We start from the raw sequence: 1153433 nt of genomic DNA, 5'->3' as shown, positions 1-1153433 counted from the left end.
AAATTATAAAACACTGTAAATACACCACATTGCACTAGTTACCAACAATCATCAACAATTTTGTTCCCAAATTTTAATTACTAAAAACACGTTATATTCACCGGCCAATGCTTAGCTAGATATATCTCGAAAGTATGACATATCTACAAAATGCAGTAACGTTTTATGACGCCGGCTACCAGACAGAGTTTACTGAAATTTCCTTTGGGACAAGCACAGAATAATCAACTTGCATCGTGGCCAAAGTCTCGGGACGTTCTCATGTATAAAAAATATTAATAATATGTGATGAAAACTGATGCATTTACCTTTGTTTTGTATACAACTTTGTAATATACAAATAAGTATATAAGGTATAAACTAATAATGGGAAAAGGTAGATAAAGGTAAAGCTATGATATTTTTTTAACGTTGATAAATCTGCGTTTGGTCAACAACCCGCTTACTGCCAGGCCAGCGAAGCGAAAATGTGATCGAAGATGGAACACACAGACTTAGAAAGTAGTTGTTCACTCTGACCTTGGTTCCATCCACAGAACAGAGAAGAAGAAAACGCTAGGTATGTTAATGTCTCATGTAATACACGTAATACACTTAAAATTGATTCGGATCATTACAGGATATCCCATCAACAGTCTATTAGTGGCCACTGCTGACCAAAAGCTTCTTATCACACGGAGTAGGTTTGAGCATTAATCACCACGCTTGCTCAATGCGGACTTTCCGAAACAAATCACTTGCTCACCAATGCTATACTTTCAATCATCAACAGCCTATAAATGGCCACTACTGTCCAAAACCCTATACTCACACGGAGAAGGTTTGAGCATTAATCACCAACTCTTGCTCAATGCTATACTTTACTCACATTACTCCCTTATATCCTAACATAGACCAAAATTTCCATCTCCATAACATAAGCTCTCGTCTAATTGTACGTGTAAACTGTATATATACCTGCACCTACAATTTCTGTGTACGTGTATATGTGCATGTAACTAACCTACTCACATAGAGCTACCATTGAATAGCATTATAAAGTAGCTCGCAATACGCTTGCTTCAAAGCGCGACTCGCCAAATTAATCCCCATTTGAATAACATCATCTATTTACAAAAAGATTGAATTATGAGTGACGGTAAAGTAATTTTTGACCACCCCAACTCTTCCCTCGGGTGTCTTAAGTCGACTATGATACATAATTTGACTGCACGGTTGGTGCGGTGGCTGGGCAAGCGGTGACCGCGCAACGTATAGCGGGTTCGATTCCCGCACGGATCAACTAGCGAGTTACCGGACCTTCGGCTTGAAGCAAAAGTAGGAACAAGGTTGCTTTTACTCAATAAGAGTCTGACACTCTCTCTCGTCTCACCCAAGGCGAGAAAATGGAGGAGTCATTGGTCCCCAACAACCCTTACATTCCTAACCCCCAAAAGACCGGCAACGCACTCGTAATGTCTCTGGTGTTTCAAGTGTCCATGGGCGGCGGCGATTGCTTACCATCAGGTGATCCGTCTTGTGCCAAAAAAAAAATATTTTCCACCTCAAAAAAAGGCTACTGAAAACCCCAATAACGCTTTGTCTCACCTGTGACTCGATTCTATTCGCGAGGGAATTCTGAGCTTTAAGTTATCTATTAAAATAATGATTTTGAATAATATCAAATCACCCGAACGTATGGTCAAGAATGCAACAGTGTATTTCCAAAATGGAATTTCTGACTATGAAATCCATATTCCAGAGATATTTGGTATTTAAACGTGCACTAACATAATGGACCTATATCGTATATTGAATTGATTTCACAAATATTATTGTTAACCACGTAATATGAACATACGTAGGTATGCAGTTATTTACGTTTCATTGTTAAGCTTTTAACTACTTATTTATAATTTCATTGAATACAGGTATTTAATTACTTATGCACATACGTATGTAGTATTAACAATAATTATAAAAAAACAAACATTTATAATCTTCGAGCTAGGCAGATATGCGTATGAAATATCTGCAATAAATATTTTGATCAATGCGATAATTACATCAACAGCCTATAAGTAGCCACTGCTAACCATACGCTTTTTCGCACACGGAAAAGGTTTGAGCATTAATCACCACGCTTGCTACTGAACGGATTTTAATGGAATTTGGTATACAGACAGGGCATGAGCTGACTTAGGCGATAGTATACCTTTTATCCCAAGAGAACGCAGACAAAGCCGCTATCATAAGTTAGTAAGAAACAAATATGAAAATGTAAGTAAATTAAATTAAAAAACCTACAACAAACAAAGTTGACAGCTTATAAAACAACTTATCATAATTCATTTTCACTTCGAAAATTTTCAAAAAATTGTCGTTCCACTAAAACACTTCCTTTTTACTAAAAAAAAAGCAGTATATATTCATCAAAAATTCTCAAACAAAAGTGGCTTGATGGCTCGCCGACACCTTTTTAAAAAGTTTCAACTTTGACAATATCGTAAAAATATAAACAAACTCACGTAGCGAGGGGCTGAAGTATGAAGTATGGAAAGTTCGCGAAATGTCCGCCATGGCTATAGCTCTTAAAACGCCCTCTTACAATATCGTATTATTTATTTAGGACGCGCTGTGGTAGAGAGCTTTCTGTCCCAGGGATGCCACCATGGTCAGTCGTAGTGGAGTTGATTTGGTTTTTTTTCGGGAGCGCTCAGCGTATGTTGAAGAAATGGTTGGAAAATGAGGATGGTTGTCGAAAAATCATGGCGGTGCAATACATATGGGTCGTACTGTGCTTTCCTAGTTCTAAGAACCTTAAGATTTCAACATATAGTTTACATAAAGGTCATCCCTAGTGTTTCTTATACAATTATTCAGTGTTAAATGACACAATAACCCAACATACTTTTATTTCTTAGGAATATCGTAAACTTAAATGATATTTACCCAACACAGCTATTAAACTTTAACCCGGAGTTGCGGACTACCTACCAGGTTACCGGGGCTCTGGCTCGAAAAGCAGGAGTAGGAACAGGGTGGTTTTCAGTCAGTAAAAGTCTGAAAATCAATCTCGCCTCGCCCAAGGCGAGAGAAGCCTTTGGATGATTTTCCCCCCTCAAAAAAAGAACTCTATTTATATTTAATAGACGCATCAGTTAAAAAATACTTCCATTACACATATTCAACAAAAATTACCTAAGCCAAACTAAAATATAATAAAGCAAGTACCAACCCTAGTGCATTGGGCGAAGTCTGAAAATGGAATTCAACTTGAAACTCAATTATACGTTGAGATATAGTACTATTTATACCTGAACGTGCCCGGCCATGTTTGCTATCTTACTATTATGTTTTAAAAACAACCTTACATCTCCTATCTATATGAATAAAGAAAAATTTTAGGTAACTGTGTTGCTAAGTTCAAAAGTTGTTGCCTTCCGGAGTAAAGAGTTGTTTTTAGTCAGTAAGAGTCTGACGGAGTGTCAAACTCTTACTCGCCCAAGGCGGGAGAAGTCATTGGATGATTTTTCCCCCTTAAAAAAAAAATGTTACCGAGCCTCCGGCTTGATAATCTATATATATTATTAACTAAATAACTAACTAACCAACTAATAAATTTAGTTTCGTTTGGTTTTTGATGAAATCGTTATTATTAGAATGAAGTGTATGGAATAGAATAAGTTTGCAATTGGCACACAAAGTTTTCTGTTTATGTTACTACCATACTCGTACATTAAGTTTGTAAGATTTTATTCCATAACTCCAGGGTTAACGTGGTGGCTGGGCAACCGGCTGCCGTGGAAGGGGTAGCGGGTTCGGTTCCTGCATGGAGCAACCTCATTGTGTGATCCACTTATTGTTGTTCGGGGTCTGAGTGTTAATTGTATGTGAAAATTTATATTTGTAAACGCACCCATAACACAAGAGAAAATCGTAGAAAGAGGCAACGTTTTTAAAAAAATCTATCCTATTCGTTTAAAGTTTATTATACCACTTAGCTACTAGAAAATTTTAAAGCAACACCCTGTGAAGCTGAGGCGCTTTCCTAGTCTATTGTATTATGTACAGAAAGTTCTATGTAATTATACAAAGGCAATATTTGCTTTTGTCCCAAAAACTTTTCTCTATCTCATTATATCAAACTGTTATTTATACATATGCTTAGGAAGTCGTCTTAAGATCTATAATTGGTAAGAACCGACTGCCTCGTTGGTCGAGTGGTTGCAAGTGCGACTGCCGGACAAGGGGTCTCGGGTTCGATTCCCGGGTCGAGCAAAGTATTACTGAGTTGTTTTCGATTTTTCGAAAATTTCTCAATAGTAGCACGGAGTCTGGAATTGTGCCCAGTATATGGCAATAGGCTCACCCCTATTACATGGGACTTAAAACATAAATGGTGAAAAGTGAGTGTACCTACATTGTATAGCGGCATTACGTGCCGTAATGTGTACCTCTGCCTACCCCTTCGGGGATAAAAGGCGTGAAGTTGAATATACAATGTGATAGGCGTGGGACTTCTAACCCGTTAAGGCTGAGTACTACATCTAATTTTATCAACAAAAAAAATAATATGGGGGGTTGAACCCCTAATTGAAAATATTGCAAAATAGTGATTTTTTCGGTATAAATAATTCACAAATGTTTTTTTTTCTCACCAAAACATTATCAAACATATGAAAAAAGTAATGAATTAGTTAGCCAAGGATATTAGCTACCGTTTGTCGTTTTTTTTTTTTGTTGTTTTTGTTTCTACGACGCATACAACCTTTTGATATCAAAAAAAGTAAAAAAAATATTAAAATAGCCATAACTTTTAGGGGGAGGGGATTCGACCACTTCGACCCCCGACTTTTGTCGATAAAATTAGGTGTAGAACTCAGCCTTAACGGGTTAGAAGTCTCGCCCCTATCACATTGTATATATTTTATTAGTGTTGAGCTAATTTGAAAGGTTAGGAGAATGAACGGAACATTAAATCATAAGTAGTAAATGTCAATGTAACTGTTTGGTTTAGTTTCATCATTGGTTCGAGGTGTACCGTTAAGTGAAATGATTTCGAATTATGTTTGACAAAAAAAATATTATACATACAAACATACATATCATTTATCATTACCATTTACAAAAACGAAACAATAATTGTAGCATTTTTCAGGAGTATTCCGAGTACAACCTAAAGCTGCAACTAACCACTTTGCGAGGGGAAGGATCATCCTTTAATTTTTTGTCGATCTTATAGTAATCTCCAAATCAGTTGCGAGGTGTATAAATAAATGACAAATCACGAAAAGGGGATTCTCACATGGGTGATGCTGGATGGCATATTTGTAGCTACTCAAATCAATCCACACTAAAGTATTTAAAAATTACAATATTTTTTACAAAAGACAATTGCGTATCTAACCAATAATTATCGGAACAAAATTAAGCCGATCCATGAACAACTCAACGCCGATCTGAGCAACTTATGAATAAGCCTAAATAAATAAATAAATTCAAAACAATCCCATACGAAAAGAATCAGTACTCTCATAAATTCAAACGAAAAACTTAAACTAGACCTACAACGAGGCACGTATAAAAAACTTAGCAACTCATAAGTTTTTAATTAAATCAAAATTTACGTAATTCTCAGTAGCTGGCAATCGTCCAATTAGAAGTTGAAGATCATACATATAAGTATGGCTGAAATACTAGGCGGCATAACATGACTATAGAAAAAAACACCACCTCTTTATTAGTAGTTAAGCGAAATATTTCAACTCGAATACTTTTCAACTAATCGAACTTGTAGGGAATTACATTGAAGATTTGACAAATGACGTCACAATGTCTTAAATCGCAGAAGTCAAGTTGCTGTGAACTTTACTTTTAGTCAGTAAGAGTCTGACACTCCCTCTCGCTTCGCCTAAGGCGGGAGAAGTCATTGGATGATTTTGCTTCTGTAAAAAGCCAATTTACAGTACTGTACAGTTAAATCGTATGTCAGTTAAAACTGAAGTCATAACATTGATAGAAAATCACCACATAATAATATAAACTATTCGGCAGTGAGTAGTAGACCACGAAACAATGACATGATTATATCGCCTGATCGGATCGTCATCCCTTTACCTAACTAAGGGAACACCACGCCCAGCTCCTGCTGATGATGATGAATAATTATTATGATATTAGTCTACAAAAATGCCTACATTCTAATATTTGCCCATTCTCATCGATAAATCCTACTTAACATTAACTTTTTAAGGAGCAAAATCATCGAACGACTCTTCCCACCTTGGGCGAGGCGAGAGGAAGTGTCAGACTCTTAGTGACTAAAAACCACCCCGTTCCTTCTCCTTTACGAGCCGGTAGGCAGTACGCAGCACTCAAAAATTATCTAGAAACAACAAATTTCCTACTCAACCATCGAAATAAATTAAAAGGAACAACATTCAATTAATTTAAACTTTGTAAAATAATACTGTTGTGGCATAATAATTAATATTACCTACGTCCGTAACGGATTATAATTAAAAAAGGGTTTTATTTTGAAGCTTATGCTAAATTATTAATGGCTTCTATAATTATGTTTAAAACTGGATAATTCACTCGAATTTGCCCGTATTTTAATTGTGAAATATCATGCTTGTATGAATTAAAAGACATACTATAATAAGTAGGTACTTACGCTAGCTCTTAATTATGAGTGGTTTACAGTTGATTATGCAAAAAAAATGTAATTTACATTATTTCAAAATATATATCTGACCTACTATTCAATAAAGAAATCAGTCCGACAGTCAATTATGAATTAATGACTTACGACTTTTCGGCGCAAAAATCTTTAGACTGTTTAGAAAGAATAAAATAATTATTATTCCGAGAAAATTAATTGCTGATGTAGAATGAATAACTTGCAAACGGTAAATCTTCTAAAACAGTTAACTACCCAGAAAACATAAAGTCTTCAAAACCCTACGTCACAAAATTTCATTTCACATTCGTATAACTCGCAACAACCCTTTTTTAATTATGACCCCCGAAAATATTGTATCAAAATTTACGAAATCCATTAACAAAGGAAGAAAGTGGAAAATTTAATTGGAAAATATAATTGCAAATAGGAATTAGGCGGTTTTGTAACTCAATTATGTCGGAAAGCTGTTAGACATGTGAATTAAATGTTGCACTAAGCGGGTTTTCCAAGCGAATGTGAAGCGTAGCGAATTTCGACAGAGCAAGCGAACATTTGGGAGATTATTTTTTTATATACCGCTTAGCTTATTATGTTACGGTCTCGTCGACACGGATTTAAGCGGTGAAACATTATTTTTAAACGTTTGCTTAAGGATTTAATCGCAACTAACGTTGAACGCTTTCATCCTTTTTTATTTTGTGAGAAAACTTAAATATTTAGACAATTTTTAAGTTTATATGAAAAATCTGGGAACGTTTACTCCTATTAATGCTATTATATTATGTTATAAGTAACAAATGTGGATTAAGTGTGGGAGAGCCATGCTTGAGCACGAATGGGCCGGCTCGACCGGAGTGATACCACGACCTCACAGAAAACCGACGTGAAACAACGCTTGCGTTGTATGAGTGAGGTTACCGGAGGCCCAATTACCCCCTTTCCCAATCTTTCCAATCCCCGATTCCCCAACAACCCCTAAATTCCTAACCCCCAAAAGGCCGGCAACACAACTGTGACACTTTTAGTGTTTCAAGTGTCCATAGGCGGCGGCGATTGCTTACCATCAGGTGATCCGCATGCTCGTTTACCGACTTATATCATAAAAAATGAGTATACGGTGATCCGTATTGTGGTGCTGCACCACCAAAGCACTCCCTACACACCAGGCTGAGGCTTGTTCAATATATTTTTTTTTGTAATTGTTACCAATAATGACACATTGTTGAAAAAGCTTTACAAAGTATGACTATAAATGGTCAAAACCATTGTTTGTCACATTATTCATAGTGACTCACTATACGAGGATACATACTAACCCAATGTAATACACGCATGCATTTATTTTTCATAAGAAACCCAATAACTAAAGGTAACAGGAAAAGTATGAATAACTTGAATTCTATGTATTTGTACTCACCTTTCTCCGCCTAATTTGTATTCACGTTAAATCCAAAATATGTGACTAATAGAATTTTCCTTATAGGTACTAAATAACTTTGCAATTGATTTAAATAATATTGGTGACTGTGCAGGTCTTGTGGTCGCAAGTTTCCGGAGCTGCGGACTACCTAGCGGGTTTACCGGGGCTCCGGCTTAAAAAGCAGGAGTAGGAACGGGGTGGTTTTTAGTCAGTAAGAGTCTTACACTCCTTTTCGCCTCCCTTAAATTCCTCCCTTAAATAAAATCTCTAAGATACGATTTTGATCAATTCTGCTCCCAAGGGCATACAAATTAAATAGGGGATGAAACTTTGTAAGAAACCGTCATCTCCTAAGAAAGGATTTTGATAAATTCCATTAATAATAATAATACTTCTGAACGCAAGCAAAACCACAAGCAAAAGCTAGTCAATCAATAAGAATACCCACACGACACAATCACATTACCCCCATTACAAAGACAATACCAGAATCTCATTCGTTCAATCCATTTTTGAATGTCGAATAAAATATTCATTCGATTCGATATTCGAATGCACCGGCCAACCTCCAACGGTCACTAATGAACGAATGAAATGAACGGAACAGTTTATTATTGATGGCCGTTACTCCAATTCATCATTCGTTTATCAACTTACCTAGTTTACTTGTGATTGGATGATGATTTACGGTTGTGTTTAGACAATGGTGGCTGCGATTTGCATTGTGACGTCATTTGTTTTTTGAAATAAAGAATGTTTGACTAGATGCATGAAGGTGCCTTCCCACCAGGGATGTGCTATGTAGCTATGCTACGAAAATGTAATAACTAAGCTGTGAAACTATGTGACCGTTTCCACTGATACTAAGCTATGTAGCTGTGCTGTGTGTACAATCTATCGATAGTAGAGAAGCCGTTCATAGCACACATCCATAGCACGCATCTTTCCATTTAAAAAGCGGAGTTCGTTTTCACCAGTGCCATACTATGAGTAACCAATAAATATGATTGGTGGAAGCCAAACGCATCCCAAGCAACGTAGCATAGCGCATCTCTTGGTTCAAAAGCAACCTGAACTTGTGGGAAGACATTGAAGTATGGAAGAATCGTAGTTTGCGGTAGTGTGGTGTTTGATGTTTTTACACCTATAGAGCTTAGGTCGAATACCTACATATATATTATGTACATTATTATATATATACACGGTGGTATTTACAGAGGACCCAGTGCCTCCTTTACTAGTGCTTATGGAGTCCACTAACAACTACACTTCAGCTCCAACACTTATGTCCTAAAAAAGTTAGGCTACTTTTAAAGGCTTCCAAAACATTTCTAACGTACTGTAATTTCAAGTTACGGTAAAAAATCTTTAAAGTAAAAGTCTTTCCTGACACTCCGAATTTTTTAAACGATATCTTAAATCAATTCAGTCAAACAATTTTATTTACTAGTGGTCGCCTAGTGGTCGAAAAACTATAATCTTTTGCTAACACTCCGTAGTTTTTTAAACGATGTCTTAAATCAACCCAGTCAAACAATTTTATTTATAAAACACTTATAACATTTCATCAATTGAATAGTCGTCAACATTAATGTATTTACTTTTTTTTCTACAACTATAAATAGCCACACTGCAATACCCTGAGTTTCCCCCACAAGGTTGTAAGCCACTTGTAATTTGTGCTGACAGTATGCAAATAGTTGGCTCCACCGTTTTCAAGCCACTTTCAACTCGAAACGGATTCTACAATATCGATTTAAAGAGTTTCAGCATTTTATCCTTCATTAGGTTTCAGAAGAACTTTTTCAACACAATTTTGAACTTTGTAGCTAAATAATAAAGTTATAACAGTTTAATAAAGAATAGTCGTCAACATTAATGTATTTACTTTTTTTTCTACAAATATATAAATAGCTATGCTGCATTTCCCTGAGTTTCCCTCCCAAGGTTGTAAGCCACTTGTAATTTGTGCTGACAGTATGCAAATAGTCGGCTCCACCGTTTTCAAGCCACTTTCAACTCGAAACGGATTCTACAATATCGATTTAAAGAGTTTCAGCATTTTATCTTCAGTAGGTGTAGAAGAACTATCGGAACACAATTTTGATTTGTAGCTATAATAAAGCTGAAAGTTTATTAAATATATGGACAGTTTAGAACTATTTGTACCTATGGTTGCACCTATTGTCTGGAGCTGTAATATGATAATGCTTTTAACAATTAGAACTGCCTACCGGGAATGCTCCGGCTCCGGCTTAAAAACAGGAGTAATAACGGATTGGTTTTTAGTCAGTAATAGTCTGACACTCCCTCTTGCCTCATCTAAGACGGGAGAAGCATTAGTCATGATTTTGCCCCCCATAAAAAAACACCTCTATCACCCCTTTTCGAAGTATATTTCGTTACTTTGTCGACGTTTAGCCGCAATCTCACCTGATGGTAAGTAAAGATGCGACCTACGGCCTAATTCAATCTTAACGTATCACCAATTAAATCTCCAGCGCTATTCCATTCCGAATTTTACTCGAAAACTTTTCGAACACGAGAACCGAAGGCGAAACTATTCGCTAATCAAATCGGAGAATCATAAAAACCAAACTTTTTAATTTAACTCTAGTAGTTGAACAGCCTATTTTAAACCGAATCACTCTGTTATTCCGGGAGGGGATAGGCAGAAGAGTTCTACAAATTTACCCCTGTTTTGGGCAGCTACTTTTTTAACGTTATAAGCCGTTAAACAAGCAGACGGATCACCTGATGGTAAGCAATCGGCATCACCCATGGACACTTGAAACACCAGAGGCGTTACAAGTGCGTTGCCAGCCTTTTGGAGTTTAGGAATTTAAGGGTTGTTGGGAAATCGGTATTTGGAACATTGGGGAGGGGTGTCATTTGGGCTCCAATAACGTCACTCGTTAGTTTTCTGTGAAGCCGTGGTACCACTGCGGTCGAACCGACCCATTCGTGCCGAAGTATGGTTTTCCCATACTTACTTTGCGATATACCAGGAATATAGAACGTATTTTGTATAAATGATTAGCCAATAAGGTAGTTTCAGACAGTACCTACTCATGTACATAAATAACACTTTTTTCCAACCTCTCCTAAATTTTAAGGAAACCCTAAGATAGGTAACACTTTACGACTTTTGGATTTCCTCAACCTATAACGATACCTAAAGGTACAGGTAAGGGGCTAGTTTCAGTTGTTTCCTTCCTCTGAGTGACTCTTACTAATGATAATTTAGGAGTGGTCGACGAAAATGGCCATTATTCTAACAAATACAGTGTGTCTTAAATTCTAACAAATACAGTATGTCTTAAATTTTTACAAATACAGGTTGTCTTACATTTTTACAAATACAGTATGTCTTAAATTCGAACAAATACAGGGTTCTTTAAATTCATAAACATACGAGAACCACGAACAAAACTCGAATACACAACCCATCTTATACCCGAAGACGTTTTTTCCATAGACGCGATCGTAAAGCGACTTCAGGGCCGTAAAGTGGAAACTCCCCCGCGATAATGTTGGAATTCCTCCATTCCCCCATTCCCCCATTCACTCATACCTCACAAAGTGTGACGGGACATTCTCAAAGTTTTATAGGTCTTGTAATATATGTCCCACATACTCGTAGAAGTCTGTCTTTAAAGGGGACGCGTTGCATCGTTTTGTCATGTTGTCTGATGATATAGAAAAATCATCAGTAGAGATTTGTAACCTATGTTCGGCTTGTTACTATTAGAAATAAATAGCAAGTATGGGCATAAAAATTCCAAGGCGAAACATAGTTCGCGGGGTTCGCCAGTAGGTATACAAATACATATATCGAAAAGTTAGACATTGGTTAAACATTATAAAATCTAACCCACCTTTCACCGATCAGAAACCCACATATTGTGAAATTACGAAAAATGTTGAAAATCCAAAACCCATCTCTGGTTCAAACACATTATAGTGAGGGTTCTATAGATCACATACTCGCATTTGTGGCTACTGGAAGAACAAAACAGTCGAACTCTTGTAGTCAGATAATAATGAAAAAGCGTCATCTTTACAACATGAATTAAATTAGACGAAATAATTTTCATACTCACTCAGTACTGACCGGGAAATACACTTCAAATTAATAGTTTGAACATTATTCCAAGCGGAAAATGATGATATGCAACAATAATACGTATTAATGATAGGTTACAGTTGAAATTCGGATAGTAGGGTTTTAATGAAGCCATTTTACGGTCCATGTCAAAATGTGGTTGTATTATATACACTGCGCTTATGTATTTATCTACACATATGAGGACATAATGAGCACAATTTGTCCGTTCATTTAAACACAGACACAGAGTACATGCATTAAATGATTAAACTTTTGTAACTACTATACAGTTTTAGTCTCATTTCAAAGTCCAGGTTAGGTAAAGTGATAATGAATTTTACGATTTGAAGCAACGTCACGCCTTTTATACCTGAAGGAGTAGGCAGAGGTGCACATTACGGCACGTGTTGCCGCTATACAATGTACACCCACTTTTTGCCATTTGTGTTATAAGTAACATGTAATAGGGGGTGAGCCTATTGGCATATACTGAGCACAATTCCAAACTCCGTGCTCACACTGAGCCCAGTAATACTTTGGGCAGAAAGCCCGCCAGGCACGATCACCTCACTTGGTCGGAGGATCCACCTTTTCTTAGGGAACTTTACTCTCTGTTCCCTAAACTCTTTATATCAGAAAATGCGCACCACCCACATTCTCTCGGGAAATCAAAGCAGATAAAATAACACCATCTGCTCCATATATCATGGGATATAAATGAATAAAAAGTAATAAAAACTATAGCGCATACCGGGGCAAGATTTGGTAGGAACTAACCGCGTTACTGTCACCGTTACTCAATCCAAGAAACGTGGGACATCTCGGAAATTGGCCATTTGGACCCAAACCTAATATTTCGATGCCCCGCCGCGACCGACGCCATAATTTTCACAAAAATATTTCCACATTAAATCCTTATTATATGGTCACCGGTGTAACTTATTCAGAATGTTTATCGCCTTTGTGAGGGCTTTCTTAATTACTTGTCTTTCAATACTTTTTTCTGGATATAATCTTGATAATAAATATGTTTCAAATCCTAAAGGAATGAATATTGTTACTATTATAGAAGAAATAGAACTGTTTATTATAACTATCGTGGAATACACTGAATTAATTATATTCTACGGCCTATTTACGTAATAGTTGGAAAAGGTAACTCGACTAGTTTCAAGCTACGCCAGGGCCCATAAAAATTAATTTTGCTATCACTAATCATGATGCGATGATATAGTTTAATGCCTACTCTTCTCATAAGTCTTTTTATGGTCTAATATAATAGAGCAATTATACAGTCAATTCTCGAAAATTACCATTTGAAAGAGACATTGCAAAATTATACTATACTCAATCTAATAATTAAATCCACACCATAGATGAGGTCCAATAGGGCTGATATCTGACCCGGAGTTGCGAAGAATCTTATCCGGAGCTGCGGACTACCTAGCGGGTTTACCGGGGCTCCGGCTCGAAATGCAGGAGTTCCTACTCCTGCATTTCGAGCCGAGAGAACTGGGCCGAGAAAACTGGGTAGTTTTTAGTCAGTAAGAGTCTGACACTCCCTCTCGCCTCGCCCAAGGCATTGGATGATTTTCCCCCCTTAAAAAAAGTAATTAAATCCAAGACTTCCTACTCATCACAAATCATATTATTCGATGTTTCCTATACACAAAATAAAGCTAGACTGTATACAAGCTCCTTTAAGGCAACAACACATAATTATAATAAAGGGTTTTTATGAGGAATAAAATGTAAACATACGTTTCCACTCCTGTAGACGTCTTCAAGTCATACAAGGAGACCGGAGTAAGGTTAATGACTGTCACACGTGTCGCAGTGTCTTGGGTCACAAACCAGAATATCACACCTTTTATTCTATGTAATGGTAGGCTAATTTGTTCTTAAGTAACTGTATGGAGTTTTAGCCAGTTTAATTATTAATAGCGTAATGTTATGTGTTTTTTTTCCAATAGGGTTGATGGTTAATTTTTATTTTAATGTTCGTCTTGTAGATTATTTTAAAACATTAGACACGTATTTTTTACGGACAATTTTCGAAGATATTATATCGATTTAAAATATTACGTGACGCCAATTCTAGGCACATTTTATAAGTTAGAAATTACGTATTTGATCCCACTACTAAACTTTGAATCATTTTATGTAAGTAAGTTTTGTTATCTTATATGAGAAAATAAAACATACGTGTCTATTTTTTTTTTCTACTTGACAGACGGACTAGATAGATTTTTAATTTACATACCCCGTCAATCATATTGCCTACAGATTCCTATATTGATAAAAACATGTAATAATTATTTATAATTACAATTTAGTATTACAAGACCTAGTTCGAAGTTCACTAGAAATCTAAAACGAACAAGCCAAATAACATTAGTCAAAACCACTCCTAAAAAATTCTACTCATCTTTTCAAACCGAACGAACTAATTCCAAATATAGAAGAAGAAAAAATGGATGTAAAAATTGCCATTCCATTTTAATGGCTCCCGCTTATCAATTCCGAGTCTAAAAACGATCTTGGAGTCTCAACAACTATCTTAATCTATAAAAATCTAGATTGGAATTCAGTCTAGACTCGATTTAGCCGAGTCAGCACGGCCACAGCTAATTGCTACTAGAGTGGACTGAACATTGCTCGCTTATTATCAGGAGACATGAAAGCACTATGCTATTTAGATGTACCCAGTTTTAAGGACCGTGTACAATTTGTATCCGGTTTCTGGGCGTTCGTTTTTGTTTACCGGATAAAATTGGTTTGTGGTTTTGTTTCTGAATTGTAGTTTATTGTTTTACATTCATTGGTTTTTGTTTTTTATGGGATAAGCCGGTAAACGAGCAGATGCATCACCTAATGGTAAGTAATCGGCACCGCCCATGGACATTCGAAACACCAAATGCGTTGCCGACTTTTAGGGGTTAGGAATTTCAGGATTGTTGGTAATTCGGGGATTGAAGAAACTGGGAAGGGGGGAAATTGAGCATCCGTGCATTATTATTAAACCGATTTCAAAAAATAAGAAGTTCTCGGTTTGACCTCTATGTATTTATGAACCGAGTTAGATGCGGTTTCAGCATATTATTTTTCCTTAGAAGAAGGTATAAGGGATACTACTTGACTTATAAAAATGAAGGCGGTAAAGAAATGTATATGTGCCAATCCAGTGCCAAAAACATCTTATACAAAGATATAACAGCATAACACCCCATATTCCAATAAAAAAACCGGTTAATCACAAAAAGCCGGATAACGACAAGTGTACAAGTCCCCCTAATAAGGCCATATCCACACAGTACCGACCACAAGTCCACAAATAAAACACTTTTACGATCAACTCCATAAAACTAAGCGATGTTTACATCGGTACGTTACGATTATTTGTTCGACGTCCATTGCATGCTAAAGTAGAAAGCTTAGCTCATAATATAGTGTTTACGCTGACTTGTACATCGAATCGTTGGAAAAACCCACTCTTTATCCGTTCGGTTTATTGATGTGTGTATGAGAGAGTGTTTGGTTTCTCTTGATGAGTGTTTTCAAGTGAAACATGTTGAAATTTGGTTTCTATGATGTGCATAATTATACATAGGTACATACGATGGTTAGATGAGAATAATGTAGTATCAGTGAAAGAATAGTAGTGTTTTTCCACCAGAGATGTGCTATATAAATATTTATGCTACGAAATGTAATATGTTAAGCTGTGAAACTATGTGACCGTTCCCACTGACAGTCGCGCCGTCACAAAGTAACTATGGAAGATGCCCAACTTGAGTATCAATAGAAGGGAAGCCATCCTCAGCACGCATCATCTTTCCATATAGAAAACATAGCTTAGGTGAGTCCGTTTCCACCAGTGCTAAGCTATGTGTACGAATGAATGGTGGAAGTCAAACCCGCAGCAACGCTGCACAGCACATCTGGTGGAAAAGCACCATAAGGATGGAGCTTCGATCGTTCTTCTCTATACGAATCTACATTTTGGAATGAGAACCCAGCGTCACTGACAGTTTAAATATGTACGATTCTAAACTAAAGTTTGTAGAAAAGTTAGTACAACGTACGTACTTAACTATACCAAATACATATGTATTCAAGTGCCACATAGATGTTTAATCAAGAATGTATATCTTGATTAACAATACTATCATGTCAGCCAATTACAGTAATTACTTTGCAAAGGTCACGAGAAATATTTAAACAAATTCGATTAGGTTAACTCGATAATATCGATTTTCGCTACACTTAGAAATACTTTTGTTGTACAGTCGGAGACAAAAATACTCTGTCGATTGACATTTTTCATCCAAAGTCAGTACTGACGTCAATTTCGAGTGAAACAAAGTACAAATGATATGTAGTTGCTATCTTTTAAAATAATAATATTAAAAAATTTAATGCCATGGGAGTAAAAGTGACCGACACTAGCGGAGGTTTTGCCTTCAACAGATTTTTATTGGCAGTGAGTTTTAAATGAATAGAAAACTAAAAGCATATTGTTTTTTTTTAAACTGGATATAATTTAGTAGGGAACATGCTGTAAACATACGACAATTGTATAAGGATAATAGTTATAAGTTTTTTTATCTAAGTACCTGTAATAGTAATTGGCTGCTTGTTGTTATATAAAATTTTGTATTAACTGTTGGTTATCCCAAAAAATAAATAACAAAATAAAAAGGTGCTTAATTTTCAACTACTCATTGTGTGAACCACAAATTATTGTTCCTGGTTTGGGCACAAAATAAAAAAAAGGAAAGCAACGTCACGCCTTTAATCCCCGAAGGGGTAGGCAGAGGTGCTCATTACGACACGTAATGCCGCTTCGCTATACAATGTACACCCACTTTTCACCAATTTGTTATAAGTCCCATATAATAGGGGGTGAGCCTATTGCCATATACTGGACTCAACATATCCATATTCCGTGCTACTACTGAGAAGTTTTCGAAAAACCGAAAAAAGCCCAGTAATACTTTGCCCAACCCGGGAATCGAACCTCTTGTCCGGCAGTCGCACTTGCGCCACTCGACCAACAAGTCAGTCAAAATACTAGCGTGTTACACATAAATCAATAAACAAAACAAAAATTATGTATGTCGTGTGTATGTAACAAGTTTTTACCGCTAACTGTACCAGTGTCGTGACATAAAATGAGACCTATCACGATCGGCAGGTCGGCTCTATATTATTTAATAGCTTTGAAATGCCACGCGCATCCCTAACTAGCTCGATTTACTTAAATGCTATTAAAAAGATTGCCTCGACTCGACACATTTCGTTTTGTTGCCTTTTGTGTCACAAATACTTATAAAACAATTTAATTTTGTAAAGTATATCCACATTAACATTCCACTGCTAGACTATGGGCCTACAGGGTTTGCCATTATTTTCACACTTGACGTAGATTTAGGTTTGTCAACGCAGTGCCAGTGAATACTATGTTGGTACAAATATAACGCTAGATCTATCTGTATCTGTATCATTGGGGAAGGCAGAGACATTAGCCAATAAACACCACGATTCTAGCATATCTCTTAAAAGTAAACAAATTGACAAATGTTACATGCAGACAAAAAGTGAAGGAAACCATTGTGAGGAAACCTTATTTTCTAAATATAAGTTTGAAATCACCAACCCGCTTTGAATAAGCGTTGTGATTAATGCTCAGTTTCTCCGTGCGAGAAGAGACTTTTGATCAGCAGTGATAGGCGAGAAGATGCTTTTGATCAGCAGTGATTTTTTTTGTCGATAAAATTAGATGTAGAACTCAGCCTTAACGGGTTAGAAGTCTCACCCCTATCACATTGTACAATAACTTTCTATTACATGAGCCTAAACACAAATTGTTTTAACTTAAACATTTTCTATCAAAACTATGTATCTATCTATCTAGGTCCAAATAATTTCAGTCTAACTATAATGAAGACTATTGACTTATTACTGAACTAGTATCATTACAAAACTGGATCGCTAACATGGCTGAACGATTTGTTATAGGTACATTAATGTTTTGACACGGAGTAACGTATACATGGAATGCTCATATTGGACTTTAAAATTGTGAGATATCACGTGCAAAGTTATTCGTTTGATATTATGTTTGCATCGGTTATGTCAATGTGTTTTAATAGATTCACTTTGCTTTGATTTGATGTTCGAGGGAAATCTATTAAGTTTTTACATGCTGCAGTGTAAAAAGGAAGATAAGTAATCAGGATCACCTGATGACTTTTAAGCTTTGAGGAGAGACGAAGAATGAGGCCGACTGAAATCTAGTAACCTCACTCACATGGCGGAACACAACGCAGACGTTGCTTCACGCCGGTTCTCTGTTTGGCCATGGTTTCATCAGTCGTTTTTATGGCTTAGGGCGGCAAAAGAGCAGATGGATCACCTGGTATGCTAAGCAATCGGCGTCACCCATGAACACTCGTCCAATTGGATGAATGACAAGAGCGTTGGCGGCCTTGTTGACCTGTGAGCACTCCATTGATAACATACTCCCTACTAAAACCTAGTTTTGTATTTATACAATCATACGGTTTGATAAACACGGGCCTGTAATAGTTTGTATTCAAGTTCAAATAAGGTTTCCATATTAGTTTCATTGATAGATGTTCCCGATGTTTTCGTGTTGATTTATAGTTATTGATCTAGGTCAAACCTATTCAGTCTATCTATGTTTATTACGGCTAGACTTGAAATGAAAAGGTTAATGTATTTTGACTTACTTTAAAAGAGGAGGTTTTCAATTCCTCTATATGTATATTTGTAGTATTAGAATTGACATCGAGAGACCCAGGTCCGAATTTTCTGTTTTCTCAGTATGAATTTGGTGTCTTATGAGCTTGGTGTATAACAATATGTACATGTTTAATTACATAGCAAATATATATTATACAAAAATAGTAACACTTGTGAAAAAATTATATTACATTCAAATGCGAATTACATTCAATTCTTTCATTAAACTGAATAAGAAGTTAGTTTTATTTCATACAAAATATTTCTACATAATACAGTACATATTTATACATATAACGTTCTCACATATTTTATATTATAGCTTTCGTGAAACATAAAAAGCCTATGTGTTATTCCAGACCATAATCTACCCCTGTTCCAAATTTCATCCCGACCCTTTCAGCCGTTTTGACGTGATTGAGTCACAAAACTCACAAACACACAAACTTTCACATTTAATGTTCTTAAGCTAAATCTAACTCCTTTAATAATCCAATCCTTTCCCAATCTTCTCCCAAAACCCTAACAAAGTAAATCAAATCTCAAACATATTATTATTTCCGAAAGCCTACCGTTATCAGTGAGTGAGTAGTTATAACAAGGACCTCAGACTAAGTTCCATTGTCTAGAATTCGGTTCAGATTAATTACCGACGGTATGGCCATGCGGGTAGCTACATCTTTTACTCCTGAAGGACTATTACGGAGGATAATAAACTTTGATTTGAGTGAGAGAAGGTATTTTTTTGCTTGTGATGTGTGTGTTTGTGCGGTGTGTGGAATGTGACTTTAATTTGTTTTCATTCACGGATTAATAGCTACAATAATGTTTTTAACGCATATGACCGACGCGACGTTTGCGGAGGATTTGCCTTTAACAGTTTTCTATTGGCAGTCAAAGACTTCATAAAAATATTGAGAATAGGTCTAATATAGCCATTTTTTGGAAGTACGGTTAACTGGACTTTATATGATATTAGAATTATATTTTTTAAGGGTGAAAAGTCATCTAACTACTTCTCCCCCGCCTTGGGCGAGGCAAGAGGGAGTGTCAGACTCTTACTGACCAAAAACTACACCGTTCCTACTCCTGCTTTTCGAGGCGGAGCACCGGTAAACCCGCTAAGTAGTCGCAACTCCGGATATCAAAATTACAATAGGACCATATTGTATTCTATTAAAGTACCTACACCTACTTTCTGATCATTATTGAAAATGACGAAAATCGTAAAACAATAAGTTTCCCTGAGCTCAACAGTCGCCAGTCGCATTGACAACCACTTGACTGACAAGAAGACAATACAAGTAATACTTAACTCATCCCAGATTACATCGCCGTCTTAAAGGCCCGGGACTAAGCGAAAACAAATTATTTCCTCACAATATAATCTCGTCCATGTTTTGTGGCCGTTTATCAAAACCGCAGTAGGAGACAAAACCATAATCTTATCTGAAGACGAAACACTCGATTGTTTGTCAAAGGAACCTTTATCTCTTTGACGGTTCCTTCGTTTTTAGTCGATGTCCTTTCTAAGTTCAGTATTGGATAAAGATGTGCTTGATCTTCGCTCTCACAATGCCGCCATCTTTTATTTATGATAAATCTTGATGGTTTTACTTTTCAATCAGAAAAATATTTCACATTCACGTCCCTATTATTTTCTCTTGGAAATTTCCGCCCGGTGTTATGCTTTGAGCTGTTTGACGTGGCCTGTGTACTCATGCTCACATACCGTCGTATGATATACTATATGTATATATCTAATATTTATATGTTGTTTGAATCTATTCACAAAGAATACAATACTTCACAGAAATGTGACAATCTGGTATAACGTTTGGTTCTCAGAAACGGTTTCGCGAACCCCCTACAATAGGATTTTCTATGAAAATCTACAACTTCAAATGAATTTTGACAAAAGTATACCTATGTAGATATTCTGTTTAGATTTTTGTGATGTAAACTAACAAAGGAAATAAATAATAAATTATTGTAAGACTTTGTCGATGAAAACCCCATTGTTTTTCGTATTTTTTTCAGCCACTGGGGTAAAAAAAACCTTTAATTTCTATTTTTGAAATGGAGACCTCAACGGAACTGCTTACTCTACAAAACAACACCTGATGAGCACCAGCATAATCGAATACTTCACGATAATCGGCCTCAAACATGAACGGTTCCGTAGTGCTTAACCTAGCCATTTTTAAATAATTAAGTGAAAGAAAGAAAAAACTGTTAAAAAAAGCATTTATTCCACATGCAACAGAAAAAAAAACAAATAACATGTAAGTACAGTTTATAGTATAAAAGATTTGAATATAATAATTATGTAAGTATTGTATGGCTATATTTTACAGTACTCAGAGTAATTTAATGGTTACTTAACCCATTTCGTAGCAATTGTTTTAGTTAAAGTAATCATGAAATGTCAATCACTCCACTTAAAAGCTAATGCAATTTTTTTAAAATTTAATCCTTGCACTTGACATTTCAAGTAAAACAAAACTGTACTTAGGTAAACCTTTTCACTACAGAACTCTAAAAACTGAGTATCCGTCAAAACTGGGAAAAGGTTGAACAAATCTGGCAGTTTTCTCCCTTCGATTCCTTCCTCCGTCCTCCGTCCTCAGTTTACCGTCTCCAAATTCCCGTAATACGTATTCGACAATATCAAGCCGCTCTTTATCTACAAAAGTTGCCCTTTGTCTACCGAGTTTAATTTTATCAGTGCCAACTTTCGAAAACTAACCGGCTACCGATTTGGGAGTTACTCTCCGAGTTATTGGACCTTTTCGGTGTTCTAGTGCTTTCGATTCGAGATAAAAAGTTCCCGATTTTCGATTTTACAATGGGGGCTATTAAATTAATTTTGACTTTGATCTTTTTTGGTCTGGTTTATCTGGTAAGTTTAGTTTTTGATAAGACCTTTTTGGGAGTTGTTCAATATTTTCTTAAATTACATTAAAAAACTTTGCAAAAATAATTTTTCAATGATAACTTTGAAATTTTTCAAAGTTATCATTGAAAAGTGAAGTTGAAGTTTTCTTGACAAACCGATTTTTTCTTATTTGCAGTTTCAAGTACCTATGTATCAATAAATTCATTTAAACAATTCATACCTTTAATCTACATCAATTTTGCTATGCACTTTATAAACATATAAAACAGCAAAAAACTTAACCTACATGCACTTTAGTAACACATCACTTTAAAATAAAAACCTGCTCAAAAATAAACTGAAAAAAACTTCGCACTCCTCAACTCCACAGGAAAAGTGTAACAAAATCAAAAAGTGGTATCTCACTTCAAAAGTGGGGAGTAAATAAATCAGTTGCAACCAGCCAAAGTTTGCCAGGCAATGAACGGTGATCAATTAGCCGGGCCTGGCAAAAACCGGGAACTTCTCTCGTTCGTGATTGAGTGTAAAGTCTCCTCGACTATTCTGAACTCCTGGTACTTGGTAGTACAATAATGAGATGTTCACGTTAATATTTTAGTTTTATTATAACTTTCGTGAGATGTACCAAATTAGTTATTATGTTATCGGCTTACTCAATTAACTGTTTGACGAGGAACTCGACTAGTTTCAAGCAATGCTAGAGACTCATTCATGATTTTGGCGCCCGCCCGGGACTCAAACCGTTTGCTGCATAGGTGTTGGGTGCGATTCCCGGGTCAACGCAAAAATCATAAATATATGAGCCTCTAGCATTGCTTGAAACTAATCGAGTTCCTCGTCAAACAGTTACGTGAGTAAGCCGATAACATAATAATTAATATTTTAGTTATAGTTAGTGAATGAAATTACTGCACTGTCGTCTTTTACATTATTTAAATTAATTTAATACTATTATAGTAAATCTTCAAACACAACACTATCTCCCATTAAAGCCGTGGCAGATAATTTTAGAACACCTTATATATAAAAAAGTAAGTAAAATTTTCAACTCGAAACAGCAATCTTTTTTCGTATCGTTCGACCAATGACACTCCATTTATACTTATTCCTTTTTTTAAATCTAATCGAGTAGCAGTGTTGATTGGGATCCCTGACGCTTTCCCATTTAGGTCCAATTAGTGTTTTCAATTAATTCTTATATGTACGGTTTCCTACGGTTTCAAATTGAGAGGAACTGGCTGTCCAGGTCTTTCTATGCCAATGAATGAATTTGTAGCGCGTCTAGTTAATTTTCTTGTTCGCCGTTTGAGTTTTGGATGCTAGAATAGGATTTTGGATGTTCCACGTCAGTTCATAACTAAACTAAACCAATTTTTGTTTGTTTGTCTATCTGTTTGTTTCGGCTAATCTCTAAAATGCTTTAACCGATTTTATTGAGACTTTTATTGGCAGTTAGCTAATGTGCTAAGGAGTAATACATTTAGGCTCCGGCTCAAAGCAGGAGTAGGAACAGGGTGGTTTTAGTGTCAGTAACAGTCTGACACTCCCTCTTGCCTCACACAAGGCGGGAGATATCTTTGGATAATTTATCCCCCTCAAAAAAAAATGCTACTTTTATCTTAGAAAACGAAGTCCACAATCCACGCGAACGAAACTGCGGGCATCAACTAGTACATAATAATAATACCACATCCATCCATTTTCATGATTCTGCCGTACTCTTGCATAAGGTTCAAAGTGCTACGGCCAGTAATTAGAGTTTCGCAACACAGCTCAGTACTTTGCAGTTCCCGAACATTTTTACAATAAGCTGTTTAACTGTTATATTTACCTTTTAATTAAAATAGTTACGCCGCAATTAATTCTCGATGTCGTTTCTATTTTCGTTCAAAGTTTAATTTCTCTTGGTTTACAGTTTTGTAGTGAGTTTAACATTTCTGTGGTTGATATAGGTAGGTAGACTCGCTGTAATATTGACCTCATTAATTTACAATTACATTATCTATTACCCACTTTAATTACAATTGATCATTGATCACTTAAAAGCGTAATGTAAATGTATCCTAGATACAATTACATGGTTTTATTCCCCGAAAAAGTGTAGAGACGAAAAGCCGTATCTATATTTGTCATTTCAATATATTCGTCATTTGCCGCAGGTGTCAAAAGTCGACATTGATACATAATTTGGTGCAGTGGCTGGACAACGGACTGCCGCACAATGTGTAGCGGGTTCGTTTCCCGCACGGAGCAACTCGTTGTGTAATCCAGAAATTGTTGTTCCAGGTCTGGGTGTCATATGTACATATATGAAATTGTATATTTGTAAACGCACCCATGAACGACACAGGAACATACCCTAATGTAGGACAACGTTTAAAAATAATACTAATAATAAAGCTGAAGAATTTGTTTGTTAGTTCGATCGCACTCAAGAACTACTGGTTCGATTTGAGTAGCTAATAATTATTTGCATAAAATATGTAAGAGTTTTTTGGATTTTTGTGTCAAAAGAAAAGAAAAGGTTACTGTAGCGATGAGGTTTTATCGGATGCACTGGCGGGCTAGGTACCGTCACCCACTAGCAGGCTGCTATGTGAAACATGAGAAAATGTGACGTTTTAAATGACGGAATCTCAGCGAACATAAAAATTTTTGGCTTGGTGTTAAAATAAAGCACATGCTAAACTACTATTTTCTCTTTAAAATTAGTATAATGTTATACTCTCAAACCAGTTATGCTATAAACTCCCACTTAATATTAACTAAAACAAACCACTTAACATACCTAAGCAACACAAGATACTTTAACTAAAATAATTGAGATAATTTTGATAAATTATACTCAACACAAATTAGATTCGCGAACATTGTTTAACTGTCCAAATTTAACCGAGGTGCCATCAATTAAGCTCAGAGTTAACTGTTGTAGTTTAATTTCTCTAACGGTTAAGTTTTAGATTGATTGCCTCTGTACCTATATATTTTACATAAGAACTATTGTTGTTGTAACTTTTGTCATTTATATTGTTTTAAGTAAACTGTGTTTGACTAATTTTTTTGTGTATCTGCTGAGTGGGACAGCGGTTTTTTAAACAGAAAATTTGGTCACATAGGTAGGCCATATATATCCTGGGTTCGACAAAAAGTCATTGTGGTTTTTTCGGTGTTTAAAATACAACATTCTCAAGGTTAACACAGAGTCTAGAACAATATAAATAAGCAAAAGAATAGGCTGGCCTTCTATGTATTACATAAAATGATGATCAACTGATAAACAGAGTGTATTTATACTCAATACTCAATTCTTTATTGCTTTCAACGTGTAAGACTTAGGTGGTAAACTTAACTAGGACACAATGTGGACCCTGTCAGATACAACAATATAAGTTTAGGAGAGAACACACTTTTTCATGACGTTCGTTTACATTTTGTAAATTGCTTTTGCAATCGACTTCACAATACCAGCAGGATATTAACAGTTATAGAGAAATGTGTATTGGAATACCATACATTGTAACAATTTTATTAACAAAATTTTGACCCGCACTAACAGGAAAATCCAATGAGCCAAAAAGCAGAAATGTAAACGGTAGTTTTCAAAACGGCAAACCAGCACACATGGCTGCTGTGTGGACAAAATATCAAGATGTATTTTTCCACAATTTGGTCACAAGTAAATCGAGTAGAAACGAATATTAAAGAGCTTCGCCCATTTGTACGCACCATTTAGTTTCAAAATGTTACAAGACTTAATCCCTTTAGTGGTAACTTTGCGAAATACTGCCAAGTGGCAAGATTTAAGAAAAATTCTCCCAAGTAGAAGTTTGAATCATATTGAAAGTTTTGTTACTTTAATAACTTTAACCCTGGGGGGTAACTGAGATGTTCTTTAACAGTTTTATTGTGAAGATGTCAGCTCACTGGGGGTAAGTTGAGTCGTCGAAGTGAACACGGTGTAGAAGTACTCAAGTATTTATGCGGTGTTTTAATTATGTATTTCGGATAGTGTTTTGACAACGAGTATTAAAACTAACTCTCAAAATAAATGTTATTATATAAAAAAGAAATACAATATTTTCGACGGTGGTGCTTCTAGGCATTTTTCTGTTTCATAGATATTTAGTTTCCTAATAGTGCTTGCCAAATGTATGTCTGGTTTATTACTATAAAATCGTTTAATTTCGAAATACGTATAAGTCAACTTAATGGGCAAAAAATATATATATATATATATACATATATATATATAATTTTTATTAATAAACCATTAAAAGTAAATCTGTCATTAATGCTAGATTTCCATAATCACATAAAGCTAATAAACGCATCAGAAAAAATCCAGTTACCATCAAAACAATACACTTCTCTCTATAAAAACCCCTACAACCAATTCGACGAAAACCTCCAGTTTGAAATGGCCACAGAAATTCAACAATAACAAGCCGACCAATATCAATCCACCAATAAAACGAAGCACGCGCAAAAATCTTATTAAGAGAATATAACAAAAATTGGGCACATCGCACGTTGGAGATTGGGATCTTTGAGCTGGGACCTAATTCCGTTGGTGGAATTTCAACGAGGAAGCCACAACGAATCATGTTAATATTTTCCTGCGGGCCTATATATCTCTGCGAGGTTTCAGACAGGGATCCCTTGGGCACAACGGGCATTTCGTATCGCATCCCTATTCTGAGATTGCCCTTAGTGCCTGAACATACCGGCTTGAAGGATGGTGAACAAAGCCGTATTATCAATAAGGCAAATGAAGTAAGTGCCTAGGGTGCCAAGTTACCCAGAGCTGCGGACTGCGTAACTGGTTACCGGGGATTCAGCTCGAAAAGCAGGAGTAGGAACGGCGTGGTTTTTAGTCAGTAAGAGTCTGACACTCCCTCTCAAAGTCTTCGGATGACTTTCTCCGCCCTCAAAAAAAGTGCGTCATGTTACAGAGGTGCCGCGAGATTTAAATGCTCAAAAAGAGGGGGCGGTGCATGAAAATAAAAATCAGGAGCGCCTAAAAGATACTTGTTTGGGTCGCTCCCTATACACTGAAAGGGTATACCAGTTCTGTGGTAGATAGTTTCTAAAGGGATATACAAGGTAGACAAATTGAGATTGAATTTTAAAAGTATCGCTCTCTAAATAAATAAATAAGCGGTAGTCAGACTATAGAGGTTCTTATCCAAACACCTAAGCTAATCCATATTCAAAATTAATTGTGAAACAAAATTCTCCTGTGCATTTTATATCAACCGTTGTAAGTGAATGCATACTGATCTGAGATAGTTCTGTTCCACAATCCGACAGAAGCACTTAGTCTTGCACTTCGTTTTGCTCATCCATGTGTACGATTTTGTATCCGCAGATAAGAGCCGTCGAAGAAATTGAAGTAATATCGCCAGTTGTTACTTGTTTGCGGGTAAACACTGAGGGATATCCGCGCGTTCTTTCGAGACGCTCCGAGCCATCTTCATGATGGACTTAGTAATCTTGTGTAGTAGTTGGTAATGCTACGGGATTTTGAGGATTTTGGCCCAGATAAACTCCTTCTTTTTTGGTTACAACTACGCTTTTTAGGAATACTATGTGGGTACCCGAGGCGGGCGGTTTTTATTTGATTATATGTTTTAGAGGGTAGTAAGGAAAAAAGGGAATTGGCGCCCAACATGGGACTTCTCATTAGCGTCATTTTACTCAATCTGACAATTGAACCAATCGAATAGAAGTATAGTTTAAGATGAAACTCTTTATACGTTGAAACATTTTCGTGTTATCTTACGAATCCATCTGACCTATCTTAGCTGGCTGCTGGAATTATATTTTTATAACCTCTCCGTCGTGGAAGGGTACAAAGAGTCGGAAGATATTAAAATAATACGCTATTTTACGCAAACAGTGCCTTCGCTAGGAAAATTTCGCGAAACTAAAAATACAAATTTATATTTTTCTACGACATTTCCGGGCCAATGTGCCGGGTGTTTCTTTTGTATCTTTACTAAGATTTTTTAAAGTACCTCTACTTGTTTTTTGTGCTTTGAAAATTTAATTTCTTTTTATAGCGCTTGTTTTATTTAAGTAATCATAAATTCTGACATTAATACGGAATTTTCCTACTAATTTCCTTCTATCACATTTTTACTTGATTCTTAAATTATTTATTTTTTATCAAAGAATATAATAACTATAAGTATTTAAGTGTTTTAGAGTATATGTCAACTAATATATTGGTAGCCACCTGAATCTGCTCAACAGATACTTTCCATAATAATATCCAACAGATAATAATTTCCGTAACGTTTAAAAAAACCGACAACAAACTCCTCTTTTTAAAATCAGTTAATATACTAAAAACATGCTACTGAGTGTATCAACGAAACGGTCGCCATAGCCTAAATCGGCATGGAAGGATTATTATAATTATTAGGCCGGGACTCCACCAAAGCGGAGACGAGACGAGCGGAGAGGAGATGTTTTTTAAACAACCAATAGAATTGAGTTATTGACACGTCTCCTCTCCGCTCAGCTTCAGTGGAGATCGCTGTGCGGAGATGTGTAATATTTGTATGTCGCGATGGAAGCGGAGATATGAGCTGTGCGCGGACGACGCGCAGTGGAGACGAGAGATGTGAGCGGCGTGCAGTGAGCGATGTCACCCTCCCCCTCTCGCCCGCTAGCCCGTCTACCTTTCGTGTCAGAATGGGTACTGGGTCCTTAGACAAAGTAACATCGCTTGGTAGCGAAACGATATCTAAAATCGTCATCGTCTCAACGATAACGACAAATATTTCTTAGCCAAAGTAACATCGCGATCGTTATCGTTGTGTCGAATCGATTATTCGCTAAAAAGCAAAAATATTGTTTATGGTAACGAAAATTTAGCTGTCAGTGTCACTCAAGAAGTTCAAATCGGATTATTCCCGCGAGTTATTACTGTTTTCGAATTTTACTGATAAGAATAAGTGAGTTGTTGGCGATCGCCGTACTTCGTGAGGGTGATGTTATCACAGTCAGCGACGTTGGAGTGCTGGGTGACGTCACGGGATCGGCACGGTGCCGGTGGTCGCCGCGCCTGTGGGCTTCAAGTGGTTGTGCTGCGATGTCCTTAGCCCAGACGTAAATATCCGAAAACTGCTGGGCTCAAGTGCTTCCCAAGAGAAATATGACTTTATTAGTTCAATTTCGAACTAGCTCTCGCATAAGACAGTCCACGTTATTTCTAGTAAGTAATATAGTCTTTGTTTTAAGTAGTCGTTTTACTTGAGTGAAATCATAGAAATAAAGAGTTGCTAAAGTATTGTAAATTATAATAAAAACAAAACTTTATACTAGTAAGTAAGTGAATAGAGTATTATTATTCTAAATTGTTGTTTATATTAAGTTTTAATTATCATTAACTTTGATATTAAGTTTTAGTCTTAATGATAATCAATATAGACTCATTTTTATAAATTACTGGTGTTCTAATCTATTATAATTTTTAGTGATAGTGATGAAACATGGAATCAAGAGTGCGAACAAGTTCCCAACAATTGTCAATGCTGCTTGAGGATATGGCAAAGTAAGTAAATCCCAGTTGTATTCACTAGTATGTAATGTACGAATGACGCAATCTTAACAATGAAGTACTTATACTGAATCTTTGTTTCTTTATATTACAGTCATGGTGACCCGGCGAGGCCTCTTGCTGCATCACTAGGTTGGGTACGGTCAGACCGACTGTGGACTGAACTGACAAACATATTGAATGCTGTTGGTGGTGGTGGCAGCAAGACTACAGACAAGTGATAAAAAGTAAGGATCTAATGAACATTTTTGGAAAGACTGGTGTGATGGTAGAACGGCTAGCAAGCTATTTTCTAAAGGGTTTTGGATAAGTGGACACAAGCCAATTTTCATAACCACAAGTTATGAAAATTGGCTTGTAATAATTTTCTCTGTTATAACTGGACTGGGGACTTTTTATAATTATAATGATGATGATCAGGCATATACCATAAAACATTTGCTTTCTTAGTTGTAAGTTTTCTTTTAAGCAAATATGTAAAAGAAAACTTACACTAAACTTACATTAAACTCCTTACTACAAAAATTCAAACAAGTACATGCCAAGTTCATGCCAAATTGGCTTTTTAATCTCATTTACACTTATAACATATACATATATATTATACTTATAACTATGGACAAGACTATAGAAAAACTAGGATTTAATGTAAGTACTAGGTATACACCTTCAAGGGATCTGCTCAAAAATGAGCTACTTAATTGTCTCTAGTAGGTAGATGGCAAATAAATAAATCGAAATGTTTTATAAAGTATTCTTATTTACATTAACATTAGTCAACCAAGTAACGTCACTTACATGAAAGACACCATTTAATTTTTTGATAAATTAGTTTATAACTTGGTTATGAATTATTATTTATAAATATTACCTATTATATAAATTATATAAATTATGCATTAGTATTTATAAAAAATCTTATACATAAATATTTAATATAAATAATATTTTTCCATCCATCAGGCGTGGTCCGCGGTTGAGATCGCCAGCGACACCGCAGTCTGCTGTTTCTCCCGACCGTTTGAGCGACCTCCTTCGAGACAGCGGCAAGCGAGTAGCTAAAAAGCTAAGAGCACACAGCACCTGAAAATTATAATAATACAGATTTAGATTATGTGGTTTTATTTTTACTTACCTCTACAGCACTTAATAAAGTATTGTGTCGTACTACAATATTTTTGTTATATAGTACCTATAATATATAAAACTAACCAGACGAATAATGCTTTAACTCAAGTTATTAGGATCAATAACCAACAACATAAGTATCTGGTAGCCTGCAATACATATAATTATATTGTTTAATTAATGTAAAATTTCTTACCTTTAGTTCCAGGGGAATCTCAGTAGAACCTTTTAATCGTGCATGAGCTTCTAGGTCCTTGCATAATTTCCTAAATGCTCTTTTATTAAGTCTGAAATGTTAGATGAAAAACAATTCAGGCATTTCTCCAATTGTTTCCAATAGCCGTCGCTGATTTATCGGTTTTGACGCCTCTCCCAGGCGTTCTCATTGTGCACAGCCCACAATAAACGAAGAGAATGCATTTTATAAATTATTTAACCTGCAGTAATGCCTCTAACATAAAATAAATACTCAAGAGTATGTCATCAACCAAGGTCAAAAATCAGCTGTAGAATGAAATCCGGCCATCTTGTGTCGATATTAGTCGATAACTACAACGTTTTAGCGTTCGTTTCGTTATCTCTAATGACGATCACGATCGAGGCGAAAACGAACACTGAAAGTGCTGCTTGTCTACGCATTTGTATGGAGTAAACACGATAACGTTCGTGAACGTTTTCGTTACTTTATGGTTTCGTTATGAAATGTTACATTGTCTACCAAATTGCGATAACGATGTCGATTGACCACGTGACTTAACGCATCTCCATACATTTTAGACTTTTCTAACTTCGTTATCGTTTTTAAATTGTTACTTTGTCTAAGGCCCCTGAGCACTCAACGCCCCGCACCCGAGCTGAAAAACATCTCTTCTCGCACAGCACACAGCACACCGCACACATCTCTGCTTTGGTGGAGTCCCGGCCTTAGGCTGCTTTTCCACCAGATGTGCTTTGCTATGTTGCTACATTCCACCAATTATATTCATTGGCACACATAGCTTAGCGCCGGTGGAAACGGACTCAACAAAGCTATGTTTTTTATATGAAAAGATGCGTATTATGAATGCTTGTTATGGATGCATCGCATACTCGAGCTGCGCACGTTACTCGCACGGCTACACAGCTTAGTATCAGAGGAAACAGTCACATAGTTTCATAGCGTAGCTATTACATTTTTATAGCACACTTAATGTGATACAAGCACGAAACACCAATTATAAACCGTAAACTAAACTATATTCCTTTCTATAATTGGTCTACATTAACGAATAACTATTTCCAGGCTAGAAAACGCTACTTCCAAGTTTCAGATGAAAGGTAAGAAAAATAGCTATCCAGTGTTTCAATTAATTAATAATTCCCTCCTCAGACTCGCTGTGAAATGGGTAGTGGGTGAAATTTTAATGAGGCTCAACTCGTTTCAGGAGCGCTGTATTCTGTACCAGTTAATATTGTATAATTCTACTATCGAACTTCTATTTAGGATGTACGTACTTGTAGATAGTTGCATTTAGTACGATGCAAAGTAGAGGAACATTTGTGTTTTGTTTTTTTCTTCTTTCTTTCTTTCTGTTAAAAAAGTAATGTTAAACTTGAACCAGTAGATCAACAGCTCATGACGATCAGTTATTGTAATTGGTTGTCAATCATTAGCGGTTTTATTAAATAAATCGCACTTATATTATACACGTGAAAGTTTATTTGATATTGGATGTTTGGCTGTTTCGATATTTGTCCGTCAATCACGCTGAAACTACTGAAAGGACTTTCATGAAAGGAGATAGATCAAAATTACCCCATGTCCTACTAAACAGTGATCGTAATCTCAAAAAAAGATGAAAACGTATAAAAATATGGCATTCTTCCTAACTTAATTTTTTACACCTTCATATGAAAAAAACTGCTATGAAAATAGTTCAGGCGCTGTTATAAAAAAATCGTCCATATGAGCGTCAAATCGTATCTATGGACCGATTTTAAAAGTTTTTTTTTGTTTGTAAGGGAGTTTATTAGGTTATAACCTTGACTTTATAACCTCAGGTTACTTTAATAACCTCAGGTTATAAAGACAAGTCTCCGGTCTCCAGGATCCAGGAGTAATATCCAAAAGTAAAATCTCAAAAATAAGCTATTTTTTTTTCAGAAACATGAACATATTTGTTCGTAATTAAAAATAAAGAATCAGTAGATATAAATAAAACCCTACTATTATTACCATTTGACGTCAGTAGCCCACGCATCTTACTTTTGACATTAATTACAATAATATTACTGCGATCCTTATGCTAATTATAACTGTCCTCGTTTTTTCTATAATTAGTCTCTTTTGCTAAATATTTTTTACTCTTTGGACCTTTTATTTTTTAGTTTACAATGCTTACGGCAAGTTCCTTTTTCGTTATCACCTTTTTTACAGTCATTTTATAATGTTACAGTATTTCATGAATGCAATGAAAGTTACTGATATTGATGGTTGGTTACTGGTTGATTATGGATGGTTACTGATTCTAGATTAATGTATTTTTTTTTTGTCAGTATATCATCTCTGTCTTTAAAACAGCAAATATGTTATTTGGTGCAATTGTTCTCAATTATGTATAATCTCAAAATCTCACCTTTTTTAATCTTATGATGACATAGCCACACAACTTGTATAAGTTACCAAAAGAAGAAGATATTTCTTATTTACAAAAGTATATAAGAAGCTTTAAAATGATCTGCCATGGCTTTAATGGCAGGTAGTGTTTCTTTACTTTCTTAACTTTTGTGAGACATACTAAATTAATTATTATGTTATCGGCTTACTCACGTAATACTTTGACACTTTGAATTGTTCGAGTAGCAGCGCGACAATCGCCGCGTCGTGTGTCACGGAATGCTGCTCATGAATATGAGCCTCTAGCATGACTTGAAACTAGTCGAGTTCCTCGTCAAAACATTACGTGAGTAAGCCGATAACATAATAATTAAGGTGTTATTAACGCCGTTTAGATAAACACCACGCTTATTATTATTAGCTTACACTAAACTGTTTAAAATAATTACCTAGGTGTAGTGTGTAAATAATTAAATGAAAAAAAAAAACAATATTAACTCAACAAACTCGTAAAACTGTTTAAAGACATCATGTCGCTAAAAATGTAGTTCCAACCTTCTTTCGTACTCGCTTATTCCACATTTTGTGACTTCCATAAGTCTGTTTAATACTGGCTGTAAACTTTAAAAACCGTATGCTTTAAAAGAAAAATAGAGTTGCCACCGAGAAATTTTTAAACTAGGAACACTAAGTTTGTAGGTTATATAGAACATTCTGGAATCAACGGGCATTTTTACCGACTTCACAAAAAGGAGGAGGTACTATGTTCGGCTGTTTGTATGTTTTTTTTTTTTTTTTGTATGTTTGTTCATCGAATACTCCGTCAATTGTCGACGGATTTTCAAAATTCTTTTTTTGTTCGAAAGTAGATAGTTCTGAGGTGGTCCCATTGTCACCAAGTTAGGATCTGATGATGGGATCTTAGAGAAATCGAAGGAACTCCTCAAATATTATAGGGAACTATATAGTGATTTTGGTATATTTATCTAGAATTGAAGCATTTACAGTCAAAAAGGAACCTTTGAAGAGGTGGAACTGATGAAGAAGACCAGAAATGGCCAATGGAAATTCATACTCACATAGAAATCACAATAAAGTTAATTAATTAAGTGACTGTGACAATACAAATAAATAAAGTAGTTATTGAGATAGAGAATTTTAACCGACTTTTTTAGTTGCGATACTGAGTATCGCAACTAAAAAGTGTGAAATAAAATACTTTTTACAAAAAAATAAACCGACTTCACTAAAAAAGTTAAAAATAACTTTAATTTCGGAAGTCGGTGTAACAAATAAATAATACCGAGAAACACCGACTTCCGAAATTAAGGTTATTTTTAACTTTTTTAGTGAAGTCGGTTTATTGTCAGTTGTTTTTCTAACGTGCATACAATTGCGTATAATTTTATTTTAATTATTCTTCCATCTTAATCTATATAATTGAAAAAACCTGTATGCTTTTCAAGGTCCGAAGCTGCGGACTACCTAGCGGTACCGAGTCTCGAAAAGCAGGAGCAGGAGCGACGATTTTTTAGTCAGTAAGAGTCTGATACTCCCTCTCGCCTCGCCCAAGGCGGGAGAAGTCATAGGATGATTTAGCCCCTAAAAAATTCTTTTCAAGGTAGGTCATTACGTTCAGCTGAGCAATTATCATCCACTTAGTCACTTTATATACATATAGTTAAATAGAAAAACTAACTTCTGACAGCCACTTCACCCGCCGTATATGTTATTTTAGACCATAATCTACCCTTATTCCAAATCTCATACCAATCCCTTACACCGTTTTGACGTGATTAAATAACAAACACACACATAAACTTTTGCATTATCTTATATAATAAGCAATAAAAATTAACCAATAACACAATCAAATACCAATTTCACATTCAATAACCTAATAATAATGTTAAATAAAACAGGATGAAATATATAATAGGCTGAATCAGGCCTATATATCATTATTACCGGAATAAGCCCGCCGTATGACAGCCGGCTTATTTAGTAGCTACTAATATAACACTGTGAAATTAACCTAAACTCCACAGTCGAGACAGAACGACATTTATATATATGTAGACCGAAAAATATGAACTTATCTACATATTTCATGAAGTGGCGTGTATTTTTGCTTCTAAAAGAGCTTTTTTTATGGAATAGGTGGCAAACGAGCAGACGAATCACTTGATGGTAAGTGATCAGCGCCGCCCATGGACACCCGCAACACCAGATAAGTCACAGGTGCGTTGCCGGCCTTTTAAAAAGGAGTATGCTCTTTTCTTGAAGGTTTGAAGGTCGTATCAGTTCGGAAATACCGCCGATGACAGCTCATTCCAGAGCTGTTTAAAGGTTATTTTTAACCGGCTTCCCAAAAAGGAGGTTCTCAATTACGGCCGGTATGTTTTTTTCTATGTTTATATTATGATCGGAAAAGGAATCCTCTGACCAGGCGAGGTGATCGTGGCTAGCGGGCTTTCTGCCCAACTGTTCTTCGTTGGGATTTTCTATCCATGTTTATTCGCTTGTAAATTTCATATGTCCGACGTTGGATTTATAATGTCATCTGTTGATTTGCTAGTCGATCGTGTAAGTGTGACTTCTGTCATTTGTCTCTTGACGTCACATTACATTATAGGTTTTACCATAATCCTCACGTTTGGCCAGCCGATAGGCGTTCGCAGTATAAAAGGTTTGTCAAAACACAGCGCTGATTTGTTGCCCTTAATCAGCTTTTAACGGCACCCGCGTGAAGAATAGAAATGAGAAAGCCAAAACGGCTTTTACACCTCTGTCAATCCTCTCTAAAAAAAGAACAGTCATGATATTATTAGCTAAGTATCTCAGACATTTTGGAGACAAAGCAGACTAAAGGCTTAATGAGCCCGTCGCGACACGGAAGGGTCTTAAGATCTTAAGATGTTTACTATGGTCACCCATCCGCAAACAGACTGCGATAAGAGTATCTTAACCTAAAGAGCTATTTGCACGACTTAGTATTATGGTTATACTGAACCTAGATTTCTCGGATTTTCTAGAGCTAGTCTATCTGATAAGGAAATAGGTATCAAAAGGTAGGATATTTGATGCTATATTTTGCTCTGGTGATTTCATTTTCATTTGTGTAGGTGGCCAATAAAAGAAAATCTAACTTAATAATGTAACCCAGAATTTTATTTGTGTTATAATTATATATTGTGAAACTGACGAAAAGTGCTCGCTCGATCGTCTTCTCAGAAATTCACACTTTAGAACAAGCAACTGATTCTTGAGAAAGCCATATTGCCCTCATCAAATAAATGTTTTTACTTTGAATTCAACTTGATGATAATAAATAAGAATAATCTTATACTTATTATATTAAATTAAATAAATCAATCTTGTACTTATTATAAATGACTACTTATATAAAACTGAAGTTAAGTTTAGTTTGTTTAAACGCGCTAATCTCCAGAACTCCTCTCAACTCCGATTTGAATAATTATCTGTGCGTTGGATAGCCTATTTATCGAGGAAGATTATAAGTTATAAAACATCACGCTACGATCAACAGTAGCCGAGCAGAACGGGTGAAACCGCGCGGAAGTAGTATAACATAAAACATCATGCAACATCGTTCTACTCAAACGTATATTAATTAAAAACCTACTCAATTGTTAGTTCCAATTTACATGAATGAGTACTCTAAGTAAAAATGTATCCCACAAAAACATTTCATGTTAAATGTTGCCAAGACGAGACCATATAGCTCGCACTGTCAAAAAGTAATCAGATCCCGTGTAGAGCCAAGTTTCTAACCCTATACTTTTGAACTGGCGAGTCGGCCGCACGGACTTTTTGCTATTCGTCATATGGGCTTGAGCTTAAAAATCTATTCAATCTTCTAAACTCTTTCCGTGCGGCCAACTCGCCAGTTCAAAAGTATAGGGTTAGAAACTTGGCTCTACACGGGATCTGATTACTTTTTGACAGTGCGAGCTATATGGTCTCGTCTTGGCAACATTTAACATGAAATGTTTTTGTGGGATTTCATTTCTTTTTGTAGGTTGCTTATGATAGAAAGATAAAATGAGCGACAAATTCACCTACTAAACTACTAAATTTATAAGAAAATTGAAAACGTAATCCTAATACTTTTTATCAATGAAAATTAAAACACTAGTATCTAAACCTTTACCTACTAAACTACTAACAATTAAATATTAGGCAAATGGTTTTTTTCTCCGCGATAGCAAACTTTTAAATCACCGAAATATTCCGAAAACTTTTCATTCAACGAGACAACCGTCAACGACGTCTGCCCTCGCGCGTCTGTCCGCGTTCGGGTGCCGCGCTCGCTGACGGGCCGATTATTTTTAGCTACTGCGCGGGGACGAGGGGGCAGGCGGCGGTCGTTGGCGCATACTATACTTACGATGCTTATGTTCAAAAGTATAGGTTGATTAATAAACACTTACCGAAGTGAAGTGTAGTAATATTATTCATATCTAAGTACTTATGGGTAGGATAATGTTTTGATTTGATGAAAAGTTTGTGTTCTATGTACTTGTGTATAATTTTCAGATCTCAAGCAGGAAATAGGGAATTAAGTTTCCCTATTTCAGATTTTTACCCCTCCGCGGCCGCATTCAGACCTCTAGCGTCAAAAGTTGCGGAAGTCTCGAACAAACTTTCACCCCCTAGTTTAAGGGGTTGGGGGTAAAAGTTCCAAGTTTTAGGATTTTTTTGTTGTTTGGGTACTAATACTAGCTTACATACCAAATTTCAGTTTTCTAGGACTTCAGGAAGTACCTTAAGAATTTTGTTGATCATCAGTGAGTGAGTGAGTGACGAAATCGGGGTATTTTAGATATCAATAAAATCTAAAGTATAAGAGCTATGCAATTGAAACTTTAGAGGTTTATTAAGTCTACCACTGACATTATATCCTGAAAATTTTGTTTATCTGGTATAACCCAAACTCAGGTTATAAAGGTTCAAAAATACGACGAAGCGCTTCGAGAAAAGGTAGGTAGTGCCCTTGCGCTTCGCTTGGCTCGTCTTGGCGGGGGCACTACCGTGCCCCCAGATAATGCATCAACCTTGGAAAGAGTAACTAACGAATTTTTTAAGAAGTAAAAGAGCTTTTTAAGCATGCACCTTGCTAAAGGCGACATGTGAGGAACTCTTTAAAGCCGTGGCCTTACTGTTAGATGAGCTGAACTGAGCGGGCTTTTAAAAGAAGAGGAAGGTATTTTTTAAATCATCTTCTTCAACTGTCGCGTTGACCAAGTGCTGGCAAGTAGCGCTTTGCAATGGGTCTCAGGTTTTCAAGATACAACGTTAAGACACGCTTTTTTAATCCCTGAAGTGTAGGCAAAGGTACCTGCAGATATAACAGTATAACACCCACTTTTTTAACATCCTCGTATAGCATGTGTTCATTGGCGGTGATGATTGCTTACCATCAGGTGATACGACTACATATTTGCCGCTACATTCCATAAAAAAATCATGTTACGTGTTCCTTATAACAAGTGAACATATCTTATGCCGGGTACAATTCGAGACTCCATAAGCCGAATTACTTGTCATTCGTACTTATGAGTCCGTCAGTCACCTCTTCCCGCCATCGCCATACTCAGAGTCATTAAAAATTAATAGCTACTTAACCCAGTCCTTAACAATTTTCAGAACAAAAGCGTTACTAAGGAATAGTTTAAGTAATTATTAAATGTCTCTGAGTACGGAAATTAATTAATTTTGCGTTGTCTCCGTCCGTGCGTCAATGCAAGGGCTGCCAATTGAAAAAAAAAACAGATAAATAAATGATAAATGATATTTATTTCTGTAAATAGATTATAAAATAACACTTTTACACGTCAATATTTCAAATAGCTAGATGAGGCCGGCATTTCCTATCCGACTACTCTGAGAAGAAATGCCGAACCAAACTCAGAGGTCATAGTCTCTTTTAAAGTCCAGACAAAATTAATTAGAGAAAGGTACCTTCTGTGCCTAGCTCATACTGAGGTGGCAACCCTTTTGGCATGGGCATGTTGCCACCTTGTTTTACTACATTTTTTTTTTTTTTAGATTTTTATTTTATTTCATGTGTTGTAAATACTATAACATTCATTACTTTTGTTTGTGTTGTATTTTTGGTGCATCATGCCCGGTGCCGAATAAATGATTTCTATATTCAAATATATTATTTCTTTCTTTCTAGTTTTTATTTCTCGCTAATCTCTCTATATGACCGCGCTCGCAATGACCACTTATCGTCAGATGGGCTTTTTACATTTTAGCGAAAAATAAATGTTACCTTTGAGACTGAAAGTATACCAAGATTACTATGCGAATGCAAAGTTTCGTAGTGTTCCTAAATTATGCGCATTTAGATAATATAAACGCAAACTTGAGAGTAGTAATTTTAGCAGACCGAGCGAATACGAATTTATGTATTTGAGTTTTGCTTGTATTTTCTTCTTTTTTTATAGTCGTTGAATGTTTTGCTCTGGACTGTATTTTTTATTTCAGTTATTTTATTGATTTATTAATTGCAATCTTAGATAAGCCTTCATCATTATCATCATTATTTATTTATTTGCAAAAATTGGTTAGAAACATAGGGGTATTTTCTTACAGTATAAAGCGTTCCACATTTTACCTTAATTGCCGTGCAAAATACAATTTAACAAGTTACAATCAATAAATTATAGTTTTGTATCGTTTTTAAATATCGGATACAAAGTTATCAAAGAAAAAATTACACCAGCAAAATATCATTTAAAAATTGACAGTACTGTAGTAGCATTTTGGAATTAACATTTTGATCAGAGCCTCCCTGCTTTCGTCAAAATCAAACACAACATTATGTATTCTTTCTATCCCTCAATCAATCTCCTAACAATTATAAACTCATCACAAAACCAGAATACAGCAACACCTTCAAAAAAAAACGTAATATTTTACTCTAAACAAAGAACAGTAAATACAGCGATACTCATTAGATACAGTAAAAACAAACAGTGAAATGTGAGCAACAAGAGCACTACGGAACCTCGGAACTTCCACGGCCATAAAAACTCGATAAGGAACAACTCGCGTGCTGCAAGCTAAAATTGAAAAAGGATTGTTATTATACCCAGTATCCAGTTACTGGAATCCAGTTCTATCCAACCAATTGCACTACCCAATGTTTCCATACCCAAATCTTCGAATATCGAGAGACAATCTCTTGTATCAGCAAAATTACGTTTCTGGATTTTTTGTGAAGGTATTATTTTATTGATTAAATACTGAGGCTTGAAAAATTATGTCTAAGGTCTAATAAAAGTCAAATAGTTAAAATCATTTATTTCAAATAGCACTTTTGAACGTCAAAGCAAATATAATAATATTAATAACGTCTGTCTGTCGGTCGGTCCTTTAGTGAAGCTATTTGCTCGTTCCAAAGTGTAGATTCCTATGGAGAAGAACGAGCAAGAAACTCCATAGGTTACTCTTTTTCAATCAGATTCACAATACAATTCTTGGTTACAATATTTCAATTTACAAAAGTTCATTTATACCATTTGCCGTAATTATATTTTAAAACAACGTATGGTATTATTTCTCTATCATACCTTAGAGCCAGACACAATAATGATAACTAATAATAGATGACTAATTTTTGTCTGGTTCTGGTCGGGCGGCGAGCTACCCTTGCTTACCGTCCGCAGACCCGCACTTACGGTGGCCGGAGATCATAGAATTTTACTAGGCTTAGAAATAAGAAATAATAAAGAGGGCCTACCTTATTTAACTGTAAAAAATATGTGTTAAATGAACAATCACACTTCGTTACCAAACGTTCACGATTCAGTTCAATCTGTTAAACCAGAATTTCGTTTTACATGAATTCGCTGCTCACAAGTTATGCTACCGAACATCGAACATTTTCAATTAAAATCTGATCCATCGATAGTGCTCCTGTTAATTCGTCTGTTTTTGATTGAAGAAAAATATTACCTACTGCGGAGACTGGAGACCATCTATGGAAATGTGTCAGATGAAAAGTAATTTGAGAAAACTGAATGAATCGCGACATGTGTCTGAGGGTTCTTTTCGACTAGGCATGAGAAATAATGATGATAATAGAAGATGTAATAGCTAAGCTGTGAAACTATGTGCCCGTTTCCACTGATACTAAGCTATGCGAGAAAGATGCGCAGCTCGAGTATGCGATATATCGATAGTAGGGAAGCCATCCATAGCACTCATCTTTCCATATAAAAAACATAGCTTAGTGTGTACCAATGAATATGATTGGTAACCACAGAAAAGAGATGGTCATCTCTGTTTTATGGTGTAACCCAAATGCATCCACTGCAACGTAGCATACCACTTCACTGGTGGAAAATCACCCTTATCCTTTTGTAAATAGTTTAAACTTTTAATAATATTACATGTACTGAAAACAAAAATCTTTGAACACAATTCGCAATAAGTATGCGAGATAGCCAAACATCGGATTATAACTAACTGTCATAATTGACAGTCACAAACATTAACTTCATTCATCTTTAACAAAAAAAAGATGTAAGATCATGTCAAAATTACTTCGAAAAGCCTTAGGAGAATTTCAATTTATTTCCACGTTATCTAAGCGAGTCTATCTCAAATGGTTCTTATCAGTGTAAAAACAAGGAGCCAATTAAACTAGGATCCTTATCGCCGAAGATTTGTAGCGGGGAAGTCGACACGATGCTTAATTACAACGCCAATGTCCCAACCAACTTTCTAAATAGGTCTCTGATATTGGATTTTTTTCAACTTTCTTCCAAATTGGATGTCGATAAGTTCGAGAAAAGTTTAAAGTTTTATTTCGTTTGGAGATAGGTACTCGAGTCGTTTGGGCGCGGTTTTAGTTTTAAATCTGTAACCGGAAAATTAGTATTGGATTTTTTTGTTTTTATTAAAATGTAATCTGATGGTTGCGTTTTCAAATTGGGGTGACTAGACTAGAACTATTCTGTCTGTTTTTTTGGTTACAAATTGTAAATATCTATTGGTTATCGTAATTATTTAACTCTAGTTTTTGCCCGCGACTACGTCCGCGTGGAATAATGATTACTGGTAGCATTTGGGTCCCTTACCTACATCCGTACACCCAGGATTATGCTCTGGATTTTAAAGTATAATTTTATACCAAGTTTCATCGTAATCGGACCGGTAGTTTTTGCGTGATACGTGGACATGCAGACAGACAGACAATTTTGTTATCGGTGGTGTTGGTTCGTGGTGTATATTTAGTAACACTATGTTCAGAATTAATTAACACTTCTACCTATAAGTGGCCACTGCTGACCTATAAATTTTATTATATCTATAGATAAATAGAAGATTTCTAATTATGTTATACCTATCTGGTAACCTAATTCGTTGGAATTTAGACCAATTTAGATCCTTTAAGGAGTCCATTGTTTGATCTTCATTAATCATTTTGATATTTGTTGTCAAACTCCGTTTACTGCACGGTTTGCGCGGTGGCTGAGCAACTGGCTGCCGTGCAACGTGTTGCGGGTTCGATTCCCGCACGATGCAACACTTTGTGTATCATGTGTATGTTAACTTGTATGTAAACGCACCCACTACTCAAGAGAAAAACATAGAGTAGGGCAACGTTTTTAATAATACATGTCCTATTAATACTTAAAATCAGTAAAATTAAATACCTAACATAATTTTTAATGGACATTTCGAAAACTACTCCCTACTGTCATAACAACTGTTGGACATTACACAAGTTCAGTTCGAGATAACACGAGAGAGACATTTGTACCATTTATCATAGCAGTAACTGTTACATGGTACTCGTAGAAACAAATTGCCTTGTCCATGTCCACTCATATACTTTATTTAACACATTATACATATAATACAGGGTATAAACGGAACGCTCCCGAAAAACGCCACAATTATTTTTGGTTTTATAATTTTAATCGTTTTTGTTTTCGTGTTATTCATGCAACATCAGCCTTAAGCAGTTGATTACAATTCATTATTACATAAAATAAACTTATTTTTTTGTAAATAAACCTAGTTTTTTTATCATCACAGAAAACCGACGTGAAAAAACGCTTGCATTGTTTCGTTGTGTGAGTGAGGTTACTGGAGGCCCAGTTACCCCCCTTCCCAATCTTCCCAATCCCCGATTCCCCAACAACCCTTAAATAATTCCTCATTCTCAAAAGGCCGGCAACGCACTTGTAACGCCTCTGGTTTTTCGGGTGTCCATGGGCTGCGGCGATTGCTTACCATCAGGTGATCCGTCTGCTCGTTTACCGGCTTATTCCATAAAAACTCACTTGAAAGCGGCGTTTAGGAGCGTTCTGTACCAAATACAACTATGATGTCTTTTGAATAAAAGTAAGTAAGATTGAAAAATCGACAATTGGGTAGTATACGGTACTCGGTCAAAAAATAATTATTACAACTTTTCAATACAATAAAATAATCACACTTTCATCCATAAATTTTATGATCTAGCTAAATTTCTAAAAACAAGTCTGCAATTTGACGTAAAAATCTGATGACGTCATAATAGAGTATTTCATACAAAGTTCATAGAAAATATCGTTTTTGACGTTTCGAAAAAAGTGTTGAATTTGACTAGTAGGAAACTAGTCTTATTCCCTTTCACGTGAAAGCTGGTAGCTTACATCATTACACTTTAATATCATAATCAACCTGCATACGTTCACAAGAGCTATACAAGCTAATCAATGAGCTCTTCATGAAATATCCAGGTGACTAATTAAGTCACAGCACTTGTGACTATGCCTGGGCAAACTTTAACTTCTTCTCAAAGTTTCTCAACAAAATCTTATTAATTCATACTTCGCTTCAATTGCAAAATAGATTGAGACTTCGTTTATTAATTTCTACTATTTAAAGGACTAAAACGTCGCTTTGGCACGGAGGTTTAAGACGCCCTTCTCATGCGTGAGGGTGTGGGTTCGGAACCTACCAACGGCAAGTACCAATTGAGATATTTTGAATAATGGTCAATCAATAATACCTACTTTTGGCGGACCGGGTGTCGAAACCTAAACCCCAGCTTGACAGCCGCACGTGTGACCAATTCAACAACTAATCATTTATTGTTTTTTTTTTCAAATCATTAGATAGCTAAAATCTAGACTTAGCTCGAGATCTCAAATTATACGTACGGCGCGTTGGGTTTCGCGCGCGACTCAAAGAGCCATCATACCAACACAGATAGGGCCCAGTAAAATGACGCTGACCTGGAGCTGCGAACTGCCTAGCGGGTTGCCGGTTGCTCCGGCTCAAAAAGCAGGAGTAGGAACGCGATGGTGTTTAGCCAGTAAGAGTGACGCTCCCTCTCGCTTCTCCCAGCGACGACGGGAGACGTTATAAGATGATTATACGCCTTTAAAAATTGCGCCAAGTAACACAAGGCTGCCGCAAGGCTCCGCATTGGATAATATTTAAACACCCTACTTAAAAAAACATCATAGTGAGCAAGCAAAACCGGGGCAAGGCTTTATAATATTAATTAAATTTCAAAAGACGATGAAAAACATCAGCTATTCTTAATTAACCAAATGTTCATTTAATGCTTTGAATAATTTTCCCCTATTATATGTATTAGAATTAATTCAGTACATCTTATACACACGTGTCTTGTGTTATTAGGGGGGGATATTATTTGTTTTTGTATACAAAAGCCATTACATTACCTGTCTTAAAACAAATATGGCATTTTAATTAGTAAGACTGCCTCGTTGGCTGAGTGCTTGCAAGCGCAACTGCCTGGCAAGAGGTCTCGAGTTCAATTCCCGCAATTGTAACAGAAAACCGACGTGAAACAACGCTTGGGTTGTGTTTTGTTATGTAAGTGAGGTTACCGGAGGCCCAATTAAATTCCCAATCTTTCCAATCTCCGAGTCCCCAACAACCCTTAAATCCCTAACCCACAAAAGGCAACGCACTTGTAACGCCTCTGATGTTTCGATTGTCCATAGGCGGCGACGATTGCTTACCATCAGGTGACCTGTCTAGTCCTTTACCGGCTTATACTACAAAAAAATACTAACCGCATAGGAAACAAACGTATAGTGTTATGTTGCTATGTTAAAACTGTAATCATCTTACGGTATAGTTAACCTACGTTAAAGAATAAAGATTGGCAGTCAGCCAACCCCAATTTTATTGAATGTGCAGTAATAATAGTTCCAATGGAAACGCTTATTACCTTTGTTTTAACCTGGCGGGAAATGTAAAGATACTAGCTTTTTGTACCTGCATACAAGATTACTTTGTTCCTGCTCCCATGGGGGATTTTGAGAAATAGTCTAGTCTCTTAAGGTGGGTCTAGGCGAACAGTATGTAGCTGTATTTATTCCAAAGAACTCGACCATAAATGACCATACAAAATCCTTTTTTTAAACAAAGGGAACCGACTTCCATATATTTCTAAAACCTAAGTCTGAAAAATACTATACTGAAAACCGCATCAAAATCGGTTCAGCTAAACGCGAGATAATCACACACAAACGTACAGACATACATACATACAGCCAAAATGAGTACCTTCTTTTTTTGCAGTCGGTTAAATAACGTTTAGATGTTCAGGATATTTCTGCAATGTTGATTTTAATAGCCACTGTTTAATAATATTGCTAGTCAAAAATTGCAAGCTTAAAAGGTTCCGGTATATCAGAAACCGCTGCTTCCCGGTCGCCAACACCCACGGCAAGAGCAAAGGTGGTGACAAAAACATTGTACTTTTCTTTAGCACTTAATAAAATAAGAATATAATATAAAAGAATGGATAAATACCACTATCACGTACGACAAGCGAAAAGTATTTGATATTCAAAGTGCAGAAATCCGAGCGTGTGATCCGTTTAAAATACGTTATCGAATGAAGAAGTAAAATAGAGCCGCGCTGCTATTCAGCAGTGAGAAACAGATGCCTTCAATGTATTGTGGATATGGTACATTTTACATTTAGGACAATTTTTCTGAGATAAAAAGAAAGGAAAGTAATGTACAGAGAGATGAGAATGCGTTCGGCGCTCTGATTGGTTCGTACATCGAAGCCGACCAACCAGAGCGCCGTACGTAAATATCGATTAACGTAAAATAAAGTCGTACTAAGCCCTCTGATCAATTTAAGTCTTTGACTGCCAATAGAAAAACTGTTGAAGGCAAATCCTCCGCTAACGTCGGTCACCGGTGACCACCACGGCGTTCAATGTGTTAAACTTTTTTTACATTTGACGCGTCGACGTTTGGCCTCTATCTCGCCTGATGGTAAGTGATGATGCTTACGATGGAGCACGTCTGACCATAAGCAACCTATTCACTCGGGCTTTGAAGATACCCAGGTTATACCCATCAGGAAACACAGACTACGGAAAAGAATTACACTCCCTAAACCTTAAACTGACTGAGAACGGGTCTTACTCGAGTATAAGCGAACTTGCTGACCATAAGACCTGATTTCCAAACCGGAGAAACGATTGTTGGGATGTTCAATTCTCAGAATTGTTAATAGTCCTACAGAGTTTGAAATCGTGTCCGATATATGGCTACATCGCAACAATATAATTACTTAGGATTGGTAACGTAGCGTAGCGTAGTTCGAGAAATTGAGTCGCAATTTTATGTAAAATATTAGGAAGAAAATTAAGAGTTTCTAGAGAACAAAATCTCGGGTTAAAAGCCAACAAAATACCGTTTTAATCGTTGTTACTTTCCACCAGTAACAATGAACATCATATGAACCACATAATGTCTATTGCTGAACATCGGCCTCTCCCATTGACTTTCAAATAGGCTTATGGGAAGCGACCTGCATCTAGTCACATTACTACACTTTTATTTTACCTAAACCCTTGAAAACGACAAAATAAAAACATTGAACTTAATAAATTCCTACCGAGAGAACAAATTGCAACGGCGACAGTTTTTGCAATACAAAATAATGCATATTACAAATAGTATTCAAATCAGATAGATTTAAAATATTCATACGATTGTGGGCACACTAGTGGTGCGCCCTCTTGGGGGACGTTGTGTCTGATTGCCCGGGAATTTTCCGGGAATTTGCAGGGAGTCCCGGCCGCGGGACTACTCGCGCGGCTGACTCGGCGATATGTATTGTGTGGTGCAAGTTTCTTGTTGGTCTCGGTCTCGGTACTCGTATTAATTTACACGAAAAATAGATGTAAGTAACACTAATAAAAACGTATATTGTTTTTTCAAACATTTTTAAGTAAGTACAAACAGACAGAAATCGTTGCTTTTATCAACGTTTCTTCAAGCCCTATTATTGACCTCTGTAACACTTTAAGCTTTGATGACGTTCCGAAGTTGCAGACTACCTGGCAGGTTCAACGGGGCTCTGGCTCGAAAAGCAGTTTTTAGTCAGTAAGAGTATGACACTCCCTCTCGTCTCGCCCAAGGCGGGACTAAGTCTTTGGATAATTTTGCCCCCATAAAAAAAAGCTTTGATGACGTCTTTAACAATAAACCGTATGACAGCCAACCCACTAGGGTTAGTGGTGAAGACTACATCACCACTTGAGTTACAAGAATGAAATACGCCACCCACCCATAACTTGTCCCACACACAAACGAATTAGCGAACAATAGGGCACTGTTTACTTGAAAACTTGGTGTCGGTAATAATGTTGAATTTATAACATGAGCCGTGAAAACCTGAAGGTATGATCTATAGCTGTTCTGTAAAGGATTTAAGTGGCTATTATAGTTAGTATAGGCTTCAATTTTGTTTGGCAATTGTGTAAAGAAATTGATGATAGGCTTCCACCAAGTTTTTTACTAACAATGTAATGTGGTTTTTAGACTGCATGGTTGTTGCGGTGGCGGGGAAACCGGCTGTCGCTCAACGTGTAGGGAGTTTGCTTCCCGCACGGAGCAACTCTTCGTGTAATCCACAAATTGTTGTTTTGGGTCTGGGTGTCATGTGTATGTGAACTTGTATGTTTGTTAACACACCAACAACACGGGAGAAAACCCCATTGTGGGGGGCACATCCACACACAAATATTATTATTACCATCAAGTCCCAAAAATCGAGTGTTACATCAGCCCAACTAATCAACATAACCTCCCCATTTCCAACCACAAGTACGATAAAAGTCGTTCACTTTGAAAACGGCTCGAATTACTTCTTCCCATCTGATATATCTACGCGAGACAAGGATAAATTGCTTTAGAAAGGGACAAAAGACGATTTCTTCGTTTCAACAACATATGTAGATGTCAGATTAACGGAAGACCTGATATACGCCGAGTTAATTTAAGTTGAACGGAGGTGTACAAGTGGGCACATAAGTGTTAACTGTACTTACGAAGCAGGTGAGTTCTTTTAACCAGTTAGTTATGAGACCCATGTAGAAGTAAGTCTACTGCATCATATATTTAACAAAGTGTGGGAGAGCCATGCTTCGTAGGGTTGCCCAGCAAGAGTCTTGCAAGTCTCGCATTTACCAATTAACCAACTTTAATTTTTTATACGATTATGATTTAACTGTAGTATTAACTGTATTGTGCAGATTTAACAATATTGTAAGATGTGGCCGCTATTAAACAACCTCAAAATATAGTATACTAGCTACTCTGTGTCGTCATTGTAAGATCAAAAGCACCTAACATATAAAAAATAGCATTAGGCTAATAGGTATTTGTGAGACTAACAAGACTCTTGACGGGTTATTATTACAGTTAAATCATAATCGTATAAAAAAATAAAGTTTTGCCAACTTTTATTGGTAAATGCGAGACTTGCAAGACTCTTGTTGGGCAACACTAATGCTTCGGTACGAATGGGCCGGCTCGACCGGAGTGATACCACGGCCTCGTAGAAAACCGACAACAGTTTTTGCAATAAACTAAAAATTTACTCACGTATATAAGAAAACCTGTACTAGTTTAGGACGCACGCTGCTCATGAGGTAAGTCCCTCTGTGACTCAAAACTAGTAGAGCTATTCTCAGTACATTATGTGTACATTACTAGTGAAAAGTGGGTGTACATTGTATAGCGGCATTAAAGAAAGAAGAAAGAAAGGAAAACAGTTTATTTGCACCATTACATATTGTTTTGTTTATTTTTACGTGCCGTAATGTGCACCTCTGCCTACCCCTTCAGGGATAAAAGGCGTGACGTTGCCATTAGATAAGCTTTCAACTAATAAAAAATCTTACTTACATTACATTTCTAATTAAATTAAATTTTCTTCGTCAAATGCGACTGTCAGTGGTAGTACTTTTAACCTCAGTGGTTCCCTAGGGGCCCGTACAATATAAGTCTCTTGCAGCCAAACTAAACTTGTACCCGTTCCCGTACTAACCGTACATGTACCCACTAAATTTATTATAATTGCGGCTGCGAACCATACCACAGCCATTTTCTTGTATTCTTCAAGAACGCAATGCGGTATTTTCAAAATAATTTCTTATATGTAGGTAATAAAGTTCGATTTGTATTATAGAATGGCCTCTTGTACGTTTTAAAGTGTATACAATTGTAATTTTCTCGCAGACATTTTTTTTCTCCAATACAAGAGTTTTGAAAAATAATCTTCTTATGATCCCCAAAAATCAAGATGAAGAATTTAGGCTATGGGTTCAGCTTGCTCCGGTCTTGTCAGCTTGTCTCCGGAGCTGTGGACAATGTATAGGATTACAGGGGATCCGGCTTGATGCAGGAGTAGGAACAGGGTGGTTTTTAGTCAGTAAGAATCTGACACTCTCTCTCTCTCTCGCGTCACTCAAGTTGGAAGAAGTTTCCCCCTCAAAAAAAACGTATCTCAGTCATTCCTTTACTGTAATAGAAGATTTTTGTTTTGATTGTAGTTTGTATTGATTACTATTATTGACCTTACAGACATAAATTTATCGTTTGTCTTTTGAAAACTTTGATGTACCTTTTTACGTAAAATTTATACACAACCTTCGATCCCGAATTCATCATTCTCCGTTCAAGTAAAACAGCACGTTCTTTTCCACATTGAAAATGATTGAGAATCTTAATTAATTTTCCAAAATATTTGCACTATTATAATGAGAAGGGCTCGGTGCGACGAACGGTTACTATCGTCTAATCTACCCGGCTCATCCGGATTGCATTCGACAAGAATTTTGTAGAAGTCTTACGCCTGAATACTCAAATGCTACTCAATTTTAAGTTGTACTTAAATATCGTGCTATCTCTGTCATTTTATAAAGAATTGATAGTGACAGAACTACACTTGAGAGCGTCTTAAAATTGAGCAGCGTTTGAGTATTCGGGCATTAAACGTCCACGTTTAGTTTTTTCATAGTTACCCTTTAGGCGATTACAGCAGTATCGATTTTAGTGACTTGTGTTTTAAATTAAAAGTTAATTGAATCAGCAGGAAAATTTTATATTATTTAATTAATACTAGCTAAAGCACACAGCTTCGCTAGCGTGGATTGCGGAGTTTGTTACTTAATTTTCTAAATGAAAGTAGCCTAAGTTACCTGTACAGCTAAATAAAAGTTTCGTCAAAATCGGTCAAGCCGTTTCAGAGACTAGCTGAAACAAAGAGACAGACCGAAAAAAGATCTAATTTTATTTATTAGTCTGCATGAGAAAAGTATGACTAATACTCTAAATTTAAAGCTTGCACAGGACCTCTTGTATTTTTTTTTAATTAATTTAATTGCAGAATGAGTGCGTTCACCGGCGACCCAATCCTTTAATGCCTGTAAAGACCAGCAACGGACTTGTAAGGCCTCCAATATTAATGTGAAGCGCCTATTACTTACCATCAGGCAATCCGTCTGTTCGTTTCAGAAACATTTCAGAGTAGTTTTTCTGTATTCTTTCTTCCTCATGTCCTTAGGTAGTAAGTGACGAAGGTTGATCACCGGGCGCTCGTACTGATAAGTCACGGATTCGATAGCCGACCCAGTTCGTATATTTGTGAGCTATCGCCTATATAATATGCTATTAATTAGGTCATACTGCTTTTATAGGACTATCACTTTACATAGAAATTGTGGAAGCGAGCTTATGTAAACTTTACGTTTAGGAATTCTGAAGATTTAGTATGAAATATGTATAAAAATTTTTGATAAAAACCGAGCAGTAGCGTTCTGTTATAAAAGTGAACTTTGTAAAACTGCGATCTCCAACCTACCTGGCAGGCTTAGGCGGTTATCCCACCGGCAATCTATTAACGAGTGACGAGTAGAGCTAGAACTCATATTCATCGAGTTAGCAATACGCGTGGCGCGAGTGCATAGTTCCGATCAGGCTGTGTAGCTCAGCTATCAGATGGGGCCCAGTAAGGCTGATGCCTGACCCGAAGCTGTGGACTACATAGCAGGTTACCGGGGCTCCGGCTCGAAGACCAGCTCCAGAACATGATGGTGTTTAGTAAGTAAGAGTCTGGTACTCCCGCTCGCCTCACCTCAGGCAGGAGAAGTGAATGGATGATTTTCCACACTAAAAGAGGGGTAGTGCCATTGCTGTAATACCTAAAACTTTTCAGTCATTGCATTATTATAGCAATACAACCCCATACACAACCTCAACACTACATAGATCGAAGAAGAAAAAAAGCAACATTTTACACCAAGCACAGATATTTGGAAATAGGCGTTGGGGTGGGGGGGGGCGGACGAATTCAATGAAGTAGCAATCACGGATGGTCGGCATCGTAAAGTGCGACGGAACACATTTATTTCACAACAAATCGAATAAAGAAAAACAAAGAGACATTCTCGAAGCTATAAAACTCACCTTTTATTGTGAATGTTACTTTTTTTTCTCCTTTTGCTTTTATTTACAACTTTTAGAATTTAGGGGTACGCCTATCCTATAAGGGGAATGGGACGCGTGTCACTAGTGCGTTTCAAGAATGGGTTTTTGTAATACACTTTTTTTCGATACTTGTTATTGTGTGTGACTTTGTACACTGAAAAAAATCTCCAGAGCTGCGGACTACCTAGCTAGAAAAGCAGAAGTAGGAACGGGGTGGTTTTTAATCATAAGAGTCTGACATTCCCTCTCACCTCACCCAAGGCTGGAGAAGTAATTGAATGATTTTCCCCCTAAAAAAAACTTATAAAAACTTATAAAGTAGTTACATACACACATAACTAAACGCCTGTCTCCCATGGGGGTAGGGAGAGCTGATGCAACGCCAATTGTTACGAATCTTACATACCTCTTTCACTTTATTCAGTATTTTCATGCATGCTCGCTCTTTTGATACATAATTTTCATCCAGAATCCAGACAAACTCACATGTTAAACAGATGCTATGTGATTTAATTCTGCGAGTTACTCAGGAACTTTCTCCTTTCAAAAATTTCTCCAATATCAACATAATAGATACGTATAATATCCAAACACCAATGACCGGTTTTACAACTAACCTCTTGTACCGATCATTCATTTTGCACAATTTCCCCAAAAACACCGAAAGCTTTACATACGGTACATAATTTCGTCCAAACATTTCATATCAACTTTTTTCAACCGTAACTCCGTTAATCTCCCTCCTAATTCAAAACAGTATGATATAACATACATTAGCTGGTTCCCACAAGTGAGTCCCTGCAGTGCCTTAAAACGTTTTTGTGGCTTCAGAACGTACAGTAACAGTTAATAGTCTGCTTCCATATATTCCCCGATGTCATATCCCAATGAGTGGAATAATATTAAGCTTTTGTAAATGTTGAAACTTGAGTTAAATCGACACAGTTGTGTTTGAATGATCGTAGAAGCGGTTAAACGTACTTAGAATCTTAGATAGTATATGTGTTGGATTGCACCTTTTAGTGCGCCTTCAAATTGGGTGTTTCTCTAGCGTAGGCGTTCGGTACACTGACGCTGCGAGTCTGCGGACGGCGAGCAAGGGTAGCTCGCCGCTCGACCAGATCCAGACCCGTGCATAAGGAGCACAGCGTTCCGCACGTGCCTCAAAGATCCAGACCACCACAGATCGGGCCCAGTAGGGCCCGATCCAGAGCTGCGGACTCCTTTCCGGAGCTCCGGATCAAAACAGGAGTAGGAAAGCAGGAGTAGAATTTGAGACAGGGTGGTTTTTAGTCAGTAAGAGACTGATACTCCCTCTCGTGCGTGAGAAGTCGTAGGATTATGTTTCCCATTAAAAAAAGCGCGGTGTCTGCGCGGCGCTGGACAAATACTCAATTTGAAGACGCTCTTATGAGTTAGAGGTAACTTTCCTATCCGATAATTATGTAGAAGGTAAATCCTTCTATATAATATATTCTCAAGTAAGTTATCACACTAGTTAGCTTTACCTCTAAGCTAATTTATACTTTCCTTTTAAAGATGAAAGGAAATAAAATGAAATCATTTATTTGAAACAAATGAAACAAACAGTGGTTTAACTAGAATTGTGTGTGCTACCTACATAATAAACAGACTATAAATAAAATCAATTATCATCACCGATATTTTCCGTAATTTTCGCTATTTTTACGATTTTAAGCTCTTTTCTATAAAGATTATTTTTCACAACCTGTTTGACATTACGGTTGAAGCAGGTCGCAATGGTTCACAGCTAACAGCAAGCATAACTTAACCTTAACAGCAGTTGTATGTGCGCTTGTAATTTAACCAACAAGCTCGGCTAAGAGCAAAATGTATTTGTTGTGGAGTCCTTGTAATGGCCACCTCGACTGGTAAACAAGAGTTTTATGTGTTTGATTCAATTTCTAGGTATTTGTTACAGATAATTTTGTTGAAGAAGAAAAATTCTAAAGTTAACAGAAAGTAAATAATTTGGTTAAATAAGTAATTTTTTTCACGGTAAGTATAAGCCGGTAAACGAGCAGATAAATCACCTGATGGTAAGGAATCGCCGCCGCCCATGGACATCCAAAAAATGTGAGGCCTTTTAATAAACGTGTAACGCCTCTGGTTTTTCGCACTTGCGTTGCCGGCCTTTTGGAGGTTAGGAATTTAAGGGTTGTTGGGGAATCGAGGATTGGGAAGGGGGTTAATTGGGCCTCCAGTAACCTGACTCACACAACGAAACACAACGCAAGCGTTGTTTCACGTGAAACTATGGTGTGAGGCCGTGGTATCACTCCGGTCGCGCCGGCCCATTCGTGTTAAAACGTGGCTCTCCCACACTTAGCAATTTTAATTCAGCCATTCAGTCAACCACAATTTCCTTAAAATACTCCTTAAATGTACCTAAATACATGATTTTGAACAACCTTAACAGGACAACTTCACCCCAAGGAGTAGCACAAGACGTTGCATTTAAATAAATCTCCCATAAAATGTGTGATAAAAATATTTTCCTTTTAAACTTTCACATCTAAATTGTTACTTCACAGAGTGTCAAAACTCGGTTGCGGTAATCGTGAAAAATAAGGGAATTATACCGTGCGAAGCTGGGAGGTATAAATTTTCAATCCTTCAACGAGTGACGTGTTATTTACGCTATTTCATTCAAAGCTGGTTTATAGTCGGCCATCTTGCCAATTTGTGTTTGCTTTAAACGCCTTAAGTGTACTCTAACCCTTTTGGAGAGAAATTAGTTAAATTTTGCGTTAACAAAAATAAAGTTTATGTCAGTTTTTAAACTGACATGGTCACTAACACTAATATTAGAACTTAAGACGGGATATTTACCATGTTTATTTCTGTCTAGGAATTTAATCAATATTAAAGTTTATGTCATTTTGGTCTTATTTTTCAACCAATTTCTCATGACAGTCTATTGCTTAACTATAGGCCTTTTCTATACAGATAAGAATGTTTGCCATATTCTCCACGCATTGTAGGTGGGTTGGAGATAACACTTTAAAAACTTCTGGTTAATCAGAGCTGGTAGTTGCTTAGCCTGCTCTTACGCCAAGAAAGAGTAGAGGTAGCGATATGATAAATCTGTTTTGCTCTACCAGTCACCACATAGTTTAGTACTTATGAACCCCCTTAAAGAGTCATCAGACCACCACTGATGGGGCCCAGTAGGGCTGATGCCTGATCCGGAGCTGCGGACTACCTAGCGGGCTTACCGGAGCTCCGGCTCGAAAAGCAGGAGTAGGAACGGGGTGGTTTTTAGTCAGAGTCTGACACTAACTCTGGCCTCGCCAATTTTTATTGACGGATCTTTCTAACCAATATTCTAAAGGCATTATGAAACTCCGACTGTAGGATTCATTTCACCAGTAAATAACAGTCAATTAAAGTATTACGGCATTTGAGAGTACCTCCATCTTGAAATCCAGGGCCGTGTAACATTCGCAATATGGTATCGCAGCTTACTTCTATGCTTCGTTTACTCTCAATTGGAAATCAAGTAGGCGATTACTCACTCAAAGCACTGAACTGTTTCCACCAACAAATAAATAAGCCCCATCGGTTAATTTGTAATGTATAGTGGACCTGTAGGTGTTACCCTATGTTTCGCTAATAAATACTTTGACTTTGACTTTTGATTTTAACTTTAATTTTGAACAACAGGTATATTATTGAAATACAAAATATATTATTGAATTTAAAATAAACAGAAAGAAGATAAAAAAGGAAGTAAAATTATATAAAGCAAGAACGAAATATAAAAATAATAGTAATTAATGCGCTTTTGGGCATCCTATCTGATGACAATGATGTGTATTTTTTTTTTATCTTTTTTTTATGATATTACATCATCATCGTCATCAGCCGGAAGACGTCCACTGTTGTACAAAGAGAGGGGAGGCCTTAGTCCTCCACGTAGAAAGACATGTCGCTACCTGCATCCACTGGCAGGTCGCGAGACGAGACGTCCTACGCTCAGGTTCGTGGCAGTGGGCAGGGCACATAGCGCGCAGAACCATATTACATATTTTTTGTCATTTGATTATTTTTGAAAATCATATAGTTTAATTTGTAAAAACATCAACCGACAAACCGATAGGTACCACGTAACATTTTCATCTCTCACAACTACACTATTGCGACCAATATTAATATTTACTTCAAAAATCACCCAGTTATCGTATTCGCTCCACTGGACTCTCCACTCTACCAAATGTAAACGAGTCACGAAAGATTCCTGTGTGGAGCTAAGTACATAACCGTCAAAGGCTTATGATTTGAACGAAGCATGGTTCTGAGTGGTTTCGAAAAATCATGATTTTTTTTTCTTTCTTTGACAGTGTTATGGTACTTTGAACATTGAAACGTAATGGCTTTTTTAAGAGTGGGCAAAATCTTGGCGAAATGGTCTTAGCAAAATGCTTAAAAGTAGAAAGCATTAGGTTTGTTACTCATTGTAGCTAACTATAATGCGCTCAAGCGCGTCCTACCTTGGTAAAAGTTTATGTTGAAGTGCATATAGGCCTTGATTTACTTGTGGAAGTCCAGGAAGATTTAAAAGGTGAGAAAGTCATGCCACGCATGCTTATTGCCATTTCAATTATTTTTATAATTGTAAAATGTCCATTTTACTTTCCACCTATTTATAAATTAGTCGAATATTTTGTTTTTTTTTAACTTTTAAAAAGCTTTGCCCCACACTAGGATTTCTTCCTGTGTCGTTCACATACACATGACACCGACACCAGAAACAACAATTTGTGGATCGCACAAAAAGTTGCTGCTTGCAGGAATCAAACACGCTACACCAGCCACAGCAGCACCCCAACCATGCAGTCTTTCTTTTCAATTTTGGTAACTAAATTGAAAGAAGTTATTGCCAACTCTAAATTACTATTACTTATAGGTAAATAGTGCCACTAGAGTTTATATTAAGCTGATGACAGCAAATCCCATTTTCCATTACCACAAATACATACAACCGGTTTGTTTTGCCCGGTTTGCAGTTTTACACAAATGTATTTGTATTTACCCTACTCAATGTCGATATTAGCAATGTTATTGCCTCTTATTGGCTAGGGTTTACCCTAATCCACCCAACATTACGAGAAATATTTAGAAATATGTAATGAATAAATATCTACTCGTAATTAATCATTTTGTTACAGGTTGTACTTTCATAATTTTAGAAGAGAGTAGATTTACTTGAGTTACTTATTTAACTTAACTTACTGTTGAATTCAATAACCGATCTCAATCCTTAAAGATTAAGATCGATTTTAATTTGACATTAGTTCTATAGAGTTTCTGTCAAAAATGAAGATCGATCCAGAGATTTTGGATTAAGATCGGTTATTGAAATTGGCAGTTAGATAGTAGGTACTTCAAAATAGTTGTATTTAAAATGGTTCCTTATTTAACATAGTCATTATGACTTTATCCACGTTTTTTGTAGCAAAATAAAATATACCTAAAAAAATTGTTGTATCCGCACAAAACTCTGTTTTAAGGACGGAAAATCATCCAATGTCTTATCATTGCCTTGAGAGAGGCGAGAGAGTGTCAGACTCTTCCTGACTAAAAACCACACAGTTCCTACTCCTGACCTTCGAGCCAGAGTAAACCCGCTAGGTATTCCGTAGCTTCAGCACAAAACTCTTGAAAAGTCTGCGTCACACAAAATCTTACGGGTTCCCGCTATAAATCTAGAACTTTCCTGGTAAATTATGACAGACGGGGGCCCGGGGTCTTCGAACCGACTTAATATTCGTATATCGCAGTAACATTCACCAGCATTCACAGTAAATAAAATACCAATTGTCAACATCAAATTCAATTCGATTTTTAGTCGTTTCACTTGGAAAGAATTTCGTTGGCGAGTGTCGTAAAATAGCTCGCTACAGTCGCCCCGCCGACCGTTCCCGCGCTCTGAAGCTCTGAACCGAATAATTCACGAGACTTTCCAACAAAACTCCTGCTGCAATCCTTCTGGACCTTATCTCTATAACACAAGATCCATTTTAGATTGCACAAATCATTGTTAAGTTAGCAGAAACCGGCTCCGGCAAGCAGCCGCATCGAAAATCCTTTTAAAAAGAATTGAGCGTCCCCTTGCTGCAAACCTTTGCACAGATAAAGGTTTATTTAAAAATATATTATATAGTATATTAGTTTTAAAATATGTAGCGAAATATTCTTCTTTACGTTATAAACTTGGTACCTACGTTTATGGAGCATAGAGCTAGAATAACTGAGTGGTTATTCGAAAATAGCGCTTATTTACAACATTGAGTTTTTAGGTTCAATTGACAGAGAGAACTCTTGAAATCAATCTTAATGTCAATGCAATTTCAATCCAATATAATATCAATTATTATTCAATGTCAAAATTATACAACCGCAATCGTAGCTGTTAAAATAGCATTCAAAATGTCCCTCATTTTGTATTTTATGTAAAGCCAAACTCGATACCATTTAGTTCATTCAATATCCACGCAATACGAATGTAGTAGGCGCTAGTGTTGCAACTCAAGATTACCCTAAAAATCTTCACAAAATCAATGTTAATCGACCGGAATTGGATTCAAGTCAAACCTCCAAGCAATGTGTTTTAAAATTGTGATTGATGCATAAAATTAAATTGAATCATATCACAGTAGGAACTGATAACAAAACTAGTGAAACTCATTGTACAACAGCACCTTCAACAACCCTGACTTGTCAAACTACTTCATGGATGGCCGAAGCTGGCCCGCTTGACCGGAGTGACACCACGACTACACAAAAAACCGGCGTCAAACAACGCTTGCGTTGTGTTTCGTTGTATGAATGAGGTTACCGGAGGCCTAATTACCAAAATCTTCCCAATCCCAGATTCCCTAACAAACCTCTAATTCGTAACCCCCAAAAGGCCTACAATGCACTTGTAACGCCTCTGGTGTTTCGGCTGTCCATGGGTGGCTGCAATCCTTCTGGACCTTATCTCTATAACACAAGATCCATTTTAGATTGCACAAATCATTGTTAAGTTAGCAGAAACCGGCTCCAGCAAGCAGCCGCATCGAAAATCCTTTTAAAAAGAATTGAGCGTCCCCTTGCTGCAAACCTTTGCACAGATAAAGGTTTATTTAAAAATATATTATATAGTATATTAGTTTTAAAATATGTAGCGAAATATTCTTCTTTACGTTATAAACTTGGTACCTACGTTTATTGAGCACAGAGCTTGAATAACTTTATGGTTATTCGAAAATAGCACTTATTTACAACACTGAGTTTTTAGATTCAATTGACAGAGAGAACTTTTGAAATCAATCTTAATGTCAATGCAATTTCAATCCAATAAAATCTCGATAATTATTCAATGTCAAAACTATACACCCAAATCGTAGTTGTTAAATAAAATAGCATTCAAAATACGGCCAAACTCAGCCAAACTCGATACCATTTAGTTTATTCAATATCCACGCAATACGAATGTAGTAGGCGCTAGTGTTGCAACTCAAGATTACCACAAAAATCTTCACAAAATCAATGTCGATCGATCGGAATTGGATTCAAGTAAGCCCCTAGGCAATGTGTTTTAAAATTGTGACTGATGTCGAACATTAATCTGACCCATATCACAATAGGAACTGATAACAAAACTAGTGAAACTCAGTGTACAACAGCACAATCAACTACCCTAACCTGTCAAACTCCTTCAGAGAGCCATGCTTCGGCACGAATGGGCCCGCTTGATCGGAGTGATACAACAGCCTCACAAAAAACCGATGTCAAACAACGCTTGCGTTGTGTTTCGTTGTGTGAATGAGGTTAACGGAGGCTTAATTACCAAAATCTTCCCAATCCCGCATTCCCCCACAACCTTTAAATTTCTAACCCCGTCTCTGGTGTATCGGGCGGCGGCGATTGATTACCATTAAAAAAACTATCAAATAGACAATGTTTACGTAGAAAAAGCAGTAGAATTTAAAAAGAAAAATTTTAAAATTATAACAGTAGTCCAGTTTAGTTTCATGTGCAAAAGATAATGAGACAAAAACATTAGCTGCAGTAGGTACATTTGTACTTTGTTTTACGTCAACGTATAATTAATAAAATTTATCTCGCTCTACTAAGACTAACTAAGCTTATTTCGTCGAAAATATGTAGTACTCTACTAGTTAAGAGTATTTTGAAAAGGTTTTATATGCTCCAAATGTTTAAGGTGTAGGAGAGCCATGCTTCGGCACGAATGGGCCGGCTCGACCGAAGTGATACCACGGCCTCACAGAAAACCGACGTGAAATAACGCTTGCGTTGTGTTTCGTTGTGTGAATGAGGAGGCCGGAGGCCCAATTTTCCCTTCCCAATCTTCCCAAGCCCCGATTCCCCAACAACCCTTAAATTCCAAACCCCCAAAAAGCCGGCAACGCATTTTTAATAAAAAAAAATAATAAAATAAAATAAAATAAAAATGATTTATTTCAGGCTTAATACCCATACAAGTTTACATTCATCAATTATGATTTTGATTATGACATTGAATTAAAATTAACAATTATGAGATTGAATTAAAATTAAAATATATTATATCAAATTAAATTATTATTATCTTAATGACCAGAAAATGAAATAAAATTGTAATGAAATAAAATTAAAATGAAATAAAATTAAAATGACTAAAAGTAAAATGATATAAAATTTAAATTTAAATAAAATGAACTATTATAATTATTTATTTATATTAATTTAAATATTTACCGCCTACCGGGGCCCCTGGTACATGCACCTGTGTTTGAACCCAGTGCCGCAGAAGGGGGCTGTCCAATTTGTGACTGAGCACACCCAGGATGGTGTTGGCACTCCCACGCGCACGAAGCATCAGCGAAGCAATGCGGCGCCGCAGTACCGTGTAAAAACCATCTGTGTGCGCATGCACAAACATCGCAGACGCACTACAATAGCGTGGGAGCCCCACCAGCACCCTGAACGCGTTATTATATTGGACTCTGAGTGCGTTGATGGCCCGCTGAGTATAGCTGACCCACAGGTTGCAGGTGTAGAGACCTTGGCAGAATGCTTTAAACAGAGTGATCTTCACATCTATACTACACCTCGCAAATCTGCGTGCCAACATATTACAGCGGACCGCCATCGCCCTCCTTTCCCTTTCAATGTCACTATCATCATTTAAATCCTCGGTGACGATATGACCAAGGTATTTAAACTCAGACACTCTTCGAAGTGCGACACCGTTAAGCAGCACAGGTGCCACATTTCCCAGCGTACGACCCCTGGTTTTAAATACCAGAAGCTCGCTTTTCTGAGCATTATACAGGAGGCCGTGTGCCCTCGCATACTCCTCACACATGCCTAAAAGCTTCCTGAGCGCGGCTATCGATGGGCTGAGCAACACCATATCATCGGCATAGCTAATACTGTTGATACAGTGACCATCAATCGAGCATCCCACTCCGCTGTTGCTCAGCCCATCAATCAGCCCGTTCATATACAAATTGAAGAGTGAAGGAGACGTTAAACCCCCCTGTCTCACCCCACACTCCAACCCATACTCGTCAGAAAATTCACCAAGCCACTTGACCCGATTAGTCTGATGATCATACCAATATTTAAAGATATTAATTAATTCACCTGACACACCAGTACTGTGCAGTTTTTGCCAGAGAATATCATACCTAACCAGGTCAAATGCCTTGGAGAGATCAAGAAAGGCTGCATACACAGGCGTGTTCCTATCTGTGTAATACCTAACAGTTTGCTTGAGAGACATAATCGCACATTCTGTCGAAAGTCCTGGTCTAAAGCCGAACTGTGCATCATTTAATATTAGGTGTTCGTTAAGTTGTCTCTCAAGCAGGCCATCGAGTATTTTAGCTGTAGTTGTAGCCAAAGATATCGGGCGGTAGTTGCACTTGTCGGAATTATCTCCCGTCTTGTTTTTAATTATAGGCACTACCACCGTCCTCATCAAACTATCTGGCAGATACGAATGTCTAATGCAGAGTGTGAACAATAATCCTAAAACTCTCGGGAGGTGAGGCCCCGCATGCTGAAAATGTTCGACGCTGAGGCCGTCGTGTCCAGGCGACTTTCCGCGAGTCATACCTTTAATTATTAGAGCAACTTGTTTCGCTGTGACGCGCTCAGGCACCTCGGACACGACGACCCCCGCATCTTTGATTTGTTCACCTTTAAGCGGAGATTCCACTTGAAAGTGACATCTAAACAAATTAGCAATGTCTCTTGGTTCACTTGCGCCGTTGATACTCACAGGGACACTAGGTTTTGGATTTAGCTGTTTGGTTTGTTTCCAAAATCCTTTAAAGTCTTTATGTTTATGTTTAGTGGCCAGAACATTCATTTTAATTAAGTCTTGGTTATTCTGACAAAAATGTAGTTTGTTTTTGAAAGTTTTTCTTGTTTCATACATTTCTTTATAAATGTTACCACTACGAGGTCGACCAAAAGATACCCAGGTCAAAAACTTCTGCCTAGCCTCCCTGTGAGAATCACTAACATACTTGTTCCAGCCAACTATCTGACGAGCACGGTGTCGTCTAACACTGCCCTCATAACTATCCACAGCAGCCTCCTGTAACGCTGTCACAATGTCACCATAAAGCGTGTCTATCGCTGACAAGTGGTCTTTACCACTATTACTACACATGCCATCACCACACTGGTGGAATTCAGAAGGGAAGCCAATTTCTCTAAGTCTATTATTACAATATTTAGTGTATTTCTCTATTTGGCTTAAATCTCTTTGTCCCCATACAACCTTATTTGTTTTAATTAGCGGTGGCTTAATTATACGACAAACATATTTCAAGTTACACTGAACCTCAACTGGATAGTGATCAGACCAGAAAATGTCGTAGCACACTCTCACTGAAGAAACCGTACTTAATGCAGCGTCAGTAACAATGCAGTGATCCAACCACCTGCAACTGCCGTGCGCTTCACTCACAAACGTATGGGTATTGGAATTCAAGCCCAACATTTCTAGGTCGACACATGTCCAGTTTTGTTCGTTACAAAAATTATGGAGTTCATTGCCAAACAATTCCCCCGGATGAGCGTTAAAATCGCCCATAATAAATACATTTTCAATATTATTACTCTCGATTATTGAAGTAATTTCGCTTAAACACTGAACAAATTCCAAAAGATTGTCAGATGAGTCAGTAGGCATATAAACAGAAAAAACGAGTATCAACCGTTCCGAGACACACATTTTAATTGCACATACTCGATCACTTTCGCACGGAATCACAGACACATCACAACACTTACTGTTTCTCCATAAAAGTGCTACGCCGCCATACGGCCGCCCACGCAGTATACCGCTTGTGATATCAACCGCCGATTTACCGGAGAATCCAAAGTCGTTGCTTATTTTACCGAGTTCGGGTATCTCGTGCGGCAACATCCAAGTTTCTTGTAGTGCAATAATATCAGCAGTTAGGGACAGCCGTCTTATACATTCTGACGATCTTTTAAAAGACTTACAATTGAAACTGATAAATTTTAAACTTTCATTATTGGTTGTACTACCCATTTTGATTTATTTTCACACCATTATCATACTTCTTACGTCTGTCTATATCTCGTCTACCGAAATCCACAAAACGCCGGAATGTTATACCATCAGGCCATATACTGCAATCCATGAATAAACTTAGTTTCTCCTTAGGTACATACATTTTATATGAGTTATATTGTCTCTGCTGCTTAGGCTCAATCCTTTGTAGTGTGATTTCTACGTTTGTTTTACTCTTTATATATGAAACTATGTGATTCTCGGAGGTTTCCTTATGGACGTTATTTATAAAAAGAGGGACGGTGATGTTTGCAGCCTTAAAACTTTCATTTATTTCAGTGCACGTTCCTTTTTTTCCTACAAAACGATTTCTGTATCTTTTTCTTTGTACAACTTGCCAATCGTTATCTGCATTCTGTGTAAACAAAGCGCTCTGCGGCTCAAGCTCACTTATCAGCTGATTGTTTGTTGCGCTTACACATACCAAGGCATTAGTCATCGCACTCGTCGACGCGTCATGAGTAGGTTTCTCGCTGAGCATCGCCGCGCGCGCTGTATCTGGGCTGTGTGTGACAGAGAGATCAACGCCAAATGGCGTGGGAGCCGCGCGCGAGCGAGACAGGAACTGTGACTGCAGCGCTTGAGTGTGTTGATCTACCTCCTTAATGATATTAGTACTGTTGTTGGAATGATTGTTAGGGCTCATCGGTTCATGTGTAACATGAATTCTATCTGAGGGGCCACTTTCGCAATTGCATTCGGTAGTATCCAACAAACAACTCGTGGTAACTCGTTTTCCGTTGACAAAGCTGTCCCGTTCGAAATCATTAACCCTAGATGTTTGTTGCAGATTAATGACTTCGTTTTGTAATCTCGAAAACTGGTCCATCGGTGTATATATTTCCTTAATAGTCTCAATCTCATGTTTAAGTAAAATAAGATCTTTTAATAACCGCGTCGCGTCCAAATGATCAAAAGTGACCGGGGGTAGTTTTTGAAGGTCACGGGCCACAAAGATCGGCATTTCTTCGGGATCTGTCTGTTTTATCAGTGCAATTATGTCTTCTATTTCCCTTCGCGTCTTCCCGTCCCTTTGACGGTTAATCTTTCTTCCCGACGTTTTAACTGAGGTAAACAAAAGATTTTTTGCGGCACTAATTTCTTCCGATTTAAACGCCGTGGTACATAGTCTAATCATTGAATCTTCATCCATCACATCGCACTTGTTCTGTATAAAAGCCAGAACCTCGTTTATAACTAAATTACAACTCGCGCACTTTAACATATTAGAGGTCGTTAACCCGTTCACATCGATAGGACGACTCATCGCGCGCGTTGCTACGCATAGACTTGTAACGCCTCTGGTGTTTCAAATGTCCATGGGTGGCAGCGATTGCTTACCATCAGGTTATACGTCTGCTCGTTTACCATATGTGTTTCATAAAAAAATGGAGTTTCATATATGAAACTAACTTCACCCGCGCTTCCGTGGGATAAAAAGTATCTTATCACCCAATTCAGCTATGTATACCAAATTTCATCAAAATTCGTTTAATATTTTCAGCGTGAGTGACAGACAAGCACCCAAATAAAACTTTCACATTTATACGAATAATATTAGTGTATTAGTGAAAATGCAGTAATATTAAGTAAACCTTGAAAAGGCTAACTTTTGGGTTGACAGTTTTTATAAGGTGAAGGCACCCATACTCTTAGGATGTAAGTCCAATTAAAACGATCCCGGTGGTAACCATCAGGCCATGAGAAGGAGGCCATAGTCCAGCATTAGTCTGTCCCGAACTGTTATTGATGATGAAAAGGTTAATTATTATATTTTTCGGCATACAATGACGAGGAACACGACTAGTTTCAAGTTATTCTAAAGGCTCATATAAATATGAGCCTTAAGCCAAAGCGGCTAAAAACATAATAATTAATTTAGTATATCTGTCTCACTTTTTGATAAGATTGAAAATAATTGAGTATAGTTTTATGTACAATTTCTTCAAGAGCGTACTCCATTACGTAACTAAATAAAGATGTATCTCGTCACTTATTTATGACAGTATCCTTCTAAACAAGATTATTTCGCTTCAATACTGTAAGGAAGGGATTTCCTCTATCGGAGAGCTATTGTTAAAGTAATCATGTAAAGATATTTATTTGATTCGATATACTTAAAGTTATTTTGGAATAAAATCAACTGTCTTTGTTCTTATACTCCATAAACAAATATACTTAGAAAATGTGTTTTGACTATCATCTACGTATTTGTGTCTTTCTTGATTTTTAACTGCCGTACTCAGAGTTGTTTAATGGTTGTTTAAACCAGTCCTTAGCAATTGTTTTCTGAAAAAATTCTTAACTAAAGAATAGTTTAAGTAATCATTAAATGTCTCTGTGTGCGGTAGAAAGTCTTACTATTATTTTTATTTTTTATTTTTTTTATGTTAAATGGGCCGACGTTTGGCCGCTATCTCGCCTGATGGTAAGTGATGATGCGGTCTACGATGGAAAACACTATTATTAAAATTAGCTTCTGCCAGCGTCTTTGCTCGCGTTCTTGTAGGGCCTATGTGTCATTCCAGACTACCTCTAACTAGATCTACCACTGTTCCAAATTTTATCGTGATCCGTATAGTAACAAATATACAAACACAAACTTTCGCATTCATAATTGAGAACTCAGTCCGAGACAGTCCATTGGAGTCGTCGTAATCGCCATGATTGGCCAGCAGATTACAGATTTTAGATTATAAACAAAAGTACTTGAAATTTATTTGTAATTTATTTATTGTTTTCTTTATTACTAAGACTGTCCATAGTCATTGAAGAGGTTGTAAGTCCAATAAGTTCGGATATTTCTTCCCATGTATGTGCATCAATCATCAAGATCAAATCTGATTGTAAGTAGGCTGCTTCCACTGAAACATAACAAACAAATAAAGAATACATAAGAATATGTAACTTATAAAATAACTGACAAAAATTTATATTATACTAGCTACTGCCACGCGGTTTCACCCGGTCTGGCTCGGCTCCTATTAGTCATAGCGTGATGTTTTATAGCCTTTAGCCTTCCTCGATAAATGCACTATCCAACACAAAAAGAATTATTCAATTCGGACCAGTAGTTCCGGAGATTAGCGCGTTCAAACAAACAAACTCTTCAGCTTTATAATATTAGTATAGTATAGATAACATACAAACATACCTATGACATATAGAATAGAGTCAGGCGTTACTTTGCAGAAATCCATGCTACACTAACAATACAATATTTTTTTAGTTTTCTTTCCGCTTGTAGCTAACTTTTATTTTTCATTCCGCTTGTAGCTTGTAGTTGTCCGGTACAAGCGGAATGAAAACTATAATTTTATTGTATTGTTATGGAATTATACTATTTATACTTATAGTACTTAATTTGTATCTTTGATAACTGTGGATGAGTTTCTATATTATTATTACTAGCTTCTACCAGCGGCTTCACCCGCGTTCCCGTGGAATAAAAAACCATATACCTGTAATAGGTGTAGTCAAGTCAGCTCATACCCTGTCTGTATATTAAATTTCATCAAAATCCGCTTAGTAGTTTCACCGTGATTGGATAATTTTATAATATTAGTGCGATATAGTATGATTATAATGTCTATTTAAACTTAAAACAACGTGCACTTAACCTATAACTAATTCAATTTTAACTGGCGAATAATATGAGATATCTTTTCATTGCAATATGTCACTGTATCATCAACATCATCATAATTATTATATCTTATGTACGTCACGGAACCATTCATCTTTCAGAAGTGTAAACCGAAATATTTCTTTTTAATCTTGTTTAAAGTCAGTAACAAACCTAGCTAGCAACGAATTTTACAACAAACCTATTTAAATACCTAGGTTTCCTGCGTTCTCAACATTCTTTAGAGGTAATGGATACGACAACATTCAACACTGAACTAAAGTTGAATTCTTTTAGTTCTTTTGCTGGTTTTAGCACTAAAATCGTATACTAACATAAGATGGAACTCCAGTAACGCTGTATCACGTTGTATCACGCCGGTGTTTTTGCCACGCACGCACGGGGTAGGAATAACTGTGGGAGAGCCATGCTTCGGCACGAATGGGTCGTCTGGATCGGAGTGGTACCACGGCCCCACAGAAAACCGACGTGAAATAAAGTTTGCGTTGTGTAATGTAAGTGAGCTTACTGGAGCCCTTTCCAATCTTTTCAATCTGCGATTCCCCAATAATCCTTAAATGCCTAACACCCAAAAGCTCGGTAACGCACTTGTAACGCCTCCGGTGTTTCGAGTGTCCATGGGTGGCGGCGATTGCTTACCATCAGGTGATCCAAATCAATCAAAATCACTCCAATCAAGCTAGTTTGGCAGTCTTATTTGTTGCCACTTGACCAACTAAGCAGTCAATATCTTAACAAATAACTATTTTAAACTAAAATCTACTAAATACCTCTCATTTGATTGATATTGTTGACAACTTTTTTCATTCTATCAAGTTCCTTTTCTATAGCGGCCTTAGTATTGTCGAAAAAATCAGGATCGGGAATATCTTCCACGGCTTTAGATGACCCTTCCATTTCAAACTATTTTGTTTATTTGAATAATTTGTCTAAAACACAAACTTATACATTATTCAACCAATTACAAGGCCCTTGTTAACTATGAATAATCGTCGGGACGAAATCGGAATATTTGTTAAAATGGATGAAATAATAGCCAGGAGTGTCTCTAACCTTACTGTTTTTTTAGTTTTATAGTAATATGAAAACTAATAAAATCCCGTACGACGATATTTTCACAAAATATTCACAAAGAAACTATTTGATTTTAACTCGAAGCCCTAAAAAGTTTGACAATCGGAAACGCAAACGGAGCGGGAAAATGTACGGAACTTTTTAAAATCAGAATTAGGTCAACGATTGCACGCGATCGCCGACAAACAGCCAGATTATATGAAAAGAGTTTTTAACTCCCGAAACTGTTCGTATAATTAAAAAAAAAGAACGTTTACTAAAACTAGAGCGAGCTTTAAAATACGATCTTATATTTTATTGAATATTTTATGATGTTTTATTTATAAATACTAATTTATAAAGAGAGTTGACTACATCTCTTTGTAAAATAATAAAACCATGTTAATAACACGGTTCTTTGATAACAAATTCCTTTTAACACAATTTACAGAACAACATTATTTCATCAATGTCAGTTTATAATCTCCAGAATGTCGCCAACAAAATAGGGCTTTGTCTAAAAACTTTTAGTAATTATCCGTCATTACGGCTTTTAACATAATTTTCTTGACAGACATACTTGTTTGCCAGCGGCAGATTGTCTTAATTACCTAGTTTATGTTTAAATAAAACGAGAGAAGATTACATTAGGACAATAAATCATCTAATCATAGTAATTTTTTATCTAAACGCCTCTTCACAGATTATTAAAAGTTTGAAAAAAAAATGTAAACTCCGCCAAAAATGTATTAAAACAAATACGCGTGCAAAGACAACATAATCATTCAGCCTAGTGCGTAAACACAAACAATATTATTATGTGTGAAATCCATCACAATGCATGAAATAACGATCAATTAGAGCAAACAGTCGAACAATGATGCCAATCATCTCGGTCGAGCGAACTAAATCTGTTTTTGGATGAGTTTTGGTATGTCAGCCGCGTCACACGCCGAATGTCATTGGATTTATAAATACAATCAGCTCCAGAAATAGGTGGCTACAGGTTTTCCAGGCGTACCGACCTAAAATAAAGCAGCCTGGATTCGTTAACAATATAATTGTCTCCACTTGGTACGTGCAACGAACTAGTGAGCGTAAGAAGTTTGTTAGTGGTTTTTATAAAGTAAATACTTGTGGCCATGGACGATGAGGATGTACAACAGTTTTCTTTGCGCTGGCACAATCATCAGGTAGGTGAGTAATATTTTATTTTATCAACACACCCACTACAGATGACCAGGTACACTTACAAACTGTTTCCTTTGGATATATTTTTATTTTTGCTTCAATCATTTAGCCTTTGCCTTTTCCGTGGCCTTATTTTTAAAGTTTTAGTTAGATACTTTTTTTTATTGCTGTTTTCTTAATCGTTGCGCGGTAACGTCCTGAAGATGGCGTTTAGTAATACATTTTAATTACATATTTAAAATTACATTTTTAGTGAATTTATTTTCTTATACCATTAAAAACATTTATTTAGAAATAATTATAAATAATATTTGATTTTATTTGTGACGTTCGAAATTTAAAAGCGTGTTCGAATTTTAATTTTGTGATTCGAAATTCAAATTGAATTGTTTTGGCGCTGTAGTTTATTTTTTAAATTGTACATAATAAAGACACCCTTGCTTAGCCTGTATGATACTACCTTTGCCAATGACACTAAATAGTAAAGTTACTAATAGATCACACGCACACCAACTAATCGACTATTGAGCTACAACTAATATCGATTTTTATTAATTTTGTATTTAATTTGGACAGCAGCTTTTTTAGAATCCGTCTTTAAAATTATTCTAAAATCATTTTATTTTGTATAAAATGGTTTTAATTTTATAACTAGATTTTTTATTTAAATTTTTAATTTTAAACATTGTAGTGTCAAACTTTAGTAGATATATTCAGCATAAATACCTATTAGAACAAAAAAATATGTTTATGTTTTTTTATAAATATACGATACAATTCTATTTCTACTGATAATTTATTAACTGTCACACAAGACAAGACGTATCAGTTATAAAATACCAAACTAATAGTTTTTCAATACTATTTTGAAAAATGAATACATTTATCATTTATAAAAGACGGGTTTCTCAAAAAGCTGCTGTAAGCCAAGGTATTAAAGTTGACTTTTACTTGAACAGAACAGCTTGATTGGAGCCCTAGGTCGTATGTTGAGTACGGGGGCCCTGACTGACGTCACACTGAGCGCTAGCGGGACTTCTGTGAAGGCCCATAGGCTTGTCCTAGCTTCTTGCAGCCAATACTTCGCTCAACTTTTTAAGGTGAAACTTATTTATGCATTTCAGATGTCCCTTTATGCTGGGGCCACACTAATGAAATATGCCATTTGATTATGGCGATAATTGATGTTTGTACGAACATTTAAAGTTCATAATCGTTCATTTGTTTTCAAAATCAATGGCATATTCCATTAGTATGGCCCCAGCATTAGAATATAATTTCGTGCCTTAGCTTATAATACCGCTTAAGTCATTTTTACCAGCTTTACAGGAGACGAAAAAAACTGTGCGTTGTTGCGACACCAACCGACTTGAGCGCTGTCACTATTTTTTGAATTACGAATTCTGATTGGCTGAAATCTATATCATGAGACCAATGGTTCGAGGCGCAATGCGCAGTTTCATCCAATGGCATTGCAATGTAAAAACCGCCAATTTTCGACTTGAGCGCTCTTGTTAGATAAGGGACGATTTACACATTATTTTATGATAAAGACCTAATTTGATTGCACTATTAACATTGGCTCGCCAACAGGTTGCTGTATAATGTTTTTATTCATGGAATAATTTTGTGTGATCCGCAATTAGTAGTCAGGACTGAGTGGTTTCAGTCAATCATACTAACTAAACTAAATGCAAAATTCTTATTTATTTTTTCTTCATCACATTAGGTACGCACCAAATAACATAACATGACATTAGGCCGTTTTATCCAAGAAATAAATAGTATAAAACATTTAATATTCGCTTCTCTACCTCTTTTCGGAATAAAATCTACAATGTTACACTTTATAACATAATGGTGGCTACTACTGTAGGTATTTTTCTCACTAGATGGGGCTGGTGTGAGCCTCTTGTTCTTCGTCCAATACGGAATTAGCTAGCTATCACACCATTGGACCGTTAAATTTTTGACAGCTACTCATTGGTCAAACAGACTTTTTGTTAAATTAGTGCTATCTCGTAAACAAAATGTGTGTCGTGGGGGCCTACAGGTTTGAGGCCCGCTTCTCATGCATAAGTGTGGGTTCGAAACCTACCTACGGCAAGTACCAAATCTACTTTCTAAGATTACTTAGACACCACTGACAAACAGTGAAAGATTCGGTCGTGATTTTCTTATTATAAGTCTGAAATCTGAGAAAGCGTAGTAATTCTTTGGGTGAGATGAGGTCTTTGGTCAGAAGTGGTCATTGACAGGCTGTTGATATCTGATGTGGTGAACACCATTTACAGGCTGTTGATGGACCCCCATTAATTAAGATCGGATGAGTAGACTTAATCCCATATCATTATCTACCAATATTATTCTCTACCAGTCAACCTATACCTAGTTCTTACATGTATCTGCTGAAACTTTCAGGAGGTGGAAGCTGAAAACAACACCCTGGTGGTGGTGCTGGGGTGTGATGCCACCGAGCTACGTCTCCTCCTCACATTCATGTACACCGGGGAAGTGACGGCCTCCAAGAAGATCCTCCCGTCCCTCCTACGACTTGCACAAACCTTGAAGGTTTCTGGACTTACTGATGCCGATACGGTACGGAATTTGTAGCAGTATTTAATTTGGACCCATTAGAAGACATTCATTGTGTCCCCACCGCTGCTCTTCTCGCGGGAATGCTTAGAGCCGACTAAAGGTCTTCAGTGTCCATGCATGCCAGGTCACAGAGGCTGGGCAGCAACTGGAACTCCATGCCAAGCGTTGGCGATTATTTCGGAGCTGCGGAAAACGTAAAAGGCTACCGGGGCTCCGGCTCAAAGCAGGAGAAGGAACGGGGTGGTTTTTAGCCAGTAAGAGTCTGACACTTCCTCCCGCCTCACCCAAGGCGGGAGAAGTCATTGGATGATTTTCCCCACTCAAAAAAAAAGCGTTGGTGATTATAGGAATCCCTCCAATGGGCCTATTCTTATGTTCCTACGTTGACTTAGGCCCAATAGTACAGCAGCCGGTTGGCGCAGTAGCTGGTCAACCGGCTGCCGCGGAACGTGGGTTCGATTCCCGCACGGGCCAACTCTGTGTGATTTATAAATTGTAGTTTCGGGTCTGGGTCTCAAATGTATGTAAAATTGTATGTTTGTAAATGCACCCACGATACAGGAAAAAATCCTAGTGCCTCACATTAGGCATACTAGACCAAATAAAAAAAAACGTGAAATATTTATTCATTACCTAACTGACGGACTAAATAGATTTTTAATGTTGATACCCCATCATCATCTCTATTTCAGAACTCAACACTAACGCCGACTGAAACCGAAACTCCAGACGAATATCATAAAACAAATATACCTGAATCTCCTGTTAACCTGGAAGTCAAGAACGAGCCAGCATCCCAAGCCATCAACGACAACTCGAGTTCAAGTTCCAAACTCAACTACGACGACATAATATCACCAACCAATGAAAAAGATGGGAGTTTTGCCGACTTTATGGGTAAAAGTGAAAAGGATCGACTAAGCAAATTGGATCAGATTGTCCAAAATTTGTATAGCACGCACAAGATTGGCAACCCTACTGCTACTCTGGTGAATTCTGGAGGTGAGTTCGTTTCAATTTTTTTTATATCTTCCCACCTTTAAACCCCGAAAGGGGTGGGTGGAGTCAGGGACGTGACAAAATCTAATTTATACTGTCGACTAATAAAATTACTGCCTCGTTGGTCGAGTGGTCGCGAATGCGACTCAAGGCAATGCGACAAGGGGTCTTGGGTTCGATTCCCAGGTCGGACAAAGTATTACTGGGCTTTATTCACACACACAAATGGTGAAAAGTGAGTGTACATTGTTTATTACCTGCGAGATTACCTGCCGTAATGTGCACCTCTGCCTACCCCTTTGAGGATAAAAGGCGTGACGTTGCTCTAATAAAATTATAGTCTATCATTGTCAAAAAAGTGCAAACAAGCTACTAAAAGTCTTCAACAACTTATGTAGAGATGATGACTTAAAATCTCTCTTGGCTTGTTACATTAAATTCAATTATTTAATGTATACAATTAATTGAATAATGGAAGGAATTAAGATTGCAATTTGTTTTGATTATGTGTTTATAATTTATTTATTAACAGCGTGGTACAAGACTTTGTTGTTTCTTTGAGTTAAATGGGAAAGTTATTAATAGCAAAGTTTTATTTTAAACATGAAAGGACATCTATCATATAGAATTTTGAACATAACTGGTGAAAGTGTGTCTCACGATGAGTATGACAATTTGAACGATTGATTGATAAATCTATTTGTCCAATAAGAAATTAGTGTCGTAAAACAGACAGCTGCTGCGATTGGTCCTCACGCAAATATTAGCGCCATCTAGTGTGCAAAAAACGGGAACACATGCTTCGGCAAGACTGGGTCAGCTCGACCGGAGTTATACCACGGCATCACAGAAAACTGGCGTAAAACAAATCTCCCATTGTATTTCATCATATTAAAGTGACGTAGCCAGAGGCCCAATTCAGTTTCTCCAATCCCCAATCCTCAAAACCGTAATTTCCAAAAGGCCAACAGCTACGACAATTGCTTACCATCGACTGATACGAGCGAAAAAAAATCTCTTAAGTCTTTGACTGCCAATATAAAACTGTTGAAGACAAATCCTCCGCTAACGTCGGTCACTGGTGACAACCACGGCATTCAATGTGTTAATAAAATAAAAATAAAATCTCAGTTACAGAAATACCGGAGTACGACAGAAAATGGCGGATGAATAGCTCGGTATGTACAATCTGTAACAAGAGACTGTCGAACCAGTACAACTTGCGCGTGCACATGGAAACACACGCGGGCCGCCGCCATGCTTGCCGCGCATGCTCACACGTGTCGCGGTCCAGGGACGCGTTGAGGAAACATGTCGCCTACAGACATGCGCCCCCGCAACACAGGGCCGGACGAGGCGACATCTGAACGAATTTGGACCAAAACGTAGATACTATTATTAATTGGGTTTCTTTTCTTATCTGGGTAATTTTATCTTGAAACTTACCAATTAGATTGTATGGTTTACTTATTTACTTATGACATTTTTAAAATATGTACTTACATGTTGAAATATTAGCTTTGACTGGCTACTACAACTGACGGCTCGTCAGTATCGATATCGACAGTTGTGTTGTGTTCATTCTGCTCATTATTATAAGCCCTCAGTGTAGCTCGAAATTTATCGAGTGACTCCGTCGATTATAAACGAGAGTAAACCATACAAACTAATTCAATTTTATTTTTCCGTGTTTTGTTAATCTCTTAATTTTCTTGTAATTTATTAGAAAGTTTAATTTTTGGTTTTCCAAATTAAATTGTGCTCAAATTATATGGACATATTCTACCCAAATAGTAAAATACCAACAAAAATTCAAATATCGATAAAAGGCCATAATAATTAAAGACAATAAATAGGTACCAAGTTAATGCTTATTTAATTTAATAAAACTATATTTGGGCCAAATATTTCTGTGAAAACACTATAAAGCAAAATTTCAGAAAAACTAACGGCCACTTTTTTATTTTTTGAACAAAGCTCAATTCCATATTGTAACACATGGTTAACAGAATAACATTTTGTTTAAGTACCTTTACTTCAAAACCCTGTACTTCAAAACGCAATTATCTAGCTACCATCAAAATCATAATAATATTACTTATTGATATTTAATATTAATAATATCCAGTAAATTACCAAATAATAGTTACCTTCAAATACTGATTACTTTTACAAAAGTGTGACTACAATTTTGAGTGTTTGCGAGCATTAATGCTCAATGTAAAATTTTATGCTCATGCTCTTAATGAGGCAAAAAGAACAGAACCATTTTTTGTATAATGCTCAGAAATTAATGCTCGCACTAATGTCACGCTCTAAGCATAAAATATAAAATTTTATTCATCGAAAGTGAGTAAAATCGACAAAACTCTCGAATACCCACCGAAGGTATTTATTACCAAAGTAAATGAAAAAGACGTTTTACTTAAACATTATTTTTTTTTTTGAGTGTAATATTGTATTTTGTTATCATTTCATTCATTGATTTTTTTATTAAGCTATTGCATAACTTCTATGCACAGGCCTTGAGCGTAGAAACCGAATTCAGAAATTCCGTAACGAAAAAAACCTAACACCCCCCACCCTTAGAACAATTTGACAGTTCATAATTAAAGTGGCGCCATCTTGCATCAGCTTGACAAAAAAGTTCAACCAAAACTTAAAAGGTGGCGTTACTATCGCATATGTTCTAAAAATGTTGATAAAAATGCTATGCAATAGCTTTACCGCGGCAGTCTCCGAGTGCCCAACGTATTTTTTTTTTAATATCTACGGTGACGTAGTTATATTTTGTTTAATCGACCTTATCAGTGCGTAATAAGGTCGTAATTTAAGTGTTCGACTATTTCAATAGCTCAATACGCCACATATACACAGTGGCGAATTTGACCGTTATTGTTCAAATACTCAAACGCCACTCAATTTTAAGTCGCTCTCAAAAACTGTTCTGTCTCTATTAATTCTATAAAACTTAATATTGAATAGCATTTCAGTATTTGGGGGCATGTGTTATAGAACAATTTTACAATGCTAGTAATTTTTACTCTGTATTTATTATCCATGTAAAAGATATTTTTAGGAGTGTTGTGTAACATAATATTCAATTTATTTTATAATATTCTGTGATACAGGAACTAACGACGATTTTTTATCAGAACCCTTAGTATGGGTATGCTTTACGTTTTAAATAATCGAAATGAGAGCGCGTTCGGCGTTCTTATTGGTTGGTTTATGCGAGCCGGCCAATCAGAGCGCTGAACGCACTTTCGTTTCGATTACTTTAAACGTAAATTAAACTCATATTAAGGGTACAGAATGTCTCATAAAATCACCAAATTATAGAATTTGGCAGTTTCCTCAGTCAAAAATAAATTGTTTCGTCTTTTCAATACCATAAAATAATCAAAAATAATCACATTTCCATTCATTAATTTGATAAAATCTACTTCATTTTCGATTGTTTGTGGTAAAAATATGATGAAGTCATAGCATATTTTTACCAGTATATCATACAAAATTCATAGAAAATTTAATTTTATGAAGTTTCCTAGTATTCAATTTGACTGGAAGAGGGAAACTAGCCTGTTACAATGAACAATAAGCTAGTTTCCTACTAGTCAAATTCAATACTTTTTTCGAAACGTCAAAAACTATACAGTGAAACCTCGTTAAGTGAGACATCAAGGGACCTTCAAATTGGTATCACTTATCTTAGCCCAGTGTCTCAGATAACCAGGTATAAATAAACATTTGTGTCATTTACAGAGGATTCCATTAATGGAGGTGAACATACGGGTTATTTTAGAGGTGTGATTCTTAAATAAAACAATGTGTTATGTGCACATTATAAATGAATAAGAATAGGTAAATCAACAAACAAAACGATGTTGTCTCAGTTACTGAGGTTTATGCATTAAAATTAACTTGCTGTCTCAGTTATAGAGGGAACTAAGATGATAAATCGAAAGAACGAATCCCAGATATAGAGGGTTGTTTGTCCCACTAATAGAGGTAATTCAATGCCAATGGGTAGGGACCTCAGTATGAGTTCCATTTGTGGAGGTTTCTCACTTATCCAGGTCCCACTTAACCAAGTTTCACTGTATTTTCTATGACCTTTGTATGAAATACTCTATTATAACGTCATAAGTTTTTGACGTCAAATAGTAGACTTATTTCTAGAAATTAAGCTAGAAAAAAACGAAAATTAAGTAGTTCATCAAATTTATGAACGAGAGTGTGATTATTTTTGGATATTTTGTTGTATTGAAAAGTTGTAATAATTTTTTTTTGACCCAGTCATCATCCCTATTGGTCCTCGTACCAACTTACAAAAAAAACAATATGGCGGATTTTATGCTTCGCTAGTTCCTAAAATGTCGTTTCAACATTTAATTTACTATTTTTATAGTTTCTTTCTGAGACTTTGAGGGATATTTAATTGCAACCATGTTTCTAGTCATGTTTTATTAAACCTACACTCATATTTTAGCGTAAGCTAGTATACAAAAGACATTATATTTAATTAAAAGACAATTTAGTTAAGTCCTAATAAAATAAATATTATCAAAAAATTTTGAATAGTTTTTTATTACTCCTTGTGTCCCTAATATTTATTATTTTACCTGTATGTTTACATAACTGTAGTGGTAGGTTTAACACGCCCGCTTCTCATGCAAGAGGCCGCAGTTTCCAAACCTACCAATGACAAGTACCAATGTGTCTTTTTCCGAGTTATAATATGTACTTTCTAAGATTACTTAGACAGCACTGACAATCGGTGAAGAAAAACATCGTGACGAAACCTGGGCTTATAATTTCTAATTATAAGTTTGAAAACACCTACCCGCATTGAGCAAGCGTGGTGTTTAATACCCAAACCTTCACGATATGAGAAGAAGTATTTTTTTTATGAAATATGTAGCAAACGAGCAGACGAGTCACCTGATGGTAAGCGATCAGCGCCGCCAATGGACACCCGCAACACTAGAGGAATCCCTGGTGCGTAGCGCGGTTTTTAAAAAGGAGTACGCTCTTTTCTTGAAAGTTTTAAGGTCGTATTCGAAAATACCGCCGATAATAAATCTTTGTGTGGCTTTGGTCAGCAGTGGCCAATATAAACTGTTAATGTGTGTGTGTGTGCTTACATAATTACACATATTAAGTACTAGCTTTTGCCCGCGACTTCGTTCGCGTGGAATAGTGACTTCCGGCAAATTTTTGGTTTTAACCACATAGTTCCCGATCTCGCGGGATCTCTTCAAAAATGAGATGTGGAAGATATTCCAGGGAACTCTTCAAAAATCAACATAATGAGCTCTGCGTTTGAATTTAATAGATGTATACTCACTTAGGGCATTGAAAAAATAGTTTAAAAACGGACTTAAACTAACTTATAACTAAAGAAAGCTACGAATTACGAATTTATAACAATTAAAAAAGAAACTATATTACAACCTATCCTCTATGCTATAATAACCAAGCTTAAACTAAATAATTTAAAAGAAACGACTTAAATCTAATCTAATTAAAAAAAAAAATTAGACTTACAATTTTATTAAAAAAACTAACTACAGTAACTACTAATAATCGATATCAAACTAAACCTACGTTAAATAGTTTAACCAAAAAACCAGGAAAACCCAACAAATAAACTTATTAATTGACAAATACAACGAAACCAATTTAGAATATACGAAACAGCAGGACCACTACAGACAAATAATCATACGACTGATAATACACTTTTTCTACGATAGTACCGAAGCGCTCGGCCGATACCCAACCAAATGAATGTAACGAAACCATAGCGCGATCTATTTCGATCCCAACGCCATCTATCGAGGATAAAAACAACTTGGATTATTTATTTATACTCCGTTCGGGCATTTTCTTTGTACTAAAAGTTTAATTATATTGATATTATTTTTTTCATACCTTTTTACTATTTATTTACTTTTTTTCGATGAATTAAAACAATAACATGAACCGAAGTAGTGTAACGATCGACATAGAATTATCTATACTCCGTTAGAGCATTTTCTTTGTACTAAATGTTTTATTATATTGATATTATTTTTTTCATACCTTTTTACTATTTATTTACTTTTTTCGATAAATTAAAACAATAACATGAACCGAAGTCGTGTAACGATCGACATAGAATTATTTATAAATAATTTATTTCTTATTTTTATTTTATGATTTTTGAAATAAAAATATATCTATGTCCTTTCTAAGGTTCTAAACTATATCTGTACCAAATTTCAACCAAATCCGTCAAATAGTTGCGGAGATTAATGGTATAAGCATAGAATGTTCGACGTGATTCTTTAATTTGACATAACTTTTTTATTTATGAACCGATTGACATGAAACAAACACTAAATGTAAATTTAAGCATCCCACAATATATTCGTGAAAACCGCATCCAACTCGGATCAGCCGTTTCTGAGATTAGCGCGCACAGACGAACAGACAAACAGACAAACAGACAAAAAAAAGTTAATTACATTTTTGGGTTCGACATCGACATAACAATAACCCCTGCTATTTTTTTTATTTTTATTTTCAATGTACAGACAGCACTTTTCTACGATTTTATTATATGTATAGATTTGTTCGTTGATAGAATATACCTATCTTCGATATTTCTGTTTGTATATTTTTACTATCTCACTCTTACTCAACGCTGTTAACTCTCGTACTTGCCATACGTACGCACTTTAGATAAAATTAAATATAAATATGCATACAAATGCATACTTAACGTTATCTAAAGTAGCTACTTATTAACACTTAAATACTTGACTTTCTTATTCATCATGTTTTCTAGAACAAATCAAACGGTGTGTTTAGAAAAATCTAATATTTTATTACACTTATAAATGTATTTAAATCTAATCTAAATAAGCCTTAATTCAGACATGAGTACAATTCAAAAAGTTATTGCGTATGTTACAATCTTATTGCTACCGTCGGTGGACCGTCGTGCAAAGAGGATAATACGTGCTGGGAAGTCGGTCTCCGGAAAGCTCCACAGTCTAGAGCATCGCCGTAATGTAGCTAGTCTGTCTATCTTCTACAGGATACATTTTGGAGTGTGCATCTGATCTATTCGACCTTATCTTACCGCCATCCTTTCAACATAGGACTAGTGGAAAGTCGGCGCATTATCATCCCTATACAGTGGTGGACTTCCCTTGGGTGTCATGCAGCCAGGGAATGGAACAATATGCCGCCTTTTTTTCCTGAGAAATACAATCTTTTCAAGGTCAGAGTGAATAGATACTTTCTAAGTCTGTGTGCTCCATCCTCGGCCACATTTTCGCTTCGCCATTCCAGCAAAAAGCGGGTTGGTGGCCAAACACGTACTTATCAACGCTAAAAAAAATTATAATCTTCCACAGATAGTTCTTACTCTTTGTTTATGAGCTTTTTATTATTTAATTTCCTTACAGACTGAATCTTTGCGCGAAGAGAGTTAACAATACTTTGTTCGTCGTACTTCCCCCAATTCTTTTTGCGTCCTACCCTTTCGACGTAATTCAACATCACCTGTCTTGCATTCTCATCCAAACCTGGCCTTACATCATTTTTGTCCACTGCAAAAGCATTAGCTCTTGCCCCGGTCCATGAACACACACTCAAAGCACTTCGACTGAAAATCAACGTCAGCACCATACTTGCAAATTCCTTATAACTACTCGAAATCCTTTTATAGTTCGCCAATTTGGAAGCATTTACGTAAATACGAGTTTTTGGCAAAAGTTCTATAGTACCCTGAGCGGCGCTTTGGTATATCAACGTCCATCTCGGATTTGTCGGCGAATATTCTCGTGGTAACACAAATGGATGCTTCTTGCCTCGCCTCTTTGTGTCTTCATTACGATTGTTAGAATCGGATTTGGAAATACTATTACCATCACCGTCAGTAATCTTCTTGTCATCTTTCGTTTTACTAGTCTTACCTTCAGAGTGTTTGTTATCATTACAGAGAGAACCTTTTTTGCCATCTAAATCCTCATTGTTAGAATCAGTATCACCTTCATTGTTGTTATCATTTCCATCAGAACCATCACTGCGATCACTATCATGACTATCGCTGTCATCAGAACTATAATTACATTCGTCGACATCATCATCAGCATCTTTTATTCGTCGTTTTTTATTCTTCTTTTTCTTAATTACATTTTGCGATGCCGAATGTTTCGTTCTTAATACATTTGCGGGATTTTCGTTTTGCAATTCTAAATAAGAAGCGATTGATGTTAAAGCTTTGTCAAGCATTTCCTTTTTCTCCATTATCATTTTTTGGTCACGATTTAGTACTTCAAGAATTTCGTCGAAATTATTAGACATTATCTGTAAAATTTTACCAAAATCTTTTATTAAATTAATCTCGATTTGTGCCCGGAATGTTGGTGATAATACATAGTTAATTTTGTTTGTTAGTTCAGTTAATACATCTTCAGAATCATTAGGAATTTGATCTATTTTTACTGTATCTGCGCTACTGCTTCTATGACACTCTTCATCTGTGATTTCATTGCATGCTGGTAGTTTTTCAACAGGATGGCAGGGTGTCTTCGTCATATTAGTATTAGAAGTTTCGTCTACAGATAATGCTTTTTCTCCTTCATTCTCTATAATCATTCTTGTTTCATCAGTTTTCTCTTTCATATTTTCGTTAGTTGCGATTGGGTTACTATTATTTAAAATATCTGCTGAATTAGTATTATCGTTAGAATTACTTGCGGAGTTGGAAATTTGTTGTACTGCAGTTGCAATATCGTGCGGCATGTCATGTCTCTGAGGGACCTGTTGTGTAGTATCATTGCTTCTAGGCCTCACAGTAATATTTTCTTGTACTTGTACTTGTGGGACTTGATTAGGATGGTTTGTATAAGCCTGTGGCATTACTGCGTTGTTTACATGAGCACTTTGCAACTGTCTTAACTGATTAGCCGCATTTGGAGGATACGCAAGCAGATGATTTTGTGTATTAACTGACATGGGAACTCCTAAGCTCGGATGCTTGTGTCCTGTTCCGATTTTTTGCAACAAATCCTGTAGTAGTTGCGCTTCAGAATGCGAGTAATTATATTCTGGATTGCGATCGTTATATGAGTGCGGGTGATTCGGAATATTTCTATGACATTCCGGGTAATTCGGATTCGGTATTTTTGACACAGTATGAATCCAGTTGCATGTCGGCGGCATTTTGTGCGGTAAAATAGGCCTTTTAGTGTTAGATGGCATTTGGTTTTTAGGACCAGTCGTTTTGGATATCTGAGGCATATTGGGCCCAAAAGCAGCATAATGTTGCTGTGAATTAGGCATTTGGGCGTTCAATGGCACACTGTTTTTTGGTCTCGACGGACGACATGTTGTATAGGATCCATCCGATACCCTCCCACTAACTATACTACTAGAAGAGCTGAATTGATTAGTATAATTTCCGTTCGCTGCTATTTGTTGCTCAGCTTGTCTTTGTTGAGACATTCCAAAAATCTGATTATTGTTAGGAAAATATTGGAGGTTTGATACATTTTGGACATTAGATGCATTGTGCGCCCTGGTTTGTGAATAATTTGAATCTATAATCTTGGATACAGTAGATATTTCAGTTGTTATTTGTCGTTCATGCGGATCTTGGTACAAAATGGGCGCATTTGCTGTTATTGGGTATGGAATTCCGGGAGAATTATTAATTTTTTGTGCTTGTTTATTAGCTACTTGTGTAATAGCTTGAAGAGTAGTTTGCATATCTTGTTTAGCTTGTGCAGCTTGTGGAGCAACTTGCATAGCTTGCGTTACCGATGGAGTAGCTTGTGCAGCTTGCATAGCTTGTGGAACAACTAGCCCTGTTTGCGTACTTGACGGAGCAACGAGCGTCTCTTGTGCGATTTCCTGTACATACTTTAAACAATTTTGCAAAGATGCATTATCGACATCTTTTAGGCCGCCACTCATAATCAACTCTTGTAAAAGACGTGTGTTATTTAATGTATTTAATTCAGTAGACTTTCTCACCGAACTTCTTCGTTCTTTAGTCTTAGCTGGTAAATTATTTTGTAACGGACGATTGACCTCAGTTTTGCTTAAAATGCTTTCTTCAATTACTTTATCAGTCAGTTTTTTCATAGAGCTTGTGGTAGGAGGATTTTTGGTTGTATTCGTTGGAAGCTGACCAGGTTGGCTGGAAGGCCTAGTGGACGTACTATTTCTTCTATTATTTACAGAATCACGAGTTTCTTTTAGGACTTGCAATGAAGAATTTAAACTCGAAGTAATAGTACTATCAACTGTTTCTGGAGCACTTTTTCTACGATGATTTGCTTTACTTGAAGTTCCTGTTTCTGAGTGGTGTGAAAGCATTTGCTCGACGTGAGAAGTATTAGAGGGGGTTTCTTCTTCGTTTCCAGTTAGGTCAAATACTTGAGACTTTGTAATAAGTAGTTCTGGTAATCTGGACCTCATACCAGCTAAATCCTTACAAAATGCTGATTTGTTTTCTGACGTTAAAAGATTACCTGTAGGTTCAGGTACATCTGAAGTTGTTTCAATTCTAGCAGTTTTTCTATTTCTACTATCTATTGATACTTTGCGTTTGAGGGACTGTGTTAATTCATCTCGAGTGTTCATCTTTGGTTTGGTCTTGGGTTTGTTTTCTTCAGATCCACTTTGCTTCGAAGGGACTTCTGTAATCGAAAATTTCAAATTTATTACTCATTCTATTTTAAGGTCTTGTTTATCTTTGGCTGTTATGTGTATGTGAATTTGTATGTTTATAAATTCGTCAACTTCGAAATTTCCAAAAACGAAAAAGTTTCATATTGTTTAGTGCAACTTACGTGGAGAGATTGAGTTCAGTTTCTTGCTACTCTCTACGCGGATGATATTCTCAGCATCCCAGGGACAATCTGGAAACCAAAACAACACGGTTAACTTCGTAGGCTGGTTGACGGGTTACAACTGCAAGTAAAAGTCAAAGTCAAAGTCAAAGCATTTATTTCAATTAATCCTAAATAAGGCACTTTTGAAACGTCAAATTGAATTGTCCGTCAGTCTGTCTGTCAGTGAAGCTAGGCACTCGTTCCAAAGTGTTGCTTCGAATGGAGAAGAACGAGCAAGAATCTCCATCGTTACTCTTTTTAAAAAAATGTTTAGTAGACACTGGTTCACAATTCTCATGCCAAACAAAATGTAGCCGTGGCTTTTTCAATCAAAATTACCATTCAAGATAAATGATAGTACATAATTACACCCAGATTCAACTATAGGGCTGTGTATTTTTTTTTTAGCTTTGCCCCGCATTTCGATTTTCTCTTGTGTCGTGAGTACGTTTACTAACATACAACTTCACAGACACACAAAGAGTTGCTCCGTGCGGGAATCGAACCCGCTACCCGTTGCACGGCAGCCAGTTGCCCAGCCACCGCACCGACCGTGCAGTCATAATATCGATTGGGTTTCGATTCCAGAATCAAGTTCCGATATTAACTGTCCTGAATTGGGAATTCCGATTCTAGTTAATTAATAAAAATACTGCATAATATAAAGCCGCGTATATTTTCAAGGCCAATGTCGCGATTATTCATTTTATTTATATCTAAAGTGCACGGCAGGTCATATAAGATTAAAATGTTTTTATTTCTGACTGACAGACTGCCTCGTTGGTCGAGTGGTTGTAAGTGCGACTGCAAGAATTGTATTGTGAATCTGATTGAAAAAGAGTAACCTATGGAATTTCTTGCTCGTTTTTGTCCATAGGAATCTACACTTTGGAACGAGCAAATAGCTTCACTAGAGGACTGACCGACAGACAGAAGTTATTAACATATAATATTTGCTTTAACGTTCAAAAGTGCCTTCCTGGTCTATTTGAAATAAATAATTTTGACTTTGCCGAACAAGGGGTTCGACTCCCAGGTCGGGCAAAGTATTACTGAGCTTTTTTCGGTTTTTCGAAAATTTGCAGAGCACCGAGCTCTAATTTCGATTAATTTAAAAGCTACTTCATACTAAGGATACCTACTGTTTGTAGTCGGTCATTATACTCTTTATCGGTATTTGCATTACATGAGACTCAATAACTGGTAAAAAAGTAATTTCGTTTACTCTATCACACTTGATGGTGTATTGTTGGCTTATCGCTAAACGTGCGTAGACGCAGAGTACAATGCAGTACTTATGTACTTAAAATACAGCCACGTATTTAGGTAGGTAAACAAGTTCAGACTTGTATTAGTGTTGCTATGAATCATAGGAAGTCAATTAATAAACAATTGTAATAATTATAATTATTATGTATTTTAGTCATAAATATATCTGAACGAAACGCTTACACTTATTTTGATAGTAATAATACGTGAGCAGAAACTCTTATACCGGTTTTTAAGAACCACCCAACAATCTCAACGTCAAGAACATCACGCCTTTTAACCCCGAAGGGGTAGGCAGAGGTGCACATTACGGCACGTGATACAGCTATACAATGTAAACCCACTTTCCACCATTTGTTTTATATGTCCCATGTAATAGGGGGTGAACATATTGCCATATACTTACTGGACACAATTCCAGACTCTGTGCCACTACTGAGATTTTTTTTCGAAAAAAATTGGCCGACCCGGGAATTGAACCCGTGACTGCGAAATTAATAGCCGATCTCTTTATAATCTTTGAATATAGCAGCTAAATGTCAATTTTAGACTAATTATTCATATCAGCTCTATGGAATATCTATCGAAAATCCGTCTGTTAAAAAGAAATTTTGAATTCGAGACCGATAATTTTCGAAATTAATCGATACCTAAATTCTTAAAGACATGCAAAATCTTTCGAAACTGCCGTGCCTACAAGTACTCCAAACATTACCTAGATACATTAATTACTAAACAATAAAAAAACTTACTGGTCCCATATTTAGGTATGCATAAGTAAAACTTCCATTCCTTATCATAATCTTGTCTGGATTTGACAATATTTCTTGTTGTGGGCAGTCTTTCAGAGGGGTAGGCAGCGTAGATCCCTTTGGATCCCCTATCTTCCAACCAAGTCGAAGGCACGCAGACGTAGTCATCGACGTTTTTGAACGGCGATTGCAGAAACTGGATCACGTAGAATTTGTACGACGTATCAACTTTCATCTGTAACCGTTTACAAAAAGATTTTGTAAATACTTATAATATGCCACGTCCAAAATAAAGAAGGGTTGCTAGAGATAGAGTGCAATGGAAATTGTTAGAGGAGTCCTTTGCCAAGAGGCACACTGAACTCAGAGTCATTTATAACCAAATAGATAACCATATTACAAAATAAAGAAGAAAACAGTTCAGGATAAGAGGCTTACGCCCAAGTACTCAAACGCTACTCAATTTTAACTTAAATATCTTAAATATACTTAAATATCATGCTATCTCTGTCATTTTATAAAGGATTGATAGTGACAGAACTACATTTGAGATCGTCTTAAAATTGAGTAGCGTTTGAGTATTCGGGCATTATTATTATTATGCCACATGCACATTTGTTTACTAATAACGTTGCTTTGCTCCACACTCGAAATTTATTTCGGGTGTGTTTTTGTAAACGCAGCGAAGAGGGACTCTTCATCATAAGCTGCGTGCGCAGACTAGTAGAGCTTTTCTCGAAACTAGTAGAGCTTTTCTCCATTAATATACGTGAGTATACCGTGATTTTTAATTTCCTTGTTTAACACTATCACCCCGTAAATACTTAAGGAAATTTTGAAAACTTTGTTTAGCAAGATAGGCATTTTAGATATTTAAATTAGCTAAAAATCACGGTATACTCACGGTATATATATTAATGGAGAAAAGCTGTACTAGTTTCGAGAAAATCTCTACTAGTTCCGTGGTAAATACAATTCGAATGACTTCGGCATAAAATGTAGGTAATGTAAAACTGTACAGTCCTTTAAGAAGATCAACGCAAATTAATTTCAAGTTCAATTTGGAGACGTAAATTATGAAGCCGTATCAGACAGGAAACACAGAAATGTTAAAAACATTATATCAATAGGTATACCTGTCCTATAGTACTCTCTATTACAAAACATAAATATTCAGAAGTTTACCAATACATAGTTAAAATTAATATTATTTTAAAATAAATCCAGTTTTCTATTAACCATAATTATTATTATTAGTAAAACAAAGCAAAATTTGATAAGAATTTACTTGCTATTTTAAAACGAACGATATTTCTGCCATTATTAGTATTAATTGTTAATCATAAATGTTTAATGATGTATTGACAACTGATAAAAACTAAAATAACCAGTAATTTTTTATTTATTCATGTTTTTGTAGTCAGTTCGGGATTTTTTTTACCAAAACCAAAAATGTTGAATATCTCAGAAACTAGCTACTTTCTGACCATGGACCTCAGAGCCTCCTGAGAGGAATACGTCGAATTCCAAGTATTCCTGTATATGCACCTAACTCTTATCTAAAATTTATACTAAATCTAAAATTTTCCATCAGGTCCTTGAATACAACATTATTATTAGTATGTTTGCATCATTAGAACTCATAAAAACAAATCTTGTCATATATTATTAAACCTAGCTTCACTAACGGACAGACTGACAGACGATTATTTATTTCTGTCTTTATTGACGTTTCAAAAGTACCTAAGTATTTATGGTTTAATTGGAATAAATGATTTGGCTTTGACTTTAAATAACTTATTACTTATGGAAAGTTTGTTAGTTTATGTGTTTGTGTGTATGTTTGTAACTGAATCACATCAAAATGGCTGAAGGGATCAGGATGAAATTTAGAACAGGGGTAGAGTATGGTTTAAAATAACACATAGGCTACTATATAGAATAGAATCAAGCGTTACTTTGCGGAAATTCATGCTACACTAACAATACAATAAGATTTTTAGAGTTTATCTAAAACCGGAATTAAAATTAAAAATCTAATGTATTGTTAATGTACATAGGCTACTTTTTATCCCACGGGAACTTAGAAGAAGCTTGGCAGAATTTAGATATTAATCCTAATTGTAACTTACTAAATATAGCAGACTATATACTATGTAGATATAACATTGTATACAATAATAAACATCCCGTTTTACAATATTTGTTTAAGTTGTGTTTCTTTAGTAATGAGTACCTCAACCATCTACTAAAGTGCATAGCGCACTTTTATCATTCATTAGTCTAAAACTAAATTAGATACAGACATAATTATCTAATCGAATTGATTTCAGACTTCTGATATTCATTTTAATCACTATAGTATAAAACAAAGTCGCTTTCTCTGTCACTATGTCCCTTTGTATGCCTAAATCTTTAAAACTACGCAACGGATTTTGATGCAGTTTTTTTAATAGATAGAGTGATTCAAGAGGTAGGTTTATATGTATAATAGATGCATAATATATCACCATTGAACCCATGCGAAGCTGGGGCGGGTCGCTAGTACTGTATAAACTGTATAAAACAATCAATTACGCGCCTATAATGCATTAGCAACAATCTAATAATAAGTTATCTAGTCCTATTGTTCATTGTATAATATAAAAAATAAAATATCCTTGTTTACCGTGACAAAATGACCTCCAATCGGCATGCGAATCTCTATAACATTGGCAACACAATTGGCTGTCCAATTAAAGAACTAAATTGCGTTCTATTATTAAAAAAAAATAAACACTAAACCCACATTTCACTTCACACAAACCACACACACATTATCAATCTAAAAATAACTTTAGTACTCAATATTTAAAACACGAATTGCTTGTTAACTATGTCCGGCGCCACCGCTTCATAAAGCGCTACTGTTTGAGTTTGTTCGTTAATCAAAATAATGCGAGTGAATGAGTGATTCTGGATAAGGCCGGTGTGACGTCACAGGCCCGCTATATATCTAAGTATATAAAACAAAAGTGCTCTCTTGGTTCTTAGTCATACGTCCCGAATAGTGATGTAAGGAATATTCGCATTCACTATTTTTTGCGATATGAATGTTATAAAAATAAATATAATTGCCTACTACAGACAGGTAAATTTAATGGGATCTATGGGAACTTTTGACACTATAATATTCCCAATGGTGAACTTAGATTCTACTAAAATTCGCTCTTCCTTTATCAAAGGTATTTTTAATTGACTACTGTTTTTGATGTTAACTTTATCCTGATTAGAAGTTGATGCATATAATTGCTAATGTGTGATGCGACTCGCGTTGCAAGTAAACTGTCAAAATAAATCCATAGAAAATAAAAAGAAAGAAAAGACAAAAGTTGGTCAATATTCGCATTCACAAATATCGTATTCAGATATTCGCATTCGCGAATGTCTAAAATATGACATTGGTTACATCACTAGTCCCGAATGATAAATATAATAATATGAATATATTCATTATTATATTATCGTTAGTATGCATAGCATACACCATAACTACATATATGTTTTATTTGTCTGTCTGCAAGTTTGTTCAAATCATTATATTGCGTTTTTTATAAGTACTAAGATGGAGTCTAAATAAGGCTCGGCTGTTATTATATTGGACGTAGACCCAAAATAGCAGGCGGAAAGTGAATGTTAGGTACTCTTTGATGACGATGATGACGTCATAATGTTTTTTTTAAGAGGGGGAAATCATCCAATGACTTCTCTCGCCAGGGCAAAGCGAGAGGGAGTGGCAGACTCTTACTGACTAAAAACCACCCCGTTCCTACTCTTGCTTATCGAGTCAGAGCCCCGGTAAACCTGCTAGGTAGTCCGCAGCTCCGGATTAGGCATCAGCCCTACTGGGCCCCATCTGTGGTGACGTCATAATGCAAAGATATAATATCTTATGTTCATATAAAGATAAATGAACCTCTGTTAACAAAAAAAATCATTAATACATCTTAGTCGTTAACTTCACAGAATTCATTTACTGATTAGGTACTGGGTACATAATTAACCTTTGTTATTTGAAATAGTTAATAACTATTTACATGTCTAATGATGTTTTTCCTCATTCTAGTATCAGCTTTATATTATGCTTGTAATCACCTATTTTTGTATATAAGGGCCTGTTTCATTGTTGCTGATTAAGTTTCTAATACTGACGGATAATTTTGTCACAGCTATTAATATGAAAATAGAATACCTTATCTACCTATATATTTCCCCCCTTCAAAAAAACAGCTAACATAACAGAAACTAGGAATTGTATGTGAGACTGACAGTCAATAACAAGTCTTCACTTAAAAAAAAAACAAACTTTACACTATAAAAGAATGTGGTCAACACAAATACATTTGTTAAATATATAATATAAAAACACACACAACAAAATACAGATAAAGACATCCAAACTGCCCAGACTAATTGCTACATTACTCAAAAAAGGAAACACTTATGCACCTCCTGATCGTCAGTTGTCAGAGTGCCAAAATTGCATCATTTTTGCATAAGTATACAATGGACCAACGGACCATATTGAGAAATGGATATTGTTTCAGCTGTGATCAAAATGTATATGTATATGGACGTCTTAATGTATGTTTGTTACTCTTCCACGAAAAACTGCTAGACGGATTTGGATAAAATTTGGTACGGAGATAGATTGTAGTTTAGTTTGGAATAGTTTTTATCCCGAAGACGTGAGCGAAATCGGTGGTGAAAGCTAGTCTAATAGACATACTTACTTTTATAATAATTTCATTTTATCTTGGTTTTCCTCTATGTTTTTATTTGAGAATTCAGATATTATACATATATGCGGTTACTGAAATGATAGAAATTTTGAACTCTTGTACTTTTCACCATAATACAATAATAGAGAGGTAAATGGCTAATAGGCGTTTATAACAACCCACGCTAAATCATTTCTTAACTAAGAGATACTTAACGTGACGCAGCTCTTAAACCAACCCCTTACTTGTACTGTTAGGTGTCACTTGTAGGCTGGTGAAAATGTCACCTATCTTAGCTTAAGAGGTAATTAAAATTTAGGAGAGTTTGTTTATAACGGGCATTAGAAATGTATGTTATATGAACGTGTTCTCCTGTGTAGTGTAAATAGATACACATTGTGCTTCTGGGAATACATAGCGTGCTGTAATGTAATACATATTATGTTTAATTAGCACATTACAAAAGTCGATAACAACCTCGTGACTAACCGATGAGTCATAAGTTTGTCGGTCAAACTTATTCCGGACTAGCTTCTACCAGCGGTTTCGCCTGCTCTCCTGGGGGATAAAAAAGCATCCTATCGCCCAAGTCAGCTCATACCCTGTCTGTATAGCAAATTTTATCAGAATCCGTTCAGTAGTTTCAGCGTGATTGACGGACAAACAAACAAACAAACTTTCACAATATTTATAATAATTTAAGTACTATACGAGCTTTTTGCGTGCTGTTTTGTCGGCATACAATTCAGTTATCGAATCCGCGTAGAACTATGTAGTTAACAATAAACAGTAGTTTCTGAATAAGTAAGTATTTTCATTACGAACAAACAAAAGCTCCTACCCTGTAACCATGTGGGCTTAATAAACATTTTATTTATTTCTTAAATAATAAAAAATACATTGAGACTGCCTCGTTGGTCTAGTGGTCGCAAGTGCGGCTTCCGGACGAGGGAGCTCGGGTTCGATTCCCGGTTCGGGCAAAGTATTACTGTGATATTTCTCAGTGGTAGCACGAAGTCTGGAATTGTGCCCAGTATGTGACAATAAGCTCACCCTTATAACATAAATAATGAAAAGTGGGTGTTGGTACATTGTGCAGCGGCATTGCTTGCCGTAATGTGCACCTCTGCCTACCCCTTCGGGGATAAAAGGCGTGACGTTTCATATATAAATAAATAAAAAAATGTATGTATAATATAACATTTTCACGACATTACTTCATTGACGTCATCCTGCGTGATGTACATCCATAAATACATATTGCATAATAATAAATACAATTTAGTGTCTCACAATGGTCTCCCCACCGATTATGTTTGGCGTCACATCCCATCTCAATTAAGACAAGTCTAGACTCCGAGTGTGTGGTCTAACTGTCTAGATTTCTTTATACTTGTCGATCAAGAGTGCGTCGATGGGTTTATGACGTTGGGCTCACTGATTGCCTGCTCCAAGTTTAGTTTTTAACGTTGCCCCACACTAGGATTTTCTCCTGTATCGTGGGTGCGTTTACAAACATACAAGTTTACATACACATGATATCCAGACCCGGAACAACAATTTGTAGATCACACAAAGAGTTGGTCCGTACGGGAATCGAACCCGCTACACGTTGCGCGGTAGCCGGTTACCCAGCCACGGCGCCAACCGTGCAGTCGTCCAACCAATCAGTTGAAATTTACCAAATTTGGAATACATGGTGTAATAATATGAAATTCTTTAATTAGTCCGAACAATACACGACAATCTTCTATTTTACTCCGATAAAAAAAAACAATAATTACAACATAATATCCTGTAGTATAGGCATATAGAATCATCTTCGAGTAAATGTTGTAAGTATTACCTATTAGTACCTAGTCAAAGTTAGGTAAACAATATTTATCTCAAATCTGGAAATACCTACAGCTTATCATAACTTATCATTAGAATGGACTGTCCCTATAATTAAATATTCTTAATTACTATCTACGCAAGTCTAAAACCCAGTGACTGGATTGACGGTCTACGTTTGAATACAGTGCGACCAATCAAATGCAATTGGAATAATATAAGGTAACCTAACCAAATAAGGCCTACCTTATTTTTATTACCGCCTAGCTCGTAGGTTTAAAATGACAATGCGCTGATAATTTCAAAATCTTATATTTATTTATTAAACTTTGTAATAATGGAATCAAAATGGCTTTAGAAACAAAAATTACAATTTTGTAAACACAAATAACTAAAGTGTCACTTTGGCCTTATTGGGAACCCTATGTCTTAATAAGGCCTCAATAAAAACTAGTAAGTATTCAACTTCTTAATTATAACAAAACTTTGTCAATGCTTAAAATAAATGTAATGAGATCTTATTAATTAATTTTAGTCATTATACATCAGGCTAAACGAGTTTCTCATCATGTAATACCCAAGTAACATCTTTGAAGTCATCGGTACCCCAGCATCAGTTAAACGAATGAGAATAACTTCTTGTTCTGTAGCCAATTTAGCGACCGACCTAGCTTTCGTGTAGAGGAAACCACTCTTTAGATGATGCGTACTTCTTTGGAAGTTATATCTGGCTGCAGCAGCCTACCGGGTAAAACAGGGATGTGATTTGACAATTTGATTAGAAAAAAAGTATTTTGCATTCAATTCACCCCTTTTCTGTATCTATTCACCCCGTTACCCCTTTCTACCATTTTAACAGCGGTTTCCATCTTTTGCAAAATCCATTGGCTTTCTTTTTGACAGAAGCTGGTGATCCGGTTTCTATGACATTACTGAAAAACAACTATGCCGTAATAAGGCCTACACGTTTTTTTTGTAGGCTTTATTAGGGCATGGCACATAGGTAAACAAAACAACGATTATATGAAATACACCGATATTATAGCTATTTCACTTATGTGAGGAGACGGCTAAATATATGTATAATTGTACAGACAAAACACGGCACGTCGTATACTGATAAATATAAAAATACTAACAGTTTACGCTACGCGAATTTTATAAAAACTAAAGTGCGCTCCACGTCGTGATCGAATCGCGGCACGGGTTGCTTGCTGTGCTCAAATTAGTTAAGTAATGTGCATGCACACTTCTACAAACTTTGGCGACCATTTGACATCGGGAAGAGGGAAATTTTCAAAATAGGTTTTTGGGGCATAAGCCTTATTTGGTTAGGTTACTATAGACGGCCAATCCAATGACATGACCAAACTCATCTCTTCTTGAAATCATTATCATTGTAGTGTTCACACTTCATTAGCGTCTAGATATCTACACTGAGCTCTTTTAAGTAAACATATCGTAAGGCTGCCTGTCCACAAGGCACGTCGCGTTCCGTCGCGACCACCACAGATGGGGCCCAGTAGGGCTGATACTCGATCCGGAGCTGCGGACGACGTAACAGGTTACCGGGGCTCTGGCTCAAAGCAAGAGAAGGAAGGTTTTTGTCAGTAAGAGTCTGACACTCCCTCTCGCTTCACCCAAGGCGGGAGAAGTCATTGGTTGATTTCTCCCCCTCAGAAACCTGCCTGTCCATCGTTGAAGTATTAACCAACAGGATTGAACAAAATACGTGGCCACTAAAGAGCGAACGGAGATTTTTAGCCATCCTACTGGTTCATATGAACATCCGCTTCACCGCTCCTTTCCGCTTGTCAGTCAGCCTAAAGCTTCCTTCTAGATAATGATCCATGTTGCCAAGGTACTTTATGTAAAAAACGGAATACCATTAGGTTTTTAACTTCTTGAGTGTAAAAGTATATAGACGCGCCGTCTCCGTTTCATTTTTTATTTAATTGTGTTTTCAACAGTTTAAAACAAATTAGTTTTAATCATGTTTTAAACATGATACATACTTTTGTAGTGTTTTAATCAGTGTTTTAAACTTGTGTTTAAAACAGAGGGTGTATAATATACTAACGATCTGTACCTCTACCATGAGTTTGAAGCAATAGTATTGGCGATAGTCGCTAGCGACGCCGAAAATTAACCCCCAAGAGGTCGGTAACGTACTTGTAACGCCTCTGATGACTCGGGTGCCCTTAGCGGCGTTTACTTACCATCAGGTGATGCGTAAGCTCTTTTACCGACTTATACCACAAAAAACCATTCGTGGGTGGTTAGTAGTTAAGTATAATAAAAAACCATTGTACAAGTGTATACAAGTTTATTTCATCATCTTACATACTCCATTTTAGTAGAAATCGCGTAAAACTAACAAAAATTACATCAGGAATTAGTATAAAAATACTGTTTCAAAAATATTTTTAAAACATTATTTGGAAAGATAATTTAAATACTGAATTTTGAAAGCATATTAAGCGATAAAAATAGAATCAGAAATATGTGATTATAGACCTTATAACGAAGACAATAAAAGTGACATTTGTCTACTGATGCAACTCAATAATTTACAATACTTATTGAAATCAGTCATCGTCAATAAATAACTAAATAAGTTACATAATAATAGACCTAAAGTCTTGAGAATAAGGTTCAAATTACACCAGCAACAGCTAATTTGTATGTATAATATAGAAATATATAAATCAATGGGTATAAAAATCTAAAAATACAAGTTATTATAAAACAGTAGTTAAAATACTTTAAAGACATTATGAAATCTACCTTGAATTACTTTTCACGACTTACACACGTAACTGTTCGATGACTATAGGCCCCGTTGCAGCTTGAAACTAGTCGAGTTACCTCGTAGAGCAGTTACGTGAGCAGTACAAGAGAAATTAATTAAATATTTCTCACGATACTTATAATTATTTATCTTTCCAAATAATTGAAAATATTTATCTTACTAGGACATTATAAATGCGATTTCACACCGTTAGTATGCATCGACGGGTATAAAAAGGACCATTCAGATCGCACCATGTTCATTTTCAGTACAAAATTAAAATCACGATGCTCGCATAGAACTAGACGGACTTTTTTTATAAATAAGATTAAATAAAGACTTATATGAATGCATTTCAAAATCTCTTTTTTTATAAATAAGATTAAATAAAGACTTATATGAATGCATTTCAAAATCTCTTTTTAGGATATAGGTACCACTGAGGTCTCGCAAGTGAGTCTGAGTATGATGATCCCCATTCAAACTTCCAAGATTACTCTTTACATGATTAATTTGCAAACAAACTAACGGTCCACCTGATTGAAAGCCAATACGGTAGCCTAGGGTAGCACTACCAAGACATCGTTCGACTAACGTCAATCGAAAGACTAATTAACTAATAGAGAGAAAAGTATCGATTTACAATATGTTATAGTCGATTTCGCGTATAGGTATTCTGTTGAATAAATACAAAATTTGGACTAGAAATAAATGCAATAATTTACAAAATTTTTTTTAACCGCAGTGTCGTATATACGCGACACATATCTCCGTATCCCTGAGACATGACAGAGAACATGCATGATTTTTTCGTTCTATTCACACGATTGCTCTTCCTTATTTAATGTAGATAGGAGCACGGTAATTGATATTCAACTGGGCGGTTATTAAATCAGTTTTAAAATATATTATGTTTGAATAAATTAAATTTTATAGTCCACAGTTCATTATGCGAGCATTTCAACTCATTGTTAGTAACAAAAATCATATTTATTGTTAACTAACGGAGGCAGTTCATAACTTAATTGTAGTAAGCAAAATAAATACATTAGTACATATATTTACCTTATACAAGCTAGATAATCTGAGTTATTTATATCTATCATAGATTATATTTGGTGGAATATTCCTACGATTACTTTGGTTAAGATAAAATTTCGATATTTCACTATAATAGGGTAGATCAGCAGATCATTGACCAGTCAACAATTACTTTTATACATATTATAATTCTTGTATGTTAAGGACCAACTTTTGGATTATTGAAATCGGTTGTTGCTTGCATAAGTTTAATTCAAGCTTTAACCATGGAATTTATTGGGCAGAAGTGTCGTCTTGTGTATTTATTTTTCACATTGTGGACCATGTTTTGTCTTCTGGGGTAGATGATAAATTTTTCATTGCACTGGACTAAATAAATAAATTTTTAATTTTCATACCCCGTCATCATCCCTATTAACTTGAAGATGTAAAACTGTAGCTATGAAATAAAGAAATGGGCCAGCCCAAAGTAAAAATTCAACAACATATATAAAATAAATCAATAAGTAAATCATAACTTTTTCTTTTCTATGTAAGTTTGAATATTATTTCGATTTCATTGTACATAATAATTATTATATATTTATTGTTAAATGTTAATATTTGACTAATAAAATGTGTTTAACCATAGAATATTCCACCAACGTGTTACATTAGGAAGGTTTAAGCTTTGGGTACGGTCCAGACGCGAGTGTTTGCGTCTTGTCCGACCGACACGACCGTCTCGTCATCCAGCCAAGCTAGTCCTGTTATCTGGCTTTGAGGGTGGGCATCTGGAAATAATAGAAATAATATTTATTTAAAATCTTTAAAAAATACATTTTTAAATACTACGTATAAAATGCCACATCAAATAATATTTAAAAATAGAGAGAGAGAATAGAGAGCATGGTCCAAATTGAAAAATACGTAATCATGGCGCTTGCAACATCCCGTTTCACCAAGTTCTAATGCTAATCTCTACAAATTAGATTTGATAAAATATTTCTGTATTGGATAGTCTTACTTATTGAGAAAGGTTATTTATTATAGGCTATTCAACATCATGCTACGACTAACAGAGGACTTAGTACGAGTTTGTTTTATGTTTAACGAGAGCGCGTTCGTCGTTCTGATTGGTTGGTTCATCGCGCCAGCCAATCAAAGTGCCGAACGCGCTCTCGTTTCGTTTTCGTTCAACGTAAAGCAAAACTTGTACTAAGGGTACAGGAGCCGAGCAGCGGGTGGTACGCCACGAACCAATAGTAATCCGTTAGGTACACTGTTGCGTGCAAACTTTGAAAAAAAACTCAGTCGTTAAAGTCCTGATAGATTTGATATCTTTAGCAGAAGACGAAATTCGAATTCGGTCTGAAATTCACAGTACATAAAGAAACAAAGAAGAACTTACTCTTAATGATGGTATGTTTGTTGGGAGCATCGACACTCCATATGATGATGCAGGTGTCGAGGGAGCCGGACGCGATGCGCGTGGAGTCCGGGCTCCACGCCACGCAGTTCACGCGCGCCGTGTGGAAGCCCCACTCCTTGTTGTGGGCCAACTGGAAACATATAATAATGTGAATATTATACTATTATTGAGGATTTTGTGTTCAAATATTGTGAGGCTGACTTTATAAACGTAGGTTGTGAGGAATTTGATAAAGATACAGACTGGTGGTGTCTTGGCGAGATCGAAACATAGATAGCACTAATGTAATTATTGCCAAGTCTAATGTTTCTAAGTATATTTAGAACCCACTAACATAAAGTGAAAATTTTTCTGCCAACGGCTTGGTTTGCCAGGATAAAAAATGGCCTAAGTATGTATTATCTATTTTAATTACTTGTTTACTGTGTTTCGAACAGCGTCACTGTAGGCGCAGGATAACATATTTATTGAAGTTATGAATCATACGGGCTGGTACTGAAAATTAGCGTCGCGAACTCGAGCCTTCGTGCCCGGGCCTCGGCATAAAACTGTGCACCAATCTTTTACACTGCGACGTAACTCGTACCTATATTTTCGGTCACGTGTGTGTCGTGACGGTAATAAATGGTCTTTCTTTCTACGTTATTGCAGACATGTTAAATAATATTCTGATTAGTTCAATAGTTATTGTGTGAATAAGTAACAGAAATACATACACATAATTCCTTTTGAGCAAGTGCGATAATCAATGCTCATTGCCTTTTCCATATGAGAAGAGGCCTTTGCCCTGCAGTGAGACAGCATACAAAATATAAACAGTATACATACCTTATACTCATCAGTGGAGTAAAGAATAAGCTTCCTATTGGCATCGCTGGCCACCAAGTACTTGGAGTCAGGGCTGAAGGAGACATCGGTGACGGGGCCCAAGTGGTCCAGGGTCACACCAGGTGTCAGGGTCCGGACGTCCAAAGTGTACATGTGGACTTTGTTGTCAGCTCCTGAAGTGTTCAGATTATGGTTTTAGAATGGTATTTGAATGATGAATGATGAGGCAGCTTTGCAGGAACATTGCACCCTTGGAATGAAAGCGACTGAATCCAAAAACTGCAAGTTGTGGGAAATGAGCTGGAAAGCCTTAAAAAAGTATAGTATTGAATACATTTTTAGTATCTTATTCCATGACATACAATTGCTTTACTAGATTTATGGATTAGTTCTTTGGTTGTAGAGTAGGTATATTTTAACGCCCGTTTATGATAAAATCTAATGTTACAGAATGTATGTTAATATGTATGTATGTAGTTTAATGGGTATGCCATTTTTTGCTTAGCAGGTGGAACTAGTGTGAATCTATTGTCTTTTCGTCCAATAGCGAATTAGCTAGTGTCACATCATTGGTGATTCAATTTTAGACAGCTACAGCCATTGGACAAACTGATCTCTTGCTGAATGAGTGTCATCTGGTGTTCAAAACACGATTTCTTTATAATAAAATAACTTCGAAAAAAGGATGGTACGTGCCGCTTTTTTGCTGGACTTGGCGGGGTCGCTGTCGTGACAAACACAAGTTCCTATGTACAAAAATCTTATATGGATAATATTCATACATCGATATCGGCCTTTAAAAAATAAAGGTATATATGTATATTAACTTACCACCAACGGCAACGTGTCTGGACTTGGTGTCGATACTGACACAAGTCGGCTCGTACGACAGCGGCAGGCTCGACTGCTTGCTAGTACCGATCACTACCGCCAGCTGCGAACGAAACAATCATTTCATATGAGCATAATGAACAGCTACCTTCTGAGATACAGTCTTCACCAGTTCAGAGGGTATGGAACACTACTATAAGGCATAACCTATAGTTATACTTTTTTTTTATTACAACAGTTTATTTTGTTTAACGAAAACACTTTAGTTATAAGCATATTAAATTTGTAAACATAGAATAAGGATTTCTCGCTCTTTATATTAGGTTTTATTTCCGAAATAAAAGAATTTGAATAAACATTCAAGCCCAAATTCATGGAATATGCAATAAGAGTTTAGAGAAACTGAAAGAATAATTTAAAACCCCTATAGTAATATTAATAATAAAAACGATTGAGTGTCCTAGAAAACGATCGAGTGTCCTCGATCACTTTCGAAGGTCTTCGACCGCTTGCGAGCTTCCTTGAACACGATCCACCGGTACTCAAAAATGCTCGAGCGTCCTCGAAAACGATCGAACCCTTAAGTATGATTGAGTGTCTTCAGTCACTGTCAAGCGTCCTCGAGCACTTTCCAGCATTACTCGATCACTTTCGACCGTTACTAGATAGACCAGCGTTACTCTAAAACGATCGTACGTCTTCGAAAACAATCGAGCCTACTAGAAAAATATCGAAAAAAATTTTTTTAAATAACTTTCACATCTTACCTCCTTAACAGTGGCGACGATGGTGGTGTCGTCTTCAATGATGTGGTCCATGCCGCGCGGCTGGGAGCCGAGGGGAATCGATACATCCGTGTAGGTCGGTACTTCACCTGGAACATTATTACCATTTGTAGAGGATGCTTAAGGTGACTAAATTATATTAAAACCTATATTTTAAAGTAAACATACTAATCTTCGAATATACTGGTCCGAATTGAATACTTTTAATTGTGTTGAATAGTCAATTTATCGATGAAGATGAATCAATATATAAAACATCACACTAGGATCAATAGGAGTCGAGCAATAGATGCAACCGTGCGATGAATGCACTATCCAATAAAAAAAAAACAAAATTTTATTATAACTTTCGTGAGACACACTAGATTAATTATTATGTTATCGGCTTATGTAGCTGTTTGATGAGGAACTCGACTAGTTTCAAGCCATGCTAGATGCTCATATTTATGAGCAGCATTACGCGACAATCGCCGCGTCGTGTGTCGCGTGTGATTTGAAACCAGTCAAGTTCTTCGTCAAACAGTTACGTAAGCCGATAACATAATAATTAAGAATTATTCACATGGGGATCGGACCAGTAATAGTTCCGGAAATTAGCGCGTTCAAACAAATAAACTCGTCAGTTTTATAGGTATAATATAGTATACAGAATACAGATATAATATATAATTATAAGCTTACCTTCAGCAGGCGGCGCGGCGCGGCGCAGCGTGTCGTCGATGCCGCAGGTGAGCAGGGCTCCGTTGGCGGCGGGGCGCATGCCCTGCACCTGGTTCCCGTGCCCCGTGCCCTGGATGTGGCGACCCTCGCCTGCGGACCACACATAGCTTATTATAGTTATTTTTTTATTTTGCATTTTAAAAAGCAACGTCACGCCTTTTGTTCCCGAAGGGGTAGGCAGAGGTGCACATTACGGCACGCAATGCCGCTATACAATGTACACCCACTTTTCACCATTTGTATTATAAGTCCAATGTAATAGGGGGTGAGCCTATTGCCATATACTGGGGACAATTCCAGACTCCGTGCTACCACTGAGAAATTTTCGAAAAACCGAAAAAAGGCCTGTAATATTTAGCCCGACCCAGGAATCGAATCCGAAACATCTTTTCCGGCTGTCGCGAATTTTGCATTTTATAAACGAAAAATATCCTTCAAGGTAAATTGAGAACTCGAGGAAAGACAGATGATCAAACCGAAGCCTGTTATTTTAAGATATTTTATCACACTGACCAGTAGCGACATTCCAAGCGGTGACACAGCCATCGTGGCTGGCAGTGTAGACAGTATGTCTGTCGGGATGCAGCGCGAGGCAGGTGATAGGCTTGTTATGGCCCATCAAGATCTGCAGCGGCTTGTCCGGGTTCTCTATATCCAAGTAGTTGATGACTCCGGACAGAGACACGGATAGAAGATGCTTGCCTTGCCAGAGACAGGATACCTGGGGAATACAATTATTGTTTTTAAAAAGGCAACATTTTATTTAGGATTTTCTCTTGTGTTGTGGGTGCGTTAACAAAAAACACATTCACATTCACACCACATCCTCGGTACAATAATTTGCGGATCACACAGAATTGATCAAACCGGCGACACGTCCTTCAGCGCCCAGCCGCTATGCCAACCGTGTGGTCAAATGATTGTGTCGCTAAAACTAGTCCAGGACTCGCCGAATCATAATGAAAAAGTTTTGTACCAATAAATAATCATAATATTACACAAAATTATCTCTTTCAAAAGTCGATGGTACCATATCCCAAGCCTTTTTTTTTTAAACTTGACAAGTACATAGGGCGCCGCGAGATATGCCCAACTGACGGCGGCCCAGGGCGCTCTGCAGGTTTAATCCTTGCATCTTACCTGCTGGTTTTCAACAGCATTGCCCATGTTGAAGAGTACAGTACGCTGCATGGTCTCTACGTCCCATATAGCGCAGGTCTTGTCGCCGGAGCAGGACAGCAGCTGCTTGCCATCGGGAGACCATGCAATGCCGTATACGCCACCCTTGTGCGCTGGCGAGCCAATCTGTGAATAAACACGAGATATTTAGACATGTCACCGGAAAATAACAAGATCCGTAAGGTTATCAATCTACATATCGTCACGCCTTTAATCCCCGAAGGGGTAGGCAGAGGTGCACATTATGGCACGTAATGCCACTGTGTACACCCACTTTTCACAATTTATAATGTAAGTCCCATGTAATAGGTGGTGAGCCTATTGCCATATATCGGGCACATTTCCAGACTCCGTGCTACTACTGAGAAATTTTCGAAAAACCGAAAAAAGCCCAGTAGCACTTCGCCCGACTCGGGAATCGAACCCGAGACCCCTTGCCCGGCAGTCGCACTTGCAACCACTCGGCCAACGAGGCAGTCAAAATGTTTATCAATCTACTAGGAAGTTTATAAACTTTTGTAGGATTCTAAACGGGAGATAAATTGTAATATTTTACGTCCACATTTTCGTAAATTGATAAACTTACTGAACTCTAAAATAATAAGTAAGCAGTAACCAAAAGCTACGAGCGATCTGATTGGTTGACTGTCACGTGTCACTTCTCCTACCATTAGTGTGTTTTATAAGAGTATTCCCGTATTTTAGCTAGTAACTATTGATACATTTAAATCTCGCGACGAGCTTTTAAGTACATCATTTGACAATTCAAATGAAGTAGGTACTTAAAATGGTTAGTTATTGCAATTAACACTACTCCCTCACTAATAGCATTTATCTGCTTCAATATTCAGTAGTAAGATTCCACTTTACATACATACATACAAACCTACATTGCAAATTAAACACAAGATGTAAAAAAACTACCATTCGTGTCATAATCAACAGTCCATGAAAGTCTACGGCTGGACTATGACCCACAAGGAAACTCCTCAATGAAAAAAGGAGTTAATAATATTAATTCTTAGCAAGCAAATTGGAGACCTGAGCAGCGGGTGAAACCGCATGGGAGTTTTTACATTTAATGGGTCGACGTTTGGCCGCTATCTCACCTGATGGTAAGTGATGATGCGGCCTACGATGGAGCACGTCTGCCCATAAGCAACCTATTTACTCGGGCTTTGAAGACACCCAGGTTATACCCATCAGGAAACACAGACTCCGGCAAGGAGTTCCACTCCCTAGCAGTTCGCACAGGGAAGCTTGAAGCGAAGCGCTATAGCTTAAGCCAATACATTAACTGAACTCACCTCTCCCTTAAGTTCGGAGGTGGCTCCATCGAACAGGAAGATTTTGCCGTCAAACCCGGCTGAGGCAAACAGACTGCCATCGGGACTGTAACGGACTGCCTGGGCGAATCGCGTGTGCTCCTGTCGTTAAAGAAAAAAACATAATTATAGTACAATAATTATAGTAATTAGTTGGTGGTTTAAACATTATCAAACGCACGTTCTATCTTTGTTAAAAAAGAAGGAAAAAACAACATACATTTACCACCATGCACAATGCTGCATAAATAAAAGGGGCCAATGAAGATCCTTACGGCTAAAATTAATAACTGATCTCAATTAACTAAAAATTACGGTTTACTCACATACATTAATGGAGTAAAGCTACTACTAGAGTTTCGAGTCACAGAGGGCCTCTTCATCATGAGCAGCGTGAGCAGATGTTAATGTACGTGAGTAAACTAACCCTTAATTAAGAGATACTTTAGGGGTTTTTTTAGGGGGAAAAAATCATCCAATGACTTCTTTCGCCTTGGGTGAGGCGAGAGGGAGTGTCAGACTCTTACTGACTAAAAACCACCCCGTTCCTACTCCTGCTTTTCGAGCCAAAGCCCCGGTAAACCCGCTAGGTAGTCCGCAGCTCCGGACAAGATACTTTAAGGGTAGTTGGTAAAAAGGGCTACAGTCGTAAATGTCGTTTAAATGTAACTAACCTGTTTAGTACACTTGAACTTGAACGGAGGTCCTTCGAAGACCGCGAGAGTGTTATCCTCGGACGCTGTGACGATACGGAACGGCCTCGAAGGTTTGAAGTCCACTGAGTTGATTGGCTTGGACTGACCGCTGATCTCGCCCACTGAGGTACCGGTTTCCGACATGAATACATGTCCGAATCTGGAAGAAAATAGTATCCAATGTTATTAAGTATACAACATAGTTTGTACAACTCTAGCTGCCTGTCCCGGCTTCGCCTTCGCACAGAGAAATTGAGAAATTATAGCCAATGTTAATTCTCTTATAATGTAGCTTTCTGATAGTGGCAGCACAACCAATATCGGTTCAGTTGTTTCGCATAATAGTGATGAACAAACAAAAAAAAAATCTTGTTTACAATCTTAGCATAGGTAGTGTAGATAAAGTATAGCGCCACGCATTTAAATCTCCGAAGGAGTAGGCGCCAAGCTTACTCCCTATTACACACACAGGACTCATAACATGAATATTGATTCTAGTTAAAATATCCTTTCAGTGTTAAAAAGGCGTCATAAAGCCAGGTAATACTAGACTAGGAAGTAATTATTTTAATACCTAATTCGGAAGCTGATTCATGAATCATTGTCCACTGGTAGAACTTGATTTTCCGGTCTGCCACCCAAGTATAACAGTAAACGATTGGTCACATAAACGGAAGTCACGATGACCGCTTTTTACAAATAAAAATTATGTACTTTTATCTCTCATTCGTTAGTCGAATAACTATAAGCCCGAATGCAGATTCGCGGTTATATCCAAGCTACCGGTCCGGGCTCAAGAGAGAGGATTTCCGGATAATACGTGCTGTGTCCAGAAGTAATGCTCTCTGCATCAGTATCATCAGTATTACGAGTTTGCTTTATGTTTAAAATAATTGATACGAGTACGCGTTCGGCGTTTCGATTGGTTAGTTTATTTGAGCCGGCCAATCGTTTCGATTAGGTACTTTAAACGTAAATCAAACACACACTAAGGGTACTGATCATTCTACAAATCGATACAAGCATTAAAACGGCAGAACAATCAAGTCCTAGATCCCGCAGGGTGTTCTTTAAACAACTTTAACTTTTATTTAACAAATTATTAATTCCGCGTTATTAAGCATAGAGGTAGCTTATTATCATCCTTATTTTTATTGGATTGGTTAAGAGCAGTGACACAGCTCAATTTAATGAAATCAAATTTTGTGTTACAATCGGCAGAATTGTTAACTTTCGGTAGAGGACAATGACATGGCTAACATTTGCTTTTTTTTTAAGGGGGAATCGCCCTGCATCAAAATACAGAAGATAAATTATTAAAGGAGAATAAAATTAGTAAAAACTTGCGTCATTAATTTACCTCTCGCGTCCTTCTCCAACAGCCACCATGCGCTGGTTGTCAGCGCTCCAAGCGATGTCCTTGATCGGCCCTCCGATTGGTTGGAACTCATTCTTCAGAATATGTTCCTTGTTCACCGTATCCCAAATGCGAATCTTACCGGACGCGTCTGCAACAAACATTGTTAATGATGTATTCATTCATCATCATTTTACCAGCCCATGATAGTCCACAGATGGACAATGAACTTCTTCTATATAAAAGGGAGTTGGTAGAAAGTTTGGTTGCAGATCGCACCCTGATGTACCCTGATAAAATCTATTTTATTTTTTATGGTCCATGCCGATAAACGAGCAGATTAAAGGGCTGTCGGGGAATCAGGATTAGGAAGGGGGCAATTGGACCGCAGGTAACTTCACTCATACAACGCAAGCGTAGTTTCACGAGGTTTTCTGTAAGATCCTGGTATCAGTCCAGTCGAGCCGGCCCATTCGTGCCGAAGCATGGCTCTCCCATACTTATAAAATATAATTGAAAAAGCATGTTTTTGATATGCTCAGTCTTATCGTACGTCGTACAAGCAGAATTTTTAGAAAACCCGAGGAAGAAACCGCTGGTCTTTTCTCAGGTTTAAAAAAATCGTCATAACTATTACGGAGTCTGGATTTGTGTCCCCAACATGTTACATGAGATACATATGTAATTCATAACTAATACTCGCAACTCATACATAATACCTAGAAATACCAAAATGTAATTTCATTATTATCTTATATTAATTTTCCAGTTAATCTCCGCATGAATGAGGTATTTGTAATTACATTTCAAAGGTGCAGCTAATCGTTATCGAAAATCCTTTTATAATACTTCGATAGCCGATTACAAAGGGAACGATATTAGTTACGCGAGTTACATAGAAATTGATATTATCAACGATCCTCTTATCTTACTGATTATGTTTGTAAATAAATATCGATCGATGATTTAATATTACTTGTTCGTACCTACTACCTGCGATACAATTAATTAAAAATGTAATTACTACACTACATAGTATAAAACAAAGTCGCTTTCTCTGTCCCTATGTCCCTTTGTATGATTAAATCCTTAAAACTACGCAACGGATTTTGATGCGGTTTGCAGTGTCTTTTTTTTAATAGATAGAGTGCTTCAAGAGGAAGGTTTATATGTATAATACATGCACAATATATCACCATTGCACCCATACGAAGCTGGGGCGGGTCGCTAGTGTGAGTACAATTTAAGGATAGTTACTGCCTCGTTTACGAAATTATTATAATTGCGACTGAAGTTTCCATTTCGATGTTTATCCCTGACTGTGGTATCAAATCTATTAACTATTTTTGTTCTATTGGTTATGGAATATGATATAACTAGCGACCCGCCCCAGATTCGCATGGGTGCAATGGTGATATATTATGCATGTATTCTACATATAAACCTTCCTCTTGAATCACTCTATCTATTTAAAAAACCGCATCAAAATCCGTTGCGTAGTTTTAAAGATACATACGAACATAGGGAAAGAGAAAGCAACTTTGCTTTATACTATGTAGTGACGGAAAGCCAGAGAAATAGCATCTGAGCAAAGCCAGACTAAGTCAGTCAGTAAATTATATAAATAAGTACCATCAATTTCTCAACAAGGATCACAAGTTTCAGTCTACAACTGACATGAAGCGTAAAGGTCACCCACACTATAAGGATAAATGCCATATTTGTATTTAAATGTTAACTCAGTTTGACACACATGTAGGTAGAACACACATGGCTTTACGATCGAATCACACGCAAAATTGCGTGCATCATCAGCTATTAAGCCATTCAGATTTTTTTATCGCAGAACGGGACAGAATCGTTCAAAGTGATTTTATTTAATCTACAAATGCAAGGGGCGACCTTTTGTTATCTGATGCCGAAAATAAATCCATTAAATGACTCAGGAGTTTCATGGAGAATTGCTGGCCCAGTTTACGAAAATGCCACTGGAGGGAGATCCCAAATTAGTTTGAATAGTTACATTAGATGTAGGTGTTAGTCATTTGCCAAATAGTTACATTTATTGCTAATAAATTAATGTATTCTATTCTGCTGTCACCATTTTCGTCACACTAGTCTTACCAAGGTGTCGTATCAACCTACTAAGGGATTACAGAGGTGACCTAGTCTAAACCAATTATCCGCAGACAATAAAATATTTTTTTATATGGTATAAGCCGGTAAACGAGCTAAGCAATCGCCACCGCCCATGGACACCCAAAACTTCAGAGGTTTTACAAGTACGTTGCCGGCCCTTTGGGAGTTAAGAATTTAAGGGTTGTTGAGGTAACGGGGACTGGGAAGATTGGAAATTGTGCCTTCGGTAACCCCACTAACACAAGCGTTATTTCACGTCGGTTTTCTGTGAGGCCTTGGGCCAAAAATTGTACTTGATCAGTAAAAGGTTGATCACCCGTGATCTAAACTGTGGACATCCAAATCTCTTGATGTGTGTATTAGGTTAGTAATAAGCTAAATACACTTTTTATGACAATTCGGACACTCGAAACACACGGGTTTAATCCCGCATGATACACTACTCCCGCATGATATTATTATAGTATTTTAAAACTACCTATGGTTCACATTAACATTACATATGAAAGAGATGGTGGGACGAACTTGTCATCTGACAATCCTTATGACAAGGATTGGCTGCAAAAAGCTCTAAACAGAGAGGAGTGGAAGGAGGGTAGGGTAGGACTTTGCTCTGCAGTGGGAAGATCATGGCTGAAATCTAATCTAATCTATGATTCACATTGGAACAAAACAGAAACGAAAACGTATCTAGATCTAGTTGAAGATACAGGTTAAACAAACCGTCTAAAATTGCACTGTTACGAAATGGGATTTTCCTGTAGATAGAATTAGCTTGAAATATGTTAGGGTGTCCACTATCCACATATTATAGAAACATCTTAGCGAATAGAGCGTGGTAGCAAAGTTGTTGAGTTTAATTCTGGAGTGATCGGCGTCCCGGCTGGCCGGACGCCAAGACTCGGTAATACACGAAATCATAATAAATGGCCACAGTTACAAATGTTATGATAATCGTGGTGATAGCATATGGCCTACAGGTTTTGTTGAAGCCTATGTGGCTATTTATTTTTAACTAGCTACTTCCGCGCGGTTTCACCCGCTCTGCTCGGTTCCTATTGATCGTAGCGTGATGATTTATTACACAAAAAGAATTATTCAAATCGGACCAGTAGTTCCTGAGATTAGCGCGTTCAAACAAACAAACAATCAAACAAACAAACTCTTCAGCTTTATAATATTAGTTTTTAATATATTTCATGTAAATATTCGTCAAATGAGAAGTCGTGGTCATCAGTATCATCTCCATATTTATTTAAAATTCTCTAAATTTACATTTTTAAATAATATTTAAAACATACAATATAAAATAATATTTAAAAATATAAAAGTAGGAGCCGACCAGTAGCGGGAACATGGTCCAAGCTACCGGTGGTTAGGGCTCCAGAGACAGAAACCTCCTCACAATACGTGCCGTTTCGAGGAGTACTGCCTTCTGCATCAGGGCCTTGATCCATCCGCCCAACCCCAGCCTCCTAAGGTGATTGTCGAGGCTGTTGGGTATTAATCCGTTGGCCGACACGACTATCGGCACAATGATAGCCGAATCCACACTCCACATGTCGACAACCTCGTGAGCCAAGTCAAGATATTTTATTTGTTTATCTTTTTCAGCTTTCACGAGGTTCTCGTCATGAGGAATGGTGATATCGACTATCATCGCGCGGCGCGTTGCCGATCTATCACCACTATATCAGGTTTATTGGCTACAATAGTCCTGTCAGTGATGATAGATCGATCCCAGTACAACGTGATATGGCCGTTTTCGAGAACTGGATCGGGCACATACTTGTAGTATGGAACCTCAAACTCAACAAGTTGATAGTGCAAAGCAAGTTGCTGGTGGATAATCTTGGCCACCTGATTATGTCTATGCAAATATTCACCATTAGCCAAACGACCACAACCAGAAATTATATGTCTTATGGATTCACCAGGACTATGACATGCCCGACATATGTCAACGGTCCCATCCTTAATAATATATTTCCGGTAGTTATTCGTAAGGATAACTTCGTCCATAATTGCACAGACAAATCCTTCAGTTTCACCAAAGAGATTACTAAATCGTAGCCAAGATACGGACGCCAGAAAATCTACACTGGGTCCATGAAGGGCCCGGAAGAAGCGTCCGTGGAGCTCCTTGCTATGCCATACCTCCTTGCGGTCATTGACGCTTAATACCACAGGTTTGCGCCAGTTCTCTTTTGCTAAAGATAGTGGAGTGAATCCATTGTCCACTGCTGCTACTTCTCGATGCATACCCTCGTTTACTTTCAGGAAATATTCCAGTATCATTATCATTAGTACATGAGGGACATGTGAGACACGATAGGGGGCTTCGCTCTCAACTGTTTTATGTCACCAGTCAAATTCTTAACACATTGAACGTCGTGGTGGTCACCGGTGACCGACGTTAGCGGAGGATTTGCCTTCAACAGTTTTCTATTGGCAGTCAAAGACTTAATAATATAATTATTATGTTTTTATCAGTGTCCTGTCTAATTGTTTTGTTACATCCATTTGCGGGTCGATATTTGAGAATCAGACAATGAATAAGTACTATTGGGTGGGAACTTGGAATCAAACCCGCGATAGTTCGGAGCAGGTGGCATAGCTATTGCGCCAAAAATAAATACAGACTAGTAAAATACACCCGCAATCTACTAATATTGTAAAGTGGTAGAATTCGTTTGTTTGATTGTTTGACGCGCTAATCTCCGGAACTGCTGGTTCCAATTCAATATCTTTTAGTGTTGGATGAATAGTCTGTTTGTTGAGGAAGGTGGTAGACTATAAAATATTACGCTAGACGCTACCATCGATACAGAGAAAAGAGAATCCGCGCGGGAGTACCCAATAATAGGTAATTTCAGGTTCGAATACATCAGAGAGAAGTTAAATAGTTATACCTATTAGAAAAAAATACATGTACTCTAGCAAACCTGGCGAACTCCGTTTCGCCACCAATGATGTTCCCTGTTTCCCTGCTTTTTCCTGAATTTTCTTTGCTATAAACCTCACGAAGCCCGAGACCTTTACAACGAATGCAAAACGTTAGAAATCGGTTCGTGCGTTCTGGAGTTATAGCGTCAGGAAGGAAAACTCGACTTACTTTTATATTTATTTACCTATTGTATTGTATGTATATGTATTGCAACAATTACAACCACATTTCACTTTATGCCTCAAAGATTCCGTTCCAGACTTGCATCGGAATAATGGCAAGGCAAGCGTCAATCGATTAAAAACGCATCACATTTAAATTCTTATCTCAACCACATCCCACACATTTATTGCATACATTCACTGTAAAAATGAAACGGGGAAATAATAATAAATGCCTTACTATTTACTTGTAATTGGGTAGTTCCCTAAGTCAAAAATAAATTATTAAGATATTTTAATGTGATAAAATATCCCAAAATAATCGTACTTTCATTCATTGATTTGACGATATACTTATTTATTTATTTTTTCTAGCTAATTTTAAAGTCAAAGTTGCGATCTCCTACAAAATTAATAGAAAAGTAACGTTTTTGACATTTCGATAAAAGTATTGAATTTGACTAGTAGTGAACAACCGTATTGTAGTATAAGTAGGAATGTAGGTAATTAGCCAATCTTCTTAGTAAAGAGAAAGACATCATAGGCTTATAAAATTTTTATAGATAACGCAGGCAAAGTCGAGAATAACGATGCTTTTCCACCAGAGCTGTGCTGTGTTACGTTGCTATGGATGCGTTTGACTTCCACCAATCATATTCTTTGGAACACGTAGCATAGCACTGGTGGTACCGAATTTACTTAAGCTATATTTTAATTTGGAAAGATGAGATGCATTCTATGGATGGCTTCCCTACTATCGATATATCGTATACTTGAGCTGTTGCGTATGTTCCACGCACAGGTAGTAGTCACGGTAATTTTAGTTTCACAGCTTAGTTATTACAGATAGCATAACTCTGGTGGAATACCTATTAAACTATAAAAACACCAAAACAATTAAGAAACACAATTCAAAAAGGGAAAATTAAAAGTTACTTATAAAAAAAAAGAACTCTAAAAAAAACTTTGGCAACATTTAATAATTAAGCCATTAGTTAAATACCTACTACAAAAAAGAAGTATGCAAGAGATCTTTCACCTTACTTTTTACTATGTTTATTTATGTAATAATCTTTTGTAGGAAGTCAACGAAATGTTACATGTTTTGGCAAACGCTTATAGCAATGACGGATACTTCTATTCCGTCGCATTTGTTCGTAAAATTATTATAGACTACGATAACACGCTTTGTGAACCATTACGAACATATTTTGTTACTTCGTATGTTGATTACTTGTCCACAATTGTACTCGTAACATTGAGTTTGCCCACGTAACTGTTTGACGAGGAACTCGAGTAGTTTCAAGCCATGCTAGAGGCTCATATTTATGAACAGCTTTCCGCGACGCAGCGATTGTCGGCTGTTTCCAAATGTTTTATTGGTTTGCAAATAACTATTTTATCTGTAGTGAAAACCTCATATTTGTTACTACAAATATAAATAAAACATACAATATTTTCACTTTAGCAAGTACCGTAATGGAATGTAGGCAGTGAATCATATACCTATAACTTCACAAGATAAACCAAAGATATACTTATAATGAGTCACTATCAGGTACATAAAACATATATAGATAGTTATTGTTTCATTGCTAGTTGATACCATATATGGACTTTGTTTTACTCAGAGAAATAATGATAAATAGTTTGTAGGTGGACGAACTTTTGATAAGATATAAATAATATAACAGAACCCTGCATTTAACCCTAAAGGTCACAGTCACACACTCACATCTTTATTTCTCTTTATTGATTATTGACCAGCAACCAATATTAATAACCAATCTAGGTAAAAAAATCTTCGAATTGAGATCAATTTTTGAGAACTATTAATTTTATGGATGTTCTCTCATAAACTGAGATCACAAATCAATTTCTAATAACCCAATTTTCTTTTATGTTTCTTCTACATGGCAATCTGTTTCCCAACAATAAGTTACTTCTTTATTATATTTCTCAGTTTATGGTTTCCTTAGAGCTTGAATGAACTTCTCACATGACTCTCTTGATGTCAAGTGGTAAATCTATAACATAAAAATAAGTCCGGTATTCCTACCTGATGCTATAACTCCAGAACACATGAACTGATTTACACTGTTTTGCATTCATTGGAAAGGTCTCGGGCTCCATGAGGTTTATAGCAAAGAAAATTCAGGAAAAATTTAAGAGTAAAGCAGGGTTTGCTAGTCTTTTATGTAATATGTCAATAAATCTAATAAGAACAAATATTTTAGCTTTAAACAGAGCATAATTTCCAATTCAATGCTCTGATGTAGAATACCTAAATTAAATAACTCAGTAGTTAAATAACAAATATGTTTATATTTTGGTGCTGATATTCAATGAAATCTGGTTAGAGCTTACTGCCAATCTGAAAACTAATTGGATAAAAATTGGAATTAGAATTGGCCTAGCAAACTATGAACTAGTAATTAGGGGCATTAACTTTTTGTGTTTATATGTAATTCAATCACGACAAAATGGCTAAAGGGATCAGGAGAAAATTTGGGAACAGGGATTGAATAAGGTCTTTTTTTTTAAGGGGAAAATAAATCCCATGACTTCTTGTGCCTTAGGTGAAGCGAGAGGGAATATCCAGTGTGAAGTGAAGCCACAGGCAGAAGTAACTTAAGTCTTTGACTGCCAATAGAAAACTGTTGAAGGCAAATCCTCCGCTAACGTCAGTCACCGGTGACCACCGTGGCATTTAAAGTGGATATAAATATGGTCTGTGTACAATACAAGCCTTGATGAATAGAAAACTATATAGGTACTAGCTTTCTAATGACCTTACACTCGATACTGTGTGTAACGACATTAGCTAGCATGGCTTCAATAAATAAATGCCTATTATAGATACTTTTGTGATTCATCTCCAGTATGCTATGACTAAGGAGTTAATCTTTTTACATACCTACTTTAAGAGTCACAAATTGTTTAAACAAGCATTTGGTGATAATACAAAGTTTGTTATAAATTGTAACTTTTTTAAATATTTTATAGAATAGCATTTAGCAACCATCTCGCCTGGTGCTAAGCGATGAGGTTGCCAATGAAGGAGCAACCTATGAATAAACTGTTCACTCCCAACTTGAATACATCTAAGTTGCAATCTTCATGAAACAATTTTTTTTTTGTAATTTCTAGATTTCAGGGATTACATTGTGTAGTAAATTAATTATATTAAATCTTCATTTCTAGGTACTTATGTAAATGATCCTAAATTAATTACAAATGTCTTAATTACTTCAACATTGTGTTTAAAAGAGAAAGTGTTTAATTATAATATTAGATTAATTCAGTACAAATACCTAGTGTTTTCTACATTAGAGTGAAAGTTAAGATTTTTGTTTCTCTTATATGAGCTTGTTAAAAAACTGTATTAATGTACATATTACTTATGTACTTAATTAACTTTTGTGTTAATAGTTATGGTAGCATGTTTATATGATAACTTTCGAGATACAAAATTAATTAGGTAGTTATGTTTTTCAATTTCACATAAACATAAAATTACTAAGATTGAATAATATGTCTTATTGGTAAACTGCAGGCAATTGGGTACTATAAGGAAAATATTCATATAATATCGAAAATACTTCCCAACAACAAATACAAACCTCTATAGAATGAGGAAGACAATTATTCTGCCTAATAAAATAAATAATTCTTGTGTTATCTGTATCATGTACAGCAACAAGTTCCACATTTAAAAATTTAACTATACATAGGATGTAAAAATTAGTAACCTTACCTCCTGAAGAAATGTAGAAGCCGCTTGGCGAATATTTCGCGACATTCACTTGACAAGAATGCTCTGTATAAGTATCCGAGATCGCGGGGTTCTCAATATCTCTGATGATAACGGAATTCCCATTGGTATACAGGAAGTTTCTACCCTTCGGGTCTCCGCCTAAAACTAGCGGTGTACCTCTCTGGGTCCTCGGCAAAGCCGCCCAAGTATATTCTGCGGACACAAAACCACACTGTAAATTCACTAATCACTATTATTTTTATACACAGACAATTTTATCGTTACGTTTCACCCGCTTGTTACTACAACCATGCTGCCCTGTAAAACTAGTATTTTAAAACTTACTATGAGAATAAGACATTTTATGAACACTCTTTACTAACTAATCACTAAATTGATAATGCTAAAACTATTGGTCACTCAGTACTTTTAATTATTTATAGAGAAACACAGTCAGCCGCTAAGTCCCATAGCCTACCAAAAAAATGACGTACAATAATATTTTTTTGGAAAGTTGGCACAAGTGTCGCCCATTGATATTACCATATATGGGCAGAGGAACACCAATATTTTTTATATAATTAATTGTTTCTTTTGATAACTAAAAACACACCATTTTAAGTAAACGGTAGACAATTTAGACTAGTTAATCAACAATTTTTTAAATAAGCTAAGAACATTTTTTAGTCTGGAAAACCGTAAAATCTTATCATTTTCGTTCAAAACATTTAGTCGAGTTTGGTCTCCCCTATGATATCGTTAGCATCAAATGAATATTGTTTTCGAACGAAAATTTTGCTCACTTATCTACTCACTCACTCACTCTCTCTCGTTCATTCAACAACGCTCATTCAGCAATGATTCAGTGTCATTCTGTCATTCACTCAGTTCCATTTGTCAAAATGTTACGAACAAGCTCGCTCCGCTCCGCCATGTGACGGAATCAAATGAAAATACAGTCCTTTGTGATATTTTCTCGGCGTTCTTGTGCTTTACTTGAATGGGGAAAGTGATGCTTGCGTACAGTACATTAGATTATTACGACAGAATTAATTCTGTTACAATTTTCGGCTTTAATATTTGACACTTGTTTCCACGTGGTTCACGTCACAATTTGGTCGACGTGTTAATTTTCTACTTTTATAAAAGTTCTTGACCGTAATTAAAAGAAGAAATGGAGTCGTTAAACATCTCTAACCTAAACTTGCATAGCGGGAGAAGCAATAGCTCCCAAGAAAACGGCGTGAAGTTTGAAAGGACAGAAGAAAAATTCGAAAGAAATGTAAGCATTTTTTACCATGTGTTATTTTTTGTATACGTTTAATTTAACTAATATTAACTATATTGCTATAACTAACAGTGCTGTGCCACACATAACATAATAATAAAATAATTTGTAATGAAATAAGCAAGTCATTAAGTGATATTTAAATTCGAAAACAGATCATTTTTCATGACCAAATAAAGATGTCAAAATTCTGTGAACTTAACAAAAATTATGCATTTTGTTTATGCGGCTGATGTTTTTGTTAATGGTTAACAACATTAGTAATTTTATCTTAATGATTTGAGTAAGTTATGTGTAAGTACAAATATGACGACATCAAACAGCTGTTTTACGAAACATAACAGTAACAGTTGGTCTTACATTCACTTACATACAATCCATGTAATATAAAAAATAAAACATATCTTTGTTTATTTGATTTAAAATCAATTATATAATTTTAAAAATTACATCGAATTTGATATGGTCATAATATTACGAATTTAACATTAGTTAAAATAATTAATCAATCAATTAAAATAAAACCTAGTTCCTAAATTTTTGTCAAAAATTTTGATAAGCAAGTCTAAATATTTGAAGAGATAATGTTAATCACTTTTTAATGATTAATTAATGAGTATTTCATAAGAATCACATTTAATTTTAATGATAACACCATTTTTAAGTTGAATATTCCTTTAACAGTGTTACATTTTAATACAGATCATAATTTCATTCTATGGGCCTGTTTTACAATGAATTAAGTTTCTCTGAGTTTAACTAACAATTTTATTATGCATATTTATTTGCCAGAAACACGGTAAATACAAAGTTGTTACATAAAAATTTAAAAAGATCATGTTTTACTATCATAGCAGCATGCTAATTACTAAAATTATTTTCCTTAAAAACTAATACCATGTGTTCTCTAAGCTTACAGCAATGTGAGACATTGTGAAAAGGCCCTTAAAATATTAAAAAAAGCAAAATAAAATAAAAATTGCTTACAGCTTCTTCAGAGAGGGTAGTTAAAGCAACTTTATATGTACCCACTTTATCAAGCCCTTTAAATATAGAAAAACAAAATGAAATAAAAATTGCTTCCAGTTTCTAAATAAAGGGTAGTTAAAGCAACTTCATATGTACCCACTTTATGAATTATTAGTAACTTAGATGAAATATCAATGAGTCAGTTACATGAATATACTTATGATGCTCTGGCTACATGCCAATACCCAAGCTATTAGATATCACGATCATTTCTTGTAACAGCAGAAATGTAAAATTTTTTTGAAGATGTTTATCTTCCTCAAAACTTGAAATAGTATATGTAGTTAAAACATACAGAATACTAAAGAGTAACATTTAACAAAAGTCTGATTATACTATAATTTGATACTCCCAAACATTGTCTCCCTTGTTTAGCATTATATAGGGTGTCCCAACAAGAACGCAAGATTTAAAATTTAAATAAAACGCAGATATTTTTTAAAAAATCGTGAAAACTTTATAATATCGTAAAGTAGAGAGGATGAGGTTATCTATGGAACAATACATCGGGCAGATGGCTGCCGCTGGTTTGCTGAAACATACGCGATCTTTCAATGAAATTTTCAATGACCGTTTTGCATTAATGCTGCGGTATTTCATTAATACAGCGTCCAATTTCCTTTTTAAGGCTTGAGTCGTCGTCGGCTTATTCGCATAAACTATCGACTTTAAGAATCCCCAAAGAAAAAAGTCTAATGGTGATAAATCACATAATCTAGGCGGCCAATTCTGGTCTCCAAAACGTGAAATAACACGACCGGGACATGACTGATGCAGCAATTCAAATGTTTTTTTGGTTGTATGACATGTGGTGCCTTCTTGTTGAAACCACATACCCTCCAAATCCATTTCTTCAATTCGAAGTACAAAAAGACTGGTTATCATTTTACGATACCGAACACCATGATTGACTGTTTGCGCTTGACCTGGCTCATTTTCAATCGTGTAGCGCTCCATTTTTACTAACCTCGTACCTTATACTAACAAAAAATAACACGTGTTCAAATGTCAAACAATGATACTTCGAATGCCGCCAAATTTAAATCTTGCGTTCTTATTGGGACACCCAATATTTTATAGCCTGTATCCATCCTTGTTAAATGACACATCCAATGTAAAATGGTTTATTCAATTCCAATATTTTTTGTTTGTATGTATGTATGTACGTTTGTTACTCAATCATGTCAAAACGGCTGAAAGGATCAGGCTGAATTTTGGAACAGGGGTAGATTGTCGTCTGGAATAACACACAGGCTACTTTTTATCCCACAAGAATGCAGGTGAAGCTAGCAAAAGCTAGTTAATAATATTGTAAAATTATCCAAATTAATGATAAATATGGTAAAACAGTTTGTCATCCAATAATATGAATTGTATACTTGTGATGTGTGCTTTTTAAGTTCTTTACTAAAACAAACGCAACATTACGCCTTTTATCCCCGAAGGGGTAGGCAGAGGTACACATTACGACATGTAATGCAATACTAAAACAATGTTTCTTATTTACAGCACCTCACGGACCAAGATGAAGAGTACCACTGTGAATACAAGGAGGAAATATGGAAGAGTCTTTTAGAACAAGAAGCTGAAAAGCCAACTATCCATCTTCAATCACCACAGGTAAGATTATATTTTATTATACAGAAGTATGTTGTATATTACTATCTATAGTTTCTGAGATATTCAGCAATAGGGTAGTATCCAAAATTTTATTTCAATGTAGATTATTATACTGGTAGCTTATTTGTAACATTACACTGATTACACAGATATTTATTTTCTTACAAAATTACGTAAATGCTTTCGACGGTACATTGATTTAAAATATCGTGTAACATCACGATTTGCGTTTTATAGGGTAACATGACATAACGAACGTCCATAGAAATCTCGAGAAATGTGTCGACGTTTTTTTTTACCCGACTGCGCCAGAAGGAGGGTTATGTTTTTCGAGTGTATGTATTTTATTGTCCTGTATGGATACCAACATAATAATATTATGTAGGGAGATGTATTTTTCATTCACGAGACCATAGGATCCTGATTTATTTAAATTCATACAAGGGGTCGAAGTAATAACATGGCCAATAGACCCTTATACAGCTTCTAAAATTAAATGGGATACAAATCAACTACTAATCCTGTAACGCACCCTAAGTGGACTCGACCGGAGTGAACCACTGGTATTCAGAAAACTGGCAAGAAAAAACGCTCTTCAGTACACTTAGTACGAATTTGCTTTGCGATATGTATATAAAAAAAAACTCGTACTAAGGATACTGTTGTTTCGCCCTGAAGCTAAAAAGTTCCTTTCTAAGAAGGTGACATCGCACTTGTGTTCTGGTGTTGCTTGTCCATGGACGGCAGCGATTGCTTACCATCGTTTGCCGGCCCATCCCATAAAGTTCTGATCTGGAGCTACAGACTACCTAGCTGGTTTACCGGGGCTCCGGATCGGTCAGTAAGAGTCTGACACTTCCTCTCGGCTCGCCCAATGCGGGAGAAGTTATTGGATGATTTAAATGATTTTCTCTCCTTAAAAAAAAATCCCATAAAGTTATGTTATTGTTATGAAATACCTTAGTAATTGAAATTGGTTGAGTGCACTTGATAGTAGCCATTGATAAAACCGTGATTAGGTATCAAGAAGCTATCAGTTAAAGTTTGTGTGTATTTGAATGTTATTGTTTACAAACGCTATCTTTTATTTACAATTTTATTTTAAATAATGTATCATAACAATGGTTACAAGAAACCATTCTTCGATAGTGTATACAGCTGTATAATACGCGTGTATATAAAATGCATAGCCTAACGTCACCCTTATTTAAAAGTAAATGAAATGTAACACCGATATTTCGTCAGTTATGTTCACATCAATAGCCTTAGCCTATAAGTGACCACTGCTGACCAAAGGCCTCTTCTCGTACGGAGAAGGTTTGAGTATTAACCACCACGCTTGCTCAATGTGGGTTGGCAATTTTAAACTTATAATTAGCACATATAAGCCCAGGTTTCATCACAATGTTTTCCTTCACCGTTGTCAGTGGTGTCTAAATAATCTTAGAAAGTAGATATAATTCGGAAAAAGTCACATCGGTACTTGCTGTTGGTAGGTTTCAAACTCACACCCTCATGCATGTGCATGAGCAGCGGGCGTGTTAAAATCACCACGACAGTTATGTTCAGACTCGTATAATCGGAGGGTGAACCTATTATTATTGACAGAGCAAAATTCCAGAATTTTCTATAATCGGAAATACAACCCTGTACATTTTGGTCAGCTATTTATTTATCTATATTACTTTGTTGTAAACTATGGTATTGTAATGTAGTTAAATAAGCTTGTAACAAACACTGTTTTGTTGTTTGTATAGGTACCTAGGAGTAGCAAGTATGGGGCTTCGTGTTCCTTTCCTGCTGTGAAATACAAAGAATTATTGTTTTAAAAAATCAGGGGGCTTGCCTACTCTAATTCAACGAACTAACGAACGAAAAAACTTCGCAGATTGCATCCTACAATTCTATTTATCGCGAACTTTCATGAACAAAAATGAACGAATTAAACGAAAATTAATAAGTAGGTTCTGATATGAAATTAAAAATAAAACGTTATTTTAAGTAATTCTATTAGTAAATCAATAAAACCTACGGCTGAAGATTAAACGAAACTTCGCATTCGAGAACCGGAGTAGCCCTACTGGAATGTAACACTTAGAAAATTAAATACAAAGAACTTAAATGTGAAACGAACTGCATCCCTTATTGAACGAAAATCGATCGAGTTGCACAGTTCTAAAACGCGTTTCAAAGTTTTCATCACCTTTTTTGTTAGTTAAAAAAAGGTGCGCCGTGCCCCATCCGGTTTGGTCTATCCCTGTCTCAAAATTGGTTCAACTGTTTTGGCGTGGATGCGTAACAAACGTTGTTTCTTTTTTTTTTATACCCGTGACGCGTATTTTGATCCTCGTAGCATCACAAACAGGTTTATTTGTAAACAAAACGAATGACGAAACTCAATTTGATTATTTGAAATAAGGACATTCCGACCTAAGCTATTGAATGTAATTATATGATTCATATCGTCTACGTTTTACGCAAGATATTTCATCATTCTGTCCGTCCAATCTAATTTCAATTTTACCTTGTAGCATTTAGAGATCAAATTCCATTGTAGCAATTGATTGCATGGATATTGAAAGTGTTGCAACATGTAAATGTCTGTCTCCCTTAGGGCGTAATTTGTATGAACAGAATGATCCAAATTAGAATCATGATATGTGATAAAAATGTATTAAATACATAGAGATCTACGCTTTACCTTTTATGCGATTTTCGATCGTATTTGTAAACAAAAATGTTTGTAAAATTGTTTCGCCTCGTGCGTTACCAGGTGTGCCTTTTGTAAGGGAAGGAACACCGAAAAAAACGGGTCCTCAATTTCAAAGATAAAATAGAAAGGTGCATATCGTAAGATTTTGCGATGGAGTACAGAATACCAGGTGCTCTTTCACAAAGAAACTGTCTTAACTAGGGTGCCCGAAGCTACCCGAAGCTAGGGGTCTATCTATATACCTACCTGCTCCTTTTATTGTAAGCAAATAAGGCTCGAATAATATTTACAATGTAACAATCTGGTTGTCTGTACCGAAACTTGGTCCCCTTAATTTTTTTAGGGCTGTCGTTATCTAGATTTCACATTGTAATAATATGATCCTTTTAAATTATGGCATCGCCAACCTCTTTTGTGTTAACGTGGTGATTTAATGCTTAAGCCAGAAGACAGAAGGTTTAAGCATTTAATCACCACGTTTCACATGGAGGATAATGTGAGAAGAGACCTTTTTATATGTAAATGTACGAGCAGACGTATCACCTGATGGTAAGCAACCGCCGCCGCCCATGGACACTTGAAACACCAAAGGCGTTACAAGTGCGTTGCCGTCATTTTGGGGGTTAGGAATTTAAGGGTAGTTGGAGAATCGGGGATTGGGAAGATTGGTAAGAGGGGAACTGGGCCTCCGGTAACCTCACTCACACAACGAAACACAACGCAAGCGTTGTTTCACGTTGGTTTTCTGCTCGGCCGTGGTACCACTCTGGTCGAGCCGGCCCATTCGTGCCGAAGCATGGATTTCCCGCACTTTGCTCCATAGTGGGCATTTATAGGCTTTTGATGTGATGTAAGATAAAGTAACTTGTCAAAACTAGTCTGTGCTCTAAGCAGATATAAATACACCTAGGTATGTCAGTGTTATCGCTATAATATTTCGTATAAAACTTTCTAATTGTGCAATCGGATAAGGGGATTTTTTTGTAAGAAATTATTAAGCTAATCTTTCAGTATCTGATTTGCCTGTTTTTTATATTTATTTTGATCCTTTGGTAAAACGAACTTTATTGCTAAAACGAAGACTAGAATAGGGTGTTTCAGTTTTAAACTATTTATGTTGTTATGCATTTAACATGAAAAATGCAATAGTAATAGTGGTCCCTAACTTAACCCCTAACTTAACAAGAATTATAAAAGTGTACCTTGACCAGGAAAAGGTTGCAAACACCTGATTACCCCATACTACAAGCAATATCTGTAAATAGATTCCCAAACATGATAATGTTTTAGCAGTTGCAGTGGCACACAACAACATAATGCAGTCAGCTTAAACAATTATTAAAATACATTTCTAGTGTGGGAGAGCCATGTTTCGGCACGAATGGGCCGGCTCGAACGTAATGATACCACGACCTCACAGAAAACCGACGTGAAACAACGCCTGCGTTGTGTTTCGTTGTGTGTTGAGTGAGGTTACCGGAGGCCCAATTTCCCCATTCCCGGAGGCCCAATTCCCTCCTTCCCAATCTTCCCAATCCCCGATTCCCGAACAACAAACCTTAAATTCGTAACCCCCAAAAAGTCGACAACGCATTTGTAACGCCTCTGGTATTTCAAGTGTCCATGGGCGATGGCGATTGCTTACCATCAGGTGATACGCTTGCTCGTTTAGCGGCGTGTTTCATAAAAAAAAACACTATTTTAAAGTTAGGTATAAATGTAGGATTAATCTGGCGAGGTAGCCTACTCCAATTCTGTCAAACGTGTCATGAAAGTAGACCACGTTTTGGTTACTTAGACCAGAAACACAATGTGCTGAATGACGTAATTGATTAGCCTTGGCCATAGTTTACTTAGTCTCATATAAACGAGTTCACTAACTGATTAACTTATTAGGATATCAATATTTGACTAAATCTTTGTTTGAATGGTCGCGAAATAAAGAAAATTCCTGTGGCTTAATGTCCCATCCGAACCCATGTATTATTCCGGACTTTAGTTAATTTTATACTAGCCGACCAGCCCCAGCTTCGCATGGGTGTAATAGTGATATATTATGCATATAAAACTTCCTCGTCAATCACTGTATCTATTAAGATTAAAAAAAAACCGCATCAAAATCCGTTGCGTAGATTTAAAGATTTAAGCATACAAAGGGGCAGAGAAAGCGATTTTGTTTAATTCCTAACCCCCAAAAGGTCGGCAACGCACTTGTAACGCCTCTTCGGAACATCCATTCATCCACATATACTTTCACATTTACAATATTAGAGGAATATCAGAAAATTATTATTAATTATATCCACATAATCTATCTATAAATCCCAACTCATTTATAAAACGTATCTCCTTTTACAGCTGGAGTTTCGTGGAGCCCTAGTACAGCAGCTTCGTGACGTCACAAAGAAGTTGGGCCTCAGCATTGCGACCTTGCATTCAGCGGTGGCTCAGTTGGACTTGTTCATGGACGCTCACAGACTCAGGGCCGATCGACTTACGCACGTCGCTTTGGCCTGCTTAAGTTTAGCAGGTATGTGTGAAAATAATTTATTTTATACTAGCTACTTCCGCGCAGTTTCACCCGCTCTGCTCGCCTCATTTTGGTCATAGTGTGATGTTTTATAGCGTATAGCCTTCCTCGTTAAGTGCATTATCCAACAAAAAAATATTATTTAATTCGGACCAGTAGTTACAAAGATTAGCGCGTTCAAACAAAAAAACAAACTTCAGCTTTATAATATTAGTATAGATAATCTTGTCAGAGCCGAGTTATCCCTAAGACAAATTAGGCAAGCGCCTAGGGCATCAGGTTGCAGAGGGGTACCAACTACTGTACGCTACGCTGTTAAATTTACCGTTTTTAATAATTGATAAATGATATTTATTTCTGCAAGTTGATTACAAAATAACCCTTTCAAAGATTTCCTATCCGACTACTCTGAGAAGAAATGCCGAAACAAACTCAGAAGTCATAGACTCTTTTAAAGTCCAGACAATCAAATAAAGGATAATGTGAGAGAACCGTGCAAGTTGATTCTGTAGTGGCCTGTGGTAATGAAGAGCCCTATGATTTTCATACCAACAGATGATAGAGTGATTGTTTCCATTAAACATGTATATTTTGTTTACAGCAAAAAGCGAAGAAAATCTCAGTCGAGCGCCCACATTGAAGACTTTGTCGAAAATTAGCCGAGTACATTTGTGTGGGAAGACGTTCAGGCAGTTGGAATGGATGGTCGGCCAACACGTACGTTGGCGCCTGTTGTCACCAACGCCGGTGTCGTATGCAGCACTGTTGGCCCAATATGTGGTCACCGACAGCGACCTTACAACCCGACATCCCAAGTTTGTCAGACGATTCAAGCGAGATGGAGCTAAAGCATTAGAAGCCTATTTAGACTTGACACTTTCCGGTGAGTTTTTAATTTATTTTGGTTAAAAGGTTTGCCAATTTGACTTTAAATCTCTTAACTACTCATTAACCCATTTCAAAAAACGATGAAGTCTCTCAGTTTAATGTGTTTTTCTATATGTGTGTATGTTTGTTCGCGCTCATCTGAACTGCGATATTTTTGATGCGGTTTTCTAAAAAGTGTTTGCACCTAGGAGAAAGTTCTAGCATATTAACAAACATGGCATCTCTTTCCTTGTGTTTTTTTAACATAATTTATTATTGTTATGTGTTAATGATAAATGTTTGTGCACAGACGTCCGGCTGAAGGTGGTGGAGTGCGTGGACGTGGGGTGCGCGTGCGTGGCGTGCGCGCGCGCGGAGCTGGGGCTGGTGGCGTGGCCCGCCTGGCTGGCCGCGCTCGCCGGACGGCAGCCCGCCGCCGTCGCGCCCATCGCGCGCCTGCTGCAGAGGTAACTGGCCTACTAATCTTATTAACCCTTCGTATGTTTGGAACGTGGATCCACGCGAGACACAATGTGTTTTCTATTGTTGTCTTATATACGGCATACAAGAGGTTAATGCGAAAGTTAGTCAATTTGTTTGTTTGTATGTTTGTTATTCAAGCACACCAAACGGCGAGGGATCGGGATGATTGTTTTATAGATTGTCGTCTGAAATAACCTATACGATACTTTTATTATTCTACATACGGGAAAGCACGCACCACATCTGTTTATAATCTGAAATTACTGATTGCAAGATCAGAAAACACAAAAAAAATAAAAAAACATACGGGAAAGCGGGCAAAGCAGCGGCTTGCAGAAGTTGGTACCTCATTTAAACTTAATGTAAAAATTAGGGGGCTGGGACTGGTAATTGTTCTCCTCCACGAAAAATTAATCAAATTAAATATAATTATAAGGCACCTTTGTGGAAGACAAATAAAACATTTTATTATTATTATACAAATACGCTACCCGCCTAATAAATTATGTACACAGGTACAACTAAATTTAAAGCGAAGTTTAAAAGCGTCCTGTGTGGCGTAATTTGGTAGGTTACTATTTACAGCGTGTTTTCATAATGATGACCAAAGGCCGAAAAGACGCTCGTAAGAGCTGGTCGATATCCCTTTCGGTTGATATCCCGTCATAATGGTTATACCACCGAAGCGAATACCTGAGCTTAATTCTCACTTATACACACATAGGTACTATAACAGGAAGGAAAATTAAAAACAAATGTGTTAATTACAGGATGATGCAGATTTTGAAATCTCGTGAGACGTCTGTGGAATCGGAAGTGGATCAAGGCTACAGCAGCGCGCGGACGTCGCCCAACCAGACGCCGCAGACGTCGCCGACGCTGCACGTGTCGCCCGCGTCCAGCACGTGCAGCTCGGCGTCGTCGGCGCGCTCCCACTCGCACGTCGACACCTCCTACCGCCAGCGCCCCGTGGAACGACGCCCCGACACCAACTACTCCGTCTTAGACTTGGACGACTCCAACCCCCCTCAAAGTGTGAACACAGAAAATTACTACACTCTACCCACTGCCGTCGATATGACCGTGCAACGCGTCAACACATCGGCCGATTACAGGTATTGTAGGTCCCGTAGACTTATTGATGCTAGTTTAGAAGTTCAACCTTCGACTAGTATGGCTGTGAAGCGTGGCATAGACACCAATGTAGATATCGAGAGGAAGAGGTATAGGCTGGCCTCACAGATGTCACAGGTTGTTCTATGATCATGTCTAGTCTTTATTTAAGTCTGTATTCATGAGTACCGTTTCATTTTGTTATAATGCCTGCATTTTTCCTACTAGCAGAGTTTACGACTTGTCAAAAATGTGTTGTGACAACAAGGACTGTTTTCAAAATATTTTATGTTTCATTCGAACCGTTACATGACAATGTTATGGCGTACTTGCATCCAAGTATTTGGACTTATGCAAATTGTAAACAAAGTTTTAAGTCGACTACGACTTTGATGTAGAAATGAGTACAAAAATTAAAAAAAATAATTTCGAATAGTTTATTTACCTAACAAATAAAGCATCTGTCAATACACAACATAAAAAGGAGATAACATATAAAATAAAGATTTTTTGTAGCAAATTCAAACAATCATGAATACAGACAACGGACTACACATACTTTTGATTTTATTACTTATTTAAATTTTATTAATTTTGGGCCTGAATTAAATAAGCGATCATAATCCAAAATCGCTGGATTCATTCAAGTTTTTACCAGAAAGGACAGTGCATTGGTTAATTTTTTCTATCATAAGAACCAACCCAACAGAAATTCAAGAATTAGCAAAATCGGTTCAGCAGTTCTCAGCTTAGCAACACATTCTACGATTCATTTTCATATTATAAGAAACAATAAAACTGCAAAGATTTTGTTTTGAGATTGGTTTATTCATTTCGGCCTTTTGTTTACATGGTTACTCTTTATTTATTTATTGATAGAGTTAAAAGTATGTGTAGTCATTTCATAGGTTAATGTACATATTCCAAAATATGTTGTTTATATTGCATAGTTGATAATGAGTATGCTTAAATAGTATACTGCAAGTGGTAATTAGATTTTGTATATTGACTTGCTATTAGTTTAGTGGTTCTAGCTTCGATAACTGGGTATTAAAATTATTTAAAGAATACATGTTTAGGTTTAATAGAATTTGCTGATTTTCTGAAGGCAATAGTAGTATGAGTTTGCTTTATGTTAAACGTAAACAAAACGAGAGCGCGTTCGACGGAGTACTGATTAGCCTGCTCCAATGAACTAAAGAATCAGAACGCCGAACGTTTTGGTCTTGTTAAACGTTAAGCAAACGCGTACTAAGCCCTGTGTTTACTATGTGACTAGCTTTCGATGTAACCAATAATGTGTAACTAAAAAGTGCCTATTAAAATGTTTCTCTAGAATTAACCCATATCAGTTATTATAATATCAAAATAATTTTTCGGCATGCCAAATTCTACTGTATTACCCAAATACTTAAGATTCAATATCGAGCAAACACTTCTCCGATATTCCTCTTAATCTCATTATATGGTGACTTTTATTACAAAAATACTAAGGTTTATTATTCTGAAGCAAGTCAAACAATAATTTCAAAAACCACTTGCATTAATTTATATTATCACATAACTCAGATAGCAATAATAATTGAGAAGTTTAATAATGTTGCTTCGTTATATCAATATACATAGTTATAACTTATAGATGTTTAATAATATACTGTTGAAACTTGCTAATACATGAACAAAAATGATTAAAATTATAAGATGTTAATCCAAACATAATATGTTAATAAAACATAACAAAAGCAAGACAATTATCATTAGAACTAGGAACAAGATATTTACCATGTTAATTTATGTCTATGAGTTCATCCGTGATCATGGCGCTTGCAACAGTGCCGAAATATCGGAAACTCATAGTCATAAATAAACATGGTAAATATCCCGTCTCAAGTTCTAATGATAGTGTTAGTGACCATGTCAGTTTAAAAATTTATAAAAGCAAGACAATTATCATTTGTATTGGAAAATAAATACTTCGTTTGCGGCGGCTTTATAATTAATCTTTTTATTCATAAAAGCGAAAAAAAACTTCTCAATTATGGATAACTTAAGTAGCGAATAGCTAGTGAGAAAATGTTCTATCACCAAATCTCGAATTAGCTACTTAAAGCATAGTTAGCATTTAATTTATGGTGATTTAGTGTCCATCGACATAACATGGTGGGTCATTTCATAACGATTAGTTTAGTTTAAACTTTTTAGTCGATTTTCAATTTGTAATAATCATCTTATCGAATAAAGTAGTCGAATTCAACAAATCATACTACATTTTCAATGTTTTCTAGTAAGTCTGTTTATGTATTCATATTTGTTAAGTTGATTTATCATTAAAATGTCTACTGTTTATTAGAAAACGGGTAATCAATTCGATGTTTATATGAAAATCAATATAACTGGCGATTGAATGTTACGTTAAATATATGTATATCCTCTAGGCATTCAAAATTATGCTATATAACATTGTTAATGAGGCGAAAGAGGTATATAAGATTCATAGCCATCAGCAGTCCATTAATTCTACCTACCCCCATTGGAGACAGGCGTGAAGTTATGTATGTATAACATTCCATACAAACACCAATTAATGAATAATTTAAATATTTAGTAGCACCACCATGTTATGTCACGGTAACGAATAACGACTGCCTTAATAATTTATTGAAACTTAATGATCATCAAAGGAATGTTTGATGCTCATTATTTCCTTAATTTATAATACATAGTTAGAAATTTTGTACACAATGTTAAAGGTGAAATTTGGGACGAATGGTCCGTGTGTGGCGAAGCTGCATTAAAGCTGAATCAAGACTGAATTAAACAGCAGTTTTTGTTGCAATAACCAGTCAAATAACTGCTAGATGTTGTGGTATGCTTTCTGTAAGTACAATTGGCAAAGTTGCCGGTCGACCATCATTAGACGAGGGATCTAAAGCTAAAGCCAGGATTTTCCTTAAGAAGTGTACTACCGTAAACTTTGCCGATAGTACCTCACATGCATACTTGCATTAATTTATAACTTCTCGAATTGCCGTTGCCAACTTTACCCCCACAAAAATATTCGTCTTGTCAACTCAATTTCACCTTAGGTACCAATCTAGTATAATATTTTTAATACTGTATCCGAAATAGCAATTATTGTAGTAAATTATGCTAATTACATTGTAATGCGAGTCATGTTATTTTATAAACTAAGTTATTTAAATCGATTTTGCTGTTTTGGATGTAGAGCGGTTGTGATTACATACATTTTAAATTATTGTTATATTATTGTCCTAATATTCTTTTCTGCTTATAAATGCTATTGTAAATATGTCACCTGCTTGTTTTTTGAACCGCTACAAATTGTCACGCTATATAGCGTGTTCCTTTAGCTATTTTATTAAAAATGCAAAATACACTCGGTAACATTGACCGACCTTATTAAAATTAATACCGCGTTTAATCCGAAGAAGCCTTAAAAGTTCCCGCTAAAATAATTTTATGGTTACAGTTACAGATAACTTTTGTAAGCAGAAAGGAGGTTCGTAACGTGTTATGGAATAGAATCTTGTTTTTAAAAACGTTTTATTGCTCATTTGTAGTGCGATGTTTTAAGTTATTTTTCTTAGGTATTTTTATTGATGAATTGTGAGATTCCGTTCCATGTTCACTTTTTATGAAAACTGTGTATGTATATGATATGACTAAATATGTGGTGTAGAAACTAAAGTGACTGTAATGCCTGTCCACTTATTTGACTTAAATTCGTGTTCTATTGACTTAACAAATCTTAGCAATTCATCACACATTTGGCTGTATCACTTTAGTGTATAATTTTGTAGAGGGGAGAAGGGAAGTTGAGAGTGATTGGTAAATTAGATTAGGGTTTTTTACTTGATTGTAAATATAGGTAAGGTAGCCAAAGCGATGTCTAAAGTACTGTCGAAAATATACGGCCTATGAAACACTATGTAAATTGCCGAGTACTAAACCATGTTCTTTCAAATAATCCCTTTTCCCTTTAAAAGTTAATATGCGGGTTTATAAAAACTTTTCGTGATTTATTTTATTGATTAGTTATGTCATTGATTGACTGTTTTTCTTAACTTTCAGTCAGAAGAAGTTGTTCTCTGTTCATGGAATCATTTGTCCAACACATGGCCTAAAAATATAGTTACCAAAACTACTTTATTGTTGCATTATCTAAATTTATTTACTGTATTTAAATTATCATTATTACACTACAATTTCTTGTTACTCTCATAGCTATGTTTAATTTTACTCATAGTTGATATTTGTAAACTGAGCTTCCTAAATAAATCTGCCTTAATATTTTTTTTTATTTGTCGATAATAATGTCGCAACACTACAGTTCTTTATTTAACTTTTTTCCTTAACTTTCTGAATTTTAAGGTTATCGACAAATAAATTAAAATCTACCCAAGTTACCTATAATAAATTATAAATCAGCTTCTAATAGAAAATACAAAAAAATACTGCCAACATAGATATATTCCCAATTAATGTTAATTATTTATGGTATATAAAAATGGCTTAAAATATTGTAAAAATAAGTACATACTGTTTATCAATGTAGCAATGAATGATTGTTCGAAGACTGAAGGATATGTAGTATACATTGGCATTGGACTGAACTGAAATTGAAAATTATTTTGTATGTCATAAAGAATTAAGTTAAAGACACATTATAAACCTTGAAATAAATATTTTACTTCTATAAGTTGTGGTTTCATTTTGGCTAAAGATACTTTATAAAATATCGGTGAACAGATCAACTATCCTTCTTTCCATCACGATAATAATGACAAAACGTAAGGTGGTACATAATGGCTTCGCAAATAAAACACCCATTTTATTTTATTTTTATTGGCATCTCTTTATACAATAAATAGTTGATTCTTCAATAGTTTCTCATTTGTTTTTACCCTCAAAATCTGGTTTTGATGAATATGAAATAAAATATATAGACAGCGAATAGCTGCTGATAAATATATATTTACACATGTATTATTTACATTCTCACTATCGAAAATATAATTTGTGCTTATTTCGTTTAAGCTAGTCGGTAGACTGATGTGTCATCGGGCGAGAGAGTAGGCAAACGTGGAGGGCGGCGCGGCGGACGTCGGCGGCGGCGAGGCTTGCACTCGCAGTGCAGGGCGCACAGTCCAATCCCAGCACAACCAGACAGGAACAACGGTACAGCCAAGGTCCTCGTCACAGTAGCAACTTGTTCTCCACGAGACCAACGTGGCACAACGACGGACGTATCAGCTCGGGACCAAAAACACGGGTACCTGGCCCCCACATACCCGTAGCTCGTTGTAAAATTTTCACAGTCGACTGCAGGTGGATAGCCGCAACCTTTTATATTGACAAACAGGACAGCTGGACGCCATTCCTCCGAGTGAGCTTTATACTTCACGTGTAGCTGTGTGCATTTATACGCGTCGCTGGTACAGCCCTCTCTACAGGAAGCCCAGGTGCAGTTGTCCAGGCCGAGTCGGTCATCACGTCTCTCGGTAACACACTCTGCTGGCACCGGATCGAAGTCCGCGGCTAGGGCACTCAGCGCTGGGTCAGCGTACAGTGGGACGAGAAAGAGCAACGCGGAGCCACCACCTCCCAACAAAGTAGCGAGTATTACCGTGATATATCGCGTAAGTTTAGCACGCGTTTCCCCTCTGCGTCGAGAGGGCCGTACAACCAAGCGTTCTGAACTTCCACCCCTCATTTTGTGAGCACTGCGTCAACCCATGCTGAGTTGAAAACCTTGCCCCATATACATTAGCGCTATACGCATGCGTCGAGCCGTCAAGACAGGGTGAAACATGCGCTGTTTATAGGCGTTCATATTCAAGATTCTTTACATTTATTTGGAGTAGACAGTTATGTACCTATAATATGTGCTTAAGTATAGGTAACAGCACCCAAACCGTGATGCGATAAATCAAATAACTCCTATGTATACTACCTGCCTAATATTTTTTTATAACAAAGGATTTTACGATTTTAGGATTTTTATTTTTATTTTACGTTTATACATTCAGAAATAAAGTATAGCTGTTAAATTATTATTCTAGTAACTATAATACTGAAGATATCTAGGCTAGTAGTTAACTAGATAATTTACAAGTGTAAGTATTAACAATAATTTTATTACTTTTAACTTTAGTTTAGTTTCCTACTCAATAACTGTAGTGATTACCGTGCCATTATCTAATTTCTTTAGAGGGTGGTGGTAACTGACAACTTATAATACAATCGGTCTGCTTGGTAGTTAGGTTTGATTCTCTGGTCGGGCAAAGCAGTACAATGAATAAATAAGTCCATAAAACTTATTATATGTTTTTGTTGTAAGTGGTTGTTGGTTTTTTGTTGTCCACAAGGTGGACAGACGATCTGATCAAGGTCGCAGGGAGCCACTGGATGCAGGTCGCTTCCAACTGGTCTATCTGGAAGTCATTGGTGGAGACAATGAAGATGAAGTGGTTCCTGATGTTGATGTTTGGTGGCAAATTTATAATTTATTAAGCGTTTCCACTAGAGTACGCGACTTTTTTGTAAATTAATGTAAAAATAAAAAATATATACTTTAGTCGAGTTTTTTTTTTATTAGAGATATCTCTACACTACGTCAAAATAGTCTATGGTGAACTTGATTGACAAACCGACCAACATTCTCTATCTATACTACACTCTATTGTCTTTGGAATGGGGTGACTAAAATGGCCGGCTGTGATGTGTAAATTTGGTCATAGAATTGTTGCCGTTTGAGCATTTTTTACTGTTTTTGTGTGTTCAGTTGTGATTATCAATAAAGTATTCGTCTGTAGGTATGTCCGTAATATTTTACAGATTATTTGTAAATACATTGAGACAAAATCTGCCGAGACATCCCATTAAATCAGGTCTGTAACAAAATGTCATAAACACATGGGATATTACCGCGGTATAAACCAAAAAAAGTTGAATCAAAATTTGTACGTGTTTGTATTTTTGTTGCTTACCATGCTGATTTGTGTTAAATGTTTCCTTTTTCATTTTGTACTCTTTGTTGTGTGACTTTTTTTTTGTTTGTTTAATAACCTAAATTAGTAGTAGTAGTAGTTAATGTAAAATATTATTTGGATTAGTCAGTAGTACTTCGATGGGGATGATCCTGCTCCTTTTTGTTAATGTTTAAACGAACTCCTTTGTCCACCACAGCCGATAATTTATGGTAGAGATTTTGTGTGCGTCCCAGCCTTGGGATCGCAGGAACCGACAAAAATAATGTTCGGTGTACAGTACATACGAATACTATAGAGCAGCAATGGCTAGAATTAAAATACCAATGCCGCACCTGTAGTAGTCAGCAGTGGTTAAAGTTGTACATGGGGGAATACATGCTCCGCCAAATTATATTAAAAAACCTACCTATGGACTTGCTAAGAAAGAGTTTACCTAGGGCAAGGAAGGAATGGGGGATACAACCTTTCTGACAACTCCTTTTAATACTTATCTGGTTTGTTCTAGTGCTGCATGTGCGGTCTATATCAGCCATGGAGGTAGCCACTGTAGAAAAAGTAGCTGATGAAAGCCAAAAAGAATCTCAAGAAATAGTACTCAATAAAAATTTGACGAGGTTCAAAAAACGCTTTATGAAGCGACAATGGCAGGATCCAGATCCTAATAAAACTGAGAATGGAGAATCTGACGAGAAGAAACTTTGTGAAAGACCAGTAGAAAGGATTAAAAGAAAGAAAATGGCACTTGTTTTGGGATACTGCGGTGTAGATTATTATGGCATGCAACGGTAAGATTTATCTTTAATAACTACTTAAATGTCATTTATCAATAGCCCTTGAGAGTCTCTTGTTGGGCTATGTACTTCTTCCAGGTTCCAAACCATATTTTCTAGTTAAAGCTTTATTTGATCTTCCATTTATATCTATTTTAAATTCTCAAAAAATACATTTTTGAATACTATTTATAAAATATAGCCGACCAGTAGCAGAAGCTTTTGTTATTATTTATATTTATTATTTGATCTTTGTTATTAATGTGTTATTGGTCTCTTCATTTTATCTCTCTTTTTTTCTAGTAATCCTGGTGTACGGACAATAGAGGAAGATTTATTAAAAGCACTATTGGAGGCTAAATATATAACTGAGGATGATTTCAACAATCAGCAGAACACACAGTTTCAAAGGAGTTCACGGACTGACAAGGGTGTGTCGGCTGCCAGACAGGTTGTGTCACTTAAACTACGTTAGTATTCCTCACTTTGATAACAAATATTCTTATTTATATTACTACATCAAAATCATAATTTAGACACTTTTTGACCTTATAATAAGTCAATTCTTACTTATAAAAATATTAACACCACATACATCAATATTTTTTAGCATACAACAATAAACATATTGTTGTATGCTACATTATATTATGATTACTGAAACTACTTTTTTGTCCACAGCTCTTGAAGCAGATATAAATGAAATAAATAAAAGATTGCCGGATTGTATCAAAGTGTTTGGTATAAAGAGAGTGACAAATAAATTCAACTCAAAATCAAAGTGCAATGCGAGAACATATAGCTATACTCTTCCCACTTACGTATTTGAGCCTAGCTTAGTCACAGATGAAGAGAGAAAGCAATATAGAATATCAGAAGATAAAAAAGAACAAGTCAAAAAGGTGCTAGAAGTTTATAAAGGGACAAAGAGTTATCATAATTTTACAGAAAAGAAGTAAGTGTAGCTACTATTTACAAAAGTAAGGCAGAGTGCACATTATGGCATATAACCACTGTACAATATGTACCCGCTATTCACCAATTGCGTTATAAGTCCCATGTAATAGGGGGTTAGCCTATTGTCATATACTGGGCACAATCCCAGACTCTGTGCTACTACTGAGAGAAATTTTTCGAAACCCAAAAATGCCCAGTAATACTTTAGCCTGGCAGTCGCACTTGCGATTGATTATTTATGTATTTATTGTTATAAGTGGTTATAACTCATTGATTGGATTGAAGTATTGACAAAAGCTTTATTTCAGACATCACCAAGATCCTTCATCGCTAAGGTACATGATGGGTTTCACATTAGACAGAGTGTTTGTTGATTCAGATATGGAATTTGCAGTTCTATTAGTGAAGGTATGTTTTAATATTTTTTATTTACTTCGCAATGGTTATGCATTAGGCTTTTTTATTTAAAGTATTTATTGCCTATTGCTATCTTTTAAATGAAGCAAAAACAAAAGTTTTATTTATTGAAAGATCATGCTTTCATAATATTCAGTATAACTCAGCAAATAATAAGAGACTTTTTTATGGGAAAGGTTGGTAAACGAACTAAGGAGCAGTTCCTCAGTTCAAAGCAATTGGTGCAACTTAAGGACACCCTTAGTGCCATAGGAGTAACAAATGTGTTGCTGGTGTATGGGTTCCTCCTCCTCCTCCTTGCGTCGTTTATCCTCAATGCTGAGGGTCGTGACCCCGACGAATAACTCTCTGGTTAACTATATTTCGCCATGCTGTTCTATCTTCGGCGATGTGGATGGCGTCGCAGACTGTGGTCTCCAGTGTGGCACGGATTTGGTCCGACCAACGTATCGGACTCCTGCCCCTTGGTCTTTTTCCATCTACCTTTCCTGTGATCAGCAACTTTTCCAGGTTATCACCTCTCTTCCTGGCAATGTGGCCAAAGAAGTGTTGCTGGTGTATTGGGTTAGGGATATGTAATATTGATAAAATTATTGTTATTGTTTTAGGGTCAAAGCTTCATGCTACATCAAATTCGTAAGATGGTTGGTCTGGCAATTGCTGTGGTGCGCGGTCACACTGACAATTCCATACTAGAGAAAGCTTTTGGCAAGGAAAAGGTTATGATACCAACCGCGCCCGGGCTAGGGCTTGTCCTCGATACGGTATGTTCTTTTAGATTATAAAATTCTTCATTAAATACAGTATTATATTAAGAAGTGCACATTACGGTACGTAATTCCGCTATACAATTTACACCCATTTCTCACCATTTTTGTTATAAGTCCCATGTAATAGGGGGGAGCCTATAACAATTCCAGACTTGTGCTACTACTGAGATTTTATTTTGAAAAGACCGTACAAACCCCAGTAATACTTTGTCCGACCTGGGAATCGAACCCGAGACCCCTTGTCTGGCAGTCGCACTTGCGACCACTCGACCACCGAGGCAGTACCAATTGTAAACCAATTTTCTTATTCCGTTTTTTATGTTTTAGGTCCACTATGACAGGTACGACAACAAATTCAAGGATAGCCATGACAGTTTAACTTGGACATCTGAAGAGGAAGAAATACAAAAGTTTAAGCATGAACACATATACCCTGTAATTGTTAAGGGAGAAGTAGAGAACAGTTCCATGGCCATGTGGCTTGAGAAATTGAGCAATCATTCGTATGAACCATCCGAAGATGTTCCTGAGAAAATTGATGAGAAAGAATTGGCTGGCGGTGATGATGATGATGATTTTGATGAAGAAGCTGATGACGAAGGTGATGATGGGAAGAAGGAGAGCAAAAACAACAGTACTGTCGTCACCACAGCCGAGGAAAGTAATTTAGAAAACGGTAAAACTGACAAAGGGACTCTATGAACATTTTGTTTGCAGTGTACAGTGTACAGAAGTACTTACTGACATGAGAATGAAAGTGTTTTAAGTGATTGACTGTTCTTCGAGGTCATAAAACAAATATTTTGAATATTCACATGTGTAAGTAGGTATAGTATGTTTATTTTTAGTATCATAGTAGGTTTATACAATTGTAACTTAAGCAGAATTAAGAATGTAATATTTATTATTACTTTTCTTTGACATTTTAAACAACAAACTGTTGTGCTGTATATTAATTTACCACAATGGCAATTAATTATAAATGGCTGAGCCATACATAAGAAAATATGAGATACATTTTTGTTTTAATCACAACCCAACTTCTACATATTTTAATTATGTGATACTAGTGACTAGTAATTTTAATGACAAACTATGGATAATAATTTATCTTATTTTCTATAGAAAATCTGTCAAATATGTGTCATTAGTGCTATAAATCATTTGGTAGTGTTGATACAGGTTTTTATTGTAATGCTAACTTTTCATTAGCTTGCTGCCAAGAATCTGTAAAATCTATTATCTAGAAAGTAGTGTGTCTACAAAGCATAAAGCAGGTACACTAAGACTAGCCATCAACCAATACAAGTAACTTACCAGTGTATCATGATCTCATCGCATGATCCATTCGCAGATGCAATCGGTCAGTTTATACTGGTTTTGCATAGCTTGATGTGTATTTGTGTGTAGAACAGATAATAAGTTGACTTAACGTCAAGACTTGAATTAACTATATTTAATTTATCGTCAAATGTAATTGAATGCCATGGTAAAATGGGGTGAATAAATATAGAAGAGATCGGGAAGAGAAAGGGATCTCCTCAGCCCATTCCTGTGTCTATTTACCCTTTGAATTCTATTCACCACGTTTAACGGTACTTTGTATAATTTATTAATTTTTCTTAATTTAAACTGTCAATTAACAAAAATGGACTGCAACATATTGTTGGTTGATATGATTGATTTATCAAAATAAAGTTGTATAACATGACAGAAAGAAATTCAAGTCCCAACACTTGGGTTTCTTTGCGTTTATTAACATGCATATCAGAAACATCGTACCTACCGGACCCGGTACAACAATTTATGGTGGATCACACAGATTTGTTCCAGGAATGAAGCGCGCGACACGCAGCGCAGCAGTTGATTTTCTCCTTAATTTAATTCCAAAATAATAATTGTGATGATTAAAAAAAGGTGTTTAAAGTCAAAAGTCAAAACAAAATTATTTATTTCAAATAGACCAGGAAGGCACTTCTGAACGTCAAAGTAAATATAATAATATTAATAACATCTGTCTGTCGGTCAGTCCTCCAGTTGCTCTAGTTGCTCGGTCCAAAGTGTACATTCCTATGGAGAAGAACAAGCAAGAAACTCCATATATTAATTATATCCTTATATTAATTATTTATGTTATATATTTATTTTTATGTATTAATAAACTATTATATACTTTATATATTTTTATGAAATGACTTTGGTTCTGCAGTATTGATTCTTTATTGAAAAAGCAAATGGAGTTTTAGTCATTGTGTGAAAAGTCTTTTTTGTCGCCAGGTTTTCGTACAAAAGTCACACCTGTTGTCAATGGTCAGTTGTGTTCGTACAAAAGTCATATCAGTGGTAAGATGTTCGTATAATAGAATTGTCACTCGTTCTCGTCTTCGGGTTTTCGTATAAAAGATATGTCAGTCGTACAAAAGACATCTCAATGGTAAGGTGTTCGTATAAAAAAATATCTCAGTCGTGCAAAATTATGTCAGCCGTCAGGTGTTGGTACGAAGTAACGTCAGTCGTCAGGTGCTTGCACAAACGATTTGTCAGTAGTCCGGTGTTCGTTCAAAAGTTTATGTCAGTCTTCAGGTGTTTGTACGTTTGTACAAGTTACAAATGAGTTGATAAATATCAAACGCCAATAGGTCCATAGTAAGTGAAAAGGAGATACAGTATTTTCGAAGCCATCTTATCACCATACCTAAGTATAACGTACCTTTTTTGTTCCTTTTTTTTACCTTTTCTACGAATTGTAATGTCTTCTTCACATTCTGTATCAGACGAAACCTCCTCCAAAATACCCGATTCTGGATTTATAATTATTCGACGCTCATTTGTTACTTCATGAGCTACATGTTGATCTTCTAAGTTAGAAGTTGATAGAGGTTCTAACAACCCAGTTTCACTATTTAAAATTTGTTGCTGTTCTGGATTGGGTATTTGTTGTGAAGCTTGTTCATTTTCATCTTCACCATCCAAATCAGACATGCTATAACAATAAGTAAGCTAAGCATTAAAATATTGCACCACATGCTTCCAATCAAAACAAATTAATGAACCCTTGCCCATTTTAAAATTCTACATAGGCAATATTATTGATTCGCCTACAATCTCACAAAAATCGGAGTAAGTCAGTAAATATTCTGCATCTGTTGTGTTCATAATTGCTGTAGGTGCATCATTTTCTGGTTTTTTAGTTGATAAGCACTTGCTGTAGTCTAAATTGTCGGGTTCAAATGGGTATAGGCCAGTTACTCTAAATCCATTTATCAAAGTTTCTTTTTTTGTGCTTGAATCTACAACTTTTTTTAGTAATGGAGCAAAAGATTCCTTGTTGAGAGTTTCTTGGTAATTACATGCAATATACCACTCCCGCAACATTTTTTTCCATCCAGCTTTTATCGGACGAAAAGCTGCCACATCCGCTGGTTGCAAAATTCGCGTTGCATTCGGGTAAAGTGCAATTAAATGGATTTGTAAGCTTCTGCAGAGTTCAGATACTTCTAATGTTATATGCGTTTTGTGGCCATCAACAAACAAAATTACTGGAAAAGGAATATTGTTTTGCGTTAGTTCTTGGTGGAAGCAGTCAGAGCTATAGGTATAGTCATAAAAGACCGCAGCCGTCATCCAGCCTGAGTCGCTGCGGCCAATTCCCCATCCAGATGGCACAGTCAACGTAACTCGGTCGGGAATTCTTTTGTAGGGATAAATGAAGGGATTGCATACTTGACCAGTAGCAGAAAATGTGAACAATACTGTTAAATTTTCCTTAGCAGACGATTTTTCAATTTCGTATAAATTTTTGCTTCCTTTTTCTGCCAAAACTTTGTTGGTTTTTGGACAAATATTAAAACCACTTTCGTCAGCATTAAATACACGGGTAGGGTCTTGAATGACAAGAGATAAATCTTCATCGTCAATGTATTTTTTATTTCTTGGAACCATTTCCTAATATCTGATTCCGAAACACAGGCACTTGCGTTAGTGACTCCTTCTGATGTCCGAATTGAGATGTTGGGATGACGTTTCAAAAATGCCTTGAACCATAGGGGAGATGTAGGTAATGGGGATCACCTAAGCGAGAATCGAAAAAAAAGCAAATTTAATGATCAAATATTTATTACTCTGTTCTTATTATAAACTTTACTTTGTTATCTATCAATTGAGATCAACTTTTATCACTTTGGTTCATTAATTTTGGTACAATAACAAATTATAAAAAAAATAAGTTTGATCACCATTGTCAGCATTGGTTGGCAATGGTGATAAGCATGTGGGAAATGGTGATCAACACATATCGCAAACATAATTGTGCGCAGACTCCCATCCAGTACAGTCGGCGTGAGCCCAGAACCCACAGGAAGTGCACCGATACCATGTTTCGTTGTCCCGTCCGAATTCACCACACACAAGACACAAGTTACATGCATCTTCAGCATCGTCATTATCGTCATCCTGGCATAACTCGTCTGTTTTCACGTCTGACTCCGAAAGTTGCATGCTGTTTCTTTCTTCCTTGTCTTGTCTTAGCAGTTGCTTTCTTGGGCATCTGAATGAAATTATGAATGTTTGGCGGATTCTTAGATGTTGATGGAATATCAAATTGAGATGATGATGCAGTCGCTGGAGCATTCGTAGGACAGAATGTGGATGGATTCGGAATAGGAAAATTTTGTTCTGGCTCATTAGTAGATGTTAGCACTGATACAGAATCCACAGCACGAACAGAAATAGATTCTGGTATAGATTCAGTAGGATCTTGAATAACAACTGACTCTTGAAGAACTTCTGCTGCCATAAAATCTTCATCGGTAAAAATATTTGGGTTTATAGGAAAGATTCCTGTTGATTTGATGCCTGCTTCGGCTTTGCTCATAGAGGCTACATGAGAGAATGCTTTTCTGACCAAGGAGGCAACATCATAGGGTGTAATTCTTTGTAAAAGTTGGCTCTTCATGAATAAATCGCATTCTCTTTTATAAGCAGCTTTGAATGGGCCAAAAAAGGACACATCCAATGGCTGCATGCGATGAGATGTATGGGGTGGTAAAGATAGCATATGAATATGGTTCTTCTTACAATACTAGATGACTAGATGGCTAGTGAAATATGGCTCGCATGATTATCCAATACTAGTAGAATCGGTTCTTCTGCAGAAGGTTTGGCATGCTGGGTGAAGTGCTGCAGCCATTCAAGGAAAAGTTCTTCATGTATCCATCCACTGTCCGAACATTTATACAGGAAAATTTTTTTTGGTGTGGCAATTTTTTAATATGTTATTCATTAAGCAAATTTAACAAACACGTATTTTTTCTTTTTGTTACGTTCAGTACAAAAAACTAAAGTTATGACCGGTGAAAGATTATCCAATGCAAAACATGATTTATGGTCGTACGCTCGGTTATCAATGAGTGTGGCGCCCGCCGTGCGGCCGTTGTTTGCCGCGTAGTAGTGGCGACCGCGTGCCGTACCTACAGCACGCGGCGACTGACCGCTAAAGCCTACAAGTAGCTAGTTTAGTGTTTAGTTTTCTTTAAGGTATTAAATCCAATTTTCCCTTCATACTTTGTAGGGCTTAGGACCTTCAAAATGCAAAAAGTAGGCAAGTAGGTACCTATCATTAAATTTAGTTTATTACATAATACATGAAATGCCTACACGAATTATCCGAGATTAGTAAAAAAAAAATATACTACGATAGACATTAAGCATGCTTACTTTCTGCATTAAGGCGTATTTAAAAAATTGGAATCAACTAAGTATTTACAATAATATTCGATCAAGATTGTTTTACTTACAAGTTAAAATTGTGTCCTTTCCACTATCACTAATCACTAGGTATACTTTAATAATTGTTCAAAATGAAGTCCGTTTCGTTCTAGGCATAATCGTGCACGTTTGCGTAAATTGTCTTTCAGTTTATTTAAAACGTTAGTGTCATTTTTCACATAATTAAACGCGTCTATTATTTTCGTTTTTAAATCTTTTAGACTTTGGGCCTCTTCGACGTACACCCGGCGTTTTACCTCGCCCCAGAGATAAAAATCACAGGGAGTAAGATCCGGTGACCTAGCCGGCCACGGGATCGGTCCACCGCGGCCTATCCAGTTCTCTCCGTATTTATTATTTAAATAATCGCGCACACTTGCCGCATAATGTGGCGGAGCGCCGTCGTGCTGGTAATAAAAATTATTTAAATAGCCCAGTGGGACGTCTTCTATTAAACTTTCAATAGTGGTACTTATCATTTCTAAATACCTTTGTCCAGTCAGTGGGCCGTCGATAAAAACGGGACCAATTATTTTATTATTAATTATTCCCGCCCAGACGTTCGCACTAAAGCGCACTTGGTGATGAGTTTCTCTTACTAAATGGGGATTATTAAACGCCCACCAATGTTCATTGTGTATGTTATACAGCCCTACTCGTGTAAACAAAGCTTCATCCGTCCAGAGTATGTTGACATTAGGGTGACTTAGAAGCCACTCGCATAGGGCTCGACGTGGTACCGGGTCGGGGTCGTGCAGTTGTTGTACCGGCTGAAAGTGATATGGGTGCAGCCCGGCTGCATTTAGAAGCTTCCACACTGTGGACTGGCTCACACCGAAGCGACGTGCTGCGTCATAGGTACTGGCCCGTGGGTCGCGTTCAAAGAACTCAAATATCGAGTCCTCGATGTCGACCGCCAATCGAGGTCTGCCAGACCCTTGAGCATGATTGGGCGTCGTGAACTGGCCGTGATCCAGTAGTCTTTGGTTCGCTGCTAAAATAGTCCTTCTAGTAGGGACTGTGGGATTGAGTATGCCTTCGAGCTGCTAGAAGGCTCTCATTGGAGAGTAGATACACTCGCACCATTTCATAATATTCACGATTCGTGTATTGAGGTTGTCGCGACATTGTTTTGTCTTATTTTGATGTAAATAACACACACACACTACCTACACTGAATAAGGAACTCGTCACGTTATGAAGGCGCGTGCGGCGCGGGTGGCGGAAGCGTTCGCGCGGAACAAGGAAACGACACCTGTTTATCCCGAATGCGCCTGAGACGGACTGGCGCCTGGCGATGACGCATCGGCGGGCGCGCCGCACGCCTCCCCCCGCGCCACCCGCGCCCCGCGCTGCTGCCTGCGCGCGCTCATTGACAAAATTATGTCTCCGATTTATTTATTTCAATGTGGGATAAGATAAAAAAATTATAAAAATTTTTTTTGAGATAATTATGAAAACATGTTGTATTGCCGTTATAGAACGAGATATGAAAATTATGCCACCCCAAAAAAAATTTTCCTGTATATTGCTCCTGTTGGGCCATCCGTTTGAAGAGTTGGGGTCATCCTCTTTCTGGGGTAGATAAACATTGGCGGGACATATCCTCCTGAAGCACTCATTGCACAGAGCAGTGTGATATTCTTACCTCTTTCCCAACTTGTAATAGACCCCACTCTTTTTTGTCCCGTTGCAGCTAATATTTTTTCAGGCTCTTGGACTGTAGAAATGCCTGTCTCGTCGCAATTGTATATGTTTTTAGGTAGAAATTTGTATTTTCCCATTAGTTCTTCTAGCAGATTGAAGAATCGTTGAACTTCAGTTTTGTTGAAGGCCGTTACCCTGTTGATGCTAGTAGCTTCGGGCTTCCGCACAGAAATATTATTTCTGGCAACAAATCCCTCAAACCAAACACGACCAGCTAATCTTGAACTCGTATTAAAACTGTGTTTCAGATTCAGAGCTTCAGCGTATTCAAATGCCGCTCTTTTAATTTGCTTTGGAGTGCATCCATAAAATAAATTGGCCATTTTTTTAATTATGTCCGCTAATTCTTTCTCCATCTCAGGAGTGAAGACAGTATTACGGCCGAGACGAGGTGCCTTAATTGTATTCTTTTTGTACCTCTTATGAAGACTCGCAAAAGGAATATTCATTGTCTTTGCTGCTTTCCGTATTGAAAAATTTTGTTCTTCGATAAGCTTTATAGCTTTTTCCAATTGGTCGATAGTCCAATTAGCTTTATTAGTCTGCCTGAGACGAATTTTCGGCATCTAAAAACAAACAATTAAAATGTTTTATCGGGAAAGGTAATGTGGGCAATGGGGATCACTATGTAGGTAATTGGGATCACCTGACTCCGATTTCCTACATAGGCAAAGTGACGAAAGAAAAATTCCTCACGAGAAATGTCAAGTAATAACAATATGGCGGTTGAATTGCAATCTTACATGCCACGATTATTACATATTACAAGTACTTAAATAAATATTTGTTATTTTCTGACTTACCTTCAGATTTATCAACTCGAAAAATTAGATGAAAATGGCGCGAAACCTTCACACACCCGTTACTCTCAAGCGCGTCGTGCGAACTGGATCGGTCGCCAGCGGCGCTCGGGAATAACGTATTGCTAGCGTATAGGTATATTGGCATCGCTTGGTCACATTCAGTTTTTGTTATTTTGAGGTGATCACCATTGCCAACTGACTCCCATTGCCTACACCTACCCTACATCTCCAGGTTTGTTATTCCGGAACGTATTAGGTCTAGGATTTTTCTTCAAAAAATCCTTGACACAAACCTGTATATCTTCTTTCTTTCTGGGAAATCCTCTTTTACTTTGTTGTATAATAAAGTTACATAACTCAGTTTCTTCATTTTCAGTAAGCACTGGATCAGGTCCAGACTTAAATTTAGTGTTTGGATGTCGTATTTTGAATTGGACACTGCTTCGAGGTACGCCAAATTTTTTTGCTGCTTGACGAATCGAACCTTCATTGTTTTCGATAAATTTGATAGCATTTTCTATTGCCTCTTTAGAGTATTGGCGTTTTTCTAATGACATTTCAGAAAATCTGTCCAACAAAAAATATTCCGTCAGTAACTGGCCATACAACTATAATACAATTGGCCACCCATGCCAGTTACTGATAAACATGTATATTTTTATATGTTTTTTTTAGGCGATAGTGTATATACGCTTGCTAAATACGTTTAAATTTTCGTAAAATTCGGACATTAGCTTATAATTCAGTAACTGGCATGAGTGGCCAATAAATGAAAATATGCCAAAATTACAATCAATAACTGGCCACCCAACTAATCTAGCTTTATTATCGATACTGACAAAATATGTGTCGGTGAACAGCAAAAGTGGAAAAATCCGCACACACACACACAACGTCACGCCTTTTATCCCCGAAGGGGTAGGCCGAGGTGCACATTACGGCACGTAATGCCGCTATACAATGTACACCCACTTTTCACCATTTGTGTTATAAGTCCCATGTAATAGGGGGTGAGCCTATTGCCATATACCGGACACAATTCCAGACACCGTGCTACTACCGAGAAATTTTCGAAAATTCGAAAAAGCCCAGTAATACTTTGCCCGACCCGGGAATCGAACCCGAGACCCCTTGTTCGGCAGTCGCACTTGCGACCACTCGACCAACGAGGCAGTCAGTGGAAAAATCCGTTAAAGATGTTTTTACACAATGACGTATTTTATTCTATACTATTAATGCAGGTTCTATTTACGTCTCTTTTGAGCAAGATAACCCCATATGGGTTAGAAAAGGATGCCTAATGTACAAACTTACCTTTTCTGTGGATAATTAAGGCGCAAAAAGCAGAAATTGATTGGATTTTACTAAGTTTGATTTAAACGCTTGGATATTACCAATTTTGGAAAAAATCTGCAGTGGATATTACCATTTTTGATTTAATTTGTCATTATGAATCATTATCAGGGTTGTCACTAAGAATCTTTATAACAATAGTTTGAAATAAAAATTTCTCTTTCTGCATTGATACTAACTAAACTGTAGTTTTTATTCTTTTTGTTGTAAGACATCATTGAATAATCATCACCTTCGTAACTTTCTTTATATTCAAAAACAGGAAATTTTTCTTTACTAAATTTAATAACTCGTACATTCGACCATACAACTTTTCACCAGTAGAATTAGTCTTTTTTACAGTAAAATTATTTTTTGAAAATAGTGCAAAATCATAAAAATCTGTTACCGCCATTTCAATTACCGAAAATTTATTAGTTCTAGTCGATGCAGTCCTTACCAATTGACACCAATCACGTGGGTGATGAATATTCATTGAAGTTCGTTTTTTTGCTCTTTCAATCAGCGCATGGTCACTATCAACTTCCATGTGCGTATGGCCGGGCACGAGAAATTTCTGTTCAATGTTCAAAAGTTGAGGCGAGTCTTTTATTGCAAATAATAAGGCTGTGCAAACAATAGAATTTTTGTTTTGTCCCGAACATGAATCTGAATACATGATTAAGGTTTTGAGTAAGCATTTGGGTGAAGCAACGGAAGTCTCACAGTGATAAAGTCGTATAAGCATGAAGCTATTTGATTGGCGCCTCTACCACCACTACATTCTGGCCACATGTAGCAATATGCGTTATCAGACATAAAATCGTGGATTGTTAGGTTGTAGACCCATAGTTGTCTTTTATAAAATGCTGACTGAGTATTCAGCATTGGAGTAGGCAAACATTGTTGTAAATCAAATGCAATTACACAAAAATCAGAATTAGTTTTAGCCAAAGCCTTATCTTTGCGTTTTTCATTGTAAGCACTTTCGTAGCTTTCCTGATGTAGTCTCAGTTGCTCCTGTACTTGTCCTATTTCTTCAGCATCTTGTAAATATTGCAGCTTATTTTGTAACAAGCTACATTTATTGCATGTATCTACACTAGGTTTCTTAAATGATAGGTTCATATCTTTAAAAACTGGCATATACAGTTTTACAGACAGGGTTACTATTTTCTTTCCAATAAAGCTGATACATAGTATTGACGGATAGGTCAGAGCTAAGGTACTTTTTAGAAGTCTTGGATCGAGAGTAATGGCTTTCGTATGCCGGGAATTTATTGATATGCTGTTTCACGAGTTCTAGTCGCTCGTTAGAGATTTTTCTGTAACTGGCAGCACGCCCCCTTTCACTTTTCGTCACACGACCAAACTTTTTTATTTTTTCACTCACGGTCTGAAGAAAGCGATTACTCTCACCAAGAGTTTTTAAAAGACAACCTTTACAAATCTTATAATCCTCATTAAAATGAACAATTTTATATGTATTAGTGTATTCTCGTTTTAGTTTGCTTCCGATTGTATGAGTTTTTTTATTATTAATTTTAATAAAGCGTTCTGTATACTTAGCTCTTTCATCGTACGAACCCAAAGCCCAGTATTCCTTAAAAATAAATTCTCTTATGTCCTCAGATATACGACTTCTGCATTTCATGCGACACTCCGTTAGTGGAGCCAAGTTTCTTCCAGGCTTCATTTTACCCAGTTTTGTAACATAACTCTTGCCTGCATTGCGTAAAATTAATCGGGACTCTCTCTCTGCTCTTCTTTCCTTTAACTATTTTCGTTGCTTTTTATTTGAATTTGAGCATCCAGGCTCTGGCTCTGTGATGGAGATATCTGTGTCATCAGAGCTTTCAGCAATTATAAGATTATTTGATCTTTTACACCTTTTCTTTGGTCTACTAGTCGACGTGCTAGTTTCAGTTAACTTTTTAGATTATTAACTTATATAAACTTAATTGTAGAATTGAATTGAATAACAAATAAAAAAAAAAGTTGAGTCGCTTTCACTGTTTGGTATATAATCATCACTACTCCCGGAGCTGAAATCAAGAAATCCAGGCGATAGTACAGTTTCCTTGCCCTGTGATTCATTGCTAATATTTTCTTTATATTGATCGTCTTTTTTTAGTGCGTTTTCTTCTTCATATTGATTCACTATTTCTAGAGTATTTTTTACACCGATTTCTATTTCTATGTTCTCTCTGGGCTGATTAGATTCTTCGTCATTTATTATTTGTTCATTTCTCGTATTTATTACATCCCTCCTTAGGTGAAGGCCTTCCATAATCTTATCTATTCGTTTTTTCATTATGGACTCTAAAAAAATAACAGTGCAAATTAATATTATAAAATTAATACCATTAAAAGACGAGCAGATAAAAAGTTAACATTACTGTTATGCAGTTCAGACAAAATGTTTGTTTCAAAATAAAGAAACTGCGTTAAAGTAACCGACTTCAAAAACTAAAAATAAAATCGCTGCCTCGAGTTCCAAACAAAATTAGGTATAAAGTGCATTAAATAAATTTGTCCGATTTGTATAACTTGATGCGTAGCCGTGATCGAGATCTTATTATAGGAGTTAGACTTTTTATGAGATCAACATAATCATCTAAAACTAAGAAATAATAACAATGTATTATTAATTAAACGTTATACATAGGTAGGTATTTATATACATACCTACCTAATGAATACAAAAATGTTTTGATAAAACAAAAAATATAAAAAACTTGGAATAATAAAAATACACTTTCTTCTAGGTTTTTCAAAAAAATTAAATGAAACTTAAACATAAATAAATAATAATCATAATAAAATAATCTGTGGTAAATTCTCTTAAAAAATCACAGCATTTTAGTCAAAATAGGAAGCAACTTAAAATTATTTGAAAGGTAAATTATCATAAAAAGTGTGACAGTCTTTAGGTATGACATTCTTGAGCTTTTGTAGGTGATCATACTTTGTCTTAGAAATGGGTTGTCTGGATTCATAAAGCAAAGGCGTACTGTTAATCAAATACGTAATATTGGAAGCAATGCATCAATCCTATTTTCCCATCTTGTATCGCTCAATGGTTTCAGTGTCAAACTAGGGACATGACGCAATAGGACTTCCCAACGATGGATTGGGACAGAGAAATATACATATATTTTTTCGACCAAGTTGAAAAAGGATGTCTCTGCCAGACAACATTTTGCAGCATCATTCACAACAAGATTTAGCGTGTGTGAACTGCAGGGTACAAAAAAAGCACGTGTATATCTAAAATCCTTTTTTTGAACACCACTGTGCTTACCTTTCATGTTACTTCCGTTGTCATACCCTTGCCCGCGTAAATTTTCTAATGAGAGAGACATCTCATTTAACTGACAAAATTTTTTTCAGTTAACCAGCACCGGTGGTGGAGAAAGAGGGACAAATCCTAAAAAAAATCCTTTGATTTCACATTTACGTTCATCAGTAATCAATTTGACAATTTGAACGATGATGGTCATTTGTTCAACATGACTAACGTCAGGTGTACAATCTAGAATTAATGAATAATATTTAGCTGAGTTAAGGCTGTCCTCTAGTTTCTCGGGTGTTTTTTTATGGCTTTTTCAATAATTTTTTTACGGGCAAAGAATCGAAATAATCAGTCTCATTATTTTTGCAATATCTTTAGGGGGAAGTTCCACAGTGCCAAACACTTAAGGTAGGGAGGCAAGTAAAAGGAAATAGGAAATAAAACTTAAGATATTTCTTCCTAGGCTTTTGTTTTTAAATTTTTATTTTTAAAATCTACGTTTGACTTGTCCCATATAATTTCCCTTTCCTGTATCAATGTAGTCAAGTAAATAGATTACTTGAGTCAAGTTCTTCAATGGTATTCATTTTACCCTGCAAATTAAACTAAGTACAAAAACGTAAACGTAAAACGAAATGAGCTTCTGTGTATCCTCTCTGTCAACGCACAAGCAACTGAGCGCTGCCGCTCCGACGTCGCATGAGTACACCCCCTCTCGCTTCGTCTCGGGGCTGCCATCTAGCCACGACATATATTACTGGCATTATAATGTAATTCCTTTCCGCGGTTTCTACTTTTGCGGGTTCGTTTTGACGATTGTCGTAACCCTTTCATTAATTTACATTTAGAAGCATTCCTTAAAGCTAGCTTCAAAAATTTTTCGGCGTCGTCATCCGAAAAGTTTGCGTCCCAGGAATTAACAATTTTAAAGAAAAAAATCCTAAAGTTCTTGTAAGTTTTAAAAGGAAGTTTAGAAATTTCTCCCTTGCTACCACCGGACCATGAAGATTGACAAAGAAAATTCTTGGAGAAAAGTATATCCAGTAGTTTGTATGTGCGTATACAAACGTCGTGCTGCTACCTCTTTAGATGAGCACAACAATGATAATGTTTTGAAAAGCTTCTTTTTTTGGCCTTATCAGCTAAATCCGTTTCCAACATTTCAAATTGCTGCTGGCTTTCAATGGGCTTTATAGAAAAACTTGCATTCTCGTCTTCTATTCTTAATTGGTCTTATTATGTTATTGTTACTTTTGCCTAGATTATGAAGATTTGTAAATTAAAACGAGTTTCAACCGATAGTTCCTTGGTTTTACCCATTTTAAAACTTAAAGGTCTGAATTTGCGAAAACGATAGCAATTCGTATCCGAACTTCACAAAAAATGTCTTGGTACAAAAAATATAAATCACAGTACGTTATTGCGTCTCACGAGGCTGACTGGGACTAAGGGTGCTTGTACACGGTGCATGTAGCTGGACCAAGCAAAGATGCGGGTTACACGCTTGAGTAATATGCAAGCTATTTGTTCGAGTTACTCGCTTGTACTTTTACATGGTGCATATAACTGGAGCAAGTAAAGACACAGACTACTTGCACAAGTAAGTAGTCGTGGTCAAGAGCTACATGTGCATGCTATTCGCACGGTAGCTGTATGAGTTGAATCGCGTCAAAATGTCTCGACGAACGAAAATTCTTTTAAAATCATTTGTTAAAAATGTAATATTACCAGAATTATTAAATATGCCAGAAGAAGATTTAATACAATTACGAAGCAAAAAGTTACGGATGCGTAACTGGATAGGACGAAGAAATGAAAGTTTAAATGTATTGGAAGAAATCAGAGCTGAAGACCAGACCAGAAGGAATTTAAAACTAGCTTTCGAATGTCAACCGAGACTTTCGAATTACTTTTGAGTAAAGTCAGTGGACTCATAACTAAAAAAGAAAGATACTAATATGAGACAGGCTCTTCCTCCTTCATTGAAATTGCAAATTACTAGTTATAACATATTTAACAACTGGCTGCAATTATACTTTTCTGGAGAAGTTTTTCCGTGTATTATAATCCGCAATTTCTAAACTCATTCCGGAAGTATGTGATGCCATTTATAAAAAACTAAAGGCCTCTATAAAGGTAAGCCGTAAAATAAACAATGTATTTAATATAGATAATGCTTTTATTTAAAAAATACTAAACATTTGTTGTGATCATTTTACGTAAAATTAATACAGAGACTAAATAACAGCTCGTGAATGCCTCATTATTTTTCATACTCATTTGAAGCGCATTCATGTATAGTTGATATATAAAATGAACACAGTTTCAAAAATTCTAATACAACAGAAGTAGGAATCAAATATCTGGATTTCAAATTATACAGCATTTGATCTCTGCCTCCGTGGCGCGGAAAATTCAACTGGAGGCACTATTTTAACCACCGAGTCGGTAGATAATTTTCTTTATTACCGTAATAATATTGCTTGTTTGTTCTCTTAAGTTTCAATACTGCAGCTGATTTAAATTCTTCAATAGCTGAAATAGCCTCTTCTATTTCTAGAATAGGTTTTTCCTTATCCTGCCGCCCCTCTAACATCGTCATAATAGCTTCATTAAACTGAGTTTCACACACAAACCCAGTATGTGGCGGATTTTCTTTCTCATTCGAATGTAACAGACTCGAAAGCCTCTTCTGTTAGGCGTACAATTTCTTTTGGAACTTGGCCCACGTTTTTATCCGCTACCCGTCTCTTTACAAGGCTCCACATTTTTTCGATCAGATTGAGATCACAGTGGTAAGGCGGCAATCTTAGCAATTCATGATTGTGAGATTTTAATAATTCATCCACGGCATATGTAGGTGGACCTTTGTTTTGCTTAATTAATCCAAATAATACAGCTTTTGTCCAAGTATCTTCAAAATATACTCCCTTTCCTCGCAGCCATCCCTGCATGTCACGTTTAATACTTGACATTGTAGGTGCTTTATTTATTTGAGTGCAATGATACGGAGCGTTGTCCATTACCACAAGTGACCTTTCAGGTAGGTTAGGAATAGGGATGTTCCGATACCATCAAAGTATCGATACCTACTCATATAAATAGTACTCAATTCATTTTCCGATTCTACTTAAATGAATACTCCAAAAGTATCGATACTTACTTATACTTACTTATATCGATACTTTTAGATTTTTTAAAATCATGTCTCAAATGTGAAAGGCGTAGAAAATAAAAAAGCAATTTATAAAAGTTATTAACGGTTATTTATTATGTTTTTCCTTTTATTAACATTACGTTTTAAACAAAAAATTCTTTGGCGTCCAGATTACCCAAAAACAATAATTGCTCTAAATATTTAGGAGACAATCTGTTCCTTGTGTGGGACATCGTTGCACCGGCTTTGGAAAATAGGCACTCACTAGGAACGGATGTTGCAACTACTATTAAATATTGTTGTGCGTACTTGTACAAACAAGGAAATACAAATTTCATATCATCCCATTCTGCAAAGGGGTTGCTTTTTAGGGAAACGACTGGATTTGATAGATAAAGGGAGACTTCATCGCCCTGATGCGATTTTTTTCTCTTTTTATGTCCATGTGCTAACTCTTTGTGATGTTTCCAGAAGTCGTATTCAGGTGGTGCAGTTGATGAGGCATCATCTTCTGACTCACTGGGGCTGCTTTGCTGCCCGACCACCATAGATCTAAGTTTATGGATAGCTCTTCCGCATGCTGCTGGATCTTGAAAATGCAGATTCTTAAATCTAGGGTCTAAAAGCGTAGCAATAGCTGCATGGTCATTTAGTTCTATCATGCCGTACCTCCTTTTTAGCTCTCTCAATAAGACATCCTTACATTCTTTAACAATTGTGGAGTTAGGAGTAATATTATTCAGTTCCGTAGTTAAGCAATTAAGCATTGGTATAACTTTAGAAATTGTTATATATTTTTGGCCAGATGCTTCCCTTGTTACGTATTCAAAAGGTTTTAGTACAGCTGTAAGCTCATTTAGCGTTTCTATTTCCAGAGCACTTGGAAAATCTGGAGCTACTATACTATCGATTACAATTTCTGAAATTATTTTTCGCAACTTTAGGAATCGCTCTAACATAAAGAATGTAGAGTTCCATCTAGTTCTTACATCTGCGATCAGTTTTAAAACTGATTCCTCTGAAACATTATTGCGCATTTGAATTTTTCGTAGTTTATCCGACTGCACGACACTGTTTTTTATCCAATGAACAATTTCTCGTACTTTTATAACAGCTGATTTAACACTTTGCAACTTTAGTGCCTCTTCAACCACGAGATTTATAGTATGCGCAAAACATGGCAAATGTTTTTTTTCACCTAAAGACATTCTTATGGCAGCAAACATTGAACTGGCATTATCTGTTACAGCTACACGAATTTTAGAAAGCGGAATATCCCATTTCTCGAGAACATCAAGAAGGTTTTCAGATATGTATTCAGCTGTATGTCGTTCATTTAATGCACGTGTTGCAAGATAATACATACACATTTCACCATTTTCAACAAAATGTACTGTGACGCCCATGAAGCCCACTTCATTCATTGTCTCTGTCCATATGTCTAGCGTTAGGCAAAAATTATCGACTTTGGATAATCTAGACTTACAAATAGCAACACAAGCTTCGTACTTTTCCGTAGTCATTTTCTTTAAATATTTGGAACTAGGAACTTTAAAATTAGGTTCCAGTTCTTTCATAAGTTTTAAGAATCCTTCACCCTCAACTATATGAAATGGTCTCATATCTTTGCAGATAAAAAATATTAAGGCTTGAATAATTCGGTTATACTTTGTGCCACCAGCTGAAAAAAAAAACACATTGTAAACTAAGTAACATAAAATAATACTTATTTATATATTTCATAAAAAAAATAATCAAATATGTTTCGTTTACCTTTAATGGATGAAATTCTATCGAAAGCCTCTTTTATAGAACTACTCAGAAAAAGCCCAGCCCACTTCCATCATCTGTATTCGTTCTAGTCAATGAAGTTTTACTGTTGCCATCATCGTGATCTGGATTATTTTCTGGTACTTTTGATGTTGATGGTTGGGATAGATCATCTTCCATTGAATGCTTTGAGCTATCCAACGAGACTGTACTTTTTAAACTGAAACATTGCATTTTTCAATAAATATCACATTACCAAAAAAATATAGCTGGATTCGATTTCAATCTAAGTATCGATATGTTGCAAAACATCGATAGTCGCAACACTACACATAAGTTTAACATAAAGTTTTGCAAATTGTATGCATATAAAACTATTTATTATATTATAGGTATATAGTACAAAGACTAGTTAGTATCCTGCCCACTACTTTAAAAGCAATCGCAAAGTTTCATCAAATTAACTAAGTATGACCTCTAGGATAGGATTAACTAAGTATGGTCCCTGGCCAAGGCGGTTGAATCGAACTTCTGCCGCCCTTCACTCCCACCTCTCCTGGGGCCAAACGGGACGCTGGCACACACCGCGGTAGAGAAGGCAAACCTGTTTGCTTCTCTATTTGCGGAATCTTCACGTCTTGATACTGGTGGCGCTATACCTCCTTCTCTAAATAACGTATGCGAGACGAAAATGTCGAAAATTCGCATCCGACAGAAGGAGGTGTATAAGACGTTGCGTAATCTCGACGTGAACAAGGCCAGTGGCCCCGACGGAATCCCGGCCGTGGTTTTAAAAACCTGTGCGCCTGAGTTGTCTCCTATCCTGACACGCCTGTTTCGACTTTCCTTGGAGACTGGTCAAGTGCCGGTTGCATGGAAGCTGGCCAACGTGCAGCCTGTGCCCAAAAAAGGTAGTCGTGCCGACCCTAACAATTACCGACCAATCTCAGTCACGTGTACTTAACAACAGGCTCCTGGCATACCTTGAAGGTAACGACCTCCTCAGCGATCAGCAGTATGGGTTTCGCCGCAACCGATCCACTGGGGACCTTCTTGCGTATGCCACCCACATTTGGAGCGAGGCCATAGAGAAGCACGGGGAGGCAATAGCGGTCTCACTCGATATATCGAAGGCCTTTGACAGGGTTTGGCACGACAGCCTTATCGGCAAGCTTCCTGCATATGGACTTCCCGCTGATCTGTGCAGATGGATTGCAGACTTCCTGAGGGATCGGTCAATTCGAGTAGTCATCGATGGCTGCTCGTCTGACCAATTTGGTATCAACGCCGGAGTCCCTCAGGGGTCAGTACTTTCAGCAACGCTCTTTTTGCTGCACATCAACGACCTGCTTAAGCCCGGTATCTTTGGGTATGCAGATGACAGCACAGTTGTTGAAAGGTATGTATCCGATGCGCGGACTAGCGGAACACAGATCCAGTCTCTAAGAGAATCCATGGTCGAACGGTTGAACTCGTCCTTGAAGGCGGTCTCCGATTGGGGTGACGCCAACTTGGTTAAGTTCAACGCTACCAAAACCCAGGCGTGTCTATTCTCTGCCAAACGGAGTCAATTTCCGCTGGCTCCTACTTTCCGAAATGTGTCCGTTCCAATATCGGATCATCTAGAGCTTCTGGGCGTAACTCTATCGCCAACGCTAAACTTCGGCTCTTATACAACGTGTAACAAAATACCCATATACATCAAGAAGCCCTGATGAATACAGGTTGAATAGAGTCTCTACACGAAGTTTCAGCTTAAAATACGTTTAAAAAAAAATTGGTACCAAATACTTGGTATCGCATGGTTCTTGATTTTAAATCATACAAACATGTCACAACACTACAGGGGTCACTCGCTAATATTACGAAACAATTATTCTGTCAATCTGAGCGCCTAGTACCTGTCTACCTAATTTTGAATAACGCGGCGGCACGATTTGAAAAATTCATAACTTGGTACCATGAAAAAATGAGTTTAAAAAACCCTTACCGTATCGTTTGTTATGTTATCTAGAAGCCGTGTACTTGATATGTATACCCCCTTTTTGTTACACGTTGTATAGAGTCGAAGGCGCATCTGGCTGGTAGGAAGTTGGGTATCCTCTCGAAGGTGAGACGGTACTTCACACCGCAACAACTGCTGAGCCTGTACCAAGCGCAGGTTCGGTCATGTATGGAGTACTGTTCTCACCTTTGGGACGGCTCGGCTAAATGCCAGCTAGATGCGCTCGAACACATTGAAAGGCGTGCCAAGAAGCTCATCAACGATGATGCGCTTGTGGAGGCCCGGCTTCAAAGCCTTGAACACAGGCGCAAGGTCGCAAGCCTTTCCGTTTTTTACCGGATACATTTCGGAGAGTGTGCGGGGGAATTGCACAACTTGATTCCCCCTAGTCCTTTTCATCATCGAACTACAAGACAATCGGCGAGGCGTCACCGCTTCATGGTAGATATCCCACCCATTCGCACGAAGCGCTTCGCTTCAAGCTTCCTTGTGCGAACTGCTAGGGAGTGGAACTCCTTGCCGGAGTCTGTGTTTCCTGATGGGTATAACCTGGGTGTCTTCAAGGCCCGAGTGAATAGGTTGCTTATGGGCAGACGTGCTCCACCGTAGGCCGCATCATCACTTACCATCAGGTGAGATAGCGGTCAAACGTCGACCCATTAAATGTAAAAAAAAAAAAAAAAAGGAACCTTTATAACGAAAGGATTTAGTAAAACGTTAAATATCTTACCTTTGATTTGTCCCTTTATCTGATATTTTCTGTAATTTGCCTTTATCAACAGAGAGTCCATGAGTTTTGGAATGCTTGAACAAATTAGACGTATTGCCACAATACTTCACCGACTTAAAACATTGTTTACATTTTGCCACTGTTTCGTTTGTTTTAGTAAAATATGTCCATATTATTGATTTTGGTGGTGCCATGACAACATTAGAACATTAAACTACTATATATTAAATTACTCGTAATCGCAAACAATCACGCGTGTGTTTAAATAACGAAACGAAAAACAAACAACAATGGCTGCCTGCCTTCTGCTTCTCGATCGGAGAGTCTCGGCGTTGGTCGGCTCCACTCGGCTCGCTTGGCGCGAGTCACGTGACACGTCACGTCACGCGCACACGACCAATGGTGTCCTGAGTTACCGATAACCGAGCGAGAGGGCTTTCGCTCACTCATTCTATACGATGCGTTCGGCAGCACGAATATTTTTTTATAATGACCCTTGTGATTCGATTCGATACCAAGTATTTTTGTTTCGATACCGAGTAAGTATCGAAAGATTGTTTCAATGCCATTTGTAATTGGTATCGAATGAAAAGTATCGAGTACTTACTCGTATTTACTAGTATCGGATTGTCCCTAGTTAGGAATGACTTTTTCACTCATCCATTTCAAAAAATTTATTGAGTTCATGTCATCGTGGTAATCTGAGGATTTGGATTGGGATTTGAACATAAACAATGCACCATTAACAAAACTATTTTCAGTTCCTGCATGAGCAATTATCCAACGACTCCCTATGACTTTGATACAAACACCCCAGGCTCCTCCTCACTTTGCCAGCAACTCTTGGCATGATAAGTGTTGTGTATATAAGTCTCGTCTAAATATAGGTACTACAGGTTTTTTTTCCACATTGCGATTTCTTCGGATTCTCTCCAAATATCTTGAACGCCATGCAGTAATATCATAACGTTCCATTAGTAATTTACGTTTCGATTGGCATCGCTTATACTTGAAACCGATGCTATGCAATATACGGTGCAATGTTGTGATACTTCCTTGATAATTTATGTCTTCTCTCAAAGCTGCACGTAATTTAGCCAATGTAGGTAATTCCTTTTTCACAACATAAAAACTATGAATTCTTTGCCGTATAGCGCACAAATGAAATCCATCCAAGTCGAATTTTTTGGGATGCGGGCGACTCTTCCCTGGGGTGATGATAACTAAATACTCGCCGCTAAGTACTCGCCGCTGTTGCGCCTTCTTTTGTAACTCTCGTTACAGTTTTCTCCGACACACCTGCAATAAATGAACAATTTAAAAAAAAATCTAATCATGACTATTTCCGTATCTAATTACATCATAGTTGAATATGACTTTACAATTTTTTGTTGTGTTGTGTTAATTCCTTTTCAAATTTTCCTTAATAAAAATCGTGCATTAAAAAAAACTTAACTCCTATCTATAAATCAATCGGGAAAAAATATGTATAATATGGCAGCCCCAAAATTTACCTGTCATGGCGGCGACTCTTTTGCGAACATTATCTAATGGTATTAAAACGCCGCGATTCTTGTATTCCGCTTCACAGAACTCCTTCACCTTCAATATCATTTCTCGACCTGCACTTTTTACAACTTTTGGCATCGTAAATAAACCTTATAACGCACTAATCCAATAATAAACTCACAAAATATCTACCACAACAAACGCACCTTGATAACATCGACAAACGACAACATGGCCGAACTCCCCATTTGTCAAATTTAGTTCCACAATTGTCCGCGGGACTTCTTTCGTGAAATGGACTTTACCAGACCCTGTTGCTCTAACTAACTGCTCTGTTGCTAACAGGATTTAACTAGGTACGCAGAGCAACTTTTTTGAGGCTCAGGCTCAACATTCAATTAAGTTGTCGATACCAGTAACTGTGATATGCCTCTCCGGTTAGCAGCATAGGCCATTCACGTAACGCGTGATCATCGGACACGCCCGCACACTCCTTGTATACGAGCACGGGTATTTAGTTATGTAATTAGCTGGCCAAAAACATTTGTTTAGGCTTTTGAGTTGATAATGACACCGGAACGGTAATGACCGGTAAAATGGATAATCATTTCATCGATTGATATCTTGCATGCTATCTATCTTTTTTGCGCGTGACAACCTTTTATAATTTGATCTAAAGTATACCGAACATTCCAAAGTTTATCCGTCTGTCTTTCTTCAGCGGTGACATCAAGATCATATACTAGCTTCAATGAGTTCCGCAGCTGAATGTATCTGTTACGAGACATGGGCTCAGTTATAACGGCCACAGCGTATTTGCGATTCCAGTTCATCCTTAAATGCCGGTAATTGATACATGACATAAGCAAACTTATACCCGCATTAGCACTCCTCAATAAACCTCAACCAACCCCAAGCGAATAAAGATTGCTTTGCTGCTCGAATATTGTTTATGTTTAACGTTACGTCCAAAAAATTAAAAATGGAGTGACTCCTGTGGTTGGTTGTAAACCAAGACTAGTCATTTTTCAAGGCAAGACATTTTTCGTTACACGGCGGTCCTATTTTTCTTTCAGGCACGACTTTTGAAAAAACCGAGACGTACGATTGTCCCTTATTTCGTAAAATATTCGCTAGCTTTTTTTTGTTTTGAACACGTGCTCTCTTTTGGGGGACGGACATCAGGAACTCGTGCTGATGTCAGTTGATTCATCAATGATACGACTGTATTTTTGCTGTTCTTTACCCTTTATTAGCTCTTCAGTAAAATATGGTGCCAAGACATTTTTAAACATTTTAATGTACCACTTGACACACCTTTTCCTTTCGATTAGATACATTGACAGTTTTTGATCTTTAAGATCAACACCTCCCATTGTGTTGTTGTAGTCACGAACAACAACAGGTTTGATGAGAGGCCTACCAGCCTTCCGACCTACGAAGGTTTCTGGAGTGTGGTAAGTGGAGATCATAGTCACCACTTTGGTGTCTTTCCATGCAATGCACGAAACGTCACCGCAGTGACGAGCTATGATGCTACCCCTGGCCACACTCTTTGGAACGTTTTTGATCTCCACGGGTACATGCTTGCGATTTGGACGCAACGTTCCCAAGCAATCAAAGCCTAGAGATTTGAGGTACCGCGCTAACGCTGGAGAATTATAAAAATTGTCCATCGTTATGCAGTGACCCCGATTCTCTAGGCCTTTCAGCAGGTCAATCACCACACTAGCGCTCTTTCCAGCCAAAGCCACACTGGGGGCAGAAGAATGACTTTGACTGTCGTCTTTTCCTGTATAAATTTCAAATTTATACAGGAAAAGACGACAAGTTTTTTTTTTCTGTAGAAATTTTTTTTATTTTTATAGAAATTTTTTTCCTGTAGAAATTTCAAATTTATACAGGTAGCCCGTCCTCGACTCGCAAAGCTCGAAAGATTTCAAGCCGAAGCGGGCAGACTTTGAGCGGATCGCTTGTATCCAAGACAAGCGACCTTTGAATAGTGTAAGTGATTCGTCTATGGCTATATCGGGATGCAAATTATACAAGTTTGAAAACTTGTTATTCAAATGCCGAATAATTGGTGCAAGTTTCCGCAACTTTGCTGGAAGCACATTTCTTTCAGTTTGAGACAAATCCTGGCCCCCTGCAGAATTGTTCTCAAAATGAAGGAATTTGTTCAGCAATATGAAGCGATTAAATTGCATCAATTTTCGGAATTTGGGCATCTCGAGATAGCCAGTAGACTTCCAATACTCATGTTGGGATGTCCGTGGATCCAAGCCCATAAACATGAGTATTGAAAAGAAAACGTACATCTCGTTTTCATTAGTGTCAGTCCACTTATGAAGACGAGATGACGTTTTCAGTGTACCTGCTGCCGTTTTTGCATCGATCACCTGTTTGGCATATCTATTCGTTTCGGTGACTATATGCCCTATGATGTCTTTACCCCAAATAGCAGTAAAGGCATCATAAGGCGTATCATAGTCTTCAGTAGGCCCGACGTTAGGACCCGAAAATTCTTCGGCCACACCTCGGAAACTACTGAAGTCCTCTTGCCACTCGAAATTAATAGAGGTGCCAACCATTTGATCGATGACGTCGTCCATGGCACTCTCAATGGAATTTACTATATGAGTTGTAGGCTCATCCAATTCCTCGTCATTCGGAATAGTCCTCAACATACCACCGGTAGTAGCGATTTGATCCAGATTAAACTCATCGTCAAAATCTGAATCCAAATCGCTACCATCGTTTACCGTATCTATAACCCGCCTTGACGATGCTGTACAACCCGACACCGACGGGACAACATCTTTCGTTGCTGGTACCCCAAAGCTACCGCTAGGTCCAGGCACTGAAGCATTAGCTTCAGCAGCCTTTCCAATAACAGCAGCAGCGCACACATCTGGATCTGGCGTCCTGCAGGTACGGGAGTCTGGCGGTGGCAACTCACAGATCCATTGTTTGACATGGTCATAGTGTTCTGTCACCGCCGTATCCCCATCCTCCCAGTCCAAGTCACACGCGGCCGCCCGTTCCAAGTGTCCAATACTGCAAAGAAAATATTATACTCAGACTTGAACATGTCTAACAAAAAAGTCTGACTACGGCGGTGTTATAGCAATACTTACTGCACTGACTCCTCCAGCTCCGTTTTTCTTTTGATGGAGCCCCGGGGGGTATTTTCTAGTTGGACGATATCGGCTACTTTCAGTGTTCCCTTCGGTGTCCTATTTATAGTGAGCCCCGTCATCAGTGGTGTTCTAAAAGATAAATGAAGATTATAATAAACATTTAAATTCTTTATAAAGCGATATCAAACGGCGACTTTCTGAGATGTCCATGGCGAGGTGGATCGCGCGAACCAACACAACCGTCCACACCGCGCGCATCACGCAACTGAGGCACCTTTGATGCTGGCACAAAAACCGACCGCACACGGATCGCGCGAGGCAGGGAGCGCGCGCTCCAATACGTGCGCATGGATCGCGCGCGGCACGTCTACACCGCCTGCATCTTTGGATCGCGCTGCTGCCGCGCGCGATCGGAGCGCGATGGATCGTCCGGTGTGGACCCGGCTATTGAGATCACAGTGGTAAGGCGGCAATCTTAGCAATTCATGATTGTGAGATTTTAATAATTCATCCACGGCATATGTAGGTGGACGTTTGTTTTGCTTAATTAATCCAAATAATACAGCTTTTGTCCAAGTATCTTCAAAATATACTCCCTTTCCTCGCAGCCATTCCTGCATGTCACGTTTAATACTTGACATTGTAGGTGCTTTATTTATTTGAGTGCAATGATACGGAGCGTTGTCCATTACCACAAGTGACCTTTCAGGTAGGTTAGGAATGACTTTTTCACTCATCCATTTCAAAAAATTTGTTGAGTTCATGTCATCGTGGTAATCTGAGGATTTGGATTGGGATTTGAACATAAACAATGCACCATTAACAAAACCATTTTTAGTTCCTGCATGAGCAATTATCCAACCTCCTCCTCACTTTGCCAGCAACTCTTGGCATGATAAGTGTTGTGTATATAAGTCTCGTCTAAATATAGGTACTACAGGTTTTTTTCCACATTGCGATTTCTTCGGATTCTCTCCAAATATCTTGAACGCCATGCAGTAATATCATAACGTTTTATTAGTAATTTACGTTTCGATTGGCATCGCTTAAACTTGAAACCGATGCTATGCAATATACGGTGCAATGTTGTGATACTTCCTTGATAATTTATGTCTTCTCTCAAAGCTGCACGTAATTTAGCCAATGTAGGTAATTCCTTTTTCACAACATAAAAACTATGAATTCTTTGCCGTATAGCGCACAAATGAAATCCATCCAAGTCGAATTTTTTGGGATGCGGGCGACTCTTCCCTGGGGTGATGATAACTAAATACTCGCCGCTAAGTACTCGCCGCTGTTGCGCCTTCTTTTGTAACTCTCGTTACAGTTTTCTCCGACACACCTGCAAAAAAATGAACAATTTAAAAAAAATCTAATCATGACTATTTCCGTATCTAATTACATCATAGTTGAATATGACTTTACAAATTTTTGTTGTGTTGTGTTAATTCCTTTTCAAATTTTGTGCATTAAAAAAAAACTTAACTCCAATCTATGAATCAATCGGGAAAAAATATGTATAATATGGCAGTCCCAAAAATTACCTGTCATGGCGGCGACTCTTTTGCGAACATTGTCTAATGGTATTAAACGATTCTTATGTTCCGCTTCACAGAACTTCTTCACCTTCAATATCATTTCTCGACCTGCACTTTTTACAACTTTTGGCATCGTAAATAAACCTTATAACGCACTAATCCAATAATAAACTCACAAAATATCTACCACAACAAACGCACCTTGATAACATCGACAAACGACAACATGGCCGAACTCCCCATTTGTCAAATTTAGTTCCACAATTGTCCGCGGGACTTCTTTCGTGAAATGGACTTTACATCGCCATTTTCACTGGTTTGTTCTTGCGCATATATGTCACGTAAGATCCTGTGGGCTGGAGCGCAGTCGGCGTAACGCGTCGTCTCAGGTCTCCACGATAGGTCGCACTCCTCGCCACCACACACCAACGCGTGATCATCGGACACGTCCGCGAACTCCTTATATACGTAAACATTTGTTGGGCTTTTGAGTTGGTAATGACCGGACCGGACCGGTAATGACCGGTAAAATGGATAATCATTTCATCGATTGATATCTTTCATGCTATCTATCTTTTTTGCGCGTGACAACCTTTTATAATTCGATCTAAAGTATACCGAACATTCCAAAGTTTATCCGTCTGTCTTTCTTCAGCGGTGACATCAAGATCATATACTAGCTTCAATGAGTTCCGCAACTGAATGTATCTGTCACGAGACATGGGCTCAGTTATAAGGGCCACAGCGTATTTGCGATTCCAGTTCATCCTTAAATGCCGGTAATTGATACATGACATAAGCAAACTTATTCTCTATTCTCTCACTCCTCAATAAACCTCAACCAACCCCAAGCGAATAAAGATTGCTTTGCTGCTTGAATATTGTTTATGTTTAACGTTACGTCCAAAAAATTAAAAATGGAGTGACTCCTGTGGTTGGTTGTAAATCAAGACTAGTCATTTTTCAAGGCAAGACATTTTTCGTTACACGGCGTTCCTATTTTTCTTTCAGGCAGAAACAGAGACGTACGATTGTCCCTTATTTCGTAAAATATTCGCTAACTTTTTTTTTGTTTTGAACTTGTGCTCTCTTTTGGGGGACGGACATCAGGAACTCGTGCTGATGTCAAGTCGATTCATCAATGATACGACTGTATTTTTGCTATCCTATATCCTTTATTAGCTCTTCAGTAAAATGTGGTGCCAATACATTTTTAATAACTTCAGTACACTTAGTACGATGCATTTTTAAGTCGTCCTTTGCTTTTGAGTCAGGGAAAGCCAATTTCACTATGTTCAGTAATTTATAGGGCGAGCGTTCCTTCAGCTTTGCGCGATAGAACAATATGAAATTCTGACTGTGCTTAGGGATTTCTCGGCCAGAGAGTAAGTAGAGAATATTAGGAAATTCTGAAATGGCGGGTAAAAATGTGTTGCCAGATAAAAAAAACGCTATGGTTTTTAAAATACCACTGAAGGCTTTCAAAAACCGCTAGTTCTGGGGGAAAACCACCAAGGTGGCAACACTGTTTCTATCTCGGCTTCTACATCAATAGGTAAGGCTGGTTGTCTCCCCATACGAACCTGGACAAGATCTTCTGCATTGACATTCTTCTTCACATAGCGCTCCAGGGTACACCCTTAGGAACACCAAATCGTGTTGCACCTCTTACGGCCGATCTCAATAACCTACTGAAAGTTAAACTCGGATAGCTACCAGAGTTTAACTCTTACATCTTATCTATCTGTGACTGCCGTCTCAATAACAAAATTCGCATAACGCTACCCAACAAGCAAAGTAATCCTATAAGGAAATATTATAAGTCTGTCACTACTAATAACGCTCTTGTAAAGGCATTGCGGTAGACTTTTTAACTTATAATAGCATTTGCCAAGCCTTAACATACTCAAGTGCATTTGTTTTTATATCTCGGTCTTGCAGTTCGCTACAAGACTGATCTCTAAAACATTTATAGGACATTTTTACTAGTAATAGCATTTCACAAGCATACATATACTCAAGAGTAATAGCCTTTATAACTCAGTCTTTTAGTTAACTATAAGATTATCTTTTAGGACACTTTAAGGAATAAGTCTCCTATAATTGTTTGAAGTAAGACTTAATCCTGAATAATATTTTGATCCTATAGTAGCATTTTGTGAGAGAAAATGATATTATAACATACTTAGCTGAAACGATTACAAGTTTGTGCCATCATAGTCTTGCTCGAGACTCTTTTAAATCTAATAGTACTTAAAAAGAGAGCTATAAGATCAAAAAGGTTTATAAGATAGTAGATCAATCACTTTACTAGTAAACAACAGGATCGGGATATAAATCAAGCGCGTCAAGTGCAAACACAGGTGAAGTAATTGAGGGTTCCACGATCAATAATATTTTTTCACCCTTTTCCCACTACTCAGAAAGTAAAGAAGTTGAAAATTGGGAAGAAGAATACGATTTAAATAACGCAGAGACCACTGACTATAAAAAAATAACAAATGTCAAAAAAAAAATATTATCCGATAAAATTATTTTAACATTAAAAAATTAAGTACTTATGGGTGTGTTTAAAAAATATGTGGATCCAAATCAGTAACAAATTGTGCATTCATCCTCGATGTAATGGTCATATATACTGTACTGGGAGCAAATCGGGAACCAAAAAAAGATTTGATGCAATAAAACTATTATGTTTTCTTGACTACAAACGAAATGAGTAGGTCTATACATATTGTTTATATAAACTGGAAATCCACACCCATTGCAGCTTTCGGATAACACAAAATGTGTATTTGTCCAAGGCCATCTTATATTTGTAAGTAAAATCAAAGAAGATTTTGTCAAAAAACAGTCGACATCAGAGATGGTCGTATCAGAAATACGACCATCTTGTTAATTAAATCGAAAAAAAGGAAAATCGATCATTAACAGGCAGACTTCAAGGGAACTCTAATTTGTTTTAAAATGGAGGAGAGTTATCTGGACAGAAACTGTTACAAATACTAATTTACCTATAATGATTCTATAAAGTACTTAACGAAGAGCAATTTTAAAACATGGCGGATATTCATGACATTGTTGAAATAATTAATTTACAATAATATACTAATGTGCTATTTTTCGGAGGGCATTGTGAAATTAACTAAATTTTGGTACACATTTACAGTAAATATGACTTTCCCACGGGTTCACACCCTATATTTTAAATGTATTATTAGTTATATTTTACAATAACACAAAATTATAGTTACGTTTTTATTAAAAATAAATGACTACAGAACAACCGGCACCATGACCCGAAGCAACAACAAAAATAACCTCTTAAAATATACTTATAACTAATAACTAAGTACATTACTAGTGCCATATAAACAAGATTGCTTTAGTAAGATACTTATGTCAGATACTAACAAGTGTACTTGTAATTGTGTAGTCTCATAACATTATAGAAGCTATTGCGCTTAGTCAAGTATTTTATAGGGCTTAGTAACATTTTATAAGTTGATTATAAAATAGATATAGAAATAACTGATCTTATAACTGCGCCCAAATCCAGCTTTGTAGAATGCTACAAGTTTCTTATAAGTGAAAATAAAAGTAGTCTTGAGATCGTTTTAAGTACTGATTTTGCTAGTTGGGTAACTACAGTTATAGATAGATAGCACCCCTATCTTTGGTTAGTGTCATCCCTCCGAAGCGTTCTGTTTTTACTTTTACAAAAACTGCGTCCTATTTTTTTTAACAATATTCGTTTTTGTAATATTGTTCTTCTTTTAAAACCTCATTTTGCTAAGTAGGGGAGATGCGGGCAAGACCGGGTACTTAACGTTTGATGGGCATTAAAACTGACACTATTATACTTATATACTCTGTTTTATTATTATTATTTTCTTTGGTAATCAGTCTTTCAAATTTCTATAAATTTAGGAACGATTGAATTATATTAATTTTTTTAACAATATAAAAATAAAAAAACTCCACCCACCCCATCTTGCCCTCTAGGGCGGGTAAGATGGGGTACCCCCATCGGGCAAGATGGGGTATAGCAAATTCTTTAACTATTCTTCGCAAAATTCGCAGGTGAATGTTGCTTCATCGTCCTCATCATCTACGCCAGCACAGGAGCAATGTGCCCAATTGCCACACCTAGAACAGGCAACCCAGCCTTCATTCGATTCCAAATATAGTCCACTACAGTATAAGCAAGGGGTATTTTCAGTGTTACTCTCGCTGTTGGTACTGGACCATCTGCGATTGCCCCTTACTTTCTTCTTTGATATAACTGTACGTTTCCCTCCAGTCTTCTTCTGCTTTCCTAACTTTAATTGTCTGATTTCTTTCCTTTTTTGCTTACTCTCTTCCAAAAGTTTTATCGTTTCTTCCAGTTCTGTTTTGTAGGGTGACGCAGTAATTATAGCTGTTTTTCCACGTTTCCGAGTCACGCGTGAAGTTTTGCGAGTGGCTGGAAGGGGTAATATTTGCTGTGGACCAGCAACATGAAATTTGGATTATTGTGGAGTTGTTGGTCTTCTATCAGTTTCGGTATTATCAAGCCAAGTGGAACATCCGGGCTTAGGACTCGACGGGGCGTCAGAAAACATCATAGCGATCGTATGAATAGTCGCTGCTTCAACCTCGGGAGATGGTAAAACTTTTGCTGGTAAGGCGCGAGATGTTGTTGCAGTGGTAGCAGCTCCAGTGATACCTGGCACATTGAAAACCTTAACCCTTAACTGCATGATTTTTTATTTTGGGCCTTGAAAAATCCTAGGGGTCCGAAATAAAGTGTACATTACGACAAAAATAATGAAAAAAATCAAACTACAGTTTTGTGTAAAAAAAATAGTTTTATTTATTGATGTAATATTACATCATCATGCAAAATCGTCTTAAATTATCTTACTAAGGAGCAGTATGAAAATCTGTAAAGCAGTTATTAGTGCCGTTCAAGCAAAGAGGTATGTTGCATTTAGAGCATGCCCATTGGGTTGTTCCTTTACATTTCGGAAGTTTACAGCGTAAACGTTTTGAAAATATGGGCCAGTGCGCAATACCGTCAGAACGCACGTCCTTACAAGGAAGCGGATGAGCTGGTCCTCTTCGTTTCTTAGCTAGTTCTTCTAAGAAGTTGTTGCTTGGCCGACCTCTTTTGTTGCCGTTGCTTGTGTAAATCACAAGTAATCATATTATAATTACATGCACAGTATAACAAGAATTTCATTTTATCTTTTAAACGAAGTGATTCGGGCGATATACGTAACCTTGCAATGATCAAATAATATATTTCATTCATTAGTTCATTGAATTTTTCATTCGGATAAAATAACGATTTCTTTATATAATCAATTTTATAATTAAATGATTGTTTATTAGCCGCAGAGCTACACAAGTCACGCATTATGCATGCGTCACAATTTCTAAAAACTTCAGTTTTACATTATTTTATAACATACATTAGTTTTTATGTTACCCATCACCGTTATCAAAGAGTCAACTTCACATGCAAAATCATAATTCGAAGAAGTATATGCAGGTGTATTTATTAAATGAATTAGTGATTGAAATAAACAATTATTATCATTTTCACAATATGCATTTATAAATTGATTACATGATGGATTGGTATTTCTAATTCCATTGCATCTAGTACTTCTAAAAAAAAAATGTTATGGATCCTGATTGAAATTTCTTGTTAATAAATTATTTACATTGTGATTACTAATATAATCAAATCGACTCACATTTCTTTAAAAGTTTTAATATTATTAATCTAATTCCTGATTGAGAGAATCGATTCAAATTTAACTACATTACCTTGATTATTATGCGTAATTGATTGAAATTTGATTGATTCTAATACTATAACTGCACGCACCAAATAAACTAGCAATAAAGTTTGTTCACCTCCTTCTACTAATGTATCCCAATATTTCAAAACAATACGAAAAAATGTATGGGCAGTGTTGGTAACACGATCAAAACAAGCGTATCGTGGTAAGGGGCGTTCTTGTCGCAAGACAGTACATATGTACATGCATCAAGGAAGAAATTACAAACCTTTGGTCAAAATTATGATCAGTCGTTTTTATTTTAAGTATGGAAAGATAATTTATTTTTGTAATACTTAATAAAAAATAATAAAACTAATAAATAGTTTTGTTTTTATATCAATGTTTAAAAATTGTGGTATTACACCTACAGTTTTTGGTGATGGTACCTGATTAGCTAAAGGTAACTCATTAAATAAAATAATAAATTCAGACACTTCGAGTCCAGTCCAATAATGGCATATGTGGTTGGGCATTTCTTCAACACATTCAAAATTAAATGTGACAGTTTTTTGTTTTGCCATATTAACTAAATCTTCTATTTGATTGATACTAAAACTTGATATTGAAGATGACTGTTCAGGGGGCTTACTACCATCTTTACATTCTTATTATAAGGAAGTTTTACTTCAAGCATACAGTATTATTACTTTGATTCGTACGCTGATCGTCAATTTGCAATGAAAATGTATTCCTGCTAAGTGATGTGAAAGAACGAATGAAATATAAAAGTTTGTCTATTCCCTGCTCCAACCCTAGAAAGAGACAACGCTATATAAATGGTCGTAAATTGTATAGCACTGTCTCACACATATTTTTGTTCCGAAACTTAAGTTTAAGTTCAAATGTTTAATTAAAACACGATTTAGATGGATGTTTTTGTGAAATAAATATTTAGTGTAGGTGTTTTTGTTTGAATCTACAAAAAATGTGAATAATTTAATTGTCAAAAATATAAAATTCAAGCTTATAAATAAAATGAAATATTTACATACATCATGCTTCGGAATCTATTAGGAGATTCGGACCACTGAATTGTCGCACTGGGCTGTCAAACTGACTTTGTTTAGTAGTGGGATATTTGAAACTTTGTTGCTTGTGATTTAATTAAATTTTACAAATTAAATTATCAAGATGGAAACAAGGTAAGTCTGAAGTATGTATATGTAAATCAATTTCTTTAAACACAAATATCCTATATGTATACGTAAAGTAAGAAATGTTTCACAGTAATGATATTGTCCCAATTCGATGACGCGGTTTGAAACAATTTTAAGTGGTTGTTTTTTTTTTTGTTGTAATCCTTATCTACTTTCAGCGGGCGTGCTCGTCGAGTTTCGGGGCGTCAGCTCGACATTCTCTGGGAGTTTTTAATACATAATAAAGACATCACACATAATAGAATCATCACATATAATAGATCTCTGCATGCGAAAGAATACTCCCGGAGGAAATGGACTGAGATAGCGGCTACATTAAATGCAGAGGGTGATGGAGCGCATAAGGACTGGAAAGGCTGGTCTAAGGTAACTACACCCTTGTGCAAATTAATCTGAACACGGTGATATTTTTTGGAAAAACTGTTTTATTGGAAAAAAATTAAATTGTGTTTACATTATTAAACTTAATACTTAATGTGGCCACCCTTGGCTTTTAGCAGCATCTGAACTCGCTTCGGCATAGATTTTACTAAGGATTGACAGATTCCCTGAATTTTTTCTTCTCTGTACCATACTGCAATAACTGACTCGATGAGTTTCGTCTTGGTCGTGCAGTCCATCGTCCTGAGCCTGGTTTTACAAATCGACCACAGATTCTCTATTGGATTGATGTCAGGTGAATTACCAGGCCAATCCAAACACTGTATACCTTTGTCAGCGAAAAATTTCTTCACCATCTTGGAAGCGTGGCACGGGGCTAGGTCTTGTTGAAAAATTGGATTTTCGGTATTTAACTTTGAGAGCTCAGGAACCATCCGATCTTCCAATACCTTGATGTATTTTTCACTGTTCATCATCCCTTGTATTGGCACTAATGACCCTGTCCCACAATATGAGAAACAGCCCCAGAACATTTGTTTCACTGGATGTTTTACTGACTGCTCAATGTGGGCTGCTAAAAGCGGCTCACCATCGGTTCGGCGAACAAATTGATGACGCATGCCCTGAACGAAGAAGTGACTTTCATCCGAAAATAAGACTTTTTTCCAGTCGTCCTGAGTCCAGTCTTTATATTTTCGTGCCCATGCCATTCTTTTCTTCTTCATAGGAGCAGTCAATAGCTGTTTTTTTAAAGGCTTTGCTGCCAAATATTTTCTCTGTTGCTTAGTTCTTCTAAATGTGCTTTTAGTGGATGACTAGCCCATATAAATGAATCATGAGTTGCACCACCATGACTTGCATCTACACTCAATATTTGCATGTCTGCATCACAAACCTGAAAATTATTAACATTAGTCATAAGTTTATTGTACATAGTCCTAGAACTAGTTAATAAAAAGCAATATGATTAAAGTGCCTTTATTTATTTACTATTATTCTGCCAAATAAACTATCTATATTAGTTTCTTTGAGTGCATATGCACCAGCATTATTAACTTAAATGTAATAAATGTCTACTTACTATTTGGACATTCAAAGAATGATACTGCTTGCGGCAATAATAGCGCTCCTCATGAATAATGGGACGTATTATTGCAACTTGAGTGCAATCTATACATCCCAAGACATCTGGGATTTTAAACTTCTTGTAAAACCTGTAAAAAAAGTGTATATTTATTTACTAACTTTACATTTTCACATTAATTTAGGCATCCAAACTATGGATGATTTCTAGAGTTAATAATATTGGGTACATACTCGGTTTTAATCCTATTGCGTTCTTCAGTGGTTCTAGGAAATTTAATAAACTTCTGTCTCATTTGGATTGTGTTCAGACAGGCAGTAACCTGAGCAATAACTTTAGAGACAGTTTGTTGAGCCACAAAATGTCCCTCACTACTGCCTGTAGGGCGTTGGTATGATCCTGTGGCATAAAATGCTAACGCAATCAATACCTGGAAAAAAGTATATTTAAACATGAGTCAAGGTACCTATTGACTTTGAGCAGTAACTGTAACTGTTGACCATAAGACTGAACCATAAAACATACCTTTGTTTCAACTGATAAGTCTGTAGATTTTTTTGGAGTTTTCATCAAAGGCCTCAAATCATCACATAGATTATATGTCAGTTGTTTTGTGAGACGGTACCTTTTAACAAACTCCGTATCGTCCAAATCGTAAGGATTACATTCAGCACGTAGCTCCATACGATGCCGCTTTCTTAAAATATTAGCTTCCGTATTGTCGGATTCTAAAAAATCGAATAATGCGTATTCCATTTTCTTTCTTGTGTGTGGAGAAAGAACTAGTTCACTTTAGTCAAATGTTGACGTTATAATATGCACGCACGACACTTAAGGTGTCTCGTCGTCGAACTGCACTTAAATAATGGGTCTTGAGCAGTGCCGGTGTAAGGGCCACCGATACCCCGGGCGAAAATATTGTGGCACCCACTTGACTCAAGTGGACACAAACCCACAAAAAATCCATCTAAGATAAATCTCAATAAAATATATGCATATGCACAGAGCGTAGAGCATAGTTCTGAGGGTTTGCACCAGGAGAGGCAAGAGACTCCAACTTCAGACCTTGGCGCTCCCCAGAATTTGTCGCCCTGGGCCATCACCCCATCACGCCTGGTCTTGAGCCTTTCTCCATGGCAAAATCAAACAATAGCCTTTAATGTATCCCGGACTCGTACTTTCCTTACTTTTTATGTTATAAATTTGGTTTTTTGTACAATATAATTCTTACACAGTTTTATTTACGTCGATAGCGATTAACTTTTTTAAGACTGCTAGAATTGACATATAAGCAATAATGTTTAGTGTCAAAAGCAGCTAGGTGGTACGAACTGAATGAACTATAGTGAATGACGTCACCAATACTGCTATTCCAACAGTCTTATTTGTATGATAGTTATAAGCTTACTTTAAGGACATCGTAGTATGAAAAATGAAAGTAAGCTTAAAATAGTATTGCTGTAAGAGATGGTAGTAAGGCCCCTGGTAATTTACGCCAAGTATTAGAAAACAAATGGTGATGGCAAACACGTAAATGCCGGGGCACATAATAGTTGTAATCTACAATTAACATATTAATAAATGTTGGTATTAAATGCATAGGCACATAACCGCAGTCAGAATAAATGCAGTGTCGTGATGTACTAGCAGCTCTCTTGTAATGAGGTAAATTGACCATTCCAAACAGTACCGGAAATATCAGCTGTTTCGTCTGCTAACACACTATAAGCTTCTGCTTCTTTTACTTTTTTCACAATGTCTGCCTTAATAACATCTCCACAAATTGCGATAATTTCATTTTGAATATGAATCGATCGATAGCTTGCATTCTTTTTCCCATGCTCAATGTGTTTCTTCAAAACGAAATCTCCCGCGTCAATTCGTAGCTTGTATAAGTCCTCGAGAATACCTTCGCCATAATGTTTTCCTCTCAGAGCTAAGTCGTGCGACCCGCAAAATGTAATGCAGGAAATACCTAAAATCAAAGGAATATCGTTATCAATTTCAGTATTCACTTCCACTGAATATATGCCAGACTGACGAACATGTTCCCCGAAGTAAGATCTGGCCTGTTTTAATTGATATGTACCAAGAGCAAACCGCTTAAGATCAGTAATTGTGAATCGTGGGAATCTATCCAAATGAGGATGATTGCCATCAAATGTTTGGAAGCTAGCTCTCCTTCTGTTAAGATTTTCTTGCTCTACATATATTGCCAGATGGTTTTCTAGAAAAAGTCTACTTTTAGCTATTGTAACATATTCCAAAGCCTCCGGTGGGTCATCTATGGCAACATGAAACTTATTTAATAAGGCACAACAAATCCTAAAATCATCATTGAGGTGCATAGCAGCTCTATTATTGAATACATGACGGAATAGTCTAAAGTCTCTTTTTTCCTACCATTGACTATTTCTACAACCCAGCGACACATGGTTATTAGACGAGGCCGATTTGCCTGCTGGGTTGTTAATTGGTGTTCATTTTCGAGGAGAGACTCTGGCATGTGGGTGACAAAACCATGTTCTTGGAGTGCATTTATAACATCTCGAAATCCTCTATCAAGAAGAAAAATATCACCTCTTCTAAAAAATGATCTTATACAAGATCCCTCATTATTTAAGTTTAAACTTGTGATTGTAGCATCATTAAGAGTGGCTTTGTATGGACCAAGACATTCCACAATGTGGCCATCGCAACACACAATCAAAAATGGTTTAACAAGGTTGTCTAGTTTTTGTAAACTGTAGGTTTGTTTTTGAAACAAATAATTTGAAGTACTTAGCACAAAAATATAGGTAGCATCACATATAACTATTGCAGGTTTAACATCTGGTGACAGATCAGGATTACTAAACAGTCTTTCTGGTATAATCTTATTTCGAGAAGCAACATCTTGTACAGTGAGATGATTAAATCCTAAGTGTAAGGAGACAAAATCACTCATTAAACAATTTCTTGCTTTTGACATCCACCGTTCTAAAGTGGTTCGAGGTTTATTAAAAAGAGTAGCCAACCTTTCGTTACTGTCACCAGTTCTTACCTTAACTAAATATATGTAAAAGACTATAGAAGCATTTGGTACCTGTTCTGCTAGATTTGGGATACTGTTAAGTAAATCATAAAACTGGTCAGCATTGAATCCAAGCCAATAATGACATAAATATGGAGGCATCATCCTAATATTTGAAAAATCAAATCTGTTATCAGCTGCTCGCTGCATCATAGTCATAATATTATCAAATTGACTACAAGTAAAGAAAATTATATTAAAATTATAATAAATAAAATAACACAGGCCAACAAAAAATTTTTTTGTAAAAACTTTTTGAAAAAGAATACCTAAATCTTATGCATTTTTGGATACTGAAACCGTATTTAATAGCAGTTTTTTTATCACCCACCATTATCTCACAATATGATATCGATGAATATTTCAAAAAATTGGGAAAATTTGATCTATAAAAATTAAAGAAATGACAGTTTTTTAAATTTGTTATATTTTTGCTTAAAATCATATTTAATTGCTTAAATCATAATACTAGATGCTATTTTTTTTGTACTTCCTCTCCCTTTTCTCCGTAAAATTTCGTGCGTAGCTTTTTCTTCTATGAATAGCATTTTGTTGTTCTCTGTGTAGTGACCAACAGTAATCACCCATTATTGTGGTATTCCACCGTCACTGGTATCGTTTCTCTATCTCTTTTATGTCCTGGTGAAACCGTTCTCCTTGCTCTTCACTTACATCACCTAAGTTTTCAGGGAAAAAATCAAGATGGTTGTGCAAGAAGTGGACTTTAAGGCTCATCGGGCAACCAAGAGTTTTAAACTTGTTTATCATGTTACCTACGATAAGTTTATAGTTCGGAGCTTTCACATTTCCCAAAAACTTAATCACAACTTTTTTAAATGATATCCAAGCCTCCTTTTCCTTCTCATTCATCGTTGCTTCGAAGTTTGAATCGAACATTAATTTACGGATATCAGGCCCGACGAAAATCCCTTCTTTTAGTTTAGCTTCTGATAAATGAGGAAATTTGCTACACAAATATGTAAAACAATCGCCATCTTTAGGTAAAGCTTTAACAAATTGTTTCATTAAGCCCAACTTTATGTGGAGTGGTGGTAGAAGAATCTTCTTGGGGTCAACTAAAGTGTAATTTAAAATGTTTTTTTATGCCAGGTATCAAGGTTGTCCTTAAGGGCCATTGCTTTTGAGACCAGTGTTGATTCCTTGCTCTGCTGTCCCATTCACATATAAAACATGGAAACTTTGTGAATCCCTTTTGTTGACCAAGGAGCATGGAGATAACTTTTAAATCACCACACACCATCCAATCATGAGATGTATAGCTAATTTTCTCTAGAATAATATTAAGATTTTGGTAAGTTTCCTTCATATGAATTGAATGTGCTACAGGCACTGAAGCATAAGTATTTCCGTTATTTAATAATACACCTTTCAAGCTTGTTTATGGAGGCGATCATGTCCTGGATGACATGATGGTGCTTGTAAGTAGTGATGTGCCGAGTCGCTGTTTTGATGGGTCGATTCGACTCGAGTCAGTTTATACGGTATTCGAATCATGACTCGATTTCCTGATACTAGACACTGGTCTGAATTCGAGTACTGACTCGAATTCTATGTTTGATGTTCGAATATTGACTCGAGTCCAGCTGGACTCGAGTTTAGAAATTCAAGCCCAGAATTCGATTCTGAAAATTTTAGTCCAAAACTGGAGTCCAATTTTAGAACAAAAGGGAAAAATGAAAAGGAGTTAACTTCAAACAGCGTGTAGGTAAGGTTAAGTATAAACAATTATAAAATCAATATTTTTTTATGAAAGATAAACATTAAATAAAAAAATAGATAGTTCCTTGTGCTCTTCATCTGGAATTTCCACAAGACTTTCAATATCCGTCTAAATAGCGCGTCGTGGACTTGAACGCCCTCGGATCCGCTGGAATGTTGAAAAACAGTTAGAATTTTACAATGGATTGCACTGTATTGGCACAAACTGACGCAACACAGTAAACCAGACCTCTGAAAGGGAAATTCACTAGCATATAATTGTGATGTACCTATGGAAATTGTGAAATTTTTGGAAATGAAATCGTCACAGGATTACAATTAAATGAGATAAATTACGATGAATCGAATGATAATGTGCATGTGCAACGTGTACATTCATCTAGGTTATACTAGATGACGCAATATTGAACGTGGATATTTCTCTGTTGAGAAAGTGGAAAAGGTTTTAACTAGTAACAAGCATTAATTTTGAGCGCCATTTGTAATGATTGGAACGGACTCACTTATACCACACTGCAAACCCTTCCTGGTTTCTCGATCCAGCCTGGAAATTCTTCAAGGTTTCTTTGTTGAGTACAGCAAAACAGCACAGCGATTTTCTTAATTGTGTCCCAGCTAGCACCAGATGAGTCTCGCCTTGTTCGTGATGCGCCACGTGCCAACCTGTGCCCGACGACTTCTCAACGTCATACACCCTTCGCCTTGTCTTGCGATGTCGTAATAATTTTCCCAAAGTGGCGAGTGCATCCGGCTCGAAACTTGAGTAAATGGTATCGTCTTCAATGAGGCACAGATTCTTGATTAATATTTGTATATTACTTGATTAATTACAATAAAATTGTGGGCAATTGTGGCGTCACGTTGTGGCGTCGTTCTCGATCGTAGCGAAAAAGGGAATGTCATGGCGGCGCGCTGTCCGCTCGCTGATACTCGCCGGCGCGGACACCGGGCTTTTGGCGCTCGCGTTAACAGCATAGGAGTTCTATGGAGATAACAAAAAACATATAACATAATCATATTTACTCACGACTTAGACTAAATATTATTATTTATTAGTAATTGGAGACAGCTCTAAGGAATCCTATACATCTAAACACTAGATAGATATAGTAAGCATTAAAATCAAACCATTTTAATTGTACAAAAGTAGGTACATAAACTCAACAGCTCAGAATATAACATTTGGGAAGCAACTTAACTAAACCACCTAAGCAACCTAAACTATACTCACAATAACGTACATAACTAAATTAATATATAAAAAACAAAATAGAGATAAGAAAATAAAAGTTATTTGAAATAACTGTTCAAAAAAAGTATTTAGTCAACCTTCTTGGACTCCAGTCTATTGCGGCGTTGGTTGCATAAAAGACCAGCCTTAGAGAAAACTCGTTCCGAAGGCACAGAAGTGGCTGGAATGCATAAATACTTCAAGCTATTTTATAAAGGCCGCTGTTGGTGATTTTGCGTAGTTCCCAAAATTTCAGTGGATTGGCTTTTCTGTCCAAGTACGGTAGCTCTACGTATTGTTTCACCTTGATAATTGCTGATGTTGTGGGGTTTTCCATGCTTGAAAATTCCAATACCCTTTTATCTAGATGATCCCATAGATTCTCGTCAGTCACCTCTGAAGTTATCTGCTGGGAATCTGAAGATGAAGCTGTAGGTGTTTCGAGACGTGAAATAGATGGCAGTAGAGATCTATTTGGCACCTGAAATTGAGCTTGAGATTCCTGTGTTTCCAACATCATTAACTCGTCAACAACAAATTGTTGAGTTTCCAATTGTTTAAGCGTATAGCAGCTTTGATATTAAAAGCGTTATCGCTTGTTGCTGCCACCGTCTTATCAGTTATTTCCCAAGGATCGGTTATGCTTTTTAATTCGTTGGCTAGGTTTTCGGCTGTATGTCTGTCTGAAAACTGGACGGCTATATAACTGTCATTGGGACTGGAGGTCCACGCATCAGTAGTTAAGCAGACATACTCAGCTTGATGTAATTCTGACATAACAGATTCCTTTGTTAAGTTATATAAATTCGTTAATAGCGCATTTGACAATGTTTTGCGACTTGGTAAGTTGTATGCCGGATTCAGTTCTTTTATGAAGTCTTTCAATTCAGGTGATTCGACTAGGTGAATTGATAAATAATTTTTGGTAAATACTTTAACCAGCAATTTATTAAGTTAATCGTTCTTTTTGATGAAAGTGGTTTTGTAAAATATTGTGTCAATCTGGCGTTGATGCAAGCTTTAATTGTGGCTGTAGTGACTGGCAATTCAGGTTTAATTGGCATCGTATCAGTGGAAGGCTTATTCCACTTTTCCCCGTTGGATGATCCCCATTGATGGGGATTAGTGAACTTTTTGTTTACTATTCCCCGTTGACCCAAAATTTTTATTTAATGGGGATAAGTGAACTAAAAAGTTCAATAATCCCCATTAGGTAGGTACGTTAAAAAAATAAAATATATGAATCATGTTACATTTATTAATTAAAAATATAATTTTCTTATACCTAATCAAATCACAGATTGTACAATTATTAATTTAAAATAAAAAATATAACTTTCTTATACCTAGTAAAATCACAGATTGTACAGTTATTAATTTAAAATAAAAAATATAACTTTCTTATACCTAGTAAAATCACAGATTGTACAATTATTAATTTAAAATAAAAAATATAACTTTCTTATACCTAATAAAGTCACAGATTGTTACAATCATTAATTTAAAATTGTAGCATGAAAATATTTCTTTCTTATACCTTGTAAAATCACAGATTGTACAATTATTAATTTAAAATAAAAAATTTAACTTTCTTATACCTAGTAAAATCACAGATTGTTACAATCATTAATTTAAAATTGTAGCATGAAAATATTTCTTTCTTATACGTTGTAAAATCAAAGATTACACTCACTTAAGTTTTTCTAAACAGTGCCCAATCGTAATTTCATTATTAATGAGTTCCATTTGGACCTCCTGTATATATTTATCGCGATTGATGCTTTTTTTTTGTTTTTTCCGCTATACCTTTATTTTCAGAAACCCCCAATGCAAGAACTTCGTAATACGATGCATCTTCAGCCAACACTGTGAGGAGCTTCATAATGTTGGGTTTCTTTATTTTCACACGCTTTTTTATTTTATTATTCCATGCTTCGACTAAATTCGTAGTGCGATGAGTCTGTCCAAATACACACCACGTTTTAATAAAATCATCTTGTAGCCATTGTCTGAGCATGTAATTTCTAAACTCCTTGCTATTATCATCATCAGGGCTTTGAGAGGCAACATAAAACCAACCCGCAATGATTTTATCTGATGGTAACAAAGCCAAAGCAGTGCTAAGTGCAACTTGTCTTCTGGTTAATTTATCTTTTGTTAGTTTGAGTTGTTTTCCTTTTTTCCATATTGCCTGGGTGAAATGGAAATAACAGCCGCTAATAGATATATTTACAAAAACATTTCGCATTGCGTTCATCGGAGCCACTTCATAGTCACATTTAAATATTTCTGGATTCCAATCAGGTAATGCAGATTTTAGCATACTAAATAAAATTTCATATGTTTGTTGATTTTTATGGCTCATGAGGGCATAAACAAGTGGCACAATGTTTATGTGTTTTTCTGTACTGCCCAAATCCCCATGAATGGTGTAGAGTTGGTAAAAGAGAGATGGACAGATCCAAAACGTTCCATCACCCAAGAACATCTTCAAATTTTTCATTTGATGTCGGGCAAATTCAGAGCAAAAAGCTATTACACGGATACCACTGTCATTGTAGTCTGCTAAAATAAATTCCTGATGAGCTGGAGGTACTTTAACTTCTTCAACATTTTTGAACTCAATTTTACTAACTTCAAATGCTGCATTTCTGTGTTTATACAATGTGATAGGCGTGGGACTTCTAACCCGTTAAGGCTGAGTACTACATCTAATTTTATCGACAAAAAAAATAATATGGGGGGTTGAACCCCTAATTGAAAATATAGGAAAATAGTGATTTTTTCGCTAAGAATAATTCACAAATTATTTTTTTTCTCACCAAAACATTATCAAACATATGAAAAAAGTAATGAATTGGTTAGCCAAGGTTATTAGCTACCGTTTGTCGTCTTTTTTTTGTTTCTACGACGCATACAACCTTTGATATCAAAAAAAGTAAAAAAAATATTAAAATGGCCATAATTTTTAGGGGGAGGGGATTCGACCCCTTCGACCCAGGACTTTTGTCGTTAAAATTAGATGTAGTATTCAGCCTTAACGGGTTAGAAGTCTCGCCCCTATCACATTGTATAATGTTGTTTTGATAGACTTCAGGGCAGGGAATTCTTTTATTATGTCAATTCCGGTATCTTTTAGTGAGCTCACAGCCGCGTTGTAAGCAGTGGGAATAGCAGGTGCTTCTGGATCCGCAAGTGTAGTTTTTAGTTTGAATAACCTCAAGGTAACTTCATTTCGCGCAAAATCAGGTTCACAAACATTGTGTCGTTTCTCAGCTACAACTTGATTGTCCTGTAAAATTAAGTAATAATAATTAATTACTTTACATTATTTTTTAAGTAAACAATATTGCACTTACATAGAATACAAAATTAAATAGGCTATTTAACAACCTTTAAAACTTATAACAAATTGTTGTTATCCTATCAGAATAGTTCAACAAAACATATTTCACTTTATGCTTAACTAAAATATGTAATAATAATTAAATATATACAATTCACTTCAGCTACACTCTTTTACACTAGGTGTAATAGACTTGTTTGACAAAAGAATGACGTCACACGTGCCGCCATGACAGAAACAGTGTTTAAACTTTAACGTTGATTTTAAAATTTTGATATTGATAAACGTGATATTGATAACACACATAACCTGAGTTATTATTGTCATTATTAATCACAAAATATAATAAGTAACTTACCATGACAGTGATGGATCCGGCACATTTACTTTGTTTTCTTGTGGTACACTCCCACAAAACTCCACCATTTTTATATTTGCATTTTTTACTGTATTGATGTCCGGCCCGGAGAAGTATGGTAGCTTTACCTTTTTTAACGTACTCTAAACAAACGTCAGTTGAACTACCAGCCATTTCCTTTATTTATTCCTATATTAAACTAATAACTGCGAACTGATAAGAACTGCACGCTTGAACTACACTACACACTACTAACCCTTAACACGTTCGCGGACACTCGACCGGATTTTGCAATGCTACTTTGACACTTAATTTTTGTATGGAATGCTATAGGCGCACCGTCACTGATAAAAATAATTAATTACATACATAAAGTCACAACTGCTATAGCCTTCGCCTGCTTTAGCCGTTTCATCCCCGGTAAATAGATTATAACTGTATACATTGGACGCACCGGCTATAGCATTGGACTGCTAAAGCAGGGGTGTCACTGATGAACAGTTTGTACTACATAGACAGGACGCACCGGCTATAGCATTGGACTGCTATAACAGAGGTGTCGGGGACGAGAAGTTTGTACTACATAGACAGGACACACCGGCTATAGCATTCGTCTGCTATAGCAGCGATGTCAATGGTTAATAGTTTTTAGTACATAGATAGGACGCGCCGGTTATAGCATTCGACTGCTATAGCAGGGCTGTCACTGGTGTATAGATATTACTATACAAATAGGACACAACGGTTGTAGCCTTCGGCTGCTATAACCGCTGTGTCACTGCGGAAACGTATTTATACTAAATTAAAAGGACGCAGCGGCTACGGCCTTCACCTGCTGTAGCTGATGTGTTACTGGTGAATACTTATATTGGTTTGGTTGGGTCTGGGAAAGTCACAACGAAAAGACAATATTACACTAATTAAATTATTTATTTTTATGGTAAGGAAGCATACATAGCGCCAACAACAAAGTGTTGAAGGTGTGTGTTTAAACATAACAAAAAATCTTAAATTTTTTCTTAATTATTTTAATTAAATCACAGTATATAGACATCTTGTTTAAAACAAGTTGTATACCTACCTATTTCAACACATTTTATTATTTTACTTTTGTGATAGCTCGTTCTTGAGACAAAATAATATAACAAAAAATAAATGAACATACTTCTAACCAGAACATAACATTTCTCCTTATTTTAATTATTATATCTAGAATAAAAACTAGATCAGACTTAAGTTAATCACAGTACTGTCGGTAATCAAATAGTATCATCAATAAAAAAAATAACTTTATGTCAGACTTAAATCTAATCAGACTAAATTAACTTTATACTCTGCATTGCCAAGAATTATAATTAAATTTTTAGTCACAGCACAATAGCATTAATAAAATATAAATATAATAAAAATCGTTACCTAAATATTATAATCTATACTATAATAAATCAGTCAATATTTTCTGCTTGGCAATGCCATTGCTCAAAACATCCAGGACATAAAGGTGGTTTACTGGTGCATCCTTTGCACCGATAACTTGTTTCCTTTTTAATTTTATTTTTTGCACATAGGCGGCATTTTAAAAAAGCTTTGTTACGTTTGCAGTTTTCTGTTTTTGGTATCGGTTCAGGCCAGTGTGTGTTTAACAGTTGCGAAGACGCGCCTTCTTGGGAACTGCCCTGATTACTATTTGGTAGAGTCATTCCTGAATTATTTGAAGTTCTCGGGTTTGTTGGCTTTCTAGAAGAAATAATGTTGTAGCAAGTCAAGTTGTCAAATCCTAATAAATATCTAATGATATGTTCTCTGAAGCCCAACATAGTTTCTTTTTCGTTGCAATGTTTACGGAATATATAATAGGCATTCCATATGCCCATGTCAAAAATATGGAAAAATACTTTTTTGTACCACCTCACTGTCTTTTTCGGGGTTGAATAGTAGGCCAACATCTGATCTGAAAGGTCTATCCCAGACATATATTTATTGTACATTTCGACCTCCTTTGGCTTGGTTATTTGCTTGCCAAATCTGTTCCGTGTTGTGACCATGCGTGGGTGGTGTTGTGTTGTGATCATGGTCACAATTCGTTTGTCTTTCCAAGCTGAAACGTACACCTTTCCTTTCCTGGTCCATACATGCTCACCTTTCTTAAGTACTTTGCGAATAACATCTTTTGGATTGTCTTTTCTATCTTTCCTTAAAGTGCCTGTAGTATGCGTCATGCAACTTAAAAGTTTGTCGGATAAGGCCACGCTATTATAATAATTGTCCATATAAAGCTCGTGACCCAGGTATAAATAAGGCTGCATCAGATTCAAAACAAGCTTTTCAGTCTTTGATTTTGAACTAGTTTCAGTGTCTATGTCAATACTAGTTTCAGTTTTACCCTGGTAAATTTTAAAATTTAAAATGTAGCCATCACTAGATGTTAGTATGTAAAATTTTACTCCATATTTTGCTTTCTTTGATTTAATATACTGTCTGAAAGACAATCGACCGCGAAATAATAACATAGATTCATCTAGAGAAAGCTGTTTATGTGGCTTGTATAAACTCTGAAAAATAGTAATCATGTGATTAGCGAAGTCTAAGACCTTGTTTATGCCTTTAGCATTCCCTTCGTAAACACACAAGCATCTCAACAACTGTTCAAATCGTCTTCCTGACATACAGTGATTGAATATGGGATGGTAATATAATGGATCACTGAATGTGAATAGTTTTCGAATATTTGGTGTTTCGACATGAGACTGTAAAATACATAAGCCCAGAAATCGCTTCATTTCTCCAATGGAAGTAGGATTAAAAGTTCTTTTTCGGCTGTGTCTTGTGTGTGGTCTATTCATATTGCATAATGCAGCCCCGTACTTGTTAGTGCGTTCAACAAGTTGCTCTATTGTAGACAGAGGAAAAAACGATTAAATATTTCAATTGGCGACGTATTCGCATCAACATAGAACTGAGGTCCAACAGAGCCGTCGTTAAATTCAAACTCTGGTATAGGAGCAGTGGATGTTTGCCATTCTTCGTCTGTGATACGTGGTGACCTAGGACGATGATGAGATACACTAGGTACGTTTAAAAAAGAAGATGTACTAGGCTGCTGATAATCTAGAGGTGTCATAGGTTGCTGCTGATTGTCAACCACTTGCGATCTTGGAACTTGTTCTGTAGCATCGGTATTTGGATAAGATACTGAACCTTCACTGTCCAGCCAGTCAATCTCTTGTATGAGCGTTTGTGATTCCATTGATCTGGGTGGTGTGGTATCGGAATTAAACGAACACATGTTAATAATGTCTAGTGACTGGATTGCCTTATCTACATTTTCCATATTGACTGGGGGCGATACAGCCATTGAATCTGCTGACTCAACTGAAGCAGGAACACGAACATGAATTCCCAGTTCTTTTAACGTTATTGGGGAATCGACTAAAGGCACTTGTTGTTGTTGAACATGGACGCTCTCACCTTCTAAGGTATGTGGAGTATCTATAGAAAACACCTTATTGTGTTTCGACTTAGGTATTAAATTTAGCTTACCATTATCCTCTTCCGAGTCAGATATGTGAGTTGTGGACGATAAGCTGTCTTCATTGGGTATGTAAGTCGTGTCTGAACCATCACAATCCTTATAGGGATCCTGTTCCGACTCACTTGACAATGATTCGCTATCGCTTGAAGTTTCGGGTTTTTCTGAATCAGCAGACAACTCATCTGTGTCCACATCATTGAATAATTTCATAATTCGTTCATTTTCTTTTTCGCATGGGTCATTTTTTCGTTTATTTCCATTTAGTCCTTGTCTCGACATCTGAAAAGTATAATTTAACACTCAAATATGGTACCTAAACATAATTATATGAATGAAAAAGCAGTGTATCAGTAGTAAATCACCTTTAATAGCAATTAAACCCAGGTTTAATAGCTATCCCACAACCATCACACAAAACATTGTCGTTAAATAAGCTTGATCAACCTTATTTTAGTAGGTCAAAACTATGCACAAATACCTACACCAGAATGTAGAAATTCGTAGAAATATTGTATCATAATGTTTGTTTATATTGTCATTATCATAATATCATTAAATTCCATTGAAATATTTGTCTTATTTAGTCAGAAAAATCAAATAAACTCACCGTTGCGGCACAACAAAAATCACGTGCGAAAAACGTCACAACACTCCCGCTCCGCGGGGCACTCGCCGGCCAACACTGAACTGACTGAACCAATCGCCATACAATTCTCGCTGCTATGACCGACGCGTCAGTGTGCGTGCGCACACAAATAGCGACAAGACACGTTTGACGGCGTAAAAAGTGATGTTATATGACACCTAGCGATTTGAAACTTTTAGTTTGGGGGCACTTAATATCGAAATATAGGATAACAGTATAGAAAATCGTCTGCTAAAGCCGTTATGCCACTTGAGCGCGCAAAAAAAATACGGCTATAGCCGGCGCGTCACCCTGAGTAAACTACTGATTACTGCTATAACCGTCGCGTCCGCGAACGTGTTAACGACTACGAAACAAAAACAAAAGATGGGTCGACCAATCACATACGAGCTAACTCGCACCCCGCTCCGCCACCGCCTTGCGCGCGCGCCTCTAGAAAATGAGCATCTTTTACAGTATTGTGTATCTTATTAGATAATTAGATATAAGGTCTTATTCTCAAACATCGTTAGAACAATTTCGTTGGGGCAACAATCTGTTTTTCGTTCTAATAAAATCGTAAAGTAGGTATGTAGGTATTTTAAAATTTTGTTCTTACCTTATAAAAATAAAAGTACATGACTCATATATTTTATTTTTATATTGTTTTTATTTAACGTATTTAAATTAGAAAAACTTAAGTGATTGTAATCTTTGATTTTACAAGGTATAAGAAAGTGACATTTTTTATTTTAAATTAATAATTGTACAATCTGTGATTTTATTAGGTATAAGAAAGTTATATTTTTAATTAATAAATGTAACATGATTCATATATTTTATTTTTTTAACGTACCTACCTAATGGGGATTATTGAACTTTTTAGTTCACTTATCCCCATTAAATAAAAATTTTGGGTCAACGGGGAATAGTGAACAAAAAGTTCACTAATCCCCATCAATGGGGATCATCCAACGGGGAAAAGTGGAATAAGCCCAGTGGAAGACGTGGAAGTTGATGGCTGAACTTCTGCTGTAGATGATGCTATATTTTTAAGTGGGATTCACGAATAGCAATGAAAACATGCGGATGTTTGCTTTTTGTGTGCCTTATCAAATTATAAGCACCACCACCTTTGTATGAAAATTCTTTGTGGCAAAAATTGTATTTTACTTTATTATTTTTGAGATCCGTAAAAAACTGCAAGTTACAACCATAAGTCTTTCTATGTATTATAGAGCAAGATCCCAGGGGGGAAGACGTTTTTCATTTTTGAAGTAATGTATTTTACGGTATAGACACCCTTATATGTGTGTGCATACTCACTAGTTTGGCTAGGCGGTTTATGCAAGAGGTTGTGTAAGCAGTGAAGGCGAAACATCTCTAGACAAAGTCGGCGGTTAGTGGTGTGCCAAGTCGGAAAAAACAAAACTCGATTTAACCAGAGTTAAAATCCACGTAACTCGGGTTGAACTCGAGTTAACTGGATCGACAAGTCAATGTTTTGAAAACCTTTACACTATCAGTTTCAATACACTATGGAATTAAAAGTAACTGTATTTTTGTTGTGTTTTTTGTGTTTTTAATATCGGGTGTTCCCTCCTCTAACTCTAATAACCGCCTGCATGCGCTCTGGCATGTTTTGGATGATGTTCCGGATATCCACTTGCTGTATGCTATCCCAAGCGACCAGTGCTGCACTGCGAAGCTGATTTAGAGTATCGGGGCAGTTGGAGTTCGTCTTAATTTTTCTTTTAAGCATGTCCCAGATATGCTCTATTGGATTTAAGTCCGGGCTACGAGCTGGCCACTGTAATTTTCTAATACCGACCTCCTCAAGGTATTCCTCGACACAACGTGCAACGTGCGGACGAGCGTTATCATGCATTAGGAGAAATTTGTTTTCTCCTATGAAGCCTGTGTAAGGCAAAACATGTTCCTGAAGGATTTCTTCAATGTATCGGGCTGCAGTCAAGTGGTTATCGACGATAACCAGCTCTGTGCGAGCGTCGGAACTTATTCCTCCCCAAACCATTATTGAGCCGCCATGAAAACTCTTAGTTTGTGTGGTGGTAATTGGTAAAAATCGCTCTCCTCTTCTTCTCCACTCTCTTTCTCGACCGTGTGGAGCACGCAAAGCGATTCTACACTCGTCAGTAAACAGTACTTCAGCCCATTGCTCGTGGGTCCAGTTCACGTGTTCTCTAGCAAATTGAAGTCGGGCTACTCGGTGCTGTCTGAGAAGTAGTGGGCCACGTGCTGGTCTACGGGCTTTTAAATTTACTTCCTCCATTCGTCTTCTCACTGTACGCTCGCTAACATTGACACCCCTCGTGATTTGGAGCCTGTGGCGTATCTCAACCGCTGTAAGGTAGCGATTTCTTAGAATTGCTAACGTTATAAAGCGGTCGTCCCGGACAGATGTGCATCTGACGCCGCCACTTCCTGGCCTACGTGAGTAGCGACCTGTCTCCTGATATCGTTTTAGTGCATACTGCATCGAAGAACGTGGTACATTAAGTACTGTAGCGACTTCACGCTGTGTTAGCCCTTGGTCGATTAGTGCTACGGCTTGTGCAACCTGTGCTGGTGTTAGTGGCATTTTTATTGGTTTTAAAACACGGCTAGTTATTGAATTCAACACACAATATCACAAAATTGACACAACCGAACAGAAAAGCTTCACAAAACACGATTTTAAAACTTGAACGTATTCGCTTAAATGACCCGATTCGGCTAAAACTTAAACTATCGTACAGAATGCACTCAAACATAATGAATTACCCTCTTGAACTATGGGTAAACATTTTTTGTACCCACCTTCATAAGAAATAATCACTAGAAACACTTAAAGCTCTTGTTATCGCAGAATACGCGCTTGGCCAAGATTCCGTGCCGCTGAGATCTTGTTCTTTGATTTTGTCAACTTCTGTCACAATAATATTTGGAGTTTCTTTGGCAAACACAAACTTTATGGGTCGACAGTATTTAGTTGATGATGTCGAAGGATTTTGCCAAACAATTTGCTTATCACAATGCCCATTCATTGCATACATTTGTATTGGCACCATTGAAATGCTGAACAAACTTTCATCACTAGAGTGTGATTCAGAAAATTTTTGTTTGTAGCGATTTTGTTCTGCTCCATCACAACCCCATTTAACAATGATGTCAAGACTTTTTAAGTCTTTTATCGTTTTCAGGACCTCTTCTTGCACTTTACACAGTCTTAATATCGTATGGTCCATTAAAGATTGAAGTTTAACTTCGGCATGTGTTTCTGAAACATTAATTTCACTTGGATAACACATTTCTTTTGCCATTTTCACTCTGTAGTATGGAGGATACAATTTTTTTTTAATCAATTTTGATTGCTCGCGTATGATGCCATATTGGTGTGTCGACAAATTTTGTATCAACCATTAATGCCAGGGTTTGGTTATTCGAAAGCCCACATTGCTTTGGATTGATTAAACACCTTCGTGCCTTCTTCATTTCCGTACCTCTTCTAGGTGAAAACAGGGATATTTCCTTAACAATAGCTGCTGAATCCCTTTTGCCTGACTGGCGAAGCTGTATTTCGTTTGCCATCGATATCTCTTCAGGACACGTAGTTTCAAGAAGATGTCGAATTCGCCGTTTCTTTATTTTTTCACTGGATGATTCAAAGTCTTTCGGTGGTCTTCTAGCCCGCTTATTGGTTCCAGGTAGTGAAACATCAACAATAGTTTCACCGACAATACCAGTAAATGATATGTTCGTTTCCAACCATGAGGAATTTGTTTTCAGAAAGCGTTCTCGATGCCTTCCTGATTTCGACCATTTTTCGTCAATTTTTTGGCTAACTCTACTGATTGTTGCTTTTATACTCTTCAGAATATCATCCGTAATAGACTGGACACCAAGTTCTTGCAGAGTATAATGCAACAAAGCATCTTGTCTTGATTCTTTGGCGTTAGCAAACCAAACATCAAAAAACGAACGACGAGAAATATGCGAAGTCATTCTGAAAATAACAAATTGTTGTATGAGTGTCGCAAACTTTCGCAAGCTAATGAACTATTTTTTTGTAGTATATAAATATAGCTTTCAGAAAAATATACTTAATGCACAGAGAAATGCAGGGAAACTAACTAAAACTTTAGATGAAACTAAGGAAGTACTGTTTATGATCAATTATTAATCTTACTTTGTTAATTTAATATTTATGATTTAACTAATATACATAGTAAAAATATATATATGGAAATTTACCTTGAAAGTCCCACAAAACCGATAACAGTACAAAATCACCACTAGCACACAGAAACACAGCGTATTCAGCGAGTGAACTCAGACGAATGAAAATTTTTCCTTGCAAGTAGCCAGCCGTTGACCACCACCATTTCCTGATCCTCATTCTTGTGCGAAGATTCGCAACTAATTGGTCACATTTATCCACCCTACCCATGTGCTTATTGTAGCTGGCAATTACTGACGGCTGGGGATTGAAATTTTTCCTTTTTTTTTCATTAGACCATCGAGTGGCAGTTGTCAAGGCCCAGTTTTCAAAATTGGTTGCCACAGTGACCACATTGTTGTCATTCCAACGACACACAAACACATCGTCGGACATTCTGTAATCGCTGGAGCCTCGTTTTTCTCTCTTGAATTGATTGATGTCTTTTAGCGGACAATTCTCAACACGATTAGCCCGTATTGTTCCAGTCGCATCGTCAAATCATATTCAAATATTCCTGATATTATTCATCACTATCACTATTAACAATATCATTAATTTCATTGTTATTCCATGGTAAAGATCTAAAAAAATCTGCATATTGAGACGGTATTACTCCTAAATTAACTAAACTAATGAGATCCTTATGTTTGTCTTTGGGTAAATTTAGTGGCGTTTTATAAGCTACTTCTAAAGTTGGTAAAACAGATACAGCATCGCGGCGGGTATTTGCGGATAAAATAACAGTTTTATAATATAAATAATAAAAAAAATAATAAAAACTTTATTTATATAAAACAGATTGTAGTACATGTAATAGTTTTCACAATGTGGGTAGAATAGAATCTATGACAATATACATAGTAAAATAATACATTTCGGTAAGCCCATATTAATACAACAGCTTGTTAGGTTCTGATTATCAGAATGCTTGGCTTTCAAGTGGTTTTTCATGCACGAGGTTCCAGCATTCTTTCCCTCTCCGCCACGTGAAACTTTTAGTTTGCAGATTAAACAAATAGCGTATTTAGCATCTTCTTTGTCTATCTTAAAATAATAGAGACTTTCTTGTTGCCATTTTTATAGGCACACTAACGACACAGTGGGTAAATGTTAATTAATACAAAACCACTATCACAGGATAACTCAACCAACTTATTATCTAAAAATACGCGAGCGTACAAACAAAATTTTTTCGTACTGACTGACACGATAAAACTGTTTCTATTAGCAAGAACTGTGACCGCGCGAACATTCACTACGAAACATGTCAAAACTTGCATGGCGTGCCGCCACGCCATGCAACGTGTACCTACGAAACTATTCACACCGACGAATATTCGGCTGGTGTTCAAGCCGAATATCCGGTATCCGGCCAAACAACTATCCGCTGCATCTCTAGTAAGGATAGTGTCGAAGGAAGGATATTTTTATTTCGTTGTCTAGTTTAATAGCGTCTTTTTGATGAGTTTACCTGTATTATTGAACCTAAACCGTTTACCAGCCTACGTTTTTGGCGGCAGCTTGTCTTAAAACCTAAGGTATCGAATCTGAAATAAAGTAACTTACTTTCTATGTTATCTATAAGGTAATCTACTTGTTTAAATGTAGTTGTTAAATCTAAAGAACTATTCTGTTTTAACTTTAAGGTATAATAGTTACTACATATATCTACGTATATATCTCTAAGTTTTGTTGTGTTATTGATAACTGCCAGGTATCTATCTGGTATTGGGCATTTGCTTCGGTTAATACCAGAATGCCGTTATGGTTATCTACTGGCTGTATGATTGCTGTTGTTACGGCGAGCTGGAGCATTGCAAAGCAGGCGATGACGTTCCTGAAACATATTCCGGGTGCCCTTAATAAGCAGAAGTGGACTCTAATTGTTTTAGCGTTCACGTGTTTTCCTACTATTTCCGCAATTTGTTCCAGGTGTATGGGCCAAACACATAACCACGGTGCATAATTTGTCCTAAATAATCTTTTAAATTCGAGTAGTCATGCATATTTTATTACTACATCAATAAAGTGTTATAAACTACTCAAAACTAAATAGGGCCCACCATGTTTTTTTGCTCTAACTTAAAATTGAACCGAAAAATTCAGTTTTTATGAATGTACAAGTTTCAAATGGGCTTTCAGGAATACTGTAAAACAGAAACAATAGAAACTTTGGTTTATTTTGTTTATTTAATCAATAAATTACACTTTTAAGGCAAATTTACAAAAATTAAGGGAAGAACATAATCTTGTAAAGCACTACTATTCTGGGGAAAAGTATGGAGTTTGTTCTTTGTTTATAACGAGTGAGCCCTCCTCTGCGCCGTATGCACTCTCTGAGCCTATCTCGGACACTTTCAATCAAGTGCGTCACGGTTTCTTCCGGTATTTGTTCCCAACAGAGTTTCAGGGCGTTTATGAGTTCCTGCTGGCTTTTCACATTACTGTAATTTTCTTTGAGGCGTCTTTTGAGCTGATCCCATAAATGTTCAATAGGGTTGAGGTCGGGACTCATGGCCGGCCATGGTAAGATGATGATATTGGCTTCAGAGAGTGCTCTTTGTGTTAGACGAGCTGTGTGTGCACGAGCTTTATCATGCATAAAGACAAAGTTATTGCCCAATCTTTGTGAAAATGGGATGACATGAGGCCGGACTACTTGCTCGATGTAACTGGAGGCGGTCACGGTACCTTCATTTAGAATTACAGGCTCTGTTTTGGCATATAAGCTAATTCCACTCCATATCATAACACTGGGACCCTCAAAACGGTCTGTTCCATGAATGCAGGGTTCAGAAAAACGTTCCCCTTCTCTTCTCCACACGCGTACCCCTCTGTCGACACTGGAAAACTTCACTTTACACTCGTCAGTAAAAAGCACATTCTTCCAGTTGTCCATGGTCCATTCCAAATGCTCGCGCGCGTACCTTAAACGTGCCGCACGATGAGCCCTCGTCAGTTTCAGTCGAATAGCTCGTACTCTGAAGCATTGTCCATCTTCATGAAGCCGATTCCAAATGGTTTGATCGCTGACCCTCGGTTCTGTAGATTGCCGTAGTCGAGTTTGTAAGGTACGAGCGGTTACAGTACGCTCCCGGCGCGCAGTCAATCTTAGGTATCGATCTTCCTGGGCAGTTGTAGCCCGAACTCTTCCTGTCCCAGGTCTCCTGGCTACACTTCCCGTCTCCTGATACCGTTCCCAAACGTTTCGGATAGCTCGTCGTGATACACCGAGCTGCATAGCCACAGACCACTGAGACTGTCCCTCCTGAAGTAAAAATACCGCTCTTGCAGCGGTTTCCATGTCCATATGTCGGCGAAAACCAGACATAGAGTTCACAATGAATACAGAAATCAATCAAAATCGTTAAAAACGCGAGTGTTCCACAATAGCGTTTAGTATAGACTGAAAACATAAGTGACTGTGAATTTGTGCAATCGATGTTTTTTTCCAATACTTTAGTTTTTAGCCACCCTCTAGAAAACAACATGAATGCTGTCGGAATAAACATTAATAAGGCACTCCTAAACATGTCAGCTTGACGGTTAAATGCATAACTTTGTTAAAAACTACTTAAATAATTATATATTAACCGAAATTGTGACTAATTCGAAGTGGGCCCTATTTTGTTTTGAGTAGTTTATGATATCAAAAATATTCCTCATATCAGGTTTATTTCCAGCACAAAATTTTAAAATAAGCGAGTTCCCAATATTCCTTCGTTTACACTCTTCTTGAAACCTGGTTAGGATAGTACTGCCTTTTGGTGCCAGCTTAGGAACTTTATAGAGCTTTTTTACTACAATTTTATCTAAAAGCCATAGGAATTGTTTCCACTTTTGGAAATATCTCTTTACTTGTAACTGGACTTGTGCTTGCACTAGATAATGCTGGCTTACTCCAATAGCAATCAACTGCTGTTGATGATGGTTCGGAACTTTTTTTAGACAGCCAGAATAGAAGGAGCAATGAGTGTTTGCAACTACTTACAAAAATAAAACAGAGTTTATATGGGATCAACATGTTTTAAAACAATAATACTGTTATGTGGTTCCTTGAAATAAATTAAACACTTACCAGCTGAAGCTGCACGGTTCTCACACATTGAATCTACAATGACATCATTTTGCTCATCTATATTAAATGTCACAGTATAAAATTTGTTGCTGATCCTGTGCTCTGGCATAATTTTAGCTTTAATTGTGCACACGTGGTCTGACCTCCTAACTTGAACGTAGCTCACTGCAGTATCTATGTACGAGTCTCGAGAAGATCAGAAAAAATGTGCCTAGGTTTTAATAAGAACAAACAAATATGTTTTACTCACAAATATTTTCAACTTTTATGCGTTAGTTACTTACTTTTGAATTTTTGCTCCCCTTATTTCAGCCACGCTATGATGGTTACTAGTAGAAATATACTCCAATATCATAATAGCGTTCAACCCATTACAGCATAAAGTTTATTTTAGCATCTATTATGATTTTAATTGAATAAAAGGCATTATTATGATTCGTATGAAAATCCTAATCACTAATATGGGGCCGTTCAAGTATTACGTAAGCAGATTTATTGCAATTATTTACCCCCCCATCCCCCTTGTCAGCAAAAGTAAGCAAAGCTCTTACCCCCTCCCCCCATGCTTACGTAAACATTTGTCAATTAATGTATTGTTTTTTTAATTTTATAATGTTATAATTATAATTTGAAAAATAAGAAAATAGATTTAGGATAGAGATTATATTTTACTGAAACGGTATTCAACATAGAGTAAAGGACAAAAATATTATATCTTACTAACATAACAAACTTATTTTAAATTTTTGGTACATATATTAAATTCAAATTAACAGTCTTCAGTCCATGAAACCCGAATCCATGATTCTAAGTTTTCGATGACATTGGATTGCTTCGATTGCTGCTCAGTGTTGTGAGTCTGCTCGCTTTCATCCGATTTTGGAATGTCTACGTCATTCTCATCGAGCCATTCAACATCATGGTGCTCTAAATTTTGAATAATGCACATCAGTTCATTAGCACGACGAGCAGCGACTCTTACAGGTCTAACTTTCCTATCAGTGTGCGTGTTTACTTTCTTATGGATCTTTTCGATGTGACGATTTAGTGACTTGACGGAAGCATGATAAAGACCACACGTTTTGCATGTTCGACTTGATAGCCTCAATTGTACCGTCGGACAAAAATAATCGTATGGCATTTGCAGGAAATCTTTGAGTGAAGCACTTAAGCGTAGAGCTAAATTGACTGGAAGATTAAGAAATTGCCCTCCTTCATCTAAAACCAAGTCATCAACTGTTTGTTTTACTTTTACAGGTGGTGGAAGAAACCTGTTGTCTAGTAATCTAAATAGTCCACTTCTTGGACGACAGCATTCTGTATTTCTACATTTTACAATTTGGAGCAAGTATTGGCTTTCACGCACATGTTCTGAATACCATTTAATGTCTGGAAAATCAGGAAGATCTTGTTCACCTGCCCCAACATATTTTGCATTAACATTATAGCCATCAATTTCCATTGAACTCCATACTTCAGCTAATACTTTTCCTGCAAATTCGAAATTAGATCTTTCTAAATGTTCATCAATTGTAACGCCACGTTCATCCAAATGAGACCCAAAATGGTCATGAGGCAATATTAAACCAGCCAGTTCCCGACTAAGAGGAGCCATTCTGCGCTCTACTCTGTTATACGCACTTCTTCCGGGAGCATTGGTAGCTAAAAACAATGCATCGAGATCATGTCGCTTAAAGTGTTGTATAGCAAACCCTATGACTTTTTGATAACGCGGATTTTCATCTGGCCCTCCATCAACCGTCATGATTACCACTGGTTTTACTAGTCCATGGTCAGTTTTAGCTAATGGTCGAAACTCTTCAAGTTCGAGAAGCGTCTCGAAATCCTGAGCATGAGTATTAGCAGTAGATGAACTATGCTTTCCACTTCGAATAGCGATGTATGTTGGTCCAGAATATCCAACGGCTTGCGGTTGTCCTAGCATATTGGAAGTGATTTTGATACCAGCATAAACAGATGGTATTAATTTATGACGCTCAGCGATTACCCAATCGTGATCAGGCAATTTGATTCTATATTCCATGTGCATTAGAAGAGGTGCTTGCTTATTTGCCGCAGTTACGCCAATAGGGACTCGAGCTTTATCATCTTGAGATATGAAAAATACTTGATCTGGTCCTAGTATGGATGCTATGTTCTCTAAATAATGGATTGATGTTTCAGCGAACTTGCTATCTAAGTGGCTCTTGTGGTGATCAGTTTGAGCCCGAATGAGCTTAACAGGGACTGTCGATACATGTCTTCGTCCCTCTGCAGAATTAGATTTTCTGGGAATCAAACGAAGATATGTCCCACTGCGACTAATGTCAAATCCCATTTTACGTAATTCTTGTGTGAGTTCATCAAGAGTTTTTACGCTGCGAATTGATTCCGTTCGTCTTCTATCATCTGCTGCACTCCCAAATAAAGCTATATCCGCGATTGTTTTCAATAGTAAAGGTTGATTGCTTTCAAGATTAGGACGTCCCACTGAATCCCTCAGAGATAGTCTTTTTTTCATTTCTGGATTTTCATGACAAATATCTTCTAACTTTCTTTTCATACCATCCCTGTGTTTCTTCTGGGCAACTGCGTTTTGAACCTTCCTGTTTAAAGACTGTTTTGCTGTTTTTATTTCCTCGCGCAACTTAATGATCTGTTTATCAACTTCAGCACGGATTGACATAGTATCTCTGGCAGAATACAAAGCATTCAAATTTTTTTCGAGTAGAGCAATCTTATTTTTCATAGCTTCCTGAGAAGGTTTTGGTCTCTGTTTATCTGTATTTTTATTAATTTCGCATTGCTGTTGTGATTCATTACCGGTTTTTATTTTATCTTCTTCCTGTTTTTTAATATTTGAAGCTGGCTGTGTAATTTGTGTTTTTTCTGCAGGTTTACAGGTTGCCTAAAAATAAAAACTTTCTATGGGTTCTGCTAAAGATTCTCTTATTAAGCTACATAAATACAAAGTATGGCAATAAATATGGTAAATACAAAACCCTATGGCTTTAAATCTAATATCTTTAAACGAGCAAATCGTTCCGGTCACAAAATACAGGGTGTTATAGTCTATTCAAGTAGGTATTTAAAAGAATATAAACAATCTTGATATGTCTTTTTATTGAAATATGCAATTATAAAATCAGATATCTGTAAAGGTGCGTACAGACATCGCGAGGCTTGCGCCGCGAATGGTTCGTCTCGCATACATCAACCTGAGGCATGCTACGGCACATGTATACGTGCGAACCATTCGCGGCGCACGCCTCACGATGTTTGTACGCACCTTTATGTATTTACAGAAAAGCAATTTTTTAATATTGGTTGAGTTTTTAAATGAATCACAACAGATTTTACACAGTTTACAATTTTAAACCACATATTTCAATAAAAAGACATATAAAGATTGTTTACATTCTGTTAAATACCTATTTGAATAGAGTATAGTTTTCTGTAGGTATATAATATATATGTATAAAACTGACATCCTGTATTTTGTGACCAATTGACGGAATCAATTATAAGAAATAAATCTATATAATGAATATTACCTCTATACTTTAAGATAGGCCATAATATTTTCTAATTAGCAAAGAGAAACTTTTTGGCGATTTCTAATATTTCTAGTAGGTACCTAAAATGATTTCGTCACTCACCTTAGAAAAAAATGTAGTAAATTGGATTTATTCTTAGTCGCTGCTTGCAATTCTTCTTCGATTCTCTTAGATACAATAATATCTAGTTCCTTGTCGGATTTTGCTTGTAATTTATAATTTCGCCACACTTCGTTAACTAACTTTTGTACATTTTGTACTTTCGTACTTGTATGAGATTTTTTAAAACTTTCAAACAATTTTTGGTATAACTTGGATTTGTCTATTTGAAATGACATCTTATTTAAACATTAAACTTTGGATAATGGAATGAATGGTAACACAAATGTTAACTTGCTTTACTATGCTTACAATACGTCTACTCGCTATAGCAGCCAAACGAAACAATACACTGATAGAGGAAATTTAGACAAGTGAACAGCGCGCGGTAATTCCCTTACTCGGTTCTAAAGCGAGTAGGGGAATTACCGCGCACTGTTCACTAAATGTATGTATTACTTGCGGGAATCCCCGAAAATGCTTTTCGTTTTCAAGCAAAGACAATGTGTGGGTTGCCATTCGTGTAAAAAAGAAAATAACTACCGATGACGTAATCATCATCTAGACTCCCCTACCCCCCATGTCATCCAAAATAAGCAAAGCAAAGACCCCCCCGCCCCCCCATAGTGCTTACGTAATAATTGAACGGCCCCTATATAAATATAATTTTATGAACCGTCCGATATATCGGAAGCTATTCACTGCGTAACCTTAACTTTTTGGTTAGGGTGAAGTTCCCTAGTGGAGGACACCTAAGGTTATTTATAAATAAAACAAATAATATTTTAGGAATGTTTATTAAATTATGACTTAGATAACAAAGTTACAAATCAAATTAAATTAACAAAAATGCAACTTCTGCTAAAAAATAATTAATACCATCAATCAAACTTTTAAAAAGTGACACCTAGTACCGGACGAATATTTGTGCAAAATAACCTGCATCGATCACATATATAGCCATCTCCACACTCTGGAATGTATGCACATGCTTCATTTACCCACCCACGACAGGATGAGCACTGGATCCAGTCTTCGTCAGTGTCTTCTAAGCAAACTACGCAAATTGTTATCAATAGCAGTTTGTAAGCTCTGTGTGTCTGCTCCACCTATGCCATCAGCACTCCCTTACCATGGCCACTCTCTGAAAATGACCAAGTATAGCAAGAAGCGGTAATTTTGTTTGCAAAAAGATTGATTAAATAAAAGTTTTTCTTTTGCCTATATTGGCCTTTTTTTTTGATGGGGGAAAATCATCCAATGACTTCTCCCGCCTTGGGCGAGGCGAGAGGGAGTGTCAGACTCTTACTGACTAAAAACCACCCCGTTCCTTCTCCTGCTTTTCGACCCGGAGCCCCGGTAAACCCGCTAGGTAGTCCGCAGCTCCGGATTGCCTATACTGGCTACAAGGACCATCTGAAAATAAAAAATGAATTATTTGTATGTTTGGATCCAACTGCTTTGCTAATTTTAGGATGGGTTGTAAATGTGGCCATTGATAGCATTAGGTTCATGGCATGTATTGTTAGATATCGTGACAAATGATTGTGATTTACTTTTCAAGTATATCATGCCGCAATGTAAAGTGATGTTATTTTTAGACGCTCCAAAATGCATTGCCTGTATTTCTGTACCAAGTATACACTCGTAGTTTTCGCTGAAGTCGCATAAGATGGCTATTTCAGTATCGTGTAACCCATTAATGCATTTTAGGTATTCACTTTGTTGGTGCCTCCAATTATAAATGTGTAGACCTTTCTGTCTCTATTTCTGAAATTATAACGGACTGTGTGGAAGATTCAGCTACTGCCGCCTCTGCGGTAAAAGATGCAACCGAATCAGTCATTCTTGTTGCTGGAGAATCATTTAAAGCGCAGTCGATTATAGTAGACGATGTGCCATTGAAAAGATCTATGGCCATTATCGACGGTGCATTATTTACAGTATCTTCAGTCATAGTAGATATGATAATATAGTCATAGTTCAAGGAGCGTAATCTTCTTCTCCAAAAACATTTGGATCATAAGGCCAGATTCCCGGTTTTTTAAACCCATTAACTGCATTCTGAACCGACGCACTTTTGGCATACGCTCCTCCAAATAGTTTGCCATATTGTACTGGTTTTCAATAATCGGCCTGGGTGCGTTTTTTGAAAGGTATTCAACTCTTGTTCAAAATATTTTTTAATGGGTCCATATACAGCCACATCTAGAGGTTGCATCCGGTCAGTTGTGTGTGGGCCATAAAATGGGTCGAATAAAACAACTAAATATTTTGCATTATTTATTAGAAAAGTAAACAAATGAAATTTAAAACAATTATTACAAGCAATGGCCTTACATGGTAGTCCATAAAACATTTAGCATTGATTGGCACAGCGGCGTTCTGTACTTATGGGTACAATCCAATGGTCTTTGCCATCATAGCGAGTGGTGGACAAAGGTTTAGCTGGTTTCTGACCTTGATGCGGTGAAGTTCCATGTGAGGCAAGCAAGCTCCGAGCCGTCTCCTTATTGCAACCATTTTTCCTTGTACCCAGCCGTTGACCACCGACACATCTAAAAAGTAGGCAAAAATTGGCCACCACCATTTCCTGATCCTCATTCTTGTGCGAAGATTCGGAACTAATTGATCACATTTATCCACCCCACCCATGTGCATATTGTAGCTGGCAATTACTGACGGCTGGGGGATTGAAATTTTTGCTTTTTTTTTCATTAGACCATCGAGTAGCAGATGTCAAGGCCCAGTTTTCAAAATTGGTTGCCACAGTGACCACATCGTTGTCATTCCAACGACACACAAACACATCGTCGGGCATTCTGTAATCGCTGGAGCCTCGTTCTTCTCTCTTGAATTGATTGATGTCTTTTAAGGTCGATTTATATCTACAGACATTGAGTGTGGCAGACACGTGCCGTGACAGACACCGACAGACACCATTTATTTATATGTAACGTATAGAAACGTGCCGTGACAGACATCCCGGATACCGACAGACACCGTCATCGGCGTCCGCTCTCACTGGCAGTTACTGCATAGCTTTAGAAGAAAAAGCATGTTATTGAAAATGTTGAAACACTTCTCTATTGAAGATTTGTCCATAATTGCATTATTGTTACAAGAAGAAGATAAAACTAAAAAAAGAGCAAAACGCATGGCTGTACATCCTATGCTTAAGAAAAGAAAATTAGAAGGAGAATACTGGACACTCTTTAAAGAACTTGTTGACGATGAAAAAAAATTTTTCATATATTTTCGTATGAGCCGGTATCAGTTTGACATTTTAATAAACAAAATTTAATTGCTGATAACCAAACAAGATACAGTTTTTAAGGAAGTCTTGTCACCAAAAGAAAAACTAGCAGTATGTCTCAGGTAAGATTTATTACAGAATTATTTATTATTGTGTAAACAAAGTGGAATACTATTCTAAGTGCCGATACACCCTTTCGTCAGTAAGGTCTGGCTGAAAACCTTGGTAAAAATCTTGTATTGTTTCTGGCATAGGAGTATTGTCTTCATAAGTGTCAAATGTTGATGACGTGGATACCGTAGAACACGTTGATGGCCTGCTCAGTATCTCTATTTCCATGTCAGATACTATTTTAAATATCTTTGGTTTTGCAATAGCCCTCTCTCAGTCGACTGGTCGCCGTCCTGACATCCGTAGGCAGCGCATTCCACAGCAGAATTGATTGTATGAAGAAAGAAGAGTGAAGGAAGTCAGTACGATGAGTTGGACATTGTAGAAGAAGATTATAGTGGAGCGGAGATACTTGCTGTGGTTTGCGCTTATATACTGGAAATAAGAGGATAGATATGTAGGAGAATTGGGGGAGTTTAGAAGGGAGAATAAAGTGGTTAACGCCTGTTGTTCCCTGCGCTGGCTTATGGGCAACCACTTTAGTTGTAATCGAAATGCAGATACATGGTCGTATTTACGCAGATTGAAGACGAATCGAATGCAGTTTTTTAGAAGGCGGTCGAGTTTGTTGAGTAGGTCTGCATTCAGGTCGTAAAAACGCACATCAGCATAATCAAAAATGATCATAAATTAATATTGAACCAAAATATTAAATTTTTATAAATGTACAAGTTTTAAGTGGGCTTTCGACGCATAATCCAGGTTTTTCAATGCAAGTAATACAATGCCAAATGGTGTCTGTACGTTTTTTTTCCTTTGTGCATTGACGACACTGCTTACGTTTCAATTTACCTTTTGCGTTTCTTTCAGTAATCTTACAAATTTTGTGCGTCATAGGTGGTCTTCTCATAGGTCCTGGATTTGCAGTTACATGTTTATCAGGTAGCAACGCGCTTATTATAAACGGTAATCATACAATGACATTTTAGGCTGTCCAGAGTATCTATTATATAATTTGAAAGAATTTATCAATAGCATCTGGAATGTGTGAATAGCAACCTTGAGGTACCACCGCAGAGTTTTCCTTTCACACGGGTAATATGCTAATATTTGATCTTGTCGGTCCACTCCAGACATAAATTCATTATATTTGGTAATTGCCTCGGGTTTTTGAGCGACTTGTCTTTAAAAAAAAACTTTTTTTTTAAACAACTTCTAAAAAAGACGGGTCTACCTTTATTAGTAGAATTTTTTTGGTCATAATTTTATGTTGCATAACAACGCATGGCAGAAACTTCATTTCGCAGAAAATCATTTGGTATATCATCATTTGTAATACATTAAAAACGGATAATTTTGTAAGTCAGAATCATCTTTTGGCATAAATTTCATAACCATAATAATTAAAAAGTAGAATCATCGTATCTCAGAAAGTTCACAAGTTAGAATCATCTTTTGGCATACTTTTCATATCCATAATACACTCACCGGCACGGAAACTTGGCCACGTAAGAATTTGACGATATTTCTAAATTAGAACTTATATTGACACTAAATTAAAGGTAGATAAGACTATTGACTGTTTTTCATGATTTTAAACGTCAGTTTTCACAAGTACAATACACCAAAAATACTGTTTTAAAAAAAACACAGTTTTACAGAAAACGAAGAACTTTACACTGTCAGTTTCAATACACTATGGAATTAAAAGTAACTGTATTTTTGTTGTGTTTTTGTGTTTTTAATATCGGGTGTTCCCTCCTCTAGCTCTAATAACCGCCTGCATGCGCTCTGGCATGCTTTGGATGATGTTCCGGATATCCACTTGCTGTATGCTATCCCAAGCGACCAGTGCTGCACTGCGAAGCTGATTTAGAGTATCGGGGCGGTTGGAGTTCGTCTTAATTTTTCTTTTAAGCATGTCCCAGATATGCTCTATTGGATTTAAGTCCGGGCTACGAGCTGGCCACTGTAATTTTCTTATACCGACCTCCTCAAGGTATTCCTCGACACAATGTGCAACGTGCGGACGAGCGTTATCATGCATTAGGAGAAATTCGTTTTCTCCTGTGAAGCCTGTGTAAGGCAAAACATGTTCCTGAAGGATTTCTTCAATGTATCGGGCTGCAGACAAGCGGTAATCGACGATAACCAGCTCTGTGCGAGCGTCGGAACTTATTCCTCCCCAAACCATTATTGAGCCGCCATGAAAACTCTCAATTTGTGTGGTGGTAATTGGTAAAAATCGCTCTCCTCTTCTTCTCCACACTCTTTCTCGACCGTCTGGAGCACGCAAAGCGATTCTACACTCGTCAGTAAACAGTACTTTAGCCCATTGCTCGTGGGTCCAGTTCACGTGTTCTCTAGCAAATTGAAGTCGGGCTACTCGGTGCTGTCTGAGAAGTAGTGGGCCACGTGCTGGTCTACGGGCTTTTAAATTTACTTCCTCCATTCGTCTTCTCACTGTACGCTCGCTAACATTGACACCCCTCGTGATTTGGAGCCTGTGGCGTATCTCAACCGCTGTAAGGTAGCGATTTCTTAGAATTGCTGATGTTATAAAGCGGTCGTCCCGGACAGATGTGCATCTGACGCCGCCACTTCCTGGCCTACGTGAGTAGCGACCTGTCTCCTGATATCGTTTTAGTGCATACTGCATCGAAGAACGTGGTACATTAAGTACTGTAGCGACTTCACGCTGTGTTAACCCTTGGTCGATTAGTGATACGGCTTGTGCAACCTGTGCTGGTGTTAGTGGCATTTTTATTGGTTTTAAAACACGGCTAGTTACTGAATTCAACACACAATATCACAAAATTGACACAACCGAACAGAAAAGCTTCACAAAACACGATTTTAAAACTTGAACTTATTCGCTTAAATGACCCGATTCGACTAAAACTTAAACTATCGTACAGAATGCACTCAAACATAATGAATTACCCTCTTGAACTATGGGTAAACATTTTTTGTACCCACCTTCATAAGAAATAATAACTAGAAACACTTAAATAATAATAATAATAATAATAATCTTTATTTAAAGTAACAAGACTCAATGGGTTAGTAACAATATTTACTTAAATCTATGTTAGTAAAGCACAGTTTAAAGGTAATAATATAATGACAGTTTTTATTACTGAATCATTACTTAATAATTCCTGATGAGATTCTGGAGCAACGATTCAGTACATGGCTATCCAGCCTATCAGCAATCATACCCAGGATGCTATTGGAGCTGGCCCGCACCCGGCGCACCAGGGATGCACATCTTTTTCTCATTATGGTATAGAAACAATCCACCCTCATTTCAGCGAACATCCCCGATGCGCTACAGTAGCGAGGCAGCCCCAACAACAACCTGAACGCATTATTATACTGGACGCGAAGGGCGCCGTACGACTTTTGGGTAAAATGTACCCACAGGCTACAGGTGTAAAATGAGGTGCAGTAGGCTCTAAAAAGTGTAATTTTGACATCCTTAGAGGCCCTCGCGAACCTGCGGACTATCATATTAGCCCTCACCGACAGCGCCCTTCGCTCCCGTTCAATATCGTCATCATCTGCCATGTTAGATGTCAATATATGCCCAAGGTACTTAAATTGGTGTACCCTAGTTAAGCACACACCCCTTAGTCTGACTGGAGGTATCGTTTCTAAGATTTTTCCTCTACCCACAAACACCATAACGACACTCTTTTTGACATTATATAAAAGACCGTGTGCCTCGGCAAAGGCCTCACAAATGCTAACCAGCCTCCTTAGACCACATATTGAAGCACTGAGCAGCACCATGTCATCAGCATAACTTAGGTTGTTTACACATATTCCATCTATATAGCATCCAACTCTGGTGCTGCTCAGCTCCACAATCAGCTGATCAACATATAAATTGAACAGTGTAGGAGAACTCAGTCCCCCCTGTCTGACTCCACACTCCAGTCCATAAGGACTAGAATATGACCCCGCCCATCTGACGCAGTTGATCTGGTTTCCATACCAGTATTTAATAATATTAATGACTTCTGTTGGCAACTGGGTGTCATTAAGTTTTTTCCAGAGAATATCGTAGGAAACCAGATCAAAAGCACCCGAAAGGTCAAGGAAACATGCGTAAACAGCTGTTCTGCGGTCTGTGTAGTACTTCACAGCGTGCTTAACTCCCATTATAGCACTTTCTGTAGACAGGCCTGGTCTAAATCCGAACTGATTGTCATGCAGTTTTATATGCTTATTTAATTGTACATTAAGCACGCTGTCAAGCACCTTCGAGACGACCGTGGCCAGAGAAATAGGCCTGTAGTTATTCTTGTCCGTTAAGTCACCGGTCTTGTTCTTAACTACTGGCACAACTATTGTTTTTAACATGTCATGGGGTAGATACGCATGACTCATACACACGTTATAGAATAAAGCAAGCACACGCGGCAAGTGAGGACCCGCAAACCTTAGATGCTCAATACTAAGCCCATCGTGACCCGGAGACTTTCCTCTTGACATAGATTGTATGATTTGTTTGATGTCTTTAGCAACGATTCTAGTTCCCAGAGCACTTTTAGGCTCAATATTGATCACCATCCGCGAGGGACCTAACGGTGACTTTACTTCAAATCTAGATTTAAAAATTTCCGCTATCGCCTGAACATCACTCACACCTTCGATGCACACAGGCAGGCCAGATTTGTGGTTGATATTGTTGGTGTTTTTCCAAAATGCACGAAAATCCTTTTTCGAGTGATTTGATGCCAAAATATCCATTTTTATCTGGTCTTGTCTATCTTGGCACCATTTTAAGCGAGATTTGAAAATTCTTCTCGTTCTACACATTTCGTCATAATAATAGCCACTCGAAGGCCTACCGTACCACGTCCAAATATCAAAGTGACTTCTGGCCTGTCTGTGCGCCTCGGCTACGTATTTATTCCATCCAACAACTTTTTCTTTCGAGTGTGCTTACTAACCTCTTGTCCGACAACTGAAGACTCACACAAAGCATTAACTATTTGTACATACAATCGATCTATAATATGTCTATGATTAAGATCTGTACACATACTATCACAACAATCTTGGAACTCATTTGGAAAATCTATGAGTTTCAATCGTTCGTTACATTCCTTATGATATAATTCAATTTGAGCCGCGTCTCGGTCCCCCCACATTACCTTGGTTTTTATAGGCAAACTAGAGACACATCTTTTTGGTACAACTACATCTAGCTTACACTCTATTATCAAAGGGAAGTGATCAGACCATAGCACATCATATTGAACATATATCCTACTAACAGTTTGTGCCGCCACTTTGGTGACCACACAGTGGTCAAGCCAAGTTTTTGAACCAGAAGCTGGACAGGTAAATGTATAGGTGCTAGATGATACACTTAAAAGTTCAGTGTCAATACAAGTCCATTCTTGTTCATTACAAAAACCTAACAGTTCACTGTAAAACCGTTTTGTTGGGTGAGCATTAAAATCTCCCAATATATAAACACATTCTATACTGTACATATCTATAATAGCTTAAAGCTCTTGTTATCGCAGAATACGCGCTTGGCCAAGATTCCGTGCCGCTGAGTGTAATTGAAAGACTCATCTATCACGCAAGCATTCAGCATGCGAGCAAGCATGCAGCATGCAAGGCAATATTTTAATTTAAGGTTAAGAATATGATTACAATTTATAAAAAGGACAATAATTATGCCTAATAAAATTATTCCAAACGATATTCTACCAAACAATCGTCGCTCTAAATAAACGTTATGTGAAACGAAATTATGTAAAATTAAGCTTTGCCAAAAGTAATTATCTATACTTATAATAAATCTGTAGAGAGGTCAATTCTGTACATGAAATATATTTCCAAAATAACTATCAGCGGGTGATTAGTGATTGATACTGACGCCAAAAATGCAATCAGAAAATTTTTTGTCTGTCTGTCTGTCTGTCTGTCTGTCTGTCTGTCTGTCTGTCTGTCTGTATGTTCTTTATAGAAATAAAAACCACTCGACAGATTTCAACGAAACTTGGTACAATTGTTCTTCATACTCCTGGGCAGGTTATAGTATATCATCACGCTACGATCAATAGGAGCAGAGCAGTGAAGGGAAATGTTGGGAAAACTGGAGAACTTACTCCATTTTTGAAGCTTCCGTCGCGTGTGCAACCTTAATGGTTAAAGCTACACAGAAATCATGTATGACGGAAATGTTCTCCTTAAAATTGTTTAAAAAATATTCCACGACAGCAAATGTCTATCTTTTATGGTTGACTCACAATAACACGTATAACTCCCGATAGCTTAGCAGTTCGGAGCTTTCTGATTATATTTGTCTACCTATTCTTACGTTTATAACACTCATTCATTCCTAATTAAAAAATGTTTACATTATTACCTATTTAATAAAAAAAGAATCATAGAAATCGGTACAGAAACACCAAAGATATACATGAGTACGGTATATACGCTTAGTTTATATTAAGTAGGTAAAGGCGTAAGTACTTATATTAATTATAGGTATAGGTATTATTAATTGTAGTAGTTATAGGTATGTAGTTTTATCTATACATATAATAAATCTGAAGAAGGGTCAATTCTGTACGTTGAAAATATTGAAAAAATTAATAGCAACTGGAGGAGGAGGCGGGGCGCGTGAGAGAACAAACTTCCTCACGCCCCAGCCGTCGCGAGAGACACTCCGGGCGTTGGGGATCGCGGGACGATCTCCGGCCAACGTAAGTGCGGGTCTGCGGACGGCGAGCAAGGGTAGCTCGCCGCCCGACCAGAACCAAACCCGTGCGAGCGGCGCGTCGCGTTCCGCGCGCGCCTCAGAGAGCCATCAGACCACCACAGATGGGGCCCGGTACGGCTGATGCCTGATCCGGAGCTGCGGACTACCTAGCGGGTTTACCGGGGCTCCGGCTCGAAAAGCAGGAGTAGGAACGGGGTAAAAAAATGGAGAAATAAAACATCCACGCGAAGACCGATATCCACGCGAAGACCGACATCCACGCGAAGACCGACATCCACGCGGACGGAGTCGCGGGCGGAAGCTAGTGCCAAATAAAATTCTACCATCTTAAAAGTATGCCTTTGTAAATTCGGACATATGTCTCCCAAAAAGTAATTATCCTTAATGGAGAGATCTATAACAGAGTCTTCGACGAGTTGAGCACAGTACATGTTAATTTTATTTTCATATCGAACTTCTGTGTTTGTTGAAATTTTGATGTCTTCTAGAGGTATACAGTTTCCTGACTCAATACCTTTTATTTCCCCATGTATCACTAGGCTTTTGTAGGCACTTTGAAATTGGAAAGCTGTTGGATTGTCGTTATAGCCGCCTTTTGATCGAATCGAGCTAAAGAAGCATTCCAGGTGATCTTGGCTAACTTTGTAAATAAGTAAAAATTTAAGTTTGTCCGTCACTATGATATCAGCATACATTTTTTTAAGACTTTGTATACATATCAAGAAACCCATGAATTCAACTTTCCTATTTGTTTGCAGTTTTGGTATCCCCTCTAGTTTTAACCCCCTGATATAGATGTCCATTTCATTGATGCAGTCTAGTATGCTATCACCATTTTTACTATTAATAGGTTTTTTAAAGCCATACGCATTCATATTCCGACTATTAAAAATATCAAACAGGTTGTTAATTTTTCTAATAAAATCAACAGTATCATCAGAACCTAAACATTCTGGCAAATGCAACTGTTTATCACAAAATTCTATCGCATCTGCCACGGAATTGCTGAAGGTTTGTGCCGCTAAGTTAACTTTAATTATTTGTTTTGAAAATTTGATATGCTGATTTTTAAGACGGTTAGCAAGATAGAGACCCCCCTCTTTTTGTAGTTTATGAAGCAATTCGATAAAATGCCATGAAATTATTTTACCATTAATATTCATTAATGTATGTTTCTGACCTAATTTATTTCTCACAAGTTTGAGCATATATGCTGGATCCGGAAAAATAACTATGTGCTGGTTATCAGCAATAAAGTAGGAAGTAATATTTTCCAAGTCATTGATACTGCAACCTAAGTTTTTTGCCATCGAAAAGTTGGCCGAACAGCTATCAAAAGTTAGGGAAACTATTTTAACACCACAATCTACTAACAAGCTCATACATTGTTTCATTAATGTTGCCATCTGTTCGCCGGTTCAGCCATTAATAAAAAAATACCCCATAGGCATCTTCCATCCACAATTTATGAATGTTACCATAAACAACAATGCCTCCCTAGCTTCATCTACATTGTGACCATCCAACGCTGCCCCATAATTTACCAGACCTACACATTTAGTTCCATCCCACTGGACGTGTTTCCTAATAGCCATCTCATCCATGGTTACAATACAGTTCAGTTTTTTTGTTTTTTGCTACCAATTTAATGCATTCTAAGGATTCTGTTGTAAACCCTGGGTTTGCATCTACGCTTTTACACCACGTAGTAAGTGTGGATGGATGAGGCAGACAAGCATTAAATTGTTATCGTACATACTTGTAAGCCCGAGGACTTATAAATTGTAAGCAAAGAGCGAATTTACGTAACGAAGGTGGATATTTTTTTCCACTGGAAACGGGGTTCAACATTTTTTTCAAGAAGTCTCTATTGGCCGGGTCAACAGATTCCAGTAAATCCCCATCTTCTTCACTTATCAAAGACTTTGTTTTAAGTTCTGTAATTATATTTTCCAGTTTAGCGACTTTTTTCGTTAAACGTCTACTTTTTTCTCTAAGAGTCCTTAATTTTTTCAGTCGTTCGGATGACAATTTTTCCGAGCTCTTCCATTTTTTCCGCTACGTTCAGTTAACCCATTAGTGCATAAAGTTTATTACCGCATAAAATTTGATTATTTTATATTTTAATTATTATTTAGGGCCCCATAAATGCCCTAGCTATAAAAAAATACAAGTTATTTATATCTCCTTGATTTAAGTACCCGTCCGATAAATCGGACGCTCCACAAGCCCCGCCCCCTAGCACCCTCACCCTGTGGCGCGCACGCACACGCATTCAGTTTATGTTTTGGCACTGCCGGTGGCAGTCGTTTGCGAAATTTCTTATGCATGACCTTGAACTCCCGTCTTATTAATTGTCAAAGTTCAGTATTTATGTGATAATGATAACAGACACTTAGTCTAGGTAGTTTACCTTCCTGCCACCGGTAGAAAAAATCTCCATCGAGTTATTCAAATGTTCGTCTTAACCAGAAAGTACTATATATACTAACTAATACAGGCATGACAATATATACTAATACAGGCATGACAATAAAATCACCCAGTGACTGTAAGAAGTTTAGTGCTTGAAACACATTAAAAATAAGTGTCTTAGTATTACATATTCAATCAGTTACATAGTGCATACCTACTTATGTTACTGTACTGTGCATAGGTAGATTACAAAGAATGAAATTTCGAACAAAATCTCCGGACTCCGAGTGACACAGGTAGATAATTATGTAATTTATTTACTTGTACATTCCGTCCCGGATACCCACTGGCCCATTACTAAGTTTGAAATTGTTAATTAGTTACTCCAATAGGAAACCCATTTAGTATGTATTACGAATCAGCTGATCAGCTGGTAACTGTCGTACGTAATGCGGAATACTTATGAATGCATAAATAGGAAAGACAATCTTAAAGTCAACCGATTTAACCGATTCATTGCCACCTTCATTTTCGTGAACATTTCAGCCAGGCCCCATACATTGGTCGGTGGCTCACCATTTGAGTCATCGGCCTCCCTGAAGGATGACTCAACTGTTGAGTCATTGGCCCCCTGTAATGATTTAATGCTTTTCGCCGTCATTCGAGCCAGTCTGACAACCAGCAAGGTTTTATTGTGTTCTCCTATTCGAAGTAGTGAATATTAAAAGTGAATATGGCGTTTCAAGGTAGTATTTGTTCGTTTTTATTAAATATTGCAGAGGTAGTAAACATTTTAGTAACCTTACCTATATGTATTCAATCATTATTTATTGTTGTAATATTATTTGTAGATAATCAGGAGAACGACGATTTTACTGAATGTAGCCAGGCATTGTTTACTGATTTCTATGATCAACAAAATGACGAGAAAGAAAACCAAAGTTTTCCAAACTCTAGTCAATCGATTTTGGAAAAAAGTATACCAAAGAAGCGTCAATTCACTGAATCTCGGAATAGTTGCAATGTAGTTTCTAATAACAGTTCAGATACTAGCATTGAAGAAATTCTGGACTCTGATGAAGACGAACATATTGAAAGGAAAAAAAAATGTTATCTTAAGAATGAAAATAAAATGAATAATGAGGTCTCTATAGAAAAAAAATCAGAACATGTTTGCTGTGCAGCAAAAAAATATTTTAATGCATTATTCTCTAATGGTAAGTATACACGATGACACTGACACTCGACAGAAATGTCAACACCAGTGTCGCTTGCGTCTACACGGTAAGCAATTTTTTGTGTCGACATCTATACATATAATAAAATCGTAGAAAAGTGCTGTCTGTACATTGAAAATAAAAATAAAAAAAATAGCAGGGGTTATTGTTATGTCGATGTCGAACCCAAAAATGTAATTAACTTTTTTTTGTCTGTTTGTCTGTTTGTCTGTTTGTCTGTTCGTCTGTGCGCGCTAATCTCAGAAACGGCTGATCCGAGTTGGATGCGGTTTTCACGAATATATTGTGGGATGCTTAAATTTACATTTAGTGTTTGTTTCATGCCAATCGGTTCATAAATAAAAAAGTTATGTCAAATTAAAGAATCACGTCGAACATTCTATGCTTATACCATTAATCTCCGCAATTATTTGACGGATTTGGTTGAAATTTGGTACAGATATAGTTTAGAACCTTAGAAAGGACATAGATATATTTTTATTTCAAAAATCAAAAAATAAAATAAAAATAAAATAAAATAAAAATAAAATAAAAATAAAATAAAAATAAAATAAAAATAAAATAAAAATAAAAATAAAATAAAAATAAAATAAAAATAAAATAAAAATAAAATAAAAATAAAATAAAATAAAAATAAAATAAAAATAAAATAAAAATAAAATAAAAATAAAATAAAAATAAAATAAAAATAAAATAAAAATAAAATAAAAATAAAATAAAAATAAAATAAAAATAAAATAAAATAAAAATAAAATAAAAATAAAATAAAAATAAAATAAAAATAAAATAAAAATAAAATAAAAATAAAATAAAAATAAAATAAAAATAAAATAAAAATAAAATAAAAATAAAATAAAAATAAAATAAAAATAAAATAAAAATAAAATAAAAATAAAAATAAAATAAAAATAAATTTATTCCGGACATACAGCGCCATCTATTGTTCAATTTCGTACTTATAGTACGGAATTAAACAATGTCGGGCTGTTCCTATACTCCGTAGATAGATGGCGTTGATCGCGCAATGGTGTAATTACAATTGTTCAGTTCATGTTATTGTTTTAATTCATTGGAAATTTGTTTTTACAAAATAGTAAAAAGCAATGAAAAATATAACATAATACAACTTTTAGTACAAAGAAAACGCTCTAACGGAGTATAGATAATTCTATGTCGATCGTTACACGACTTCGGTTCATGTTATTGTTTTAATTCATCGAAAAAAAGTTAACAAATAGTAAAAAGGTATGAAAAAAATTATATCAATATAATTAAACTTTTAGTACATAGAAAATGCCCGAACGGAGTATAAATAAATAATCCAAGTTGTCTTTATCCTCGATAGATGGCGTTGGGATCGAAATAGATTGCGCTATGGTTTTGTTACAATTATTTGGTTGGGTATCGGCCGAGCGCTTCGGTACTATTGTAGAAAATGTGTATTATCAGTCGTATGATTATTTGTCTGTAGTGGTCCTGCTGTTTCGTATAATTATTCTAAATGGTTTCGTTGTATTTGTCAATTAATAAGTTTATTTGTTGGGTTTTCCTGGTTTTCTGGTTAAACTTTTTAACGTAGGTTTAGTTTGATATCGATTATTAGTAGTTACTGTAGTTAGTTTTTTTAATAAAATTGTAAGTCTAATTTATAAATTAATTAGATTAGATTTAAGTCGTTTCTTTTAAATTATTTAGTTTAAGCTTGGTTATTATAGCATAAAGGATAGGTTCTAATATAATTTCTTTTTTAATTGTTATAAATTCGTAATTCGTAGCTTTCTTTAGTTTTAAGTTAGTTTTCATCTTAAGTTCGGAAAGATTATAATATTTCTTTAGTTAAAGTCCGTTTTTAAACTATTTTTTCAATGCCCTAAGTGAGTATACATCTATTAAAATCAAACGCAGAGCTCATTATGTTGATTTTTGAAGAGTTCCCTGGAATATCTTCCACATCTCATTTTTGAAAAGATCCCGCGAGATCGGGAACTCATCATCATCATCATCAGCCTATAGCTATGGGAACTATGTGGTTAAAACCAAAAATTTGCCGGAAGTCACTATTCCACGCGAACGAAGTCGCGGGCAAAAGCTAGTTAGTATATACATTTAGTGTACCGGTTGAAGTGTATTTGCCGTCTACACGATTCAGTTTGGGACATTTCATCGCCATGAATAGACGTGCTGCTGCCGCGATTGTCGCGATATGTGTTTCTATTAAAATGCGTCGGCGTAAAAAGAGATCTGTATGGGTTAAAGATTGGATTAAAAGAAGAGCGCAGCTAGGGGCATATAACCAATTGTTGTCTGAATTGAAAAACGAAGATCCAGAATGTTACAAAAACTTTCTTCGGATGAAACACGACGATTTTCAATATTTATGTAACAAGATTTCACCTGCTATTAAGAAGCAAGATACGAATATGAGACTAGCTATTAGTGTGGAAGAACGTTTGGCGATAACATTAAGATTTTTGGCGTCAGGTAAATATTTACTATCATATTTTTACACCATAAAATATCTATAACCACATTTTTAATGATAAATTTTATTCGTTACAGGAGATTCGTATCGATCGCTCTCATACCTATTTCGGGTACCACAACAGACTATCTCCAAAATAATACCAGAATGTTGCGATGCTATTTATAGATTTTTAAAACCAAATTACATGGAGGTAAGTAAATAAAAAAATATTTATATTTAAGTAATATTTTAATTTAGTTATTAATATGAAAAGTTTAAATTTGGTGAATCGACAAACTTATAAACTTATTACAAACTTTCGTACGTTACATTAGTGTCTTCCGAACTTTCTCAAGTCGCATTTGGCAGTGGAGTAAGGGGACCATAAGACTGTGAAGTAGATGGACGTGAATATTGATCGGCTTCATCCAATTCTTCCATGTCTAGAATGATACGTTGAATTTTACGTTTCAATTCTCTTTTACGGGCTTCTGACCTCATATTCCGTATCGCAGCAGCCACGAAATCACCAAAAATGGCAGCATCATCAGATTTGTCTAACACGCTTATCGCTCGCTCTAAAGCTTCGTCTTCCTTCTTTCGTTTTTTAGAGGTTCGTTGAGATCGAGAGAGGTTGTCGGAGTTTGGTGAAACTGTTGATTCCAAATTTTCGCTATTAGTAGGAGAATTCTGAAAATAATAATAATAAATGTTTATTTTAAAAACTATATTAATGCTCATAAAGTGGGTAAAATATTATTTATTTAATATTAAATGATAACTTTTATTAATTATTGTTTTGTATTACAGGTACCTTCATCAGAAGATTGCTGGAAAAAAAAATCAGAAGATTTTAAAAACAAATGGAATTTTCCAAATGCTATTGCAGCACTAGATGGAAAACACGTGGTCATAAAAGCACCCCAACATAGTGGGAGTCTGTACTATAATTATAAAGGTACATTCAGTATTGTGTTAATGGCATTAGTTGACGCTAATTACAAATTTATTTATGTAGACGTAGGATGCAATGGGAGGATCTCCGACGGAGGCGTGTTTGCAAATTGTTCACTTTCAAATGCTTTAAGCAACGGCAGCCTTAATATACCGCCACCAATGCCTCTTCCCGGTAGGGCTAAATATGTACCCTATGTCATTATAGCTGATGATGCTTTTCCATTGAAGCCTTATCTAATGAAACCTTTTCCTTTTCGTAACCAACCTGGACCTAATCGTGTTTATAACTACAGACTGTCGAGAGCTCGACGAGTGGTAGAAAATGCCTTTGGTTTACTTGCAAACAGATTTAGAATATTAAGGAAACCTATAGAACTATGTCCTGAAAAAGTTATAAAACTTGTAACTGCAATCTGCGTGTTGCATAACTTTCTCTTGGAACGGAGTTCACGGCATGTGTATGCACCACAAGGCTCCTTCGACGAGGAAATTGATGGTGTAGTAACTCCTGGCAGTTGGAGACAAGACCCCCCTCCGGATAATATATTGTTCTCAAACAGACCACTGGCATCCAACATGTCTAATGAAAGTAAAGAAATCCGTGAAGAATATAAAGAATATTTTGTATCTCCAGAAGGCGAAGTTAGCTGGCAGTACAGATACATAAGTTGAAATTAACAATAAACCAATAAATAATAAAGACAACTTACCAAATTTTGTATTGTTTCATTTGCTGGTAAGGTACTCGGCATTAAAAATTGTAAACTTGTGAAGTAATCCCAAGTGCTTGCGTAATTTTCATCTGTGCCTTGGCCACTCTTCTTTTTTTAAGTTTTCTCAGTTCGTTATTAAACTGCGTTCGTAAATTGTGCAGTTTTCTATTTATTTCTAATGCAGAAGTATTAAATTGTTCGGCCAGACTTTCTACCGCTGCTGCTTTCTTTACTCGATTTTTATAATCGGGATTTGATATTTGCCATAGCTCTGGCAGCGATTCATAATATAAAATCAATGATTTTATTTCCTCGGTTGACCAAGCTCGTGACGTCATTGGTCTATCTAAAAATTTCGCGCAGGTTCGAAATTATCGACACTCGTTGCGGACAGCGCGTGCGTCCTGTCTCCACGGCAGCGACACTGACACTGAGCGACACCGTCATTACATGTGCAACTATGTGTCGCGGCGATGTACACACACAGACATTCGATGTATACACTTAGTGTCTGGTGTCTGGTGTCGTCGTGTATCCTTACCCTAAGGATTTTACAGCAGAATTGAATACACAAGATGAGCCTCCAATTTATGCTCAGTTTGAGCATGATTTAGGCATAATGCTTGCTTTTCGGTTGAGAAATGTACCAGCCGACAAACGTTTGGAGTGTTATGAAAAACTAATTAATACTGTTAGACAATACGAAGGGAAAAAATAAAGAAAGATAATAAACAAGACATTTATTAATAATAATAATTACAAGAATCATATTTATAAAAATCAGGTACAAATATTTTACAATAATTGGTATATTATAATCGTATTCTTATGGCAGTCATATTATGGTGATGACTAATCAACAAAGAAAAAATTAATTAGTTTAATAATTGTGGTATGCTCTAAAACAATTCCCCAGACATAACCCAGGAAAGTCTGGGCAATCTGGGCAACCAAAATAAACTTGCCCTCTTTTTTGTTGTTGTATTATAACACCGCCTACATCTTTTCCTAATTTTTTTTCCACCTGTTTTAGGCAAATGGTCAGGAACATGAACCCTACCTGGCACAGAATGTCTTTCTACGCTTGGTTTCTTAGGCAAGAGAAACTCAATAATTTGAAGCCTGAAGTCATACAAACTAATTTTTGTTTCTCTGTCTAAATTAAACATTAAAAAGGCATTGAATATATTAATTTGAATTACATGAATGATAACTTTTTTATACCACCTTAATGTTTTATGTTCAGCACAATAGTAACTCAACATTTGATCATGTTTATCAACCGCTCTCATATATTTATTATATTTGACTTGCACTTTTGGTTTAAAGGAAATGTTTCCATATTTATTTTGTGTTTGTATATATTCGCTATTATGCTCTGTACTTACAAAACTAATTTCTCTCTTGTCTCTCCATTTTGTGACCGTAACGTTATTACTATTGTGCATAATACATGCTTCATTTGGCTGCAATCGGGTAATTATTACTTGTACAGGATTGCCTTTTCTATTAAATTGTAATGTACCAGTTATATAAGTGTTTTTATTTAAGAATTCTTCAGCCATGCCTACACTTGAATAATAATTATCCACATATAAAGAGTGGCCTTTATGAACGTAATTGCTCATTAAAACACGCATTACTTTCTTTACGTGATCTTTTCCTCCCACGACTTGGTCTTGAGACCCAGCATACAAATGTATTTTCATGCAAATACCATGCTTTTCTGCTAACATATATAATTTTATACCATACTTATGGACTTTATTTTTAACAACTTCCCTGTCCAGTGAGTCATATATGACTCATGAGAGCGTATTGGAATAAGTTCATGAGTCACAGGTGACTCATTTCTCTATGCGATCTTATCACATTATTTTAGTGTGAACTTGACACGATAAATTTTTAAAAATTCGTGGACGTGTAGCAAAAAACCTATAGTTTATGATGACAGAAGAAAATTTCGTGATTTTTTTATAAGTTACGTTTTATTATTTGAAGAAATTGGCAGTAAATAAAAATCAACACTAAGGTAAATTGAGGGTTTATTTTTAAGAGAATATAACAAAATTAAGCATGTTTCTCATTGTAACATTGTAAACAGAATGCCTTATTACACATTTTACACTCGGTGTGAACTTGCTTCGCTTTTCTCGCCAATAATCCTTCATTTTTCAATTTGGCATAGCACCCAGTGCATCTCTTTCGTACGAGCTTATTATGTATATTTCGTGGGATTTCCTGCAAAGAATGTCCAGAACTGCTTGAAGAAGCAATTGAAGATCTTGGAGAGCTACAGGATACTGATGATCTTTGAGGACGATTACTTTCTGAGGTTGATGCTGCAGGTCCAAGCAAGTGATAAATGATAAATGATAAATGATGATATTTATTTCTGTAAATAGATTATAAAATAACACTTTTACACGTCAATATTTCAAATAGCTAGATGAGGCCGGCATTTCCTATCCGACTACTCTGAGAAGAAATGCCGAAACAAACTCAGAGGTCATAGTCTCTTTTAAAGTCCAGACAAAATCAATTAAAGATGTCGGAGAACCGTGCAAGTTTATTCTGTAGTGGTCTTTTGAGGAAAGAACCACAGCAGTTTGAGCGGACCTGTTCAGATGGCAGCACGCATGTGTCAGTTTACAATGAGCTCAGCTGACGGCTGTTGCTGAATGATCCGACGAACAATACCAACCAAAAGAACATTTGGGTAGGCCACACAAATGCTCACACTGTCAGAATATAATTAACTAAAAGTGAAATGACTAGGCAAACTCTCGCACGGTCCTCAAACTAACAATTTTAAAAATAATATGTGAAAACAAAAAAAAATATCGAATGATATTAATGTATATCATGTCAAATTGTATAAAAATGTAACTTGTGTTACAAACATGTCAACATGACCTGTGTGGACATTATAGCGGCAAGTGCCGAACTAGATATTCTTGGACTTGTAAAACGGTCAACTTAGGGCCATCAGCAAATTCGTTATATATGCATCTGGCGTTGATAACGGCGACATGAAATAGTATATCTATTGCTATTTTTTTATACCACGTTAAGCTTTTGCGCAATGGAGAATGAAATGAGGCTAATTGGTCCGCAATATCAATACCTTTTTTAGCATCATTATAGTCAATTATTACGTCTGGTTTAAGTACATCTCCTCGTTTTGTAGTGACATTAGAAACACTATCTCCATGGCAGGTTGAGATCATAAGGACATCACGTTTGTCATGCCATTTTAGTACAGTATACAGATTGTCCTTCTGTCTAGCTATTTGTTCTCCCCTCTTTAACTTCGCCTTTACTACTTCTTCGGGCAAATTTCTTTTATTTTTTCGAATTGTACCACACAAATCCGTTTTGCGACTTTTTAGATACTCAGCCAATGGTAAACTTGTGTAATAATTGTCAGCAATAATAATACGACCTTCATCTAAAAGCGTTTCTGTGAGTTGTATAACTGTTGAACCCGGTTTGTCAAGACCCTCTAACTGATGCGACCTCCCGTCATAAATTTGGTAGGACCATGTGTAACTATCTATTGAACAGGCCTTGTATATTTTCATACCATAGCGATCAGTTTTGGCTGGGTTATAGGTTCTTATTAACAACTTCCCATGAAATTTGACCATAGATTCATCTACGACAATAATATCGGACGGTATATAAAGACTACGAAAGTTGTTTACTACTTTATGTATGAGTGGGTCGATTTTATGAGTTCTGAGTTGTCCAATTACACCTATTTGAACTTCTGTAAAATGCCAGCATCTCAGAATAGAGCTGAACCTATTATAAGACATATTTATTCTGTGCAAAAGAGGATTATAATAAAGCACGTCTAATTTCCAATAGTGCTCTATTGAAGGCTTAGGATTCAGACCCATGTATATAATAACCCCAAAAAATATTTTCATTTCCTCTCTAGTGACTTCTTTCCATCTCTTCATTCGACTGAATTCTGCTGTACGTAATTCTTTTAACAACTGAGCATAATTATTAGTGTGAGTTACCATTTCATCAATTAAATCGTCAGGCACATAATAAGCATATATTTTGTTCAAACTCACCCGCCCATCTTCAGTAATTGCGGCAATATTTTGGATGCCGTGATTACCTGTAAAAGTTTCCCTTCCTAAAGCTAAATATCGCTTTTCCATTGGACATTAGACGCATCGGATGACGTTGAACTCGCCAGTGGGATTGGAGATGAACTCTGACTCCTTCTGACTGCACTACTTGCTATAAAGTTTGCAATTGATTCGGCGTCCTCGCTTTCTTCATCTTCACCATCATATAGACATTCGGCAAAACAATAATTATATTAAATGATTAAATGATTTTTATGCCATATGTATGTTCGTTTAAAGAAGATTCTGCCAAGTGTGTTATGCCAAACAAAGGAGATTGTCCAAATCTGGCTATTTTTGAACAGGCTGCTCAACAAAAATGTAATTTACCAATAATTTTATTTATATTTTAGTAAATGTCTGACGCTAATAACTTTGTATCAATTTGTACTTTAAAAAAATCGATTTTTATTGGTATTTGTTATGATAAGACCAAGTATTTGTAGTAGTTTGCTTTGAATTTGACTTTAGTGCTGCCAATCTGCTGTCAATCTGTTGTGTTTTTCGTCAAAATGACAGATATTATTCGCTTTGTTCTTTTGCATTGTGAGTGTTGAAACTCCAATTTATTGCGTGGGAAAATACAAAGTAGACACATTAGTAGGAAAACATATTTTGTATATATATTATATGAAAATAACACTAAAGGCAGGACAGCCATAAAACATTATTGCTGCAACTGCATGGTGGGTCATAGAACAGTAGGTTGATGTGCACATATAATAACTATTATTTGGTTTTTAAGCTGGGCAAGGTACCAGAAAATTATTAATCCACCTGCCGAGTTCCTTGACCATATTTTAATTACATATGAATCGGATTAATAATGCAATTTAATAGAAAAAAATGTTTTATTTCATGCATAATCAGTTTCAATAAAATGAAATATATCAACATTTATATGACGTTGGTAAAAGCTGCAAAGTAAACTGACCTCCCCTTTGTGTGAAGGCAATTTATTGCATCTCTGAAAATGAAAAATATGTATTTGTTGATATATATAGCCAAGGAAAAAAAGCCACGATAAAATAAAGGGGAAGAAGTGGGGTGTCTATGTACACTAGTTTTGGCCAGCCATGTGGCCAAAGATGGAGAAATTCATAATTTTGTCTCCATTAGTGGCCACCTTCTAAAAACCTCACTTCAGAAACATATGGCGACAAAATAACTTTAGTTTCACTTAGACAATATATTCGTCATGTAATATTAACATAAACATCCAAACAATTAGTAAAGATTTAAAAAATATAAACCAAATCCTCACCCGCTCGCCTTAGCCTTTTTGTTAAGATCTTAACGATTTCACCTTCAACTAAAAATAATGACTTGTTGCATCGAAGTAAAGTTTGACACATCAAAGCTGCCAACGGTATCAGTGTCTCCAATATTCAATATTTTAAATACTGTACATCACAGAGTAATTTATTTGTCCATGCCTTAGTTATAAATATTTGAAGGCCCAAATGGCCACAAAGGGGTCGATGGCCACAACCGGGTCACTTGCCCTAAATCTTGATACAAAACTAAGTTTGTATCTTCATTCTTACTGATATGAACTAATAGATCAAACATATATTATTAGCTGAAGTGCTTGTTCAAAAATAGCCAAAGTCTCATACAAGTTGGTCAATCCCCTTTCGGAGCATTAAAATTCTGCCAGATAGAGGGAACCCAAAAAGTAATTATCCTTAATGGGGAGATCTATAACAGAGTCTTCGACATGTTGAGCACAGTACATGTTAATTTTATTTTCATATCGAACTTCTGTGTTTGTTGAAATTTTGATGTCTTCTAGAGGTATACAGTTTCCTGACTCAATACCTTTTATTTCCCCATGTATCACTAGGCTTTTGTAGGCACTTTGAAATTGGAAAGCTGTTGGATTGTCGTTATAGCCGCCTTTTGATCGAATCGAGCTAAAGAAGCATTCCAGGTGATCTTGGCTAACTTTGTAAATAAGTAAAAATTTAAGTTTGTCCGTCACTATGATATCAGCATACATTTTTTTAAGACTTTGTATACATATCAAGAAACCCATGAATCCAACTTTCCTATTTGTTTGCAGTATTGGTATCCCCTCTAGTTTTAACCCTCTGATATAGATGTCCATTTCATTGATGCAATCTAGTATGCTATCGCCATTTTTACTATTAATAGGTTTTTTAAAACCATACGCATTCATATTCCGACTATTAAAAATATCAAACAGGTTGTTAATTTTTCTAATAAAATCAACAGTATCATCAGAACCTAAACATTCTGGCAAATGCAACTGTTTATCACAAAATTCTATCGCATCTGCCACGGAATTGCTGAAGGTTTGTGCCGCTAAGTTAACTTTAATTATTTGTTTTGAAAATTTGATATGCTGATTTTTAAGACGGTTAGCAAGATAGAGACCCCCCTCTTTTTGTAGTTTATGAAGCAATTCGATAAAATGCCATGAAATTATTTTACCATTAATATTCATTAATGTATGTTTCTGACCTAGTTTATTTCTCACAAGTTTGAGCATATATGCTGTATCCGGAAAAATAACTATGTGCTGGTTATCAGCAATAAAGTAGGAAGTAATATTTTCCAAGTCATTGATACTGCAACCTAAGTTTTTTGCCATCGAAAAGTTGGCTGAACAGCCATCAAAAGTTAGGGAAACTATTTTAACACCACAATCTACTAACAAGCTCATACATTGTTTCATTAATGTTGCCATCTGTTCGCCAGTTCAGCCATTAATAAAAAAATACCCCATAGGCATCTTCCATCCACAATTTATGAATGTTACCATAAACAACAATGCCTCCCTAGCTTCATCTACATTGTGACCATCCAACGCTGCCCCATAATTTACCAGACCTACACATTTAGTTCCATCCCACTGGACGTGTTTCCTAATAGCCATCTCATTCATGGTTACAATACAGTTCAGTTTTTTTGTTTTTTGCTACCAATTTAATGCATTCTAAGGATTCTGTTGTAAACCCTGGGTTTGCATCTACGCTTTTACACCACGTAGTAAGTGTGGATGGATGAGGCAGACAAGCATTAAATTGTTATCGTACATACTTGTAAGCCCGAGGACTTATAAATAGAGAATATTTTCTTCCACTGGAAACGGGGTTTAAATTTTTTTTTTTCAAGAAGTCTATTGGCCGGTTCAACAGATCCCATTAAATCCCCATCTTCTTCACTTATCAAAGACTTTGTTTTAAGTTCTGTAATTATATTTTCCAGTTTAGCGACTTTTTTCGTTAAACGTCTCCTTTTTTCTCTAAGAGTCCTTAATTTTTTCAGTCGTTCGGATGACAATTTTTCGGAGCTCTTCCATTTTTTCCGCTACGTTCAGTTAACCCAGTTAGTGCATAAAGTTTATTACCGCATAAAATTTGATTATTTTATATTTTAATTATTATTTAGGGCCCCATAAATGCCCTAGCTATAAAAAAATACAAGTTATTTATATCTCCTTGATTTAAGTACCCGTCCGATAAATCGGACGCTATGCATAGTGGTCCCACGTACTACTTAAGATAAACTAAATTAATTCAAATAAAAAAGACAGATATTTGGATTGATTTATTAGAAAAAAAAACATATGCATCTGTAAATTATGACAATGTGCCATTAGTATGGTATTTCATAAAGCACTTAGGATGCAGGCCTATGTCACATTTTATGCAAATAAACTTTACTTTGCCACCACACTGGTTGCCACAGCGACGTTCTGTGTTTATAGGTGTAATCTCTTCCGTCATATCTTGCAGAGATCATGGGTTTGGCTGGCTTGAGGCCTTGGTGCGATGGTGTTCCATGCTGTATTAGCAGACTCCAAGCTACATACCTGCGAAAAGACAACAAAGAGTCCGTTTCTTTGTTGCAACCATTTTTCCTTGCCAGCAACCAACCTGACTACTGACTAGGGATGAAAATGACGAAAGATACTCATTTGTTTTTTTCGCAACTTTGAATCTTTCATGTTAAATACATGTAACTTTGGAATAATACAAATTTAGGGCTATTTGAAAAATACATATTTACATGTATAATACGTCCCATATAGCGCTTTTTGGTCGCAGATATGTTAAAGATGTAACAAGTCGCAACAGTTTCTTAACTGTTACGAAACATGGTGACTGTGTGGGGTTTGGTCTCTATGTGTAGGAATAGTTCGTACACAATTTGACCGGAAAACATTTCAGTAACTTTAAGTAGTCTTTGTGTTTACACGTAACGTAAACATTTGTGTAGACTTATTTTTAAACACTTGGTGTTTAGTTTGTAACATGTGTACAATCGAGTAAAAATGTGTGGTAGCGGTGTGGTCACCATGCTACTAGAATAATTACTTAAAATTTATATTTACACGAAGTGTCGTAATGTTCCGTCATTATTACTGAAAAATATATTACTGAAATGTGAATAAAACGTCACTGTTTCTCAAACTGTTTCGAGAAGTAATCAAATGATTGCAGTTGAAAATGAGTAAAGAACCGAAAAGATTCCGTCTCACATCGACTTTCTACAGAAAAGTTAACAAATTATTAGAAATGAAATTCGCAACTTTTGATCAAGGAAACATACAAATTGTTGGAAGGAATATAAAAAACAAATGTAATTTTTTTGAGCGACCATTTAATTCTTCCTATATAAATATTTATGCAACATTACTTCCTTACGAACTTGAAGAATTAAAGAAATACAATCTCAATGATGTCAAATGTAAACTTACATCTATGGTTTCCAACTCTCAAATGGTGTTTATTCCAGTATTGACAACATTACGAGAGAAAATAAACAAATAAAAACAGTAGTTAAAACCAATCATAAAATCTTTTTAAACAATTAACACAAATTATCAAAAATATTAATAATAAAAACATACAAACGTAACTCGCCAGTAAAAACTTTTCAAAACAATTACAAACTGTCAGTTACATAGGTATAATTATATCTCGTGCAGAAGACAGTCACCTGGGGCCTTAGTCTGCTATTACAATTGTGTCAGAATGGTCGATCACTGAGCAGTGCAAGAGGGACGGAGCTATACAACCTACATACCTCCGTCCTATGCAGGTAAAGTTTGACGAGGAAATAGCTCAGAGGAATATTGAATTTCCCATTAATTCTATAAAAAACTTAGAATTACTAGAAGACCAACTCATTGACACGGATTTCGAAAAAGCTTTGGTATGGATACTATTATTTTAATACTATAAAATATTTATCACGGTTACAATGGGTATATAATATTTGTTTTTATTATTTCAGGTTAAATTTTTTTCTAGAATATGCGGTACGAGTGGAATGTTAAAAATATCAAAGATTGGATTACAGTTAACGAGATGTTTATTCACGGACGAACTCCTTAACCAGTTAACCTGGAAAGGAATTAAAGGCTGTACTAAAGTACCCTTTATGAACTTCATCAAAACAAGAAATATGTTTTTTAAAATTATACATTTGGCTGACAACTGTTGCTCTGCAAAGGATTCTGACGCATTTTTGCAGAACAGTGCGATAAAACATAGTGGCCAGCGCATGAAGCGAAATTCGTAAGTGCGAACAACTACTTATTTTCTTTTTATTTACATCTGCATTATGTTACTCCAACAAAGGAGTATTTAGGTGGTGGGTAAGCGGTTTAACACCGTTCATTCGTTCATTCGTTGCTATTTTTGACGCATCAGTATCATCAATAGCATTATAACTGGTACTGGCGTGATCGAAGTCGTAATCATCTTTTTTAGTATTTTTATCTTCCATCATTTCAAAATCAGTATTAAAATTTCTTAAATCTTCAACAATTGACTTTTCAGCCGGATGTTTTCTATTATTTCCACGATTTTTATGGTATCTGTAAAAATAATAATCATTTAAAAGGTGATATTTCATGAGATAGCCAAACGTATTTGACATTATTACCAATTCCCTAAAATTCCAATAAGAAACGCGAACGCTCCACAAGCCCCGCCCCCTAGCACCCTCACCCTGTGGCGCGCACGCACACGCATTCAGTTTATGTTTTGGCACTGCCGGTGGCAGTCGTTTGCAAAATTTCTTATGCATGACCTTGAACTCCCGTCTTATTAATTGTCAAAGTTCAGTATTTATGTGATAATGATAACAGACACTTAGTCTAGGTAGTTTACCTTCCTGCCACCGGTAGAAAAAATCTCCATCGAGTTATTCAAATGTTCGTCTTAACCAGAAAGTACTATATATACTAACTAATACAGGCATGACAATATATACTAATACAGGCATGACAATAAAATCACCCAGTGACTGTAAGAAGTTTAGTGCTTGAAACACATTAAAAATAAGTGTCTTAGTATTACATATTCAATCAGTTACATAGTGCATACCTACTTATGTTACTGTACTGTGCATAGGTAGATTACAAAGAATGAAATTTCGAACAAAATCTCCGGACTCCGAGTGACACAGGTAGATAATTATGTAATTTATTTACTTGTACATTCCGTCCCGGATACCCACTGGCCCATTACTAAGTTTGAAATTGTTAATTAGTTACTCCAATAGGAAACCCATTTAGTATGAGTAGTATGATTACGAATCAGCTGATCAGCTGGTAACTGTCGTACGTAATGCGGAATACTTATGAATGCATAAATAGGAAAGACAATTTTAAAGTCAACCGATTTAAAACACGAATAAAAATTTGGACACTTACCTACTTGTACAATGCGTTTTTGGATATTATACCCGCAAACAGCTGAGTGCTAGTATCCTTACCTACTCTATCGTAACTATGTTTTTATTATTCAAAACTTCAATCACTATTGTCGAATAAAACACGTCGTAAAACTCACCTCTCCTCATCTTCAGTATCCTCAAAATTTGAATAAAGTTCCTCTAATCTAATTCCTTCAGCAAAAGTAGCTATGCCTTGTAGTTTCACGACACATTTTAATTTTCTCCAATTCTCTGAAGGCACACTTTTTTCATCTCTCCTTAATAGTTCAAGCTCGCTGTTTTTTCTCGTCCTTGGCCAAAACAGGACAGAATCTTTGTTAATTATTATGTTATCGGCTTACTCACGTAACGTTTTGACGAGGAACTCGACTAGTTTCAAGCCATGCTAGAGGCTCATATTCATGAGCAGCATTACGCAACACACGACGCGGCGATTGTCGCACTGCTACTGGCGATTCGAGCTACGCGCCCATCGCGCCCTCTGCCTGGAATCGCGCGTACTATCCGGCGCGCGCGACGATGTTGGCTCGTTAGACTCGCTCGCCGGCGGCTGCGCAGGTGTTGGGTTCGATTCTCGGGTCGATGTCACATACCGCGCTCACTGTGTCACACTCCAGACCCGCAACATTGTAGGCTGACGCAGATTGCAGACTTGGCTTCCAGGCAGGAGGTAATGCCCAGCCTACAATGTTGTCAGCCTACAATGTTGCGGGTCTGGAGTGTGACACAGTGAGCGCGGTATGTGACACCGTTTTTGCGTCGACCCGAAATCGAACCCAACACCTGCGCAGCCGCCGGCGAAGTCTAACGAAACATCGTCGCGCGCGCCGGATAGTACGCGCGATTCCAGGCAGAGGGCGCGATGGGCGTAGCTCGAATCGCCAGTGCAGTGCGACAATCGCCGCGTCGTGTGTTGCGTAATGCTGCTCATGAATATGAGCCTCTAGCATGGCTTGAAACTAGTCGAGTTCCTCGTCAAAACGTTACGTGAGTAAGCCGATAACATAATAATTAATTTAGTATGTCTCACGAAAGTTACAATAAAATTATAGTTGACCGTTACGGCGCGGTATGGCTAGAAAAAGTGAAGGAGTTTACGCGTGTGAGAGTGAAACGTAAAAAACTCGAGTGTGGTTTGCGGTTTATGATACAGTGCCGTGATAGTGGTGTAGTGCCAAAGTTCGCGCAAATCAGGCCTGTAAAGTGCATTCGGGGTTACGAAAAATTCTTCCGCGTCGCGAGCGAGAAACTTCTACGTCACGCAATCTCGGACTACCGGCGCAAACTAGTGTTTGTTAATGATCATGTATACAAGTTACACCTACAGTTATCGCGGACGTTGGATGTTGAGGTATGGAATGTTTTGGATGCGATGACGTACAACCGTACAGAGGGCATCGGGGAAAGCACTTCACGTAGGCAAAATGATAAGTTGATGAACCTGACACGAACAGACAACTACCCTCAGCACAAACAAATAAATTGTGACACACACAAAGGATCGGAAACGGTCATCAATTTATCATCAAAACAACTATCTTGCGATGCCGTCAATGTGTTAGCCCGAGGCCTAAATTATGCTCCAACCCCTCGGAAAATACCTGTCGAGGATATCATCAGCAGTATCGAAAATACTATTATACGGAATAGGATACCTCGCAGTGATGCCGAGTGCCTACGGCAAGATGTATCATCGTTGTTACGTAGATCTACACCCCCTAAGAGTAACATACCGCGGGAAGAAATGTTGGCACTTCGCGATCTGCGTAACGATCCGGACATTCTTGTGCTACCAGCTGATAAGGGCAACGCGACTGTGGTTGTTGATACCAAGGCGTATGAAGAGAGAATCACGCAAATGGTGAGTGACACCTCAGTCTACAAGAAACTGTCATACGATCCGACAGCCCGGGTGACTACAAAAACTGTAAAGTTATTGCAAGGCCTAGGTGACAAAGACTTGGTAGCACAATTACGCCCTCATAACCCTACACCGCCCAAGATCTACGGTTTGCCCAAAATACATAAACCAAACTGGCCCCTGAGACCTATAGTTAGTCAGATTGATGCACCAACCTACAAACTGTCGCGGCATCTGGCAACTATATTACAACCTTTTACTGGGAAAACGAACTCATATGTGAAGGATTCCCGTCACTTCATCACACTATTGGCTGATATCCAACTCCAAGAAAAAGAGATAATCATGAGTTTCGACATCACATCACTTTTTACAAATGTTCCAGTAGATGAGGCAATAAATATTATCACCACAACTTTGAGCGGGACAGATTTACCTACTGGATACATTGACTGTGTAAGCCATTGCCTGACAACAGGTTATTTCTTGTGGAGAGGGGATTATTACCAGCAAGTGAACGGAGTTGCTATGGGTTCGCCGCTAGCGCCAGTGGTTGCTAATATGTATATGGAGTGGTTTGAGGGTCAAGCCTTAACATCCGCCCCGGTGCGCCCGCGATACTGGTGGAGATATGTTGATGACGTATTCGCCGTCATCAACCGGGAACATGTGGCTGAATTCGTGGGACACCTAAACTCGGTGCACGGTAGCATTCAGTTCACCACTGAGGAGGAAAAAGAGGGAATGTTACCGTTCTTAGACGTGCTCGTGAGGCGTGAAACGGACGGCCGCCTGTCACACACGGTTTACCGTAAACCGACACACACGGACCGGTACCTACGAGCCGACTCACACCATCATCCCTCCCACCTTGCCTCTGTTCCCCGTACTTTAATCAACCGGGCACTGAACCTGTGTGATCCCCAGTACATTGACGCGGAACTTGATCACCTTAAACAGGTACTGGAAACAAATGGGTACAACTGGCGCCAATGTACTCGACTGGCGAGTTCATCATGTAAAAGACGACCGGCAGTTGCGGAGCGGACTCCAGCATTCTTACCCTATGTGAAAGGAGTAACCGACACCATCGGACACCTGTTACGCCGAAGATACAGCATCAGGACGATCTTCCGCCCACCCGGTCAATTACGGAACTTATTACGCTCGCCTAAGGATAAGGATCCACTGGCAGTTCCCGGGGTATACATGATACCGTGCGACTGTGGCTCGAGTTACATCGGGGAAACTCGCCGCAACATCACAACCAGACTCAAGGAACACATACGCAGTGTGAAGAACAGGGACACTCATACATCGGCAGTAGCGGAGCATGCTTGTAGCGCGGGCACGACTCACTTCCTCCGTTTCGACAAGGTCTCCGTACTAGCGAGGGAGAAATACTTCGTACCGCGGAAAGTACGTGAGGCTATCGAAATAAGTCGTCGTCCCAACTTCAACAGAGACGGTGGCTGGGCATTACCTCCTGCCTGGAAGCCAAGTCTGCAATCTGCGTCAGCCTACAATGTTGCGGGTCTGGAGTGTGACACAGTGAGCGCGGTATGTGACACCGTTTTTGCGTCGACCCGAGAATCGAACCCAACACCTGCGCAGCCGCCGGCGAGCGAGTCTAACGAGCCAACATCGTCGCGCGCGCCGGATAGTACGCGCGATTCCAGGCAGAGGGCGCGATGGGCGCGTAGCTCGAATCGCCAGTAGCAGTGCGACAATCGCCGCGTCGTGTGTTGCGTAATGCTGCTCATGAATATGAGCCTCTAGCATGGCTTGAAACTAGTCGAGTTCCTCGTCAAAACGTTACGTGAGTAAGCCGATAACATAATAATTAATTTAGTATGTCTCACGAAAGTTACAATAGAATCTTTGTTGTTTCCCAGTACCCATGTACTAGGCACAACCGATATAAGGTGGGACGAGCCCTCTTTAGTTAGTACTATACTAAACATAATTTGATAATATGCAGGCCTGTCCAAACGTTTGAGAATCGCTGGAAGCAATAAACCATTTTGTAAATTCGGTAATTTTGTAACTACTTCTGGTTTCACGTCGACACATGTCGACATAATCTAGTAACTTCCTGACCAGTTGTGACTAGAATATTTTCTCTAAATAAAATTAGGTTTTTTAATTATTTAACTATTTTGTGTTTCATTTTTGGTTCCATAACACATAGTTACTATTAAATATATTATAGCAAAACCTTCCAAGCTCTGGGAATGTAAAAACTTGTTACTAAAACAATTAATAGTTTTTACAAACTACCTATTGTTTGAATTATACACAGGTTAAATCACAATTTTATGGTGGCGCATTGAAAATATCAAACTATATGAACAAATAACACAATGAAATTAATTTCGCATATAGATTTTAACAATATAAACAAATTAAAATATGAATAAAAACTTACCTTGATAAACAGTGATGGCTGATGTTTTCTTCTTATTATTTTTTAACTTGTCAGTCACAGAACAGAAAGAGAACGAAAACGATTGAACGAACGAATGATTTCTGAGAAGTGGTTGCAGACTAAGAACAATGTTACCACACAGCAACGTAACTTTAAAACCAAATGTTACTGTGTCGACTGTTCCCCATTTTTAGTCGTAGCGACGGAACTAAGTACACTCAGCGACCAAAAAGTGTTACTAGAATAAAAAAGTGTGGACACATAGTGTCGAATTATTTCGTAACGGCTACCAAAAAGCGCTACGTGACGAAGATGAATTATTTTCCATATTCATAATAGGACTCCACAACAGCTCGTTACTCCAAAATTGACTTCGTGCCCTATATTCCGCTAAATTTGGCAACTTGTTGATATAGTTGACACTACATTGCCATGATCTTGATCATTCGGCCGAGCAATAGAAATAGTACTATTACTCACAGATTGCGAATTTGTCGATCGTGACATCGGAGATACTCTTGATATTTTGCTGAATTTTTGTCTCAAATCACTTGGACATTTTTCACAGTTCGCCATATGTTCTTCCATACGCGTTGCACTTCTGTAACCATAATGTTTTAAGCAATAATTACATTTGACACTTTTATTATCGTCGGTCACTTCACAATGCTCCCAAATACTGCTTTTTCTTCGCGGCATATTAACTCCTGCATATTAACTCATATTCACAAGAAAAACAATTACAAATACCCACTAATAATGATTACGCGAATCCATAAGAAAATAAATAACAACTACTGTTTAACCGCATAGCAACGGATATGTCAAATATGTCAAAACCCGCGATTAATCAAAATCAAATAGTTCTAAATTTGGCTAATAGATGGAGCTTTTTATTTGAGTCCGTTTTCTGAATCGCGGTGTTAAGATTCTCAGCCGATAGTATAAGTATCCTGAGAATCTATTGTAACGTTGGTATCAAAAAAGGTCATTCTCATCGAATGTCATTATTTTGCCCTTTAAAATTCTGTTTACCCCTGTACACTAACTGTATAATCAACTTGATTGCAAGATTGTTAATAAATTCAATCAACAACTCTTTGTGTTTTATACAGGTTATTATATTATAATCACATGCACAATTAATCACAAACTTTATTTTCTTATATAATACATTTGATTCTGGGCAATCACGTAAGCATGCTACAATCAAATGATAAATATCTGCCATTAAATTGTGGAAATTATAGCTGGGATGAAATAATGATTTTTTTGTATAATCAACTTCATAATTGAAAGATTGCATATCAACTTCTGATCTACATAAATCACGCATGCAAGTCTTACACGTCCTGAAAATGTTAGTTTTAATTTTTTTTATTATGTACCCCGCTACATACTTTTTTGATTCATTATAAATCAATGAATCATTTATTTTAATTTCATTCATCACTATTAATAGTGCATCAATATCACATGCAAAATCATCATTATCTGGCAAATCAGGTTTATTAACAATCAAATTAAAAAATGATTGAAATGATTTATTGAAATCGTCCTCACAATTGGCTGTAACAGAATGAACAGAATTAAAATTATTAATCAGCAATGTTTTATAAGCATTCATAAATTGATTACAATTAGGATTAATATTACGTACACCATTACTTCTAATACCACTAAAAAAGTTTTCCAAAGGATCCTGATTAAAGTTTCTAGTGAGTAAATTTTTTATTTTATAATCAACATTCACATGCAACCACATTTCCTTAAAAGTTTTTATATTATGAATCCAATTTTTGATTGAAGGGATGGACTCATGCTTAATCAATACAGAATCATTTTTTCTAACTACTGATTCAAATTTAATTGATTCTAAAATTGGCAACATTTCATTCCACAGTTGGAAATGGGGTGAGTTATATTTTAAACACTGCTTATATTTCTTAGACGATCCTTCATAAGAATGGCCATTAAATGAGTCAAACAGCTTGTCGAACACTAAGAGGAAATCTGCAGTTCCTTGGCATTCGTCTGGCAGAATGTTGTGTTCTGAAACAAAGCAAATCTCAATTACAATAGGCATTTAAAAATGCTCATCATCACAGCCTTTCACCACAGTACACTAAAGTACTACAGTAGGTACTGGGATTTGTAAAAATGGCTGAACATAGGCCACTCCTAATTTGCTTCACAATAGGTTTGTGAGAAAATACTCAGGCGAATATAATTTCAAAAAAGAATAAGCCAAGTAACATAACAATTGTCAACGATTTTATATTATTCATCACAGCCTTTCTCTACGGTACACAATGGTACTAATAAAGAAAGAAAATATAATATAAGAAATAATATCATATAAAATAAAATATAATACATACATACATATCGTCACGCCTTTAATCCCCGAAGGGGTAGGCAGAGGTGCACATTATGGCATGTAATGCCACTGTACAATGTACACCCACTTTTCACAATTTATGTTGTAACTCCCATGTAATAGGTGGTGAGCCTATTGCCATATACCGGGCACATTTCCAGACTCGAAAATCCGAAAAAAAGCCCAGTAATACTTTGCCCGACCCGGGAATCGAACCCGAGACCTCTTGTCCGGCAGTCGCACTTGCGACCACTCGACCTACGAGGCAGTCCTATATAAAATATAATATAAGAAAGAAAGAAAAGAAAATATGAAGGTGTAGATACTAACTTGACAAAAATCTCAAGGCACTAGACACTCTCTGGCTGAATACTTGTGCCGCAAACTTGACTTTCATTTTGGGTATTTTGTTTTTATCGACATGCATTTCTGTGAGCTTATTGACTAGTCGAATTTCGTCATCCCCATCATCAACAGCTAATAACATTTTTAGATGTTCCCATTTAGCCCATTTGACTTCACCATTTTACAAATTTGGCATTTTTACTTAATAAATTATTTCTGACTCCTTTGAGAAGGTGCGGGGTATCGAACAGGGGAAATATTTTTTGACCATTAATTTCAAAGGCTTGACTATTATAGCTATTCCCCCTGTCGAACATATCTTTCTCTTGTATAGTTTTGTAGCTCCCGCACCACTCTTACATTTGTTGTGGCTTGGTCACAAATAGTAGCCACAACTATTAAGCCAGTTGCATTTATTTCTTTAATAACGCATTTCAAAAGATTTTTTAATTCTGCCGCCTTTGTTGTTCCTTTACAAAATGTGAAGCAAATGGGCTGTTTGCGTTTACTTTTTATGCCTTTTATCATGAAGACAAGTGCGTGGTCAGCCAGAGTTTTATTTCTTGCATATCCATTATCTTCAAAGCCAATGATTTTGCCAATAGCTGCATTATATTCTACGCCAGGTGCCAAGGAAACTTCATCAAATAAAATGTTAACGAGTTTATTTTCCGTAGACATGCGACTTGCAACTTTCTTCAAATCTTCTAGAATATCTTTGTTGATGCCTGGTTCCATTCTAAAATAATGTAATAAGCCCTGCAGACATCTCTTTGAAGGCAACACAAACATTTTTTTTAATAATTCATACGCCTTTCGGCTTTGTTTTAATATGATTAGTGCCATAACTTTTTCTTCATTAGTAAATCGTCTTCCTTTTGGTTTTATGTGACTTTTTAATTGCAGCTTTGTGAAAGTCTTTATACTTTCGGGTAATTTTTCAATTGCCGACAGAAACGCTGTATTCATTGACATTTTGTTAGCAGCTTGTATTTCCGTACCGCGCGTGAATAACTTGACAAGTCATTTTTGCGTACTTTTCAGGGCAACGGTTTTAAAGTTTAAAGGTCATTGGGACAGTGGAAATTGATTGCTGGACATTTCACGTAATTGGTCTTAACTGAATATTGAAGAACCCACTTTAGTCCCTCGATTTTGGGTTCGTAGTAAGACCTTCTGATAAAATTATAACGGCTGTTTTAATAATTACCCATAAAGGTACAGTTGGTACAATTGTTCACCGACGACTTATCAACTTATCGTGCTTGATTCATACCATTTATCTACTTACCTGAAGTAGAAGCTGTAGTTTTGTGTAGATACTAACTTGACAAAAATCTCACAGGCATATACACTCTCTGGCTGAAGTACTTGTGCCGCAAACTTGACTTTCATTTAGGGTATTTTGTTTTTATCGACATGCATTTCTGTGAGCTTATTGACTAGTCGAATTTCGTCATCCCCATCATCAACAGCTAATAACATTTTTAGATGTTCCCATTTAGCCCATTTGACTTCACCATTTTGTACAAATTTGGCATTTTTACTAATAAATTATTTCTGACTCCTTTGAGAAGGTGCGGGGTATCGAACAGGGGAAATATTTTTTGACCATTAATTTCAAAGGCTTGACTATTATAGCTATTTCCCCCTGTCGATCATATCTAGTTCTCTGGTATCGTTTTGTAGCTCCCGCACCACTCTTACATTTGTTGTGGCTTGGTCACAAATAGTAGCCACAACTATTAAGCCAGTTGAATTTATTTCTTTAATAACGCATTTCAAAAGATTTTTTAATAATGCCGCCTTTGTTGTTCCTTTACAAAATGTGAAGCAAATGGGCTGTTTGCGTTTACTTTTTATGCCTTTTATCATGAAGACCAGTGCGTGGTCAGCCAGAGTTTTATTTCTTGCATATCCATTATCTTCAAAGCCAATGATTTTGCCAATAGCTGCATTATATTCTACGCCAGGTGCCAAGGAAACTTCATCAAATAAAATGTTAACGAGTTTATTTTCCGTAGACATGCGACTTGCAACTTTCTTCAAATCTTCTAAAATCTCTTTGTTGATGCCTGGTTCCATTCTAAAAGAATGTAATAAGCCCTGCAGACATCTCTTTGAAGGCAACACAAACATTTTTTTTAATAATTCATACGCCTTTGGGCTTTGTTTTAATATGGTTAGTGCCATAACCTTTTCCTCATTAGAAAATCGTCTTCCTCTTGGTTTTATGTGACTTTTTAATTGCAGCTTTGTGAAAGTCTTTATACTTTTTTTTAACTGAATTAAGCAAATTTATCAGTCGTTTTGGGTCGTAGTAAGAATACGATAAAATTATCTTTTTAATCAATTAAAATAAAGACTTGTTCAATTGTTCACCGACGACTTATCAACTTATTCCCGATATAAACACAAGTATGCAGTTGTAATGATTGGATTAATTTAGAATAATAAACTGAACTTAAAATAAAAAAACAAAAACAGTAAATGAAACATTTTTTTTTTATAATATAAATTTGAAAAAGGTATGAAAGCTGAGTTTTTTGTGATAGTATGAGGAACAAAGTGGTTCGCAATAATATTGTGGTGTGAAAGGGGGTGTGATGTGATAGGATGTGATATTATGGGCTTTCGAAATTGAAGCCACTTTACAGGTTGCCATAAAAAAAAAATCCATGAACATCTTTTTTTTTAATTGTGAACGGACCCTTTTTCGAACTTAATTCACTGAATTTGAGAAATTCAGTGAATTAAGTTCTAGTTGCATCGGCATTACTTCAAACGCGTTTTTAAGTTTGCATAACCTGACCAGTTGTATCCAGTCATTTAAATGGTTAATTTTCAGATGAGTCTTCTTTTTTGTTCTTTCAATATCAGCATGATCGGAGTCACATTCCATATGGCTATGCCCATTAATTTTAAATTTAGCAGGCAATAAAGCTTGTGAAACGGACTTCCAATCCATGAAGTCTCCAAAGTTTAAAACATTTACAATGTAGCTTTTAGGATTACATCTTACATTAGTAATCATAGTTGGCCACTCAGAAGGAGCCCATACTGTTTTATTGCGAACAAAACTTTCAACAGTGCTATGAATAGAATCCACAGGCATCATGGTGTGTCCAGGTAAAAGATAAGTTACCTTTATTTGTGTAATTGTTATTGCAGTTTTCAAGAAATAAATTAACATTGAAATCATTGCACGGGTTCTATTTTGCCCAGCACAGCTATCAGAATATAAATTAACCACGGTATGGGTACCTTTTTGGTCTAACATATTCAGATACTTAAAAATAACTGTAACTACTTCATTACAGCCCCTTTTTCCTTGGCATTCGCCCCATACGTAACAATATCCATTCCTTGTGCCACTTTCATATATACTTTCATTATAGTATGCATATTTTTCTCGAGTAATATAAGGTCACACTTTTACCATGTGGAGTATTCAGAACTTATTCTAAATCAAAGCTCACGCATAAGGAATTAGAATTAGCTATTTGACTGATTTTTTGGTCTTCTAAAAACAGTTGTTTGCATTTTTCTTTATCCTGAATATGATTCTTATACTCAGTAGTGTTTACAAAAATATTTTTGTCCTCAGGTGATATTTTTTTGCATTTAAAATCTGTTTTGAAAATATTACGGAATACTCTTTTTGACAATACGCGCGTCGCGTTTCTTGGAATTATGTAGGAACGCGTTTAGCGGCTTGTATGCGGGCCGCGTTAGGTACGCTGTCGCGGTAAAAGTTTACCATGCCGAGGAATCGACGTAGATCGGCGATTGTTTCGGGCTTAAGCCACGGATACACTAGGGGACAATTGGAGCAACAAGTTGCTGAACATGTTCCTCAACAACTACGTGGAATGTGCCGACATACATGTCGCGGAACATTTTGTCGACCACACTTCTCAGTGTTTATAGAAATGTCGCCCGAGGAGGTTGTGGCTATTAGTGCTGCATACATAGTAATTATATCGAGTGTGTTGAAACCTAAGAGAAAGAGAAGGTGGTGGATGCGGAATTTCTTATTACAACGAGAAAGAAGAGTTAATATTCTAAGTGATCTCCGAATGTCTGACGGATCGTTTGTGAATTTTACTCGCATGTCATCATCTGATTTTGAAACTTTATTGCAAATGATCGCACCTTCCATAGCCAAACAGGATACAATATTACGGAACGCTATTAGTCCTCATATCAGACTAGCCATTACATTGAGGTACTTGTCGACTGGAGATTCTTATGCTTCTTTGTCGTACACTTTTCGAGTGTCAAAACAACTAATACGTAAAATAGTACCAGAAGTTTGTAAAGAACTGATAAAACAATTGAAGATATTTGTAAAGGTAAGTTGAAGAAAACGTATACATTTTATTTATAATTGTATTTTAATCTCCAGTAAAATAAATTTTAAAGAGTACAAGATGGATATAGCGATCAACGTAAATTAATTAGTATTAGTGCCATCAATGCTATTAGTGCTCGAGGAATCCATATTTGCAAGTATGTTTTGTATAATATGCTCTTCAGAAGGCTCGGGGCTAATATCACTGGATGCAGTGCTATAGCCCTGTTGAACAACTGACTGGCTTTGATTATTATAACTTGTACGGTATTTTCCTAAGCGTGCATCTAATAAAATATTATTAATATAATATTTAGCCATAATTACACTGTGTTCGTCATTTAATGCACGTAACTCAGTTCCTACGTACTGTCCATAAACATCGAATTCATCTCGGGACATCATTCTGTTTTTAGCAGCATGCAGAACTTCATAAGCCTCCTCCAATCTATCTTCATTGGGGTGGCTCCTCTTCCGAGTTGGTCGCGACGATGAAGGTGTTGGTGCAGGGGTTGTGGGTTGCTCTGCTTGATCAATGGTAGATTGCGATTCTAGTTGATGAGGAGATTGAAATTCCGGAACGGTAGATTGAGAATGTAGAACGACATCTTCATCCGGAGACGAAATCGCGTTTTGGCTTTGTGGACTCTGAAAAATTAATGATATAAATATTAAGTCAATTATTATAATAAGTATATACTAAGTATAAAACACGTATTGTATTATTGTTAGACATGAATCCTTAATTATTAGTACGCAAAAATAGTATTTAATGTATAAGTATTTCTTTACAGGTCCCAGCTACTGCAAATGAATGGAAAACCAAGGCTAAAATCTTTGAAAATATATGGAATTTTCCGCATTGCGTTGGATCTATAGACGGTAAACACGTTTTAATCCAAGCTCCTTCGAATTCGGGAAGTGACTATTTTAACTATAAGGAACAATTTAGTATTGTCCTATTGGGTATTGTCGATGCAAATTACAATTTTATCTATGCAAATTGTGGTGCTAAAGGAAAATCTTCTGACAGTGGAGTATTCCAAGAGACTGCTTTTTATAAAGCTTTAGCTGATAACCAACTCAACTGGCCAACTCCATACCCAATACGACAAGATGGGCCGAATATGCCTTACGTACTTGTAGGAGACAGCGCCTTTGCACTGACAGAAAACATGATGAAGCCATATCCCGGTAATCATGACGTGGGTACAACAAGACGCATTTTCAACTATCGATTGTCAAGAGCTAGAAGAATTGTCGAAAATGTGTTCGGTATCTTAGGTGTTGTATTTCGTATATTCCGAACTCCCATAACCATCCTACCCTTTAATGCTGAAGTTGTTGTAATGGCGTGCGTTTTTATAAATAGTCAATCTCACTGTACAACCCACATGGGACTATTCTGAAAATGTTCACGATATTTTAGAAGGATCGAGAGATACTGTCAATATGTCAGATTTAAATGTATGGGAAGACGCCAATCTGCTATGGGACAAATTTTGATATTTCATGAGTGAAGAAGGACTGAAAATAATTTTTAAATGAATAAACTAGTATTGATTATGTTTTTCACGTATATTATGTAGAAGTATGATAATTGTTTGGCACTGGCCTAAACGGCATGGAGAAACTGGCTATTTACTGTTACACTGGATATATCAAAATGATTTAAATTTGCTCATCTCTAGCCTGAAGACTCGCTTGACGTTAAATTCCTGTGAGAGTGACACAATATCAAAATAATAAAAAAATCTATGGCGCCAAATAAGCCCAAGCCTGAACGACTCGATTTTCAGCTGAGGGGTCGTTTGATTTGTATTTCATAGATATATGAGTGAAGAAGGTAATTTAAAAAACTAAAAAACCCGACTGTACATGAAAATCCTTTAAAACAAGAATACAAGAAAAATTTAAGCAGACCCATTCTAGAAAAGTCATTCTAATCTTTTATTTAGGATGGGTCCCGATGCTTAAATTTTTCTATTCTTGTAAAGTTTTTTGATACTATCATGGTTTTTTAGTTTTTTAAATTACCTTTTTTTTCTTTTAATGTTACTGAACAACGTCAATCCTTTTAGAAGTGAAGTTTTGTGGGTGAGGTGTGTACAAATCTTAGTTTATGTAAATAATATAGGTACGTATTAATTTGTTACTTTTCCTTTCCTTGTGTGTCCGTACAATAAATTATAAATAAATAAATTATAAATAAAAATAAACCCATTTGCGCTATATTTGTCGCAGGTGATGTGACCGTGATTACTGATTACAAACGACAAAATAACTAAAGTATGACTTACGTTTGTGTCCAAAGTGTCCAAGCTTCCAGAAGTTGTGGCTCCCTTTAGCAAAAATTTCATTGCATCGTACGCAAACCATGCACTGGACTTCACGTCGTCTCGTCCACTACCAGTAGTTTTTGACGATTTCACTTTCTTCCTTTCTCGGACAAATTGCGAACGCAGGGTATGAACTTTGGTTTCTATTTCTTTTCTAGGCAATTTAAGCGCCTTGGCTATATCCTCCCATGCATCATTTTTCTTTATTTTATTTCGATAGTCACGGTGTGAAGTATCCCACAACAAGTCACGACTTTCGTAAAGCTCTATAAGCAAAAGCACGGTATCATTTCCCCACACTACAGACATTTTAAAGGCACGTTGCGTACGCGACTACACTCAGTGACAAATGGCGCAACACTGACGCGAGACACGTGCGCTCGCTCTCGAGGCGGGAGCAAGCAACATGCCCCGCGTCACGTACAATGTTGTGGGTCATGTTGCGGGACACTATGCAACGTTGCAGCGTCACGTATATTTTGTGTTGCGCGTCATGTTGCGGGACAAAATGTTCCCTAGTGTATCCGGGGCTTTAGGGTAACTAGTGATGGCGTTGACCTTTTCGAGTGGCGGTTCGATTCCTTCGCTCGACACTTGGTATCCCAAGAACTTTACTGTATCTTTACCGAAGACGCATTTCGATGGGTTTACGGTAATTCCGTAGTCGTTTAATCACCGTAGTACTTCATGTAGATCTTCGATGTGTCGTGCGTTTTTTCTCGGACGCGATGATTCATCGCATCGATAAACGGGAATGCATGGAATCTAATCCGTTGAGTACTTGGTATATGAACCGCTGGAATGTTTGTCCCGCGTTTTTTAGGCCTGGACACATTCGTGGAAATTCAAACAAGCCAAACGGAGTTGTAATGGCTGTCTTCTCGATGTCCGGTTCGTACACGGGTAGTTGTTGATATGAACGATTAAGATTGAGAGTGGTGAATATTTTCTTGCCGTGAAGTAGGTAAGTGAAGTCTTTGAGGCGAGGTACTGGGTAGCGGTCGGGTTTAGTTACGTCGTTGAGTCTTCGGTAATCGCCGCATACCCGTATGTCGCCGTTCTTCTTCGGGACGACGTGTAGTGGGCTGGACCAGGGACTTTTGCTTGGACGACATAATCCCTGCTGCATCATTACTTCGAATTCCCGTTTCACGGCCAGGTATCGGTGTGGGGGTAGTGGCCGGGTTTTACAATGTACGGGTGGCTTAGTGGTTTCGATGTGATGTTCCACACGGTGCTTTGGGATATCCTTCATGCACGACGGTCTAAGGATGTCTGGGTATTTGCTGAGTATTTCGTGATAAGGTTCCTCGACGTCTATGCTTCTTACAGTAGGCTCGGCGGAATATGAGATCGGCGCTTTGACGGAGAGATTAGTTACTTTGTCGACAAGACATCGACCGGCTATGTCGGCGAGTAGTTGATGGTAGCGTAGGAAGTCGGCGCCGATGATTGGCTTACTGACTTCTGCGACGATTAATTTCCAGCTGTAAGGTCTCCGTAGGTTTAGGTCCAACTGAAGTGTCTTCTCGCCGTAGGTGGGGATGATTGTGTTGTTTGCGGCGTATAAACAAAAGTCAGTTGGAGAAATCTTCACGCCTTTTCTCTTGGAGATGACAGAAACGTTAGCGCCGGTATCAATTAAAAATGACAGACGTGAGTTTTTGTCTGTTATAAATAGGCGGCATGACGTAGTAGTTGCGCCGGTTCCCGCCTCATTCAACGCAGCTTTTAGTTTTCCGGACGGGCGTTGTTGTCTTCGAAGTTACATAGGCGCGTGCATCGCGGCGCCTCTTTCCCGAACCTGTGATGGTAGTAGCAAACTCCATGTGATTGTTCCGTGCGGCGTGGAGTGTTACTACGCTGTCGGGGGTGTGGACAATGTCGGCTTGACGATCACGATCTATTCTGAGACCGTCTCGACGATCTCTGGTTGCAGCGATGGTTTGATTGGGCTGCCTTGAGTTCTGCGATTTCCCTCGTTAGTATGTCGATCTTGTCTTCGAGACATGCAGGTATGCGGGGGAATGTGGGGTTCTCGGTGACTGCAGCGACCGTGCCATGAGGTTGCGTCTGTTCTAAAATTTTGTCCGCCATCATCGCTAGTTCATGGATATCGGAGTGTTTTGCGATGTTGTCGCGACAGCGAGGACTGCGCGCACGGACTGGAGGAGGTGGTTAGTCCACATGATGCGAAGCGCAGCGTCGGATATATTCTCGGCGGCGAGATTCTTCATGCGGCGAAGTAACTGTGAAGGTTTTAAGTCGCCTAATTCCATCTCCGATAGCAGCCTCTGTACTTGACGTTGCTCTGATTCCTCGTAGACCTGGAGTTACGTAAAGAAGAAAAAACAAAGAAAGAAGTACTGGGTGCATCCTTATTTGCAAACACGAGATGAGAGCAAGCACTTTGAAATATTTTTCGAAGAACTAAAAAAATATGAAGATAAGTTTTTCGGATTTACTAGAATGAGCATAAAAACGTTTGAAGAATTATTGAACATTTTAAAAACATTTATAACGAAGCAAGACACACAATTTCGCAATAGTATTAAACCGGAAGCAAAGTTAATATTAGTGCTACGGTAAATAAAATAAATATTTATAATTAATTTTTTATTAAAATAATGTAGGTACACATTTCAAGCATCATCGTCAGTGATGGAATTAAAAAGTTCCAGATAATCACTATTCCGAGATTTTTCGCTTTCGACAGTTGAAATTGGCGATTGTGCATTCGTCGGATTCCTCACAATTTCTTGAGATGTGTCTCGTCTAAACTCCGCAGACTGCACAGGCTGCATGTAGACATTACTTCCTGAATATTGTGCCGTTTGATATCCATGATGGGTATTCCCTCGTCCAACCTCCGAGAAGTTTGTACGGTGAGAATAGGGACTATTACCAGAATAATGTGACGTTTGATATCCCCGGTAAGAATTAGGCCTTGGATAATCAATTGTTTCAGATATTTAGCGTCAGGCTGTTCATTCGCAGAATTGCATTATATGTTTAAGATTGGAATTAGTACTATCGCCGAAATAGTTCGAGAAGTATGTGCAGCTATATGGTTTTGCTTAAAAAATATATGCCTACCACAACCAACCAAAGATATGTGGCTTCAAATTGCAAATGGTTTCTCTACTAGAGCACATTTTCCAAACTGTATAGGTGCTTGTGACGGAAAACATATTAGAATTATAGCACCTAACAATAGTGGATCAATGTGCTTCAATTATAACAGCAGCTACAAATTTGTGATGATTGATGTTGAAGCATATGGAAGATTCGGTGACTCAGCAATTTTTCAAAACTCAAACTTTTATAAAAAAATTCAAGAGAACCGCTTGAACATTCCTGAACCAGCACCTATTTCAGGAAACAATGCAACTTGTTTTCCCTTCGTTTTTGTAGGAGACGAGGCATTTGCTTTAAGTACGAGTATGATGCGCCCTTATCCGAGAAATAATTTAAATATTACAAAAAGAATATTCAATTATAGACTTTGTGTGGCTATACGTTACATTGAATGTACTTTTGGCATACTTGCGAATAAGTGGCGCATTTTTCACAGACCAATTAATGTTCACATCGATTTAGTTAGTGATATTATTAAGTCTGCTTGCATTTTACACAACTTTGTAAGAGACAGAGACTGATATTCTTTTAGAGACTCATTAAGTAATCCACTAACTGAAACTATTACTCGAGATAACGTGCGAAGAAACAATAGAACTGCTTTCGGATATCGAGAATTATTTGCAGAATATTTTATGCATGAAGGGAGGGTAGAATGGCAGGATAATTACATTTAAATAAAATGATTTTGATAATTACCTAGTTTTTGTTTTTCCTCCTTTGTCAATTCCGTACCGTGATAAATATGCACTAACTTTTCCCATGCTCTTTGTTTTAATATTCTATCAGAATACTCTGGTAATTTGGTGTTCCAAATTGCTGGCCGACTCTGGATTTCGATGATAAATTTTTCGGTATCGAATTCCATTTTAGCAGACGTACCACGTGCACACTCAAAGGCGGGCAGCCGCAAACTGACCCGCACAGTGCGTATAGCAACCGTGCGGGTGGCCGTCACTCGGGCCGCAGCACTCCGAGCGACCGGAGCGGTCTGCGGGCAGCCGCATCGCAGTGCGCATAGAAATGAATATTACGTACATAATTGTACTTGCGGTCAGCCGGACGGCTAGCCGCATTGCGAGTAACCGCATAGTGCGTATGAAGCCTTAGTGCCTGTTCTTCAAGTTCTTTTACATTTCTTACGTACGGTTTCCTCAAACTTGTTATATATGGATCTGACGTGTATAAAAGCGTTTTAAAGACAACTTCATTTGTAGCAGATCGGGAACATTTTCTGGCATGATGAAGTCGTATGTTTCTGTAGTCTTTGTTGCGAGACTCTAGTGCGTCTTCCGATAGCTGTCCAACAGGAAGCACCGCAAAATGTTTGATAACGTTTTCCCCGTGTATGAGTATTTTATGAACGGAGGATGGCATATAATACCAATCGTTACTTACATAGATTCTTGTAGTTTCTATTGCATATTCCCCAAATTTTTCAGGGTCGATCATCATTCCAGAAGAAAGAACTTGCAAGATAATGTATAGGCGTTTAATCAATGCCACATCCACACCTGTTATTTCCGATAAGCAAGTGCTATTATAGAAGAATTTTCGTGCGGTATTGCCATCGTTCGTATTCCCACTAACTTGCCGAGGTTTGTCGACGATTAATCCCAACTCCTCCCTGAAACGTTTTTGAACAAGTTCTTTCTTTTCAGTTTCAAAGTCAGAAAATACAGGCAAATAATATGCAATGTCCATGAAATATTATTATTTATTGTTTAATTATCAATATAATTATTTTATCTGTGAGAAGTATTGCTTAGCTTTTGGTCCACAAAACTTTGACAGGGCCTGGATGTCCATAAATTTTGCCTTTGAAACTGGAAGGCTGTCTTCATAGGATTGATCTGGCAGTACAAACTCACCAGCACTATGTGAGTCATTATGGGATTTCAACTTTTTTTTAGGTGCCATGAGAATAGATGACGTCCAAGAGGAATTGTAATGTTCTCTGTGAAAAATCAATCTTGGATGATCCTTTTCAACTCTGATTTCTCTTATGGGTCGAGATAAAAAAGGACATGTCTTCTTATACATTGGGGATAGAAAGGTTGTCCATTTTCTGACAAGCGGTTGATCAACTTCAATCACATTAAAGGGGCATAGCTTCTGTCTAGCTTCACGAATCACTTTTACCCACCGCAGGAATCACAAAATATCACTAGTTCTCGAGTATTTTTATCAAGCATGTTAAATATATAGTGATGGAGAAATGAACACACTTCGTCAGATCCTTTTTTTGCTATAGTTTCTGGGTATCAGAAGAAATATGATTTGGATGTAGATAGTTCATGGATGTTAAAAATATTTAACCCTTTCCTGCCGGGGTAACGGTTTTTAAAGAATTTCTGCTTTTGAACTTTATTATTATAATAAGGTAGATAAAAGGAAACGCAGTTTTTTTTTAGATTTTTATTATACCTAGAAGTACTATTTCCATGACCTGGACTTTAAAGTACCGTCAGGAACTTCGTGTTATCACAATGTTAGGAACTTTGATAGAAACAATAACAGTAATGAGATCCAATGTTTACTTAGTAAATAATTAAATTAATAGACTTTTAACTACATATTAACCTCGTGATATTCAACAAAACAATTTTTCTTTTCATTTACACACAAAAACACGTTACAATGTGAACATTTGCTATGAGGTTTCGATTGAATCTTCTTCATACTACAAACCTCGCACCTTCCCCTGTTTTCTACAAACTTAGGCCAGTGGATACCTTTGTTACCCAAGCGTACATCTTTTATAGTGGAATAGTCAGACTTGCGCCTTTTGGAAGAGCCGCCTTTCGTTATACTATCAGTAGAAGTCTTTCTTTTCTGATTAGTATCTTTCATTGTCATCAGACCTTGAGTAACAGAACGTCGAAACTCTTTTACGGGAATTTGTTCCATTATAAGTCCATGGATAACATACGAATTGACAAATGCGATGTCTAGAAGACCCCAAAACAATCTGTGCCACCATTTTGGAGATTTGCGATCTATACAGTAAAGAGCTCTCAAACGATCAGCTGTATCTACGCCGCCCATATAAGTATTGTAATCTTTGACAGCTACCGGGCATGTAATGGTAGACCTCGATCCTTTTTTTTCTTTACGTGACACTGTTGCCTCATTGTTCCCGTGAAAGTTAGATACTAAATGAACCACTTTGTTATCCTTCCATTTCCAATATCCAATGTCCAAATTTGAAAATCGATGATCACTGTCGCCCCTTTTCATTTGAGAATCAGCGAGCATATTTCCGGGCAGCCCTTTTCTATTACTTCGGATAGTTCCACATGCGTAGGTGTTTTCTGTTTTCAATTTCTCAAGCAAAGCAACAGACGAGAAAAAATTATCAAAGTAAACTACCTTCCCTTCACCCCAATTTTGTTCCGTCAATTCTAAAACTACTTTCTCTCCCAAGCCATAGCCGATAAATTTTGAGTTCATTTCTTCGTCTTTTCCTTGATAAATTTGAAACTTCTTTATATAGCCCCTCTGGTCAGCAAGACACCATAACTTGTACCCCCTTTTTATGGGCTTCATAGGTAGGTATTGTTTCAAAACAGACCTACCTTTAAATTTAACCATTGACTCATCTACACTCAGCTCGCGAGTACCATGATACACCTCTTGAAATGTTTTATTGAGTGCATCAACCATCGGTCTGATTTTATATAACTTATCTTTGCAGTCTCTTGGCATTTGAGAGTTATCATTGCAATGCAGATGAGATAAAATAAAAGCAAATCTGTCTCTTGGCATTGTGTTGCAAATAAGTGCATTGTTGAGATCAGGTGCCGAAGAGTAATGGTCTCTCCATGCCGGACGAGTGTTGTAACCCATAAAAAAATTCATACCCTCAAGTAGAAGCCTCTTGGTGAGGGTAGTTGAAGATCTGCCACTTCATCTTCGGATACACCTGCATCAGAATCTTCGTCGCAGTCCGGAAGCTCTGTAGGAAGCTAGTAACAAGGCTTCAATCAGAGCAGTATTGTTTGTAATGTCCATCTCAATGGCTAAAACAATAAGAAAATAGGTCAGAACAATAATAAAAAATAAAAAACATACCTTTATGATAAGACAAAATACCTACTTCATCGAGTATGCTTATTATAAAAATACATAATTTTTGAGACCACGATCACCTGACGGTACTTTTAAGTCCGCGTCAGTTTTTATCAAATATTCATATAAAATAAAGTGATGATAAGTTATATGAGCAATTAGAAATGTAGTTAAAGGTATAAACATCGTAATTTTGTAAAAAAAATAGTACTTACCTATTATATTCTATTTATAAAACATTTCCAATTGCACTGCACAGCGAAGTGAAAATTTTTTCGACAGGTTGTAACTCGCTCTTCAAATTATTCGCCAATGAGACACGGTAATTCAAATAACGCGCTGTGATTGGCTTACGGAAACAGTACTTTAAAGGATCGTCAGTTGTAGTTAACATAAATTGTTTACGTACGTAAGTTATTAGACGAAAAATGTAGTGGTACTTCTAAGTACCGTTAGGAGGGAAAGGGTGGTTAGTTGTCTTTTATTATAAACGTCATTTGTGGTAATGTTCGGCATACTTAAATTTTTTTGAAAGTCCATTGCAATAGCTTCCTTTCGAGAAGATGACTGACATTGAATTCTAGTTTCTCTTTTTCGTTTATAAAAAACATTAGCCTTCAATTTATGTAACTTATTCTCAATTTCTAACTTTTTTATTTCTTTTTCAATGTCACCTTTTTCGAGCTCGGAAGCATTCTTTAGATTTATTGTGAGAGCTTTTGCCTTAGCCAGAAATTCATCACAAGTACTGCAGGTGTCACTTCTTGGATATCCAAATCCTATGTTAAAATGATTAACGAATATAGATCAATGTTTCGTAGGATAGTTGATTTTTGTCTTCGAACATATCATACATTTTCTTGACATTCAACTCCTCTGGTAGATACATTTTTGAGCTGTCATGTAAGCTGTAATGACTTTTTCTTCCACGAAATGACCTTATGTGATCCATGATTTAAGCATTGGACCAGTTTTTTAGGACGGTTGCAATGTTTTCCTCTCATGTCAGTTGGGGCTTTACCTGTTGTGAGTAACGATTTTTTTATTGTACATATTCTTTGTCTTGTTACTCCATGTATTGCAATAAATGCTGAGACACACACTGGCACATCAAGCTGCTGGGTTTCATCTACAACTCTCACTCTGTAAGCGTAATTTGCTGTATGGAACTTAGCTTCAAGTTCTTCTTTTCTAGGGCGTCTTCTTTAAATTTCCAAAACACTTATTAGACCACTTAAATAAAGGTTTTGTTCATCCCTAGACGGCAACAGGTTGAAATCCTTCAAAATTCTAGCTCTCTGTTCCTCATTCACAGCTTCAAAACACATCTCTTGCAATTACAATTTGGACCAGTTTCATGACTTTGAAGTCTAATCTTCTTATTAACATCCGACAATCGACCGTAAAGTTTTCGTTTTTTGGTAGGTTGCTTCATATTAACCTCGTTTTCTTCTTCTGACGACATTTTAAATAAATATATAATATTAAACACACGCGACACAACACAACGAACAAAATAACCTCAAAAAACAAGATGTCATTAAACAAACGTCAACCTAACAACGATGGACAATGCTTATTTTTCTCCTGTACGAGTTGGACATTGCTTGTTATTGCACTGTATCAATATTTTACTATGAATATTACTCCATGACTATGCATGTTACTGCAAAGTGTGTTTTGGCGTTTCGTTCTACCAAATGTATACTTTACAATGGCATTGTCAGTTCAAAAAACACAAAAATGTGACATAGCATGTTTTTCCCCTGTACCCTTCACTTGAAGTGTCCGAACTTTCCACAATAAAAACAGTTATTATTAATAGAGTTTTCTTCACTGCCACTTTTATTACTCTTACAGTCACTTTGATAATGTCCCCTCTTTCCACACTTGAAACATTTTATAGGCTTCTTATTTTTGACTATGAAAGCGGATGATTCCATCAGAGCAGTTGGCATAGTCGTCCTGCCTGCGTTCGTTTGCGTCCTTAGGCATTCCGTCTTATCGTCTTTCCCGTTTTCGTAACCGTAGCAAACCGCCGTCGTTCGCGTGCACGTGGTCGCAGACTGCACACGTCGTATTTCTCCCGCCGGGCCGGGATGTTGTCGTTCTTTTCGTAGATATCCCGGACGAGCCCCCAATTTTGTAGGATCGGGCGGCGAAGAAAATGCAGTTTTAGCTTTTAGTCTTTATTTTCTTGAATAAGATTACACAGATCACACGCACTCGGTTGCAACGTTACGCCATCTTGCTTTTTTCAAAATCCCCTCCATCCTTCCTCTCTTTCACACTCATGTCCTCTCACTCACACTCAATCATGCTTAACACTCTACCTGTTCTACAATCCTACATATTTTTTGTTTTTGTTTTTTAATTTATATTTTTAATCACAGCTAATAAACAATAATTGCGACATTTTTTTTTGTTTTTAGACGAGTCCGCCTTTCATTTAATATTAAACCAGCTTTTGAAAATACACGCTCGCATGGCACGGACGTAGCAGTTATGTTCAGTCGTTTGAACATGTATTATATAGGCGCGGATACACAGCTTATCGCTCGTTCCACCAGAGTAATGGGTCAGCCGTTCTTTTGATCAGCGGTTCTGCCATGTATTTGTCGAACTAGACGATGCCCGCTGCAGTCGCATTTTCAGGAACAAGAGCAGCAATTTCAACACCATACTGTGCAGCAGATGGTAGCTGTTGAACTGTTAATTCTTGAACTGGCTCTGTTTGCGTGGCGATTCTTGATTTTATTCCAGATGCAGCTCTGTTGAAGTTCTCGACGTTATTAAATCCACTTTTTTAAATCGCGGATCTAATATCGTCGCCTCACAAAGGAGAATATTCTTTTCTACTTCTCGGAACGTTGCACGAATTTGCGTTTGAAGTGCATTATGCAGCTTTTCAATGTTCTCAATATTGTTGGAAGAATATTTACTGAGCATACGGTTTATTATTTTACAAAATAATATGTATTTGAACGCGGACACATAATTTTCACTGCTAACTTCTACGGTGACATCGTAGAATATTTTTAAAAGCTCTGTTGCTTTATCAATCACACACCAATCGTCTTGAGGCAAACTTAGGTCGGGTCGCATTATTGCAAGCGTTGCGATAATTGCTTCTTTTACTCTTGAAAATCTCATGAGCATATCGTAGGTGGAATTCCACCGCGATGTGACGTCCTGTTTAAGTTTTAGTGGCGAGATATTCATTTGTTCTTGAATATCTTTTAATTTCTTTAAACCTGGAATACTTCGGTGAAAATATTCTACCACAGCCTTAACCGTAATCACGGTATCAGATATTTCGGCAATACTTGCTTGCACAACTAATAGTGTGCGCAAAGCAACAAATTGAACGCCAGCCACCAAGTCGAACAGCGCTGAGTATGTTTGCGGCGTTGTCACTGACTATGGCATTAATATTTAATAAAAACATTGTTGTTTTTGCAACGACAAGCTTAATCAACAATATGTACAGGCTAGATATGAAAAGTGAACATATCTGAAGTTGACAAACAAGACATGTACCTCTGGCATCAACGCATGGGCCGTCTGAATTTTGAAAATCTGGAGAAATTATGGCAGAGAATAGACACGCCTGGGTTTTGTTAGTTTGTCCAGTGTAAAGATGTTCGTGAAAGTCACTGGTTTCTTCCAGCGTGAAGAGCCATTGGTTCACATGATTCATGAAGAATTAAAGAAACTCGTGAGAACCATTTTTAATCGGTTTTGTGTAAAAAGCGCGCCTACGTCAGTTGAAGGTCTAAATGAAAAATATTACGTTCCTCTTTAAGATATTGTGCTAGAAGATTCAATCAGAGAATTATTGGAGACCGCTCAAGAACGTGATAGAGTAACATTTTTACACAAAGTAAAAAATCATTACGTCGCCGCTTGCAAACATCTGCTAACAAAAACGTCAATGGATTATTCTTTAATGAAATACTTGGCAATATTGAACCCTAAAAAACAAAATTCAGAAACGTGTCATAAAGACTTTTTAAAAATTGCAAACACTTTGCCGGTTGCGTTTGAAGAAACGGCACTAACAAACGAATGTCTTTTGTTGATGCAACATCAAAAAGGAAATCAAGAAGAACAAAGGATTGAAACTTACTGGGGCAATATTTTTAAAAGGACCTTTGATAACGGAGAAAAAATGTTCCCCAACCTGGAACACATTTTAAAGGCCGCATTAGCACTGTCGCATGGCAATGCAGATGTGGAAAGGGGCTTTTCATGTTCGGGTAGAATTTTAATACCAGAAAGGGCTAACATGTGTCAGAGGACCCTTGATGCGCATTTGACCGTTAAATCGGCACTAAAAAACATGTACGAAAACAAGATTCATTTAGTCCCTTTAACACCTGAATTGATGAAATTAGCCAGAACGGCATATATAAGATATAAAACATATTGTGAAGAACAGAAGCAAAAAGAAGAAATAAAGAAGCTCGAAAAGAAAAGAAATGAGGAACTTGATAGAGAAAAAAAAGAACTTAAGAGAAAGTACGAAGAAACTAAGACGATTATTGAAGAAGGTGAGACAACGCTAAAAAAAATAAGAGAAGAAGAAAAAATTAAGAGGGAGACAATTGACAGGTAGATATAGCACGCTTTGTGATTGTTTCTAATTGGTTTGTTTGTGTTTATTTCTATGCACGATTTCGCAATGTAATTAATTATTATTTCCAGATTAATTAAAAATGCAAATGCCATGTTGAAGGGCGGAATCAAAGAAAAAGACATGGTTTCCGTAAATATGGCAAAATCTCTGCTAGAAACTGTAGTAAAGGAGAGAAAAGAAGAAGAACAACAAATACAAGAGGAAGAAAAAATACAAAAAATCGTAGATAAGAAGAAAAATGCACTTATAACAAACTTCTTTAACCTTTAACTAGTGACGTGAAAAATTTATAACACTATAGGTGACGTGTCGTCTCACAGGCTACAACTTTTAATGTAGATTTTTTCGGAAACTATAATTGGAATGTTTTGAAACTATATATGTATTATACCAGTAGTATGTAATAAAAGACATATTAATGAATTTATACGTTTTTATTTATATATTTATATTTAAAAAATAGGAACAAATAATAGTGAGGGCATTTCAGACTTTTTCGACATGAGATCTTTATTTTAGTATTTTTATATACCCTAAACTATAATATAACAAACTCACTACTTTTAACTTAAAGTCTAAGGTTGAAAGTAACAAAAAAACAAAAAAGTAACTTCTGAAAATAAAATACAAAAATTCTGACAACTACTCAATTTGGCATAAATTACTGGCAATTTTTGCACAGGGGATTAGAACATTGCAGACATACGGGATTGTCACACCCAACACACGTGTACACTGTCATTCTGTGTAATTTAGATGGACAAATCTTGCATGCCCTTCGTTTGCCTTGACCAGAGTGATGACCTTGCTCATCTTCTTCGACCATATCTTCACCTAGAACTCGCTTTATAACAAGCCGTAATTCCCGTGGCAGTTGATTGCAGACAACGCGGCGTTGCATATGAGGTACCACTAATGAACGCGCTAATGATTTTAGAAAATCTCCTCTATCAGCACTTTTGAGCTGATGCATATTATATAATATGTAAGCGTTCATAGCACTCAAATCCACAATGCGATAGAACAACACCATTGGCCATCTTCTCGTTCGGCGGCTGCTTGAATAATTGGAGCATTTTTTATCTGCTTCGTCTACACCTCCTTTGGTTGCATTATAATATAGAATAATTTCAGGCTTTTTAGTGTCCTCGTCAACATCGTTATTGTGATGCATCGAAGATACTAGAATAACGGCTCTGTTCTTCTTGGGTACATATGAACACATAGTAATTTGTTTTGTAAAACCAAATAAAGCAGATTCAGGTTTTCGATGTTTTTGCGGTTGAAATTCACTGGGTATTTCGCGTTTATTTTTTTTCATAGTACCCACATATGTTAGCTTTCGTTTTGCCAGTTCATTAATAAGTTCAATCGAAGAGAACCAATTATCAGCAGTCACATTACGGTTGCTTCCTGCAATTGGCTGTGTCAACCTAAGGACACACTGACTGGGCACAAGAAGTTTTTTTTCGTAGGTGGTCAATCCTTCACCATCAGAGCCTTTGCCAGTATAAACATAACCATTAAAAAAATAATAATTTTTTGCATCGCATAAGGCTCGTATAACTAACCCGTACTTGCCAGGTTTCTTAGGCATATATGATATCATATGACTTCTGCCCCGAAACTTCACTAACATCTCATCTATAGTAACGCATTCGCTCAGTTCATACAGTCGTTGAGAATTGTTGACAAACTTGTTGAAAATAAGTGATATTGCTGCCAAACTATCACTTTTTTGCCTTTCGTCGCGGTCATCTGGGTTATCGAATCGCAAACATAGCAGCAAAATGACGAATCTATTTTCCGACATACAACATCTGAATATCTCACAACCAGTACCATCCCTGGCAAATAAATAACTAGAACGTTCGTGGTTAGATTTCAAGACGGCTGAATATAGTAATAGACCAATAAAAGCCTTTAATTCAATCAAATCTATGTCTTTCAGTTCTGGTTTATTCTGTCGGGTAAACTTCAACCTGTAACTAGAGATTTTCTTATTTGTCCAAGTCAAAATTTGTTGTAACATTTCTTCGTCAAATAATTTATACCAAATGCTAAGAGGATCTTTATTATCTTGGGCTGTCAATTTCGAGGTACATGCACGCGTTATTATGTTATGTTGAGGTGTACGTACCCTCGTATTAGGAGGTATCTTGGACCATTTGTACCGATTTTTACCATAATAAAAATTTGACCTTCGTAATTCAGAAAGAGGTGTATCGTCTTCGCTTTCGGAACCATCGCTTCCAACTTCTTGCTCGTATTCCACATCACTGTTGTATTCTTCGAGAATGACAGAATTGCTCTCCTGATTATCATCTTGATCACTATCATGGTTCTGCAAAAGTTCGCCCTCAGAAATCAAGAATTCTTCACAATCACATTCGCTATCAGATTGGTCAGATGCTAGCATGAGGGATTTGAATTCCTCTTCAAATGAAGGACTATTTACGCGTAATATTTGTTTTCTTGATGAACTCGCAGCCTGTTCTTTACGTTTCCTCGAATTTTCTGCCATTTTGCACTAAATATTTAAAAATATATTTTGTATGGCAGCTAGTGACATGTAGCCTGACAGGCTACGCCCGGTTTTTCAATTGATATTTCTCACGTGTTTTAAAAACAATAACACATCTGTCGCCTTGCGCAGTCGTTTTAGCACTAAAACAAAAGCTACTGAGACGCGGGGTCGCGGCAAGCGGGGGGAAGTGCATTATTCTAAGAATTGGTAATGTGCGCGACGCCTGTGAGGCTACACGTCACTAGTTAAAGGTTAAGAAAACTTAATTTTAAATGTTATGTTTATTTTAATGGAACTTCTCTGTACTTTTTTTCTTTCTCATAGTCATTTGATTTTAGTGTTCACTATATGTATAATTTTGCACGAATGCGCATGACTCACTTGTAATACAATAACAATTACTAACAATAAAAAAAGCTTTTTAACACAATAAAAAGGCGGTGCTGGTTGGCTTTTTTTTTTTTTGAGGGGGGAAAGTCATCCAGTGACTTTTCTCGCCTTGGGCGAGGCAAGAGGGAGTGTCAGACTCTTACTGACTAAAAAAACCGGGATCCCCTACGCCCGGAGTGTCTTTCGCGACGGTTGGGGCGTGAGGAGGTTTGTTCTCTCACGCGCCCCGCCTCCTCCTTAGCTAGCATGACTGCTTCGCAGAAGGAGGAGATGGCATCCCAGTCCCTCTCGCTCCGCACCATGGCCTGAACCAGTGCCGGGCGCGAGAGGTCGCCGTCGCCGACCACATCCCTGAGGACTTGGCGGTGCTCAGCCCACGCAGGGCACACCGCCACCGTATGTTCTACTGTGTCCTCCGGGCGGTCCTCACAGTGATGACACCCGGGCGTTTCCTCCCGCCCAATAAGGAACAGGAACCTACCGAAACTCCCATGTCCGGTAAGCACCTGCGTTAGGCGGTAGGTGAGGACACCGTGGCGCCTCTCAAGCCACTCCTCAAAGAGGGGACTTACCGCTGCGATGACAGCGAGCCCAGTACTGGTTGGCTATGGGGATGGTGGAGGCCAATAACTGAAAATAAGCTTTTTATTTCACACCATTTACCCGAAAAACGGTTTGGAAATGGTCAGTATTTTTGAATTTTTGGTCAGTAATATCAGTATTTTCGACCATAGTACTTGTTTCGGCCCCTGTGCAACCGACACTTGACCCGTCTCGAAGGAAAGGCGAAACAGACGTGTCAGGATTGTAGACAATATTACACGTGTCACCTGCCTGCAAGGAAAACAAACTCGCTTACCTCTAAAACAAAATGAAACCAGCACTACTAAAGTACTTCAGTTGGTACACTCCGACATCTGCGGTCCGATGGAGACTAGCTCGCTGGGTGGTGCAAGATACTTTATGACCCTAATTGATGACTACTCAATGAAAGTTTTTGTTTATTTTCTACACAAGAAATCTGATGCATTTGAAAAATTTAAAGAAAGCAAGAACCAAGTGGAGAAACTACTAGAATGTAGTATAAAGTGTCTTCGCTCTGACAACGGTCTTGAATATAGGAATGCAAATTTCTGTGAGTTCTTAAAAGCTGCCGGAATTGTTCATCAAACCACCACTCCATATACTCCAGAACAAAATGGAGTTGCAGAACGCATGAACAGGACATTGGTTGAAAAAGCTAAGTGCTTGTTAATTAACGCCAAATTATCTAAAGGATACTGGGCCGAATCCGTACACACTGCTGCTTATCTCATCAATAGATCTCCAATTAAGTCACTGAACTTCAAGACACCAGAAGAAATGTAGTCCGGAAGCAAACCAAATATAAGTCTCACTGATACACGATACCGCGGTACCAGTATCGATCTCCATTGAGATAGTAACATTATCAATATACATAGGCAACTTTACCGCTCTGTAGTCGTTCAAGCACAGATGGTGAAACTCCTCTTCTGTTGACCTCTCTTCCTCCGGTAGGCGTTGCTCCGATGCTTCCCCGTAGTACGCCGCCTCTGTCCGGGCACACGCGTCCCGGTCAGGTGTCCCGGTTGCCGGCAGTTGCTGCACACATAATTTCGAAAACGGCACTCGGAGTACGAGTGCGCCGTCGCTCCGCATCCCGTGCAGCTCGACCCCCAGCCGGCACTGTTTGCACCGCCCCGCCCGCCAGCTTGCGGCTGTCCGCTACTTGCCGAGCTGTGCCGAGTCACCGCCGCTCTCGCCGCGCCCCGCACAAAGCGCGCGCCCCGAGAGGCCCGCTGAAACGCGCCGTCCCGGCTGCCGAGCGCGAGCACCGCTTCGCCTCCGGTTGTGTCGCCCCCGTTGCCTCGCCCGTTCGACTCGACCGCGGCCGCGTCCCGTTCCGCCGCTTCCAGCGAAGTCGCGAGTCTTACGGCGTCCGTGTAAGATATTGTGTCGGCTTCCGCGAATAGTCTTTGCCTAATTATGTCGCTCCGCAGCCCGCAAACGAACTGATCCCGCAGATTTTCGTACAAACCTTCTTTGAATTTCCAATGACGTGCGAGTTTTTTGAGCTCGGCTACGTATGCAGCTACGTTTTCCTCACTCGCCTGTCTACGTTGTTTGAAGCGATAGCGTTCAGCGAGTACCGACGGCGTTGGCTCCAAGTGATGATGCAATAACTCAATTGCTCTTTCATACTTCAGTTCTGATGGCTTGTGGGGACTTGCCGGGTTACATAATAATTCGTAGGCTTCATCCCCCATCACAGCTATTAGGGTAGGCAGTTTCAGGTCCTCCGCGATTTTGTTGACTTTAAAATACATATCTAGCCGGTCCACATACACCGACCACGTGCCGGACTTGATGTCGAATTCTTTTATTTTTCCGACCGACATCTCGTATTTGTACAAACTCGTACTTGCAAGCCCTGGTATCAATGTTTGCAAGTATATCTCATCCCTACCTGGGAGAAGATGACATCTCCAACTCGATGTTATACAACTTACCGGAATCTGAAAAACAAAAATTACTTGAAATATACAGGGTGACTTTGAATTCGACGTATTCCTCTCGGGAGGTGATAATACAACTAATTTCCTACAAAAATAGCCCTGAGGTCCTTGGGCGAAAAGTGGCTAGTTTCTGAGATATTCAACATTTTTGGTTTTGGTAAAAATATCCCGAATTGATTACAAAAACATCAATAAATAAAAAAATACTGGTTGGATTTTAGTTATTTTAGTTTTAATCAGTTGCCAATACATCAGTTATCATTTATAAATACTAATATTGGCAGAAATATCTTTCGTTTTAAAATAGCAAGTAATTTCCTATGAGATAGCGGTCAAACGTCGACCCATTAAATGTAAAAAAAAAAAAAAAAAAAAATTGTTTTGTTTCACTAATTTGGTCAATAGATAACTGGATTTATTTCGAAAAAATTATATGACACTAAGCGTACAAACTATTAGAAAAACTTCCAATAATTCAATATTTAAAGGAGCCAGTTCTTATCAACCACTTTGTATGGCGTTTGGTCAAGCCCAAACATGAACATGAAAATATTGTACAGTAGAAGCTCTTTATTCCCGGGGTATGCGTTCCGTAAATATGCCGCGAATACAGAAACCGTGAATATGGAATGGCAATTTGTATGGGGTTATAGGGGATACGTTCCTAGATGACGAAATCAGGAAGCAAATTGTAGATAAAAAAATATTTAATTGAACTTTCTGATCATACAGATTGATGAATTACATAATATTGTCATCAAGTTTAGGTCACATTAGGTTTAGGCAGAAGTTACAATCTAGACGTAGTTGTAATGAGGCTTTTTTATTTTTTTATCCTTCTACTGACGCGTTGACAAAGGATAGCGAATGTATTTTTTTAGGTACATGCACGCACCGATATTTCGATTCGATCCGCGAATAAAGAAATCTTGACCGCGAATATGGGAATTGGGTCGCAATTTTTCAATCCGCGAATAGTGAAAACGCGAATGAAGGAAGCGCGAATAAGGAGCTTCTACTGTACTATTTTTTTTTTTATTGACCGTCTTACAGTACAGAGAAAACATATAGATAAGAAACTTTGTATCAAATTAATAATTAAACAAAATATATAAAAAAACTTCAACACTTTTTCATGCCTTGCCCAACTTAAATACCATATCATAGACATGATATGAGCGCAGCAACCTGTCCTTCGACCGACTATACAATTGCCGCAGTAATGCTTAATATAGCTTGGATACCTGCAGTGTGATTTTCATATAAAATATAAACAAAATATATTTTACGGCTTACATGTCTACTTTGTATTTTTCCACGCATTAATGTGCAATTCTCAACCAATGGAAATCCTTGCAAAAGATCACTGGCTCTATCAAAGCACACTTCAATAATGTAGGAACCATCATTTCTTATGTGCTCACCATAATAAGACTTCGCCTGTTTGATCTGATACGTTTCACGTGCTAATAATACAAGTTCATCATATGTTAATCTAGGGAATTCAATATTATCAACAGTAGCATTTAAGTTAGAGAATTGGGTCCGTCTTCGATTTAAATTATTTTCAATTACATAATCAGCTAATATATTGTTTGTGTGCAGTTTTTCATTTACTATGTTTACAATTTGTCCTGCATATGGTCTATCTGAAACCCTTTGATGAAACTTGTTTATCAATGCAACAGCTATTTTAAAGTCTGTTATAGCATGAGTGGATGTAGTATTGAAAAAATCCCTCCTAAATATTTTATAGGACATTTTAAAAATCCCATTTACTGCCTCAACAACCCACCTGCACATTGTCACCGTTCTTGACTTATTAGCTGCCGCTGTTGATAATTGTGTTTCCCCCTGTTGCAGGGATAGTGGGAAGTGAACAGTATAGTTACACTGTTGTAGTAAAGGGACAAAATCTCTAAAACCTGTTATTAACAAAAAAACTTCCCCAGGTTGAAAGTACCTTCGTAAAGTATTATTTTCATTATTAAATTCATTAATCATAATATCTGCATCCGATAATGTTGCCGGATACGGACAAGTACATCTTTATCTATAATATAGCCATCAGAACATACCATCATAAAAAGTTTTATGAGGTTCCTATACTTGTGCAAAGAATAAGTATCTTTCTGGTATAAATAATTGTAACTTTTCTGTACATATAAATATGTGCCATCCAGAATAATAATTGGGTTCCTATCTGCTCCGCCAAACAGTTCATTGGGTATCATAAGATTTCTTGCAGCAATTTGAGCTCGCGTTATATGATTTGTACCTAAGTTCCATGGAACAAAATCATTAATAAGTATTTGACGAACCTTTTTTAATAAATAGAAAGATTAGAAAATAAAGTAAAGTAAATTAAGAAAAGTAAACCAAACTCTGAAAGTATCAAACCAACAATTGTGATCCATTCAAACGTCTTGATTAAACCTGCAAATTGAATCTCAAGTAATATTGAAGAAGAAAGAGGATAGAGAATTAAAAATAGAGATATGTATTTAAAATAGAGAACCTAAGACCGAAGTTAAACCTGCAAATATTGCTATCCTAAAGGAAATAAAAAGCAGATCAATTTTAGATGCAGTTGAACCTGAAAATGAAAGAAGCTTAGGTACTTGTTCCGATTCTTTTAAGCTTCTTTCCCCTTAGACCCTTAGGTCAAAAAAGAATTAAAGAAAGGGCCTATTTTAGATGAACCTGCAAATTTCAGAGATTCAAAGGAAACCAAAAAAGATAAGATAAAAATTAAAGAGATTGACACCAATGACAAATGAAGAACTATTAAAAGTATTAGAAGATGATTAGGTAGGGGAGTTTATTAATGGACCATGGATGGGATACATTATTTATATACGTAGGTTCGACAGCGACAGCAAGGTGTGCCTACATTAGTAGATATGTAGTGGAACGTCGACGGTTTGACGTTTGTCGAACTGTCAAATTCAATTGACAGGACAAGACAAGCGACACTTCCGCCCACTTCCACTCGAGACCGCACCGCGACCGGTGCATCATATCGCTTTTGAATCGTATCTCTTTATTGGTATTCTTTGTAGCCAGAAATTGGTAATATCAAGCATTGTATTTGTGTTAGTAGGTAATATTAAAACTATTTAGTAAGTTGTAAAGGTGGTTTCATTTTCCTTACATCAGAAGTGGGATTCCTACTTATTGCATATCCACGTGCAGTCTTAATTATATGAAGTGCTTAGTCCTCGATAATTATTTTGTTTACCATGTAGTCCCACTATCATCTATTGTGTGAACGCGAATATTTAGAGAATCCTGCAAAAAAAAAAAATTATACACGGGCAACACTATTCATCTAATGTCATTCACTATTTTTCGCGTTGTGTGCTCGCACGGAATTTTTCGTAGAAATATTATCTGTTAAGTGATTACTGTATTTAGTGAGTTCAAGTTGATTAAAGTAAAATGCCTAAGAGTAGAGAAGAAAAATTATGGAAGAAGCTGAAGAAACTGGAAGAAAAAATTAAGAAAAGTCAAAGTCGTCGTAGACGAATTAGATCTTTAAGTTCGTCGGAGCGGGAGTCGGTAGACGATCCTGATTCAAATGAGAGACCTGAAGTAATCGAGGACACAGGTATGTGTTAGTTTATTGGATGCCTTGATTGCCAAAGCGACAAGTTTCTTTTGTCTTTTAGGTATAAAAGTATTTATTACCCGCCATCTTGTCAATTCTTGTCGAGACTGGATTTCAAAATCTCAAGTTGAGAAAAAGCATAAATAGAAGTTCTATGTTATGCGTGTAATATTGTTTCTTTAATACAATATAATTTTTACAATAACTGAGTCAGTTATTTCATGTGTAATCAGACTAAGTTAGTCTAATGATTACGTTGTACCTTGTAGGTACCCAACAACTGCAAGACGATGTGCTGATTGCTCTGGGAAATCCGTCCTGCTCTGACAAATCTTATAGTGAAAGTATTCACCCGGAGATAATAAGGAGAGTAGAGAATGTGTTAACGAGTGGCTTGGAAAAGGAGCGCAAGGATGAATTATTAAAAAAGTATCTGATTCCCAATAATTTTGCCTTGCTAGAGGCTCCAAAACTAGCCGGCCGCTGCCGCCGCTGCTCCTCCTAGCGCTGGTATCACCACGGCGTATATTTAGTGTATAGTGTAATGTGTGTAGTTTTAAGTACCGGTTCACTCCTTTTGTTACGCATTTGTAATTTTGTAATTTCTGTTTAAGTATTTATTTTTTTTTATTTAGGGAGGGAATGATGTAGGGACACTCACATACACACTTAGGTAAACATTGTGCATGGCTGTGTGTGTGGGGCGTCATATCATGTTCCTATGCCTTTCTTAAATATAAAACTGTGATTCAGTCTTCGCGTAACGGTGTACCGGGTTGGACTTTTATGTAATAATTATTTGTATCCTTGGTGAACAATACAATATTTTATTCGGGAATTGAACATTATATATATATATATATATATATATAATAGACCGAACCCAAAAAGAAAAAATGGTCCGGAAAATTGAGGTATGTAGGAGACGACGAAACCAAAATACCAAAAATTATAAAATAAAAAATGATGATTTGTGAAAATAGTACTTTTTTATTTTATACTACACCTTCCCTAGTCCCGTCGTAGTTCCCGGTCATATGTTGTGGCAAAATGAAATCTTTTTAATTTTACAATAAATTGTGTTGGTTGGTTTTGCTACACTACATAATAAAAGCCGCTGTAGTATAATCGTCCATAGTAAAACGGAAGGGATCCAGGAACAAATGGACAGAAATGTAGGTAGGTAGATAGGTATATGATTAGTTTGGTATCTAAAATACAGAGGAGAGAGCTCGTGTTAAAATAGGGTTGCCTTGAAAAGGGCTCTCTATTCCCATTATATTATTCTCCTCTATGGTCAGTTCTATTGCAACACGCAGCGAGTGCATACGTCGAGCGAGAATGGCTTCCTCATCCGCAAAATCATCACCGGTATGGAGTAATGAAAAAGTAATAGAATTTATTGAACTTTATCAAGCACATCCAATAATATGGGATGTAACTCGAAAGGATCATAAAAATTAAAAATATTAGTTGATGCATGGCGCACCATTCAACAGAATATGGGAATGAATGTCTCAATTGAAGATTTTTTTAAAAAGCGGGAATCATTATGACCACATATCGCCTTTGCAGAAAGAAAATTAGTGACGCGATCTGGATTATCAACAGCTGACATTTTTAAACCAAATTAGTTCACTTATGAGCGTATGGATAGCTTTCTTGCTCCGATTTATGATAAATCAGATACGGTTACTATTAACACAGAGGTAAGATAAACATTGATTAAGTTTTACTTTATACTCAACGCATCAGCGACCGTGTGGGCAAATCTGGAACTCAACAGGACCAGGAATAAAGAGCCAGACTCCTGGTACTCAGCAATAAAACCCAGAAAGGTCAGTGTAATCACCTCGTTCCGGCGAAACTGAACATTGGTATAGCCGCATCACAACCTGCAGGCACTACTAAGGGCAAAGAGACTCTCTGTCCCTAAACAAACATCAAAACAAATAATACCATATGTTTCGGTAACAATATCAACAATTACAAATCGCCGCATCACCAAACGCACGAACGTGACCTTCATTCAGGCACGCGCCGTCAGCACGTTCGTATATATCAACATATTAATCAAAGGCGATAACAATTGACTACTGCAAAACTGCTGACATTCCGTTGCACACAAGAATTGCGGTGCTAAGGGCTAAATATCCGACCCATTGACATAGACCGTAAAAACTGGTCGTCAACAATTGGGAAAGGCAACATCTGTTTGGCCCCGTGCGAGGAGGAGCGGACTTCACACTCAACGAACGAAACATCAGGACCAATCACACCAGTGGTTCTACACACGTCGGGCCGTGCGCGCTACATCACCACACCCCGACCACTGCAGGACATCAGCGGACCAGTCGGATACTATCATACTTCATAGATTAACAATACTAACAATAATCCCTAGAAAATAAACTAACATAATCTATAAAATACTAATATTATACAACACTGTAACAAAGCAAACATTCTGTTAGACTAGACTGCATACACATTTCCCCCTCTTTTTTTTTGTGTTTTACACAAAGACTAAAAATGTCTACCACTAGCAGCACACGCGGTAAATGCTCAGCCGCCATCACAATCACATCACCATCTCCTGTAAAAAAAAACAGTGACGAGCATTCCGCGGTCCGGGTGTGCGTCACTGACGCGTACGCCAAACCATTTGATGGCCATGGCAGGGACGTCATCCATGAACGACGGATCTACGACTCGCTCACCTTCCAGCCAAGCTGCAGAAGCAATAAAAAAGGTAGAAATCTGGGAACAGGCAGACATCCTATCAGACGACGAAGCCTGGGAAATCGGATCTCAGGATGCCTCAGACGGTGCAAGAGTGTGTCAAGAACACCTCCATAATAATAATTGGGCTGAACTACCCCAGAATTGTCTCGTGACTCGTGATTTTAATGCAGCGCAGTTTAGTCACATATGAGACCTGATAAGGAATGCTTTGCAACGAGGTTCAAGGTTGGATTTTAATGCTACAGGTGCGTTATCCGATGAAGAGATGCATTTTTGGACTGGACGTAATAACGAACAATTCGATTCCATATTACACCAAATACCCTCACTAATCCAAGGATGCAGAAATCCTAGAACTGCATTGAGTATAAATCTGACAAAACTAGGAATCGGTGATTCCAATGAAAGGCTTGCAAGTTTATTTAATACGACAAGGCAAAACCTAGACGTGAGGCATAAATATTAGAACAGGTACGTGGATTAGGTATTTTTCGATACGAATCCGTACCTAATCCAAAGCGTCAAAGATTAGGTATTGCATAAAATATTCGTGCCCAGTCTACACACAAGATATTCCAAGCCTTAAAATGTGGTAACTAAGGTTCAATTTAATCAGCACCAGCGCCAGCGCCATCTGTGTAGAATACCACTGGACTAGTGCTCGCAAGCCGCAATGGGCGTCGTAACTAATATACGTCGTCGATAGATGGCGATCCTTTAAGACGTTACCAATCTCGAAGAGAAACATAATAAAACTTTCACGACTTTTATTGAAAATAAATGTGTAAAAATCAGAAACTTAAGTAATAATATGTAATAATGATAAGGTTCTATACATAGTACACCAGTTTTAATTTTGAGCCATTTTTAGTAAAAAAGACAAAAAAAAAATGTCATTTGAGTTGTTTTAGAATAATTCTACAATAAACTTTAACCTTGACCTAACTTTTGGCAGTGCAAGTGCATCATGCGTACCTGACACATATATGTCTTCTATTGTTCCGTCGGTTTAGCTCGTTTACGTGTTTATATTCATTTAGTTTATTAGAGTTAAGTGTAAATAAATAGTGTAGGTATCGATCGACAATAGTGTTAATGTAAATATTTGATCAAAACTGGACGTTTAGATTTATTAAAAGTATCTACCTACCTAGTTAATAATAATGGCGCCAAGAGGGAGCAGTGCAGCGTGGGACCATTTTTTAGATATCGGAAACGATACCGCCCAGTGTAAGATATGCAAGGCAAAACTTTCATTTAAAAGCACTGTCTCAAATCTAATTAAACACCTGAAAAGGAAACATCCGTTTGTGATTTTATCGGAGGCGCGAGGAGAAGTAAATATGCGCGAAGAGACAACAGTTCCTATTAGTACTACTGCTTCTACCTCAACAACTACAAGTACAACTGTGGCAAGCACTGCATTAGAAACTGTTACACCACACACACACACAGCCACACAGTCAGGACGAATCAACACCGCGACATGTAATAGTATGTCGACATATATTATAAAAAAAAATGCAAGTAAGTGCAAGTCAGATATCGATAACCACATAATGAACATTGTTGAGGATCGCAATCCTCAACAACGTAAAACTAATGAGTTCATTAGTTTTGCGTTTCCTTTTTATCAAATGCCATCAAGGAAATATTTTTCAAATAATTTGCTGCCAAGTAGGTATGAAAGTCTTCGTAATGAAATGTTGCTGGAGGTGGCTGAGAAAGTCCGATCTATTTGCATCACCTGCGATGTGTGGACATCTCGGGCTAATGATGGCTACTTGGCCATTACGGGCCACTACATAGATGCAGACGAATTTAAAATGAAATCGGCGTTGTTGGAATGTGTGCCCTTATTAGGCTCCCATACAGCCCAAAATCTCTCCACAGAAATCAAGAGGGTAACTGACGAATGGAAGATCACAGAAAAAGTAATTTTGGCTGTGTCCGATAATGGCGCCAATATTAAAGGCTTGGGAAAAGTAAAAAGATACCAGGAGCAAGCTGGTAAAATTGCTAAAAGACCTTTACAAGACGTGAGTTAGGTGGAACTCAACATTTTACATGTTACAAAGACTTGTAGAAATAAAAGAGGAAATAAACAGCGCTCTTTGTAACATGCACAGCAATGTCCATTCATTGACATCGTATGACTGGGATGTGTGTGAAGGTTTATGCAAAGTCCTAAAGCCTTGTGAAGAAGTCACCAGAGAGATGAGTGCTCAAAACTTCGTATGTGGTAGTGTGGTTATTCCCATTACAAGGGGACTTAAAACGGCACTTGAAAATGCGGAGGATGTGAATATTCACCTAGTCGATTCTTTTCGTCAGGATTTGCTTGGAGAGATCGGTAGGCGGTTCCAGAATTTAGACCGCACTTTTTCACTGTGCATGTTCTTGGATCCCCGATTTAAACTATATTTTGAGGATTCCTCTACTGCTGAAGAAGCAAAAAGAACAGCTATAAGCTTAGTCACATCTTTGATTCAAGAATTGGATGCTAATGAAGAATTGCAACAAAGTGTACCAAGTAGTGGCTCTGCTGTTCAAGTTGCACAGCCCTCAACATCAACATCTTCAGTGTGGAAGCACTACCAAGAGACGATGCAGGCAATTCAGCCCAGAGGAACGGCACATTCCCGGGCTATTGTAGAGGTTCAAAGGTACCTAGAAGATAAAATTATCATGTTTGGTGAGAAAACTGACGTGCTGCAATGGTGGAAGGATCACCAAAAAGCATATCCTTATTTATGCCGCCTAGCACTCACAAAGTTAAACGTTCTTGCTACAAGTGTCCCTTGTGAACGTATTTTCTCTGCAGCAGGGTTGATATTGAATGACAGAAGAACGAGATTAGGAGTAAGGAAGTTGCAGCAACTTATGTTCCTACAGCAAAATTCAAAATAATTTAAGTACTTAAATTAAAAAAAAAAACATAAAAATTAAGAAAAAAAAAAAACAAAAAAACATAAAAATTAAGAAAAAAATAAAACAAAAAAAAGGTAAAAAGTACCCATATCAATCATTGTACAAAGTTGATCAAAATTATTAAATACGCCTTTTGTGTGAATCTGCACAAAATGACAGTCCTAAGCCTGTGAGAATGTCTAATAGACATTTTAAGATTCTGTGCTGCACCGTCATTAGCATTGTGCAAGCGCACTCTAAGTATGAAGGGTAATTTTGATCACTAAAAACAAGAGTAATCACGTTGACTTTAAGTACCGTTTGCCCATAAAAAACGGAATATAATCCACCGTTCCACAATATTTCAGAAACGTAACATCCATAATCCCTGCCTAATATTTGGTACCCAATCCACATACGATACATATTGAATAAATATTCGGATTAGGTAAATGGATTAGGTATTTTTAAATACTAGGATTAGGTGGAACAGGTATCGTTTTTACCTATTCCGACCCATGTCTAGGTTTTGCCAAAACCTAGAGCGGCAAATGAATAAAGCGCGAGATTGTCTTACCGAGGAATATGTAGATCTTCATTTAGGAATGAACCACATTACAAGAAATGACATCAAAGAAAGAAACCTTACTATACCAAGAGCAATATATGGAGACGATGAAAACTCGAAGGCAATTGTAATATGCGACGGAACTTACATTTATATTCACAAAATTGCGAACTTCCTCTTTCAGCGACAGTCGTATAGCTTACACAAGTTCCAAAATCTGTTAAAGCCTTTCTTAATAGTATGTACAGATGGATACATCATTGATGTAAAGGGACCATACGCAGCCACGAAGACAGATGCTAACATTATGAGCAGCATTATGAACAACAATTTAAATCCGATTCATATTTCGTTGGAACCTAATGATGATTCATACTGGATCGCGGATTTAGAGATAACCTGGGCGATATAGAAGCTTGTGGCTATGAATATCATGTTCCACCATCAAAGGACAAAGCAGAATCTCAATTGACTACCGAACAAGCTAACGAATCTCGAATGGTTACCATGTGCCGGTGGGTCGTGGAAGTGGTTAACGGCAGATTCAAACGTGATTTTAAACTGTTACGCCAAAAATATTTCAATAAGGCTTTGCGACACTTGTTCGATGGTTTTAAAATTGCTGCCGCCATTTTGAACCATTTCCACGAACCCATCGCAGACAACCAATACGCCGATATGATTGTAGAAGAAATAAGATCGAAGTTAGATACACCTAATATTTTATATAATTATGTCGAAAGGAAAAGATTGAATCAAAGAAGAGCTGATTTTGTGAGGTTAGAAGTAGAATGATGTAGAATTCCCAAGATACACTGAGCTGCAAGTTATTTCATTGGCATTAGGTACATATCAAATAAAGCTTGCAAGATCTTACTGTAGTGAGCATTTACAGAATGGAATATACACAATAGAGATTTATAGACAAAATGCACTTGAAGATTTGCCTGACCATGGGATAAATGAAGACTCTTCGCTCATGCGCGGTCGTATCCAATCTCGACATATTCGAACAAGAATATATTATTGTTATATTTTAATTAATAACAGTAGTAATATTATTTCTTATTACTACTGTACATGCCTGACTGGGCGACGTACTATAGGTACCTGTGCTCACATTGTGTCCATCGTGTGGTACCTAGGATACACGCCAGGCACGAGGGATTTGTAGCCCCTGCCTTATTCCTTAATGATTTATTACTAGATGATGATGATGTATAATCATTTATTTCATTTATATTATAATCATTTATTTAGTTTTGTTTTAATTGTACACATTGTAATCTCAATCATTAAACGTCGTTACGGCTGTAGCTTCTTTTAGATACAATAAATGGTAAAAATAATAAACAAAAGAAATCATAATCGTATTTTATTTATTTTCTTAAGGTTTATTTTCCATTTTTAGCTAACCGAAAATTCATATTACCCTGATATTATATTAGGCTGGCAATCAGATCGGACTATAAATCAAGGCAGGCGCTCTATTTATTCATATTCTACAAGACAATACCTTTTCAATGATATATCACACATCACTATTGGAGCGGGTACCAGATTTCATACAAACTCTTGCATCATCCTTTTTGCCAACTGAAGTCATTCTTGGGGATAAATCTTACACTTTCGAACATGTTCCTGTGTGTACAATGATGGACGGAAAGACATGCAACGTACTCACAGACACTTCGTCATCACAAGCGTGTAATGTGTGCAAGGCAACACCCAAGGAGCTCAACAATCTTGACTTACTTTTACAGAAACAATATCCTACTAGTTCATTTAAATTTGGAATATCCGTATTGCACTCATACCTCAGGTGTTACGAGTACTTATTGCATATATCCTATTAACTAGAAATAAAGCAATGGCAAGCGAGGGGCAGAGAAGCCAAAGATAAAATAAAAAAGCGGAAGGAAGAAATAACCACTCAATTTTACCAGCAAATGGGATTAGTCGTAGACCAACCAAAGCAAGGTGGGGGCAACTCAAATGATGGGAATACGGCAAAGAAGTTTTTTGCCGAACCTATAAAATCTGGAACTATCACAGGCTTAGATCCTGAACTTATAAAAAGATTTGCCAAGATCCTGAGTGTTTTATCGTGTGGATTTAGCGTGAACTACGTTAGTTTTAAAAACTACTGCATCGAAACTGCAAAAATGTGCTTAGATCTTTATAATTGGTACAAAATGAGTGCATCTGTGCACAAACTATTGATACACGATGCAGACATAATAAAAGAGCTACCTTTGCCCATAGGGTTGTTTTCAGAAGATGTGTTGGAAACCAGTCAAAAAGAATACAAAGGTTTATGACTTTTCCATGCTAGAAAAACCTCCAGAATCGACACCAATACTGACATTGTACACTGGATGCTAATAGCTTCTGATCCAATCATTGCATCCAAGAGGAGGAGCCATCATGAAAAAAGGAAACCGTTTTCTAAAGAGGTGCTAGAAATGTTGGATGTGCCACTAATAGAAGCCATTGAAGACCCCTGGTACCTGTCGAACAAGTACAAGAACGCGTCTCTTAGGCTTTTGGAGTTAGCAAACGAACGATAACAAATATTAATAAAGAAAAGTTCGGCTCGACTGGCATGGAAGATAATATTTTACGTACTCCGAAGAAGAAACGTAGAACTAAACCCGTAACAGATATTGACACCTTTGACGCCGATGCAATCAAAATCATATATGGTTACTATTCCAGAAATGAATATCTCAACAGGAAGAAGTTTTTGGCATCGTTAAGAGAAGCTGGACTGTTTAGTGGAGGTAAAACTGCTTTAACCAAAATCTTAAAAGATATTAGTATTTCGTATAAAAAAACAGACAAAAGAAAAATTTTATTAGAACGATACGACATAATTTTAAAACGAATAAGTTTTTTGAGAGTAGCAAAAAAAAAAAATGATAACTGGGTTAATGTCGTGTTCATTGACGAGACATGGCTAGACGTCAAAAGTGGTTCCAGGACGTGCTTTCGCCCAGCCTCCCAGAACCCTTTGTAATATTCATGGATAATGCCTCCTATCACTCGGTTCAAATACAGTAATCACCTACCCAAGCTAATAAAAAAGAAGAAAAGGAAGAAATGGTGGCTTGGTTACAAGCAAAAGGCATTGACGCAAATATGCAAATGCTAAAAGCAGAGAATAAAACGGTAAATGTGCGATACGAAATCGATGAACTTGTTCTGAGGTACTGTCATCGCGTTCTAAGAATTCCACCGTATCATTGCCAATATAACGCGATCGAGCTAATCTGGGCTCAAATAAAAGGTTACGCCGCCCGCCACAATACTTCCCCGCCATTCAACACGAAAAAGATGATGACCCTATTAAAAGAAGCCTGCGGGGAAGTCACAAGAGATGACTGGGCAAAGGTTGTTGAGAAGACTAAAAACCTGATTTTGGAACATTTTGACCGAGATATAAGAATTGATTCTGTTATTGATAATAATATAATTATACATGTAGGCGAAGATGACGATGAAGACACCACCTCCTCAAGCGAATCGGAGTCTGATTAATATTCTGTACGCACATTCAATTCAATGTACTTACTTTATTGCATAGAAATACAGATTGTAACTTTGTAACCAAGAATAAATAAAATAATTTTATTATATGAATATTACCTTTTTTTGGTATCCACTTAACTTTCAGTAATGTTGAAAGCCGTATTATTAATCCTATAGAAGTGTCTGTTGAATCACATGAAACTATTTCCAGAGAACAAGAAATGAGTTTTCGAGAGAGATTAGTATTTGAGTTAAACAAAATCAATAAGGCTGGAGAAGAAAATGTGCTCATCAGCCGAAAGCCTGAAATTGAAATTACCAGTTTAGTGCGACTGGAGATGGCGTTATTCGAGGATAGTGGTTCACGAGGACGATATTTGGAGGCTGCTTACAAGCATCTTCAATGCAAGCGTCAAATTAGAGCGAGCTTTTTCTGCAGCAGGAATTATGTGTAACCGAATTCGCAGCAGGTTAAACGATAGCATTTTAGATGCTTTATTATTTTTGAGGTCACATTTTATGTCTCATAAAATAACATAGTTTTTTTTAAAGGGGAATACCGAGATTAGGCCCTGCGTTGCCCAAGAAATTTAATATAGTAAAAAAAAAAATGTTAATTTTACGTACTTAACTCTTCTATTCACGATGCGATACAAGTCGGTAATATTTTTTAATAAAAAACAAATATTGAAACGATACAACGAAATAAACCGTAGATAAACAGACATTTGCTAGGTTGCCATTTAAAATCCGGGAAAAAATAAAGATTTGTTGCAAATATTGATTTTATTTATTCGTCTTTTTATTTATAGAAGTCCGAATGCATTTTATGTTAATACATTTAGATTTGTAATCAACTTACAAAATATAATAATTATTTTAAAATGATCTATATAATGCATCGATCGATATTTTGTTTATGCAATGGCAACACTGAAACTTGTCAGTTGACAAGTGACACTAATAGAAATGTCAATGTCTTTGCATTGCATTACTTTGTTTGCATTTGCATCATAGTGATTCGCTGCGTGTATTTTGCTATAAAAATCGACGTTTTTGACCATGAATACTGACTCTGGCGATTCTCCTATACCTGACGACCACGGCCTGAATATGGATTCCGCTCCTGCTGATAATGACAACCCTCGCGATAACTTGGATTTGATGTCAGTACCTACCGAAGACCCCGGCATTCAACCTGGACCGAGTTCTTCAGTGCGAACCCATTCAAGTGGATATGTACGCTGTATAAATTGTAATTTAAACATATCAAGAATGCGGAGACACCCTTTGGAAATCGTAGAAGTTCGATCTATCATACAAAGATGGATTGGACATAAACAGGTAACTATAATAAGTTTTACAACTATAATAAGTATATGGAAATATGTGGACTAGTTTTATTTCGAGTTATGTGAGCTCAAAATAACATACCTCTTCAATATCGTTACACTGCCATCTAGTGGCAAATAGCGGAAACTAACCTACGGCGTGAACATCGTAACATCGTGCAACCGCACCGCGAGTGGGCAGCACCGTCGCAACCAACTTCACTTCGCTTGACGAATTCATGTAAAAAAACGTGTGTGTCGTTTACGTTTACCAAAACTTTATTGTAATTTTAAGAAATATAAAACGTTTAATTTCGAAAGGACAATAAAGTACTTCATTGAAGACATCCCTGCCCTCCATCGCATAGGAACTTGGGGAAAGACAGAAGAATACCAGAAGAATTAAGTATGCCACCAGAGCACATTGTTCACTATTACTTGGGCTTTTCAAAGGAACAGTTTCAGCAAATGCTTTTAGAAATTCCTAGACTATCAAATAGACATAGGGGTTCTTTTGCACTAGCTGCATACCTAATGAAATTGCGGACAGGTGATAGCAATGAGCGTATTTCGTCTCTATTCGTTTGCATCAAGATTTTGTTCCAAGAAATCTTGGCATAAATCATATAACAAGAGCAGAAATCGCTCAAAGGAATCTCCTGATTCCTAATTCTTTATATGGTGGTCCAGAGAAATCACCCATTATAATTGCTGATGGTACATACATATACCGTATGGAGAAAACTCTTATACATTCCTCTATTCTACCATATTTATTATCGTCTATACTGACAATGTGCAAAATATGAGCCAAAATGGCCCAGTAGTTAAGCCAAAAATTGCATTTTTCTTTTTGAGCAAATGTAAACACTCTTTGTAAACACGACACGGGTCAATGACTGCACTACGCGACGTTGCCGCTCTTCTGTTTTGGTTCGCAAAATGGGAAAAGAATTGGTAGGTATTATACCAATTCTTCTAACCTAACTAGACCCAAAATAAGATTACACGTACGTCACCGTCCACCAATCCGTATTTTATACGAAATAATCGCGATAAATTTTTAATTTACATTGTAGGTGTACACATTAAGTTATGCGTAACCAGTATAAACTGATCGTTGAATATGAAGAAAGATCATACAAAACGAGACCAAGATATCTTGGTCTCGTATTTTTGTTCAATTTGTGTTTGTATTCAATGGTTTATGTTGTTGAGGGGCACACAGATTTGAGGAAGGGTAAGCAGTACGTATCACGAATGTGATTGAAAAACAACTTTACTCTATTTAATTTGAAAACAAGAAAACACATTTCATAACTTGTGTGCACACAACCTAACTAACAACTAAGCTAACAACTAGTCATAATACTTTTATTATGAAAAGAACGAATAAAATTACCTTTTTGGGTTACGCCTAATCCGGGCACACACACACATCCGATCTTTAAATTTTTTTCTTTAAACGACTACGTGGATTCTTCACTTATTGAATTCATTAAACACACATCACTAGCACAGAATTTACTGCCACAAATTTTCATAATTAATTTACAGTTACACTTACAATTTAAGTATTTACTTGCACTCAAAAAACAAATCTAAACAAAATTCCGCGTAAAGCTCAAGTATAAACTGTTTTGTTTTGTTTTCAAACAAGCTATGAAGTAATTCCTAGTCTAACACCAACCACTCGGTGCATCACACGGCGCACGAATATCGATGATTTGTAGTAGGTAAGTAGTTCGGCATTTTTTCCATAGATGGCACTTTTATCAATTCTCCAAATTATTAATCAAAATTAACTAAATTATGAATTTCTGTACGATGTTTGACATTCGTATCGAGTTAATGAGTTAAAGTACGTATTTATTTACGTTTCTAACTAAGCTTTTATAGTATAAACTGTTTTGTTTTCAAACAAACTACGAAGTAGTTCCTACACCAACCACACGGCGTTGCACGAATATCGATGATGTACTTACTAGTTCGGCATTTTTCCATAGATGGCACTTTTACCATTTCTCCAAATTATTAATCAAAATTAACTAAATTATGAATTTCTGTATGATGTTTGACATTCGTATCGAGTTAATGAGTAACACGTTGAATGCGGTACATGCCAATTTTGGCTTGTATTAGTCTTTCGTTTGATGCGCCGTTGAAAGTAGGTGTTTTCTCTCTAGTGCGGGGTTGATTTTTCATAGAAATCCTTTAGTCCAGAAAGAGACAAGTATACATTTAGGTTTGTTACTTCAAATTGTATCCAATAGGTAGGTTTAAAGTGTACAAGACATATTCGTCTTGTACCGCACCAGTTGTTAAAAAATTACATTCGGTGCGGTACCAGCCAAAACTGTCTTATACGCTACCGCCTTGTATCGCACCACAGGAACTAGTCAGTACAGGCCAGTGTAGTCATTAGATACTGACGTATTTTATTTGTGTTTTTGCTAATAGTTACTGTTATTTAGCAATAAGATCGTCGCGATGAATGCACCCAGGAAAAGATCGCGGAAAATGTTGTTAAAAGTGTTTGAACATTCAGGAAAAGGTGACCAAAGTGATGATCGGCACTTCAAAATTGCTAGCGGAAACACAGGAGGACCTCTTCAAAAATACACATCTTAGAAGATATAAAGTTACCGAAATTATCAACCTCGACTAGCCATGCACCGCAAACCGTTAAGGTCCCACAAGCATCGACTTCGTCTTACAACCAACCATCCCAAATATCCGTCTTCGAGGCACAGAGCCAGACTTTACCGCAATTCATACAACTTCCGCAAACACAAAGTATAAATGAATCATTGCCGTCTGAAACACCTATACAAATATCGACTTTACAAGCAAATCAATCGACTCAATTGGAGAATCCGACTAATAGACAGGAGATAGAAGACGTACTCACACCTTACTCACACATTTTCAACATACAAAATAGTTCCACCTACACGAGTCCTTCAACCACCTACAAATATTCTGTACTTGAAAATATATCATTCCCTGGCACCAGGAGTGAAATGGGTTCATTGAGTGATATATCTATTAATAATGTAATGGTTAATTCTGAGGACATTACGAGCGAACTATTATATACACCAAAAACACGTAAACAATATGTTAGTAATAACGAATCACCTTCAACACCTATAGTGAACCGTAATGTTTATGAAAACGATTTAGTAAATACAGATAAAGCAATAGATGAGTTTCATAACAATTCCTATCCAATTGATTACTCAACAACGCAACCTTGCTCCAGCAAATCTTTGGCATCAACAGTTGATTCTTCGTGTAGCAAAGAACATGGGCCGCTACCAGAGACCATTGCCCAAATGACAAGTATCTGTTCATCACCAGAACCGAATACTTTATTGTCCAGCGACGATTCTGATTATTGTCCATCCAATTCGGAAAGTACCTCATCAAGTAACATGGAATCAAGTCAAACTGAAAGTAATGAGTCAGATGCTGATAGTTCGCCAATTAATCTAGATTTGAACAATCAGGAAGACTGGATTGATATCTCTATTTGTGAACCAGACGTACAGGAATATCAAGATACTTCTCAAATTAACGTACCTCTAAATGTCCAAGATCCCATTGATTTCTACAAACTGTTTGTGACGGATGACATTATAAACAAAATGGTACTAGAAACGAATAAATATGCACAAAAATATATTGAAGTTAAGCCGCTCAAACACAAATCTAGAGTAAATAATTGGAAACCTACGGACAATGATGAGATGTGTGTTTTTATGGGAATATTAATGACAATGGGATTAGTTAAACTGCCAAGCCTTGCCCATTATTGGTCAAAGAAAAGAAACTATCGGAATGACTTTATAAGTTCTTTAATGAAACGGGATAGATTCTTTTTATTGCTAAAATTTTGGCATTTCAGTGATAATGAGTTGGACGGGAACACTGACAAATTGAGCAAAATACGTGAAATCGTAGTAATAAAGAGGTCTTGACACCTGGCAAATTTTTGGTCATAGACGAAACAATGGTTCCATGGCGTGGAAGATTAGCATTCCGACAATATATCAAAAATAAAGCCCATAAATATGGCATAAAACTATATAAACTATGTACACCAGAAGGGTATACTTCAGCCATAGTCGTCTACACTGGAAAAGGTGTAACTCAACCTGGTAAATTACATGGTACACAGATCGTGAAAAAATTGATTGATGGACTTGAGCATGCCGGTAGAATTGTAATAGCTGATAATTTTTATACGTCTAGCTGAAGATTTATTGAAAAATAAAACTATGATGTGTGGAACTATACGTATTAATAGAAAGCGACTTCCTAAAACCGTCATATGCAAAAAACTAACAAAGGACAGATCACTGGACAAATGAACAGAGCAGGAGTTAAAATTATAAAATGGTGTGACAAAAGAGCAGTGACTATGATCACTACATGTAAAGATCATGAAGACAAGGTTATAGACACGGGAAAAAAGAGGAAGATTACTGGAGAACCAATCTTAAAACCTAAATGTGTGATAATGTACAACAACACTAAAAAAGGAGTCGACTACAGTGACCAAATGACATCTTATTACTCATCCTTAAAGAGGGGGCTGAAGTGGTACAGAAAGCTAATGATGAGTATTCTCTTCGGTATGTGTATTAAAACTTGTTTGATAATCAACATTTAAATTGAAAAAAATATACAAATCGTTTTTAATTAAACTTTTTTCTACCTGCCACCTTAGAATTACGCCTGCACAACTTTTTTAGTGAAAGCTGACTATTCACTCGCTATCGACAAAATTGTACAGAAATGGTCCGTTGGTTTTATTTTATTTCATCCATAGTCACAGTCCTGTCCTGTCACATTCTAATATTTCGTTTAATGATTATAAACCATTAATGCTAAAGAAGAAAAAAAAACTTTAAGTACCCATAATGTGTATTTTGTTTATGCATCATAGTAAAGGTTGAAAATAAAGTATTTTTGCAAACTTTATTTAAATGTAAACGCATAAAGTATAATTACCAAAAACAAAGTAAGATACGTTACGTTATTAGAAAGTATGGTTGGCAACCCTAGTTGCGGCGGTTGTTCCTTTGGCCACGCCGCCGCGCCGATTGATGAAACGTTTGTTCGTTTTCCGACCTATCCCATAAAAAAATTGCGAATATTTATTTTTCAAAGATCTTTAATAAATTAGTAATAAGATTACATAAATAAATAGAGGTATTAACATCAGCGAAACAAAACTAATAGTAGTAGATACATTGGCCAGCAGACCAACCTACTCCAATATATCAAATGGATTTTCGACTTTATGTCAATACAATAAAGTTGAAAATGTAACAGAGAAAAGGATTAGTAGAAGCGCTGTGCGGTTGGTTTCTTTTGACGGCTTTTCGCGGAAGACAAGCGGCGCGCGCGGCAGCATCGTGAAAGAGGTATGAACCCTTTCGGTACGCCGCGTTTGTTTTGAGTAAAGCCGCCGCGCCGGCGCCGTGCGCTTTTGGCACGCGCCGATTCGGGATTGACAACGCAGACGCATGCAGTCGTTAACGTAAATAATTTATATAAATTGACAATTTTTAATTGTGACCTACTTTAGTGACTAAGCATACTTATACCTTCTACATATAATATTAAGTAATTGTTTGAGTGTTTATTTGAGTGAACTTCAAAGAATGGACAAGTGGTGATTTTACACAAAATCTAGATGGATAGCAGCCCCTTCAACCGAAGCGGGCTAACGCGCCGCTCTCCACCACCGACACCACAACCACTAGCCCAAACCCCCAGCCGAGAGCCAATAGAGAAAATGGAGACCATCTCAACGCCCGAATTACAAAACTGGATGGGGTCCATCGAACAAAGCCTAAACGAGGTCTGCTCTATTACTACCGAAGGCAAGCTTAACTCAGAACAAAAATTGAGAGTAAGTAACCTCTGTCGAAAAGTGGGACATAACGTAGCGCAACTAGCCGTGCAGTACCAGTCCTTAAAACAAAAGGCCGTACAAACACACTACTACCTCCAAGCCCTGAACGAAAAACAAGACCTGACAGAAAAACTAGCTACAGAAATCAAGACTGTAATAAAAGAGTCCTGTACGAAGCCAATTTCTGAAAGCACTTCCTTTGCTGATATGGTGAAGAAAGGGTCCAACAGCTTCGTTCGTCCAGTTCAACATAGTGCAGTGGCGATATACCCGAGCGATAACTCAAAGACGAGCGATGAAACGAGAAACCTGGTCCAAAAAATCGTGTGCCCTGAGGAAATGAAGTTGAAAGTCCGAGGAGTCCGTAAAGTCCGAAATGGCGGCGTGATTATCAGCACTGAGACCAAGGATGACCTCGAAAAATTGAAGCAAACTGTCCAGCATGCAAACTCAGGGCTCACCGTCGACGAACCACAGAAACGGAAGCCCGCATAATAATAATAGGAGTTCCCTCATCAATGGCAGAAAGTGAGGTCTACAGCTGCATCTTTGAACAAAACATGGTCGATAAAGTCCCATCTATGACTCGAGATACATTTTTGTCCTCAATAAAGCTGAGCCACAAATCTGGCAGGAGAGATTCAGACCACCATAACTTGATCTTAGAAGTATCAGCCGTCATACGAAAAGCCCTCATCACCCAAGATCGAGTTTTTATAAACTGGACGTCCTGCCCGGTGAGAGACTTCACTTTAGTAACTAGATGTTACAACTGTCAACAGTACGGTCACGCGGCTAAATCATGCAAAAACACTGCCCCGGTTTGCGGACACTGTAGTGAAGAGGGACATTCAATCAAGGAATGCACCAAGAAAAATGACTCCAAAATGTGCCACGTGCCTGCGCTTCAAAAAACCAGGTAACCATAAAACCGGAGATATTGATTGCCCGGCTAGGATAGCTGCTGAATTCAGGTACATAAACTCGATCGATTATGAAGGCGCCTAAGAGCGTCACATAATATTTCATTACTTAGGAACTAATTCTCAACTAGTTATTATTATAATATGGATATCAATTTAATTACGCAAATAGATAATAGTTTCTCACCTGTGACCAAAGCATGCGATGTTGAAGACTGCAAACAACATCTGTCTGACTTTCAAAACTCATTAACAGTACTAACCCAAAATATTCGTAGTATATATAAGAATATAGACAGCTTCAATATTTTCATGCATAGACTTAACCTGACATGTGATATAATAGTGCTAACAGAATGCTGGTTATCAAACAGCAATGGAAATCTCCCTCTTATTCCCGGATATCACTCCTACTGTAGAAAAAAAATTACAATCAAAACGACGGCGTCGTAGTCTATGCCAAGGACTCATTACAGATCACTGTCGAAGAACCAGACCTAGAAGAATGTAACTGCTTAGTTATAAAAATAGGCAATACTACAGCAATATTAGCTATCTATAGATCCCCTTCCTTTAGAAACCTGGATCCCTTCCTCTATTCCTTAAACCAGACTTGTGAAGCATTAACTCCTTTCAAAAACATTATACTAACCGGTGATCTAAATATAAACATAGGCTCTAATAACTGTGATGCAGGAACACAAAATTACCTTAACCTTTGCTCATATCTAGGGTTCCTACCTGCTCATACTCTGCCCACACATCAGAGTGGTTCTTGCTTAGATCATATGATGATAAAATCTAGTTTATATTACATAACACTTGTGACTAATTCAACGATCACCGATCATCATGCTGTCCTACTAACACTAGATTTAATGCCGCCTAAGCCAAATCGAACACAGACAAAGTCCAAATTAAACATAAACAAACTTGAAAATGATTTACGCAACATTGATTTTAGTCCAATATATAATACTGTGGACGCAAATGCATCTTTATCATACTTAATAAAAAATGTCCAGCAAGCAATATTACACAATACAACTATTATGACAAACAATAAAAAAATGCATAATATCAAACCTTGGATCACACCCGGCCTCATCCGTTGTATTAGACACAGGGACAAACTTCATCAAAGAACAAAGCGATCACCTGATAACTTGATACTCCAAATAACATATAAGAGATATCGTAATTTTTGCAACAACCTCTTAAAACGACTAAAAACTAACTATGATAAGGATGAATTGCAGAAAGCAGGTAACAATACCAAATCATTATGGAAACACATAAAAAACGTCACTTATTTATCAAAACAGCATGAATCAATCTCAAGTTTACTGTCTAATGATTCTTCACCGCTTTTGTCAGCTAACAATGTAAATAACTTTTTTGTAAACGTAGGAAAAACCCTTGCCGAACAGATCCCCCAGTCAACAGCCATACAATCACCAAGCATTCAACATGTGAGTGTAAAATCTTTTGTTATGCTTGACCCCGATACTTACGAAATCACGCGAATTATTTCAGGACTGAAAGATGATAGTGCAGTTGGCTGGGATAACATAAGCAATAAAGTACTAAAACGGTTCAAGCATATTCTGGTGCCTCCGTTGACGTATATATTTCGTCTATGCCTCTCAAATGGCGTATTTCCTGAATTTCTGAAAAAGGCAGTAGTAATTCCTATTTTCAAATCAGGAAACAAAGATCTAATAAGTAATTATAGACCGATATCAATACTTCCTTCGATATCCAAAGTACTAGAAAAAATCATTAACACTAGACTAGTCAACTACCTGGAAAAACACGGCCTACTATCGCCTATGCAATTCGGATTTAGATCGAAATTATCTACGGCAAATGCGGTACATACCCTGACCGACTACGTCACAGAAGAACTCGGCAAGGGGAACCAAAGCTTAGCAATCTTCATTGACCTAGCCAAAGCTTTTGATACTGTATCAATTCCCTTGCTTTTACACAAACTAGAGGCTGTAGGAATAAGAGGCACACAGCTAAAACTAATAGCAGATTACTTAAATAATCGCCATCAATGCGTTAGAATCGATACGACCATAAGTGATAACCTGAAAAATCATGCTTTTGGTGTGCCTCAAGGCAGCATCTTGGCCGCTACCCTATTCCTTATCTACATAAATGACCTATGTAATCTAGATATAGAAAACGGCAAAATAATTTCATACGCCGACGACACAGCGCTAATTTTTACTGCGAAAACTACTGATGAACTCTACAAGAGCGCACAAAAAGGTTTTAATGTTGTCACTAACTGGCTCAAAAGCAATCTACTAACCCTAAATGTTGATAAAACGAAATTTATACACTTTTCCATGCGCAAAAGTCAAAATAAAAATACTAACACCCATCTATACGCACATCAATGTAGTAATCCTTTAATCAACTCATGTCATTGTCCTAAAGTCCTTAAAACAAATAACATTAAATACCTGGGTATTATAATTGACGATACTCTTTCCTTTAAACAACACATCGAGAGCTTGGTGTCTAGAGTACGGAAATTAATGTTTGTATTTAAAAAACTACGCACAATCGCAGACCCTAAGCTAATAACGCAAATTTATCTGGCCCTCTGTCAGTCCATCCTTACATATTGTATTACTTCTTGGGGAGGAGCACCAAAAACTACAATGCTTCCCCTCGAACGAGCCCAGAGAGCAATTTTAAAAGTAGCCCACTTCCATCCTTTCCTCTTTCCCACAGATCAGTTATATAAATCCTGCAATGTTTTAACTGTAAGGCAATTATTTATCTTGCACGTAATACTAAAACAACACTCTCAGCTTTCCTACAATAATTCTAACATTACTAACAAAAGACGTAAAGATATAGTTTGCAGTTCAAACTCCACCTCTAAATATATGTATACGAATAGATTCTTTAGATTTTTAGGCCCATTTCTGTATAATAAACTAAATAGTGAACTAAGTATTTATAGCCTAAACTACTTTAAATGCAGAAAAAGTGTTTTTAATTATCTGCAAAGTCTGTCTTATGACCGCACGGATAACCTACTTACAGTGTGCAAATAAAACTGCAGATGCAAACAATAATAAATAATGTAGGTATTAGGTATAAGCAAAAATATGTATTTTAATGGATGTTAGTTCTTTAATTATTAGTATATTAGATTGTTAATTTATATTGTCAAATTATCATATAAGCTCTTTTTCCGCCTGAGACACAGGTTCAACCTAGTTCAGGCAATTATAATGTCAGCACATATGTTTAGATTTTAAGAAATAATTTTGTATTTTAGTGTGCACTTTGTTAAATGAATAAATGATTATGATTATGATTATGATTCATCAGTTCACTGCTAGCCTTCCGGGATAGTGTGTGTGCTTTTCGCAACCTTCGGTGGATTACGCGCGCGTTGTGTTCAACTGTTGTTATTAGTTTTTCGTTTAGTTCTTAGTTTTATTATTATTTAGTTTTTTTACTGTGAAATAGACACTGACATTAGTATTTTAGTTAATTGTGTAATTTAGGTAATTTTCGTTTATTTTACTTTTTAGTGTGTGTGTGTGTGTTGTGCCGAAATGCCGCGACATTATTACAGTGCTGCAGAGTACACGGACATGATTTTGATGTACGGTGAATGTCATCAGAATGCAGCGTTGACTCTGCGGACTTATCGAGAGAGATATGGAGCATCTCGTCACTGCCCGACTGATGTTCGTACAATTATTAGTGCTGTACAAAGACTTAGAGACAATCAGCCGCTGATGCCTAATACCCATGATGGAGTTGATGGACAGCAAACTTCATCGAACTTGGAACAAAAGGTTTTAACCCATTTTCGTAATAATCCAACCTGCAGTCTTAGGCAAGCAGAGCGTACGTTTCACGTGCACCATCGGACGTTACATCGAATCCTCAAAAAGGACAAGGTACGTCCGTACAAGTACTGTAAGGTGCAGGCGCTGCTGCCACGTGACAAGCCCGTGAGAGAAATGTATTGTCGCTGGGTGTTAGACCGGATTGCTCAAGACCAACATTTCGTGAGAAATATGTTTTGGACAGACGAAAGCACATTTACTCGAAACGGCATGTGGAACCGACAGACCATGCGACACTGGAGCCATACCAATCCCCACTTAATAAGGGAATCAGCGCATCAGTACCGGTTTTCCGTAAATGTTTGGGCCGGCATTCACGGAGAAAATATAGTGGGTCCGTTCTTCATTGACGGAAATCTGAATGCTTAGAAGTTCTTAGAACTCTGTGACGGTCCAATTTCTGAGTATTTAGATGGATTGTCTGTGGCAGCAAACTCAAGGGTATGGTTCCAGTTGGACGGAGCTCCTCCACACTCCGTACTCCTTGCAAGAGAACGGCTGAACATAATGTTTGGTGACCAATGGATTGGGCGCTTTGGTCGCCAAAGATGGCCGGCACGATCACCCGACCGAACACCCCTGGACATGTTTTTATGGGGATTCATTAAAAATGAAGTTTACGCGAGGTATCAGAAAACGTAGTATCAGAAAACGAAGCTGAGTTCCGAACACGGATTGTCGACGCTTTCGATAAATTAAAAACAATGGCCTTGGATCCTGACCGAAATTTATTGCGCAGGGTTCAACACAATATCGTACGGCGATATAACTTATGTGTCCAAAACCGTGGTGGACACATTGAACATTTAAAAATTTAACTGGGCCATTGCTTAATTGTGAAAATCAAGAACCTGTTTCGGAATCTGTTAACGCAGGTTCTCCAGCTAGTGGTAATTTGATCCCCCGAAATAGATTCCCTACGACGACAGACGACAGCGAGTCTGGTTCATCTAGAGCAAGCGAGTTCAGGCAAAGGCAAAAACAGGCAAAAAAACCAGAACTGACGTTTTTTCAACTAAAAATGATTGAAGTGGAAAAACAAAAAATACAAGCTTTTAATGAGAAAAACAAAGAACAAGGCGATGAAGACATGTTGTTCTTAAAATCATTGGCGCCATATTTCAAGTATTTAACGCCAGTACAAAAACTAAGACTGAAAAGTAAAATTCAAACTTTTATTGCTGATGAAATTAGTCTCACTACCTCTTCAACATCATCTACACCAATATCGCAATCTATATTACCCTCTTCGGTAAACGCGTCACATCATTCAATGTCGTCGGTGCGGAACTACCACGAAAATGATCCCCTAGGTCTACATGAGTATGATACTGAGCTATCCGTAAATGATTACTAACTTTGCAGTTTGTTTGTTTTTTTTACTTTGAACTTAAATAAACCTTCATTTTAATTTATACCTACCGTAATTTGTTTTCCTTTCCTACAATAAATTAAATTAGTCAGCGAAATTCAAATCTAAAAGACTTGAAACCTCAAATATAATTTATACAAAGTGCGTGGTTCCCAAATGTTCTGCAGAAATTGGCTGACTGATTTAATTAAAAAAAATACTTTAACACCCTGTAAATTTGAACAAGTACCTAGTAAATTACTATAGAAATTACACTCACCTAATCGTCAGCACCAATCTTTCCTCCACACTTATAGGTCTTCTGTAGTTGGTAACATGATTGCAATCGTCTCTGATCATATTGCATAGGTAGTTAAATGCTTCTGGTGACATAGACATATAATCATAAAATGCAGACTCATCTTCTCGTAAGTCAAAATATTGATTGTGAAATTCACCACGAATTGGTCTCATTTTTAACAAAGCACTTTGCGTCACACGTTGTTTTTTTTTCCTTTTCATCTAAATCCGCACAAAACGTCATCCAAATATTCAGCAAAAAATTTGCGTGTCTGACGTCCATGGTTGTTGGTATCGACCGTGCCACTGCCCGGTCACACTCGCTCCCGTCGTCAAATCGCGCGAGCAAGATTCGCGTAATCGCTTATTCGCGTTCTATTAGAACACCCAGTTTTTGACGTCGCGCGGACACGCGATGGTCGCATCGCTCGCATCGCGCATTCGCGTTCTATTAGGACAACGCCTAAAAGTTAAATACGAGGGCCTCAAACGTTTGGTCAGAAAATAGTCGGCTGCAATACGCTCGGAGCTCTACCGTACTGGAGGTGGCCGCAACATGGCGCCTCCACTAGATAACGTAGAGGAGCAAATCAAGTCCTTGATATCATAAAGCACAGACGGTATGCAAAGCATTTTTGACTCCAAGTCATGTCATATGTCATAATTCAAGAAAATCAAGGTAAGTTACACGGTAATTAAATGCATATATAGTGACTGGATAAGAGATAAAGAAAAAGCGTTTAATAATACTTTAAAATCACACTACTATAATAAAAAGCTCTATGACAGAAGAAGAAAAAATACAGAATTTTAAGTTGGAGATATGGTATATGTAGAAAATGGGAATAAACTAAATCGGAAAAAACCTAGATGAACTGAGAATTGGACCATATAAAATAGTAGAAAAAAAATCAAATACCATTTATGGTTTTTCATATTTTTCTTTTGTTAACTTGACATCAAAACTCAGAACCTAATTAGATTATTTTATTGGCCGCGATAGCAAGTCTATCCCAATCATGTCATAATATGAGTACTTATACCTAAGACATGGTCAAATGTTATTTTTAAATAAACATTACATGTACATGAGTCAAACAGCAGCTATAATATTATATAGAAAAGATTACATCTTATTAATTGTATTCCTTATTGTAATTTTGTGGATCTCAGTTGTCTAAATAAATAAACTTTATTAAATGTATTATTTCTGTTACAGACAAAGCTTTGCTAGACACTCCTGTAAGGAAAAGTGTAATACAACAGTCGGTAAAAACCAAATGTTACGTCAGTAGTAGGAAGAATTTAAGAACCAAGAAGTATCCTGCACTGTATCTTACTAGGTGCAGAGTAAAGGTACTTTAATAAGTGGTCATGTGTTATTATTTTTGTTTTCATTTCAATACTGTTTTTGTTACAGGTACAAACGAAACAATTATTCGATGAGCTAACTAAGACAAAATTAGAGCTTGTTCAGCTCCAGAAACAGTTTTTTGAAGCGAACATTTTAGAAAATAAGAAGGTATGGGGGTTTGAAGAAAATAAACGCAAGAAGGAGGCAGAATTTAAAGAAAAAGAGCGCAAATGGAAGGATGAAGAGTACAAAATTAAATTAAAAAATAATTTTCAATAAATGTGATTTTTTATTTATAACGTATTATTATTTGCGACTATCGACGAATACTATTGCTTCAATCTCATGGTAAAGGTAATGATTAGTACTACTCGAGGGTCGTGAAATTGACACATGCAGTTACAGGTGACTTTAACCGACGGTTAGTCTACTCGGCACTTTACTTGAGGGTGGTTAAAGAGGCCCTTAATGTTGTTGGTTGTTGATCCTTATAAATTCAGTTAAAGCATTATTCGTCTAGTTAGTTATTTATATTGACGAATTCAAACGAATGAGCGATTTATTTTGCGATAAGATCAATAGGCTACACAGAGATCGGACTGAGGTGCGGGTGACAGGGGGACCATGTGTGCAGGCGTCACGCTCGCTCACGTCGCTGCGACGCGTTCAATCCAGTTTTTTTTATGCTCTTCTAAAGAGGTTATTTACAATGGACGTTGAGTTGTTTATATCCGAAATACAAGCTCGTCCTGCAATATGGGTGGCTAAACTTGGAGCTCACAAAATAAAGCAGTTATTAAACGTTTATGGGCAGAAATAAAGGAGAAATTCCAAGAATGTACAGGTACCTAACTATTTTATTGTTATTTATACAAGGCATTACTGCAGATCAAATAAATTATAAAATGCATTCTCATCATTTATTTATTGTGGGTTGCTCATAATGATCGCCTGGATGAGGCGCCAAAACCGATTAAATCAGCGACGGCAGTTGGAAACAATTGAAGAAATGCCTAAATTGTTGCTCATTCAACATTTCAGACTTAAAAAAGAGCTTTTAGGAAATTATGCAAGGATCTAGAAGCCCATGCACGATTAAAAGGTTCTTCTAAGATTCCCCTGGAAATAAAGGTAAGAAATGTAACATTAGTTTTTTAGCAACTGAGTCATAGTCGCGCATGTCGACGCTCTGCGAGCGACTCCCGTGTCCCGCGACAGTCGCCGGACAGGCTTTGAGTAGTGAGAACGTGTGTCGCTTTGTGTTCTAAAAATGGCAGTAGTGTGGTCCAGTGAGCAAATATTGACCCTTATCGAGTTGTATCAAAATTCGCAAATATTGTGGGACACTTCACATAGTGATTATAAAAACAAAATAAAAAAAAAATGATGCATGGGAATCTATCGCGACTACATTAAATAAACCTAGAAAAGACGTCGAGGGAAAAATACACAACATAAGGTCTCAGTTTCTCAGGGAGAGAAAAATAATAGCGAGCTCAAAATCAAGGAATCATCAATCATCTCAGGAAGTGCAAGTGGGGATGTTCACAAAAGTAACTGGTTTGCGTATGATTCGCTGCTTTTCCTAGTAAAAGGGGCGACAAGTTCGGGCAGTATGGAAATGAAATGAAATGATATTTATTTTGCAAATAGGTTATAAAATAACACTTTTACACGTCAATCTCTTAAATAACGTCAAAAGTGAATAAAGAAGCTGACCAAGAATACAGAATAAAAAATGTAGATTCAGAATGGGAATTGGCCAGTAACTGTTTTTTAAAAATTACCAAGTCACTGGAAGAACCAGATCCATATGCAGAGAATATTGATGCTTTTACTGTAGACTGGTCAACATTTAAGTTATTTTATGCTTTTCCTCCATTTTCTTTAATTTCAAAATGTGTACAAAAAATATTTGTGATAAGGCAACAGGTATAATAGTTTTTCCTCTATGGACCTCCCAACCCTGGTATCCATTCATAGCTGAACTAGCAATTTCAGAAGTGTTACAATTCAAGCCATCAAAAGAATTGTTAATATCACCTTTCAGAACACTACACCCACTGTACAACAGTCTTTCCCTGGGAGCCTGCATCTTATCAGGGAAGCGTTCCAGAGAAAATTAACTCCTGATGAAACAATAGAAATTATGGTACCTTCCTTATCACAAAACACCATAAAACAATATAACACAGCGCTTAAAAAACGGTGGTATTTTTGTAATGGGGTAAACATTTATGAATTGTCTATACCTAAAATTTTAAAATTTCTCACAGAAATGTTGTCACAGGGCGCCTCATACGCTACCCTCAATACTTGTCGTTCAGCGCTTTCTCTTATTATAGATAATAGTGTAGGAACTGATTTACAAATAAAGAGATTTTTTAAGGGAGTTTTTAAAATAAAACCATCTCGCCCTAAGTATAACGACATATGGGATCCATCTGTCATTTTGAATCATATTCAGAATTGGTCACCAAACCTTATCTTAGAAAAATTAACAAAGAAATTAGTTATTTTATTGGCTCTCACAACGGCTCAGCGGATTCAAACGTTGTCCGTTATCCGATTGAGCAACATAGAGTTCACGGACACTGGTGTCAAAATAACGATTACCGACTTCTTAAAAACAACGACTCCGTGTAAGGACCAAGTCGTTATAAAGCTTCCTTCTTTGGATATGAATCCAGAAATTTGCCCCGTTTCGACACTCCAACATTATATAGACCTTACTAGTTCTCTCAGAGACGTAGACTCGGACAAACTACTTATTTCTTATAAAAAACCACATAACTGCGCCAGTAATCAAACAATAAGTCGCTGGATCAGGCAAGTAATGGCCGAATGTGGGATTGACGTAAAAAAGTTTACTCCTCACTCCACACGTCATGCGTCCACGTCTCTAGCGCGTAGAGAAGGCGTAACTTTGGATTGTATATGGCTGCGGGTTGGTCGACAGGTTCAAGCGTTTTTGCAAATCATTATAATAGACCTTTATGTACCGATGAGGATAATTATAATTTTTCAAGAGCCATATGTAACGTTAAGGTTTAATGTTTAATTATAATTAGTGAAACATTTAATTGATAATAATTTAATTATTGAATTGATGTGGTAAATCAGATTAAACTGATTATTTTTGAACCTTCCGAATTCAATGAAAAAAACGCCTTCTGGAAGTGCTGCACCAAAATACAAAAAGTACATTTATTATGACGAATTAAGCTTCCTAGCTCCAACAGTTGAGAATGAAGTTGATGAATCACTCAATGAAACCATACCCTCCCCTTCCCTTCCCTTAGCAAATATAGATAACACATTGGATAGTAGGGTATCTTCAGAACACTCTCAAGATTCTGATATATTCACGCAGCAAGTTTTTTCAAACACTCAGCAGGGTGAGCAGAATGACCGTGGTGTTGATTCACCATCATCACAAATACCTTGGCTGGAAAAGAGAAAAAGAAGGGCCCCGAAAACAAATCCAGAAAGTTCTCCTTTTGAAAAAGAATTATTAACTTTATTAAGTAATCAAACACCAGATGTTGCCGCAGACGACCTGGCTTTTTTTGCTTCTTTAGGTCCAATTTTAAAAAGTTTTGATGTAGGACAAAAGCTGGAGTTTAGATCGAGAGTGCTGCGCGAAGCCACGAATATTCGAAATTAGAACAGACCAAATAGCTCAAATAGCTCTTAATCTAATGACGCAAGATCTACATTCGACACGTATGCATCATCATACAATTATCAGACTCCAGGTTACTCAGGGTACGAAACCAATGATGCAAATCCAGGTAACTCTGGTTATCAAACAGCTAGACGTACTGATGAATAATTATATTATGTTTAATTACTAATAATATGTAATTTGTTTTTTTTGTCTTTCCTATAATATGAAACATTATAATAATAAATATGTTGTTTTGTCACCTACAATTTACCATGAATAAATATAATGATAAAATGAGTAAATATATTTTTTTCTTACCTTAAAGTCACCATTAGTCGTTCAATCGGTAATAGGCACGATTCGTAAGCTGCAATGGACCAGTTTATCTTTGCCAGTATTTCGTCAAAGTTCTAGTTGACATTCGAAAGTAATTAAAGAATTTACTTTCGTCAGCCCTCAAAGTGCCATATAACAAGACAAATTCTCCTGCAACGGCTCTCTGCTCAATCAATGGATGAACATGGAGTCTTCGTCGTCGCCGGTTTTTATTTTTTTGGGATAGATAGTACAAAGCAGCAATAATTAACACACTCCGCATTTTGGTCGTCGTCTGTACAGTATGGCGGTCAGTACGATACTAAAACGAGCCACGCTGAGCCTCAGTGCTGACAAACTACGCGCTGAGCTATGAGCGCTGACGGTGAGCGTGAGACTAAAATCAGCCTTATATCCGAAATACAAGCTCGTCCTGCAATATGGGTGGTTAAACTTGTAGCTCACAAAAATAAAGTAATTATTAAACGTTTATGGGCAGAAATTCCAAGAATGTACAGGTACCTAACTATTTTATTGTTATTTATACAAGGCATTACTGCAGATCAAATAAATTATAAAATGCATTCTCTTCATTTATTTATTGTGGGCTGCGCATAATCCCTGTTAATAGTTATCTGTGCGCATAATGATCGCTTGGCTGAGGCGCCAAAACCGATAAAATCAGCGACGGCTGTTGGAAACAATTGAAGAAATGCCTAAATTGTTGTTCATTCAACATTTCAGACTTAATAAAAGAGATTTTAGGAAATAATAAAGGTAAGAAATTTAACATTACTTTTTTAGCAACTGAGTCATACCAGAAAATTATGGGTGTACTCTGTAAACAACATGTCGCTGCATCAGGGAAGTTGTCAACGCCCTTAATCACAATTGGATGGTCAGCAGGTGGGTAGTGTTACCATAAACGCCACACGAGAGGTCCTTAATCAAAGAGAAGTATGTAAATATATTTTTAAATAGCTAATTAAAAATATCATTAGGTTCCTACATACCTAATTAATTAGGGGAAGATAGGGCAATCGTGGTCAGCGGGTAACAGTAGTCATGGGCTTCATCAATAAGGTACCGTGTGAAGAACCCGATTATTGTCGAGGAAATACAAAAAAGTACTACCTTTTTTCGTCGTATTTTTAATACAAAATATAACCTTTCATTTGGCACTCCAAGAACGGACGTATGTGTCACTTGATTAAGATTTTCTGAAGAAATGAAAGTTAAAAAAGATGACAATGCACGCCTCAGCTTAATGACTGCGAAAAACATTTGAACTTACTTAAAGTTCCTGACCAGGTGGCATATTATCTGAGAAATGTTGACTTATACAATTTCACAATAGTAGTTGGCTCTTCAAAAAGTAAATTACTTCCTGAGAATGTTTTCGCATACTGCTGGACTGAGGAGAGTAACCCAAAGCTGCGAATGAAATTGCTTCAGCCGTATATCACAGGCATCACAAAAGTACGTCTTAGGGCGGATGGATGTGTGAGTTTTAGAAAATCGCCCGATTGCTCCCGCAGCGTCAGGTAGTGGGCGACCAGCTGAAGTACAGACGGAGGAGCGTATTTTAGAGGTCATCCGTCGAAATCCATGCCTAGGCACACGCAGCGCTGCTAAGTTGCTACGACGGCGTAATGGATCAGTCGTCTCTCACTGGCTGGCGCATAAAGTGTTACGGCGTGATAGAATGCGCCCGTACATGGTACATAAAGTACATGCGTTGGTTCCCGGTGACCGTGAGCGTCGTCTTAATTATTGCCGCTGGCTAGTGGACCATCAGCAACGGAGTAGGTTCATTGAGCATGTCATCTGGACGGACGAGGCGACATTCACAAGGAACGGTCTGTGGAACAGAAGGAACGCTCACGTCACTCAAGACTAACCTTTACGCCTGCCAACAAACTGGGCATCAAACCCGATGGTCCGTCAACGTTTGGTCAGTAATATTTTATAAAAGTGAATAATATTGAGAATGGACATCGGTTTCGACTTTTTGACACGTTTTAATGAAGCCGCGATTTTGACTGTCAAGTCTACTTATGGCGTAGAGTTCCATACAGACATTAATATTTTATAAAAGTGAATAATATAGAGAATGGACATCGGTTTCGACTTTTTGACACATTATACTGATGAAGTTGAAATTTTCGCTGCTGAGGCACTAGCGACATTGTGGCAAATTCGAGATAGAGGACACCGGTTTCGACTTTTTGACACGTTATAATGAAACCGCGATTTTGGCTGTCGAATCTACTCATGGCGTACAGAGCTCCATACAGACAGTAATATTTTATAAAAGTGAATAATATAGAGAAAGGACATCGGTTTCGACTTTTTGACACATTATACCATTATAATGGCCGAGAATTTTTGACACATTATACCATTATAACAGCCAAGATTTTTGCTGCTGAGGCACTAGCGACATTGTGGCAAATTCGAGACGGAGGACATCGGTTTCGGCTTTTTGACACGTTATAATGAAGCGGCAATTTTGGCTGTCGAGGCTATTCATGGCGTACAGAGCTCCACACAGGCAGTAGTATTTTATAAATGTGAATAATATAGAGAATAGACATCGGTTTCGACTTTTTGACATGTTATAATGAAGCTGAGATTTTCGCTGTCGAGTCGACTCACGGCAGGCACACAGGCAGTAATATTTTATACAAGTGAATTGTTCGGAAACTTCTCCGAACCGAACATAAAAACTTCTCGAACATAAATACTTTTTGTTTGCTGGCTGGCGACGGCATCAGAATTTGAAAAAGTGACGGCATCAGAGGGAGGATCGGGACTCGCACTTTCGCTCGAGCAGCTGTAAGCATCACATGTACGCGTCGCGCGCATCAAAATTATTCTTTTGTTTTTTTCTCATATTTTTTCTCATACCGTTTTGTAATCCGTTGTACATAAATAAACCAGTACCTATTATATTATTATACAGCCCAAGTATTATCTCCCTAACATGAATAATACAGATAATGGACTACCGAAAGTTTTTACGGATTTACAGTTCCAAAACCATTTCGCTTGCTCACAGTAAGGCCGGGTTCCCACTACGCCGGACCGGCAGATCTGCCGCGCCGGCAAATCTGCCGGAAGGGCTAGTGGCTGTACAATTTATATGAAGCTGTTCACATTATCCCGGGTCCAGCATTTTTGCCGAGCGTTTTGTCACTGCGAATTGCCGGTAAAACGACCGGGCCCGGAGTAATGTGAACGAGTTTGTGCCGGTATCTGTCCCCCGCTCGTGCTCCCCTCGCCCCGCCCGTGTCCACTCACGTCGACACGGGCGGTTGGTGGTGGTTGTTACGTGTCCGTATACAATCTAGACACGTAAGATCCAGAATATATTATTCATATTTTGTAATTGACCGGCAAAAGAACGGACGGGAAGCAATTGCTCATTATTATTGCACTTGCCTATGTGGAAGACGCACAATCGGTTGCTGTGCACACGTTATGTGTGTAGTGTGGTTTTTGGCATGGGCTAGACATCAAGACGAGGACATATCGTGATTTCTGTCGAAGTCTGTTACTACCTGGTGACGTTGCTTGCATCAGTATCGTGACTCGAGAAAACCGTGAGTACTCCTCTTTTCACTGACCACCAAAATGTCCACTGACATTAATATTTTATAAAAGTGAATAATATTGAGAATGGACATTGGTTTCGACTTTTTGACACATTATAATGAAGCCAATTTTCGCTGCTGAGGCACTAGCGACACTGTGGCAAATTCGAGATGGAGGACATCGGTTTTGGCTGTCGAATCTACTCATGGCGTACAGAGCTCCATACAGACAGTAATATTTTATAAAAGTGAATAATATAGAGAAAGGACATCGGTTTCGACTTTTTGACACATTATACCATTATAATGGCCGAGAATTTTTGACACATTATACCATTATAACAGCCGAGATTTTTGCTGCTGAGGCACTAGCGACATGGCAAATTCGAGACGGAGGACATCGGTTTCGGCTTTTTGACACGTTATAATGAAGCGGCAATTTTGGCTGTCGAGGCTATTCATGGCGTACAGAGCTCCACACAGGCAGTAGTATTTTATAAATGTGAATAATATAGAGAATAGACATCGGTTTCGACTTTTTGACATGTTATAATGAAGCTGAGATTTTCGCTGTCGAGTCGACTCACGGCAGGCACACAGGCAGTAATATTTTATACAAGTGAATTGTTCGGAAACTTCTCCGAACCGAACATAAAAACTTCTCGAACATAAATACTTTTTGTTTGCTGGCTGGCGACGGCATCAGAATTTGAAAAAGTGACGGCATCAGAGGGAGGATCGCGACTCGCACTTTCGCCCGAGCAGCTGTAAGCATCACATGTACGCGTCGCGCATCAAAATTATTCTTTTGTTTTTTTTTCTCATACCGTTTTGTAATCCGTTGTACATAAATAAACCAGTACCTATTATATTATTATACAGCCCAAGTATTCTCTCCCTAACATGAATAATACAGATAATGGACTACCGAAAGTTTTTACGGATTTACAGTTTCAAAACCATTTCGTTTGCTCACAGTAAGGCCGGGTTCCCACTACGCCGGACCGGCAGATCTGCCGCGCCGGCAAATCTGCCGGAAGGGCTAGTGGCTGTACAATTTATATGAAGCTGTTCACATTATCCCGGGTCCAACATTTTTGCCGAGCGTTTTGTCACTGCGAATTGCCGGTAAAACGACCGGGCCCGGAGTAATGTGAACGAGTTTGTGCCGGTATCTGTCCCCCGCTCGTGCTCCCCTCGCCCCGCCCGTGTCCACTCACGTCGACACGGGCGGTTGGTGGTGGTTGTTACGTGTCCGTATACAATCTAGACACGTAAGATCCAGAATATATTATTCATATATTGTAATTGACCGGCAAAAGAACGGACGGGAAGCAATTGCTCATTATTATTGCACTTGCCTATGTGGAAGACTCGCAATCGGTTGCTGTGCACACGTTATGTGTGTAGTGTGGTTTTTGGCATGGGCTAGACATCAAGACGAGGACATATCGTGATTTCTGTCGAAGTCTGTTACTACCTGGTGACGTTGCTTGCATCAGTATCGTGACTCGAGAAAACCGTGAGTACTCCTCTTTTCACTGACCACCAAAATGTCCACTGAATCTGCCAAATCTCGTGATAAATCTCCCATGTTACTTAGTGTAGAAAGTGCTGATTTAGTTCGCGAATTGGTTAGGAAACGTGGAATAGTAAAGGGCAGGCTTACTAAATTCAATAATTATTTAGTCTTTATTAAAAGATGATGACATTTCAAGTAAAAAACGCATTGATTTAAAGTTGAGCTCGTGCTGAGTCTATCCTGAATCCTGAAGTTAGTTACGGTAGCTTTTGCAGTGAACGCCTTGGGAAATACCATGCCTCCGTTTTTTATTTTCCCCCGTGTTCGTTACCACGGCCACTTTGTGAGGGACGAACCAGTTTGATCTGTTGGAGCTGCAAACCCTTCCGGCTGGATGCAAGATCTAGCCTTCTTAGAATTTCTTAAACATTTTAAGAAATTTAGTAATGCTTCACTAACTCACAAAGTGTTACTCGTGCTTGATAATCATTCATCGCACATTCATATTAATACCTTAGATTATTGTAAAGAAAACGGGATCACTTTACTTTCATTTCCCCCACATTGCTCTCACAAGCTTCAGCCTCTCGACCGCACAATGGAAAATGGTACTAACAAGCGCATATCAAAAATGCTTTTTGCGAATAACATTATTTGGCTAATATGGCTATTTTATTAGGTTCTCTAATAGTCAAATTATAATATTCATTAAGATTTTTTCACTTAATACGCGATTTTTTTTTCATAGATAGAAATACATAGAAGACAGAAGTGCCAAACTCAAGTCTTTGCGTATACATGTTTCAATACCATATTGTGAAAAAAATACTTGGTACAGATATGCAGTATTATACATTTTTAAAAAGGTTATTTTATGCTTTTTGCGATAGAGCTTAATGATTTTAAAAGTAGTGATGATTTTAAAAGTAAAGAAAAATATTTCAGTAATTACTTAAAAAGTGACAGACCTTATTTTTCACTTTTTTTTTTCGTTTAAGGTTTTCAGTGTTACCCACGTTTGCCCAAGCGCTACTTTTTGTGTTGACTAGTGGTCTAACTATTCATAAATAGAATGTAAAAAAATCAGCTGCGGATATTTGCGGTTTTAGAAGATATGAGAAAAAAACTGATAAAAGTCAGAACCCGAAAATTGGTATCTTTTGCGGTTTACCACTGACACCATTCACATGAACAATATGGAACTTTTTGGATATTTTCTTCATTATTTCATGATAACAAAGGGACCTTATCAAATTTGCACTCAGTTTGCGTGGGAAATTACAAGGTAATAATGATGTAGGTACCAATTCGATATTGTAAAATGAGTATATAAAGAGAAGCAAAAACTATTCGAACCATCTACATCAGTGTAAATACAAGTGAAGCAAATCTCATCTGCGCCTATTATTTCTGCAGATTGTGAAGTGTTAAAATGTCTTCCTTCAGCTGTACCAAACGAGACTTCATAATCCCCTATATCGAGGGCGTCACGACCCGATGGTCGTCTCCAAATCATTATCCAAAGTTTTAGTGGAAAAGCTCAATGTTTCTGAAAACAACTTGTGTTTTATAATTATAAAACACAGATTATAATTAGTGACATACAAAGGCACATTCTTCCTATTTTCAACAAGCGCTGGGCCCTGGCATCTCGGAAAAAAGAAACATTTTTAAAGAAGAATTGTACTTGGTTGGACTCACACCCCTTTCACACGGCAGTCCAGTTTTGCAGGATCGGCTTTTTACGGTATCCTGCTAAACTGGACGCTGTGTTCACATGGCAGTTCAGTTTTGCAGGATTCAGTAAAAAGCTGGTTCCGCAAAACTAGACTGCCGTATGAACACGGTTGCATCCTGTTTTTTTACCATTCCTACGCCGGTTATCAGGTGAAATGGACGTAAATACTTTCCTAATTTTCTATTGGTATTATCGGCGTCGGCAGCGAAATAGAAGATTCTGGGTTCATCCTATTCTGACACAACGCTCGAATTTGGGTATTTTTCGGAATCTTATGAGCGATTTGAGAAGAGATGAGTCAAAATTTTTCAATTATTTTAGAATGAGTATGACCACATTTGACGATCTTTTAAAAAGGGTGAATGAAGATTTAAAAACACATGATACAAATATGAGAAAAAGCATCACACCTGAAGAAAAGTTAGCAATATGTTTAAGGTAAGAATGAAATACATATTTAAAGTTTAATATTTATTACCAAACACAATAAGTTATGTATGTATGATATTTTCACAAGATGATCGTTAATATTAATTAAATATTAGTGAAATCCGGAAAATCAGAGCTCTGCGATTCAACTGATTGTGCAGATGGCGATGACTGAACGCTGTAATGCGGTGTGAAATAACCTGCTGATTGATAAGAGTTGTTAAAAGTAGATGGTTGTTGAGAGGACCATTGGTTAAAATTGCGGCTTTTTATATTTTGCAACAAACTTATAACACCTGCTTGAAATTGTAATATTTGATCATCGTTGAGTGAAGCTAGTGTAGGAAGTAAACTTTTAAAAAATGACAAGTTACGATCTTCATTCTGCGTATTCGGCTGACTTTTCATCTGGTGATCAATGAAACTCGCCATTTTTTGATCCATTACAGAAAGTCTCTGCCTTGGTAGTACACTTCTCTTAAGTCGTTTAGCACCACCTGCAGGATTTCCTTGTCCTGGACTTCCGATAATAGGTTCATTTTCACTTTCTTCATTTTGGATAGGATTTTCCGTATCACCCTCTTCAATATCTGCAGCTTTGTTACCGCCACTGTCTTGTGTTTCAGCCGGATCCATATTTTTTTTTAAAAACAACAACTGGTCGTGATAACAGTATTTTTTGGTATTAACTGCAGCAGATCCAGATTTATTTATTTTCTTTTTCGCATTTAAACTCCTCTTCCAGCTGTCTCTTATCTGATTCCATTTTTTAACGACCATTTTAGCTGAAAAAGAAAACATAAATTATAAATAAGGGCGGAGAAAGAACCTTCAACAGCTCCAGTATTAGGTATTCTGCTATTTTTTCAAATTTCAATAATACATTTATATTTTATTGTGATATATTAAAATATCTCATAATTATTAACATTTTAATATATAATAATAAATTATAAATATATGCAAATAACTAACGATATTGGTTGAAAATTTGTATTTTGTATTTAAAAATAAATAAAGTTCTCTCGCTCGACCAATAGCATTATCTATTCGAAGCGAGTTCGATCCCAAAAAATAACAGAATACCTCTGCTGGAAATTTAGTTGTACGTAATGTTAAAAAATATTACAGGGTTATTACAAAAAAGTTTAACTGACGTTTTTAACACAATGTTTAAAAAACGTACATAGTGATTTTTTTAAATATGTGTTTAACTTTATTATAATAACACTATATATGTTTTTAATTTGCAGGTACTTGGCATCTGGGTGTTCGTACATGGATTTGCATTACGCATATCGAGTGGGAGTCTCAACAATCAACTCAATAATAGTAGAAGTAACAAACGTCATATGGAATAATTTGCATCAGGAGTTTATGAAATTGCCCGACACAAAATATGAGTGGGAACAAATTGCTGACGCATTTTATAATAAAGCTAACTTTCCTCACTGCATTGGTGCAGTTGATGGGAAGCACATAAGAATGAAGAAACCAAGTCACAGCGGTTCTATGTACATGAATTACAAGAATTTTTTTCCATTGTATTGCTAGCGGTAGTGGATTCGAATTATAGATTCACCTATATCAGCGTAGGCTCTTATGGCAAAGAATGCGACTCCTCTATATTCAAAGAATCTACTTTCTGGAAAAGATTAAATGATGGCAGTTTAGATTTACCAGAAGCTCGTCCTCTCTTTACAGGTTTGGAATCACGTGTTCCATTTGTGATAGTGGGTGATGAAGCATTTGGTTTGCATTATAATCTGTTGAGACCCTATGGAGGAACTCATTTAGATAAAAATAAAAGGATATTTAACTATCGATTAACAAGAGCCAGACGTTATGTGGAGTGCGCGTTTGGAATATTGGCAAATAAATGGCGAATATTTCATCGTCCATTGGACGTAAGCACCAGTACAGCTATCTCGATAGTTAAAACTTGCGCCGTGCTTCATAACTATATCATGCATAATGAAAGTTCATATGCGAACATTGACAGCAACGATTCAACGATATCTTTGGAAAACGTACGTAATGAGCCAAATACACGAGGTGGACGCTGTGCTAACACAATACGAACAGAGTTCACAAATTATTTTGTTTCTGAAGTGGGAGCTGTACCTTGGCAAGACGAAGCAATACAAGGATAAACGAAATAAATATAAAAACTTACCATAGCTTTGTCTTTCTTTTTCCTCAAGTTCTTGAAAGTCTTCTCTCAAAACAATGCAAACTTCGCGCCATGCTGCAGTTCGCAAGTTGTTATCTTTATAATTTTCCAGCGTTTTATCCCATAATATAGGCCTAATTTCAATTAGTGTAATAAGAAGTTCGGGATCAATATTTGTTTGCGACATTTTTCGACGAAACACAGCAATCTCGGCGCCGCGCAAAAGAGCAATGCGCGAGCGCTACACATGTGCGGGTGACGCGGCGGGCGCGGGGCGGGGGCTGCCACCACTCCACTATCCCGCTAAAAACAGTGTCCAGCAAAAAACCGCATGCAGGAAGCCGTGTGAAGATTACTATTGAAATATATGTGTGATTAAACGGGATCCCGCTTTTTACTGGACTACGGATCCAGTTTCTAGTGACAAAACCGAATGGCACAATTCGACCGGATCGGTTTTTTGCAGGATCCCGCATGCGGGATGCTCGTGTGAACGCTAGCATATAAACACATTCGCCATCAAACGGGATCCTGTAGAAAACGGGATCCTGTAAAAAACTGGACTGTCGTGTGAAAGGGCTGTCAGGGTATTCGTTAAATTTACCGGATTCTGAACAATATTCTACGCCATCAACATTTGGCCAACGAGGAAGAACATGCGTGGCTTATGGGGACTCCTCAGAATCTACCAAGAAGAGGAAAAACACTCTTCTACTCCAAGAATATGGAGTGCACAGAAGCTCATCTTGTCGAAGAATTAAGAACCGCTGACACTCAAAAGAAATTATATATCTCAAGTAAGTGGAACGACTCAGACCAGATGAAGATTCTTTCCAAAACGGAAGCATTGAGTGCTTTTATAGATTTAGATCTAACAAAAGCACAATATATGTACCTGAAAAACTTAACCAACGAACGAAAGTGTTGTATATTCCCGCCTTACTACAAAATACAAGAAATTAAAAGATCCTGTTATCCACCATCTTCTACAATCGAAATCACGAATACTTATGCTAACAAAATCAAAAATCATAAATTGTTTCGAATTCAATGTGAATAATGACCATTTGAAAAAATTTAATAAAAACATTTCAAGATAAATAAAGATGAAACGAAAAATCAAGAAGATTTACAAATTGAAAATGAGATAGGTACTGTGTAGCTAGTGCTAATGTTTTGGACTTTTGACTTATAATTTGATTAAAACTTTTGTAATGATTTTTCTTTTGTTTTGGATTGCCTCCCTATGATGTATTCTATTTATTACTATCATTATATCATAAAAAATGATAAAAAGATAAAAATGTAGATTTGCTGTTTTTCAATTTGATATTTACAGTTTTCTACAGTTTTTTCCAAGCATATCTGCAGTTTTACTCTATGCTGGGGTTGGCAACACTGCCCGTAGTATTATGTTAATTTTTATCGGCCATTACATTCTTTGCTCTCACGCAACCAACATCTTTTTATTCATGTCTTCAAAACCTCAAACCTCATCATCCATCAGCTTGCTTACGAAAAGCCACTCACCGCTGCTGCTACAATAATAAACTCACATTCGCATTCAGGTATATACCTGAATGTGTATGTGAGTTTATTTGTTTCGTGTTCACTCCTTAACTTCTCAACCAATCTTAACGAAATCTCTACTTTTTAAGATATGGATGACTGATAGTATTGAACAGGATTATTGAAGTTTGTTAATGGCAGATTTTACTGCACTACTTGTTTGATAATTTATAAATTATATGAGTCGGTAAAACGTTTCTTTCTTCTGCAGCTTTGCCTAGTACCGATGCCAATCGCCTTAGTGTGCATGAACTACCGACTCCTGAAATCAGTTGCGAGAAGAGTATCGAACTGCTTTTTTCTGGCATGGAGTGCTTTAGCTATATAAACACCAGGTCTCATGAGGATGTTGAAGAAAAAAAGTATAGAGCCTCCACCCTATTCTCCGTTAACAACTAGACCACTTAGCAATCACAATGTATTAACTCCCACTATCGGCGAGCAGATTGTACCTAATGAAGCAATTGAGATCGGATATGACTCTTCCTACAATTTATATGTTATACGAAGATGAAGCAAAATAGGCTCGACAGAAGGTGCTCTCTTTTTCAAAAGTTAAAAGCGTGTTCCTTACGAAGTTTAATCTTCGCACAAAACCTTTAAAAAAGGATACATGTAACAAATGCGACTACTTTTCTAGCAAAAAGTTACAAGGCTCTGAAGAAGAAAAGGCCCTGGTTGATGATGCTCACAGAGAACACTTACAAAGAGCAAAAACACTTCAACAGCAACTGAAAAATGATATGCAATTAGCTAAAGAAGATCGATTCACCGAAACAATAACATTTGACCTGCAAAAAACCCTACCCCTTCCGCGTATACCAACTAATATTGTATTCTATAAAAGGCAGCTATGGGTGTACAATTTAGGAATCCACTCAGGAAGCGATGACCAGGCCCATTGCAATGTTTGGGTGGAAGGTGAAGCGGGAAGGGGATCTCAAGAAGTAGGCTCCTGTCTGTATAAGCATCTAATGGATAGGCTTGGCGATAGCGGCGTGAAAAACTTAATACTTTGGAGTGACTCTTGCGGAGGTCAAAACCGAAATATTAAACTAACGTTGATGCTAAAAGCTTTATTAAACGATCACCCAACACTAGAAACAATTAGGCTACGCTTTTAAGAATCCGGTCACAGTTTCCTGCCTAACGATACCGATTTTGGCCGAATCGAATATGCTTTAAAACTACAGCAAAGATTATATACGCCAGATGACTATATGTGAATAATGCAGGTATGCAAAAAGAACAAACCAATGCAAGTTCACAGAATGAAAACAGAAGATTTTTTGAGAAAGAAAGCTACTGATGGCTCTAAAGTGTCTTGGCTTAGTAGAAAAGAGATAATGCTCAACAAAGGGTTTTCGATTTTTATGCGATCAAACCTGGATGATGATCATATAGAAGTAAATTTAAAGAAAAGTTTACGAGGAAATACAGGTCTATTAACTAAACAACTAATGGATCCGCTATGGCCTAATGGGAAACCTATTCCCGAAGCGAAAATGAATGACCTAAATAATAAAAGTTTATAATAAAAGTTTGCTGCATCTTATACCAGACGATGCTCAAGACTATTATAAAAAATTAACCGGAAATTCAAGAATTCAAGATGATATAGATGGGTTTTCTGGTACAGTTGATTTTAAAGTAGAAGTTGAAAATGCTGATTAAGTAATTTTATGTAAACAAGATGATGAACAATAGTGGTTTGCTTGGTTTATTTGTGTAGTTATTAACGATTTTGGTGTGTAAAAGTAGTATATGTGGTTTGTATGTTCAAGTTGCAATAAAAAAATATGAATAAGACTCTTACAGTTATTTTTCTTAAATAAAATTACAACAAAGAACCAACCCACAAAACAATAGTTTTGCAATAAGGGACCATCAGGTTTTTGATCATAAATAAATACTAAACAGTCATAAAATTGAATTACGTAGTGTTCCTATATTCTCGCCAATACAGTCCTTTAACGTTGTTAAGTTATTTATCTCATACAACTTACCTATTACTTTATACACACCTTTAAAACAAAAACCTAATTATCTCGAAAGTGACTTGTTGTGGGGTTGGTTCTAGTTTGCATAACTATGTCCAATTATACAATAGAAGAGTATCGACACCCGGAATTAATTGAAAACAAGACACTGGTAAGAGGCCGCATGCACTCACGGCATGTGCGACTGAGACAATATTATACGTACATTTTAATTGATACTAAACAAGGTGGACGAGAAGGAATATATAGCTATTATTGTTCCTGGCCGTCGCACAGTGGGGTGTTGTGCACATATTGCGAGTATGATCTTTCGTGGGCCAGACATGAAGATGTCAATCTTGCGCCAGCTTCCTTTTTGGACAATATTATTATCATTGATTACGATGAATAATAAAAAGCCTATTATTATATACCTCGTCTTTCTATTTAGCCTTTTAGAAGTATTTACTTTATTTTTTTACTTGAATTATAGATGTTATAAAAATATACGAACATTCAGTAAAGTACGATATTACAATAAATAAACAATTGGTGATGATGATTATTAATCATTGAGTAGGGGACAAAATGTATCATGAAATTGTCAAATACTGTATATTAGTTAAATAATATAAGTTCAGTACTGTGATTTAACATTTTTAAAAACAAATAATAAATAACGGAGGGAAGGGAGGCCTTTGCCCAGCAGTGGGGACAGTATGGACTAGATATAATATAATAATAAAGCACTGGCACGATCAGGTCTCTGCAATCATACACCAACACCTAGCTTATAAATATAGTCTGATAGATCAAATAGTCGCATACTATTAATATAAGCCCGAAACAATATTAGAAAATAGAAATTATAAGATATACTGGGACCGAACAATTGTAACAGATAAAATAATACATTTCAATAGACCGGATATTACAGTACATGATAAAATTAATAAAACAGTATACCTGATAGACATTGCCATTCCAAATTCACACAACATACAATCTACCATATCCGAAAAACTAAGCAAATACCAAGATCTCGCTATAGAGATTAAAACACAACGGGGAGCCCAAACAGTCGTTACGAATAACCCGTCAGCGTCTACCAATGCTAATAACACAATCGAAAAGTATCCTTTGTAATTTATGTACGCTGATCCCGTGTTAGATGGAGCTTTTATTCTAATATGTTTGCCATCCAGACTTCCCACACAATTCGGTAAATTCCAAAGAGTATGGAAACGCGCAGCTATCTCTAGCCATTTTTCTACATTGGGTGTAGGCATATATTCGGGTTGTAATGTTTGCCATAGAACTTGACAGGTATTATGTACTACACTCGGCGTCACAAAAATCGCACCTCTTTAAAAGTTCCCTTCATAGTCATTTTAACCCTATTAATCAATGGCAGACATATGACTGTAAGGTATCATTGGAAAGGCAATTTATTTAAGTTTAAGAATAAATCAATAGATTTGGTTTTTTGTTTACCAGGGAATAAAAAAGCAAGCAAATGCAAATGATTAAAAAGTTACATTTTTTTTATCAGCAAATAAGTCCTTAAAACCTAGTGTTACCCTCCCTAGCCCTGATGACTGCTTCCATGCTTTCTCTCATGGACGAATTAATGTGACAACAGTCTCTTGAGGAATGTTATCCCATTCTGAATATTTTGACACATTTTTTTTAACGTTACGTGCTGATGAGATCTGTTGTGTTTAGGAATTCTAACTGTTGTTAATTTAAAGGTCGTTAAACGTACTTTCAACTGATACCAATATTAATAAGGTGTAATGTATTCGTTACTGGCGGGACATGTTTTAAACTTACAATTTTCCAAGAGGTGCGATTTTTGTGACGCCGAGTGTATTTCTCGAATTGTAGATTTTCCTCGTAGAAAGTAAACTGACAGTGATTTAAATGAACACCCATCTGCGAAATACCTGTAAATAAATATACAAATATAAATTAGGTATACATATTACTGTACTGTGCACCGTGATTTTTTATTCGCGGAGGCTATTGAGCCAGAAAGTAACATTCTTAATTCTTTACATAAGTAGGTACTCGTATTACTGATATAGGCTCTATAGTCTCTGCGAATAAAAACTCACAATAAGTAATTCACTTCATTATATTTATTCGATGATTTGATTGTTTCAGTACAAGCTTGCAAAGATCGTTGGAAAAACATAAGGAACAGATATGCAAAATACAAAAAACTTCTATCACTTCCAGCTGGCTCTGCAGCCAAGAAGGTAAAAGAATATTACCTTGCCCAGCACTTGCATTTTTTGGATAAATATTTGAAATCAAGACCTTCCAAATCTAATCTAGAACCACAATGCAGGTCAGATACTCATACGGACGAAAGTGAACTTGATGAGGAGGAGTCAATGTCGCCGTTTCGGCCTCCGTCCCATTCACCCTCTCCACAGGCTCAAAATCATCCTTCGCCGTTATCATCGGACTCGAGTAAAAAAAGTAAAATGCCTACTTTGAAAGACGTCAATCAATCTGCTTTTGATTACTTTAACAGAAAACGACAAAATATCGAGAAACAAATGCAACCTCTTGATACAGATCTTGCCTTCCTTCAAAGCATGTTGTCTGATATGAAGGCCATGAATCTTGTTCAAAAACGAAGGTTCAAGATGGGAGTAATGCAGTTGGCGGCGCAAATCTTAGATGGAAACGAGGCAGCATCGACATCAGAACCAGCATATTCTACCCGCATTTCTCAAAACAACATAGCCACGGTGTCTTCTATACAACAGCCGTTTCATAATGTTGCACCTCCATCAACAATAGAGCAAAATCAGAATGTTGCATCTCCATCAATATCTGTGCAGGATGAGAATACCCCAACGTTTTTCACTCTATCACCCTATTCAACAATTAGTTCAGTTTCGGCTGCACACGTCACCAATACATCTTTTTTGAATGAAGAATTACCTCTGAACTACACGTACAATTTTTCTACACCAAAGTAATCCATCGGATTACTTTAGTGTAGAAAAATTATACACATCAACATCGGTTTGAGCGTGCACATATTTCAAAAGTTAATTAAACCTTATTATGTAACACAATTTTCTGTTAGTATTAAAGTAATTAAAAAAGATAATGTATTTCACTTACCTTAACGTTATAAGTAATCTTTCTTCAGCACTAATAGATACTCTCCAATTTGTGTGCTTTCTCTGTAAAGCATTTCTCACTTTGGACATGATAATATTAAAACACTGTGGAGTCATTTTATACACTGTGACAAAACGATCTGGGTAATTGTGTAGGTCCTCCATTATTTTAAAAAATCGATTGTCTTCATTGCTTAGCCATACCGGATGTACCCAGTAACGTCTAACCCTCTGTATATTAGCGAGATTTACCAGTGCTAGCATCTTCATCTTCAGAAGAAGACATGTCGACGTGACAAAATCAGACTGTTGAATGCCGAAAATAGTCCTGACATCTTCATCTTCAGAAGAAGACATGTCGACGTGACAAAATCAGACTGTTGAATCACAATTCACCCGGAGAGATGTCGATTAATCTATCGGATGCTCAATTCCAGACCTTGTTGGGGAAAATCTCTCCAGCCAGACAAGGTTCCTTCACCTTGTGCACTGCACAGTACGATGGGACCAAGGATACGGAGGTTCTGGAAGCGTTCCTGGCGGCGATTAACATCTTTAAACGAATTGAAAACATCAGTGATGAAGAGGCCCTCAGCAGTGTCCCGCTGTTACTGAAGGGAGAAGCAGCAATATGGTGGCAAGGCGTAAAAAATCACGTAGCCACATGGGAGTCGTTTGGAGATCGCCTGCACCATACTTTTGCACCCAAGAAACCAGCGTTTGTGCTTACCAAGAGATAGTGGGAACAAGGCAAACGAACGCTACAGCTACTGAAAACTTCGTGGCCTACAAAAGGATGCTAATCTTGCAGCTTCCGGCGCCTGAACCCACAGAATCGCATCAGCTGGACATGATATATGGATCATTGAGACCAAAAATCCAAGACAAAATTCCTCGATGTTCGTTCAAGACCTTTGATGAACTGATTACCATTTCACGAGCCATTGAACGACTGTGGAGTGAACGCGTAAAAGAGGCTAAAAATCCTACACAACGGCCAACCAAATCGTGGCAACCTCAAAAGAAGTGTGGTTTTTGCCACTTCAGTGGGCACAACACAGAGGAATGTAGGAAGCTCAAAAAGAAGCAGGAAGAGCAGGGCGTCAAGGTGGAAGCTCCTGAAGCTCCTGCACGTCCCCGGATAGAGAGATCCAGAGCCACACAAATGCCATCGCCGTCTACACCATCAATACAATGTTACGTCAAGTTTGTAATGTATGTAATGTATTTTTATTTAGACACAGAAAAAGTGCAAGTATGTAAAACATTTTTCATTAATACTCTATCTATATCACATCAAACAGTTTATACAGCCCTAGAAAAGATAAAATCTGATAAAGGTTTGATTGACAATAGAGGTTGTCATAATACTAGGCCTCGCAAAATGTCACTTGAAACCGAAGAAAATATAAAAGAGCACATTCAATTATTTCCTGCTGTGGAGAGTCATTATACTCGGAAGAATTCGGCCAGACAATATCTGTCCGAACTACTTAATATATCTAAAATGTACCGGTTGTACGAAGCTTGGTTTGCTGAAGGGCACTATTCTTGCCGTATGGCATCTAAAAGACAGTACGAAACTATTTTTAACACCAGATTTAATTACTCCTTTCATCGCCCCAAAAAGGATCAATGTGGTCAATGTGCACTTTACCGACAAGCTGATCCTGTTACAGAAGAAACTATGCGAGAGAAATTTAACCAGCACCAGAAGAATAAAGAACGCGTACGTCAAATAAAAAATGTGAAGAAAAACAATCAGCTGACCTCTCAGATACAACTGTTGCTATCTTTGATTTAGAGAAGGTGTTGAATATTCCTCAATCTCAAGTGGGAATATTTCACTATAAGAGAAAATACCCTGTGTATAACTTTACAATATTTGATAGTACTCGACTGAAAGGTTACTGCTATGTTTGGCACTACGCAATCGCAAAAAGAGGAGCAATAGAAATTGGTAGCTGTTTATGGCAGTTTCTCAAGGGTGAAGCAGAAAGAGGTATCAAAAACATCTCATTTTACTCTGACTCAGAAACTGAAAATCAATATCACACACCGATTTTTCGAAACTGGACATGGTCAAAGCGAAGGTGACTCAATGCACTCTAATATAGAACGCGAGCTAAAACATCAAGTCGTTTATACACCGGAACAGATTTACGCAATTATTTTGAATGCAAAAGTTAGGTGTGAGATGTACACTGTGAAGGAAATGACACAAAATGAGTTTAAAGACATAAAAGAATTAATCAAGAATAAGAACTGGGCCAAAGATGAAGAGGGTCAGAAAGTAGCATGGTCTAAAATAATGGAAATAAGTGTCTTGCATTCACAGCCTACAGTACTACGTTTTAAGTACGATTATGATGCAGATTATTCTCGGTTGAATGTCGAACCGCTTCCAAGAACTGCGCCAAGAAACAAGCGGGGTAAGCAACCCCTCAACCAACCATGCCATGCTTCAACCTCTCTTACGGAGACACAATTATTGAAACCAGCTTACAACAAACCCCTTCCAATAAGTAAGGCTTTACATGGCGATCTTATGAGTCTCTGCAGGGCAGGAGCAATCCCTAACTACTACCATGGCTTTTATAACTCCCTCACATTTACTAATATTGCAATATACATAGGTTCTTGTAATTGCCACGATAAAAATTGTAAATGCATATTAGTAAACTAAAAAAGTATAAAATTTTTAGTATCTTTTTAAATTCGAAATATCTTTAATTGAGATAAGCTTAGCAAAACTTCTTTAAAAGCATTATAAAGTTTAAAAAATTAGCTACCACTATCCTAATTCTCGTTTCTCTACACATATTAGTTGACAAGATATAGACGAAAATCAGTTTTTTATTTTTCCTGAAAAGTTGTGATTTTGCTATTACCATTTTATTCCCCGGGGACTAGGGACCATTTTATTATTTTATTGCCCAAAATAAAAATTGCCATTGTAAACAAAAAAAAAACGTGGTCGTCCAGCAAGTCTTTTGGGAACACCGACATCGACGAGAGCTGCTACTGCAAACAGCATGCCAGGTTCGCCAGTAACCTCAAAAAGGTCTCGAAGGGCGCCAGCCAGGCATCAAGATTTACCATTGAATTCAGTACGTACTGACAACGTCGATCACTTTCCTATTTGGATCAAAAACCAACGGCAGCTATGTCAAAACTGCTCAAAGCTTCGTTTTTACACTAAATGTGAAAAATGTGAGGTATTTTTATGTTATAATGATAAAAGAAACTGCTTTAAAGATTTTCGTAAAGTATAATTAATAACTGTGCATACGAAGCCATATATGGTTTCACTATAATATAACTTCTTGTCTAATAAGTAGATTTTTTTTTCTTGTTTCTAGAGTTTAACCAAACATAAATAAATACTATTTTACGTAAAAAAAAATATTGTACATCCTTCATAATTCATGCAGTAAGAGGGATTGTTTATCTGTTTGCTGATGGATGCAGTGGACAGAACAAAAATTCCATTGTGGCATCGACCTTACTATAATTATGTCATAAACAATACCACAATCCAGATAATCACTTTACGGTTCTCCGTGCCATGTCATGGACAAAGCGAAGGAGACTCCGTACACACCACCATCGGCCATGCTTTGAAAACATGTGGGGATATTTTTGTACCGAGCTACTACTCGTAACACTGCCTTGCAAAATCTTGAAAAAATGAAAGAAAAAGCCAAGGAAAGATATGATAGTCAAATTAAAAATACTATCGAATACAAAATAGGTGATAAGGTTATGTTACGCGTACCAAACCCTAACAACTTAGACGCTAAATGGGATGGCCTTTACGACATAATACGTGTAGGTTTCAACGAAAACTACCTAATTAGAAAAACTGGCAAAAACCAACTAGTACATGCCAACCGAATAAGACCATTTATTAATAATTTAGAATAACAAATTAGCATTATCATACATTAGTTTAGTTACTATTTCACTAAGAATTTATTCACTTATTTTAAGGGTCTCTCACTATACAATTACCTTAAATAATACTACATCCTTATTGCGAACCTTCCACGACCCAAATTATATTTAAAGTTTAATTATTTTCTCTCATAAAACTAATTATAGTCTTCATCGTTTATAAAATTTATATTCTCCTTAGAAATATTATTAAAAATAAACTCAATCGAATCTCTAATTCTAATTCGACTTTGCCTATTACAGGGCAGCCCCAGGGATCGTTGCCAATGATATAAATATTTTCCATCCCCTTACCTCATTCGCAGGCATATTTTATAATGAGGAAGGTAAGATCTATATCTCTGAAGATTCTTGGAAACTAGTAATATATAGAGATCTTAAGCCTCTCTTCCTATCCCTACTACGAACTACGAAAATCATATCCCTACTACGAAAATCATACATTAACATTAACCTTAATAAAATTAAAAACGGACTTTCCGAACTTAATATGTATTTAGGGAAAAACTCGCGGTCCAAGAGAGAACTTCTAGATGGTTTTGGTTCTGTTTTGAAATGGTTAATTGGCACACCCGATGCCAAGGATGCACAGCGTTACGACGAATGCATAAACCAGCTTGAAAAACGGGAATTAGACTTAACCGAATTAATGCAAAATCAAATACAAATTACCTCTTCTGCAATTAAGAATTTTAATGAGACTATATTCAAAATATTCTTTGACGAACAGATTATTAATGAAAACATTGATCGCCTTAACACGTTGCGGGGGTTGGCTTTAGTATCGTTTGGCAGGCGGACGGGTCTGAAAGTGGTTAAATCTGGTAGAGGGTGGCGCTCCGATTATAACGGTACCACTCTTATTACAAGGTAATGGATATTTTTCCAGAAATTTACAAAAATTGTTTCAAATCAGATAAAACGCGTAATGTCAACGTTATTCAGTGAAACGGAACGTTAAAATGGGCGATCAACAACCGAATGTGTTTTAATATATTGTCTGTGGTGTACAAATCAGTAAAAAGGAACGCAAAAAAAAAAGAAATGTCTCTGGTTTTTGCGTCATGTGTCATTTGTGACATTTGGGATTAGTTGTCATTCCGTTTCTCTTCGAGTTGCGTGAATGTCTCTCGTGCATCGTGGTGTGTTTTTGTGGATTTCTTCGACGACTTTGGCTTATTCTCTGGATTTTGGTTGATTGCCTTCAGGACTGACCTACGCTCGTACACTGGACATCGATTTCTGCTTAATCGACTGACTCTTGCGCGTGAATATCCCGGACACCGATTTTCTGCCTACCAACCATGGCGGAGTTTTCATCAAGCCGTTCCGTGGTCGAGGACGAACCTCGGCCATCCACGAGCCGTTCTGTGTCAGAGCACGAACCTCGGCCATCCACGAGCCGTTCTGAGCCAGAGGACGAACCGAGGCCATCTACAAACTTCTCGAACAGTTCAGAGGACGAACCACCTTTGAAACGTAAATTAGTTGTGGCGGAAGTGCGTGCAATGTGGAATGTAGTTAAAGTCTATCAAAGACTACGCACACGTGAGCAAGCTGTGGCATTTGCAGAGGAAAGAGGCATGATACAAAAAGAAAAAATGTGTCACTATCATAAAAAATATGAGCATTGATTACTCAACAAATAAAACGGTGGGCTCTTTTGTATGCAATAAAGGACCATGCAGAACCAAATCCAAAGTGAGCCGAGGCAAAGGCACTTGGTTCGACAATATTAAAATCTCAGTGCCACAGGTATTTTATCTCATGTATGCATATGCTAACAAATTCAGCTAAGATCGCACTAAAAAAGAAGATTTTACGGAAGGAGAACACTGCCTCTCTAGCGCAACCATAAATGATTGGATCAACTACTGCAGAGAGGCAGTTGTAACCTATCAAAAACATAAAGAAGCACTTGCCGGGAAGATTGGAGGTCCCGGCAAAATAGTACAAATTGATGAAAGCAAGTTTGGGAAACCGAAATATAATAAAGGTATAACTAAATAAATTAACAATGACATTGTATTCTGTTCATGGCATAATTATACAAACATACTAAATCTGTTTTTTTTTTAACTTTCAGGTCGTCGAGTTGAAGGCCACTGGATCCTGGGAATGACCCAGGATGGGAGCGAGGATCTACGCCTGGAAGTCTGCCCAGACAATGTTAGGTCTACTGAAGTTTTGGTGCCGCTAATAAAAAAACACGATTCACACTGATTACTGGCGGGCCTATGATTGTCTGGGCGGCCACGGATACATCCACCACAAGGTGAATCATAGCGATCCCGATAACCCTTTTGTTGCTGAGGATGGGATACACACTCAACGAATTGAGTCACAGTGGCGTGTTCTAAAACGTTTCTTTTATAACCCATATATGCCCATAGGGTCGATAACGACCAAAATTATGACGCAACTTTAAAATGCATAGTAACCGCGAACTGTTCATTGAATTTTAATTATAACGCCATCTATGAATTCTTTAACGTACAATTATGATGCATGGTACAGTTTTATTGAAAGTTGACAACTTTTTCTAATGACAATAATTAGGCGTGCAAGTTTATACATGTTCATTTCTGGAAAAATTTCGCGACTGATCGGATGAAAATGTAAGTATTTTGTGTAATTTATATTGTTTTACCATAATAATTGTTTTTATTGGAAATCTAATGAGTATTTTATAGATATAGTTATTGTTTTTACGTAAACGATTTATTTGACTATCTACAATCAGTAGATATTTTTTCTTGGGTCGGTAACGACCCCGTGGGCACATATCGTGTTTTATATTGTATTGTTTTGATTTCAGGTCTCGTCACGTACTCTCGACACATGAAATAGCCGATGCCCTGGAGGATTTCGATGACGATGAAGATCTTCAGGGCCTTGATATTTATATCGATCCGCCTTGTGATGGTACCATGTCGGATGGCGATTCAGGTGAAGAAGATTGTGATAGCATAAATCGATTGAACCGTCATCAATTACTTGCTCCGGCGGAGATGGTGTTACGACAACGTGAAGAACATGATGAAGAAAACAGAACTATCGATGAGGTATTAGTCAGTCCTAGTACTAGTTCTCAATACCTAGAAACCCTTACACCGGCAGCAGGACCCAGCTCAAACAGGTCACGACGTTCTCGTCATGTTGAAACCCGGGCTGATGGAACTTCTTCAGAACGTAGTTAGCAACGGCAGCGCATCGTCAGGCCCCGCAAATGGGTAAAGCGAGACCTTCGTTACCAACAATGTGAGTGGTCACCTCCACTGCCACGAGCTGTTCTCACACTTACCAAAGAAAGTGAACCAATAGAATTCTTTGAATTATTTTTTAGTGAAGATGTTATAAGGTATATAGTCAGACACACCGTAATGTACGCTGTTGAAAAGCACAATTATAATTTTTGTTTATCAGGGGATGAGTTGAGCTGTTTCATAGGTATATTGCTCCTTAGCGGTTACGCGCCTTTACCGAGACGACGTATGTATTGGGAAACCAACGAGGATACCCACAATGTTTTAGTTGTGAAATCGATGCGGCGAAATCGATTTGAAGAAATATTTAGGTATTTTCACGTTGCAGACAATGGTAACCTACGTGCAGGTGATAAAATGGCCAAAATTCGGCCATTGTTCAACATCATGAACAAAAAGTTTCTAATGTAAGCTCCCATCGAAAAAAACTTGAGTATCGATGAATCAATGATACCATACTACGGGCGTCATGGCTGTAAGCAGCACATTCACGGCAAACCAATCCGTTTCGGCTTCAAAGCATGGGTAGCTGCGACTCGCTTAGGATACTGCTTACAAGCTGATTTATACGAAGGAAGATCTGAAGCGCGAGAAACAGGCCTTTTTTTTTTTTTTTTTTTTTTTTTTGAGAGGGTAAAATCATCCAATGACTTCTCCCACCTTGGGTGAGGCGACTCTTACTGACTAAAAACCACCCCGTTCCTTCTCCTGCTTTTCGAGCCGGAGCCCCGGTAAACCCGCTAGGTAGTCCGCAGCTCCGGATCAGGCATCAGCCCTACTGGGCCCCATCTGTGGTGGTCTGATGGCTCTTTGAGGCGCGCGCGGAACGCGACGCGCCGCACGCACGGGTCTGGTTCTGTTCGGGCGACTACCCTTGCTCACCGTCCGCAGACCCGCACTTACGGTGGCCGGAGATCGTCACGCGATCCCCGACGCCCAGAGTGTCTCTCGCGACGGCTGGGGCGTGAGGAGGTTTGTTCCCTCACGCGCCCCGCCTCCTCCTTAGCTAGCATGACTGCTTCGCAGAAGGAGGAGACGGCATCCCAGTCCCTCTCGCTCCGCACCATGGCTTGAACCAGTGCCGGGCGCGAGAGGTCGCCGTCGCCGACCACATCCCTGAGGACTTGGCGGTGCTCAGCCCACGCAGGGCACACCGCCACTGTATGTTCTACAGTGTCCTCCGGGCGGTCCTCGCAGTGATGACACCCGGGCGTTTCCTCCCGCCCAATAAGGAACAGGAACCTACCGAAACTCCCATGTCCGGTAAGCACCTGCGTCAGGCGGTAGGTGAGGACGCCGTGGCGCCTCTCTAGCCACTCCTCAAAGAGGGGACTTACCGCTGCAATGACAGCGAGCCCAGCCCTCGGTTGCGACAGTCGTTGCTGCCATTCCGCCATGAGATCGCGCCGGAGCTCGTCCCGCCACGCACTGATCTGGCGCGGTAGTGGAGATTCGCCCCGGCGACACGCGTCGGCGCGCAAACTGAACACGCGCGCGAGCACCTTCGCCTCCAAATCCCACGGCGGTAATCCGGCAAGGAGGTTCGCCGCCTCCCCGGAGATCGTGCGATATCCACGGATCACCCGGATGGCCATGACCCTCTGAGACGTGAGCAGCGCCCGAGCTGGCCGCCGCATCAGGTTCGGCGCCCACACCGGGGCGCCGTAGAGGGCCATGGACCGCACGATCCCCGCGTACAACCTCCGGCAGGAGGCATTTGGCCCCCGAGGTTTGGCAGGAGCCGCTTAAGCGCAGCCCCCGTCCGTTCCAACTTTGGAGCCAAACGTCTGAAGTGTTCCACGAAGTTCCATCGACTGTCGAGGACGAGTCCTAGATACTTCATCGTCGTCTCGACGCCGATGGAAACTCCTCCCGCCGTTATTTGGGACCCACCCGGAGGTGGCGCGTTCCCGCGGCCATGAAAGCACATGGCCTCGGACTTGTGGAGCGCCACCTCGAGTCCCAATTGCCGGATCCTATCAACAACTGTCGCAACCGCTCTCGCCATCAAGTTGGCCGCCGCCTGGTGCGACCTCCCGTGCGCTAACACTAGCGTATCGTCGGCATAACAAATTACGCCGACGCCGTTCGGGAGGTCGGTGCGCAGCACCCAGTCGTAACCGATATCCCACAGGAGCGGTCCCAAAACCGAACCCTGTGGAACACCGCGCGACATCTCTCGCCGTTTCCATTCGCCCTGGTGACCGGGGTATATGACATACCTGTCTGTCAGGTAGGCCTCGATTATATGACGGGAGAAACAGGCCTAGGCGAACATGTTGTTACCAAATTGATGAATACGGTGAAGACCGAATACCCTGAAACACTATTTTCTGTGTATTGTGACAACTTTTTTACCGCTCCTAGTTTACTTAGCTCTTTGCAAGAAAACAATGTGAAAATAACTGGAACTGCTCGCCAAAATAGGATAGACAAGTGTCCACTAATAGATGCTAAGTCTTGCAAAAAGCAGCCTAGAGGATTTTATGATTATAGGTTGGACACAAATGACAACATCTGTGCTGTACGATGGAATGACAACAGCGTGGTGACATTGTTGTCTAATGAATTTGGAGTGCACCCTGTTCAAAAAGCACGTCGATATTCAGTTGCTGCTAAACAGAAAATTGATATTGATCAGCCAAATGTTGTTCAGCAATACAACCGATTTATGGGTGGAGTAGACAGACTTGATGCTAATGTGGGCGTTTACCGGATTGCCATCAGAGGAAAAAAATGGTATATGCCCATTTTGATGTGGTTGATAGACGTCGCTGTCAATAATGCTGCTTTACTCGCTAGATCATACGGGGCAAACGTAGATACTTTAGAATTTCGTCGGTCTATTGCAAGAACATTACTCCTGAAATATGGGAATATAAGATCTCAACCTGGGCCACGTCCGCAAGTGAGAACAAATGTACCGGTTTCTGTTAGAAAACATTCAGCTGATCATATTATTCTGACTGGCCAGGTCAGAAAACGATGTGCGTTATGTAAAAATAAAACAATCAAAATGTGTCGCAAATGTAACGTCAATTTGCATGATAAGTGTTTTGCAGAATTTCATTCCTAATGTCCCCACCATTTCTTTTTATTAGTTAGTCATGTGTTTTTATAACTGTGTGTTTTTTTATTTGTTCCTAATAAAGACTGATTAACATTATTATAACGCATTTTTATTTGGTTGGTACTGATTTCATACTATTGAACGAGTATATGTGCCCATAGGGTCGTTTATGACCCGCTGAAAAAATGAACTTCTCGAACTGAAAACGAAAATCTACTAGTACTAGCCTTATATGTGATCATTCATACATAACATACATAAATATTATAAAAATCGGTGTTAAAAAAAGTTCTGAGCATATATGGGATAAAGATAATTATAATAATCGTTCAAATATCAATGATTTGTTGTATGAATATCTGTGGAGAAACGAAGTAGATAGGAAGAAAAGTGATCCTTTTGAGGAATTAATCACCGTTGTAAATTATTCATTTAATAAATGAAATATGTTAATATATATTGTGGTTTCATTTTATAACAACCTAGAAATATATAGCAATGTTATTCCTCTTAGTATACAAGAGCGAGTGAAGCGAGCTCGAGACTTAGGGCACCCCGACTCGGACAGGTTAGGTTAGAAGGGGATGGCGGGGTCTGCAAGACCCCGCCATCCCAAAGCGAGGTGTGGTATCAAATTCTACGTCCTCACAACTGCGAGCGGTTATGTCCTTGATATGATAATGTACCGTGGTAAAGATGCATCTGCTGAAACAGGCAAGAAAACTCAAAATATCGTGCTGAAATTATTGGAACCATATGTGCTCAAAGGTCACCATGTTTTCATGGATAATTTTTACAATTCAGTAGAGTTGTCGCAAAAGTTACTTGATTTGCGGACACACTCTTGTGGGACATTGAGAAAAAACCGTAAAGGCAACCCAAGGGTACTAACAAGTCTAAAACTAAAAAAACTAGTAGTAAAAATTTACGACTAGTAAAGTCGAAAAATTGATGTTCCTAAATGTAAATATGAACCCTAATAGGTTTAAATAAAACGAAGATTTGAAACGAAAAAAGTGATTTTGGAAGTTATATCCAGCTCTCATAAAGTCGATTTAAACAAGTTTGCTCAATATGGGTATGAGACTGCGAAGATGTACATTGATTTATATCCCTGGCATCCCATGACTCCCACAATGCATAAAATATTAATTCATGGCGCAACTGTTATGGAAAATGCACTTTTGCCTATAGGTTTACTGTCGGAAGAAGCAGCAGAAGCGCGTAATAAGCATATTCGACGGTACCGGCAGGATTTTGCTAGAAAATTTTCTAGAGAGAAATGCAATTTAGATGTGATTAACAGATTATTGCTCAGCTCAGATCCGTTGTTATCTAGCATAAGACCAAAACCTAAAAAGAAGGCTACGTCACATAGTGAAGAAGCAAAACAAATGCTTATGTCTGCTGAGGCCCACACTACTGAAGAGGATTCCTTGGATGAGGAAACTGCCGCAGAAGAGTCTGACAGTGAAATAGAAGGATTTAACTCAGGTGAAGAAACGTGGGACTCCTTATCGTAAAATAAAAAGTTCTATATTGAATTTTTACAATAAACCAATATTACTGTCATAAACAATTGTGTTTTACTTGAATATATGTTCAAAAAAAGCTTTTATAATTGAAATAAAATAATATTTAACTATTTAGAACACTTGAAACACAGAAAATAATTTTGACCGCCTAATTTGAATAAATGCCCCACCGTGCGTCGACTAGTACCCAATTGGTTCAGTTACTATTTTATTTTGTGTTGAGATCAAAAATAGCAAAAACATTATAAATTAGAGGCACAAAATCCGAAAAAAAAACAATTATACAAAAAATCTTAATTTTATTTAAAAAATAATCATAATCCTATATCTCAATATGGGTAAGGTTTGGTGGGGTGTTTCATAGTCAAATCAGCTAGGAATGATGTAAACTACAAGCTCTAAAAGGATCTAGGTCGACTTAACCAGTAACCCTGTATTTCCTAAGTCCCATATGAGGGAAACGGAACGCAAGAGGAAGTGTAAGAGAGAGTGCTATGTGTGTGATGGAGAGAGTGCTATGTGTGTGAGGGAGAGAGTGCTATATGTGTGAGAGAGAGTGTTATGTGTGAAAGAGATCCCATCATATAGATGGTTGGCAGGCCACAACTGGAAAGCAAGACAAAGGAATGTATGTTCTGCAAAGATGGTGTTTTCGCTATGGATATAACGAAGTTTAGCGGCAACGACGGCGACACTTATTCCTCCGCAAAATGGGCACAGGATATTGAGGATGATGCTGATATATTCGGATGGACTCTGCAACAACAATTGATAATCGCCCGCAGATCGTTGACGGGGACAGCGCAATTGTGGCTCATGACGGAGAAGGTGCACCAAAACTATGAAGAACTGAAGGCGGCGCTTCTCAAAGAATTTCTAGATACCACCAATTGCAAAGAAATACACATTTGACGTGTAAAAGTGTTATTTTATAACCTATTTGCAAAATAAATATCATTTATCATTTTATCTTGTTTGTGTATTTCATTCAAAACGAAATCCACAAGGATTTCATACACCACCTGAGCCAGAATAAATGTCCAGGAAAATGCTTATTGATTTTTGACGGCGCTTCTTCTCATAGATGCCAGAATCGTTGATGCCATCAGGCTATGACATATTGCAATATTGTTTACCGTCTAATACGACTCATGAGCTTCAGCCACTCGACAAATCCGTTATAAATATGGGCAGATAATAATTATAAATATTATCTGCCCCGGGAAGCTCGGGTTTGTGATGAACATTTGACGGCCAATACGTGGGATACGCTATTCGACTCCCCGAATAGTTATTCAACAATATTCAGCAGATACAACATGTATTTTTGTCAAACAGTGTTACCAATTTTGTAAGACGACCTCCATCTTCACGAAAAACTGACCTAATTGACAAACAGGTGGTAGCCATGGTGACGTAAACAGCTCCATTCTTCGAGTCTATGATTGGTTTACTATTAATAACTTGGCGCTTAATGAGAAAAAAACCAAATGTATTAAATTTTGCTTGCCAAACGTACAAAATAACAAATGTTATGTTGCTTTGAACGGACAAAAGTTGGAATTTGTTAAAGAGACTATATTTTTGGGCATCACACTAGATGACAGATTACAATGGGGGCCCTATATAAAAGCACTTTCGGGGAGACTAAGCTCAGCTGCTTATGCAGTTAGACAGATAAGCAGCTGACGGACGTAGATACGGCAAGGCTTGTTTATTTTAGTTATTTTCACAGCATAATGTCATACGGCATTTTGCTGTGGGGGCGAGCCGCGGATGTAGAATCATCATACATCCACTTTAACGCACAGGCAGTACCGCTATGCGTTAGCGGATAGACTGTGCAAGCAATTTCCCAGGGCTGAGCTAGCACGTGCAACGTGTTCAAGCTTTGCTACCAGCTGATTTTGAACCTAGAGTGAGATTTTGTAGAGATGTTAAGACTACACAGAGAGGATCCGCAGTTTTTCAACAAAGTGTTATGGTCGGATGAATCAAATTTTAGAAGAATGGGAATTTTTAACATTCATAACTTACACTACTACTCCAGAGTGAACCCACATATCATCAGAAATGATCGATTCCAGCATCAGTTTGGTATAAACATGTGGGCTGGTATCATTGATCAGAAGCTGGTGCTACACGAAATGCCACCAAGGTTGAACGGTGCAGCGTATTTAAATTTTTTACAAAATAATTTGAACCCGATACTCGACGAAGCTGAAGTTCCGGAAGAAATAAGAGAAGAGATGTGGCTGCAACAGGACGGCGCCCCGCCTCATTACGCTCGAGCAGTTCGACAACACCTGAATGACCGCTTCCCCGACCGGTGGATTGGTCGAGGCGGAGCTATTGCATGGCCACCCCGGTCGCCCGACCTTAATCCGTTAGACTTTTTTATTTGGGGCTATTTCAAGGAAGTGGTATACCAAAGAGAGAACAACACTGAACAAGAATTACGACAAAAGCTCGAGTCTGCAAAAGTACAAATTATGAATAACAGAGGTGCCTTCCGCCGATTAGGGCTTGTACACGCTAAGAAAAAACGCCGGGCATACCTAAGAATTCGTGTCGTAACTAGAAAATAAAGCCCCGGATACACTAGGGAACATTTTGTCCCGCAACATGACGCGCAACACAAAATATACGTGACGCTGCAACGTTGCATAGTGTCCCGCAACATGACCCACAACATTGTACGTGACGCGGGGCATGTTGCTTGCTCCCGCCTCGAGAGCGAGCGCACGTGTCTCGCGTCAGTGTTGCGCCATTTGTCACTGAGTGTAGTCGCGTACGCAACGTGCCTTTAAAATGTCTGTAGTGTGGGGAAATGATACCGTGCTTTTGCTTATAGAGCTTTACGAAAGTCGTGACTTGTTGTGGGATACTTCACACCGTGACTATCGAAATAAAATAAAGAAAAATGATGCATGGGAGGATATAGCCAAGGCGCTTAAATTGCCTAGAAAAGAAATAGAAACCAAAGTTCATACCCTGCGTTCGCAATTTGTCCGAGAAAGGAAGAAAGTGAAATCGTCAAAAACTACTGGTAGTGGACGAGACGACGTGAAGTCCAGTGCATGGTTTGCGTACGATGCAATGAAATTTTTGCTAAAGGGAGCCACAACTTCTGGAAGCTTGGACACTTTGGACACAAACGTAAGTCATACTTTAGTTATTTTGTCGTTTGTAATCAGTAATCACGGTCACATCACCTGCGACAAATATAGCGCAAATGGGTTTATTTTTATTTATAATTTATTTATTTATAATTTATTGTACGGACACACAAGGAAAGGAAAAGTAACAAATTAATACGTACCTATATTATTTACATAAACTAAGATTTGTACACACCTCACCCACAAAACTTCACTTCTAAAAGGATTGACGTTGTTCAGTAACATTAAAAGAAAAAATATAGTACAATACTAGTTTATTCATTTAAAAATTATTCTGCCAGGGTACACGTCCTTCTTCACTCATGAAATATTCAGCAAATTTGTTTCTTATTTCCATAGCAGATTCAGGGTAGCGTCTTCCCATAGCATTTAAATCTGACATATTAACAGAGCCAGTTTCTCTGCGCCAGGATCCTTCTAAAATATCGTGATCCACATTTTCAGAATCAAAAGTCCCATGTGGGTTGTACAGTGATCTCGATTGACTATTTCGCCTTAAAAAATTATGGAGGTATACGCACGCCATTACAACAACTTCAGCATTAAAGGGTAGGATGGTTATGGGAGTTCGGAATATACGAAATACAACACCTAAGATACCGAACACATTTTCGACAATTCTTCTAGCTCTTGACAATCGATAGTTGAAAATGCGTCTTGTTGTACCCACGTCATGATTACCGGGATATGGCTTCATCATGTTTTCTGTCAGTGCAAAGGCGCTGTCTCCTACAAGTACGTAAGGCATATTCGGCCCATCTTGTCGTATTGGGTATGGAGTTGGCCAGTTGAGTTGGTTATCAGCTAAAGCTTTATAAAAAGCAGTCTCTTGGAATACTCCACTGTCAGAAGATTTTCCTTTAGCACCACAATTTGCATAGATAAAATTGTAATTTGCATCGACAATACCCAATAGGACAATACTAAATTGTTCCTTATAGTTAAAATAGTCACTTCCCGAATTCGAAGGAGCTTGGATTAAAACGTGTTTACCGTCTATAGATCCAACGCAATGCGGAAAATTCCATATATTTTCAAAGCTTTTAGCCTTGGTTTTCCATTCATTTGCAGTAGCTGGGACCTGTAAAGAAATACTTATACATTAAATACTATTTTTGCGTACTAATAATTAAGGATTCATGTCTAACAATAATACAATACGTGTTTTATACTTAGTATATACTTATTATAATAATTGACTTAATATTTATATCATTAATTTTTCAGAGTCCACAAAGCCAAAACGCGATTTCGTCTCCGGATGAAGATGTCGTTCTACATTCTCAATCTACCGTTCCGGAATTTCAATCTCCTCATCAACTAGAATCGCAATCTACCATTGATCAAGCAGAGCAACCCACAACCCCTGCACCAACACCTTCATCGTCGCGACCAAATGAAGATAGATTGGAGGAGGCTTATGAAGTTCTGCATGCTGCTAAAAACAGAATGATGTCCCGAGATGAATTCGATGTTTATGGACAGTACGTAGGAACTGAGTTACGTGCATTAAATGACGAACACAGTGTAATTATGGCTAAATATTATATTAATAATATTTTATTAGATGCACGCTTAGGAAAATACCGTACAAGTTATAATAATCAAAGCCAGTCAGTTGTTCAACAGGGCTATTAGGCCAGTGCAGATACCTCTAATAAAGGTAAAAAGTAAAAGAAATTTATAGTAGAATGAAACCTATTGGAAATGGAAGAGAATATGCTAAAAATGGAAAAAAATAAAAATTCCACTCCATCCGAGTTCGGGAAGTGGGGGGGAGGGAGGTTTTAAGAGGAAAAATCGGTTTATCGCAATTTTCGGCGAAACTACAAGTCCTATAAAAAAAAGTTCAACGGCAAAGTTGTAGGTAATAAAAAGATCTACAACTTTTGTATTTACACTTTTTTTGTATTACCTCAAAATTTTGTGAAAAATTCAAAAAACTACGCGACCAACTCGGAAGAGGAGCCACCCAGATAGATTGGAGGAGGCTTATGAAGTTCTGCATGCTGCTAAAAACAGAATGATGTCCCGAGATGAATTCGATGTTTATGGACAGTACGTAGGAACTGAGTTACGTGCATTAAATGACGAACACAGTGTAATTATGGCTAAATATTATATTAATAATATTTTATTAGATGCACGCTTAGGAAAATACCGTACAAGTTATAATAATCAAAGCCAGTCAGTTGTTCAACAGGGCTATAGCACTGCATCCAGTGATATTAGCCCCGAGCCTTCTGAAGAGCATATTATACAAAACATACTTGCAAATATGGATTCCTCGAGCACTAATAGCATTGATGGCACTAATACTAATTAATTTACGTTGATCGCTATATCCATCTTGTACTCTTTAAAATTTATTTTACTGGAGATTAAAATACAATTATAAATAAAATGTATACGTTTTCTTCAACTTACCTTTACAAATATCTTCAATTGTTTTATCAGTTCTTTACAAACTTCTGGTACTATTTTACGTATTAGTTGTTTTGACACTCGAAAAGTGTACGACAAAGAAGCATAAGAATCTCCAGTCGACAAGTACCTCAATGTAATGGCTAGTCTGATATGAGGACTAATAGCGTTCCGTAATATTGTATCCTGTTTGGCTATGGAAGGTGCGATCATTTGCAATAAAGTTTCAAAATCAGATGATGACATGCGAGTAAAATTCACAAACGATCCGTCACACATTCGGAGATCACTTAGAATATTAACTCTTCTTTCTCGTTGTAATAAGAAATTCCGCATCCACCACCTTCTCTTTCTCTTAGGTTTCAACACACTCGATATAATTACTATGTATGCAGCACTAATAGCCACAACCTCCTCGGGCGACATTTCTATAAACACTGAGAAGTGTGGTCGACAAAATGTTCCGCGACATGTATGTCGGCACATTCCACGTAGTTGTTGAGGAACATGTTCAGCAACTTGTTGCTCCAATTGTCCCCTAGTGTATCCGTGGCTTAACTGTGTACACTGCTCGCAGCGGTGCACGAAAAAAATCTTGTCTGCGCAAGACACGACGCGGCGAACGTTGTTGCGGAGCGGCGGGGGGCGGTGTAGTAGGGTTGAACAGGTAGTTTTTGTTGTGCGTTTGGTGTGGACGTGTATTGCAGCGTAGAGTACAAAATGGCTAATGAGTTACTTATAACTTTAGTAGAAGGACGACCGGTATTGTGGGACAAAACTTTAGAGATATATAAAGATAAAAGACTCACATACGAAGCATGGAGAGAAATATTTATTATCTTTTTAAACAAAGACTTCGACGAAATGACAAATGTCAAAAAAAATGAATATGGTAAGTACTTACAACATATTACTATCTTTTTACAATTTTCAAAAATACAGATTACTAGGTATATTCTATATAACTATATATTATTATAAATATTAATCATTGTCGTTACCCACACTAAATACATCTACAATAAAAGATTTAAGTTGCAAGCAATCATAAGTTCAATAGCGCTAAATAGCATACGACCACGGCTTTGCTAAAAACGATAATGACTAATACTTATAATAAAATACGTATAAACATGAAATAAAATATGACATGTAATTGTTTATTTAAACAATATGGCAGGTAAGAATACTTCCTTGTTTCACACTTTTTGGATTAAAATTTAGTAGTCGGGTTTTAGTTTTAGAACTTATTTTTGATGTGTATTTATCTTGCCATGGCAATGATCCTTCATCAGAGGAAAAATATTCAGTATATTTTTGACGAATTTCGTCTGCTGTCAGATTATTGCCTTCTAAATGCAATCGACTATTTAATCGGTCTCGATTGATTAAAGGCTCAACGTGACCTTCTTCTGTATGAATAAAATTTTGCAAAACGCAAGTAGTTTTTACAATAGCAACTGTTAAATCGAGACTTAAGTTTAAAGATCGGTGCAGAATTCTCCATTTGTTGGCCATTATTCCAAATGCACACTCGACGTATCTTCTTGCCCTTGTCAAGCGATAATTGAATATCTTTTGTTCTTTTGTGAGTTCGTTACCACCGTAGGGTCGAAGTACGTTAACATGAAGTGCGAAAGCTTCATCAGCTACAAAAACATATGGTAATATATAGTTAATATTTATTATAGAGCATGGGGATGGTATGTTTAACGTATTGTCAACAAGTTTTTTCCAAAACTGTGTTTCTTTGAAAACATTTGAATCACATTCTTTACCATACGACCCTACATCAATAAAAATGTAATTGTAGTTGGAATCCACAATAGCCATGAGAACAATAGAAAAGAAATGTTTATAATTTAAAAACATTGATCCACTTTCTTCGGGTTTAATTATTCTAATATGTTTCCCGTCCACTGCTCCAAGACAGTGTGGAAAATTGGCTTTTATTTCATATCCCTGTGCTATATTCAACCATTCTTCTTGTGTTGGCATTCGCATATAATCTGTAGATAATTCTGACCAAATATGATGAGTAACTTCACGTACAATGTTCGCTACTGTTTTTATTCCGATTCGAAAATCGAAATGAAGACGTGCGAAGGCATCTCCAGTTGCCATGTATCTGTAAAAAAATGTAACAATGTCTTAGAGCAAGAACACACTTGCAACTTGCAGTGCGATTAATTGCAAGTGTGTTCTTACTCTTACAATGAGGTCATTTCCTTTTTTATATGAAGTTTATGTCTACTTGCAATAGATGGTACCTACCTACTTTCTTACGGTAGTTCGTTTTTGGTTTCAGCAAAGTCTACAGCAAAAAAATGGACAAGTTTGCGAGATAGGTGGATGAAATGTCACAGAAGACTTAAAGAAATGAAATCGGGATCGGGAGCTAAGAAGATTCGTAAATGTGATTTTTACGACGAAATGTTATTTTTGACAAAAATTGTAACACGCCGAGACACTGAGTCAAATATACCCGAAACAACAAACGTGGAAAAAAGTCCCGTAGAACATACACCGATCGCGAAAAAAAGAAACAGGATATTAGCGAGGTGGACAAAAATATGGCAGAATTTATAAAGACTGTTACCAAAGAAGAAGAGAGCCGTGCCATGTCATTTTTTAAAAGTATAGCTCCGAGCGTTGATAAGTTCGGTGATGAGGAAATGGTGGATTTCCAGTTTGAAGTTTTAAAAACGTAGCCGGCCCATCATACTCGACTCGACCAGGTTACAGTACCCAAAAATCTACATCCATTCAATTTGACACCGAAACTATTAGTAGTGTGGAAACATCGCATACAGATGAATTTCAGTTTGACTTTTCTAAAGAATATGAACATGAGGGGTATGTTGAATTTGGAAACATGTAACACTTCAAAGACATTTATTATTGTACAACGTTCAAATCAATATGCTTAAAAAAATTACTTACCTTAATGTTACGGCCAATCTAATGTATGGAGGAATACTTTCTCGCATTTTGGTATTTTCATGTCGTATATTATTCTATACTTGTCAAAAGCTTGTCAAACGTAGATATTTTCATGCGAAAATAATCCACAAATTTTTCCTCATGTTGTCGCATGACACGGTAAAGGGTAATGAACCCACCAAACTCATTTTTCTCTTGTATAATTGGATGAACCCAGTAAAGTCTCTTGTTTTTTGTTTCTTTTTTTATTTTGTTATAATAATAATATGCTATTATCATTCTTTTTTGCTTTGTAGTTAACATTTAGGTATATAAATAAACGAAACTCACACTGATTATCACATTTGTTATTACTTGCGCGCCCTACGCCCGACTGACGACTGAACGAAAAAAATCGTGTCGTGTACACGTTTCCATTGGTCTTGTCTGCGGAAGACACGAAAAGTTTTCGTGTGTGGAACAGACAAAATTCTTGTCGTATACACGAAGAATTTGTCTTGTCTGCAGCAGGAACGGTAAATTTTCTTAGCGTGTACAAGCGCCCTAACGTGCTAATTTTATTAGGCGGTGCAGATTGTGCATAATGGTTAGAGGCAGGAATTTTGAACATTTACTGTAAAAAAATTAATAAAATTATCAACTCATAATTGTGTTTTTTTTTTATTTCAAGATTTTTATTCAAATTTTCCTTTGTACCAAATTTGCTCCTTGACATGAAAAAAACTCGCATAAAACCTGAACTAAAAGTCTGACACTAAAGTGTTATACCTCATTTCAATCAGCATTAAAACAGCATTGTTTTTAAATACAGGGTCACTTTTACGTAGTACACTTTTTTTTCACGGGTGCTCTCAAAATGAGCAGTAATTTTTTGTAATGCTTCAAAGTTGACGGAAAAAAATGAATTGCTTTTTAAATTTGGTACCCAGAGCTGTAATTAATTTTTTTGTAATAATACAATTATCTCTTCATAATACAACACCTTTTGTTTTGTTGTTTTTTATCAACTTTTTCCTGTATTAATTAAATTGTAAGTGAATCGGTAGTTTATTAAAATTCTATATTATTAGTAGGTAGTTTATTATTATTTGCGTAAAAAGTTATGATTTAAAAAAATCATAACTTTTTACGTAAATAAGTTATGACCATGCTGTAGAAAGATTTTTTGTTGAAAATCACCTCCTCTGTCACCCTGGTTTGTTTGATCCACGATTTTTGGGCCACCCTGGACGACAACGATCAGGACGACTCCTTTCGAGACGTCCTCAGTGTGTCAATGAACGTCATTATGTAAGTGTCGTAATGATCCTTTTGCGTAAAGTTAACATTAATGTATCGTCAGAGTGTGTAATGTCAATTTAGTAGTCACGTAAGTCAATCCACTACGGTGTTAACATCATTTGTAACCTATGGAAAATCAGGAATAAAGTATTGTTAAATCAGTATTAGAATTATTTCTCTCCATCATCATACAGTCCACTGCTCACTGACCATATCACGGGTGCGTCGAGGAATAGATCCACAGCCTGATCCCTCCGACCCGTACAGTCAATTAACTGCTGACATTGAGTGACCAATTAAAAGTGCTGACTTCCACTCTACGTTTCTAATTTACCAAGTTATAGACATATTAATAATACGTAACATATATAAATGTAAACTCATGCATTCTCTCTCACTACTACAATACTTACACTCTTCTTACATTCCTATTTACATATTATAGGTATCTTACTATAATTTTTTCTGAATAATGTTAATGACTTTTCATATTTTAGATGAAATTTTTGGCTGGGATTGGTGGCAGAAATGCTCGTAGCCTTACTACAAACATTCTTAGAAGAATATTGCTAGAATGAAGTAGCAGAGCTATATCCCTTCTTTGCATGGTGAGGGAAATTTCAATCATAGTATTTAGTCAACAAAAAAAGGTACTCAAAACCCCTTGTACTGTAAATTTGTTGTTGCTGGCAACATTTTAAGCGACTATTGCGTACAACAAAACGCAGTTGTCAAAAAATAGCAAACGTCACTGTCAATTACCAGGCCTAGAACTTGTCATTCCGCTGTTTGTTGTTGTGACTGGAAAAAAGGAGCGAGATTTTAGTTTGTTTTATGGAAATAAACGGATATATAAAATACAGTAAAAGTGAAAATGAGTGGAAATAAGGTTTGTTTTCATGTTTTTGTTGTTTTATGAACAATTTGACTGCACGGTTGGCGTAGTGGCTGGGCAACTGGCTGCCGCGCAACGGGTAGCGGGTTCGATTCCCGCACGGAGCAACTCTTTGTGTGATCCACAAATTGTTCTTTCGGGTCTGGGTGTCATGTGCATGTGAAATTGTATGTTTGTAAACGCACTCACGACACAGGAGAAAATCCTAATGTGGGGCAACGTTTTTTTTTTTTTTTAAAAAAAAATATATCAAAACACTGTGAATAAATTGCTCAAAACTATGTGATGGAAATTTACATCTCTATGCAGTAATTTCACTTGTAATGTATGGCAAACATTTTTTTGTAAATGTTTATTTTATGTTGTTTTTAGGGAAACTTGAAGAAAGAGATATTGAAGATTATCTTAGTAAGTTACAAGGCGGTTGGCTCTCAGAAGATGACCTCGATGACCAAGATTCCGATGATGAAAACCGCGATTATGTTGACGTTATAAGAGTGTTGCAGGAGGAGAACGACGATGATGATGATGATGGGGATGATGTGGATGAAACTGCTGACATTGATCCTCCTCTTGTAGAAACAGAAGATCAAGAACCCTCTCACCCATCAACTTCATCCAATTTGCAGTCTTCATCCAGTTTTCAATTTGACAAAAGAAACTTGATTTGGAAAAAAAGGAATCTGGTGTATGACACAGATAAAATTACTTTCTTGGGGAGTTCTACTGCTTCAGGTAGACCACCTGAAGCAGTAGAACACCTAGAAACTCCATATCAATGTTTTAACTATTTTATCAGTGAAGATTTTATCAAAACATTAGTAGCGGAGACAAATTTATACATAATACAGAGTAATCCCAGTTCATCTATAACAGTTACAGAATATGATTTGTATAAGTTCTTTGGTATATTACTGTACATGTCAGTAACTCCTAGCACAAGATCATACTGGTCGCCAAAGTTTGGATATGAGCCCATTTCTTCAACAATGTCACTGAACAAGTTTGAGAAAATAAAGTTATCATTACATTTGAATAACAATGATCTTCACAAACCTATAGGTCATCCAGAACATGGACAGGCTTTATAAAATCCGCCCTGTTATCAAGCATCTCAATGAGAGGTTTGCCACAGTGCCAATGGATCAAAGACTTTCTGTGGATGAACAGATGTGTTCTACCAAAATAGGGCATTTTTTAAAACAATATCTGCCTAAGTAGCCCCATAAATGGGGCTTCAAATTATATGTTCTGTGTGATTTGATGGGATATGCCCATAAGTTTGAGGTATATTCTGGACAAGAGAATACAGAAAAGCTCACAGATGAACCAGATCTTGGTTCAACAGGAAATATTGTAGTTCGTTTACTTCGAGGAGTGCCAAGAAAGCAAAACCATATCATATACTTTGATAATTTTTATACATCTTTGCCATTGGTAGTTCTTTTAGCTAAATCAGGCATTCACACAGTGGAAACTGTGCAACAAAACAGGATTCCAAATAATAAACTTCCAGAGAAGAAAAACTTCATGAAAAAATCTGTGCCCAGAGGTAGTTTTGAGGAAAGAGTGTCTGTGCATGATGGTATAAATTTGAGTTGTGTGGCTTGGAAAGATAATAAAATAGTAACCCTGCTATCTTCTTATGCTGGAGCATTGCCTGTAACTAAAGTCAATAGATATGACAGGACAATAAAAGGAAAAATTGATATTACTTGCCCGTTTATTGTCCAAGAGTACAATAAGCATATGGGAGGAGTAGATCTGATGGATAGCTTTTTGGGCAGAAACCACATAACAATAAGGTCTAAAAAGTGGTACTTGCGTATATTTTATCATTTATTAGATCTAGCTATTATAAACTCTTGGATTATATATAAAAAAAATGCTCAAGAAAGAGGTGAACCCAAAAAGAGTCTACTTACAATGGGCCAATTCAGAAATGAATTGGCCTTTGTGCTATGCAACAGAGGACCCACCAAAGACGCTAAAGCAAGTGTGGTATATTTTGACAATTATTTTACTTCCTTGGAGCTGGTACATTTGTTGAGGGAAAATTATGGTATATTTAGTTTAGGAACAATCAGACAAAATAGACTCAAAGATGCTGCTATTAAACTGCTAACTGAAAAGGCTTTGAAAAAGAAAGGAAGAGGTACCTTCTGTCAGGTTGTTTGTAATAAAAATAAACTTAGTGTTGTCAAGTGGTTTGATAATAAACAGGTCACATTGGTGAGTTCTTATGATGATGCATACCCTGTCGAAAATATAAAACGATTCAGCAAAGAAGCAAAATCTCGTGTTGATGTAAAATGTCCTAAAATTGTTAAAGACTATAATCGTCACATGGGAGGTGTTGATTTGGCAGACATGCTGATTGCATTATATCGCACTGGAATAAGATCGCACAGGTGGTATATGAATATTTTCTCGCAGCTTTTGGATATATGCATCAACAACGCTTGGCTTTTACGTCGGAGACATGACATAATGACCAACACCACTAGAAAGCAGGATCGCCTAAAAGATTTTAGGTATGAAATCTACAGCGGCCTACTGAAACGAGGTCGAAACGTTTCAGTGAAAATTTTAGACGCTATTCCCGATAAAGCAAAAATAAAAAAACCGGTATCTGAACGACCATGCGATGATGTCCGGTATGACAAATATGACCATTGGCCGCAAATAACCGGATATCAGAGGTGCAAGTACTGCAAAGCTGGCCAGGCAAGTACAATGTGCATAAAATGTAAGGCTCATCTTTGTTATGTGAAGAATCGAAACTGTTTTTTGGAGTACCACCGCAAGCAATAGGGTCTCTGAATTATTATGTTACGATTATTTTGTAAAAGAATTCTTTTTATTAAACATTTTTATTTCCACCAAGACAGTTTTTTTTATTTAAATTCATGTTATTTACAATAATTTTTAGGTATATGTTAAAATCCCAACTCTCCCTAAACATAGCAATGTATAGCATAATATACATTCCTAAAAATGCAATAATCACTGTACGTGTAGCAATGTATAGAATAGTATACATCTTGTTTTTCCAAAATTTACATATAAATTTTTTTATTTATTTTTTTGATGTTATTTATAGCCCAAAGAAGCTACCTATATACATTTTTTTTCTTTTTTTCAAAAAAACATTCTTGCCACGACAAGGGTTAAAAAAAACGCACTAGGTAGCTAAATGTACAGCATGAAGGACAATTTTTGTCGATAATTGCATGATCTACAATTTTTGTCTGGCATATTTTATCATAAAGCTAACCGTTTGGATGAGAAATTAAAAAAAACCCTTTTTTGCAACCTTTGACCTTGAATAAAAATGTTTGCAGACATGGGATAGATGGGGACTTTTCACAATTTCATAACAATGGTGTCTAACATCTATGCAAATTTTCAGCTTACTGAGAATTTTTGCAGGGGTCAATAGTCTAAATTGGCTGGACTATTAATTTATTACTGATTACTTAACTTTCGAACCGGACAGCCTGGATAAAAAATATATTACTGCCGTAACAAGGTTAGAGCAAGTTTGTCATAACAAACTTCATGCAAGTTTGTCATACTGAAACTAGCAAGTTTGATTGATGTATCAAACTTATTGCAAGTTTGAAACAAGTTTATATTGCTATCTGGGGTTGAACGCATATTTTCACATATTAATCTTTTGAAAACAAAACAGCGAAATAGGCTGTCTACTGAATCAATCACTAGCCTATTACATTCAAAACGACTCTTTAATACAGCTAATTGTTATGAGTTTGAAATTAATTCCAAGATGACCTCGGCTATGGCCAAAGAATATTGGTACCATAATAAATAATTATACTTAAGCGTCATTGTTATAAATTAGTCTGTAAGTTTTTTAATAAATAAACGAATTAGATAGAATATTTTTTTTTTGTCAAATACCGATTTTGGGTAGAAATATACCGATTTTATCTGGCAATTCTACCGATCTCGCTCTATGACGTTCGAGACCACTGCATGAGCGTCACTAACGCTTTAAAACCAAATAAAGGGCTCGTCGAAGTTGTGAAGTTAGCGGAACATTTTGTACAGAATCCAGAAACTATTGATAAAATTGTTGCCCAATGGAAAAGCCTAACTAGCAACACTTGGGCAAAATGTGACTGATACAGTAAAATTTTAGGTTGAAATGTCAGATTTTAAGGACGCAAGCAATGAAAATTCGTATAGCGAACTGGTTTCGTTGGCTTTTACAGTGCTCACATTGCCACATTCAAATGCGGACGTTGAGAGGGTTTTTAGCGTAATAAACATCGTAAAAAATAAATTGAGGAACAAAATTAACTTGGACTCCCTAAATTCAATTATTCGTATACGAACTGGACTCAAACATTTGAACAAAACATATGATATACCTACATATGATATACCTCAAGATATCCTAAAAAAAAATAGGCAAGAAAGATATGTACACATTTAAATTTAAAAAGTCTGCTATAAGTGTAAATGAGCCACAGCCCTCCACTTCAACAGCTGTACAAGGAACCGCAGCAGAGACAGACAGTACAAGTAGTGAGGATGATGATTAGATTAAACGATAATAAGATTTTTAATATTTAAATTTTTTTAAATTTTGATGGTCACATCCTCCAATTTAACTATATATATTTTTTATTTTTGTTTAAATGTAACATAACATAACTTTGATATTAATGTCATGACAATTTGAAAATTAAAACTTTTTATTCTACACGTTATTTTTCTTATTTCATATATTTGGCACTATTGTTAAAATTTTATACCAATTTAGCACTTTTTGAGATGTTACTTAGCACCCAACCGTGGCATTGAGTTGGCAACCCTGGGCGAATGGCGCTCCGTAGGCTGCTTCGCTCATTTATTAAATCTGGTTGTTCAAGATAGTCTAAAAACTGTTGCAGCAGGAGAGAAGGTTAAAGTTGTGGGAGAATTTTTTAAAAGGAGTGCTCAAGCACAAGCATATCTAGAAACAGCGCAGAATCAGATGAATTTGCCCCATTTGAAACTAAAACAAGAATGTCCAACTCGATGGAATTCCTGTTTTGATATGCTTGAACGCATCCTTAAAATAAAAGATGCAGTTATCAGCACAATAGCCCTAACACGGAGTGACCTCAACATCCAAACCGTAGAGTGGCATCTCATTAGCAAAATTGTACCAATTCTCCGACCGTTTTATGAAGTGACTTTAGAAATACGCTCTGAACAAAATGAGGCCATGAGAGCCAGAGTGGCCTAACTGACATTATTTCAAAACCAATTTTATTTGACAAAAAATATGCAAACGATATCTTATAGCGCCACAATGGCCTAAAAATAGTTTTAAAAGCATCCCAGAGATGGCGTTATGATCAACCATCTTTGCCTATTTGAATTTTGCAAAGTTTAGTAGTGCTATAATGGCCTAAGTGTAAGCCATTTTTGCACTATGGCAACACAACATCTTGACGTTTAGGCCAAATTGTCAATTTTTAATCTATGATGATCAGCTGTGATTTGCTGTTATTTAGTTTTTGTTTTGTTGTTAGTGTCTGCTAATTAAAATGGATAATATGGAAGCAGGAACCTCTGGTAATGTAGAAAAGACAATGCAAGGTAAGTTTAACATAATATTTTCATATACGATAAAATAACATTATTTCTTTATCAATATATTCATAACGAATATATTTTGAACAATTTTACGGGTTATGTTACGTTTGAAGCAATTATTGAAGTAAATAATTATCTAGGAAGTTACATGTAAAGTTGTTTTTATTAAAGGTAATTGAAGAGGTATTTTTTATGCAAATCATTTACTTTCAGAAATCTTCGGCGTGGATGAGGACGATCCCTATCAAGATTCAGGCTCGGAGTATTTGCCAACAAGGTCGCCATCGCCAGCTGACGTGGATCTACTGGACATTTTGGGTGCAGAAAACCAGTCCCCAAATGTCGCTCATCCCACTGCAAGCCCAGAAAATACCGAAGAGCAATGTAAGCCAAGAAAGCGACTACGACAGCCAAGTAAGTGGAAAAAAATATCCGCAAGGAGAAACGTGCTAAAGGAGAGGAATATGTAAATACAAAAGGTAACACTGTCCCTTCGAAAAGTATAAACACAGATATACCATGTAAATGTGCACAGAAATGCCATGATAAAATTAATTCTGAACAGCAAAAAGAACTCTTTAATAGATTTTATGCTATGGAAAATTTTGATTTGCAGTCATCTTACATCTTTTCATTAGTGAAAGTGTTACCTAAAAAGAGATCCTCTATTTCCACGAATGGCCAACAAACTGATTCTAGACGCTCCAATACCAGGGTGTATACAATGCCGAATTCTGAAGGATTGTCCACTACGGTATGTAAGGAATTCTTCAAAAAAATATTTGCAGTATCTGATGGAAGACTATCCAGAGTTTTAAAAAGGAAACTGTCCATTCCTACACCACCCATTGATGCAAGGGGAAGGCATGCCCCTGTCAATAAGACAAGTGAAGAAAAGATTCAACGCGTCAAAGAATTCATTGATAAATTCCCGAAGTATGAATCACATTACACACTACACAAGAGCACGAACAGAAGATTCTTAGCGCCGGATCTAAGTTTGCCGAAAATGTATGCTCTTTACTGTAATGATACTCCAGAGTCAGAAAGGGTTTCAGATTTTATGTTCAGAAAAGTATTTAATCAACACTTCAACCTATCATTTCATGCCCCTATATCTGATTCTTGCAAAAAATGTGACAACCTTAAGATTAAGATAGATGCAGCTAGTTCACAAGAAGCAAAAGAACAATTTGAGTTACAGAAAAAGGTACACCTTGCAAAAGCTGACTCAGCAAAAGACAATTACAAAATAGATAAAAATCTTGCTAAAGAAGATACAGACGTTACTGTAATCGTATTTGACCTCATGAAAACATTAGCTACTCCAGTAATATCAACTGGAGTGTGTTATTATAAAAGGCAGCTATGGACATACAACTTAGGCATACATGATGCTGCAACTGACATTGCGACGATGTGTGTATGGGACGAAACAGTAGCTTCGAGAGGGCCTCAGGAAATAGGGTCTTGTTTATTGCGTTACATAAAAGAAAACGTCAAGACTAAAACATTGATCTTATATTCTGACCAATGTGGTGGCCAGAACAGAAATATAAAAATGGCTACTCTTTGTCAATATATTACTAGTCATCCAAACTATGTTGTAGAAAAAATAGACCATAAATTTTTTGTAAGTGGTCATTCTTACTTGGCATGTGATCAAGACTTCGGATTGATTGAAAAACAGAAAAAATTCTTTAAGGATATTTTTATACCGGACGATTGGATTAAAGTTATAAAAGCTGCAAGAAAGAAGAATGCTTTTAAAATTATGAAAATGACAACAGATGATTTTGTTTCAACGAAAAAAACTTGAAAATAATATTACCAATCGGAAGGTCACTGCAGAGAAATCAAAAGTAAAGTGGCTGAGTATTCAGTGGCTTCTTTACCACAAGATCCACCCATTTTCAATATTTTTTAAATATTCAAATAATCCTGAGGTCTTATTTGAAAACGTTAACATTAAGAAAAGGAATTCCATCAATATTGCTGACTTGGAGCTAGACCTTCTTTATCCCTTGAGAAAACAAATTAGCGTGGAGAAGAAAAAGGACTTGATAGAACTTCTGCAATACATTCCCCCAGTATATCATGACTTTTATAATAACATAAAAGCAAATGCATCAGCACCGAACGATCTGTATGTGGGAGAGGAAGAAGTGGATAGTGATTGAGTGAGCAAGAAATGTTTAAAATTTAATTATCCTTACAATAATAGACACCCCTACTTCACTCAATCACCTGCTGAGTGATAAAGTGTGGTAAGGATGTCTATATATATGTCTATCTTAATTATTTTTTTCTTAATTAATAAATAGTTTGGCTTAACTGCTTAATTTTTTCTTCAATACACCCGAAACCCCAAATGCCAGAGTGGCCTAACTGAAAATAATTTTATGGATATGATGACTAGAGTTAGTAAAATCATTAAAAGTTAAGGAATATTACATAATAAGAAAGTAAGACCGCAAATAATGTCATAATATATTTATTTACTAAAGTTAAAATTATTTTAAATCAGGGCTCACTGTTTTTCCTTAATACTGTAATTTTTTGTTTAATAAGTTAGGCCGCTCTGGCTCTCATGGCCTCAAATGTTACCCTATCAAAAGTCCTTATGTGCACAAAACTATTATCGAAACAAGTAGTACAGCAGATAAATGGAAACCAACACCTTGACATAGCAGTTTTTTAAAATAGGCTTAACCACAATATAAATGCTCGTTTCCGAGATTTCGAATCAAATACTTTATATGCCGATACAGCCATACTAGATCCACGCTTCAAGCAAAAAGCTTTTCGCACTCCAGAAGCATACAAAAGGGCGATCGAAAATTTTACGGGTTATGTTACGTTTGAAGCAATTATTGAAGTAAATAATTATCTAGGAAGTTACATGTAAAGTTGTTTTTATTAAAGGTAATTGAAGAGGTATTTTTTATGCAAATCATTTACTTTCAGAAATCTTCGGCGTGGATGAGGACGATCCCTATCAAGATTCAGGCTCGGAGTATTTGCCAACAAGGTCGCCATCGCCAGCTGACGTGGATCTACTGGACATTTTGGGTGCAGAAAACCAGTCCCCAAATGTCGCTCATCCCACTGCAAGCCCAGAAAATACCGAAGAGCAATGTAAGCCAAGAAAGCGACTACGATAGCCAAGTAAGTGGAAAAAAAATATCCGCAAGGAGAAACGTGCTAAAGGAGAGGAATATGTAAATACAAAAGGTAACACTGTCCCTTCGAAAAGTATAAACACAGATATACCATGTAAATGTGCACAGAAATGCCATGATAAAATTAATTCTGAACAGCAAAAAGAACTCTTTAATAGATTTTATGCTATGGAAAATTTTGATTTGCAGTCATCTTACATCTTTTCATTAGTGAAAGTGTTACCTAAAAAGAGATCCTCTATTTCCACGAATGGCCAACAAACTGATTCTAGACGCTCCAATACCAGGGTGTATACAATGCCGAATTCTGAAGGATTGTCCACTACGGTATGTAAGGAATTCTTCAAAAAATATTTGCAGTATCTGATGGAAGACTATCCAGAGTTTTAAAAAGGAAACTGTCCATTCCTACACCACCCATTGATGCAAGGGGAAGGCATGCCCCTGTCAATAAGACAAGTGAAGAAAAGATTCAACGCGTCAAAGAATTCATTGATAAATTCCCGAAGTATGAATCACATTACACACTACACAAGAGCACGAACAGAAGATTCTTAGCGCCGGATCTAAGTTTGCCGAAAATGTATGCTCTTTACTGTAATGATACTCCAGAGTCAGAAAGGGTTTCAGATTTTATGTTCAGAAAAGTATTTAATCAACACTTCAACCTATCATTTCATGCCCCTATATCTGATTCTTGCAAAAAATGTGACAACCTTAAGATTAAGATAGATGCAGCTAGTTCACAAGAAGCAAAAGAACAATTTGAGTTACAGAAAAAGGTACACCTTGCAAAAGCTGACTCAGCAAAAGACAATTACAAAATAGATAAAAATCTTGCTAAAGAAGATACAGACGTTACTGTAATCGTATTTGACCTCATGAAAACATTAGCTACTCCAGTAATATCAACTGGAGTGTGTTATTATAAAAGGCAGCTATGGACATACAACTTAGGCATACATGATGCTGCAACTGACATTGCGACGATGTGTGTATGGGACGAAACAGTAGCTTCGAGAGGGCCTCAGGAAATAGGGTCTTGTTTATTGCGTTACATAAAAGAAAACGTCAAGACTAAAACATTGATCTTATATTCTGACCAATGTGGTGGCCAGAACAGAATAAACTATAAAAATGGCTACTCTTTGTCAATATATTACTAGTCATCCAAACTATGTTGTAGAAAAAATAGACCATAAATTTTTTGTAAGTGGTCATTCTTACTTGGCATGTGATCAAGACTTCGGATTGATTGAAAAACAGAAAAAATTCTTTAAGGATATTTTTATACCGGACGATTGGATTAAAGTTATAAAAGCTGCAAGAAAGAAGAATGCTTTTAAAATTATGAAAATGACAACAGATGATTTTGTTTCAACGAAAAAACTTGAAAATAATATTACCAATCGGAAGGTCACTGCAGAGAAATCAAAAGTAAAGTGGCTGAGTATTCAGTGGCTTCTTTACCACAAGATCCACCCATTTTCAATATTTTTTAAATATTCAAATAATCCTGAGGTCTTATTTGAAAACGTTAACATTAAGAAAAGGAATTCCATCAATATTGCTGACTTGGAGCTAGACCTTCTTTATCCCTTGAGAAAACAAATTAGCGTGGAGAAGAAAAAGGACTTGATAGAACTTCTGCAATACATTCCCCCAGTATATCATGACTTTTATAATAACATAAAAGCAAATGCATCAGCACCGAACGATCTGTATGTGGGAGAGGAAGAAGTGGATAGTGATTGAGTGAGCAAGAAATGTTTAAAATTTAATTATCCTTACAATAATAGACACCCCTACTTCACTCAATCACCTGCTGAGTGATAAAGTGTGGTAAGGATGTCTATATATATGTCTATCTTAATTATTTTTTTCTTAATTAATAAATAGTTTGGCTTAACTGCTTAATTTTTTCTTCAATACACCCGAAACCCCAAATGCCAGAGTGGCCTAACTGAAAATAATTTTATGGATATGATGACTAGAGTTAGTAAAATCATTAAAAGTTAAGGAATATTACATAATAAGAAAGTAAGACCGCAAATAATGTCATAATATATTTATTTACTAAAGTTAAAATTATTTTAAATCAGGGCTCACTGTTTTTCCTTAATACTGTAATTTTTTGTTTAATAAGTTAGGCCGCTCTGGCTCTCATGGCCTCAAATGTTACCCTATCAAAAGTCCTTATGTGCACAAAACTATTATCGAAACAAGTAGTACAGCAGATAAATGGAAACCAACACCTTGACATAGCAGTTTTTAAAATAGGCTTAACCACAATATAAATGCTCGTTTCCGAGATTTCGAATCAAATACTTTATATGCCGATACAGCCATACTAGATCCACGCTTCAAGCAAAAAGCTTTTCGCACTCCAGAAGCATACAAAAGGGCGATCGAAAATTTAAGACGTAGGGTTGCAGAAGTTCGCATACAGGTCCCTAATCCAATCACTCCAATCGATGTCCAAGAACAACTTCCCCCGGAAGAACCTGTCCAGTCAAGTTCCAGCATTTGGGAAGAGTTTGATATGGAGATGACCTGGACGACACGTCCAGAATGTTCTGTTGCAGCTGGGATAAAAGAATTACTAAATAAATACTTGCTTGAGGAACCACTAAATAGGAAAGAAGACCCATTAAAATGGTGGCATAGTCGCAAACATATTATATCCTCATTTATATACTGTTGTCCTAAGTAGGCTTTGCATCCAAGCCACGTCTGTTTCGTGCGAAAGGGTATTTTCAAGTGCTGGGCAAGTTGTTAGTGATAGAAGAAGACTGTTGAAGCTGTCAAAAATCACCCAAATGCTTTTTTTACATCATAATATCGCTCATTCACAAGAAGGACGTCACATCTCCAAATTCGGTAATTTTGAGTTACATACACAAAAAGAATTAGATTTTTCAACTTTATTCACTGTAAAAACGACATAACGCTCAGCCGTCAAATGAGGGAGCGAGACAGGTTGTGTCATTTTATATCGATCTTGCTCATGCGCGACGCTTTTTTCGGTACCGTCACATTCCAGTTGCCACGAGTTTGTCGAACGGAGTGCACGTACTATTTTAATGAAGAGACGTCATAATTCGTGTTATGACGAGCTTCTCGTAAAGGTAAGTGAAAAATCATTTTATTACTTTGTAACAGAATGACCTGTTACGATTTATGTCGTTGTAAAACTAAAACTTTGTACAGATTTCATAGGTAAGTTGTGTCATTATTGATAATATTATTTTAGGTTTTGATATGAATTATTTCCACTTAATACGTTATAAACATTAAGTAATTTGAACTAGTGAAAATCTGTTATATATTCTATGATATATATCTATATTTCGTTAAAAGACATTATAGACGCTAAAAGTCGGTATTAGTAGTCGTAAGTATTTAACGTTATGACGTTAATAACAATATTTATATGGTTTTTAGATTCTGAATTATTTCGAAACTTCATAATGTCTACTACCAGAGGGAGAAAAATATTGGCTTTGATTACTGCTAACAACGAAATTAATGCAAATAAACCTACAGATGTATCTGTGCAAGGTTGGTACTTCTTTACTTTTGATTGTTTATTTCAATATTTTTGTGAACAAACGTAATATTTTTGCCCTTTTTTCAGAGACGGAAGAGGGATGCAAAATTGGTTCAAATTGTGACATAGATGTAACTAAAACTCGACCTAATGCAACTCCTCGATCGAGATCAAGCTCCTCTAGCTCCTGTTCTTCTAGTAGCTCTAGTTCTACTAATAGTTCATCTTCTGCATCATTTAAAGAAGGTACGCATTTAATCAATAGGTATATTTTCAGGTAAATTTCTATATTAGTATAAATAATAAATGTATTTCATGTAATTTGTATAATTTAAAATTGTAAATAAAATAAAATATTTTTCTAAATTTACAGATAGTGATGATTCTGTTAAAGATCCTCTTTACCATCCAGAAAATCTTGATCAGCCAGAATCACCATCAAATTATTCATACGACAATTTATCGGAACTCAACGCTGAAGGATTGGCAAACACAAGTGCCAACGAAGAAATTACACAGAGAAATGAACCAGGGACTGAAGCTAGTAATATTCCAGAGGCTACTTACTCTGAAAATATAGTTGAGTCTGATTCGACTCCAAGAGCCAAAAAACGCAAACGCAATGAATGTGGTTGAAAGAAAAATGTTGTGAAAAAATTAAAGAATACGGGCAAATCTTATAAAAGTACAGCGACAAAAAAAAATTGTACCTGAACGCAAAATGAAGCAGGCCGGATATCTATCCGGCCGAATAGTAGTTATCCGGTATTCGGACGGATAGTATTAGGGCCGCCGGATAGTTACCGGATATCCGTTTCATCTCTAATATTTATCTAATTGCATGACTGTCATTAAGCCCAAATATCGTTATGTCCGAGAAGCTGGTACTAGAAATAAGAGGGAGTACAATAATGCATTTTCTTTCAATTTGCATGACGAAAAGGTAAGAGTTTGCAAACTCTTTTTTCAAAAACACCCTTGGGATCACCGATCGCCCGATACGCACTGTGATGTTTAAATGCAATAAAGTGACAGGAACCATTTTGGCACCTGATTATAGAGGTAAACATTTTAATTTCTTTTTTTTTTTTTATTCGACAAAAACTACTGCTTGACTACATCCCACCTGATGGTAAGTAGTGATGTAATCGTTGATGGTGAGGCGCACTAGTTTCTTAAGAGCCTATTCACTCTAGACTTGAAGACACCCACATTGTAGTCCGATGGAAAAACCGCAGCAGGCAGATTGTTTAATCATCTTTTGATTTAATCATCCAAAAGTTGATGAATCTATTCGATCTGCCATAAAAGCACACATAGAATCCATACCGAAAATTGAATCTCATTATACCCGTGCTAACACGTCAAAAGAATTTATAGATGGTAGCAGATCAATAGCTGAGATACATAAAGATTATGTTGACATTTGCAAAAGCAAGAATGTTCCATACTACGAAACTACATGTTATTTTATAAGATATTTACAGAAGAATTAAATATTTCTTTCTTTAAACCAAAGAAAGATCGCTGCGATACTTGTGTCATTTATGAGAACTGTGAAAATGAAGATAAAGACAGCAGAAAAGAAGATTATGATAGGCACTTGATAGTATAGGATATTTGTAAAGCAGAAAAAGCTAAAGACAAGGAAAATGACCTCGTAATTACTGATGTGTATGACTTACAGGCGGTATTCCAGTGTCCGAAGGGAGATACTTCTTTGTTTTACTACGTGAGTAAACTTAATGTATTTAACTTTTTTAACGATTTGGGGACATGTGTTTTTAAATACATACAAAACTTGGCCTCCAATGGTGATGATATAGAAATCATATTCTACTCAGATAATTGCGTAGGCCAGCAAAAAAATAAAATGATGCTATCAATGTACATGTTTGCTATTCGAAGCTACACAAATATTAAAGCCATTACTCATAAATACTTAATCAAAGGGCACACGCAGAATGAGACTCGGCTCATTCACTGATAGAACGTCAAGTTAAAAAACAAGTTCGCGGCGGTCCTATGTATACTCCGGAGGCCTTTATAAGTGCAGTTAAAACTGCGAGAACTAAACCTGAGCCATTTAAGGTAAATATGATGTCACATGAAGATTTTCTGGACTGGAAGGATGTGTGTGCCCAAATGGGATTTAATGTAGTAAGAGATGAAAATGGAGACTCTATAAAATTTACTGACCTCAAGGTTGTCAAATTTTAAAAAGATCATCCAAATGTTGTTTTTTAAAACTTCATATAGAGATGTAGATTTCAAGAGAGAAGAAGTAATAAAAATGAAAAGAAATTTTGAAATACATATTAAAAAAGCATACAATCAGCGTCCCGGATTAAGTAAGAAGAAGAACGATTATTTGCTTGGCTTATTAAATAAGAAAGCCATACCAAGTTTTTATGCTCCTTTTTATAATTCCTTATAAATTTACTTTATATTATTTTATGTAAGCTGAATTCATTGAAATATTAAAATGGCTAAGGTACACGAGACTATTATATGAGACTGATTATGCCATTAAAATAACTTAAGTACCTACTTGATGTTGATTTTTACAAGAGTTTATGTGATTTTAGAGAGATTTGTATGTTAAATTGTATTGTATGGTATTAAGTTTATAATTTTTATGAGACTGATTAAAATTTCATTAGTTACATACTTCAATTTATAAGAATTATTAAGAGGTTTTGAAGGATTTTTAAAGTTCTTAGTTTTTAAGCAGAAGGCTGTTTTGTTATAAAAGCAAATAAATGATTATCTAAAAAGTCATATTTTATTTAAATTCATTTTTATTTTCAAAGTTTCAATTTATTTACTATCAACAGTGACACAAGATGGATAATTAAAAGAAAAGTAATTCATATTTTCTAGAAGAACGGCACAACTTGTACCAGGTGATACATAAATTTAAATACTAACTATTTAGGGGAGACCGGGTATGGTTGTCTCACGGGTTGGTTGTCACAGCGGCCATAACACAAAAACGAACGAACGAATGAGTCTATTGAATGACGTCACAAAAGCGCAACAGCAATACCTCGCTCCCCACCTCAAGTCAGTGGCCTCCGTAATGCCGTGACGACAATACGTACGTTTGTTTTTTTCGCACAGTGAAAGTAAATTTTTGTGCCACTGCATCGAACCTCGTAAGTACAAGAAAAATTAACATACTAACAAGCTTTCCATACATTTATGATGGTAAATATTTGTTTAATGATAGGGCTCTGTAGTTTTTTGATATCCTTTCATTTGACTTTTTTTTGTTGGTTATTTTTCTAAACCGTGTTTTGGGGCAGGTTGTCTCACGTTCTTGCGGGCAGGTTGTCACATGTGACAACCTGCCCCAAAGTATACATGCTGGCTGTGTGTTTTAGAACATTGCTATATAATTCAACTAACTAACTTTGTTTATTTCAGTACCAGTTCCAATATGCCAAGGGTTCACAAGAGGAAGACTACTCGAGGATTAGTTCCACCAGGATTGATGCTGCGTGCTGCCAGAGAAGTAAAATCGTATAACAAATCCATACGGTCTGTTGCGAAGGATTTTGGAATTAATTATCGCACATTAACGAGGTATTGTAAAAAGTTTACTGCCGAAGAGATTAGTAACATGTCCGTATCAACACCTTCTACAAGAACAGGCTATCAAAAGAATCGTCAGGTCTTTAACGATGAACAAGAAGCAGAGTTGGAAAACTACTTACTTTTGGCTTCAAGCGTTTATTTTGGACTGTCACCAAAAGAAGTTCGGAAAATAGCGTTTCAGCTTGCTGTGTCTAATAAATTGGAGGTGCCAAAGTCTTGGGAATCAAACCAGTTAGCTGGCGCTGACTGGTTTACATCATTTTTGAAGCGACACCCAACTTTGTCTATTAGAACACCTGAAGCTACCAGTCTAGCTCGTGCTACAAGCTTTAATCCCCATAATGTCCAAAATTTTTTCGATAACCTGGAATCAGTAATTAAACGAAATAATATTCAGCCTCATGACATATGGAACATGGATGAAACTGGGGTAACTACTGTCCAAAAACCAAACAAAGTTGTTGCTAAAAAGGGTTTCAAACAAGTCGGTGCTATAACCTCAGCAGAAAGAGGCACACTAGTAACCTTAGCTGCTGCTGTTTCAGCAGTTGGTAATTCAGTTCCACCATACTTTGTTTTTCCGAGGGTTCACTTCAAAGAACATTTTATACGAGATGGACCAATTGGCTGTAAAGGAGGCAGTAATCCATCTGGTTGGATGACGGAAGAATTATTTGTTGATTTCCTGAAGCATTTTCATAATCACGTAAAATCAACCAAGGAGAAACCATGTCTCTTGCTGTTAGACAATCATAACTCCCACCTTTCCATTGAAGGACTAAACTTTGCAAAGGAAAATGGCATTGTGATGTTATCTTTTCCACCTCACTGCACACACCGCCTACAACCCTTGGACAGGTCAGTTTACGGTCCGTTGAAGAAGTATATTAACAACGCTATGGATCAATGGATGATTAATCACCCTGGACAGCATATGACGATTTATGAAATTCCAGGCATAATTGCACAGGCTTTTCCATTGGCAGCAACTCCATCCAATATTGTCGCAGGATATAAAACCTGCGGGATTTGTCCATTCAATAGAGACATATTTCAAGAGCATGATTATATGCCATCTTCTGTCACGGATAGACCATTAATTACGGTTCAAGATAATGAGATTGTTCCCAATGTCATCGACAATTCATCACATAATTGTCCTACTGAAGACAACAACACTAGCCCTAACGAACCTGTTGCAAGTCCATCTATTCTTGATAACCCTGCATTGCCAGAAGATAATAATGACTTTGTTGATCGTGCAATGACGCCAGAAGCAACACGTCAGAGTCAAGTTTTAGAGGAGTCCACGGCGATACCTGGTCCAAGTGGTGTAAGAACTTTTCTGACTGTATCACCCCAAATTTTGAAACCACTACCAAAAGCACCTCCACGCAAATTGCAACGAGCTGATAAAAGAAAATGTAAATCAGCAATCCTAACAGATACACCGGAAAAGACATATTTAGAAGAGAAAAAAAAGGAACAAGATGCGAAGAAAAAAAAAGTATCGAAAAGAGTTTTGAGTGAGAAAAATGAAAAGAAAAGAGTTAACGCAAAGGTACCGGTTACCGACCGGCCTCCTCTATCCGACCATTTTAGTTTATTTACGCTAATTTGTGTATTTATCGCGCGAAAGTCTTGAAATACGCCTTATTCAATACATTAATTCATCATTCACCTTCAGTCAAAACTTGGGTTTGTGGGGTTAACGCACATTCCGACTGTCCTGCGAAATATAAAAAAGGTGCAGTTTGCGTAAATTTTCATGCGAAAAAAACATAAATCAGTGAAATAAAAGATCTCGATTTTGACGATGATCACTCGGGTAAACTAAGAATGTATTTACTTTATGTGATTTATTGGTTCATTGAGTCCTTATAATTTCAATATGCATACAGAAATTCCATGTTTTTATAGATTTATCGATAAATTAATGTTGGACGGAATAAGGAGCCCTACAAAATGACGACGTACCGAATACCGACCAAATTGGTCGGTAAACGGAATTTTAAGGTTTATGAATGACACTAATTTTCTGTAACGTAGGTTGTTTTAGGAGTGTTTTGTGATTAGTTTCTTATTCTTAAAGCTATCCTTAGATATTAGACCGGTATCCGACCTATGCTAACTATAATGGATTCTTTGTTGTAATTTACGTTTCAAATTGACATATTTCCGATATATTTACGATTCCTTCACAAAGACTTGCTAGAAGTAAACCTTTATATTTTATGTTTATTTCGAAGAATTTCATGAATACGATATTGTTACAACTTAATAAGTAATAGTAGAGTAGAAAGTAACTAAAAAAATGGTATAAATTTCAGTTAAGACGTTTTATTATACAAATACAGGTTTGGTCGTAGTCTGGATACGATTTGTTTCCCTGTCCCTTGTTCCGACTAACTAAGGAAATATAGGTTTTGGTGTTTTTTTTAAATTACATGATAAGCACATCATCAGTAAGTCATCGGGATGAACGACAAAAACGTTAGTAATAGGTATAGTACTTGTACGTAATACCTACGACACATAATGTTCCGAAAATAACTACGGAGGTTTATTGTACCTACAACCTACAAGTAGTAAAGTAAATAAAATAAGTACCTACCATATGTACGATACATAGTATGTAATGTATAGGTAGATACATAGAAAAGATTAGTCACGAATTTACCTAATTACGTATCTTAACAATAGGTATCTACCTATAGGTACTTAAAGACCATTCGCATTTAACCAATACGAACAATTTCTTTATTAGGCATAATAAATTAAGATCGACATGATGTAGGTAAATCTTATGCTGAAATACTAGGAAACTTAATTAAAAAATAAATAACTACCTACACGGTAGGTTGAAAAGTAGACGTCACATTGTATGTTCTCTGCTTACATCTCCGAGTGTTAAAAAACGTAATGTTATGTTAAATTTTAAAATTCATTATCGTAATTTCAGTATCGAATCCAAAAACAATGCGTGAATAGTTTTAGAAAGATAGTTGTTTTACGAATTTCTACTCTACTGCTAAGATATAGAGTTGATTTTACAATGTGCGTTCGGGTCGGACGGATTCAGGTTCCTGAGGAGTCGGTATCACGGACATCTGTCGGCAGTCGGTCGGTATACGGGGACTTTAGTATTTTTCCAAGCGTAAGAGTTTAAATCGAAATATAGGTACAAAATAGTCGTAAAAGGGCAAAATTATGAACATATTTCTAATTCATAGTTAATATACTTTCGGAAAAGCATTTTTTATTATACGATCTTGAATATTTTGTTTATCTTTTGGAGGATTTTGTTCGCCCGCGCCGATCACCGGTCGGTATTCGGTGCATTTGCGTTACTAAAGGGAATAAGAAAAGGAGGAAATCTGTTGACAGTCAAGAGAGTGAAATTGAGAATGAATATTTCTGTTTAGTGTGTCTGTCGCCATACTCAGCTAGCAGGTCTAGAGAAGTATGGGTCCAATGTCAGGATTGCAAGCTTTGGGCCCATGAAGAATGCACGCCTGGACTACCAAATTACATTTGTCAAAATTGTGACTCTGAATATTCAGACTGATATGAATACTGATCATAACTTCATTAGGTTAAGGATATTTGATAAAAACATATTTTGTAAGTCACTGACTGATTAAAAAAACGTCCCAAATATTTGCTTATAAATAGGTAACTATACTATTATTTTATATTTTGTTATTTTTTGTTTTCTTAGAGAGGTCTAATAACAATAAGTGTTAAGTATATTTAAAAATATTATATTTGCTTAAAGCAAGTTTAAGTTCCTCTTGTTTGGTAAATTATGACTCTGAATACCTATTCAGAGTAATATGCAGAATAACAGTTTGGTCTAATGACTGATTAGTAGCTACATAAGAGATAAATGACTGATTATGATAATAAAACGTACAAATAATAATGACCTGAGGCCAAAGTGACTAGGTTAAAACTTACAATAATGATTGTTTTTATGTTAAGCTTTTAATTTCAAAGAAAAAAACCTGTTGAGTGCAATTATACGTATGTTAAAGATTACTGCCTGTATTTGTTATTAAAATAAATACTTTTTTGATTCAAATAAGTGTCTTTTTTCTCATAAACTCTATGTAATTTTATTTGTGACTTCTTACCCCATATACTGTGACAACCATCCCAGACTCGGGGTTAAAAGTCACACTTCTCTCTTTCAGAAAAATGTTGTTTTTTTGCTTAACAGATAATAATATACAAAGAGACTTTACTTTTTTATACATTACTATAGTTACTTTATTAATTGGTCAACAATCGTCATTTGCAAATGGTAAACTTTTGTAGTAAAATGAATATTTTTAAAAATGTGACTTCCAACCCCGGTCTCCCCTACTCACGAATAAGATTGATTTAAGATAACTGATAAATGTGAAATAAAATGCATTGAGTCTTAAAGCCTTCTTATTTGTGTATTTTTTTTTTTATTATAATAACAATGTTTAAAACCGCGTTTCCCAAAAGTAGTCATTTTTAGTTGTGAAGTCCTTCTTGTGAATGAGCGATATATCCTCATTTATATACTGTTGTCCTAAGTAGGCTTTGCATCCAAGCCACGTCTGTTTCGTGTGAAAGGGTATTTTCAAGTGCTGGGCAAGTTGTTAGTGATAGAAGAAGACTGTTGAAGCCGTCAAAAATCACCCAAATGCTTTTTTTTACATCATAATATGTAAATAAAAAGAGTAAAAAAAAAGAAAACAAAAAAACCCAAAAAAAAAAAACAATAAAAAAGCAAAACAAATTTATAATGATAGATGTAAATGTTTATAAATATTAAGTACATTGATACATGATTTTTAAATACGCCATTCTAATCTTTTTGACCGTACCCGTATTCCTTATATTGCCTTGGTATTGTACAGAATTTAGAATACCAGATTATATAGATTGTCGGTAGCAAATAATAATGTACCTAACTTTCAAGCTGACTAGAATGACAGTCCTAAGCCTGTTTAAGTATGAAGGTAAATCAATTATGTAAACCGGAAAAGTGTGTGTGTGTGTGTAAAATATTTGTCGGACTATCAACCTGTAAAATTTAATTTCAACCAACTATAGCAAAATATAATATTAATAAAATCATCAGGGTCACACTAACATCCTAGCAACAGAATTATGCGAACCAGTAAATACAAGAAGGCTAAGTAGACAACAAATTTGGGAACTTGTTCAATAACAAGCCTTGATCAAGGGACAGAATCCTCACTGGAGAAACATTTCTCACCATCCAATCAATCGCAGCAACTAATCTGCTTTAAAGGGCTTTTAAAGCCGACAGTAACATAATACAATATAGTCATCACAAACAGCCCTTGATAGTCCATCGCTGGACTACAAATGGGCCTCCTCTATGAAAGGGTTTGTCATAATCTCCACATAAATTTTATTGCTTATAAATATATAATAATAACAATGTATAAATATTTTTAATTTTTAAAATATATAAGTTTTAAAATATATAAACAATTGTACCAAATCAAAGAAAACTTCAGATCCATATTCAAAGGTATATTAATAATCTGAGATTTTTTTTTAAAAGCACTGCATTTTTACTTGCTATATATAAATATAAAAATAATATATATACAACTTGATCTGAGAGAGACTGACGGTAACGATAAATAGCCATTCTTTTTCAAACCAATAAACATTTTGGAACAAACACCTGGCTTCATTAACAAACCAACATACGGAGAATCCAACCCAACACAACACAAGTTTGTAACTCAACTCAATTAAGACTGCACGGTTGGTGCGGTGGCAACGGGTAGCGGGTTCGATCCCCGCACGGAGCAACTCTTTGTGTGATCCACAAATTGTTGTTTCGGGTCTGGGTGTCATGTGAACTTGTATGTTTGTAAACGCACCCACAACACAGGAGAAAATCCTCAACTCAATTCAACAAGTAGCTCAAGAAGAAATACCAAAACAAATTCAAAAGACGAGCTTTTTAAGTAAAGACATAAAAATGTACATCTAAGTAGCTGACCTGGCTAACTTTGTACTGCCTGAATGATTTTTTTTCACAAACTTCCCATGGACTTCCACTAATAATACAAGACAAAACAGGGTGAATAGGATTCAAAGGGTGAATAGACACAAGGGACCTCTTCTGTATCTATTCACCTCTTGAATATAATTCATCCCTATTATCTGTTATTCAATTTCCATTGACTATTTACTTTCTTATAATTAATTAGATTCTTACCTTCAAAAAACAATACTAAAGGAACTCGAATATGTCAGTAAATAAATTTATTGTACTATAAAAAATATACTACATGATTATGCTTCGGCTTCCAAACTAGCAATGGCCATTTTGAATGCACCATTTCTCGTAGTGTTGCCACCAATAAATCCAGTACTGTGACAAAATACGCAGTTCTCAATTCCAGCAACTTCACTCAGCACCTCATCTCGTACACCCCACCATTTTGGGTGCAAGGGTTTCCTGTAAATTATAATTTGTATTACAAACAAAGCCCAACAAATAACCATTGATAAATAACAGTAATTTGTTTTTAAAGTACATAGGTCTATGTTTTTATAATAACTATTGTGAGACATAATTAACTAAAAATCATGGTTTACTGACATACATTATTGGAGAAAAGTTGCACTAGTTTCGAGTCACAGAGGGACTTTTCAAGGGTACTGTTTCTGCGTATGCGCACGCTGCTCATGAGGAAGAGTCCCTCTGTGACTTGAAAGTAGCTGAGCTTTTCTCCATTAATCCAAATAAAAAGAGAAATATTCATGGTGTGTTACTATAGATGTTTCTCTCACTCACACAATGAAATTTTAATTAGTGAAATACAATACAAATAAGTTGGATAATTGCAGAATAAAATCAGAGACTTAGTGTTTAGTAGATCATACTTAGAATAACTTGAGCGACAACACAAATACAACACATTACTAAGATATTACATTAAATTTTTAATTGTGCATAAGTAGCTCTCATTTATAGAAGAGGAACTGGACACAAAAATGTGCGATAAGTTGATGAAATATTGATAGAAACCAAAATTTAACTAACCTAGTAACGAAGCTAGTAGGATTGACAGGTACTGCTTGCACTCTCCATGAGTTTGGTTTATCATTAAAAATAACATACTTAATTTCATGTCCAATGCTCATTTCTTCTTCTAGATCAAACAAATGTTCCTTCCAAGGGAATCTCTCGGTGAACTCAACAATCTGTCCTGATTTATGTATTTCGAACCTGTTGTCCAATGCCTCTCTAACATAAACTCTGGCAGGAAGCCAGACATTCATGAAATAGTTTACAGTATGCAGAAACTCTTCACTGACTAACACCATCGCTTTTTCAAATACTTCATCTATATTGACAACTAGTTTAGAATTCCATTCAGGATTCAATCGTGCTACTCTACTGCTCAAATTAGTTCGTATTTTATATCTTGGTTCCTCAGAAGCTATTGGTACTCCGTTATCGATAGCATCAATTTCTTCAATAAAATTTTGATAAACCTTTTTGTAAATTACTTCAAGGTCTTTTGCAGCTAAAGATGAATCACTTGGCACAAGCTGCTTGATGATTTCCTCTCCATAATAGGTGTACACCAGTCCTGCTGAACTTAACCTAAAATAGAATTCGAAGTTTAACTCCACATTTGTATTGGATTTCTGAATTTAGTGCTACATTAGAAAATTTATTAAGATATCACAATTGAATTATTTTTTTTTATTCTGGACAACTGGACTCTGGACTAAAGATCCCTTTACATAAGAGGGTTTCCCATTATCTACAGACAAGGCAGGTAGGGTCTGTCTCTCAAATGTATACTATGCCTTAGTAATGTTTTATGTGTAAAATTGTAAAGAAATAAATGCCTCTCAGTCAGCTTTAACACCACCCAAAATAAGAACAAGACTGGTGATCTGAACCTCAATTACCATACAACATACATAAAATAAAATACTCACTTAATTTTAAACTTGTCACCAAGTTCCGGTCTCAAGGAGCTTAGAGTTTCATTGAACTCTCTTTGATGATGATCATATCGCTTCTTGGCATGGTCAAATACAGCCCCGACGTCCACTACGATGTCACAATCATTAAGTTTGGCCATATCTCGTGTCCGGACAATGACTGCATCTTTATACTGCGGTAGAAGCTTGAGCATGTAGCATGCGAGTACTTCATCACAGTGGAAAACGCCATCATGAGTCCCGATCTTAAAAAATAAATGTTTATGAAAGACACGAAACTTACTGATTTGTTTTTAGCTTGTGTTTATTTTATAGTCTTATTGATGGATGATTTAGAGTATTTTTCACTTAAAAATAATTATTTTGGCTAATAGCAACTACGGTCGAAATTAAAAGGCGGATTCTGCGGATTGGAAGACGGAAAGCCACGTCGCTACTGCAGATACCTATTATCTGAATTGATTGCATTTATTGTACATAAATGCTTTGATTGTATATAAATTCACTAGTTCCACTATAGGTTATAAATACATATATTAAATTAAAATTAAAAATCACACTTCTAACCTTCATAGTTCTAGATTGCACGATGAGATGTCTATTTACAAAGCTGTGCGAAGAATTATTGTAAACTACGCTACTAATTGTACCCAAAACTTTTCTAAACATTTACTCGTCTATGTGTTTGATAAACACGTGTACTTACAATTTTCTAGTCACAAAACACTGAAGCCGTAGCTTGACGCCAACTTGACGCTTTTTGCTCCGAACTTTTTGACCGAACTTTTTTTCTCGCTGACAGTTACGCCATTCGCGCGAAGAAGCCATTTTATTTACAACCACAGACTACAAATAGTATGTTTTCCATGAACTATTTAGAGTTTATTAGTAAGTAGATTTTTACTTATTCAGGGACTCGCGCACAACAGTAAGGTAGTAAGTAACCTTATCCTTAAAAACACATTAAATTGACGTGTTATCACGTTTGTTGTATGTGGGAGATCTATTAAAATTATTACAGCATTTTTTATTATGTAATTTTTCTTACATTTACATGGGATTTCAGAAATTCTAAATAGTGAGGTATACTACTAGTCAAACTTTTTAAAAGAATAAAACGAAATAATTACAACATTAGTCGAATAGTTTACTAAAATAGATAATGAAAACATCTCTAGTTTTAAGTTTAGTTTATAGAATTATAGATGTCGCTATTGTAAATTTTTTCCATCAGTAGTTTGAACTATCTTAACCACAGATGGCAGCAGTTGCAATAGTAAATAGCCAAAAGAAAGTTATAAAATGATTTATTGAAACATTTTTAAAGAAATAATTTGTGCAACAATATTTTGTATTATTTTATTTTAGATCCTGTTATGCTAATCTTTTGTTTTGACACGGAGACTAAATCCTGAACGTTGTCGTAAATATAAATAATTATTTACTTAATACATCATTATAATGATGTATTAAGTAGCTCTTAATAAGACCTACGATATACATTGGTAACTACCTGCGTACGTAGCTTATGATCATATAACGCGTTGCGTTGTCTCGTTGGCTCGTTCATCGAGTGGTTGTAAATGCAACTACAGAGTAAAGAGTTCCAGATACGATTTCCTGGTCTGTTTACGGCATAGGATGGAAAACTAGCAGAAAGATCATATTCTGATGATAAGCAATCAGCGCCGTCCTTTGACACCGGCAACACCAAAGAAGTTACATGTTTGTATTGTCAGCCTTTTAGCGCAATATTTTAATTAATTTTAGGGTATGGGTATGGTATAAAAAAATGGTTTGAAATCATTTCGAGTTTAGGAACAATGTTTGAAAAATTAACCAACAGATGACGCTAGTGTCTATACATAGACGTTACATTGCGTAAATAAAATTAACATGCGAATTATTTAGTAATAAGTGTGTAAAAGTGCATAATGGGGTTGACGTATCCATTGGGATAAAAAGGAATAGAAATCCTAAATTAATTTAATAAAATAAAAAAAATACTTTAACATGCGAGTTATAAAGAAACAAGATTAAGGAGTATCACATAACCTGATCAAAGGATCCTCCTTTATGTGATCACATACCGATACGGTGCCTCGGAAGACTCAGACAGAGCCTCGAAGACTCAAGCGCCATGATCACGGATTAACTTAATCTGTGATCATGCAACAGTGCCGAAATATCGGAAACTCACCAAAATTAATAAACATGGTAAATATCCCGTCATAAGTTCTAATAATAGTATCTACACCTTTTTACTTATACATAATATCATTGGGTTGTCGTTTTATTTGTAATTGCTACATTATGGCATCTCCTCTTTGTACTTGCTTCATGGTACAAACGACTGATCTGAACTGAAAACGAGTCACGAATTCTTAGGCCTAAGGAAACATGTAGAATATAATATGTAGTGGTAAATGTTACTCGTATATTTTAATTATGTGCCACTTAGTACTTTTTTAATGGAGTCGATGGAAAAAAACGTATACATAAAAGCCATCATCAAGTATTAGGTAGGGTGCCTTTCCACCAGAGATATGCTACGTTGCTGTGGATGCGTTTGGTTTCCACCAATCATACTCATTGGTACACATAGCTTAGTACTGGTGAAAACGGACAGATGTGGAACGGAAAGATGCGAGCTATGGATGCGTGCTATGGATGTGTGCTATGGATGTGTGCTATGGATGTGTGCTATGGATGTGTGCTACGGATGTGTGCCAAGAATGGCTTCCCTACTATCGATAAATCGTAAACATGAGCTGCGCATATTTGTCGCACAGCTACATAGCTTAGTATCAGTGGAAACAGTCACATAGTTTCACAGCTTAGCTATTAGCATCTTGCTAATGGCTGTGGTTATGTTTATGTTTTATAGGTATTAAGGCACTTTATACTACAGTAGATATCACTAGTAAAGAAGGATCGCCCACCACATGCATACCCGTGCTTAAAAGGTTGTTCTTATATCTTCTCTTCTCTCTCTTATATCTTATAATTGTTTTTATCATCAGCTGCAGCATCAGTATCGGCATCAGCCTTACTGGGCCCCATCTGTGATGGTAGAGTGCGCCTCATACCTCATAGGCGCTCCTAATGTTTTTTGACGCTGCCGCCATTTCATGTGCAGTTGGACATACGCGTTTCGTGACGCCCCTTTCTAACTTAGCAGCCTTTTTTTTTGAGGGGGGAAAATCATCCAATGACTTCTCCCGCCTTGGGCAAGGCGAGAGGGAGTGTCAGACTCTTACTGACAAAAAACCACCCCGTTCCTTCTCCTGCTTTTCGACCCGGAGCTCCGGTAAACCCGCTAGGTAGTCCGCAGCTCCGGATCAGAACTTAGCAGCCTAGAAAGCCTAGGAGCCCTAGTACCTATTCAATAAGATGTTACTACTTCGGCCATATACCTTGAAAGGGAAAGGTATTTTTATAACATTTAAACTCAGAATTTTCGCTTCTCATGGTTGAAGGTGCAGTTTCGAAACTTGGCAAATAGGTAGGTATCGATGTTGTTTTTTTCCGAGTTATTCATAAAGGTATCAATGTTTTTTTTTTCCGAGCTATACATATTTACTTTCTAAAATTACACCAGTGGCATGCGGTAAAAGAAAACTTCGTGAGGAAATCTGTATTTATAATTTCTAATTAATATGAGAAGAATTAAGATAAGGATTTGGATATTGGATTAAGCCGGCAAACGAGTAGGCAAATCACCTGATGGTAAGCAATCGCCGCCGTCCATGAACACTTGAAACACCAGAGGCGTAACAAATGCGGTGCTGGCCTTTTGGGGGTTAGAAATTGAAGGGTTGTTGAGGAATCGGGGATTGGGAATGGGGGTAGTTGGACCTCCGGCATTTGCGGTCACTCGACCAATAACGCTACCGACATTGTCCCTAGTAGTCTACTTGAGAGCGCTAACTTATTGCTGAGTCAATACTTCAACTGTGTTCAAGTTATCCTTTTATATTTCAAGTTTTGGTTGTTTTATTATAACTTTCGTGAGATATACTAAATTAATTATTATGTTATAGCCTCTAGGATGGCTTGAAAGTATTCGAGTTCCTCATCAAACAGTTACGTGAACAAGCCGATAATATAATAATTAATGTTTTGGTTGTGGTAAAATCTTATTACCTAGTCCAATAAAGATGACTTGCAGTTGGTAATCTCACCCGCATAGAATAGAATCAGGCTTCGATCCCCGCTCAAGCTGCGGGAGCCGCCGAGTCAACACCTCCTGAGGATGCTCCGTGGAGGAGCGAAACATAATAATGTCGAGTGGAATATTGCATGTTATGTGTGCGTTTTTATGTCGCACCTCTGCTGCATGAGCATTTAATTGCGGCCGGGAGGGCAATGCTGCACACCGCATGTTAAAAAATACACGTATTAGCGGAATTAAAACTAAAAATATTACTGTATTGTTAGTGTATCATAGGTACCCGCAGTGAAGGAAACGCGCGTGAGGGGACGATTCTCCTCACGCCCCAGCCACCGCAAGCATGGCGAGCTAGGTTTACTCCGTTACTCAGCACCTGGGGTCTTAGTCTGCTATTACAATTGTGTCAGAATGGTCGATCAAAAGGGATGCGGCTATACAACCTACATAGCTCCGTCCCTCTTGCACTGATCAATGATCGACCATTCTTACACAATTGTAATAGCAGACTAAGGCCCCAGGACTAGACCTGTACCGTGCATTGTTTTCCGCGCGTACTTTAAAGAGCCATCAGACAACCACTTATAAGGCCCGGTAGAGCTGTTGCTGTTACCCAATCTGAAGCTGCGGACGGCCTAGCGGGTTACTGGAGCTTCAGCTTTAGGCAAGACTAGGAACGGGGTGATTTTAATTAGGAATCTGACACTCTCTCGCCTTATCCAAGGCGGAAGAAGTCATGCGGTGATTTTCCCCTTGCTAAAAAGTTAAGAAAATACCGTGGACTCTAAAAATAATAGCAGAATATGTACTTATATGGCACTTTTGACCGACCTCTGCAGTTTTTGGTCTGAATTATGTAATATCTGTGATATGTATTTATATAAATTCAATAATAAAGTGAAATAAATATCCTTAGTTAAGTCAGTCGAACAAAATAATTGTCAAGTTCCTCTTGAACTTTCATCAAACCAAACACGGGACACTCTTACGATCGTTACAATCTTGATTCAGAATCTCCGAAATGATCTAGGTTTTGAGAAGAATTTCGTATGATTATGTCGATTTTTTTTTATAATTTTTGTTTTAGTTTATGTGTATTTAATTGCGGGCGGGAGGGTGATGCTGCACACCACATGCTGAAAAAGCGGAATAAAAACTGAGTTATTGTATTGTTAGTAACTGAGACTGTCTCTTTGGTCGAGTGGTTGCAAGTGCGACTGCCGGGCAAGGGGTCTCGGGTTCGATTCCCGGGTCGGGCAAAGTATTACTAGGCTGTTTTCGGTTTTTCGAAAATTTCTCAGTAGTAGCACGGAGTCTGGAATTGTGCCCAGTATTGGCAATAGACTCACCACCTATACATGGGACTTATAACACAAATGGTGAAAAGTGTATAGAACATTGTATAGCGGTATTATGTGCCGTAATGTGCACCTCTACCTACCCCTTCGGGGATAAAAGGCGTGAAGTTACGTGTATTGTTAGTGTAGCATGGATTTCTGCAAAGTAACACTTGACTCTATTCTGTATTTTTTTTTTTTGTACGGAGCAAATCAGTTTTTCTTTCTTTCTTTCATATAGGTAGCTGATGTGGAAAATCTATTTGAGTGTCTACATTTTTAATTGAAAACCGATATTAAACGACTCCTAGTGTTTTTATTCACGTTTTAAGTCAAATTTTCGGAGGTTCTTTTTCGCCATTCTTAATTTGATATTTTGTCGCCAGCGGGACAAAATCATCCGGAGCTGCGGACTACCTAGCGGGTTACCGGCTCCGGCTCGACAAGCAGGAGTAGGAACGGGGTGGTTTTTAGTCAGTAAGAGTCTGACACTCCCTCTCACCTCGCCCAGGGCGGGAGAAGTCATTGGATGAAAAAAAGCGGGACAAAATCCCAAGCTTGGGCAGGCTCTTATGTTGACGGGATTTGTTAGACCTCTCTTAACTTCTTCCGTGGGCTGTTCAGCCTCGCTTTGTTTATTTACCTTTAATGTAGTGTGATGTTAATAATACGGTTTTGCTGGATGTAAGTTTTTTTTTAATTCTTAGGTAAATACCCTTTTTTAAGGGGGGAAAATCGTCCAATGACTTCTCTCGCCAGGGCGAGGCGAGGAGTGTCAGACTCTTACTGACTAAAACCACCCCGTTCCTACTCCTGCTTTTCGAACCGGAGCCCCGGTAAGCCCGCTAGGTAGTCCGCAGCTCCGGAGGTAAAAAGTCTATTACCCGTTTTCATTCATTCTCTTATTTCATTAATATTTTGACAATTTTGTTTGTTTTGATAATTTATTTTATTAAATTGTTACATACATAACTTCACGCCTGTCTCCCATAGGGGTAAGCAGAGACAATGGACCACCAATTGCTACGACTCTAACATACATCTTTCGTTTCATCAACAGTCATCAGTCTTTTCATGCATGCTAGTCGGTTAAAGGAACTTTTAATTTTGCCCTTTTTTAATAATTTAATTTTAATATATCGCCAATCTGGTCGCTATATGACCGTCTGTGGCGCCCTCTACCGACGGTTCCACTCACTATACTCATATTCGCCTTGTATATTTCTATCGTAAATCTTCTTTCACCCATATTTTCTATTCTTTTCTTTTCTTAATTAATAATATCTATAAAAAACATAATTATTATATTCAATTTTTTTCTACTATAAACTGTACTTACATGTACTTTTTTTTCTACTGTGTGTTAAATGAATGGTTTTTCTTTCTTTCCTTTCTGTATTAGCATAGATTTGATAACATCATTTCTTTAGGGATGGGCAGATGTATTAAGAAGGCCTTGTTTCACCAACGCGCCTATTATGAAGTTTGATTATTATTATTAGGTACTGTGAACTTATATGACATGATATATTCGTATGGAAAATATGTCAAATCATCCATCGGTTACTCTTACAGTAACTTATCCAGACATTCTGAAACTGGCCTAATGTATGTACTATGCACAGTGGTTCTTTATTCGACAACGGGGATATCCGGTGAACATAAATAAGTTCATAATGTATTTATTTATCTTAAGGTTAATAAGGTCATCAATTTCTTACACCCCGCGCCATATTATGTGGTCATTATTCTTGCGATCAGTAAACTTAATGCGCTAATTGATAAAAATAAGTGTAAAAATATTTTATTATTCATTGACTCACGCGCATAGTAGGTAAGTCGTAAAATAATAATTTTATGTAAATACTCGTACACATATATTTTGTTGCCTCCTGATAAATATTATTAAGTGCTCTCTTAGATAACTCGTTTTCTCGGTTAATTAATCTTTGCGCCTCAAAATTAATATGTTAAATCCTGGAAACAATCTCTTGACTACTTTGTCAATGATGATGCATCGGTTCCTCGAACCATACGTGTCGTCATGTTCCATTATTCTACATGGCCAAAACACGAGCTCCACGTTTTTTATGACCGTACATTCGTATACCAGTTTTCGTTGCTGACGGTACCGCCAGCACGTTAGGTTGAGCTTTTTTGAAGACGTAAAGTGTATCGCGGGCGCTGAGTCCAGATAGCAGTTGGGCGCACCGCCTCAGTATCGCGCCAGTGTCCGCCCGTGCCGGTCACGTTATGCCGCTGCTCGTTCTCGGCCGAGCGCGCACCCGAACACGCTCTCGATAAATCGCAGCCGGTAATTGACCAACATGTGATCGGCAAACACAAAATACCATAGAGTAATAACCTCAAAGTGTCACCAAAAAGTTTCCGCCGCTTTCACTCTTTGAGGTTAGGATTTTTCCGGTTAACGTTTTTCCGAACAACTTCGCGCGTTCGAAAACCTTAGTTTCGCGATTTGGCAGCCGGTCCGGCGTTTTGCAATTGCATAACAATGCAGCGAAGGCCGGACCGCGTGGAAAAGTTGATTTTATCATTTCTCACAGGTGAAAATTAGTGTTTGGTGCCTAGGTGGTCTGTTTCCACGCGGTACGTGCGTACGTGATCGCAGATTTGGGACGATTTCAGTGTAACGACTTGTGTTCTCAGCTCGCCTGTTACGAAACGCTCCGGGCGAACAGTTTCTTACAGAAAAAAAACTTTTTTTTCATCAGACGACAGTTATCTGTTAATTGCTTGACAAAATCTCTTTTGGCACGGAGGCGCACTGTAAGTTTGCACCTCAGCATACGTTGTGCTCAGCACCAATTATTTGAGTAAACATTTGCTGACTTACGTTTTATCGCGTCCTTTATCGATTCTTGTAATTTTCTTTTTGACAATGTGCGGTTATTTTCAATTTGTTTATTTTTCTCCTGCGTGACGCCACTGGCGAGTTGTTACTCTATGATATTTTAGTGCCGAAATTTAAAAAAAAAGTGTATTTCCTGTGGTTTCTGTGTTAGCTAATAATGTGCGTGATTTTCAGTTCGCAGAGAAACGTCGGTGGGAAATATTACTAGTATCAATTACCTTCCCTGTGTGATGTCTATTTGCACCAATAATACGAGTGTTGAGTTGTTCGAGTTAGAGTTACAATAACCACAAAGTGAACACGATCTGCTCGGAAACTGTACGAAAGTGACACGCCGTTGGGAAACTCACGCGGTTTTGAAAAACATCCATTTGTGTGAACTAAAGTATTTCGAAAGTGTGACTTCGGTTTCTAGAGAAAAATTCAAAGTGTAACAGTTTATTAGTTAAAAATTATAGTTTGTGCAACATCTGTCCGCGGCAGTGTATAGAGATTTGAACAGGTGAGTTTTATTCTATAGTGGATTTGTGTTCTTGAATAATCGTGAACAAGCGGTAGTGTCTAGGTAGATAGAAATTAAATAGACGTTAATTTTGTCACGGTAGGCCCACCAAGAAAATGACGTAAGTTATAAAATAGTTATTTTGAGAAAAAAATGTTTGTGAATGGACAGTGAACGAAAGTGAGTTAGTATTCGAACTATGTGATTTGTGGGAACTAGAAGTATCGAAATGTAGCGGTTGTTTTAGAAATAGTTCGCTATTGGCTCTACTAGTACTAGACAGATTTCAGAGCCAACGGCATGACCTACAATCAACACATGTATAAACAAGTGCACGTTCTAATCGTATCTTCACGCCTCGTTAATGCAACATAGATACGTTTTATAACCATCTACTAGGCATTTTTTTATTTCAATATTACAAAAATAAAAATAAAATATTTTTTTCCACTTTTGAGCACAGTGGGCTAATCACCTTTTTACCTAGAAAAAAGTAATTTTAACAAACGATTTTTTTTTAAATAAAAAAGACAGCCGGTGTGATTTTTTTTTATTGCAATTTTGCATGTTGGGCCTATATAGTGTAGTGTTGTAGTATTTTGGATCGAAATGGAGAAATAGAGCAATATATATATTGCTTCCCCATTTCGATTAGGTTTTTAGTTTAAAAATAAATAAAATTCTGAATGGATATTTAAATATAGATAAGTAAAGTTAATAACAAATTAATTTTAACAATTTAATTTGTAACTATAAAGTAATCACTTCACTTTCTCCGTTTATTCAAGGGAAAAACTTTTGCTTTCTATGAAACGGGTCAAGTACTAAAACGTTAATAGTAACTTAAGTTAAAAAAAACTTAACAGTAAATATACAATGTGGTAGGGGTGAGACTTCTAACCCGTTAAGGCTGAGTACTACATCTAATTATAAAGACAAAAGTCGGGGGTCGAAGGGGTCGAATCCCCTCCCCCTAAAAATTATGGCTATTTTAATATTTTTTTTACTTTTTTTGATATCAAAGGTTGTATGCGTCGTAGAAACAAAAAAAAAACGACAAACAGTAGCTAATAACCTTGGCTAACTAATTCATTACTTTTTTCATACGTTTGATAATGTTTTGGTGAGAAAAAAAATCATTTGTGAATTATTTTTACCGAAAAAATCACTATTTTTCAATATTTTCAATTAGGGGTTCAACCCCCCATATTATTTTTTTTGTCTATAAAATTAGATATAGTACTCAGCCTTAACGGGTTAGAAGTCCCACCCCTATCACATTGTATATGTATAGCTATATTTTTATCTATATACATAAAAGAAAATTGTTTTAGTAACACTATGTAACTTATGTAGTTTGTAACTTGTAACTCAAGAACGGCTCAATCGATTTGGCTGAAAATTAGTGGTAGCTTAGAACCAGGAGACGGACATAGAATACTCTTTATCTAAGGATTTCCCGAAAATCCCACGGGAATGGAAAAAAACGGGATTGCGCATACGAAGTCACGGGAAAAAGTCTTCAAAAAGTTAGCACTTAAATAAAAATGTGTCGCCACACATCACGTTAGGTCTTACTTTGTCAGTAATGATTGTCAATTAAGGTGGCAAATTATATTTTTTCTTTACTTAAAAGATAGGATAGTATTAGTTAAACAGTTTTTATATAAAAAAAAACACACATGAAAATATTTTTATTAGTTTCATTACTTGAGCTATTAAAGATGATAAGTATTATCTAATTGTGTTGCAAATGACAATGCTAAGTCTCGGGTTCAATTGCCGGGTTTGACGAAGTAGTTATGATTTAAAAAATTTCTTAAGTTGTAATAGCAATGATATAAATAAGAACGATAATGTAACAAGGACTGCATAATTGATGAATGACTTTAAATGTACCAAGTCCTTTGGGGACAGTCATTATCATCATCATCATCATCATCATCATCATATCAGCCACAAGACGTCCACTGCTGAACATAGGCCTCCCCCAATGACTTCCAGATAGGCCGGTAGGAAGCGACCTGCATCCAGTTTAGAGATTTTTTTAAAACGTTGCTCCACACTAGTATTTTCTCCTGTATCGTGGGTGTGTTTACAAACATATAAGTTCACATACACATGACACCCAGACCCGAAACAACAATTTGTGGATCATACAAAGAATTGCTCCGTGCGGGAATCGAACCCGCTACACGTTGCACGGCAGCTAGTTACCCAGCCACCACGCCAACCGTGCAGTCAAAATTGTAGAACTATAAAAGTAATAGAATTATCCTGCCATTGAATTAAAAGTCCCATTGAATTACTCTTGTTAATTGAAGGAAGTCTATTATGTAATGAGTGTTGTAGGCGTTCGGCCAACAACCTGTCATTGCAGGTGTTGCCAGAGTTCAACGATTGCTGTACAGGCGCCATTGTAACCCATAAATTAATATCTTATCGCTTTAGAACTTTCTTTACAATATATTTTTCATGAGCTAGTTAGATAGATAGATCAGAAATATTATGTTAAAGGTATAAGTCATTGACTAGTATGATAATGGATTGGTTGCTGCGAGACTTGCTACAGGTTCTATTCTCACCCGGGACAGTTAAAATCTTATTGTGTAATCTTCTAATTGTTATTTATTGAGTAACTAGCACCCGCCCCAGATTTGCATAGGTTCTCTCGAATCACTCTATCTATTAAAAAAAACGCATCAAAATCCGTTGCGTAGTTTTAAAGATTGAATCATACAAAGGGAATTAGGGACAGAAAAAGCGATTTTGTTTCTAATACCTACTATGTAGTGATGAAAATTTAATTTGAGCGTTTAGACAGTGCAGAACACATTAGAAAATAAAAGTGTTTTTTTTCCATGAATGGTAACTGAGTTTCTAAATCAAAGTTGTCGACTATACTGCCAGTGTCGAGTAGTGATGGTAGATTATGTTCTAGCGTTGTTCCTAGTTGGATCTACAGGTAATGAATGGTCAATAATAAAGTCTATAAGTAGGCACCTAATAAAGTTTTATTGATAAATATAAAGCGTTAGGTTATACTCCTACATTTTTTCACCATTGACATCTAATCCCAAACCAGAGCGTCGATCAGGAAAAAAACTTTATTACGGGTCGAAAATGGAGCCGGTGACAGTTTTTTTTTATACAGAAAAAGAAACCTGTCATGATGCAGTCACCGGTTTATACTACAATAAAAACGTAATCTTATTTTAATAGCTTATTTGCAACCACTTAACATAATATGCATAATCCTCGCAGAACTGACTAAATTGCCATTTAATGCAAATATTTATTGACTCCTTACGAATTGCTAAAATTCTTCACACTATTCGTGAACAATGTTGCTGATCAAGATCATGAGACTTAATGACGTGCGAGTAACGTGGGTGGGTATCGATAAGATATCGAAGAACTGCGAGTTTTTTATCGATTCTTCCGGGTTCCCTGTAAAAATGTAGAAATGGTTAATGATAGCGTTGATTTAAAAGGCAGCGGGACTGACTGAGAGGCGTATATGAGTGATGAACTTGAAAGAATGAAATGTCCCACTCAGAGGACGAAATCCGACGTTTAGTTAATATTCATACTATATTATGGTTGAGATGTAGAGCATTCACAGTTTAAACGTTGTATAGCTAACATAGTTTCGGAGTTTATTCACAGATGCGGTTTATACAACACTTAAATAATAAAAATAACAAATTATGTAAACGACAAATATGCATTACATTCACACGAGTGCGAGACAACACACCGTCTGCCTCCGTCTGCAATACAATGACCTCGCAATGAAAATTTTCTTAAAAACTAAAAATATTCGGCCATGATGAGTTTGTCACAGAGTTTAGAATCGCACGGAATTTTTCATTGTGCTATCTCTATCTACGCACCAGTATCTGGCACTGATTTGATTACGATGATAACCCGAAGAAAGTATACAATGCACGATAGTGGCTGCGATATAAATTACTTATCTATTGCCCCGTTTCTTGTTATCTGTACCGAAAATGTGGCGGTAGTCGTCTCCTGCTATGATTGATTGACTTTCAAAATGTCTCGCCGAAATTCTAGGATACAAGAATTAAAATGGATTTTTTTCTACATTTTTTGTTAGCGGGCGCAGTGGGCGACTTGTTGATTGTCGGCCGGGAACTCTATTGTGACGTGCCCTTGACCACTTTCTTGTTAAATATTAAGACAGCTCGTTCAATTTTATTTATATCAAGCTGTGCGGTTCAGTGTTAACATAGATCTGCGCCAGCGACACGCATTCTCGCGAATATTTTGCGTAGCGTGACGTAAAAATGCGGAGTTTTGTTAATCCGGTACAAAGTTTAAAGTAGAGATAAAAAAAGAATAATGGGTAAACAACTAATTAAATTTTCAATAGCTTTCTTACATTAAGGTTTATTTTGCAGTAAATTAAAGATAGCTAAGCTAATTCACAAGAAGTTAATTGAAATGCGTAATAACACAAATCTTACTAGAAAATAGTCAGAACAAACAAGAGTTTCAGAGAGACGTCTAAAAACCTTTAAGCATTCTTATTTTACAGAACCTACTAATATTGTAAAGTTTGTGAGTATGGATGTTTGTTACTCTTTCACGCAACAACTACTAAAGGGATCGGAATTCAATTTGGAATAGGGATAGATTATAGTCTGGAACAACACATAGGCTATTTTTACACGGGAACACGGGCGAAGTCGCTGGTAGTACTAGTACTTAAATATTTTGGCATACACACTTATCTAGCTTAGGTTTTACTTTTCAATGGACATTATATTGTGCTATTGTTACTATACACACAAAATTACAATGTTACAAGACATGAATGGAAAACTATCTATCAGCTGCTTATCAGTCAGTAGTAAGTCAATAGAACTAAATAGGCCAGCGATATTGTCGTAGGCTGCCCTATCATGTTCATAAAATACCTTTCATACAGTATTGTTCAGTGTCGTAAGAGCTACTAGGTATTAAATGGCCTCCTGAGCTGCGGACTACCTAGCGGGTTTACCGTGGCTCCGGCTCGAAAAGCAGGAGTAGGAACGGGGTGGTTTTTAGTCAGTAAGAGTCTGACACTCCCTCTCGCCTCGTCCAAGGTGGGAGAAGTCATTGGATGATTTTCCCCTTCAAAAAAAAAGGTATTAAAAGGCCAGTAATGCATTTGTGACACCTCTGATTGTGCTATGTCTGCTTATTTTCTCCTTAGTACATATATAACTCGGAAAAAGTCACATTGGTATTTGCCGTTGGTAGGTTCTGAACCCGCACTCTTATGCATGAGAAGCGGGCGTCTTAAACTACCGGGCCAATTTAACTATACTACCTACTTCATATAAATTCTCCTATCTTATCACCTGAATGTCTGCTCAAAAATACATTTCTACCATAAGTAGCAAAGCGAAGTAGCATCTGACAGCTTCTCAACAAAATTCATAGAATATATAAAAACCAAACAACTCTACTAAAACAAATCACAAAATATATTACCTTTTTGATGTCACAAAATGTACATTTGCATACGTTAACGTCATTATGCGGAATTTTATTGGCCCACAACGACGTACCACTAGAAAATTAGATTCAATCGTTACAGAATGATTGATACGCTTAGACACGGCATCTATTCGAAATATATGGTTAATGTGTGAGAACCATCGCCCAATCCCTATTAATAAGCTGTTCGACTGTTTTAACAAACAAATAGACAGTTCTAAAATCAATAACGTTAGAAAAGTCAATTAACCTTAATTTTGGGCCGCTAAAATGGCGCTGGGCGCTGTCGTCGACGGCCGTTTGGAGAAATTTTGACTATTTTAAAATGAGAGATAATGGAGACTTGTAAAAGTATAGTAATATAGTGTATTACTATTTGGGTGTTAATAATATTAATTTTGGTCGTCGAGTGTAAATACAGAAAACTGGTAACTATTGCGAAAGTGTCAAGTGTGGAATGGAGCGCCACTAAAAATAGTAAAGTGACTTCCGAGTTCACAAGTGTCGTTAGCACTAGCACGTCACTAAAAGTACTTATTTGTGTAACTATTTTTTCCATACACGTGTTTTGTGATGTTTTTTGGGTATTCAAAGGACTATTTTTGTCATGTTGAATAATGGTGATGATAGTAATTTTCCTATTTTAGTGAATGGGCTAAGGGTACAACTTGCTTTAACTATTTGTTGAGTAAAAGATCTTGAGTTATGTTTGTTAGAAGTATTATATGAAATTCACAATTGGCAAACATGGAAACCAAATCGCCCATTATTTACAATTGAAAACTACAAAACTGATATTCGTATGTATATAAATTAATTATTATGTTACGGCATATTCACGTAACTGCAGACGAGGAACTCAACTAGTTTCAAGCTAGGCTAGAGACTCATATTCATGGGCAGCATTCCGCGACACACGACGCGGCGATTGTTGCACCACTAGTCAGCGTCATTTAATTATTGTATGTAGATATGTAAGTATATAGATGCACATTTTTATGCACCTTTCTAGCTATATAGCATGTGTATGATCATAAAATATTATGTGCTTATGTTGTTTAAACATGCAGTTGTTTTTGAAACCTCTCCACCAAACACGGTAAAACAACATTATCAATAGTCAGGAGTTAATAAAGTTAGCATCCTGACTTTATCTCGTGCCTACATCCACGGTAAATATTTCTACAAGTTTTATACTGCTTGCGTGGGATTAGCCACTAATCCTTGTACTATGTTCTCTTGTACTATCTACAAAACAGTTTAGGAAAAATAAGTGGAATAGATGTCAGAATGTATTCATTTACAACTTTATATAAGGAAATCATATTAATTTATATGGATTATGTCGAGTGAGTTTCTATTATATGTTTAACTGATTTCCCAAATAGGAGGTTCTCAATTCGGCCGGTATGTTTTTTTTTGTATATAAGTTTTTTTAAAGGGTTAAGGATTATGTCGAGTTCCTATATTTTTTGTAAACATTTAAAAAAAATATGCAAATGATATTGTAGTATAGTGTACGCCTAGTATGATAATCTATTTAGTATTATTTTATAGTTCTATGGATTACACTTTGGAGTACCTATATTTTTGTGTTAAAACATTACTTTTTCATTCACAAAAAATACCTTTAAACTAAAGTGCCAACTTCCCATGACTGGGATAAAATAGTGACTTGTCCCAACTGTACTTTGTAAACTTTGTCAATTGCACTTCGCATAAATAGACATACATAAAATATTAAATTATCCTAAGGAAAATTCTGTCTACATATAGGTACATGCATGAACAGGGATTTATTTATTTCCATAAAATTAGGGTATTAATTACCGTCTGAATCAATGTTTCCTCATATGATTGATTTTCCTCCTATAAATAACAAAATTAATTTAATTCTTGAAATTATTTTAATATACCTTCCTGTTAAAATTAGAATATCTGTGTTACTAGTACCTAATACAGTAAAATATTTTGACACATTTTTCCTTAAAAATGTTTAGGTTTGTTTCCGTAAAAAGGTAAATGTATGTATTTAAAATGTACAGAATGTTCGCGAAGCAGCATCTTAGCGGCCAAAAAAGCGGTAGAATGCGCTTGGGCATACGAAACTTGAGATAAAAATGTAGGAAAGTTACACGAACGACTGTTACTCGTAGCTAACTGGGATCGAAGCACAAATATTCAATATTATGTACATTGCATAATTTAGCGCTTTTTCAGAATAGATGTCACGGCTTAAAGTGGAACAAATCAATTTATTACGCATTTGAATGTTTACTCCGAAATAGATTTCCAATTTATTAGACCATCTAAAAATAAATACCTGTACCTTCTAACTGATTTATCTAAAAGCTCTAAATAGTTTTTCTGGTTAATTTAAGAGAAATAAGTATATTTTGATGCAAAATAGTTATGACGTCACACAGCTAGGAATGTCCTACGAAGTTCCTGGAAAATAGCATCGTTTTAGATCCATCAAAAAAGATATTGAATTTAACTAGTATCATCTTCGAACTTGGACAAAATCTCAAAATATATGGTTACTAACAATTTCGAAACAATAAAATAGTAAATAAAGTTAACAACCTTATCGAAAACTATAACTATGACGTTTCACAATTAACATGTTTGTGTTCACAACGCTAGGCGGCGGGAACAACTCGTTTTCATTCCGTTTTCCATAGAAAATATAGTTCAATGAATTAATTTGTTGAATACATTTATTTAATCAGATTTAATTTATCTTGTTGTGCGATTGAATACCGTTATGAGAAAAGATTAAAGGCGATAGCCAGTAATGCTGATATATGGACACTTCATTGGTTAGTTCTACGGTTATTCAATCTTTTATTTAGTTTCACCTGTCCCTCTGTTTAAATAATTATAATCATTGCTTTTGAGCTGTCCACTGTCTTTATAAGATTAATGAATACGAGACCAGAATTCAGTATAAAATGACCCAAAAAAACGTGATGTAGCGAATCACTAGGTACATAGTATAAAACAAAGTCGCTTTCTCTGTCCCTATGTCTCTTTGTATGCTTAAATCTTTAAAACTATCCAACGAATTTCGATGTGAATTGTTCCATAGATTGAGTAATTCACGAGAATGATTTATATGTATATCACTATTGCACCCAAGCGAAGTCTCTAGTTTACAAATAAACTAGACTTACTTTACTTAATATCCTGTGTCCCCTAGATGGGGCAGAGGGCGTCCACAGAGGTTCTCGTCCCATCGCGACCTGGCTTGAAGCACAGTGGACTAATCATTGCACTACTTGGTCGATAATCTTTGATTCCTGAAACCAAAACAGATTTACTAATAAACCCAGGTCAATAAAATACATTAAAAGTGAGTGAAAGTGTAAAATAAAAACAATAAAATGCAAAAATTCATGGATAAAAATAAAAGTCAGTTTTAAATGTCCGTACAAAATAATGCGTCCATTGAATTCATAATAAAAATTTAAAATTTCGCAACATCAAGTGCGGTGCGGTGTGTTCGCGATACAAATACTCGATAAACCGAATTATTTCGCGAATTCGGTTTCGGTTTTCTTGGCTTTTGGCTGCAGGCGAAAAAATGATTGTAAATTTTATTGTTTTACAATTTATTTGTTGTATAAAAAGTATTGAACGTTTTTATGTACATTTGCAGATGTATCGAACGAAACTGTCTGTTATTTTTTTCGTTTTCATAAATAATAACGCGTATCTTATAATTTTTAAGTACGTAAAACAATATTTTAATATATTAATAGGCATTGTATGTATCTTAAATCAACGGTGCCCTATAATAACTTTAAAATTCACTCTGTACAGATGCACTGTATTTCACCTTTTATTGAGATGTTTGAACAAATCTCCGTTGCACACTAAATACATGCGTAACTCATTAAATGAATGAAAAAAGTCTCAGTCCAAATATTTTAAAAAGTCGAGCACCAACCTGCCGGACCGGCTCCTGCATGTTCCGGTTTATAATTCGCGTAATTTTCGTCACAAGTTGACCCCTAAAATGAGATCTCGTTACCGAGGGCTAAGGAGCTATTTTTTTTTATATTTCAATGTTGCGTAATTATCTTGTACGAAAACGGTATTTGCATTTTATCTTTGTTAAAAAAGCCAATGCACATTCGATGTTTAAATTTTTCGATGAATTTTAAATTTCGTTTGTATTTTATCGATAGTTTAGAGTTATTTTCGGGCTTAGAATTCCCATCCCTATTTCCGAAGTGTCATAAAAGTGTGATTTTTTTGTGTGTTTGTGTTGTGAGCTAGACATTTCGGTACGCAAGGTTACTTACAACATCGCTCTCAATCGGCCATCGTGTTTAACTAGTGACAACAGATCACAGAGTATTTATAACGGGCTGTAAATAGTGCGTCTGATTGCTTCACTAATCACTATCACTTTCATTATATGTCATAGTACACATGTGTAGATTGGGAATCAAATCTGCAGTATGCAGCGTAGCAAATGATACTGTCTGATCGTCAAATTATTTTAGGTTGAAATTATGTTTGATTGAGTTCGAAGGTAGACAATTTGTATGTCTTTTGTAATATTTGTTTGTAATATTTTCTCTTTTGACATTCTAAGGGATGGTTTTTAGAAACACCGTCATTACATTGCATTTACTTTTTTAAGTTATTTATTAGTTACGTGTATATAACACTAAACTTATGCTCTTTAATTCGCTACCACCAAAAAGTCCACTCTTCTGAGCCGTCTGTCACAATCAGCGAATTAACCTAAAAATTGTTCAATATTGAAGTTTTAGTAGTCCAAAACTACTAGTAGTTCAAATCTACATTGAAAACCGATTCTTTAGACATTTATTAGGAGCTTAAACATTTCAACAGTAATCCGGTATAACTATAAACGTACAATTTACCTGCTTACAAACTTTACGTTTCCAATTATATCAAATATCAATATCTTTGCTTAATTTCACGATTAAATTTTAAGTAGGAAACCGTATTTTATGACTACTGCGAGAAATTATCTGCATATTTAGGTTATATTACATGAAACTTGTGTCATTATACAACAGAACTTGTGTGTTTGTGAATGGAGAAAAATTCTGTGAATTGTGCATGGTGTGCAGTAAATGGCCTTTTTTAAGGGGGAGAAATCATCCAATGATTTCTTCCGTCTAGGGTGAGGCGAGAGAAGTCAAGGGTTTGGTTCTGGTCGGACGCCGAGCTACCCTTGCTTGCCCGGTGTATATGATTAGTGGCAATAAGTGCCCTAATGAATATGTGCGCCTCTGCCTAACCCTTCAGGGATAAAAGGCGTGACGTTGAATCTACTGCTATTTTTATTAATCGTGGTGTTCGAAATAATAACATTAAGAGAAAAATAAGATAAAATCGTTAAGATAAGAAAGATATACGCATGTATTCATATATAACGTAGCGTAGTCTAAATATGTTTTCCTAGGACCAGTATGCAAACTTGTGCGTTATGGTCGAATCGAAAATCAGTTATCAGTTACATCAGAATGATCTTTCCATGATAAAATTATTCGTTGGAATGATTAGCTAATGTTATATACACCTAAAGTTATGAAATACTAGTTCTTAAAGTTTGTACACCAAAAAATATTTTTTTGACTAGAGCTATATTCTCATATAAGGCCTTCTAACTCAAGAGACCAGTACCCTTAGTACGAATTTGCTTTACGTTGAACGAAAACGAAACGAGAGCGCGTTCGGCCTTCTGATTGACCGGCGTGAATGAACCAACCAATCAGAGCGACGAACGCGCTTTCGTTTCGATCTCGTTAAACGTAAAGCAAATTCATACTAAATTATCATCATCAGGTCAGGAATACCTTCATCGATGAACAAGGATCTCCCATATAAAGAACAGCTTTTAATGTTTTTAAACATTACAAATTCGGTTTGCTTTACGCTACATATGTTCAAAACTTAAAATGTTAGTATCATTCTCTCAGAACCATGCAACATAAAACAGTTCCACATGGAAATTGGAGCAACAACTTTTGTACCTGATGATGTCTTTAAAAAGTTTTCGAAGACCTCGCGCAGATCAATAACAAAACCTATCAAGTAGATAAACATTTGCAACAAGACAAACAGCTATCGAAAGTTCCTAACTCAGTCCAAAGCGGTAACAACGTTATTCTCTTTGCAAACCCTTTCAAGCATTATTTATAGAGTAACAATACAAGTGAAGTTGTCTTCTGTGGTGGACAGGTTTCCCATGATCCTTAGTCTCCGATTTGTCGGACAATATCTAACTAACGGCACTGCTAAACACATGCATCTGTCCACTGCTACATTGAATTCAATGGACTTTCTATGGTGCAAGCCATAGGTTATGGGAACAAGTGTAGTCGAGCGGAGACAGCTTTGTGGACATGGGTATTGAATGGGATATTTATGGGTTTGCATGTTTTGACCCTGCGCGGTAGGAGATTCGCGAATCAAGCGCCATGCTTTTGATACCTGAATGTTTTTTTTTTTATTATTATGGAATAGTTGGCAAACGAGCAAACAAGTTACCTGATGGTAAGCGATCAGCACCGCCCATGGACACCCGCAACACCAGAGGAATTACATATTTCTATAATTTGTAGATTCTTCTGTATCTGAGCCCTATAAAGTTACACTTGTTCCTTCATAGAGCCGTAACTAATCTACGTTCACACGCGTAACTTAATTTATAATCTTATACTTTAACAACATTTTCCAAGCGACCATCTATTGGAATCCCGTTCATCTTCCGGGCTTTTAAATATAACACTTATCTAACAAAATGCTTCTTAAAGAAATAGTGAGCTGTTTACTAGAGATAATGAGTAAATACATAAACTTGTATCATAAGTGCTTGTGTGTGTAGTGTGTGTTAGCGGGTGCACGGTATGTGTGCGCCAATGCCATTATTCAATTGTTATGTAAGGCGACGACCTAAAATCGAATCGGACTGCAAGTGCTACGGGGTCCGCTGGGCTCAGTGTGAGCGGAGAGCGGGTAGCTGAGCGGGAAATAGAAACTAATTATTATTTATTAGTCCATGATAGGAATTTACGCGAACAATAGCTTGTTCTCGCAAGTACATTATAATTGCTAGTTTTTAGCAATTTTTTGATCTCAGAAAACTGATTATTCTTAGAATAAGTCGAAAATAAAACCGGCATTGTCATGCTCGTTAATCGCATTTACAGGGGCTTCCAAGGAGAATATTTAGTTTATATTTAACTGTAGCTTACAAACGATCAGTCTTAATAACTTAGCTCTCCGTAGATTTGGCTCCTAGATAGAATTTTTGACATAAGCTCCATACAAAATGCGGGACTGGTCATTAGAGACACATTTTAAATGAGAAACCGCTGAAAGTGGGGACTGATATCCTAGATCCGCATATTAGTAGCATGTTAACGTATTTACTTTCATACAGTATGTATGCAAATGGTTACACATTTCAAGGACGACTGAATGACTAATTTACTATCCACTCCTTTAATTAGCTGCTTTGATAAAATTTGAAACAATATTCGAAAGAATAGTTTAACTGGTCGTCTTTGATCCCCATTTCGGAACAATAGCGCTATATTGGTGCTACCAGTTTGGTGTTTGGTAAGTGTTATTTTATTTTACCTATTGACAATTATTTATTGCTCTGTGATCTCCTAATCACAAGTCAAGTATGGATATTGTTACAAACCCCTTATGAGAAAGAAAACCCAAACTCTTATGAAGAGATAGTCTATAGTCAATCAGTGAATTGTCATGGATTACTGATATTTGTTGATGATTATGTCATTGAATCGTGTAGATCATATTACATTTTGAGATCATTTATGGCACTCATACAATAATATACTTTGGTCGTATAGTTCGGAATCTAAGCACTCGTGCTTCTATTTAGTCAGCTAATGAGGCAGCGGGAGATTTAATTCATACTTAACGAAACACGTGAAGGGTATTCGTACGGAAAACAGCTATTTTTCTTAAAATATGTAAATGGCGAAGTTTTATAAGCCGTAGCGGCATTTGATAAAACTAACTAGGTATTGTTTACTTTGTATGCGAGATAAAAGGTGCATTGCCCGCTAAATCGAATCGAGGTGTGAACGCGAATTTCGTAAAACATACATACAATTGTTTTTATTGACATTACACGTGTTTCACTTGAGTCAGGAAAATGATTGTTTAAGAACTTCTCAGTAAATATTATCACAAGTGGATGTTACATTGAATATTTGTATAGGAATATCTATAGGCATGATATGGACCATTTTGTGAAACTAAACGGTTGGCCTTAGAACCTTTCGCTTATCTGCAAAATATTACATCACAGTATCTCGATAGTTCGTTGTTATAGACCATATTCACATGTGGTCGGTGGCCAGAGAACGGTAGGACATTCTAAACTTGTTGCTAGGGCTGCTACTTAAGGTTAGAAAAAATATTAAACGAATTAAAAAAAATAAAGTACCTACCTATTTGAAATTAGAACTATTTTTTGTGTAATAAGTATCGTGAGCCTCGCAAAATTAATTGAATGACACGTGACTTATGATTAAGAGTCCCGTAGTGACTTGAAATTAGTAGGGCTTTTCTCAAATCATTCACGTATATGACCATATTATGTGTGTGTAACATACGTAATATTTATGTACCCGTACCTAACTACTTATAGCCATTTCATATGATGTGTCTGGTCTAAGTCTCTGGTTAAGATAACAACCATGGTTTTCTAACTAGCGGTCAAATTTAGTTTTTCTCTTAAACTTGTTCCGGCATTAAACTGTTTTCTAAAACAACCGTTTAACGATAAGTTTTTTCGGGCAAAACTGTTCATCAGAAACTTTTGCCCTAAATCATTGGATTAAGTAATTTTTTTTCGAAGTGATAAAACAAGAAAAAGTTAGTAAGATACTTTGGTGTTTTTACCTCAACGACTAATCTACAATAGGGCAATTTGTTAGTAAAAAAGGGCCGTGAAAACAAGAAATGCTTTCACGACCTTAATATAATCAGATAACAATAAATTTCTTTTGTTGATATTGCATAATTAATTTATAAAAAAAGACATACAAAAAATTCTGTCACTATCAACCCTAACCGCTCATAATCGCCACTTGTTTGTAAGCACACGGGAGCCCAAACTCGATCGCAGCGCCGCGCCGCGTGCCGTGTCGCAGTCAAAAAACGCATAATCTATAACTGTTTGTTGCATTTACCTTAAATAATAGCGTAACGGACGGTTTTGACGCACTATTTATATTCCGAAGAGACGTTTATCTTCATTTTACGATTGTTTTTCTTGACAGTTAAGATTTAATCGCTAGTTTGTAATAAGAACATTTTGTTTATCCGTGGGATGTTGGTTTTGCTAGGGCTTTAAGAGTTTATCAATTGAGATAATGAAGTAAGAAGAAATTTAAAAATATGTGTTTTTTATTACTTTTCTAATGAAGTGTCTCAGCATATTTTGTCTGTAACATGATTTGAAGACAGCTGTTTTATCTAAAAATTACGATTTACATACGTAAATTAATGATAGCTCTACTAATTTCGAGTCACATAGGGACTCTTCATCACGCATCGAGCAGCGTGCGCAGACGCGGCGACGTCGCGCATTCTATTGTCATTGCTCATGATGAAGAGTCCCTATTTGACTTGCAAACTAATAGAGCTTTTCACCTATTAATAGTAAGCCTTGTTTTTAGTTAATTTAGTATGTCTCACGATAGTTATAATAAGAAGACAGTTGTATTGTTTTTTTGATGTATTAGTGTGAAAATATTTGAAATTGGCTATGCATATTTGTTACGAAAACAATACTCAGACTGTAGGCACGCACGTAGAACACAGACGTGTATTTTCCAAAGATTCAGCCGTCTAGATTAGAAGAATTGTACATTGAAAATTCAAGGTAATGTCAAGCGTGAACCATAATAATACAATGTAAATCACAATTCAGATACATACGAAATGTTTTCATAAATAATTCAACGAAAATTTCAGTTTTGTATACGGACGGACGGACAAGCGACAATGTAAAATTCAAAGTGTTTGACCAAAAAAGTCAAACGACACTGTTTTACGAGTATGATGATCACATTTCCGTGATAATGTGAATAATGGTGGTTTCGGGCCACTTTTTTTTGAAGTGTGAACAAATGAAAATTTTCTTATTTTTACTAACTGTCGTACTCAGAGTCATTTAATGGTTACTTAACCCATTGCATAGTAGTAATTATTTTCGGAACGAAATCTTTACTAAGGAATAGTTTAAGTAATCGTTAAATGTTTCTTAGCGCGGCAGTAAGTATAATAATATGAAACACGAATGGGACCCAATCTGGGAGTGACACTACAGGTTGAAAAAAATCGGCTTGAAACAATGCCGCGCAAAGTATTCGTTTCCCGCACGGAGCAATTCTTTGTGTTATCCACAAATTGTTGTTTGTTTGTAAACGCACCCACGACACAGGAGAAAATCCTAGGGTGGGGCAACGTTTAAAAAAAAAGCAAAAAGGAAGCAAAGGCAATGCTTGTGAATGAACCATCTGCAGTTGTAAATTCATATAAAAAAAACAGATACGTATCTGTACAGAAATGCAAAGACTAATTTATTTTATTATTTTATTTTCAGCCATGGTCGTCCCACTGCAGGGCAAAGGCCTCCCTACCCTCCTTCCACTCGTCTCTGTGCAGAGCTTTCTGTGGCCAATCCTTTTCATAGGCGTCGAGTTCATCCCGCCATCTCCTTCTGGGCCTGCCGCGACGTCTATTGACGTTTAGTGGGCTCCACTCAGTGGTGAGTTTTGCCCACCGCTCGTCCGACATGCGGCAGACGTGTCCAGCCCAGTTCCATTTTAAGCTTGCGGCTTTCTGACCAACGTCAGCGATTTGAGTTTTGGAGCGCAGTGTAGAGTTCCTTATTCTATCCGATAATCGAACTCCTAAGATACTGCGCTCCATGGCTCGCTGGCAAACCTTGAGTGTGGACTTCTGATGTTTTGTCAAAGACCAGGTCTGCGCACCATAGGTGAGGATGGGCAGAATACACACGTCCATGAGCTTCCTTTTTAATGTTAATGGAAGGTTGCCTTTCATTATGTCTCCCATGGACCAATAGCTTTTCCAGGCGTTCTCAGTGCGTCGAGCAACTTCTTTTTCTTGTCTCGCCTGGAAAGAGACTAATTGGCCCAGGTAGATGTATTCCTGGACGTATGCAATTTCCACTCCATCTACTTCTAACCTATGCTTTGAGCTGTTGGTCATTAGCTTGGTCTTCGACATGTTCATCTTCAGTCCAACCTCAAGGCTTGCTCTGCTGAGTTCGTTGATCATACTGCCTAGCTCTGATGCTGAAGAGGAGAAGAGCACTAAAAGACTAAGGTCCTCTAATATTTTCCAACAAAATCTATATCAAGACGACGTTGTACCTACATAGTTGTACGCACAATTGTAATTCCTAGTTCCACGGTAGCCGGCGCAATTTATTTTTGTCCCACATATTTATATTCTAGCTTGGATACCGTTTAGTGATATATCTCAACAAAGAGTAACGAGGCAGGCGTTCGCTCGGCCCCGTTTGATCTAACATCAATTATCGTTTAATCGGCTAAGTAAAAGTTAGAAATAAGTGTCTACGACATGTTAGATCTATTAGTCACTTGGAGAACTGAACTGTGAATGAGAAAATACTTGTTGGTTATTCAGAGTTACTTGTGTTTAAAATTAAGAGTCCCGCTGTGACTTGAAAGTAGTTGAGGGTTACTCAATTAGTTCACGTGCATAAGCTGTTGTTGCTAATTAATTTAGTTATGTACTGTGTAATTACTATGTCTTTCTACATGTGCTGTAAGGTTTTTAAAATAAGGATAATTTACAAAACATCAATTTATTAGCGCTTATTTTCTTTGGGATGGTAGTTAGAGCTACTTTCGCCTGTGACACAGAGCTTTCTTAGTACAGGCATCTAACTTTAATTGCTTATTAAGATATATTTGGTATTTGGCTCTTTTATGTAATTATTGAATAAAGATTTATTATTATTAAATATAAATTACTTATCCCCTCAAACATGTCTTATTTTTTTATCGTTTCATCTTCATATAAATCTTGTTTAATAAATTTTATAGTTAATTATATATACCTATCTATGTAATACGTGAAGGTTGGAGCACTGTGAGGAATCTACGGGCGGTTACCTAGCACAAATATAAATAAATTCATTATTTAACTGATAATCTACAAGACCGGCTTGTTATTTACCAGATTAACTCATCAATATGGCTTAGGCTGAGTAATTAGCAGTCGAAGCTGTCATAACAAATCTTGTGCCTTAGGTAAGGTGTGGGTAGGCATATAGAAATTATAAATACCTTATATAAGCCTTAAAGATTTTTATAATATGAAAAAATATAAGAGACAGAGAGACTTGGTTACCAAAATAAGTGTTATTGTGATGTCCTTATATGTAAAACTAGCTACTTCCGCGCGGTTTCACCCGCTCTGCTCGGCTCCTATTGGTCATAGCGTGATGTTTTATATCCTATAGCCTTCCTCGATAAATGCACTATCCAACACAAAAAGAATTATTTAATTCGGACCAGTAGTTCCGGAGATTAGCGCGTTCAAACAAAAAAACAATCAAACAAACAAACTCTTCAGCTTTATAATATTAGTATAGATAACTGACTTGAAAAAAACGCGGTTCTCAATTTGAATTGTATGTATGTATGTTTGTGCGCGATTACCTCGCGTTTACCTCAACTGATTTTGATGCGATTTTCAGCCTAGTATTTTTCAGACTTAGGAAAAGATTTTAGGGATATTACCTGACTTAATAAAAATGGAGGAGGCAAGAAAATAGAACGCGAAACCTTATTAACACGTCAAACGCCAAGGGGGACACCACGTGGGCCACGCTAACGGAGGATTTGCCTTCAACAGTTTTCTATTGGCCGTCAAAGACTTAAAACAAATAGGTACCAATACTTTATTTACGTTACAAATCAAAGGTCAAATTGTAACAAAATTGGGTGGTAACCAAAGAGACAACAGGGGTGCCAAAAATACAGGACGTGTCTCAAATTGACACAATTTGTAAATTACTAGGGGGACTCTCTAAATAGCAATTTAGAAATCGGGTTCAGCGCATTTGTATATAACTACATTTCACTGTCAGTGGTCAGTGCACTATATAATGGAATACTGAATTATGTCAAGGTTACTGATGATACAAGGTAGAGCCATGCTTTGCCACGAATGGGCCGGCTCGACCGGAGTAATACCAGGGCCTCAGAGAAAACCGTCGTGAAACAACGCTTGCGTTGTGTAAGTGAGGTTACCAGAGGCACAATTATCTCCAATTTCCTCAATCCCCCAAAAATCCTGAAATTCTAAAACCTAAAGGCCGGATTGTAACGCCTCTGTTTCCGATGTCCATAAGAGGCGCCGGTGCTGATGGCTTACCATCAGGTAATCCGTTTACTCGATTACCGGTCTATCCAATAAAAAAACACTTATGACACTTTCATAGTCATACGATGACATCAATTTTTAATAATGATAAATGATATTTATTTTGCAAATAGGTTACAATGTAACTCTTTAACACGTCAATCACTTAAATAACTAGATGAGGCCGGCATTTCCTATCGGACTACTCTGAGAAGAAATGCCGAAACAAACTCAGAATTCAATAGTAGATTTGAGCTAGTTGTATTATACATATACATATTTTCCAACTATACCTATATACAGCAGGATATAATAATATGTTTGCTACTGGTTCCGATCACACACAGATAACTTAGGTGTATTAGACCACACCTGGGCACAGGGCCAGATTTAGGCGCCACCTGTAAAATAAACATAGTTAAAGTATATAGGAATTTATTCCACTGTCTAGTCTAGACAGACTAGGACACTATGTAAAGATATGTATGAATGTATCACAGCAAATGAATTTATAAACTGTTATCCTCCTTGCGTCGTTTATTCTCAATTCTGAGGGTCGTGAGCCCGAAGAATAACTCTCTAGTTGACTATATTTCACCATGTTGGCGATGTGGATGGCAGACTGTGGTCTCCAGTATGGCACGGATTTGGTTCGACCAACGTATCGAACTCCTGAAACTGTATACCAAGAGATAAAAACATATTTACAACGTCAGCCCACTAAACATAAAAAAAAAATCCATTGCAAAACATCAAAAAGAGTGCTAAGTTTGCCATATAATTATCATTATTTTAATTAATAACTTAATTATTAACTAGTAAGAACTAATCCTTGTCTCTTAGAAAAAAGTATTTGAAATTATTACAATTTTTTTGAAAATTGTATTTATAACATCCTAAATCCGTTCCTGTTAAACAAAATCTCGGTAACAGCTAACTCATGCCACACCGGTCCAACACTACATGTGTCGACATGGATTTCATTTCTATTTTATAGTACTTGACCATTGGGGTCGATTTGACCATGTATTTGATGCACCTTTGAACTTCTCGGCGCTTGTAACCTGTTTATAATCGGGGGTAAACAAGTATTCCTGATGCTTAGTGGGTTAAGGTCAGGTACTAGGCTAACATGATTTATTATTAGTTTGTTAACTTGATATATTACTTTGTTAAGCCTTTGCAGGTTTTTTTAGACGCAATTTTTATTTTCTTCTTATTCTCCTCTAATAACATCTTCTGATTTACTTCGTTGCGGGATCCAAGACAGTCATTCAAGTCCTTAGGACGCGCCGGACTTCAGTGTTCCGGTGTTTTCATGGTTGTATCTACTGTAGATCCTGACTTATATGAGCTGCAGCGGTATGGGAGGTTGTGGCGGGCTTGTCCTATGAAAAGACGGTATTTATGAGTGAGATTTCTGAGCTATTGGAAGAAGACTGTGTTCAACAGCAGACTTGTGCTGACGAGTTGCTAAAACAAATTGGACACGAATCGGTTACTTCAATGTGATGGACCCATTTGTATTCATAATGTTGTATTTTTCCAATGAATTTCTAAATTGTCTTTCTAATAATTGAAGTTAAGAGCTCGCTGTCAAACGAAGAGCGTGGATTGATTACAAAAATGTATGATGCACTGGATGTCGACAGGTTTCTTTTCTTTTGCAACAGAGATAATTAATGGCTGGGTAGGTATTATTTTTTAAATATTTATATTTACTTTTCAACACTAGTTTTCAACTGTTGCCAAACATTCCACGTAAAATAATGACCCTTGTTTCCTGATGAGATGATATAACTAGATTCTTTCTTGATAAAATATCCAAAATAACGATATTTTACTAATGACGTTTGAAAATTAGTCGAGTTTTCAAAATTATTTGATATCAAACTGACTAACTACAATAAAAACCTAAATACCTATGCGTTAGTTTAGCCACTTTTTCATAAGTTAGTGTTAAATTTGCTTTAGAAATTAATATTAATTATATTGTAGTTTTATGTGTGGGAGAGCCATGATTCGGCACGAATGGGCCGTCTTGCCCGGAGTGATATCGCGGCCTCACAGAAAACAGACCGTGAGTGAGGTTACCAGAGGCCTAATCTTCCGAATCCCCAATCGGGGATTGGGAAGATAAGGGATAGGAGTAGGAATACCCCCAAAAGTCCGGCAACGCACTTGTAACGCCTCTGGTGTTTCGAGTGTCCATGTGCGGCGGCGATTGCTTACCGTCAGGCGATCCGTCTGCTCGTTTACCGGCTTATGCCAATAAAACACTCTTCCTCAAAATCCTAATTTATGATGCGGATAAGTTATTTAAGATTCCGGTTATTAAAGAAAAGTAGCACTAATACAAAATTTCACTTCGTCACTAATGGGCACCATAATAGTATGACGTCTTTTGACTGTTAATCAATAGAAAATATTTGTTTTGATTAAGTTTTTAACATTGATAGTAAATCCCTTCGTGTGTGTGGCGCTGACAGAATCATGTCTAATGAAATAATGTGCGTGATACATGTTGATATAAAAAACGTTATTTAGTTCCATAGGTCAACTATTGTGATAAAGTCAAATATTTCACGATTTACCTTTTAATTATTATGTTATCGGCTTACTCATGTAACTGTTTGACGAGGATCTCGACTAGTTTTAAGCCATACCAGGGACTCATATTCATGAGGAGCATTCCGCGACACACGTCGTTTCCTCGTCAAACAGTTACGTGAGTAAGCCGATAATACAATAATTAATTTAGTATGTCTCACATACAATAAGTATTTTCACACGAGACGTTTCATTTCCGATACTTTAAACATGAGCCGACATTTCTCTACTTATCTATGCATATGCATGTTTACAGCAAACAAAAATAGTGATCAGACGCTTGTGCCACGGCTAATTGCCAACGTCTGAGTAACGGGCCGGTGTGACGTAACTGGACCTAGTCGAGACATTAAAACATTTTGAGACAACCCTAAACAATGTCACTAACTAACTAGCTACAGCCAATAACATACCATATGTTTAGAAAGGTAGGTATCAAAATTGTATAGTGTTTTTGTAGTGATGTGAGTCGTTTTGGAAGTGTGGGATTCGTACCTATAAGCTTCTTAATTTATGCTACTAAGTATCGTCGCGATTTCAACTGCATGTTCCTTAATTGTCATGCCTTGATTTAAGGGAGCTTATATTCTACTTTTCATAAGAGTACTTTGTACACGTTTCGTCCGATTAGACTCGTAAGACCAACTTGGTAAAAAAATATTTATCAAAAAATTTACGCTAACTCTAGCCAGCAGCTACTTAAGAATACGGCAAATTAGTCTAAACAGAAATAACGAAAATAAGACTATACAAGGATTAAAAATTCGTATTAACTCACACCGTTCACAGATAACATACAAATCAAGGACAAACAGACGGATTTGGTATAAAAGGTACAAATTGACATAGTCAATAAAGCGAAATTCAAAGCAATCGACATTAAGAATTACAACAAAGCACCTAAGCTACGCTAGCTACTATTCACGGTCGATTACCAAAACAGGTTTGATATACACGTCATTTCTTTTTTGCAGATACTGAATGTCATCACTGTATAAAACAGCAATGTACATGACATATGTTAATTATTTCAATCGGTAGTGGCTAGTAGACATACGGTAGACGAGGCATGTAGTGAGAATAACGGTTGAAAGAATATGATTTGTTTGAGGAACCGGTTTATTACTTTAGGTTCTAAAGTCAATTGGGAGAAATCTGTTGCTAAGGATAGGACGCGGAATTATTTCTTGATAGATTGATAGATTTAGAAGTAGATTGGTGTCAAAATGTTTAATTAGAAACTTTTAATAATTGGATAGACTTCGATTGATGCCATGTGATAGCAGAAAAGAAAAATTGGTTACTCCAACTCTTCCAACAGATGTCATTTGAGCAAACTAAGGGACTACACACAGGGATTGGACAGCAATACGTTCTTAAGTAAGCTTGGATTTCTCCAAACCACCTTTTTTTTTGAGGGGAGAAAATCATACAATGACTTCCTTCTCCCACCTTGGTGGAAACGAGAAAACCACTACGTTCCTACTCATAGATTGAGCTGGAGCCCTGTAACCTGTTACGTTGTCCGCTGTTCCAGAACCTACCCGCCTTATCGTGGAGATTATGGAAATCTCTTGTATGTAGAAAACAGCGTAAATAGAGTCTAGCAGTGTAATGTCACGGTCACGGGCATTGAAGATGTTCAACTCAGGCCCAGTTTACTCTATCGGGAATTAAGAAACATAATTTTACTTACTAGTATTTCAACTTTACGTAGTTAATTTCTTCACAGCGTCTTAAGCATGTTTATAATTTTATTATACTACGATTTGAATGGTTATTGCAAGATATTTCATCTATAGCCGATTAGCCGATACTGATCAAGACATCGGCTAAAGATCTCTGAGATAAGCTTTTACAGTAGCATTATGAAATATTGAAAGACCCCCTGCTTGTAATCGGTATGTTTATTTTATTAATGATTCGTAATCGATTATTTTACTATCGATTATGGAGTTTTGATTTGATTAATATGGGACCTCACGCCCACCTAGTCATTTATTTTATTTCTTATAGAAAAGAGAATTAACTTATTGCCAAACACGGAGATGAAGTCAAAATCTCTACTACGAGTATTGTTTTGGAAGAATTTCGTAATTAGGATATCTTGATGTTAGTATGAACTAGTAAGTGACTGCACTTTTGAAACGGACAGGAGGGCTCTTTCATAAACTTGAAATAACCCAACAAACGTGAAGATTATGTCTCTGTCGTAGAGCAGCCTATGTTCAGTCTATAGTGGGCTGTTGATGACGTAGAAAAATAAGTGCAAACCCACTATTAAACACTTAATAGGACTACAAGATTCAAGATACATAAATTAAGTAATCTGTTGTTTTAAAACGAATGGTGTTCTCAAACTAGTTAGCATACAGCGTGTATTTTATTGATAAAATCTTAGCACAATAAATCTATGCAGTGTCAATTAAAGCCTGAGTGCTAAATTGTGATTTTATTTAAATATCAAATATCAATATTTATATATGTTGCAACTCTAACAATGTATGTATGTTAAATGAGGAACTTTACTTAAATGCAAATAAAATAGCTCGGTAGAATTTGAACATATTAGTGCAAAGATAGATTGTTCATCGGTTTGTCAGTTTTCGTCTACAGAATGGCTAAACAGATTGTGATGAGTCTTGCAGGTGAATGCATCTTCTTAATTTATAACAAATCCAAAATTTTAATGTAGTCATAAACATCCTATTTAAGTTCCGCTTTCAAAGCGTTTTAGTTTCCTACAAACAGGATCGGGAACAACGTATCCTATAACAGTTATACATATAATGCATAATAAACACTATTCTCATTAAAATAAGGGTGAAAATCACGTAATTATGTCAAGAAGCGTTTGTCAACATTTTTATTGTCTTCAGTGAACTTTAGCGTTTGACGGTCACTCGTAAAACTAAATCTGAAGTTAATGGCTACGTTTAGTTAAGTGTAAGTGGCGCTGTCGTCGCTTTTGGACCGCTACTAATCAACATGAAATATATATGATTTTTATTTTATTATCAGTCAAGTTAGAAAGTGTATTAAACGTATTTTTTATTAGGTAACAGTTTTATCGTATGTTGGTCATAAAGTTCAGTAGATGTTGTTTAGGTTCGATACCTGTGAAGCCTTTGTAATATGGATAATAATGGTGAAATAGTAAAGAGGAATATTAGTTACTTTGCCTAAGCCAAAAATTGCAGATTAAAGAAACAGCCAAACTAGGTAAAGTAAGATAGATATTTGCAGTCATGTCTAGAATTACAACTATTTTTTTAATAATAATAAGTATATGTATATAATCTTTACTGAGAATTAAATTATCAGTAGCTCTTACAAATTATTTGCCTGTACTAAGATAAATCTTATACCACAGGCGATAGGAGTTCTTAAAACAGTTACACTTTTACACTTAAGGTACAACAACTTATTCTATACACAAGACTATTGTCTTGGTATACGTACATAAACGTAAAATTAGGTATTATATGTTTAGTCATAAGAAATAGGTACATAGGCCTGAAGATACCAAAGCCATTTTTGTCAAAATTAGGTATCTTTAAACAACACAGATAGTGATCACTCTTATCAGTCTAGTATTTAATTTAGGTTTTATTTATCATACTAAAATCCAACGCATGATTTAACGATAACACGTGTAGGCATATCAGATAAATATTCTACTTACGTATGTTTTGCATAATTGCAAAATATTGTTTATTCACTTTTCTTTTTGTATATTTGATGGGTCGACGTATGGCCGCTTTCTCGCCTGGTGGTAAGTGATTATGCGGCCTACGATGGAGCACTTCTGCTGTTACTGCCCTTTTATTTAACCTTTGACCTATTAGTTTAAAAGCCTTTAATGTATATTTTATACATCTCTAGTCTTCTTTCAATCTCTGCACACCAAAATCATAGCATAAAATAGCTCAATTGCGCGTTGCGACATGAAAGAAGACAGAGACGAATTTATTTATTTAGCGCTTCATGCACATAAATGTGTACAATAAGGCGGGCTTAATGCCGTAGACATTTTCTACCAGCCAAACCTTTGCTTTGGTATTAGCTTGGTTATAGACATTATATCAGCTGGCTAAAGAAAACAATTGCAGCATAAGAATATGGGCAATTGAAAAGATATGTTTACATTACTGGTACTGTCTCAGTGTGAGAAAACATAACCGTGACTTTTTGTTCGGTCACCAAATTAACAGCCTAACAGGTCTCTAGAACAGTCGGCCAAGACATTCGGTACGCAGGTACTTTTGATTATCATCAACACAGTTTACACTGCCCATTGCTGGTATATGAGCCTCCTCTACATAAGAGAGTTTGCTACAATTGACAGACGTGCATGAACCCTCAGGTTCGATCCAGTTGGGCAAAGTATTATTGTTAAATGATAAATGATATTTATTTCTGTAAATAGGTTATAAAATAACACGTTTACACGTCAATATTTCAAATAGCTAGATGAGGCCGGTATTTCCTATCGAACTTCTCTGAGAAGAAATACCGAAACCAACTCAGAGGTCATAGTCTCTATTAAAGTCCAGACAATGAAATAGAGGATAATGTGAGAAAACCGTGCAAGTTGGTTCTGTTGTGGTCTTTAGAGGAAAGAACCACAACAGTATGAGCGGACCTGTTCAAATGTTGTTTAGGATATCATTATTCTAATTTACGGAGTTTAAATGTGTCTGTTAGATTCGCACCGTCAATAACATAAGTCTACAATAGTACCTGCATTTATATGTTTAGTTTTAGTGTTATTCTGTTGTACGGTCTATGGCCCAATTCCTCTGGGAAGCTGTTTACCTTGACAATAAAATTAAAATTGTAATTGAATTACCTACTAGTATTAACACAATAATAACGACATACTTCAAATACTAATCTAGTTTATTATGCTTCGTAAGAATGATTTAGATAGATAAGTCTGATAAAAAACAAAATATGATAAAAAAAATGCTTTTATTGGGCACTAAAACAGAACAAAATTAGTGTTTGTTTATATGTACATTATTCAAAATACGTTTAAGTTTTTTCATGCGATTGTCCTTACTTTAATAACATACACTTCTTTAGTATTGAGGGTGTCCATAGGCGCCACTGATTTTTTTTTTCAATTAACACTGACTCTTAACTATAGTCGGCAGAATATCAATCAGCATTATCTTCGTTTTTTTGCAATCTCCCATACCGCCAACCATGAAAACTGAAGTCCGACGCGTCCCAGCGAAATGAATGACTGTCTTGGATCCTTGGATCCCGAAGGATTGTTACTTGAATTGACATCTATCTTTGTTAAAGTTCCCCCAAATTCCTCAAGGTCGTTGCCAAATGTAAACTTTCTACGATCTATCACTTCATTTCTATGTCTATTTGTCTACCAGCCACTCAACCGGCAATAATGAAAGAGTTGTTTATATTGATAATTTACTTAAATGACACTGTTTAATATTCATGACACGTACTTCAGGCGTTTGAATGGACATTGAAAATGTCAGCAAACTGACCTCTGGCATCGTTAGTTATTTTCGTATATTTTTCAACGTCACATGTTATTTAATTCTATCAATTGATTCGGTACATTAGAAAATGAAAATATCAATCTTTGAGGAATGTTGTGTACCTACAAATCAAGAGACTTTTGGTCGTCCAGTATTTAAATTTTACGAAATTATTAATGTGAATGTGAAAGTGAATTCATTTTTTACGCTTGCACGCTTAACCTGCTGAACCGATTTTGATTAATTTAATACAATTTTGTCGATTTAGTCTTCATATTTATTTTTATGGACAACGTTCGATTTAAACACTTTTGATTAAAATTTTCACAAACATCAACATTTCACAGTTTAATTAATGTGTTTAATTATATATTTGGTATTAAAATATGTGTGGGAATTAAAATAGTTCGCTGTAGACAAAATGAAATATGCCATCTGTTGCGATGACCAATGAACTTGACAATGAACTACATTTCACAAGTCGGCCACTGAACCAAATAGAAACTGAAAGTTGACACCAACGTATTTAGATGGAAACAATTCCCGTGGGATTCGTACGGATTCATGATTCATTTGAATATTAGTAATCTGTATTTGAAGATATAGCTCAGTGACGCGGTGACGTCCATTTTAAAACGCCTAGGACCTAATCCGAAGCAGCAGAATACTAGACGAGTTGCCGGAGCTCTGGCTCGAAGCAGGAGTAGGAACGGGGTGGTTTTTTCTCAGTAATAGTTTGATTTGATTCGTAGCTTTATTTTATTCTTACAGGCTCTTTATTAACATCACTATAGGATCGATCTCTATTAGGTTCTGAATGCGGTTCCTTAATAGCTTGTACAAGGTAAGAGAAATAAAACCCATGTCTTGAAACATGACAGTGTGTGGTCTATGTTATCCTAAAACGCAGACACATAAATTTTTTTCTTAGGCATTCTCAATAGTCGGCCAAGCAATAAATTGACGAAAATTAGTGGAACAAAATACCAGTTTAGTTTGGTGCAATGCACTTATAAACTACAATTAGATATTATAAAAGTGTCAACTCCCATAGAAGTTTGTTAAGACAATTTGCGGAATGGATGATGCAGAGTTTTCGATATTGGAAGCGCGTGTTCTATTGATAGTGTCGTTTTTGCGCATAGTAGATGGCGCTAGTGTTGTATTAAGTCTTATACGTCCAGTCATTCATTCGTTGGTTGAGTTTGAGTGTTTGTTTGGTGATTTGGACACACAAATGTGTATTGGGATTCTTAATAGTTTTGTAAAATTACACTTTGGAACTGTAGAAAGTTTCAACATTAATATGATTTGCTAATACTCGTATGGCTACATATGACAAGTGACAGATGACAGAAGTTGCATATAGACGATCAACGATCAAATCTATGGATGACGTCATAAATTCTACATCACACATATAAAGTTTACATGCGAATGCATGATGATATGTGCGATGCAAACATGGATAGAAAATCCCAACGAACAACAGTTGGGCAGAAAGCCTGCCAGGCACAATCACCTCGCTTGGTCAAAGGATCCTCCTTTTTTTAGGGAACTTTATTCACTGTTCCCTAAACTAGGTATTTTACTTCAATGAAACTGAAACGCTACTTCTAACAGTTTCAATGTTTCAATAATTGAAGAATTCTTAGGAAAACGTGTAGTGAGGTAATGTTGTTAGTTTTTAAATAGTTTATTTATAGTTTGAGTTTGTTGTACGCACGGTTTGTTTTACTCTACACCTGCTTAGATCACGGCCGGCCGAACGTCAGACTATGAAATTCTTCGACCATTAGTTTTTACTTTTACTATAAATATTATGCGCCTGTTCTATTGCGTCAGCGTCAGTTGACTTATTTGTTTACACTCTTCTTGAGATAGCAAATATGTATTGTTTCCTATGTATCTACTAGAACAGGAAAATTAATTAGAAATGGAGCACTAAGATCACACCTACTTTTAACCAGTAAAGTTTTTAATATTACATTGAGCGCACAATGTAAGAGTCCGTGCAGTTTTGAGAAATTTTAAAATAATAAAAGGAAGTCTATTAATTTGGTGGAGATTGATAAACGAATCAACAGCAACCTAGTTTATTGGAATAAATGATTTGACTTGACTTTGACAATATTTAATACATTTTAAGTCTTAAATTGATAACAGATATGAGAAAAACTAAAAATATAAGACTAATACGGTATTTTGATGGTCACAAAAGATTTAAAAATTCACATGCCTTTACTACCACAACTTTATTTACCTATTAGGTATGTGGTGGTCCGAAAGCAATTTCTCAATGTTAGAACAACCGGATTTTTTATCCAACATCATAAGTGCATTAGTCATCTAAACCGACAGTTGCACGTGGTCGAATGATAAAGCAAAATCGACTGTGTATACATGTCAACAGGGTCTATAACCTCATAAAAATCTAGGCAAAAAATCTAGGTCCGTTCTAATCGGTTGTACTGAGTGTATTGTTTAGCATTCCTAATGTTTAAGACTACGTTCTAGCTGTAACGTTCATTTACTATAAAGTGTTTGTGATTAACACTGAGCAAGTATATGAAGTAAATAAAATTATGACATTATATCTTTTTTAACGTAGAGTTGCGTATAATTATGTATATTGAACGTAATGTCCATTTCTCGTCAATTATCTTACTTATTTACGGCAAGTACCAATATGACGTTTTCCGAGTTATATATACTTTCTAAGATTATAGACACCACTGACGAATGGTGAAGGCAAACATCGTTTGTAATTTTTAACTATAAGTTTGAAATCGCCAACCCGCATTGAGTAAGCGTGGTGATTAATGCTCAAACCTTTTCCATGTGAGAACAGGCTTTGGTCAGCAGTGGCCACTTTAGTACTAACGATAGTCAGAAAATACTTCATCCAATAAATCCTAGCCCTAGGAATAATGCAATGAATGAATCTAGAATTCAGTTAGTTAAACATTTCTAATGTCATATATAATTTAATTCCTTATCTCTTGTAGTGTGGGAATTCGGTTATCTAAGGACGATGATGGATGCACCTGTCACCATTGTTTGCAGTTACAATCTGCAACACATTACACTTGTTCGAGGTGTGATACGGAGATAACGTATCTTAAAGGGAACTTGAAATCTCTTAACCTTATTTAGGAAAATTACACTTTGATTCATTAATTTCGTAGCTGTGTTACGTTGAATTCTATTGTTCTAATACAGAACAATATCTGACACAAATGTATCATCAATATCACTATTGGTCATAAGTATGTATAGGATAAATCAATAGAAGTTCCAATACTGAACATTAGAATTCCAGATCGATCCTTCGCTGTTCTGACAGTAAGTAGGTTGGTGGCCAAACGCAGACTTACCAACGCTAAAACATAAGATCGGTTGAAAACGACTTACATCCAGAGGCTCAAATCTCTCCATATAAACTTTTAACGTGAAGAATGGAAATCAAATAAGAGTTCAACTGGACATCTATAGATCTTTGTTTGGTAGATGTCGTGACGATCAATTAGATGGTTTCATCAAACACATTTCTTATACAATTCATTATGACGAATTAAAGACACTTAATAAACTTCGCCGAAAGTAAAACTGATATCAGCGATGTCCATTTATTTATTTATAACATGTGGATAGACTACATCGCCGCCCACTTATGATATGGCAATATTTTTGTTACTAATACTAGATATTAGAAGATGTAGAATTCAAATTAGCATAGCAGAAAATATAAATTTGATACCACCCAAGAAGTAGTTATTGATTTGTGGTTTTTATGACTGACTAATAGCAGTCTTCAAAAATCTATAAACATATGCAATTTACATAATAATATCACATAGCTTGAGAACAGTTAGTTGATGCTTCAAATGTGTGAGATATTTATTAATTCTAAGGCGATTATACAAGTCAGCCACTGCATAGATGCAAAAGACAAAATCAAAATAGAAATCGTAAAATATACACAACTAAAATAAAACGAATAATTTGAAACTAAAGTCAACACAGTTATTGCACAAAAAGAAATAGAGATACAAAATGTTATACCTACTGCTATAAAAACCGCACTGACACTAAAAATTCCGCAAGAGCAACACTAGTTTAAGATAGTATGACCGCTAAGTTACGTAATAAAATGTTTTACTCAATGAACCGTACTGGGAGAGGGTGAACTCATGATCTACTCTAGAATAGTTGCACACACAGAGAAAACAATATCAGAAGCTCCAAAGCACTAAAACGTTAGTAAAATATAGGAAAATATCAACTGATGAATTTCCTATGAACAAGCTCAAAAAATATTACGAAGCCAGATTCAAAGGACAGACCTATAGATATTTCGAAAATGCCTATATACTCGTCCAAATTATAAGATATATTTTATACTGACATAAAAAAGAACAGAGCTCTACAGCCAGATGGTAATGGGTCATAGTATCCTAATGCACCTGCACTACTAGAGTCATCACGAGGGTGTTGCTGATAATAAAGTTTGTTGATAGACTTTAATTTCATATATTCAGTAAGCTGCTGTATGAAAGTTGCTTCTAAACAGCTAATCTGGAAGTAATTGAAGGAAACCTGTGTTCAGCAGTGGACATCTAGTGGCTTGATGATGATAAAAATGTACTTGTAACTCCTTTGTTGAACGTGTCCATGGACGATGCAATTGCTTACCATCAAGTGATCCGTCAGCTCGTTTGCCACGCTGTGTTATAAAAAAACTTTACATTATCGAAGTAAGTGGCCGATCACATTAATCGGAATGATATAGGGTGATGTGAGATTTCTGTTCTACGCGTTTTTGTGGTTCCGATGCGGCGTGCTCGCAAAATATCGATGCTAATTCTGTACTCGGACCGAAGTTATGCATTGTCCGCTGTCGCTACCACTTCTGGTTTTCAGTCTAACGTTCGTTGGCTATTTTCATTCGTAACCTGTTTTTCAGAATCATTTGCGATATTAAAGTTTTCTTTTATTGTATCGGAATTCGGTCCTGTATATGCAGGTCAAGTATTCTCATTGAAATTATTTTTAGACTATTTCTTTAAATTATGGAACGCAATGATACAATTGTGAGCTCTATTTATAGTGATTATAAGACTGGTGTAATGGTGGCAGGTTCAAGGTTATTTGAGGTTATTTTTGGAATACCTGATTTGTATAAGATTTTACGTATGAATTTAATTGTTGTTAAACCAGTATAGGTAGATAAAGTAATAATAAAGTAGTAAAAGAAACATTTTTAAGTAATTAAAACTTGTAAAATCAATTGCGTGTTTGGTTATGGGGAAATTCTTACAAATGAAAATAATTTTGAGAAAAACCCATTACCAAGATTCACAGACGTCTTAGATAACACGAGTTCACTGACCTCGTGACGTCGTTCCCAGAAATAAGTGAAAGGAAGCTAAACTTCGGCAATTAGAAGTGTCGTTATTTCTGTTCGTCATTTTTAGCAAAACTTTTGGCAGTCGCTCAGTGACCGTTTTAGACGGTCGACTGGCTTTGATCTATTGACATGGCCTGTCATTTCTCTAGTTTCCTACCTTTGTTTCCTAATCTAAGAAAGTTAAGAACCTGGTGTATTGTTCTACTGACCATTTACACGATAAGGATCGGAAATGAGGGGAGAAACTTTGACATTTGTATTGTGTTCGTTAGAGAAAGATTTCTTTTCAAAAGAAATCAGGAGCTAGAGAATTTGTTCTTTACTTGCTATTTACCGTTTACTTCGTAAAAATATTTATCTCTTAGAAAATAATAGTCTCTTTAAAAATAATTTAGATCTACACAATAATATTATCTTTATCTTTAGATAATCTGAATTTTGCATCATAATCTTCACTCACATTGATACCATCAGTTACTTCTTCTCATACAATAAAACCAAATGCCTCACTAACGTCGCTAACTTCCAAACGATCACAAATCGACATTTGCGATAAATTTTACGACCTGCGTCCACGTTACGGTTGAATAATTTCGTTCTTTACCTACTTGTGACGTTGTGACACTCGAAATAGATTCTTCCTCATTTAATAGTTTAGCCACCATATCTATCTACATGACTTGAGCACGTGGTCTTAACTGTTGACAATTCTTGGAAAAATACCGGGATCTCCTATTGTAAAATTCTTACTAGTTGCATTGAAACTGAACTTTAAATCAATAGTAGTAAATCTCTTAATACAGTACAACTTCAAGTCAGTCAGTAGTATGTCTTTTAATACAATAGAAACAGAAACAGGTGTATAGACTATAAAACAAGTAAGAGTGTTTCATCGGCAACGATTTAATTGGCAAATAGAAATTGATGAGTAAAAGAAAACAGGAGAGGGCTACCTGCCAATCATACCACGCGAGGCACATGACTCAACGGAGGCAAATTAGTTTATTAATATAACTGTCTACGCATATAAAGACCGTCTCACAGATTCTAGCCTGGAATTTTAGGTCGTGAAACCGATTTCATCGTTTATATCAAAAGTATTTCTTTGAAAATTCATCAAATGCTTTTATAAGGTATCATATAGTCCCAATTCATAAAGGAAACGGTTATATATGCCTTTTAGTCTACTACAATACTTCCGACTAGATCAAGGAGGGAGTCGATAAATATTCTAATAGTTACATTATGCATCTTTTGTGTCGTGGAACTCCAGTGACCCAGTTTAACAGGCTCGTGAGCTGAGCAACACATGTTAACAAGAAAGTAATACTAGCCCGACGCCGAGTCTTTGTTGACGTTTCAACAAATAAATTAGAATTTAATATTATGTAGATGATTTGCATCTTTATGTCGTTTGCTTGTGACGTCAGCGGTTACTGATCCTCTGAACCAAGATCGAGTTTTCGGAAACCATCAAGCAGTTTCAAGCTCGATTAACTTCAGCGCGTTCCCGATTATAAGGAAATATCGAGATATCGTAAAATGCTTGTTTAATAGTCTTCTGGTGATTTTGGGTGAAACAAGATTACCAATGCCAAAATATGTTTATGTGTTAAGACTGTATGCTTAAGTGACGAATTTTGGTACAAAGAATAATGCATCCTTCGAGATTAGAGATAGTAGTTTTGCTGAAACAGTTGATGTTGAATTTATATCACTAAAGTATTGACTAATGTAAAGTCGCGAGCAATAGTTACTTTAATTTTTAAAAGGGATTAAATTCAAACAACATTTTTGGTTAGGTAATGTTCCCAATAAAATTATTTCTGTAGATACTAACATATTTTCCTGTTCCAAATTCTTGGCAAACCATTCAAATGAACATAAATACTAACTACTTTAAAAATTAATCTGACCAAGCGTACACATGTCTGGTAATAAACTGCTACATTGTTTACAAGTGATGCAATTGCATTTATCAATGCAATAAACTATCTAAAAATAGCTTCATCAAATGTGAGTTATATCGAAATTTCTCTGTTGCAGACAACAGGGGCGCGAAACAATTATTCAATAATGTCATAGTTTATCACTTCCCTGTCATTGTCAACTGACACCTCTTCAAAGATAACACCGCTCTTATTGAATTCATTCTTATTTGTTTATCTCATTTCACTCTTAGTGTTTTTTCTTTCATTCACACTCCCCTCTTTATCAGTGTCAACTTTGTTTAATAAAAACATTTTATTAGTTTGCGTATTATGTTTGTGAATGAATTCTTCGAAGTTTGAAGTTTTAACGGCTTTTTTGGTTTTTAGTTAAGCGTTTGCTAATAAAAAGATTATTGAAAGGACTACGCATTGGTTTTGGTGTGATAATGTTAATTGATATTAATCGTGACTCGTTTTGGATTGTTTTCGTGTTTTGAGTAAAGTATTAATCTATAATAACAAAAGTATTGGCTTATTTTACTTGTAAGAGTTGAGTCACAGACGAAATTATTAATAACAAAAACGGTGTCCAATGGCACATATTAGTACCTACCTATAATGTTTAAAGTAAAACAAGCTTTATGTTACGTTATTATGTCTGCATGATAATTCCGTCACCCACATCAGCCATCAAATTAGCTATTAAATGTTACTGCATATAATCGCGACCACCCAGTTATACCCAGCGAATTGATTTGACACATCCCAGATGCTTATCGATAAAAACATCGAATAATTCAGTATTATATCGATATAATACTCGATTATAAATTGTTATGACCTTAAATATTTCATTTGTATGCATGTCAAGGTCATTCAAATGACATTAAATTAGCTGTATAGAACCTGTCGTGGTGTGTGATATTATTAATAAGATGCTAAAGCTCGTTTTTTAATTTATTCGATTGAGTATTCGATTGAAATGCAAGATTAATTCACCGAATAAGCAATTATGCAAGTTCATTGAACTTTTTAGTTGTGCACTTGGATGTTTCAATGTATTTTTTTCTTTATTTTTGTCACCGCAGAGGTGTTAATTGTATCAAATTTTCGCCAGGTGTTGTGTTATTATTGGCTCTGGTTCACAGAGTGCAAATCTTACGACAAGCTACGCTTTAAACGATACTTCAATTTTGGAATCCACTATCTAATAAAGATAAATTTTAATTTGTGGGCACTTTTGAAATACAATAAAAAAATCGAATCATGTGCTTTCAATCGATATGGTGTTAAAGTTTAAAAAGCCGATAACTTGAAACACAATTGTCCATCTCACCGATTTCAACAAATAAACATAACAGATCATAATAATTTGCTAGATAAAAAAGGAGGATAATATCAAACAAATCTCAAAAGAATGTGATGTGATGTTGATTCGGATTTAAAATCAAACAATTATAATACCGATCGATAGATTACAAGGCAATAAAGATAGATTGCTTCGTTGGACCGCACTCTATCTAAAGATAAGGACGGGAATAAGTACGAAGGTGTGTGGAAAAGCATTAATGGTTCCGTACATCGATTTATGCCGATAGAATTTACCGGTGCTAGTGGTTGGGTCGCTGAGGTCAGGCGGGAGTCGATACGGGTAAAATACTGGCGTTCAGCTGCTTCTACTGGATTGGAACTGCTACCAAGCTGCTTAGTTTCTTAATTTTAGACTTTAGATTATCATAATTTTTTAGAGATATCTAGTATTTTTATTATTTTTTTGAGAGGTTCAATTTTGAAGGCAAATTCTTTTTCTTTATCATGATTTTTAATCTAAAGTTTTCCTTTGACCTGACTCATACCTGATTTATACAATTTAATGGCTCTATGGCTGGTTAAAAATCATGTTGGATATAGTTTAAAAAAAATCAACAGTCACGAGTATGGAACTCTAAAAATTTACAATTCAGATGCATAGAAAGCTTATTGTAATCGAATGTATCGCGTGAATCTCTTGTTATCTTAACGCGTTTGTTGACGCAATAACGACTTGAATAAGTTGAGATAATACCAAAGTGATTTCTTGAAACAAGTGCCTATTAAATGCTGAACATGTTAGTGAACTTAAGGGTGAAATTTCTGTGAAATTTGCTGAAACAGAAACATATCCAAATAAGAAATAGATATAAGAAGAATGTGAATTTGCAAGAGTAGTAAACAAAAAAAAGTCCCGTATAACAAAATTTCATTGACTCTTTGAAAATTAATCAGCAGAGTCATGATCAGCAAAACCAATTACTCTATATCAATCACTCATCTATACAACTGACATCAATAAAAGATGATCGACAACCACAGAAGTAGAAAATGATGATCTTAATCTAATATTCATACATTTAACAACTGCAGGAGACAAAAAGTCTGATGATTGATTCCTACTGATGCCATATTGATAGAAGTGCGTTTGTAATGCTTCTAAATTCATTGTAATGGCTATTTGATACGGTCGTCAAAATCGTGATGGGATCCGCTTTTGTTGTGTATTTCGGTAACACGCTGTTGTCAAGTGCCAAGTAAATAGATCTCAATTCTCAATTATCTTTTTTATGTGATTTTTTCTTCTCCATTGTTATAACTGTCTTGTTGGTTGTAAGTGATTGGGTTTCGATGAGTTGAATAAAGTTATTGATTTTGTTGATTTCGAAATTGTCTCTTGCAGGAAAAAGCCTAGAATTTACTTTAGCGCTCGGCGCTACTTCCATTTATATCATAACTGGTGACAAGCGTGTTTATTATTTCTCTTTTGGGTAGCAGCAAATGTAGTGTTATGTCTATATTCAGATAGCAACTGTATGGTCAGCTTATTACACTGTATTGTATGAATACAGACAGTATTACAAATCTAAGATTAAACCAAACTTAAAGTTCAATGCTACCAATTAGCGCTAGATGGCAAAAGAAGAAGGGGATCCAACTTGTACCCATTTGCAATTTCAAACTATTGTCGGCGGGTTTCTCGGTCCATTCAATTACATAAAACAGGTTGACAAATTGATACTAGATTGTGCTAGTGGATTGCCTGATACTATTAACTATGGAGAAAGCTATTACAGTTTAGAAGACTGTATTTAAGGAAAAGGAGATAACGAGGAAACTGTTTCTAAAACTTGGGTCTGAGGTGCAAAAACCCTTTAATAGCTCATTTGTTTTAAATATTATAATTCATAGTCTGACTGATGTTTATTCTTTGTAATAAGTCTTCAAGTATTGCCCACAAATGCAAATGTTAGAAATTATGATGACCCGGTTTGATACATTGAAATCATGGACATTCACAATCAGATTCAATCATTACTCCACACGATTCGATCACGTCAAACATCAAGTGGTATGAATCAATAAAATCATCAAATAATTGAGTATGTGGGACAAAAACGTCGTAAATTTTCCTTTTGATGATATTGTTATGGACTTGAACTCGTTTGAAAAGAATTTGCTTGCTAAAATAAACTAATAAAAAGACAGTTTAATTTTAAAGGTCAGGAAGAATCCATATCAGGTTACCGGAGAAGATACGATTTGTTAAAGCGTGTTAAAGTCACCTTGATGACATTAAAATGAGCATGAAAGGTTAAAAGAAAGCGTTTTCTACTTAAAAACATCCATGAAACGGCAACGAATTTGGGAAAGTAGTCACCGATACAGATCTTAATTTATCGACAATTGCGAATGAATTTGGTGAAAATAATAATCGAAATGGGGTAAAGGAAATATCAGCTGCTCTGTTATCAAGCGAGTGTTTGAAAGTGAACAAGACTGAATCCAATACAATTTAGATAGCTTCGTTAGAACTTAGAGCCAGTGCAGGTCTACAAATAAAGACAGTTACTTACTCCTTATCTTTGAGTGGTCGCCTGCCGCAACGGCGATCCGATCGCATGTAAATGTTGAAAGTCCGACAGATTGTCGACCTACAAATTTACCGATCAGTAGCTATACGTTATCGACTTTCCTTGGCAACGATCACCCTATAAATTGTATTAAATGTATTATTTTTTTCGTATTTTTATCCAACCTCAAAATGTTTTGATACGATACTTCGTGTTTAATCTTGTCATCGGCTTTTTATAAATATCTTATTATCTACTCTTTGTTTTAAATAAAAATGTGAATTAAATTATTGCCAATTCCTAATCGCGGCATGCCTATGCAAAGTATCCGTACTTTATGATTTGGAGTACTATTTCTAATAAAATTAGCGCTAACTCTGAGAGCATCGGTATCGACGGTACCTACTGGTAATATGTATTGGCTATCAGACTTTGATCTGATATTATTACTGGCTTTGCTGTGGCCAACGGTTGGTTATCCTCGACGCCTGTCTGTGTGACACCTACAACTTGCACTAATATTTGCATAGGTCATCTGATTCATTGTTTTCCACTCGCTCGGATTAGAATCTTAATCAAACACATTGTATTTAAACAGTAACTGTTTGTACTTCACACATTGTATCATGAGGCATCGTTTTATTTGCTGCATCGCATCGCCAACCGACATAATGTCAGTCGTCATTTACATTGAAGATGCTTCAGTGACGTGTATTCTTTTCCATCTCAATCTTAAAATAAAACTCAGGTATACAACGATCAACTTGTCGCAGCAAATTCTCAAAAACAAAACTTTAACTCAAATTCGTTACCACAAATGTCTAGACGATATTAGTTCTATTTACTGTGCCTGTTTTAAACAATTGTTCACGTGACGACACGGTGTATCAGTTACCAATTTGTCCACCACACTCTATTATTAAACACACAATTATTTTGTTTCAGATCGTGTGAACAACCCGGCTTGCGGCGCCTGTAAACCGAGACGCTGTCAATAATATGGTGCAATAAAAGTAATATGAAGGTGTTGGGTATGATGCGTGTCAGAGTCAACCGAACTGATTTATAAATAAAGAAGGAAAGATTTGGATGAGACTGGGTGGTGGAAGTCGTGGGGAGTTGAGCGGGGTATGAGAGGCGGTGTTGTGCAGTGACGGCGTCCGGGCGGCTGCCATGGGCGCGGCGCGCCATGCGCTCGCGCACGCGCCCGCTGCGGCTGCTCCTGGCGGCGCTCGCGCTCGCGTCCTGCGCCGCGGCCCCCGCGCCCGAGCCGCGCGCGCAGCGCTCCGCCAACCTGAGCCACATAACTGGCACCTCCCGCACCATACAGATGTTCCTCAAGAATCGCTATCTGCAGCTGCTGCCGGATGGCACAGTCAACGGCACCACAGATTACAGCAGCGTTTACAGTGAGTACTCTTTGCATTCGTTTATGCGGAACGTGGAAACGTATTTTTCGTTTGTTTTTATACAGTACGAGTAATTCACAGAGAAACATTCAATAGAGAACCGGACACTTAACACGATTTTTAAGTCTAAGCAAGCTTCCTGATTGAAACTCTTCCATTACATTAAAGGCTATTTCACAACACCGAAAGTTTGTGCTTCACAGTTTTTTGTTTCGCCTCAAGCTGATCGCCTCGTACTATCGAGATCACAGCGGTACATTGACAGTGCTCCCAATTATACCAATTGAATTTTTTATTTCTTTTGATTCACTAGAGTTTTATATCTATTTGCTCTTTGAGTTTGCACGTGCCTACAACATTAGTATGACGGAATATCGCAAAAAAGTTATTGTATTATGATAATTAGCAATACGCTATTTGGCAAATGGAAGGAATGATTGCGGTAGAGAGAGGGTTTCGGTTGCCATTGGTGGAGCGGTAGTAGCGTGATGCTGCGTATTCTTTGTGTCATTACTCCATTTATTCATGTCTCCGTGTCGTGTGTAGCGATGATTACTATTCATATCTACATAGAGTTGCTAACTCGTTGAGCAACGAACACTTTCTCATATATACTAACGACTCCTACTTTCATGCAATCTTGTTCAAAGGTCCTTGCTTTTCCTGTCCATTTAAATAATTTTTGAGGTACCTTTGACTCGAAAACTCAAAGAGATGTATATACATGCTTATCATTCTTTACCTACCTATTAGTATGTTTAGAACATTAAAATGAGTGCCACTCTACTGGGTATTACGCAATCGTAGCCTTGACATAAAGTCTTTTGTATTTTTACTATCAATAAAAGTATACGTCTAGCCTTGTTTGGCATAGTTTCAGTTTTAATATGTTATGTCTGCGAGACGTGAGATACAATATATCGTGTTACAAATCCATTTGTTGGATTTTGCTACAAAATTGCTGTTCTAATTTTGATAAACTTTGGTTTAGAGACAGATAACGATTGTTATCATCTTTACTCTTAGATAACTACTCATTCACCACCACGCAGTTCACTAAGCCTTTAATTAAATCTTAGTGTTTCTCTTATTCATATAATTTCGTTTCATTGTTGCCATTTTAGACATAGCTTACAACACGGACATAAGACATTCAATTAATTTAAAACCAATCGAATGTGTATTCTTAAACAAATTGCCGACAGCATGAAACCTTTGGCAATATACCCCTATTAGGAGATTTTTCCATATATGTAAAAGAGCTGGTACATAAATATTAACCAACGTACTTAGGCTAAGTACCTTCATGTGGCAAGACATGTATACAATATGTCGTTAACGCGGAATTATTTCTAATAACTCTGGGATCCTGTTACTAAAGAGTATAGTTTTGAAATATGTACATAGATACGTAAAAAAACCTCTATTTAGTTGAGTGATATTATTTTTGCTTTGATTGACTTGTAGTCCTGTTCAATTTAGCAAAATTGAACAGGAAATTACAATGAAAAAAAAGAAGTAGTAGTCGTAGGAACGTTTATAAGACTACCATTTGTATAAATATTCACGGTCATATTTGCAAATATAGACATTTTTTATGGTATTAGCCGGTTAACGAGCAGACGGATCACCCGATGGCAAGCAATCGCCACTGCCCATGAACACCCGAAACACTGAAGGCGTTTCAAGTGCGTCACCGGTCGTTTGGGGGTTACAAATTTAAGAGTTGTTGGGGAATCGGGGTTGGGAAGGGAAATACTTTATTGAAAATTATTCGATATCTAATATTCGAATACTAGAAAATAATGTTATCTATAAAAATACATACCAAAATGAAACTATTTCAAACCAGTAAGTTAGTCCACAATGATTGAAATTGAATGCTACTCGATTACAAATGCTTCAAACTAAATACTAGTCAGTAGTCTATTACGGTGTCTAATGCTGCAGGGTACTGGCAGAATAACGGGTATGCAATACATTTAATAAATAAACTTTCCAGCTTCGAAAGTAGCCATAATGCAAATATGACGTGTAAAATTATTATACAAATAAGTTTTATGTGAACAATATGACTGCTAAACTAATTATATAGGAATTTAATGTGGTAAAAGTAAAGTATACACATTAATTATTTTACATTTTACAGTTTTGGCACTGTGATAGTTAAGGCCAAAGGCCTCTAAAGGACACACAGACTCTCACACTAGGATTTTCTCCTGTATCGTGGGTACGTTTACAAATATACATATTGTTCTACAGTACATATAAGAATATGTCATAAGTTTTTAATGGTAGTAGAATTTTTATGTTCATTGTTTTTTAAATGGTGCAAATAAACTGTTATTCCTTCTTTCTTTTTCTTTCAAATAAGTATATTAGGCGGATATGCGTTTGCTCTAGCTTTTTAGAATTGATGATACAGAGTTAAATATAGGCTCAACCAGCACCATGACAGACAATTGTTGATTTTTTATAGATCCACAAGTAATACTTACTATGGGAGTTTTTTCTCAATGTTTTTGCTCAACCGTGCTCAACTATACTTATGCAAACTAGACGCCTCCTAGACGTAAGTTATATAAACCGAACCAGTTTGAGACCAATGACATAAATCAGGGCTGTCCTATTTTTTCTAACGGCACGTAATGAAGATGCTCTAATTACATGTCCTCATAGACATTCAAATAGTTCCGTAATAACACCATAGATGTGAATATCACTCTTAATCTAGACCGTAATTACATATTTTGGTATTCACAATCAGTTAAACGAAATTGTGATAATGGCTCAATAGAGAACATTTGAAACGCCCGAAGCGTTAACCGAGGTGGTCTCTAAGATTGAGATCGTAAAAGTCTAATAACAACTTTATGGACTTCAAATGGAGATTTCGTACTTCGATAGCAGACAATTTCTATCAAATGGATTGGTTTGGTATGCGATAGTGTCTTGTTTGTTTTTACCGATATGTACGTTAGTTTCGTAACATAATGTGGTGGTAAGTGAGCCGAAATTAATGTAAAGATTGGCTGTTGACGTGTTCTTCGAGTTCCGAGATTAAGGCCGCCAGTTCTCGCCACCTGATTGTAAAATATTACACACGTTTCATTCTGTTTATCGCGCTGATTAACCCGAAAGCCGTTTATGGCTCGCTTTTATGTTAAACTAACGGAGATTAGTTTAATTTTTTCGTTTATATGTGAGCCTCAAATTAATATAAAAATCTTTGTGCTGTTTGGAATAAATTAAAAGTAATATTGCTTTCTTTTAAACCTTTCAACAAAATAGCCTAAAGCTTTTAAAATACAAATATAATATTTTCAAAGCTTTTAAGTTAAAAAGACTCTTGGACATCGTTTAATGTCCTTCGCGACACGTAATACCGACCATGCGCGAACGCAATCAAAATTATATTATACGCAAAAACTGATCTCCGTGAAATACAACAATAAAATAAAAATGTCTTCTTAAGCTCTCCTGCAGGCGAACTAACTTAAATGAATAATTAACAAAAATAAATAAATATAGCATTCCGTAATGACTTATGTACCAGTTTATAATTTTTGGAAGTCGTATAAACCGCTAATAAAATTATTATGAAATATTGAAATGCATTTATTTATTTTATCGGTAATTAAGAGCGATGAACTCAGCTGTTTGAATTATACACTTTTATACCACACACATACATAAGCCTACAGAAAATTGACGATCAACACCGTTCCTACAAATTAAAGAAAATATGAATTTTCACGCTGACTTATTAGAAAAAATGTAAAACGCTACGTACTGTTATAAATTGGAAACCGTAGCAAATGGTTAGTTATTGAATGTCTTAATTATTAAACCATCGGGTCAGTAAACTCTCTGATTGTGGTTTTTAAATGAAGAAAAATATATACGACAGTGGTTTATTTTATAGTAGAAAAATACATCTTTGTCGTGTGTATTTTTCCTACTTGATTATATGTACAATGTACACTAAATGTACAGTCAGCGTTCAAAGTAAAGTAACTGTCACGAATTCAAGGTCATGATAATAAATTAAGTAATTATTTTTTTTTATCATAGAGAAATAAAAAATACATTATTTTTAGTATGTAACGACGTGAACTTTATACAACATGGGTTTATACAACATTGAAATGTACTGTTACAAAAATTCCCATTTCAAATTCGAGTTCACTTCAATTGTTTCTGCTACTACCTAGATTACAAATAACAGAGTAAAATACTAAAATAATGTATACAAACATTTTAATTTAATTTAATAAATCTAAACTTCACGCCTTTGACATTAGAGCTACGTATGTTACTGGTATGTTTTATAATTGGCCACCCTACATAGAGCGCCTATATTTATAAGCGTCTAAAATGAAATTCACCGTAGCATTCGACTTTGTCAAGCTCAAATATTAATAATTACTTTATGAATGGATTCTTCCGTTCATTCGTCCGGAGTCGTGTGTGATGAATGCGCAAGATTCGCTCTTATGAAATGATGTGTGTCGCGCTTTATATTGTGTGAGAATAAATTATTGATGTACCATCTAGGGAGTTAGGATTTAATACGATATATATCGACGGTTAAAAGGAAATAGGGTATAAGCGACAAAAAATGAAATGTTCAGGAGAGCCGTTTAAACTCGTCAGTCGTGGAAAGAATACTAGGAAAATGATTTTTTTTGTTAGGGTGTAAACGCCAAAAACGTCATCGTAGAGCCATGAGAGTAAGCGCATCCGAAAGAGCGAAAGCGAAAATTTTACGTAGGATAGCATAATAAACTCTTTTGACCAAAATATCGCTTATACCCTATTTCCTTTTAACCGTCGATATGCATGTATTGGGTAATGCACGTTGTAAGTAGTCTTAGGATTTTTGTTACCACTACAAAAAATTCCAGTTTGAGTGAGTGTACTTTTATAACATAGTGTAGTGTCAAGTATTTTTTTATATCTTAAAATAAGCCTTGGCCTTTTACATTCGAAGAAAAGTAAAGTAAACAGCTTCAAGGCAATAGAGAATCAGAAAAGCATTAAAATATTTTTATTACCACAAAAAAAATTTAACCTACCTTTCTCAACTTCCCGGTAGCAATTTCCCCAGATTGCAATATTTAAGTCCACACCCGCTATACATGGTATAAAACAAATTTATCATAACAGCTTCTAAAGAATCAATCAACCTAAAATGAACTTTATGTCCTGAACGTAAGATGTAAAGATTGAGCAGTTATGAAATTTCACGTGAATTTCTAAAGTGGTAGTGGTCAGGCCTTGTCTTGTAATCTACTGCTCTGATTATATCAATTACTTCTTTATTGAAGGTGATTTGGCAGCGATCGTACCACAGATTGCGATTGTAGTGTATCAAAGATCTTAATTCCATTCGTTTTTAGATACAAAACTAAATAGAGAGATTCGTTGCGACTTCAAAGCAGCGATTGTTTACTTGCGACATGGCCATTTCTTTTGATATTAGAGATTTTACTAAATAGGAAAAGATTATTTTTAATTATATTTTTGGGCTTGCTCAACTGTTGGGTTTTGTAATATTCCATTTTCAATATAAGCAGTGATTAATTGTTATTGGTAAAGATAGAGTTTTATCTTTATGGTCGTTGTAATAACGATCTGCAATGTCATTGTCAAACTGAAGATATATTGAAGTCTTTAAATGCTTCTAAAAGACACAGGGTGTTGAAATCAATAACATACACGCTGTCCACATTTTACTTTAAAATATAAAATTCTAAACACTTCTATCAGACAGAAGCAAGTTCTATCTCAAAATTGGAATCTTTCGGCGCCATCTTTAACGTATAAATCAGTCATCAGATGCGCATGCGATTGGTATATGAGTCTAATCCCACATCTTGCGTGGGTAGAACAATACACGGTCAATGGTCAGTTTTTCGTTTTTGCAGTTTCACGCAAAACAGCGAAATGTTAAGTTTTTCTTCTTTTGTTGTGAAACAATGTTTTATGACTGGCGCAAGTATTTTGATGTCACGTGTGATTTCGAAAGCCTTAGAAATACCGTTTATGTGTGTGTATGAATTTATTAATGTTGGAGGTTCCAATATAATATATTAGGTATAAACTATATGTAGGGTTGAGTTGGAATCTCGCAATGGTACTGGAATCTCGTAATATTGCTATTATTCCGTTTTTCTTCTGTTTTGGTAATACCAAATGCTAGTTATAATTCCATAATCAATAAAACGCAGTCAAGATGAGGCAAGCATCTCAAAATTAATCGAGATGAAGAACCTCTTAGACGCCCTCTGCCTCATATAGGGGACGTAGGACTTTCAGTCATTACATAATTATTTTATACTATTGGATATAAAATACTCTACATAGTCGAAAAACCAAAAGACCAAAGCGCATTTACCGGAAAATTTAACCGACTTTCTAATCAGAAAATCCTGCTCCGAATACACGATATTCGTCAACTACGAAAAAGTTAAGCCAAGTACGTCATTATTCATGTTAATATTGTTATTAATTAAGAGTTACGTCATGTTACGTTAGGCAAACCGTTAATTTAAACCCGTTTCGGTTCCCACACGGGTCGAGAAAAGTTAATAATGCGATGAACAAGAAAATTCTATTAAAATTTCGTGTTTTTTGATAGAATACGTGGATTTTATTATCTGATGAAAAGAGTTTGTGACCATTGATTAAGTACATTTGAGGTCAGTGAGGAAATCAACCAAAGGTTTTTTTTGAGGGGGAAAAATCATTCAATGACTTCTCCAGCCTTGGGTGAGGCGGGAGGGAGTGTCAGACTCCTACTGACTAAAAACCACCCCGTTCCTTCTTATGCTTTGAGCCGGAGCCCCGGTAACCTTTTACTTGTCCGCTGCTCTGGATCGGGTATCAGCCCCACTGGGCCCCATCAAGGTTACTGTCTTTTTAATAACCTATCTGTCTGTACATTTGCCTACTAGACATAGAATTTTGACACATTTTGTTCGACTTTACGTCAAAATACTATCTCAAATAGGTTATTGAAATTGGCCGTTACTGATACTGAATCAATCTTTATTTTCTTGTATACCAAATGATTTGGCTGACTGTACTTTAAGCTACCATAGCCGTTGAATTTTCAATTTTATTGTTTCTTAATATGGTTGAAAATCTATTGCAGACTGCCTTGTTGGTCAAGTGGTTGCAAGTGCGACTGCTTAGAAAAGGTCTTAAGTTCGATTTCCGGGTCATGTAAAATATGTGTCCTTTAAATTTAACCATCTTATTTTGTTTTATGAGTTATCAAATAACTGTTACATAAAATACGTAGTGCCTTCGTTGTCCTGTTTCTAAAGGTGTGTGGGTATTGTTTAGAGTACCATATAACAACTGGTTATGTTCAGTACATGATATTACACTTAAATCATAGTTTTTAGTGTTCATAAAGTTGTTACTGGTTACAACTAGTTTTGTCTGGGTCTTACAATGTTGAAAATAACTTCATCTCCTGATCACATTGCAGGGAAGAAGGTTATGTATGAAAAATAGATAAAAATACATAATATAAAATTATAATTATCATCATCAACAGCCGAAAGATGTCCATCGCTGGACAAAGACCCCATAATCCTAAATCTTGTAAAAAATTATTATCAGGAATATATTTTTCATTGAATGTTATATTCGTAACCAATTTCACTTTCAAACACTTTTTTCCAAATAAAAAATGAATACACTTCCAGTATTTTCTTTTTCTAAAATCCCATGCAGTTGGTACCAAAGAGTTAACTCGAAAAAAGGTTGCATATCCATAATACAATTCGTGTTACAAGTTGACATCGGTATCATTATTACTAACAAAGTAAGAAACTGAGCTTGTCCCAAAACGCGATTCTCATTATGTGTTAAAACTTGTCGCGTCGGTGACAGAAAGGACGAAATAACAAACTGGCCAGTTATAATCAAGTTTGTTCCTTTTGCAACCAAAAAGAAAAAGAAAAAATAACTGCCGAAATGTTCGGTTCGATTTTCAAATAATGACGTTTAAAACATTTGTATTTAGAATTGCTTTTTTACTATTATATGTCAATTTTTATTTTTATATTTTAACTGACTTTAAAGCTAAACGTCCACAGGTCCCCATCGTACGCATCGTACGCATTCCGTATGACGTCATCTGTACGCATCGCAAGTAGGCATTGCTGCTGATGCGATCCGTACAATGCGGATCAGTGGACGCAGTTGTATGAGTTTCTATACAAGACAAACTAAAATCCGACGCGTGCGATGCGTACGATACCTTAAAATGAAGGGTTCTTCTTTCAAAGTGTGATTTACAACGATGACAGAATTTTGACAATCACATTTGATACCACTTTTTACAAGTATGTTTGCTTTAGAACCGACAAATTCTAATTATAAATCTCATTTGTCAAATTTAATTACAAAAAAAGTATTCGTAGCGTTTGTTTGTAATAAATACGTGTGTTTTTACACTACACTTGATTAAAAAACATTTGGCAAATTTATTTTTGTACCTATGAGTGTCAAAATAATAAATTATGCTATTTATTATCAAATCAACGGGCACTTTATAATCAATATATAACTGGTTTCAACATTATATGAACAATGCAATTAATAAAAACATAATAGGAATTATGACAGTGAAATATAGGCGGTATTGTTATACGAATGAATTAGGTATATCTATTTATTTTTTAATACATGTGGGAAAACCACTCATTATGTTGATTACATATATCTATAGGTAGGTATAATGTGTATGTATTTCAAATATTTATTATACTAAACTACATAATGATAACGTAATAAATAATAACTTTGCTAAAACCTAAAATAAATAATTACTGTGACGTAAAATAAATATTTATTTTTACTGTACACAAGATGAAAAACGCAAGAGTCTCGTATAAACGACTCCCGCGCATACATATGCATGGGACGTGCGCTCGCGTCGGTGCAGACAGAAAGATCGATCGGTCCCTTTTAATATAGCAATTTACACCTGTTTTACTTTTACAGCTTCCTTATAACATCTTCATCATCCCAACAATTATGTGTGGTGTGAGAAAAAATCCAATTTATGATTTGAATATTAAAACTTCGTTATTTTCTGGTTTCCTTACCTCCTTGTATGAACAAGATTGTTGGTAGAGTCCTTGATAAGCATATTGGCTTGGAGTACCACCAGGCTCTGATGATTTATATTGAACCAGCGATTCTAATTTATTCCAAAATTGCTGTTGATTTTGTATGACGTTGATTAAAGATTGTGTAACCGTTGTTGCTAAGGAAGTTTGTTCTTCCCGATATTCGTCTTTGGCGGTAAAGTAAAATTATGTTAACGTATTAAGTGTTGTTGTACCGTATTAAGTGACTGCCTTGTTGGTCGAGTGGTCGCAAGTGCGACTGCCGGGCAAGGGGTCTCGGGTTCGATTTTCGGGTCGGGACAGTATTACTAGGTATATAATTTTGCAGTTTCTCGCAAATTTATCAGTAGTAGCACGGGGTCCTTTTTACATGTGATCTTAACACAAATGGTGAATTTTGTGCGGCTGCCCTGCATTATGATGTATCCGAATATGATGAAGATTAAGTCATTCAACAAGAACTTTACCTTAACTATAATTATTGGAATCACATCACACAGAATGATTTACAATGTTCTTACACATTTACCTACGCGTCGATAAATTACTTAGCAATAACACCATAAATAAAGAAGCAATTATCCAACGGCCACATACGGAACACACCAAACTACCAAATTGCATTCCAAAAATTTTTACTCGAAATTCGAATTTAATCGAATAATCGTTGCATTTCAATTAGATTGGTTAATGGGCAACCGAGTCCGAGCATTGGACATCTTTATTTCGGTTCGGTACCGAGTTCAATCGATTTTGTAATCGATTCTGACGTTTAAATGGTTGCCATTACTTTAAGTGACGAAATTGACTATGGAAGTAATAAGTTGAATGAAGAAATTTTACTTGATAGTGAAAATAGATTTTGGGCGAGTGCTTGTTTAAGAGATCTGATAGGAGAATTTTGGAGTCGTGACGATGTGAAGCAAGAAGCAGATGATAATCAGTTCTATAGAAGTTTTGTAATGAACTAAAAGCCAAAGCTATATACGTAGATGTTAAAAATTGATGTATTCGGTGATCTAATGATACATGGAGCAAAATTCCCTGATCTTCAAATTGGAAGTTCAAAACTGTCAATAAAATAGAAAACTTCGCTTTAGCCAAGAGGTTTTTTAGATAAGAGATAGAACACATCAATTATTTTGATTTATAGATACGATGAAACGGCTAGTGTGAAGATTGTAACATTCAAGGCAATAGAAAAGACATTTATCTACCATTCAATGTCATAAAAAGACGAGAATTCCACTTCCATTTGACAGCTTGACTGTATAATGTCGGAAAACAACACGTAATTACATTCCGAAAGGTTGGAATCCATTAAAATAGCAATAACCCAAATATTTGACGCGTGCTTCCAAAAACCGGGCATATCATTAGGCACTGCCATAATACCGTTATTCTACTACTACTATCATGTTTGACTGATGGCGACGAAAATTGTTTTTATGGTTTTTAACATTAGTTTTTGCTCAGTAGGTATGTATTATTAGACTAAAATGGCTTGCTTCCCTATTTTATGGGAATCAAAACAAAATTGCCAAAAATGCCTGTTCCTTAAAAGAACAATATGCTTCATATTATGTAGAGTTATAGCCAGGTACTTAACTAAAACTGATCCAAAACAAAAATAGTTACAACACAGAGACAGACAGAATCAGAGACAGAGAGAAAAAAATATTCAAAAAACCTGATGCAATTCGGAACTTGTCAAATCAAATTATTACAAAACTATCCAAATGCACAGCTGACCATCTGTTCCGCATACTAAGTAACAAATTTAATAGCAATCTGATACCTTTGACACCCAATGACATGTCAGTCAATAATTAATTAAAATAAATAGTAACATGGACTTCATGAGCAGCTAATGAGATTGAAAATGATTGCGTTTTCGAGAAACATGATAAAGGTATGGATAACGGTAGTTTGATTGTGCCTAATGATATGACTTTTGGAAGTATGCGGCGCTTATTTTTGGGTTAACATCACATTATAATAATTATCTGAATGAAGTAACAAACCAATAAAGAATTATATACTGTTAAAGGGCGCTAAGTATGCCATCAAAGAACAAGCTTAGATTTTATGATCTATTTCCAATCAATCTTTGTTCAAGTAAACTTCAAACTAGTCCAAAATCCACATATTACCAATAAGGAGTCTAGATTATAGCCTTACAAACGAACTAAAAGGAACTAAACCCTTTCTAAAACACGCTAGCTCCCTACCAATGTTACATGTTGTAGCAATATGGAAGTGAAGATAACAAAGTTCAGTAAACTTAGCGCCACACAGAATTTCATAACCGACTTCACGGCAAATATTAATATGCACCATTGTGGCTTACACTTAAGACGTATTAAAATAAAAGACCTGAATAGGGAAGCTAGATGACTGGGCTAGGCTGGTATTAAAGCCGTCAGTGCAACAATGGACCGCGTGAGGGAGCTACAAAGACTTTCTAACGTAACCACGATTTTAACTCTTACAATAAATTACTCTAATATTATTTGACAGTTGTGACTGAAAGTGTCAGTGTTGAGCATGAGGTTGGACATTTGATGCTGTAGATGTTATACAAGTGTGGGAGAGCCATGCTTCGGCACGAATGGGCTGGCTCGACCAGAGTGATACCACGGCCTCAAAGAAAACCGACGTGAAACAACGCTTGCGTTGTGTTTCGTTGAGTGAAGTTACTGGAGGCCGAATTACCCCGGATTTCTTAATTTTCGGCCTACCCGTTTACCAGCTTATACCATAAAAACTAACAAGAAGTAAAGTTAAGGATTTTAGCAAAAATCAAGAACACAAGTAACACAAACTCTGAAATCGTTCCAAAATCTTTTCACAATATGACATATAATAAAATTTATGAAAAGCGTGAAGTTGATTTACTTTCGTTTGTTTAGGTAATAGAGGCTGTTTTTATCCTTTGCAATATCAGAATCTGCAGTAATTGTAGCTAATGTTGGCACGTAGGTAAAAACTACCTATAATGAGCCTGTGTGTGTGGTCTAAAGCTGATTCTAATTCCAGAAGTCCTGTTTAGCCTAATGTTTTATGAGCCGTTTCAAGTAGTCATAAGCTTCGACAACCAAATTAGCATTGTGTAAGGTGCGGTAACAGGTCGACACTTTTTATAGCGGATCTATTTCTAAAGTTTTTTTTGTTACGATTGAATTAGATTTACTTTTTGGGTTTCTTGAAGTCTTTTTAGAATAATCTAAGGCATGAATGAGAAATGTCTTTTTCATTTTCAAAATCAAACTGAAACTCATCAACACCTTTATCAGCTTTATCAACATGACACTAAGGGACATTTTCATCTGATTCTCTCCTGACAAGAAGCCCATTCATTAGCCATTCTCTTCTATTTCCTATACAAATGTTGCATCACAATAACCAATTGAGGCCGTCCTCTTATCAGTAATCAGCAGATTTTAGTCACGATGTAATTATTTGTATGCACTATCGAATGCTTAATAGACACGTCACATTTATCTTGTTCACTAAATGTTCCAGATACAGAATTGCGTTAAATACACGAAAATTGTGCCAACCGATTTGTAGACTGTGACAAAACGTTAACGGTTTGTGATATTTTAACGTTTTAATACAAGTTTTAAATGCTTTTGAAGTGATCGGTTCAATTTTGTAGTTCTATGTAGATTTTCCTACTGAAAAACGAAACTACTTTCAAAGAAGCGAGGTACCGTTTTAATTATGTCTAGAAACTGGATTTTTGGCCGAAACTGAATGTTTTTTATGTTGCAACCTGAATCTTACTAGCATAATAAATGCAAATGTTTGTGAGTATACAATACAGAGTGTTGTGTGCAACAATGTAATTAGCAATAAAATTAAATTATGGGACTTGTAGTCGTTTTACTTAAACGACGAACAACCACGTCCAACTGACTGTAGGGATCGGGATGAAATTTGGAAAAGGCGTAGATTATGGTACAGAAGCCACAGGCAGAACCTAGTGTATTGGTAAATAATAAACTATATCATAAATAAATAAATACTTATGTAAATTCCAACATATATTACAAGACATATTACATCTTAAAACACATATTGTGCTCATATTTCAATAGTTTAATTATATTCGGCCGAGATTGTTTGGTATCGGTTTCGGCCAAAATTCCAGTTTCGGCCGACACTAGTTCAAAAATAAATGCATGTTTATTTAAATGCGTAACATTATTGCTCACAGTTAGTGTCAGTCATAATTTTAAATTACGTATCGAATTTCGAACACGCATTAGATTATGAAATGCCGAAATTTTTTTTTTTTCCGAACACGCCTCTCGGTGTTTTGTGATAAAAAACTATGTTTTGATTTGAGTTCACTTTTTTTTGTAACTGTTCTAAAAAAATTGTTTGCTCGACTTATCTTTTGAATACTTCATTATAATCTGCAGAAAAATTGAATATTTGCGTGATGTTGATTTCAATTTTGAATTTATCAATAATAATTGTTAGTGATGCTACGAAATAATGTAGCTGTGCCAGTAACATGTGTTATGAAGATGCGCCGCCGCAAAGTAGCTGTTGCGAGAAAGATGCGCAGCTCGAGTATGTGATGTATCGATAGTAGGGAAGCCATCCATAGCACGCATCTTTCCATATAAAAAACATAGCTTAGTTTATTATTAGAACTTATTACGGGATATTTACCATGTTTATTTAATTTGGCGAGTTTCCGATATTTCGGCACTGTTGCAAGCGCCATGATCACGGATTAACTGGAGAAAATTAACTTCACTTACGAGTTGGAAAATGAGAGGACATTGCCATTTCTGGACGTGACGTGATTTTGGTTCGTGCTGACGGCTCTCTAGGACACTCGGTTTACAGGAAATCGACTCACACTGACCGATATTTACAAGCTGATTCTCACCACCATCCCAGACAACTAAACTCTGTAGTCACCTCACTCACCAACCGCGCATATGATTTATGCGACGAGGAACATCTACAGGAGGAGCTGACACATGTGATGAAGGTGCTGCGGAGTAACGGATATAGGATTGCAAAGCACAAGAAGAAACCCACTAATAGACATCGGAGGTGCGAGGTTGAGAGGCAACCAGCATTTATGCCATATGTGAAGGGAGTGACAGATAAGGTTGCAAACATTCTCCACAAATATGCCATAAAGACTGTCTTCACTCCTTTCCGGAAAGTTTCCCAGATGCTGCGCTCGCCGAAGGATAGCTTCCCTCTAGAAAGACCTGGTGTCTATAAAGTGGACTGTAGCTGTGGCAAATCATATATCGGTCAGACTAAGCGTACTGTGGCTTGTAGAATTTCTGAGCATATCAGAGCGGTGAAAAACAACGACGCACAAAAATCCGCTATAGCTCAACACATCTTGGAGGCTGGATCAAACCACTGGATTGAGTTACATAACCCACAAGTTATCTCGACAGAACGCCACTATATACCTAGACTGGTAAGAGAAGCGATTGAGATAACCAAGTACAAAAACTTCAACCGGGAGGATGGGTTTCAACTGTCGAGGGCTTGGAATCCAGTGGTCCAACTGTGTAAAACCCGAAAAAGTGCCAAGAAAGAAAAAAGTTCGCGAGCGGACACAGTGAGTTTTGTGTGTCGAGAGTTAAACCGAGTTACAAGTGACAATGGTAGTGGTGTTAGTGATGTCAGCAAGAAACGAACGAGAAAGCGGGTAGACCGATTTGTCTGCTCGTGAACACCCACCCGCATTTACTCCAGTTAATCCGTGATCATGGCGCTTGCAACAGTGCCGAAATATCGGAAACTCGCCAAATTAAATAAACATGGTAAATATCCCGTAATAAGTTCTAATAATAGTGTTAGTGACCATGTCAGTTTAAAAACTTATATAGCTTAGCTGAGTCCGTTTCCACCAGTGCTAAGCTATGTGTTCCAATGAATATAATTGGTAGAAGCTAAACGCATCCACAGCATCGTAGCATAACACATCTCTGGTGGAATAGCACCGTAACAGTTCATCTAACACTACATTACTTACTAACTTAGGTGCTACACAAAACTAAGTCAGAACATTATGACCATTATTATAATTATCGATATTATATAATTTAATGAAACGACCAGATACACAATAAGTTAATGTCACTATTGATATGATTTCGCTTGTAATTGAATATTATACGTTTTCGCGGTAGGTTATCTATGACTTAACATTTACACACATCAAGTTACACATATCCAGTTTATCTTGGTCTCGCGTTGTATTAGCTTTCTGGACGTTTGAAGCTTAATTTATACTGGTTTTGTTTAGTTTGATGTGTTAACTGCAAATAAAGTAAAATTAGTCTGTGAAACTCCTGTAAATTGTGCACGCAAAACTAACCCTTACATGATAAGAAATAATACTCAAATTCATATGAAATGTTTTACCTAATCAAAGGCGTTGTTAGTCGTTTCTACTACTGAGTAAATATATTGGTATCACACATACGCTAGACTTGAAATTCCAAGCATTTAATAAGTAGCTAAGTACAGACCAGCAAGTTAACCTCCTCCAATCTATCATTGGATTTTCATATCTATCTCATAATGGTAAAGTTGAAAATCTGATAAAGGAATTTGACAGAAAGGTGTAGGTTGACGTGCTGCTTTAAGTACAATCTCTTATGAACACAGGTGTATAGCCAATCTTCTTAAACTACACCAGTTGTGCGCTCATTTTGTAGTTTATTGGTTTTTAGGCAGAATAATACAATACGTCGTGTCTGGTGAATATTTTTATTCACTTTTGATAAGGTGCAGTGTTTTAAGAAGCTAGTTACGATATAAAAACCAGTTATTGTCGTCTTCATTGATACGTATAAAATAATGATAAGTACACGTATGCTTAGAATAAAGGAAAGGTATATTTTGTCATGCAAGAAAATCAATTACACAGTTCAATCGTTTCTCTCGTGTACTTTATAATTAATTATTCATTAATCAAAATAATAACCTTAAAATATTTTCCATAACAATACCAAGATTAGCTAAATACAAAGATGGCATTATTGTTAGAAAGACTTATTTGCGACTACATTTGATGTGAGTAGGCATAAAGAGAAAGGCCGGTTATGGTCGAGTCTGCTATAATAATCTATGAAAATTATTAGCATAGGTGCATAATTTGAAATAGAATAAGTGGGCAGTTCAAATATTTTACCAACATCATGACTTCTGATACCGAGAAGTAAGATTGTGGGATATCTATGAGAATGGCATTGATAAGAATCTGGAAAAGGACGCGAGAAGAACAATTGGTATTGCGGATTTTGTATGGTAATGATATGATTTCTACCGTTTATTTCATAGAATCACATTTGTGACAGTGTATTTGAAACTTTATTAACTATGAATGATTTTATAATAACTATGCTGAGATACACTAAATGAACTAAAACTCACTCTGCTCATGATGAAGAGCCCCTCTGTGGCTCGAAACTAGTTAAACTTTTCTCTATTTGTGCGTGAGTAAACCGCGGTTTTTAGTTAACTATGAATGATATTTTACCACAAAAAAATAACCAAAATCACTAAACAAAATTCATAAAATTGGGGACAAAGATAGATATGATTTCGAATTCCAAACACATCGGCATTTTCAACTCGGAAATTGTAAGGAATACAGAATTTCATTGAATAAGTCAAACGCAGATGAAGTCACAGGTTCAACTAGTTATAACGAAGTATCTACAAGACTTATACACGATCAAACAACTCGAAGATGAATTACATGTAGTTAATAAAATATATACAAGTGAAGAAGCAAATTACACACATTGCCAAGGTTATTACGGCTCAATTTGTAAAAGTCAGCCATGATGGTAACTAACTATGCTAATTAAAATGGATGCTCAGACAAATTATGTTGTTACTATGTGTAAACAGTTAGGTATACACATTATATAGGAATGCTATACATACGAGTGGCGATTTAGCATTTACTTCAGGAAATGTAGCTTCTCCTTTTTTAATGATATACGCCGGTAAACGCGCAGACGGATCACCTGATGGTAAGCAATCGCCATCGCCCATGGACACCCGAAACACTAGAAGTGTAACAAGTGCGTCGTCGGTCTTTTGGGGTTAGGAATTTAAGGGTTGTTGGGGAATCGGGGATTGGGAATTTGGGGTAATTAGGCCTCCGGTAACCTCATTTGCACAACGCAAGCGTTGTTTGACGTTAGTTTTCTGTGAGGCCGTGGTATTCCTCTGGTTGAGCCGGTCTTTTCATGCGGAAGCATGGCTCTCCCACACTTCTTCTTTATCACATTTATTGTCACAAAAAACTCTTCTTGTGTAAATATCTTAAATTGCAACCATAACAAAATAAATGGTGTTCCATAACCAAGCGATAATTTACAATTTACATCAATTAGCAATAAAAAATGGCGCTACAGATTACAAGGAAGATGTATGTAACGGAATTCTTAGTTGAAAAATTATATGTTGAATCAGAAATTAACTTGTAAAACATGATGTTCTATTACCAAGACATTTATTTATACTAGTTCCTTTTAATGTTTAAAGAATTTGCTTAAATTATTATAAAAAAGAATTTGATACCTTTTCATGGTGTGGCTTGACCTTTAGTAGTTAATAGGACTGGTATCACATGTCTGCCATGTGTAAGGAAAGGTACTTCTATTTGTTTGTTACGCTCTTTCTCCTAAACGGCTGAACTAATTCTGATAGGGTTCTAACAATATGGAATTGTGCATTACGTTTGGTTATTGGCTGTTTGTTTGGCTGTATTGTAAATAAACATTAGCGTAACTGTTTGTAATTGTATATTTTTAAAATGTCCTTGAAACTTGAATAAAACAAATCTTGTACAGAAATCGATCAATTATTCATGAGATCAAGGTATCGTATTACAGTGTCGTGTCTGCATAAATAATTATGTTCAATTAGTGGTCTTGTTTTTGAAGTAATCAAGCTACCAAATTCTATAAGAACAAGTACTAAACATGACATTTATATTAATCACCTTAAGGATCAATTTACAAATAGATACTTCTCTCTTATTTCTATAAAATCTCATCACGATTCAATCGGAAAGATATAGCAAATTCGCCTTTAAAAGTAATACCTTTCAACAATAGTTCCCGTCAAACATCAACAAAGATTTTACAGTTTCTGAAATCTATAAACCCAATTGCTATTTACTATCAACACCGCTACAAAATCTGCCTACAAACTGCATTGCCTACACAGTTATCGTATTTTATACCAAGTTGTTATATTAAATTGTAAACTTCATAAAGTACCCGGTAGTAGCTAACGAACGTCAGAGATCGGGATGATTCGGAGACATTCGGACATGATCGGATGTCGAGGATGTGGTTAGGCTAGAGATAGACCAGCGGATTAGATTTTCTGATAGAAAGTTGTCACGCTATTCACTGGCATTTGTTGAGTTTCAAGAGTTGTGAATTAAAAGTATAATGTACAATTGTACATTTATCTTTTATGATTTTGTAAATACCTAAAAGGAAGAAATGGAGCCCTTATAGGCTTATAGGATCACTTTGTTCCCTTGTCCGTCATTCTGTTCATACCTTATAATTCTGTAACGCATGGAGGTATCCAAATCATAATTATTATAATTACATATACATAGGTAATTTGGTTAAATGACTAATGACGTGTAAAAGTGTATTGACGTGTAAAAGTGTTATTTTATAACCTATTTGCAAAATAAATATCATTTATCATTTATCATTTATCATTTAATGAATAAAGTTCGGGATATCTCGGAAATATTCGTGCATCATCGGGGGGATAAGTAGCGATAGAACAGTGGATAAGCATCCTATGTTAGAAGTTGTCACGCAACCATACGTCTCGTTATTCTACGCAGTTTACGACCTCCTTGAACAAAACATGGAGGTAAAACCAGTGTACAGAACTAGTATACTAGTAACCATATTACCTTATCATCACGGAACATAAATTTTAATACCCAGTTCTTGCCTAATACACAGTTTTCTGTGTCAATATTTGAATACAATGATAAATAAATAATTAGTGTGCATAATTATCGAGATAATCTACTTATGGAACGTTTTATAATAAATTGAAATGGTCACTGGTGCATTAGCCGAATCCCCCACTTCTCAAAGTAATTCATATGTAGCTCTGAAGTCAATGGAAGGTGCCGGTAGTTGGCAATCAGATCTTTCTGCTCGTTTGACATTTTATTTCGTGTTTATCCTGATTCGGTTTGATTGCGTATTTGTTTTATAAACAGCTAGAATACGTTCTATATTGAACACCTAAGAGAGTGTTTCCTATAATCCCCACCCTTGGACGCCAAATTGGTGTTTGTAGTCAGGTTACTGAAAATTATGAGTATTCTGAATCCCGATTCACCAAAAACTAAAATTCCCAACCCCGAAAAGGTCGGTAACGCACTTGTTGCACCTCTAATATTTTGTATCCATGGGCAGCGACGATTGCTTACCATCAGGTGATCCGTCTGCTCGTTTAGCAGCTTATACCATAAAATAATTAGTTAGTTAGGTTAGACAAGATATTTTTTTTAGATCAAAAGAAATATCTTTGCATAGAATTTTATCAGCAATTTGCGTCAAATATTGTGTTTATTAAATACTAATTGACAACCAGATTAGTTAAATCGATTGATATCAGTATTGCTACCGAAAAACATATTTTATCAGTATCGTGTCCAGGTTACGCGATAATTTCAATAGATTACGATTACTTTCATGAATTAAAAGGTAAATTTTTGGTAGTGGTATTTCGTCATCTATATCTACTAAAGAGGTAACATTTGTTTGTAAGTTTGTATGTAGGGGGTAATCTCCATGAGGTAAAGAATAAAGCTAAAATTTGTTTGTTTGTATGTTTGTCCATCAATAACGCTGAAACTACAGACCGGATATTGATGATATTTGGTACACAGACAAGGAAGCGAGCGAAGCCGCTGGCAGAATTGTGACTAAATACTGTATTTTCTATCACCTATGTACATTATGGATGCAATAAATACTTGAATACTTGAAGCTAACAATAAATAAAATTCCTTACAACTAAGTAGATATACATTTTATCTAAAACATAGGTACACAATATTTTCAAAACAACATAATCGCTCTTTCATCTTCTTACAAATCAAACAGAGCCATTGAATCTAAGCTATATCGGATCGAGTGCCTATCATCGGTACCCGCCATTCAGCACCTAGCCTTATCTCAGTCTATAAGTTATTCCAGTCTATCTACATCTAAGCACTCTTTGTCGGTCTGTCTGTACTGTACAAGGACTGTGTTTAACCGACTTGCTCGCTCTAGGGTATAATGTGTTTGACATAACGTAACGAGTTTCATGTTCTATGATTATTTATGTTTTCTATATTATTTTGCTTGTGATTGCATTTTTTGATTTTAGTTTTAGATTCAGGTTTAGATAGCCTAAATTTTTATTTGGTGCCCAGTACCTATATGGCAATATGCTCACCCCCTATTACATGAGACTTATAATACAAATGGTGAAAATGTAGTATACATTGTATAGCGGTATTATATGCCGCCATATTGTGCACCTCTGCCTACCCCTTCGGGGATAAACAGACGTGACGTTGTGTGTGTGATGATTGAATATAAGAATAATTTGATATAAATACATGTATGGATAACATCAACATCATCAATCTTCATAGACTCGTCCTTAATTTGTTAATGAATATTTAATTTTTTTAATCAAACGGTCAAAAGCCCTGACATGTATCTATGATTGAGTTGTAAAATAATTTATTTATGAGATTTAATGGGTTCAAATTCAAGAATCCTATTTAGCTAGTATAAATTAAAGGTCTAATGAGAATCAGTCACTATTACTTGCGTACATCGATACTAGATATTTCGATTTTGACATCAATTCAGGAATCATACACAAGACTAAGGGTGATTTTCCAGTATTGATGTGCTATGCTACATTGCTGTGGATGCGTCTGGCTTCCACCAATCATATGCATTGGTACACATAGCTATGTGTATTAGTGGAAGCCAGCTAAGCTAAGCTACGTTTTAATGTGGAAAGGTGCGTGCTATGGATCCGTGTTATTGATGGCTTCCCCATTATTGATACATCGCATACTCGACCTGCGCATCTTCTTCGCACAGCTGCATAGCTTAGTATCAGTGGAAACGGTCACTTAGTTTCACAGCTTATCTATTACATCTTTGTAGCATAGCTGCATAGCACATCTCTGGTGAAAAATCACCATCACCATTGACACAAAGAGCGAAAAAAAAAATGGTAAGAAAACAGCTCAACATAAAACATTTGACAGTTAATACGTATCGGAATATACTCTACATACCTATCAGTATAATCTGGCATCAATTATATTATCAAGAAAATGTCGTCCATTTTAATTTATCCTTTAGATAACATAACTGAATTATCTTCCAACTAGTTATCCTGTCAGTAGCGTAATAATTATGCGTCCACTCCGTAATATGTTGTTGATTAGAATGACATGTCTCACAGAGTGAGTGGCGTGTGTTGCTACTGTAAAAAATGTTAAGTTATTTTTAATTGAAGGAAGTTGTTAATAGAGTTGGTTATTGCTTGGCTGTGTGGCTTTAATATTAATATTTTATGTTTTTTGTGTCTTAACTTAGACATATTACTATGACGCATACATATACACATATATGTAGCATATGGTTATTTTAAAAGAAGGCATACCATTACGCCATGTCACATAATAGTCATAAAACTATTTATCAACTTTCATTTTTCATTATTCGACTATTTTAATGTCAATATCGATACTCATTTTTTAGTAAATAGTCGATTATTTTTATTAAAAGAGAAAGAAACATAAATCTCTCTATTGCTTACACATCGGTGCACTTATGAAAATTCTATTGTGATTTAACAAATGAGTATCGATTCAATAAAGACCTTTTATCGATGAGAAGAAAAATATCTAAAGAATTCCTTTCATCGTTATAAAGTTAAAATGATGGGATCGTCAACGGAACTGTGAGGTTCTGTATATAATTTTGAAATGTCAACAAATAAAGAAATAAATAATAGCCTGTTAGTCTGTTCGTCAATGAAGCTTGGTGGTCGTTTTCAAAGTGTAGCTTCGAATGGAGAAGAATGAGCAAGAAACACCATTCGTTACTTTTTTTTTTAAACGTTGCCCCACATTAGGATTTACTCCTGTGTCGTGGGTGCGTTTACAAACATACAAGTTCACATGCACATGACACCCAGACCCGAAACAATTTGTGGATCACACAAAGAGTTGCTCCGTGCGGGAATCGAACCCGCTACCCGTTGCGCGGCAGCCAGTTGCCCAGCCACCGCACCAACCATGCAGTTACTATTTTTAAAAAGTTTCATGATAAAGTGTCTTATGATAAAGATAAGTCCACTACTAGACTATGGATCTGTGGAAGTGACCTAGAGTCCAGCAGTTCTGTAGAAGTGACTCTAAGTCCATCAGTGGACAGTCACGGGTTGCTGATTCGATATAAAGATATTGAGAATTTGACACAGCATCCAACCACGGAACCCCAAATATTAAACAATGCTCATTGATTCGAATCTATATCGTTTTCTTTTATCATAATGAATTATTCAGGTGCATTGCCACTGCTCAAATCGAACCCGGGCACTTTCACCGTAACAATGGATCGGCAGGTACCTTGCAGGTACAATGAGTATGTAATGCAATGCATCCCATTACCGATGCATCCATGCATGCATGCATTATCTTACACGTGTCGAACTTGCTTATAGGTAACGGGCTTAATTTTAGGGTTGACAAAAATGTTGTTAATTCATTTAGAATAGTGGTAAACGAAGTTACAGAACACCTGATGGTAAGCAATTGGCTATGGTGACCGCAAATCATCAGTAATCTATGTGCTATGTTGTTACTTCATGAACTTAAAAAAAAATACATACTTATGTATGCTATGTAGATACTCTAAACCGGCTGTGCCACGTTAGATAACTGGGCTTCGGCTCGAAAAGCAGGAGTAGGAACGGGGTGGTTTTTAATCAGTAAGAGTCTGACACTCCCTCTACCCTCGCCAAAGGCGGGAGAAGTAATTAGATGATTTTCCACCATTAAAAAAAGAAGTCGAGCAAGGTCAGGATGAATCGCTACCTAAAATGTAACTTGATCAATGAGCATAATATACCTATGACAACCCTAACTCTAATTTTCTTATAGAAACGGAACATAGTTAGAAATGTACATAGTTACGTCTTAATTTATGTAAATCAACAATTATTTGTTGGGACACGAAACAATGCGATGTTCACTACGGGCTCCCCGTGTTAGCTTCGATGATAGTTTCAAAATTAATTCAAGATACTACTAGTAGACCGTGTTTGGGATAAAAAACATTGTATTCAAGAGTACACAATAGCATAAATATTAAGATATGATAGCTTTTCTTTATTATTCAAATTCAAATGTATTGAAAGTAGAATTAATTGTATTAGAAAAAATATATAATTTTATTGTTTTCAAAATTTAGAAGCAACGTCACGCCTTTTATCCTCGAAAGGGTAGGCAAAGTTGCAGATTTCGGTATGTAATGCCTCGATACACAATGTACATCAAGTTTTCACCATTTGTGTTATAAGCCCCATGTAATAGGTGGTGAGCCTATTGCCATATACAATTTCAGACTCCGTTCTAATACTGAGAAATTTTCAAAATACCAAAAAAATCCCAGTAATACTTTGCCCGACCCGGATATCGAACCCTTGTCTGGCAGTCGCACTTACGATCACTCGACCAACGAGGCAGTGGTTCGAAAATGTATTTGACTTTATACTAGCTATGAATAGCTAAAAAATTGGGAAATCTTATAGGATACAAAAATAACATGTTTGACCACCTTCACAATAATAATTTGGTTATTCAATCAACAATCAGAATTTCGAAAATAATTGGAACACGGAACAAAATAATTAACCCACAAAACGTAATCTTTTTATCTTTTATCATTTAACTTTTAATGATCATCGTAAGTTAATAAAGTTGGTAGTTCTGACCCAATTTATGACACAACCAATAAATATTTTCATTAATAAAGTAAAACATTTATTGTGCCTATTTTATTGGCCACAGTAACATAATAATTATAGTATTTTTATTGTTGCTTGTCCAGTTATTTCGTTAAATGATTTGTGTTTCTATTGTGTAGGATACAAAGGTGATTTTTCAATTATGAAATTAATGGTTGAAATGGTGTTAAAAAAATTTAAATAATTATGTTGTTAGACTACGTGAAACGTGAGGTTTAACATTCTTGATAAATGATTATTAAGTTGGTTTACAATTTAATATTCACGTAAGAATTTGTCAATAATTTATCTGAAAGTTATTGCATAAAACTTCCGATTTCAGACCGATGTAGGTATGCCATTTACTTCGGTACTTACATCCAGTTTTCTCCGATTATGTTATAAGCTCAATGTAATAGAGGGTGATCCTGTTGCCATTTAGTGGACTCAGTTCCAAACAACGTATGTACTATAACTGACAAAATTTCAGTGAATCAGACCCAATACCTTTAGTTAGGCAGCCATACTTGTAACAATTCAAATAAAGAAATAGTTTGTATACATTATACCAGTAGAATTAAATCTTCTTTTTTATCGAATACCAATAATGTATCGTAGGAAGTTAAAACCAGATTAGAAAATTATAAATATTTATTTACTACACAATGCTTGTCTACAATAGCATGTGATCAGGTTTAAGCATTCATTTGACGCAATGAATAGGAAAGCAATTGTAATGAATAAACATAAGGAATAAACTAGGTAATATATTGTTAGAGATGGAAATCGATAGTTATAAATGTAAAAAGAATACCATGCTATAACTAAATTGGCCGTAAATTCAGTTAAATCTCGTAAAAACTCGTTGCAGAAAAGGCCTACCTAGGTAAGAGATGAGACCTCAAGCTGCCTTTGCAAGCGTCAGCGTTGTAAAAAACCACTTTCAAGGAGACCTTTATTTTATTTGACATATTGTAGTGTAGCTAATTAAGATTATCAGATCACAGGCAACTCTTCCGTGAAATTCAGATTATTCTGAACATTTTCGAGAATGAAAACGTCACTTAATAAGTAATAACTAATGAAACATTACTCTAAATGTGTATTAATTATTCCTTTCATTCAAAAACCGTAAAACACAACCATCACCATTGAAATATCCACCAAAATCGACTAATTGACGTTCGGTATTCGATTATTCGACTAAATTATTACTCGATTATAATGACGATTAAAATGTAGGTACATTCAATTATAGTCATTAGCAACATTCAAATATGGTAGAAAATTGATAAGAATTAGTGTAAAAGAATGTCGTTTTGTGGGAAAACGTATATTTTTTAACTATAAACATGTTGATAGAGGTGTCAAAAGCGATTATCGATACGAAACTGCTAATTAGTAAGGTTTCGTTTGATTTATAATGGCCGTCCACACAAATGGTATATTTTAATTAAAATATACATTTTCTTGTTAACAAGCTTAATGTGCTATTTAGTTTTTATTTATGGAGGAAATGATTGACAGCATTTTTCGACTTATCAAAGTTACTCGAGTTAACTAATGGATGTTATTAACCTTTCTTACCTACATGCTACTTATGCACAAGATTCTTTGTCAATTTTGGATTGTTTTATAATTATGATGTAGAAGCAAAAAAAAAAATGATTGATTTCCCATAGAAAATGCAAGTCTGATACGACATCAAAATCTCACGCAACAAATCTTTGTATGATTGTTTTTTAACCTTAAATTTTATGGTTATTGCGGATCTGGGTATGACATGTACTCACGACACAAGAGAATATCCTAAAAATAAATAAATATTGTGGCGACATTGACAAGTAACAAGCGACAGATGACAGAAGTCGCACATAGACTATCGACGAGCAAATCAACGGATGACGTCACAAATATCCTGCATCGCACATATGAAGTTTACATGCGAAATAACACGGATAGAAAATCCCAACGAACAACAGTTGGGCAGAAAGCCCACCAGGCACGATCACCTCGCCTGGTCGGAGGATCCTCCTTTTCTTAGGGAACTTTACTCTCTGTTCCCTAAAATATATAATATATAGACAGGTATACACTACGAACTAAGCCTTAAAATTCATAGCATAATACGCATATTATCGACAGTTTAACAAACAAACGTTTTACGTTAACGTTACTGCTAGGCTATTAATAGAATGCTGTACGTTTTACAAAGCCTAGCCTTCAATTAGATAAGCACATAAACCTATAATTAATATGTATGTATGTGGGTTTTTGTTAACATGTGTGAAAATTCTACCTATTTTGCAAGCTGTTTTATAACAAAACTCGTCTACTGAAAATAACAACATTAGACTTAAATCAATTAATTTATATCAAGCAAACAAACAGGTAAAAAAATCTTAAATAGCGAAGTAAGTAAAATGATACTTTAATAACACAGTACTAAAGTACATTATCAATCTAGTCCTGCCTACCCCATAGTTGACAGGCCTTGATGATGATGACATTGTAATTAAGTAAATGTACAGTCACCAAGTAAGTCAGCCAATCTGTAATTTTTCTAATCATAGGATTTTAGACTCTGTAACAGAAGATATAAAGTTGAAAATTGAATAAAGAAATTTGACAGATATGGGGTAGGTTGACATGCGGTTGACGGTATACATGAGACCACCAAGCGTCTCTAATTAGATTATAAATTGCTCATTTAATATTAATTTAATAGTTATTTTTCTAACAAGCTCTATAAAAATGCTAAAACCTTTTTGAATGAACTCTGAATTTTTAGCATAAGGTATAATTTCACTTTGATATATTTGTCCCTATTTTTTCTCATCTACTGAGCATGTTATTTGTTGATTATAGAGATTTATTTACATTAGGAGCTACTGCTACTGAGAAATTTTCGAAAAGCCGGAAAAAGCCCAGCAATACTGAACGGTTGGTGCGGTGGCTGGGCAACTGGCTGCCGCGCAACGGGTAGCGGGTTCGATTCCCGCACGGAGCAACTCTTTGTGTGATCCACAAATTGTTGTTTCGGGTCTGTGTGTCATGTGTATGTTAACTTGTATGTTTGTAAACGCACCCACGACACAGGAGAAAATCCTAATGTGGGGCAACTTTTTTTTTTAAAAAAAAAACAAAACAAAATACTTTGCTCAACCCAGGAATAGAACCCTGTGCGCGGCAGTTGCAATTAGCCATCATGTTATAGTAAAAACAACAAAACTAGTGGTTGAACTTGATCGGTTGTTGAATAAAAAAACAATACTTATCTATTCAGCTCAAAGACCGTGACGCCCGTTGACATAACTGTTAAATAAAACCTTTTTGTCAAAGAAAAATCTATTATTATGAGAAACTTTAAAACTGGCACACCAGAAAACAATTCATTTCAAAAATGGCACTCTACAATAAAAATATTAATTGCAACGCGATATTCACGCGCGAATAGCAATTCCGATACGGCTAATTACAATTAAAACTGAACTTTAGGACTGAGGTACAAAATCTAAAATTGATTGGTAACATGGACCACCCAAGCGATTCTCAGGCTGTCGCAGTTAGCACCTAATTGATAACATTGTGGACTTATTGATAAGGCGTATCTGGCTAGCACAAATTTGGTCTGAATTTGCGTGAACCACGTGGTTGGCCAGTGTCAAATTTTAATCTCGATAACATGGGATCAATGAAATAATAATTGTATTTGTATCACAACAATATGTCATTTGTATAGCAACAATATTTTTGATAAATAAAAAAAGACGTATTTTAATGCAAGCAAGATTAAATTTAATATAGGCCAGCACAAAAAGCAAAAGAAATAGTTTGTTCCTTTAAAATTTTCATTTCCATTTTCAAATATTTTGGTTTGCCCGTTACTCCATAAAAAAATATTTTTATGTTTACTTACAGGATGTTTCACAATTCAAATATCATAAATTCTTCATAACTAATTCGATATCTAAATGTATAAATAGAATGAATTCAAATGAAATACTAAATGGACAATGATTTATTACTTACCAATATTTTTTAAGTTTCAATTTTACATTCAGCACGCGGATGTGTGCACTAAAGTGTTAAAAAAACAATCACGAATTCGTAGAAGTAGTACGACCTTACACTACTTTCACATGAGGCAACTGAAAAAAAAAGTTTTGAAACCGTTATTTGAATAATGAGTGAATGATTGTGTATCAAAAAGTTACTACAGTTTCACATAGAAAGAAGAATAGCAATAAAAAATCATGTATGTAATTGCAATTTTATGCAAAAAATGCGCAATTGAAAATTTTATTATAATATAATTTTTATGTAATTATTGATATGTAGATAATTAAGTATCAATGATGCCTATAACATTGAAATTCTTATTAACGAATAATAAAAGCCCTATAAATTCTATTGAATAAAATCACCACGAGTCTACAATAGCTGGTAGTCTTCAATCTTCTCAATCTATTGTACATCGATTGAACAGCGAAACACCTGTCTTTTGTGCTCTTGAACTTCCTTGTCCAGTGATAACATTATCCTTGGAACATTTCTCAGGGCTGCAAACATAGGTTAACTTTAAAACGTAGCAATAAATAGTTATAGGAAATACTTTATGTGTTAAGTTAGTAAAAGGTTAATATAAAAAAACGAGAACATTACTTTTAAAAATAGGTCATTGACCCTTTAAACTGTTCGTTCCAATATGTCGCTTTGAATTCAAGAAGTGAACAGATGCAACGCGCCGCTCACAGTAGCAAATAGGTGAAGTATGTATTTACTTCAAAATGAACGTTTCGATAGGGCTGTCTGTCCATATTTTACAAAAAACAAAACACAATACATGAACTTGGAAATAAGAAACTGATTTATTGTAAATGTTGCATTTCATTCATAACAAGAGAAAGTTATGGAGCCGTTCAAAACAATAACTACATTAATCCGATTAAAATAATTTTACGATCCATGTCCCATGTAAAGGCAAAGTTGTCCCACATTTATTATAAGTCTGTTTGCACCTTTCATTTCTTGTCAACATATAAGCAAGGCTTTCAATTATACAGAGAGACAAGACAAATCGTGACACAAGTGTCCCAGACATCACAATTTATGTCCCAAACCGAACATTCTACAACGGTCTAGAACTTTCTACAAACGATTTTGGAAGCTTGGATAGACTAACAAATCTCTCTATTTCAAATTTACACCGGAATTTCTCATGTAGTTCCGCGGGGTACAATATAATCCGTGGAACGCGTTACAAAATTATATTTATGAGTTGCATTTATCGAGTCACTTGTCTGCGGCGAAAGCTGTCAGGTGGCAGCCCTACGCTGGCTGTAAATCGCGACCGAGCAGACGGATTATCTTTCGCCAAACAGTAGATAAAGTGATGGATGTTGTACATTGTAGGCTGACTAGAGGAACGAGTTTGGAGGCTCAGTACATAGGAAGATTTAGTTCGTGAATATTTTTAGAATCATTATCTTAAATGTAGGTCAGAAGGGAATTTTAGTCACTAATTTTAGATTGAAGGATTGCTTGGGTTTGCCTTATTACCTTTATAAATAGCTTATCTTGAAGTTATTCATGTTTACTGATAATATTCAATGTTGTTTTGTTGTCTCACAGTTTTTTCTTTTTTGTTCTATGCCCATGCTAATCATAATTATGCTAATCCCATAATTAGCATAGATTACGAATAATCTTTCCTTTTCTGTTAAAACCAATAAGTTTCGATCGTATAATGTATAAGGAAAACAATAAAAACATAAATTATTTTACAATTGGAATTCTTATATTTACAATAATGTATTCTAATCCCCACAGCGAGTTTATACTTTTCGAAACAACCTGTAGGTGTGTAGGTTTCATTCATACAATTTATACTATTTGAATTAATAAATTAAATTATGTTTTACAATAAAACTATCCATAGCTTTTTATACTGAAAAAAAAAGATTTGCATTTAAATTTGGAATGCCAACAAAGTTTGAACTCTTCTCAATGTTTTATTCTTTTTGTGCCTTAATAGAATACGTATTTGAATCAGATTTAATTAAAGAATTCAATTTATTTATTGGCTGCCTTCAATAGAAGCAGCCATTTTGTTTACCCACGCAATCGTTATTTAGATCGAAATTCGAAACATTCCTTTATGTCAGCCTATTGTCATCATCCGCGAATTTATTGGGTTCGACAGCGAATTTCATGTTTTTGTCTTTTAAATTAGTATAATTTATAAAACACTGATATTCAATATAAAATATAACGTCTTTATTTATGAATTACATTAATTTTATACCTTTTCTGTTGCGAATTTTAAATAAAATTATAATAGTTTCTTACGTGGGAGAGCCATGCTTCGAAAAAAAGCTTGTATTATCGACATCCAAGTCGGCAATAGATTCGTAACTTCTATGTAGTCCATTGGCGGCACTGATTGCTTAAAAGTCATCACTTTTCATACCTAGCTTTACTTAGCATAACTCCTCGATGTTTTTCCTTAACCATATATTTATTTTCAGCCATGATTTTCCTACTACAGGGCCTTGCTACCCTCCTTCCACTACTCTCTATACAAAGCTTTCTAAAGTACATATGACTCGGAAAAAGTCACATTAGCACTTGCCATTAGTAGGCTTCGACCCCTCTCCTTCATGAGAAGCGGACGTCTTAAACCTCCGGGCTACTACGGCCAAACATATGACTACTAAAATAGATTCTCTCACACTGATCTTAAATCACATATTTCATTGTGGGTAATCATCTTCGGTAGGCCTAATAAAACGTCACATCATTGTCACAAGACGGCTCTAGTCCAAATATTATGATATAGCGGCCATAATAATAAAATACATCCATTTTATTGTTCAATATGATTTGTATAGGAATGTAGACAGTTGGTAGTGAGACAAAAGATAATCAGCCCTTTGATTTTAGAAGATTATACACGTTATTACAATAAAGATAGGGTTCTATTTTATTTGTTTCATAAAATAGGGTTGTTTATAGTAAGTTGTTTGTAATTAATAAAATTTTTAGTTTGTGTTAATTTTGTTTTTATTTTTTGTTGCAGGTAAGTACGGAGTTTAACATGTTTAAATTTGCGATGCGTTTGTGAGTATGTTTATTTAGTTTTATTTTATAGATATTTTTAAATATTTTTATTATATAACCATAGAATGATAAGTTGTCTTACGCACTTCAAACAAAAATTTTTGGTTGTCAAAACAATCATATTTTTATAATAACTATCGTGAGACATACACTACATTGACTATAAAATCATGATTTACTCACGTAAAAGCTCTACTAGTTTCAAGTCACAACGGGGCTCTTCATCATGAGCAGCGTGCGCAGACGTGATGATCTCGCGTACGCTGCATTTTCTACATTAATTTACGTGAATATAGCGTGATTTTATAATTAACAATCAAATTAGGTGCGAACACTTTTACATCTGTTACAAAACCAAATTTTTCAAAAAAAAAAAACACCATATACCAAAGCCAAACCTTTAACAAATCACTACACATGTAAAAATCCAACTTACAATATTGACAAGCACTAAAAATGGCGAAGACAGCGAATGATATCAAATGTCGCAACCCGATCCGGTCAGTCTGTCGTCCGTCTGCGAGCGAGACAGACGAGCCGAACAATGTGACATTACAGACGCACCGTTATACGCCATGACACTTCTGATTGAAAGGTGATCCGCCAATGATTGCGACGTTGTGAGAAATTGTTGCATTTCTGCGTAAGTTCCGCGTGGTGGGCAATGAATTTGAAGTAATAGTTCAATGAATTGATGAATTCTTGAGATTTTTTTGCTTGTTTGAAAATGTCAAGTATTATAAATCTGCTATGTCGTCTATTTATGTGTACAGCAGTGGCCTTGTAACTAAATAGACAAGTAATAATACTTCGTGAAAATCTTGACTAGTTACGCATCCGAATTTGTAGGTATATATCTTTCCTTACCTATAACTTTTGTTTTACTTTAATAGGTACTCCAATTCACTTGGCTTTTTTCTATTTGTCTGTCACAGACCTCTACAAAGACTTCTTCTTTATCTTTATAATAACTATCGTGAGACATACTAAATTCGCCGTGTGCGTATGCTGCTCATGATGAAGAGTCCCTCTGTGACTCGAAACTAGTAGAGCTTTTCTCCTTTAATTTTCGTGAGTAAACCGTGATTTTTAGTTAACTTCCTCTTTAGATGTCGTTCATCTATCTTTCTGATTCCTAACTACTTAATCCTATAAATAATCGTATCCATAAATCTGTTAGCAGCTAAGCGAACATTCAATATCGCAAGCATCGAGAGTTTGTTCAACTTGTTCGAGCTAATAGGTTGACGACATTCGAATATCCGCTGCAAAATTCAGCGGTACTCAACTATGCCGACGATAGGATGCGTGTTACCCTGAATGGGAAGTGAACTGCAGATAAATCTTGGCGGCTAATTTAGTAATCTGTTCACGTATCTCCCTTACATATATCAATGTTCGCGGACGTTGATTCAATTATAGAGATGCGACTTAATTTGTGAGAAACAGCGGGTTTGATACACTAGATCATTGCTGCAATGCACGCCTTTTATACCCGAAGTGGTTGGCAGATGTGCAAATTACGGCACGTAATGCCGCTATACAACACACATCCACTTTTAACCATTTATGTAATAAGTCCCTTGTAATAATAACGAGGCAGTCAATTTCGAGTTCATTGGTTTTCTTAAAATAACAAGAATCAAACCAACAGATAATGTTACTTTCATTATTATACTACAGATCCATTAAGTTCTAGAGATACTTCACCTTCACAACCAGAAGTTTGCTAAATACACCTTTCAATTTCCCATATTAAATGCCATCACATCACAAAAACAATTTTTAACACATGAGACTCTTTTAATAAAAAAAGCCTCAAATCAATCTTACCAAACTCTATAACCTCATTTAATAAATTAACAACGATACTTATAAAATCGCTGTTCGCTCCAATCTTGACGCCATCGATCGTGTCTTGCGTGGGCGCAGCTTCCTGCGCGATGACAGTTGACAGCACACTGAGGTTCCCGCCACCGGTGCAGCCACTGCTAATACAGTTCCTACTCCTATAATAGGGATGCTCAACAAAAACAATGTTCACGATATTTTATGAATATATGAACATGATATAGGTATGGAAAAAGGTAACGTTGATTTTAATGATGATATGAGAATCTTTACCGTTGAAGATGATGAGAATGAATTACAGTAAGATGATGGGTAATAAATAGGTTCATTACGAGTGAAATAAAGAATGAAGATGAATAAAAATAAAGATGTAGGAAAGAAATGCTGAAAGTTTGGGACAACAAATTCAATTACTCATTATAGGTAGACAAATCAAGCATAATATGAAACTTAAAATACGACTAACCGTCCTACTTAGAGTTATATAATAGTTACTTAAGCCAATCCTTAGCAATTGTTTTCGATACAAAATCGTTACTAAGGATTAGTTTAAGTAATCATTAAAAGTTTCTGAGTACGGCACTTAGCAATACCAAATATATTTATAACAAAAAATCCATTTACCAGTTTGATCTTGATTTTATTGACATGTTTCTTTGCCATATAAAACAAAGAATGTAAAGATATGCAAAATATTTGACAGAAGATAATTTATTGCAAAATCGTAAAACTTCTAATGGACAACCACATAATATGTTGTCAAATTAACATAGATATATGGATGATAGTAATTTTACTCTTAATACGAGCAAAAATTGGTATTGTTATCAAAATCTTGTAGGTAGACTTGTAGACCTACGCATCTTAGTAGCCTTTTTAGAAACTAATATGATATATCGATGAAAATCTATCGATAAAAGCAATCCATCAATGTCTTTTTTACCTTTTAGTGCTTAATTGTGGTATTTTAGCTAAGGTTTATTCATATTAAAAATTGGATCAGAATCAGAAGCTTTAGGTTCTATGGTTGCTTTATCTGAGCAGAAAAATTGAGTCTAAAATTATTCATTACACTTAGCTCCTCTTAAGTCCTGCAAGCCAATTAAGAATAGTAACCCTGCAAATAGAAAATCAAAGACCATCCACTTTATCTATTTAAAAGAACAGTTATTGGTAAATAGAACAGCCTCTGGACACGTTTGATTGAGTCATAGATTGCACTGCCTGTGTGGGCGATTTTTGCACCAGCCAACTTGATCCTGCACTTAATTGTTCCAGGTTCGTTATGAAGTTATTTAAGAACGGTAAGGGCTGCCCACATAACCTGTTCCCTTTAATATTTTGCTGTAATTTCAACGAGACAATGATTAATATTGTTTATGGAAGGTGTTGCTCAATGGTAGTGTGGTAATATGATGGAGATAATGGAAAAATAGAGAGATTTTTTTTTTGAGGGGGACAATGTCTTCTCCTGCCTTGGGCGAGACGAGAGTGAGTTTTTAGTCAGATTCATACTGACTAAAAACCACCCTGTTCCTACTCATGCGAGCCGGAGCTCGCACTACTATACTTTTCGAGCCGGAGCTCTGGTAACTCGCTGGGCAGTCTGCATCTCCGGGCAGTCTGCATCTCCAAGCAGTCTGCAGCTCCGGAAATCATAGTACTTGAAATTGCAGTTTTTAAAATCATTCACAAATCCTTTGATTTTGTATGTGTTTAAATTCTACTCAGTAAAGTCATCTCCTTCTACAATTACATGACAAAGATATAAGACCAAATCTTTGTACCGGTTTTGTTAAGGACCTTTAGGAGTATGCGTTCGTTGGTTTCACTGAATCTCGTTCAGAGAGATGAGGAGATCTCTAATCATTATTTCATTAAACATTTCGTAAGATATCAAGAAGTTTATGAAGGTGCACCAAAAGATATGAAATCCCACCAAAGCGAAGTTTACTGTCAATTTGTAATGATTTATCTACACTACATTCGGCCGACCCACATTTTGTAACATTTGTTAAGAAACCGCGAAATATAGTATGCACCTATGTTCTATTATTTATAAGTTTATTACTATTGATTTATTTGTGGATACAGCTTCTTGTAGTCGGGTGTCTGTGGCTATTTATTTTTGTTCTTCGATTATTAAGTCTTTGACTGCCAATAGAAAACTGTTGAAGGCAAATCTTCCGCTAGCATCGGTCACCTGTGACCACCACGGCGTTCAATGTGTTAACAGTCTTGTTGCGGTTTTAAAAGCAATTGTTTAAAAGTTATCCTTTTCTCAATATTAGCTCGGTATCGTACTAACTGCCATACTCAGAGACATCTAATGATTACTTAAACTATTCCATAGTAACGATTTTGTTCCGAAAACGATTACTAAGGACTGGGTTAAGCAACCATTAAATGACTCTGAGTACGGCAGTTAATAATAATAGTTTTAAGTATGTATTAATGTGTGAGATTTCCCATGATTAGCCCGTGATATGATATTATAGATTTTCTAATTGTTTAACAGTTTCCAGTTCAAATTGAAATAACAAAACTAATTCTTTAAGCTTTATACATACTACTCGTAGTAACAAAGTAGCATGGTTGAATGGCCAATACGATAGACACAAGAAGTTTACACAAAATGTAATTTTTGCCAGCTATAATAGTTACTAATATAAAAAGATGACATATGATTTTCGTCATAGGTAATAAGGTTATTAACGGAATCATAATAAAATGCTAGAATCGTCGCCATTAGTAGAGAGAAATCATTAGCAATTTTTTTCGTCAAATATTTCATCAGTTTTCGCATTCAACCTGTTCGCCTTGTACGCTTACATGCACATCTGTGTATATGTGTACAAGTGTGCCGGTGTGTATACACTGTGTATTGTGATTGTGATGCGCGTACGCACGACTATAGTTTGTTTGTCCACACGTTTCCTGTTCATAATAGAATGTGGGTTTAGTAATATTTTGCTATTAAAATATTTGTGTGTAAACCGGTTGTCTTTGCGGCTTTGATTTTATGGGTAAAATGGAGATAGCATATTTTTTAGATAAAAAAACGGTGACTTAATATGGGCTGTATGTTGTCTATTCATTATTTTACGATGATGTTTGATGTTTGTGTTTCTGTTTATTTGATTAACCTGTTTATGCTATCCTGTGCTATGAAAGAAATGTAAATATGTATAAAAAATACTTAATACTATTGTTGCTTTATTAACGTTTACTATACCACTGCCTTTTCCACTTTATCTTTGAAATCAGGCTTAATATTAAAGTTTTAAGACAAAATATATATGTCATTATAAATTTTTTTCCCATCAATCTAGTATGTCCGTGTGTCATATATCTCTATGATGTTAGTAACGGTGTCCAAGGCCACATACACAGCCTTGACACACAGACAACCAAGGGAGAAAACATTGAGGTAGTTGTAGTAGATGTCAATAAAATTGAGGCCTCGAAACACGTGAGATGAGAGTAAGACATTTTGAAAGTTAAAGTTGTTTAAGAATTAGATGAAGTAGTTAAAGGTTTGGAAAACATTTTTACTGTAAAGTATCGTTTATTGTTTAATTTGGATTCTTTGTCGAGCAGTCCATGTCAGATGTTTATCTAATGGATAGAGCTAGTTCAAAAAACTAAATGTGTGTTCCATAAAATTATGTTATATAGGAATTACCCGTGATTGTAAATTAAGCTGCCAATGCCTTCTCCCGCCTTGGGGGAGGCGACAGGGAGTGTTAGATTCTTACTTACTACTAGCACTCCGTTCTGCTTTTCGAGCCGGATCCTCGGTAAATCCGTTAGGTAATCCGCAGCTCTGGATAAATCAAGTTGTACTTATCCTCCTGACAAATCATAAGTCAAAATCATATTTTTAGACAAACAAAATCAAAACCATCCACTTCCATACCACCAGGGCACAACACGAAGAATTCTAACAATTCATTTCTAAAAACCGCTATCCTTGTAACCACACACGCAGACAGAGCAATAAAGCGTCATATAACTTAAGATTCCTTGAAACCTTCACTAACTGGCGTTAAGTCAACGGACAAATGTGACATGTGTTTAATTATCTACACAACCACGGCCACTTTGAAATGGTAATCTCAGTCAAGTTAATATTAATGCCGAAGAGAGGAACGGGTAACTTGATTCCTTGATGTTTTAATAACGCTGTAGTAGAATGGGTGCCTACTACGAATTTTGTGGTACATTTAGATTTCTTGTTGAGACAATCTTTGGTGTTGGTACTTGAGGGAATTTTGTGTTTGTTTGGTAGGTACATTTACTTGAACGTAACACCGGTTACCGAGGCTGTTCAAAGCAGGAGAAAGAACGGGGTCGTTTTTAGTCAGTAAGAGTCTGACACTCCCTCTCGGCTCACCTAAGGTAGGAGCTGTCATTAGTCAGTGTCAACACTTCTGAAAATAATACATTTGACGCCAGCGAAGACTGAATAGCACCGTTCTTTGATAAACTTCTTTTTTTAAACCAAGATCTACAGTCGCTGTCAGAGATTGTAGAAAACCTTCTTATGTAGAGAAGACCCACACTGTCCACAGTCAAGCAGTGAACTGTCACAATCTCTTGATATTGTTTATTATTTACTTACCTTGTCTAGTCAATATGTGTAAATTATTTCATGTCTAGATGTCCGTACGGTACACCAGACACAACTGTCTATCATTTCGGATTGATTTCAAAATGTAATCATTAGTGTTATTTTAATTTCGTCATGATTCATAAAAGCGATATTTTTGGAAGCTAATGACCTTATTATCTGAATAATATTGTATTTACATTCATTTTTATATGGACTTGTAATAACTCTGTAGGATATTTGGTAACTATGTGAGTTTATAATATGTAGTTGATGCAAGCGTATTCATTCATAAAGCGAAGGCCAAAATATGGTTCTTTTTTTAACAATCTACTTTAAAGTTTCTTTCATTGAGTACCGTACCTTTTTATTTTCTTTATTTTACTTGTCAGCATTGTAAGATACTAATGAAGAGAGTTTTATGTTCAAAAACAATATTTGTTTGCGTCTGTTTACATTGTCTCGTACGACACGGCTTTGTTGAGCAAATGTTCCTCATTGTTAGAGCTCTGAATGATATTGTAGTGAGTCACTACAAAAATATGGGGTCCTAAGAATTTTTTGGGCTTATTAGGTCAGAAATACTGTGTCACATGTGAAGTTATGTAGTGCTACTACTAGAAATGATATTATAATATAAGAGATTTTTTTTAATTACATTGAACAAACTTTTTTTAGCGACTTTGAACGTGGGAAATGAGCAGCCCATGTCTTTCCCCATATTCCGTATACGTTAATATGTATGCAAAACAGCAAAATTTTTTCTGCAGAATTTCTAGAAAAAAATCTCTTCTACACTAGATAAAGTGTAGTGTAGATAAAGAGTTCTCGTTATTTTTTTCTCTTAATGGTATTATTCTACATTTTTACTGAATACAATGTAAACGCAACAGTTAACGAAGTTTTGCAATGGCTGAGGCTGTCAGTGCGCCTCTGTCTTAAGTAAGTCCTCCACTTAATATACTGTTTGTGTTACTGGTGAACTGCGCAAAGAGTCGGAGATAAGCGGGGAATAATTCTTTATTGTACATTTGGTTCCTCTTTTCTACAAAATTCTATTGTTATAAACATGAGTCCTATATTTGAGGAGGGATATCATCCAATGACTTCTACCGCCTTGGGTAAGGGGAGTGGGAGTATTTGACTATTACTGACTAAAACTGACTGACGTTCCTTCTCCTGCTTTGAGCTCCGGCTCAAAGCAGGAGAAGGAACGTCACCGGTAACCTGTTACGTTGTCCGCAGCTTCGGGTGTTTTTCAAAGACTTTTTGAAACTTCTAATTTCATTAATTATTTTCTTTATGCTTGTGTCATAGATTTTGTAGAGAGGCGTTAAACGCCTATCTATCTTACATGCATTCATCATCATTTCCAAATTACTTTTTATAAAACTCTTCTAAAAATGTGTAGCGTCCATTCCATTTTATTTAGCATTCTCTTATAACTTGCGGCAAACATGAGTCGTCTATTTTGCTTACATTGTCCAATAGTCAATGGAGACTTGTGTCGGTTGCGAAAAATCTTGAATTGTTTTCACTATTTAAATTAAGATGTGAACATGGAAGTACATGGACTTGGATAAAGGATTATTATTATGTATTTATTCAAACTTAAGAAGTATCAACTAAAATAACCATTAATGTACAATCTGATATAGACTTTTGATAGTCAGTAATGGAGAATAGGATTTTTTGAGTGAGGAAACCCATCAAATGAATTCTATCTTGCCTTGATGAGGTGAGCCGTTCAACTTCTGCTTCGAGCCGGAACACAGGTAACTTCTTGTATTTTTCCATAGGCTCGGTCATGTCTATTAGAATACAATATTTACTTATAACTTTCAATCAAACCTATACCCACCTGTTCCTTCATAACATGGTTGGTATAGCAAATTATTCAATCTCTTCTCTACAAAAAAGCTTTTACGACTCTGACGTCAGGTAGCAATATCGGCTACTAAACCATTAATTACAATACCGTTTAACTTCCATTGAACATTAGCAAGTTTCGTAACAACAATTAAATTGGACTCACACGCGTAATTACAACTAAGCCCAACTAATTACAATTCACTAATTACAATTGTAATTCATTGTAACGGTTCAACAATTATCGTCAATTACATTCGTAGTGATTGTAATATTGCTATTCAAAGAACCAGCCCGTGCGTGCGGCGCGTCGCGTTCCGCGCGCGCCTCATAATATTTTAATCTGCGTATGAGCATTTTTTGTTGTCAAAGTTCAACTAGATTGTAGCGTAATGTATGTTAATTATGGGCATTAAGCTTGAGTGGTCTACAATAGAAATGTAATAGGTGGCTATAAATGTTTATGGCAGGAAGGCGGTGTAATTGTCTGCAATCATTATGGCGGTTTCTCCGAATGATTGTCTTACCATACTCTGGAATACTTTACCAAAATTAAATATTGTTTTAAGTACAATAGTTAAGTGAGCATTGTCGTGCATAGATTTTCGATACACAGAATTTTTCATATTTTAGTATTAGCAAAAATCCTAGACACATAGTCGGCTATTGTCTGGAAAATTGGTCTGTCCATGTCCGACATTTGCAACATTGAATGCTATTGTCATTTTTTTTCTTTTTGCTTACGATATTTTTTAAGCAATATGTTTTGGTTTCTACTTGTATTATTATTTGATGCCAACAAATTTACGGACCTCGAATTGTATGAAAATCATTTTCATATTACTTCATGAGTCGAGTTGGCACCTTGACATTTGTCGCGCAATGCTGCTCATGACTATGAGCCCCTGGTTAGCTTGAAACTAGTCGAGTTACCTCGTCAAACCGTTATAAGATAAAACTATATAATATATTTAACCAAGCGTCAATATAAAATATGAAGGCGTATAGTTTAAGAGCCAGTGAACTTAGCCCTAAATACATCCCGACGTTAGTTGAAAAAAAGCAGGTGGGGCGGGGCACAGACTAATGAATGATGATAAATGGTATAAATAAGATGTCAGCTCTTATCTCAGACGCGATCTTCAGGTATCTACTGAATATATCTCGCGTGTTCCCAAGTTGTACTCATTTTGTTTGGTACAAAAAATGGGAACGGTTTTTTTATAGATCGGTGGTATTGATAGGCGGGTATTGTTACTAGGACGTGTGTTTATAGGTTTAAAATTATTTTAAGAATGTTTTTGAAGCTATTTTTGATATATGTTTAAATTGTTAATAGAGATACCCTGTTATAGTGCGTAGACATTCTAAAAACATTTTTTTATCGACTGCGTATTAGATATTAAGATTTTTAACCGTCACATGTTTATACATACATATTATATTTAAAAAAAATTTGAAACAATTTATATTTTACTAAAGATTTATTTTCAAAAAATGTAGGTACTAGTTGGCAACGAACCACATTCGCGGCGAGATTGCAGCCTCGTCTCACACGCAGGAACCGACCGGGTGGAACAAAAGGATATATTTTATTAAGATTACAAGCCGGGCCCGATACCATCACCCCACCGTACGTTATTAGCAGACAAATATAAATCGATTATCTCGCTCATATTTAAACCCCGATAATGTACTTAAGAGCATATTAAGCGAGTTTAAACATGTTCCTTTTCATGTATTTATCTTTTTTAAAGCAAGCTTTTAGAGGAAACAGCAATTTAGAGCGTAATGGCTTTATTATTGTGATTTTATTAAGTATGTACTTAGTGTTATCTACGGGTTTGCTTGGATTTTGTTCAATCAATTTTGTTCTCACCGATATTTTGCTTTATAAAGTTTTGCGTAACCACTTCTGAAACCCCAGTCAGTGAGGAATCTGGCGACTGTGCCCGAAAGCAACTGGGACCGCGGGCCCAGTATGGCCCGGCCCAGTGTAGTCCAGTCAGTGTGGTGTAGAGTAGAGTCCATTCAGTAACAGATACACCATATAATGTATAGCATAAAACACTTGATTACTAAATAGCACCAAACCATACGTACAACAAACTACATACCATATTTTAACAAAAACCTTTAAAAAAAACTAGTACAAATTACGATAAAAAATTGTCTAAAAATAGTTAACGATTCGCATCGCAAACTGCAGTAACGTACCTAAGTATGGGAAGCAAATATTTGTGAATTAGCGACGTTCTTCGTACTAACAAGATGAGTTCAATGCACTTGTTACATAAGCTATGTAGCTACGTCAAAAGTCGATCAAGGTAATGCGTTATGTAGATAAACATAAGACGACATTATGCTTTTTATGCACCAAATAAGTACTGCTGGACTATGGCCCACTTCTCCATAAGAGTTACACTTCCCATAATTTGTACTCTTCGGAGGCAGATCGGAGATCATCCGCAGCAGCAGATACAGCCTAATCTGTTTCATCATCATCGTCATGATGTCTGTGTTCGTCCACTGCTGGACATGGCTTTCCAAGCACACCATTGAGGTCCATCTTCACCTCTTTTCACCTTTCGGATATCATCACTCCACCTAGCTAGGCACCTTATATTACGTTAGCTTAGACTCGGTCTCCACTCTAGAAAAAGTATAGGTTTAGGTTTGAAGCAGGTTTAGGTAAGGTCTATCAGAGAGCATTTCTAATTGGTCTCTGTTTAATGTCAACAGCACAAACACCAAAGAATGTATAAAAAAAGAAACGTAATAACAATTTATCCCTAATTGACTTAAGACTCGTGCCTAACAGTAATTCTCCTCAACCCCTAGATAACAAGGCAGAAAAAATCTAATAAAATACTCATACGTTTCAGCTCATCAGACACTAAACCTGTTAAAAGTGGAATATCGCCCCACTCTAGGGGATTAAACAGATATATTACGTACTTTAATGGGTCCGATCGAAGGTAGGTACGTATTAATCAAAATTCATATTGATTTATCGATTTTCCGGCTAATATCGGTTTATCACGCGAAGGGATGAACAATATTGAATGAATTTCGATAAATTGTTAGTTTTATCGTCGATTTTTTGTGCCTTCTGTTCATTTTTTTTCGTTTTTAATTTAATAAAGTGCTCAGTTTTGGTGTATACGGTCCCCTGGACTTGTTGACGCTGTAGGGTGTCCCAAATTAAGTTATTGGTTCGACATTATTTTTGGTTTTTATTCCAGTGCCTAAGGTACTAAATAAAGAAATATTTAACAACTTTTTTTGTTGTTTTTGCAAAACGACAAAGAATTAACTTTATGAATTTTTATGGCATAGTGATGAAAATTTTGTAATGATAAGTACATAAACATCTCATTACTTACATTTTTTTTCTTTTGTATCAATAGACATAAAATTAGCACAATAGTCACGCAAAGCAATTACTAACTAATATTTAATAACTACATACATAAAACGATGAGTATTACAAACCTACATAAGCTCACAAAAAATGTATAGCTCTCATCAATATCTATTCGCATCTGTATCATATTAGTTCCATATTTTCTCATTACTTTTTGCAATCAACGCCATTAGACCTTTTTTTATTCATCATATTTTTTACCATTCTAATTTATCATAATAAATAATTTACTCACTTTAGGCCTTTGTTGAACTGAGAAATGAATTGACTTCATACAATGATGTAGCAAATTATTTTTTCAAGTAATTCTACACTCTTGAATACTATGTATATTGTGTACAATATTATAGCAAGCTTGTTTCTTTCAATGGGTAGGTCGGTATCGGTAAAATCGTGACTTATTAGTTTAGCCAGGCAAATAGAATGACTGTGATTGAAATCAAGACACATTCAAGAAATGAATTACTGTTTTTTGTTTTAAAATTTTTGTTAATAAATGTATGACAAAATATTCCACTGCTGTTTTTATTTTTTTCTTATAATAATCTTCCTAGACTATGCAATATCATTAGAATATATCAACTTACCTAATTCTTCATATTTAAGTTTTATACCAAAATTTGTTCCCTGAACGAACCCTTGCTTCAAATCATAACATTCAATAACACTGATGAACCCATTCCGTTCACGTATTTCATATTAATACCACCTAATTGAATACTTAACAGTATTTTTTAAAAGTTTAAAACATTTATGATGATTACACGTAAAAATATAGCTAATAAACTTTCGATAAATGGTCATGATGACAAGAAACGGGCGACATTTTGTAATTCGATCGATGAATTTATCGATAAACGTGGCGCATCACTATAGGAGAAGAGATGTGAGAGAGAGTTCACATCAAACTATGCAATCCCAGTATAAGCTGACCTTTGGATGTGCGGAAGGGTCATACAAAGCAAGACCATGTTAAATTGGATTTGTTTAGCTTTATGTGCAGTGTGCGTACGACTGTGTTTATTGAAATATTTTTAATTGATTTCTATATTAGTGTGGGGATGAATGAAAGGTAATGAGCCAATCAAAGATCATGGGTTAATATGATGCTATGGAATAAAACATTACTGTTTATGTCGAAGTTAATGAAAGTGAAATTCGAAAGGGTGTTTTTATGGAATAAGCCGGTAAACGAGCAGACGGATCACCTGATGGTGAGCAATCGCCACCGACCATGGACTCTTGAAACACCAGAGGCGTTATAATTGCGTTGCCAGTCTTGCTTCCCACACACGTGCATTTTATTCGTTAAAATTATAATCATTAAAATACAGCCAAAAATTAACGGATTACTAAGTATGTATGTATGAAAGAATAGTTTTCTTAAACATAAATTGTCAACTTGATCAAAATTTTGCATTCAATGTTTCACTTTGGCAGGTTTTTCCTTTTAGAAAAATATCTTTAGTAATATAGAGTTAAGTACTTTATGTCCATTACAAAGTTTAGTTTAACCATAGACGACAAACAGATCATTAAATCTTAAGTGACAAGTTCCGCAACTGGTCCTCATATATTAATAATGCCGTTTTGTTCTGCGCGTACGCATGAAGATTGATGAATGGAGCCCGCGACGCGAAACCGCCTTTTATGTGTATACGCAGTTTTCCTGAACAAAACTGCTACTTATTGGTTACTCTGATAATTTTAAACACGTACGACAAGAATTTAGGAAAATGCTGAAAGGACGTAATGTAGATGGCGAGAAAATTATATTTTTAATCAAAAAAGGTGGTTCTCAATTTGACCTGTATGTATGTATGTTTGTATGTATGTATGTTTGTATGTGTGTTTGTATGTATGTTTGTATGTATGTTTGTATGTATGTATGTTTGTATGTGTGTTTGTATGTATGTTTGTATGTATGTTTATTTGTGTGTATGTATGTACCGTAACGTACCGATAATGTAACCGATTTCAATGCGGTTTTTAGCACAGTATTTTACAGACTTAGGAGTAGTTATCAGAGTTTTACATTACATTATCTGACTCAAGCGTTTTATGTCCTAAAAAGAGAAATGTGTAACAATTTGGTAATAAATTCTGATAAAATTTGCAAAAGATTGCTTTGTACCCATTTTGTTCCTCTTTTTATGGTTTTTTGTGTAAAACTATAAAGTATGTTCTACTCTATTCTACAAGACACATACTCAAAAACCAAGACATGTCTCAGTAATAAGTATTTATAGTAAATGGTACATTAGAATTTCGATTGGCCTTTTTACCGTTCCGAAAATAGAACTACGAATGTTTGTATGTCAATGTATACGGAAGCTCATACGCAGCCGATGTCCATTCACACGGGCCCGCTATCCCCAAACCTCAGACAAATGAAATGAAAACAAACCATTCCGGTATTCGAAGCGCACACGCAACATCTATGCGTAACAAGTAAGGCGCGCCATACTTGTCAGCGCAGCCATATTTGCCGATCACGCATTTTTCTTTTTTTTTCTAATAATATTTATTTTTTTATTCGCATCATCCAACCACCTGTTTATCGAATGATTAACCACCACGTTTCCTAGATAAATTGTGTGTTTATAGTATGTCAACAGGCTGTAAATATTGTGTCTAAACGGCGTTCAGTTTATTTTTGCTATACCAAGATTGATTGAAGTCAACGACCCTTTATTTTCAGTTGCACCAATTTAGACGTTGGGTAATAATTACGCGATTTGCGTATGGTTAAGTAATGATTTTAGTGCAGTTATTTAGTACGGTGCGGATGGCGCTACTGTCGTTTTGTCTCTGCTATAGTTTAAATTGGTTTATTGGTGTATTTAGGAAGGTTAATCATATGCTCAGTGACAGTAAATAAGATTGTTTTACGCTTGTTAATTGTGAGTTATAAATGTCGAACAATAAGATCTTTATTTCGGAGTTCTTGTTTTATTTTAATCGTCGTTAAACAATGGGATGGTTTATCTAAAACTTTCCACTGCCCTCTGTTCTTGCCGCGAAAATAGTCTACTATCAAACTTTTCCCCTCATCAAATACTTTATAGTCACTTATCGCTTTTCTCACAGCAATAAAATAGAGATGAGGAACAATTCGATAAACACAACATTAAATTTGTCGACGGGCATCCTTTATTTCGGCCCTCGTAAAATATTTTTAATACCTCTAAAGCTGGCTATGGAGGTTACGACTTTAAAACGCACATCACGCACAATGTTGTATCGATTTTTCAACACCTGTCAAAAGTGTAGAAACTTCAGTTAGTTTTTGCAAAGAAATATGTTTAGTTACTTATGTATATGTATTTAATGATAATGATATTTATTTTTGCAAATAGGTTACAATGTAACTCTTTTACACGTCAAAATTTGTTATTAGTTTAACTATTTACGCTTTTCATAGAATATAAGTGGCTAATTATACTGACTATACACGTGTCTATCATACATAAGTGCCAAATAAGTAAGACATCAATCGACTTTTTTAAATATTTTTTATAGTCGTACTTGTTCAACATTTAGGATTACAATATTAGGCAATTACACCGTATATTATGTATTAATCGACGTGAATAACACGTTTTTACATTTATAATATACTTTTTTCTTAGGTATTTAGCTTCTATTGATCCGTGTTGGTTCGTAATAAAAACTTTTTTGCTACAATCGAGTATTTTTACGACTAGGCTAACTGGTTTTCTATTTTATTGTGTGAAATTTTAACAATTCCAGTTTTTTGTGTGTACCTACAACGGACTGTATAAATTAGCACGAGCCATTTTTATAGACTTTCCTGGTTCGACATTGTGCGGCCTTAATTTTATCTATTTGCACAAAACGCTACATTTTATCATACTTGTATTAATATCAATACATTTGGGTAACAAAACGATGTACATCTAATTTCGAAAAGAGCTGTATAAAAGTCGTTCAAAAGAGATTTAAATCCTTTAAAACGAGTCGTACACGAACAGCCGGCTTTAAAGCCCCACTGTTCAAAGCGAATCCAGGCGAAAATTTAGATTAGGTAGTAGTAAAAATTTTATGTACCTACATGGCCCGTTGATTACTCGAACCCGCCGAAGGATGAGATAAATAAGTAGTAAACCTTATCATTTTCGGTCCGTCTGTCCGTCTGTCGGTATATTTAGTGTCCTGTATTTGTTGATATTGTTTTAATAGTACATTAATTGGTTTTTTATGTTCTGTAATGCCGTGGTTAATGGGGTCGCAAAATGATGGTTGGACAGAGATATCGCTGATTGCTGCTGTACTTAGGTACTTAATTTTCTTTGTGTCTTTGAATAAAATGTGAATTTGGCAATTACAATGAAAATGGATGAGTTTCTTGTTAATTTTCTATCACGAGAATCTATGATTTAAGAACGGTGTTTCTATAAATTCTATATTGTTAAATATTATTGCTTACCATCAGGTGATCCGTCTAAGGATTAGCTGCTTGTATATAAGACACAATAGAAAATACATCGTCTCTTGCGTGGATCCACGTTTTGGGCACACGGGTTAAAACCCATGACGATACTCTAAGAAAACTTTATTTTTATAAATACTAGCTTCTACCAGCAGCATATGCCATTCCCGTGGTAGGTATGAAACTATCCTATCACCCAAGTCGCCCGTACCTTGTCTGTATACCAAATTACATCAAAATCCATTCATTAGTTTCAGCGTGATTGACGGACAAACAACCAAACAAACAAACTTTCACATTGATAATATTAGCGTGAAGTGAAAGATACATTTAGAGACATTGTAATTGTAAATTATACAGGTTTACACCTACAGATACATAGGTAGGCAGGTATACATAGGTAGATAGGTATTTTTAACCTAAATGTGTATAAAAAGGAAGATGCAGATATTTGCGCACACTGTGTTTACATTGTGCTATTAAAGTTTTACGACATGTAAGCTTGTAAATGTCTCTGTGGTCCATTTTCATACATTTAAACATTTTATTGTGGATTTTGTCATTTGCTACTATGTGACTTTGGTTTTAGTTTATTTTTAAACACTTATTATTAAGAGTTTCTTGCATTTGCTATTAGAGAAAAAAACATGTAATATTTTGATAACCTAAACTTGATTTCTAACTTGTCTGCCAAACATGAAGATTACCTATGACAAACTGCCTTCCTTTTATGAAAAGAACGCCCACAGTCCAGCAGTAGACTGTGATGGACTGTTGATGATGGTTTTTGCAGTAACTTTGAGGACACTTGGGCTCATAATTTCAAATTATAAGTTTGAAATCGGCAACCCGCATTGAGCAAGCTTGGTGATTAACGCTCAAAACCCGTATCAGAAGAGGCCTTTGGTCAGAAGTGGCCACTTACACATTGTTGGTGTGTGATGTGATTGCTGTAACTAAACCTAGTGAAGGGGATTTGCTAACCCCACGCATGGTACCACGACATGAAGTATTCACTCATGACAGACGAATGGTTAAATCAGTCTCAATAATTACCCCCCATTATTAATTTAATGTTAAAATAAAGCCATTACACATCCACCTTAAGTCTTTCGCACTTTACAACGAAACAACTAACAGAAGTCGAAATATTTGAACCCAACAATACGTTACTTCGGTCCTAAAACTGTCGATATCTTCGCGAATACCAATAAAATAACCCGGCTAATCCAAACCAAATCGTTTGTAATAAAAATCGAATTAAACAAGCTATTTAAATTAAAGTTTTTAAAAATATACATTCGTCCTTTAGTTATCAGTGTTCAGTTGTGATTAAGGGACCCGTATCAAGAAAGTGAACTTCAAAATATTTAATTACATGAAGCGGCTCTAAAGGGTTTCGAAAAGAAGAGACAAGACCTAAGGTTTTGCGTGACAGTTTTTGTTAGGGTTACCGCTACTAACTTAAATATATTGTGGCTATTTTAAAAATTGTAATAGGGTAAATTGTCTAATTTTTAATTTGATGACAGTCTTGTAGATTATTTTAAAATATTACGACACGTATTTTTTATTTTCTAATGGAAATAAATACTTTCGAAGATATATCGATTTGTGTAAAAATAAATATCCCGTGATGTCACTCCTAGGTACATTTTATATGTAGAAATGGTGTACCTATTTGCTCCCACTCTTAAACTTTGATTCGTTGTATCTATGTATTGTTATCTTAAATGACAAAATAAGAAAATACGTGTCTAATATATTTTCATTACCTATTTGACGTACCATACTATATAGATTTTTAATTCTCATACCCCGTCATCATCCCTATTCCACAAAGAATACCAACATAAACCAAACTGCAACATTGTTGCACACATACATACAAAAAAAGGGTCCAAAGAAGTGACACCCCTGTAGATAAAATAAGAACAGCTTCAGACGGAGGTCGGTCCTTATCACCTGTTACAACTTTAGACTGTAAACCACTCACACCCGACTTGGCAAACAAATTTCGTAATAATATAATAAGTTGGTTTGTTATGGATGTGACGAGAGGAAAACTAAGGGTCTACTGTATTTCATCTAAAGAAATTAACGGTTAGATTATTATGATTACTTACAACTTAAAAATACCTAAAAAAACTAACTTAAAACTAAAATAAAGAAAAGAAAATAAAATAAAAATTCTCATTAGGCGTCGAAGTACTCGTCCGCATCGCTGTCACTGTTAGATTGAAGGAAAATTATATAGACTTTATAGAAAAAAAAACTATACATAACCTCATACCTGTCTCTCATTGTGGTTAGCAGAGACTATGAAACGTCAATTGCTTCGAATCTTACATAGGTACTTCTTTCGTTTCATCAACAGTCATCAGTTTTTTCAAGCACGTGCGTCGGTGAAAGGTACGAAAAAAAATCAACGATAGAATTAAGTACCCATATGATAAGTACGTACTTAAGTTTTACATAGCGATTCGTGTATTTTAGCAAGTTATTGTGTCTAACATCCGAGTTGAATAACCAATTTGAACTCAACAAGAAAAAAAATGGCATCGATTCACGAGTTTCAACTTTCAGATCGATCATTAATTTCGGCTGTAAAATCACCCATGACGTCAATATCACGTCATACCTGACGTTTGAAAAAACAATTATGTATACAATAAAAAACACAACTGCCGCATAGAAAAACGATCAATGAATTAAACCACAAACACTCAAACATACAGGCCAAACGGATGTTATAAAAAAGTTAAACAACTCAAACTAGCAATTACACTAAAAACAACTTAAAACTTTGCAACGGAACTTGAGTAGCCGTACGAAATTATTAGCCAACCGACATACTACTTAGTTATTAATTTAAATCCAATATTTTTTTATAATAACTATAGTTAGACAAACATACTAAATTAACATTAAAAAGTCATGGTTTACTCAGTACATTAATAGAGAAAAGCTCTACTATGTAGTTTCGAGTCACAGCGGGACTCTTAATTATGAGCAGCGTGCGCAATATTTTTTCACTAAAATATCATGCGTTCATACTACATATTCTTCACAAAGGAAGATCCATTCAACTCTAAGGGATCCCCATTAACAAATCCGTTATCGCCCCCTCCCCTTCTCATGAGATGCGCAAACGCACCGCGTTCATTAAGTACATATGTAACAGGTAGACGCGGTGAATTATAAGATTTATAAGTCGTGGTTATTGATAACAATCGGTGGCTGCTTTATGTGTGAAGTCAATGGGTTATATTTAGATTTTTTGGTATATTTTAATACCGATTGCTAATCCAAGAGTATAATTTAAGGTTAAGTTCCGGGTCTGTCTCAAAATTTAAATAATCTAATTGGTTCATTAGCAGCATTCCGCGACACACTACGCGGCGATTGTCGCGCTGCTAATAGATATGAGCCTCTAGCATGGCTTGAAACTAGTCGAGTTCCTCGTCAAACAATTACGTGAGAAAACCAATAACATAATAATTATTTTAGTATGTCACACGAAAGTTATAATCTATTTGGGTCTTAAAATCAGAAACCGTCTTTTGTTTTGAAGTGACTTAAAGTTTTGCGATGATTGACTTGTTTGTAAAAAATATTTTATCAAACTTTAGACACATATAATTTGGTCAGTTATGACATACATATATAACCCCATGCCTCTGTCCCATGGGAGTAGGCAGAGACAATGGAACGCCAATTGCCACGATTATTACACACCTCTTAGTTTTGATTATACAACAAAACAAACTACACAGATCAATTCATTACATCAAGGTCTTCATACTAACACACATGTCTAAAAACGAGACCATTCTCCATAGTCATTCACATCTTTGATTTATAACTGCAGCACCGTCATTGTCTGGTCCTTCCACCATCTTCATCCTCTTCGGTGGTACATCCTGGGTGGCCTGGTGAACAGTAAGACGACATAACCCAAGTTTACGATGGCACCCATAACTCACCCCAGATCTGATGCCACTAATAAATACAAATATTTTCTTGTTATGTGATTTAATAGGGTGATTTTTGTATGAAAGGTTTGTGTGGATATGACTCTGTTATAGAAGTGGTTGGTTTTGTTAAAAGATTTTGTTTGAGAAGTGTCCATGTTAAATTGATTGTTAATTGGGCTGGTCAGTATTATTCAAAAAGACAAAAAATACTTGCCATATGATGATTTTTTTATGGTATAAACGGATAAATCACCGGATCACATTCATGGACACCCGAAACACCAGAGGCGTTACAGGTGTCAATTGCCTATTTAAAAAACCTAAAATATAAGGTGGAAATTGCCAGTAACCAATTTTGTATGTATCTGTAGTTGTGATCAATAAATTTTAATGGAAATACACCTTAGAACTATAATCAGCAAAAAGAGATACCTACTGCGTACGTACCTCGTTTAGGTTTAAAATAAATTTGAAACGTGATACACTGTTAAGGCCTGCATAAAAACGAATGTAAAAAGGTTGATATTTATTTATTTAATTCGTTAATTAGCTGCAGAAAATGTTAATTTTAACTACTGAACACGACATTTATGGGAACCGACACTTTATTTCATACATAACATATCACACAAACATGTTTATTGCGATTATTACGAAAATTTATTAATTTCTTAAATCATTAAAATTACGACCAATTAAAAACCTTTTTGTTAAAATGTTTGGACGTTTATCGAAGTTTGTTTTGACTATCCGTTTATTGTTTATGTGTTTTGTTTAAATTTATATCGTTAAACTTTTAAAGTGTCATAAAATCAGTTGTTAATTAGATAATTAAGCTCGACCTTTACTCTTAATAATTCGTAAAAGTCTAAACCTTCTAAAGAACATATAAATAATATATTTTTTTAAAGAACAATATTTTTTAATCTTTTATTTTAATGTGCATTAATATATTTTGAATTGTAGAAAAATTAAAATTTAGGCAAATTTAAATATTTTTTTTATTATTTTATAATATGTATTTTGAAAACACATTAATTGTTTTATAACATACATAATTTACTCTACTATTGTACAAATCAAATCAAAATCTATGACGAAGTATCCATATTAACCTCAACCTTTCTGATATAAGTAGAAAATTAAAATCAGTTTAAGTTTGTTTATAGGCAGCCGGCGCAGGCGCACCGTTAGGGCGGGTGCACACAAATAACTACTAATCGATATTGGAATCAATGCATGGTGCGCATGCGATGCTTAGGGTGTTCTGTCATCTTAGTAACTAGCTTCTACGCGTGGTGTTACTTGAGTCGTTTGTTTTAGAAAGCAAATGAGTACTTTAAGACCTTTAGATTTAGATATATTTTGTTAATATTTGATGTACCTATTTACCAAAATAGCTTGAAAAAGAATGCCCACGGTGTCAAATCAGATATTTTGGAAATACTAAAGCACGATTTCAAAATTATCTAAAGTAGAAAAAAATATTACTTGAACAAAATTTATTTAAAAAAAAAAATGTTTAAAAAATGCATTTTTGACAACATACTGTATGTAATTTAAACGTCTTTTATTGATCAGGAAAACAAACAGCCTGTAGTTAAAACAAATAGTTACGCACGTAAAGTTTATTGTTATTGGAACTCCGAGCGGGCCCAGGTTCGATGTTCGTCTACACAGGTGAAATAATTCAAATGTTTGATATGTTAACGTACAGTTAGCGACTAAAGTATATTAAAATTAAAAAAATAAGTACAAATTTATTCGTAAACCGTTAGAAATAAAAATAATTAAAAGAATATTGAAAGTAGGCTAATGCAACACTAAATAATGTGTAAATATTTGCAAAATAATATCATTTATAATTTTTTGTCACACTAAATTTTCCATTTACAGACATTCGTTCGAGTATATAACTCATAACTGGATAAATGTATCGCCAACATTCGAGTTATAAACCTGAGTGTATACTGTATTGTACTGTACTTTCTTCATGTGAGAATAGGCTTTCATCAGCTGTGGACACTCATAGGCTGTTGATGTGTGTATACTGTATAGAGTGAATAGTCTCGTGGTTTTATTCGTACTATTAAATCAAAATCTCGAAAATTTTAATCAAGGACTCTATACAGGGGTCAAAATCCTCAAAAAAAAATATCCTCAATTTAAAGATTATAGATTTAGGTGTGTTAGTAATTAAATATATCAATATATCATCTGCACAAAAGTATCCAATGACTTTTCACGTCAACTGTACAAGACTGACCGAGGTAGAAATTAACTTTGTATTTGTTTAAACTTCAAAAGATTTTTCCTTTGAAGTGTTTCGAACTTCCGATTGATTTGTTTACTACTTCATGTAGTGGAAGTGACGATGATGGTGATGATTGCTTGGCGGTAAATTGACCATTTACCTAGATATTTATTTACTCACGTTTTCATCAAGTGTTAGGAAGGTTTTTCACCAGATATGTGCTATATAGCTATGCTACGTTGAAGTATTAGCTAAGCTGTGAAACTATGTGACTGTGTTCACTGATACTAAGCTATGTAGCTGTGCAAAGAAGATGCGCAGCTCGAGTATACGATGTACCAATAGTAGAGAAGCCATCCATAGCACACATTGGTGGTTGCCGAACATGAGGATTTCCAAGTTAGGAAATGTACTTAAAATACATTTTCGGGAGTATTAGTAGTTAAATAAAAATAATTTAATGTTTGAAAGTCTTCAAAATATCCCCAATATTACTATTACTAACAAAATAATATCAAGTAAACTGACCCAGAAACATTGAGGTTTCTATTTTATATACGTTACAAAGTAACAATATTTACTATTCAATATTGGAAGTTCTCATTAGAGAACCTTGAGCAATTATTTATTATTAAAACTAAGAAACGACGCGTGCGCAACGCACATAGATCAATGATCAATAGCTCGACCAATAAACCACATTTAAACTTAATGCAGTTTATCGATTAATCGATTTAATTTGGGCCAAGTTATTGCTAGAAGATTCCATATAAGTATATACGAGTATACGTAGGTATTTACTTTGAATTTGTATTTTCTAAATTTTAAATTTACTATGAATTAGTTGATTAAGCGGTTTTAGAAGTGGTAAAATTCAAGTCCACAAAAATATTATCGATACTTAAAACTAAAATTGAATCAAACAAACACTGTTTAAAGAAAACGTGCTCCAAAAATATCAAATATCCAATTAATCAATGCCTCAAGAACGAGACGATGTAAAAAGAAATAAGAAAATCAAACCCAATAATCAAAAATGACGTCACAGCTAACGAGCGACTAATAAATTATAAGATGATAATAACTCTGTACTCTTAAATACACAATCATGCAAGCAACATACAACAAGATGACTTAATAAGCTTTAATAAAATTATACCAACACACGAAGAGCAAACACGGACGAGAGCGAAAGTCAAAAACCCACAATTTTCTGTTTCAAAATTTGATAACTTCATCTCACATAATGATAGTGCGGAGAAAATAACGACCACCAATCACGTGCGTCTGTTTAAACCCGCCCGCGTTTGAAATTCGAACGCTACGCGCAAACGACTGCTGACCGCCAACGTAGACAGACGTGTGTTTAGTCAGTAATTTGACGATAATTTGCAAAATGAGAACGTGCTTCGTTTTAAATATGGACGATTTTTCATGAATTTTATTAAAATGTCGCTGAACTTAGAGGTTGAAGTACTTAAACTGGATAATAGAATATTTTATCAAGTGGGGACCTTTTTGAGGGTTCATGAATATAAAAGGGCTGTTACTAGGTTATTTGGCTTATCGTGGCTGATTTTCATGGCGGTACAAACTGCCTGTTGGCCGTTCAACTTTCGCTTTTAAGAGCTTTCGTTTTTATAGCTGAGGCTGATATTATTGTTGTACCCTCGTTAAACTTTATTTGGAACACCGTGTTTGAGCTTTTTAATAGGTATTTAACTGGAAAATAAGTGGAGAATAAGTAGTAATGGTCACGTATAATGGTTGTTTAACCCTGGGATGTCGGCAGAGTAGAATATGAATCTCTAATCGTCCTACGGGTGTCGTAATGCTATAAAGGTGTAGTCCTTTATAAGCTACACACGTAACTAATAAACTTAAAAAAAAACGTTGACCCACACTAGGATTTTCTCCTGTATCGTAGGTGCGTTTACAAATATACAAGTTCAACCGTGCAGTCAAACGTTTGAGAAAGACAACAGCTCTCTAAATATCTGAACTGCCTCCAACCCACCTGCTAAGCTGCCTGTAGTCCTGGGACCTTACTCCAGTTCTCGAATCCGAAGTTTCGTTTAATCTTCGGCCGTAGGTTTTATTGATTTACTAATAGAATTACTTAAAATAACGTTTTATTTTTTCATATCAAAAGTTATTTATTTATCTTCATTTTATTCGTTCATTTTGTTCACGAAAGTTCGCAATTAATAGAAGTTTCGTCCGAAACTTAGTTTTTCGTTGAATTAGAGTAGGCTCGCTGTAGTGAACTGTCATAACAGTTGATGATGATAGTAATTGGTAACAATGATAATAATCCACTAATTACGAATTTCATATCTATACAAAATAGGAGCTGCAAGGAGCATACACGTATTAAAATTGGTCCCATATAAATAATAAACCCGTGACAGAGACTCAGGCAGGAGTTGTGTTTGTGAGTGGTGTACAAAATTATTTTACGCCACATTCTGTTTATCAGGGAATATCAATTAGTACAACATTATTTATATGGTATTAAATTATATTGTAAGGGCAGAGCGAGCGACTTTATGTGAATTTTATCGGCGGTCAATGATTTTATTGGGTTCACTAATTGTTTCGAAATTATGTTCGTAATTAAATAAGTTTATTGTACAACTTAGATCAATGAGAGATAAGAGTTTGAATTTGGCTTCGGGTAAACTTATTCATAAAAAATAAGTTAAGATACCTACAAGACCCTAAGTAGGTGTAAATCCTTCAAGGAAAGAGCGTACTTCTTTTTTGAAAGCCCGGCAACGCACCTATGACTCATCTGGTGTTGCGGGTGTCCAGGGGCGGTGCTGATCGCTTACCATTAGGTCTAAGTGGTGTTTAAACTTCGGCGTTTACTTACCTAGCCCCAAATTATCCGTTCTCCGTTTACTCCAGATTTATGAGAGTGAAAGAACATACTGCTATTAACGCAAACATTTATGTTATAAAATGTATGTAAAGTAGGTTACGTACCTAGTTATCCCCACATCTCCTGCGCAATTTGGTAGCCTACTTCTACTAGAAGTGGTCACGATCAGTCTTCATTCAAATGAATCTGGGGATGTCCCAATTACGTGTTTCGAAGTGACAAATCCTGATTGCCTTCAATCCTATGCGTATATGAGACAGTATTGGCATCTGTTATGAAACTTCCAAGAACGTCACGAGACTGATTTTATGATCTCAAAGGTCACGTAAGCTGTATAGTTGACTAATGAATGTTTCCCCGAAACTAATGCGAGGAAAAACATCGATTTAGACTTTCTATTTGAACGTGACAAAACACACGTACTCTTAACGATAAAACAAGCTGGTAATAATCTCATCTTCATAAAGTAGGTTATTTTATTATTAATGTAAACAGCCAAATTTAGCTTAGATACTAACACTAGGTTTCAAACTAAATCAATGAACGATACGGCTCAATCGCAAGTACTGACATACAATGCTTTTCGGTGATACATGACGAGTGATATCTTATCGTTGTAAGCTGGCAATGTAATACATAATGTAAGATCGATCGTTGTACCAAGTGCAGTGTGGTAAGGTTAGGTTAATTGATGTCAGAGGTCGAGTAATAATTCTGTGTGGAATAAACACGAAGGATGGTTGCTTTGCTGTTTCAATTGATACGCACCTCTGTTACTTGATGTCTTGGGTCGACTTTTGTTCTTTTTGTTGTTGTTTTATTGATTTGTTATTTAATATTGTCTTGTTTTAAACGCTTAGTGGTAGAGCTCTTTTTATTATTAAATATTTTTTATGAGAATTTGGTCAAATTTTGTATCAACGAATTTTATTATATTGCCCGTTATATAGCAATAAATACGAGTACTAATAGGTATCTAACAGCTGACATAAAGATTTTCATAATACCACTATATCTATTTAATTTTTTTGCTATAGTTAAATAAATATAACAAAAATGTCTAATTTTTTGTTAAACTTATGCACCGGTATCGTACAGTGGTTTAGAGAAAGCCTCTTCTTACCTTAGTCTAGTGTTAAATTACATTTAAAGCTTATAACAGAGTAAATAAGCGAACGATATATTTAAAAAAAAAAACTATATTAAGTTTACCCAATTAATTTGACTTAACAGAATTTACCAGGAGTTATTTTGTGTGATTCTATTTATATTTTTTATTAATTAATTAAGTTTAAGTAGTAGTTTCTCTCAATTTTAACAATGCGCAAAGCGCTTATAATATCTTTGAACATAAGCGAATTGGACATTAATTTCATCAAAGCTATAAAACAGTTACCTAAGCCTAATTATAAATGAACCTTGAACTAATACTTTGTTTGTGTCGTCTCGAGAAAAACTCTTTGCTAGAGAACCCGTATTAATCACCAATCACCGCATAACTGGTGATAACCTTATACTTCATGACCCTGTAACTATTTACGTTCTGTTTCGAGTATAAATTGAATTGTAACTGCTTTGCGCTTACACTTGTCAAATGATATCGGAATGCCTTTATATTTCACACTTTATAGGTTAGGCATGAATCGTAGTTTCTTGGTATAACCTTAGTGATATTATAAATTCATGTCTGGATGTTTGTTTGTCTTTGATGCGAAACTAATGAAAGGTTTTATATGTAATTTGGTTATTATAGTTTAGAATAGCTTCTCAAAAGCGGACAAAACCGCTTGCTATACTATTCCTATCTTAAAAGAAAAGCGTGAATTTTATCCGCCCTCTCTCACCACTAAAGTATCGCCCTAAAACACATTGTAAAATAATACTCGGCCGTAGGAACGCACGCAATGTTTGACACGATGCACGTGCAAACTTAGGGTTTATTACCTACACGGGGAACAAAAATATGATGCTACTAGCTTCTGCCCGCGGCTTCGTCTGCGTACTACACGGAAACTATCAGACAGGAACGACGGTAGGCTATAATATGTAGATTGAAAAGGATCTGGATAGATATGATATGACACAAAATTTTACTATATTTATCTAAATTAATTTTTAAATTTTCATTGTATATAATCATCCATTGCCTTTTCTCGCCTTAGTGAAGCTAGGTTGTCAAAATCTTACTAACTAAAGCCACCCCGTTCCTTCTCCTGCATTTTAATGGGGCCCTGGTAAACTCCTGCGCCTGCAAAGATAGGTAACACAGTACAGGAGAAAAGCCGTGGCCAACTAACAAGACCCAGTAAAAATAAATGTTTCACTACAGCACACAAAAGTCTTACATTTTCCATTGTCCATGAAAAGTATGAGCAACAAAAACTATTATTAAACTAAGCTTGTCTCCACCAGACGCGTATATGTCCAAACGTCTGTAAACACGGGATTACATAATCAAATGTACTGAGAACTTTATCTTTACTGTTTTGTATACAGAATGAGTGTGAATTAATATATTTAGCGATCTGCCCTACATACACAATCAATGTTATCTACTTAGATTCATAATATCGGTCAATTTTCGAAGAATTAGAATCCGTTATGTGCAAATCATTATCGAGTTGAATCGTATAGCTTCGATTGTTTATATCCCCTTGATGAAACACAATATTCCATCTACCCTGATCGTGGCTATATTTTAAGAATTCCGAACAAGATGAAGTATTATCTTTTATTGTGCAATTTGGTGAAAGTGTCATTTGTAAAGAGCTACATATATTACTAATATTATAAATGAGAAATTTAATGTGTTCTTGTGTATGTTTATTACTCAATCACGTCAAAACGGCTATAGGGATTGGGATGAACTTTAGAACAGAGGTAGATTATGGTCTGGAATAATACATGTTATCTCACGGGCACGCGACTATTAATATAATCCCTCACCTTTTCACTTAAAGTAGACTAGACTTTATCATTAGCAATTAGATGATCTGAATCTGTCGTTATCAATCATATAATAGGATCATAAGACAACACATCACTAAGCAGAAATCAGGCAGCTGTCAGATCATCAAATGAGAGCATTTAAGATTCAATTTAACACTAAAATAGGAAAATAACCTAAAGACGTCAATTTTGTATGCAAAGTCAATATTGATAACCTAAAGACCTAGTTATCCAAAAGACATTAGCAAACAAAATCTAAAGCAATGAATTTCGCACTTTATACAATACTGACAAATTTTCTAGCATTCCGGCGATGTATAGACCAACTGGCCTTGAGAAAGACGAATGAAGAACTAAACCAAATAACACTATCGCAATGTACAAAGCAAATACAAGTATCTTGGAATCGTGATTACGTATTAACGGACCAGATTCGCAGAGTCAACGACCTCTTATCTAAGGAAGATAGACTCACGACAAAAAATACACTAGCACATGAACACTTCTCTTTTCTCGCCGGATGTGAGATATCTAAAGAATTGTTTATTGTGGAATTAAAATTCAACACTTTCGAGTATTAAGAACTTGTTGTTCGGCCCTTTTATAAGTTCAGTGGCTTCTGGAGTATAACGTTTATTGTTGGAGAAACTGATATTTTTCCTACAATCTCTTTTGATGATGACGATGATTGACATTTTATAGGCCATTAAATTATAAACAAGAAATAGACTATTTTAACGATCCCTGGAAAGATTTCCGAAACGGAAAATTCTGTAGAAGCTATATAAATTTTAGTTCTAAATAAAAAATCCATTCCAATAATTTTAATAATTGAAAACCTTCAGCTAATCTTACCTATGATTCTATTGGTATTTTGGCGTCTAGCCAGACACTACTTTTGCTAAAGGAAGCCAGTATGCGTTCATTGACAAGTGCATGGACAGTGCTCTTATCCACACCACGCCTACAAATGACCTGGTTTACTCTGGAATTCACTGTTCACACTTCAGCACTGCATGTTCACTCCCTTCGCGTTTACTATTAATATTTTCAATGAAGATATTGTTAATGATAACGCTAAAGGTGTGACGTGTTTATTTATACTGATGTTAAAGGCTAAAATGTGGCAATCATAAGATGAATATGAGTATCGTTGCGTATCTACTTCTTTGCGTTGAGCGGCTGGCAGTAGGTTACTTCCAACCAAGCAATCTGAAAGTTATTGGAGACCTATGTTTAACAGTGGACATCTTGGGCTAATCATATTGATTACCACGTTGCGTAGCTTACGGCATAAGTTGTACTTGACGTGTTTACTTCTTAAGATTACAATTATGAAAAGTTTATAATCCTAATCAATTGTGTACTATTGAATAGATACTAGGAGACATAGATTCTTAGCACTAGGCATCTACAATCATTCTAAACGCGCAGTACCCCACATCTGTAGTTAAAAATGTGTGACAAATTGGTATGATGCCAATGTTTTTTTTATAATGGTTTCGGTCAAGCACCTCTCACGTAGACACAGAGTCTGCGACATATTGATGGAATTTTTCAATGTCTATATTCACATCTGCTAATACCATTGAAACCGAAGCATCTATAATAACAATAACAACTGCGGTATCGTCTTTTTTATCTTTGGCAAATGTTTCAATGTTGAGTTGAACAATTGTTATAATCGTTACAAAATTGTTATCATTATTACATTTAATATTAAGACCTAAATTCATAGTGTTTTAATTTTTCTTAATTCTGCAATGACGCATTTTGCTTTTGCTTTCACTCAACCATTTTCCTGTTTTCTTCATCAAATATTCTCCAATCATTCATAGCCAGACAGTGTACTCGTGTAACAGATTTTCAACATGCTTCTCTGGCCAGATTAAAAAAGCTACCTACACTGTATTCGCTAAAACATGCGTGAACACTTTATTTTTGTGTATGACAGACATTAACAGATCGACTAGATAATTTTTCTGATAAAGTCTGGGGAACAACGCATAACAATGGGTTCGCATATGCTCAGCTGTTTTTGAAAACCCAAATTAATATTATATACAGTTTTCTCGAACATTTTAAACGATGCGGTTTACCACGCTATGAATCATCGAAAAAATATTTAGGACTGACGTCACACTCTAGTGTAAAAATAATAAGCTGTGACAATTAGAAAACAAATATTGCATTAGCTAGAGTTATTTCCACGCTATGCTGCCTAGAACCCAGAATTATAATGATAGAAGCTTAAGCGTTCCTGTATATATTAAAATAAGAAATCTTCTATAAACCCATCTGATGAAACCACTTACCAATACTTTATTATATATTGACAGGCGTCGATTTCTCATTTACTGGTCGGTAGGCACATGGACTTCCAAAGAGGTTAATCATCCTACTTAATACTGCTGCCAAATATAATATTGAATGATTGATGAATCAATTGACAGGTCTGAAATGTGACGTATAAAGTTTGTGAGAATCTTGCAAGAGATTGACGCAACTGCTGCTTTGCTGACTTTAAAATAGTTTTAAAGATTCTTGCTTGATTGCTAATCAGTTGCTGGTCTACCACTTTATTGTGGTCTGCCTCATTGTTCCAAGTTGCGAATACGCCCATCGTGCCGAAGATATTATTGAATTTTTCTTTCTAAGAAAAATTAAGGTTTCTGATATTATTGCTTCATATGTGACAATTAGACACAAACTGTGTTTAACTAATTTAGAATGTAAATGTTTTTCTATTAAAACTGTTTCCGTTCATTGCCCTAGCTCTTGAATTCAAAAATATATGTCTGGTAGCCAACAACAGGTCTTATTTAAAATTTTATTGTTTCTTCTTACGTATGAACCAATACTGATCTAATTTATTGCATGTCTGAGTGTATTCTGCAATTTCATCTGCATTATAATCGTTGATTTCTTCCTTACATTATGTTTTACATCTAGCGAGCCTATTTGCTTTATCTTTAGAGTTCATAGCTGTTATATGAGTAATGTGTCTGCATAGTCATGTTTATATCCTGGAGTTTTTCATCCACCATCTTCAAAATCTCTCAACAGCCATTACTCCTTCTATTGTTAGTTTTACACTAAACTCATAGTTTCCAGGCTATTCACCTTTTTGGCAAGGCCGTTGGTAAAAAGAGACAGAGTTATGAGAGCTTTATTGTGTTAGAATGAGACGATCATATTTTTGTCTCTCTGAAATATATTACGAGCATGATTTATTCTCAATAGCATCTCCTCAACAGGTGCGTAACCCGTTGCGTTATGTTATTTCGATTCTATGCCAAATTCTGTATTAATAGAATTGTGTGTCGCGAAACTATCATTATCATTGAACCCTATATTATTATCTTTCTTTGAAGTTGTGTATGCAAAGATAATGGTTGTTGTTGCGCTATCTTTTATCTTTGCTATTCTATTTCTGTTTGTATCTTTATTCGTAACTGTACATTCATTGTCTTGTTTCATTCAGCAGTTATTCTTATCAGTACTGGTTCTACATTATTTAATAGTTTCGGTATATTTATCTGATAAACGGACTACTGTTTGTAGATTTGGAAAGTTTAAAGATCATAGTGTATTTATTATAATGGATTTACATCTAGGATGTTGTTTGTTAATTGAAAATGAATTCTTTGTCTGTGACCTAAGTTATATTTTTCTGCGTTGATTTATACCTTAGAGAATAATGTTTGTTATTGTGTGCCCATAATTTTATTTCCTATATTTTGTTTTAATGTGTAAATCTGTTTTCTTTCAGGTAAGTTCGTAGCCAGTTCTTCTATAAGAGAATCTGCTATAGTAAGTGAACTGACTTTAATTCCTGCGTGTATAATAAAATTTTCCCACGATATTTTTGTTCCAGCCTTTTATCACGTCTGTCGTACATATATTAGTTTTATAGCAAAAAAATATTTCTGACACGCATACTATGAGAATAAATGTTCCATTTTTATTTATATTTCGGTTGAGCTAGTAAAGTTATATAAATAATGGGATTAGTTAGGTAGATGACTCTTCTAACATTATACTAGTGATACACCCAACATATATTTTGTGTTAATTTGTGTGGGACATGATAATAATTTAGTATGACAACATCATTAAAAACCTTAACACCTGTTATATAGTAAAAGTATGGGCCCTGATGTACAACACCTAAATATTTTCGGCTATCAAATATTTATTTTTATTATTATTCCTGCCTATCATGAAGATATTAACGTCAATGGTCCCATGATGTGCTTGGGTTCAAATTAACTATGCTTCTATTTGGACGGTTCAAAATTGTCTGTATTTGTTTTTACGGTATTCGCCGGTAAACGTACCGACGGATCACCTAATTAGGTGATCCGTCGTTACGCATCGCCGCTGCTCATGGAGACCCGAAACACCAGAGGCGTTACAAGTGCGTTGCCGGCCGTTGGGGGTTATGAATTTAAATGTTGTTGCTGAAACGGGGATTGGAAAGGAATAGTAACCTCACTCATACAACGAAACGCAACGCGAGCGTTATTTTACGTCGGTTTTCTGTGAGACTGTGGTATCATTCCAAACAACCCATTCAATGCATGGCTCTCCCACACTTCAACTGTATATGGATTAATTGAAATAAATGCTTGGACTTGTACTGTGAAGATAAAATATGTAATACAATAGACTACAAACCACTCTATTCAACATTCCACTCTATTTTGAAGAGCATACAGACCATATTAGGTGTGTCAATAAAAAACAAACTACTTATTTCATTAGTAAGTTGAAGATACAAAGTGAGAAATACTTTAACAAGATGTCTAAAATATTGAATTATTATGTTGTTTAGCGGCTTGTGGCCATTTATATAGTTACGTGGTACATACTGACAGACTGATTTTTTAATAGGACCACACACATTTCACTTAAGGCGCAGTGCAAATAAAATTGGAGTGTCGGTTTGCAATATTGAAATAACCGCTTTTTACAACATGCATTGAATATACATAGATACGATACATACAGCAGAACAATATTGTTTTGTCAGTCCGTCTGTTTATTTGTTCTGCGACTTTCAAATTATCCATTGTGATCAAAATTTATGGTACTGTATATGAGGTAAAACTTTTTGACATAGGCCTCTTCAATAGCACGCCACTAGAATTCATCGAATGTCTAACATGTAGACTATACATATAAGTAGCATAACATAACACAAAATCCTTTACAATATAATTTTCATACATATAAAGTTAGACATGCTATAATTTTGTAGCTTCAAATATTTCTAGAATATTAATAGATACAATCACAAGCAACGTGAATTCGAATTCAAAGTGAACAACATTTGATATCTTCGTTTGATCTTCAATCAAATAGACGTTTCGAAACTTTGCAAAAGACATGTTCCTTGATACTTCGCCTTAAGCTTTTATCGAAAAAAAATATTGGCTAATTGCCCAAATGCCTGTTGAACAAAATAAAAAGTGAAAGACTGGAATTTTTCTATCTGTTCTTAATGTAATTAAGAGATTATTGAAAGCGTAGAGAAGTTATAACTACATACTATTACTTTGCATACTATGCATACATACTAATATACATGCTACATGTATACTATACATACTATTTACTTTCTTAAAGAATGAAAATTAAGAATTTGAAACACACTTATCGTCACATCTTTTAATGCCCCAAGACTATTTGTAAACCACGTCTTATTACTAACTTCAAAAACCCATAATTCCGCAGTAGCACTTTACACGACCTGAGAGTCGGACCAATGACAACTTGCTTAGTAATCACAGTTACCTACAACCACCTGACCAATGAAGCAACTAATACTAAAGGTATAAAATAACAAGTGCAAGCAATTAACCCCCATTCCCAAGGCCTAAAAAATAGCCTATGTGTAATTCCAGACCATAATCTACTCCTATTCCAAATTGCATCCCGATCCCTTCAGCTGTTTCGACGTAATTGAGTAACAAACACACACATAAACATTTATAATATTAGTAAGATATACAAAGAGAATTGAACCTGCCAATATTAGTTACACCGCAAACAAAATGAAACATAGCGAAATATAATTACAATATACAAAACCATGTTGTCAAATCAAGCGTCCATTACTGACGTAATTGCAGAACATAGACAACTACTCGATAGAGATAACAAATGTAGGAATGTATAAATTGGCAATAATTACCGAACAATTTACACAATTATAATGATGTCACCTCATAATCATGATGACAGAAGTACCAAGTGGTACAAAGATTGCAATTAAAATTATAAAACTTTAAGTAACAGGTTAAAGTTAAACCCTTGGCGTGTTCGGAGCTCTGATTGGTTGGTTCATTCGCGTCGGCCAATCAAAACGCTGAACGTCTCGTTTTGTTTTCGTTCCACCTAACGCAAACTCGTACTAAGGGTACAGTTGTCTGTGTCTACAGAAGTCAAATGGCTGCAAGTGTGAGAAGGTGACTCTTACTGTTAATACAGTTATGATTGTATGTCTTTTTGCTTTTATAGTAATAGCTTTGATCAAATACCGTTATTTGTATAATCTGTTACAACAATTTCAAAACGAACAGCCAATGGCAACCTTTTATCTACAGATATATGAAACCAAATTTGACTGCACGGTTGGCGCGATGGCTGGGCAACTGGCTGCCGTGCAAAGTGTAGCGGGTTCGATTCCCGCACGGAGCAACTCTTTATGTGATCCACAAATTGTTGTTTCGGGTCTGGGTGTGATGTGTATGTGAACTTGTATGTTTGTAAACGCACCCACGACACAGGAGAAAATCCTAGTGTGGGGCAACGTTTTTTTTGAAAAAAATCTACTATACATGCATGTTTTTAATGACAAAAATAAATTCAGTCAATAACACCAGAATGAATTGAACCAAACTTCGGAATGAAATGTAAAATTAAAACAGTGGTACTTCTGACTAACTTACGTAATGATATAAGCGGTTGATAAGTCGCGAGCCGGCGCCTGCACACCGCAGTGCAATTGTGTCACCTAATTGTTCGCTTGTAACTTGTGTGAAAACGCGTGGAGTCGCATTGTCACTACAAATTATTTTAACAACGTCCAAACTTGGTTGTGACGAGAGATTGTGATCTTATTTTGGAAGACGGGTGCTTTAGGCAATATTCGACCTTATGTGTTTGCTTTTAGATTAAAGATTTTATTAATCGTGTAGTTGATAAAAATGGGATTAAATTAGTTTTTTCGATTAAATGCGTAATAAAACGAGTGCTGTTCATAAATATAGAATTATATAAAAGAAGAAAAATATACTATAAGATAAAAAAGGTGAAAAACTTGTTTTTTAACAAAGGTTCCAATTTTCTTTATCGCCTCAATTTTTTAGAGTCTGGTAATGGCTAAAACCTTCTCCTAAGTCTGAGAAATACTATGCTGAAAACCGCATCAAAATAGGTTCAGCCAAACGCGAGATAATCGTGCACAAACATACATTTTTTACCATTGTACAAAAAAAATCTGCCAAAATAAATTCACAACAAACGCCCTCTCCATGAATGTTGTCCATTACTTAGCATGATCGGTGTACGATTCTACTTGACCGCATGTTTGTGGCGGATCGCTCTAGTAACGCTATGCGAATGCCTAGACTCCGGCAATTAGGTACTACATTTAGGATATAAGTTTTTAAAAGAAGATATAAATTCATCCGTGATCATGTCGCTTGTGACAGTGCCTCTATAGCTCATAGACATTAATTAACATGGTAAATATCCCGTCTCAAGTTCTAATGATACATTTAAGATTTCAATATTTTCCGTTGCACAAAATTTACAAACAAACATAGGTACATAACCTCACGCCTGTTTCCCATGGTAGTAGCCAGAGTCAATGGAACGCCAAATGCTACTAATCTTACATACCTCTTTCGCTTCGTAGCCTAAAGAAAAGAGCGTACTCCTTTTTAAAAGGCCAGCAACGCACCTGTGACTACTCTGGTGTTGCGGGTGTGTGATCGCTTTCCATCAGGTGACCCGTCTGCTCGTTTGCCCACTATTCCATATATATACCTATATCAGTCTAGTTATTATTGGAGTCACGTCGAGTTTTCGAAGAAGAATAAAGCTTTTGAATAGGATATAAAGATTACAATCAGTTTCTAAGAAATAGACGTCATTAATTTAAAACACATTGCAGATGATTCAAATTGCATCCAAGGTTGCAACGCATCATTTTAATTAATAAACGCAATTAGTACAATCAGTGCAATGATCGCCAATCTAGATCATGTATCAGAATGTACAAATGGCTTTTTAAATTACATTTCTAGTCTTGCTGTTGCCTGCGACTTCGTTCGCCTGGAATAATAACTTCTGGCAGAATTTGGGGTTTTTGATTTTTGTCTGAAATAAAATATTGTTTCTGAAATAAAAGTATTCTAAGTTACTCCTTACTACATCAGCTACCTGCCAATAAAATTCCCGTCAAAATCGGTCCAGCCGTTTCAGAGATTAGCCGATGGGTTACAAGAGAGCGCTGATACCTGGTCTCTGTTACAACCTAAATTATTGATCATTTAGGTTGTAATTTCAATCTAAAATCATATCAATATTTGTTATTAGATGTAGATCAATAAGATCGGTTAATCATTTCGATCACACGATCGGTTCACACAATACCCGCAGGAAGAGCAGGGGAGGTGATAAATGCGTTCTACTCTTCTGTCACCATACGGCCTTGTATAGGTATTTAACTATATAAACAACACGTAATACATTATTTAATTACTTATTCATGGAATCTCATTCAATATATAATATTCATAGGTCTAAGATGACCATTGCAGCTTTTATCTATGTGTGTCATTGGTTTATCTAAATAATAAATTACCTTCATAATAAAGCCATGGAATTAGTTAACATAAGATCCTATATGGGTAAACAAAGATACATACATTATAACCATCTGTTTTGAGTCACCCGCCTTGTGAGGCGAGAGGGAGATGTGTCACACTCTTACTGACAAAAAACCCCCACCCCGTTACATACAACCCCTGCTTCTAGCTGAAACCCTGGTAACTCTTTGCACTTCGTACATGTGAATCCCATTTAATTTGTAAGATCTTTGTATGCCATGTTTTAGAGCAAATAAATATATTTCTATTTCTATTCGTAATGTCCACTTGTTTCCAGTTATTCAAACCTTCAAGAAAAGAGCGTATTCCTTTTTAAAAGGCCGGCAACGCGCTTGTGACTCCTCTGGTGTCCATGGGCGGCGCTGATCGCTTACCATCAGGTGACCCGTCTGCTCGTTTGCCACCTATTCCATAAAAAAAAGATTATGTTATGAGTTTCATAATTATGATACAGGTGACCAATGTTTCGATACACCAATATTAGTTCAAACAAGCTACAAACTATTACTAAGAATATGTAAAACTCTTGATACTGTATAATATATTTTAGTCTAAAAGCTTTTACATTAAAACTGAATTAATTATCTCCAATTTTCCTTGACATCTTGTCAGTCCACTATTAAGATATTGCCAGTTCAACTCTTGCCACTAAACTCCGCCCAGTTGAGTGTTTAATTAATGTGTTATGGTTAAGCGATTTTCACCACAAACTAATTTGTACCGATTTGTAAGCAAAATTGACGTAAATTGACCAAAAGTTGTTTTACAAATTGGACCTAATTTGCCTTGTAGAGTAAGGATAAGTCTAGTTACTGATGTTTAAACCTTTTTATTCCTTAAAAGGAAATTCAAAAATTGTCTTATCTAGTGCGGGATATTTAGTATACTCTAGGATTATGCTTACTATACAAGGGTATATGAAAATAGGTTCAACTGCATGAGATTGAAACTCATAACATAACTGGCTGTTACATGGTGCACTTCTGCCTACCCCTTCAAGGTTTCAAAGACGTAATGTTACGTTATTTTATCAGTGCCTACTAAAGGCTTTTTTGAGTGAGGAAATCATTCAATTACTTCTCCCGCTTCGGCTGAGGAGAGAGGGAGTGACAGTCATACTGACAAAAAACCACCCCGTTCCTACTCCTGCTCTTTGACCCTGAATTCCGGTAAACTCGCTAGGTAATCCACAGCTCTGGGGCTATTTAAGGCAAAAGTCTACCTGTTCTTTAAGTTCATCAATGTCATCAGCCTATAAGTGCCACTGCTGACTTTAAGACCTCTTCTCACACAGAGAAGGTTTGAGCATTGACCACTACGCTTCCTTAAGGCGGATTAAACTCCTTAAGTTTAGATCATAGAAATATCTAGAACCTGTCAACTGCACACAAACGAATAAAGTCGGTGATCAATTAATTATTGCATTTTGTATCTGTCAATGTATCTTTAGTAATGCAATTTGATGCCCGTGGTCAGTTCTTTGGTCAGAAGCGGGTCACTGCGGTCACGTATTTGGTGCAGATTTAAGATGTACCTACATTCGAAAATAATGATGGACATTGTTTTGACCAACACTTTGAACTAGGTACTCTAAGATCTTTTGAAATTTCAAAAGCTTAGTAAAAGTAAATAATAGTATAGTTAACATCAGATTACTGAGTCTTCGAACAAAACTCAAAATTAAATTTGGCATCAAAAAAACTACTCACTATAAAAAAGTCAAAACATTGCGTACGATTTAAAATTATATTGGTATTGCATCCGGGGACTGCCTAGCGTATTACCGAGGCTCTGGTTCGAAAAGCAGGAGTAGGAACGGGGTGGTTTTTAGTCAGTAACAGTCTGACACTCCCCCTCACCTCGTCCAGACATGAGAAGTCATTGGATAATTTTTCCCCCCACAAAAAATATGGTAGGTCAATACCTTCTGTACACTCATTTCTCTTCTCAGTGTAATGTTGTACGTTAGAGGTGTTGAAAAAACAAATCATTAGCAATATAATAACAATTACAGTAACAATATGCATATTATTTATACATATTGGTACTACTAAGTATGTAATTATTATTGCTAACGATTGTGCAATTCTTTTGTTCTAAACTATTACTTTATATTGTTGAAATATTGATGTTAAAATTGCGATTAATCTACCTATGAACGATAAAAAAGGCCGTAGAAATATTTTTTACACTTTTGTTTCTTTGCTAGCGGCGCTGGTGTAGCAAATAGTCTTTCTCTCTATACATTACTGGCTATACTACTAACTAATGAAATAAAATTAGGATCTTCTTATTAAAAAGTGTACTGGTTATGGAATTAACTCCAATTTCAGATATTCATAATTAAAACTACTGAAAATCTAAAATAGTATTTTATTTATTTTTAGCCGTGGTTGTCCCACTGCAGGGTCTCCCTACCCTCCTTCCACTCCTCTCTGTGCAGAGCTTTCTGCGGCCAATCCTTATCGTAGGTATCAAGTTCATCCCGCTATCTCCTTCTGGGCCTAAAAATAAATAAAAATAGTATAGAATTAAAAAATCCAATCAGAGAACTGTTTTAAGTAAACTAAAAGAATGACTACAATTTACACAATTCCCACATATTTCTACGCATAGAGATGTTACTACAATAAAATATTGTACAGAGAAATGCATTTTCTGTCTCCATTAAAATAAAAGAAAGAACAGAGACAGCATTATTCTGATGTTAAGGCGTGACGTGGCAGGCAGGCGGCACCAATTGCTTAATACCTTGTATTGTGGTTGATGAGGTTTAGACTAACTCTTGTCTGTGGCTTTGCCCGTGTGCAATTTGTATTTCTCTCAAGAAGATACCTAATCCTTCGACTGCACGTTTGGCTGGGCAATCGGCTGCCACGCAACGTGTAGTGGGTTCGATTCCCGTTCGGAGCAATTCTTTGTTATTATATATTTTGAATCCGAATGCTTGTGTGTAGGTATGTTTGTTACTTAATCACTTCAAAATGACTGAATGGATCGGGATAGAATTCGGAACAAGGGTAGTTTACGGTCTGGAATAAGACATAGGACACTTTTTATCCCTCGAAACAGCGGGTAAATCCACTGGCAGAAGCTAGTATCTACATAACTTTCTCACTACAGAACAAAAATCTTATATTTACATTAAATTACATCGTCTACCCGTCACGGATGATTAGAGTTGCCACCTCCGTGTCCTAACTCGAAATATATTTATGTTCAATGCAGCCCACCTCAGCATAATAATGTCTCTATTCATTTCGCTGTTACTTCGCCCACAACAATTTATTTATTTGTAGCTAACTGACTGTGGATAATACAACCTGACGTTGAGTAAAAGATGGAGAATCGATGAGCTTGTTATAAAGTCCTATCTTTAAAAATATGAAGATTTTATCTAGGAAACGAATTGGTACCTAAATAACAATGTATTGACATGATTGATCAATGATTTGCTGGACTAATTTTAATGATATTATATTAAATTTGCTCCTTATACATAACCAAGTCCTCGTTGATCGAATGGTCTCGGGTTCGATTCCGGGTAGGCCAAAGTACTTTTTTCGGTTTTTCTAAAATTTCACGGCTCACCCTCTATTACATGGGACTTATAACACAAATGGTGAAAAGTGTGTAATGTGCACCACATTATACAGCAGCATTACGTGCCGTAATGTGCATTGGGGATAAAAAAGGCATGGCGTTGCGTATAACCAAGTCAGAATATCTATACAGAATAAATTTATTGCTAGAAGAGCTGCACATTCTATAAAAATGCAAAAATTATAACAAGAAACCAAAACAAAATTAAATGCTATATCCAAATAAACCCACATATTAAAAAAAACAAATTCAACCTACAACGAAACAAACAAATCAAAACTAGACCAATTTTAAACAGCAACAGATTTAACCAAAAATGTATCAGAAAACCGATCCATCTTCCACTAATCACCGTGAAAAAACCAAATTAAAATAAAATTTCACATGTGGCTTACCAACCGTAATCCGAAATAATCCTCCCGGTGATATTAGTACGTGTGAAGACGAGAAATCGGCAAAAAAAGGTTTTGAAACAACAGAAACTTTGAGAAGGCTCACTTTGAAGAAGGCTAAAGTGTGGGAGAGCCATGCTTCGGCACAAATGGACCGGCTCGACCGGAGTGATACCACGACCTCACAGAAAACCGACGTGAAACAACGCTTGCGATGTATTTCGTTTTAGTGAGTGACGTGACCGAAGGCCCATAACATCAGGTGATCCGTATGTTCGTTTACCAGGTTATTTCACAAAAAAAGTTAATACGATATTGAGAAGTTACTTGGAGAGACTTTAATATAAACTGGACCTTAAATAGAAGACAATAGATGAAAAAGAATAATTAATGTTATTTGAAAAAAGCTGCGTAATAAGAGTCCCGGTATGATTTGAAACTAGTAGAGCTTTTCTCAAATACACTATGTATGTTTTGTGTCCAAGCTTATTGTTTCCCTAATAATAAGACTTTAGCTGAATATTGGTGTATATTTTTCTCATAGAACCAACAAAACATTGTAACCAATAATTGTATTGTAAACCTGATTGAAAAAGTTACCTATGGAGGTATTTGCTCGTTCTTTTCCAAAGAAATCTACACTTTGGAACGACGACTGACTGACAGACATTTTTTTCATATTATAATATTTGCTTTGACTTTCAAAAATGTCTTCCCGGTCTATTTAAAATAAATAATTTTGACTTTGACTTTGATCAAAAATTCTAGATAGAAAGACTAACATCAACAATTATACTGAGATCAACTTCGGCAAAGACGCATTTCAAACAACATTTGTAACTGACATGTTTACATTACCTCAGCGATTAAGAGCTCAAACTAGAATATATTCTAGTTAAACAATTTAATCCTGACTAAACTACTGCGGTTAACTGTCAGGTGTCGTTAATCTCAGATTGAAACGTTAGCGGTAACGCTTTGATTGTTGTGCCGGCAGATCTCTGTCAGATGTTATGATTGGTAGCAGCTTTTTGCCTGCCCTTGGGTTGTGGGACAAGGCATGAGAGATTAAAGGGAAACACTTTTTGTAATTTAAATGTGTTGCCCCATACTAAGGTTTTCTCCTGTGACATGGGTGCGTTCATATACACATGACATCCAGACCCGAAACAATAATTTGTGGAAACATAAAGAGACCTCACCGATATCCGACGTGAAATAACGCTCACGTTGTGTTTCGTTCTATGATGGAGGTTACCGGAGGCCCAATTCCCCTTCCCAATCCCCGATTCCCCAACAACCCTTAAATTCCTAATCCCCAAAAGGCCAGCAACACACTTGTAACGCCTCTGGTGTTTCAAGTGTCTATGGGCGGCGGTGATTGCTTACTATCAGATGATACGTATGCTCATTTACCGGCAAATAAACCCCTATTCCGCTATTAGTTTCCATTTTACACCATACACAATCCAAGCCGCATTTTAATATCCTATCTGGTTATTGGTTATACGCTAATATGGGTTGCCATTTCAAAGTGCTAATTACTTGCCATAAGTAAAAAATATTGCTCCATATTATTAGTAGTTAAACTGGTATCAAAAACGAGTTGTTGGTCATTAAGAACAATTTGTTTTAAGCTCAATTATATACTGTAGTTACTTAGGATTAATATTTGATACTAATTATTTGATTAGGTCTAGACTATCTTATGTACCTGGTGGTCGCATGCGCAGTACGTTTCGGATTCTTTCAGACGGACTTAGATGTTCTAGATTTTGATTTTCAAAAAATTAAAAATATAATTTTACAGAGCGAACAGGTTGCTCTTAGGTAGTTAGGTGCTCCATCGTAAGACACATCATTGCTTACCACCAGGCGAGATGGTGGCCAAGCACCATCCTGTTTAAGGGCAAAAGGAACCTTTATCGTAGTTTTCATGGCCAGTTTTCGGCGGTAGATTATAGCCCCTAACACCATTTAGGACTAAACTTTAAGTTCAGTGTTTGAAGTATAAAATATCGGATTATATTATAAAGTATCTTTTGTTTGGACATTATATAAAAATACTTCCTTAAAACCATATCTTACCCAACTCCACCACTTACAATTCACCATAAACTTAACATTAACGCAAAACCATTACCATAATCAACACCATAAGAACGACACTCCTTATTTAGGCAGACACCATAACTGCGCGCGCGCCGGTAATCAGGCGATCCAATTATCGCGTCATTAACACGTTCGCGGTGATTGCCGGCGATATATTCATAGTAAACGAGGCTCGTTGACGATTACTGATGGATTACAAGATTACATAGTTACTGGATTATATGCATTGAGGTTATATATTTATTGTAAGTATATGTATATCTACTGTCAATTTGTTTTATGTACTTATAAGTGGAGTCGTGTTGTTTGTTTTCAAATGTAGCTAGAATACCTAGGTTTTAGTTACAACTGATTTCAAAAAGGTTTTGGTCCGCCTTCTAAACGCTAGTATGCTAAAGTTCTAACTAAGCCCTCAAAAAAAAAATGGGTGTGATGTCACGTTACAAAATAGTTACTAACATCAAAATAGCTAGTTGAGATTTTTCGAGCTGATTCAAAAAGTTACAATTGAAATACTCTTTTATCCACATAATGGGTTAAAATATCAGATCCTACTCCTACTCTCATGTAACTCTCTCAAATAACAATCAACCCTAATTCTCATAAATGAAATGAATAATAGAAAAAAATCTCTGCACCAATCTAACCCCCAAAAAATCGCACAACACCAGCCAATGATACGCGACACTTGCATAGATGATTGCACAACGTAACTGAAATAGACGCAAGCGCAACTCGCCCCACTTAATGGCAGTTTGTTTGAATTCCGAACGTACATGTTATTCGTTAATTTGTTATACAGTGTCCAATTACAGGTCGAGTATTATTAATTGGTTATTGTTTCCTGGTTCGCGATTGGTTGTGGCGAGAAAATTTTGGAATTGCGCACTATTAATGATTTTTTGTAAAACAGATTCAATTATTAAGTTCCGTCATCAAATCAGGTCTTTTACTGTTTCAAATAAAATATTAATTTATTATGATAAATAGTTTCCTATAATATCCACATAATGAATTTTGGTAATGTTCCTAAAATTACTTGTAGTTCCAAAAACACTCTTCCTGTATTTTAGCTGTCCAAACATTTACTTAGCAATTAGCCCATTAAAGGCATTTGAAAGATAAGAAATACAAGAAAAATAAGCCTATGTAACTATTTAAAACTAGTATATTCAAATACCTAGATAGTATATAGGTACCGTAGAAGCCACATATACAATCAAGGCAGCTAATGTAATTACATATTCCTTCTAAGTTTAGCACAAACTACTTGTCTATAATGACTGAAGATGTCCTATAATGAATGTGCCACAAAAAGACAGAATATCCCGCTTTATCAAGATGGTTTAGTGCCAATCAATCGCTGCAATTAAGAGACTCGTCCCGTTCGATTCCCGACTCATTTCCTTATGCGAATACGGGAGTACACGCGACGCGTTTTCTTTTTTTTTGTTTTATTTTTAAAGATGGCTCTCGGTACATGTTTTGTGGTCGTTAGCTCGTTCTTTTTTTGAAAAAGTTTTCCTTTTTTGAAAGGTTTTGGTTTTGTAATTGGCGTGTAATAGTGATGTACCGAAAATTGACAAGGGATATACTTTTTTTCTTTGGTTAATTTGTGATAAAATTAAGAAGAGATGAAAATAATCACTTCTCTATTTTAACACTGAAAGTCAGGAAAGTTAACATTGTTAACACAACCTCCCGCTGAGGGCTTTTTGTAACAAAATACTTTTATTTGTTTGAGCTGAATTTTTGTTAAATGTATTTTGAGAAGTTCGTGTATCCTTTTCTAGTTGGTATTTATTTTGTCTATTTATTTGCTTCGACGCGAAAAATAGACTATGTCATTAATCTTTGGTCAGGGTCTACTCAAACAGTACAATGTGGATGTTGTGTGTGATGTGGGTAACAAAATCCGCTAATGAAGTTTCATGTTATTTTCCGGTAACACATATAACAGATTTTTTTATGAAAACATTATTAGAACTACTAATAAGAACAGTATTAAAACTACTATAGGACTATTCATTGAAAAAAAAAACATTTATTCGTACACAATACCAAGAGCTAAGATACGACATACCTAGTTGAGTAAGTAGTCAACTCGGACCACATGCCTACGGCCCATTTGGGACGAGTTGGGGAAATCTATACATATAATAAAATCGTAGAAAAGTGCTGTCTGTACATTGAAAATAAAAATAAAAAAAATAGCAGGGGTTATTGTTATGTCGATGTCGAACCCAAAAATGTAATTAACTTTTTTTTTGTCTGTTTGTCTGTTTGTCTGTTTGTCTGTTTGTCTGTTCGTCTGTGCGCGCTAATCTCAGAAACGGCTGATCCGAGTTGGATGCGGTTTTCACGAATATATTGTGGGATGCTTAAATTTACATTTAGTGTTTGTTTCATGTCAATCGGTTCATAAATAAAAAAGTTATGTCAAATTAAAGAATCACGTCGAACATTCTATGCTTATACCATTAATCTCCGTAACTATTTGACGGATTTGGTTGAAATTTGGTACAGATATAGTTTAGAACCTTATATTAGAAAGGACATAGATATATTTTTATTTCAAAAATCAAAAAATAAAATAAAAATAAAATAAAAATAAAATAAAAATAAAATAAAATAAAAATAAAATAAAAATAAAATAAAAATAAAATAAAAATAAAATAAAAATAAAATAAAAATAAAATAAAAATAAAATAAAAATAAAATAAAAATAAAAATAAAAATAAAAATAAAAATAAAAATAAAAATAAAAATAAAAATAAAAATAAAAATAAAAATAAAAATAAATATAAAAATAAAAATAAAAATAAAAATAAAAATAAAAATAAAAATAAAAATAAAAATAAAAATAAAAATAAAAATAAAAATAAAAATAAAAATAAAAATAAAAATAAAAATAAAAATAAAAATAAAAATAAAAATAAAAATAAAAATAAAAATAAAAATAAAAATAAAAATAAAAATAAAAATAAAAATAAAAATAAAATTAAAATAAAATAAAAATAAAATAAAATAAAAATAAAAATAAAAATAAAATAAAATAAAATAAAAATAAAATAAAATAAAATAAAATAAAATAAAAATAAAAAAAATAAAATAAAAAATAAATTTATTCCGGACATACAGCGCCATCTATTGTTCAATTTCGTACTTATAGTACGGAATTGAACAATGTCGGGCTGTTCCTATACTCCGTAGATAGATAGCGTTGATCGCGCAATGGTGTAATTACAAATTGTTCAGTTCATGTTATTGTTTTAATTCATTGGAAATTTGTTTTTACAAAATAGTAAAAAGCAATGAAAAATATAACATAATACAACTTTTAGTACAAAGAAAACGCTCTAACGGAGTATAGATAATTCTATGTCGATCGTTACACGACTTCGGTTCACAGTTATTGTTTTAATTCATCGAAAAAAGTTAACAAATAGTAAAAAGTTATGAACAAAATTATATCAATATATGTAAACTTTTAGCAATTTACATGTCCCATATAAGATCCTAATATCCCCAGTTACTCCCTCATAATCCTTGCAATTAAAGACAAATTGCGTATGTTTTGCATACAACATAGGTTGGGTATCATAAAATTTACTTTAATTTTAGGTATAAATAATATAAGTGTTCAGGCGTCGAGAATGCAAACTGTCTACACCCTGATGTTTATGAGGCGCCCTTAGACCAATTATGTAAATCATATGATATCACCTCTTGTGATATTCTTCATATTTGCCTAATGAATCAACTAGGCGTGTTTTCAACACGTGCGGTGTTTGTAGATATAGGATGTAGGAGTTACTGGAGTTGGTTTTTTTATTAAAATTGTAAGTCTAATTTATAACTTACCTAGATTAAAAGTCGTTTCTAAGAAATTATTTAGTTTAAGCTTGGTTATTATAGCATAGAGGATAGTTGTAAAAGTTTCTTTTATTTAATGTTACTTCGTAATACGTCAGCTTTCTTTATTGAAGTTTTAAAACCTAAACTATTTTTTCAATGTAAGTGAGCAACAGTATCGTCAAACCAGACACTTAACAAACAAAGAGTTCCCTGGAATATTTACTTCAAAGAGATCCCGCGAGATCGGGAACTATGTGGTTAAAACCACAGTGTACTTTCCACAAACATGAAAACTTAACTCTACACAAACGCCCTCTATCTATACTTCCCAGATCTCATATTTGAGTGGGCGTTAAAACTTAATCTAAGTTATATCTATGCACAAACTAAACACAACCGGCGCCAGTTAACAGCAGTTTAAGGAAATTATTTAGTTATATTACAAGTTAATTACTGGTGTCTATTCATAATTGGCGCCATCGATCATTTTCTGTTGTGTCAACCCATAATTGTACACAGCTTCCGTATGCAAAGTGATATTATTTATGACTTAGGAACTCTTAAAGGGGTGATATTGTGTGTGTTTGTTTATTAATATGAATGAATAAATGTTTTCTGATGTCCTTTTATGTCCGTGTAGGTATGCTCAATGTGTCATGTTTAGAAGTCACTTCTAGGCATGTGTATTACGTACTTACATCTTTGTATCCGCTATGTGTCTTATGAAATAGTATTGAATGAAAAATATTATTTATATTTTATTTCCCCAATCGTCCCAAATGGGCCGTAGGCATAGTGGTCCGAGTTGACTACTAACTCACCTAGTTCATAAAGTTATAACATAATTACTAACATATGTGGCATTGCAATTTACATGTCCCATATAAGATCCTAATATCCCCATTACTCCCTCATAATCCTTGCAATTAAAGACAAATATAGTGTTTGCATAAACATAGGAATCATAAAATTTACTTTAATTTTAGGTATAAATAATATAAGTGTTCAGGCGTCGAGAATGCAAACTGTCTACACCCTGATGTTTATGAGGCGCCCTTAGACCAATTATGTAAATCATATGATATCACCTGCTTGTGATATTCTTCATATTTAATGAATCAACTAGGCGTGTTTTCACCGTGCGGTGCTGTAGATATAGGATTTACTGGAAACGGTTAGGACTACCTATAAAAATATATAAAATACTATACCTGAAAGTAGTATAAAAATATTGTTAGAATTTTTATCTTATGTTGTCAACCTTTATTTAATGCTCTTATAATACACTCAAACAACGCATTGGAGTTTTAAAACCTATCTGTAATGCTTTGTGAAGCAACAGATCGTCGAACCACTATTTCAAACAAAAAAACTAATTTTACTTTAAAGACATCGATTAAAAACATATGAGAATTACAGTGTACTTAAACAAACACGACTACTTGAAGCTACACAAAAACGCCCTTTCTATACTTCCCAAATCTTATATTTGAGTGGGCGTTAAAACTTAATCTGAAGTTATATCTATGCAAATAAACACAACCGGCGCCAGTTAACAGCAGTTTAAGGAAATTTTTAGTTATATTACAAGTTAATTACGGGTGTCTATTATAATTGGCGCCATCGATCATTTTCTGTTGTGTCACCCATAATTGCACACAGCTTCCGTATGCAAAGTGATATTATTTATGACTTAGGAACTCTTAAAGGGGTGATATTGTGTGTGTTTGTTTATTAATATGAATGAATAAATGTTTTCTGATGTCCTTTTATGTCCGCATAAGTACGCTCAATGTGTCATGTTTAGTAGCCACTTCTAGGCATGTGTATTACGTACTTACATCTTTGTATCCGCTTTGTGTCTTATGAAATAGTATTGAATGAAATATTTTTAATCTATGTCTCTATGAATATCTAACCATTCAATGTTTTCTTTTACATAGTTGGAGACGTATTTTCAGTACATAATTTTACAACTAGGTGACTGCACATTTAACACAGACCGGTTAGTTGCGCTCGATAAACCTGAACTTTTAAGCTGCTTTATTCACCGTGAAAATTTCAAATGGCAGACATCTGCCTGTAGCTTTTGATGTTAATTATGAATAAATTGCCTTTTTTTTATTTCTTCTTTATCGTTGACACTAAGATTTTCTGCTAAGGGTGCGTTTACAAATATACAATGTCATATCATATGATTATGAGTACATATGAAGTTATTACTAAGCTATAACCTTTAATATCAGTGCTCGTATATTCAAAGCTCGCATGCTTCCATCTTGAACCTCAAGACCCACGTCTCATATTTCAAATAAATAATAAATAAATGACAACAAAACATAAATTAATTGTCATAGAAACTAATTACTATTTAAATTAAACAAGCATTTGTATTTAAATCGATACCTAGCTTTATATAAAAGGAGAATCGATTCATATAATCGATAAAATTAATCGATTGTTTTCATTTACTATGTATGTAATTGTTTTGAATATATATTTATTTTATTGTAATTTGTTACATAAGATATATGTATGTAAATGGCTGATGAAGTTATTTATTTTAAAATTGTTTATAGGAACTGTTTTATAACAACTCCTGTATAAAATTTATTTGATTTGTTTTATTCATAGTTTTTGCGGTTTTAATACCGATTCAGACGCTAATGCTGTTGAGAGAACCATTATATTTACAATTTTATTTATTTCAATTATCATAATTGAATTTTATGTGATGTTTTATGTTGTTATAATTGTTTATATTTATTATTTTATTGCTACTAGGTTATTCTTAGACAAATAACACGTCATTGGGTAATATTTTCTGAGGTAATAAGTAATCTTGTGTTATACCTATTGGCTATAATTACCTTACTAGCTTCTCCCAGCGGTTTAGCTAGCGTTCGAGAACTTGGCGGACTGCGATCGAGTTTCCTTCGATCTTTGAATTGATAATTACAAAATAAACTACTGTTTGGACACACTATTTTAAGTTTTTGTGCGATAGGATGAATATTTTTTTTTATTATTTACTGAGTATATTTTGTATCTAAATATTTCATTTTTGTTTCAGGTAAGTATGGAATTCTGACATCTGCTATCCTGAGATTTGTGACGTATGTACTTATTTAATTACAGCTTACCACCTTTGCTTAAAGGTACACTTCTGCTAAAAAAAAAAACTGTAACATTTTCACAAATATCAACAAAATCATGGAAATATACTCCTCATCATCGCTAACAACATCATTGGCTGTCATCGCATTAAGTTCGCCTCAATTTTATGCCCAAACAAGTGTATTTAATGCATTCCAGTAAGTTGTCGATACAAAGGCTGCCGCTTCAATCTTAACCCCTCAACGACTTCCAAAATGGTAGGGAACTCAATCAAGCGGTAAATTTGTGGCGCCAAGAACAGCGGGTGAAGCGAGAAAGCGTAAAAACATTTAATTTCTCAATTAATAACACCGTGGTTGAAATGGAGATTGTTTCGTTAGGTGAAACCGTTTTTTTGATAGTTTAATAATAGTTTTGTTTGTCTGTCCGGTATGATTGTAATAAGAATCGAGTTTATAGGAAGAAAGAAAAAGAAAAACAGATTATAGGAAAAAAATTATTTTTTTCGAGCGAAAAATGTCTATTTGGCGATTGTTCACCTTCACCATTATAATTATAAGTATCCAAAAAATGTATATGACTGACAGTTCATACAAATTACCCTCTTAATCAATTTAAATTAAGTATTTTTTTCCATGAAAATATTAAGTACACTTACAGAAAAATAGTTTTCTGTATTAAAACGACAAAAATTTTGTCGGCTTAATCACCGCCCTATCTTGTCAAATAATTTGTCAATCTCTGGACTCGATCCAAACAGTAAAGAAACCAAGGGACACTTCCACTATTAAAATAACAACTTGTCATATATTTGAACAAATTGGTTATAATTCATTTTTAACACGTTAACAAGCCATCAGTTTGTTTCAACAAGAAAACTGTCGTGAGTTATTCGAAAACATTTTTTTAAGAGTTCCGTGGTTATCGGTAAATCTTGGCCTACTCACTGTTTATTTCGTGTCGGCTCGTCAACTGTCAGTCTACTTTCAAACATGTACTCAAACATTCAACCATCATCTTTAAAAAAATTCGTTGTGTTTCGCAATGTAACATTACCGAAGATCTAATACTTGCCCCAGACTCATTACCAATCTACAAATCCCCAATATCCTAACTACGCATTTGTGTCTCCTCTGATGCAGCACATCAGGTGACTCGTTTCTCGACTCAACTCGACTTTTGACGTTTCAAAAGTGCCTAATATAGGATTTGACTGACTTTGACTTTAACTTCGTCGCTCTTATCGCCTTATCTCGTAAAGAAAAACATTGACAAAATATACCTTAATACATTTCTTCGTTAATACAAATACAGGTACCAAACCAAGACCTAAAAACAAAACGCCTACATAACCTAAACTCCAAACTAGAAACCTACAAATCCAGCTTTCCCCAGGGAACGGCGATAAGACAAAGCTATGCCAAATCGCAATTAAATTAATGTACCATTGCTTCTAAGGAATAATTTAATTAATTCGCTTACTTAATGGCCGAACAGACAGCATCAACTGTTAATGGGCGATTCGCATGCATTCGCGGAAGCTTATCACATTGCAGTGTAAACGCAGCCTAAAGACGTGTACTTATTATCAGTTTTGGGAGAATAATGATTAATGATGATGCTATTAAGGTTTTGGAACATCCGGAACATGTAGGGAGCGATAAGTTACATAACTTTAAAGTGATGGTAAAGAGAGTGTAGTTACAAACGATCTCGTTGATTGTAAAAAGCAAAGATTAATATAATTATATTTGATGTGCAAACACTTTTACTATTATTAGAGATCAGGATGAAATTTGTAACAAGGCTAGATGGTCTGCAATAACACATAGGCTACTATTTATGCGACCGGAACGCGGGCAAAAAGCTAGTGTCAAATATTTATACAGCAGACATGGTTTTCTTAAACGATTCTAAGCATTATAATATAAAATCAAACGCACACGTTTTCCCATAAAACATTTACAACTATATCAGACTACCGTAGGAGTCATAACGTCTATTTTACCGGACAAACCTGTCGATCAAATCTAAATCAGATAGATCCAATTCTAACAGCTGTCTTCAAATTCAAAGAACTTAACGGAAACCATTCAAATGGAGGAACAGTAAATTGGCGGTTATTTTAGTCTATGAGCATAATTCTGGAAGTGCAGTTTAATGCAATGGCACTTTAATAAACATGGTAGTCGTATCGAGGTATCGGCGAAGCTTAATTTACAAGCCTCAGCCTTAGAAAGCGACAACTAAGCTGGTATTAGATTTCATCCGAATAATTTATTGTATTAACCATTGAGTCTGTTTGTTTGTTTGTTTGCCTTAATAGCGGTGAATATTACGCTATTAAAATCGCTCTAAATTGTGAAAGAGTTATTGTGTACTGATGAATGTCAATACGTAGGTTGTAAGTCAATTAAGACGTAGATTTTACGATATTTATCTAGGTCATACTTACTAATTTTGAAACGCATTAATAAATGAAGTCTAATTTTCTGCGTTGTCTAGATGGCGCCACTGTAGTTTTAGATCACATTGACGCAATGTTATCAGTGTGTAAATAGAACTTAATAGCAAATAACCAAGTTAAGAATCTAAAGATCTGATATCGAAATATGAAGTATCCGCATCCATCAGACATATAATATTTAGATTTATTCAGTTAGCGAGAGGATCCGAAGTGCTTCCTTAGCACTTCAAACATCATTAACCTTAAACCCAGCCATACATTAACTGGAGTAACGGTTTCCAATATATATCGGGGCATTTGCACTTCGGGTTTCAAGTTCAGATATATTGGGTTCAGATGAGGCTGATAGGATCGCGTTCCCACAACTACCGTTAATGACTTTAAGGTCTTGGATGTGGTGGCTTCTCACCATGGAATGTTAGTTGTATTGTAATGAATTTATATGTGATATCTGCTTACCTATGCCAGTTTTAATGCTGGTAGTTGAAATCGTGGAAATAGGTGAAAAGAAAATATAAAATAACATATCAATTTTTATAATAACTATCGATTAAGACGCGGCGACGTCACCACGTCTGCGCACGCTGCTCATGATGAAGAGTCCATCTATGACTCGAAACTAGAGCTTTTCTCCATTAATTTACGTGTGTAAACCGTGATTTTTAGTTACCATATCATTTTTTGGAACACTTGTACTTGTAATAGGAAGCAAAACTTATTTCCGCACACTGACATCCATTCACGTTCATGCGAATTGAAAACTCAATTATCTAGCTAACGAGACAGGCAGTATTTTCAATTGTAATGATTAAATTCTATAGTGTTAATGAAAGAAATAACAATGTTAAACCCAGTAGCTGCTTTATTCATAGAAGTTTTATGTCGGAAGGTAATTTATGGCTTCATCGGATTTTAACAACAGCCTACAATTGATACTGCACACAATGCTTTTATCGGAGGCTATTACGAACACTTCCTCATTCATTCACTTGTAAACTTTTATGCCTTACCAAGAAAACTCCATAAAAACCTACACTCGAAGACTGCTGATGAAGCGCAAGAAGTATGTAAGATTCGTAGCAATTGGCGGTCCATTGTCTCTGCCTACCCCCATGGGAGACAGGCGTGAAGTTATGTATGTATGTATAAGTAATTAACATTTGTAACAATGTAACATTTCTTTAAAAAAATTTATCTATCCATGGGAAACAAAAAACTGATAAAGATTTGTCTCACACTTACTTTTCCTTTAAACTCCTCATTCAAATCCTGAACCACCCCATCATATCTCCGATCAAAACACCTGGAACTAACATCGTCAGTGCTAACTCGATCATTACGAACTGCCCACGAGATTGGAAGATTGCATAATTTAACTACTCAATTCAAAGGACTCTTATCTACCTGTCCCCGTTGCAGAACAAGAGATAGATCGCAGCTTTGTAGGGCTTTTAGGATTTACATGAGATTAGATTGTACAATGGGCTGGATAACACTTTAATCTTGTATTGTAGATATGATAGAATGAAGTTGTGGATTTGATCGTTTATCGTCGGTTGTAAGGAGGATGATTATGCGAAGTGAATGTTTAGGATATGATGATAAAAAGAAACGGAGGAGGTAAAATAGGAGCTTCATAACCAGAGTTGATTTATACATTTAAAATGTTGAATGAAATAAATGATCTCAAGTTAGATGTAGAAAAATCCAAACCGAAAGCGAATAATTCACCTATATGTTTCAAAGTCAAAGTCAAATTCACATTTGAATTATCAAATTGAATTGTCCGTCAGTCTGTCTGTCAGTGAAGCTAGGTGCTCGTTCCAAATCGTAGCTTCGATGGAGAAGAACGAGCAAGAAACGCAATCGTTACTCTTATCAAAAATAAAAATGTTTTTTTACAATCTCTCTGATACATTATTTGAACCTTTACCCATTGTATATATATGAGAAGTTTCAAAGTAATTTGCCAGCTAGTAGTAACTATCTCAAGCTTTCACGCCACCACACAGACAGAGAAACATTTCTATTAAGCTAAAACTAATGGAACGCAAATTCAACCCGTAAAAGCTGAACAAAAATCTCTCTTGCACGACTCAAGAACTAATATACTCGTATATTAATCACGATCACTGTCCACATTTACATTGCTCCAATTGGTTTAACTTACACTGATAAATAGCCCATTGCTGTCGTCGAAGCAAGTTCTCAATTTATTGCTGAACACACGGGTTTCCTTGCTACTTTGTCCGCTTCCTACACGACTCGGTCACTCCCATACGACAAGTAAATCAATTGCTTTCCCAAACATTAACATTGAGTTGTTATGGTGGAGGAAGTTACAATGCGAGTCAGTTGCATCTGAATCAATTGCGGTGTTCCTACATACTGGATTCTAAATTCGTTTCCATTCATTATTCTTAATACCTACTACAAACGGAATATTTGGGACTTGAATAAGGGTGGGAGAGCCATACTTCGGCACGAATCGACCGGAGTGATATCACGGCCTCACAGAAAACCGACGTGAAACAACGCTTTGGAGGCCCAATCTTCGCAATCCCTGATTCCCCAACAACCCATAAATTCCTAGCTTGATCCCAGATTGAAATTAATGTGATTCGTTTACAATATTGGCATTCATTGCAACATCGCCGATTTTTTATATCTTACCATTTAAGGCTAAATCATTAAACTAACCCCAGAAATCAAGCTACGTTGTTTTTGATAGATAACTTACAATCTTATTCACCTTTCACAAACTTACATTCCTAACTTCACCTACAATTAGCACAGCAGCTAATTCCAAAGCATCCGAATTAAAATTCGACCCACTGCTTAACTTTAAACCCTTACAAACCACTTCATCACAATTAGCAAAGAAAATGTCCCTCGTTAACGCATCCTATTCCTGACCTCCGTGATAGTAACTTACCATCAGAACACAGCTTTCCAAGACGTTACAAGGTTATTAACCTGAAACTAATTGCTGTTAATTGGCTGAGACTAATGAGAACATCGGTTGGACCCGTATTAGCGACAACGGTAAGGTTTTGTATTAATTAGTTTGATAGTCAAATAACTGTTTTGTTTTAACTAGAACTAATTGTTAGGATTTGACTTTAGTTATAAGTTTCACAGGGAAGGTCAGTTGGTCGATAATAATTCCTCCCTTTGACTTATTAATCTTCAGAAGAAATAATTTTCAATTGACAAAAAGCATGCGAAAAGTTTCGATTGTCCACATCATCATTGTAACGACACAAAAATACCTAGGTAATAGAAATAATACACCTGTCTACAATTTTTAAGCAAAATTTTCTTTAAACTCATCATTTTTATCATAAGCATTAAACTTTTTAACTAACTTATTTCTAATTACAGAGGACAAAATTTGGTCCTAACTCAAATAAAAATGTCCACTAACTCTCACCACACACAATTAATTAAAGTACCTCTAATCACATGACAATCATTTATTTGTTTTATTTCATTTATAACATTTACCCGTGACCGACCCACTGCAATAATATACATAGATGCATAACAATCACACATCCATAATAAGACATATCACTTCTCCTCGTATGTCCAGTCAAAGAACATAAGTGTGAACATAAGAAGCCGTGAAACATACTCTAATAGACAGTAATAGACCGCCGGCGATCAAAACTTAATTACTTGCGTCCCACTAAGAACATCCTGAAACCATTAAGTGCAAGTCAAAAGTAACTCAAGCGCAGTTCTTCCTTATTTATGGACCCCTACCATTTGTATGCTGCTTTCACTTACAAGGTATTGGGTGTGACTTTACGGATAAGAGGGTCTGAGAGTTTAAGACGGTCTACTATGTGACTCAATAGGTTTCCTTACCTCATCCTCTTCTTTTAAAAAAGAAAGCTTTATCCTAAAATCTAAACTCTTCTAGAATAATCTTTTTTTAGTTTCAATGTTGTCTTCCGCCTTGGGCGAAGCGAGAGAGGAGTATCAATCTTTACTGACTGAAAAGCATCCCGTTCCTCCTTTTCGAGCCGGACCCTTAGGTGTAAATTACTAGGTTGTACTGTTTAAATATCACTTAATTTAATTCAGCAGTTTAGTTTCACAATAACATTAGACAAATACGTTTAATCACAAAAACCATTTAAGCAGAGTCATATTACTGTCAAGAACTGAAGAAAAGCTTAAACTAAATTAAAAACTATTGTCATTATGGAGACATAAATAAAACTATAACTACGTGTTCGCTTAGTAGCTACTTAACCATAACAGTTATCATAAAACTTTAAAGCCAGAAATAGTTTTCCATTCACACACAAATGTATGACTCCCATTCAACTTAATACAACTTTTCAATTTAGTTAGAACAACTTTGAGGGTGCTTTTCCACCAGAGATGTGCTATGTAGCAATGCTGCGAAGATGTAATAGCTAAGCTGTGAAACTACATAATTATGTGACCGTTTCCACTAATACTAAGCTATGTAGCAGTGCAAGTAAGATGTGCTATCAAGATTCGCTGTCGCAAAGAAACTGCTGTAGGTAATCTACTCTGCACATAGCTATAGCGCACATCCATAGCACGCATATTTCATATAAAAAACATAGCTCAGCTCAGTCTGTTTCCACTACTGCTAAGCTATTTGTACCAACGAATATGATTGGTGGAGGCCAAACCTATCCACAGCAACGTAACATAGCACATCTCTGGTGGAAAAGTAACCTAATAGTCCGTTAAGTTAGGATAAATTACTATCATTACCTTCTATGGACCAATTATGGTATTAATAGTTATATTTAATAGTGTTACCTCGTAATTAATGATGTTATAATAATTATTGTGCACTTTCAAATTATTTCATTAATTATAAGTGGAAATTGTTGAACTTGAATTAATTTAATCGTATTTAGTAAAGGATTATTGGGTGGAGTTATATTCAATTACAATTAGTTTAAATGTAGACTCTAATGGTTGGATATTTTGCTATCAGTTGTAGTTCTGTAATACATAGGTGTTTAACTAACTAAAAATAACGGTGTACTTACGTAAATATACTATACGAGAAAATCTCTACTAGTTTCGAGTCACAGAGGGACTCTTCTTCATGAGTGGCGTGTGCCGACGTCGCGCAGCCTACTCAGTAGACTGCAGTTCATACATCATTAAAAACAAATTGTAAAAATCACGTAAAATTCTGTTTTATAGCAAAAATAGCTAACAGCTAACCACATCAATTCATGAGATACTTTCGTAATTTTTAATAGCGTCAAACTTATTAATTGCGCCGGAGTTGATATTTCTCCAGCAATTAGTTACGCTCCATTTGAAACATATTTTCTCACGATTATATCGGGTTCGAGATGTGTGTTTCCTAACTTTTCAATTCATATGTCACCATTGATAAATGTTACTTATAGAAATATCTTTTGCGAGTGTTTTAATTATGTTGTTTTAAGATATGTGTTATTTAATTTGAGAAAAAATATGGCTTTGTATGTAAAAGTGTTGTTTTCCTATCTGGAAATAGAATGTGGAAAGGATAATACACAATAATATTTTTTTTTACTTAATAAGAGGTGAAATCTGGTAACCTATAGAAATAAAAATGGGCAAAATTAAAAGTTCCCTCTTAGAAATTGAACTTAAAGTATAAACCACCTTAATACAATAACTTAAATTCAAAGCATTTATTTCAATTAATCCTAAATTAGGCACTTTTGAGACGTCAAATTGAATAATTATCCTTCAGTCTGTTTGGCAGTGAATATTTGAAAAAAAAAATGTTTTTAATGTTTAAATCTCTTTAATATAATAGGAAATACACAAACTTCACATAACAAATAGTAAGGGCTGCGCAAGCGCTAATGTGTTAAAAGCGGTCGCTCGCGTCGCGGGCGCATCAAAGATGGTGCCTGGCGATAACCGCATTCATTACCGCTCGCGGCTTGTTATTATATCGCCGCGTTGTATCTAGAGCGCAATGTATGTCGAACTCAGGAAGTGTCGGTGTGTAGCTAGATTAGAACTTAATAATATATTCAATTTATAACTGAGATCAATTATATGCTGTTGCTGTACTAGTTGATAGACTAATTTGAAAACTTGGTCACCAGTTTAAGGAAAATTTTGTAAAGTTCCCTAAGAAAAGGAGGCTCCTCCGACCAGGTGAGGTGATCGTGGCTGGCGGGCTTTCTGCCCAACTGCTGTACATTCGGATTTTCTTCCATATTTATTAGGATGTCACGCCTTTAATACCCAAAGGCGTAGGCCGGGCACAATTCTAGACTTCCAGATTATTGAGAAATCTTCCAAAATGCCTTCCTCGGCAGTCGCGCTTACAACCACTCGACCAACGAGGAAGTTTATTCATCTGTGTACTAATTTAATACGACTTCATTTGCGAACATGTTTCAAAAAATATGTACCTTGCCATGCGTGTATGTATGTTTGTGTCCGTTAAGCTACGAAACGGCTGTATGCTTCCGCTAGCGCCCCGTAGCTAAAGTTACAAGTTAGACATAACTTATTTATAGTTATAAGCCGATTTACACGTTTTTGAACTAAGTTAATGTTAAGTAACTGTGAAGTAATGTGGTGCCCCGCGGTGTCGCTTGCTTATTTAATTTAATAATGAGTTATTAATATTGGAATAGGTAGTTGTTAATTTCGTGGTCTTTTTATAAGTTAACGGTTTTTCTTGTTAATTTGTGTTTAACTGAAGTTTTGGAACTTGATTTCTAAGGAAATTGTATTTTTATTACCTACTATACCTACTTAGAAATAAAAATATCGATGCGATTGGTCACAAAGCGATTACAAACAGATGAGTGTAATTGTAGTTAAATCCCCAATTACACTTTTCCAATCGGGAATCGCACCAGATTCTCTTCTTCAGCTCTCGCACATGCAACTATTCATCCAATAAGTCAGTAAAAATATTCTTAGCAAAAAAAGCTAAAATAAACCACTTCTTCTATTAATTATTTAAAAAACGTAAAGCTTTACAAACAAAACCCTTTTTCAATTAACTTTTTCAGCGAAGCATAAAATCGTCCTGTCAGTCCGCCATCTTGAAATGGCGTCGATGCCACAGATAACGCAAAATAGGGATTTGACATTATTAAAATTGTTTATTTACTTTGCAACTCAGCTCTTGTTTAAAGTGTAGGCTTTAAAGGATTAACTTTTAATCCTATGCTTAAATCTTCTTTGTTTTAGATGTGCATTGTTGTTTAGTTTAATTATTTTAAGATTTTTTTCTTAAAATTTTATATGGTATAGTAATTTATTCTTTAGCTAAAGTTAGAAAACCAAACGAATATCATTCATTCTAAGAAGAACTTTAAGAATATTTTTAGCACGTTTCCGTTAAAGTACTTACCGCTTCTTACAAACTCACATAAACAAAAAAAATACGCTTACAATAATATTCATATTACCATCAAAACCCGCTTTACAATTTACAACCAACAATAAGAAATAAATAACAACTAATATCTAAACAGGACGCCGCGAACATATCTTACATTGGAAGCGGTAAGTCGCAAAGACATTAATACGATATTGCACATGAAAAATCCGTGCTAATACAGACATAACCCGGAGGCGAGCCATATATCGTAGTACTAATAGTCTAAGAGTCGACTTATGGCTTGACTTATGAGAATCATCTGTTACAGGGACTCTTAGCCTAAGGGCGATCCCTACCGATGCGTTGTAAGGACCCAAGTAGGACATCGATCATCATTGGTGTTGCTAGATTTGTAATAATTTAACATTCGATTTTTACGATGGCAACATTTCTATACGATGCGCGGATTGGTTGTCTTCTAGTGATGTGAAATATTGAAAAATGTCGATATCGATAGTATAAAAAAATGTTTACTATTGAGAAAATATTTCACACATTTCTTTAGTTAATGTTTGTTACAGTAATTATGTAAGGAATGTTATTTACAGTTCTGTTATTCAAAGAAAACATTAGCATATAAACAAATGAAAGAAAGCCGTGTGCCGTGCCATGTAACAGTGTAAGCTCGTCGGAGCTAACTTGTAACCTAGTTTAATGGTTCTATATCGGTACGACCGCAGCAGTACCGTATTTAGAATACCTGGCATTCCAATCTATACGTTATTATCTTCCTACCTAGTACAACTACTTACATAGTAAACTTACTTAATGGGTAAATTAGTTAAGTCTTTTGAATTGTACTAGGGACTACTATCTTGAAACTTTTCGATAGTACCTACTTCGACTTTCTAGTGTGATCTAGAGAATTCACTATGAAATTTATAAACAGTCGTATCATAATCAACATTACTCTGTCAGCAATCAGACTTTCTAAAGCTGAACATAGATCTTCGTCCATCTACCGCACTCAGAGACATTTAATGATTGCTTAAATGATTCTTTAGTAACGATTTTGTATCGTAAACTATTGCTAAGGTCTCGATTAAGTAGTTAACCATTTAATGAATCTGAGTACGGCAGAATGACTTTCAGATACCCGGTTGAAAGCGAATTGCATTCATCAGCTCCTTGCGATCTTTATCAGGTCTTCTATCCTTTCTAGGTAGACGAAGTAAGCCTAAATTTTTTAGTATTAAACCATCACACAAATCTAGTAACACTCATCTCAAGCGCCCCTCTTCACATCATAACAGTCATCATTTTATGTGGAGTAGATAATAGATATACAAACTTTTTTTACGATTGCATATGCATCGGACAGTAGCATTCCCCTCTGAAAGTTGGGCAGATTAATACGTTACTATTAGCACCACCGAGAGGCCGTTAAGTTAAAATTATCTTTCAAGTGTTTCGCCCACTCGGCACCACTCAACACCCTGTTGAAAAGAAACGCGAATAGTTTTGATACTTCGCATTTTATTTTTAATTATTACTGGTATGTTTGTTACAGGAAATATTTGTTACACGTGTTAGGAAAGTGGGTGGTGTTTTGTGGTTTCTATCTCATATTTTTATGAGTACATCGTAATGTTTAAAGATAAAAGATAAAATGTGAATTTTGTAGCTCAATAGTTAAAATTTATTTAAAACAAAAGCATATAAGTCATTAATCTCATTTCCTCGACTCAAAAATTTCACCTAAAACTATTTTCTTGAAGTTTAATTATGTATAATACACGCTACATATAAAGTTCATAGTTCCTTATTTTGGTATTTAATTTTCAAATAAATCACGTTTAGTTATTACGTCGCAAAGTTTAATCTAAATATGATTCATACTTTATCTAAACATGTGATATACACATATAGGCCTGAAGTAACATATCAGATAAAGACGATACGGAAACATACTGCGAATTATTGTCAAACATATGTATAGATAAAATGCAGTTCAATGCACTTTTATAAAGTCAAGATAAGTTTTATCTTAGATAGATAAAAAGTGGGTTGAATTTACGTATACAATGCTCTACTTTCGACGATTTGAATGCTGTTTTTTTACGGGTGTGTCGGAAAAATTGTGTTTAAAATTTTTATATGTTAATTTTGGAATATATTTTAGAGTAGACTCAGGGTTGATACCCAGACTAGGCTAAAAAATTATTATTCTTGAAATAGAAGTAAAAACACTTACAAAATACTGAAAGCTTATAAACTCTCTAGTAAACACCTAATAAAATTATATAATCCCTATTATATCAACCATTCAAACTGAAAATGTGAACAAGACTATTGTAAACAGTGACATTTATAAAAAGCTACATATTTGACTAAAGTATCAATAACATTAGGTCGCAGTATGCAGTAGCACCCGCGCACCGAAGCACGTGCCTCTAACATAAACTACGGAACCAAATTAAATAATTCATAAATTAATTATATCTATAGTTAAACATTATAGTTGTATGAAAGACATTAGGAAAATCTTTTTTTAATTAACTGTGCTCTAATTTAATACGAGTATAAATTATCTATATGCAATACAAAAAAGGTCGAACCCTATACTAAATATTCCCAATATAAAATCTTTTTTCTACATATTATGACCAATGGAATAACTTTGTTTTTATTTTATAAAAGTATGCTAAACATCAGCTCACGTAACATACATATACTACGCACGAATTGCAGCATAAAACCAATTTACACACCCAGAAAATCCTAACAAAAGAAGAGATTAAAAAAGAAAGAATTTACCACGTCCACTTTCCTATCAATTTGCTACAAGATGCGAGACTCGATTTGTCTCTTCATCCGAGTCCACTCGATCCCTACAATCAACAATCGCCATCTAGTTTCCAACACCTCGTTAAATATAACCGTTACAGTTAACCTAATAACGATAATTGTTGGATAAATAACGTTGAAATATAACTATATTGAGCTTGGCGCCGGTATTTACAATGGAACAAACAATAACAATCGATTCTCCGTACTGAACTACAACTGATGCTATAATAAAATAAAGTTTCCTGTTTCTAGTGTTGTACCTTATGACCTATATCGATATCGATTTGAGTGGCGCTGTTTGGTGTAGTGCCGGTAATGTTCTGTTTATCGATAGAATGTCAAGTCTAAATAATGTTATCAAACTGTTATGGCGTTGCTTGTTCTGAATTGCTTTCTATGTGCTGAAGTTGTGTTCATAAAGATATGACATGAAAATGAAACAGAGTCGGTAAAATCTGCGCATAACTTAGCCATGAAGATGTGCAGTTTGTATATCCATCATTCATCTGAAATGGAAAGTATGCATAAACACAAACAACTTTACTAACGATTCAGTTTGGAATGCATAAAAAACTAAATTGATACATTCAATCAAGCAGAAATAAAATGCACAAATCGAAAGTGATGACACATACTCTTTGAGATAAATTGATCTTATAATCGCTTGGTCCGCCCCCAGTTTTGTTCGTGCGTAATACTCGTATACATGAAATATGATTTTATTCATACTAATGTAAGTTTGTAGTATCGAGTGTTTATATTGTTTTTGGAACATAATACTCAATACTTTCGTCAATATTTTGCTACGTCAATCTTCAATTGGGTAGGTCCGTCAGTTAATTTCTTTTCAATGTGTAAACTGCATTCATGTTCCCATAATATTAACAAAAGAAACAAACAAACTCGTACATTTTTAACATTATTACTGATATAAATATTGGTTATACATAAATTAGCAGATCGTTTTTGTAATGATTATCGCGTGATGTTCGATATCGACAGATTTATCGATGTTTATTGCCACTGCACTGTTTGTTTTTCTTCAGTTCGATACTTAAAATGCATTTTTGGATTGATTTTTTCTTTATATTTCATCTTTTTAAGTGATTCATAACAAAGTGATTGACCAATAATAACGGTTATATTATTTTAGTATCATGAAAGCCGTATTTCAATTCCTTTCGAAATATTTTTAGGTTAATATGACTTATAAAGGGCAAACAAAACCAACCTTTAACAGAATTTTAGTTTCAGCCAGTCTGAAATAATTAGGAAAGTAAATGCGTATTAATAACAATTAAGCTTGTAGATCTAAATGCAGATAACTCTATTAAAACCTCTTAATATTATAAGGAAGAAGTTTACCCCTTCTCTTAATTGAATTCACGAACAATAACAAAACTATGTAACTTACATTAAGTCGTAGTCTCAAGATCACAAGATGTCGTGTGGGCGAAGGAATTGCCGTAATAACTTCATTCACTCTTGAATGAATGGTCCCAACTTTCATTCGAAACCATTCACAATTTCCACACCTTAGGAAATTGTCGTAAAATTAAACGTACGCACATTTACTAGAATATGTTAAATTCAAGTCTTAATGTGCTGTTGATAAGGGCGAATTTACTAAAATATCATGTTAATGTCTAGTCTTAATGTTCTGTTGATAAGGGCGAATTTACTAAAATATCATGTAAATGTCTAGTCTTAATGTTCTGTTGATAAGGATGAATTTCGTTGTTTTGCTCAAGTGATGTTTCTCAACGGATATCTGTGTATGTAACGCACCTAAAGGTGTGTTTAATGCTGTCGAAATTAATTGATACTCAGGTCTTATTGAAAGGAAATCTTAAATTAAGAATCAGGTAGGAAAGGTTATAATCATTGAAAATCGTTAACGATATTAAATAGATATGGTGATATGGTAGAATTATTTGCTCTGCCAATGCACGTCAATGCATTGTAGGTGTGCCTTTTCCATATTTTCTTCGTAAATGGGGTATTACAGGAATTATAAAATTCCAAACAATTTTTTTCGGAATCCAATGACTACTTATAGGCGAGATTATCTCGCCTCTTCAGTCTGCTTTTCAAGCCGAAGCCCTGGTAAACCCCCTGGGTAGTGCGCAGCTCCGTATCAGGCATCAGCCCTACTGGGCCCCATCTGCGATGGTCTGATGGCTTTAAATTCCAGCCTAGTAGTAAAATTAGTAAATCTTTTCATAACAACTTAGTGTGTCAGAATAATGCCTAATACATACATACAAAAACTCATGCTTTAGAACCAGTGTATTTATTTTTGGTTTCCTGGTCAGTAGAAACTAGAAGACACCACCAACTACAATCTTTTAATATACTTCTTTAACTACCATAAGGCGTCTGTACAAGTGATCATGTTATGGAGTAATTTAATAAAATATGTGTAACTCTATAAGACTGGGAGCGGTGTCTCAATGGCCGACAGAGGTCGCCACTCGCCTTACAAATATTCAGAGCTCCAGAATTAATAATATTTTACATTGTATGTCCAAAGGATCATTGACAGGGATTAGTTTACTTTGTAAGTAGGGCTGGCTCCTACTGGAATTTGGTGGAAATAAAAAGTAAGATTATTTTATTATTTAGACATAATATAGGTATGATATTGTGTTAATCTGATTGTAAGTAAATTGGGAGTAATAGAGTAATATGTAAAAACAACGTGTAATTGCATTAATACATATTTTATTTGTCTAGAAAATTTTATACACACATGGTAGACATCACGCTTGCTTTTTTCAAAGCAGTCAGCAGAAGACTATAATATCTATTATTCACTAATAGCTACTTAAGTCTACTCTTAACAAAAACCAACCGAACATAAAAGTATTATAACTTTATAATTTTTCAAAAGTGACACCCCTACAAGGATAACAGGGGTGACAAGTTCACAGTTTAAATTATATCCTTAAAAACATCTGATAAGTTCGGTGCCACAAAGAGAGAACCGAATCGTACATAAATTACACGAAATATTACAAGCATGTATAGTGAAAGATCTTTATTTATTAAGATGTAAGCTGTGATACAAGCAATTTATGAACTCGGGACCTTTGCCCATTACGAAGATAATGACGTGAGATAGAAACGTTGACTTTTTTTATTTTAATAACGCGGTGTTACAACCCTATGTGTGGTGTAGGGTCATCAACTTTTTTGATTGGTGATTGTTTGACTGTTTGATTTTAGTGGGTTATGAAAATTTTTGATTGTTAATATCATAGAGTTTTGAGTTCATTTACTGCGAGTCTTAGGTTGGATTACTTACTTAATCAGTATCCCGTGACTATCTTTTTTTGAAGGAGAGAAAATCATCCAATGGCTTTTTCTACTTCTCCCGCCTTGGGCGAGGTGAGAGGGACTCTTACTGACTATAAACCACTCCGTTCCTACTCCTGCTTATCGAGCCGGAGTACCAATAACCGTGTTTTGTGTCCTTTACCCATTTAAATTGATAAAGTCCCATGTTCAAAATCTTTTCAACAGATTTCTCCTTTCGATATTTGTGTTTGAAAACGACGAAAATTTCGAAATGAATTTAAAACATAATTTCAATAGGAACAAGTGGAAACTATCGAGGGTTTATCTAAAATGCGTTTGTCTCACAAGTCGTCGTATCTTACACTAACGAGTAACTAAACGTCGATTTATTGTAGGAAAGTCGCTTAGTACGAGTACATTGTAACGTAACAGTGAACAACTTGTTTTTGTGGATGAAAACTTTGCAAATTATTGAGAAAGACAAAACAGGAAGGTCTAAAGCCTTCATAAACAATATGGCTAATAAAGCTAATAACTGTGGAATGAGGTAGAAGCTAGAAGAAAGAGTCTGAATATGTGCCCACCATGTAATGATAAGCTTACTTCCTACCACAGTTTGGTTTATAAACACATTTGTACTGCACTCACTCAGTTATGATATTATCGTGTGACGTGTACTTACTTCAAATACATAAAGAACAAATAAATACACAGCCCAAATAAAAACTGTTTTTTGTCGGACTTCAAAATTGAATTAAAGTATCGATTAATTTTAATGAAGTAGCATGTGCAATAAAACAAACAACCCGAAGTGCATTCTGTCAATCATCGTTAAATTCAATAATAAGTAGATCGATATCTTTTCGTTGTAAATCGATAAAAAATATCGATACCTATCGTTACAATGCGAAAATTTTAGTCGATGTCATCGGTCAAGTGCGAAATTATATTGTTTGGTTTTTAATAACTTAATAACTAACTGACATGTCGTTTAAAGGAAAATGTTTTTATTATTTTCTTGTTTGCCTTAAATATAATTGCTATGACTGTGATTTCCGGGTTGGTCATTGTGACTACCGAGTGTCCCAAGACTTTTTTAAGATTTTTTTGCCGAATATGGAATTCTGTCCAATGTAAGGCAATAGGCTGGCTCTCATTTACATGATAATATTAATGTCCGTTGTTAGTTGTCACCAATCTTTCTTTTAATGAACCCCTAAGCTAAGTTAGGTGATACTTAACGTCATTTTGGTTTATACACCTATAAGTGACACCTAGAGATAAAGGTAAGAGTTAAATTTTCCTCAAGCTAACTGCCGCGAGCTAACTTAATGATTACGATTTTGCATCGAAAACAATTGCTAAGGATTAGGTTAAGTAATCATTAAATCACTCAGAGTATGGTGGTAAATGACTCTTAGTTTAGTTAAGATATGCTTTAGGGGTTAATTAATGGAGAAAAAGGCAAAAAATACTTCTGAACACTATAAAAATTAAAGTAAAAGTATTTTTGCAAAAAGTCAACAATCAAAAGCTAATAAAAGAAGATGAACGATGATCGATGCAGGCGGGCCCTGGCGCACTCGCTAGTTCAATACAAACATGTCACTTTAAATTAAACGAGCGATTCTTTATAGACATTTTTATTACATTGCCAATAATTTTATAATACAATAGCGACCGCCCCAGCTTCGCATGGGTGCAATAGTGATATATTATGCCTGTATTATACATATAAACGTTCCTCTTGAATCACTCTACCTATTACAAAAAACTGCATCAAAATCCGTTGCGTAATTTTTAAGATTTAAGCATACAGACAAACAGACAAAAATAGCGACTTTGTTTTATACTATGTAGTGATTTGATAATAAGAATATCATATTTAAATTATTTATAGTCACCTTAGTGTGTGGTTAAGGGTTTTTTTCGATGTAATAAATATTTCTGTATTGGTTTTTAATATTTATTTGTATTTGTATTCGTATAACTTGAATAAATAATAACACATCGTAAAACTGTCTAAGGATTTTGAATAAATGCGGTTTCGAACTGGATTGTATTGTATTGTATTCTGATACAAATAGCTTAATGATTATAGTTTGGGTTTTAACAATATTACTACTCGAATTGTAAAGTTAAATGATTGTAAAATAGATGCATGGCAGACCACAACTGTGTGCTTTTCACGAAACTTTCTGCCTTGCACAGCAATGTACTCTGTAGAATGAGCTATCGCTTCAAACCTTCAAGAAAAGAGCGTATTCCTTTTTAAAAGGCATAGGTGCGTACCTATGACTCCTCTGTTGTTGAGGGTGTCCATGGCCTGTGTTGACCGCTTACCATCAGATGACCCGACCGCTCATTTCCCACTTATTCCATAAAATAGAGAAAAATATACGCATCTATCTATAGGTATTAATAGTATACATAATATTATCTTAAATACTAGTATTTTATCTTCACACCAGAACAAATATTTCGTAATTCCGCCATTTTTTCTTCACATTTAATAGCAAAAAAAGACAATTCATTGTCAAAAAAAACTATCTTGCAAACAAAAGCATCATACACGAAAAAAAAAAATGAAATTAAAAAAGAACAAATAAAAGGGCAGAAGTCAGTTGTATCAATCAACTTAGGGCTGTCACTCACGTCCAATTATTATGGAACAAGTTGACAGTCCCCGTCAGGGTTGTCAAATCAGAATTAATATGGCCCCACATGGCGGAGCGACAGTGTCCCTTTACACGGCTGAATCAATTTTAATTGTTTTTATTTGAACGTCAATTTCATTATCTGTGACTTATAATTTGACATTTCTTTTTTTCGTTCTTTAATGTAGACTTTTTTTGTATTGTAAGAAATTTGTTTTTTTTTTTAATAAAATTTATTTGGTGAAATGTTCGTAAGTATGGTTTTAATTTTTTTATTAAAATTATTATGTATGGGCCGAATGGTGTGAGGTTACTGGAGACCATATTACCCCCCTTCCCAATCTTCATAATCCCCGATTCCCCACACTCTCTCTCACAGATTCTTACACACACTTGCAACGTCTCTGGTGTTTCGGGTGTCGGCGGCGATGGCTTACCATCAGGTGATCCGTCTGCTCTTTTACCAGCTTATACCAGAAAAATAACCATAGGGACTAAGTTGTACGCAGAGTAATACTATTTTATATTAATAATACAGATTATAGGATACGCTTTTAATTAAATAAGTCTTAATAAAAATTCTAATCATCCAGAATTACGGAGTATTTAATCCGCTATCAATCGGTAGTAAACTACATTATATTATTACAAACAAATCCTTTAATATTACGAGTCATAAACAGTTTATGGCCTACTATCTTATATGACATTTACGTCACAACTTTTTTTTAAATTTTATTTTGATGTGATTATTAGAGTAACACAGATTTGTAAAGGAAAATCTTCTTCAAACTTTGTATTAATTAAAAGCTCAAAGTTGTCTACTAATAGCACACATAGCTATTCACTTACATAGCTGTGTGCTATTATTTCACGATGTTACTCGATTAGTTTCTAGCGACTCTAGGACCCCTAAATTGGGACATGAGACTCAAATTAACGTGTAAAATGTGAGCATTATCTACATTAAATACGCGCATTTTCTGCATATACCTGATATTAATTAGTCCTATATTTCGAAAAATTGTGAAATCGTAAACTTAAGTAGAACATTTTCCTAAGATCAATAAAATATTAACCTGAAACCTTTAAATGAGAAATCAGTGTTCAATATTTTAATTACGCGTAATTTATACAATTTAATTAAAATGAACATTGAACGGCATTAAATGAATGGGTAATAGAAATCATAGTGTTATATCTCAATCTATTAAACTTTAGTTGGAATCGTAAAAGTTTAACGATTTTCACTACCGTTCGGCGCGACCTGCCGTTACGAGTTTTATAGATATGTTTATTGAAAGTATTAAGATAGTATTTTATACTATGTGGAGTGCAAACTTTGTTTAATATTTGACACAGTCATATGCTATATACACTAATACAATTTTAAGTGTGGGAGAGTCATGTTTCGGTACAAATGGGCCGGCTCGACCGGAGTTATACCACAACCTCACAGAAAACCGATGTAAAACAACGCTTGCATTGTGTTTCATTGTATGAGTGAGGCCCAATTCCCAATCTTCCCAATCCCCGATTCACTAACAACCCTTAAATTCCTAACCCTCAAAAGTCCAGCATGGTACTTGAACGTCTCTAGTGTTTCAAGTGTCCATGGGCGGCGGCGATTGCTTACCATTAAGTGATCCATCTGCTCGTTTGACGGCTTATACCACAAAAAAGCAAAATATGTGGGACTAGATTACCTTATATGTTACTTAAAAAATATAATGACAGTTATTCTCGTACATTTTAATTCCCTTCTTCTATTTAGTATTTCGTTTGTATGCTAAAATCTCCTAAGATGTTCTAAAATGTTTATGTACTCATAGATAAGATAAATATCTTATGTTAATTTCATTAGCCTGATCATACAAATACCCTATTTTATATACAAGATGTCCTTGACAAAAATCACCAAAACAATTCTATCCTTATCCCAATTACCCAGAAATCCTACAATGCCATTGAAAAAGAAAAAAAATAACAAAGAGTCAATGTCAATACTATGGAAAAATTATAGTATAAGAACGTCCTCAGTATTGGCATAATGACCCAAAATTCTGGTAAAGTTATCTTCACAAGCCAATGATACTTTATCTAAATTGTTTAATTTGACAGTCGGTTCATTGTTTTATTAAATACGGAAACTTTGATAAGCGTATTATAGTAATAATATTGTAATATTTTCATCTGCCTTGACCTCCAGCAAAATATAAGTTATCTAAGGAATTATTTTTATATGTCAACTAGCTGTAGTCATCGGCTTCTTTCATGTTTCCAAGATAAAAAGTAGCCTATGTGATATTCTAGAGTATCTATCTATCTATCGTTGTACCAAATTTTATTCAAATCCATTCTGTAGATTTTGCTTGAAAGAGTAACAAACATACATAGATACATCTTCACAGACTTTCACATTTATCTTATACTAGCTTTGCCAGTGGCTTCGCTACCTACCTCTATTCCAAATTACATCTCGATCCATTCAGTCGTTTTGACTTGAAGGAGTAACAAACAAACAAACATACAAACGTTCGCATTTATAATATTAGTAGGAGTAATCTTATTCAAACTGAATTAAAAGAAAATATCATTTAAAACTATTTTCATTCACCAATTCACCCGATGACAAGCAAAGCTTTAATCGACACGCAACAATAAAACACGCTTAGATTGTTTAAATACTTCCTACACACACAAAACTAAACACGAAATCTATTCTCAATTGTTTTACAACTTAATCTTTGTATCTAGGCACAAGAAAACCCACTTACTTTTTTATTTAGACCCATTAAGTAACATTTAGTTTTAGCCATTTTTTGTCCTAGGTAATCTAATTCGTTACGGCTCAAGATACGTTGAACTTAATTTTTTTTGTTACCTAAAAACAGTTAGCAGGAACTTACTTGAAACGCCTAGAGATTTGAGCACTATTTTCGTTGCTAAGTGCTAAATTAATTTAATGGTGCTAATTAATTAATAGTTGCTAAGTAATTCTGTATTTATTTAAGTAAAAATTGTGCAATGACTTCTACTACATGTAATATGCTACGGCTTACACACATATCTTATGTACAAGGGATCTCGACTCATTTCAAGCCACGCTAGGGGTTCGTAATAATGAATAGAATAATGCGAAAAAATACGTGGAAAGCGGTATGCAGCCAACTGGCCAATAACACTATGCCCGAACCATAAATCATCCTTAGGTACCTGTCAGTTGAAACCTACTCAACCAAATATTCAAACTATCATACTAAAAACTCTTGTCTGAGTGAGTGCCAACCTTTTCTTCAAAACCTAAATACCTACTAAATCCTCCTCTCATACTCGTACAACAGAACCTACATACATAAATCATCAATTTACACTATCTCTGAATAAATATTTCCTCTAACGAACCGAAGCGGTAGATTTTCCCAGGAAATCCCGATTAGTGCCGGTTGTCACGGTGTACCGATGCTGTGCTGATACAGTATTAGTTTTGCTCTAAATATGACAGGTCAGGCTAGCCACGGGGAATTTCAATGGTACTAAATTTGTTGGTTTTTGCTTCAATGATTTTGTATAATAGATAGATTGAGTGTAGTGCAATTAGCTTAGTGTTTTAGGATTGGATATTTAGATTTTTTAGCAATAAATAGCAATTGCTAAGTCGTTGTCGCATTCACGCACGCTACTCAGTAGTCCCTGTGTGACTCGAAACTAGTAGAGCTTTTCTCGGTATATTTACGTTAGTAAGTAACTCCTCAAAGAGGGGACTTACCACTGCAATGACAACGAGCCTAGTTGCAACCGTGATAAAGGATCATTTTACGTCATATATCGGTTTAATATCCAGGTTTCTTTATAACTTTATAAGGGAGAGACAGTTTATTGAAAGAGATCCGAAGTGTTCTCAATATTGGAGGTCAAATTCTTGATCACAAAAGCAACATAACAGCTGTTCTACTTAAAGATACAGCTAATTAAGATAATAATCTCTTAATTATTTGATATCGTTTTGCTAGAACATCTAAATAAAAGCAAAGAACTTTAGTTGCAAATATTTCAACACTGATAAATATCTCCTAATGTATGGAACTCTATGATATATATTATTCGTATTTTTATAAACAGACGACGCCATTATTTCACTTAATTTATGTTTTAATATCTTCTGTCTAATATTTGGCTTGTGTTGTCACTGATTATATTTTTAAGTAAATAGCCGATATCTGTTATTTCAGAATGGGTTATATTTACTAAAAATGTGACAATTTTTGTGCAAAAATTCATATGTTTCATGACTCCATGCTTCAGTTTTTCGGTGGTGTCTCATAAACACAGAGCAAAAATACAAATTCCATTCATGTCCTTTTTTTGAGGAGGAAAATCAATCAAGCCCTGAAACAGCAATTTGTGGATCACACAAGGAGTTGTTTCGTGCTTTAATCAAACTCCTGTTCAGATCACCATGGCTGCGCTGATCACTTACCATCTTCTTGTTTGCCCTTTGTGTCGCATAAAAATGGCATGCAATGCACTGCACTTACCTTTTCTTTTATTACCAACTTTCACCAGATAAAAGACATTTCCTTCAAACACATCATTCATTTCCTTTACAATGACCTGAATGATCTTGTTTCAAAGGAAAAGAAAAGGTTACCAGAAGCACTAAAGACTTAGACACGGCATAGAAATGTTGTTATTCTATTCCTGTTTTCGAGATTCTCCTAGGTCGAGTGATAGTCATATTTTTTATGGGCAAACAGTGTGAAAGAATGCTTATCGCTTGCTTTATGTTTTGGCTTATAAGTGAGGTTATCGAAGTCTTTTTTTTATGGTATAAGTCGGTAAACGAGCAGATGGATCACCTGATACCCGAATCACCAGAGGCGTTACAAGTGCTTTATCGGCCTTTTGGGGGTTAGGAATTTGAAGATTGTTGGGGACTCGAAGATTGGGGAAAGGAGTATTAGAGTCTCTAGAGTTAGGTGACCGTGAGTGACGTTGATCACTTACCATCAAGGTGATGTGTGATCTTGATCTCCATTCCATAAAAATGTTTTGTTATTGTCTCGAGGTCTCAAAACCGCCAGAACATGCACAAATTGTATAATGAGTTACCAATACTTACGGGTAAATTCCTTGATGCAAATACATAAATCTTTGAAAATTGGCAATAAATTACAGAAGCCTATCTATCTCATACAAATTAAAAGAAAAACAATCCTTAAAATGCTAAAACTACAAACACTAAAAATGCTAAATACTAGTTTTAATGACATTCCAATGAAAAAAAGGCTTTAAAACGTAGATTTTTAAGTACAATTTTATTATGCAGGAGTTTGATCTTACCATTGATATGGTGATTCGTGATACTGATCGTAGAACCGATAGGAGATCGGATTACATAGAGATGGGAATTGCAAACATACCTAAGTGTAAACTATAAATAACTTTACCAATGACCAGAAATCTCAATTACCATTAGAATCTATTTTGCTATTGTTTTTTTTTCTTTTTTATAAAAATGTTGCCCCACACCAAGATTTTTGTGGGTGCGTTTACAAACATTTCACATACACATGACGGCGTGACCCGAAACAACAATTTGTGGATCACACAAAGAGTTGCTGCGTGCGGGAATCAAACCCGCTACACATTGCCCGGCAGCCGGATGGATGCCTATACACCAACCGTGCAGTCAGTTTTGGCTTTTAACTACTCAAGAATAAATAATAAACGGCCAAACGTCCGCCCATTTAACATAAAAAAAAGAATATCCCGTTATTTCTTATTCATCATCATCATCAGGCATCTCTTACAACTGAACAAAGGCCTTCCCCTTAGAGGTGAAGTTTGTCATACTCCTCACTCTTGGCTAGGTCGGGGTTTAATACATCGCCGTATTTGTCTCGTTCCTATAAAAAAAAAACTCTGCTCCATCCTCAAGACATCTATCTATAATCCAGATTTCAGTTTTCTAGTTCAAATTTCCATATACAAAACGTTTTTTCACCATTTGAGCCATTTTGTCTACCGCATACAAAGTATCTATCTGTGAATCAAATTTTATGTTAACTCGTTCAGTAGTTTTTGCATATTTAAAGAGAGGTGACAGAAAAATAAAAGCCAGACTGTCGAGCAAGGAGTTGATTTCGGGTCAGATAGAAAACTATTTAGGTATTTTCGGTTTATGAACCTAGGAAGGTTATCCATATATCGCTCTTCTGTGGTCAAGGTACGTAGAGCTGTTCATACAGAATTTAATAGCTGATTTATTTAATTATTGATTGTGTTTGATTTATCAAAAAGTGTTAATTAAAAAAAATACTTTAATCAATTTTCCAATTTTCGGTTTTCGTTGAAATATTTTGTTGTATTGTGCTTCTGTGGACAAGTACTACTTGTAGTTTTATTTAAGTCAAATGAGTGATCTCCATATTTTTTGGTTAGTATATTACGAAACTTGGTAGATAGAACATTTAATATCCTTAAAAAGTGTGATGTTTTTGTTACATAATAAATAAAACAAACTCAAAGAAACGTAGACGCATGTGACTTCAAAGCCAGACGTGAATAATATTATTATAATGAAGTAGACAATAAATATCGGTGTGATAACAAACGATTCGGTTGAATCTATTAACATTTAGATAACTAGGGTAGCAGACACAATAAATGGCCATAGAATCGTAAAAATGTGTTCCTATGAGTTTATAGCTGTTTTATAATGTACTTCAGAAGTTATTCAATGTGTTTTATTACTTATACGTGTAGGTAGATTTTGTAGTAGATCCAGTTAACATCCATCCATACTTTCGAAGTGAGTTCGATCGCATTCTCGCCCGTGATTGGTCGTGATTATCCAAAACTGACTAAAAGCCTTGCTAAGCAGTCCGCAGCTCCGGATACTAAAAATGAAGTACTAAAATATATACTGTATTGTATCACGAAGTTTTTCCCAATATTTGATCACTAGCTTCCGCCTGCGACTCCGTCCGCGCGGATGTCGGTCTTCGTGTGGAAGTTTTATTTCTCAATTTTGAGTAACTCTGACAATGACATCTTATAAATATCTATTGGACCCAAATACGGCAAGGCCCATAATAATTAAGGAGATGCCTCTATTGAGCTACTGCTGTTGAGCTCGCGTTCTGTAGAATAAAACTGAAAAATTATTTTTTTTTTTTTGAATGACTGAATAAAAAGTGTCCAATTTTATGCCCAGGATAATAAGGTATAATTGTACCAAGTTTCACAGACAGACAAAAAAAAATTTAATCACATATTTGGGTTTGGTATCGATCCAGTAACACCCCCTGCTATTTATTCTTTCAATATTTTCAATGTACAGAATTGACCCTTCTACAGACTTATTATAATAATATGAATGAATGAATGAATGAATGAGAGTGTTATAAACGTAAGAGTAGACAAATATAGTCAGAAATCTCCGAACTGCTAAGCTATCGGGAGTTATACGTGTTATTGTGAGTCAACCATAAAAGATAGACATTTGCTGTCGTAGAATATTTTTTAAACAATTTTAAGGAGAACATTTCCGTCATACATGATTTCTGTGTAGCTTTAACCATTAAGGCTGCACACGCGACGAAAGCTTAAAAAATGGAGCAAGTTCTCCTGTTTTCCCAACATTTCCCTTCACTGCTCCGCTCCTATTGATCGCAGCGTGATGAAAAGTATACTATAACCTGCCCAGGAGTATGAAGAACAATTGTACCAAGTTTCGTTGAAATCGGTTGAGTGGTTTTTGTTTCTATAAAGAACATACAGACAGACAGACAGACAGACAGACAGACAGACAGACAGACAAAAATTTTTCTGATTGCATTTTTGGCGTCAGTATCGATCACTAATCACCCGCTGATAGTTATTTTGGAAATATATTTCATGTACAGAATTGACCTCTCTACAGATTTATTATAAGTATAGATAATGTGAGAGTTCCAATATGCATTCGACCTTACTAATTTAATTTAAGAGCAGACATACACAATTATACTGGCGATAAGATTTATATTATAGGTACAACAAAGTAGCAAAATAAATATATCTTTTATAAAACCAATACCTAACCATAATGAATTAGCTTCATCTAATTTAGAACAAAAATCAAATTAATTACTTTTTTAAATGACCCAGGTGCTTCTAGAAAATGGATGGCCAGCATAATTTAACATTAATTTAATGTCAATAAATATGCAAGTGTCAAAGCTATTTAGAAATTTAACAAAACGATAGGTAGTCTTAGCCAATAAATCTTTGTTTGTATAAATTGGTTTTGAAAGTGTTGATGTAGATTTTAATACATTATTATCTTTATTTATTTACAAGACTTGTTAAGTATTTTTTAAATATTTAATTGTACAAAAAAGAAAACATTTTAAAATATAAAAAGCAATAGCCCATGAGTAACAGGAGAAATCTAATCTAAGAGAACAATTTCTGAATAATACAAACGTGTCCAGAACTATTGCTTTTTGCATCAGGTTGACTCCTAATAATTAGAATTAGGGACGGACTAACGGGGTGGTTATAGTCAGTAAGAGTCTGGCAGACTTCTTCACCTTCCCCAGACGACGGGCAAAATTTTCGTACAGAAAACTCACATTTAATTTGTTTTCTACGTAGTAACAATACAACGGAAATCTGCTGTTCGTTTCATAGACAGCTTGGCAACAGGATTTCTCTAGCAAATGTATAAATACTAAGAAATGCTAGGAAGATCTATATTTACTTGGCAGCTGAAAATACATATAACAATGATTACATTTGTGTAACATTTTATTGATGTGCAATTGGGTTACAGAAGGTTTACTCTGGAAAAATATATTAATTGGTTTATTTATCAACATATAGCTATCACAAATGTGTTCTATTTTAAAATCTACAGCTGATTTTCCAGTATCAACTGAAAAATCAGCTGATCTCTACACAAAAAATCTATATATAAAAGTTAAAAACACCAATGAATCGGCGGTATTTTCGAACCGATACGACCTCAAAACCTTCAAGAAAAGAGCGTATTCCTCTTTAAAATGCCGGAATCGCACCTGTGACTCCTCTGGTGTTGCGGATGTCTATAGGCACTGGTCGCTTACCATCAGGTGATAAATCTGCTCGTTTATCTCCTATCCCATAAAAAACCACACATCAATGTATCTACTGTTCTAACACTGTTATAATACAACATTTTATTCAATTTAGTAAACATCTATACCTAGTTCTAAACATAGGAACTTACATAAGTCTAAAACACGAGTAAGAATGAAGCGGAACGAATTTAGTGTTGTCATTCGTTTTATCGATACAACTCTATTCCGTATTGCGTACTACACAATTCCATCGATATTTTATTGACGTCCTATTTTCACTTGCTAGTGCAAACTTCTCACTATTCACAGTAATAAATGTGGAGTTGTTAATTTTCATTAGAGTGGAGCTATGTGAATTTAATTTCTTCAAAATGGAATGGCAATCATTCGGTGTTCTGACGTGTTAGGATTTGTACTTTTACATCTCAATTTAAAGAGGAGATAAGAATTATGATACTATGTAAAACTAAAATTACAACCAAATTAAATTTTAAGCGCAACCCACGCACCTCTTTAACATAATTTTAACATTAGTCCTGCAAAAAATTACTAATGAATAAATTAACCATTCATAAAAATATTAACAAATGACTTTTTATTCTAATAAATAATTCAGAAGAAAATCCGCAATCGATTCAACATTTTAGTGATGGGGACATGAATGATAGAAATATTAATTATATCGATAAACTTAGCCCACGCGAGTTCGCAAAATATTATATGACGCGTAAATACGACTAATTGTGAGTCATCAAGCGTTCACGATTACAAACGACATTTTGTCTCGGCCTCGGGTTAAAATAGATCTAACGGCGCTATTCTTATCAAACCGACACTGTAACTGTCCTAGACATCTACTAATCGCACTGTCATGTAATAAACTCTTGGATTAGTGTTGGGACACTAAAGCAGGAATTACGTGTTAATATCTCTCTTAATATATAATTAAATATTTATTCATAGATCAAATCTTCAATTAAATTTATCATTAAACATACACAGATTCTATAGCAAAACGCATTGCATCATTTATAAATTAAATAGCTAGCACGAGAAAATAGGTGTATGTAACTGTATGCACGTGACGAAATGTTTTACAAACATTAGCTGTTCCGCTTTTATCGATATTTACGCTAGCGTACGTCACTAGAGGGGTGCCATACGTGCGCGGGAGCACGTCGTCGCGCCGCGTGTGACGTCATGAACGAAGTCGCGCGAAAATCGCCGAACAAGGCCGAACGTCGACCTCGGAACCTACAAACTGACAGAACCGTGAGAGTGTCACGTGCAAATTGCTTGTGATGTGTATAATGTGGGCGTATTACATGATTCACACACTCTGAGTAGCCGATAATGGAATTCTAATGCTGTCAATAACGTTAGATGCATTTGGCAATGTTTTTGCGGAAACAGACATTTGCTCTCATTACTATTTATTAGTGCACTTAAATCATTGGCGTCTGCGCAAATCTGATATTACGTTTTACTATTACAACGATTGAGTTGTAATTCTATAATTAAAATACATGGTAAGATCTCGAATGCCAGCAATGAAAGTCATTCCGATTAGTATTGCTGTAAGATCAAATTTACCGCTTCTGAAATATCTAATATCAGTCACAAGACTGACGAATTCAATATTGAAGTTTAATGTTGACTTTCACCAAAAAGAAATCACTGTGAAATTATGAAATTCTGGAAATCTAGAATTAAATGTACCGTGGCAGTTTAATCTAGATCTAAAGCAAAAATTTCCAATGCCATCAATTGTTATAATCAAATCTAGTCTATTGTATTTAATGTGTCTACAATTGTTTGATTTACGATTGCAATTGAAGCGGTGCCGTAAAATATTGATAGCTTCAATTTGCGGTCTATCTGTCACGGTTCATGAACATAAATCAATTAATTGCGACTTTTAATGGGTTGATGAGGACAATCTAGTAAAATCTGTCGCGACAAGGTTAAAAGAAAATTATTCACAGTATTTCGGTTAGACTGTAGACTACCAAGTTTCCGGGATGATTCATGTGTCTAGATATTTTAATGGTGATGATGAATTCTGAGAACATAATAATTAAAAAGTTATTTAGAACTTTGTGTCTCCTAGAGTTGGTACTGTTTGTTCCTAAATTCCTAAAACAAGACTATCTAGCAAAACCTAATAACTTAGCATGGCATAACACTAGTTGCAGAAGTGAATGTTAATAATGCTATCGATTTGCAAGAACTATAAATTCAGTATTTGTAAACTAGTAATATTCGACTCCATGCAGGTAGTAATCAAAGTACCTTACCGTCACGCCTCCAACTCCAAAGGGGTAATACAGAAGTGATAATTACGAAATAAACTATTAAACAGTAGTAAGTTACCAGCTTTCTATCCAAGCCTGCCATTAAACAAACCGCTTCCCACTTTCCTACAACTAATTAAGGACTATAAACCAGCTATAGACCATATTTATCCCATTCCCAGAGGCATTATTTACCATCTAAAATGTCCCAACATCCATACACAGAGGACTTATAATCTCTGATCCTAATGACAAACTACTTAATAAAGTATCTGACCAAATATTTTCAGTCATAATCTAATCGTCTCTACGGTGGGCTCAAACCGGCCTCAGTGCATCTTGATGCTACCAACTTTCTCCATAATTATTATTTATACCAGCTTTGGTTTTATCTTACACTTTATAATTTCATTAGTTGACATGTCTTGGGTTATTATCTGTCTTTGTTAACTTGGTGCTGCGTTGCTTAAGCTTTTGGTGCATAGCAATAACAATTTTTCATAATAAGTAATGTCAGCGGTTCGTTGACTCAAATTCGCGAGAGCATCGATCGATTCGATTTGGAATAGTTTCACAAATTCTTTTTCCTCAAAATTTTGTTCAGTTCAGTTGTTGAATTTTCGGTACATTACCCCAGTTCTAAATCTTATTGGGTTGACTTTTATGAGATGGGGAATTACTATTTTTACGTCTTTGACTGCCAATAAAAAACTGTTGACCACCACGGCGTTCAATGTGTTAAGTTAAACTTATGCTTATCTACAAATCTTTTGAATGACAATGGAATTATAACAATGCTTTATAAACTTCGATACTGATTCATATACCCACTAAACAATTACCGTTTGCACTACAGAAAGCCTATAAAACAGACGAAGATAAAGCAACCAGCTAATTAAATTCTTACGGTAATAATCTATCGCTTAACATTTCTACACGACTAATTCTAAAGGCGGGGGATATCTAGAGATAAACGCGGTAAAAATGAGACAGTTATCTTATGTCACAGTTGATGATAAGCCAGAGGTGCAGAGGTGACCAGTTGATAAAACCTACCGTTATATTTACACTGACTACTTAAGATGCCGTAACAGATTAACTGGTGGAAATGAGATCTCAGATCAGGTTATATTCGAATCTATTAATCTTCGTATAATCATGATACTCAAAGCATTTGATAGCTACTTGAAATGTTGAGTAAGCTAACAGATTTTTGTTTGGGTACAATACTTAATGTTTAAAATACGTAACTTATTGAATAAGTATCGGATTTTTGACGTTTAATTTGTAATAAAGAAAAATTCTAGCATGTCCTTATTAACCTTTCATTAGTGTGATTATCTTAGCGTCATTCCAACTAAAGTTTGTTTTCTGCTACAATCAATTACTGAAAATAACAACACAAACATCATTTGTGTTGGGATCTTACATTTTACAGTAAATTATTCAAGTTAATTACTTCAAATATAATAAGAATTTACAAAACTCTTTTTAACTTCAAAAATACCAAGGAAACTACCCATCAACACAGAAAAGCAACTGTAAATATAAATGCCTACTTATCCTGTTCAAGTGCTTATTCATTACCAACTTGAACCCTACAATAAAGAAAAACACTCATGGTCGCTTTATCCGAGCGTTAATTAGATAAATAACAGTGATTGCTCCGCTTTTGACACGTCCGCGCTCGTGTGTGGTCGTCGCGTGACTGACCGCCATTATACAGTTATGTGACCAGCGCCATCTAGCGGACGTGATCTATGATTAAGTTTTTACAATTAGCTGTGAAATCGTCTTCTAAGGTAATTTTCACGGTGAATCAAATGATATGTGATAGAACTTTCTCTTTTAAAAGGTTATAAAATGTACTTTATGGATATTTTATACAAATTAAATGTCTTTTTCATATTTTATTACTTAATACTTGTTACTGGTAGTTGCACTTGATATTCACATATTTTTTATGCAGTAAAGATCTAGTTTTTACTGCGAAATCATTATAGTAAGCTCTGAGGCTATGATCCGTACATTAAATCGATGCAAACTACATTTTATTTCACTTAGCATCGACTAAAGTGTGTTATTTAGCCAACTAGCGCCGTTTAGTGCTGTTCGTATGTATTTAAGGGTGATTTTGTATCAATTTAGTGATTGTCTCCTTGCGGGCATAGATTGGGTAAGGTTTGCTAGTGAGTTATCGATAAAGTGATATTTTATTGAGTTTGAGATTGTATGGATTTTGGTGGCTGTTCGCCACCAAAATCATCAATAAAGTAAAGTATTTTCTCTAAATTTAGTTTAATATTTATAAAATAATAATTATTAGATCTCACGCTACGAACAGTAATGTAACGATAAATTGCACATCATACTAAAATTACAATGTCATAATCAACAAATTTCACCGTATTCCTCCTTTAACCTAGCTTTCACGTCATAAAATCAGGTGCGGAAAGATTAATTAAAATCGATAAACGTTGCAATAATCGTCCGTGTCCCCTCACTAGTCAATCGCTCCCATTACTATCTTGGCGGCGGCTCACTGTCGCTCGATATCGGTAAATTGCACAAGACACTCCATTCACGGCTATTTAACGTGAATTAGTGGTGGTTGTCGATAGCCTATGTTTATCGACTATGGTACATGACTATTGTTGTTTTAAAAAAGGATAAAAATGTATAATAATGTAGTAGTAGGTAAGTATATTGCTCCTTTTTTATTAGGTTCAGTTTTTTCATATTATTTGTTTTTGAAGTGTTTTCGAGTTTATATTGTAATTAAATAATGTATTATACTTCTTTTATTGCATTAATTTAGTAGGCGATGACATTCTGTTTTTCATTTTTTTTATGATTTCAATATAATTATGTGGGTTAGGTATGTATTTGTAGACAAAATATGTAAATGGTCAACAAATTGCATGAAATTGAATCATCATCCTTACAATACAGAAAATGGAAAAAATTCTCTTGAAAAAATATTGTTACATATAAATAGGTCTATTTACATATTACCCAAGTAAAAATAGTTAATTTAAAAACACTTCCAAGTGGTGTTACTGGCTCACCTGCATACTGTGACCGGCGCCTGCGCACAAGAAGACCGCCGCCGCAGGCGCCGATCCGTAAACGATACACTCACACTGAAGTCGTGACAGTGAGTGTAAAGAACTTCACATACTACACTAAGCTGTGCGATGCTACCCTAAAAAAAGCTATACCCATGTCTATTATAAAAAATCTTAAAAAATATTTGTACTAGAAATATATTTATATTAGTGAAATATACAGTGCAATACTTATATTGAACACAAATTCAGTTTATGTATTCTAGCTGTAAGACATGCTTTGCTAGACATAGGACATAGGTGCTTATGAGTAGAGCTGAAGATCGTGCTCAATGGTCATTAGAGAGGCCTATGTCCAGTAGTAGACGAAATCAGGCTGATGACGAATGATGATGACGATGAAAGTCCATAAATGATAATGATAAATGATATTTATTTCTGTAAATAGGTAATAAAATTACACTTTTACACGTCAATATTTCAAATAGCTAGATGAGGCCGGCATTTCAGTCATCGGACTACTCTGAGAAGAAATGCCGAAACAAACTCAGAGGTCATAGTCTCTTTTAAAGTCCAGACAATGAAATAGAGGATAATGTGAGAGATCCAAACCAATAAACTATCGCACAACATAGCATTTGGTGTAGAAACACCCAAATATCTCGATCTCGTCAAGTGCTCTCCGCTCGAGGGCCGCTGAGTACTTCGCGGGAATCTTACGTCATAAGAGCTTCCGAGTTGTGCCCTTGCGCATTTCGGCACTTCATGTCTCATTATGTAGCTGAAAGGTATTTTATGATAAAGGTAGATTGGGTATTGTTCCTCAAAATATAGATTTTGAAGAAGGCAATTTTTAGTCAATGTAGAAGATAGGAAGGCATAAATAACTAGACTTATTGATAGACTATAGACTTCACAAGAACGAGGATATGGTTTAGTTTAGGACTTAGGAGAGAGTTCGATTGGGCTCGCTGTCATTGTAGTGGATAACGGGGTGATATTTTGACAGTAAACGACATGCTCTCGCCTCACCCAAAGAGGGGTTATTGGATGATTTCCCTAAAAAAGTTCGATTCAATTCCTCGATTTAATTACCTAAGTATTATTTATTGCATTGCAAGAGTACTAACTGCCAATTTATTTAACAGATATGTCGTATGTTCGTGTTATGTAAGACCTAGAAACAAAAGCATGTAGATGAAATAATCACTAAAATCTTGAATATTTTACAAATATTTTTGCATTGTCACGATTGACCTAAGTTTATAGTCGATGACAGACCACGCTAGTGTGGCTTAGAATAATCTAAAATTAAAATGAAAATATACTATTCGTAGAGCTAATACATAAATACTGCTATTGTAGCCCGCTATTAAACCAACAAGGCTGATAGCAGGATAATCTAATATTTGTTTATGTATGCAGCCTATAAGTGGCCACTGCTGACCATCGTTTCTTCTCACATGGAGAAGGTTTAAGCATTAATCACCACGCTTGCTCAATGCGGGTTGGCTACCTGGCTGGCGATGAGACGAACTTTAATAATTAAAAACAACAGTTTCAAAATCAGATAGCGTTGATACCGGTCTTTGTGAAATGACTCATCTTTTACTATTACTACGGAAAGGCTACAGGTGGTCTCAAATGTAACCTATTCTGCCGGTATAGCGTGTCTTAGACTAGAAATATAACGCTTTATCCTCACTAAACAACTGCTAATACACATCTCCTAATACGTTTCTAACAAAGATATTATCTCTACACATTATACTATTCACATCCTACCATACACTATCTGCTAGATTCAAACGTCGATAGTACTTACAAACTTCGCTCGCTTACATCAGTGTGTTAATAACAATTAAATTAAACATCCCCTGTAGCTATCTCCTGATCTAAAACAATATGGATGTGTTTAAAAAGTACCACTTTGTGCAAGACTTGAATTTTAGGCGTTTGTGAAAAGGAAGGTTGCCTGGTTTCGGGTAATTGACATCCATTATAATTAGACTACGTCACGTCATGTCATTTTAAGCCCAAAAACACACCCGTTTTTCATGTCACCTATATTATAAAAGTCATGTTATAAAGTCATGTTATGAGTCTTTTACCCACAATTCTAGACCTGGTATTTACTAATGAATAAATATCCAGTATCTTACAGCAAAAGTGTTTGATTCATGTCGGTTTTCTGTAAGGTATCGGTATCACTTCGGTCAACTCTAACGGGTTACCGGGGCTCCGGCTCGAAAACCAGTGGTAGGAACGAGGTGTTTTAGTCAGTAAGGGTTTGACACTCCCACTCGCATCGCCCAAGGTGTGACAAGTCATTGGATGGTTGTTCCCCATCAAAAAAGGCATAGCCATCATAAATGAAAACTCTGTCTTATTATAAAAAAAATAGTATTAGCTTAATGTTTCTCGTAGAAAACAGTCTTCTCAATTACCAGCCGATATAATCAGCTTAATTCTTAATCACTTTAATCTAATTGTTTTCATACAATTTTAGTTTCAAGGTCTTCCTAAAGCATGTCTGAGCAACAGCTGTCTGTCTGTCTTTTGTTATGACAGCTGGTCCCACGTGACGCAAATTAAAAACTGTAGACATTGTAATTTATGACTTGTTCTATATTATTCATTGGTTTGATGTATTGTTATTGAAACATGTTGGATTTTAAAGTTCATTCACCTAGGTCTTTATTTAAGGAAGTAGTGGTCAAATTTTTTAAGACTTACTAAATTAACTGAGTATTTAAAATTGAGTGAGTAGACTGCGCGACGTCGTCGCTTCTGCAGACGCTCTGCTAATGATGAAGAGTCCCTCTGTGACTCGAAACTAGTCGAGCTTTTCTCCATTAATGTACGTGAGTAAATCATGATTTTAGGTAAAGTAGTGGCCCTATTATGATCGTGGTGAGCGACGATTCCCTGAAAAACTAATACTGGTTTTTCCTTTGATGATTTAATTATTTACTTTTAAATTTAGTCAAGATTGACTTTATAGCTATCGAGTTCTCGTGGCTTAGCTATTATAATATTAGTCTTTTCAAAAAATGTTTCAGATCTATCATTTAATTTATTTAGTGGCAAGTCCCCTTCTTCTCTTGTGTAAGTAAGACTTCTGCATTACCTCCACAATTTCAGCACAGAGATTGCCAAGTAGAGATACGCCGTGCATCTTTATTACAAAATGAATTCTTGTTTATTTCTGTTTGTGTTAATTACTACAGTTCCTGTTTGCCTTTGTTCTATTTTCATGTGTCTAGACTAAACCGACTTGCGAGATTTGTTACCGTTTAAGCCATTCGGACGTCACTATTGTTTACTAGTTAATTGAAAACGTCTATTAGCTTTTAGGTCGGTTATGCGAAGGTAAATTACGTAGGATTAGGTTTGGGATTAGGTGTTGTTCCATACTGGATTTATTTGGATGCTAGTTTTATGATTGTAATTAATATTTGGCTCCTTTTTTATAGTAACTATCGTGAGACATACTAAATTAACTACAAATCACAGTTTACTCACGTCAATTAATACAGAAAAACTCTACTGGTTGCTGCTCATGATGAAGAGTCGCTCTTTGACTCGAAACTAGTAGACTCTATTAATGTATATGAGTAAACCGTGATTTGAAGTTAATTTGGCTCCTTTTTAACTGATTGCCAGAGACTAAACAATAGCACTCTATGATAAACCTGAACCTTTTAAACACCCTCTCTAACCCACCAAACAATCTTGGGGGTGATTAAGATGAATTTACTGGCTCAGTAAGAACTCATTTACATCCATTGAAAACTTAAAAACAAAATAGACAGCCTAGCTAAGATTTCTAGAAATAAACATCGTTTTATAACCGCTTTATATGATCTAATACAGTAAATAAACTTACAATGGGGCTCGGTAGCCAGAGGGCGGCCATTACAGTGACATCTTCACATGCGCGCGCACTAATAACGCATTGTCAAGCCGCCATCTTGGGTGTGCAGACTATAAAACTGTTGCGTTCAAACTTCGCGCGCAATTTGTGGGATAAGGGAAAGGTACTGTGTTAATTAATATGACATTTAATATTCAATTTTGGTTGTATCAATCTCAACGTGTAAGAGAGTCTTGCTTTGGCACGAATAGGCTCGACCGGAGTGATACCACGGCCTCACAGAAGACCGACGTGAAACAACGCTTGCGTTGTGTGAATGAGGTTTTCGGAGTCCCACTTAAACCCCCTTCCCAATCTCTGATTCCCCATCAACCCTTAAAATCCTAAGCCACAAAAAGGTCGGCTACGCACATGTAACGCCTCTGGTGTTTCAAGTGTCCATGGGCGGCGACGATTGCTTAGTACGAAGTATTGAGCTTCATTTCAGAATCTATTAATTAATTTACTAAAGTGGTTCTAGTGCTTCCCAATTCTCAAAATCCGTCTCATAAGCCGTAAACATAAAAATATTATGCAGAGTAGAAAAGTAGGAATTTATAACATAATCCATGATGGTTGCATTAAATCATGATTTCATTAGCCGTCCAATATTTCACATTCTACCGTCAACACATGCTTAAAATATCAAACCACATAAATATTTATACTAATTAAACAATATTTACAACTTTCATTTTCACACATATCATATTAACCACTGGTTTACGATATAACGATGCGGTTAAAAACTAACCAAAAAAAGCGACTTACATCGAAACCGGTCCAGTAGTTTCGGGGATTAACAGTGACATACGAACAAACAGACCGACCGATGATTGACAAATATTACTCTTTGTGAGTAAATGTTTGTCCCGAAACGGAATGGAAGGTGTTACTGTCTGTATGCGTTTAAATATTGAAGTCGTTGATATTTAACGCTGTACGGCAACCAATATTAAGCATAGGTAAATAAAAAATGTTCGTTTGTCGCTTATACACCTAAATTGCTGAATTGATTTAGATATGATTTTATGATTGAGAATGATGGCAAACAGTTTTTTTTATGGAATAAGGGGCAAAAGAGCAGACGTGTCACCTGATAGTAAGCGATCAGCGCCTATGGACACCCACAACACCAGATCAGTCACCAGAAGCTCAGAATATCGGATTTAAAGCTAGATTGTAAACGATTGGTTAATTTAATTTTGTTCAATCATAACAATTGTCAGTTTACATGAAGACAGATCGACACAACTGCAAGTTAAAAGCAGAAGCTACTTTACATTACGTAAAGACATACCTTTAGTTAGTCTTGACCTTAACATTTTTACTTTTCCCCATTTAAACCAACCATATTCACGAACAAACTAAACGCGTTAAATTTCTTACTCATGGCAACATTAGACCCATGAATAGTGTTGTCATGCAAATAGCAAACTATTAAGAATGCCATTTTAGTCGAGTCAATGAGTGTGAAGCGTGCTTTAGATTTAACATTATCTCGCATTTAGAGACGTGAAAGATGCACAGATTTGTTTTTAGTCGATTGTGTGAGGCGACAGTTATGGTATTTCATAATGAGCTGGTGTAAGGAGCAAAGGGTTTACTGAACGCTTCCTTATAGTAAATGTAAGTGCTTGTAATATTTATTATAAGGAAACGTTTAGCGCTTAGATCATTTTAAATCGTTGTGGAGACTCGACAAGTAAACGGTGTGGTCTCCGACAATCAGAGGTCTGTTAAACGGTCGTGAAATAAATTATTTTCTGTTTAGTTAAACGATTGGCTATTGTAGAGTATTTAAGTATTGTTTCAGATATAGAATGAGTTTCGTTTGTTATAGATACTGCTGTGCCAAAACGTTGATTTCATAGTATAACGTTTCTACCCTATATTATTAGGTGTTCCCAAATTGGCACAGCGACCAAGAATGGGTTAAATATGTATGTTTTAACAAATGGAACGCCGATTGCTACGAATCTTACATATGTACTTCTTTCACTTCATCAACCGTTATCAGTCTTTTCATGAATGCTCGTCGGTTAAGGGTATTTTTAATAGGCCCTTCTTCAATATATCGCCAATGTGTATATTTTAAGCAAGACTATGTGTTCTTAGTGCAAAGTAATCCAAAGCGTTTTAACTAAATTAGTTCGGATTTCAGCCACTAAACTCAACACTTTTTTGCACCCTTACCAAGTATGTATATTAGGGTATGTTTTCTCCCTACAACAACAATTAACAGTTGTATTTGTTTGTCGACAGCGATACTTCAGCGTGCGACGTACAATGCCGGCCTCCTGACGATCCAGGGGGTCTCCACCTGCCTCTACCTCTGTATGGATGCTTGCGGGTTCCAGTACGCTCATGTAAGTACAGATTTCATACATACAAAACTAGCAAACCAGGCGAACTCCGTTTCGCCACCAATGATTTTCCCTGTTTTCCTGCTTTTCTCTTGAATTTGTTCCTAAATTTTCTTAAAGTGATGGAGCCCGTAATAGGCAGTAGATTCCTTTCAACACTTTTTTTATATAATAGATAATAAACACGCTAAACAAAACATGTATTTCACACAAAGTAATAGCCGTGATAGGTAGTAGTATTCCTTTAATACGTGGTTAAATGGAGTTTGTGCTGAAATGGGTATCAGTTCACACGCAAGACATGGACTTGAATTGTATCATTGTCAAAAATAGCAAATTCGTCTCATAGACTAATGTTCGTAAAACGAAATGTTCTGTTTTTTTCGCAAATATATGATTTTGGTTGTACAAGGATTTGGTTTCGTAACTTTCATGAATGGCAAACTTACAGTCGCACTTTTAAGACTTTTTACATGAATTTTAAGCGATTGCTTACCATCAGGTAATCGTGATACTTGTTTACTGGCTTATACCGTAAAAAACATCATTATATCTGTTAAATAGTCTTGTGTGTAAGTCTTCTTTTCACAATAATACTTCAATATAATACAAAAATCATCTACTTAGTTTCTTAGCCAAACTTTCTTCATTACACAATTTCAAAGCAGCTCTATACCCGCTGAAAGATAAAAGATAATAAGCCATCATGATATAATAAACCAATAATATTTAAAACAATTTCATCCTACCGGCCGTGCGGACGTTGAATCAAAAATATCTATATTGTTGATGGATTATAATAACAAACGATGTTTCTTTTAACGCGGCATGGCGGCTTGGCGGCATGGTCACCGCTTGTCGTCGCTTGCGCAACGCCGGTTTGTGTTGCCAGCTGTTAGCGAATTGCGGCGCGTGTAGGGAGATTCTGGATACGAAAGATGACTTGCATTTTGTTAAAGATGACTTCAAAAAAAGAAGAAGATTTTACATTTTGACCCGGTGCGTGTTTGGCCACAATTATCTCGCGATTGGTTGGGATACTTTGTTTTCAGTTTTCAGAATAGTGTTTGAGTCTAACAGAAGCGGAAACTTTTTTAAAAATTAAAAGGTTTATATTACATCCTTTTAATGAATAATAATAGGGTTTTCTGCACATACTAGTTTATTGTATTAATTTACTCTATCCGGTGTACGTTAAAACAAGTCAACGCAAAATATGAGATGTACAGCCTCTTCCAAACTTTGGATCACTTCAGGAGTGCTGAACATAACAGTAAAGACGCAACATAAAAAAACATAACATTAAATTTACGTCTAATGATAAGCTTTTTTTAAAGCGGGAAAATCATCCAATGACTTCTCCCGCCTTGGATGAAGCGGTGTGTCAGACTCTTATTGACTAAAAACCACCCCGTTCCTACTTCTGCTTTTAGAGCCGGAGCTCCGGTAAACCCGCTAGGTAGTCTGCAGCTCCCGGCTTATGATAAACTTAATAACTTATTAGGCATTGTGGCAACACTACTTTATTACAGCACAATCAACGCCATCTATCGTTAAAGTACCACTAATAACACGTAGCAGGAAATTATACAAAATGGTTCCGATAATCGAACTCATTTGAACGAGATTTACTACTTATCAGAGTTTATTGAGGTAATAAGATTAATTACCTTTTAAGCTAATGCCGGGTTTATTATTGGACAAACGGTAGATTAATTAGTAATTAGTAACCTTGTGTAATGTTATACTGTAACACTTTTGATTTATTAGTTTGGTAATTAACTGTCGCACTCAGAGACATTTCATGAATTCTTAAACTAACTGTTTCTTAGCAATGATTTTGTGTAAAAAACTTTGCTAATTGCTAAGAAATAGGTAAAGTAATCATTAAATGACAGAGTACGGTGTTAAATTTTTTTAACGTTGATAAGTCTGCGTTTGGCCACCAACCCGCTTACTGCCAGGACGGCGAAACGAAGATGTGGCCGAAGATGTAATCAGTATAATATTCTTGTTACAATACTTACAATGTAGAGTATGGTTGGAATATGGAATACCAAAGACGAAGTTTTCGTTGCGCTCCCAAACTTCTTATAGAATTAATTAAAAAACAGTTGCATAAACTAATTCTCTAGGTATTAACTATGTAGATAAGTAATGCAGATAACTTTAAGATTTGTGCGACACTTCAGGCAGGAACAGTCTAAATAATATCTATTGTATATAACACCTAAATAAATAATGTATGTACAATTTACATGTGCACTTCAAACAATCTAAAACAATTTTAGACTAAATATTTCATATTCATTATTCAAGGCATAGACTAGAGGCAGTACGGCCTAACACCATAGCCTAACAAATCTTAAAAAACCGTGTCACAAGGCTAAACAAAATGGCTGACTAAATAAGAAAGCTCATTAATTCGTTTATCTATTTGTAATTGGAGTCGGCCCCGAATCAAACGCGCGAAAGTGCACTTTATTTACTTTAATTACTAAGAAACAAACTTTTTAACAGCAATCAATTGACAGTTTTCTCTACTGGTTAACGGAACTCCGAGGTTAAGGAATAGATACTGGTAATATATTTAAACTTGGAATAAAATATTGTTGTGACTCTGTTGGTTTATTTCTGTGCCATTTGCAAAATGTGGTACCTATATAAAAGATTTTCTAAGTTTACTAGAGATGGCATCTGTGGATGCTATCAGGTTAAGTTTCTGAAAATAAACAGATTCTTTAGACAAACATTAATACAAACAGCACAGAAATTTGAAGTAAGGTAGGCAGAAGATATAACATGATTAAAACAAACTTGGACTCGATTAATTTCGGATAAAATAAAACCGACAACCTATCATAATTTTGAGCAACTAGGAAACAAAAACGTTTACTTTGTTGTTATAATCTATCTCTAGTAAGCCAATTTACAAACATATCTACAAGGTTATTTAAAAACAGAATAAATCGTTTCACCTGTTGGCCTGGAAATGGCCTTACTCTTACACGCTTGTGACCAATCCTCCAACTTAGTATACTACATTGTAGATAAGTAATTAAAGTATGTAAATTACAACATGTACAGGTAATTCAGTCACCTGTGATGTCACCTACTTAACCATACAATTATACACATATTGTATCAATGAATATTTATAATTACTATTATATCTTGCGTACAATTTAACAGTTTACAAATTAGGAAGGATTATCAAAGAGACTGATGTAATGTGTTAATTGTTAAATAATTCACATACGACTTATGAAATAGCCAAAAATATTGTGTAACGTAATTTTTAAACAATCCATTATGCACCTATGCTATGAAGGGCTTGAAAATAATTACCCACAATGAATCCCATCAACAGCTGTAAGGCGGTATAAGAACAAAGATACATAACAACGGCTACTTTCACCTGCTAGCCGAGGATACCGATCCATCACAGATTGATCGATACATCAATAATAATCTCTTCCAAAAACATATTTATTAACTTCACACAAAGCTTTATGCCATAATATTACGTGTAATGAATGACGCCTACAATACAAGTTTAAACCACACTCATTTACGTTTACAAACATCTTTATTACAAAGTATTACGATTCAAAATTGCAGTTTGTAGATGCAAAAGGAATGTTGTAAACGGTTTCGTATCGAAACCACCGAAATGTGTTTATTTTCGTACACTAAGAACTTTATTCCTGAGGAATAAGATTCAGAATTATAGATTTTAGATGTAAATGGAAAATTGTAGTAGTTTTTGTTAGTCGTACCAAAGGGCTATTGTTAATTGAAACGTTTGATCTATTTAGTCGGTTAAGTATCTGTTTGTGGGTGGTATTTCGAATGTATTGTGTGTTTCCTGTATTGTTGTGGTGACAATGTCAGTATAAATGTCAGTTTTAGTTCGTAAATGACAATATTTGGACTGTGACAGTGAATGAAGAGCTCTCTTCTAAATATGGAGCGAATGTTAAATTTTACGACTCTTTTTATATGTTGAGATATGAATATGACTTTTTCTTGACTATTTCCTAATAGTTTGAGTTAGATTTTGTAATTTTTTGAACGTATTATTTAAAGAGAAAAGTAACACCAAAAACTTCGATAAGTTTTTTGTGTTACTTCTGAAAAGCTGTGTTTTTGTTAAATTATTAATACTATAATAACTACTTAATCAAAGAGATTCTCAGTTTGATCTATATGTATGCATGTATGTATGTTTGTGCGCAATCATCACGTTTGATTTAACTGATATCGATGTGGTTTTTAGCATAGTATTTTTCAGACTTAGGAGAAGATTTCAGGAATATTACTTGAATTAAAAAAATGGAGGCGATAAAGAAAATTAAAGGCGATTAAATTTTTTTTAAATCATTCATAATAATCATTTACTGTTTTGACTACAAATGTCTTTTCTCACAAAACATTCCTTATAAAATGTTATATGTATGTAAATCTTTACAATAATTCTAAAGATCATCTTACAAACAACTTTTCAACTTAACATATTTTATACAATGTTTGATAACCATTAAAATCATACAAAAAGACTTAAATCTTAGCAAATCTTTAAGCCCCATAGACCATAAATTTTATAAACGACCTCTTTTCTTTAAATGTTGCCTACAAATTGGATTTATGTCTCAATATTTAAGTTTTTACTTTACTGGCAACCCCAATACGTCTAGGGTGATAGTAAGTCTATGATTTATTAGTTTGCGTAAATTTGTAACACCTGAGTTTAAATAGATTAGTTTAGTTAAGTAGGTAATACAAGTAACAGCTGCTCGTTAACCGTGTTTTATCTTAGTTAAGTTCTGTTCATTATCAATAACATTTAAATTAAGACCTGTATGTATTACCTACCTTAACGTGCAAATAAATATTTTGAGTTTGAGTTTGAAATATTACTGTCTTTTCATAGTAATAACCTGATTGAAAAAGAATAACCTATAGATATAAGTTTTTAAACTGACATAGTCACTAACACTAACATTAGAACTTGAGACGGGATATTTACCATGTTTATTTATGTCTATGAGTTTCTGATATTTCGGCACTGTTGCAAGCGCCATGATCACGGATGAACATGATGCTACGCTACGTTATACCTCGGTGGTAACTGGTCTAACTAGCAAAAAAATATATTTTCGTTCATCTCTGTTCAAATCTTTCAATGTGCGTTCTACAGCTGTGACACAATATACATAACTCAATCATCTCATGTTTTTGCATAAACTTAATACATTGTATTTATGTGTAAATCGTAAATTATACGAATACAAATACAAAAATACAATACAAATGACAGATCTAATCGAATCGCAAACACAAACGCACTTGTGTATTGATGAATGGTGCGCTGACGTCATCTGTCACTATTTGCACATTTTTCACTGACGCCCTTATTCGAGGGGCGCGTCGACTACTCTATATGGACGAACGAATGATAAATTGTTTTTTTTTCGATACTTTGTTTTTTTTTATATGTAAATGTTAGTTTTGACTTCTGCGTTTTGTGTGCAATGACAAATTGAAATAAATAAATACATGTTTCTAGAATTTATTACGATAGGATTTGAGGATTAACAGATGTTCTTTTAGATCACTCGTTGGTCTATCGATTTAGTCTAAAATTATTAATTTTAAATTAGATTCAATTACCAACTTTACCAAAAAGGTTGTTGAGTTGGTTGCTAGGTTAAAAGGAAAATTAAATACCTAACCGCTGTACTCTGAGTCATTTTAATAGTTACTTTTCCTTAAACCAGTCCTTAGCGATTGTTTTCGATACAAAATCGTTACTAAGGAACAATTTCATATCATTAAAATATCTCTAAGTGCGACAGTTAATAAAGTTTCTGCCTAAAATCAAAGTAATCCTGGCATTGTTTAAACTACTCTCATAAGCAGCCATAAAATCATTCGAAGAATTTATTACAGTTAGTTCCAAATTCAAACACTCAAACGTTCCGTCAACGCGGCTTGAATGTTATCACTCAAGACATCCCTTTGAAAAATGGAACGCGATTCAAAAATCGAGCACGACACCCGCTAATCGTAGAGGCGAGGACATCTTAGGATACAGCCTTGATATAAGCGTAGCGGGCTTAAAATATATTTACCTTAGCTTATAAGTAGTTATTGAAATTACTTATTTCATAATAAAAATCTGGTTAAGGTAAGCGTCCACAGGTCTGCATCGTACGGACTGATTATCGGCAATTTGATTTGATCCGTCCGATGCATGCGATGCGGGTCTTTTTTTTATGGAATAGGAAGCAAACGAGCAAACGAGTCACCTGATGGTAAGCGATCAGCGCCGCCCATGAACACCCGCAATACCAGTGAAGTCTATGGACGCTTACAAAAAAAAATATAAATTTCTTAATTCAATATTCTAATACGCTCCCTCTCCTCCAGTGATACAAACCTAACCTAGCACCCAATTTAAATTGAACAATAAAGGATACGAATAGCTAATCGATAGCTCATTTTTCTACTCGACTAACGCCCGGGTGATCCCATTAAGGAGGCGCAACACTAACATTGGGAGCGATAAAGTTGTAGTGACACCATTAATCAGCGAGTTCTCGATTCATTAACGCGAGCGGCGAGCATCGATTTGTCATAGGGATGTGCGTTAGATACGGGCCAAATTGTTTCAATGTGATAGCTCTGTTTTCTTATGATCGAGTGCTAAGAGAGGCTGTTGCACTTGCCTTGGGTCTGTAGAAAAATATTGCCTAGGACCTAGGATTATATTTTGTCTGTTGCAAGATAATAAAACATGTAACTATAGTCTTAAAAGGTAATATTTACTTTTCTATGCTACTTTTTGTTATGTATTATCGAGAAATGAATATGGGATGCTATGTCGAAGGTCCTTGCAAAGCTATGCTTTTACATTTGAGCTGCGGACTAACTAGCGGGTTTACCGCAGCTCCGGCTCGAAAAGCAGGAGTAAGAACGGGGTGATTTTTAGTCAGTAAGACACTCTCTCTCGCCTCGACTTGACAAGGCGGTTCTACCGCCTCTACCGTCAATGGATTATCCCCGTTAAAAAAAGATTTTACTTTTATATTTGTGGACAGATTTAGACAAACCTTAAATTCAAGATGTAGTATTATAAAAAGTGCCTGAATCTTACAGATTTATCCGTGATTTTATATACCTATTAATGTACTCTAAAATCGACCTTAAACATGGTTTATTTTACGTCTAATTTCGCGGGGTATTTTAATACCCTCAACCGTTAAATTGTTACCCCTTTGACCCCCCAACTATGTCCGGAACGCGACGTTCTAAGAGTAAAGTTCGCTCATGAATTTAAAGTGCTCGTCTTTACGACCCGAGACAATACGAGATTTACTTAAAATTGGATAAGGTACTGTACAGGACTGTATTGTCTGTATTTAAGTGCCTTCGTGGCTGTTTTGTTGCATTTGTAAGTATTTAGACGTTTATGTAAGCGTCTAGCTTAATGTTGAAGTTATTTGTAAATTAACTTTCCTAAATGTTTGGCATGGCAAATGTTTTAATTGGAAGGGTTTTGGCTAGGCTTTGTCTATCTTGATTATGATTCAAACTAAAATTCAAAACTTTATTTGCTTTCATTAATGCAATTAGAAAACATTGTGTAGTCAATAATAACATGTAGCCAAGAAAATTGAGGGGTACTTCTGCCAAGCGTTTTTGAACAGTACTTATCCCAAACCCAATACAAAAGACAGAGACTATATTTAATCATTACTTCATCTAATCAATGACGTTCTTTTCATACTATTACTTGTTATCACTGGATCAACGACCTGACGAAAATCAAACAATTCCTTTGTACACTATCCAGTATTTAACTTGATCCTTAATACAAAGTCTAAGAATTCAAATTAAAGGACAAAGTTGGAATAGCTGAACAAACGGGCAGGAGTTATAAGACTGGTTTCAATGGTAATTTACTTTCGCTGAGGCGAAGGAAAACGGTCCTAAATTCCTTGAATAAATGTATCTAGAATTTCTAAATTGTAATACGGATTCTCAGTTCGTGGAATAAAGGTAGAAAGGGTTTTTACATAATAGTAGATGTTTACATAAATACCTTTCTTTAAAGGGTTAAAGAATTTAATATATAAAATTGGCGTAACTATTCACAGGCTGCCCCGTTGGTTGAGTGGTCGTAAGTGAAACTGCCACAAAAGGGGTCTCGGGAAAAGTATTACTGGGATTTTTCGGTTTTTCGAAAATTTCTCAGTAGTAGCACGGAGTCTGGAATTGTGCTTTGTATGTGGTTAGAGGCTCAACCCCCTATTACATAGGACTTATAACACAAATGGTGAAAATTGGGTGTACATTAAAATGAATGTGCTATACATAGCGGTATTACCTACGTGCTGTAATGTGCACCTCTGCCTACCCCTTCGGGGATAGAAAGTGTGACGTTATTCAGAGTCTCTACTTCACTTCTGCCGATTATGATTCGGAGAATAACTAACAGATTTAGTCACGAGTAAGATTTTTCCTCAACAAAAATTACAATATCTCAATTCTATTAACTTTCTAATTTCACAAACTAATTTCGATACAGGAACTACACTAAAGCAAATATTAAGAACAAAACCGTGATTCTAATTACAAAATTCAATTTGAACGACACGACAGCGAAACCACTCAGTGCTACCAACATTACAGTTAGCTTCCCAAATCGGAGGACAGATAATATATCAAGTGTATGTCCGACTTTCACGCTACTGAATCCAGAACTAATTGGAGGCGAATAGAATGTTTTGATAGCTATTAAAATAAACGATAAATGGTATAAGGAACATCCATCATTGATATCTGAGTCTCAATAACTTTCTCGCTGAAGAAAATTTTATTAATAAAAGGAATGCGCCATATCTTTGAGGATTAATCTCAGATGTTGGTGAGGGCAGTCTTATTATTATCATTCGAGAGTCTAATTTTGAATGCCCTTCTTGACAAATGCTGGATATAATATTTTTATTGGCTTATTTTCTTATTTAAATCAAAAGGTCCTATGTTACGTCCAAAGTCAATGTCAAATCATTTATTCTTAGTACTAGGTATATACTTAGGTACTTTTGAAACTTCAACAAAGAAAGAAATAAACAATGGTCTGTCAGTCTGTCCGTCAGTGAAGCTAGGTGCTCGTTCCTAAGTGTAGCTTCGAATGAAGAAGAACGAGCAAGAAACTCCATTCGTTACTCTTTAAAAAAATAGTCCAACCTAGGAAGTAGTATTTACTGTCTCTAAATGATTAAACCAATTTTATTTTAAGACCAACATTTGAGAAACGTCGCAAATAGTATTTGTGAAATAATTATTCAATAACAAGTTTCCATAAACAGTAAATCCGCTACAGATTCAACACAGTCTATTAATGAAGCAAAATAATACTGAAATCAGTTCGCTAGCCAACTTATGTTAAGCTTACCATCTAATCCAATTACTGATAGTGGCCGTGAGAATCATTAGCCAGTCAGGATTAAGCTCGCATATCAAACCTGTCTAACTATTTCCTTCTTGCTCGGTTTCAACCGTTCTCAATGGATTATGACATGAATAGACGATAGATATTACAACTGCCATATAATGACAGTTAGAAATGCTATTGCGTAAAGGGTTGCGACATATCGCGTCATTATTTTAGTAAGATTTGTTTAGTCGAGTTGTGTGTATAGTAGAATCGATTGTTACGTTATGTTTCAAGGAGTGTAAAAGCTTTTTGTTGGTTAATTTATTAATGAATAAAGTGCATGCATATGAAACTCTAGCATGGCTTGAAACTAGTCGAGTTCCTTGTCAAATAATAACGTGAGTAAACTGATAACATAATAATTAATTTGGTATGCCTCAAAATTATAATAAGACTATGGTTTATGGAAACAGCTCACATTAAAACAAGCAGATGTCTATTACTTCGCAATAATTATAAAAATAAAACGAAAATATAATACCAATCACATTAATATCGGATATACGCAATAAGCTCATCACTCGGTGTCCATTTTGTAACTTTATAATATATTACCTGTCATAATGCTATGCAATGCATGCATACAGCCTTCTACGGTCACTCAATGCATTATTAAAATATTCTACTAATTATACAAACCTTTTAGCTAGAGATCATACTCAAGATTATGTTCAGTTTAATGTTGCATAAGAAAACATATGTTTTATTGCTATTTGTCTTGTTGCATTTGAATGACTGAATGAAACGTTATGAACTACCAAATATATATAAGATATATAAAATATCTACATTATTAAATAATAAAGACTATGGATAACATCGTACTTGTCTCAATTTTATACAATCTAAAGAAAAAACCTACAATGAACCTAACATACAAACCTCGTTTTAAGAAATTTTATATCGTTTAAACAGTTTAAAAGGCAAATTGCGACCGACAGTCGGGACAGTAAGCCAAGAATTTATGGCTCCATTACAGGACACAAAACGGATTGACTAAAACGAACAATAGGCACCGCTTAACGAAATAAAGCGTTCCCAGATAATGACTAGAAGAGTATTAATAACCCGCTTTAGAAGATAGCAACACCGAAAATAGCCTTTAAAAAAGACAGTTGTAGAAAAATAAAACTTGTTCCTATTTTAAATTCGGACTAAAGGGTTTTGCCGCGCCACAGGCGCCGCTCGTGTTGCCGCAACAAAAAATACAAGGACAGCAGAAAAAAGTGTAAAACGGACCACAAAATAGACATAATTTATATTTGAATTAACGACCCCTTTGTTGGTTTTCGTTGTAATTTTTATTTACGATTGTTTACCCTATTTTATGTTTTAATATGACGCCATATTTATGGCTGTTTGATTTTGTCTGTAGGAATTTGCTTTTTTTCTTAAGGGATGTTTTAATTTATGGGGTAGTTTGTATCGACATTTTGATGTGACTGGCTTGTTTTAATACTGGCTTAAGTGCTGAAGATTCCTTCTGATAAATCTTTATTATCAGCTGTATATCACACAATATTTATTTATTTCTATTGTTTGGCTACGTCTTTATTAGTTTATCCAATTATTTTTAACATAGTCAGGCATAAAAATAACAATAAATGAATTTATTTTAAATCATTTTTAACAACACTAGTTCTTTAACTAGTGTTGTTAAAAATGATTTAATATAATCTATAAAAAATATTTTAAAGAATATAATTGTAATCTCATTCTGTTTTCAAATCGACTAAAATGTTTACTTCTACATTCGAAAACCAAATACAAAACATTTCACACGCCCATCGAATTCTGTTCTCTGTTCCTTATTTGAATAAAGCTTTAAATGTTCGAAAAACATGTCGGTGGGTAAACTAGATCACAGAAACTCGCCACGCTCGTAAATAATTAAGAAATAGCTTGTTTTAAATAAAACCACTAAAAATCTGTGTATAAGTAGTGTACATATCGACAATCACATATTTTACTGCTTTTTTAGTATCGATGGAATTTCCGAAAGGACGACTAGGGGCGGTTTACGAGTTGGAATAGATTGTAAGATTATAATTCGATATAAATTTAATAATGATTAATAATGATATCGTCTTTAGAGTATCGAATTAGAATTCGGTTTCGAGTGCCGTAGAGCTGCTTGATTACAAGTTATTTGAAATGGTTCGGTTATTAATAATTTGTAAGGAAGGAACGCGAGTGTAATAGAGAAGCCTTACCCCAATAATTATAGAAATTATTAAAATAAATTAATATCAGCTAATGCTTTTGTAGTAATAACTTCAAACTGTTTGTTTTCTTATTACAAAGATATGATTCTACGAACCCGTGATAAAACATTGTTTACGGCAAAACGCTTATGAAGGTACAAAGTCAATTTAAACGCATACAAAACGAATACTGAACATCTACATCAAATTGCTTTAAATGTCCTAAAGAAACTGCGAAAATAGCATCAACAACTACGTAACCACAGCCTCTCAGTTCGAGAGAAAATAAAAGTGTAAGAAACACCATCTCCTATTACCCTGTTCTATCGCGGCAACCTAATATGGGAGTTCTTAAATCCCCATAAACCGAACGCGTTAGTGACGACAATGAGGTAACGGATCGTAAAGTTTTTATCTCTTCATTCCCTTTTATTTCTTTTTTATACCCTTTGTTTTAACGTGAACACAATCAATATAAACCGTTTGGCTAAGTGTCCGATTCAACCGTAATGGCTTTCAAGTGAATAGCTTCGAAATTTAAACTCGATTTGAAATTAGTCGATTCCGTAATTCGAATCTGATTAGGCTGTTTGTTGTTGGTGCCTTGTCTTTACTGTTTTTATAAGTAATTCTGTTTATTTTTATGGGATGTTTCGAAGTTTAAATTTGAATTTTATAATGTCAAAAACTAACGTCATTGCTTAAGAGTCGGATCATAATATCTGAAGGAACATGCGTCGCGTATCACTGGTCGCGTAACGCCAGAACAGACAAATGTTTAGAAAAACAATTGATCGTTCACATACCTATACATCAGTAAGACACATACGTCAGTAAGACCGATGATACGCTGGACGTATTTTACGTCAGATATGAAGCGTAATTAACGCTATAATTATTATATTTTTCTCACTAACAATCATCGTCTCTTGCAAAACTATAAAGTACATAACTTTATTTCGTAGTATCTCTGTCACGACGTGGGTAATAATAAATATCATCAATGTCAACTTTACATAATAATATCTAGCATTACAGTCTACATATGCCCTGAATTAGTTCTTGATGAATAAAATAACACACATTAGCACTTAGGTACAAGTGTCTGTCACTTAGGCTTAGCAAAATTAATTGCATCCTTGAAACCATCTGCTTCTTATAACCTAGGCAATGAAACCATGTGACATAATAAATTATTATTCTGAATAAAAATGCGCCATTACTTTAGAAATACAATATACGCTATAAAAATTCAAATTCAGAACGTCATTATTCCGTTGCTAACAGACTATAAATCCACAATGTCGTATTATTAATCTGTGGCGTATTGATAAATTAGGTTAACTGGCCCTGAATGATGGCCGATTTTATTTTTATGAGTTTTTTAACGATCTCTAATATTGGTATTATAAGTTTGGTTGTCTGTTTATATTGTTTTACAGATATTTTAAGCGATTTTATCTTAAAGTTTTATGATCTGGCTTTGATGAACGTGAGAGATTTTGACGTAGAAAGTTTAGTTTACCTTTATCTAATTTTGAAGTGGAAAACTTTTCGTAGCGGTCTTTGGAATCATAAATTCTTCTACATGGTTAAAGTCAAAGTCAATGTCAAATCATTTATTCCAATTAAACTATAAATACTTAGGTACTTTTGAAACGTCAACAAAGAAAGAAATAAATAATAGTCTGTCAGTCTGTTCATCAGTGAATCTAGGTAGGCAAATAAATAGGCATAATCTTCTTCAATTTTAATTCTGTTGACTAATTTTATTTTATTTTACAAACCACAATATCTTTGTTTACAAAACAAAAGAAGGTGAACTTCAAGCAAACAAATAACAATAAAACTAATAAAATATTGCGAACAATAAAAGTATACAAGAATTGGAATTGGTCCATACATAATGTTACACGTTAGTTGACCAAAAACTAAAATGAGCTTGAAATATTGTTACAACATTTCAGCAAATCCTCGACCCAATGAGTAATTCAAAGGTCAGTCGGGACAGGAAAAACATTTATTTTAAAACCAAACCTATCATTAAAACGTTAGCCACGATTATCTTGTTAACAAAACCTTATTAGTATTTAAAAAAAAAACTAAGGAACTCTATGCAAATGTCAGTGAAACTAATCATTAAAAAATATATCTCACGATTTTTAGATCTATGGTGAGTCGTTTGACATTTTATTTGTTCTTAGTTTAAAAATAAACGTTAATTTTTAAGTACGTAGCTAATCTATGTTGGAATCAGACTTAAGTCGTGAGAATAAACCTTCCCATGCAGTTTTGTAATGTAAGTTTATGACAAAGGGCCTGTTTTACAACATCTGATTACATTTATGTTAGTTAAATTGACATATTTCGTATGGAAAATGCTCCTACATCAAATTATTCGTCAGTTATACAGAAACTTAATGAGATAATAATATTGTGAAATGGGACTTTAGCGCAAAAGTGTTCTACTTAATTGGTAAACCTATAAGTTAAAGTTTCGCCTTCATCGTATTCAGATAGGCTAGATAGGATAGTGTATTTCATATACATGCATCTAATTAAATGAATACTTGTGCAGATATTATTATAATTCTTGTAACAAATTAATGTTGTTCCATATTAGTAACTAATCCTCCTAACCATATTTGTTTTACAAAGTTTAAACATAACCTTGATCCAAATATCATACGACTAATACAAAGGTTGCTATCTATGTCCCATAAATCAAGCCAATTAAAGAAACAATCGAAATCAGTCAAAAAACCGGGACCCATAACAATCGAGCATCGCGACCCAATTCCTAACATCCCATTTTATGCTAGGCATTATAAACAGAAGGAATGAATCGATTAATCGTTTAGCTCGGTGGTCTATTCCGATTCCAAAAATCATGAATGAAATTTTAAAGTCTTTAAACTAGACTTCAGAAACACATCATTATGTTTTATTGGTGACGCCGCCGTCGAATAAATTAACACTAGATTCACAGACGACAGGTTAGGCCACAAATAATCGAATGGCCATGAAAAAGCCCTAGTTTCGTTGACGGAATCCCATCAAAATACCTGGAAGTGATGTTTTATAACCGCATCCATCTTGTTCCTGATCGCGATCACCGATTTCTCGGAACAAACTAACGATTACTCGGTATGTGTCACGTTTTAGTTTTTAGATCGAACATCGCCAATTAGGGTTTTGTTTTTTTGTGTGGACTACACAACCCTAAATTTAATCTAAAAACGGATTTTTTCATATATTTTCCTGGTTACTCGTTATATTGTGGCGACACATGATAAGTGACAAATGACAGAAGTCGCACATAGACTATCGATTGACGATCAAATCAACAGATGACGTCATAAATCCTACATCGCACATATGACTTCATATGTGCTTACATGCGAATAAACATGGATAGGAAATCCCTACCAACAACAGTTGGGCAGAAATCCCGCCAGACATGATCACCTCGCCTGGCCGGAGGATCTTGCTTTTCTAAAATATTTGGTTACCTAAAATATTAACAATGGCTAGCTAAACATTGTCTTGTCTCAAACAAATATCGGTAAATCCAGCTATTGCATTCATAGGAAGTGTGTACCCACTCTATCTAGTATCCACATACCATGAATGCATCGCGAGCCGCGCATTCTCTTGACTGACATTCGATTATTGAATTTGCATTCGAAGTATAAATTGTTGATGTTTATCATAGGTACAAATGTAGGGACATTAGGTTTATTTGTGGTCAACCTCCTTGGTCCTTTGCGTAGTTTATCGTCTGTTCAATGAAAGCAGGTCGTATTTGAAGGTAAGATGCTATGCCTTCGAGGTGGTCTCAGCGTTAATAAGACCACCCCATCAGAAAAGTTTATGACTATTTATAATTTCTGCAAATATATTCCTTTTCACGTTATAAGAATAAATTATTCGTTTTGGACAGTTCAATTATAATCGATATCTAATTTATGATTTTATTTAATTTTGAACTAAGAGTTAGACAGTTCTGTGGATAAAATACACTGACACCATTAACGTTTAAGCTTTAGCTACTAAATAGCAAATAGATTTAGGAAACTTTAGCAGTTTGACATTGAACTTAATGCATTTATACGGTAATAAAGAAACGCTATTACTAACTGCTATTTAAAACACATTAATAAGCTCTATTTATGTGATATCTAATTAATAATATTGTTATGTAGTTGTAGGTAACTGGCCTGATGATTAGGAATGTTTTTAATTGTAGATATAAATGTCAGGTGATGCCATTTTTGGCTAATGGCCAGTATATCCGGTATTATTCAAAATTCCGGTATTATTCAGAGTCCATTGAGTCTTTTTTATAATAACTGTTCAATATAGTAAGACATACTAAATTAACTAAAAAATCATGGTTTACTCACGTACATTAATGGAGGAAAGCTCTAATTGTTTCGAGTCACAGAGGGAATCCTTACTCGAAACTAGTAGAGCTTTGCTCCATTAATGTACGAGTAAACCTTGATTTTTAGTTAATTCATAGAGTCTGTTTGGTTTAATTTTAATTAGATAATTGATTTACTTCTGTGTCTTGTCCTGTGTCCTATATTTCTCTTAAATGCCACTAACATAGTCGGCCAGGTCCCACTTATGTTTGACTGACAAACAAAAGGTACATGTTTTACTTCATTTGTTACATAAGGGCTGTCAGTAGCTAAGGCATACTTACTTGTAATATGATCAAAATTAAATAAAAAGGTACCGAAAACAAGACAGTTATTTTTCAATTTACTATAATCGAAACTAACTATGCTCTTTTAATGCTTTCATCAGTATTGATCACATACATGTAATCCATTTAAATAATAATTACCTTTCAAAAAGATTACTCAACCACCCACTATAAATATGACTAACAACTCTTTTATCTTGTAAACCCCCCACTAAAAAGTTGTTAAGCCAAAAGACACCTATTCAAAGTAAGTGAGACACCCCTGTATAAATCTGTCCGGACTAGACTACCGTAATTGACATATTTATTACAGAATAAATAACTCTAGAGTCGCGTAAATTAGGATTCAAAGCTCTCTAATTTAGCATTTGTATTGCTCCACTGTTATCCGATTTCAGACGAGAGTTTTATACTACATATATGGTGTTATATTACTTTTTTTCAGTAAAAATCTCTGGGTGGTTTGGTGTATAAATGGAATCAGGATATTTATCGCCCCAATGTGTTGGTGTGAGAATGCAGAGGTTTTACAAATAGATGCAGTTACAAGGATCCCTCAGTAGGACCATAAAAGAGGTCCTTTTAAAACACCGCCACAAATAAAACGTCTGCCGATACAGCCCTGCCAACACCCCAATAACCCACATTGTGGGTGTTGGAACACTGGCACAATAAAAAATAGTAAAAGCTATACATTTTTTATTACTCTGTAAGTGACAAACTAAGGAACATGTCAATAAGGACACTAAAATTTAATTTCGTCATATTATATCCTTTACAAGGAATCGAATCTACGTATCTTCTTTGGCGATTGTTTCTAGTCCATAAAGATCGTTCGCGATAACCCTATCTGTTAGTGTCGTGTCGCTTATTCACTATCGATAGTCGATCATCGGTATCGATAAATTCACGATCGTAAAATGTTTGACCCTCGAGGTTGGCACGATTTATCGATTAGAAAATGTATGTAAATATTATGAGTATCGATATTTACATGTTGCAGGGAATCATTGAATTAGAATAATCTTGTTAGTCTTGTTTGAAAGTGCGTAACTTAAGTTTGAAATATTAAATTGCATGTGTGCATGCATGTATTATGCATGCTTTCTCATAAACTTGCCGGTAGGAACTTAGCTTTATTCAGTCAAGTTGAATAACTCACGAATCTTTTCATAAAGAGACAGCGAGTAAGTTATCAAAGTACAACTGGTTACTTTATGACAGTAGCTGCAGTATATTTGCTTCTAATATGGGCATATTTTTGAGTCTTTTTCATACTGTAAAGTAATAAACCTCACCGTATTAATGGATACAAATTTATGCTTACGTAACTGTCTCCTATAAACGTATGCGACGCCGTAATTTCTCCAACAAAAGATTTAATTCTCGATTTAAATTAATCTTATCAAGAAAATTAACTTTATCGATAACCGAATTGCTTACGATCAATCTCTAGAGCCCTTATCGTTGCCTACCTCTCACAGGGTGCCCTCTGAACCAATTTCGTAAACGAATCCTATAACTATTATAGGAATGGGTCTCAGTATCGATAAGATAGTATATATTATGACGATTGCTTCATAGGTGCGATTTAAATCGATAAGCACGTGTGTCACCTGCCTTAATTGAACTATTAGTAACGGTTTCTATTATCTATGGCTGATAGTGGTGTAATTAGATAAAAAATCGTTTATAGGCAAAGGATACCGGTGGTAGAGCCTCCTTAATTAAAATGCTAAGTACATTACACCTCATTTGTAAGACAATTAGATGCAAAGTTTATTACTTGATTAGGAACTACTACGCTGATATTTTTTGTTCTTGTCTAGACTCACTTTATAAGGAATCAGTTCAGATCTGAAAGAGAATTGAGCTTACTTTAAGTTTAGACATGCGTATCTAGAAGTCCAAATAAGCAGACATATCTTGTAGAATACGTCGCTGTGTTTTCTTGATCATCATAATATAAGTGTGGGAGAGCCATATTTCAGCACGAATGGGCCGGCTCGACCGTAGTGATACCACGGCCACAGAAAAACCGACGTGAAACAGCGCTTGCGTTGTGTGGGTGAGATTACCAGGTGCCCAACTACTCCCCTTCCCAATCCCCGATTCCCCAATAACCCGTAAATTCCTAACTCCCAAAAGGCCAGCAACGCAATTGTAACGTCTCTGGTGTTTCGGGTGTCTATGGGTGGCGGCGATGGCGTAACATAAGGTGATCCGTCTGCTTCTAAGCAGAAAAAACCCATCCACGAGTTTAACTCAAGTAGCTAGATTCCATACGAAGATTCTAGAGACAAACAAATAATCAAAACTACGTAACCAGTATACTTACATTATGTAAATTGTAACCAATAAGTTGTAAAACAGATAATTAACAGACGTCATGTCGCTTTACAAATTCAATTATGTCTTTTACGATAACTGTTGAACAGTAAACATGTATGGTACAGAAAAGGATAGATAATTATTAATAACATCCAGTAAAGCTTTAGGGTAAATAACTAGTAGCGACCTCTAGCGGTCCAATCTGAAGTTAAAATTGCAGTGCTGCCATCTTAAACACTATTGGCGCGAAAGCTTTGGCGCCATGTTTTGAACGATAACACTTATTTTGTTAAAAATATTGGTCTATTTAATAAATAATGTTGTGATCGAGTATATATCTGAAAAGTAAATGAGCAAAATGATATATTCTGTGAACTATCGTGGGTCATTTTAAAACTCTAGTTTTAAATCAAAGCAATACTTAGTCCTGTAAGAACATACATATTTATCAAATATCCAACCATTTATCGAAATAATGGCCGTACATCGCGTAAGTAACCCCCACTCAATTTAATTACACAATAAACTAAAGCGCAACATTACCACATTTTAATCTACAGCATGTTTAATTATAACAAACTTGGCAACACACCTTAAGGAACTTCAAGCTCCATGGGTGGTACACAACACTATTTACAAGCCACTGTTTCAAACAGATTGCATTCCATTGCGCATTTAGTGCAGACACACCGACCAATCAGTAGTACTACTGCCGCTTCCTACATCAAACTGTGTTGATTGTCGAGAGCTCTAGTAAAATTTAATGTGCACCATTTGTTTGGTTAACCACGCTGAGATTTAAATGTGTATATGAGTAGTTAGCTCTAGTAACTGTCTCTGATGAAGTATTTAGAGCATGGGTAGCTACAGTACAGGAGTTTTGGTTCAGATACACGTGTCACCCACTTTCTGTGACAATAGGAACAGCTGCTTTTATAAACAACTAGGAAGCACTAATTTGAGTCTAGTTTATGTATTGTTGAGTTGTGTGAGAGTAATGGAGTGACCTAGTAATAATTGTAAGTAGACTAAGCTGTGGTATCGGACAAATTCATTAGGCAAAAGCTCAATTTTAGGACGTCAAATTAATAAACAAAATAAAATAGATATTCCGTTCTGATGGATAGAAGATTTAACACAAATCAGATATGACATAACATCTCCCTTAGGTATAATCTCTCACACCTCCTCAATCTTAAAAACCCTTTATTGAGGACAGCGCTGCCCATGGACACCCACAACAACAGAGGAGACACAAAATCGTTGCCACCTTTTAAAAATTAGAAAAATCTCCTCAATGCTTTCTAATCTTCCAAATACTGTCCAGTAGTTTAAAGTCTCTTTAAAAAAGAAACGGTCTACAATAGTTCCTATAAAAGATAGAACCTATACAACCGCAAATACAGCAAAACTGGTACCGCCCAGGAAGAAGGTTTCTCTACACGACCAATGAAAGGAAAGTTCGTAAAAAATGATTTATATGCACGGGAACGGTGTATAATTGAATACGCATATTCATAAACTATTCATTACCTCTGGGAGTGTCGACGTTCGACTGGTAACATGTTGGAAGTTAGAAAAGTGAGGTTAACTGCTGGTTGAATTTATGGTACAGGAAAGTTAGGGTGGACTTGCTTCTTTATTCTCTGTGTCTGAAAAACATGATAAATGGGTGTCAAAATGTCGTTATAGGATTAATTGTTCAGTCCATCACGATCTTTCTTATTTAAACAAAATCATCATCATCATGCAATACCTGACTTAACAGTATAGTTAAAACCTCCTTGTTATTCCAAAACATAACTGCACGACCATAATTAAGTATCTCGGAAGTAACATAACTTAAGTCTAAGTTAGTACAGTATAAGCCTCAAGCTAAACTCTCAATGCATACAATAATCTAAACACGAGAATCCAATATATCATTGGCAACCCATTTAACTATTTATTTGGTAACCAATTTCCAAAATGAAATGAAGATAGATCGAAAAAATATTCATCTCTCAAATTGTAAACTTGTTCGTTGATGGCTACCACATAAAGTACAAATCAACGGCACATCGAGATGTAAACGGCACTTACTAAAGAACTTCCGATAGGACAAATTGCTAACACCATAAATCTGTGGGGCAATAATTCTCACCCACCAGCCACCGGCCGCAGTAACCCGCAAACCATCGCAGATTGAATTTAATGTCCTCGATATTATGTGTCTTGGGACAATTTAAGAGGCATTAGTACACCCTACAGCGATTCACTTATACATATTTATGAATAAAACAACCAATTTGTACAGCCGTACACCCGGCTCAGCAGCCATAACGGCACCACAACCGCGGGGAAATGCGGTTAGCCTAAAAGGACAGCCCCAATTTGTTGAAATTGTCAAACCATTCCTTGTACACCACTTTGTGCGGACCGCAGCACATAAAAGGGAGTTTATAGCGGATTTATAGAGTGATAAATTGTGTTCTGATAGTATAATTGTAGAGTACGGCGAAAGATTATTAAATCATGAGACAATACAAATGAATGCGACTCCAGTCTATGCCGCGGTCAGGGCAACAATGCAAACCCAAATAGCAAACAATACTACCTATTCTGGTACACAAGACCAATGTTGTCCAAATATAGAACTGTCCACTTTAACAACAACTAATCGCATCTTTTTTCATTGTTTCAGAAGGATCTCTCGGACGATTGCGTGTTCGAGGAACATATAGAGGAGAACAACTACAATACATACTCGCGGAAACGCAACGGGAAGAAAACCTTCTTGGCGTTGGACAACAGGGGGAGAGCGCGACGGACGCAGATCCCCGTGAGTCGGCCGCTCGGCAACCTGTCCCCGTACGCACTCTCGCTGACGAGGCGGTGGGACGGGCCCAAGCAGACCCACTGCCCGCCGCGGCGGCATCGAGGCAAGCTGAAGCGGCCTCCGCCGCGACATAGAAATTGTCATATACGCCTCCAAAAAGCAAATTTGAGGCATAAGAGGAAACACAAGAAGGCTAACAATCCCAAGAAAAAGCAGCGGCGTCCGAAGATGAGGAGAAAACATGAGAACGGGACGACGACCACGACCGAGGTGACGTGGGACGAGTCGACGATGTCGACCATGTCTACCACGGATGTCGAGTTTTTTCGGTCGGCGACCGCGCAGGAGGCGGTCGGACGCGCGTGAGTCGGGCGCTGGTCGCGGTCGGGGCAGCCGTCGCGCTCGCACACTAGCACCGTTCCACACTTACACGTGCAAGAATCTCTGTATCATTCCTATTTAGTGCCGTTCCCACTGATACACGGAACGGCTCGTGAAATATTTACGACAAAGTAGCATTGCTCTCTTTACGAATGGCGCTCCAATTTAACTATCGAGAAAGTTGAAACCCGTGACGCGTTCATAACGAATGGTTGTCGAAACTTGAACTTCGTTTTTCCTTTATTAGTAGTACGTACGAAACATAATACTCACCGTTGAGTTGGGCGGCGACGCCGTCAAGTCGATACATGTTAACAATAAAATGAATGATATTATTCTACCAAAGCTACTGAAATTATCTATCTCAATTTATATTCCTAGTTCGCTTTAAAACGTAGGTTTATCGGCAAGATTCCAGTTGTTAGTTACTGTTACGTATCAAGAAATTAACGTAGATGATAAATTAACTTTATTCGATAATGACTAAACATTGACTGTTTATGACGTCGAGATTATCGTTGGGTAAGGTGGAACTGTGTTAGGAGAAGGCAAAGATTCCTGTCAATTAAAATTTAGCCTAAATACTTATCGTTTCGGAATCCCTCTCTCGAACGAGCATCACTTCATTCACGTCCTCAGAATCAATGTTCATTTCTAATGTCTCTTTAATTGCTGTATCTCTAAAAACATTAAGTAGCATTCGTGTAATATGTTTCTTTAATTAAGCTTAAGTTATTCGTTAATGGAATTGATCGGAGCCCACTCGGCTCCATTACGTACAACGTTATAGTGCCCACATGTCTTAAATGCTCGTAATTTTCCACATTTTAATAGTGGTTTAAAAGGTTAGGTATTCAAATTAAGAAATTAACGCTCTATTCCTTCTTTGCGACAATCGTAAACACGACATTTAACATATTTTATTAACATCTGAATTAAAACATCGTTGGCTGCCATCACTGCTTACCTCGAATGCTTCAAAAACACGAAGAGAAGAAATTCCGAAACGTTTTTGTACTTAGATACGTGTGTTGAGGTGTAATTTCATAAGAAATTGACTGAAAATTGGACTGAGTAATGTAGTTTATGTTGGTTTCGGCCTAGGCTATGATAGGATAACGTAGTGCGGCGGACGGCATGCTTCTTTATTTTATTGTAAGTTATATTCGAGCGTCGGACGCGAGCGGCCGTGTATTAATGACTCCGAAGCTATAATCGACATGGATGGAGTTCCCACGCGTGCCGGTGCCTTGGTGACACCGTGCCTAAGTCGCACCCGCTGTGAGGACTAAACCAGTTCGAACTGGTGAATACGAAAAACGCTATAAAATGATAATTGCGCAATGCGCATGTGCAGTACAAGCCCGCTCGTTTCGACTCGTCCAAAAATGTAGTGATAAACATTAACGACGACGAAGTGACTATTAGTATGTAGTTCTAAAACGTGTATCTAATTTGTAAATTTATTTATTTTCCATAGAGAAAGTCGTATTTTGTTAACGTTTTAGTTGATGTTTTTTATTCTCTCGTCCCCTTTAGTTCCAACCGAATGTAGATGTGTAGGATCATACGCTTGTACCTTTAGTGAGCCAATATTACTTGTATTATATTTTTAAGTCCGTTCGGTAACAATATGAGCTCTGTATGCAGTGTATAGTGTGTGATGGAGGCATTTGCAAATATTGTGATTGAATGGATTTTACACGATTACATTCTCTTTAGTGATGTCCCTCGCAATCTGATTATGTGCGTACAATGTCGCAGGTGTATCTTGTGCTTGGTCGACGAACATTTGTTTGGTTGCAACTCCATGTTTTCTAACCGTAAATCTAAGGTAAAAGGTTAATTTTGTTCATAAATTATGCTAAACAGGTGTCCCACTTTCAGTTTTTTGGTTCGTAATTAGTGACTGTCTATTTTGGATTTCTCTTTAATTCCAAGTTACGATAAGGGCCATTGAACAGGTCCATTGGTACAATATTACCTACACGTGAGAGAAAACAGGGACAAGGATCCAAACTAATGTTCGTTGACTGAGATATTCAGGAGTTTTTGTGAATATATGCAGCAAGCTTTATGAATGTACCTACGTATGTTAAACGAATGATATTTTGAATTTATTTATATGTATGTATAATATTTAGGTATCACATGAAAGCGACATGGAATACGTACTTAACGAAGCATTTACTCATCATTATAATTATAAACATTTTTATATAAAATAATCACGATCGTACCGATTCCTTGTCGTTTTCGTTTAAGTCAATAAATTATTCGATTCTCGGATTCGTTATACTTGACTCGCTATTGTAAATGAATACCAATCAATCTTTATGTTAGTGTAGAAGCAGTATTTCGGTATTGTAAAAAATGGTTCTCCGTTACAGTATCTAGTTTTTGTAGTTTTATATTGAATAGAGATTGTAAGAAACTTCAGCAGATACCGATTGGTTATATTTTGTTCTCCTATACGTAATGTAACTGGCTTTGTAAAGAGGTGCCGTGTTTATCAAACTCATTCTCGCTGCTCGACAATAAATTAAAAAAAAAATACATTGACAGTTTATTTTTTTATTTGATCGTAGAATGACAGTTAAGTGTCACAGTCATACCTGCATACAGCCTATAGTAACGTATAAATGTAATTAAAACTTTTTAAAATAAACCTTGCGAGAATAAGTGAGTTTGCATAACAACGTGCCGATGATGGTGTAAAAATATGAGTGTTATGTTATTTTAATGCCCATGTGCCATAATACTGCCCTCTGGGTTAGCCTACCGATTCAATAAACACTGTTACTTTTTCAGTTTCTATACTCAAGTACATAATGTCAAATATTGTTAAGAAATAAGGGGATTATCCACTATACGGTCAACGAAGGACAATATTATAAAATTTGTAGATAAAATATATTAATATCTCTTTGTAATTGTGGTGTACATACCCCTTGTTTCCCGAAAATTATATATAAGAATGTCAAGAGGAGTCAAACAGTATTACTTACTTAATTAATTTCGATACGTTTTTACAATAATTACATACTTTAAAATGAAATGTTCGTGTTTGCTTAGTGCATTTATATATGTACATTTAAAAATTAATTCTGAATACCTAATTTAAATGAAAGAAGATTTTGAAATTGAAATAATGAAATAAAATATCTTTAGATGTTTTTTTTTCTAAAGTACCTATCTAGAATTTTAAAATTTTACCTATTTACCTACTTAGTAACTACCAAAAGAAAGATTGATCGAAACTTTTAGACAATAAACTTTTTACAGCCTCTTATACCGACAAATAAATAAAAATGATTCTATAATCTCTCGAGTTTTCTTTTTTTGTCACCCAAAGTCACCCAGCAAATGTCTAACTGACATAAACATAGGGTTAAAGGGTACCTACCTACATAACGACAGGTTGGTACGTAGTCAATGGAACGTCACATGATATTGGGATGTAACGTACCAATACTTTTTCGAAATTAATCGAAATACATACTTAGCAACTAATGTATGAAAACCCTAAATGAGACGTTTTTTTTTCAATTTGTGTAAAATTTAGGCTCTTGTCAGTTCGGGAGTTATTAGTACCTACTTCGCCGTCGATAAGCTTCTTATTATGTAGGTACTTATCTATCTAGTAGATAGAAGTGTCTAACCCTACATCTGGAATTCTGGAAAGATTTTATGAGATAACGGGTTCGATTCCCAGAACGCATAAAATGTGTGGGATGAAAGGTATCCTATCACCCGAGTCAAGCTAATCCTACCCTGTCTGTATAGGTAGGTACCAAATTTCATGAAAATCCGCTCAGTAGTTTCAGCGTGATTACATCCAAACAAACTTTCACATTTATAATATTAGTGTGATTACCTACTGATATGATTTTTGTATTTTCATAATCAGCATTGGATTATCATTTTGGCAGTATTTGATTATAACACGATAACTAGGAGTACCTGATTAAACAATAAATTAATTTATTCTTCACTAATGGACAAAAACATAGGTAACTCCTTAAAGTGAGACACCTTCATCTATGCTGACCTCAAGAAAAATAAAAAGCGTAATGCTATAATATTTTATTTTCGAATATTAATTTGGTCGACGTCTAGTTTCGCATCCACTGTTATGAATAATCTTTTGATTGTTCAGCTGGACTGACTCGATTGTTCAATCGGATAGAAATAACCGATTCATAGATTCATTCCACCGTAAAAATAGTCCCAACGTTTCATGAAAAAAATACTGTAAAATTATAATATATTTTTGGAGAAAAAGGAACTGCCGAATCTTGTTTTTGTATAAGACTTTTTTGTTTACATAAAAAATACAAACCAATCGAATTGAAAACCACCTCCTTTTTTCGAAGTCGGTTAAACATGTAGATTTGCATTTGAAACATGTAAAAAACAGAAAACCAATACATTAATATATGTACATCACATTATTCTTATGAAAAAAGGTGCAACTATATATAAGAAATATAAAAAAAGTAAAATACGATACTGTTTGTGTATCATATTTTTAACCATAAAACGTAGTGACGTAATTGTTCTTAGAACCCAAAGCTAAATTTCGACACTCCTCTCACATCTTCGGTAGTATAGTGGTAAGTATCCCCGCCTGTCACGCGGGAGACCGGGGTTCGATTCCCCGCCGGAGAGATTCTTTTTGCTTTCTTTTTTCATTTTTGCAATATTTTAAACGAACAACTAGACTATTAATTTTATTTATTTTCAATTACAGTCAATTTAATTTAAAGATTTAGTTTTTTTTTTCTGAATAACAATTTGCCAAACTGCTACCAATTTGTACCGTATTCAAAAAAATATCGAAGTACAAAACGATTACTGTTACAACTTTTAATGATAATTATTACTTTAATATTTCAATTTACAAACTCGCAGACTTTATAAAAGCAAAATGTTACGAAACTTTTTGGTTTTCCAACATTTTCGAACTCCTTTTCCTCGTTAGACGGCTTCCGTTTCCGTATTATCAAAAAACCGAATTTACATATTTATTTACCTCCATAATAATATAAGTATATGCCGTTGCAGGTCTTGCATTAATTCTTCTACAAAAAAATACAGAAGATATCATATTTTTCAAAGTAAAAGAATGCCATCTGCGAATTGAATGAAATAGCTACGCACCTCAATCGTAGTCAATGGAACGCGCCGACCATTGATTGTTCTCACTCGCCTATTTTTACAATGTTGGCAGCACTACGGACCGAGTGACAGAATCGGCCGCCAATGACAGTACGGGAAAAAGAGATAGCAGGTAACAATTTTTAATACAAACGAAAGAGAAAGATAGTAAACGAAGATCACGTGGACAGACCACAGGGTTATCAGTGACTGTACATGTAGTTCTTATTTGTATTACAATAAGGTTCATATTTGAGATTTGGAAGTATTTTAGATGTTGGCAAATGTATTCAAATCGCGTTGCCGTGGAGTGGCGTCACTGCATATCGAATGAAGGTCGCTCGCTCGCTCGGCTCGTTTCGTCGCTCGATGTTTCATTCGATCGCCATTTTGTAGGAGAACTGTCTCAACTCGTGATACTTTTGATTCGATACACGGCTATAATCGTTTCGATTCAACTCAATATCTCTCTGATTTTCGGCGGCAAACTGACTATCAGTTTGATATCGATTCAATTATGAAGAAATGTTCTTCAGTGGTGTGGAGATTTTTTGAGAGGCTTGAGGAAAACAATAGATGTGTTGCAGTGTTGTGTAAATTATGTGAAACTCAATATAAATACTTTGGAAATACGACGAATCTTAGGGCTCACTTGATAAACAAGCACCCTATACAGTGGGAACTATCGCACAATGGAACATTGGATGAATCCCATTTCAAAATAGAGGATGATGATACAAATCAATCGTCGTCTACCCCTAAACGAAGGAAATATACGCCGAGGGCTCGCAAAGATAAAAACGTACGTTATTCAGTATCAGTTAATAAAGAAGATTCAGCCGGATCGAGTGCTATGCCTAAAATTGAAATACAACGGGTACCTATGTATATTGTTATAATTAGGTTATAGTGTTCTTATCAGTTATTATTGAAACCGAATCCGCTATCGACTACAATAATTTATCGATTAGCGGTGATCGGCTCTGTTGATAAAATGATATTCAAGTAATCGATTCGAGAGTTTCAATCGATAACTTGTTGCTAATGACGTAACTGATAATCGATTTTGTTTGTGTTGATGTGTTTTGTTATGGTCAGATTGTGCTTGATAAAGTATTAAGTTTATTCACTGCTTAAGCTTTTGTTGTAAAGTGTACGTGTTATTTGTGCTGCGGTAAGAAAATACTAGCGGGATGATTTCATGGTTTTAGAAATGTTCAAAGTTATAGAGGTTATGACGCTATTCATGTTTACAAATTGTTGTTGTGGCAACCAATTAACTGAAATTACTGTAAACTTTCAGCCAATAACAAAGTACCACGGATAGATGCATATTACTTTTTATTGGTTATTCTTAAGTTAAATAAAATAACACGCAATCCGCAATCGTGGTATTTTACCATTGTACCATTTTGTAGGTTAAGTATAGGTCAGTGTATCCCGCCAAAATATGGTCAAAATAGGTTTCATCATAGTCATTATAATTGTTTTTTGTTAATTTTTCTTTGAAAATGTTTGAATATTGATGTTCAAGTTTATTATTTGTGTGAAATGTTCTATTTGTCTAACAATATTTGTATTTTCAGGTTGATGTGTTAGAAAACACAGATTCAGACATAGAACGGGAAGAAGGTAATGAGGCAACAATAAACTTGGTCAGACAAATGCATGCCGGGAACACAGACGAGGAATGGTTGGAGGAGGATCCATACCAGATCACACACATTGAGACTTATGAACCGAAAAGAAAGAAAATGAAGTACAGGAAAATAAAACGTGAAGTCGCCTCACCAACCGGGCTACCAGGCTTCTACGTTGCACCCAAAGCAGAGAAGACAGTTATATATGAAGACACACAGAAAAAGGATGAATACTCTGTATTTGGAGAGTATGTAGCGAATAAACTGAGAAAGTTTAAAACTCCTCGGACTAGGGGGAACTTACAGCAATTGATCACAACTATTTTATGGCAAGCCGAGTATGGGTTGTATGATAATGCGGATGCTGTGAAGAGGGTACTGATGTACTCAATTCAGGCTCCGGAGCCTGAGCCCGCAGCTACGGTAGACTTTGAGACTCAAATACAAGTACAAGAAGAAGTTGTTGAACATAGAGAAGACCCTATCCAAAGTAATGAGGTGGATACGGAAGTATAGTAATGGTATATTTTATTTAGGTTAATTTAATGGTTACAGAATATTATTATTGTAATAAAGCTTCCTTCCAAATTCCAGTTTTATATTCATTGATATGTAGTACATAGAGTATAATACCCGGCTCAAATGATGGTTTAATTTTGTTGTGGTTGTGAAAAGTTCACACATTTCTTTTTTTATATTTGTTAACTTACCTTTCTGTGTTGTATGTTTAAAATGAAATGATGCACTAACAATAAAATAAGTTTCAATCCTGGGAAAATACTCAATGTGTGGATTTACCCCCCACCACAACTAAATCTGGCCTTTGTTCTTGCTAGAAATTATACTCAATATTGCTTCCGGGATTATACATGGACTGTATAATACTAAAAGAACTTTAAATGAATTATTATAAAATTATTTTATAAACTATGTCCTTTATTTTTGTTTATTCCTTTTAAAACATAATTATTTTAATCACACAGACCCACACTTATGAACTAGTCAACATGTGGTAATTGTGGTACTAATTAGTACCATTTTGGTAACTATAAAATGAACGTGTAAGGTATATTCATACTTCACCCTTTATCTAGTCGATTTTTCAATTTCTAGTTTTCGCTTGTGTAATGGATGAAGTTTATTTAACTATTCAAACTCTGAGCAGGATTCCCAAATTCGTGATATTCCACACTCACCTCTGAGGGTTTAGGCATGCATAGTTACACTTATTGGCTCGTGTATCAGTTACGTTTCAACTGTTACTAGCCCCATGTAAGAGGGGGTGAACTTATTGCCATTTTAATTTCCCGAATTAGGCAGAAGTGTATAAGGTGCACATGCCCCACGCGTTGTGGGACCTGTGCCTCCTGTAGGTGGACCTTATTCACAATAATTTTGAATATATTTTTGTTATTTTTTGGACAAAAGCTGTGCATTATCTATGCTAACATGGTAAGCCACGGCATTAGCCATTACCTAATTAGGTACCTCCTAAGCCCTAATTGTAACGATCATTACTATTTACTCACACACCTATATAAGTATATCATACTTTCCATCTGCCCAATACGTGGCTAAACCTACGCATTCCAATCACGTGAGAATTCGTAGAGAAACAGTTTTTTTTTCAGTTATTTTTATATTCTCGCAAACGGTGTCATCGCACTGATAATGTTTTCTTTGCGGACTTTACAACATTTGTTTGTGGAACTGGATTAAAGAGATTAAACTGGGTTTAGGTTTAGAATATTTAGTTTCTAGGTCCCACATAAATGCCCACTCACAGACAGAACAGAGCAGAACAAAGATCTTCTAAAACTTACGAGACTTACGAAACTTACCACAAATCCTACTCTTGACTGGTGTCTTGGGCGGAGTTAGGCTGCCTGGTATAAGCCGGTAAACGAGCAAACATATCACCCGATGGTAAGCAAAGCAATCGTCGCCGCCCATGGACACCCGAAACACCAGAGGCGTTACGACTGCGTAGCCGGCCTTTTGGTGGTTAGGAATTTCAGGGTTATCGGGGATTAGGAAGATTGGAAAGGGTAATTGGGCCTCCAGTAAACTCACACACACAACGCCAGACTAGACGCCAGCATTGTTACACGTCGGTTTTCTGTGAGGCCGTTGTATCACTCTGGTCGAATCGGCACGTTAGTGGCGAAGTATTACTCTCCCACACTTAACCCAGCTGCTGGTCGTCTCTTGAGAAAATATTTTAGCCAGGTTCTGTATCTGATGTAGGTACTTACATGCTTAGAGAGGTGCTAGTCTACTACAAAGTCTATAGGGAGGTACTTCGGTAGCAACAGTTTCTTGTCCAGCTGACCGATGGTCGATCACCTTAGCCGAAGAAGGAAGCTGAATAATCGCTTTCTTTCACATCAAACCTCAGTATTAGATACTTAGTTTAAATACTATTAACAATTAGGTACTAAACAAACACCATTGAATATTCCCACTCCAATTTGACCAACATTACGACAAATACGAGGCAGGCAGAACCGCAGGTCAAATGGAGTTGAAACCTTTAATTGAAGACAAGGATCTATATTGGTCCTTCATAGTTCATGGACTACACGGTCTTAATGAGTTGTTAGAGTGCGAATGACGTTTCAAATAATAAACGGATGGTGTGAAGTATTTGGGTCGGCTGTTCAACTCAATAAGTACTATCAAGCTATACGAAACCAGTATAAATTGACCGTCAAATGACCGGAATTATCATACGAAGGGAGGTCATGATAAACTGGACTTGTGTAGTTTGATATGTCGTGTGTGAGGATGCAACTTAATTGTGCGACTAAATAGATGGAATGGATGCGGTAAACTAGTGTTAGTTAAGGTATTCATTGATATCAGCTGTTATTATACTGATATTGTAGTTTGCGAGTGGATTACCTACTCCTGCTCGATTACTGGTACTAGTTAAAAGGTAGGTACCTGCTATACTTTGTTTTTATGGAATATGTGGCAAACGAGCAAGCGTGTCACCTGATGGTAATCGATCTAGTCGCCTTCTATTAGCACCTCTGTCGACCTGTTTCGCGGATTAAAAAGTGGCGTGATTTATTTTTCGGAACGTCATGCCTTTTATCTCCGATAGGGTAGGCAGAGGTGCACATTACGGCACATAATGCCTTTATACAATGTGCACCCACTTTTCACCATTTGTTTTAAAGTCCCATGTAATAGGGGGTGAGCCTATTGGCATATCTAGACACACGGCAATGTGTCCGCCAAGTTCGAGCAAAAAAACCGACACACCGGCCGTGGGTTATATTACACGAACCATTTCGGGCCAAGTTCGACCCACCTATAACTCAAAATCTATTTTATCTACGCATATGAAATTTCTAGTATCTGTCGAGATATATTTACTTATCTAAAATACAAAATTTCATTAATGTACCTATTGTAGATCTTGAGATATTGACGTCAGAAAATCGCTATTTTTACTATACAGTCACTGACTGACTGACTGACTGACTCACTCACTCATCAAAAACCTAGACCACTTCCAATGGTCGTATTGACTTGAAATTTGGCATGGAGGTAGGTCTTTAGGTCAAGGTAAAGGAAAAAATCTGAAAATGGCCAAGTGTGAGTCGGTTTTAAAAACAATGAAGGTGTAAATTCATACCCCTAAGGAACTAAAACAAAAAAAATATCTATATCTTCCAATGGTCGTACCGATCTAAAATTCGTTACGAAGGTTTGTATTTAGTCAAAGTAAAGTAAAATAAGAAAAAAAGAAAATAAACCTTACAAAAATAAATGAAATCCCACCCAAAACATAAATGTGAAAGGCTGCCAAGTTCGATAATATTGGAATACTTCGCCTATAAAAGAAGTGAGATCTAAATACATAAGTACCAAGTTCCATACACAGACCTCAGTTAAAAATGATATAATTTGGCAAGTTTTAATAGAAAATTATATACTTGACTCATTGCGTTTAGTAGGTTTATAACAAAGTGTGTGAAAACTTGCCAACTTGTTATATCATTTTTAACTGAGGTCTGTGTATGGAACTTGGTACTTATGTATTTAGATCTCACTTCTTTTATAGGCGAAGCATTCCAATATTATCGAACTTGGCAGCCTTTCACATTTATGTTTTGGGTGGGATATGTATATACAAGGCACAATTTCAGATTCCGTGCTACTACTGAGAAATTTCCAAAAACCCGAAAAAAGCCTAGCGATACTTTGCCCGACCCGGGAATCAAACCTGAGACTCCTTGTCTGGCAGTCGCACTTGCGACCATTCGACCAACCAGGCAGTCTGTCTGTGGCGTGACCTAATGATGTTATGATAAGCATTGCTAAAAATGGTAATGAACAATGAAGAATGGTAGTTGTTTGGTGCGTGATATCGATGGTTAGAAATAAATACTCATAATATGTATATGTATAGGTATTAAATTGTCCTACCTATATTATAATTATCTATTGTAGCCATTGTAGGTACAAGTACCTACTATGTAGCTTTTCAGTTTTAAAACCTGAAGAATCTTAATTTCCATAAAGTGCCGAGATATAGCTAAAGTCGTCATGTTGTAAGTTATCCACCTGATTTGTTAGAATTTTTAAGGGATTTTGTTGTATGTAGTTTTAGATTGTAGTTTTTGTACAAAATAATATCTCTGCTAAACTTCCAAAATTACGAAGGAATGTAATTATAAAACAAGTAACGTTTAACTCTTATGCCCTTCGAAATAAGGTACATTCTTTATTGCGAATCAGTTATCAGACTTGGATAGCACGCGCGCATGCGTTAATCGACTCACCTACTATTGCTATCTTTCTTGTTTACCTCGCTCTGTCTCTTTCGCACACGTCAATCCACCGTTCTACCAACATGGCCACGATAAGCCGTACTTCGACTAAATTATTTAGAAAAATACAATTTTCACCGGTTTTAACGCGTAATTTTAGTAATGTGAAAAGTGATAATTCATTAAAAAAGATTCTGACAACCTGTGTGTGCGTGGCTGGCGGCGGATTTGCGTTTTATGCTGTAAATAAATATGGGAGGAAGAACACGGTTTACGCTCTCAAGGCGAAGGTTAGTCATTATTTGATGTATTATTCATGTATTTCTGCACTATTAACGCTATTATGACGCGCACAAATGTATATTCGATGTTATCAAATAGGAAACATCTTTATAAAGGTTAGTTTATGTCATAGTTTTTTATTAAAAACGCAATATCGAGACATTGTTTATAAATAGCACCTACGAATTTTGACAGTTGTGCGGACGTTCAGAAATGTTACAAGGAAACAAAATTTTACGTTTTAAAATATAAAAATCCTTGCTTTATTTCTTAACAACCTACAGCTTGCTATCGATTACCTATTTCATGGAAAGCAATAAGTATACCTGCATTTATATTTAATTGCATTAGCGATAACATAAAAAAAAAACTTATAATAGTTATGCGTTTTATCGAGGTTTTAGAAGATGTTGGTTTTAACCGTTAATACATTGCGTACTTTCAGGATTTAATAATAAGTAACATACCATATCGACATCTGTTTCTTATGTGGTGGGCAGTGATAGTGAAACAGCAATAACGATGCTAGCTCTTTGGTTTTATATCGTGGCGGGGGGTTAAGCCAAACACCACATACCTAGATACAATAATCCAGACCATTATTAAAATAATAATAATACAAAATAAGTGAATACACTATCCAACCCGTGTATCGACCGGGATTTCGAGCAATCGCGCCAACTAGTGACATTATGCGACGAGACTCATACTAAACATTGCTATTTACTAGCAAAATATTTAGTTTACTATTATTGGTACTATTCGTTCAAATTAAGATCACCTTGATACAGCCTTTTTCTAATTCAAATCCTATCACAGTGACACATTTGTTCCATATTGTTGGCACCCCTGCACTCCCTCTAATCGTCTATGATAAATAATTCAAAATTCCCGTGTTCCTATACTAATGGAATCGATTAATAATCGAACATCGGCATGAGAACTCGGTAGGCGATAGTTATTTTTTTAAGTTAACACGTGTTTAACGATTTAATGAGTTCCTCTGGTGGTGGTGAGTGGTTAATAAGACAGGAGAGTAATTGCTCGCATCGTTTAAGGATCCCGGTTTTTTTAGTGTGAAGTTTGGTTTTTTTTTTAATTGTAGTGTTGACATTGGTGGTAAAGGGTGTTTTGATTTATCGATATTTTTGGCTGTTGTTTCGAAAGGACTGATATTCTTTATTTAATATTCTTTTATTTGAAGGGATTTTTTCGAATTACTCCTCAATGAGGCCAGAGGGAGTGTCTTACTGACTAAAAACGTTCCAACTCCTGTTCCGAGCCGGAATCACGGTAACCCGCGGTATCAGAGAAGTGCAAATTCCGCACAACTCCGGAATCCGGAGTTGATGACACACAAATGACACAGATAATGAAAAAGCCGCACAACAGCTCAAGAATCGAACCTTTCTGATAAAATATAGTTAAAGCACGCGATCATAGTCAACAAACATAGCTATTTGCCTCGTATGTTCGAGAACGAATGTCTCAATATTCACATCCTTATTGAGGATAACGACGAATAGCCACGCATTTACTTAGTAACAAACACATCTTCATTGCCATAAATGAGTAATTCTGATAAAATACCTTACGGTTTCCTAAGGCGTCTTCCCACTGCTACTAACCTTTAGGTTTTGGCTAGGCTATCTTCTGTAACGTTTTCTAAAAATTGTGAAGTACCAGATTCCCTTGAACCCTCATATTTAAGAGCGTATTTTAAAAATACAGCTTATCTTTTTCATTCTCGGTAATTGGCAGAGAGCATTTTCGGCGCTCTGATTGGTTGATTCATTCGCGCCAGCCAATCAGAGCGCCGACCGTGTTCTCGTTTCGTTTTAAAGCAAACTCATACTAAGGGTACTGAGTGCTAAGCACGAAAACTTTTAAGAAAATATTCGTATCGAATAACAGCAATTTCTAAGGTCCCTTTCAAAAATCGTAATAATATGTAACTACATACCTCCATATCCTCCATCAACACGTGACAGTCCACTGCTTTTGATTTTCTAGTCAACTAGCCCATCAGCTAGGTAATGAAAAAAATATTAAACACGTATTTCTTTATTTTGTCACATAAGATACCAATACTTAGGTTAATTAAACGAATCAAAGTTCAGGAGTGGGTAAATTACGACATTTCTACGTATAAAATGTACCTAGAAGTGTCACTTTCAATCAATACATTTGAAGTTATCGAAAATATTTAGTTCCGTAATGAACAACGAAGAATGGCAAGATTAAAAAAAAAGTGTCTAATATTTAAAATAATTTACAAGACGGCCATTAAAATAAAAATTGCAATCTACCCTACTCGTATGACAATAACTAAGTTCACTAAAACAGAATTAAAAGTAAGTTTAGTTATTTATTCTCCTATGTTGTAAAGGCAGCCTTAGCTTTAGTATAAGATATATGTTTGATGGGACAACAGGCTTAAAACAGGACTATTTTCTATACAAATTGCATGTAAAATGTACAATAATATGATGACTATTTTGACCGGAATGGAAGAATTTACGGTATCATAGAGTTGTAGTCGTTTAATATTACCTTATGTACTCAGAAAGTAGGTTAAACTTATATCTAGTATATCTAAAATTCTAGACGAATAAATAAAATTTGAGTGTCCGTTTGTAATATTGAAATAACCGCTTATTACCACATGCATAATACAGACGATACATTCACCTAAATTACATTTTTTTTCAATTTTTGTCTTCCGTCTTTTTGTTCAGCCTTATCTCGGAAATGGCTGGACCAATTTTGATGGAACTTTTATTGACAGGTAGCTGATGTGCTAAGGAGAAAGTAAGGCTTTTATTTTAGAAAACTAAAAACAAAATGGCCAAATTCTGTCAGAAGTCTTATTATAAATATTATTCTACGCAGACGAAGTCGCGGGCAACAGCTAGTTGTATATTTGGTATATTTGGATTAGTATTGTCTAAATTACTTTTGGAAAGTAAGAACAGAAAATAACTTAGCCGTATGAGGACTTATATGATAAGGATTTTGTCTACGAAAGTGTGTTTTCTATATACATAAATATTTACTTGTATGACTTGCTGTATGTGTCAATAATATTGAATTTAGTATCGGTGTAATAAATACTCTCGCCTCAGACTAAGCTTTTCCCTCGTTATTTCGATCTATACAAGGGGTTGTCTTAGATCGGAACAGTTTCCAAATCAGTGGTGTGCTAAGTGCTTCAACTCGTAAAATATTTCGTAGTTTATTTCGGGGGATAAACAATAAGATTTTTTTTCTAAACGCCGAATATTTAGATATCCTCTTTCCCTTGAACAATACCTACAAATTATTTTGAATAAAATCGAATCAAACATTTAGGTAAGGGTAGTTAGTATGCACTAAAATTTTACTATCAACTTAATATTTTATAGAAATCCAACAATTTATTGCAAAATAAACAGCACACAAGTGTCCATTAGCCTCTAGTTTTAACCTCGATGACCTAAATAAAAGAGCTAAGCTTTTACAAATATAATGATAATTCAGGCTTTGATACCACCCGCCCTTAGCCACTTAGCCTACATATGAGCACTTTATAAATATTATGGGAAGATAATGCCATATTCTACACGTTAATACGTTTAGCAAACGCATTATCATATGAGTTATGCATGTAAACTTAGGTGGAATAGGCACAACGCAATATAATGTTCACCTGCAGTTTTGTCTGTATTAGACGTCGATTAAAAGTCATGATATAAAGTATCCATGAATAAAACCGGCCAAGTGCGAGTCGGACTCGCTCATGAAGGGTTCTGTAACAGCAAGTAGATGTCATAATATAAAAGTTGTAAAACGGACGGACGGACGGACGGACGGACGGACGGACGGACGGACGGACGAACGGACGGACGGACGGACAGACGGACAGACGGACAGACGGACAGACAGACAGACATGACGAATCTATAAAGGGTTCCGTTTTTTGCCATTTGGCTACGGAACCCTAAAAAGCAGGTAGGTACAATAATGTACATAAAACACATACAAAATCAACAACGGTAAAAAATGCAATTTTATTATAGCTTTTCTCGCGTAGCGGCTGCCTATGGTCATGAAGCGCAACAAAGGCCGGCAATGCACTTGTAACTCTTCTAGTGTAGCGGGTGTCTATGGGGTCCGCTAATCACTTACCACCAGGTGATCTGTCTATCCCATATATAATAAAGAATACTAGAGTATTCTAAAACTGTTACTCCGTAGACTAGGGCAAATAGTTTTACAACCTGAAAAAGGTATCGTCAATTAGATTGATAACCATAATGTCAAATAGATGGGTCCCAATAAAAGTGTAATAAAGGAAGATCATAAAAAATCAAGTTTAGTGTTGTATCAACACTCGATACTCAATTTAACAATGAATGACACAGTTTAAATAAAGGCCATATTAATCGGATCAATCGAGCTTCGGTCTTCCACTCATGCGCAAGCCCAAGTTGTTATCTGGATCGCAGTGATCGACTGGTCTCGATGACTTTTTACATTGCAGGAGTTTAACAAAGCGATGGTAAATTGAAACAATTAATTGAGATTGTTCTTTTGAACTTTTATTTAATTCCTTTGTTTAAAACGTGGTTCAGACTAAGATTTTCTCCTGTGTCGTGAGTTCGTGAGCGGTGAGTGCTTTTCGGAATATTGGGAATCGATCCTGTGACTGGGCCAATTGCGATGTCTCAACTTTACTCGTGTCATCGTTTAAATATTTTTGGTTAGGTCGTTTTTGGAGTCAAGTAAAAAATACACAATTAATTTATAACATTTTTTTTTTAATTCTTAAGGAGCACTATAATAAATTAATTAATTTTCTCTCTATTATGACATTTATACTGAAGCACGTACTTTCAATATCGCATCGGCGCCAGATTATCCGCAAATCCTGTCATTATTCCTGCGCATACGCTTTATTGCTGTGTTGCACAGAGTATAATTAACGTCGATAAACGCTTTATCGTGTCGATTAAGAGAAAGTGTGTCAATTTTATGATTTTTTTAATAAATCTTTTAAAGATTGATGCTTTTGTTGTCTGGTGGTCTGGTACCAAACAATGATAAATAAATTAATCCTTTTTAGGTAGTTAGGTATGTGTGTAAAAAAAGTACTTCGGCATGTTTTTACGCTTAACACATTGAACTCCATAGTGGCCACCGGTGACCGACGTTAGCGGTGAATTTGACTATTTAATTTGAGAATTTGACCTTCAACGGTATTGACAGTCAAAGACTTAAACTAAAATCTGAGAAACAGTTTTAGTACTACAGTTTTAATATTCTTTATAACAAAATCGTAAATGAATCCTTTACCAAAGCAATCAAAAAGTCGAGTCAAAAATCTGCATTAATTTGTGATTAGCCCAAAAATATGGTTACTAAGGTCGATGAGTCGCATCCCAGCACTAAACTCATTAAATAAAAGCTGTGTGGTTTTAGCGAATCCCTTGCATCGTCGCCGCTCATCGGGATCCACTCATACGCACCTCATAATGCGACAGGCGTGGTTTAAACAACGTTTATTTCATTTTATTGGTACTTTATAAAAGACTGAAGTATTTTTGGATGTATTTTAAGCTTTTTAGTGTAAAACGTAGTGTACCTACGTGTTAGGGTGTGATGTTATTTAACACATTGACTAGAGGTACCGGAGGATTCGTCTTCAACAGATTTTTGTTGGCAGTCAATGTATTAATTGCTAACTAGTTAATGAATTATGAGGGTTATTCATTTGGGAGGGTGGCAGAGACCCGACTAACCTATATCTTTGAAGCTGCGATCTCTCATCACTGTCAAGCGTGCAGATTATAACAAACCGTCTTACCTAGAGGAAGCTCGTAGTCTATTATTAGGCTGTCATGATCTGGTCGATCTTGATGTTAAAGGGACACAAAATGATATGAGATGATACATTTGTCGTGAGTTTTGTTAACTCATGTTATTAGAAGAAGTCGCTATTGTACTGTGTTCCAGTGAAGAACAGAGGAATCTGGTTATATCTGGTTGCTCACAATCACAATTTAAAACGCATGTCATGACAAGCAGAGCCGATATTTAAGCAGTATGTTATGAAGTCATTCGGGGAATTTCTGCTGTTATTCTCCAAGAAATATTAATATATACCTAACCTTATCTGATATTACACTTTGCTTTCCTTCTAAGAAAAACCCTGATGCACTCTTTCGTGATAAACTATCATCATGTGCTTAGTATTCGCCAAGTCAAAACAGGAAAGTGTTGAAAATAATTCTATTTGTCACCTTAATAAATAATTCAACTGGAGTACTTCTGTGGTGACCTAACCTAGATCAAACTGATCATACGAATTGATTGAGTGAACTAAAACAATACAATGGAACTAGCTGTGACTGCTGTGAGCCTCCGGCGCCGCTTCATGATTCACAGTCGATTGATCAAAGTTCTCCAGGATTTCCTATTAAAACAAAAAGTGATGGAAATGGTAATTTTTGGCATTGTTCTATTGTTTCTTGGTGATTTGTGGGCAATAGTAATGAGGTTATTTTCGATTTTGGCGTTTTAAACTAAATTCTTTGTGTCACGTTTCGATTTAGATTTGCATGTCTGCATCAGACGCTTTGGATGTACTATGCTATTCTATTTTAAATATAATGCATGAGTCTAAAGTTTTATAAGATTTTGTGAGGAGATTGCCAAAACAGTCGGATACATTCATAGTTATTTTATTGTGAGGATTCTTCCTTAAATTCGTAAACCTTGGCGGGTCGCCTACCATACATCTATAGTATCTCAACCATAAATCTATGACATACCCCATACGCTAATAGTCACGTACACAAAATTAATTCAGAACCCATCATATCAACATTCTGTGGTCTAATTTCAATCGATTCAGTATAATCAACACTTTGTATTGCCAATATGTTTGACCACAGCCGAGAAAAGGCACTGGGATTGTCCCATGGCCATGCCTTATACCGTAGATGCGTCATCTGCCATAATTTGTAACATTATCGTCACGTACTTTATATTCTTGATGGCTTTGTATTAATGTGATAGGCCTATAAGGGTAAGGTTACACTGCGGATTTTTACCACGTACAACCTGGCGGTTAAAGCGGTTTAGCCATTAGACCGATTAGTCAATCGCCCTAACTGAGACGCATGTCATCATCATCATCAGCCGAAAGACCTCCACTGCTGAATAAAATCATCCCCCTTAGTCTTCCACGTAGAACGACAAGCCGACGCATGTGCTATAGTTGAAAACAGTGTATTTTCAACCTTAATTTCTCTATTGCTACAATATCGCTACTACAATGCGTTTCTTTTCGTCATTTTATTGAAAAAACAAAATGGCTAGTACCGTACATTTCCTTGTTTCACAAACACATGCGTTGTTTAAAAACTGTCACGGTTTAACCACAGCGCGCCCTAAACCTAAGTATGATTAGACATAACCATGAGTCAGCTAAAGCCAAAGGAAATGGGTTGATGTCGTGGGCGATGCTTTATTAATTTAACACTAAACGATATCACAATGTTTCTTAATAGATTACCGGCCTACGTTAAGTCTTACTTCAATGTCTTTAGTTACGCGGTAATCAATGCCCTTAGGGTTTCGCTAGGAAATGAAATCGATCTGTTATAGGATTATGTGTAACAGTGTAATATCGTTATTTAGTGTTTAACTTTCAGTTTGTTTGTTTATTACATTGTAGATCTTGTATTATAGTTAATGTAATGTATCTTTACTCATGCCAATTTGAAGTCAGATAATTATTCATAGTCTTTGAATAACCATCGAATTTCGTCTCCACTTAATAGGACCTTCGATATGACAAAGGGCAAAAATTTTAGGAATCAGTAAATATACCACTAATTAATTATTCCTTCACTACTAAATGCTTTGCTATTACGAGTTACAATCGCTATCTGTAAAACGGTTTCACTTTTACTTTAGCACGGGATTAAAAAATAAAGGAGTATGAAACAACACTGTTGCAGTATCGCACCTACGAAGCGATCTAAGCGAAATTGTATACATGTAGATTATTTTTTCTTCTATGAGAAAGTTGTACATCAAACGTTTTGTTTTGTAGCAGACGACCCATGTTTCTCAGTCGACTACTTTTTTCTTGTCGAAGTAACACAATCCACTATGTCGCACTAAACTGTCCGGAGCTCTTACTATTTGTCCAAAATGTCACTGTGATTGTGAGTACGGTTTTAGGTGAGTTTTGTTACAATATTGCTTAGGGTTCGTCTTTTGTTTTTGTTTTATTTTGGGTAGTTTGTGGGTGGTATGAGTTTTCTTAGGTTTAGAAATTTATAATGGCATACTTTAAATAGTATACGTCAATGATAAGATGTGGTCTGTTGCAATTTGCATCCATTTTATAAATCTAACTGAGTTAATTGGTGAACCTTAAAGTTTTCAAAGAAGACAGCAAACTAAATATTCCATAGTACTTCCAGTAACAACCAACACAGAATCATATTGATTCATTCATCCATCATCGACTGTACGTAACTAGTCAATTGTAACAATCCTCGAAAACTTATCACGGATCACTTCTCACGACCACCTACAATTAATCAGAGAGAACGCGAACAAATGGTAGGGCACACAGGCGCGCTCGTAACAAAACACTTGAATGGCGCGCGATAATATCAAACTCACGATTAAAAGTAAATCAGTCGATGCTATTCAACGGTTTAGCCCTAAATTGTAGCAACCCCCTATAAACGGGACCATAATATTGTCCAATGCCCATTAAGTAAAGGGTGTTTCTAAGAAGAGACCACCTGCATCGCCATTGATCCAATTCCTAATATTGGTCAGTGTATCACGAGTAGATTTTTTGTCATCCTTTGTGATAGTCGTTGTCTAGTGATATAATGAGATAATTTGTTGTCATAGCTTTGTTAGCTGTGTGTAAAGAATGGAACTTGATTTTTGGTTATTTATGGAAAACTTTGCTTTTTGGGATACTAACTATGGGAAGCTAAATGGGATGTGTCAGATGGAAATATGTACAGAAAGTGATGCCTTTTTGGGCTTACTAATATTTATTATTTTAAATGACTATAAAAGATTATGAAGTGGTGTCCTGTTTAGCGATACATAAGCAGAGGCAATGCTGATGAAGCTAGCGTTCTGAATGTATGAGCTACAATGTATTAACTCCATTTAAATAAGAATCATTAAATCAAAACTAATTCAAGAACGCAAGTCATTGTTTCATAATTTTTATTAGGCAACACCCAAAGTCCACATGAGTGAATCATAGACACCGTTGAGCCTATCATTATTCCGGTCAAGTGGCAAAAAATGTCGAATTTATTTCTTATGGCTCTTGCAGACAATTACTACTTCATTTCAATTTGGGTGACAGCTGAGCTATTGATGCTGGATATTATTATACAAAAGTAACCGTAAACCATTCGTTGTTCAACTTGATTGAGTTATGATCTAATGATTCTATTGCAATAGCTTTATTATACCTAATTAAAATGAGTGTGAGACCCAATCAATAATAGCGTCAGCCAATATATATAGTTTCGTATTTTTGTTATGCAGTTGTGCAATGGCTGAGAACTCATTGAATAGTAAAGTAAAATATTACAAGTTAAGTATTCACTCTATTTGGTTAATTTGACCACGAAGGCTGTTATAGATGTTTTCACAATAGTGTCTGGAAGGATATAATAGGTCTATCTAAGTCATTAGGGGAGGCTTATGTTCAGCAATGGACGCCTTGTGGCTGATAGTATGGATAAAAATTCCATGTACTGTGATTACACATATTACATACAGCTCCTTCTTTGTGAGGAAGAAGGATACAATTTAAAAGAAAATTAGATCCGGCTCTTTCAAATAATGTCGGCCATAATTTTGTTGAAAGTGCAGAAACTTATTGACAAGTCGTTTACAAACGTTAAGACATTATTCCGCTTTAACGAGATGTGAGAAGTTAAGCAGCTGATCTTATGGTCAGACGGGAAAATAAGCGATTGTATGTTGATGCTGTTTGCGTTAACACACAGATTTCTTACCTCGTAAATTCTCCGTGACACCTGTTCACTTTGATTAAGACATGCGATTGTGAAATACGTAGTGCAAAAGCTGTTTGGAGAAAGGTCTCAATAATACAAGTTACAAATGGTTATGACTTACAAACATTTCATATTATGTCTCATTAAGGTTTAACAAGTTCCTTGATAGAGATTTTCTCCAGTTACTGTTCTTTCAAAACTGTTGAAGTAAGGGTAAAAGTTCCTATCTTTGCTGCCGTTTGAACTCCGCAACGAGTCTCGAAACTTTCAACAACCCTCATTTCATTTGTTATCACCTCCGCTTTACTGGCTATATCAACGTTACTTTTGGAAATCTTTCCCTAATCTTTTCATTAATCTATCGTCAGTCTAATAAACAAAAGTGCTCCCCTTATTTGGTTCCCCATCAGTGACAGTGTCTCCGCTAATTTACCCTTCGTTTCGCAGACGATTAGAGGTCTGACTCGACTGTAATTGATTGTTTCTGCGCACGTCTGCTCCTGAGAGTCCCCCAAGCTGTCTGGACGTCGTTAATTACTTACCTCTGATAACTTCGTTTAGGGGAAATTGTTCCGGAATGTTCTACAGAAATTACTTTTGTGATTATGATAGATTAATTCATAACGTGTGGGCGAATCTTCATGTTCATGCGTTTTATTGTTTATTTTTAGTGTCGTTAAAACATCTATTCATATGAAAATTCAAATATGAATGCGTTGTTTTGGCTACGCTTCTCGCGGAGGAACAATCCGTGCAATTAGAATAACGTTCGACAATTTTAGCGAAGTTGATCCAAGAATGCATTTTGGCACCAACATCGAACAAACGCGGTCACACGTCTTCAGAAAAAGTCTGAAAATAGTTTCGATACAGAATTCCCATTACCGGAAATAGCGCATTACATAAATCGCAAGGGGCAACAGTCCCCTAGAAATGTCACTGACAAACAAAACGTTCAAGTTAATCCCCTCCTTTTGGAATTTTTCAATCAACCACAAACATGTGACTTCATAATTTGGTTCACAGTGGGATCGCTTGAGAACCCCGGTGATAAAGATCTTGCTAGATAACTTTGAGCTTTATTATCTTAGGACTTGGGTTGAGTATTTGTCAGTGTTGTAGACGAAGGTGGAAAAAAAGTGAAATGGCGCGTACAATAGGTTATGGCGGTCATTGAAACAAATCTGTTAGGGGCGTTGTCGAGGGTAAACATCCTTAACAAGTTTGAAGAGTTAAGAAAGATGGATAAGGAGCACTTGAATTTTGATCCGATTCATCTTAAAATAGCATAAAGCTCATTTTTTAACAAGATGCGAACTAATGTTGTATTTAACTTAATCAATTGCATAGTAGTCCCATAAATTCCAAACTGAACATGATCGTAAAAGAGTTATTCAAAACAGTTATACTCTAATGAAATAATAATTTATTTTATGGTACTGTGATATTTCTTCCCGTTAGAACCGGTGACTTCCGGAGACTGTTCTGATAGTGGAATCTTCGCTCATATCTGCTGCTCTTGATACCACGATGTATTATAGATATTAAGAAACATTTTAATTAGGACCTTATCTCTGATGGATGAAATGCTTCTTATCTTTAATTCTTCTTTATCTAGCGAATCAAAGTTTCCTTCCCGTTTTATTTACATTAACAGTTCGTGTTCAAGTATACTCTTCGTTCGGGTTCTTAAATAGGCAGATTGTTTGCCCCAAATTCTTCATATGGATCTTTCTTTGAATGGAATTGTTTATTTTATTTAGGAACAGATTCGCTCTTCCGTGTTCCGCAGCTTCCGACATAGAGCACGTTTTGTTTTTAGTGAGATTATAACAGTTTGGACTTGACTAAAGCTTTTGACAGTGTAAACAAACTATCGTTCGAAATAAATATACGCACATTTGAAATATGAGAAGTTAAAATTAAATAAAATCTAAAAATAACCGTGTGAGAGTTCTCACACATCCATAGGCATTGTCAAATCAGTTCATACATCGATACTTCAAATTTGGAACACGTCGACCTGCGCCCGCGCAGCCACACGCATTGTTCACAGATAAACATCTTGTTCGTCAATCACTACCTCGACCTACCCTCATAAAAGGACTAAAAATGTGTATAGAAATATGAACTCTAGTTCTGTAAAGGTAGAGTTAAAATTAAAATAAGTCGTGAAATGAATTTTTGACTATTAATTGAAAAATAGACCATCAAGTGTAGAAGTGTTTAAGGGTTTAACATAATTTTTAAATTACAGGGCGTTGTCTACTGCGTTAATAGATTGTAATATTGTTTACTTAGGCCTTATATTGACAACATTTATTGGATAATTTAGCCTTTTGAGTACACATGTAGTTACCGTTACTGCGATTTTATTAGTAGACTAGACTGCTTTATTATTCTTATTGTCATTTAAATTCTAATGTCTATACAATTGCTATTGAAAACCAATAAAATAGTAATAAGCCCTAAATGCCTTACGGGGGAATAAACACCTAACACATATCAAATGCTATTAAATGTAGTCTTAGAAGATAAGATATGGAAGTTAAATGAACAGTTAAACACTTCCAGAAACTGTAAATTTAGTATAAATCCCATTTTTGGCTAGTTATGTTAATAGTTTCGTGTTCTTAATCCTACCGCCCGCCCTGGCGCCTAACGTTATTCCCATAAACTTAAGTTTCTATGAAATTACGAAATTATTATTATAGGGAGATATTTCCAGAGCCTAATAATAATTGAACTGCCACAATCTAGGTTAGTTATAACTAGTGTCTACTCATAGCCATAACTCATAGGTAGGTCACACGTGAGGATGAACGTAAATTAGGTAAGGACAAGAAGCGCTAACGAATGGTCAAAACAAATCGTTCAAACATTCACATCCTAAACCGGAAAGATAGGCTCCATTACCGAAATACCAACATAACAATTACAATTGCCAAAATGGAAACATACTCCCTTACAGAACTTCAACAGAAGATGTGGAAAGAAGAAGAACTGCAAAGTAAAGTTTGTAAAGGTATAAAGGCTGATTTATATAGAGCGAGCCGACTCAGACGATGTGACTAATAAATCTCAATCAAGATCAGAGATACGATATGATTGGTCGGTCGTCTGTCGGCGGGAGATGCCGATGATAGCTTACATAACTAGATTTGCGGTGGTAATGAACCTGTCCTTTTATTTTAGAATTAGCCCTTTGAAGAAGATTTGAAAGTGTTTTGTAATGGCTCGTCTATAGTTGTTGATACTTTCCTTTGTGCATCCTTTGTTACATGGCAAATTAAGTTAGTCTGTGAATGAATATTTGTAAGATCAGCTGTTATTGTATTTTGTAAGTTGTAGAAAATATTGTGGAAAATATTGCTATTTTTTGGCTCAAGCAGTCTGCGTCCAGTTAGCTACAGAAACCCTCGACAGACATGATGAATCTAACGTAACTTGCATGAAGTTAATGTACTTTTAGGAGTCACTGTCCGCCTTCCCCATTGAAGAAATAGACGCCATGTTATGAGTGTGATTTAAATAGGTTAATTCACTCTATTTATCCTAATAATATTTTTATTTCTGAATCTATTTGCTTTTGACGGTCAATTCTTCATACAAATTATATTTTTCTCAATTCTATGAATTAATGAAATAAATAGGCTATGTCAGACGTTCGTTAGACTGTCAACTGAGACAAATTGGACATTGACGAGAGCTGCCGAGTGACGGGCGTGCAATTCAGCCATTATTAATCCTACTTAGTCGCGAACCAGCTCAATATGTCAGTGGCATTTGTCGATGTTCCTGGTTCAAATGTCGGCGCTTAGTAATCATCGCAGTTGACAGTTTGTTTTACTCGTCCTAATATCAAAGCGTTATTCACCGTCCTCTAAATATCAATTCTGAGATCTGCTATTTTCGTTGGAATCGATTTTAGAATGGTAGTCTCAATAGTGCTAGCTTCATTCAGTTTCTTGCCCGCATCCATAATTAAAACAGTTGATTTTACAGCAAACATAACAAATGTAATAAGTCATTCTTAGAAGAAAAAATCATTATCAACAAATTCGCTTACACGCTTATTAATTTATTGACCAAAATTAAGCATAGTAAAAGTACATCGAGTATAATGTTCCTGAGTAGCGTTTTTCTCTTTAAAAGTGATCATATCATGTATCTTTATAATTTTACCGTCCACAAAGTAATGCTCAAGTTTAAACAGACCTTTAGTATTAGATGCATATCCTATCATACGCTTGCAATCTCAGAAGCCTAGTCGGCTACTTCGATTTAGATCTTTTTTGTAGGGATCGCTTTCTTTGTCCTTATCTGTAGTTTGCTGTTTCTTATTTTTATGATAAACTGGAAATATCGCATTATCGATATCATACATTTTATGATCTTAAGCATTCGTAGCGAGTTTATCATATTGAAGTTAAACTTACTTTAAAATCAATACCATCTCCTTTGTTTCAAATGTTCTATTGTAAATTTTAGTTGTACCTAAAGTATATTCGATTCGGCATGCCCAAAAAGAGATGGTGAGACGAACTCGACATCTATGACAATGATTGTGCGCAAAAAGTTTTAGCAGCTCTATTTACCCCGAATGAACTTTAATCAGTTTGGTTTCACTCGCCCTTATTCACTCATTTTATATCCGTTACCTAAACTTGCTATTCTACATTAGTATGAGTATCACTATCCAGACTTTCCCTACATACCACTAACTTCATAATAACACACAACGGTGTATAATTACTATAATCCCTTAAGCTAGTCCTCATGAGAGTATAATCCGTGAAACACCGCCCGTCATTGTCTGCACTAAGTGTTTCACGCTAAACTATCTGATGTAATCGTGATTCAATTTGCATACAGTTAGTTCTGTCTTATAGGTTATGTAGGCGAGACAGTTGAACATATGCTTAAACGCTTCTCTCATTCAAGACTAGTTTTCGCCTGAAGGGTTATTTGCTGTATAAGCGTTTATTCTGCTGTGTTTAACTGATGTGTTCTAGTTGTTCTTTTCAATTGTTTTGCGATGGAGTCTTTTCATTCATATGTTTTGTTTGTTTGTTTTTTAAAAGAGGACTGACTATTCCTTTTCTGTCATAGGCTTGTTAGATTTATTTTATTTTCTATTTAACTCATTTATTATTTTTTCATTGTTACAGGTAAGCTGATTTATGTTATACTATCTATAATAATTAACAGTAGGTAAGTATTATTTAAAAGTTTTGGCCTTTCACAAACTTCCGAATTGTTTATAATGCTGATTTTTATGAGTAAATTTTTCTAAGGACCAAAGTGGACTATTGAAATTCTATTGGAAAACACAAGTTAAAACATACACAATGTCTCAGATATAATCGACTATTAGGACACGCCATCTCCACACGTTCACATGCCAGATAAAGGGCAAAAGGACCAAAAACTAGGGCTTGACAATACGACCGTACAAAATGATGTATTATACGATAGGATCGATATATGTGACATAAATCACTATGCTCCTATACCAACTCTGGTTTCGTATCGCCGTTATCATGGTTTGACTCTTTATAATTTATTTTAAGGCGTCAGTACAAAGGACCACGTTTAGGATGCAAAGACAAAAGTGAGTTTGAATTCGATTTTTATTTGGCTATTGGTACACGTTGAACGTATCAAGTAATTTCAAATTGCATGATGATTGGAAACCTGCAAAAGTGTTTAAAAATAAGACATTAAACATTTTATCCCATAGATTAACCTAGTAGACAATAAACAATTCTAACATTTAGGAAAAAGTGTTGTTATAGCAAGAAGACGTTGATGATGGTGTTCATCAAACTTTTAATTGAAACAAAGTGGCTGATGATTTTAATTAAGTACATTCATATCATCATCTAACGCCAATTTGCCCCAGTCTATCCTACTAACTGTTTTATAACAAGGGATTAAGCGATTACCACGCTCCTCAAAACAAGCCGACAAGGATAGCTATCAACGTGTTGCTTCTACATTCATTTAACTCCATTTTCACGGTAGATTCTTCTAACGGAATGAACAGGAATAAACGGTATCGAGTATTAGAGCTTAACACTGTTTCAAAGACTTAAAACTAGGTACTAACCTTTGCTTAAGTCACAGTTTCAAGTAGGTATCATTCATAAACAGATCGTAAGTATTTTCTGATGGACTTTTGGGTGTAGTCTACAAAAGAAAGAGGAAATTTGCCATAATATCTACGCTTAGCAATTGGTTTGAAGATCGCAGTTACTGTTAAATATGTAATCCCCTCCAATCTGCTTTTTACGATACCCACGGGAAGAGAAGGGCTGGTGATCAAAGTATTCTAATTTCTACCACACATCAAGCTCATATATACGAATATTTATTTATAGAACAATTACGTTGTCCTGAATTTATTACATCTGCTGACCGATGGCTGTTGCAGTTGCTTTATGACCCACATACAAGACAATTGGTTCGCCATTTCTATTATAAAACCCCTATACTGTACCTATTTACTATAGCTGCCCTTTTCGAAACCACATTTTCTCTAATAATCGTCACTTACTTATGTATATTGCTAATTAAGAACACTACACTAGCTTAAAAAAAATGGTCCTTCGATACGCTATATTAAAAATGCTCTATTTTACCACAGCCATAGTATAAAGAATCCCACACACAAGACGTAACACAGTCTCATCGAATGAGCTTGAACTTGGCCAACTGATCGAATTAAATCATTCGTCGCAACCGGTCTTCCTGTGAATGGCCTGATTTTGCCGACTTATGACCATGGTACGTCGGATTTATTGACCAAAGACGAGAATTTAGACCCTAGTCCATTACAAGACTAGTAGTTTTAATAGAAGATAAAAGATAGTTGGTTAATGCGTTTAGTTCAGCGTTTAGACGTGATTGGACGGGAATGGTGTTTATTTAAAATGTTTGTCTTATATTTTCTTGGTTAGGATGTATTAGTTAGCTTTCTAGAGACTGGGTAGGTAGTATTACTAGAAGTGATATGTGTGTGTAATAGTTCAAATAATAAGATTTCTATAATTTGGACCGTAAGTAACTACGCGTCTTTTGTGCAGTCCTCATATTATGGCTATATTGTAGTAACAAAAATCAACACAAAAAGAATCAAGAGATTAAATACACATATATTATTATTATCAATTATCGACAGCTCAATTCATCCCATCTTTGACGTATCTTAAAGATTTGTTAAGAAAACGCTATCTGTTTCCGTTTGTTTTACAAAACCGATGACATATAAATCTCACTAAAACACGATACATTCTTTATTTTGACTTAATACAAGAACTATCAAATAAATAAATCAACCCACACTATTCCACACAAGCATATAAACTAAATGAATGAATTTTTATGTGTATAGTGGTGCCCTCTAGTCTCTGTTGTCAACGTTGCTTGTTGTCAACGCTTACTTCTGCTTATGGACAAATATTTTAAAATAAAATTCATTCTGTTATTACATAATGTATAGATAATAGTCTATGGCAATGGAAAACGAGCTTATTACCAAATGAGTACAATTTCAAATTGTTCTTAAAGCAAAACTCAAGATCAAACCCAAGACTTTAATCAACATGCCGATTAACAAGATATTCATAAGAGTATCTTAATCCATGACCACTCCTAAATATAAAGAAATTAAGTTACGAGACAACATACACAACACTAAAGAAATAGAAAGCAAAAACCATAATATCGATAATAAATTCCGATAAAATTAATACATTAAAGGCAGGGCTTATAATTACAAGTGGACAGGCAAGCATCCTGCAATCGAAAGTGATATTTTTTCTTATGTTTACTATCAGCGCACCCATATACATTTGTGTCGTATTAAATCGTTGGGCATGCGCTGTGGCCGTCGAGAGTGAAACAATGGCGGCGCGGGCGCAGCGCGATGGACGGTCACGCGCCCATCTGTCATGTCTTCCCGAACAGGACCCCCGTGTGAGGCTATTTTAATATAGACTGTGTCTATTTTATTAATTTTTAGAGCAGGATTGACTTGTGAATTTACATTTTTATCTCGGTTTAAAATAGTAGTAGTCAACATGATGTACTTGTAATGTTTACGCCTCACTTCACTTATTGTATTGACTTTTATTTATTTATAGCAAATGTTTATCATTAAATTAAAATCGTAATAACAATCTGCCCATCCGTGATGTTCTAAACATCATCGTGAAAGATAATGCAGTATTTTCGAATTTTTTTTCCAATCCCAAAATTATACTTCATAGCTACAAACAGTTAAATTATTTTCTAGATTCTGCTCTCAATTGAATAATACCCAATGCAATGAAAACCTTCCTTACTCCCCTAGCTTGGCTGTCAATACATCAAAGCTAACTCACATCCACAAGAAACACTAAAACATACACCACTCACAATAGACATGAATAAGACAACAACTGTCACTTGTAACACCCAAAAACTCGTGGAAGAATATCAAGTGATGTCCAAAGGTGACATTTACTGCGTCTCCGAACAGCCATTATAAAAAGCATACCTTTTTAATAACAGACACACCATTGTACGCATGTCGTCACAAATCATGTCCAAAACGAGGTTCAGTTCATTTGGAAATTGGCAATGCTGTGTGAACTAATGAACTGAGTTGTAGTTACTTTTATGTTCGGTGAATGGACTCTCTTTGGTTTGGTCTTTTGAAATGTTTGTTCTAGTAGACATTTGTCGTTTTCCCTAAAATAGTTTTTAGTACTGCTGACTGGTTCTGTTTTTATAAGATAACGTTGAGTTTTCGAAGACTTTAGTTTTATTGATATCTTAATATATTTTGATATGTCATATGCCACAAAAACGACAACAGAAACAGAAAAACCCTTTAACACAAAAATACATTTCTACTAATTGTTGTGGGAAAATGTCAAGCAGACGGTTTACGGAATATATTCGCGGTGGAACACGAATTTTGACAGGTTGCGTCGCGCCAAATTCGGCAGATGCGCCTGGGCATGAGAACAAACTGTCGCCCTCAATCATTGGTCCTTGACAGACGGGCGTTTTTGATCGATCACCTTGTCTTTGACAACGAAACAAAACCCATGTTTTGCCATGTTGGAACCAGAACAGTTTTTGCGACACATGTCTAACGGCCTCGATGAACTCGTTGCTGCTGTGGGCTTCCAAATAGCCCTTTGATGAGGGATTCTCTGATTATGACGTTTTGTGGCAGAACAATAGTAACTGTAGTTTGTACAGCTTGCTACGATCAATCATATTAAAGATCAAATAATGAAATGAATTCAAATGTTTCCAGAATTCCCAGAATTTATTCAAAACCTTTCCATGCATACAAATATGTTGAAACGTTTCAAATATATGACATGTCCTAATATTTAAACAAATAAAATAAAATAAGCTTCGTACACCAGTTTATTCAGGCTGTGTGGGCGAACACGGGATGAAAAGAATTCACTTAATATCAAATAGCTTTCACTGGTAGAATGGTGTATGCAAATGGACCGGTTAAGTTATCTATTAACAGACTAAGTACACGTCCGAATTGATGTTGACTTCAAAGGAATACATTTTTTCACTGTCTAAAAGCCTGTTACAGTTATATTGATAATACAGTTACCAAACATGTATAAGAACGTACTCTGACTCTTAAAGCAGCATCATAAGGTATGTACCGCTCCCTAGATCAGATAAATCGTTCCATATTCTCATAGCACAATAGGAGATCATTGGAATGTCACAACACGTCGATCGTGGATCTGTTTTTGTCCAGCCAAAAGACGGACGCTCCCAAATTAGACGGCAATTTATGTATCAAAAGCTATAAAACAATTTTACAATGCGGTCTACTACAAAAGGCGACAAATCCCACGTATGTTGATCGCACAATCATCCTTTTATGACCCTCCTTGAACTCTTTTTGGGGTCTTATCATTGTTTGCAATTTGAAGAGGACCATTACAATGACTTAGGGAATATTGGCTCTCCGGATGATTTGAAGGTCAAGATGAGAAATGGCTATATTGAAAGATGAACAAATTAGAAATTAATGTGCAAGAAATAAAGATAAAAATATATATAAATATAATGTATTGTTACAGAAAAATATAGCATCATAGATTACCATTCTCAAGCACAAGTGAACACTATATTTTTCATACAGAAATGTAAAAATAAAAGATTTGATATAATAATTTAGATAGATTGAAGTAATATAAACATATGCCAAAGCTTCATAAAGATGTTCACAGTATAAAATAAACACTTGGCTGCTAAATAGGCTACTGGGTGTTGGAGCGTTAAAATTGGCTTTGAAACGAATCTCGGGAGAAATAACAAAAAATGTTTTAGCGATCGACTGCTAGTACTTAAATATAGGTACAGTAGATGTGATACCGTTAGACGTAGGAGCTATTATAACAGACGATCGCTAATGACGATATTTAGTAGGTAAAAATCTTAATCTAAAAAAATAATCTGTATTTAAGGTTTCAAAACAGTTTTTGATCGTCTTCTAACAAATTCCAATGATCATGTCTGCACAATGATTCGTTGAACAGATACATTTTGTTCACAGCCGACTACAATACTCAATCTAACGACTTGACGACATCGAAATCGTCCCGCAAACCCTAAAAGACCGACTTGCCGAAATGAATTAGTAAATCGGCGTCGACATTCCCGATGCGTCCCGTCTCACGAGTAAAAAGAGCGGCGACAATGTCTAATTTATTTATGAGAATCGGTAGCCCCTCACAATGGAACTTAGAAAAGATCTTCAAATGGGCAAACAAAGATAGCGTCAATCCTTTGAAGGGAGAATCCATTTTAATTAATAAAGGGTGAGTAGACAATAAGATGTTGAACGCCCAGAAAATTGGCTGGATGAATTATTGATAGCTGAGCAGGATAAGTGTTTACTGTTACTGAAGAATAGTCCTCAGGACCCTCAATGCTTGGGCCCTCAATGATAAATAAATGTTCGTAGATTACGAGGGAAAGTTAGTCAGTGATTCATGTTGATTACGGACTTAATTATAAGTACGCTGAACAGACTTTTGGCTTAGTTGATATTTTACGACTAAACGCTAATGAAACTATGGCCATAACATTTAATGACACGAATGAAAGCTGGTGTCAGGTCTCCTGATTACGATCTCGATGTCGTCTCTCATTAATCAAGTCAAGAGTCAAGTGATAAGGCACATAAAATAACTCCAGATGTACTTTAACATTTAAATAACTTTCGACCTCTACTGACAAGACATTTCCGTATTTACTTTTTACTTTGCTGTCTTTTAAATCATCCATTTCACTTGTTTACCTTACTAAATTAAGTTTGAGTATGACTCAACTTCAAAGAATTTGTACTAGAGTAATTACTCCATGTCCGGACACGTGTCGTTGCTTCTTATTTTACTCTGTTCTAACTTAATCTCAACTTATTAAAAAGTCTATAAGAAGGCATCGTTGTCAGCTTGTTATGTCACCTCCCCTGATTTCCTGTCAAAATTATTAATCTATACAATTTCTCTTAGCTCTTGTTTTCAAAGTGTCATATTTATTTCCCACAATGACGCAACTAAACCACATAGTTGAATAACCACAGCATGTTAACACATTCTTGATACTTCATAGTCGGGTGTACGTGATAATTCATTAGCTGTTACACCCGTCATTCATGCGATTAGTAATGTCGATGCAATTCCATCAGCATTTTTATTAGCCTCATGGTTGACTATGAACTCTTCATGTCCAAATTTGTCACCTAGACTAAAAACTGCTCATGCATTCTAATTGACTGCAAACACGTGTACTGAGGAACCAGATTATATTAATTAGTTTGTATGAAACGCCTTATCCGTTACTACAGGTTTGCATCCTATCTAATTACACGTCTACTCATCATACTGACTAATGTATTTTTGCTGTGATCCTCCCACTCATTTGGGTTATGCTAATTGATTTAATTGGATCCCATAATTCAACTTTTCAAATCGATTTGAATAATCGGTCATTAAAATTGCATGAGCATAATATTTACTACATCTGTCTCCTCCTAAGTGGTTGTAGATTTAAGTAGATCTGTTGAATCACTTACAGACTAGACTCGCGGCGCATTCAATGTTTCCTATACCTCTTTCGGTCACAGTAATTGGATTTATGGACTTAAGTATTCAAATTCTCGCGTACACGAACTGAATTGGAGCACTTCCCTTGTTAAATTCTAAACGCTAACAACTGGCGAGTTTCTCTAATACTGGGTAATTCCAAGACTATTTGTAGACAACATTGACTCGATGATGATATCTTTTCAAAGCCCTTTTATTATTGATATTGAATATGCTAATTGAGCGCCTAATAACATCCAGACCTACCTCTGCAAATATTAGCATTCGCTGGTTAAACACAGTCTTTACTAATATTTGGGTTTCAGCAAAAAATAAGAACAAGGCGAAATTAAATCGCGTGGATAAATTTAATGTTAGAACAGACATATTATGTTAATTCAGCCATTAACTCAATGGGCTTCTACAGAAATTACCGGCGGTCCTACTATATCATTATCGTGTTTTTTGTGAGCCACTTCATTATCCGTTGTTTGTTCAACGCGGCTTTTTAACATAATCATTGTGGCGACGATGTGTTCAAAACTTGTTGTTAGTCCATCTGATGACTTTATCAGTGAAAATTAATAGTTACAGTCTCGCTTCGAGATTTTTTGCTCAGGCTCGTAAAACCGTCTCATTGCTTAAATTGCCATCATTTTCGGCAATCACGTAGATTGCCACCCAGTTTTCTATTATTATACTGTTGTCAGCTATTAGCTACCGTTTAAGGACCACAAAAAATATTTATTCGATAATTACGTCTGTAGACAGTTTATGAGGATTATAAATAGACATGACATACCAATTTGATGTTTTATCCGTCAACCCGTTGAAAGCTTCCGAGAAATCTGTAATACTAAAAGCTAATAGTAATCGCAAATTAGTATCAATGCTGATAATGCGTAATAAAAGTTTTTGTGAACATGTCAATAGCTATTGAACCATATCAAAAATTTTATTTGGAGACGATAAAAAAACGTATAATGAGCAAATTCGTTTGATGTGTTTCGCTCGCGGCAGTACAAGGTTTGTTAATGAGAGCTCAGGAAATAACTTACGAACTGACAATACCTGTATGATTTCGAAGGTCGTATATTTATAATCAATTTGTTCCAATAAATTCTTTTTGGGTGGCATTTGGAGCAGTTTGATTTGTGTAGTCATTTGTTTAAATTTACCAACACCAACACTGGTATGGCTATCAATAATTTTAATACCTTTGCTTATTTTGATTTTAATTTTATGGGTGTTAAATGTAATGTTGATGATTTTTAAATGAATTTAATGTTATGGAGCGGTGTTACAGGATTTATATTTAGATTTTCGCAAAAGATTTATTATAGCTTTAACATGTTATGGGTGTGGGGGCGAGCTGCGGATGTAGAATCAATTTTTATTTTGCAAAAGCGAGCTATTCGAGCAATATATAACTTGCCCCGTCGCGAATCTTTGAGAGAACTATTTAAAACTATAAACATTCTTACAGTGCCTTCTCAATTCATTTACGAAAATATTATGTACGTGAGAAAAAATCAACAATTGTTTGAAAAAAGAAGCGACAGACACAATTTTAATACGAGAGGTAAAAATAAGTTAGCTATACCGCAATTCCGATTGTCCAAAGTGCAGAAATCCTTCATGGGATTTTGTGTTAAGTGTTACAATAAACTACCAACCACCATACTGAATCTGAACGAGAAAAAATTTAAATCTTGTATAAAGCGTGAACTGTGTAAACAGGCATATTATAAACTGTCAGATTATATTGAAGATAAAAATGTGTGGCAGCATGTTGGTCCGGCTCCACTGGACACTCGCTCACACTAGACAATGCTCTAATACGATCATTAGTTACACGTTAAATTAAAGTAGTAATTTATTCCAATGTAGTCTAGGGATCCTGTGGCATCAAGCAGTTATTTATTATTTTTTTATTTGAAAAATTAAATTAAAGATTATTTTTTATTTGTATAGAAGCATTATTTCAAAATTGTAAGTGTACATATGTGGGCACTATGTTTGAAACAACCCGCTTTTTTAATTTATATTCTTTACAAATTGGTTTTATTGTCCCATAGTTCTGACGTCGTATTGTCGTTACATTGTTCCTACATATATAGACAATAGGTAAATGATCAAATAATGTATCAGAGATATTGTAAAAAACATTTTTTGAAAAGAGTAACGATGGAGTTTCTTGCTCGTTCTTCTCCATTCGAAGCAACACTTTGGAACGAGCGCCTAGCTTCACTGACAGACAGACTGACGGACAATTCAATTTGACGTTTCAAAAGTGCCTAATTTAGGATTAATTGAAATAAATGCTTTGACTTTGACTTTGACTTTGTGATTACGTAAGATATATCAGTGCTTGCAGATTATGGTCACGTTACTTCATCTTCCTCCATAACTGCAGTATCATAAACCTCTCATCGCTTATTTTATTACGATCTGTGACTCCGCCATTACAATAGCCATCAAATAGATCTTTGCAGAGTTCATTGCCCCCTTGATATACTAATTTACATTGTTAAGTAACTACGTAGTAATTGTATGAATTGATTGAAATTTACAGCATGCCAAAATTTTATTGAACTCCTTTGAAGGCCGATTCAATGTTGTTCTGGTGACTAGTGTGACGTGTGGTATCACAAAAGGTTCTCGATTATCACACTTGACCCGATTTGAATTGAAAAATAGATTTGTTTTGAATCATCGTTGTATTAGGTAGGCGTTCATCATTTTGATGGCCACCCTCAGTAATGAATGGTGTAGTATTGCTATTATGATGGTCATCAAGGACGTTTCAAACTGAATCATAAGTTTATGAATATGCATATTATAGAGTTTTTTGTGGTTACTTGTTCCTATGCGTCCGGTCTTTACCCATCCGTCAATTTGCTTGTCAAAATATGCTGGAAAATCTAAATACAGTACAGAAAATAAATTACTTTATGCCTCATCGAGTAATTCATGATATATTGTTATGTGCTCGTAGAATTTTATGTCCCTAATTTCAGTATGTCTATAAAAAGTTATTAGTTTTTGGCGACTGCAAGAAAGAAGGAAAGTAGAACTATGTCTTGTATATCGACTGCAATCATCTTTGTCTTTGTGATTGATTATGTATTCTTATCGAAACTGGATTGACAGAATATTGTCACATTACAAAAACTAATGTTGAAGCTTCAAGGCCTTACACAAAATTATGCTATTTGAGCTCTATTTTATTGTTCAATGCAGCGTTTATGTCACCACTAAAAACCTATTGTCCCTATTTTATATTCAAATCTTATAAAACGCGATACTTAGGCATACATCTTAATGTTTTGCGAATAATATATTCTAAGAATCTTCATTGTATAGCTCGGAGCGAACGGTCCAATTCGTTGAAATGATCAGAGAAAAAACATCGGAACACCGTGAAATTAAAATCAGGTGTGTGAAAGAGATAGTGCACTACATCCTATTGCTGTCTCATTTGTAATTAAGGAAGTATTTTATGGTATGATTGGCGACCTTCTTATTGCAGTGCATGAAAATTGCCACCAATTGTTTTATTTTGCCGGCTTTATTATTGTTTGTCCGTAGTTTTATGGGCACATTGCTATCTTGACTCCGATACATCAGCTGGTTCCTAATCATTGTGTTTTGTAGGAGAGATATAAAATTGATCGGATTGGGGACTCTCCATCGTGTGATTGATTTTATAGGAGTAATTGAGTTCAATTTTCTACAACTATTTCTCAATAAAGATTGTGGATAGCCATTTTAGATTTGCTACCAGATTCTGTAGATAGATTTTGGATGTATTTTTGTTAAATATACACTTTTTAATTCATTATTTGGTTTCATTAGAAAGTAAATCATTATATTATCACATTTCATTAGTACTTTCTTAATTTACTCTTAATTATCTACTGTCTTTATTGGCTTGAAGTCTGAGATATATACCGTTGGTCTTATATTCTTTTCAATTGTAAACTCCATTGAAAAACTTCAAATTAATCTAAACCAACTCTAATAAACCTTAACAATACAAACAAACAGTCAAGTACCATTGCATTCCTCGAAACTTGTACAAGTAAAATTTATACGTTTAGAAATTGTAGAGAAACTGGGTTCCGCTGTTGTACCCAATCAATTCGTTTGCTAATTAGTTGGCCACGCGAACTGATAATTAAGGCTTTCGCGGTGCCCTCTAAATCATCAACCACTGACGGCCGGCTTGTGGGCGGAGGACCACACAGCTGGGGCTCGAGCCTCGCTAAATGGAGCAATCTGCGTGCCAGACTAGATCTTAATTACTATTATCTATGATGTTATGCTTACCTTGTAATTTGTGTCAAAAAATGTTATTAAGTTGTGTTTGGTGTTAGAGTTATTAATGGTAGGTCTAGGAGTAGAATTTAGATGTGGTCATTTAAAAGGCAATAGAAGGTTAACACCTATTAAGTTATTTTCTGTTGTAATCTGATTTTATTCCTACATGTATCTTTAGTATGAGTTTGCTTCTCTCTCTCTCTCTCATTCGCCGGCTGGAATAAACCAACCAATCAGATTCATCGTTTCGATTACTTTAAACGTAAAGCAAACTCGTACTAAGGGTACTGAGTTCTCTGGCCCTATTCAAGTTGACCGGGTATAAAGTATTTTCCTTCCTCACCATTCATTCATTTATCATCCAGCTCATGTCATCGAAGGTGGGTCATTATATTACAAACCTTATTTTCCTTCATCCCAACCTCTCACCTAATTTTGCACTTAACTTCTCTTCCCAACTTACTTACCGATTATAGTTTAATTCACAGAATTGCAAGCTTCATCATCAATGCCATTTTATTATAAATTTCAATCATCTAATCACTATTGTGAACCATAAAAATCTCCATCATTTCATCATAGGCGGTCTCATCAACCGCTCTACATTAAAAACCTTTGATCAACGAGCTAAACAGCCTCACAATATTAACATTGCCTACAGCTCTGTTTACCCCAAAAGGGATAAACGTGAGCGATATATCACTAGCCATTCATTGCTTGGACATAAATCGTGGCTAAGATAATGTATGGACAAAAGCACATAAAGGTATTCTGTCTTACAGTTTGGATTTTTAACTTTATGAAGTTGTAACAGAGTTGAAAGTCTGTTGTGTATTGGGGTATCTTGATACATGTGTGTATCATTGGTGAAATTGAATGAATATAGTAAGTTGAAGTATTTTCTTTAACTTTTGTTTTTAGCAAATAAAGAATGTATGCGTAAGCAAATAAGGTTTGATTTATCTATGTCTATTCTACTACGCTTAATAGTATTTTTGTTTTAAAGAAATGTGAAGTTTAAGCTTACTGCAGTAAGGTTTCGTTTGTTTCTGCATCTTACTTTATTGTTTTTTTTTGTTTTTGATAAATAAGCAGTTTCGTCTGTTAGTATGTTTACGTATTATTATGATTACAGTGCCAGATAAGTGAACACTTCTTTGAAGACATTTGCTTACTTATTATTGTACCTGCCAGACAGCCAGATGTGTGTTCAAACAATTTATAATTTTTCTACTAATACTACTAAGCTATTTTGTAACTCGAAACATTCGAAGTAAGATCGATCGCATTCTCCTTCATTGATCGAGATTATTCACACAACCAATGACATGAAATGACAATAGGGAATATGCATAAAAAATAAAATGGCCTGATTTTTTTTCCCTAAGCTTTTAAGGTCGTAGTATTACACTCAATTCGTTATTTCCTGATTTAATATGCATTTAATTATTTAAAACATAAATCAAAAAGTGAAAAATTTACGCGCGTAATTCAAATTTGTAAAACGCCTCGTGACGTCATAGGGCACATTATCGTCCTGTCAGTCAGTCACGTGTACCAACTCAACTGTCTGTCAAAGTGTCAACTCATGGTAGAGGTACAGCTTGTGTTTGAGAACTTTGAGAGAAAAATTGGTTGTATTGCTATACTAGCTTAGTTTTCTAAAATATAAATATCAAGAAATATTAAGCGTCATCAATAGCAATGACGGACAACGGTTTTGTGAAAGCACAGTCGGATAATCTTCCAAAAATAGATGCATTTATGATGACCACATATTTTGCGTCAAACCCAGATTTTACATCTGCTGAGGTTAAAGGAGTAAAAGCTGCAAGGTAATTATTGTCAAACATGGCATTTTTAAGCTAGTAAATCTGTTTTTATGCATACGTGCACTTATTTCATTATTTCCCTAAATATAACCTCAAATGTTGTTTACATTCATTATACTTTATTAAAACACGTATGAATTAGATTATACGATCAATCGCATGTTTTTATGAGAGTAGGTAAGTAAGTAAACCTAGATTATTGTTTATTACAGATCTCAACGAGAATCATACGGCGATTCAGCTGTAGGATATGTACAAATTAAACGAGAGGGGAACTTATGTGTAGTGAAAGCTCGCATCACACCAGAGCACAATGTTCGTCAGAAGTCATACGCAGTACAAGCTGTATGTGATGAAGCTGAAGAAACTGTAATTTCTGTGGAATGTCTGGATTGTGCAGCACACTTAGGTATAATCTCTTTTACTTACTTTGTGTTTGTGGCTGATGATATACTTGTTATCTAAGTAAAACTCTTGACAGTCATAGGTCATGTGTAACCATAAAGATTGTCAAATTATTATGAAGTCAAGAACTTATAGCAGCATTAGGTTAACCATTACTACCAGAGTGATATTATTGTGTAAGAAAAATAATTTTATTCTTTTGTTTTAGGAGGATGTAAACATGCTATTGCATTTTTAGCATGGCTTCACCGACGTAGTGAAGATCCTCCAAGTACAAGCATTGAGTGTTATTGGAAAAAATCCAAGCTTTCTTCAGTTGGTACTAGCTTGAAGTTTATTAAAGCAAAAGATATTTGCAAAGCACCTAAAGTGAATCCCGCATCAAATTCCTCAAGCACTGGCAATTTTTTAACAGTGGTAAAAAATAATTGTGTGAGTGTTGGTGATACAAATAATCATCTGATGAAATTTTATCAATCTCCAAACAATGCAGAGAGACTGTCGATCCACCATTTAATTCTTGCAAGCAAGACTACAAACCCTGTTGAGTTTCTTGAATATTGCAAACTGGTGATGAGTACAGAAGCATGCGAACAAGCCGAATTGATAACTAAAGATCAAAATGACTGTCCATTATGGCATGAACTAAGATATGGAAGAATCACAGCTTCTAAGGCATATGAGGCTGCACATTGTAAAGTTCTGGATGGTTCCTTAACGGAGAACATATTGGGAGCAACCAAACTGAAGGATACAGAAGCTATGAAAAGGGGGCGATTTTTAGAAAGTCAAGTATTAAAAGAAGTAGAGAAAATTAAACAAATAAAAATAAATAAGTGTGGCTTAAAATTAAATGCGGCTCATCCTATAATGGGGGCTTCTCCAGATGGGGAAAGTACTATGTACAGCATAGAAATTAAATGCCCATCATCAGAAAAAGCGTTGAGCCGTTATATTGACAGCAATAGTGAAGTGGCTCCAAAATATATGGCACAACTACAACTTCAGATGCATTTTGGAAATAAAAGTAAGGGTCTTTTTTGTGTTGCTGATAACAATTTTGAAACCTCTAAGAAAGTTAATATAATAGAGGTGGAATATAAAAAACAACTGTGTGAAACGATAATAGAAAAATGCACACTGTTTTGGCATCAAGCCATTTTCCCAAAAATAGGTAAATTTTAAAAACATGTACTTTTACTTTATCTGAAATAAAACAATTAATGCATTCTTAATTCATTTTTTTATTAAAACATCCTGAATATTTACCAAACCACATGCCAATGTTATTGCATCATCAATGACAGGTATTAAATTATAGTCTACACAAGCATGAGGCAGTAACATATGAAACTCTCTTAATCTATTTATTACACGTTCAACATGAATTCTCAAAGCTGCTATTCGTTTTGACTGCTTTACTTCATCTTTGGTGCTTGGGTTGGATTGTGAAACAGAAGGTGGCCGGACGAGAGTACAGTCTCTGGCTCCCAGTAAATGTGATAAGTCTTTGAACCCTCTGTCAGCCATAACTGCTTTTTTTGGAGGTAAACAGTCTAAGTAGCCACAGTCTTGCACTATCATGACATCTGTAGCTCTTCCACCATATCCATCGGATATAAAATTAATCAACCCATCTGGTGTACATGAAATTAAATACTTCAATGTATTACATTTTTTGTACTGTGACCAAGTAAGTGATTGGTGGACTGGATCGGAAGGTTTTTCAATCTGGATTTCAAAGCAATCAATAATAGATATAACATTTGAATACCTCGCTCTGAATGATATAGGTAAATTTTTATATACCTCAGTTGGTGTTGGCCACACAATCAAGTCTTTCATTTTTGATGCGATTAAAGGTAAACTTTTATTGAATATTCTACTGATAGTGCTCTGTGAGTAGCCAAAATGTAAAGCAAGTATGCCAAATGATTCATTTAACTTCAATTTCTTAAGAGTTATTAATATGTCTACAGTTGGAAGTGGAATGTTTTCACTTAATAGTTTTATTAAATGATATGACTGTTTAGGTAATCCTAGTAACATTTTGGGTTCTCTATCTATGGCACTTAACATACTACTGCGCATTACATTTTTAAAATGTTTTTCATCATCTGAATCTGCTGATTCATCTTGCACACAATAACTTAAGTCAGATGAGCTACAGGGTTCATAATCATGAGATATCTGTGAAGAAATGGACGAAATAGATGTTGTATCCGACTTAGTAGGAAATAATTTTCTTTTTACCGCAGCTGTTGCAGGTTTTATTGGTGAAGTTCCAATATTTTGTGATGGAAGGGGAACAGGAGATAAAGCTACATTAGTCTTCTTTGTTGTTAAATTAACTTGAACACTTTTACTTCTGAAGTTTGGTCTCTTATTTATTTGCACACACTTGTCACTAAGTAAGTTTTCTGTATTAGTAGAGACTTCAACATGGGATGTACGGGGCTCTATTACAGACACATCCATAACAGAGGTACTAGGCCTCTCTGGATCATTTTCACAGCCTTGAATATAGGAAGTACTTGGTCCGGCATCACAATAACTTGTTTGTGAAGTTTCACGTTCTAAAACATTTTCACTGTTGACTTCAGGTTCGGGGAGAGATTCATTTATTAGTGATAATCTTTTCTTCTTAGAATCATACATTCTCTCCTGTGGTGCTGGAGCATTTCGTTTTTGGCATTGAAATTTATGAGGCATAACTCCTTTATTTAGGAATAATTTAACTTTTTCGCCTTGTTCCTTCATGAGCTTGTATTTAATATAATTTACTGTATCTTCTTTGATCTGAAATAAACACAACACTTGGTGAAGCATCTTAGGATAAGTAGAAATAGCTCAGATGAAGAATCTTCTAACATGTTATGACATTCGTAAATAAGGTTACGAACTTAAATAAAGTTCTGTAACCTATGGATTTCTAGAACACTACAAGATGTTATTTGGCCAAATATAATACTTACATTAAAATGATCTTCACAACAATGTAAACGCGATATTGAAGATACATTATATTCTCTTCGCATAACCTCACACCATTGTTTACGTATGTTTGGATCTCTCGGAACAGCAAAAAAAACTTTATCTGGTGTACTTTTTATATTGTTAGGACACATTGGTACCATGCAATATCTATAAAATGGCTTTTTTCTTCTTCCATGATTATTACGCGTGTTGTTATCTATCAAACTCTCAATGTAAACAATACAATGACAGGTGTGCCCTATGACGTCACGCCTCAAGCGCGCGAGAAATAGGAGCGTTTGAACTCGTCAAATTAAACCACTATTTTTAAAATTTTATAAAAAAGTAATTACTACTCTTACAGCTATGGTTTATTTTTTTTTTACATCAAAATGAAGTGAAAATTGAATTTAAAAAATAAAAAAATTGTCTGCATATTCCCTATTACAGAATAGCCAGACTGTTCTCTGTGACGACGTTCGCGCAACTGGGCTTTGCGCAAGTTTAGTGTGACAGGCACGCAAACATTTGAACTTTGAGTCCTTTGACGTGACTTTCCGATACACACTTGAGTGTTAAAATATGTGACAATAGTTTCAAATGTCCGTGCCACACATATGAATAAATAAATGCGCACGTGTCTGTCGTCGATACGGGGGGAATATATAATTTATTGATGCAAATGTTATGTTATTGCTAAGCTTTTGCAATTTGGTAAGTTTTCTCTTTATTTTTATCCACCCATAAGTGGAATCGTAGCATGAACGTGATTTTAGATTAATCTAGACTCTGCTTCAAAAATCTTGTCTAGATATAAATATAAAGGAGAAAGAGTCTGATCTCCACATATTACAATTATGATTGACTCCACGAAAAATTCATTTCAAAATAACTTTATCTGTACTATATACCTTTCTTAATATAGTATGGATTGAATACACTTGATTAGCTTAATCTTCTGTAATATGTAGTAAGTATAATAGGACCTACACAATAACCATGGCTCAATTCCCTTACTCCAAATTCTGTCAAAACACACAGGTCATAGACAACCATAGTCATAAATCGACCGTTATGGCTCGCCCCCATACCATAGACAACAACACAATTGTTCCATTTTCAATATCCCATAGCATAGACTAGTGTTCTATAATTCAAACTTAATGTGAGCAGTTTATTGACAAGAATTGTCTTTTTATAATCTTTAATTTTTTCTGTTTGTTACACAGCAGGGGTGAGTGTAATGTGTAAAACATAGAAGTGCATACATATAGTCCCTGGCCATATTATTATAAACACTCTTGCTTTTTTTTAATAAGAGATTGTTTTTGAAGCAGTTTTTCTAAAATATCATAACTAGTATTAAATACTAGACTACACGGTTGGCGCGGTAGCAGGGCAACCGGCTATCGCACAACGTGTAGCGTGTTCAATTCTCGCATGGAGCAACCCCATTGTGTGATTCACAAATTGTTGTTGTCGGGTCTGGGTGTCATATGTATGTGAACTTGTATGTTTGTAAAACGCACCCACGGTACAGGAGAAAATACTATAAGTAGGGCAATGCTTTAAAAAAAATACTTGCTACTTATTATATTTACCCCTGGTTCAACAATCCCCCAAGTCTTCTAATGGCTGTCGTCTGTTGTTATCTCAAACAATCGCTAAGTTTAGAACTTACTCCTCTCCCGGCATTCCACGTCAGCTGACACATTTGAGAAAGTGCCTACAATCAAACTTATCGTAAATTAAAATCAAAGGCAGGCGTTGAAATATAAAACTCGGGCGACTGTTTATTATTGTAACACAGCTGATATTCTTTATTTTCAAGAAAAAAAAGCGATAGATAGACTTGTTTATTTAACGAAGTTACTTAATAAAAAAAACATCAGCATGTTTTGTATGAAATCGTCTTACAAATGTATCGAAAAAAAAAACTTTCTGGCATTTGAATTTCTGGCAAATGACATTTCGAATTTTAAAATAGATCCGATTTGTCAACAAATCTATTTACCGAAATAAAAAAAAACAATTCACCATCAAATAGAATTCGAATACACATTTTTGAATTTTTGAATTAACCGTTTAGAACAAAATGGCTCCATTCACAACTGCCCACAAGTATACTGGCACACAATAATGTGTCCGTGTTCCATTTAAATAGTTTGTACATAACTCTCGTGTGCCCGGGGCGTCCCGTCATACGAACATCACTTGTCAACCATTTACATTTTAATAAAATAATAAAGCTATCATATAAAAACGCTTTATGTTCCGTTATGGCTGTTTGTTCACCCCCTAACTATTTCCATTGAAAAAGTTAACTCAGAAGTACCACTGCTCCTTCTAGAAATAATATTTGATGTTTTTAGTTTAGTTACAATAGTTAAAGCTGGTTCATAGAATGTGAAATGAAAATGGGAACATATTGTTCCCATTTTCGAATCAAATGTTAAAATATGCCTTATTTTAAGAAGCACCTGCTCCATAATAGTAGCTAATATTAAATTTGAAATAAGAAGCCACTTAAACAACATGAACAACATACATGACATGACATATAATGAAAAAAAAATCCTGCTTATCTATGGCTCTCGCTCTAAGGATTTTTTTAAACGTTGCTCCACTTTTGGATTTTTTCCTGTGTCGTGCGTTTACAAACAAACTAATTCACATACACATAACACCCAGACACGAATTAACAATTTGTGGATTACACAAAGAGTTGCTCCGTACGAAAATTGAATCCGCTACACTTTGCGCGGCAGCCACCGTCCCAACCGCGCAGTTCACATTATTATGAACATGATCATATTGATCTACATTTTTCAGACATTGTAAGGTCTTAGAAGTCAATACATGTTCTTGGATTCTAGTGAGGCTTTTGTATCATTCTGTAGTATGTCCGTGGCGTGAAAGCATTTCTTTTTTTTTTTGTTCTAACAGATTGAGACATTTGAATTTAGATGTGATTTTATTCAAATCACGGATATTGTTAGATTATTTAGATTTGATGTGTGTACCTAATATTGGATGACTGGATTGTTGTTCAGTTGGAGGTTGATAAATTGTTCTATTAGGTGAAAGTATTTATTAAGATGGTCATGGTCTTGTGATATTGTTTTCTATTGCATCGAGAATATCATTAAACTTACGAATTTCCTTTAATGGTTTATTTCACTCGTTCACTTTTCATCCACCAGCGTCTACACTCCTGTCAAAAGCCTGAGCGAAAACTAAACTACTATGTACGTATTAGTAGCACAATTTGAATGTCCATCTCTAAAATTAAGCCCATACTACTAACAAACAACAATCTACTCTAATTCTAGCCCAATCAACCATTATACTAACCAAGTTATATCAATCTTCGTCTACCACACACGCACGTAATTGAGACAGATACTTAAAATAACCGTATGCAATGAGGAAATGGTAGTATATCTCATATTTATCTAAACAGTGTCGGCCGCAAGTCGTTTAGCTGACAAAGTGCCGACATTGTCTCTCCGAAGATTTTATGACCGATATGAAAGTGATAAATGTACCAACTTTACTGCCGTAAAATTATTTGATTGGCAAACTGAGATGACGGCGGTTTTGTTGCCATGTTTGGAATGCAGATCAAGCTACTACAGTTTGTGTTTGTGTAATAGCTTTTGTGTTGTTAGCAATTAAGTTAAAAATTGATTGATATTAAAATTTTGACTGGTTGTAGTAGCTTGATATGATATCTGTCTGTCACAGAAGAAAACACAAATTGGGACTTGAAATGGCTTTCTGCTTTTCTTCTATTTATTTATCCGCATTCATCATTACGTCCAATCTTTGTAAATTGTAAACTTGCCGCTTTTACCAATTCATCGGTTCCTAAACTATCAACGATTCGTCTTAAACTACCCTAAGTTCTGACATGACTGACTCTTACTCCTAAATACAACTCATAAAGTGTATTATACTTATTTCATAATAACGCTTATTAAAACCTGATCATTTGATATTCTGCGCAGGCCCGTCACAACATACCTGTTGTTCGAAGCCTGTGGTCGCCTCTCATTCATCTTGCGAGCACCAGATAATAAAGCGACTGGCCTGTCTCCTCGCCTAATCGAATCGTTTTCCACGCTGTGGGATCCAACGTGACTATAGTATGGCGTGGAGTCGAAGTTTACAAATATATTTTTTGTAAAGATGATGTATATGAAGTTGTATACTAGTTATTAGTTATGTATCTCATTTTCAGACCACTCGTGTAAAGCTAGCTTTAAAGTCAAGCAAGATCTTAGACGTTCGTGCTTTAGACAGATAGTTAGTACTTCGTTTTTGTTATTAATTTACAGAAGTCAGGTTTTTTCGAAATATGTATATTTTTACACATTAAGAATGAATATATAGGTAAGTACTTTGTCTTCAGCAATTCCATCATAATAATTAAGTTCAGTATGGGAGTTTAAAATTAATAGCGAAACTTTATTGTTGTAATCCGGAGCCGCGGACTATCTAGCGGGTTTACCGGGGCTCCGGTTCGAAAAGCAGGAGGAGGAACGAGGTGGTCTTTAGTCAGCAAAAGTCTGACACTCTCTTTCGCCTCGTCTATGGCGGGAGAAGGCTTTGGATAGTTCCCACAAAAAAAGTCTTGTTCTAACACATCCAACACAACAATCAACATCACACACTATAAATATAACATACCAAAATATCTATAAACAGCTCCACACATCTCCCTGTCCACCTTGCTATAACTTTCACTATTATTATTTCTATTACGTTAATATCGTCAAGTGCTATTATTGTCACGTTCATATGCGTACAGATCATTATCTCATGATCTCGTGTTATGTCTTGATGCCAACATCTTTAAGGCTCTTATAATGACTGCAATGTGAACATGCTTAGAGCTTAGAAAATTGCTTTGGAACGAGCACCTAGCTTCACTGACAGACAGACGGACAATTCAACTTGACGTTTCAAAAATGCCTAATTTAGGATTAAGTAATTGTATAAAAACGATTGCTTTAAGATCAGATATTGGTTTTGCTTAACTGAAAGTCTTTGGAAGAAGTTTATGTTCTGCAGTAGACGTCTTATGGCTGATATATTGAAAAATATGATGTTAATTTTGCTTATAAGCTTTGGAATCAATCTAATTCCTCTTTAGTCTCAAGAAATCTAAATCATTGACTTTTTCTGTACCATTACGAAAAATAAATGAGACCGTGTTCCGCATTCTGATTGGCGCGAATGGACCAACCAATCAAGAACGCTGAACGCGCTCTCGTTTCGATCTCGTATCCCTGAAATTCTTAGTATCGCCACGCAGTTGATATCTGATTAAAATCTGATAGTAGGAAATCTTAATTTAAGTTGCGGCACATTTCATAGGTACTTAATATCCAACACACGTTCATGTAAATCGTAAATTAATTACAACACAGGTAAGTGAAAACTTTCAACACCTAATTAATTTATTGATGTACTCCCAATAAATGTTGGTAACATTTTAATTTACGTTCAAACAATTTTTAATTATGGTAATACTGAACATTGATAGCCAGCCTTTAGATATAAATTGTTTTATCGACAATCAGTGGATGCGTGGGCGCATCGAACTTATTACAGAGTTACGTAACCGACGTAATAGATATTTTGTTGGTGACATTTCTGATGTATTGGTTGTAAAGTTTAAGTAGTAAGAGGTTGATTAAATTCCAATGAATAATTTAATGAAGGTACGCAGGTATAGGGTTGAAAATTTTTTTTTAAAACAAAGTGAAATTCATAAAAGTTATTAATATATGTAGCTCCTTTGTCAGATTCAGGGTGCTGTTCCACTAGAGATGTGTTATGCTACGTTGCTGTGGATACGTTTGTCATCCACCAATCATATTCATTTGTATACATAGCTTAGCACTGGTAGAAACGGGTTCAACTAAGATAGGTTTTTTTTTCATAAGGAAAAGATGTATGCTATCGATGTGCACCGCGTGGTGCGAGTGGTGTAGCTGTGTGCAGAGCAGAGTAACTAAAACAGTTGCTTTGTGCATCTTCATAGAACAGCTACATAGCTTTACAGCCTCGTTATTAAATTTTCACAGCCTAACTATAGCACGTGGTACGGCTGGTGGAAAAGAAACCTCAGCAGAGTACGAACTAACCTTGAACGAATTTCCTTAGCAACTACCAACATGAAGAAGCCTTTGAAGAGTCTTCAAAAACCTTACAAATACTTCAAAAACTAACCAACCTTTCCTTTACCTCCTTCAAAAATATTTCAAAATATGTTTCCTTCTTACGAAACTCATTTTGCCCATTCGTCAAAACAAAACAAAAGCGAATAACGAATGCTCAAATCGATTTGAAATCATCGAAAAACTTAATCGATATGTCTAAAAAGCCCGGTGAGTCGGTAAAGGCTTGGTCGGCGGACTTTCAAAGGTGATTAATTACAGGCAAAACGTTAATTGTGAACGGCCTAATTTTTATACCCTGCTAATTTGTGTGAACGTACCGCGGATTCGTTACAGGGATTCACACGGTGGTTTTTTGTTGTGGAAGGGTTATATCGGGGTTTTGGTGTTTTGTTGAATGTGCCTTATTGGTAACTTTTAGCTAGACACATGTGGTTGAGAGAAGGTACGCTATTGGGTGTGTAGCGATACATGACAAGTAACAGATACTTGAAAGAAATCGCACATAGATGAAGCAAAATCAACGAATGATGTCATAAATTACTACGCACCTGTGATTCCTCTGGTGTTGCAGGTTTTCATGGGCGGCACTGACCGTTTACCATCAGGTGACGCGACTGCTCATTTGCCCCCTATTCCATAAAAAAATTGATAGAAAATCCCAACGAACAACAGTTGGACAGAAAGTTGACAAGCAGTAGAAGGAACGGGGTGATTTTTAGTCAGTAAGAGTCTGACACTCCCTCTCGCTTTGCCCTGGCGAGAAAGTCATTGGATGATTTTTCCCCCCTAAAAAAAAAAAAAAAAAAAAAAGACAGATGATAAAAGTCGCACATAGATGAAGCAAAATCAACTGATGACGTCATGAATCCTACATGCAAATAAACATTGATAGAATATCCCAACGAACAACAGTTGGGCAGAAAGTAAGGTTTCTTAAAGATGAGGTAGGGAAAAAAATGGTGATGGCTTATCTACTGTAAGCCTTTAATTAATACATATATGCAAAAGGTAAATGTACTAGACTCGATAAATAAGTATATTTTAAAACAAACCTGCTTGATTTTTGTCCTGCATCAATTCCTCTAAAATGCAACAATATCCGCGATTGTTTTGTTACCCCAATTAGAAGCGAGATTTATTGCCAGTCTCGTTGTCCATATTAAAAATGTCTAGTTCTAATCAAAGAACACGCCGATAGCAAAAAAAATGGCTTCCTATATAGAATCGAGTTATTATCGGCGCGACAAGTAATCACAGGAAAACGAATCGAAAAACTGAATGTATGAACATACATCAAAGTGGTGCAAGCATGTTATTTGCACCACCCTGCCATATATGGGTTTGGTAGGGTTGCCAAATGGTATACATGAAGTACAAAATCTTTAAAAGGGTATTTTATTTCTGGCTCTTCTCTTGTCTCTGAAGAAGTTTTCATTGCCACTGTACTGGCACAATTTAGGTCTTGTGTATGAGAAAAACTTCACTTTATATTTATATTATTTATTGCTAATGCTAGCAGTATTTTCTGCGATATCTCGCGTCCTCCCTCCGTATGCTCTAATCTAGTTGTTTCCTACGTCGTTTCTTTGTTCAGCTGGTTTTAAAGCACTAAGGTGGACTTATCCACACTTAGCTTCGTCTAAAAATCTTTTTAACTCTCAAGAGAAGGGATAAAGGGAGGGTCAATTAAATATATTTAGAAAATGAGGAACTTTATCAGTTTCTAAATACATACACGATTCTCTATCCAACTGTCCCTCCCTTCACATCATCATCATAACTTCTTCTATCCAAATATCTTTCCAAATCTCGAGGCAGCCCTAACACCACACCACTACAGCACCAGCGTACCATATAAAGTACCAAGTACCACCAGACACTACACAGTGGTCGATAATTGAGACGTTTCACGATAAACGCCGGCTAATTGACCGTGCCATAGAGTTGAGCTTAATCGCCGCCCCAAGCGTGTAATTCCATACACGATTATGTATATTTTTTTATCCATAGCTGTTCTAGTTTTCGTATGATTAATTGTGTTTGTGAGACGGATGGACTTAAGTCTGTATGGTTTCTTGTAATCGTTTTGATTTGCCGTTAAATCTTTTACTTAAGACTTTAACCGACACGACGGACACTGGTGACCGATACTTAGCGGAGGCTGCGGAAGATTTACCTTCACCATTTTTTTTTTCGGCAGTTAATGCTTTAAGCGTTGTGGGCACCTATTTCTGATTGAGCACCAACAATAAAGGTGCTCAAAAATAGGTCCTCCAACGGGAATACTCCTTATTTTCAGATATGTAGTTGTAATTAGTGTCAATCAGAATTTCAGAATCAGTTCTCATTGCTCCTTCATGATTTAAACACTACCTGGTATTGGATCTAGATTTCTAGTTGATAGTAAGCTTGAAACATTATCTTAAGCTATAGAAAATTTAATGGGTATTGCATAATAGTACTATGTTTACTGTTTATTCCTTCTAGGAACAATTAAGTTACATTTAACATGCGCCGGCATCATATAACTACTATTTAAAATCATAAACTACAATTTTTACCGAGTAATCGAGTAAAAATTTACAAAGTTTTACTCATCAAATTTTTTATATCCCAAATAATTAGAAACGTACTCGTTAAATATGTTAATTGAAAGAAAAGGATGAATATGTTCATATGAAACAGCAGCACATCAAAGTACTCTAAATTGTCAAACATCTTCAAGCTATTTTAAACCTTATGAACTGATCATAAAGTTAAAAGCGTATTTGACAATGTTGAACAGTTTAGGGGTAGCTTTACATGCGAGTGTGCTACAGGGTAATTGAATTGATGATGTAATGAACGATGGTCGTAAAACCAAGCCAGCAATGTCCCCGACATTAAACGTAGACTAGTCTTTAATGTTACCTACAGTGATTATAATAACTTCATCATAAACTTATATGTCCTCCACATCATGTCATAAAATGTGAAATGAAGTAATATGAGCATTTTTATATTTGAAATGGTCTAGGCTTGTTACTCGTATTGTATCAATAATGCTAGTTATAACTATGTGTAATATTCATTTGCTGTGCATGTCTAAATTTCAAATCTTTGCAGTAATAGCATTGTATTATCAAATTCATGACTGTCTTATTCTCTGAAAAGATAAGACAAAGTGTTCTTATAATTATTATTATTACGCACCAGCGCCCTCAATCGCCGTAATGTCTATTTAGCCAAATAAAAAGGCCAGCCGTACACGGACGGCTTCAAGCAGTTATAACCGACTGCTTGAAGCCGCGACTGTGAACTATAGCCATTCATTCTGCCGTACACACGACTGCTCGAGCAGTCGCGACCGTTTCAAGCCGTCAACTGCACGATGAAATTCCATCGTGCCGTCGACTGCTCGCGAGCAGTTGCGAGGCATACACGGACTGCTCGAGCCGTTGACTGCTCTAGAGCAGTCGACAGCTCTCCGACTTTCCTCCCCCCGCCATTTGCGCCTCGGCGTCTGCTGAAAAAATCAACAGAACATCAACTGCTCGAGCAGTTGAGTACACGCTACCCAACTGCTCGAGCAGTCAACAACCGCCGGCTCGAGCAGTCGACGCCGACCGCTCGAGCCGTCCGTGTATGTCGCTCAGCCGCTAACTGCTCGAGCAGTCCGTGTACGGCCGCCCTAACTATCGCGAAACACCTAACTATCGCGAAACAAAACCATGAAGACACTCTGTTGGATAATGAAAAGAAAAACGGAAAATATATTAGCAAGGATTATTAAAAGCAAAACTCACAAATAGTACAAAATACAGCATTAGCAGTATCGTAGCTAAGTGAAACAATACATAATACAAATAGGGAAAATGAAGAGAAAATATAAGCAAACAGTTTTTCAAAGTTCCTATTGTTTGTACCAAGTTCCATAGGTGATATATCTTCGATGTTTTATGGGCAAACACAACTTGCTTAGTGAGAAAATAATGATGAAATGTTTGTCTGTTTTGTTACTTAATTTGTTTATTTATATGGTTGTCTAAATATGTAAGTATACAAAGCTGTAGACCGCTTTACTGTGCATGTGAATTGTTGTTTTTACTTTTACTTATGTTAGCATGTTTTACTACTCACATCATTGGGCCTTGATAACCCACTACTGCGCCATAGGTATCCTTTATGAAAAAGGGGTTTTCTGTAATCTTTACGCTTGACAGTCGGCTTAGAGATCTCAGTTTAAAAGGTCCATATTTATCATAGTACTTTAATATCACAAACCAAAGATTTCGGATTGAGATCGGTTTAAATTCGGTCGTTAGTTACAACCTACGTATCAAACATCAACAGCCTATAAGTACCCACTGCTGACCATAAGTATCTCCTCGCACGGAGAAGGTTTGAGCATTAATCACCACGCTTGCTCAATGCTGGTTGGCGATTTCAAACTTATAATTAGAAATTATAAGCCCAGGTTTTCTCACGATGTTTTTCCACACTTTGTTTTGTATCTATAATCTTAGAAAGTACACATAACTTGGAAAAGTCACATTGGTACTTGCCGTTGATAGGTTACAACCTACATTTAACATAAACCATCTCATAACACGACGTAACATTATAACTATAACAATAGATACGCAGAGGCTTATCGCCAACAATAGTAACAGCCATCAATGAATCGAATCGCAATCGTTACGCTCGTGTATCGAATGAACTCATCACTTGCACTGTCATGACCGTGTCTAAATCGATACCATTCGGAACTAGTTTAACGATTTGTTTAGAATCGACAATGAAACCCGGTTTTTTCCGTGGCTTAATATGTGCTAAATGTATAAATATTTTAAGTCATGTGATGACAACAGAGTTTAATACATTTGTTACCCTACTCTTCACGTGGGTGTCGTAAGATCTTACTAAGGGATCAGACACGTATGACAGTGACCGAACAGTAGCGCTGTCAGATAAATTTGAACCTTTTAGACTGCGGTTTCCAACCTACTTTCCAATAGGTATAATTTTGCCTTCTGTAATGCAATTTTATCAATTTTTACATCATCATAACCCAAAACACTAACCTCAAAAGGACACGGTCATCGAAAAATATCCTCTAAAACCCAAAACCTGCTCACGACCAATCTAACACTAAATCATCTACAGGACCTATCTCCTTTACACCGTTGCCTTGTGCAGTCTAAAGGGGCCAACTGATAACCCTGCTCGCGATACGTATTCTCATGAATGTAAATTACACCCGATGTGCCTACGACCCTTAATGTAAGATTACCGTTGAAGCTGAAGCCAGTAATTCAAAGGTAATGAGGTGTTTTAAGGTCGGTCATGACTCTGACCCGAGTTAACACCTTCGGAGAGATAAAGTATGGACGCACGCGATCCTATGTTACATGGATTGGTCTTGTACACGCATTTGGTGTTAGAGGTAGGTATGGAGTTTTGTGGTTTGGTTATCTGGAGTTGTTCAAGGGTTAATGGCTTGTAATTGGAGGAAAGTTCAGTTAAGTCTTTGACTGTCAATATAAAACTGTTGGAGGCAAATCCTCCGCTAACGTCGGTCACCGGTGACCACCACGGCGGCGTTCAATGTGTTAAAATGAAACCAGAAAATGCTATTTTATTTTAATGATCTTATTATAATTTTTTGGGGTAAGAGTGAAGGTTCCAGGGTTGAATTTGTATAATTGTAATATCATACCATGTACCAGGGTCTCTAGTTAGTGAGTTTTGTTTCTAAAATACAACTTCTAAATTTATTGTTAATAATTAGTCTGAACAAACACTCCTCATCAACAAAACGTAAAATAAATATTCAGCGACATCTCATTGCATTCCAGTAAAAGTTACAATCGCATTAAAGTGCGACAATAATTGTTTCCAATTCATATCTCAAGATAACCTGTCCCACGACAAAATATTCGCAATTACGCGCCCACTCTTAATGCCCTATTAGTTTCTCTCATTGGGACAAAATGCAAAGCATTTATGCTCACGGAACTGTTTATATTGTCTTTCTGTTTATAATTTCAATCTGCTATTTTGCTTTGTGAAACAAAAAGTGTGAAGGAATTTATTGGATCACTACTTATACTTATGTTGGTGACATGAATATGAACGTTATTAGTAAAGACATTGTATGTTTATTGCCTGCTCCAAGACAATTTGCCTTAATAACATCTGCGTGTGTTTAGAAATAGTTGCAGTTAATACTTACGTAAGATAATAACTTTTTATTATTATACTTATGATATATTAAAAAGTACCCTTAACCGACTAGCATGCATGAAAAGACTGATAACTGTTGATGAAGCGAAATACGTATGTAAGATTCGTGCAATTGGTATTCCATTGTCTCTGCCTACCCCTATTGGAGACAGGCGTGAGGTTATATGTGTTTATGTACGGTAGTCAAACTTCTGTTATTATATGAAGTTTTTTTTACATATTGTTTCGATAGTTACGTACGTTAAGCGTCATCTGTATAACAGCAAACTTTTTTTACATGAAATGCATCGAAATGGATAGTTCTTACATCCACAAGCAATTGATGCTTGGTTTGAATCCTTTTTATTACAGCATCAACAGGACATTACACATAAACAAAGTCCACACCACCTCTCGGATATTGTCGCGTCCAATACGGAAATAGGTTACCATTGTCGTTCGTATATCAAAGATTACGTAGACGGTTGAAGACCACGAAATTTCCTTATCTTAATACCGAAATTTATTGTTTGGACATGGCATACATGGTGTCATAAGTTCCCGATTCCGTGTTCATGTAGCTGTCGAATCGTGGGCAAGTTTGCGGCTCAATCGCGGTGCACTTTCCACCTTGATCCCGCCCACGCGGCGACTTGATGGTATCTTGCGAGTTACGAGCTCAAAGAAGATGTCGGCTCGTGTTAACGATCCTGTGTGTTTAGGATTTCTTGGGCTGTGGATGCGGTAATGCTTGGTGTTGGGAATATTTGTGATTGAATTGAGATGTGTGGTCGGTTAAGAAAATTACTACGTGAAATGGGAATTATTGAGCCACCACCTATTTATGGTCAACATTAAATGCTATCCGTTGCGTAGATAGTTTGCATTTCTCAAACAGACAGATTTCGAAATCAGAGTTCTTTTTATAAACAATTGTTCAAATCCTTCTACATTTCTTTCTTTTTTAAAAAACATTTCCCGACTCTAGGGTTTTCTCCTGTGTCGTGGATGCGTTTACAAACATATAAGTTCATATATAAATGACCCAAACAACAATTTGTGGATCACACAAAGAGTTGTTCCGTACGGGAATCAAACCCACTACACGTTACGCGGCAGCCGGTCACCCAGCTACCGCGCCAGTCGTGCAGCCAGTACTCTGTCTATTTATAATACCTACTTTGTAGTCTGCCTTATCCTCAAATTCCGCCTCCATGACCTGAACTAGTCTAATACTAAGAGAACAGTCCTAATATCGTGCATATCTCGAGTGTATTTTGTTAAACGGACATGTGAGAGAAAATCCTATCGCATTCTAGTGTTTAGACGAAATTCATGCGTGTTTCGTGCCCCATTCGATATGTTTTGAACTGTTTTTTTCTTCTTCAAATTGCATCGGATGTTTTAGGTATGTGTGGTCCTTTGCAGGATGTGTTTGCTCCTAATTTCAATGGAGTTTTGGATTGATAATTATATTTTTGGCATCACTGGCTCTTCATTAAGATGTTGGAGAATTGTTTTTTGGTCTACAAAATTGTAGTGATCGAATGCTAGGAAATTCAAACTCAAATCATTTATTGCATTCTTGTGTATATTACATTAGCAGATTAGTTTCAACATGAAACCTGGTTAGGGCACAACAACATACAATGATACAATAAGCTTCCAGTCAGTTGGTATTACATCTTAACATGTACATACCACCTAAGTTTTTCTGAACAGAAAACACTCTAACTAATAAAAAAATATCACACACTTTACATATTCATTTCCTATACAATTGGTCATAGAACTATCGACGCTATGACTGGCAACCCTGCCTTCAAATAATTATTAAGTCAACACCGAAGTGTGTTAACACCGAAGTATTTCTTGTAGATCATCGTTATTGGTAACAAGTGCGCTTGTCTCGTGTTCGTCTGATAGATGTGCTTGTTAATCACCCCCTGTTGCGCATGCGCTCCTTCACCGTTACGATTACATCCACAGTTACTGGCTACGTGTTACATTTCTATACTGTTACTATTGTAACGGGATTCGTAGTTCATTCTTTTTAATGGTATAAGCTGATAAACGAGCAGACGGATCACCTGATGGTAAGCAATCGCCGCTGCCTATGGACACTCAAAACACCAGACACGTTACAAGTGCATTGCCGGTCTTTTGGGGGTTAGCAATTTATGATTTGTTAAAGAATACAGGACTGAGAAGATCGTCCTTTTTAAAAATTTAAATCTAGGATTTTCTCCTTTAGTTATGTCATACAGTATTTCACTTGCTCTTAAGTCGTAACTTACCTCTTGCTTCTATAACTGAATCAAACAAGATGAACGAACCCAACTATCAAGTTAAGGACGCAATTTTAATATTGCCAAGCCAATCACTATAAAATTCCTCATAAATAGACGCTAGTTACAAGTACAACACCTATCCATGTTGTTTAATATCATTTAATTTGAATATTCACAGCATAATCATAGGCATATCATATTAAATAGGATTCGAAGTCACGTACGCTTATGACCTGTCACCTATTTTATTTCTAGTTACCTAGTTTCTTACACCTAAGAGTTGTTAGTTATAATAAGTATAATCTTACATACATTTCCAAACGCTAGCTAGACGATGGGATCGCAATACAGAGGTAGAAACTGCTTTTGATTATTTATTCATTACATAATCAACTTCAAGACTATTATCCTCAATAGTATGGATTTTTGTATCATTGAGCACAACTTTACTCCTCATCCCTTTCCAAAATTATAGTAATACTAGCTAACTCGACAAACTTCGTACCGCCTCAAACATTTTGATCTCACCTTTTAAACCTTCCCTGGACAAATAATATAATTTAAGACTAAAATTAGCCAAATCGTCCACCCGTTCTTGAGTTTTAGCGAGACTAATAAACAGAAATTTATTTTTATATACCTATAGAGTTAGACCATATTCATCATCATCAGATTCACCTACTGCGAAGTTTATACTTCTCCTCTTTTCTGCCACCCTGTCTTATGCATCCCTCATGCATCTCGTCCTACAATTCTGACAAAATGGTCCATCCAAAATTTTTAATGACCTTGGCTTTTTCACTGCAGTTTTCAATATCGATTACTTCAACAATATTTGCCAGCCAACCACTACCATAGTCCCACCTCACACGAACCTCATAATAGGTGTAAAGTGGGTGTGACACACAAAAGTACACAACAACCTACACCTTCAGAAATAAAACTCAAACTACAGACCACCAAAGATCCTACAGACCATTATTATGAGTCCAGTTGACATTTACTACCCAATTTATCTCTAAGGTCTCATAACAGTCTGTAAGGGCCATCAAAATCCTTGGCTTGTGAACCGGTATGGAAGTAATTCGGTCAAGTGCGAGCCTCGGCATCTAATCTTGATCAGCCATCGGTAGGCGCCACGGGCTCCAGCGCGGTTCAGGGTTGGTGTTAATGTGTTTTAGTATAATGAGGGCTAATTGACACGTTGTTTATTAGTTGTTATGCTCTATAATGTGGGTTATGTCATCTTTGTGGGTTGTTGTGTGGTGATGAGTGGCTTTGTTGTACAGATGTGCAAGATTATTTTTGATTTTGTCTTGTATAATTGCAGTGAGAGGGTTAATACGACCCGGAGCTCTGGACTGTCAATCGGGTTACCGGGGCTCCGGCTCGAAACGCAACAGCAAGAACAGCTTCGCCCAAGGCGGGAGAAGTCACTGCGTGATTTTCCCCCCTCAAAAAAAAAATTTTAAGAGGAAGGTGTTAAAAGAACGGTTAAACTTTAATCTCGCTACGTGCTCGAATTTTTTTAGAATTAATAGGCAAATGACCCTAAACTGAAACTAGAGATAATTTTAGCTTAAATTTATTAGCTTTAATAGTACATGTCTGATGCAATTCGGTCAAGAGCGAGCGCGTTAGAGCCACTACATATCTCTCTCACAATCTAGATCTTTGGCGGCGCCCTGTACATTGAACAAGTTGCAAGGCGCCGATGGCTCCACTTGCCTCACGACGTAATCGCGATCACCCTGTATCTCTGCATCTTTACTTTCTACCTCTATGTAAATGGATTAACTTGCTTTGGATCACTTAAAATGGAATAATGAATGGTCTTGTTCTTGTTTTGAAATGTCTAAATTATGAATTGTTTTAGAATATGTTAGTTTTCATTTTTCTTTTGGTAGCCAATAATTAGGTATATGACAAGAGAATATATTAGCTTTAATAGATTCTATATGACATATCGCAGTTTTTTTTTAAATAATGAAGACATTGTAAGCATTGGTACTTAATATTTGTTTTAAGTTGTTATAATTTATGACTATTAACATTTAAAAAAGCCAATTCCTCCTTCTTAAGTGAAAACTCAATGTTTTCAATCGAAATCTATTAGTATTAGTAGTGGTTGTTGAATTGAAACCAGAAACAGAAAACTAAATCTGTAATAATTAAACAGTAAACACATTAGAATCACTTTTCCTTAACACCGGAGTTAACCCATTAATTGCACGTCGGCGGCTAATCTCCGATCGACACCCAATCGTTAACCGTCATCGAGTAGCATTAACTGAAGTTGTGTAAACGAAACGAATTAATTTCACTTTAATCTTGAAAATAATCGAGCGTTCCACTCGTGCGCAGTTTGTTAACGACACCTCGCTGTTGAATAATTAAATCGATTTTGATATAGTTTGAGATTACGGATACTTCCTAAACGAGCAATTTCTGAAATATGCACGTTTTTTGATCTCGTTCCCCAAAATGGCTTTAACGATTTAGATGAGTCTATCTCAAAATCGTATTTCAATAGACTAATTCAGACATTAGTCTCAATAGACTGATGACTGAATTAGTCTATTGAACTACGGTCTTAGTCGTCTACTTACTACTACTGGACCAGTGTCCATTCTTAAAAGACAGGGTTTCTTAAATTAATATGATTTGTAATAGACTAGGCTCCATAAAACACTTCTGACTGCTTAAGTATCAGTCTCGATTTTTGATCAGGGGAGCTTTTTGGTTTAGTAAACTTCTCAATAACAGCACGTAGTTTTGGATTGTGTTTAGTATGACAATAGACACCATATTGCATTGGAGTCATAACACCACTGGTCAAAAGTGAGTGAGTATTGTATGACACACACCTCTTTTTACCTTCTGGGATTGAAAGAGCAGACGTCAAGCATGTTATGTCTCTTCTAAACAAAAAACAAAAGCAACAGTTGCTACATTACACACCACAAACAATTCACACTTGACCTGTAAATTGAGTTTTATTGTTCTACATGATCTATTTTATGGTCTCTGATGTCGCACCAAAACTAAAAAATATTTGGAACGAATTTTTCTACAAGTGTCCATAAATTGTGACAAAATGTCGCGTTAGTTCTTAGTATATTATACTCCTGCTAATAACAAATTGCAATATGTTTCAATTGAGCGTAAGACACTCAAAATAGTGTAATGATGAAGTATATTTTAAAGTGTGTGTACTATTATTGTTTAGTTTTGTGTGTAAATTGCTATTTGCTATTAAAAAACAAAATCAAAAAGTCCACTGAAATTAGAAGAGCTGTTACGCTTTTTTTTTAAGGTGGAAAATCATCCAATGACTTCTCCCGCCTTGGGCGAGGCGAGAGGAAGTGTTACACTCTTACTGACTAAAAACCACCCCGTTCCTACTCCTGCTTTTCGAGCCGGAGCCCCGGTAAACCCGCTAGGTAGTCCGCAGCTCCGGATCAGGCAGCAGCATAGTCCGCAGCTCTTAGCACTACATTATCTACCTGTCTACCCTTCATGTAAAACTAAGCTGAATATCATACTAGATTGATAAACATAGTATGTTTTTATCATATCTTCGAACATGGGAAAGTCCATAAAGATTTGTACCTCTGTCAGGTATCGAACTGTGAACGTTTCACGGGTGATGTCCGATACAGCACCGCGGCCGGTTCCTTGCAGCCATCACTGTCGGTGTCAGACTTTCACCGGCGCATGCGCAGGTGGCTGTACTCCTGCCAAATGAATAATGAGAGAGTTAGGGCTGTGGACTCCTTGACAGTTTAACTCTTTATGGTGCCTATCAATTTGTTATAGGGAAGTCCCATAACCACGGACAGTTCTGGTAATAGGATATGTATGTTCAGGATCTGATCAAAATCTCCAGTGTAGCTGGTGTAACCGAAACTCGGACATTTGCTAGCGCATTTTGTACTAAAACTGAAGTAGTGAACATTTTAAGCTATGAAACATCTTGGCTTTAGTCCATCCATGCACCTAGCCTAGCAACCCTCATTCCTAATGACATTGATTACTTAACAACACTTTTTCCTCCTAATGAACTAAAAGCAAAAAGCAATCTGACTGATTCATCCCTATTCCGAAACTTGGTCTATTTTCTTTTATCCCGTAATCAACGATACGGTAGCGAGGAAGTGATTAGAGTAGTAAGCAAACTGCCGTCAGTGGGCGGTAGACAGTAAGAATTTTGATTAAGTTAACCGCGCCGGTGCCTCTGACAGCTGCGCGGACGCATTCAACACCATCAACAATTTATCGACAAACTAGTGACGTAACAGCTAATAGTCGATATCATAGTGTTGTAAAAACGTGGGCAGTTTAAATATTATAGTGTGGACAAGATTTATTAGTGAACCATCAAACATGTCATCAAATATGGTTCGTAAGTAATGGTTGTATTAATGTTATGTAATTCGCTTGATTAATGATGTAAGTTTTCCAATGTTTTTTGTTCAAGTAAACCTAAGAATAAATCATTCTTGTTTGTGATTTTCAATAGTAATATGTATTTACATTGACTTACAATACTTATGTATCTTTCAATATGATGTACGGGTTTTACCAAACATTGATATTATGATATGGGCAAGAAGTTCCAAACTTACGCCAGATAAGATATACTCCTCTGGTGCTGTGGGTATCCCTAGACGGCTTCATCGCTTACTTTCAATTGCTCTGTAAAAAAATTTAATACCTCAAATTAATAAACGCTGACTAAACAGTGAAATATTTATAAAATAAAATTATTATACTTATCAGTAGCGCGACGACGCCACGCGACGCGACGCGTGAAACTGTCGCGTGCACTGCGTACGCGCAGCCGACGACTTTGAGTGATTTACAGCGAACACACAAACATTAATACAAGTCTAGTAATTAATATATTCCAGTTTAATAAGGAATGTGTTTGTGAGACGATGCTTACTTTGTAATGCTAAGTATTTGTATTTATCTTTGTGTGAAATTCCTGAAATGAAATTGATTGATGTTCCGAAATTAATGATTTGCTCTTCCCATTTTTAGCAAGAGGTATCTAATTCTATTGTTTTGTGAATTAATAAGTCAGTTAAGACGACAAAAGAAACATTTTTAAAAACAGGAAAACTGAAAGCTAATCGTTTCAAATTCCTATTAAATTATTGAGCGGAAAAGCTATTGAAAAAAATATTAAACTGTTGAAAAAGAAGTTCTTAATTTGCTACCAAAATATGAATAGCGTAGGACAAAAATAAATGAATTCTCATATCGTGAAGTCAAATCATTTATTCCAATTAAACCATAAATAGGTACTTTTGAAATGTCAACAAATAAAGAAATAAATAATTGTCTGTCAATCTGCCCATGAGTAAAGCTAGGTGCTCGTTCCTCAGTGTAGCTTCGAATAGAGAAGAACGAGCAAGAAACTCCATTCTCGTATTTTATATAACCAAATCACTTACGCAATCATACTTCTCACCGTAGAAATTAGCTTAGATTTTGTAACAGGAAACGTAGAAACAGTATCAGTTAGATGAACAACATAATTTTACTTTGACTAGATGTCTAGAAGCAGTATGTTCCTCGCTATCAATGTGACATAATCGCTATGGGAATCAAAATGCTTTTGAAAGTGATCCGAGGTGTCGTAAGAACGAAATTGTAGCGCATTCCTTATTATGATAGCGATCTAATATTAGCTAAGTGGAAACTCAGAAATTCTAAACAGTATGCCATTGATTTTTTACTTTGAAAATTCTAATATTTAACTTTGAAACTTTGATTATTTCAAAGTTCTTGAACTCAAGCCAGTTAGACGGTTTTTTTTTTAAGTGGCGAATGTAATCCTATGGCTTCTCTTGCCTTGGGCGAAGCGGGAGGGAGTGTCAGACTCTTACTGACTAAAAACCACCCCGTTCCTACTCCTGCTTTTCGAGCCGGAGCCCCGGTAAACCCGCCAGGTAGTCCGCAGCCAGTTAGATGATAGGTTCTTAGATTACTCATTATTTGCTTGAGCATAGTACATATACTTGATCCGCGTGGAGAACCATGAGAAGTTACGCTTATTTACCTATAACATTATTAGTAGTATTCATTCAGTCAGTGCACTAAAAAAAAGAAAAAAAAAACAAACACATGTATTAAGCACCACACACGATGAAGCAAGAACAAAAGCATACTGTACCTAAGGACTAACAGGAGTCCATAACTTGCAGATAGGGGTGTTTGAGAAACAGTCATACTTACCTCCAGCTGCCAAAGATACGGAGATGTCATAAAACAAACATGAAACAACTGTCCAGCAATCAGCACTTGTTTACACGTGTCGTCAGTGTTGAGTAAGTGGACTCGCCCGTCACCACGTGTCGCGTTATTTATACGCCAGCTTACTGCGGGATTTACTTGTAACCGTACAATCTTGCTACAAGATTTAGGGAGAATGTGCTCAAAGAAATGTTATTGGATGATGAATGGTACATATGGTTGTGATCTTCATCAACACCAAGAGTTATACCTAATTTTCTCGTATCAAATCTATACATATAATAAAATCGTAGAAAAGTGCTGTCTGTACATTGAAAATAAAAATAAAAAAAATAGCAGGGGTTATTGTTATGTCGATGTCGAACCCAAAAATGTAATTAACTTTTTTTTGTCTGTTTGTCTGTTTGTCTGTTTATCTGTTTGTCTGTTTGTCTGTTTGTCTGTTTGTCTGTTCGTCTGTGCGCGCTAATCTCAGAAACGGCTGATCCGAGTTGGATGCAGTTTTCACGAATATATTGTGGGATGCTTAAATTTACATTTAGTGTTTGTTTCATGTCAATCGGTTCATAAATAAAAAAGTTATGTCAAATTAAAGAATCACGTCGAACATTCTATGCTTATACCATTAATCTCCGCAACTATTTGACGGATTTGGTTGAAATTTGGTACAGATATAGTTTAGAACCTTAGGAAGGACATAGATATATTTTTATTTCAAAAATCAAAAAATAAAAATAAGAAATAAATTATTTATAAATAATTCTATGTCGATCGTTACACGACTTCGGTTCATGTTATTGTTTTAATTCATCGAAAAAAAGTAAATAAATAGTAAAAAGGTATGAAAAAAATTATATCAATATAATAAAACATTTAGTACAAAGAAAATGCTCTAACGGAGTATAGATAATTCTATGTCGATCGTTACACGACTTCGGTTCATGTTATTGTTTTAATTCATCGAAAAAAAAATTATCAGTCGTATGATTATTTGTCTGTAGTGGTCCTGCTGTTTCGTATATTCTAAATTGGTTTCGTTGTATTTGTCAATTAATAAGTTTATTTGTTGGGTTTTCCTGGTTTTTTGGTTAAACTATTTAACGTAGGTTTAGTTTGATATCGATTATTAGTAGTTACTGTAGTTAGTTTTTTTAATTAAATTGTAAGTCTAATTTATAAATTAATTAGATTAGATTTAAGTCGTTTCTTTTAAATTATTTAGTTTAAGCTTGGTTATTATAGCATAGAGGATAGGTTGTAATATAGTTTCTTTTTTAATTGTTATAAATTCGTAATTCGTAGCTTTCTTTAGTTTTAAGTTAGTTTAAGTCCGTTTTTAAACTATTTTTTCAATGCCCTAAGTGAGTATACATCTATTAAATTCAAACGCAGAGCTCATTATGTTGATTTTTGAAGAGTTCCCTGGAATATCTTCCACATCTCATTTTTGAAGAGATCCCGCGAGATCGGGAACTATGTGGTTAAAACCAAAAATTTGCCGGAAGTCACTATTCCACGCGAACGAAGTCGCGGGCAAAAGCTAGTAGAAAATAATCTCAACGTTTTTCGTGCACACTGGTCGAGTCAAGTATCGACTGCCCGACAAGGGGTCTCGAGTTAGATTCCCGGGTCGGCCAAAGTATTACTGAAGCTGCTACCCCTTCGGGGATAAAAGTCGTGACGTTGCTGACTTCTTTCGTACTATACTAAACACATGCCTCTTATTGTACTATTTTATTTGACGAAATGCTTGATTTGTAGTAGCTTATTGTTTACTAAAAAATATGTTACGGTATAACACGAAGTGAAGTTCTATACAAATACTACCGTCATTGTTATTTCCTTGCTAATATTTATTTTCGTATATTGTAGTGTTATTACTAGGGCTTTTGTAATCGAATTTTCGAATCATCCGATTCGTCATAGATTCAATCCGCATATATGTCTGGAATTTTCAACTGTACCTATAGGCATTCACAACAAATATTTGAAGAAAATCAAATGTTCCTTGATCCATTTTTGTGGGAAAACAAAATGAAATCAATTGCCATTTCCAATCTAAACATAATTGGCAATCAGTCTCAACCGGATCTCAGATAACTCCATTAAAATGCTACAAATTAGTTGATCCATAAAGCTAGAAATCCCTACATTAGAGTAAACATCAGAACAACGTTTGTTTGTCTGTCTGTCAGCCTCGTCCCACTTCCCAACAATGTCCTATTGTTGAGCGCCACAATTCCAAGATGGAAGGATGCGTATAAAACGGGTGACGCTGGGGTTCTGTATAGTCTATGAGAAACTGAATAGAAATCTAGCTTTGAAAACAAATTGTCGGTAACATTGGTAACGTTATCTTTAGACCAACTCTTAAAATTAATTAAAAATTCACTGTGCATTGTAGCATGTTAGAAAGGGATGAAAAATGAGACAGGTGAAAGGAATGAGAATATGAACAAATTTAGTTTGTCTACCTCTTTTTCGAATCGCTACTCTATCTATGCAAATATTATTCTTCAATGACCTCTGATACACTTACCACTTTAGCTTATCATGACTGGCAATTGATAGCGTTTTTCAAAAACTTGAAAATAGTGGTTTCGACAAAACAGCATCTGTTTTGAAACCGCCAATGGTATGACAGATGTCAAAATTCAAACTCCTCAATACAAATGCTTCAAATCATGTTTGAGGAATTCTAAAAATCCTGTTTGTCTGTCCATTCCGCTGGTCAAATGCTAATTGAGCTCAAAAGGATCACAAATTGGCACATAGTTGCGAATAATTGTTCGTTTGTGGGTCGTCCAGTTTAAGCAAATTGCTTCAATCCTTAATTCCAACGAATTAAGTAAATTCTTCTTGTCGCCAAACGTAATTTGTCCAAAGGAATGTCTTTTGTTTTATACTCGGAATGATGTTTATGAGAATTTCTCCGAACGAAATGCTCCAAGCGTTTGGTTGACGGATCAAAAGGGATAATCTCGTTTGAGGTATTTGTACCAAATATTTATTTGCGATCCGATTTCATGATAAGTTATGAGACAAATACCTTTTTCGCCCGCTTGAACTCGATATTTTGCGGGTAACATTTCTAAGTCATTAACAATGTTGAAAATGTGAAATTCTTGTCAAGACCCATTAAACTATGATAATTAAAATGACGCACAAAATATACAAGCAATCTATACCCGTCATGACAAACATATCATTGAGATAAGTGGGTCCTCTAGTACCGCTCACATGATGCGTACTCCAGCAGAGTGCCAACCCCTCGAAGTCCCTCCAAAACGTATCTAATTACAGAAATAATCCCACAAGTCGAACGTTGTACCGAAAGGGTGAATCGTCAAGATTAACGAACGTGACAATTACAGTAAAAGCCCTCACTGTCGACTACCAAGCGTCATTTATTTATACATTGCCGGTATCACTCCCCACAGGGACTCCCAAGGGAACTCCCTAATTGAGTGCTGTCACATGTCAAAAGTTGGTCCAATAAAGTTGGCTCTAAGTGCCACCAACTTGGGCCCATTACGATGAGTTTACCAAATGTCGGATTACTTTTTTTGCGAGTATCACTTGTTTTGGAGATGTCTTTTTTTGTAATGATCGATTGTGTTTCTACTCCTTGTTTTTCGGATACCTACCGCATCGTAATCCTTTTAAAGCCTGCATTATTTGTCGGTTCGAAATAACTTATGTTATACCTGACGTTTATTCCAGTTCCAGACACATTGTAGACAAATCCTCAAGTTCCGTATACAAAATGCTGTTGTTTTGTGTATCCTAAACTCAAAGGATGCCTGGGTTTACGATGCCCACAACTTACAGACCTTGCAATTACCCTGGATAATCAGAATGGATTGAACTTTCAAGTTTCCACGCGAAAGTGTTTAGATAAAGTGAAGTGTTCTGTAATATCGGCGTTGCCAAGTGTTACTTCAAAGGTAAGGAAATAAACACGGTATAAATAAAGGGTTTTATAAACACTTTCTACTGTTATCTTATTATTTAATATGTAAACGGAAAACGTCTGCGTGAGAACCGTTAACCTGCTGTTAATCAGTGTTTACTAGTAAGGTGGAAAGATATTTAAGGTATAATTTTATCTTTTATATTAATGGCTGAGGTGTTGAATTTATGATAGCAGTTGTAGAAAAAAGGAAATTTTCATTTTTAAAAATTGTAAGCCAGGACTCTACTCTTTGTAATGTTGACACTATCCATCGCACTCAGAGTCATTTACATTGAATTTTGACACATTTTGTATGGAGCTTATGTCAAAATACTATCTCTAGTAGGTAAATCTACCGATAGATAGGTTATTGAAACTGGCCGTTAATGGTTACTTAACCCAGTCCTTAGCAATTGTTTTCGGAACAAAAACGTTCCTAAAGAATAGTTTAAGTAATCATTAAATGTTTCTGAATGCGGCAAAAGAGAACTAGCTCCAACTAAGGCTAGTTTTTGAAGGAAAACCAACCTATACTTAAAGAAATGCAGAATCGTCTTCATGCGTGTGCCAAGTAGCTGATCCGCAAGATAGTGCACGTCTCGTTTCCTTCGAGAGCAACACACAAAGGACGCACGTGACGAAGCGTGTGCGTGACGTATTGACATAGTGAGCGAGATAAAATACTCCTTGGTCACCTGGGTGATGGCTAAGCATCGGTGAACTGAATTGAGGTGAAGATGAGAGGTCATAATGGCATGGCTAGACTCTTATTGACTACAGACTATACATATTAGTTTTAAAAATTAATTATTATGTAATCGGCTTACTCACGTATTTGTTTGACGAGGAACTTGACCAGTTTCAAGCCATGCTAGAGGCTCATATTCAAGAGGAGCATGAGCAGCATTCCTCGTCAAACAAATACGTGAGTAAACCGATAACATAATAATTAATTTAGTATGTCTCACGAAAGTTACTATAAAGTTATAGTTTTAAAAATTGTTTAAATGTTAAATGTTCTTGATTTAGTAATATTATTTAGTTTTACAGGCGTACTCAGAGGCACTTAATCATTACTTAAATTTTTCTTTAGTAACGATTGGGTCCTAAAGACAATTGCTAAGCAGTGGGTTAAGTAACCATTAAATGGCTCCGTTAGTCTGCCTAGTTAAATCATGAACGTGATGAATATTTGATTCTATCTACTATCTTGATTGAAATGGAAGTAATAAAGTTTTAAAATAAGAAGAAAATTAAGAACTTCATTTTATGAGGCTATTGTAATTGTAACTGAATTCTGAAATATCTAGGTTATATCACATTACAGATTGAAAAGGTATATACCATTTGAAGTTCATGGTGAAACAAAAATTGGCAATATTCAAATTAAAAATCCTCCACTATGAAAAATATGATTTCAACTGCACATTATCGAACTTACCGCTATAGATTAGGAGTCAACTAACTGCTGAACTGGTGACCAACATAATCTTAATGACAACGAGTATCTAAATGATGATTGACTAAACCTGTCTTGTTACCATCTACACCATAGTACTAAGGAAACTCGAAGATTTATCATGCAAAGAATTGCTTTCGTAGGTACTTTTATTTCTGAAGTTGAATGTGTCACATTATATTGGTTATTTGTATTAAGGCTATTGGCAATTGTTGGATTTTGGCAATTGTTGCAAAACTGCCAATAGAAAACAATTGAAAGTAGATCGTCCACTAAAGTTTCATGTACTACAATCTGTTTTTATATAAATAAAGTTATTTATATTATTATAATGTCGGTTACTACTCACTGGTAACCCTGTTGTGTTGTGTTTATAAAATATGAAATGGTCGACCACTAGACAAATTTTCAGTGGCACTTCCAAGCCAATTCAAAGATTGAATACAAAATTCAATGTTTAGGCTTTTTTCATCCAATGACATCTCCCTCAAGTGCTTGACTTAACAAAAGTTTTGAGATAATTTGTCGAATTTCAGTGTCAATGTTATGTCTTGGTATTCAGTTGTTTGCTAGCGCTTTAGTGCTATTTGTTTTGGACGTCCGTTGTGAAACATCTGCTAATGTTAAGATTCCAAATTTTAACGACTATAATGAGTTTAAGAGGAATTTCTTGTACTCATTTCTACGTTATAGTCTGCCATAAATCTAAAAATATAATACAAGAGGGTTGTGGGGTTACTGTATTTCTTTGACTTCGTCTATTTTCTTAACATTTCTCTTTAATAACAATTATAAAGCTGACATTAAAAATAATGAGGTAGGTAATGAAGTAGAAAATGAAAAAACTGGCTTACTTAGCCAACTTTTAATTAAAGACAATAATTTCTACCATAATGAAAGTCCATTGAGTCTAAATAGATTCTAGACCGGTAGACTTTCTTGATGGGTGATACCATCTTAATTAGAAACTGGTATCGGCTAGTTTTTAGATCTTTGTAAGAGTGATAATGATCGAGCTAAGATCTGAGTGGTAGCCGCTAACAAATTGTAGATCGAAGATATAATGTAGCACAACCACAACGTTGAATAGATTTCGATAATTAATGTCGTTACGTGTTACTACAACAGAAAGTACTGCCTAGTTCTGTTAGAACGCAAAAAAAAAAGGTTTGTGCATAATTATGCCTTTGCTTGCTATAGTTTGTTGTAAAAACCATTTGGTAACAGCAAAATAGAATACTTTTATCAGTGCCCCTTCTCTTCCTGTGGATGTCGTAAGAGTTGGCTGTAAACCACGCTTGATTACGACGAACCTGGAAATTAAGACAAACCCTCTTATGTGGAACTAAGCCATAGTGGACTGTCACTTGTTTTTGATGATGTTGTAACCATAGCAGATGATTTAAATTTTTTTATATATTTTTTTTTAAAAACGTTGACCCACATTAGGATTTTCTCCTGTATCGTGGGTGCGTTTACAAATATACAAGTTCACATGCACATGACACCCAGGCCCGAAACAACAATTTGTGGATCACACAAAGAGTTGCTCCGTGCGTGAATCGAACCCGCTATCCGTTGCGCGGCAGCCAGTTGCCCAGCCACCGCACCAACCGTGCAGTCCTCAGTCAGCTTATCCATGATAAGAAGTTATCAGTATGTCTTTCCTCATATCCATCTCAATTTGATACCAAGTGAGATTTGATTCCAAGTGAGAATCAAACGAGTACCCATAGTAGTAGCCCACGTAATGTCAGTTCACGCGAACCGTAGCTCAGCTGAAACAGAGATTGATAGTAATGATAGTAAGTTACCGCATGATTGAAGATCAACGGTCTTGACATCAATGAGCCTGGATGTGGACCCTTGACGCCAGTTTTATTTGATAAATGGTTTAGATTAGACAAATTCTACGTGCTATGTTTATGTGTGTATGTCTTCTGTTAGTAGTTCTTTCAGATTAATTTAGACTACTACTTAAAGAGTTAAAGTCTAAATTAGTCCTACACCTGGTGAGTTCTTTCATCCGAGTACCCAGTGACCCTCTTATTTCTTCAGGGATAGATTGTGTGATTATAGTCCGTAAAAGTCCGACATAACCTTTTGACTGACACATTTCGTCTAGACAAAGGGAATCCATGTGGATTTCCACACGTTAAAAAAAGGTATGTACCTGCTAAGTATGTATTAAACCGTATAGGGATTTCAGAATAGAATGGATTAGTCGCAGTATTCCCGTGGATATCGTAAAAGCTAAGGACACCTTCCACCACCCTGCCAAACACGGAGAAATATTACTACACTGCCTTCTCTAAACATAAGATAATTTAATATTTCCAGAATTAACAGACGGGGAAGTAAAGCCTCTTAACGTGACACTTTATAGTATATAATGTAGTTTAACTGACAAATATACGAGGGCACATGAGTTCTATATGAGAACATTATATAATGAAGGCAAGCGTAATAAATAATATAATAACTAAGCCACTACACCTAACAACTTAGTTTAGTACCAGTTACGGAACAAGATGAAATAACCGACTATCGTAAAAGACGTCGTATTTTGCAATCTTAATATTCTATAATTATGTAGATTTTATTGGTGAGGAGCTCCCATTTGAAACGCATTTTATAAAGGTAAGGAGTTAGGAGAGGCAATTTACTCTAAAGTGGACATTCAGAACGATCCCACAATCTATTCTATGTAGATACAAGTAGGTTTTAATAGTGGGTGAGCCATGCTTCGGCACGAATAAGCCGGCTCGACCAGAGTGATACCACGGCCTCACAGAACACCGACGTGAAACAACGCTTTCGTTGTTAGTGAGGTTACCGGGCTCCCCTTAAATTCCTAACCCCCAAAAGGCCGGCAACGCATTTGTAACGCCTCCAATGTTTCAAGTGTATCCATGGGCGGCAGCGATTGCTTACCATTAGGTGATCGGTCTGCCCGTTTACCGGCTTATTCCATAAAAATGGTAGGTAGGTACTGGTGGTTAAAATATGTTTTTTAACCAACTTAAGTAATATGTGTACAATCTAGATTTTTCTACATATTAGAATTATTGGGAGCACAAGTACTATTATTTTGTACACAATAGCCGTTTTCAATATCATACTCAAATAGACACATGGAAAAAAATAACAGTAAAGTTTTTGTTCTACGTCTCTGAGTTGTAAAAACTATATAGTCCAGTCAAATTAGGAATTCACCTCGGAATTCGAGATACCCAGCTGTAATTTTGTATATACTTGTATTTTGTCCCCCTAAAACTTGTCTCAAAACCTACATATGGTAGAAGCAACCCTCAGATCTTCAGATCGGGCCCAAAAATCGCTTTTTGCGGTTTTTTCGAAATATCTCATTTCCTATGGGTTTTTGGTAATTGTATTCAATAGCAATATTGTAGCATACAAAATTCTCTACAACTTTTGTATAAACTTTTTTATACGGTGAACCGTTTTCGAGATAGAGGGCGGAGAGCGCGTCACTGCATCTCTTCAAAATTTTTTTTTCGTCTCACCTATCCGTGATGGTTGTCTATGGATAGGACATAAAAAACGTCATGGTTCCTAAAACCATTTTTCGTCAAAATCAATCGTTTGAAAGATAGACGCTTCCAAAGTGGAAAAATGAGGTCTATCGAATGTGTCCTGCCCTCTAACTTTTAAAATAAGTGAGTAAGAAAACTAAAAAAAATATATGCTGTAGATTTTAATGGTAACTTTCAATGAAAAATAGTTTGAACGAGATATCATAATTAGTTTTTAAGAATTGATACGTTTTTAATAAAAACACACTTAATTTTCCACTTTCTCAATCCTTTTAATCAATCCTTAAAAACAAATTATGATATCTCGTTCAAACTATTTTTCATTGAAAGTTACCATTAAAATCTACAGCATATATTTTTTTTAGTTTTCTTACTCACTTATTTTAAAAGTTAGAGGGCAGGACGCATTCTATAGACCTCATTTTTCCACTTTGGAAGCGTCTATCTTTCAAACGATTGATTTTGATGAAAAATGGTTTTAGGAACCATGACGTATTTTTTTATGTCCTATCCATAGACAACCATCACGGATAGGTGAGACGAAAAAAATTTTTTGAAGAGATGCAGTGACCGCGCTAATCTCGAAAACGGTTCACCGAATAAAAAAAAGTTTATACAAAAGTTGTAGAGAATTTTGTATGCTACAATATTGCTATTGAATACAATTACCAAAAACCCATAGGAAATGAGATACTTCAAAAAAACCGCAAAAATACGATTTTTGGGCCCTTTGACCCTGAATTTTAAGGGTTGCTTACACCCTACCATATGTAGGTTTTGAGACAAGTTTTAGGGTGTCAATATACAAGTATATACAAAATTACAGCTGGGTATCTCGCATTCCGAGATTCTTACCTAATTTAACCTTATTTGACTGGACTAATATCAAATACTAATAGAGTTCTTAACAAAACCATATCAATATCAGCTTTACATTTCCAAACAATATAACAAAAGACTTCGTTACCATGGCAACAATAAAAAAAACTAATGTAATTGATTCCGAGACGGGGATTTTCCGTACCTACCTATTTTTTTTCTTTCTAGCCATGATTGATTCATCAATGCCTTAAATAGTGAAACTATAAGCTTTAATTTGTAATGGACTTTTTTCCTATCTAATTAAAGTCGAAGATTCAATAAGCGGTAATGTTACTTTGTAATTTCATGACTCTTTGCGTAATTGGTGTTTAATTAATGGTGTATAGAGTATGGTGGTTTATTGTAATTTCGACTCCATGACATTTACATTAGAGTTTATTTTATTTTTGCACTGTATACAGTTATAAAGTCAAGTATTAAAATAGAACATTCGGGCGTTCTAATGCTTAATTTATATTCTATTTAAAAAGTATAAAATCTAACTAAGCGACTACTTGCCGTACTTAGAGACATTTAATGATTACTTAAACTATTCCTTAATAACGGTTTTGTATTGAAAACAATTACTAAGGACTGGGCTAAGTAATCATTAAATAACTCTAAATACGACGGTGCGTCTCTTAAACGATCATGAATACATTCCTTTCCTCTCTAAGCTATTAAAAACGCACTATTTCCAAAACACATTCATAGTGCACCTTAGAAATATTCGCGTATAATTCCGCCACACACACTGTCGGCCAAGATAAATAGCCCATTTCATTTTATATGTAGCTTGCAGCAGTTGTTACTACCTCGTCAGTTTCAAACATTTGAATGACTAGATTCTAGTTTTAATTCTTAGCAAAGCTGGGAACTGTAGTGAATGACAATAGGCTCCTTCCTAATACTAGTTTTCCCTAAACTGACGAACACTAGGTGTTAGAATGAAGAGAGAATTGGGATAGGGACATATGAGTGCACCAATTGGATAAGATTAGAGGAGAGTAGTAGCGCGACGATCGCGGCGTCGTGTGTCGCGAAATGCTGCTCATGAATATGAGCCTCTAGCATGGGTTGAAACTAGTCGACTTCTTCGTCAAACAGTTACATGAGTAAGCCGATAACATTATTATGTTATCGGCTTCACACTAGAGGAGTTACAAATACATTGTCAGCCTTTGTATGAGTATCCGGAGCTGCGGACTACCTGGCGGGTTACCGAGGCTCCGGCTCGAAAAGCAGGAGTGGGAATCGGGCGGTTTTAAGTCAGTAAGAGTCTGACATTCCCTCTCGCCTCGCTCAAGTCGGGAGAATGCATTGCATAATTAATTTCCCCTCCTCAAAAATAAAAATAAAGTTCCTTTGTATGAGTATGTAAACTTATATTAGTTCTCAAGTAAATTGATTCTAATCACTCTCGTACACTGTCGGGCAAGATAAATCACCCACTTCATAAGTATAGTCTTACAAATAGGCCCATTTGGCTTGGTCGCGGTGCTAATCGCAGGCAACCGGTGTAGGTTACCTATTTATCTTATTAACAAGCTATAGTTAGCGCCTATCTGGGGTAATAGAAGGGTAACTGATCGGCGATGGATTTGCATTTGATGGAAGTACTGTGTTTTGACTTTAAATATTGGTTTGTTCAGTTCTGGGGAAGGTGTTTGAGGGAGTGATGAACTGACAAATTATATCGTTGTTGTAGTAGGGATTGGTTAGAACCTTAAGGGTATGAATTTGCAGTTGGAAATCAGTAGCCAATTTCATCACGGTGAAAGACAGATAAAATACTAAATTAATTATTATGTTATCGGCTTACTCACGTAACTGTTCAACTAGTTTCAAGCCATGCTAGAAGCTCATATTCATGAGCAGCATTACGCGACCCACGACGCGGCGATTGTCGCCCTGCTACCGCCAATAATATAATCATTAATTTAGTATGTCACACGAAAGTTATAATAAAATTATAAATAAAATACTATTTAAGACTTTACAAAAACCCTTAAAGCGTTGTTGTTGAAAAGTCACGAAAAGGATGACTTTTTTTGTTAAAAAAACACTAGTATCCCATATCTAAATTCACATTACATTCTTCAAAATAACTTCCATAAACCTTTACATCCTGAATCCCAACAATTTCTTCACTTCACACCTTCTAAATCCACTTTCATTTTCGATATTTATAGCGAAACGTAAGGTGCGGCGGGCGCCGGTAATCTGCCATTAGTCGGCATCTCCGTCTGTAATCGAGATGGGAATTTACCATATATCAACCAGTTTGCAGCCAGGATATGATGAAGATGGTGTTCGTGTATTATCTAGATAACAACCATTGAGAGCTCTTGTTATTACCTTTAATAGATCGGGAGAAAGTCTTGGAAGTATTTTCCTAGGTGTAGGTCTAGTTTAGGCCCTGTTTCATATGATTTATGAGGGAGGCAAACGATTTTACACCTTAAAAATTTTGAATAGCGTACTTATCATAACACACATTACTATATCGCATGGTGATAATTTTGTAAACATGAGTATGCCGTCTTTATTTTATATTAACCTGATATTGATTCGCATTAGCATTCAATCCCAGTCAGCAAAAAGTGTTTGAGAAACATTGACCAACTTTCGAAAATGTTAGCTCCTGTTGTCTAAAGGTATTCCCATATTATAAATCCCGGCTCAACCTTTCTAGTCCTACCACATTTCCAATGAACAAGCAATAAACACACGAAGACAACAGCGCCAAGTTGTATATTTACGCAGTTCTAGCTACTGGGACACGTCAATCCAAACAAAACGGCATACTCCGACCTTTAGCCCACTTACTGAGAATCAAACAAGCGCTGTCTTCAAACATTGTCTCGTAAACAAATGTCCAAATGTCTGACACGACTCCTAGGAATGTAGGACACTGCATACGACTTAAAGTCGCAACCTTGAATGCGGAAATTTGTCGCATAAAGCTGTGTACGCGAATGGCGCTAGTGTCGAGTTAGGAATCAAGGGTTTTATTAGATGTTCCTGTTAAGTATCGATATGGTAACTGATGCAATTTGAAGTTGATTGGATTTTGATGTTTATTATACTTTTTATTCTTCAACTAGATACACAAAGGACGAGGTTACATGTACAGAATCAGCTTTCACCAGTTATGTACATATGTTAACTGCAAAACTTTCCTATTGTCATTGCCATTCCTCCATCAAAAACTCTATAAAATTGTAAGCTACATAAATGTTAAGCAACAAGCGCCGTCAATGGAACATCAGACAATACCAAACAAGTCCCAAATGCGAAGTTTAGCTTGAAATATTTCGTGAACATTTAAAGGACTTTTACCACATCCACCATTCTTCACAGCACGCAAGTTCAAGCGCACTCCAACAATTCTAAGAGAATGTCCTCCACTGTCTGATAGTCTCATAAATTGCATCTAGTCCAGCTATAACATGGTCGACGAAAATCCAACACTTGGACATAATAACACTCAAGTGCAGTTACATTTATGAACCATAAAATAACGATCTGATTGTTATCAGGAGCTCCCAATATGCAGTAAGTGTTCATTTTGACGTTACTGTGTTATAATAGCTGCTATATTACCATTTAAGCTTTGTGTTAGTGTTTAGTTATGTAGGTCTGAATGTCATAGTTGCATTTTCAACGGTGTTTTAGTGTAGTTCGGGGATTATTCTGTTTTTAGGTAGAAAATGATGATCCTGTTGCTACTTGTAAATAGAAATATTTTGTATTCCTAACTAACAACAAAGAAGTTATAAGGTGGATATTTGATTTATTCCTTTTAAATAACAAGAGTCAAATTAAAGAAAAGCATAAAATATTCCTAAATTAATGAAAAAATATGTTTAAATTACTTTTTCTCCAATAAAAACACTATATAAAACTCGACTAAAAGCTTGTACTTATTACTTCAGGTCGCCCTTCGCAAGTACCAAACAATCTGATGGCGTCAAAATCTCTCAACAATTTTTTTTTAAGTAATAAAAAGTTTATTGGGACCATTGAAAGACATTGAAAACATAAAGAAAACAATGACTGCTACTAAAGATAAAAATTGAGTCGACAGCTGTCGAAATAGATCTATCTTTATATATATGTAAGAGCGGTTGCTATGCCCCCTGCATTTAGCAAGTATTCGTATAATCTGACGCCTTCACCGAAGCCCGCAAACAAACAAACAGATACACTCAAAAGCATCCGGAACCATTCAGGATTCCGAATAAGAGTAACAGATATAGAGACAAGATGTATGCTCAATGTAATACTGGATTATGATGTTATGTTCTTAAGTACTGTTATTTGGTACATAAATATGGAAAACTGTGAAATGAGCTGTCGTCGGCGGTATTTCCGAACCGATGCGACCTCCAAACATTTTAAAGAAAAGAGCGTGCTCCTTATAAATATGCCGGCAACGCACCTATTACTCCTCTGGTGTTGTGGATGTCCATGGATGGTGCTGATCGTTTGCCATCAGGTGACCCGTCTGCTCGTTTGCAGCCTATACCATAAAAAAATATATTCTAAAAAAGAGAAAAAAGAAAATGAAAAAATATATTGAAATCTTCCAATCTAAGAAAAAGGCACGTGCATCTGATGCAAGGTCACATAAAAATGTAAATTAATAATACAGTTAAGTACAGCATTCCAAACATCTGAATAAAATATTGGAATACCGAACCCGATCAATTGTTAAATATTTTAAATCCAAACCATACTGTGTCCAATTCGTAACTATAATCACCATTATAACCTGACACCCAAACAGTAAGAGTGAAGATAGAATAAAAAAATCTGTAGCAAGCAACAGCAAAAATGAAATAAATTCATATAATACCCATTAAAGGTCGACTATGCACCATTTAATAATTGACAATTTTAATGTCCGTCTTGTAGATTATTTTAAAATATTAGACACGTATTTTCTTCTTCTTCAACTACGTCTTTCAAATATATATTGATCTGAAATATCGCGTGACGTCACTTCTAGGTACATTTTATACGTAGAAATGGCGTATTTGCTTCCACTTCTAAACTTTAATTCGTTTTATCTAAGTATTGTTATCTTATACGACAAAATAAAAAAAGTGTCTAATATTTTTTCATTATCTAACTGACGGACTAATTAAATTTTTAATTTTCATACCCCGTCATCATCCCTACTGCAACAGCAAATTATCTTTTTATTTTTTAATTTTCACGGATCAAATTATACTGGATTTGTAAAATGTAGTGTAACTCTGTGGACCGTTAATCGTAATCGATTAGATTTTATAGCTTACGTTATTGGTATTGCCAGTAACTAAGTGATTGATTGATCTGTACTCGTAACCCTACCAGTTAGGTGCCAGAAGTATTTATTATTACAATTTTTATTATAATGGTGAAGCATGTAGCAGGTAGGAATTCAGATTCTTGTTTACGCACCTATTAAACGTTACCTATAAACATTTTAATTATTCTTCATAAACAGTAGCCGTGATTCAATTTTATGGGGATCCAATATATCTATCCATTTCCATTTCTTTATAGATCAACGCAGTATCTTCTTTCAAGACATTTCTGTCTTCTACTATCTCATTCATTTCCCCGCCTTATTAACTTTACTTTATTGTCCACACAATAATTATTCCTACCATTTCTTTCATCGTTCATTCAGTAAAAGTTCCCATCGTAAACTTCTATAATAAAATTATCACTACTGATTAACGTGGGACATTATTTCTGTACGTGATCTAACTCGCTGACTACATTACGCAACGTTTCCCTTACACATAATTCAGTATTGTTATTTACTTCATTAGTTCGTACATTGATATCTTTTACAGCTACTTTTATAGTAACTACATTGTGTATTTTATTTAGTTTATTGTAATGTGATTTTTTCTATTGTAATTTCTTCCCTTCTTGTGTTTTATGGTCTGTTCCGTTTCTATATCTGTCATTATGTTTGTCTATTGTATTATTTGCTTCAGTAATTGCTATACTAGATACACTATGGCTTCATTGATGTCAAGTGTAAGCAGTCTTATTGAGGTTTTCATTTAGGAATAGTTATTTATGACATTTGTGACTAATATATTACTTGCTCGTTGACTATTAAACTCTATAACATCAAAAGGCATTGTCACCTCTTCATAAAATCCTACACAACTTGAAGTTTCACCTAGACAAACACATTCTTTAGAAAGTTTATCCATAATTTCCCATCAATAACAGATATTTGCTTAACAAAAACGTTGGAATATTCAATGATTGCACAACACACAGGGACGCTTAACCCTGCACAATGCATGTCAGAGGTAGGCGACACACGGGGTATAAATCACCCGAGCCGAGCCATTAAGTTCAGACATGTTCGGCTAATACGATACAAATGTTTGTACAATAGAGTGTTTAAAACTGTCGCTTCACGATTTATAGGGGACGTCCAGGAACGGGGCACAGAGCTGCACTTGGAATATTTAATTAATACATTTTATTTGAACTATACTGGAGTCTATTATGTAATGAAAATAAAGCTTACAATGGCATTAACCATGTCGTTTCATTACATTACTTAATAAATTCACGAAAAGCAAAATATTTGAATTTTCAACAAGCGTAAATAATGTCGTTTCTTAACATTTCAATATCAATTCATTTGAAGCTACACTACAATTTAATCTGAAGTTATTTATGGAAATGAAAAGGACTTGTAAATCAGTCCCTGTAGTGCGGTCGGTTCTCACAAATCCATCTCGTTGTAGCGCGTCAGTACCGGCGCCTGCGCACCTCAGGCGCGACGCACTGTTTATGTTAATGCACACAATTTTATGTCATATTCTCAACCAGTTTACTTGAAATGCAAGTACGGTAGCGTTGTAAACTATGATTTTGTAAACTTTTATGGCTCAAGAGTTCACGATTAATTTACTATCACTACATAGTATAATACAAAATTGCTTTTTCTTTTTTTTTTTTTTACATTTAATGGGTCGAAAATTTTAATTTTAAAATTTTCTGTCCCTATTTCCCTTTGTATGCTTAAACGGATTTTAATTAATGCGCTTTTTATAGATAGAGTGTTTTGAGACGAAGGTTTGTATGTATAGGTAATACATGCATAATATTTCACCATTGCACCCATGCGAAGCTGGCGCGGTTCGGTAGTCTTTATTATATTTATATTATCGTCTTTTTCTTTTACGTCATTATCATCATCAGTGGATCCTCCGGCTGTATGATGATGAACCAAGTTTAGGAATCCTCAGTTTCGTGTCCAAGGAAAATTAGCTTTTATTCAATTATCGTTAGAATGATTTATTATTTTTGTTTTACTATCCAGTTTACGATTTACCTCGAGCTTTGTGTATCTGAGTTTAATGGCTTTGGAATGTGTTTTGTCTCTCGTTTGTTATGCTAATGTGAAAATCTGTGTTCTAGACAAATGCCAGGTCAGGAACGATCTCATTTTAACTATTGTCTAGTGTGAAATATATTTCAGTAATATTCCGTATACATTTTTTTTTATGAAACAACGTCCAGACGTATCACCTAATGGTAAGCAATCGCCATCGCCCATGGACACTTGAGACACCAGAGGTGTTACAAGTGCGTTGCCGTTGTGGGGTTAGGAATTTAAGGGTTGTTGTTCGGGAATGGGGATTGGGAAGATTGGGAAGGGGGGAATTGGGCCTCCGGTAACCTCACTCACACAACGAAACACAACGCAAGCGTTGTTTCACGTCGGTTTTCTGTTAGGTCATGGTATCACTCCGGTTGAGCCGGCCCATTCGTGCCGAAGCGTGGCTCTCCCACACTTAATTTTAGTAATATTCCGTATATATGAGTAGAAGGAGGTTAGGGAGGCCTTTGCCCTGCAGTGTCACAATCATGGCTGAAACCTAAATCATTCCGTATTCCCATTTGTTTTCATTTACCGTATGATTACAATCTAAACTGGTATTAATTTGTGTGATGTAATAACGAGTCAAAAAACCTGGAAATTAACATTCTGTCTTGTTATGAGCTTGTAATGAAAAATTATAGGACTATTAGAATGATGTATTTGAAATGGTTAGAATTGAAAAATATGACACCACGTGTTGGCATGACGTTAGCGGGAGTAATATAATTATAGAAGAAATGAAAAGGTCAAAAATCGATCCATATCCACAAATTTTGGATTGAGATAGGTTATTAATTGCGACCGTAAAAAATTAACTCACACACATCGCTTTAACAGCCTATAAGTGGCCACTCTTTTCGCACGGAGAAGGCATTAATCGCCAAGCTTGCTCAATGCGGCTTAGCAGCAATTAACTCACTCATACACACCGAAACAACCAATCATAGCGCCAAACGCGCTATACTTGGTACAAACTTATACTAAGGTACTGTTTCCACCGACTCCAGATTACATAATTTAACTACATTTCCAACAATAAAATCAGTAAATGCAAATGTTATATTGCCCAACTATGTCTCTAAAGTATAACGGTAGTATTACGAATCCCCACAGCCACAATTTTATATTGCACTACTTGCACTGACATTTACTGGAACCAATGTATGGAAGGTTTATGTTGTGATTTTTTATGGAATTTATATACAGTATGTCCGGTTTTGTGGAATTTATATACAGTGTGTGTCTGGTTTTAGAATGTGAACTACTTTGGTTCCGTGTTGTAACTTGTCGTAATGTTCGAATAGCTGTTGATTTAGTGATTGAACATTAAATGGTTATTTGTATAGATTGTATTGGGAAGCACGAAGAAGTTAGTATTTAAAGTTAAAATTTGTGGCAATACCTTACAAGTGACAGATGACAGAAGTCGCACATGTAAATTTTACGTGCGAATGAAAATGGATAGAAAGTCCCAATGAACAACAGTTGGGCAGAAAGCCCGCCAGGCATGGTCACCTCGCCTGGTCGGAGGATCCTCCTTTTCTTAGGGAACTTTACTCTCTGTTCCCTAAAAAGTAATTTAAAAATAACTCAGTACCCGAAATATTAGTACCAGGTTTCAAGAAAATCCTAGTGCAATTCTGTCTCATTATTAAACTCAAAGATCTGGAATTTGAGATTTGGGGATATTGATGAGAATGATTGAATTCACTCACTCGGTGAATATCACTCATGTATAGCTAAAGCTTCATAATTACAGAAACACAAGATAATTACAAAACGTAACAAAATATTACCTCACACTCGAAACTTGTACAAACAACAACTGCCCACATTTAAAACAGTAATGTCTCAACACCAGCCACCATCCAGTTGATCATACTTTCATTCATAGATGAAGTGATAGAAACAATATTTACTGTGTCTAGTAAAATTGAAAGCTGAGCCGGTAGTACTGTGGACAGAGAAATAGGGTTGTTAAAGTAAATCTAAAAATAGCATCGATCAATTTGTGGCTTGTGATAACGTGATGCTATAGCTACATGAAATTTCATAGTCTTTAAACATTATCTGCGGCTCGTGTAAAAAGGATCCCTAATCTCTCACACTGAAATCCAAAAAAACCATTTAATAGCTATATAGCCCAAAGTAATTAACAAAACAATACCTTTATCCCATAATTATTGATACCAGATTTATTTCCTGTACTGTGCGTAGATGCACAATACATAATTTAATACTAATACATAATATTAATTAACAAATCAAAGAACCCAGAGCAAGAGGTTCAGTAACCTCATCCTCCAATTTCACTCTCAACAAAAATTCCCATCCTTTACATAAGCCACAAACTGTCCAGCCCTACAGTGAACAGGCAAATGAAATGCTACAGATATCAGTCCGTTAAGGTGTAGTACTGGCTTACAAAGCAAGTATTGATAGATAACGACGTCGGTTTTAATTGGAACATGGCTGGAGCTGGACCGTTCACGCTTTTTCTCCATTGAGCTGTTGATGGCATGGGACCACGGAACCAGTGGCACAACTTGAATGAATGGACGAACCTTTTATATGTAGTCGATGACATTAATAAGCAAATACAAGGAATTATTATTTGTGTCGTATCCGTCTTAGTAGCTGTTTTGATATGTTTTGTTATTGGAGAATAGGTTTGAAACGTCGTTTAAAATCTCTTTGTTGAGAAACAAAGACAACTAGTAAATACAACTAGATCTGTATCAATTACAGAAAATCGTGATTCAAAATGATTCATTATTATAAGTTTCTTCAAAAGATTAAATATCTACAGTCCAAACTCCAAGTAAACTGGCCTCTAAACAAAAATACTTATGGAAACACAGAATCCAGTACCTACCAATAAACATAAACAAGTGCTAACAATCACAGTGTTAAACTTATCATCAGGCACCCGCCATTCATTAAACCACGAGCCCTTAATAACTATGTATCTGTGCGCAAAACTTAAAATTATGCTGGCTAACGGTGAAACCAGCCAACCCGTCCCTAGTAAAATATGTACAGCGTAATGACGATTTCTATCGACGAAGCGAGCCGATTAATCAGTGCTGTTCCTTGTAACATTAGTAGCATACAACCTTCATAGTTACTGCTAAACCAATAACCGTGAGAATGGTAAACATTGATTCCAATTGACCTTCAAGAAAATTCCTTTGTTAATTGAAACTAAGATAGGACTATTCTTAACTTTAGACACTCTCTAAACGTATTAAAAAAGTAGCTTCTGTAGTATAGCTATTTAAAAGTAATCTTCACAGTCATAATAAATGTCTAATTAAAGTAAGCAATTTATTCTTCAAACTGCTACGAAGCTATCTTCGTACTTTATCTCTATTAGCATAAATACAACATTCCAACAGCAAGTATGTTAAGCAATTTGCTGAATCCAAGATTGTAAGTGAGAAAATCTCCAACGATACTGATTTGAGAATCTTAATTGCATTGGAGACTGCAGAAAATGTTGGATATGTCCATTGTCGACAATTGATCACACTTGTACTCCATAATTACTGTAAAACCAGTAACCTTGGGGACTGCGCTTAAGAGAAATGTTTCACAGTGATTACTATCTTCACGCATGTCTTATACGGTCTCCTACAAATTAGTTTCCACTCCTTCGCCATCTAAATCTTCACTCAGTAACAAATTGTACTATCTACTACTCCCATACAAGAGAGAGGCTGGTGTAATCAGCTATACATTGTCAAATTACGAGATATGGTATCATAGGGCACTACTGCCAGGTCTATCGAAAGCTTAAGAGAAATCCGTAAAGATACCCTTATTCATTCACACCGGATACCTTTACAATGTGATCCGTATCACTGAGAACTTCCCATCATGAATCATTGATGTTTTCTACGAGATCTGTTCTTAGTAGAACAATTAGAGGGTATGGGCTATCGCGATGGCCCCCCCTCATAAACATCTCATTAGGTTAGGTTACCACAATTATCGTCTTTCAACCTGTTGCTACAAGCCCCTATGTATGTATGTGACCTTATGTCAAATTAACTACGTATGCATTAAGATGCAAATTGGTCGTTTCAGTTTGTCTGTCCTTCGGTATTTATGAGGTGGTTTGATAGAAATGTGATGTCACTAAGTTATGGAAATATGGACTTGCGTAGTTGGATGTAAATTGAAATTCATTTAGAAATTGAAATGTTATTGGTTTTAAATTATTTTATTCATGGCAAAGTTCTGCTCGCAATTTATTGTGGAAAAGTATCCAATGTTAATCATATCTATTAAAATCTTAACCAAACAAATGAATATTTATGAATTTTAAAATTGCTTTAATGAATAATGGACATATTTAGTCACAGACAACATGTTCTAACTAGGTTTGAAAATGTAAATGTTTGAAAGCCTACAATCGTTGCTGTAGGAGCTCCAAATCAAAACAATACAAGACTTATCAAGCCATCAACCATCATTAGCAATTCAGATAGACATGAAACGGTACCAGTGCTTAACGACGCAGGCATCGAACCAACATAAGTACTAGTTGCTCCAATATTAAATTCATGCCTTCACATTACATCACATTGCAAACAAAGTACACGACAGGAGCCAGGGCGCACAGCTAGTATAAAACAAACAGTATTTATTAATGTCTGCGACGGATAATACGCCTTTAAATTGTGCCTAATGGCTACCAGTTTATATGGAATTAATATTGTGTATCTGATACATGGTGCCTTTGATTTAATATAACCAGTGGAGGAAACATTTAATTTTAATAGAGAAAGTTGTTTGCTGTTTACATGTACTCATTGTTTTCGAGATTTTTTTTATTGAGAGGAAAAGTTGTGAAATCACTTCGGAGTTGGACGAGGGTGAGTTTTGTGTGTTAGCAAGTCTCGTTAAGTGGTTTTCTTTCCTAAGAAAGTCATATAAGAATAGAACTCTCGTTTTCCTCATAGGGGGCGCGTTGTTTCCTCTAGTTTCCCCCTAATTTGTTTCAGTAGTCTCTTTAATACAGGATAAGAAAGATCTCTTTTTGTTTTCAAACTCCATCAACTTAGGTACTTCATTCAAATTATGCTTTGTTCTAACTCAGTATCCTATTCGTATATAGCAAAGAAAGAAATAGAGACCTTTTTATCCTAGCTTCCTTAAAATTAGGAATACATCTTCAATTTTTATCTTTTAAATGACCAAAACCTAAAAATTCACCCCATTTTTGTCTTAACCAGCATTTTGTAACATTAATCTCCTTCATTGACAAACTTGTTTGCTATCCTGAATACTTGCCCAAGGATTCCATCGCTAACGGCGCCTACTTCCATGAATCACTGCATTGCCTAAACACCGCCAAACGCCAAAAAAACTACCCCTTTCCTGACATAAATTGTTTAAACACGCATTTACTTCATCCATTTGGATTTATAACTCCTTTCTGAGGTGTTACCGTGTAATTTATCGCTATATTTGTGACAAAACGACTATTAGTTTAAGGGTTGGTTTATAACAACCCTGATTTATTGCCGTGATAAGAGAATTATTTGTTCAAAGATTTAGTATTAGTCGCTTCAAGGGGTGCTGTTTTTCAATCGTTTGTGGTGCAGAGGTCAGAAACGACTAAAGCTTTGGGATTATCTGTTTGCTCATATAATGTATTTGTTTTATCAATGTGTGTAATTATGCACATGCATTGCTTCGTTTGGTTGAATTGATAATGCGATTGAAGTATTGGTGCGTTTAGTTCAATTTTAGAATAGAGAATTCTTTACGTTATTTCAATCCAAAATCTCAATTCAAAAACATTGGAACAACTCATTGTAATTTTACCCAATCAGTAGTCCCAATTACAATTAGTCTAATACTATAACTAAACTTGATTTACTTCCCAAAAACCTGAACATTCTCAGAAACCAACACATTCGTCAATAATACTCAAAGAGTAATCCTTCTTCAGACCGACGACTGAAATCGTTTTAATTCCCATAATTTCCTGCTGTGGCTTGTCTAAACAAACATTCACTAATGACAGAATACCACCAACATCAGCACTCAATCCGAGGCGACTGCATTAAGATAGATAATACGCTGTCACATCACACGACGCTATTGTCACAATTTTGAGATAGAAATAACGTGGCCAGTGTATCTTGAACTACGGTTGGATTGGGAACTATTTTTAATTGTGTGGAGTTTTGTTAATGATGACAGAATTCATTATCATTATCATCAGTATTGAGTACATCGTATTTATATTAGATTAGATTAGATTTAGATTTCAGCCATGATCGTCCCACTGCAGGGCAAAGGCCTCCCTTCCCTCCTTCCAATCCTCTCTGTTTAAAGCTTTTTGCGGCCAATCCTTGTCATAGACGTCGAGTTCGACCCCCATCTCAGTATTAATATTATAAAATAAAAAAATATACCTGCCTTTTATTTTGCGAAACAATAGATTAGTGTGCGTCCCATTTTCCATATTAAAATGAAATGATTCCAAAGTTTGTGCTGTTACTGAAAGTATCAAAAATCCATTAATTGCACAAAGCCCTAAAGAATTGCATCCAAGATCCCTTGCACTGCAACGAAGTACTTTTATTCTAGTCTTGTGTCCATTTACAGCGCCATTGTCACGGTTCAACTTATATCGGTCGCTTAGTGTAAGCCAAACAAAAATAGTGATAGCCAAACTTAGCAAAAGTCCTCCGCATTCGTTTTCGCCTTTACCGAAAATATTATTTTAAGCGCAAAGGAACGAGGGAAAATACTTTTGTTCCGCGTATCTTATTACTCGTTCCCACTTCATTTATTTATGGAATTCGTAGCTTTGGCTTTTGATTGTGTTGCTAGTTGTATTGTCCAGACTTGCGACTATTCTGTCGGAGTCTAAATCGCAGATAGTATAAGTCGTAACTGCTGCGGTCTTCTTTTCGTGGATTCCGTAGCCGTCAGCTATGTTTTTGATTATTATGAAAATGTGTGTGTATAATAATGTGACAATTTTTTATGTTTTTGTACAATGTAGCTGTTGATTCATCTTTATAAATAAATAAATAAATGTGCATATTTGCACAAGCAAAAGCGGATAACTACGAACTATTACGTGGCCTTCTTGTAAAATCCAACTCGCTGGAAATGAACTTAGATATGCCATGATAATTAAACAAAAAATGAGCTTGACTACATCATGACAATCCTTGTGCGATAAAACGCAACCAACAACACTCACTCTCATACTACATACTAGATTAATCGCCCGTCTACACTACCTAGTTCATAGATGAAAATAAAATGTATCGATTGATTGATATCAACAAGGAGTGCATCGACCCGCCCTACGATACAGACCGAACACATTACTCACTCGCCGACTGTGCCAAAACACGGAACTGATAGATTCCATCGATGTTTTCGTACCAGATATTAATACTCTGTTATACCTATAGTTACTATTATCTTATACTAGGGCAGGGTCTATTCGTATACAAACTCGTTATAGGGCAAAGCTCTCGTGAATGAATTAACATTCTATTCTATCAGAAGATATTCTAGGAATAAATGAGTCAGAATGATCCATTAGTACTAACCCATCCCGAATTTTCTACCACCACAATCCTGTAATATAGGATCTTGTTATTGTTGTGCCTGACAGGGTCCACATAGTTAAGTTTACCACTTAAACCTTACATGTCGAAAGCGATAAAGAATTGAGTATCTAGATATATAGCAATGGAGCCCATAGTGTCTGTCCTAGGAACAAAAACTGTCTTGAACTTCACTACGAAATTATTATCCAAAACAGTATTTAAAATATTATTGTAGTAACCAAAGAACTTTTAAGCAAAAGTAATTTATACTTGTTAACAACCAAAATTGCCTCTTTGATTACATTGAAAGACAAAAACTCATTGAAAATTGACTTTCATACACAGAAATCAGATATAAACATAATATCTTCACGCCTTTTAATCCCGAAGGTGTAGGCAGAGGTGCACATTACGGCACGGATTGCCACTGTACAATGTTCACCCCCTTTCAATATAAACAATTTATCAGATATACATAATAATAATATCATTCAACTTTCTAACCAAAATTCCTCTTCTACAGCCGGACGAGCTTGCCAAGTCGGTGAAGCTGACGTCTCGAGAGAGGCGGTTCATCAAGTTTGCGAGCGTCGAGTATGGGGGACAGCTGTACATGACGCCACAGGACTTCTTGGAGTCCGTCGTGGAACAGGAGCCTAGACGTAAGTGGGCTAGGTCTTTTATTCAAGGGGGAAAATCATCCAATGACTTCTCCCGCCTTGGACGAGCCGAGAGAGAGTGTCAGAATCTTGCTGACTAAAAACCACCCCGTTCCTACTCCTTCATCAAGTTTGTCGGGTTCGATACCTGGGTCGGACAAAGAAGTCTTGAGGGATTTTCGGTTATTCAAAAATATTTTAGTAATAGCTGAAGGTCGAGAATAGTGCTCGTGTATAGCACAGGGTCAAAACCTATTACATGGTACTCTTAGCTGGTGAAAACTGGTTGATAAACTGACATGATAGATTAGTTTTACTCTTCAAGCATTATAACTTGTAATTTTAGTTTATATTATTAATGTACCCCCCATAAATATCCACAGCTCGGCTAAAGCGCCGTGTGCTGACTACGAAGGAGATCGAACACCTGCGCGACAACACGCCGGCCCTCAAGAAGGGATCCTCGCAGATGTTCCGCAACATGAGGGACAAAGGTACGGAGGTTCACTTCCAATGAAAATTGGTTTACCTATAAAATTTTAATTGTAGTACGCTATTTATTACCAAAAAAATTGCACTGATCGTTGATGTTGATCTAAGCTCTTAACTCTAACGATACTTATTTATTCTGTTAGCACTTTTTAAAACTCAACATACTGATTGACTGACGATCTATTAACGCACAGCTCAAACCACTGGATGAATGAAATTCCGCATGATAGTGGATGTTATAATATAAGCAATTAAGCATCCGCTAAAACGGATTTTGTTCAATTCCACCCGCAAGGGGATAAAATAAGGGACGAAAATTTGTATGAAACTGTCAATAATTTCGAACCGATCGGTCTGAGACTTTGCATGCATTAAGCTACTATGACATAGGCATCCCCTTAAGAAAGGATTTCATTAAGTCTTTGACTGCCAATAGAAAACTGTTGAAGGCAAATCCTCCGCTAACGTCGGTCACCGGTGACCACTACGACGTTCAATGTATTAATAATAATATTTAATAACGAAAGCAAAGCTACGGGCAAAAGCTAGTTAAACCATAAGGTTGAAAAACCTAATGATTTCATTGATTACAAGAAGTTGGCCTGATAATCTCAGCACGTGTTATTCTTGTTCTAATATTGTAGTATGTAGTATCTCTTAAACTAAATTTCGCATTTCCAGGAATCATCTCGTACACGGAGTATCTGTTTCTGCTCTCAATTTTGACGAGTAAGTATTACGTTCAAAATAACTGTACATTTCTAGAAATTGATGTGAAACAAAGATTTGTAAACACCACTTGAAAATCTACCCTATGTATGTTATAGATATAAATTCTTTATGCGTTTGCTACTCAAACAATCTACTTAAAATTTAATATTGCTACGCGGTGACGACTCCACGGTTGGCACGGTAGCTGGGCAACCGGCTACCGCGCAACGTGAAGCGGGTCCGATTCCCGCACGGGGCTACTCTTTGTGTGATCCACAAATTGTTGTTTCGGGTCTAGTTCTGTCATGCGTATGTCAACTTGTATGTTAGTAAACGCACCCATGAAACAGGAGAAAATCCTAGTGTAAGGCAACGTTTATTTAAAAAATAAATGTAGATGAGAGTTCGGGACGACATGCAAAGCCGTTGCAAGAAGCTATTCAATATTTTTCTAAAGAAATAAAACTAACGATTTCAATACCAAGCCTATCTAAATAATGTTTACAAAACTATCATTGGCCGTACACACGTCTGTTAGGTATCTGTAACGCGTAATTTCGTATTTCAGAGCCGGCTTCAGGTTTCCGCATCGCGTTCAATATGTTCGATACGGACGGTAACCAGCGGGTTGATAAGAACGAGTTCTTAGTCGTGAGTATACTAATATATGAGTGTACGGTGCCAGTGGTAGCGGGGAGCGATTTTTTATTTAGGTAACTTTTCGGGTGATCCACACGAGACAATGTGTTTTCTATTGTTGTCTTATCACTACATAGTATAAAACAAAGTCGGTTTCTCTGTCTCTATGTGCCTTTATATGCCTAAATATATTAATTATCCTATCTTTAAAACTCCGCAACGGATTTGATGACAGATATGATGTATTTTTTAATAGGTAGAGTGATTCAAGAGGAAGGTTTATATGCATAATACATGCATAATATATCACCATTGCACCCATGCGAAGCTGGGGCGGGTTGCTAGTATCCTTATATAGAGACGAATTGGCAAACAAAAGGTAAAACAGGAAATTTGATTCTGCCTCTAGATTTCGTCTAGTGTATATTACATACAAATCTGCTTAATAGTTTTTGAGATCAATCGATGTGGCGACGCTGAAAGGAGCCTTTAACCAAAACCTCTCGTATTTTAAATCAATATAAAAATCGCTCTCCGTCATCACTCGCGCCACGCAGTAGAAATATAGAATAAAAATTAGCACGAGCTGAATTAGGTATAGCACATAGTGTTTAGATTATAACAGCGTAGAGGACACCCCGAAGATTTGTTAAGGCGAACGAGATATTGTAACTTATGTCTGGACGTAACTAACAAAATACCTGGTGGTGGAAGCTGCAACGCCCGGGAAAATCTGCATATTTTAAACAGCAATTTGAGCTTTATTGCAAATTGTGGAGGACATATTTTCGCTGCAACAAGTCTTGTGTGAAATTCACATTGTTGTCTCGATATTTCGTCTTTGTAGATATTTCGAGACAAAATTGTGAATTTAAGACTAATATCTAGAGTATTTAAAAGTGTTTAGTAGATGTTTAAAAGGCATGCTTAATGCGATAAAGAGCCAAGAAAGTATTATATTTATTTTTTTACTTTTTCTTAGTTTTTTTTTTTTTAGTTTTTTGAATGTTTTTTTCTGCCGTGTATTGATTTAGATCCAACGCCTGCTGGGTGGTACATTTAAGGAGCGTAAAAATTTGGACCCGAAGAGCCAAGAGGCAGTGAGTTGATAAATAAAAGCTTGTGGAAAGGAGGCCTCGCTATTACAATGTGTTGGTTAAAATTTTGATTCCAATATTTCGTGAAAAAATTCTACATGAAAATATTAGGTGTGTTGGTTTTTTGTTAATCACAATTGTACACATATGTACAATTGTGATTGTGAACTTGTATGTTTGTAAACGCACCCACGACACAGGAGAAAATCCTAGTGAGGGGCAACGTTTCTTAGTAGAAAAGAAAAAAAGAAAAGAATTCATTTTATAACGTAAATGATGAACTTAAATAGAATAAAAACGGGCGACTATGTTCATTATGTAAGTTTAGAATCAAAATTTTAACCAACTTGAAACAAAAGGTTAATAATGCCGCTCTAATGTGTGTCGTTTTTACATAATGTTGTGTTTAACCGTGATTGGGAAGAAAAACAAATTAACTAAACAACACTCCCGATTACTTTTATTAAAATTATGATTTACTTGTGAGATTATTTATTTAAATTTTTAAACGATGACTAAAACATAAGTTTTTTTCTAATTTTTTTGACTTTGTATTTCTGTATAAAAGTTTTATTTTTTAATTGAATTCACCCGAGCGGCATAATGGTGTTTACGCTTTCTTTTTTAATTATGTTTGTTTATTTTATGTAAAAATATACGTATAAACAAGTATATGTGTAAATAATAGTAATATTTAATATTTATGTGTGTATTATATGCTCATTAGCTGCTTACCTTAGTGTCGACAAGCGCAATGAAGAACAGGGCCAGTCACGAAGTCCAGGGTTCGTCCACAGTAAGTGACAAGTGGACAACGCTTGTGTCCGTCCGTTTTATCATGTCGTCACGTTTTTATTGGATTTTCTTTGTAATTACACTTGACTACATACATATTCTTACTTGCGCAACAGTTTTCATGACGCATTATAACTTTCGTGAGACAAATCAAATTATTAACATACTATATATTTTGCGGCTTACGTAACTGTTTGATAAGGAACTCGAACTGCATGACAGTCCATGTGTCGAGGTATGCTGCCCATGAATATGAGACCGAGTGTGGCTTGAAACTAGTCGGTGTTTCTCGTTAAACAGTTACATGTGTAAGCTGAAAAGTATAATAAGTATTTTTATAATAACTATCGTGAGACATACTACTTATTATGTCAACTAAAAATCACGGTTTACTCACGTGTTAAATGAAGAATCGTCGCGCAGCCTACTGCGTTATTAACAATGTGCTGCGCACACTGCTCATGATGAAGAGTCCCTCTGTGACTTGACACTAGTAGAGCGTTTCTCCATTTAATACGTAAACCGTTTTTTAGTTAACATAATAAGTTGTTTACATGGTTGCGCAAAACATTAGCGCAAGTACATAAGTTTGCGCAAAGTTGCGCATATGTGGGAATTTGTGTGTAGTCAAGTTTTGATTTGTATGATCATATTTTGTGGATTAAATAATGTGTAGTGGGCATGGGATATGCCTGATTATTGTATACGACACTTTCGCTTCATATTTGTATTGAATTCAAAATCAAATTGTTCGCTTTTGCGTTATATTCTTTGTGCTTTACGTTGTGATTAATTTAAATTAGTTTTACCGCCGTACTCAGAGTCATTTAACGGTTACTTAACCCGGTCCAAAATCTTTACTAAGGAATAGTTTAAGTAATCATTAAATGTCTCTGAGTGCGGCAGTTAGCATAACATTATAATTGTAATAATAGTCTATGGCAATAATTTTCCCAAATATTGTTACTAATTTACTGTTCCTACAAATCTTAATGATAATTATGTTTAAGACTTGCACGTAATTATCCATAATATTTATGTACTTTAATAAGAATTGTAACTATTTTTTGTCGGTTTTTAATGTTTTATATATTCAACAAGGTCTACTTTGCAAATAACACTTAACAGAGACACGCTTAGGCAAAATACACTCTAAGGCTTTTCCAATAAGGTAGAAATTCTAATGACGACTGTTTACCTTTATGGGGTTAATTATACTCTATGAGACGATTTTAAATACTAATCTAGCTTCTTTCTACTCTACAAAACTATACGTTTTTGATCTACTGTTATTATACATATTTTTCTATTGTAAATACTACTTTTCTTTCTCATTTTATACTCGCTTTAAACAATTTATTTACACGCTTACAACAACATAAAACCATCATCTACTTTTCTTCTCGGTAGATTTATATTGAGACTTATTTCTCTTTCTCTTTCTCTTTCTCTTTCTCTTTCTCTTTCTCTTTCTCTTTCTCTTTCTCTTTCTCTTTCTCTTTCTCTTTCTCTTTCTCTTTCTCTCTGTCTCTCTTTATTCTTTATTTTATTTCTTAATTTTTATTTTTCTCTTTCTTTCTTTTTATCTTTCTTACTTTTAATTACATAACATCCATAACACAATATCTCTTATATTCCTCTTTATAAAATTCTTCTTTTCTCTTTGTCTTTTTACTTCTTTATTCTCTATTCTCCATCTATTTTTCAATAACAACAGATTTTACTTTACACCACACACATTACATACACTAAAATCTACTTTTACTCTTTTTCTACCTTTACACTTATTCTACTTTTCTAAAACCAAATTCTCTTACTCAATTCCTCTCAAAATGATTTCAGATGGAGAAGATCTTCAGTTTCGCGTGGCGTGGCAAGAGGGGGATGACGGATGAAGAAAATAAGGGCGACGGGGCGGTGGATGATAAAGTGGATGCCAAAGGGGATGGCAAGGCGCATGAGAACTACGTGAATGATGATCAGGGCCTACAGAGGAGGCATAATGTTGATACTTTTCTACAGGTAAATGATAATTCAAGTAGTAATTTTTTTGGAATAGTAAAATATATGGACTGTCTGTCTCGTTGGTCGAGGAGTCGCAAGTGCGACTACGGCTCACCCCCTATTACATGGGACTTATAACATGTATGCTAAAAAGTGGGTGTATAGCGGCATTACGCCGTAATGTGCACCTCTGCCTATCCCTTCGGGGATAAAAGGCGTGACGTTTCAAAAGTTAAAAATATGACATTTATTTTCTTGTGCAGTAAACTGTTTTCATTTTAATATTAATTATCAAGTTTTGTTTATCGAAATTATTATGTTGCTATCTCTTGCACGTATGGACGAAGTAATACGGCCAAATTCAAGTCTGGTCTGGGGCTCATAGACCCCCAACATAATAAAGCTGTAATAGTCATTAAATTCATGCTATTAACATTACATTTATCAATTCCAGGTGCATTTCTTCGGCAAGAAAGGTACGAACGACCTGAAGTTCGAGGGGTTCAGGCAGTTCATGGAGAACCTGCAGACTGAGGTGCTGGAGCTGGAGTTCCACGAGTTTGCGAAAGGTTGGTGCAGTTTCTTTCCTAGTTTTCCAATATTTTAATGGAATTAGGTATGGGTATGAGGATTACTATAATAATTACTATAAGATTAGTAAGTACTAAGCTGTGTTCCAATATATAATATGATTGGTGGAAGCCTAACGCATCCACAGCAACGTAGCATAACACATTTCTGTTGGAAAAGCACCCTCTGTCTATTCAGTTAAATACATATTAACATTAAGCATTCAATTATCCAGTTCCACAATAGCACTTTCTCTTTTTTTTTTGAGGGGGCAAATCATCGATTGTCTGACTCTTGCTGACTAAACACCACGCCGTTCCTTCTCCTGCTTTGAGCCGGAGCCCCGGTAACCTGTTACGTTGTCCGCAATTTCGGAGGAACTAGGATTTTCTCCTGTGTTTTAAAAAACTTCCAAAGAATGATATAGGTATCCATAATCACCCTAATCAATTTCAATATCCAGGCCACGAGACAATATCCGAAGTGGACTTCGCGAAGATCCTCCTCCGCTACACATACCTGGACACAGACGAGTACGACATGTACCTGGACCGGCTGCTGGACCGCGTCAAGTACGAGCACGGCATCACCTTCGAGGAGTTCAAGACCTTCTGCCAATTCCTCAACAACTTGGAGGACTTCACCATAGCCATGCGGATGTATACGCTCGCTGATCATCCGATCTCTAAAGGTATGGGAATTTTGTATAACTAGCGACCCGCCCAAGCTTCGCATGGTTGCAATGGTGATATGTTATGCATGTATTATACATATAAACCTTCCTCTTGAATTATTATATCTATTAAAAAACCGCATCAAAATCCGTTGTGTAGTTTTAAAGATTTAAGCATACAAAGGGTCATAGGGACAGAAAAAGCGACTTTGTTTTATACTATGTAGTGATGACTATCGTGAGACATTAGAAAATTAATTGCATTAATCGATGAAATTAATTTAGTATGTAGTTTTTCTGGCCTAAACTATTCGTAGAACGCTCTACTAATTTCAAGTCACACCGGGACTCATATTCACGAACCACGTGTAGAGTACGCAGTCAAATAGGTAGCTATGAATAATTGAATATGGTTGACGCTGTGACTGGGCTCAGCTGCTGCAAGACGAGTCGCCGTTTCGATCCACACAGTGTTCACGTATGAATGTGAAAAAAGCCTACTGCTTGAAACTTTGTCGGTTTCAAGGGCATTTTCATATTCCTTTGTCTAGCTTTATTTAACAAAAATTCTAAAAAAATCTAGTAAACCCGGCGAACTTCGTTTCGTCACCAATGATTTTCCCTGTTTTCCTACATTTCTCTTGAAATTTTCCTGAATTTTCTAGACCTTTCCAACGAATGCAAAACCGTGGAAATCGGTTCATGCGTTCTGGAGTTATAGCGTCAGGAAAGAAAACCCGACTTATTTTTATATTGTAGTTTATAAAACACCTCTGTTTCCTTGAAAGAAATATATCGAGAACCCAAAACATGCCATTTACAAATTAATTATTACTTACTTAACCATCCGCAGACGAGTTCCACCGCGCCGTGAAGATCTGCACGGGCATATCTCAGTCGGAGCACCTGGTGAGCACCGTGTTCGCGATCTTCGACGCGGACGGCGACGGCCTGCTCAGCTACAAGGAGTTCATCGCCATCATGAAGGATCGCCTGCATAGGGGTTTCAAGGTAATTATTTATGGAATATGCAGACAGCAAACAAACAGACGAATCACCTGATGGTAAGCAATCAGCGCTGCTCATGGCCACCCGCAACTCCAAAGCACTAAAGGACTTGACTACATGATTGGCGCGTAGGCACACGAACAGACGAATCACCTGATGGTAAGCAATCAGAGCTGCCCATAGCCACCCGCGTCTCCAAAGCACCCAAGGATTTGCACCCAAGGATTTGATTACATGGTTGGCGCGGTGGCCCTGACAACCTGTTTCCACGGAACGTGTAGCAGGTTTCATTCCCGCACGGAGCAACTCTCTGTGTGATCCAGAAATTGTTGTTTCGGATCTGGTGTATGTGAACTTGTATGTTTGTAAACGCACTCACTCTACAGGAGAAAATTCTAGTGCGGGGCAACGTTTAAAAAAGGTAATTTGTAAAAATAAATTGTTATCGAAGTATGAACCCTATTGTGGTAGGAATAAGGTTCATATCAATCATACTCGTACCTTATTAAGGCAACAACGGTATACTTGGTTATTAAAGTTTGAAATTTATCGTAACTGTAATAAGGTATGTTTGTAATCGTCACAAAATAGTTTTTGACATATCATCTCGGAGACATAAATCTTAATAATTTAAAAGAAATTAATATGTAATATCATGTTTTATGTATGGGCATTGCGTAATCCCAATGTTTTAATGTAATTACGTAATAATGATAATATTATTGTCCATAATTTTTGCGTGTAACCAAATTTGGTTTTATACTGGAAATTACAATTGAAAAATGGAAAATAAAGTATTTTATAAATAATAAATACATAAAATAATATTTAAATTATGTTTGGAAAAGATTTTGCCAAAACATTAATCTAAAATAGAGCAAAAAGAGTTTCGCGACCCTGCCAGGATTCGAACCTGGAATCTTCTGATCCGTAGTCAGACGCGTTATCCATTGCGCCACAGGGCCAGTTGTAAGAGGTCGCGAAATATGTAATTACATCATATAGAATAAGAAATTCAATTTTTTTAAATAATTATTTTTTTCTTTAATTAGTAGTATTCGTAATGGAGTAATAGTATTTTAAGATTTCCTTAATTTAACTAAAATAACTTTCATACTTTTCTGTAGAAAATATTTTTATATAGAATATTTTTAGATATAAAGTATAGCTAAATTTAAAATAATACTTTAGTTTAAAATTCCCCATAAGCCATAAAAAACTCATGTCACCCTTCTGGACTACAGATCAATACTTACGATAATATGTTTTTGTGAAGATAACATTAACCTAATTTGAATTAATATTTATCATTATTTAAGTTTGTAAATTCCTACTAAAACTATTCTTTATTTTTTCAGTCGTACGCCAAGAATGAAGGCTGGGAGGCATTCAAGTCTTGTGTCAAACAAGAAATGAAGAGTGCAGTGTAATGCCTTCTTCTAACACACATGACAGAGGGCTTAGTGCGAATTAGTTTTATATTTAACGAGATAGAAACATTACTGCATTTAACCCTCTCATTGGTTGGTTCATTGGAGGTGACCAATCAGACCGCAGTGACGATTTGGTCTCGTTAAATGTAAAACAAACTCGTACTAGACCCTTAGAACGAGACAGCGCTACACTCACGTAAAGTGCGAGAGAGACAACGATATGTCATCTAGATGCGTTTTGTTGCCATATTTAAAAACGATTTTTCGATCTCATCGTTATTTCTCATTAGTTTTTTTATTATTGCAATTGTTTTTGTTTATAGTTTTTTTTTATAAAGGAAGTTGGTTTTGTATCCACTGATAAATAAAAAGTTTTAGATGAATAGCCATTTTTGATAATGTTAAAAATCGTTTGCTGAGTAAGAAAAATCAATATTCAACTTTATTCTAAATATAATATGGTTGAAAATTGAAAAGTTATATAAATAAATTTATTACTTAGTGACCATGCGAATAATTATATTTTAAATTACAAAAAGATTTTCTTCAAGAACCATTGATTATCAAAAAGTAAAAAAACTGTAAACAAAAATCTTTTGCTACGAAATTATTATAAAAATTCTAAATCTTACACTTCTTAAATTATATCTATGACGTTGCCTTTACCTTGGCCTAATGTAATTCTTGCCTTTCACGGCTAAAAAATTCTTTCAAAATAGGTATTACTTATAAATGCTAGCATATCATGTCACCCTAAAATGTCTAAATTATTTTTAATGGTCACATAACCAACTTTTAACAAGCACCTGACTTTTAAAGTCTTAGGGTCAAATCATTTATTCCATTTAAACCATATACTTAGATACTTTTGAATAATCAACAAAGAAAAAAATAAACAATAGTCTGTCAGTCTGTCCATCAGTGAAGCTAGGTGCTCGTTCCAAAGTGTAGTTTAGAATGGAGAAAAACGAGCAAGAAACTTCATTCATTGCTCTTACCTTTAAAAAATATAATTATGATTACTTACCCTCCACATAACTCTTGGGGTAACTTGATATGCTAGCGTTAAATACATTATTAAATTATTATGTAAATAGAATATGAAACACCTAACATTTACTAACAATACCTCCAAAGTGTTACAACGGGTAGTTAGTTCTGTAGCTATTGATCCTCCACTTACGATCCTAAACATACCTCCAATTCTTTCCTCAAGGGTTTATAAACCTCCTGAAAAGAAACCAAAGAAAAAATTATTTACCACGGCAAGCAAAGATACAAGAAACAAAGCAAGCAAAAAAGCTAATGTGAAAAAGGATCGTTGGAAGCAATAGAGCAAGAAGTTGAATGTTGATTTTATTGTAACTTTCGTGAGACATACTAGTTAATTATTATGTTATCGGCTTATGTCCGAATACTCAAACGCTACTCAATTTTAAGACGCACTCAAGACTAGTTCTGTCACTATCAATTCTTTCTAAAATGACAGAGATAGCACGATGAAAATTGAGTAGCATAGCAGTATTCGGACGTTACTCACGTAACTGTTTGACGAGGAACTCGCTACTGATGTATCAGCGCGACAGTCGCCGCGTCGTGTGTCGCGGAATGCTGCTCATGAATATGAGCCTCTAGCATGGCTTGAAACTAGTCGAGTTCCTCGTCATACAGTTACGTCAGTAATAGTCAAATACTCAAACATCACTCAATTTTAAGACGCTCAAAAATATAGTTCTGTCCCTACAAATTCTTTGCAAATGACAGAGATAGCACGAGATTTAACAACTTAGATTTGAGTATTCGGCCTATAACATAATAATTAATAAGTTGAATGTTCCTATCTCCTTCCCTTTCTCCTTTAAACAAGTCAGAGTGCTACCTCGGGTAAGGATCGTGGAAGTCAATATCTCATGCTCATTTACTTACTAATCTTTTAGACATAGGGATGATGACTTACTTTATGTAAAATATTGCTATTCTGTCGACTGTGGTTATAACTCTGTGCTGAAATAGTCACGGATGGTGATAACAAAAAATATTTATTTAAATATAGACTTCAGACTTTAGCACATGGTCAAAAGCAACAGGTCTTTTTTCTTAGCCTAAAATTAGTAATATTATTCATAATTAAGTATATATCATCATCATCAGCCTGTTTTCGTCCACTCCTGGACATAAGCTTGTCCAATGTCACGCCACTGAGCTTGGTCTTCAGCTTTACGCATCTAACCACTACCTACCTACCTTGCGGATATTCTATATATGTATAACAAACATAATTTAATAATAACAAACAATTTATGTTCAAATATATATTTTTTTAATCGTTTTCGTAGGTCATCATCCCTATTATTAAGTTTGATTATTGTTCGCACATTTAATAATTTTATACTAAAGTAAGTGTTATGTGGTTGTCAACAGTGAGATTATTTATTTATTAACTTAAACATTATTTATTTTATGTTGCAATAATAGTGCTAATTATCTATGTTCTAATGTTTTCGTTATTTTCTTCTCATTGGAAAATGACTCGAATTTAATTCTAATTTTTGATTCTGTGAAACGAGATTTTTCTAGTTATAGTAAGTTAATAAGCAAATAATAATAATTTTGGCTATCTTGCTTAGCAAATTGTCTATATGAATGGTTCTATTTGTTATTTATTCATTTTAATATCATAAGCTTCCGTGATAAAACATCTCTGCAATTTTGTGGTTTTGTAAAAATTTGCTTTCTTTGTTAAACGTTAAACTTGCTTTGAAATCTTTATCTAAATTTTGTTATAACTATCTTACTCATGGGCGCCGGCAGCAGGATACAAGGGGGTTCGTTTACCCCTCCGCTCCCAGACAAAGAGATCATTTACTTTTCGGATATGATGAAAGTCACTTTCGCCTAGAGTTTTCTTGTCCCAAACCACTTGAAAATCTTTCAATATAAAAATAGCAAAAGCTAAAAACTAACAAAATTATTGAACCCCCCTGGACGCACGCCCCCGGGAAAGAAATATTTTCTGTTTGAGGAATAGGGTAAAAATGATCTAGAGCTAGATTGGGCCCACTTATAAAAAAATCTGACATCAAAGGTCACGTTTTAGAACTTTTCTTGATTTATGTCATACAACATAAAACTTGTTGAGATGACAGAACTTGGCCTGGGGGCCGTAGATTTAAATTAATTTTTAAAATGACAAGATAGACTTTTTAAATCCTAGCGGCGACCATGATCATACTTTTATACTATTTAAACACTTATATATTGTCTAACGACTGTACCTTATCACTGATATTTTCAGTTTTGTTAGTGAGAGCTGTGTAAGTTCAAAACTTGTTACAAACAGTATAAAAGTTACTTAATTGTTAAACTTACTAGTCATGTCGAGTCGTACAAACATAGTTTGTTACAAGTTACCATTATTATCGGGCCAATATAAACGTGCTTACTGTCATAAGTCAATTTTATCAATTCCCTTAGTATAAGTTTGATTTACGCTTAAAGTAATCGAAACGAAAGTTATTGGCCGAATGGTTGGTTGACCAACCAATCATAGCGCCGAACGCTTTCTCGTTAAACGTAAAGGAAACTCGTACTAAGGGTACTTATCTCTTATCTCGCTCACACTTATGCCAGTTGAGCAGGATAGTCTCATTCTTTTGATGTGATAGTTCGCACGTTTGTAATGGCCCTGCTATAGTTAGTTTAATATAATGCACTATTGAATAACTAATATATTATTATCATGTTAATAGCTTGTATGCTCTTTGATTTAATAAATAAAGTGTTTTGAACATTATTTTGTAGTATTTTTTTATCTTACTAACATTTTTAAATGCGAGAGTTTTTGTTTGTTTGTATGTTTATTACCCAATGACTGTAAAACGGTTGAAGGCGTCGTAATGTAATTTGAAACAGATCAGATATCGTCTGGAATAACATATAGGCTACTTTTTATCCCACTGGAACACAGGCGTAGTCATTAGCAGAAACTTGTACACACTATAAGGTGACTTGAAATTCGACGTATTTACGACGTATTCTCAGGAGATGATAATACAACTAATTTCCTACAAAATTAGCCCTGAGGTCCCCGGTCCGAAAGTGGTTAGTTTATTAGACATTAGACATTTTTTTAGTTTTGGTAAAAAACATCCCGAAGTAACTACAAAAACATCAATAAATAACAACAACAACAGGTTGTTTTAGTTTTCATCAGTAAACATACTTACATATAAGTGTTTATTGATACTTTTATTACGTTGGTATCTGAAAGATTTTTTCTTGTGGAATAACCACAAGGTTTAGGTTAGGTTTGGTTTAGGTTAGGTTTGGTTTAGGTTAGGTTTGGGTTAGGTTAGGTTTGGGTTAGGTTAGGTTAGGTTTGGGTTAGGTTAGGTTTGGGTTAGGTTAGGTTTGGGTTAGGTTAGGTTTGGGTTAGGTTAGGTTTGGGTTAGGTTAGGTTTGGGTTAGGTTAGGTTTGGTTTAGGTTAGGTTTGGGGTAGGTTAGGTTTGGGTTAGGTTCGGTTAGGTTAGGTTTGGCTTAGGTTAGGTTAGGTTTGGGTTAGGTTAGGTTAGGTTAGGTTAGGTTAGGTTTGGTTAAGGTTAGATTAAGTTTGGGTTAGGTCTGATCTAAACCTAACCTAACCCAACCCAACCCAAACCTAACCTAACCTAAACCAAACCTAACCGAAACCTAACCTAACCTTAACCTAACCTGACCCAACCCAAACCTAACCTAACCTAACCTAACCCAAACCTAACCTAACCCAAACCTAACCTAACCGAAACCTAACCTACCCCAAACCTAACCTAACCCAAACCTAACCTAACCTAACCTAACCAAAAACATTTTAACATTTTGACAACCTTAGAGTCCTGACACCAGACCTGGATTGTTTTCATGTTTTATTTGGTTATTATTAGTGATTATTAATTTTAAGTGATATTTGATTTGTTTAGTAAAAGTAAGTGCGTGAAATTTTATTGTCTCGACGCAATACTGAATATTTTCGACAGACTTAGACCTGCATACTTCCTGACACCAGATCTGGATCTGGGAATTGAACTTTTTATTTATTTATTTATTGACGTTTACCCCCTTTACAGGGAGTTATCCTTATTATCTATTCTTAGTATAAGTAGACAGTCCCCTCTTTACAGGGAAAAAATATTGACACCTGTATCCCCCTTTTACAGGGATACAGTTCAATTTATTATAAACCGGGTGCTCCTATTTCTTTGAAATTAGAATCCCTATTTCTCCAACATGTTTCACAGTCCTGCAACGTTGGCGACTTCCAAACACGCCACCCGAAAGCTGGTCTACGAGACCACCACTACACCTGCGAAAATACAGCGCAGTGTGGTTCCGACAGGCATGCTACAGAGCTCGGAAGCTCGAGACTACGAGTCTCCTGAGCTCGCACCCTCGCCGAAGTCCCCTACGCCTACTCGAATCTTCGAGAACCGCACGGTGGAGGCGCGACACTGGCTAAAACAAGCCAAACGTCAACTGGGCCTTGCAAGAAACCTAAAAACGGAGATCAGGACCCAGGTGGCATCGGCCATCGAGCGCCTCTACCAGATAGTGAAGGAGTCAGAACACCAAAGTCTCTCTGAGGGCGGAGGGATTGTGAACTTAGAAACTGCTGCTCCCAAAATGATCGGCACGGAAGACGACCTCCTCACTAAAATGGCGGAGCACGGTGAGCTGCTAAAAGCAGCCACCGTACAAATGGGAGAACTGAGGGAAATATTAATTGACCAACGGAGCACAGCTACGGCGCCTGTCGTCGAGGGACTCGGTAGGCAGGAGCTTCTCGCAGAGATGCAGGAGCTCAAATCCACAACCCAGGAGATCGGAAGACGGGTCTCCGACTTGAGAGCAGAAGTGCCTTCGTATGCAGAGGTCCTGTCGAAGCCCAAAAGAAGGATCGCGAATATAAAACACTCGGTGATCGTGTCCTCCGGTGACACATCGCATACCAGTGGTGACGTAGTGGGCCGAATCCGCCAGGCGCTGGACGCGAAAAAGAGCGGCTTTAAATTAGACCGGGTCCGAAAAGTCAAGGACCAGCGGGTAGTCCTGAGTTGCAGCAGCAAGGAAGAGCTGGAGAGGACTGCAGCGCAACTCAGAGCCGACGGACAGTTGCGAGTGGAAAGCGCACGACACCGAAATCCGCTCGTAATTGTCCGTGACCTTCTGGCCTATAATACAGACGAGGATATAAAGGCTGCTCTAAAGACCCAAAATGCGCGACTGCTGGAGGGTTTATCGCCCGAGGAATCGGCCGTGGTCATCAAATACCGAAGGAGGGCGCGAAACCCACTCGAGAACCACGTCATCCTTCAGGTCTCACCAAAGATGTGGGAACGGCTGACGGCGGCCGGCAGGCTTTATATTGACCTGCAGCACGTTAGAGTGACGGACCAGTCTCCGCTAGTCCAATGTAGCAGATGTCTGTCCTACGGCCATGGACGCAAAAACTGCATGGAATCGGTAGATTTGTGCAACCACTGTGGCGGACCACACATGAAAGCGGACTGCCCTGCCCATGCAGAGGGCAAAACAGTCACATGCCGTAACTGCCACTTGGCAAAACACACAAAGACGGACCATAGCGTCTTCAGTGGAGAATGCCCAGTCCGCCTAAAGTGGGATGCATTGGCACGGGCCTCGGTGGCGTATTGCTAAGGTGATCTCTGCTGCTCCCAATGGATATAAAGTGCTGCAGGCAAACCTGCAGCGAAGCAAGCTGGCCACAGGTGAGCTCCTCATAGAGGCTAGCAAACGCGGGTGTGCCGTGGCTCTGCTTCAGGAGCCCTATGTCGGTCGAGAGAGGAGAATGCGAGGATACCAAGGCGTAAGGATCTTCCAGAGCGCTGATGCAGGAGAAGGGACTGTAAAAGCGGCAATAGCCGTCTTCGACGCAGATATAAATGTCACGCAGTACCCGCAACTCACCACACAGAACATCGTCGTGGTGGGAATCCAAACCCACGCCTGGAAGATAACGCTGGTCTCTCTCTATTTTGAACCCGAAACTCCCCTAGGGCCATACCTGGAGCGCCTCCGTGGCATAGAAAACGAGCTGGGTCCCGGAGGGCTCATCGTGGCGGGCGATGTAAACGCCTGGAACATCTGGTGGGGAAGCAGTAGGACAGACGACAGAGGAGAGGAGGTGCTTGGAGCTTTCGATCAGCTGGGACTACAAATCCTCAATCGAGGGGAAACTCCGACTTTTGACGTGGTGAGGGGGCACCGGCGCTACACTAGTTGCGTCGATGTCACTGCTTGCGCGGCGGATATGTTAGCGGTGGTAGACGACTGGCGGGTTCTCGAAGATCTGACGGGGTCGGATCACAACGGCATTGAGTTCAAACTCAGAATAGAGAAGCAGAAAGGGCAAAACATTAAAAGAACAACTAGAATCTTCAATACCAAAAAAGCCAATTGGAGGCAGTTTCATGAGAAACTGTCCCAATTCCTAACAAATAGGTTAAAATTAGAAGAAATTGAAATAATAAATTGCACCAGTAAATTAGAACAAGTTATAAGCACATACACACAAGCAATAGTAGAATCAGCAAACAATAGCATACCAAAAAAGCGCACAAAGCAAAAACTCACAATGCCGTGGTGGTCCGAGGAGCTAGCCAAACTGAAGAAAGACGTCGCCACCAAAAAGAGGAGGATCCGTTGTGCAGCACCCGTCCGTAGAACCGCAGTCGTCGAGGAGTACCTGAAACAGAAGAAAACATATGAGCAGGAAGTGGCAAAAGCTCAGGTCGAGAGCTGGAAGCACTTCTGTGAGAAGCAAACCACCGAAGGCCTGTGGGAGGGAATATACAGGGTCATAGGTAGGACAACCAGAAGGGAGGAGGACCTGCCCCTGGAAAAGGAGGGGAGGATTTTGGACGCCGTGGGATCAGCCGAGCTGTTGGCTGAGACTTTCTACCCGCGGGACCGGGGGTCGGAGGACAGCGAGGAGCAGAAGCTCGGGCGTCGGATGGCGGAAGCGGTCAATGGCGGAGATCAGGAACCTAGTGACCCGCCATTTCAACCCGATGAATTAACGCGGGCGCTTAGATCTTTTAACCCCAAGAAGGCCCCTGGCCCCGACGGCCTGACAGCGGACATCTGTGCGCAGGCCGTCAGTAATAACTCCGCCTTGTTTCTGGGGCTGCTAAACAGGTGTCTTGCCTGCCACTACTTTCCTCGCGCATGGAAGGAGGCCACGGTGGTAATCCTACGAAAACCAGGGAAGGATTCATACACCGCCCCAAAGTCGTACAGGCCGATTGGGCTTTTGCCAGTGCTGGGGAAGGTGTACGAGAAGATGTTGGTGGCCCGACTCAAGTTTCACATACTGCCCAGGATGAGTACTCGCCAGTACGGTTTCATGCCACAAAGGAGCACCGAGGACTCCCTCTACGACTTGATCCAGCACATCCGATCAAAGCTGGATGAGAAGAAGCTGATCGTGATCGTGTCTCTGGACATAGAGGGAGCCTTCGATAGCGCATGGTGGCCTGCCATAAGGCTAAGACTGGCTGAAGAAAAGTGTCCGGTGAACTTGAGGAGAGTTATGGACAGTTACCTGAGCGAGAGGAGTGTGGCGGTGAGGTACTTGGGCGTGGAGCATAGACGGAAGACCGAAAAAGGCTGCGTGCAGGGTTCCATCGGCGGACCCATTCTGTGGAATCTGCTTCTGGATCCTCTGCTAAAAAGCATGGAGCAGCGGGAGTATAGGTGCCAGGCGTTTGCTGATGACGTCGTAATTATATTCGATGGAGACACAGCCACCCAAATCGAGCGGCAAGCCAACGACGCCCTCGAGCATGTTCGGGCGTGGGGTGTCAGAAATAAACTCAGATTTGCACCGCACAAAACCACGGCAATGACCGTGACGCGCAAGCTGAAGTACGACACACCACGCCTGAAGATGGGCGGCACCGACATTAAAATGTCTCAAGAAATCAAGCTGCTTGGTCTCACAATCGACAGCAAATTGACTTTTAACACCCACGTTAAAAACGTATGTGTCAAAGCTGTCGGCGTGTACAAGCAGCTGGCCAGAGCAGCTAAGGTCAGCTGGGGTCTCCATCCCGACGTCATCAGGAGCATATATACTGCAGCGGTGGAGCCTATACTCCTCTATGCAGCAGCAGCATGGGCCCCCGCGGCCGACAAGCGGGGAGTCCAGAAGCAGTTTAATACGGTTCAACGAAGCTTTGCACAAAAGCTCTGTCGGGCGTACCGAACGGTCTCCCTGAACTCTGCCCTGGTCCTGGCTGGTGTGCTACCCCTGGACATTCGTATCAGAGAGGCCTCGACCTTATACAAGGCCAAGAGGGGGGTACACCTGTCTGTACTTGGGGACCGGGAGATGGAACGCATGGCGCCGGCAATTGAGAGCCCTCACCCCAGTGAGCAATATGAGCTGGAGTTGGGACGCCTGGTAGACGAAGAACAGTACCAAAGCCACAGCGACTACGCTGTGCGCATTTTCACTGACGGTAGCAAAATCGAGGGAAAGGTCGGAGCGGCATACTCAGTATGGAACCAGGACAGAGAGACCAAAGCCCGGAAATTGACCCTACCGTCATATTGCACCGTCTACCAGGCCGAACTCCTAGCCTTAAAAGAGGCGGTGGAGGAGGTCCTCAAGGGGAAGAATACTGCTCATGCCATCTACAGCGACTCCATGGCGGCGCTGCAAACAGTTGCGAATCACGGTGCCCTCCACCCCCTGGCCGTGGCGACGAGGGACGCCTTGCGCCGCTGCGCGGACCGGGGTAAGTGCGTCTCTCTATTTTGGATAAAGGCCCATGCTGGACTGGAGGGCAATGAAAGAGCGGATGTGCTCGCAAAGGAGGCTGCACTGAGGTCGAAGAGAAAGCCGGACTATGATCGGTGCCCGATGTCATTCGCCAAAAAATGATTCGACTGGAGTCTCTCGGCGAATGGAATCACAGGTACAGGACCGGTACCACGGCGTCGACCACAAAACTGTTCTTCCCCGACGCTGTGGACGCGTATAAAACAATAAGAGGGCTCACCATGTCCAAGGAGCTGACGCAGGCGTTGACGGGTCACGGTGGGTTCTCAGAATATCTAGCGCGCTTTAAGTGCAAGGAGAGCCCATCGTGCGTCTGCGACGATGACGTCCAAGAATCCCTCCCTCACCTGCTACTAGAGTGTCCACAACATGAGCGGGCACGAAACGCGCTGGAAATAAAAATGGATCAGAAGGTGCTGCGGGATGAACTACCCAACCTGATCAGAGACAAGAAGTGTAGGACGGACTTCATCAACTTCTTAACGATGGTGGTGAGGTTCGCCAATGCAAGAAATAGTGCCAGGGACGGAAGAAACGAAGCTCTTCGCCGGGCGCAGCGCAGTGATAGGAGTTCAAACCAGCAAACTCTAGAAGACCGCTGAACACGCCGAAACGACCCATGCCATGATACTCATGGCAGGGCGTTTAGAAGAACACAGAACACATCACAAATGGCAGTACCCCGGTAAAGAGCTGATATGCGGGACGACGCTTAGTATATATATTTAAGTGATAATATATGACAGTAGCGTTGGTACGACTACATAATTATCTATTTATAAACAGTTTATATATATATATATTTATTAACCTACATATAACATTGACAGTTAAACATTCGAATGGCACTGAATTACAAACACAGGATATATAGATCTCTGATCACGTCAGAGGAGACACTCGGCACAGCAGGAGGGGTTTTAGCCGGTAAGAGTCCGGCAGTACTCATACCTCTCTACTCGTGGGGAGGTGTGAGTCTCCATGAGGATTTCCCCTCCTGCTGTATAAAATAAAAAAAAAAAAAAAAAAAACCTAACCTAACCCAAACCTAACCTAACCGAAACCTAACCTACCCCAATCCTAACCCAAACCTAACCTAACTTAACGCAAACCTAACCTAACCTAACCCAACCCAAACCTAACCTAACCCAAACCTAACCTAACCCAAACCTAACCTAACCGAAACCTAACCTAAACCTAACCTAAACCTAACCCAAACTTAACCTACTCAAAGTCACCTGTATATCAGACGCCATTATCCAACTTGAATAAATAAAAATTGTCCTGTGTAGGATAAAAGGTCTAGGATGCAGGAAGAAAACACAAAAATGAATTAAATACTCTTTATTTTAAACATCAAATAGCATCTGTACATTCTATACAAATTGAGACTTTCATTTATTACATTTAGAGTTGTTTTTGCATTGTCATTATGTAAGATATGTGACAATGCAAGAGACAACTAGTAACTAATCAATAAATAGAAATATTACGCAACAAAACAATTACTAAGGCACTAAAGGTGATACAATGTTCGTAGTTGAAATGTTACGAAAACCTCAGATTTACTAAGAATAAAACGAATGACTAAGATAATATGTTGAGCTAAAATATGCTCTATAGATATTGACTTAAAATTACAATTTGAACGCTCGTGTGTATAATTATTTCTATTTTACATAGAAAGGGTTCGTTATCGCTTCATGACACCTAATATACGAGTACACTTCTCATTCTCCTGAATTAAATTAAAATTTTGGCAAATACCAATATGACCGTTTAATCTAATCTGGGACCCTCGACCACTAAAAAAAGATTTGCTCATTGGTCTACTCGACCCCTAAATACAGGAGAATACACCATGATTAGAGGCCGAGTGGACACATAAATTATTAGGGGGCCGAGTAGCCCAGAGTGGCACTAAACGACTATGTGACTTTATCAAGTTATATATACCTACCGAAGGCTACTTGAGATAGCCATTGGGATTTTCGATTTTATTTCCAAACAATAAACTTGAAAGTCTAATTTAGGGGAATACTTTACCTGCTGAACGACGTTCAATATTTTTAATATGAAAAAATTTGTAACATACATGTATTTTATACTACTAAATCTGAGGTTTCCTTACAAATATCATGTATATCCTAAAGTTAGTTGTTACGTACACAGTATTACGTGTGAAGTTAGCTTTCGACTACATTTTGTAACCTTTAGTACGAACGAAAGATAATTTCTTGATGATTGAGATCCAAGGTTAGTAGAAAATAAATGGAAATTAGTGATACGACTTAACTTTTAGACCGTTGCGTTATACGACATACATAGTGTCCGTTTTCAACAAAAAATTGATATCAACTATTAAATAAAACAATATATTTGAAAATGTTGGCTACATTTCCTAACTTTGAAAAGTTAGCATGTTAAAACACTCTGAATGTGCCATGTGAGGTACCCATTATAGGTGTACCTAATTATTAAATGCGCGAAAAAACACACGCATAAATACTATATAACCAGATTATAATATAATTGGGCAGGGGCGACTTTTTGGTGTTACAGTGCACAATTACATTTTTATTGAAAACGGACATTTATCTTGACACCAAATTCTACATACATTAATGCACAATATCTATCTAACTAGATAGAAACAGGGTCTATGTACAGCAAGAAAGTGCGTGAAAGAGGAGTTTCATCATAAAAAGGATAATTGTGATCTTTCACAAAATTATGTTAATCCAACTTATACATGTTGATTATTTTCTTAAACATTGTTCGTATGAGAAAATTAAATCAAATGTTGTTATACCTAACAAGGGTGAACCATGCAAAAGTAACCTTTATATTTAAACAAACAGAGAACATTTTCGTATGATATACGAATCGTATCCTAGGACACTAACGCCCGAATACTGAAATGCTACTCAATTTTAAATTGCCCTTAAATAACGTGCTTTCTCTGTCATTTTATAAAGAATTGATAAGGACAGAGCTAGTTTTGAGAGCGTCTTAAAATTGAGTAGCGTTTGAGTATTTGGACATAGGACACACATATTTCCCGCAGCGATATAAAAGTTAACTAAAACTATAAGCTTCTCTTACATATTACACACATTCCATGTTTCATAATACTCAATAAAAATAACTCACTGTGAGCAAGATCTTAGAACAATAAGATATAAGTGGGTTCCCTCTATCTGGCAGAATTTTAATGCTCCGAAATTTGTTTGGCATAACACACTTGGCAGAATCTTCTTTAAACGAATGTACATATGGCATAAAAATCATTTAATATAATTATTGTTTTGCCGAATGTTTATATGTCCGAATTTCCAAAGGCATACTTTTAAGATGGTAGAATTTTATTCTCTGCGACGATTAGCGCGCGTGGGACCGCCGGAGCCCCGCAGCGCCGGAGCCGTGACAGATACCATGCTTGCTTGCATGCTGCATGCTTGCTTGCATTCTTGCTTGCTGCATGCTTGCTTGCTTGCATGCAGCTTGCTTGCTTGCTTGCATGCTGCTTGCTTGCTTGCATGCTTGCATGCTGCTTGCTTGCTTGTTTGCATGCTTGCTTGCATGCTGCATGCTTGCATGTTGCTTGCTTGCTTGCTTGCACGCTGCATGCTTGTTTGCATGCTACATGCTTGCGTGATAGATGAGTCTTTCAATTATTATGGATATTAAAAGTATGCCAAAAGACGATTCTAACTGTGAACATTCTGAGATATGATGGTTCTACTTTTTAATTATTATGTTTATGAAATTTATGCCTAAAGACGATTCTGACAGTGAACATTCTGCAATATGATGGTTCTACCTTTCAATTATTATGCGTATCAAATTATGCCAAAAGATGATTCTGACTTACAAAATTATGCGTTTTTAATGTATTACAAATGATGGTATACCAAATGATTTTCTGCGAAATGAAGTTTCTGCCATGCGTTGTTAAGCAAAATAAAATTATGACCAAAAAAATTCTACTAAAAAAGGTAGACCCGATATAAGTTACATTTTAATTCTTTCGAAAAATAGCTTGGTTTTTGAAAATCACATTTTCATATAGTGTTTTTTACATTGGTAGAATATGTTCAACCAAGTTCTCCAAATTGCGGACTGTATAGCGGATTTACTGGGACTCCGGTTCGAAAGCAGGAGTAGGAACAAGGTTGGTTTTTAGTCACTAAGAGTCTGACACTCTCTCTCGCCTCGCTCGCCCAAGGCGGCAGAAGACAGCCATTGGATGATTTTCCCCCCTCAAAAAACCCATATAACTTTTATATAATAAAGGCGAGCTACCCAAAATCTTAGGGTATATACTCAATCAAGTTATTAGATATTATTATCAGTACAGAGCCAGAAAGCAAATTTTGTTACTGATACTGAATTGCAATCAATAAAGTATTGGTTTGATAACTATTCTACCAATGTAACCACACAATTTCTCCTCAGGCCGGGTAAAGGTAATATATTTAAATATATTACTATCATTGGACACAGTACAGGTAAGTAAGTACTTCGAGAATCAGACTTATATTAAGAAGATTTTGTTTTAATGAGTTTTATAGAGAATTCTATTCAAATATGCTAACAAAGATAACTTACGCAATATGTTATTATTATTATATCGTTTTATATTTAAAACTTAAGATGTTAAGTTAAGCTACACTTGGCAAGGTTGGTTTTTGATGGGCAAACATTTATTTAACTCTTCAAGGCTGGTATACCTCAAAAATCTAGTTAATCACTGTTTCAGTAACCGCACCCCTAGTATGAGTTTGCTGTAAGTAGACGACCAATCTGAGCGCCGACCGCGCTTTCATTTCAATTACTATAAACGCAAAGCAAACTCGTACTAAAGGTACTGATCTCAACCCAAAATCTGCATGGATCTATGTTTTCAACAGAAATTCAATAGAATAAAGTCAAAGATGAAGAATTAGTTTGTACGAACGTGCTTATCTCCAAAACTACAGTATACGAGTTGAATAATTATAAAAAAATTGTGTTGGATAGTGCATTTATCGAAGACAACTGTAGGCTTATAAACACGCTATGACCAAGAGAAGTAGCTGGCAGTAGAAGTAGCTAGTATTACAATATTGATAATTGCTTTAAACTTAACATCAAGTTTACACTTAGCAATATAATCGTTATTCAAGCTCTCGCCCATACGTAACACAATCTCCTTGAGTTATTGCTACATTGGAAGATATTTCAACACAACCTTATTGTATTTATATTACAATACCAATAGAATTCTCTACAATACTATTGTGACACCTGTTTGTCATTATTACATGGTATAACTGAAAAATATTTTTATATTGAACTCTTAATTTTTGAAAAAAAAAAAGGATTAAGTGGTATATTTTGTTACTTTTTATAGATTAAAATGTTGATAATATAATAATAAATCATATAATAAATTAAACGTTTTTTTATTTCCGGTAAAGATAAACCGGGATGGAAAAGTTTCTTTCTCGAGTCTTAAAGTTTTCAAACCATTGTTGTACTGAAATTCACCCAAATCTGTTCATTGGTTTACGCTTAAAGAAGACATTGACAGACCAAATTAAAACATTATTACGGAAACCGATGTTTCTTTTTTCAATCATAAGCTAAAATACCATCCTGATCAACCTCAAAAATTTACATATATCAGAAACTAAGAGCTCAATATAAATGTTACAGTACAATGTATGGGTGTAACTGAGTAAGTACCGGTAGCAATAGTTCAGCACCCGGGCACGGAGTGCAGCAGTTGCATGTCTGCGCCGAGCTCCGTGGTCGACGTCAGGCGGTGGCGGAGCGCGAAGGCCGCTACCACGCGCGCCACCTAGCGGGGAATACAAGACATGTAAAGTTAATATGTAAAAATGAATAACTATTATGCCTATAATTGTAACTTTCGTGAGACATACTAAATTAATTATTATGATCGGCTTACTCACGTAAATGTTTGACGAGGAACTCGACTAGTTTCAAGCCATGCTAGAGGCTCATATTCATGAGCAGCATTTCGCGATACACGACGCGGCGATTGTCGCGCTGCTACTACAGTAGCAGTCTCTTATGAGCATGAGCCTCTAGCATGGCTTGAAACTAGTCGAGTTCCTCGTCCAACATTTACGTGAGTAAGCCGAGAACATAATAATGAACCATTACGCCTTGTTCGCATTACGCTAACATTTTAGTCGTGTAACGAGTACATAGTAGCTCACTCTCGCTTCGATTTTGGGGCAGAAGCTCACTACTCGACTAAAATGCCAGCATAGTGCGAACAAGGCATTCGTTATATTTAGGTAATTTATTAATATGGGTAATAACTTTTCATATGTATAAGTACTCGATAAACTTATGTGATAGATAGTACGTAGCGGCTATCCAGACGTTGTGAAACAGACGCTTAATAATATGACACACTCATAATGTAAAGTTAGCAAACGAAAATCAACATTAAGTTCAAAGTTAAAAACTGACCTCCCCGGGCGTATCTTCATGTACAGCATGTCCGCATCTCGTCAATACTTGCATTTGGAATTTACCTGTAAAAATTCAAAACAAAAGAACTGAGTACTTCTCTTAATTAATTATTTAAAATATACTGCAATCAGCAAGCCGTCAACTAAGTGTGATGAGTGTCAAGAATGATTACAAAGTTGGCGCGACATGCGCAACCAGCTACCGCGCACGTCTAGTGGGTTCGATTCCCGTAAAGAGCAACTATTTGTGTGATCCACAAATTGCTGTTACGGGGCTGAGTATCATGTGTGAACTTTATGTTTGTAAACGCATCCACATGAGAATATCCTAATGTGAGGCAACATTTAAAACAAAAAGTTAAGGTAATCTATTGCCCTCCCTTGTTCCCTCCCATTTATGAATGGTGCCTTAATTTTTCTCCAGCTCATTTGTAAACAGCTGTACTAACAGTTATTTTTTAAACTTTTTAAAAACTTAATCACTTACAAAGCTTTTGCCTACAAGTAATGTGTATAGTAAAAATCTATACTAATATTATAAAGCTGAAGAGTTTGTTTGTTTGTTTGTTTGTTTGAACACGCTAATCTCCAGAACTACTGGTCCGATTTGAATAATTCTTTTTGTGTTGAATAGTGCATTTATCGAGGAAGGCTATAATAGGCTATAAAACATCACGCTATGACTAATAGGAGCCGAGCAGAGCGGGTGAAACCGCGCGGAAGTAGCTAGTAGCATATATAACCTTGCATCTGTCCGACGGTGAGTTCCCTGTCGAGCCCGTCTATAGACGCCAGCAGCAACAGTCTCGGCGCGCGGACGGCCAGGAAGGCAGCCGACAGCCCGCGGAACCAGCCCGACCAGTGCCGCTCCGTGCGGGACAACTCGATGCGCCATTTGTATCTGGAATTGTATGAGAAATTATTCATGAAAGCATTTAAATGTGATGTGAAACATGTGTATGTGTGCTTGATATATTTGTAGACGCATCCACGACACAGGAGAAAATCCTTAAATTCAGGAGGAAATTCTTGTAAAGATAGACAGCAACTGTTCTTAGACTAATTTGTACGTGTTTATCTCCGTTCCGGGGCTAGGTTCAAGTTGCTTACTTATATTTTTTTTATATCACCAGTTTATTATCCCCGAAGGGGTAGGCAGAGGTGCACATTATGCAATTACTTGTCAAGTCCCATGTAATAGGTGAGCATTTTTTGTTAAAGCATTTTTTGTTAAAGCATTTTTTGTTAATAATTAGACTTATTGAAAATGAATATATAGATTGTGTTGAAAACCCAAGACAACAAGTGACGCTATAGGTTTTAAAACATCACGCTACGATATAGGAACAGCCGGTGAAACGGCACGGGAGTAGCTATTGCTGTATTACACCTTACCTACAACACAGAAATGTTTAAAAAACGTCTATATCAAAAAAAACCAAGCATCTAGGTAACGAAACAAACTTACTTCATACTAGAAGCTCCGTCTCCCACCGCAGAAGGCTTCACAAAGTGTTCAACAATGGTCTCGGAGCTAGGCTCAGATTCTCCGTCGGCTTCACCATCAGATTCCTCAGCAATCCTGTCAGCTAGAGGAGCATGCCTTGTAGGAGTCGGGACCGACTCGTCCGACACTGATGTATAGCTTTCCACTTCGTTGATAGCCAGTTTACCGGTCTCGCAGCTGTGGGTAAATTAATTTGATTTAGTTTTTATTGTATAAGCCGGTAAAAGAGCAGACGTATCACCTAATGGTAAGCTATCGCCACCTCTGGGCCTCCGGGAACCTCACTTTAGTGGAAAGTTTTATTGCAATTGCATGTGAAAGGAAAGTTAATTTGTTTCTTCTTTGATGAGACATCAGATCATCATTAGCAGCCTGTGAAAATGCACTGCTGGATTTTTGGACATTTTAGTTGTAGGTCGCAGTTTAAAAGGTCATAAGTAAAAGTTATGTAGTCTCTTAGTGGCCTCCTACGACACCCATGGAAACGTAGCAGTGGTGACATCTTTTAAGATTAAGTTCTTAAAGATAGTATGCGTGAATACTCACTTGATAATCTGACTGGGCATTGACACTCTCGCCGAATCCACATTCCGTACTTGACCACTTCGCACACTAAAAATAAATATATAAATCATAGAGTAAATAAATCCATTTACATATGGGGTACAAATCAACTTTACCGTAATATTTTACGTAGAAAATATTGAAACTTTTAATTTTTGAGACTGATAGAACTTAGAAACACTGTTATACAAATAACATTAGCTTTCTGAAAATATAAAAAAAAAAAACTTGAAACATACTAGTAGATCATTGTATGTCATTCAAACATGTAATAAGTTAGGTATAATATAAACGTATTTTATTTATGTGTGCAATAAAGTATAAAATAAATAAATGAGAATAAATGAAATACTTACCACCACTCTATAGCATGCTCGATACTCTTGAAGTGTGTCGGTCTACTCCGCAGGAAGCTCTGCATGCTGGCCAACGCATCCATTGCTGTGCCTGGAAATTATTTATTTAAACTTAATACAAAAAATTGAGGCAAATTCTCACTCAAATCTCAATTAACCTTAACAAAGTAGTATAAATCGACATTATTTTATCACAAATGCTTAAATCACAAACAAAAATTTTTGTAAACATTTTTAAAACTGAATAAAAAATCATGGTTTACTCACATATAATAATGTAGCAAAGCTCTACAATTTTGAGTCACAGAGGGACTCTTCATCATGAGCAGCGTGCGCAGACGCGGCAACTTCGCGCAGCCTACTAGCCTAGAAACTAGTAGAGCTTTTGTCCATTAGCATATGTGAGTGAACTGTGATTTTTTAGATAATTTAGTAAGTCACACAATAGTCATTAAAAAAACATTTAATTTTAGATAACTGAAGAACCATTTTATAAGGTAGCACTTTAACAGGTCAAAAACTTACCTTCAACCACATCAATAACAGCGATGCCCTGTATGCAGTGCTCCAGCGAGGGCTGCAGTGCCACCCGCACGGCGACCGCACCACCCATAGAGTGGCCCACCAGTATTAACGGTGGAATGCCCTCGTTGAACAGCTTGTGGAGGACTTGTTCAATGTCACTGGAGTAGTAGACATAAATGTAACTTAGTAAACTGGTTTTATATGGGACTTGATACTGATGACTGCCTCATTGATTGATTGCAAGTGTGACAGCTAAATAAGGGATCTTAGATACGATTCTTGGGTAAATTATTGGGGATTTTTAAATTTTCTTGCTGAAGATCAGCAACCAAAATATTTTTTTCAATACATATTTATTTATGTATTACTATTAGGGTCGGTTTATATCTGACGGAACATGCGTCGCGTATCATCAGTCGCGTAACGCCAGAACAGACAAATGTATAGAAAAACAATTGACTGTTCACACTCAAGCGATGATATGAACCAACCCTTATAGGTCTTTTAAAAACTTTCCAAGTGATCTACATACCTAAGTATTTTCTATGTGAAGTTTTTATACTCTAAGTTGCAAAGAGATATATTATTATCTCATTCGAGATAGATAATATATATCTGAGATAATCAGTCAACTTACTTTACAAGTGTCTCAATGCTGAGGTCATCACAGTTCTCCACTTTAGTCTCTCCGTGGCCCCGGATGTCAATTGACACTACTTGGCAATGGACCATACTTGTAATCTCCTCCTGGAATTAAAAATAATAATAAATGGATCAGAATAAGAACATTTCCACTCTCATCCTCCTTTTTGAAGTTCTTCAACTACTATCTTCAAAATAAATCTTAGCCTGACAAATCTGTTATTGCTCAGTTTTCTCATATCAATCTATAACTATTTTGAAACAGACATCACTGGTTCACAGTATGAACTCAAAACTCCTGTGTGTTTGGTTTCTTTTTAAAAATAATAAACTATTCATTAAAAATAATCACTATACAACAAGATAAAAGTAGTTAAGTACAACATAGATAATTCTTCTTATAAGACACAGCATCACATAATATTTGAAAAACAAAATACCAGTTCATGACACTTACAGTAAACAAAGACCAGCTAAGTCCTGAATAGCCACCTCCATGCAGCGTCACTATCCTAGGTCTGTCTGGATGGTCAGGTTCTGGAGACAAGTAAACTCTGAAGGTGCCAGCACTTATCGTCACATCCACACTCTGATGGAAGTACTGCTTCCATGACACTGGCGTGTAGTCCTTACGGCGACCTGCTCCAAATGGGGCCATCCTACAACATCATAATATATTGTTATAAAAACTAAATAGTCGATGTATTGACGTACGTTTATTTATGTATGAATTTTGTAGAATTATTGGATTTAAATTCTTAATTTAAGTGTAAAAGTTAAGTATCTGGAATCCAGATTATGTTTTATGAACACTAACATTGATTTTTAATCAATCTTGATTGTTTTCATACAATATCAATAGCGCACTTTACAATGATTTTACGTCAATTATTTTCAATTACATCAAGAAGGTTCTCCTATAAAAGCATAGCCTACTTTTATTTTTTTTATTATTAAGCCGTAAAGTAAACAAACAAGTATATAACACAATTTTATTTTCTTATAAAAATAAAAAAAGTTTCGTGCTTACTTGGAAACCCCAGAAGTTCTGGGGACCCTTGGCGGCAATTTATTTTTCATTATAGTCTTCTGAAGTGCAGACATGTTTATTTTATAATCTTCGAAACCTTATTGATTTACGCAATCATTTAAATCTCCCATAGAAAGGAATACTTTAGTTTTTGTTTGTAAACTGATAGCATATCACCACAACTTGACCCGGTTCTCCTCCGACTTCTCCGACATTTTAAAAATCGGAAAATCGGCAATCGGCCTTCAGAATCCAGATCTACCACAGATAATTAATAACCGTAAAAATCGACTAACGGTTCGATTCTTACTATAGCTCAATTATTGCTTAGATTTAATGTCCAAACTTAAATTCTTTTTTATCTTTAAAGTCCATTTTATTCAAATAATCACATTATTTTCCATATTTCGTAATCGATTCTTAGTCGACGTTTCGTTATCAGTTAGATAATAAAATGGATCGATGGCGATGACATGTGCACCGGCCACAGAGAAATGTCAAACTCAAAGATTTGTTGATTTACCAAAGCAAAGCAAAAACAGAAGTGTTGAACCTGCTGAACCTAAATTATACATAATAATATTGTACTACGGTTAGTTTTCTACGTCTCAGTGTTTTATCTTCACCTCTCAAACTTTTTAATTTCGCGTAAAAATACTAAATATCAAGAAATATTAACACTCTTCATAGAAACGGTTTTGTTTGGAATTTGAAGACTTGCATCAGAAGATTTACGCTAAATAATGGCAGCAGAACAAAATGTATTGTCGGAGGATAGAAAAATATGTCGCATCTGTTTACGCATGGATCCACGAGCCCTGGACATGTTCAATAGTTATTATGAAGAGAGGGATACTTTATATTGTGATATGTTGGTATACTGCAGTAAAGTCTTGGTAAGTAACATACTATGCAAGTAAAAATAATGTGGTGGCTCCACATAAAAAAAATCACATTACTCTAATAATTATTTTCCTGTAACATGCTCTATAACCATTGTCCATCTGTTCAAAACTCCATGAATTTGATTTATACTGTATTGAATGTTTCTAAAAATACCATGATGCAATAGCAAATTAATTGAGCAAAGCAGTTGTTATTATACAATTAAATAAGTAGTGTATTAATTCCATAGAACCATTTTTAAGGTATTTAAATATATTTTTCGAATATTTTTCCAGGTCAATATGAAAGATGGCTTGCCTCCGTACCTGTGCCGCAATTGCATAGCTCATCTTATAGATGCATACGAGTTCAACTTGGTATGTGAAGAGACAGAGAAAAACTTTTATTGGTTGCTCACAGTCAGATGATTTGTGGCTGAAGAAGCTGGGGCAAGCTTCGACTGAATAAAAAATGGAATGAGAGATCTGAATTCTGGTCTCCGGAAGGATCCGTGCGAATGTTATGGTACTTTTATTCAATAAATAGCTTGGTGTTATGGTGGCATAGTTAACATGCATATTCTCAAGTTTTATCTGTGAAATTATATCTTTACACACTTCCCACATTTTTAATATAGTTATAAGTGCAATTTGTATCAGGAATATTATGTTTACTTATGAATGTTTGTAGCAAATATTTTAAAAATATGTTATGCCGATATTGTTCTTGTTAAGTTAAAAAATAATGTATTAAAAGTTGACTTGTTGAGTACCATATAAAAGAATAAACACGGTATAGTGATGAGTGAAAAAACTTTGCACGAAGTAACTATTAATATTGTCAAAATGCATTAACCCATAATGTGCCGGAACACAGATCTACAGAAGGCATAATGTGTTTTCTATTAGGCATTAACAATAAGAGATGTGAAGGAAATGGAATAATCTACAAGCTGTAAAGCAGTGAAAACAACTACTGCTCAACATATTTATTGTAATTGCCAAAATGTAAATCTAAGGCAAGTAGGAATGTTTATGATATTATTTGTATTGTTACCAACTATGGTGAGCATAAATTAAAGTTGTCATGGCATGTTATAATCCTCCAATGCCGATTTTGGCTACGGTGAATGTTTCTACTCGTGTCTATCATGGGCTCACATGCGGTTGGAAAATCTGGTGTTTTATATAGCATCAGATGAAAGAAATGAAATAAAGAGTGGAAGATATTGTGAAGCAGTAACTAGTTACTGCAAATGTGTTTCATATATTGTTATGAGACTGCAAATGTGGTATCAATTCGAAGGCTGTTTTTGTAATTATTTATACTTATTTCTATTAGCAAGTAGGAAACATAAAATCTATTATGTTTTATGTTTAGTTAATTATGTATACAATTTATAAAAATTGTTTTTCATATTGTTATTGTCAAATGTTAGTTTATTTTAAAGATTTGGCGCCATTTTGTGGGTGTCTCAATTGTAACTGTATATATTTTAAATATTGTAGACTATATTATTGTGTAAATTTTATTAATCGTTTTAATAGATAGAGGTATTTTAATTTCTACATTTACACATGTATTGTAAATAATGTAATAAATAGATATCTATTTACATATTGGATCCAACTATCCAGATAGATAGTGGGTTAATAATTACTGTTATATAATATAACATACTACCTTACGGTACATACCTATCTTTTTTGAATAAATTGCTTTCTAGATGAATATTTTCTTTTATTTCAAGCTTTTAAATTATTATTTAGTATTCATAATTATTAATATTAACATGAAGTCACATCTTTCAATTTCCGAAGGGAAAATGAAAGAAACCCTACGTTCTTTCACCAGTTAACTTATAATTCCGTAACCTGTCATAGGAATTAATCTCTTATCATAATATCAAGCATAATTTCAAACCAGTTTCCCGCTATTACTTGATCTGATAAAAGATTTATACAGATTTTCACAAATGCCACGTGTTCAAGCTATTGGACTTCCCAAGAAACCATAACTTATCTGGCGGTCGGTAAGTACCAGCCTATTTCTTGGAGGACATGGTCTCCACCAAGAAATAGTAATTTTCGTTAATTTTAATTTAACCCATTCGAATGATTAAAGTAATCTTACAAAAGATGCAGAATGATAGACTGTCTAAGGTAAACTAAACGTAACAAAATGACAGTAAATTACGCTGACACTTTACGTTTCAATTGACAGTGACATTACATTTGTTTGTATCACAATCGACGAGAGACGGCTGTGGATTATAAATAATCGAATCATTACAAAATGTTGTTATATTTTTATCACATTCACTAAATATTCAACAACAACAACTTCCCACATTGTGCCAGTTTCATGTTACATCCTAATAATACTAAACCATGGCGTTGGACGTAACAAAAATATGTCGTATTTGTCTCGAATCAGATAAAATTAGTTTTGATATGTACACCAGTTTTTATGAGAAACGGAATATTTTATATAGTGATATGCTAGCGAAATGTACACAAATAAAGGTATTAATTATTAAAACAACCTTATATGAAGTATAAATGTGTTTTTTTAATTAAAAACATTCATTTAAATGTGATTTGTTTCCAGCCACATATAGAGGATGGTTTACCCCAATTGATTTGCAATGATTGTGGTCGGCAGCTAAAGCGTGCGTACACGTTTAATTTACAATGTGACGAGAGTGACAAAAGGTTGAAATTGATGCTAGCAAAATCTGAAATCAAGGGAAATGCTCTTTCTAATGGTTTGGTTAAAGATGAACTGGATTTTGGAGATATCAAATGCGATAATGGTCTCGGGGCGAACATGGAACTTCTTACATTAGATGAAACAGCTGGGGACATTAGAAATATTAAATTGGGCAAGTAACTTATATTTAAGTTTAATTATTAAATGAAAACTATTGTTTAGTGTAGTACTCACACCAAGTTTCATTCAGATTAAAAAGAATTTAATTGTGTTTATTAACATTCTACCAGGAAGGTGAGAAAAGATATACCTGCAGTGGTTCCCAAAGTTATCTAGACTACACATTATCTAAATCAAGTTCTCTAACACAATATGAAAAGGAAAATATGGAATGCATAGCTAACTAGTGCATTTTTCTACAGACAAGGACCACTAAAAATTAGCTTGTGACTCACCAATGGGTTGCAACTCATAGTTTGGGAAGCCCTGCACAATTGTAAATATATTTTCAATAAAAAAAATATGTGGTGTTAGTTTATAATTAATATCTGTTTATTTACAGAACCATTATTAAATAACGATGACAACGACAGCACCTGGGATGCTGATGATGATAATATAATGTTAGAAGAAATCAAAATTAAGAAAGCAGGTGAATATGTATTAATTTGTTGGTTAATTGGTTTATAATTTTAACTACAGACATAATTATTATGAATTCATAATTATTGGTGATGGATTTTAAACTCATATATTTTATTTTTGTTGTTACAGAACTTGAAAATGTAGAATTAAAACCTAAGAAGAAAAGGGGCAGAAAGAAAAGAGGTATTAAATTAATTTCGTTTTAATTATCTCCCATTGACACTATCTCCCATTGAAGCTGTGGCAGATACTTTTAAAGCTCTATATTGTATGATCATCAAGGTTAAGAATGTGTATCTGTCGTCAGGATCGGATGCATAAAGATCTGTCGTCAGGATCCAATTACTCGTTTGATTTAAACAAATTGGGCAAGCTAAATAAAAGTCAAAATTCCTCTCGTCCTCGTCCTCTAGTGAAGCTATTTGCTCGTTCCAAAGTGTAGATTTCTATGGAGATTCACAATACAAATATATTATGATTTGCAGTGTACCTGGAGGGCGAAGACCGGCCTCTTCCAGAAAGCAAGCTGCCGCACCAATGTGACGTTTGCGGCAAAGTCCTAAGCACTAAGAGTAATCTCAAGGCCCACAAGCTGTGTCACACTGATCTCAGACCATTCTTGTGTAGTGATTGTCCCGCTACATTTAGGTAAGTATCTGATTGTACAGTTCTTGTAGAAGTATGCATGAAACTTTGTTGTGATACCACAGCCTTATACAGAATTAATATTTAACCAACACTTGCATTGTATTACTTGCATTTGACTGTATAAATGAGGCTTAAAGTTAGATCAGACTGAAGTGAGGATATTAGATTAGACTCAACCTCCTTCTCTTTATTAAAGGCTGGCAACACACTTGCCACTCCTTCGGTGTTGCCATGTATACATGGGCGACATTGATTACCACTCATCAGATGATCTCTCTGATCTTTTGACGACATAATTATGTATTTAAAAAAGAAACATACATTATATATATATATTTTTTTGTTGTCTTTTGCAGAGGGCACAGCGCATTATTCCAACATAAAAAAATACACACGGGCGAGACTCCCTACCATTGCGACTTTTGTCCCAAACAGTTTAGCCGACGTACTGGGCTGGTTAACCATATACGGATGCATAAAGGTAAGCTGTTTTGGCTCATAAGAGGAGGGTATAAGGTGCATTTTAGGTTATAAGATACTCAGTTGAAGAACACTGTTTCCTCAAGTAAATTTTTCAAATAGTCAGTCTGTCTGTAAATGAAGCAAGCGGACTGCTTAGCGGGTTTACCTGGGCTCCGGCTCGAAAAGCAGGAGTAGGAATGGGATGGATGAAGTCAGTAAAAGTCTGACACTCGCTCTCGTCTCGCCCAAGGTGCCAAGGAAGCCATTAGATAGCAAACTTTTCAAGAAATTGCAAACATAATGTTATGTTTGTATTTGTTTCAGGAGAGAAGTTGTACAGTTGTGATATATGTTTCAAGACATTCGTTCAAAGCGCCCAGCTCTCCATACATATGAAGCGACACAAAGGAGACAAACCCTACTTGTGCCAAGTCTGTGGGAAAGGTTAGTTTAATATTCACATGCTTATTTTAAAATTTCTTACTAGCTGTTCCCGGCTATTTTACGATGATCTTCGTGAATACGTAGATTTTTTTTTCTCATACTCACTATAACACACGCAGTTTTTTTGTTTATATCTTTAGATACTTTTAATAGATTTCTATATATGTATTCAAATTTTTAGGAATAGTACATCTCAGATTAATAATGCTTTATTGTCAATTTGTCATCATTATTTCTCCAGGATTCCCCATCAAAGCAGAGCTGAAGGTGCATCAAAGAATCCACAACGGTGAGAAGCCATACTCCTGCCACCTGTGCACCAAGACCTTCGCGACTTCAGGCAACTTGTCCATACATGTCAGGATACATAATAAAGAAGTTAGGTTAGTAAGATTATATTCTTCTATCTTCTACCACGATAAACTGTCCATAAAGTAACGCCATCTATCGTTTACAATTAAAAATACTCTTTTCTATTGCGAACACTAGATGGCGCCTATAACTTCTTTTAAATTAGTTACAAATATGTATTCCACAGTCTTTCATCGACTTTGTAATACTCAGGCATCTCGAAATTATAAAAAAATGTAAAAGGATGTTCATATACTTTTCAATCTCTTAACAGGTACAACTGCAAAGAATGTCAACGAGGTTTCGTCACTTGCAGCTCTTACAACGTCCATCTAAAAAGGCATAAAGGGCAAAGAGACTACCACTGTGAGTGCGGTAAAACCTTCTACACATCATCGGCTTTGAAACAGCATAAAGTAGTTCATACAGGCGAAAAGAAATACCAATGTAAAATATGCGACAGGAAATTCACCCAATCTAGTCATTTGAGTCGCCATTTTAGGCGAGATCACGTGAAACCGAACGCTCCCATGCCTTCGTCGGACCATTTCAAGTTAATTGTGCAGGAAAATAAAGAAGTTCTCAATATATTAGATACTGCTATTCAGAAAATTGATCAAACTATGAACGGGGCTGTGAAATGTGAGGGGACGTAGCGTTTAGTGTTACTGGCTGTAACTACCTCAATCTTATAGTGTGTGGGTGGTTGGGATTACAAAGTAAAGGCATTTATTTCAATTAAATAATTTTCGTAGATTACTATGGAGAAGAACGAGGCTTAAACTCATTTATTATTATAAATGATTCCATCGAGAGTCAGATACATTATTCAGAAATATGTTCATTTCAGTTATGCTGTATAGATGACCATTACCTTTAATTCTAGATGAGCGCCCTCTATAATCATATCAACCCAATCACCTATAATCTTTTACAAGAGTTTTTAATAAATACGACTGTTGTTTTATTCATACATACATACATACCTCATGCCTGTCTCCCATTGGGATAGGCAGAGATAATGAAACGCCAATTGCTACGATTCTTACATACTCTTTTGCTTCATCAACAGTCATCATTGTTTGAAAAATGCAATAATTATGTTATTTTATTACAGTACAGGGTGTTAAATGGTTGTTGGCTACTAAATCAACCCTAGTTTGTCCTAGTGTATTGTCTCTTGACCCTATGGTTGCCCTGTCAATTCATCAATCAATCATTGACTGTAATGTTTCAATGATTTTATTTACTTTTTTTTTTTGTAAGTTCTTCAAGAATTGTCTCAATATCAACATCTATTATCATTTATTTAATGAAGTGCATGTATGACTAAAACAACAGCCTATATCTCGGAATGTTCAGTTGTGTCAATGAAAATAGAACTTAATTAGTGTTGTATAAGATTTAAAGTTGTTTGTACGTAGGTCTAATGAAAGAAATCTCATAAATTATTTTTATTAATGACGCTAGATATGATATTATTATTAATAATACTTAAATATAAACGTTGTGTTCTGTAACTTCTGTATTAAGTGAAAAGGAGTGTTTAAAAGCTATGCCGTTTTGTCTGACTAACACCTTAAAACGTGAAATAAAAATAAATTCGAATACCTTTTAAATGTCTTGATATCAAAATAGTTTATTTACAATCACACTTGATGAAAAATATTTATTAAAGTTCAAACTGTAAATAATATTTCTATGCGACTCCTGTGACTCCTCTAGTGTTGCAGGTGTCCATGGGCGGCGCTGATCGCTTACCATCAGGTGACCCGTCTACTCTTTTGCCCCCTATATCATAAAAAACATACATAACATACCACATCAAAAGTAAACATTATAAAGAAATTAAAGTGCAGTACTAAGGCAGATACAGTCAAGTTCTTTACAGTTTATCTACGACCAACTCGACTAGTTTCAAGTCACACCAGGTACTCATATTCATGAGCAGCATTCCGCGACACACGAAGCGGCGACTATCGCGTTGCTACTAGCAGTTACTTTAGTATGTCACCCGAAAGTACAGTATAATACAAATATACCCAATATCTTTTTATAATAACTATCGTGAGACATACTAAATGAACTAAAAATCAGTGTTTACAAAAATCATAATGAAAAGTCCCTCTGTGACTCGAAATTAGTAGAGCTTTTCTCCATGTAATGTACGTGAGTAAACCATGATTTTTAGTTAATACACAATAAGTATTGCACTTTATGGCTTTGTGAAATATTGTCTTTATTTATAACTTATTTTGTGTATAAATATTGTGCTTATAATTTATTAAACTTTTATGTTATTGATTGATGCACAGCAATGACTTGAATAGGTCAAGAAAAAAGAAGTCAAAAGTGGCAGCTTATGAGTAGTGGCGCCCAAAGAGACACATATATTCGCAATCTGCGGTGCATCAATCAAACTAAGTTATATTCCATTGAAATGTTACATGAGCTTTACATTTTCTAAGTGTGGGAGAGCCATGCTTCGGCACGAATAAGCCGGTTCGACCGGAGTGATCCACGAGTGACCACGGCCTCACAAAAAATCGTCGTGAAACAACGATTGCGTTGTGTGAGTGAGGTGGCTCGTGTTCCCTGGCCGCATTTGGTGACCAGCTTACCATTTTCTGGTGTGGGGACACATATCGATGCCTTCCGGCCAAAGCATCGAGGGCAAGCGACATTTTTTTGCAATTTTTAGTTATATACATATTCAGAATCAGCTAATTTTTCTCCATCGAATGATGTGTAAGTATAACTCAATATCACAAAAAAATTCGCTTAACCCTCTTTTGGCGGGAAGGCATCGATGTATACGGTTCTTAAATTTTAGCATCTTTAATGGAATATTATACATAGTACATATTTAAGTTACCAATATAATGAATTGTGTAGTATTGTATAATTGGAATTGGAAACAAATAACTTGAAACATTTTTACTTTGTGATAAAGAAGTGTGTACAAAATATAAATATATTTAAAAATAAAAACTAAAAACCCTTGTTTTATTATTCTTATAAGAAATTAATGTTTTCAAGTAGTAAGTATCATGTACCAAACCCGCAGGTTCGATTCGTTGGTCGAGCAAAGTAGAAAGATTCTGTATTTAAATACTAATAACAGTACAATGCCTAGGTTTTAGGGTCTCAGCACATATATGGGATCGGAAAGGGATCGTCACCGTATCGCCTCGAGCCGTTCCGAATGGTTTGTATTAAACTCCCTACTGCAACGCACACTAATCGGAATAATAACGTAATCGCCTCGCCTCGGAACAGGCTCCGAACTTGAATTCCCGCGCTTACGGCTCATCGTCCCCGCGCTTACGTTTCTCCGTCCCCGCGCTTACGTCTCTCCGTACCGACTAACTATCGTGTTAGTCTAGTCGGTGTCGCCTAGCCGTAGCCGAGTTGACGTACAGGCGCTGCTGATACGCTTTCGTTACGTGCATACGGTAGGTTGACGCCTGGTTGACAGCGAGGCAAAAGGCGTTACGGTTACGATCCCTTTCCGATCCCATATGTGTGCTGAGACCGTTACTGTTGTTTAAGTACGTATTACAATCTCTTACAAGATAATCTCTCTTGAATCACAAAATTAAAAGAAATTAGAATTCCTGGTGGAATTAAGAATAGATTTTAATTTAACAACAAATATATCTACCAGCCTATACTTCTTATTATTATGTACATTTCATTGGTTGGATTTCGTGTTTTTAGTTTACAAAACAAATCGTATAAAACGTTTCGATACTGCTATTTTAAGCATCTAAATTAAAATGAGAACAGAAATAGTTTTACGGAAAAAATTCTAACAAGTTGTGTGTAAAATTATAATTATTGTAAAAGTAACATTTGTTGAGATCTACTTTACCTTCATTAAACCATTTTAAATGTGGTTTACAAAATATTAATATTTTTTAGAAAGCACACACACATTTTTTATCTGTCAATCTATGAGCTGTCTTCTGTCGTTACAATGCAATAACAAAACGCGTTTGAAGTGTTGAGTTGTTGATTGTAGTTTGCATTTGTGTTCTAATTTTTTTATTTTTCCATCAGTTTTATGTTAGTTTCACTAATGTTTTTGGCTCCACCTTAGTTTTAGGATGACAATGGAAAGGAGGATAAAGTTGAAAGCATTAAACAGTCACATTACTTGCAAAATATGTCGGGGCTATTTCATCGACGCGACTACGGTCACCGAGTGTCTTCATACGTGTTAGTGCTATTATACTTCTATTATTATTCATTTATTTAGTGCTGGCTGTATTAAAAATCCTAAATAACAATGATTTTCACAAATCTAACGATGTTTTACAATGTGTTTTACCGAAGCCAATGACATTCAAGATCATAGAGACCGATCAATATTTCCCGCTGCATTTCTAACTTGATCTTGATCCGATGGCAAAGGACGAGCATCATAATGCCTAGTACGAAAAACTGTAAATTAGGAAGTATGATTTACAGCCGGTTTTGTTTTATTACAGTCTGTAAGAGCTGCTTAGTGAAACATTTGGAGGAGAACAACACATGTCCAACATGCGACATAGTGATACACCAGTCGCACCCTTTACAGTATATCAGCTTCGACCGGACAATGCAGGATATAGTGTATAAGTTAGTGCCAGACTTGCAGGACAGTAAGTATTTCTCTTTGTAAGGTCGTAACAAAGAGGTTTTATGCAATAATCGATGGGTACACTCTACAGTGTAAGTTGAAGAATCTATTGTCTAAGAATTGAAGGTCCTCTATAGGATAAACTTGATAAAAACAATTATAATGGTATATTCATCAATTAGTTGAACTAGCGAAAGTGTTATTGGTGTAAATGGCTTGAAATTACACAACTTCATAGTAGTACAATATCATTATAATATATTAGTCAACTGCTACCTAAAAATAAGTTCCCGCCTTAAGAAGTCAGTTAAAAATGAATAGGTATTCAATACTACCTAAGTAAAAAAATGACTGATTTCAGATGAAATAAAACGTGAGCGTGATTTCTACCGAGCCCGCAATCTGCCTTGCCCCAAGGATGCGGCCCTGGCTGCGGACAAGCCTGGAGCCGATGAGCCTGAACAGCCAGACAATACTGACTGTCATAGGAAAGATGAACAGGTATGGAAGGGTGATATTATATAGTTTTATAACAAAAATCTGTTACAAGATATGAGCAACAAAGTTATGTTTTATTTTCTGAATGGCACAGAGAATGGATTCAGTGGTTTTTACTTAAATCATACAAAAAATCGAAAGTATGTATATTGTTGATACAAAAAAAGAAATAGTCCACTTGCTCAGGTGTACAAGTACCTAGTTAAAGTAGTAGTGCATAAATAACGACTACATATTTTGGTGATTTTGGCATTCATTTTCTATAATAGTATTGCTATATTTTTAGTATAACAGTGGTCTTGCTTGGTTTTACTTACAGATAGACTGACCGATCATTGATAAATTTTAGTCTAAGATCCAGCTACAGATTTATGATTAGGAGAATAAAAATCGATTAGGTTTCCAATCGAAATGTGGCCGATAGTACTTTTGACTGATTTTGTAGAAAAAAATATGTAATTCATTAAGTTTTGAAATAAAATTTCGTTCGATTCACGGCAATAGGTATAACGACTGAAAAATCATAGTTGCAGTTGCGCACTTGACCGCACCTCTCCGCAGCCAGGTATAAACAGGAATGACGTCTAATTAATATTTTTATTGTTTGTATTGCAGGTGAATGTATGCCTGGAGTGCATATCAACGTCGCTACGGACACTGAAGCGCAGCTTCATCCGGTGCTCAGCACAAGCTACAATCACGCACCTCAAGAAGTTTATAGCTAAGAAGGTTTTAAGCGGAATGGAGAAGTATAGAGAAGTAAGTTACATTGTTTAATAAAATATCTTTTGATTGATTTAGGACTTGTTTCACAATGTCTGAATAGCCGCTATGTATGCGATAACTTTGAATTAAGAACGTAATTTATATGAACTATCTGTCACATAAGTTTATTGGGTACATAAATGAAGATGATGAAACAGGTGCTTAATGTCTCTTCCACATTATTAAATTTTATAACTTACTTTGGATATTCCTGTCCATAATATTAAAGGCTCAAAATATAAAATATTTCTGGTAAAGGTTTAAAAACGGTGTTTTATAAAGTTAAATTTAATGATAATGTTTTAACTTGTTAGAGTTTTTCATCAATCTGTTATATACTACAGATTAATTTGATTTTATTCTTTTCAGATCGACATTCTATGCAACGACGAATTATTAGGCAAGGACCATACGTTAAAGTTTGTGTATGTGACACGCTGGCGATTCCGAGACCCTCCACTCAGACTGCAGTATAGGCCTAAGATTGACTTGTAAGGTGGATGGTGTTTTTATATTTAATACATATGTAATACAACTACACTACCTGCCGATACATATTGCACATCAACTTTAGAAAAGAGACAATTTTGTTTAATATTGCAATCATTTGTATAAAACTTACTTTTATAATTCAAGGAGAATGCTCAACTAGGTTCATTATGAGCAGCATACACAGTGAGTTGGCCTATTGTCTCTTTCCAAAAGTCAATGTGCAATATTTATACCCAGGTACTGTAAGAGTCGGTTCACATCTGATGGACGACGTACCATCAAGTGTTTTTCTATACATTTGTCTGTTTTGGCGTTACGCGACGCATGTTCCGGCAGATGTGAACCGACCCTAATACGACTTTACACTTCCTTCTAAAACTCAAGAATAGTCTAGGCATCTGGGCCCCCCTTCTATTTTTTATACCTATTTATTTGAACTGTAGTAGTCTTCAAACAAAGGGTAGCTAGCCCTTTTTATGTGGATCATATTAATATAACTGTATTTATGTAATCTATATTGGTGTCGATAAATATTTATTATCTGTGCAACTTCTATGTAACAGTTGTGCAACTATGGTCTTACCTTATTGACTCAAATATGTAATTTTAATCCAAAAGGAAGTGTCTATTTGTATTTAGTATTAAGAAGTTAAGATTTAATTTAATTTTACCTCCCTCAAAGTCAAAATGTTTTAGGTGAATTCTATGTGTATTATTAGTTCAATTAATTTTTGTATTTTATGTTTCAATGTATATTTTAGTTTTTGTTACTTTTGTTAGCATGCTTCAGTTATTATATGATAAAATTAAATTTAAAAGAAATCTCGAAGGGTAAAAGTATTGACGAATACTTTTTTAGTTCTAATTAATTAATTGATGGATATATTTGTAATTTACTTTTAATGGAATAAATATTTAAAAGTGGAATATAATTGATTTCAATGTTTTATTTTCTAAAAAATCCCTCTGCTTCTCAAATGTGAAAAATGTGTTTTCAACGTCTTATTAGACGCCGATGTATCTCGTTTATTGTAAAAGCCGTAGACAGAAAATCGAGAATGTCTACAGTACTCGTACTAGCTAAGTAAAAGTAAACATAAATTAGCGATTTTGAAATTATAAAAATAACAGTAATGTAAATTCATTACAAAATTATTTAAAAACAATAGCACTTCAGTACTTGTATTATAAAATACCGGTTTTCACAAATCGACTAAAGCTACAACCGTTTCACATCACTATGTTTGACATTTCAACTAACAATGTGTGCGTAATGCAACTGTATTTATTTATAGTTCTCCGTGTGTGAGTAAATTGAAAATGGATGGCCGATAGATTCCCGTTTGGCACGTGAATAGATATATTTTTATTTAATTATTTGTAATTATCATTTGACCGTCAAACTGGGTGCCAAAACGGTAGAGCGTTTCTTCAGTCTTGCAGACGACAACTTTGTCGAAGATGTCAACGAAGACCTGAAATGTTTTATTGCCGAAGGAAGAGTTGACAGGTAAACAATTTTATCTTTATTGTTATTCAGGGGCATTATCTCGCTGTTCACGATTTTAGTGTATTTTTGTTGATAATTTAAGGTTGTAGAACCTGTTATAGGCTGTGGCGGTAACGTATTATCGCTTGGACATTTTCAAGGTTAATAAGTGTCAAGCGCAAACGAACGTAGGTCGCAAATCAAATGATGCGAGGCGAGATGACACCTTGAACACTGATAAAATATTCACGGAGCCGCAAAAAGTGCGGCAACATGCTGTTTCCGTGGCCGCTAATTACCGGTGTATTGCACGCACGGGAACGCTAGTTTCTTCGCAATAAATCAAACCTAGCCGTAATGCAATGCTAGTCATTCCGATTTTTTTTGTGCGACTTTTATTTTTGTGTGGGATGCCGAAAATTACCGCCAACATTTTTTTAACAAGACCTTAATTGTTTCTATTGATTTTAAGTTTCTAAAATAGAACATAATAAAATAATTGTTTATGTAATGTAAACTACATAAAAATAAATATCATAACATTAAAATTAATAATCTTAGATTTAAAATTTGTAGCTATTTTCAATATTTAATTGTATCCAGCGGGAATGGGTTCTCCTGAGAAATGAGATGTCAAAATAATTCTTAGTTTATCCTATTAATGAGAATTGGTTTGATGACTGTATAAGAAAATTAAAAATCTATTCAACCCATTCTCATTATAAATATTAAATACATGTTATTGTCGGTTGAAATAAAAAAAAAACTGTTTAGAATTTTATAATTGATGTACCAGACTGACCTTAAAAATAGTTTTAATTATCACACTTGTTGAGTAAGTATGTTTTCAAGTCTCCAAAGAGTTCCAAAACAAATGTGACAGTTCTCATCCCCTTAAAAAAAAATTCATACACTGGACTGTTATGGCAATAGGAATGCTTTAGGCTATTTAGCTCCTATTGGTCATAGTATGATGTTTTATAGCCTTAATTGATGATGAGACTATCTAACACAAAAAGAACTATTCAATTGGAACAAGTAGTTCTATAGATTAGTGCCTTTAAATAAACAATCCAGCTGTATAATATTTAGTACATCATTAACATAAGCTTTTGGTTCCAGTGTGCTAGTGTTCCCTCCAGTGAGTAACTACCGACGGTTCCTGATACACAACTCGGTGGAACAGCTTGGTCGGCCAGAACTTGCCACCTTCTCCATCGGAGTCAGTGACGAACGACGCACTGTGGTGTGCTACCGGGAGAGATTGTTGAGGTAATTTCTTCCATTAATATTATAAATTAAAGATACAAGTTGTTAGAGTTTGAGGCATTAAATTCTTTATTTATAAGTATCCAGACCTACACATGATAGTTTTGACTACAATATCAACACAAAGATGAATATAAACAAATGTCCATTTGTTGTAACTTAAAAAAAACATTGATCTGAAACTTAATCTTTCTTCTTACTCTCCTAAGTGTTGACAGAAATAAATAGGAGAATAGAAATAAATAGCAACAAAAATCGATCCTAATCTAAAGATTTTCTATTGAAAGTATTGATGAATTTCAGCCATAGAACATAATAACATAATTTTCTTATTAATCATATGAAATCGTTCTCAAAACTTCTACCTAATTACTCGAGTGTGAGATCATAACTCCTACACAGTGCTAGTTACTGCAACACTAAAAGTTTACGAAGCATGCATCGCCTTACGTGATCGACGCCCATTAATGTGTGAAAATGCCGAAGCAATACGCCGACATTTTTATCTTAAGTAATATCTATGTAGCGGCAATCTGTCTCGCTTTTTTTTTTTTATTAACTCAATGAAATCTCTGGTCATGAATGATCATCAATCATCGCTTACGAACAAGAATGATAGTCGAAAAAAAAAACAGTTTATACGAGTATTTACTCGGTATTTATCCGAATAATCACCTATCTTTAAAAAGGATTTACATTCACACCTACTGCCTGCTAAGTTAACGGCAATATTGTTTTAATACCTTGTGGTAAAATAGAAGAACTATTGTGGTAATAAAATCTTTTGTTCAATTTTTTTTTGTTTTCATTTATTCTTTTGTTCGTTCTGTCTTTTTCATTCATTCATTCAGTCATTCCTGGGGTTGGTTAGTAAATAGTGGTATGTTTACAGTGATGAAGCTTGCGCGCGACCAGCCATGGGCCTGACACAAACGGAACGCGATGATGCTACCATATCACAAACAGGTTAGTTGCCTTACATCTCATACACAATCTTTTTTTTTTGACTAAAAGCCACCCCGTTCCTATCCCTGCTTTTCGAGCCGGAGCCCCGGTAAACCCGCTAGGTGGTCCGCAGCTTACATCTGATCGTCCACTGCTAAATTATGAGCCTCTACATGAGAGGGTTTACCAAAATCTACGCGTTTAGTTGCAGTTTAAAAGGTTGAGGTTTATTATACAGCGCTGTTGCCTGGTCTTAAGTCAACTATGTCCCTTACTCTGCCCTGACATTCGAAAAAAGAGCAGAGTATTTTTCACATATGCAGAATTAATTAAAATTCAATGCGAAAGTTGGTTTGATCAACGATTCTAAAGACAGATATCGTATTCGATATTGTTTAAAACTACTATCTATGAAAGTTTGTACCTACTGAATTTTTTATAGTATTGCATACTGAATTTTTTACGCGATTATGCATAAATTGGGGTTAATAACGTTGATGTTCTTAAATCATAATGTGCTCTATAATTAACGCTTTTAGAAATGCTAATAACTTTGATTCACTTATCTTATTGTCATCAACATAAAGTCCAAAATACAGTGGTCAAAGTCAAAAAAAGTTTTTTTGTAAAGTCATAAACATAATTCTTCTCAGTTCCAACTTATCTATTTTATTACATCAACAAAGTATTGCAAAATATTATGAAAACTTGTTCGAATAACAAAGTTATTCAAAAGAGCCAGGTGCTTCCCGTTTCTCTCTCCTTCCTCTTGGACAGAGCGAGACAAAAAATGTACCGTTTGAGGTAAATGCACCAAAAACATTAGTCACACGGACTGACCGAAACTATAAAGCTTAACTTTATGATTGAGTTTAAATAAAAAGTAAGTATTTCATAACCGGACAAGATAGTCCAATAACTTTAAGAATATTTACATTGTTACGTTGTAAGTAGGTACTTAGTTTTCGGAAATGTTCATTTTATTAGAAAGATAGATAAATAAATAATGTCTACTTGGACCATGAGAGTATGCTACACCTTTTTATCAATGGTGGTCCGGAGTTTAGCCTGTTAGGATAAGATCGGTGCTGGACACTGATGGATCTCAGCTTAATTTGCAAACATAGAGGTTAATCTTGTATGACTAGTCTTACAAGGATGCTGGCTAAAAGGCTAAATGTAGTCCTCTACTAGCCCAAAATTTTCAAAGATAAAAACACTCAACTGTAGATATAAATGTATGTTTATCTAATGGCTCTGAGTGTACTTAACCCAGTCCTTAAAAATGTTTTCAGAACAAAATCGTCACTAAATAATAATCATTAACCTCTTGTTTGCCGGTATATGAGATACAATAGAAAACACATTGTAACTCGCGGGTTCTATACCACGGGTTAAATGTCTCTGAGTAGGACACTAACATGTATAAATGTACGTATGTCTGTCTATGTACGACGATACCAGAAACAGCTTACTGTTCAGTTTCCGCGTAGAAAGGTCAGTTAACGCAACAGGTCACCGCTACCCACCTATTTAGATGGTCGCTTAAGCATTCACTTTAGTACTATTTACTTTCCGGATGAGCATTTATACCGTTTATTTTAGGCGATATAATTAACAGACCGCCATAGTCCACGACTGGTAGCATTACTGACTTTGCCACAATCTCCATGCATTGTAGGTAGGACATCACTGTTCAAAATAGTTCAGGGTTATCAGAAAGCGCTGCTTCTATAACAATCGCGGGAAGAGTTGGGGTGGTGAGTTGGTGACTTAAAGGCATACAACATGGCTATCACATGGCGTAGGGTTCCTTTCCACACGACGAAAGATGCGTGCTATGGATGGCTCGATACACCATACACCGCATACTCGAGCTGCGCATCTTCCTCGCACAGCTACATAGCTTAGTATCAGTGGAAACGGTAACATAGTTTCACAGCTTAGCTATTACATCTTCGTAGCATAGCTACATAGCACATCTCTGGTGGAAAAACCCTTATTGTGCTTAGATTTACTGAAGAGTCGAATGATAACTGTGACTTACTTGTAATCGAATATGTAGAGGGAATTGAATACACATTATGTATCTAACCTCAAACCGCGACTGTGGTCAGTTGGTGTAACATTAGGCCCGTCCCGTTAGAACAGATATTGTGTATCGCGACACCGGGATTTACGCAGACAACATTACCTACTAGTTAATGATTTTTTTTTTGGAACACGCCGTAAACGGGCAGACGTATCACACTTGAGACACTAGAGGCGCTACAACTGCGTTGTCGGCATTTTGGGGGTTAGGAATTTAAGAGCTGTTGGGGAATCAGGGATTGGGAAGATTGAGAAGGGGGGTAATTGGGCCTCCGGTAATCTCACTTACACAACGAAACACAACGCAAGCGTTGTTTCACGTCGGTTTTCGGTGAGGCCATGGTATCACTCCGGTCGAGCCGGCCCATTCGTGCCGAAGCATGGCTTTCCCACACTTAAAATGTTCATGCAAATGTAATGTGTATCTGTAATTAATGAATCAAATTATGTATTTAAGTGCTATTGCATTCCGATCAGGATACAGCCGATCATTCTTCCACGTTACACGCTACCGTAAATAACTTTACCCCAGTATTTATTGTTTATTGTAAAACGTGGAACGTATACCGGCTTATACAATTGTGCAATTATACTATACCAAGTTAAAGTTATGAACTTACTTCCTACAGTTATGAAACCCTACATATTATTTGTATCATACGTTGTTCCCACAACTTTCGCGCTATCTTCGCATGTTTGTCTGTCGTTTGCACGAATGCAAGCGTGAATACTGCCTATGCCTAAATGTGCGTGGACTGATGTAATGATTTCGTGTATCAAACTGTTTTTTATTGGATTATCTATACTTATACAAGGTGCGTTTAAATTGGATTCAATTATTGCGCCGCATGTGAGATAGATTGTGGATTATTTCAAGTGATTCGGGAGACAAAGTCGTTGCGTATTAAAACTCGGGTGTTGATTGAAAATTGATTATCTTTTTGGGGGTTTATACTTATAAACCCCCAAAGATAAATATTGGCACTTAGAATGAAGTAAACTACTTAGTTTACTTCATTCTAAGTGCCAATATTTTACATCACTCTTACTGCCTAAAAACCTAAGGGTGACAAGATAACAAATCTTGCTTTTAAACCCGTTGTCAGGTTACCTCTTCCAAACTATTGTCTATACAATCGTAGATTGTTAAGCAACCTGTATATCAACGTATCGACACATTTCAAACAATATTCGGTAGAAAGTAGTATCAGTTGTATATCCGTAAAAGCTTTTACACGACATTCAGTTTTTTTTAACGTTTAACGTACGCGTCCACAGGCCCGCATCGTACACATTGCACGCATCGCATGCAACGGATTTTAGTTTGTCTTGTATAGAAACTAATACAACTGCGTCCACTGATCCGCATTGTACGGACCGCATCATCGGCAATGCCTACATGCGATGCGTGCTGATGACGTCATACGGAATGCGTACGATGCGTGCGATACGTACGATGCGGGCCTGTGGACGCTTACCTTAAGGCGCTCTTTTATTTTAGTGGTGCACGTCCGTTCAGGTCAGAAGATGGAAATCGACTAAATATTGTCGACATTTCATAATAATTTTAGTTTATGAAGACTGGTCGTACAGAACATTTGAGATAGGAAATATCATAATCATAATTAACGTGATTTAAATGAATAAAGAGTAAAGGTGAAGTAATTTGGTCGCGTGACGAGTTATAAAATAGCAATAGAATATATTTTACGAATCGGAACCAGATTTAAGTATTATGCACACATAAATGAAATTTGCATAAATTATGATAATTAATGACTTGTTTATCATATTTTGGCGATGAAGACTTTAGTGTTTTTCTCAAAGAGAGTGCTTCTGGTTGCCCTATTTATTCAAATAGGTTAATAAAGCTCGCAAACTTATTTAGTGAACAACTTAACATTTTTGATAACTAAAGATTGTCAATTCAAAGCCTTTATTTAATTGAATCTACAGTCCATACACAGACAATTTTGAACCATCAAAAAATCTTTTCCCGTATGTCTGATCTTCAATGAAACTAGGTGTTCGTTCCACGATACTCTCTTGTCGAGAAAAATGATCAAGAAACTCCATCATTACTCTTTAAAAAGGCTCACACCACTCCATCGTTACATACTCCTTAAAAAAGAACGTTGATCCTCCACCTCAAATTTCCTGAAAAGTCCTGTAGGACATTCGTCCTTCAGAATGTCGTGTAAACAAAAAAAATGCTCCAGCACATGAAATTCCAATGACATAACCGCTGATGCAACGCAGCCGGCTTAGCGGAATGACCGGGCCGCGAATGTGGAACGCAGAAAGTGAAAGTAGCACGCCTTGCCGCTGAGCTTTTAAGTGCTGCACTTGCGGTTTGAATGGTATACTTATACCTTTTGGGGTTTTGTGCCTGAGGGTTAGGTGTTGTGACCTATTTTTCAGTTAAGCATCCCAACTATTGTTATAAAGGGAGTATATTTGGTGGTTGGGTTGGAATGGAATGGTTGGCTTAAGTCTTGCTAGGTCTTGCAAACATTTCTGCGTTTAGTCTTGTAGGCTTCCTAAAGGCACTAAGATTTTAATGTAAATGAAGTACTTTAAACATATAGAATAAAAATTAAATAACGGTTTTTTAAATTAATTTTAGCCCCTATTTTTGAGGCAAAGTTTTTGGTCGATTTCACTATTTAAGAGTTTTAAATTGTTTTGAAAAGCTTTAAGATACTACTAACACTACGTGATTTGCAACGAAGTAACCAGTTGTCAGATGTTCCCTGTGTTATTGCCACTGCCATACAGCAGCGATTGTCTAGCACCTACACTTCTTTAAACAAACATTCTTCTGTTTGGCCTAATGACGTCCAAACGAAACATTGCAGAGTGTGATTGTTTGTTCTGTGTGATATTGACCTCTGGTGTGTGGATTGTGAATCATTGGCTATTGTTGGGCTTTAAAGGTATATTTGAAGTTGTCAAGCCCTTTTTCTTTATTAAGAAATAATTTAAAATGTGTTAAAGATATTTGCCAAGTTGCAGTTGATTTATGTATACTCTCGTTTTTATCAGTACTTATGAGTACCTCTGCCTGCTATTTGTTTTTATAAAAGTCAAAGTCAAACCAGGTACTTTTGAAACGTCAACAAACAAAATAGTCTGTCCGTTGGCGAGGCTAGATGTGCGTTCCAAATTGTTTAATTAAGAATTAAGTCTATTCGAGTAAATTTCATCCAGCAATACACAAAGGACTTTAAATGACCAGGAAAAGACGGAATACAACCGGTTAAAAGTAGATAATTTATAGTTTTTCTAAAGAGCCAGTATACACACGCGTTACACAAAAACGCCTAACATGTGTGTTATGGAGAAGGAAAAGCTTACGCATTAGTTGGGTGGTCGGCAGCGATCGTGTTCTTAATGTAGGAAATGTTGAATGTTCTAGAGTTAGACTACCGCCTGGACTTTTTTAAACTTGGACATATCACTTCGCTATGTGATATTTCCGACTTCGACTGTGAAAATAGTGTTTATGTTTGTTGTTGTTGTAAATAGAGGTGGATTGGTTTGTGAGTAGAGTCGATAGTCTCATTAACACATTGAACGCCGTGGTGGTCACCGGTGACGGGTGTTAGCGGAAGATTTGCCTTCAAGCTTTCTATTGGCAGTCAAAGACTTAAACAACTTTATTGGACAGGGCTATTCAAAGATATTGATTGATAGTGAACTTGTAAGTCAATGTTATACTTACCGTAACACGGTGTGAATAGAATTCAAAGAGTGAATAGATACAGTAATGAGGTTAATAGATGTTCCATCATCATCATTTTCCCAACATTTATTTACCCCAATAGACTCACCACCTATTACATGGGACTTATAACACAAATGGTGAAAAGTTGGTGTACATTGTACAGTGGCATTACGTGCTGTAATATGCATCTCTGCCTACCCCTTCGGAGATAAAAAGGCGTGACGTTGCGTTGTATTTATACACCCCTCTTCTGTGTCTATTCCTCCCTTTAATTCTATTGATTGATGTCACTATTATCCTGGAATATGAATCCAAGATTACACTACACCTGTATAAATTGGAACAGTATATTACTTTTAGTCGGTTTTTAAAAACAGCTCCCATATTAGTTTTTTAAAAACTTCGAAACATCGGTAACACAGTACCTAGCTAAGCCCTTCATAATCCTCTGTCTAGTCTACACAGGATTATACCAAGGATTAACATGTTTTTTATTCCAAAATATACACTACGTTAGCCATTTGACCTGGCCAATGACTTAAAATTAACGTGGCTCGCCTTAATCCAATTACGACTGTCTGACTAAGGTTTAATTGAATGCTGAATCAGGCTCAAAATGTGGCAGCGTCTGTTTTGGTCGGGGTATGCTTGGTATTGAAACTGCAAACGTAATCAAGAATGTTTAATTTGTAATGTTGCTAATGTTCAAGCGGTTTTTGAATAAATGTGGGGATAATTCAGGGTTGCATTTAATGACATCTTTCATACATACTTAGACTTCAGTCTAGTGTTATGTAATGTCAATAAATGTTAAGCTACGACCTAGAACGCCCATGATCTGTTTTTATATCGTACTTTATTATTACACATATCTGTCTGTTTGCTGTTTTTCTATTTAACCATTTTACTTTTCGTTTTATGGTTTGACTGGGGGAGAATTCGATATGGTATTAATGTCCGTCTTATGTATTATTACACGTTTTTATGTGCATTAAAGCTTAAATAAAATAACAATTTTAACTCCCGATTTATACCAAGTAACTTCGTTCTTCTACATACAACGAAAACTAAAATGCAAAGTATCCATATTACTGTCATAATATCATGCCAAGCTATCATCTGTTGCCTTTTCAAAGGAAATGTAGTGCAGGAAACGAGTGTAGCATGTTACAAACATTCGTGTTTGGCCGTTTGCTAGGAATATGCATATCTTTAAGGACAAGTAATGCAACTGGTCCACGAACTATTACATTTCCTGTTTGCAATCGACTAAAAACTTGTAAATTCTTACTTTCTATGGCTGTACTTGAAGGCAGGCTATATGATGGTGTACCTAGGTGTATCTAGTGTATAGCGCTTCGCTTCAAGCTTCCTTGTGGTAGGGATTGGAATTCCTTGCCGGAGTCGGTGTTTCCTGATGGGTATAACCTGGGTGTCTTCAAAGCCTGAGTGAATAGGTTGCTTATGGGCAAACGTGCTCCATCGTAGGCCACAACATCACTTTCCATCAGGTGAGATAGCGGCCAAACGTCGACCCATTAAATGTAAAAAAAAAACTTGCTAGGTATGTGTCTCGTTTGAGATGGTTATAGTGGCGATAAGACCCTTTCCTATATTGAACATGAATGTGTTAGAAGCTCACGATAGATCGGTCACATCTTCGCTTCGCCGTTCTGGCAGAAAGCGGGTTGGCGGTCAAACGCAGACTTAAAAACGATAAAAAAAAATATAAGGATTGTTAGTACTTAGTAAGTGACGCTCAATGGATCCTCTCTAACTAGCTGGCCGACCAATGGGATCGTAGCTTCCATCGGATCCTTGACAGATTTTCTCTATCTCTGTTATCTATCTACATGACTCTTGTAAACTAACTAAGGTTCCTAACATATTTTCAATTTTCATGATAATTGACCATCTAAATCTCTTAAGTATTAAAAATAAAACCTTTACTAATAAACCAGTACCAATATAAGCCTATAATAGGCGATTGGAATCGACCGTAAAATATAAGTCCGATTACACACGTCTGTTATGAAGCAATCGTGTACAACGGTATTGCAACAGCACGAACGACGTATGAAGTAAATGTCGCTTTCAGTGTTACAGTAAGGACTGCACGTGTGGGAAGCCTAATTGAAGGTATTATGCAAAGCAGGCCCCACTCGAATGTGGGTTAGGCTTTATGTCGATGTTGAGGTATTGTTCTTAAAGTAATAGATAATGAGAGAAATATATCGGTTGTAAATATTCATATCGACGGTTGAGAGGCTAAATGATCTAAGAGACTTGAGTTATATACATTATTCGATGCAGAAAAATTCTGTGATTACGAATATGTAAATAAATTAATATCGATAAAAATGTCGCTTAGATCAATTAGTCTTTCAATCACCTTCTTTATAGGAGATACGTTGGACTTTGCAAGACATTCGATCTAAACAAATCTAGTTAAGAAATTCTATAAAGGTCCCTAGCTAATTAATGTTTAATTAAACCAACTATAAAAGCATGTTGCGGCTAAAAGTCAGAGTTGCCTATGTAGACCCGAGTCATTGGCTGTGCTAGCAAATTATTTTTGTATTATTTTTACATTTCAAGAATTCTTCTGTTTTTAAACAAGCACGTTATAACCTATATCGCCGACAAACGATATAGGTCAGTTACACAAATATTTAAGATGATAATACACCATTAATTAGGTTTAGACTAGACTAAATTGAGTCAGAAAGAGACCAGAAAACAGATTAAACACTAACTTAAAGGAGACTTTCGCAGACAATACAGTCATTAAACCGTAAAAAAATCAACATCGGAAGTATATTACGATGGTTGCCCGATAAGTATTCGCATTCGCGTAACGATATAATCTTCCTTGAAATAAGTATGAGCGGTGTCGTAAACCCAATGCAAGAGCTAAGCACAAAAACGTGATTGTAAAGCTTGTTGCCGGCATGGGAACCACGTTCACTGCATTCATGTAATAGTAGACGGTCCATGCGTGCCGTCAAACGAGAGACAAAAGAATAATTTATTGGGTAACCTGTTCGTGTATTAAAATGTTTGGAACTAGAAGCAGATTTAGAGATTGTTTTGATACATTTTGTAAGGAGTTTATACTAAAGCATTAACTGCCGAAAGAAAACTATTAAAGGCAGTGACCGACGATGCGGTTGACGTGTTGAAGTATCGATTTAAAGTACTTGTTACTTGATAATTTGGTTATTGAAAATAGCTGCTTTTAGCCAAGGCAAGTCAAAGATTCTTTCTGGTATAAGGATGACTAATCCTCAGTCTGCTTCTCGGGAAGACACTCAATGTTGAATCACAGTTGTTCTAAAATTCGCGTATGACAGAGCATTTTATAAATAAAACCTGATTCGACAGATAAGATTGGTTTGGATAAACGCATAGCGTAAAAATAGCAGGTTGTCATAACATTTTTAGGTCAGATAGCCTGATTTATTACACTAAGTTTGCACCGGCATTTTGGCCTAGGTGGTGAAGAGAAAAGCTCCTTTATATTCGCCTACTTATCATCAGACATAAAAATCATAAGAAACACACTTGCATTTGGAACATTAATAAAATAAGAATACAAAGTAATTTGCAAATTACTTTGTACAATATAAAACTATTATACAATCAAATCCACTTTAAAACTTAAGATAATTTTAAGGCTAAAATAAAAAAAATATTTCTGCTACGTAACGACTGTTCTACTAGATAAATAAATTGCCTAGCTGTAATAGCATTTAGTCAACGCAATATGTACTAATTAGTGTTTCGTAACAATTTAATAAACTGTCTAACGCATCGGAAAAATGTAATCAGATAGCCAATGAAACATGATAGTAAAGATAGTATTTTGCAATATTTGATGAGTGTCTACTGTTTACTTTATAAATTAAATTAACTAAACATATACCCCTTTTTTATGCGATGGAATGAATTGAATTACTTAATGAATTTACTAGAGCTCTACGCTACAATAGGTATTTTGACACAAAATCCTATTTAGTATGTGTAAATATTTCATGGTTGCATATATCGTAGTTATTATTCACTCAAGGGAAATGTCATATTATAGAGTACTCAATTTTTGCTATTAACAGATTTTTTTTTTGAAGGGAAAATCATCCAATGTCTTCTCCCACCTCGGGCGAGGCGAGAAGCTTACTGACTAAAAACCATCCCGTTCCTACGCTTGCTTTTCGAGCCGGAGCCCTGGTAAACCCGATGGGGAGTCCGCAGCTTCGGATCTTACCCAAAGCCATGTTATCCTCGAGAGCACTCTACATTCCTTATATATTTTCTTACTTTAAAAATATTCATAATGCAATAACAACCTCGCAATAGCAACACTTAATCATATATTTTTATTTCTTTATCAATTCCTCACTACTATCGAAATCATGGTAACTTTATGTAACACTGTTTCGCAGCGGCGGTGGGAGGTTTCAAGCCGGCGCAAGCGCAGGCCTCGCGGCGTGCGCAGCCTCAGGAAAAGATCAGGTCGGTATCAACAATACTTCCTACATCATTTGTTGTTCGTCACCCGTCACGGACGGACGTACGCTTAGCCCTTTATCTTATCACTCATTATTGTAAAGTGGACTTTATTGTGCTGTTATACAGTGTAATGTGAATTAAAACTCGTATGTCGACCTTTGGATGTGTTGAAAGTGAATCTGTGTAAGTTATCAGTGGTTTTTTTGGATTTGTGTTTTGCTATTTTGGGGTTTTTGGAAGGGTTTGTATGTTCTATCGTTAAATTAAGTCATGAAATCTTGGTATAGTGACGTAATCATGTGACATTTCATCATTATTAAAGTCATTGCGTTAAAAATAATGTAACAGCGGGCAAAATACAATCAATCAAAGTTCGATACCACGATAACTTTGACACTGACAAAGAAATTGAATGTAATCGAAACAATAAAAGTCCTTGAGTATGTAACAGACAATGATTAAGGAAAATATATACACAGCTGTACTAAATGTAATGTAAAAAGCATATTTACTTTGCAAGCCAATAGTTATTTACGTTTCGGAGAACAATGACGCATGATTCGTAATTATATGCATGCTCATTGCTCGTTGCAAAGAGGTTGGAGGTAATTGTGTGTTTATAAATGTGCTAAGGACATTCTGTGATTTGTTTTTATAAAGGTACGTGAAATAAGGTCTAATTTGGCATGAATAGTTCATGAAAAAAGTATGTGAATTCTGGTCGTATTTGATGTAGAGAGACAGTCATATTTGGTAAGTCTTTAAGGGCTATTGGGACTCTAAAATAAATACGTCTCTAAATACCTAAATGTTGGTTGTTGAGGTTATAATACTTTTTATTTTACACCAACAAACGTCAAAACATTACTTAAATGTCTTCAATCACAGCCGTATAATTTCCAAAAGACCTTGCTGAACTCATATTATTCAACATAACATTTTTATCAGCATGGTAATCGAATAGAAATATCATAAATCATATCGTGAATAACACATTATATATTTGTACAATAGTGTTGTACTTGACCGCTTTTATGGCATTCGTCCGAGATTTATCGACATCGACATTTGCCCCCTTCACTATTGTATTGTATTGAAATGAGAGGCATGTAATGTGCAGATTCGTTTAAGAAACGAGTTAGCAATTAACTGTTAATGGCTCATTTGTTAGTTATTTGCTAATCGTTATTGTTATTGGCATAACGTTGTCAACGTAATTAAATGTAATCTACTTATTTTGAACACGTAGTTTTTGCTATCATGTTATTTTTGTGAAGGTCAACGTATTTTTTCCTTGTCCAATGTTTATTTGGCTATCAAAATATTAATCGTTTAGTATACTCCTATTTAGCAATCGTACGATAATTCCTTTTCAACCAATCAGGCACTGTATATCTCTAGCTATCTCAACACAATACAATGCTTCCGTATCCCCCTAAGATAAGTTAAACTGTAATCGTAAATAGCAACACGACACCTTTAGTTTCCAGCCATTATTTATCGTTGGTAGCCATTACGAAAGTATTCTCAACCACCTTGTAGTCAGACTTAGATAGAATGTTGGTCTGTTGTGCAATATGTAAGTTGGCAATAAGCCCTTTCTAAATCCTATCGTATATCTAGCATGATTAAGTTGATATTACTTTGTTTTTCTTGGATATAGAATCTTAAAGTCATCTCAGACTTGGGAAAGGCTTTTGATACTGTAGACACTTATGAAACCCCAAAGTTTTGTAATACCAAGGTCGTATTATAATATTGCTAATTGCGAATGTAAAGATCACGAATAACCTTCGGATTGTATGCACAAGCGAAGTTTCTTTTCACCTGAATCATCATTGCGGTTTCTGCAACTTGTCTAAATAAGAACGAATAAATTCACTCTCATTTTGTGTTTGTATTGACATTATTAATAAGGTCAGGTAGTGCAAATATTATTGCTACATGTATAAAAGTTGTCTATTTTGAACCTTGAAGTGAATAGTTAGTTTAAGATTTCAGTGTCCATCTCCAACAAATTGAGCAACCACAGGACAGTGACAGTAGAACAAAAGCAACGAAACAATAAACACGTAACCATAACACAAATAAAAACAACACATATATCAATATACAGCAAATTGTAACCACTAACGATGTTACAAAATACGATTACCAAACTAGGTCCAGACAAAGAGCAGTGATGTCAACAACATCAACATTCAATTACACAAACCGGCGAGTGGCCGAAAACGGTTGAAAGTGTGCCACGGAGAGAGGGGCGACCAGTGTTCGAGTGGCGTTCGCTGGCCTTGCCCTACTTGCTGTTACGTGACTGCGGTAATAGTAGCTGCACAATGAACGTGACAAGTGTGGCTATGATTTTTGATGATGATGGTGTTGATGATGATTTTGGGAGGTTAGGTTAGGTTATGGATGATGGGTGTTTTGTTCTTGATGTGAATCGATCTATTGTTTTGTATAGGGATATGATTCTGTGAATGGTAGTATGCTTTAAGATATTGAGGTCAGGTATTATAAGTTCTTGTTGTCCCCAGATCTGGCTCAACGAAACCTCGGCGCCCAGATCGCGCAGTGTACGTGCCCCGCGCCCTGCGCAACGCAGAGAGTGCACAAACTGAGGACAACAATAAGGATACCAACAACCATCGCAGAACTAGTCACAGTGCGGAAGGTGTCAAGTGTCCCAAGTCACCCGCGCCCAAAGAGAAGTCACACCACGGCACCCCCAGGAAATCTATAGACAAAGCGTACTGCAACGTGTACACGCCACCGCATCTCAGGAATCAAAGATCTCACACGGCCCCAAGCATAGAGGAACCCACATCGAGCGATACAAAAGAATCTGTGCCTTCAGGCTTCCAAGTGCCAAATAGTGATAGTGCAATATCTTTTAGTGATAATAGTTTTATTAACGACATAGAAGTAGGCGATAATTTTTATATAGGAGATTATTTCGCTAACGGACAGTTAGGATTCTACAGTCCGAACCTATACAGCGAGTACGCGGAAAACAGTCGCGAGAACGCGACCGACAATAGCGACTGGAGATCCAATGATTCCGACGAAAATATGGCGGTGAACGAATCGAATCAAAGCAATAATATTATCGATAACGATTATTTGTACGCTAAGGGTGAAGATGTTGAAAAGAATGAGCTGAAACGAGCCTCGCAAGAAATTAATAGAAGTAGCAAGAGAATTATAAAACAGAGCTTCCATTCTGACGTGTTAGTTATATCGGATACTGTTGATAGTGTCCCAGAGAAGAATGAGCCTGAACCAGTGGTAGCGGTGGAAGAGAAAGAAACTGAGGTGGTTAAGAAGACGAAGCCAAAACTAGAGGCGAAGGTGTCTTTGAAGCGAGAAGAGAACGACTGGGACGCAGTTTTCGACGACAGTGGAGAGTGCCTTGATCCTTCACTTCTTGAGGAGCTGACGACTACAGTTGGCAAGGTCCACATCAGCAAGCCAAAGAACTGTTACGACCAGTACCAGACAAGAGGTCAGCAGCTCTTCAACGGTCCTTATGACGAAACGTTCGGTCATGTAGTGGAAGTGTATGACTTTCCCAGTGAGTTCAAAACGAACGATCTGTTCTCTCTGTTCAGTGAATACAAAGACACTGGTTTCGAAATTAAGTGGGTGGATGATACGCATGCGTTGATCGTGTTTAGCAGCGCGAAAATTGGTGAGTTGCTTTTAATTGTTTTTCTATACTAATATTATGAAAATGAAAGTTTTGTTTGTTTGTTTATGACGATGAAGTTCCAAAACTACTTAACCTTTGCTTATATTATGAAGTTTCGTTTACTAATGATAGGTTCATATTGGTCAAAAGTTTGCTACCTTCTACCACATATTCATTAGTAGGTCATACAATGTTTACAGTCGCATATTTGACGTTCTTTAAATGCAGGAAGTTTTTTTTACTCTTGTAATCGAATAATACATACAAATATCGTCTATAAAATCGCCGATGACTTAACTATCGTAATATAATCGGAACGTGTTCGACCGGACTGAATGACACCAATAACATTAGAACATCAAGTCGTGACCTCGATGACGTTACGATGACCAAAACAAAAATGTTTTTATCGCTGTTTTCTTGTACATAACTTTTGAAGCTTGGATTTATTCTGGTAAAGAAGTATTCTGGAATACGTTAAGGTGCTAAATGACTTTAACTTGTCCTAAAGGAATTGTTATTCCTCTTCCCAATTTTTTTTCGATAATATTGATTTTTATAGTAACTATCGTGAGACATACTAAATTAACCAAAAATCACAGTTTACTCACGTTAATTAATGGAAAAAAGATCGACAGACGTCGGTAGCCCAATGGGCTGCGCGACGTTTACGCACGCTGCCGCTGCTCATGATGAAGAGTCCCCCTGCGACTCGAAACTAGAAGAGCTTTTCTCCATTAATTTACGTGGGTCACGTATGTGATTTTTGGTTAATATTGATATTATGTGACTCAGCGCTTTTCTGGTCAGTCTCCACAGTATATTGTGATTTATAGGATTTCAACAATTTTACGTGTCTTACACAAAAAAATATGAATTGGGTATTCACCTAATACGGAAGATGTTACGTAATTATTTTTATCGTTCATGTCACATTGATTGTATATTCTGTACTGTTTTATCTTTTTAATTTAATATCGTATTATTAGTAACGTTATCAATGTTATTCCTAATTCTTAGACGTGTACAAAAACAATAACATTTCGACTATCAAATTTGGAAAAATCTCTTAAGAAAAAATCAATGGATATCAGAAAAAGTTAAACCTTTGAAGACAAGGGATCTTACCCTCATTTTTACTTATATTAGGTTTCTAGCTACTCCCGCGTTATTGATCATAGTGTGATATGTTGTAGCCTATAGCTTTCCTCAATAAATGCACTATACAACACAAAAATAATTATTCAAATCAGACCTGTACTTGCGGACATGTTTCGTGATCAAACCAACAAACTTTTCAGCTTTATATATTACTGTAGATTTCATTCATCCATCCGTTACTCACGAGCCTATCAAACCTTTTACCGATTTTTATCGATATGTACTGCAAAATCCGTTTTCCCAAGTGAATATGATTTCAAGTGCAAGACATATCAGTGCCATTTCCTTATCAGTTGTCAATACTGTTTACATTAGATAGTATATTATGTTTGTAGTTGATAAAAATACGGCTTGTTACTACACTCTGTTCGTAATCTTGACAAGTGGTATTTTGTAGATTTGATTTGCGTACTCGCAGATTTGAGAGTTTGAATTCGCAAGTTAACAGTGCATTTTTAATTTAAAGTCTTTAGTTTTAAAGGCATTAATTTTACTTACATCTAGTTAAATGATGTATTGGAAATCTGTCGACGCAGGGAATTCGGTTGAATAAACACGTTGAATAAGAATAATACAGAGTTAATTTGACTACATTACAATGAAAACAAATCAATAAGAGATCAGATAATTTCTAAAACAAAGTTTTATTTAGGGAAAACGTTGTATTTTTCCACACTCTTTAGCTATGAAAATATTATTACGTAGTTTAACACAAATTAGTGTAACCCAAATTACACATTAATGTGTACTATTTTCTTGCTCTATTTACAAATTCTCTTTTCATACATAACTAGCAAGTAATATCCTAGATTCATGATCAAAGAAAAACAGACGTAAAATTATGTAAATGGGAACGATTTTTTTTTCAATAGAATGGCATTTGGCCATCATCCACCATTTTGCCAAATGGTAAACGATAATAAAAAAAAATCGTAAAAACTACATGTGCTTTTAAAATCACCAGAAAAATCGGGGAATAACATCTCAGTAAAGACGGGGCTTCCCCATGGACTAGTTTCTGTATTCAGTGGGCTTCCCCTACTTTGCACTTTGCAAAATTTCTCACGCGTTGGGCGAGGCGAGAGGGAGTGTCAGATTCTTACTTACTAAAAACTACCCCGTTCCTATTCCTGCTCTTCGAGTCGGAGCCCCGGTAACACGCTAATTAGTACACAGCTCTGAATATAAAATCCCTTATCAATCAAATTATAACCTTTATTTGTTTTCACATTAATAAAACGGTTGTGAAACCTCACCGTATAATTTTTAACGCGTAATAAAATACGTATTATTTAATTCTCTTGCATAAATGTACGTAACTCAGGTATGTGAAGTAGGTAAACTCATTACTCGAGTTAATTGACCGAAGTGGTAAGGTACGATGCGCCCGCGCAGGCCGTGGTTTACCCGGCTGATTGGCGCGGTTTCTATTGGTTGGCAGTTAGTTATGCATGTATTATGGCAACCAGTTGTTATTGCCATTGTACGTAATGTTTTCTTATGTTAATACTTACTTGGAAATTAATTAATGATACGTTTGAAGTTTGTAATAGGTTGTTTACGTTGTTTTGATTTATAACGTATTGTTTTTTTAATGAGTATTAGTAGTAGTAACATGTTTGTTATGTAGGAAAGTTTTTTTTTGTTTTTAATGGTAACAAAGCTAAAGTCCGGATCATATTCACAGAGATTTGCATAAAACAACAACAAAGAAATGAGTTTAAGCGTGACACATGTTTTGAGTTTTTTTCCAAAAATATTAACATAGTTGGTGTGCTCTTAATACTATGTTTCCGAATTTTTTTCAATAACTATGTATTTGTCCATTGATTTTTACATAATATACATATGTGCATGTAAGTAGGGCATTGTTAGCTGTAGGCATTATTGAAACGGTTATTTTGGGAAGCTAACTTATTAAAAAATATGCCACAAATTGTAGATTGCAAGACTGCAATAATAGATTCAGTCAACACATTACAGTTCGTGACCTGGCGATGTAAACATACTAAACAGAGTGTTTGTGTAAGAATTAATCATTATTTATTTATTATGTACTGCCACAAGAGGTGTGGTGTGAATTGGTCGACGTGTGGCAACTAAATGATTGGTTCTGCAAACTATGTATTTGCTATTACGTCATAGGTTTGTATTTGGGAGTGTCTAAATTAAGGTTTTCCTATTTTGGAGTTCTTTTTCTTTGTATGGTTACTCGTACTTGTCATAGTTGAAGAGTATGTAAATGAGAATTGGCTTAGTTTGGTATTTATTTAAGGGGGAAATCATGCAATGCAATGTCTTCTTCCGCCTTAGGCGAGGCGAGAGGGAGTGCCAGACTTTTACTGACTAAAAAAAACCCCGTTCCTACTCCTGCTTTCCGGGTTTACTGCTTTTACGGGTAAACCCGCAGCTATGTTGGTATTTAAGACGTTACTTACTCTGGTCGATAAGAGCCTGTCTCCTTCATCTTATGTAGATGATGGAAAGATGGAAAATCCTCAGGGTGGGGGATTTTCCATCTTGGACCACAACTCAGTAAATCATTTATTAATTATTATTGCTGTATTGCTTCTGTGGTATACCTTTATTTATCAACTTTTTATTTATTTATCATCATCTATTCGTAACTAGCTTCTGCCTGTGTTCCGCCTGCTTTCGTGTGCAATAAAAAACAGCCTATATGTTATATCACATCATAATCTACTTCTGTTCCAAATTTCATCCCAATCCCTTCTGCTGTTTTAACGTGATTGAGTATCAAACACACACACAAAGTCAAAAATATTCGCATTTATAATATTAGCAAGATTAATTACTCGTCGATAAGATCTCCTTCATTACGTATTTACTTCAAGTATGTAATCTACATAGTATGTTTATGTACATTCTTAGTGACGTAACCGCAACACCTGTTGCAGTGAATGCAACGCTTATCAGCCGAATGTTATCACCGGCTCGTGACGTAATTATACGTAATGTTTTAATAACGGTGACGTAAGGATGTAGTATGAAATGATGTACTGGTGAACGGTGTAGTGGTAACATTCATACATTCATGTCCTGTTGTAAAGCACATTGATGCAAGTTGTATGCCTGTCGAATTACTAGGTTTGACAATTTTTAAATAAGCTTTTTCGTTCATTGCCATTAACTAACAGTACTTTGTACAAAAAGCCACATGTAGGTGGGAAGTATTATTCATAAAATGGTTGGTTTTTATTAATAAGCTAGGTCTATCTGATAAGTCTAGTGCCTTCCTAGTACTTACTAAGCTACTAGTTCCAGTAAATAGTTACAGCATACAAAGTACGCTAACAAGACTTAATGCGACAGTGGCGCCACTTAATAATAACAAATTCGTAAGCCCCCATTCACACACCCGAAGAGACTATAATTTGAGAATATTATTCCCATATCAAGCCTATTCAACTACATGCATTATTATCCGCTATACATTCTCATAATTTACCATAAAACCACTGTTTTTGGTCACAAAGGTAATTTTTGTCAACTTCAATGAGGTCTCAGATGCATTGTGCTGACAAAACGAATCTGTGTCGAGGAGACAGAAACTAGAATGGCCATAACAAACGTAATTTGTTGTTGCAAAACAATATCAAAGGAAAAAACTTATGAAGTAGTTGCATCTATTGTTTTGGTATTGTATTGAGTAACTGTGTCATTAAACCTGTTGAGAACGTCGTGGTTCAAAAATCTTTGTCGATTGGTGTCGGCAGAGTAGGATAATGGGCGCCTCTATCTAAGAGTCATCAAAGGGTATATAGTACAAGTTTATTTTACGTTCTTGAAATACCCTATCCTATACTTGTTCGGCGTTAATTGACCGGTGCGAATGTACCAATCAATCAGAGGGCTGAACGCGCTCTCGTTTCGATCTCGTTCAACGTACAAACGTATAGATAGACCACTACAGATGGGGCCCAGTAGGGCTGATACACGATCCATAGCTGCGGACAACGTAACAGGTTACCGGGTCTCAGGCTCAAAACAGGAGTAGGAACGGGGTTGTTTTTAGTCCGCAAGAGTCTGACACTACCTCTCGCCTTGTCCAAGGCGGGAGAAGGCATTGGATGAGTTTCCACCGTCAAAAAAGAGATCTAGTCTCCTCATGGCTGCCGCAAGATCTGACTAACTAAACATTTGATTAAGACCGGATAGCAGCGCTCTCTGATAAAAACTGCTAATGATAAATCTGTATGTAATAGAAGCAGTTACTCAGCTTGATGAGTAAATTATTCAGAATTCTAATCAAAATTCCTAAAGTGGCAATGACATACAAATACGTAGGTATGTTATTATAGAATTATTGTTTCCTGTTATTGCAGGATACCGCGTTTCTACTACACGAAACTGTAATAATTTATTATAACAAATATTATTTTATTTGTGGAGGTCATACTAGAAGAACACTTCGCAAAATTGTTGACACAAAGTCGTTAGTTTTCCCAGTTAAAGTAAAAACTTGAGAATGTTTTCTTAGCAGACGAACAACGGACAAGACAAGAGTAAATTCAAAAGATGACGTCACATTTGGTTAAGGAGTAAACAAAGTCCTTAAAGTCAATTTATTCGTATTCTTACCTTCACTGTAATAGCATCTTGTAGCAACGCAGGCCGCAGCGTATTGACCAAAGACGGCATTTTCTCAGTGTTGCCTCACTTAACGATCTCGTATGACCTTTATAAACACCTTCCGGCGTTAAATGGCCTGGCAACACATAAACTATTACGACCAATGACATTTGGACCGCTTAGGTAATTTTCACTTTTGATATTTTGAGTAACAAAATACGTTTATGGATGTCTTAAAACGGTTTGCCTTGTCAAGAATATTGTTTGTCTAATTTGGAGTATGATATAATAAGATTTTGTCATTCATATTGTAATTCTGTACCATAATAACTATTGAAACTTATTCAATTGAATTAATTTGGATTAAAGCGACTGGCGAGATGCATTCAAAGTGGAATCAGTAGTTAATATTGCAAAAATCTCTTTATATTTTCTCTTATTGTCTTCATTAAGCACTTATGTTAGGGTCCAAAACTCTATTACGGTAAGCGTCCACAGGCCCGCATCGTACGCATCGCACGCAACGGATTTTAGTTTGTCTTGTATAGAAACTCTTACAACTGCGTCCACTAATCCGCATCGTACGGACCGCATCATCGGCAATGTCTACATGCGATGCGTACCGATGACGTCATACGGAATGCGTACGTTGCGTACGATGCGGGCCTATGGACGCTTAACTTTAGCAAACGAAACTAAACGCAAACAATTACTCTTTGAGCATTCAACTTGAACATCCAAACTTTTTTCAACCAGTCTTAACGCAACTTTTTTGTTTATCGTTCCAATTTCGAAACTCACTGTCACAGTCGGTTTCCTTGACTAATAGTCTACACTTGAATAAATACTCTTTGCAGCTTCGGCTTCGTGCTGCCAGTATTAAGTAAGATTGTTGCATCAATTCTGCAGTTAGCTGCAATCATTTACAAATGGCTCGCTTTGATTGTTACATAAATATCTCCAGAGATCAAGATCGGAGTGCGCGATTTTGCAATTGCATCTTGAAAGTCATTTTGTTTTGCCACAAGGGATAGGAGAAAGCGGTCTTGTGTTTCTAGCATTAACATAAAGACTTCGCCTCGACTTCGACTTATAGCATTAACATATCTCTCGGTGACTGTTTTACCAAAAATGAGCCTAAAGTGGTTTTGTTGATTGACTATTATGTTAAGACTAACGTATGATTTTTATGATCACTCAAAAGACGTCCACTACTTAAGAAGGACCTCACTGTTTTAAAAGGCCTATGATATAAGCCTAAGTCAATCAATAAATCATTAACTTAGTAACCCAAAATATCCAAAATTCAGTTCGTGATACTCTATGATCAACGTCTTCATCACCTGCCATTCATTTGTTTAGCTCTTTGCACCACACACCACTTTCGGTTTCATTAGCATGTCCCACTTTATAATAAGACGATTTTTTATTCCGAACGCGTTCCATTGCCGCCTTGAACTTGGTGTTATTCAAACATGTGCTTTCAAAACGGTACATGTATTGCGAAAATTAAAGAAAACACGTTACGTATCATTCGTGGTAGAAATAAATGTGTTTAATGGGCTTACCACGGAGTAATTCTAGGTCGATCGTGGAATGTATGATGATATTGAATTTGCATTTTAAGATTTTGTGGATTTTAAGTCTTCCTCTTCCTCATTACTTAGTTTGTGGGACTGGGGATGGTTTAACAGATCATAGAAATGGTTTAATAGCGGGGAATATCATCGGGATGATGCTGTGATCAGGACAATACCCGTTTTATCGACATACAGTGCTTCTTGTTTTTAGTTATCATTGTTTCTGCCCTTTTTTTGAGGGGCGAAAATCATCCAACAACTTCTCCTGCCCTGGGTGAGGCGGTGAGAGTGTCAGATTCTTGCTAACTGAAAACCAACCCGTTCCTCGCTTCGCACCATGGTTTGATCTAGATCCAGACCCGAGAGGTCACCATCGCCGATCACATCACACGTTTTTGCCCTTGGATGATGATTCTTCTATTTTTTTATTGGCCCTATCTATATCGCCTGATGGTGAGCGATGATACGGTCTACGATGGAACACGCCTGCCCATAAGCAACCTATTCATATGTGACTTGAAGACATTCCTCAAGTGACTTGATCATTCTTCGGTTTTTAAAACTATTTGCTATTATTTCGATCTTCTGCTCTATTAGACGTATTTAATCCTATTTTGCGAATGCATTTTAATATTTATAAATGTGGAATCCATAACCAGAAATATGTTGTTACCTAATGTATTAATGCATTCATTCCATTTTATATCTGCAATTAATCAGTATTAATTAAAGCTAAATTATCATGCAGTTTGATTTATTGACTTTATGCAATGCACTTTTACAAATTCAATCGGTTTTACGAGTATAAGTTTGATTGAAGACTTGTTTGAAGCTATTTCTATGCGTGTTTTTGGCGAACCGGTCTCATAACCATTTTTTATTGAGTTTTATTATCAGTAGCTATCTATAGGTGCAATTCTCTAAAATGGAATTCATATTTTCTTTCCATATCTTATGTGCCACCGCCGACGCATAAAGGTAAGTGTCCACAGTCCCGCATCTTACCTATGACGTCATTAGCAATACCTACATGCGATGCGATGCGTACTGATGACGTCATACGGAATGCGTACGATGCGGACATGTGGACGCTTACCTTAAGACGGTACATTTGCCAAGATCGGACACGCGACGGGTTTAAGATCATTTACTGTATTTGCAAAAAACTATCCAAAACACTTCCCTTCACACGTTACCCACGATTTTATTATACTTTTCTTGTATTAAAACACTCACTTCCTTCTCTAAGTCAGCGCAACCATTTTCTTCCCAGAATGTTCTAGAAAAATGCTCTAATTGTAACAGTGCAATGATTACAGTACTGCCAGTGAAAGCCAGTGTACACTTACGTGTAAATCTAAAAAGGTAACTGCTAGTTGTTAGACAATTATGTTGCGTTTCTTGCTTCAATGCCACTAATAAGTCTTAAACAGACGGTCTGCTGTAATTGTTGTTCAAGGTAATCGACTTTCCCTGAAGAAGGTAAGGCTGTTAGTTTTTTACCCTCAGTAGGAATCGCATCGACTTCCTCTGTACTCTGGAAATAGAAAAAAAATATCGATGTTCACTCCAGAAAAATCCAAATTATTCTGGATTAGCTTCTGTGACTAAAGCGTTCAAAGTAGAAAACTAAGAAAAAAATTAATCAACCGAAATGAAGTTTTGTCTTTACCCGATGAAACTTTAACAGTTTCATTAAATAATTCATTCGAGGTTTTTTTTTTCAAGCGGGAGGGTCTTCCAATAACTTCTTGGGCGAGGCGAGAGGGAGTGTTAGACTCTTACTGACTAAAAACCACCCCATTCCTACTTCTGCCCTTAGAACCGGATCCCCGGTAAACCCGCAGAAACTCATTACGTTAGACGCAAATGAGGGCAACTCTACCTATACTTGTCCCAAAGCAACTAAATTCGCTTGTTAGTTAATAAAACATCGCTCGTCTACACCCAGCCTTGTAACTGCGTCGGTACAATACAATACAATGATATTTCCTTCTTCGCTAATTGTGTTTACAACAGCACCGCAGTAATTTCTGCTTTTAATTGAATATTTGATGTTACTGTCTGTTATTTAAGTTTGTTTACTATTAGAATCTTCCGTGTTGTTTATTATTCTATGATGTAAACTTTATTATTGATCGATTGCACTATTGTTTTTGGTAAAGGAAGTGGTGCGAACAATATTTTGACTAAAAATCACGGTTTACTCACGTATTATTGATGGAGATAGTAGTAGTAGGTACTATATGAGTAGGCTGCGTGACGTCGCCGCGTCTGCGCACGTTGCTCATGATGAAGAGTCCCTCTGTGACTCGAAACTAGTAGAGTGAGTACAACCGTGATTTTCAGTGAATTTAGTATGTCTCACGATGGTTATTATAAAAATATTTAGATATGAGATAATTTTTTTTTGTCCTGAATGGCAATTTTATAGCAAAGATTTCCTACTAGTTTACGTCAAATGCTGTAGGTTCTATCTTTATAAGGGTTCATAATACGTAAAGAAAAGGTGATACAGTCATACAATATTACTGAGTATTGATTGACTAGTGTAACTCGAGTTATTTTTAGATATCTTGCATCCAACCATGTGATTTCTTCATTAACGTATGTCAGGTTTCTACTTCTGTTTTCAATACAAGTGTCTAAGTTTTAATGTCCATTTATCCATGAAATAGAACGCGTTTCATAGAAGAAAATAGTTAATCGTAACTATTTGAAAACTTATCTTTAGCATTTTTGGCGCCTATAGATCAAGTTGAAAATCAATCAATTGACATTTTTGTATAGATTCCCTAGTCCCTATCTCAGCTTGGTAGTCCATAATGCCAAGTCGTACTATTCTTAAAATACCACCTGCTACCCTTATGTATATTATTAAAAACCTGTTCTACTGGGTCCCGTCCATTTGTGGGTGTCGTTAAATCAACAGGTTCTTGTTCATTCATTATGAAGGAACATCTGGTTGCTTAGCATCTGCTGTTCCATGAGATAGGTATAAAAATAGTCTTTCGACGGAAGTCCGTTAAGGTTACCGACGGTTTAAGTCTTTCCCCATTCGCGAATGTGTTTTTTTTTTCAAATGTACTAGAAAGTTATCTTGACTTTTTGATTGGACCCCTTTGAAGTCCTAAGATTTTTGAATCACTTAAACTGCTGTTGAGCTTTTCTTTTCGTCATTTTGAGCAATAAAATGTTCTCAAAGTGTGTCTATTACTGACAAAACTACTATGTTTAATAAAGAATAACTCTGAACGGACTAAGATTTGGAACTTGGCGCCATAGTAACTTTTATTTAGCTCAAAATTACCTATCCAATGTTGTAACACACATAGCTATTGGAAGGTGGAACGAGGATTTGCATCGTCCTTTATTTTTGATGCCTTTATGTTCAGTTTATTTAGTAAGGATTTTAAACTGTTATTAAACTTTTGATCACTTCAAGGAAGGACAGCCATTCAACCAGTCAGTCATTGCTCCAAATAACACAATGGACCGTTTTTCGTAACATCATTGTTCAACGTCAATTGTTTAATTTATCTCCTGAAAAGATCTAGACTAGTTTCCAGTCGCTTTGATCCGCAATTATGTCATTAATCTTTTTTCTTTTTCGCTGTAGGTAAAAACTCCTTGGAAGTTGTCTTTGTGCTAGTGACCATTTTTTTTAAGGAGCCAAAATCATCTAATGACTTCTCCCGCCCTGGGCGAGGTAAGAGGGAATATCAGACTCTTACTGACTAAAAACCACCCCGTTCCTACTCCTGCTTTTCGAGCCGGAGCCCCGGCAAGTGACCATAGATGTTCACTTACGCAATTCAGACTTCATGGTTGAACGAACTTCCTCCATACGTTTTTGGCGCGAACTAGGTTGTACGTTTTTAATTTGCAAAATGAAATTCGTGTGTGTATGTAGTTTATATTATACGCGTCGTTGAATGCCTTAATGAGCCTATTATACTGTTTAATTTATTGTGATCATCATTTAGGGTTGCCATTCAGTACTTCAAATATGAACAGCAGAGTAACAATTTGAGCTTTCAAAATAAAAATTTGAAAATCAACTGATAGTATTATAATTTAGATCGTATCGTCACGCCTTTTTATCCCCCAAGGAGTAGGCAGAGGTACACATTACGAGGTCTCGAGTTAGAATCCCAGGTCGGGCAAAGTAGTCCTAGGAGTATTTCGGGTTTTTGAAAATTTCTCAGTAGTATCATTGAGTCTGGAATTGTGTCCGGCATATGATATTAGGCTCACCCCCTATTACACGGGTCTTATAAAACAAATGGTAAAAAGTGGGTAGAATATAGATGTTTATGTAGAGGCTCTTTTCTAAGGAACTAATTCCTTGATGTGTTAATGACAACGGTGATAAATGACGGAGGATCATTTAGCAATGAATAAATTGACATCGATACATTTTACTCGCTTACCCTGTGTTAAAGTCGTCAACCTCGCACAGCTGTTACTGCATTATTCATTCGTTTATTTTCCAATATATTTGATTAATGAGTCAACTAGGTTTCCTCAGTAATTATATACTTAGTTTGTCAGCACACGGTGATGATATTGTGTTATGTTTTTACCTGTAGTTATGTATTATGCATGTCTAACCTATTAGACACCTTATAGTTGATATTATGATGGTGACATAAAACCATGCCTTTGTCCCATAGTTTTTTTATGGAACACACCGCATGGTAAGCAATTGCCGCCGCCCATGGACACCATAGGCGTTACAAGTGCGTTGCCGGTCTTTTGGGGATTAAGAATTTAAGGGTTGTTGGGGGAATCGGGGATTGGGAAAGAGGGAATTGGGCCTCCGGTAACCTCACTCACACAACGAAATACAACGCAAGCGTTGTTTTACGTCGGTTTTCGGTGAGGCCGTGGTATAACTCTGGCCGAGCCGGGCCATTCGTGCCGAAGTATGGCTCTCCCACACTAAGTGGAGATAGAAACCAGCAGAAACCCCATCTTGAGCGATCCTTACATACTTCTTTAACTTCCGTCACATTCATGCTCATACAAGTATGTTTAATTTGTTACGTATCTATATGTATTGGTAGGACAACTTTCATACTCATATGTAATGCATTCGATTTTACCTTTCGTAGGGCTAACCGGAATTTCTGCATTCGATTTGAACTACTTTTATACGTTTCCTGTACCTTGTTCAGTTGGTGTTTACCGGAGATCTGATCCTCCACCGCCAAAAGGCAACGCACTTATAACGCGTCTGGTGTTGTAAGTGCCCGTGGGAGGTGCTGATTGCTTAATACCAATAGGTGATCAGTATGCTCTCTATACCAAAAATATAGTGTAGCGGGCCCAAACGTGACAGTAGCCGAACCACTCAAAGTTAATTGAAACTTTAGTGGTTATATGAAAAGGGACGTAATAGCATTTTCTGTATCCTGAGTTTCTGACCTGTTTAATTTTGAAGAGTGTTATAGCTCCCTCTTCGATGAGATTTTTTTAGAGAAAACAGATTTCGATAGAATGCAATTCCGGTAGCTTTTGTTTAGCAAATGTATTCAAGGACAGTCTTCTCCAACCGTCACATGAAACCTGAAACCTTTAAAATCATAAATCACGTAAATATTAAAACAAATGGGATTCCTAAATCTAATTTCTTTTGTAACCACAAAGAGTCGCTTCTTACAGCGCTATGTAGCGCGGGCGTCGTGCTACTTGCTCGGCGCAGCGTTGCGTCACGCGGGTCATCGAACCTCCTTGCGAGGTTGCGCGCCAAAATCTAGGTTGTTGTACGTCAAATCGAGACTGTAATGGCGGGCGAATTTTGTTACAATCGTTATTTCATAATTAATAATACATTGTTATGTTGTCTGTTGCTTGTTTAAATACTCTTTTCGGATTAATTATTTACTGTTTGTGTTTGTTTTGTACTTAGGTTTGTTAGTTAATTTAATTTAGTTTGATCTTGTTATAAATGTGGTGCTACCTTTAGCGGGTTGTGTGGAGTGACTCTACTATAGTCGCCGAGTATGGTTAAGAATAAGCACCACACCCAAACTTTGGAAAAAAGAAAAAAGAAAAATGTCGCCCCCAATTAGCCCTCGATAGCAATTCCTACCATACATTCTTTTCCGGACTCATACATGAACTGACTAAACAATACCTAAAAAATACCCTTCGATTACACATTCTAAAGTAACGTTCATACCTGAAATGCTAAAATAGTAATGCTCTCCTCTGTACAAATGTACTCTGTGGTAATCCTTACGTTTTAGAAGTAGTTACCCACGTAAATATCGACAGTCAAAACTCCTCTCCATACTAAAACAAATAAACACCTTCACACGTAACCTCATAATTCAAACTAAACATTGAGGAGTAGCCCGTAGCCCTGTAGCACAGATTAAAAACATTTTTAGTTCGCATAAACATTTATTACCTTTGCGCGGTTATGCTTGGAATGCGGCCAACGGATACAGAGCTAAAAAAATGTGAACAGATTAAAAATATTATATTTATTTAGTAAATTAAGAATAGATGTTTACATTATGTTATGTTATTCTTTATTAGAAACTACTTTGTACTTCTACAGAAGGATCTGTTTTCAGATATAGTAAAACTGTTTTTCCGTAATAAATATTATTGTTATCTCCGTATAATTTTGTAGCTACATAAGTATAGGTACCTAATATCTAAATGTAACAGGAAAAAGGGCACAAGTCGTTTTAAATTTTCCGTATACAATATGCTTACATCCATAGTATGTGAAACTATTATAAGTTCATAATGTTACTGCGTAAAACAAATGGATGTTAAATTAATTAAAATTAGTGGCAGACCAAGAGCCAAGCTAGTTAGTTTAACTTAGTTCGCATAGCCGACGCTTTTTTGCATACTTGTGCTTCACACATATTTTGTGGTCTATAACTCCAAACTATACGAAGTACGCTATGCAAGGACGACTGCAGTGCTCTTGGTCTGCGATCAGCTAAAAAAATAAATATATTTATTTATTAAAACACAATTACAACATTATAACAGAATATTCCAAGGCGATGTTATAACGAAATAATTATACATACACATTTAATAGAATAACAGAATAACAAAATGAAAAATATAAACTTAAACATACAAATTATAAACTTTTTCAATATATTTTTATGCTACTTGTATAAATAGTTTTCTTTAACATTTCTTCCATAGCTAATGTTTCATTATTTGAATGTTTCAGCTGGAGAGGTGCTATCAACGCAGCGCCCGCTGGTTCGGTGTCGACCGCTCCACGCCGCCACTCTGGAGTCTAGGAACAAAGCGAAGAAGTGTGCTGAATTCTTGCAGCCTTATAGGTGAGCGAAGGTCTCATTTTTTATCATATTTAATAGAATTTCAAGCAGAAGTTCCAAATAAAGCCATTAAAGATGATGTGTGGTCTACGCAAATACAGTTTTGTTTGCTTTAAAACTCCTTTATAAGAATGTAAATTGCAATGTGGTGATGCCAGATAAAATAAAAAAAAACCCCATTCCTGCTGTTGCCATGGTTGTTAGACAAGCCGACCTTATTCGGCTGAGCGGTTAAGCATCACCAGTCCCTAATAAAGCGTGGTGATTATAGAAAACTCTATATGTAGAACTTAAACAATGATGATTGTAAAGCAGAAGTAGGAATGGATGGTTTTTAGTCCGTAAGAGTCTGATACTCCCTCTCGCCTTGCCTAAGGCGAGAGAGGTCATTTGATGATTTATCCCACTTAAAAATACCTTGAGAAATTGAGCTCATAATCAGCTATTAAAGTTTAAATCTCTATGTCTTCAGACAACGGCCAGAAACATGCACTGCGCTGGCGCGACGCCTGGTCTCTGGTGCTCTTGGCGTGAAGCTGAGCACGGCGCGACAGGAACGAGCTGAAGAGAGGAGACTTATCACTCTTGCCAGAGGTAACGTCGATTAATTTACTTAACTGCAGTATCTTCACGTTATATGTTGTTTGATATGTGTCAATTTGGCTGGTCTTATTTTCATTTCTGCAGAGGTCTGCTCCCATCTGTATTGTGTACTTGAAATCTGTGTTTATAGACCTAGAAATAATTGTAGTCTAACATCTAAAAATGTCATTAAGCAGAGGGAGGTAAATAATGAAAGCACTCATAAAAGTCTGTAGGACTTACAACACAACTTGCCGCAAAGTGCACCTCTGCCTACTCTTTCGGTGATAAAAGGAGTGACGTTGTGTTGTGTATTGAAATTACTTAAAAAACATGAACTGTGTGAATATTATCAAGATCACCTAATAATAAAACCAAATATGATTTGGAACGAGGAAAGAGGTGTTACATATTTTGTTCTAATGTTATTTGTGTATATCCTTTCAGAAAAGAAACGCCAAGCGGCCCTACACAAAGAGGCGGCGTGGGACGGCTCACTCGCCAACCAATCGGTCGACACGTGAGGTAACAGTGCAAACTCAGAATGTTACTTTACCCATCAACATCAACATCATATCCTTAGCACCCAAAATAATGTAATATTAACCTTAATTCTATACAGATAAAGTTCATTTAGCAATTGAATAAAGTCGCGAGAAGTGTTAGGTTTTGGGTTTAGACACCATCGCTCAAAATAACATGAAATACACACTGCACCTTACCTCTAAAAGGAATTAATTCATTTTTATAACGAAAAATTATGCCTCTGAAATTATAAAACGGTGCCGAAACAGATACTGTATTTCCGTACTGAATGGTTTTTACTTGAAATGTAAAGAAAAGTAACATGAATGACTAGTTCGATAAGAAATGAGATAGACGTGTAGTATTTTATTCACAAAGAACGTCATTTGAATATTTGTTTGAACAGAATGTGTACCTTAATTTCGCCACACCATTCACATCTTCGGTAGTATAGTGGTAAGTATCCCCGCCTGTCACGCGGGAGACCGGGGTTCGATTCCCCGCCGGAGAGATTCTTTTTGTAGTTTTTTTATTGCAATATTTTACCTATTTGATAGTAATTTTTATTCAATTTATAAAATTTTTCATATTTTTGTTGTTTTTCAATTTTTTTATACAGTTTTATAAGCATTTTCTTAGATACTTTTAACTATTGTATGCCAATAATAATAAATTTTAATAATAGAAATAGGTACGTTATTTCTATTTGCATTTTTAAATATTTAATAAATATTATATTGTTTTTATAATTCTTTGATAAATAATTCATATTTAAGTGTAATATTATGAAATTTAAATCATGAACTATTATGAAATTAACATCGTGAAATATTTAGTCGCGTATTTTGAACACAGTGATCACATCTTCGGTAGTATAGTGGTAAGTATCCCCGCCTGTCACGCGGGAGACCGGGGTTCGATTCCCCGCCGGAGAGATTCTTTTTGTATTTCATCGCATTATTTTTTCATCTTCCGATATCTTCTTTTATAATAATTATCACTTATTTTGATACTTTTTGTGATTTTTTTTTTATTTTTCAATAGTCTACTTATGTCTTAGTAGCCAGTAGAATACATTTTAACTATTTTAATTATATCCAATATTTTGTAATCATATTAAGTATACTTTTTTCTAGTTTAGTTTTAGTAAGAAAATAAAATGGCTTATGTAGTCTATCTCTATTGAACACGTTAACAGCCACGGCACGTCACTTAGCAGAGGATTTGCTTTCAACAAATTTCTTTCGGCAATTTATGTTTTAATAGTATTTGTATATTTTATATTCGAATGTTATTGCTATTTATTACCCATATAAACATTTCGCTTTCAGATTCCACCCGCGATGGCTTCATCGATGATCGAGCTCTCAAGGAACATGTTCGTTTTACTAAAGTTTACGTCATAGATATAATAATTATAGATATTTTTCTATGCGAAATATTAGATTGTACGGCGCCTAAGAGGTTTTGGTCCTTTAAGTAAGTTATGCTTAAATAGAGCTTTAATTCTTATGTGTTTGCTTTTTTTAATTTTGTTTAAACTCATTCGGCTTGCACTGTTGTAGACTGTTTAGTAAAAAGCGCCTTATCGTGTATTACATATTGTTTTTCTTTACACGATTTGGTATGAAATTATGAAATTTCTTGTAAATCTCATGTCACAAATGTTTTAGTATTTTTCGTTTGTTTGTTTGCAAGCTTGTTTTCATACTCACTGTTTTTAATATGGGACAAAATTACGTGTTTGTCTATTCACTCTTAAATCTTAGTGACATTTCTACTGTACTGCATAATATTTTATATAAGTTATTATGTATATTTGCATCCGTAGTATTCATACGAACCAAATACTAGTATTTATTTAGCTGACTCTTTTTATTTTAGTTTTTTTTTTTATTTGTAGATGATAGATAAATATTTTTAAAAGTCTGTCCAAACGATCTTCGTTCTCTTTTCGACCAAAGTGTGTGAAAGCATGGTTGATGCATGTTGCTTATACTTAATTTTGTTATTAAAATTAATAAATAATGATAATTTGAAAATCTTATGAATGCCAAATCACTTTGCAAGTATCAAGATTAACTGAACAAAGTACTTTGTCTTATGTCAATGTCAAATATGGTTACTTAAATTATTCCGCCATATTGAAACTACGGGGTGTTTGCAAAAATTTTTTTTTGGGGTGAGTAAATTCGATTTTTTTTGCTGTGATATTTGGTATTCAAAAGATGAAATTAATATATTTTTAATTCGTTGCGAGTTAGTGCCTTCGTTGTCTAGTCTGGTTGTATGTAATATGTGGACTTCAAAACCTCTTTGCGTACTTTTATTAGATGAAATTAGGATAATTGATAGCAGAATAATAGTTTTAATATTGCGTCTTATGATATAGTTGTAAAATGTTATAGCGTTGAATCGATGGAAGGTAGTTTTAGATGGAATTCATTTGGGCCTTATACACAACTTTGTTACTTATGTATTACTTTAAACTAGTACATAGTAATTACTTCCTATCTCATATTACATAGAATGCGGAAACAATTGAATTACTATCTTGCTTCTTTTATTTCTTTTTTTTCATTAAATTAGTAACTGATGTTTTTAGTTGGCAAATGTACTCTAGCTAATTAAAACTGCTTTCTTCTTTTTTTTTTTTGTTAATACTGGTTTTAAGTAGTACATAGTATTAAGTGAGGTTATGTATTAAGGCCCAATGTAAGGTAGAAAACGGAAGAGTTTGAAAATAGAATATGTTAAAATGGACGCTGTCTATGGTTTTAAAGGTGGAAACGTACTTCCAACGACTAAGGATGAGAGTAGAATATACTCATTGCCTTGAAAGATTACTAAAAATATTGTTTTGTGGTATTAACAACTCTGACATATGTGTTTTGATATTTTGTATTGTAATTTCGAATAAGTCGGCAGCTAGTGTAGTGCTAAGAGAGAGTTAATGAAGGAATAGAATAATTTTCTATCATCCAAAAGATTTATTTTTAATAAAAATAATAAATAAATTTTATTTTTCGAAATAAATTAGACTTTATTTTACTTTTTTTATATTTTGGCTATTTATGACTACTTATCACATGCTAAATTGCACTGCATTATTTTACATTTTTGTTTATGTCAACACCGAAAACACACAACGCCTCAAACTACTTAAATTGTATCGATATTAAATCGATTTCAACTATCGATGTATCACAACACTAATAACAAGAAAGAAAAACTATTTTGTTACCAGACTCTTTACCAAAGATCTGATTAAATTAATTCGAGACAGTAAAGTTTGTATCGTCTTTATCCCTGAAGGGGTAGGCAGAAGTGCACATTATGGCACGTAATGAAAAACTTACTTATTGCGCAGTAAAGTTAATAATATGAATTTATGTTGCGTCTTGCATTTCAAAGCTCTGTGCTATAGACCAAGGCATTTAAGCGATTGTCTGCCAAGGGAATAAAACACTAAGCATAGTGGATCCAACGAACATTTTGACAAGTAATATGTTACTATAAATCCCATACATTTAATTTTCTCTCGGTAGACAATCCCTTAAAATATCATTTGGCCTATAGGACAAGTTGTAGGTTCACACAGGCGCTAAATATAGCAAAACTGCCTTCCAACTAGCATTTATAATCATGAACTCAATTACATGCTACATACAATATTTACACTGCATAGCAAAATACCACATACTACATAGTAATGATATTTCTACAATATGTGACTCTATGTCTATAATGATTTTAGATTCATTTTTGCGTACACCGTTAATATTTACTGTCTCTGTCACACACTATAAATTTGTGAATGAAAGACAGAGATAAGAATAAATTACTGAAGTTTCATTGATATAGTTTGTTTATTAACAGTTTCCGTTAAGACGTTAAGTTATATTGTATAATTTTAAACACATTTATTTTAATAATTGAGTAATAAATTACTTAAAGTGTAGTCAAATTGAGTAATAAATTACTCAAAGTGTAGTCCATTTGAGTAATAAATTACTCAAAGTGTAGTCAAATTGAGTAATAAATTGCTCAAAGTGTAGTCAAATTGAGCAATAAATTACTCAAAGTGTACACAAACAATTACTTCCCAAATCTGTCGTGTCTACCAAAAACCAATTACTTTATTCATATAGAATCATGTGAATGTTCTTCCTAATGTTATGTAGTAAATATGCAATAATAATGTACATATCTGAAGTCATACATCAAGCCGTCCATATACACAATAATGTAACACTACAATAAATAAATAAATATTATTTATCATTATAACCATTTTTAGTTTATTTTTTCCTTTTGTACATATTGGTTTGAAGGTTACTGCTAGTTTCAATGGCTGGTTTCACAAGACCCTATTTGCTGGGTTAAAGCACAGCAGGAGTTCTTATAATTGATCTGTTAATTAAGTTAGCTCTAATTTTCTATGAAGAAATTCCGAGTGGAAGCAGTTGAGCTATTATGTAATAGTCAATTCGAAGTGAGCTCAAAGTCGGTCCACCATGTCCTTCGTTTTTGATAGATCTCAACCAATGACGGGCGAGAATGAGTGCAAATGTGTAATTTGAATTTGACTCTAATATTGATTAACTAGTTTTTCTTCTCTCTCAAGTTATTGTATACCTTTTCGGTGGAGCTGTGCGAACGCCCACAAACCTGAAACATGTCTGAAACCACTGGCTCAGAATAAAAACTTTGATTTTGACAATTACAGAATAGCCTAACTGCTCTGGGTTCTTCCATAAGAAAATTATAGAGGACTTGTGAAACTGGCTTACAAATATAATATTTAAATAGAAGAAGTGATGTTAGTTTCTTGATGATTGTATAGATATTATCATCAAACTTAATGGCCTCATTCTCAATGTCAAAACAAAATGATGTCTAATTTAAGGTACGCGTCCACAGGCCCGCATCGTACGCATCGCAGACAACTGATTTTAATTTGTCTTGTATAGAAACTCATACAACTGCGTCCACTCATCCGTATCGTACGGACCGCATCATCAAATGCCTACATGCGATGCGTACTGACTTACAGAATGCGTACGACGCGTGCGATGCGTACGATGCGGGCCTGTGCACGCTTACCTTTATTCCTTACTCTTCCATACAATAAGTCTAAGTTCCTAGGTTGTAGGAACTCGATGAATGGCCAATAAGTTTGATGATAAACTTTACAATGAACAAAGCAATAATTACACTAATAAGGATATTTTAAATTACGACAATGCGAATGTTCTGAGCCATAAGATCCATGAAAATAAGTAAATTATAAAAGATTCTAGTTGTATCTATGATAGAAATATTTTCTTTACATGAACGATCAGTGAAATAAATAATAGTTATGTGAATATGAGTCGTTACTCGTTATAGTGAAAATCTTATTTTATGAATGCGTAGTTTAATAATGTGCAGTTTATAGTGAAAATTTGCAGTTATATAATATGAAATGGGGTGAAAATAAATACTGTCTGAACAGATGTGATTTTCATGAAAAATAATAATTTCACTTCATAATATTTATGTTACAAAAAACTGTAACTGATGTAACATTGTTTTATACCGTATGGAGTTAACACATATGAATTAATTAGAACTTGGCTGACAATGCACGAAAAATAAGCGAAGTAGGTCCATTAAGCAAATAAATGAATATGAAGCCAATTTCTCTTGGAGCTTATTTGAACACTCTTTATAAATACGGCATTGCATCAGCCGCGTAATATTCCTTGACATCCTACAACATTACAGCTCTTCTGTGGTCAAGGCACAAGAGCTGTTCGCACATAATTTAATACTTGATTTACTTAATAACATATTTGTTTCTTTTTCTAAAAATGTGTTTGATAAATTCAATTCCTTAATTTTCGTTGAAATATTTTGTTGTATTATGCTTTCGGGACTAGTAGTTTCATTTAAGTCATATGAGTGATCTCCATATCGATATACCTAATCTACTGTTACATCACCCCATTATATCAACCCGAAAAGTTAAAATATACATTATTCGTGAAAAATAAAACAGATATCCTACTATTCATATTTTTGCATGTGACTGCATGTCGTTTGTTGACGATACTTGAGCGATGATGATCATGATCGTGATAGGTTTACAGAATTTACCGTGAAGATTACATTTAACATTACATGGTGGTATGGGCTTGTCGGCCACTGTACGCCATAAATATAAATGCTAATGTGCTTCCACTTCAGAACTTTATACTGCTGAGAAAATAAAGCATTTTCATTCTTGTACTCAGATTGTAAAACATTTGCTTTGTGAAAAAGTACTATTTATAGTACAGGTCGGTATCGCACGCAATGGATTTTAGTTTGTCTTGTGTAGAAACTCATACAACTGCGTCCGCTGATCCGCATCGTACGCTCCGCATAATCATAATGCGATGCGTCCTGATGACGTCATACGGAATGCGTGCGATGCGTACGACGCGGGTCTGTGAACGCTTAACTTTAAACAGTGCTCAGTTGTTATACCTAAGCTTGGATTAAAAGAAATGCAACCTGCATCTTTATTTTGAATCGACTTAATTAAAAAGTCAGTTTTGTTGGTGCAATAGGCCAGAAAATTGATATTAAAAAAATGCGTGTCACGCCCATACTATCAGTGTAAAGATACTGTTATTTAATGTAAGTTAGACTTAATAACAAATTAATATGCTAGATGGAATTTATAATAAATTAGCAATACTTAACTTATGAAGCGACAAGTAAAGTAAGATTATTTTTTGATATTGCCCGCATGTTCGAATTAAGTCGGATGATATCGGAGTCCTTACTTTACTCGCAACAGAAACTAAACGAAAACGATCGGAGGCTTTGATCTGTACAAAATAAAAGTAGAGAATATTATTTTTGTAATAATGAAAGTTATTCTAAAATTGATACTTATACAAATAATATTAAATTGTTTGACTAATTTGTTGTTTTATTTCTTTATTGCATCCCTTTTGGGTCCTTTATAATAGTTTTAAGATAGCGTTAGATAATTCTTGCTTATACATTTCAGATGCCTCGTTGGTCGAGTGGTCGCAAGTGCGACTGCCGGACAGGGGGTCTCGGGTTCAATTCCCGGGTCGGGCTATACATTACTGGGCTATTTTCGGTTTTTCAAAAAAATCTCAGTGGTAGCACGGAGTCTGGAATTGTGCCTAGTATATGACAAAAAGACTCGCCCCATGTTACATGGGACTTATAACACAAATAGTGAAGAGTGGGTGTACACTGTACATTGTATAGCTGCATTACTTGCTGTAGACGTATGCACGCACATTTCAGATGTCTATGAAATATATTCGGGGATAAACGTATGTAAAGATAATATTTAAATTTTAGTCCGATAAATCCTTCTTTGAATAAGAAGAACTTAACTGGACAAACCAATACTTCAAGAGACTGGCTGCCTTCAATTTATGCGGACTCGGCCAACGCCTTCTGAAATGAACTACAAGTACCTAAGTACCTACCTACTTCCTCTCACACTGGGCATGCAGACAATGGGGTTGCGACAGACATAGGCTACGCGCTCCATGCGACTAATCGACTGCGATTGTCGCAGCGACCGCGGCGCAAGGTCACACCATTTGTTTGTAGCAAACGGAGTGTGACCAATTTGCAATACGTACCTCATTTGACTAGACCTTTTTTATACATAGGTAGGTAATTAAATTTTTATGGAAACTCGCCATTTGACTTTTTTTTTGCTTCCAAGCTTCCACGGTGTTGCGTAAAGTGCCTTGCTTGTTAAATCTGACTTCGGATTTACGGCTAGAATTAATATTTATCAAAATCTCGATTCCAAATCTTTGATATTATGATTAGTTTTTGAAATTAGGTACTTGTATGGAGCTCCAGTCTAAACTTTCATCATCATCGTCTTATGTGTCAGGAGAATATTTTTACTATTTTTTTTTAATTTAGAAAATTAGTGCGTGTTCTACCTAATTCGGCACGGTAATAGGCTCTCCTTCTATTAGACCTAATTACTTTCCTTCCCAATCCCCAATTACCCAACAACCCTTAAATTTCTAACCCCCGAAATGCCTGTATAACGTGCGACGGCGATTGCTTACCATCAGGAGATCCGTCTTTTCGTTTACCGGCTTATTCCATAAAAAGGTACATAGGAGTTGGAACTTATACGATAAACAAATATAACTAGGTATGTACCTACAACAAAAATATTTTTGACACTGGGCCCTTGCATTATCGTATGATAATTATGGTGGGATTTTGTTCTTTGTTCATGGTTGGGTTATTTGCCTTATTGGATACTATCAAATATAATTAATTTTAATTCATAAAAAAATTCGATCTTTTGCTATTGTAATCGACTTTATAAATTATTTTACTATTAAATTGTGCTATTCGTTTTTTTTTCATTGTAATTGCTATTGTATTTATTGTTTGAAGCCACATGTATAAAGCGTTTTTTTTTTTTTTTTTATTGAAACTTGATTAAAGATACATTGTGTTAAATATTTAATGTATTTTTTTAGGCTTGTATTCATATAAAAGTCATAAAACGTAACGAAATAAAAAAATAAAAAAAATACTATAGAAAATTGTTTGTATAAGTACGTGCAATAAGCATAATAATATTTTTTTTTTCAATCGGTCGCCTGTCTCTTTTACCTATTTACTGGGTAAACTGGTGTAGTCAAAGTTCATGACACCTGTAAACGGTTTATCTACTTCATTGTAGTGTATATTGAATTTTGTATCCTATAAAGGGGCTGTCGTTTTTCTATTAGAAAAAAAATATATATTAAAACCATTTTTTTCTTATGGTAGGTACTCTAATTTGTTTGTTTGCGAAACTGTTATTTAAATCGAATATGCACAGAAATGAGAATACGTAGATAATAACTTTTGCACAAGATACTTACATCAATAGACAATTAATTACCTACGAGTTATAATATTGGTAGGTACCTGAAATAGTACTTAGACCATTTACTTTCATATTTTGTAACTTGTTTCGGAATTAAATAGTTGAATGCTACGAATGTCAATGTTACAACCATGTCTAGAGGGGAAAATAAATATTTTTTTGTGCTTTAATTAAGCACAAAAGGTACTTAAACCTATTAAAAAAAATGAAACAAAAATATACCATACGCCATAAAATTTAATATTAAAATTAAATGGCAAGTTTATTGCAGGGTTGGAGCGGTGCTGCTAAAATAAAATGTAGTATGTCCCTAATTCATAACTGATAGTTTTGCGACTTGACTCTCGAGTGGTTTACCTACCTATATTTCACAGTTTCACACCCGTTACCTCATTGCAAGTTCCTTCCTTCATCCATCTCATGCTTTAGAAATGGTTCTTAGCCTTAGCCTCCGGACCTCTGGAGCTGCGGACTACCTAGTGGGTTTACTGGGGCTCGGGATCGGAAAAATAGCATCCGGAACCTCCTACACTTTGGAACGAGCTTAGCTTCACTGACAGACAGACTGACTAACGATTCAATTTGTGGTTTAAATTGTGCCTAAGTAAGGATTAATTGAAATAAATGCTTTGACTTTGACGTTTGTTCTCGAGTTGCAGTCAGGCTAACGAACTGCAAATGATTTTAAATATGTAATACTAGCTACTCCCGCAGTTTCACTCGCTTTTCTCGGCCCCTATTGGTCATAGCGTGATGTTTTAGCCTATAACCTTTCCGATAAATGCACTATCCAACACAAAAATAATTATTCCATTCGGACATGAGCGCGTTTAACAATAAACAAACAAACTCTTCAGCTTTATTATAAAGTAAGTAAGTAAGTACCTATGTAGATACATATGTTTTAGGAACCCACGGTCATGTTTTATTTTGTAACAAAAGTAAGGCGTGTGCTTATCCCAGATTGTTATAATTTTCTTAAATGTGAGTGTTTAAGTTAAAGTTATATTGTTATGAGTAAATCGATATAGTTTATATTCAAGAGTAACACAAATGGGAACATAATATTAAAGTCAATGCATTTTATTTCAATTAGACGGACAAGGAAGAAGCAAGATAAATTGTGTGCAGACTTTTAAATATTACAAAAAATCCATAAAGAATTTGGGATATTCCAAAACACTAATTTATTATCTATAAAACGTACTTAACCAATATTTAATCGGTGAGTATTTAATGTATCTTTTAATCCAAATTGTGTTCGATTTATGGAAATGATTTCGTTCTTATCAATATTACTGAAAGAAGTGGCTGTACTTAACGGATATAACTCACTGTATGCTCTTTTGCACCTATTCCTTTAAAACAACAATACATCTCGTTAAACGGATGTTATGCAAAACCTAAACCATGTTTATCATCTTAAATACCGGAAAGGCTGCGCACGCGCAGGCCTACACCTACACCGATATTATTGCGGTCACACAGCCAGAAAGTTAAACTAGGTGAATGAAGTTTACACTAAGGTTGGTTAGTCACCCATTATAATTGTGTACACCGGATTTATTTATTTCTCAATGGCTGCCTGACCTGCCCCGATCTATTGTCCCCAGAACAATGTTGTTGACCGGTGGGAAAATAAACAACTCATATAGACACGATTAGAAACTAGTACTTCCAGTTAATTGCTTAGAGAGCGTCTGAAAACACGTAGATGTAGCTACTATGGTGCGACTAGCAATAATAGTGTGTCTCGTGTCGCGTGTGATCTACGGCGAACACACAGTTCAACGCGATACGTATTCGGAACACGTGTATAGGAAATTAAGACCCAATATGCCGACGCTACATGGTAAATATACTTACAAACAGTACGATAAACCCCGGACGTACTCGGCCATCGGATTGCCGCCGTACGATCCACATGTTGTGCAGGCACAATATGATACAAGGACTTTGGAGAAAATGAGGCACCAAGCGCCGACAGTTTACGAAGAATTCATCGCGCCCCATACAACACCTTCAACAATTAAACATAGAATAGACTACGAGATAGCAAGAGCTACAGCCGACGCTAAATACCAAGCTTCAAAATATGCTGCAGACGACGACGACACACTTGAAAAACTGAAGTCTATCATGCAATATCACCCGCCTGCGGACGCTCCAAGGGACACCATGTCTGACTATGCCAGCAGTGAATATAGCATGGATGATGACGATGTCCGGAGCAGTTCCCGAAGTTTGTATGACAACTGGCCATATTTTTATCACAGTCCGTATGAATATGAAACCAATAAAAACGCACATAATTCAGAAAAAGCGAAAGACAAACGTTACGTTATGGATGGATTTGACAGTATAATTCCTGTTCAGGAACTTATTGAAAACGATCTCCCGCCACCACAATATGAGCTCACACCGAATCACTATCACGAAACGACAGATAACCCAATAGTAGGAGATGAACCATTCTTTTCATTTATACTTAATGATTATTTTGAAAAGAATAATGCTGAGGATCCTGTGATATTCAAAGGGTTAGATTTTGGCAGAGACTTTGATCACGATACTTATTTACCTGACGTTGAAGAAGCTAGAAGGAGTCGTCGGATAGATAACAGTTATTTTACAACTAATCGTCCGACAACACACTACGACGTTCCCAGTAAAGTGTCGCTAGCAGAATCAGTAACTGAACAAACTCATAAAAGAAATCTTGAATTCGATACCCGGAAAAATGCTGCAACGAGCGACGATAAACATAATTCCGAGTACGCAAATCAAGCAACAGAATACAATGGATTTAAGGATTTTCTAGACACTTTTGCGCAAAAATTCGGTTCGGAGGATCACAAGAGAAATTCAAACTATATTCATGAAACTAATAAGGATAAAGGTGAAAACAAGAAAGGTTTTCGCAGGATTTACCATAAAGACGAATATATGGAAGACAACGAATTTTACGATAATAACAATAGTAGTACGCGGGGCGTGGATAAAGCTAGTTCAAACGCCCACGTTGGAGGATCTGAAGCGTATCTGCGGTCCCAAGCCGCGGCAGCTACAGGGAATCGAACCCACGCTGCAAGCAACGCAGGCAAGGCAAACAACGCTACATTCAATACTAGTTACAACGGACATGACAGATCTAATACATTGGATAACAAGTTTAATAAGTACATTGATGTCGCGAAACAGGCGGCTCAGAGCAATGACGAGGACTATGCAGACCATTACAGGATATGACTAGACGAGAAACGTCTGAGCGACATTTTGGCGGAAAACGAATATCCGTAGCGAAGTACCTAAGTGTCTACCTAGGTAGGTAGACAATCTGTTACCGTGACTGTACAGTGAAGTGTTCGGTACAGTGGTGGCTAGGTTCCAAAATGAACGCATGACAGTGCTCTAGTGACAGTATTCTGTGAGTGTCGTCTCAACTCGGACATTTATGTAGCCGAGGACAATGGCGATTGAACTATTGGGGTTGTGGGTTTTGTTAAAGTTTATTTAAGTACTACTTTTATCATTTTTATATTGTTATGAGCTATTTTCGAAGTAGAGGCACTGTAAAATGTCGTCTATTTCATATTTGTTTTTGTATAAAAAGGGAATTCATTGGTACATAGCATTGTGGCAAAATGTAACAAAGCACACAATTTGTTTAAGATTAAAAAAATAGACTTGGAAATACCAATTTGAATTAAGTGTTTAGTATGATTGTAGGTTATGAATGAAAGGAATGAACATAAAAGAAAACGATGTAATAAACTATATTTTATAATGTTGATTTACAATGCAAACTCTTAAATAAATAATCTAATGTTAAATCAATAAAGTAAACATACACTAGATTAAGTGGTGAATTAATAAAATTTATGAAATACAGAAATACGTTAGTTTCTTTTGCTTTGAAAATAATAAAAAAATATCGTCCTGAATTTGTATTTTATTACATATCACATCACTCGAAACTCGAATAATAAATCAATATTATTCATGCTAATGACGATTCCACAATTATAATTAATATATAACTAGTCAATTCGATCCACTGAATTAATAATATAATGTACTAAGTAATTTAAGATAAATTTTAAATAAAATATTCACAAAAGGCAAGTAAAAAAATTAACCTAATAACTGAAAATAAGTTAACTTATTTCGAAAAAAGAGACAGGCAAACTAAGAATCCATCCTTAGACGTCTTGCTTCACCAGAATTTTTATTTGGCATTTGTGGGAACATTGGCAAAATACTGAGCACTTTGCTCATCACCGAAGACGTTCTGTCTCCCAATTTGTCAACATAAGCATTCACTTTCCATGGTGATCTGATCATTCTTACAGATTTTCCATCGAATTCTTTGCTTTCTTCATTTTCCTCATTAAATTCATCTTCCAACTCACGCGCCTTCTCTTTCTCAGGTGCTTTTGTAGACGTGGTATCGTCGTAGTAGTCATCTTTTTCGACCACATTCTTGGGCACATTTTCTACTGCTCGTTCTTTTTTATTTGAAACGGGTCGATGTGATGCCGATGCATGGCCTTTGTTACTGGTGGGTGTTTTAACTTCATGGGGTGCTGGTGCAGGTTTACTTTCTTGCTTCGCAGATGTTTGTTGAGGGCGTTCATTAGTTTCCTTCGATTTAGTCCTTGGCTCCAGTGGTTTACCTCTACCAACGAATTCATCATGATTTACATCAAAATCGTAGTCGTCGAGATTAAAATCCTCATCTTCGTGTTCACCGGAATCTACTACTCGCACCGGCGATCGGCTTATCTTCATTTGGAAGTCGTCATCATAGTCCATTTCGTTGTATTTTGGTATGGGTTTCTTCACGAGGGTATTTTTTGTCTTTATTTGAGCAGGATGCGATGAGCTGGTAACAGTTTTGTTGGTCACTTTCTCTACCTTTTCATGTGACTCTCTTGGTACTCGGATGGCGGATGCTGCTACGTCTGGGTTTGGCTTGGCTTTAAAGAAGTGCCTCGCCCTTCTGTTGTAGTTCCGCGAGTACTCATCGCTCTGCAGCGTGTCTTCCCTGGAGAACCCGATGAGTGAGTCCTCGTCGAACACCTCCCTCGTGAGTCGCACCGGCGGAGAAGATCCTGTCGTTTTCGTTTCGGTCGTCAATGTTCGATCGGTAATTTTCTCAATCAGCCGAGCGTTGTTGGTTAAAATAAAGCTGGATCCTAACAGGACGAGCAGTATAATTTTCATTGTAATGTGTTTAACGTCGGGCCGTCGGAGTGTCGACTAGCGACATGATTCTGAATCAATGCATAATGTAAACTACCCAATGTTTTTAAATGATGTTTACATAGATGAACAATGTATGATGAGAAAAATAGGCTGACTAATAGATTTTATTTTGATAACAATGAATGATTGTATTATTGTTTTAATGAATGATAGGGTTCTACCTTTTGTGAATGAATTCGTATTTAATGTTTTATCCACAATTCGCCAAGTTTTCAATTTCTATTATTGTTTTAGTCGGCACTCGGTAATCACTAATCACTGTGAAAGTAAATAAATTTCTTTAATCAACGTCTAATCCTCTTGATGTCGGTAGCTGTGCACCGCTTGTTCCCTGAGTCGATGTGTTTGGTGCAGAGGATTCAATTTTCTGAACAATCAACGCATTTTAAGATCGTTTCCTGTGCTAATGTTTGTGTTTCATCTATCTCTTTGACGGCAGAATGTCAGTGAGAATCTGTTCCGTAGCTGTTCTCATAATATTTTACAACACTGGTAGTTTTTTACACACCATTCTTCAATTTAACCATTGTGAAAGTGAACATAGTGAAGTACGCGTGTTTCATTGTTTCCAAAGGTATAGGTACCTACATCTGGGCTGATCAGTAGATCTTACGTGGTTGCCAATTTTTAGTTTGAAGCCTCACTAAGTAGTCGACACAGGATCGTCTTGTAATTCAGAACACAAAATGTTGTTTGTGGACTTAAAAATCAAATCATATTATGGGTATCATTTTGGTATTGATCTCAGATTTTTCTCATTTCGTATCGAAACAATGTTGTTGTCGTAAAGGAGTTTTACTTTCTCAGCATATCAGATGTGTGTATATTAAATAAGTGCAATGGGTGTGATGGGAATCGAATTGCGAACTTTTAGCTCAACAGCCATTAAAGACTGGTACCAAGTTGGTAGGTACCTTAAACATGGGAACCTGGAACTAATTTGGCTTCGAACAAAACGTTTTGTATGCAAACATTTTATATGTTTTTATGAATTTTCTAGGCATGTCATGTTCATTGGTTTAATCTCATTTTTTATTTACAGAATCAATAAAAGTTAATTCTGTGAACCCTGCAATAATGATGTTATTGAATGCGTCGTGAGTCAAGCAGATTTTATTTGTTGACAACTGTTTACTCATAAGTAAACAGGCGTAATATGAGCGCAAAAAATTTATAAGAACAATGCTGTAGCCATCGGCAGTTAGTATCGAACGATCACGATGAAGATACTGTTCAAGATAATTAGCGCATTTCTTTATTTTAACTCAGTTTCTCCTGTTTTAATGTACTACATTTATGACGATAACCCTAACATTGGCTTCGTCGCTTTGGACAACAGCATTGGTGCCTACGTGAAAACTGGATTCACTAGCAATGGGAAGAGACAGTACACTGGATCCTACAGCTCCAAGTACCAGAAGATAAATAACGAGCATGTCGTAGATTCCCATTTCAAAGTGATGAAGTCCCCGTCGAACTACCTGATGCCGTCCATGAACGATGCCGGAAGGACCCGAACCCACGATGCCAGTAAAAATGGCGCGCATAGAAAAGGAGACGATCACAAAGTCACAGAGCCGCCAAAGCAATGGAAACAAAGAACACAGAACCAACAGGCAGCCAACCCTGCTAAACCTGTACAACAAGATCAGCAGGATCCGCAGAGTTCTCATAATCCTGTCGTCAGAGGTGAGTACGCTGCTGCCAAGCCCCAGGAAGCAGCTCCACACGCACAGCCTGCGACCAATCAACAAATCTCCCCAATCAGGCCCAAAGCCGTCAACGCTGATTATAGCAACCAGTTGAAGCAACGCAGCCAAAGAAACCAAGAGACTGTGTTCGAGGCTAAACCCAGTTTCGTTCAAATGAATGTGAGAAAGACACAGATGACTGATTCCCAAAAAATAGTCAGAATGAACAATAACCGTCAGATGACCTCATTGGCCGTGCGCACACAACAAGCTCAACAAGACAATCGTCAGCGGATGCCAACATCCATAATGATGGATAAAACTCTACATAAAGCTAACGCAGTCCACGACCATAACAAGCAAGTAATGTCACGAGTACTTGACGATATGACACAAAAAATAACCGACAGGCGACATAAAAAAGGCGAATATAGAAAGAGAGACGCCAAATACAAGCAAGGTTTTGATGTATTCGAGAAAAGTAAGCGAAGCGTTGTGTCAGACAATATGAGAAAATACATCGGCAATGACAAAAGTAAGGGCAACTCCCATAGAAATAATAATAATATGGAATTATCGAGGATTGGCAGTCATGAAGACAGTGGCATTTTGGAACCTAAAGAAACGCCGTACGCGCTGTTTTACAGAATGAACCCTGAAACACTGGATCAGCAAGAAGGTTTCATGTTACTGAGGTCCATGGAAGACAACAGCAGTAACAACTTTAATACAAAGGACAAACGTCTCACTTTTGAGGACGACTTTGAAGTGACACCTGAACAAAAACCTAAAAAGAGTGTCAACGCCCCAAAACTGCTCAAGAAGCTTAAAAATTTCGTCAGTTATAGAAAGCATTGATTAATATTATACATGTATCTGTGAATATTACCGATGTGTTTCCTAATACAATGCAGTGTAAAATAATTCTCATGCAAACCGCAATTTGTTTTATAAGTAGGTACTATCAGTAGTCAGTACTATGTTATGTTTTTTTTTGTACTTGCCAGCTGTTCAATTCAATGTAGAAGGTGTTTAAAATAAATATGATTTTCGTTTTCATAAACTTATGTTCATAGTTTCATTGCCTTGATATTAGAGCTACGGTAGTAAAAATAGTCAGTTTGCTGCATGGTCGCCACGTGGTCACGCGCTCCCGTGTGCTTGTGCTAATTTAAATAATACCCCTGTTTCAATCATAGAAGTCCTGTCTCTCCAAGTGTAGTGTAGGTCACGTTCCATCGTTGTCAATCGCCGAAGTGTGCAGTGGCCGATACAATATCTTTTTTATACTCTTACGTCTGATCGAACGCGCAGCAATGCACCGTACAAATTAATACAGGGTTTTTCATTATCATTGACACAGAAGACCATTGCCCAATCTAGAGAGCGCTCTCGAGTCGGCCCATTTATGAATGTCAATGATCGATACAGTATTATGTTCACTATATAAATGCTACACTTGACCTTTGTCGTCATTATTATAACTGACTTTATTGCTGAAAGTATGGCGCGAAAGATCGCCACTCTATTGTTACTTTTTGCTTACGGCTCCTGCATGGAGATGCGGGAGACTGTGGAGCGAATGGTCATGGTCCGAACCACGGGCTCTGACCTTCAGCCCGCAGCCACCGGTTACATTTACAAGAAAGAAAGTGACGGTCCCGCGAGCGTGGTCAAAATGGGTGAGAGTGAAGTGATTGAACATTTTTCCAAATTGTATACCAAACCTGAGGCATACAAAGCGCCAATTCCTGCCGCTGCTGGCCCATTTTATGCAAAAGAGGAAGATGAAAGCAAAGCTGCATCAGATACCACAGAAGACATCAAACCTGTTGAAGAGAATGTAGACGAACACGACGATGACATTGATGGGATAGCGGCCGAGAACTACGACAAGATCTTCGAGGATTACGCGAAAAAATATGGATCGGGATACAAAAACGACTTTTCGGATTATTTACACGGATTAGGTCATTTTGACCACGGCATTTACCATGGGTACGGAGGTGGAAAGGATTATGGTTTGAAAGGATACCATGGTTATGGGGAAAAAGGGCATGAAGGGTTTGGGAAAGAACATCATTTTGAAAAAGGGGATGCAGGGAATTACCACTCAGAGGAGCACGATGGGTTTGCAGTATCTAAAGAGGGAGGAATCAAGAAGCACCATGACGAAGCCGACGCTCACGGGAAGCATTACGCTCACGGGCATGGATACAAAGGAGGAGACCATGGCCACAAAGCTGGTCACAGCAAAGGAGAAGCGGTCGATGGATATCACAAGGTCTTCGACAAGGACGAATTCAAGAAAGACCATGACTTTTATGATGCAGAAGGTCTCAAAGGCGAGCACCACAAGTATGCAGACGGACACGCCGGACACGGATCAGAGGCCGGAGGATACAAGAAGGGAGGATCTCATGTTTCAGGGCATGACGAGAAGGGTTACGGAAAGGGAGGATATGTTGACAAGGAGTCCGGAGACGACCATGGCGCAGAGCACTCCTCAGAGGGAGCTGGAGAGTCCCACAAGCATCACGGAGCACATTTCGGCGCAAAGGGTGCACAGCACGGAGGCAAGAGCTACGGCTTCGAAGTCAAGCACTGAGACAACGTTGGTGATATTTGTTATAGTTTTGTTGATTGTTTCCTAATATTATATCCTTTTGTAAATATGTGTATTGTTAGATAAAAAATAAGCCATAACTTTATTTTTTTGTTTTAATTTATACCTTATATTTTTGGAACTATGTGAGGTATTTTAGAGGTAATTAATTGGCGTACTTAATATAATTTATTCGCATTTCATTATAATAAACAAAACACTTATACTTTGTGTGTTAAGTATGGAATGTCGACTATGGTAATTTGTAGGAAAATGTTCTCATTATTTATCAAAAACGCGGATGACAGGAAACCAACGGTTTTGTTTATTTAGGACCAAACAATAAAATAATTAAATGAAAAATAATTCAGTACTTATTATATTCCATCCTCATTCATAATCAGACCAACAGTAATACGTATTTATTTCTATGCAATCATAGTATGAAAGAGACGCTACTAATGTATTTAGTATTACTACAATGTATTATATCAATGTATAAGTATTATTTTCTACAATAATAAATTGAATCGCGAATAAGAATCTCACAATATTTAGGTGCCTACCTAGTTATATCCTACACCATTTTAAAGACGTGTGCCATGCTCGTAAGTTAATGTTCTTGAATTCAGGATCAAAATGGGCTTTAGTAGATACTATTTCGTTGTCCTAAATATAAGTTTTTAGTGTCATTTGTTAATCTAGCTTTGCTATAAAATAATCACAAATAAGTAGGTACTCATTCACTCCTACATAAAATCACGCCTATTTTGTTATGGGGGGAAAACCTTCAAAAGACGTCTATATTTTAGGGGAGAAAGACTAGGGAGTGGAGAAAAATCTCCACTGGTGCGGTGGCCACCCTCAGTAAGGACTTAAGGAGACAAGCATCGTGCTCTCTCATTGAACAGCTACGGAGCAACGCAACTTCTTGCAACGCCTATTTACTGTAAATCTCTAGGAGTATTCACGCTTGTGTCCTACGGGGATAAGCAGAGATGTTACTGTAGTAAGTATAGTGCAGAGAGTATTTACAATAGTAAGTTCAGAAGTAAATTAATGAGAAGCATTTATTTATGGCGTTTTACATTGATGCAATGTGGATTCTATTTTATTAAAACAACAATTGGGTATCCAAACGACGAAAAAATTGCACTGTGGCACAGTGACCGGCTAATCGGCAGCTACACAACGTAATGCAGGTTCGATTCCTGCACAGAGCAATTCTCTATGTGATCACAAGTTGTTCCAAAACTGTCAGAGCTTGATGTTTAGGTTCCTACGCGCTGCGTGTTTATCAAAGCATCCACGACACAAGAGAAAAATATCAATAAAAATACAATACATTTAGTAAATAAAAAAAAGTATTCTAGAATAGTACTGAATGGACTGTCGAGCAAGAGGTGGCGAGTTCGAATCACGTTGCTCAGTTGATTACAACCTTGACCTAGCTCAAGCACTATTTAGTCGAGCCACTGCACACGAAATAGGCACGAATACTTGATTAATATTATAATTAGTACCTATGTAATAAAAAAACTTTACCAGTTACCTTCTTAAAGTCTTAATAAGACTCTAAATATCCACGCATACAGTAAGTGCACGCGGTGACTGCACGGTTGGCGCGATGTGGCAGGGCAACCGGCTGCCTTGCAACTTGTAGCGGGTTCGACTCCCGTACGAAGCAACTCTTTGTGTGATTCACAAATTGTTGTTTCGAGTCTGAGTTAAACATACTTAAAACTATATACATAATGTATTTTAATTTAAACGCACCCATGATACAAAAGCAAACCTAGTGTGGGGAAACCTTATGTCACCTCTGAGGTACCTAATAAAAATGATAATATTTAACTCTACTTCTGAAACTTTTACTAATATTAGTAACTAGTTCAGCCGTGTGGTTAAGGCAGAGAAGAATACAGCACTCCACCAGCGCTCTGACTCCTGTCGCAGTCGCTTCCCCTTTTGACAGAGTCAAGGAAGCAGCGGTCTGTCTGATAAACCTTTTATTCGTTTGTTGTTGTAAAATAAACCATATTATGTAGAGGGCATCTTTAGTCCTGGTCCAGTATTCCAGTCAGTCAATCAAAATCCAGCAGAGAATTCCTGTCAATGATGATGTTTGTAATAAAAATGAATGAAATAAGATTAAGCGCCTGTTTCATTTGTACCTACATAATTATATTCCTTTTACATGTTTTGATGTACGATAGTTCATATAAATTAGGTACGTTCTTAATTGTTTACCTGTACCCTTTTTATTGCCCAGGGCGAGGTGAGAGGGAATGTCAGTCTCTTACTGATTAAAAATCACCACTTTCCTCTCCTGTTTTTGAGCCCCGGTAAACCCGCTAGGTAGTCCGCAGCCCGGATTAGGCCCTAATAAACCTACTATAAAATTTCGGGTACCATAAAAAATGTTTTCTTTAGGTCTGTAAATAAAAATATCGTGTATTGTAAAGTATGTATAATTTTAGGGGTGGTTGACGAGTTAAGATAAGTGATGATGAGAAATATGAGAAAAATAATCTATCTATTATTAATAAGATTCAAAGCGCCTGAGAGAAAGATAATCCGTCGCGGCTTAGCAGTGTCGTGAAGACTCCGATCTTAAGGCTCTTGCTGTTCAAGAATGTATCAGTTCAAAACCTGGCAAATAACAATATGAGATTTTAGAATCTATTCCCTATCTATTTAGAATATAGTATTCTGCGAATAATCTATCGATTCCCATTGCAAGAAGTGAAGCTTTTTCATAGATATATTGTCGATTATGACAAACATAACAGGAACAATACATATAGACCCTTCATAATAAATGTATGATTTAAGCAAATCCAGATTTCAAATAGGTCCTACCTACCCTATGGTCTTGTATGATTGATATGATCAAATTCCTGAGTTTTGAACGGTAGTGGTGCGGCGTAGCATTAGTTTGTTCCCGGGGAGGTAATTTTCTTTTGTGCACCCCCAAAATTAAACAATGAATGAAATTCAAACAATATTCGATTAACTACATTATCAATTTTACTATCTTTTTCAATGCACAGATTCTTTCTGTCAGTTTGAACGCGGCAAACTCGAAAACTACAGAACGGATTTCTATACGGTTTTGAGAATGGTCATGGAATAGAAATAATGATTCTTGAGGAAGGTTTGGGTATATAATTTATTATGCTTTTATGTAAATTAGCAGATATACGGCGATAAATGTTGTAGATGCATACAGCGCCTGCCATCACGAGGAATTGAGAATTTCCTGCATTTCTGAAGTCCAAAATCCACGCGTGCGAAGCTGCAGGCGGGAGCTAGTATCTACAATACTAAACTAAGCGAGTGCCGCGTCAGTTGTCCAAGTTGTCACCCCTTGCTACATGGCACCCGGGGCGGACCCATCACCTCATTCAAACCCTACGATGATTGGTGACAAACTGCTGCATTGCTAAGGACTAGCAAATATTTATGTCTTCCTGAAACTCTTTCTAGTTAACAATAGAATAATACAGGACATAAAGAATATAAACACCACACATAACTTCCTACACACACTCCTCGAGACAATGGCATACAGAAGTTTCTTAGTGGTCTAGTAACATCAGTTACAATATTATTATAATGATTACACACGTTCAATGGAACTGAATGAAGCCGGTCTTGGTGATTCATTTATTAAAAAAAAGCATTTCACGCTTATTAACAGTGCGGTCGGCTTGCCCACAAGTTGCACAATAGCCAATTTTTTTCATTAACAGCGTCTTTGTCACCTATAACCTCGTCTGATAAGCAATTTGTTACATGGCTACAAGAAAGGTAGCAAACACACTCACGGACCTTTGTCTCTTGCCTAGATATAAATATTGAGCAACGGGCTAATGAAATTATAACAGATCGAGTTGTAGAACGATACACATCTCAACATGGCTAACACAGCTTTGTACATTCTACTGGCTGCGACCGCAGTGGCGGCGGTGCAGGTCAACTTCGTGCCCCCGGCGGCCACCAGCTACATCTACAGGAGCGACAACAACGGCCCTGCGAGCTACATACACCTGGGAGCTCCCGCGCCTGTCCACTCCTACGCGCCACAGCTGCCCATCATTGAACCTAAATTCGGAGCTCTTGAGGCTATCGATCTCGCCCCCGTTCCTCTACCGTATGTGGCTGCTAAACCCATCGTTGTAGAAGATGCTGAAGAGGACGACGAAGAAGGTGATGACGATGACGACGACAGCGAAAGTTCCGAAGACCACGACGGACATGATCATGGACAACATGGACTGCTCTTCACTAAGGCTGGTGGCAGCAACTTCGGGGAAAAGCATCACTCAGCGCATGGAGAAAAGGGAAGCAAGGGCTACCACACTGAGGATCATCATGCTAAGGGAGAAGCTGGAGACTATGGCAAGAAACATGATGAAGGTTACTACAAGGAAGCTGAAGGTGGTGAAAAGGGACATCATGACGTTGCCGCAGCCCATGGTAAGCATTACGCAGGTGGTAAATTCTACAAGGGTGGAGACCACGGACACAAGAAGCACTTCAGCAAAGGAGAAGACATCACTGGATACCACAAGGTGTTCCACAAGGACGAGTTCAAGAAGGACCATGACTTCTACGACGTTGCTGACAAGAGTGGACACTTCAACAAGCACGGACATGAGAGTGCGCACCATGGATCCGAGGAAGGTGGACACAAGAAGGGAGGTCACCACGACTCAGCGTCCAACAAGGGAGGATTTGGAAAATCTGGCTTCCACGCTAAAGGTCACATTGATGATGCTGATGCAGGTCATTCTGCTGAGGAAGGTCATGAGAGCCACTACAACAATGAAGCTGACTACGGCAAGAAGGGCGGCAGTAGCCATGGCCAGGAATACGCTTTCGCTAGTGATGATGACGAAGACGGTGACGATGATGGCCATTACGATGACAAGGAATAAGTTCTGTGCTACCATAGGGTTGTTGTAAATATCTAATTTATGTTGATAATTTAATTTTCGCAATAATTTTGTTATGTTTGATACACTCGATGATGATGCTGTAAATATTTTTTTAATGCAAGCGAACGAATAAATGCCATTAAAATAATGTGAGTTTTCATTATTTATTAACCTTTTCGTCATTCCTGCACATTTAATTATGTTGATGATGAAAATAAAAGTCAAAGTCAAGGTCAAATCATTTACTTCAATTAAACCATAAGTTGGTACTTTTGAAATGTCAACAAATAAAGAAATAAATAATAGTCTGTCAGTTTGTCCTCAAACTAGTATAATTGGGTAGTTTCCTCAGTCAAAAACAAATTATTTCGACTTTTCAATACAATGAAATATTCAAAAAATAATCACACCTTCACTTAATGATTTGATGATTTACTTAATTTTTAATTTTTCTAGATATAAGTTTGCTATTTGACGACATAACGCACTATTTCATAAGAATTCATACAAAATATAGTTTTTGACATTTCGAAAAAAGTATTGAGTTTGACTAAGTAGTAGAAAGGACATAGATATATTTTTATTTCAAAAATCAAAAAATATAAATAAATAAAATAAAAATAAAATAAAAATAAAATAAAAATAAAAATAATAATAAAAATAAAATTAAAAATAAAATAAAAATAAAAATAAAATAAAATAAAAATAAAATAAAATAAAAATAAAAATAAAAATAAAAATAAAAATAAAAATAAAAATAAAAATAAAAATAAAAATAAAAATAAAAATAAAAATAAAAATAAAAATAAAAATAAAATAAAAATAAAATAAAAATAAAAATAAAAATAAAAATAAAAATAAAAATAAAAATAAAAATAAAAATAAAAATAAAAATAAAATAAAAATAAAATAAAAATAAAAATAAAAATAAAAATAAAATAAAAATAAAATAAAAATATAAAATAAAAATAAAATAAAAAAATAAAATAAAAATAAAAATAAAATAAAAATAAAATAAAAATAAAATAAAAATAAAATAAAAATAAAAATAAAATAAAAATAAAATAAAAATAAAATAAAAATAAAATAAAAATAAAATAAAAAAAATAAAAATAAAATAAAAAAAAAATTAAAAATAAAATAAAAATAAAATAAAAATAAATATCCTATTGTAGATAGTAGAAATAAACTATCTACGATTATACTTGTTTAAGAATTTTATAATAAACGAAGGTAACGGAAGTATAAAAAGATAATAAAATGTTCATTGTCTAGATTTCTACTAGATACCTAATAGTTTCTAGGTCCATTGAAACGGTAGACAATAGTTACAGCGAAAACTACTATTTTTAAATATAAATGAAATAGCGAGCGAGAAATTCAGGGGCGTAGCTAGCGCCGTATCTAGGCCCCCGGGCTACAGGGGTAAAATGCGTAACAAAAAATAAATACTTCCCATTTTTTTAATTCATTTCAAAAATTACAACATTCCAAATAATCAATTACTTTTTTCTGCGTTTAATATGCGTTCAAAAGTTGGCAGCTTTAGGAAAATTAACATCATCATAAGGCCCCCAAATATGGGCTCGCTGTTATAGCATCGGTAAGCCCCTCTTTGAGGCTTAAGAGACAGGATGGGAAAAGTCATTGGATAATTTTCCTCCCTTAAGAAAAATCACAAACAAATCTTTATTCGGGGCCCCGCCAGGCAATGCTACATCACTGGAAAAATTATAAGTTTTAAATTCTAATTAAACAGCAATTGGTCCATAATAACAATGTAATCGACAGTCGACAATTGTAGTTACAACTGTAAAATAAGAATTATTTTGCTTTAAAACCTTAATTTATAATTATCTAGAAGTAATTGGTCACCTTGTCAATCGGTTTCCGTAATTTCCATGAAAATTAAATTGTACTCTGCACTTGTATTAATTAAAACTTAATTTAATTAGCTCCGAACAAAAGCATTTGAGTTACTTAATGAGTTAATTTTAACTTAAATTTATTTTAAGAATTGCCTCATTGATAGAATCTTTCCTGTTTTGTTTTTTTTAAACGTTGCTCCACACTAGTATTTTCTCCTGTGTAGTGAGTGCGTTTACAAACATACAATTTCACAAGATACCCAGCGGAATAATTTGTGGATGAGTGAACACAAAGAGTTGCTCCATGCGGGAATCGAACCCCCTTCACGTTCCACGGCAGCTAGTTGATCAACCACCGCGCCAACCGTGTAGTCCACCATGTCCTCCGGGCGGTCCTCTCTACTTACCACTGGAAGAACAACTGTCCTTAAATAGAAACACATGTTTAGTTATGGTTTGCTTAAGGAATTTATGGATTTATATTTTTTTCTGTACCTATAGGATATAGTTTTAATTTTTTTATATTTATTTTAATGCACGGTAAAAAATAAATGTACATGAAATAAGAACTTAAATAATAAGAAATAAATTAAATATGTACAACCTAAAAACTAAAACTTGAAAAAATTTTATTTTTTTACTTTAATGTTAGCCTTAATGGCGGCTGAAATAGCTCCGACACACGGATCCACGCGAGACACAATGTAATTCAATGTAATTTCCATTGTGTCTTATAGGTATACTGGCATACAAGTAGTTAATGCCTTTGTTTTTATAATTATGTATACATTATAATTATTACAATTATGTATAGATTATAATTAGGTATTCCAGGAATGTCTTCGTATTTCACAAAGAAATTCTTGAAAATCCATCAAATGTTATATTTACTTGCGTTTGCACGTGTCTATGCAAGATATCTTAGTTGAACCTATTTCCACCAGTGCTAAGTTATGTGTACCAATGAATATGATTGGTGGAAGCCAACGTATCGTAACGTATCCACAGCAACGTAGTATAGCACATCTCTGGTAGAAAAGCACCCTGAATATGTTTAGTAGACGCTACGCTTTTTCGCCTACCTGTAGACGAAAAATCGTTTGTAGTATTTGACCATCCCCAAAGATCATGCATGCATTTTCCTATGTCCAATAGCTTTCGGGGTACGTTGCTTCCTAGGGATGTGCCATAACAGGTGTTGCACCATAGGGGTTCCGGAGCAAGTCTAATAAAAGGACTCGGTGCACTTTATCGGTGCTGAAGGTGGCCACTGGTTTGGTTTTAGTGAGGTAAAAATCCCACACTCCCTAATCTTTCTCCCCAAAAAGCTAGGCGCGTCCTGAAGGTCCCCCCCCCACGTCATAAAAAAAAATAGGGTGGGAAAAATATTTGTTTGGTCAAGCAGTATTACGTATGTACGACAGCCCAACATTTTGTGTGCTCTATTTGTGTGCAGACTCAATTACAAAATAGGCTATGATAATTTTAAAAATCCTTTGTTGCACAGTAACAAAGAAAGAAGAATTCGTAAGCAAAAAAAAACTCCAATTGTCAAAAACTTAACCCAATACCGTTAGAGTCGCTAACAAAAGCATTCAGTAATCGTTGTAATATTTTCTTATACCAACGTAAATTCAAAGGTCAGTTATATAACTATTATGAATGAACGCTGGTTCACAGCAAAAAACAACGTTACGAAGTAATGTTTAACTTCAAAACGACCTTTTATGCAAATTATACTGCAGTTAATGTTGTAACTGTAAAACTGTATTATTGAAGTCTGAAATTGAATAAATTTATTTTACACGGATGCTTTGTTGGTCGAGTGGCCGCAAGCGTGAAGAACAGGGAATCTCAGGTTAACACATAGGGAATACATAGGAAATAATATTAATACATAGGAAAATCATTCAATGACTTCTCTCGCCTTAGGCGAGGCGAAAGGGAGTATCAGACTCTTACTGACTAAAAACCACCCCGTTCCTACTTCTGCTTTTTTAGCCAGAACCCGGTAAACCCGCTAGGTAGTCCGTAGCTCCAGATACAGTATTAACTTGGGAAAATTGTTACACTATATTATATATATGGTGCTCCACATTGTGGTGTAGGTTGGTGTCCTATATTTCCCGATATAACGGTAATAGACTCAATCTGGATTATATATGAACTCATAAAGTAGGTGGTAAAAAATATTCTTGACAGAGGCACGAGAGGTAATCTAATGGTAAGTAAATGTACATGATCGACACAGTAGGTGAACAACCGGGCGCTGCGGAACGTGGTGGGGATTAACTTCCTTTCAAGGAAGAACACTGTGTGATCCACAGATTGTTGTTCCAGGTCTAGGCTGAATGTAAGTAAATGAAAACTGTTTGTAAACGCACCTAGGACACGACACAGGCGAAAATTCAAATAGATATAAAAAAGAAGTGAAATCTGTCCAACAATTCGCACGTAATGCGATGAAGCTATGAATGTATTGGGCTCATCAATTATACTGTTTTACGAAATAATAGGCATGATATCATCTGTAGTCTACATTGAGGCTCTGTAATTCAATTATCTTTGGAAATTCAAAGCATATTGTCTTCAAGAAATGAAACCAATTAGGCGATCTGAAAAAGAATTGGTAAATAATAAATATCGATTCGTTTACGAGAGAATGACACCAATTTTTTTATGCAATAAACTAGTAAATGAGCAGTCGTATCACCTGATGGTAAGCAATCGCCGCCGCCCATGGACACCCGAAACATCAGATGCGTTACAAGTGGGTTACCGGCCTTTTGGGGGTTAGGAAATTAAGGAATGCTGGGGAATAGGGGTTGGAAAGATTGGAAAGGGGGGGAGGGGTAATTGGACCTCCGGTAACCTCACTCACGCAACGAAATACAATGCAACCGTTCTTTCACGTCGGTTTTCTGTGAGGCCGTTATATCACTTCAGTCGAGCCAGCCCGTTCATGCCACCACATATCGTCACACCTTGTCTCAGGGTCCTTACCCTGGACAGTTATGATGCAAGTAAAATGAGATGCCATTGTAATCTGATTGTGCACTATCATAAACACATGAGTCCTGCCCAATGATATTATAAGTAAAAAGGTGTAGATAGATTATTTTAAGCGATCGACTTTTTTGTAGTATGAGATTGCATGTTGGAAAATAGAGAGGGACGTGGTTTGCAACGTCACGGATTATGTTAAAATTAAAATCAGTTAAGACAGTAACAATATAACGCCTTTATTCCCCGAAGGTGTATAGGCAGAGATGCACACCGTGAATGTAGTATCTACTTATGTTATGTTTCCACAGGGATTGATATTTTACCAGTTATATTTTGAGTTTAAATGACATAGGATGTAAATTCTTTATTAGAAAGTGAGCCTAATGCCCTACATCGGACATTAGTAAAACTATGTCTATGTGTGATGGGTAAAGCCCCATACTTTGCCCGCACCAGAAATCGAACCGAGATCCATAGTTCAGCAGTTTCGCTTGCGCACACTCGACCGATCGATGTAATTTTGATTTAAACGAAATAAATAAATGTAGTGAAAGTTCGGCAATCGAATCATGCGCGTTACTCAAGCAAACAATGAACAATAAAATAAAATAAAAATATATGAATTGAAAAAATTGTATGAAAAGTTAATGCATCGATACAACCTTGACCGATCCGAATCGTTGCACCGATTATGAATCTAATCGACTGTGGACAAACAAATACCGAATCACTCATCTCGAAGAAAAAACATCCTTGTCTATTAAATCTAAACAAAGGCTATATAAGCCTAGCCAGTGGCATGTATGTCAGTGTCGCAACCTACTTCGATTGCGCAAGAGTGAAGAAAAAAAATAAGGACAAAATGCAAAAGAAAATAATGTGTTTTGTATTGACATTGACCGTCGCGCACCTCGCCGAGTCATGGCCGCGAGACACTAAAGACTTCGACAACTTGAACATGGAATACGACCGAGGACTTGACGATGAAGAACAGCCGACCAACTTTTTTTCCAAACTTTTGACGGTCGGTGAAGTTGTAAACAAACCTATTCTTATTAAAATCGATAAGGCCAAGGTTGTGAGCGCCAAGATTAATGGGTCTAAAAAGAAGACTAATGAGAAGAAAGGTGAAAAGACCAAATATCGTGCTGGTGACGTGAGCTCGTTCTACAAGGTGGGTGATTTGAACGACCGTGGAGTGTATGACGACAGTGATGTGTACGCGTTAGCCAGTGCCATAGCAGCCACTGCTGGAACCGTGAAAGCTAATGAAAACAGAACTTACAAGAAAGGCAACAAAACAAGGGGTTTCCATCGCGTCCATCACAAAGACGAATATAAAAAAGAACAAGAGTTCTACGAAGATGATGAAACTAAAGGATCTATTAACAAAAACGCCATAGCTGGAGCAGGGAAGGCGATAGAAGCTAAAGCAAGACTCAACAAAGGTGCCTTCAATCGTGATTACCATAAAGGAATATACGGCAAGGAAGGATTTTTGGATAATGGGTTCTCAGATAAAGAAAGCCTCAGTTTTGATGATTCACAAGGACTCGACGCATCCTTTTCTAATGAACTTTTATAGTTTTTGCGAAGTGATTTTTAATATTATTTAAATGTGGGTTGTAACTTTGGTAGGTTAGTAAGAATATTTATACATAGTGCTGCAGTACTCAATGGTTATACTTCGATAATCTCTATCTTTTATATTACAAAATACCAATGAAAAATCTATTTCAAATTTCGAAGTATTTCAATGTAAATGTAAGTACTAGTGGATAGTGGACTTTTTGTGCATTAAAGAGGGAATATCTTGTGAAAACTTCATCAAGTAATAGATGAAATGTTCATTATCGAATGTACATACATGTGGAATAAGGCGAAAAGTCGAAACATGCAAAGTACTTACCTAGCTTGCTATCAACTTTTCATATTTCGCGGGCAACAACCTACTATGACAATGACTACGAAGAACGGAAGTTGTCATTAAAACCATAGAGTATTGTATTGCACGACCAAAAAGTAAGAAAAGTGATGTTTAAAATAGAGAGATTATTATTTTTTTAAACTAATTAAATAACTACGTTGATTTGTAGTGTTAGATATAAACTTAGATTAAAATAATGATTTTATAATTTTCGTTTATTTTTAGTAATAAATATTAGTGGTCAACACTATAAAAAAAACAGCCGTGTCTATGATTTTACAATTTGTCAATTTCAGCTGTCATTACTCTGTTCTATAGTCTTTGTACCATCGTTGAATGAAGTTATGTGTTTGTGTTAAATGGTTGTGAAACAAAGAGATTTATACGAAATAAATGAGGCTCGGTAGAGATTTACTGTTTAACATTACTCATGAGTACGGAAGAGACTCTGTTGAATCTCGATTTCGACAAACCAAACACAACAATTACGCCGCCCGATGACGGTGTGGTATCTTTGTCGAGTAGTTCGGAGGAGATTTGTTTAGTGCCAGAGGTCGGGTTCGAGGGCAACGTGGATTCGCCAGGGGTGAACAGAGAGTCGCAGCCGCTGCTCGGCGGCCGCGGCGACTTCGAGGTTTCTTTTAATCATTTTCCAGGTAAGATAACTTGTGACCCTTGTACGACGCATTGAGTCATGTTCGTATTTAATTGTTTTCATATGACTTATTGTCTCGTATTAAAACATGCGTAACAGAGTGTTTAGTGGTTTACGATGTGCAGAACACTTGTGGGACTTCGTAATACGTGTTGTATGGCTTCCATGGTCATGGGGAATCTTTCGTTCAGTAACATCTGTTCGCGAGCTAGTTTTGTTTATCTCGACGCCTTAATAAGTCACTTATCGTGCATGATTAGACATTTGTATCATGTTCATGTCGAACCGCCTACCAAATTGCATGTTTTTGTGTGTTATTGATTGAACTAACTTCAGTCCGTAGCTAATTCAAAAAAAGTATACACACATAATTGAATGAATATAGCAACAGAATATTTTCAGTCAAGTGTAACGGCCGTGCTGTAGTTTCAGTGCCAATGTTTTCTTTTGTTTAAAATTAAAATGGAAGGTCCTTTTGAGTGCAGTAAGTGTTTCAAGTATATTTTTACAACATACAAACAAATATTTGGAAGATTTACTACTGAAAAATATGTGAAAACTGTAGTAACTGATGAGCCATATGGCAATTTACAGTTATGGAGTTGACGGTATCGTTTCACCTATTTCGTTTATATTTTTTGTGCACCTACAGTTAAAATTAAGTAAAAGTGAAGTTTTGCACCAAGGTTGAAGTACAGTTTTTGTGTATAAAGCCACTTTTCACACTGAAATATGTTGGTTTAGATTTGTCTATGTGGCACTGAAAAGTCTGAAGTCTGACGAAAGAGTTTGGTTTAAAAACCAACAATTAACAAGATTTGAGTATTAGATAAAGTAACTAAGTACTTGAAGATTATATCTATTTCTTTACATTCTGATATTTACTAATAACATATTATGTTTAATTAGTCTTCTGCTAATTATTTTTTTCTATATTTGAGCAATATCTTAGCATTCCATTTGTATTAAGGCCATATTTAATTATAACAGTGGAAATACAGACAAGGATTATTTGAACCAATGCATGAAAATCATATTTTAATGTAACAATTAATGGCAATGTAATTAAAATCAATGTTAATGTATAATAATTACTCTCACAGTTCTTTGTAAACAAAAAAGTAAGATTCCTCAGGACCTTCTTTGAGAGGCATTATGAACAAACTTGCCCTAACCTGTTACGGCAATTAATTTGATATAAAATAGGTAAGCAGTTACACAATAATATTATTAGAAAAGCGAAAGTATGTTTGTTTGTTTATTACTCCTTCACATCAAAACAGCTGAAGGTATTGTGATAAAATTTGCAACATACCCATGTTGCAAATTTTATATGCAAATTTAAGAGAAGCCGCTGGCAACGGCAAAGCTGCTGACAATTTATAATATGTATTTATAAAACTATATTTTCTACACTATTTTCTATATTTTCTACTAAACTGTAAACTTGTAGTAGTTAATGATTACAAAGTAAATAATAATCATTACAGGTTTATTAGTCTAGACAGGCTACTCTCTTTTATCATTAAGTGTTAATTAATTATGTTTCTATTACTACCTATGTATAATTAGAATGAAATTCAATACAATACATACAAGTAATTTTAAATCTTTAAGAAAGAACTCTGGCTGTATAATTAACAACATTGTATAGGAGTCTCGTTTGACAATAAAGAAAAAAACAAATTAACCATTGATTGAAATTTTGGCCCTAAAAAGAAACATAGAATAAACTTTAAGGTTCTCTTTTATCATATCACATCAACAGGTAATAAGTGGCCGTTGCTGACCAAAGGCTTCTTCTCACTTTGTTTGTCAGTGGTGTCAAAATAATCTTAGAAACTACATATAACTCGGGAAAAGTCATATTGGTACTTTGCTGTAAGTAGGTTTTCAAACCCACCCTTATGCATGAGAAGCCACCAAGAGTATGTATTAGGTACCAAGACTATGTATTATAAAGTCTTGTACTATAATATTGGTTGATAACCAATGGGGTCAGTATGTTAATATAGTTACGAGTTAACTTCAAGGTGAAGCCACATTTTTGTGACTAATTATGCTAATATTACTGTTACCCAGTTACCTAATGATAAAAGAGCTTTTGCCATTAGTATATATGGTCGAAAAATCAAGCAAACTAAAAAACTTATGGATAAGAATTGGCCCTTAGTTTGAGGTGAAAAAAATATGATGTAAATGTTTTCATGTATGTAATTATTAGTTTCCTATAGTTACTATTCTTGACAGAAATTCAAGTTGCTAGTTAATTTAAACTATCACATTAAAATAAACTTAAACAAAAACTCATTTAAATTAATCATATTAAAAAACAACACCCCATAAAAACACACACAGAACAAAAAATTAATAAAGAAAAAAAATTTTTTTTTCTTAATCCTGCCTATAAGCTCAAACGCAATCCATATTCGTCGCCCACATGTCAAAGTGTCATTTACCTACGAATTTACGATAACTAAGGTTTACACATGTGTGGGTTTGCTAATATGTAAATGGTTGTATTGATTTTTGTATCTCTTTTACAATCGTTTTCTTAAAACTTGTTTGTGTCTTGTGTAATTTAGGTTGCATCAGTTTAGTTACAAGATGTTAGTTTAGTTTAAAATAATGTTAATTTTAAATAATGTTAAAATTATAAGTCTGTGAGCTTCATCTTCGTTTCGCCGTTCTGGCAGAAAGCGAGTTGGTGTACAAACGCAACAATTTGTCCATCAATCGAATTTGGCAACTGTATATTATTAAATAGTATATTGGTATTTATGGAATGATTTTTATTTATAGTATGTGTCATGCAGTAATAATAAAGTATGTACACAACTGATACACAAAAATTATAAGTCATACTAGTATGGGTAGACAGTGTGGCATAGAGCATTCCATGCATTCAGTTTGTTCAATAGATATATTAAAATAAAATACTGTTTTCAAATTAAAAAAACATACTGTACATATTATGTAAGTACACCTACACTTCTTTTATATAAAATAGACAAAATACCTAGTTATGTACTTTTCCATTCTCTTTACAAACACTGGCTAATGGAAATCTCCCTAATGGAAGCCAATCTTATGAGTGCTGCCACTACTTTAATTAAGCCTGAAAGCTACCATATGTAGTTATGTAGCCTGTGTATGTGACTTATGTTATGTTCTATCTGCACTTTCACATAGATATGATCTTAATATAACATTGCACAAAGTCATCATCATTATCTTAACCCGTCAACGAATTGAGTCTCCGAGGTATCAGTACCCTTAGTACGAAAACAAAACGAGCGCGATCGACGCTCTGATTGGTTAGTTTATTCACGCAGAACGTCGAACGTTTCGTTTTCGTTGAACGTAAAGCAAACTCGTACTAAGGGTACAGATAGCTCAGCTTTTCGGTCTCTATTAAATATGTTATGTAGTCTTTAAATCTGCTCATACGACATCCACGGAATGGGGAGGTTAATAAGCAGAGCTTCCTCGTGACCTATCTATCTACCAACATGTAACATGGTCCTTCATTTATCTTTTTGCACCTCTTCTTATGTCTTGCTTCTGTAGAAAATGTACCATCATCAGTCCATTTTTATCATGTCCTATTAAGGGTGGACTGAGCTTGATCTCTTATCATCTCTTCGTATCCAACTACTACCAGTTTGCGGATATCGTCACTTATTGCACAACGCACATTGTTATTGATTAAATTAATTCATTCACATTATACAGTTGTTCATAAGGTTTATTGCATATTGATCGGCTAGCCAGCATGCGTCATTGAAAACACGCGTCATTATTGCTCGAGATTTGCGTTTGGAAATCGGTTTACTGTTTCATTTCACACAGATGTATGTAGTAGCTACAGACTGGTCAATACAACATTTTTAGGCCGTTTTCAACTTTACTGCTAAGTGTTAAGGTCGATTTATAGTCGGACAGTTTCAGATAGATTTGTGGTAACATTCTGTACTTTTGTGATTTTTATTATTGGGTTTTGGTCCTACTACATAAGTTCATAACACCCTGCTAAGTACAAACAGCACTAAATGTCGCAAAAACGGAACAATAACTGCGGGAGAACATGTATAGTTACTATTTTTTTTTTCAAACTAAGCTATCCCAACAATTATACAAAAGTAACAAAGAAAGCACAGCTTCAGGTAATCAGTATCCCTTTTGACGTAGGACATTCTTTCTTACCAACTTTCTATCGCATGGTTGTAACTATTCCTATTTGGAATCTACGTTTTTAGAAATAATCCATAAACTGATATAAGTGGTTGTATACCAAAGACGTAATATCAACAAGAAATCGTAAATGTAAATTCAGATTATTCAGTGTATTTCAATGTTACATTGTTGTCCGATTTTGTCCAGAACGACAGAATTAATTTTTACTTGCGTATTTAGTATTAACCGCTCAAGAATCTTCTACAGAAAATAATAACAAAAAATATATTAAAGGTATTATCTTAATCTCTGTATTGAAAAATTACATGAGCGCCGTTTTGTCACGTGATTTATTGTGAATTTGTATACACATTGTGAATTTGTTTTTGCAATTCGTATGAGGAAAGCCGCACAATTTGGTACCTATAAGTATATGTGTCTAGTACCTAACTTTATGTATATGGTATCATCACTGTCTGAATGTTTGCCTGATACCTACATATAGCATACAGATAAGCAAGTCAAAGGTCGAATTTAGCGTTGCTATATTATAACGCTTCTTGCTCTCTGAATTTACGCCCAAAATATTTACAGAGATATTGCTATTGTATTTGTTCTGGTAGCTGATTGGAAAAGGTTACCAATTAATTTCTTAAGTTTTTGACTGCCAATATAAAACTGTTGAAGGCAAATCCACCGCTAACGTTGGTCACCGGTGACCACCACGGCGTTCAATGTGTTAAGGGAGATTGAAAGACCTGAATCCCATACATATACCCAAAGACGCCAGTGTTTCTTTAGTTAAGTAGTCTAGGAATTCATTGAAAGCCGGAAAGTCTGCATCCGGATATCGGTTTATTTTCTAAGCTCGAGGATCCGAGAAAGATCAACTGCAATTTCAGTTTTCAGTAATAGCTAAAACAAAAGGAATCACGTGATCCGAATTCAGTACCTCTACTTATATTTGAGAACCCCAACAAGCTGTAATCGATCCTGCTATCGAACTCAAGACTAACTAATATAATTTGTAACCGATACCGATACCAAAGATGCATTCAACACATTACTCATAATAGTCTCCACAAACAGCAAATCATGTTTTGCAAATCATCAAAGTAAACAGTCTGCCAATGATTATAATTAACGAGAGCCATGCGTACGCGCAAGTGTTGTTTAGTTGGAAACAATATTGTGTTGTGTGACGCTTTTTAATTCAATTGTTTTTCTTTTTTTACACCACGCTGCTTAGGCAAATGGCGACGATGGTTAGCGAAACGTAAGGAATTTTGTATTTATTGTAAAAAGCTTGTTTATGTGTGTTGTGTTTATGACTTGATGGTTTTGTTTGTGTGTGTATGTGAAATATTGGTGTTTCCTAGTGTTAAGATCAGAGATTGTCTTGTTTTTAGTATTAAAAGTAAAAACTATAAACAATATTTTTCACCCCACATAACCTACTTTAACCTCCCCAAAATGGCTACCAGTATACCAGCCCCACCATTTGTTAGATACGTATAATTTTTTAAACCATAGTAACCATATTTGTCCTGTGCTCACCCGGTCCTGTGTCGTAAACGCTCTTTCTCCATTCGTACATTTACCAGCTGTAATTTATGTTCTTAATGCATCTTTTGTTCCTAACGGAGTACCTTCACAGCAGTGATACGAAATTCAATACACGGCAATATGTTTAGAAGATATTTTGGTAGATGTCGTAAGACGTAATGTACGCGTAGCATTACAATCATTTTGTAGGATAATAGGTACAAGTCGGCACAGCGTACGCAAATGACGCTATAACGTTTTATTAAATAACACAGGCGACGTACGTTTTGGGACGAATAAAAATGAACATTTATACTATAGTCTTGACATTTTGATAAAAATATATTGTCTCAGACTTGTTGGTCCTCTTCCATGAACGGAAAAAAGTTATTATCATCCTTCTATCCACTGCTTTAACCTCTTTGGCCATTACCCACAGCTTGGCAGGTAGGTTGGAGGTTGATGATCGCAGTGAAATAGTTTAGGTTAATCAAAAAGTACTGCTCCCTATTCTTTATCAAATATTTAGTCTTTTTCTAATAACTATCGTGAGATATATGACACACTGAATTACCTAAAAATAACGGTTTACACACGAATTATTAATCGAGAAAAGCTCTACTAGTTTCGAGTCACAGAGTTACTTTTCATTATGAGCAGCGTGCGCAGCGTCAAAATTTTTGATTTTTAGTTCGAATCTTGCGATGCGATACCCGTGGGATAAGCAGAGGTAGTAGCAAATGTATTCTGTCGTCACCACACGGCAACTAGAACAATTTTATAGATCTCCCGCTACAGGAATATGACCTTTATCTGTAAAGACAAAAGCTTTATGTTTCCATCTCTAGAATGGAATAAACCGAAGCGTAGGTGTATTGCGAGGGTGTATATCTCCACGTAACACGGGGTGAGTCTAAACGTATCTTCATATTGTGCCTGTTATGTATCGATATTATCTAGGTTAACTGATACACGTGTAGAATGCCAGAGTTTATCTATAGTGTGGTGTTTTTTCTATTTTTGGCTTCGAATCCGAAGAGATGCTCTTTCCATTTTCCCCTATCAGATGTCGTCATAATTTCCTTTGTTCGCCCTCTTCCTTTCTTGTCATCCATATGTCTATTCTGACAATAGGTAGACAATGATAGGTTAATAACTAGCGAAAAGCGTGCTTGTTGTCCCTTTGGAGGAAAAATGAGACGTCTATCATATTATTTACACCATTTAGGACAAAGAGACGTGACGTTATGTACCTAATAATACTTGTTTAGGTATGTTGTCCAATTTGAATGGAATTTCCTTAACATATGAATATACTAACGTAGATTTTACCTTAACCTTTCCGGAGCTGCGGACTACCTAGCGGGTTACCGGGGCCCCGCCTCGAAGCAGGAGTAGGAACGGGGTAGTTTTTAGTCAGTAAAAGTCTGACACTCCCTCTCGCCTCACCCGAGGCGGGTGAAGTTATTGGATTTCCCCCTCTACAACCTAAAAAAAACTCCATTACCGATAAAGACTTCCACGTAATTGGCTAGACATTTGATTAACAATTTCCTTCCTTACAATAGTTGCCATGATTTCTCTACCATTGTGTTTGTAAACTAGGTTTTGGGGCTGGCACTAAGTCATGACCTAACATTACGTAACATGGCTGTTATTCTCCCCATACTTTAGGTTATAAAGGTAACTAATGTAGTGGTATAGTACCTATACCTATAAAAATACAGAAATACCATTTGTTTGCACAGAATATGGTTATAAATGTACATAGTTTAACTTTTGATAATTTATTGAATAGGCTCACCCCCTATTACATGAGACTTATAACACAAATGGTGAAAAGTGGTTGTACATTGTATAGCGGCATTACGTGCCGTAATGTGCATGTGCACCTCTGCCTACCCCTTCAAGGATAAAAGGCGTGACGTTGTGTGTGTGTGTGTGTAAAATTTATCGATTTTTCACTACTTTTTAACCGACTTCAAAAGCAGGAGGTTCTCATGTTATTCCAGTAATCCGTGGTATGGTATAGTTTATATAGGTCATTGAAATGTATCTCATTGAAAATAACATAAACATACTATTTGAATAGCATTCTTTCAATGAGGTACATAATTACCATTAAATATCTATATCTGAAAAGCGTGATCACATGAATACGGGCGTTTTGGAGATTGACCATATCGTAATTGAGAAATTAAAACCGTAGTTTTTTAGCTAAGGAATACAAGAAAATATTCTCTATCGACTTAAAATTTAAGCATTTAGGTATAGGTGACCTTTTTTATAAATACGCATAGCGAAAATTCCTTACATTATTCGACCACTCACGTAAGTAGTCCCTAAAGGTCAATTTCTTGGAAAGAGGCTTATTAGATGGGCTTAGCTTAGTCCCAATTTATTTAATAAGTAGTGCTTGAATAACATAAGTACTACCATTTATATTACATCTATTTTTTATAAGATTTGTGCTTGTTAGACCTTCAAAAATGTATGTATGTCTGATACATAGATTTACTTGACTTGACATTGACTACTACATAGTCTGTCTGAATACATAGATTTTTGAAGATTAGTAAGAATTTAGCGGTATCAAAACTCAAAGGTTACCTTGAATGTTGATATTTAGTTAAATATACAAAGATATATACGTACACACACATACAAATAAATAATATCTGTTAAAAATATTTTGATACAAAATATCTTTTGAGAGTATATCTCTTTTAATGAAAGTAAAGCTCACTGTTCCTTAATAACAATATTTTAATCAACTACATTGTATAATTATCACGTGTTACAGATAATAGTTCGAAGCTAGACATGTAAATATTCGACCATGTTTACTTTTAATAAAAATATCATTGAGTCACCAGTGTCACGACTGATTACCTTATCAGCCTGAGATACGCAGTAATCTTTGAAATGGACATCTTTACATTATACATATTATACATAGAATAGTGCAAATACTATTTTATAAACAAATCATAACATCGCATCTTTAAATTTTTGCAAATGGCGCTTGTGACTGTATTAGGTGCACCCAATTTCTACTATTCATCCCTATAATAAGCATATTGAGAAAGGGCATGATCTTCCAAAAATGGTTGCAACCAAAAATGCATGTACTTCTACTGAGCATTTAGAAAAATAACTCATAGTTCTTTGCCCGCCTCTGAAAATCCGTCAGCAGTCATTTTTGTGTCTCCAAAACAGTCTCACTAAAATTCGGTACATTAAGAACAAAATAATTAAAGATAAGGTTTTTATCTTTTATGACGATAAGGTAGTCGCCTAGTAATTCCTATGTCAATTGGAAGTTATGCTAAAATTGCTATCTATGTCCACGAATATTTTATTTATCAAGTTAAAACGTTACTTAATTGTTTGTTTGAACATACTAATCTCTTAAAATTCAATTACTACAAATACAAAGATACTAGTAGCAGATATTCTAGATAAGTGGTTCCCAAAGTTGTCTGGACTACGACCTATCTAAATTAAGTTCCTAAATTCAGGACCTTCAGGAAACTAAACCGTTAGCAATATGAAAAATAAAATACAGAACATTTGGTTAGTACTTAGGTCTTTCTACAGATCAGGCAGACTAAAAATTCACTTGCGACCCATAGTTTGGGAAACTCTGTTCTAGATGTCTAGACGTATGTCCTATCTTAAGGACATTAAAGACAAAATGAAATGAACCTTTTAAAGTTTAATCTTGATTTGTAAAACTGCCTGAAATGTATCTTGAAAAGAATTTCTTTATAGTTTTTTTTTTTATTATGGTAATAACCCAAGCCTATACTGTTATCACTAAATAATACACGTACGCTGAATAAATAAAAAATACCGAAACTGAGTCATTGTTTGTAATGGCATTGTACTTGGAACTGTATCACTATACCATGTGTTTCATAGTATGTTTTGAATATCAAAATGATACATGTTTCATCGTCATAGCCTTTATCCGTTTCCTATATCGTGAATAGTCATAGGTACTCTTATTTTTATTCAAATCATGATTCTGTTATTAAAATTCATTAATCAATATTTTAGACACAGCGTAACTAACAATATAGTTACGTTTTTTTTTATAAGCTGGTAAATGAGCAGCCGAATCACTTGATGGTAAGCAATCGCCGCCCATGGACACCCGAAACACCAGAGTGAAAATACCGAAACACAAGTGCGTTACAGGTGTTTTGGGGGTTAGGAATTTAAGGGTTGTTGGGGAATCGGGGATTGGGAAAGGGGGCAATTAGCTTATAGTTATGTTGTGTTAGTACAAACACTTATATTTAAGATCGAGTTCATTATCAACAGAAGATTCTTTTCAATTTTGTAATAGCTGTGTAGCAGTACTTACATTTGATCCATTGCGGTTAATTCTACAAATATCAAATGCCAATAGAAAGCGTTGTATAAATCCTACAAACAACCGAGTGAAGCCTTGACGTGCAAGAATGTTTTATGCTTACGTGAACTTAAGAACCGATGTGTAGTAGCTAGTACTCCACGAAGGTCCAATACTCTCTTTTCATTAGAAGACTCCACTTTATTCTTCCATAACTGTTGTAGTTCCAACAACGCTTATATTTGCTGATGATAACTATCACCATGTTTTAATTTGTCGTTTCTTTGCCCAGATGACCCGCAGTTCAGCGAGTTGGTATGGCAAGCGGAGGTGGCCATCGACAATGGAATATTCCCGGAGAGGATATACCAGGGCTCCAGTGGGTCCTATTTCGTCAAAAATCCTGGAGGGGTAAGTTTAGTTTATCATTCAATATCTATCTGATAGAAATAAGTTTTTAAACTGACATGGTCACTAACACTAATATTAGATTGATGAACGTTCATCCGTGATCATAGCGCTTGCAAAAGTGCCGAAATATAGGAAACTCATAGAAATAAATAAACATGGTAAATATCCCGTCTCAAGTTCTAATATTAGTCTATCTGATAGATTCGGTGACTACCATCACCTAGCTAGAGTTTATAACTGGTCAAAATTGACCCTTTAAAACTTGCTACAGCATAATTCCAGCAATCAATAATTCCTTTCAGAGAACCCTGTAGTTATTATTTGTTATAAATACAGTTTGGTATTTGCACGTGGCTTAACACGCGAGGCTGGCGCGTGCTCCAAGTTATAACTCCGTAATTTCTGGGGTTTCTGTGTCACGTGCTCCTACATAGTTGAGGCCAAAATGGTTTTCTTAAATGACAAATAGGTCAGATGTCCATAATGTATAGTTGGCAACGCGTCAGTTTTGGTGTTGTAGACATCTGTAAACCACGATAACTGCTTTCCATCATACGGGCAAATTCAATTGCTACATTAGGAAATAAAAACAGCAAAAAGTTGTAAAAACAATACAAGATCTCTTAGAATCTATCCTTGAAGATCTTTCTTAACAGTTGTGCAAGTCTGCTGGACATAAACAGTCGACCGGTTTAAATCGACACGACTGTGTGACAATCTATAAGTTTGCCGCAAAATTGCAGCTCTCCAGACGACTAGTTTAAACATGATACGTTCATCCAGCGTGCGGTTTTGTGTAGTGAGGGATTATAGTTAACCAGTTTTACGTACAAGTTTTAGAATACTAAGTATGACTGATAAATGAGGGTTCTAGTTGGACTAAAATTGAGGTTACAGTGTTGCGGTTGTCCATCGATGGTGTGGATTGCTTACCATCAGGATGTCTGCTCCTTTATCCGATAGAAAAGACACTAGGATTGTCTCTAAAAGAGTAATCAAGAGTAATTTCTGAAAGAGAGTCTAGTCTATCATCATATATTTGATATATTCGGAAGATACCACTCTACTAATAAGTTAGAAAAGATTTTTCACAAAATCACAATATAAGGAATCGCTCAGTTTGTCATAGCTTACTAATGTGAACTAACATAGTGAGTCGTTAACTGAGCGTATATAATAACAATTCTGTCTTTCTTGGGGAAGCAGCTGCTTTAAGCCTAGCTCCTGCTTTTGGTGTGACAGATACATATCTAACTATACAAAAATGTAAAACAAAATAGGACGTATTACTGGTTTATTTAAGGTTTAAACTTCAAAACCAGCATACAGAACTCTTCAGCATCAAACAGCACGCTGTTCATATTTCGTTTATTATACATAAGATACTACATAGTTTCTAATTATGTATAAACAATTAGAAGGGCTATCAAAGAATTGAAAATGAAAGCTGTTATTAATATCAACGGCAAGTTATCGCCGATAACACTGCCTAGCAATAAAACAATACACTACTCGTATTATGTACATTGGTTTTACATAATACATGTTACACTATGTGTAAAAACAATCTACTATCTACCTAGCTAAGTTTAATATAGCCTTATTTACCTAGTGGTCACAAGTAACTACAGAATAAGAGGTTTTGATACCTGAGTTACATATTTTTTTTCGGTTTTCGAAAATTCTTAGTGTTTGCAAGAGTTTTCTGACTACCTGGGGGCCTACTCGGATTCTCAAATCCGAAGTTACATTTAATCTTCAGCCGTATTGATTTACTAATAGAATTACTTGAAAAAAACGTTTTATTTTTACTTTCATATCAAAACCTATTTATTTATCTTCATTTCATTCGTTCATTTTTGTTCACGAAAGTTAGCAATAAATAGAATTGTTTTTGGAAAAGTTTTTTCGTATGTTCGTTCGTTCGTTCGTTGAATTAGAGTAGGCCCCCTGGTACCTGCTACCTGTAGTATTTATTTAATTTCCTTCTATTACATAGATTGAAATGGAAGGCGTGACTGTATATGTTTTGTATGTAGCATGTACTACATTATGATAAGTACATCTGTTGCACCGATAGTTTATCATGCAAACATTAGCTTAACTTGATAAACATTGATTTATTAGATAAGTGCCATTATGTTACAAGGTGTCATAGCGGCAACATTGTTGACGTCACGTAATATATTGCTGTTTTACTCCATAAAGCTGATACAGATGAATGAGATAATAGTAGTCAAATGTTACATGTTAATCATATTTTAAAGCTTGTATTAAATAAAAGGGTAGAGATAGATTTGTCTGAGGTTACAGCCATCAACATAACTTTCAGACTTCTTACTTGATCTGACAGAATTTGTTCTACATATTTCTTCTTATCTAGTTTATCAATATCTCTCATCTCAATGTCTTTCTCGGACTTAAACGAATTGTTTCCGCAAAAACAATCAACCGATATGGTTTAATCGTTATCGATCTATGCTCTGACCAATTTTAACAATTCATTTCTATTTACAAACAAATGCTATGTAACATGTGCCTATTAAATCTGTCTATATTGTATGCCTTATTATATCATACAGAAAACTAACCAATTTCTTCACGTATTACAGAAAATCGTAGGAGTTTTCAAACCGAAAGATGAGGAGCCGTATGGTCGTCTGAATCCAAAATGGACGAAATGGATGCACAAGTTGTGCTGTCCCTGTTGTTTCGGGCGCTCCTGCCTGATCCCTAACCAGGGCTACCTCAGCGAGGCGGGCGCGAGCCTCGTCGACTCCAAGATAGGCCTCAAGATTGTGCCAAAAACTAGGGTGAGTTTATATTTCTATCGACTTTATTTTTGTAAGGTGTAAAGATTCCGCGCGTGCCTCAAAGAGCCATCAGACCTCCACTGATGTTGGTTAGTAGGGCTGATGCCTGATCCGGAGATGCGGACTACTTAGCGGGTTTACCGGGTCTCCGGCTCGAAGGGCAGAAGTAAGATTCTGATATTCCCTCTCGCCTCGCCCAAGGCGGGAGAAGTCATTGGATGATTTTCCTCTCTTAAAAAAAAGTGTAGAGATGATGTTTAATACGATAGGATATTCGTGTCTCCAGCGGATTCCAGTATAAATACTAAGTAGTGTTTGTTTATCTAGATCATAATCTATCTCTGTACTGAATTTCATTCAGAATTTCGTTTAATGTCTAATTAATGTGTGTAGTTTTTACGTCAAAGAACAAACATACATACAGCCTCACAAAATTACCATAAACCGGAACTAATCCTAAATATAACCTCGAAATCTAACTCCAAACTAGTCGTCACCCGCAAATCTTGATTTCACTATTCACTATACGTCAATGCAAATAAATCAGGAACAGTTAGACTAACGTAATACGTATATAATCATTGTGACAATATTTGATTATCCACCTCTTATTAGGTTATTAATAAAACTAATTATTATTTTATTATAATTTATTAAAACTGCAAATATTCGCGTAATATGTACGTAAATGTGACGTCATGTTTTATCAATAGGCATTGGTATGTTTCAAGGCTCATTAGTTTACTATAAATATACTTAGGTTAAGGTATATAATTATATGTCTAGGTATTTACTTGAATAATATGTACAGAGTAAATAATGTTGTTTATAAATTATATGTATGTATGTTATTTATCACTGTTTATGTGTATATTGTGTATGTGTAACAGTATTTATAAAATTAATGTGCATATTAGTTAACCAAAATGCACTAAAAAATTAATGAGACAATGTCGATGTGGTATGACGATTCTTAAAACAGATTTCTTAAATCCCTTTTTTCTAATATTTCCAACAATACTAACGAGTAAATAATAAGAAGCAAAATACTCTGAAAATTCTCTAATTCAGTCATTTGACGTAATTATAATTATTAAGTTGTATAATGGTGATACAATTATGTTCTGTTAAAAAATCTTGCAACAATATTATGTAAATGAAACGAGTTATTTAAATATTATTAAAATACGTTATTTACTTAATTATACTTTTTACTTAATTATATCGTTGCCCCACACTAGGAGTGTCGTGGGTGCGTTTACAAACATACAATTTCATATGCACATGACACCCAGACGCGAAACAACAATTTGTGGATCACACAAAGAGTTGCTCTGTGCCCGCTGCGCACGTTGCGGGCAGGCGGTTGCCTAGACACCACTCCAACCGTGCAGTCAATACAATTTTGTAATACATATATTAAAATAAACAGATTAATAATATGTAATGTAGGTAAATATGTGTAAGCTAAAGGTCCGTGCAATGACATCGCGTCATTGTGGGTCGTATACCTGTAGATTACAAAGTTTGCTTAATATTTGGGTTACATTAATAATAATTAGAGTCCGACCGAAACTGGTTTAGTTTCGGCCGAAACCGAAACCGAAACCGAAACTCACGTGGTCATGTATAAAATTACTTAGAATACTGAAATTTGGTACATTTTATCGATTATTCTGCATTAATTATTAATTAGGACATGAAATGGAAACACAGTATATTAATTTTCTTGTAATGATTTATTATTTAATATAATATAGAAAAATATCTATACTTATAATAAATCTGTAGAGAGGTCAATTCTGTACATGAATATTTCCAAAATAACTATCAGCGGGTGATTAGTGATCGATACCGACGCCAAAAATGCAATCAGAAAATTTTTTGTCTGTCTGTCTGTCTGTCTGTATGTTCTTTATAGAAATAAACACCACGCGACAGATTTCGACGAAACTTGGTATAATTGTTCTTCATACTCCTGGGCAGGTTATAGTATACTTTTCATCACGCTATAATCAATAGGAACAGAGCAGTGAAGGGAAATGTTGGGAAAACAGGAGAACTTACTCCATTTTTTAAGCTTCCGTCGCGTGTGCAGCCTTAATGGTTAAAACTACACAGAAATGGATGTATGATGGAAATGTTCTCCTTAAAATTGTTTAAAAAATATTCCAGGACAGCAAATGTCTATCTCTTATGGTTGACTCACAATAACACGTATAACTCCCGATAGCTTAGCAGTTCGGAACTTTCTGATTAAATTTGTCTACTCTTACGTTTATAACACTCTCATTCATTCATTCATTCATTCATTCATATTATAATAAATCTGTAGAAGGGTCAATTCTGTACATTGAAAATATTGAAAGAATAAAAGCATTTTTTTTTGTCTGTCTGTCTGTACGTTCATGCATCACGTGAAAACTAACGGTTCGATTTCGATGAAACTTTGTATAATAAAATATACCTTATTATCCTGGGCATAAAATAGGATACCTTTTATCCTGGAAAAATACGCCGAAAAAATCTTTATTTTTCAGTTTTATTCTACAGAACGCATGCTCAATAGAGGGATCTCCTTAATTATTATGGGCCTCGCCGTATTTGGGTTCAATAGATATTTATAAGATGTCAGAGTTACTCAAAATGGAGAAATAAAACTTCCACGCGAAAACCGACATCCACGCGGGCGGAGTCGCGGGCGGAAGCTAGTTAATAATATTTTTATATTTTTTTCAAATAAAGTTGTCATAGCAAAATGTTTATTAGTTATGAATAATCAAATTACGGCGCACGGCAATTCTCGACCATGGCTGCCAGCGGCCGCCAAAGCGTTGCTGCGAGAAACGACGTTAGGCGAGCGTGCACGACAACTTCCGAAATCAGTTTCGGTTTCGGCAAAAATTTCGGCCAATTTTGGCCGAAACCGAAATTGTCGCCGAAACTTGATTTTTGGCCGAAACTCGGCCGAAACCGAAACCAAAACCGAACTTTCGGTCGGACACTAATAATAATACTATTTTTGCTTATGTTACATTTATAACTGGAGTCAGAATGATTAAGTAGTGAAAGAAGTTGACTGCACAGTTGGTGCGGTGGCTGGGCAACGGGTGTAGCGGGTTCGATTCCCACACGGAGCAACTCTTTGTGTGATTCACAAATTGTTGTTTCGGGTCTGGGTGTCATGTGTATGTGAACTTAGTTTTTAAAAGCACCCACGACACAGGAGAAACATTCTTGTGTGGGGCAACGATTTTATTTATAAAAAAAGTAAAATGTCTTAGGTTCGATTTCGGGGTCAGGTAAACTCTGATGTTTGTTTTACTGAATGTAGTATTTATTAATAGTCAGACAGAGTCTTAGTCTACACTGTGTCTGATATCATTATTGGTTTTCCCGTCGCAATTCTGCAGGACGGAATTCCTTTAGAAATATGCCGAACATTTGTTTGTAACTCATGCTTGTAATGTGCTGTCCATAAACTATAAATAAATAACTTAAATATAACACAATTGCCGACTCTGATACACATTTGCATAGAAATACGTTTATTCTAAATATTTAGCAATAAAGTGCTTAATGCAACACATTATAGGTACAGGTTGTAAACGGAACGCTAATAAACGCCGCAAATAATGGTAATAAATGAGTTTTCCTTTCAATAATGAAGATATTCAATATAATTATTATCTAATTTGATATAATATCAAATATTTTATGTAATAATAGTTGTAATCAACTGCTTAAGGCTTATGTTGCATGAATAACACGAAAACAAAAACAATTAAAATTATAATTACATTATAATTATTTAAGGAGAAAATCCTTATGTGAGGCAAAGTTTTATAAAAAAAGAAAAAAATATATATAAAAAAATTAAGCCTTTTTGGGAGCGTCCCATTTACACCTAGTAACATTATCGCTTTACAATATTCATGTACTGAATTACTTATAAACTACTCAAAACAAAATAGGGCCCACTTCGAATTAGTCACAATTTCGGTTAATATATGATTATTTAAGTAGTTTTTAACAAAGTTATGCATTTAACCGTCAAGCTGACATGTTTAGGAGTGCCTTATCAATGTTTATTCCGACAGCATTCATGTTGTTTTCTAGAGGGTGGCTAAAAACTAAAGTACTGGAAAAAAACATCGATTGCACAAATTCTCAGTCACTTATGTTTTCAGTCTACACTAAACGCTGTTGTGGAACACTCACGTTTTTAACGATTTTGATTGATTCCTGTATTCATTGTGATCACTATGCCTGGTTTTCGCCGACATATGGACATGGAAACCGCTGCAAGAGCAGTATCTTTGCTTCAGGAGGGACAATCTCAGTGGTCTGTGGCTATGCAGCTCGGTGTATCACGACGAGCTGTCCGAAACGTTTGGAAACGGTATCAGGAGACGGAAAAAGTAGCCAGGATACCTAGGGCAGGAAGAGTTCGGACTACAACTGCCCAGGAAGATCGATACCTAAGATTGACTGCACGCCGGGAGCGTACTGTAACCGCTCGTACCTTACAAACTCGACTACGGCAATCTACAGGAACGAGGGTCAGCGATCAAACCATTTGAAATCGGCTTCATGAAGATGGACAATGCTTCAGAGTACGAAATATTCGACTAAAACTAACGAGGGCTCATCGTGCGGCACGTTTAAGGTACGCTCGCGAGCATTTGGAATGGACCATGGACAACTGGAGGAATGTGCTTTATACCGACGTGTGTAAAGTGAAGTTTTTCAGTGTCGACAGAGGGGTACGCGTGTGGAGAAGAGAAGGGGAACGTTTTTCTGAACCCTGCATTCATGGAACAGACCGTTTTGGGGGTCCCAGTGTTATGATATGGGGTGGAATTAGCTTATATGGCAAAACAGAGCCTGTAATTCTAAATGAAGGTACCGTAACCGCCTCCAGTTACATCGAGCAAGTAATCCGGCTTCATATCATCCCATTTTCACAAAGAGTGGGCAATAACTTTGTCTTTATGCATGACAAAGCTTGTACACACACAGCTCGTCTAACACAAAGAGCACTCTCTGAAGCCAATATCACCATCTTACCATGGCCGGCCATGAGTCCCGACCTCAACCCCATTGAACATTGGTGGGATCAGCTCAAAAGACGCCTGAAAGAAAGTTACAGTAATGTGAAAAGCCAGCAGGAACTCATAAACGCCCTGAAACTCTGTTGGGAACAAATACCGGAAAAAACCGTGACGCACTTGATTGAAAGTGTCCGAGATAGGCTCAGAGAGTGCATACGGAGCAGAGGAGGGCCCACTCGTTATTAACAAATAACAAACTCCATACTTTTCCCCAGAATAGTAGTGCTTTACAAGATTATGTTCTTCCCTTATTTTTTGTAAATTTGCCTTAAAAGTGTAATTATTGATGAAATAAACAAAATAAACCAAAGTTTCTATTGTTTCTGTTTACAGTATTCCTGAAAGCCCACTTGAAACTTGTACATTCATAAAAACTGAATTTTTCGGTTCAATTTTAAGTTAGAGCAAAAAAACATGGTGGGCCCTATTTAGTTTTGAGTAGTTTAGATAGATTCTTAAATAAATCCAGTACGCCCGCACCGAACGACCTCGAACTTACGTAGAATTAAATCTCACGTGATTATGTATTCATTGAGCTATCGACCTTGATTGTGTTTCATATATCGGTCAACGTCTCGTAACGTAACGTAGTATCGAATTAATATTAAGATGCTCTTTCGTACAACAGATATCTTTAAGACTTTATTTGAATAAAAATCTGTTGAAGCCAAATCCTCCGCTAGCGCTGGTCACTTTTGCCCCCTATGGCGTTTAATGCGGTAATAATGTTATGAAAGATTTTGTTGTTTATTTTTTTGTTCTCGAAACTACTGGACTGATTTAGATAATGTTTTCCTATAGAAAAACTTAGTTTTCAATACTTTTCATGGATTAATAAGGGCTTTATCCCGGAATGGTGTGCAGAATTAGAACTTACTCTAAAGAAATACTGTAAATTACATTCTGGTAGAGCCACAGGCATAACTATTCAAATTATTAGTTTGAGATCTCTAATCAGCATGGAGTACGCGTAGTTTTTTAATGCTCATTTTCTCATAGTACATATTATTGCTCATTCTTTCTTCGCGTAAGAATAGGTCTTTGCTCGGCAGTATAGGACAGTACACTGACACTCTAATGATTTTCCCTCCTTAAAAAAGCATAGTATCCAATGCCGGTAAAAGCAAATATGTCTTTATAATATTAATAATTTTAATTCCAGGTGGTGAAGCTAGTGTCGGAGACGTTCAACTACCTGCGGATAGACCGCGAGAGGTCGCGCCTCAAGCGGGCCATCACTGAACAGTTCCCCAACCTACGCTTCAACAGAATGGGACTGCCGCCTAAGGTACAGTAAACTACAAAACTTGTGATCGAAATTACACTGTATTCCCTAAACTGAAGAGTCCTTTTTTCACTGGCTATTAAACAAAAATAAAAATAAATGGTTAGATTTTACCAATTATACAATGTGATAGGGGCGGAACTTCTAACCCGTTAAGGTCGAGTACTACACCTAATTTTATCGACAAAAAAAATAATATGGGGTTGAACCCCCAATTGAAAATATTGAAAAATAGCGATTTTTTTCGGTAAAAATAATTCAGAAATGTTTTTTTTTCTCACCAAAACATTATCAAACATATGAAAAAAGTAATGAATTAGTTAGCCAAGGTTATTAGCTACCGTTTGTCGTTTTTTTTTGTTTCTACGATGCATACAACCTTTGATATCAAAAAAAGTAAAAAAAATATTAAAATAGCCATAACTTTTAGGGGGAGGGGATTCGATCCCTTCGACCCCCGACTTTTGTCGATAAAATTAGATGTAGTACTCGGCCTTAACGGGTTAGAAGTCTCACTCCTATCACATTGTATATGTATAATCTATTGACTATCACACCATCGTGTCTCAGGTTCGATTCCTGCACGGAACAGGTCTTTGTGTGATCCACAAATTGTTATACGCCACTATACTGGAGAAAATCCTAGCGTGGGGCAACGTTTTTAATAAAAGGAAAAAAGATATTACATATTATATGTATTGATGACATTAGAACTCCTCTTAATGAGTATGTATGTAGTTTATATATATTTCTATATTACAATATATATTTCTGTTCTTGCAGGCGGGGTCATTCCAGCTGTTTGTGGAGGGTTACAAGGACGCGGACTACTGGCTGCGACGGTTCGAGCAGGACCCACCGCCTCCACACGTCATGAGGAAGTGAGTTCTTAACCGAAATATCTTTTAAACCCGTCATTTTATTGTTTGTGTAATGACTAAGATGATTTGAATACCATTGGTGATTGTACACAAATAGCTTTAAAATATTTCATATGGCTTACTTCGAAGCTACACTTTGGAACGAGCACCTAGCTTCACTGACAGACAGACTGACGAACAATTTCATTTGACGTTTCCAAAGTGCCTAATTAAGGATTAATTGAAATAAATGCTTTGACTTTGACTTACGTATATACCCGACTAGTTTCGGACCACAATGGGTCTCTTAATTATTTATGGCATGCGTGCTACCATGGATAAAAGAAAGAGACTGGATTGGCCTTGTGGGCGGGCCACGCGCGCCGAGGGTGCGAACGAACGTACATAACCCTGTCATAACGCTTAAATGTTCATACTTACCGGCTAGCAATCGCTGTCATGTTTTGACAGCGTACGTATCTCCGCAAAAATATTATATTATGCCGTCTTGCGCTATTATAACGTGTCGGAAAAGAAGCCAGGTGTGTAGCATAGCACGAGAAGGAATTTCTTTTCACCGGTAAGTCCAAAATCATAAAAATACTTGTGATATTTGTAATTATAACATTAGTATTATGAAATTTATAGACAAAAACGATATAATCACAAGCAGACTAATAGTAATACATTGCTTGCGATAGATGAGTACAATCTTGCACTACGTGAGCAATCGCGCAATGTATGACGTCCATTGCGAGAGTCCCGAGTACCGAAACAAAAGTTCATTTCCACAAAATCTATGACATCGATAGTGTTGGGCAAATTTGTAATCAATGTCGATTGTTACTATGATACAGTCTATTATAATCAATAGCACACTTTATAATTAAAATAATAAGTATTATTTATTACGACTAATTAGTAATATAGATTTTAAGTGAATTTTATGTTTTTTTTTATAGAATGTGACATATGATTTATTTTAATATTATGTTTTAGGTTTCCAACAGATCCAGGTGTAAGAAAATTGTGGATTGACACAACTGGTAGAATTAATTGGATTCCTACTAAATGTAGCATATTTCGTTCGCAACATTTCGATGTTGATAATTACGTAATAACAAAGTCAGGGAAAAGAAACTTAAAATTAGGCGTTTATCCGCACAATATCGCAATGTGTAATTCAGTAAGTAAACTGATTTTATTTTAGAAAATTTTAAATTACTTAGTCTCTTTAAATCAGTTTTTTTGTCTAAAAATGGCGATATTTAAAATATCATCTTTCGTAAATTTAAAAAACGAAAAAATGAAATAATATAACCATGTTATTTCAATGTGTTCTGTACTTTATACAAATTATTGTAAATGTGAGAGCCCTGTAATTAGCTAAATTAGACTAGTAAAATGCATTGGTGTCAGCTTAGAGTTGTCATGCTCACTCAAAGGTCTCATTGGCGGTGGCACGGGCATTGGATCGCTCGATTCCCTGCAACATGGTTGAGTTGGGCGGTGCTGGTGTACGTGCCATGTTGGTGAATGAGCGCTGTCAACTGGGACTGGTCAGCTCCAGACTGTATTAATTTTGTTGTTCTTAAGGTTTTTTTTTCTATCGCTTTGACTGAATATTAGTTTTACATTGTTCTCACATAGTTCAAGCAATCGATGCAAAGAAAAGCAATGTAATCAAGAATTGTATTGTGAATCTGATTGAAAAAGATCGAACGAACAGATCTTCGATCTTCTCCATAGGAATCTACACTTTGGAACGAGCAAATAGCTTCACTAGAGGGCTGACCGGCAGACAGACGTTATTAATATTATTATATTTGCTTTGACGTTCAAAAGTGCCTATGATTTTTTTTACAGATTTTTAACTTATTGAGTAATAAAATTGGTTTTAAAATTCAGTTATGTATTTTTTATTTATTTTACTTTTATTACTTGGTTTCTATTCCGCATGAATACAATTTCACAATATTCTACAATACTTGTAAAACAAAAACAAGATTACTTAAATTTTATCGATATCAACAATCGACCTTTCTCTCGCCCTAGCATACATCAGTTTTTATGCGTGTTAGAGTGTACGTCAAATGCAGTCATTGCGTTTGTGTGACAACCAATAGCAAATTCGAGATTTAAACGTGTGTTATTTATTTGTGGGGGTAATCCGCTCAGACATTGGTCTCTTGCTTGTAGTGAAATTAAAGGGTGGGAGAAACGGCGACACGCGTTCTGATACAAATCAGGAACTATTTCATTTCTACTCTCTTTATATGTTCTGTGCGTGCTACACTAATATGTACTTATGTAGTTTCTAGATAAGGCTCCTCATTTAGATTTCTTTCGAGGAAATTAAACTTTACCTATTTATTCAGTAAACCAACCTGATTGACCCTAATTTTATAGACATAAGACCAACAAAATAACCTTTTCTAACCATATTCCTACCTGATTTCAGATTCCAGCTCCAATTCGAGCGCCTAGTAGTGCTAGACTACATCATACGCAACACTGACCGCGGGAACGACAACTGGCTCATCAAGTACGACTCGCCGAGCCAACCGCCCGCACACGGCGATATAGACCTTAGGGACCCATCCGTAAGTTTCATATTGATTTAGCAAACTGGCAAGTTATTGGGTATATATACTCAAGCTAACAAGAAAAATACTTTTTTATGGTATAAGCCGGTATACGAGCAAACGGATCACCTGATGATAAGCAATTGCCGCCGCCCATGGACACTCGAAACACTAGAGGCATTACAAGTGCGTTTTGGGGGCTAGGAAAATTTAAGGGTTGTTGGGGAATCGGGAATTCGGAAGATTGAGAAGGGGGAATTGGGCATTCGGTGACCTCACTCGTGTGAGTGAGGTAAAAAAACTATTACATTGTGTAATGTAATAGTTTTTTTACGTCGGTTTTCTGTGAGGTCGTGATATCACTTTGGTCGAGCCGGCCCATCCGTGCCGAAGCATGGCTCTCCCGCACTTAACTTTTTTAACTATAAAATATTAAGTTGCTTATATACAACTGCGGCGGTTAAAGGGTTAAATGTTGTCCTTTTGCCTAACAACTATAATAAATGCTTCGAATGTCCCCAGGAGTGGCGCGGCGCGGAGGTCCGTATAGCGGCGATAGACAACGGGCTGGCGTTTCCGTTCAAGCACCCCGACTCGTGGCGCGCCTACCCCTACCACTGGGCATGGCTGCCGCAGGCCAAGCAACCGTTCAGCCATGAGACCAAGTCAGTTACATTACTATAATTATTCTATTAAGTCTACATTAACTTCCCCTAAAAAATATTCTAATTTGATGTCATTCCTTCACCAATCGTTATTTATTATTATTACAGTCCATTTATTACATGATTCATTATCCAAATTCATTTATGGCGATATAATGGTGCTCTCACGTGTCCACTCTGTGGAAGTATATTTATAAACAAAAATGGATTTGTCAGACACATGAGAGCCTATGATAGACGCCAGTAGTCAAGGAATGGTCACCGTAGCCGAAACCGGCTTTGAAGGATTACATCCCTGTCGGTTAATAGGATAACTAACTACAAGATAGAGGGATATGACCTTGTCTTATCTTTGCAGGATTTATCTATTTATATTGAAATACTGAAACTTATTTACTAAATCAAATGAAAAGTTGTAATGGAAGTCGCCTAGTATGCAGTAGCATAATTATTTCAGTGAAAATATTCCCATAGTCTCTGAAAGAGTCAACAAATATTAGTTATAGGTCTTCTAAATAATGTATTTATTTCTATTTGCAGGGAACTAGTACTTCCACTGTTATCCGATATGAACTTCGTACAAGAGCTGTGTGACGAACTTCATGTACTTTTCAAAGTAAGTTACCATATCAGGTTTATTTTCGTTGGTTTGCGTAAGATACTAATTAAAACTAAGTCTTTTAATTGTGACCTAAAAGTATATCATAGTTCTTAACACTCTTCAAATTACTGGGCCTTATTAGTATGGTACCTGGGATTGAAGCCGACGCTGGCAACAATGTATTATTAGACCCCGCCTCAAAGAGCCATCAGAACACCACGGATGGGGCCCAGTAGGGCTGATGTCTGATTCGGAACTGCGGACTACCTAGCGGGTTTACCGGGGCTCCGGCTCGACAAGCAGGAGTAGGAACGGGGTGGTTTTTAGTCAGTAAGAGTCTGACACTCCGTCTTCTCGCCCAAGGCGGGAGAAGTCATTGGATGATTTGGCCTTGTTAAAAAACCCAAATAAATGAAATGGGACTATAATTAAACTTGTATACTGTTGTGGAATTATCACTCTATTCTTCTAAATAAAAAATAAACAGTAAAAGAACCTCTTTATTGTTTACTTTCTTCGTCAATGTACTAAATACCTCTGTATATGTTTGCAGCAAGACAAAGGATTCGACAAAGGTCTGTTCGAGCGGCAGATGTCGGTGATGCGCGGCCAGGTACTGAACCTGACGCAGGCGCTCAAGGACAACAAGAGCCCCGTGCAACTCGTGCAGATGCCCGCCGTCATCGTCGAGAGGTCTTTGTTTATTTGTTTATTTTGGAAATACGATGTACTTAAAGAGTTGGTTAAGTATGTAGTTAATGATCAAAATTAGTAACCGATCTCGATCATAAATCTTGATTGATCTCTATTTTTAAGAGAAAGTACATAATGTTTACTGCACGGTTGGCGCCTTGGCTGTTGCGTAACGTGTCGTGGATTCGATTCCAGCATGGAATGATTTATGAATCATACATAGAATTGTTCCATTATTGTTGTGTTGGTGTGATGTGTACATAATTATGTATTTTGTAAAAGTATCTACGATGCATGAAAAGAGTGTTGACTGTTTATGAAGCGAAAGAGGTGTGTAAGATTCGTAGCAATTGGCGTTCCATTGACTCTGCCTGCCCCCATGGGAGACAGACGTGAGGTTATGTATGTATATATTTATGATACAAGAGAAAATCCACCGCAGTCTTAGTTTCTGATAAAATTAATATGATATAATGTTATTTTGATATTAATTAATTACTATGAATATTCTCAGATCAAAGAGCGGGTCGACGTCGTCCCGTTTCTTCGATTCGTTCCAGCAACGCTTCCAGCACAAGTCGCCCTTCTTCTCCTGGTGGTGAGACGAGCACGCCGCTAGGTAAGCTCACATATTAGACTTACTTATTCTAATTCAATTACAATGTGCACATAACACATAGTCTTATTTAAGAACACACCTCTTTATCTGAAATAACCTGTATTTTCACCTCTATTAACGAAACCCTCTGTAAATGAGACAAATATTTATTAATACCTGGTTATCTGAGACACTGGGTTAGTGGAATACTTCTATAAGTGATACGAATTTAAAGACCCCTTGATGTCTCACTAAACAAGGTTTCACTGTATTTGTTTACTTTAATGTATGGTCAAAATATTAAACATTAGTAGTAGTAGAATGATCACTTCTGAGGGAATATGAGTTTCTTTTATTTTTGAAAATTAATTGAAAGTAGCCAATTGTAGTCCTACAGTACATCAGCTACCTACCAATAAGAACCCGTCAAAATCGGTCCAGCCATTTCCGAGATTAGCCGGAATAAACAGACAGATAGACAAAAAATGTAAAAAAATAGATTTTGGTGTATGTATCGTATGACTATGTAGTAAGAAGCGGTTATTTTAACATTACAAACAGACACTCCAATCTCATTAATTTATAAGTTTAGATGTCCTACCAAAAATTCTTAGGTAAAGTAAACAATTAACAAACTTGGTCTTTTTTTTTGTTTACAGATGTATATCAAAAAAATGGTGATAAGTTCCACTTGAAGCCGATGATTAGTGATGTAAACACGATGTATGTATATGTATGTATAATGTAACGTAGACTAGATATACCTATGTACACTGTAACTAGTTCAATACTGCGCGAGGTAGATCAAATGCACGATCGGCTGCGATATTTCATATATTTCATATGCATATAAATTGTACTGGTGTTCCGTTTAAGCTAAATTGTACCTTATTATTATTGAAATATGGCCGCACTCGGAGACATTTAATGATTACTTAAACTATTCCTTAGTAACGATTTTGCTTAGAAAACAATTGCTAAGGACAGGGTTAAGTAACCATTGAATGACTCTGAAGCAGTTATTCCGTTTAAGACTCGACTCCTAGTGATCGTAGCGTGTTGTTTTATAGCCTATATAGCCTTCCTCTATAAATGAACTATCCGACACAAAAATAATTATTCAGTAACCTTAGTACAAGTTTGCTTTACGTTTAAAGTTATCGAATCAAGTGCGGGATTGGTACTCTGATTAGTTGGTTTATTCTAACCGGCCAATTAGAGTGCCGAACGTGCTCTCGTTCGATTCGAACGTAAAGCAAACACATACTAAGGGTAAAGTTCGATCGCTTTTAAGTCTTTGACTGCCCATAGAAAACTGTTGAATTGGTCGGTCACCGGTGACCACCACGGCGTTCAATGTGTTAAATAAACACTCTTCAGCTTTATAATATCAGTGTAGATGTATAAAGTATCGCAGTCGGTGTTGTGGTAATTTTTATTCTTATTATAATTTTTATCATCGACATTGCCTACAATCTTTGGCTAAAAATGTTTTATTTTTGTATAGTTATTTTATTTGTGATGATGTTGCTTAGTTTGGGAGGCGAGAGCTCGGCTCGTTTTACTTTCGTTTAGATAATATTGTTTGTTCACGCTAGATGGCGTTTGCGGCGATAATGGGCATGTAACAATTGGCTTTTTTATCCTCTCTTTTTACTAGGATGTAGCCTCAAAGGTCAATAGACACCAGTCTGTACCTCTACCATGAGTTTGAAGCAATAGTATTTGTCGATAGTCGCTAGTGACGACGTAAATTTTTTGTATGGCAAATTTTACAACGCCTCTACCGGTCACTTGTGGAACTAAAATTTGCCATACAAAAAATTTACGTCAGAAAAATTGTACAGAATAACATAAAATGTCTTCATTTAAACAAATAAGACAAAATTACGATATTTTATGCGGAAATTCTCACAAAAATGATCTTGCATTAATAGTCCCAAGTAGCCACAAACACCATTCTATTGATGATAGAACAATAAATAAATATTCTTATGTGACATTTAAATAGGCAATGGTCTCTGCCGGACCCCCTAGTCGAATACTCTGATGATATCAGAAAATAAACACGTATGCATGGACCTCAACAAATATCTTTGACAAATCAACATTGTCTATGGATCTTCCAATAGAATTCTTTATTCAAAATTGTGATACTAACTTGTCTATGGTTAATTTTTATTTGGAGATTTGCGCAATGTGACTCATTTATGATTCTTTTTTTTTATTTTTCATGAGAATTTTGGCCAATTTTTTTAATTGAAGTTAGTTGTTATTTATTAAATATTAAAATTGACGCTAAATTGTGCAGCTTGTTGAATTGCTTGTAAACTATCTTTCGCTAATGTTATCCAATGTTTTATGATTTCTAAATCTTAGTTCCACCTAATCTTCTTCCTCATAAATCTTCCTAGACACTGCCTCGTTGATCGAAGTAAGTAAACGATTTCTATTCAGAGTTGGGTAAAGTGTAATTACTCATTAGTTTTGCCTATTTTAAAATATGTCTTAGTAATCATATAACCATTGGATGACATTTTGTGATAATAAACATTCATTTGAGATTAGCAACACTGAACCAAAAAAGAAAATTCACGAGAAAATTGTAAATACAATATAAAATAAAGGAGTTTTAGGCAATTTGTACGTAATGTCCGTGTAATAGATAATTAATATCAAATTCATAAATAAATAAAATATAACTTGAATATTACAATCTGAATTTAAAACTGCTAGTTTTCTTATTAGAGGTCTGTTTCACAAACTGTTTAAGTTTCAGATAGCCTAACTAGCACATAATTTGACTGTTCTTATAAGATACGAAGATAAGATACGTCAACTTATCCCTCAGTTAGCCTACAGAAGGCCTATTGTGAGTTTTTATTTATGTTAATGCTATCTAAACGTTACCGCGTTTAACCTTATTGGTTGGTTAACCGTGAGTAGCCGTGAGTAGCAATATACTCGCATTAGGCCCTCTGGAAACTTAATTAAAAGTGGTGAAATAGGTAAGGGCTTAGTACGAGTTTGTTTTACGTTTGACGAGATCGAAACGAGAGCGCGTTCGGCGCTCTGATTGGTTGGTTCATTCGCTCCAGCCAATCAGAGCGCGCTCTCGTTCTGTTTTCGTTCAACATAAACCAAACTCGTACTAAGAGTACAGAATCCAATTTTGACTCGTTTCAATCGAGATATTTTATAAAATTTCTTCGATTTAAAATATTTTGTTTTTATGAAGATGGATTACGGAGATGGATTATTCGTTAAATAAAGTTGACACTATTGCATATAAAATGTTATTTCTATTTTCTACTACCGTTCACCTACTTTTTATTTTATCTACAAAATTGACGATTGTAAAATGAAATTACTGATAAACAATGTCACTATTACATTGATACAACTCTTAACATTATTTGAGTAAAACCCTTATGTAGGTCATATAAGTTAAACTTAAGTTTCTAAACAAACTGAAAGATTTATTCATAATGAATGTGTATTGTAGTGTCAACTTTATTTAAAGATAAGGGATTTTGCGCTCACTGGAGAACTTAGTACGAGTTAGTCTTACGTTTAACGAGATCGAAACAAGAGCTCGTTCGACGCTGGGATTGGTTGGTTCATTCGAGCCGGCCATTCAGAGCACCGAACGCATTCTCGTTTTGTTTTCGTTCAACATAAAGCAAACTCGTATTTCTAGTAGCGCAGAAATCTTCATTTTAATCGTAAAGTACTCTAATTTCTACACGATGCTGTGAATTTAAAATATTAAATAAATACATACTTAATTATCACCAGTTTTGGTCAAACGACCAGTTTAAGTAGATAGGCGGTAAAACAAATTATTTGTGATCTTTATGTTGTTTTTAATTGTTAACGTATATTTCTAGTTAATATATAGACAACTTATTCAAACTGTTATGTACTTCATTCATGTCCAGTTATCAAGACACCTGTTTTAAACCAAGTCGTAATGGGCGGAGCTCACTCGCTATTGGTCGACGACGCTCCGCCTCTTAAATGCGTATACGCAACATACTTATCCTTACGTAATTAAATAAATACTTCCAATTAAATTAAACTTGAGCGTCTGAAAATTTCCAAAACACAACGCCAAGTGCCTCTCTTTTTAGAAATGACGTTTGTTTTTTTTATATATATTATTATTAGTTTTTTTTTTCGCAACCAGCCGTTTGGCACTGGTATTAAAAACATAGTACAATCTGTAACTTATTCCGGTAATTGTACAAGTAACGATAACCATTGTAGTTAATGAACTGTAACGATCAATATATAGATGGTGTAACGATACGTGTTAATGTTACATGTATGTATTTATGTAAGTAACTGTGAGAGTGTAAGGTGCGAGTGTGATAATTACATTCTGTTATTTGTATGGAGATGATTTTTTTTTGCTATTTTTAGTGGTTTTTTTTTTTGTATATTAAGTTTATAAGAGGTTTTGTTAGTTAGTCTCTTTATAACACCTGGAAATTCTTAGTTTTGTTCTGTGTGTGTATCTCGGTACTTATCGGACGAATATGCGTCGCGTATCCTCAGTCGTGTAACGCCAGAACAGACAAATATATAGAAAAACAATTGACCGTTCACACTCGATCGATGATGATACGTCAGTACGACTGATGATACGCTCGACGTATTTTACGTCAGATATGTACCGTTAAGTTGAACTTATTCAGTAATGGAAAGTATTTAAGATTTTCCCTATTAAATTGATAGTTTATTAGACAAAATTTAGTCTGTATAACAATAGGACTAATTATAAACATAACTGTTGGATATGAATAGTAAAGGCGTAATATTATATTTGTTTATGTACTCAATAGATTAGCGACTACTAAATAAACTAATTTCTATTATTTTCTTAGTAATTTACTTTTATTAAAAAAAATCGTCTTCATACAAATAGCTGAACTATTTCCATGTTGTAAATACTTTTAACAACTTTTGTTTGATAGTTATTACAATGTTTATTACGCATTATTATTTAATATTTGAGAAAAATATAATCACCATTGCATTTTATTACTTGTGTTTTATTTATCTTGTCCCATCACTACCAACCTAAACCTACATATTTCAAATTAGGACACAATTTAGATGTTAAAGGGTAAATAACCCTTGGTTTATATGGCATAAGTTATAGTTTAGTCCATGGCAAGCGTCCTCATGTGATGCGTACCGTTGACGTCATACGGAATGCCGATGCTAAAAAACAGTAGTAATACTCGCGTCGGCAATCCGAATAGAATGCTACCGATAGAGACGCAGTCTGAAAAATTAATCCGTTTGATTCGATGCGTGGGATGCGGGCCTTTGGATGCTTACCTTTAACTACATCACCATCCATAATGCTTCTATACAATGTGACGTACGACTCTTCGAATGATAATAATTAAGATTTTTGAAGTTTTTACGATTGAACCCGTTCCAGATCGAGGTAATTCCCATCCTATACCTTATTCAGAAAAATATTTTAAGTATTTGTTAAATTTTTGGTTAGGTTAGGTTTGAAATATTGCAAGATTTCTAATAATTTGCTAAAAAAGGACTTTCCTCAACAACCTATAAGCGCCCACTGCTGACCAAAGGCCTCTTCTTACACGGAGAAGGTTGGTCAGTGCTGATTGGCGACTTGAAACTTATACATAATTTGAAATTATAAGCCCAGGTTTCCTCACGACGTTTTTCCTTTATTATTTGTCAGTCTAAATAATCTTAGAAAGTACGTATAACTCCGAAAAAGTCACATTGTTACTTTCCGTTGGTGGTTTCCGAACCTGCACTACAACTTAATTTCCTAGTATAGGTATTTTAACTACGCAAGATATGTTGAAAAAAAAAACAACCAGAATTTCTTTCACATTTTATTTCAACAGCAAATTCAGGCATTATACATAAACAATTATTCATAACATTGTATTTGTGCAAACAAATAAACGTATGTAATAAGAAACCAGAGTTTCTATTCACTAAGGAATGTTTATAAAAATATATTGCACTGGTATTTACTATAGCTATATAAATATCAATCATAATATATAACTAATGGTCTACTCTATTTTAATATTTCACACTGGCAATTTTAAGAACCAAAATTATAACAGTGTTGGCAACACTGAGACTTTGGACCGCTTTTGTTTTATGCAGAGTAGGCCAATGGTATTATTTGAGACTAGAATTATTTAATGACAAGTTGAACACATGTTGACAATAAATACATTACCGTAAAACGGAGTGAATAGAATTCAAGGGGTGAATAAATGTTAGGAAAATGTTCTAACATCTATTCACCCCATTCTTGTGTCTATTCACCCTTTGAATTATATTCACCCCGTTTTACCGTTACTAACAGAGCTTTTAATAACTATAATATGTTTATAGATTCTTTTGCTATAGTGCTGTAAATATTTTAAATATGTGGCTATATAGAAAAGTACAATAGTTTCAGGGTACTACGGCGACAGAGTCGAAGCGCATCTAAGCGAAAATCCGGACATACGGCGAATATTCGCGCACATTCACATGCGTCATTTTAAATCTCTGAAGTACAAGAAATCCGAAAATGTTTTTTAGTAAGATTCCGATTCAACAAGTATTCCGTAGTAATATGTGCTTTACATTGTTAAGAAATGGTTTAATTTGTTGTGCTTCGAATCTGCGCCCGTATAAAATGACCCTTATTATTCGATAAATATTTGTATTGTCGTAGAAAACATTTTCAAAGGCTTCATATAAGTTACTGATAAGTTTATCTGGCAGTAATATGAGATTAAAAAATCGGCTATTAATTGTCTATTAATTTATTCTAAAACTATGAATAAGGCGAACATCTATTGGTGTTTCAAAGTGCATGTGAGCTACTTATGTATAAAATTACATAGAGCACAATTACTTAGAAAACATTTAAAAATAAATAATGAATTTTATTAATAAATGAATGATAATTTTATGTTAATTTTCCAAAATATATAGACAATGTTTGCACACATACTCAAGTCAACACACAGAGAAAAATCCTTATGAAAAAAACTTAAAAATAAAAACACATTACTACTAAATTCTTAAAGTCGGTTAAGCAATGACTGATCTTATAAATAAATTAATAAAAATTAAAAATAAATAAAGAAAATTAAACTGTTGTAACAAAACTAAGTTTTTCAAATGCAAATTCTTTTTGTACTATATCTAAGTATAATATAAATATGAATTAATACTTCAGCGATCATATACAGTGTTACATTATATTGTGTTTACTATACATTGCATTCATTTACAAGTTGCGAAATTGTTATTTAAGTAAATTGTAGTCCCATTATAGATGTAACAAGGATAGGATCATGAATTACTTCAAAAACTCTTTTATCAAGCCACATACGAGACTTTTGACACGTCAAAATAAATGTCCGTCAATGAAACCAGGCGCTCGTTCCAAAATGGAAAATAAGACCTTAAAACAAATTATGGATACTATCTTATTCTTTGTGTGATCCACAAATTGATATTCCAAGTCGGTGTGATCGGGCTGATGCCGACCCGGAGCTGCGGACTGCCTAGCAGGTTTACCGGGGCTCCGAGTCGAAAAGCAGAAGTAAGAACGAGGTGGTTTTTAGTCAGTAAGAGTCTGACATTCCCTCTCACTTTGCCCGGGAGGTAAGGCGGGGGAAGCCATTAAATACCTATTAATTATCCCCCTCAAAAAAAAAATCTACCTGTAATTAGTATGTTAAATTATATGTTTGTAAACGCAACCACGACATAGAAAATTTTCTTAGTTTCGGGAATCATTTACAAATACTACCCTTCGCGCCCACGCTCGCGTTCAGCGTTCTGATTGGTTGGTTTATTCGAGACGGCCAATCAGAGCGCTGAACGCGCTCTCGTTTTGATTACTTTTAACGTAAAGCATACTCATACTAATGGTACTATACCAAGGATAGTCTTAGAATTGGAACTTAAAACGGGATATTTACCATGTTTCACGGATAAACTGTTTATCCGTGATCATGGCGCTTGCAACAGTGCCGAAATATCGGAAACTCATAAAAATTTAAAAACATGGTAAATATCCCGTTTTAAGTTCCAATTCTAGTGTTAGTGACCATGTCAGTTTAAAAACTTATATCAATGATAGTCCTTATCCTCATTACATCTCAATGGGACTACGCAAGCCTAAACGAGTATACCTATGTACTTGTCGCTTACCTCTGCATATGCAGCGTGTGCTGGTATTTGACGAACGCTATAGCTGCCAACTCCTTGCAGAACTCTTCCAGTACTATCAGGCTTTCTACTAACTGGTTGTGGTCGGCACTGGAATGATATAATGTCATGTATAAGTCATGGAATTGTGCCCAGTATATGGCAACAGGCTCACCCCCTTTTACATGGGACTTATAACACAAACGGTGAAAAGTGGGTGTACATTATACAGTGCTACAATGTGCACCTCTATCTACCTCTTCAAGGATAAAAGTCGCGACGATACGAATATAAGTCATGTAAATTCACATACTAACATTGTAAATTGATATTATACAACATGACACAGGTGGCAACGTTTTTGTAATATGCGACCGCCGTGTTTTGTAATTTTATCGATTTGTAGCCGCACGCCACGTACACGTTAATTGATATTTAACTGGGCGCTCTAAGGGTTAATGGATAGCATTAATCGAATAGGCAGTAACCTGATACTTACTTCTCATCATAACTAGGATCCTCACTCATGAGCCAGAGCCGAGTATTCTCAATGATCTTCTTAAAGTTCCTTAACCGCGGGATCTCCATTGTCAACCGGCGCGCCACCTCTTGGAGAGACTTGAACAACGTCGGGGTTTTCTTAGCCGTCGGTAACGTTGGGTTAAGCAAATACTCATGAAGATTCGGATGGGGCAACAAAGCTAACTGGGAGATTATGGACGTGAGATGTAGATTGACCTGGTAAGGTTGTGAGGGCATGTTAGCAAGGAGCTTGAATATCATTCTAAAGAAGGGTCCTTCATCAAACTCCTCCTCAGTTTGTGAAGATTGTGAGGTCAGATCTCGAGATCTTAAGACTAGTCTTTGTGAGAACTGTTTTGGGTCTTTTGGGTCTATTGGGTCTTTTGGCTCTAGTTTGATCGGCTCAAAGGCTTCGTCTAGGTGTATGTCAGCTTCGGGTCTACTGTCGTAGCTGTGTGTAGAACTGGCTGTGGTGTCCACTCCGTTGTAGTCCGCTGGCCAGTTGAACGTGGAGGTCGCGTCTAACCAGTACTGAAATTGTTATGAATGGGATGCTAAAAATTGGTTTTTGCTGGTACAAGTACTTACTTCTAGATAAGTTGTTAAAAAATTGTGGTTTCTTATAATAAACATTCCTAAATTTCGTACAGACTCGCATATTTAATTTTATTGGTAAAAAAATTTGGAGAAGTATGGCTTGACCCGATATCGGAGTTAAGTCAAGCGTTCTTAAACTTGTTTTATCGAGAATTATAGAAGCGATATTTACACAAATTCACTTTCTCGTCGTTTTTCTCAGTATCAGAGTGAGGTCATTCGTGTTTCAATAAAATTTTAAACAAATTAAAATCCAGTAGCACTTTGCTATCAGAAATTATATTACATAGCTATTAGCAACTATATCACATAAGTGGGAATCAGTATTAGCTCTAGTAAATTCTAATTTCGGAAACGGTCATGTAGAGATTTTTCATTTCTAAAATTCACAACACAAAAATGAGCGTCAGACCTAATTTCTATTTTCCTAACTACCTCTTTGTGATTTAAAAGCCCAACTGCTCCCTTCCCAATTCCCAATCCCCTCAACAACCATTAAATTCCTAACCCTCAAAAGGCCGGCATCGCTCTTGTAACGCCTCTGGTCTTTCGGGTGTCCATAGGCGGCAGCGATTGCTTACCATCAGGTGATCCGTCTGCTCATTTACCGGCTTGTACCATAAAAAAGTAAGACTCTAGACAGACGGACTGCATTTCAACTGCAATCCAGCAGTAGGTGTGCTGTTCACATAATGCTGGGCTGTATGGTTTGGCTTGCAGTCCCATTGCAGTCGTGTCAACTGCATTCAAACTGCCCTTGATCTGCAATTTGCAGTTTAATTGCAGTTAAAATCCAGTCCATCTGTCTAGAGCCTTAAATACCATGAATACTATGTAATTACTTGCGTATTTACCTGATATCGTCTATGTGCATCGTGTATATAATGTTCGTAGTCGGCGCCCACCGGGTCGGAGAGTATCGCCCGCGGCAGTAGCAGCAGGAAGCTGGAAACAACGGGCCAATGAAACAACCGTTCAATTCAATACGTTTAATCTCATATATACACATATGTATCACATACAAAATATACGCAATATTACATACAAAATCACAGATCTTATAATGCTAGAAAAGTTTATATTTAAAATAGGTAGGGTACGGTGACATTTTGAAGTTATTATATTGTACATGTAGGGGTCGACAATAACTGCGGACTACCTTTTTTTGCCTAGCGGGTTTACCGGGGCTCCGCAGTTCGAAAAGCAGGAGTAGGAACGGGGTGGTTTTTAGTCAGTAAGAGTCTGACACTCCCTTTCGCCTTGCCCAAGACGAGAGAAGTCATTGGATGATTTTGCCCCCTCAAAAAAAAAGGGGTCGACAATGCACCGTGTTTTATTATTTATGCAGGCTGGCCGCATGTGTAATGTTTGCAAAAATTATCTAAATATAAAAGTGATTGGAACCAAAACCATCTTTAATTTACGACCTGACTCCGTGCTTCAACATACACTTTCTATAAAACAAAATAAAACCCGATTTGTAATAAGATAGCATAGGATTATTTTATAATCCTTAGACATTGAATCGATAATTTTAACAAGATAATGGGAATACATCATCGTACCCTTCCGACGCAAAATATATTATTAAGTTTATCACAAAATTATATGACACAAATTGTGTATTAATTTGTTACTTCTGTTTGTTTATAAATAAGTTAGGCAAAAGGTTTGTGATAAGTAAGTTATTTTTAGATGCCCGAGGGCTTACTACGAGTTTGTTTTACGTTTAACGAGATCGAAAGGAGAGCGGAATCGGCGCTCTGATTGATTGGTATCAATCAGAGCATCGAACGCGCTCTCGTTTCGTTTTCGTTAAACGTAAAGTAAACTCGTACGAAGGGTACAGAGTATCGAGAGCTTGCAGTGTAGCGACGGCATAGTAGGAATACATTTCACCACACCTCCTCTCACGAGTGTCATAAAAGCTAAGTGCAACTACGTGTATGTGTATGTATAGTAATGTTTGTGTGTCCGCCATATACAAACAGGAGCTTAGCTTAAAGCACTTTTAATATACGCTCTATTATAATATACGCTCAGGCCAGCAACTACCAATTTAGTTCACATTAGTAGGATGTATCTCAGCGATTCTCTTATTATTAATATAAAATAATATTGATCTCTACCCGCTTTGATAGTCGATTTTTTTAATACGACAAAATAATTAAATCTATCTATAATTCAAATATTTTGTATACATTTTATAAATAACAAATTAATACACAATTGAATTACGCCGTAGCCAGATATATCACTCGTTAGCCTCTAGCATAGGAATAAATCGTCTCTCAGACACTGGCATTAGTGTTGTAACAGGCTATCGATAAAATAACATCGATAACTAAAATAAAGAAATTGGACAGATTTCGGAAATGTATTCTACCTACAGCCTTATAATATACCTATAAATTGTAAAAAAATAAATGACACATATATATTTAAATAATAAATTCTATAAAATCGATAATTTCCATCAAATAAGATTCTTAAATTCAGTGCATTTATCATATAAATAATTCGTATAAATTAATAATTTCATTCCAAATAATATACTATAAAATAAAACAATATGGCCAAAACATTGATAATTTTGAAAAAATCTACTATTTTAAAAACTAGTTAATATGTTTTACATTCCCATGAATATTATATGTACATATTTATTTAATTATATTTACATTACGTTGTGAGCAGCCGTTTTAAGAAATACGGAAAATATCGCGTTTATTTATTATGTGACAAAACGTCTATTTTAGGCGAGAATGGAAAAGGATATCCCATGACAAAACCATGAAGCAAGTACAAAGAGAAGATGCCATAATGTGATTGTGCACTGTGGCACAAAAAATTGGTATTTTTTTGTTGAGCGGGGTCATTTTATCACTGAACGGGGTCGCTCAATGATATTATAAGTAAGAAGGTGTAAATAGATTATAAGCGCTCAAAAAGTGGTTCATTAAAATGTGGACAATTGGCAACGTTTTTGTAGTATGAGACTGTATGTTGGAAAATAAAGAAGGGCGTGGTTTGCAACGTCTAGCGGTCCCCGTAAAGTGTCACGCATTATGTTAAACGGAAATCCAGTTATGACATCTCTTTATATTTGCTTCATGGACGAGACTAAGTATAACTTGGATTCAAAGCCGTATAAAAGTTGTATTGTAAAATCAGTCCGATGTATCCAAGTGTTACCAGTAATTTGTATTATAATTTACTTTTTAAAATAAACGCGAAATGTTCCGTAATTACGATTGTTTATATTTATATCTAAACACCTAGATGCCAGTTTAAATTTAAACTAAATTTTACGTTATTTACAACTTATCGAACTTAAAATTAATGAGTTTATGGCAAGTCTATTTGTACGTGAATATGATTATGACAACTGTGAATTATTTAAAAACAATATATGTATTTTTAATATTTGTCCTAAAATCGAAAAAAAAAAAATGCGTCATTGGAAAGAAAAGGTTGATTTCATCATTTATTTATTTACTTGTTAAAATGCGTATTGGATTGCCGTACTCAGAGACAATTAATGATTACTTAAACTATTCCTTAGTAACGATTTTGTTCCGAAAACAATAGCTAAGGACTGGGTTAAGTAACCATTAAATGACTCTGAGTACGGCGGTTAGTGTCTTTTTTCATATTTTAGGGCAAATAAAAATCAATTGTACCTACCTACATAATAAAAAAATATATTTTAGGAAACCCAACACCTGTTTATCAGTTACGCATTATGCAATCAAACATAAGCAATTGCTATCCTTTACTAACACAGGAAGAGAGAAAGAGAAAAAGAAATATAAATAGTAGTGTAGACAAACTTATGAAAATATGTTTTGTTTCTTTTCATCTCAGGATATTAGACAAGGATAGCAATTAACTTAAGTTTGACTTAAATTAATACTTTAGTTGTGTATTAAGTTAATATTTAGGCTGCTTACTGCTTGTTACTTTCTAGCAATTTATGATGTAGGTTAAGCTACAGTTTTGTGCCTCCATTTTGAATTAGCTTGGCAAGAAGATGTATATTCTTGACATTAAATTCTATTGAATTTCTGTCATAAACTTAGATCAATCCCAAGGTGGGATTTAATAGAGCTGCCTACGAGCTTCATTTGGCAAAATAAATATGATTGGAAGTCAAACTGACATACAAATCTAATTAAACTGTAGTTCAATGAAAAATGATATCTATGTATAGGAAATAAAGTTCATTTTTCAATGGAATTTGTAACTCAATCTCATTAAAAAAATCGTCTCACTGATAACTATAATTATGCATAAATGTTTATCGTCTAATATTTCTGGCAAACTAGTTCAGTATTGAAAAAAAAATGTTACCATCACAAAAAATCTAAAACTAATCACTATCATTATTTAGTCTGGCAGTACTGTCGGTGGGTAAATTAGATTCGCTTTCGCTTTTCATCATTTCTTCGATGATTTCTTTGATTCGTATTAGCCGGCTAAAAATTTTAAGTTATTGTTAAAAATGCGTTTTTATTTAAAGCTAAGTATATTATAGTTATGTGTATATAAAGCTGTTTTTTGCAAAGCAACCAAACAACCAGATAGCTGTTTTTTATAAAATTAATATTGTGTATATTATGTAGAAATATAAGTTTATGCTGTCTGTAAATATTTGTTTAAATTCAGGTTATGAAAGAAAAGTTGCAATTTATAACATTCTTTTTACAACACTAACTCAATAATAGTTTCTTCAAAGATAACTGCTTTTCTTAAAGTGCTTTTCTACCAGACACGTGCTATGCTACGTTGCTGTGAATGCGTTTTGTTTCCACCAATCATATTCGTTGGTACACATAGCTTAGCACCGGTGGAACTCAGTTAAACTATGTTTTTTATATGGAAAGATACGTGCTATGGATGGCTTCCATACTATCGATACATCTCAAACTGCGCATCTTCCTCGCACAGCTACAAAGCTTAGTATTAGTGGAAACGATCACAGTTTCACAGCTTAGCTATTACATCTTCGTAGCATAGCTACATAGCACAACTCTGGTAGAAAAGCAATCAATCGACGAACATATTGCACATAAACGACTCCTTAATTCCTTAATCAAAATTCTAACTTGAAATTGATACACAACAATTTACCAAATCTGCCGTCACCACTTGACACTGGCAGTGTAGTCGACAACACTACACCGTATTGGAGACTAGGTTGCCATTAAAAAAAAAACAATTTTCTAACGAAAAAACTAAACAAAAAAACCCTTTTACAATAAAATATCAACAGACAGCACAAACTTGTAATAAGTACTACTACTACATGCATACAGTTATACGGTCGCTACCCACCTGTTAATGACTCTGTGTATGTTGTCGTCCCCGGGCCGCAGTCCGGGCTCGAGTCCCTCGTGCGCCAGGATGTCCGTGATCTGCTCGTTCACGTGGTCCTCGTGCTGCAGCTGTTTCATCGCTTCCCTGGAGAATGGAAGGAAGAGATTACTTTTTGTGTTATATAATTAATAAATATTCGCGTGATTGATTTTTATTCTACATTAAGTTTGCACCCACAGTACTCATTTTAATGTGGATTTTTGACCAATATTTGAATGTTTCTTAAGAATCGGTTTATCGAATGGAAAACATTTCATAAAATGAATAACATACGTGAGAGAGGTTTAAAATTCATGTATAACTGTATAAAGTAAACTTCAACTTATCTAAAGTCGATTTGTTACGACAAATTTTTTTACTATATTAACCGAAAAGAGAAGTTAGGTACTTTTAGACACCCTTTTCAGTCACGTTATAAGACCCATTACAAGAGAGGGCAAAGTGCAAAACACTAGGCAAAGTCCCTTACAAGACATACATAACGCAAAAATACTTTGCCTGCCTCTGGAATTGGACAAAGTTCTTCCCTTTCCTGTTTCCTTCCCAATCTTTCCGATTACACAACAACCCTTAAATTTCTAACCCACTGATACGTATGCTCGTTTACCGGCTTATACCATAAAAAAAACAATATGACTATCAACCACAAGTCTAATATAGTTAGTTGATATTGATAAACAATTGGCCACCGACCTGTTATACTCCCGCTCGCGCCCTATAGAGAGGTCGTTGAGTCGGTCCCGCTCGTCGTCGTCCCGCGGCGGCGCGGTGTCGGCGCAGTACCCGCGGGACCAGTCACCATGCCTATAGGACACATACCTGTTGTACTCCCGCTCGCGTCCGATGGAGAGGTCGTTGAGTCGGTCCCGCTCGTCGTCGTCCCGCGGCGGCGCGGTGTCGGCGCAGTACCCGCGGGACCAGTCACCATGCCTATAGGACACATACCTGTTGTACTCCCGCTCGCGTCCGATGGAGAGGTCGTTGAGTCGGTCCCGCTCGTCGTCGTCCCGCGGCGGCGCGGTGTCGGCGCAGTACCCGCGGGACCAGTCACCATGCCTATAGGACACATACCTGTTGTACTCCCGCTCGCGTCCGATGGAGAGGTCGTTGAGTCGGTCCCGCTCGTCGTCGTCCCGCGGCGGCGCGGTGTCGGCGCAGTACCCGCGGGACCAGTCACCATGCCTATAGGACACATACCTGTTGTACTCCCGCTCGCGTCCGATGGAGAGGTCGTTGAGTCGGTCCCGCTCGTCGTCGTCCCGCGGCGGCGCGGTGTCGGCGCAGTACCCGCGGGACCAGTCACCATGCCTATAGGACACATACCTGTTGTACTCCCGCTCGCGTCCGATGGAGAGGTCGTTGAGTCGGTCCCGCTCGTCGTCGTCCCGCGGCGGCGCGGTGTCGGCGCAGTACCCGCGGGACCAGTCACCATGCCTATAGGACACATACCTGTTGTACTCCCGCTCGCGTCCGATGGAGAGGTCGTTGAGTCGGTCCCGCTCGTCGTCGTCCCGCGGCGGCGCGGTGTCGGCGCAGTACCCGCGGGACCAGTCACCATGCCTATAGGACACATACCTGTTGTACTCCCGCTCGCGTCCGATGGAGAGGTCGTTGAGTCGGTCCCGCTCGTCGTCGTCCCGCGGCGGCGCGGTGTCGGCGCAGTACCCGCGGGACCAGTCACCATGCCTATAGGACACATACCTGTTGTACTCCCGCTCGCGTCCGATGGAGAGGTCGTTGAGTCGGTCCCGCTCGTCGTCGTCCCGCGGCGGCGCGGTGTCGGCGCAGTACCCGCGGGACGCCACGCGGGACAGGACCACGCGGTCGATGCTGTGCTCCGTGCCCTTCTCGATTATCGTCTGGAAACGTAGTACGGTAAGGATTAGTATATATTTCTTATATAAATAGGTTTCGAATTATTGAGGGGTAAACAGTGGCACCAAATAGTTTTCGTCTAACATTACACTCGGCAATGGCCAGTCAGTTCCTTCGTTTGAACTTGGCTTGATACGCTGCCGCATGGCTAGTTTATAATTGTGCTGCTTTTGAATATAAGATCTTGATGTAACTTAAAACTAATCGAGTTACCACGTCAAACAGTTACGAGAGTACGCCATTACACATAGATATAATTTACTTTGTTGTTAAGTGCATAAGTTGCTAAATAGAAAATAAAAACACGATACGATTTCTTAAATAGTAATATATATAATTTCACAAATATATTTTGGTAATAAATAATAAAAGATACGTACTTCAAAGAATCGCAGTGTCTCGAGCGTGAGGTCGTGGTTGTCGGTGAGACAGTTGTTGACGAGTGCCAGCAGGAGTGGCCACTCCGATACCTCGCCCTCTCCTACTAGCCAGTTCGAGAACTCTGGGGGATTAAAAAGAAGGCATTTAGTTATTTACACCATTAATTAAGAAGAAAATGTTTTACGATTCCGAAGAAAACTCTCTAAAGTGAAGAAACATTGAAAATAAAAAACCAGGTAGTAGGTACCTATTTATTTTATTAAGGTTTAATTGGAATAAACTATTTGCCTTTAATTTTGACCATTTCAGCGGTTTCGACAGTCTACTAAAATCTCTAGATCTGGGTTCTAAAACAGAAACGCAATAGAATTAATCTAAAAATCTATATCAATCCAACGTTTCAAACGAATTGAGATCCATTCATAATTCCAGTCGTATTTAAGAATTACACAGATGTAATTTTTTTAAATCTGTCTATGTACTAATGTATGATGATAAGCACATAGCTTATAAGTCAATTGCGTTGATTTAACATACCATTAATAAGATCCGGAGAGTCGATAACCTTGAGACACTTGGCTAGTATAGCGGTGACGAGCACAGCATGATGTAAGTCAGTGAGGCCCGACTCTGCCGCGCCCTCTAGGAAGTTCTGACGGAACGTACGGGACAAATGCGCCGCTATAGTCGGGTGGCATTCCTGTAGGAATATAGACTTTGTTATAAGGATGTAAGGTTTGTTTTTGTTAAGACTGAAGCTAGAGGAGTTTTTTGTTATAATGGTGTCAAGTTAATTTCATGTTTTAATATTACATTTACATTACATTGAAAACAGTGTAAATATGGCATTTGAATAGTTTTTTTTATTTGTCTTTTCTAGAACTCCAGTAAGTATATTTAAAAGTATCAGTAAAGAAATAAGTCGGAGTAACAGAATACATTTTGAATTATCAATTGGAGCCATTTTTATATAGATTCAGAGTACACTGACCTTCATCAGAGTATCGCAGTAATCAAGCCAGGAGAAGAAGCTCGTCAGCTCTCTGTACCCGTGGAACTTGCTGTATGATTTGTCACCAAAGTCTTGTGCCACATACCTGAAACATAAAGCATGGAAAAATAATACTAAATACGCTAAAGGTATGCGTCCACAGGCCCGCATCCCTTTAGCGCATTCCGTATGACGTCATTAGTACGTATCGCATGTAGGAGTTGTCGATGATGCGGGCGACGCAGTTGTAAGAGTTTCTATATAAGACAAACTAAAATCCGTTGCGTGCGATGCGTACGATGCGGGCCTGTGGGCGCGTATCTTAAACTTTTGTATCAAACAATCTTTGAAAACCATTTAAAACTCAAAAATAGAACCTTTGTTACGAAATTGATTTGAAATTTCGAACAACTGTTAGAGAATACACCTTTGCTATAATATAATAAAAATTTCTTAAAATCCGCTGCGGCAACAATACAGAACTTTATCAGTCGCTGTAATATTTGTAAAAAGCCATTAGACATACACGGAATGGATCCGAGTAGCAAAAAACAGGGAGAAATGGAAATCTTTAGAGGAGGCCTATGTCGAAAGACAAGCTGTTTTTGAACCGAACGCCGATATAATAAGTTAATTACGTGAAAGATAACATTTATAATATATAGGTAGTTAGTTATTAGAAGTAAAGTTATATTTTGTAAACTTAATTTTTTTTATTTTTTTATTAGGCACTAGCTACTTCCGCGCGGTTTCACCCGCTCTGCTTAGCTCCTATTGGTCATAGCGTGACGTTTTATAGCCTATAACCTTCCTCCATAAATGCACTATTCATCACAAAAAGAGTTATTCAAATCGGACCAGTAGTTCCGGAGATTAGCGCGTTCAAACAAACAATCAAACAAACAAACTCTTCAGCTTTATAATATTAGTATAGATAAGTATAGATAGGTAGTTAGTTATTAGAAGTAAAGTTATGTTTTGTAAACTTAAACAGCAATAAAGGCTTATTTTATTATTATTATTTTTTTTATTAGACATATAATACTCACGCCCAAGTAATATTAAGATGGTCGACATCGCTGGGGTCCACATTGGCCGGGATGGCTCTATACTTGGCGGCCAGCTTGTGCACGATGGTCTCGCAGGCCGGGCTGCAGCTGGTCACCAGGTTGGCTATATCGTCCTCAGGGAGCGAGGATACTATCATTATACCCTCGCAAGCGCGGAGGACTACTTGGTTGTCCTGAAATTATTTGTAGTTAATAAGTTGTTACTCTTTTCTTGTCCCCTGGTATTGTCAAATTCTGAATGCATACTTTAGTCTGTTAGGGTGCCAAGTAATTACCTACTTAACCACTCAACAGATATGTGACGTAATAAATAACCTTGTTTCGCTTTCTCATCTAAATTACTATACTGATTAAAATTAGTATTCATTTGTGGACAGATTTGTAGGTGACTGTACAAGAATTACAATGAGTCTTTCAAGAAATATTTCTGGCGTCGTACTGTACGCATAATACTTTTTAAACCACCATAGATTACACATTTAAACCAATTTTTTCTCTCAAAACTTAAATCTAATCCAATAAAACTATAATAAAAAAAAAAAAACAGAAATACAATATACTCACGGCACTATTCAAATAAGATAACAGCAGATCAATAAGTAAGAATTTATCATTATCGTCGTATACTGTTTTCTGGCTCTTGCACGACGCGTTGTCGTCGGCCGAGCTGCTAGAGGTGGCGTTACAGTCGTCTTTGCCTGTTCGAATTATCGATACATTTCGTAAAGGATTCGGGGGCAACTCTACTTCGAATAGAGGGTTCTTCTTTGGTGTTTGTACCTGGAATATGGAGATGTAAATGTAAGTTATATGAGACGCGTACTTATTAAAAAAATAAAGCTTTATATTATTTATTAGGGAAGCAAACTCAAAACGCTCACACCCTTTTGAGGGTTAGGAATTTAAGGGTTGTTGGGGAATCGAGGAATAGGGAGATTGGGAAGGGGGGTAATTGAGTCGCTGGTAACCTCACTCACACAAAGAAACAACGCAAGCGTTGTTTCATGTCGGTTTTCTGTGAGGCCGTGGTATCACTCCGGTCGAGCCGGCCCATTTAAGCATGGCTTTTCCACACTTAAATCGAGTGTAAATTGTTTCTCACTTATTATTGACTACTCTATTATATTAAGTAACCGTAAAGAAAGACGTTTGTAAGAAACAAATAATGATATGACCAACCTCAAAAACAGCTAAACCAAATTAGATAAAGCACAAATACCAACCTTACTCCTAATAGGTATAAGTTTCTGTATATCTTCAGGTATGCTAAGCAACGTGGACTTGTCTTCTACGAAGGGTGTCGTGAAGATATTGGCGAGACCTGGCTCTTTACGCACTAGCCCGCACAGGGTGAGCAGTAGTTCCACTTCTTCCTTCTCTGTCGGTGACGCTGGATTTTCGTTGCATTGTATTAACATTCGCTGTAACATAGAGTTCGATTTTGGTTGGCAGTGTATACAGAATTTAGATTGTAGTAAGTGAAGGACCTTTAATGCACGCTATACACCTTACAATTTAAGTATACAGTTTTACCTGTAGTTTTATCTCTTCTTGATTCGATTCAGTTAAAACTATAGAGTCCTATGGTTTTCTACACTTAACCCTACTGTACAATCCGACTGTACAGTTAAAACTGCACAGTAAAATCGTAAGATGCGTAGCGTGCATAAGTCATTCTGGTTTGGGGATGTGAGGATCTCAAAAGATTTCGAGTCTAATCGTTTTCAATCCACAAAAATATTTTAACTGGCCCTTCACAAACCACGAATCAAATACACCAACAAATAAACCGTATAATTACCTGCAGAGGCCTATAAACATGCGCACTATTAACACAGGGCTGCCTGGTCCTGCGCAGCAGCGCGGTGCCGGTGGTGAGCGCGAGTGCGCGCGCGCCGGGGGGCCGCTCGGCCGCCGCCAGCGCGCACAGCGCGTCCAGCAGACATATCGACCGCTGCACTATGGCCTCCATGCAAGGTCCTACTGTGCCACCTTGCTGTTCTTTCTCTTCGTCTACTATTAACTGTGGGATAAAAAAACTATTGTGAAAATTAATGTTAGATGCACCGGCTGCCGTGCAACCGATAGCGGGTTCGATTCCAGCACGAAGCAAATATTTTTGTGATTAAAAAATTGTTGTTTCGAGTCTAGGTGTCATGTGTATGGGAACTTGTTTGTTCTTGTAACATGTTTGTAAATGCACACAAGAGGGAGAGTCGAGAGAGTATGGGGCCACGTTTAAAAATTTTGTCTCAAGATCTTTTTTTTCATACAATTCTACTTTCAAGAATTATTTCAATTCAACTTTATGAGACTATTTATATAGGTTTGTAAAAAACCTATAACTTTAATTGACTTATTGCCAATTGATTCATAGAAGTCTGGTCAATGGTACAACTATAAAGATCGGTGGGCCTTGAAATTATAACAATACTGGCTCGCAGAATTGTCTGTTTGTAAACAATTCATTGAGAATAGCAACATTTTAGATCAATATGTAAACCAGACTACAATCGAATAAGAAATCTTCGTTAGAGTCATTATAGGGAAACATGTAAGGTAAGCTAACCAAATAAGGCCTACCTTATTTTTATTACCGCCTAGCTCGTAGGTTTAAAATGACAATGGGCTGATAATTTCAAAATCTTATATTTATTTATTAAACTTTGTAAAAATGGAATCAAAATGGCTTTAGAAACAAAAATTACAATTTTGTAAACACAAATAACTAAAGTGTCACTTTGGCCTTATTGGGAACCCTATGTCTTAATAAGGCCTCAATAAAAACTAGTAAGTATTTAACTTCTTAATTATAAAAAAACTTAGTCAATGCTTATAATAAATGTAATGAGATCTTATTAATTAATTTTGTTCATTATACATCAGGCTACACGAGTTTCTCATCATGTAAAACCCAAGTGACATCTTTGAAGTCATCGGTACCCCAGCATCAGTCAAACGTATGAGAATAACTTCTTGTTCTGTAGCCAATTTAGCGACCGACCTAGCTTTCGTGTAGTGGAAACCACTCTTTAGATGATGCGTACTTCTTTGGAAGTTATATCTGGCTGCAGCAGCCTACCGGGTAAAACAGGGTGCATAAAATTCGAAGGGTGAATAGATACTATGAAGAATTTCCCGACATCCATTCACCCCTTCTCTGTATCTATTCACCCCGTTTACCCCTTTCTACCATTTTAACAGCGTTTTCCATCTTTTGCAAAATCCATTGGCTTTCTTTTTGACAGAAGCTAGTGATCCGTTTTCTATGAAATTACTGAAAAACAACTATGCCGTAATAAGGCCTACACGTTTTTTTTGTAGGCTTTATTAGGACATAGCACTTAGGTAAACAAAACAACGATTATATTATAGTTATTTCACTAATGTGAGGAGATGGCTAAATGTATAATTGTCATACAGACAAAACACGGCACGTCGTAGGGGAAGTCAGCTCAAAGCGGCCACCTTAACTTTGAGTTTAAAAAAAAGCCATTGAGCGAAAGATTTTTAAAGAGAATTTTATACTAGCTAGTCGAGAATTTATCGAATTTTTGGAATGGCTAATTGAAATTTGCGTAAGTTGAATAATAATCACATGATTTGCAGATTACGAAAACTTGTCATAAAACCGCTTTGCCCGAGTGGTCGCCCAAAGCGGCCACGGGGGTAAGGGCAGCGTGGCCACCCTAAAAGTTTTCAAGCAATGAATTGTTTTTTGTTGGAAAATACCGTGATTGACAAAATAAAAATGCAAAATCAAAAATCAACACATATAATTCACATAAAAAAATCAACAACATTTTACCTATTTTAATCACAGTCAGTCATAATTTTATTTATCAATCTCAATCAATAATAATGTAAGTTCTACTTACTTCTATTATTTTAAGTCTTAATATCTTCTATGCATAATCTACGAGTTTTTACCTATACCTAGCTTCGTCCTAAGAAGCCTTTTTTTTGAGGGGGAAAAACATCCAATGACTTCTCCCGCCTTGGGCGAGGCGACAGGGAGTGTCAGACTCTTACTGACTAAAAACCACCCCGTTCCTTCTCCTGCTTTTCGAGCCGGAGCCCCGGTAAACCCGCTAGGTAGTCCGCAGCTCCGGACCAGGCATCAGCCCTACTGGGCCCCATCTGTGGTGGTCTGATGGCTCTTTGAGGCGCGCACGGAACGCGACGCGCCGCACACACGGGTCTAGTTCTGTTCGAGCGGTGAGCTACCCTTGCTCGCCGTCCGCAGACCCGCACTTACAGCCGGGTCCAGACGAGTGTAACGTGTAATGTAATCCACCGTGTAATGTAACACGAATTCTACGTTTGGACGGCAGTACGAGCATTACATGTAACACTCGCGCTGAAGAATTCATGTTACATTACACGGTGGATTACATTACACGTTACACTCGTCTGGACCCGGCTTTACGGTGGCCGGAGATCGTCCCGCGATCCCCGACGCCCGGAGTGTCTCTCGCGACGGCTGGGGCGTGAGGAGGTTTGTTCTCTCACGCGCCCCGCCTCTTCCTTAGCTAGCATGACTGCTTCGCAGAAGGAGGAGACGGCATCCCAGTCCCTCTCGCGTCCGCACCATGGCCTGAACCAGTGCTGGGCGCGAGAGGTCCCTGAGGACTTGGCGGTGCTCAGCCCACCCAGGGCACACCGCCACCGTATGTTCTACCGTGTCCTCCAGGCGGTCCTCACAGTGATGACACCCGGGCGTTTCCTCCGTCCCAAGAAGCCTGCGCTGTTTTTCTCTTGTAGTTATTGACCATCTAAACAAAATAAATAAGAATTATATCTATGCAGCGATAATATGAAAGTAAGGGCAAAGCGGTCAGTTGGCCGCTTTGCCCGAGCCGCTTTGCCTTTAACAACCATTTTATTTAAAAAAATATTTTCACTCACATTATTTACTATATTTCGAAGCAAATACCGCACAAAAAAGGCAAAATAGATAAGTAACGTTAAACGTGCAATAAAAGCATTTTAATATAAATAGTTTTGACCAAAACAGGTTCAACTTACCTCGTATTATTTTAACAAAACGCACAAAAAAATATTTGTCGTTACTAGAACCACGGGTTCATTCTCACCGCTTGAAAATGAGTGACTGGCGCGAGGCGGGAGTTTGGTTATACGTACAGAAAGGCAACGTTACGCTATCATTTCAAATAACCGAAAAATTAAGAGTGGCCTCTTTGCCTCTTATGGCCGCTTTGAGCTGACTTCCCCTATACTGATAAATATAAAAATACTAACAGTTTACGCTACTCGAATTTTATAAAAACTAAAGTGCGCTCCACGTCGTGATTGTTTTCGTCTGTAGGTTCCAACATAATCGCGGCACGGGTTGCTTGCTGTGCTCAAATTAGTTAAGTAATGTGCATGCACACTTCTACAAACTTTGGCGACCATTTGACATCGGGAAGAGGGAAATTTTCAAAATAGGCTTTATTGGGGCATAGGCCTTATTTGGTTAGGTTACTATAAGTAAAGGTATTATTAAATTGCATTTTTCTTTTTATTATCTGCCTAACTGATATTTGTACTGTACTTACACGGGACTCATAACTGCCGAAAATATAACATATAATAAGTGCCTCTCTACCTAACATTACGGAAAATAAAAGCCATGATGGTTATATTATAAAAACCTATAAACATCTAACACTAAAACCGCTATAAAAATACTATCTCAACAAAAATACTCCATAAAACAGTGCACTATCATTAACAATACAACAGAAAAAGAACGATTAAATTTAATTTAAAATTCTAATCGCCTGCACTAGTAAATACGGAAAGCGGGCTGATTAACAGAAACACGAGCGATCAAGGTCATATCAAAGTGTTACGCCCGAATACTGAAATGCTACTCAATTTTAAGTTGCACTTAAATATCGTGCTATCTCTGTCATTTTATAAAGAATTGATAAGGACAGAACAACAATTGTGAGCGTCTAAAAATTGAGTAGTGTTTGAGTATTCGGACATTAGACAGCTAAAAAACTCGCGATACCGTGAAATCCTAACACTATTGCATCCGTTTTTTAATACAGGTGAAAGTTATATTTCACAAACTGTTTTAAAATGAAAGTCTGTGTGTGTATGTGTGTTGCATTCACATAAATGTCTGTGTTTTTATGGTAGGCAATAAATATTGAGAATTGTGTTATTGTTTCGGTATTTGAACGTTTAAAATTGTGTGTTAAGGATGTTGCCGAGTTTTCTGGGTCGGAAAAACATTATTTAACGAATTATTATGTTATAAGAAAATAGTAAAAGGGGTGAATAGAATTAAAAGGGTGAATAGACACAAGAAAGGGGTGAAAAGATGCTAAAAACCACCCCGTTCCTACTTCTGCTTTTCGAGACGGAGCCCCGGTAACCGGCTAGGCAGTCCGCAGCTCCGGATTCAGTAAAGTAGTCAAGCATCAGTAAACATAAGCATAAAGACATTAATGTATGAAGGTCATCTTACATATCAATACAAATGTATGCACCAGTTATGAATGTGCATATAAATATTATTACAGATGTATATTAACATGATTATATTTCAACAGGTACTCATTATCAGAGAGAACAGTACCAAGTTCAAACAAGATAATGATGATAATTATAAGCTTGTTAATTTTATTAACTCCTATGATTAATCTTACGTATAGAAACAGCAGTTATTCATATTATGTAGCAGCGTCACGTCTTTTATCCCCAAAGGGGTAGGCAGAGGTGCACATTACGCGTAATGTCACTGTACAATGTACACCCACTTTTCACTATTGATGATATAAGTCTTATGTAATAGAGGGTGAGCCTATTGTCATATATTGGACACAATTCCAGACTCCTTAAATACTTTGCCCAACCCGGGAATCGAACCCAAGACTCCTTGTCTTTGAGTCGCGCCTTGCGACTACTCGACCTACAAAGCAGATATTAACTACTAATATCATAAATGCGAAAGTTTGTGACGATATATGGATGTGTGTATGTTTACTCTTTTACCAAAAACTACTGATCCAATTTTCTCTTTAATCCAACATTTTGGTAAAGAGATATCTAGAATAACTGTCTGGAATAACACAGGGAAATTTTTATTCCGGAAAAGCGGGTGAAGCTGCTGGCAGAAGCTAGTGTTATCACTAGGTTTTTCGTTTTAACTTTACTTATGTAATGAATTAAAAACATACTTTTATCAAACAGTTCCGCAACTATTCATTTAATCAGTCAGTATATTCTGTAGCTAATCAATATGTTGATACAATACATACATACATACCAGACACATACATGTTAAGGAAATGAATACAATACATTTATAGTTAGAACAAATTAAAATTCTAACTAAACAACTTCAGACTTGTAGCATACTGTATACAAGGCCATATATCTGGATGTTCCTCTTGACAGGTGTACAGCTGCATTTATTTGCACTTTACTAAAAGCAATTGTGCTATGGTATATAGGTATAATATACACATTGGGTATTAATTTATATTATAAAAAATATATGAATATTATTTATTTATGTATTTTATATAATTTTAATTTTGAGATAGATTTGTGATAGCACAAATTTAAAACTTAGTTGCTATTACATAATTATAAATAACCCTGTATAATACAAAATAAAAAAAAATGGTTCACTTATCAAGGTTTTAAAACTATTTAACTGACAAATTGGTTTTCATTGTAACAACCTATATCTGTTATCAGTAGATAAGTGATTAACAGTTACATAGGAAGTAGATCTTTATAACCTTAATCAATTTCAAATCTAAGAATGCTTTACTAGAGAATCCAATAAGTATTATTGTATAATCTGTAGCCTATAATGTCAAAATAGGAGTTTACAACATGCTTTTTTATGTGAAGTAAATTGGGGGGCTGGAGAGTGACATAGGCTTCTTTTTGTCTCTTTCTAACCCCTCACTCTCCTAAAATAGGGGGTAGAAGTATGTATGGAACTTTTCTCAATTTATAAGAATAGTGCAATGGAAGTCGGGTGGAATGCTAGTGTTCAAATGTGTATATAAATAAATATACAACATATATATGTTAAGCATTTAGACTTTCATTTAATTAATTTGCATATTTATATTTGTAGAATGAACACAATTTTGGTGTATGATTAAATAACATAGATACCAGATTCTTATCAAAGTGTGCAAACATGTAATTGATTATATAAGGGAATCCGTGATTTATAAGTTAAGAGACACAAAGTTAAATTTGCATTGTTGTTACCATGTTATAAATCAAAATTATTTAAATGGAATAAATTTTAACAAAAGGAAAATAAGAAATTATTATTCAAATGAACTTTAAATAAAAGATACTGTCTAAAATGTGCATGTATAATTGTTGAATAATAAATCAACTAAAACATGACTATCGCAGTTGTTTTTTAGACTCATATAAATATGAATTATTTTTCAGTGCATGCATAACAAAAAATATGCCAATTACTTCTTTTTTGGACATGTATTACACCTAGGAGGTAGTAAGCGAATATATTTAGTCATTGGAAAATGTAATTATAACAATATTGCATGTGCAGCAAACATAATTCACACAATATCACAAATCCAATTGGATCTATAACAAGACAGAAGAATTTTAATTATTTGATTAATTAGATATATTTAAAGACATACCTGTAACATTTGATGCAGGTGATGCGGTATCCTGGTCTCCTCAACATGAAGTTTGTTGTTTTCGTCGTAGTTCTGGTAAAAATTAAGTATCATCTTCCAATGGTACTCGAAATCCTCCAACCGTGTGGCCGGAGGAGCCAGCTGAAACAATGAAACCTCATTAATTTGTTCACTACACGCACATTCACCGATAATATTAATTGTTTTGCACTCACAACGTCCGCCGCAGATTGCAGCACGTCCGAAAAACGACTTAACATTTTCACGTGTTCAATTCTTCATTTATACACACATAACAAAAGCCTTAATAAAACTCAAAGAAGAGATTCTAAAGTGTAAATCAAGCATTAAATCATTCTAACTGGCTCTATAAAATTTATTAAAAATCACAACACAGTAATACGAATAAATACAGAAATGAAGTATGATATCCGTCAATGTCAAATCGAAAGCGTTTGACGTTTTGAGCATGTGACGTTAGTAGAGTAGTGCGGTTTATTATCGATTTCGAATCAATTGCTAAGTAATTGTTCATCACCAAATCAATATTATTGATTGAATATATCAAAAGTAGAAAATGGTGAGAAAAATTCAAAATATCTGAAAAAAAATTATCCTAACGGTGATAAAATAAATAATATTGTGAAATTGTGAATTTTCTTTCGTTTTCGAACGTTTCGTTTCTAATGTCAAAATGCTGTCAAAGAAATGTCATTGTCATGTCATTCATTCATAATTTCATCATTTCGCGATTGGTGAAGCAAAACGCGATTTTCCACACACACTGTAGTAAATGCGAGATGCGTAAAGAAATTTAATTAAATATAAATTACACTGATTAACGACCGAGCCGTCAGTGTTGGTGATTGCGTGCGTTATATACAAAATGTCTTCATTCGTGAATCACCGAGAGGATAGCACAGTGACCGTGGAGGAAACTTCAACGAAAGACAATGTTACATATTACAAAATAACTGTTAAAGTGGGTTCAGTGCGTTGGACCGTGTTGCATCGGTATAATGACTTTGTAGAGCTACATGAGAAGTTAGTCTCGGACCATGGGGTGGCTAAAGAGCTGCTCCCGCCGAAGAAAGTTATTCGTAACAAAACACCGAAATTTGTTGAGCAAAGACGCGAAGCTCTTAGTGAATACTTGAAAAATGTATTTAATTATTTAAAACTGACGATGCCGTCCGAGTTCGCTCACTTCCTAGACTTCCATTTGTATGATATATTCTTTTTGCTACAAGATTTAGCAAAGACATTGTTTTTAGAAGGCGATAAATTGTTGGAGTGTGAGAAATCACATAATTTTACTCCTTTAGAGGTATGCAGAATATTAATAATACATGATTACAATGTTTATAGACAAATCAACCTTGACCTTGCTCATAATATAATGTTTTTTTTTTAAATAATTAATATTTAAATGAATAAACTTGTAACTGTAATTTAATAATTAATTACGAACATTACCATAATAAAGAGGTTGTCTTATAAGAATACTTAACAAAATCAATAATAAAAAATTAATTTAGAACTCTATGACTCATTCCAAATTCAAATAAATTCTAATTCTACATAATCTTTGACACACTTTTCCCGCTCTATGGCTTCTATAATCCGAACTCTTTTGTTTCAGTTGCATGCAATAAGTGAGAGGTTAAAAATAGCTTGTCCTATGACTGAAAAACAAGATCAGATGTATGATTTCAGCCACATTTTGGATTTCTGCTCACAATTAAGAGCTTTAAATATAGAGGGCAGTTATGAGAAGCTTGGTACAAGTAATATTGTGCCAAATGACCTTCGATTTGATCTAATCCCATTTAAATCATTACTGGATTTGAAAATTCTGGGAGTGCCTATGGCTTGTATACAGAGTGTTGGTGAGTGTTTATTAAAAATGTATGCTATTGTATTTTTCAGCTTAATCACATAATTGTTTAATGACGAACTTATATTAATTTCAAACCATACTCAATAGCAACATGACAGCTGTGTCGTGAATATACAATCTTCTTTATCCTCAATGACATAGTAATTTAATTCAACCACAACAATATCTACAAGTACTTAATAGTTAGTAAAAAAAAACATAATTACAGTAATTATTTTTATAATTTATTTAGTTAATTATTATTATATAGCTTCTGCCAGCAGCTTTGCCCACATTCCCATGGAATAAAAAGTAACTAGTTATCACCCAAGCCCCCAGCTCATACCCTGTATAGTGTATACCAAATTTCATCAAAATCCATTAAGTAGTTTCAGCATGTATTGACAAAAAAAAAACAAACTTTCACGTTTATAATATTAGTATTATAGTTAGTGTGATTATTTAATTCTTATCATTGAACAAAGTCTGTGTATTGCATTACCTCATTGTTGCATTATCTATCTAACTATCCGACCGGCAATAGAAAACCAGTTTGAGTTACATATTCATAAAAGATAAGGCCTTGTATAGACCACAAAACAACTATAGATAGCAAAACTTAAATCTTTAGATTCCAAGTAATATAATATCTGTACACTTTTTATTTTTTATAGCATCATATTTTATTTCTATGTTTTAACTGAGCAGTGGCAAATTTTTTACTGTATGTAATATAAAGCAGCACAGATACACAACATTTTTCCCCAAAACTTATGCAATTACTTCCTTCAATTAATTATATGTAAAATTCTCATATTTTCGAAAAATCTTCTTTGAGAGAAATCATAGCGCAAGTAGTGTAAAGATTGGTTGGTGATAATACATATGTATATGTACTCTTTGGTGGGTTGGGTGTTCATATGCGGCGCCGATTGCTAACTATCAAGTAACTTATTGCTGCCAACTGACACTCCTTGTTGTCTAAATAAAAAAATAGGAAATGTAAAAAACTTTTTTTTTTCCAGGTGGCCTCCGAGACACGCTTGTTAGTTTATCAGTGTCAACAGCCAGTGTAGTCTCCCTAAACGAGTTCCTGCTCGTTGATATCCTACATAAAGACCCCTCCAGCATAGCGGACACTGTTGTAAGTATACACCTTATTTCTATCAGTATAGAGTCTATTTTTGATTGTACATGTTGGTGTAGTTTGCATAGTTAGGCTAAATTATAAATTTGATCTCCGTTTGAAGGTCGATGTTATCGGAATATTGGTGTAAGGATAAATGTACCATATGTTATGCTTTATTAGGTACATATTAGTAGTAAAAAAAACCGCTATATTTGCCTATGCGTTTGAACCGTTTTCCTTGAGTTCCGAATATGAAAAGTAAATAATTTTATCGTTTATCTAGTGATTTCTTGAGTTGTACCTGGAAATGAAATGTTAAAATCTGTTGCAATTATTTTTAATGCAATATTTACGATCAGTTTCGAATTTATGCGATTAGATTAGATTCGGAGAACCTTGTCCTCTGTATGTCTTTTGATGATAATAATAAAATTGCAAACCAGTCGACGCAGTTTGAATTTGCGTCGCGTAGCAAATATTGTAAACTGACATCATTAGGTATACTTCTTAGGTATTCTTGCAGCCTTCGCTACTCAATTGAGCAATATAATGTACCTCATCGGCTGTTTCAAGCAATCTGCTTCCATTACCTGTCCCTGTTTAAAAGATTACAGAAAACCCCCCTTTTTTAGGGGGAGGGGGAATCATCCAATGATTTCTCCTGGCTTGGGTGAGGTGAGAGGGAATATCAGACTGTTATTGACTAACCACCCCGTTCCTACTCGTGCTCTTCAAGCCGCAGCCCCGGGAACCCGCTAGGTAGTCCGCAGCTCCGGGTACAGGAAACCCCTGTATTTCTGGCGATCTCTAAAAGAAAACTCGCTATTTTATGCAGCGTTTTCTTTTTCTCCTCCTCTAACATTTTCTTCTGATATATTTCGTTGCGAGATCTAAGACAGTCATTCATGTCTCTGAGCCGCACCGATCTTCAGTGTTCCGGTGTTTTCATGGTTGTATCTACTGTAGATCCTGGCTTACAGGAGTTGCACCGATATGGAAGGTTGCAGCGGGCAAAACAGCACTAGACTATTAGATGAACAATGCATTAGACAGTTGTAAAATTGTAAAGTACATATGATCTAACTGTTGCGTTGTAAATGAGTAAGACAAGTAAGACAATGTGACGTCATTGTTTTATTATTTAGGTACTTACACAATCATGTGTTTGCGTTATTTATGGATATTATATAATTCATCATTACATTCCTTTCCGTCGTAGATACCTAACAGGGTGTAAACGGAACACCTGTTTGCGGCGTTTAGGAGCGTTCCGTATTTTTGTAATATTGGAATACATTTTTTTTTATGAAACACGAGCAGGCGTGTCACCCGATGGTAAGCAATCGCCGCCGCCTATGGACACTTGAAACATCAGAGACGTTACAAGTGCGTTGCCGGCTTTTTGGGGGTTAGGAATTTAAAGGTTTATTGTTCGGGATTCGGAGATTGGGAAGATTGGGAAGGAGGGAATTGGGTCTCTTATTTAATAACTACAAAATATATATATATCTATGCAGTCCACGTGATAAACTAAATCAATTTATTATTTAACGTCACAGAATAACTAAATATAAAATAATATCAATATGTATCAAAATATACAACTAAACACTAAATTATCATATTAAATAGTAGTGCGACCTCGACACACGTGTGGTCAGTGAGTCAATAGCTTTATCTGAGCGCGATTGTTGTAATTATCTGACACTAAATAGGTCGTATACATAGCTAGCATATCAAACTATACCCGTCTGTTTAATTCAATTTCATTTCGACTTTATTACAAAGTCATTAAAGTTTTAAATACAGTATAATAGATATGTAGATTGGTGTATGTTGAGTTGAGCTCATGTAAGCATGTCAAAATATACCCTGCTGTCAAAATCAAAATCGACCTTATAGCGTAATGAATTAAGTTGAAATTGTAGAGACAGTTGACGTGTACGTTGAACTGCTGTTGATGTATGATGCCTAACTTACAACTATGTCGGTCATGTTTAGAATTTTACTGATAAAAATTGAGCCGCGTATACATAATGCTTTTAATGTATTTGTTTGAGCGTAATAAAGTATAATTAACCCATTTTTAGACGCTGTGTATAATTTGGGAATACCTAATAAATAATTTCGGGTACGAGTAGAAACGTTGCATTGTACAGTATACATAAAAAACACATTTAAAGACGGCAATAGGCTCACAGGCCCCTATTACACGAAACTTATAACAGAAATGGTGAAAACTGGGTGTACAGTGACATTATGTGCCGTGTGTGCACCTCTGCCCACCCCTTCAGGGATAAAAGGCGTGAAAATACATAATATAGTATAAGCAAATGTAAACTAACTTACCAACACCATTGTTCACAGAAATGGAAGAAATTATCCGTAATCAACTTCGCGAGCAACAACATCGACAACGTGGACTGGGCCATCAAATTGGTCCCGAGGTTACAACACCTAAGCCTCAGCTCAAACAAACTGAAAGAACTATGTGATATCTCCTGCCTTCACGACCTACGAGTCCTTAATCTATCTATGAACAGCTTCTCAGTATGTGAGAATTGGCACGCGAAAATAGGTAACATAGTCAGAATAGACCTATCACAAAATAGGGTAGAAAGCCTACAAGGATTTTCGCGCCTCTATTCCCTAGAAAGCCTTGATTTAAGCTGCAATGTCATAACGGACGTTGAAGAAGTCCAACATATATGTAAGCTGCCATGTTTAGAGTATCTGTGGTTAACCGCCAACCCAGTGGCGTCATCTATTGACTACAGGGTGAAAGTTCTCGAGCAATTCAATGCACGTATGACAGAACTCTGTTTGGACAATGAAAAGGCGTCGGAAAAGGAATTGGATACGGCGAGAGTGTTGCAAGCCTTAAGAGTCGTGAAAGAAGGTAAGACGCCAAGCTTTTTACAGAATAACAACACTAGCCATAGCTTTAATAAAAGTTGACAAGAAAATTTAAGTTAGATCGATTGAATTTAGATGTTTTTTGATAAATTATTCGATTTAGTTTTTATTTTCGCTATTGAAAAAATGTATAAAAGATCTTTATTTTTAGTTGAATCTATAAATTATTTTGTTATTATATTTAGATTTTAATTGCTCTATTTAGTTGACGTATTTTAAGTGAAATCGTGTGCTTATTATTTGTTACATTTGACGAAGGACCCCTAAGTTCAACTTGTGATAATAATTTAATTATTATTGTAATACTTCTCTTGTTTCTTGCTATTTTTCTTACGATTCTATATACTATTCCTTATTTGTTATATCTAAGAATGTTTTCCGATTTGGTACACCTATAAAAATCTGCATAGAAATAGACTTTTCTGTGCATTCCTTCGATTGATGTTTTAAATCTTTTAATTTATTTATAAGGATTGGTTAGGCAAAAACAAGAAGGCCTAGTCTCTCCTAACATACAGCCTAATGGTGCTTTTCCACCAGAGACGTGCTATGTATCTATTATGCTACGAAGATGTAATAGATAACGTGTGAAACAATGTGACCGTTTCCAATAATACTACGCTATGTAGCTGTGCGATGAAGATGCGCAGCTCGCAGTACGCGATGTATCGATAGTAAGGAAGCCATCCATAGCACACATTCATAGCACCCATCTTTCCACATTAAAAACATAGCTTAGGTGAGTTTCCACCAGCGCTAAGCTATGTGTACCAATGAATATGATTGGTCGAAGCTAAACGCCTCCACAGCAACGTAGCATAGCACATCTCTGATGAAAAAACACCCGAAAGTACGCGTGACGTACCTATAAAATACCATTTTAGAATGCAGTCTTTTTGCATATTTTCAAATACTTTTGATAAAACTTGTATAATAATATTGTCTCGTTTACAAATGTGATATTCGATAATCGTGTAACTGATATATTTAATGATTATAATGGAAATGACCAACTATGTCTAGATTTGTAGGTTAAGGATCAGTACAGATCAAGGAATTATAACTCATTTGCATTCGATAGTAAACTTTATTGTGTATAGGTATGTAAGATGCAATTTTGCACTTTAGAGTAATGCACTCAGAGATAAAAATTAGACAAAGGGACTTTTTTTGTTATAGAAATAAAAGTGTATAAGTGTGACCCCTCTGGGATTATTTTGACCCAAACTAATATTAACCCTAAAACAAAGCGTCTGTACGTTTGTCATTGGTTTATAGTTCAGAAGTCAGTAGCACACTCTGATAAATCTTGACTTAAATGGTTAAGGTTACCCGGAGCCGCGGACTGCCTAGCGGGTTACCGCCTATGGTTCAGCAATGAACTATCATGGATTGAAGATTATGATAATTTCATAAGATTGGTACACAATGAGGCTTCGGAATCAAAATAACCTGAAGTTACGATAAATTATCAAAGTCAACATTATTTATTTCAAATATACTGGGAAAGCACTCTTCAACGTCAAAGCAAATATTACAATATAAAAAAAAAATATTTGATCTATACTGATCCATAACCATTTTAAAAAATTGATTATTGTGTAAATAATTGTCTTAAAAATGCTTTCTAGTTCTAGTGCGCATTCCTAAATGCATTTTGACTAGCAAATATAAGATTAATGGAGTTTAGAAAAGTGTCCTTTTACATTTATCTACAAGAGTTTATGAACGATAATAAATAAAATAATGTGTGTAATATTTACATTATAAAATGTTCCCTTTTTAATTTGTATGTATCTATTCTGTAGAAAAAAATCTAGACAATAAAGATATTTAATCGTGACTCACTAAAAGAGTTGACATAAATATCCAAGAAAATATTTAAAAACATTAAAAAATAATGCTCCAATTATCCTGTCACAAATATTTATCTTACTTGTTCATCGTATCACACGTGCACGGCTGGATCGATATCAATACATCAACATATTATTTTCATTACGACTTTATAGCCAGTTTTTTTTTTTTTTTTGAAAAATTCGTTGAGAATGTCTTCTCGATAACTTTTCTAATTACTATGTGGCTCGTGCCACCTCTTTTATATCGTAAAAAAACGTTGCCCCACACTATAATTTCTCCTGTATCGTGGGTGCGTTTACAAACATACTAGTTTACATACACTCTATGTACTACTTCGAGGATTAAAATTCTCAACGTTATGTGTCTTAAGTTTTATTATAATCATGCCTCAAGTTGGCAGTTTGACACGAATAGATACTGTGACCATACTAAATATCATCTAATGAGGTTACAAGTGCACAGATATATAACTTATGTATATTTTGTTATTATTATTACTTCTATATAATTGTTACTTTGTTCGCTATTGAATATACTAGGACACGGGAATATAATTACCAATTGTAATATAACTTTTTCAGTGAGTTTTGTGATGTTTTTGGGAATATTCTGAGCCTGGGAATTATCGGCTAACACAAGTAACTGTTTGACAAGGAAATCGACTAGTTTCAAGTCATGCTAGAGGCTCATATTCATGAGCTGTTCAGTAGCAGCGCGATAGTCACCGCCACCGCGTCGTGTGTCGCGGAATGATGCTTATGAATATGAAGCCTCTAGCATGGCTAATCTATATACCTAGATATGTTGTTTCTAACTACGGAGTTATTATAAAATAATAATGAATATATTGAAAAAAAAAATAGTATTTTATAATTATAATAATGATCGATACTCCAGCTGTGGGTAAATAATGATTGATTTTTGTGCCTAATATGTATAGCTAAGAAAGGGCATTAATGCATTAGACCTAACTGGTAAACGATAGAAAACAATCAAATGTGGTATTTATTACTATAGAAATAAAGTCGATAATAACAGCATTCTGATTAAAATTTGTACTTTCATAAATTCTTCCTTCGGGACCATTTCTTTTTTATTTTCATGTACACTTTGTAAATATGCCTTTTCATAATGATGTAGTAATACAATATGGCTGCGTTACTATGTGCCTCTCTGTCTAACATAGAATGTGTGAACGAGAGGTAGATAGGTAGCACTAGAAAAACTAAGATTTTTTGTTGTATACTTATAACTTTTATGATTTAAAATTGTTTAACACTGACTTTACATGTTGGCTTGTTGGTAACAACGCAGATATAGCATTGGTTTCAATGTTGGGCCAACCATCTTATAGGTACTCTAGGTATTGGATTTTCGACTTTACATCAAAGGAATATAGTTTAAAATCTAATAAAGAAATAAGCCGCCAACATTTGACCCAATGTGTGGAGCCAGTGTAACGCTAAAAGCACTTGTTTACTATTAGTATTAACTCAAGTATTAAGTATGTGATCGAAATATTTGTATATAATGTTTATTTTAATGGTGACGATTTATTTATAATTATTATTCAATATAAGTTATATGGTTTAACCGATTTTGTGTTTTATTTGCTTTTTAGTAACGAGTCCTTAAAATGTAAGTACTTATACTTTTATGGGGTAATGGATCAAAGTTTAAACGAGCAGATGGATTAAAATGGTACCCTTAGAACGAGTTCGCTTTAAATCGAAACGAGAGCGTGTTCAGCGCTCTGATTGGCCGACTCGAATAAACCAACCAATCACAGCACCGAACGCGGTCTCGTTTCGTTTAGAAAGGGTACAGAGCAGATATTATTATAAATGCGTCGCCTTTTTTGCGGGGAATCAGGGTCTCAACGTCCACACGGCTGCTGAGGCCGTAGTAACACTCACACTCATATTAAAGGCGTATTGAACTAATGACCGTCGTTCCTGCACGAAAAATAACAAAATTATATTGGCCTTTTTTGTTATCTTTGGGATTTTTTTTTAAACGAGCATGCGGGTCACCTGAGTGTAAACGATCAGCGCCACCCATGGAAACCCGGAGCACTAGAAGGACAGGAGACATAGGGGCGTTGCCGGCCTTTTAAAAAGGAATATGCTGTTTTCTTGAAGGTTTGATTGTTAATCATTGATCAAAAGATTAATATTTTTTGTTATCTTTGGGAATATTGACAATTGACCAAAACATTGATTTTCTTTGTTATCTTTATTATCGTTAACAAGAAAATATTATCACTTAGATTATGAAATGAAAAACAGAAATCACATGATCATTCATTTATTTAGCCTTATAGCTAATATATTACACTTACAATAGGAATGTGATCGAATCACAAACGCAATACAGTACCAATACCTAACAATATTCCTTACAAATATCAGCATTTTACTTTAACCGACTTCAACAAAAGCATGTAATTTAAGAATAATCTCTTAATAGTTACAGAGTATTCTAATACAAACTAACGCCTGTGATTGTCAAATCCATAGTCAATTAACTCTGCACCTTATAGACATAATCATAAGGACCAAATTACAATTTCACACTAAGCCTTGACCTTATAAGGATCAAAGTAATTTTAGCAATTTTGCACCTAAACCTTGAGTCATAAGGTACAAAGTGGGTTACAGCTAAAATGTACTTAAGCCCCACCGCCTCCAAAGTGCAGATTTGTAACAACGCTTTTAGTTTTATATATAAAAGTTAGACTTCAAAGATCAACACAGTTCCCTCTAAGTTAGGTAAACTACTATGCACACATTTTGGTAAACTTTCCTTTTACATAAACTTAAAATTACAACATCCCCTAAAGGGGTATATAACACCCACATCGCCAGCTATGTGATGAATCCCACGTAGTAAGGGAGTCTATCATATATCGTAGACAAACTATCAAAACCTCAATAATAAGTCCCTTTCCCGACCTGGGAGTCGAACCCGAATTCTACTCGGAAGTTGCGCTAACAACCACTTATTGCCGCACTCAGAGACATTTTATGATTACTTAAACTATTCCTTAGTAACGATTTTGTATCGAAAACAATTGCTAAGGACTGGGTTAAATAACCATTAAATGACTGAATACGGCGGTTAAAGGTAAGTGTCCAAAGGCCCGCATCGCACGCATCGTACGCATTCCGTATGACGTCATCAGTACGCATCGCATGTAGGCATTGCCGATGATGCGGTCCGTACGATGCGGATCAGTGGACGCAGTTGTATGAGTGTCTATACAAGACAAACTAAAATCCGTTGCGTGCGATGCGTACGATACGGATCTGCGGACGCTTACCATAATCGACTATCGCAATCAAAATCATCTTTTGACACTTCAAAAATATATCTAACAAAGTAGGTACATATTATTAATTATTAATATTTAATATTAAAAATATAATAATGACAACATTCCGACAATACCCATCTCCAGTCTTACGTTCCTTAATTAATACAATACAATTACTTGTATACAATCAGTCAATTTATTTGGTAGGCAGTCACACCCTGATCCGGAGCTGCGGACTATCTAGCGGGTTACCGGCGCTCCGGCTCGAAAAGCAGGAGAGGAACGGGGTGGTTTTTAGTCAGTAAGAGTCTGACACTCCCTCTCGCCTCGCCCAAGGCGGGAGAAGTCATTGGATGATTTTCCCCCTCAAAAAAAAAAGAAATGCAGTCACACCGTTACTAAGCAGTTTAAGTAATCATTAAATGACTGAGTGCAACTATAAGCCTTATAAGGACCAAAGTACTTTTTAGCAATTTTGCACTTAAACCTTAGAGTCATAAGGTACAAAGTGGGTTACAGCTAAAATGTACTTAAGCCCTGTAATCAACTGCGTACTAAATAATTTGACTAACTGTACATTTATACTTAGTTTATGACTATTTATTGCTTATAACAATCAATCATTTTCAATAAGAATACTGTTTTAATTTTATTTAAATTGGTTACAGTTATTTATTTATTATAAGTATCTAAGAAAATTTAAAGTAAAAATGTGTGTTTATGACACCCGCTTTTTTTCATGAAACCTACCAACGGCAAGTACCAATGTTACTTTTTTCAAGTTATATATACTTTCTAAGATTATTTAGACACCACTGGCAAACGGTGAAGGAAAACATTTTGAGGAAATATGGGTTTATAATTTCTAAATTATTATAAGTTTGAAATCGCCAACCCGCATTCAGCAAGCTTGGTGATTAATGCTCAAATCTCCGTGTCTGAAGAGGCGTTTGGTAGGCAGTGGCCAACTTATAGGCTTTTGATCATTAAAAAAGTTTAATAATCATAGTCTTAAAAATGAGTGTGTGAGAGTGAGTTAAATAGAATTTACAGTACAACTCAATCTTGTTGAAAATGATTAATTTCAGTAACATATCGGTGCAAAAGAAACTAAAAGCTATCTCTAGAGATGAATCAAAGTGATTTTAAACTTTATTATATTGGGATAGTGATGAAAATCTATTGAAGAACGTGTAATATCTTTATTAAAAGATTGATTTTTTATTTTATAAAAAGATTGATTGATTTTTTGTCACTTGTACAATTTCTTTCATAGTTTTATACTTTCGTACTTCTAAGATTTATTGTTTTAATGGAAAATGACAGTAGCTGCATACAATAGCAGTAAATGCTTTCGAAATACGTAAACCGTGCTTATTGTTAGAGAAAATAAATTATACCTAAACATAAGAATAAATTAATGGGGCCCGTTTTATATAGGCTTCACTGGTATTATTTTATTGTAATTTATACTCTATTTTCGTTAGAATAGTGGCTATTTTATTAACACATTTTATCTAAGAGTTTCTGCAAACGTATTTTATTATATCTTTAGTTTAATATATGTACTTCAAAGTATTATCATCCTTACAAATACGTTTATAAGGTCGCAAACTGGTTAACAGCAAACATCGTCAAGTATTTTTAATTTATTGGTAATAAAGTATACTTTTCCGCAACTGTTCGGAACTGATTCAAAGTAAAATAGCTCTTATAACTATGTCTCCAAGCCTCAAGATTGCTTACCTCTCATGGTAAAATAATTTCTTAGTTCATAATGTGATAATCCGTTCTCCTTATGAAAGTGCCGTTTGCCGGCAGAAACGGCAGTTTAGGGGGGTAAACAGAGGTGTACCTACACATAATTATTAAAAGTATATCTCTTTTACTCATATACAGAATGCCCAAAAACTCAACGGCAACTCTGTTATAAGTCCGTTTACGAAGTTATGGAACACTTTGAGAAAAAAAAAAACTATTTAATTAAATTGGAACAGTGGCTGTTCTGGACTCTTGATAATGGATATTGTACCTTGTTTTTATGCGCACAAGTTTTAAACGGTAAATTATGTGCACCTCTGCCTACCCCTTCGGGGAAGTAAAAGCATTATTTTCAATATATACCTATTAAAGTTACGGTATTACGCAGCGGCCATAGCCGGTAATACGAAGTGGTAGTCCGGATTAGTTTGCTGGTACAGGGGCGCGCGGGCCCTGACTCCGGTCGCCGTGGGCCTCTTCGATGGGTCCTCGCTTAGCATCATTTTTAGGACCTCCGTCTGTTGACAATGTTTATGGATTTTATTACTTACTATGATAAAAAATGTAGATGAAAAGGATGAGGTATGTATATCAGAATCGTCGGCTAGACGAGCTTGTCTGCTTTTCAGATCATTTTGGTTTTTTTCCTGTTTTATCAATCACATAAATACAGATAAAGTGTTTATACATACTCGTGTATCTAATCACTTTTTAAATTTTTGACAAAGCGCTCGACAAGCCAAGAAATCTAGTTCTCTTTAATCTCAATAATAAATACTTTTTCTGTTAACTGTATATCAGAACGCAGATCTACGCGAGACACAATGTGTTTTTTATTGTCTCATACACTGACAGACAAGAAGGAAAGTATTTAAGAGAAAAAGAGAGGAGATAGACAATTAAACATGCGAAAGACAGCAACAGACGAAATCGATAGAGAGAAAAGACCATAGAAACATAAAGAGATAGAAATTTTACAAGAAAAGTTCAAGTTACCTCCTCAGGATACTCCCGGACGAAGTCTGGCGGGTAGATATGTTCCCTGAGTTTGGTGAGGCAGGCGACGCGCTCGGCCTCCGTGTGGAAGGGCTGCAGCAGCTCGAACAGGAGCAGCCCCAGCGAGTAGATGTCCACCTTGTAGCTGTACGGACGGCTACACAGCTGCTCCGGGGACATGTACAGGTGGGTACCTGCGGTGGACAATGCACTAACATTATATACATGTAAGACCAGCCCCAGCGAGTAGATGTCCACCTTGTAGCTGTACGGACGGCTACACAGCTGCTCCGGGGACATGTACAGGTGGGTACCTGCGGTGGACAATGCACTAACATTATATACATGTAAGACCAGCCCCAGCGAGTAGATGTCCACCTTGTAGCTGTACGGACGGCTACACAGCTGCTCCGGGGACATGTACAGGTGGGTACCTGCGGTGGACAATGCACTAACATTATATACATGTAAGACCAGCCCCAGCGAGTAGATGTCCACCTTGTAGCTGTACGGACGGCTACACAGCTGCTCCGGGGACATGTACAGGTGGGTACCTGCGGTGGACAATGCACTAACATTATATACATGTAAGACCAGCCCCAGCGAGTAGATGTCCACCTTGTAGCTGTACGGACGGCTACACAGCTGCTCCGGGGACATGTACAGGTGGGTACCTGCGGTGGACAATGCACTAACATTATATACATGTAAGACCAGCCCCAGCGAGTAGATGTCCACCTTGTAGCTGTACGGACGGCTACACAGCTGCTCCGGGGACATGTACAGGTGGGTACCTGCGGTGGACAATGCACTAACATTATATACATGTAAGACCAGCCCCAGCGAGTAGATGTCCACCTTGTAGCTGTACGGACGGCTACACAGCTGCTCCGGGGACATGTACAGGTGGGTACCTGCGGTGGACAATGCACTAACATTATATACATGTAAGACCAGCCCCAGCGAGTAGATGTCCACCTTGTAGCTGTACGGACGGCTACACAGCTGCTCCGGGGACATGTACAGGTGGGTACCTGCGGTGGACAATGCACTAACATTATATACATGTAAGACCAGCCCCAGCGAGTAGATGTCCACCTTGTAGCTGTACGGACGGCTACACAGCTGCTCCGGGGACATGTACAGGTGGGTACCTGCGGTGGACAATGCACTAACATTATATACATGTAAGACCAGCCCCAGCGAGTAGATGTCCACCTTGTAGCTGTACGGACGGCTACACAGCTGCTCCGGGGACATGTACAGGTGGGTACCTGCGGTGGACAATGCACTAACATTATATACATGTAAGACCAGCCCCAGCGAGTAGATGTCCACCTTGTAGCTGTACGGACGGCTACACAGCTGCTCCGGGGACATGTACAGGTGGGTACCTGCGGTGGACAATGCACTAACATTATATACATGTAAGACCAGCCCCAGCGAGTAGATGTCCACCTTGTAGCTGTACGGACGGCTACACAGCTGCTCCGGGGACATGTACAGGTGGGTACCTGCGGTGGACAATGCACTAACATTATATACATGTAAGACCAGCCCCAGCGAGTAGATGTCCACCTTGTAGCTGTACGGACGGCTACACAGCTGCTCCGGGGACATGTACAGGTGGGTACCTGCGGTGGACAATGCACTAACATTATATACATGTAAGACCAGCCCCAGCGAGTAGATGTCCACCTTGTAGCTGTACGGACGGCTACACAGCTGCTCCGGGGACATGTACAGGTGGGTACCTGCGGTGGACAATGCACTAACATTATATACATGTAAGACCAGCCCCAGCGAGTAGATGTCCACCTTGTAGCTGTACGGACGGCTACACAGCTGCTCCGGGGACATGTACAGGTGCGTGCCTGGGGATGGACCACTAAATTGTCAGTTACGGAATAAAACCACCTTTGCGTTCAGTTCAGAAAATCATCCAATGACTTCTCTAGCCTTAGGCGAGAAGGGAGGGTGTATCAGACTCAGGTATCAGCCCTACTGGGCCCCACCTGTGGTGGTCTGATGGCTCTTTGAGGCGCGCGGAACGCGACGCGTCGCACGCACGGGTCTGGTTCTGGTCGGGCGGCGAGCTACCCTTGCTCGCCGTCCACAGGCCCGCACTTACGGTGGCCTGACACAATAGATACACTATGGCGCAGGTACCACACATGCAAACACGTACACATCAGCAACGCACTCATAAAGTTTGTTTGTTTTAATGTTTGTGCGTCAATCACGCTGAAACTACGGAACGGATTTTGAGAAAACGTGGTAAACAGACATGAATTGAGTTCGGTAATTGTACTTTAATCCCGCCGGGTCTCGCCCGCGTTCTCTGCTTGCTTACGCTTACGATTCATTTACGTATATTTTCAAAGCCAAACTGCATTGAGCAAACGTGGTGATTAATGCTCAAACCTTATCCATAATTTAAGAGGTATTTGGTTAGCATTTAGTATATCTCACAAAAGTTATAGTAAAATTAGGACATGAGTTGACTAGGGTCATAATTGGATTTTTTATCCCATGGGAATGCGGGTGAAGCTGCTGGCAGAAGCTATATTAGTTCACATCACCTACTTGCATTGAGCAAGCGATTGATGATGAGCATTGCTCAAACCTTCTTGAACTTATATGGTGTTGATGATGATGATATTTCCACAACCATTAACACAGTAAAGTCTACTTCAACTCACCGACTCTATACGTATGCCGTTGGTGTACATCCATGACCTGCGCGGTGTCTCCGTCCTGCGAGGTGTCCGTCATGGCGGTGACGAGCCCGAAGTCCCCGACCTTGACGCGGCCGTCCGGCGCGAACAGAATGTTGCTGGGCTTCAGGTCGCGATGTATCAGTCCAGCTAGGTGGACGTACTCCACGGCTGATACTATTTGACTGAACAGCACTTTTACCTGGAAAGAGAAGTTATATTTTTTTAGTTATTATTTTAGTTTTTTATTTGTTTTAAAAAAACGTTGCCCCACACTAGGATTTTCTCCTGTGTCGTGGGTGCGTTTACAAACATACAAGTTCACATGCACATGACACCCAGACCCGAAACAACAATTTGTGGATCACACAAAGAGTTGCTCCGTGCGGGAATCGAACCCGCTACCCGTTGCGCGGCAGCCAGTTGCCCAGCCACCGCACCAACCGTGCAGTCAAAAATTATTATTATTAGTCAAGGTGAACAGATGATCGGTAGGCTGCGGGACGTCGCTGCGTCTGCGCACGCTGCTCATGTTGAAGTCCCTCTGTGACTCGAAACTAGTATAGCTTTTCTCCATGCATTTACGTGTGTAAACCGTGATTTTAAGTTAATTTAGTATGTCTCACGATAGTTTTTATAAAAAAGTGAACAGTTGACTAGATAAAGGTGGGTCAGATTATTGGTCAGCAGTGTACGTTTTGCGGCTGATATAGTGAAGAATTTTATGGAAGTTAGGGACAAACGGTCAAACACATCACCTAATGATGAGCAATCATGGCCAGTCATAGACATCTTCAACAACAGTGGTAACAATATTTCGGGTTGGCTTTTTTGGGATTAGGCTAGTGTGGTACCGTAAAAATAAAGAACCACCTCACCGATATATAGTATAATGAGTAATTCCTCACCTTCTCCGCCCTTCCCTGGCAGCAGCGGTTGTCCCGCAGCCAGTCGTGCAGACTGTCCCGGCGACACAGCTGCATCTGTATGTACAGGTACATCTCGCCGCCCGCCCCGCGCGGGGGCTGGCTCCCAGCGTCGCGCACCACCATGTCCAGGGACCAGTGCCGCGTGTGGCCCTTCTGTGGAAGTCAAATATATTCAATCTTATAGACTACTAGCTACTTCCGCGCGGTTTCACCCGGTTCCTATTGATCGTAGCGTGATGTTTTATAGCCTATAACCCTCCTCGATAAATGCGCTATCCAACACAAAAAGAATTATTCAAATCGGACCAGTAGTTCCGGAGATTAGCGCGTTCAAACAAACAAACAAACAAACTCTTCAGCTTTATAATACATATTAGTAAAATATTAGTATAGATAACTTGGGTTGTGGTTGATAATATATGTGTAACTTGAACTCCTTAGTGTTGAGCTGTGAAAACGAACACTACCTATTACTACAAAAATAATAATTGATGATAAACAAAACAAAAGAATGCTCAAAAATTTAATCACATTTACGAGAATAGCTGCGGATGAATTTCGGTTCTCGCACCTTCGTACCCAATTAGGAGACGGTATACCGGGTGGGTTTTAGTCAGTAAGAGTCAGACTGTTCCTTTCCCAGGCGAGGGGCTTGCCCATAAGTTCATAAGCCATTTTTTAGACGCAAATTACAAAGCAGTACATACTTTGCCTGACGCGACGCGCAATTTGCTACTCAAAACCATTTCCCTTGTTAAGCAAAAGTTCGGTAACAGAAAAACAATAACGTTGTACTTTGTTTTAAGGGGGGAAACTAATCTTATGACTTCTCCCGCCTTGGGCGAGGGGAGAGGGAGTGTCAGAATCTTACTTACTAAAAACCACCCCGTTCCTACCCCCGCTGCGAACCGGTAAACCCGCTAGGTAGTCTACAGCTCCAGATACAATTTTGTACCTAAAGACCTAATATAATGTTTTTAAATCCTCACCTTTTTCTTCCCCGTACAAGAGCTCTCAGTCTTATAATCACACTCCTTGACCCTCTCTAGCCTCCGATCATAAGAGGAATTGTGTTCTACAGTTTCCTCCCCGTTGGTGCCCTCTGCGCCCTCTTGTGAGTGAGCGAAGACTATGAAAGAGTCGTCGTCATTGGTGACATGGGGGGGCACGGACGGGGCGGAGCTCGTCACCTCGGCCGTGGACGGAGCATTCGGATCGAAAACTATGCTGAATGAATCGTTGCAGCTTAGCGACCTGCAAAATGAAGAAAGTTCAATACTTTTTTTGGAATGCTGCTTAATATTGTGAATGTGAACGTTTGTATGTTTGTTGCTGTTTCACGCATATGGATTTTTATAAAACTTGACGGATGCCAGTTATTAATGAAAGTATTTGAATTGAAATTCAAGCTTATTAAAGTGGCATAAAACCATTTTACAGAATTAAAATAGTATCCTATCCAATTAGTCAAATTACCCAATTTGACTTGTAGTTTACTTTTAACGAAATATTGTATTTTTATGAATTTTGTATGACATACGCCCGAATACTGAAATGTTACTAAATTTTAAGTTGTACTTAAATATCGTGCTATCTCTGTCATTTATAAAGAATTGATAGGGACAAAACCAGTTTTGAGAGCGTCTTAAAATTGAGTAGCGTTTGAGTATTCGGACAATTGTGAGTTATTTCTTTTCAATTAGCTAAAAAAATCAATCAAATGAGATTGTCCATTGTCCATGTCCATTATCAAATAATAATAATTATTAAATAGTTTTATTAATGGAAAGACTCAAACCAAAATATTAAAGTCTCAGAAAGACATTTTTTATTTTATTGTTACGTATTTAGAAATAAATTGATTACATATACAAATGTAAGTATTACTAAGTGTATGATACGTACCTAGGCCGCTTGCTAGGCTCGGTGTAGTCAGCAGACTTGTTGAGATTGAGCCTGACGTCACCGTGCCTTGATTTGGCCGGGACGGGCGATGTAGCCGTGTACTCGTCCGACATTGCTACCGATACACCTTCTAGTTGTCTGGAAGATAATGGTTATTGTATTGTAAGGGTTCATAAGGTATTTGAGGACACACTACTGCCTCTTTGGTCGAGTGTGACTGCCGGACAAGAACTCTCGGGTTCGATTCCCGGTTCAGGCAGAGTATTACTGGGCTTTTTTCGGATTTTCGAAAATTTGTCGCTGGTAGCACGGAGTCTGGAATTGGCTCACCCCCTATTACTTGGGACTTATAACACAAATAGTGGAAAGTGGGTGTACAATAAAATTGTATAGCGACATTACGTGCCGTAATGTGCACCTCTGCCTACCCATTCCCTCGAAAGAGTCGCAGCGCAACGTCACGCCTTTCATAATTAAAGTTAAATAAATAAATAAAGGGCTCACTTCATGAGCTCGGCGTCCCTCTGTCGCTGCCAGTCCGGCGGGGGCTCCTCGACCCAGGCGTTGAAGTACCGCACTATGTGCTCGTGGTCCAACTTCGCCAGAAAGGCATGACGCAAGTTAAATAAGTCAATAAATGGCTTACTTCATGAGCTCGGCGTCCCTCTGTCGCTGCCAGTCCGGCGGGGGCTCCTCGACCCAGGCGTTGAAGTACCGCACTATGTGCTCGTGGTCCAACTTCGCCAGGGCTCGCACTTCGCGCAGCACTCGGTCGCGTTTCGATTCCCTGGTAAGGATAAGATAACTAGCGGTTAAAAAATGAATTATACTGGTAAAGAAATAAAGGCTCAATTTCATTGCACACATTAGTCAATACATGTGAAGGTAAAACATGCATGTATAAACATTAAATGCATTGCGGCTAGGAGAAAAATATTTCATTTTTTTTTTCAATCTTCAACCCATCCAGAATAAATAAGTAAATAAATATTTTTGTTATGGGACTGTATGCTTATCTGTTTTTAAGGGGGGGGGGGGAATTATCCAGTGATACTATCCACAGCTCCGGGCGGTAGGCTTATCCGGAATAATTATAATTTTTTCATCTCCTTACCTCCTAGGCAACGTAATCCTCTTAACAGCGTAAGAGCAATCGTCGATGTTGTTCTTGGCCTCGAAGACGACGCCGAAGCCGCCGCGGCCCAAACACCGCACCGACGTGAAGTCGGTCTCGTACCGCCCGGAGTACTCCGCGATACTTGGACGACTCGGACCTGGCTTCTCTGAAGGCCAGTTGTATACTTGGACTATCACCTGGAATGAAAATTGTGGTAAATATACAATAGTTTGTAAAAAAATCATGGTTGTTTCGCGCGCGACTTGGGGGGAGGGGGGGATTGGAATGATATTTATTACGAGAAAACACTTTTACACGTATTCACATTATTTCATTATTAAGTAAATGTACATACAATTAACAAATCAAATGTAATTAATTTTGTTACTGACATTATAATATACAAGTTGACATTCACAAAGAGATACATTTTATCAATACTTTTTCAACGTGGGTCATAGTTGAAACTTATCGATTGTACTTCTACATTTATTTACATTAACATTTTAAAATTATTTAAGTTAAAACCTAACCATAATAACCATATAAATAATTGATTTAGCTTCACGTAATTAAAGCTCCAATTCCAAACTAAACAAAACTTAAAAAAAAACCATAACAACATTCACTAACAAAATAACGCCTTATTCCTATTACAACAAATTCTAACTTCCTTAACCAACAACTAACCTGCTCATTGCTAGTCGGCAGCGGTGAGGGGGGTAGCTTAGGCGCGAACATTCTGGGCCAGATCATCAGATTCATCAGCAGGGCCGAGGATACAGCAATCAGGAGTACTTCCTTCCACCAGTACCAGAGCGAGGATACATGGACGTGTATGTGGTGTTGGTCCGACATGTCCTCGCTGATGTTGGGCGAGTCGAAGATGTCGTCCGACACTTGGACGGACTGGTCGCACGTTTCTTGCAGGTACACGAAGTAGCCGTGGTCTCCTGGGGGGTAGAGATATGATGATTATTATACTTTTGCCAAAAGTTGATTTTAGGTCCGATTACTGAGTTGAACAAATTAGTCGAAGATAACTTTTTTTGAGGGGGGGGGGGGAATTATCCAATGACTTCTCCCGCCTTGGTGAGGTGAGAGGGAGTGTCAGACTGATTAAAAACCACCCCGTTCATATTCCTGCTTTTCGAGCCGGAGTCTCGGTAACCCGCTAATCAGTCCACAGTTCTGGATAAGAGCAAAGTATGTATGACTGTTTTTTGGCCAAGATTGATGTCATATCCGACCTCACTGAATAACTATTTTTCGTGCATCTAAACATTTTGTTTTTTGTGACTCAAAACGGACCAAACAGAGTAAGGAAGCATGTAGGCATGTACAACTAACGTTAAAAATCACTATACACCAGAAATCGAAAGGAGTCCACCGTTGGACTATATGGGACTACACTTCAAAAGAGGGGTTTGCCATAACCAGCTTATAGGACACTCGCGGGGAGAGGAGGGGTGCACACGGCGATAACTAAAAAAATATAATACTGTACAATTGACCAAATATTATGTAAAATAGGAAACTCACCAATTTGTTTTCCAGTATTCCCGTACAGGGTGATCAGAGACAACGCGTTGGGATCCGCGTCTTGTATGGATAAAGCAGTTTGTCCATTGTCCAATGTCTCAGCTTCGATCTGCGGTCGCGCCGTCACCAGTTTCCATGGCAACGGTTTCGCTGATACTGTGGTTTCTAGCTTGCGGGAGTAGTATTGGCTTTCTTGTATGTAGAGCTGAAATAGGATTTGTTTTGTTACATTAAATCTTAGTCTTAACTAATATATAAAGCTGAAGAGTTTGATTGTTTGAAGGCGCTAATATCTGGAACTACTGGTCCGATTTGATAAATTGTTTTTATGTTGAATAGTCCATTTATCAAGGAAAGTTATAAGCTAAAAAACATCACCTAACGATCAAAAGGAGCCGAGCAGAGCGGGTGAAACGCGGAAGTAGGCAGTGAAAAATTAATATTTATGCGTGGAATTAACACTGGACCCCGTTTTATCCAGTTTGAATGCAACCTTTTTTAAGGGACCGTAACCTATTGCATTACCTGTTATAGTTATTATTAATTATGTCATAGTAAGTAAGTGTTTGTTAATTATATAAGATCCTAAGTTTTCTGTCACTTCTTCTGTTTCTACCAGTGGGACTCTATAATTGGTTTCATGTAGCTATGCTAATGATAAATGATATTTATTTCTGCAAGTAGGTTACAAAATAACACGTCAATCTTTGAAATAACTAGATGAGGCCGGCATTTCCTATCCAACTACTCTGAGAAGAAATATAATGCTTGTTGTTATAAAATAGATGAATAAATAAGTAACCGCACCTGTGTGTCATGCACCCCGATGTAGAGCGAGGGTTGCTGCGCGAGGTCCCCCTGTATGAGGGTCTGCGTGGCCTCCCACAGCACGTCGATGGCCTGCAGCGACCCCGCGTGCAGACGCCACATGCCTGCTACTGGCGCGTCCAGCTGTACCACACCACATTATGCATTATAATATATACAAAGGAAATTGAGGTCTCTGTTACAAAGTAAAGGTTTCTTTTCCTTTCCGTCAAGAAAGCATGGTCTCTCAACTCAACTTCACGCCTTTTATGATTAGGTAGAGATATATGCTCATTACGGCACGTCATGCCGCTTTGCAATGTATACCCACTTTTTACTATTTATGTTATAGGTAAGTCCCACGTAATAGGGGGTGAGCCTATTACCATATACTGGGCACAATTCCAGACTCCGTGCTACGAAAAACCAAGATATGCCTAGCAGTACTTTGCCCGACCCGGGAATCGAACCCGAGACCTCTTGTCCAGCAGTCGCACTTGCGACCACTCAACCACTGAGGCAGTCTTCGGAGGACCTATCTATAAAAAGGCGGGCAGCGCACTTGTAACTCTTCTGGTACGCAGGTTATGACGCTAACCGATTACCAACAGGCATTTCGTTTGATCTTTACCCCATATCCCTTTAAAAATGTTTCATAGCAAAATCTATGACCTCACCTTCTGCTTCCACGAGATCCTGGTCCCCGTGGTATCCTTGACGGCCACCACTCCCTCAGGCAGCGCCACGGCCACAGTGACGGGGACCGAACTCGGCGGGGTCCCGGCACACTCGCGACGGCTCAGCGCCATGCGGTGCTCCGCTACGCTGAAGTTCCATCTGAAATAACAATGAAGGGTATCATTAAGAGCCATACTAAAGGTGTCACTTACCCATGGTTAAGTGACACCTGAAGGTAAGGGGTTAATATAGGTGCTCCATGTTAAGTAACTAAGTAAGTGTGAGAGAGCCATGCTTCGGCACGAATGGGCCGGCTCGACCGGAGTGATACCACGGCCTCACCGAAAACTGACGTGAAACAACATTTGCGTTTTGTTTCATTGTGTGAGTGAGGTTACCGGAGGCCCAATTCCCCCCTTCCCAATCTTCCAAATTCCCGAACCCTTATATTCCTAACCTTCAAAAAGACGGCAACGCACTTGTGACGCCTCTGGTGTTTCAAGTGTCCATGGGCGGCGGCGATTGCTTACCATCAGGTGATACGTATGATAGTATACCGGCGTGTTTAAAAAAAAAAAAACTAATGTGAGAGATCGTTGAGGGGTGGTTGGTGAAAACAGCCATAAGTGCCATAACCACCATCTAATCTAAAAAAACCACAAAACCATACTAACTTCTCACTCCCAGTCCTCGGGTCCAAGGCCCTAACGGTGTTGGAATGCCTCCGCAGCACGATGACGTCACGGCCGGCGTACGCCGTCTGCTGCTCGGTACTGCATCCTCCGGAGCCACACTCGTATATAATACCGCCTGTGTGAGCATCGAGGCCGAACCAGAGGGTCTCGCGAGAACCTGCAGGAGAAAAAGGAGATTTCTGAATCAAATTCTGTTATTTGCATGGTTACTGAAATGCCATTATTTTGTTGGTTATGTTATTTGAATATGTGGCTTAAAAAATTAAATAAAAATAACGGTTTTCTTACGTACATTAATGGAGAAAAGCTCTACTAGTTTCGAATCACAGAGGGACTCTTTATCATGAGCAACGTACGCAGACGCGGCGACGTTGCGCAGCCTAGTGTAGTAGAGCTTTTCTCCAATAATAGTAAATGGTGATTTTTAGTTATTTTAGTATGTCGCACGATAGTTAATAGAGAGATTTCTGTTATGGTTTGTTTTAATCTCATATAACAATAACGTTTCGGTAAGTTTTTAAGTTAGTTGCTGATCATTAATTGCTGTATAGATTTCATTCGCTAGCAGGAAATCGTGGGCAAAATCTTTTGAATGAGAATAGTAAATGGCGGAATTTTCCTAGAGTCCTTTATCCATGAGGAAAATACGTATATCACCACTGCATGCATCAATATTCAATACCTATCTTCTTATTTATTACGTCTCATTTATTCATCCACTGCAGTTTTCCATTTATGTTCGAAATACATTAATTGTTATTGTTCACGAAAATACTAGAAAACTCTAAAAAGATATCGAAAATTAAACGATAAGCGGCAGCATTTCATTCATTCATCGTACAATCAAAAAAACAGCGATAAAATTAATTATTATCAAATTGATTCATTTGTTTTTTTATAAAAACGTTGCCCTGCGACTAGGATTTTCTCCTGTGTCGTGGGTGTCACCTTCTTTTTTAAGGGGAGAAAATCATCCAATGAGATGGAGTGTCTCGTTAATGACTTAAAACCACCCCGTTCCTAGTTCCTGCTCCTGCTTTTCGAGCCGGAGCCCCGGTATACCAGGTATTCCGTAGCTCCAGGGAATTGAACAGGCGAACTTGCGACTCATATAGACTATGTGTTTACCAAGCTATAGTTGAAAAGATGTATTAAAATGCAAGCGGAACTGAGAAGCATGCAAATAAATAAATGTGTCGATGCGAAAGGAATGCAATTGGACACGGTGCATTTCTACACAATAGCCTCAAAGCAAGAACCACGTCATGTCAACCACGGTAGACGGTAGGTCTCTATAACTATGTATTAATCTGGGATCAAACAAAGCGTGACGTATTGAGAAACTGCGTATATGAACACAAAACACCACTTTGCACAACTGTTATTTGAGTAAGTAGGTATTAACTATGTTCCATTTATTTGTAGAATGTAGAATGTGAATGTAATCATTTGTCTAAGTATAATAGAAATATTTAATAATTATATTTATTGTAATAAAAGCTCACAATCCACAACTGGCATTACATCTACATCCACATAAAATCAGAACAACATACAAACAGTATCATTACTCAAGAAGTAATCCGAAGAGGAAGGAGGTCTGAGGAGGTTAGTAGGGGGCAATGAGCATCGTTTTTCCTGCGGGTGAGCAACGTGTAGAGTGATGTCATCTGATAGTGAAAAGTCGACAAAAAAAGGACACCAAAGAAATTCAGGATAAACCATGCTATATTATGGACGACAAAACACATTCTAAATGCTCGAATCGGAACAAGCACAGTTTCCTTTGACTAAGAAAATAAGAAGCTCCAATTCCCTGACAAAAAATGTCTACGTTCAATCTGCAAATAGGAAACATACAAAAAGACAACTCGTTAGACAGGATCAAAATAAACATGGCCAGACTATCACACCACCGCTGTTATCGTACAAGCAGAATTCTTGGCGGACAGCCAGGAACCTGGTTTAGTAAACTTTAACCCACTCCCCAGGCGTTTATTAGTAAGCCGACACTTTTAATTTCTCTATTGAACCGAATTATAGCTTGTCAATTAGGTAGCTTTAGCAGTTCATAATAAGGTCTCTTCTCTTAGTCGTACAATCCCAATCCGATCATAACCGCACCCTACTGGATTCGACTATCAGTGAGAGACAGAGACCCTCAGCATGATCCTCAGATCTGAGGAAATCGAAGCAAGGAGAAGAAAGCAAAATTCGACTTATAGTAATACATCGAGACCCAGAATCGATACATAAAAGACGGGGAATAGAAATAGCTAAATGTCACATTACAACCGCCAAACTCAAGACAATTAGGTTTAATTTTGAATATGCGTTATTTCTAGGGCAATTTTTAATCAATTGAACAGAAAATATACATTCATGTTTAATTAAATGAAAAGAAAATTCGATTTGTACATTAATTGAAAACGCCATAGATTTTCCATACCTAAAACCAAGCAATCAGCCTATTAAAAACGAAAATATACATACAGCAATTATTATCATTCTAAAAATACGCATTCACAACGAATCTCTATAAATACATACATCTAACTATTATGTAGTTCTACACACATAAATTCCGGCGACTTCGCCCACATAGAATTACAGCGGCCTTTGCAGTAGGTATCGTGGAGGCACGAGATTGGTCAGATGTCACGATCACGGCACGTAATCAGCTGTTACGTATGTATTGTACATAGAAACGTTATCTAACCGTAACATAGTGTTTATTTACATATGTATATGTATGTACTGTATGGGTGTGTTATGTATATGTGCTATGTATAGCAAAGCAGGTGTAGGATGTATGAAGGTAAACATTGTTGTTTAATTTTCAGATTTAATTGAAACAATAGTCTAGCCATTTATTGGTTTTCATTTGTTTTTTTTTTTATTATTGTCTGTCGCATATACTGACATACAATAGAAAACACATTGTATCTCGATCGCTCGTTTTTTATTTTAAAATGCGTTGCCCCACACTAGGATTTTCTCCTATGTCGTTGGTGCGTTTACAAACATACAAGTCATCACACAAGAGTTGCGCGGCAGCCGGTTGCCCAGCCACCGCGCCAACCGTGCAGTCAAGGTTAAACAAGGCTACTTGGAAGATGCAGGGATTATTGTACGAAAGACTGTTAAAGAGTTTTCAAGTCCGATTTTCAAATTCGACAGAACCTTTTCTATTGACTACGCATACCTCAAAATATTCATTAATAGAACCGAAATTCTGCCCATAAATTAGCAAGCAGCCTAATGGCATGCCTAATAATCTAGGTATTACATAGAATGGATGAATGATTACAAGTGGGTGTCAAATCTAATGTGCAGGTGCACATAACTCGTTTAAGTAGGTAAAGTCAAAGTCAAAGCATTTATTCCACTTGTAAATAAAGAATTTCGCAATAGCGAAATGAAATCACTGCACATTATTATCACAGCACTCTATCCAACGATTAAGTTCGGGAAACACGTAATATTATACATGGATTAGTATATTATTAGTCATCTCGAGGTCAATGACCGCAGGAGTAATTTACAAATGCTTTAGTTATGTAAACACTTCATAAGGCATTCGTCAGTAATCGATCGAAGGCTTTAGTGATATTTTAGTGACGAAACCATAATCAGTATTTCGTCATACATATTTGTATTTAAGAAGGTCAAAGAAAGTGCTAGAAAAATATTTGGACTTTCACTGTCAAGTAGATTTTCTTCTCCGCGTGATGACGACAATGGAATCCGGTGACAGTAAAGTAGAATAATATAGAATATTTGACATGACTCCTACTCTTCCCGCTATGCTAGAGTCATAAGAGCAGTACGCTTAGTACGAGTTTGCTTTACGTTTAACAAGCTCCAAGCGAACCTAGCTATATCGTCGGCCTACCTAGCGGGAGGTCTGCCCACGCTTCGTCTTTCGGTCCGTGGTCTTCATTCGATCACTTTCCTGACCCAATTGCCGTCAGTCCTTCCAGCGAAGTAGCCTGCCTATTGCCACTTCTCCCTGCAGATTTTGCGAGCTATACTGCTAATTCAAATTCTTTGGCGAATTTTCATATTTCGGATTTTGTAGCGCAAAGAAACCCCGAGCGTAGCTCTCTCCATCACGTGCTGGGTGAATCTAAATTTCTCTAGGAGAACTATGACAACGACTTTTACTACATCTATATATTAATACGTGATGCAAAAACTTTGGACCGCTTTTTACGAAAATTGCGCGGACGTAGGAGCATAAAATTTGGTACACTTATAGTTTATGTGTAGGAGAAATACAGAACGCTAATATTTTTCAAAAATAATGCTTATAAAGTACATTAAATCAATAAATAAAACATTACACACACATGCATAGTATCTGATCGTATTTGACAAAACGTCAAAATCGATAGACATTGCGATGATATTCTCACGTCTCATATGAAAAGAGTTTTATAAAAGAGTTTGTTTGAGTTTGAGTTAAATAAAAATTATCCTTGAACGTATGTTAAGTGGTACCGTATTGTAAATTAAATCGTATATGGTTGAATTTCGACCACTAGGCGACCACTAGTAACAATAAATCTATGTATCCCGCCTCGGTTCGAGTAATTGATGCGGGGGGGCTATTTACTAATAAGATTATGTCACAAATCCCCACTTAATTCGACGAGTACGCGCTCTGCTAACAATGCAGACTGTCAAGGCCAATCAGGGTCGCACTTAATTGAATTTTTATCGCCAAATTAGTTGATTCTGAACCCTAAAACTATCAGACATTGGAATCATAATCGTTTGATAATTTAACTCCCTTTTAATATAAAGGTTACTTTAGTTCTCTATAGGGGATTTCCTGACAACTTCTTTCAAAAATAAACGACTACAATCTTGGCAGGACTTGTTATTTAATTCCACATTAAAATTATAGGTTACTTAAAACCGGTTAAGCACTACGTTGTCATTATAATTTGGTACTATCTTTCTGCAGATTTGTCTAAGGAAAAAAGTACATATAATACATTTCCAACCTCCCTCACTATCTGAACATTAAGATAAACCTAAAATCCTAAGACCAGAAAAAGCTTTTTTAAGGGGAGAAAATCACCCAATTACTTCTCCCGCCTTGGGCGAGGCGAGAGGGTATCAAACTCTTACTGACTAAAAACTACTCCGTTCCTACTCCTGCTTTTCAAACCAGAGTTCGAGTAAACCCGTAGCTCCAGAATCGGAAAAAGCCTATGTTACCATTGCAGAAATGTACCGATCTTTATCACGGTCGTGCAATATTTATTTAAATTATTAGATGACGCATTATACAGACGAAGTTAGTATTTTATAAGCTCACACAAATGTTTATGTAGCGTTGATGACTCAATGCTGATAATAGTGTGTAATATGGATTATAAATAGTGATAAACGAGTACACATATAATTATTTTGGTTATTATTGATTTATTTCTTCAAGACACGTGCTAATTAGTGTCTATTATATAGATACTCATAATAGGTTAGTATTATACAACATTATAGATTCATTCATAGTAAGACGTGTGTATGAATCCGTGACGTCGATGGCAGTTTAGTCACGAACACTAAACTAATGAGTTAGTAAACATCGGTTTAGGTAAATGCCCAAAAAATTAAATAGCTCTGTACTACATACTCTGTAGATTACACAGTATATATAATATACTGTAGATTAGACTTTGTTTCTGTAGTATATATAGACCTATAGTTGTAGATTTTTCTCCTACAGTAATTAGGTCATTACGAGACGACATTTAAATAGTAATAAGTAATTGAGTAATTATCACACACCACAACATCGCAGACATGAAATTTACACATTCAAGAATACTCACATAAGAAAATTTACATTTGAAGTCTTTGACTACCAATAGAAAACTATTAAAGGCAAATCCTCCGCTAACGTCGGTCATCGATGACCACCACGGCGTTCAACGTGTTAAACAAAATTTCAAGTACACCAAACTACTAAAATGACTCACCAGCTATGACCAAGTCGTCCGAATACTTGAATGATGAAGACAGCAGTTGTTCAGCGTCAAAGGGCAGTGGCTCGATGTTGTCGCCACTGACGCTGTACAGGGACCCGCTGAGGGACGGCACCAGGCGGACCCACTTGCCTCCTGAAGTGAGCTGGGAATTAAAGAAGTATATTTAAAGTCATTCTATTAGATATTTCTCTTGGCCTCCTGTACGGGGCCGAACGTTTTTATGATCAGAAATTACATCGTGCTTCCATTGGATAGTCAATTTTGAATACTAGAAAATTCGTTTGATTTCTCACATAGTTAGGTCCAATTACCACCCTTCCTGATCCCCGATTCCCCAACCACCTAACGCATTTCTAACGCCTCTGGTGTTTCGAGTGTCCATGGGCGGCGGCGATTGCTCACCATCAGGTGATCCGACTACTCGTCCGTTACCATACAAAAAATAGGACGTCGTTACGCTACATTAGTACTTCTGGTTAGCAAAAAACGCGAGTACTAGAATTGGAACTTAAAACGGGATATTTACCATGTTTTTCAATTTTAATCAGTGTACAAAAAAAAACGCTAGCTTTCATTAGGTCGTTTCGATTACTTTAAACGTAAAACAAACTCATACTGAGCCCTCTGTACTATGAATAGAGGATTGCTAATAACACAACTAAATTAACGTAAACCTTAAGTCCTTAAGGAACAAAATACTAAATATTTTTTCATTGTTTAGAAATATCATTGACCTCACAGAACCATTAACTTGTCAAACAAAAACAATAGCACATATAAAATTAGTTAGCCTAGTCCTTGGTTATTTACGTATTGGTTGGATAATTTGTATTGCTAATTAAACTAAACCAAGTGGTCACAGTAGGAGTAATTACATTACAACCTATTTTGTGCAATATTTTGTAAATCTCATTAAGCTCTGTTTACTTTTTTTTTTATCATACTTTTTTTTAAAGGGGCAATATCATTTAATGTCTTCTCCCGTCTTGAACGTGGCGGGAGAGAGTGTCAGACTGTTACTGACTAGAAGCCCCAGTAACCAGCTAGGCTGTTCGCAGCTCTGAGTCTAAATTAACACTTTGTAGTAAGTATATTGAAGTGCTGTATGATTGTATTGTATACCTACAAGTTATCCTCTCTGACATCCCCAAAAGAGAATAACAAAGTAACAAGCTTGAAGTTGTTTATTAAATATTCATTAGACCATGACTTATTAAGTTATTATGCTCATTTTAATTTATAAATTACAATTCACCTGCTGATTCATGCTTTTAAACAATAAATATTTGCGAATTATAGAACTGCAAAAAGTATGAATGACACTGGACAAGGAAAGGTTTTTCCATAAGGAAAAATGTTTTGTTCCAAAAAGATGGTCAATTTAAGTAAAATGACTATGCAATTTAAAAACAATATTAGCAAGCACTTTTACACATAATATGGTATATAATTATAATAGTATTATTGTATTACATTTTAGTATTCAAACTTTTCACTATCGGGTAATGAACAGTTCGGGTTATTTTTACCCACTGGGGTAACTTTAATTCAAAACCAATAGGAATCCAAAACAAAGCATAATAATATATTAGTTTTTAATTGGTCTAAAGTTTACCCCTAGGTTCAAACAAACCCAGTTTTACAGTACTCATAACATAACAATTTATTGTACACATACATAATAATTTATGTCTATGCATTCCACACTTTTGCACACTATAAGTAAAAGGTGAAAGCTAAATTTTCCAATTCATTCTGTTGATTGTAGTTACCAATAGTCATAGTTTACTTGACCACAACACGATATACAGGCCATACCAATAAGAACGCAATTAACATACAAATTAGAATCAAATTACCTCGACATGGTGTAAATTGGATGATAATAAAGGTTGTGTTTCAAGATCCCACGCTTTTATGCCATTTTCAGTAGAGAATGCTGTTAATCTGCCATCGAGAGTGCTTACAATCACTAGGCTGCAAAGAAAAATTAACTTTAATGAGTATAAAATAAAAGCCATATTACCAACATCAACAGCCTGACAGGCCACTGGTACACTATGGGCCTTCTCTACACAAAAGAGGTTAGTCATAAACTCCTTGCTTGGTACACGAACTTGGCCCATCACATTTAAAAAGGTTATGCCCGGTTTACATTATTCCAGTCCAGCGATCCAGTCCAGTACTGGATTGCTTACTGGAAAAATGTAAACCGGCACTGGAATGAACTGAATCCAGTAAGCATTCCAGTCCAGTAACTGGATTCGCGGTCTACTTTTCGGTCCAGTGCGATCAATCCAGTGCAACTGGAATAATGTAGACGGCCAATCCAGTGCCATTCCAGTGCTGACGAAGTACACACGTGTTGGTTGTTTTTGCGGACTTTTTTTGCGAAGAAAAAGGATTTAACAATGGTGAAGAAGTTATCTGAAGTTTTGGCAATCGAAACATACGACTGAGGCTTCTGTAACTATCTCTAGTAGTTAAAAAAGAAAGAGTGACTTCTAATTTTATTTTTGCGGGTATAGCATTTCTGAACAACGTATTCTTACGCTGGATATTAATAGAAACTAATGATAACAGTTCTTCAAAGTTTTCTGCTGTCATTCTCAGTGCCAGTCTATATTCAAAAAACTGATCTCTAAACTGATCTCTTCTTGAAATCATTGTCACTGTAGTGTTCACACTTCAACACTTCTAAATAACTGGAATAATGTAGACGTAACAGATCCAGTCCAGTAAGCAATCCAGTACTGGACTGGATCGCTGGACTGGAATAATGTAAACCGGGCATTAAAATAAATCATATACCTAATCAAGGTTACTGTTATAAATTAGATAATACTTTTGTACACATTACGAAATTGCAGTATTTATCACAGCAAATATGTACAGAGGACTAAGAATATAAAACAAAATGTATTTTAAAAACTGTAAACACAATTACATACGCCAGAATTACATTGATATGTTATTTGGCAAGATAAGATATCAAGGTTAAAAGTAATTGGATTCACATTGTTTTTATTACATACAATGTTTACATTTCTTTTCATGGTAAAATTAAGATTTTTCTTTTAACTATGGATGAGGAATAATGAGCAGGCTGCCTTGCCTTTCTAAAAAAAAACAACCCCCCAAACATGTTCTGACATGTTGGATGTTCAAGAAAGTTCTTAAGAAATTGAAAAAGTAGCAAAAAAACTCAAATAAAAGTTAATTTCATGTAAACTGTTACATACATTACGCATTACGTTCTTTCAAAAACCTGTTTTTATTATCAAAAGCACTTGTAAGTCTGCAAATGTTTTGTAAACAAACTTTTCCCAGTCAATAATATTCATTGGAGTTTTACTATAACCATTTTAGTTTAATATCTGTAATGCATGTAAAAGCTAAATGAGAAATAGCGTGATAAACTCACTCGTTTAGATTTGTATCGTCCTTTTCAATAGTAGGATTGCAGTACGGTAACTTTTGCACAGTATCCTCGGCACGTACATTACAAAAAATAAAAGTTAACGCAAATGTTGCCTTCAAAGCAATTACCCGCCAATACCAGTCCGACATTGTTTTACACGTGAATTATTTTTGAACATTTCAAACCTGTAAACCGGCTATTTATTTTTATTATGAAATCCTAAAATAATATTACTTGCGATACGCAACTGACTGAAAACTTTTCACCACAGACTGCACACATTCTCCACGTAATTTCTGTCAATTTTGACAGGCTACGTTTTGTTATTAGTTTACTTTTTCTTTTTTGTTATTGAAGATTCTGGTTAGTGACTCATTCAAAAACTTGTTTCTAGTTCTACCGACGAGCGTAATAAAAATCCCGTCGCATCGTCACCACATAGAAATGAGAAATACAACTCTGACTTTGAGTAATAACGTGGTTTAGGACAGGCCAGGATTTTTGGCAGTTATTTTTTAATAAAGTTGTGGTGTCTCACGCCTCCTTCATATGGGTTACAATTTCATTTATTAAGAGTTATTTCATTTATTTATTAGGAGCATATATTAAGAGCAGGAGTGAATGTTAATAATACAGAACGCCCTAAGCTAGCACCTCATAAGTGTCTCTAAATTTTTTTGGTGTCGATCGGGCATGCGATTCTTATTGTAGCGCCACTCTGTAATCTGGTGCTGTAGGCACTTGTCTAGTTAGCCTTAAGGATAATATGGCTGTGATTTAAAAGCAATAACCAGAAACTAAAGGAAATATTTACATTTTTACCAAAAAAATTAATATGATTAGTTTTAAATCGTAATCTTGCTCAGTCTTGCTCACCTTTTGGTATGATCACACTGATCACTGACCAGTGATCACGTAGTGGGCAAATATAGATAGGTAATTTTTCAGATAAATACTCAAGTATTTGTATTTACCCAAAATAGTGGATTTTTACCTAATATTAAAACCAATTTATCCATTTAAAGTACTTATCCTATTCGCCTATTTCGACAAGCAGGTTTTTAGCATTCTGTCATGTCTACGATTTATTTCTACCAAACCTTAGACAGAAAATAGATTTTTTAATCTGTATTGTTTGACAACGACAAGAGTTGACAAATCTTTTATTTTCCATGCATTTTTGCTTCCTTTTTATGTGAATTATTATTTTCTAATAATTCATTCGTGTTTTGGAAGTAATAGCGAGTGATAGTCCCTAAATAGTTTGTGGAGAAGTGATTTTGTTCTACCTACATTTTCGTTGTTGAGCTGCTAACTTGAACATCGCCATGACTTTAGGCACTTACAATAGACATCAGGCCAACAAGAAAAAGTAATTTCTTCCCTCCTTTTTGTGTACTTCTGATTTGGCCTTAGCTTATTATTAATATTGTTTATTTTTACAGGCAAGCTGCATTGGCGGCGGCGTTCCCCCAAGGGATCCGCTGTCAGAAATGTCTGGAATATGGCCATTGGAGCTATGAATGCACAGGCAAGCGCAAGATCTTGGTGCGTCCATCACGCACACAAGTCTTAAAGAAGAACCTAAAGTCACAGGAACAAGGCTCCTGCAGGTATGTCCAATTAGTTTTACTCTTCCACACTAAAATTTAGTATTTTTCTAGAACAATATGTTTTATGTTCTACCCTCAAAGGTCAGACTAGTTTTCTTTTTGTTGTTCAATCTTAAGTTTACTATGTATTTTTCCTTTTCAAAGGTTGATTGACATTACTTACTTTAATTACAACATTAATTTATTATTTTTCAATATATAACACACAACTGAATCTTACTACAGTAGAACTCCAATTATCCGAACTCCGACTATCCGAATCGCCGATTATCCGAATCACAAAAATTGTCCAAGTGCGCTATTATTCTCCTCCCGCGAAGCCAGTGTTTGCGCGTCAAGTCTTGACTTGACTTGTCTTAACTTGCCGTTGTGCCTACACTGACTTCCCCCCGCAATTTAATTCGATAAAAAAATAGAGCAATATCAAAACGTAGCTTTTATTCTCTTCAATGGCAATTTTTTTTAATAAATCCGATTATCGGAATATTTGATTATCCGAATGGGTCCCGGTCCCCATTAATTCGGATAATTGGTTCTACTGTAATTCTTATTAATTTCCATAAGGTAGGGTAGTAGCTAGGATAAATGATTTAATTTGTGGATCCATGAATTAATTGTGCTTATTTTTACAGCGGTGGCAGTTGCAAGGTACCGAATAAAAAGAGACGCACAAATGAATGCGTTGACTGCTCAGACAACAGTTCGTCAGGAAGCTCCTCTAGTTCAGAGTCAGAAAGCTCCGAGGACTCCGAGAGTGGCAGCAGCAGCGACTCTGAGAGTGACAGCGAGAGCAGCAGCGACTCCGAGTCCGGATCTGACGGTTAAACGGGTACTCACAAGTAACACACCTGGTATTAGCAATTTATTGTTCCCACAAAAATTGCACAGCGACATCTATATTTTACTTTATGACATGTAATGTTAAGTATTAAGTTAAAATATTGCATTTTCTTGTGACATTCATATTTATTTGATTATTTTACTAGACTTTATTATTATTTATTGTCAGTCTTGAATGAGGGTGGTTGGTAATCTGATAAGTTGATAAGTACATTGCTAATACCAGTCTTATTTTATGGATAGTTACGGATATGGATTGTAGGTAGGCTGGACTGTCATCTCGGCTTGTTATGTAATGCTGGACATTAAAAATAAGGACTTAATTATAAATGACACTTTATGATACTTTTAACCCGCAGACAAAGTTTATGATGTATTTTTTTTATTTGTGTAGTAGTGGCACTTATCTCATTCAGCCTTTTATAATAATATAATCGACAGTGGATTAAAAATAGTATTTGTAGTTCTGAATAAAATAGAAATTTGAAAAAAAAACTTGATGTTAGTAAAGGAGCTAAATGGGTTTGGCGCCATTCTTCCTAGTTATAATGCTGTGAACTTGTTGAATGTTTGTAGTCTAAATTGATTCTTATAAGATGCTAAAAGTCATTTTATGTGAGATTGTATGAATTATTGAGATGTATTTGTAGGAATTTGATATTTGATATGTAATGTAGGGCTTTATTTCCACTAACTACATTATTAAAACACTTGAAGCCAAAGTTTATGAATACTCTATGGTTTTAAACTATAATTTGTTGGAGTCAGTGCTGTTAGTGGAGATTTAGTATTTTTATTGTTTATGCTTTGTGAAACTGCTGTGTTAATTTAAAATAGCATAGAAATTAAATTATCTATTACATTATATACATGTCATAGACGTAATATTTTCTAAGACTGTATAGTAAAATGTCTCTTCAATTACATAGTCTCATGATTTAAAATAGAAAGAATGTAAGAATTTTGATATAAAACGAAATATAATTTAAATGGGAATAAATAAGTCTTTTATTGAACATACCTTTTATTTTACCTTTTGTATCTATTACTATTTAGAAACGATAGGTATATAAATAATTTTACATTTACCTGATTCAGCAACTTAAAAGGCGAAGTAGATCTAAGATCTAGAGTGGGGGATGAGGGGATCACAGCGAAATTGGCGGGCGTGTATTTCATTTAGTCAAGAAAATTCGATAAAAGTTGCCACACCCTAGGATTTGCCTGTGTCGTAGATGCGTTTACAAACGTACAAATTCACAAACACATGAGACCCAGAGCCGAAACGACTATTTGTCGATCATACAAAGTTGCTCCGTATGGGAATCGGACCCGCTACACGTTGCGTGGCAGTCGGTTGGCCAGCCACCGCAACCGTGCAGTCTTTATTTGATTTGAGGGTGTACGAAATAAGCAATATATACTTGTTGAGGTACCTACATTTACAGCTAAACTAGTACTGCCCTTTCATCAATATCTTACATTTGAGAGAAGAGGGTCGCTAGTACAGCTACTTATAATTTTTTTCCTTCTGCCTTTATCAAGTTTTATGGGAGTCTACACAATGTCTTCTATTCTTCACTACGAAACTATATCAGTAAGAAAATAAAAAATAGTAATTTGGTTACAATAATCTGTTTATTTCAAAATCACAAATTGAAAACATTGATTTATCAAAAAACATTACAATTAACAACTTATTTATAATAGGTCAAATTTTGAGTTTGTACTGACAAAGGCACTTAGACTTAACATAGACATAATTTTACGTGATGATTATTATCGCAGTATATTATTTACCATTTACGTATTTAGGGAAAATCAGTTCCATACATTTATTTGCAAAAACACAACTATGGATTAGTTTGATGTATATAAATCTTACGACTGGCATACTTAGCTAGATTTTCTGAATCAATCACCATCATTGGATAACAAATAAAAATTAAATGTACACTGCTAAACACGAAGAATAACACATTATAAATATAATCAAATCGCTTTCCTTCTAAGTTATGGTCAGACTAGCTTCTACCTAATCTGTCTGTTTTCTAGCTTAGTATTAGGTAGTCTAGAATCCAGACGAATATTGTTACGAAATAGCTTAGATGACCTATTTCACAAGGGTTGTTTCTATTTCGAAGATGTTCGATCGTGTATTATTTTAGATCCACTACTTGAATAGAAGGTAGATTGATTTTGTTCGGAGTTCGGATCTGTTATTACAGAATTTTGTTTCTCAAAGTAATTAATTTCTATGATTGCTGTACCTACAGTTTAGTTTTTATAATACTGTTAAAAAGTACCTATATGTATGGATTTGAAATAGAAGATTTAAAGTTTGTGCAAAAAATAAAGACGTTAAGGGGTATTCGTCAATACGACGAATTCTATGTAAAATTCTGTATAAGAACCAGTGTATCATAGCCTCGCTTTGTATGATCTTGCCATACATTCGACGGTCAGTTTATACTGGTTTTATATAGTTTGATAATAAACGAAGAAACGAAACAAATATAAACAAAAGACAAACATTAAATGAAAAGGTTAAGAGATAAAAACCTAAAATTAATTACACATATGTAGCTACATAACATTACAATTACGATAATAACTAAAGATAATGATTGTTACAATGTTTAAAGCTTTTATTTATTGTAGTGATATTTTAAAGGTGGGTGGGTGAATATTGTTGTGATTATGATACCTTGTGGATTGGCGTTAGCGTCAAGTTCTCTATTTTTATATTTCTTGAGTGTATGAAGGTAAATAGGAGAACATTGCTAAACACATTGAACCCCGTGGCGGTCACCGGTGACCGACGTTAGCGGAGGATTTGCCTTCAACAGTTTTCTATTGGCAGTCAAAGATTTGAAAGTGGTATTTCCACAAAATACAAACACATGTATTTTACGTAAGGAGTTAACCCGTACAAAAAGGTAAACCTGCGATACATATTCTTACTGGGAAAACGACCCAAATTCTTAGAGACACTCGTCAATCCACAAAGTATCTATCACACAAATCCGTGTAATGATTCACATGAGGGTGGAGTTTTTTCAGATATATTTTTTATAGTATCTGAGCACTGATTTATTTTTAAATCATTAGACTTTACCTTTCGTATGCCGTCATCATGGAGAGGTCTATCGCTAGACATACACGTTACCAGTGGCAAGCGCTCGCCACAACACAAGAAAATGGATGGAGGCATCCATTACAGAGCGAAATCTTATTACCGCCGATTTAAAAAAAAAAATAACTATCAAGTAAATCGCATCGTATTCGAGAATCATGCTAACCGACGTACTCAGAGTCATTAAATGGTTACTTAACCTTCGATACAAAATCGTAATGCTACGTTCAGACGCGCGCCGTGCAGCCTGGCGGGCTGCCTGGCGGGCTGCACGGCATGCAGCCCGCCCCGGGCCGGCGGACATTCAAGTTGTTCACACGCACGCCGTCGTGTCAGTCAGTGCCAGAATGGCGAGCAGCGAGCAGCTAGGATGTCAATGTTGCTGCTGCCATATCCTTTGGCTTAACTTATTTTTATGAATGAAATGACGTAAAAAATAAAACGTTAAATACAATTTAATTTAATTAATTTAATTAAACGTTAAATATAACGATGAATGAAGATGCACTCGTCGCGAAAGCGCGGGAGAGAATGACTGCCCGCGCGCGTGTAAACGGTCACCGGGCGCCCGCACATTCATCCTTTGAACTTTGCCAAAAAACCGCCACTTGTCCGATCCGCGGCGTTCACGTTCACAGGCGCGTTCACGGGCTCGGGCATACCGTTTACACGCTCGTGAATGTGAATGTGCACGTTGAATGTGGAGTCGAACGCGCGCGTCTGAACGTAGCATAAGAAACAGTTTGAGTACCTAATCATTAAAAGTCTCAGAGGGCGGCAGAAAAAAAAACTTAAGTATCTCATAATTATACCAAATCACTCACACCTCTTACAAAAACTGCATACGAAAGGCCAATCAAATTAAAAAACCCTTAAATACAACTTACGAAGCGGCACTAGACGGTGTATCAGGCAAGACATGTACAATAACCTTCCTCTTGGCATCATAAGTAAAACTATTCATTTTGAAGATTCTGCTATCATAGAATGGTTTTAAGTCACTGATGTTGATCTGCCTGGCTCTTTCTAGGAGGTCTCTCTCAGATATTTCGATGGTAGACTGGGAATGGTTGTGTAAACCTCTCATGTATGCTAGTTGGTCCATTGTTAGTTGACGTAGGATGTAGTAGAGGAGCTCACTGTGGTCCTTCTTGTATGAAAGGTATTTTTGGAATGTCTGTAAGTAAAGGAGTTTGGTTACATAAGCTTACCAACGATTAGCGGAGGATTTGCCTTCAACAGTTTTCTTTCGGCAGTTAATGCCTTAAGTTAAAACTTCTTTCGTTGTATGGTTGCAAATGGGACTACCGATGGATCTCTAGCAGTCAATTACCGCATCGGCAAATGATTATTGAGTGTTAAATACAAGTAATAAGTCTGGAGTTTGGTATTATTGCCCAGTCTGTAGCAATAGGCTATTTACATGAGACTTCTAATAAAACGAAACTGGGAGTAAACTATAAAATATGTAAACACAAAGAAAATAATTATCCATCAGAGGTAAAGTTTAAATAATAACAAAAGAATAAATTACAAAATAAACCTTAGTTTCAAGATATAAGTAATAGCATACCTGTCTCATAGCCCGCATGACGCTGTACTTCTGTGTCTCGACGAAGCTCTCCAGCATGGTGCGGATGGCCATGTTCACGTCCTCCTCCGACACTTGGGGACGCAGGTGCATCCGAGCGTGAGCCTCGCTCATACGGATCACTGAGGATATTATTGTATATTGAGTGAAAGTTCTCGAAACCGCCTGCTAATCGTGGAGATTATGATAAACTCTTTTGTAGAGTCTAGCAGTGGACTGTCACTGGCTACTGATGTGATGCGAATATAAGTTAAATAGAATAGATGATGAGCTGTAATAAGGCATTATGTTAACATCGCATTACTTCACTTATGGGAACAAAATGTTGGTAGAAGTAATGCATTTCTTTGTAGTTAGTTATATTTTTATTTGCAAAAAGTTTTTTTTTTTTAAGAATTACGTAAAAAAAATATACATATTTGGATTTAATATATTTACATATTTTCACTATGCAACTGATAGATTAAATTCAAACTTCTTTTTCATAGTTTTTTACTTAATTACTCAAGAGATCAAATAACATATAAGTCCCCTAAAGACAGGTGGTGTTGTAAGGAATACCACTTACCAGACTCAATATGACGCACTGTGATCGGCAAGCTGCCTGTAGCGAGAGACTCCTGTCGCAGTTGACTGTACATCTTCGCTACTTTGTCTTGGTCCATGTTCTGACAAACAAAAATTAGTTTAAATACCTATGAATTCAGTGTTACATGCTGAAAGAAGTTTTTTATACTTTTTTATCGTAAAATCCGGTAAATGAGCAGACGGATCACCTGATGGTAGGTAATCGCCGCCGCCCGTGGATACCCGAAACACCAGAGGCGTTACAAGTACGTTGCCAGCTTTTTTAGGGGGGGTTAGGAATTTCAGGGTTGTTGGCGAATCAGGGATAAGGAAGGGGGGTAATTGGGCCTCCGGTAAACTCACTCGCGCAATGAAACACAACGTAACCGTTGTTTCACGTCAGTTTTCTGTGAGACCGTGGTATCACTCCGGTCGAGCCGGCCCATTCGTGCCGAAGCATGGCTCTCCCACACTTAATTGAAGATTTAAAGCGTGATGTGGCGGTATGTTAATATATTGACCTCATTGACAGTTGTTGTTGTTTAAGAGTTTAAGTTGTTGTAAGAGTGTAAGTTTAAGTAGTTTAAAATTAAACCTGATTTGAATATTACCTGTAGTTTAGGATGGACATTCTCCCTGGCATAGACGATGTACTTCTTGAGTAGATCCTGTTGGAGTACGAACTCCGGGTCGGGGGCGTTGCTGTCCTCCAGCGTGGCGCCGCGCTGCGTCGGGTGGTGGCGGATGTGGGACGATACTACGAATCTGAAAGGAAATTGTTGGGGTAATATTAAAATATGCTGTAAGCGAAATTAACGATTTTAATCTATAAGATCTGGATTGAACAAGGTTTTTGATATAAACTTCATACAACGAATAGGTATCAAAAATCGATCTCAAAAACACAAATATTTTGGATTGATATTGGTTCTTATTAATATCGGCCGTAAATCATTCTAGGTTTGAAATAGTTCTTGAAGGAGACTTGGGCAGGTACTTTACAAGACGCCAGGGATAGTGAAAATCCGATAATATCCTATCCATGAAGGATATTCATTTTGCCAAAGAAATTAAAGTAAAAAAACTCGATTGAAACATACTGTAAGTGTAAACCCCATCCCAATCTTCTCAATCTGCGATTCCTCAACAACCTTTAAATTCCTAACCCCCAAAAGGCCGGCAATGTACTTGTAAAGCCTCTGGTGTTTCAGGTATCCATGTGCGACGGCGATTGCTTACCATCAGGTGATCCGTCTGCTCGCTTACTATCTTATACATAAAAAAAAACTTACTTCGCAAGATGAGCGTCTTGCATAGGATCTGCCTCATCCCTTACGACACAGAGCACATCAAAACGAGACAAGATTGGCTCGGACAAGTTCACGTTCTCAGAGAACGTTAGCGACGCGTCGTAACGACCGCCTATGGGATTGGAGGCCGCTATTATTGAACATCTGTGGAGAAGGGCATATTGTTAATAAATATTTAAGGAGTTTAAATAAGTTTCTAGAAACAAGAATAAAGTAACAATACATGTTTTAGATTAAGAACTGTCACACAGTTAACTAAAAATCACGGTTTCATGAGCAGCGTGCACAGACGCGGCGACGCGACGACGCGCAGCCTACTGACTGATGAAGAGTCCTTCTGTGACTCGAAACTAGTAAAGCTTTTCTCCATCAATAATACGTAAGTAAATCGTGATTTTCAGTTAATTTAGTATGTCTCACGATAGTTATTATAAAAAAAAAAAACTGTCACACAGATCAGCATCTGTTACAAATACAGTACTTGTTTCGAGTTGAATAACCATAATATTTGGTCTTTGAGAAGCCTACATATATCCAACAACAGATATAAGCTACTAAGTCACTTGCGCAAACTATCTATCACTGCGCAAACTTGCGCAAAGGTTGCGCAAACTTCCTTTCCCGTTTTCAACTTACCTAGCGTGCAGTGACGTCACGATACCGGCTTTGGAAATAGATATGGACTGTTGTTCCATGGCCTCGTGTATGGAGGTGCGGTCTGCGTCGTTCATTTTGTCAAACTCATCGATGAGACACACTCCACGGTCTGCTAGTACTAGGGCACCTGCTTCTAGTGTCCAGTCTCTGTAGGAAATAATATACAATTTAATATTTTAGTACCGAAGCATTGTTGGCTTTTTTCGATTTTTCGAAAATTTCTCAGCACGGAGTCAGGAAATGTAGCCGGTATATAGCAATAAGCTCACCCCATATTACATGGGATTTACAACATAAATTGTGAAAAGTGGGTGCACATTGTATAGCGGCATTACGTGCCATAATGTGCACCTCTGCCTACCCTTTCGAGGATAAAAGGCACGACGTTATGTATTTTAGTACCATTGATAGTATGGAGACAGTCACAGTGTAGGTTTTGGATCTCTCTGTGATTGCTTACTAAGTTTTGAATTAGGCGATTTGTAGCAAAAAACTTGCATTCTATTAAGATGCAATGACATGACATGAAATGGGAATAGTAACTTTCTTATTGGTAGATTGTAGATAACTTTAAAAGTGATGTTTAGTTTTGAAAGTATAGTGTAACCGCTATACTTGGATCACTCCTATATCTGTAATTCTGTATATATTCTATATATTTGATGGATAACTTACCTGGTAGTAGGATTCTTCCTCACATAAGCTGTAAGACCGACTGCACTGGCACCCTGGCCCGTTGTGAAGATTGCTCTGGGCGCGATCTTAAATCAAAATTTCACATGTGATTAAATACCTTATTTCATGGAACATAATGTTCATAATACGCTAGCATACAAATGAAAGGAAGTTACCTTTTCTGTGTACTTCAAGAATTGTGATTTGGCAGTACCAGGGTCACCGCATATAAGAACATTGATGTCTCCTCTTACTTTGTGCTTATCACCTGAAACCAGTATTATTTTTGTTATATTATTGTGTACAAAAAAAATTCTAATTTCTCAACTGCCACGATAAACTATTAAAAACACAGCTGTGCGTTCTGGAGATAAAGGGTTTATTGAATATTCTAGTAAATTATTCCAAAAGCTCCCCTTACTTTAGTCAACTTGGAAATCGATCCCGAGACCAATGGCCCTCACACGAGCGACTAAACAATCACATGTTGATTGTTTAATAAGTCAAAATATTCCCATACACATCTAGCAAAATACTATACTATATCACATACCTGGATTCTTTGGCTCCCCACCAAACAGTGCTAAAGCAAGTCCCCTCTTAATATAATCGTGTCCGAATATAGAAGGAGCAATACTTTGCACAATCCTCTCTCCGATGCGTGGATCCTTGGACAACTTGACAATAGTGGCCACATCTTCATCAGTTAGAGATTCCACAATATGCTTGCAGTCTTTTACTACTATGTAGTTTGCTATGATTACTGTTGCAAATACTGGGAAACCCTGCAAAGAACAAAGAAACTTTGGATTAGCTTATGTTGTTTGTTTTTTTTTACATGCTATGAACTCCCAGACTGTTTTAAAGTTTTCCAGCACCTTCGTTGTTTAGTTTTATTCTAATAGAAGCCACTGTATTTATCAATGACTAAGATATAAGACTGTATGATTACTAAGTCTTTTGTTAATCGAAAAATCTGCATTTGCACTAGTGATCGCCAGTGAACGAAAAAAAAGGTACTCATGGCATAAATTCACTAATCATCGTTGTTATCGATCTGGTTTACAAGTCACAATACTACGTTTTTCAATCAACGAAGTGGGTCTACCGCTTTTACCGGTTTAAACCCAGAGACTCGTACAACAATTATATTAACAAAATCAACAAACCCTCACCTGTTCAGTATTAAGCGATCCATCATAATTATTAGTGTAGATCCCAGTGAGGTCCACTTCATCTCCCGGCTTGCATCTATCACAGAGATCTGCCAACAGTATACAATCCTTGCTCCGTGGGATACGACCGGCGGGGATGCGGCCGGGAGACTCTTGGATCGTCACCTTTTGGTAGTTACGGTATACTGTTTGTTCCATGTTTACCTGTGGATGAAAATGTAGATTTCGATTATGTTTTGTGAGTAGAGAATCGTTTAGTACCTATTTAGCCTGCTTGTTTTTACTAATTTTTGTTGGATACGAAAAGCTAGCAATTGACCTCTATATATTATAGAGCTCTATATATATTGAGTAAAGATTGTGCTAGAATGTCCTCGGCACATAACTGAGCTGTTGTTCTCCATTGCAAACTAACCTGTCGGTTATTGTCCTTTAGTGGATAAGAACAGCCTGATGAATATGATTCGATAATGAATTATCGTAAGTCCTATAGGACTTCTATATATTACTGATAGTAATTACAATTATACATTACAATTCTTTCTGTATTTCAATAATTAGCGTGAGTTTCTAACTTCAGAAAAGCTCATAGTAAATGTGCTACATCATCAATTATTTAGCCAAAAAATAAACCTGTAGTTTTATCTCCAACACTTGCATTCACCCATTGAGTTATTAACGCAATCATTAAAACTCTCCTAATAAGGGGTCGTCCATTAATCACGTGAGGTTTTTTCAACGATTTTTTGACCCCCCTTCCCCTTGGTGATATGTGGTGAGATTTTAGATTAACCCCCACCCTCAACCAACATCACGTGTATTTTTAGTACCTACAACGAATCTTAAAATTTTCTGAATATTATCTTAATTTAAATACAGGTGTAAACTATAATCTTATTTTATTCTGAAATTAAGGACCATAATAAAAATGTCTACACCAGGTTGCAAGTTTTTTTTTATTGCCATAACAATAATAATAAACGAAGAGTTTAATCATAGGAAAAACATGTACGGTATTGTACTAGTACATAAATATATTTAATGTATATTGTCCTCGGACCACGGATTAGCAAGACATTCTTCAACACTAACAACTGGATATAAAGCATCTTGCAGGTCAGTTGTTGGCACTGTGCTTTGTTGAAAATCAACATCGGTTTCATCAAGCCACTCGGTGTCATCATTTTCGCGCACAACGCAGAGAATTTCTTTCGATCTGCCGATTGATCGTCGCGTGATGATGCGTGAAGGACGAACATTGTGCATCTCTACACTATTACTGCTCGGATTAGGTTGCTTGTGACATGAATTTACATGTTCCTTAACTTTCTTCTTTGTACAGAAGTACAATCCACACCACTGGCACGTCCGATCCAAAAGTTGCCGACGATCCTTTTGCAGACTAGGGCAATACAGGTCATACGGCAATTTGTTAAAGCCCTCATGCGTTGGGGTGATTCCAAGAGACTGACGCAGAAGAAATGTAGCAAACGTCTTGCCATCATGCTCTTGAGGCTTCGGAATACATAGACCACTAGACGACTGCAAAATTGGGTAAGGAGGTATAACGAAGCGTTCAGGAAGAATAGATCGAAGAGAACTCCGCAAATCTCCACAGCAAGCGTGGTCATCACACTTCACCACCTGGTAATAATATTAAGATATGTTAATCATATTAGATAAGAAAAGTAAATGATAAAATAATAATAAATGAGATTTTACTAATGTACCTGAAGCAAATACTGGCTCTCTCGCACATGCTCGCTATACCACTGCAGAGAAGGCAAGTCTGGAACAAAGCTTTCAGCAGTGTCATCGGGCTCGAGGTACTCTGCTTCGACGTCATGGCCGTCGATAACCATTTTATTCCATACTTCTGCGAGAACTTCTCCAGCCTTCTGAAAGTTCATTTTTTCGAGATCATGATCTTTTGTTCTCCCTTGTTCATCCAAATGAGTTCCATAAGAATCATGCGGAAGTATGAGTCCAGATAATTCCCGGCTTAAAGGCGCCATTCTTCTCTCAACACGGTTGAATGCGCTTCTGCCGGGTGCATTCGTAAAAATGAATATTGCATCTAAATCATGCTTGACAAAGTGGTGTATGGCATGGGAAATAACCTTTGGATATCTCGGGTTTTCATCGGGTCCTCCATCAGATGAAATCAGAACAACTGGTTTCAGGCGTCCTTCTTCATCCCGCATAATTTCCTTGAAATTATTGAGTGTAGCAAGCTTGTTGAAGTCCACAGCATGAGTAGAAGCTGTCGAAGAGGAATGTTTGCCACTTCTAATTGCCACGTATGTTGGCCCTGAATAAGTAATTGCTTCAGCACGGCCCATATCATTTCCTTTTATGATGCACCCAGCATATACACTAGGGATCAATTTGTGCCTTGTAGCAATCACCCAATCATGATCAGGCAATGAGACACGATATTCGACATGCATCAGGAGAGGAGCTTGTTTATTTGCCGCTGTCAAACCTATAGGTACCCGGGCTTTATCATCTTGGGACAAAAAAAACACTTGTTTTGGCCCGAGAATAGATGCCAGCGTTTCCAAGGATCTTATTGTGGCGACACAAAAATGTTGATCGACATGAGCCTTATGGTGATCTGCCTCAGGGCGACTCAATTTGACAGGCACAGTGACTACATGCCTTTTACCCTCCAAGGTGGTATAATTTCTAGGGAGCAATCGAAGATACGTGCCACTCTTCGAAATTTGAAATCCGTGCTCCTTTAGCTTTTCATGGAGGTCAGTAAGTGTTCGGCAACTGCGAACAATTTCTGAGCGACGCCGTTCCTCCGCAGAAGCACCAAACATAGCCAAATCGACGATAGTTTTTAGCAATTGCGGTTGTTGCTCTTCTAGGCGTGGGCGACCTGGGGCAGAACGCGCCTTAAGAAGATCAGCTACAATCGGACTCTGATTGCAAGCAAGTTTAATCTTTGATTTTATTGATAATCTATGTGACTGGGAGTGACGCATATGTTGCTCCTTCTTCCGTAGTTCTTTTGTGCATTTATCAATTTCTCGGCGCAATTTCGTCACATCACGTGTCTCATTTTCAGTGGCGCCCAGAAAATCCCTACGACGAACAGCTAAGTCAAATTCCATTTGAAGAAGAGAAATCTGATTCTTCAACTTATCCTGTGCAGGAGTAGCACGTACAGGCTGCAGTATAGAGCTGCTTGCACTTGGTGTATCGGGTGAATTCTCGTCGCTACAATCCAAATCTTCACTTTTAATACGTTTCCGAGCACCTGGAATGACCGAAAAATTTTGACATCGAAAGCGTACCAGACAGACAGACTTTCGCATTTATATGATTAGTAGGAATAAATAATTGACTGCTTAAATACTAATGGTCCGAGATCCCAGAGCCGTCAGACATATAATATTTTTACAAGCATTTAACCTTCGGCTTACAGTAGTCTTGTATATACTTTTTAATGCCTTAATGTTTGTAAAGCTTGCCGAGTGACACCTGCGCAGGTACCAGGTGAGAAAGGTAACTAAAAATTATACTCACTTAACGTAAATTTTTATGTCTTATTTTCATATATGTTTTGTAGAATATTACTCTGAAATCATATTTAAAAAAATCAGACACTTTCCATGGACCAAAACTTTTATCAGACGCTTTAAAGCTCTAAAAAATAGTGCGCCTTACAAAATTGTAATAAACATATATAAAAATCAGAAATAAAAATTTACGTTAAGTGAGTCTAATTTTTAGTTACCTTTCTCACCTGGTACCTGCGCAGGTGTCACTCGGCAAGCTTTACAAACATTAAGGCATTAAAAAGTATATACAAGACTACTGTAAGCCGAAGGTTAAATGCTTGTAAAAATATTATATGTCTGACGGCTCTGGGATCTCGCTCAATAATTGATATTGCGAATTTGGGATGTTTCATTACCTGTTGAGGTGCTTTTAGTTGTGACATTGCCTTCGTCAGTAATTTCGGTACCGATCGGTGAGACGCATATCGCAGGCGTAGGAAGTTTTACAGGATTTGGCTCATTGGATGTCATTGGCAAAACAGACATTTTTACGCTGGCATTCTGAAAGGTGTAAGTAAAGATAATATCGTGCAAATTATATTATATTATAAATTAACCATCTCCAGTAATTTTATTTTTTCTTTTATTAAAATAAGAGTTCAAAACGGCACACAAACCATGCACAATCCTCGTATTTTCACTAGAATAATGTGTATGTAATTATATGTAGGTATGCAATATCATACTGCCACCGTTCATTAGTAGGCAAATTTTTCAGTTCAATAGCATGATCCATAAATAGTTTTAAGTTTTCACAAAGCGACAAGATATTAATATATAAACAAGCGCAAAATGTGTAACAATAGTAATATAACCCCTTACCTATTAATATAACCACCACGACTTACGGTTTAAATATTTTGTTTTTTACGTTAGATAAACCCATGCCACAAGGTTCAGCTCAATACACCTACTTTTTTAGAGTACCTACAGCGATCGGTGATATGTAGGCATATGGGTCACGTGATGTTTATTCAGCATTTTTTATGGAATGGAATATAACATTCCTGTGCGCCAATGACTAGCTAAAACTATTAAAAACCTAGAGATTATTTAAATAACTTCTTTATAATAAAAAAATATCTTTTGGATTTAAGTAATACTTAAAGTACGCTATACATATTTTATAATATGTATAAGTAGGTAATTTACCTATCCAAAATGTTGGAAGATTTAACAATAACATTGATATTACAAATATAAAACTATAGATGAAGTCGTATTTATTAGGACAATGCCCTTAAACAGACAAATAGGTACTAGTTATAACTTACCTTTTTAGAATTAGAACAATAATAGAGAATATTGGAAGACTTCTTTGCTTGGTGCTTTCGGCGGTAATCTGCTAGAAGATCATTCCCCCACTTCACAAATTCTTCTTTTGTACAATATTTTTGTTTTGCATTAGCCCACAACTCATTAAATTCTTTCTGAGCAATACTAGGTTTTTTTCCTTTCTTATACTCGGTGAAAAGGTCTTTATACAGATCACCTACTTTAAACATTGTTTTAATAAAAAACGTACAAGGTACAGTACTCCCGACGGATCTTGGCAGGTCTAAACAACATGCAGAAGGCTGCGTAATAAGTCTTTTTTAGAACTAAATGGTGGCATGAGGCGAGGTGCGGGGGGCGGCGATCTAGGCTAGAGATTGACTATGTCTAAATACAATTGACCCTTTATCGATCAAATATCGCAATCGATATTTTTATTTAGAGTTTTTTTTTATATATGATATATTAGAAGTAAACGACATAAAATTTAGAAGTATAGTTAATTTTGTTATTAATAAACGATATTTCGACATGAAAATAAAACTAAAAGAAAGTGTATTCTCAATTGAAAGTTATGATTTACTCGAATATCAATTATCATTAATAACGACTATTTGAGTAACGACTGTTTAAGAAAATTTAAAACATCAATATAACATTGAAAATAAATATATTTTTGTGTGATAAATAATTTGTCTCGTAGTAATCGATTTTAAGAAAATCGATTAAACAACACCCTCACGCACGCCACTTGGACATCCCTTTTTGGTTACTTCGTGAATCTTCGTGCTTATTCGGCAATACTCGGTACCCGGTAATATGTCTCTGTCACACGTTAGGATCGGCGTTGTGTTAGTGTCACTATCTCTGTCTTGAGTCACCTTGAGTGCAGTCGGTAACAAAACTTTTCGTATATTTCGTTATTACTGTTGTTAATTTTTATTGTTAAGTTTTTAAGTATTTTGTTAGTTTTTGTTTAGTGTTTAGTGTTTAAGTTTGCAATTAATTTGTGCAAATGTCAGTTGGCACTTATATTATTAAATATGCCACCAAAATACAATAGAGTTTTAAATCGCCAAGCGAGAAAACTCATTTATGATTTAACGCAGTTTATGAAAAAATAATATATTTGGTTTATTTGTACTTCGTCACTGATTAGGAAATTTTATTAGTACATTAGGTTTATACAAAATAATATTGCAGTAATAGTTTTGTACACGAATGTACCTGCGCGAAAGTTCGCAAAGCCTAACTTCAGACCTGTCAGGCCTCGTTGAGAGCACTGTAACGGCTTACGCATGTATTCGGCGCCAAAACTGTCGACTGCATGCCGAGCCGGGCGGCCGGCCGCGCGTGCGCGTGAGTCCTCCGTCCGTTGCCTGGGAACGGCGAGTCAAGGTCACTACACGCCGCGCCGTGCCGCTTAATATTTGTTTAAAAATCGCGCGTTAGACGAAAAAATAAATACACGTGATATCTTACTACACCCCCCTCCCCCTTGTGATATTTTCGTGATTTTTATCAAACCCCTCCCCCCCTTTCAAGCCTCACGTGATTAATGGACAACCCCTAAAACAACACTCACCATGAAAGGTCCAGCACTCTGACATTCCGGACAAGATCCGGGTCTGACTTCAGAGTTTTGGGTCTGGACAAATGGTCCCAGGATATACCCACACCGATTACAGTCATATTTGACTACAGACAGCTGCGGTAGGACTCCTGTAGTGGCAGTTATAACTCCCACTGTCCTCACAAGTTGGTTTAAGTGAAGTTTCCGGAATGTTCTTAGTTCTTCTATGAGTGGGAGATCTGAGATGCGTACATGGATCTCTGAGGTCACTCGCTCGTAGCTAGGGAATATTTGTAGGACTATGTCTTTTGCTACCTGTAATAGACAATGTGGATGTTTTGATTTCTTGAACGAGTTGGCAGACATTAACATCTGTTACTGACCCCGAAACCACTTGTTTGGCAGTTGACTTGCGACCATTGTAACAAAAGTATGACAGTTGTTTTTACAAAAATTAAACATCTACACATAACACACTTGCCCCAGGGCATCAACAGGTATAAAATTGTTCAAAAGGTAAGAGACTCTTCTGTCAGGTCAATACCAGAATTAAAATAACAAACGAATTTTTGTAAGGTTCGTAAAGTTGATGAATGCTGATGACAATGGGCGAAAAACTATAAGTATTTATACAAAACAAAACATACCTCATCAAAAATCTGCAACATCTGGAACGGGGCCTCAGGTAAGAAGTACGCCAAGACCTGTTCCCTCCGAGCCAGTACATCGAACTCAACATGGAAGGATGCCTGGTTATGCTCACACATACGACGGATGCGCTCCTTGTATACAAACTGACCCTTACTGTTTGTGTACGTACGGAGGAAGTTTTTGAACCTGGAATTGAATGTTGGTGTTAAAATTTTACAATTATTAGATTTTTTTTTTAATTACTTTGGTCTCATTAGATTTCTTTTGGTTTGATGATGGAGAATTTATATGCAACGCATACAACTACACGTAATGCCGCTATACAATGTAGACCCTCTTTTCACCATTTGTGTTTAAGTCCCATGGGAGTGAGCCAATTTCAAATTCGAACCCGAGACCCCTTGTCGCACTTGCGACCACTCGACCATCGAGGCAGATCGAAAATTTACTCTTTAAAAAATACTATGTGGAATTTGGCTATATTGTAATCTTCAGTATTTTGTGATAATTAATTTAAAAGATTTAAGGTACCTGTTAGCAATTTCAGTCCTCGGTCCCAGCATAGAGACCCACTCCTTGGTAGTGTATCCCTTTGTATCCTCCAAGTTCTCAATACTCTCAATTCCCTCCTCCACTTGTTCATCAGTTCCCATGGCCGCTTTCTCGGCAGCACGACGGCGCTTCGCCCGCGGAGCACCCGTGCTTTCTTCGTCTGATTCATCTACATACAGAAAATGGAGATAAGTATCGAAGATTTCTGCTGCTGTTTCTATTCAAAAGCAGTCAGCATGCAGTTGGCTTTAGTAATCCTATTAGATTAGCAATGAGCAGAATTCCAGCAGAAAATTCTGCTCTTTGTTTCTATTTATAGTCTACAAGAATTATGAGTCTCAATCATGAAGCAAATACAAAGAGATGTCATAACTGGACTGGGGAGCACCCCTCTTTATTTTCCATCTAGTGGTTGCATACTAAAAAAACATTGATAATAAAATTGGTTTCTGAGCCCTTTTAAGCCTTTTTAATTATAATATCATTGAACAGGGTCATTTTTTGTGTCACAGTGTACAACCACATTATGGTCTTCCTTGCTTTATGGTCCCAATTATACTTATAACTCTACCAGCAAATTCACATAACATTATGAATAAGTAAGAAGAATATAAATTAACGTCCTTACCATACAACAAATCACGATCATCTCTTCTGTTGCGACCCTCTTCTCTGTCCCTCCTTCTTAACTCCTGCTCAGCAGCCACTCGATCTTGTATTGACATGGGGTCATAGTCATCTTCATCCAAGTCCTCTGCATCATACCGATCTAACGCTGGCATTGGACGGTAGTCACTGGAATTGGAATAATATTCTTTCTAAATATTTATCTATTTTAATTTAAATAAATAAATAATATGATGATTACCTATAGGTGAAATAATAACTATTGAAATTGTTATTATTTGAATTTTTTAATTAGATTATTTTATTTATTGCTTTAGATTTTTTTATCTCTGAATTTGAGTTTGTCATGCCATATATGCCATCATACGGCCTATTTTTTAAACTAACAAATAGACATGCTAGCAAAGAAAGGTCAGAGTTAAATGAGATTCAAAGAAGGAATTTTTCTTGAGTTTTGTTATTAATATAAAATTAATTGTTGCCTAATCATTACTCATTCCAATTTTTATTTAGAGCTTTATATGACAAGAACAAGATTAAGACTGATTAGAATAATACACAATTTTCATAACAACTTACGCCTCCATGTTATCATTGAAGAGTTCCTCTCCATCATCCTCTTCCTCCTCAGGGTTGTCTCCAAGGATAGCACTCTCATCTTCAAACATTTCATAGTCGCGCGCTGGTGATGTCATCCTGGATCGTGCTCCATCTCGCTCTGACGGTGTATCGGGGGCTGGAGAACTCTGAAACAGTATAAAGAGCAGTTAGGAAAGGAATCTATGGAAAACTGCAAATATTGTATATGTTTATCTATATTAAGAATGAATTATTTAACAATCGTTAAATAATTTCTAACTAACCTAAATGTATTAAAAGTAGCTTTATTTAAACTCACGGCTTACAGTTTAACCTTGGTTAAACTTCACGAGTTTAAAGTTTTATAAAATCTTAAAAATATAAGTATGCTATTAATGTTTCATGTTTACCAGGTAAGCGAGTTAGAATCTTATTTAAATTGTATTTGCTAGCATTATGAGCAACAAATCGAAAGTTCTGTTGCCGCTATAGCATCAAACAACGACGCCGAATGGTTCTAAAGAAGGTAAACAGTTTTACTAGAAATTGCTCAGTTGATGTTGTGAATAAGATGTTAAATAGGACTTACCATTATTGTTTCACTTAATAAACCACCAATTTAACGAAACTAAACACTAAATAAAGCTTTTTACACGATTTAACGAGAAAACAGTGTCGTTACAAAAAACAAACAGGTTAACTTTGCGAATGTCAAAAAAACGCGCGAACTGGTTTAACTCAATGAGAAAATGTCAAAATTTTGCAATCGATTTTGAACCTTATTTTGATCTTCATAAGCATCCTTGAAATGGAAAAGCTATACCTTCTTGATTTAAAAAAAAATTGCTGCGTTCAATTTGTTATCGTTAGCTAAAGATATAATTTTCTTTTGTTTGTTTCTATGACAATTTATTTAAAAAATAACTATGATAATATAACACAAATCAAAATTGTTTGTATTGTTAAGTTTCTATGTTTTCCCAGTTTTTATTGATTTAAATTCTTATAAGGTTTCATGCTGAAAATTGCGTAATATGGAAACATTGAACGCAAAGTAACCTCAAACTTCTTTTAACATTGACATGACCAGCAGAGACAGAGAAACCTGACATTTATTTTGCTAGTAATGTCAATAGTTATTTCATCAATAGGAGAGAAAACATGGCTAAATATATCGCGCAAATTATAGTCCTGGGTGCCCAGGTAGTGGGAAGAGCTTTTGCAAGAGCGCTTAAACAAGAAATAGCTGCTTCACAAGAGGCTGCTAAACGAGCTGGTGGTGGAGCTGAAGGTACCAGGAGAGCGGCTGCAAATGCTTCGACAGGTCTCACATTAGAAGAAGCAATGCAAATACTAAACGTAGATAAATTGGACAAGGAAAAAATTGGTAAAAATTACGAACACCTATTTCAAGCCAATGAGAAAGCAAAAGGTGGGTCTTTTTATTTGCAATCAAAAATTGTAAGAGCTAAGGAAAGGATAGACGCTGAATTTAAACAGGCGAAACAAGAACAGAAGGAAGCACCGAGCCAACAGAAGGATACATCATGAAACCTAGTTAGTTTATTTGGAATAGACCTGTTATTTTAATGTTGTAGATATTGTTTTAGTCAAACAGTCTTCAGTTTTGTAAAATATTTATTGCGTAGAAAATGGATACCACAATAGTGACTAGAATACATCAGTCTTCATAACATACATTGTTATTTACGCATGATAAAAAAAGACAAAAAAATTGTAAAAAATAAAATTCCATAAAACAATGTCACAATATAAAACCTAAATGCTGATGCATTGTCCTATAATAATTAGAAATCAATAAATATTTGTTATGCAAAACACTGATTTTTTTACTTTGTATCCTGATTACAGCAATAAGTATATTTTAAGAAGTTCTCTATAGGCGCTATTACAAGTTAACTATTGTGCTTGAAAGCTTATACATTATTGAATTTGTGCTTGGCAAAATTTATTACAATTTCAGTCATAAATATTATTAAAAGAGAGACCAAATTATGTTGTTCATTTGGAGTCCAAAGTCTTGCATGGTATTACATCATTTGACATCTTTGGTAGCTCATTACATATTTCAAGTTCAACTACTTCAATGACTCTTAGCAGATATGTAAAAAATCTTATCCTAAATACATCTATGATTACAATTCCTTACAACAACAAGTAGGTATGCAACCAAAAAGGTTTAAAATGACTAGAAATAATTGCTTACTATGAAACACGGAGTATGGAATGACACAATGGAAGAAATTTGAGCAACATTCTACAGATACACACATTCATATTTTCAAAAGAGATCTAAAAGGTATACCATCTTGTTCCCATCCCATGTATAAATATCACTTTTCAAAAATCGATCTTTTCCCTAAAACTCCTCCAAATATGGATATTGAAAATCTTACGACTAACACTTTATGCTTATATTTTGCTAAGTCAATAACATTTCGATGAAAGGGTACATAGGACTAATTACTTATGTATTAGGCTCATAAAACATGAATATTATTGTGAGATTTCTTCCTCCTCCAGCATTAAAAATACCCTTCCACTCTTGTTATTGCATTACATTAAAAGTTTGCAGAAAAAATGTATAATGGACATCTATCAATGGCAGTGTTGTTGGCAAGATTAAAATGTATTGGATAATTTAAGGTTTGACATTCATAAGAACTACAACCTCATATGGACTGCACTCCGACATACCCAAAGTATTGCAGAGCCAACCATAGAAACCCTTCTCGAAGTCACAAACATCCTTCCACCAGTTGGCAGCACTGAATGTAAGCTGGACTATACCAGCATACAGACCCAAACCTACAGTAAAAATTACAATCAAGAATGGGTATGACAAAATCACTATTGGGGCCAGCAATACCTTTTTAATGCAGCTTAAATTCTCAGTGACATGGGAGAATACATTGTACCAAGCCATTGTGCCCATGTAGAATGAGTACATGGCAGAAATGCATGCCACAAATGGGATGCAAAGTAGGCTGAAGAGAAAAATGTGTGGACCATTGTACAAAGAGCATTTGGATATGTCCATCTTGTTGAACTCCTCAGCAACAATAGCTGCTTCAATAATCTCCAGCTCCTCCCTCGATATGTTGAGTTTAACATCAACATTCTGCCCTTTCTTTTTTCCTCTCTTAATAGTTCCTGTCATGGTCAGATAACCATCCTTAGAATTGTCTGTCAGAGAGCAGTCAGGGGACAAAGAACCCTCAGACTCAATGCGCAAGGCTGTAATTTCAGTGTCAGTGTTATCAGCCTCAGTGATTCCTGGGACAATGTTGACTCGTTTTTTCCTTTTAGCACTGTTCTTGAGGCTATCAGTGAGATTGCCCATTTCAAAGCTGTTTTCCGACTGTGTTTGAGACAGGCTGTTTGGTGTAGCAGAAGAGCTTTCATTCTGATCAGAGTTGAGAACTTTGCAGCTCTTTTGAATGTCACTGTCGTTGGCATCTCTTAGATCTCCATGACTGGAGCATGCATCTGAAGAGTTCTCGTAAATCGGAGAGAGGTCTATTATCTCCCGGCTGCCGTTAAGAGTGGATAAAGCTTGGTATCCATTCTTCTGAATGTTCTGTTTCTCAGATTCAGAGTCTCCGTTGAAATCATTCAGGTCTTCATCATTGACATCATTGATTATTGGGAGATTGATCTTCATGTTGGACTTGAGGCCTTCCATGGTTGAATGAATTATCCCATTGACATGTTCAGAGACTGGCGACAGACCATTCTTGTACTTAGTTTGGGTATCTTCTGCAACTCCCTGGAAATAGAATGATATTAAATTAATATTTTTCGCTTCAGATGTGAAAAAATGGTTGTTTAGATGCTTGACCTACTTTTTTCCTATTAGAAATTTTGAAGATGGTAAAGAAATCCATTAGTTTCCTATCAGATTGGGTAGTGAGATGATTAGAATTATTAAGAAGTAATTAACTATCTAATTAATTTACCTAACGAGGCAGTAAAACTAACAGTAACTATGTAATGAAGAGAGACCTATTCATTTAAATACGCAGTAAGTAGCAGTTGAATCTAAACTTCAGTTAATTAATTAAATCTGCGCATAAATACATGCATCAAAACAAAATCGGATAAGAATTCGTACGCCGCCGCTCCACCCGACAAAGAAATTGAAATTTCATTGGAGTATTCAATTAAATGTTAGCTAGAAATCTTTGTAATATTACAAATATGCATTATAATATAAATTACGGACTGTAATATTGCATATAAAGCGTAAATTACAAAAATTACCTGCACAGTAATTATGTGGTCTACATGGCTGGCTATTGTGTTCTGTTTCTTTCCATTTCGTTTCTTCGGCAGGATGAAAATTGGTTGCTCAACCTTCGCCATAGCTGCTCACGAATTGATAACGCAATTTACAGTTATAGACTTTAATTATGCGCAAATATATGTTAAAATATTGCCGATGAATAAAAACAACAAACACTGCCGGCCATTATATTAATACGACTAATTTTAGATGGTTCTATCGACACTGGAAAATGGCGAATTAAGCTTTTCATTTCAGTCGGTTTATAAGGGCAGCATGATTCTTTTTGCTAGAAGATTCAGATGGAAACATCATTTGGGATATAAAATAATTATTATTGATCAAAGTTTATTAGTAAGTTTTATAAAAAATCTGAAATTGTTAACTCTCTACCGATCAGCTTTAAATTTATTGAAACAGAAATGCGTAATACGGAACGTACGATTTCTGAAATCATGACATCTCGTTGTGTCAATGTCAAATAAAAGCTAACAAAATTGTGAATGTTCCATGAAGATTCGGAGTGGAATTGTTTGATAAATTAGTATAAGTTATTACTATACCTTCGTCACAAATATAACTAAAGTACAAAAATGCTAAAGGTAAATCAAATTTACTCAACAGTTACACATTTCATTCATGATTTTGTTATTGTAAACATAACCTTAAATCTAACCTCTTTTCTTAGGGTGTAAGTCTGGTAACGGGTGGAGCTTCAGGTCTAGGGAAGGCTACAGTGGAAAGATTTGTGAAAAATGGCGGCAAAGTTGTTATTCTCGATGTACAAGGCACAAGAGCGCAGCAGGTGGCTCAGGAACTTGGTGACAATGTTGTTGTGGCTAAAGGATGTGTAAGTTTCCAATTAATTTAATAATTACCAGTTATTTATTTAGTTACTATTTCTAATTCGGTGTATATACTGTTGAACGCATATGTAAGATGTCTGGCGTTGTTTGGATAACTGAAGATCAGGTTTGAAGGTGTGCTATTGGCATAGTCCAGTAATGAATGTAATCAACCCTTAAGACAACCCACTGACTAAACTGATTGATGATGATGATTCTAATAACTGCATCTGAACTTAACTTGTTTAGTTTAGGTATAAATTACTTAAGACTAGTAAGGTATTCATTTAAAAGACAGCTGCGCGGTTTCACCCGCTCTGCTCGGTTCCTATTGGTTGTAGCATGATGTTTTATATCCTATAGACTTCCATGGCAAATGCACTATCCAGTACAAAAATAATTATTCAAATCAGACCAGTAGTCATGGAGATTAGCATGTTCAAACTAACAAACAAACATATACTAGTATAGATATTGATCAATATTTTTTTTTTATAGAATGATGATGAGACCCTTTGCTCAGAGACTCAGAGTGGTTATAATCATTTGAACGGAGTAGTTAAGATTTTATTCTAAGAAGTTAGTAGTTCCAAGTGGAACTGTCTAGTTAGGTCTCAAAAGATTTAATTTTAAGTTGATTTTAAGTTTGAGTATTAAACCCAAACTTATAATTGAATTAAAATATGAATTAAATTATTATGACCACCTCTGCCTATGCTTTCAATAAATAAAAAAATATGACATCATACTTTGCTGGTTAAAAGGCTAATTGATCTAATATAAGCAACATTTTTTTTGCGATATTAACTTATAGACATATTTGGTATCATCAAATTTTTCTCCATCAAATTACGTAAATAACTTAATATCGCAAAAAAATACTCTTAGATCAATTAGCCATTCCACTGTCAATACATAACACCTCTGTCTAGCCCCTTCTGGCATTAATAGGTGTCATGTAAAATATTCTTGTTACAAATAAGCAAAGCTAAATGTGCCACCATTAAAAGCAGGGATGTTCTAAGTTATTTATGGCATTAAAACCCACTATTATTAGAACACTGCTGTGTAATGGCCATAGACATAATTATCCAATTAAAGACTTGCTCCTGTGTCTGTAATCATAGACTCTAGTCTATGGTGCATGTTTTCTTTAAACTTATATTTCCTATGGCTGACATTTATGACTTAAAAGACCAGTTTTGAAGATTAAATGGTTGATTCTTTGCAATTTTATAATAGCTATGGTTATAGGAATCAAATCTTTTTGTGTGTGACAATAAGATCTTGTTTACTTTAATCAAAAGTTATATCATAACTTTTATTCACTTCAGTACCCTTGGTACGAATTTGCTTTACGTTTAAAGTAATCGAAACGAGAGCGCATTCGGCGCTGTCTTCATTTTATTTTGAACTTTATTGGTTTAAGAATAAAGTCGAAAATCCAGTGAATAAAATTAATTCTATTTCGCAGTCGAAAAACAATACTATGCATGAGGCATTCTCGCAGTAACGCCTTAAACAAGTATCTATTTTATAGTAATTGTATTGTTTCAGGTAACCTCAGAAGCTGATGTTAAGAAAGCTTTAGACATTGTAAAAGACAAGTTTGGACGGCTAGACAACCTCGTCAACTGCGCTGGACAGTCGACAAGTCATCAAGTGTATAACTTCCACAAAGACAAGCCGTGTGAGATGGTTGACTTTATTAGGTGTATCAATGTGAGTATTTTATTTAAACTCTCGTAAGACATAATTATTGCTGCTGACATATTATTGCATAAAAACTGCTCTGTTGATCGCAAAAGGTTCCTGGTTAGATTCCCGAGTTAGTCAAAGTATCGCTGGGCTTACTTTTCAATTTTCGAAAATTTCTTAGTATTAGCACGGAGTCTAGATTAGTGCCTAGTTTATAGCAGTAGGCGCACTCTCTATTACATGAATATTGAAAAGACGATGTACATTATACAGCGGCATTACATGCCGTAACGTGTACATCTGCCTATCCCTTCGGGGATAAAAGGCGTAAAGATAAAAGAACTAACCATTACAAATAAATATTATGTAATTTTTCTATTATATGTTATTGTCATTGATAGAGAAGAGCCTAGTGTGCTGCTCGACCGGCCTCACACAAAACCGGCGTAAAATAACACTTGCTTTAATATTTTATCGTGTGAGTGAGGTTACTGGAGTTCCGACATCTCCTCCCCAAAGGCATCCGGGCCGGATCTACATAGAGTGACTATAATTTGCTCCGAACGAGCCATTAGCGTCGTTACGTCAGACTTTATGGCGTCTTCCCTTTTACGATGTGTCCCGACGGCATACATCCTCGATGTACAGGAGTCTGGAAATGCGGAAAGGGTCAGTTGTTTAGTGATAAACTGGAAATTATAATCTTAGAGCAATGACCACTTTTACTGAGGTCGTGTCGGACTGCCGTCTCATCTGATTATGAGAGTGAGGGAGTAAAGAGTACACCTGTGTACTATTATAACCTACGTAATGGGTTGGTCTAATTAGAAAAATAGGTCACCGATATCGAAATCAATGAAATAGATGAACTTTTGCCTATTACACACAAAATATATCGTAAGTGACCCGGTTGTGGCCACTTTAAGAATTTTGTCGACTTTGAGGCTTTCTTAACTTATAGTTTTTGTTATCACGAACATATTTCTTGTAAAAAGTCATTTAACATGTATTAACCTTGCCTAAGAAAACCCTTTTTTTAAAGAACGTCCAATAGAAAAATAACTGTATAAGAAAGAAAAAAAAAGGGAGTTTGTGCCATTTTTGGCCAGATTCGTGCCATTTGTGGCCACGGTCGTGTGCCAGTTCTGGCCATCAAAAATACAATAAAAGTAATCAAAATTTATTAATTAAATTGGACATTTTACAAACAATGGTTTTTATTTAGTTTGGAAAATATGAAATATTATTACTTCACTTGAATTTAACTTACAAATAAAGAGATCAACATTTATATGACGTTGGTAAAAGCTGCAAAGTAAACTGACCTCCCCTTTGTGTGAAGGCAATTTATTGCATCTCTGAAAATGAAAAATATGTATTTGTTGATATGTAAAGCCAAGGAAAAAAAGCCACGATAAAATAAAGGGGAAGAAGTCGGGTGTCTGTGTACATTAGTTTTGGCCAGCCATGTGGCCAAAGATGGAGAAATTCATAATTTTGTCTCCATTAGTGGCCACCTTCTAATAACCACACTTCAGAAATATATGGCGACAAAATAACTTTAGTTTCACTTAGACAACATATTCTTCATGTAGTATTAACATAAACATCCAAACAATAAGCAAAGATTTAAAAAATAAAAACCGAATCCTCACCCGCTCCCCTTAGCCTTTTTGTTAAGATCTTAACAATTTCACCCTCAACTAAAAAGAATGACTTGTTGCATCGAAGTGAAGTTTGACACATCAAAGCTGCCAACGGTATCAGTGTCTCCAATATTCAATATTTTAAATACTGTACATCACAGAGTAATTTATTTGTCCATGCCTTAGTTATAAATATTTGAAGGTCCAAATGGCCACAAAGGGGTCGGTGGCCACAACCGGGTCACTTGCCCTATCTAAATTAAATACTTGTTACTATTGCGTTTCTGCGCCGCACTTCAAAAATCTACAACTACAACGTATGCCACACAGCAATGCACCACAATAACATGTGTCACTACCAAAATGCAATTTTGTCAAAAACAAGACCACAATACTGACCATATTGTGGTTTTGTGGTCATATTTTTGGACACCTTTAAATCGGCCCGTCAAAATCTCGCCACGTTATTTATTAATTTGCCGGAAACTTATGACTCATGCGTCGGGAATCTGGCTTGGTATAAATTCTTTGAAGTGCATTTATGACTTGATCAGACATCTTGTCCTTGATGGCTCGATAACGGTAAATAAATAACATTATATTTAAGTAGTCATACGCCTTTTATTTCCCGAAGAGATAGGCCGAGGTGCACATTGCACAGGTGTGCGTATTAAACACCTATATTTTGTCACTTATCTTAATAGTCCAATGTAATAGGTGACTAATTATGTAATCGTGGTTTCTGCAGACACCAGAATAAAATGCTATCATTTATATGGCCGCCGTCAACTAGTTGAAACCAGGTGGCGCAACTTGGTCAATCATAATGTCCTAATAAAATATTTCTTGGTGTCTCATATCCCAGCGGTGACTTGGTGGTGATCCAATGACTTCTCTGAGAGGGAGTGTCAGAGTCTTACTGACTAAAAACCACCCCGTTCCTACTCCTGCTTTTGAAGCCGGAGCCCCGGTAAACCCGCGAGGTAATCCGCAACTCCGGATCAGGTGGTGTTTAAGCTATGGGGTCGAATAACAAGAGCTATGAATGAATTACAACTACAGTTTCTGTATCAGCATTGAAAAATTACTCTTAATGAAATAACAGTTTGTAATAACTGTTGTCTAATGCTATAACGGTTATCGAGATCGCATCCTTGTAGTTTTCCACCGTTATAGGATATTACAATTATTTGTTACTTGATACCTGGTAAACATTAAATGAAGTTGTTGTTGTATTTCCTTCGTGTTCCATTGATCGAGTAGTTCCAAGCGATATGGCTGAGACGGGCCCGATCTATAGTATTGGAATTTTATTGAAATTGGTATCCAAAAAATAAAATAAAGGGGGCTTTTCTGATAAATACACTTATTTTTTTGCTTCATCATCATTCAATCATTCTCAGTCATCCATTAATCTCTGCAAGCCCCCATTTTTATAAACCAGAATATTTCTATTTCAGGTAAACACAGTAGGCACATTCAACACGATACGTTTAGCCGCAGGTTTAATAGGCAAGAATAAGCCAGATGAGAATGGGCAGAGAGGGGTTATAGTGAACACAGCGTCCACAATCGCGTACGAAGGGGACATTGGACAGGCTGGGTATGCTGCGTCATCAGCTGCTGTGGTTGGCATGACTCTGCCCATAGCTAGAGATCTGGCGTCACAAGGGATTAGAGTCGTTACTATAGCTCCAGGTAAGTTTTCAACCATTTTGATTTTGCTACTGTTTTCTTTGTTTTTCGTTTTTGAGGGCATTGTTAAATTCGGAATACCAAATGTTTTTTTAAATCATTAACTTCCAGGCTAGCATGTAGTTCTTTAGTTAAAAAGTTAATCAAAGTGTCGTGATTTTATGTGTGGGACACAAGCATGCTTCAGCACGAATGGGCCGGGTCGACCGGAGTGATACCACGGCCTCACAGAAAACCGACGTGAAACAACGTTAGCGTTGTGTTTCGTTGTGTGAGTGAGGTTACCGGAGGCCCAATTATCCTCCTTCCCAATCCCCGATTCCCCAATAACCCTTAAATTCCTTACCCCCAAAAGGCCGGCAACGCACTTGTAACGCCTCTGGTGTTTCGGGCGTCCATGGGCGGCGGCGATTGCTTACCATTTATATTCCACAATTCTTTTTTTTCCAGGTCTCTTCGACACTCCTCTCCTGTCATACTTACCAGAGAAGATGATTGAGTTCCTAAAACGTATGACGCCATTCCCCTCTCGGTTGGGTAAGCCTGAGGAGTTTGCGCAGCTAGTCACCAGCATAGTGGAGAACCCCATGCTCAATGGTGAGGTCATACGGTTAGATGGTGCACAAAGATGGTTCCCGCTGTAGAGTAGATTAGTTTAGAAAATAAGACTGTTAATAAATATGTAGATACTGTATGTTGTTTTATTTTTTATTGTATTTTATGGTCTGTATTTTATGGTATGGTCTTTGACTACCAATAGTGTTGAAGGCAAATCCTCCGCTAACGTCGGTCACCGGTGACCACCACGGCGTTCAATGTGTTAAAAAAAGTTCTGCTGACTTATTGTGATTGAATCCATTATGAATACCTACCTACACACAAATAAAATGTCTACAATCATGTTATATTCAACTCGGATAAAATTTCATAGCCATCAATATTCAAAAAACGAAACTTCAAGCTTCCGTTACATTCAAAAGGGCTTCGACTAAACCGGACACAAGCCGTTATCACTCAAAACGGACCGGTTCAAAATGGACAATACCAGCGAGAGGCAATAACTTAATAAATGATTACATATTTATTTCAATCGCTCGGTTTGTTTTCTGACCCAGCCGGGTTGTTTATCATTCGCGTTTATTGCTTTATTCGCTGTCAAAGTGACAGTTGGCGTGGCGCGACGCGCACGCGCGGTGGGGCGTCGACGCGCGGGAGATGCACACGTAGGGATGTGGCCTTTGTCGATTGATCGGAACATTGGTAGTCCAGCGGCTGACTTATGGCCGGCTGTTAAAATTAAAAGTATGGCCAGGAATGTGCATTGCATGGATGCTGTGTTTATTTAAATAGGGGCGTTTTGTTGCTTTTTGTTTTCGCATTTGCCTTATAGTGTTGAATCGGAAAAAGATATTATTTTAACACGCAGGTCTTAAAAATGTGTTTGTTTTGATAAAGTGTCGGTATCATCTTTTTGTTACATTTAATTTTATTATTACTTAGCAGATTGAATTTTCTTTAAAGTCTCTTTCAACTAAAATTAAATATATTTTTTATCATACCGTGTTAAAACATGTAAATCGTCTTGCCTTGCTCCATATAACTTTACTAACAAGTATCAGTAAAAGCCTTACGATATAATCAACATAAGTTTATAAGGAAGACATATATGCAAATGGATATGGAAACTGTATGTACTGCATCCTTATTGCAGTTCCTTGATGCAAAATATATGTAGATCTGTGGGAAATATTGCCCAAGTATGTTATACCGCCACAGTTCATAGAAATTGGTTCATACTTACTACCTGGATCTTTTCAATTAACTATATCCTCTAATGTTTGGGTTATAATTTACCCTTTTTACCTTGCCAACATGACTATCGGATGTTAAAAACGTATATTTTACCGTTAATTAATAATTATATATTTTTGTCGTCACCACCCGACGCTGGCAGTATAGTCGACAACATTGTATTGGAGACTCGGTTGCAACTAGAAAAAAAATAGCGATATCTTAACGGTTACAAAATATGTATGATAAATATAGATACCTTACTCACTTTTTGAATGTTGATGAATCTTATGTTCCGTTGTCATTATTTACCTACCTAAAGGCGGGTCCAGACATGTATCATTTGCCCGATCCGATCACCGTATCCGATCACCGTATCCGTATCTGCGTTTGTATCAAGCCCCGTATCAAGTTTTGGACGCCTTCGATTTGCTCCGTATCCGTATCTTCACAATAGTCATGATCGCGTATCAAATTGCTTAGTTCAGTTTCTGCTCTCGATCAAACATGTCGTCGCAGTTGGTTGAAGTGTACGAGAATTTAGCAATTTCATGTGCCTGTTTTATTGTCATTCACAATATTCTAACTTCAAAACCAAAACAGAGACGATGGCAAACGGAATTATTTAGAAACAGATACAGACTTGAGACCTAACGTCCAGACTGACCCACGTCCGTATCTGTATCACCTTTGATGATCGGACAAAAACCGACATGACATGGGACGGGCCGTATCATAACAGCGTATCGAGATCGCGTATCATGATACGCGTATCATTCCCCGTCCACATATGCGATCATGATACGCGTCGACGATACGGATACGGTGATCGGATCGGGCAAATGATACATGTCTGGACCCGCCTTAAGGTTACTTTCTTACCGTTCCCCTTCCTTGTCTTCCTGTCTTAATCCTTTGACTGAATATTGATTTTGGTTGTTTATACGTTGTATACAAGTAGCTGTACTCTACTGCAGTTAGATATCCCTAAAATTTTGACTCCTATAATAAAAATACTTATTTACCTTACCCACATATCGCCCACCAGAAACAGTAGACAATAAATTAATTTTATTTTTATTACCTCCCTTTGTTAGTTTACTTGTATGTCATCATAACCCTACTATTGTATAAAGTCACATAAATTGAAGAAAGATTTCAAATTCAGTCGTTACCAAAACGTATCTGTTTACATATTCAAGGTTCCTGCTCACTAAAATGTAATGGATAAGGCATATGGCGTCCAAAATCTCCCAATGCCCACTTTACTAAAGATAATAAAGGAAATGAGACTGAATTCCTACTGTGAGGATGATACGAGATCATATTACCGGTACCTATTTACTGGTCATGGACCCTACCTACCGGTCATGGAAAGTAAAGGTCTAACAGAGCCGTTCGATTCATCTTCAACCATCAGATCTGGAAGTCGATAGTCATCAGGAAACTAGTAACTAAAGTAAGTTAAGCAAGAAAAGAATAAATTTTGTCGAAGAAGTAAACCGTAAATTTTAACGTTTTCGAGAGTGGAGTCCGGGTATAGATTAACCGATTCGTTGCGGATGGCACGACAGGCGTGCCATCCAATTTTTTTACATATGGCGTATGACACGCGTGTCGTGTCATTAAATGTCTTTTATCTCGCTCAAATCGAAATTTCTCGAGGTGCTTCTTGAAAAAAAGAAAAAGAACATTTTATTCTGTACATGGCTGATGGCACAATAGGCGTGTCATCAACTGATATGGCGCTTGACACGACTGTCGTGTCACGAAATATTTGTTCGTCGCCACGCATAAAAGTGCACCAAAATGGGCGTCGCAACGAATCGGTTAACGTAGTGAACAGCCGTGCTTTCCAGTTTGGTGGAGTGGTGGTATCCGCAAGGTAGTGGTAGTGGTTGGATTCGCAGAGCTGAAGATTGAGCTTTCTGGTGTGCCATTGAAGACTATGTTCAGCAGTGGACAACAACAGGCTGATGATGATCCAGGCAACCTAATATTGTAAGTTAAATTTTCCTATACGAGGTGAGTATGAGAGATGTAAAAATGCAATGTATGTAAGTAGGTAGACTTTTAAAATTACCTAGAAATTAGCATTATGTGGTATACCTACCAATTAACTATCTAATAAACATTGTAGGAAAGGAAAAGAGCAAGGAATCTCATACACGAATCAGCTCGAACAATACTCATCGTCCACATGGGCCAAACAGTTTTATGTGAAACTTAAACCTTGACAAAAGCCTACAAAACACCACCCATAAGAAACCTTGTACCATGCTTGCACCAGGCAAGGAATCTCCTAGTTTTTAGGTACTATGACAGTCGTTGAATGGTCAAAAAACTTAAACGGCTCAAAGAAAGGGAAGAAAGAAAACTACCGACCATAGAAATACCTTCACAAATATCAAAGCTTTGGAACAAACATCAATAAAATGTATGTAAAACACAAACGGCACAAGATCGTAAAGTCAATAAGCAGATACATTGCCAGAAGGACGAAAATAATACTTCGATATGGATTTAAATAGTGATTTTTTTTTAAATTAAGGAAGCAAATCATCCAATGTCTTCTTTCGCCTTGGGCGAGTCAAGGGAGAGTCTCAGACTTACTGACTAAAAACCACCCTGTTCCTACTCCTGCTTTTTGAGCCGAAACCCCGGTAAACCCGCTTGGTAGTCCGCAACTCCGTATATGAAATCATACGGTGATTTATGATACAGTGCTTTTTTATCTATGGAATTGTTCTTATTAATTAATATTTATGTAGGTCTAGGTATAATTCGTCAGAACACATTTCGTGATCATATACTCCTTTTTTAATAGTTTTTTTAAGACACGTAAAAATAAACCTTCTGCACTTACCTACCTGTCTATTGGCAGTGTTCTTAAGAATTAGATTTTATTTTCTCCTTTATTATTCTTGTGGCGTATTTTATTTACTGCCAGTGCTAACATGACGCGTTTTGGCTTATGCCAGTATTTTAGTGAATGCGAATTTTAAACAGCCCTCGTTAGCGGTTCCATGCGTTCGACGTTTGAAAATAAACCAATGCGTATTGGTTCGATATGGATAAAAGGATTATCGGTTTATGACCAAACTAAGGTCAATGGTTGGTTCTGAGTAGTTTTTGTGATGTTCGTATTTCAAAAAACACTCTCTTTCGTCAGTATTTTGTGTGTCATATGAGGGTCAAAGTACGTTATTAGACTATTAAATAAAACAGTCTAAGTCAAAGCATTTATTTCAATTTATTCTAAACTAGCTTTTGCCCGCGACTTCGTTCGCGTGGAATAGTGACTTCCGGCAAATTTTTGGTTTTAACCACATAGTTACCGATCTCGCGGGATCTCTTCAAAAATGAGATGTGGAAGATATTCCAGGGAACTCTTCAAAAATCAACATAATGAGCTCTGCGTTTGAATTTAATAGATGTATACTCACTTACGGCATTGAAAAAATAGTTTAAAAACGGACTTAAACTAACCTAAAACTAAAGAAAGCTACGAATTACGAATTTATAACAATTAAAAAAGAAACTATATTACAACCTATCCTCTATGCTATAATAACCAAGCTTAAACTAAATAATTTAAAAGAAACGACTTAAATCTAATCTAATTAATTTATAAATTAGACTTACAATTTTATTAAAAAAACTAACTACAGTAACTACTAATAATCGATATCAAACTAAACCTACGTTAAATTTACGGGTTACGGAAAACCCAACATATAAACTTATTAATTGACAAATACAACGAAACCAATTTAGAATATACGAAACAGCAGGACCACTACAGACAAATAATCATACGACTGATAATACACTTTTTCTACGATAGTACCGAAGCGCTCGGCCGATACCCAACCAAATGAATGTAACGAAACCATAGCGCGATCTATTTCGATCCCAACGCCATCTATCGAGGATAAAGACAACTTGGATTATTTATTTATACTCCGTTCGGGCATTTTCTTTGTACTAAAAGTTTAATTATATTGATATTATTTTTTTCATACCTTTTTACTATTTATTTACTTTTTTCGATGAATTAAAACAATAACATGAACCGAAGTCGTGTAACGATCGACATAGAATTATCTATGACTCCGTTAGAGCATTTTCTTTGTACTAAATGTTTTATTATATTGATATTATTTTTTTCATACCTTTTTACTATTTATTTACTTTTTTTCGATAAATTAAAACAATAACATGAACCGAAGTCGTGTAACGATCGACATAGAATTATTTATAAATAATTTATTTCTTATTTTTATTTTTTGTTTTTGAAATAAAAATATATCTATGTCCTTTCTAAGGTTCTAAACTATATCTGTACCAAATTTCAACCAAATCCGTCAAATAGTTGCGGAGATTAATGGTATAAGCATAGAATGTTCGACGTGATTCTTTAATTTGACATAACTTTTTTATTTATGAACCGATTGACATGAAACAAACACTAAATGTAAATTTAAGCATCCCACAATATATTCGTGAAAACCGCATCCAACTCGGATCAGCCGTTTTGAGATTAGCGCGCACAGACGAACAGACAAACAGACAAACAGACAAACAGACAAACAGACAAACAGACAAAAAAAAAGTTAATTACATTTTTGGGTTCGACATCGACATAACAATAACCCCTGCTATTTTTTTTATTTTTATTTTCAATGTACAGACAGCACTTTTCTACGATTTTATTATTTATTTTAATTAATCCTAAATTAGGCACTTTTGAAACGTCAAATTGAATTGTCCGTCAGTCTGTCAGTGAAGCTAGGTGCTCGTTCCAAAGTGTAGCTTCGAATGGAGAAGAACGAGCAAGAAACGAAATTAGAAAGGTAGGTAGGACTTTGTATAATATAAACTATATTTGACACTCCTTACTGAAACTTCGTAGTCGGAAGACAGGCGACGCTTTCATTTGCTAAGCAAAATTTTGAATATTTTTTTAGCTGACGAAATGAGAGGCTGAATATTTAAAGCACTCCTAAAATATTCTGTAGACCTATTACGTTTTAATGTAACAGTTTATTGTTGTGGCTTCAGTAATATTTTACGTTTTAATGGCGTAATACGGGTTGTTTTATAGTCTGTACAACAATTGGAAAGTTTGATAGGGGTGGGGTTATTGTTTCTTTGTAATTGTAACCGACCGACTTCAAAATGTCGTTGGTTTAAGTTTAAGGCGTTTTAAGGCGGTTTAAGGCGACACCTTCTGGTGCACGAGGTTGCGAGTTCGAAATAAGTACCATTGGGAAGTTTTTCTGAGTTATATGTAAGTACTAAGGTACTTTCTAAGATTTTTAGACACCACTGATAAACAGTGAAGGAAAAATCTTGAGGAAACCTGATATAAGCTCGGGTGATTCATTCATTTCTAATTTTAAGTTTGTTGTAAAATATTACGCAATTTTGTTGTTGGGGCTGTTTTTTTTTAAAGATTGTAACTAGCAGACGGGTCACCAGATGGTAAGCAATTGCTGCCGTACATGGACACCCGAAACACCTGGGTCGTTACAAGTGCATGACTGGCCGTTTGAGCGTTTGGAATTTAAGGGTTGTTGGGGAATTGGGGATTGGGAAAATTGGGAAAGGGGAAAATTGGGCCTCCGGTATCCTCACACGCACAACGCAAATGTTGTTTGATCAGTCGGTTTTCTATGTTACCACACTATTTGCGTCTCTAAGTATTAATAATTAATATTTCTAACGATAGCCATTCTATTGCTTCATTTGAACGTAGTGAGGTACAACATTTTGTCTATAGATAAACAGTCATCTCAAATCAGGATCTCTACAATAAGCCGTAATGATCGGTGTCCAAAAAGGAAAAAAAGAAACAAAAATTCCAGTAGACGAAAGTTAGTCGGTAAGAATAACAAAGCGAGTCGCTTTCGGTAACTCAAACACAAACATCTTATCTGAATCTTAAAATTTCTATCAAGAAGGACACATCATTTCAAGATATACATTCTTGGCTAACCCCATACTGTGTTACCAATTTAACAATGCTGCCATCTTCACTTCTATTTTCAGTGGGGTAAGGTTTATTTTGGTTTGTGTTGATGGTAAATGGTTGTGTAGTTTATATAGTTCATCAATCATATGGGGACATGAGTGTATCTTTTGTAATAGTGAACAGTAACATTTGGATCGAGTGCAGTGGTTTGTAGCATTGGTGATATTGTTTAATTCTAGTTTTTTCTTTGGAAGGTCCTGTTATTTTGTGTTTCCCATGGTACTTTCAGTCTATTTTTAAAATGTCTGGTGCTTTCTTAAGCTTAATGAAAGCAAGCAAATCCAGTTCCTACTTTACTATTTAAGACTAATTTCTAATGCATTTTGCTAATTAGCCATGGCCTTTCTTTTAAAATACCAGATGTTATCTACTTAGTACAGTTATCAGAGTCAATTTTTTTTTCATGGAATAGATGGCAAACGAGCAGACTTGTTATCAATATTGATTCAGTACTTTAGGAGCGCATAACAAACAAACAAACAAATTCACTCTCGCATTAGTAGATCTTAGTAAGGATATCATGATATCTGTTTTTTTTTATGATATTTTTAACGCACGATTGGTCATGTGATGCATGTCATAGTATGTGTAGGGTTTGTCAGATATGTGGTATAGATAGGCATACGTATATTTTTCGTGCAGTTGGGGCCAGTAGAATTCCAGAGCAAGGCTCTGTCTTGCACATGCTGAACTGGTGCCATTTCACCGCAGACATTGGAAATATGTTTTATACGTTCTAAACACAATTATTATCGTCAGATCTTTGCATAAACTGCACCTACATGTCATTTGTTTTTTTCAAGCGTATGAAATAAATGTTCTTTCTTTCTTTTAAGTTACAGGTCCTGATAAAATGGAACTGAGTTATGGTATAGTTTGACAGTGCTGTCCGTGCGATTGTCCGATCTGGTTATCAAACGAAGGAACTCGTGTTTAATAGTTTAAGTTTAATAACCAATCGTTTCTCGCTACTTAAACAGTTCGATTACCTGCAAGTGCGACTGATCAGCAAAGGGGTTCGGGTCTGGCTAAGTTCAATTAAAATACTTACACAATTAAATTAAAATACTAAGGCCGGGACTCCTACCAAAGCAGAGATGTGTGCGGTGTCAATGTGAAATGCTAAGTGCGACAAGAGATGTTTTATCAGCTCGCGGGTTCCAGCAAAGCGGAATGTGTGCTTGCTTGTGCTGTGCGAAAGAATGTTTTTCAGTTCGGGTGCGGGGAAAGTGGTACTATGCAAGATGGCCGGCCGGCGCGCGCGCGGGGATTCTTGGATGGGTTGCTAGCGGGCGAGAGGGGGAGGGTGACATCGCTGACTGCACGCCGCTTTACATCTCTCGTCTCCACTGCGCGTCGTCCGCGCACAGCTCACATCTCCGCTTCCATCGCGACATACAAATATTACACATCTCCGCACAGCGATCTCCACTGAAGCTGAGCGGAGAGGAGACGTGTCAATAACTCAATTCTATTGGTTGTTTAAAAAACATCTCCTCTTTAGCTCGTCTCGTCTCCGCTTTGGTGGAGTCCCGGCCTAACTGCCGTACTCTTAGTTATCTAATGGTTATTTAACCCGATTATAAGCAATTGCTTTTTGTTACCTGTTGTTTAATACAAAATCGTAATCATTAAATGTCTCTCAATGCGGCAGTAAAACAATAAGTAGGTATATTTAGTGTATATGAAAGTAACATAATAATTAACGAACAACAGATAACAAATGCCACAGACGAGTCACAATTTTCGAAGTCCAGCAAAGTATTTCAATTAACAAAATTCTCAAAAAATACACAGAATCTTAAAAAAAACATTTGACCATAACAAATAACGACTCATAACTAACATTTCATGTCCAAACGTTCCACTCAAAATTTCAACCGAAAACGACAGGACAATAAAAATTCACTTTTAATTTGAATATGGGGGAGATTGGGGTTGATTGCCTCACAAATTAGTTACTGCAGGGATCATAATACCGGAGCTGCGGACTACCTAGCGGGTTTACCGGGGCTCCGGCTTGAAAAGCAGAAGTAGGAATGGGGTGGTTTTTAGTCAGTAAAAGTCTGACACTCCCTCTCGCCTCACCTAAGGCGAGAGAAGTCATTGGATGATTTTCAGGCAAAAAAGGATCATAATATTCTATATGAATATGGCGGAAATCGGGTTTGATTGTCTCAGGTTAGTTGTTACACGCATCATACAATTGTACATGCAGGGATATTTTTTTTTAATTCCGGCAACATGATTGGCACAGTAGTTGGGCAATTGAAAGCTGTCCAACAGGTCGCGAGTTCAATTGTCAATTATCAATCTACAAATTGCTATCCCGTGTAATGTTATGTGTATGTAAACTAGTGTGTAGATTAACTTTTGTTGTGTTTCGTTGTGTGAGTGAGGTTACCGGAGACCCAATTACCCCTATTCGCAATCTTCCCAATCCTCGATTCCCCATCAACCCTTAAATTCCTAACCCCCAAAAGGCCGGCAACACATTTGTAACGCTTTTGGTGTTTCAAATGTCCGCTCGTTTACTGGCTTATAAACATATGATAGCTGTAGTTAAAACACATCACCCCATTCTCCTCTAAACAAAAATAAATGTCTCATCATAATATTTACGTTAAACGAGTTGAAATATCGTTTAAATTAATATAATCATGGAGGACGAGAAATATTAGCGAGAACGGTCGCAGAATGATATGTTAGTAATGTTTGTAATTGCGACGCGCGCACGATTGCTCACAATTAGTCGCAAATTAGTGTCTTAGAAGTGGCGCCGTGTGTGGTAAGGCAAGTAAACGTAGCTTATGCGACATATGTGAGGTATGTTGTGTTACTGTGTGTCTTTGCCGTTATCAGTGCTGTTTGTGATGGAAAAGGTTCATGGATTACGAGATTAATATAATATTACGCTTTTTTGTTTACCAGCTGGTTAAGCAGAGTACCTCAGTGAAGTAACACCCTCTTTTCACTTGTTGTGTAATGAGTCCCACGTTATAGGAGTAAGCCTAATATCATATAACATATGCAACGTTACGCCTTTTATTCCCGAAGGGATAGGCAGAGGTGCACCGGCACATTACGCCATGTGATGCCACTGTACAATGTGCACCCACTTTTCACCATTTGTGTTATAAGTCCCATGTAATACTGGGTACAATTCCAGATTCCGTGTTACTACTGAGAATTTTTTTCAAAAAATCGAAAAAGCCCAGTATATGCCTGACGCGGGAATCGAACCCGAGACCCCTGGAACGCTCGACCACTCGACCAACGAGGCAGAGTACATTTTACTGGACCTATGTATACCGGCTTTGATGACTAACAGACAAAAGTCTTACACAAGAATCGAATCCTCAATACCGTCGCATTTAAATCCCTATAAAAGCCTACCAAGATCTCGGTGCCATATCAGGCAAATTGAATAAGTATGTGCTTAATAAAGTTGTTGTGTCCATTGTTGGTTCGGCCCGTTGCTTAGCAACCGACGGTAAACATTACAATGTGAAATATCTGCCGTGAGATATAAATAACTCTTTAGTGGGTCATTGCATGGCGCCGCAGTCCGGCTAGGCGGGGCTCACTGACTTGGTGATAAGAAAGCTTTTTGTGGTACTTACGTAATATTTTGTGTTGGTTTCTGTTTCTGGTATTTTGTTGTGTAATTATGTTGTTTATTATTTCTGGGTTGGTGACGTTTGTTTTTGTGTGATTTAAGAGTATAGGTTTAGGGTGCTTTTCCACTAGAAATGTGCTATGCTACGTTACTGTGCGTTTGGCACTGGTGGAAACGGGTTCAACTAAGATATGTCTTTTATATGGAAAGATGCGTGCTATAGATGGTTTCCCTACTATCGATAAATTGCATACCCAATTTGCGCATCTCCCTCGTGCAGCTACATAGGTTAGTATCAGTGGAAACGGTCACATAGTTTCACAGTTTAGCTATTATATCTTTGCAGCATAGCTACATAGCACCATCTTTGATTGAAAAGCACCTCTTAGTATAAATAGTATAATCTATGAAAGCACCCTTATAGTCTCTTTCACGGATGATCATGGCGTTTGCAACAGTGCCGAAATATCGGAAACTCATAGACATAAATAAATATGGTAAATATCCCGTCTCAAGTTCTAATGATAGTGTTAGTGACCATGTCAGTTTAAAAACTTATTAATATTGTTATCCAATTTGTCCGTCCGTATGTATAAATCCAGTTGCATTGTTATAAGCTCAACTCGACCAGTTATGCAACGAAACAATTGCACTATAACAAAAGCATTACGCTCGCTACTAACATTTTTGTCTATTGAGAAAGTAAAACTCAATGTTTGGAGTATTTGGGAAGTATTCTTGGTATGATGGTTGCAAGACTGGTTGTAGGTCTACCTGGTAAAGGTTTGACTGAAGTACTTTCAGGTCTTTTGATAATAAACTACTGAAACTTATCACCAAGCCTATGGTCCTTTTCCTGCGCTTATCCCAATTAACTTGGGTTTAGAACGAAAGCAATCTTAACTAGAAATAACGGTTTATTCGCTTAAATATTCTTAGAAAAGCTCTACTAGTTTCGAGTCACAGAGGGACTCTTCATCATGAGCAGTGTGCGCAGAATATTTAAGTGATTTAACCGTTGTTTCTAGTTAATTTAGTATGTCTCAGGATAGTTATTACAAAAGTTAGTTATTACGAAATGTCTTCACAATTTATCTCGCTGTCCTTCCAAATCACTCCTCACAAATTTCATCTGTATCTTCTTGGCTTGTCCTCTTCCATCAATCCATAATTGATTAAACTAAGTTCAGGTTAGTTACAGGTCTTACATGCTGGTTTTATTATAAAGAAAAAACACTGTTCTTCAAATTGCCTAAATATAGACACCAATCTTCATGTAAGATATGACTGCTAAATAGTTGTTTAGCATGCATAAAAAACATACTGTTTCAAGTATTTAAGTCAGTCTTAAGTTTTATCCTGTTGTAACTCTTGCAAAGGGTTCGTCCAATCGCATGCAAATAACAATATTAATAAAGTAATGTTAATTGAGTCTCTTGACTTGGCTGTGGCAGTCCTTTATTTCTACTATTTGTTTAGGACACGCTAATTGTCGCCGTTGTTTTCAATGTCAACACAAAATACAATTTGTCACAATACCGTTTACTTTTATAATTTTTATGGAGTCCTTTTTGTTGATTTTTTAAATGTAACGTAGTTAAAGATCAAAATTAAAGAACCATTACTCATTAGACCATTTACCGAGCTGTTGTTTGCATGGTCGTTGTTTAGGTGGCCAGGCTTCTTACCTCCATGGAACAAAGGCGTGAGTTTATGTTTATGAGTATGCAAATGAGAGGGATTATATATAAAATGGACAGTGAATCTATGTATACCCCTTTAAGTATAACAGGTGTGATATTTTATTATAAAAATACAAAAGAAGAGATTTGTCTGAAGTTTGTATAAGTCTACACATTTGCCAGCTGACGTGTCTCTTTACGAACAAAAATCCACAAGTGTTTGTTTTTTACAGTCTATTTAATTCGTTCTTCAATAAGCTACTACGAAAAATTACGAAAGGCTCAAAAATTCTAATTATACTTTACTCAAGGTTTTGCAAAAGTGCAATGATGGCACTTCACAAAACAAATGGTGGTTCAACCCACGCATCACATTAAACGTATTCTGAATCGACTCAATCGACTTTTACGAGTTGCGTGGGCGCAGACATACACATTCTTTTGTTTCGCTTAATTTAACATTTATTTTGTGCTCAAGCAAAGCTGGACAAAAGGGTTGGATGGTGGTTTTATCAGTGGTTACTGGTACTAGAGCAAGTTAATTGTGTAGTTGTCTGGTGGAGTAAATTTATGGATTTGCTTTTTGATCTTGAAATGCTTCGTTCTTCATTCAAACTTTTATAATGTTTTTTAATAGAATAGGAGGCATCCGAGTGGGTATATCGTTTGAAGATAAGTGTTTAATGTCGTTTATAATAAGTACTTGTAATATCAAAGCAGATGTTATTTTAATAGGCTTGTTAGTTGACCAAAATATTTATTAAGTTCGTGTACTACAAGCTGTAGCCTCTCAGAAGGTAGAGAGGCGATATTTTTATTAAACACTCGGACAAAAACAATTAAATTTCGAAATAAAAAGAACTTTAAACACATAAATATAAAACTGGATTTAATGATAAAAAGTTTCATATCTTCATTGTAATTTGACCTTAGTTACGAATGTAAAAGTCGTAAAAGGTGTAACAATGTTTATTCAAAACTTGCCCTGGAAAAATCAACCTTATTACTTATACTTAAAGGGTGTAATAAAGTTTAATTGTTCAGAAAGATGCACTATTACATTTAATTATACGTTTCGTGCTAAGTCAACAAACTATTTGCCATAAAACGACCTATTGTGTGTTTGAGAACCAAAGCCTCAAACGCTCCATATAAAAGACATAAACGCGCTCACACGTTTATAATCAGATAACATGATAGAAATTCCTATCAATCTTTATGAGCTACCAAAAATATATGTAAATAGATTATTCTTTTTAGTTATTTTAAAAGCTATTTAGTGTTAATGCTAATATGTGTTTTATTTTTCTAGTCTTTGATACCAATGTTCATAGGAAGTTAATTAATTATAGCAATTATACATAATTTGACTAGTCATATAATTGATACTTTACGACTTTGTATAAAATAGATCAAACATAATTATCGGCGCGTCTGAAAATAGGCTTCCCGCTGAGTAACTGAGACAAAATAAAAAAGATAAAGATAGATATACATTTGCATTTTTGAATATTATAAGTAGCCGAACACGTATTTTTAAACCTTTTTAAAACTGATGTAATTTGTACTACAATGTTTTCTCAAAAGTAATTATCATTAATTGTCCGGGTAATTTTCAAGTACATTACAACATAATTAAGAACATACCTTCCTGTAGTTATAATTAGTTTCAGCGAAGGTTTTAAAACAATTAGTTAAATGCCAGAGAGTTTCATAACTCACGGAATGATCTGACGTTGGGATGGTCAAGTGGGGTTTGTTTGGTTGGTCCCGGGTTCTGCGGGAGTAAGGGTTTTCTGTTTAAATATGAATGTCGGATGTTTGGTTAGGTTAACTTGAAGATATTTTTCATAGGGTAAGTATTTTTTTGACTGACTGCACAGTTGGCACGGTAGTGGAGCCGGCTGCCTCGTAATGTGGAGCGGATTCGATTTCCGCACGATGCAACTCTTTGTGTGATCCACAATATTGTGTCGGGTCTGGGTGTGATGTGGATGTGAAATTGTATGTGAGGGGCAACGTTTCTTTAAGAAAGAAAACAAATCGTTTATGAAGGTATTAGAGCTATTAGTCATCGAACTAGAATTTGATTTGTCGTATCAAAGAATTGATAGATTTTAAAAAGACTGGAAAAAGTAGAAGGTGGTCGGAATTGAGTGTTAGAAGTTTCTTGCAAAGCGGTATAAGAAAGAAAATAATAGTGACATGACAGTTATGTGATTCGTTACCGTCAATACCCTTAGTACGAGTTTGCTTTAAGTTTAAAATAATCGAAACGAGAGCGCGTTCGGCGCTCTGATTGGTTGGTTTATTCAAGCCGGCCAATTAGAGCGCGAACCTTCTGGTACTCAGATTTAAAACTCGTACTAAGGATACAGATTCAGAAGAATAGCAGTCGCAAAATATACTCCTGAAAGTCATTGACATCAAGTTACTCAATATTTATTTCAAGATTGACAGAAAAATTAAAAATATTTGTAGGAAGAAACCACTACGAATGTAGGTGAAATTTTTAAACAAAAACACCAAAGCCTGTCTCCGCTATAATTACAAAACATGTATAGATACATACCCTCTATATAATATACAAGTACACATACATACACTAGTGGTTTTACAAAAACCACATAATGCATGTATCGGTGCAGCCAGATAATCGAACCCGGGGAATGTTTTAATTAGGTTAACGATTGGGAGCGGGTGGAAGCCACGTGACGTCATGCGGCTAATGAACGTTCGGCTCCACAGATAATGTACGACGCAAGCACCGAACTCCCTATACTTGGGAAATATGTTCGCACACATGGATGTGATTTTGTTTATGTGAATTTTATCGGGGAGATAGGGGGTTAGGGGATTTTCTTTGGAGATGTCAAGTCTATCAATCTTCAAACAAATTTCGGAAAGGTTCTTTTAGTTCATTTTTCTATCACACCTTTGACACTTTTTTTCAGAGTAGTCAAACCAGCACTGACTAATGTGGTCCTCTCTATAAAAAATCTTGAAAGCTGATGAAAATTCTACTTACTAAGCACAGTTTTTAATCTAAACGATATAAAATTTTATTCAAAATATAAGAAAACACCATCATTCAGAGACAGTGACATATACATACAGAAAAATGCTAATGGTGTGACATACAGACAGTCCAATTTTATTTATATTACAGATGCACATATTCATGTCTCTGTTAGCTAAATAATCTTTGCCCCAAGCGGGTACCGTTCGCTATCGATACGCATTTCGATTCAATCGATGTTTAAGATTATCGATAAACGTTGATTTATTTTGACTGAGTTTTTTGTTATTTATCGATTGCGGATCGTTATTTCGCTGTGTAGCTGTGAGTATGTCCATAAATTAGATCCGAATGGCTTAGTGGTGGAATTCGCTAATGGTTTTCGGTTCGAATTTTTGTAATGAAGCATTCATTATTAGCAGCGTTCATTTAGAAGTTGACTAGTGAATCTGGTTTTGATATAAGACTACTCAAGTAAGAGTATAGGTATATATAGTAAATTAAAACTTTTTGACACATCGTAAATTTTGCTAAAACACTCTGTTTATAATGACATGCTAATTGTCTTCCATCTCTTTCTTTTATAGCTTATTAGTAAGAGACAAACGACGTCAATCTAGCCTAGTGCTCAACGATCAAGAGCTGAGTTTTTACGACATTCAAACGATAATAATGCAATGTTTCCTACATGAAACAAACAAACAAATAACATTACAAAGTTATGACCTCTATCTCGATGCAATAAGGTCTATTTTCCCCCTACACATATACCCTCAGACTTTATATTCAAAGTGCATTATATTTACTGGCTACTTAAACTGGTATCAACAAAACATAGGATCGTAAAATATTTTTAGAAATGCTGTAAATGTCAAAGGGATATATGCTCATTGAGCCCAAATACTACAGAGAATGGGCGACATTTTATATGAAGTGTGTAATAAATTACAGTATACATACATACAGACAGACAGACATAAAGAATATTTGTATGAGAATTATTTTGTTACTGGTTTATGTGTTTCTTTTAGATATTAGGCAGTGGTGTTACATTGTATCATGGACTTCAAGATGGCTACTTGTTTTACATATAAAATAGCTACAGACTCCCTTCATATTGTAATTGTACCACTTTCTTTTTTTCTTTGAAGAGAGTAACGAATGGAGTTTCTTGCTCGTTCTTCTCCATTAGAAGCTACGCTTTGAAACGAGCACCTAGCTACAGACAATACAGACTTTCAAATTGAAGTTTCAAAAATGCTTAAAATTATTAGGTAATTAAAATCAATGCGATGATTTTGACTTTGTTCGAAAACTTATTGACGTCTGGCATCAAAGATGTGTGTCATCTTGCTATGCTGCTAATGCGTCGTTAATATTGCAGTAAAAATCTAATTATTTAGGATATTATAAATATACAAGCCATAATATCACCCCTTGTTATCCGCAGAGTATCCATAGTGTATGAACTGTAACACCCACTCTTCACTGGTTACGACATAAGCTGCAATTGGTAGTAGGCGAGCCTTATACTTTACCCGAAGTCAAAACTGAGATCTTTTACACGACAGGTAACTGAACAACAAGGTAACTTGATAAGTAGACGAGTAAGAATTAAACACAACAATATGAGACATTTTAAAATAAAAGAAGCAAAAGAACATTAAACCTAAAATCAAATACCTTATTTTGATGATGGTGGTAACCATTAATAGTCCAGTTTTGGGGAGAAAGAATAAGGAATGTGAAATTCTTACCTTACCAAAATCACCCCTTTTTTAATGGGGGAATATCACCCAATAACTTCTCCCGCCTTAGACGAGGCGAGAGAGTGTCAGATTTTTACTGACTAAAAACCATCCCGTTCCTACTTCTGCTTTGAGCTTGATCCTCTGTAACCCGTCAACCACCCCTGTGGTTATCATCAGCCATTAACCCAGTATGGCAGTACTGGATCCTATAAAATAATCACCAGTCTCTCCGAACACAAAAGCCTGCACATCCCTTTAAAAGTATCCTTAACATCCTCCAAACACAGTTTAATTGCAAGAAAATAATCAATATTTGATGTTATAACGAAGAACATTTATTACTTGAGTAATATATAGTAATTACCTTGGGTTACATGATTGAGTTAAGTAATAACCAGTTGGGGACTGCGCAGACGAGTTACTTTTGTAGTTTTGTCCTACTGACTTGTCTCAACTACATCTTATCAGTTGGTATGATGTGTTTATGGTTAATTTAATTTATATTCTGTAAAAAACGCTGTTGGTTATACATTTGATCAATTTAAGTTTTTTTCCCTATATCACGTAATGTATCACTGTTTATTTTTTCAAGTATATAAATGGATGTGGGATCCCATGTAATACTTTTATAGCTGTTTATAAGTCATAATATAGATATAGGCGTCATACGTTTACGCATAAGGAAGATAGACGACCTGATTAAGGTTGTAGGGAGCTGCTGGATGCAGGTCGCTTCCAACTGACCTATTTGGAAGTCATTGAGGGAGGCCTATGTTCAGCAGTGGACGTCTTATGGCTGATATGATGATGATGATGATATAAGTCATTCGATATAGTTTGTAAGGCTATACAAAAGACCATGACAGGTTACTGTAGTCTATAGATCTTTGGTTGGATCTTTTTGTCTCAATCATGAATTGATTTTCGCCCTTACTATGGTAATCGAAACTTAGAAAGTCCCTCGTCTGCACAGTATCTTAGGAATTCTTGGAAATTGTATAAATATCCTCCTATTTTATTTTATAGCCTAGTCATTTTCTAGACTTCAAACCTACCACGTCTTAAAACGGCGTTATTGTGTACCTATTCTTTTATTTTCATTGGGATGAGTGAGTCAAGGTACTCGTTGCTCTGTCCATTTCTCTTGTAAATAAAAATCATGTTAGAAACCATCTTAGGCTTTATTTTTAGGTCTGTTTATCAGTCACTGAGAAAAGTAATTATTTATAGGATTTATGAAAACGATTGATACACTAAGATCAACTATATATAAGCTACTCTTTGGAACGAGCACACAGCACCTAGCTTCACTGACGGACAGACTATTTTTATTTCTTTATTTGTTGACATTTCAAAAGTATCTAAATTTTCAAAAAACCGTAAAGAGCCCAGTAATATTTTGCCCGACCCGGAAATACGACCTCGCACGATTAAAATGTGCATAAAATTTTTAGTATAACATGGTAAATAAGACCCCTTATTTACTTTATGTTCCTTAAGTATATTTTGGTAATTAGAGGGGAAAACTCAAGACTCTTTACTCAGCAGTTATTCCTTCAATCGCTAGATTATAGCAGATTAAAAGCCAATTCTATTTATTTTTCCATCTAACAATTTCTATAACATCCTTAGCTACAAAAACCAATATAATTGGATCCTACATTATATAAAAAACACAGTAATCCAGAATTGGCTGATAAATGGTCCTAGGGTGACACCCTATCACTTTGTGTGTTAATGTCATAGAGTGGGCGTTCAATTCTAGGACATAGCTATACTTTTTTTTATAAAAAAGCAAGGAATTATTGACATGACGATTTATTATTTGTTTCTTTTATTTTACAAGGTAGATAGACTGCATGGTTAGGGCGGTGGCTGGGTAACTGGCTGCCGTACAACTTGTAGACGGTTCGATTCCCGCACGGAGCAACTCTATGTGTGATCCATAAATTGTTGTTTCGGGTGTCATGTGTATGTGAAATTGTATGTTTGTTACCGCACCCAGGACTACGATACAGGAGAAAATCAAGTGTGGGGCCACGTTTTCTTGAGTAAAAAAATAATAAGGTAAGGTTTGTCGCATTGTAATTGCAACTGCTTAGGAAGATGTCTTAGGTGCTATTCTCGGGCCATACAAAGCATTATTAACTATCTATTTCCACCATTTGTGTTATAAGTCCCATGTAATAGGGGGTGAGCCTATTGCCGCATACTGGGCACAATTCCAGACTCCGTCTTACTACTACTGACAAATTTTCGAGAAGCTGAAAAAAGCCCAGTAATACTTTGCCCGACCCGGAAATCGACCCCGAGACCATTCGATCAACGAGGCAAGCAAACTTAGAACTTACAGTTGCATATAACAAAAGTGGCCAAAAGTCGGTATTAAACTTATAAGTTATAATTCCAACTGACCCCTTTAATAAAATACATGACATTACATCACTAACGACTACATCAACAAACAAACAAACAGCCTATGATTAAGTTTACATATAAACTACCGCGCACCATAACTAATTTAAACATGTTATCATCAAATAATGACTTATGATCACATCGGACGTTATTCCATACTTTTTGCATTCCAAATGTAAACCTCTCTACCACCACAATCTATGGGAAAGTTATTCCTGGAATGAACGATAAGGGAGTGCTTCCTTCGCCATCTTTGTCTCTCTCTAACATTCTGATTAGCCTGCGTGTGAAAGAGATGGCAGTGTTTAAGGAATGTCACACGGCATTTTATTATTATTCATTGAAGTATCATCAAGGAGGTTGGTTTTATTATGTTTTGTGTCAATCTTTTTGATTTTGTTCGCGATTTTTTTTTTGTAATTTGATATGGTTTAGTTAAATACTCTATTTAGATGACTAGTTTTTATTTTAATGTCTGTCTTGTAGATTATTTTAAAATATTAGACACATATTTTTTTATTTTCTGAAGGAAACAAATACTTTCGAAGATTCGTCACGCGATCTGAAATATCGTGTGACGTCACTTCTTGGTAAGTTTTATAAGTAGATATTCGTATTCCTATCCTTATCTACGTGTTGTTATCTTATATGGCAAAATAAAAAAAAAACGTGTCTAATATTTTTTCAATACCTAACTGACGGACTAAATATATTTTAAATTTTCATACCCCGTCATGTCCTAAGATGACTCTTTATTATATTTTGAGCAGGTAAAGTTGTTCAGTACTTACTTATTATATTTTAATCTTTTATGGTTATTTACACCCTCCTTTTATAAAAAAACCAAACTCATTGACATTGTCGATAATCGAATCCGAAACGGCTGGCAGTAGTAGCAAACATAATACTAAACAGTTAGATCGTAATTCTGCTATAATTAGAAAATTATGTTTTAATTAGTCTTTTATTTCTGGTATGTATAACGATACATACAATACATACCAGTAAACAACGGTTTACACAAACAACGGAATGCCGTATTTCATTTTATCAGCTGACTTTTTTTTTGTAGGATAAGCCGGTGAACGAGCAAACGGATTACCTGATGACCATGGACACCCGAAACACCAGAGGCGTTTGTGTGTGCTTTGCCGGCCTTTTGGGGTTAAGAATTTGAGCGTTGTTGGGGAATTTGGTTTTCTGTGTGGCCGTTGTATTACTCCGGACGAACCGACCCATTCGTGCCGAAGCATGGCTCTCCCACACTTATTGTACTACTATCATACACACATTATACGATACACAGCAACATTAGCAAACCAAAAACTCTTTTACTTACACCAATAAACAAAAAATACACTTTAAACAGTTCTTCTAAGTATTGTAAAAGCAATTTGAAATGCCTTAATTACATAGAATAGTAACATACGTTGGAATTACCGAGCGATCCCTGGGGCCAGTGATTCTAGCTAAGTCGATAACTGCATTTAAACAAAAAATAATATTAAGCCACTTAAGTATTTATTACCTAATAACATGCCTTGTTAAATGGATAAAATGTTGGACAAAAACAGTTGGTTGTATGAGAAAAGTTTTATTCATTTCTGCGTTACTCAGTCGTTCTTATAAAGGTTTTGGGTAGATGCCCTGGTAAAGCAAAGCTGTTGACGTCGATGTAGACGATTTTTTTTTAAACTCTGTTAATATAGAGTAGGTAATTATTAGTTTCCTTTTATTTTCTCAAATTCCTTACCTCCAAAAGGCCTGCAACGCACTTGTAGCGCCTCTCGTGTTTCAGGTGACCTTTGGTAACGGCGATTGCTTACCAACAGATCCGGCTTATACCATATGTATTATATAAAGTGAATCCATTGATACCATCTTTCTATTCTAAATGAATAAAAGCTCGATATATTTTTAAAATATAACGGCAAAGTTTATTTCTTAAACGTATTTTTTAAAATACCTAACAAAGGTGATGATACATCTAAAAGATTTTATCTTCAAAAAACCACTAAAACGTTACATAAAGTGAAGTCACAAACATAATTAATTAATTTTCTATGCAAAAGCAACTGTCAAGATTGTGTCTAGTCCTTTTATAGAAACGAATAAATATTTAAACACATCTACATATACAAAGCGGTCTATTGACCACCATATCTAAATACAAATTCATAATTAGATTATCTAACAAAAAATAGTCTTCCACTGATCGAAACTGTTCAATAGACTTATATTCGAACCAATCAGCCCGCTATCCATATAAACTTGCCAAGAATAATATCGCCAACCCGACCAATTTAAATATACCCATCTCTTCACTAAAGAAACCTGCCACGAAGGGTCATTTTAAAACAGGTCGAGTTATACCAAAACGACCGTAACTCTTACCATCAATATTATCGTAGTAAGACCGCTTCAAGTTTTGCAAATTTATAGCGCGTCATAAGAATTGTTGTTGTCTCTTTTTAATGTATGGTTAATGTGAAGTGCGAGAGGGATGGGAGACGAAGCTCGAGTCTCACTAGCGGGACATCGACCAGCAGCTTTCAGAAAAACTTTGGCGGAGTACAGCAGTGTTGTAACTTGGAAATCTTTAAGTTGAACTTTTATAAGAAGTTTATAAGAGAAGATGGTACAAGTTTTAAATGTAATTAGCCGCTATAAAATTAATACTTTATAGAAACAATAATTATAGATTTATGATAAATCAATCATTACAACATCAGATTAATAAAGACTACAATATATAAAAAACTTAAATAAAATAAAAACTTTACACTAATAATGTTACATTCAAACATATTTTGTTTTGCATAAAAGAACACAACCTCTCAAGTCCCAATAACGGGAATATAATATCAAAAAAACTAGTCATTAATATTATCCATATTTAGAAAATCCATAAAAATACCTTCGGCAATTCTCGAGTTACAACGCTATACTACTAAGGTTACTTGCCCCGTGGACATCGACAAAAACCGTGCAGCCTGCTTGTCAGCGTGTGCGTGTCGTTGTGTACCGACGCACACACACACAGCCGCGGCCGCATACCGAGCTGCGCGCGCGCAGGAGAAACCGTGCGCTTTGCATTCAACACTCAGTTGTAAAGCAACTTTAGAGGTCATCAAACGCTTTATAGGGACCCCTTATAACTTCACACGTCAAATTATTTTGACATATTTAACGAAACTAGAAAAATATGAATAAGTTAAAACGTTCCTCAGTGGTGTAGAACAAGTTAAAAGTGCCGTAACAGTTAAGTGCTACTTGAAAGTTGTCATAGTGCTAAGAACATTGTCATCCCGGTTCCGACGTGTTAAGTTTCGGTTAAGTTGGTTCAAGTTGAGGTTTAATTAAGCTAGTGTTAAGTGAAACTATGAGTGGTTGTGAGTTTAGTGATTGATACCGGCTCTTGTGTTGGATATGGAAGGATTGGTCGGCAGTTGAAAATGTGGGAAAACATTTCTTACGTCAAATCTGTGAGGAAAAAGGGGACCAGTGTATAGGTAAGCCTCATTTGCATGACATAGTCGTAACTTAAGTTATATTTAACTTAGGAGTACACTTTCTAAACAACTTGAGAGTTAGAGGAGACGGTATGTTACCAACTTCAAACCAGTGTGGTGACGATGTTGACTTTTGAGTTCTTACAAGGAATTCTACGAACTTCTAAGAAAGATATACTCTTCTAATAAGGTTCTTAAACGTCTTCTGTAGAAGTATGTTCTAAGTCTTCAAATTGATAAAAAACTCAGCTATTTTCAAAAACCTCCATTGAGTCATACAAAAACGTGTTTGGAGTTAGAAATGGCTATATTCTCGTTACCTTTATCCCAAGTCTTTGAATATTAAATGTAAAGCATAAATACATGGAAATTATTCCGTGTTTTACTTACTTTGGTGGTTAGTTTTATTTCTGCCATGTGTCAAGCACTTTTTCTAAGGCGAACAGCATGAAAATCCAGAGGATTTTGTCTTTAAACAGTGGTTTATAACTAGTAGTATGTGCTTTGTGTTTTAAGTTGTCAAGTTTTAGTTTCAAAAAACTTAATAAAACAATTTATAGACCCCATTCCCTATTGCCTTACATAACGGAAATTCTCCAAAAAGTACAAATCTCAACAACTTTTATTTTCAAAATATACAGTCAAAAAGAGCTGAGTCGGAAATAAAAAACAATTACGACGATATTTTGCCCTTCCGTGTAGTAAAAAAAAGTAGGTGTTCTACTGAAAATCTGAATATTTATCTACCCTTTGTGTGTGACTATGACGTTACTATGACGTTACGTTACGTAAGAGAAGTGGGTTTGACACTAAAAATCTGCACTTCTATTTATCCTCTTTGGTACAGAAGTTGCGAGAGAGACCTGCCAGGCTGCCGGGGCTCCGGCTCGTAGAGCAGAAGTAGGAATGGGCTTGTTTTTAGTCATCAACTGCCGGAAAGAAGAATGGCAGTTGATGACTAAAAACAAGCCCATTCCTACTTCTGCTCAGTCAGTCATTTAACGATTATTTAACCGGCCTTAGCAATTGTTTTCGATAGAGAATCCTGACTAAGGAATAGTTTAAGTTATTATTAAATGTCTCTGAGTGTGGTAGTAAGAGTCTGACACTCCTTCTTGCTTCACCCACGGCGGGAGACGTCATTGGATGATTTTCCTCCGTCAAAAAAAGTGTACAGAAAGAGAGACGTTATATTAAATAATAGGCATGAATTTAAGAAGAATTAACAAATATTCTTACAAACAAACTCTCAAACAGGGATTCATGTCTGTCGACCATTTAACGGGACTTAAAATTAGTTCCTAGAGCCACGTTTGTTTCCTTAAGCACCAATAAACCTGTAAATATATTTGACATTTAATATCTTCCAGAACAAGCACAGCTTCGTGTCTGTTTGTGACAAGTGCAAATTCCAAGCTTAAGGTTTCAAATTCGATTCCTATTAGGCAAAGTATTATTAAGTGTTTTTGTTTTATATATTGTTTAATATTAGCACTGTCTTCTACAAATTGTGATCAGTGTAAGATGGTGTTTGAGAATAGGTTCATTGCTCATTCTTCGGATTTGGGACTCAATAATATTATTGGTGAAATGTTACTGGGTTCACTCTTATCTCGACTTTTTGTCGAAGTATGAGAATGTTTGCCTTAAAAGCTCTTATCTGACCATAAAAGAAACCTTATAAATGACTTAAATAACAAATACACCAATGTAAGGGCGTACATTGTTATACTAAATACATTTTTCGATTTTTTTTTTATGGAATAGGGGGCAAACAAGCAGACGGGTTACCTGATGGTAAGCGATCAGCGCCGCTTAAGGACACCCGCAACACCAGAGGAGTCTTTATATCTTTCTAAACTTACTTACATAGGTAACTTACTTACACAAACAAACCTACAAACAATTTCCCAACATGCAGCCTTTTGTTACAAGTAAATCTCCTTAACCCCACTTTGAAATGGCCGTTCAAACTGTAACACGCTAGTTTATTTAGTACTTAAGTTGCGCAAGAGTGCATTAAACGTTTAAAATATAGTTCTCTAACTGGGTCTCCTAGTTTAGTGCTGTACCGCAAATGAATATATTAAATATGAAGCTGTAGTAGTGTATTAGCTACTATTACATAATACGAAATTTAAGATGTATGTTTGTACGGATGTTTGTTACTGGATAGCTCCAAAATAGCGTTACAGATCTGATTAAGATTTGAAGAAGAATAAGATATGATGAGCCTGAGAAATGTATGATTTACAGAAAAAACATACCTGATATAGTTACCTGAACTCTTGCCCAGATTTGTCTGAAGATTTGTTTATATAAAAGAAATAACTATTGTCTCCTCTTCGGAACTTGTTGATCACCGAAATTAATTACTAATCTCATTAAAGATTATCAGTTTGTCGCATGTGGTGGTCTATACTATTCCTATGGAAAGGAATTTCTCGTTGACAAAATCGAAGGCAATAGTTGTACATAAAATTCACTATATACGGCTAGATTAAACCGATTTACATTCAGAAGTTAAACTAGACTTACTTTCAACTCTATTTATATAAGAGATAGAATTGAAAATTGCATGTGATTTTCAGGATAAAGCTATTAAAGTTTGTCCCCAATATGTTTAGGTTCTGCTTATTAAAATCCAATTAGTTAGTTGTATAGGTATCAAATATTAATCTAGGAATGAAATGGGATTAAGATCCAAATAGATATAATCGGTAATTTATTCATTTTATTTGAGTCGTTAATATTTTAACGATATTGTAATTGGATAAACCATTTAACTGCCTCGTTGGTCAAGTGGTCGCAATTGCGACTGCCGGACAAGGGGTCTCGGGTTCGATTCCCGGGTCGGGCACTGTATTGCTGGGCTTTTTTAGGAATATTTCTCAGTAGTAGCATGGAGTCTGAAATTGTGTCCAGTTTTTGGCAATAGGCTCAATAAATGGTGAAAACTGGGTGTACATTGTATAGCGGCATTACGTGCCGTAATGTGCACCTCTGCCTACCCCTTCGGGGATAAAAGGCGTGACGTTACTATTTTTTTTTTTCAAAATAGATAATCGGTAATTAATTACTTTTATTTGACATTCTCCTTTATGAATCGTTAATATTTTAACGATGTTGTTATTGGATAAACCATTTAAGATTCATTTCATGTAGCATAACACCACGCCTATTTCCCAGAAGGATAAACAAAGGAGTAGCTACTTTTAATATTTCATCTTGCATCTCAGCGGATTTGAATTCCCGAAACCCCAAGCTCACGTGCAAGACGGGATACAAGGGTGATTTTCAGTTAGTAAAAGCGACAGGTCCCTACGTTTTTCCGTGACAAACGTCTTAAAGCGGGATTGGAATTAAATGCAAGAAATTTAATACATTTCATACAACATTTTATTTAAACGTAGCCTCCCCTTTTATTTTATTTAGTAGCAAAACATGCATTATTATACATATTAAACCAATACATAATGTATACACTATACAGTTAGAGTGATATATTGACAACAAAAAAGTACAATCGTTTTAATTACTTAAAACTAATTCTTCAGCCATCCATCTATTATGATTTTCTCCTATGTCGTGAGAGCGTTTGCGTTTACTACCATATACATACAACTAAGTTCACTTACTAATGACACGCAGACCCGAAACAACACGTGGCATGGCAGCTGTGGAGTCAAAATACTGTTAGTTTCAGATAATGAAGTAATGTTCAATATACCATAATTACCAGTACTATAGTTACATGTATTGGGTATACATATAAATGTGCTTATATGTGAATATATGTCAGTTTCAGTAACTTGCCTTTTTTAAGAGGACGTCACCATTCAATGCGTTCTCCCGTCTTGGAAGTTGTGAAACGGAGTGTCAGATTCTTACTGACTAAAACCCACCCGGTTCCTACTCCTGCATTTCAAGCCTGAGTCTTGGTAACCCGCTAGACAGTCCGCAGCTACGGTCCAGAACTTGCCTAGCAATACCTATATATGTCAACATATGTCAGTTCCAGTAACTTGTCGAGAAGTGCCAGAATACGACTGGACTTTGCCTGCGGCTTTCCCAATTCAATTTGACGATGTGTGAGACTGACGTTAACCAATTGTAGTTTGTTACTTGGTAACGTAGATTTAGATGCCAGCAGGTCAAAGTATCCGTTTGTGTTAAACTTCTTTATATGATTTTCAACTTTATTGATTGGAAATATAGTCGAAATTAAACAAAGATTAGAGTAGCTTGACTTGCTGGTCACTGTATTTGATACCCTAAATTTTAGAACTACTTTAATAGATTTTCAAGCTTACGTTTTCGTAATAAAGTATAAAGTTGACTGAAGAATTGTGATCGACTTGTGTATTTTAATAGGGCTTTGTTAATTCGGACAGGTATAAACATGACGTGACCTGTTTTGTACTGTTGAACTAAATCTTAGTCCTAAGAACAGATAAAGAAAATTGACCCTGTAATAATTCGGAGATCAAGACTCAAAAGTACTCAGTAATCCTCTATTTCCTCTTTTTCGGTTTTTCGAAAATTGGGTCTTATCGTAACTGCAGTAAAGTTGGTATTGCATTGTATATGTATGTGTTCCTCTGCTTACAGATAAAAGAGTGTGACTTTGAGTCTTATAGTCTCCAAATGATGATAAACTACATCAAAAATAGCTCATCACTAACCAAAAAATACTAATATGGCCATTGCTAAATAATTAAATAGTCAAACGAACTTACCTGTAAGTGAAGTTCGACTGTAATTATTCTTGTTGTTGCATTGTCCGAAGATGATTAGGAAAACAGTTGTAGTCTCGGCGTTAGTCCGTGGCGTCACACATAATTTTAAAGATTAAAAGCTTAAATTTCTGAACGCAGCCATGCACATTGGCAACACTGCGTCTGCAACACTAATTTCATTAAGTTCATAGCCATTTATTGGTTTTACAACATAGGGTTCATGTTTATATTTATATAACATGAAGGATCTGGTAGGGTGGGACTAATCATCTTCGGACAATGCAACAACAAGAATAATTACAGTCGAACTTCACTTACAGGTAAGTTCGTTTGACTATTTAATTATACTTGTTGTTGCATTGTCCTCTATGATTAGGAAAACAGTTGTAGATGTTCAAAGACCAGTTGTAAAAACAATAACCATTTGTTTAAAAATAACAATCAACAGAGTTATTTTTTAAAAAATATACACTTCTTAATTAAATAAACTACTCAAAACAAAATAGGGCCCACTTCGAATTAGTCACAATTTCGGTTAAAATATAATTATTTAAGTAGTTGTTGACAAAGTTATGCATTTAACCGTTAAGCTGACATGTTTAGGAGTGCATATCAATGTTTATATCGATAGCATTCATGTTGTTTTCAAGAGGGTGGCTAAAAAACTGAAGTACTCGAAAAAAACATCGATTGCACAAATTCTCAGTCACTTATGTTTTCAGTCTACACTAAACGCTGTTGTGGAACACTCACGTTTTTAACGATTTTGATTGATTCCTGTATTCATTGTGAACACTATGCCTGGTTTCCGCCGACATATGGACATGGAAACCGCTGCAAGAGCGGTATCTTTGCTTCAGGAGGGACAGTCTCAGAGGTCTGTGGCTATGCAGCTCGGTGTATCACGACGAGCTATCCGAAACGTTTGGGAACGATTTCAGGAGACGGGAAGTGTAGCCAGGAGACCTGGATCAGGAAGAGTTCGGGCTACAACTGCCCAGGAAGATCGATACCTAAGATTGACTGCGCGCCGGGAGCGTACTGTAACCGCTCGTACCTTACAAACTCGACTACGGCAATCTACAGGAACGAGGGTCAGCGACCAAACCATTCGGAATCGACTTCATGAAGATGGACAACGCTCCAGAGTACGAGCTATTCGACTGAAACTGACGAGGGCTCATCGTGCGGCACGTTTAAGGTACGCTCGCGACCATTTGGAATGGACCATGGACAACTGGAAGAATGTGCTCTTTACCGACGAGTGTAAAGTGAAGTTTTTCAGTGACGATAGACGGGTACGCGTGTGGAGAAGAGAAGGGGAACGTTTTTCTGAATCGTGCATTCATGAAACAGATCGTTTTGGGGGTCCCAGTGTTATGATATGGGGTGGAATTAGCTTATATGGCAAAACAGAGCCTGTAATTCTAAATGAAGGTACCGTAACCGCCTCCAGTTACATCGAGCAAGTAATCCGGCCTCATGTCATCCCATTTTCACAAAGATTGGGCAATAACTTTGTCTTTATGCATGACAATGCTCGCGCACACACAGCTCGTCTAACACAAAGAGCACTCTCTGAAGCCAATATCACCATCTTACCATGGCCGGCCATGAGTCCCGACCTCAACCCCATTGAACATGTGTGGGACCAGCTCAAAAGACGCCTGAAAGAAAACTACAGTGATGTGAACAGCCAGCAGGAACTCATAAACGCCCTGAAACTCTGTTGGGAACAAATACCGGAAGAAACCGTGACGCACTTGATTGAAAGTGTCCCAGATAGGCTCAGAGAGTGCATACGGAGCAGAGGAGGGCCCACTCGTTATTAACAATTAACAAATTCCATTCTTTTCCCCAGAATAGTCGTGCTTTACAAGATTACGTTCTTCCCTTATTTTTTGTAAATTTGCCTTAAACGTGTATTTTTTTGTTTAAATAAACAGAATTAACCAAAGTTTCAATTGTTTCTGTTTACAGTATTCCTGAAAGCCCACTTGAAACTTGTACATTCATAAAAACTGAATATTTTTGTTCAATATTAAGTTAGAGTAAAAAAACATGGTGGGCCCTATTTAGTTTTGAGTAGTTTATATAACTGAACAGTTATATATCTATTAACTGCGTAATTCAAACTAATTCCAAATATCATTCACATTGTTGAAGAAAAGGTTCTAAGAAAACTTTTATTAATTATTGGTCTGTTATGAAAAAACTTGCAAAAAATTTAAGACTCTCCAATCCAAGCAGCCGTTCGTCGTATTTCATCAATACTTCCCCACTTGCTGAAAACTGCTAATGTTGTTGCATGTCGGGTACTGTGTGTTGAAAATACACTAGTGTCAATTCCACTCTCTTCCATGGCTCTTTTGACCCAACGGCTGATTGTACTGAAGCACACAGCTTTATATGGCTCCTTTGTAGATACAAATAAGCTAGTACTTTTAAAATCACGTAAACCCTTTGTAACTTTTAAATTGTTGACCACCGCAGTGGCTGGACATACTCCTTTCCTAGCATTAAAGAAAAGGATCAGTTATAAAAAGTTGACCCTGTTTGGTCCTAAAGTCTTGATCAATCTATCTTTTACAAATAGATTGATGAATTGATTAATACAGTCTTGTTTAATCATTATATTAATAATATTAATCAGGGCTACTGTTTGAGCCCTTTAACCCGTGGCCAACGTTAATAAGGTTTTCTTGGTAACAATCTGCAGATAATTCTTTCTCTAGAGTATAATTCTTTTCAATATAATCAAGTACAAAGACATATCCCAAGTATTATTATATTTGGGTTTGGGGGTCTTAATTTAAAAAATCCCTTGAACAATCTTTTGATCTAATGATCGGTATCCAAATGTGGTCCTATAACTAATGATAGAGCTAATCTTACGGAATTCAAATTACCATATGTTACTAACTGTAACTCTTTCATTGAATCACAAAGTACGGTACTGAAATAACTTCAGTAATGGTAGGCTTAGTAATGTTTATATTTATGGATTTAAATACTTAGCCTATGATACTAATGCACATGCATGCATGATTTGCATGATTCAAAGTATCTTTAGATATTGAATTCATCAAGACAAGAACTGCTTCATCACAAATTCCTAACTCTATGTTTTCCTGATAATGCTTCTACCATCAATACCACTTTCTTATAAAAGGGGTGTAACAATCTGGAATTATGCAAGATAAGGACTTAGAAGGTAAAAATATAACAGGTTCCTTTAACAATAATCTATTAACATTAACAATAACCACTGAGTGACCCAATGGGGCACAACTATTATACCTGTTGCTTTGTCTGTAATTTATTTTCTAGGGTTTTAAGAACCATAGAGAATGGAGGAGAAATAATAAATAAAATAAGCTGTATTTAGTCCAAGGAATGGTGAAAGCATCAACTGCAACAGCTCCTAGGTCTGGTTGCCATGACATATAAGTGCAACACCTTGCATTAGTATATATCAATAACCTTTGGATTGTTTATATTGCTCAGTTCCCATTTTGTAATGTCTATCTTCCTATCTTCCTTCTAGACTCAAAAAAGCTATCACACTATCTTTAGTGTTTATGTAATTAGCATCAAACAATAGTCTTTTAAAATTCACACCATTGCCAAATATTCTTAGAAATCCTATGTAAAAAATTATATTAAATTCCTCCTAATCTATTTATACATATAGGTTACAGCAGTAATATTATCACTATTTCTTCATTTATAAGCAAACATTTTTAAAACAAAAAAGGCAGCTATTCATTCCAGTGAATTTATGTGAGCCCTAGACTCTTTAATTAGCCTAAATTCTAACTTTAATCATAATTTTATACAGTAATTCTTTTATAAGCTTGGAAAAAACAATAAAAGAATATATTTCTTTCCTTTTCAGTAATGTTAAGAGTCATATCTATAGTATTGTATAGTAACAATAAAAGTTACAGTTGTAACATCACACTTAACTATTCTCTTTGCTCGGCTAACTATAAATCCTAATGTTTTTAGTAAATTCACAGTTGCTTGTATGTTTTGTATACACTGTTGTTATAACAATTTTGTTTATGTAACATAATAACATAGTTGTTTCATATACTTAAAAAAACAAAAAGTCATCTAAATAGATAACTGATATACAACCTCTTTCTCTTAAGAAAACCATCATTGGTTCATGATTTTTGTGAATGTTGATGGAGCCGTACAAAGGCCCAAGAATAAAACATAAGTATTTAACTGATAGTGTTTTCCTTAAAAATAAATCTTAAATATTTCTCACTATCCTTGTTGATACTTATCATATAACAAGTATATTTCAGATATAAGATGACAAGAACATCATCTTTTTGTAAAAACTTGCACACTGTTCGGTATTTTCCAATTTGAAATACTCAGTTTCAACAAAATTATTTAAATTCTTTAAACTTAGAACAAAACGAAAAGTTCCATTGCTCTTTTTAACAAGGAAAATAGGTGAACACAATGAATCTTTTTACAGGTTTGCAAGTTTGTATTGCTTTCATAGCAAGTACTTAACTGGTTAATTTCTGCGGTGATCTGTAAAGATTCTAGTTCAGAAAACCTATCATTTTGAGTACAACTCTGGTATGGTTTACTATGCAAAAGGATTGAATATCCTGCAACCCAACCGAGAATAATTGGATCTGGAGTTAAACTCTTGTGTGGTTTATCACACAAAGGGGTTGAGTATCCCGCAACCCAACTGAGAATAATTGGATCCTGAGTTATCAAGTTTTCAATTATTTAAGTGGTAGTTAAGTCTACTCACCTGTTGGTTCATTTGCGTTGAGGTTGACTCCTCTTGCTCTCCCTGGTCCTGACTGCTGCTGGTGTTCTGGGTGACGGCCCCCCCTCTTTTTAGCATCTGCCTGAGGAGGACCCCGCCAGTTTAAAGCTTTATTATTATTTATTTTAGGAGTACCTGTCTGAGGCACCCATGTACTTCGCTTTGTAGTGAACCTTTTTGTTTCAGCCACCTCAGTTCTTGACCAGATCTCTTGACTGATCTTGCTGTTCTGATCTCTTCTCCTAGATCTTCACCAAATAGATAGATTTCTGTTCCAGATTGCAATAGAAAATCTTTCACATTTTTATTTATAACTGATAACAGGAGGGACTTACGTCTCTTTCTATCTAAATTTATAGTCACAGAGTAGGATTGGAGCATCATTCAGTATTCTAATGATATCCATCTATGTTCTTAATTATCTCTCATGCACATTTGAAGACATGAACCCAGACATGCCAAGGCTGTTGAGGTTTGTTTCTGTTTTGTTTGTATCATTTGGTCACACTTCTGGGATTATTAATCATTGATTGTAGTGCTTACCTCCGGGTTTAACAAAAGATGCACCATTAATTTCATGTTGGAGAACGGTGAATTTTCATCAGTATGCCATTCCCCCAATCACCTTTGTGCTATTTGTTTGTGTAACTCTCCTCCTACTCTCACCAGCTGTGACTTCACACCTTATATGTCTATTACCTGAGGATCCAACATCTCTTCATGTGGTAAGACTTCAGGTAATTCTCATAAAGATTCTATATTTTCCACATTTACATCTTGTTGTACAATGTACATATGTATCATTTTGTTGAGCATTGCTCAATTCTATGCATTCATTATCCGGAGGGACATTTTCAATGTCTTCCTCCATGTAGTGTGATAATGTTAATGGTGTCTTTCCAGTTTCTGGAAGTAAAACACAATGCAAGCTGTGCTTATGGTACAGCATGTGACTTATGGTACAGCATGTGGCGTATGGTACAGCATGTGGCTTTCGCCACATCACAATATAACCATGTAAGTTCCCGCAGAACTTCCCTTGAAGGTTATAAAGACTCAACCGCGTGTGCTCCCACAGAACACCCCAGAGGTTGATTATTTGATAGCTTAGCAAGACTCAACCGCGTGTGCTCCCACAGAACACCCCAGAGGTTGATTATTTGATAACTTAGCCATTGTAGACCACGTACGCCCCCGCAGGACGTCCCACAGGTCAGGCCAGTTCTTGCTAGAAAATAACCGGCCTTGTAAATGCTCGTGCGATTCCTTGTACATAAGTATCTATCGCGCATGAAATAGCAAAATGTCGCCGCGTCCTTTACATACACATGCAAAGCGCAAGACGCCCAGGCACAAAAGTAAAAACACACGTTCTTTAAACGGTGTAGCGTTAAATGTTTTGCTGCATAGCGAAGCTATAAACTTTGTTGCAAACTTGCAAAAGATGAAAGGCCGGCCATTTTCGTACCATCATCGCTCGAATCGGAGCTCAAAAGTTCCTTTTCAAGTTTCTTCAATTTCTTCAGCAGTTTTAGATCTTGACTCCGACTTTATCTTTCCCATATTACAGTTTTAGAAACACTTATTTTAACTAAAAAATGGTAAAAAGGTGGGAAAACGTGACGCCGTTACGTGACATAAAATCCGAATGAAATTAGTGTTGCAGACGCAGTGTTGCCAATGTGCATGGCTGCGTTCAGAAATTTAAGCTTTTAATCTTTAAAATTATGTGTGACGCCACGGACTAACGCCGAGACTACAACTGTTTTCCTAATCATAGAGGACAATGCAACAACAAGTATAATATTATTGTAACCTGATATTTTAAACAGATAATAAAATATTCTATAGGTGTCTGAGTTTACACTTGTTCTATACCTACAGTTTTAAATAGTCGTAGTATTGCAATATTTAAAGCTATCGTAAATAGTCTAGTCTGAGATGTAAAATATAAATCAGGCGAATAGGAAACAATTCAAGGTCGAATGGAGTTCTAGACTTAATTTGTTGGTTTTTTTTTATTGTGTTGGTACGAATTTATGTGGGAATATTTATGTATGTGGGAATATGTATGTTTAGGATCTGTGAATACAACTTTGGGTTTAGTTCCTAGAAGTTGGTATTACGTGTTATATTTTAAAGTGGTATTTATATATTTATGTCCTGTAGATTTCCTTTTTGCCATTTTATCGAAATTCGTGTTACTATTAATACTGTAATGTGCACTTCGTCCTACCACTTCGATGGATTATGTTACTTAGAAAGATTTTTGAATCTTTGAAATGCATTATAACGCGGTAATCAATGTCTATTCCATGACCATGTCAGAAGACGGAATGTCCTGGTGGCTCGGCGGTTTAAGACGCCTTCTTCACATGCATGAGGGTGCGAGTTCGAAACCTAATATACGCAAGAATCAATGTGACTTTTTCCGAGTTACATGTACTTTCCAAGATTATTTAGACGCCACTGACAAACGGTAAAGGAAAACATGTGAGAAAACCTGGGCTTATAATTACTAATTATAAGTCTGAAATCGTCAAACCACATTGATCAAAAGTGGTGATTAATGCTCAAACCTTCTTCGTGTAAGAAGAGGCCTTTGGTCAGCAGTGGCCACTTATAGGCTGTTGATGAGTAAGAAGACGTATTTTATATAACTAGTATTGAGAGAGTAGACTGATATTTACGACATATCGTTAGTCTATAAACTGATTACTTATTTACCTAGTTGCATATCTTTGTAGGTTAATTACATCAATCATTTTGCTTTAGTAGCTTTGAGTTATTGCTACGGAAATCAACGTGCTAATTAGTCAGTAGAGTAGAGATACGATTGCCATGAACATGTAACTCTGATTGAGTTTGTGATCGCCTGTCGTCTTGTGTAGGTTAGTCTATACTTATACTTATTAATAGTAAACGGATATTGGTGTGTGGTTGTGGCGGAGTAGGATACATTAGTCACTACTTTTACTCTTGTCATGGGTGTGAAAAGAGTCCATAACAACAAAGATTATATAGGTAGAGACTAGGCAGTAGTGTTCTCGGCCCGTCTGCCCAGTGAAACCCGTAAGTAAGGTGTGTCGCGATCCGCGCGCGCCTCAAAGAGTCATCAGACTACCACAGATGGGGCTCAGTAGGGCTGATGCCTGATCCGGAGCTGCGAACTACCTAGTGGGTTTAAGAAAAGCAGAAGTAGGAACGGGTTGGTTTTAGCCAGTAAGAGTTTGACACGCCCTCTCGCCTCGCCCAAGGCGGGAAAAGTCATTGGATGGCTTTTCCTCCTTAAAAAAAGTATTGCAAATTCTTGGCTTGTAGTTAAGCTGTGGATTGTGACAGGCTGTTGATGTAAAAAGGATATTAGAATAAAGCTTATACGTTCTAATAAACCCACTTAAATGTAGATTCTATCAAACTTTAATTGAGAAATGAAGGAAAACGTCTTTATACCAAGTAACTAGCTGTCTGGTCTATCCTGTCATTCAGCTTTTAAAGCGCTACACAGCGCTGCGGACTCATTCATTAAGCGCTGAACAAGACTGCGAGGCACACTTTCTGAATGAAAGTGTCTATAATCAGTTAATGGTATATGCTCACCGAGTGACTAATTAAAGGAAGTAGTCTTTGACAGGTGTAATTTTTATATTAATCAGTAATTCGCGGCGTAGTAGGGGATTATATGCGATTGAAAGAAGCTTAAAATTTAAGGGGTTATTGTAAAAAGGGAACGAGGATAGACGATCGATTTTACACTTTAGTATAAAACAATAAAAGTTGAAATTTAAAAAACAACGTACACTTGTTAGTTTCTTTTATACAATCTGAAATAATCAAACGTTTATCTCGAAAGACAGATCACAAGTGAAGTATTTGGACCTGACCACATATTATTAGACCTGGTTTGAAAGAACACATATTGTGAGATACTCCAACCAAATTCAGTACAGAGAAACCCAAAGTCTACTCGACCACATTACCAACATCCATGACTCCTATACCCAGAACACAATAAAACAAATTCAATCCAAACCCAACTCATTTGTTTAGCAAACAAAGCCACGACAAAACCTGATCGATCCATCTAATCTTTGCAAAATTCGTGACGTGGATCAGATGGTAACAATAGTGAGATAAATCTGCGAGCTAATCAATACTGAGAGATCGGATGCTGGCGGCGTTTTCCCACGAAACCGATACCATGCTGGTCTAGTGATTTGCGGTATGATAGGCCGAATATAGGGTGAACCACTTTAGGTGGATCGGGTATGCGAATCATAAAAGTTTGATTGTAATGTTGTTAGAAAATTTAGAAGTGCGTCGTTGGGTGAGTCGCCAATAAATAGATTGTGAATACATAACAATAATTAAGTTTTTATAATAACTGGCTTGAGACATACTAAATAACTAAAAATCATGGTTTACTCACGTAAATTAATGGAGAAAAGCTCTACTAGTGTCGAGTTACAAGAGTAGACGTGGAATCTTCATGCTCATTCTGCGCACGTGCTCATGATGAAGAGTCCCTTTGTGATTCGAAACTAGTAGAGCTTTTCTTCATTAATTTACGTGATTAAATCGTGGTTTTAAGTCAGTATTTAAGTTGTTAGTAAAGTGGTTCCTGCTATAACTGCTGGGTAGGGGCTTTGGGGACTGGTCAAAGTGTAGGGATTATTGACTTTTCAAAAATTGCCCAGTAATATCACACAACAGGTTTACACTGCACTTGGTACATATTGAGGAAAGGAGCTCTTGATTAGGAGATTAAAAGGCATAACAGCATCTACTAGACAAATTAATTAGTAAAGATATTACATACATTTTCAAGGAACCCAACCTCAGACCAACCTTGTCCTATGGAACTTGTAATCTTATCTCTAAGACGGACTTTATAGGCAATAGACACCATGGGGTTCCACAGGAAGTCGTAACCATATTAAAAAATATTAATGTACATTGAAATCGCCAATATAATAATATATGTACATAACTACGTTTACCTAATATTGTGTTGCGTTGTTCAAATATCAAAACTTGTATATTTTACTGCTATTTTATTTGATTTTACAAAATGAATTATGTTGAGTGACATTATAAATTAATAATTTTTATTTTTAGCTCATTTTTATATTTGTTTGGAATGCTTTGAGCCTCGTGAGAAGCTTCTTGTTAGATTTTACGATTGAATTAAAATAAGTCATTTTTGGCTACATACATATTTTATGAGAAATGTGTAGTAATGAGCAAGCATTCGTAATAATTATGTAAACTACAAAGCATTCATATTAGCAAGAGTTTGATGACATAAGTAAAGAGTTGGCATCTGCAAACTCTTTACTTATGTCATCAAACTCTTTACTCTCACTAAATCTGCACTAAACGACAAACAAGAAAACCTTTATCTTAAAAAATGACCATGGCAATCTTCTATCACCTCCAAATTATAACCAATGCTCATTATCATCAGCAGCTTTCATCATCCATTCCTAAATGAAGCTCTACGACTTTTTAAGACATGGTTTTTCAAAACCTCCAATTGACTCTTGTCAATATTCTTGCACCAGTCTTTTTATGAGCCACCATTCAAATCGACACAGGTCGATATAAAATACTCTAGGTATTAAAATTTTAATAAAATAAAATACTTTTCATAATTGAGCATGAAATTGGAGAGCCATCGAAGTAATTCGGATGTTGATTATTGTTTAAGAAAGATCTTTATCGCGGAGTATGGTAATGATATTATTGAGTGTGCTACCTTCTTCTATCTCAACTGAAGCCTTAATAATAAGGTAAAAATCAATATTACTGTAGGTGTCATATTTCGATAAAGTTGTTTACATAAATTGTTTTTATAAAAAATGCAGTTATAATGTACAAAAGTAACAAATATTACTTTTTTTGGTATAAGCCGGTAAACGAGTAGACAGATCACTTGATGGTAAGCAATCGCCGCCGCCCATGGACATCCAAAACACCAAAGGTGTTACAAGTGCGTAGCCGGCCTTTTGGGGGTTAGGAATTTAAGGGTTGTTGGGGAATCGGGGATTGGAAAGATTGGGAACACAACGTTGTTTAACAACAAGCGTTGTTTCGCCTGAGCTGCGGACTACCTAGCGGGTTTACCTTGGCTCCGGCTCGAAAAGCATGAGTAGGAACGGGGTGCTTTTTAGTCAGTAAGAACCTGACACCTTATTTTTAAAGAATAGTATTGAATTAATTATTTCCTCACCTCACTTTTGTATTGAGATTAATTAATTCTGATGAAATGACTACCTTCCACTCCTATTTAGACACAAGAACTAATAACATACAACATTAAAACGAACAGTATTCAATATTTCAATATAAAAACGTGTCAAGTAGCTACGAACATAAAATAGCATGGAGTCGACATTATCTCATTATACAGTTTGATCGTAAAAACTATGGAGTTGTGTTATTCAATATTTTACGACGGCTTAAGTAAACATGTCAAAGTAGGTATCTACATTCACTTTGGCTGATGTTGGAGATTGGAGATAAATAAAAATGACGCAACGTTTGGAAATGTTATTTTTTTAATGTTATTATTTATTAGTTACGGTGGGAAACGGGATTGAGGTTAAGTTCCGTGCGATCTTCATCTTAGGAAAGAAAGAAGGAAATATATTGGTATTTTATGGAAATGAAGGATTACTAAAGAAAGGTTATGGGAAATTTTATTTACGATCTTGACTTTATTACTTTTGGTTATCTTGGCTCATGATAATTTCGGTTTTGTGAATAATTCCGGTAGTTTTATGGTCATAGACGCGACAGCTGAGCTGACTACAAAACTGTACAATTTTCGTAATTGATTTTCAATCTAAACCGTTATACAATAAGATCGAAAATCTACTGAAGATCGCTTTAGTAGATTTTGTAAACTGTCAAAATAGTTACTGTTTAGGGTACCTTGATGGGTTGTAAAAAAAAACATTAACGAAATGAAACAGATTATCTCGTCTTGTTTTGTCTTACTTCTCTTCTGCAAGATGCTGCAGATAAATTGTCAACTCTTAACCCAAATAATTAAGGTACAAATTTCATTAAAGAAAGTAAATAGCATAGCTTACCTTGCCAATCTTTCAATGATGCTATAGATAAATCAACTCTACAGTAAAGTCATTAAGGTAAAAAATTAATTACAGTTATATGACTGGGGTAGTCCTCCTCGTCTTCAAGATGCTGTAGGACGATCGCGTAGGATTACTTAATGAGATAATCTTAGCTGATAAATTTCATAGCCCGGCTGACTCAGAGCTGACCTTTCATCTGTAATTTACTTCTTATTGTTGATTCTGTATAGACGTTTTGTAAGCTTTCAATTACTTGTTTATAGTTAGAAGTCATCAATCAACTCGTATTGCACAGGGTTGTTACGGAAAGAAATATTTGGATATCCGCGGATGTAGATGCAGATGCGGATTATTAGAAGTTCACATCCGCGGATGTGAATTCGATGCGGATGCGAATGTGTTGCGGATTTTGGGATTTTAAAGGGTAATTATTTACATTTTAATTGCATAAATTTCTAGAAATCAATTAAACATTAAGTTAAAATTTATTAATGTTTCAAACGAATTTAGCAATTACCAAAACAAATGCGAAGAACTTTGGATTCCACTTTCTTTACATGTTGATGTGAATCTGCATCTGTAAAAACTCCGCATTGATTGATGCGGATATGTATGCGGATGCACATGTCTGAACTAATGCGAATAATTGGCATTTGCGAATGCCGTTTGTAACACCCCTTTTTTTTTTTTTTTTTTTTTGAGGGGGAAAATCATCCAATGACTTCTCCCGCCTTGGGCAAGGCGAAAGGGAGTGTCAGACTCTTACTGACTAAAAACCACCCCGTTCCTTCTCCTGCTTTTCGACCCGAAGCCCCGGTAAACCCGCTAGGTAGTCCGCAGCTCCGGATCAGGCATCAGCCCTACTGGGCCCCATCTGTGGTGGTCTGATGGCTCTTTGAGGCGCGCGCGGAACGCGACGCGCCGCACGCACGGGTCTGGATCTGGTCGGGCGGCGAGCTACCCTTGCTCGCCGTCCGCAGGCCCGCACTTACGGTGGCCGGAGATCGTCTCGCGATCCCCTACGCCCGGAGTGTCTCTCGCGACGGCTGGGGCGTGAGGAGGTTTGTTCTCTCACGCGCCCCGCCTCCTCCTTAGCTAGCATGACTGCTTCGCAGAAGGAGGAGACGGCATCCCAGTCCCTCTCGCTCCGCACCATGGCCTGAACCAGTGCCGGGCGCGAGAGGTCGCCGTCGCCGACCACATCCCTGAGGACTTGGCGGTGCTCAGCCCACGCAGGGCACACCGCCACCGTATGTTCTACCGTGTCCTCCGGGCGGTCCTCACAGTGATGACACCCGGGCGTTTCCTCCCGCCCAATAAGGAACAGGAACCTACCGAAACTCCCATGTCCGGTAAGCACCTGCGTCAGGCGGTAGGTGAGGACGCCGTGGCGCCTCTCTAGCCACTCCTCAAAGAGGGGACTTACCGCTGCAATGATAGCGAGCCCAGCCCTCGGTTGCGACAGTCGTTGCTGCCATTCCGCCATGAGATCGCGCCGGAGCTCGTCCCGCCACGCACTGATCTGGCGCGGCAGTGGAGTTTCGCCCCGGCGACACGCGTCGGCGCGCAAACTGAAGACGCGCGCGAGCACCTTCGCCTCCAAATCCCACGGCGGTAATCCGGCAAGGAGGTTCGCCGCCTCTCCGGAGATCGTGCGATATCCTCGGATCACCCGGATGGCCATGACCCTCTGAGACGTGAGCAGCGCCCGAGCTGGTCGCCGCATCAGGTTCGGCGCCCACACAGGGGCGCCGTAGAGGGCCATGGACCGCACGATCCCCGCGTACAACCTCCGGCAGGAGGCATTTGGCCCCCGAGGTTTGGCAGGAGCCGCTTAAGCGCAGCCCCCGTCCGTTCCAACTTAGGAGCCAAACGTCGAAAGTGTTCCACGAAGTTCCATCGACTGTCGAGGACGAGTCCTAGATACTTCATCGTAGTCTCGACGCCGATGGAAACCCCTCCCGCCGTTATTTGGGACCCACCCGGAGGTGGCGCGTTCCCGCGGCCATGAAAGCACATGGCCTCGGACTTGTGGAGCGCCACCTCGAGTCCCAATTGCCGGATCCTATCAACAACTGTCGCAACCGCTCTCGCCATTAAGTTGGCCGCCGCCTGGTGCGACCTCCCGTGCGCTAAGACTAGCGTATCGTCGGCGTAACAAATTACGCCAACTCCGTTCGGGAGGTCGGTGCGCAGCACCCAGTCGTAACCGATATCCCACAGGAGCGGTCCCAAAACCGAACCCTGTGGAACACCGCGCGACATCTCTCGCCGTTTCCATTCGCCCTGGTGACCGGGGTATATGACATACCTGTCTGTCAAGCACTTAGTGGGCCTGGACACGCGAACCTCGTCCGCACCGAGACACGCCCGAAGCCTTTCGGCTAAGGCGTCAGCGGACGGGCCGCTGGTTGCGCCGGGGACCTCCAATAAACGGGCTCCTGTTGCGGTCGCTTTAATAGCGAACCCGTTAGGGGCCCCGAACTCCGCGGGAGTCACCGCCCCTTCAATTTGGCGAGGACGTCGCCATATGTCATGCCCCTTTTCACCGCATCGGGCTGTAATGTAATCACTACAGCCGCGGTTTTGGGGGCGAGAAGCAAGGCCGCAGCGCGCTTTTCTTTGCGCTCCTGCTGCCGCCGCTGCCGCTGCGCTTTCTTGCGGCGCTTTCTTGCTTCTTTGGCGACTCTCCTCGCCTCGCCGACGACCTGCCACTCACTGCCGTCTGGGCCCCTTGCTGTCGGGGTAGGCGCACCTGTGGCTAGGGCTTCAGCCTGCTGAACCGCAGCACCCTTTCTCCTTTTTTTGCGTCCTGAAGACGCGTTCGCCGCCGGTGTAGCTTGTGCCTGCACCGCTGGGGGTGCTGGGGTCCTCGTTGGAGGAGCCGCTCGTGGCCTCGCCACCGTTTGAGCACCGCAGCCAGTCTGACCAGAGGAGGTCGAGGACCTGGCCGCAACAGCCGCGTATGACCTCGAGGTCGCTAAGCTCGAGGCCGCTAGGGAGGGACGAAGGAGTCTGCCCTCCAGCACATTAAAACGCTGCTGGAAAGCAGCCATCTCCCTGCGCATCAGACCGAGCATATCGGGCTCCGCCGAGGGTTGAGGATGGCTTCCTCGGCAAGCGGCTAGCTCAGCCTTGGTGGACCGGAGCTCGGTCTCCAGAGCCACGTTGGAGGCGGATAAGCGCGCCAGCTCTTGCCGCATTTCGGCCAGCTCCTGGTGCACTTTTCCCGCTGAGGGGACTTTGCACACATCAAACACCGCCGCCATTATTTCCGCCTCCATCGATTTTATCTGAGCGGCTTTGGTAGACTGGGATTTCTTCCCAGCTACCTGGCGGAGTGCTTCTCTGACGGTTTGGCGCAGCGTCCCAGTGCCGCGCTCGCCTTCCATACCGTCGGCGTCTGAGACCTCCTTTATAGAGGAGTCTGAGAGGGCGCCACTTCTTGGGGTATCCTCCGCGGCCAGACGCTTAGCCGGCTTGGACCGCGCAGTGGCTGACAGCCTCTTGGCCTTTCCCCTGCCTCTACCCCGCGCAGTCGTGGGGATTTTAGGAGGCGCCGGGGCCTCCTGCGTATTTGAGGACGAGGACAGTCCTCGAACCTCCTCCGTCCTGGGACGCTTGAACGTCGATCTTGTCTGGCGCATTGAAATCACGCTCACGCCAGACACAGATGACGAGTCGGACTCCGAGTCCGACCCCTTCCGACTTGGGGCCCGTGTGTGGGACTTGCCGGACGAGACCAGCGCCTCCCCACGGGCACCAGAGCCACTGGGGCTCTCTGCCACAACAACTGCAGGTGAGCTAAGCTCACCTGCTCTCTCCTTCTCTGGTGGTTGTTCTTTTAAATTTATGTTCTCCATATAGTTCCCACGAGTGTGGGGGAAATATTCAGTCCACCCAGGCAGTGCCCCCTGTACCTGGGTAAGTGTATATTTGTAACCCAACTAGAGGGTCCACCGGTCCCCTAGCTGGGGGTGCGCTCGAGACTGACACTACTCCTCAGCCACGCATACCCTCGCCGCGCACCAGAACTTGGTATTGAAGGAATTTTTTATAGAGGTTATCTTCCTCGCGGTCCGGGCGACCAAGCCAAGACCCTCGTCCCGTTCAGAGTCATAAAACATGACCATGATCTCTTCCCGGGTTACGATGTCAACGGTTGCAATCGAGGACAACTTGTGCCCCGATGCCGCTCGTTGGCAGGGTGAGTGCACAACGAGCACCGTCCTTGCCTCTCCGCCACGCTCTCTGCTAGGTTCAGAGAGACGGGCGGAAAGACGCTCCTTCAGAGGCGCAGGCCATGTGTCAACACAAAGCCGCCTTCAGAACCCATCTCAGGTTCTTCCGCTCCGTCCAGAAATTCGCTACAGGCAATAGCCACTCCAACCCTATCACCCCCGTTAGGGGGACTATCGCCTGTACCCAGGGTGCACCACGGGGAGGTCTTCTGGCACCGCACCCCTTGTAACACCCCTGGTATTGAATCACAGTTTTGTAGTACTGAGAAAATAAGGTATTGAAATCCTTATTAGGTAATTGTATGAAATCTGAAATGAGTTATTTGGTCTCTATCTGATTTAATATAAATGAGGAAAAGTGAGTCACAAAAAAGTAACTAGACATAATGAGAATTTCTTAATTCTTGTCAGATTTACATTTATTTATTTTCATCAGTTCTATTATCAAAAATATAATACACACAGGATATAGAAATTGTGTTTTCTCCGTCAAAATGTCTACAACTTGAACGCAGAGCGTAAAAGGAAAGATTTTATACAATTTGAAGTTTGAATAGACCCCACCCAATTATAAGGCAAAATCAGAAAGGATATTTTCTATTTCAAAACAAAAGACGTCAGTTATCTAGGAACAATTTATCTATTATTTTTACCTACTTATAAACTTCTTAGTGAACATAGAGAATCAACAAAACTGTGGAATGAGGTGTCGTCAGCTGTATTTCCGAACCGATACGACCTCCAATCCTTCAAGAAAGAAGCGTATTCCTTTTTAAAACGAAACTCCTCATAATTAACCTAAATTAATGTAAAAATGGTCTACTAGTTTTGAGTCACAGAGGGACTCTTCATCATAAGCAGCGTGCGCATATGCGGCGATGTCGCGTAGTCTATTCTACTTCTACTCTACAGTAGGCTGCGCGACGTTGCCAATAATCCGTCTGCCCGTTTGCCTCATATTCCATAAAAACAGTTATAATCATTGGCTTTTCTACAGCCCTTGCCCAGCCAGCCAGACTTTTGCCTACGTCGCTGTCAAATGTTTGGGTCCGATATTCATCATAACGATTCCCGTAGAAAGATACGCTGGTTTTAAAATTCTGCGCAGCTGTCAGCGTGTTCTGACGACGACTGAGACGTGTGTCTCAAAATAAAGAATAGTTCTAACAAATTGTCAAACACTTTTAGTAGCACTCTAAACTTGACATCAACTTTTATTGTTCCTAATTCAATTTATTCAAAGTGAGTATTTTGGGCATTGCTTTTATCAGTGAGTAAAGGAAAAAAGAAAGAAAGAAAAGTTAGTTGTCGTTATGTGTAAGGTTTGAGAAAATGTATCAAAGCGTTTATTGCAACTAAGTGTGTACCTCTAACTAGGTATTGTATTATCATAATAGCAAAAGATTCTAAGTCTTGATTGATGTTTATTGGAATTTTCTTGCAAATACTACTGAATTATTTGATATGTTAAAAGATCTAGGATACGGAGATTAATTTCTGAAGTAACTTGATTTTCTAATTTTTATTAATTATTAATATCACTTTCAGTGCATCCCGACCGTCAAAGTAGTTTAAGCTTATGTCAACATTTTTTCCGATTAAATGACATAGTATTAATTAAAAATGATTTCTCTCCTACCAATAGCTTCTATGATCTATCCGTTATTATTCATTTCCTAATATGATTGTTTATGTGAATTACAATATGAATGATTGTCTAGTTGACCCACTAGTTAGATAACCAACTGTTACGCAACGCTTCGAAGTTTCGATTTCCGCACGAAACAATTATTTATGTCATCCACAAACGGCGGTTCTGGGTCATATTTTAGTAAATATAACCACGATACAGGAGAAAATCCTTTTGTGGGGGCAACCTTATAAAAACTTATGTAAAATATTCGTGGTCTGTGGTTAACTGGCAGTTTCGCATCTACATAAGTTGTGGGGATATGGTGTGTGGTTGGCTGCTACATGGAAAGCTTGTTGTGTTACGTCTCATTCTGTTTTTTTAGGGTTTGGTAGGTCATCTTTTTTTAATCAAGTTTTAATATATTATTCTTGCACCCTGCTCTCTCTGCATAACATAAACACGGTTCCCTCGCGGGCCGTCTTTGCGCTCGGAAGACTCTACTACATGTTGAACGCATGCAGCAAACTGTCGCTGAAATCATGACTATCTAATATATATAGATATATAGTTAGTTATAGTTAATCGAAGTATTTTACAGAACCTTTAATAACAATAATTCTTCATTAATTTTCAAATTATATTTAGCCTCAATAAACATCAAGACGGCTATAAATAAAGTATCTTTAATTGAAACATACAAGTACTAATAAACCTAAAGTCACCAGCACATCAAGCTACACAATCCTACAAAAATCTTTATTAATTTTCAACCTTTTGACTTTGTGATAAAGTTCAATACATTAGAGAAAGTGTCCTAATTGTTCATGTGACTTAGTTTATTAGATACTTTAGCAGGAAATGTCTAATAATAAGAAGTAATTGGATAGTTCCTAAACTTCCTTCACGACTCACGAGTCATAATAATATAATTTCCGACATATTGTGTTAAGTCGTGTTTGTAGTATGTATGTATTCGATTTAACAACGTGTAGGCTTCCTTGAGAATTGAGTTTCTTTTCATTATCTTCCGTAGTTCTGTTAATTATAATTAGTAATTATGTTTGACGGAATTGTCTTTTTTATTGATGATTTTTATTACATCATGTACAGAAGTTTATTTTAGCTTTTGAGCCTAGATTCTGTAATCTACGGATGTTGTTTTAGCGGGAAAAGAGAAAATATTGGATGATTTTCCTTCTCTTTTATTGTATAATTACTTCTCTTGCCTTGGGCGAGGTGAGAGCGAGTGTCAGACTCTTACTGAGTAAAAACCACCTAGTTCCTATTCCTGCTTCTGACGTCTGATGGATCTTTGAGGCGTGCGCAGAACGCACGTGCTTACCCCTTCGGGAATTAAAGTGTTACAAGGTATTTTAGACTTCTCAACTTCGAAAGTTTTTGTAGTAATTACGTATACGTATAGTAATTGCATGGAAAAAGCAACGTTTTGTTATGTTAGAAAACCAAACCATGAGAAATCTATCTCTTATTCTTGAAGTACTACAACCCACTCTTCAGGAAACGCTATTTGGAACACAATAGCGAATCCCACAACAATATCCTTACCATAAAATATTCGATATTTATACCAAGTTCGATAGGTCACTATATAAAATTATATATTCAAATGCGTCTAAATAGATTCTAAGCATTCCATGTCAATTGGCATGCAAACCCGAGCCTTGCATGGCATGTATGTATGGACCATAAATTTATCATACAAGATCCCATACAAGATTCTGTATGAGATTTATATTATGGTGTTTATGGTGTCCAAGAGTTGCCTATCATAATTTAATGGGTTTGAAAATTATTGCCAGTCTATATATAATTACTTCTAAATGGTCTGATTTATAAATGTAGGATACTTTGGGTGGTTGGTCGGCCTATATTATTGACTAGCGGACCCGACAGACGTTGTCCTGTTTACATGTCTTTAATTTGAATTTTTTTTTAATAAGTTAAAACATTCTGGGTTCTGGACCATTTTGATGAAAATTATTATTCAAATGTTATGACAATATCTAACGTCATTAATATTTGACACTGCGATGGTAGCGCCGTCTGTCGGATCCAATGTAAAACATTCCAAAATCAACAACTTCTAATAAATTAAAAAATAATTAAAAAAGCATTGTCCTGCGGACAAAATTGTGAATCTAAACCATTCTCAGATCCCCATGAACACAATTTCATCAAAATCGGTCCAGTCGTTTAAGAGAAGTTCAGTGACATACACACTTACAGAAGAATTATATATATAAAGATATACCTATTGATTTTTAAACGTACTACCACGAAATGTTCACCAAGTGTTTAATGAAAATAACCCTTACGAGTTAGTAAGTAACTTGTTTGAATTACTCAGTATGTACCATACTCACAATCTTAAAGTCAAAACACACAATAAACATGGCTCGGGCACGGAATGGATTCGAATTGCGGCTACCGCCTAGCTGCCAGCGTGCTTACGGCCCGCCGACTACAAGCTGCAAGCGTGCTTACGGCCCGCCGACTACAAGCTGCAAGCGTGCTTACGGCTCGCCGACTACAAGCTGCAAGCGTGCGATGCGACTATGCGACGATGTTTCACTTGCTTCTGGCGTCAACGTAGTTGAGTGTGAGTCGTAACTCAAGAGGATATATATCAATGAAATATATAATACGACATACGATTTAAAGTTCAAAGTTAAATGACAAGTTAAGTGCTGAATTGGAGCGGTGCTCGTTAAGTTGTATATGTCCTTTATGGTTGTTTGCCTATAGTCCAATAGTAGACCGTCTCAGGTTGTTGTTGATGATAATGATAATCTACTTAGAACAACAGTTGTGACAGTTCCAATTTAGTATATCCGCAACCACAAACATACATATTATGTGACTGTACTTTGACATTTATAACAAGGTTATTAGGCTACACGCCTACGCATTTTTTTAAACAAAACCAGTTTGAGAAAGTTAAAATTTTACTACGATCTACTTATCTTAATCTAAAGTTACTTGTCGTATTATGTCGCTGGTAAAGTGGTTGCTAATACGACCTTTGTATTAGGTCTCTGTTGGGGATTGTGGGTCGGACAAAGTTAAATGTATTTTGTTTTTGTCTTTTTATAATTAATAGGACGGAGCCTAGAATTGTGCCCGGTGTTTGGCGATAGTCTGTGACTCATAAGTCATAATAAAACTATTGAAAAGCGCACACCTCTGCCTTCCCCTTCGAGGATTGAAAAGCATAACGTTATTTAACCTACTTCAAAAAAAGGAGGTTCTCTGTTGGACCTGTATGTATGTTATATTTGTGCACGATTGACCGATCCAGTTTTCAGAAAAGTGTTTGTTACACTTAGAAGCAGGTTTTAGTATGATATCACCTCTGTCGACCTTTTCCAAGTAAAAAAGCTTAACGTCAATTGTAAATTATAATTTCACACAAATTACTTACACTATTCTTTTCCAGGTTTAAAACATCGCTAACATATATATTATGTACGTACATTTTTTATAGCCAAGTCCTATGACACAAATAACTGGTTGTAACTGAAAATACTGTATCTTCACCTCTGTCTACGATTTCCACGAAAAAAGCGTAATATGAAATAACTTCCAACTGTAAATAATAATTTCACACAAAACTACACTTTCTTTAGGTTTACACGCACATAAAGTTGGACAAGTGTCATTTTAACAGCATTTTTATGAAAACAAAGGTATTCAAATTACGTGTATAACAAGTCTTAATGCGTTCCATATTATAAACTGTTATGTTGGTCAAGTAGTCGCAAGTGATGGCTAAGGGATATAGGGATTAAAAAAGGGTCGGTTTGAAGTATTATTTAATTTCTCAGTAATACCACAGAGACCAGATACCCGGTATATGACATACGGTACCGAGACATGTTTCCCTTTTGGTCTTTTTGTGAGTCTCAGAGTCATCCAGCAAGCGAGAGATGATTACTAATGATGATGATAATGATATCATAACTGATGTAAAGTTACGTTCTGTAATATGTGTACCTCAACCTTCCTCAAGTATTAAACCTTGTGACCTCATATTGCGACTTCCAGCTAGCCAGACTCCAGGCTGAAAGACTTTGAGTACATAGTAAAGAAGTCTGGCTCAGACAAATGTTGAGACCTTTTAATGACGTAGACTGTCATGGTCATAATATGGGACAATCAACAACAGTCCCGTTAGAACTTTAATAAAGTTTCCTACAATGAAACATTTGACAATTACGAGCTCACGTCTTGTACTTGCAAATTGTAGTACGTGGTTGTAAGTTTCCATTCTCTGCACTAAGAATGAAAGTACAGTTTTGCTGTAATAAAAGAACTTGTTATTTTATACCAGTTGTTCATCTACAAGTTTCCACCTGTAGTTTTCCACTAGGTAAAATTTACAGCTTTGTATAGTGCGTGGTATTTAGAAAATTTCCTGTCTCCACCTGTAAGAATAGCGGTGTATTATTATTTTTTTATTTTCTTAAGCCAAACCTTGCCCTAGGATTTTCTCCTGTGACGTGGGTGCGTTTACAAACATACAAGTTAACAAACACATGACACCCAGATCCGAAACAATAATTTGTGGATCACACAAAGAGTTGCTCCGTGCGGGAATCGAACCCACTACACGTTGTGCGGCAGCCGGTTACCCAATAACCGCGCCGACCGTGCAGTCAATTATTAATAGTGGATTTTCCATAATACCAACAGCCAAGCTTCCCAGCTTGGCACAGTTAGGACATAGTGAATTATAAGGATACTATTCCCCGGCCTATGGTGGCTCAAAACACTAAAAGAAGACCCATAAGCATATCATACATACATCTCGTCACGCCTTTAATCTCCGAAGAGGTAGGCAGAGGTGCATATTATGGCACGTAATGCCACTGTGTACACCCACGTTTCATAATTTATGTTGTGAGGCCCATGTAATAGGTGGTGAGCCTATTGGAAACCCATAAGCTGTATCAGAAACAAATTAATTTATTGTTGACATAACAATCATTCCTATAGCGACATTTAAAATTCAATTACCGGTAAGCCATGTCCAAAATTCGCAAGCAACTTAGCGAAAATGTCAGCTGTCGTGCTTAATTTTTTTTGTAACTGGATAAACAGGAAACATCAAGTAACTGTGTCTAATGTTAAGAGACACTTCCGAATCGGTTTCGGTTCGATAAATTATTTTAAGTTGATTTGGTGGGGATTAATGGGCTTGGGCGAGGCGAGAGGAAGTGTCAGACTCTTACTGACTAAAAACACCTCGTTCCTACTCCTGCTTTTCGAGCTGGAGCCCTGATAAACCAGCTAGGGAATCCGCAGACAGTTCACTTTCGGTCCAGTTGCTTTCTACACAAGAGGGTTTGCTATAATCTGGCTTATCATGTAATTAGAAAATTAATTAACTAAAACTGACTGTATTATATTTTAATACAAGCGCTTCTTGCCTCTGCCTGCCTCGTTGGTCGAGTAATCGCAAGTGCGACCGACAAGGGGTCTCGGGTTCGATTCCCGGGTTTGGCGAAGTTCGCAGTAGTAGCACGGAGTCTGGAATCGTGCCCACTATACGGCAATAGGCTCACCACCTATTACATGGGACTTACAACATACATTGTGAAATGTGGGTGTACATTGTACAGTGGTATTACGCGCCATAATGTGCACCTCTGCCTACCCCTTCGGGGATCAAAGGCGTGACGTTACATATGTTCAAGCACTTCTTACTCATTCCTAGAATGAGATAAATGCGTGAAATTATGTTATCATGTAACGATGAGATAAAATAACTTATCTTGTACATCAATTAACATTAATTCAGTATTTAGTATTAATGGACATATAATTAACGTACATTATTCAAATTATACATAATTAGTGTTTATGTACACATTTGTATAAATTAGTATACACATCGATTTATGTCATTTTAAAGGCAATATGTTTGTTTTTATTTTATATGTCGGTATAATTGATTAAAAAGAAAAAAAGTTGTGAGGCTTCAAGATTATGCACCTATAGATTGTGTCTGATGTATTTTTATCAGTTTTATTTAAATTTTCTTTTTAAAAACATGGTTTCATACTATGATTCCTCCAGAGATACTAGGATTTCCTTTAATTTTGACTGTATTCGACGGGATTTAAACTCGTATCTTTAACAGCGCCAACCATGCAGTCAATGTATTGGTTATTTTACCGCAAAACTATAATTATTACTTCTTTATTTGTTGACATTTCAAAAGTAGCTAATTATGGTTTAATTAGTGACTTTATATGTACTTAATGTACTTACCTTCTGATTATTTGACTATAAAACTATCTACATACTCTCAAAGCTATACCTTAAAATTAAATTTTGCAACACATCACGTTTTACTAAGACGGGACCCTAAAAACAGGTTATAAATCAAGAAGTGGACGTATAAAAATGTCCACTCTATTGCTTTTACGGAACTGGATAGGTGAAGGAACCTTCTGGTACATTCGCTGACAGAATGGTCTCAGCCAATTGAACCCTTGTTGACTTTAACTGTACTGTACTTTTAACTGAATCCTCTGAGTTTGTTTCGACATTTCTTCTCAGAGTAGTCCGATAGGAAATGCCGGCCTCATCTAGTTATTTAAGAGATTGACGTGTAAAAGAGTTACATTGTAACCTATTTGCAACAATAAATATCATTTATCATGTAATTAAGATATTTTAGTATCTCGCAAAGGATTCTTTATAAAGTATATGAAATGTATTTAATCATTAACTTTTTACTAGTTTAGTTAGTACCGTAGTTTATTTTCGTGTTTGTTTACCAATCCAGGTTTGTATTGCCTGAGAGACTTCATTTGAGAGACAGAATTACAAAAATTCAGTGACCAAGTTATATTTATTTTGACCAATCCGAGTAGCGAATCCCATATAAAAGAAAAGTGAAAATAAAAAATTCAACAACTACAACTCGTAACTGTGTGTGACTTCATAAATTTAGCAGTCACCTTATTTATTTTATAGGTAAACCACTCAAGCAAATCCATACTCTCCCATTTCATACGTAATCCACTAAAGTATAAACCATCCTCTCGTCGCGTCTCTACTCCTATAAATTCCACCACAATTTATGGCTAACGGCATAGGTATCTTACTAATTATTTTTACATTGATTAAGTGGAACCGTGGCCTCGGACCCTGCTCCAGTCACCGAAGGTGTTTGTCATGTCATGGCCTATATTTGTGGGCCAGCGGACCCGGGATATTGTTTAAGGTTCATTAAATTAGGTCAGTTGTGTGTTCGTAAATTGATCATATAAACAATCAAAGGCAAATGTAATACTATTGAAAAATCTACTAGACTTAAATGAATAATAAAACTATAAGTATAGCATATATACGAAAGTGGAAGAGCCATGTTTCGACTCAAATGGGCCAGCTAGACCGGACTAATACTACGGCATCACAGAAACCCGACGTGAAACAACGCTTGCATTGTGTTTCGTTGTGTCCCAAATCTCCGTCAAACTTTGAAATTCCTAACCTGTTTCACTTATAATGCCTCTGGTGTTTCTCTAGCTTACCACCAGTTGATCCATCTGCTCGTTTACCGACCTAAGCCATAAAAACAAAATATTTTATTGACTTAGTGTTAAAAACAACCCTGATCAAATCTTGCTATTACTATTGCTCGAATCTTGTTTTCTGTAAGGTTTTCATTTATTTTTATTGGACATAAAAATGTTAGCAGGCTAGATAACAATCAAAACGGGACTAGGTCACAATAGTTCTAGATTTTTTCGGTCTAACTATTGTTATTGCTGTTCTGAGTGCCTCGTTAGTTGAGTGGTCGCATGGTACAACTGCTGAATGATGGCTCTCAAGTTTACTTCTGGATCGGGTGAAGTATTATTGTCATTTTTAGTTTTTGTTAAACCTTAGTAGTAACAAGTAACAAGCCTGGAATTGTCGGTTGTATGACAAATAGTTGAGCCTGTATTAAGTGGGACGTATAGTTTTGGATCTTTATAGCAGGACCTATATATATAACATGAATAGACTAGGTAGCTAGAGTGGTTTTTAGTCAGTTAGAGTCTGACACTCCCTCTCGTCTCGCCCAAGGCGGGAGAAATCAATAGATGATTTTCCACTTTAAAAAGAAATTACACGAATAAAGTATTTGTGTGTAAGAGACTAGTCTCATTTCAGACCAGCCGCCACAATCAAATTCCTTTAAGACACCATGACAATTACTATTGTAACATAGCAGAATTTTATTACAGTGCTCTAAAAGCGATTGTCAACCTGTCTCGAACACTACATGTTCTAAAACTGTTAATTTACAAACTGTTGCATGTTGCTGCCAAGAAGTTGTCTCATTGTAACAATCTGGGCCTTTTCTAGCCCTCGTTTAACTAAACCACAATTGACACTGAGGTTTTAGCAAGGCGTAGATAAGGGTTTTAAAGGGCGGTGTAATTAATGTTGGGAAAGTCGATCGGTGAATGAATGGGGTTTTGGTAGCGTGGGTTCTTTGTTATGGTGTGGTTTGGAATTTTGGGGTAATGTTATAGTGGTCGGTAGTCTTCCTATAGTGATGGTGTCAGTATAGTTATAGATAGTTTTTATAGATTTAAGGTTTAGATGAAATAATGTTTCATAAAAAAAAAAATACTTGGTTCAGACTGACAAAGAAGAGATATTCTGATTCGGGTTCATAAATTCATTGTAGATTTGGGATACAGGTATTTTTGTATATGTATCACTGAAGTGGTCAATAAGCTTAGGTGTAGAAAACAGTTACCATATACATGTTCAGGCTGTGAAATGAATTAACTACCAAAGGTTTTAAACGAATATAAAACATATATATATGTGTATGGGGTCAAATTCCTATACAACCATGTCATTTGAAACCTTCCACTATCACAAAACATCATCTAAGAAACACCACTTACACACAACTTTATATTTAAAAACCTTGTAACTCTGCCTATCCCACTAAACCATGTCCGCAATGACATAGAAGTAAGGGAACATGAGTCAAGCGGCCCGTTTGTAGGCATCCGACCTCTGGGTCAAGTATTCTAGTTAATTTACTGGCCTGGGCTACGGTAGTCCGTTGTTTCTCTGCCCTTTTTTAGTGTGCTGTGGTCTAACGTTGTAATTGGAGGTTAATGCTGTGTATAATATTATGTTTTTGCTTTCTCTTACAAAATAACTGCAACAATTCTAATACAATAGCCTATTGCTGGATTGTGAGCCTATTCCAAGATAGAGGTTTGCCAATGGTCTTCACAATGTTCAGGTTTATCAGTGTGTAAAGGCACTTAATATAGACCGGGTACCTTGCCCTTAGTCGGCTCTACGACAATTACTTCTTCTGCCTTGGGTGAGGCGAGAGTGTCAGACTCTTACTGACTAAAAACCACCGCGTTTCTACTCCTGCTTTTCGAACCGGAGTCCCGGTAAACCTCCTAGATAGTCCGCAGCTCCGGATCCTACTGTATTTTTTTAACACATTAAACGCCATGGGGTGAAATATGTGACTGTTGCTAGAGGAGGATTTGCGTTCAACAGATTTTTGTTGGCATCATGTTGATATCAACAAGTTTATAGTTATTCACTAAACTATATTTATTACTATATTCAAGACTCGAGTTTATCATGTATTAATAGATGCATTAAGTAATTGTTCGTATACAATGTTCGCGTTTAACGGGACGGTTAGTGTCGAATCAGTGCAGAGACACGCCTTCGTGCATTGTTTAGCATAAGCGGCGGTAATTAATCGCAAGATTGTAATGTTGTTCGAGTAGTTGTGAGTGAAGTTGTTGAGCAATAGAGTTCAGGTTCTAGGTTTTAAAAGTGGTTGCTAATTTTTATTTGATACTACTAAGGGTAACATCTTCGGTACAGCAAAAAACTGATTAGGTGTTTCAATTATTTTGACACTAGAATGAAGTTTACAATTAAGCAAATATATTTGGGTGTATGGCAACACGTATCTATTACTTTTTTACAAAAAACGTTGCTCCACACATTTTCTCCTGTAGTCCTGTGTCGTGGGTGCGTTTACAAACATACTAGGTCACATACACATGATACCCAGACCCGAAATAACAATTTGTGGATCTGTAGTATTATAACCACATTATTTGCGGTGCAGTTAATTTATTACATGGGAATCGTAACATAACTGTCGAAACTCCAGTTTTCCTTATAATAAAGTTTAAACGAATGCAATTGAATTCACGACACGTATTACTTGTCAATTACCCAATCAATATGCCAATCAAACAGTCAATGACCAAAATAAAACCAATGCTCAATGTTTGGGTTCGACATTGACATTCGACAAATTATGTCAAAACGTATGCCAAGTCTATATATTGACTTTTTAAAGTCCTAAAGAGCAGACGGATCGCCTGATGGTAAGCAATTGGCGCCGCCCATGAACACCCAAAACACTAGAGGCGTTATAAGTGCGTTGCCAGCCTTTTGGGGTTGTTGGGGAATCGGGGATTGTGAAGATTGGGAAGGGAGGGAGAGGGGGTTTATTTAAGGGTTGTTAGGGTACATATTCTTGACTAAAATGTATAAATGTGATTCGTCTAAGACAGGTAAAACTACTCTTTTTCTCTCAGTTATTAAATAGACTGAAACTTACTTTGAAGAATTCGTAGTAACGTCAAAGTAACATTTTCTATTTAAATAAATCGCCTCAAAGTGTATCCTATTAAGGTCTTTGCGCACTTAACTTGGAAATCTAGAAAACTGAATGTAAAATTAACGTTCATATTTAATATAAGTACAGTACAAAGCTAAGAATTTAATTTTCTACTATAAAATAGAAAATGCAAAGGAATGTTTGTGGTTTACGTAGGCACGTAGCTTTTTGAACTGATGTTTTGTTTGGGAAAGTATAATACGCTGTTTTAAACGATATAATTTATCAGATTTGATTTTCTTTTAACTTTATAGTAAGCGTTTCTTTTATACAGAGACTTGTAAAACGTCAAAAGATAAATGCCCGTTAGTCAGTCAGTCAGCTCGTCAATGAGGGTAAAGGTGCTTTTGACAAAATGTGGATTAATGATTAATGGATAAGAACGAGAAGGACACTATAATTGTTATTATTTTTTACATTATGTCGGATAATAGTAATTTAGTCTTAAAATAAGGAGTTTCAATTATTTTCTGATAGTGAATTAAATTCACACCCCATTGATACTTTCTACAGTGGAAGACCCTTTATAAATCACCAGTGGTAAACCGCTAATCCCATTAATTCTCAAGGGAACCATTATTTAAAACAAAATAGAAGAGAAGAGTTCTTTTACAGTTTTTAATATTTTATTTTGTCAAAGTCAAAGTCAAAGTCAAAGCATTTATTTCAATTAATCCTAAATTAGGCACTTTTGAAACGTCAAATTGAATTGTCCGTCAGTCTGTCTGTCAGTGAAGCTAGGCGCTCGTTCCAAAGTGTTGCTTCGAATGGAGAAGAACGAGCAAGAAACTCCATCGTTACTCTTTTCAAAAAATGTTTTATACAATATCTCTGATACATTATTTGATCATTTACCTATTGTCTATATATGTAGGAACAATGTAACGACAATACGACGTCAAAACTATGGGACAATAAAACCAATTTGTAAAGAATATAAATTAAAAAAGCGGGTTGTTTCAAACATAGTGCCCACATATGTACACTTACAATTTTGAAATAATGCTTCTATACAAATAAAAAATAATCTTTAATTTAATTTTTCAAATAAAAAAATAATAAATAACTGCTTGATGCCACAGGATCCCTAGACTACATTGGAATAAATTACTACTTTAATTTAACGTGTAACTAGTGATCGTCTTAGAGCATTGTCTAGTGTGAGCGAGTGTCCAGTGGAGCCGGACCAACATGCTGCCACACATTTTTATCTTCAATATAATCTGACAGTTTATAATATGCCTGTTTACACAGTTCACGCTTTATACAAGATTTAAATTTTGCTTTTGGAAACTAATGTTGCTGACTTATTCAATGCAATTCGAAATCTTTAAATTTAAATTTAATTTTGACATTAGTTTTTTTATTATCTGTCAAAAACATGGAATGATTCAGAGATTTTAAATTAGGACTGAGATTATTAATTTCGGACGGTAGAGATAAAACTGACTATAGACATTTTCCCTACATATCTGTTAAAGCTAAGCACTTCCCTTACTTAGCAAAAAGGCACACTCAGCCTCGCAACATCTTCCAACACTTACACAAATTGCCGGAACTTGCGAAAAAAAGTCAACACACACGTTTTTCTAACCTAGAATTAAGTACTCCCGTAGCATATCGAGTAATGTACCTAAATACACGTCCATTACACGGCTCTTATTGTTAATAACAACATTTAGAGGACGCCAATAAACATGGCGCATACGCAAAAAAGGTAAAATCGTGATCCCCTTAATAGTCTGCAACCGCGGCGGCTAAAATGGCGCTGAACGACTTAATTATGTTGAGAATCCGATTGTTCTGAAGCATGTGCGGCTAGTAGTTTTTATTGGTTAAATAGGGTTAGTGTAGTTTGTACGGTTGTGGAATAGATAAGTGAGGGCAATGGAAATTGTATTGTAAATATGTGTTCGATGGTCTATTTTCAAAAACTTTGCCGGAGTAAGTAGGTTAAATGGTTAGGTGATATTATTACATCTGTTGTGAGATCACTTATATATATCTATCGGTTGGTAAGGTCTATCTATGGAATATTTTAAGGAGAGAGAGAAGAGAAAGGAATATCTTAGAAATGGGCCTTGTTTTTGAATGGGCCGAATTTTGATCGAGCAGTAAATTGAAAATAGAACTTTAGTGATCAGCACATACTTTGTTTTGTATTGTACACTAATTTAACCGATTTCTAAATTTATACACCCACAAAATATATTTTACTTTGTAACAAAACACTAGTTTATTTTTTTCCAATGTATTCAAGTTGAAACTAGCGCCTTGTAATCAAGTTACACGTTGTTCTACAAGACGTATGGTAATGGAAACATCTAAAGAAGTAGGTATGTAAGCTTGTAGCTTGAGTACACTAGTTTCTCTTTATTCCTAGACTTACGACTCACATATTCAGTAGAGCAAAATAACTAGTCTTGCAATCTATGCCCTTTATAACGTTGTTACAAAGTTACACCGTTTTTCATACTTTCTCAGATACGTAATGTAAATATATACTGGAAAAACGATGTACTATGAAATCGAATTTGTACAGGATATGTATTATTTATTTATTTATGTATGTATGTGTATGTATGTTGTTCGTTTTGATAAAAAATATTATATAGCTTTTATGGTAGGGACTAGTGTTGAAAAGGATTTCACGGAATTCTTCTTCATGTTGAGACTTGATATGGTATGCAATATGTTTTTAAAGAGCCTTTAGCTTGACTTATAGAAATAAGCAGAAGTTTAAGTTATCACTATTAAGTAAAATAATTAATAAATGTATCTTTTGTTATTAAATAAATTGAATTTAAAATTGTATTTTAAAAAATGTGTAATAAATTATGACGTGCATTCGCCAAGCGTTATTTTAGCGTCCCAAAAGTACTTCAATGAACAATTTTCCTGAGGCGCAACCGGTGCAAAATATCGCGCAAAAATATTATTTTTAATATTGGCAAGAGTTTTATCGTCGCCAGAAGCAATAGGCTGGGCTTAGTACACCCATCTTAATGTTCACTTATTACTAGCTACTCGATCTTTTGTCCCTTTCTCACCAGTACCGATTGTAGACTATCTCTTTCGCACAGTCTTTAATAAATGCTTCGTTTTCGTTAATATTATATGGCAATGGTATCATTAAGATTTGCTGGATCTTTCGTTAGGACCACCCCATATCTTGGATGTTAAATCGGATGTAGTTGCTATTGGAAAAAGGGTTATTGAGGATTTTTGCTGGAGGCGGTATCAGGAGTATTAATTTGTCTAGAAAGTTGCATCTCCATACATAGGTATAAAGTTTTAATTTTGATTCACTCGATATAGTATCTCAATTCTTGTGGAGACCATGTTGTACACATCAAGTACTTCCAACAATAGTAAAAAATTCAAAAACATTATAAAAACAAATCTAAACAAAAAAATACACATTAATTTTCCTAATCGTTCTTTCCAATTTCAATACATAAATAATAAAAAAAAAACATCAACACCAATTCCATTCCAATTCTTTACAAACAACTTCTTATCCCAATCAACAAAACGTTTCTACAAAAACAAAAAACAGGTACAATATTACAAGAATCCTTAGTTCCAAAGACGTAAAGTACAGTCAATTACAGTAATTTGTTTTAGCACCGCGTTGGTGCGACAAATGCCATGCAAATGACCTATACATTGACATTTGTAGCTGTGGCTGGGTTATTCGAAACATTCTAGCGAGCCAAGTAAATGCGTGTCAATTAGCTCATTTCTATAGGACTAAAGGACTTTTGAATTTGTGAGATACGGCAATGTGATCCTTTTAATTTTTAACTGACTACGAAAAAAGAAGGAGGTTCTCAGTTTGTCCACGATTATCTCGCGACTGGCTGAACTAATTTTATTGCGGTTTTTAAAAATTGTTTCTTACACTGAGGAGTCGATTTTGGCATATTAATTATTAACCAACTTCAGAAAAGGAGGTAAACCTCCTTTGTAGCCGGTTCTTTAAACATAGTTAATTGAAAATTATTGATTGTTTATGTAGCTTAAAAAACTTCACTTAAAGAATTTTCCAAGTTGGTTTTTACTTCTCAATATTAGGCTTATAATGTGCTAGCGTACATTAAAAGCGTACAAAAATTAGACTATTTGTGTATGATTAAAGTATTTTTTTATGACTTATTAATTTGAAATTTATAGTTCTATCTATGTTTTTGCAAACATTCTAGCGAGTAAGGTAAATGCGTGTCAATTAGCTCATTTCTACTCCTATACAAATTGTACAAGCATAAGGTACCTTTGTCAAGCGTGGCATGAATTGAATTTATGTGAGAAGTGAAGAATGTTTTGGAAGTTTTTATTCCATTTTATTTTTTATTTTAATAAACAAAAGCCTTCCACAATTGTTGTATGGTTGTATTGTACCTATCAATGCACATAAAAAAACGTGATATTTTTATGTTAAAAATTCAGCTTCGTTAACCGAGCGTTTACAAGTATGGCTGCTACTGCTGCAAAGGATTTAATTCCAATGTAAACTATATATATGTAGTGGCACAAAATCTGAAAATATGCAATAAGCCCCGTAAAATATACGGTATTCTAAAATTATTCGTCACGACTATAATGGGAGGTAGTATTGTGTTTGAAGATTAAAATAGTGAAGAAATTTCGTACCCCGGACCAGTTAATTCAATTTGAGATTACGAAGAAGATAATTAAACATTGACTCTACTCTGCTTAAAGTGGTTGTGGATGAATCATTGACTGCACGCTTGGTGCGGTGGCTGGGCAACTGGCTGCCGCGCAACGAGTAGCGGGTTCGATTCCCGCACGGAGCAACTCTTTATGTGATCCACAAATTGTTGTTTCGGGTCTGAGTGTCATGTGTATGTGAACTTGTATGTTTGTAAACGCACCCACGACACAGGAGAAAATCCTAGTGTGAGGCAACGTTTTTTTAAAAAAAAAAAAAAAAAGAATCAATTGCAATCAATTGTTTTCATTGACGAAGCGACAGAGACAGTGAAAAGATAGCTCTTTCATACCAAACTAATACGTAGACTTAAAACTCATAATCAATCATTTATATTTACTATTGTAATCTTCAAACACAACACTACCTCCCATTAAAGCAGTGCCAGAGATATTTTAAAGCTCCTTACATTTCGACAGATTTTCTCATTCACTATTAATTGATTTTCACTTATAATTATATATCAGAGATTTATAATAAAATATAACTTTCTAGTAGTAACTAGTTAATTGTCTACAAACTACGATATCCAACTAACGACATACAGCAATTACTTTCCGATTCGAAGGTATAATGATGATCAGGGATTTAGAAACTGGATCTCAGATCAACGGAAATGCTTTGGAAGAAAGTCACGAAGCTAGGTAGACTGTGGTTTAATTAAAATAGGACATAGTTTCTTTAAATAAACTATATTATATTTCTGGTTCATTATATTTGTTAGGGTAAGATGTTTTAAATAATTTATAAACAACTAAATCAACGTAACCCAATGTAATTATGCTCCGCTATATTATATTCTTTACAAATTGGTTTTATTGTCCCATTAGTTTTGACGGTGTATTGTCGTTGCATTGTTCCTACATATATATACAGTAGGTAAATTACCAAATAATGTATCAGAGATATTGTAAAAAACATTTAAAAAAAAGTAACGATGGAGTTTCTTGCTCGTTCTTCTCCATTCGAAGCTACACTTTGGAACGAGCGCCTAGCTTCACTGACAGACAGACCGACGGATAATTCAATTTGACGTTTCAAATGTGCCTAATTTAGGATTAATTGAAATAAATGCTTTGACTTTGACTTTGCTCGGCTGGGGAATCGAGCTCAACACCCCTTTGCATGGCTATTTCCGTTGCTAAACTCATCCACAAAGGTAGTATTAATTCATAAAATTCAATTTCCCATGTTAACAGATCCCATTTTCATATCACTTTGTAAAAGCTTTTAGCATACATAAAAGGATGAAATAAAACTCGTTCGTAACTCGTATTTTACCAACGTTTTACGTTTCATTAGGTGATTTATTATACAGTGGTTTCATGTTGGACACGTAGTAAATAATTCCATTAAATGATATAAAACAATTACCTACTACCTACAGATGGCTAAAGACGAAGCGACGTCGCGCAGCCTACAGAGTCAAGAGCCCCTTGAAACTAGTAGAGCTTGTCTCAATATACATATTTACGTGAGTAAACCGTTTTTTGGTTAATTTTGTATATCTCACGATAGTTATAAAAAGGTGAGAAAAGTTATTTAATGATTATGCCTCCTTAAAAAAAGTAACACATTTTGGCGTTTATGACCTTTTTTTTTAACGTGTGGCAATCCTCATGGATACCTTTTGTCTTACGATGTACGCCAGACAGCAGGTTATGTCGGACTCTTACCGACTAAAAAGCGTTTATGACCTAAGAATGTTTGATTGTACAAATTGTATGTACATATATAAAGATTTCGACATTTGGTAATTTAAGTATGAAACAAAATTACAAAAACATTTTGTTTTCCATTTATCAAACTTGATGAGCTTCTATTAAACTGATTATTTTTTACAGTAACATTATTAGAACTCAAAACGGGATATTTACCATGTCATCCGTGATCATAGCGCTGCCTGGCAACAGTGTCGAAATATCGGATACTCGTAAAAACTAATAAACATGGTAAATTAATTATTATGTTATTGGCTCACGAAAGTTATAATAAAACATGGTAAATATTCCATTTTGAGTTCTAATGAAGCTTCTATTAAGTTTTCAATATTCTGCAGGGACGAGTTTAATCTATGCATAGCATGCATATGGTCGCATGGGGATTATTACATAACAGGCTTATTAAGACAGTGTTGCATGCAAACCCCATTACTTCGGAGGCTGTTAGAATAAAAAGATTACCGTTTATATTAGTCCAGTTTTATTGCACCCATATTCTTAACTGGTGCGATAAACATTATTGTCGATTTCATTTAAAATGATTTGTGAACGTTTAAAATGAAAGTGGATTTGTGACAAGTGGTATGGGAATCTTTTTTTACTGGATTGTTATTTAGTCTAACTTGATTCTTTAGGAAATATTAGATAAGTTATGGTAAATTGAATTTTTTTTTCAAAGTCAAATTCAAAATTATTTATTTCAAATAGACCAGAGAGGCACTTTTGAACTTTTTCATTGATAAACTGAAAGACGGATAATTCAGGGGCTTTAATACGAGTTTACCTTACGTTGAGCGGGATTGTACCGTATTAAATTACCATGACAATTTTATATTGTGTGTATTGGGCTTGATTCATATTATATATTCCAACATATCTTTTTTACTATTTTGATGAAGAATGTGATGATTATCTGAAACGGTTCAGGTAGTCATCACATTGAATTATGTCCACAATCAATTCATAGATCAACCATAATAAAAGCGAAGAAAGAACCAATCAATAAACTGGAGAGGAGACGTTAATAAATTGGAATACATAATTTTGCATACTCTCAATTAAAAACTTCTCCATTTTCAATTTCATAGCTTCACTTAGGTACGGGGTACAGGTATAGAGTAAAATATGCAACTCTTAAACAAGTTGACCAAGTGTTCGAAGCAAGACATTTGCATTGAAATTGATTAAAATTACTACGCAATGTGTATCGGGTAAAATGCCTGACACTTGTCAATATTTTATGAAACTACTTTTTTGTCTTATTGTTTTACTGCTTTTCTTAGTTGTATCTTGTTTTTGATCTTGACTGTTATGTAGTTTTTGTGGATATAGTGTGTGTTTGTTATCTGGATAGTCGGAACTGCTGAGTTGGTGGTGGTGGTGGAGGAAATTGGCGAAAGTCTTGGGACTCCAGACAAACAAAATTTATAATTTGGGATTTCGAGGTGTCCGTCTGTCTCGGGGTCTAACCTTATCCAGGGTAAGTTTTAAAATGTTGTGTTTTAATCTATGGTATTAAAACTTAATATAAAATCAAGCATTACCAGGGAAGACAGAGGTAGACATACAAACTGTAGAAACCGTATTTTATGTTAACATTGCCAACACATTGCATTATTCAATGTAATCAACAAGTCAAAGTAAAATTCATGCTCAAATAATTACATACGTGGAAGTAACACGAACATAATAATAATATTATGTCTGATGGGAATAAACAAGCCGAAGTTTATGATTTCCCAAATTGTATAACTAGGTAAATGGGACAGAATTAACATATTATTGTATGTGGAGATAATTCTATTGTGTACAATGTATACCGTACGAACAAACTTCTTATGACTTAATTTAAACCACATATTTTTTATCATCTTGGCTGACAATATACCTCATGTCTGTAACATTCCTAAACAACCTTAAACACATCAGCTCTTCAGTGATCAAGAAAGATGGAATTGTTCACCCAAAATGTAATACTTGATTAATTTATTTAATTATTTTGTTTAATTTTTTTTTTATTTAGGTTTTCGTTAAAATATTTTGTAGTTTCATTTAAATTATATGCGTGATCTCCACGCTGTATATATGTACTTGTAGAGTATCCTGACGTTGTCAATTACAATGAATTTCATGGAAATCCTTTGTAATATCTCTGTGAATTTTGCACTGACATTGTGTCACATTCACATAGGTATCTATATAAATGAAACTCAATAAATATATGTATAACATTCAGACTTCGAAAGCTGTTGTAATAGTTATACTAATGATTTTGTGTTGTGATTGTGAAACGAAAACGTCATGCTTTATAAAATAATTGCTGATGCCCGCATCTCGAGCTGCGGACTACCTAGCGGGTTACCAGGGCTCCGGCTCGAAAAGCAGGAGTAGGAACAGGGTGATTTTTAGTCGTAGTAAAAATTTTTTTACGGGTGATTTTATCATCCAATTACTTCTCCAGCCTAAGGCGAGGCGAGAGAGAGAGTGTCAGACTCTTACCGATTTAAAACCACCTCGTTCCTACTCTAGCTTATCGAGTCTAATCAAATTGGCGAAAACTTGCTAAACGTAACTGTCTACCTTTTCAAAGCACAATAGACATAAATATATACAAAGTCTGCAATATACCTAGAAGGTTACTCTTTATCTTAAGAAGTTAAGAGTAAGTAGTTAATTTATGCACAAGATCAAACGAAATGCTACTTAACCCGAGTCTAAATAAAGACGTTATTTAATTAAGTCACTAATGAGAGCAATAAGCTCGCACTACCAACGGCCTTGTCCATCACCGTGATGTCTTGCCTTATACAAAGCATTTTATTAAATAAGATATTGTTGTAAAGGTCTGTCTGTCTGTCTGTTTGTAAGTTTATTAAAAATGGAATTGTGAGAAATGTTATTTTGTATTATAGTGTTTCATATAACGTTCTAATTCTCGAAAGGATATGTAAAGGATTACGAATACAATGTTTTGTTTTGATTTAAAATCTACTGGTCTATGCTGGAGTCCTGACTTCCATGCATAAACGGTTGAAGCCTTTAGAAAAATCGAAAAAAAACACCAAAATACTTTTTCTGGCATGAGAATCAAATCTTGCTTCTGTAGTCGTAGTTGCAACCACTTGACAAATCATATAATCAAAATCAATCAATTACAAAGTGATAAAAATAGCATAATATATAATGCTGAATAATTTGTTTGTTTGAACACACTAATCTCCAGAACTACTGGTCCTAATTGAAATATTATTTTTGTGGTGAATAGTCAATTTATTGAGAAAGGTTATATATGAAGGGTATAGGCAATAAAACATAGGAGTCGAGCCGAGCGGGTGAAGCCGCGGCGGTGTAGCTAGTGTCACATAAAACCTGCTTCACCACTCGAAATATACACAAGTAGAACCACGGTCCACAACTAGTATTCTTTAATACGCAGCTAAATAAAAAACCCCACAATACCCGATTGATGGCTTGGCATTCCTGATCGGATCCGCTGCACCTTTCATATCATATAGATTATATTGACCAAGCAACGCAATGCAATGCATGCAAAAAATACACTACGCAATTGTTTTTTAAATATTTTTTGTGATAAATATAAACCTTGACGCTGTGAAAATAAGGTATCAATAAATAAATAGGCCTGCAGACGTTTCTGTCGTAAAATATACGTTGAACGTAAAAAGGGAGAGGATCCTCTTACACATGCATAGAATGATAAATTGGGGGATGATTTGGTTTGATGAAATTGGTTTATCAAAGTTGACAGATTTTTTTTTTATTATGGAATCATGCGATCAGATAGCGAAATGTGACATGTGTGTCAAAAAAAATATTGTGATTTACTTTGATAACTATGCCACTTGATGCATTCGTTCTCAAGAGCAAAATAAAACAAGTAACACAATATAAAATATTTTCTATGTTAAACGGTTTTAATGTGTATAGTCATCAAAATAAAGAGTGTGTAACAAATAACAGATCGATCTGTCGTCAGGAAATGCTTAAAAATAATCATTACTACGAACAGTTTAGAGCAGGAGCCTTGTTAAACTCGCTAGGTAGTCCGCAACTCCGGATAGATTTGACCCTAACAAATACACGAAGGAAAGTAAATAAAACCGTTTAAAAAAACAAAATGACTAACAAATTCGTATTCATCGTCATCATCAGTCTGTTCTCGTCCACTGCTTAATTCTAATTTAAACTAATTTGTATTCAGTAGACAAAAACTCCCGACGCAAAAGATCATGCATTAGTATGAATTCAAAGAAAGAAATGGGATTTACTAGCTCCTTCCGCGCGGTTTCACCCGCTCTGCTTGGCTCCTATTGGTCATAGCGTGATGTTTTATAGCCTATAGCCTTCCTCGATAAATGCACTACCCAACACAAAAATTATTATTCAAATCGGACCAGTAGTTCCGGAGATTAGCGCGTTCAAACAAACAAACAAACTCTTCAGCTTTATAATATTATATAATACTAGCTGTGCCCGCGACTTCGTCCGCGTGGAATAGTTATTTTAGGCATTATATTTATTTTTGCAAACAACTTTCTCAGCTTCATAAATTATATCTGTTACCCACGGTTAATTTGTGCATTGAAAATTCGTGATAGCACTGGATTATGATTATAAGGAACAATCCACACTCATTTCTATACTATATGTGTTTCCACCGTTTTCCGGAAACGATAGAAGAGTGGCTTGAGAGGCGTCACGGCGTCCTCACCTACCGCCTGACGCAGGTACTTACCGAACACGGAAGTTTTTCGGTTGGTACCTGTTTCGAATTCGGCGGGAGGAAACACCCGGGCGTTTCGTCTGGGTGTCGTCATTGCGAGGACCGCCCGGAAGATATGGTGGAGCATACAGTGGCGGTGTGCATTGCATGTGCTGAGCAGTGTCCTTAGGGATGTGAATGGCGACCTCTCACGTCCGGCTCTAGTTCAGGCCAAGGAGCGAGGGGGAAAGGGACGCCGTCTCCCCTTTGCGAAGCATTCATCCTAGCTAAGGAGGAGGCGAAGCGCGTGAGGGAACGATCCTTTTCACGCCCCAGCCGCCGCAGAAGACATTCCGGGCGTCGAGGATCGCGTGACGATCCCCGGCCACCGTAAGCGCGGGTCTGCGGACGGCGAGTAAGAGTAGCTCGTCGCCCGATCAAAACCAGACCCGTGCGTACCGTGCGTCGCGTTCTGTGGTCAATGATTAAAAAATGATTTACTTCGTTAGTAAGACTATAATTTTTTTGAGTATAGTTATACCAGGCTCCGCGTCGTTCGCAAACAATGCCTCTCCTCCTGGCAGCGTCGTGTTTCGCACATCATGCGGCGCGGGTGAATTTTATATCGGAGTTATTTTAAAATTGTAATATCTTCTAAGATGTTTATTGAAGTTTAGTGATGTCAAAGACAATTTTGTTCACAATTAAATACTCTTAATGAACAACACATTTATTTCGATAAAGATTAATATTTTTTCGTTAATACAACTCTTAACAAATAATGCATTAATTTCGACCCAGTTTGATTACCATAAAAACGATTCTAGTAAGTTAATCCTAAAAGATAGACATATACTGTCGCGGACTTTTTTTAGATCATTTTAAGAGGAATAATTCTTTCATACATATAATTTTCGTATCTTGAACCATTTTCGCAGCGCACGCAACGGAAGCCCTCAAGAATTAATAATTTCCCCCGTTTTGTCCACATTTTCCTTTATTTCTTCGCTCCTTATAGTTATAGCGTGATGTTTTATAGCCTATAACCTTCCTCGATAAATGGACTATCCAACACAAAAAGAATTATTCAAATCGGACCAGTAGTTCCGGAGATTAGCGCGTTCAAACAAACAAACAAACAAACAAACAATCAAACAATCAAACAAACTCTTCAGCTTTATAATATTAGTATAGATTAAGTATAGAAGTATAGATTTGACAAAGGAATAAAGCAAGATTAGCTTTACCCATGAGAAAAGATGCGATAGAGCTAAACCTAATTAACATCAGCAATATTGAAGACTATTCGTAATTTATATTAGCAGTCCATTGTCATGTATGAAAGCCTCCATTTAAATTTTATAGCCTGTAGCCTTAAATCATGTTTATAGTTGTAAACTCTTATTTCCTTGTCTCTTCGTATTTTCTGTAAATTGAAGGTTTAGTTCCTATTGCTGAGTATAGATGGCGTTGTTTAAGGGTTTTAGTTTTAAGAGTTTAGTGAACGTTTAAGAGGAATATGACTTGTTTTAAAATTGGGTTTGATTAGGGGTTAATGAAGACTGGTAAAATAATTACGATTTTGACTGACACTTGGCGCATGTTGAGAAAGTTCCACTACGTAACAACTTCTTGTATGATCCATGATTGTTGTTTCTGGTTCCCTAACAAGAAACAACAATTTGTGATGTGTGTGTAAGAGTTTGAAGTGTTCCTGAATTTGTATTTGTAAGGGCACACATACCACCTAGGAGAAAATGCTAGTGTTGGATTATAAATCATGAAAAAAAAACTGTTTTAACCTTTAATATAGATAAAAAAGATTTTCTATATAAGACAACAATAAAAATTACATTGTGTCTCGCGAAGATCTGCGTTCCGGCACACAATGGGTTAAGTTTTAAACTAACAAAAGAAACTGAATAGACCACAACTAAACTACAAAGCTTAAGGCAACAAAATGACTAAGTGATATCACAGGAACAATCAACCAGTTCAATTTGTCAGATTACCTAAAAGATTTATCATTTATCAATAAAATTGACGTCAAAATGTTACGAATTCTAAACGATATCAGATTTATAGCCGTTGGCAACATAGTTTGAATGCCTGTGCCATAAATAAACTGGCAAATGGGCAACAAATGGCCTGCAAATATACGGTTTAAGTACGTACCCACATATCGAATTGATTGCAGTATAGAGACGCAGAGATATAATTAGGCCAAGAATGCAATGTCTTGGAGACAGTTGACAATGTTGCATGTAGCTGTTCTATGTCTGCAGTGTAGAATGTGTTCATAACTTTTGGGATTTAATGAAATGAGATGTTATGTGTGTTATATTTTATGGGAGAATGAGGTGTACTGTAATGTGTTAAAAGTCCAATGATTACTACTGTTTATTAATTATTTTCTTTTAAATTTGTAACTGAAGCTTGGTTCAAGTTCAAGACGATAGTCATTCTTAAATTATTATGTTCCGCTTGTATAATTCTTAAATCTAAGGTTAAAATTTAAGGTTTATTCGAAGTAAAATATTATGATTGCATTAAAAATATCTAAAAACGAATAAAAGCGAACTTAAAACTAAACTAAACAAAAAACAATTGACCACACATGAGTCACTTCCATTAGAAGAAATGGCAGCTTCGAATTTGTTTCAAAGTGTGAAATAAATTCTTGTCTCAAAATTAATTTTACAACATGCCACATAAAGATCCGAGCAGACAATGCAACAATGACTCATCTAAGTTTGCAGTCAAGTTAAATTAGTGCTGAAATTGAAATACAATAAACTTAGGAATGCTATAGAACACTATAAAAATCTGGACTGACGGGTATAAAATAAAATGATCTTCCAAATATGGTATAAAAGTATTTTATTAGACTGACGATTATTATTTATTAAAACAAGAAAAATACATAGCACATGTAGGTTATCGGGTGGGAATACGATATGTGTGACATGGCCAAGAATAAGCATAAAATATTTTATTTTTTATGGTATAAGCCGGTGAACAAGCAGACGGATCACCTGATGGTAAGCTAATCGCCGCTGCATGTATACACCCGAAGCATCGGAGGCGTTACACGTGTCTTGCAGGCGTTTTGGGGAGACATTAAAGGGTTGCTGAGAAACCGGGGTTTCAGAAGACTGGGGAGGAAGGGCTAATTGGGCTTCCAAAACCTCACTCCCACAACGAAACATAACGCGTTTTTTCACGTCGGTTTTCTGTGAGGCCGTGGTATCACTCCAGTCGAGCATGGCTCACTGCCGAAGTGTGGGAACACTTTTAAAAATATTATTTCATAGGTATGTTATTTCATTAATTTAAGTATCTGATAGACAGCAAATACATGTTTTAGTCATCACCTCAATTGTTAAAATAGGCACAAACCTAACAGATGGTGTTAGATTTGTGGACAAATTTTCTATATCTATAAATGATTCAAGTTTTACGAATGCTGGAAGGCGCAGCCGTTCTAAACACGGCAATGTCGTCATAACTGCTAATGATAAATGGAAAATGCGTGTTACTTATATTGCAGTAATAAATTATGAAGTTAGAACATTTTGAAATAACTAAATAACTGCGTTTGTTCGTGATCGGTTGATGAAATTGCTTTATCATCTGTGTGATGCAAATTTTGGGAAGAGAATTCTCGTTAGCGGCGTTGCCTTTCATCAATTGTACATCACACGTATGTATAATATTATTTCTATGCTATGAACCTAATAGCATTTACGCAGTCAACTAAAAATATAAAAATCTCAATGAATTTTTAAATACGTTGGCTTCAAGTTCATTCTTTGAGTTTAATATTTTCTTGTTCCGACTATAGTCGACCCGTTACAAACGTGTCATAAGTCATTTTTATCAGATTTCTCGCGTAGACTTAAGCAAGTTGTGTGGTATTGTCACATTCCTTAAATGTCATTTGGCTTATCAGTAGTTATTCCCCAGATTCTCATGCTTCTATTACACCAGGCCTAAAAATGGGGCCGTACCACAGGTGGGGTACCAGTAGGGCTGATGCGTGAACTGGACTTGGGGACTACCTAGTGGGTTTACCGGGGCTCAGGCTCGAAGGGCAGAAGTAGGGACGCGGACAGCGTGATTTTTAGTCAGTAAGAGTCTGATACTCCTTCTCGTCTCGCCCTCGGCGGGAAAAGTCATTGGGTGACTTTCCCCCTGAAAAAATGATGTGCTTCTGCCACTGCGATGGGATCCCATCGGCAAATAGCAATCTAATATTATGAGTTAAATAGTTTTCAAATAAGTAGTCGACATTAATAACCCAAGTTGATTGATTTATTGAACAGAAAATTACAAGTTCATAAAACAATTGTCTAAGGTTTACAACCGACGGTTATGAGAGAGAGGGGTCACGAGTTCGAATCCCACTCGTTTCACAATTACTGGAAACTAATTTTCGTTGTATTGTTAGGTAAATAGTTTAATTATATGTTTAATGCTGGATTCTATGAAGATGCTATAGGATGAATATTATAGAAGTAAATAATTGGAAGTTTAGAAACTCTGATAATGATATTTTAATAAATAAATTCTCTATCTCCCTCTCTAATGTTCCTTCCTTTTCTATTTCCAAATAAGATAGTGTTAATTTTTTTCTTAAATATAAATATCGCCATTTATCTCCCAGTGGTCAATAGTAATGATGTATCCATCATATGGGCGGCATCCTCTACATTTTTAGTATTCTAACTAGGATTCTAAATCACCTTCGAAGCATGGGAATTATGGCAAACGCCTCAAGGAATAATCTACTTTTAAAAAAAGTTTGGTAAAACGTACACTGATGTCAAATACAGATAGCAAATATCATCATCATAAAATACTGCCATCAGCATATTTAAGGAATGCATTTCCATAGTGTGGAGACCCTCTGCCTCTTCAAAGATAAACAAAAATAAAAAACAGCACACCATAGTATGTAGATATAGTATCTTAGATTGCCATGAAATAGTAGCCAATCAATCACCAATCAATTGCTGCAATGCATCGACCGTCATAGAATTGCACCCCATATATAACTGCAATTTATAGTGCTCATTCCTTGTGTCTGGCCAAGTCTAGATTCTAGATTCCAGTGTTATAGATCTATATAATTCTACTTATATAATAAATGCGAAAGTTGGTGTTCCAGGGTCAAGCAAAAGATAGGATTTTCGTCCTTTTTGAAATTTCTCAGTAATCTGAGTTCGGAAATAACGAATGAAGTATGGCTAAATGTTCAACTCTCTATAATTATTGTGGAAGTCATAACCTATCTGAACTATCTACAAAAAATACATACCGTACTTTGTTCAAAAGAAAAAAAATCGCCCGTATCTATTAAGTCACGGGTCGATTTAAAATTAATAACATAATCATAAGACAGCTACTTAATTACATGAATATGTAAACTAATTAAATCTTGATCAATAATAACTTCATTACGCCTAATTAATATACGATTACATGTTACGTTATAATTTCCACAAATAATTATTATCTCAGTTTCGATACGGTAATTAAAATTTATTATGTACCTATAGATTTTTTCATAGATAACTTAAACATAGCGTCATGAGGAATCTGGCGACTGGGAACACGGTCCTAGTTGCCGTATCGGTTTATTTTTAATATTCGAATTTTGTTACAGTTGACGAATTAATGAAATGCTCCCAGTAGACCATTCCATTAATTCTATTTATTGATAATACTGAAACGGTACAGCCAAACGAAACATGTTTTCGTTCCAGTTAAGAATTTTAAACCAATCATAATTATGATGTAGGCATCCCTTAAGAAAGGATTTTGATAAGCCAAAAGCTAGTAATAATATAAACTAGCTTTTGCCGCGACTTCGTAATTATTTCTGGCAGAATTAGCCGATTCGGTATGTCTACGTCATAACATCTACTTGCATGCCAAATTTCAGGTCGATCCGTTTAGTGGTTTGGACTGTGCTTTGATAGATCGATATGTCAGTCAGTCAACCTTTAAGTTATATAATTTAGATAGATAGACAGGTGTGATAGAGTGACTAAGGTTATCACTATTTCATTTAGCGGTAAATTCAAGTGCAGTAGCCCTCATTCTTGAAGAAGATTTATACCAACATAAACCTCTACGAAAATCAATTAAGCGAAAATTTTTTACCTACCTATCCAGACAACAAGCAAGGTATTAAGTTGGGAAGAAATATTTAATATTAATTATTGTTTAATACCTTCTTTGATACTTAAGTACTTTTAAAGTGGTTTCGGAGTTAATTTATATTCAGTAATTAGAATTTTAACGATACTTTCGCAAAGTTAGGGCGGTTACTTAGCCAGGTTAATTAAGACACAAGATTGCAAGGATGGAGTATTTTTAAGTGAATAACTTCAACAAGTGCGAATGTAGGCAGGAGGGGTAGCAAAAGGTGTACTTTTTGTGCATTAAGTTTTTAATGGTTACGATTACATACACAAAACAAAAAAAAAAAACATTTTTCACGAAAGAGTACTTTAATGTGAATTGATATTTTTTTGGATGAGTTTATTGTCATAAAATATACTTTTAAAAACTTAGAAATGTGCTATTTCTAAGTTTTTAAAAGTACTCATATGTTTCACGGAACGTAGGACTTTATATACAAATATTTTGATTAGAAAATATTAATTGTTTCTTTCTTTGTTTACAGGTAATGAATACAACATTATTTTACTCATCTAAACTTCAAGAACAAAAATGCGGTCGTCACTTGAGACCATACACCGTGGGTTCGGCGTAGAGCAGGAGTAGAAACTAGAGTTGGTAAGAGTCTGATACTCCTTCCCGACCCACTCAAGGGCGAGAGGAGTCCTTTGACAATTTTCCATCTTCACAAAAAACGTTATACATGAAGCAGAGCCCTACAGAGTGGACTTCCCTTGGGTGCGAACGAAACGGTTCGAATCCACGTTCCTAATCCGTGCAGCCAGGGAATGGAACAATCCACCGGCTTTAATTTTTCCTGAGAAATACAACCCGGGTCTTCAAGGTCAGAGTGAATAGGTACTTTTTAATTCTGTGTGCTTTATCTTCGACGACATCTTCGGTTCGTAAGCGGGTTGGTGGCCAAACGTGGAGACTGATCAATGCTAAAAAAAGCAATACTACTTATTCGTTTATAATAACAGGTCTAATCACAACTTCACTTATTTATAAAACACACATAGTGAACACTAGTCATTACTTCCTTTCATTTCGAATAAATAAATTATTGTATAGAACGCGATTTCACACAACACGTCGATAGGGACGTGATCGCCAGATAGCAGTTGGCACGTCACTAGTTGCGTGCTGTTTCAAGATTTATTCGCCAGATGGCGTTCGCTTGCTTATCTTTCCAGTACCTATTACGACACATGTTTGGTAGTCGACTTGTAGTGTTGGTACGCTATGGCCAAAGTATGTTCATAATTTGAAATATACTTTTTTAATGTGGAATAAATATATTTTTTTTGACAATTTTAGCGAGAGGAAAAACCAAAGTCCTTTTTGTTCGTACTCAGGCAGAAACTGTGTCAATCAAGTCAGTTTCGATTATGAAATGTGACTTTTAAAAATGACTCCCACTTCCCTGAGTTTGATGAACTATCTACATAATGATAAACAAATTGAGGGTCCATTACGACTTAATTTGCCAGTTCTAGTCCTACTAACAATGTATAAGTAGTTTCGAATCTGGTTAAGACTTAACTTCATATAAAATAGGGCAGGGTAGAAAATAAGGTAGAACAAGTTTTATATTTCAAGGCGAAGTATATAATCAAGATCATCATCGTCATCATCATCAGCCTGTTCTCGTCCACTGCTGGACATAGGCCTCTCCAATGGTACGCCACTGAGCTCGATCTTCAGCTCTATGCATCCAACCACTACCAGCCACCTTGCGGATATTGTCACTCCACCTAGCTGGAGGGCTACACATTTACCTACATTACGCTAGATCCTACACTACGCTTGCCTAGACGCGGTTTCCACTCTAGAACACGTTTAAACCAAACAAAATACTTAAAAGTAAAAAAATGTTTTATCGGATATGATTGGTGGAAAAGAAAGTGTTAGCGTTAGGCAACAATATTTCATTTGTTGCGTGTTTTAGGGTCCCTACCGAAAGGGAATGGAATGCCATTGTCATTGTAATGCCGTTTGTCTGGTATCGTCTACAACTAGGCACCAACATAATTCAATGGCTCGGAATTTACTTGTAAATGTGTAGGCAGCTTTGGCATACTGTATACATATTTCATACTTGTAAAATTTATACAAGATAACAGCTCATACATAGGACTCATTTACTTTTATGACATATCTCGCATCATTTCACAAAGTCATCATGTCAGGTTCTACGTATGTGACGTCACGATACACTATATACGTCACTGTATACTTAGACAGTGTTCTTTCCGTGGTGCTTGACGACTAGGCTTCTTCCAGCTGTGCAATCTCTTTTTGTGCCTTTAGGTTTCAAACATTCTATCTCCTACATTACACTGAGAGAAGTGGAAACTATCGTTTTATTTTTTTCCCCTCTAATTTATTCTGATTTACTTCATTGCGGGATCCAAGACAGTCATTCATGTCTCTGGGATGAGCTGGACTTCAGGAATTTCCAGTGTGAATTTCCAGTGGTTGTTTCTAGTGTAGATCCAAAGCACCAGTACTTTTTTAAATTGTGGTAGATTTTGGCGCATAATTATGAGTTATAGGTTGCTAGTTGGTATTATGAGAGATGCTGATATCAAATCAAAGTAAAGTCTAATCATCTAATATCCTACGTTCAAGGTCACCTGTTTAAGATATTGAAAGTGATCACAGAATCACAAGTGACCATGGTTCTGGATCATGATAAGCCGGGTGCGTCAAGGGCGAGCGTGGGTCGGTGAATGTTGGCGCCGCTTTGCTTTACACTTTTGTTCAGATAAAGCTTAGTACATACTCATTTAGGTACTATTTTAATGATTGGATTCTGGACTTAGTGATTAGTACCAAGTGGCCGTAAGTGTGTCTACGGACTAGTGAGATAGAATGCCTATTATAAAGCAATTGGTGCCCTACAACACGGATTTTAGAATTTTACCATATGTATAAATAGGATTCCATGTTTCATTTAAACCATATCAGAGTAAGCAGAGACAGTGGACAGCCAATTGGTACGAATCTAACATACCCTTTTCGCTTCATCAATAGTCATAGTTCATGCATGCTTGTCGGCTAAGGGTACTTTTTACTACTACCAATTTCGCCCTTCTTTAATATATCGCCAATCTGGTCTCTATATGTCCGTAAGGAATGTTCTCAAGAAAAGGACTATCAAAAACAAAACTGTTCCTGGTTCCATATAACATCAAATGTTCACATAAATAAAAAGCTTCTAAGCTTCACTATATAAGTAGGTATATAGTATAGTACAGGGATATATTTTTGGGAGCATCATTAAATAAATGTCGTGTTCTCAGTTGTTATATTAAACCTCATTATTCAGGGCTTAGCTACCAAGAACCTTATTTTCTTTCCAAGATAATATGATCGTTTATTATTTTTTCTACTGATTCGACATTACATAGATACGAGTACCTCTGTATTCTTTTGTTCTCGTTTTATTTCTTGCTTATTGTGATTTAATATAGGAATTTATTAGTAGGGCATAGTTCAAGTGGTGGATGCCTGTCGTATCCAACTGGCTGGTGCTTAAAGCATTAGGATGCTTCTTCACCAAAGATAAACTATGTAGCTATACGACGAAGATGTAATAGCTAAGCTGTGAAACTATGTGACTGTTTCCACTGATACTAAGTTGTGTAGCTGTGCGAGTGAGATGTAATATGAAGATGCGCCGTCGTAAAGTTGCCGTGCGAGTAAGATGCGCAGCTCGAGTATGCGATGTATCGATAGTAGGGAGCCATCCATAGCACGCATCTTTTCATATAAAAAACATAGTTTAACTGAGTCCGTTTCTACCAGTGCTCTGCTATGTGTACCAATGAATGTGATATGTGGAAGCCAAACACATTCACAGCAACGTTGCATAGCACATTTCTAGTGGAAAAGTACGTTTAGGGATATTCTCAGGAATGAAAGTTTTATGTTGTTTGATAAATTACTATGATGATGATGAAGTAAACCACTCAATTATACCTCTAAAGACAATAATAGTTTCAAAAGTGCCTAATTTAGGATTAATTGAAATAAATGCTTTGACTTTGAAATATGACTTTATCAAAGTAAAGTTTCAACTATGTATAAACTTGGTCCAGAAATTAATATTATGAATATTTTGCTACGTAGCTCGAAAATGTATCGTAACATAATTATGTATTGAGTATGTATGTATTAAGCCTAATCCTCGATGTATCTATGCATTGCGTGGGCGGGCGACATTTGCGCATGGCGCCGGCACTATTTGACACACAAAATACACGTTTAAATCATCTATGTTGGCTTTATGTTGATAGACTATAGTAATGATTAATATTATTTATAATACGATGAATGTTTGAATATACTTACTAAGTCATACCAAGTTCAATTTCAGTCTGTGCGGGTCTGCGGACGGGGAGCAAGGGTAGCTCGCCACTCGACCAGAACCAGACCCGTGCGTACGGCGCGTCGCGTTTAGCGCGCGCCTCAAAGAGCGATCAAACCACCACAGATAGGGCCCAGTAGGGCTGATGCCTGAACCGGAGCTGCGGACCACCTAGCGGGTTTACCGGGTCTCTGGCTCGAAAAGCAGAAGTAGGAACGGGGTGGTTTTTAGTCAGTTTTGACAAGTTATAAAATGATTTTTCCCCTTTAAAAAAGTTCAATTTCAGTCTAAGTTTTACAAAATCATGACCCGAGTTTTGTACATGAGATCCCTTGCTCGGTACTTATGACAATTCAACCAATGACACAGGTCTTTTTAAAGTATGTTAATTTTAAAATAGTCTTTTAAAATAGAAGACAGTTTATCTACAAATCAATATAAATAAAAATAATTTTCCAACACTATTTAATTCTTATCTTATTATTAAATCTATCACAGTTATGTTTATATACATAACCGGTTTGTCAATTCCTATGTATTTCTGTTACCGATCTCCGAAACATTAATTAATTAATTTTAACATATTTATTGATACGATCTTGTAAAAACGAATTAATGCAGAATTTATATTATTTCTAAGACATATTTTTTATTAAATTTTTGTCCAATTAGTATTTGCAACTTAATTACATCTAATAAAGTTGTATTATTAAGGAGCTTTATTTACTCTACGTATTTATGTAATCTAAACTAAAAAAAAACATTGCAGTGTTTGTTTGTAATATTGAAATAAACATTTTTTACTACATGTATATGAATATAAATACGATACATACACCCAAATCACATTTGTCTGTCTGTGTATTTGTTCTGGCTAATCTCTGAAATGGCTGAATCAATTTTGACGTGACGGGAAAAAATAAGAAACTCAAATTCTGTCAGAAGTCATTATACTACGCGGACGAGGCCATGGGAAATAGGTTGTCCTAGAATATAAAGCTATTACTGAAATACCTCAGTAACACTTTACCCAATTCGGGAATAACTACCTCTTCCTTGACCAATTGTAGCTCTTGTGATCACTCTAACAACGAGGCAAGCCAAATAAATTATCTTAAAAACTAGATACAGATTTTATCAGCACTCAGTACAAATTATAATTCAGTGAAACCAATTACTGAATCTGTCCAAAGCATATTTTCATCTAATTACTGGAGCAAGTTCAGTCTAGACTATGTAGACTGGCAACACTGCCTGTGGCGTTTCGAAACATAATAATTATCAGTTATCTGGCTATGAAAGGATTAGATTTAAAAATTGAGAGAAGATTTATTTAATGTTGAACTTATTTCTTGTCCTATATACGCATATACATGTGTAAGCATTAGTGGGGGAGAGCCATGATTCAGGACGAGTTGACTGGCTCGACCGGAGTAATACCACGGCCTTTCCCAATCCCTGATTCCCCAACTACTCTTAAATTACTAACCCCCAGAAGGCCGGAAATGCAATTGTAACGCCTCTGGTGTTGCGGGTGTTCATGGGTGCGCGCGATTGCATACCACCAGGTGATCCCTCTGCTCGTTTACCGCCTTATACTATACAAAAACTATACAAAATATTGTCGAATATCGTATACATTTTTCTAGACTTAGTTGCTAGGCTACAATTTTCGAATACCAAAAACGTTATTTCACCGATTTAAAAAAAAGCAGGAGGTACTCATTTTATAGAATTGTTTACTTACTTTACATCTTCTACTAGTCCCCGAGACGAAATATTAAAAATACATGTACTCATAAAAATACATTGTGCAGCATTACTACTTTAGTATCACCTAAAACAAAATAACCAAAAACCAACCTTAACTTAAACATTACAAGTTCCATTTTCCAACAATCGCTTAAAAAGTAAAATGTCCAAATAGGTAGCAATAGTAGCTAATGCGTACCACGGCTTGAGTAAACATAATTATTAGGAGTACATCTCAAGTGCAGTCCGCGGCTATTGGAATAACACCACGGGTAAGCAAATACTGTTTGTGTATGTTAATGGAGTGCGAGCGAAAGGTTGCTAGGGTTGTCTATGCGTCTCTATGTAGATATTTTACAACGTTGTATTTAACTGGTCTCGGTGGTCGAGTGGTCGCAAGTGTGATATTGTCCGGCAAGTCAAGACCTCACAAACCATTACGACGGTTGTGTGGAGCTTAGTCTATAATAATGTTCCCTGTGTGGAAATGAAATAAATAAATAATAATAATAAATAAGGAGTCAGGCAAAGTATCGCTGGACTTTTTTCGCCTTTTCGTAAATTTCTCAGTAGTAGCCTAGTATAATGGCAATAGGCTCACCTCCTATTTATTACATGGGACTTATAACACAAATGGTGAAAAGCCAGTTCTTAGGACTTGTTTTCGAAACAAAATTGTTACTAAGGAATAGTTTAAGTAATCATTAAATGACTCTGAGTACGGCAGCAAGAATGATAAAATAAAAAACTTAGCAGCAAAGTTTAACTCCAATAATAGACTTGAGACGACATAAAAAAAGGTTTACTACAAAATTCAGAAGAAGACGAAATATGAATCTTCATTTAAATCCACACCGAAAATCTTTTCGCAAATAACTACGGTACTATAAATAACTACTTTAATAATCCATTATGTCAAAATGTCGCCCATTATAAACTGACACTTGACAGTAGACACAACTTTTACAACAGATAAGAAAGTCAAGAAAAAATGGATTTCAATTTGTGCCATTATTGCCAACTAAATGGGGCCTTTGTGCCATGCTAAGTCCTAGTCTGTGGAGCTATTCTGAAAGTTACTTTTGCAAAGTCATTTCTGAAGTCACGGTGAGATTAATGTTTCGTAATCTGAAAATAAGTGATTGCGACACTAACGCTAGGAGGTGATGATGGAAATGAGAAGAACTACGCCAGGTGAGTTTAGGTTTAGGCATTTTGACCCGTATAGTGGACTTTTAAACAGACTTATAAAAATATGATATTCTTAAGTTGACCTGTATGTATCATCTGTATATTTTGATGCCGTTTATGGATAGAAAATTGTAAAAAGGGTTTCATATTGATATTTTTAAAAACAATACTATTTATATATTATATTATTAATACGGTTATATAAATCGACTTTATTACCAACCGATTAAAAAACAGGAAGGTCGCAGGCGGTTTCTTTAAACGTAGTTTAATAAAAAAATATTATAATTTACCAATTCCAGAATAACTCAGCTGGTTTATAGTGATTGTCACTTTGACAGCCCTATTTCCAGAGAGAGGACACTTTCGAGCCAGTGGCACTTGATGAGCGGTCGGACCGCGTGTAACGTTCAACAGTTACAATAATAAAGTCTTGTAACGTTGTGACACTTTGTCATTTTACTGCCTTGGGAAATTATTCAATTTTCTTCATGTATGCTTACCTACATAGACATGTGGCGTGCGTGTGACTCTCTCATTGCATCTGACCAATATTTCTCGGGTCTAGTTTTAAGGGACTCATAACGTAAGTGGAAAAGTGGTTGTTACATTGTATATAACGTCTGTGTACCAATGCAGAGGTACACACACACAAATATAAAGGAAAGGTTCATGGCACAAGAGCGCGCCCACCGATACGATGGACGGATCAAATTAAAACTGCACTCAATGTTCCAATTTGCCAAAGCACGAGGAAGGCTGCAGTGCGCTTGGAGTGGCGACGAATAAAGCTTGTAAGAAGAAGACCTTTGCATGCCCTGTCGGGATTAAAAGGCGGTTGCAACCACTCGACCTACAAGTTTACAATATAATCCTTTGTCCTGAATCGACGAGGAATTTCGAAAGTCTATATTTTAGGTTATAAAAATTTTAATAAGAGCACGCATGTTTCTCTTTTTTGTGCCAAAAGTAGGTTACTAATCAATGAATAATTATGAAAAGATTTTTTAAAGTAAAAATCGATAAAAATTACGAAAGTTGCAAAATACACATAATCCTCATAAATTCACAATGAACTTAAGAAATAGACAACCCTACACCTAACGATTGAATCAGTAGTCGCCCATCTACAGGGCCTATACGGTACAGTTAGAATTTTAAACAAGTTGTTCCTCTCGTCACACATTGACACGTATCTACAGTTTATAGGAAAGAAACGAGGTTAAATACTTTAGGACATTTCCGTTATCTGTGGAGAATATCATAAACTGTGTATTAGAATGATAATGGGTATCGGAAATCAGAAATAGCTGAGATAATAGGGGCTTGGATCAATAATTTCATTTTATATTTATTGAAAAATTGCTTACTTCTGCGCGGTTTCACCCGCTCTGCTCAGTTGCTTTTGATGGTAGCATGATGTTAAATAAATTATAGCCTTCCTTGCTAAATGTACTACCCAACACAAAAATAATTATTCAAATTGATAAGAGTGGTTTAGGCGTAAAGAAAAGTCAGAGTCGTGGGTAATTTTCGTATAAATTACATAATTTTTCACCGACTCCAAACAAACTGTTCTAATAATTTTCTTAGATGCTCACGTTATTAATAAGCAAATGCTGTATGTGATTTTAGTATTTTATTTACAAAAACAGTACTACACATAAGTTTCGTTACAAAATCTATAGATACTCGTTTTAGTTTACTCGTATCTTATCCAACAATCGAACATACAATTAATTTATTTTTTATCAAAATAAAAGTGACCTTTGAGTAATTAAAGCCACACGTCAAAATTGCAGCAATTAATTCCCTAACGACACAATGATCACAAGTTAGACATCCCATATCAAAGAGATCCCTTAAAAGCATAGACTGACATTTGAACTCAGTAATCCGATTAAAAGTAAAAGTACTAAAAACTTTTAATTGAAAGTTGAAACTCGTCTCACAGATTCGATAAAAAATAATTTTCCATTTGTGTCAGTTGTGAAAACCTTCTAATACCGTCCTATTCTAAGGGATATAATTCACGCATACATTAAGCGTTATTTCACGCCGGTTTTCAGTGGTGCCGTGGTACCACTCCCTTCGAGCCAAGCCAAGATACGCAGAGCTGCGGATGACTTAGCTGGTTACCGAGACTCTGGCTTGAAGCAGATGTAGGAATGGGATGGGTTTCAGTCAGTAAGAGTCTGAGACTCCCTGTCCCCTCAGCCAAGGCGGGAAAAGACATTGGATGACTTTCCTCTTCAATAAAAGTTTATTTTTTTATTGAAGAGGAAAGTCATCCAATGTTTTTTCCGTTAACGTTGTCCCACACTATAATTTTCTGCTGTGTCGTGGGTGCGTTTACAAACAACAATTTTATGGATTCCACAAAAATTTGTTTTGTGCGCAAACCCACTACACGTAGTCAGTTGACCAGCTACCGCGCCAACCATGCAGTCATCCAATTCACTCCATCACATCCAATGTGCATCTCTGTCAAATGCCAATGTTAATTTGATTTACAATTACAATTTTACCTATAATAACTTCAATACATTTAAAGGCTGTCACGAACATAACCAATATAAATTAACTGACAGGCTAAAATTAAGTTTCTATAAGCAATAGCAAGTTCAATCGAAATACACATAGCTCATAAATGTGCATGAGTGGTACAGATGACAAACTCGTTTGATTTATACTTCCATTGTAAGATACGCGTTTAATTGTGAAATAAGGCCGGGGTACTGTATATTATGGTTGAGAAGGAAATAGACAGAAGTGTAGTTAAGGTATTTATTTTATCCGGAGCTGAGGACTACCTAGCGGGTTTACCGGGGCTTCGGCTCGAAACACAGGAGTGGGAACGGGGTGGTTTTTAGTCAATAAGTTTTTAGTCAGTCTCGCCAAAGGCGAGACAAGTCATTTGATGATCCCCCCCTTAAAAGAAGAGATTATATGTTTGTTGAAAATTATCTCTTTCGATAGAAGAATACCTAAGAAACTTTACATTTTGCTGCTTTGTCGAGCAATTGCTTTTGTGTATTACACTAATACTATAAATGTGAAAGTTTGTTTGTTTGGATGTTTGTCCATCAATCATACTGAAAGGATTTTGATGAAATTTGGTATACAGACAGGATATCCGCTGACTTGGGTGATAGAATATTTTATATCCCACGAAAACGCGAATGAAGCCATTAGCAGAAGCTAGTTTAATAATGTAGTCAGTCACAAGCAGACTCAGTTCTCCTTTTAAATTGATCGTAATGGTTCTTCTGTTATCTAACTACATGGTAAAAGGAACCAGTATGTGAGTATGTGATGTGTACACATCAAAGTCGGCGGACGAAGGAGATATACGACGGAATAGAGTAGGTTACCTCTTTATAAAGGTCCGTAATAGTTACAGCGCTCTTTGATCCGGCCATACGGACTACGGACGTTAGGAGGTACCTAACTAAATGTTTTGCGAAAGTAAAGTTTTTGTTTCAGTGTTGTGTTTGTTGGGTATGAAGTGCCAGTTGCAAGCTAATGGTTAGGTAGATGAAAATAAAATGTGTTTTCATTTGAAACTTCTGGAAGTAGTTTCGCTAGAGAACACCGATAGATAGAGACAATTTATTTAATATTGTAATATTTATTTGCTTTGACGTTCCAAAAGTGCCTTCCCTGTATATTTGAAATAAATAACTATTGCTTTAACTTTAATTATTATTATATTAGTCGAGTAATCGAAAGTGAAGCGTTTAGCATAAGGTTTGTTTTTTTCTCAAGCCGTTAATCAGCTTGTTCCGGCAAGTTCCGGAGCTGCGGAAACAGGAGTAGGAACGGGGTAAATTTTAGTCATTAAGAGTCTGACACTCCCTTTCGCCTCGCTCAAGGCGGGAGAAGTCATAGGATGATTTTCCCGCTTAAAAAAGCCGGTTAAAGTATTAAAGTATTTTCTATTTCGAAAATTCTAAGTTGTTTGTAGTCTAAAGTTTGGAGTTATCTCAAAATAAACCCATAATGTGTCAAAAAATCAACAGATACCGTACTTTATAAATACACCTCGGTCTGATTCTCGAAAACCACTTCAAGTATTGAAGGAGGAGGTAGATTAATAGACGCAATAATATCTTACAAGTACGACCTAAATATCTGAATGCATCAACTAATGAATATGTAAACTTCGACAACGTATATTTAATAGCAATCAAAATCAAAACCTCCGCACGTGTGAATAAGGTTATAATTTGCGTATTAATTGTACAATTGACAGATTGTGGAACATTAATTAGCGCCTATGGTCTTATAGTAATGTCTTTTTGTATGGTAATGTAAAGGTTCGTGACAAATTATTGTTTATTCAGCTGGAAGTGAGAATTTTGTGTTTGTTTGTATAGAGGTTTTTTTGTTTACTTAATTTTCAAAGAAAGAAAGACAGTAAGAAAGAAATAAATAAAAAAAAGAAAGAAAATAAGAAAGTAAGTAAGAAAGAAAGAAAGACAGAAAGAAAGAACGAGAGAGAGAGAGAGAGAGAGAGAGAGAGAGAGAGAGAGAGAGAGAGAGAGAGAGAGAGAGAGAGAGAAAGAAAAAGGAAATAATAATTATAGACACACACACACACATACACACACACACACACACACACACAAATAAATGAAATAACCGTACTCAGAGACAGTGAATGATTACTTAAACATTACCTTAGTAACGATTTTGTTTTGAAACAGTTCAGGTTTATCAGAGAGCGCTGCTTTGGTCTTTGTCAAGCGTAACTAATCCGAATCCTATAGTCGATTCTTGTGACAACTGCGGGAAGAAATATAGTGGGAAGGGGAGGGGGTTAATATAGGAATGGTGAAAATAATGTGTTTTTCACCATCTAGCTTGATTTCAATTGGTTCATGGGAGTAATAACTAATAACTGGCACATTGTGATGGAAACGTATGAGATTGTACGAGTTGAAACAAAAAAACCAAAGCTTTGACATATCAAATCTTTGTTTACAGCTCACAAGCTGTGATTATGTTTTGATTATGAATAGTGTGGCGCCGTCACACTTTGTATGAGTGCTACAAAAACGTTTTAATTACTATGTGTGAACTATTTACTTCCATCATTGTTATAAATAGTATGCGAATGCACACATACTATAAAGCCAGCAACGCACTTGTAACGCCAGAGGCGTTACAAGTGCGTTGCTGGCTTAAGAATTTTGGGGCTTTGGGGGTTAAGAATTTAAGGGTTGTTGGCATAGGCGTAGCCAGGTTTTAGTATCGGGAGGGGTTCAAGAAAGTAAAACGAACAAAACAATCAGTAGTTAATAGTTATATTTAAGATATAAGTAGCTAGTAACTGGTTACCAGTTGGCTACGCCTATGGTTGTTGGGGATTGGGAAGATTGGGAAAACAACGCAAGTGTTGTTTCACGTCAGTTTTCTTTGAGGCCGTGGTATCACTCCAGTCGAGCCGTCCCATTCGTGCCGAAGCATAGCTCGCCCACACTTATGGATATCCACATGTTTGTATGGATTCCCTTTACGCTAATAATTCTATGGAATTTGAAATGAAAGTTGGTTTTATGTTGTTATGGACAAAAACAAGTTACTTCCATACTTGAGATTACTATTAAATATGCCAAAAGTAATGAAATGAAATATTAATAAACATATAAGGAATTAATTAATCTGGTTAGTTGACAATGTTGCAAACTTGTATACCTCCTAAGGTATTATACATAGGTGTTTGAAGCTTACAAGACTACGTTTCATTTTACCGGCTACGCTACTGACGTTTTAAATTAGGTTAATCCTTTACTTTGCTTGTCAATAAAATGTTTAAAGGCGCATTCATGTTGAGAGGGGTTTATAAGATTTATTGAGAATATATTAATTTAAGATTGGTTAAGTTATTAATGGATGCAGGTTGCTTTAAACCAGATAATCTGGAAGTCACTGGGGGAAGCCTGTGGTCAGGAGTGGGCATCTTGTGGTTTATATGTTTATGATGATATAATAGTGAAGTTATTACGAACATTCTTATTACTTGGTGGATCAGTTAGTCGGTGACTGTTTAGGAAAAGTATTAGGTTTTTGTTTTGAAATAATCTTATTTTAGTTAGCGACGACCACAATACATAATTATGATTTTTAACAGGTGGAATTTGAAACTACTTTCCATTCAGTAATGCAATGTATATTTGTCGTATGTTTGTACTTTTCATTCATCTATATGTCATATGTTTTTATAAATGTTTTATGTATTAAGAATAGCCTGATACTATATAGGAGATACTCCTGAGTCATTGGGTGCTTTTATAAACATACAAGTTCACATACACATGACACCCAGACTCGAAGCAACAATTTGTGGATCACACAAAGAGTCGCTCCGTGCGGGAATTGAACCATACCACAGTCCAACCGTGCTGTCATAAGATTAATAAGTAACTATTGACTTAACTAGGTAATACATATTATATGCTTGTAAATCTGTGAACTACATATTTCCAAACCAAAATATTTCGAAAACATACTCAATTAGCAACGCACCTTTACAATTATTATGAAGCTTAATTTGTCCATTAGTACATTTAAAGCAAAGTCGTGGTACTGCTGCCATTTTATAAAAGAAATAAGGCCGGGGTACTGTATATTATGGTTGAGAAGGAAATAGACAGAAGTGTAGTTAAGGTATTTATTTTATCCGGAGCTGAGGACTACCTAGCGGGTTTACCGGGGCTTCGGCTCGAAACACAGGAGTGGGAACGGGGTGGTTTTTAGTCAATAAGTTTTTAGTCAGTCTCGCCAAAGGCGAGACAAGTCATTTGATGATCCCCCCCTTAAAAGAAGAGATTATATGTTTGTTGAAAATTATCTCTTTCGATAGAAGAATACCTAAGAAACTTTACATTTTGCTGCTTTGTCGAGCAATTGCTTTTGTGTATTACACTAATACTATAAATGTGAAAGTTTGTTTGTTTGGATGTTTGTCCATCAATCATACTGAAAGGATTTTGATGAAATTTGGTATACAGACAGGATATCCGCTGACTTGGGTGATAGAATATTTTATATCCCACGAAAACGCGAATGAAGCCATTAGCAGAAGCTAGTTTAATAATGTAGTCAGTCACAAGCAGACTCAGTTCTCCTTTTAAATTGATCGTAATGGTTCTTCTGTTATCTAACTACATGGTAAAAGGAACCAGTATGTGAGTATGTGATGTGTACACATCAAAGTCGGCGGACGAAGGAGATATACGACGGAATAGAGTAGGTTACCTCTTTATAAAGGTCCGTAATAGTTACAGCGCTCTTTGATCCGGCCATACGGACTACGGACGTTAGGAGGTACCTAACTAAATGTTTTGCGAAAGTAAAGTTTTTGTTTCAGTGTTGTGTTTGTTGGGTATGAAGTGCCAGTTGCAAGCTAATGGTTAGGTAGATGAAAATAAAATGTGTTTTCATTTGAAACTTCTGGAAGTAGTTTCGCTAGAGAACACCGATAGATAGAGACAATTTATTTAATATTGTAATATTTATTTGCTTTGACGTTCCAAAAGTGCCTTCCCTGTATATTTGAAATAAATAACTATTGCTTTAACTTTAATTATTATTATATTAGTCGAGTAATCGAAAGTGAAGCGTTTAGCATAAGGTTTGTTTTTTTCTCAAGCCGTTAATCAGCTTGTTCCGGCAAGTTCCGGAGCTGCGGAAACAGGAGTAGGAACGGGGTAAATTTTAGTCATTAAGAGTCTGACACTCCCTTTCGCCTCGGGAGAGAGAAGTCATTGGATAATTTTTCCGCTTAAAAAAAGCCGGTTAAAGTATTAAAGTTTTTTCTATTTCGAAAAGTCTAAGTTGTTAATAGTCTAAAATTTGGAGTTATCTCAAAATAATCCCATAATGAGGCAAACATTCAGTAAGTACTTTATAAAACATCTCGCTCTGAATCTCGAAAACCACTTCAAGTAATGAAGGAGGAGGTAGATTAATAGACGCAATAATATCTTACAAGTACGACCTAAATATCTGAATGCATCGACTAATGAATATGTAAACTTCGACAACGTATATTTAATGGCAATCAAAATCAAAACCTCCGCACGTGTGAATAAGGTTATAATTTGCGTATTAATTATACAATTGACAGATTGTGGAACATTAATTAGCGCCTATGGTCCTATAGTAATGTCTTTTTGTATGGTAATGTAAAGGCTCGTGACAAATTATTGTTTATTCAGTTGGAAGTGAGAATTTTGTGTTTGTTTGTATAGAGGTTTGTTTGTTTAATTTATTTTGAAAGAAAGAAAGACAGATAGAAAGTAAGAAAGAAAAAGAGAAACAAAGTCAAAGTCAAAATCATTTATTTCAAATAGACCAGGAAGGCACTTTTGAACGTCAAAGACAGAAAAAGAGAAATAAAGAAATAAAAAATAAAATAACAAACATAATTATCAACAAAAATGAATGTAATTACCGTAATCGTATCGTATCGTAGACATTTAATGATTACTTAAACATGTCCTAAGTAACGATTTTGTTCCGAAAACAATTCAGGTTTATTAGAGAGCGCAGCTTTGGTCTTTGTCAAACGTAACTAATCCGAATCCTACAGTCGATTTTTGTGACAACTGCAATAAGAAATATAGTGGGAAGGGGAGGGAGTTAATATAGGAATGGTGAAAATAATGTATTTTTCACCATGTAGCTTGATTTCAATGGTTCATGGGACAAATTACTAATAACTTGCACATTGTGATGAATACGTATGAGATTGTGCGAGATTGAAACAAAAAATAAAAAGCAAAGCTTTGACATATCAAATCTTTGTTTACAGCTCATAAGCTGTGATTATGTGAATAGTGTGACGCGCTGTCACACTTTGTATGAGTCTTGCAAAAACGTTTTAATTACTATGTGTGAACTATTTATTTCCATCATTGTAGTCATAGTATCTATCTATACCATATTATCAAGCCATTTGAGTATATGTGTATGTATGAATACACATGTGTGTATGAATTCCCTTTTCATTAATAACTCTATGGAATTTGAAAGAAAATTTTGTTTCGTGTTGTTGTTTTCTGTCCTGGAGTAAAACAAGTCATATTTATGTTTGCGAAAATATAACTTAAGACTCTCTTAAAATTAGCTCTGATCAGAAATTATCTCCAATCGTTTCTTACTTACCATCATTGGCCTGTTGGGTTTGTATATCATAAAATAATTTGAAGAGGGAGTTTATACGTGACCAAAGTTATGGGCAAAACCAAGCTAGCTCCATACTTGAGAATACTATTAAATATGCTAAAAGTAATGACATGTAATATTAATAAACATATAAGGAATTAATTAATCTGGTTTGTTGACAATGTTGCAAACTGGTATCCCTCCTGCTAAGGTATTATACATAGGTGTTTGAAGCTTACAAGACCGCGTTTCATTTTACCGGCTACGCTACTGACGCTTGAAATTAGGTTAATCCTTTACTTTGCTTGTCAATAAAATGTTTAAAGGCGCATTCATGTTGAGAGGGGTTTATAAGATTTATAGAGAATATATTAATTTAAGATTGGTTAAGTTATTTATTGATGCAGGTTGCTTTGAACTGGCTGATCTGGAAGTCACTGGGGGAAGCCTATGGTCAGTAGTGGACATCTTGAGGTTGATATGGTTATGATGATATAATAGTGAAGTTATTATGAACATTCTTATTACTTGGTGGATCAGTTGGTCAGTGACTGGTATAGGAAGAGTTAGGATTTCCTTTTGAAAAAATAAAAATTAGTTAGCTCTAGTTTGGTGTTTGGTGTTCTGCCGCAATATACTCATTCACACAATACATATGACTTAACTGGTGGAATTTGGAAGAAACTTTCCATTCAATAATGCAATGTATATTTGTCATATGTTTTTATAAATGTTTTATGTATTAAGAATACTGCGTCTCTTGTGTCTGTATGGGTGTGTTTACTAACATACAAGTTCACATACACATGACACCCAGACGCGAAGCAACAATTTGTGGATCACACAAATAGTTGCTCCGTGCGGGAATCGAACCATACCACAGTCCAACCTTGCCGTCATAAGATTAATAAGTAACTATGGACTTAACTAGGTAATACATATTATATGCCTTTATATCTGTAAACTACATATTTCCAAACCATAATATTTCGAAAACATACCCAATTAGAAACGCACCTTTACAATTATGAGTCTTAATTTGTCCATTAGTACATTTAAAGCAAACTCGTGGCCCTGCCGCCATTTTATAATTTCCATTTATATTGTCAATAGGAACGATTTAATGTATAACAAATTAGTACAATTTGCGCTATTTATTATGGAAACTGTTGCTCTAATGTTTGCAATCAAAATTAAGCCATAATTTCTCAGTTGACATAATTATTTCTGTCACTATCGATATTTGAATGGTTGTGTTAATTGCGGATTGCAATTTGCAATTGATCAAGCATTTTGATTTTGTCGCCTTCTGTTTGTGTGTTTGGTTTCTACATGGGTTATACAATATGAAAGTAATTATCTATGTATTTACTTGGACTCTATCTTCAGTCAAATTATTTCATTACTTTTTACCTGAAAGTGTAAGTAATAGATATATATCCGTACGTTAACACAAGCTTTTGCATTTATAATATAAGGAGCAGAGTAAAATATTGAGTACTTTTCACGATGTAGCGACAAAAAATTAAATTAAATAAATACACAGTTCCTTTCACAATAGTGGGGAAAACAGTCAACTAACTTTCTATTCCTTCTTTCCAGGGTCTCGTCATGTCAAGCGGTAGTTGCTCGGGGCCCGGCGTGTGCGGGGGAGCCCGGCGCAGGCCCCCGCCGCCGCCCGAGCCGGCCCTGTCTCTAGCTGCCGACCTCAGCGAGCTCAGTCTCGACCAGGGCTACCACACCCTCGCAGACTGCGGCCCACCGAGAAGAAGAAGAGATAATACTCTCAATGATGCCTTGTGGTTGAAGATTTTGTCTTACCTTGAGGTTTGTAAATGAGACATTGTTTTAAAAGTTCTGGTTATAAGTTTTTTTATGGTATAAGCCGGTAAACGAGCAGACGGATCACCTGATGGTAAGCAATCATCGTCGCCCATAGACATCCGAAACACCAAAAACGCTTCAAGTGCGATGCCGGGACCCTCTTGGGGGTCCCATTTAAGGGTTGTTGGGGAAACGACGGTTGGGAAGAGGCATCCGGTAACCTCACTCATACAACGAAAGCGTTGTTTCACGTCGGTTTTCTGTGAGACTGTGGTATTACTCCCGTCGAGCCGGCCCATTAAAATCGTACCTAATTATTTACATCAATATACCAAAACGGAAATTATTAATTATGTTTGTTGTTACATGTTTGTTTATCATATTAAAACCGATTGATTTTCATGAAAAAACATTAAACATCAACATCAATAACACCCTTCTTACAGTCGGGTAAATATCTATTCAGCTTCTCGGAAGGAGAGTGTAGAGATGTTTATTTTCGTGTTCCGATTGTAAACCCATTGTAATATTGTAATGTTTTGGTCCTCACGCTCATGTTTCAGTACCTAAGAAAATTTAATTAGATATAGGCCATCAGGGGATACGTTCACACGTTTGTACAATCACATAGACAAATATATTTTTACAAACAATCCAACACCTTGGGTTTGATAAAGGCCATAATATTTTTTATAACACATTGAACGCCGTGATGGTCACCGGTGACCGACGTTAGCGGAGGATTTGTCTTCAACACTTTGCTTTTGGTAGTCAAAGACTTAAATAAATAAATTAACAGGTATCCTTACCAATGGTTAGCAAATATTAAAAGAGCTGTACATACAGAATGATTCATAAGAACACTATCCACAGGTATCAGACCTCTGCCGAATGTCTCGAGTGTGTCGACGATGGGCGAGGCTCACCACGCGCCTGATCACCAGGCCAGAAGCCTGGAAGAAGGTGAGGGCAGCAGGTCCCTTGGAGATCGCGGCCAGGTGTGCTGGAGCCAGGGCAGGACCTTGCGTCAGCTCCGTTAAGGAATGGCGGTCGAAAAACTGTGCGGTGAGTTTTGTATACTTTTTTTGAACACTCTTGTGCCTTATTACAATTTTTTCTTCTGATTTATTAATGTAGTTACAAATTAAAAGTTGAATATACAAAATTAAAATAAAATGTTGTGGATTCGGAGGTTTAAGACACTCGCTTCTCATGCATGAGGGCACGGTTTCGGAACCTATCAGCAGCAATTGCCAATGTGACTGTTTCCGAGTTAAATGTACTTTCTAAGATTATTTAAACACTACTGACAAACGGTGAAGGAAAACATCGTGAGCAAACCTGGGCTTATTGTGTCTTATTTTAAGTTTGAAATTGCCAAACCTGCATTGAATAAGCGCCATGAGTAATGCTGAAACCTTCTCCGTGTGAGAAGAGGCCTTTGGTCAGCAATGGCCACTTATAGGCTGTTGATGTGATGTGACATAAATTGAAAATAAAATTGCTTATAACTTGCCCTTCAAACCATATACTAATCTTCATGTTTGTCTCCAGGTAACAGTAGCGAGTGCCCAATTGCTGGTGGCTACATTCAGGAACCTGACGCACTTGGCAGTGACGGGATCCAGTAGCATGGACGCCAGAGCCATGGCGCCCCTCATCACAGACCTCACGGATTTGAGGCATATAGACCTTACAGGTGACTAATAAGACATTAACCTCCTATGTAATGTATATACCTAAGTTGTATAGAGGGACGCGCGATCTCGTCCACGTGTAAGTGCGGGTCTGCGGACAGTGAGCAAGAGTAGTTCGCCGCCCGACCAGAAGCAGAGGCGGCGTGCCTTAAAGAGCCATCAGATCACCACAGATGGGGCTGCACCACAGTAAGGCTGATGCCGACCTGGAGTTGTCGACTGACTAGTGGAAAACCGGGTTTTTGGCTCGAAAAGCATGAGTAGGAATTGGGTTTAGTCAGTAAGAGTCTGACATTCCCTCTCGTCTCGCCCAAGGCTAGAAAAGTTATTGGATAATTTCCCCCCATCAAAAAAAGTCCTGCTGTGGACTGTCACCTGTTGATGTTAATGACCAAGGCCTAGCTGAAGCGTCAAGTGAAATACATTATTGATTGCCAAAACACAATGTGAAAGTTAAACCAGACTAGGTACTAATAAGATTTTAGACAATCATTCAAGCAATATAATTTTACACAAAAGAAACTATCTTATCTAACCATTGAGCGAGAATACGTAAGTCTCAGTCGCTTCCAATAATGAGAATAGTCTTACACCGCTTCCCTCAAATCTATGGGGAAATTAAGTCTCACTCTACAGGTGTAGCAAAATCAATATTTATTACTCTTCCCTAATATAATTATTTTATCATAGAAACTTCAACTAAAGCCTACAAGCCAGGCCACAGTTTCAATCTTCAAAGTTACCAATATTGGTTTTATAATAAAGTTTTCAAACTTGATCCTTTGAAGTTACCTGGTGTGTGTAGTTATTGGATATTATAATATGCTTGCGAACTAATTCTATTTACTTGTAAGATTGATTTTGTTTACTTTAATTTTTTATGGTATAAGCCGGTAAACGAGCAGACGGATCACCTAATGGCAAGCAATCGCCGCCGTCCATGGACACCCGGAACACCAGAGGAATTCCGATCACCTCACTCACACATCAAACCACAGCGCAAGCGTTGTGTCACGTCGGTTTTCTGTAAGACCATGGTATCACTCCGGTGGAGCCCAGCAGTGCCGAAGCATGGCTCTCAGTTAAAGCAAATAACCTAAACATGAACTTACTTATCACATCTGCCCTTTAGATAAAAGATGCCTAAGTGTATTTGATATTATTATTATAACTGGTTATGAATATTAAATTATAATTAGTGACAAATATACGAAGAATTAACTCTATAATTTCTTAGCAATTATAATAACACTAACAAAGATTTTTATCGCCAGTGGCGCCACTTAGAGTTTGCAGAAAAACAACTATCATTCAACAGAGCATCAGAAGTTAATAAATAATTACTTTCTCTATTTCCCAGGTTGTCCAAACGTGGACTGGCCAGACTGGGCCTGGTTGGAGACGCGGCTGGCGACGCGAAGACCTCCCGTGGAGTACATAGACCTCACGGACTGTGGGTCGGTCACGGACGCTGGACTCTGCGCCTTACTGCACACCTGCCCTTCTCTGCAGTATTTGTACCTTAGGAGATGTACTCTAGTCACAGGTTGGTACTTATGAGGCTGTTCCTTAAGACTTTTAGTAACTCTTTAATTTTTGGGGATGGTGGTGTTTGTTTGAAAATGAGTTATTCAAATGAAGATGACAACAAAACCTTTAAAAGGTACCCTAAAGTTGCTTTACTACAATAGTATTGCTCAATATACGGTTGTTAAAAGTTCTACGTCTTAACTAAAAATCACGGTTTACTCATGTACTTTAATGGAGAAAAGCCTTATTAGTTTCGAGTCACACAAGGATTCGTCACCATGAGTAGACGCAGAAGCGGCGGCGGCGCACAGTCTACTGGTCGTCGTCGTGTCTTTATGATTTTTAGTTAATTTAGTAATACTCAAGATAGTTATTATAAAACAGTTCTACGTCTATTTCATGAGAATTTCCTTTAATAAACGTATTCTGATTGTACTTTATTATAAGCAGAAAAATCTGTAATACTAATACTGGCTCACCATACTGGTGCCTTCCATATATTATTCATTCGTCTTTTCAAAAGAAACCTAAAATGTATGTATATAGAGGTGGACTTTCAACTAAAAGGTTACAAATAAAATAATAAATCATGAAATGCGGCCACATTTTACCTTTCAGGGACAAAATAAGCATATTCTTTCGTTATTTGTAAGTGCTGAAGTCATCCTCGTATTTTATCGAAACTAAAAGTCTGACTCAAGTTGGAATCAACCCGCCAGACATAACAATCTTGTTACTGTGTTAAGCCTTCGCCTTTTGTTCTGAATTTTAATATTCCTCGGAGAAAAATACTTCAAAGAAAAACAATAAAAGAAGATATACAGTGATTGTCCAAATACGTAACGTTGTTTTTGCCAGAATCAGTCAGCCGTGCGATAATGTCTAGCTTTTAAGTATGACCTAAGTAAAGTCTAACTGACATAGACCTAGGATTTATGGCACCGACATAAGACTTAGTTTTTGACGGCCGTAAGTTCTATTCACAGGATTTTTTATAAAATAAATGTTTGTGGGTCATACAGTGAAAGTAAGGTTGGAGTACATTTTCTTTGTGCTTCTGCCAACAATACTGAGATTAGAGCTCTCCACTCAGTTTTGGAAAGAATATATGAGTGCCTTGACAAAAGTAAATTCTCCTTGACGACTGATAAAAAAACGTAATGTTGAATAGAGTTCCAATACAATGCTCTTGTAGGTGTAACTGTATATAATCTTTATGTACGTATACACTACACCACTTATTACTGCTATATATTAAATTCAGGGTCAATAATTTGGGATTAAGTAAATAAGACGGTAATACGCGAAACACAGTAGATATATTTTCTACGAGCGCATACGGTTCGGTGTTACAAACGACTGACTGACTGACTGTCTAAGTCTCTAACTAGCATACTCAACGCAATTAGTAAAGTCAGCATTTGTGTACACTCTTGTACTTTCGACCTTGAAGCCTGCAAAGGTATTTATTTATAACTCAAACAAAGTATAGGTAACCTGAATAATTACAATTTCTAAGTCCAACTAACCTACTGTCCTGCTAATTTAAAATGAAAAGCGTTAAACTATGAGTACCCTATAATCCAGCCTTACACGTCATAAAAAGAAAGAGGTTGACATTAATTGGACAAGCCAAGTAAATTATGTTATCATACAAGTGAAAACACGACACATAAAATGTTATATTGCTATGAAATTGCACGTAATTTTCTGTGGATGGGTAGAAGTAAGTAATTATTGAAAGTCTTTAAAGTAATGTTTTAATTTGTATCCGGACTACCAAGCGGGTTTACCGGGACTCCGGCTCGAAGAGTAGGAGTAGGAACGGGATGGTTTTTAGTTAGTAAGAGTCTGACACTCTCTCGCCTCGTCCAAAGCGGGAAGTCATTGGATGATTTTATGCAACAAAAAAAAAAAACTTATAATTTGTGCTCTTGCTTGTTCCACGGAGTAAAATATGTAATGTTGTTAATTTAGGAGCTTTTAGTAAGCAGTTAAATTAAGTGGTTCTGTTGCATGTCCATTTTTTTCGGTAGATGTCTAATGAATTCTCGACGCAAGTAAAAGTGAGAGACCGAGCCTATCTACTGAGTAAGGTGTGACGACAAAATATTATTGAGTTAAACGGAAAATACGAATAAAAACTACGACAATATCACTATCAAACTGGTTACCCTATTAAAGCGGACAACTTTATCAATATTTCTGAGAACAGATCATACCGTTGGTTCAAATAAACTATGCTTAAAGTCAGAACCGTTATCGTTGATAAATTATACGTTCCGAAGCGGACATTAATAAGATTATTATTCAGAAAAACATCAATGTAATCGGTATAATCCGAAAGGAACGACTATATTAGATCAGTTGCTCGACTGGTCGAACTAGATTCGAAAGCAAGTACTAAATAATTACTTAGCTAGATTTTCACACAGGATTTTCTAGCTTGAACGTGATCTTTGGTGTGGCGTGGAAACCTTGTGCGTTCTATAAAAAGGATTGACGGTTGTTTAAAAAAATAATCCGTTGATTCTTTTTTCAATTGAAAGTCGTAAGAAGGGAACTGGATGTTTATGTCGTGTATTATAAACGACCCATGACAGTCTGCTGGATGCTCTCTACATAAAATAGTTTGGTCACAATAACCACATATGGCAGTTGGTTTGAATATCACAGTTTAAAAGCTTCATATTTGTCAAGAGAGCGCTATTGCCCGGTTTCAGTCGGCCGGTCCGGCTTACGATTCCAGCGTAAATATGAAGCGAAACGTATGGTTCTCTATGTCCTTGCCTTTATTATGGCTTTAAATCAGGGTCTTCCAACTTTTTCCTGGTCTAAGACCATCTCGCATCCATCTATCGATCCCAAAATCAGAATTTTTAATTCACTCATAAAATCTGATAATTAAAATCATTTGCTTCTCTCAGTTGTCTCCTTTGATGTATAACTTTAATTTAACCATGGTATTTATTAGACAGAGATAATATAGTCTTGTGTATTTTTTTTTCATTTCGCAAACCATTTTTTGGCTTCTACGAACTTACTGCCTGTTGAGAACCACTGCTTTAAATAAACCACTGTCCGTTCTGAATAAAAAACATACACTGTAATTATAGTAATTTAAAACCACAACAAAACACTTAATTAATATAGTAAAGTTAGTGATATGTAATGAGAGATCTTTTTAAAGCATTTGGCTTCATACTTGACTGCCTGAAGCCAACTTTGTGAAGGATAAGGGTACTTTAGACCCTTGTAATGTAATATCATATCATACAAAGTATTCTGACCAGCAGGACAACCTACACCTGTCTGTCTTCATTAGATTTTCAACCTAATTTATTTGATATAGAGACGAAAATCCATTGAAAAATTAACAGATTGGTGTAGGTTGAAGTGCTAGCGTCTGTACTTATAATAATGTCTAATAAAACCCTTCAACTGAGAAAATAAATTAATGTTTTCATGTTACTGAAATGAAAACAAAGGAACGAATTAGACGCGGGGATTATTACGGACAATTATAATATCTAATTATTTATTCATGTGTGTTGAAGGAATGAAGTAAAGTAGGCGAGGTACTGCCTTATTAATCACATGGCTTTAAGGAAAACTGTCGAGCAAGAGATTTTGTTTTAATATTTTTAGTATTCCTCAGTAATAACATGTAGTCTAGTTATGTAGGACTCCTATTTTAATTAAAAATTGTTACATTGTATAATGTATAATGTGCACCTTTGCTCATCCCTCTAGGGAATTAAAAGATGTGATCTCATGTAGATTTTTAAAAGATGTAAGCCTAGTAGTAATATGACAGAGGGCAATTATGCTCACCTCATTAAAAAGATTCTATAGAAAGTTAAGAAACTCCAGTTAATAAAATCCAAGGGAAAATCGCGTGCTTAATTGAACAAAATTTGCACCTCTGCCTACCCATTTGCGGAATGATAACCGTGCATTAGTTGCGCATAACTTAAGACCGACACTGTGATTTAGAATCAGAAAACTTGTAATAGAAAACCGCTGGTTCTTAAGAACGAACGCGCTATTTATATGTTCGCTATAAATAGCGAAGGAGAAATGTCTTCTGCTATCGTTGGTCAAGTGTCGGAAGCAAATTATTATTGGGTTTTTAGTATTTTTTTCTTTATTAATTCCCGATACAAACATGAAGTCTAAAGTTGTGGTCTTGTGTTTATTTGTGTGCCATTTTTTTACTTTGTGTGCCATATTTTTTCTTTGTGAGCCATATTTTTCACTTTATGTATTGGTTTAACTAGTTGGTACATCTAGTTTAATATAAATGGCAACTTTGGTATCAAACGCGTTACTTAGCTAACAATTTCCACCCTTCAAAATTCCAAACTATTACAAATGCTTAATAAACTGTAATAACCAAATATAAAGGGTGTGATTTCTGTCTCATTTCACTTAGGCACCTAACTGAAGGACGTTTCACTTGAACAATTTAACACAATCAGTTAGCATTCAGTTTAACATCTTATAATTTGGTCATGTTCCCCTTCTAAGGTTTGGTTATAATTCTTAGGACCATAGTCTTTATTGTCGTAGGCACGAGATTTGTGGGGCCTTGAACTTTGGTTTTCGTAATGTGAACATGGGGATTAGTGGTTGTTCTATGATTTTGTAATAGCAATTAAATAGAAAGGGAGGCTGTAAGAAGAGGCTGTTTAGTTTCTATGAGCACTGTGACCTTAATTTATATAACTGCCGTACTCAGAGCATTTAATGGTTACTTAAACTATTCCTTACTAACGATTTTGTGCTGAAAACTATTACTTAGGACTGGGTAACCATTACATGAGTGAGTAGGTCAGTGAGTTCTATTTAAAATCAATAATTCCAATATCAGTATTTCACCCCGCTGCAAGGATCAAACTAGAGATCGTCATATTCGGCAGTAATGTTTGTTCTTTGGAGCTGTAAAAGTTAGAAGACATATCAAAGTAGCCTAATAACAATAAATAATACTTATTTACGTGTCCTAATGTGCACCTCTCTGCCTAGCCCGATAAAAGGTGTGTCATCACACCTTTTATCGGGCTAGGCAGATTAATATATTTTTATATAAATAAAAAAATATTAATTTATTTTCTTCTTTTTATTTCCAGATGCAGGCGTCCGGTGGATCCCATCGTACTGCGCGTTAAAAGAACTCAGTGTGTCCGACTGTACCGGAGTCACGGACTTCGGGCTGTACGAGCTGGCGAAACTAGGGCCTGCGCTACGGTACCTTTCTGTCGCTAAGTGTACACAGGTGAGCAAGAATCCTAAAAAAATTACCAAAATACATAGAAAAGTCTACCTTTACTTAACCTTAAGGGATATACATATCTAACAATACACAAAAAGGCTCATTGGACGATTGGCGATATATTAAAGAAGGGCCAAATTAAAAGTACCTTTAACCTACGAGTACGCATAAAAAGTCGATGATTGTTGATGCAGTGAAAGAGGTATGTAAGAATCGTAGCAATTGGCGTTCCATAGTCACTGCCTACCCCCATGGGAGAGATGTATGTATGTGTATATGAAACTGTACATTGATGGTCTATAAACACATTACCATTGACAGAACGTTGATATATCCGTTGAACCGTTCTAGCTTTGACATCGGACAATAGTAGCGTTCGATTGTTTATTAGCAAACAATATGGCGGCGTTTGCCAATGCAATACATTGTCAGTGGCTATGAAGAGCGCACAGGTTTAAGAGAATTCAATATAATGGGTGATATGTGGGGTGATAGATACAAATGTTTTCGGGTAGACTAATTAATAATGAGCCTTATGCGATACTGATAAGGTTGAAAAGTAACCAACGATGCTAATTCTGACCTTATGCTGACTTTTATAAAATTTTGAAAAATGATTGCGTAGAAGCTTTCTTTAAAATAAACTGAAATACATTCATATTTTGAAAGACAAAAAAAAAGAAATCCGCTAGAATCAACCTCTGGACCACGAAGATAATAATAAGGAAAAATAAATATGGTAGGTAGATGTACTGGCGGTATGTCTTTATCTCCGCAAAGTTCTGAACTACGCGCATAGCAGTATTTAATTAATTATCTTGAAAGAAAAGTTCGAACTTTACTTCCTTAGCAATTATTGTCATTTCAGCTAAGTAATTGAAAACTTGAATTTGTAGTGCTTCTTTCATCAAGCATTCTTCAGGTATTTCTCTGGAAACTCATTTGGAAAATATTTCTGATTAATTTCAAGTTAACTTCTTGTAATTTATTTTTAAAATGTTTCCCAACACTTTGATTGTCTCCTGTGTGTGCCTTAAAACAAATAATTTCACATACTCTTTTTACACACTCCCAGAACAATAATTTGTGGTTCACACAAAAAAAAATATATGTGTTCGAGCTGCTTCGCGATATCCTCATTGCAGCAAATGAGTAAATGAGAGATAAGCACAACTAGAAAAAGTTATATGCAACGTCTTTTATCCCTAAAGGCGTAGGCGTATGCACATTACGGCACGTAATGCCGCTATACAATGTATATCCACTTTCCACTATTTGTGTTATAAGCCAAGAAATTTTCGAAAAACCGAAAAAAGCCCAGTAGTACTTTGCCTGACCCGGGAAGCTCTTGCTTCGACTTGACCAACGACGCAGTCAGGCAGATAGGTAGACAAATTGGACCCCTAATATTCCCAGCAGTGGGTGATCCCGTCCAAATTATGAAGATGATACCCGAAACTGAACTATAAAGAACACATAACTTAAAAGCTTTATTTCTTTATTCCCCAGGTCTCAGACTCTGGTGTCCGAACCTTAGCACGGAGGTGTTACAAGCTCCGGTACCTGAATGCTCGAGGGTGTGGTGCTCTTGGAGACGATGGTGTGGAAGCCATAGCTAGAGGATGTTCCAGGCTTAGAGCACTTGATCTAGGTGCTACTGATGTTTCTGAGGCTGGGTTACAGGTAAATATTTAATACATGTATGTTTTTCAGCCTAAAGTTGGTGTACCAATTTTGGTGATGTTTTCAGTTAGCTCTCAGACTAGTCTAGAATTCAGTGTGATACCGTAGAGCTCTGACATGAAACCGTTTGCTATTTAACTAAAAATCACGCACGTTGCTCATAATGAAGAGTCCCTTTGTGACTCGAAACTATGTAGTAGAGCTTTTCTACATTATTGTCCGTGAGTAAATTTTTTGTTAATGTAGTATGTCTCATGACAGTTATTATGATACAATATTTTATTATACGTTTAGATTTTACTCAGAAATCAATCAACTAATTACACTTTTACATACGACATTATTACTAATTCACATACAACTTTATTAGTTAGGGTCACTATAACTTTTTAATTCATGGTAATCAAAATCTTTTTCTCATTAGGTTTAAAATTTTGTGTTAAAGACCTGTATTAAGCTAATTTTCCTTTTCCTTTTCTTCCAGATCCTAGCACGATGTTGCCCTAACCTCAAAAAGCTGGCCTTACGAGGTTGTGAGCTGATAGGCGACGATGGTTTGGAAGCCGTAGCCTATTACTGTCGAGGACTGACTCAGCTGAACATCCAGGACACTCCAGTGACGTTACGAGGATACAGGGCGGTGAAGAAGTATTGTAAACGATGTGTCATTGAGCATACCAACCCTGGATTCTGTTGAAGAGCCAGTTCAAGGTATTTTGGTCTTGAAATGTGTTGGTTGAAGGTAGAAGATTTATGTCTCTGGCCCAGAAGAATTATCGTCGATAAATTCTGATTCTAATGAAAAGTCTTCTGATGCACCTCGCTCATGAGACATTTTTTTCTGTCAAGATTCTTTTGTCGTTCTGTGTCATTCGAAGGTTGACTTCTTAAGGATGGAGGTTGATGTATAGAAAAAAATGTCTTATCAAAAGAAGGGTTTTGATTTTGCCATGCAAAAAAGAACCATATTTTGTAGTGTGTGCAGTTGGTTTTTCAATGTTGAATATTTAAACATCTTGGTATCGTCCACCACCATATCTAAAAGATTTTAGTGGTAGAGGACAATCAGTACCTTTAGTATGAGTTTGCTTTACGTTTAATGAGATCGAAATAATCGCTCTGATTGGCCGGGTCGAATACACCAACCAATTAGAGGGCCGAACGAGCTCTCGTTTCGACTTTAAACATAAAACAAACTCGTAATAGGGCTAATGTTGTGTTTTGTTTAAAAAACTTTCCTATTTTCGTATGTATATGTATATAAACGAGTATGTAAAATGTTAGTTAGGTACTAATATAGTTTTAAGTAAATGTAAATGCTTTAAATATAAATATAACCGAATAAGGTAAAGTTTTAATGTAATTTTAATAGATTGGATTGTTTTTATGTACAGGGTACAAAATTCTTTTGGATTAAGAAGAATTGAATATTGATAATTTTATGAGAAAGGTTTGACGTTTTTGTTAAAAAATTGTGACACTTCCATAGCAAAAGACATTGTATTTTTCGCTCCAATTTATTACATTACAAAAGAATCAACAAGATTTACTGAATGTTTCCAATTTGAAGTAATTTTTTCCATTCCAAAAATAATAGATTTTTACTTATAAAACGAAATAACACGTAAAAAGTTTGGACAAATAATGTGCCATAGAATATTTTGTTCTAAATTAGATTAAAATTACAATCAAACAGTACAAGTTTGGACATTAAATTAAATATAAATTGCTTTTAATAGCAAAAACTACTTTAAAATATTCAAAAACCTGTCAAAATAAAACGATTTATAGTTAAAACACTTGATTTTGAGCTTTAACATGCAAGTAATAAAATAAAATATCAGCTGAAGAATGTGTTCCATTTTCTACACAAGCGCCCTCTACTGAAAGCGAAAATTTGTCTATTAGTTCCACAAAAGTAGTTTTTGCTATTAGAAATAACATTAAACTTATAAATATGTAATTAAAGCTAATATCTTCAAAAGATATGGCGACTTACTTTAAATAATTTCTCTATTAACTGAATTGCCATTGTTGATTTAGTGTTTATTATTAAATTATATTTTTTAACAAATACCTGTTTTGTTTTCATTTTCAATTGAACCTTAACCTTTATAAACTTGGTGCGGTGGCTGGGTTAGAGCCGGCACACAACGTGTCGCTTCGGTTCGACTTCCGCACAGAGAAACTTTTTGTGTGGTCCACAAATTTTTGTTATCGATCTGGGGTATGATGTGTATTTGAATCTGTATTTTTAGCGGACCCACGACACAGAACAAAACCCCAGAACGTTTTTTTTTTAATAAATGAAATAAAATCTTTCTGGAAGTATTTTTCATTGTATAAGAACATTAATATTTTATATTATTCATCACACTACTCATTCAAAGACAGACAGAGTGTCCCTTTGACTTTCAGAGACCTGACAGTAATGATCTGATGGGATTAAATAGCATAGCTTGAATTTAGTCGAGTTCCTCGTCAGTTACGTGAGTCCCACGAAATATTATCATTATATGTCCTCTATATTTTAGTTCATAAAGCAGGTAACGAGGTTATTCAACCCACATTATGCTTTCATACATAAAGCTTTCCGTAGCTAAGCGCATCCTAAGTACATTATTATAATATGTGAGCCACCTTCTGAGTACGTTTTAATTAAGAGTCTTATCTCCGGAGATAATATGATATTTGATATCATAATAATAGTCTATTAAATATACTATCACATTAATATTATAAATGTGAAAGTATGTATGGATGTTTGTCCATCAATCACGCTGAAACTTCTGAACGGATTTTAATGAAATTTGGTATACAGACAGAGTATGAGCTGACTTGTGTGATAGGACTTTTTATACCATAGGGACGCGGCCGTACCCACAGGCACAAGCTAGTTAATTATAAATTGGAAATGAAACATTTTTTCGGAGGAAGAATTCAACAATATTTCATAACAAAGCTACAAAATTATGATGCAATTAAAGTGCCATCGGAACTCTCATTTATCTGGCAAAAATACTACCCGGCAAAAAGCTTTTCGTTACTAGTTTATGTTGGTATTCTGTTAGAGTGTGGTATTTGCTTTGTCAAGTGAGCTCATAGATAGCGTATAGTAAGTTACTGCCGTGAAATTTGCTGAAAAGAAAACGGTCAATATTTTATTTTGCACGAAAATTAGGGTACCAAGTAACGAGTACCTTTCAAGTTCAAAAACCTGAAACCTTACTTTTTACCACTTGATTAAGGAGGGAGTACAAAATAAAATCTCCGGTGGTATATGAAACGTTTTAATTTAATTAAGTTTTAGAACAGTACGATACTTTAAGACTTCTCCGATTATTTATTTATTTATTTTATTAAAAGGTACATGTTATGAACTTATAAACTAGTACATAGTCCGACAAAACTATATATGTAGTTTGTCTGTCGGATCCAAAAGTTTAAAATTTATTAGTGGTAAATGTTTACACAGTAGTATAATGTTTAGTAAATATATAGGTATAATATATGTAGTATAATAAGTTTTATATAATAATATATATATTTATTCTTATATATATACATATATGTGTATGTAACATATATATATATGTATATTATTTATATATTGTATATATATATATGTATGTATCCGTGCATTTATGTACATACGTTTATTTACATGTTTAGGTAGCTGGTAGCTAGATTGCGAGTACATTTATTAGATAAGAAAATTACTGTAGTTTGTTATGTAGTAGTGTAGATATATTATGTGTAGAAACAGATATATAATATATATTATGTGTAGAGATAGCGAGCTCTATTGTAGGATTTCATTTTATTACTTTTCTAGATAAAAAGTAGGAATATAATATAATGGAAAATATTTCTATGTATATTATGTATGTACTTTATGTGGATGAGATAATTATTTCATCTAAAAATACAGATTGTTATATTTTTTTAACAAACGATAAGCAAAATATGAAATTGCCTTCTCATGCAAGTTACTCATACTTGTCGTAACTAGCCCTTAAAACAATTGTCTGTATGTCTAGGTCATGGTGGAAAACCCACGATGCGATTTGTTGAAAAACGGTGTGAAACAATGCCTACGTTGTGTTTCGTCATATAAGTGAGGTTACTAGAGATCCAATCTCCAATCCTCAAATCCCAAATCCCCAAAACGCCGGCAACGCACTTGTTACTCCTCTGGTGTTGTGGTCTCCAAGGGTGCTGATTGCTTGTCGCCTGGTCTATCTATCCCATAAAACAACAAATTCCTCAATGACATCCCAACTCTTTCTTTTTTTAAGCGGAGAAAATCATCCAATGACTTCTACTGCCTTGGGCAAGACTAGAGGGAGTGTTAGACTCTTACTGACTAAATACCACCCCGTTCCTACTCCTGCTTTTCGAGCCGGAGCCCCGGTATACCCGCTAGGTAGTCCGCAGCACCTACGTCTCAACTCTTGAGCCTAACTCTCATTATTGTCAAATAGAACAATAGGAATCAAGTTTTAAGGAACAAGGACATGAGGACAAAAAGGGTTAAGGTTGTATTGTTCAATAAATTGGATCATCTTGAAGGAATATTTGTATAGGGTTGGCATGTGAACATGTGAATAGACATATTATATAGCTAATGGTTCGATTCGATGCCAAGATTTTTTGTGTAGAAACTATAGTACAATAGATGGTATAATTAATACGCTGTTGTTATTGTTTTGCCTGTTTGGACATGACGTCGGTTCCGTTGGTATTGTTTTACGTGTTCCATGTTTAGTGATTTTCACCATTCATATTCTATCTCTCTAGCGAAATGAGGTGCCGATAGTACTATTATATTTACATGACTTACTATTGTTACAAGACGTACTATTATTATTATATTAAAAGACCTAAATAGGTATGTCCTTCATATATCTTTCTCACTCAATATCAAATATCTTTCTACCTGTAATGGTTGAAGAAGCTTGTAATTTGCTAACCAAAAGCAGGCAATGAAAAATTTATCAGTTAAAACTGAAAAAAATCAATTAAAAACCACGGCTTACTCATGTAAATGGAGGTGAATTTTTATTTAATGAATAACGGCTGTATAAAATTACCTGCTGAAATTCTGTAATCTTTGTCAAACTTAATTAAGCCCATCATTGATTAATCAGTTCGGTATTTGACCAAAGTTCCACTTGACCGATAAACCTAAACTATTTGACAACAATTGAGTAATGAAATGATATAACTTCGGTTATTAATTGCGGATAGAACAAAGCAGTTACTCAAGTGTGTCACATACTAAGGTTGGTGGGTCAATGACATTTTATCTAAGGGTTAACCCGTAGTATGCCGGGAACGCAGATCTACGAGACATAATATGTTTTCTATTGTCTCTCATATACTGGCATACAAGAGGTTTATATGTCATATTTTAAGACTTTGACTGCGAACAGAAATCTGTTGAAGGCAAATCCTATGCTAGTGCCGGTCACTTTTGCCCCCTATGGCGTTTAATTTGTTAATTGTAATTGGGCCTCCGGTAACCTCACTCACTTAAGAAAACACAACGCAAACGTTGTTTAACATTGGTTTTCTGTGAAGCCGTGGTATCACTCCGGTCGAGGCTACCCATGCATGGCGAAACATGGCTCTTCTATACTTAAAAAAAAACTTACTTGGACCTGATATAGGATGATTGCGCTACAATTTTTAAAACAAATATTAAGTACCTTATCTTCAGCATTTAAAACAAGAAATAGTGAAGATTAAACTTGAAACATAAATAATAACAGCTCTAAGACGAAAATCGTGAGAAACTTCAAGTAAAATCACAAACTTAAGACGGATTTGTGATCCGCAGCGGAAATTATTTTAAAATCTGGAACGATCAGAGAGAAGTGATATAAATCTTCTTGCAAGCTTCTACTGGGATTTTTAGTATAAAATTCTATTATGCGATTGCATGGATGTTGGTGTTGGAAAAAGATTTTATCAGTTTTCTGGTACACGAGGTAATACATTGGTTAGATGATTGGCATCATGATAGTGTATTAGAAAAACTCTTTATTGTACACCAAACTCGGCTTCGGCTCGATCGGAGTGATATCACGGCCTCACCGAAAACCGACGTGAAACAACGCTTGCGTTGTGTTTCGTTGTGTGAGTGGGGTTACGGGAGGCCTAATTCCCCCTTCCCAATCTTCTCAATTCCCGATCCCCCAACAATCCTTAAATTCGTAACCCCCAAGAGGTCTCAGCAACGCCACTGGTGTATCAAGTATCCATCAGCGGCGGCGATTGCTTACCATCAAGTGGTACGTCTACTCGTATACCGGCTTATAAAAAAACCATAAAAACACAAAGGACAAACATTCAGAAATTGATAGTACAATGGGTGGTCTTATCATTAAAAAAGCGATTATTAGTTTCAATTTGGAATGAATGGTGACTAATAACATGTTTTTAAAACTAAGTACTTATTCACTCAGAGTCATTTAATGATTACTTAACCCAGTCTTTTGTAATTGTTTTCGGAACAAAACCTTTATTAAGGAATAGTTTAAGTTATCATTAAATGTCTCTGAGTGCGGTAGTGACTTTTTAACAATATTTTTCTGTTTATTTGACTGAAGGTGTGCCCTCTATTAGAGTATGGAGTTTAAATCAAACTATTTCTAAACACAATATTCCTCGATTTATGTAAAAAAATGTTTACCAAAAAAATATTGTATGACGATTTTTACCGATAAAATAGCACATAACTCAATGCAATACATTAGATTGGTATCACAGTCGGTTGCCATGGTAACCCGGATAACATCATAGATAAGGTAAACGAGTAAGTGAGTACAGCCCTTTCCCAATCAGCTGTCTGTCAAGTAGGATTAGGGAGAAGTTTGGAGGTATGTATTCATATATCGAATACACAAATAGGGTTGTCATTCGTTGATTTTATGCCTGTACCCTTAGTATGAGTTTGTTTTATACAGGGTGTCCCTGAAGTCGACGTCCAACAGGCACCAGATGATCGGCAAGGTTCCAAATGTTATCAGAAAAATATAAAAAAAATTCTAAGTCCTACAGTTTTTAAATTAGAGTGACTTATGTGTTATCCACGAAAAAGTACACCCTGTGCCAGTCTTTTGACTCTTGTTGCTACAAATCTTTATTTTTTCGTCTGCAGTCTTCCTTACATTATCCTGAATAGTGCTCCAGTAATATGGAATCATGTCTTGGTGGGGGCACGGTAGTGCCCCCACCAAGTACACACAGGGTAGTGCCCCCACCACGGTAGTGCCCTTGCGCTTGCAAGCGCAAGGGCACTACCTACCTTTTCTCGAAGCGCTTCGTCGTATTTTTGAACCTTCATAACTTGAGTTTGGGTTATACCAGATAAACAAAATTTTCAGGATATAATGTCAGTGGTAGACTTAATAAACCTCTAAAGTTTCAATTGCATAGCTCTTATACTTTAGATTTTATTGATATCTAAAATATCCCGATTTCGTCACTCACTCACTGATGATCAACAAAATTCTTAAGGTACTTCCTGAAGTCCTAGAAAACTGAAATTTGGTATGTAAGCTAGTATTAGTACCCAAACAACAAAAAAATCCTAAAACTTGGAACTTTTACCCCCCAACCCCTTAAACTAGGGGGTGAAAGTTTGTTCGAGACTTCCGCAACTTTTGACGCTAGAGGTCTGAATGCGGCCGCGGAGGGGTAAAAATCTGAAATAGGGAAACTTAATTCCCTATTTCCTGCTTGAGATCTGAAAATTATACACAAGTACATAGAACACAAACTTTTCATCAAATCAAAACATTATCCTACCCATAAGTACTTAGATATGAATAATATTACTACACTTCACTTCGGTAAGTATTTATTAATCAACCTATACTTTTGAACATAAGCATCGTAAGTATAGTATGCGCCAACGCCCGCCGCCTGCCCCCTCGTCCCCGCGCAGTAGCTAAAAATAATCGGCCCGTCAGCGAGCTCGGCACCCGAACGCGGGCAGACGCGCGAGGGCAGACGTCGTTGACGGTTGTCTCGTTGAATGAAAAATTTTCGGAATATTTCGGTGATTTAAAAGTTTGCTATCGCGGAGAAAAAAACCATTTGCCTAATATTTAATTGTTAGTAGTTAAGACCGGCCGCACGGAAAGAGTTTAGAAGATTGAATAGATTTTTAAGCTCAAGCCCATATGACGAATAGCAAAAAGTCCGTGCGGCCGACTCGCCAGTTAGAATTTCCCCGTAACTTGAGTGTGAAATTAGGGCTTATCGATTTAGGTCTGGGCATGTAGGGTTAGAAACTTGGCTCTACACGGGATCTGATTACTTTTTGACAGTGTGAGCTATATGGTCTCGTCTTGGCAACATTTAACATGAAATGTTTTTGTGGGATTCCATATTACTGGAGCACTATTCAGGATAATGTAAGGAAGACTGCAGCCGAAAAAATAAAGATTTGTAGCAACAAGAGTCAAAAGACTAGCACAGGGTGTACTTTTTCGTGGATAACACATAAGTCACTGTAATTTAAAAACTGTAGGACTTAGAATTTTTTTTATATTTTTCTGATAACATTTGGAACCTTGCCGATCATCTGGTGCCTGTTGGACGTCGACTTCAGGGACACCCTGTATTTAATGAGATTGAAACGAGATTAGGTAATTCAACTCAGATTTGTTGGTTAATTCTTGACGGCCAATCAGGGCCATTCAGAGTTAAAAACTAACCTACTTCTTAAGAAGTAACCTAGACCAATCTAGAATCTAGAAGTCTGTTTATAATATTCAATTAACCGCTTTTTAGTATAGGTATTTTTGATTTCGATACGGTATCTATCTACATTTTTTTTTAATATTCAATGTACAGAATTACTTTGAATTACTTTGAAAAAAAAAATAAGGTGGCAACACATCTATTACAAACGAGTCGCCAGTTCAGTTTAAGAATAAGAATTCTAGACATTAATTTAGTATTTAAAATATCGCTTACATATATTTTCGAGGTGCGTTTAACTTCCCTACGTTATTTAATGCGCTTAAAAAGACTTCAGCAAAATGGCTCTTTTCAAAAGAATTTTGCGTTCAAATTTAAGTGAAATGGGTCCTTTTCATCACAATTTTGCACTTGAAATTGGTTTCAAGATTGTATCTTGGATGTTTTTCAAATAGGAAATGAGTTTACGTATTTTTTTGCATTTTTTCCTTGTGATAAATGTTGTAAAAGAGTATATAATGTTTATTTGGTATAGAACTGAATACATTATAATATTTTTTTTTAGTCAATGATCTGTAGTGCATTTTGTAGCGGTAAACGACTAGATTAATAATTTGGTAATTCTAGAATAGGAGTATTTAGAATTACACGTCAGTTTTTGAGACATAATAGGTTAATTTTTATGTTATCATCTTACTCGCATAACTGTTTTACGAGGAACTCGACTAGTTTTTAGCCATGCTAGACGCTCATATTCATGAGCAGCATTCCGCGACAAACGACGCTGCGACAATCGCAGTTAACTCGTTGCGACAATCGTCGTTTGTCGCGGTTAACACATGTTTGGGTCATGTACGAGTACATAAATATTACATTTCTTAACTCATAAACTTTTTAATTGTGTCAATATTTTTCTTATATCTTCGTTCGAAATAGGTACCTACACACTTTTGACAACCATAAGCAATCGTATTAGCATATTAACTTTCGCGAATATCGCTCGAAGCTATCGGATTTATATGACAATCATGAAGTACCAAATATGATCGAGTTATTCTGAAATTTCAGGCATATTAGCAGCAGGTAGCAGTAACTTGATTTATTCGTTTTATTATAATACTGTTTTGATTTATAATTATAATACTTATCTTTAGATACTAAAAAAGAGACATAAAAGGAAGTAAAATTATATTTTTTTTAAAGTGTAACGATGCAGTTTCTTCATCGTTCTTCTCCATTCGAAGCTACACTTCTGAAACGAGCATCTAGCTTCCTTGAAAGGCAGACTGACGGACAATTCAATTTGATGTTTTAATAGTGCCTAATTTAGGATTAATTTAAATAAATGCTTTGACTTTGAGTACCTAACCTTTGATTGTATGAACGCAATTGACATTATCGAAAAGGGGGTCTATCGCCGATAATGTATTTTGCTTTCAAAAATCATTAAATATGTATTTCAGTAATTTGTTAATCTTATTGTAGCGTAACTATTTATGGTTTCTTTATTAGATACAAAATATTGAAATGATTTAATTCCTGTAATGGACAATCTAAAACTCAATGAACTAAAAAATTGAAGTTTACTCACGTAAATAAATAGTGAAAATATTGCCGTCGCGCCGCCTACTAACGTCGCCTCATGATGAAGATCTCTGTGTGACTCGTAACAGCTAATAGAGCTTTTCTCAGAATATTTATCTGAGTAAACCGTGATTTTTTAGTTAATTTAGTATGTCTCACGATAGTTACTATAAAAAGATAGTCAAAAATTCTATGCAAACGAAACCACACACACACTCGGAAGCTAATATTTTAAAATGATATACAGTTTCAAGTTAACGGATTAGTTTGTTCGAAACTTTTGATGAATGTACGGCTCAATAGATGGCGGTAGTGTTCAGAAAGTTTTGCTGATATCTATGTCAAAATGTTATGGAGTTCACTAATAAATAATGATATGATTCGATATGGAAACTTTAGTTATAGAATAACAAACAACATCGGTATTATGTTCCCTGAGGGAGAGGGAAAATGTTTGTGTTTACCTCTACATGTGTAAAGAAGTGAATTCGTACAAAAGTTTGAATACATCAAAAACTGAGAACAAATCCAGGTTCGATACTTTAATTGACAACCTTTTTGGAAAAATCAGTGTATTGTATTTCCTAGACCATTTTTCTCCGTATTTGAATTTTCAACGGTTGTGTTACAAGTTCGATTTATGCGAAGGTGAGCTTTTGTTATATTTGGAATCAAATTCTGACTGTATGTTACTTTTTAGAATTTCTCAGTCAATGCTGTTTGTTTTCTAGATACTCTGGAAATTGATAATACTTTTTTTAAAAAACGTTGCCCCACACTAGTATTTTCTCCTCTGTCTTGGGCGCGTTTACAAACATACAAGTTCACATACACATGACACCTAGACCCGAAACAACAATTTACAAGTCACACAAAGAGTTGTTCCGTGCGGGAATCGCACCCGCTACACGTTGTGCGGCTGTCGGTTGCTTAGCCACCGCGACAATTATACGAGTACATTCAAATCCAACGTTCTTTTTGGAATTGAATTTGTTTTTAAAAGAAGTCACAGGAAAGACCTTGTACTAGATATTTCGAAACAAATTAGAGAATTGCGTTTCAAATCACGACGGACATGCGAAGAGTGACCAAATCTAACACTTGAGTATTATCATATTTTTTATATAAAACTCTTATCTCGGGATATATTAATTTACTTATTATATTAATTGAGTCACTGCTGTATCTTATCTAGCGTGATAGGCGTGTGCCCAAATACTAACTATTTTGGGTCGATATTAGTAAATCTGGCCGTTGATTAGGTGGAGTGTTTGTCAGTGGCGCGGCTACTACGGGTCATATTTATAAATGCTTGCGACTGATAAAATGTCTGCGTTTATCTTTTTTTTTAATGGTATAAGCCGCTAAACGAGCACACGGATTACTTGATGGTAAGCGATCGCTGCCGCCTATAGACACCCGAAACATCAGAGGCGTAATAAGTGCGTTGCTGGTCTTTTGCGGAGTTAAGAATTTACGGTTTGTTGGGGAATCGGGAATTGGGAAGACTGAGAACCCCTTTCTCGGTAATTGGGTCTACGGTAATCTCACTTATACAACGAAACACAACGCAAGCGTTGTTTCACGTCGGTTTTCTGTGAGGCTATAGTATCACTAGAATAAGAATAAATTTATTAACAAACTTCACAATCATTATGGTCTTATACTATATCACAATAATTTGTTTAATTTTGGTGTTGTCATCAAGTGTATCGGTAGCCCCCAAACTAGGATAATCCTGTATCTTGGGGACTTGAGTTGAGACATCTTGAGTACATTATTAGGTAGGACTATTGAGTGAATCTAAATAATAGCAAAATTGATAGATATTAAAAGATAAACTAAGTTGAGTTGTACAGCAATATGTAGCATACTAAGTAAGAGCCTGAAAATTAAGTAGTACATGGTGCAAAGTTCTTGATCACAAAATAAAAATGTTAAAATTTTCCAAATCTTAAAGTAAAACAAAATATTAAGATAAGGTATAGCAAGGACTATATAAGTGATTGAATCACATAGTTAGCTTTAACAGTTTTGAGCCATAACATAAAATTATATTAAACAATTAGTCAGTCTTATATTATTATAATAGAATAATAAAATTTTAAGTTCAAAACAAAAACAATGAATTCTAAGGTAAGTACAAAAATAATTAAAAAAATTGTGTGTGTGTGTGTGTGTGTGTGTGTGTACGTGTGTGAGTGTGTGTGTGTATGTGTATATGTGTTGCAATAGTCTTAGTAGTCTAGTAATGTTTCAATATTTCCTCGGTCTCTTCATATGTCAATTCACTTAGCCACTGTGTAATCTTTTTCTTACAGGATATTTTATTCAAATTTTTGACATCGCAACTTTTGTTGATTGTGTTGTACACTTTGATGTGTGAATATAATGGACATCTTCTGACGAGAAGGTTATTCGCGTCCGGTAATGGAATATGGAGCACGCGCTTGTTGATAATTTCTTTGTAATCAGGCCTACTTTTTAGGGTTTTATGTACGCTTAGAGTCGCACATAGTATGAATAGGTGACGCACTCTCAATACCTCGAAATCTTTGTAAATCAAATCAGTGGGATAGCGGAAAGGCTTCCGTAAGGCTACTTTTATTACAGCTCGTTGAGCTCTTTCCACTTCTATTAATGTGCTTTTTGCAGCAGCACCCCAGATTGCAATCCCATATTGTAGAACTGACTGGCACAGGCCAAGATAGATGATGCGTAAGGTTTTTGTTGGTGTACAGTCACGGAGTTTTTTCATTATGAATATTAGTTTGCGAGCCTTGCTGGAGAGTGATTGTATGTGAGCTTTAAATGATAGGTTTTCGTCTAGCGTGATGCCGAGATATTGGATAGTAGGTGTGTGTTCTATTGTAGTACAGTTGCAGTGTGAAGGTGTGGTTGAAGGGGTGTGTAGCAGGTGTGGTATTTTATAGCTAGTTGTCTTGGTGGTCGGGAAGCCACTGTTTTGTAGAAGGTGACGTATTTGGTCTTTTTTATGTTTAGTGTCAAGAGATTTGTGTCTAGGGCTTCGGAAATTATTAGTAAACCTTCTTCTGCTAGTTGGTATACTTTCTCCCAAGATTTGTCGTGAAACAGTATAACAGTGTCATCGGCATATGATATAATTATGGAGTTAGGTATATGTGTGTTTAAAATATCGTTCATATAGAAACTAAATAAGGTTGGGCCTAGTATGCTACCCTGTGGGATACCGAAGCTAATGGGAAGCAATTCGCTTGAATATTCCCCTACTGTTACCATTTGCTTGCGGTTCGTTAGGTAGTTGGTAAACCAGTCTAGTGCGACACCTCGTATGCCTACACATTCCAACTTTTTCAGGAGGAGGTTAATTGAGATGGTGTCGAAAGCCTTTGCCAGGTCTAAGAATAGCCCTAGAGTTTGGTCTCCAGCATGAGTGAAAGAGGCTACTGAATTTGTTAGAAGTGTGGCTGCGTCTACTGTTGATTTCCCTCGCCGAAAACCAAATTGCCGATCTGAGTTTAAGTTGTGTTTTTCAAAGTAGTTCACTAGCCGGTTGTTTACTATTTTTTCAAGAATTTTAGACATTATGGGTAAGAGAGCAATGGGGCGATAGTTTTCGGGAGTATCTTCTGGTCCGTTTTTGTGTATTGGTCTGACAGATGCAATTTTCCAGCACTCCGGATAAGTGCCAGTCTGCAGACTAAGATTAAAGATATGAGTGAGTGGAGTGAGGATTGAATTCTTATGTTTAAGGAGGAACTTTGTAGTTATACCATCTATACCTGGTGCACTGTCAATTTTAAGTTGGTACATGAATTTAAATACTTCTTCTTCGTCTGTTGGGTGGAGGAAAAAAGAGTTTTGAGAGAGAGAGTATGAGTGTGACGTTTTATATTTTCTGGCTAGAGATTCTTGGGTTTCAGAGATACGTGTTAGTATGCTGTCGGATAGTTTTGTTCCTACGCTGGTGAAGTAAGCGTTACAGATATTAAGTGAGCGGACAGGATCCGTCGCGTTTAGAATTAATTGATCACCAGTTTTTGTTCTATTTTTATCAGGGCTATAAATTGATTTCAAAGTGTTCCATAATTTTTTCGGGTCTTTTTGGTTTTTGTTTATCAGTTGACTATTGTATTCAGTTTTTAATTTGTGTAAGAGGCCGTTGCAAAAGTTTCTGTATCGGGTATAAATTAGCTTTTTTAAATCGTCTTCTGGGTCTGATTTCATGATTTGGTGAAGTTTGTCACGATGTTTTATACACCGTAGAAGTCCTGGTGTGACCCACGGTTTGAGTGTAAATCGGCTTTTGCTTACTTTAACTTTGTGTGTGTGTTTATTTATTATGCTAGTGATGATAGTAGTGAGCGTATTTGCAGCTTTATTAGGACAGTCTGATTTAAGTATGTCACACCAATCCGTTTTTGACAGTTCTTCATTGATCGCTTTATCGTCTGTTTTGTTAACTAATCTGTGTTTCGTGTATAGGTTTCTGTCTCTATTTGCTTGTGAGAGAACTGCCAAAGCAATGTCGTGGTCTGTAATTGAGCATTTTGCGACCATCCCCATGGAGTTATATTTAGATTTTATGAATATGTGATCAAGGCAAGTGTCTGTTCTTGTTTCAGCTGTTATTGCAGGTAGAAGAGAGTGTGAGGCCATTAAACAGAGGTATTCCGAGCTATTTGGACTGGTTGCATTTATTATGCCTATATTTAAATCTCCAGCAAGTGTAATTGTTTGGTATTGTTTTAGTTGTGATAGAGTGGAGTCTAGTGATGTTAAGAAGTTAGTTACATTTGGAGTAGATGGAGATCTATATATTCCTATGACGGCTATTTTGTTGTCCAGGATGAGTATTATGCTGTCCGATTCTAGGATCACTGAGTTAAATACTTTTACGTTTCTATTTGTCTTAGTATAGATTATGACGCCTCCGTTTTTGTTTAGTTGCGAGTGAGAGCGATACATTGCGTAGCCCGGCAGTGGTTCTAATATTGAACCTTCCCTAAGCCAACATTCCGTCGGTCAAGCCAGCCCATTCGTGCCGAAGCACGGCTCTCCCGCACTTGGTCTGTCTGTTCGTAGTTTTTGTTTCAGAAATTTTATCCTTCAGTGCTTTATTATACAACTACATAGTTTTTCAGTAGACATATACTAGCAATGTCGGAAACATAATGTTGAGATTTGCTTTTGTTTTTCCTTAATCTATTCTACACGTAGAAAAGCCATGCTATAGATACCATGGCCTCACAGAAACCGTCATGAAACAACGCTTGCGTTATGTTTTCTCTCGTGTGAGTGAGAGTTATAAATGCTTCTTCAATTCCCGATCCCTAAATCTTCCAATTCGAGTATTTTAGGAAACCTGCACTTAAAGCGCCAAATGCTTGCTATCAGATGTTCCGTTAGCTCGTTTGCAACCGTATCCGATAGCAAAACAACGCTTGCGTAGTGCTTTGCCGTATAAGTCATTTTGCTTTTGCCGATCCCTTCGGGGATTAAAAGCCAGCGTTATGTAATCCCAGGTACAAAACCTTGACTATCAAACACATGTTTGTATTCAACAGTCTTCTATAGATAGTCAACAAAGTCCTCCGTCCGTTTGTGTATCCAATATCAACATTGAACAAACTCAATTGCTTCAGAGGTAGACGTTGTATTTAATTTAGATACCATTTGCATGTATCTAGTACTAACGAATCTCAATTTTATATCCGTGTGTATAAGGTTGAATTCAGAATGAACAGTGTCTTAAGACACGGTCTTGAGCTTTAGTGTTTTGGGATATTGAACTTTATTTTATGGGCGGCAAAGTAATATTTTGAGGAGCAGCTGTGAATGCAAATTCGTTGTTGACCAAATTCCCAGGGGATATCGGAACAGCTACTGCATTTTCCTTAGTAACTTGGTGTTCCGCATAAAATTGAATTCAAATTAGACAACAATTTTCTTTCTTTGTAACTGAGCAAATAATTTCACAAGGACTGCCGGAGGTTAATATTAAGTTTTCTTTATGTTAAAGGCCTTTTTTGTTTCTTCTTTGAGAGGGTAAAAACATCGAATGGCTTGTCGCGCCTAGGGTAAGGCAAGAGAGAGTGTCAGATTCCTATCGACTAAACACCACCCCGTTCGTACTACTGCTCTTCGAACCGGAGGCCTGGTAACCGGCTAGATACTCCGCAGCTCTGGATTTCTTAAAGGTCTAGGCAGAAGTGTCTGTTATTAACGATAACGATTTCCCATTTATTTGTTTCTCGAAATAGTGGACTTCTGAAATATTTCTGTTTAATTAATACAATTTTAATCAAATTAACAAGATACAAGAGCAAACATAAAAAAAACATATTTCCTTTCCGTTAAAAAAAATGAATAAAATAAAAAGGTGCAGAAATAACGAACGCTGCCGTTGCGTAAATGTAATAATAATAATAATTTGTTTCCACACAAAATGTTCATTCAACCGAGTCCAGATAAGAATTGTTCATTAAGAGAAATGTTTGGGGTATCAAACACCAGCTTCTGAAGAAATTGATTAATTACGGCTCAATTAATATTATTTGTTTGATTTAGGCTGTTATGGAGAAAGGATTTTTTTATGCAATAGGTGGTATACGAGCAGACGAGTCACCTGATGGTAAGCGATTAGCGCCGCCCATGGACACCCGCAACACCAGAGGAGTCACAGGTGCGTTGCCGACCTTTTAAAAAGGAGTATGCTCTTTTCTTGAAAGTGCTGTCATGTAGGTCGATGGCAAAAAGAAGCGGCAGGTATCAGACCAGTTTACATTGTCAAAGTCAAAGCATCAGTGAAGTTAGGTGCTCGTTTCGTAAGAGACTATACCGTCAATCACTTTAATCAGAAAACCAAGCCAAAATAAAATTTTTAGTCTAAGAAAATAATAACAGTTAGTATCATTAACTAAAAGAGTTTAAATGAAAGATATACTTTATCAGTATTATTTATCAAGTAAATAATAAAAACTATATGGCTCCTTGATTGATATTAATAGGCGACTTATGTGTAATATACAGTTTACTTCCTCAAGCTGTTTCTGGGGAGTTCCCATGGATTAAAATGTTAACATGAGATATCATTGGATATTGACTTTAGGAACTATCTGTTTTCTTTCTCCTGGTCTTTTCCCGATCAGTTGTAGGGTACGCATTCAAGATGGGGCCCAGTAGGGCTGATGCCTGATCCGGAGCTGCGGACTACCTAGCGGGTTTACCGGGGCTCCGGTTCGAAAAGCAGGAGTAGGAACGAGGTAGTTTATAGTCAGTAAGCGCCTGACACTCCCTCTCGCCTCGGCCAAGGCGAGAAAAGTCATTGTATGATTTTCCCCCCTCAAAAAAAGGGTACGCATTCAGCTACAGTTAGTTGTATTTTTTTTATGGAATAGGAGGCAAACAAGCAAACGAGTCACCTGATGGTAAGCAATCACCGCCGCCCATCAGTTGTATGTTAAATCTAGCGCGTTACCGGGGCTCCAGCTGCGGACAGGAGTTGGAATGGGGTGGTTTTAGTCGGTAACAGTTTGACTCACCTCACAAGAAATGGGATGGATTTTTCCTGTTTAAGAAAATAGCAAATTAATTTGCCAATTGCCTTATAAGCTGTTTTTTTTTTAAGAAAAATGTTGTTCATTGCTAATAATTTAAACATATATCAATAAAAAACGATAAAAGACTTTTTAAGATGTAGCGATATCTGATTTTAACAAACAAACATACATAATGTCTTGTAATATTAGTATAGATTTTGTATCAAAGCGTTTTTGATCTAATGAAGTTGTTGGTCTAACGATTAATTCTCAGTAAGCAAGCAATCAATTATTAATTTGCTGATTCCATGTAAAAAATGTTTGGTATTCTTTAAATATTAGGTACTTGTTTATTTTCCCTTTGAGGGTTTAATGTAAAAACGTTATTATGTATTTACTTTGTAGGCTTTATTTACTTTTATACTAATTATGATAATGCTTGAATGAACACTTTATTTAGTACGGTAATTTCTGACATCAATCGTTTGATATTTTTCGCTTACTTTCGCTGTTTTTTTTATTCTAACCTAAGGACAGCTAATTCGTATTTTCATGAAATAAATTAATACATTTTAAACATGTTTTTTTTTATGTATAATATTAATTTATTTCTTTAAGATTTAGGCTGGTTTTGGGCGGCGAGCTACCCTTCCTCGACGTCCGTAGACCCGCAGTAGACGACGCCCGTGGTGTCTCTCGCGACGGTTGGGGCGTGACCCTACGGTATATGTATAACATGGGCTCTTTGCAATAACAACTGAGTAATTTCTTTAGAATTTGACTTACAAGAGACCTTCAGTTCTCTGATTATATCACTGACATCGCGTTTGAAGTTAACATTTATTGACTGAATATTAAATAACGAACATCAATTATGACATGTAGTTAATTTACCTCACTTCAAATGTTATGTAAATTTCAGTCAAATATTGGGCTTTATATAATACAATTAATGTAATAATGATAGACAAGTTCTTAGTAATAAGGCAAGACACAAACTTAGATACAATTTGTGGCTTAGAAAAAGCGATTCCACAAAAAAAGGTTTAGATCAGTACGAAGATGCTTAGTATAGCTGGAAGAGAATGAAAAAAATAAATAAAAACAGTAAGCCTACGAAGCGCGCGTTAACAACTACATATATTTTATTCTGGCATATGCATGGCATGTGCTAACGCGCGTAGCCTATGACACGCTATTGCGCGTTTAGCGCGCGTAATTATGTGTAGTAAAATGTATGTACATAGTTGTAAACACGACTTATTAAAACGCGATCTTAACGTTTGCCATTTGAACATAAGCTTATTTAACACACAGAAACTAGAGACAAGTAATAATGGGAGTGGAATGGTAATTGATTGTGTTCAATCTGTAACTAGCCACCGAGTCACCATGAGGTAGCCAGCATCATCCTTATTTCCTTGATTTAACTAAATCATCAAAATCACCTGTCAAGCGTGCAAATGGCAAACCCCCTTATTAAAAGAGACAAATATTATATCAGTCCGTTTTTGTCCACTAACAGCCAAACAATGCACCGTAAATTATCAGTAAATAGATTATTCTTTTATAGTGTATCCGACACAAGAAATAAAAGTGTCCATGTTTATGGCGCGCCTAATATACGTCACTGGAACATTTGATACGATTACACGTAACTCTAACATTTCTCAGATTTACTGACACGTGTGCTAGTAACGTTATTAACTACGTGTTAACGTAAGAAGACTCTTGTTATTAAAATGTATGTTAAGTCGAGATACAACATGTGATTTATAAGGAGATTCTCAACCTTTCTCACGAACATAAGTGTTGAAATATTTTTTTTTATTTGCAAGTAATAAAGAAAATACTTTATTCAGCATCGAGTACAATGCAGCAAAATACGCACAAAAAAAATACAGTACAAATATGAACACAACTGCACTGGATTATTGTATTAATCTTCTTCTAACAAATAACAGTGAATGGTGGATTTAATGTCTTAAAACATTGTCTCAGAACCAACCATAAGATAGTAAAATCAAAATCTTTTTAAAAACTGTGTGTATGGTCATGATGCAAACTAAACGTGTTAATAGTACATGTGACTCCTCTAGTGTAGTGGGTGTCCAAGGGCGACGCTGATTTCTTACCATTAGGTGAAGCGTCGACTCGTTTACCTCCTATTCCATAAAAAAAATCTCTAGTGGCTAAGTTTGAGAAACAGTATATTAGAAGATAAATAATATCGCTAGACTTGTTGCGTCGCAAGGCTCACAAGAAGTATATTAATATACCTGTGTAGTATATACCTGTCCCTATGCAACAGCCGAGATGAACAATTTCATACACGTGTTCCTTGTAGCAAGGAGGTAGAAGACTTTATGTATGAAGAAATGGGATTTTAAATAGGTAGGAAGAAATTATAGTGTAGACGCTTTTTTAAGGGCAGAAAATCATCCAGTGATTTCTCTAGAGGGAGTGTCAGACTCTTATTGACTAAAAACCACCCCGTTCCTACTCCTGCTTTTCGAGCCCCCGTTCCTATTTATGCACCGGTAAATCCGTTAGGTAGTCCGCAGCTCCGGATGCAGAGGTTACGTTAACATAATTATTTACAGGGTTTTATTATTATTATCACGGTAGTTTAAGTAAGATGAGAATTCTAAATTTTCTAGATATTCTAAGCTTAAAGCCTTTTGAAAGGTTCTCTTGTTATCAAAAAATGAAACAGTCATAAATGGTAGTTCGTCGTATGCTACAAGTGAACATAAATAATAATTTAATTAATTTTCTATGAATAGATATTTTAATTTTATTGCACATTGATTTGAACAGGGAATAAACATTTTCTATTCATAGAATATATGGGTCAACTACACTATTCAAAAATATCACAATAGCGATATGAGTCAATTACACTATTCGAAAATTTAAAGCAAATGATGACAGTAATGAGATTATATCCTTTTAACTAATTATTCCCAACTGATTGCAGTGAAAAGCTGCAAAGGTTAGGCTTTTAGAATCCATTGAATGTATTGTGTGTGTTTGAATAGTGTATTTGCAACATTGAATAGTAGTTCGTAGCTTTGTCAAACTAATTTCGATTATCAGCCAATGGATGATTTAATGTTTGTTAAGCGGCTGTTGTCTAACGCTAGGTTTTTAGGTCACGTTAGACTTGGGAAACGATATTTTCTTAATTGACAACACTGTTGGTGCAATGGCAAAGCCAATAGCTTCTGTATAACATTTCGCTGATTCGATGCCGTTATAGAGCACTACTTTTTTGTGTGATCCACGAATAGGAAAGAATACCAAGTTTAAAAATATGAAAATCAAACATGATACATCATGATACTCTTGTTAGAAAAACACTGCACACCCATCCTTCTAAGTGATATCAACCGTGATGGTCAGTCATAAATCTTCAGTTTCAGGGTAAAATCACCACGAGATCCCTATTCCGGCCACAGGTGCATTCCGGTTGAAATGTCCGAAATAAATTGCAAGAACCTACCCTACCTTTTATTTTAATGGGCTTGGAAAAACACTTCATCTTTGGTTCTTATTGTGTGGTTTTTGGGAGGCTGTTGAAAATATTAATGAATTAATTTATTTACAGACTATATAACGTGTTTGTTTTTTTATTTCCCATAACTCTAGGGTATTATTGAGACCATATCAAAGAATCGCCTGACGGCAAGCCATGATTATTAATGTAAAACACCCTTACGTGAAATATGACACTATCGCATTTTCTACTCGTATATTTTATCAATGAAATATAGATACTTAAACTCATAGAGAGTCTATTTTGTAAGGTTACAAAAACAAAACTTGGTAGGTTAATAATTTTAATGTGGTATCATATGAATAAAATAATAGTAATAGCGACTCCTGACCAAAAAAAAAACTGGTCCTCGATTAATAAACAATTAGGAACCCCTGATTTATAGGATCATAATATTGTAATTTGTGAAAGATCCCCTCATCACTTTCTTTGTGCACTGAAAGGGTCTGAAATGTTCTCATCGGCTCATTGCGTTCCTGAAACCTTTTCACAGACATTGTGTTTATTCAGTAATTTTCAGTTTGTTCATTAAGTCGATGAATTCAGGCTTCCATCGAAGTTCCGAAGGTATCCGCTTTCAGTTCCATGATATTTCATGATCAGCATTCTTTTGTTTGTGTTAATGGTATTTGAATTGTGTAATGGAGTCAGTTTTGAACTTATTAATTTTGGTGTGACTTTCATATTTATTTAGTCATTCTATCTGATTTTCTTTATTTAATGTGGTTTTTGTGTATTTTCAGATCGGACTAAATTTTTTATGGCATTTTTTCTTATTTCGTACATACATCTGACTTGTTGATCGAGTGCTGGTATTTTAGAGAGCAATTTGATTTCCTGGATGGGGATGTGTTCGGTTTTTTTTTTAATATTCTCAGTAATTTTATTTATTTATTTATTTTCAGCCATTGTCGTCCCACTGCAGGGCAAAGGCCTCCCTATCCTCCTTCCACTCGTCTCTTTGTAGAGCTTTCTGTGGCCAATCCTTTTCATAGGCATCAAATTCATATTCTCAGTAATAGTCTGGGAAATAATAGACCGAAAACTGGGATTACATACAACCTTTTGTAATTAATAAATCAGATAATTTAAAAATACACTCATCATAAGTTAGTTTAAACAAGACAAATAAAATATACCGTTCTATTTGAATAACGTTATAAGAGTAATACGATTTCAAACACGTTTATTTTCAATTACTTGATTGAAAATTACTAATAAGTATTAGCTTCAAATGAAAATAAAAAATACATATAATCAAAGATTAATTAGTGTGAATGTTTAATCATTACCTCAGTGGTAAAGTGTTCACAAGTGCAACAGTCCAACAAAGAGTCTCGGGTATGATTCCAGGATTAGATAAAATACTATCGAGAATTTTACTAGAACTAGCCTAAAACACATCCCCAGATGGGGCCCAGTAGGGCTGATGCCTGATCCGGAGCTGCGGACTACTTAGCGGGTTTACCGGGGCTCCGGCTCGAAGGGCAGAATTAGGAACGGGTGGCTTTTAGTCAGTAAGAGTCCCTTCTTACTCCCTCTCACCTCGCCCAAGGCGGGAGAAGGCATTGAATTTTTACCTCTTAAAAAAACCTTTAGGTAATTCGTCCACTCATAGCGTATTACAAAATGTATAATGCAAGTGAAACCACGTGCAAGTCTTAGTGTTAGTATAAAAACAAAACTAAAACATGGCTATCATATCAGATCTTTCTTTTTACAAAAATTGAATGAAAAATCTCATATTTGTATATAATTGTGTAAACATTAAATAAATAAACATTTGTCAGGCGTTGCTGATAAGAACCATAAAACATCTAGATGTTGTTACCTACTCACTGTATTACACGCGCCAGCACATGTAGCTACACTATTTTTCAAACATTATCAACCGAGTTTCAACCTTATTACTTTAGTATAAAGTCGAAAATATTTTAAAGAAGTTTGATGGGTAAGGGTAGCATGATGTGCTGCCGTTTAAATATTATTATTGTAGGCATAATTTGGGGGTTAAATTATCAAATGCTTATCAAAAACAATGCTTGTTTTAATCATGGAATCTTACGTTTTGTTGAATGTTTTATCTAATTCTAATTTGTTTAATATTTTTTAACATTTCACTTTTATTTAGTACTTGAAAAAGAAAATGGCTGAGACGTACTTTGTTGTAGAAACTATGTGTCTCATGTTATAAGGGTTTTTTTTAAGTGGTGAAAATCATCCAATGACTTCTCTCACCTCACCTCGCCGAGGCGAGAGGGAGTGTAAGACTCTTACCGACTAAAAACACCCCGTTTCTACTCCTGCTTTTCGAGCCGGAGCCCCGGTAAACCCACTAGGCAGTCCGCAGCTCCGGATGAAGCATCAGCTCTACTGGGTCCCATCTGTGGACTGTTAGGTGAACCTTGAATTACATGAGGCTTAATATTGAACCCTAAGTTTTAGAAACTAAGCCATACATTAACATGGAATGTATTACTAAAGTCATATATTATCAAACCTATTCGTTCACCAAAAAAAAAACTAAATATTAATGAGATGAAAATGCGCACAAGACTTTTCACCGATCGTTTTTCCTATTTCCTACTTTCCAATAGTTTACATTATAATGCGGAAAAACAAAACTACTAGTATACACTTTAATGTAAAAGGGATTCTAAATCTGTATCTCTAGAATTTGGTCGGATTCTGATAAAAATTGTTTAGTAGTACACGAGTTATCTCTCGTTTTGTTTTTGATGACTTCGCTTCAGTACGTATCGGGCGTGCGTTGCGAGAAGACGCGTGTCGCGCGCGGATCTTCGCTAGAAAACATCGCGAAAACTTGTACTGACAAAACACTCAGTGTTTAGTGTTTCTGTAAATGTTTTCAAGTGTTTCGTTTTGTGTTTTACTGTGTAAGTGAATATGTGTCACTGAAAGTGGATTTTAATTTTCCTAAAAAACGTAAGTTTATCTTTATCTTGACTTATGTAATTGTTTTAACATAAACATTTATTGTGTGTTTACATTCGTAATGTGGACGTTCAATATCTGTTCCGGATATTTAATGTAATCTTGATAACAGAGGTAGAAATGTTATTACAAGTTTTTCCTGGTCTTTTGATCTATGTGTAGGGGAACGAAAAGTTTCATAGCTATATTTTATTTATACATTTTCTGTTATATTTCCGCGGTAGAAAAATGAAGACCGCCATACTTCAATTAGGTAATAACCTAACATTACTGAATGAGTTTTCTTATTCTTTGTTTTGAACACATTGTATTAATACCTTAGTGCCGTACTCAGACTCATTTATTGGTTACTTAACCCAGTCCTTAGCAATTGTTTTCTGTTACAAATTGTTACTAAGGAATACTGTAAGTAATCAATAAACTGACTTTTTTCGGTTTTTTGAAAATTTCTCAGTAGTACCACGGATGGAATTGTGGTCAGTATATGACATTAGGCTCACGCCCTATTACATGGGACTTATAACACTAATGGTGAAAAGTGGTTGTATATTGTATAGCGGCATTACGTGCAGTAATGTGCACCTCTGCCTACCCCTTCGGGAATAAAAGGCGTGATGTTGCTGCTGTTATTAAACGGCAGTTAGAAAATGATAATAAAAAAATAATCTTTTAGAACAGAAACCTTACAGAAAATCATTCTTAGCCCACTTCAAAGTACCTTATAATGTACCTTTGATTAGGATAACACTGGCTAATTAGTATCAGTTAAATATATTATATAAACACGATAGTATCTGATAGCAATAATGATTACTTCTAAAGTGTCCTATAATTAGCTACTTTGAGTCACTTCAGATACTAAAATAACAATAATGAACATGCATTTGGACGTATGTATGCAATTAGTTCCAAAGTGATTAATAGAACATTGATTAAACTCTAGGTGTTATCTCAAAGAAAGTGTAGGTATTACCTAAATAAAATAAATCGGGGATAATGCGTGATAATAAAGATATTGTTGGATTAGATAGATATAGAGTAGAGTCAGGCGTTACTTTGCGGAAATCCATACTACATTAACAATACAATAGATTTTTACTTTTCATTCCGCTTATACATTTTTAGCATGCGATGTGTCGCACCACCCTCTCACCTGCAATTAAATGCTCATGCAGCAGAGGTGTAACATAAAACATACACATAACATGCAATATACTACTTGACATATGTTTCGCTCCTCCACGGAGCATCTTCAGGAGGTGTTGATTCGACGGCTCGCGCAGCTCGAATTCAAAATTGCACACCGCATGAAAATACATGTACCGTAGTTACTTATATACGCGGAATGAAAACTAAAAATATATTGTATTGTTACTGTTCTGGTCATACAATGTAATTATTGTTTGTTTGGTTATCGCTAGTTTTCGTTTAGTTTAGACTATTTCAATAGTTTCGCGAGCTTTGTTGAGATTTCAGTTTCAGATAATGTTTTCGGTAATTGTAGCTTTAGTTGAACTGGTTTTTTTTTTGCGGAGGGAAAATCATCTAATTTCTTTTCCCGCCTTGGGAGAGGCGAGGTGTCAGACTCTTACTGACTAAAAATCACTTCATTCCTACCCATGCTTTTCGAGCTTTAGCTCTGGTAACCCGTTAGGCAGTCCGCAGTGAATTAGGTACAGCTACTTGTACCCGTAGCATATTTTATGATAGCTAAGATAAAGCGTACTAAAACCAAGACCAGGTCGAGATTTTAATAATGATCACCCATTCATAGATCGACCTTAGCTCGGTAGCTTAACCTGAGAAGGTCGCTTAGCATAGTTGTAATGTAAGGCTACGAAACTTTTCTTAGTTCTTACGCTACATGAGACTTTAAAATGGAACGGTGAACTTTTGTCAGCGCATCGAGTTATCCTATACCTTTAATACATTTTCAGCTTTAACGTTTTGTGATAGAGTCCAAAATCTCTTAAAGAAATATAACAACTATTGTTAGGTTGATGTGCTGTTTGAAATATAAACTGCATATTCAGAGATCCTTGACATACGATGAAAGCTAAAGAATTGTAAAAGGATCGCTTATAATAATGAAATAAAAATTTAAGGAAAGAGGGTGTATTATAATTATAAGAATAAGAAATGGTCTTTATAGTACACCCACATTTAGCTTGTTATGAGTACCATGTAATATGTAGAGTTTATTCTCGTACATATGAGAAATAAAACGAAACGATTTTTTTTTAAGATATGCGTGATTTAACTTTAAAGCATAATGTAATTAACTAAAAATCACGGTTTACTCACGTAAATTAATGGAGAAATAGAACTTATAGAGCTTTATTCTAATTAAATTAATTTACATGAGTAAACCGTGTTTTTTAGTTAATTTAGTATGTGTCATGATAAAATAACATGATGTATTTGTGATGAATATCTGGTGGTTAAAGGATTAATTTTCTCCCAATTCTGGTAGGTTGTTAGTTCCTTAGTTACATGGGAATATTCCAATACCTAATGCGTGATTTTATGATTGTGATTGAGATTTTATGACAGCTTCGCTGATTAAGTGATCCTTTTGCTCGTATTTTGTCCAGAATGAGTCTGTTCTGGAAAAAATATAATAAGTTTTCGATTTTTTAAATCTTAAAGAATTTAGGCCTATTATTTATTGTAGGGATGTTGACGGGGTATGAAAATTAAAAAATTATTTAGTCCGTCGGTTAGGTAATGAAAAAATATTAGATACGTATTTTATTTTGTCATAATAAGATAACAATACCTAGATAAAACAAATCAAAGTTTAGGAGTGGACGCAAATATGTAATTTCTACATATTATAGAATGCACCTAGAAGTGACTTGAAGTGATATTTCAAATCGATATATCATCGAAAGAATTTGTTTGCGTGCAAAAATAGAAAATACGAGTCAAATAATCTACAAGACGGACATTAAAATAAAAAAATAGACATTTACACTAATACTGGCGAAAATGGCTTTTACATTTTAATCTCAACTCACCGTTACTTCGAAGAATAAATAAAATGTATTTTTAACTAAGAACCTGTTGTTTGTATCTGTGAACTGAATGTTGTAAGAGGTAAATACGATATTATCAATTGAATGAGTAACATATCAGTGGGTTTGATAGCACTATCGTCATCAGCACCGTATCAGTTTTTAAGCGCCCATCAATGTACAGTCACCCTAGTATAAGTTCACTTTACGTTTAAAGTAATCGAAACGAGGGCGCGTTCAGCGCTCTGATTGGCCGGCTCGAAAAAACCAACCAATCAGAGCGCCGAACGCGATTACTTTAAAACGTAAAGAAAACTCGTACTAAGGGTACAGGTCACTTTAACAACAGCTTTGGAATATTTGCAACATCATTTTTGTTTATCTATTGGAAATTGGAAGTCCATTTTTATAGTATATATCCGTATACTTATCTCCAATCTATGTCACGCGTGTAGATTTGGACATTAGATATATTATTTTTGTGTGATTACTTGGAACGTAACATAGCAACATTATGTCTTGGTGATTAAGTGTATTTTCTAATGATTCATTAATTTATTAGGTAACTATCAATATTTTTTTCTTATTTTGACATGAATTTTCTTCCAAATTGACTTGGTTAAAAATAGACGATGATTATAGTCCGTAAATAATAGGCAAATACACAATATTTAAATTTATCTCTACCACGACACAATCTTGCCATTTATGCCGGGAATTTTATTTATAAAAAAACTAGCTACTACCGCGGTATCGTGAAATAAAAAAGTATCCTATGTTTTATTTCAGATCATAATCCACCCCTGTTCTAAAATTTTATCTTGATAAGAAATCAAGATGAAAGAACATCGGGCATTTTTGTATGGGACACTTACCTACGGCGAACAAAAATAAAATTAGGTACGGTGGATAGGCAATTAAATCTAGTTCACAATGGTATAGTTCCCATATCTGTGGGTCGTGGCAATAAGGAGAAATTGGACATTTAAAAAATATTTATAAATGTTTTTGGGCAATAATTGAAGAGGAAAAAGGGAATCAAAAATAATTAAAACAACATATTTTTCTCTTAACTTTTGGCGAAGGACTGCGATGATGATGACGAAGGACTGCGATGTAGTAAGATAAGCTAGCTACCTGCGCGAGCGCAACATAATACCAGTTTTAAGACTATGGGCGAGAGTGAGAACGAAACATGCACATCAACTTGACGGATTTAGTCTGATTGGGTTTACAAAAATACCACGGAGTGATATTTTAACTTACTGAGCGGTCGTTTAGTAATTAGGAAAAATAGTCAACTTAAAATATCATTTTCATTTTACTAATTATTTCCATTTTCTCATTATTGTGAATCAAAATAACTACACAATATTAAATATGATTGCAAACACTTTCATTTAAAAATGTTTTGGTTTATGTTCGCGACTTTTAAAAAATCGGGTAAAAAACGCCCGATGTCCTTTTTAATATTTATAATAACAGCCGTTTTGACCTGATTGAGTGACAAACTCACAAGTCAATAAAAATGTCGTATAATTGAAGTTACCATCAATTTGGGTTGCAACCAAAGGGTGAGTAACGCACTTGTAACTCCTCTGGTGTTGCGTACGACACAATTGCTTAACGTTTTGCGCGATTGCATAAAAATAGAAAAATATTGTATGTCTGGTATTTCTGCAAACAATTTCAGTATTCGTATTCCACGTTCCTGTCCATCACGTGCCAGTGATCCAGTTAGGTATGATGTAATTGGAGACGCGTGACGTTTCAGTTTTATTGTCAGAGCTGATACGGAATCATGCAATTTTGCCGATGAATTCTGGATGCTTTTTGATATTTGCTTAGATTTTCTTCTTTAATAACTGTCTGGAATATTGTGTTTTGTGAATGATAGTATGTAGTATCTTTTAGGAATTTGAGGTTTTATGTTTAATTGCCTGACCGGATAATGTATTATTTGAAATAACCATAGTTTTACTTCTCATGCTTGAAAGTACCAACTAAAAATCTACCAACAGCAAGTACCAATGTAACTTTTTATTGACAAACGGTGAAGGAAAATATCTTAAAGAAACCAAAGCTTATATTTTCTAATTATTAGTTTGAAATCGCCAACTCTTCGCAATCGCATTGAGCACGCGTGGTGATTAATGCTCAAACCTTCCACGTGCGAGAAGAGGCCACTTGTAGGCTGTTGATGTATGTGCGATGTATTACTTTGTGCCAAATACAACGTCAGCCTGTGTTGGAAATAAAAAGGCACATAAATAGGCTATTTATGTGCTGTGTTCTGTTAAAACTTAAATAGAATTCTTCTAAAGATGCTTGTAAGCCTATATAAGTTTTTAATCATCTTTTCGTAAAGATGATCGCATCTACTCCAGTTTATCCGTAATCATGGCGCTTGCAATAGTGTCGAAATATCGGAAACTCATAAATATAGAAAAATATGGTAAATATCCCGTTTTAAGTTTCAATTCTTGTAAGCCTATATATATTTTAAAGGGCAGTATTTTACAAGCGACCTCGAGCGACCTCTCTTAGTAATGCTTACGTTGGCGTTAGTAGATTTTCCGCCACCATGCGGTTTGATCCCCAGCTCGGCTAAAATACTAATCGGATTCCTGTTTTCTGAAATACGAATGTAGCTTAGAATATTGTGCATTATTGCAATAGGCTTACTGTGTAACAAAGGGATGAACAAACTGGCAAAGAAAAAGCCCTATTATTTTAATGAAAATGCAATTTTCAACCTAATAAAGTCTCAATTACTGAACTGCCTCGTTGGTCGAGTGGTCTCGGGTTTGATTCCCGGGCCAAGCAAAGTATTGCTGGGCTTTTTTCGGTTTACCGAAAATTTCTCAGTTGTAGGACGGAGTCTGGAATTGAGCCCATTGTAAGGCAAAAGGCTCACTCCCTGTCACATGGGACTTATACCACAAATTGTGAAAAGTGGGTGTATGTTGTATAGTGGCATTACATGCCGTAATATGCACCTCTGTCTACCCCTTCGGGGATAAAAGGCGTGACGTTGCACGCAAAGTCTCAATTATCCAATGTCAAAACTGCACAACCATAATCATAGCTGTTTAAACAGCATTCAGAGAACGTAAAATGAAGTCGAACTAAATACCTGTTCATTAAATATTCACGGATTACGGATGCAAAGGGCGCTAGTGTTGCAACTCAAGAGGACGAAATTTCACAATATCGATGTAGATTGAATGTAATTGGATTCAAAAGTAATCCCCTTGGTGTTGATCATATGATTACCTCTAGGGATGTGGGTCTTGTGGATCCCTTCCTGTGGGTCTCGTCAGAACCGAATACTGCATATTCTGAAATCCGTTACAAACTCATATTTTTTAACCTATAATATTGAACCGAATATAACTGATTTCTTCCTAACATTACTGAAATCCAGTTAAATTCGGATTTTTTAGCATTGATTAGTCTGCGTTCGGCCACCAACCCGTTTCCTGCCAGATCGGCGAAGCGAAGAAGTTCTACCGAATTATCGAAATCCAGTTAAATTCGGTTTCGATCAAGAGGATCTTAGATAATTTACCAAGGTTAGGATGTCTATGTAATGTAAATAAGTGTGACACAAAATGTCAAATGTCATCGTTGTAAGCGAATTTTTTATCTAACGAAGATAATCGGTGATTTGACCGAAAATAATCGGTCGGCAGGAAACAGCCAAAAAACTGTTTAATTGTTCCATTGATGGTATTACGAGTATTGTCTACTCACCGTCTGTCTTAATTAGGGTGTGGTTGCAAGATTACATGTGCCATTACTCAGTATCGAATCTCGGGTCGGGTAAAGTGTTATGAGAGATTTTTGGGTTTTAGTTAGGAGTCCCATATAAATATATAAACATGGTAAATATCCCGTCTCAAGTTCTAATAATAGTGTTAGTGACCATGTCAGTTTAAAAACTTATAGTCCCATATATGTAAATTATTATTATCACAGGGCACTGTTCTAAGTTCTGCTAATAAAACAAAACAAAAAAGCTAAAGAAATCACCCTAATAACACATTGCTACTCGAAAATCGCAACGCACCTGCGACTCCTCTGGTGTTGCAGATGTTCATGGGCGGCGCTGGTTGCTTACCATAAGGTGATCCGTATGCTCGTTTGCCTTCAACTCCATAAAAAATCGAACTCAGGACACATTACTTGTCAGTTATTGCCAAACGACGAACGAGGCAATTCATAGTCTAATACAATAGGAATAATAAAATATCTGGCGAGGTGAACAAAAATACATCCAGTTTTTACCTAGGTAGGCCCTAGGCAATAAAGACTGTAAAAAAAAGAAAAAAAGTAAATTGTAACATCGCCACACGTTGAAGTATATCAAACATTTTGTAGCAGTTTTTTCCAAAATGAAACGGTGTATGTAAACGTTAAAACTTCTGTAAAACCAGCTGAAAGTTTTTGCTAATTAGTAAGAGTGAAGTAATTAACCTACGTGTAATACTGTTATATAACATTTAGTAGTACATGTAGTATTTTGAAGTTTTTTAAGTATATTTTTTATTTTACTTATGTAAATGTGAGAGTACCATGCTTTGGCCCGAATGGGTCGACTCGACCGGACCACGGCTCACAGAAAACCGACGTGAAACATAACGTTTGCATTGTACGAGTGAGGTTAGAAGAGAGCCAGTTGACTCCGCTCCTAACCAATCTACCCAATCCTCGATTCCTCAACCACCCTTAAATTCCCAACCCCCAAAACGCCGGCAATGCACTTGTGACGCCTCTGGTGAATCGGATGTCCATGGGCGGCGGCGATTGCTTACCGTCAGGTGATCCATAAGCTCGTTTACTGGCTTATAGCATAAAAAAGGAGGAACTGGTAATTAGTACTGTATTGTTTCGTTTTTTATAACTGTTCCAGCGCATTTGCTTTGTCCGGGTGCTAAATTTTAACTTAATCTAAGCTTCTTTTTTCTTTATTTGTTTTAGGAACTTTAAGCAATTAGTTAGGCTAGTTCTAGTATGAACTAATCTAATAACGTAAATTTACAAAGTAATATAAGTTTGCGTCAATGCTGTATTACATCATGACTTTTATTTATTTATTTAATCTTCTTCACCCAAATAAAATTAAATGGCGGCCTTAATGCCTTAAAGAATCCTCTGGCAATCTCAATTATCCCGACACTTCTATATATATAAAATGCACTAAACTTTATTTTCATCAGTTATTTTACGTATCTCGCGAATCTCTCTATAAACAAAGGAATCAAATAAATTCCATACTGAAAAAGCTCAATCACTCGATTCGAATAATTCGTAGCTATTCGATTCAATTCCGTTCGACTGCACAGTTGGCGCGGTGCCTGGACAACTGGCTGCCGTGCAACGTGTAGCGGATGCGATTCCCGCACGGAGCAACTCTTTGTGTGATCCACAAATTGTTGTTTCGGGTCTGGGTGTCATGTGCATGTGAAATTGTATGTTTATAAACGCACCCACGACACAGGAGAAAATCCTAGTGTGGGGCAAGGTTTAAAAAAAAAAATGTTTCGGTACGTTTGCATTTTTGGTGTAAGTAGAACCAACAAAGGAATTGCACCCAGCTGCGGACTACCTAGCGGGATTACCGGGGCGCCGGCTCGAAAAGCAGGAGAAGGAACGGGGTGGTTTTTAGTCAGTAAGAGTCTGACACTTCCTCTCGCCCCGCACAAAATGGGAGAAGAAATTGGATAATTTTCCCCTCTCAAAGATAAAAAAGACCAACTCCAAGTAAGCACTGAAAGTCCTTAAGAAATGAAAATCTAATTAGTAAAGTATACACATAGGTTAAGACGTGAGTAACTTGTTCTAACAAGTTTATTGGGCCAAGGTTAGGGGATGTTTATGGAGTGTCAACACTTGCCTTCACGCTCAAGCTATTTTTAAATGAACTGGAAACTTAATGGTATGAAGGCCTAGTGAGAGGACATTTTATGGTACATAAGGATATACTGTTAGAATTGGAGTAATTAAGTTTTAAGTTTGTATTGAAGTTAGTACTCCAGACCACAATTATAATTATGCATTTTCTTAATCTTCACCATTCTTAGAGTATTTTTCTACCAGAGATGTGCTATGCTACGTTGCTGTGGATCCGTTTGAATTTCGCCAATCATATTCATTAATAGCAAGCTTACATAGCTTATCACTGTTGACAACGGATTCAGCTAAGCTATATTTTTAATATAAAAAGATGCGTGCTATGGATAGTTTCACTACGTAACATAGCACCACATCTGTGATGGAACAAGCACACACACACACTCACACTACAACACACACTTCACAGTTTGTCACTAAGTGCCGGGTACCCACACCCACACACACACCCACCCACACACACACATACAGATTGGTACTTTTTAAATTTTATTATTAATATTTTTTTCTATCTTTTTGTTTAGAAGAAGTTTTAGTTTTGTTTATTGAATTTACTTTCATATAAATTTATATAATTTATAAAATAATAATCCATATCCGTGAGGGAAAGGCCAGGAGCCCATAGTACAGGTTTTCCTAGTTTGGGTTCCTGAATCCCACCTCTTGTCATTTCAATTGTTTTAAACCTGGTCGTGTAGCTTGCTACAGAATTTATTATATTATTAATTATTATTTAAGCTTAGTTTTTAAGACCAATGTCTGTATAAATATGGTGGAAAATAAATAAATTTTATTATTATTATTTTATTATTTTTTATTATTAATATTCACCATTCTTAGAGTCTTTTTCTACCAGAGATTTACTATGCTACGTTGCTGTGGATGCGTTTGAATTCCACCAATCATATTCATTAGTAGCAAGCTTACATAGCTTATCGCTGTTGACAACGGATTCAGCTAAGCTATGTTTTTAATATAAGAAGATGCGTGCTATGGATGGCTTCCCTATTACCGATACCTCGCATACTCGAGCTGCGTATCTTCCTAGCTTAGTATCGGTGGAAATGGTCACTTAGTTTCACAGCTTAGCTATTACATCTTCGTAGCATAGCACCACATGTGTAGTGGAAAAGCACCCTAACTCTTCTACAAGTTTTCTTCAAGTTTGTTCAATGTGGCAGGTAAAGGATTCATTAATAAACCTGAGATCAATAAATCTGTTACTAGACTACTTCCTGCTAAGAGTGAAAATAACTGTCGATCTACCTAGCGGGTTACCAGGGATCCGGATCGAAAATCAGGAGTAGGAATGGGGTGCTTTTTAGGCAGTAAATCGGTCTAACACTCCTTCTCGTTTTACCAAAGGCCCGACCCCCCTTTAAAAAAGAATGAAGATGAAGTTTATACACCGGTATTGTGTAGTCACGCGGTAATCGACAGATTGGTATAGATGATGAAGTCACATTTTTGGGTTAGCACTTATAGGCCAATGATGATGATATTGAAGAAGAGCCTTATAATGTAAATAATAATATAAATATAGATGTAATCTAAATATTATATTTAGGGAATATACAGCACGATGGTAAGTTAAGAACAATAGGTCTCCAAGGGGTGATTTAAGTTGCTCAACTTTTTGGTTTCAGAAGCAAAACAAAAGACTTAATGTGAACAGTTTCAAGTACATTGGCAAGTTTGTAAGTAATGGTCTGTTTTTTATCTGGATAAAAGTTGTTGACAAAATATTAGGCCGTGTTATTGAGCCTTTAGATCTTGAAATTCTTAGTTAATATCTCCAGACTTTGTTAGAAACTCGTTGCTTAAGACATGGAAGATACTACATTATTGGATTATTGACATTAAAGTAAAAAATTAAGAAGAAGAAAAAGGCCTGCAACGTAATTGGGTTGTTTCCAAATTTTTAGTTATTGGCCGTATGGCATTTTTGGAATGGACATTTTTCTTTTCCTATTGAATTAAATACTTTCGACGATATAATGATTTAAAATATGGTGTGACAATAATCAATAAGAATTTATTTCTTTGCAAACATGGGTACATAATACATAAATGTTGTTTTATTATTGACCTTATGACGTCACGATTTAATACATTTTATAGGGAGCGGTGACGTAGCGACCTCTTTAACTTGACTCCGTTTTATCTCAGTATTGTAACCATACCTGATGATAAAAAAAGTCTAATACTTTTCTTAATACCTATCTGACGTACTAATTATATTTTCAATTTCATAGCCATCTACCCTATTGGCACAGATTGCATACTATAAGGTAATCAGTCTACTCATTTACCGTTCAACACTATAAAGACAAAATAGCATCTTCAGTCTCATCTTGAGAGAATTAAATGAAACTTTAATATACATTGGTAACTTTAGAGGAGAACGGTCTTGTTTTTATAAGTTTTCTATTAAGGTAAAGGTGAAAAGTAGGCGGACAAGAGCTGTCTATAAAGACAAGTAAATAAACAATTTTAGTCCGTATCCTTTTGTTTGACAGGGCGATTTGTTACGACAAGGTTGTATTAGGAACACGTGTATTATATATTGCAGTACTTTTTCTTATTAACTATTTAGTGTTACAATAACTACTATATATGTGTGTTGGATCAGTGTGGGTTAAGTGGATACTTAATAAAGTGGCTTACTGTGCGTAAATGCATTAAAAGCGTCATTTTATAAATCTCTTTCGCTTCGAACGCCGTACTAATGAATCAATTACTTTTAATTGATCGGTTTTAATTAAATAAAGTGAGAGGTCACTCACAGATGCCATGCTGTGATACTATTAATATTTCTGATATTTTTTTATAATGTATAATGATCCAATGACTTTTTTCGCGTTGGGCGAGGTGAGAGGTAGTGTGGGACTCTTGCTGACTAAAATTCACCCCGTTTCTACTGCTGCTTTTCGAGCCGGAGGCCCGGTAGCCTGCTAGGCATTCCGCAGCACCGGGTATTTAGTAACAAGTATAAGAATTACATTGATATAACTAGGAGGACAGACTGGAAGAATAATTTGATAAATATTTTCCGGCTTATTCATTCACGCAACGTGTTGAGGTAACTCGACAAGTTTCACGTCACGCTTGGGGCTCATAGAAAAGAGAACCAACAACCGTACGATAATGAATGGAATATCTTTCAATAGTTTTAGAACAAATTTGAATGCTCTAGAAATATTTTGTTATGGAATTGCGTAAACCTTAAAGAGTGAGATAATGCAGTAAAACAGTGTTGATCATATTATACAATATTACTCAGTAATTAATGAACTCCAAATATAAATAGCTTTGAACTTTATTTTAAAGTACAATTAAACACAAAATTCCGTACACCAAAATAAACACGGAACAACTATCTGTAGGCCACACAAATATTAGTTTTGTAGACTAATCGAAGCGAAGCGACGCTAATGACTCAGGCGCCGCGCCTACTCGCAAAATTATTATTATTGTTATTATCTAGTAAATGTATTTACTAATATATTCTAGTTAAATTATGGTCTATTGATATTTCGAAATATAAGGGATAAACATGATTTTATAGTTGTGTTGGCCTTATTTTGTGATTAATGTTATAGCACTAGCTCAATAATAATTATTAAATCAGTTATGAAAACTCCATTGTCTTTACCTACCTTCATGGGAGATAGGCGTGAGGTTATGTATATATGAAAACTATTGTCTCATTCTCTTTATTGGTACTAATTTAGATTTTTGGGAAAATAGGTAAGAACCATCGCAGAATATTATTATTAAAGATTTTAGTCTACATTAAAACAAAGCACCTACTAATAACAAAGAAGGACAGATGATAGCTGCTCTATGTAAAATGCTCTTAACCGAATCTCGCATGAAACAAGTACGCAACGCAACGTCACGCCTTTTATCCCCGAAGGGGTAGGTAGAGGTGCTCATTACGACACGTAATGCCGCTATACAAAATTCGCCCACTTTATAAGTCCCACGTAATAGGGGGTGAGCCTATTTCTAGTAGGTACTGAAGCAAGTACCTACTAGAAAAGGGCTAGGTGCACGCTCAGCTATTAATAAACCAATAATAGATATTACATGGCAGTATTTTTCCACACTCGTCGACATCAAGTCTCGATAACATCATCTTCGATACAGCTTAGATATAATCCTTATCTGAACACAATCCACTATCGACAACAAATAGATTTACTTGTCCGATTACTTCGCGCTGTTACTGAAAGGTCTCATTTTCTATTCTCGGTTTTATTACTTCGCTTTCTTACTTAAGCCTTTAACTGCCATCAGAAAAATGTTGAAGGCAAATCCTCCACTAACGTAGGTCAGCGGTGACCTACGTAGCAGTTAACGTGTTAACGAATTTTTGTATTATAACTTTCGTGAGACATTATACAGTTCAGTAGGTATCTGACTGCACAGTTGACGCGGTGGCGAGGTATGTATGGAGCAACTCTTTGCATGATCCACAAATGGGTGTCATGTGTATGTAAACTTGTATGTTTGTAAACGCACTCACGATACAGGAGAACATTCTAGTGTGAGGCAAAGTTTTTTTTAAGAAAAAAAGTTATATAGTTTTCAGCTTATTAACCGTCAGTAGCTGCGCGACAGTCGCCGTGTCGTATCGCAGTTGATCATGCATGGCGAGCTAATGCCTAGGATACGCTGGGATTTTCTATCTGTGTTATCTCTCTTGTAAAGTACCGCCTGCATGCTGTAGTACTGGAGATGTCATTAGTTCTGTACCATTAGTATTAGTGCTTGCTTTAATCGTAAAACAAAGTTGTACTAAGGGTACTGTTGATGTTTACAGACTTCAAAAAAGAGGAGGTACTACGTTCGGATGTTTGTTTTTTTTATTGTTGAATCTTCTATGTGGGTTACCACTAGTCGATTATTTAACTAGCAAGAAAGATTTAGGAGTAAAGTTTTGAATAATAACATATTACAATACATAAGTTTTAATATAACCTATGGAGTTTCCTGCTCGTTGTTTTCTATAGGAATCTACACTTTGGAACGAGCTAATAGCTTCATTAGAGGACTGACCGACAGATAGACATTTTTATTATTATTATATTTGCTTTGACGTTCAAAAGTGCCTTCCTGGTCTATTTGAAATAAATAATTTTGACTTTGCCTTTGGCTATTAATAAAGGAGACCTGAGCACTGTAAACAAGACCAAGAATGGAAGGTATGTGAGGACAATGAAATGGGATTCCAACCCTAACCATATGGATCGTTCACAGAGAGATATTTGAACGCCACCTACATAAGTGATGTATGGGGAGGTAAACAGGTACCTGTGAGTTATAAAACGTATCTGTCTTTATGTTATTTAATTATAGATATATATTTTAGATTTGACTTGATTGACTGCCTAGTTGGTCGAGTGGTTGCAAGTGCGACTGTCAGGCAAGGCGTCTTGAGTTCGATCCCCGGGTCGGGCGAAGTAATGCTGGGCTATTTTCGGTTTTTCGAAAAATAGCTTAGTCTGGAAAAGTGCCCGGTATATGGCAATATGCTCACCCCCTATAACATGGGACTTACAACATAAATTGTGAAAAGTGGGTCATAATATGCACTTCCGCCTACTCCTTAGATAATAGTCGTGACATAAAAAACATATTTATTTTAGATCTTAATTATGTAAGTATATTTATGATCTAAATGCATTATTTTTATTAATCTTTGGCTCTCTCTGGCTAACTCCACAACAGTTTAAAAGTGCATGAAAATAGATTTATTTTCTTTCAACTTTGTTAGTTCTGTTGATCTTACTGATTCAACAAAACACTTAAGCTAAGCTAACAATATAAATAAACCTAAAAACAGAATATCAATTACTTTTCAGAATTCGTACTAAACTTTTGACTAGTTTCAACAACCTACCTATCAAAACTATACCGAATTTTTAAATATACCAAATAACTTTCGCGGAATTACAATCCTTCTCCGATGTTCTCATGTCCGGATAGCCCGTGCGACCCGGGTAGCGTTGTAGCCGGGTAGCCGAGTAACCGGGTAGCCCCATTGTTTAGTCAGAAACTTTCCGGATCACTTTTGTAGTCAACAATATCGGATAGACTTCTGTTTGACGTAATATCAGTTTCTGAAGTAAGTTTGACATAGATGTATATTGGTTTTTGTTTTATTATTTCCTTGTGGAATAATCCTGTTGGACTAGTAGACGCAGGATGGGCTTTTGATTACGAGGGCTTTGGTTCGATCTTGTTAGATTTGTAAATGCCATTAATAGCCGTGCATGCACGAAGAGATTAATGAATATAGATGAAGTTAAATAGATAATATGTCAGAATCGTGTTATTTCGCGTTTCTAGACTTATAGAATAGGCTTATTTTCATATAATACAGGTACACAAATATTATGAATTTATTTATGTGACTTACTGTCGCATCCAGTAACGATTTTATACTGAAAACAATGATTAAGGACTAGGTTAAGTTATCAATAAATGTCACTGAGTGCGGCAGTTATTGTAATGTAGTTGTACCCTTACGTAATGTCAAGGCGTTGATATTACGGCGGGTTTTCTCTTTGTTCGGTTCATATTTTTAGTTGATAATAAAATACTGTGGATAGAACCTACGTCACACCGAAACTGCCCATGGTCAAGCCGAAAGTATTTACCATAATTTATATAAGCTACCATAAAACACAAATTACCAGGATAACAGATATCAGTACGTACGAGTACATGGAGTGTACTACGGTCACTTCGGCGGAACCACAGCACAGGAGTAGGTAACAAACAGAGACTTAAGTTAGTAATAAAATTGACAACGTCTTTGGTGACCTCAGTTTCGATTTCAATTTTGATGATTGATTGATTGATTCTCGGTCTTTATTTATTTATTTATTAAGGTTTAACATCTAATACACATACATACAATCTTAAAAATGTGGGAGATAACAGTTAATGTATGCTCTTAAATAAAGGTAGGCTCAACATTATTTTTAGGAAGGAAAAATTTTAAGATTATTATAACTTTTGTGAGACATACTAGTTAATATTTTTTTAAGATTGTTGATCTTGGAGCTTGGAGTCTAAAACTGTACCCAATTTATTGCCGTGGAACTCTTAAATAGCGAAAAGTAAATGTTTACATTAAATGTATGCGCTGTCGCTTGATTATTCAAAGCCAGAAGATCCAGTAACGAGGCTTTTATATTCGTTTTGAAACCAAATTTTATCTTAGTTTGAATATCATACTCACTAAATTCTTGTAAAAACTTGCACACCTCTATTTTGTCATCAGAGAATAGTTAAATTTCTTTCAAATCTTTGCTCTATCAGATTTTTTTAAGGGTGGAAAATCATCCTATGGCTTCTCCTGCCTTGGGCGAGGCGAGAGGCAATGTCAGACTTAGTCTAGTGTTACTGACTAAAAACCACCCCGTTCCTACTTCTGCCCTTTGAGCCGGAGTTCCAGTAAACCCGTTAGGTAGTCCGCAGCTCCAGGCTTTATCAGAATATAGTACTCCATTACCAAACTACTTTTTCACCAAAAACTATGTTGGTCATATCACCGAAACTGACACATTACTCTACTGTTATCATAGTATTCATACAGCCTCGCTTATCACACGTTCGATGTCCTGCCATAGTAATCAGATTACTGACGTCAATATCCATTGAATTTACACGAATTCTACGTCAATTTGGAAAAGTATTAGCTTACGGAGCGCTCGATGCTGTAAATGTTTTATGTCAATTTGATGTAATTTGCATGTCTGGGTTAGTCTTGTTGGTTAAATGTTATTGCTGAGTGGAGTCTAATACTGGGTCAGAGATGGACGTAGGTTTGTGGGTTTTTGAGCTGAAAACATTTTATTAACAGGTTAGAGTCCAGAATTGAGCCTGGTTTTAAACCTCTTTTTAAAACCATGCTCAGTGATTATTCCCACTTTGGGTGAGGTGAGAGGGAGTGTCAGACTCTTACTGACTAAAGACTACACCGTTCCTACTCTTGCTTTTCGAGCCGGAGCCCCAGTAAACCCGCTAGGTAGTCCGCAGCTCCGGATCAGGCATCAGCCTTACTGGGCCCCATCTGTAGTGGTCTGATGGCTCCTTGAAAGGAAACTAATAATAATGATGTCACTAAGGATAAGTTGATGTCCTACATTTTTAGGGAAACAAATTAACAAATAATCCCACTGAAAAACCATTGTCTTTCTGAAGTCACAGTATTTACACACACATTTATTTACTAACAAAAAATCCATTGCAAAAGGTATACAAAACCCGACAATGTACGTACAAAAGTATCGTCCGATTTCTGTGACAAAGTATCGAGAACTTAATCTATCACTCACTGGATTCAACGATAAAAACTTGGACAGGAGAGTAATGAAGTAGTTAAGTACTCAAAAAGGACAAAAGAACTTTGCGTTAGGGTGCTTTTCGTTCACCAAGATATGCTATGCTACGTTGCTGTGGATGCGTTTGGCTTCCACCAATCACATTTATTGGTACACATAGCATAGCATTGGTGGAAACTGACTTAGCTAAGCTATGTTTTTTATATAGAAACTAAGTGACCTGGCAAACTTCGTACCGTCTCAGACATTTTTTTCTCACCTTTTAAACCTTCCTTAAAATGGATGGCTTTCTTACTACTGATGCATCGCATACTCGAGCTGCGCATCATCACAGCTACACAGATTAGTATCAGTGGAAACGGTCACAAATTTTCACAGCTTAGCTATTACATCTTTGTAGCATCGCTACATAGCACTTTTTTAGTGGAAAAGCACCCTTAAGAGTGTCTTTATTGAATGAAACTAGTTAGTACCAGCAGCTGGGCTAAGTAGTGAGAAGTTAAAGATGAGAATGATATATATCTAGTAGTATTATCTATTAGTAGTTTGTAGAGTAGGCGTTTATTTGGAAATGGCAGTAAGAAGGTATCTAGTAAATTAGTATAGTTGGAGTCTTGTGTTGTGTTTCGTGTATGAAAAATAGGTTACCAGTAGGTAATGTGATTTATAAAACAATTGGTGAGACGTGAGTGTTGCATTGTACAATGGGCTCTGTCGTATTAACCAAAAATAATGGTGTACTCACGCCGCAACGTGAGAAAAGCTCTACTAGTTTCGTGTGACAGAGGGGCTATGCTATGGGGGCATGCGCTGTCATCTAATTTAAGCGGCGGTGGCGGCAGGTACGATGATGTTGTAAACGATTGTTACATGTTCACCAGTGGTGTATAAACAATCCGACAATAATAATGTATATTACAAAATAATAATATTAACAACACATACATAATATTTACAAAACAACCTCTTAAACCATTATGAATTCAAACAAAATCATTCATGTGTGGAGCTTACAAATCCTTCCATTATTTCATGAAATAATATTTGCATGGTACACATCGAGCTATATAAACCAATTTATCATGGTCTCGCTTTGTATGTCGTTTCCACACATTTGAAGCTCAGATTACACTGGCTTTGTACTGCTTGATGCGAAGCTGTATTTACAAATAATTTCGTAGACATTTAATAGATCTCCTACTTACTTCATATTCGTCGTAATACGTGATCTCAATCGTCCCGTTTCCTTTTCAAGTAGCACGTGTATGATGGTGAATATTTATTAATATCTTTACGTAGAAACGGTATTATTGGCGTCTGTCTGTCTGCCTGTTTTACTTTTTGTTTGTTTGCGTGTATCTCCGAAATTGCTGTACGGAGTTTAGTGAAGTTTTGACAGGTGAAAGGTATGATTTAGTAGGTTTTAATTAAGGTGTTAGATAATATATAATTATGTGGTTGTTGGCTAGTACGGGATCTAGATTCTATTTCCTTAACAGATAATTTATTAAGAGTAATAATCTTAGATTTTTTTGAGAGGGGAAAATCATCTAATGACTTCTCTCGCCTTGAGCAAAGCGATAGGGAGTGTCAGACTCTTACTGACTAATGACTACCCCGTTCCTACTCCTGCTTTTCGAGCCGTAGCCCCAGTTAACACGCTAGGTAGTCCACAGCTCCGGATCAGGCATCGGTCCTACTGGAAATAATCCTAGATAATACAGCATGTGAAGTGAGTTTAGCAACAATCTCCTCAAATTTTTATTAAACAATTGGTGAAAAGTAAATGAAATTACTACTGGTATAAGTAAACCTTCGCTGACCCTACTAAAATCTATTATAATACGGTCCATAGTTATATTTACTCACGAGTATAGCCGGCGGGCATACCTTATTTGCAGTAAGACGATACGCGAATATTGATTCCGCATTCAATATTAAATCGAGTTTGTTTATTTGTTCGCAGTATTTGTTTATTTATTTACTGAGTATATAAATAACCTTAAATTTATTATTCATGTGATATTGATATTAGATTCCATCTTCGTATTTTGAACACGAGGCAGATTTGATTTATTGAAAAATTTTCTTGAGAATTTCTTTGCCTTTAAATAAAATGCCTTTTAAAGTCTTAGTATATACGATGTAACGATTGATTGACGCTGTTCAATGTCTTCTAGATATAAGTCAGAGTCTTCTTACTTCTTACTAATATTATAAATGTGAAAGTTTGTAAGCTTATATGTATATTAGTTACTCAATTACGTCCAAACGACTGAAGGTATCGAGATGAAATTTAGAACAAGTGTAAGAGAGCTATGTTTCGGGACGAATTTCGGCTCACTGGAGTGATACCACGGCCTTACAGTAAAACCACGAGAAACAACGCTTGCGTTGTGCGGCAAACGGTATAAGATAAACATTGTTTGGAATTGGCTTATAATATCTAATTAATTGTAAGTTTGAAATCGCCGAAATAACCCGCATCGAGCAAGCGTGGTAATTAATGTTCAAACCTTCCTCCGTGAGAAGACAATTTGGTCAGTAGTGGTCACTTATAAACTGTTGATATATGTCATAATTCTGAGAATATTAAGCGTAATGTTATGTATATACAAAACATTAATTACTATAGAGTAATTATAATTACCTATAGTACATTGTTTCATTAGCATTATAGAGGTCTTAATATACGTAATGTCCATAACGTTGTAGATAATATTAATTTCCGCCAAAGGTTCATTAAGTAATGAAACATAATATCAAGAAACGTTTTGTAAAATTCCAATCAAATATTTATTGGATGATATTAAAGAAGGAAAATTGATTTTACTTACATTACAAATACAGTGTATTTTTGTGAAAATTCAGGCTCGTTATTTTCCATAGTGAAATTACACTTACACGACGTTCTGCGTGAGCGATCTAGAAGCGAACGCGAAGCGGTGCGCGCCGCGCCGCAATAGCATCACAACGACTGGCACCAAATGATACTTTAATGCAATTACAATATTAATTATTTGTTGACTTTATAAATGACTGGCTTCTGCCAGTGGCTTCGACCGCAGCGTCGTGGGATAAACAGTATGTGTTATTACAGATCATAATCTACCCCTGTTCCAAATTCCATCTCTATCACTTCACCTGTTCCGACGTGATTGAGTAACAAACATACATACATACTTTCACATGTATAATATACTAGCTTCTAACCGCGACTTCGTCCGCGGAAAATTTAAAAATTTAGGGTTGTACTACCCCTAACATTTAGGGGGATGAAAAATAGATGTTGGCCGATACTCATAGATACCAGATAAGCACAAAAATTTCATCAAAATCGGTCAAGCCGTTTCGGAGGAGTACGGCAACGAAAACTGTGACACGAGAATTTTATATATTAGATTAGTAACATTTTCGTTTTCCCATAGTCGTGTTACACAAGTGATACTTGTGTTTGCTGTAAGCTTGTTCAAAATTTCCACCAGAATTTCAATCTAACTTTGCAGGTATACCTACTAGATAAACCTGAATTCTACGAAACGTGATTTTGGCATCAGTGTTCGCCTGTCAGCCAATTTATTTTAAAATACACTTTGTTTTGTATGCTATTCCGATATAGAGTTTTAAAAGGACCAGGTTTTGTTTTGTGTACCGAAGGACCACGAATTTTAATATCTAAATCCAATCCAGAAAAATGTTCTGCTAGTCTACTTTAAATCATAATAAGACCAGTTGATGAGTTGATTTAGAAATGAAGAAGTATTGGTGAATAACTTGTTCGCATGAATGAGTTGTAATACTAAAATTAATTAAAACTAAAAAATAAAGTAACCCAAATCCATGACAGCAGGACACATTTGAGAGCTATACCGTTTTCAAGACAGTAGGCCATTAAATAAGCTGTCATTACATAAAAAAAATCATATTTCATTGTCTAATTCAGCCTACCGTGGCAAATGAACTAGCGTGAAGGTAACGTTTTTAAACATTTTCTCATACATTTGAATATGAATGATTCCAATGTGTTCTGTCCAACTTAATTTAACATGCAAAGTGTAGAGAATTCCTGAAAATAGTATGTACGAACCAATTTTGTTTCCTGAAACTACAGGTACCGTAATAAATACATTTTCAGCTGTGCTACATTGAAATTGAATTGCACTATATAACGTCACGCCGTTCGGTCCCCGGAATGATAGGTAGATATATTTTCATTCAGTTTGCTATTACTAAAAAAAAACACATTATGTGCACAAAAGTGCAGTGCAGTAAAGGGATTGAAATGCCTTCGGAGATAAGACTGAAATATGATTAGAAAGGCGTGTCCTAACATAAAGGTATATAGTGTGATAGTGAGTTAATTTTACATCTTACCGCCATACTCAGAGTTTCAGTTTTTAGCAATTGTTTTCGGACCAAAAATCGTTAATAAGGAATAGTTTAAGTTTATAAAAAAAATCATTGCTCCACACTAGGATTTTCTTCTGTGTCGTGGGTGCGTTTAGAACATACAAGTTCACATACACATGACATCCAGTACCGACACAACAATTTGTGGATTACACGTGTAAGTTTAAGTAATCATTAAATGTCTCTGAGTACGGCAGCGTCTTCTAACCAGAATCTCACAAATCTTTATACAGAGCTAATTTGTCTCATCTCTCCACACAATGATACAAATTCAGTATAACGATGTTGTTTACATTTTATTTGTTGAACACATAATTAAGTTTGTACTAAGATAACAAACAATCCCTTAGTACAATGTAGATTACTGCTAAATCTGTCGGCATCCCTTAATCCAGCAATCAAGCTTGACTTTTGAATTTACCCCAAATGATTTTGTATAAAACAAAAATTTTGATGAAACAGTGTACATTTATGTAGTTCTTTCTTTTCTACAGTAATTTTAGATTAAGAATGGAATGGGATCACGCCTTTTATCTCTGAGAGAGTAGGCAGAGATGCACATTACGGTACGTAATGTCGCTATACATATACAATGTACAGCCACTTTTCATTTCACCATTTGTGTTATAAGTCCCATGTAATAGGAGGTGAGCCTATTGCCACATCCTGGGCACAATTCTAGACCACGTGCTACTACTGAGATATTTTCGTACATACATACATATCGCCACGCCTTTAATCCCCGAAGGGGTAGGCAGAGGTGCACAATATGGCATGTAATGCCACTGTGTACACCCACTTTTCATAATTTATGTTGTAAGTCCCATGTAATAGGAGGTGAGCCTATTGCCATATCCTGGACAAAATTCCAGACTCCGTGCTACTACTACGAAATTTTTGAAAAAGTTATAAAATCCCAGCGAAACTCGAGACCTCTTGTCACAGTTTATGCAAAAAGGGGATTGACCAACTTGTATGGGACTTTGGCTATTTTTGAACAAGCACTTCAGCTAATAATATATGTTTGATTTATTAGTTCATATCAGTAAGAATGAAGATACAAACTTAGTTTTGTATCAAGATTTATATTTAGATATTTTTTTACATTTTATTGAAACTGATTATGCATGAAATAAAACATTTTTTTCTATTAAATTGCATTATTAATCCGATTCATATGTAATTAAAATATGGTCAAGGAACTCGGCAGGTGAATTAATAATTTTCTGGTACCTTGCCCAGCTTAAAAACCAAATAATAGTTATTAGTTATATGTGCACATCAACCTACTGTTCTATGACCCACCATGCAGTTGCAGCAATAATGTTTTATGGCTGTCCTGCCTTTAGTGTTATTTTCATATAATATATATACAAAATATGTTTTCCTACTAATGTGTCTACTTTGTATTTTCCCACGCAATAAATTGGAGTTTCAACACTCACAATGCAAAAGAACAAAGCGAATAATATCTGTCATTTTGACGAAAAACACAACAGATTGACAGCAGATTGGCAGCACTAAAGTCAAATTCAAAGCAAACTACTACAAATACTTGGTCTTATCATAACAAATACCAATAAAAATCGATTTTTTTAAAGTACAAATTGATACAAAGTTATTAGCGTCAGACATTTACTAAAATATAAATAAAATTATTGGTAAATTACATTTTTGTTGAGCAGCCTGTTCAAAAATAGCCAGATTTGGACAATCTCCTTTGATTATTGTTATATTGATAAGTATTCAGTATATCAATCTTTCAGTGTACACGACTGCAAATCACGAGAAAATTCGATTAGCAGATCAGCAAAAAGCGCTCGTGGCTTTTTCTTTTCTGTAATTACCAGTGGTGGACGAGAGTCGGAAAATTAGATGGATTTTATTTCTGTCAGTCAGTCTCAGTTGATAAGCTTCGTCGTCGTGCATTTTCTGTATAAAAAGACATAAAATCTCAGAGCTTAGAGTTCTTATTTTACCTAGTCATATTTAGCGTGAAATGTAACGTGAAAACGTACACTCTTTCACTTTTTCATATTTATGACTTTAAACGTGTATATCTTTCCGATCTGTTCTCTGATTTCAGGCCTCGTATGTACTATGTTTAGAACAACAAAGCGATGATGTTTTTTTTAAATTTAATTACGTTTCTCACTTTTGCTTAGTAACCTTATATGTAAAAGATAGATCTCTGTGTGACTTAATAGGAAATACCAAAATATTAAGTATTATTTGAATCCAAAATAATTGTCAGTTATGAGGAAAGAATTTCGAACATTATTGGGAAACACAGATGAGAATACTTGAGTTAAAATACAACGAACATTAGACTATGGAAACTGCTTCACTTAACTGAAGTATTCATTGAAAATTCTGCTTGTAAAATATTTTAATATCCGTAACTGGGGCAGTTCTAGAGGACAGTTTAAAAATTGTTATAAAACTAAGGGTACCTATGTGTAGTACCAAGTAATGGAAGTATTTGCATGAAAAAATTACAGCAATATTTTACATTTTATACTGGTTTTTTATAGACGTGTGTTTCAAAGTTATTCAGTTTTTTCACATTCAGTTGAAAACATTTTTGGTGTACCTTATAAATATTCATGTTGGCTTGTCCTAATGACAGTTATATTTTTGAGCAATTTATAATATAGGTACTTTGATTGATTGATAGAACATATCTAACTCAAAACAATTCGAATACTACCACACAAAAATATTATGAAATACCCAAACTAAATAACATCAGAAAATGGTCCTTCGATCCAAAATAAATTTATTTCTAGAGCTTATATATAAATTATGATAGACTCAGAAAAAAGTAACTATGTTTACCGACATACTGGCGTGCCAATATACTTATATTTCTTTATCCTGAAAACTGACTTATTTATTCATGAATATTGGTTTTCTTCACTTAACATGATTATCATAAGACGTTTTGCCTTTAGTCTTGCGCCTATTGACAACACGCTTTTATGAATAATTTTATTATTCTATTATTTGATTAAAATATTAATTATGTACATATTTGTTTTAGTTCAGCTTTAATATAGCAGCGTAATATTTATTTTCCGTTCTACCCAGAGTACCATAAACATTTTAATATTAAACCGTAAGCATTTTAATATAGAGAATAGTTAGTCTTTACAATAAAACTTATCCATGCTATTAATATTTTACCAGGTAGCTTTATAAGTAGCAAAAAAAAATATACAACAATTGTCAAATATGATTTGTGAACAAGAGAATAATCTTAAAGTTTCTATCGACATAATATAGTATTATATTGAATCTACTTGATTTGTAATCTATCGTGCTATGTTTACGAAAACCCCAAGTTCAATGTAAAGCCGATTGAAAATGCAACAGAGACAAAATGTAAATAACTTTGAACACCGCATTATTTGAAGAATCAAGGCCCACTCTAAATTTAGATCCATTGATTTATACGAGGTATTATTAATATTTATGATTGTAATTAATCTTACTACACAAATAAAGCTTGCACGTTCGCGAATTTATATGTCTAGTTTTATTTGGAACTGAATAGTCGTTAAATTAAGGTACTGATAATAAAGATGAGTTTTTTACGAGTGCTATACGTGAGGTGAATGGAATAAAGTTTAATGTTTTCTTTAATTGTAGCTGTGTTACAAGTACTAACATATTATGAGTTCGGAACAATAATTTGTAGATCTCTCAGGAATCCAATACTCACTGTAATGCGTTGTCTTTATACAGTATGGAGAAAACTCATATGACATAAATGAAATTGCAAGTAGTACTCGTAAACAAAAGCATAATACTATTAAATATTTCCAACGAATCGCGGAAGTAAAAAAAAACGCAACACAACGTCGCGCCTTATATCCCCGAAGAGGTAGGCAGAGGTGCACATTATGGCCGTTATACAATGTACACCTAATTTTCACCATTCGTGTTACAAGTCCCATGTAATAGGGAGTGAGCCTATTGTAAAGTAAAGAAAGTAAAGTAAAAAACTATGTTACAAATACGTGGTTAAAATAAAGTATGTGTATAATATGTGTTTTCTTCATACGGTATAAACTTTGCAGTCGATCATTATTATGACGCCTTTTCCCAATAGGGTAAACATTTTGCTTACAATATTGGTATCCTACTCATATTCTACCTTCATTATCATGCTACGTATACTTTCAGATTCTTTAATATATCAAGCAAAATATCAAAGAAATCTTATAATTAAGTACAAAATAAAACCTGTGGTTTACTCTACAATACTCGAGATAAAAGAGCCCCATTACAATCTCATATTAAACCTTTCATTACAAAATAAGACCTTACATATCGTATAAAGGATCTTTAAAATATTTTCCTGTCCATTCTACTCGTATAATTATCTGCTTTTGTTGTAAAAGACCAAAAGACCACAATACAAACCTGTTTGAATATTCATAAGTAAGTCTAAAGGCTGAGACTCAAAAAAGGGGCTGATCTGTCATCAACTCTTTTGTCACCTTAATCAACAAGGAGGCTTGATTAATGTTTCTTTTTTAATTAGACAGATTCAAAAAGGTAGGCTTGTTGATAACACTGTTTATTTTTGGTGTGTTTACGGTATATTAATACAAAAGTAAGCAAAATGTTGATTGTTGAAATATTGATGAATTTTATGATGATTTGTTTTTAGTCCTAAATACAATACGCATAAAAAGCGATTAACTATTTATCAAATCAATGAATTTTCCCAGTATAACTTTTTTATTTAGATTTTACACATGTATGGCATTAATAGTTCAGGGAATTCTAAAAAGGTGACAAGCTTTTGTTGACCAAGACTAGGCAAGTTATGCAGCGTCAATCTAGTTGGTGTACATCAGATACTTTCACTGACGAGACAAAAAACTGCAATGAAGAACCTACATGAGGTGCTGATCAAAATGGTAAAATCAAGTCAAGTCAAAAATATTTATTTCAAATAGACCAGGAAGGCACTTTTGAACGTCAAAGCAAATATAATAATATTAATAACGTCTGTCTGTCGGTCACTCGTCTAGTGAAGCTATTTGCTCGTACCAAAGTGTAGATTCCTAAGGAGAAGAACGAGCAAGAAAGTCCATAGGTTACTATTTTTCAATCAGATTCACAATAAATATTACAGTATTACTCAAAATACGCGAGAATTCTCGCGGAAAAACAAGTATTAACATTATTATTACATTTGGTCCTTCCATCCGCACTAAAGGACCAATATTTTGATAACGACAAGCGCCTTTCAACAAAGCGAACACGAAAACAGACTGAATATGCTTTTTGCCACCAAATGTTTATTTAGTGGAAAGCGCAAATACATTGGCTGCATATTTATGTGGGAAAATATTTGTACACTGGAAAATAATTGACAAGCTAAAACCATACAAAAATATGGTCTCCATTCATTGTTGTAGTTAAAATATGTTTATATTTTATGTTAGTTCAAAACGAATAGTTATGCGATTTTTGTGTTGTTGAAATTTTGGATAACTTTGAATAATGCAAATGTAATTTATTTCCGAATTGAACGGACGGAAAATGGATATGTACGTTATTCAGTGTGTATGAATTCCAGTTTTCAATACAAAATCCTTGTTCAATATTATTAAAAACTCCATAAAGGAAAAAATAGCAATTTTAAATTAAAACTTTTCAAAGTTTTATGGCTTCATTGTGGGATGTCTGGGAATGAACCGGCTCGACCGGAGTGATACCACGGCCTCACAGAAAACCGACGTGAAACAACGCTTGCGTTGTGTTTCGTTATGTGACTGAGGTTACCGAAGGTGCAATTACCCACCTTCCCTATCTTTCCAATCCCTGATTTCCCAACCACCCTTAAAAACCCCCAAAAGAACAGAACGCACTTGGAACGCCTGGTGATTCGGGTATCAGGTTATACCATGAAAAAAAATCCTACGAATGTTATTATTAAAATGATACCATTCCAGTACATGGCTCAACGTATCCATGTTTGACAATAGCAATATATTTTCAAGCGAAGAAATATTTGTGTACATTTTTCACTCAGAATGCGCAGAGAATTCTTTCACTTCACAGATATAGAGGGATATATCAAAGTCAACGTAAACCTATTGAAAATCGTATAATCTTTCCGGCCTTTCAAGGTGATTCGTATAATTCTACGATAACTCGTCGACTTCTTAGTCAGCAAAGGTTTGGAAATTAAAGTCACACACTATTTATTTATGTTATTTATAGCCTTTTTATTTGGACATGACAAAATTTATTTCAAACTATCATTGCGTCCTTCCGTTTGCCAAGAACAGGGTGGTTTTTAGTCAGTAAGGCTAAGTCAAAGCAAGAGAAGTCATTGGATAATTTTCACCTCTGTAAAAAAATATAAACTTCTTTAAAATTTAGGATAGGTTGGTAAAAACGAGTAATAGAATATTTTATTTAATTTATAAAATAGACCAACATTCTTATGAGTATACTCCTTATTTTGTAGTTGAAAGTAACAGTATCTATACTTAAGATAATAGTACACGTATGTATGTACGTCGTAAATGAACCTAAACTTTATCACTAAATAAATAAAGCTGAAAATGTATTACAGCAATTTTACAGACTGAAGTTCAATTGAACTGATGTAGTTTGTGCGTCGTATTCTAGTACAGTTAGTAAAAAAATATTAACTTTAGACTCAAATACTTTCGATAGATCGATAATACTAGCGATTTCAAGTTTATAATTAGAAATTATAAGCCCAGGTGACCTCAGGATGTGCAAAGCAACAATATTTTTGCGTATAATATGAATAAAGTTTTTTTTAGTAAAAAAAAACCTTCAAAGACTGACAATATAATACATTTTACAAATTCTTCCGTCTTGTTAAATCTCAAGTATTTACTGATTGATGTATTGACTCTGACTGTATACACAGTTTCAATGACTTTTAAGGAAAATTGCTATTTACGGTAAAGTACCTAAATGACGTATGTTTGTATGTTTCTGATAAAGAAAACGAAAGTTGTTTTGTTTTCTTCCAATGGTTTCCTATGAAAACATTATCAAAATAGTAGTAATGTTTATTTATAAAATATATACCCGAGAGCGCGTTCGGCGCTCTGATTGGCCGGCTAGTACTATCTTTTCTTTGCTATTTTCCCCAATAATCTCTTTAATGAAATATCTTTAACTAGTAGAATAACGTTTGATATCCCTTTTTTTTAGGGGCGAAATTATCAATTGACTTTTCACGTTCTGTGTAAGCGGAGAGGGAGTGTCAGACTCTTGTTGAATAAAAACCACCCCGTTCCTACTCCTGCTCTTTGAGCTTGAGCCCCGGTAAAACCGCTAGGTAATCCGCAGCTCCGGGTCGGGATATTTGAAAATCCTAATGTATGCTTTTGAGTTGTTCTTTGTATTTATCCGCGTCTGATGTTCTTTAGTAATACCTACTTACCAAAGAAATTCTAATATTTTTTACTTAAAAAAAAAACGAAATAAAATTGTCAATTACCTAAATCATAAATGTTCCTCGCCCTATTTTACGTTCGGGAGTTCAAAATGTCTGTAGTGATAGACAGTTTGGACTCCATAGATTGCTATACACCTATATATTTATAGGTGTATACGTCAGTTAGCCTACCAACCTTCCTTTGTAGAGATTAAAGACAATTACTGTCAAAATGATCGCGTTAATGACAGAGATCCCAAAGGAAACTGATGGGCACGTGTTTTCAAATTGAATTCACCGGTCAGCTGAATTTATTACTAGATTTACTGTCGACAATAGTCTTTTTGTGCCAGTTTATCAAACAGTTTAATCTGTTTATTATTGTTGATTCGTCAACATCATCAACAGACAGAACACGTCCACTGCTGGACAAAGGCCTCCCCCTTAGGCCTCCACGCTAAACGACAGCTCGCCACCTGCATCCACTGGCTCCCCGTGACTCTGGCGATTGGTCGGTGTTGCCTAGATGGAGGTCTGCCCAAGCTTCGTCTTGCAGTATGCGACCCGGGTACGTCCTAAAACTGCGACCAGACACTGAGGAATAGGCAGCAGCATTCCATAAAAACATCGGTGACTTAACTGCGATCCGTCTGTCAAGCGAGGGGATTATGGCTACACCGGGGGGTGTAGCCATAATCCCCTCGCTGCCCAAAAATCGATGGTATTAAAATCGTAAACACTAATATTTTCATCATTACTCGTAAGACGTCCACTGCTCAGTTCAGCAATTCTTTTATACAGGGGATTTGTTTTAACCCAAACTGATGCCATTTAAGTCACCAAGAATTTAGAAGCTGGTGCCACCCGTCATTCGGTAGTTGGTTTTAAGACATACTCATACCTTTATCCATTTAACATTTTTCTCGAACATAAAGTAAGAACGTAGCATTTTACAGCTGTGCTTGTAACCACAACATTAACTATTCTCAATTACATTTAAAATTAACATTTCCCTCTGGATCGTTGTGCAACTCAAATTAAAGACAGTGTAAGAGTGGTTCCTTCGAATCTTTAGGGAAATACAGATTTCAGATTATTCATGCAGAATCTTAATGCAAGTGAGTTGGAATATTTCCTTATCGAAATTCCTCTCGGTTGGGAACGCACGCTTCCGTAACCCAGCTACTTTGGTTTCCCCAGAAATGTGAACGTCAAATGTGTGATACCAACCACAATTTCAAGTTGTAACATTTCGAGTTGATGTTCAAGATTTGTGTTACATTAGGAGTACTTATTACTTATTACAGCTTCCTTAATTGCATTTATCATCTACTTAATCTGTATATTACCAAATGATAAAAATTCTACACGTTTCTTACTAAGCGGAAATATTTGTTTGTTTGCATTAAGTAAGCTTCGAAACTACTGAACGACATTTCCTTTCATGTTGGAAACTTTATAGGATATGCCATGTTTGAGGCTTTTTATTACGATATTCCTATGGAAGCGGGAGATCTTCAGGGACTGTGAATTTTAGCATACTAGTCACATTCATATCATGAATGTAAAAGTTTATTTGATTGGATGTTTGTATGTCAATTACGCTGAAACTACTGAACGAATATAGATGAAATTTGGTATACAGACAGGGTATGAGCTGACTTGAGTGATATGATACTTTTTATCCCACAGGAACGCGGCCAAAAACCGCTAGCAGAAGCAATTTTCCCATATTATTATAGAAACATAACACTTCCTAGAAAGAAAGGAAAATCACTGAAAGACCATAATCCTGAACAAATAATATAATCTTGGACGGTTCACAAATATTATTACAAAATTGTTAATAGCTTTATCCGTCCACTCGTCCCTAATATCGATCATGGCTCTTAGATATATAGTGGCAAAGTGTGTGACGGCCGTTATCTTATCGCCAAATACAATATAATAATATAATGCTTCTGTGTGTTTGTTAGAATACGCCCGTGTGTGCGTGCGTGTGGCGTTTTCTAGGAAAGTGTTTGAATGACTTGCACTTGGTTGTGTGTAGTTGATGGTACTTAGTTTTTAATTTTTGGTGATATCTATCTATCGATATAACATAGATGCAGTTTTTGTATAGGTTGTTAAGTGTTTTTGTTTTAAGTTGTTCTCGTAAGCCAGTTGGATATTTTTTTTGCCATTCCTTTTTATTTTTTCTGAACAGTTCGGATGTATGCTTCATGAGGAGAGTTGTGGATGTATATGGCAGGTCTATTAGAGGACCCGGTGCCCTTTACAGCTTGGTTTTAGTGAGATACAAATCCATTGCTAGTCATTCCTTGGCTAGTCTTTTATCCCTAGAAAGCTGGGCGCCTTTTCAAGGTTTTCCTTCGTCATCAAAAAATAAATAAATTAAAAAAATGGTGGCGCCTATTGCTTACCATCTAGTCATCTGTCTGCTCTTTTGCCAATGTAGATCCTATACAGAACGATTAGGGATGACTAGTATAACTACTAAGAATGAGTGGCAGAAGTACTTATACTATTGCTGATAACTTATACATGACTAAGCGACTTGTTTTAACACAAGGCCTTAGAAATGTCTCGATAAACTCAAATATGTAATACATATGTCAATTGTTTAAATTGATTTCAGCTAGTTTCAAGAGCGATTCGATTTGTTCCTTACAATAAGCTCACCTCAAATTCAACATTAATTGGCATATATGAACAAACTTCACTATTTAAATACTCTGTAAAATAATCTTAACTGTTAATAGATTTTCGACTTTAGTACTTAGTAGTAGAGTTCAAAACCTGGTAAAGAAAAAGTGCCATCTGTTCACACTGCTACATCAAACTAAGCAAACCAGTATAAACTGCCCGTAGAATGTGTGGAAAGATCATACAAAGCGAGGTCATGATAAACTGGTTATGTGTAGCTTGATGTATACCCGTGTGTACAAGTCTTCTTATCTCCTTAGTAAACATTGTGGTGTGTTTAAACAAGGTAATCTCAAACTTTGCCAAGAACAAGAAGTTTTGTTAATTTGCACCTTAATTACTTTAACTTTATAGTTTAAGTTTCAATCTTACGTGTAAATTTATGTTACGATGGTTTGGACGTGTAGAAAGGGATGGATGAACGCAGATTTACCAAAGAAATATACGAGGCGGATATGAATGGGGCAGTCGGTAAAGTGCGCTCTAGACATTTAGAGACCAGATTGGCGATATATTAAAGAAGGGCCAAATAAAAGTACCTTTAACCGACGAGCATGCATGAAAACACTGATGACTGTTAATGAAGTGAAAGAAGAATATAAGATTCGGCCTCTGCCTACCCCCATGGGAGACAGGTTATGGGAATATATTGTTTGTAATAATATACATAATTATAATTTCTAATATACCATAACTATCGCCACCAGCAATTTATACTGCGCTATAGTGAAAAAGCATTATTTTACAGTAGAGGCGTTTAAAGGGAAAAACGTGATAACTTTTACATTAATTAAAATACTTTTTTGAAATTTGGTATGCTTAATATTTAATTTATTCATTGTAATATCTCATATTTATATTTCCTTAATTATTTCTATTTTTTGATTTAGCGCAAGTTAGCCGTATATAAACGTAATTCATCAAAAAATTACATCTTATACACGTCTAACTTATGTTAGCGTAGTGTAGTACGGGACGTCGTAGTGCATGATCAATCATCTGATGCATATTTCAATATTTTATAAAGAACATGTACTTACTTACAAAAAGAATAGTCAGCGTACCATTAATAAACTAATTAATACGTTAACACATAAGTATTTACTATGTAAAAGTCGCTAAGTCGTTCATTTTACAAACGAACTAGTATACACACGAACGCACTAAACTACGCTAACTATGAGTTAGTGCTGTGTTGCACGGATTTTGACCAAAGTGATCCCCGCGCACACTCCGCTAATAATCCAATTTCACGTAATATAAATCGAGTGATTTCAAAAAGTACCTTTACTTAGCGTTTTATAAGATTTGTAACTTTCTTATTTTTGCATATTTCTTCTCAATTTTTTTATGACGTATGTAAACACACATTTTAAGCACGCGGCGATTGTCGCACTGCTACACTGCAGTAGCAGTGAACAATCGCCGCGTCGTGTGTTGCGTAATGCTGCTCATGAATATGAGCCTCTAGCATGGCTTGAAACTAGTCGAGTTCCTCGTCAAAACGTTACGTGAGTAAGCCGATAACATAATAATTAATTTAGTATGTCTCACGAAAGTTACAATAACTTGGCATAAAAAAAGTTTTTTCCAAATTTCGAGTTAGCTTAGTATAAATTGCTGGTGTCGATATAATATAATTTCCTTACCAAACTATGCCAAAGAAATATTATTTTTACAAAAATGCTAAAAATAGATGAAGAAACCCTTGAATACTGAAATGCAAACAATTTAAAGTTGTACTTGAATATCGTGCTGGTATTTTACTAAGAATTTGTAGTGACAGAAATAGTTTTGAGAGCGTCTTAAAATTAAGTGGCGTTTGAGTATTTGTACAAAAGTCTATTAAATTTGAAAACTCAGAGAATAGGTATTTTAAAGTCAACCCTGAAATTGAGATTCGATTAAATCGAAGATTCTAACTCCTTTAAAATCTTGTGATGACATTTATACGTTCCATCAAAATAGTAACCGCAATCGTAGCATTTTCCGCTAGAAACATTTTTACTTAGGAAGTTTATTTTTTTCTGGATTTGTTCAATCCAGTTACTTAAAACGCCTGTATCTACACTAAAAATTCAACCACAACCTTATACAAATTGAAATCCAATTTCATAGTATCATCAACCTAGATTTAAATTTCAGCCATGATCGTCCCACTGCAGGGCAAATGCTTCCTTCCACTCCTCTCTGTTTAAAGCTTTTTGCGGCCAATCTTTGTCATTAGCATCAACCTACCGTCTGAATAATTATCTATTTACTACATACTATAAGTAGTTCAGTATACAATTAGGCCGAAGAATAGATTTCTACAGCACCCTACCCTACTCACGGGTATAATTAGGGTTGACTTAGTGTCTACACATCTGATAGATATAGAGTAAAAGAGCTCTCTGATAAATTTCCACCTTTGTTTCAATCTTCAGCCCACTAGTCAAGCGTTGAACAGTAGAGACCGGTGTCCTTGTGGGACACTGCCCTGGATATTGTGGTTGTTTAACAAGATTCTTGCAAATGAAAATTATAGTCCATGGCCTATCATGTGTATTGTAGTTGTTAAACAAGTTTCTTGTACCTGATAATAATAGTAAAAAAAACTTCTTCATAAACATTACTAATACAAATAATATCCTCAAAAATATGATTAAAAAAAATACAGTAGCTCCTTATTCGCGCTTTCTTCATTCGCGGTTTCACTATTCGCGGATTGAAAAATTGCGACCCAATTCCCATATTCGCGGTCTAAAATTTCTTTATTCGCGGATCGAATCGAAATATCGGTGCGTAACCTAAAAAAAATACATTCGCTATCCTTTGTCAACGCGTCAGTAGAAGGATAAAAAAATAAAATAGACCTTATTACAGCTACGTCTAGATTGTGACTTCTGCCTAAACCTAGTGTGACCTAAACTTGATGATAATAATATTTCATCAGGCAATCTTTATGATCAGAAAGTTCAATTAAACATTTTTTTATCTACTATTTGCCCTTAATTTCGTCATCTAGGAACGTATCCCCTATAACCCCATATAAATTACCATTCACGGTTTCTGTATTCGCGGCATATTTACGGAACGCATACCCCGCGAATAAGGAGCTTCTACTGTATAGCAAAAAACTGCCTGGTTGGTCGGGTCGCAAGTGTGACTGCCGGACTCGGGTTCGTTTCCTGGGTATTTCGAAAAAAAACTCAGTATTATCACAGAGTCTGGAATTGTATTCAGTCTATGGCAATAGGGGGCGAGATCCTATTACATTGGAATTATACTACAAATGGAGAAAAGTGGGGGTACGTTGTATAACGGAATTACATGCCGTAATATGCACCTCTACCTACCCCTTTGAGAATAAAATGCGGGACGTTGCATATAGCACATCTCACAAAAATAAAAGTTAGAAAATAAAATAACGTAAAAATTTAACGTTATCTCGAAGCTTTCAGTCTAAACTAACAAGTTAATTTTCAGAGCTAGGTACATAACATAGATTCCTGAAGGATATAGTAATTACTTGTTTCACCTCAGGCGGTATCAACCGAGTTTTAATTAACAGAGTACAGTAAATGAAAAGTAATCATTAGTATTTTTAAATACTATTTGTTATTTATTTAAGTGTGGGAGAGCCATGCTTGGGCACGAATGGGCCGGCCGGAGTGATACCACGGCCTCACAAAAAACAGACGTGAAACAACGCTTGCGTTGTGTGAGTGAGATTACTGGAGGCCAAATTTCCCCCTTCCACATCTTCCCAATCCCCGATTCCCCAACAACCCTTAAATTCCTAATCCCCAGAACGCCGGCCGGCAACGCACCTGTAACGACTCTGGTGTTTCAAGTGTCCATGGGCGGTCAATTGCTTCAATGGTGGAGCTCAAGCGATGAACGTTTTTTTTTTTTTAAAGACTTTGTCACTTGCAGACAACCCCGCCCAGTGCCTTTAACAGATATTTTTTTTATAACTTCACGCTTAATCCCCGAAGGGGTAGACAGAGGTGCACATTATGCCAATGTACACCCACATTTCACAATTTATGTTAAGTCCATGTAATAGGTGGTGAGCCTATTGCCATATTATACCGGGCACATTTCCAGACTCCGTGCTACCACTGAGAAATTTTCTAAAAACCGAATAAAGCCCAGTAATACTTCGCCCGACCCGGGAATCGAACCCGAGACCCCCTGCATGCAACCACTCAGCCAACGAGGCAGCGAGGCATAAAAAAATATATAGCTTCTAATGCCGGTCTAGTTCCGGCCTAATCTAGTTATTTAAGATTGGCGTGTAAAATTGTTATCTTGTGACCTATTTGTAAAAATAAATATCATTTATTTATCATTTAATGGTCTACATCAATTTAAAAACACAAGTTTTGTATAGATTGAAAAAAAAACTAAAAAAAATCTAACAAAAAGAATCTCTCCGGCGGGGAATCGAACCCCGGTCTCCCGCGTGACAGGCGGGGATACTTACCACTATACTACCGAAGATGTACAAGCAGCGGCGAAATTACTGACTAGAAGGTACATCAATGGATTTTTTTCGGGGAATAAATATTTTTAGTATAGTTACTAAACTAGATCCAAATGAAAATGAAAATAATTATTTGTAGTTACAATGAGTTGTTACATTTCTTGGTATATGGTCCATACAGCTATGTTTTGCGACATATCACATACAAATTTAGTTGGAATTTGAGAGTTAACATAACTAAACTAACGTCAATAGTATTAAATTACAGTCACAGTAATTAGTACTCACACATTAATTAGTACAGTAGTCACATATAAATTACGTATATAAAAATTAGATAATGTCATTGATAAAAATATTAAATACCCTAATAATTATTAATGGGTGTCAAGATCAATTTGAAACAATACAGTTTTTGTTTAAGATAGCATATTAAAATTTTATTGATAATTCCGTTTTTCTCAAGTAAATCAAAACAACGCCATCAATTTTTTTTTTCTTTAAAGAAACGTTGCCCCACACTAGGATTTTCTCCTGTGTCGTGGGTGCGTTTACAAACATACAAGTTCACATACACATCACACCCAGACCCGAAACAACAATTTGTGGATCACACTAAGAGTTGCTCCGTGCGGGAATCGAACCCGCTACACGTCGCCCGGCAGCCAGTTGCCCAGCCACCACGCCAACCGTGCAGTCAAATATCAATGTAGGATGCACTCATTTATCCGGAGCTGCGGACAACGTAAAAGATTACCGGGGCTCCGGCTCAAAGCAGGAGACCCGGGGTGGTTTTTAGTCAGTAAGATTTTTTTGTCAGAAGTCTGACACTCCCTCTCGCTTCACCCAAGGCGGGAGAAGTCATGGGATGATTATCCCCCCTCAAAAAAAAAAGGAGGTACTCATTTCCACCATCCAATCTGCTCAGCTTAAGTGTGGAATAGAAAGATAATCTTACAATGATACATCGACTCACGCAAATGGCTCGGAATGAAGCGTGAAGGTTATAAAAACTATTAGATACATGTATATATATATTATTATATGTTTAGATACATAATGTATGTGAAAAGATAAACCTATGAACCCAATACTGGTGATAAGCGGTTTGTGATTGATAACCTCTTTTCTTCCGACTTTGATACCTTTTCTTAGTTTCCGATAGTAAAATTTGTTAAGAAGACTAGTTTTAGCTCATCACAAAGTCCAGTCCTATGACGATGGACCTCCTTTATAATAATAACATTTTTATACTTTTTCTGTCCGGTAATCTTTTAAATGGCTGGACCGATTTTGACGGGACTTTTATTGGCTTATGTAGTAACTATCGACCCGCCCCAGCTTCGCATGGGTGCATTGGTGATATATTAATATGCATGTAACATACATATAAACCTTCCTCTTGAATCATTCTACCTATTACAAAAAACCGCATCAAAACCCGATGCGTAATTTTAAATATTTAAGCATAGCATACAGACAAACAGACAAAAATAACGACTTTGTTTTATACTATGTAGTGATGAGTAACTTAGTAACTGAACTTTTATTGTTTTAACTCTTAACTTTTATTTAAATGAGTAACTTAACTTTATATTCTAAAATATAAGATATTCTAAAAAAAAAGTTATAAAGTCCGTAATCCACGTGTGTGAAGCTGCGGCCATCAGCTAGTTCTTAATACTTTACTTCATTCGACAAGTATTTAGTTTATTCAATTTCAGCAATTTAAACTGCAAACAATACAAGGTTTTTTAAGGGTCGGCAAAGCGCATGTAATGCCCCAAGTGTTGCAAGCGTACATAGGCCACGGTAACCACTTACCATCAGGTATTCCGCGCTATCTTGCCAACATTGTGGTATAAAAAAAACAAGTAAATTGGATTTTGTGTTGGTTGATTAGATTTAAAAAAAAACCGCAAAGATTATTTCGTTCACTGAAATATTTATTTTGAAATTCTGTTTGATGTGATTACGAGTATAAACATTTGAATCGTGAAGAGTAAATGATAAATTACGTTTTGCTAGCTTTGTGTTTCGATTATGTTATTTTATTTTTTATGTTTGGTTCATTAGATTACACAACCTTATGATCTTTCTTATTGTAAGGATAAACGATAAAATATGTTCGTTATAAGGAATTAAAATAATATTTAAAACACAATGTGTTTTTAGGAAGAATAAAATCTCTTTGACCGGTTTATTTAAAAAACGTAGGAATTTTTTTTATTATTAAAGTTTAATAATTAAGGAGGCCTTAATTAATTCAGCCTTGAATAAAAATATAGGTCATTTTTCAATTTATTATTAAAGCTCCAGAATAATGTCGACTGATTTTTATTTCAAAGTTCATCTTGTAGATTAGTTTAAAATATTAGATACGTATTTTTTATTTTCTTACAGAAACAAATACTTTCCAAGATATATTGATTTGAAATATTGCGTGACGTCCTTATAGATACGTTTTAAGTATGCAAAAATTACGTATTTGCTCCAATTCCAAAATTTTGTTTCGTTTTATATTGTATTGTTTATCTTATATGACAAAAGAAAACGAAAATATATAGAATTTCTAATATTTTTTCATAAACTAACTAAATGGCTAAATAGATTTTTAATTTTCATACCCCGTCATCATCCCTATTTGCAAAACTCTAAAACAATAAACTACATAAAACTAAGCAGGACAGCAGTATCGCTGTCTCGTTTCAATTACAAGTCATCTCTAGCTGTCAGTAAGTAGGAAATGACCAGCGCAGACTGGAAATGGTCTGATGGCACGGTAATCTTGTTAAACACTAGTCGATGCCGTCGGCTTTGCTTCATTAAGCTCAGTTCCTTTTTGTTAATCGATTATCGTTTTCTAAAAAAACTACAATTACAAGCAGTTTGAACCGGATTTATAAAGTTTACATAGTTGTATAATAATGTTTGGCCATGCGGTTGGCGTAGTAACTGGATCTTGCACTAACCGCATTACTCAGAGTCATTTAATGGTTACTTAACCCAGTCCTTAGCAATTGTTTTCGGAACAAAATCGTTACTAAGGAATAGTTTAAGTAATCATTAAATGTCTCTGAGTGCGGCAGTAAGTGTCGTGGTGGGTTCGATTCTCGCATGAGTCACGTTATGTGGTCAAGAGGTCGTTATTTCGGATATGGACGTAATCCTACAGCCCTCCGAAATTGGAGAAAATTCTTCTGTAAAGCAAAGTTAAATAATTTAATAACGACTAAATAATAATTGGTACCTTAATATGATTTGTATGTTATGCTAACCTAACCTTTGATTTTGCATGCCCATTTTTAGTAATCAGCGCGGAGTTCTAAAAATATATCTCCACTTAATTTGCTTCGCAGTATCGCATGAAAAGGCCTATGATCAAAGGTCGAAATAAAGTATGTAATAAGTGAGCAATTAGCCTTTCAAAGGACTGTCGCGACATGATAAATTATCTTTGGCCAGCCTCACACAAGGTCAAGGGGGGTTGCCATTTTTACCTTGAAAAGTATCCCGATTCATAGAAAAATGGAATATACATTTTCTTTTTCTCAGTGCGTGTGCAACATGAATTAAAGTTATTGAGAACTAGCTCATGCCCGCAGCTTCACAGGCATGGATTGCGGACTTTTTTACTTTATTTCCGAACTATTCCTTACTACATCAGCTACCTGCCAATAAAAGTCCCGTCAAAATCGGTCAAGCAATTTCAGAGATTAGCCGGAACAAATATACAGACAGACAAAATTTTTTAAAATGTTATTTTGCTATAAGTAGCGTATGTATATTCATACGCATGTAGTAAAAAGCGGTTATATCAATATTACAAACAGACACTCCCATTTTATTTATTTATTAGTCTAGACTAGAATAGGCTAGATGTTTATCAGCACCACCTTCAGGCATCTTCAGGTATTGACTCAGCGGGTCCCACAGCTCGAAATCGAGCATTATGAAAATACATCTACAAGCGGAATAAAAACAAAAAAATATTGTATTGTTGTGTAGCATCGATCAAGTAAAGCAACGTAACGGCTGACTCTTTTCTATATAAAACCATAAAAACCATACCAACCGTATATCAGGAGCTAGAAATAACATGAAACTAACAACGTAACACCTAAAAAGAAAAAAGGTACCTAATTTCGCAAATCGCCACATATTTTTTTCATAGCTTTAACATCAAAAGCCTGGCGATCAAAGTAAAAGAAGATTACCCTGTAAACCAATTACGTGTCAAAGGACAGCGGCGGAAAATTGTTGCCAGCATCTACATGCAAGGCCAAGCGGCAGTGTTGCCAGTAATCCAGGAAATAAAATAGAATAGGAAACTAATAGGAGTTGCTATATTTATCTATGATTGTATTACAACAGCTCATTACAACCGATTTTGGAGTTTTATTTTTTGAGGGGAGAAAATCAGCCAATGACTTCTCTCGCATTGGGTAAATCGAGAGGAGGTAGCAGACTCTGACTGACTAAAAAACCCTGTTGCTACTACTGCTCTTCGAGCCGGAGCCAGGTTAGCCTGGTAGATAGTCTGCAGCTCCGTGATCCCTACTGAACTTCATAAAAAAACTTCTTTATAAAAGACTAGCTGACCCGGCAAACTTCGCTTTAAACAAACATTTCTTTCTCACTTTTTAAACCTTTTCTAAACTTCTAACTAAAATCAAATTAGACTAGTAGAATGCATTTATGTCAGCTTGGAGTTGTCATGCTCACTCAAAGGTCTCATTGGCGGTGGCACGGGCATTGGATCGCTCGATTCCCTGCAACATGGTTGAGTTGGGCGGTGCTGGTGTACGTGTCATGTTCGTGAACGGGCGCTGTCAACTGGGACTGGTCAGCTCCGGACTGCATTAATTTTTATTGTCCTCTAGGTTATTTTCTTTTTCTATCGCTTCGACTGTATATTAGTTTTACATTGTTCTCACATAGTTGAAGTAATCGAAACAATGTAACCAAGAATTGTATTGTAAATCTGATTGAAAAAGAGTAACCTATGGAGTTTCTTGCTCGTTCTTCTCCATAGGAATCTACACTTTGGAACGAGCAAATAGCTTCACTAGAGGACTGACCGACAGACAGACGTTATTAATATTATTATATTTGCTTTGACGTTCAAAAGTGCCTTTCTGGTCTATTTGAAATAAATGATTTTGACTTGACTTTGACTTTGACTTTTGACTTTGACTTTCTACTTCCCTGTACTTCTGGAATTATTTAGTCAAGACCAAAATTTGCCAAATCGGTCCATCCGTTGTCAAGTTTTAGCAAGAGTAACGAACAGCAATTGATTTTTATATACAGAGATTGGGTTTGCTATACTCCGAACGTTTAGCTTATGCGGGTGGCTTGGAGATTATAGTTTAAAAAACTTCAGGTTTTATCCCACCCACAGAAAGGCTGTTGTTATTATGTATGTAAACAGCTAAAGAACAGTGAAATAACAAATGGAGGTATTCTACTTTCACAATGAATGAATGTGAAATGTGGGAAACGGACAGGTACGGTACCTAATTAGTGATGTAATTAGAGTCCTCAGGCTGGAGTTATGTGAATGGAATTGAAAACTTGAGATTTCTGGAAAAAAATATCTAATTATAAGTTTGAATTTGCAAACCCGCATTCAACAAGCGTGGTGATTATTGCTCAAAACCTTCTCCGTGTTAGAATAGGTCTTTAGTCAGCAGTGGCCTATTTATAGGCTATTAACGATGTGATGCGCATTGTAATGGAAATTCTGAATCTAGACGGATTTTGCTATCGGTAAAATCTATGTTTGTTGTGTAAAACAGGAATATATTCCCAGTTTCAGTTTTCGAATCTCCAGAAACAATATTGCTATTAGCTTTAGATGGCCAAATTCTCTGAAGGATTCAGCTGTGTTTAAAGTCCTCTTGGTTTAACCATAGGTTCATTTCTATATGGTACAGAATATTGAACGTCACGTGCAAACCTGTGCTTCTGTTACCGTTACTAGGAATTTTGTAATAGTCTTGGATTTACTGTTTCTGTCAGTTGTTTGTCGGTTTTATGACGGTATGTTTTTGCTACCTCAATTTATATTTCATCTCTCATTTCCACGTGTTGTTTTGTTTAATAAACATGTAATCTTGCCTTAGAATTTTCTCCTGTATCGTGGGTGCGGTTACAGACGCACCTACATAAAAATTCAGATCGTAGCAAAGTCACGCCTTTTATTTTCTAAGGGGTAGGCAGAGATGCACATTACGGCAATAATGCCGCTATACAATGTACACCCACTTTTCACCATTTGTGTTATAAGTCTCATGAAATAGGGGGTAAGCCTATTGCCATATACTGGACACGTCCGAGTCCGTGCTACTACTGGTAAAGTTTTGGAAAATCGAAAAAAGCCGAAAAATACTTTGGCCGACTCGGGAAACGAACACGAGACCCCTTGTGTTTTATCAGATTAAAAGATTCAGATCAGATGACATAAAAATCGTTTTGTGTGTAAATGTACTGTACGTTGATTTATCTATCTGTTGCCAATAATCCGAGATTCAATACCTCATATGTATAACTGAGACTATTGAGGCCTCATAACTCAGTAACAGTTTCCCTGACTGTGGTAACTAATTTTCATCGTAATTAGACGTCTTATATAACCTAATTGACACGAGTAGGCGTATAATGAGAGGTCAGTAATGAGCTATATTATGTTTCAAGTGTTTCAATAATTCAAAGACTTTGTGAGGCAACCACTCCACGTATGTGTGTGGGCTCAAATACAACTTGTAAATTGATAGTTGTGGACTCATACTATCCTTTGATAGTTCTCTTGTTTATGCCTTTCATCTCTTGTAGTAGGTGGATACCCACTTCGAAAATGGTGATGATTCAGCGATTTAAAATTGTGTTTTGCTATTTAATTTGATCCTTAAAGGTCTTTTTGTTTTTGTGAGTCAAATGGCATTTAAGTTGACCGGGTGATTAGAAAAGAGCTATATACACATTTTTTTCGCCGCCGCCCATGGACACTTGAAACCCCAGAGGCGTCACAAGTGCGTTGCCGGTCTTCTGGGGTTTAAGAATTTAAGGGTTGCTGGGGAATCGGGGATTGGGGAGATTGGGAAGGGGGGAATTGAGCCTGTAACCTCGCTACTTATAAAAACAAATAGTGAAAAGTGGATGTACATTATATGTATAGCGGCATTAGCCGTAATATGCACCTCTGCCTACCCAGTCGGGGATAAAAGGCGTGAAGTTGCACGTTTTTTTTTATTCATTCGATTCTCATTTTATCCATTTTAGCTTATATCACTAATGAAGCTGGTCGCATGTAAATTTTATGCCATTAGTTCCATTAAAACAGTGGTTGAGAGCATAATTACAAACTTTAGCTATTACTACGAATTTCATAACAATGTAAAATCACGCTTGTAATATCCATAGGGACATACACTTATATTGTATACCAAATATTCAGGAGTTATGTTATGCTACGTTGTTGTTGTTGTTGAGTTTGGTTTCCACCAATCATATTCATTGGTACACATATCTTAACATTGGTGAAAACGGACTCAGCTAAGCTATGTTAAAAAACATAGCTTGGCTGGAAACTATGGAAAGATGCTAAGGACTTCACGATAGCTTCCCTACTATTGATACATCGTATACTCAAGCTGCTCATCTTATTTGCTCAGTTACATAGCTTAGTATCGGTGGAAACGGTCACATAGCTTCACAGTTTAGCTATTATATTATTGTAGCATAACTACATAGCACATCTCTGGTGAAATATTACCTTACCCTTTTATTACATTTCACACATTGTATTAATACGACCTTATATATATTATCCAAAATCTCGACTTAATTTTGCTTTTTTTTAAGACCAAATCTAAATGAAAGTAATCTTCACCTGAAAAAAGAAAATCTATTATCAAACAGAGTTTTAAATTCGTGAAACAGACTAAGAGCAAACTCAAAACTTTATCAACAGACTTTGAGTTTCCTGGAAGGCTGAATCCGACTCTACGCTTAATAGCAATACAATTGAATTCAGATTGAGGCCCGAAAGTGTCGGAAGCATGCAAATTCTATTGTTACTCAATGAACCGGGAAAATGGCCATCTGCGTTATATGGGGGATTGGTGAGGTGATTGATTATCTACGTTTATCTACGTTTTCCTTGTAACTGTCTTTTGTTGAGTAGCCTTAGATCTGAGACCTTGAGTTTTGTAGTTGAAATTATAATCTTTGGACTAACGAGATCAACAGAAGTATTTAGATATTTATTTTAATTACAGTCTGCCTTAATAGTCGATCTGTCGGTACTTCTGGCTAAAAAAGGAAAATTCTAACTGAGTTTATGTTAACGGAAATACGGGAATCTCTTGTCCGGCAGTTGCACTTGCGACCAATCGACAAACAAGGCAGTTAAAACTCTATATGTGACACAAAATAAAAGAAAATAGGGCTTGAGATATGTGTGACACGACATGTTTTTTAATGGCTTCATTCATCAGTACTTTTATTTCTTTGGATATCAATCTGCATCCATTGTCAGTAAACAAGCATGTAATCCGTCGAACAAACGAATCCATCCGTTTATTTATTCCTGATAATTATTATTGCAAGTAGTATACACAAATGTTTAGGAATTACAATAATCCATGTTTACACCAATTTCCTTGCTATCTGTCAGTACCCACTCTCCACGTCCGCACGTACGCCAAACTTCACTTTGATCATTCTGCATTTGACGTCCGCATAAACGCATATCAAGCTACACCCGTCCATCTAAATAGTTTAATAAATTTCAACCTTATCAGTTAGAAATAAAGTTCGATTTTATTTAGAGGATGACGAATCAAGGTCTTGATTTAAATAGATTTCGTTTAAATTCGCTATTCGGTCTTTTACATCAAAAATAGGTTATCCTTTGTTAATCCCGCTGTCAGATTTAGCACTGACAACGGTTTTTCGTGATGTCGCGCGATAGAAAATAAATGTCTCGAACTTCCCAATTCTAGATTAAAAGTTAGGAATTAATTGAAAAAGTGATTGGCAATTAATTTTCATAATTGGGTAATCAATTTAGTTCCATTTAAGAAATGTAGCGTGCGATTGAAGAGAAAGTGTCTTGAGCTTATTTGGAGCTGCGGACTACCTAGCGGGTTTACCGGGGCTTGGGCTCGAAAAGCAGGAGAAGGAACGGGTTAGTTATCCGGTCGGTCAGTTGGTTAGTCAGTATGAGTGTGACACTCGCCTCACTCAAGGCGGGAGAAGTAAATGGATCATTTTCCCCCCTTAAAAAAAACTTGGTGATATATGTATAGCAAAACCCTCTGTACGTAGATAAAGCCCATTAGCCATCAGTGAACTATGATTGGATATTAATGAATAGAACAAACTGAATAGAATCAATAACACGTAGGTAATCCTAGATTAAGCTCCCAGCGTCGTTTTGGGACTGTCACAAAATAAAGTAAAATGTACCCTATTTGGTACAAGTCTTATGAGCCCGAATCAGCCTTGGGCTAATCAAATATTAGCTTTGAGCGTTAATTGGGATTCGACACGTAATGATCAGCCGACTTCTGCGTCACGTCTTACTTACGGTGCTACCAAAACTAAATATTGTTTCGATGTCTTCATTAGATTTAAGTTCACAAGGCAGTACTGCCTTGTTATTAGGGCTGATGACGGGGTATGAAATTTATTTAGTCTATTTCTTAAATTTATTTAGTTCATCAGCTATGTAATGGTATTTATTTTGTCACACAATACTTAGATAAAACGAATCTTTAGGAGTGGGACCTAAAACGTCATTTCTGAGTATAAAACGTGCCTAGAACGGACGTCACGCGACTAATTTTTACTTCAATGTTTGTGTTGTAGATTATATAAACATATTAGACACGTATTTTTTATCTAAGTGTTGTTGTCTTATATGGCAAAACAAAAAAATAAGTGTCTAATATTTTTAATTCCCTAACTGACGGACTAAACAGATTTAAAATTTTCATACCCCATCATCATCCCTATTCCCGCGAATACGAATATACGAAAATTCGCAAACAAAGTCAGGAGCAAACCTTTTGTCAATAAATCCCCCTCTAACCATAAAACGTAAGAAATACGAGTAGTAAAGTATTCATTTGTTTGTTTACGAGTTACGTTAATGGCTGTAAAACCACTAATAATAACATTGTTACAGTGATTTACAACATTTGGTCCCATTTGTGCTTTCCCGCTTTATACTACAAATACTTCGCTTCAATAGAAATTCTTGGTAAACAGCCCATCATTATTTATTTATAGATGGGAGTTTGGAATTTGGAAAATTCAAATTACACCTTTCGTGTTACAAAGTAAACGAAATTAGGAGTTAAAATTTTCGCTTTATCTGACTGCGATAATAAGGTTCTTTTCTTTCAGATTTTCTTTACATATTATAATTTACAGACCTTTCATGGTTGACAGTCACATGCAACTTGGCCCAGTGCGGATGTCCTCATAATTAAAATTATGCAATTATACTTATAATTTTACTATAACTTTCGTGAGACATACTGAATTAATTATTATGTGATAACAAAATTGGTATGTGAAAACATAATAATTAATTTGGTATGTCTCGCGCCGATAGGCTAGGATAGCCGATAGGCTAACTCACGAAACTGTTTGACGAGGAACTCGACTAGTTTCTAGCCATGCTAGTGGCTCATATTCATGAGCAGCATTCGACGACACACGACGTAGCGATTGTCAGTGGCAGCGCGAAAATCGCCGCTTCGTGTGTCGCCGAATGCATAGCATGGGTTGAAACTAGTCGAGTTCTCGTCAAACAGTTACGTGAGTAACCCGATAACATAATAATTAATTTTGCAATTAATGTAATAATAATTATACTTGTGACCGCAAGTGTCATTATTATTTTAATCCCAGGTCGCACTAGATTGAAAAGCCAACCACAATAATTATTCGATCGTTATTTTTCAATTTGATCATTATTTTTTGGTCAGTGTTGAATCAGACACAATAATAGAGATGATGACGGGGTATGAAAATTAAAAACCTATTTAATCCGTCAGTTAGGTAATGAAAAATATAACGCGTAGACATTCGAATAGTCGTCATACATATGTATAAGTTAGCAGATGTCGTTGATAGAGGGATTTTTTCTATATTTTTGTACCGACACCTATTCAATTTAGAAAAAATAAATAAAATAAAAAATGATATTACTACCCTTTTAACGTACACGTTGTTTATTTGGAAACTCTTATTCGTAATCGATAATTTATGAAAATGGATTAGCCAATAAAAACGATAATGTAATTTATTACCGAATTTCAGGGTTGCCACGTGACATGTCGGGTTGACAGTTATGGCTTTCGCGATTGATTGATTGGTTAGTCCAACATGATCCGGTGCCGTCCCTAGGGGTGACATGGCGACGTCCTAAAGTCGTCCCTAAAGCCGCTTGTTTACTTAGTACTTACTTGTTAATCAAATAAACTTGCTAACTGAATTTGTTGAGAATATATTTGCTCCTACGACTTGTAAACAAACTTCTGATTGCCTTTCGATTCAAGAAATGTTCGGTATTCGTACAAATTCATACAAATAAGTTGTACTTTATTTTTTCGTGATGTTGTTGGTATTTTATTAGACACGTACTAGCTGTCCGTCGCGGCTTCTCCTTGGTCTTATTTTCCATTTTACTAAAATATATAATTATATTTCTACCAAACCACCAATAATTTTCCGTTTTTCTGCTTTTCTCTTGAATTTTTACTTTGCTATAATAAACCCCACGTAGCCTAAAACCTATCCAACGAATGCAAAACCTTGGAAATTGGATCGTGCGTTCTGGAGTTATAACGTTAGGAAGGAAAATTCGACTTATTTTTATATCATACATAAAATATATAACAAAAAATATAAAATATATAAACTGACAAACACAATCACTACAAAAAATGTTAGAAAAAATAGTGGATTTTGAAATGCTTATTGTCGATATATCGCAAAAACTGACCCTGACCTAAAAAAACCCGAAAATAAGTTACGCTACATATTACACAACTGACAATATTTATCGGCGATTAAATCTAAATTATCTGCAAAAATGGGTAACGTTTATTTTTATCGAAACATTTTTATCATTTAAGCTGCAAACAAATCTTGTTACATAATTGTAACATACATACGAGTACGTATTTGTCGTGTAATCGATACGTAAGATCACATACCTAAGTTTTAAAAATAACGCCCTTTATCATCGTTCAGCTACTTGTAAAAATTGACTAAAGATATCGTATCGTATCGTCACACCTTTTATCATAGAAGGGGTAGGCAGAGGTGCACATTACGGCACGTAATGCCACTGTACAATGTACACCCATTTTACTACCATTTATGTTATAAGTCCCTTGTAATAGGGGGTGAGTCTTTTGCTATATACTGGGCACAATTTCAGACTCCGTGCTGGTACTGAAAATTTTCGATAAACTGAAAAAAGCACAACAATACTGATTAACGAAGAAGAAACATATATCGTGAGGAAATCTGGGTTTATAATTTCTGATTAAGTTTGAAATCGCCAACCCACATTAAGCAACCCCCGTGGTATGATTAATGCTCAAACCTCCGTGTGAGAAGAGGCCTTTGGTTAGCAGTGGCCACTTATAGGCTGTTGATGATTGATGATGATACCTTCATTATTAGTAACTGAATTACAAACTTTGAAAAATATGCCATTGATTCGAATAAGGAAGTCGTGTTCAACAGTTTGTATACCTATATTTCTCATTACTGAGAAAGTCAAAGAAAATTCTTACGAAAATTCTCAACAAATTTACTCTGAACTGAACTTTTTGTGCCGAAACTTCCGAGTTCTTCGAGTTCGAAAATCGTAACTCGTAATAGACCGAAAATCACTCGGAACTCGAAATTAACAACATTTTCCAAGTTTTGGGCAACGCCGTTAATTAACAGTATTGAGTTGAAGAAAATTACGATGAACTCATAAAAAAATATCTTTGGAAGTTTTCGGACTGTATTTCAAGAGTCGGGTTCCGTAGTCGATTTTTACATAAACGATGTTTCCAGGAAGTTCCAAACTTTACTTTGAGACGAAATAAGATGAGGATAATTGTCATATTTCTGTAAAAATATTTTGGAGGTAAACCTCCAATATCAAATGATTTTTAAATGTCGTCTTACTTGTGTATGTTCCATTGGAGGTAAGAAATAATGAACAAACCTAGGGGGAGTATTGAGCGTAATAGAATACTCCATTTTTTTTTGGGATTCAACTCCACTTGAAAGGTTGTTTTGTTTAATCTTCTATCTCTATCTCTTATCTTATAGTTTGAATGTAAATTTTCGTAAATTATATTAGGTAGAGCCAATTGAATGCTTATTCCGGTGAAAAGGATCCCTAAAAATATTCCGAATAAGAAAATATCGGATAAAATTAAACGACTGCTCCGTTCTCATTACATATTTGATCACCTTTATTGTTTGCGTTTACGTCTGAATCTGAATTACCATCCAGGGTTTCCTTCGCGCTAACGAACAAAAATAAAGTTTTTTATTATGAACCTGCGTAAGGCGAAAATTTTGTTTCTACATTTTTTTTTCTAATATCTTGTGTTCTAAGGTCGGGGTTAAAATTGGAGCTACTATAGACTTTTTGTCTTGTAATTTAAATTTTCTTGGATGTTTTAATTTTATATTTTCGTTGGTAATGATCACTCGAGTCTGTTGAGACCAAGTCTCATTATAATCTGATTATAACAATTTTCAAGTAGAATACCTATTGCGACTTTGAATTTATGTTTTTTGTTATATAAGCTGGTAAAAGAGCAGGCTGTGTGTTACCTGATGTTAAATAATTGCCGTCGTCCATGAATACCCAAAACACCAGAGGCGTTGTAAGTGCGTAGCCGGCCTTTTATGTGCTTAAGAATTTATGAGCTGTTGGGGAATTAGGGATTGGGTAGATTAAGAAGGGGGTAATAGAGCCTTCGTTAACATCACTCATAAAACACAAACGTTGTTTCACGCCAGTTTTCTGTGAGGTATCACTCCGGTTGATACTCTGCCCCATTCGTGCCGAAGCATGGCTCTCCCGCACTAAAAATGTTGTAATAGGATAAAGCTTTTTTTATTTCAGGCTTTTACTGAAAATTTATTTATCAATTAACCCTTTATAGATTTCGAAGAATAATCCGATGATTTTGCCTGTCTGTATCGTATTATATAATTTATTGAATTGAATTGATGATTCATTAAATTGGATTGATTTTATCATTAAATTTGATTGTTATCCACAATCAATTTTACAGACGATTTACTGAATAAAATATTTCGAAATTAAATTAAACATTTATAAATACAGTTAAGAACTATTACCTTACAAAGTTAATCAACCATTTTCAAAAGAAGAAAACTTAAAACTAAAGTAACTAACTTATTAAAGTATTTGAAGAAACAAAATCTCTTTTCAAATAAACTGAAAAGTTTTGTAGCGAGTACTTTATTGCTGTAAATCTGCTACATTCTAAAAGGTTTCAGGTGTTAGCTATTTCCAAGTAAATTGTTATTAAATGGACGGCTTTAAAAGTGTCATGGCGACTCGGTTAGAACTTTCGCCAACTCCCACTATGTCGAGTTTCCCATATTAGTTTAGTTGTAGAACTTGCAGTACTATTCGTTCTAACTCTTTAGATTTAAGTCTAGTAAAATAGTCCTTTTTTCCTGCTATGTGCGTCTGCTTTTTCCTTCAAAAGGAACACATTAAGGAATATTAGGTAAATGATCTTTGAATAAATCAGATATTTTTACTGTTATAGGAGACAGTTAGAACAAATTATTAAACGCAAGTTAATCCAGCTCTTTTCTCGAAGAGCTGTTTACATAGGAACGGGCATGGACAAATTATTAAACGTAATTTTATAATCCTAGAAGTGGGCTACCTAGCAGGTTAACGGCGCTCCGGCTCGAAGAGCAGAAGTAGGAACGGGGTGGTTTTTGGTTAGTATGAGTCTCACATTCCCTTTCGTCTCACCCAAGGCGGGAGAAGATACTGGATGATTTTCTACTCTCAAGAAAAGATGTGAATACAATGCAGAATAACTATTGAGAATTAATGGATTATAATAGATCCTTAATCTTTTCGGATATAACAGATACGGCAGAGTATGCTCATGAAATCACATTACGATAAAACAAGTTATGCGCAACAAGTTATTTGTACAATATGTATACAACGACTGATAGGTATCTTACTTCACCGTACAACTCGATTTAACCTCACACAGTACTATCGACAATCCTTGTTCCTTATCAAATGTCACATGTGCCAGATGACTGATACGTTGCCTACCGCTCATTTGTTATTTTATCGCTAAATCAAATACAGAAATAAACATTTTATCAGAGTTTTTCTCTTACTTATCGACAGCCGATAAGTATTGTGCTTGTAACGACTTGTCATAGTTGTAATGAAAGAAACGATTTGTTTTGTCAGTTTTGTGGCTATTACTTTAACAAGGTTTTAAGGTAAGTGAGAGAAGTATTGTGAAAATGTCGGTGGTTTAAGACGCCGCTTATTATGCATGAGAATGCGGTTTCGAAATCTAACGACGGCAAGTACCAATGTGTCGTTTCTAAGATTATTTAGACACCATTGACAAACGGTGAAGGAAAGTATTATGAGGAAACCTGAACCTATAATTTCTAAATATAAGTTTGAAGTCGCCAACCCGCATTGAGCAAGCGACGTGATTAATAAAATCAAACCTTCTCCGTATGAAACCAGGCCTTTGGTCAGCAGTGGCCACTTATAGGCTGGTGATGTGTGATGTGAGAGAAGTATTGAAAGAGTAATTGATGTTATTAAGTATTTTATTATTCACCCAAAAAAATACCAGCGGTGTCTGCGTTTATTTCAATGAAATGGACATAATATTTTTCTTAACATATTGTATGTTTAGTTACTATTTAAGAATGAACTATTTATTGTCATGATTACGTTTCTTATTCAACCTTATTATCTCGTTTGTTACTTGGAGTAGGCAGAATAAAGGTCTCCATTTTGTCTGCAGTAATCAGTCTCTTTATCCCGCCGATTAATCAATCTTTTTTTAATGGTGGCTTAGGTTGGTCAAGGATTTTGATCAAACTTTTATTTATTTGTTTATTCAGTATAGGAAATTCAAATGTGAAACACTTTTTTGATTTATATGTGGTAATTGTCTATTTTCTCAATATTATTTTTATAACGCTTTATGTATCTACCATGGAGTAAGTACTAAGATGAGATGTCATAATGTGATTGTGCACTGTGACAAAACGGATCGGCCCTGCCCAATGATGTTATAAATAAATAGGTGTTATAATATTATAAGCGCTCAGAAAGTAGCACATTAAAATGTGTACAATTGGTAACGTGTTTGTAGTATGGAACTGCATGTTGGAAAATAAAGAGAGGCGTTGTTTGTAACGTCTCCGGCTTCCCATAAAGTGTTACCCGTTATGACATCTCTTTGTATTTGCTTTATGTCACCTTCTATATTATAATAAATCTTTTGTATAAGTATCACTGTTATTAGGGTAAAAAATATACCAAATGAATGAAACTCTATATCCGTGTAGATAAAGAATGATTCATATCTGTCTATTTTTTATAATTTTGGTAAAACCATCATTTACCTAAGTCGTGATTGTGGAAAATACAAATCGCTATTTCACTGATAAACTAATAGACAGACTATTATAATAAAACATCTGTCTGATTAAATTGGAATGTGTATTCGGTATTATAAGATATAATATAGTTTAAGCACCTCTGAAATATTATCATTCTATAACAGATTTTTATTGTAGCTTCAAAACCATAATATTACTTAAAAATAAAACTATATTAATTTCCTTAGCATGTCTCGATATATTAAATATTTATTTAAGGAGTTCGTTCAACGCTTAACGGTTGACTGACGATTTTAAGAGTCCCGGTGTGATTCGAAACTAGTCGGAAATTATAAATTCTGCTCTATTTAATAGAATTTTCAATCCCCAGTGATATATTTTTTACATAATTCGAAGTAAACTACATAAAGGTATTACGAATTATGTGATACACAGTAATAATTACTTTAATTCCTATTTTTATTATTTTTTATACGATGATCTACGGAACTGAAACGTGGTCTCTTACTGCCTTATAAAGAAGCTCAAGGACGCTCAAGGATGCTCAGCGCGCTATATAAAGGGCTATGCTCGGAGTTTCTTTGGGAAACCGAATAAAAAACGAGTAGATCTGCAAACGAATAAAAGTTGGCAGTGGGCAAGGTATATAGTGCGGAGAACCGATGGCCGCTGGGGCAGAAAGGTTCTTGAGTGGAGAAGGCGTACCGGCAAGCGCAGCATAGGACGCCCATCTACGAGGTGGACAGACGATCTGATCAAGGTCGCAGATAGCCACTGGATACAGGTCGCTTCCAACCGGCGTATCTGGAAGTCATTTGAGGAGACCTAAGTGGCGGATATGATGATGATGACGATGATATCTACTTATATTTATGTATAGATACTAATTTTCTACTTACGTTGACTTTAAACTTTAAACGCCGTGGTGGTCACCGGTGACCGACGTTACCGGAGGATTTGCCTTCAACAGTTTTCTATTGGCAGTCAAAGACTTAAAATATACTTTTTTTTTTGTTTTATAGCCGTCATTCTTTCAGCTTTTCAATACTATTTCATTTGTACATACGTGTGGCATCACAACAAAAGTTAGAATGCAACACCGGTATTTGATATTACTGAAATACCGACGTCACAATTTCGCTCACTAATATCCGTAGCCTTTGTTTCTATCCGTATATTACAATGTTTCTGTTTGTGTACTTTATGCGTGACAGCTGTTTCACTGAATAGTGGTTTGTTACCGCGCGATTTAATTATTGAGTCAGAAGTAATATTTTGTTGTTTTGATTAATAACTGAGAGTTTTTAATCATGGTTTTGACCGTATAAAGCAATAGGTTCACTGTATAAGGACAAACTATTATAGAATTGGTTAAAAGAGAGTCATAAGCAGTGATCAAAGATCTTAAGCTTTTTGAGCAGCTTTGCTATAGCGTTTGTCCAGCGTAGGCGTTTGATACACGTATGGACAGCAAAGATGCCGCGGCTACGCAGCGCAGGCGTCTCGTCGTCACGGATTTCTGTGGAGTCAGGTAATTACTGTGCAATAACGCAGCATATTAATGTACCATTCATGCACTGATACCGTGTTGTTGCGGCGACTATGCTGCGCATTCGTCTATCGCACGCCAACGCTGGATAAACGATACTATGAAAACGCTCTTAAAAGTTCTTAAGGGTTTGCCATAATTAGCCACTTAGAGATCGCAGTAGAGTCACTAAAAAATTAAAAGACGCTGAACGATAGTGTAATAAAAAACTCTGATTTGTCCTCTGGGAAATAAAATTCTCAACATGTTATATGTACAATAATAAATAATTAAAAATATTCATAAGCTATCATACTGATATACCGTATGCGTCTGATACCTGAGCATTTTAGCTGAGCACTGGCCCTTTTTGAACTTTATTAACTGTCTTTCTTTCATACCTATGTCATTACATACATTAGCGATCCTAACTCCTAATCATCTTCAAACAAACGAACAAAAATCTCGCTTTCTGTATGACATAACTTTAGACGTATCATTAACCCCAATCTATCGTTAATTTATGTACGTACATATTGACTTATGTAGATTAAACGTTGACCAAGCGATTTGTAGGTAACACTTGAATTGGTATTCAACAGATTTATAGCCACACTATATTAACTTAGGGTGTCTAGAAAAAGCTTGTGAAGTCTAGATATGCGTGATTTATACGTAATACTAGCTGACCCGGCAAACTTCGGGCCGCCTCAAACCGTTTAACAACGTAAACGTTTTAGGCCTTTCCTAGACTTTCACAAATGATTCAAGACCCAAATTAGCCACATCAGTCCAGCCCTTTTTCTAAGAGCGAGACTAATGAAGAGCAATTAATCTAATATATAAAATTTCCATGTCACAATGTTAGCTACTATATATACTCCTCCGAAACGGCTTTGCCGATTTTTACCAAATTTTATATATGTACGTATTCAGTAGGCCTGAGAACCGGCTACAATTATTTTTTTTAATTTTCACTTTTCACTAAATAGAATGTTAAAACAATAAGTAGTAAGTGCGAATGTTTGTGAGTTATGGCTGTCTGTGTTTATGATTGTTGTTTAATCACGTCAAAATGGCTATAAGGATCGGAATAAAATTTAGAACAGGGGTAGATTATGGTCTGGAATAACACATAGAATACTTTTTAATCCACGAGAAAGCGGACGAAACCGCTGGCAGAAGCTAGTCTGTATACCCGGCAACGCACCTGTGACTCCTCTGGTGTTGCGGGTGTCCATGGGCGGCGCTGATCGCTTACCATCAGGTGACTCGTTTGCTCGTTTGCCTCCTATTCCATAAAAAAAAAAAAAAAATAAAAAAAAATAATATGAAAATGAATCTTAAAATATAGCGCAAATCGCGAGAACAGCTGAACTGAGTTCGTTTTTGTTTTTTTTTGTTTGGGTTTGTTATTTTTAGACTCTTGTATAAGAAAAATAACAAAGATATATGCGAAGAACATGTGTCATAGTAATTGTGTGAAGTACTAGCAATGTTTTGTTATAGTACCGTACTGAATGTTTGCTTCAACCAAATGACGTGACCGGTTTGAACTTTTCTACCAATTGAACTATTGTGTCGTATTTACATCTATGTTTCAAATCCCATTTCTAAATGCTTCGAAATCCTTTTTTTGGAAAAAGATCAGCACAGTATAAATGCTGCAAATTAAAGTGCTATAATGTATCATTAAAGCTATGTTCAGCAGTGGACGTCTTTAAATCTTTTTAATTTCGTCTTTTGCAATTACTGTGTCATCGCTCGCAATTCCATTTTTTATAAAAACAGATAAACAATTTATCTTTATCTTTTCTTTGCACCTGATGTACAAAGGATCTCAAGTTCAGTCCTCAAGTTAAGCATAGATTGAGTTTCAGTTTGAAATTCTCTGCAGTTATTATCTGATAATGTTCTCAAATTCCTCGTAGTAGCGTGGAATTTACAGTTTACCTGGTTTAGATGGTGTTTTAAAATAATAGTCCCCAATACCGATACCGCAAATGTGGAAAACGAAACGTCACGCCTTTTATCCCCGAAGAGGTAGACAGAGGTGCACATTACTACACGTAATGCCGCTACACAATGTACACCCACTTTTCACCATTTGTGTTATAAGTCCCATGTAATAGGGGATGAGCCTATTGCCATATTATATTGGGCACAATTCTAAATTCCGTGCTACCACTGAGAAATTTTTCTAAAAACCGACAAAAGCCCATTAATACTTTGCCCGACCCGGGAATCGAACCTGAGATCTCTTGTACGGCAGTTGCACTTACGACCTCTCAACCCGTAAGTGGAGTCCACATTTTCGTTGCTGCGTTGCGCATTTAATTTTTTAATTTACGTTTTTTTCCTTTATGGTACCTACTGTGGTTTACTTATACTAAGACTGAATCCTAACCTACGCAGCCACCCTTACGACCATCAAACAAAATAATCAACTGATCTTTTCAAACGAAAAATCACACAAAATAAATAAAAGAAAAATAAACATGTTGAAATGTACATTTCTAATACAAAATTACTGGTTCGTATCATTATGTATACACACACACAAGTGATGATTGAATGAATAAATCATGCAAGACTTTTATTCACGCCACCTACACATCACACATGATTGTAAACAGAATTCGGAACGTATTAAATTAAACAAATGCCATGTGATTACAGTAATTTTATTAGCAGTTCTAACAAGGCCAAGATCAATAGAGTTTATATACAACTGGCGTAATATGATGTGGGAATAAAATCCGTTAATTGGATAAGTCAAAGTCAGAGTCAAAAAAAAAATTATTTACCAAAATTTGAGTGCTTGTCACCTCAATCTTGCCTGATGGGAAGCAAAGATGAGTTCTAAGGTGGTGCCCGCAAGCTCAAATAATACCTGTTCACTCTTGCCTTGAAAGTCTCTTTATTAAACGAATCGGGAAACAACGATGCGGGGAGGGATTTTTTTATTTCAAATCGACCAGGAAGGTACTTTTGAACATCAATGCAAATATAATAATAATAAAAATGTCTGTTTTTCGGTTAGTCCTCAAGTTGATCGTTCCAAAGTATAGATTTATTATGGAGAAGAGCAAGAAATTCCATAGGTTACTCTTTTTCAATCAGATTCACAATACTATTGGTTACATTGTTTCGATTACGTCAAATATGTGAACAATGTGGAACAATGTACCACCAATATTCAGTCAAAGTTTTAAAAAAAGAAAGCTGACCAGTCCCAATTGATAGCGCCCGTTTACGAACATGACACGTACACCAGCACCGCTCAACTCAACCATATAGTAGGGAATCGAGCAAACAATGCCCGTGGCACCGCCAATGATACCTTTGAGTTAGCATGACAACTCCAAGCTGACACAAGTGCATTCTACTAGCCATAATTGGTTAAATGAGAATTTTCATCCTGTAACCTCGTATGTGTCGAGATATATGCATATTTCAACTAACAGCGGGGTGGTTATTGGTCAGTAAGCGACTGTCTCTTTCGTCTAGGGGATTTCCATTATTGATGATTTTCCGATGATGATGATTGATTGATTGATGATTTTCCACCTTGGTGTAAAAAAGGTATACAGCTATCAAGATCAAGATACACAATATACCTTAGGCTCAATTTACACCGCCGCAGAATGGAATGGAAAATTCTTTTTTGCAGCGAATCTCTACATAGCATATTGAATTCAAGCCAAAAATTGAACACGCGAATTTTATACGGAATCCTTCGATTCCTTGCGCATTCATGAAAATTTTATTATTTTTTGTGTTGATATAAAGTTCACTGTGTTATTAATTTTATGTATTAGGTTAATCAAGTATCCTTTTATAAAGATTATTGGAAGAAACAAAATGATTTACCCTTAACAAAAATAACCATGATCGATGTTTTTGTAAAGATAAATATTGAAAATAACATTTATTACAACACTTTGTAGATAATGGTGACGTGCACTACCGGATTCGAACCAAGAAAAACCGCAAATTGTCACCCAATGACAGCCACCCAGTGACAGCCAATGACAAATCGTTTCCACTCATGTTTTTGTCATCGTTATCGATTAGGGGGAAAACGTAAAACTATAACCATGTATGTATATAACAGAGATTATATACCTATTACTTTTTATTTTATGCTTTCTTATCAAAAAGTGAAGATACACATAGTTATATACTTACATAGTTAGGACCTTATATCTTTGAGATAGTGACTTTACTACCTATGATGACATTTTTGAGGTGGGAACATCCATCAAAGCTAGCGGGAGTTCCAGACTCTCACTGCCTAAAAATCATCTCGTTCCTACTCCTGCTTTTCGAAACGGAGTCTAGATAAACCAGCTAGGTAGTCCACAGCGCCGGAATATGATAAATTTAGGATTAGATTTCCACGGCAATTTTATTAAAGTTCTTTGTGACATTTTGTTTGTTACCATGTGAAGTATAAACTCGTAGCACTATGTGGTTGCAAGATTAGAGATAGGGTTGATCCTGTTCCTTATGGTATAAAGTAGTACTGCATACACACATATAAAACTTCATGTCTCTTCTCCATGGGGGTATGCAGAATTAATGAAAACTATGAACGCCAATTGCTAAGATTCTTGCATATTTCTTTTGCTTCATCAACAGTCATCAGTCTGTTCATATATGCTCGCGTCGGTAAAAAAGTTATTCATAAAATAAAATCACATTCTATTAGTGAGCGACAAGAAATATTAAAATACCTAACTTTTTTTCTTCATACAATAAGATTTTACTATTTATTTAAGGCGGCCCATTTAATTTCGGTCTATTTCGGTGAAATTTTATATTTATTTCATTTAAAACTAAATTACTTTTAGATTGATATGAAGGGAAAAGGTTCCCAAATTTAGTTTTCGGAAGTGTTTTATTAGAAAAGGTACGTTCAATAAGGCTTTTACTTCTTTTTTCCAAGTAAATTGAATTTTGGCGAACTTCTTGAAGAACGCCCGTACAATTAGTTTTTTTTATTGCGCGGGTCTTGGTATAATTCTTTTTCGTTGCTCTAAACAGGACGGTTTTTTTAATGTAATTCTCCAAAGGGTGAGTTCTGCGCTTTCATTTCTTTCGACTCACCAGCTTAAAAATTTTAATTGAATTCTGGCTACAGCTAAAGAAAAGTTCAAGTGTAGTAGAGCCATGCTGCGGCACAAATGAGCCGGATCGTCCGGAGTGATACCACGGCCTTAGGAAAACCGACGTGAAACAACGCTTGCGTTGTGTGTCGTTGTATAAGTGAGGTTACCGGATATCTAGTTACCCGTCTTCCCAATCCCCAATTTCCCAACAACCCTTAAATTCCTAACCCCCAAAAGGTCGGCAACGCACTTGTAACGCCTTTGGTGTTTTGGGTGTCCTTGGGTGGCGGCGATTGGTTACCATCAGGTGATCCGACTGCTCGTTTACAGGTTTATATCATAAAAAAGTGAAGGAAATATGATAATTGACCCTATAACTAAAACGCATTGACTTAGTAATTGATTTATTCTGGTAGGCTAGTGGGAGATGCTGGTTAATCGATGCCTGAGAGGATTCCACAACCATTTCTAGATGAATGGTAAATTAATGGTTACAATTTATCTCGAATTAAACCACTTGCCCACCCATTTGAATATAAAGAGCTGCTTTAAATGAATGTATATTACAATTTTAATGTAAGTGCACATAGGAAAACCAACTTTAATAAAATTTATGAATATGGTTAGTTTGCAGTACTTCTAGCAAAGATAAATTATAAGTTACAGCTTGTAGAGGATTAAATAAAGCAAATACTAAGTTGCAGAGGGTAAAACAAATTGTATTTGCTGCAAAGTTTAGCATGTGGCATTTACGAGTACTACACACATTTCAACTGATTAAATGAAACTTGTGTAGCTTAGGTTTATTTTACTGGTGAATCTGATTAAAACGACGTTTTTTTTTCACTTAGTACGAAGAAACATTATCAAAGAAAAATTGTTTCAAAAATTTAAAAATTGCAATTGTGTCTGGCACTATTGCATTGCTGGCCTTTTGGGGTTAGGAATTTAAGGCTTTATGAGGAACGGGGGATCGGGAAGATCGGAAAGGGGGGTAATTGGGCCTCCGATAACCTTACTACGCAAGGCTTATTTCACGTCGGTTTTTTGTGAGACCGTGGAATCGGTTCGGTTGTATCGGCCCGTTCGTGCTGAAGTATGCTCTCCCACACTTTTGTTCTACAAAGTCTATCTATAATGCAGTTTTCAAAATACTTATGATTTATGAAATATGTCTTCTTTCTACATTTTACCCTTTGTTATATACATACAAAAATCAATAGCTTTGCTTTGAAACTTACATATATACATTATTCATGAGGCAATCAAAGATCAAAAAGGCTTTGACATTATTCAAGCAATCTTTTGTAAAAGAAACACTCATGACGAAGCAAAGGATTCTATAAACGTGAATTTGTCGTGAGAGAAGTTTCATAAAATATATATAAAATAAAATAAGGCTTCCACGGTCCAAAGCTGAGGTTTATCGTTTCAAAGCGAATATTTTCTTTGCGTGAAAAGTCTTTTGAAGAAAGCTGTGTGTAAGGGTGAATGTGATCTTTGTTTCATAGTTAATGTAGGTTATTGTTTAAGCTAAAGAGAGAATATTAAATTAGTTTGTAGACATGTGAATGTGGGACCACCTCGTTAGTTGAGTCGCAAGTGCGACTGCCGGGCTAGGGGTCTCAAGTAAAATTCTCGAGTCGGGAAAATATCAGTAGGCTTTTTTCGATTTTCCGAAAATTTCTCAGTAGTAGAGAGGGGCATGGTTTGTAAACCATGTTGTCTCGTGCTCTCCGTAAACAGTCACGCATTATGTTAAAAATAAATTCAGTTATGACATATCCTTGTCATAACTTGAATTGTATTTGCTTTATGTTCCTTACCTTATACTATACATCCTTCTCTCTACACGTATGTATATTCCTTCTCTAAGTGACAATTAATTGTCAAAGAAGTAATAGTACTCTTTAATTAGTCTTGTCTTCGGTATAATAATAATGAAAAAAAATAAGTGCTCGTTTCTCCTTTTAGTTACACAGAAGTAAGATTTCAGTTGCAGCAAATACAAAACATTTTTTAAATGTTGTATTTTTTCTTTTCTCTTTCAATTAATATTTTCCGTATTGCTCTATTTAAAATTGCCTCTTTTGTTTCAGATCCGGTAGTGCTGTGGAAAATGTAGTGATGTACCTAGTCATGTGGCCGTAATATCGATAAAAACCGCGTTCCATTTTTTTAATATGCAACCGTAAAATTGGAATAAAAAAAGTGTAATTCTAGTGTCAATAATTAAAGCTTACATGAAATTAAATATGGATGTGGTACTTTTACGGGTTTGTCGATAAAATGAAAATGAAGTGGTGTGTTTTAGTGTTATTAGGGTTAGTGGGAGGTGGTGTATCGTTGTCTGAAAACTGTCGAGGTGAAAAGCCGAGGCTTCGTGATTGTGACAACGTGTGTGATAAGGATGGAAACTGCAAGATTCGGGCAGCGCTATTGTTACCAAAGAATACGACTTATGATGCCTGTTTATCTGTTGTGAGTATATTTATTATAATCAATTTGTTAGTAACAAATATGTGACCAGTAATTAACAAGGGATGTGGTTTTTTCTATTGCCAGTTACCTTGCTTTTTTTCTTTTCTTTCCAAATAATGTAATTAAACAAAGGTTCCAAAGAGTAGGTTGCGCGACGTCGCTGCGGCTGCGAATCTCTCTGTGACTCGAAACTAGTAGAGCTCATCTCCGTTAATTTACGTGAATGGTTTTAGTAAATTTTGTATGTCTCACGATATTTTATTGTAAAAATGTTACACAAATAACTTAAATATAAGTGTTTACGGGGTATTAGATGCTAGATAATAAAGCACATAATATTTTGTGAAGGACTTGGTTATGTATCGACTGTTATATTTAAAAATATGATATCATAAGGGTAACAATTTCCATAGCTGAGCTCTTAACTAAATTTACCTTATCATCCATTTCTATTTATAGCTAATGGAAACGGGAGTACGCACTATACGTTTTTAGATTAGATCCGAGTAAATTCGATAAACTAGATAACGATATTTCACATTCTATTATGAGAAACGCGGACAACACGAAATCTTTTCATCAATTCGATTATTTTTTTGTCGATAAAACGATAAATCGATAATGTCATGGCGCCTCACTATCTATTTAGGACGATGTTGCAATAACGTTACATAAAGTATATTTTAAATGACCTAATAACATTATTTCTTCCTACTTGAGATTGTGTTAGGTAAATAAATTGCACATAAGTATATCAAAATAAATACAGCGTCTAGAAAAAGAGGGTTTGCAATGATCCCCATGCTTGATAAATGGTTTGGACATCGCAGAAAATGTTCAAGCTTTACAGGGAGAGCTAATAACCGATTTCGTATTTAGTCAGTTTTTACGAAGAGTAGGAATGGCGACAGAAATGTTTCGGAGATCGAGCTTTGCACATCTTGTCTTTTCAATCATCGTACTGCGTGACAATTGGCGAAGCACCACCGCTTTATGGTAGATATTCCTCCCACTCGTACGAAGCGCTTCGTTTTAAGATGCCTTATGCGAACTGCTATGGTAAACTAGGTGTCTTCAAGGCTCGACTAAATAGGTTGCTTATAGTAAGACGTGATCCATCGTAGGCCACATAACCGCTTACCGTCAGGCGAGATAGTGGCCAAATGTTGACCTATTGAATATATAAAGTACCACTATAACCTTTTCTAAGATACACAAACGAGACTAAAAGATGTCAATAAAGAAAAACCGGAAGGATTTACCGTAGATTGTCACTTACGGTTCATATTATGTAAGCCACGTCAAGTCAAGACGAGGCGACTCAAAGCGAGGCGAGGCGTTAGCTTTTGTATTATGCCCTCTGTGACGAAACACTACGTGACAAGAACTATTGATACATTCCCGTTGAATCCTTATTTTGAGAAATAAATATCCATCTTTAGCTTGACAGTGGGACTTGGGAAGAATTTCGAATCATCCATTTTGGGGTGCGGCGTGTGAATGACAGTTGTCTTGAAAGGTATTGCCTTTGAATTGATTCGGAATTGAATTATTATGCTCAGTCGACCAAAATTGGTATTTTGTAATCGTGGCTGATAAGAAGATAATTTTGTTTGACCTATTTATTAACTTACTGGGTTAAATTTTCTCATTTTAGTTTCGTCATAAGCGTTTGTAAAAAATTTTGTCGTGTAAAATTTAGTTCATTCACCATATCGAATACTTTGGGTATAGAACTACCACGTCTTAAGTTTGATTCCTGAGTCGGGTGCAGCTCATAGTTTTGAGTTCTATTAGTCTAAAGCTATAGACTCACTTCTATTACGTAGGGTTCATAACAAACATTGTATAAATATGTATTTGTACTTGTAAATCTCTACGTAGGCAGGAGAAGTCATTGAATGATTTTCCCCCTTTAAAAAATACCCTTTGAGTAGCTATTAAAAAGGTGCGACGCGACCGTTCAAAATTAATGTCATAATATATTTACTCACCCTCACAATATGTCGTGAACGAACCCACATTCGTAACATTGACGTAGAATTTATGCCACGCTTCTTACATCTAAAATCCGGGCTTAAATAGATCCGGAGCTGCGGACAACGTAAAAGGTTACCGGGGCTCCGGCTCAAAGCAGGAGAAGGAACGGGATGGTTTTTAGTCAGAGTCTGACACTCCCTCTCGCCTCACCCAAGGCGGGAGAAGTCATTGGATGATTTTCCACCTCAAAAAAAAAAGGTAGATGGTGTTGGTACTACTCCTTTTCACTGAAAAATGTTCGCAGCATACCGATTCAGTAACAATTCGGAGGTCACGTTAGGGTGGCCTCCCCATAAATCTCCGAAAAGAAATGTGGTGCGGTTAGAAAATTTATTTGTATTCGATTTTTCCGGTATCCGTAAATTGGAGATCAGCTTATTTATCTCTTTGGTGGGTGATTGCGAGTATGTATTAAGTTTCATGATTAATCGAGAAATATAAGAGAACAAAGAACAATCAATCAAGAACAATATCACACGAAAATGTTATTGGATGAACATTTGATAGTATAAGCCTAAATTAATTATTATGTTATCGACACACGACGCGGCGATTGTCGCGCTGCTACTATCGCCGCGTCGTGTGTCGCGGAATGCTGCTCATGAATATGAGCCTCTAGCATGGCTTGAAACTAGTCGAGTTCCTCGTCAAAACAATACGTGAGTAAGCCGATAACATAATAATTAATTTAGTATGTCTCACGAAAGTTACAATAAAATCATAGTATAAGCCGATAAACGAAGAGACGGATCACCTGATGGTAAGCAATCGCCGCCGCCCATGGAGACCCGTAACACCAGTGGCGTTACATGTGCGTTGCTTTTTGGGGGTTAGGAATTTAAGTGTTATTGAAATTGGAAATTGGGTAATTGGGCCTCCGGTATCCTTAGTCATACAAAAAAACACAATGCAAGCGTTGTTTCACGATGGTTTTCTATGAGGCCGTGGTATCACTCCGGTCAAGCCACAATTTTGAAGTAATTAAACTGATTTAAACGTAAATGATAATAAAAAATACCAATTTTCACCTACGCTACTTTCTCATCAGATCACAATAATAGATACAGTGCAACCAACAATGTTTGGTCTCCATGTTTTGATCAGTCCTCCTACACTCCTGATAAAACAATAGTCGCCAATCCAACTCCATACAAGCTTCAAAATTCCACATGGAATCGGTTTTCACTTTCCAAAGTCATTCAAGTCACGTATACACTTCCTACCACAGTCAACTTGCATTGTCACTTTGCAACAATAGCACGAAAATCCCTTTGAGAGCTACCTTAGCACGGTGTTATGCAAAGATTTTGAGTTCGTATTTGTAAAAGAATACTCGCAGTTTTAAATGGAGCACTCTTGGGACTTTGTAATTGAAATGGATGTTTTTATCATAGAACTATCGTGAAACATACTAAATTAACGTTTTTGTATTAAAGCTATCGTGAGACATACTAAGTCTGGCTAACTGATAATCACTGTTTATTAACGTAACTTACTAGTAACGTAACGTAAAAGTAACTAGTAAGTTTCGAGTCACAGAGGGACTTTTCATCATGAGCAACATCCGCAGACACGGCGGCAGCTTTTCTCCATTAATGTATGCGAGTAAACCCTGATTTTTGTTAATCGAAATATAGTTTCGAATGTTACAGTTTGTAAGCTTTTAACGATAAAATAAAATAAAATTATTACTAATCTTACTACTAGTAAAAAACCCGACTAAATTCTAGACTAGACTAAGCTGACTGACTTTATTTCATTACCAATTAACTGATTTGATATTACATAATTAATTCTGTTACGGCACATCTTTTTTCAAGTAAAAATTACTCCTATTTCATCGAATTTAATTTTTTTTTTCATATTTATATTCATATATTTATTTGCATTCCATAATGGTTAACAAAGACGTTTAAAGGGGCTTACAGCTAAGTTCAGATTATGGACCCTGTTAGGGCACAGCAAAAGAAGGCATTACATTGTTAGGTTTATGTTACATAATTACAATTATAGAGCCTAGCTTCATTGACAGACAGACTGAAGGACAATTCAATTTGACGTTTCAAAAGTGCCTTATTTAGGATTAATTGAAATAAATGCTTTCACTTAGACTTTGAGATATATCATATTTAATAGTGTTTGATATAGGGAGAGCATTATTTATTAATTTAATTATTTTATTATTAAAATATGATTTTTTCTTAGGTGGGAGCCGTTCTCGACCTGGCTATGAATGATTCCGTCATCAAAAATGCCTTCCCGCCTTGGCTTAGCGTTGAATGGATGAAGTATGACGTCACAGACTGCGATGCAGCTTATGCGGTGATATCCGCCATTGATGCCTACAACGACTGCGCTCATGTTTTCTTTGGACCCTCCTGTGATTTTGCTTTAGGTAAGTTATAATTTTCTTTTAAGTCTTTGACTGCTAATAGAAAACTGTTGAAGGCAAATCCTCCGCTAACGTCGGTCACCGGTGACCACCACGGTGTTCAATCTGCTATAATGTCTATGATTTTTCAGCGACGTATTAAACTATTTGCATTTAATATATTCGATATGTAATTAAAAATATTAAGAAAAAAAATGTTACAGCAAATAAGAAAATTCTTGTAAGCGAAAATCAACCATAACTTTTTCATGTCTGTATCAGACAAAATAATATTATATTCTACATTCATATTATAATATTATGTTTATTATAAAAGGCAGACACTCTCTCTATTTATAATACCTCAGGGAAATAAGTCTTGATACTCGTATAACAATTATTATTTTGAAATATTTCCTTCGACAGTTACGAAAAAGTAAACTTTCAGACAGGAACATTTTAGGCCTCTCACCAACGTTATCTTTTTGTTACGTATTCACTACTAACGCAAGTTACTTTTATGTGCAACTGTATCTATGTAGATGCGCGTTAGCATCGCTACAAAAAGTCGAGAGGCCTTTGGGTGCTTTTCCACCTGAGATGTGTTATGCTACATTGCTGTGGATGCGTTTGGCTTCCACTAATCATATTCATTGGTACACGCTTAGCGCTAGTGGAAACGGACTCCGCTAAACTATGTTTTTTTGAAAGATGCATGCTGTGAATGTGTGCTGCGCATCTGCCTTGCACAACTACTTTGCAACGGCGCATCTTAATAGGACATCTAACTCGCACAGCTACATGACTTAGTATTAGTGGAAACAGTCAAATAGTTTCACAGCATAGCTTTTAAATCTTCGTAGCACAGCTACATAGCACATATCTGGTGGAAAGCACTCTTAGTCCTAAATATCAAGGTTGCTTTTATCTAAATCACTTTGGTAGACTCTCAATGTCACGAACTTTACCCATCTCACAGTGTACACAATGCCTCTGGCTGTGTTCCAAGCATATGATATCCTTTTTCTTATTGTTCCTGATTAACCTGAGGGCTTTTGGCTTAGTCATATCCTTCGCACAGTCGTTACAATGATGTAGTACCTTACATAGGTACGTATACATATGTATATGTATTGTATAGTCAACCAAGTTATTTGGTGCAAAGGGCAGAAAATATGTAAAGTTACGTTCACAATAAGAAATCTTTTTTAAAACGTTTTGCCACTCTTGGGTTTTTTATCTGTCGTGTGTGCGTTTACAAACATACAATTTCACATACACATGAAACCCAGATCCGAAGCAACAGTTTGTGGATCACACAAAAACTTGCTCCGTCAACTCCATCAACCGTGCTGTCAAATGTTACTCTGCTAAAAATATATGTATCTTTGTACTGTATCAGCCAGTATTTATAATGAAGTACAAAAGCGACGAATATACGGCAAAGAGCTGACTGCAATATTGTAAAAGTTAGAATACAATTCTTGGCATCGTTGATAGGCGAAAATTTTTCAAAAATTTTCCCCCTATTGTGTGGGAGAAAAAGGGTGGAAAAGATGTGTGGGAAAACGAGTTTGCTTGGTTCGATCAATTTCAAGCGAGGCAGCATTTTTGCACTCGATAGGTAGCTTTGAGAAAAGTTTTAAAAAGCACCTACGCTATAATACAGAAAATGTAGGGTTTGTGAGGAGTTACTAATTTTGTTTTATAACTTTTATCTGTGGCTTTTGTATATGAGTTTTGTCTATAAATCCAACTTTTCCATTCTCTCCTTTCAAGTTTGTATGAAATGTATTACTTACTGTCTCCAAAGCTTTATTTATCGAGGCAAGATCGCCCAAAAATAGACGTAAAAAATTACATAACAAAATATATACATTGAGAATGTCGATAAGTTCGACCCAGGCGAAGCCTGGATGGTAAACTAGTAGTAACATAATGAAAAATAACTGATAAATATTTAAACTCAGAGGTTATTTGTTTAATGAACGCGCCGTTGAAAGATTTATGAAGCGGCTTGAATAAAGATTTCATATTTTTCAGGTATCGTTAATTTGTCTAGTCGTAATTTTCAGTTCATATTTTATGAAAACTATGAAAAGTAAATTGGGCTGGAATGTTCAGGTTGATTTATTTCGTTTATGTAGAGATCAAATTATGGGACAGAATAGTATAAATAAGACTACATCTGTTTCATAACTTGCACGGTTAGTGCGGTGGCTGGGCAACCGGCTGCTGCGCAACGTGTAGCGTGTTTTATACCCGCACGGAACAACTCTTTGCTCTCTGATCTACAAATTGTTCTGTTCTCTGATCCACAAATTGTTGTTTCGGGTCTGGGTGATATTTGTATGTGAACTTGTATGATTGCTAACGGACCTATGACACAAGAGAAAATTCTAGTATGGGACAACTTTACTAAAAATGGGCCGGCTCGGCCAAAATTATACCACCGGCCTCACAGAAAACTGACTTGAAACAACGTTTGCGTTATGTTTCATCGTATGGGTGAGGTTACAGGAAGCCCCATTACATACACTCCTTGCGAATCTTTCTAATCCCCAATTCCCTAACAACTCTTAAATTCCTAACCCCCAAAAGGCCAGCAACGGACATGTAACACCTGCGTTGTTTCCGTTGTCCATGAGCGGCGGCGATGGCTTACCATCAGCTGATCCGTCTACTCGTTTACCGGCTTATGCCATAAAAAAATAAACAAAAATGACCTTCAAATTGTGGAAAGTCCTTTAGAAGCTGACCTTGTATCCATTATTGGACATTGTTGTGCTTGGTAACATGATGATCAGATGTTTAAAATAATTCGTACATGCTTATAATTGAGTCATAATTTTCAGTTTTGTTTTATAAACAAAATAAGATCATAATTTTCAAGTTGTTCCACGTACGAGTAGTTTATCAAGAATTAAAATTATGAGACAGAAAAATATAATATAGATGGTGCATCTGCTTCGTAGATACTTTTTGTATTATTCATGCATTTTCTCAGAGCTTACCTGAAGAAATTATTTAACACTGCTAATGCTACTTAAAACGGGCGCACCGTGAACAAAAGCCGTATTAAAATTGTACACTGTCATCCATTAGGAACATTAAATATGTAGATAACATAGCTCTTCCACGTAGTTTTACACCTAGTTGTTCGTATTTTTGTTTAAGAATTAGTAATTGTTGAGATTCAACCAAAATATATTTTACTGCCTGTAGAGACTTCTGTCGTTTTGTACCTGTCTGTTCCTCGTTGCTAATGCGACTACCGAGAACGTCGTTTTAGTTTATCGACAATAATTATTAATTATACTAGCTTCTGCTAGCGGCTTCACACGCATTTCGGTAGGACAAAAAGTATATCCGTATACCAAATTTCATCAAAACCCGTTCAGTATTTTCAGCGTGATTGACGAACAAAAATACTTTCACATTTATAATATTAGTGTGATTTTGTAATTTAGTCTCTGTAAAATGTGCAAAATGTCATCTTCTACATCATTGTAGTTTCTACATCATCAACTACTTTGCCCTAGGTATTTAATATTAAGTTTCTTACTAATGTGTCTTACCTATCTACACATCTACATTATGATTTCATTGTGTACACTAGGTAGTTATTAACGGTAACCCTAACTCTGCACTAGTCAGGTATAAGTAGTTGGTATTAGGGTCAAACGTATTCCCGTCATTTGGATTCAAATCCAGATCCCGGATGAAACCTAACTCCAAACTTAATAGGCTGTCACTCCATATTGAATTAATGGTACAATATTCATTTTGTAATGATTCAACAGTGCTGTTAATTTTAATCGTACACAAATTATAAATAGCTACTTGATTTTTGACTGACGTATACATCATTTTGTTGTTTTCATGTTTCTTTTTCTATCTCTTTGATTGAATATTGATGCTACATTATTCTCACATAGTTAAACCAACGAAGGGGCGGTTTTTAGTCAGTAAGATATACCTCCTCTTTGAGGCCTCCAAGGTGGGAGAAAACATTTGACGATTTTGCCTCCTTAAAAAACGTATCAGAAATTCTGCAACTGCAATTAGAACACCCAAACTCAAAGTGTATAGATACCAAAACATTTTATTTTCCACTTCAATTTCTAGTTTTCTGTATTCCGTGGATTTACCTATCAAACTACAGAACGCACGTTTCACAGCCGCGTTCAGTCGAAACAACGGAGCAGATTAATAAACGTTCAAAAAAAGTCACAACAAAACGGTTGGATGTGAAAAAAGGGAAAAGAAATAAACTTGGATTCAAGCACTGAATGTACGACTATTTCTGTTTACTCTACCCTAATTGGAAAAAGATTACATGAAAAAAGATTAAGTACTCACAGTTTGAATTGAAATGGTAACATTATTTTTTTTTTACTAAGAAATATATGTTTAATTTTGCGAATCCGATCCGATCCTATGAATGTAGGATTTTGACCTGGATCGTATACATACAGGTGTTTAGTAGGTAGCCTAGTTCAATATGTAGTTACATAAATTAAAAAAAAGTACAATTATTGAAAACTCATGACCTTGGATCACACAGTTTATCCTGTATTTTTATACAAAAATAATAAAAAGATAACCAATTTTCTTAAATAAAAATTTTGTATCACATATTCAAGAAAATTCGTTCAACAATTATAGCACTGAAGGCTGTGCTAAAAGCACTAATCATTTATAACATTCACATCGTTAGTATTTTTTTATATACGTTTATACTTTTTTATACTTTTTATGTTACTTGGAATACATACAATATACATTTTCTCTTTTTATTAGTTATATATGTTATTGGTTTCTTTGTAAGAGACGAGCCTTTTGCCAAACACTGAACACAATAAACTCTGTGCTATTAACAATTGTGACGTCGAAACAACTTAAAGTACTTTGACGCCTAAAGGAGGGAGTTATTTTTTTTGCTCTTTATTAGAGATGTATTTATTTATTTTTATTTCTTACTAGCTGACCCAGCAAACTTTGTGTCGCCTTAAATATTTTTTTTAGCGTTTAAACCTTCTCTAAACTTCCAAGTATAATTCAAAACAAAAATTAGCCCAATCGGTCTAGCCGTTTCCGAGTTTTAGTGAGACTAACGAACAGCAAACCGTTTTCATACATTATGTATGTATAGATTAACTTAAAAATACTTTCTTTGTAGATTTTTTTTTTATTATTTCTTTACGAGACAGACGAAGTGTGACAATGGTTTATTTCACGTGGTAAGCGTCTAGAGAAAAGCACTTTAATATATCACGGTGACTTAACATAAGTAAGGAAGATGGAATATTTAAATAAAACATTCCTGTTGTTTGTTAATGGCACCTGTAAGACCATTTACAATTTATTTTGGTAGCTCAAAGTATATTGAGGCTGGATCGTTGTTCATCATCATTATTTTAGTTATAAGATGACCATTAGCAAAAATTGACTTAATGACGTCACCGTTATTGTATTGTGTTGTATTCTGTCATATTGTATTGTATTCTGCGATTGTCTTGTATTTCTTTGTATTTTATTGTATTCTGTCATTGTATTGTATTGTATTTTGCCTCGGTGTTTAAATTCTTGAAAATGTAATTACTGTGCATTACAATGTAGGTTTAATTTCCAGTTAATTTGCCACACATTTGTATTATAGATACTATTAATTCAATTTACTCAACGGTTTTCAATGTAAATAAATTTTCTTCATAAGAAGGCTTATTTTCAATATTTCAAGCAAACATAACACAAGATATTTGCCATTTTTCAATAATGCGTTGACAATGATGGATTATGTTGTTCAGTCACCCATCCATTTTAGTTTAATAATAGACTTTTTGATACTTTATAATACGAGAGAATCTGGTAAAAGGCCAGATGCCGAACCAGCGTGCGTGTTTGATCAAATGAAGGAGAAGTATTTTTTTTAAAGGGACAAGTGCGTCACAACCTCCTGTACCACTGCATTTCTTGTAAGCCAGGTTTTACAGTAGATAAAACCATGACAACGGAATACTGAAGTCCGGCGCGTCCCAGGGATATGTATTGTCTTGGATCCCGCAACGAAATAAATCAGAAGAAATAATTAGAGGAAAAGAAAAAAAAAACGATAGTGTCCACTACTTCTTTAAAAAAGATATTGCACAATTGGGAGAGTCCCAGTCGTCAAGCACCACCATCGTAGTTTTATTTTAATTTGTACGATGTATTTGACTGTCATTTGTTGTGTTGAATAAAAGGTTATTATAAACAGTAAACATTATACCGAGAATTTCTTTTTTTTACTTTAAAACATGGAAAAGGCGTGATTTAATATTACGACGTGCAACATTTTAATACAATTATTGAAAACTACTTTTTTATGATATAAAATGAAATTGAATTTCGAAAATGTTTCCGAAATATCTCAGTAAGATAAATTCATGATATTAATTTATATTTTACTACATATTATATGAACCTGAAAATACAGGCCTTTTCTATGAAATATTCACTGTAAAACTTCACACGTTTTCGGAAACTTTCAGTTAATTGTTTTACAGATTTACAAAGGATGTTACAAATATAATTTCATTTTAACTGAATGGCAGTTTCATGAGAGTAACGTTTTGAATTTCAGGAAATGTGAGGACATAATTTGTTTGACGTGATAAACGTTTGTAGCGATACCAAAATTTGTATTCGTATAATATGAATACAACGGTTTCTAAATATAATATTATTTGAATTAATTGTATTTTTATAGGAAACTACATAATCACTAGAAACTTAACCGCAAATAAAAAACTAATATTTTTTAAGAGATTCTTTGAACTCCCTGCCGCACAAAGAGTCATTTAATAATTACTTAACCTAGTCCTTGGCAATTGTTTTCGGAACAAAATCATTACTGAGGAATAGTTTAAGGAATAGTACTCATATTGACAGCCCGCATATATTTGTAGCTTCGATAAGCGTCTTGTTACGTCTAAGATAATGCGTACATTCGTAAAATCACATAGATTATGGAAGAAACTAGTTTAGTATATAATACTACCTACTGTGACTAAAGGTCGGTCGCAAGTGCGACTGCCGGAGAAGGGTTCTCGGGTTTGATTCCCGGGTCGGGCAAAGTAATACTGGGTTTTTTCGGTTTTTTAGTAAATTTTCTTAGTAGTAGCACGCAGTCTGGAATTGTGTCCAGTATATGGCAATAGGCTCACCCACTATTACATGGGACTTATAACACAAATGGTGAAAAAGTGGGTGTACATTGTATAGCGGCATAACGTGTCGTATGAGCACTTCTGCACAAAAGGCGTGATGTAGCTTTTTTTACTATCTGCTATCTTCGTACTAAATCAATCTTCATTTAATTAAAATGTATGTTTCATTTCAAACTTCTATTACCGAATTCAGGGATAGGTACATAAAATAAGTACTTTCTAAGACCTTGTTTGAAACTCATTCATAACAATTTATTCTGTCTCCATATTTATCAATGAAAAGTCCATTATCAAAGACTCCAACTGATGAATGGTATCTCATTTATATTGTGGCGTCAAAGTATCAACATGTATGCGTATGACGTAACATTACATTATTTGAGAATAAGGGTGCTTTTCTACCAAAGATGTGCTATGCTACGTTGCTGTGTATGCGTTTGCCTTCCACCAATCATATTCATAGCACTGGTGGAGATGGACTCAGAGAAGTTATGTTTTTTATATGGAAACATGCATGCTATGGATGCGTGCGGTTCCCTACTATCGATATATAGCAAACTCGAGCTGCCTATCTTCCTCGCACAGCTACTTTGAGACGACGCATCTTCATAGCATGTATATGTATGTGCTATGTAGCTCATAGCAGTATCAGTGAAAACAGTCACATAGTTTTACAGCTTAGCTACTACATCTTGGTAGCATAGCTATATAGCACATCTCCAGTGGAAAAGCACCCTAAGCCATTATTTTCCTATCTTAGAAGATTGATGACAATTGTGAAGTCTGGTTACTGGTTGGGTTGGAGTAATTACTTAGTGGTTCTTAGAAATCCTATTGCTCATTCTTCTATGTTACATGCTACAGTAATGTATAATAGAATTATAAGAACAGGTTCAAAATATTTTTGTTGTCCTTTTCGGTGCATGCTATCTAAATTTGCTTCGTTAAGGTATTAAAAGACTGACATTGCTATGTATACAGTTATTTAAGTATGTTCTTTTAGTATTATTAACTTTCAAAAGAGTATGGAACGTGTACTTAACAACAGGCTCCTGGCATACCTTGAAGGTAACGACCTCCTCAGCGATCAGCAGTATGGGTTTCGCCGCAACCGATCCACTGGGGACCTTCTTGCGTATGCCACCCACATTTGGAGCGAGGCCATAGAGAAGCACGGGGAGGCAATAGCGGTCTCTCTCGATATATCGAAGGCCTTTGACAGGGTTTGGCACGACAGCCTTATCGGCAAGCTTCCTGCATGTGGACTTCCCGCTGATCTGTGCAGATGGATTGCAGGGATCGGTCAATCCGAGTAGTCATTGATGGCTGCTCGTCTGACCAATTTGGTATCAACGCCGGAGTCCCTCAGGGGTCAGTACTTTCAGCAACGCTCTTTTTGCTGCACATCAACGACCTGCTTAAGCCCGGTATCTTTGGGTATGCAGATGACAGCACAGTTGTTGAAAGGTATGTGTCCGATGCGCGGACTAGCGGAACACAGATCCAGTCTCTAAGAGAATCCATGGTCGAACGGTTGAACTCGTCCTTGAAGGCGGTCTCCGATTGGGGTGACGCCAACTTGGTCAAGTTCAACGCTACCAAAACCCAGGCGTGTCTATTCTCTGCCAAACGGAGTCAATTTCCGCTGACTCCTACTTTCCGAAATGTATCCGTTCCAATATCGGATCATCTAGAGCTTCTGGGCGTAACTCTATCGCCAACGCTAAACTTCGGCTCTTATATAGAGTCGAAGGCGCATCTGGCTGGTAGGAAGTTGGGTATCCTCTCGAAGGTGAGACGGTACTTCACACCGAAACAACTGCTGAGCCTGTACCAAGCGCAGGTTCGGTCATGTATGGAGTACTGTTCTCACCTTTGGGACGGCTCGGCCAAATACCAGCTAGATGCGCTCGAACACATTGAAAGGCGTGCCAAGAAGCTCATTAATGATGATGCGCTTATGGAGGCCCGGCTTCAAAGCCTTGAACACAGGCGCAAGGTTGCAAGCCTTTCCGTTTTTTACCGGATACATTTTGGAGAGTGTGCGGGGGAATTGCACAACTTGATTCCCCCTAGTCCTTTTCATCATCGAACCACAAGACGATCGGCGAGGCGTCACCGCTTCATGGTAGATATCCCACCCACTCGCACGAAGCGCTTCGCTTCAAGCTTCCTTGTACGAACTGCTAGGGAGTGGAACTCCTTGCCGGAGTCTGTGTTTCCTGATGGGTATAACCTGGGTGTCTTCAAGGCCCGAGTGAATAGGTTGTTTATGGGCAGACGTGCTCCACCGTAGGCCGCATCATCACTTACCATCAGGTGAGATAGCGGCCAAACGTCGACCCATTAAATGTAAAAAAAAAGTTTTTGTTGGTAACACTCACTGTCGTTTAATGGTTACTTAAACTATTCCTTAGTAACGATTTTGTTCCAAAAACAATTATAAGGAATGGGATTAACTATCAAATAATTACATATCTATATAAACTTGACAAACACTTAACACAAAAACAGCTCAAATAATATATAAAACAAAGAAGCAAGTCAATTTAAGCCAAAGAATACACCTGATATATCACCGCAGAAACCTCTAGAGTATCTTAAATAATACAGTCAAGTAAAATCAACGGACCAAGTAAATTCCTTCCATAAAAAATCGGTCTTAACATTTTACGTCCATTTCTGTGAGAGAGTATCATTCAGCACTGCCCAAGGGATTCTAGATTCAAGTGAGTTGGACATGTAATTTATTTTCGCTTAAACCCGGTGAAAAAAATGTGGAGTCATGGTTGTCACTTTCATTGACCGGACGTAGAGTAAAAAATTTACAGAAGATAAAGTCGTGTATCGTGTCCTCCTCTACACGATGATACACTTTGATAAATTAGAAACAGGAATTGGAAAAGGGAATAAAACTTTTTGAAAACAGGATTAACCGCCTTCAAAAGTTAAATTACGAAGCTTTATTTTTTAAGTTGGATAATATACCTAACCTTAACCTTGTCCTAAGGCTGACAAATACTACGCTGAAAACTGCATCAAAACCGGTTCAATCAAAGGCGAGATAATCGCGCACAATCATACATACACAAGGTCAAACTGAGAACCTCCTTTTTTGAAGTCGGTCAAAAAGGAGTTTTGAGGACTGGGCTAGAGTTGGCAGCCAGCAAGAACTCTTAACCATGCTGTTATGTCAGACCCTCATACTTAACATAAACAAACCTCTAATAAATACAGATAAAATGCTATATAATAATAAGCTATGGTGAACTTCTCGGAAGGCAAAGGATAACCTACAAAATAATAAGCCTTAGTGATGACCCTAAAAAAGGCTAAGTTTATGGTAAGAAAAATACTAACGTACACACACAGTTACTGTAAAATAATAGTAGTTTGAAGTTATCAGTTAAAGAAGCAGTAACGGATGCCCACAGAGTATAAATATGTTTTATTAATCTATTCATCTTTAAACATTGCGACAGTTTCGCCATAAATTTCATTTTGTAGTAAAATAAGATATTGACATACTGCTTATATATTACAATGCGGTCAGGGATATCCCAAGGGCCTTAGTTTACCCGACAAATGGGATGACAAGTCCCTGACATAGTGGTTTTTAAAATATTGTGGGGGGACCATTTTCAGCATCGCTGGCATATTTCCTTATTGTGGACAGGTGAAGATAATTTATGTACAAGGACAAACTTTGATAAAAATAGATCTTGTTTGAGATAGAATTTATTTGAAGCCTATGTATCATACTTGGGATGTCATCATCATCATCATCATCATCAGCCGAGAGACGTCCACTGCTGAACAAAGGCCTCCCCCTTGGTCCTTACTTGGGATGTGTGTAAACAATATTCCTATAGTAGTTTAAGTGTGGGAGAGCCATGCTTCGGCACGAATGGGCCGGTTCGATCAGAATGATAGGGTTTTATGTGTACCCTGTCTTTATATAAAATTTCATCAAAATCCGTTCAGTACTTTCAGCGTGATTGACGGACAAACTTCCAAACAAACTTTCACAATTCTAATATTATAATGTGATTCTACTAATTATCTCATGTGATCCAAGAATCGAACACAAAACCAGTAGTTCAACTGTCCGTCGGTACAAGCAAGACCTGGATCGACGGAGCAATCTCAACCCGTCCAATAAAAAACATATAAATTAAAAAGAATAGCAAAAAAGTTTAAGAAAATATCTCGTATCTTCGACTAAGTCTTTATCTTCCGCCCCTGAGCCACAGTTTGTTGAAATAAAATAAAGAAGTTAAAAAGTACTAAAAAGAAAGTCGTAAACACGTAGGCAGAAGGCTCACTTTCGCTTGCAATAAATACGTGATTATGTAACGAGCCTTTCCAGTGAACTTTTATATCCTTGGGCCATACTACATTATACATTTTTATTTTATTGCGTGAAACTTTTGCGACATTCCTTATATTGGTATGAAAATCTCAGTAGTATTTCGTATAGACCCTACGACTCACCACTTCTCTCGTGCGTCGCGTACCGCGTGCGAGAGCAAAGAGCCATCAGACCACTGCAGATGGGGCTTAGTAGGGCTGATGCCTGATCCGTAGCTGCGGACTACCTAGTGGGTTTACAGGAGCCCCGGCCCCTCGAAAAACAGGAATAGGATCAGGTTGGTCTTTAGTAAGTAAGAGTCTGACACTCACTCTCGCCTCGCCCAAGGAGGGAGAAGGCACTGGATGAATTTCTGACAAAAAAGAAACACTACTTCTGGTAAAAAACAATATTATTGGGATTTAAAGAGGTAAAAAACAATATTATTGACCTTTGGGAATTTAAAGGAACAAATAGGAAATTCATATAACAATCATTGGTCAGAAGGGTCTCGGATATGTTTAAACTGATCCGACTCCAAAAGCCCCTTAAATAATTTAAAATTAAATCCTATTTTACCTTAAGGCCCTTTACCCTAGGGATACCTTTAAGCTGAGGTTTACAACCCTAACATATATCAGTATAAATAGGAGCATGATGCCTTGTCTAAGATACAAAGAAGCATACGTTTTCTGATGTGTTTGAACTAAATTAAAATTATATTGATCGTATCTAATGGTGTAAAAGACTCATTTTGATACTACTAGATATTACACTAAATAAAAGGTTGTACAAAATAGTTTTTGACACGTAAATTTATCCCAAGACACACAAGTCTCTTTTCAATTCTACGGGGCATGAAATTCAATACATAAGTACTTACCTAATGCCGCCAATAAACAATTTTAAGAAGTAGTTAACAATCGTGTTCATTCTGAAAATTCTCTTAGACTTTTTATATTAACCGTCTTTTTTTATGGAATAGGAGGCAAACGAGCAAACGAGTCACCTGATGGTAAGCGATCAGCGCCGCCCATGGACACCCGTAACCCCAGAGGAAGACTACTTAAGATTATAAGTTTTTAAACTGAGATGGTGACTAGTAATATCATTAAAACTTCATCAGTATTACAGTTCATCCGTGATCATGGTGCTTGCAACAGCAACAGGGCCAAAATACCGGAAACTCACAAAAACTATAAACATTGTCAATATCCCGTTTTAAGTTCTAATGATATTACCTAAAATTAACTTTTCCATTAAGCAATGTCTACATTTTGGTTCCTTAGTATCTACTTCAACCTCAGCATGGCTGTCAAGACCACACCAATAGGAAATTCACGTCACTCGCAACGAGTGTAAGTTTCTTACTTAGCATGTAAATTGTAGAACAGAGAATGTAAACGTTTCCTACGTCTGGTTGCCATCTTGAAATGCCTTTGTAATGTTTATTAAGTGTTATATGAAACTTTTGCATAACTTGTATCTACGTTTGCAACTGCAAATAATAATAAAAAATGTTAACTGAAGTTTTTGATATTATTGTAACCAAAATAAAATCTGCATATTTAATAATATTCTCTGGGCGCAAAAATAGTTTATGAGCGATCACCTGATGGTAAGCAATCGCTGCTGCCCATGGACACTTGAAACACCAGAGGCGTTGCAAGTTTTCCAATTGGAACTTTTGTTTTTTCACCTATTATTTATTACATGGGACCTATTACACAAATTTTAATGTTGAAAAGACGGTGTACAATGTACAGCGACATTACGTGGTGTAGTGTACCTACACCTTTGCCTACCCCTTCGGGGATAAAAGGCGTGACGATACGAAATTTTGTTTTTCTGATTTGTCTATGTAATTAAAAATGAATTAAAGATATGGCCTTTGGTCATAATAAAAACATTTTTCTATTTCATCTTTTGTCCTCATGTTTATAATATTTACATAATTAATTTCGTTTTACATGACTGTATCATATTTTCCTGGTTTCAAACATGAAGGTTTACTTTCCCTGTCGGCGAAGGAAAGCAGTAACTTTTACAACAACTTTTAATTAACGACTCGGTTTACTTTTACCGACTTTTGATTGACGTATTTATTTACGTATTCACGTTTTCCCAAAATTAGGGAACATTTTGGAGTTGTAAGAAGTTTTGAGTTAATGACGGAGGTTAATAATGAGATGAACTGTGTCTGAAGTTTGAAAGTAATGCATATTGGTAACATTATTATAAAAGACGGGTACGAACGCTTTCGGTGTTTACATAATCGACTTTAATTAATACTAAGGTCAATAAAAAATCATTATAGTTTTTTTTTAATAAAACGCTGCCCGGCACTAAAATTTCCTCCTGTGTCATAGGCGCGTTTACAAACATATAAGGTTACATACACATGACACCCAGACCCGAAACCACAATTTGTGGATCACACAAAGAGTTGTTCTGTGCGGGAATCGAACCCGCTACACGTTGCGCGGAAGCCGATTACCCAGCCACTGTGCCAACCGTGCATTCAAATAATAAGTTGAAAAGTAACTATAGAATGGAAAACAATATATCCGTTTAAAATCCAACTTTGTAAACTAGATGGCGCCTCAATCGAATTAAGTCTGGCTAGCCCAATTACTGTCACAGTTAAATATTTACTTACCGATTGAATAGCAGGAGACAGTAAACTTTGTCTAGACTAGTCTCTTTCTGCTTATCCCGATAACTACACTCACAAGCAAGATAAAGCCTTTGAAACGAGACGAAACACCCACAATATCACTTTGCGTAATGTTGAAAATAAATCTTCCTTAAAATGTTGTATAGAGCTAATGTGTCTAAATGCGTATGCCACGGATGGTACGCGTGAATGTAATAAAGGAATTGTGGGGTAAGTAATTGGTGTTTTAACAAATAATATAATATGGTTTGTAAGTTCTACCATTTGTGTTGCGCGTTGCAATGTCTCTGCATTGTTCTCACTTATATGTATCTACAGTAAAATTATTCATTGAAAAACGTATGAGAGAAATTGTAAACATATTATGTATTTTTTTAAAGAGTAACGAATGGCGTTTCTTTTTTGTTGTTTTCCATTCGAAGCTACACTTTGGATCGAGCTCTTAGTTTCACTGATGGACAGACTAACAGACTTTAATTTTTTTTGTGTATTACTCCAATCAAGCCGAATTATTCGTGCCCAAGCATGGCTCTCCCATTCTTAAATACCATCTTCTGCTATTCATCAGATTATGAATAGCAGAAAAACTCTGACTACAATTTCTAATTCCATCATCATTTCATAATCTCATATTTAAAAATCTGAAAAGCAAGAAAATTAAGCCATTGTTTATTTATGGATTGAGCTAGATCCATTAATGAGATAATCTTGAAATCAATTTGAAATGAATTCATTGCAGTTTTTTACACAACTTAGTGCGTAAATATGACGGGATTTCTGTTAAGAATTTAAAATATTTGAAGATAGACATTTCAATGTTTAGTCTAGAATTAATGGAAATCGCAATTGTTTAGTTTCTACTCAATTTGCAATAGAGAAGTTTACGCTATTTCTGAAATATTCTGATTTAGAGGTCAGTCAGGTAATTTCTAAAGATATTTATTAGTTTTTCAACCTTCTGTGTGTAGGAAGTAACAGGTACATTAAACTCGATAGGAATGTTGAGTGATATTTTTATGAGCTTTATAGTAATAGTACTTGCACAATGTACGTTTTTAAAATGCATTATTAAACTATTAAAGTTTATTATTTTTCTTTCCTCATTATTACATTACACTCATCTATAATATGTAATGCGATTTGGAGAGCCATGCTTTCAACAGTCAATATATTATTATAGTTCTATGCGGAATGCTGTTCACAAATATGAGCTTCTAGCATGGCTTGAAATTAGTCGACTTCCTCGTCAAACAGTTACGTGATTAAGACCGACCATCAACATAATAATTAATTTTGTATTTCTCACGATAGTTATAAACATATTAGTTATGTCATCTATTAATTAGTTAAGCTTATCCAGGAAGATTATTATGGTCAAAGGGTCATTTACCCTAAGGACCGCCCCTCATCTATTCTGATGAATCCTGTACCGTCTCTTAGGGAGTAAACCTATCTAACGTTGATTGAAATATCATACGATATGACAGTTCAAAAGTGCCTTCCTGGTTTAATTGAAATAAATAATTTTTGACTTATAACTTTGACATGTTAAATATTTTCTCTATCTTTAAAACTTAATTATTATAGCAAATAATAGCACAAGACTATAATCCCAGAGTCGTGAAAATACCTCAAAATAAGACATTATTGTGTTTCTTTTATGAAAGTAATAATAAAATAAGTTATAGTTTTACGTGTCTGTGGTACCCCGTAGTTTAATAATGGTGTTTATTACGGGCATAACTTGGAAACTCTCATAAAAATTGCTCTTAGTAACGTTAATAAAAATGGACGTTTTGTGTTCCTAGCGTTTCGGGTATTGTTTCAACAAATTAGCTAATGTGTGTTCAGTGTTTGTGTAAAGTAAAATATAATTTGTTAAATATATAAGTTAAATATATAAGTCACAGTTTTGCCACATAGATGTACTAAGGCGTACGTAACAAATTGCACACGACTATCAACAAACCTTACAGATTTTTACATAAACTATTTTTTCATAATTTCAACGTAATAGGGCCTCCAGTAACCTCACTCACACAACGAAACACAACGCAAGCGTTGTTTCACGTCAGTTTTCTGTGAGGCCGTGCTATCACTCCGGTTGAGCCGGCCCAGCAATGCCGAAGCATGGCCCTCCCACACTTCAAAAGTACAGATAATATATAAATATGACTAAATACAATAATACATTTACTACGTACATTTGACAGATATTTTCTATTATTCCTTACATCCCATTTCTTATCAAGATTCCACACAACATTTTCACAAGGTTTTACAGTTAGTACGGATATTACGTAAAGTCGTCCCTGTAGTAAAACAAATGTTTGTGGTAATCGTTACGGGGTAGGCAGGACTCGTGCTGATGTTAAAAGTTTTGTTGGGATGTAACAAAAGGGTTTGGCTATAAAATACTTTTACTGTTTTGTTTTAAACGTTGCCCTACACTAGGAATTTCTGCTGTATCGTGGGTGTGTTTACAAATATAGAAGTTCACATACATATGACACCCAGACCCGAAACAACAATTTGTGGATCACTCAAAGAGTTGCTGCGTGCAGGAATCGAAGCCGCTACACGTTGCACGGCAGCCAATTTCCCAGCTACTGCGCCAATCTTGCAGTCAAAGTTGGACGAGTGGTAACTGAAATATTGGTAAACATGGGATTTTCCTTGCACTCAAAAAGTTGCTCTATGCAGGAATCAAAGCCGCTACACTTACATGGCCGCCGGTTGTCCTGCCACCGCACCAACCGTACTATCTTGCCGTATTGCTTTTGTATTGTATCTTCAAACCCGACAGTAAACTGAAGTGTATTTGTGTTGGACATTCAAAACTGACAATAAACTGTTTAACAGCTACTTACTCTGTGAGTACTGAATCAATCTTTATTTTCTAACCCAGACCGCAAATAACTTTAGCTATACCAAATACTCCACTATGTGTTGATACAATATATCAGTATACTAGCTACTTCCACGCGGTTTCACCCGCTCTGCTTGGCTCCTATTGGTCATAGCGCGATGTTTTAGCCTATAGCCTTCCTCAATAAATGCACTATCACAGTTAGGGGCCATCCATAAATTACGTCACACGAATTCCATGATTTTTGATCCCCTCCCCCGTTCTTGTCACAGTTGGTCACATTTGTGGGACCTCCAACGCTTTTAACAGCTAATGCAACCCATTTACTTTACTCCTATATTAGGTCTCTCATCTAAGTTGCAAGTCGTGCTCAAAGTTCAAGTCTCCGGCTTATTACTTAGTATGCGCTATTTAAGTTACCATGTGTCTAATATTACTTAGTTTCAATTTAGAATATTCTGAACTTAGAAATTTCTAGAGTATTCCACGTCCCTGTGAATTTATCACGTTTCAAATGAAACTATAAAGTTTATTCATCATCGTCATTTTATCAGAAGTAACAGTATAAGTAAGGGGTTAGTTTGTTGCTTCCTTACACTAAGTAACTCTTAGTTAAGTGACAGTTTAGAAGGGATTGGTGATACGGCCATTAGTGTAATAAATCTTACTAACATTATAAGTGAATATTAGTGAGTTTGTGTGTTTGTTTGTTACTCAATCACGTCAAATAGAGAGATCAAGATGAAATGTGGAACAGAGGTAAATTATGGTCTGGAATAATACATGGGACACTTTTTATCCCATGATGCGCAGAGTCGCTGGCAGAAGCTAGTTTTAAATAACCTGTGATTTAGAAATGCAGCGAAAAAAAGTAAATATTGAGAAGCTTTATATCCTCTCGTTCTTCACGAAATAAAAGGAGTGATGGTATTTTATTAGGTTTCTTAAACAAGTAGCAACTCGTGTATAAAGTTCACGTCTCAAATTTATGTTGGAACGAGCTATTTAAGTTACAATATGTTTAATATATAACTTAGTTTAAACTTTGAACATTATGAGGATTAAAAGAATGTTAAGAACTTCTTACAAGCTTTTGATAGGTTTTTCCGCAGAGATTTTCTGTTATTTTTTGTGGTATAAGCCGGTAAAAGAGCAGACGGATTATCTGATGGCCCACGGATATCCATAACACCAGAGACGTTACAAATGCGTTGCCCGCCTTTTAGGAGTTAGGAATTTAAAGGTTGTTAGGAAATCAGGGATTGGGAAGATTAGTAACACACAACAAAACACAACGCAAGCACGCAAGTTATTTCAGGTCGGTTTTCTGTGACGTAGTAGGTAGTATTACTTTGGTCGAGCCGGCCCATTCGTGCTGAAGCATGGTTCTCCCACACTAATTAGGTTCGAAATTTTATTAAGTTGGACGAGTGGTAACTGTAATATTGGTTATCATGGGATTTTTTTTTGCTTTTTACAGGTAGGGTAAAGTATGAGTACTTTTTGCAGTGTTTGATAGCTATAGCCCGGAGTTTGTATATAATTGTTCTAGTGTCTAATAAAAAGTTGTATTATATAATATATTTTATTCTTAACGCAATACTTGAATAAGATGAATACTAAATATATCATCGTGTATCGAAAAATCTAACAATAATTTTCTTGGGCCGGAAATCGGATCGGCCTCAACGTCGGTTTAAGGCTATCGAGGCAGTCATCAATCACCCAGGGTTCCTTATAATACAAGAATAGCTGTATACAACCCATCGGTAACTTTGGATTTTCAACAAGAAGTTTGTCTGCTTTTGAACAACATTTTGATTATACAAACTGGGTAAAGTTACGAATATCAAAAGGTTCACATCCAATTTGGGTATATTTACCGACTTCAAAAAAGGAGGATGTATTATGTTCGAATATTTGTTTTTTTATCATCAGTATAGAGGTAGTAATAATAATATAAATTCGAATGTTTGTTAGTTTATGTGTTCGTATGTATGTTTGTTATATAATTACGTCAAAATTTCTAAAGGGATAAGGAGGAAATTTGGAACAGTGGTAGATCTAGAATAACACATAGGATGCTTTTTTTTCCTACGGGACCGCAGGCGAAGACGCTAGCAAAACTAGATAATAGGTATTCAGATGAGGCCTGTCCTGCAGTAGACTATCATGGGCTGTTGATGATGTTAAGAGTCATAATAAATCCCGAATCTGCAAAGATAATAAAGTGACGTAAAGCAACTCAACTCGACTTTTTAAATAAGCCGTGTAGAATCAGGAGTTAATTACCCTGAAAATTAATGATAGCCCTTGGGACTCTGTTTCTAATTAACCCTCACTGTTCATTATGGTTTAAACTTTGTATACATTTTGTATGTTTGGCATTGAATTTTTGAATCTAGACCTAATGTGCGTAAGTTTAAGCCTAATTTCCCTCGAGAGGGTTAGCAGAAATGGGTATTATATGCGTATGTTTGATATAAGAAAGAAAGAAGAATCATTTACTTACACGCTAAAAACAAATGACATGTACAGTACATGTATTCTATGACCCCATTAATTTACTGTTTGTGAATATCTACGTTTATACCACTTTTGGTCTAATATATATTTTTAATTCCCGAAGGGGTAAGTAGATGTCCACTTACAATGTAACACCAGCTTCTTACCATTTATTGCTATAGAATAGGGTACTTACGACCATTTGACAGAATTAAAGACTAAAGGATGATTCGGGCTACACTGTGTCATACTGGGCCATGATTAAACATTATGTTGTACTTTTTTATGAAGTATAAATTCGCATCTGATCGTGTCTCGACCGGCGGCGGCGCCCGGCGCCCGACGTTGAAATGTCAATGGGTATTGTAGGACCGTGCGGACGGCCGGGACACGGCCAGGTCGCAGCACAGTGTAACGCGAATCATCCTTAAAGATAAACAACACACACAAACTTGTGTTTTATAGAAGGTAGAAGCACAGAACAACGCAATACTACCCCTTTAGTCAACAAAACATAATTGAACTCCTTTTAATTAAAAACACAACAGGAATAAATAGATGAGTTGTTTCAATTTACGTCTTCGTGGAAAGCAGTCATGATACTTTTGTTAATTTGAAACAAAAACTTGTTCAAGATTTTAATTAAATAATTTCCTCTTCATTAACCGAGTCTTTACAAATTCTTTTGGAGATTTTCTTTATCTTTTTATTTTTGCGTTGTAAAATTCTTTAATTATTTGAAAATTTTAAATGTATACGATTTTTTTTTTTTTTTTTTGAGGGGGGAAAATCATCCAATGACTTCTCCCGCCTTGGGCAAGGCGAGAGGGAGTGTCAGACTCTTACTGACTAAAAACCACCCCGTTCCTACTCCTGCTTTTCGACCCGGAGCTCCGGTAAACCCGCTAGGTAGTCCGCTGCTCCGGATTAGAAATGTATACGATTGGAGTTGTTTTACTGTCAGATGAAACTACGCCGTTATAACTTGAGGAAGAAGATTTAGTGACTTCTCCCGCTTTCTGAGCAAGGCAAAATATGCTCTTATTGACTGAAAACCAACCTGTTCCTACTCCTGCTTTGAGCTGGAACCCTGGTAACCTGATACTTTTTCCGCAATTCCGGAGTTTCGTATCCGCCTAATAAGTTTATGTTTAAAGAAACTTTTAAGTTTTATCTATCAGCTTATTATTAAGTTTATTTTTAAAGAAACATTTAGATTTTATTTTCAGTTTCAATTCTTTTAAAAATAATAATAGTCAGTAAACAGTAAGTCTCCATTTTCCAGAACTAAAACACATCTATCAATAATGTACTTATATAAATATAGCAAACTTTTTACCAAATACGTAGCAAGAGCCGGAAGCTTTTAACTGCGTATGAGGATTTTGTACACACAAGAGTATTGGATTACTTAAATATTAAAGATGACATGAACGAAACGATTATCGTATTACACTACTATATTTTTTATGATATAAGCCAGAAAACGAGTGTACGTGTCACCTGATGGTAAGTAATCGCCGCCGCCCGTGGACACCCGAAACACCAGAGACGCTATAAGTGCGTTGCCAGCCTTTTGGGGTTAGGAATTAAAGGGTTTTTGGGGAATCAGTGGAATATTAAAAATGAGGTTAATTGGGCCTCCGATAACCTCACTCACACAACGAATCACACCTCAAACGTTGTTCAACGTCGGTAAAATACTATCAAGTACATCTACAATTAAAATAAAATTATTGACTTGAGTTTCACAAAGAAAGAAAGAAATAAAGCGCCTTAACAAGCAACAAACTCAATGTTAAGACTCAATTACTACTGGAATTTATATTTAGTTGCAAAATTCTAAAAGAATTCATCCATTAAATACATCTTTGAACGTAAATACTTTCGAACAAGGAAGAAAGGATTCGATCAACAAATATCAAAGTACAACAAAACTGAGTGAAATGTTTGGAAAAGTCAAGTAAAAGGGGTGCTTTTCCACAAGAGATAGGCTATGTAGCTATGCTGCGAAGGTGTAATAGCTAAGCTGTGAAACTATTTGACCGTTTCCATTGATACTAAACTATGTAGCGGTGCGAGTAAGATATGCGCCGCAAAGTGGAAGACGCGTAGCTTGAGTATGCGATGTGTTGATAGTAGGGAAGCCATCCATAGCACACATGCATAGCACGCATCCATAATAGGTACATCTCTATAGCTCACATCCGTACCACGCATCCAAAGAACACATCTATAGCACGCATCTTTCAATATGAAAAACATAGCTTAGCTGAGTCCGTTTTCACCAGTACTATGCTACGTGTACCAATGAATATGATTGATGGAAGTCAAAAGCAACGTAGCATAGCACATTTCTGGTGGAAAAGCAACGTAAGTGGCACACAACTCCTGACAAAATTCTTCTTGAAAAGAATTCAATTGAAACCTTTTTCTGGGCCTTTGCAAATATTTGTACATTTTCATCTCGGAAACCTTTTACTGACAACCCTAAAAAAGTTGCTAGGGCTGTACGGAGTTCAGTAGTTTACTTAAATATAATTATTGTTTTTAATTAGTTTACTTTGGACAAGCTCAAATTACTGCTGATTAAGTATATTAAACTTTGAGTTCAAATTAAAGTAGTTTAATGAAAATTTAAAATAATAATTTTGGATTTGGCATTGAATGTTCAACTTTGTAGCGAGATGATAACACTGTTTTTCAGTTGATTGGAGTTTGGATAAATTCCAGGTTAGTAATAAAGTAAAGATAAGCCTACGAAAATAGGCTACTATTTATTTTGATTGCTAGATTTTGATAAGGAAACGCTTACAGAATATTAATAAGATGTTTCACATTTCAATAGTATCTAATAAGAGCGAGAGAGAGAGAGAGTCTCTCAGAGAGAGAGGGATAAACAAATTACTTTAGTTTCGAAATAGTAATCAAATAAATTAATATCGCTTAATTTGACTAGCAAAATTCCTCTGCTAGTTACTAGTTACCTTGGACTAGTATGGGTGTCTATTAGCTCCTTTGTTCATGCTATTGACTAGCTTGTAACTCGTGGCTCTGCCCGCATTTTGGCACGTCTGCATATTACTGACATTTTTATTTTTTTGCTTAGACTCTAGAGTTGCTCTAATGACCTCTTAGCTACCAATAATAAAGACTATTTTGTCAATGAAATACCAATAACTACTGAGTGGGAGAGCCATGCTTCGGCATGAATGGGCCGGTTCGACCGGAGTGATACGGTCTCACAGAAAATCAACGTGAATCAACGCTTGCGTTGTGTTTTGTTGTGTGAGTGAGGTTACCGGAGGCCCATTACCCCCATCTAAACCCTCGATTTCCCAATAACCCTTAAATTCCTAATCCCCAAAAGGCCGGCAACGTACTTGTAACGCCTCTCGTATTTCGGGTTTCCCTAGGCGGGGGTAATTGGTTGTCAGGTGACCAGTCTGCTCGTTTATCGGCTTATACCATAAAAAATGTATAAAAAGTAATTTTGGTCTAAATCAGTTAGGAGGTATTGGTACTTCATCGACACTATATTAATCACTTTATAACAATCGGTTTTGACTTAAATCAACAACAATATAAACAAAATTGTTATCGTTGGAATTTAGACTAAACCCTCACAATTAAAGTTAACCGCTTCTGTGTTTCCCAAAATTCAATAAATTCTTCCAATATGTATTGATGCGCAAAAAATGCAAATTTATTTTCCTATGCCTCATCTGTCAGGCGCTACAAAATAAATCTAAGTGATGAATTACATTACGAAGCCACGTTCACGCGTGGTGTTGCCATTTTATAACTTTCGTGGGTTGCCTGAACAAATATTTATTGTTTTTTGGTAGAAAATTATTATAACCGTTTTTTTAAAGATGAATGGAAGGATTGGGTAGTAATCCCAATCCTTTATGTAATGATGCATAGTATACTATATTTTTTTTAAATGTTGCTACACATTCTTGGCTTTTACCATCAGGTGATCCGTCTGCTCGTTTGCAAAAAAAACAACACCACAGATACATGTTTTATTTAATACGTAGGTAGTACCTATCCTACTCTTCGGGGATTAAAACAAAATGTAGTGGTTTTATATAAAACAAAGTTGTGGTTTATGTAAATAATTCTGTTACTGCTTGAATGGATTTTCATGTTTCTTGAATCGTTAGATTTGTTTCTTGCCCAAACTAGTGGAATAATACGCAATTTTTTCTCCGAATACATTAAAGATAGGACGGCTTTATCGAGTCTTTGAAGCGTTGCGTATAATTTATGTCGACATACACATTATGTAGATACTTCGATGATGGATTGGCGTGCAGTGCCTTTGAATGATGTATTTTGTAATATTAAACAAAGTATGGGAGAAAGTTATAAATATAAAACCCTAAATAATAAGGGTGGTCCACCCCTCAAATTTTTTTTTTCATTTTTTCGACAAAATTTTTTTTATTTATTTTTTTATGATACAATATTCAAAAATACATACAACCCTAAGTTTTTGCCCTTCTATCACCAACCCCTATTTTTTATTAATCATTTTAGTAACACCTCCACAGTTGTCGGCCATCATTAATGTTTATGTGTGTCATCAAACTTAGTAGTGACGTTTACTGTCAGTGTATCTCTCATTATTAATTATAAATAATACTAATAATAACTCTCTTAAATTCATTATACAATTAATTAAGATAAGATAATATAAGATAGAATAATAGAACCTAAAAATATTCAACACGTGTCAGGGGTCCCTACCAACAACGACTTTTGTGTTGTTGTAAGTATATTTATTTTTATACTCAAATTGTTGTTAATAACAATATAATTACGATGTTTTTCATTCTTAAGTAATTTTGTTAGTTCTAATTATGTGTATTTTGTACAGCGAACAATGCCACGAAAACGCAAAGGCGCTGATTTGAGCCGTAATACAAGTAAAACCAGAAGCAAGAGAAATTTAAGATCCGAAAGATCTGAAGAAGAAATCCAGCAAGAAACTACTGATGCACGTGTAAGCATGGCGCGATTGCGTCAAGAACAATCTGAAGATACACGAGCTGAACGCAATGAAGTGATAAGATTACAACAACGACAATCACGCCGATTCACAGCCAATAGACGCAGAACAAACGACCAGCAACGCCAACAGGTACACCGAGCATTTACATCTGATTTATTCCTGCGGCTAGCATTCCACTATGAGCCTGATGTGGAATATTATGCCCATACAAAAGTGGTGATTGGTGCTATGGACAAAGAATGTTCAAATTGTCATGCTCTTAAATTTAAAAACGAGCCAGCTGGGATGTGCTGCGCGTCAGGAAAAGTTCAACTACCCGACATTGAAACACCACCGGAACCATTGAACGGTTTACTTATCGGCACGGATCCAGATTCTAACGTGTTCTTGAAGTCCATTCGAACATTCAATTCATGCTTTCAAATGACATCGTTCGGAGCAACAGAAATAGTTCGAAATACTAATTCACTTGGTCAACAATACAATTCTACATTTAAAATTAGAGGCCAAGTTTATCATAAAATAGGCTCATTACTGCCAATGCCAAACGAAGCACATAAATTTTTACAAATCTACTTTATGGGCGGCGAGGATTCCGGAAGCGCACTTGCCAATCGTGTGAATGCACGTTGTGACTATAACAACCTTGATTCATTTTTTGCCAAACGCATCGTAAGCGAACTGGACGCTCTACTGAATGAGCACAATGAATTGTTGAAAATATTCAAATCACACATGCATAAATTACAAAACGATAACCACGCTATTGTCATTAATCCTGATAAAACACCAGCTGGAGAACATATTCGTAGATTTAATGCACCTGTTGTTGACGACGTTGCGGGAATCATGGTTGGCGATTGTACAGGCACACGAGAAATTGTGGTTCGTAGAAGGAGTAATAATCTTCAGTTCATTGCTGATACACATCGCTCATATGATGCTCTCCAATATCCGCTAATTTTCTGGAAGGGACAAGACGGATACTGCATAAATATCAAACAACGCGATCCCGTATCAGGTACTTCATTCATTTTAAAGTTGATTACTAATTAAAAAAAAAAATTATTTAATCTAATATTTAAAAATATATTATTACAGGAGCCGAAACAAACAAGAACGTTAGCTCGAAAGATTATTATGCGTACCGATTGATGATTCGACGCGGCCGGGACAACGTCATTCTACGATGTCGCGAGCTTTGTCAACAATTCATGGTCGACATGTACGCCAAGATAGAAGGCGAACGACTACGATACTTACGATATAATCAACTCAAGCTACGTGCGGAAGAGTACATTCACTTGCGGGACGCTATTAACAACAACGCTGACGCTGCCGAAATTGGTAACTCTGTCATTCTACCGTCATCGTATGTGGGCAGTCCACGTCATATGCAAGAATATATACAGGATGCTCTGACTTTCGTGCGCGAATATGGACGACCGTGTTTATTTATCACGTTTACATGTAATCCAAAATGGCCAGAGATTGTATCTTTGCTATTGCCTGGCCAAAATTCAATCCATCGTCATGACGTTACAGCACGTGTGTTCAAACAAAAGTTGAAGTCTTTAATAGGTTTCATTACTAAATTACATGTATTCGGCCGCACACATTGCTGGCTGTATTCAGTTGAGTGGCAAAAGCGAGGATTACCTCATGCTCACATTTTGGTTTGGTTAATCGATAAAATCCGTCCTGAAGAAATCGATAGTATCATTTCTGCAGAACTTCCAGATCCGTCTACTGACCAACTGCTGTTTGATATTGTTACAGCGAACATGATTCATGGTCCATGCGGTACTCTTAATCGTACATCGCCTTGCATGGCAGATGGAAAATGTACTAAAAATTTCCCTAAAGATTTCACGAACGATACGATCACAAATGTCGACGGATATCCAATATATCGTCGAAGAAGTCCCGATAATGGCGGAAGATCATTTATTAAAAACATCAACAACACAGACATTGACATTGATAATCGTTGGGTGGTACCATATTCACCTCTGTTGAGCAAGACATACAATGCTCATATTAATGTTGAGTTCTGCAGTTCTGTGAAGAGCATCAAATACATTTGCAAGTATGTCCATAAAGGCAGTGATATGGCTGTGTTTAGAGTGGAAAATACTAACGTGAATGCTCCACCAGTGAATAAAAACGATGAAATAACACTTTATCAAATTGGTCGGTACATCAGCTCCAATGAAGCTGCTTGGCGTATCTTTGGTTTCCCGATTCATGAACGGGATCCAGCAGTTGTTCAGTTAGCCGTCCATCTCGAAAACGGCCAGCGTGTATTTTTCACGAACGAGACAGCAATTGATCGTGCTGTAAATCCACCTAAAACTACACTCACTGAATTTTTCGAATTGTGTAATCGTGCGGATGATTTTGGTGCCTTTGCACGAACGTTACTCTATTCACAAGTACCATGCTACTTCACATGGGCTCAAACAAAAAAATGGATGCCCCGCAAGCAAGGCTCCCCAGTTGATGCATGTCCCAATTTATTTAAATCAAACGCCTTGGGGCGAGTATTTACAGTCAATCCAAAGCAAACTGAATGCTTTTATCTTCGATTGTTGTTGGTTAATGTTACTGGCCCATTGTCATTTCAAGATATACGGAAAGTGAATGGGCAACAGTATTCAACGTATAAAGATGCGTGCCTTGCACTCGGCTTGCTGGAAGACGACAACCAGTGGGAATGTATGCTTGCTGAAGCAGCATTGAACTGCACAGCAATACAAATTCGTCTACTATTCGCTATAGTGTTAACTACATGTTTTCCAGCTCGAGCACAGATATTGTGGGATAATCACAAAGATTCAATGACTGATGATATATTGCATCAACATCGTACACGATGCAACGATGTAACGATAACGTTCAGCGACGCTATGTACAATGAAGCATTGATTGCTATTGAAGATCTCTGCATTATAATTGCTAATTTATCACTCAGTCATTTCGGTATGAATTCGCCAGATCGAGCTACATCTGATTTAATGAATACGGAAATGAATCGTGAAATGCAGTACAACACTGTAGAAATGGCGGCGATTGTTACTCGCAATGTCCCATTAATGAATGAGGAACAAAAAATCATTTACGACCGCATTATGCTCGCAGTTTCAGCAGGACAAGGTGGATTCTTCTTTTTGGATGCACCAGGTGGAACTGGAAAAACATTCCTTATTTCGCTAATTCTTGCTGAAATACGATCAAATAATGGCATCGCATTGGCCGTTGCATCGTCAGGCATTGCTGCAACTTTATTGGATGGAGGCAGAACAGCTCATTCAATATTTAAACTGCCATTAAATATTCAAAATAACCCTGATGGAGTGTGCAACATAAAAAAACAATCGTCCATGGCCACCGTGCTGAAACAATGTAAAATTATCATCTGGGATGAATGTACTATGGCGCACAAACATTCACTTGAGGCGTTGAACAGGACGTTAAAAGATATCAAAAACAACGACAAACTATTTGGCGGCACTCTGTTAGTCCTTTCAGGTGATTTCAGGCAAACACTTCCTGTCATTCCACGTTCAACATACGCTGATGAGATTAATGCTTGCTTAAAATCATCTACACTGTGGCGTAATGTTGAAAAAGTACAGCTGAAAGTAAATATGCGCGTTCAAATGCTTCAAGATCCATCCGCTGAAACATTCTCAAAACAACTTCTAGATATCGGTGATGGAAAAGTAACTATAGATGAGACTGGATGCGTAAAATTACCGACAGATTTTTGCACAATCGTTGACTCACAAGACACTCTCATTAATAAAATATTTCCCGATGTACACACACAGTACTTAAATCATGAGTGGCTTGCAGAAAGAGCAATTTTAGCGGCAAAAAATGTAGACGTTGACAATTTGAATCTGAAGATACAACAGTTATTGCCAGGGAACTTGGAATCATATAAATCTATTGACACAGTTTGCGATGCGAGCGAATCTGTAAATTTTCCGACAGAGTTTTTGAACTCACTGGATTTGCCAGGTGTGCCACCGCATAATTTACAATTAAAGGTTGGATCTCCGATTATCTTGCTTCGCAATTTGAACCCGCCACGGCTGTGCAACGGTACGCGATTGGTCATTCGAAAATTAATGAAGAACGTCATCGAAGCTAGCATTTTAAGTGGAAAGTTCCGAGGTGAAAACATATTAATACCACGGATTCCTATAATACCTACGGATGTGCCAATTCAATTAAAACGTGTTCAGTTTCCAGTTCGATTGGCATTTGCCATGACCATCAATAAATCCCAAGGCCAAACGATGTCGGTTTGTGGTTTAGATTTAAGCACGCCATGTTTTTCACACGGACAATTATACGTAGCATGCTCACGAGTGGGTAAACCATCAAGTTTGTTTGTGTTAGCTAAAGATGGGCTAACAAAAAATATTGTTCACGCTGTAGCATTAAGAGACTGATATTTTTTGATAGTGTTACCGTTCTTATCGAATAATGATACGTATATATATATTACAGAAATAAATTATGATGAATTATTAATAAATATAGTGCTTGGCGTTTGTTATTTCTATATTCCCTTATCGTTCACAGCATTACACACCTATTTCGTGCATATACCACATCCTTACACACTTAAAATAGGTTAGTTATTTTCTGTCGGCACTAGAAAGTACATAGAAATTGTTTATATGGCAAAACAACGTTTGCCGGGTCAGCTAGTCTTATACAACGTGTAACAAAAAGGGGGTATACATATCAAGTCCACGGTTTCTAGATAACACAACAAACGATACGGGAAAGGTTTTTTAAACTCATGTTTTCATGGTACCAAGTTATGAATTTTTCAAATCGCGCCGGCGCGCGATTCAAAATTAGCTAGACAGGTACTAGGCGATCAGATTGACATAAGAAATGTTCCGTAATATTAGTGAGTGAACCCTGTAGTGTTGTGACACGTTTGTATGATTTGAAATCAAGAACTATGCGATACCAAGTATTTGGTACTAATTTTTTTTATAACGTATTTTGAGCTGAAACTTTGTGTAGAGCTTCTATTCAACCTGTATTCTTCAGGGCTTCTTGATGTATATGGGTATTTTGTTACACCCTGTATATAAAATTCTCGTGTCACAAAGTTAGTCTCCAAACTCCTCCGAAACGGCTCGACCGATTCCTCTGAAATTTGGTAAGCATATTGAGTAGGTCTGAGAATCGGCTAACATCTATTTTTCACACCCCTAAATAATAAGGGTGATCCACCCCTCAAATTTTTTTTTTCATTTTTTCGACAAAATTTTTTTTATTTATTTTTTTATGATACGATGTTCAAAAATACATACAACCCTAAGTTTTTGCCCTTCTATCACCAACCCCTATTTTTTATTAATCATTTTAGTAATTTAATTAATTTTTAAAATTTTCCGCGCTTTTGCTCTGGATACTCATTGGCCAGACTATATCGGTGTAACTACCCAGTGAACAACGCGGAGTGGGGATGAGACCGAAGCCGGTCTCCTGTTTCTCTCACTCCCTCCACAGTTGTCGGCCATCATTAATGTTTATGTGTGTTTATGCATCAAACTTAGTAGTGACGTTTACTGTCAGTGTATCTCTCATTATCTTCTTATATATAAAAATGAATCGCTAAAATCGTTGGTAAGCGCATAACTCGAGAACGCGTGGACCAATTTGGCCAATTCTTTTTTTGTAATATTCGTCGAAGTTCAAGGATGGTTTTTACGGCGAGAAAATATCAAATAATTGACGGAAAAGCCCTAAAAACAGCCCTTTTCTTTATCCCATACAAACGTTTTCTAACTAATACGTAGAGTCAATTTGAGCTTTATTGCTATTGGATAAAGTTCATATTGCTATTGGATATTAAAAAACAAATGCTATTGGATAAGTGTGCGTTGGAGACTTGGAGCACAGAATCCCTACTAATATTATAAATGCGAAAGTAACTCTGTCTGTCTGTAATTACGCTTTCACGCCTAAACCAGTGAACCGATTTTGATGAAATTTGGTACTGAGATAGAATAGACCTTACTTACTTTTTATTGCAAAAAAATAGCGGAGAATGGGTAAAAATAGGGGATAAATGGTCATATGGAAATTCGTCATTTTAAAAGCTGTAACAGTAAAACTTTGTATTTAGATACTTAATGAGGAACGAAAGAACATGGTCTACTTTTTATTGCAAAAAAATAGGGGAGAGTGGGTAAAAATAGGGGATGAATGGTCATATGGAAATTCGTCATTTTTAAAGCTGTAACAGTGAAATTTTGTATTTAGACACTTAATGAGGAGCGAAAGAACATAGGCTACTTTTTAATAAAAAGGGTAGAAGGCGTAGAATGTTTGATAGAGGAGATTAATGTTTGCTTGAAAATTCGTCATTTTCGTTAATGCGTTGCCTGTGGCTTCACTCGCGTTCGATTTTTATTTAAATACACATATACTTATTTAAATCGCCAATATCCCTACTACCATACTAATGTTATGAATGCGAAAGTAATCCTGTTTGTGTTGAGGTTACGCTTGCACGAATGTTTTTTTTTTGGAATATAACAACGAAACAATGTATTTTTTTATTGATAGGCAATATATAGGAAATTAAAGGATAATAATATAGATAACCTTGGCTACTTTTCATCATGATTATAAAATGATGAATCGGCGGTCGTGGTTTCTATGGAATACATATCTTTAAAAATGCTAACAGTAACATATTCTCAAGTAATTCACATTTTAGATGACATACGGCAGCATTTTGACCACTAACACCACTACGCGGACGAAGTCGCGGGCAAAAGCTAGATGTTTTCAATAAACGTTCATGTCAAATATTTGTTGTCCAAATGTCAAATACTGTAAATAATGATTGACATTTATGCATAAACTACTTGAAAAGGGTGAATAAACAATTGTCTGTATTTTTTTTTAAATCTATCAAAAATGTTGAAATGTGCATTAAGCATTAATAGAAATTCCTCAAATATTAATTATGCGTGCGTTCAGAAATAATGACAAATTATCAACAGTTACGCGTGTGTTCAGAAATTTATTTTGTGTAAATTAAAGTTTCTATTCACGTTTTCGAACAAACGATGCTCTTTCAATATAGTCTATTGGTGTGAATGACATTGACATTCGTATTGCGCGTTTTTTAAAATATGCAAAATTAAATGTATATTTTTCAATATTTCTGAAAGATTATTTTAATATTTTTTCGAGTTTTAAAGACTAAGAAGATTTTTACTTGCTAATAAGTGTTTGTTAATCAAGGTAAGTTCACATCTTCATATTGATTTTTAGTAACTTTTGGTGACTACACAATACTACAATTTGGTATACATGGTTATGCAGAAAATGTATGAGAGCTTTTTATTTTCAGTTGGAATTTCGTTTTTAACAATGCTACCAACCAGACGTACAAGCTTAGGCCGCAGAACTCGAAATACGGCAAGTCAAAGAAATATAAGAGCAAATCAAACTGATGAGCAACGCGAAGCGCGAAATGAACTTGAACTGAATCGATATCAAGATAGAAATGTTGTGTTTAATCCCCACAAAGCTGCATTCAGTTATAATGTGGCAATTGATTACAGTTCAGAGCAAATTGTTGCTATTGGACTAATGAACATTGTGTGTCCACATTGGGATTGAAATTCAAAAATGAAGCCTCTGGATTGTGTTGCGCCAGCGGCCAAGTCAAATTGACGCCATTGGTACCGCCACCAGAGCCACTACATTCATTGGTTAATTTTTTGACTCATATCTAGCAGTACAATAATTGCTTTCAAATGACATCATTTGGGGCAACAAAAGTTATACGAGACAATTTTATGCCTACTTTTAGTAAGTATAATGGCAAACGTTTTTTTTTAGTTTTAAAACCATGTAGTTGGTGCAAAATATGTCGAGTCAGTGATGTGTTTATTTTGTAAACAATAAGTCAAATACATAATAATAGTCTATAATCCGAAGACTTAATCAGCAACATTTTATAACATGTTGTATTTTATAGTGGCATGAGCAAGGTGTTCTTGGTAAAGCCTACTACCTAAAGCTGCCGTGGAAGGCTGTTTAATGTCGAGGTTTAAAGTAGTTTTAATTTGAAATGATGTAAAGTATTGTGGCAGTATTTTGCGAGCCACATGGTGGTACAATTTGCTATACAATTACCTGTATACATATTTATATTCTTGCAGATTCAGGGATTCAAATATATCATCAAACAGGTTCCTTATTGCCAGTGCCTGTTGAAGACTATACATTTTTGCAAATATATTTTATGGACAATTCAGCAAGAGAAGTCGATCAGCGTTGCGCACACAACAACTCAGTAAAAAGATCCATTGTGATGAACAACTTCAAACATTTTTCCATCAAATCAACACAATGAATTAGTTGCATTATTCACAAATGCATTAGACCGCATGCCATTAGATAATCACAAAATTGTCATCAGAGCCGATAAGGCGCCTGCAGGACAAAATGCTGGACATTTTAATGAGCCAACAATTGATAAAGAGCGCGCGTGGTATTTAACTCAGTGTTTACTTAAAAATGCCAAGTTCTTCAATAGCGATTTGTAAAAATAGTATTGAAATTATTGAATCCTATGGAATAAACACTATTATGAAAATATATTTTGTTTTCTATTACATTAGTAAAGTCCTTTTCAGGCATAGTGAGACCAGGAAATTATGGATTCATTTTTATATGGAGGATATTATAGATTCCAGTTCAAATTGAATAGGGACTCATACCTAAGATAGCTCAGCTATACAAAATAAAGTAGAGCATCATTGCTACGCGAAAGCGGTACGAAGTTCGCTGGGTCAGCTAGTCTTATATATAAAATTCTCGTGTCACAAAGTTAGTCTCCAAACTCCTCCGAAACGGCTCGACCGATTCCTCTGAAATTTGGTAAGCATATTGAGTAGGTCTGAGAATCGGCTAACATCTATTTTTCACACCCCTAAATAATAAGGGTGGTCCACCCCTCAAATTTTTTTTTTCATTTTTTCGACAAAATTTTTTTTATTTATTTTTTTATGATACGATGTTCAAAAATACATACAACCCTAAGTTTTTGCCCTTCTATCACCAACCCCTATTTTTTATTAATCATTTTAGTAATTTAATTAATTTTTAAAATTTTCCGCGCTTTTGCTCTGGATACTCATTGGCCAGACTATTCGGTGTAACTACCCAGTGAACAACGCGGAGTGGGGATGAGACCGAAGCCGGTCTCCTGTTTCTCTCACTCCCTCCACAGTTGTCGGCCATCATTAATGTTTATGTGTGTTTATGCATCAAACTTAGTAGTGACGTTTACTGTCAGTGTATCTCTCATTATCTTCTTATATATAAAAATGAATCGCTAAAATCGTTGGTAAGCGCATAACTCGAGAACGCGTGGACCAATTTGGCCAATTCTTTTTTTGTAATATTCGTCGAAGTTCAAGGATGGTTTTTACGGCGAGAAAATATCAAATAATTGACGGAAAAGCCCTAAAAACAGCCCTTTTCTTTATCCCATACAAACGTTTTCTAACTAATACGTAGAGTCAATTTGAGCTTTATTGCTATTGGATAAAGTTCATATTGCTATTGGATACTAAAAAACAAATGCTATTGGATAAGTGTGCGTTGGAGACTTGGAGCACAGAATCCCTACTAATATTATAAATGCGAAAGTAACTCTGTCTGTCTGTAATTACGCTTTCACGCCTAAACCAGTGAACCGATTTTGATGAAATTTGGTACTGAGATAGAATAGACCTTACTTGATACTTTTTATTGCAAAAAAATAGCGGAGAATGGGTAAAAATAGGGGATAAATGGTCATATGGAAATTCGTCATTTTAAAAGCTGTAACAGTAAAACTTTGTATTTAGATACTTAATGAGGAACGAAAGAACATGGGCTACTTTTTATTGCAAAAAAATAGGGGAGAGTGGGTAAAAATAGGGGATGAATGGTCATATGGAAATTCGTCATTTTTAAAGCTGTAACAGTGAAATTTTGTATTTAGACACTTAATGAGGAGCGAAAGAACATAGGCTACTTTTTAATAAAAAGGGTAGAAGGCGTAGAATGTTTGATAGAGGAGATTAATGTTTGCTTGAAAATTCGTCATTTTCGTTAATACGTTGCCTGTGGCTTCACTCGCGTTCGATTCTTATTTAAATACACATATACTTATTTAAATCGCCAATATCCCTACTACCATACTAATGTTATGAATGCGAAAGTAACCCTGTTTGTGTTGAGGTTACGCTTGCACGAATGTTTTTTTTTTGGAATATAACAACGAAACAATGTATTTTTTTATTGATAGGCAATATATAGGAAATTAAAGGATAATAATATAGATAACCTTGGCTACTTTTCATCATGATTATAAAATGATGAATCGGCGGTCGTGGTTTCTTTGGAATACATATCTTTAAAAATGCTAACAGTAACATATTCTCAAGTAATTCACATTTTAGATGACATACGGCAGCATTTTGACCACTAACACCACTACGCGGACGAAGTCGCGGGCAAAAGCTAGATTCAATAAATTTTCATTTGTACATGTCAAATATTTGTTGTTTCTAAATTCAAATTCTGTAAATAATGATTGACATTTATGCATAAACTATGAAAAGGGTGAATAAACAATTGTCTGTATTTTTTTTAATCTATTGAAAATGTTGAAAAGTGCATTAAGCATTAATAGAAATTCCTCAAATATTTATGCGTGCGTTCAGAAATAATGACAAATTATCAACAGTTACGCGTGTGTTCAGAAATTTATTTTGTGTAAATTAAAGTTTCTATTCACGTTTTCGAACAAACGATGCTCTTTCAATATAGTCTATTGGTGTGAATGACATTGACATTCGTATTGCGCGTTTTTTAAAATATGCAAAATTAAATGTATATTTTTCAATATTTCTGAAAGATTATCTTAATATTTTTTCGAGTTTTAAAGACTAAGAAGATTTTTACTTGCTAATAAGTGTTTGTTAATCAAGGTAAGTTCACATCTTCATATTGATTTTTAGTAACTTTTGGTGACTACACAATACTACAATTTGGTATACATGGTTATGCAGAAAATGTATGAGAGCTTTTTATTTTCAGTTGGAATTTCGTTTTTAACAATGCTACCAACCAGACGTACAAGCTTAGGCCGCAGAACTCGAAATACGGCAAGTCAAAGAAATATAAGAGCAAATCAAACTGATGAGCAACGCGAAGCGCGAAATGAACTTGAACTGAATCGATATCAAGATAGAAATGTTGTGTTTAATCCCCACAAAGCTGCATTCAGTTATAATGTGGCAATTGATTACAGTTCAGAGCAAATTGTTGCTATTGGACTAATGAACATTGTGTGTCCACATTGGGATTGAAATTCAAAAATGAAGCCTCTGGATTGTGTTGCGCCAGCGGCCAAGTCAAATTGACGCCATTGGTACCGCCACCAGAGCCACTACATTCATTGGTTAATTTTTTGACTCATATCCAGCAGTACAATAATTGCTTTCAAATGACATCATTTGGGGCAACAAAAGTTATACGAGACAATTTTATGCCTACTTTTAGTAAGTAAGTAAATGGCAAACGTTTTTTTTTAGTTTTAAAACCATGTAGCTGGTGCAAAATATGTCGAGTCAGTGATGTGTTTATTTTGTAAACAATAAGTCAAATACATAATAATAGTCTATAATCCGAAGACTTAATCAGCAACATTTTATAACATGTTGTATTTTATAGTGGCATGAGCAAGATGTTCTTGGTAAAGCCTACTACCTAAAGCTGCCGTGGAAGGCTGTTTAATGTCGAGGTTAAAAGTAGTTTTAATTTGAAATGATGTAAAGTATTGTGGCAGTATTTTGCGAGCCACATGGTGGTACAATTTGCTATACAATTACCTGTATACATATTTATATTCTTGCAGATTCAGGGATTCAAATATATCATCAAACAGGTTCCTTATTGCCAGTGCCTGTTGAAGACTATACATTTTTGCAAATATATTTTATGGACAATTCAGCAAGAGAAGTCGATCAGCGTTGCGCACACAACAACTCAGTAAAAAGATCCATTGTGATGAACAACTTCAAACATTTTTCCATCAACACAATGAATTAGTTGCATTATTCACAAATGCATTAGACCGCATGCCATCAGATAATCACAAAATTGTCATCAGAGCCGATAAGGCGCCTGCAGGACAAAATGCTGGACATTTTAATGTGCCAACAATTGATAAAGAGCGCGCGTGGTATTTAACTCAGTGTTTACTTAAAAATGCCAAGTTCTTCAATAGCGATTTGTAAAAATAGTAGTGAAATTATTGAATCCTATCGAATAAACCCTACTATGAAAATATATTTTGTTTTTTATTTAATTAAATTAGTAAAGTCCTTTTCAGGTATAGTGAGACCAGGGAACTATGGATTAATTTTTATATGGAGGATATTATAGATTCCAGTTCAAATTAAATAGGTACTCATAGCTAAAATAGCTCAGCTACACAAAATAAAGTAGAGCATCATTGCTACGCTAAGGCGGTACGAAGTTCGCTGGGTCAGCAACAAAAGGCCGTACAAACACACTATTACCTCCAAGCCCTGAACGAAAAACAAGACCTGACAGAAAAACTAGCTACAGAAATCAAAACTGTAATAAAAGAGTCCTGTACGAAGCCAATTTCTGAAAGCACTTCCTTTGCTGACATGGTGAAGAAAGGTCCAACAGCTTCGTGCGTCCAGTTCAACATAGTGCAGTGGCGATATACCCGAGCGATAACTCAAAGACGAGCGATGAAACGAGAAACCTGGTCCAAAAAATCGTGTGCCCTGAGGAAATGAAATTGAAAGTCCGAGGAGTCCGTAAAGTCCGAAATGGCGGCGTGATTATCAGCACTGAGACCAAGGATGACCTCGAAAAATTGAAGCAAACTGTCCAGCATGCAAACTCAGGGCTCACCGTCGACGAACCACAGAAACGGAAGCCCCGCATAATAATAATAGGAGTTCCCTCATCAATGGCAGAAAGTGAGGTCTACAGCTGCATCTATGAACAAAACATGGTCGATAAAGTCCCATCTATGACTCGAGATACATTTTTGTCCTCAATAAAGCTGAGCCACAAATCTGGCAGGAGAGATTCAGACCACCATAACTTGATCTTAGAAGTATCAGCCGTCATACGAAAAGCCCTCATCACCCAAGATCGAGTTTTTATAAACTGGACGTCCTGCCCGGTGAGAGACTTCACTTTAGTAACTAGATGTTACAACTGTCAACAGTACGGTCACGCGGCTAAATCATGCAAAAACACTGCCCCGGTTTGCGGACACTGTAGTGAAGAGGGACATTCAATCAAGGAATGCACCAAGAAAAATGACTCTCCAAAATGTGCCACGTGCCTGCGCTTCAAAAAACCAGGTAACCATAAAACCGGAGATATCGATTGCCCGGCTAGGATAGCTGCTGAATTCAGGTACATAAACTCGATCGATTATGAAGGCGCCTAAGAGCGTCACATAATATTTCATTACTTAGGAACTAATTCTCAACTAGTTATTATTATAATATGGATATCAATTTAATTACGCAAATAGATAATAGTTTCTCACCTGTGACCAAAGCATGCGATGTTGAAGACTGCAAACAACATCTGTCTGACTTTCAAAACTCATTAACAGTACTAACCCAAAATATTCGTAGTATATATAAGAATATAGACAGCTTCAATATTTTCATGCATAGACTTAACCTGACATGTGATATAATAGTGCTAACAGAATGCTGGTTATCAAACAGCAATGGAAATCTCCCTCTTATTCCCGGATATCACTCCTACTGTAGTAAAAAAAGTTACAATCAAAACGACGGCGTCGTAGTCTATGCCAAGGACTCATTACAGATCACTGTCGAAGAACCAGACCTAGAAGAATGTAACTGCTTAGTTATAAAAATAGGCAATACTACAGCAATATTAGCTATCTATAGATCCCCTTCCTTTAGAAACCTGGATCCCTTCCTCTATTCCTTAAACCAGACTTGTGAAGCATTAACTCCTTTCAAAAACATTATACTAACCGGTGATCTAAATATAAACATAGGCTCTAATAACTGTGATGCAGGAACACAAAATTACCTTAACCTTTGCTCATATCTAGGGTTCCTACCTGCTCATACTCTGCCCACACATCAGAGTGGTTCTTGCTTAGATCATATGATGATAAAATCTAGTTTATATTACATAACACTTGTGACTAATTCAACGATCACCGATCATCATGCTGTCCTACTAACACTAGATTTAATGCCGCCTAAGCCAAATCGAACACAGACAAAGTCCAAATTAAACATAAACAAACTTGAAAATGATTTACGCAACATTGATTTTAGTCCAATATATAATACTGTGGACGCAAATGCATCTTTATCATACTTAATAAAAAATGTCCAGCAAGCAATATTACACAATACAACTATTATGACAAACAATAAAAAAATGCATAATATCAAACCTTGGATCACACCCGGCCTCATCCGTTGTATTAGACACAGGGACAAACTTCATCAAAGAACAAAGCGATCACCTGATAACTTGATACTCCAAATAACATATAAGAGATATCGTAATTTTTGCAACAACCTCTTAAAACGACTAAAAACTAACTATGATAAGGATGAATTGCAGAAAGCAGGTAACAATACCAAATCATTATGGAAACACATAAAAAACGTCACTTATTTATCAAAACAGCATGAATCAATCTCAAGTTTACTGTCTAATGATTCTTCACCGCTTTTGTCAGCTAACAATGTAAATAACTTTTTTGTAAACGTAGGAAAAACCCTTGCCGAACAGATCCCCCAGTCAACAGCCTTACAATCACCAAGCATTCAACATGTGAGTGTAAAATCTTTTGTTATGCTTGACCCCGATACTTACGAAATCACGCGAATTATTTCAGGACTGAAAGATGATAGTGCAGTTGGCTGGGATAACATAAGCAATAAAGTACTAAAACGGTTCAAGCATATTCTGGTGCCTCCGTTGACGTATATATTTCGTCTATGCCTCTCAAATGGCGTATTTCCTGAATTTCTGAAAAAGGCAGTAGTAATTCCTATTTTCAAATCAGGAAACAAAGATCTAATAAGTAATTATAGACCGATATCAATACTTCCTTCGATATCCAAAGTACTAGAAAAAATCATTAACACTAGACTAGTCAACTACCTGGAAAAACACGGCCTACTATCGCCTATGCAATTCGGATTTAGATCGAAATTATCTACGGCAAATGCGGTACATACCCTGACCGACTACGTCACAGAAGAACTCGGCAAGGGGAACCAAAGCTTAGCAATCTTCATTGACCTAGCCAAAGCTTTTGATACTGTATCAATTCCCTTGCTTTTACACAAACTAGAGGCTGTAGGAATAAGAGGCACACAGCTAAAACTAATAGCAGATTACTTAAATAATCGCCATCAATGCGTTAGAATCGATACGACCATAAGTGATAACCTGAAAAATCATGCTTTTGGTGTGCCTCAAGGCAGCATCTTGGCCGCTACCCTATTCCTTATCTACATAAATGACCTATGTAATCTAGATATAGAAAACGGCAAAATAATTTCATACGCCGACGACACAGCGCTAATTTTTACTGCGAAAACTACTGATGAACTCTACAAGAGCGCACAAAAAGGTTTTAATGTTGTCACTAACTGGCTCAAAAGCAATCTACTAACCCTAAATGTTGATAAAACGAAATTTATACACTTTTCCATGCGCAAAAGTCAAAATAAAAATACTAACACCCATCTATACGCACATCAATGTAGTAATCCTTTAATCAACTCATGTCATTGTCCTAAAGTCCTTAAAACAAATAACATTAAATACCTAGGTATTATAATTGACGATACTCTTTCCTTTAAACAACACATCGAGAGCTTGGTGTCTAGAGTACGGAAATTAATGTTTGTATTTAAAAAACTACGCACAATCGCAGACCCTAAGCTAATAACGCAAATTTATCTGGCCCTCTGTCAGTCCATCCTTACATATTGTATTACTTCTTGGGGAGGAGCACCAAAAACTACAATGCTTCCCCTCGAACGAGCCCAGAGAGCAATTTTAAAAGTAGCCCACTTCCATCCTTTCCTCTTTCCCACAGATCAGTTATATAAATCCTGCAATGTTTTAACTGTAAGGCAATTATTTATCTTGCACGTAATACTAAAACAACACTCTCAGCTTTCCTACAATAATTCTAACATTACTAACAAAAGACGTAAAGATATAGTTTGCAGTTCAAACTCCACCTCTAAATATATGTATACGAATAGATTCTTTAGATTTTTAGGCCCATTTCTGTATAATAAACTAAATAGTGAACTAAGTATTTATAGCCTAAACTACTTTAAATGCAGAAAAAGTGTTTTTAATTATCTGCAAAGTCTGTCTTATGACCGCACGGATAACCTACTTACAGTGTGCAAATAAAACTGCAGATGCAAACAATAATAAATAATGTAGGTATTAGGTATAAGCAAAAATATGTATTTTAATGGATGTTAGTTCTTTAATTATTAGTATATTAGATTGTTAATTTATATTGTCAAATTATCATATAAGCTCTTTTTCCGCCTGAGACACAGGTTCAACCTAGTTCAGGCAATTATAATGTCAGCACATATGTTTAGATTTTAAGAAATAATTTTGTATTTTAGTGTGCACTTTGTTAAATGAATAAATGATTATGATTATGATATGATTATGATTATAATAATATGTGGCTGCTATACATAATTTATAACAGGTCTCAAAAATAATCACACAATTAAAAAATCCTTCCATGATCGGCGACACACGTGTAACACATTAAATGCCTGTGGTAACTAACAACTTACGAGCGACCCGTAAGTTATTAGCTAACGATAATAGTAGGATATTAACCCATTAATGTAAGCGTCCACAGGCCGACCGGCAAACATGCGGATTAGTGGATGCAGTTGTATGAATTTCTATACAAGACAAACTATAATTCCATGCGTGTGCTGCGTTCGATGCATACGATGCGGGTCTGTGGAGGCGTACCTTTAACCACCTGTATCGTACATATGCGACACATATTTGCGGGTCTAGTCGTATTGCTGTGACAGAGAGAACATGCATGATTTTTTCGTTCTATTCACACGATTGCTCCTTATTTAGTGTATATATAATTTTTTTCGACTTGTAACTGCACGTCAGAGTAAATAATATTTAACCGGGCGCTTAAAAAGAATAAAAAATCTTCAATTAAACAGTAAATCGAAATCCTTTACCATTTTAACCGAAAAATTATAATCATAACTCTACGTTTAGCACGAAGAAGAGGCGAAACAGATTTAATAAATACATCTAAAATCTGAATGAAGCAAAATCCGCCAATAAAAGTTATGAGCAAACAGGATCTATTTAAGTCAATACGCGTATTTCAGGCTGTAAAAATTATGAATATTAAACATTTCGGAATTCATTATCAGCCGGAGAGTCAATAAGTAGAGGAAATTGTTAAGTGGAAGTGAATTTATTTGGAAGCAGTATTGTGACCAGTTTTTCAAATTTTTTATATCTATTTGTAACTGAAAATTTAACTACATTTTTATTGGTCTGCATAAAAGTTAATAATTAATGTTTGTGATTATTTAGAAACTATGTAAGTTAGTATATACTTTATTAATATTTGCGTTTTCTTCCATTCACTTATAATTATTATATTCGGTAAAAACTTGTGAAGGTACATTTTGAATTAACTAAATATCACGGTTTACTCAAGTTAATTAACGGAGAAAAACTCTATTAGTTTTGAGTCCCAGAGGGATTCTTCATCATGAGCAGCATGTAAAAGTATCTTATAGATCCAGAATTTGTAAGTGCAACTTGGAAAATCAAACATTTTATTCTTTCTTCTTTTTCTTTCTTTGTTTTAAAAACGTTGCCCCACATTAGGATTTTCTCCTGTGTTGTAGGTGCGTTTACAAACATACAATTTCACATGCACATGACATCCAGACCCGATTCGATTTCTGAATATGGCTCGTGTAAAGAAAAAGATAATTCTCATATAACATCCAACCAGAACAAAAACAATGGAAAATTAAGCATACTTAATTATTTCTCGACAAATTAAACTCCATTACGAAAATGAAACGAAATTAAATAATATTCTCATTTTCCTCTCAAAAAAGAGCCACGGGTAACAAGCACAAGTAAGTATAGTAATTAAAGATGGCCGTAATCTTAATTCATAGTCTCCCTACATTCGGTAGCACGTCGGTACATAATAAAAATTAAATGTAAATGAGCAATAAACCCCTCGTGGCCTTGTTTCCGACAAGGACTTATTTACTTGACGATCCGGCCATCAGAGTGATGTATCGTATTTTGATCTTATTTGTAATTAGACTAGGATATATTTTTGAATGTTAAAGACTATATGGATTAGAAACAATTATTTAAAGGAAAAAAAAATGGTTGTTTGGTAAAACAGATTGAAAGAGGTTTCAGAATTATATCAATGAATCAAATACAAAGAGTAGATGTCATAACTGGCCTCCCCTTTAACCAATGCGTAACAGTTTACAGGAGATGCGAGACGTTACGAACCACATCCTATTTTCAAACATGCAGTCCCAAATAACAAACACGTTGCCAATTGTCTACATCTTAATGTGGCACTTTCTGAGCGCTTATAACATATCTACACCTTTTTACTTATAATAATTATAATTGAGTAAAGTGCATTTATTTGTCATAGTGTACCATCACATTATGGCATGTCCTCTTTCTACTTGCTTCATGTTTATATTGAAATTGGGATACAAAAATTACTTTTTAACAACTATAAAATCTATGAAAATATAGAAATCCAATAAAACCTGCTCATCCCCAGAAATAAAACTGAAAACCGTTCAAACGGCAGTCAAACTTAATAAACATCGACCAACAAGACAGACAGAATGAAGGAATATTGAAATTGAATTGAAGTTATTTACTTAACAACAAGTTACTTTCATTTTACATCAACAAGCTGTTTTGTTTACAGAAATATCCATCACAGTGCTGTATATAATTTGTTTTGTCCGTGGAAAATTCCAGAATGTTTCACCCACCTTTCTCGTACCAAATTTCATTCTGTAAGACTTAACGGTTTAGCTCGTGTTGTTTGAGTTAACATAAGAATTTTATAAGTTTCATGATAGACGCTTGTAAGAATTTGGCTACTCCTTTCTTATGTTATAAAAGATTGTTACGGCATAGCGTATACTAAAGATGTTGTAACGTAAGCTAAGTTTGTATTTCGTACGTAATATAATATAACCATTGTTCATTATGTTTACACTCGCACTGTGTATCAGGAACAGAAACTGCCGGACTGGAGGTCTCGGGTTCGATTCCCGGTTCGGGCAAAGTATTACTGGGCTTTTTACGGTTTTTCGAAAAGTTCTCACTCACTCTCACTAGAAGCAGGGAGTCTCGAGTCATGTCCAGTATATGGCAATAGGTACCGTATTACATAGGACTTATAATACAAAAAATGGCGAAAAGTGAGTGTAAATTGTGTAGCGGCATTACGGGCCGTAATGTGCATCTTTGCCTACCCCTTCGCGGATAAAAGGCGTGACGTTAGCCAAGGGTCCATAAGCGTAATTTTCAATGTCAAAATTACCCAAAATCCAGAGAAAAAAAATATCATATGCTAGTAATTATACATTATCTACCTTTTTCTCTCCATAAAGTATTGAGAAATGTACAGAAAAATTTCGTATTGTTAGGAAAGTCTTGGGTTAGTCACAAGTGCCTTGCTTCTAAGAGTTCCGTAATTGAAATGTCAGCAATACAATTTTAACAAAAAAAAACCGACTTCAAAAAATAAATATTCCAAAACAAATTAATATGCACTAAAAAGTAAAAGAAATAATTGCATATTTTTCAACAACTTAATAGATCAACTAACTTTACTAACTCATCACACACATTATAATGTAAGTAGGTACAATTATTGTTATTTCTGGAGTCGGTGTCAGCCAACTAAGATAGGTTTGTTATTTACCTATTATCACAACAAAACATTACAGTTTTACACCAGTTGTAAGTAGGTACTCAACCACCACTCCGCCCGTGCCGTGCCCGTGCTGTGCTAGTTGTTGGCGTTTCCTAGGCTGACACCGACTCCAAAAATAACAATAATTGTACCTACTTACATTATAATGTGTGTGATGAGTTAGTAAAGTTAGTTGATCTATTAAGTTGTTGAAAAATATGCAATTATTTCTTTTACTTTTTAGTGCATATTAATTTGTTTTGGAATATTTATTTTTTGAAGTCGGTTTTTTTTTGTTAAAATTGTTTTTTATTTCTTGATTTTTAGTGAATAACTTATTTGAGTATGGGTCGACTAAACGCGCTGCTCATATGAGACAGCGCCGTTTAAATGAATAATATTAATATCTATCCATATTGACGCATAATTACATTATTTTAAAATGTATATTGAACCTGATACCCTTACTTATGATCTGCTGAGCCGACAGCTAACAGTAACCTGTTCATAAGCCACATACATAGTTAGTGGTCAAACACACAAACAGATTAGGTAGATACCTACATATACAGTCATGTAACTCAGACAGCACATCAAGCTACCCATCATTCTATACCAGATATGCTACTATCTGTCCTGAATTTTATGGCTACTGAGAAAGATAAGCTAATATGCATCACTTCAACATAAACGCAGAGCTCATTCTGCTCATTTTTAAGGAGTTCCCTGGATTATCTTCCACATTTATGGTCAGACTTTGAAAACAATTATATGGAACCACACTGCCATCGTACTCTTTCAAATACAAAAAGAATTTCTCAAATCGGACTATAACTGCCAGAGATATGCATTTGTCAAACACGAACAGATTAGGTACCTACATACACATGTAAATCAGACAGCACATCAAGCTACCCATCATTCTATACCAGATATGCTACTATCTGTCCTGAATTGTATGATTACTCAGAAAGATTAGCTAATATACATCACTTAAACTCAAACGCAGAGCACATTCTGTTCATTTTTGAGGAGTTCCCTGGATTATCTTCCACATTTATGGTCAGACTTTAAAAAAAATTATATGGGACCACACTGACATCGTACTCTTTCAAACACAAAAAGAATTTCTCAAATCGGTCTATAACTGCCGGAGATATCGATTAACATACATAAAAAAAAAAATACGGTCGAATTGAGAACCTCCTCCTTTTTTTTTGAAGTCGGTTAAAAATAGTTTTGTTCAATTGAAGCTTCGTTTGAAGAAAAATCGAAAGACAAGATCCGCGTGACCGCTATTGAAGTTTAGAAAGAACTAGATAAAAGCTTGGAATAACAAGAGAACAATGGATAATAGTATTTTTATTATTAAAACAGGGGTTTTTTTGAGGGTGGTAAAATCATCCAATGACTTCTCTCGCCTTAGGCAAAGCGATAGGGAGTGTCAGACTCTTACTGTCTAAAACCACCCCGTTTCTACTCCTTTTTAAAGCCGGAGACCCAGTAGACCCGCTAGGTAGTTCGCAGCTCCAAGGTTTGCATTCTGGATTGGCAAAAAATTATATAGATCTATATATTAGACCACCTTCTAAAAATAAGTAAGATTTGATAAATGACAAAAAATCTTTGTCGAAAGCACCTGGGCATTCCAAAAGAAAAGTAGGTAAGACCAAATGAACAAAACAAACTATATACAGGGTTGCGATTTATTTACGCGAACGTGACGGCCCATCGAACCGTCGCCATTATAATTGTTACAACAGTATTTTACAATAATGGTAGGCCTTTAGATTAAGCCTTTGATATAAATATAAACAGTCAATATAAAATAATGGGTTTGTTTTGTTAAAAGGGACAACGAAGATTGGTAGATTTAAATGCTTTGCGGGAAAATTTTTGGTACTTTAAATTTTAATATCGTTTTAAGTGTACTGAAGGACCAAACTTATGTTTTTCATGGAAAAATGTATCAGAGAAATTGTAAATATAATAATAATTATTTTTAAAGCAAGAAATGAGTTTCTTGCTCGTTCTTCTCCATGCAAAACTACACTTTTGAACGAGAACCTTCAATGACGGAAAATTATCTATTTCTTAATTATTTGGAATAAATGATTTGACTTTGACTTTATGTAATTTGTTTCAATAGTAAAAAGTTTGCGTTTATATTTAAGAACTTACAATGTAATTAAAACTGTTTTCATAATACAATTACACTTATTTGCTTATCTTCACGGATACCGGGCATAATGCCATATTAAACCTGTATCATTATTCGTATCTCCAAAAATTTACAAAGCGTAATTTGAACCCAATTTCCCAAAACTTTGATGCGATAGTTAGTTAGTAACTTAACCTATATGTCTTAACAGTTACAAAAGTGACTTGTAGTTTTGGTCCTTAAGCAGTAAAGTTCAACTGTTAATTCGATATTAAGGATGGTTATGCTGTTAGTCTTCATGGAACATTTCCTGATGTCCAAAGTTATGGTTCCGTGTTAAGTATCCGTATATTAATAGGCTAGATAACTATTTTTAAAATAACACGTGATGTTACTTTTAGGCACGTTTTATACGTAGAAATGACGTACCTATTTGGTCTCTCTTCCAAGATTTTATTTGTTTTATTCAAGCAATCTTATATGACAAAAATGCGTGTCTAATATTTTCTCATTACCTAACTGACGGACTTAATAGATTTTTAATTTTCATACCCCGTCATCTAGTGTGTAGAAGTAGTTTATTTTGTGTGATGATTATTTTTATAAAATTATTTTCTTAATCAAATCACCCGAACATTATATGAATCTAATTTCCAATATACGTATATAAAGATTATGGGACAAGCTAATAAATAGCCCTAAAAGCTAACATCGTTATTGTAACAAATGATTCTGTTCATATTTATTAGTGGCATTAGCAGTATTAACGACGCATTAGTGATAATTAGAAATGATCTGATTGGTGATCGTTGATTAGACTTAGCTAAACTAATAGTAGGTTTGTGGCTGCGCTCATTCAAAATTTTTATATGAAAATTTTGAGGACTTTCCTACAGGTTTAAGAATTGTCAAAGAAGATCAAGTAAATGAATGTAAATGCATAATTACTTATATCATCATTCTCAATTAAGTTATTATGCTAACCTATATACTTACGTAAATACAAATAGATACTAAGCACTTACTTTCATATACAATATTCAATCAATCTGTCAGTATACGGGAAAATCAGGCGTCTTTATTAGGACCATCAACACATGTCATGACGCTCTTAAGGACCAGAATCTCGCGTACCATAGGATCAAAAACGAATAACACCGATAAAAGCTCACGAATCAATTCCTGGACGATTCGATTCACTCAATCAATTTTTGTGAAGATTCAGGTCGTTATTTTCATACATCGGGAGCAATTGGGAAACTTTTGCGATAAATCTTTTGTAAATAGAGAGCCTGGTCAGCGGACGATGTCCCACACAAATTGGTCCTATCCGGGAAAAAAATGTAAGTCTTTTCGTACAAGTGTTCAAAAGGTAACGTACCACGATTTTAGATGTTATAAAAGTACCAAAAACTGATAGGTTGCGACGTAAAATAAGTTTTTTGTGCCCTGTATTCGAACCAAGAATTTCTATTATACTGAACATAGATGATTCTTCACAGAGTAATGTAGATACATGATCATAGATTTTTATAAATTTTCGTTAGAGATAAAATCATTTTTAAAAGGATTATTATTATAAGATCTTGCAAAATACATCTTCCATCTATCAATTTATGAATATCCCATTCTACTTCCACCAATCGACAGTCAAACAAAATCGTTAAACATCGAAATGATTTCAGCAAACTCGCATAAAATCCTAAAATTTATCTAGAATCTCAGAGGATTGATGAAAGCTTACAGAAGTTGTTACTTCTATCTTATTTAAACAGATGGGGAAATTGCTTCATTTGAAGCAGAGGTTTACGACTGCTAATATTTAATAGGGCTAAATATACCAATCCGTATACAGTTTATATGTGTCTACATTTGCTATCGACAGATCCTGTCTTTGGAGAATTAGTCTGCTCGCAAATCCCGGTGGATGGCATATCTAACGGTTGTAGTTGGGCTTTGAAAGTAGCTGGTATTTATAAGTGGCGTGTTATTTCTTTAGTTAGATATCCTTTTATATAATTATAGTAGATGCAATAAAAAATTATAAGCTCTTAGTTTCATCTGTCCCGATGCTTTTTCTGGGTTTAATTTAGTGATTTTCACGACTAATTAATTGTCACTGCCGCATTCGCTAAATCGCTAAAACCAACCAATCGTTTGTCAGGAAGATTTTCAGAGAAAGGAAACTTCCTTAATTCTTCTTAATATTCTCTTTATTCTACTTCTCCGCTACTTCTAAAGCCTCACAACAAATCTTGATTCACAAGTCGTACCAAAAGGATTTGGTAGCATGTGCCACCAAAAGTTCCTGAGGACGATTTATTAATTGTTTCCTTCCCTTTCCACTTGCCTTAACAAGTCTTCAAAGTTTTTCCAAGGTTATGGGATCCCTTTGTACACAGGTTTAAAGAACGATTGATTTATTAGACCATAAAATGTTTTGCGATTTATAGCGATGAATAAGAGGCTATTAAGATTTTATAGGGATGGTGGGTTTTAGTTTGTTTTGTGTTTAGTCCCCATGGGTTTCTAAATATAGCTAGTTTCTAAGTATACTTTATTTTGTTCGGTGGTATGAGCAGAGGTACAAAGTATATCGCTATTTAGTACGCTAATAGGTAAAATGTACTTTAATTATTATATTATCGTCTAACTCATGTAACTGTTTGACGAGGAACTCGACTAGTTTCAAGCCATGCTAGTAACTCATATTCATGAGCAGCATTCCGCGACACAAGAAGACTTTGATCTAGCCATGAATTCTATCGTAGTTGAAAACTTGTAATTGGTAACCATTGTGTGCGTGTCATAACCACACAACTCACAGGTACCTTTTGTAATAACTGACAAGCGTTTGTTATTTTCTTGGAAAACATGTCAATGTATAAACTTATTTCTAAGAACTCGACTGAACTACGACCGACCAACTTTTACAAGACAAGCACAAACTTGTTCAGCTGTGAAATTCAATGAATTTATACTGCCGATATTTATTGTCTTTAGCTACTGGTTGTGAAGTCTCTTTGAGTGTTATTGAGTACCTATGTTGAGTTCTTAATGAATGCGATATAAATCAGAACTATTTCACAAATCTCATTTAGTCCTTTGAGCCGATTACAATGTGACCAATATTCTCAAAGGCGAATTACTGAGAGGTCTAATTCCTCCCCTCCCCAATCACCAATCCTCAAGGCCAGTAACGCACATGTAACTTCTTAGGTGCTGTGGGTGTCCATGAACAGTGCTGACTGCTTACTATCGATATCGGTGATACGCCTGCTCGTTTGCCAACTTATCCCATAAAAAAATTCGTACTCATTCGGATTCAAATAAAATTTCTTCGAGATAAAAACCCGTGATTTAGTATTGAAAGTTGCCCACATTTTGTCGTAACCACAAATGTATGTATATAATATGTAGATAGAATTGCTTACTGTTCCAAGTGAATAGCAACGCAGATGGAGGAAAGAGAATATTTATAGGCCTGCCATACCTTGAAGATAAAAACATTCGTATTTAATATGACACAAGTGATATGTGAACGAAATATGCAGAAACAACGAAAAATGCTGATATTAAAGTTTCCACATTCATGGATGAATTTTTGCTACGAGTACATTAATTTCATTCTTACTATAAATAACTTTATCAAAATAATGAAAAATTATTGTTCAACTACGTCGTACATGCTTCTACTTACTAGAAATATTTCATTTTGATACTATAATGTATTTTCTTATTCAGTTTTTCTTGGAAAACCATTTTGTCATTTTCTTTTGTCTTCAAAAAAATTAGGTTCTCTGTTTGCCCTGTATGTGTTTTTGTGCGCGATTATCTCACGATTGGCTGAACTGATTTTGATGCGGTTTTCAGAAAAGTGTGTAAATCTCAGGTTGCTTAATAGTTATTGGGATAATTTTTTTTTTACTAGTAACCCCGAAATCGATTTTTAATAGGTTTTTCTTAACACCCAAAAATGTGTATGATTTGCATAATATACGTCCACGTCATTCTTTAAGGAATTATATTTTATTCAGAGCTCATTTTAAACGCTGCTATTTCCATACTCCTTTGATGCAGCTATACGTCAAGAAGGAAAACGGAAGCTTGTGGAAAAGGCATGTTCATATAAGTTGAGAACTATGCCAGAAACGCTTGAAGAAGTTTTTAAAGAGGACCTTTGTTCATATATTTTATTATTATTGCAACGTCACGTTTTATTATCCCGGAAAGGGTAGGCAGAGGCTTTACAATGTACATCTACATTACACCATGTAATAGGGGGTGAGTCTATTGCCATATACTGGGCACAATTTCAGACGCCGTGCTACTACTACTGAGAAATGTTCAAATAACTGAAAAAAGCCCAGTAATACTTTGCTCGGCCCGGAAATCAAACCCGAGACCCCTTGTCCAGCAGTCGCACTTGCGACCACTCGGCCAACGAAGCAGTTTTTATTATTATACATACATATAACACGCCTACAAGTACGTATAGAGCTATACAAAACCAGTTTATCATAGTCTCGCTTGGTACGTGGTTTTCGTATTTTCAACAGTCAGTTTATACTGGTTATGCATACCTTCAAGGTCCTTTGAGGCGAAAATATGGAGAAAGAAATATTGAATCTTTACCCTTTACGAAATACTTTTTCCTGGTCCCTTGCCAATTGTTGTAAGTGTGTGCTAACGTCTTTTCTGTGTATGGTTTTATATTAAAAGTATTTTTACTGTTTTCAACGATTCTTTTTCGTCAATTGTGAAAATGTAGCTATTGTGTGATATATGTTTATTTGCTTTTTGTTTGTTAGTTTTAAGGTTGAAGAAGGTAGTAGCAGTCCAGTCACTATAGCCTACGAGTTTTGAATACTTAGTAGTATTTTTTTTATGGATTACGTCATATAGTGCTTATAAGGAAAAATATTTTTAAAAAAAGGATATTAATAATATTCCCTACACCTTTTTCCTAAGTCTGAAAAGTGCTACGCTGAAAACCGCATCAAAATCGATTCAGTCAAATGTGACATAATCGCCCAAATACATACATACAGGGTAAATTGAGAACCTAAGTCGGTTAAAATAATAATATACCAAAATAAAAGTTCATGTAAAATAACTTGCAAACTGAGATCGAAGGCAATAATCAACTGAGTTTAAAAATAATTAAATTAATTGTACCATCGACGGTTCATTTCAAAATTAATATTTAATCGTATGAGCTGGGGCTCCAATCAGCCCATGCCACCCAGTATTCATAAGCCTCTTACAATATAACGTGATGCATTTAAATTTTGCGTTTATTTTCAATTTCTGCTGCCACTTACTTATGGGTTCAATTAAACGAATTGATTTACATATAGAAAATTGAGTTTTCTCTTGTTTTTTTATATTATACAGTCATTAGCTACCTTTTACCTATAAAGCTAACGTTCCCAATTGACACGATAAGTTTTATATGTCTTTTTTCATTTAAGTGAAAAATACAGCTTCTAAATAAATAAAATTATAAAAGAAACTAGAAGCCATTTTGAACTTAGTTTTATTTTAAAAAGTTTTTGAGTTACATAGAAATTATTCTATTTCAGTATATTGTAAAAATATTTGGTTATTACCCATATTTTTACGAGTACAACACACAACAATAGAATCAGTTATTACAATGGGTAAAAGGTGACCTCCAAAATTTCTTACTATGTACTATATGTAGAATTCTACAGTTGGCGAACGATACAGAAAGTTGGGTGTCATAGGTTTGAATTCAAGCTGTTGTCATTGTTTTATCAAATATTCGAATATTTTCACAGAAAATAGACTAACATGTACTTTAACATGACATGTATTGAGTGCACATAATATAAAAACTGTATAAAAATAATACGTAGATGTATTAGCAGAACCAACAAAAATAAATTGTATCATAAATATACAAGTATTATTAGGTATTCGTTTATTCTATAAATAACAATACATATTGTGTGTCTATTTGGTAAGACCTATCTTTGTTTACATTCGAAGAAAAGCCTATATTCCTTGAATAATGTTGTTTAGTTCATAGATATTCGATTGGGAGCTGTAACAAACTTATGTATAGGTATTTCTCAATGTTATCACATGTTTTAGTACATTTCTGGGAATTAATTATAGGGTGATTTGTAAAAGTGTGGAGCCATGCTTCGGCACGAATGGGTCGGCTCGAAAGTGATACCACGGCGTCGTAGAAAACCGACTGGAAATAACGCTTGCGTTGTGTTTCGTCGTGTGAGTGAGGTTACTGGGGGTTGAATTACCCCTTCCCAATCCCCGTTTCCCCCAAAAGGACGGCAACGCACTTGTAACGGCTCTGGTGTTTCGGTTGTCCACTGGCGGCGCGCGGCGGCTATTACTTACTATCAGCTGATCCGTCTGCTCGTTTACCGGCTTGTACCATGAAAAAGATGTGTATAAAAGCGGGCAACAATGTTTTGTAATTTATGGCTGGACTATTAGCTATGTAATTGCACAATCGTGTGGGTCATATCGAGCATATAAATGGTCGAAATATCAGTCTAGCTATTGCAATGTTTATGCTACATATTAAAAAAGTTGCCCATTTAATATAAAATTTATTGAATAGTGGAATGAGTAGGTTTTTAAATTATAATATCTTAGTTTACAAGGTTCAACAACGAGCAATCTCATCTTTTAATTCTAGATAAGAATATATTTTTTGTCAATTCGTACCATCAATAAGCTCCACAATCAGATTGACATATTTACAGCTCCTTCGAGTGAATTCACAAAACTATTATTGTTTATTTTAAGTTACGATGGTGAATAGTTCCTTATTATGTACTTAGTTTATTTTATGTTATTTTTAGGTTAGTTGTAGTATGTTACTGTTGTTATTGTTATAGTATAATTATGTTATTATGTAAGGTAATTTAGTAGTTAGTAAGGGTTTCTCCATTATGATTGTGTTTTGTTTCTTTTTCTCCTTATTTTTTGTATAATTTATTTTTAGTTCCTTAAGTTTATTATTTACCTAGGTTAAGCCTCACTGTCGAATAGGGAAAATCCTGTCATGAGAGTGTAGGAAGATTTTATAAATAAATAAATAAATAATAAATAAATTTTTGACCGATGAATGTAATTGAGTAAATGTGATGCATGAAGTTTGGATAACCGAAAAAGACTCGCGGTCAAAATCATGAGACTCTCAACTGAAACTGAAAGAAGCCTCATCTCACTATTATTATATGTATAAATGTGAAAGTTTGTGTTTGTCCGTCAATCACGGTGAACTTATAAATGTGAAAGTTTGTTTGTTTGGACGTTTGTCCGTCATTAAACGGATTTTGATGTTTGGTATACAGACAGGGTATGAGCTGACTTGGGTGATAGGAAACTTTTTATGCAACGCAAACGCAGGCAAAGCCGCTGACAGAAGCTAATACATTATATAATTAACTTAACACATGATTTCTTTGTCCACAGCCTCAGTCGCAAGAATCGCGAAGTTTCTGGGAGGCACTGGCACTCCTTTGGTCACAACTGGCGGATTCACCTTCGACTTTGTCAAACCAAAACAGACTTGTCAAGATGAGTTCTACATGCTTGTCAGAGCTGGACCTCTTGGCTTTGAGGATCTTGCCTACTTCATCATTAAGTTGATGGATGTGTAAGTATCTGAAAAGAATATTTTTATTATATGCTTAGAATGGCCTGAGTTTACCACCTATAGTGTCAAAAGTAGATCTCGTTAGTCGTCGAAAGTAATTTGGATTAAATTCCTTATATCTTACATAAAGTTTTTTGGATTTTTCTCATTTCTGAGTAAAAAAAAGTATTTGCGAAAATCGAAAGATTTTCAAATTTTGTACCTAGAACCAGTATTAAAACTTTTGATGGGATCTGTATGATTTTGACACTTAATTCCTAATATTGAACCCAAGGAAACCGACAATAGACTAAGGACTTTTTTGTTGATTGAATCGAGATAAGTGGATCACTCGACTGTAAATTCTCTTTACGTGTCATTTGATATCGATTAAAAGGTATCTGTATTAAAAAACGTGGCGCATGATGCATTTAGATGCAATTTCTTAATAGGTGTTTCTAACAATCGTAAATTGGAAAAAGTCCTTCGTCTGTGCAGTTTCTTACTCTCTCTCTTTCTCTCTCTCTCTCTCTCTCTCTCTCTCTCTCTCTCTCTCTCTCTCTCTGATCAAGCTAATCGTACTTCAGGTAAGTATGCCCTTTTGATGTAGATGCTCGCTTTATTTTTGTCAAGAGATAGCCATATGATACATTGGCAGAGACAGCAGAATTTTTGGTGTTAAAAGATAAATTGCAGATAAGTAATTAAAATAAGCTCAGTTTTTTCATTTGTGGTGACGGATTAGCATTGACATTTACTGCCATACTCAGAGACACTTAATGATTACTTAAACTATTTTTTATATTTTTATTAAATTTGTTTCCTTAGATAGTTTCCGTAGTCCTTTGAAATCTAAGGACTGGGTTAAGTAACCATTAAATGGCTCTGAGTACTGCTGTTAGAGTCCTTATTTAGGCATAGTTATATTCTAATCAATAAACAATTTACCCACGTCCCAAAAAATACCTCAAAATATGCCATGTAATATATAAATAGACTAATAGTCTTTTTCTAATGAAAGTTTTGACCAAACGCATTGTTACAAGTTTAAAAGATGACCTAAAAGTATTTGGTTTAAAAACAATAGCTACATCACATCACACACCCACACACACACACACACACACACCCACACACACACACACACCACACACACACACACACACACACACACACACACACACACACACACACACAAATCTAAAGGTAAGTTGCGTTTGAAAGGTTTTAAGCTTTGGTGACGGTTACCTAAGAATATTTTGTGTTTATATGTTTTTATAATAGTATCTAGCAACAATTAAAATTATTTAACTCAAATAGCACTTTTGAACTTTAAAGCAAATACTAAAATATTCAAATTGTCTGTCTGCCGGTCAGTCCTCTAGTAAAGCTAAATATTTGCTTATTCCAAAGTAGATTCCTATGAAGAAGAACGAATAAAAAACTCCATAGGTGTAAAATTCTTGATAACACTGTTTCGTTCATTCGGTTATTTGAGAACAATGTAACTTTACTTAATTAATAAAAACTGTAATTATCCTTTAAATAATATACCAAACACTTGCCCATTAATAACCTCAATTAAAAGGTTCTGTCAAAGTTTTGATAACTGGCCAACTGAAGATTTAATTAAATAAGAACTTCCTTAAATAAACTTAGTTTCAGCTGTTAACAGAATTATCTTTGAGTGTTTCAGTGACATAATTGAACGACTTTTGAAATCGCAATTAGATATAAAGTAACTATATTAAAAAAATGGAAATATTAATTTTCTATTGTATGTAAGTACGATTCCTAATAACGAGAGTTCTGGGTTCAATTACTCATGTAGTTCATCACGTTTTTTCTTTTTTTATGTTATCAGCCGGTAAACCAGCAGACCGTTCACCTGATGGTAAGCAGTCGGCGCTGTTCATAACAAATCGAAACACCAAAGGCGTTATAAGTGCTTTGCCGGCCTTTTGGGGGTTAGGAATTTGAGGATTGGGAAAGTATTTAGGCCTGCGGTAACCTTACTCCGGTCAAGTTGACCCATTGGTGTCGAAGCATTGTCTCCTACACTTACCTAAGTCTTTGACTCATCATCATCATCATATCAGCCATAAGATGTCCACTACTGATTTTGGGTTTTCTTCAATGTTTTCCAGATCAGTAGTTTGAAACTTTTTGACCGAAAAAGCCAAATACTGTGATCACGGCATTTTAATTCCATTTTCTCTACGTATCGTAGCAAGACCGGCGTGACTATAAAATATGGAAGTTTTAGTCACTCATAAACAAATTGATTAAAAGAATGTTTGTATAACATGCTTTTCAAGGAAAACCATCCGTGATGGTTTTACGATATGATATTATGCTCAAAGCTCTTACTATATTGGACAGTAAATAAGGATTTTCTCTGCATCTTACGATTTCCCTAAAGAAATAAATTGTTACTTGCAAAATGACCAACATATTTTGACCTCTCTGAAGTTAGGCGGTTCATTGACTGAGAGAGAGATCTTTAGGGGTGAATGATGGAGTTAGAAAGAGATGACAATACGTCTAGTACGTACTTCATAGGGGTCAAGTTATGCTGTCTGTGTGGGTGTTATACTTCACATTTCATATAGAATTTTTATAGCAGAGTCTTTTCCAAATAAAGTTTTATTTAGAAAATCAACATGAAGTTTATTGAGTCCTAAAGTTTTGATAGAATGTCTATATATCTGGTAGTTCACTTCAGCGGTTGCGATAAATTCGATAAACGAACACTAAAATTTAAGTCTAATTCTAAATACAAAAGCTATTATTTGTAAACTAAAACCTATATATCCATACCTGCCTATATAAAGAACAAAACAACTAAAATAATATTAATGTAAAGACAGATAAAATAAGTTGTCAATGTAATTAAATAAATAACCTATGGTATTTCAACCACGTTAAAAGTACTCTTAATCGACGAGTATGCATGAAAAGACTGATGACTGTTGATGAAGTGAAAGAGGTGTGTAAAAGTAGCAACAATTGGCGTTCTATTATATCTGTCCAACCCCATAGGAGACAGAGACAAGTAATAAATCCAAAAGACTCATAACCAGTTAATGTTTGTGCGATGAATTGATCGCTAAAATTTTTTGCTCTGGTCGCTAAAAAAAGTTTTGTAAAAATTTGCGTTTTTGTATAATATAAGTAATAATATTTTTACATCAGTAAACTGGAGAGTAAAAAATAAATACTTAATAAACCATTCCTTTGCTAGAAACTGGACTTTATACTTTGCAACTCAATGAACCGTTTTTACTCGAGCTACATCTGTTTCTGATCTATTTCAGTGAATAAATATTTTAATAATATTTTAAGTTCATTTTAGCAATAGGGCATAAAACTTTTAAATCAAAATACTTTGAAGCGATTTTATTAAGTATCAATATCGTCATATTTTCCAAGAATTATTCAACGACGACTCTTTTGTATGTAAATCACTATTGAAATCCATTTTTTAATAAAACAGAGTAATGTAAATTGAATAACTATATAACGACTAAAAACAGAACTTTACGCTTGCTATTTTCTACTCCATTTACACGAAACCAATTTTTTTTTGCGCCTTATGCAACAGACAAACAGTTGCTCTCGACCGACTAGCAACGAATAAAAATTATTTTCAAACAAAGAACTTAAAATACAAAACGGATTAACGTTTTGAATTTGAAAACAGAACGAACGTTCTCTTTTTTATTTTTATTTCAAAAATCCGTGCAACGTAAAGAGATCTGCATAATTTCAACCAACCTTTTTGTAACCGTTTCACAACACAGGTTTAAAAAATGAACCCAGTCCATTTTAGGCGTAACGGCTGCATCAGATTGTGCGGAACAAATATTTTGATTGTGCTAGCCTTTTTTTTTGATGACGGGGGAAGCCTTCAAAAGGCGCCTAGCTTTTTGGGGATTAAAGACTAGGGAGTGTGTGATTTTTACCTCACTAAAAACACCCTGGTGGCCGCCCTTTCGCTATCACCTATAACACCCTCAAACAAAACAACTTAGAACAACGACACAAATGAAAATTTACATCAAAATCAAGCGTCATCTCTCCATTTTACAAGTTACATTGTAACGTCACAGAATGACCAACCATTGTGTGTAGCATTCCCACTGATGGGCAAAAGAGCGCAGCCATTACGAAGTACAAATACCGTCCGCTTGGAGCGCTGTTAAATAAAGCGACACGACTCGATGTAATGGGGGCGATAAAGAAGAGTGGGTCTTTGAGCTATCTGTGGTGTGGTGTGGGTGACATGTAAGTAGGTATATTATCACCTTTTTTTTTCATTTACCGATGAGCTTATAGGTCGAGTAGCTGCAGGTGGGATAGATTACCATCACTTATTAAATCTTATTCGCTGTATCTCAGGAATGTCTAAATAAAATTAGAAAGTACATTTTTTTTGTATCGTTACGCCTTTTATCCCCGAAGAGGTAGGCAGAGATGCACATTATGGCACGTATTGCCACTGTAAAATGTACACCTACTTTTCACCGTTTATATTATTAGCCCCACGTAATAGGAGGTAAGCCTGTTGCCTTATACTGGGCGCAATTCCAGACTCCGTGCTAATACTGAGAAATTTTTCGAAAAGCCGAAAAAAACCCAGCATTTACTTTGCCCGACACGGGAATCGAACCCAAAATCCCTTGCCTGGCACAATCGCATTTGTAACCACTCAATCAACGAGGCAATCTACATATCACTGTAACACAAATATCACCTTACATAAAGAGCTTTGCGAGAAATAGACCACATACTCAGGTATATAGGAGTTTCCGATCAAAGAGACATACTATGCCGATATCAATGTCAAATAGCCACGTCAAAGACCGTCTGATTCACATTATTGGTGTTCATTTCGAGTAAATGGATGGTTCTTAGTACATGCATTTAGTACTATGTATATATAAGTATGTTCGATTGTACGGTTGGTGCGACGCTGGGCAACTGACTACCGTGCTACGTGTAGCGGTTTCGATTCCCGCACGGAGCAACTCTTTGTGTGATCCACATATTGTTGTTTCTGGTCTGGGTGTTATTTGCATGTGAACTTGTATGTTTGTAAACACATTTACGACCCTGGAGAAATTCTAGTGTGGGGCTAAAAGTTTTTTTTTTCAATAACAATATAATATATAGTTAAACAGACTTATTATATATAGTCTGCACTGATACTTAGTTTATAGAGATGAAAATAACGGTTGATTTAGTACAGAGATAGTAACAATTGTTTGGCTAGTAACCCGACCAATGGTAACGCAAGATAGGGCCTAATTTTTTTTAAATCGTGGCTTGCACTAGACTTTTTTCATATCGTGGATGCGTTCAAAAACATACAATTTCTCATAAACATCACACCCGAAACTACAATTTGTGGATCACAGAAATAGTTGTTCCATATAGAAATCGAATACGCGACACGTTGCACAGCAGCCAGTTGCCCGGTCACCGCACCAACCGTGCGGCCAGATTTTAATAAAAAAATAAAACCATACTTATATGTTAATGTAGTGTAACAATAGCTAGTCTTTCATTGAGCCAACCTTTATTTTCTTACCTGCATATGAGTTAAATATGGAGACTGTACCAATGTGAAACATTTTAGTAAGTCCTAGGAAACGTATACAAAGAAAACAAGTCTATTTGGCTTTCTTAGCTGCCGACAATAACGCTGTTGTATCATTTGTTTTCTTTATCGACATTTGTTTTCTTTTCCTCTTCATTAAATCCTATTTCGGAATTCACTGAAGACAGAATTTACTTATCCGTTCCCTTAATTTCAAAATATACGAGTATACGAGTATACTCTTTAAAAATATGTCCACAAGTTTATGTAAATGTTAACAATTAAACTTTATCTAAATAAAGTTAAGTTAAAACAACTTTTCTAAGAAAAAGGAGTTGACTTTAAAAGTCATGCAATATACCTAAAATATTGTTGTAAGTCTGAAAAATACTATGCTGAAAACTGCAACAAAATCGGTTCAGCCAAATGCGAGATAACCGCGCACATAAATACATACACACAAGTCAAACCGAGAACCTCCGTTTTTTGAAGTAGGTTAAAAAGTTATAAACATTTTTATACATATCATCATCATATAATTATATACACTAAGTAAATTATTATTTTACATGTATTGCGGAGTCAAGGCAGTCGATCGTACTGTTACCAGGCCGACCCCGTCTGTCCTTTTTTTAAAAGAAACAAAAGACAATTTTCTGTAGAACCACTTTAATAAACCACACACACAAAAGTTTTTAGGTATGATTTCCAACAATGTCCCTTTTAATAGTTCAGAGATTAATAGTAAGTATGTGTTACGCGACAGTGACGTGAGAGCGTCCAGAATCTAACTGAATAATGGAAAAATATAATTCTACTGTATTCTGTAAAAATGAATGCTCAGCATAAAGATGCAATGTTATTCGTGGAAAAATACGTTGTTTGATAGTGTAAGTTGATTTAGACCTTACTGCCTTGTAATAAGGGTTATAACAGCTCCCCCTCTTAAACGAAGCTTTATCTCATCAAGATGAAGCGAAGTTCATAATATCGAAGATGTGACCATTAAAAGAGACATTTTACACTTAATTATAAACAAGTAATAATTCTAAATGAAAGTTAACAAATAGTAAAATAATAGTTAAGATTATATTAAAAATTAAGGTTTCTATCTGACGGAAATTTAACTTTATTCACTTTACAAGTAGATCTATAATTTGGGTATTGAACAGGCAAAGACTGAACAGACTTATTGTCTTCTTCAGAGGTTGAAGGTACTTCCGTCATCTCAACATTCTTTGAAATATTAGATTTACGTTTAGATTTATGATTATAGCATTGATTAAAAATTTGCACACAGCATCCAGCACTGGAACAATGTTTATTCTTAAAATATTTGTATAATTTATAAGCTAGGTATAAAAATAAACATATAACTAAAATATAAGTAAAAGTAGAGTAGTAAGGACCATATTTAATAAAATGAGATTCCTTTTCCAAGTTATTTAATTCTTGCTCTAAGCTGTCCATCTGATGCGTTGCATATTTTAGAGAATCTAAGTTGATTTTACTCAAAGAGATCGGCGACAAGTGCGGTAAACTTTTATTAAATATGTCTTTCTTACAACAGTCATCTGCTGTAATATCAAATCTTATATCTAAAGGAGACTTAGTAAATAAAGAGTAAGAACTAGTAGGTATTAATTGCACAGTTTTCGAATACCCGATACAATTAGGTGATAGTTTTACAATTCCTGTACCGGTAATTGAGTGATCATCAATGTTTTCATCACATTTAATTGTCAATTTATTTGTTTTTGATTGAACATATATCCATTTGTTATTTTTTAATTTTTGCCAAATATCAATCTGACCATACAATAATTTAGCATTACATTCTGTAGGTAATGACAATGTTATTTCAGTTAAGATTCTAGATTCACAATTAGGGTTACTTATACATGAGTATATATTATTCAATTCACAAATAGAAAGATTGCTATTTATTATTTTACATTTATCAAGAGTGTCCAACATAGCATAATGCATTCTGTCATCGCTTAATGCAATATAAGAATAAGAAGGTTGAATCAAAGCAAAAGTATTATGTGAGTCGTCATGAGGTGTAGGTAATGGTATATTTTTATAGGCCATGAACTTATCAGGAGTTATTAAAGGGATTTGTAATATAAAAATAACCTTGTTATTATAGTAATAAGAACTAAATTCCGAAACATCAATTATAGAATGAATATTTTGAATCGCTAAGGGAACTGGGAAATCTAACCTTTTGCTTATTTGACTACTATGCTTAGTTAATTCTAAATAAAGATTTAAAGGACTTATAACACTAGGGTGTAGTATATTAACCTTAGAAAATAAAATAGAGTTAAGAGTAGTATCTAGTAAATTGGAGATGGAAAGTAAAGAACCTTCGATAATATTAAGAAGGTTGTTTAACTTTGAAGTGTATAGTAATAAGTTATCCGTCTTCGTAATTTGCGAAAATATTTCATTCATCTTATTAATTTGGGCATTTAATTTCATCTCGTTTTGATTAAGTTTGTAAATAGTAGTGTTAAAATTATTTATAGTGGACTTGACAATGTGAATATTATCCCTCATTAAATGAAATAGTTCTGTTTCACTCTTTTTGCTTGACTCTATTGCAGCGTCATATTTTCGGGCGTCATCGGCATCTAATGTGCCGAAAAAGAACTTTAAGATTTCGCCTCCAAATTCTAAAGATCGCTTAACTTTATTTGTTGATTGATTTGAAATAATGTGGGATAATGATTGCAATTTAATAGAATTGGACTGTATTAAAACTTCAATAGGGATAGACATATCCTTACATGTGCTTTCCTCCTTTGGTACAATTTTGTCGCACAATTTCAGAGTATCTTGTAACAGAAATTCGATTTTGTTAAGATAAGGTTCTAATGAAACTAAATCTACATGCGTGATCACTTTCCAATGATCAGTATAGAAGTTAATATTGGTTGTAGGTTCAAAGTAAATCCCGGGGCTATGATAGATCGGGACGATGCTTGATTCGGTGCGGCCGAGGCATGAAATGCCGTGGCAGCATATTATTCTGAAAATAAATATAGTAAATAGATTAGGACGTGGCGGGCTTAATTTCATTGGTATGGTATTTAACAGCCCTACGGCCTACTTGTAGGGTAACGTTATGTTTATTGTGTACTTTTATAATTTTGTAAGGGCCTTTCCATATAGGTGATAAGGCCTTACGAAGCCTATGGTGGTGTTTGAGATAAACCATATCTCCTACTTTATAAGTAATATCGCGTGAGTTTGCGTCGTAATATCGTTTTGATCTTTCTTTACTATTTAAAATATTTTGAACGGCCTTTTCACGACTATAGCGCATTCTATATTGTAAAGCTCGAATATATTCGTTGTATGTGTTGCCGGAGCTTTGGTATAACGAGGTTGGAATGGATGGCTTGTAGCCATATAATAACTCATAGGGAGTAAAGTTAGTGGTACTGTGAGGAGTAGTATTATAAGCTAAGATTGCAGTGAATAAATAAGAGTGCCAATCATTCTGATTTTCATTAACAAAAGATTTTAAGTATTCTTTTAGAGTGGCATGTGAGCGCTCAAGAGCTCCATTAGTTTGTGGGTGGTATGGAGTAGTAAAAAGGGCTTTGACTTTTAGTATTGTGGTTAATTGTTTAAATAATTCGGATGTAAAACAAGTACCTAAGTCTGTTAGAATGGTTTTAGGAAAGCCAAAAAGAGACATAAAATGAACAAGGTTTCTAGCTATTTCTTCACTAGTGGTTGTAACCATTGGGTAAGCGCTAGTAAATTTAGTTAAGTCATCTTGTAAGGTTAAGATGAACCTAAAGTTCTGGGAACCCGCATCGGGTAATGGACCTACGACATCAAGTGCTAATCTTTCGAAGGGTCTGGTAGATGTGGAAGTTATCTCCATCGGAGCTTTGTTTGATTTCCTCAAAGGTTTATTAATTTGGCAAAGTTTGCATTTCTTAACATATTTTTCGATGTCGGACCGCATGCCCTTCCAATAATATGCAGCTTTAATGCGTGAATACATTCGTTGTGATCCTGGGTGACCGGCTATAACAGAGTCGTGATTTTCTTTTAATATATTAGGAACTTCTACTGGAGTAGGATAGATTAATTGGTTTTTATATATGTGGATCTTAATATTCGTATCGTGAAAAATATAGGAAATCATATTATAAATTTTAGTATACGTGAGTTTTGAAAATGGATCAGTGAAATCCGGTAAAGCAAGGCTAGTAATATTTTGGCTATCAATTAGTAAGTTTCTAAGTTTCATTAGTAAGTTATAAACATCTCTATAATTTGTTTCTTCATAGTGATTAACTTTTGTATATAAGAAAAAGTAGGTTTTATTTTTATCATTAATGCATTTTATTGTAAGTGGCTCACGTTCGGAATTTAATAAATCAGCAGAACTATCGAGCTGCGATAGTATCTCCTCGCAATGAGGCATAGAGTAATCAAAGTCTAAAGAGACTGGGCAAGCTATTGTACTTAACTTGGATGTGTGTAATCCTTGGATACATTCCTCAATTATGGTATTTGGAACTGGAAGTTGGTTTGTGAATTGAGCTTTGAAGTATTGTTCATAAGTAAAATTATTTAAATTATTTATGTCAATAGTATTGACAGGGCAACGGGATAGCGCATCGGCGTTGGAATTGAGACGACCTTGTTTATAAACGATTTCATAGTCGTACTCCTCGAGTTTGAGGCGCCAGCGAATGAGTCTGCTACCCGGATCTTTTACGTTAAATAGCCACACGAGGGGTCTATGATCAGTGATTATTTTAAATTTATTACCATATAAATATGGCCTAAATGTTTTTACGGCGAATATTATAGCTAGTAACTCCTTTTCCGTAGTTGAATAATTGCCTTCAGGCTTGTTTAGAGTGCGCGACGCGTAAGCGATCGGTTTATCTTTGCCGACGGGACCTTGAGACAAAACTGCGCCAATTGCATAATTGCTTGCATCAGTAGTTACATTAAAAGGCTGGGAAAAATCGGGATACTGTAGAAGAGGGGCAGTAATTAGTTTTTCTTTTAGAATATCAAATGCATGTTGTTGTTCTGTGTCCCAGCTAAATACAGCATCCTTTTTTAATAAAGACGTAAGTGGTTTAGTCAGCTTCGAAAAGTTTTCAATGAATCTACGATAGTAGCCTATAAGGCCTAGAAATGACTTAATGTTTTTAGGAGTTTTGGGTACTGGAAATTGTGATACAGCGCTGACCTTTTCAGGATTTGGGGAGACACCCTTATCGGTGATAATATGGCCAAGGTAAGTTACTTCATGCCTTAGAAACTCACATTTGTCTGGTTGGAGTTTTAAATTATATTCGCGAAATTTTTCGAATATAAGTTTCAATTTTAGTATATGGTCTTGTAGATTCTGACTATAGACGATACAATCATCAAGGTATACATAGCAATGTAGACCTTGTAGACCTGATAATACAGTGTTCATAAGGCGTTGGAATGTGGCAGGGGCATTTTTCAGCCCGAAAGGCATTCTGGTAAATTCATAGTGGCCAGACATATCAGAGTTAGTGCTAATTGTGAAACCTGTTTTGGGCATATCCTTGGGGCAGGTTTTCAATTGATGGAAGCCACTGGCGAGGTCCAGGGTGCTAAAATATTTGGAATGACCTAGTTGGTCTAAAATATCAGTGATAAGGGGCAGTGGATAGGTTTCAGAAACAGTAACGTCATTAAGGCGGCGATAATCGATAACTATCCTCCACTTTTGTTTACCGGAAGCGTCCATTTTTTTCGGGACTACCCAAACTGGGGCGCTCCAAGGCGAAGTTGAAGGTTGGATAATTTTTTGATCTAGCATTTTACGAATTTGGGAATCGACTTCTTGCTTGTGACATTCAGGGAAGCGATATGACTTAACATTAATAGGAGGTGCATCGCCTGTGTTAATAGTATGCTCAATAGCATTAGTATATGTTAAGGGTTCACCTTCGACATGAAAAATATCTGTATAGTGGGAGCAACATTCTAAGAGAGCCTTTTTCTCTTCATCATTGAGATGAGAGCAGCGAATGAGATTTAGTACATTACTTATACGATCATTTTTTGAAGAAGAGGTAGCATTGATATTATAAGACTTTATAATTGAATAGTCAAGTTCAAGGGGCGTTGCTGTCACATGATAATCTCTTAATTCAATGTCACAGTCTGTAGTATTTAAAATAGTCACATTTGTTTTACTATTAGGTTTAATTGATACCATGCAATTAGCGACATAAACGCCTTCACGTAAGACATGATCTAGTATGAGAGCTTCATTGTTATGATAAAGATTAGGAGAGTAATTTGATACAGTGCACTCGATAACTACTTCGGACCGAGCTGGAATATTGTATGAAGGTTGAGTATAGATAATAGGAATAGAATAATTTAATATGGAAATTGATTTTAAAGAATAATCAATGTTTGTTTTAAAATAACTGCAAAAATCACTACCAATTATGCCATCATAATTGGGAAGATTTATGTCGTCCTTAGTGACGTGAAACTTATATTTATGTATATTTCCAGATAAGTTGAACTCCATTTGAAAGGTGCCTAAAGTTTCGACTGGACTTTCTGAACTGTTTATACCTTTTAATTTTACAGTTTCAGTAGATAAGCTTGGAAGGTTCTGTAAACAAGATTTTTTTACAATACTTATAGTTGATCCTGTATCAATAAGGAAACATAACTTTTCATGAGCGTGATTAGTATGTAGATAAGTATGAGGTAAGGCTACCTTTTTGCAATAGTCATTAATTTCATATATAGGTTTAGGGTAATCACTAGACGTAGTAGAATCTAGTTTAATTGACTGAGGCGTAGATTTTGTAGAACTCATCTCTTTTAGATGAGATGCGAGATTGGTAGAACTCATCTCTTTTGGATGAGATGCGAAATTAGAAGATCTCATCTCTTTTGGATGAGATTTAAAGTTAGTAGAACTCATCTCTTTTGGATGAGATGCGAAATTAGAAGATCTCATCTCTTTTGGATGAGATTTAAAGTTAGTAGAACTCATCTCTTTTGGATGAGATGTGAAATTAGAAGATCTCATCTCTTTTGGATGAGATTTAAAGTTAGTAGAACTCATCTCTTTTGGATGAGATGCGAAATTAGAAGATCTCATCTCTTTTGGATGAGATTTAAAGTTAGTAGAATTGGTAGGTGTCGTGTCGTTTATAACTTTGTTTGATTTTGGCAGACACGGTACCAAAATCTTACTTAGTTTAAATTATTGTCATCATTTATTATAGCCATACTGTCACATGTATGTGTAATTGCGTCGTTAGAGTTTGCGGGTGCCGAGTTACGGTCACGTTGTGCATTGTCAGCGGCTTGCCGTTGCTTCATATTATATTGAAGCTTGCGACACTCTTTAATTGTGTGTCCAATGTTTTTGCAATAATTGCAAGTTTTAGCATAATAATTATTATTGGAATTAGTACTAGTATTAGGAGACGGTGTATTACTGTAAATTTTAGAATCTCGGTCACGTTTTTTATTCTTAAAGCATTCAGATGAATTATGACCAGGTTTATTGCAGATAAAACAATTTTTATAGGATTTTGCACTAGATTTCGATAAATTGTACAGTTTTTCTTCGTCGATAGCATATTGTATTGCTTCATTTAGATGAGAAGGGTTTTTGCAACGGACAATAGTTGATATGGAGGAGTTTAACCCTAGCATAAAGGTGTTTAAGGCAAGGTCCTCCATGGCCGCTATTCTGCCAGGCAGTTCCTTGTTGTTTTTACAACTATAGTGTATATCAGACTGTATACGGGTCAATATTGACTCCACCCGTAAAGAAAATTTGGTAACATCTTCATCTGATAATTGCTTACAGTGTTGCAGATCTGATAGTAAATGCGTGGCGTGTTTTTTCTCCCCGAAAGTGGCCTTTAGAAAGCTCTTTAACTCGGCCCATAATGTGAATGACTTGAGGCTACACGCTACTTGTGCTTTACCCTCTAATTGGGAAATAATATATTTACAAAGCACAGTCTGTTGTTCTGGAGAAGCTAATGAAATGGCATTTTCACAATTTGTGAGAAATGCTGGTAGCGTTTCCCTGTCACCATTATAGGGTTTTATAAATTTGGTTAAAACCGACAAAGTAATCTTGTCGGACATTGTTACTGATTTAGGTTTCGACTCTTCTTTGATGGACATAAAATATTATGATATGTTGGACAAAATTAAATTAGTATTTAAATATATTAGAATATAAAAATATGTTAGGACAGATAAACAATTAAATTCAGTGTAAAACTAAGCAGTATAGTCTTAAGTTATTTGGAATAATAATATCAAATTCAGAGACACTTTTAACTAGTAAAATGATATTTCACAAGAAACACTCACAGTAACACGATAACTGCCGTTGGCACCTGCATGATCAGCTGCGTAGTAGGAACCCGGAGTCTGGAGTCACGCGGTGCTTTGACGTAATAAGGTTTGGCAGTCACTCGGTTGATTGACTGTAGAATTTCTCGAGGTTGATGGTTGCTGAGTTAGACCTGGAGCTGCTTGTCTTCGGTGCAGGCTGGAGCAGTCTCTCACTACACAGTGGAGGCTGTCTGTCGTCCAAGTGTCGATGTGGCTGGAGCGGGCTCAGGCTGAAGAACTGAGGCTGACCGTCGTCCAAACAGTGACGCAGGCTTGACGTCGGGTCAAGACTTACTGTCGATCAATCTAACGGGGAGGCTGTAGGTTTAGGATGCCAGTGTCTGTTCGACTTAGCGTCGTAAGACTTCGTAGCTGGCAATCCCACTTCTGACACCAATTTGTTACCAGGCCGACCCCGTCTGTCCTTTTTTTAAAAGAAACAAAAGACAATTTTCTGTAGAACCACTTTAATAAACCACACACACAAAAGTTTTTAGGTATGATTTCCAACAATGTCCCTTTTAATAGTTCAGAGATTAATAGTAAGTATGTGTTACGCGACAGTGACGTGAGAGCGTCCAGAATCTAACTGAATAATGGAAAAATATAATTCTACTGTATTCTGTAAAAATGAATGCTCAGCATAAAGATGCAATGTTATTCGTGGAAAAATACGTTGTTTGATAGTGTAAGTTGATTTAGACCTTACTGCCTTGTAATAAGGGTTATAACAGTACGTTCAGAGGCATGGCCAACGTAATTAACAGAGAATTGATTGAGTTACTCTCTATGAGTGTACCTTTCAGTTCCCTCAGTGAATATTAAATATAGATACGTTAGAATACCGGATGGCACATTTAGTGAAATTACTTAGAGTGTAATTATTTTTCTAGGAAATGTCGTGTTTCAAGTAGATACGTAGTATTTGAGAGGAAATTCGATGAAAATCCTAAGGGGTTAAAAGAGGTGTAGGCATTAAATATACAGATGGGGCCTAGTAGGGCTGATGCCTGATCCGGAGCTGCGGACTACCTAGCGGGTTTACCGGGGCTCCGGCTCGAAAAGCAGGAGAAGGAACGGGGTGGTTTTTAGTCAGCAAGAGTCTGACACTTCCTCTCGTCTCGCCCAAGGCAAAAAAAAAGTGTTTTGGAAAGACCTCGCCATCGTAAATGAAAAGTTGGACCTCCCCACCTGTGTAAAGCCGTTGTTAATGGGTACCATTATTATCATTCAATAAATTTTCGCGTCAACAAACTGTTGACCAATAGTGGAATACGTATAAAAATCAGTTGTCAATCACACACGACCAATGTGGTAATTAATATAAAATCAGGTAGAAGGTAATTAAAAATGTAAATTCAATAATTGTATTTTAACACAAAATAATTTTTTGCATGATACCAATTTTAATATATATCATTTTAAATTCTTTCATTACGCAGCTTTAATTTACTCAGTCAATATATTCAGTAGTATTTTGTTCTCTATTAAAATTAATGTATTAATTATTAATTTTACACGTATTTCACATGTTACTTCCATCCCTATTAGTTATTATTTCAATCTCTCAAAATTATACGTAATGTTATTATTTTTAATTACCAACACACTACAATTATTGTATCGGAGTGTGTTCGGGGCGAAAGAAGTTCGGCTGAAAGAAAACTGATTTTTCCTACATCTAATTATGACGTTGGTAAATGTAATAGGGTTTTGTCTTTCCCTTTATCGGACAAACCAAGATAGTTGAACCTACTAGAAAGAAATACAATTGTTAATAGATATTAAGTTAATTTACGTAAATGTTCCTACGAGGGTCACATAATCACTGTGTGATTAAACCCTTTTATTAATTTAATACAGATTTGAAAAAAAAATGACTTTTGATGAAGCGAAAGAAGTGTGTAAGAACCGTGGCAATTGGCGTTCCATTGTCTCTGCCTACCCCCATGGGAGACAGGCGTGAGGTTATGTATGTATGTTGAAAAAAAATACGCTACAAATTTCATAAATTTATGAATAGAGGCTTTTGTCGATTTTCCGAGTATGTAAAATAAAAGGTTTCAATGCGTATTCTATTTTTGTACCAGACCACTTGATTGCTTTTGGCAGTTCAATATCGCCTGTTCAATTGACAACGCTATTTTTGTCAATGGAAACGGTCATTAGTTGCTTTTTGTGATCCTTTTTTTTTAATAAAACGCGTATAGATTTCAAATTCACGTATGTTATTGCACAAAGAAATTTTGTCAAATAGTACTCGACTACGTATAATATTTAACTACCGAAAATTATCGAAAAGCTTTTGCGCGGTATGTGTATTGTAACGACTAAATAATCTCATAAATTACGGTCTTCTTTTAATATGACATCAGTCCTCAAATTGTATACTCTAATCATCCGGAACCCTGTTGTTTTTTAATATCTTAAGCAGTGCTACTAGAGCGGACGCAAAAAATAGCCACCGAAATGAAAAAAAAATACACAAGACTATACTTCTGCCCAATACATATTAAATACCACTTTTAAAGCTCAAATTAAATTTAAGTGTAATAGTACTATTGATTCCTAATCTCTCTAAAAACAAGTATAATGTGAAAGTATTCCTTGATCAAGAACTCTATCTAGTGCGCTAGACAAAAGTGTCTATAGCTAATTCTTTAGATCAGTATTTCGTATTTCAGTCATATCTTAAAGAAGATAAGATAAGATTGTCCAGCAAAGGTATCAAACAAACAAATAGCTTTACAAAAATAAGTGTCACTTCCATTAATTTGTGGGAGATCCATGCTTTGGCACGAATGGGCTGGCTTGACCGGAATGGTATTATGGCTTCACAGAAAACCTACGTGAAACAACGCTTGCATTGTGTTTTGTCGTGTGAGTGAGGTTACTGGAGGTCCAATTACTCTTCTCTCCAATCTTCAAATTACAAACCCTTAAAAGGCTGGCAACGCATTTCTACAGCTGGTGTTTTGGGTGCCCATAGGCAGCGCCGATTGCTTACCATCATAATTATTTGTATTATATTAAATCTAAGAAATAAATAGTTTAAAGTAAGACCTTCACTCATCTGTTCTACTTCACTTTGTTCGCCAACACGCCATTTCAAATTCAAATTCTAAACAAAAGAAACAGCTTCTAACAAACAGCGACATCTATTGAAAGTTACTTATCAACTTCCCTCGTCATCTAAACAAAACAGTTTCATTTTAGCATCTATTAATAGAAGTGAATTTCATAAAGTTATCTAGCTAGTTGTCACTCAAATGTCCGAAAATAATAAAGACTGAGGCTTTCATCCTTATCGTATTATATTATCTATATTTATTCAACAAAGTACGTACTTAGGTGTGAAATGTATGCCACTTGACATTTCCAGTGCTTACAGTTTTCGTGTATCCGTGTTTATTGGTTGGTTGTTTAGACAATAAAGCGATAACTACTAAATTACTAAATTGAGATACCCATTGAATACTAAGGAGTAGTTCATTAGCCACAGCTGTAGACTAGTGGATTTACCGGGACTTAGGTTCAAAGAGCAGGAGTAGAAAAGAGATGGTTTTTAGTCACTAAGAGTCTGACATTCCCTCTCACCGCACCCAGGCGGGAAAATTCATTGGAAAACCAGCACCAATTTTGTTTCTAACTTGTAAGTAACTAGACTAAAATATCTAAACTGTTTAGCAGTAATTATTTAGTATACGATCCAAGTAAAATATTATTAAAATTAAAAATAAATTTCCCATTTAATTATTTGCATTGTATGGCATAAGCATTTCTATTATCTGACAAAAAAGTACTATGTCACTAATATGAAAGTTAATATAAAATTTCAATACTCTTTTAAATCTCTCTAAATAACTTAAAAATATCTAAAACAATAGCATGTTTTTAGTTACTCAGTACCTAACTAGCCGCATTCCCAATGGACCGCTAGCTATTTTCTTAAAATCGTGTAGGACATAATATTGTCTCCAAAAGCCAAAAAGATTTTAGTTTTTATCTTTGCCCGAAGTAAATAGGCTCATTCTTGCTAAATTCTCTAGGGTCTAGCTAGCCGGTTTTTCATAAGTTGGTTTGTAAACAGATAGTAAATGTTACGCAAACTAATAAGAGATTCTGAGCATTCTTTCTCTTGGACATGTAGCTTATTAATTGGTTGGCTAGATGCCTTTTCTTTTTTTTAAAGGGAGAAAATCATCTAATGTCTTCTCCCACCTTGGGCGAGGTGAGAGGGAGTGTCAGACTCTTACTGACTAAAAACCACCCCGTTCCTACTTCTGCTTTTCGAGCCGGAGCCCCGGTAAAACCGCTAGGTAGTCCGCAGCTCCGGATGACTAGATGCCTAGTAGGGCTTTCAGTCTAATAGTATCTGAGGGTCGATAACTAGTTGGAGGCATATAATATAAATAATATATAAAAGTAAATACCTATGATTTCTCTATATCACATCTAGCATGCTATGCTCTAAAACTTTAGAAAATGTTTCATTAGGCAGGAAATATACTTTTTTTGTGTCATTACTAGATATATTATGAAATATTTGATGATTAAACCATTCTTAAGTAAAGATTTTGTTTTAAATTATGTGCTTCAAATATATACGTATATTTTTGTAATGTACTTATGTATTTGTAGTAATTTTTGTATGTGTAAAAATTAAGAGTACAATATTACTTTTCTCATAATAAAACAACATAAACTCTTCAATTAAACGTATTTAAGTGTGTTTTGTGTTGTTTTCAAGCACGTTTTGACACAGTTTGGCTTTGCTAACACGTTTTGTTTTCCACGCCATCTAGCTTCCAATGGAAACAACTGCTGCTCATCAACGAACCTGAGGCGCAGGTACATGTCGCTGGCAAGTCGACTTGCCATCTCATGATGAAGACTTTCGCCAATTTCCTGAAAAAGGAAGATATACTTTACACACCGTGGGACACTACGTCGGATGCTGGCTTGAACTACACAGAAAACTTGAAATTTTACCTCGGCTACAAATACACAAGTAAGTTTAGCTTTTAATACACTGCCATCTATTGAATGTAACGGTAAGTTACTGTTAGTAAATAAGTGTTTACTATTAAGCTACAGAGATGGCGCTGTTTATAACTTTTGAAGGGCGGTTGAACACGTTTCTTTTTGCTACCCGATAACAGATGGTGCTAGTGTGTATATTAAAGTGATTATCGGTTACCTACAGATTCGGATGGGGTCGAGCAGCGTTGCTGTACGATACTCAAGCTTATCGAATTAACGTGGGAGATAGTGGCGGTTTCTTACTAGCTTCTACTATCCATGGCTATATGTTGGCCCACGATATTGACGTTTTCGGCTGGGAATTGAGACCCCAAGACACGTTTGAAGACATGCTGGTTCAAATTGTAGGAAATACCTACGCAAGTGAGTCGTGTTTTGGGCTTGGCTGAAGGTTTTAAAGCACTTGAGACTTTATTTTGATAGGCACGTGTGTTGAAAATTGATTGGCATTTCAATTACCTTTTACAGATGCCCGTGTTTTTTTTTTGTTATAATAAGGTGATGGTTTTAAAAACAGAAGATTTTTATATATCCTTTAAAAATATAAAAATACAGACACAATATAGCACATAACACTGAGTTATAAAACACATTACTATTTCGAAAATCACGTTTGGTTTTTTACGCACGATTTTTCGCACTGAAAAGAGTGAGAGTAACACAATTTGTCGAGATGGAATTCAGAATGAAACTATGAAATGTCTTTCAAAGATTTTTATTTGAGTTATGTAACTAGGTTTGAGAGAAAATTCGAGATTCCTTGTAACTATATCAAGTTATTATATATTTGGAGTGAAGGCGTAGCTGTCTGGAGAAAATGTAGGTACCAATAAGTTTTTATACGTAATCAATACTATCTGTTTCTTTTACAACGTGATAATACTAAGATTTTATAAGAGGAGGATAGAAGATTTTATTGGAGAGGATTTTGAAGTTTACGCATGTTGGAGGAGAAAGGTTTTCGATGTGTTGTAGTTGGGTTTTTGTTGTGTATTGAAATGACTGGGTTTGAATCAAATTTTAATTTATTTTTTAGTAACTTAGAGAATTTTGTCTTGATATTTTAATACAAATGCGTCTTTTATTGGTACATTTAAGTACATATAAATTAAAATCGTCATTCTTTATTCAATTTTTTTATTAATATTAACAATTACATTTAAATAATTGATTTGGAATATTAAATAATTAACTAGTATTAACAAATATTTAAAAACAAAAATAATCTGATCCTCCAAATGTTTAGTTTGGAGATATTTTACATAAAAATAAAGATAAATTTATTTGTCAGAATATATTAAGGTGTTACATAATATTAGCCTCTTGTATTCTACCATTACTGGTGTACAAATATTAAACGTATACAAAATATCTAATACATTTTACGCAAAAATACTTCATTGAAATAAACAAATCTAGATCGTAGACGTTTAGAAGCACTTCAGAAGAACATTAAAACCTGTAATTTTCATCGTTCTCCTTTAACATTTCTCTATTAAAAACAAACGATATCAAAATTAATTTAGGCTCGACAAATTATTAACAAATCCCCGGGTTTTTGTGTTATTTAGCTACTTTTATTGGTTCTTTGTTTTAAAAGGATCCGTTGGCACAACACACCTGCCTCGCCAGTTACAATGGTAATAATCCCAAACGTCTTTAGCTCCGATAATAAATCTCGTTTTATTACGATTCTCAACTTTATATGCAAAATATATTATGATTGGTTTTCCTTTAACTCGGTAAGAAGAATATGCGAGGTATTATTGCTTTGTTATTCGTATTATTTCAGGAAATATTTCAGGATGGAAATTATGTTTTTTTTTTGTTCTATATTGGAAATGAAAGTGGGTTTTGTGGGAAGTTTTTTATTAGGTACTTATGTACAATTCTGAACTAATTTAATTATGAATATAGAAATGATGCCACAATATTGTTTTGATATTGATTTTTACCTAAGGGCGTGTCTACATCTCCACGTCATGTGACACGGTACGTTTATGTGACGTGCAAATTTACGTTAACGTAACGTAAAAACGACGGCGAAACGTTACACGTCGCCGTGGCTTGTAAAATTCTGGTATATTCTTCATTAACATACGTCAGTCTCGTTCGAGATATGGACCGCACAAGACGTATTTCTGCGGCTGCTATTGTTAAAAAGACATTGAAGTATTAACTTGACTGAAAAAAGACGTTGACTGCACAGTTGGCGCGGTGGCTAGGCAACTGGCTGCCGTGCAGTGTGTAGCGGGTCCGATTCCCTCACGGAGCAACTTTTTGTGTGATCCACAAATTGTTGTTTCGGGTGTGGGTGTATTTTGTAAACGCACCTACGACACAGGAGAACATTTATGTGGGGCAACATTTTTAAAAATAACAAGAAAAAAAACTGAGCGAGCGCATCGAGCTACGTCGGTTATGATAACGTGACGGCAACGTAACACTAGAACGACACGGCAACGTAACGTGGCACATTACCACATCGTTCCACGTTGACGACGCCTTTTTTTTTTTTAAAGGGGGGAAAATCATGCAATGGCTTCTCCCGCCTTGGGTGAGGCGGGAGGGATCGTCAGACTCTTATACTGACCAAAAACCACCCCGTTCCTTCTCCTGCTTTGAGCCGGAGTACGTTGACGACGCCGTATCGTGGAGATGTAGACACGCCCCAAGAGCTAGTTCACACACGACGGGAACCGCGCGATTTCAGAATCGCAAGGAAATCTCGCGAGTCTTATTTGTATGAGTTATTAAGTAATCAATTATTATGTTATCGGCTTACTCACGTAATGTTTTGACGAGGAACTCGACTAGTTTCAAGCTATGCTAGAGGCTCATATTCATAAGCAGCATTCTGCGACACACGACGCGGCGATTGTCGCGCTGCTACTCTGAACTACTACTACTCTGTCGGAATGCTGCTCATGAATATGAGCCTCTAGCATGGCTTGAAACTAGTCGAGTTCCTCGTCAAAACATTACGTGAGTAAGCCGATAACATAATAATTAATTTAGTATGTCTCACGAAAGTTACAATAAAATCATATTAAGTAATCGTTCAGACATAACCGCGCTGTTGCCGCACCGTTGCCGCACCGTTTCCGCGCTGTTCCCGCATGTCTGAACTAGCCCTAAGTCTCAACGCTAGCTTCTGAGAGTATTTGAGAAAATTTACCGAAAACAAGGAGACTAATTGGAAGAGATCAACAAAGACTTTTCTCATTTCAGTTTCTTTCCTAAAAATATATCTTGACATATTTCGCCAATTATGTTTGTCCTATTATTTTAGAGAGCGATCTCATTAATATTACAAGCCACAAAATTAGGTACGTATAACTTGTCAGTCTGAAGAAAATTATATATAGGAGAAAATCAAAAGTCTATGCAATATTGTGTAGTAGGTACTTTGATTTCCGATAGGATTTAAGCTAATACCTCTGTGTTCTAGTTACTGGAATAGGGATGATGGCGGGGTATGAAAAAATAGTAGTCTGTTAATTATATAATGAAAAAATATTAGTCACTTATATTTTATTTTGTCATATAAGATAATAGTTACTTACAACTTTGATAAAAACTACTCAAAGTTTAAGATTCGAAAGAAAGTTCGAAAGTAGTTGTTTCAGTAAGAAAATAAAAAATACGTGCCTAATATTCTAAAATAATCTACAAGACTGACATTATAATAAAAATGAGTCATTTATTTATGTATAAATATGTCACTAATAATATAGGTTATTATGAGTTAAAAAACTAAGCATAAAATAGATTTTCCACTAAAAATCTTAAGAATATCTTGGGAACCTCACAGTTTCATGTCACATAACTCTTACCAAGCTGTTACGAACCAACAAAAACTATGAAGAGCCCATATCATCAATCGAGAGAGATCCCTTTTTTTGTTCGAACCTCAAAATATAAGCCCACTGGCCTCATTCTCCATTTTAGGCTCGGGTTATGGAAAATCAGGGTAGAACGGTCTCAGTAATAAGTAAATAGCTACTGTAAAATGATATTGTAGGGATAATCTTCTGGGTAAATTGGTTTGTATTAGGCAAAATCGTCGTTTTTTGTTCTTATTGCGTCATTAAAATATCAGGAATGGAAGGACGATGGGTGGTGTCAATGGTTTTGTAAACAGTGAGATGTTGTGATTATCACAACCTCATTGTGTTAGAGGGCCTCAAAATGGTTGCAAATAAGAGAAGAGGTGTACTACCTATATCTGTTGACGTGTTACGTTTTAGTTTTTAATACCAAAGTTCTCTGTAATCTGAAATCTGGCCAGCCAACCCGCATTAACCCGGCGTGTGCCGGAACGCAGATCCACGCGAGACACAATGTATTTTCTATTGTTGTCTTATATACGGCATACAAGAGGTTAAGCAAGCGTGGTGATTAAAGCTCAAATCTTCTCCGTGCGAGTAGAAGGCCTTTGGTCAGCAGTGGCCACTTATAGGCTGTTGATGTTGATGTTTTATTTACCGTAAAGGAATGTTCTGTTTAAGAAGCAGTATTATTTTCTTTGTTGAATTATTACTTTATCAGGTAAGAATTGTTATTGTTACATAAAAATCTTCTTTGAAAAGGATATCAAAGAGTTTCTTAACATTATCATTTCTTAATAATTCTATCGGAAGAAATGTTAGTTATCATAAATGTAATATAAATTACATTTATTTCAGTATAAAATCTCATTTCTCACTTTAAACGAGCGATAATCTCGCATTTGGCTGCACTAATTTTGATACGGTTTTCCCCAAGCTCATGTTTTCCATTTCATTTCCATAGTATTTTAAACATTCTTTTTTAAATCACAGTATCAAATAAAAATAAATTAAACTTATTCTAAACAAACCTAGCCTCATGACCAAAACTGCAAACACCAAAAATACTTACTAAATAACATCGCCCCGAAAAACACAACGTCATCATTTACTTAGTGTGTTCAAATCCTTATACAATGAACCCCAAGCTACTCATGTGCTTAAACTGACCCAAGGCAATCACAGAGGATTTTCAGACCCCTCGTAACGAGCCCTTAAAACAAGTAAGAAGATAAAACTAAAGTACAAAGAGATTGTCAATATCTCTACTTAATTGAATGGCCAGTAAATATTTGGACTATGATGTAACATGATATTTATTAAGTATGTGGTTTATTTCTTAAAAGGGTAGGTAACTAATAGTGTTAGGTTGAGTCTGTATGACATAGAGTTATAGTATTGATCGCAGTGTCTAAAATTGTATGTTTTGTAACTCATTCTGCTAAAGGCAGCTATTTTATGCACCTGCTGACTGGTAAGAAAGTTCCTTCTGTGCGAGTCGGACCATCTAACACAATCCGTTCGCAATCACATCCAAAACCCCGCTGAGGGTTTAGGCCCGTGCCATCGGGATTCCAAGCTTGCTGGAGATACAAAAAATAAAATAAACTAATACTAATAATGTACTATTACTTGAGAATTGTTATAATAGTCTTCGTTCAGGTCTCATCTTGTGGCGCACGGGCTATAGATTGGTAATTAAAATACTAACTACATAGACCTACTATGATTAATGCCTAAACCTAGCAAACCACTCATCTTTCTCGCTAAACATAATGATAGTAGATATTGAATTCGGAGAAAATTGAATTATATTGGACAACTTTGTTCCAGACTGAAGCCAGGTTTTTTCAATATGTGACCACTACACACTAAAATTGTATAGAAAACTACAAACAAAGACTTTGGCAAATATTTTAGAATAGTAATAGCCAAACATTAGAATGTTTGCCAAAAATAGTCTTTCTAGAATAAAAATTGTTTGTCTACAAGTTTGAGTTATTGACTAGTATCTTTGTAAAATAACTTTTTCATTTTATCTTTGGTTTAATAGAAAAAATGCTTTATCTATTAAATGTATTTGTTCATAGTCTATGTATGTGCTTAGTCATTTGTGAAGAGACTGCTTAGTAAAAGTTAGTCAAAGTTAAATCTATTGGCATTAGTATGAGAATATTTAGAAAATTTGCAATGAGATAGAATGAGAATGAGATTGTTTTTTAATTGAGCAAACCTGAAAAATGGTTATTGAAAATGTGTCATTGATTATAATCATCATAACAGTCAGATTTTTTTTATATAGTCAGATATCACACAGGTAATTGGGTGTCCCTATAACAATAGGAACTTTTTTTTTTTTTTTACATTTAATGGGTCGACGTTTGGCCGCTATCTCACCTGATGGTAAGTGATGATGCGGCCTACGGTGGAGCACGTCTGCCCATAAGCAACCTTTTCACTCGGGCCTTGAAGACACCCAAGTTATACCCATCAGGAAACACAGACTCCGGCAAGGAGTTCCACTCCCTAGCAGTTCGCACAAGGAAGCTTGAAGCGAAGCGCTTCGTGCGAGTGGGTGGGATATTGTTGAAACTAAATAATAGTTTAAGTTAATGACTCTGAATGCGGCCATAAGTCTGATTTGTGATAATTATGATAACTAGATTAACATACATAACAGCATTGATATGTACAATTTAAGTACCATACTTCCCTCTTTCGCTTTGTCGGATTAATGGGAAATTTATAACAAGGGATAGTCGGCCATTTTAAATCCCTCTCGTTTTGAATTATGAACGTATGTCTGTAATAAATTATAATTCCAAGTGGGTGGGAAGTTGTGTGCACCGAGAGCTTATTTTTCGCATTTTCCCTTTCCATAAATGTCCTTCCGACATCGAAAAGGAGGTTTTATTGCATTTTTATTAAAATAAGTGTGGTTCCTTTACTCATTTTGTGCATATACTGAATATAAATTCCTTTTTTTAACAATTTTTAGAATGTTTTTTTTTAATCGTTTCCCCATACTAGGTTTTTCTTAGGTTTCGTGGGTGCGTTTTACAAACACAAGTTCACATACACATTGCAACCAGACCCGAAACAATAATTTGTGGTTCGAAATCTACTAACGGCAAAGTATCAATTTGACTATTTTCCAGTTATATGTACTTTCTAAACATATTTAGACATCATTCGTTAACGGTGAAGGAAAATACCGTGAGGAAACCTGATAATTATAAATCGACAACTCGTATTCAGAAAGCGTGGTGATTAATGCTCAAACCTTCTCCGTGTGAGAAGAGGCTTTTGGTCAGGAGCGGATATTTATAGGCTGTAGATGAGATGTGGACATAACTTTAATAGTGTCAAAGTCAAATTCAAAGCATTTATTTCAATTAATCCTAAATGAGGCACTTTTGAAACGTCAAATTGAATTGTCCGTCAGTCTGTTTGTTAGTGAAGCTAGGTAAAATAAAGAAAGTGTACAATAAAGAGTCAATCTGGTTATCATGGGTATTCCTGAAATCCAAAATGTCATAATTATAAAAGAGTCCCATTAGTCAAGGAAAGGATCAGAAAATTAATTTAAGTTTTGATTAAGGCAAAGTCTCTTGGGATTAAAAGCCTAAAGGTCCGTTTCGGTTAAAAATTCGAAACAATTTCGAACAAAAGAATTTTAAAAGAAATAAAGACTTAACGAATCTGTCATTGTCTTTTGGATTGCTTTGTGATCGGTTCGCGGATCGGGTCAAATATTTTTTTTAATTATTGATCTTGAAATTTTGTTGAATACTCGGTAATGAGACGGGTTTAGAATTGATTAATAAGATAAGATCATCCTCTATTACATATAACTCTTAACAAAACTTGTGAAAAGTGGATGTTGTATACACCTCAACCTACTACTTTAAGGATTTCGGAAACTGTTACTGCTAACGGGTTACTGGGGCTGTGGCTTGAAGAACAGGAGTACGAACGGGGTGGTTTTAGTTTTTTTTTTCTATACTTATCTTTTCTTCTTTTTCCCCTGTTTTTTAAAAACGTTGCCTCATACTAGGATTTTCTCCTGTATCGTGGGTACGTTTACAACTATCAATTTTATGTGTGATCACACTAAGCGTTGCTCCGTGCGGAAATCGAAGCCGCTAAACGTTGCGTTGCGAAGCAGTCGGTTGCCTAGCCACCGCGTCAACCGTGCAGTCCGAGTTAGTAGGTCAGAGTCTGACTCTCCCTCTTCAAAAGTGATTGGATAATTTTCCCCCCTCAAAAATTATGGTTTATGATTATTTCTAAAGGAAAAATTGGCTTAACACCAAAATCCTATTTGTATATCAATAGCATCGTCATGTTCGTCATACATTGTCGGTTTTCTTTTGTTATGTCCGACCGTTCGCCGTTCCACGCTTCATTAGATGCTGTACATTGAACCGTGACCGCCTTTTATGTACGCATAATAGATAAGATTCTGTCTTCTCAGATAAGGATACAATATTTGTTACACGCGTATTCTATTTTTAGGTAATTCAATTACGTGTATTTGGAATTCCTAGAAAGGGGTAAACGAAAAAGAGCTTGTGCCTAGATATCTTTTCTTATTACAGGTTCTAGGTAATTTTATTATAACTAAGAGCAAGGCTTTATTATTATTCTCGACTCAATTCTACATAGAATGTCTGCTAAAGTTTATGATTCTTCTTAAGTATTATTAGGCTAGCTTATTTTGTTTGTTTTGTTTCTGCTGTGATCTGCAGGGCAAGGGGAAAGGGCCTGTGCAGAGATTTCTGTTGCCAATCCTTTCGTAGTTCTCAAGTTCGTTCCGCCATCTCATTGCAAAAATAGCGTTACTTAGCTACTGATAAAACTACCACTTTTAATAAAGAATAAGTCTGAACGGACTAAGATTTGAAACTTGGCGCCATTGTTACTTTTTTTCAGCTCAAAATTATCTATCCAATGATGTACATAGCTATTGGAAGGTGGGACCAGATTTCATAGAAACTTTGGCATCATACTTTATGGCACCTATGTGTTTTAAATATAAAATTACATAGTATAGAGACTTTTTTAGCTTAGTTAGTTTTTTACCACGCGGCTTGTAAATATGATGTAGTCATAACTTTTATTAATAAAACTGACCACTTTTACGGTGAAAATGTACGATAAAATTGCATAAAATGTTCGTTGACAGAATGCAATCAAAAACTTATAATAATATTCAACAGCCTCGAAAATTTCATGAGCACGAAATTAGGTAGAGGGCGAGTGTAGAGCGCAAAAATGTTTTAGTTTTCTCGTTGAAATTGCTTTTCATTTTTATTGTATCGTCATAACGATAAAAAAGAAAAACAATTGCTTCGTTGGTCGAGTAGTCGCAACTGCGACTGCCGAACAACGGGTCTTGGGTTCGATTCCTGGGTCGGGCAAAGTATTACTGGGGTGTTTTCGGTTTTTCGAAAATATCTCAGTAGTAGCAAGGAGTCTGGGATTGTGACCAGTAAGTATATGGCAATAGGCTCAAGAAGCGCAGGACGTTACAAACCACGCCCTTAGCAAGAAAAATGGAGATAGGAAATTACAAGATGTTATATGATGAAAAATAAGCGCTCCTTACTTTATTCATCCGCACTTCTAACAAATCCTTAGAGAATTACTCAAATTTTCGTTCGCCTGCGACACACGACTACATTCAGCTGTTTATACAACACATATAAATGAAGACTTGGTATCCTCATGTGTTTGTCTTTAATTACAACTTTGGCATATCCCAATGTTTGCTATACAACCATTATTTGAGGCAGAATATGTCAAATATTTGTAGCTTCAATCCCTTAGGCCTTAGACTGTATTTTCCAACGGTAAAGATATAGGTTAACCGTATTCAAGTTCTAGTAAATATTTATGACTAGGTAATATTAATTACTTTGATGTAACTAGGTGGTAATGAATAAATTAGAGGGAATTATATTGGATAGACGGGTTTAGAGGCTAAAGAAAATACATGTTTGTGTTGATATTTTAACTTGAGAAACGACGTGGTATAGAAAATGTTCTTTAAACTTTAAGTGTGGGAGAGCCATGCTTCGGCACGATTGGGCCAGTTCGACCGGAGTGATACCACGGCCTCACAGAAAACTGACGTGAAACAACGCTTGCGTTGTGTGAGTGAGGTTAGCGGAGACCCAATTACCCCCCTTTCCAATCTCCGATTCCTGAACAACAATAAAATTCCTAACCCATAAAAGGCCGGCAACGCACATGTAGCGCCTCTGGTGATTATGAACGGCGGCGATTGCTTACCATCAGGTGATCCGTCTGCTCGTTTACCAGCTAATACCATTAAACATTTTTAATAGTTAAGATTTTAAAGTCAATTATATTCACGATCTATTGTCTATACTGTCCACATAAAGAGCAGCCTCTAATTAACTAATTATTACCAAAAATCTTTCCCCTTTTTTCTAGCAAACATCCCTAATCGCTAACACAAATAAAAAAAATAAAATAAACAGTTAAAAATCCTACACAAATAATTAAAACACCCCAACTGTTTCCAAAGCTGAATCTAAACACAAAACAAACAAACTAATTAGGTCTATTTAAAAAAAATAAACAAAAAAAAAAAGAAACACCATTTACCTTCCCTACTACATCATGTCGTCACAATGTAATATCATTACCAAAAGGGTATTTTAAAAGTAAAAAGGGATTCTCTAGCGGTTCTGTTAATTAGGGACTTTATAAGACCCCTCTCTGGACCCCTAGCGGCGTTAATTTGGGGTGTCATGTCAATTTCCCTAATGATATGAGGTGTCGAATCGTTTTGGGTTGAATTAATCAGCTCTCTGATTGAATGGCGTATATCCTTATCTTTTGAAGACTTCGCTCGTTGATTTTGTGGTTATATTAATGACTGATGAATGTGATGATTTTGATTTGAAGACTGAAGTGGTATAATTTTTTTTTAACTGATTTCAAAAAATAATGAGTTTCCCTATTGGACCTGTTTGTAAGTATGTTTGTGCGGGATTATCTCACGATTGGCCAAACCGATTTTGATGCAGTTTGTTACACTTAAGAGCATACTTGAGTATATAATTCATTCAAAAAGAGGACGTTGAAGCCAGTTTTATTAAACGTAGTTTACTGAAAATTATTTTAGTGAAGAAATAAAATTGAAAGCAATCGATGTCAAAATCCTTTATTAAATACAAGTGCCTTTCAAATGTAGACATAAAAATAATAAAGTCCAATACTATCTAATCTTTATGTATAAATGTATGTGATGAAAGACTTGTATCTACTTCCCCCTATATGATAATGGCGTGAGCTGATGTAAGCATGTGTGTAATGTCATTAAATACTGAAGTCCTATGTTTTCAATGAACGTCCGTACTGATGTAATATTCAGCTTCATGTTTGCGGCTAGTATCGAGCTCTAGAGAAGCTCTCTTGACTATAAACTAGTAGGATTCAGTCAAACATACTAATAGACAAGACTTTTATGCTGCTACAGCTTCAATTCTATAACGAATTTTAATATTATACGTTTGTAACGTTGTGCACTTTATCGGAAAATTAGATTTTCTTGCACTTACAGCATATTATAACTTTTGTAAGACATACTAAATAAATTATTATGTTTTTTTGGCTTATATTTATGAGCAGCATTCCGCGACACACAACGCGACTGTCGCGCTGCTAAAGCACGTATCAGCAGCTTGAAACTAGTCGAGTTCCTCGTCATATAAATTACTTGTTAAGCCGAAAAATATAATAATTAAATTTAAAGCATTTTACGCTGGATTAAAGAAAAGTTTATTTTCCTTTTCGGTTTTATAAAATAATGTCTAAATTCAAACTGCATAATATGATATTAAATGTCTGCCAAAATTTATTTATTATATTGACAAAAGTAGAAGTACCAATTCCTATATTTATCTTTCTATCTGGAAATATACAATGTATGTAGCAAATTAATCCCTTATCTAGACAGCCTAGTAATTTCACTAATTGGGTAGACTTATTGGCTTTATCCTAAATTCCAGGATACAAAAATTGTCCATTGCCGTATATTCTAGCCAATTAACGCAAATAAATAAAAACAAAACAGTTTCAATACAGCTACAATTTTCATTAAAATTTTCTTGAAGACTGTAGAGGACTCAAGAAAATATTCCACACTAAAAATAAAACATAAAGAACGAAAGAATTTATAACTTAATACATTCGACTTTGATGGCAATGGCGCAATAAAAGACAAGAAACCTGAAACACAATACCAGGGAAATATGAACGGCGAAGAGCAGTCGTAAACTGTAGGGCGTGCGTCAAATGTCCCGGATACTAGCTAGTAAAAAACTGAGACATTCCGTGAAAACAACCAGTAGGCCAGGATTGAGGCTCCGTTGATTTCATGAGACTTTTATACATTTCGATCAGCGATTTCCACGATAAACGCCAGATAAGATTTATTGCTTGTAAGATATTTTTTGTTCAAGAGCTTTGTTTTTGTGAGTAGAGTTCAGCGAATAGGATGTCAGATTTTACTGCTCATGATTATATGTGGGTATAAAAATTCATGTTAATATAGTAGGAATGATTACATGGTATAAAAATTAAAATTTAATTTCTTCCGTCAGTTAGGTAATGAAAAAATATTAAACACGTTTTTTTATTTTGTCATATAAGATAACAATACTTAGGTAAAATGAATCAAGGTTTAAGAATTGGAGCAAATACGACATTTCTACGTATAAACTGTACCTAAAAGGGACGTCATGCGATATTTCAAATTAAAATATGTTCTTTCGAAAACTTGATATATCTTATACTTTATTTATTTATTAAGCATATTACTTATATATTTGCAGTAACAGATTATAGTTCTAAAGCAAGATATTACAAAACCAGTCATATAATATATGTATAGTTGAGTTTACCACAAACTAGTATGATACCATCCGAGAAACAAGTTGTGGATATTTCATATATCCGACCGCGCTTTAAACGGGAACATGTCGATATTGCCTGGAGTTCTAAACTTTGGCGGTTATGTTATTAGGAGCGTCAATAAATGCTTATGGATTCACCATATCTGTTGTTTGGATGCTGATAGTTAGTTCCCAGATTTTATGTATGTAACAATCATAGGTTTTGATCCCCGAAGGAGGAAAGAGGTCATTTTAAGGAATGTAACATTTTTATTCCTTCTTAAAAAGCCAGTAATACACTTGTGACTTCTCTGGTGTTACGGGTGTCCATAGGCAGCGCTGATCGCTTATCATCAGGTGATCCGTCTGCTTGTTTTCTTTCTGTATAATAAAAATACTAATGTATTTTTACATACCAAAAATACTAATGTATTTCTATTCACCCAGTTTTTTTTTGAGGGGGATAATCATCCAACGACTTTTCTCTCCTTAGGCGAGGTGAGAGGGAGTGTCAAACTCTTACTGACTAAAAACAAACCCGTTCCTACTCCTGCTTTGAGCTGATGCCCCGGTAACTTGATACGTTGTCCGTAAACTTGATAAAGCATTACGCAACTGGAGAAAATAAAAGATTTACTAAGTTCATCTCTGCCAATGTCTTTATTTAGTAAAAAGCGTAATATTATTATGTATTGACCTTTTCCAATATTGTTTACCTCAGGTAAACAATTGGAAAATATTTTCTAAGAAATCCAATAGTGAAATATCATGTTACGTTTTACTCAGAATATTTTGACATGGCAACCATCTTTTGAATTAATTGGGAACTCAATTTTCGGTGAAATTATTTTATTTCGCATAACAACACTTATTAATACTTATATTATAATGAAGTTTGAAGTAAGTACTTAAGTTTTAACTTATATCACTTAAGAAATATTACGAGGACGAAATTCAAAAAACAAAAATGTTGATGAATAATTTAAGACAACAGCGTTTTATTCTGTAAGTATATAATTTTTCTTTGATGAAAATCATTGAAGTGTATATAAAATCACGAGCTTCTGCCAGTAGCTGCGTCTGCCCATGGACACCTGAAATACCAGAAGTATTACAAGTGCGTTGCCGTTATTTTGTTGCGAGATCCAAGACAGTCTTTCAAGTACTGTACATCTTTTGTAGATCCTGGCTTACAGGAGTTGCAGCAGCTACGGGAGCTAGTGGCGGGCCTATCTCAAAAAAAAAAGAACTTTGCCGGCCTTTTGGGGGTGAGGAATCTAAGGGTTGTTGGGTAATCGGGGATTGGGAATATTAGGAAGGGATTGGGAAAATTGTATGTTGGTAAAATCTAAGTAAAGTACAAAGACATAAGTTCTTCATTGCCGGCTCCTAACTCGGTAGAATTCAGAATTGAGTTGTGACCTAATTTGTGACAACGTGAAGCCATGAAGATACTATGTTGATCTCTGCAAACCATTCTATTTTATAATGGTTTGTAGTAGCTTTGTCTGTTGTAGACAGTTGGTAGTTGGTACAGTGGCTGGGCAATCGGCTGCCGTGCAGCGTGTAGCGGGTTCGATTCCCGTACGGAACAACTCTTTGGGTGATTGACAAATTGTTGTTTCGATTCTGGTTGTCATGTGTATGTGAACTCCGACTAATTCAAATTGGTTCTTTGCCGTTGGTAGGTTTCGAACCCGCATCCTCATGCATGAGAAGCGGGCATCATAAACCTCCGGAACACACCCGCACAATGCCGAAATATATCTTTTAATCTGCTATCATCATACAACCACTTTTTTACCCACCTTGGGTGAGGCGAGAGGGAGTGTCAGACTCTTACTGACTAAAAACCACCCCGTTCCTACTCTTAATTTTCGAGCCGGAGCCCCGGTAAACCCACTAGGTAGTCCGCAGCTAATACCGTATTAACTATAAACCCAAAATCATTATTTTTAAAACACAATCCTGAATATATTCACAAATTGAAATTTTGACATTTATAAAAAAAAGTAATTTTCTCACACGATGACGAAAATACACAAAAGGTCGTCCCTTATATTCTGGTTTAAATTAATGTATTTGTTTAGGAGCCATTTACGTCATTAGAACATAGCCGTAGGATTGGAGTGCTATATACACATACATATATTATGTAATGGGAATGGACCTAAATAGACTACAGATTGATTAAAAATTCTTGTTATTGTATATTGGTTGTTATGGATATTGATATAGAGTATAAATTTGTGGTATCACATTTGCAAGATTTGTCGAAACGATTAGTGTTGAGGTGAGAAGAAGTGCTAGAATCTTGCTGACTAAAAACCAATCCGTTCCTACTCCCGCTTCGAGTAACCCATTTTATTTTCAACAGACTTTAAGCAATTTGGGCCCCGGAATTTCAAGCTACTTCATCATCATCATCATCATATCAGCCATAAGACGTCCACTGCTGAACATAGGCCTCCCCCAATGACTTTTAGACAGGCCGGTTGAAAGTGACTCGCATCCAGCGGCTCTCTATATGACCTTAATTCAGCTACTTGGGCTTGGCTATAGTCGTATAGTCAAAGTCGTTTGTTTTCGTTATTCCATATCAAACGTCATCCCTACCAGAAACTCATATGTCTTTCATATCACTCTACACACTATCTACCCATTTCCATTCGATAGTCCTCTACCATTATATTAAAAAGTTACTCCTTTACATTAACAGTAGCACGAAAATATATTTTATTTCATTCCCCTTGCTGTACTTCGTTATCTCATTCTAAGTAAGTCACAGAAGAAACCTGTAAAGGGATTGAAATCAGCTCAGAGCTCCAAGACTTGCATTTAAATCCATTTCAAAGCAAAGAAAAAGATAATCTCTTCCTTTTTTTTAACTAGGAAAAGATACTGAAGAGTAAAGCACTGACGTCGCTTCAATGTTAATTTAAATAGTTGCATAGTAAAATAGTTAGGTAACTAATTTACCTCAAGTTAGTCAGATGAGACAATAATACGATTAGAGCAGTTATTAGTTCATTTATATCATATTGTTGCACGTTTTTCATTTATCTAGCTTACATGTAACAAAACTAGCACCAATGAGATTTTGTTTTCCTTCTTTTCTCTTAAATTTTTCAAAAAAATCTTTGCTTTTCGAGACCTTCCCGACGAATGCAAAACCGAGTAAATCAGTTCGTGCGTTCTGGAGTCATCAGGAAGGAAAACCTAACTTATTTAATAAAGTGTGTTTTGAAATTGTTACTAAGTGGAACCAAAAACCTAATCTACAAGATTTTGAATCGTTATTTTTAATTAACTTTACGATACTATAGTAAACCTTCAATATAATTTTACAAACCTAAAATACTAAACAATAAAAATTTAAAAGACCACCAATTTTAAAATGTGTTCACGTTTAAAAAATCCGCTCTTAGACAAGACATTATTTCTTCTTAAGTAGCGCACAGTGCTAACAAGTAAAGGTCGGAACAAAATCCAATTACTGAAGAAAAGCTTGGAGTTTCACCTTTATTGGTGAATCTAGGTTGTGAAGTAAAAACATTAAGTTGCTATCAACAAGAAGATCAAATTAACAATGAAATAGTTACAGTATAGATAAGGTTCTGGATTAAAGAGATTTATGTGCCTCCTTATTTAAGTAAGTGATAACGGCTGTTGTATATTTTTTTAAATGTCTTTGTGAAATAATGTTAGTTGTTTGTTAAATTAAAAAAAGGATGGGGTTATTAAAATTGTTTTTCCTATAAGCAGCATCATTTTGTATCGCAGAACTTATTGCTTATTGCTGGAAAAGTGTGATTTAACAGTTTTTGGTATTAAGGTTTATTTTTATTAACGCTCTGGCGGTAAGACTGGGTTGCCTTTCCCTATTTTTTATTCTATCGATCGCTCAGTCAGGTCAATTAAGTTTATCGATTTAAAAAATATTTTTTTTGTTGTCTTTTTTATAAAAAAGGTTTCCCCTCCACCTGGATTTTCTCCTCTGTCGTGGGTGCATTTACAAAAATACAAAGTCACATACGCTTGACACCCAGTACCGAAACAACAATTTGTGGATCATACAGAGAGTTGCTTCGTGCGGGAATCGAACCCACTTCAGGTTGCGCGAAAGCCGTGCCAATGGTGCGGACAAACATGATATCTTAATTTATACTTGAAATTAGGCTCATTCTAACAAATAAATAAATAACACCCAAAAAATGCACTGCGAAAACACTATAATTATTTTAGTACCATTAAAGAACAAAGCACGAGACTTTAAACTAAAAAATAAACACATATACTCATTGAAAATGTCTCACAAGAGTTAAGTAAGAATATACGAGACACTTAGTATTAGCTAGTATTTTCGTTAGTTGTCACATGTAGCTAGGGTTGCCAAATGGCCGGGATTTCCGAGATTGTCCTGGAATATTTTTGTGCTGTCCCGTGTCCAGTAATTTTACTTTTCTGTCTCGGAATGAAAAAGTACTATTTCACAAAAATATAATAAAGTTGGCTGACTTTGGCTTTTTGGCTGTAAAACTCAAACCAAACTTTGTAAACTGCACGCAAGTCGCGCTGCGTGCGTTGAGTAAAATTGAAGCAGTCGGGACCCAATCTAAATCCAGCCGTATGTGCCCTCACTAAGTCTTCATATTTAGAATGGGTCCCGACTGCTTCAATTTTACGATGACTTTCATGTTTTAGGGGATTTATTTATTTTCATTTTAATATTATAAAGAAACGCAGTCGGGTTTTTTAGTTTTTTGCCTTTTAATTACCTTTTTTAGGACTTTAGTCTCGTATAGGACACCAAAATTCAGATACCGTTCGTGGCCCTAGAAATGTCCAGGAATTGATCCGGATCTGGTAACCCTACATGTAGCACGGTCCATGTGGCGTCTAAAGTTTAAGTAAAAGGGTCCCGGGATGACACTAATCCGAGCGAAGGTTGAAAATATGAACGTTTCAGTTATATTTTCAATGGTATATTTTATGTTTGGAGGCATTTAAAATATTGTTTTTGTAAAGTGGTGGGGAATTGTGTTAGTTTTAAAATAAATTTTCAGTATTTTTTCAATTTTTTGAGTTCAAAGTCCTTAATTCAAAAATGTATTACCTATTTAAAGTAATATATTCGAAAATATTCTTTCAATTCAAAGTGTGAGTCGTTACCCAAACATACTCATATAACATTATAATACCACATTTAATTGCGCAGTAACTAACAGAATTTGCAATCAATGCAAAATTCGTTCACATGAGTAGAATGAATAAAGGAAATTCATATCATATTCATTAATGTCCGTGTTATCGCTTGATATCAATTTAATTACGTAATTTAATTGGTTTTGATTTATGCCAATAAACAATTAATTACTGCGTAATTAACTAAAAATCACGACTCATTCACATAAATTAATAGAGAAAACTGCACGACCTCGCCGCGTCTGCTCATAATGAAGAGTCCCTCTGTGACTCGAAAATAGTAGAGCTCCATTAATTTTCGTGAGTAAACCATGATCTTTAGTTAATCTAGTATCTCTGGCAATAGTTATCATAAAAATAAATTCTACTTATTACTAGATAATTACATACCACAAACTTGACACAAATCCGAAAAAAAAAACACTAGGACCCACTGACATCCACACACACAAACATCACCCACGACTATTACAATTTAAACAAAATATGCAAATAACCACGAAATTGGACTCCATACAGTATGTTTGTGACAAACAAACGGTTTTAACCCTTCAATGGGTCCATGTAACGATATCTTCTGCTTGCGGTCGGCGGGCCAAGGGTTAAGTACGGTCCTATTAGTACCGCAAAGGTAAAGGTCTTACGTGTAACAAGGTATCGTCACGTGCAGTAGTAATGTTGCTGGCTGAAATTTTGTAATAAATTTAGACTTTGTTAGGTCTGCCTAGGTTTAGTATAAGTGGCTATATGTATAGTAACAGAATTTGGTGCCCTTGGCATAGTGATGAAGCCAGAAATGTTATCGTAATATGTACGTAAATTGTATGATGATCCAGACTATGATTTTATTATAACTTTATTATAACTTTAACAAAATTAATTATCATGTTATCGGCTTACTCACGTAACTGTTTGACGAGGAACTCGACTAGTTTTAAGCCATGCTAGAGACAATAACATACCTAATAATTATCGATTAAGACTAATGAAAATTTCTATTTATCCCCTCAAAGTGTCTTATCAATTTACTGATTATCTCGTTGAGAAGGATGTGGAAATGGAGGGATTATGTAGGTAAAATAATGAATTCAGGTGTTTTTTAACATTGCCCATCTCTAAGTTTTTCTCGTGTGTCGTGGATGCGTTTACAAACATACAAGTTCACATACACATGACAGCCAGACACGATACAACAATTAATTGTGGACCACACAAAGATATGCTCCGTGCGGGAACCGAACCCGCTACCCGTTACACGGCAGCCAGTTGCCCAGCCACCGTGTAAACCGTGCAGTCAATCGCTTTACAATTAGTGAATTGAAACAATACATGAACACACACAAATAAATAATCAAATTATTGCAAAACCATAATCAAATCAAACCAGTCAATGAATAGAAATAGAAAGAACACACAATATAGATAACACAAACCTGCCAGTGACATGAATTGCTTATTGGAAACTGCGGTCGTTGCTAACTAGATTGCACATCCCGTTTTCCTATTGTTATAGTATTATGAACATTGAACATATGTGTGGGATGTTATTCTCACCAAAGTCAGGAAGGATTTGATAAGGAAGCCATTGTTTTGTATCGACTGGATATCTTTATCTCTATTTGTATCTAAACGAGTGGTTTCTGTTGTGGTGAAGATTGGTTTTGGGTATGTGATGTAACACCAAGACATACAAAAAGGTATTTTTATAATGTACTTGCTTTTGCCAGCAGCATCCAAGTCCAAGGCTTATCCAGCTCATACCCTTTCTTTTAGGTTAACCAAATTTCATCAAAATTTGTTCAGTAACCTTTAAAAAAAACCACAGATGGGGCCCAGTAGGGCTGATGCTTAATCCGAAGCTGCGGACTACCTAGCGGGTTTACCGGGGCTCCGGCTCGACAAGCAGGAGTAAGAACGGGGTGGTTTTTAGTCAGTAAGAGTCTGACACTCCCTCTCGCTTTGCCCTGGCGAGAGAAGTCATTGGATGATTTTCCCCCCAGAAAAAAAAAACCTTTAAAAAAACGTTGAAGCCTAGTATTTTCTCCTGTGTCGTGTCAGCGTTTACAAACATACAATTTCATATACACTCAACGGTAAAAACAATTTGTGGATCATACAAAGAGTTGTTCGGTACATGAATCGAATCCGTTACACGTTGCACGGCACTCGGAAATCGAACCCGAGACACCTTGCTCGGCAGTAGTGCGACTCTACTCGATCAACGAGGCAGTCTATGTGATAAATACAGTCTAGAGAATTTCATTGTCCAAACTTATAAATATACAGTGTCACCTTGAACTAAAGTTTCCCCTCCAGAAGGTAAATTTAGAAAGCAACTAATTAGAGAGAATTTATTTTAAAGAGTACTTTGTAATTAATGTGAGGTTCGCAACTAGAGTCCCGGTTGGCGAATTTACGTTATAATTTATTTATTTGGGACATCATTGGTTTTGTTCAGTTAAGCAGAGAACGGTAGAAAAGAGTCTCTCTCTTCCTTCTGTCTCTTTTGGTTTCTGTGATTGCCAATGGGTCATAATAAGACTTGGTTGAATATCAGTATTTCACATAGAGCAACTACGATTTACCAATTGATAGTATCTTATTTTTTTAAAGTCCGTCCGGTAGATTATTTTAAAACATTAGACACGTATTTTTAAATACTTTCGACGAGACATCGTTTTGAAACTAATTAGATTTTTAATTTTACCCTGTCTTCTACCTTATTAGACAGATTATCAGTTTTTAAGCATATGTAAAGACTGAAACACGGGCAATAAGAAAAATATGCTAAAATTTTTCGCTCAACACGGAGAACGAATTTTGTGACAAGTCACACAGAAACCACTGAACGACCCTTGGAGTCTTGTTAGCAACCGCCCCAATAATATGCAGTTTCTTTTTTTTGAGGGGGAAAATCATCCAATGACTTTTCCCGCCTTGGGTGAGGCAGGACGGAGTGTCAGACTCTTACTGACTAAAACCACCTCGTTCCTTCTGCTGCTTTGAGCCGGAGCCACGGTAACCTGTTACGTCGTCTACAGCTATGGAGTCTCTAGACCGGATAAAATGCACAAAACCCTTTCGTCGCATAGTATTAATGATATTATATGACACACAAAACAGACTGGAAACTCAAATATATTTCTTTTATGTCCGTTTCTTCACATCGTATACTTTCCTATGACAGTCATAATAAATTTTATGTGTCCGTACTTCTTTTATGAATCGTTATGGCTCAAAACATCCGCCTTTTGAAGTTCATGATCGTGTTTTTAGGAGTTATAATCGCTTGGGTGTGAGTGCAGACGTTGTACGAAATCGCTTTTGAATTTTCTTGGTCTGTGTTTGCGAAAATGGTACTTATGGAATGGAAATTGCAGAAAATATAGTGGTTTGAGGTTTTTCAGTCGTAACTGTTTATTAACGTTTTAAATTAGTATTTCTAGTACGGTTGTGGTTCTGTTTTAGATGTTTCTAGGTTTAATACTCATTTACTAGAAATTGGGAACAAATAAACAAATTCCTAACTCCAGACCATTTTTTCGTGTATTTTATATCGTTCTATTTACCCTCCTCAAGGTTTTACATTACATGCCTTACGTAATGTGTCAAAAGGGTGTCTAAAAAGACTTAAAAATAGCTTTCAAGAAGGAATTTTTATTTTGGCCGGGACCTTTTTAGCATAAAGATGCCTTTTCAAAGGTAAGGGCAGGGTTACTTGAGATTCGTACGTTTTTTCTTAGCTTTTTGGAGGCAGGGGTCAGATTTTATTCAAATCTAGTCAAATTAGATGAATAATAAAGGGCCAACGAGGGCATAAATCTTTGGTTTTTCTGTTACTGACGTTGAAAAAGGGTCTGATTAATTAATGTTTGATTAAGAATCTTTTGAATAAGTAATCTTAAGAAAATTAGTTCTGTGTTTGTCGTTTGAGTATTTTTTTCGTAATGAAATATCGCTGTATTGGCCCGCGGCTACGAATAAGTCTTGTAACTATGTTAACTTAAATTGCTATTCTGGCGTATGCCAGATTGATTGAAAGTAAAAGTAATGAAAATGAAATGAAAAAAGTATTTTTCTTTATGTAAGTTCGCCATTTTGTTATGTGTTTCTTGTTAATATTTACAAATTAAACTTGAACAACAATTTCTGTGAAAGAGTTCAATGCCTTTACACAACATGATGAATAAGTTATCTTCTTTCAATTACTTTCATGAACTCGTTATTTGTATGTTTTCTTTTTATAAAACAAATGCCACTTAACCGTTTATCTACCGAGAGAGCAGAAAACTCAATGTATGAAGATGGCACTAACAAGCGTCAAAATTTACGTCAATCCCATATAATTGAGTTTTCCACTCTATTTGTAGACTAGCGTAAAATGTCATTTGGCTATAGGCCCTGGTTACAAGACTATTTTGATATAACTATATTATTTGTGAATAATGTACGTTACCATATACTACCACGCCACTGAAGACCCGACGTGTTGAAGAGCAAGTGTAGGAACAGGGTTTTTAGTTAGTAAGAGTCTGACTCTTCCTCTCACCTCACCCAAAGTGGGAGAAGCCACGATGACTTTCCCCCTTCATTTATTTTCTGGCCCTTCTTTTGATTTCGTAACATCTATAGTAGAGTAATAGGTAATAGGCTTCAAAGACCCTGTTTCCTGAAATAAAATTAAGGCGACCAAGTGTAGGTGTCAGCTTGCATACAAAAATCAGTCAAGTGTACATCGGGCCGGTATGTAAAGGGTCCTTTCCACCATTCCTTTAGGAACCCACCTTACGTTTTTGTTAGTTATTTTATTTTTATTTGTTTTTGTACCAGCTGTAGAACTTAATAGGTACATAGTTACGTTTTTTTATAAGGAAACCTCATTGAAATTTTATGTAATAGCATATGTATTTTACGCATACCTCTGGTATGTCTACCATGGTTTTGGTAGGATGGTTATTTTTGTTGTGTTTTTAAAATATCTTTCACAAAAACCCTTTCTTTTCGAAATTCTGAAAATACTACTTTTTATAATTATATCATAAAATAATTATATTATAACATACTAGCTTTCCGCCCGCGGCTTCGCCCACGTGTAATCATCCCATGTGAATGAGCTGATGATGGAAGGTACAACTCCTCAACGGTTAGGAGTTGAAAGAAAATTCTTACGAAGTTATACGTACATGTGAGGCTATTAGGTTGACCTGATAATAAAAAGTAAATCTCATTAACGTAAAGAATTTAGGTGAAAATGGATGCGGACAAATTTCGTCTTCACTTGTTTCCTTTTAGCTGTTTGTATGGGTAGTGTTAACACAAAATAGGGATTTAAAGGCGTGATGTTATTAATGTTATGCATGTATGTACATAATTATGTATGTTAAAGAGACGACTGAAAGTTGTCATACAAAGTCTTTTTTTAAGGATGGGAAATCATCAAATGACCTCTCCCGCTCTGGGTGGAACGGAAGGGAGTGTCAGACTTTTACTGACTAAAACCCACCTCGTTCCTTCAGTTGCCCTTTGCGTTCCGGGGCCACGGTATCTCGTTAGAACTTTTCCGCAGCCCCGGCTCAGTTTATCCCGTTTCCCCCCTTGGGGTTGACATTTCAAAAATCCCTTCTTAGTGCTCACTTATGTTACTAAAGGAACCTCTGTTCAAAATCTCAGACTCCTATACCGAGCGGTTTCGGCTGTGCGTTAATAAATCAGTCACCCAATCGCACCCCTAAATCACGATTGGAGGGTAGTTTGAAAAAACTTATAATGTCAAACATATTTACTTGCCTATGTACGTGTTCATGCCAAGTTTCAAGTTTATAAACCCAAGGAATAAGATTTTTCATAGAAACGTTTTTACCCCTTTTCCCCCCTTGGGGGTTGAATTTCCAAAAATCCTTTCTTAGTGCTCCCCTACATTTCCCAAGGAACCTACATTCCAAATTTCAGCTGTCTACGACCAGTAGTTTCGACTGTGCGTTGTCTGTCAGTCAGTCAGTCAGTCACTCAGTAACGGAAGAGTTTTATACATATAGATAATTATACATAACTTTACGCCTGTCTCCCATGGGGGTAGGAAGAGACAATGGACCGACAATAGCTACGAATCTTACAAACTACTTTGCACAGACCGGGAATAAAAACGAGTACTCTTGCTTGCCAGTTACTTTTGCGTACACTCGCTCAACATTAATTTAATTTTCATAATTCAATACAATTTTAAACAAAATCCCCCAAAAACATAAACCCTTTTATAATAAGAAACGCATTTACCTATCACATACATTATATACATACAAGTAATACAATATACATAGATATAACGATATAACACGCACCTTCAAACCACATGTTCCCATAAGCGTTTTCCTTAGAAATTTCCACACATTGTCGTTATATTTTAGTACATACGGCAGTGTTACACTTCCATTTCACCCTCGTTCAGTGATACTCCATCAAATTGAATGTGATATAGAAAAAAATCTGCGATTCACGGGGCTGTTCTGATTTGAGTATGTTACCAGCTAATATACTAGTTTCGACCAGCGGTTTCGTTTGTGTGTCTGGGATAAAATTATTTAAATAATAACTATATTAGTCACTGAACGTCTGAACTAGACGCGTCTGTTTTAATAGGGATGATGATGGGGTATGAAAATAAAAAAAAAAATTAATCCGTCAGCAATGTATTTTTTTATTTTGTCATAAAGACTAGATAACAATGCTTAGATAAAACGAATCAAAATTTAGGAGTTTAAGGGGATACGACATTTTTACGTATAAAATGTACTCGCACCTAGAACTGACGTTACACAATATTTGAAATCGGGTTTGTTATGATTGGAGCATATTATGTAATAGGCATATGGGTCTGTCATGGTGTTTATGTTTGTGGTAAAAATAAACGATTGTATACTTCTCACGGCGGCGGTCTATGGCAAAAACGTGGGAAGACTTTATACACATATTCGATAATGTTTTGCAACGTCACGCCTTTCATCGCTGAAGGGGTAGGCAGAGATACACATAACGGCAAGTAATGCTACTGTACAATGTACACCTACTTTTCACCATTTGTGCTATAAAATATATGTCCCATGTGTAATAGGGGATGAGCCTATTGTCATATCCTGGGCACAACTCCAGACTCCGTCCTACTATTGAGAGATTTTTTAAAACCGAAAAAGAGGAATACTTGCCTGACCCGGAAATCGAACCTAAGAACCCTCGCACTAGCAACTACTGGACCACCGAAGCAGTCGGATAAACCTTTCTACGTTAATTTCAAAGTTCATTAAATATTATGTAGTTTGCCTTGTATAAAACTACTACATCAGTCAGTAATAAATTGGATCTTAGTTTTCTTCCATAAAATATACATTTTATAGAAAAAAATCTTATTCCTTAACTAGAAACAACCCTTGTAAATCATTTCTTTGTCCTTATGAACCAGAAATTTCCCCAACACAACCAATTAACTGTCCAATCCATGGTCAATATTAGCAAGTCCTATCTCCCTGAAGATGTTCCTCTTAGCTACCATTAAAGGAACAAACATCCAGACTTTAGTGCAAACATTTGTTCCGGAGCGGAAATCCTTCGTTCAAGACAGTACACAGATGTTAGGCACTTTACATCAAAAACAGATAGTGAGATTGGACAATTATATTATGTGCTTTATTGCTTGGTAATAAAATCTATTTGTCTTTGTTACCTTTTTCAGGAATAAGGTTATCAAATCTAGAAAAGGAGTTGTTTTTCAATATCTTTATACGTTAATTTGTATAGTCGCTAACGAGATTTAGAGCTCTCTCACCCGATAGGTATTGGTATAGTACCTTTTTTTTGGGCCTTGGGCGAGGCGAGAGGGAGTGTCAGACTCTTACTGACTAAAAACCACCCCGTTCCTACACCTACTGTTCTAACCGAAGCCCCCGTAATCCACTAGGCAGTCCGGAGCACTAGGTCGTTAGCCCTACTGAGCCCCATCTGTGGTGGTCAGATGGCTCTTTGAAGCGCTCGCGTAACGCGACGCGCAGCACACACGGTCTAGTTGTGGTCGGGTGGCGAGCCACTGTTACTCGTCGTCCGCAATGTGCCCGCATATAGGTATAGTACCTAAATGTGCACATTTCCCTATCCCCTCAGGGATTTGATGTCGTTATGTTATGATTCATAAAACCAACTATCGATTATCGTGATCCAGTTTCGATCAGAGCACACATTTAAATTCTTATTAACTTCGATTTGGAAATACCTTTCGTAACTACACGACATTTAGAAACAATAAATAACGCAAATAAAATCAAGCGGAAGATTATTATAAAACAAATTATTATATTGATACCGAAAATAAACCGGTGAAGGTTGAAGAATGCCAGTGTGATCCACGTCATTAATGATTGCAGAAAGTAGTTTTATTCGTAACGGACCAGTAAATAAGTTGAGATACCAGTTCTTATTTTGGTCACATTTAAAAACCACCTTTCGCGTGAATTATTATTGCAGGCCGTCGCTTTGGCTCAGCTGTGAGAATTATGACTGCAGAGCATATGCTTTTTATATGGAAAGGGGACAAACGAGCAGACGGGTTATCTGATGGAAAGCGATCAGTCGCACATGGACACCCACAACACCAGAGAAGTCACAGGTGCGTTGCCGACCTTATAAAAAGGTATACGCTCTTTTCTTTAGGGTTTTTGAGTTTTATACTCCAATTAAAGTAATATTATGTTAAAAATTTGAATAGTCCAATATCTGACCAAATATCCAAAGAGCTGAAAATACCTATGAATGCTGCAATGCATCAAACAAAAAAACGAGATAAATGGCAATACAGTGAAAAATAAAAGGGAATCACGATCCTCAGCAGTAGGGGAAACGACTGAGAAGAGAAGTGTTGGAAATCTAATTATGAAGTTTTCCACACACTTTGAAAATGTGACTGACATTCGACGCCTACCTCGCTGTTTTTATTCCAGCACAAATTAAAACAACTCTAAAGTATGTACACAAATTGTGCTGTACCTGCCTATACTTTTGGAATAAAGGGATCGTATGTGCATAATGTCCAAATACTCAAACGCTACTCAATTTTAAGACGCTCTCCATACTAGTTCTGTCTCTATCAATTCTTTATAAAATGACAGAGATAACATGATATTTAAGTACAACTTAAAATTGAGTAGCATTTCAGTATTCGGGGCGTAAGTCATTATTTGCCAGCAACTCATCAAACAACCGACAAAAGTTTGAGAAAGAAAATGTTTGGAAGATTGTTTATATTGGAAACTATCCATAAGACATCTTTTCCTTTCCCTAAAAATCTATTACACGCTTCGGTAGCCATGGAAATAAGGTTTCATCCATGATTGACAAACAATGAGATTACTATTCGGTGTGTTTATCCACAAAAATAGTAAAATTGTTATAGGGAAAATGTTGCCTGG

At 36.1% G+C, this 1153433-nt stretch overlaps 54 protein-coding genes, 7 long non-coding RNA genes, 5 other non-coding genes and 5 pseudogenes across 88 annotated transcripts; 41 read left to right on the top strand and 30 right to left on the bottom strand.

Annotated features, from left to right (window-relative positions):
* The first annotated feature begins 28569 nt into the window (after window positions 1-28569).
* LOC126911694 (uncharacterized) lies at window positions 28570-30540 on the top strand. Of its 3 annotated transcripts, none has more exons than XR_007706198.1 (4): window positions 28570-29084; window positions 29347-29423; window positions 29524-29656; window positions 30393-30540. It is a non-coding gene; the product is annotated as an uncharacterized LOC126911694 (long non-coding RNA). The 3 variants fall into 3 exon arrangements; XR_007706199.1 differs by having other exon boundaries at window positions 29048-29197; XR_007706200.1 differs by lacking the exon at window positions 28570-29084 and adding an exon at window positions 29099-29193.
* A 35768-nt stretch (window positions 30541-66308) lies between these two features.
* Window positions 66309-70182, bottom strand: LOC118277803 (uncharacterized). The gene is made up of 3 exons (XR_007706203.1): window positions 69545-70182; window positions 68009-68167; window positions 66309-66456 (listed from the first exon to the last, which is right to left on the bottom strand). It is a non-coding gene; the product is annotated as an uncharacterized LOC118277803 (long non-coding RNA).
* On the top strand, window positions 69075-77660 carry LOC118277802 (broad-complex core protein isoforms 1/2/3/4/5). 3 transcript variants are annotated; one of them, XM_050700265.1, is made up of 5 exons: window positions 69075-69484; window positions 70442-70582; window positions 71904-72080; window positions 72773-73082; window positions 74211-77660. In XM_050700265.1, exons 1-5 carry the CDS (start codon window positions 69434-69436, stop codon window positions 74444-74446), a joined length of 915 nt encoding a protein of 304 aa, XP_050556222.1. In that variant the 5' UTR covers window positions 69075-69433; the 3' UTR covers window positions 74447-77660. The 3 variants fall into 3 exon arrangements, with proteins under 3 accessions (XP_050556222.1, XP_050556224.1, XP_050556223.1); XM_050700267.1 differs by having other exon boundaries at window positions 69185-69488; window positions 70447-70582; XM_050700266.1 differs by having other exon boundaries at window positions 69197-69488.
* A 2272-nt stretch (window positions 77661-79932) lies between these two features.
* Window positions 79933-88932, bottom strand: LOC118277801 (putative uncharacterized protein DDB_G0291608). 2 transcript variants are annotated; one of them, XM_035596742.2, is made up of 4 exons: window positions 88667-88932; window positions 85999-86233; window positions 83936-84004; window positions 79933-83782 (listed from the first exon to the last, which is right to left on the bottom strand). In XM_035596742.2, the coding sequence occupies exons 1-4, from the start codon at window positions 88691-88693 to the stop codon at window positions 80496-80498; spliced, it is 3618 nt and encodes a 1205-aa protein (XP_035452635.2). In that variant the 5' UTR covers window positions 88694-88932; the 3' UTR covers window positions 79933-80495. The 2 variants fall into 2 exon arrangements, with proteins under 2 accessions (XP_035452635.2, XP_050556216.1); XM_050700259.1 differs by having other exon boundaries at window positions 88787-88917.
* A 7702-nt stretch (window positions 88933-96634) lies between these two features.
* Window positions 96635-115072, bottom strand: LOC118277804 (actin-interacting protein 1). The gene is made up of 13 exons (XM_050700262.1): window positions 114904-115072; window positions 114559-114771; window positions 105558-105705; window positions 104177-104357; window positions 103485-103604; window positions 102139-102303; window positions 101512-101719; window positions 100960-101088; window positions 100261-100367; window positions 99494-99596; window positions 98663-98835; window positions 97814-97964; window positions 96635-97196 (listed from the first exon to the last, which is right to left on the bottom strand). Exons 1-13 carry the CDS (start codon window positions 114917-114919, stop codon window positions 97087-97089), a joined length of 1824 nt encoding a protein of 607 aa, XP_050556219.1. The 5' UTR covers window positions 114920-115072; the 3' UTR covers window positions 96635-97086.
* A 353-nt stretch (window positions 115073-115425) lies between these two features.
* Window positions 115426-130921, top strand: LOC118277805 (cyclin-J-like). The gene is made up of 6 exons (XM_035596747.2): window positions 115426-115840; window positions 118385-118495; window positions 123567-123738; window positions 124340-124621; window positions 124916-125072; window positions 125859-130921. The coding sequence occupies exons 1-6, from the start codon at window positions 115733-115735 to the stop codon at window positions 126349-126351; spliced, it is 1323 nt and encodes a 440-aa protein (XP_035452640.2). The 5' UTR covers window positions 115426-115732; the 3' UTR covers window positions 126352-130921.
* A 130-nt stretch (window positions 130922-131051) lies between these two features.
* On the bottom strand, window positions 131052-132155 carry LOC118277882 (protein tipE). The gene has a single exon (XM_035596880.2). The coding sequence runs from the start codon at window positions 131933-131935 to the stop codon at window positions 131255-131257; it is 681 nt and encodes a 226-aa protein (XP_035452773.1). The 5' UTR covers window positions 131936-132155; the 3' UTR covers window positions 131052-131254.
* Window positions 132156-132879: 724 nt separating this feature from the next.
* On the top strand, window positions 132880-137143 carry LOC118278169 (pseudouridylate synthase 1 homolog). Of its 2 annotated transcripts, none has more exons than XM_035597269.2 (7): window positions 132880-133037; window positions 133720-133999; window positions 134288-134454; window positions 134666-134939; window positions 135250-135349; window positions 135967-136122; window positions 136456-137143. In XM_035597269.2, the coding sequence occupies exons 2-7, from the start codon at window positions 133746-133748 to the stop codon at window positions 136828-136830; spliced, it is 1326 nt and encodes a 441-aa protein (XP_035453162.2). In that variant the 5' UTR covers window positions 132880-133037; window positions 133720-133745; the 3' UTR covers window positions 136831-137143. The 2 variants fall into 2 exon arrangements, with proteins under 2 accessions (XP_035453162.2, XP_035453161.2); XM_035597268.2 differs by having other exon boundaries at window positions 132902-133112.
* A 3083-nt stretch (window positions 137144-140226) lies between these two features.
* On the bottom strand, window positions 140227-146266 carry LOC126911695 (uncharacterized). Its single transcript, XR_007706202.1, has 2 exons — window positions 144405-146266; window positions 140227-144167 (listed from the first exon to the last, which is right to left on the bottom strand). It is a non-coding gene; the product is annotated as an uncharacterized LOC126911695 (long non-coding RNA).
* A 612-nt stretch (window positions 146267-146878) lies between these two features.
* On the bottom strand, window positions 146879-165780 carry LOC118270942 (uncharacterized). Its single transcript, XM_050700054.1, is given in 7 exon segments — window positions 146879-152100; window positions 152642-152894; window positions 154027-154178; window positions 157520-157923; window positions 157925-157992; window positions 158208-159103; window positions 163717-165780. Coding segments are annotated over 6 exon segments (1419 nt in total). The 5' UTR covers window positions 158341-159103; window positions 163717-165780; the 3' UTR covers window positions 146879-151691.
* LOC126911664 (uncharacterized) lies at window positions 160065-161559 on the bottom strand. The gene is made up of 2 exons (XM_050700053.1): window positions 161340-161559; window positions 160065-161259 (listed from the first exon to the last, which is right to left on the bottom strand). Exons 1-2 carry the CDS (start codon window positions 161459-161461, stop codon window positions 160065-160067), a joined length of 1317 nt encoding a protein of 438 aa, XP_050556010.1. The 5' UTR covers window positions 161462-161559.
* On the bottom strand, window positions 162285-163701 carry LOC118277810 (uncharacterized). The gene is made up of 2 exons (XM_050700269.1): window positions 162887-163701; window positions 162285-162684 (listed from the first exon to the last, which is right to left on the bottom strand). The coding sequence occupies exons 1-2, from the start codon at window positions 163011-163013 to the stop codon at window positions 162623-162625; spliced, it is 189 nt and encodes a 62-aa protein (XP_050556226.1). The 5' UTR covers window positions 163014-163701; the 3' UTR covers window positions 162285-162622.
* Window positions 165781-171000: 5220 nt separating the features above from the next.
* Window positions 171001-172932, bottom strand: LOC118277879 (putative nuclease HARBI1). The gene is made up of 4 exons (XM_035596877.2): window positions 171862-172932; window positions 171570-171766; window positions 171334-171466; window positions 171001-171147 (listed from the first exon to the last, which is right to left on the bottom strand). Exons 1-4 carry the CDS (start codon window positions 172090-172092, stop codon window positions 171001-171003), a joined length of 708 nt encoding a protein of 235 aa, XP_035452770.2. The 5' UTR covers window positions 172093-172932.
* A 9063-nt stretch (window positions 172933-181995) lies between these two features.
* On the bottom strand, window positions 181996-185723 carry LOC126911693 (piggyBac transposable element-derived protein 4-like). Of its 2 annotated transcripts, none has more exons than XM_050700263.1 (2): window positions 185224-185723; window positions 181996-184895 (listed from the first exon to the last, which is right to left on the bottom strand). In XM_050700263.1, the coding sequence occupies exon 2, from the start codon at window positions 183925-183927 to the stop codon at window positions 182530-182532; it is 1398 nt and encodes a 465-aa protein (XP_050556220.1). In that variant the 5' UTR covers window positions 183928-184895; window positions 185224-185723; the 3' UTR covers window positions 181996-182529. The 2 variants fall into 2 exon arrangements, with proteins under 2 accessions (XP_050556220.1, XP_050556221.1); XM_050700264.1 differs by having other exon boundaries at window positions 185224-185721.
* A 27413-nt stretch (window positions 185724-213136) lies between these two features.
* LOC118268641 (uncharacterized) lies at window positions 213137-217838 on the top strand. Its single transcript, XM_035583204.2, has 3 exons — window positions 213137-213449; window positions 213528-213643; window positions 214243-217838. Exons 1-3 carry the CDS (start codon window positions 213137-213139, stop codon window positions 215059-215061), a joined length of 1248 nt encoding a protein of 415 aa, XP_035439097.2. The 3' UTR covers window positions 215062-217838.
* Window positions 217839-224325: 6487 nt separating this feature from the next.
* Window positions 224326-225156, top strand: LOC118277818 (uncharacterized). Its single transcript, XR_007706201.1, has 2 exons — window positions 224326-224437; window positions 224519-225156. It is a non-coding gene; the product is annotated as an uncharacterized LOC118277818 (long non-coding RNA).
* Window positions 225157-229443: 4287 nt separating this feature from the next.
* On the bottom strand, window positions 229444-237204 carry LOC118277811 (uncharacterized). Its single transcript, XM_050700052.1, has 6 exons — window positions 234624-237204; window positions 234273-234284; window positions 233491-233720; window positions 232967-233164; window positions 230257-232308; window positions 229444-229833 (listed from the first exon to the last, which is right to left on the bottom strand). Exons 1-5 carry the CDS (start codon window positions 235172-235174, stop codon window positions 231251-231253), a joined length of 2049 nt encoding a protein of 682 aa, XP_050556009.1. The 5' UTR covers window positions 235175-237204; the 3' UTR covers window positions 229444-229833; window positions 230257-231250.
* Window positions 237205-237359: 155 nt separating this feature from the next.
* On the bottom strand, window positions 237360-239983 carry LOC118271060 (transcription factor Adf-1-like). The gene is made up of 2 exons (XM_050700158.1): window positions 239636-239983; window positions 237360-237983 (listed from the first exon to the last, which is right to left on the bottom strand). The coding sequence occupies exons 1-2, from the start codon at window positions 239981-239983 to the stop codon at window positions 237438-237440; spliced, it is 894 nt and encodes a 297-aa protein (XP_050556115.1). The 3' UTR covers window positions 237360-237437.
* Window positions 239984-241405: 1422 nt separating this feature from the next.
* On the bottom strand, window positions 241406-242004 carry LOC126911663 (uncharacterized; annotated as a pseudogene).
* Window positions 242005-242316: 312 nt separating this feature from the next.
* On the bottom strand, window positions 242317-245124 carry LOC126911662 (uncharacterized). The gene is made up of 2 exons (XM_050700051.1): window positions 243492-245124; window positions 242317-242634 (listed from the first exon to the last, which is right to left on the bottom strand). Exons 1-2 carry the CDS (start codon window positions 243678-243680, stop codon window positions 242317-242319), a joined length of 507 nt encoding a protein of 168 aa, XP_050556008.1. The 5' UTR covers window positions 243681-245124.
* A 5-nt stretch (window positions 245125-245129) lies between these two features.
* LOC126911677 (piggyBac transposable element-derived protein 3-like) lies at window positions 245130-246778 on the bottom strand. Its single transcript, XM_050700157.1, has one exon. The coding sequence runs from the start codon at window positions 246671-246673 to the stop codon at window positions 245384-245386; it is 1290 nt and encodes a 429-aa protein (XP_050556114.1). The 5' UTR covers window positions 246674-246778; the 3' UTR covers window positions 245130-245383.
* A 4039-nt stretch (window positions 246779-250817) lies between these two features.
* LOC126911678 (golgin subfamily A member 6B-like) lies at window positions 250818-251945 on the top strand. The gene is made up of 2 exons (XM_050700159.1): window positions 250818-251497; window positions 251591-251945. The coding sequence occupies exons 1-2, from the start codon at window positions 250818-250820 to the stop codon at window positions 251790-251792; spliced, it is 882 nt and encodes a 293-aa protein (XP_050556116.1). The 3' UTR covers window positions 251793-251945.
* A 25249-nt stretch (window positions 251946-277194) lies between these two features.
* LOC118271345 (uncharacterized) lies at window positions 277195-279994 on the top strand (annotated as a pseudogene).
* An 8570-nt stretch (window positions 279995-288564) lies between these two features.
* On the top strand, window positions 288565-291283 carry LOC126911679 (uncharacterized). The gene has a single exon (XM_050700160.1). It carries the CDS (start codon window positions 288576-288578, stop codon window positions 289083-289085), a length of 510 nt encoding a protein of 169 aa, XP_050556117.1. The 5' UTR covers window positions 288565-288575; the 3' UTR covers window positions 289086-291283.
* A 3465-nt stretch (window positions 291284-294748) lies between these two features.
* On the top strand, window positions 294749-298868 carry LOC118281071 (uncharacterized; annotated as a pseudogene).
* On the bottom strand, window positions 296716-302898 carry LOC118277323 (uncharacterized). The gene is made up of 2 exons (XM_035596073.2): window positions 298865-302898; window positions 296716-297473 (listed from the first exon to the last, which is right to left on the bottom strand). Exons 1-2 carry the CDS (start codon window positions 299046-299048, stop codon window positions 296794-296796), a joined length of 864 nt encoding a protein of 287 aa, XP_035451966.1. The 5' UTR covers window positions 299049-302898; the 3' UTR covers window positions 296716-296793.
* Window positions 302899-311132: 8234 nt separating this feature from the next.
* On the top strand, window positions 311133-311963 carry LOC118278225 (uncharacterized; annotated as a pseudogene).
* A 104-nt stretch (window positions 311964-312067) lies between these two features.
* Window positions 312068-313370, top strand: LOC126911729 (uncharacterized). The gene is made up of 2 exons (XM_050700426.1): window positions 312068-312127; window positions 312328-313370. Exons 1-2 carry the CDS (start codon window positions 312120-312122, stop codon window positions 312707-312709), a joined length of 390 nt encoding a protein of 129 aa, XP_050556383.1. The 5' UTR covers window positions 312068-312119; the 3' UTR covers window positions 312710-313370.
* Window positions 313371-315986: 2616 nt separating this feature from the next.
* On the top strand, window positions 315987-322966 carry LOC118264269 (uncharacterized). Its single transcript, XM_050700424.1, has 3 exons — window positions 315987-320539; window positions 321790-321949; window positions 322509-322966. Exons 1-3 carry the CDS (start codon window positions 320192-320194, stop codon window positions 322886-322888), a joined length of 888 nt encoding a protein of 295 aa, XP_050556381.1. The 5' UTR covers window positions 315987-320191; the 3' UTR covers window positions 322889-322966.
* On the top strand, window positions 319315-319968 carry LOC118278192 (transposable element Tc3 transposase). The gene has a single exon (XM_035597299.2). The coding sequence runs from the start codon at window positions 319315-319317 to the stop codon at window positions 319966-319968; it is 654 nt and encodes a 217-aa protein (XP_035453192.2).
* Window positions 322967-323279: 313 nt separating the features above from the next.
* On the top strand, window positions 323280-325947 carry LOC126911728 (uncharacterized; annotated as a pseudogene).
* LOC118278187 (uncharacterized) lies at window positions 323872-325997 on the bottom strand. The gene is made up of 2 exons (XM_035597292.2): window positions 325930-325997; window positions 323872-325114 (listed from the first exon to the last, which is right to left on the bottom strand). Exons 1-2 carry the CDS (start codon window positions 325974-325976, stop codon window positions 324151-324153), a joined length of 1011 nt encoding a protein of 336 aa, XP_035453185.2. The 5' UTR covers window positions 325977-325997; the 3' UTR covers window positions 323872-324150.
* Window positions 325998-331319: 5322 nt separating this feature from the next.
* Window positions 331320-336052, top strand: LOC126911727 (uncharacterized). The gene is made up of 2 exons (XM_050700423.1): window positions 331320-333721; window positions 333932-336052. The coding sequence occupies exon 2, from the start codon at window positions 334314-334316 to the stop codon at window positions 335535-335537; it is 1224 nt and encodes a 407-aa protein (XP_050556380.1). The 5' UTR covers window positions 331320-333721; window positions 333932-334313; the 3' UTR covers window positions 335538-336052.
* A 3027-nt stretch (window positions 336053-339079) lies between these two features.
* Window positions 339080-341173, top strand: LOC118277033 (uncharacterized). Of its 2 annotated transcripts, XM_050700422.1 has the most exons (4): window positions 339080-340028; window positions 340345-340461; window positions 340538-340696; window positions 340824-341173. In XM_050700422.1, exons 2-4 carry the CDS (start codon window positions 340371-340373, stop codon window positions 341084-341086), a joined length of 513 nt encoding a protein of 170 aa, XP_050556379.1. In that variant the 5' UTR covers window positions 339080-340028; window positions 340345-340370; the 3' UTR covers window positions 341087-341173. The 2 variants fall into 2 exon arrangements, with proteins under 2 accessions (XP_050556379.1, XP_050556377.1); XM_050700420.1 differs by lacking the exon at window positions 339080-340028 and having other exon boundaries at window positions 340054-340461.
* A 2211-nt stretch (window positions 341174-343384) lies between these two features.
* Window positions 343385-350242, top strand: LOC118273720 (uncharacterized). The gene is made up of 2 exons (XM_035590822.2): window positions 343385-343608; window positions 343880-350242. Exon 2 carries the CDS (start codon window positions 343893-343895, stop codon window positions 345693-345695), a length of 1803 nt encoding a protein of 600 aa, XP_035446715.2. The 5' UTR covers window positions 343385-343608; window positions 343880-343892; the 3' UTR covers window positions 345696-350242.
* A 79-nt stretch (window positions 350243-350321) lies between these two features.
* On the bottom strand, window positions 350322-352872 carry LOC118278194 (MYG1 exonuclease). 2 transcript variants are annotated; one of them, XM_035597304.2, is made up of 4 exons: window positions 352746-352872; window positions 352034-352284; window positions 351123-351689; window positions 350322-350534 (listed from the first exon to the last, which is right to left on the bottom strand). In XM_035597304.2, the coding sequence occupies exons 2-4, from the start codon at window positions 352231-352233 to the stop codon at window positions 350369-350371; spliced, it is 933 nt and encodes a 310-aa protein (XP_035453197.2). In that variant the 5' UTR covers window positions 352234-352284; window positions 352746-352872; the 3' UTR covers window positions 350322-350368. The 2 variants fall into 2 exon arrangements, with proteins under 2 accessions (XP_035453197.2, XP_035453196.2); XM_035597303.2 differs by having other exon boundaries at window positions 352607-352823.
* A 6834-nt stretch (window positions 352873-359706) lies between these two features.
* On the top strand, window positions 359707-546926 carry LOC118277873 (fibroblast growth factor 3). Of its 6 annotated transcripts, none has more exons than XM_035596870.2 (5): window positions 359707-359861; window positions 360594-360921; window positions 400181-400644; window positions 521548-521651; window positions 543089-546926. In XM_035596870.2, exons 3-5 carry the CDS (start codon window positions 400425-400427, stop codon window positions 543584-543586), a joined length of 822 nt encoding a protein of 273 aa, XP_035452763.1. In that variant the 5' UTR covers window positions 359707-359861; window positions 360594-360921; window positions 400181-400424; the 3' UTR covers window positions 543587-546926. The 6 variants fall into 6 exon arrangements, with proteins under 6 accessions (XP_035452763.1, XP_050556025.1, XP_050556026.1 ...); XM_050700068.1 differs by having other exon boundaries at window positions 543086-546926; XM_050700069.1 differs by having other exon boundaries at window positions 359764-359904; window positions 543086-546926.
* A 1274-nt stretch (window positions 546927-548200) lies between these two features.
* On the top strand, window positions 548201-548272 carry Trnad-guc (transfer RNA aspartic acid (anticodon GUC)). The gene has a single exon. It is a non-coding gene; the product is annotated as a tRNA-Asp (tRNA).
* An 821-nt stretch (window positions 548273-549093) lies between these two features.
* On the top strand, window positions 549094-551331 carry LOC118278152 (uncharacterized). Of its 2 annotated transcripts, none has more exons than XM_035597239.2 (2): window positions 549094-549638; window positions 550348-551331. In XM_035597239.2, exons 1-2 carry the CDS (start codon window positions 549279-549281, stop codon window positions 550915-550917), a joined length of 930 nt encoding a protein of 309 aa, XP_035453132.1. In that variant the 5' UTR covers window positions 549094-549278; the 3' UTR covers window positions 550918-551331. The 2 variants fall into 2 exon arrangements, with proteins under 2 accessions (XP_035453132.1, XP_035453133.1); XM_035597240.2 differs by having other exon boundaries at window positions 549098-549563.
* A 3892-nt stretch (window positions 551332-555223) lies between these two features.
* LOC118278101 (calcium uptake protein 3, mitochondrial) lies at window positions 555224-646845 on the top strand. Of its 4 annotated transcripts, XM_050700045.1 has the most exons (12): window positions 555224-555475; window positions 633495-633633; window positions 634014-634124; window positions 634804-634851; window positions 635402-635484; window positions 636507-636572; window positions 637297-637365; window positions 639207-639386; window positions 639823-639937; window positions 640402-640629; window positions 641465-641622; window positions 642978-646845. In XM_050700045.1, the coding sequence occupies exons 1-12, from the start codon at window positions 555269-555271 to the stop codon at window positions 643047-643049; spliced, it is 1476 nt and encodes a 491-aa protein (XP_050556002.1). In that variant the 5' UTR covers window positions 555224-555268; the 3' UTR covers window positions 643050-646845. The 4 variants fall into 4 exon arrangements, with proteins under 4 accessions (XP_050556002.1, XP_035453065.1, XP_035453066.1 ...); XM_035597172.2 differs by lacking the exon at window positions 636507-636572; XM_035597173.2 differs by lacking the exon at window positions 637297-637365.
* Window positions 583565-585445, top strand: LOC118271616 (uncharacterized). Its single transcript, XM_050700047.1, has 3 exons — window positions 583565-583808; window positions 584018-584214; window positions 584419-585445. The coding sequence occupies exons 1-3, from the start codon at window positions 583678-583680 to the stop codon at window positions 585393-585395; spliced, it is 1305 nt and encodes a 434-aa protein (XP_050556004.1). The 5' UTR covers window positions 583565-583677; the 3' UTR covers window positions 585396-585445.
* Window positions 585435-587634, bottom strand: LOC118271611 (uncharacterized). The gene is made up of 2 exons (XM_035587709.2): window positions 587186-587634; window positions 585435-587009 (listed from the first exon to the last, which is right to left on the bottom strand). Exons 1-2 carry the CDS (start codon window positions 587345-587347, stop codon window positions 585447-585449), a joined length of 1725 nt encoding a protein of 574 aa, XP_035443602.2. The 5' UTR covers window positions 587348-587634; the 3' UTR covers window positions 585435-585446.
* Trnar-acg (transfer RNA arginine (anticodon ACG)) lies at window positions 642512-642584 on the bottom strand. The gene has a single exon. It is a non-coding gene; the product is annotated as a tRNA-Arg (tRNA).
* A 10061-nt stretch (window positions 646846-656906) lies between the features above and the next one.
* LOC118278094 (protein phosphatase methylesterase 1) lies at window positions 656907-664237 on the bottom strand. Its single transcript, XM_050700222.1, has 10 exons — window positions 664007-664237; window positions 663434-663635; window positions 662972-663081; window positions 662335-662492; window positions 661810-661900; window positions 661436-661501; window positions 660851-661066; window positions 660126-660283; window positions 659381-659445; window positions 656907-658736 (listed from the first exon to the last, which is right to left on the bottom strand). Exons 1-10 carry the CDS (start codon window positions 664078-664080, stop codon window positions 658635-658637), a joined length of 1242 nt encoding a protein of 413 aa, XP_050556179.1. The 5' UTR covers window positions 664081-664237; the 3' UTR covers window positions 656907-658634.
* Window positions 664238-664437: 200 nt separating this feature from the next.
* On the top strand, window positions 664438-666619 carry LOC126911731 (uncharacterized). The gene is made up of 2 exons (XR_007706247.1): window positions 664438-664902; window positions 665188-666619. It is a non-coding gene; the product is annotated as an uncharacterized LOC126911731 (long non-coding RNA).
* Window positions 666620-667109: 490 nt separating this feature from the next.
* Window positions 667110-673151, top strand: LOC118278171 (zinc finger protein 501-like). The gene is made up of 9 exons (XM_035597273.2): window positions 667110-667416; window positions 667502-667775; window positions 668166-668255; window positions 668378-668431; window positions 668734-668896; window positions 669253-669377; window positions 669683-669802; window positions 670044-670185; window positions 670428-673151. Exons 1-9 carry the CDS (start codon window positions 667282-667284, stop codon window positions 670807-670809), a joined length of 1485 nt encoding a protein of 494 aa, XP_035453166.2. The 5' UTR covers window positions 667110-667281; the 3' UTR covers window positions 670810-673151.
* A 984-nt stretch (window positions 673152-674135) lies between these two features.
* On the top strand, window positions 674136-677468 carry LOC118278205 (polycomb group RING finger protein 3). The gene is made up of 5 exons (XM_035597323.2): window positions 674136-674374; window positions 674647-674799; window positions 675139-675278; window positions 675891-676034; window positions 676410-677468. The coding sequence occupies exons 1-5, from the start codon at window positions 674263-674265 to the stop codon at window positions 676533-676535; spliced, it is 675 nt and encodes a 224-aa protein (XP_035453216.1). The 5' UTR covers window positions 674136-674262; the 3' UTR covers window positions 676536-677468.
* Window positions 677469-677819: 351 nt separating this feature from the next.
* On the top strand, window positions 677820-713055 carry LOC118277874 (coiled-coil domain-containing protein R3HCC1L). Of its 2 annotated transcripts, XM_035596871.2 has the most exons (9): window positions 677820-678042; window positions 679144-679293; window positions 680183-680256; window positions 690496-690565; window positions 693100-694253; window positions 708801-708915; window positions 709385-709506; window positions 709942-710019; window positions 711351-713055. In XM_035596871.2, the coding sequence occupies exons 3-8, from the start codon at window positions 680208-680210 to the stop codon at window positions 710016-710018; spliced, it is 1587 nt and encodes a 528-aa protein (XP_035452764.2). In that variant the 5' UTR covers window positions 677820-678042; window positions 679144-679293; window positions 680183-680207; the 3' UTR covers window position 710019; window positions 711351-713055. The 2 variants fall into 2 exon arrangements, with proteins under 2 accessions (XP_035452764.2, XP_035452765.2); XM_035596872.2 differs by lacking the exons at window positions 677820-678042; window positions 679144-679293; window positions 680183-680256; window positions 690496-690565 and adding an exon at window positions 690578-690745.
* Trnad-guc (transfer RNA aspartic acid (anticodon GUC)) lies at window positions 710459-710530 on the top strand. The gene has a single exon. It is a non-coding gene; the product is annotated as a tRNA-Asp (tRNA).
* Window positions 710883-710954, top strand: Trnad-guc (transfer RNA aspartic acid (anticodon GUC)). The gene has a single exon. It is a non-coding gene; the product is annotated as a tRNA-Asp (tRNA).
* A 7361-nt stretch (window positions 713056-720416) lies between the features above and the next one.
* On the top strand, window positions 720417-722414 carry LOC118278131 (uncharacterized). The gene has a single exon (XM_035597211.2). It carries the CDS (start codon window positions 720674-720676, stop codon window positions 722195-722197), a length of 1524 nt encoding a protein of 507 aa, XP_035453104.2. The 5' UTR covers window positions 720417-720673; the 3' UTR covers window positions 722198-722414.
* Window positions 722415-722556: 142 nt separating this feature from the next.
* On the bottom strand, window positions 722557-724642 carry LOC118278132 (uncharacterized). The gene has a single exon (XM_035597212.2). It carries the CDS (start codon window positions 724172-724174, stop codon window positions 723137-723139), a length of 1038 nt encoding a protein of 345 aa, XP_035453105.1. The 5' UTR covers window positions 724175-724642; the 3' UTR covers window positions 722557-723136.
* A 116-nt stretch (window positions 724643-724758) lies between these two features.
* Window positions 724759-726972, top strand: LOC118278133 (uncharacterized). Its single transcript, XM_035597213.2, has 2 exons — window positions 724759-725178; window positions 725259-726972. Exon 2 carries the CDS (start codon window positions 725437-725439, stop codon window positions 726763-726765), a length of 1329 nt encoding a protein of 442 aa, XP_035453106.2. The 5' UTR covers window positions 724759-725178; window positions 725259-725436; the 3' UTR covers window positions 726766-726972.
* A 130-nt stretch (window positions 726973-727102) lies between these two features.
* LOC118278016 (uncharacterized) lies at window positions 727103-728618 on the top strand. The gene has a single exon (XM_035597069.2). The coding sequence runs from the start codon at window positions 727358-727360 to the stop codon at window positions 728513-728515; it is 1158 nt and encodes a 385-aa protein (XP_035452962.2). The 5' UTR covers window positions 727103-727357; the 3' UTR covers window positions 728516-728618.
* A 3551-nt stretch (window positions 728619-732169) lies between these two features.
* LOC118278096 (sarcoplasmic reticulum histidine-rich calcium-binding protein-like) lies at window positions 732170-733601 on the top strand. The gene has a single exon (XM_035597164.2). The coding sequence runs from the start codon at window positions 732433-732435 to the stop codon at window positions 733453-733455; it is 1023 nt and encodes a 340-aa protein (XP_035453057.2). The 5' UTR covers window positions 732170-732432; the 3' UTR covers window positions 733456-733601.
* A 6952-nt stretch (window positions 733602-740553) lies between these two features.
* On the top strand, window positions 740554-771663 carry LOC118277859 (phosphatidylinositol 4-kinase type 2-beta). Of its 3 annotated transcripts, XM_035596832.2 has the most exons (12): window positions 740554-740912; window positions 746337-746363; window positions 751285-751403; window positions 754016-754216; window positions 760493-760618; window positions 761399-761496; window positions 763937-764078; window positions 764583-764725; window positions 765266-765341; window positions 765880-766019; window positions 766534-766638; window positions 767277-771663. In XM_035596832.2, the coding sequence occupies exons 1-11, from the start codon at window positions 740687-740689 to the stop codon at window positions 766619-766621; spliced, it is 1386 nt and encodes a 461-aa protein (XP_035452725.1). In that variant the 5' UTR covers window positions 740554-740686; the 3' UTR covers window positions 766622-766638; window positions 767277-771663. The 3 variants fall into 3 exon arrangements, with proteins under 3 accessions (XP_035452725.1, XP_035452726.1, XP_035452727.1); XM_035596833.2 differs by lacking the exon at window positions 746337-746363 and having other exon boundaries at window positions 740556-740912; XM_035596834.2 differs by lacking the exons at window positions 740554-740912; window positions 746337-746363 and adding an exon at window positions 741236-741395.
* Window positions 771664-774623: 2960 nt separating this feature from the next.
* LOC118278280 (FHF complex subunit HOOK interacting protein 2A) lies at window positions 774624-794759 on the bottom strand. Its single transcript, XM_035597501.2, has 14 exons — window positions 794534-794759; window positions 794319-794459; window positions 787457-787678; window positions 786879-787076; window positions 786220-786435; window positions 785635-785828; window positions 784586-784691; window positions 784132-784294; window positions 783594-783715; window positions 783040-783197; window positions 781297-781422; window positions 776814-776904; window positions 775340-775893; window positions 774624-774951 (listed from the first exon to the last, which is right to left on the bottom strand). The coding sequence occupies exons 1-14, from the start codon at window positions 794576-794578 to the stop codon at window positions 774840-774842; spliced, it is 2448 nt and encodes an 815-aa protein (XP_035453394.2). The 5' UTR covers window positions 794579-794759; the 3' UTR covers window positions 774624-774839.
* On the bottom strand, window positions 789417-792271 carry LOC126911706 (uncharacterized). The gene is made up of 2 exons (XR_007706231.1): window positions 790684-792271; window positions 789417-790430 (listed from the first exon to the last, which is right to left on the bottom strand). It is a non-coding gene; the product is annotated as an uncharacterized LOC126911706 (long non-coding RNA).
* Window positions 794760-795044: 285 nt separating the features above from the next.
* LOC118278281 (nischarin) lies at window positions 795045-803699 on the top strand. Its single transcript, XM_035597504.2, has 4 exons — window positions 795045-795645; window positions 795961-796207; window positions 797223-797341; window positions 799694-803699. The coding sequence occupies exons 1-4, from the start codon at window positions 795205-795207 to the stop codon at window positions 800282-800284; spliced, it is 1398 nt and encodes a 465-aa protein (XP_035453397.2). The 5' UTR covers window positions 795045-795204; the 3' UTR covers window positions 800285-803699.
* Window positions 803700-804393: 694 nt separating this feature from the next.
* On the bottom strand, window positions 804394-828280 carry LOC118278282 (eukaryotic translation initiation factor 2-alpha kinase). Of its 2 annotated transcripts, none has more exons than XM_050700321.1 (16): window positions 827992-828280; window positions 826427-826544; window positions 824559-824709; window positions 818545-818722; window positions 817870-818029; window positions 817193-817336; window positions 816386-816590; window positions 815534-815796; window positions 814841-815040; window positions 814373-814513; window positions 813727-813864; window positions 812811-813066; window positions 811801-811974; window positions 810878-811094; window positions 808176-808369; window positions 804394-807697 (listed from the first exon to the last, which is right to left on the bottom strand). In XM_050700321.1, exons 1-16 carry the CDS (start codon window positions 828135-828137, stop codon window positions 807560-807562), a joined length of 2823 nt encoding a protein of 940 aa, XP_050556278.1. In that variant the 5' UTR covers window positions 828138-828280; the 3' UTR covers window positions 804394-807559. The 2 variants fall into 2 exon arrangements, with proteins under 2 accessions (XP_050556278.1, XP_050556277.1); XM_050700320.1 differs by having other exon boundaries at window positions 812811-813075; window positions 827992-828279.
* Window positions 828281-829116: 836 nt separating this feature from the next.
* On the top strand, window positions 829117-831457 carry LOC118278115 (zinc finger CCHC domain-containing protein 10). Its single transcript, XM_035597191.2, has 3 exons — window positions 829117-829360; window positions 829434-829601; window positions 830234-831457. Exons 1-3 carry the CDS (start codon window positions 829317-829319, stop codon window positions 830424-830426), a joined length of 405 nt encoding a protein of 134 aa, XP_035453084.2. The 5' UTR covers window positions 829117-829316; the 3' UTR covers window positions 830427-831457.
* LOC118277869 (DNA replication licensing factor Mcm2) lies at window positions 830928-849124 on the bottom strand. Its single transcript, XM_050700322.1, has 16 exons — window positions 848971-849124; window positions 848382-848548; window positions 847804-847970; window positions 847155-847344; window positions 846620-846809; window positions 845985-846287; window positions 839553-839756; window positions 838931-839162; window positions 838554-838645; window positions 838378-838463; window positions 837682-837849; window positions 837028-837189; window positions 836347-836500; window positions 835737-835836; window positions 835151-835290; window positions 830928-834754 (listed from the first exon to the last, which is right to left on the bottom strand). Exons 1-16 carry the CDS (start codon window positions 848971-848973, stop codon window positions 834461-834463), a joined length of 2652 nt encoding a protein of 883 aa, XP_050556279.1. The 5' UTR covers window positions 848974-849124; the 3' UTR covers window positions 830928-834460.
* A 324-nt stretch (window positions 849125-849448) lies between these two features.
* On the top strand, window positions 849449-850222 carry LOC118277868 (mitochondrial import inner membrane translocase subunit Tim16). Its single transcript, XM_035596865.2, has one exon. The coding sequence runs from the start codon at window positions 849543-849545 to the stop codon at window positions 849930-849932; it is 390 nt and encodes a 129-aa protein (XP_035452758.1). The 5' UTR covers window positions 849449-849542; the 3' UTR covers window positions 849933-850222.
* LOC118277866 (transmembrane protein 169) lies at window positions 850002-852901 on the bottom strand. Its single transcript, XM_035596862.2, has 2 exons — window positions 852666-852901; window positions 850002-852171 (listed from the first exon to the last, which is right to left on the bottom strand). The coding sequence occupies exons 1-2, from the start codon at window positions 852765-852767 to the stop codon at window positions 851044-851046; spliced, it is 1230 nt and encodes a 409-aa protein (XP_035452755.1). The 5' UTR covers window positions 852768-852901; the 3' UTR covers window positions 850002-851043.
* A 233-nt stretch (window positions 852902-853134) lies between these two features.
* LOC118277867 (3-hydroxyacyl-CoA dehydrogenase type-2-like) lies at window positions 853135-859263 on the top strand. The gene is made up of 5 exons (XM_035596863.2): window positions 853135-853289; window positions 853376-853537; window positions 855090-855254; window positions 858337-858574; window positions 859022-859263. Exons 1-5 carry the CDS (start codon window positions 853281-853283, stop codon window positions 859213-859215), a joined length of 768 nt encoding a protein of 255 aa, XP_035452756.2. The 5' UTR covers window positions 853135-853280; the 3' UTR covers window positions 859216-859263.
* A 22685-nt stretch (window positions 859264-881948) lies between these two features.
* LOC118278165 (F-box/LRR-repeat protein 7) lies at window positions 881949-963573 on the top strand. Its single transcript, XM_035597262.2, has 8 exons — window positions 881949-882400; window positions 951091-951315; window positions 952186-952377; window positions 952867-953011; window positions 954370-954555; window positions 959672-959817; window positions 961324-961497; window positions 961982-963573. Exons 2-8 carry the CDS (start codon window positions 951100-951102, stop codon window positions 962192-962194), a joined length of 1272 nt encoding a protein of 423 aa, XP_035453155.1. The 5' UTR covers window positions 881949-882400; window positions 951091-951099; the 3' UTR covers window positions 962195-963573.
* LOC126911661 (uncharacterized) lies at window positions 891921-902909 on the bottom strand. The gene is made up of 2 exons (XM_050700050.1): window positions 901596-902909; window positions 891921-892028 (listed from the first exon to the last, which is right to left on the bottom strand). The coding sequence occupies exons 1-2, from the start codon at window positions 902907-902909 to the stop codon at window positions 891921-891923; spliced, it is 1422 nt and encodes a 473-aa protein (XP_050556007.1).
* A 22060-nt stretch (window positions 963574-985633) lies between the features above and the next one.
* Window positions 985634-1126443, top strand: LOC126911719 (uncharacterized). Its single transcript, XM_050700376.1, has 6 exons — window positions 985634-985824; window positions 1047600-1047981; window positions 1052227-1052416; window positions 1106797-1106980; window positions 1125782-1125987; window positions 1126183-1126443. The coding sequence occupies exons 2-6, from the start codon at window positions 1047760-1047762 to the stop codon at window positions 1126263-1126265; spliced, it is 885 nt and encodes a 294-aa protein (XP_050556333.1). The 5' UTR covers window positions 985634-985824; window positions 1047600-1047759; the 3' UTR covers window positions 1126266-1126443.
* Trnad-guc (transfer RNA aspartic acid (anticodon GUC)) lies at window positions 1022103-1022174 on the bottom strand. Its single transcript has one exon. It is a non-coding gene; the product is annotated as a tRNA-Asp (tRNA).
* LOC126911720 (uncharacterized) lies at window positions 1088053-1089336 on the top strand. The gene is made up of 3 exons (XR_007706240.1): window positions 1088053-1088067; window positions 1088177-1088644; window positions 1088997-1089336. It is a non-coding gene; the product is annotated as an uncharacterized LOC126911720 (long non-coding RNA).
* LOC118277764 (uncharacterized) lies at window positions 1113214-1121713 on the bottom strand. The gene is made up of 2 exons (XM_035596672.2): window positions 1120953-1121713; window positions 1113214-1115598 (listed from the first exon to the last, which is right to left on the bottom strand). Exons 1-2 carry the CDS (start codon window positions 1120982-1120984, stop codon window positions 1113654-1113656), a joined length of 1977 nt encoding a protein of 658 aa, XP_035452565.2. The 5' UTR covers window positions 1120985-1121713; the 3' UTR covers window positions 1113214-1113653.
* Window positions 1126444-1153433: the final 26990 nt, after the last annotated feature.

This window comes from Spodoptera frugiperda, chromosome 18 (genome assembly GCF_023101765.2).
Source record: "Spodoptera frugiperda isolate SF20-4 chromosome 18, AGI-APGP_CSIRO_Sfru_2.0, whole genome shotgun sequence".
NCBI classification, from domain to species: domain Eukaryota; kingdom Metazoa; phylum Arthropoda; class Insecta; order Lepidoptera; family Noctuidae; genus Spodoptera; species Spodoptera frugiperda.
The sequence above is the reverse complement of the archived record's forward strand: the minus strand, read 5'-3'. Positions and strand labels throughout refer to the sequence as shown.

Bases quoted from the DNA above. Each gene is read 5' to 3' on its own strand.
- LOC118277802 (XM_050700265.1), top strand. From the start codon at position 69,434: ATGGACGATGAGGATGTACAACAGTTTTCTTTGCGCTGGCACAATCAT. The intron at 70,583-71,903 runs GTGAAACTTATT...TGAAACTTTCAG, and splicing joins ACTTCGCTCAACTTTTTAAG to GAGGTGGAAGCTGAAAACAA. The intron at 72,081-72,772 runs GTACGGAATTTG...TCTCTATTTCAG, and splicing joins GACTTACTGATGCCGATACG to AACTCAACACTAACGCCGAC.
- LOC118277801 (XM_035596742.2), bottom strand. From the start codon at position 88,693: ATGCCGATTGGAGGTCATTTTGTCACG. The intron at 86,234-88,666 runs GTAAACAAGGAT...AAACGGTTACAG, and splicing joins TTGGAGGTCATTTTGTCACG to ATGAAAGTTGATACGTCGTA. The intron at 83,783-83,935 runs GTAAGTTGCACT...TTTCGATTACAG, and splicing joins ACTGAACTCAATCTCTCCAC to AAGTCCCTTCGAAGCAAAGT.
- LOC118277804 (XM_050700262.1), bottom strand. The intron at 101,089-101,511 runs GTCAGTGTGATA...TGTGGTCCGCAG, and splicing joins CGCTTGGAATGTCGCTACTG to GCGAGGGTCGCCACATCCAG. The intron at 97,965-98,662 runs GTATGTATACTG...ATATGTTTCCAG, and splicing joins ACTCCACTGATGAGTATAAG to TTGGCCCACAACAAGGAGTG.
- LOC118277805 (XM_035596747.2), top strand. From the start codon at position 115,733: ATGGAGTCGTTAAACATCTCTAACCTAAACTTGCATAGCGGGAGAAGC. The intron at 115,841-118,384 runs GTAAGCATTTTT...TCTTATTTACAG, and splicing joins AAGAAAAATTCGAAAGAAAT to CACCTCACGGACCAAGATGA. The intron at 125,073-125,858 runs GTAACTGGCCTA...TGTTAATTACAG, and splicing joins ATCGCGCGCCTGCTGCAGAG to GATGATGCAGATTTTGAAAT.
- LOC118277882 (XM_035596880.2), bottom strand. From the start codon at position 131,935: ATGAGGGGTGGAAGTTCAGAACGCTTGGTTGTACGGCCCTCTCGACGC.
- LOC118278169 (XM_035597268.2), top strand. From the start codon at position 133,040: ATGTCCGTAATATTTTACAGATTATTTGTAAATACATTGAGACAAAAT. The intron at 134,000-134,287 runs GTAAGATTTATC...CTTTTTTTCTAG, and splicing joins GATTATTATGGCATGCAACG to TAATCCTGGTGTACGGACAA. The intron at 134,940-135,249 runs GTAAGTGTAGCT...GCTTTATTTCAG, and splicing joins CATAATTTTACAGAAAAGAA to ACATCACCAAGATCCTTCAT.
- LOC126911664 (XM_050700053.1), bottom strand. From the start codon at position 161,461: ATGACGGGGCTCACTATAAATAGGACACCGAAGGGAACACTGAAAGTA. The intron at 161,260-161,339 runs GTAAGTATTGCT...TTTTCTTTGCAG, and splicing joins GAGCTGGAGGAGTCAGTGCA to TATTGGACACTTGGAACGGG.
- LOC118277810 (XM_050700269.1), bottom strand. From the start codon at position 163,013: ATGCCAAAAGTTGTAAAAAGTGCAGGTCGAGAAATGATATTGAAGGTG. The intron at 162,685-162,886 runs GTAATTTTTGGG...ATTTTTTTGCAG, and splicing joins AAGAGTCGCCGCCATGACAG to GTGTGTCGGAGAAAACTGTA.
- LOC118277879 (XM_035596877.2), bottom strand. From the start codon at position 172,092: ATGGAATACGCATTATTCGATTTTTTAGAATCCGACAATACGGAAGCT. The intron at 171,467-171,569 runs GTATGTACCCAA...CTTTTTTTACAG, and splicing joins CGCAATAGGATTAAAACCGA to GTTTTACAAGAAGTTTAAAA. The intron at 171,148-171,333 runs GTAAGTAGACAT...AATAATTTTCAG, and splicing joins ATTCTTTGAATGTCCAAATA to GTTTGTGATGCAGACATGCA.
- LOC126911693 (XM_050700263.1), bottom strand. From the start codon at position 183,927: ATGAATAGACCACACACAAGACACAGCCGAAAAAGAACTTTTAATCCT.
- LOC118268641 (XM_035583204.2), top strand. From the start codon at position 213,137: ATGAATAGACGTGCTGCTGCCGCGATTGTCGCGATATGTGTTTCTATT. The intron at 213,450-213,527 runs GTAAATATTTAC...TATTCGTTACAG, and splicing joins ATTAAGATTTTTGGCGTCAG to GAGATTCGTATCGATCGCTC. The intron at 213,644-214,242 runs GTAAGTAAATAA...TTTGTATTACAG, and splicing joins TAAAACCAAATTACATGGAG to GTACCTTCATCAGAAGATTG.
- LOC118277811 (XM_050700052.1), bottom strand. From the start codon at position 235,174: ATGGCACTAACCATATTAAAACAAAGCCCAAAGGCGTATGAATTATTA. The intron at 233,165-233,490 runs GTAAACGCAAAC...TGCCAAATTTGT, and splicing joins CATGATAAAAGGCATAAAAA to AAAATGGTGAAGTCAAATGG. The intron at 232,309-232,966 runs GTTAGTATCTAC...GCTTTGTTTCAG, and splicing joins TGCCTTGAGATTTTTGTCAA to AACACAACATTCTGCCAGAC.
- LOC118271060 (XM_050700158.1), bottom strand. From the start codon at position 239,983: ATGTCTGTAGTGTGGGGAAATGATACCGTGCTTTTGCTTATAGAGCTT. The intron at 237,984-239,635 runs GTAAGTCATACT...TTAATTTTTCAG, and splicing joins TGGACACTTTGGACACAAAC to AGTCCACAAAGCCAAAACGC.
- LOC126911662 (XM_050700051.1), bottom strand. From the start codon at position 243,680: ATGGAATTCGATACCGAAAAATTTATCATCGAAATCCAGAGTCGGCCA. The intron at 242,635-243,491 runs ATTTAAATGTAA...ATATCTGAAACA, and splicing joins GTAATTATCAAAATCATTTT to ATTGATTATCCAAGGCCTAA.
- LOC126911677 (XM_050700157.1), bottom strand. From the start codon at position 246,673: ATGAATTTTTTTATGGGTTACAACACTCGTCCGGCATGGAGAGACCAT.
- LOC126911678 (XM_050700159.1), top strand. From the start codon at position 250,818: ATGGATTATTCTTTAATGAAATACTTGGCAATATTGAACCCTAAAAAA. The intron at 251,498-251,590 runs GTAGATATAGCA...TATTATTTCCAG, and splicing joins AAGAGGGAGACAATTGACAG to ATTAATTAAAAATGCAAATG.
- LOC126911679 (XM_050700160.1), top strand. From the start codon at position 288,576: ATGAAAAAAACGCCTTCTGGAAGTGCTGCACCAAAATACAAAAAGTAC.
- LOC118277323 (XM_035596073.2), bottom strand. From the start codon at position 299,048: ATGTCGCAAACAAATATTGATCCCGAACTTCTTATTACACTAATTGAA. The intron at 297,474-298,864 runs GTAAGTTTTTAT...TTTCTTTTTCAG, and splicing joins AAAAGAAAGACAAAGCTATG to CTAAAATGGTCGTTAAAAAA.
- LOC118278192 (XM_035597299.2), top strand. From the start codon at position 319,315: ATGTTAAGACTACACAGAGAGGATCCGCAGTTTTTCAACAAAGTGTTA.
- LOC118264269 (XM_050700424.1), top strand. From the start codon at position 320,192: ATGTCTGTAGTGTGGGGAAATGATACCGTGCTTTTGCTTATAGAGCTT. The intron at 320,540-321,789 runs GTAAGTCATACT...TTAATTTTTCAG, and splicing joins TGGACACTTTGGACACAAAC to AGTCCACAAAGCCAAAACGC. The intron at 321,950-322,508 runs CGCGACCAAATG...TTCAAAAAACTA, and splicing joins TGCACCAACACCTTCATCGT to CGCGACCAACTCGGAAGAGG.
- LOC118278187 (XM_035597292.2), bottom strand. From the start codon at position 325,976: ATGCGAGAAAGTATTCCTCCATACATTAGATTGGCCGTAACATTAAG. The intron at 325,115-325,929 runs GTAAGTAATTTT...ATTTTTTTACAG, and splicing joins AGATTGGCCGTAACATTAAG to ATACATGGCAACTGGAGATG.
- LOC126911727 (XM_050700423.1), top strand. From the start codon at position 334,314: ATGGAAAATTTTGATTTGCAGTCATCTTACATCTTTTCATTAGTGAAA.
- LOC118277033 (XM_050700420.1), top strand. From the start codon at position 340,311: ATGACGTTAATAACAATATTTATATGGTTTTTAGATTCTGAATTATTT. The intron at 340,462-340,537 runs GTTGGTACTTCT...CCCTTTTTTCAG, and splicing joins TACAGATGTATCTGTGCAAG to AGACGGAAGAGGGATGCAAA. The intron at 340,697-340,823 runs GTACGCATTTAA...CTAAATTTACAG, and splicing joins TTCTGCATCATTTAAAGAAG to ATAGTGATGATTCTGTTAAA.
- LOC118273720 (XM_035590822.2), top strand. From the start codon at position 343,893: ATGCCAAGGGTTCACAAGAGGAAGACTACTCGAGGATTAGTTCCACCA.
- LOC118278194 (XM_035597303.2), bottom strand. From the start codon at position 352,708: ATGTTTAGAAAAGTTTTGGGTACAATTAGTAGCGTAGTTTACAATAAT. The intron at 351,690-352,033 runs GTGAGTATTTTA...ATTCTATTTTAG, and splicing joins GGTGACAAGTTTAAAATTAA to GTTAAGTTCAGCAGGACTGG. The intron at 350,535-351,122 runs GTTAGTTAAATT...TATAATTTACAG, and splicing joins CCTACTAGCTTCGTTACTAG to GAAACCCTTGCACCCAAAAT.
- LOC118277873 (XM_050700068.1), top strand. From the start codon at position 400,425: ATGCGCTCGCGCACGCGCCCGCTGCGGCTGCTCCTGGCGGCGCTCGCG. The intron at 400,645-521,547 runs GTGAGTACTCTT...GTTTGTCGACAG, and splicing joins AGATTACAGCAGCGTTTACA to CGATACTTCAGCGTGCGACG. The intron at 521,652-543,085 runs GTAAGTACAGAT...TCATTGTTTCAG, and splicing joins GCGGGTTCCAGTACGCTCAT to AAGGATCTCTCGGACGATTG.
- LOC118278152 (XM_035597239.2), top strand. From the start codon at position 549,279: ATGAAGAAATGTTCTTCAGTGGTGTGGAGATTTTTTGAGAGGCTTGAG. The intron at 549,639-550,347 runs GTACCTATGTAT...TTGTATTTTCAG, and splicing joins CTAAAATTGAAATACAACGG to GTTGATGTGTTAGAAAACAC.
- LOC118278101 (XM_050700045.1), top strand. From the start codon at position 555,269: ATGGCCACGATAAGCCGTACTTCGACTAAATTATTTAGAAAAATACAA. The intron at 633,634-634,013 runs GTAAGTGGGCTA...AAATATCCACAG, and splicing joins CGTGGAACAGGAGCCTAGAC to CTCGGCTAAAGCGCCGTGTG. The intron at 639,938-640,401 runs GTTGGTGCAGTT...TTCAATATCCAG, and splicing joins GTTCCACGAGTTTGCGAAAG to GCCACGAGACAATATCCGAA.
- LOC118271616 (XM_050700047.1), top strand. From the start codon at position 583,678: ATGACGGACAACGGTTTTGTGAAAGCACAGTCGGATAATCTTCCAAAA. The intron at 583,809-584,017 runs GTAATTATTGTC...TGTTTATTACAG, and splicing joins AAAGGAGTAAAAGCTGCAAG to ATCTCAACGAGAATCATACG. The intron at 584,215-584,418 runs GTATAATCTCTT...CTTTTGTTTTAG, and splicing joins GGATTGTGCAGCACACTTAG to GAGGATGTAAACATGCTATT.
- LOC118271611 (XM_035587709.2), bottom strand. From the start codon at position 587,347: ATGGTACCAATGTGTCCTAACAATATAAAAAGTACACCAGATAAAGTT. The intron at 587,010-587,185 runs GTAAGTATTATA...TGTTTATTTCAG, and splicing joins GTTGTGAAGATCATTTTAAT to ATCAAAGAAGATACAGTAAA.
- LOC118278094 (XM_050700222.1), bottom strand. From the start codon at position 664,080: ATGTCTGCACTTCAGAAGACTATAATGAAAAATAAATTGCCGCCAAGG. The intron at 660,284-660,850 runs GTAAGTTTGTTT...ATACAATTCCAG, and splicing joins GACGGAGCTTCTAGTATGAA to ATACAAATGGCGCATCGAGT. The intron at 658,737-659,380 runs GTCAGTTTTTAA...ATTCCCCGCTAG, and splicing joins ATGAAGATACGCCCGGGGAG to GTGGCGCGCGTGGTAGCGGC.
- LOC118278171 (XM_035597273.2), top strand. From the start codon at position 667,282: ATGGCGTTGGACGTAACAAAAATATGTCGTATTTGTCTCGAATCAGAT. The intron at 668,432-668,733 runs GTATTAAATTAA...TATGATTTGCAG, and splicing joins AAGGGGCAGAAAGAAAAGAG to TGTACCTGGAGGGCGAAGAC. The intron at 668,897-669,252 runs GTAAGTATCTGA...TGTCTTTTGCAG, and splicing joins GATTGTCCCGCTACATTTAG to AGGGCACAGCGCATTATTCC.
- LOC118278205 (XM_035597323.2), top strand. From the start codon at position 674,263: ATGACAATGGAAAGGAGGATAAAGTTGAAAGCATTAAACAGTCACATT. The intron at 674,375-674,646 runs GTTAGTGCTATT...GTTTTATTACAG, and splicing joins CACCGAGTGTCTTCATACGT to TCTGTAAGAGCTGCTTAGTG. The intron at 674,800-675,138 runs GTAAGTATTTCT...GACTGATTTCAG, and splicing joins AGTGCCAGACTTGCAGGACA to ATGAAATAAAACGTGAGCGT.
- LOC118277874 (XM_035596871.2), top strand. From the start codon at position 680,208: ATGGGCCTGACACAAACGGAACGCGATGATGCTACCATATCACAAACA. The intron at 694,254-708,800 runs GTGAGTTGCTTT...TGAATGTTTCAG, and splicing joins GTTTAGCAGCGCGAAAATTG to CTGGAGAGGTGCTATCAACG. The intron at 709,507-709,941 runs GTAACGTCGATT...ATATCCTTTCAG, and splicing joins ACTTATCACTCTTGCCAGAG to AAAAGAAACGCCAAGCGGCC.
- LOC118278131 (XM_035597211.2), top strand. From the start codon at position 720,674: ATGGTGCGACTAGCAATAATAGTGTGTCTCGTGTCGCGTGTGATCTAC.
- LOC118278132 (XM_035597212.2), bottom strand. From the start codon at position 724,174: ATGAAAATTATACTGCTCGTCCTGTTAGGATCCAGCTTTATTTTAACC.
- LOC118278133 (XM_035597213.2), top strand. From the start codon at position 725,437: ATGAAGATACTGTTCAAGATAATTAGCGCATTTCTTTATTTTAACTCA.
- LOC118278016 (XM_035597069.2), top strand. From the start codon at position 727,358: ATGCTACACTTGACCTTTGTCGTCATTATTATAACTGACTTTATTGCT.
- LOC118278096 (XM_035597164.2), top strand. From the start codon at position 732,433: ATGGCTAACACAGCTTTGTACATTCTACTGGCTGCGACCGCAGTGGCG.
- LOC118277859 (XM_035596832.2), top strand. From the start codon at position 740,687: ATGAGTACGGAAGAGACTCTGTTGAATCTCGATTTCGACAAACCAAAC. The intron at 746,364-751,284 runs GTAAGGAATTTT...TTCTTTGCCCAG, and splicing joins GCGACGATGGTTAGCGAAAC to ATGACCCGCAGTTCAGCGAG. The intron at 751,404-754,015 runs GTAAGTTTAGTT...CACGTATTACAG, and splicing joins TCGTCAAAAATCCTGGAGGG to AAAATCGTAGGAGTTTTCAA.
- LOC118278280 (XM_035597501.2), bottom strand. From the start codon at position 794,578: ATGTTAAGTCGTTTTTCGGACGTGCTGCAATCTGCGGCGGACGTT. The intron at 783,198-783,593 runs GTACGTATCTTT...CTACGTTTCCAG, and splicing joins AGACACTGCGATTCTTTGAA to ACGATAATCGAGAAGGGCAC. The intron at 776,905-781,296 runs GTGGGTAGCGAC...CGTTGTTTCCAG, and splicing joins ATACACAGAGTCATTAACAG to CTTCCTGCTGCTACTGCCGC.
- LOC118278281 (XM_035597504.2), top strand. From the start codon at position 795,205: ATGTCTTCATTCGTGAATCACCGAGAGGATAGCACAGTGACCGTGGAG. The intron at 795,646-795,960 runs GTATGCAGAATA...CTTTTGTTTCAG, and splicing joins ATAATTTTACTCCTTTAGAG to TTGCATGCAATAAGTGAGAG. The intron at 797,342-799,693 runs GTAAGTATACAC...CATTGTTCACAG, and splicing joins CCAGCATAGCGGACACTGTT to AAATGGAAGAAATTATCCGT.
- LOC118278282 (XM_050700320.1), bottom strand. From the start codon at position 828,137: ATGTCGGACTGGTATTGGCGGGTAATTGCTTTGAAGGCAACATTTGCG. The intron at 816,591-817,192 runs GTGCGGTTACTT...ATCCTATTTCAG, and splicing joins TCGGGGTGCATGACACACAG to CTCTACATACAAGAAAGCCA. The intron at 813,076-813,726 runs GTACGTATCATA...TTCATTTTGCAG, and splicing joins GAGCCTAGCAAGCGGCCTAG to GTCGCTAAGCTGCAACGATT.
- LOC118278115 (XM_035597191.2), top strand. From the start codon at position 829,317: ATGACTTTAGGCACTTACAATAGACATCAGGCCAACAAGAAAAA. The intron at 829,361-829,433 runs GTAATTTCTTCC...TTATTTTTACAG, and splicing joins CATCAGGCCAACAAGAAAAA to GCAAGCTGCATTGGCGGCGG. The intron at 829,602-830,233 runs GTATGTCCAATT...TTATTTTTACAG, and splicing joins CAGGAACAAGGCTCCTGCAG to CGGTGGCAGTTGCAAGGTAC.
- LOC118277869 (XM_050700322.1), bottom strand. The intron at 835,837-836,346 runs GTAATATTCAAA...TTTGTTTGTCAG, and splicing joins ATGTCCATCCTAAACTACAG to AACATGGACCAAGACAAAGT. The intron at 834,755-835,150 runs GTATGCTATTAC...CTTTACTTACAG, and splicing joins TCATGCGGGCTATGAGACAG to ACATTCCAAAAATACCTTTC.
- LOC118277868 (XM_035596865.2), top strand. From the start codon at position 849,543: ATGGCTAAATATATCGCGCAAATTATAGTCCTGGGTGCCCAGGTAGTG.
- LOC118277866 (XM_035596862.2), bottom strand. From the start codon at position 852,767: ATGGCGAAGGTTGAGCAACCAATTTTCATCCTGCCGAAGAAACGAAAT. The intron at 852,172-852,665 runs GTAATTTTTGTA...TTCTATTTCCAG, and splicing joins ACCACATAATTACTGTGCAG to GGAGTTGCAGAAGATACCCA.
- LOC118277867 (XM_035596863.2), top strand. The intron at 855,255-858,336 runs GTGAGTATTTTA...TTTCTATTTCAG, and splicing joins ACTTTATTAGGTGTATCAAT to GTAAACACAGTAGGCACATT. The intron at 858,575-859,021 runs GTAAGTTTTCAA...TTTTTTTTCCAG, and splicing joins AGTCGTTACTATAGCTCCAG to GTCTCTTCGACACTCCTCTC.
- LOC126911661 (XM_050700050.1), bottom strand. From the start codon at position 902,909: ATGGAGAACATAAATTTAAAAGAACAACCACCAGAGAAGGAGAGAGCA. The intron at 892,029-901,595 runs GTGAAAAGGGGC...GGTCCTCCTCAG, and splicing joins TTACATTACAGCCCGATGCG to GCAGATGCTAAAAAGAGGGG.
- LOC118278165 (XM_035597262.2), top strand. From the start codon at position 951,100: ATGTCAAGCGGTAGTTGCTCGGGGCCCGGCGTGTGCGGGGGAGCCCGG. The intron at 951,316-952,185 runs GTTTGTAAATGA...CACTATCCACAG, and splicing joins AGATTTTGTCTTACCTTGAG to GTATCAGACCTCTGCCGAAT. The intron at 952,378-952,866 runs GTGAGTTTTGTA...GTTTGTCTCCAG, and splicing joins GGCGGTCGAAAAACTGTGCG to GTAACAGTAGCGAGTGCCCA.
- LOC126911719 (XM_050700376.1), top strand. From the start codon at position 1,047,760: ATGTGGTACTTTTACGGGTTTGTCGATAAAATGAAAATGAAGTGGTGT. The intron at 1,047,982-1,052,226 runs GTGAGTATATTT...ATTTTTTCTTAG, and splicing joins ATGATGCCTGTTTATCTGTT to GTGGGAGCCGTTCTCGACCT. The intron at 1,125,988-1,126,182 runs GTAAGTTTAGCT...GGTTACCTACAG, and splicing joins CCTCGGCTACAAATACACAA to ATTCGGATGGGGTCGAGCAG.
- LOC118277764 (XM_035596672.2), bottom strand. From the start codon at position 1,120,984: ATGCAGGTGCCAACGGCAGTTATCGTGTTACT. The intron at 1,115,599-1,120,952 runs GTGAGTGTTTCT...ATTTATTTTCAG, and splicing joins ACGGCAGTTATCGTGTTACT to AATAATATGCTGCCACGGCA.